Source organism: Pristis pectinata, chromosome 15 (genome assembly GCF_009764475.1).
Source record: "Pristis pectinata isolate sPriPec2 chromosome 15, sPriPec2.1.pri, whole genome shotgun sequence".
Lineage (NCBI taxonomy): Eukaryota > Metazoa > Chordata > Chondrichthyes > Rhinopristiformes > Pristidae > Pristis > Pristis pectinata.
This window is the reverse complement of record NC_067419.1, coordinates 25247931-26401363: the sequence shown is the minus strand read 5'-3', so window position 1 is coordinate 26401363 and position 1153433 is coordinate 25247931. Positions and strand designations below refer to the sequence as shown.

General features: G+C 39.1%; 9 protein-coding genes across 38 annotated transcripts; 6 read left to right on the top strand and 3 right to left on the bottom strand.

Annotated features, from left to right (window-relative positions):
- The first annotated feature begins 56062 nt into the window (after window positions 1-56062).
- Window positions 56063-59790, top strand: LOC127578332 (small integral membrane protein 30-like). Its single transcript, XM_052030237.1, has one exon. It carries the CDS (start codon window positions 56103-56105, stop codon window positions 56286-56288), a length of 186 nt encoding a protein of 61 aa, XP_051886197.1. The 5' UTR covers window positions 56063-56102; the 3' UTR covers window positions 56289-59790.
- A 4452-nt stretch (window positions 59791-64242) lies between these two features.
- Window positions 64243-66783, top strand: LOC127578411 (probable G protein-coupled receptor 85). The gene is given in 6 exon segments (XM_052030414.1): window positions 64243-64518; window positions 64520-64552; window positions 64554-64764; window positions 64767-64858; window positions 64860-64895; window positions 64897-66783. Coding segments are annotated over 6 exon segments (1125 nt in total). The 5' UTR covers window positions 64243-64296; the 3' UTR covers window positions 65428-66783.
- Window positions 66784-99148: 32365 nt separating this feature from the next.
- bmt2 (base methyltransferase of 25S rRNA 2 homolog) lies at window positions 99149-157278 on the top strand. The gene is made up of 5 exons (XM_052030798.1): window positions 99149-99478; window positions 119912-120053; window positions 133745-133924; window positions 145967-146081; window positions 152475-157278. Exons 1-5 carry the CDS (start codon window positions 99307-99309, stop codon window positions 153102-153104), a joined length of 1239 nt encoding a protein of 412 aa, XP_051886758.1. The 5' UTR covers window positions 99149-99306; the 3' UTR covers window positions 153105-157278.
- A 4438-nt stretch (window positions 157279-161716) lies between these two features.
- tmem168b (transmembrane protein 168b) lies at window positions 161717-181794 on the top strand. 4 transcript variants are annotated; one of them, XM_052030755.1, is made up of 7 exons: window positions 161717-162217; window positions 164773-164846; window positions 167427-167825; window positions 168234-168669; window positions 170757-170899; window positions 173169-173443; window positions 178822-181794. In XM_052030755.1, coding segments are annotated over exons 2-7 (1803 nt in total). In that variant the 5' UTR covers window positions 161717-162217; window positions 164773-164844; the 3' UTR covers window positions 179370-181794. The 4 variants fall into 4 exon arrangements, with proteins under 4 accessions (XP_051886715.1, XP_051886712.1, XP_051886711.1 ...); XM_052030752.1 differs by having other exon boundaries at window positions 164777-164846; window positions 167427-168669; XM_052030751.1 differs by having other exon boundaries at window positions 167427-168669.
- A 70544-nt stretch (window positions 181795-252338) lies between these two features.
- Window positions 252339-267484, bottom strand: LOC127578552 (interferon-related developmental regulator 1-like). Its single transcript, XM_052030702.1, is given in 14 exon segments — window positions 252339-252788; window positions 252790-252858; window positions 253082-253177; window positions 254685-254730; window positions 254732-254811; window positions 256727-256861; window positions 257790-257898; window positions 258325-258494; window positions 258585-258635; window positions 258714-258871; window positions 259182-259306; window positions 260093-260177; window positions 260878-261000; window positions 267202-267484. Coding segments are annotated over 14 exon segments (1311 nt in total). The 5' UTR covers window positions 267245-267484; the 3' UTR covers window positions 252339-252767.
- A 4209-nt stretch (window positions 267485-271693) lies between these two features.
- On the top strand, window positions 271694-310505 carry LOC127578424 (uncharacterized). Of its 2 annotated transcripts, none has more exons than XM_052030433.1 (14): window positions 271694-271904; window positions 272811-273136; window positions 277466-277600; window positions 278285-278347; window positions 281442-281567; window positions 281699-281812; window positions 285948-286111; window positions 291281-291938; window positions 293192-293334; window positions 293503-293563; window positions 296478-296686; window positions 301616-301802; window positions 303570-303665; window positions 308128-310505. In XM_052030433.1, the coding sequence occupies exons 2-14, from the start codon at window positions 272870-272872 to the stop codon at window positions 308263-308265; spliced, it is 2361 nt and encodes a 786-aa protein (XP_051886393.1). In that variant the 5' UTR covers window positions 271694-271904; window positions 272811-272869; the 3' UTR covers window positions 308266-310505. The 2 variants fall into 2 exon arrangements, with proteins under 2 accessions (XP_051886393.1, XP_051886394.1); XM_052030434.1 differs by lacking the exon at window positions 271694-271904 and adding an exon at window positions 272287-272376.
- Window positions 310506-316126: 5621 nt separating this feature from the next.
- znf277 (zinc finger protein 277) lies at window positions 316127-363248 on the bottom strand. Of its 3 annotated transcripts, none has more exons than XM_052030142.1 (12): window positions 363194-363248; window positions 358845-359046; window positions 355875-355963; window positions 355621-355703; window positions 341667-341758; window positions 340927-341037; window positions 338137-338269; window positions 334434-334501; window positions 327546-327642; window positions 324330-324372; window positions 321643-321817; window positions 316127-318729 (listed from the first exon to the last, which is right to left on the bottom strand). In XM_052030142.1, the coding sequence occupies exons 1-12, from the start codon at window positions 363225-363227 to the stop codon at window positions 318504-318506; spliced, it is 1353 nt and encodes a 450-aa protein (XP_051886102.1). In that variant the 5' UTR covers window positions 363228-363248; the 3' UTR covers window positions 316127-318503. The 3 variants fall into 3 exon arrangements, with proteins under 3 accessions (XP_051886102.1, XP_051886103.1, XP_051886104.1); XM_052030143.1 differs by having other exon boundaries at window positions 362810-363225; XM_052030144.1 differs by lacking the exon at window positions 363194-363248 and adding an exon at window positions 362995-363128.
- A 212-nt stretch (window positions 363249-363460) lies between these two features.
- On the top strand, window positions 363461-1083448 carry LOC127578488 (dedicator of cytokinesis protein 4-like). Of its 21 annotated transcripts, XM_052030580.1 has the most exons (57): window positions 363461-363677; window positions 434545-434628; window positions 438029-438069; window positions 438881-438936; window positions 440815-440911; window positions 444431-444579; window positions 461897-461981; window positions 470123-470274; window positions 488148-488229; window positions 490285-490345; window positions 490440-490587; window positions 494315-494403; window positions 506032-506157; window positions 513745-513869; window positions 517942-518104; window positions 520477-520583; window positions 521303-521444; window positions 527191-527288; window positions 527395-527478; window positions 527753-527853; window positions 529635-529716; window positions 532142-532312; window positions 534324-534516; window positions 540016-540143; window positions 544494-544628; window positions 549134-549232; window positions 551314-551408; window positions 554139-554214; window positions 562119-562219; window positions 562350-562408; window positions 562508-562656; window positions 568025-568110; window positions 576149-576175; window positions 576388-576483; window positions 576876-576936; window positions 580243-580336; window positions 583185-583333; window positions 590350-590436; window positions 590556-590660; window positions 606803-606944; window positions 612279-612445; window positions 612552-612638; window positions 612826-613002; window positions 621312-621395; window positions 628691-628810; window positions 646795-646916; window positions 649416-649536; window positions 652578-652659; window positions 652794-652903; window positions 654552-654624; window positions 659107-659186; window positions 679271-679408; window positions 693137-693240; window positions 942666-942731; window positions 988251-988353; window positions 1075147-1075293; window positions 1075791-1083448. In XM_052030580.1, the coding sequence occupies exons 1-56, from the start codon at window positions 363641-363643 to the stop codon at window positions 1075288-1075290; spliced, it is 5940 nt and encodes a 1979-aa protein (XP_051886540.1). In that variant the 5' UTR covers window positions 363461-363640; the 3' UTR covers window positions 1075291-1075293; window positions 1075791-1083448. The 21 variants fall into 21 exon arrangements, with proteins under 21 accessions (XP_051886540.1, XP_051886541.1, XP_051886538.1 ...); XM_052030581.1 differs by having other exon boundaries at window positions 654555-654624; window positions 1075147-1083448; XM_052030578.1 differs by having other exon boundaries at window positions 1075147-1083448.
- lrrn3a (leucine rich repeat neuronal 3a) lies at window positions 858952-900294 on the bottom strand. Of its 4 annotated transcripts, none has more exons than XM_052030603.1 (3): window positions 900009-900294; window positions 889405-889503; window positions 858952-862030 (listed from the first exon to the last, which is right to left on the bottom strand). In XM_052030603.1, the coding sequence occupies exon 3, from the start codon at window positions 861700-861702 to the stop codon at window positions 859573-859575; it is 2130 nt and encodes a 709-aa protein (XP_051886563.1). In that variant the 5' UTR covers window positions 861703-862030; window positions 889405-889503; window positions 900009-900294; the 3' UTR covers window positions 858952-859572. The 4 variants fall into 4 exon arrangements, with proteins under 4 accessions (XP_051886563.1, XP_051886562.1, XP_051886564.1 ...); XM_052030602.1 differs by having other exon boundaries at window positions 889405-889480; XM_052030604.1 differs by lacking the exon at window positions 900009-900294 and adding an exon at window positions 890761-890890 and having other exon boundaries at window positions 889405-889480.
- Window positions 1083449-1153433: the final 69985 nt, after the last annotated feature.

The following is a 1153433-nucleotide window of genomic DNA, read 5'->3' as shown; positions in this document are numbered from 1 at the left end:
TTTATATAGAACAGTACAGCACAATACAGGCCTTTCGGCCCACAATGTTGTGCTGACCTTTAAACCTTGCCTAAGACTATATAACCCCTTCCTCCCACATATCCCTCTATTTTAAATTCCTCCAAATGCTTATCTAGCAATCTCTTGATGAGGGTGTTCTCTTGAAGATGGGACTTTGTTTCCACAAGACTGTGCAGTTGCCCCTTCCACCAAAATGCCGTCATAGGCAGGTCCATCCACCATTGATGAAGGTTAAGTTGCTTACTACTACTTCAGACATAATCTGGTTGATACATCCTTCAGGACCTGCCCTTCTCGCTCAGTGGTGGTGTTACAAAGTCCCCATCTAAAGAACAGCTTGTGTCCTTTCTACTTTCAGTGCTGCTTCCAAGTGTTGTTCACCATCAGCTCAGGAAGGACAGCAGCTGGTCCTCAGGAGGAGGCTTTATTGCCCGTATTTGACTGCCTAGTCTATGAGACAGTTCTCTCAATTTAAACACCAGACGTCTGTGAGGACAACCTTGCTAAGTCACCTGGGCTGGGAGAAAATTTGCCCTGGAACCTGGGGTTTCTCAGCTTTTGTCCTTTTTTTGTTTTAATATTATGGTTTGACATTGAATTGTTTGTTAGGCCTGTTCAGAGGGTGGTTAAGAGTCAACCACATTGCTGCAGGCCCAGAGTCACATGTAGGCCAGAAAAGGTAAAGGTGGCAGACTTATTTCCCTGGAGGGCAATTGCGTACCTATGATGAAGCCAGTACGAATGAGTGGGCCCTTGGGATTGCCATCGTGGCTGACTTCCATAAGGAATGAGGTAACTTCAATGTAGACGTGCATCAGGCAAGGTACTCTCACATCAGGTGATTTTTTTTTCCACCTGTAGGGGCTTCCACTGGATCAACACACAGTGGGTGGGCAACCACCAAAAGATCTTTCTGAAGTGTGCGCATAATTCCCTGGTATCTCCTATGATGCATTAATTCTGTGACAGTCAAACTCCAAATGCCTTTGTGGTTGGAAGCAATTATAGAGGCACTGACATTATATTTCTCTGTTCAGTATCTCAGACCACTCCCACTGGTGAGCCTTTGGCCTGTAAAATCTTTGAATGTTTGCCTGTCTAATTCATTTCTAGTTTGTCCAGGGTTTTATTCTGAAATAGTTTATTATTGACTTCCCTTGGCCCATCTTTATCTCTGTGATACCATTGGCTACTCCCTCCTGCTTCTACACCACTGTACCTCCATCTCTGGTGAAAATGTGACGAGAACAGCAAAGGCTAAGATGCATCTTTTCAAAAATTGTCCAGAGTAAAGAAACTGAAAGATATGGGGCAATTTTAATGGACCACAAAAATGGTCAAAGATCACAATGTACAATGACAAAGTGTTGAGTACAAAGGCATCTTGGAGCCTTGGTGCATGAAACACAAAGGATTATCATGCAGGCACAACATGTAATTAGAAAAGCTAATGGAATATTGGCCTTTATTGCAAGGGATATGGAGTATAAAAGTAGGGAAGTTTTGAAGCAACTTCACAGGGCACTGATGAGACCACATCTGAAGTATTGTATACAGTTTTGGTCTTCATATTTAAGGAAGGATGTGTTTGTAAGGAAGGTTGACTAGGTTGATTCCTGGGAGGTAGGGGCTGATATATAAAGAGCAGGTTGAGCCTGTGCTCAATTGAGTTTAGAAGAATGAGAGGTGATCTTATCAAAACATGTAAGATTCTGAAGGGAATTAACAGGATGAATACTGAGAAGATGGTTCCCCAGTGGGAGTATCTCGATTTAGGGGTAGACAGTTTCAGAATAAGGGTGGCTCATTTCAGATGAAGATGAGGAGAACTTTTTTCTCTCAGATGGATTTTGGAATTCTGTACCCCAGAGAGCTGTGGAGGTGGAGTCATTGAATATATTCAAGATGGAGACTGAACAGACATTTAAACCACAAGGGAGTCAAGGAGTATGGGAAGAGAGGCAGAATATGATGGTGAAGCTGAGATTGAGTCAGTCATGATTTTAATGAATGGCAATGCAGATTCAAGGGGCCAATTGGCCTACTCCTGTTTCTTATATTGTATACAACCCACACCCAATGACCTCAATGGAGTCAGCATGCCAAATTTGTGTTTCTTATTTATTTCAGTGGTTCAGATTATCTGATCCACCATTGGTACTAGGATCCTGACCTCCACAGGAGCTCTATGTTGCAATGTGAGACTGCAAATCAATGTCAAGTGATTCAGCAGCATCAGTGTCAGAAGGTCAGTACTCGGTGAATTCGCCCACTGTTGATGTTGCTGATCTGTTACTGAAATCGGATGGAATCACCCAGTCCTTGAACCAGGAGCCAGTCTACTACAGATGACCCTGGCAGCACTGGTATGAGCTGGTGCCTCACTGCAATGCAAGAATTCAACAGAGCTCCAAGAAAAATGTGAAGACTAAATGTTTTATGACTGGAATCAAGGGCTAAAAACTTGATGGCCCACTGTGGATTGAGAAAAGTGTTTAAGTTGTGTAGTCTGTGGACGAGGAAACAGGACTGAAGCACTCACTCTTAGACAGTAAGTCTTTCTCTCAAGACCTCTTTTCTCCTTTCGCTCCTGAAGAAAGTTACTAATGCTCAAACTTTAATGAGGATTATAAGATTTCTTTATTAATCAAGTGTACATCGAAACACACAGTGAAATACATCTTTTGTGAAGAATGCTCTGGGGGCCACCATAGCATACCACGCTTCCGGCGCCAACATAGCATGCCTAAAACTTCCTAATCCATATGTCTTCGGAATGTAGGAGGAAACTGGAGCACCCAGAGGAAACCCACGCAGTCACTTGGAGAACGTACAAACTCCTTGCAGAGAGCAGCTGGAATTGAACCCAGGTCACTGGCGCTGTAATAGCGTTATGCCAACTGCTACACTATCGTGCCTGCCTTAGCTACCCTGTGCTGGCTATGGTCTTGTCTAAGGCACTATTTAGTCATGAGGAATAGCATATCTGGGTGGTATTTGTTCCCTTGTCACGTCTTCATAACTGAAAAGGAGAAGACTTTTGCTTTTAGAATAAGTAGAATAATCTGTTTGAGTTTGAATTTGCCTCTCCAGGTTCGTTATCTTCTATTTGATTGAAAAAGAAATATGGAAAAGTAACAATACACCTTCAGCGAGATAAGCCGTTATTTCTTGGTTTATCATGTCTCATGGAAAATAACTGTCTCACATTGCAATTAATTAAGGAGTAGTGGTGCTTTGGTGCAATAATCCCTGAAATAATGATTATTTTCTTATTCCATTGAAAAGTTTCAGCCAATCAGCAAAAAAACATACATTTTATATGGAACTGGAATCCAGTCAAACCTCATTCTTGGTGACTCAGACGAGACAATTCAAATAAAACTTAATTAGTAAAGATGCTGCCTGACCTGCTGGGTCTTTACAGCTTTTTTTATGTTTACTTCAAGAAGATCAATGTTTTGAAATCTGTCACAATTTTGGAAAACAAGAGAAGTTTTTCAAGAGGCTGCTGACAGTCATTCTACCATGCCTGTTTTGAAATATCTTTCCCTCAATTTTTTTATAAATTTAATATGAAACTTAAGTTTGTTTTATAAATATTTGCAATCTTCCTACTTTGCACCTTTCTCACAAGGCACAAGAATTCTCACTGTAAGATAATAATGGTTGATGGGATAAGGAAGATTAAAGGTAGTAACATCATAAGTAGGTTCAATGCTTACAATTGTTTTAACAGGGGACAGGGTTGTGGGAAGTGTGTGAGTTCATTAATGGACAATGCATCTTTGCAAGTCCCGCTAAATCATTAAGTGATACTTGTCAATCATTTACAAGGAAAGTTTAAATGTGTGAAAATCTATTCAGCTCCAAAGCATATTTAGCACATACATCATTCCCTTTTTGGACAAGCTTGACATCAGAATCTGTGATGACATCGTAGGCACTTCAATTGGCAACTGTAAACTCCATCCGATGTGAGACCACTTTTTTTGCGTGGGTCTATTGTATGTTACTGCGATAGGTCCATTGTAGACACTGAAGGAAAATGAAAAATGTTAGGGATCATCGGTGGATCAGGCAGCACCTGTGGAGAGAGAAAAAACATTATTATATTAATAAGCATACCATTGTTGCATTAGCATCATACAGAAAATGATTTGTGGTAGCATTGTGGTTTTGTCGATGGACTAGAAGGAGGATGTTAGGACACTTGATCCAGAGACGCGAGTTGGAACCCCACCACTGCAAGAGAGGATTTTGAATACATGTAATTAAATAAACTTGGATTGAAAAGTCATTATCAGTATTGATAACCTGAATCTACGGAATTGTCATTAAACACTGGTTCACGAATGCCCCTCGGGAGAAAATCTGTCATCTTCGCTCTGTCTGCCCTTTATTGTGTAAATCCAGACCCAGTAATGTGATTGAATCATAACTGCTCAGAGAAAGTGCTACTAAATTGAAAGGTCAGTTGGATAGGGGCAATAAATGCTGATCTTACCAGTGACATCCACATTGTGAACTAGACTAATCACATGGAGGTAGGAATTCATATCTGGCCGCAGCAGCTGTAAATGCAGATAATCAAGTAACTCTGGAATAGAAAAAGTATCAGTAGTGGTGACCACAAAACTTCTGGACTGTTGTAAAATTCTATCTGGTTTATAAAATATCCTTCAGGGAAAAAAAATCTCCCCTCTTTGACTCCAGACCCACAACAATATAGTTGACACTGTCTGAAATAGCATGGACTTACTTCGACTCCATTTAAGGGCAATTAGCAAATGGTAATAAATGTTGGCTTTGCCAGCATTAGTCACATCCTGTGAATGAATAAAAAATATTTACTATGTAACTCACCAGATCAATATAGTCATAGTAAAAGGATAACAGAACATTCAGCTTCATCTGAAGTGCAATAGTTTAATTTAAATGAACTCAAACTTCCATATAACTTCCTGCACTATCAAATAGAAACAGGGATGTGTTTCTCTATCTCAAACTGTTATGCCACTTAAAAAATAATACATTCCCCGATTCTACTTCAAATTACACCAAATTCTGCCTTGTAGTATTTGCAATCTAATTGCAGGAACTTTTCTAAACAGAAAACAGCTTAATCCCATTTTGGAATAACAATTTGTCTTTCAATAACTCACAACATTTTGTCAGTGAATAGCACAAGTTCATTGTAGCCTTGATTTGAAAGAAACATGTTTTCTCAATTGCTACAACACTTATTTAGTTCCAATACATCTTGCTTAATGAGACTTTGGATAACCTAAACCATCTCTGTTTATTTTGGTCCACTTTGATGTGTCGCTGTTGAGTGGAATTTCCGTGCTCAGTAATCCATCTGAAGAATGAGTGAGGTGTGTATGTCGAGTAGAGGAGAGTCTTCAGAGCCATGTGTAAAATCAATTTATTTATGGTGCTGAGTGACAAAAATGTCATTCAGTGACAACATGTTCTGATACTTCCATATGGAAGTATCCTTTAAAGTGCTGACTGTTTTAAGAACATTGTTTGGATCTTTTTCCTCAATATGGTCTGGATCTTTTTCTTCATTTTATTGGACCTTCTGTGCTTGACCCTCAAGATAATTTCCCTTCAGGCACAATCCTTTTCTGTCCTACACATATCCAATCTCAGCACTTTCCTTTGGCTCTATTCCTATTTAATTTTCTGGCAGAAAGCTATTTTTAACTATGCTGAAATCAGTCTGACTGTAATTTATAGCAGATTATTGATGTTAAGCTCCATGTTAAAACTGATTCATCAACAATCAATTGAATTGTTTATCCAAAATCATTTAAATTTACTCTAATTTTTCATCAAATCAATTTGAACTAATGTTGCAAGTCAATGTTTTTGTCTTAATACAGGAATACAAATACGATTTTCACCAGTGTGAGTCTGTTTTCCCGTAGGTTAATTGATACCATCTAATATTTAGTATTTTCCATGTGAATCCGATACATTCTCTGACTGCAGCTGTATTGGGTCAGAATGCTTACTGTTCTTTTTGCAAAGCCCCTTCAGCAGTGACATCAGTTAATGGTTTGTTTTAATGGAAAACACACCATATAGAGCTACATTAATGTGCTACCTTGAAGAAGCAAAGTGGGTCATAAAAATAGAGGTAAAAGACTGACTAAAAGTTAAATTTCCTTCAATGTGACTCATCATGTCCACACAGTAAAATTTCAGCCTGCTTTCAAAAAGTCACTTAATATCTAGAAACACTGTAACTGGGTGTTGAAGCTTTTCTGCTGTGGCAGAATGCCAACCCCATTTTTCATATTGGGATTTCTAGCAGTTCCAATTGCTTGCCAGTGACTGTGGTCACTTTGTAGGGTCCAGAAAAATCTATTACAGGCTCAATTGATTGATGTCCTGTGGCTTCAGGGTTGCTTGAACAAAACAAAAACAGATTGAGGAAGAAATAGGATCCCACTGGAACACACACTGGAATAACGATCCACAAGTAACCTGCCCCATTAGACTGATTGCAAATTGCAGGTGAAATTCACCTGTGCATCCTAATGTACCAATTGCAGCATGGAACTGTACTATTTAGCATATTCATTGGGTGTGTTTGGGAGATTAAGGTAACTGCTGCTGATTAAAGCCACCAGAATACAATTTAAACTTCCTCCAACCACAGTTGGACGTTATTCCATACCTTTGAGAAAGTTGCAGCATACTAATACAAACAAGGAATCACAATGCACACCCAATTTTTGAATGAATCTCTGGATGGGGCACTGTTGCTGGAAGGAAAGTTATTGTCCTCACATTCAAGGTCAAGGTTAGTGAAGGTGTAATTTAATATCATGCCTCACAGAGAAACAAAGGACCACAGATGCTGGAATCTAGATGAAAAACACTATGAAGCTGGAGGAACTCAGCAGGCCAGGCAGCATCCGTGGAGAAAACATGCCTCTTCCCTTTCCTAGCTTATCTCTCCTTTTTTTTCTCTCCTTACCTTTAACCCATCCCCCAGTGGATCTACTCTCCCCTCCTCCCCTGCACCTCCTATCACCATCTCTTACCTGTATCTACGTATCACCACTTTGTGCCCACCCCGCCTCCCCTCTTTTGTCCACCTATCACTGCTCTGCTTTTCCCTCCTATACATTGGGCTTCCCCTTTTCCTATCTTCAGTCCTGAAGAAGGGTCCTGACCTGAAACATTGACCGCCTGCTTTTCTCCACGGATGCTGCCTGGCCTGCTGAGTTCCTCCAGCATCATCGTGTTTTTCATGCCTCACAGATCCAGAAACCAAGGATTGATCCTGACCTTCCACAATGCTTGCGTTAAGTTTCAAGGTTTTCTCTGTAACCATGCGAGTTTTCTCCTGGTGCTCCAGTTTCCTTCCACATCCCAAAGATTTGCTGGCTGTAAATTAATTGGCTACTGTAAATTGCCCCTAGTGTAAGTGAGTGAAAGGAGAATCAAGGGGAGTTACTGAGCACATGAGAGAGAATAGATTACAGGGAAATACATGGGGGAATGGGATTGGAGGGACTGCTCTGACAACTGGCATCGCCTCAATGGACTGAATGGCCTCCTTCTGTGTCATAAGGAAATATGTGAGAAACCGCACCACCTGGCCTGCATGTCACTCCCTGCATTACATCTACACCATTCCATCAACACATCTCAATCAATAACCTCCATGAGTACTGAGCCTCTGTGCCATTCAGGAACACACTGACCTTCTCTGGCAGAGGAAGAGTGACCCAGAAGAATCTCAGCAGCAGATCTCAGTGGCCACCTCCTTGTAGAACCTTAGTTTCATAACATTTTTGCTCCTGGGCCAGGTGGATGTCGGGCAGATATTTTGGAAAGACTCTTCGAGAATAAGTCCTCCTACCCAGAGCTCTTTTCACTCTCCTCCCTATGCCTCTTCTGGCAATCCAACAATTTCTTTAGGCCACTTTTCCTCTTTGTGGTATGCTGGGAGCCCAGTGAACAGCCCTTCACTTCAAATTTCCCACCTGAGGAAATGTTACACAACATGGAACTGTCATAGAAACTCAGCTTCTATTCAACACCCAATAGTTAATAATGATGAGTTCCTTGCTGTTTAATGTATGTTTCCCATGTGGGGATCACGCTTGGCAATAGAGGGATGGATGTAGCCCTACTTAGCAGGCAAGTCCCAAATCAGTGCCTGAACCAGCTAATCAGATGAGATCAGTAACAATTTTTAAACCAATACCAATACAGAGAAAATAATCCCAAAGCATTCAGAGGAACATTACCAAATAAGATAAAATTTACAGTAGTTTTCATATCGTTATGGATCAGGATAAGACTGGGCCTTGTATAAGAAGGGCAGTAGAGACAAACCAGGAAATTACAGGCAGGGATGTCTCACCTTGCAGAGTCGAGAGTTGGCGTGAGATTTGGAGCGGGAGCTTTGAAAAGAGGTGAGTCTCTGTGCTTGTGCTTATGAGTTTCACCTTGCAAGAGTCTGAAAGAGGCACATTTGCAGATTGCTGCTAATTGATTGGCTAATAAACAGCAGCGAATAAAAGGAAGGTAGGTATAAGCGGAGAAGCCATTGTTGGGGTGGACCAGGGTTAGAGTGGAGCACTTGAGGCTTTGGCTCAAAAGGCTTCGGTGAGAGGAGGCTAAGGTAAGTCTCTGGTAAGTTTCCTTCTTTCTTTCTTTGACTTTTCCTTTAGTGCCAGGTTAGTTAGAATGGCTCCATGGTCAGCGGTGTGTTCATCTTGTAAGATGTGGGAGTTCTGGGAGACCTCCAGTCTCCCTGATAGCTACATCTGCACAAGGTGCATCCAACTGCAACCCCTTACAGACCGTGTTAGGGAACTGGAGCTGCAGCTGGATGACCTTTGGCTCCTATGGGAGAATGAGAAGTTCATGGATAAGAGCAACAGGGAGGCAGACATTCCTAAGCTGCAGCAGGCAGGTAGCTGGGTGACTGTCAGGAGAAGGAAGGAGAATAGGCAGGTAGTGCAGTGTACCCCTGTGGCCATTCCTCTCAATAACAGGTATACCGCTTTGGATACTGTTGGGGGGCGGGAGGGGAGGGAACGACCTACCAGGGGAAAGCCACAGTAACCAGGTCTCTGGCACTGAGCCTGGTCGTGTGGTGCAGAAGGGAAGGGGGGAGAAGAGGAGAGCGGTAGTGATAGGGGATTCCATAGTAAGGGGGGCAGACAGGAGATTCTGTGGATGTGAATGAGATTCCTGCATGGTATGTTGCTTCCCGGGTGCCAGGGTCAGGGACATCTCGGACCGGGTCCATAGCATTCTGAAGGGGGAGGGCAAATACCAGAGGTCGTGGTACATATTGGTACCAATGACATAGGTAGGAAAAGAGATAAGGTCCTGAAGAGGGAATATAGGGAGTTAGGTAGGAAGCTGAAAAGCAGGACCATAAAAGTTCTAATCTCTGGATTGCCGCCTGTGCCATGTGCCAGTGAGGCTAAGAATAGGTTGATTTGGCAGATGAATGCGTGGCTGAGGAGTTGGTGCAGGGGGCAGGGTTTCAGATTTGTTGATCATTGGGATCTCTTTTGGGAAAGGTATGCCCTGTACAAAAGGGACAGGTTACACCTGAACTGGAGGAGGACCAATATTCTTGTGGGCTGGTTTGCTAGAGCTGTTGGGGAGGGTTTAACTAGATTGGCAGGGGGATTGGAACCCCAGTGATAGGTCAGAGGTTGGTGCATTTAGTGTACAAGTAGTTGAAGCATGTGGAAAGACTGTGAGGAAGGAGAGGCATTTGAAAGGGCAAAATTGCAGTCAGTTGGATGGGCTGAAGTGTGTCTACTTTAATGCGAGAAGTATCAAGAACAAGGGTGATGAACTTAGAGCGTGGGTAAGTACATGGAACTATGACATGGTGGCCACTACAGAGACTTGGCTGTCACAAGGGCAGGAATGGCTGCTGGATATTCCGGGCTTTAGATATTTCAAAAGGGACAGGTACAAAAGTAAAAGAGGTGGGGGAGTGGCTTTGCTGATCAGGGACAGTATCACAGCTGTAGAAAGGGAGGACATCCTGGATGAATTGTCTACTGAGTCAGTGTGGGTGGAAGTCAGAAACAGAAAGGGAGCAACAACTCTACTGGTAGTATTCTACAGACCCCCCATTAGCAGCGGAGACTATTAGGCAGGAACTTGGGAGCATAAATTGGGAACGGATATTCTTGGGGAAATGCACAATGGAAATGTGGAGGTTATTTGGGGAGTACTTGCATGGGGTTCTGGATAGGTTTGTCCCAGTGAGGCAGGGTAAGGATGGTAGAGTGAAGGAACCATAGTTGACAAGGGACACAGAATATCTTGTCAAGAGGAAGAAAGAAGCTTACCTAAGGTTTAGAAAGCAAGGATCAGACAGGGCTCGAGAGTTACAAGGTAGCCAGGAGGGAGCTTAAGGAGAGCTAGAAGGGGGCATGAGAAGACCTTGGTGAGTAGGATTAAGGAAAACCTCAAGGCATTCTACACATATGTGAAGAATAGGAGGATGATTAGAATGAGAGTAGGACTGATCAGGGATAAAAGAGGAAATGTGCCTGGAGTTGTGGAGGTAGGAGAGGTCTTAATAAATACTTTGTTTCAGTATTCTCCAGTGATAGAGACCTTGATGTTTGTGAGGATGGTGCACAACATGCTAGGGCATGTCCACGTGAGGAAAGAGGATGTGCTGGAACTTTCGAAAAACATTAGGATAGATAAGTCATCAGGGCCGGACGGGATATATCCAAGGTTATTACGGGAAATAAGGGAAGAGATTGCTGCGTCTTTGGCGATGATCTTTGCATCCTCACTGGCCACAGGAGTAGTGCCAGATGATTGGAGGGTGGCAAATGTTGTTCCTTTGTTTAAGAAAGGGAGTAGGGATAACCCTGGGAATTACAGACCAGTGAGTCTTACTTCAGTGGTGAGCAAATTACTGGAGAAGATTCTCAGATACAAGATTTATGGGCATTTGGAGAAGCATAGGTTGATTAGGAACAGTCAGTATGGCTTTGTGAGGGGCAGGTTGTGCCTCACGAGACTGATTGAATTCTTTGAGGATGTGACTAAGCACATTGATGAAGGTAGAGCAGTGGATGTGGTGTACATGGATTTTAGTAAGGCGTTTGATAAGGTTCCTCATGGAAGACTCAGTCAGAAAGTCAGGAGGCATGGGATCCAGGGAAACTTGGCTGCGTGTATTCAGAATTGGCTTGCCAATAGAAGATAGAGGATGGTTGTAGATGAAGTGTATTCTGCCTGGAGGTCGGTGACCAGTGGTGTTCTGCAGGGATCTGTTTTGGGACACCTGCTCTTTGTGACTTTTATAAGTGACTTGGATGAGGATGAGGATGTGGAAGGGTGGGTTAGTAAGTTTGCAGATGACAGGAATATTGGTGATGTTGTGGATAGTGTAGAAGGTTGCTGTAGGTTACAACAGGATATCGATAGAATGCAGAGCTGGGCCGAGAAGTGGCAGATAGCACTCAACCCAGAAAAGTGTGAAGTGATACACTTCAGGAGATTGAATTTGAAGGCAGAATACAAGGTTAATGGCAGGATTCTGAGCAGTGTGGAGGAACAGAGGGATCTTGGGGTCCACGTCCATAGATCCCTCAAGGTTGCCACGTAGGTTGATAGGGTTGTTAAGAAGGCATATGGTGTGTTGGCCTTCATTAGTCGGGGTATTGAGTTCAAGAGCCGCGAGGTAATGTTGCAGCTCTATAAAACTCTGGTTAGCCCACACTTGGAGTATTGTGTTCGGTTCTGGTCACCTCATTACCGGAAGGATGTGGAAGCTTTGGAGCCAATCTGCTTATTTTATAGCCACCATTACTGACACTAGCTCTTTATTTCAGACATTTGCGTACAATTGACTTTAACATTCCCCAGCTGCTGTGCTGGGTTTTGAACACAGGTCTGATCTGCACATGTTTCTGAATTACTAGTCCAGTACATAGCCACCAAGTAACTGAACCCAAAATAATGAAGAGGGCATTGATACCTCACACTCCAAATCTTAAGATACAATTTTTCAATTTTCCACGTTAGTTCATCACATCCCCAGTAAATTCAAATATATACCTGTACACTGCATGTAAAACTAACATTTAAGAACTGCAAAAATGAAAATTAAAAGATGCTTGAGGCAGGTACAATAATAACACTTAAAAGATATTTGGACAGGTACATGGATAGGAAAGGTTTAGAGCAATATTGTCAAACATGGGTGAATGGGACTAGTTTAGATGGGCATCATGGATGAGTTGGGCTGAAGGGCCTGCTTCTGTGCTGTATGACTCTATTACTCTTATGACTCTATGTGGTTTCAAGCAATTGTTTGGCAATATTTGCAATGTAAATATTCCAATGATTAATAGTCATATCTTACAGAAATTATATAAATATTTCATAATATGCCATCATTTCAATAATTTAGTTAAACTAACGGAAAGAATGATGTGCACTCATTTAAGCACCAGGATGTCCCAAAGTGCTTTGAAGCCAATTGAGTACTTTTGGATGAAGTCACTGTAATGTAGGGTGCTGTCAAATTCCATCAATATAACTTAAAGGTTATGCTAGGTCAAGGTAAGTGATAAAGTGTCCAAACTTAAGGCTAAGTCACATTACATGAGAAAAAGAAACAGCAGTGTGCCAGACAGCCCCTTGAACCTACTCCAAGATAAGCTGGTATCATTATTAGGACTCATGGCTCTGAAATACCTTGAGTTAGAAATTGCACTTTTTCTAAAGTGCCACACAACGTAAACCATCAAGCAAATGTGATTAAATAGCACATGTTGCACATCATGCTAAAGTCTTCCTGTTCCTCTGCACATGTGGTGAACAGATAAGCAGTGTCCTGAATACAGAGACTGATGTAAATCACTGTGTAGTGCTCTTTTGGAGACACACTGATAACATTCCACCTCATATTTGTGAAGAAACTGTATGAACTGCACACAGGAAATTAGTTTTCCAGTGGCACCTTGCACAGTACCTGTGCTGTTTAAAGAGATAATCAACCAACCAGAGATTTGTTCTGGAGCCAACTACAGTTCCAGAGTAGGCAAGAGTGTTGCAACAACTATTATCAGGGGTCTTGGTGAGCACTGAGTAAGATTTAAACTGTGGTGGAGGTCCCAATAACTCTGCAGCAACACCCGGAGCAGCAAAGGAGGGCTTGAGTTCTGCCTCTCTAACAGACTTTTACAGATGTATTGTTGAAAATATCCTGACTGGCTGCATCATGGTCTAGTACAGCAATCCAAATACACAGGAACATAAGAAGCTGTAGAGAGTAGTGGACTCTGCCCAATACATCACAGGAACCTCCCTCCCCACCATTGCCACTTTGATCACTTTGCACTAAAATGAACTTTGTTTTTTTTTGTTCTAGTTGTGTCCTTTCTTGTAAAAATTGTGTATAATTTATGTTTAATTTATATTTTTGTTATTGCTGCTTATATGATGCTACATTCTTGTGATGCTGCTTCAAGTACAGTAAGTTTTTCATTGCACCTGTGCATTCATGTACTTGTACAAATGGCAATAAACTTGAATTTTTTCTTTAAACTTTTGCCAGAGGGCCTTAAAGCAGAAGGCAAAGAAAACCTTTTGACTTAGGAGGCTACTCTTCAATGTATGAAGCTATGGATTTTTTTAGCAGTAGTGAGAGAGAGCTCTCACGTCCTGCAGGCAGAGACAGCCATTAACCCATGTTTGGAGTGCCCTGCCTTTAAGTTCGAGGCCATCTGAATACCTTAACCTTCAGATCATTCCAAGTGATAGCAGCTACTCTGGCCCAATTTCCTAGTTTCCAGGATACCACTGTTTTAAGCATATTACTGGTGCTTTCTCCTTGAGGAGAGCTGACATCATCTCCACCAGCAAGCAGTGCAAGCTCTCCAAAGATTCAAAGAATGCTCTGAGCCCCCATGTGGGCTACAAAAATCATGAGGGCTATCACCAGCACCCTCAAAGCCCAGCACATGCAGTTCACTAACAAACAAATGGAAATGCTTATGGTCAATAACAGGTATCTAGGGAGCATGTGTGACTCCTTCATCCTCAAGTGATCAGTGGTGAATTCTTAGCCCAGTTTTTGTTGACTTGATCCCTCAGCCTGCACTCAATGTTCAGGTACACAATTGTCCCACACTTACCAGAGGTGCATCAAGAAAGAACAACTTTCTGGATGAAAGCCTTCTGGTCCTGATCAGCAACACCTTGCACGACCTCAGGGCCTCGCATGATGTAATCAAGTCATGAAGATGGTTCAAGCCATTATTAAAGTTGTAGGGTCATAGAAAGATACAGCACAGAAAGAAGCCTTTTGGTACACTGAGTCTGCACCGACCATTAACCATCCAATTACAGTTACACCCATTTCTCTAACTTCTGGTAACCCCACCCCTTCTTTTTCTTCCCCCCCCCCCCCCTTATTCCTGTGGCTGCCTTCCCCTGCTTTGATGACCTGCCCATCTCCTCTCCTCCCTTCCTCCATCCTTTATTCCATGGTCCACTGCCCTCTCCTACTGGATTCCTCCTTCTTCAGCCCTTTGCCTCTATTACCTATCACCTCTCAGCTTCTTACATCTCCCCCCGTCCCCACCACCCACCTACCTTCCCCCTCTCCCCTGGACTCGCCTATCACCTGAACTCACCTATCACCTGCCTGCGTGTGCTCCTCCCCCTCCCCGACCTTCTTATTTTGGCTTCTACCCTCTTCCTTTCCAGTCCTGATGAAGGGTCTCGGCCCAAAAAGTTGACTGTTTATTTCCCTCCATAGATGCTGCCTGACCTGCTGAGTTCCTCCAGTACTCTTTGTGTATTACACTGATCTTACATTAGTCCCTTTTTTTAAATTATGCTCTCCACTTTCCCATCAACATCCCCCCAGATTCTACCACTCACTTGCATACAAAGGGCAATATACAGTGGCTAATTAACCTACTAATTCTCAAGTTTCTGGGAGGTGGGAAGTAACTGGAGTACCAGAGGAAACTCGTGCAGTCAGAGGGAGAACAGGCAAACTCCACACAGGCAGTAGCTGAGGATTGAACATGGGTCTCCGGTGCTATGAGGTAGTGACTCTACTAGCTGAGCCGTTGTGTAAAATCATATCTTTTAGGGTAGGAAGCCTGATGGCCACATGTGGTGAGGCTTCTATTTGACACCATTCCCAAAGCATTGTGTTGTCTTTTGTTTTGATCACCCTCTTAAATGGCCTGGTAAGCCAATCATTGTCCGAATCATGCTATGTGCGGTTCAGGAAGACAACTCAACACTGCCTTCTTTGCAAATGCCATCTATATCTAAATTAGAATTAAATTAGATCTTAAGTTATAGTATCATCACTTCTTTAAAAGAACAAATACAAGGTTAAAAAGTTACAGCTTTAGTTTACAAATGGAAGTTAAATATAATCCATTCAGAGTTCTCTGAATTTGCTACGATACTAAGACCTTAGTAAAACATTTGCAGCCTTTCACTAATGTTGTGCAGTGGAAAGTGTCAACAGTACTAATGACAGAAAGGAAATTCATTGACAACCCTTAAAAAAACAAGTGCAATCTAGTTTACTTTAGGTTCGATAAGGCAGAAAGAAAAATAATAAGCAAGGGAATGACTTTACTAGAATGCAAGTATTAAGTACGTGAAGGCATCATTGTTTAAGTGCTTCTGCACTGTCAACAGCACAGTTTACGGCCTGAAGGTAAACTGTGTAGAACTCGAGTCAAATCAAGTGATGATAATATCAAATGGTGCTGGGAGTGCCAACATGGAGCAGCTTTTTCCAAAATAAATTGTTCAATTTTGATAAAATCTAAATTAAACACAATTTGGATATAAGGACTCAATTCAAATGGTGGCATTTTAGTCAAATAGGAGCAAATGCCAATTCAATCTGCTTTTCAAAAAATCCTTAATAAATTATGAAGCTCGATGTTAATTGCAAATGTAAATTCAGATTTGGAGAAGATTGTGTTTTCCATGTTCTATGCCATTTGTATGTTGCTTTCAGCAGATAACAGTAAGAAAATGCTGCCATACTTAAAACTTGACCTAATTAACATTGTTTTTCCAAACTTTTCTGGGTAGAAGTCAACCTGCAATTATTGATACATTCTTTGGAACTCACTGTACTGTAGTATTTCTAAAAACTAGTTCCAGCTACTCAAAGGAAAACAAGTATATCATTGCAGAAAACAGTTTACTTAGTTTATATTTGCACCCAAAATAAATTATCAAAAGTCATAAAATGCATAGCGTGGAAAATTTATAAGCTTCTTTCCCTGATCCCAGACTCAATTAAATTTGAGAATCTTGTGACACCCTATCCCCAAAGTTTGAAAACCAGGCCAAATCTGCAGACCATCCTGTATTTTATGGTTAATTTACCAGTAAACAGCAAAGCAGAAAATAGCATATGTTATTTGCACGGAGAAAACAGATTTTCAATACAGAAGGCCAATTGACAAAAAGGAGTTTTGTGACTGAGTGATAGAAACTATTTTTCATTACGAGTTTACCAAATAAATGATGCAATCATTCACTATTTCTTGACTTTCCTTGGAGCATTTTCATCAATGCAAACATGCAAGAAAATAATTAGCAGAAGTGGATAGGCAACAGGACAAGTCCAATCATGATCTGGGAGCAATGTCACACAACCTAGTCAATGCTCAGAGAAGTTTCTATTTGTACTGTTTCAAAGTTGCAACATTTCTCATTGGTTAACTCATTGAACTTCAATCATTACAGAATGTACTACCATCAGCACATCCTGTAACCTTTGGATTAATTAAAGCAATATGGATAATTTTTATGGTTTCAAAGAATTTGCAGTCTGAACACCTGAATTTTAAAATATCATTTGACCACAAGACAGCAATATTTTCAGAGGAAACATGGCTTTTTCCAGTGGAGGCTTTTCTTCCAAAGCCTTCAATTTCTTAGCAGTTATTTTATAGGCTTTTATGAACTGGCCAATGTTGGCCAATAAAGTTTCCCTTTTCCTAATTTGGAGACTGTGATATAAATGTATTGATTTGAAAGGAAAAAGATTGGAATATTTCAAAACATTTTACAATGAATGAATTATAGTGGCTTCAAAATTCTTGCAAATTCTAATCCAAATCAATTACCCTGATATTAACTGCATGATTAAACATTAAATTTGACATAATACCCTCGACAAATTTCATGAAACAGTGTGAATTCTATCCAGTAAAAATATACATGAAATCCAACCACATTTGTAATCTAAATTGAAACAGAAGGAATAAGAGTAGTAATTTTAATAAGACATAAACTAAGGTATTTAAAATTGTAAAACTATCAAAAAATTCACTCCAGAATACTAGTTTAAATTGGACGTAGGGCACACAGAGTGAAAAAGGCAAAAAGCAGAGAAAGTTAACTCGGATTCACAAACCTCAAACTTTTTACCAGCTCAGGTCACTCGCTTTACTCTTTGGGTCAGACTTGCCTCCAGACCAAATCAAAATTATTCAGACCTGCTGACAGTGATCACAGCAAAGCAGTAAGATTGAGTGCCAACGGTTAGAGTATAGCCTGCAGTGGCCAATGGAAACTACTTAGTTGTGCAGATGAAGGCCGGATAAAGCTAGTTTTATAAGGAATAATGTGGAGGCAGGCCTAATTCTGCTGCTGATCTTTGAATCCTTGCCCTGGGGGAATATGAGCTATATTCAGGTATAAAATGCAGCTACTTCTTGCTAAGGCTTGCGGGTGGTTAACCATTCTGAGCTCTATTTCACAGCTGCTCTCTGAAGTCAAATTACTAACAGACAGACCCTCAGTGGTACGTCTAATTCCTGATGACTGATGTGTTCTATCCCCAGCAGCACGTTTCCAGCTGATATCAAACCAAGGTTACAAGGAAGTGGGAAATAAACATCATGGAGCTCTTGGCAGAAATGAAACAGATAGAAGAAAGAATTTGCATTCATTTTATATCTTTGCCATTCTCAGAACCTCTCCAAGTTATGCTCAACCAATAACTTATTTCATCTTTCATATTTCCCTGCAACATGGAAGGAAGCCATGAAGCCCATCGAATCTGTGCCTGCTCCCAGAGCAACCTCATCAATCCCATTATCCCATTTATTATCCTGTAACCTATTCGCTCACACATGTCCATCAGAGGGAGGGAAGGGTTAGATAGATCTCAGGATAAAATGTCGGCACAACATTGTGGGCTGAAGGGCCTGTACTGTGCTGTAATGTTCTATGTTCAAACACCCAACCCCACCCCCGTTTCTCCCACCAGTCCATTACATTCACATTAATTTACAGTAGCCAATGAACCTAACAACCCAGGATGTCTTTGTGGTGTGGGAGGAAAGCGGAGCACTCAGAGGAAACCACAGGCTTACAGGGAGAATGTACACACAGGCAGCAAATTGTTAGGATTGCACCTGCATCCTGGGAGCTGTAGGTTATTGCAGCACCAGTCTCTCCATCAATGCTGCCTGACTTGCTGGGTACTTCCAGCTTTTTCGATTGAGATTTCATATTTTCAGCATTTAGCCATACTTTGCTTTAGTAAGCTTGTCATACAGATTTCCCCTGCCTGTACCAAACCTTCAAAGTTACTTACACCTTTATCTTTTGTTCAAACATGGAACTGTCACTGGTTAACCTGGAGATTTGTTTTTAAAATGGGGCTAAACTTCAGGAGATGTAATTCCCCATGAGACCAAGTGTTTCCATGGCCCCATTCATTACGATGATCAAACTCATGAGGCAATCTTTAGCACAGGAGACATCAGCCGCACTGTGTTGTTATTTCATGGCATTCGCTCAAAGTTTAACAGGGGAATTATCATAAACATCCTGGCCAATAAACACAAAAACTAATGTTCTGGTCATTATCACAATGCTGATCATAATAGCTTGCTGTGTGCAAATTGGCTACTGCACATTTTATGAGATAAGATTTCTTTATTAGTCACATGTACAGCGAAACACAGAGTGAAATGCATCTTTGCATAGAGTGTTCTGGGGGTAGCCCGAAAGTGTCGCCACGCTTCCAGCGCCAACATAGCATGCCCACAACTTCCTAACCCGTACGTCTTTGGAATGTGGGGGGAAACCGGAGCACCCGGAGGAAACCCACACAGGCACAGGGAGAATGTACAAATTTCTACAGTTCAAAAATAGGTAAAGGATGCTGTATGAATAAAAGACTGTGTTTCAGCTAACTATTGTGGTGTATCAAAAAGCAAGACCTGCAGATGCTAACAATCTGAAGAAAGCACTCAGCAGGTCAGGTAGTACCTGTAGAGAGAGAAACAGAATTAACGTTTCAGGTATATATAAGGTCGTCAACCTGAAACGTTAACTTTGTTTCTTTCTCCATAGATGCTGCCTAACCTGTTGAATGTTTCCAGTCTTTCTGTTATGGTGCATTATTCACCAGAACAGATTGGTTGCCTAGCTTCACTGTTTGAAAAAATCACAAAAGCCAACTTTTACAAATTAGCCTTGAATGAGGACAAATTACCACACAGGCCACAGCCTATTCTGTCCTTGCTATGATATCATGCTTGACATATGTTTCTCAAATTTAATTTTATTGGGGTAAGGGAATTTAATACATGTTCCACAGACCATTGATCTTTTATAGTATTCATAATCAGGAAAATAATTGGACCAGGAACTTTCCTTTCTTTGATGCAACTCCCCATTGAATCTTTTGGAAGTCCTGTAAGTAAATATATCTCAGTATAAAACTGCCCAGCTGCTACACAGTCACCATCTGAAAATTTTGGTAAAATAATATAACAAAAAAAAATCAGTATACCTATTCATTTCTGTGGTTAACCACCTGCAGTTGAATTTCAGGAAATATGAATCTCTGAATTGCACAATCTTAAAATACCGGATTAGTGAAGTTTTTTTTATGACTTTTGAGTAAAACAGGCATGCTACAATTTTTATCCTGCAAAGGTTCACCACTAATGTTGCTAATACCCTGGAATGACAGGTACAAATTAATGTTAACACCAATGTAGCTCTGAAATTCCTTTGCAGCATTATTTTTCATTCAATTGTTTACTTTGATATGTCACCACTATTCCCACTGCTCCTGTCACCCAGGTCAACATACTGAAAAATGTTCGACTAGAAATTCTTCACCATCCAGAACGCAAGGCCTGCTTCTGCAGTTGACATCTCCACCATTCATGAACTGTGTACTTGTGGTAAAAAATTGCAACAGTGATGTGAATTGCACATCACTGATTCATGCCTCTGTGCATACCTATGCTACGCGTTAGAAGTTTCTTGGCTGCAATTTGCATTCAATTACAAATTTCAGCACATATTTTCTGAAAGCAAGGAGTTCTTTTTCTAAATATAGAAACATGCTGCGATGACAGCAAATAGAAATTCTGATTTGATAAATGGGTACATATTTAACATGAATACAAAATAACATTGCTACTTCCATCCCAATCATTTTTGAAAGCAAATATAATCATCAAGCACAACCCTGCAAAAAAAAACTCATTCACACATTAATGATCTTTCTTTGAACTTGCAACTAGAAATATAAGGACCTGCCCCAGCATTAAAGATTGTTGCTGGCTATTCAAAAGGACAAGTGCCAGTTGACAAAAGCCTGACCATTCAGCTTGCTTACCTTGAACTATTGTTAAAGTCTATTCATTGTCCTGAAACATTAACACTTTCGTCTCTCTATAAATATTGTCTAAGCTGCTGAGTATTTCCAATATTTGCAGTTTTTTTTTCAGTATTTGTAGCTTTTTGATTTTGTATTATACTTGGAAAAAAATGAATATAAAAACTGAGAGGACATTGATTTAGAAATTATCATTGTTGGGAGATCTAGAAGGGAGATATGAAGAAATATTTTCACCCATAGAGTTGTCAGGTCTGAAATGCTCTACCTTAGAAGGTGGTGGAAGCAGAATCCATGGGAAATTTTAAAATGGCTTTGGACAGGTACTTGAAGATGAGGAAATTGCACAGACAAAAATTAGGAATTTGATACTAAGCATAATTGCTTTTTCAACAAGGGAGCAAACAAAGAATGAAAAGGCTACTTTTATAAGTTTCCATGAATTTGTGAAGATAGGGAAGTACTGAGTTTGATTTAACTATTAATTAACAATTTTGTCAAATTACCTATGCTAATATACCTGATATATTTTACAACAAATGAATTTTGATGGAAGATAACCAAAGTGAGGAAATACAGCATTTTTCTGGCCTTTACATAAATTGAGTATTAAGTAGTTTAAAGTGAGGCTTGACATATTTAAAGCAATCCAACAACTCCTATATGGCCTTACTTTGGGAAAGTGATCCAGGCCATACAATATAATGCTGTGAAATGCCACTTATTGAAAGATAATTTACCATGAGTTTAATTGTGCATATGGCTTACTTTCCATGAGGTACGTTTTTAATTAAGACTAATTAAATTCCTTTCACCTGCATCACTGGAATTGAATCCCTTTGCAGTATTGCAGTTGATTTATACTGAGGATCTAGATTTCTATAATGTACTCTGGGAGAATGTAAATCTGTAATTTCTAACTACTATTCTATTAATTTAACAATAAAATAATTGACCTGTAAGACCAGATATATAATACAAGTGTATTCAAGCAAACTGATAAAATCATTACTATGCTGGTATTATAAGAAAATAAAATTGGAAAATAAAGCTTGGAAAAGAATGACAGATCAGTGTTATTTACACATTTAATCTCAATATTTCAAATCAATGTTTGTCTTCACATGGTTCAATTTTACTTCAATAAATTTTCATGATATTGCTCTTGAAAATAGAATCTTTACACATCAGCTCATTTTTCATACAACACATTGAAAACAAAATAGCAATAACATATGCATAGTTTTTTCAATTATCTGATTACATTTTAATTCTGTCAGACCATAATATATTATCTTTAAAGCACACGTGCATTTATTTTTCTGGTGAGTAATGTGGGTGCATGTTGCTGTAGAATGTGGGTGACTAACGTTATCTGTCTTTGTTTGAGTCATGACTTATTTCCACGTTATGAAGAAATATGACCTGCTTTAATCTGAAGCTGCATCACTTGGTCCAAACAATTCTATTTATTCTCAAGATGATAAAAATATATATGGCAGAAAAAGGCTTTGGTGCATTCCAACAAACCATTTGTCCATGCAGCCGCTCCCACTACCCATCCAGTCAACTGCAGAGTAAAAAGATCAAGTCATATCCAATGTAGATTCACACAATAACTCACTATTGATTAGCTTGCAATGGCAGAAAACAGAAGTTTGGAAGTCCCTTGAAATTAAGCAAAACTGAGGTTAAGTGTCAGACTCTGCCTTACTCCTGGATTACTGAACAGAGATAGCAGTCTTCAAACAAAGCAAACCCATAGAGACTAAAACTGAATTGTTGATGTTTACTTTTGAACTATACCATAAATTCTAATTTAGCCATGTTAGTCGTGTGAAGAAATAAAAAAAAACAAAACTTTCTTTTTGTAAAATAATTGTGTAAAAGAGGATTTTGATTGCCGACTCTTCAGTCTATCTTCTTCTGATAAATCTTAATAAAACAACTGCCAGCACGTTCATGTGTTGAGAACAACTAGAAATGTTGATGATGTGGTTTAAGTAAATATCCTGGTTCAACTTTTATAAAGAAGTATTTATATAAAAAGGAAATGCAGTCGCATTAATTTGGTTCAGTGCTGCTCTTTTAATCACCCAATATAAAGATACAGGATTTCCTTAAAGGCATCAACCCAATTAAAAAGAAAGATCTAACATAGTTGCACCCTTAGAGGTACAAACAACCCCCAGATCATTAGAAGGAAATAAGACATCAAATAAACTAAGTAATAATATTAGAGATTTTGTTCAATATGCCCTACAGTCCCTGTTCTCCCCAAGATTATGAAGGACCTCAGGTACCTCAGGTATCTCAAGACTAAAGAGATTGTGGTGGATTTCAGGAAGTCAAGGAAGGTAGATCTTGGTCCAGTGTTCACTGGTGGCGAGGCTGTGGAGAGAGTCTCCAGTTTTAAATTCCTGGGGGCATACATCACCGAGGACTTTTCCTGGGCAATACACACCTCAGCTGTCATTAAGAAGGCACAGCAACACCTCTATTTTTTGAGGAAATTGAGGAGAGCCAGACTGTCTCAGAACGTTCTGGTGAACTGTCTACTGGTGTGCGGGGAGAGCATCTGACATACAGCATTACTGCTTGGTATGCCAGCTGCACTAGGAAGGAGCAGAAGGCTCTGCAGAGGGTCATCAAGACGGTCCAGAACATCATTGGGACTCAGTTACCAGTGATGGAGGACATCTATCAGGCTCGATGTCGGAGCAGGGCTTTAAACATCATTCGAGAACCAGCTCCCCCTGCTCACTACCTTTTTAAATTACTCCCCTCTGGTAGGCGATACAGGACAATATATGCACAGGACAATATAGGCACACACTACAAGACTGAAACACAGCTTTTTTCCCCACAGCTGTTAAATTGTTGAACATGGACTGACACCTCCTATACATACATACATACACATACTATGTCTTCCCCCCCTTTACCGGCTGGACTCATCATGGTGTTACTTAGTATATTGATATTGATATGCTGCTGATTATCATTATTATTATTATCACGGTTCATTTGCACACTGCCTTTTTATATTTTTTTATACCTTATATTTGTGTAAGTATGTTTGTTTTATTTTATAGTTATAATTGCTCTTATTAATTTACTGTTTTGGTTTTTGTTAGGCAAGGGAGTGCCATCGTCATCTCGTTGTGTTGTTGTTGCAACAGTACAATGACAAATAAAGAATTCTTGAATCTTGAATCCCATGAGACACCATATAAACTTCTCAAGTATAGTCAAGAGCACGGTAGGGACAGGCAGTCAAAGTGAACACCCTCAACTGCTGTGAAAGTTTCAGTTTTAATTTTGTATTATGCTAGCTTTACACAACCAAAAAGGAAATTCTGAAGAAAACTGTTGTATTTGAAGATTGCTTAGAAGTTTGAACTGCTGGATTTCCCATTTGGGAGCACTCCTACTTCTCCATGACATGTAGAGCACACTAGTTTCTGATTTGCATTATTACCTTCCACCAAAACTTTTTTAGAAGAAAAATAAGTTTAGAAGGCACATTAAAAAAGATTAAGTCATGGACGAAAGACAGATTCAAAGAGATGTTTGTCGAGGTAGAAGCTACAGGTTTAAGAGCATTGAGAGTTTAGATAGAAGAAACATTTGATAGTTATCATGACGAGCAAATTCACTAAATAGAAAAATATAAGCAGATGCTTGTGATTGTAAATTCAAATTTATTGTGAAGTACTCACTAATAAAAGGAAGACACAATTCACATGAGAAAATCAGAGAAATTAATGAAGGTAACTACCAGTAGGTTTTTACATTTAAATAGACTGTGCTATTCTATTCTTAAAATTAGAGGTCATAAATCACTTTACTAGTAGTATATAGATGAATAGAAAAAAAAATGATTTCTATCAGTTATAGTGCTAACAATCTGCAAAGAATTACATGATACCAGGCATGTACACACACCAGTAAGGAGCTTCATCTGCTGGAATCCATGCACTGGAGGAAATTGTTTGGAGCACATAACAAGCACAACAAAATTTACATGGAGGCCCATATTCTGTGTTAAGGGAAATTACAGTATCAACAAAAATCATTTTCATAATACAATGAATCTGACAACTACTTCTGAAATTTGCATATGTGCTGTTATACACAGGAATCTAAAATTGATGGCCAAAGTTACTTTGCTCCTCCATGAGCCTTGCCATAACAGTACCTCCCCAATAAAGACGCTACTGAAATTAATGTAATGGCATACTGTTACATATTTACCCATGGTTTACCCATTAAGGAAGGCAGAAAAGGTAGGCTACAACATTGATGGTAGGCTGTCATAATAAATGCTCAATTGCCACTCTGAGAGTGAAAATTTTATTTTACAGGTGTGAAACTCATGCTTTTAAATTGTTTTTTTTTGCATCTTCTGGATATCTCTGTATTTCTCTCTGAATTCTGCCTTTATTTCCAATTCTTTATTTCTCTTTCTGTCCGTCATTAGAAACTTATGTCTAATTTCTGCTTTATACTTCCTGACTTAAACCCTGCCTCTCACTGGAGATTCTCACTGGAGAATCAGTTTTATGGAAGAAACTTGCTTCTGCGTGGCCTGTTCACATGCTATAAATCTGACACAGGCAACTGTCAGGGTAGTGAATGGTAGGTGGCAGCAAAATACTGCAGATGCTGGAAATTTGAAATGAAAACAGAAAATGCTGGAATACATCATCAAGAAAGACAGTACTTGTGAAGAGTAAAATAAGCAATGTTAATGTTTCAGGTTGATTACATTTCATATGAATGGTAATGCTCTTCCTTTGGTGTTGATCACAAAATCTAAAATAGCTCCCTTAACATAGAAGAATGCAGCTGATGGGTTAAGTAGCATAATGATCAAGTTACTGAACTAGTAATCCAGAGATCTGTTCTACTGATCCAGATACAAATTAAAATATCTAGATACAAGTTAACGAGAATAACATCTACAAGGCTGTGGAGAAAGGTGGGTGGAATTGGTGAGTTGCACTGGTAGAGAGCTGACTAAGACTTAATGGGCCAAATGGCCTCCTTCTGTGCTGTAACCACTCTATGAATCTATGAAAAAACTGGAATAATCAGTGATGGTGACTATGAAACTAGCAGATTGTCATAAAAGCATCTCTGGACCATTACGTCTTTTATCTCTCTTTGGTCAGAGTTACTTAGGGGTCTCTTAACTCGCCTCTGACAAGATGCAAGTTACTCAGTTCAAGAAAAATTAGGAATGGGCAATTAATATTGACCTTGCCATCAGCACCCACATCCCATGAACGAACCAAATATGAAGAATGTCTGAAGGCACATAATTAGACAGAAGTTGTCTCCAACCCAAAATAGTCTTGAATGCCTTCTAGTACAGAGGACTAAAATGATATATTTTAAATAGCCTTTTAAAGGGGAGATATTTGTGGTCCTTAGAGTCTGAGTGGGTGAAGGCATGGCATACATTTTCTGTGCAAATAATTTTGGGGAATGTATAGGACTTTTCACAGAATGGTAGAGCTGAAGAAGCTTAAAAAAGGGAGGGATAGGGCAATGGACTTTATACACAATGGATGGAAATGTTGGTGAATGATTGCCAATGTAAATCAGCGAGCACGAGGATAATGGATAAGCAACTTGATGCAGGTTAAGACATTATGCTCGATTAATTTTAATGGATGGGAAATTATAACAGAACACTCATTTCTCAAATAGATACAGTTAAGGTTACCCACCAGTAGTAACAATTAAAAAAGCTTGTGAAATCAAGAACATTGGGGCTATTAATCCTCAAAACCAAATTCTGAACAAAGCTATATAATGTTATAATTCCACCCTCCGCACAAGCAAGGATAACATGATTATCAGAGCGAGCATTGCAAAGAGCCCTCCATTAGTTTTGCAGAATGACATTACCTCGACATTATCTGCTTCAACATAATATGATGCCCGAGGCTCCCATACTGCAGCATCACAGATACAATTTTGTTTTACTGTTCATTTATTTCTGAAATCTGTAAGCAAAGAATTGAACAGTTCTTTACTCAGATTGTTAGCAGAATATGGCCTGGTAATTGCATCACGGGGTGCCAGTCTCTTCTGTCCTTTGTAATTCAATTTCATTTTAAAATAAAGCATAATTGTAAATCGAGGACTTTTAGTGAGTTGCACAAGGCCATGAATTTTATTTTATATTCTCTGTATGACTTACACACTCATACACATAGGACCCCAGATGTGTGCAGTGGTATCCAATACCATGTGTCATGTGCCTGGACAACACTTCCATAATACTCAATGGAGCAAGTGGGTCACATGTAGAAGACGGCTTTCAGTGCTTCTGTGAGGCCCCCTTTTGTGTTCCTTGAAGGATACCTGCCTGAGTTGGATCCAAGATAATGAAGACAAAAGACCCTGCAGATAGTGGAATCTGGAGCAAAAAACAGAACGTTTGAAGAACTCAGCAATTCAAGCAGCACTTGTGGATCAGAATCAGGTTTATTATCACTGACTTATATGACGTGAAATTTGTTGTTTTGCAGCAGCAGTACAGTGCAAAGGCATAAAAATTACTATAAATTATAAAATAAATAAATAGTGCATAAAAAAAGGAATAACAAGGTAGTGCTCATGGGTTCATGGACCATTCAGAAATCTGATGGCGGAGGGGAAGAAGCTGTTCTTAAATCATTGTGTGGGGTATCAGGCTCTTGTTACCTCTTCCCTGATGGTAGTAACAAGAAGAGGGATGCAACAAGGTGTAGGTTGATGTTTTTGGGTCGGCACCCTGCTTCCTCTCTAGGGTAAGTACTATCCATCATGCTATAAAATTTGCAATACTTGAAGGACCACTTTCCTCATAGAATTGTAGAATAGTACAGCAAGGAAATGGACCATTTGGGTCAACTTGTCTATGTCAATTCATGGGCACCCTTCCGTATTAACCCTATAGCCCAATACCTAAATGTCTAAGTGATTCAAGTGCTCATCTAAACACTTCTTAAATGCTGTCAATGGCCCAATTTCAACCACTCTCTCAGACAGTGCATTCTGCATAGTCTGGGTGAAGAAGATCCCCCTCATATCCCTTCTAAATCTCTTCCCCCTTACCCTAAACCTATGTCTTCTAGTTTTATCTACCTCTGATACGTAACAGATTCCTGCAGTCTACCCTATCTAGACACCTCATCATTTTATATCTCTTAATCATGCCCCCTTTTAACCTTCTCCACTTAAGCAAGAAAAGACCCAGCTCCTCCAATCTCTCTTTGTAACTGAACTGCTCCATCCCCTGCAACACTCTCCCCTAAGTGATTTGATTTTACCACCTCCAACATTTCCCACAAACATTTGTGGCCCCCCAACTATATTTCCAACTATGTTTCCTTATTTTCTTATGACATAGAAGGAGGCCATTTCAGTCCTTCGAGTTTATGCCAGTTTTCAGAGCAATCATACTCACCCACTAATTTTCTCTGTCATTTATTTTCCTCACATTCCTGTCAACTCCGATAAGAATCTATCACTCACCTACACACTAAGGGCAGCTTACAGTGGCCAATTAATACATTCTGGCTTTTTTCATTGCTTTTTAAATATGTCAGAGTGTCAGCAACATGCAGACTTAGTATAATATTTAAATGACTAAATCAGGTCCCAGAAATGTGCCAGTTCCCACCACTTCACTCCAGTGAAGGCATAACAGAGTTGCTTCTCAATTGAGCTGTTCAAAATTTTCACACCTTTGAGTCAAACACATAAAAAGGAGGGAAGTATCAATTGGATTAAGAGGGCATAAAAGAGACAGAATAAAAAAATTGTACCTTTGACATGTGTAAAATCTCCAGCATCAACTGAAGGCAGTAAAATGAAACTCCATGTTTGTACTTATTCCCTTCCAGTCTCCGCAAGGTTGGCTGGTAATGTCGAATACTTATCAAGAAAAGAAATACACGTATTGAAATGAACAAGACCTTTTGTGGCTAGTTCTGTTCATATCAATTAAATGCAGCAACTTCACCCACTCAATGTACTTTAATGGTGACCCAAGCTGCCAGATGAAATTTTCCTGAAGCTGACAGTGGAGCTTTATCTGAGAGAACAACTTATGGATTTCAAGCTCAGATTTGTCCTTGCTTTGGTTTCCTCCGTGTGCTCCAGTTTCCTCCCACATTCCAAAGATGTATGCGTTAGGATGTTGTGGGCATGCTATGTTGGTGCTGGAAGCGTGGCGACACTTGTGGGCTGCCCCCAGAACATTCTACTCAAAAGATATATTTCACTGCGTGTTTCGATGTACATGTGACTAATAAAGATATCTTATCTTATCTTAAGTTGCAGTTACATTTATGCATAAATAACAGTGAATGGTATTAGCCTTACTATTAATTTGACAGCGTATATTATAACCATTATAAAATTAGAGCTATGATTAACATCTCCCGTGTATTCAAGGGAGGAAATTGTTATCCATATGAAAATCAGCAGGATTAAAATTAGAAATCATAAACCATCATCAATATATTGCTTGGTTAAATAAATGTTACACTATAATTTATTTGCAGTTCATGGGCATTGGGGAAGTGTATTTGGTGGAGACACAAAAATCACTCATATGGAAAGCCTTATCATCAATTACAAAAGAGACGGTAAGACTAAGAAGAGCAGAATGGAGTCTTCGAGGCAAGCATGGTAGGAGGAAATGTAGTTGAGGTATTTGTGGAAGTTGGTGGGTTTATCATGTCTATTGGTAGCTGGCCTGCAATGAAAATGGAGATGACAAGAAAGAGACGGGACGTATGAAACTGAAAGTGAAAGTGGTTTGGAAATCAGCCACGAAGAAACTGGAACCTGTCAAAGAGGTGGAAGGTATAAGAGGTGTCATGAATAAAAGTGGAAAAGGACTGAACAAAGGTGGAAGAAGTAAAATCAAGATAGAAAGAAATAAGTTCTGCGAGGCAAGAACAGGCTGAATCAATGTGTCTACCTTGACAGTCCCACTTGTGGATCTTTTATTCCTATCAGTTGGTCGTCCACGGACAGCAAACAATGTCATGGAATATACCCATGTGATACATGCCCTGAAGGCTGTAACATCGCACCAACCTTATGGTAACACCTCCCTTAGCAGTTAACTGACATGTACCACTTTACAAAGAAAGTAATAAACAATACTATACAAACAGATAAACATATTTACACTTGTGGCTTACATGCACTGGCAAGTCAACACTGATTAATTGTAAACTTGTATGTTTTAAGATATCAACTTATGAATATGGTTGCATTCCAAGAACTCATGTACATAAGATCTACACAATAACACGTTGACATTACACTTTTTACATTCATGAACTTACTATGTATGATAAAACTTTGTGCATTCACAATTCCATTTAAATCTTGTAACAAATTTTATTCAATTTCTATACTTTGAATTCAACATATTTGACAAAAGTTAACTTTAAAAGTGTTAACCTTCAAATGTATACACACGATAGATTAAACAAAATTGACACAATGCTAGGATCTGGACAAACACATGGATTATCCTGAAAAAAACAGGTACATCCTTTGCTTGTGGGACCATCCTCTGCAGAGAAACCTTTATTCTTTACTCACATAAAATTCCAGACTTTCTATATCTGTGTTGCATTGTGCTCTGAATCCCACTGGTCTCTCCAGATGCTTTCTCTCTTCCCTACCTTCTCTCACTGAACTTTTACTGTGCTTTCTTCTCTTTCCTCTTTTTAGATTGCGGCTGTGGCCTTCACCTCAGTTAGAACATTCTGTAGATTATGCTGTCTTGCTCTAAACACATTGTACTGAAAACTGAGCAGATAGAGCAAATGCTATTAATACTACTCCCACTTCTATGTCATTAAGGGGATCAGACTCTGGCCCGGGACTTCAACATTGTCTCTGTCCTATTACAGACATTCCCTTTGTTTCCTCCACCCTCCCCCCTTTTTGCAATTTAAGACACACCTGTTTTCTCAATTAAATAAAAACAGAAAGTGCTGGAAACACTCAACAAGTAAGGCAGCATCTGTAAAAAGAGAATATTTTATGCTGCAGACCCTTCAGGAAAGAATACAAGTTTTAAGCTGCAGAGAAGCTGTGGGAGGCATGGATGAGACAAATGGAATACCTGTGATAGGTTGGTATGGGGATTGGTTTTGGGGGGGGGGGGGGTCCCCTGGTCAATGGATTAATGAGGGCAATTAGAGAGTGAGAATAGAAACAAAAAAGTGTAAGAAGTTAGAACATAGAACACTATAGCACTGTACAGGCCCTTCGGCCCACAATGTTGTGCCGACATTTTATCCTGCTCTAGGATCTATCTAACCCCTCACTCCCACATAGCCCCCTATTTTTCTATCATTCATGTGGCTATCTAAGAGTCTCTTAAATGTCTCTAATGTATCTGCCCCCATCACCTCTGCCAGCAGTGCGTTCCACGCACCCACCACTCTCTGTGTAAAAAACTTACCCCGACGTCCCCCTTATACCTTCAAAATTATGTCCCCTCGTGTAAGCCATTGTCGCCCTGGGAAAATGTCTCTGATTGTCCACTCGATCTATGCCTCTTATCATCTTGTACACCTCTTTCAAGTCACCTCTCATCCTCCTTCTCTCCAAAGAGAAAAGCCCGAGCTCACTCAACCTATCCTTTCCTATCCATGTACCTGTCTAAATGTCTTTTAAACACTATAATTGTACCCACCTCTACTACTTCCTCTGGCAGTTCGTTCTACACACCCACACCCTGTGCATGAAAAACCTGCCCCTCAGGTCCCCTTTAAATCTTTCCCCTCTCACCTTAAACCTGTGCCCTCTAGTTTTAGACTCCCCTACCCTGGGAAAAAGACTGTGCCCTCCACCTTATCTATGCCCCTCATGCTTTTATAAACCTCTATAAAAGAAGGAGGGAGGGAGAGAGGTTGGTAGGAAGTTGTGAAATGCAGGACTGCAGGTCATGCCCTGTGGGTCAAGTTGCATTCAATGAGAAAGGAAAACTGAGTCAATATCAGAAATGGATGACTTACCACAAAAATAGCCAGCTCTGATATAGCCAGAGAAGGTAAGTTATCTTAAGTTATGGAATTTGAAATTTGGTCCAGAAATCTGCAACTTGTCCAGAATGAAGATGAGAAGTTGTTCACTAACCTTACATTGGGTCTTGTTATATAACAGTGAAGGAGAACATGGATAGATAGGTCAAAGTGGGAGTGAGGTGAAGTATAAAAGCAGCAGACAACAGGGAGCTCTGAGTTGCACCTGGAGACTGAGTGGTCACCCAATCTCTATTTGACTTCTCCGATGCAGAGGAGACCTCCGATGGATTAATTAAAGAGTTGGAGCTTCAATGGATCTGCAGGCTGGATTATTATAGGGGTTGGAGGATCAAGGTGATTGGAGATTGGTGGGTTGGAATCATGAGAGAGTAAAGCTTAAGGAACATTTGGGGACTGGAGACTTGGAGACTGGAAAGGCAAGGTCATTGAGGACCAGAGGATCAGGTTCATTGGGGAATTGGTGGGGCAGAATCATCAGACACTGGGGTTAAGGAATATCCAGGATTGGAGGGTCACAGTCATAGGGATTGGAAAGACAGGGTCATTGAGAACCAGCAGGTCAGACTCATTGATGATTAGACTCATCAAAAGAATGATGTTGGGGCCATCAGGATCAGAGAATTGTTGCTTTCACAGCATAGGAGGGTTGTGCCATCAGGATAGCCATGAGTCCTTATCTCCTGATGACTCCAACACTCCACTTTCCAAGGGACAATGTGAGGAGGTGTAATCCTTTTGTGGATGGACGGGTCAGTTCTTTGGGGAAGTTACAAAATACATAGGTTTGCAAAAGATTTACCTTTGTGGAGTCCCCAGTTTGATCCGGTTTTAGTAAGAACCATTTGTTCTGAGACTGAAAATATTGGGTCTCTCCTAAAACAACATGAGCCTTAATCTTATCAGGTGTACAAGCTCAACTCAGGCAGGGAAATGCCCAGTCAAATTTGCAGAGTGCTTCAATTGATCTGGAAATTATTGTTAGCACATTTTACATGTGGAGTACTGGCATAAGCATCACTAGGCAACTGATTTTCTGGGCCAACGTTCCTAGAAGAAGCATCTTTCCACCATGCTTAAGACATTGACATTATAGATTTGAGCCAGGGTGGAATTGAGTTTGATCGTTTGGATTGCGTTCAATTCTTAATTCAAAAAATATGAGCATCAAATATTTTCAGATTTATGAAAATTATATCTATTAAGTGTATTAGATGTGCAGGTTAACATGGGTTTAAAATGGATGGCGGGGACTCATTGGGCCAGAAGGGCCTGTTACTGTGCTGTATAAATAAAGGTTAAGGTTAAAGTACTTAATACTTGAGCACAGTTGTTGCTGATAAATATTAATACCTAATCATCTTGATGAATTATGAGGAGCATTGCTGTTTCAAAATTACATTTTACTAAGATTTAGTAGTGTCATTGATTTTCACACCTTTATAAGCCACTACAGGTTAGAAGTTAATATGTGTTGCACCCATATTTTAAGGCATAAAATGAGCACGAGGCATGCCAGTTTAACAGTGGGACAGCCTGTGCTCAGATTCCAGGCTGGTGTTAAGACTCTTGAATAACTAAATTACGAGCACGGTGTCCATCAAATGACTCTGTTGATAATTGGTCACCTCATGCCCAGAATAGGCCTCAGACCTCTGCTGCTCAAGAATTTTCAATGGACATCCAATCAAAGACAGGAATTTGAATCTTTGTTTTCTGAAACCACCTTCTCATGAACGCGGTGGAACAAAGGTCTACCCTACAATTCTTGAAATGCTCCCACCATAGCTTGTTCTAAATTCTTTCTCTTCCCTGAGAGTTCTGAAAACAAGGCCAGGTTTGCCTTCTTGCTTGTAGCAAATTGCCAGTGCAGGTGTGAACCTTGTGGGCAGCTCTCTCCCAGCTATGCAGGCAAAGGCCGTGGACCAATTTCTATCGATGCTCAGGCTTCCTGATTTGGATGTGCAATCTGTAATATATTCAGTCTTTGTTATGCAAAACTTAGTGGGAGCTTTGTTCCATACTACAAAGGGTTTATTACATTCATAAAAGAAACTCCAAATCATAGGATATGATTACACCACACTTTGTAAGAAATTGAGGTCCAAATTCTAATGACAACAAGGTTTTGAAGTCATCAGGTTTGTTTAGCCTTGCAACCACTTGCGTGGGTTTTCTTTGTTCATTTTTCAGGATCCAGGCATCACTGACAATGCCTTATTTGTGACACATCTTTAATTTCTTGTGAACTAAACATGATTCCAGCCGATTTCAGGGAACATTGAAGAGTCAACCGCATGGGGTGGATTTGGAGTCCTATATGGACCACCCTGGGTTTGGGTGGCAGATTTCCTCTCTTGAAGGACCTCAGTGAATCAGATGGGTTTTTATAACAATCTGGAAGTCTTTGCAGTCATCATTACTAGGCAGAGTTGATGCATTTGTCCAAATTCCAGATTATTAACTTAATGTTAAATTCCACAGTTGCCATGACAAGATTTGACCTTGGGTCTCCGGATTCTTGGTCAAGGCCTCTGGTGACAAGTTCCAAACTTAGAATGTTTGTGCTGCCAGTTACATTCTATTAAGTTTATCAGTCATTTTATGTCATTGCCTTTAGTTCATTGTAGAATGCCATGAATATCAAAATGTCAGAGAAAGGGGTATGACAGCAATCTCTAAATATTCCAGATTTTGTAACATGGGTAATGTAATCCTAATTAATGCCACCTTGGTGTGATGCCGGGAGATTGCCTGAGGCTAAAAAAGTAATGTCTGTAGTTCTACTATCCTAATTTACAAAATGAAAAAAATGAGCAAAGACTCAAGCATGTAGCTTTTATTTGCAGTCATCTTCCATGCATTCTCTTGAGAGCATTCATTAATCAAACACACCCTTCACCTTCCACCAGATGGTAAATATCTGACAACATAAGCCTGAGATCATTTTGACTCCAGCCAAAAATGTATCGACTTTTTCCTGTAATGGATGGGGCTACCAGATGAGGTTAGTGGAATTCAGAACCTGCAGCTATCATTCATCACATGTAAAACTCTTCAGATGGAAAAGAGCTAAGTAATTGGATCGAGCTGTCGTTTGTCAATGTGCCATCGCAGATTTGAGAAATTCACAAATAGGTTAAACTGAGAGGATGTCCCATTCCACTAGAAAGAAATTACTTGGCCTTTGGTGTATTGATGCAATGGTGCATGAGCACAGACTGAGTTAGTGGCACTGAAAAACTGGGTATCTTTTGAATTGCTCTGGCTTCTTCATAAAGCATGGCTTTAGTACGTTAGAATGTGTCACAAATTACTTTTGAAGTATCCAGTAAAGAGAAGATTGAATTATGAAGTATCACTACCTTGACAAAAATTATTAACAGACCAAAACTGGGGTAATGTGATTGCCTGAACATTTCATTTCTAGTGATTCTAAATATGTGACAATAGGAACTATTTCTTTCTTTCATGTGAACAAACTTGCTTCTTGTTGGAGTAAACCAACTCAAGTCAGCATGTCTGGATTTTAGATTGGACCATTAATTTCTTTGTGTGGGTCATGAATTCTGCATCTGTTTGTGATTCTGCATATTAAGGACATATGGGGTCTCTCCAATACAGTGCACAATTTGTGGAAAATTATGAAGCAGTTTCACCAGCAGAACTGAAAATTCCATGCCTTAAGACACTTACATAGCCTGCAGCTAATATCGTTCACTGAAGGAGACAGTGTTGAGCTAGGGTACAGCTGAGGTCTCAATGGAAAAATTTCCAGTGTTTTAATAGTATACCATGCTATGGCTGAAAATAGAACGTTTATGCAGGAACATGTCAAAAGTTCGGTCCCATTTGCTTGAAAATAACTAAATGATGTATGACCCATTTTTTTTTAAGCTCAGACTCTTATTTTTTCCACATAACAAAATGTTTTTTTTGTATTAAAAAACAGATTAATTAAAAAGTAAGAAAAACCTCATGACAAGCTCCTATCCAGCTTAAATAAATGTTCTTCCCAGGGTGAAATTATATTATTTTGAACAGCATCCCTCAAATATTTCAAATATGATGATGATTGAATTAATATGTTACCAATTGGATTATGGAGGGTAATTTGATCCTCCAGTAAATTTACTAGGTTGATTTTCAACTGACTTTTGATTGTAGGATCTTTCTGCATACTTCTGTGCTGGACATCCAACCCCACTGATTCCTTCAGCATGGCACACTGTTATTTACCATACTGAGCTCCAGGCTCTATTTGGCCTGATACTGATGATTCACCAAAAGAGATGAGGAAGGAAATTGTTGGTGAAGACCTTCAAATGGTTGCTGGTAAAATTTAAATAGATTCATCCTCATAAATGTGAGTGAAGAAAGCTCAAGGTCCTATTCGTATGTTGTTCTTGTTATAACTTTTCTGATGAACTTACGTAAATGCTTTAATTACAAAGGTTTACACTGAATTTAATTAAGAGCATCTGATACTATGCTTATTACCATGTTTTAACTAACAAAAATAGTTGGCAAGAAGTAGGGGAAAAGAATTGCAAGTGCTTCCATCACTTTAAGAGCTCCTTTTACTTCTATTGCACTTTAGTAATTGGTGGGCTGAGCACTGTGGAGAATTGCATGCACTCTGGTTTGTACACACCAAGGTTAATTAAATTGAACAGAAAATTACATATGGAACACTATCAGTGTGGACTGGACAGTATTATAAGGCACGGGTTTCCTCCAGTTTCATGTGATGAGCCACGTCCACAGTAACAATCTTGACAGACTGAAAATGCCCCAATCTGAAATAATTATTATATACTAGTTATAAAATATATAATACTTCCTATTGTACATTAGGAAGGAGTTACATTGTTAGTTTGTTTTGACTTACATCACACCCTACGTTCTACATACTGAGTACAGATTTTTATCACTCAGCAAAACACATGGTATGAAGGCTGGAGAATGGATATATTGTTGAGCTCTAGATCTGAGTCTGGAAATCTCATCAACAAACCCTGCTCCAATAAACAAGATGTAACAGTTATCATTACAATTCCACTGCTTTCCTGGAATATCTTTTTGCGTTTTGCTGAAACTAGTGAATGGTTTTGAAGTTAATTGGATGGAACAGCATGTCAGAATTTAGCCATTTAATCCCTGGATCTAGTAAAAATATATTAGAGCCAGTGAAATGAGTTTATGCAGTCTTAATTTATCTCTTGGTAGGCTGTTGTTTAAATGACAAAAGAGGCTAGAAATTGCTATTTGCAATAAATTAACAATGCCAGAAATATTGGTTAGCTCATAAAAACATTGAAAATGTAGACAAACTCTCTTGGTAGTGCGGCTTTGCGAATCTGGATCTCAGAGTCCATTTGCTCTGAACAACAAGGAAAATCCCCTCTGTCAGGCCATCTCAATCTATTGCAACAAACAATCTACTGGAGGAACTGAGTGGCTCAAGCGGCATCAGTGGGGGGCACCTGAAGTCCTAATGCAGGGAAACAATGACAATGCCTTCCCCCCACAGATGCTGCATGACCCACTGAGTTCCTCCAGCACATTGTTTGTTGCTCCAGATTCCAGCATCTGCAGTCTCCTGTGTCTGATAACTTGATAATCTTATTCAGTAAAGTAGCTGGTGCAAGAAGTAGGGGAGAAAGGTCACAGTCACAAAGTAAGATATGGGGTACAGCTAAAGTTGGGACATGTTTTTGGGCTTCAGTCTCTGAACTTGGCTGACCCAGGACAGTATGTTTCTGTTGCCATATGATTGTATTATTAAGCATTCCATTCCCACCAACATGTTTCATCTTTATTGCTCATTTTATAAATACAATTTTTGTTTAAAAAAACATTCATCATACACTCAACTTACGTAGTTGAGTAGTGCATTGCAGGCAGAAATAGTTTGAGTAATTATTATTGCATAATAATTACAAAGCCAGGTAGAAAAATGAACTGTGGAGAGAAGATAAATTGCCTACAAAGGGCTGTGGAGAGATTAAACGAGTGGGCAAGAAGGGGACAGTTAATGTGGAAAAAGATGGGGCTATTCACCTTGAAGGAAGAATGGAAAACAGAACATTGTGAAATGGTGAGAAACTAGTAAATGTTAGTTTATAGAAGTATTTTGGTGCACAGTAAGTAAACACAAAGGTACGGCAAATAAATAGGAAAACAAATGGTATATTAGACTTTATTGTAAAGTGATTGGAGTACAAAAGGGAGAAAATCTTGCTGCAAAAGGCAATTATGGGACCACTCCTGGAGGAATGTGTGTGGTTCTAATGTCCATACAAAAAAAGTGTAACATGCCATTGAGTTAATTCACCAGCTTAGATTCAGTAGGTTGACTCCGGGATGTGGAGGATGTCCTATGGACAGGGATTAGATAATGTAGACATTTTAAAAGAATGCAAGCAGATCTCAGTGAAAAATAGAAGTTTCTCAGAAAGATCGATAGTGCCATGAGGCTGTTTCTTCCTGCCAAGCATCTAAAACTAAGGAACATAGTCTTGATGACAACAAAACCTCATCCCCAGTTGCTTATTGGAAAATCAGATAATGTAATTAGTTGATTGACATGGCTGGTTCAAATTCTGGAAAATCTGGGCATTGAGGATCTTGAATTTTGTGAATGTTGAAGCATTTGTAAGAACCACTGCTGGCCCACAGAGCTCGACAACAATGTGTTATATTTCAATTTACTATGGAGATGAAAATTTCCAGTTTACGCTTAACAACTTGGACCTCAGGCATAAAAGAAATTTGCTAATGGAGGGAGGAGTCTCATACAGAACTGGCACAGGTCCCTTGTGCAGCACTGGATAATTTTTCCAACAACCTCTTTTAGTAAACAATTGAGCATAGTTATTTCAAACTTCTGGACCACGTATTGATATCAGATGATGGCTAACAGCTTGGGAGTTAGTGTGATAATAGCCTGGCTGTTTGACAGCTTTGCTTATGATCCTATGTGCTATTCATTTACTTAGACAGTTACATCAAATTCAGCAAGGTTCTACATTTGATATTTGTTGATGATATAATTGTTCCTGGTGCTGGCACTTTGGGAAATGAAACAAAATCAATTGTGCTACTTTTCAATTCACTGACAAAATTACTGATATATAAGTGATAGAAGAGTTGCAACATGTGGAGCTGATGTCGACTTGTTATACCCTTGTGATACTGATACAGTTGTGTATGCCCTCTTAAAGCAAAGTACATAACATTTCCCAGCATAGATTCCAGTTAATGAGATAATTGTCCAATGACTACAAGTTGACCATGGGTAGCTGTTATTGTGCATTCAGTTTTTGGTTTATGTGCACCGCATTTCATCACTGCAACAAAGTCTTCAACTTGGTAAAGTCCTTGAAGAATAATAGAGAATTCGTGTATGTAGGTCTTCAAGGTTCGTGAGCATGTAGTATATTGTCATCAGAAAACTTTTAACTTTGAACAAACTTGAAGCTTTTGAAAAGATCTCAGCACATTCCATGTGATTTTACAGATGCTCAGGGACTGTTTTGGAGGGGAAATAAATGCCCACATTGTGCCAATGAATAAATAAAGTACTTCTGAAATGTAGACACTGATGTGATTTGCATTGACTAATTATGTTGTTCCTTGAAATGTTCTAAAAAGTTATTTAAAGCTGATAATTTATTTTATTCATTATCAAAATAATATTTTTATGACAAGAATGCACAGCTGCCTTTTCACAATGGAAACATTATTATAAACAGAATGGCCTAGATATTGCTCCATGCTTTTTTGGCATTAAAATAACATTATGGACACCCTAGTGTCATAGAGAACGTAAATAGGCCATTTTTCCCACCACATCCACACTGACCAGTGGGCACTCATCTCTATTCATACCATCTACCAGCACTTGGCCCATAGCCTTCTATGGTGAGGGAATTCAGATGCTTGTCCAGAAACTCTAGTGACTTTGCTTCCACCATTCTCTTAGGCTGCGCATTCCAGGTACTCACCACTCTATGGGTGAAAAAGGTCCCTGTCAGATTCCCTCAAAAGCTCTTACCCCTTGTGGTAAGAGCATACCCCATGCTGCCTGACCTTCTGAGTTCCTCCAGCGTTTTGTGTGTTGCTCCAGATCCCAGCAGTCTCTTGTGTCTGCGTGAAAACTTCAGTTGTTGGTTCACAGAACAACATTGTAAGGTGTCACTGTGTAACACCATGCATAAACTGACATTGTCATTTCAGTATGGTATTCTCTATTGATGTGTAGTGAGTCCCCGCTATTCTCAGCATATAACACATCAGATGCTATCTTAAAGGGACATACCACAATGCAAACAGCACGCTTCTTGCTGCTGAATTACAATGAGCACACCACAATGATGAAAGGATGTTGGCGAGTTCTCCCAGGGGATAAGAGGGACATGGACCAGCAGGTGAAGAGCAATGCTTCCGGGAGGGATGAAAGTAGGCCACAGAAACCTTTCATGGATACAGCCAACCATTCCTGGAAGGACAAAGCCAGACGTTTTCTGCAAAAACTTGAAATAAGTTTCTGAAAGCCTGCTTTAGAGTCTTGGAGTTGTACAGCACAGAAACGGGACATTGGCCCACCACTTCCTTGCTGACCTTTTTGCCCACCTACACGAACGCCATCTGCCCACATTAAGTCTGTATCCTTCTATGCCTTGCCGATTCAAGTATCTCCTAAATGTAGTGATTCCACCACCTCCTCTGGCAGCGAGTTCCAGATATCAACCACTCGAGCTGTAAAAAAAGCAGTCCCCTCAAACCTCCTTTAAATCTCCCTCCTCTCACCTTAAACCTATGCCCCCTTGTTTTGGATGCCCCTCCCAAGGGAAAAGGATTCTGATTATCTTCCCTGTTTATGCCTCTTATAATATTTATACCTCTAAACGTAATCCAGTGCCTGCTCCGTCTGCTCCTCTAGATTGAGGGAAAAGTAGATAGATTCTCTTCTGCTTGAGAATAAAGTTTGAAGAACCACCCCAATGTAGCAGTGAACAGCAAACTGTGAGATGTAGCAAAGATCAGCTGGAGCGGCAATGTGGAATGGTCCCAAGGTTTATAAACTGGGAGTGACCATGACCTTGACCTCCATTGGCAAAATGATCCAGGAACACATGTATGGCTGCACTTGGGGCTGTAGGAGGTCTCAGGTCTCAGTGAGGACAAAACACAGTTTGAGTTTTAGTCATTTAAAGAGCATGGTGCTCTGTGAATAAATACGAACTGTCAGAAACAAAAAGTGCTGGGGGACTAAAATCCCACTGGTGAATGTGGAGACAAACTTCACTGTTATCACTAAAGCACCCAAAATTTCCATTACTCACATCCTGTACTTAAAAAAGCTGAATGTGTTGTTTGCACTAGACCTGAAGATTAATAATACCACCATCTAGTTCAAACTGGGCCCTGGAGCTCAGAGTAACGTTTTATCATGATCAACATTACACTAAACATAAAATCCAGTGGGAAGGTGATATATTTTAACCATAACATTGAGCCAAGAGAAATTGTAACCTGACATGTTGCAATAGATAGATAACAAACACTGGAATTCCAACATGTGGAATGCTGACAGAATTGATTATAAGAATTGATGCAGCTCATTAACAATAAATGCCGAAACGTGTCCACAGGGAAATGTCCAGATGTAGTTAAAGGCTTGGAATACATAATGGAAAATCAGAGCATGTAACTGAAAACAGACATCTCAGTAAAGCCAGGTATCAGTGAGGATATGTGATACAATTTGTGTTGATCTAAACAGAATGGAGGAATTTGGTACTTTAACAAAAGCCAAGAAATCAAGCCAGGAAGTTAGCAGTACAATGGCGGTAGCCAATCTTAACAATCAGCAAGAATATTGGTTCAAAATATTTCTAAAAATTTAAAGACTGCAAAAAGAGAACATCCTCCAGAGTAAGAGGAAGTAGGCTCATCATAATCAAATGCAAGTTGTACCTATTGACAAGTTAAACTGGATAGAAAATGTCTTAAAATTGCGTCTAATTAAATAGTTCTTCTGGCAGGTGTATGGAGACCCTGCTTATGATCATCTGGAGCTGAAGATTCTGATGCATATAATGCACATATAATAGATAATGGTGAATAGACCTTGGAATGGCACAGTTACTTTAACAAGAAGAAGCTGAAGTCTCCATACCCTTCCCAAGCAGAACTCCCCTGACACTGAACTGAGCATGCACACATAAGTAAATTTCAAGGCCTTTTACTGAAAGCCCATTTCAAAACATCTTACCAGGACTTCTGAGTGGATTGTACAGTGTGCAAGCTTAGCCAATCTGTAGCAGGGCTTAGATGTACTGTTTTTAACAAGTTGGACCAGAACTATATTTATACTTTCCCAACTGGCAGGAACATGCGCATGTAGAGTTGGCAGGCACACAGGCCTCAGTAATCATTTTTAAAAAGCATGAGATTATGAACTGGTGTGCGCGCGCGCACGCACGCACACACACACACACACACACACACACACACACACACACACACACACACACACACACACACACACACACACACACACACACACACACACACACACACACACACACACTCTGTCTCTCGCAGGAGCTTTGCCAAAAGCCGCTAATTTAAATCCTGCATCCCACCCACCCCCATCATTTGGTGCCACAATGACAGAACTGCCTGCTGCAATAGTTTCTGATATGGCAAACAATGAGAGCCACATATAAAAATCAAGCAGGGATAAAACAGCCAGATCCCAAACACCACCAAGCACTCCCTTTCTTCCAGTGCTTTCCCATACAGCTGCAGGAAATGTAACACTTGTCCTTTTACTTCTCCTCTTTCCACCATCAGTCCTTCCAAGTGAAGGAGCGATTCACTTGTATTTCTTCCAATCTAGTGTGCTGCATTTGTTGTTCATGGTGTGGTCTCCCCTGCAGTGGAGAAACTGTCACGAACCAGCAACAAAAGAAACACTCTAAGCATGATTCAGTGTTAAAAACTATTTTATTAATCACTACTTATGATAATACGTAAAATAAAAGTAAAAATGTTAGTATGTTAGAATTCAAAAATGTTAAACCTTGAACGTTAACCCCAAAACTAAACTCGTCGTGTGTGTGTGTGACAAAGTCCAAAACTCCCAGTTCCGGAATGGTTCTTAAAGTTCAGTTCCGCAAGCCATAAGGTGAAACATGAGCAAGGGCTTCTTCAACAACCACCGTTGTCTGAAGATAAGATGTAGATGTAGAAAAACATAGAGAGAGTACATACGAAATCCAAATGTTCCACGATGGAACCCAAACGACACTTCAGTGTTTACTCGGTAGTGACTTCCTCACCCCGAAAAGCATCCGAACCGTGGTCGTCCACACACAAATACCTGTTTCCTTCTACAGGTCAGCAACAAAGTGAACTCCACCGGATTACTTCCAACTTCCATACATGGATTTCAGTGGCAAACACAGTTATTGTTTCTCATCCATCGATAGAGAAAACAAGCAGGCTGGTGTCTCTCTCCCTTCTCTCTCTCTCCTTCTTCTTCTGCCTTCTTCAACAACGTCATTACGTCCTTTATCTTCTATTGACGTAAGCACGCCCCACACACACATACACACACACTCTCTATCTTAAAGGGACTTTCACTGAGTCCGTAACAAAACCAAACATACATTGGGTGACTGCTTCATGGAGAACTTACATTCATGGGGTGACCCAGAGCTCCCTGTTGCCTGCCACTTTAATTCCCAATCCACTCCCACTCTATGTAGCCTCCTGCAATGTTATGATGAGGCCAGACATGAGCGTGAGGAACAGCACCTTGCTGTGGAGAAGGATTCTGACCATCTTTCCTGTTTATGTCTCCTGATATTTATACCTCTAAACGTAATCCAGTGCCTGCTCCGTCTGCTCCTCTAGATTGAGGGAAAAGTAGATGAATTCTCTTCTCCTTGAGAATAAAGTTTGAATAACCATCCCAATGTAGCAGTGAGCAGCAAATTGTGAGATGTAGCAAAGATCAGCATCTGGGCACATTGCAGCCTTCGGGACCCAAAGTCAAATTCTCCAACTTCAGGTAACTCACTTTCTATGTCAGTACCAGAACTGGTCATTCCCAATATAAGTCATCCATTTGTGATATTGGCTGAACTTTACTCTCTCCATTGGCAATAGACAAACCTGCTGGGCATGTCCTACATCCCCAACTTTTGTATCTTTTATGTTCCTTTGTTTGCGTTCTCACTCTTTAACCAGCATCATTTCATAGCTTTTGCACATCTTTTCTCTCTCTACTGGTCCCCATCTACCAGGTGACCTTAACAAGTCATCTCCATGCCAACCTTGACTTCACCCTATCATGGATTTCTCTAATCCCATCCATTTCTCCGCCACTCTCTCTGCAAATTGAAACTAACTTTTTTTTGTCTTTTCCCCAGTTCTAACAAAAAGAATTCAACCTGAAACATTAATTCTATTTCTTTTTCCATGGATGATTCCTGAACTGCTGAGTTTTTCCAGTATTTTCCGATTTTATTTCAGATTTCCAGAAGCTGCAGCTTTTCATTGCCATAAATGTACAAGTTTTGCTCATGAGCTTTATGACTGCCAATGAAATCTATTTAGTTGCTACGAGCATGAATAAGGAATGTTAGAGAAAGCCTGTGTCATAATTATTCAAGAGTAGGAACTCACTTAACAAAATTCTATTTAACACCCTGTTCAGGGAAATATTTCTTCGATAGTTATTCTATCACAAGGCTGTTTCTGCAGTTTGACTTATATACACAATAGTGTGATTAACTTTAAAGATTTTAAAGAACTCAGATAAGTAGTTCTTACTTTTGCATTGCCAAAGATCAAAATGGGGTTGGGGAAAAAGTAGTGAGTTATGTGACTGCCTTAAAAGTATTGCTACGAATAATTTATTGTTCAGAAAGCTGCTCATAAGGATCGAGCTGACTGTGACATGGACTTCCAATTTCTTGGCATTGCTTGTTGTCAGGTGTCAGCTGTTGGGGATTGCTGGCATCCAGAAACATCAATGTTTGCAAGCAATCTGAGTAGCTAATCAAAGAATGCTCATGGGAAGTATAAAACATGTATTTTAACATACATTTGAAACACTTCTTGGTGTGAAAAGTTTGTACAGTGTATGAGAATGAGGAAGAAGCTTAAATATCTGATGCAATGGCTACCACTGATTCTGTATGGCCAAGCTGATGTCTGAGCCATGTGAGTGTTTGAAGAAAGTGTGTTCAAATCACTGCTCTAAGCGTTAGGGCATTCACCCTGAAATATCTCGTCAGGTCATGTAATTTCTTGCATTGTCACTCCCAAAAGTATGGTGATTCACTCCAGGAGGACAACTCAGCTGCTATCTCCTCTTCATCTTTGCTCTGAGTGTCATCCTGGCAACCCTGTCATTAGTGACTTTGTCCCTGCTCTCCACCTCATCAGTAAGAATTTGATTAGACCATAGTTGCACATACATTTCCTGTCGTATTCTGAAGGTAGAGTCCCTTCCCGTGGCTGGAGACCCGACGTCAATTAGCCCTGGAATGAGTCAACAGGTGTGTTTACTGAGGTGGTTATTGTCAGAACCCACACCAATGGCTATAAAGGACAGTCTTAGAAGTCTTCAAAAACACTGACTCATTTGCATGAGGTTTGAGAGTAAATCCAGGCTGTGCTGGCATGGTGGGCTAACATTTATGACACTTACACTGCAGAAGAGGCTGTGGCTATGTAAAACTTCTCTGTGCTGATGAAGCGCATTCTCCCTGTAAGTTCCTGCTGCAGAAACTGTGGACGATCAATGACTCATTGCCAACTGCAAATTCTGGGCCAATGACCCATATATTATAACAACACAATATAACAATACTTTATTATAATGAGCCCTGCTTTATAATCACATTTACAGAATCACAGGAAATTTAGTGATGATGGAAGCCATTCAACCCATTGAATCAATGCTGGCTCTCTGTAGGACCAGTTTCGCCAGTCCCTCTCCCCATAGCCCTGCTATTCTTTTCCGTTTTGTTCAATATTTCAGCAGGCCTAATTTTACAAATGTCTTTACAATGACATGTTTTTCTACAAATTATTTGCAAATTGTTTCAGTACTTACATGAAATATTTAAAGGACATGTTGCATCAGAGCAATTAAGTAAAATATTTTGCATGTCATGGGATATTTAAGAAGATTCCACTGAGGCTGTCTGTCAGTAGCCTCCCACATGTTCCATCTCCAGTGTGTAAAGTTAGCTGGCTCAGTTTGAACAGTGGTTGGTGTAAGTAAGACAGAATCAACAGGATTAAGTATATTGTGTGTTTATTTAATTCCTTCAACGTTATCAGAGGCTCTTCACAAAGGAATATCCAATGAAACAAAAACTGAAACAAAAAGAGATCAGGAGGACATTCAAAGGTTTCAACACAGAAATGAGATTTAAGGAAGGTCTTAAAAAAGTGGGGCAGATAGGCTGAGAGTTTGAGCAAGATTGTTGCTTGTCTTTGTTTTGAACAATGAAATGGGCATTTAAGAGAAAACACACGGTGACAGTGAGTCCATTAAATGGGTTCAGAGTCCCAAGGCCCACATTTCATCAATCAAATCACACTCCAACTTGTAAAGATGGTAATGGTATTAATAGCATTATAGAGCCCTTTAATTCTTAGCTATGCAAAACATCATTAACTGGAAGTTAATTTTATAATATTTTTCCACATGTAATGGGTGGCACGGTAGTGTAGCGGTTAGCGTGACACTATTACAGCACCAACGATCGGGGTTCGATTCCCGTCGCTGCCTGTAAGGAGTTTGTACGTTCTCCCGTGTCTGCGTGGGTTTCCTCCGGGTGCTCCGGTTTCCTCCCACATTGCAAAGACGTACGGGTAGGTTAATTTGGGTTTAAAATGGGCGGCACGGACTCGTTGGGCCGAAAGGGCCTGTTACCACGCTGTAAATAAAAATAAAATTTAATTTAAATTTAAAAATATATTGCTATCTTTAATTATTCAACTATTAATACAATATATTTACATGTAGATCAAACAATATCTTAAACTTAAAATTAAGTTCTAATTTACTCCCTCTGGTGCCACTGTCTTGCTGGTAGGACTGCTTTACAGATGGTGATAACGTAGGTCTGGTGTGCTGGCGCATAGTATCAATTCCATGAGTATAACTATCTTATCCTGCAACTTGATTAGTCTGTGAGTCAACTAGTACTAGCTTTGGCATAGATTTCCAAATGTTAATGGGGAATATTTTTTCATATCAACTGAGCTGATTCAGTGCCTGGGAAACAACTCAATTTTACACCCAGTTTTATTTTTGCTGCTCTTTCCAGTGATTTGATGCAACTGAGTGGCTTCATGGGCCACCAGAGGGCAATCAGGAGTCAATTACCTTGGAGTCACACATTAACCAGAGTAGATAAGGTTGATGGGTCTCCTTCCTTAAAGGACAATAGTAAACTATTTGGTAGTTTGGGTTTTAGCTTCATGATCAGTTTAAGTGATCTTATTTTCATACTTCTAGGTTTGATTCCTGATATTATGCATGGGGACTTTGGCTATAAAACCATTCTTTAAGCCTCGAATGTAATATTCAATGTATTTCTTGGCATTCATTGATAGAAGGATTACTAGATCCATGGAAAGATGCCGTGAAGAATCACTAGAACTTTGTCATGAATGAGAGTTGATAGTTTTGAAGAAAAGCTGGAAGTATTTTTTTACTTGGATGGATAAGGTTAAGGGGCACCTCACAGTATTGCAAGAGATGCTGGAAAGGTCAATAACATATATAAACTTGGTTATGTCAACTGGATTGTCACTAAAAGAGTACGGATGAAGTTGAGATACTATTTTCTCCAGAGTAATTTAGAAAACATAATACTTTTTCAGAAGCTATTTTTCAGGCAAAGACTAGGAGGAGGGATATTACACTAGTTACCTCAGCGTAAAGTTAATATCATGAAATGCCATCCACCATAGTGTAGCGGTTGGCATAACGCTATTACAGTGCCAGCGACCTGGGTTCAATTCCGGCCACTGCCTGTAAGGAGTTTGTATGTTCTTCCTGTGTCTGCGTGGGTTTCCTCCGGGTGCTCCAGTTTCCTCCCACATTCCAAAGACGTACGGGTTAGGAAGTTGTGAGCATGCTATGTTGGTGCCTGAAGCGTGGCGACACTTGTGGGCTGCTTCCAGAATACTCTACGCAAAGATTCATTTCACTGTGTGTTTCGATGTACATATGACTAATAAAGATATCTTATCTTATTGAAATCACCTTAATGATACTTAAATTTCTGGAAATCAAGCTAAAAATCTACCCTCACATCATATAAAATGATTGCTAATTGATAGGCAAAACATACAAATCAATACAATGGGGTGGGAGGTGTATAGGAAAGAGGATTAAGTTGCTCTGACTAACATATATCTACACTATCACATGTAAGATAAACTATTTTTTTTCAGCCTGTGTTTCACTTGTCATGCCAATGTGTCTTTGACTAAATGCTGATGCAGGCAGACCAGCAGCTCACAATTCCGCAACGTATTCCTCAAGTGACAGAAAAATAATGGGAGTTCCATCAGGATGTTCACATTGTAAATTATAATTGTAGGTACAAATAATATTTCAACCTAAACTCTTGGTCCCAAATCTACAAAAATAACTTGGTAGGAAAAAGCCAATGAAAATAACCTGCAACATAGATCCACTTTAGAGTAACAGGTCTTATTTATAGTATCTCAAAATCAGCAGTCATATCCCACTGTTGACTTTTTAAAAAATCTTTGCAATTGGCCCCCGTGGACCCTTAATTTACGATGGCTCTACGAAAGGCTTTCAGGGTCACCAAAGTCTGTATTTTGCTCCTTGGTCATTACAAGTACAGCCAGGGTCAATCACTATTTCAGACCATTTCTAGTTACGCTACCAGTTATGAAACTAAGGTAAGGTAACTGCAATACATAATGAATAAGCTTCATCTTCAAAACTGTTGCAAGGCCAGGCCAGTGTACTTTCAGCAAACACCTGCTCATTGCTCAGATGTCCCAAGGTGACAGCATGGGGATTAGAAATATCTGCTACTGAAATAAATTGAGAAATAAATTCCAATATGAATTTTTACCCCAACTGCAGTTTAAAAAAATCCTTTACGCACTTTCACATGACTATTCAAATTTAAACTGTATTTAGGGGCTGAGAGTCAAGAATTATCTGACATCATTCTGATCAGTCCATTGCTACATATTCACAAGGCATTTTCACATTTTCAAATATCTAATCCAAAAAAGACAAATCTAACGTCATTAACAGATTTGTTCTTTTCCCCCAGAGCATTTGTTTTCATATAGATGTGTATGAAAAATGATTCTCAATAAGATCTCTACACCACTGGCTAAATGATGGATAGGTTAGTGTTACAAGGTAGTGATGTAAATAGAGGAAAGGATTCAAGTAATAGAAATGATTTATTTTGGTGCAGAAAATGAATTAAAATTGCTGATGGACAGATATTAGAGTCATAGAGAGATACAGCACAGAAACAGGTCCTTCAGCCTATCAAGTCCGCACCAACCATCAAGCACCCATTTATAGTAAACCTACACTGGTCCCATTTTATCCTCCCTACATTCCTATCTGCTCCCCCCAGGTTCTACCACTCACCTACACATCAGGAACGATTTACAGTGGCCAACTAACATTGAAAGTTTCAAGGATTTTTACAGTGACCAATTAACCTACTGATCCACACATTTTTGGGATGTGAGAGGAAACCAGAGCATTGGGAGGAAGTTCACACAGTCACAGGATGAATGTGCAAACTCCAAACAGACAGCGCTGAAGATCAGCATTGAACAGAGGTCGCTGGAGCTATGAGGCAGTGGTTCTACCATCTGTGCTGCCCCTATTAATACATTACATGTGGGAAACTCGGAAAGGCAACTCATGTCTCTCTGAACCTGGATGTTTTTGTTTGAGAAGGAATTCAACATGTTTTCACATAAGAGACAACCTGCTGGAGGAACTCAGCAGGTCAAGCAGCACTTGTAGGCGGAAAGGAATTGCCAATGTTTCAAGTTGAAACCCTGCATCAGGACCCAAACCATCGACAATTCCTTTATCCCTACAGATGCTGCTTGACCTGCTGAGTTCTTCAGCCGGTTGTTTGTTGTCTGGATTCCAATGTCTGCAGTCTCCTGTGTCTCCACATAAGAGTTGGTTAATAAAAAATAAGATTACTTAAAATTAGAGGCAATCTATTGGTTGGAAAAAAGAACTGGTTTGAAGTTAGGAAACAAAAAGTAGCTATGAAGAATACTTAAGTTGGCAGGTGTGACAAACACCATGCCTGAGGGGTCTGTACTGGGGTCTGAAGTTTTTCATCATATTGAAAAAATATTTGGATGATGGAACATGTCTATCTCAGTTTGTTAACAAATTTATAAATAGGATCATAAGATTGCAGAGACACTTGATAGCATTAGTGAGTGGGCAAAACTGTGACAGATGGAATTCAATGTAGGAAATTCTGGAGTTACCTCGGACAATACATGAGGGTATTTTCCAAGGAGGAAGAAACTCAAAACTGTGGATAACAAATAATATTTTAAGTCTGAAGTAAAGATATTTCTCTAAATGTTGGAAAGTGGGTAGTAACAAGAATTGAAAGCCAAATAGTATGATGGGTTTTCTCTTAAATGGGCTAGAACACAAAGAAGTAGAGGTTATACTAAAGCTGTGCACAACACTGGTTGGCACCATCTGACATAACACGTTCACATCTGGGCTCTGCACCTCAAGAAAAACATACTGGTCTTGAAGGGCAACACCAATAATATGTGAGCTATAAAGATTCAGTTAGAAGGACAAGTAATATAGACTTACCTTGTATTTCTATGAACATGGAAGGGTAAAGAGTGATCTAATTAAGCTATTTTATCAGACTAATAAATTAAGGGGATTGATAGGATGGATTGAGAGAGTATCTCCTCGAATAGGGAAGTCAGTAAAGGTGTCATAACCATCATTATTTCAGGTGTGAGATTAGGATACATCTCTTCACAGAAAATGTATGTAAAATATCCCACTGCAACTGCCCCCACCCCCAATAAAGTTGTGATGCTAATTCAAAAGAAAATGTCAACACTGGAATTTAATGAAGTTTTGTTGGCAAGGATATCACAAATTTGAAACAATGGTGAATGGACGGAATTAGAATCTGAGTAACCTATGTTCAATTGAGTAACATACCAGGTGCAAGATGGGTGAATAGCCTACTCAAGTCCTTCTGTTACGTTTTCTCAAGATTAATTATCCAGTATACTACCTAGTTATTTAATGCTTTTATGTAACCTAGCCAAACAGCGAGTAAAATGTATAGGTTACTTTTCTCTGTGCTTTCCATTCTGCCGTCCGAAAGGACAGCAGACCCAGTGAGGTGGCATCAAATAAATGCAGCAAGGGATTCATTGTGAGGATCTTCTTGGCTAGACGTCCAGCTGTAGAGGATGGGAGTTTAATTTACCAGAGTAACTGGAGGCACTGAGCCCAATAGGATATCTGTCTATGCTGGTTAAATTGTCACATTTCCCCTTCCATGATTACTAACCTTTAATGAGCTATTGCATTTTCAACTTCTCACCCTCAAAAACAGCTGAGACTTTCTCCACATGGGAAAATCATGCAAGCAGATTACATAAATGGTGTTAATTAGCATACCCATAGAAACCAAAAAGGTCAGGTTTCTATTTAACCAGCATGAGGACTATGATCTGAATTTGGAATTGGCCTTCATGTGTTACCTGCCATCAAAATAATATGCAGAAATTTTCTATAGTATTTGTACATACTTCACAATATTGAACCTGCAATTCAACTGCAGGAAAAATCGTGGTATTTAGTGAACAAAGTATAAAATAATTAAGTATGTCCAGTTTATGGTACGGTGTAATAGGGATACCACCATAGATTTAGTTGCGAAAATGTCTTGGATAAGTAACATCTAGTATTCTATTGGCTTATTTAACAAACTGTTACAAAAATGCTCTACCAATGCAAACGTGTGATTGAAATTGAAATGAATGCATATAGTTTCTCAGACTGCAATTCAATTGGCTTATGTCGACAACTGTGGAAATAAAACATTCAGAGACAGAAAGGCACTTCCTAGCTTTTCAGAAAATATTTCTTACATATCTCTGACACAATCTTGGCAATGCTTTGAAACACTGATTTCTTCACCTTGAGTATTCTATACTATCTGTTATGCAGTTACATATATTTTTTGTGGTTTTGAGCAATCTATTAAAATATTATAATTATATTCCTAATGGGATCAGTGATAATGGGATCAAACAATGATATACAGCTACATTGAAGTTACATCACTATTATTTTCATCAATAAAAATTGGTTGCAAGTATTTTTCATTGTGGGGTGTTAATTACATTCCAGGTTATTTGTTATTACATTAAGTATTCTCTTTACTTCTGTGAAGCACAGTAATTTCAGTAGAAAACCGGGACAGTCACCTCAAAAATAGTGCTGCTTCCACAGAAGTTCAGAGATTTCTTTTCCAAATTTTACTGGATCTTCCAAGATGCTTTCAGTTACAATCTGAATTCCTCCCATGAAATCTTATTTAAATTCTTCCAAAATTTTCAGCTTTCATAGGCGGACCTTTCTCTCTACGGTCCTGTACAGTGATCAGAGTAGAACACACCTGGAGCAGCACGCACTGTTTTGTTGTTAAAACAGAAGACAGATATTCTAACACTTGATGGTGGAAAAGTCAAACAGTTGATTCCAAAGGGCTGATTTTCCTCGGCAATGAACATGAAGGAGTTCAGTCCCCAGATGTGAAGGAGAGGAAAAATTGCAGGAGAACATGCTGCCTCGTATTCCCTTGTATTACATGTTGGTGTTTCTCCCATGACTGTGGTAGGAGTGGAGGAAGGTGGTGAAACAATAGTGTGGTAAATAACAGAATTACTGAACCACTAACAGGTGGTCCCTGTAAGGCAGAGGCTCACACTGTGGAAGAGATGAACCAAGAAAATGAGTTTAAATAAAATTGCCAAGGTAATCCAAGTTAAAGAAATGCTTTATTGATACAAAAGTGGTTAAAATTTGGAATGGACTTTGGGTAAAGCAACAGAAGTGAAAACCCTGAAATCATTTCAGGAGTAATGGTGCAGTAGTGACCTTCCAAATGGGTGCTCTGTCACCAGATTGTGGCTAAAGTTCCATTATGGCCCAGGGAATAGCTTGGCAATAGAATATCAGGCCCATACACATCCGAAAGAAATTTTTTCAGTTATATAATGTATTTTGCAGCCTCTTAACGTGCTTTACAAGTACTTTAATGTGTAGTTAATGATATATTTTAGGTAACCTGAAAGCCAAATTACGAAAAGCAAGCTCTCACAAACAGTAAGATAATAATAGTTGTATTACTTCCTTTCATTTTGCAGATTGAATGTTCAGTATTACCCAAGACAAAAAATAATTTCACAGCTCTTCTCCAAATGATTCCTTATATCCACCTGAGAACACAGACAAGAGCTCAGGTTACTGTCTCTTCCTCTGGCTCTCTCGATGCTGCACTGGAACAAACAGCTGTATTTTTGTGCTCAAATCACTGGAGTGGAAATTGACAATCTTCTGATTCGGAGACAAGAGTGCTACCAACTGAACCACAGTTCTATATCTATACATTTAGACTGGAGTGCACTGGGTGCTTCGAGGTTACTATCACTGCATTATTACCCTTGCAACATGTCCAGGTCCAGTTGCATACATAACTATAACTGAAAATCTGTAACTGTTCTCTTATAGTCTGCTCTCGCTTCAGCAAGAACCTGCCAAGATTGCTGAAACTGATGCCAAGCTCCAGATATGCAATTCGCAGTTTTCATCTGCAATTTCACTTTTGGCCTGATGTGATGGGATCTCCATCTGGTCCAACATTACTATAGTAGTGCAGAGGTCTGGGTGCAGGGACTCCACACACTGGATTTGTAATGTTATGACTGCTCTGAAAAATGTTGTCTCTGTGAATCAGTTGGTTGATCCAAGTATCTCTACAATGGCAGGTGTAGCTCTCTAGATTTGTCTCTGGGAGCATCTCTTTGCTTTTGACTGGTCTATCTTATCAAACTCCCAGATGAAGAGCCTGGATGTTAGTTTATCAATGTCCCCAGATGATTCCAGTCAGTTCTAACTGAACTTCATTCCACCATGGGGGACCGCTGACTCATACTCTTGCAGTTAAACACTGACAGCACATTAAACAACTGAGCAACAGAAACTGGTACTGATAATTATTAACCAGTCTAAATTGTGCATGTACCTGTCAAAAATAGCTGACAATAACTCACTTAATCTTGTGTGGTAAGAATTAAAAGATGTACAATAGATATAACCATGACCAGGTGACAAATCCAAGATAACTACCCCCCGTCACTGTACATGTCCTTCCTCTCAACATCACTAAAACCTTTGACTCTGTCAACTGAGAGGGATTATGAAGAATTCTTCTCAAACTTGGTAGTCTTTAGAACATTAGAACATTCTACATTTGCCGCATGGTAGAGTGCAAGTCATGTTCCTAACCAATGGAATATAAACCCAATCCCAATGTAGGCTGGGGTCAAGCAAGGCTGTGTCATTGCACCAACAGTGACCTTAATCTTCTTTGCTGTAATATTTCATGTCACCTTCAGCTAGTTTCCAGCTAGAACATTTATCTATATGATGAATGGGAAACTGTTCAATCTTTTCCATGTCCAGGATACCCTAATCTCAGTCATTGATTTACAGCATACGTGCATACGTACATATTCAGAGGTCAAGTTCTATGTCAACATTAATTCCTTCACTGAAGCATTTGGGAGGAAGAGCCTTACACTAAACGATCAGAAGACAACTTATCAAACTGCCCAGATCCACAAGACCCAAACCATGACAATCACGACGAGACCCTAGTAAACTTAGATGACTCACCATGTCTCCAGTGCCAAGCCTCAGCAAAGGCAATTCACCAGCACAACTTCAGGTCGATCAAGCAAAAGAGTGCTTGAAGATTAACACCAGGCTCACAGTCTACCAAATCACAATGATTCCATCTTAAATGACAATCTACAGTAAGCACCTCAGAGCACTGGGGAATAACCACCACAGTCTCTGCATTATCCTCCAAATCCCTGGCAGTATAGGCAAAGTAATGATCGTGTTCAACATCCTCAACAACTAGGCTCTGATCACGCACAATCAGGTCCAGGGGGCAGGCCCTGTCACATCAAGAGATTTCCAAAAGGACAAAGAAAATGCTTCAGGATGTCTTCAAAGTCTCCTTGAAAAATTGCAACTGCTCAAAATGGAGAATGAGCCTCCAAGAAGCCACTGCGTGCCCCGAGTCCCCAATGACAGGAACACCTACAGGCTATGCACAAACTGCAGAAGGAGTGCACAATATCCCAAACAACCCACCTACCCAACCATTCAAACTCCATCTAACCCACCTGAAGCAATGTCTATAGATCCTACACAGGACTCATCAGCCATCTCAGAGATGGAGTGGAAGTAAGTCATCCTCAAGCTGCTGCCTTGGCCAAACTGAATCTGAAGAAAAGAAATAATACATCTCCAACATTGACAAAAAGTGCTTATTTTTGTTTTGCTGAAGATCAGCTGCATCGAAGGATATTTTATCCTTCAGATGAAACGTTAGGCTCCTCGGGGCATCCACCTGTTCTGCTGGTGAGATGGGGAATGTAGATAAACCCCGGATTCCACCCCATCGCCAGGGCATCATCAGAATCACCGGGCGCCCCGGCTGGAGAATTGAAAGGATTAGCAACAAATACTCCTCCCAGCCTGTGGTAGGAGCTATTGTCCATTACTGATGACAGAAATTAACAACAGAAACAATGTCCTTAACATAGATAACTACACGGATTAACCGTTTCGTTAAAAAAAACTGAGACTTGTTCCTAGTTCCAAGGTTTATATAGGGAGGCAACAGGTTGGTCAAATTTGTAGTCTGCAGGAATGCAAACATTCCTGCATAAGAGGACAAAATATAAGACATAAGAGGACAAAATGAAAGTGTGCGTTTTACAAAGCAGCCTGAACATGTTGATAATGTAGCAAAGACGAGTTTACTGCTGCTGTTCCAACAACACTGCCGCCTTTAAATGAAAGCAACGCCCCGAAGTTGAAGGCGGAAGTTGGGCAGTGATCATCTGATAGAAGGAGATCAAGTGATCTGACTGTCACATGCAACATGGCTTCCTGGTGGGGATTGCAGTCGGTGTGCATGGTGCTGGTCCTGCTGTTGGCGTCGGTGCCGGGAGCCGAGGGTCTGGACGGAGGGGACGCGGTGGCGTTGCTGCTGGGACTGGCGATCAGCACGGTGGGGCTGTGCGCCTGCTTGGGCTGGTACGCCCGCAGGAGGAACGGGCAGCTGTGAGCCGAGCAGAGAGAGAGAGCGCCGAGCCTCAAAAAACATGCAAGTGCAACAGCGGCAGGGCCCCCAAAGCAACCGATTTATAGGAAACTCCGTGAGAGATGGAGGTCGCCAGCAATGCAGCGTTTCCTTTCCGGGACTCCTTGCACAGTCAGCCGCGGGCACGTCGCCCCATTCATTTCCCCGGCTTGTGCATTGCTGACCCGGCCACATGGGCGTCTGTGCAAGGCAACAACTTTTGCATCTTGCTGCAAGGCAACAACTTTTACATCTCTCTGCCTCTTCGACCTCCCCAGAGTCATGAGACCGTGCTTCAGATCAGGAGTGCTGGCTCGCAGCCCCTCAAATTGACGTTTAAAAGTTTCTCAAAGGCCGAATTGGAGCAGAAAACAAAATTACAACGCGGAAGTGCAAGTCCTTGCTTTGGTACCCCGACAGGCAAACGCACTGCTTTTGACGAGAAATTGGGACGTTTACCCCCAAGGGTGTTTGCGCTAAACGTTAAATAATTTATTTCGCCAGGGTAAAAGTTGGAGATATGTTTGAGTTGAAATGTTACGTTTCGGTTAGTGAAACCCCCACCCAGTTTGAATATTGCCACCTAGTGTCGCAAAAACCAACTAAATGTTTGCGATAACGTTTCATTTCTGTTCACTTGCAACCTTTTTGTTTCACGCTTGGTTTTTACATTACTACTCGTTGGTAAAAATAAACTGCGAGGTCTGTTTTGAACCAGTAGACTTGTTTAGTGACGAGAACATTTAATATTGTGCGATTTGTGTCAATTTGCGTTTTTCGTGAAGGTAGCACAATAAACCCCCAACTTCGGTGTGTTTCTTTTGTGAAGAATTGATTTAAAACGTGGTCATTAATCACTTAACCGGTTTGGCGGGCATCACATTATTACTACAGCTATCCTTCTATAACTACACTGCTATAATTTTGATTGTATTAATAAACATAGCTGTCATCTTTTATAGATGTGGTGATGGTGAACATTTTAAGCAGCAAAAGAGGAATCAAAACCAGATCCCCTGTGAATTTAAAACAAGCTGCTAGAGGAACTCAACCAGTCAGGCAGCATCTGTGGGGGCAAGGGGATATGCAACATTTTTGGGTCAAGACCCTGCATCAGGACCTGAAAAATTAAGTATCCCTTTGCCTCCATAGATACTGTCTGATCTGCTGAGTTCTTCCAGCAGTTAATTTTTGCTCCAGATTCCAGCATCTGCAATCTGTTGTCTCCCCTGTGAAGTTGATGGGGTCACCCTCTAAGTTTTGTGTAAAATCCCCTTAGTTGTAGTTACAGGCATCTGGCTGCAACACAAGTTCACTCATTTTCCCACACACCAACAGTGGTGAGTACAATGTACTCTACATCCAATAATCACTATTATATTGAAACATGACACCAAGCTGTGAGTACAGTCAGTGTTAACCTGCAACCAAAATTTGAAACCTACATCTTCCAAACCAACCTGAGCATCTCCTGCTTTGTTTACCAACCTACATTTTTTTTAAAGAAAACATGTCCTGTGAACCAGATTTTGAAGGGAGTCTGCTATGATTGCTCATTAAGGATGAGGCAGGTTGCAACAACACTACCATTTGGAGTTTGGTTATATGAAGAATGGTTACATAAATATTGGAATTTTATATTCCAATTTCCAAAATTAACATTTGCTGTACATTTGGAAATAGTATTTGTTTCAAGCTTTGCTCTCAGAATCTATTAAATGTGATATTTACAATAAAAATTGAAATTGTAGATGGGTAATTTGTAAAGATACAGATGTTTGAAAACTTTTTCATTAGCAGTATGAAGTTTTTTCTTATTGACCCCACTTTCTGTTAAACCTATTTACAGCTCGTAAATGTCATGTTCCTTAAAAGAAGAGTCAAGACACCTGTAATTATCAAGTTCATATTCTGAGTCATTTTCATGATATAGTCCATTAATTTTATGCATGATATGCACAACTAGATTTTTATGGACTATATACACAATCAAGTAATTTATGAAGTTATCAATGCATGTCTATACTAAAGCTGTAAACAAAATGGCATTGATAAAGTCATATATTTTGCATTTGCCAATCATTCATCCTTCAATAAGTACTCCATTTGATAGCAGCCACAATGAATATTTTGGTTCATTGCTGTGATACATTATTCTTCTATCAATGGAATAGAAATGTCCAACTAGGACAGTAAATACTGTAATAAAATGTAATTGGATGTACATTCAATGTAGTAATTTCTTTTGGTGTGCTTTGGCCTTTTGCACCTTCCTTTCTGGATTTATTTCATTCTCCTCTCATTAATTCCAAATAATCTCCTGGAGTCTGATGTTATTTACTAGAGATGAAATGCATTAGCTGAAGACCACAAAGAATACAATAAAATAAAAGCAGAAGTAGGTCTGTTATGCCTGCTCACCATTTAATAAAATCATGACTGAACTTTTGTAACATTTGTCTAGTCTAATGAGAAACTTCTGTAGCTCGTGTCTTCATAGCCCAACAATCTTTCTGTTGGAAAATTCAGACATTGTGTTTTAATGCAAATTTTCATGTAAATTTCAAATCAGTCCAAGAGTAAGAGGTAGTTGTGATATAAAAGATACCTTCTGAATGGATTAAGGATAGGGAAACTTGAGGTATAGATTGACCATTATTCAGTTTAATGAATTGTGGGGTGAAGGCCAACACTTCCAGTGTTTTCTCATTCCTGCAAGGATTGTGCAACTTGTTTCTATAAATAACCATCAGCTCACAATTATCAGCTCACTTGTTGTTGAGAATTTTGTAGTCCCTGGTGTTTGCCAGAAGGTATGTGACTTTTTGCACTTTCAATCTATCTGAAAACAGATTGAGTAAATATTTGGTTAAATGGGACTAGATACAAATCATTAAGTTGCTGTGTTTCACAAATAAACATTCAGAGCAACATTAAACATTGGGTATGTTTATGGCAATTGTAATTCTTGTGGTAATTGCACATTTTTCCCACCTTATTGCTAGGCTTAAACAAAATAAGTTAGAAATAATCTTCTCTGCACTCCTGTCCTTTTGTTGTTTGAAAGTCCTTCCCTCCCCTGCTGTGATTTGTAAGAGAAAGAAAGAAAAGCACAGTCAAGCAGGAGGTTCAGAAAGTGAATGCTGCAAAGCTGTTGGGTAGCAATCACAAATATCTGATGATGATCAAGAAGCTACAGAACCAGCACTCCTGGCTGATGAAGGGAAGAACTGACACCTATAAAAGTAACCCTCACAGAATCAACGTACCCCTAACCTTCAAAAACAATGGCAGTTTCAAATTTGTGACCTATAATAAGTGGAAAAAATGCCAAAATTGATTGAATGCTCAAAACTAAACAATGTTAGAAAAAAATTAGATTTAGTTGCCAGTTTTATCATGCATAATAATGGTAATACAATTGATCTTATGCAAATGTGACCAACATGCTTGGTTTCAATGTAAATAAAATTACATTTTGTGTGAAGGAGAGATGAACATTTTTGTAATTGTGTGTTGATGCATTTTTTATAAATAACTTTCCCAGCTTGTTTGCACAGTCTAATAGTGGTGCTTGTTCAAATATCAGGAAAATTCTATAACATCTTTCCTAATCACTTGCCCAATATGTATTTGCAATCTGGCTGCTTGTTTACTCATCCACCGTTTCATGAGATATGTTTCAATTTAGTGTCACTGGCTGTGTTCTCTGTATCCTTTCTATTTCCCTCTGCATTAACATTCTGTTCCCAGCTTTGCAAGTTTCTTCTTCCACAATTAATTTGACTCACCATTTCTCATATTGTTCTCAGTGTGGGCAAGGGATTGTCTGTTCCCTATTCACCACTCACTCTCAGTACTGACCATATTTTTGAGAGCCAAAGACTCCTTGTATCTAATTATACCCATCTTGTGCAACTATTCAATTATTTTAGTTGTAAGTGTGGTCTCTGTGGTCATTTTGAGGTGTAAGAGGTACAATACCGAGAATCGCTTGGCCAACTCTGTTAATAATACTAGCAAATCCTAAAGGGTATGACAGCAGTGATGATTGGAGTGCCAACACTAGAGAATAATTTACCACTTCATTTCCCCTATCACTAATGCCATGCCAGTACAGGACAGATTAGCTGAGATGACCAAAATCTGTCTACATGCTAATAAATGCTTCATAAAGTGTCAGTATTACTGTGCTAAATAAGAGTAATTTCAAAGCTACAAATGCAATACTGGACATCCACTAAGCACCATGGTCCATCAGCAACATCTGAATTGCATTTGATCAAAACCTGTAACATTGTAGCCTGGATGCTGTCACGTGGAGTACAGAACAGTACAGCAGAGGAACAGGGCCTTTGGCCCATGATATCTGTGCTGACCATGATGCAAATTTAAACTAATCCCATCTGCATGCTTGTGGTCTATACCCCTCCAGCCTCTGCCTGTTAATGTGCCTGTCTAAATGCCTCTTAAATGTTGCTATCATATCTGCTTCCAGCATCTCCCCTGGCAACATGTTCCAGACACCTACCATTATGTGTAAAAAAAACTTGCTTCCCAAACCTCCTTTAAACCTTCCCCCTCTTGCCTTAAATCTATGTCCTCTAGTTTTTGACATTTCCAACCTGGGAAAAAGACTCTGTTTGCCCTATCTTTGCCTATTATAATTTTATGTACTATCACGTTACCCCTCAGCCTCTGATGCTCCAGAGAAAACAATCTAAGTTTGATTAAATTGGCTCTTGTAGATTTCGTCCACAAGAGCTGAAGCCATCCTGTCTGTACTGATGAAGATTTGCTCCAGAACTAGCTATGACTTTTATTAGTTAGCTGCAATGTTGATATCCACCCGAAAATATGAAAATCATCAAAACATGCTCTATCTAGAAAAGAGGCAAATTCAATTTGGGCTGAACCACTTGTCTCTCAATCTCATCACAGCCTTGGTCAAAACATGGGAAACAAGACCTGAATTCCAGAGGTAAGGTAATACTAACTGCCCATGACATCAAGGCATACACTTGGGCAAGTGTGAAATCAAGCAGCATTACTAAAACTAAAGTCAGTGAGGATCAGGGGTATATCTTGAATTGTTGAAGCCATATTTGGCACAGAAAAATAAATGTGTTTATTAGTCTAATCATCTCAACCCCAGTACATTGATGGAGGAATTCACCATTGGCCAGCCCAATAAGTACTCAGCAATGTAAGGATAGGTATAATATGTGTATCATGTTCCTCTAAAAGTGGCCAAATTTAAATTCCCTTGCTTAGGCTGAAACATTTTCAACTGTTTCATTAACACCCTTCCCATCCATTTTGATATTAGAAGTGGGTTGTTTGCTGATGCTTAGACAGTTTTCAGCTACAGTCTCAATCCCACAGAAAATGAAGCATTCTGCATGCAGGAATTCCTGGACAACATCCAAGGTCTGGCCTATAAGTGACAAGTAACATTCAAACCACACAAGTACTGGGTGATGATCATCACCAAGAGAGAACAGAACCATCTCACATTGTCTTTCATTGGCATTAGCATTACCGAGTCCCTGACCATCAACATTCTCAAGGTCACTAGTGATGGAACTCAACAGGAGCAGGTACATAAATCATAGAATGGTGCAGCAGAGGGGGGGGGGGGGTGTTTGGGAATTTGAAAGAGTTATCAGCTTTTCAATAGCCTTGCAAAATATTTCTCCTCAGGTATTACCCTAATTGCCTTTTCAGTTATCACTCGCTCTGCTTCCACCAGCCCTTTATGCACTGGATTCCAGATCCAAACAAAGCACTGCACAAAAACCTCCATGTCATGCTTCTGATTTTGTCAGTTGTTGAAATTGTGTATCCTCTGGTTACTTAACCTTTAACTTCTCATTAATTTTCATAACACCTCATGATTTTGAACACTGCCACTTGTTACATAGTATCAGGATGAGACCAGGGACTAGTCCTCCAAGAAGTCCATTGTCAGTGGTGGCTTCTGGCTATGTTATTTACACATTATGTATTTATAACCTGAAAGCTATCTTGGAACCTCTTGAAGTGTTTTTTTAACCTGTTCATTATTGTAATACTGGTGAATGTGGCAGCCAATTTGGGCACAGAAAGTAATGAGATAGATGAATGAATAAAGGGTGTATTTTGGATGGGATATCACCCTCCGATATCCTTCCAAAACTTCAATGGGGCTTTTAGTTAGACCTCAGCTGAAAAAGTGTGTTTGACAGTGCCACACACCTTCAGTCCTTCTCTGGTGTCATCTAAGATCTAATGTAAAGTCTCTGGAATAAGTTTCAGGGCAAAATGTTCTTACTCAGAGACATGGTTAACATCACTGTGTCAAGGTATTAGATGAGAGGTGCCCCTAGTAGGGAGCAGTGGAGTTCTCCAGTTTCCTGTTCACAATTTTGATTTCACATAAATTTAATTACCATTGAAGTACACTGCATTGTGCTTCCAGTCCTGCTCACTCTAGGAGGCATCTGATAGAAAGGCAAGGTAAGCCATTAAAATGGATCTCCTTGCAACATTGTCATTCTTACCTGATCTATTTGCAATGCTTTAAAAAATACAATTGCAACGACACACTCAAATGACTTAATCTGTTTTAAAAATCTCTCTTGATTCATCTGTATTTCAATGGAAGTTGAGATCCCCAAGATGAGTGATCTCTAGGACACTGATTGTCCTCATGGAAGCAAATAACCCCAAAAAGTTAAACATAAGTACATAGACGACTTCTCTTCTGTTGCTCTGCCCTGAACTGGACCATACAGCATTATATTCACCAGACACTTGTGAAAATCAATAATGCTCACGAATCATACATTCCAAGTTTATAGGTCTAATTAAACAAAACAAACGGTATATCAGGTCATCGTCAAAGCTGCTTGCCATGCAGTTTTATAGTTAATCTAAACTCTCCTAACTAACTTCAGAAAACAGCATTCTCAATTACATGAAGAAAAAAAATAACTGCTGTCCAAAAATGTGGAATAAAGTAACATAGAGTCAATAATCACCACTTGACTTCACAGAGGCGGTTCATATGTGCTATGTAGTGATGAACGAGTATGTGCAGACACGCACTCATTTTGCATACCAATATAGCTAATGAAAATGCGTATTAAAAGCTAATTGTTACACGGATGTGTGTAAGTTTTTCAATAGAATGTGTAGCAACTAAGAACTGGCGAAATAAATCTATTTGACAATGCAGCGTGTACCAAAGGTTATCTTTACCAGGCTCAGCCGTCTGTAAAGCTTTGCAACGCCTGGCTGGGCTGAAGTAACATAAATTAGCGTTAATCGCGTTCCCGATGGAGCGGACGTGTTACATTTAAGCGCCTTTGCCTTTGCTGTGTGTATGTGTGTGGAAGGAGAGATGCGACAGCAGAAGACGCGGCAGGGATTACAAATAGGCTCGGTGCGCAGTCTCCGACTCAGCCACTTGCAATCCATTCACTCCCAGCAAGCTACTGACAGCAGGAGACAGCAACTCCTTGTGACACCACAGCCAGCCCTACAGAGAGAGAGAAAAAACACAGGTACGTGCTTTTCCATCTTCCTTCCTCCCCGAATAAATGTATTTCTGCTCAAGACAAAAAAAATGTCGATCAAACGATGCTTGAAAATGTTAATTGTCAGTTTGCTGTGCATCTTTCTGCAGAAATAAGAGGCTGCTTTTGAAATATATGATGATTCATTTTTTAGGCTCCTCGCCGTAGATGATTCAGGCGGTAACCCGGGATCGGGTGGATGTTATAGATGCCTTTAATGAGAGTGACGCCCGGGTAGGGCCGGACACGCCAGCTCTGGATTTTTTTCCACCTCTATCTATTTACATAGAAGAGCTTAGACTGGGGTGGGGGGGGGGGGGGGGGGGGGGGGGGGGGAGGTGGTGGGATTGGATTTCTTAAACGGCGCTCTCCCTCCATCATGACACTTCCCCGCCGTGGCTGAGGCTGTTGCCAGATTCCCACTGTCTGGATCTATGGCGAACTACAGCCATGCGGGTACTGGGAGCAGCGAGAACCTAATGCAGATTGTGTCTCCTCTGGCGACGTTCTTCAAGCTGACATCGCTGGGTTTCATCATTGGAGTCGGCGTGCTGGGCAACCTCCTCATCTCCTTCCTGCTGGTCAAAGACAAGACCCTCCACCGGGCTCCTTACTACTTCTTGCTGGATCTCTGCTCCTCTGATATCATCCGTTCGGGCGGTGTGCTTCCCCTTTGTGTTCCTCTCGGTGAAAAAACGGCTCCTCCTGGTCCTACGGGACCCTGAGCTGCAAAGTGATCGCTTTCGTCGGGGTCCTGTCCTGCTTCCACGCCGTCTTCATGCTCTTCTGCGTGAGTGTCACCCGCTACATCGCCATCGCCCACCACCGCTTCTACTCCAAGCGGCTGACTTTCTGGACCTGTTTGGCCATCATCTGTATGGTGTGGACCCTGTCGGTGGCTATGGCTTTCCTCCTGTCTTCGACGTGGGCACCTACACCTTCATCCGGGAGGAAGAGCAGTGCATCTTTGAGCACAGGTACTTCAAAGTCAACGACTTCGCTGGGCTTCATGCTCATGTTCGTAGTCATCGTCCCTGGCCACTCACATCGTGTATCTGAAGTTGATCTTCTTTGTGTACGACCGGCGCAAGATGAAGCCCGTCCAACTGGTGCCGGCAGTCAGCCAGAACTGGACTTTCCACGGACCCGGGGCCACCGGGCAAGCGGCTGCCAACTGGATCGCTGGCTTTGGCCGGGGTCCAACCCCACCCACCCTGTTGGGAATCAGACAAAATCCTCAGGGCCAGGGCATGAGGAGGAGGCTGTTGGTCATGGACGAGTTCAAAACAGAGAAAAGAATTGGCAGGATGTTCTACCTGATCACCTTCTTCTTCGTGGCTCTCTGGTGCCCGTATCTGGTGGCTTGCTACTGGCGTGTCTTTGTGAAAGGCCCCGCTGTTCCACGTGGTTACATGACGGCTGCTGTCTGGATGACTTTTGCCCAAGCTGGGGTCAATCCATTTATCTGCATCTTCTCCAACCGGGAGCTAAGACGTTGTTTCAGCACCAACATCCTTTACTGTCGAAAATCCAGGTTACCAAGGGAACCTTACTGCGTTATATGAGCACTTATGCTGTATGTATCTGAGATTTAATCGACGGAAATTACCCTAATTTTATCAAGCAACAGACGAAACAGTAATTGTCATGGTCTGCGGCACTGGGGCCCCTTTTGGTGTTCTGGCGAGGGCGATTTACAAAGAAGCGACCATCAACCTTTCGCAGAATGGTCTTTAATTTATTTCTGCTATCTCTGTGTTTATGTTCAAGGTATTTCAATACAGTTTACGTAAAAATTAATACTATTATCATGTCATCTGCACATCAATTTACGCTTTTGTTTTGAAATAACCAATGCAGAAATCATAAACTACAGTCTTAGAATATATATTGACTTTTATATTTTTTTAAAAAAAGGTCTTTTGCATCCATTAATCAACACCAGACGAAACATGTTTACATTATTTGACTTAATTAAAAGTGACAATACCTTCATCAGTTGACTGCGGGCATGCATGACCGGGTTAATGTTTGAATATGTACAAATTAGTTCCTTCAACTTTCCCTTAAATCTACACTGGATCCAAACTTGTACCAGGTACAGGCACCTTGTTCAAGTGGTTAAGCCTGTCGCGTAATTACATTTATGCAGAACAGTACATGGTTGATGTCTGTTTCTATATTTTTAGACGGTGGTCAGGTCTACAGCAGAACAAGTTGGTTTCAAACCTTGCACAATCTGTGAAATATTTATTCTATGGATGCATATTGTTTACAATATTTTTTCTTTCCACATTGTTCAGTTCTGTCTTTCGTGTTTCAACTGTGATATTGTTCTATTATCATTTTCTCTCAAAAAGGTGATATGGCTTATACCATTTCCTTACTGTTGGGGGGGGGGGGTGGAATGTATGTGAATTGAAGTAAAACTGCATTCAGCAAAATAGTTGTGTGGGATCTCATCAACATTTTGGAAATAAAATGTATATCATATTATACAGTTATCAATTCGCATAAGTCCAGCTGCTCTTTCTTGAAGTAGACAATAATTATTTTTGCAAATATGCACAGAATTTCAACATTACGATTCTTTGTAATAAGTTTGAAAGAGTTAACATCTGACCGAAAAAATGAATGATTGATGGGAACCACAAGATTGATCGAAGGCGTAATACCAAAGAATTCCTGTGCACTTTATTGTCATTAACTTTCCAATGTTGTAATATTCTTTGTAAGTGTCCTGTACGTTAATATAAAATAATTTATCATGGAAAAATCAGAGAGAAAAATGTAAAATTGCTTATAGATGTTGTGTATGTAATAACTATTGTGAAACTAATTGAACTGGTATCACTTACAGAGCCATATAACTAATGATCTTTGACAAGAAATTTTTTAGCTTTTCGTTCTTTATTCTTCCATTTCTCAGTTTTGTTTTCTTTCAATGTTGGTTTAGCTTTGGCTTGTCTAATGATCTTATGCTTTACACGTTTTCATTTTTGGTTTTCAATCTTTCATGATTTAGATTTTGTTTGACATTTTTTTGGATTTGCTTATTACATCAGCATTTCCCTTTTTTCTATTTGCTTCTTAATATCATTGGCATTTTCTTATTTTAATTTTCCTTGTTATATTTTCTTCTTTTTGAATTACCTTTCCTTTCTTCAAAATATTTTCCATTCTTTTTCTCATTTCTACTTTTGTTGTATGTATCTGTCAAACATTTATTTTCTTTCATAATATCTTTAATTCCTACTTCCATTTTATATTGTCTACTTTCTGTGCTATTTTTAACTCCTTCCATAAAATTAATCTGAAAAGCCAGATACCTTCATTCTTAATGTCATTTATGTGATTAGTTTTCAGGAAATATCAATCTTTCATAATTACTGAAATCTCCAGCCGATAACAAGTTCACCTAAAATAAACAACAGAATAGTAAATGTAATTTAAATAAGTTGCCTTTATATCAATCTTTTATCTTCATTTCCTGGTCTAACTGGATGGTCTAGGTATAGTCATGCAGTATGTATTATTTACGTCACTAAGGTGGCCGACTGGAAGAGCGGAAGACTCAGATTCAAGCCCTGGTCTTGGCCACATCCTAACTTGCTTCTTGCTGGGTTCTGAGTTGATTATCTCAGGTAGGTTGCCACAGCACCAAAGAATGAAAGCACTGACCTAACAGGAGTGATAGGACTCCAAGTACTGCCAAAGTTGCTGTCAGTAGCCAACCTTAATTATTAAAGAATAGAGAATATGTCTGCATTGGAATAAAGCATATACAGCAAAGCAGTTCTGATTTTTTTCTCTTTTTTTAATAAAATGCACTATGGTCCAAATGTCTGAATTAGGCTAGTTGTTAGTTTACTGTCATTTTCAAAATTTAAGTTTCATGCCCTCTCAGTGATCTCTTAGTAGTTTGATCCAATTAGGTAAATAGATACAAAGGTATCTGTAGATAACATTTTTTACAAAAAGTTTGATGGGAGTAGGACAATAATTGAATAAAGTTTTCTGTGTCAGTTGGTAAATATTTTATTGATTTCATCATATAGGGAGTTAAAAAGTCTTAATTTAACCCACATTTGACCCACATTTAGAATCTAAAGTTAGAACACAATGCAATATGGTTTGTTTCTTTTTTTCTCAACATTTGTTCCAATTCAAACCACATAAATATATGATGCCCAAGCATTTGGATTGTTAATTCTGCTATAGTTAACTGAGAAATACTAACTCTTCTCAGAGCAATAGCAAATTGATAGTTAAATATTGTAGTATTTGATTACCATACAATTACTTCTCTTGTCTTGAACCCAGCCCATGAAGCAGGCTTTGAAGTTTCACTGATAATGTATAAACAATAATGGCAAATTATATGGATGCCTCCTGTGTATGCTTTTTAATATATTTATTGTGTCTGACATACATTATTATTTTTTAATGGTATGTTGTGGTCTGTTAATTAAAACAGATTTACGAATATTCCTTCAAGAAAACACTTCATCACTGTAATTCATAGCTGACACCTTTCAATCATCATTATATGACAAACTGCATTGTTTCACTTTTGCTGTTTAAGCAGGTTCTCTCAACATAAGGCATCGGAGTGGAAATTGCTGCTGTTAGATCCTCTGACGAATACCAGTGCCATCAGGCCATTATAGCTGCAAGTTAATAATTAAGCAATGCAGCCTTGTTATACTGTAAAACCTGCTCAACAAAGAGCTTATAAATATTTTTAAATCCTTTGATCATGATATCTATTTATGTTCTAAAATGCTGTAAAATGGGAAGGATATTTTAATGTTTTTTTACATCTGTATTGTATATTTTCTTTGAGGAAAATAAAAAATAGAAAATGCTGGAAATAATCACCACCTGTTGATGGCATAACAGGGATAATGTTTTAAGTCAATTATACTTTAGCAAAACTGGATATAGTTAGAGATGCACAGATTTTAAGATGTAGAAAGGGGGAGGAGGACAAGGGATTGCCCACCTGGAAGAAATTCTTCTTTTCCTCTGATTTCTGTTTGTCTTTCACTTGCTTACCTTCATGGCTTTCCCCTTCTCCTTATGTCTTTGATCGGTTACCTACCAACCCTCACTTTCACAGCTACATCTCCAGCTCAGATTCAGCCCACATGAATTTGAATTGAAATTCCACAACAGATACCAACAAGATGTTCATTGTTTCTTAAACATTGTTCTCATAACATCCCGTGATCCATGCTTCATGCATGTGCCAGCACATACATGGCCTTGACCTCTCTCTGCAGCAGCATCTACTCTCCCTTTCTCGCAGCTGTCCTGATCTACCATTTCACTTCATCTTCACCTCATCTGGTGCTTTACAACTTCCCTTCCCTGCTCTCTATATCTAAGAACCTGGTATTTGCAACTATACTTGGTTGTTATGAAAGCCATTGAATTAAAACATTAACTACTATTTCTTTGAGAAAAAGTTTTCATCATAGGTTTCGAGGCTGTTATCAGCTTTTTGTCAAAATTGACTATGCAACTTTGTGAACTTCTGCCTTATGATAATAATTTAGGAAATAGTAAGCAAAAGCACAAAATAAGCTGCAGTTTTAATTTTATCATCATTATAAACAGCAATACCCTTCCATGGTTGTGTCACTCCATATCTTTACAGCCTTCTCTGTTACTAAAGCCAGTGACAACTTAAGGTCTTTTAACTTTGGTCCGTGGTGCATCATTCTCTCATCCTCCACCAGAGCTCTTAACCACTGAGGCTCAATCTTCTTGATTTCAGCCACTTTGGACATTTTTAAAAGTCTCCTCAGATCTAATCTATTTCATTTTAGTTATTAATCATAATTCTCCGACTACTACTCTAGTAGTATGCACTCTCAAGTCAGAAAAAGCTTCTGACCTTTATTATGTCAAAGACTTTATATAAATACAAGTTGTTTCTTCCTTAAACCCCTTCATTGATTTCTCAGCCAAAGAGATTCATGTCATGTGTGCACTATATTATTGCAAATATTTATGCAAAGATTATTTTATAGATTAACTTTTGTTTTTTCTCGCTCCAATACTACGATTATTATTCCCAATACCCCAGGAAATTATAGGTTAGTCCCCATTTACCCAGCCAACTTCTAAACCCTTCAATCCATTTGATTCAAAGGCTAAAAAGGTTAAATTACAAGAACAGTTTGAATAGTCTAAGGGTGTATTTCAATGCATATAAAAGATTAAGGGAGCTCTAATGAAGGTATTTAAGATAATTAGACAATTTAATGTTTTTTTTCTCTTTCAATGCTAATTCTCTGGTATTGGAGTTTTGAACAGTGGGCTATATCCTCAAAGTTAGAATTGTACCGTTCAGGTGGTAGGTCAGGAATCACTTCTTCATACAAAGGTAGTGGAAATCTGGAGCTCCAAAATGCTGTTGGGGCTGGCAGTGAATTTAACATTTAAAAGCAGATATTGATCCATTTTTGTTAGGCAAATGTACTAAGAGTTATGGAACCAAGGCTGATAATTAAGATATAGATCAAGCATAATTTAATTTTGTGGTAGAACAAGCTAGAGGGGCTCAATTGTCCACTCCTGATATTATGCTTTTCTGCATCTTTATCTTAAAATAAATAATCCAAGTTTATCTGGTCTTTCAGTATAGTTCAGTTCCTTTGTTGTAGATATTTCCTAACTGTTTCAAAGCTACACTTTCTCTAAGGTCCTAAAGTGAAGCACTCAAACTGAACACGATATTCCAAATGAAGTCTGACCAAAGTTCTGTGTAATAGCAGGAGCACTTGCTCATTCTCATAGTTTATACCTCAAGCAATTAATTCCACTATCCTAGTACATTTGGTACTAGATTTTAATGGCTTTTCAATACGTAAACTCTTTGTTAAGCTGTCATAATGTTCCTCAATTTAGATTTTCTCTCATCCTGCCATTTTTTACATTCATTATGTGCTACATCATACTTTATGTTAACTGCAGTTGCTGTGGTCCTGCCTTTAGCTAATTGTATCCTTAAGGAATTTTTCTGCCTTCTGTAATTTTTCTGCTTTTTTTAACCATTTAATATACCTCCTAACCTGGTAGTTTCTGCTATAGCTTCTTATTATATACAGAGATGATGACATGATAATAGAAATAACATGTCCATTTAGTTAAGAACTTAGATAACATAGACAATACAATTATTTTGCTTCTGTAGTCATGGTATGAAAGAGAAAATTTAAATACTATGCAACTAAGCCACTTAATGGTTGTGATAGGTCCTGTCTGTTTTGTTAATATTCATGTGCCATAGCTTGTGTTTTGGTTGAATCTAACCAATATTAATAAACTGAAATACATTTTGATGGAATCAAAAAGTCATTCCATATTGTTTAATTCCATTCCATATTTGTATAATTGGTGTTGTTATTGATCTTAGAACAGAGCAGTATCCACCTCCCCTGTTCTACCAAATTAATTAAACTGAAATATTGATAACTGAGCAGTTAAGTGACTAAAAATCTGAGGCCTAAATCACCTTGTAAGTCAATTGTGGTGCTTGAATCATGCAAAATTTGAGCCTGGATAAAGAAATCTGTCATTTACTACTTAATAAATAGATGATGATTTATTCTAATGCATCTAATTAATTTTAGGCCTAATTAGTACAAAAATAAATAATGGTACATGCATAATTCATTATTGTGAAAGCATCAGGTATAGACAACATTCACTCATCAGAGAAGCAATTGGACTTTAGTCACTGGTGCTTAAATCATGCAAGAATTGACCATTCTCTCCTGCACTTTAAATTCTGTAGAGGTCAATGGAAGCAAATGCGCAAAGGTGTGTACTACTGCTATGTTTCTGCATGTTTAACGATAAAAGGCACATTCCTCATCTGAAACATCGATTAGATCTTTCTGAATCTGATCCATACAAATATTGTATTTTCACCTACAATACACTGACATTTGATTTCTGTTTTTAGGTTTTAAGTTCCAAATAATCATCTTTCCAAATATGCACTTTTATGTAACTTCTGTAAAAGTATATTTCTGCAAATGTTTACTTTTAAATGTTACAATGTAGATTGAGAGAAATTTTCAAAATTAAAGAGTTATATTCAGTTTCCACTTCTCTGAAAATAAAGTAAAATGCTCATTTTTTTTCTCTTGGAGTTTTATTCCATAAACGTATTTTTATGAGTCACCACAGTGTGACAACATGACTCAGAAGAAATCAGATTCTACCCCCCATTACTTCTCTATTAGCTTCCAACGCCACTCACAACCTTCTTTGTGGTAGAACAATGAGTACTCCAAAGTAGGTGATTCTGCCTTTCAAATCTATTTCAATACTTTATTCCATGGAGCTCCTGTCATTGCAAGTACACTCATCCCTTTCTCATGCACATTCACAGCTCCCCATCTATACATAGATAATCAGACATAACTTATAAAATCCCATCCTCTTCCTCACAATTACCAACTAAAATCAATATCTGTCCATACATCTTTAGACAATATTATCACTCATTGGTGTCTTCTTCCCCCCCCCCCCCCCCTTGTGGGAAAAGGGAGCATGAAGCAGTGTAAAGGGGCATAGGATCTGAAATTGCCTTCCAGCCATCACCTACTAATATCTGCAGAAAAAACAGGAACATTAGAATAGATGGCCCTTTGGAGATGGGGAGAAGGAGGTCTCATCATGACCAGTGATAGAATTGCACCTCATCCAAGCACTTTGCATAAAACATTCACTTGCCTGGATTGGATGTCAGCAAAAAATGAAAAGTAATCAGGTGTATAATCGAAATCTTAAAAAATATTACCTTGATAATGGTAATTCATATATTTCACCTACAACACGAGGATGATGATGGTGAAGACTCTTCCAAGGTGGCCACCACCTTGAGGCTGCTGTATCACAGGCCTCAGCCTCATTCTCCAGGCACAGGTTCTCACACTTTATGATGGGCTCAAAATCACAAATGTGCAGAATGGAGGAAGCAGTGACAGCAGTGGAAATTCCAGAAACACAGGATTCTTCAAACTCATCTCGGCTAGATACAGATGCTGCATCTCAGGAAACACAATACTTCCTACTATCGGCAAAGAAGCATGGATAGACTCCCCAGCATCACAGTACAGACTCTTCCTTGAGCAGGAGGGCCATGATGTTGTGGACCATTGTGAAGATATCAATATTTGACGACCATCATGGAGCAACAAGTGTAGCATGTGAGTGGATGCAAACCCTTGCTGAGGCTTGCATACTGAATGACAGACATCCTAGTCTGGGCCATTCAGTGTTCTACTGACCTACAGACATACAGCAAAGAGGTTAGCAGTCTAGTTTTAACCATATTTATTGGAAAGCCTTGGGAGAGTTAATGAGAACAGACATTATGCAGACGGAGCTTCGATCAAACCCCACCCATTGCTCTTGTCTTAGAGTAGGATTCACCTACCATCTAGTGTCCTGATAGCTGAGTATTATTACAAGGGAAGCAAGTTCCGGAGGGCACAAAACCCAGAGGAAGTGACCACAAGCATTTCAGCCATTGGAGCAATGGAAAATACATCTAATTGCAACATCAGGAAGGGGCAAGTAAGGACAAAGGTATTTAAATAATATTAGAGTTTTAAGTTTGCGTTGCTTACAATCACATAAAATAATTGACACCGTTTTTTTGACCTGTAGCGATTATAGTTTTTTGGCAAGTGACTTCTTATTGTATAAGTAGGGGATTTCATGATCTAACTCTGTACTATCAGAGTTGACAAGGGAGCTATGGTGTGTGTGAGGTTGTTTTGAATTTGTGGCAGGAAGTGAGGCAAAAAAGTTGTTTCCTCCTGGACATTAAATGTTGGATATTACAGGATGTTAGTTCGTATTTTGTAACAGGAAATGGTCTTCATTGACAAGGCCAAACACTTAATGCCCATCTCTAATTGTCCTCGGAAAAAACTGGTGGTGAGCCAGCTTTTCGCATCCCAGCAGTACCTGTTGTGAATGTTTCTCCTGGCACTTTGATACAAAATAATAGCATGTCTACTCATCGAAGACCACAGTTAAGGGTTAATAACATTGTTTTGGATCTAAAAGTGAGATATTAGCCCAGTCAGGTTAGTACATCAGATTCCCTCCCTAAAGCACATAATGAAACCAGTGAGTTTTTATGACTAGCCAGTAGTTCCATAATCACTGTTGGATGATACCAGTTTTTTAGGTCCGCATTATGTAATAAACCATTTAAATTACTTGGCTGTTTGGAAGGGATTTTATCTCATGTCTCTGGATCTTTGGTCACGCTCCTGGGTTATGGTCCAGCAGCTTCACCTTGTGGACTTCAGCCAGAGCAGGAAGTCCATATTCCCTCCCAGTCTTATGGGCATCATTATGTATACACCAGCCCTCGCAAATAAATATCTGGACCTGCCTAGTATATGAAATGTATAGGAAACTAAGAAATCCTGGCAATGTCTTTAGCAGAGGTTGGAATAATCCAAATGCACAGAAGTCTAGGACTATGGCCAAATTAACTGCAAAGGCAAAGTGTGTTCACCAGGTTGTGGAATCAGCAGATTTTGTTCAAGCTGCCAAGATTTGTCATCATCTGTTGTGATAGCTTGAACCACTTTCTATAGTTCCTATGTAAAGGATGCACTATGTACCTCCATCATGAGCCAGTACATTTTTGTAGAGTCAGAAAGTCAGTCAGTATACATCCAGAAAGTCAGTACATTCTACCACTCAATGGTGAGTTCAGAGGCAGAGCAAGGAATAAGATGTGCCCACATCTGACCTGCAGTGCATTCTGTACATGCATGCTGCAGCATGCAGGTGCAGAAATCCAAAACATGCCGATGCTCACACTGCAGCTGTCAAGTGGTCCCTCTACAGGTCTACGATTAATAGTCAACACGGCCCATCCAGTCACTTTCTCATTACCCATCAATGGCCACTCTGCTCTTGCCAGACTATAACTGGTGATTTTCAGAGAGTATAGGAAACCCTAGCAATTGTATTTCCAGCCTGCAGGTGAAATGGCTGTAAAATAGCAATTAACTTTAAGTTACCAAACCAATCAGAACTGCAAAATGCACTTTGATTACATCTGGAAGCCAGCTGCTGTGTCATGTGTTTGGTGGATATAAACCCCTGTCAACCATGAAACCCAATCACTCTCTGGGGTTAAATTTCTCCCCTTGTCCCTTTATTTCAAATATGGGTATAATGCATCAGAATTCTGGCGGAAGTGGCACTATTGAATTTAACTATGATATAAATGAGTCCTTTGTCTTAACAGGGTGCCCTTATGCCAGCATCAAAGGCTACCTTTCTAATATCTTCTTACCAATTCCTATTTTTTAAATGGCATATATATAGTTAGAATGTTCTTTTTTCAAACTAAGAATGAAAGCTTCGGTTAATGTCAATATTAACATTTGCTTCATTGCATTCAAAATCAAAGGCAAACTTTAGATATTAAATCTCCACCATACCATGTCAAAACCTAGCATCAGTAAAATTACATTAGAAGATTAAAGAAGAGTTCTTTGCTCAGGAGTATGGCTAATAACTGCACTATTTGATTTGCATACTATAAATCAAATTGATAGTTTGTAATAAACCCTAGTTCCCCTTCTCTGCTTAAAATGTACATCAAATAGCTCCTTTTAATAATGACCTTGTCACTTTGTTGTATAATATATTTTGGAAACTTACCAAAGGAACCTGATTGAAACAGAATAAACATTATTTATGAATACAACTTCTGTTCTGATACACAATTGTATTGTTACATGGTAACTTTAATTACTTGTTAGTTGATTGCTTACGTATGTAAACTTACAAAATCTAAACCTGGGATTGGACATATGGGTATTGATGTATTCCAAATTGTAAGAAAATACACTGCAGATGACAGAATGCTATTTTCCTTTCTTGGATTCACCAGAAATTCCATTCTTAACCACACCTGGGGCCATCTGATAAGGTGGTGCTTGGAAGAAGCTGAATCCACGGAGGGTAAGTAAACTGACCCTGTAGAATTGATGACCAGTCTCGAGCAGCATTGAAATAAGTGATTAATGTACACTCATTTCTAAAGGCTAGTACAAAACAAATAATTAAATAGGCACAACATCTTGCAAGTGGAAGATAAACAGATGAACAAATAACTTTTATTATTCCATTTTTATTTGTTTTTTAATAAAGAAACTAAAGGTATATGAATATTTCCAGCCAAAATATAAAATTGCTGCAACAGAAAGTTACTAAACATGAACAAGTTGCACATCAAGATTGAAGTGGCATGACGCTCTTCAGTTGATGTCATAAAATGCGTGGTGCTTACCGATATACATAGTGTAAGGAAATTGCATGATGGTAATTGGATCAGTTTCCAGCATGCTGCAATTATTTCATGTGCCACTATGAATCATCTTTTATTTCAACCTCAACTACAACAACATTGCAATAATGTTTAAATTTACGCATAAGTGACTAACTGCGTAAGTGTTTTCTGTGTGAGGTGATAAAGTTGCATTCAATTCTGAGATCACCTGAACTTGAAAATAATCTCACTTTTCTAGGATAATGTTCAGGGAAGATTGAGTGTTAAATTTATCAGGAATGTGCACTTTTGCTGACATTTACATCTTCATTCCTTCATCTATACTTCAATGAAATTTGCATTAACATTACTTTTGTCCTCAGAAGCGAGTCAATGTACATCAAACAGATTCACTGAAAGCCTTGCCTTTGAAAACAAAGCTCATATTCTACATTATTAAGTTAAACGTGTATATATTTCTATTTCTTCCATGTGGAGATTTATTGCGCTTTACCATGAAATTAATAAGGGGATTTATTGTGGTTTTACTAAAGAGTAAATTTGTGGATCAATTGAAGACATTTAGCTATTGCTATCATGTCATTTTTGTATCAATTAAAGGGTTGTTCATTCATTAGAGGTACTACAGTTTCAGGTTTAATTTGCAGAGGTTGGTGTAAAATATATCTTCAAAGGGCATCTGTGAACACTTCAGCCAAAGGTTAAGATTGTTTCTGGATTCTGGAGAGGAGGGGACTATTTCTCAATGATTGTCTGTACCTGATACTTTTACTTGCATGTGGGAGATGAGACCGAGCAGTGGAAACAAAAATGAATAGTATTACTTATACTCAAAGGTGACTGGGTGGTTTTGCTCAGTAAAGATTATACACTGTCTGATAATATAATTCTTGATTGACAATCAAGGGGGTATATTGTATCTGCTAAAGATCTATTTTAGAATACATTTAAAATTCACATAAAATATAATTAAAAGAACACACATAGCTTAGTTACATTACTAGTGCAAAATCTCACATGTAATATTTTCTGAATTTAAAGCTCTGAAATTTATTTGTCATATTTTTGCCATATGTACCTATACAACTACTCATTATCTTTTATTTCTTCCTTTCAGTCACTAAATTACAAAATTAATATAAATAAAATAAAGTTCGGACTATGCTCTACAATTTTTCTTTTAGGTCATGCACCCATCAGAATACATATGTGTTTACAAGTGGCCTGGTCAATGAGCTGGGAAAAGAAAAAATGGCCATAACATAATTCCTTCTGGGGAACACAAGAGACCGCAGATATTGGAATCTGGAGCTCTGCTCGAGGAACTCAGAAGGTCGAGCAACATATGTGGGCGGAAAGAAATGTCGCGTCAAAACCCTGCATCAGGACAATTTCTTATGGGGTATCTTCACTGTTACTCTTGGAAGCCATTTTATTACTTTCAAGATAAACATGTTTTAGATGTGTATCACCTAAGAAGCACAAACCTATTATTACTGCATTCAGAAAACAATTTCTAGCTTTCCAGAAGATGTGGCAGTGAAACAATTTTACTTTACTGTAGACAACAACTATCAGTAAACATTAATGTTAGTATTTCAAACTAATTAAATAAAACCTATCCCACAAAAATTCTGTTCTGACTTTATGACCATTCTATGGCAATTCAGTAATGAAATTCAAGATAAAGGGACAATAAAGTTACACTCAATAAAGTTATGTTCTTTAGATGAAGTTTATCAGGTATCTCACAATTTTTTTTTGCTTAACTACATCTGATTGAAAAAGTGGTGCAGAATTGAAAATGTTATCATGAGCCCATTCCAACTTCAGTGAGACCAGGATTCCATTCTATCACAATATGCCAGCAAGGCACAAAGACAATTAATAGGACTACCCACAAAATAGACGCAAGGGCAGAAAACGACTTCATTAAAAATTTATGCATTAATTTAGTTATGCAATGAAGTCAGCTCCTGATAAATGTTTATTTTATTCAAGCATAATTCTGAGTCAAGTTTAGATTGTGTGAAATCACATCCCATTCATTCTCACTGTGAACAATTGATCCAGGTATAACAATGCTATGTCCCTGCATACACAGGATTCTACCTAACATCAAGATATTGGGCCAAATTGACCACTATATGTGGACCCCACCTGCCCATATTCACCCCAGCTTATCTTGCTGACCCTCCACATATGGCAAACACCTGTCCAGATGTACCAAAGCATCAGCAGAAAATAAACTATTGAAGAACCACCCACAAAACAGCCTTAGACAGGAGCTCAAGCTGTGGGTGAGACTTGTCTCAACCTGTAAAGCCATTGCAACAGTCTTAAATGCCTCTAATATAGAGAGAAAAATATTTAATTTCAAAGTCATAAATATAGATATTCAGAGATATTTAAAGCAACCAAAGTTGCTGTGAAAGAATAAAAGAATTAGAAATTAAAAAGAAACCTAAAAACATTAAAAGAATATGCTTATAAAATTAAAATAAAATGAGTAAACAAGTAAGTAACTAAAGCTATATTTTACGTTGTATCCTCCCAACCAAGAACCCCCATTAAAGTTGATGGGACCCTGACCTAAGGCCAGGTCTTGACCTGGCATGGAATTGGACAGGAGGATTTCCCAATGTAATGGAGTAACAGATGTGGTGGCATCTGCCACACAGCATGTCCTGAGGTAAGTATGTGGGAGCAATGGAACATAAGAGGTTCTGGAGGGAACCGTCAGTCACTGCAAGCTCAATTCAGGCTAAAATTCAACTTTGAGGATAACTTTGTTGCTAATCTTCTGGGGTTTTTTTCCAATATTTTTTACATCAAAAACAATACCTTTAAGAATTCCAGTCAATTTTACACAAATATATTTTTGCTCAGTGTCTTTTAGAAGTTTTATTACAATTAAATTGAAAAGTTAAGCCTTAAATAAACTCTGCAATTTTTAGAAACTCCAATACAAGCAAAGTTTTGATCCAGGTATAAATTTCTTTACACATTAGCTACAACATTAGATTTTAATTTAAGCAGATCTGTATTATTACCTTTTAGTTTTATTGCTGGATTTCCATGCTTTGGTCTCCATAATCTTAAGGTCAACTAAAGCTCTGTTGGCCATGTCCTAACTTAAGCTAACTTTCATTTGTGCATCACCCCCTCTACTCATTGACTATTCAGGTCTGCTGATCAAATAATGCCTTGTTTTAAAATTCTCACCCTTGCTTTCAAATACATCTCCGGACTTACTTCTCCCAAACATTGTGATTTCTTACACCTTTGTAATCCGCCAGAGTATCCAGGCTGCCCTCCTCAGCATCCCCAATTTTAAGTAGCTCCACCACAGGTGGCTATGCCCTCACATGCCAAGGGTCTATGCTCTATGTTATCACTCCTTAACCACACCATTTCTCTATTTCTGTATCCTCATTTTAGGAGCATCTTAAAAACTATTTCTTTCATCTGCACTTTTACCTCTTTCATGAATGACAATGTTACTGTGAAATGCTGTAGGATGTCTGACCAAATTAAAGGAACTACATAAATATACTTTCTTGATGGAAGGGAAGAAGTAAACTACAGAATCAATCTCTGGATTTCTACATTTATGGTTCAGATCAAGGCCTTTAAAAAGTTATTTTGAGCACAAAATTCATTATTATGATTCTTCCATTTACATCTAAAAATTTTAGTGAATTTATATAGCCATCTAAGTCTTTATTCATATGGATTTTACATAACAAACATAATTTATCTTCTAGCTAGCTTGAGCACATTATTTTGTGAGAATGCTTTGGGGACAGTCACCCAGCCTAAATCTACTATACAGGTTTGGGATTGACAATGTAAAATGTTGCCTCACTGATTTACTTGAATATTACTCTATTGCTGATCAGTAAAGAGGTTGTGATTTAAATCCCACTTCAGAATCTGAGAACACAGGGCTGAATTGAGCAGACTGATAGCAGTGCTGAAGGGAACTGCTGTCAACGATTAAGGCTTCAGTTCCTTTCAGGCTACTGTGTGTGTACAGTGAAAGGCCAAAGTCTGAGATGAGCTAGAGGTCAAGATGCTGGTGCATTTGACCATCTACTCCATCACTGAGTCCAGCAGTGAAGCAGTGATTCATGGAGGAGAAAGGGCCAGATGCACTTTGCATCTGTCTCTTAACTTTATGGCAGGGATGACAAGTGTGTGAATAGCAACTCCATTTATTTGAATGGGTCACTAACCTTACAGAAAAAATGTATTTAAGCATCCAAGTTCCTTTATTTTAATTTTATTAATTATCTGTTGGAATTTAATATGTTGTCAACTTTTAAAAAGTTCTTCTTTAAAATTTAATGGTATTATTTTTTAAATTATTTGAGTAACTTTTAAATATCTCTCACCAGCTAAAAACTCTTCAAAGTCCTTTGAGGGCTGATGAGCAATTGGGTGCTATCAGTGGTTAAGGTGTTAGTTAGTCCTCAGGGTAAAATGCTTGAGGTCTACTTGATGTTCAGAGCATGGATCCCCTATTGCAGAGGGTCAACTCATCTGCCCTCTGTTTCCAAGAAAAGTGTAAGACAATCGACGATTTTTAAATCTGATACATTTTGCAGTATAGATGCATCATCTTTAAAGAAAATATTAAACTAAGGCCTTCTAAGAAGGACATTAAAGGTCCCATACCACTGTTTGAAGAAGAGCTGAGGAGAGTCTTGGAAAATATTTATTCCTCAAAAAACAATGCTAAGACAGATGTCCTGCAGACCCTACAAAAGAGCAGTGATTTTATTTTGAAAGGTTTATTATTTCATTTGCCAAGAGCTTAGGAATATCCCAAGAATGTGAAAATGCTATAAAAATGCTTCATTTATTTTGTCATTTGCCAAATTTGATGCAAACACAAGACATTACTTGGTGCCATCTGAAATCAAAGAGAACTAAGGAATTAACGGGGTCAAATATAAAATAACTCATTAACATATAACCCAAACCTAATTGGCTGACAGGATTTTTCCAACAAACAAACTTATTTATTAATAAGCATTTTACTCAATGCTGTGAGTCAGACAAGACATTGGAGCACACTGGGAAAGTGGAAAATTATGTGATTATTGCATAATTGTACCATTCATGTGACTGGTCATGTTTAAATATTAATGTGGTAGATCTCTGTTTAGAAGGCAATACAAAGAGTGGAAAATAACTTGCACAAAGACAGCTCATCATAAATGTCAATCCTGATTGCACAATGAATTTTTAAAAATTGAAGGTTAAAAATTAGAAGGAAACACCTTCACGGTTTGTTTGTTGCATGTAAATCTCACTCACCTTGTATTGAATGGGGCAGTGTTGCAAAAAATGAGATTTATTTCTTGTTTTTTTCCTTGAATTGAGAACACTTCTGCAATGGGCCTAGAAAACGTAGAACATAGAACAGTACAACATAGGAACAGGCCCTTTGTCCCATGATGTCTGTGCCAACCATGATGCCAATCTAATCTAATCTCACGATCTACGATCTACCTTGAGTCACAAGTCATGATCTTAAATCACAATCCACCTTGTTGTGACCTTGCACCTTATTGCACTGCACTTTCTCTGTAGCTGTGACACTTTACTCTGTACTGTTATTGTTTTTACCTGTACTACATCAAAGCACTCTGTACTAACTCGACGTAACTGCACTGTGTAATGAATTGACCTGTACGATTGGTTTGTAAGGCAAGCTTTTCACTGTACCTTGGTACAAGTGACAATAATAAACCAATACCAATACCTAATCTCATCTGCCTGCACATGGTATATATCCTTCCATTCTCTGCCTATTACTCTGCCTGTCTAAATGCCTCTTAAACATTACTATTGTATCTGCTTCCACTACTTCCCCGGACAGCACATTCCAGGCACCTACCGGACTCTGTGCAAAAAATAACTTGCCTTGAAAATCTCCTTTAAATGTCCCACCAATCCCACCCCCAACCTTAAAGCAGGGCTCTTTATAATTTGACATTTCGACCCTGGGAAAAAGACTCAATCTATCCTACTTATGTCTCTCAATATTTAATATACTTCTATCAGGTTGCTTCTCAGCCTCCGACATTCCAGGGAAGACAATCCAAGTTTGTCCCACCTCTCCTTATAGCTAATATTCTCCAATCAAGGCAACATCCTGATGAACCTCTTCTGCATCCTCTCCAAAGCCTCCACGTCCTTCTGTAATGCAGTGACCAGAACTGAGCATAATACTCTGAATGTAGCCTAACCAAACTTTCATACAACTGCAAAATGACTCCCCAACTTTAATCCCCTTATCTTTTTATCCTCTGGTCACAGACCTTTTCTCAGAATAATACCCTCTGTCTTCCACAGCCAAGACAATTTTGAATCCAAGCTACCAAGTCTCCATGGATCCCATGTGCCTCAGTCTTCAGGGTCAGCCTACCACGAGAGACCTTGTCAAAACCTTTACCTAAAGTCCATGCATACAATGTCTACTGCCCTGCCCTCATCAATCATCTTCATCACCTCCTCAAAAATCTCAATCAAGCTTGTGGGATATGACCTCCCCTGTACAAATCCATGCTGACTATCCCTAATAAGTTTATGCTTTTCTAGATGCCAGTAGATTCTATCCATAAGAATCTTCTCCAGTAATTTCCCCACCTCTGATGTAAAGCTCACTGGCCTAAAATTTGCTGGTTTGTCTCTAATGCCCTTCTTAAACAGAGGAACAACAATGGCTATTCTCAGGGCCTCTGGGACCTCACCTGTGCCTAAAGAGGGTACAAAGATCCCTATCAATGCCCCAACAATCTCGTCTCTTGCCTCTCTAGCCCTTCAGCATCCTTCATCAATCCAAGATTCCTGAACCTTGGCATCCTGGTCTTTCTTCCTCAGAGGAACATGTTGGTCCAGAATTTTGACCAGCTGGCGTTTAAGTGAATTCCTCATGACAGATGCAGACTTACCCAATAACAGCCACTCCCAATCTACTTTCCCCAGCTCCTGCCTAATAATTTTGTAATTAGCCTTTTCTGGCTTATCCAGGCTTATCCTTATTCATAGCTATCTGAAAACTTAAGGAGATATAGTCATCTGTTCCCAAAGTGTTCTCCCACTGAAACACTGATCACCTGGCCAGGCTGATTTCCCAATTTAATGTCACGTATGGCCCCTTCCCTGATTGGATTACCTACATACTGTTTAAGAAACATTCCCTGATCTTACTGTCCTCTATGTTTTTGCTATCCTCTGTGCCTATGTCCCACCTAACTAATTCTTGCCCCATCTGTGACTTTTGGACTAAGGGAATCCAGTCAACATTTTGGAAATTAAATCCACCCACTATAACTACCCTGTTGCTTTTACATCCTTCCATAATCTGCTTACATATCTGTTCCTCTAACTCCTGCTGGCTCGTGGGAGACCTATAGTATAACCCTATCATAGTGATTGCACTTTTCTTATTCCTGAGCTCTACTCATCTTGCCTCGCTAGATGAGCCCTCCAGGATTGTTCTTTCTAAGTGTCTCTGTGACATTCTCCCTGATCAGTGGTGCAACTCCCCCACCTCTTTTACATCCCTCTCTATCGCGTCTGAAACATCTGAACCCTGGAATGTTGATCTGCCAGTCCTGCCTTTGTCCCAACCAAGTCTCTGTAATGAATACATCATCGTAGTTCCTGATCAAGAAACTACCCTTTTAACATTAATAGTTCAAGGATGGGAATTCTTAGTTATAATCCAGTTCTTAAAATAATGGTTCTTAAAATCATTTAATGTCAGCTATTAATACGTGTTTTAAAATTAAAATAATATCAATTATTGGCAATTATCAAGCACAGACTGAGAAGAAACTTAGCAGTTTAAGCCAGGAAATTCAAATATTAGTGTTTTATGTACTTGGTGGCCAAATCTTCAAACACCAAAGTACTTGACCCGCTTTCACAATTAGTACATGATAACAACAATACCAAAATATATCTATTAAACCACACAGCACATATTCTTTATCTTTATTAGTCACATGTACATCAAAACACACAGTGAAATACATTATTTTGCATAGTGTTCTGCGGGGCAGCCCGCAAGTGTCGCCACGCTTCCAGCGCCAACATAGCATGCCCACAACTCCCTAACCTGTATATCTTCGGAATGTGGGAGGAAACCAGAGCACCCGGAGGAAACCCACGCAGACACGGGGAGAACGTACAAACTCCTTACAGACAGTGGCCGGATTTGAACCGGCGTCGCTAGCGCTGTAAAGCGTTATGCTAACTGCTACACTACTGTAAAGATCTTATCTATTCTTGCAGCTATAAAAGCACATATGCTTCTTTAAGGCATTTCTCAATAAAGGTTACTTTTCTGCATGTACTGTGTCACTGATTTAATGAAGTTTAATTATGCAAACTTAGATTATTAATAAGATAAAGAAAGTCTTCATCAGGATGGCTTCATCCTTAAAACAGTTTTTCCTGCTTAACTGGCTGAATATCAAATGTTAATTTTATGATATCATAAAGATTAGTCCTTTCCCTGCAGTTATAAAGCAAAATAAAATAGATATTAATTAACCATGTTATCCATATGTGCAGACCTAAAAATCTTGCACCTGAAAATTCACATTCCTTCTGATTTAATCCCGTTATAATTTCAGTAGGAAAATCAAAACTTTTTTTCACTTTGTGTCACTTTGGGGTCAGTTCACGTCTTCATAATTAAATTACTCTATGGATTGCATCAACAGTTATCCTGTAGTATGAATTCATCACTAGATTAAAAGCATTTTAAAATTAGAACTAATTCCTTTGGGATTTGTTACACTAATCTCATTCTGCTTTATTTTAATATTTGGAGATATGAAAAACTTTAGTTAGAAAAGTCTTTTCATTCAACAGGCTTAATGATTTTGATTTAGCAATTGCAGTGCTGGGAAACGCTTGCTTGGTAAAACCAGTGTTTGTTTTGGTAGCGACTCTGATATATCCGTGCAGTTAAATGTGTAAATCTACAAGTTGTTGTTAGTGATGCCATCTTCTGTCATAGGGCCTTTTTTTCCAGTCTTCACTGGAGAAAATGGCAAATAATTGGTGATTTTATGTTAACATCATTCTTTCATGTATTATTCTCTCTGACCAAAAATTATTGAAAATAATAAACCTAGTTCGATTAATTGTTTTTTACAATGTATCAAGTCATGATTCTTGTCAAACATCCTCCCTAGTTCCAAACCATTAATTTTGTTTATTTGAATTGTCATTTCTTCTGTTTTATAATGGAAAATTATCTTTTTAAAATAATTTTCAACATCCTTATATTTTATTTTTCAAAGCTTTCTTACAATTCAGTAATGATGTGCTGATTTTTATTTGACTCAGCCTTCTTGATGACTTCAGTGTTCCTGGATGTCCAGATCCCCTATTGATGGTACAAGACTAAAAGTTATATTGGAATAAAGGAATCCAAAATCGCAGAAACCATTAAATTTTTGTGGGCAGGCTTCTTTCAATTCGGCTGATCAATAACCACAAAATCCTAGCCAATGAATTTGTGGATTTTTAAAAAAAGCAGTAAATGTCTGCTCTGATAATCCTTGACTCGATAGAATATTTTATGATTTCAATATATCTTTTTAACTGTAAAAGATGCTAATACTGCAAAGTTTTTATCTCATTTACACATGGTAAAATCTATAAACAATTCAGTAAAGAATAAATCTTAAAGAACCTCTGAGCATTCAGACCTTTATTTTGTGCTGATAACATTATGAATGTAATAGTTATAGAAATGACAGGTTGCAAATTCTCCTCTGTGATCTGGAATAAAACTTTCTCTGTGTTGTATGTGTCCTTTACGGTTTGAAACAGACAATGTTATGACTTCTCACAGTCTCTGGTGACCAATGTGTTGACATCAAGAGCGGCTGAATACATTATACCGGAGCAGTTACAAAGGTCACTTTTGACTTAATAAATCATTCAGGATGGCAGTTTAATAAGACATTCTTACAGTTAATTAAAATTAGCACAATGTCCCCAGATTTCCAAGATTGCTCTTGGATAGAAGTTATGCTAAACACAGGGAAAGAAATGTTTAGTGTAAATCCCTGTTTCAAAGATTGGAGCAGAATCTGACATAAAATATAATGTAATTTCTGTGCAGATGCTGGGAATTCACATGAACAATAAGCACAGACATGTAAATTTGAAACATAATTTCAGGGTGTGGAGTATTAAAAGAAAGGACCATAAATTTAAATTGATAAAGAAGAGTTTTGGATGCTGTCAAAAGGAACATGGTTAAGTTGAATCTTCCAGATCAGGTACTGGAATCTCCTTAACACTTTTAGTTGATGCTGCCTAACCTGATGAAAATTTTCAATGTGTTCTGTTCTTATTTCAGACTTCCAGCTGCTCTGTTTCTCATTATCTTTTGTTATGGTTTATGCAGCTCATTTGTCAATGCAATAATGCAAAAATATGCAGGAACATAATTGTGTTTTTTTAAGAAATGATAAAGAAGGTAATAGAATGCAGGAAAGCCACAAGTAGTCCCTGGAGAATGCTCTGTAATTCAAGATGCCTGTGTGGCAGATTGCATTTGGCCATTCCCACCATCTGGAATCGGCACCCATGGTCCTTGCCTGCCTGTATTCAACTGAGCTGGATATTGAGGACCCACCTCGCTGGTCCTGGGAAGCAGAAAGTGAGGTTTCGACAGTAAGGAAGAATCAGGCAACAGACTGCAACTGCCCAAACCCCAGAAAAAGCCTGACCTGCCAGAGTGAAGTTTTCACTTTTATTAAAGAAATGATGTTGTTTCACATTTTTGAATGCTTGGCATTCAGAGACATTTAAAATATATTTAAAAAAAGATAAATAATTGAAAAATAGATTTTTAAACAACTAATAAATAATACATTGAAAAACATTAAAAACATAAAAAATAATGTAAAATATTTTAAAATAATAACATCTTCTTTTTCTATTCCACAGACTGGTAAATTGGTAAATCGGTTTATTATCGTACCATGTACTGAGGTACAGTGAAAAGCCTGTCTTGCATACCGTTCACACAGATGAATTCATTACAACAGTGTATTGAGGTAGTACAAGGTAAAACAATAACATAGTGCAGAATAAAGTGTAACAGTTACAGAGAAAGTGCAGTGCAGGTAGATGGTAAGGTGCACAGTCACAATGACATAGATTGTGAGGTCAAGAGTCCATCTTATGATTCTAGTGAACCATTCAATACTTATAACAGCGGGATAGAAGCTGTCCTTGAGCCTGGTGCTACATGCTATCAGGCTATTGTATCTTCTGTCCGATGGGAGGGGGGAGAAGACAGAATGTCAAGGGAGGGTGGGGCTTTGATTATGCTGGTTGCTTTACCGAGGCAGTGAGAAGTGCAGACAGAGTCCATGGAGGGGAGGCTGTTTTCTGTGATGTGCTGAGCTGTGTCCACAATTTTTCTGCAGTTTCTTATGGTCACGGGCAGAGCAGTTGCCATACCAAGCCATGATGCATCCGGATAGGATGCTTTCTATGGTGCATCGATAAAAATTGCTGACGGTCAAAGGGGACATGCTAAATTTCTTTAACCTCCTGAGGAAGTAGACATGCTGGTGAGCTTTCTTGGCTGTGGTGTCAAACATGGTTGGACCAGGACAGGTGATGTTCATTCCTTGAAGCTCTCGACCTTCTCGTCCTCAGCACCGTTGATGTAAACAGGAGCATGTACACCACCCCCCTTCCTGAAGTCAATGACCAGCTCTTTTGTTTTGCTGACATTGAGGGAAAGGTTGTTGTCATGATACCATGTCACTAGGCTCTCTATCTCCTTCCTGTACTCTGACTCATCTTTATGTGAACTCCACATGACTATGAATCTCCACTCAAAAGAACAGCATTTTTCTGGGGAACTTAGGGTCTGGCTCTGATGCTGGGATCCATGCAGATTCCAGCATTGGACCACAGGATCTATATATGTCCAGGACCAGATCACTTCAGAACCTCTGGTCACTGCCAGGAAGATTTGGCCCACAGTTAATCTTATCTCCACTTTCCCATCTGTTGCTGATGGACGCACTGAAACTTGATGCTGCTGCTGAAAGGTTCCATGGGGAAACACCATACTTTAGGGCCCTGCTAATGAGGGTCTGAGGCCTCTGTAATAACCTCTCAAACTTGTTGCAGATGGAATGTTTGGGAAAGAAAAATGGATGCAATGTTGACATAAAATAAATATTGTGGGAACGTAATGATATGTCTGGTACAGCAAATGATGACGATATAATGTTCCATGTTGTGTAACTAAATTTTATGAATAAAAACTTCTTTGAAAAAAATTAGACACCTTGATGGCTCTTGTCCTCCCTAGCTCTTCCTAATTCACACAGCAGTAACTTGTCAAGAGATGCTGACTCCATTCAGGTGAGAAGCCCCTATTTATTAACTATTGCACTATAAGTGTCAGGGTGGGTAGGGGGAGCAGGAGGGGAGTGCAGGTTACAAAAAGTCTGCAAAAAGCATTGACAGATAATTAAGCCATTTCCCCTGACTTGGCTGTCAGTGTTGTCAAAAACCATAACGCTTATGACGGTTACTCAAGTGGATCCTACATCAGAGTGCAGTTGGTAAAACGACTGCAAACAGCTGATCACAACTTTAGGACCAGCACATTTATGTGGATATCCCAGAGTTGTGAACGGTTATGTGGAGAAATGTCAGTAGTTAAGGTGGGACTTGCTTATATTTCTCCACAAATCCAGACTGCCAAGTTTTAAAATCTCAGCCATTTCCTTACTTCTCATTGTACCTTCACTCGCCTCAGAAATTAAAAGTGCCATGTTGCTATCTCTTCTCAGTTACTTTTCACGAACTTTAAGAAGGTCTTACTATTGTTTTTCTAAATATTTCTGGTTAATTTACTCATACTCTATTTCTCCCTCTTTATCATTCTCTGAGGGTTTCTAAAACTGTTCTAATTCTCAGACTAACAATATATTTGGTAACAGGCCTCTGAATTTCTTTTAATCTAATGTTATCCATTGTTTGAATGTAGCAACATTAAGACCTTTCTGTGGTGACATTCTGATTTATCTAAACATAGTAGCATGATGTGCATTAGAGTAACATGTCATAATTAATACTTAACACGTATAAATAGAAAATGAATATGTATTAATTTTATGAGAGCAATATTTCCTATGTTTACACATACAGCCAATAAGTTAGAGTCAACATATTCTCATTGTACTGCAGAACTGCTTTTAAGTCAAGATGAGGTGGTTGACAGAAAGAGGCTAGGCACATAATTAAGTACACATATATCCACCAAAGATACTGTAACTGTACTGCATTGCATTTAATGTTATTGCGCACAATGCACTGTTATAAATGCATTGAACCATCATTTTGTATCGTTTTTATTTACTTATCCAAATATATCTTTTTGTAACCTCTATCAAAGTTTGTACATTAAGGTTCCTATGAAAACCTAACTTTGTTTTATTTTATTGAGAAAAACAATATAAATGTGTCTTTGTTATCAACCACATTAATGATACGCCAAGAAAAAGATGTATTTTGCTTTTAATCACTTTTAATGTAAAAGGTTACATTGCTATGGGAATATACTAATGTAAGTTATGGATACTGTGCATCTTTAACCAGCTAAGTCTATGTTCAAGTGCACAGATGCTCTATTTATTAGGAGAATAAAATGTTAATACCATTTCTGTCTTATACAGTATTAACATTTTTCCAGTGTTTAAGTAATCAAAGTTACTTTTGAAGCCTCTAACTGTGAAGACATGTTTATCTGTATATAAAGTGGGGCTAAATATATATGGTACAGCAGGATATCATTTATTTTAAGTGGTCATCCATTTAGGTCTTCTGTTTATTTCTATGTGCCAATTTGTCTAATCCTAAAACTCAACTCAAAGATTTGTTAGAACAAAAATAGTTCAACTGAAGATGTTTTTTATTTGTTCTCACACCTATTCAAGGTAGTAGTTGTTCCCAGAGCCCATAAAACACTCAAATAACTGGTGTGGAGACTTGAAATTATGGATGTCATGGGTACCCCCAGTGAGAGTGTTGAGCTGCAGCAGCAATTGAGATGACCACACAAACCATGGCTGATTGCGGTCTTGATGAAATACATCAGAATCCCACAAAGTCATTGCCTCCATCCCTCACCCTGTCAACTGCCTGAAAACAAATCAGACATTATAACTGGACTCCAAGTGGAGTTTCATACCTTATATCTGTGCCATCAACATCATCTGATTCTAGTCTGGCTGCAGCCTATTTGCTGATAAAAGCTACATCTGTGCCTTTGTCACCTCCACAATTGACTATTCCATTGCACATCCTCCCAACCTCCCATTTGATCTTTAGTCCAGGTCCCAGGACTCCCAGACCAGTATTTCAACCCCGTGTCAGCACTCTGAGCCGGATGCCAATATCATGCAGAATTGTTTGGTATAAGCAGATGTAGGAGGAGAGATATCCTTCCGGATAATTTTCCTGGGAAACATCCCAGGACACCTTTGATCTTAAAAGGGCTCTTCAAAGGCTAAGTGCTACCCTGCCAACATTTCAGATCAACACTAACTACCCAGTATTGGTTTAGAAAAAATCTTTTGGACAGCTGTGTAACAAATCCTGTGCTCTATAGTCTGTAACAATGGACATACACAGAGACAACCACTGCTGCAAGATTATTACTCAGTAAAAGGTATCTTCTGGTCTTCCCAAAACTTAATGCTCTTTAAATGCAATAAGTTGTCCATGACTGAAAATTGTGGATTGGGGTTTCCATAGTCCAGCACTACACACTGAAGGGTGCACTGAAACTGGGGCAGCTATGGCAAAGGCTCTATGGAGAAAGGGTTGCTGTTTAAGTCTCTCCCACCACTGTATACTGAGGAGCCAGGATCTATTTTAAAATTGATCCTCAGACTAATTGCTGAAAGAGTGTATGTTAAGGAAAGCAGATTTCATGCTGATGTAAGGTAAATGGAATTGATATACTTGGATTGAGAATGGCAACAAACTAAAGTACTGTATTATTAATTTGAAAATTTTATGGATAAAGTACTTTTAATCTTAAAAATCAATTCTATGTCTAGTGGTGATTCTTGTGATGTGTTCATAGAATGGAACTGCAGATTCTCCTATCTGTGATTGTGCTAGATGAGCTAGATAAAGGGAAAGAGACAAAAATTAGTACTTAATAACAAAAGTAAGATTTAGGAGATAATGTTGCACAATACTCTAAAAGGTTGTTGTACTGATAGTCAAGTCACACTTTTCTGCAATGCAGCCATATCCTGGGACCTTGTTGGTGAATTTGACAGTTGCTGCCACCTATTGACTAATTTAGTTGGCACTTTGGAGTAAATAAAATGCTCTTCCACCTGCTTGCTTATTAATCAGCACCTGCATTAAAGATCCTGGGAGCCTGGTAGAAGTCATATCATCTGCACAATTTTATTGCTTGCTGTTGTAAAATCTACCTCTCCTTTAAGATGCTTTAAGTAGTAGCCAATACACTGCTCGTAATACCAGCCACGCACTCAGCAAACTACCAGAAATGCTCACTTACAAAAGTGCCGAAAGGCACCATGATCATTAGTCCTGGCAGGTACAACAAATGCATGCCTGTCCATTATTCCTCTGATATAGGTTTCTACTGAAAATCTCTTCCTTAGTATCTCCTGAGGATTCCATGCAATCTAATCCATTGTTAGTAAGGACAACAAAAGCAGCCTTGCCAGTGTCACCTCCAAGCCAAGACAAAATTACCTTTTTTTTCTTATTTTTCCATCTCCTCTACAGGAAAATTCAAGAAGCTGCACTACAGAACAGGAAAACATGGAGGAACTCTCAACTCTTCTGAGGTAACATTTCAAGCTCAAGACAATAATTCTGACTGATGCTAGTGTGGATTTCTGTAAGTTTCGTTTTCTGAAGTAAACACTAAACATTTGGATAATTTCCACTTAGTAACTCATTTGGCATTTAACATATGGAATATTGATTAAAAATATATATTTTCCACAAAAGTGACAAGATTACTAAAAACTATGCTGTTATTTGAGCATATAAAGCAATCATTGCAGAACACTTCATGCTTAATTCTGATCAGATGTTTAATAAAATCTATGAACATTAATCAATTAAGGAGAATGGAATGCTTCTTGGCAAACTGGAAATCTTTGATTTGAATAAAAATCTGATGGTTTTCTTTCTCCATTTCATGACATAGCTTAATTGACCAAAGCTTGCCCCTCCTGGTCTTGAGAATGTGGTATCCTTCTTCAGGAACCTATGCTGTCAGTTTTCTGTTAGGCAATGTGGTTAGAATTTTGACCAAATATCAATGAAAGAACTGGTAAATGTTCACGTTGCAAAGTTGACCTCACAAAGTCCTCCTCACAACATCTGAGGACTGGTGTCTAAATTGGGAGAGCTAGGCCAAACTAGGCAAGCATCAGCTGATGAAGTCATACCAGAAATCCTTAACACTGTGGTATCAGATCAAACATAACAAAGAAACTTCCTTTTGATAACCACCTGCCGTCCTCCCTCATTTGATAAATCAGTGTTCATGCCATGTTGAACAACAGTCAGAAGAAGTATTAAAAGTAGCAAGGACACAGAATGTCCTCGGATGGGGAACTTCAATGTCTATCACCAAGGAAGGCTTGGTAGTACCAACACTGGGAGAACTGGTGGAATCCTGAAGGACATAACTGCTAGGTTGGGTCTGTGGCAGGTAGTGAATGATTCAAGAGAAGGGATAAATCTATTTGACCTCATCGTCACCAGTCTAACTCTGGTAGGTGCATCAGTGTATGATAACATTGGTAAAAAATGACCACAGCACAGTCCTTATAGAGAAAAAGTCCTGTCTTCATATGAAGGACACCCTCCATCATGAGGAATGGCACTACAATTGTGCTAAATGCAGAGATTCAGAATTGTAGCTCGATTGTAGCTTAAAACTGGACAGGAGGTGCCATGGACTATCAGCAGCAAAATGTAGCCTAGCATATCCCTTATTACTATCAAGACAAGGGATCAACCCTGTCTCAATGCAGAGTGCAAAAGGGCATGTCAGGAGCTGTGCAAGGCAAACCTAAAAATGTGCCAACCTTGTGAAGCTAAAAGACAGGACTACAAACATGTTAAGCAGCAAAAAAAAACATGCAATAGACAGAGCTAAGCCATCCCACAACCAATGAATCTGATTTAAGCTCTGCAGTTTTGTCACAAAAAATTGTAAATGGTGGTGCACAATTTAATGGATTACTGATGGAAGGCTTCAAGAACACCCCCATCCTCAACAACGGTGGGGATCAGCATGTGAGTGCTAAAGACAAGGCTGAAACATTTGCAACATGTTCATCCAATAGTGCTCAGTGAATGATCCGTCTCAGCTAGTTCCTGAGATCTTTCCCATTTCAGCGGCTAATCTTCATACTATTCCATTCAAGCCCAGTAATCTCAAAAATAGCTGAGATCCTTGAATACAGCAATGGCTATGAGACCAAACAACATTTTGGCTGTAGTACTGAAGACCTATGTTCTAGAACTAGTTTTGCCTCTAGCTAAGCTATTCCAGTACAGTTACAATGTTAGATATCTACAATGTAGAAAATTGCCCAAATATGATCTGTTCACCAAAAGCAGGACAATTTCAATCCAGTTTTCACCCAATCAGTCCATTCACAATCTTCAGCAAAGTGATAGAACATACCATTCACAGTGCTATCTTGGAAATATATTGTTGTTCCTTCATCACTGATGGATCCAAATCCTGGGAGTCCCTCCCCAACAGCACCATGTTGGTACCTTCTAGAGAATGTCCGTGGGATTCAAGAACTCACCACTACCTTCTCCAGATTAGTTAGGAGTGGGCAATAAGTGTTGGCCTAGCAGTGATGCACAAGTACTGCATGACTCGTAAGGGACACTGGAATGTCATTTTCCACTTGGGAAAAAAGATAATATAGCAGCCATAGTGTGCTGGTAATGGAGGGGATGGAAATTCAGGCTGCTGATCAGTATGATTGCTTTGAATTGGTTGATGTAAATTTTCTTGTGTTGATGCAGCTGCACACATCCAGGCAAGCAGAAAATATTCCATAACATTCCTGATTCGAGCCTTATAGCTGGTGGAATACATTTGGAGAATTAGGCAGTGACCTACTCACTGCTGAATACTCAGACTTTGAATGGTTTAATTGCAAAAAATTACAAGGCTGATTCAATGTGGGTCAAGTATTTTGAGCTGAAGCCAAACTGGAGATTGCTGTGCAGGGACAACCACTGGATGCAATGAATATTTGGTTCTTTTCAACTTTTGTTTTGAAATTATTTATACTTCCACACCAATTTACTGAATTTGACTAGTTACGTCACGTAGCCAGCCAAATAGAGAAACTAGAGACAGAAGAGACTACAGATACTGGAATTGGGAACAACAAACAATCTTCTGGAGGAACTCAGTGGGTCGATCAGTATCAGTCAGGGTGGGCATGGGGAGTGGTAGGGGAAGGAATTTTCAACATTTCAGGTTGAAAACCCTGCATCAGGACTGAGTGTGGAGAGGGAAGATAGCCAGTATAAGTGACGAGAGGGGAGCGATGAAGCAGGGTGATTCGTGGACTAAGGATGGGTGAAGGATGACAGGCAGATGAAGCAGGTTGGGGAGGAGTAGAGTTAGGAGGCAGAGGCATGATAGATGGACGCAGGCAAAAAAAGTAGATGGAGACATGTGGGGGTGGGGGCGGAGGGGGAGGAGGAGAATCCATTATCACCTTCCTTACTTATCAGATTACAGACTGATAGCCTTTATATTCCTATTTATCACCCTCCAGCAGCTGTCTCTGTCTTCACCTTCATCTTCAACTGGCTTCATCTGCCTGTTTATTTGACTGCCTCCACCTATCATCCACCTTCTTCTGTCTCCCAACTATTCTATCTTGTAATAAATTCTGTGGAAGCCCACTGGCAGTGACATTCCAGTCACAGAAAAATCCCTCAACTATTAATCGTAGCTTCCTATCACTGAGCCAGTTTTGGATCCAATTTGCCATTCTCCTTTGGATCCCAAGTGCTATTACTTTTTTGATGGGGCTATCATGGTGGGACATTGTTAAAAGCCTTGCCAAAATCCATGCAGACTATATCAAATGTGTTCCTTGTCAGCAGTTCAAAATAAATTCAGTCAAGTTTCTTAGAGACAGCTTCCTCTTAATAAAACCAAGCTGAACAATCCTGATTAATTCATTGTCTTTCTAAATAAAAATTTGTGCTGTCCCTTACAAAGAGTGGCAATAATTTGTCCACCACAAAGTTTGAACTATTTGATCTGCAGTTGCTTGCTTTATCTCTTTCTCCCTATTGAAAACGTTAGCTGTCCTAATCTCCTGGCCATAGCTAGAGAACATTTCTGTTCCTCCTGTAGCTAGGACATTCAAGAGTCTTCAGCTTCATCATACTGTTACATTCCTGCCATCATAAAGTCAAAGTGAGAATGATTGCTGATCATTGCACAGTGTTCAATTGATTCACTCCTCAGAAAATGAGTCTGAACCTGCATGTAGTAATCATAGACATTTAGGCACGGCTTGATAAGTGGCAAGTAACATTCGTATCATAAAAGTACCATGCAAAGATCATCTTCAACAAGAATAAATCTAACAACCTACCCTTGCACCCATTAACATTACTATGGGCAAACACTAATATCAACATGCTTGGGGTCACCATTGCTCAGATACTCAACTGGACCAGCCACACACATGCTATGGTTACAAGACACTGCGTATCCTATACGCAGGAAGGTATAAGGGGGATGTAAGAGGCAAGTTTTTTTTTACAGAGTGGTGGGTGCATGGAATGCACTGCCTGCAGAGGTGGTGCAGGCAGATACATTAGGGACATTTAAGAGGCTCTTAGATAGCCACATGAATGATAGAAAAATGGAGAGCTATGTGAAAGGGAAGGGTTAGGTAGATCTTAGAGCAGGATAAAATGTCGGCACAATATCATGGGCCGAAGGGCCTGTACTGTGCTATAATGTTCTATGTTCACCTCTCCCCTCCCCAGTGAGGGTCCATCTGCCCATCATCCTTCACCCATCCTCAGTCCACCAATCACCTACTGGCTCCTGTCTCACTTCTCCCCTCTCCTCTTTATACTGGGCTATCTTCCCTCTCCACCCTCAGTCCCGATGCAGGCTTTCAACCTGAAACATCAACATAGGAGTAGACATTATGGGAAAATATTTAATTGGGGGAGGGCAAATTACAATGGTATTAGGCAAGAATTTGGGAGCATAAAATGGGAACACATGTTCTCTGATAAATGCACTGCAGAAAAGTTCAGGGACTACTTACATGGGGTTCTAGCTAGATGTGTCCTGCTGAGACAAGGAAAGGATGGTGGGGTGAAGGAACCATGGTTAACAAGAAAGGTGGAAGATTTAGTCAAGAGGAAGAAGGAAACATATTTAAGGTTTAGGAAGCAAGAATCAGATAGGGCTCTTCAGAGTTATAAGGTGGCCAGGAAGGAGCTTAAGAAGTGACTTAGGGGAGCTAGAAGGGGACATGAGAAGGCCTTGGCAAGTAGGGTTAAGGAAAACCCTAAGGCATTCTACACATATGTGAGGAACAAAAGGACAACTAGAGTGAGAGTAGGACTGCTCAGGGATAAGGGGGGAAAGATGTGTCTAGAGACAAACGAGGTAGGGGGAGGTCCTAAGTGAATATTTTGCGGCTGTGTTCACCAGGGAAAGGAACTTAGACAAATGTGAGGTTAGCGTAGAATAGGCAAATGTGCTGGAGCATGTCGAGGTTAAGAAGGAAGCAGTGTTGGAGCTACTAAAAAGCATTAGATAGATAAGTCCCTGGGGTCAGACAGGATATATCCCAGGTTACTATGGGTATGGGAAGTGAGGAAGAGATTGCTGGAGTGTTAACAATGATCTTAGAGTCCTCCCTGGCTACAGGAGTGGTACCGGAGGATTGGAGGATGGCAAACGTTGTTCCATTGTTCAAGAAAGGTAAAAGGGATAATCCTAGAATTATAGACCAGAGAGTCTTACGTCAGTGGTGGGTAAACTATTGGAGAGGATTCTTAGGGACAGGATTTATGATCATTTGGAAAAGCATAATCTTATTAGGAATAGTCAACATGGCTTTGTGAGGGAAGGTCGTGCCTCGCGAACCTAATAAGAGTTTTTTGAGGAAGTGACAAGACAAATTGATGAAGGTAGTACTGTGGATGTGATATATATGGATTTTAGCAAGGGCGCTCGACAAGGTTCCCCATGGCATGCTCATTCAGAAAGTCGTATGGGATCCATGGGAATTGGCTGTGTGGATTCAAAATTGGCTTGCCCATAGAAGGCAGAGGGTGGTTGCTGAAGGAGAGTATTCAGCCTGGAAGTCGGTGACTAGTAGTGTTCTGCAGGGATCTGTTCTGCGACCCTTGTTCTTTGGGATTTTTATAAATGATTTGGATGAGGAAGTGGAAGGATGGGTTGGTAAGTTTGCAGATGACATGAAGGTTGGTGGTGTAGTAGATAGCGAAGAAGGTTGTCAGAGGTTGCAATGGGATTTAGACACAATGCAGAGCTGGCGGAGAAGTGGCAGATGAAGTTCAATCTGGAGAAGTGAGAAGTGATACACTGGAAGAATGAACTTGAAGGCAGAGTACATGGTTAATGGCAGGATTCTTAGCAGTGTGGAGGAACAGAGGGATCTTGGGTCCAAGTACATAGATCCCTCAAAGTTGCCACACAAGTTGATAGGGTGGTTAAGAAAGCATATGGCGTGTTGGCCTTCATTAGCCAGGGAATTGAGTTCAAGAGCCGAGAGGTAATGTTGCAGCTCTATAAGACTCTGGATAGACCACACTTGGAATATTGTATTCAGTTCTGGTCACCACATAATAGGAAGGACGTCGAAACTTTGGAGGGGGTGCAGAGGAGATTTACAAGGGATGATACCTGGGTTGGAGAGCATGTCTTATGAGGATAGGTTGAGCGAGTTAGGGCCTTTCTCTTTGGAGCGATGGAAAATGAGAGGAGACTTGATAGAGGTATATAAGATTATAAGAGGCATAGACAGAGTGGACAGCCAGCACCTATTCCCCAAGGTGACAACGGCCAATACTAGAGGTCACCCGTTTAAGGTGCATGGAGGAAAGTTCAGGGGAAATGTCAGAGGTAGGTTTTTTTATACAGAGAGGGGTGCATGCCTGGAATGCACTGCCAGGGGTGGTGGTAGGGGCCAATATGATAAGGTCATTAGAGTCTATTAGATAGGCACATGGATGAAAGAAAAATAAAGGGTATGGGAGGTGAAGTAGAGAGGGAGATAGATTGAATGGGGATAAGGTTTGTATAGGTCGGCACGACATTGTGGGCCGAAGGGCCTGTAATGTGCTGTACTGTTGTATGTTCTAATTCCTTTGCCCCCCCCCCCCCCCCCCCCCCCAACAAATGCTGCCCCCAACACTGAGTTCCTCTAGCAGATTGTTTGTTGCTCAAGAAACTAGGGACTAGTTCAATATTTCCTGTCTGTATTCTGGCTCCCAGGGTGCCAGCTGATGCCAGAAGATCTTATGTACAGCAGTGGGTACAGCTTGTCTCCTCTCCAGACTGTTGTCAACACCATGAGAGACACACACAGACAGGGCAACAGTATTCAGCCTGGACCTACAATCAAGCAAGGTGGCCAAACTCAGAACAGAATCCATGAGGAGGTCCTCAGCTTACTTGTTTGCCCTCCTCTGCAAGGTACTGAAGTGAACCCAAGAATTGGGGAGCAGTGCTTTGGAGTGGCTCATCTCTGTCACGGTTGCTTCTCTCCTCCTTAAATGCTGAGCAGTATGAATCCATTGATGCTGGCCTCTTGAACTCTGGTGATGTCATCAGTTGTTTGTGTGGGGCTGCCGTCAGTCTGTGCGCATCAACCAATGGGATGTGAGGACACAGCGGGAGAGGCGGGGCTAGAGTCGAGCGGAACCGAGTGTTGCCGAACGGAGCCGATCGGCCAGCGGCATGGAGGAGGCTGTTGGTGGGTGCAATGTCCAGGCGGCTGAACCAGCGGCGGTTCCGACGCTTATTGGCGGTCAGGCAGCGGCCTCTGAGGGCGACAGGAAGCGGGAGCAGGAGAAACTCTCTGGGGTGGTAAAGAACGTCCATAGAAAGCTGCGCAAGAAATATCGAGAAGGTAAAAAGAGAAGCGAGAAAAGGGGGCGGGTGAGCGAGCGGGGCCCCGCTCGGTGAGCCCGAGGAGCCGGCACCGCCTGGGGCTCACAGCAGGCAAAGGGGAGAGGAGCCTGCTGCCGCCGGGCCCCTGCCCTCTGCAGCCTGGCACCGTGCAGCACACCCGGCCGTGTGGTTTGTCTTTACTTTCTTTCTCCAGTCCCATTTACTTCGCTGCTCTCCAGTCCTCTTTATTTAAAAAGCACTGCTGGTGATTTTTGTTTTGAAGAAATCCTAACTTTTTGCAGGCGAATTGTTTTGATGTACTTGGCGATCTTTAAACTTTTCAGTTTACTTTCCCTGTAAGCATTTTCACGGGGTGCAACACCTAATACACTATAAATATGGAGATGTCATGTCTGCAATATATTTGTACTGCAAGTTAATGAAATGCTTTGAGTATATTCAAGTAGTCTGTAAATTATAACTTATCTTTGCAATGACTGATCTTTTGACTTGTAGGTTGTTCAAGCCCTCATGATCACTGCCTAAACCAAGGCTGGAATAATAAAACATAAATTGCCAAAAAAAGATCAAATTTTAATCTAGTTTTGGAGAATGGCAGGCAATTCATCTAACAGTGATGGGGAATTGTTGTGGTGAAGTCTGGGAATGAAAGCTCCCTCTTACTAATCTTCCAGCAAATTTAAGGGGGGGGGGGGGGGTGGAATGGAGGGAAAAAAGCTTTTTATAAGGCAGGAATTAGCAGTTTGTGTAAAAGGAATACACATTATAATGCCAGTCTGGAAAAAAAATATCCTTGTCCAAGACCAGTTAGTCATGCCTGTGTTGGAGAAGGTGAGGGGCATCAGCAACTTCAGATGCGTTTTGTCCCATTTGACTTCTGAATATCCACAAAGAAAGTATGTGATCTGTCCTTCAATTTGCAGTGTCTTGAACTGGACACAGTTGTGTTGTTTGCCTTGGATCTGCTGTTTTACAAGACCTTTGAGGTTAGTGAATTAAGTGGCTATGTGTTTCTTAAAAAAAACACAAATTTGCATGTAAATGTAAAACAGTGTTTTCATTTCAAAGGTTGAAATACAGAACTATTTATTTGTATTTATATGCAATAAATACTACTTGGTATGTTGAATTCACTTTTTTATTTTGAATAATGATGTAAATCCAGCTGAAATCATTTTCTCAAAGTGCTTTGTCTTTAGATTGTGGCCAATCGCTTTAAAGAATTCTCACAGACAGGCACGTCAAGAGTGCTGAATAGTTTTGGAAGCTGCAGGTGTGGCTCAAATAGCTGGAGTGTCATAAGCTTATTAAAAATAATGTTTATATTTAGTTTGAAATATTTACATAAAGAAATTGCACGAAATTAGATAAATTTAGTTGGTTTAAGACCAAATAGTTTTCTAAGCCTATGGTTTTATATGTCATGGGGTTGCCTCCCAGGCCAAATCCAGTTGCAATGCTCTTCTGAATGGGTTGTTTTGTTTGCCTAATGCCAGATTCCTGAAACAAACACTTTACTCCAAGCTTGTCTTGACAAGAGATATTGGGAGGACAGAAAACATACTTCAAGATTCAAGTATTGTCTCGAACCATCCTTGAAAAGATGTCACATCTTTTTCAACTTGTGGAAATCCTAAACCGTGACTGCTCAGAATTAGAGAAGGAGGAGACAGCTTCTCGAATATCTGAACTTATGGATAGTGCAAACAGAGGGACGCACAATATCACAAACAACCTACATGTGCCTCCTGTCATGCACTGCTCCATCCTTAGAAGATTCTGCATGTCCTGTGTAGGACTTGTAAGCTACCTCAAAAACAAGTGCAAATAAGCCATTCTTGACCCTGAGGGATTGAATAAGAAGCAGATGCAATGGAAAGCTCACTTAGACTGCTTAACTAGGTACAAGACTTTCAGGTTTTTTGATGGGACTAGTTCATAAATAGCCTAAATTCACACCTGTTCTAGTGATTTCTCTTGATTGCAGTGGAGAAGATTCACATATTGAATCCTGTTGAGATGTGGTTAATCCCGGATAGCAACCTCAGGATCTCTGTGATGTTGTTACTGTGAAAATCCCAAAAATTGCAGTCAGTTTCAGGGAGCAATGATAGTGAATGTTGGTAATTGCACCATTAATACAACTGCAAAACCAAGGCCAGTATCACAGTAGCAAGTTGTGTAGCACAGAATAATAAAATATTTACCAGAATCAGAAGAATCTAGTAATAAAAATGCATTTTAATTATTGACTATTGACCTACAGCTAGAGAGGAAAAAAAATCACTCGCTGCTTTTAGGAATTATTTAATTTTCTGTAAAATCAGAGCCTTCAAAATTTGTATAATATTACAGCGATAACTTTTCTTTTGCTAGTGATACGTATTGGACAGCTGATGTCTCTTTAGCCAAATGTTTTGAGGAATAATTTGTTGCCCTGGCTGTTAGATCAGCAACATGTTTGTCTCGTGTTTATGGAAGTAGAATGAGGTTGCTGTTGAGTAAACAACAGTGGATATTGGCATTTCGCATTTGTAGTGTCAAAAGAGAAGTTTTTCTTTGGTGTCAGTTGTGGCTTTTGCCTGTCGTAAATATATAGGGTTAAGATCCAATGTAAGGACATGAGCCGAAAGCTGGCTGACACTTCACTGTAGTGTTAAGGAAACAGTTCTTTCAGATTAGATGTTAAACCAATTCCCCTTCTCCCCTTTCTGGTAGATGTGAAAGATACAATGTCAAATTTGAAAGTTACCCTCGGGTAATGTTGTTATTTATCTTCCAACCACACATCATTGAAATAGATTACATGATCATTATCATTTTGCTATTTGTGAAAGCTTGTTCTATACAAATTAACTAATGTGTTTCCTTTATTAAAGCAATGAATATGCTTTAGGAATACTCGGCTGAAAAGTGTTTTGGAACATCCTGGAATAGGGAATGGTGCAAGTGTTTCTTTAAATAGAATTGAAGAAAATTCAATTTGTAGAATTATGTAGTACCAAAGGAAGTCCTTTGGTTCATTAAGTATGGTAGTTACTTGAAAGAGCTAACCAGTTAGTCCTGCTCCTTCCCATTGTTCTGCAGTCTACTCCATGTTTTTATCCAATTTTTTTTAAAATTTACTATTGAATCTGCTTTCACTCCTTTCAAGGACTGCAATCATAACAAGTCACTTAATAAATTTAACCACTCAATTATAAAAGATAATGAGTTCCTCTATTCATTGGCATTAAGATTCTTGTGCAGATAAGGAATTAAAAATTAAGTGCTGTAAATCTGAACAGAAAATGCTGGAAATGCATCACTCACTGTCCACAGTATTAAAAAAAAATTATTATTTCTGATCTTGCAGAGATGTAAATTGTTGTATCTTTTTTTGTTTGGGATTAACTTTGATATAGTTCATCCAGGGGTGGTTTATGATCAGCATTACCAGAAAAACACATTATTTGTCTAAGGTAATTGGAATGACTTGGATTTTTTTCCAATATACTTTCTTATGTGAAATGCTATGTAAGCAGAAAATGTTTCTCATAAAGTAACAATGTGTCCCTTTCACTTCCTTCCAAACTGAATTAGCATATCATGGGCTGAATAATTTACTTGATAAATTACTGAAAACAGCCATGTAGGATGCCCACTGCATCTCTTGCAACCTTTAAAGACTCAATGTACACACTGCTTGTCTGCTTGATAAACCCTAAACCAATGGGCCATTTTGGTAATTGGTTTATTAAGGTCACATGTACCAAGATGCAGTATAAGAACATAAGAAATAGGAGCAGGAGTAGCCCATCTGGATCGTCGAGCCTGCTCTGCCATTCAATAAGATCATAGCTGATCTGGCCGTGGACTCAGCTCCACCTACCTGCCTTTTCCCCATAACTCTTAATTCCCCTACTATGCAAAAATCTAACTGTCTTAAATATATTTAATGAGGTAGCCTCTACTGCTTCCCTGGGTAGAGAATTCCACAGATGCACTACTGTCAGGGAAAAGCAATTTCTCCTCGTCTCCATCCTAAATCTATTCCCCTGAATCTTGAGGCTATGTCTTCTAGCTCTAGTCTCGCCTACCAGTGGAAACAATCTTCCTGCCTCTATCTTATTTATCCCTTTCATAATATTATGCGTTTCTATAAGATTCCCCCTCATTCCTCTGAATTCCAGCAAGTATGGTCCTAGGCGACTCAATCTCTCTTCATAGGCTAACCCCCTCAGTCTCTGGAATCAACCTGGTGAACCTCCTTTGCACTGCCTCCAAAGCCAGTATATTCTTCCTTAAGTAAGCAGACCAGAACTGCAAGCAGTACTCCAGGTGCAGGCTCACCAGTACCTTCTACAGTTGCAGCATAACCTCCCAGCTCTTAAGTTCAATCCCTCTGGCAATGAAGGCCAACATGCCATTTACCTTCTTGATCACCTCTTGCATCTGCAAACCAACCTTTTGCATTCATGCACAAGCACTCCTAAGTCCCTCTGCACAACAGCATGCTGCAATTTTTCAACATTTAAATAATACTCTGATCTTCTATTTTTCCTTCCAAAGTGGATGACCGCGCATTTACTAGTGTTGTACTCCATCTGCCAGACCCTTGTCCACTCACTTAACCTATCTATATCTCCCTGCAGACTCTTCACATCCTCTGTACAATTTGCTTTTCCACTTAATTTAGTGTTATCAGCAAACTTAGATACACTACACCTGGTCCCCTTTTCCAAATCGTAAATGTATATCGTGAACAGTTGCGGGCCCAGCACAGACCCCTGAGGCACCCCACTCACCACTGATTGCCGACCAGAGAAACGCCCATTTATCCCAACTCTCTGCCTTCTATTGGTTGAACAGTTCTCTATCCATGCTAATACGTTACCCTCAACTCCATGCATCCTTATCCTTAAGTCTTTTATGCGGCACTTTATTGAATACTTTCTAGAAATCCAAGTATACAACATCCACCTGTTCCCCTCTATCCACTGCGCTCATTATATCCTCAAAGGACTCCAGTAAGTTTGTCAAACAGGACCTACCCTTCTTGAATCCATGCTGTGTCTGCCTGATGGAACCACTTCTATCCAGATGTGTTGCTATTTCTTCCTTAATGATAGCTTTAAGCATTTTCCTGACTACAGATGTTAAACTAACTGGCCTATTGTTACCTGCCTTTTGCCTACATCCATTTTTAAACGGTGGCGTGACATTCGTTGTCTTCCATTCTGCCGGGACCTACCCAGAGTCTAGGGAATTCTGGCAAATTATCACAAACGCCTCTACTATAACTTCTGCCATTTCTTTCAGTACCCTGGGATGCATCCCATCAGGATCAGGGCACTTGTCTATCTTTAGGCCCACTAGTTTGCTCATCACTACCTCTTTAGTGACGGCGATTGTATCAAAGTCCTCACCTCCCATTACATCCATAACATCTCTCTTTGGCGTGTTAGATGTGTCCTCCAACGTAAAGGCTGACATAAAATGGTCATTCAAGGCCTCAGCCATTTCTGCATTACTCAATATTAATTTCCCCCTTCTCATCTTCCAAGGGACCTACGTTCACTTTAGCCATCTTTTCCACTTTATATAATCATAAAAACTTTTACTATCTGCTTTTATATTTTGTGTTAGTTTACTTTCATAATCTAGCTTCCCTTTCCTTATTACTTGCTTAGTGGTTCTTTGTTGCTTTTTAAAGTTTTCCCAATCTTCCGGTTTCCCACTACTCCTGGTGACTTTGTAATCATGAGCTTTTGGCTTAATGACTTCTTTTATTTCCTTAGTTATCCAAAGCTGGCTCTCCCTACCCTTGCTGTCCTTGCATTTAACTGGAATATACTCTTGTTGAGCACCATAAGAAAAACTACAACTGTTCCACCATATAGCCTGTGTTTTCAGTCTACACTAGTCTACTCCTCTCTCATCTCATTGTAGTCTCCCTTGTTTAGGCATAATACACTGGTTTTAGATCGAACTATTGCACCCTCCAAGCTTTTGTTTGCGTGTCTTCCAGACAGATTATACCAAATGCAAGTACATTGAGGTGGTACAAAAGGGAAAAAAAACAATGCAGAATATATTGTTAGTTACAAAGAAGGTACAGGTAGACAAACAAAGTGCAAGGGCCATTACGAGGTAGATTGAGAGATCAAGAGTTCATCTTTATCCTACAAGATGTGCATTCAAGAGTCTTATAACAGTGAGATAGAAGCTGACCTTGAACCTGGTGATACATGTTCTCAACTTTTATATCTTCTGCCTCATGGATGGTGTTGGAGAAGAGAGAGTGACTGGGGTATTTACACCTTGGAACTTAAAGCTCTCAACTGTCTCCACCTTGGCATCATTGATACAAATGGTCATGTACTCTGCCCCACTTCCTGAAGTCAATGACCAGTTCAGGTTTTGCTGACGTTGAGGGAGAGGTTGTTGTCTCGACACCATGCCACTAGGCTCTCTATCTGTTTCCTGTACTCTGCATTGTTGTTTGAGATCTGGCCCACTACAGTGGTGTCATCTGAACACTTGTAAATGGAGTTAGAGCTGAATCTGGCCACACAGTTGGAACCTTCATCGATAAACAAACTGCTTGATGAACTCAGAAGATCAGGCAGCGTTTGTAGAGGGAAATGGACAGTCAGAGTTTTGGATCAAGAGTTTTCAACTGTCCGTTTCCCTCTGCAGATGCTGTCTGACCTGCCGAGTTCCTCCAGTAGTTTGTTTTAATTTTGCTCCAGATTCCAGCATCTGCAGCATCTTGTCTCCGAACCTTGTTCATTTTTGTGGCCACAGAGGCATATCCCATAAGCTATGGAGCCGTTATAATTATAATCAAGGTTACATTTATTTGTGTGTATTCTGGTATTGTTTTTGAGTTGATCATTAGTCCTCTTCCTAGAAACAAACCTTTCCAGAAATTTGAACATTATAAATAGCAAATAATAGGTAGAAGCACATTTAGCATTGGGTAACTTGAGCATTGATATTTCCAAGGCATTAAATATTGTGATTCCTGCGAGTTAGCATATTTTGAATTATTGTGTTTGCTGTGTAAAAGTTAGTCAATTGTTCAACCATCCCTGTTCGAGCAACCTTATATAGGGATGCAGTTTTTTTTGGGGGGAGGTCTATGTAATCTAAACCGTAGTCCAAAAACTTCCACTTTCTATATGTATGATGATGGTGAAGAACAAAACTATATTCACATGAAGTTATTTTTTGTCTTGGAAAGTGTATGCATTTTTTTTAAAGATATTGTATTATCCTTTTAAGATTAGTTTATTAAGCAAATACAACATGTGCCCAATATACAAAAAGATAACAGTAACTCCAGAGAATCAGAAACTAAGGTAATTTGTAATCCTATAGCTCAGTGGAAAGATTGAATTCCTAACTAATGAGAAAACGTGCACTGATTTTAATGAGCTCTTCATGAGCAAGTGGTATTTCTTACTGCAGTCGAACTAACCAGATCTTTGCAGTTCCTTATTTCTGTTTTGTTATCAGACAGCACTTTCTTCCTGTTGTTGGTTGTTGTTCAACCATGTGACTGTACTGACCATGAGTTTGTCTTGTGTTACTTTCATTCTAATCTACAGTAGGCAATTAGTTTATTCAACTGTTATCTAATTATGAAGTCTTATTGCAACATCACAAGACACATCTTCAATTAGATGTTTAAATCATAAGTAACCCATTTAGTGCTATGGGGCCTAGCTTAAGTTCAAAAGTTTAAAGGCCAAGACCCAACTTGAGTTGCAATTTTCTTTTCGTTGCAGAAGTTGTGGATCCTGGAATATTAGGATTCTGCTCCTTGTTTGGCTTGAGTCATCGCTGCTGCGTGCCACCCATCTTACTCCCTTGCACTGGTTTTTGGTGTTGTCTGCTCGTGATACATACCTTGCAAGCACACACATGCATGAACTGTAGGGATGGGGAAGTGGAGGATCATGCTGAGGGATTGGCATTTAGGAGAGATCAGTCCCATCCTCCAGGCTGGTAGTGATTAGTGCTCGCATCATGTTCCTCACCGAAGAACAATGGTTGAGGAAGCAGAGCAGTTGGTTTTCAACAGGAATCGCAGGGAAATATCCTTATCACCAAGGTGTGTTAAGATGTTTTTGAAAAGTTTATAGTTCAAGCTTTTTCCTCCCTCTAGAAACTATTATGCCTATTGTCTTGCAAATTATTATAATTAATAAAATGTTATTATTACTCTGAAGCAATTTAGTTCTGTCTTATCTGCAACCCAGTAACATTTTTGTTTGTTTTGAGCTTAATTCTGCAGTTTGCATAGGGCCTTTATTAATGGCTGATTCAAAATTTAATGTTTTACAATCTAGAGCATACTTGTATAGCTGAACAACATGCTTGTTATTGAAATGTTTCTATCCGGATGCAGCTGACAGAACTAACTTTTGAATTTCCCTTTTGGGAAAATAATTAACTTGGCTTCACTGATCACATTTCATTGAAGCAGATATGAAATGTGTGTACCAATTTCAAGTTTTGGAATATTGGAGATCTTTATAGAACTGTGCTAAGAGGTCAAAGGGACTGTTGTCATGCATGTCTCTATTTGTTGCAAATAGAGGAAATTGTGGTCAATTTACAGAACACGTTGAATGTTTACGACACAGATTTCATGGGATATTTTCTTTAGCTGACTGAAAAGTAATGATTTAATGTGAAAGTGATTGTACTTCAATTTGAAAGCATACTTTAAAATAGCATCCAGGTTTATTGTTTTTGTTGAAGTTGTAAGGGCCAAATTTGAAGTTTTGATTGTAAAGCTAAATAGGCTGAACGTTTCAGTCACTTTTTTTTTTCAAGCTTTGGTTTTCTCTGGCTTTGAGACAAAAGTCAAAGCTAATCGGTAACTGTTATTCTCAAACGTGAAGGTCTAAATATTAATGCTTCAGAATTAGATAGATACTTGAGGTGCAATGATGAATATCTGTCCAGGGGTATAAAAAGAATGGCGTGTACCCTTAGAATATTTATGTTTCAGTAATTGTATGCTGCAGAAATAGGCCTGAAAGCTTCAAAGTAAAGTTTGTTCACTGGGACAATCTTCAGCAGACTGAATGTTTGAAGACCAAGACTTGAAACCTGATATCATGGTCATGGAGTCATAAAGATCCCCACCCTTCTGTATACTTCAGAGACGTGGATATACCACAGTGAGCATCTCTCCAAGGTCAGCTTAACTAGCATCGAGTTCAACAGCCGAAGGAGCATGCTGACTAGCAACCTGGGCAATGTGTCGATTGACACCTATCCCATTTGTGGCAGAGTCTGAAGATACAACTTAGGACTTTTTGTCAAATTTAGACCCCGCAGAACTCGAGTGGAAGCCATTCATACTTGACCTGGGGGGGTGGGGGAAGTCACTGACTTGCTAAGTGTTTCTAATATGCTGAATTTTGCAACATTTATTTGCATAGCTTATCTTGATCTATGGTTGCTTAGGACCAGATGCTACAGCTTCCTCCTGTATCTCTTCACATATACTTGCTTCTAATCCATTTTAATAACAAAAAATGAGAATCTGTGCTGAGCCATACTGATAACATTGTGTGAAGAGAACGTTGAGTAACAACAGGGGAAACAATTGTTCAGTGTTGCTGTGCATTTGACGTTCATTAGAACTGACTGAAGATGAATTGTAGGAGTCTTTTTCTGACGGTAGAATTTTTTTGTATTACTTGGCTTTGATCAGCTTTCATCTTTTCAATTCTGAGATTTTCATTAGTTCAGCAAAAGCTTTCCTATGTTCTCTTTCACAAAAACAAAGCTCATTCATTGCATACTTGAGGAACCAAGACATTTGTGTGTTCTTTCCATAATGTAAACTAGTGTAATTCCTATATTTTGTCTTCACCTGTGCCTCTTTTATCATTGCTCCATCTTTAAGTTTTTTTTATTGTATGAATTTGAAGTGCCTACCAACAGCATTGTAAGAGGACCTTCTCCCCTCAGTTCTCCCCTATTATATCACCCTAGGGATTGGTGACAAATAGCAGCATTGTCTGTGAATGAATAACTTTAAAATCAAATGTCCTGTTTTTTTTTCAAAAGTTTTAGGATTTCCATTCCTAGCACATTGCCTGTTGGTACTTTTGGTTATTTTTGGACAAACAAAGATAGATGTTTGCACATCTCCAAGTCTTGCTGAAGGCCAATCCTGTGTTAAAGCTGCTTGAACTTCTTTTTATAGATATGTGAAATTGACTTGAGGTAAAAATAATTACTGTATGTCTACTCCAAATGTTGCATAAGTGAGGATGCCTTAATCTTGGCATACATTCCAATTCATTTGAGTTATTTTCTACAAAATTTCATATGTTTTGCGACATTATTTGCTCCGTTACCTTTTTGGAACAGGTATTTAGATTTGAGAGTCAACTTGTGGTGTGTGATGGTGACTTTTAGAAATGACTTTGCATATGGTCCTTTTGAATGTGAGGTTTATTCTTTGATATTACAGTAAAACCAATTTTTTTTTAATGACCTATATAACCAACTTAGAATCCCATTTTAAAAAAATATGGGTTTCAAACCAGGCTGATTAATTCAAGTCACAATTCTATCAGCTTATAAGATTTTGTCCTTGTAGAGAAGTCAGTGATTCATTGTGATACCGATGTGGTGGCAATGACTTTACAGGGTCAGACCTTAACAACAATAATTTCTAGGAACCTTATTAATAGTTTAAAACATAAAGGTATATCCACATTACTATCTCATTTTGTTCGAAATGCGTCTCCATTGATAGGAGATCCTAAGAGGAGAAATGTACCTCCCTCCTCTCTCAAAAAGTACTTCTTGCAATTTATTATGGAGCTATCGAACACGTGAATAATACAATTCATTGCACAGACCAGAGCCACAATCATTTCAAAATTATCACACATATAAAGAGTGGTCTTATTGGACTGATGAATTTTTAGTTTTCTTCTCTGGCACTTCTGCCTTGGTGTTTTTGAGTATTATGTGCTGTTTTGATATTCTCTCCTCAGAAAGGACATACTTGAGAGAAGTCTAGAGATTTTTGTGATGGCAGGACAGTATTCACCAGAGTTCAGAGAAATGAGAGAATCTCATTGAAATGTCCAAAATTCTGACAGGGCTGGACTGACTGATAGCAGGGAGGATGATTTCCCCTAGCTGGTGGGGAGTTGCAGTAGAATCTAGAAGAAGAGATCACAGTCTCGGGATATTGGCTAAGATGTTTCGAACTGAGATGACAATTTTTTTCACTTAGAGGATGGTGAACCTGTGGAATTCTCTGTCACAGAAAATGCTGGATATACTGAGGAAGGAAGTAGTTTTCTAGACACAAGATCTTCAAAGGGCATGGGAAGGGATCAGGAGTATGGTATGGAAGCAAGTGATCAGATGTGATAGCTTTGAATGGCACAGCAGGCTTGAATGGGCCATGTTTGCTCCTGTTTTCTATGTTTGGAAGATAACTAACAACATGAATGAGATGATGCCAAGCCTTTGAAGGTAAAAACCTTGACACAATTATCTCTGGTCTGCAGCTATTTAAATAATGCAGTTAAGTTCTTAAATTCTCTTGAATCTCCACACGATCAATTTTCATGGAGTCTGGGGAAAAACATAGTGCACTGTCTGTAAAGGAATAGTAGAGAATCCATTATGGCTTCTCTTAATTTTTCAACGCTTAATTTTCTATTGGCAGTGTGGAGACTTAGGAATCTGAAAAATGCCCTATGTAATTTAATTCAGCTATACCAAATTCTGCAATAAACTAAAACTAAGTAGCAAATTCAAAGTGTTATTTCCATTTTGGGTTTAGATATCATCACAATGGTGTCAATTCACTTGAATAAAAAAAACTGAGTAGGAAAAAGGCTCAAACACCATTATAAACTATTTCCCCATGTCTTGGTATCTTTTAAAATTCTTTTATTTTAAAATCTCTGGGAGGCCACAATTCCCTCAGAACTACTTAGTTTACAGCACCAAGGTTATACACACCACCATTTCAATGCTGGGGTTAACACTTGGCAGGTGTCCCCAATGGCAGAAGGTGGTAAATGGAAGAATATTTCATCTTCCATGGCAGATAGATGGTAGTTCTGCTTTTGTGTTTTTTTTCCAACAAAAACCCACACTTAGTAGATACATCATTATCAACTTTCAATAACAAAATTCTCTTCGAGGAATAGAACATCTGACATAAAGTTTCAATTGTTTTTAAACTGTTCAATTTTTTTAGTCTTTGAAATCTTAACAGGTACAATCAAGTAGGAGAAAATACTCTAAATATTACAAAATTCCAATTTATCATTGTGGTTTAAATTCAAAATTGCCAATGTTATGTATGATGGTCTTACATTTTGAATGATATCCAGCGTAGTGGTTAGCGTAACGCTATTACAGCACCAGCGATTGGGGTTCGATTCCTGCTGCTGACTGTAAGGAGTTTGTATGTTCTCCCCATGACTGCATGGGTTTCCTCCGGGTGCTCCAGTTTCCTTCCACATTCCAAAGATGTACGGGATAGTAGGTTAAAATGGGTGTAATTGGGTGGTGTGGGCTTGTTGGGCTGGAAGGGCCTGTCACCGTGCTGTATAAATTTTTTTTGGAGTTTTTTTAAATAAAGTAAGTTTTTTCTCTTCAAGCACCTTTCCAAATGGATGTTAACATACTAAAGAAAAATGTAAGCACAATGAAACAAATCTTTCATGCTCTTACACAAATAGTCTTTCCCTTTTATTTCATCAGCAACTTAATGCCTTTTCTCTCGATGTGCAATTTGTTTACTGCTTAGAAACTTAGTGGGTAAGGGAGCAATCAAAAATAGAAATTCTCAGACTGAGAGAATGGCTTCAGTAAATGTTTAAATTCTAAATGAGACTGTACGTTTTAACAAATAACATGCAGTTTAAATTAATTTCAAAGCTTTAATTTAATTAAGTCAAAAAGCTTTGGAAAAACTCAACTGATTTTAAACCAGGTGTCATTCATGCAACTCCTGTCATTCTTCAAGGTTGACTCTAGTCTAGTGAAATGTGCTCCTTAGTGCTTTCTTCAGCTGCATGGGTAAATCAACACTTGGGTCTCTGACTTGTTATTCAAAGTTTCTCCCAGTTCTGAGTGCACAAACCTAAATTGAAGTGAATGTATTCATTTATATTTTCATAATTGCATGCAATGTAACAATATTGATTTCTGTAATGGGTAATGAACTTGGCATGACAAACGTTGTGTTAGTCTGGGATTGCATACCCTCTGGCTAAATTCGAAGCCAAAAACATGACTAGTATCCTGAAACTATGCATGTATGTCTATCATTGACAAGCTCTTTATAAACTCTGCATGCTCTGTTTTTGACACCTAGTTTTAAGGATGAAGAATAATTAAAATGCTTAATATTAAGAACATCAAATATAAGCCTACAGTGGATTAAATAGTTTGCTATTTAGCATAGAGCAATTATGTGGATATCTTTATTAAATTTCATGCTGTAACGACTAAATAGTTGTTTCTCAACACTATTAACAACATATTTTCAGAAAGTGAAATACCAGGAGTCACTAAATTTTCTTTCATTCTAATTTCTTATGTTTCACCTTTCTCTACACAGGACCTGGCAACATCAGTTTCCATACACTTTCAACATTCTTTTCTGTAGCCTTTTGATTCAAGTCTCTAAATTAATCTGAGATGATGCTTAATTTCAAATGCACAATTTTTTTTATATATACAACTCACAACAAAAGCCTGATTTGTCTGCAGGATCATGCTTCATGCACCTACTTTTGGATTTATTTGTGGTCTGTATTGAAGATGCACCATTTTCTTCAGTCATTCACGCACATCCACCTGGCTCTTTCTCTCTTTCATATTTCACCTAAACACACAAGGTTTTACTGCTGTAACTGTCGACTTGAATCTAGGTGGGTACAGACTCCCAGAGGCTCTTTCAATTTTTCCAAATATGATTAAATGTTATGCTGTTCAGATACTGTGGCCTAGCATCAGTCAAGTCATCACAGGTCACTGATTACTAAAGACTTTGCTCTCAAAGCAAATCAATCATTCTATGTCTCGTTAGTTCAATTACAAGAGCTTTGTGGCCTCTGGTTTAGTGCAATGATTCCCTCAGAACTATTTAGATGGTAGGTTACCAAGGTTGTATACGTCACCGTTTCTATGCTGTGCAGAAGACTTGGTAATGTCCCCAATGGGAGTAAGTGGTAAATAAATGAACATTCTACCTCATCTCACATGGAAGATGGATGGTGGTTCTGCTTCGTACTTTTTACCAGGGCTAGTGAACCTTCATGTAAGTTATAAGTTAATGGCATTCACCCTCACAGGTCGTAGGAGGGGTTCACAAGACAGACCATTCTATCTGACCCTGCAAATACTTTCCTAATCTGTTTTTCCCCAATTATTACCCTATTAGTAGATACGGGTGTCTCCATCTGATGAGATGAAAACCTCACGTAACAAAGGTATTGGGTCCTTGCCTGTATAAGGAAATAGATGAACTTGATTCCTTCAACCATCATAAGCTTGGCCATATTGTATGACAGTCCAGCTTATGTCTGTCCTTTTGTTTACATGTTTGCCTTAAGCAGCCAGAGAGGGCCCATTTCTTCATAGATCCTGTTTTTCATCTTTAATTTTGGATAATTCTTTACCATGTGCACCAATAATCACCTTATGGGAGCATTTGTTTTTAGTGCAAGTAAGCAGGCAAACAGTAAAACTGAATAATTCTCCTAATACAATGTGTTTTGAGCATTTTGATTAACAAGTGATTCCACACAAAGCATAGAAAAGAGATGTATGAGGAAAATACTCATGTTCAATTTACAGGGAACTAGCTTGAGCAGTTGACATTTAAGTCTATTGTTCTCCTTTTGAACCATTTCATCTTCTCCCTTGGAAGAAATTCTCCTTTAGACAAGTGTTAACAAACTCAGTGTGTGAAGATGAAGAAAAACCAGGATTGTGAAGTTTTAATGTGTCAAGTTTTTCTTCCTAGTCAAATGATTTTTGCATGGAAAATTAAATTTCTCCTTTTAAACTTATTTGTTTTTGAATGGTGATTATTACATCTGAGATAAATATGTCTTGAGGCTTTCTTGAGTACCTTGAGTCAAAATTCAAGAGATTTGGACTGCTTCATCATGATCTATCCAATTTCATTTCTAATTGGAGACCCCAAAATCTGAAAGTGAAATGGCATTATTGCTATTGGAAAAATGGCATGCCATTCTTCAAGCCTTTGCTCACATTTGGTTTGGGAATACAGAACAGCATGTCATCTGAATATCAGATGTAACAATGTAGTGGAAATGAATTTCAGGTAGTGAACCCATCCCTCTTCAGGCTTATGGATACAGAGCAGAACTATTCAGTATTGTCTTTCCAGCCAGAGTTTACATGTGCAAAGTCAAATATATGACACTCAAAGCCCAAAAGAAAAGGGAGAACCTCAGTTGTTGAAGTATGCAGGCTCTAGGTTTTGAGACTTATGAATTTGACTGAATTTGTGATTTCCTCTTAGTAGGTGTTAAAATTTGCACATCCAGCAAATATATTAAAAGAAACTGTTTGTGCAAGCTTTCTACTTGCACAGAAAGGTGAAAATGTAAAACAGTATTTAAACAGATTATACAATGGGTAGCTCTTCTGCACCAGCACATGTATCAGGACTCGTATTCTCAGTGAACTATCAATGTCCAGTGCTGGTGTGGGCTTAAGCTGGTGGTAACGTCTTCTGTCAGTATTGTCAGTAACACTTGCACTGTATTCGTCTTGTGAAGTTTACCTGTGAGCCTGGTGCATGTACAGCAGTCCCATTCAAATAAACTGGGGTAGTGAAAGTGCAGTCTTTTCAAAGTTTTTTTTGACAAGCAGATAATTTTCCTATTGCTAGGCTTGTTTGCACAGAATGGGTTTGTCCTTGCAACACTCTTGGGAGAAGATGTCACCCTTATGCAGGTGTCAGCTGTTTTAGGCTCAGTGGAGGTTTTTTAATGTTACTTGAGAAATAGCCACTGAAGACACCCTTCTGCAAAATTTATGATAGAAACTGGAGGCTTACAGTTGAAACAAGCAAGGGTTACTATTATACAACTTTAACACTAAACAGACATTTAACTGTTTTCATTTCACCTTCCCTGAATTTATTTAATTATATCCAATGTTTGGTTCATTTTCATAACATTAAATTAAATCAAAATGGTCATGATTTAAATTTTAAAAAAAACTTTTACTAATATTTTGCATGCAATCTAGCAATTAGTTTTAACTCTGCTTTCTTCTGTACAAAATGAAATTGCTATTTTATTTCATTTGATGTTACATCTTTCCTTTTATTAGAAGTGAATCCTATTCCATGTGAATAAACCTGTGATTAAAAACACAACTCTTTACCTATTAGCATTTACAGTTATGAAACTGGCTCAAATAGGTCATGTGAATGTCTCCTCTCAGGGAACAGTCAAGAGCTTTTAATCAAATTGCTTTGGGAAATTGGCCAAGAAAAATACCGCCATTAAGAGTACACGCAGCTGGCTGCTATTTGAAAGTGTTATTCAATTTTAAGAGCCACGCAGTTTAGAAAATGGAAAAATTATGTACTGAGAAGAGTTACTTGGATACGTATAGGGAGTAGTCTACATTTTGTATGGGCTGCATTGTGGCTCTCGCAGGTATATATAATGTTGTGAAAGTGAAGAGGTGTTATGTTCATTCCTTACTCTTTCAACTATATAAGGTGTACAACCTATCAAATGCTTTTAAACAATGTGTTCATTCCTTACTCTTTCAACTATATAAGGTGTACAACCTATCAAATGCTTTTAAACAATGTTGCCTTAGCCTTATAAAGGTTGCAAGTGATTTTGAATGTTGTTAATGCCTTTTGACACTCAAATAATTCAACAGAAGTGACAGTTTTGACATCAATTGAGCCAGGAATGGGTGTGATGGTGGCAGTGCTTCACTAATTAAAGCCATTGTGTAGGAGTGCATCCAGCTGCTTGTATTGGGATCACTGCCAGTGCTACACTTTGCCAAACTGACATGTTGGGAGCTGGGCTCCTGACAGAAGACAGCACTGGGACACACTGGAAGAAAGAGCATGGCCAGTGGCTTCAGGACAGTGGAAGATCTAACCATTATTTAAAAGCAAGAAATAACATGAATGAATTCTTCACCATTCTCACTCATTCTCTCTGTGTGCATCCTTATTTTACAGAGTGAATTTATCTGACAATAAGTTGATAAAATGGGAAGCTGAGTTGATGACAGCACCTGCATTTTTTTTGATTTTACTGAGGATTTTAAACAGTGTTACTACCAGCAACAATAGAAACACACCGAGTCATGTATGAGTGTTAGAAACTATTATTAATAACTACTTATGATAATAAGAAAAGTAAAAACATTAGTTTTGGGGATTATGTTTAATATCTAATAAACTCAGTGTATGTGCGGCAAATTCCCAAACCCCAAGTCTAGGAATAGTTTTCAAAGTTCAGTTCAGCAAGTCATCAGGTGAAACGTGAGCAAAGGCTTGCAAAACCACCATTGACTGAAGACAAAATGTAGAGAGAAATTACGAAATCCCTATGTTCCACGATGGCCGATATGTGGCTGCCCACAGAAATACATGTTTTCCAGTACAGGTTAACAACAAAGTGGACTCCACTTGATTACTCCAAAAATCCATACGTGGATTGTAGTGACAGACACAGCTATTGCTCTTCATCCATTGATACAGAGACCAGCAGTCAGGTGCTCTCTCCCGCGCTCCGACTCTGTGCAAGACAGCCAGCACGTTGTTGTAGTCTTGCTGTCTTGGAGAGAACACCACTCACACTCACACACACACACACACACTCTCTCCCTCTCCCTCTCCCTCTCCCTCTCCCTCTCCCTCTCCCTCTCCCTCTCCCTCTCCCTCTCCCTCTCCCTCTCCCTCTCCCTCTCCCTCTCCCTCTCCTCTCCCTCTCCCTCTCCCTCTCCCTCCCCCTCTCCCTCTCCCTCTCCCTCTCCCTCTCTCTCTCTCCCCCCTCTCTCTCTCTCTCTCTCCCCCCCTCTCTCTCTCTCTCCCCTCTCTCTCTCATCTCTCTCTCTTTTCTCTCTCTCCTTTCCCTCTCCCCCTCCTCTCTCCCTCTCCCCCCCTCTCTCTCTCTCTCTCTCTCTCTCTCTCCCTCTCCCCCCCTCTCTCTCTCTCTCTCTCTCTCTCTCTCTCTCTCTCTCTCCCTCGCTTCCCTTCTCTCTCTCTCTCTCTCTCTCTCTCTCTCTCTCTCTCTCTCCCTCTCCCCCCCTCTCTCTCTCTCTCTCTCTCTCCCTCTCTCTCTCTCCCTCTCCCCCCCCTCTCTCTCTCCCTCTCTCTCTCTCTCTCTCTCTCTCTCCCTCTCTCCCTCTCCCCCCCCCCCTCCTGTCCAGGTGCCTTAAAGGGATATTCACCAAATAGCAACCTGGTTTGTAACAACAGCCATTACTACAAAAAATATTTGAACAGGGATTGAGATGTCTGAAGAGCAGCTGTTTTGAAATAAAGAACCTGTTTTATTTCCTCTTGGGTTTATTGTGTACCTTGCCCTTCAAGACAATGACTTCCCCAATTTCAGATCTTTAGAACTGCCCCCCTCCTATCTCTTCTCGATCCTCACTGACATCTCCTTGCTCTTTACTGTGGAAATGACCACCCAGAATTCTTTGGACTATAGACTATTTAGTCTTCACTTGCAATGTTACATTGAATGGTTAAACAACCATTTGAGTATAATCCATGTCATTCTTTTTTTGTTTCCTTGTGGTAATACCAATTTATTATTCCCTTTTTGGGGGGTGGAGGGGAATAATGATAAAGTGGTCTGCTAAAGTGTATGAATTTGGCTGACTATTTCCCCTGGTTTTCAACCAGTTGGGCTCAACTTGGGATTTGAATATTCCATCTGTAACGCTCCTGAATTAAGGATTGGTGAATTTAAGTAATGTTTGCACAATATCACTGCCACTACAGTGATGTAGGCGAAACAACATAATATTCATTTCATGATTCTCAAGCCACGCCATTATGAGCATAAAATTGGTTAAATTATAAATCTGACATTTCTTTGAAGAGAAAATAAACATAAGATCTCTCCCCTGGGTTGATTTTCTTTTATTCATGATAAGGAATGTAGACATCATTGACAAAGCTGACACTTATTGCCCACCCACACCAACACCACATGAGATACTGTCAAAGTAAGCTAACCTAGGACAGAAGTGAAAAGGTAGCAAGAAGTAAAATTGAAATTGACCTATGCAATGTAATATGAAAACATTTTAAACTGTTAAATAATTCAAGCAATAGACTGAAGTATAAACTTTTGATTCCTCAGCTCCTCTGAGCACTGAATTATGTAGTACATCATGCAGAACAAAATTCTTGATGCTTGCCAATTCTTCAGGATATATAATTGTGTAGCTTGCAATTAGTTTTTGATTAAGACCCCAGCAGGACACTAGTGGAGTTTTAGACTATTACAGATTGAAAAATGCATCTTCTGTGATTTTGAGTAAAGTTACTGTTGCCCATTCATTTTCTGGTTCCTTGCTGAGATGTGAAGGATTGGTGATCAGGAACACCTGCTTTGAAGGAATAAATGTGAAGGCCATGATCTTGTAAAGGAATTTAATTTTATTTGAAGACTGTTACTTTGTACTACATTTGTTTAGATTTGAAATGTTTGAGTTTTTAATTTACCTAGATATACTTGATTTTGCCTTTGTAATGTTAGCCTGGTTTATTTAATTGTAAAAGTAAAATTCTGCAGATGTTGGAAATTTGAAATAAAAACAGAAAATGCCAGAAATACTCGGGTTCAGCTGCATCTGTACCCTCTTTATAGAACCAGGAAACACTTGGGTTAAATATGTTGCAGAGAAAGGGTTGGGGAAATTTGTGATAGTGGAGAGGATAAGAGATTGAATGACAAGTAATACAGTAGCCAGCTTGAAAGTGTGCTGGCTGCATGGAAACAATGCATTGAAGTACACTTGACCTAGATCTGAGTGGATAATGGCCCACGACACACAACTGATGCCATAGCTGGCAGTCCAGAATTGGGAATAGTAAAAGAAAAGTGACAGGATAATTTGTGTGATAAATGTAAGTGTTAGATTGAATGCAAGTCTGAGATGGACTTATTGCTGAGGCAGAGGAAAGGGAATTTTACTCCATCTAATCATTTAATACTTGTTAAAGTTCATTTAGTATTATTATTAGATTTTCAATTTAAGGTTCCTGTAATGGCTGAATTAAAAAGACAAATTAGTCACCACTGTAAATAAGAAACATTCTGACCCATTAGAAAATTCATTCATTGAATATGAAGACAAAACTTATCTCCAGATGATCAGAATTTTTCCCCTCCCCCCACAGTTGGAGACTTTGACAAGATTTGGCGTGAACACTGTGAAGATGAAGAGACTCTAAGTGAATATGCCGTTGCAATGAAGAATCTGGCAGACAATCATTGGGCTAAAAGCTGTGAGGGCGAAGGAAGGATTGAATGGTGTCGAAGGTATGGCTCAAAAACAGAAGATTGCATTGTTCAGATTTTCTTTCATACCAAATAAATTTGGATAAATTTCATGTGCATATTTTATGTTAAATGTACCCAAAATTTCTTTTCCTAGTTTGTTCATTCACCTTGACAAATAAGTAGAAAATGGCTATCAAATGGGGGGAAAAATATTTTGCCCATTTGGCTTTTTGCTGCCTTTGGCATAACTGCACCAGATCTTCTCGCTGCTCAAGACTTATGGATTATTGAACTTCACGTGGTATTTTCCAATTACTCATGTTCCTCCATCTCTTTTCTGCACTTCCCTCAGTTTTTTGTAAAAAAAACTGACATCCCCCTTATACCTTACTCCAATCACCTTAAAATTATGTCCCCTCTTGTTAGCCATTGTCGCACTGGGAAAATGTCTCTGACTGTCCACTCGATCTATGCCTCTTATCATCGTGTACACCTCTATCAAGTCACCTCTCATCCTCCTCCTCTCCAAAGAGAAAAGCCCTAGCTTGCTCAACCTATCCTCATAAGACATGCTCTCCAATCCAGGCAACATCCTGGTAAATCTCCTCTGCACCCTCTCTAAAGCTTCCACATCCTTCCTATAATGTGGTGACCAGAACCAAACACAATGCTCCATGTGTGGTCTGACCAGAGTTCTATAGAGCTTCAACATCACCTCGCAGCACTTGAACTCAATACCCCGACTAATGAAGACCAACACTCCATATGCCTTCTTAACAACCTGCATGGCAACCTTGAGAGATCTATGGATGTGGACCCCAAGATCCCTCTGTTCCTCCACACTGCTAAGAGTCCTGCCATTAACCTTGTATTCTGCCTTTGAATTTGATCTCCTGAAGTGTATCACTTCACACTTTTCTGGGTTGAACTCCATCTGCCACTTCTCAGCCCAGGTCTGCATCCTATCAATATCCTGTTGTAATCTACAGCAATCTTCTACACTGTCCACAATACCACCAACCTTTGTATCATCAGCAAACTTACTAACCCACCCTTCCACATCCTCATCCAAGTCATTGATAAATCACAAAGAGCAGGGGTCCCAGAACAGATCCCTGCGGAACACCACTGGTCACCGACCTCCGGGCAGAATACACTCCATCTACCACCACCACCCTCTGTCTTCTGTGGGCGAGCCAATTCTGAATCCACACAGCCAAGTTTCCCTGGATCCCATGCCTCCTGACTTTCTGAATGAGCCTTCCATGAGGAACCTTATCAAACACCTTACTAAAATCCGTGTACACCACATCCACTGCTCTACCTTCAATGTGCTTTGTCACATCCTCAGAATTCAATCAGGCTCGTGAGGCACGACCTGCCCCCCCTCAAAGCTATGCTGACTGTCCCTCATCAGCCTATGCTTCTCTAAATGCCCATAAATCCTGTCTCTAAGAATCTTCTCCAGTAATTTGCCCACCACTGAAGTAAGACTCACTGGTCTGTAATTCCCAGGGTTATCCCTACTCCCTTTTTTAAACAAAGGAACAACATTTGCCACCCTCCAATCATCTGGCACTACTCCTGTGACCAGTGAGGACACAAATATTGTCGCCAAAGGCGCAGCAGTCTCTTCCCTCACTTCCCATATATATCCAAGGTTATTATGGGAAGCATGTTGGAACCAAATTGTTAGTGTGTAATAAATGGAGTCTTGGAGTCAGAGTTATAAAGCACAGAAGCAGGCCCTTTAGCGCAACTCGTCCATGCTGACCAGGGTGCCTGTGTGAGCTAGATCCATTTACCTACATTTGGCCCTTATCCCTCTAAACCTTTCCTATCTATGTACCTGTCTAAATGTCTTTATAACATTGTAATTGTACCCACTTCTGACAGCTCATTCTGTATACTTGCGTGGAAAAACTTGCCCCTCAGGTTCCCTTTAAGTCTTTTTCCTTTCACCTTAAACCTATGCCTCTGATTTTAGACTCCCCTACCCTGCGAAAAAGACACCTGACTATCCATCTTATCTATGCCCTTCATGATTTTATAACCTTCTATAAGGTCACCCTTCATTCTCCTTCACTTCAAGTAAAACAGTCCCAGCCTATCCAGTTTCTCCTTGTAACTTAAGCCCTGCAGTCCCAGTAACGTCGTTGTGAATCTTTTCTACACTCTCTAGCCTAATCACATCCTTCCCACAGCATGGCAACTAGAACTGCACACAGTATTCTTCGTGCAGTCTCACCAATGTCTTGTATAGCTGTAACATGGCTACCCAACTCTTGTACTCGGTGTCCTGATCAATGAAGGCAAGTAGGCCATATGCCGCCTTCACCACCCTAACTGTGTCACAACTTTCAGGGAGCTATGTACTTGTACCCCTAGGTGTGTCTGTTCAACACTCACCAGGGCCCTATTATTCATTGTGTATGTCCTGGCCTGGTTTAACTTCTCAAAATGCATCACTTTGCACTTGTCTGAGTTAAATTTCATCTGCCATTCCTTTGCCTACTTTCTCAGTTGATGTAGATCCTGCTGTAACTTCAGACAAGCTTCTTCACTGTCCACTTCACCAGTTTTGGTGTCTTCTGCAAACTTGCTAATCATGCCACCTACATTCACGTTCAAGTTGTTAATATACATGACAAACAACGGCATGACACACCACTAGTCACAGATTTACAATACAACCCACCACTATCACCCCCTGACTCTTTCCAACAAGCCAGTTTTGTATTCGATTGGCTAGCTCGCCACAGATCCCATAGTTTACTTGTAGTAATAATTAATGACTCCAATAGTGTTCATGGAACTTCATGTATATGTATGGGCAATCTGTGGGATGAAGATTCTTCCATTACATGAAAGCAGTAAATACAGACTTAATGAAGACCTGTGAAAGGAGTGTGCTAAAATGGTTGCACATCCAATGCTATTACCATATTTGGTACTGTTGGGATTTTGGATGATGTGATAAATGCGTAGTCTAATTCTTTGGAAATTATTTCTGTGAGAAATTGATATTGTATGTTCAAGGAATGAAACTTTTCCACATGAAGTGTATACCAAACTTTACAAATTGCACGTCTTGCTTTTTCAAATTGAATTAAACATTTAGCACATTATAATTTAAAGCATCATTGAAATTGCAAAAAGATTACCAAGGTGTAATGCATTTTGCCTTTAATTATCACAATGAGTGCAACAGCTGTGCAGCAGACTCTTCTGAAGCCCTGTACCCACTGCAATATTGAAGTTGCTTTCCTATGGTTTGTCTGACTCTTTTTATTATGCAGTCTACTTAAGTTAATTTAAAGTCACTTAGTTCAATTTGCTGACCAATTTGAATTGCTCACAAAATACTCCAGTGCCATTTTGTACCAATAGCTTAATTCAAACAAATAATTTAAATGCAAATGTGACATTGAATTAGCAGGGTGAGCCACTGCCTTCAAAAAAAAGTACTGACTGGTAAACCTCTAACATTGACCAGTGAGTCACAATCATTTTTGTCATTTTTCTCAAATGCCCCATGATGGTAAAGAGTAAACTGATCAAACTCATCGCATGGAGATTGTATGTTTTTGTCACAGATTGTTGTTACAAATGCATCATATATATTTACTCTGCATCTCTGTTAGATTCTGGTTAGTGATTTGCATGACATCACCTGTTAGAGCTACTTGTTATTGGTTTTGGTTGCTTTATTCTGGCTTAGAGCTGTTATTCCAATTTCACTTAGGTAAAGCATCAACAGTGAGAGTACATAATCAGTACTGGGGGGGGTGGGGGGCAAAGGAGGGCTGATAGCTGAAGCTGGTGAACATCTGCTCATTTGGGGATTTTCAGGTTAGAAAGATTTGGGTGTAAAGAATATTTGCATTTTAAATTTTGCTGTTTAAATGATTTTTTTTGCTTGAGAATAGAAATTCAAATGAACTATCATTAAACATGTCTTGGGCAAGTTTAAAAGAATAGGGTTCAATAAGATTCAATCTGGGTTTCAAATAAATATGCCTAAAAAGGGAAAGGGGGCGGGAAACAAGTCTCCACTGGGACTCATTGCCTGCAATTCTTGTGCCATGCAATGTCAGAATCCTCAAAGATGAGGGGGACAGAACTAATAATTATTGCCAGCGTATTAATGTGATATGCATGTTTATTGAAATCTCCACTTTTAAACTATATTTCCTGTAGTTTGGCTGCAAAATTGCAATTTGAGAATTTTAGGCAGTACACACTTGCAAAGTTGTGCATTGTCAAAGTTTGCATTGGGTAGAGTGGGGGTGGGGGGGAAGTGGGAATGATGCTATAGTAGGTGCAAGCCCAATGGACTTAGATTTGTGTTGGTGTATGATATTTGCATACTGGCTATGCATTTGCTGTGCATGCAGTCAGTTGGTAAACAATTCTATTTTGTCCTGTATTTTGATAGGAGGTACACCACCTTGCCTTCATTGCTGTTCAACTATAACTGACATGCTCCTCTTCTGGAAAATGCATTGTGACTGATAACTGATTCTGGATATATAATGTATAATATGTATATAACGCCATCTATAATGTATCATTTAATAGTTGTTTGAGGATATATTTTAGCTGAACATTTTCAAAAGTTTCACAATCTCGTCTAATAGCCACTGGTATTATTCAAATTAATTAATATCCATAATGACAACAGATTGTACCTAGTAAGCCAGAAGAGCAACCTCAGTAGGCTCGCCTTTTTCAATTTGCTGATATCCACATTCAGGTTATTAATCAGAAGCACAGACTTTTTTTTCCAACTCAACTGATGCCACCTGACTGTCGAAGTATTTCCAGTGGTTTCTTTTTTTATGTTTTACAACCATCCTAAGCTTTGTTCCTGTATGTTTTTCCTTTTTGATGGGGAAGATGTACGCATCTGCAATTTACAAAAAAAATGTTAAGTGTTCTATCTTAATGTGTCTTCTGGCAGTGAAATGCTTTTAAAACCTATGCATATAGCTTTGATTTTGAAAATTGTCCTCGTTTTTCCTCCCAAAATATATTGTGGGCAGTAGCAATTTCATGGCTATTGTTGGCTTTACTGAGGTAACAGGTACATGTCTCATACCACAATGTGTATTTGGGACCTGATTTTTTTTTAAATTATTTATACTGATAATTAGCAACCCTACTTAAATTTTCATTCTATATTTTCATTAACACTGATATAACTCTATAATATTTTGTAATGTCAACCATGCATTTTACTTTAAGAATATGGCTTTTAAAATGTGGATATTGTGTTTAGACCAATTGCATAGCTTTGTGAATATGCAATAGAATATGACAGCAAGTGACATGTTTGGGAGCTTGGATTGGAGGAAGGAAGCAACAGTGGATTTATTTTAAAAAGGCAAGCAGTTATGAATAACTTCAAAGGTACAAGTATTGTTTCTTGCCTTATTTAGTTGGAATTTACTGAGGAAAACGCAGTTTGAGGCATTTTGCCTGAATGATTTTTTTTAACCAAAAATAACTGATTTTTGCCAAACATTAATAAATACGAAAACAAAACTGAAAAAAGAAAACAGGGTTTGAATTTGTATCCTTTATCCTCTTATTCTTTTCTTTCCAATTATAATTCTCACATTGGAACAGTTTCTAAGATTGATCAGCCCAAACCTAAATGAACATAGAACACATTACAGCATAGGAACAGGCTCTTTGGCCCACAATGCCATGCAGCTAATTAAATCAGCAATTAAATGCCTAACTAAACTAATGCAAAGCCTCCACATCCTTCCTGTAATGGGGTGACCATAATTGAATGCAATATTCACAGATTCGGCTTTACCAGAGTTTTACAAAGCTGGAACATAACTTCCTGACTCTTGAATTTAGAGCCTCAACTTATGAGGGCAAGCATGCCATACACCTTCTTTACCACCCTATTAACCTGTGCAGCCACTTTCAGGAAGGTATGGACTTGGACCCCAAGATCCCCCTCTACATCAACACTGTTAAAGGTCTTGCTGTTAACAGTGCACTGTCCCTTTGCATTTTGGGAGATCAAATGTAACACCTCACATTTGGCCAGATTAAACTCCATCCCCCATTTCTCTCCCCATATCTGCAACAGATCTATATCCTGCTGTATCCTTTGGCAATCTTCTACACCATCCACAACACCACCATTCTTTGTATCATCTGTGAATTTACTAATCCACGTATCCACATTTTCGTCCAGGTCATTATAAATAAACTCTTTTACTTGCATTTTCATGGCTAGCTTCAAAAATTCTTCACAATTTTGAAAACTTTTCTGTTTTTGTAAATTCCCTACCACTTGGGAACTTTTACAGTTCTTCTTTGTCTCCATTGATTCTTCTGATTTCCTTGAGCCTTATTTTCTTTCTGTGAATGGTAGTGAACAGCATGGTTTGGCTTCTTAAGTCTGTCTTGAATTAAATCTTTGCAGACATTTAATTATTAATTTCTGTCAGATGGATATTTATCAAGTTGTCAGTCAACTTTACCTGAGAGTATTATGGTCAATTTTCAAAAATCTGATGAAATCTAGCAATGTGCAGCTTTCCTTGAAACTTCGTGCATTAATCACATCTTCTGAAAAGTAACTTCATTCATACTCAAACTGTTTACATTATCAAATTGCATCATTTCTTCTCCAAGGCTTTGTGGGTTTATCAGCAAGATGAAATAAATGTCTACTGGCTGATGAGAGAACTAAAGGGCAAGATTCAGATTTTTCATCACAAAACATGGTCAGGTACTCCTTGATGCTGTGTTTGAAATGTTTTGCAAGCATTTTAAGAATATTACATTTTGGAAAAGTCTTATTGTAATCTGATTAAACTGATTTAATATTGATGCTCATTTGGACTAAGCATTGTACTCTTGATCTGGGTGTTCAGGTATGGGTAACACAAAATGCAGAATAAACAATTTTATATTTTTTACTTTTTGCAGTCTCAGAACACTAATGAATTAGCCTTTGAGAAGTAGTCACTGTATCTTTTTTGTAAGGAGCACAGTACTTGGCATACTGTGCTCAGTTCTGGTCGCCTCACTGCAGGAAGGATGTGGAAGCTATAGAAAGGGTGCAGAGGAGATTTACAAGGATGCTGCCTGGAATGCAGAGCATGCCTTATGAAAGCAGGTTAAGGGAACTCCTTTTCTCCTTGGAGCGACAGAGGATGATGGGGGGACCTGATAGAGGTATATAAGATGATGAGAGGCATTGATTGGGTGGATAGTCAGAGGCTTTTCCCCAGGGCTGAAATGGTGGCCACAAGAGGACATAAGTTTAAGGTGCTGGGGAGTAGGTATAGAGGAGATGTCGGGTAAGTTTTTTTTTACTCAGAGGTGAGTGTGTGGAATGAGCTGCCGGCAACGGTGGTGGAGGTGGATACAATAGGGTCTTCTAAGAGACTGTCAGATAGGTACATGGAGATGAGAAAAAATAGAGGGCTGTGGGTAAGCCTAGTAATTTCTAGGGTAGAGACATGTTCGGCACAGCTTTGTGGGTCGAAGGGCCTGAATTGTGCTGTAGGTTTTTTCTATTTCTATGTTTCTATGAAACACAAAAATCAATCGGTCAGTAATGTTCTCCATAAATGAAAGAGTTACATGATCAGTGGATCTTATTTATTTTAGAGGAATAAATGCTGATCAGAGCACATCTCTTGCTAGGGAATTGATGGCATTTGCACATAAGATCACATGGGGAAAAAAAAATGGTATTCCCCAAAGAGACACGTCAGGATAAGTGGAGCACCAAACAACATTCAGAAGGCTGAACAAAAACCAGGACAAAGCATGCTTGACTAGTGTCTAATCCATCACTCTAAACATTCATTCTGCCACTGCCAGTGCATCGTGGCTACAGTGAGAATTACTTGGAAGATTCAGTGCAGCAACTTGCAAGCTTCTTTGACACCTCCTGAAACCCACAACCTCTACAACCTGGAAGCATAAGCATGGAAATGACAGAACTCAAGACTTCACCCCCATATCACTCAAGTAATGTTGACTTGGAAATAAATTGCTGGATCCAAATTACCCATCTTAGAAGTATCTTCACAACTGGGACTGCAATGATTCAAGATGTTAACTTATCACCAGCACCTGAAGGATAACAGGAAACAGCATTGCACATGTCCTGTGGACTAATTTAAAATTGCAAGTAATTTGGTTCACTGTCCCTGCACTACTCTTTTGTATAATATTCCTTTTTCCTTGAATATTTTCCTATTTGAATAATTTTCCTCCATTCTGTTTCTAATAACCCTCATTTTACACCCCTTGTCACAAATTTGATAACCAGCAGCAAAAGAGTTTTACCATTTACTCTCTCAAGCCCTCTTCATAATTTAGTCTTTTTGGGTCCCCTCTTAACCTTATCTCATTGATTTAAAACATTTCCAAGCTGTTCAGCGAAATTACCATCTCTGGTATTCCAACTTGGAGTTCAAGAAAATCTGGGGATAAGTGAATAAAGCCCAGGACTCCTAAAATGGATATAATACTGTCACAAATATTACATAAAATTTTGCTTTAGAGATTTATATCTAAATTACTAATGTCACAAGTTCTGCTTCCTGGACTATTCCTGTTCACCTGTTTATTGACTCTGAATGAATCTTATTAGATCAAAAAGATTGAATGATGTTTGAAGTTCACTTGTTGTAATGTACAGATATCTGTAGCCAAGTGCACTAGCATTATTAAATACACTAATATTTTAACCCTCAATATCCCAAACTTAATTTTTGGGCAACAGTGTTAGTTTTTTTTGTGGTAAGTGATGTCTACCAGATACTGGCCATCATAACGTGTATATATTTTAAAATTATTTTAAAGAAATGAGTATTGTTGGCATGTCTTATACATTGATCTAACAGTTTTATGTATATGCTTTATTTGTGTGCATCTTTCCTCTCGTTACTCATTTCTCCTTCGCATTTTTGTTGGTCTTGTTCTGTCTTTCCTACCAACCCTCTTCCCATACCACCCCCCCCCCCCCCCCCCCCCCACCGGCCAATCTCCTATTCCAACATATTTTTTATTCCCTGTTCCTTTCACCCTTTGATAACTGTTACTCACTCATTTCCACTGCTGCCTTGCCCTACCTCTTTTCCTTTCTCACAGTTAATAGCGGAAGCTCTTCATTGCTTGACTTCCAGTGCCAGCTTCACTCAGTGTGACTAATTAGTTAAATGGTAGGACATGGTAACATATTTAGACCAGAAATATAAAATTATACATACCCCTATATCTTAGTGGGTCAGATTTGTTATCATAAGTTAAAGACTACTCTCTGCATTTTTATTTACAAACTATCCTTCACAGTAAAGAACACGTGCAGCTGTCAAGAACATTTGCAATTTTCCTTTGAATAATGCTTGATGAAGAGTTCCATTTTCTGTCAGATGTCATGAAAATGCAGGGAATGTTAGCTAAACCTTGATTTCAATTTATTGAAAAGTTTGATACTACTAAAAGATCACTTGCCTGTTATTTTGTTTCTAATGGATAAGAAGTTTCATGTTCCATAAGAATATCTCATTTTCTCACAAGAAGCAAAAAAAGGTAACTTTTTGGCTTGACTCAAAATTGTATAGAACTTAAAATTTTAGTGCTTCCCCCACCCCACCCCATTGATCAGTGGTATTGAAAGAAATGATTAACATCTGTGAAGAATGTAAAATATCAGTAAAACTATTCATTTTTGTGGCAGAACTTTTTAAAAATGGTACATATTTAGTAAATGTTCAAAGGGCTTTGAGCATTTAACATGGAATGTTAACTTGACAAGTTAGGGTGGGCAAGCAAGTGATATCTTGGCCTTTAATTGGATTTGCTTCAGGATATAAGAGCAAAGAAATCTGGACATAACTGTGCTGGACAAACAAGCCATTTGAAGTATCCAGCCTTTGCAAACATTTTGTTGCACACAGATCTGTTTGTCTTGAATAATCTTAAATCTATCAGTGTAACCTTTTTTTTCCCCCTTTTCCATATGCTTACCCAGCCTCCCCTTTAGAAATTAACAGCAGTGGTCACAGCACAGATCCTTGTGGGACATCACTTTCCAGCTTGCACTGTGAATCATTTCCCTTTACTTCCACTTTCTGCCCTGAAGGAATCTGTTGTACTGCTTTATCCCTGACTCCACCTTTTCTGACATTAATTGGTCTATTATAGGGTACCTTAACTAGACTGTCAAAAGACCTTGAATAAGTTATACGTACTGCATTACCATTGTCTGCTACCTCTTCAGTTATTAAATAAAGTTGGTCTAGCCCCAGTGACTTCATTGTACTTTCTGTTCTATGTAAGATTTAATATCAGCCACTTTGTAATTCCCATTTTGTCCTTGTGGATAATTGAAAAGACTTGATCTCTTAAGTGGCTTCTGTTTAAGATTCAGCATTAGAAACTTTAAATGTTAATTTTGACAAAAATGTATATGTTCAGGTCTACTGAAACACTGAGCCATCAATGCAATATATTTCTGGTGTTGTGGTTTGCAATGTAACAGACAAAATCTGGTACCCTTGCCTCTGAATCACTTCTGAGCATGTTTTTGTCCAGGCTGCCTCCACCTTACTGAGCAGATGCTAGGGAACAGCAGATAAAAGCAGCCTGCAAATAAACTTGGTGAAGGTGGAGTGCATTTACCAGTTTTGTTTGCAACGAGCGACCAAACAAATTCTTCCAACCAATACCCAGTCACACCTCCTTTTGCACCAGGGCTGACCAGGAACTGTGCATCCTTCTATGTAGTTTCAAACCCCATTTGCACCTCTAGTTCTATCCCTCCTTCTTCCATCTGCCACCATTTCCTCTTCTCTGCTCCCTTCCTTGTATTTCAGCCCCCTTACTTAGTCTGTTCTTCCTCCCATCTTCAGTTCCTTGGCCCCCAACTTGTTCTTCCCACTTCTGTGGTGTTCTACCTCTTCTTTTCTCCCTCCCACCCCCCATCATCCCATCTTCTGTGGTCATTGGAGAGTTACAATAGCCATCACAGAGTAGAACAATGCATAGTGTTCAGCCTTAACAAACAGGAGGATGATTAATGGTCTGTGAAGATGTCTGCATTCCTTAAGAAAACAAGGAGATTGATAACAACTTAATCGAAAGAGTGAATCTCCAGGATTCTGAATCGGGAACTGTTTTGAGAAGCCATCAGTGGCAAAAAGACTTTGTGAAACAAACATAACTACAGGCTGGAGCCAGACTGGCGCAAATTCCAATTGCAATGTTTTCTCAGAGAAGTTGGCTCATTTTGCAAAGACCCAAGGTCTCAAAGACCTAATAAATTGGAAGCAAGACAATGGCCAGCTGCTTGCAGTGAGATAAGGAACAAGTGCTCCACTATCTAATGACATTAATGGAAGACAGAAGAGTTAACCATTACTTATGTACTATGGGATAATGGGGACCTTGTGTAAACTGTCAGGAGCAATCAATTCCATGCTCCACTGTACCTGATTTGATTCACTGCCAGTAATTAGAATACTACACAATTAGTAAAGTCGAAAATGGAGGTGATACTGTGGCAACTAATTGTCCATCTGTGATGAGATGAAGTTGGCCATAAGGGGTCTGACCTGGACTGACAATTAATGTGGTACTGTCTCATTGGAGGAGAACAAAAGGAATAGAAAAGAGATGGATTTAACTCCTCACCAAACCCTGGAACAACATGAGAGCTTGGGACCAGGACAGACACTCGCGAGGAGAAACCCTGAGCCTGGGACTTTAAGAGCAAAGGGAAGCAAAGTCAAACTGAGACTGATCACTTCATTACTTGATGGGGATTATACGGCAAAAGGTATGAATGTGTGTACACTGGCAATTAAGAATTTGAATAAAGCTAAGTATACCTTCCTTCAATTGTCAATGTATCTCTAATATTAGTGCAAATTTGGCACAATACTTTGTACTCATTGGTTCATTTATTCACATTTTTCAGCTCTGTATGACGTGGGGGGGGGGGGGGTGGAATTCAGATTACACTCCATTATATCCTTATGGAATTGCCTGCATTTGAGGACAACCTGGCCCCATATGTATCAATGTGTACTTTGGGCTTTTCCGAAGGTTTCTCTCTTCATTCTGTCATTGTACTTCTACCTTTTTTGTTTGCGGAAAGTACGTTGGAAACATCAGATTTTTTTAAAAAACACAAAATTCTCTTGGTCTTTCCCATTTAATGTTTGAATGTATGTGTGTGAGAGAGGATAAGAATGTAATAGACATCCATTGAGAAAAAAGCATTGATAAGGTAGTTGAAAGGCAGAGAGGGACCAATTGTAATATTTTTGTATGCATGAAGCACTAATTTAACACTTGATTTTGCAGAAGTAATGGTGAACCTTTCTGTGCTAGCTGTATTAAGTGAATTGGACAGCAAACTCCTGCATTTACATGCACGCAGTTAAATACAGAAGTCACAAATTTTCTGGCTGAGCTTCCATGTTTTGTTACACAGATACCTCAACAAAAGACTTGGCATTAAAATGAGGGATTAAAGTTGTAGTTTTACCCATTGAAGATACTGGTAAAAGTAGTATTGTCTATTAATGTATCAGTGAATCTTTTACAACATGATCTGTGATTTGATAGCAAACACACGAGAACACGAATAGACTACCTGGCCCTTCGAGCCTGTTCTGCCATTAAATGAGATCATGGCTCATCTACCCCAGGCCTTAACAACCCCTCTGAACCAGATTCCCATAGCCCTCAATCCCCTGATCTTTCAAAAATTTATTTTCCTCCATTTTAAGTACTTCAAATGAGCTAGCCTCCTCGGCTGTCTGGAATAGAGAACTCCAGAGATTTGCTGCCTTCTCAGGAATGAAAATTTGATATGTGTGTTCATTTCTTCAGACATTGATTTCTGTTGGAGATTTTAGATTTTGAAGATTTTATAACTTGTCTCCCCAATCCCATCTTTTTCCTTTTCTGTATTTTACAATATTTACTTCAATGTAACATTGTGTGCTTTTATTCCCTTCTCCTCACTTATATTCTGCAGGTCACAATAAGCTTGCTTCAGTCTGAATAGTTGGAGAAGATGTTGCTTGTTATGTCCACCTACTGTAGGTATCCCTTGAAAGTGTTCTGCAGAAATGTCAGTCTTATAACAGCAAAGTACCACTGCAACAATGAGCTTAATGACCGAAGAGCATCATTTATTATGTAGTGAGCACATAATCCAGGATACTGAAGAGAGATACTGTTTTTATGAACTAGAATTGAAGCTGCAGATTTAGGACAATGGAATATTGAAAATTACTTGCAAGTTTGTGTGACATATCTCCTATTTTGTGTTTTTGCTCCTTTTTTTATTGTTTTCATTGTCATGTTTACAAGTTTACTTTCTCTCAGTAAATCAAATAAAAGCTATGTTTAAAACCAGTACTAAGTAAGTATTTAAAACCAGTACTAAATAACAGTGAAATTTCACAGCCATTACGGATCCCAGGACAACATTTTTATTAATCTCACCCTTCAGTGAAAGAAGAAAGTACCAATGCTTGGAGTTGCATGAACATGAAAAATCAAAATAAACATGAGAATACAATCCTTTGACAGGAGGGTCTGAAGTAATCTGCAAATGCAAAAATATTAGTGAGCCTCGATTTAAAAAGTTTGAACATTTTTTTATATTGTATGTGAAGGTACACAAAATACTGAAGACTGATCAGTTACTTTTCCTTTTGTAGTGTTTGTCAAGAATATTTTCTGAATGGTGGAATGAAGAGAGTACTTGAAAAAGATGAGAAAAGAGCTCGTCTTGCTATTGCCATGGCTACTCCAATGTTCAATGTGCAACCATCTGAAAAGAAAGATGATCATTCTGCCACGAATGGTGTAGTGATGGGTCTGGATGCTGCTATTGCAAAGTAGGTGACGTAAATAGACTTCATTTATTCAAAAAACCTGTGGTATACTACTAAGATTTTGATGATACGCAAATGTTGCTGGAATAAAATGGCTTAACTATCCCTTGGAATTGTGCTCATTTATGCAATTTGTTTTATTGATGAAAAATGTGATGTATTCTGAGTTAATATTAGTAAAATAGCTTCAGAAGGGAGTTGAGCATTGGAAAGGTTATGGATTTTGACTGTATTAAAGTAGTATATTTCTGTATAGCAGAATTATGTGGAAGCAAGTATTCTCTGTATTTCACATTTTTGCTAAAGCTAACTAATAGAAGAAAATGATGTGACATAAGATCCAACTCTTGGCACTTGAAGATATCTTCACATTTATATAAAGTAGTAATGTGGGTGTCACCTGTATGGTGAAGTTTGTTGCAAAGTAGCAAAAAAATGAATCTCCCAGATAGTTATACTGTACTATTATCAAATACTGAGTTAAAGGATTTGGAAATACTGTAGGCTTACAATGTTGCTAACAAGAATTGTAACCTGAATTTTTTAAGCACCAGTGACTTATAACTAAACAGGAAATAGAAAACAGAATATCAAAGTAAACACCTACTTAAGTACCTGTCAAAGTGCATCTTAAACATAGTGACCTTCGGCAGTGTGTTCCAGATATCAATTACAGCTTTTAAAAAAAAATTCCCCTATGTTCCCCTATTTTAAAAACTCCTTTCTCACCTTGAACCTAAGCCTCTTATTTTTGAAAGATTCTGACTGTCTACCGTATCTATGCATCTTATTACTGGCAAACGTACATAAAATTATTTGAGAAAGTATGACATTAACACTTTGGTTGTGATTGGGGGTGGGGTTAAACCTGTTCTGCTTAAGTGTTATGAGGGGTAAGTAGTATTTGAGTAGGATTCCCTTATACTCAGAGTTTAAAAGAAGGAAATGACCGCAAAGGCTACCGTGGCATTCTGAGAGGAATGGCAGGGTAAAATACTAAGCCTATTTTTCTCTGGATGGTCCAAAACATTAGGGGCCTGGCCTCTGGGCAAAATTTTGTGCCTTTAGAAGATTAGGGATGCCCAATTATTAAGTATATTCAATGCTAGGATTGATAAATTTATGGATATAAATGGTATCATTATTGAAAATGGGTGAAAATGATCAGCAATGATATTGAATGGTGGAGCAGGCTCCACATGCTGTATATCCTATTTTGTTATTTCTGTATTCTTATGCAACTATTAATTAAAACCATTACTTTGTTTCTAAAACCTTTCTTAGGACTTTCATACTGCGTTAAGCTTCCACGTGGCCAAACTAAACAAATATTTGTACACTGTACTTAAGTTTACAAATTCTAATATTTGAAAATTTTTGATTATTTTCTCTAGCCCCCTTTACATAGGTTCAAAGATTTTCTGGCATTTTCTGGCAAATTCAAATGCATTTTCTGGCATTGTTTGAATTTTGAACAGTGAAGTTCTGTCAGCCTGTCTTTAAATGCCTTGCCCCAAGTGCAGTCAGTCTTTCTTTTGAATTTTCCTTAACACTTTCACATAAATTTTCTTTAACATCTTATTGAGTGTGTCCGTGCTCTGGGCAGATGTCTTATTTAGAACTGAGATGAACAACCATGGATAATTTGAGGATATAGATGACACACAGGCAGATCATAAGAGGATATAGATGACACACAGGCAGATCATAAGTCAATCCTAACTAATCTAACATTCTAATATTTCTTTGTACTGACCGTTATGCAACCTAACCTACTCTATGATGGTCCGCTTTCTTGCAGAATTATAGACCCAGGATTTTCAGGTTAACACATTTCCAAAGAACTAATTTTTGAAGTAATGAACACAGCACTGGACATTTGGCCCATGATGTTGTGCCGGATCTTGATGCCAATTTATACTAAATGTCCTCCTCCTGTGTATCATCCGTATCCCTCCATTCCCTTCATATTCATATGTTTATCTTCCTTTCTTTGCCTCAGAACTGGGCACAGTGCCACTGACCTGGCTACTGCTGCTGGCCTCTGAAAGGTCATCCCAACAGTATCCAAAGGGGTATACCTGTTACTGAGGGGAATGGCCACAGGGCAAACCTGCACTGTCTGCCTACTCCCCTTCTTCTGGTGGTCACCCATCTATCTGGAGCCTGCACCTGAGGTGTGACCACTTCACTAAAACTCTCATCTATGCTATCCTCAGCTTCCCAGATGATCCTGAATACATCCAGTTCCTTGACCTGGTCTGTCAGGAGCTGCAGCTGGGTGCACTTCCCATAGATGTAGTTGTCACAGAGACCATGAGGTTCCCTGATTTCCCACATCATGCAGGAGGAGCATTCCACTGCCCTAACTGCCATTTTTTCTACACTAAGTCAAAGGTCACAGATTAATAAGAAAATAAAATTCTTGCCTTTTCTTACCTGCTACTCACTTGTGCCTTCTTACCAAAGCCTCAGATCCCCACTCTTACACTGGCCCAATGGTCACTCAGCTCTATCCTACCTACCTTTTCATTGGTTAAGTGTGTGACAACTCAGCCAGTCAGAAACAACTTTTAAAAAGCTGCTGGCTCCTCTGTTCTGCTGCTCTGGCTGCTGCAGCTGGAAAAACAAGCTCTCAACAGAAAAACAGCTCTCAACTGAAAGCTCATAGAATCAGGTTTACTATCACTGACATATGTCATGAAATTTGTTGTTTTGCAGCAGCAGTACAGTGCATGAACACAGACATAAAAATTACTGTAAGTTACAAAAACAAATAGTGCAAAAGAGGAATAATGAGGTAGTGTTCATGGACTGTTATGAAATCTGATGGCGGAGGGGAAGAAGCTGTTCTGAAACGTTGAGTGTGGGTCTTCAGGCTCCTGTAACACCTCCCCGATGGTAGTAATGTGAAGAAGGCATGTCCTGGGTGGTGAGGGTCCTTCACAATGGGTGCTGCCTTGAGTCACCAACCGTTGAAGATGTCCTCAATGGCGGGGAGGGTTGTACCCGTGATGGAGCTGGCTGAGTCTACAACCCTCTGCAGCCTCTATCAATCCTGTGCATTGGAGCCTCCATACCAGGCGGTGATGTAACCAGTCAGAATGCTCTCCACCGTGTACATCTGTAGAAATTTGCAAGAGTCTTTGGTGATATACCAAAGCATTTTAAAATGACTACGATAGGTTCTTCAATGAAACAAAATGTATTAATTTTCTGCTTTTTTAGGGTCTCTCCTTCAATATGCAGTGGTTCAGAGCAGTTAGGCATTTATTGCCCATTCCTAACTCCCCTTGAACCGCTGTGGTCCATCCAATGAAGAGCTTATTCTGTTTCTACATATTGATTATCGTGCAGTTGAGTGGTTGACCAGGGCACCTCAGAGGGCAGCTGAGATGCAATACATTGGTATGTTTCTGAAAATATTGTCCAGATTGGGCAATTTCCTTCCCTGATTGTGAGCCAGGTAGGTTTTCAACAGATTCTTGGGAACACCACCGCCCATCATCCTCTTCAAACTAAAACTTTTTAAAACATTTTTCCCTTTTGCCTTGTATTCATTAAAATCACTGGGGTCACAGATCTCCCCAGAATTCAGGATCTGAGCATAAATTCTGAGGAATCTCAGCAACATCCAATTTTACCACATAACTCCACATGATGCCTAGAAATGGAATGAATGTATGGACTTGGCACTCCAAAAATTCAGGAGTTCTCTGTATGACGTTGCTTGTGAAGAGGTCCCATTTAAATGAGTTGGTGCGGCAGTTCTGTTCAGGACTGCTAGCAGTAATTGGCAAAGTACAGGCAGCTGTTGTAACATTTTTGTTTGGGTATCTTCTCTGAACATGAGGGTTGTCTTGTCCTACTAGGTTTGCTGTCTGTCTCAGCAAGATAAGTTTGCCTTGATGCAGATAAATGATCAAAGCAGATTTTTAAAAATAGAAAACTGGTAGTGATTACGTAAGCACCCAGAATAGTCATTCCAAAGCACTACTAATTTGACTCTCTGCCATCTTTCTGATTAAACAAATGTGATTTAACAGAAACAAGTCCCACTACAATGCAGCTTGCTATGTTAGCATTTCTTTAGTGGTGATTCAATCAGATGGGCAAAGAGCAATAGTATGTTCATAAAGCCTGGCCTGCCCTGAAATACAGCATATTAAGCAACTGTGAAGGGATTTTCAGTTGCTCCACCAGAAACCGCTAACTCTGACTTGATGAGAACAACCAGGAGATTCAAGAGTTAATAAATCAGAACCTTGGACTAGAAGCACCATTACCACTCAAGGGGGTTGGGGGAGGGGGGAAAGCAGATCTACAGGTATTTGAAAGTTAATTTAAAAGAAAACTCCTGACCTAAAGAACAAATCATGGTTGGAGAGAATTCAAGAGTTCCAGTAATTCACTGACAAGTAAAGCATGCATGGACTCTAAGTACCTGAAGACTGTCTACAATGCAAGGATTTCGCTCCCATTGCCCCCTCACTAAGGACAGAAGTGAGCTTGAGGGTACTGAGGCAGTCAGTGCTCACTGCAAGGAGCACTTTGAAGATCTCTTCAACTAGGATTTGTTTTTTGATGCAAATGCCCTTAACTACTTCTATCTACTAGAACCTTGGCACTACCCCAACCATGTAAAAGTTAAAGCCATCTATCACTACTGCCTCCTCTGCACCAGTGCAACCTTTCAGTCAAGTATTCAAAGACCAGGACTTTAAACTCCCAGAAGTTCATGTTTACTTAGCAAGGCCTTCGACAAGGTCCCGCGTGGTAGGCTGGTCTGGAAGGTTGGGTCCCATGGAATCCAGGTAGAGCTAGTAAGGTGGATTCAAAATTGGCTCGGAGGTAGGAAGCACAGGGTGGTGTTTGAAGAATGTTTCTCAGAATGGAGGCCGGTGACTAATGGTGTGCCGCAGGGACTGGTGTTGGGACCCATGTTATTTATATAAATGATTTGGATGCGAATGCACAAGGCTTGATTGGTAAGTTTGCGGATGACACAAAATTAGGTGGTGGTATTGATAGTGAAGAAGGTTATCATAGATTACAGGGGGATCTTGATCGGTTAAGGAAGTCAGCTGAGGAGTGGCAAATGGATTTCAATACAGATAAGTGTGAGGTGATGCATTTTGGAAAGTCAAACCAGCGTAGGACAACGTATGAATGGTAGGGCACCAGGGAGTGTAATGGAACAGGGACCTAAGAGTATAAGTGTATAATTCGTTGAAAGCGGCGTCACAGGTAGGCAGGGTGGTGAAAAAGGCATTGTGCATGCTGGTCTTCATCAATCAGGGCATTGAGTATAGGAGTTGGGACATTATGTTGCAGTTGTACAAGTCATCGGTGAGATTGCACTTGGAGTACTGTGCAGTTTTGTTATAGGAAAGATGTAGTTAAACTGGAAAGATGCAGAAAAGATTTACAAGGATGTTGCCAGGACTAGAGGGCCTGAGTTACAAGGAGAGATTGGCCAGGCTAGGTCTTTACTTCTTGGAGCGTAGGAGAATGAGGGGTGATCTTAGAGGTTTATGAAATCACGAGGGGCATAGATAAGGTGGATGGTAGCAGTCTTTTCCCCTATGTAGGGGAGTCCAAAACTAAGGGGCATAGACTTTGGGTGAAAGGGTAAAGATTTAAAAGGGACTTGAGGATCAACTTTTTCATGCAGAGGATGGTGAGTATATGGAACGAGCTGCCAGAGGAAGTGGTTGAGGCAGGTACAATAGTATCATTTAGGAAGCACTTGGAAAGATACATGCAGGGGCAGGGCTGAGAAGGATATGGCTGAATGCAGCAAATTGGGACCAGATGGTTGGGTACCATGGTTGGCATGGACTCGTTGGGCCAAAGGGCCTGTACCCTTGCTGTAAGCAGCAGTGATCCCCATCTTCCTGTATGCACCAGAAATGTGGGCAACTTATTGTAGATACCTTAAAGGAATGGAAAAGTACAACATGCACTGCCTGCACAAAATCTACTGGCAATATATGCGAGCCAATGTCAGTATCTTTTCCCAGACCAATGTTCCCGGCATCCAGGCACTGATCACTCTCAAATGTCTTTGGGTTGACCATGTATTCTGCACGCTTGACACCAAACTGCTGAAATGCTAACTCTAATCTGAGCTCCATTGTGGCAAATGATCTACAAGAAGTCAGCAAAAACACTTAAAGAACATCTTCAAAACTTCTTAAATAAGATACTATATCTTCACTGGCTCATGAGAATCCCTTGTTTAAGGCTGCTCAGAATGGGGGAGAAGCATCTTTTGAGTCTCTGCAGGAGCATGTGGAAGCCAAGCTCAAGAGGTGTGCAAAAACCCAATCAACCCACCCAATGCCCTGTCAGATTGAACCTGTCTTTCCTGCAGCAGTGTCTGCTGATCCTGCCTAGGACTCATCATTTACCTCAGCCCACAGAACTGTAGTGGAACCAGTTGTACTTGAACCAAGAAAAAGTTCTTATAGATTTGTGATATTGTTGAAAAAATGCTTGTCTGGTAACTTTGCCAAATAAAAGGAATAACTTCAGAATAGATTGTCATGATTTATTGTGGTCAGACTGTGATTATAAAAGATCCCTGATACAGGATTGGGTGAAATGTGTATTAGAGCTGAACTATTCCATTTTGGGGAGGGAAAGAGAGGGGAAAAGTACATCATCTGTATCACTCCCACAAGTGCATTTCCTATTGATGGATGGAGAGCACTGTCAATGGGTCCCTGAAAACCCCTACATTTGTTTGAAAGAATTGTTTAGCAGAGTAATCATCTCTTTGCCTTTTTGGTAGGGGCTAGGGGAAAAATAATGTTAACTGTGTCAATACTTCTTTCAATGTTGTGTGACCTCTGCTCTTTTAATGCATCTTTTTGTAATATAATTGAAAGATTTAGCAAAGAATGTTGCTCCTTAGTTTTAAGCAGAGAACCATTTTTGCTGACATGATGAGAAAATATTGAATGTGCTTGCTGCATTTTCACCTACATTATCATTATAGTCTGACTTGGAGAATCACTCTTAAAGATTCGCATTTTGGATAGTGAACAAATAGGAATAGAATTGGGGGAAAGAAATATAAATTATAATTAATAGTGGCATAATTAGTGCCAGAACACATACCAGGATAATTAGTTTCATTTCATTTGTTTTTGCTAGTTCATAAAGAAGGGTGCAGTTTAGTGTCTTTTAATGTGGTTTGGAATATGGAAGATTTTAGTAACTTATCTAATTAGAGCAATACAGGATGCAGAGTGGGTTTGGAAGTGAGTTAAATACTAAATTCATCAACTGAATGAGAAATATGGTTTTTAATCTTCATTGAGAAGGAAGGGAAGGTTAGAGTATTCTGAATAATGGAAACTGTTAATGCTGTCATTGATATAGTTACATCCTTCTTTCAGTGGTGGCTGTATATTTCTCCACTGGTAGAACCTCAAGAAATAGCAATTTGCATTTATATGAGTGACTTTAATTACAAATGGGAACATCAGAATTTAAGAATTGGGACGATTTAACTGATAGTTTGCAGATATAAGATGCATGTTACTTTGCAATCAACTTGTGCCAAACGAAGTACCACATTCTTTCAGAATGATGTCACTTTGGCAAAGTAAGGATGGCAACAAAAAGTTTTTCATTTCATCATAGAACGTATACACAAACTTTATCCTGCATAAATAAAGTAATTGAACAAACCACAGGAATTGTTTATTAACAGTTGATTTAGTTGGGAACATATTAGAGTATTGAAACCTGGCTCCATACCATAACACCTTTCATCAGTTCTCTAACAAATTGACATGACTTTATCCTTTATGTAATTTGGAGTGTTTTTTTTGTATTTACAGAAGAGGTGTTGATGGCATTCATTAATTCATAAAACAGTTGTTTACTTTTATCTAATTTAGAAAATCATCTAATTAGTTTTGTAAATGAAAATCAAACTCTCTCTCACCCTTTTTCTGGGGCAGAACAAGGATAGAGTTCCCATGGTCCTTAGAAGCCTCAACATTCAACAGATTATTTTCTGCAGTTTCCTCCATCTTCAAAGGGATTCCACCAGCAGACATGTCTTCCTCTCTTCTTCCCTTTCAGCATTTTGCAGGGACTGTCCCCTCAGCGACTCCCTGGTCCACTCTTCTGTTCCCCAAAACCACCCCACTTCTTACAGCACTTTCCCTTGCAATCTCAGATGGTGTGATAGTTGTCCTTGCACCTCTTCCCTTCCCACCATCCAGGGACCCAAACAATCTTTCCGGGTGAAGCAACAATTCGCTTGCACTTCCAGTCACCACATTTGGTGTTCACGTGGTCTCCTCCATGCTGGAGAATCCAAATGCAAGTTGGGTAACCACTTGGTTGAACACCTGCGTTCAATCCACAGTGACGACCCTGAGTTTCCCATTGCCTACTACTGTAATTCTCCATCCCATTCCCACCTTGATCTATTGATTTGTGGCCTCCAAGACTGTTGCAATGAGACCAACGCAAGCTTGAGGAACAGCACCCCATCTTCTGTCTGGGCACAGTGCAATCTCCTGGATTCAGTGTTGAATTCTACAACTTCAAATAACTTGATTTCTCTCAGTCCTTCATCTGTGATATTGGCTCAGGTTGTTTCTGTATTTATTCCTTTTTCTTTTTCCCTCCTGGAAGTAGAGGATATGCTGGGCATATCTTCCTGCTCTGCATTTCACAACTTCTACATCCTTTTCTCTGTTCTCGCTCTCAAACTGCTGTCATTCGCTCATTGACCACATTAACTTTAACAGATTATCCTCATAATCACCCAGTTTTACCATATCAGAGACATACTGTTCCACCACCCTTTCCAGCTAATCAGGCTTCTTTCCTTCCCAGTTATGACAAAGCATCTTTGATCTGAAACGTTAACTCTTTTCTCACAGATGAGGCCCGACCTGTTGAGTATTTCCAGCATTTTCTGTTTTTAATTAGTATTGTATATTTGATACAAATTATAACTGTATTGGTATTTATTTATATATTGCTGTCCGTGTATTATAATAATTCCTTGGGGTAAATCTTTGAGAGCATTAACAGTGATCAGGTGTTTTATGTTGATGACTGATTACCATTTCCAAGAATATGTCGGGATCGTCTTCGATTTGCAGCTTCTTTCTCAGTGTTTAAATCATAAACTCATTACAGTGTAGATGGCGCCCTTTTAGCCAATCAAGTCTCCTACTGGATCTTTGAAGACAAAACTGGTCAATCCCATTACTCCAGTACCATAGTTCTGTGCATTTTTTAAAAAAATCTTTAAATATTAATCCAATTCTCTTTTGAAAGCTAAATTTCTAATCACACAATTTCAGGAAATTTGAGCAAAAAAAACTGGCACCTGTAGACAGTCACATTAAATCTGACCTTGACCTCTCTAGTAATGTCCCTAACTAAACCCAACAAAACTTTGTAGATTTCTATCAAATCTCCTCTCAATCTTCTCTGCTCCAAGGAGAACAGTATCAGATTTTCTATTTTCTATTCTATCCTTGCAGTTGGTTCCTGGAATGAAGGATTTCAATCTAGTGATTCTCTGCTGCATGCTGATCTTGGTATTCACAACTTTTGAGAATTGAATCAATGCTCTAATTGTGGCCTAACAAAGTAAAGTTTCAACACAATGTAGATACAGACATATAAATCAGTTGCTTGAGCTTTTTCTGCTATTCAATAAGTTTATGGCTGATCTGATTGTAACCTCACTCCACATTCCCATCTACTCACTGTAGCCTTTCACCCCCTTGCTTATCAAGAATCAATCTATCTTTGTCTTAAAAATATTCAAAGACTCTGCTTTCCACTGCCCTTTGAGAAAGAAACTTCCAAAAACTCACGATCCTCCCAGATGATAATTTCTTTACTCCATTTTAAATGGACTTCCTACATTATACTACGTTTGCTAGATCACTCAATCTATCTACATTTCCTTAGTAGTGTTTTTTTTTACATCCTCTTCCTAACTTGCTTTCCTGTCTTTCTTTGTCCTCGGGAAAAGTTAGTTAGTTCTGTAATTTTGTACTTCTGCTTGTGAAGCCGAGGATTCCATATCCTTTTGTAATCACATTCTCAACTTACCCTAACATCATCCAAGATTTATGCACTCGAACATTCATGTTTTTCTGTTCCTCTCAGTTTTTTTAGAATTGTACCATTTAGAGATGTTATCTAAAAGGAGATCTAGAAAAAAAAGCTAAATTGTATTTCTAATGACTTGCTGTCTGCATAGTAGTTGGGTCATAGTCAATTCAACTGACTCTCAGAACTGGTATGTAACCACACTAATCTTGTGCAACTGTGTGGCTGCCAACAACCTCAAGGATATGGCCTTGTTTCAATGGTGGTCCCGCAAGTCGAGGGACTATGAGTGGCATCTATTGCCTCCAGGCAGTGCATCCTGAGGCATTACCACCAGCATCATTCTGATGGCCTCTGACCCCTCGATACATTAAAGGCCTGTTTTCATTTTTTTTAAATGTCAGTAATGATCAGAGACATTTAAATGATTTAAAAAATTATTTGGAAAAGTTGCAAGTGTATTTAAAATTATATTTATGTTTTTAATTAACAGTATAATAAAAATAAAAAATCTTGGTTAAAATTACCTTTTTATTAAGACCAGTGACCACAATCAAAGGAACAGGGCTGGGCTGCATATGCCAGGTTTGTTTGGTGTAAAACTAAGGAGCCAGCTCAGTAACCTACAGAATGCTCCTGGCCACTGGCATTCTTTGTCTCCACAGACGTTTGGTTTGCTTGGCCCATGTCATTCTCCAGAAACAGATGCAGAAAAGGCTCCTTCCCCTGAACCAGTTCTTAACACACTTCAGAAATTCCTATCTTTTTTGCCCTTTAATATTAATCCCAGTCCCAATTTTTATTGCGATTTGGGCTAGTTGCCCATTTTCACTACTGCAGTTTTTGCTTATCTCTAATTTTTCTGTAGATTTTGTCTCCCTCTTTCCCACTCTTCGGTGGCCCAAAGGAAGCACCAGAAGGGTAATGGTCTCTTTTTGTTCTTAACTTCAGCCAGATCGATTCAATCCCTATTGAGGACAATGCCTGTCCAGAATAATATCTTGCTGAATCAATACTACCCAACAAACCACACTACATTTTTTATTTCCTTTCCTGAACACTTATGACTGGGAATATTTGGTAATCCTCCTACCTTTTAACCCAAGTCTCCATGATCACCGTAATGTTATATTCTTTACCCTTGCAGCTCGACAAATGCTCGTGCCCCCCATCGCACTCTCTCTAAATCCATCTCTCACCTTTTGATTTCTCTTATTCTGCTCCCTCCTAATGTGAAGCTAATTTTAGTTTTGTGGTTGATCACTGGGTGGCACAGTGCCCAGCAGAACTGTAGCCTCTGCTCCATCAACCCAGGTTCAGTCTTGACCACCTGGAGTTTGCACATTTTCCCTGTGACCATGTGAGTTTCCCCAGGATCCTCTGATTTCCTTCCACATCCCAAAGATATGCTGGTTGCTAAATTAATTGGCTACTGTAAATTGTCCCTGGTGTGTAGGTGAGTATAGGATTGGTGCAAACAGATGTTTGACAGCAGGGTTTAGTGGGCCAAAGGACCTCTATGCCATGTGACTGTGAGACTAAGTATTACTGGATATTTCATTTTAATGGACCAGATCATATTTGGCTTTAGTCAAGGTTTTCCATAAAGTCACCAGATATTTGCTACTTGGTGTTCAACTCGTCATTGACTTCTAAGCCTGAGTGTTGAAAATGAAGTCTGAGACCAGCTGGAGGTAAGATGTCAATAAAGGTGCACTGAGCAGATGGCACTTTGCATCCAGTCTCTTGGCTTTACATCATGGATGACTGGTGTTTGTTGCATGACCCCATTCCTTTCAATGAAGTCACTGACTATGAATAAAAAGTTACATGCTGGGAAAATAAATTCTTTTCTAAAAGTTTTATTCTATGAAACTACAAAATTGTGAAGTTGAATCCTGATGCCACTAATCATTTGACGTTATCTGCTTTATTTTCCAGTTTAGTATGCTTTTCAGGAAAGATCAGATTGCTGGATGTTGGAAGCTGTTTTAATCCGTTTTTGAAGTTTGATGAATTTCTAGCAGTTGGCATTGATATTGTGCCTGCTGTGGAGGTAAGTTGTACATTATATAGTGCTTCTGTAAATTTAAGTTCTGTTCTTTGAAATGGGTGTTTGCTTAACTAGAAAGTGCTGGCAAGGCAGGGATAGTATTTAGACTTCAATTTTGGAGGTTATAGGTTTATTTCAGAGGGATTTGAGGAGGGATATATTACAACTGGTTTTCAAAAACAAAATATTTAACACTGCCCATATTCACACATTCTTAACAAATGTGTCCATGCGTTGGATGGTTGGGTATCGAACTATATGCCTGGAAGATGAATGGAGTGTGATAATAGAGTAAAACTCTATTTATCCATTATCTGAATAATCAGAAGTCCTGATGGTTCAGCAAATGGCTCACCAGATGGTGTTTCCCACACTCCCTTGAAGCTTACTGGGGCCACTGGAATATTTATTATTATATTGTATAACATCTTAAAACAAAATCAATTAAAAGAGGTTATGGTATTAGTGGAATAACATCCAATAGTCTGGAAAATTTGCCCATTCAGCACCATCAAATTCCCAAGCGTGCTGAATTACTGTTTTATTCTATGTGGATAACTTTTACCTTGAAAACTTGATGGACTTCCACAGAGGGTAGCACTGGTCATGTGGGTTTATAAATCTTAGTTTTCAGGTTCGTGGTTTATATGAAATTGGGTGAAACTAATTAGTGATGGACAATAATCCAAAGGAATGTAAACAAGTTAGTGAGCGAGGGAGTGGAAGATGAATTTAAGGTATGCAAGTGTAAGTTCTCTACCTCAAAGAATTAATGCAGTAGAGTTTCTGCTTTGGGTATATTAAGCAATCCAGGTGCAAAATATGCTTTAAAATATTCTAGTCTTATCAACTGATTTTCTGTGCAACTTTTTACTTAACTCGGTTATAAATAGCTTAACACAAACTCTTCCATGAACCTGCACAATCATGGGCAATTTTAGAATGGAGTGATTTGTTACCTTTTGAGTGCTAAGTTGTTACAGTTTTACCTTTGCAGTTGAAAGTGTCTGCAATATGCAAAAAAAAATTTTTGATTTACTTGGTTTACTTATGGGGTTGACAATTTTTAATAACTGAGCATGTTTTTAAGAGGACCATTTACTGATTTAATTGATGTGAATAACTTCTTAGTTTTTTTTATATTTAAAAATGCCTATTAGTATCCTTGTACTCAAAAACTGTTTAGTTTTAAGAACCACTTTGAAAGATTATAAATAAGTGTAAGAAGCAGAAATTCGTCAGAGATTAGTTTGATTTTGGAATGTTGTCAGTTTTTGGGTGGAGTTGGTTTGCTGTGCAATGTTTCTTAAACAATGGTGGGGGGGGGGGTGCAAGTGGAGAGACATGCTGGGACTGGAGGAAATGTAAATGAGAACAGCCAAATCATCATCTAATCGAAGGTAGTGGAAAGAGGAGTCAGGGTGAGGGGGGGACCAAGAATTAAAGTAACACGGTACTAGAATCTCAGGATCGTGCTTGTGGACTGAATGGAGGTGTTCCTCAAAGCAGTCACTTAATCTGCATTTTAACTTTCCACGTAGCAAAGTCCCACTTAATCTGTGTTTTATCTCCATCGAGGAGTTGCATCTTGTGCAGTGACTGGAGTTTGTTGAATTGAACAAAGTACTAGTTAATCACAGGGGTGTTAGGAGCACTGGATGATGGGAAGGGAGGACACAAAAGGGTAGGTGTTACGTTTGTACTTATACGGAGAAGTCCCATGGGACTGAATAGCAGTCTTGGGTGGTGTGGGGGTGCAAGAATTGACCTTTTGAATTTGGAAGCTGATGTGATGACAGGCGAGGATAAAGTGGGCCTTATCATTGTGGGAGAAAGGGAAAGAACTGAGCACAAAAATGCAGGACATCAACATGATAGAGGATCCTGTCTGGTTGAAGAAAAATGAAGGAAGGTGAAGATGTGCCTTTAGTCCAAAGTGGAGCATTAGTTTACAAACAAGGAATAATGATTAGGTTCTGAGAGAGATGGCTATCTAAAATAACTCTGTGCCTTATTTCAGAAGGCTGGTGAATAATTTCAGAACTAGATTGATGAAAAAATGTTTGCCTTAGATCCAACTTGCAACATTTACTTTGAGCCCTGGGGCATGTAAATTAAAAACCTAATCAGTTATTGTACAATGACTTTTTATTGAATACATTATTCTTAGCAAATTTCAAAGTTCGATGACAAATAATGTTTTCTTAGGTTTGCAATTAACCAAGTAATTGCTGACCATGTTGCCCTCTATTATAGATTGAAAATGCTGTAACACCCGCTAACATTGCTGATCCAGAATGAACATAATTCAGTGGTGGAAGATTTTTGATCCTTTAGGATGGTTCTGATGAATGGTCATTGACCTGAAATCCTCATTTCTTTCTCTATAAATGCTGTCTGTTCAGTGGATTTATCACATTTTCTGCTTTTACTTTAGTGGAATAATTAAAGGATAATAATGAGACTCAAATTAGCAATGTGCATGTAACGCAGGGTTGTTGGAAGGAGGTGATTGCAAAAATCAGAGGTAGAAACTCATGGAAGGGTTTGGAAAGCAAGACTAATATTTTAAAATTTAAGTATTGCAATACTGAGAGTCAGTATTGGTCAGTAAAAAGAGGGGGATGATGATTTCAATTTAAGTAATTCTATTTTCACTGGAAATTAGATTAACAAACATTGACTTCCAATGGAAATTTGAGTAACCTTAAATTATAACAGAAAAATTAATTTAAAAATCTGTGTTTGTTAGACATGGATAACATTTAAAGCACAGGAGTAAAGTTTAACCAGTTTATCATTATAATTTAAATACCGAGAACCAAACCAGAAAGGTATCACACTGCCATCTCCTCTCTTTACAGGTGGAATAATGTTAACAAATGAGACAAGGTTTCAGGGAATAGAGGATGGTGATGGTGGTTCTTTGAATCGTGGCCCTTCAACCAAAAGCTTTAGTAATTTGGAACTAAAGTTAAATATTAATAAGCATTTGAATTGATTTCATTTTTATTGTCTATACTTTCAAATTTTTTATATTTGCTCTACACAAATGACCAACTTGTATGTCTGTCAGGCAAAACATACATGAGTAACTTGAAAGAAAACCTTAATATAACACATCGAGATCATATTGAAACATTTTCAAATATTGTACAATAATGGTTAAACTGAATTGGAGTTTAACTTAAAATGACTTGTGTCGTTTAGGGGGTAATTTATTTTGCTTCAAAGGATTATCATGGTTCATTCTGAATGTAACTTTAATGTAACCACTTGTATTAAAATTGAACACAATCAGAAGAATTTCAAAACATGGATTTGAAACAAATTTTTAACTTGACCATTTTATGAAAAGTTAGGAACAGTGTGTTCTGGGCATTCATGTATATGAATAAATTAAATTTAGTGGTTGTATGAAACAATGAGAAGGCTACTGAAGTATTTTCCTGAGTATCCAAAGGACTGGATGTTAATTGTTGCAGCCAGGCAAAACCCTTTTTGGAGTTCTGAGCATTGCCTAGCAAGATGGTGCCGGAGCGTGGCGACTCGTTGCAAGCTGCTGTCTACAGATCTACTCATTGCACCCAAGAAAGGTCCTGATGCCCTATCATGATGGTTATAGAAAAACATTAATCTTTGGTCCCATTGTATCAGAGAGCCATAGGGTGGATCAGCATGGAAACAGACCCTTAAGTCCATTGAGTCCACATTAACCACCATGCACTCGTTTATATTAATCCCATTTTATTTTCCCATATTCCAATCAATTTCCCTTAGATTCTGACAGTCATCTACACACTAGAGCAATTTAGTGGCCAGTTAACTTATCAACTTGCACTTCTTTGGGATGTGGAAGGAAACTGGCCACAGGGAGAACATGCAAACTCCACGCAGCACCAAAGGTTAGGATTGAACCTGGATCAATAGACTGTGGGGCTACAGTTCTTCTAGTTCCACTGCTGTGAACATAATTCTGTGTAGTATTCTGAAACTTCTCCAAAGAAAATTGAGTACTCTGGCAGATTTGCATCAGATTTTCTAAGCAATGTGCATGTAAGCACATTTCTAGTGTGTCTTGGGAAGACAATAGATGCATGTGTCACAAGAATGCCAAGGAGGCTTTTGTTGAAACACAAAATCTCACAGCGCTTGACAGGATAGATGTAGGATGGTGTTTCCCTTGTTTGTGAGTTCACAGCGAGGGGTCAGAGTCTCAGAATAAGAGATTAGCTATTCAAAACTCGGATGAAGATTGTGGATCTTTGCAATTCTATACCCAAGAGGGCTGTGGATAATTAGTTACTGAGTATATTCAGAACAAAGCACAATAGATTTTTTGATATTCAGGAAATTAATTGCAAGAAAGCTGTGCTGAGATAAAAGATTAGTTGTAAACTTACTAAATGTGGGAACAAGCAGGGGGCTGAAGGGCATACAGCTATTTATGTTATTATGACATCCACTCATAGTGCACTTATGATTTAATGCCACGTGTTCAACACCAATGAATTCAGCATTTAACAGTAGAAAGAAACCATTTTCCCTACCAATCACCCCCTTCCCAAAATGCACTGTTCAAAAGGAACATCTATTGCTTTAGATTTTGTGGTAATCAATTTGTAAAACTTCATTAGTTTTGAAGTCTCTGTGAATTAATGTAGCAAAAGTTATAATTGAGTTCTGACCAAAAGCTTAGCAAAATTCTGTTGCTCCTTTACAAGAGGACTTCGGTGACATTTCCTCACTATGTATTATCATAACAGGAAGAATGAGGAAGGGCAACACAAAACAACCTGTTAAGTTGAAGAAGAGCCCCTAGTATACAACCCTGTTTATCAAAGGTGCAAAGGGAGCAGTTTTCTTACATCAATGAGGAGAGTAATTCCTGCTTCTCTAAGAAGGTGCTAATAGTGATATTTCACATACTGTAGCCACAACATCAGCAATACAGCAGGGAACAGTATCTGTAAATGCAATGTTAGCATTCATTTTGAGACAACTAGAATATAAAAGCAAGGATGTAATACTGAGACTTTATAAGGTGTTGGTCAGACCACATTTGGAGTATTGTGAACAGCTTTGGGCTCCATATCTAAGGAAATGATGTGCTGGCATTGGAGAGGGTCCAGAGCATGTTTATGAGAATGGTCCTGGGGATGAAAGGGTTAACGCATAAGAGTTTGATGGCTCTGGGCCTGTACTCACTGGAGCTTAGAAGAATGAGGGGAGATCTCATTGAAACCTACTGGATAGAGTGGATGTGGAGAGGATGTTTCCGGCAGTGGGAGAGTCTAGGACCAGAGGGCACAGCCTCAGAATAGGAGGACGTCCCTTTAGAACAGAAATGAGGAATTTCTTTAGTCAGAGGGTGGTGAATCTGTGGAATTCATTGCCACAGACGGCTGTGGAGGCCAAGTCATTGGGTGTATTGAAAGCGGAGGTCGATAGGTTCTTGATTAGTAAGGGCGTCAAAGTTATAAAAAGAAGGCAGGACAATGGGGTTGAGAGGGAAGAATAAATCAGCCATGATCGAATGGTGGAGCAGACTCGATGGGTCAAATGGTCTAATTCTGCTCCTATGTCTTGTGGTCTCATAATCAGTTGATAAAATTTTATTCTAATTGTACATCCAGCTTTAATGTTCAAAAATTGATCAATGCAACTGTTGAAATGATTCCTGGATGTTGAAAGATGTAAGTGTACTTATAGTAAATATCCATTCAATTCACACCTCAAAGTACACTGAAACATCCTTATGTAATGACTGCTATGGAAATTCATGTTTTATTTATGGATGATATTTGAAGTCATGACTTGAGGCAGACAACCAGCATTTGGTTTATTTTCTGATTAAAGTGATGTAGGTTGTTTTAGTTCCCCTCTCAAAAATTATTTTTTTTTAAACTGATGGATAATTTTAAAGATTTATTTTTATGTATATGTGTACCAGTACATTCATTACAAACACAGGCATAGCTTTACTAACATGTTCAAATCTATTATATTTATAATTCTGCTTAGAGTTGTATAAGCAAGCAGGATGTTCCAAAATGTAAGTCAAGGCTAGAGTAGTACAAATATTAAATGCTCTAATTGAACTTGAGGCAGCAAAGGCATTTTAATTTGATAGACTCTTCATTCATCCATATTTGTTAAAATCTATCCATCAGAATCTTGCCTTTAGAAAAAGTATACTTCATTATGTTGTTAGCCATTATGTTTCCTTATCCAACACAGTTGATTTAAAATGTTAATGCAAAGCATAAATTGCATGAGTAATGGCACTATTTTGTTGTACAGTTGTTAGACGAGCATTTTGCACCATCTTACAAAGATTTAATAGTTTCTAAACTACAGTGAAATAACCTTGCAAATATCTTTTCTTTTATGCAGAGTGTGTATAAATGCGATTTCCTCAATCTTCAGTTACAGCAGCCTCTCCAGCTTGCTCAAGATACAATAGATGCCTTTCTCAAACAGCTAAAAAATCCCATTGACGCCCTCCCAGGAGAACTGTTCCATATTGTTGTGTTTTCTCTTCTGCTGTCTTATTTTCCTGCCCCTTATCAACGCTGGATCTGCTGTAAGAAAGCCCATGAACTACTTGCACTCCATGGTTTACTCTTAATAATCACACCTGATTCCTCTCACCAAAACCGTCATGCCTATATGATTAAGAGCTGGAAAATTGCCATAGAATCACTGGGATTCAAAAGATATAAATATGTGAAGTTCTCCCACATGCACCTCTTGGCTTTTCGGAAAATTTCCCTGCAGACAACAAGCGACCTGGTCAGCAGAAATTACCCAGAAATGCTGTTTATACCACAGGATTTCAACAATGTGGATGAAGAAGAATGCTCAGAAACCAGTTGCCAAGATCGCTCAGAAAGCGAAGACGACCAGCTAGCTTGTAGTTTTATGGAGCTACCTGATGCTCCATATGACTCTGACTCAGGAGAGAGCCAAGCAAGCTCCATTCCATTCCATGAAATGGAAGATCCAGTTTTGCTTTTAAGCTAACCTAGAACTTGTGATTAATTTGCTACCAGAGCTGCTGTGTTGCCAAAATAATTCTGCATTGCATAACTCTCGTATTATATACAGAACATGCAGTACAGTTTGCACATAGAACATGTGAAGCGTTTACAAAGTGGGCTACTCTTTCACATCTTTTAGAAAAATGAAAGCATGTGAGGGGTGTATAAACAGAACAAACACTTTGACATGTCATTAAGAAGGCAACAAGTGTAAATCACAAAGAAGCTTACTTCTTAAATGATATGGTAATGTAAATGTCAGATACTGCAATAGAGTTTTGTCAGCTTTGTTAACTGGAAGTCAACCTAGCAATCGTGATGTATTTTGATGTTTCACAAGTGGCAATGTCATTTACATTCACAACTGCAGCATAAACAGCAAAATGATAAATATAGCAATTGGGCTGATGGTACCTAAATCAAAGAGGGGAAATCTACCAGAGTGAATGGTTAGTGTTGTATCATTCTAGGATTCTAACTTTTACTTGAGAGATCACATTGTTGTGCTCCAATTCAGCTCACATTACCAAGTTGCTTGCTGCCTGGGACGTTATTTAAACTGTGTACCAATTCTGGTGCATTTGTTGTTTTTCCCCTTGTGTGTTGCTTTGGTAAATTGGAAAGAAAATGCAAACAAAAATTTAAGAAGTTAAGCTTCTGCTGACTGCCTGTAGTTAGGCTATAATTCACACTACCTTTGTGTGTAATTGTGCAGTTAGTCCCACAAAATTCAATGTTAAATTATCTTGACAAATAATTTTTTTTCTGTTCAGTTTTTGAACAAACTGGCATTGGGTCTTGTTGAAAGGCATATGCTGTCTTGTCCTTGCGACCTTTGGCTGATGACCTTACAAGAAGGAACATCTGTGGCATGGTCTGTAGTCGATTATATGTTAGAAATTTATCAGAAGTAAATTGAGAAAACAAGAAGAGTTTCTTTGCATAATTATATGCCACGAGGTGGTTACCTGTACATATTGCTAATTAACAGCTTTTTCATGTGTTATTTTCTAGCACCTCAAACAGAGAAATGTGTACAGATTACCCACGTGTAGATGGTGTTTGCCTGAAAATAAATAATTTGCGTAAATGTCATCAAGAAATATTGCAAAATATGTGATTTACTTCCTGATTGTAATTATGCATTTCTTTATTTTGTGCCATGTAAATTAGCAGATACATAAACACCTTTTCCCTTCTACTGTGAGTTAAACCCTCTGTGCCTTTCTTGGTCCAGTGAATATCATCATCTGCTTCAGGGTTGTTTGTTTGTTTCTTTTTAAATGCAAATGATAGACTAGGTTTATGTTGGTGCTGTCAATTCAGTTTGAGAAACTTACACTAATTTGATATTGGAATAATTTCCCAGTTATCCTTCTATACTGTTCAATTTTGTATATTTAATAGTTTGCTTAAAATTGATATAATCTATGATGGTGGTCACTTGTAAAACATTCCATTCACTAATGATTCTTTGCATGTGGAAAAAAAAGTTTGAAGTTTCCTCCTTAATTCTTTGGATGGTACTCTGAATCTGTGTCCTCTTAGCAATAGTTTTTCCACACTCTCAAAACTAATATTCTACCATTTCTCCAATTTCTGCTATTAACCAGATCTCTAATCTGCTCAGTACTTATGCTCAAAGGTCATCACAAGGCATCCTTCAGTAGATATTCCCAAAGTCAGCTGTGTTGCTTAGTTCCTTTTAAATAGATAACATAAGGAGATTGCATGGTTAAGTAAAATGCTCTGAAAGGGAAATGGATCCCTGACGCCATTTAGTTTGCTAACCTACTTGCAGCACTCTAAATTGAAGAACTTTCCAAAGACAGTTGCACTTTGTGGGAGTGATTTAAGGAAAATGCTTTCCCACAGTTGTTCCACGGCTTAATTAAACTTTTTTATTTGGATTCCTCGGCACTTATAACTAGCTAACCTTACCCCTTGACTCTTGAAAGACGCTTGCACTCTTTGAATGCTTTTGAACTACAAATGTTACAGTAGAATCATACTGCTGTGATTATAATGTAAATTTGGGCTGAGCCTGGTGTTTTGGTATGTTCTTACACCAAAATGAAGCAGAGTAAATGCTCCTGAAAGGATGAGATCTCTGCATTGCTAAACATCTAATTAATATCACAAATTTAACACTGGAGCAGTCAATTTATTTACCAAAAACAGCAATTTTCAGAAAATGTTTCATTCTAAATGTTCTAAGTATGTAATTATTAACTGCAGTAGCTTCATATTTTCTCTGCAAATTAATTACAATTTTATAGTGAGTTTTTCATTTTGATATATTCATTGAAGAATCTTTAAAATTCTGAGCCATTTTAATAACACTAATCATCACAAATTTTCATTTGCCGTTAATTTTTATTTGTATATTGGAGTACTATTTTATTATCTGTCTGCTTACCTTGCAAACCAAGTACCCAAAGCACTTCTTCCATCTTTTTAACAAGTGCATTGACATATGGGGGAAAAAATATACTGTAGTATATAGTGAATGCTCAGACAAAACATATTTCAGTATCAGTTATTGAATTACCAGATCATGATTACTTTCAATTACAATATTTAATCATTTATGATTTTCATAACTCTCCAATTTGGATCAATTGAACATGATTATGTATCTGTTATCTTTTCTGACATTTGATTGTGACAAAAGGTTTGGAAACAGTTTCAATATAGTACCGATTCAAATGGATTTGGTTATTCATATGGAGTGTTGGTAATTGTAGGTAACAAGTATGTAAGTCACTGATCAAACTTCTGGATCCTACAGGAATACAAATATTAATCTTAAAAATATAAATTCAAAATATTCTCAAAAACAAATTTAAATTTAAAAAGAACAGTTAATAAAGACTGTGGTTTAAAAATTGATGTCTTTTTGATTGTAAACTAAAACAGGTTCTTAATTCACATTTTTCACAAAAATTGCACAATTCTGTTACATATCAGTACCACAATAAATTTATGCAATGAAAGATGAAAATGTTATTGGAATGTGAAAATAGAAACGATTTGCTTAATATCCCAAAAAATATTAACAAGGTATTCTGTTCAGCAGCCAAAGGTTAGCAGGTAAAATGGCATTTTGGAAATGCCACTGTGTGGAATTGTCTCAGTGATGCATTTTGTGAAGAGTTTACCTCATAATGAGGCTTTGCACTTAAACCTTGTGACCTGGGTTAAAACTGTTTTGCTTTTAAGTAAACTTCAGCTGATACTTCATTTTCTCTTTAATTGTTTAAATTTGTTATTTCTATTACACTAGCATTAAAAAATTTGCATGTGTGATGTGTTCAACAATCTTTTTGTATTGTTTTTCTACTTTTTATTATTAAACTCTGTGCTGTGAATATAGACCCACTGTAGGTGCCAAAGACTGGAGTGGCATTGTGTTTGCTTGGGTTTCCATTTTTGAAAGATTAGGACCTCGCCAAACTGAAGTGTCAATGGCCATTAATGCATTTTCAGCTTTAGACCAAAATTATCTGTTTTAAAAACTACTCTCTAAAATTTGTTTCGAAAAAACATACATTTTCAGAAAATAATACTTTGTAACCATAAGCCCTGTAAATTTTCATTGTTCTTGAACCTTATTTTACAGAATCAGTTAACTTGTAATTGGAATTTGTTATAGCCTGTTGTAGTTAATCCTCAGAATAGTGTTGGAACATGATGCTAAATCTATGCTTTCCAAAAAGTTAACAATTTAAAACGACAGCATTGATCAAGGTGTCAGCTGGATACAAAACGTTCAAGCTCAACTCCAGTTACCCAACATTGGTTGTTATACAATACTTAAAGAATATAGCAATTTAACTTCAGCCATGGAAACCCTACTGAAAGCATTAATGCCTTGAGTGTAGATTAGCTGAATGGTATATTTGGTACTAAAATATTTCAAATCATTTTCTTATCATATTTTGGCTTACATGATCTGATGCTACCTTTCTTGATTATTTGTATCAGCTCCACTAAAATGAATGTGACTTTTTCTACTCTGTAAATTTCATTTTTCAGACTGGAATTGCGTAATTATTCTCATTAACAGTCACTTAATGTTAAAATGCATTGTGACATAACTACAGTTTGAGTGTCAGCTGTGTAGTTGCTAGGGCAATAAACTGAAATTTACACCTAACAATATTTTGATTGTATTTTTCTGACTGAAATGTAAAGTGCACATTTACATTATATTTATCTTATCCTGTGTGAAGAGGTGAGGTCTGAAGAATGGATATTTTGCCTTTAGAAGTGAGTTTAAAATGTGTTTCTTTTTCCTCTGACAGCTGTTACAGGAAAACAAAAAATGAAATTGCAGCAATTTCTTGAATGAAATATTGCAGTTCAGCTTCAGAAAGCATTTCTAATCTGAAAATCCTGGTTTGAGAGACTGTTCAAATTTACAGAAAATTCTTCTTGCAGTTCAAAGTTTTGATTGTAGTCCCAAAATAAGCAACTTTGGATTGACCAATATTGACCTACAACAGTAACATGTAGAACACCCGATTCTAACACTCTTAGGGTGGCAAAACCTTAGTGTTTCAGACAAGTAAAATTTGACACCAAGGAGATATGAGGGGAGGGAGGAGATAAAAAGAAAAGGTTTTAAGAAGAGTGGGGGAAAAAAAGATGAGATTCAGAGAGAAAATTCCACAGGAGCAAGGCCAGAAACATTTAAAAACAAAAGATTTTTTTGTTTCAAAACATTGGTTTCTGTTCAAGTATTGTAGATTTTGTACAAGAGTGATAAATGTACAAGATTTGGTGTAAGTTAGGACACAATGACAGTTCATGGAGGATAGAATGAGGGAGGCTGAATGGCAAGTCTAGAGATAACCATGGATTATTCAAAGATCATGAGGTCACAGATTCAGTGTTTGGGCAAAAGACTGTAGGGGATGTCAGGGAAAACTCAATGCAAATATTAGTTATGGTATGCAACGTATTATCTAGAAGAGCAATGAAAATAAAATAAGATTTCAAAAGGGAATTTGAAGGGCATTTGAGGGAAGATCATTTGTAGAACTGACAAGATTGCTCTGCTAAGAGCTGGCATGGAATGGATGGGCCAAATGACTTTGTGAGCTCTAATGATTGAGGTTTTCAGGAGCAGAGGAATTGGGAGTGGGCATTTGTAACAATGTTGAGCATTCTTGGTGATATGAATATAAGGTCCAAATATGACATCAATGCAAACAGTCTGGCTCAGTTTCAAAAGGTAACAAGGGGGTGGAGTTTGTGACCAGAACAAAAGAAAAAATACTTTGAGTCTTCCATTTAGGAAGTTTTTCATCATTCAGTACTGAACAACTAAAGGGATCTGACAATTTGAATACAGTAAAAGGTTCAAGATGGTGAGGTAAAGTTGGATGTTGTCAACCTATTTTTTAAAATTTTATTTACAGCGTGGTAATGGGCCCTTCCGGCCCAACGAGTCCGTGCCACCCATTTTTTAAACCCAAATTAACCTACCCATACGCCTTTTAGAATGTGGGAGGAAACCAGAGCACCCAGAGGAAACCCACGCAGACACGGGAGAACGTACAAACTCCTTACAGACAGCGACGGGAATCGAACCCCAATCGCTGGCGCTGTAATAGCGTCGTGCTAACCGCTACGCTACTGTGCAAAATGTTTTGGGGAAATTACACTAGCTTCAAGGACATATGAGGAAAGGGTGTTGGAGATGTAATAGTTTACAAGGATGAAAGGGTCAGGGATTAGTTGGGAGGGATGAATAGCAAAGGAACTGTTAACACTAGAAAAGGAGTTGAGTAGTAGCAGCTTATCAGAAATAGGGTTGGGAAAAGTTAGAGGAGTTCTTCATTGATGAAATAACCTCAGGGACACGAGATAGGAGAGAAACAGGGTTGTAATCCAGGACTAGAGTAGATGGGAGTGATATTTACAAAAAATGTACTCTGCACTTGGAGGATAGTGAGGGTTTAAGTAAACTGTTTGCATTAGAGAAAAGGAACTGCATGTTATCTTTGCATTCAGAATGATCCTGGAATGGTGACATTTTTACCAGATTAGAACAAGACCCGAGTGCTTTATATAGTTCAGCCAGATCTGGTGATGAATGATGAAATCAGTTGTACACTAAATTTACTCAAGTCTGCCTCCCTTGTCCACCCCCTTATTGATGATGGAGTGATGAGACTGAAGTGTAATGATTTTAACAGGAACTACAAAGGCATGCATATGGTTAAGCAACTAGTTAGCTTATCTATATGATAAATTGGGAGTAAAAGCTAGATGGTTGGAATCTTGAAAGTACCGATGTGGGTAGATTGTAATACAAGGAAGTAATTGGTTATGGTCACCTGTTCAATTAAGATCAAGGGTTGGAATGTATATATAGAGTCAGATTGGGAAAGAATAGGAGGGCTCTTAGTGTAGGAGGAAGAACATCAATAGATATGAGAATTTTACATTAGATAGTGGAGGGTGGAGTGGGACTAGGTATCCAAGGAAAGAGAGTGCCACAGTTGTAGTAGATCAGATCAAGATGTGACTTGGTGATAAGAGCCATATTCTAGCTAGGACTTCATGGAGCAGGTGCTGGAATGGATAGCAGTGTTGGAAGAAAGGGGAGTTTCACCCAGGTAGTCTGTTAAGGCCATGATGTGAATACAATCGTCTACAGTAAGCCCATAAATGGGCATGGCCTTTGCAGATGACTGGACATCCAGGGGAGAATGAGGTGGTGGTAATAGAAAATTCACTGTAGAGTCAACAGGTTCAGATGGGAATGAGTTGAATGCTGTAGTTTATTTGATGGTCAAATAGATCCAGTGATGAATGACTTGACAGATGCTGAGGAAGAGAGAGAAAAGCAAGCTGTGTGGCCTTATCTAAGAGGGAGTCATGCCTGGATGGATACAGAAAACGAGGAAGGTTGTGGAGTTTAAAAGTTTGAGTAGGGATTTTGGTAGGTAGAGAAGAGAAAGTGAAAGGAGTCAATGACAACTAAAGAACTGAGTGATCTTTGAGACAAAGGGAATAGTGAAATTAGGAGAGGAATTGTGAAAATGGAAGTGAATGGCTTGGGTCCAGACTAGCTGCTAAGAAGTCTTGGAAGACCATCACTGTAAAAATTTAAATAGAAAGAAATGGGAAATTCATCACTTTCAGTGTAAAATTATCCAGTGAGATTGTGTGATTAGAACGTTTTTACCTGTCTAGGTTGGTCCACGATAGCAAAGTGACATCCATAGAATGCATGTAAACAAATGGAGACGTTCTAAATCACCGCATAGAAATAGTCCATTTGGTCCTTAAGTTTGTTCTACGATTCAACATGATCCAATCTGTCCATCTGTCTTTATCATTATTTATTTATAAGCTTGATTCACAAACACCTACCAAACTCTGATTTAAAACTAATTGGTCTAAAGTCGATTGTTGCTTTTGTAAATGGTTAACTTTGTAATACTGTGGACTCAACCATCAATTTACTTATCCAAAATAGGTCTGTCTTTGAAGCATTAGCAGGAGAAACTGATACTCAGTATGGAGATAAAGCCCCATTTTGCGTTGTGTTGGGTAGTACTACCACTATGCTAATTATGATAGATTAAGAACTGATGCAGTGCCTCACCTCAAAACTGAGGTGTCATGGGCCATCGACAGCAGAAGTTTATTTCACTATAACCTGCCTATTACTTCTTACTCCAATATTACTATTAAGCCAAGGAGCGACCAAAGTTTAATCAAGAATGTAGAAGAGCATGCCAGAAAAAGCATTATCAAAAAAATGATATCACCGTAGACCAGAAACTGAACAAAACAAGCTACGTACCACGGCGACAAAAGTTGGCCAAGGCTGGTATGTTGCAGTGAGCGACTCATCAACCTGAAACCTTATGCTTTTCTCATCATATGCTGCCTGACTTGTTGGGCAGTTACAGCATCTTATTTTATTTCAGATTTCCAGTATTTTGCTTTTGGATAACTTTCCAAGATGACTCCCTTCACCCGAGGTATTTTTATGGAATCTTTACGTATATCGGAAAGAGCACCCGGGGTCTATATTCGAAGTCTTGTCTGAAAGATTGCACCTTCAACTGAAGTCTGGGTATGCATTTTTGAGTTTAAATTTCAACTGTTTTTCGAAGCCACAGTCTTCTGGCTCACAGGCGAAAGGTAAAATAACCTTGCATTTAGAAACACATATCTGATGGGTTTATAAGTACTTGACATCTCGTCTGAAAAAGGGCAATTTTTCTTGTAAGGTGTCATCGTTCTGTTGACGGTGCTTTAGAAATTGTTCCAAAATTACGGTAGATTAATGTTATCCATGCAATATGGTATCCTCTACATAGTTTATAAGTACAACTTTAACTGCCGTAACACAAACTTTTATCAAACTATTAAATAAAATGTAGTGCACCTGAGACGTTAAACCACAGCAGTGGTCTGATCTGGTAAGTACTTTTTAAATAGGAGACGTTTGCTTTAAATTCAGAATTACATCAGCTATATTTTGCTTGCTGGTATTGAGTGTTTGCATGTTAATATTCTGCTAAAGCTTCCCCCAATAGTGCATTGGTACTTTATAGAACTGTCGAAGTAGATTCTGTTCAATTTTGTTATTCATTTAAAAAAACTGAATTAACATAGCAGAACTGTGACAGAAACCAGTTGCACGACAGGTTCAGAGATAATTAACTGCGGTCTAACTGGCAAGACCACATTGCGTACACCAGAAATGCAAGCATTTTCTTGTGACAATGCACGGCGTGTTGTGCACGATTTCTAGCCGCTCTGCTCGCTGTGGGAGTATCCGGAGCTGAGCGCTGCGGCTCACCTCCTCCGTGTTCGCGTTTCCCTCGCTCTCTGGTGCGTCGTGTCCTCTGGCGGGAGCCGTCCTCTGCTGGAAGTCCGGACTCAGGCGGCGGCCGCTGAGTGAAGCGCTTCTCTCCTCCTCCTCCTTCTCCTCCTCCTCCTCCTTCTCCTCCTTCCCCCCCACCCGCCCGGGCTCTCCGCCCGCACCCTCCTCAGACGCCCGGGACTACTCGCAACCACTGCCCGACCGGCTGAGAAGCGGTTGAAGAGCGAGGCCGGCGGCAGGTAACCGGGTGTTAGTGGGCCGGACCTGGGCCTGGGACCTGTTGCAGGAGAGCGGGCGGGCGGGGGGCTTCGTCCCCACTGGACCCGGGGGTGGGGAAGAAACTTGGGGCATCCTTGGCCTCGGCCTCTTAGGTGGTCCCTCATCCCATGATAATTAACCCCCTCCTTCCCCCCCCCCCCCCCCCCATTTAAAAAGTTGCTTGTGCACTGAGCTACACACTGGCTGTTTGCCAACCCGTCCCCAACTCTCAATCGGCTTCCGATCCCCTCTCCTGTTTTTCTATCTGACAGTGAATTTTAAAGCAAGAAATTAGATTTGAATTTCTCGCCTGGGACGAAAGAGAGACGAAACTCGCATGGCATTAGTCTCCAAGCAGGTTTTATAACCAAGATTGGGCCAAAGGACTGTTAATCCTATTGTAGAAAATACTGGAAATAATTCAGCAGGCCGGGTAAAAACAGACCAGCTGGAAAGGGAACAGGGAGAAAAAATGTTTCAAGTTGACGGGTTTTCATCGGAATGGGAAAAGTTGGAGACAGTCGAGTTTTAAGTGTGCAGATAAAGTGAGGAGGGAGGAGAGAACTCGAGGGAAGGTCTGTGGTAGGATGGAATGCAGAAATCACACAACTGTTATGGCATATTTCAGCCCATTGAATCCAGTGGAGCAATTCCATCAGTCCGATTCCCCTGCTTTTTCCCCGTACCTGCAAACTACTTATCCTCTAGCTTATCCACTTCCCTTTTGAAAGTTCTGAATGAATCTTTCCACATTCTTTCCAGGCACTGTGTTCCAAACCATAACCACCTTATACAATTTTTAAGAATTGCAAGTTCTTTTTAGAGAATTTCCTCACTATCTTTAGAACAGTACTCCGAATCTTTGGCCCTGAGTCTTTGAACCGTTGGCTAATGGAAAAGTCATGGAGTCTTACAGCATGGAAACAGGCCCTTCAGCCCAACTTGTCCATGCTGATTGTGTTGCCCATAGCCCTCTAAACCTCTCCTACTCCAACTTCCCTCTGTTTACCCTAACTAATCACGATCTGAGTCAATCTATCAAATCTCTCCTCAACATTTTGTTTAAAAAAAATGAACTTTTTTTTGTCCATAATTGAGTTGGCTCATTTGACAATCATTTGTTAGCATCCAGTATTATTGTCTGAATTGGACAACAGGTTTTTGTAACTACACAGTTGAAGAATGAAATGATGAAACTGTTGTCCAATCATCCCTGCTTTTGCACAATGTGGTTGGGGCTGACCATTCCAGTGTAAATAATAATTTTAAAGGCATGCAGGATTTACATTTTTAACTTTCTCTTTTTTTTCTCTTTTTAATCCATTTCCCCTCCCTGGTTTGACATTGAATTAATACTTCCTACTGGTTTAGGCTCTGTTATTCGTGAATGATTCTTCACTCTTGTTAGGAAATACATAGTTGCTTACTGAATTCGCATGTCTTTTTACTTTCTTGTAGAGTGCAAATTTTCATGTAAAATATTGGGCCAAGTGCTAATATAATGACTGGTGCCATTTGCTTACTGTAACAGGGCCCTTTGTCTTCAACCCAATTCACAAACTTTGTTCCTTGGCCATTAATTCCATCACTCTACCTGGCTTGAGTCTCAGACGGTTAGCAGTCTCAATATCCTTTAGTTTTGGCATAGTTGAGTTTCCAGTCACAATGATTTCAAGCAATTGGTAGAAGAATTAGGTGGATGATAAGGATTCATTCTTTTCATCCAGAGAATGATCGGGGTCTGGAACTTGATGACTGAAAGAATGGTAGAGGTAAAAACCTGCACCACTTCTGAAAATTGCCTGGATGTATACATGTAGATCCATGATCTGCAGGGCTACAAATTAAAAGCTGAAGGGTAGGACTAGGTTGGATAGCTCTTTTACAACCAGCATGGACACAATGGGCCAAATGCCCACTTCTGTGTCATAGGTTTTTTTAAGGCTATGCCCGTGGGAATATAACTTCCAAATCTTCCTGTCTCTAACACTGCTGAAGCATCTGTCCATGCTTTTATGCCTTCCAGACTCATCCATTATAATGTCATGCTGTGTTTCATCTTTACCCTCTATAAAATGATGTGCATTCAAACTTTTGCTCATGTACTTATACACTGAGTTCCATTTGCACACCACTCCTGTACTTGCTAATTCATTGGTCCACCAAGGTCTCAATTTTAAATTCTTGTATCCTTGCTCAAATTCATGGCCCTTCCCTTTTCTGATTCTGTCACAGCCCTACAGTATCTCCAAGAATTCTTTCTTACAACTCTGGCCTGTGATGCATCCCCCACTTTACTGATGTCTCCAGCCATCTAGGATGTAATCTCTCACATTTCCTCTCCTAATCTCTCACATTTCCTCTCCAAATCTCTTTTACTGATTTAAGTTTTGGGTCAAGTGAACTATGTCAATTTTTGTCTCATTACACATCTGTCATGTGTTTTGATATGTTTTGCTATATATTAATGCAAGCTATGTTATAATTGTGAAGTTTTGTACATCTGCTTCTGTACCTAACTACATATTCTTCTCAGGCAGTGATAATGTATTTATTGATATCCTGATTTCTGAATGGGAAAGATGCGTGGAGATCCTGCAGATATCAGATGTAGGTGTTTCGAAGCAGAAGACATTTCTTAAGAAATATATCTTGAAAATGTGAAATAAAATTTAAATACCACAGATTTAATTGTTGCACAGATGTGACAGACAATGCTATGGAGGTTTTGATTTCTTGTGATGGAACACAGTAAGCAATGACTGAGGTCACGAAGGCATCATTTTTATGGAAGCTTGAGTACATTATAAAAGAGTTCAAGGAAATCCTCCAATCAGTTACTGTTAAAACCATGCAGTGTTATCACATAGCTGCATAACGGTAGAAATGATTGAATATGCTCTACCTTTCTAGTGGGTAAGTTAACTTTTGCTGTAGAGCAGGTACTTAAAATGCTTCAGGGTTTCAAACAGCATTCGAAACAAAGGTGTTGACAATTTTTCACAAGTTTCTTTCTCCTTTGCCCTTATTCTACTATTATACAATTGATTTGGGGATAATTGAAGTCTATCACCAGCAAAAAACAAACTGCTGCTGGAACTCAGCAGGTCAAGCAGTTGACTGTCCCTTTGCCTCTACAGATGCTGCTTAACTCAGAGTTCCTCCAGCAGTTTTTTTTTCGCTCCATATTCCGGCATCTGCAGTTTCTCTTGTGTCTGTCTATCACAAAGCTACTGTCATGCATGGCTATATAATTTTTTTGCTGATTTGCTCTTCTGTCTTACACTTACAATTTGGTGGCCAGTGGAATTTCCCCTACTAGTGTCATTGATTTCCCCTTGGATCTCAGTCCTAGCCAAATGGATTCTGACTTTGAATCCTTAAGAACATCCTCTCTCTCCAGCATTATGATAATCATCCTCAATCTGTACAGCCTCTGTCCCTTTTTTATAGGTAATTTTATTTTAATTGAGTTTATTTACATGTTTACAATAGTTTACAAGTTTATTGAAAGTTAAGCATTTTAATTTTTAGAATATAGTAGTAATTTCAAAATATTTTTGAATGTTTGTGACTTATTCAAGTCCTGCTACGTGATGCATGGTACAGCTGCACAAAGCCTTACAAACTTGGTTGTAGGCGGTATCATAGCTGGTTTTGTAAATTAAGTTGCCGCTTCGATCCACCCAAGTCAGGAGCAGCCATGCAGTAGTAGAAAAGGAAATGACATTCATGGGCAGCCTGTCAAAACCAGACATTTGTGAGCCATTAGCACTTTAAGGCCATAAGGTGCAATTGTTATTAACGTCTTTGACTAATTAATGGCCAGTTATTTTTGAGCTGACCTTAAGTCAACGAGTTTGAAAAGACTTTCTTTTTTACATTTTGATGTACTTCTTGATGTTAATTAAAAGACATTTTTTGTTGCTGAGAGTTGTTTTCCATACATGACTTTTTTTTATCATTACAAAATAATCATGGCACATGTTTGTGTATGTGACATTTTGATGGCTGAAGATAGATTTCAGGGTAAGACTTAATCTGTAGATCCCTGCAACTTTCAATTGGACAGGGGGTGTAAAAGTTTTATCTCCCCTTCAGTTTACCAAATGATCATTAACTTATAGAATCTGCTTATTGAAGCACTTGACAGAGGGTGCTCTCTGAATTTATCTGAGGGGAGATATTTTTAAGATGCAACATGTGAAGGCAGGTTCTGTTATGAATAAAACTCACTATAAATAGAATATGACTTCTATTCTTTATGACATATTTTAAGTGTTATACATAAATATGAATGACAGTGTAACAGATGTATTTCAGATATTTTACATTGGTTTCTATTATGTAATACAATATATAGCGTGTTAAGTTACTGAAAAAATACTTTTATTCAGATTAGTAAATATTTTGTTGGCCAAAATACAATTTGTTAATATCAAATATTGTACTGCTGTTAAACGTTAGCCAAGATTGATTTAGAACTGACTCTAAATTTACACACACTTTTTAATAATTGTAGGTATTTTCATTGGATGACGTGATCAATTTGCTGTCAATAATAATCCAGCATCACTGTTTTATAGTCTCCAAATCCTCTATGTTATTTTGTAAATCAATTTCTAGATTAGTATACCAATCAAAATCTCATCCCCAAAGATTCCCAATTTGAGGAATTGTTAATTTGTTTGTCTGATCCCCTTTAAATGAATTCAGATATTTAGCAGTCTCTTGGGTTTTTTAAAAAGAAGTACAACATTCCATCCAATTTAGTAATTTTGTAATATTACTCTTACCTCCAAAGTATTTCATTGCTACAATATGACTTTCAAACTAGCCTGCAGAAAAAAAGTATTGGAATCAAATTGGCAGGTCACTGGTACTCTTAAGTGCTCTGTCACATGGTGTGATAATCTTTCCTTCAAGAAGAGGCAATCTTGAGATCCCACAAAATGTACTGCAGAATCCCGAACAACCATATCATCTTATCTAAAGCTGAGATATTCATGCTTGGATGTCAGCTACTAACCACTATTTTAGTCATTTCTGATAATGAGCTTACAACTTAAAACAATTGAAGTTTAGTTTGCCTTTAGCTTTATGCTTATGCTGCCAGTTTGTTATAGCATTTCAATCTGTTTGATTATTCTGTTTGCATTTTCATTCAATGAAATTACTCTTTTTGCATAGGATTTCCCACTTGTGCAAGTCTGGTTCTTTGAAGGCAAATGGTACCCTAGGAGATCATCATCAACTGCTTTCTGGAGTTCAGACGGAGCCTTTCGAATCATATTACATGTGTAAATCACTGCGTTATTGTGTGAGCCACTGTCTTTATGCAGTAATGACTAAGGTGGAGGAACTTAACAAAGAAGCAAATATGCATTCCTCAATTCGATATCTTGGCTACCTGGCAGATATGAGCTTGCTGGTAGCCATTTGTCTGGGCCTATATGTCCGATGGGAGAAAACAGAAAATATATTATTGCTGGTCATATTCATCCTTGGACTTTTTGTGCTTGGTATTGCTAGCATACTATACTATTACTTCTCCATGGAAACAGCAAGTTTGAGCCTGTCGCATCTCTGGTTTGGATTTTTGCTTGGCCTTCTCTGTTTTATAGATGATTCTAAATTTAAGACGGATGTGAAAGAAGAAGCTACGAAATACTTATTACTGGCTAGCATTTTGATAAGAACTTTGTGGTCTGTAGTTGAGCGAATTTGTGGATGTGTCCGACACCAACCTGCCCTGTTAACATCAGCAGAATTTCTGGAACTAATTGGATTTGCCATAGCCAGTACAGCCATGTTGATGCCCAACTGTTTGAGTGTTGTTTTGCTTGTTTTTGCATTGTCTATGTTAATTGTTGATCTGCGAATGAAGTCTATTTTGGCTGTTCCAAACTTGATAGCATTTGCACTGATTACATCCCTGCTGTTTTTTCCATCTTTGAAAATTAGCACTAATCCCTTTGCCTTGGCTTGTTATTTCAGCCGTCTGATTTGTGTCCCACTCCTTGATCTTTACTTCAGTGGTCTATCTGTTACTGAACGGTGGAAGCCTTATCTGTATGGCCGGACACTCTGCAGAAGAATTTCTATACTTCCTGTAGCATCCATTGAGCTAATATTCTTTGTTCTTGCTGCATTTAAACTGAATAATTTAGACCATTGGTATTTTCTAATACCAGGATTTTCTATTTTTGGAATCTTTTGGCTGATCTGCCATGTAATTTTTCTCATAACTTTCTGGGGTTTTCACACCAAACTCAGTGATTGTCAAAAAATCTACTACACTCATAGAATAGATAATAAGAGCCTGGACTGTGTTATGGCATCCAAAGGAATGCGTCATTTTTGCTTGATTTCTGAGCGGTTAGTGTTTTTCAGCTTGTTATCTACAGCGGTTCTTGGTGGAGTCTCATGGCAGGTATGTGGTATAATAGTTTTCTTCCAAAATTGTCATTAGTCTGTCTGTACATACTGATGTACTACCTAAATTAACACAATTCTTAGAGGATCACATGTTTCAGTTGCATCTTTATGGATATTCATGCTTGTATGATAAAGGCACATACCAGCTTATCAGTTTATAACTGCTTTTAAAAATATTACTGTTAAAATAGGAGCCTGCTTTGCTTACCCAATAAATGGACCGAGCAGAGCAGCCTTTAATTATGGAGTTTTGGTCCCTATTTTAGCAGTAAGCACACTTCAGCATACATCATTTCATTTGGTAGAACTCTTACCTCCGATGTATTCTGAAATTGCAGTTTTTATATAGCTTTTTAGGAACTAAAAGTTTAATGTGTTAATAGTCAAAGCTAATTAAATAGTTTTGTTTTGTGATTTGTATCTTCAACAACTATCAAAAGTGATAGAAAGTATTCATTGAGATGGTTTGTTGACTTCCGTAATTTGTATTCAAATTGTTAAAGTCAGTTAAACTAAGACATGGGAGGGTTCAACTCTGGTCCGTAAACAAACCCAACTTGGAGAATCAAGGATATAATGATTGGAAAAATTACTAAGATAATCGATATGCTGATGAACTAAGCAACCACAGAAATAAAAATGCAGTTGCCAGTAAAGTTACAGATCCCAGGTTAATACCTGTATCCCTAGTGTAAGCAGCCATACCATCTTCGGCAGCTTTCCATATTGACAATATGATAGCTAATGGCCTTTACTAGTCTTTATTGATCTCTGGCATGGGGAGGACATTGGACTAGCTTACACTTTGCCTTTCAACCACAAAGAGATTCAGTCTGAAAGCCTCTCTAACTCAGAACCCCAAGTAGAACCAGTCTGGTAAAATATAGTAGTAATAATATAAACAATGTTATACCAACATGGCTTAAGCAGGAAAGGTTTGCTGCTTCCAAGCCACTGTCATATGGTGCAATTGTGCCATTCTGAATTCGTTTGATGCAAAAATCTTATTAAATTTATGGACAATATTATTTCTATGCTCACTAGTTAAAACAAACATTTCAAAACCACATATCTTTCCATTATTAGTTATTTAGGACAGTTTAAATCTATATTTTAACCATTTTAGAAGTGAATTAATTGTAAGGTTCCTTCTCAAGATTTTAATGCTGTTGGTTTGGAAAAACACAACCTAATTTTATTTTGATTACTTAAACTGCTACAATTTGAGAACAAGCACCATACCTGATGTCTTTTAATCAAATTATTTCCTTTGTAAATAAGGTTTGCATCTTTTTATAAATATTCATTAGCCATATCTTAAAAATATCAAAGTACTCTTAATGCACTTACTAATTGCAATCACTTAGACTTTCAGATATCACATTGAAGCAAACTGTTCATGTAAATTGTTTCAGTAGTGCAGCAATACTCCTTTCATAAATTAATAATAAAAAAGATTTAGCATATAAGAAACGTAAATTATGCCATGGTTAAATGAATTTCATATGCTGCAAAATTAATGTCAGAAATGATAACAGCATCACTGCTGAATACATATATATTTCTTCTGCTTTTGATCTGGAGGAAACCCCTTTTAAAATTTAATTAACTAAAATATTGTAGCTTTTAAGTAATAATTGTCCATTAGTTCCACTATGGCAGCCTCATTGTTGCAGGCAGCTTGACTGCTTTTACAATGTGAATACAGATACAAAGGACCAGGTGCCACTTTGTAATTAAGGTGGAAGACTCACCAAGAGCACCATAGTCAGATGTTCTTTATTAGTTGAGCTATGGTAAGACGATGAAGAGTTTTCCTCCAATCAGGTGAATTTTTAAGGGGAAGTACAACATGTTTACACAACTATTAGGTATCTTAGTATTACTGACCAACAATTAATTTCTCTGCACAAATAAAATTTCAATTGCGTCTAATATAAACACAACCTAATTTTATTTTGATTACTTAAGTTAGGCGTGTAAAGATTTATGAAACTGTTAATTATCTTAATGTTGTATTTTATAGGTATACTGTTGTATAAATATTCCTATTTTAAAGTTTTGTCTTTCTGTTTATTGCAGCCAACAAATGGAACCTTCATGAGTGTATTCCTCATTGTTTTACCATTGGAATCCTTAGCTCATGGCCTTTTCCATGAATTGGGTAATTGTTTAGGAGGAACATGTGTAGGATATGCCATTGTAATTCCTACAAATTACTGCAGGTATAGTCTCATATTATAAATGTTACAGAATGTAGTCACAAGACCAGTACAATGATTGTATGTGAAATTGATAAATTCATTTGCTGCTTGTAATTTTCTAATCATCATGGCCCTTGCTTTCTGAACTACTTCCTGTCCATTGGCAGTTAGTAGTTTATATTGTATTGTATTTAAACAGCATTATATTTTTATTAACATTAATCATAAATTGAATTTTTAGTTGTGTCTAGCCAATACTTAGGCAGTGCACTAAACAAGCAAACATACCTACTGCTTTAGAAAACAACTAACGTCTACGTAGAAGTGTGTTAGTGGTCATCTGTAACAGAGTTCATACAAATTGACTGCAAAGCTCAAGGAACTCTCGACAATCTTAATCCATATATGCAGAGTTTAGATTCCTCTTTTGAAGTGCACTTTCAAAAAAAAATAGTTTCAATACTGACAGATGTGACCTACACAATGAATTAACAATCTCAATTACATGTTGGGAAACAAAACAAAACTAAACAAAACTATATCTGTAGATCAATCAGCCCTAAAGAGCAAAACAAATTTGCATTTTGGCTGTATACCTATCTGTTTAAGGAAGTAGTCTGTAGGTGTGAAAACAATAAGAAAGGAAAGAAAGAGCCTGTACACCAATTATTTCTTATCTACTTAACCTGCTATGTTGCTTGAGCCCTGAGACCAGGTGGAAGTGTGTATTTATTGCTGTGACATTCTACAGGATAAACTGGGTCTGAGAGGCCAATTAGGGCAACTTGCCAAAAGAAACATTCTCATTTATGTATGCTATGTCTAAAGATGTGAAAGGCAGAAATTATGAAAAAATTGTTTTTAAAAATCAATAATGAAGGATTTCACACTCAAATGTTCTTAAAGAACATCATTTATAACAATTTTATTGTATAAATTTACTTTGGATAATGTACTCCAGGTCTGCATACGTATTAAAAATGTTCACTTTTGAAATTCATTACAGAGGAATTATCACCAGTCTTGCAGTATGATTGGTACTCTTTGGATGAAGTATCCAAAACAATGAGCAGAGTCCTCCTTTAATGTAACGTAATTAACTGCTAGTGAATTGAAGTATGGATGTTGTGTTTTTTTTTCCAATTGAGATCTTCATTTTTGTCTTATTATCTGTGCTGATTTCTACTCAACACCTAACAGAAGAGCTAAATCATCCCAACTATTCAAAAATCTTTTCTCAATCTATCAGGAGGTGGGTGATCAATGAACGTAGCAACATTGTGTTTTAGTTTCTTCCTCTAACCCACCCCCCAAAAAAAAATCTGAGAATTACATGCTTTTGGATGATGAGCTTTTATTGGAAACCTTATGTTAAGGTTTGAAATTGAATCTTAGCAGCATGAAGATGTTGAACTATAGTTTAGATATCTTTTCTTTTTAGTATCTGTTCTTTGCCAAATGGATGTGACTCTTGCTCAGACATGAATGACATCATCAGACAGAATTGAGTGGGCTTAAACATTCTGAGAGGATTACAATATTTGTGATAAGTCATCACCTTGATTCTTCACCATTTGAACATGTGGTTGGTAGGGCCAATAAAAGACAAGTCTTATGGTCTTTGGACTCCAACTACTGAACAAGAAATTAAGATAGCAAGGCAGGCATGGACTTTTCACTCAGTATAACTTCTGCCAAACGTTCATCTATTGTAATAGCAGAAAAAGTCACCCCTGACTCCTCTCCCCTCAAACTGCAAAAAAACCCACCTTATTACAAGTATTTTGTGTGTGTGGTGGGGAGGGGGGAGGGGGGTGGGTGGAGGTGGGATGCAACCGGAAAATCACTGTCTTCTGGTTCAGAATCACTGTCTTTAGAAATTTGTCATTAAAATATGCTGTATGCTTTTGTTGTAATGAGGTCAGACCTTATGCATACAGCTCATGTATTGGATAGTGTTGGTGACGTTGTCATATTTAATTTGAGAGCGTAAGTTTTAGATAACAATGAAAGAATATGTGCTTAATAACTGAATATGAGAACAGGAATCATAGGCTTGGGTATTGGTTCAACTAATTTGAATAAAGATGTTATGTGCTTGATATCATAATTGCAAATACCAGAACTTTCAAATTGTTATTTGTGTGGTATTGACTTTGGAATTAATTTTTTTTAAAAAGTATGATTTTTAATGAATTTTTTTGGCGGGGGGGGAGCACTAAGAACAGCTATTCAATTATTCTATAGTTTTGTTAATGTTTAGATTTTTTTATGTCTTGTTTTCTTGTAGTCCCGATGGTCAGCCTACACTCCTCCCTCCTGAGCATGTGCAGGAGTTGAATTTGCGTTCCACAGCCACGTTAAGTTCTGTCCAACGATTTTTTGCCTATCACATGATAGAGACTTATGGCTGCGACTACTCCACCAGTGGCTTTTCTTTCGACACTCTGCAGTCTAAAGTAAAAGCATTTCTTGATCTGCGTACAGCTGATGGACCCAGACATGACACCTACATACTTTATTATAGTGGACATTCTCACAGCTCTGGAGAATGGGCATTATCAGGTACTGTACGTGGCTTATTATTATTGAATAGTTAATAAGTTTTTCTCAAGGACACAATAGTATGTTTAATTTGTGAATGATGGAACTGTGTCTCACTTTTTCATGTGTGTCAGTGTTTGGGCATATAGATTATCATAATAACCAACTCAAAAACTGCTATACTCAAAAACTGCTATGCTCAAAAAAAATCATTAAACCTTGATTTATTTTGTTTATAGTCTTGGGTTGCTTTATATGATGCTATTTTCAAAATGTTGGGATAAATGACAGCATCGCTATAAAACAGCTTGGACACTGTTCAGTACAGCAGGTGTGGTATTTCAATAAACATGATTGTTTCACTCTTGGGTGTGGATGTTCATAAATTCAAAGCAGTCCTATGATGTGAAGTCTTGTTCATTGGAGATTATTTTGACAAGGCAGTGGTCAGAAGTGTGTGTCATCTAATTTCCATGGTATGGAGTTGAATCTTGTGATGAATTCCTCTGACAAGCTGTGTCCTTGTGTTAAGGAATTATGACCTTCAAATGCTCTATTCTTCGCTAGCATTATCAGTAACATGCTTTTAGACCCAATTCACAATATGTAAATTATATGCAATCATTCTTTGGGGATGCCAGCCTGATTTTAGTTGATTTATGAAGATTATTTTTACAATGTGATAAAATCTTGTGAAAACCCAAAATAGACGTGCTATCTTTTTATTATTACTAAATAAAGTAGCAGTTTTTTTTATACCCAGCCTTTAATTTGAATTCAAATATATTCAGGCATGTAAATGCAGAATCTAATGTTCATCTGCAGTGAATATGCAAAGCTGTGTTCTGGCAATGATATTAAATCTAATGACTTTTTCAATTCCTGGTTGCTTGTTTACAAAAAAAAAGAGGCTATTAACAAAAACTGTTGTACGAAAGGCAATTCTGTGGTGCTGTAAATGTATTTCTCATTTTAATGTATGGTGATGTAATTTGCAGTGTACTAAATTAAATAGTTCAATCTATGAATCAAGACTTTTCACACATTTGAGAAAAGTTAGAAATTCCTTTTTTTAGAACTTCACATATTAGCATCTTTCTGCTGGTCTCTGTACTCCTGGAAGTGTTAGCTTTGTCTTGTAAACTATGCAGTGAAGATGATTCAAATTTTACATTTTATCAGCAATTACTGAAGAATTTCAATATAAGATTAACATTCATTGGCTGTTGCTGTTTATCTCCTTGAATAGATTTTAGCTTGGTGACTGAGATTGAAGAGATTTTGTTCCTAGAGTGGATATGATGAAGGTTGAACAGTTTCCCAATCCTCCTGTAGATTATCTCCAATCTAGCAGGAACCTCGTTGAAAGTGATGTGCAATATCATTTTCAATGCCTGTGTTTTTCTTGTGCAACTTTGAATGTCCAATCAATACAAATTGGCAGATAACAATAGTTAGATTTGAAAGGGGTCTTGTTTTAAAAATTCCAATGAGAAACACAGTGTTTGTGTGTAACTGGTGAATCAATGTCTATGAAAAATTGTTTGGAAAAGAAAATCAGGGACTTAAGGCATGCTCTGCAAATTAAGGAATTTTCCTTCCTTGTGCTTTAGTGCATCAGGCACAATAAGGAAATGCATAGAGAGCACTTCAATAATTTTCACTTGTAGAAGCAGTCACGGCATGCGAGGCTTGCATTGGCCCTACCTTAGCAGATTTCAGACTGTTGAGTCTGACACTAGATCCCTGTTTCACATGCCTTAGTTAAATTCTCCATGCAGCAACTCACCCATGTTCATAGTACATAGATATTATTGCAAAGCATTTGTGGCTCTTCTTTTTTTATTTTCCTGAATATCTGCTTTGTTCATCATTCCCTCCAAGGCAGTTGATCAAGACTTTCACAGGTTTTCTTTTGCTGAAGTCTCTTGTTACATTTAATTGTGTTTTTCTTGGCCTCTGGTTTTTCTCTTTGCTGTATGAAGAAATGGTTCCTTTCACTTAAACATTTTCTCTCAATGACCAAGCTAGAATCAGAATCTTGGATGAGACCTTAACGTAAAAATCCATGATTAAAGTTATTTTGAGATATCGATAGACCAGATAAATTTGTTTTTTTTTAAAATGTAGAATTCCTTATGCTGAAGCAAATTGGTGAATCAGTGTGTGATAGAACTTTATAGTAATTTAAACATTTGTAGTCTTTGAAGATGTTGCATGGCAGATGGTCAAACATGTAGTTTTTCCAAACTACTTCCCAACAAAGGCTCTTTGAAAGGTTACAAAAACAGAACTAAAAGAACAGGTATAACTTGAATTATGCCATATTGTAACAACTGTTGAGTTCCTGACTTTTTTTTAAAATTATATCTTTTGGGATAACTTTTGGGAAACATTAAAGGTGATCTTTACTCATTATTGGCAGCTCAAACATACCTAGAATACAAAAATGCCAGAGCATATGAAAGATGTAACCAAATTCATACATGTGAATTTAACATGGTTGATTTGAAATGCCAACTTTAAAAAATCTAACTATTTTTAGCCAATTGAATTGAAACAACCATTTACTGTGTTTTTATTGTCAGACACTGAAAGCAGATTATTTGTTGGAACAAATTTAATTTTTAAACCAAAAAGTCAAGGAAATAATTTATAATTTCTTATAACTTCATAGTAACTTTTAATATATATGCGTCACAGTTATCACTAGAATTACAAGTATGTTTCCCCCTAATCAATTTCAGAAAGTTTGGAGATGCGTGTTGAAAAATTCCAATAATTGATGAAAGGTTATTAGCCCAAAACATTAACTCTGTTCCTCTCCATATGCTGGAATATTTCCAGTGTTTCCTGTTTTTTTTAAAAAAAACACTTAATTTTACATCTATTCAGGTTGGCCTAGTTGCACGAAATGACAGATGAAAGTGTAGAGTATATAATTGGACAGTATAAATTAGTCTACCAGTCAGGCAGTACATTCTAGATTACATGGCTAGCTTCTGGCTCGTTGTTGCAAAATGGAAGTGATCTGGCAGCACAGAATTGGCATGTTAGCTGAATTTCACCAAGTAGACAGGGATTTATTATGCATTTTGGGGGATTATGTTACTTAGATCACTAGGTATTTATATTGTCATATCAAAATGAGTCATCTATGACAATGTTATTGTAAGAAAGATCCCCAGAGCTGAGGGACTTCCTTCAAAACTCCAGTTGCCAGCTTGTTTATCCTGTTGGTCTTAACCTATCACAAGGCTCAGCTTGCTATTTTGTTTCACAATTCAGTGATGAAATTAATAAATATCAATCATGTATTTCCAATTGAAACTAAATTAGGAACAATTAAATTGATACAATAGATCATGGAATTAAATAACATTTTAACCCTTACTATATTTCAGGCTATAGTACAAAGCTGTTATCAACTTAAGGTTTTCAATTTCTTTTTACTTAATGTTAGGAAACAAATACTAATCCAGTGTGCACAAGTTTTCTTGCAATGATTCGAAATCCCGTTATATCACACATGCTCTCCCACGATATGATACTCTTCGATCTAGCCATTTCCTTCATGGTGCTTGCGCCATCTGTTGTGCTGAAATGTGGAAACTGCGGCATTTGTGTGCAGCTCTGGTGCTTGTACTGCTAGTGTAGGCTCTTCGGCCAGATAAGCAGTTAAAGTCTGCAACTTAAGTAAAGAAATTGTTTGATTCATGTAGCAGTGAATCTTTTTGTCTCGGGTGTTTTGAAATAAAATATTGAGTGAGCCATGTAAAGCTCTGAGATTTGGGGCTGTGATTTGGCTGAATGAGTATGCTGCTAACGACACTGGCAAAGGATGAAAAGTTTTCATCCATCATGTCTAGACTTATTATACATGATCACTTTTTTTTTGAAAATAGGTCTCAACTGCAGGTTTCAGTCTGTATAAGAATACTTATTATTGCATGCTTATCTTCACACTGCATTTTCAGTAGTATGAATACAAGGCTCTGTATAATTGTGTCTCAAAGCTTAATTATCTGCAGCAGTTGGTATGCTGCTGTGCAAGCAGCAATACAAGGAGGTAATATTTTGCACAGGAGAAGCTTACCGGTCAGTTTCCATGATTTGTTTTGGAACTCTTGAACTTGTTTCCCTTTCCTCATGACAAATTTTTAGAAAGGACTGAATTCTCTTGAACTAGAAAAGGAATTCAAGTTCAAGAGTTCCAGAACAAAGGATGGAAACCAGAGTAAGGCAGTAAGTTTCATTGTCTCATGTCTGCCCTAAACTAAGACATTTCTTTCACCTGCTACAGCTTGGTAAGTTCTGTATTAATACTCAGAGCTGCCCTTGGGAGACTACCTCTGCTAATTGTGTAACTATGGCGGTAAACCTAATGCAACTCTCACTAGACAGTTACAACTTTAACAGCTTTCAAGTGATGGAATAAATAAACATTAAACAAGCAGAAGCAATTAATTGTTTTACAGGGGTGGGGGTAGGACTTTAAATTTCTTATAGTAGATCAATAAATGTTTTTTTTAAAAAAAGGGAGGTAGCAAGTTTCAGAAAGTAGGATTGTTTTTTGCAATGATATATATTCTAGAACCAAAGAAAAGAGGCCATATTTGATTTTGTAATGTGTAGACTTAAATAGTGCATGAACATTTTAGTAATAATCATTATATGATTGATTTCAATGCAACATTTGAAAGAAACAAATCAGCTAATAATTTTATAGATTTACAGTTCCATGTGATGAGATGACTAGTGCGAAGTTAAGTTTGATTACTTATGTTAAATGCCTGTGAGGAAATCAGCCATTTTTCACACTTGTATACCTAAACTCTGTCCCTTTAAAGACCAGTAATATAGAATGCTAGAAGAGGACTGCAACTTACAGATAGTATTTGTAACTAAAGAGATTTCCTCTCAAGACTGTTAACTCCAAAAGACAAACGGTGAATGAAAATGTTAAAAAATTTCATATTTTAAGAGCAAGTTTGTACTTGAGAGGCAGGAAAGCTATTTTCTTCTGTCATCTACCACACCCCAAAATCACCAAGGAAAGCCATGAATGTCTATGGAGTTAAGGAACAACAGAAAAAAAGCAAGGCAAACAAAAAGCAAAAAAGTACAGTTCTCAGTGAGAAGGGAGAAATGAAAAGAACAGCAACAAGACATAGGAAAGTTCTACATAAAGGACCTGAAACAATTTTTAAAAATCAAAATCTAGAAGTTTAAAGCAATTGTAAAACATTTTATCTGCTGAAGTGAGACATGGGCATGGAATAATTAATGAAATAACTTCAACCGTTTACCAGGGAATTGCAGCTTGCATTATAAGTAACAGTACTATGATCCCAGGTTCATTGAACACCAACTTTTTCCCTTTATTTGTTTTATATTAGGAGGAGAAACCTTGAGGCTGGAGACAATCTTGGAATGGTGGAAAGAGAAGAACTCTGACTTCTGCTCCCGTCTGATAATTGTTCTGGACTGTGAGAATGCTCTTCCATGGGTTAAAGATGTAAGAAGAGTCAGTGATATTTTTGTTGCTGTGCAAGGTGCCAAACTGGCCAAACAAGTGAATATAGAGGAGGCAGACCTTCCACAGCTAGGTGACTTTACTAAAGACTGGGTAGAATATAATTGCAACCTTGACAACAACATTAGTTGGTCAGATAAAGGAAGAACAGTAACAGCTGTGTATGGTATATCTAAATCATGGAGTGACTACACTCTTCATTTACCAACCGGAAGTGATGTTGCCAAGCACTGGATGATTTACTTTCCTCGCATCACTTATCCTCTCGTACATCTGGCAGACTGGTGTGGTGGATTGAACCTTTTTTGGATGTGTAATGTATGCTTTAGATGTTTCAAAAGGTTGAAGATGAGATGGTTTCCACCCACAGTTCTGGACACAGGACAGGGATTTAAACTTGTGAAATCATGAAATGTTATCTTCATGTGTCAAGTACTTAGGACTTCGTATTGCACTCACAGGCATCTTTCCAAAGATTTTGGTGTAAAGGTTTGTAAACGTTAATGGACTATAAATGCAAAAAAGCTACTGGTTTATCCAAGGTTGCATTTCTTAAATCCAGATATCAGGGTTCATCAAGATGTAACATTTTTTATATTAAAATGCACTGAGTTCAAATCCACTAACAAGTAATGTTTTGACAGCAATTCGACATTGGTTTAAAATGTTCATTATGTAAAGAAGTTTGGCTGCCAGGTACTGAACATGCCAACCATAAATTCTTATAAAGTATTTCAAAATATTACTTGCATCCCCAACTTCAATCTGGTGTTCAAGTGCTTATTCTGCATAATAGGCCTTAAATCTGATTGTCCAGTTTTATATTATGTCTTGCTCTCACTAACTTACTTCTGGATACCAAATAATAACGAGGAAAGCAATTACAATCAACAGTAATGTTAATACACAACCCTTGAGAAACCAATGTGTTATCAAAATTTGAAGATTGCGTCTGCTTCTTGTCCTATGGAAGATCTGGTTTGTAAATATTTCTATTTTAATGCTAATTGTACAGCATTCTTCATTGTCCACTGATATAATTAATTCAATAGTTGAGAGCTTTTTAAAAAAAAAGTGACTGTTCAGTTTAAGGTCCGTTATGCTATGCTAAGTTTTTTAAAACTAAATTTTATAATAAATTCCACTAGCCACCAGGATTCAAATATAACCACAAATAGTTGGGACTTCCTTAATTCCATATGCAATACCACATTGATATTGCTGAGTTCATTATCAAAACATTATCTTGTACGTGACTATGCATTGTATATGAAAGTAACAGGGCATTCTTTTAAAAGCCACCTGGTATCTCAACTTTTGTTTATAGTAACGCCATTTCGAAATAAATGTTATTTCTACTTTTGTAAAAAAATCTTTTCAATTGATCTTATTTGCATGTAATTACTTTTGTTCATTCATAAATCAAAAGGAGATCTGAATGGCTTAATTGTATCCTATGATAAATTACATTTTATCTTGCACTCTATTGATATGTCACATATTTATTTTATGCCTGGCACATACATTACTGTTTGAGAATTTATTTAAATAGTTATGTTATAGTGCTTTTATTACATGTTTAATTTCATTGTTCTAAGTTCCCTATTAAATGAACTAATAAACCATAATCGTTTCAACTATACACATCAAATCACTTCATTTTAATATTTTATGGATTTGGCTATAGTTCACTTAAGAAACAAATTGTTTCAGGTCTTTAAGGGCTGGTTATACAGTGCAGCTGAGTTTGCAGCATCTGCAGATCTGGAGGGGAGGTGTGACACAGAAGATTTTGATAATAAAATGTTATATTGCACCTAACTTTTAGGAATATGCTTGATAATCTCTTATTTTGCCCGTATCTTTCCTCTCCCAAAGGCAGTACTTCATGATTGTCACTGTACTATTTTTAACTTCTGGACTGTGGCTGCACACATGGTCCACATTCCCAGTTCTTGGCTCTGCTGCACACCTGGCCCACTTAATTCCAACCACTGCTTCCAGACAGTGAGACCTGTTATGAGGTCAGGATTGGGAATTGAGCTAGAGATGGGAGGCATTGTGACAGGTGGGTGAGAGAGGCTGTGGACAAGGACTCCAGTATGTCTGTCGTGTCTGCCCATCAATGTGTGAGCATTAATGTCTATGCAGCAGGGCCTGGTCTCCAGTTGTCTTGGTGCCCTTGCCACCTAATCAAGACCCAGTCCATCAATATGGGAAAATAACCCACACACAAGCAAGTTCCACACTCCAGTCCCACCAGAGACAGACCTGAATGCTGCTCTGCTACCATCAATCAGTAAGTGAGACACTGACATGACATTACTGCCCTACGTGAGACACAGCAGGTAGGACAAACTAATTCATCTGGGTGACTTCAATGCCAGGGTGGGAAAAGATGCAATTCTGGCAAGGCAGGATCAGCAAGGCAGCTTCAGGAAAGACAAACTCTCCCAGAGTCATTTTATACAAGGCTGACTGGTCAAGTTGCAGCCATCTGTATTCAGTATCAAATTTAACAACTTAAGATAGTTTTCTCTGCATCAGAATTGGTCAGTTCTTCTGTAGGCCATTCATGTGTAACATTGACTTAGTTTTTCCACTCTTCACCAGTGTGACCTGACCCACTGGGCATTTCCCACATCTCTCCCTTTCCCTCAAATAACTTCAACAGCTTATTACCATGGCAAGCCTGGTCTCACCCTGGAGGTATTCCCAGATTTTCTCCATCCCTCCCCCCACCTTCTCTGCAATTTGAAGCTAACTTGCCCCATTTCTGACAAAATGTTTTCAACTTGAAGCATTTACTTTGTTTCTCTTTCCAGCATCTACAATCTTTTTAAGTGTTCATTTACTCGTTAATAATTGCATCTCTTTTATAATAAGTCCAGTAAAAAAAAAGTTCCAACTCTGCTTTAGAAAAATGACATCCCTGCAGAAGGGTGCACAGGACTCCTACCACTACAAAAGCCAGCAAGTTTAAAGTGTGTATCATCAATGCTCCTTGCTGACTTTGTGCATTCATAGCTCATCCGGGTTATTTGAAGATGTTGGCTTATACCCTACACACACCCCCGGGTTCCTGGAGAACTTGATCTGTATTTCTTTGAAAAATTCCTATTAAAGATTTTCCAATGCCACTCTCTAATGGTTGTTTTCAAACTCGAGACCATTGGATAAGTTCAGAGAAAGACAAACTGCCAGGTGGATAAAAGGTTTGAAACAAAACATGCTATTTCCTTTGCAAGTCTCAACTTTGCCCTTTTATTTTTGTTTGTTTTAAACAACTTATTAATAATTTTTGCATTAAATTGAGGTAACATATCATTTAGGTCATAGATAAGGATAAGTAAACCATTTGAATTTCTCTCCAAAACTGTAATAAGTGCATTATCACTTTAGTTTTTGTGATGTAGAAATTGGTTATATTGAATTTTGTATTTCAATGCATATCCTTTTAGTATTGAAACACAAAATAAAGAATACTGTAGTGAGACAGAAAACAACATCAAGTTTATCGTTCCAGGTTTCCGAGTTAAGCGTTCTTGAAACAACAAGGTGGTTTATGGGTCAGATACTGCATAGCACTAGCATCACCCCCCCCCCCCCCCCAAACACACAAATCAAATCAGACAATACATGAAATTAACACTCTCCACAGCTCTGAGAATGAATGGCAGCATTTTTCTCCACAGTTCTGCCATTGTATCAGTACCTCCAGAACTCAGACAATGCACATTGCAGGCATGTTTACAGCTCAAACAATACAGCATACTAACACATGAACTACAGCAAAAAGCTTGTTAATGGGCCTTTCCAAATTAATACAAGTTGTGCATCTTTGTTTTTAGAACTGTTGAGCTCTGTAAATATATCTATTAACTACAGAACTTTGAAAAATCACACACATAATGCACTTGTGTGGCCACTGTAATTAGTCCTGTTTAAACAATGTGCATATTTGTGTTTATTGAGTTAAAAACCACAATAAAAGTCTGAGTAGTACAGTTAAATGCATCTACACAAGAGATGATAAGACTCTATGTTGTGTATTTCAATAAAAAAATACTATGGATGAGCAGGACAGTTGGTATTGGTTTCATTATTCTTATGTATTGAGATACAGTGAAAAGCTTTCTTTTGCATGCCCTCTAGTCAGATTATGTTAGTCACAGTTACATCGAGGTAGAAAAAAGAAAAACAGAATACATTTGTAGCTACAGTGAAAAGGCAGTGGAGGTAAGTAAAGGGCAGGGCCACAACAAGGCATTTTGGGAGATTAAGAGTTCATCTTTAGCGGACAGGAGGTCAAAAGGGGACAAACAAGATATCTTTTAGTCACATGTATTTCACTGTGTGTTTCGATGTACATCTTTTGCGTCGTGTGTTAGGGGCAGCCCAAAAGTGTTGCCATGCTTCCAGCACCAGCATAGCATGTCCACAACTTCCTAACCCGTACATCTTTGGAATGTGGGAGGAAACCAGAGCACCTGGAGGAAACCCACGCAGACACAGGGAGAATGTAAAAACTTCTTACAGACAGCAGTTTGTCTTTCAAGTTTAAAGGTGACCATAATATAACTACTTGGCTTGGCTTCCATAATTACATATCTGACCAACCCAACTTCTGAATGGTCTGTGGTGCATTACACAAATACCTCTGAATTTAATGATAAGCATTAGACATGATGCTGTTGCAAGCCTTCTGCTGTGCTTCAGCAGTTCTCCTCCATTCAGGAACTGTAGTGTTGTATAAATAAAGCTTCACTAACAGGAATTATCCACCATTCTGGGTCAATGATGAATTACCTTTGGCCTTTGCTCCTTTTGTTCATTATGGAAGATATTCTTCAACAGTGACTAGTATGATATTTTGGTGACATAGTCTGCCCATCTCATCCGTGATCTCATAGGCAGAATGTAGATGCGTAAAGTGTCAGAACTTTAGTGTCTGTGACCTTATTTTGTTTCGTTGGATGGGTTATTGCATGTGAAAGTAACATAATCTTGGCCATCCTCATGGCTCTGAGTTATAGTCCATAGTCCAGACAAGAAAATAATGTAAACCAATGAGAAATATAGGAGAAACTGTACTTTCCTCTGATTTTATCAAGTTTATATGATACAAAAGTGTGTTCCTCTCAACACTTATAATCTCATTCTCTTCCATTTGGCTGCCTTCTGTGCTATATCATTCCAAGCTTCTACTTTATTAGAGCTATTTTCAACATTGTCTCATCAGTTTATTGCTGCATTAAAAATAATTAGAGCTTACTAAGTCTTCTGCATAAATATTTATAGATAGAAACATTCCATCAACTCTATCATCTTAGGAGCTGAATTAGAAAAATTTTGTAAAATTGCTTCATTATGCAAGATCAAGTGATTACATGTCACCTTGTTACATCACTTTGCAGTGCATAATAGGTGCTCCAGCAATGAAGATGGTCTAATCGTTTCCTCTGAAGATGCAAACACCCCATGTAACCTATTTCATTATTTTAATGTATTGTTGGTAATCAGCTCATCTGCACAATGACTCAATATTTTGGAGCAACGTAACTGATGTGGAGAAGAAAAATCTCATTTGTAAAATACAATAGTGATTTGCTCAGAATCAAAAATACGCACGAGTAGATTTAGCTCCACTTGAGGACTAAAGTTGATGAGTAGTTAAACCATCCACAGCAGAAGGTCCTATGTTTAATTCATGATTTGTGTGGGGTTAACTTTTATTAACTAGATAGATCAAGGCTTCTCCTTTTGTACAGAATTAAGTAAAATATTTTGTAGAGAACTTGTATATAATTCACACACATGAACAATTCCTGGCAGCATGTTCACAAACAATGCATTTCTATTCATACATTGTTCAACCTCTTTGTATAAAAACACATAATGCAAGCCATGTCTTTTACATTTTGTGCAAAAGAATTTTGGAGTGGGTCGCTTTATTCAGTAACCTACTGTCAAAGGTTCTTTGCATAGATTGCTCCTCCTTCAAGTATATCCTGCATTATATCCTCCTTGGCATGTGCCAGCTGGAAACACTCAGTTATGGACAGTTTCTTCTGCTAGAAAACCAAACAGGTTTCAGGCAGACCACAGGGTCTCTTTCACAGAGCTAATAATGACAATCTTACTTTGCATCCCAGGGTTCAAGCCCAGAGAGTTTATAATACCTAGCTACTGGAAATGAGCAAGGACCAATACATTCCTCCCCACACTTTTGCACAAAGCTGCATTCCATCAGCAAGTGGGGGACAGTTCCATGTGCAACTTACAATGGTGAGCAGGTTGGAAGGACTGCACAAAAGGGTTTTCTGCAACACCATCCATGCTACATTCTGGTGCCATTTTCTTGCACAATCCCCATTTCTTAATCTCAATTTGAGTCAACTCAATTCAAGTCTTCACAGCCCTTAAGGTAGAGAACTCCAGAAGATTCACCACTGAGTGAAGAACATCTTCCTTTTCTCAGTCCTACATTGCCCATCCCTTATTCTAAAACACTCACTCATGGTTCTAGGCTCAGTCAGGGCAACTTTCTCCTGGCATCCACCCTGTTGGGCCTTGTAAGAATTTTGCGAGTTCCTATTAAACTCAAAAAAATTATTACAGGCTTGATCTACACAGTCATTCCCCAAACAGCAAGCCCACTACTCCAGGAACCAGCCTGGTGAATCTTCATTCCACTCCCTATATGAGGGTATTGTAACGATGGGCTACGCACTGAGCTAGGAATAACGACATGTAGTCGTTGGGTTGAACTCGAGACAGGTTTATTCGAACCTTGCTGTGCCGGCTTTTAAGCAGTTAAGTTCCCGCGCTCGACGCACGGCGATGACGTGAGAGGTGCGCCAACCGAACCTCTTCCCGCGCACGGGCTTTCTCCCCTCACTGTTGAAGAAGGCGGCCCAGCGCCATTTTGTGGCTGGCCTGTCTGCCGACGCGCGCGCCGACTTCGGAGCCGTAGGTGCGTATCGTGCTGCCATTTGCTGCCCTCAGGGTGGGTCCCGGCTCCCTGTTGCAGGTGTTGTAGCCCGTCAGGGGTAAGATGCTGATTTCTGCTCCGGTGTTGACCAAGAAGCGGCGGCCCGACTGTTTGTCCCAGACGTACAAGAGGCTGTCCTGGTGGCCAGCTGCTGTAGCCATTAGCGGCGGCTGGCCTTGGCGTTTCCCGAGAACTCGCAGGGCGGGCGACACTGGCGGGCTTCTGCGCCCCACCGCTGGTGGTAGAAACACCACTGTACAGTGGCCTCCTCACTCCTGCCTCTGGGTTGTGTGTGCTCTGTTGCCAGGCCTGGTCTGTCCTGCTGTTGGGCACGTGGCTTGGTAATCCGGCTGACGGATGCCCTGCTTTCCTTCTTGGCCTTCCACAGCATGTCTGCCCGGGCCGCTACCTTCCGGGTGTCACTGAAATCTGCATCGGCCAGTAGCAGGTGTATGCCCTCGGGCAGTTGCTCTAGGAACACCTGCTCGAACATGAGGCAGGGCTTGTGTCCGTCAGCCAGGTCCAGCATCTCGTTCATTAATGCTGATGGTGGCCAGTCCCCCAAACCGTCCAGGTGCAGCAAGCAGGCACCACACTCCCGTCATGAGAGGCCAAAGGTCCGTATGAGCAGCGCTTTGAATGCTGTATGCTTGCCTTCCTCCGGGGGCGACTGTATGAAATCCTCAACCTGGGTGGCTGTCTCCTGGTCAAGGGAGCTCACCACGTAATAGTAATGTGTGGAATCAGAAAGTATCTGCCGAATCTGGAACTGGGCCTCTGCTTGGTCAAACCACAGGCGTGGTCGCAGCGTCCAGAAGGGGGGCAGTTTCAGCGAAACTGCATGAACAGATGAAGAGTCAATCATCTTTGGTCCAAATCCCGTTTGGACCGTCGGGTCCAAATGTAGCGATGGGCTATGCACTGAGCTAGGAATAACGACAGGTAGTCGGTGGGTTGAAATCAAGACTGGCTTTTAAGCAGTTTCGTTCCCCCACTCAACGTGCGGTGATGACGTCAGAGGTGCGCCAACCGAATCTCTTCCCGTGCGCGGGCTTTCTCCCCTCGCTGTTGAAGAAGGCGGCCCAGCGCCACTTTGAGGCTGGCCTGTCTGCCGATGCGCGCCGACTTCAGAGCCGGTTCGCTTGCGTTGAAGGTGGGTCGCCACAGTATATTCTTTTCTTCAGTAAAGAGACCAAAACTGTACACAGTACTCCAGGTGCATTCTCACTAAGGCTCCATATGATTGGTGTACAACATCCCTACTTCTGTACTTGTATCGTCTCTTCATAAAATCCAATCTACCATTTGCTTCTCTAATTACTTGCCACACTTGTGGTCAGCTTTCAGTGACTAGTGCACAAGGACACCCAAGTCTCTTTGAACATCGATGTTTTCCCGATCCATCACCATCTTTAAAAATATTCCTTCCTGACAAAACTGGAGCCCTCACATTTTTCAGATTATATTCCAACTGCCCATGTCATCATCCACTCACTAAGCGTGTCTACATCCCTTTAAAGCCTCTTTAAATCCTCCTCCCTACTACCTTCTCACAATCACGTTTAGTTCTATATTATCAGCAAACTTGAAAATGTAACATTTGATCACTTGCCAAATCATTGACATACATCCTGACCAGCTGGGGCTCAAACACTGATCTCTCTGATATTGCACAAGTCAAAGCCTGCCAGCTGAGCTTCTTCCTACCTGATGCATTGCATTCAGTGTTCACAATGTGGTCCCTTTTACATTGGAGAAAACACATACAGATTAGCCGATTGCTTTGTATTCAGTCTGCAGGAGTGACCTCAAGTTTCCACTTTAATTCTCCATCCCACTCCCTCTGATCTATGATCTCCTGCACTGTTACTGTATCTGTAGCATATGCAGGATTTGATTTTCAACCCAAAATGGATCCGTTTATTCCTACATTTTCTGTCTGATAACCAGTTCTCAGTCCATGCCAATACATTAACCTTAATTTCTTGTGCTCTAACCTTGATCAACCTTTTCTGTGGGACCTTGTTAAAAGGCTTCTGAAAATCTAAATACAGTAGATCCACAGATTCCCCAGTAGAAGAATCAAATGATTTCCCATTCATAAATTCACAATGACTTTGCTCAGTCTTTTTATTCTTCTGTAGGTGTTCTTTATTAGATCCTTCATTATGGATTCCAACAATTTCCCCACTATCAGTTTTAGGCAAACAGGTCAATAGCTCCATTTTCTTTCTCTCCCTTCATCAATGGAGTCATATTTACTATCCTCCAATCTGCAGAAACCATTCTAGAATCTGTAGAGTTTGGGATGATGATAACTAATTCAATCATTATCTCTATAGTCACCTTTTTAAAAGTCTGAGATGCAGGTCATTGTAGAATTTAACAGCTTTGAAGTCTCACCAACTTCCCTCTTACTTCTGCCCACCCTTCCACGCTCCCCCCCCCCACCCCACATTTGCCTTGACTGTTTCTTTTGAACATACCTATCACAGCACCAGCAGTCCATTTGTTTCTTACCTGTTTACTCTCATTCTCTCTCCCCTTTCTTATACAGCTTTCACGTAAAAACTATTCTTCAAAAACAGTAGTAACATAAGATCATGCTAACTTGTGCTTGGTTTGGTATGTATGCTGTTATTACTGCAATCTGTTGCAGTGGCAGTTTACCCAGTTTGAGATAAAACTATGAAAGCATCACCTCCCCTCCCCTTGGCATACAATAATCTGCACTTTACTTTATATTTCAATACTTCTTTTCACTTTTAAAAATTCTAGCAATGGATCTTTCTTGACAAGTGGTAATTTGACAAACTCTGTTTTTGAGCCCTAGCTCCTTAGGCATCCAGGCAAGTAATATCAGGAAGAACATTCATGATGTCTATGTCTGTTGCAACTGACTCACATATTAGTTTAATGTCAAAGCTCGGCTGGAGTCCATAGTTTTTGGAGTTCATTTTCCTTGTGACTTCACTGCACCAGAGGGAGTTATGCTTTGAAAGGAAAATTAACCCAAAGCATGATATTGCCCTTTTTCAAAACAAAAAAGAGGCAGTAGCTAACTTGTGGAAATATTTTAATAAATTCATTTGATTGACATTGCTTGGATATACTGAATGACTAATCACATTCTTTATAAACCCACCTGCGGGCTCAGTTATTTACTAATAAATACTCTCTCAGATGCACCAATCTTCATATTAGCTTTTTGTCACGAACCAGCAACAAAAGAAACACACTGAGCATGATTCAGTGTTAAAAACTATTTTATTAATCACTATTTATGATAATACGTAAAATAAAAGTAAAAATGTTAGTATGTTAGAATTCAAAAATGTTAAACCTCGAACGTTAACCCCAAAACTAAACTCGTCGTGTGTGTGTGTGACAAAGTCCCAAACTCCAAGTTCCGGAATGGTTCTTAAAGTTCAGTTCCGCAAGCCATAAGGTGAAACATGAGCAAGGGCTTCTTCAACAACCACTGTTGTCTGAAGATAAGACATAGACGTAGAGAAACATAGAGAGAGTAAATACGAAATCCAAATGTTCCACGATGGAACCCAAACGACACTTCAGTGTTTACTCGGTAGTGACTTCCTCACCCCGAAAAGCATCCGAATCGTGGTCGTCCACACACAAATACCTGTTTCCTTCTACAGGTCAGCAACAAAGTGAGCTCCACCGGATTACTTCCAACTTCCATACATGGGTTTCAGTGGCAAACACAGTTATTGTTTCTCATCCATCGATAGAGAAAACAAGCAGGCTGGTGTCTCTCTCCCTTCTCTCTCTCTCTCTCCTTCTTCTTCTTACTTCTTCAACAACGTCATTACGTCCTTTATCTTCTATTGACGTAAGCACGCCCCACACACACATACACACACACTCTCTATCTTAAAGGGACTTTCACTGAGTCCGTAACATTATAACTTTTGTAGTCAGCAGCTGGAAGAGCAAAATCACTTTCTATAAAGTTCATCATTGCAAATCTTCAATGGGTAATCTCTATGTTGAAGTATAAAGAACCTGACACCAACCATTTGAATATTTCAAATAAATAAGGCATTTTAATCAAAACTGCTGACCTATGATTGGCGAGGAAAATATGGCAAATAAATAATGTGTACATTTTCAATATCACATGGATCACAGAAAGATTTTCTATTGTTTGGATTCTCCATAAGACTTCACAAAAAAAAACAACCGAATCCCAACTTCTAAAGAACACTTTCTATTGCACTGGACAGACCTCCTCACGTTCTTAGTTCCCAAAATACGATGCAGCAAAATGGGTGAATTTGTATGATTCAGCAAGCATTGTAACTAGATTAATACTTGAATGGCAATGTAGGAGAGAATCAAAGAGCACTTAACTTGTGCTTTTTGATAGAACTTATCTAAACAAATCACTGGGAAATCTACACAGAGAGAACTGGCTTGGACTGAACAAAATCTCACCTGTACGAGTCTCTTGGTGCACATTTAGTGAACTTGGTTGCATCTGAAAATATCACCTTTAAAGAATATTCCTAAAGAGCAACTCTGCAGAGGACTTTAACTTGTGCCAGTCAAATTGTGCTGGTGTGCCACAGTGAAAGAGCTCCCTCTGCTGATTTTGCACACCTACCCTCATTTTGGTTTTGGAAAGAAGCACAAAGGAAAGCACATTTTGCACACCAAGCTGAAGTCTCCCATTGAACTGCATTGTACCCTGTAGAGTTCAAACGGAGTCACTGACAAAATTAATGTCTGCCCAAATCGTTCATTAGCTTGAAGCATGAACAAAAATAAAATCACATGCAACTCGAGAAACTTCAGTTTAAAGGAGGTTGTGTTAACAGTTCTCGTTTGTTTTCTGTTTCACTTAAAACATGCCGCAGATTTAAAATAAACTGCATTTGGTTCCCAATTGTATCATTTTTAGGGCTAAGAAAGCAGTAAAGTAAAAGTAAATTAGCTTGAGCCTTCATAAAACTTGTTTCAATTATTTGTTTCAAGGGGTTAATTTTATCATAATTCGTTGGACATTAACAAGTTTTTAAGTGAATGAACTTTTAGATTTATTCAGTCTGCTGACTTCTAGTGTAATTAATGCTTTAAACACATTACAAAATACTTTATCATATTAGAAACTGTACAACATATTTCTTGCCTTTCTTTTTTTCCTTAACTATTATTTATATCTATAATTAATAGAACTAAGGCTGAATCTATTGTTTCCATTTGGAGTGGAGATATTTGTATCTATTAGTTCAGGCTTCAGCATCTATTCACATGACAAAACAGACAGGAGGACTGCCACCTGCAATTGTCTTAGCTGTGTCATCTTAACATACATCGTTGCACAGTGAAGCACAAGTCATGGTAAGTTTAAAAATCTATATTAGTTTTTCTTCTATATTTTCTCCAGATACTGGAAGATTAATCCTTCTTGAACACAGTGAACTTCATTGGCATTGATTCAGATGGGATTACAAACACAGGAGATGAGCAAAGAGGTCTTTAGAAAACAAAAAAAAGGACAAAAATATCAGTTGTCACCCCATCAGTCTATTCTGAATCATCAGTGTGATGGGTAGTGTTGTTGGCGGTGCTGTCAAGGAGGATTCATCCTGCTCACTGACAGTCAATTTGAGTTCCACCAGGGCCACTTGTCTCCTCAATTCAGGTTTGGTTCAAGGTGAACAAAGAGCTGAACTGTGCAGTGACGGGTGACAGAAGTGTGTGCGGGGGAACACTTTGGATCTAGTGATCATTAGTTTCAAGATAATTATGAAGGAGGATAGGACTGGTCCTTGGGTTGAGATTCTAGACTGGAGGAAGGCCAATTTTGATGACATCAGAAGGGATCTGGAAGGTGTGGATTGGAATTTGCTGTTTTCCGGCGAAGAGACGCTTGGTAAGTGGGAGGCCTTCAAAAGTGAAATATTGAGGGTACAGAATCTGTATGTTCCTGTTGGAATAAAAGGCAAGGCTAACTTGTTCAGGGAACCTTGGTTGGAGGGATATTGAGGCCCTGGTAAAGAAAAAGGAGGCACGTATCAAGTAGAGGCGGTTAGGATCAAATGAGGCACTTCAGTATAAGAAATGCAAGAGACCACTTAAGAGAAAAATCAGGAGAGCAAAGAGAGGACATGAGGTTGCTCTGGCAGACGAGGTGAAAGAGAATCCCTAGAGCTCCTATAGCTATATTAAGAGCAAAAAGGTAGCAAGGGGCAAAATTGGTCCTCTTGAAGATCAGCATGGTCTTTATGCATGGAGGCAAAAGCGATTGGGGAGATCTTGAATGAATTTGTTGCATCCGTATTTACTCTGGAGACAGACACAGAGACTATAGAAGTGAGGTCATGGACTGTATCCGGATTACAGAAGAGGTGCTGCTTGCTGTCTTGACGCAAATGAAGGTGGATGAGTTCCCAGGACCCGACATGATGTCCCCTCTGACCTTGTGGGAAGATAGTGCAGACATTGCAGGGGCCCTGCAGAGACATTTAAAACATCCTTAGCCATGGGTGCGGTGCCAGAGGACTGGAGGATAGCTAATGCCCCGTCGTTCGGGAATGTAGTGGACAAGGAAGACCACCAAAGCATGCAGCATGATCTTGGCCAGCTAGGTAGTGGGCTTAAAAAAAAAATTGGCAGATGGAATTTAATGCAGACAAGTGTGAGGTGATGCACTCTGGGAGGACAAACCAGGGTAGGACTTGCACAGTGAATGGTAGGGCTCTGAGGTGTGCAGTAGAACAAAGGGACCTGGGAATACTGATCCATAGTTCCTTGAAAGTGGCATCACAGGTAGATAGGGGCACAATGAGAGCGTTTGGCACATTGGCCTTCATAAATCAGGGCACTTTGAGTACAGGAGTTGGGATGTTATGTTGAAGTTGCAGAAGAGGTTGGTGAGAGTATTGTGTGTAGTTCTAGTCACCTGCCTGCAGGAAAGGTATCAATAAGCTTGAAAGAGTGCAGATGAAATTTACAAAGAATGTTGCTGGGACTTGAGGACCCAAGTTATAGGGAAAGGTTGAACAGGTTAGGATTTTATTCCCTGGAGTGCAGGAGAATGAGGGGAGATCTTATAGAGGTGTGCAAAATTATGAGGGGTATAGATAGGGTGAATGCATGCAGGCTTTTTCCCCTAAGTTTGGGTGAGGACATAAATAGTTCAACTTTCACCCTAAATCTAAGGGGAGCCAGAGGGGAAACTTCTTCACTCAGAGGGTGGTGCGAGTGTGGAACGAGCTGCCAGCAGAAGTGGTAGATGTGAGTTCAATTGTAACGCTTTAGGAGAAGTTTGGATAGGTACATGGATGGGGGAGGTTTGAAGGGATATGGTCCAGATGCAGGTAACTGGGACTAAACAAAAGATCAAGTTGGCAGGGACTAGATGGGCCAAAGGGCCAATTTCTGTGCTGTAGTACTCTGTGACTCTACCTCCAGCTACGAGGTGTGAGTGACCACCCTCATTAAGGCCATATTTGACAAATTGTAGCATCAAGAGATTCCAGTAAAATTATATTCGTGGGAATCACAGGGAAGTCTCCCCTAGCTGGAGACATACCCAGCAAAAAGAAAGAAAATTGTGGTCATTGAAGGCCAAGTGTGTGAACGTGAGCTCCTCGGGGAGCATCCTGGGACCAAACATCAACAGCTGCTTCAACATTGAACTTCCTTTCATCACAAGGTCAGAAGTGAGGATGTTCACCAACAATTCACACAGTTTCAATTCCAATTGCAACTTATGACATAATCGAACATTCCATACCCATTCAGGTGTGGGGTTAAGTTGTAAGCAACAAATTTGCCATGTCAACTGCCAGGAAATGATCATCGTCAACATGAGAGCACCAGTCCACCTCCCCTGGATACTATTTGCAATATGTCAGTGAATTCCACATCTTCAAAATTCTGGGATCATCACTGACCCATAACAAGTGGACCAAAGAAACACTTTGGCCAGAAAAGTAGGTTGGAGACAAAGGTCTGCAATGAGTAACCCACTTCAAGTCCCCAGAGCATTTCCGCTAGCTAGAAGTTACACTGTGTGAAGGAATACTCTCAGCTTACCTGGATGAAGGCTGCAATGCTTAAGAAAGTCAATATCATCCAGAACAAAAGCAACCCACTTGAATGGGACATCGTGCACCATTGATATTCTACCCACCAGTGCATTATCTACAAAATTTACTAGAGTAGCTCAACAAGACTCCTTCACCTACAGCTCTCAAACATCCAATCTCTACCACCCAAAAGGATAAGGCCAGTCACTATATTGGAATATCAGCCACTGTAATTCACACATTTTCCCGTCTTGGAACTATACTGCTCTTCCTTCACTATCACTAGGTTAAAATTGTGCAACTCCTTTTCTAACAACACTACAGGAGAACCTTCATCAGGTCAAGGTGGTGGCCAACCACTAACTTCAGGGACAGCAGGGGATGTGCATTAATTACTGACCTTCCCTGCAATACTATGTATGAATAAACAAATGAGCAAGTGCAGTTAGACTCATCTTTATGGAAACCATTCCACTCCCTCTAAATCGTTGGACTATTGGTAAACATTCAACAATGGAAGGGCTATAATTTCCTCCAGCTAGGTGTTGTGAAGACCCAAGCCTTAACAGGACAAGGTAAAGAAGTTTGCAGAGAATTAATGAATTGTCTGTCAGCTGACAGGAAAAAGAAAAATTTTTTAAACTTCTGGTCATATGGGCAGCAAAGTTGCAAATGGAATTTAATCCAGAAAAGTACAAATTAATGTATTTGGAGAGGTGCAACACCGTACCATAAGAAATAGAAGTACGAGGAGGGCATTTGGCCCCTCAAGTCTGCTCTGGTATTCAATAATACCTTGGCTGATCTTTTAATTCTGGGAAAATGTAAGTGAAGGCAAAAAAAAGGAGTACACTGGAAGCACAGCAGTTAAATTACTGATCTACTGTACTTGGAGTAACAATCCAAAGACCCCAAAGGCAATTGTGGAATTTAAGTTCAATTAATAATATAGAACTAGTCATTAGAACTGGTTTGCCGCAAAAACCCATTCAGTTCCTAATGCACTTGAAGGGAGGAAATTGGCCATCCTTGCTCAGTTTGGTCTTTCGTGACTCCAAACCCACCGATGAGGTTAGCTCTGAAAGGCTGTTTGAAATAACTTAGGAAGCCACTAAGTTGTACGAGAACCCTAAGATATCTTTATTAGTCACATGTGTTTCACTGTGCGTTTCGATGTACATCTTTTGCATAGAGTGTTCTGGGGGCAGCCTGCAAGTGTCGCCATGCTTCCGGTGCCAACATAGCATGCCCACAACTTCCTAACCCGTACGTCTTTGGAATGTGGGAGGAAACCGTTGCATGATGATCACAAGAAAAGAATGAAACTGGATGGGCACCTGGCATCAAACCAGGCACTAAATTCAGACAGCAAAAATCACTCCCAGTTCAGACAACCTTGCAAAGTTCTCCTAAAAACATCTGGGACTGGTGTGTCTAAATTAGGAAAGCTAGTCAAGCAACCATCTGACATAGCCATCTTCACAGAATCATATCTTACAGACAACATTCCAGACTCTTCTCACATTGCCCCATGGCAAACAAACTCACCAGAGGGGTGGCACACGTGGGAAGGAGCAGCCCTAGAAATCCTCAACATTCCAGACCCCACAAGGTTTAATGACATCCATGGATTGCTGAAAAGGGCAGTGGGGGTGGATAAGTATTTTTAGGCATATAGGTCTGTAGTTTTAATTTGTGCATTCCAGCATCAAACCAAACCACAAATAATAATGTGTGTACATTACTTCACTTGGTGTGGGCCAAAAACAATTAAGAAATAAATCATAGAGTGAATGATGTGCATTTTATTATAAAGCAAATTTCTCCTCAGTGCAAGGAAAAAAATGCAGCAAAAAAAAAACTACCCATGAGAGTGTTATTGCCAACTTTAGTGCATTTCTCACCAGCAGTAATATTATTGAAAATGGAACAACAATGTTGGCATTATTGTTTCAGATTAATTTATAAAGATTGAGAATACTTATAGTCAAGGACCTCCAGTTTTAGAGATTCTGCAAACATCCTGAAATTAATCAGAACTAGTAGTGTTTGCTGAATGACAAGTTACTTTTAAGTGGGGGAAGTTAATGTGAAAAATGATCCTATTTTATTTAATGTTGCACTTTTATAAGCAAGCATAAGATTGCTGTGATTATACCAGACATATCCAGCCCACTGATCACAGTAGTCTGCTACTAAGCCACAGTTCCACATAATAGCTTGGATTTATATAGCAATTTTAATGCAGCAAAGCATGTAAATGTGCTTCACTAGTGCATATTAAAACACATTTGACACTGAGCAAAAGGAAGTGTTAATACAAGTCACTTGTGTTAGAAATCCTGAGACTTTTGAGTTATGAGATAGAGATGGTGGTAGAGATGGGATGTTTTTAGTGCAGTGCAGCATCTATATGGCCGAATCCACTTAGCTTAGCCCAAAATAATCATGTACTAGCATCAAGGTGCTGTGTACGACCTGGCACCTAGGCTTGGGAAACAAATGCAAAAAAATTAAAATTCTTCTTAAGTAACACAGCACAACCACTATAACCCCTTCCATTAAGATGAGTTTGCTTTATGCTGGGATCAACTTTAAAACCGAAGAGCTTTATAACAACTGTAGGAGCTGAAAGTTCACCGGTCAAGTGTGCATTTGACCCTTTGACTGGCAGTGCAAAGAACAAGTAGTTGAGGAAACATTAAATGCACCCAGTTTCATGAAATGTCAGCCGTGGTTTAGTTGGTAACTCTCTCATCTTTGGACCAGAGGAGTGTGGGTTCAGATTCCATTCCAGACTGAGAGTCCATCTTCTGAGTATTGAGAGTTTCCTGCTCTATCAGAGCTGCTGCCTCTTGGTTGAGACTTCAAACTGGGGGTGCCATCTACTCTTTTAGATGGATGCGAAAGATCGTGTGGGACTTCTCTGAAGTACAGGAAAATTAATTCCGGTATCCCAGCTGATAGTTATCCCTGAATCAACGTTGCCAAATTAGACTATCTGGTCCTCACTTTCCTGCTTCTGGGAGTCTGTGTGGATAAATAGTCTGTTGTTTTAATTTATTGGCCATAAAGTACTTTTGGACATCCTCAGGTTGTGAAGGACATTATGTAAAAGGCAAGTCTTGTCTTTTTATTTGGCCAGGTGATATAACAAATAGCTGCATAAATTAGACTGATGTGACATATTTCCACTTGTATCAATTCGTCTTAAGTCAGCAATGGTCTAATTTATTCTGAATATGCATGTTGGACTAGGTTCTGCTAAAGTAGGTCATCTGCTTTTACTTAGACTTTCAATTGGATGGTTGGGTTTAAAGATTCTTTTCCCATGAAAGTTGAAGGAAGTGCAAAGTGTTAATAATGCAGCAATGATAGCAAGACTTGGGCACAACAGTTCATTGCCTTTAACAATAAGTCACACACTTCCTAAATAAATGGGGGAAAAATAAAGGAGCTTTAGAATATGCAAGTTCAATGCCAATTCAGAAAGAGAAATAAATAAATAGAAGTGAGTAAAGAGTGGATTAAGAGTTGAGAGAGGGAAAAAAAAGAGACCAAGTGGATAACTTCTTGCAAAGGGATGCAATTTGGCAAACTAGTGGAGGAGATTTACAATTCACAGGGTGTTGCTTCCTCACTGGAACTTGATAGTTGATTCATGAATGAACAACACGGTGCTTCACTCAAATCCTGCAAAACCTGGTCCAAATTTACCCATATTGATTGATATTTGATTGTATGATTTTACAGTCACAGAAACAAAAAACAGTTCTTGTGGTGGGAATCACAGAAATTCAGTACAATTATTTGGCCATTTAGCAACAATATTCAATTAAACAATCAACTTTCACGATACATTCTCTATCCAGCATTCAAACTGCACACAGTTATCCAGTTCTTATAGGCACTTCCAAAACACAAACCTGCTTTCAGGGTCTGAAACTCTGTGAAGGCAATTGGTGACACTGTATCATCTTTGTGATGATACACAAAATACCACTTAGAACACTTAATTGCTACTATTAGACTTAAGAGCCAACCAAGTTGAGAAACTTATCAATTTATGTTTTTCCTTCCTGACCATTTGAACAAGGTTAGAGGATTGTGAAGTTCTGTCTTCTGGAGTTTATAATCAAGGTCTTGCACCACCTGGTAAGGGTTTCCATTTCTGTCAAAATCAGAATGTCACTCTGTTTACAGAGTGCAAAAGTTGATGAAATCCTGCCAAAATCTGATGATAGGTGATAACAACCTGAAGATGGGAGTTGGTAAACTTACTGCCTTGTTAATATCAACACCCTGACATGTTCATGGCCACAATTGGTCTCAAACCACTTCACAGCTAATGAAGTACTTCTACAATGTAGTTGTTATAATAGTAGTTATAATAGTGTGTGAAATGCTGTGGGAAATTACCATACAGGAAGCTTGCTTTGTCATAACAATTCATCCAAACATATGTGAAAACAACAAAGTCCCAATTGAGTGCGAGGTAATCCAACATGTGGAAGGTTTGTGGGTAGACTCCATTTTATTAAGTGACCCTCTGCACACTAGGTGGTGCAGTTCCAAATACAGTGGCATATTAAGTGTCTGTGCAGCAGTGTGCACAGCACCCTGGTGACCTGAGATTATCACATTTCTTCACATTCAAATTAAAAGTCAAAACTGTATTAAGAACAAAACTAGGAAAGCAACAACGTGGACTTAGGAGAGGGTCTTCTGGTCTACTAATCGTTATCACTCAACAGTGATATTTTCTCTCATCATAATAAATTCACAAATAACCTGTTTGACAGCTTCCTTGCTTGCTGAGAATGAAGCAGTTCAGGTTATACCAGTAGAGAGTGGCATTGGGTTTCAAGATGTGACCTTCTTTTGCTGCCATGACTGCAGTAGAGGACAAGGAAACTCCTGTTCCAGCTCCTACTAATCTGGTTGACCAGATGCTTCACAACAGACTATCATCCAGATAAACCACAAATGAGACCATTTCGGATAACCTCATTGCTCATGTGACCTCTCATACAAACCAAGGAGCATCTATTTTGAAGTGCAATTAAGAGCTCTGTTTGCTCCTTCTGCTTTGCATCTTTTACAACCAGAATAGCACCAAGCTCTGTCTTTACCAAATCCAAATGTACTGTCTGGAAGGTGTATACAAGTAGTGACATAAGAAAACAAATGATGCACATCTCAATTTCATGTCTTGTCATATTTTTCTGTGCTCCTTCTGCAGTCTGAATGGCCCTTTCCACCAAGCCATTTGAGGTGAGGCAACAGGGAACTGTGTGAATACCCTTAAATTTCATTCCTGCTGAGGAACTAGGAAAATTCAGTACGAGTGATGTTGTTTCCATTGTCTTTCACAAGGAACTCTTGAACACTGTGCATCAATGATCATTCACAACTTTGAAGTTATCACTTAGGCTGCAAAAAGCCTCCATTGGAGCGATTTCTATCTACTGAGTGTGTGTAATTACAATGAACATAATCAATTTTCCAAAAAATGGACTTGCAAAATCCATATTTGACCAAGGTTTGTCATAGAGTCAGAATCAATAGAGAAATGCAGCACAGAAACAGGCCCTTAGGCCCACCGAGTCTGCACTGACTGTCAATCACCCATTCACACTGATCCTTCATTAATCCTATTTTTGTTATTCTCCCCACATTCTCATTATCAATCCCTAAATTCTACCAGTCACCTACACACTAGGGACAATTTACAGTGGCTAATTAACCTACCAACCTGCACATCTTTGGAGTGTGGGAGGGCAGTGGAGCACCCAGAGGAAACCACATGGTCACAAGGAGAATGTGCAAACTCCCAGACCAAGCCTCACAGCACCCAAGGTCAGGATTGAACTTGGGTCACTGAATCAGAGTCAGAGCAATGCAACACGGATACAGGACCTTCAGCCCAACAAGTCCATGCTAACCACCGCACCCACCCAGCGAGTCCCAATTTCCTGTATTCAGCCCGTATCCCTGTAAGCCCTGCCCTTGCATGTAGCTATCCAAGTGTCTCTTAAATGTATCTGCCTCAACCATTTCCTCTGGCAGTTTGTTCCATATACTCACCACCCTTTGCGTGTAAAAATTGCCCCTCAGGTCTCTTTTAAATCTTTCCCCTCTCCCTAACTCTGTGCCCCCTAGTTCTGGATTCCCCTAACCTGGGGAAAAGACTTGCTGTCCACCTTCTCTATGCCTCGCATAATTTTAAACATTTCGATAAGGCCGCCCCTCAATCTCCTATATTCCAAGAAATAAAGACCTGGCCAAGCCAACCTCTTCCCTATAACTCAGGCCCTCTAGTCCTGGCAACATCCTTGTAAATCTTTTTTACATTCTAGTCTGAGTACCTCCAGCACTTTGTGTATTGCTCCAGATTCCAGCATCTGCAGAATTTGTCTCCTTTTTTCTGCACTCTTTCCAGTTTAACCATGTCTTTCTTATAATAGGGTGACCAAAATTGTACACTCTATTCCATGTGTGGCCTCGCCAGTGACTTATAAAACTGCAACATAATGTCCCAACTCCTATACTCAGTGCCCTGACTGAAGGCCAGCCTGCTAAACTCCTTTTTCACCAGCCTGTCTACTTGTGATGCTACCTTCAACAAATTGTACACTTGTACTCCTAGGTCCATCTGTTCCATTACACTCCCTAGTGCCCTACCATTCATAGTACAAGTCCTACGCTGGTTTAACTTTCCAAAATGCATCATCTCACACTTATCTGTATTGAAATCCATTTGCCACTCCTCGGCCCACTTCCCTAACTGATCAAGACACCCCTGTAACCTACGATAACCTTCTTCACTATCAACACCTAATTTCCTGTCATCCGCAAACTTACTGATCAAGCCTTGTGTATTCACATCCAAATCATTTATATAAATAACAGGGGTCCCAACACCGACCCCTGTGACACACCATTAGTCACCGGCCTCCATTCCGAGAAACAACCTTCAACCACCACCCTCTGCTTCCTACCTCCGAGCCAATTTTGAATCCACCTAACCAGCTCTCCCTGGATTCCATGGGACCTAACCTTCCAGACCAGTCTACCATATGGGACCTTGAAGTCCTTGCTAAAGTCCAAATAGACAATATCCATTACCCTACCCTCATCTAGCTTTTTGATTACCTCTTCAAAATACTCAAAAAAAAGGTTTGTCAAGCATGACTTTCCACACACAAAGCCATGCCGACTCCTCCTTATCAGACTCTGTCTATCCAAATGTTGGTAGATCCTGTCCCTCAGAATTCCTTCCAGTAACTTCCCCACTACTGATGTCAGGCTGACTGGCCTGTAGTTCCTTGGCTTGTCCTTGCTACCCTTTTTAAACAACATTAGCCACCTTGCAGTCTTCAGGAACTTCACCAGTGGCTAACGATGAAGCAAGTATTTCCGCCAGGGCCTCCACAATTTCTCCTCTAGCCTCTGTTACATACCAGCAACAATAGAAACACAACGAGCCATGTATAAGTGTTAGAAACTATTTTATTAATAACTACTTGTAATTATAAGAAAAGTAAAAATGTTAGATATTAAACATTGACCCCAAAACTAATAAACTCAAAGTGTGTGTGTGGCTAATTCCCAAACCCCAAGTCTAGGAATAGTTCTCAAAGTTCAGTTCAGCAAGTCATAAGGTAGAACGTGAGCAAAGGCTTTTGCAAAACCACCATTGACTGAAGAGAAAATGTAGAGAGAATGTAGAGAGAATTTACAGAATCCACATGTTCCACGATGGAACCCATACGACACCTCAATCTCCGAAGATCTCCATTGCTTTGTTTCGAAGTATCTGCCACCCCGAAGGCATTCAATACATGGCCACCCACAGAAATACTTGCTTTCCAGTACAGGTTAATGACAAAGTGGACTCCACTTGATTGCTCCAAAAATCCATACATGGATCTTGTATCGATGTTCTTCATCCATCGATACAGAGACCAGCAGTCAGTCTCTCTCTCTCTCCCTCTGTGCAAAACACCAGTCTGCTCCAATTAGTCTTGCCGTCTTGTGAATAACACCACACACACACACTACTACCCTACTGTCCAGGTGCCTTAAAGGAACATTCACCAAGTAGCAACCTGGCTCGTAACACCTCCCACAAAGTCTGAGGATGCACTTGGTCAGGCCCTGGGGATTTATCCATCTTAATGCACTGCAAGGCTGCAAATACCTCCTCCCTGTAATATGAATGTCCACTAGCTTGCCTTATCTCTTGATGCTCTTGAATCCTTCATGAATGCCTTGTAATATTACCAGGAAAGATTTGGAAACACATTTGCATAATAACAAAAAATTCTAGATTTGTAGATCAAATGCACACAACACAATTTTATGCCATACGTTTCAGTAGAATTCTAAAGATTTGTTCCATAGAATAATCACTTTAATTTGTTTAGTTTTGCACAGTTAAAAGTGCTGTTTTTTTATTGCTTTTGTCACAAGACCTTCAGAAAAGTCCTTTGAATTACTCATTTTTTCATTATTTTGTTTTAAATGAACATTTGAAAAAGAGAGAGTGAATCTTGCACTTCACAAGAGTGAACATGCATAATGCTGTTCCATTTTATGATATTCTGCTCAGGGACTGAAAAACTATTCTCTTGATCTGATGGAAAATTCAGTCCTCAGAGGTCTGAACTAATTTTAGTTTTGCAGCAAGATTGCTCAAAAATAGAAGTAGGCTGTTGGAATACTATTTTTTATTGGATCACAGATTAAACTTAAAGAATTAGTCATCAAACAGAGCCACCTCCAGTTTTTGAACCAAAGACTAGAGGAGGAGTTAATCCTAATGATTGCCAACAGGGTAGGGGTGATCCCAGAGTAATCAGATCTCTAGGCATTTGCAACTAGAGTTCTGTACTTCGTTGATTTGTCAGGACTTGTTTTCCTGTGCTATACACATTTCCTTAAGATTGATGCCATTTGCTTTTGATGTACATCATACTTGATTTGCTATGATTTCGTGAGGGGCATATAATGGGCAGCTGATAGTCTAGCACCTGTTTGGATCCCTTTGTCTTCAAAGCCCTCCCCCACCCCCCATTGCCTTTCCCCTACCACATTTACAAAATTGCCAAAACCTTACATTTCTTCCAAAATTCTTGATTCCTCAGATTCCAGTTCCCTCAACCGCTACTTTGCCTGAGCAGTGATTACAAACCACTTCTAATGTCTGTGTCCGAAGCTCTGAAATCCACACCGTACACTTCATCACCTCACCTTTAAACACATGTATAACCTTCAGTCTTTTATCAAACTCTTTAGGATGTCATTGAAGTCTCCACTTCACAGGCTTCGGGTCAGTTTGCTTGCATTTATTTGTGAAGGTTTTTCTTTTAAAAAAAATGAGCTTACCAATTTGTTAACCCTGGAAAATTGGGACAGAAGATTTTTTTTAAAAAATCATCTATAATGATGTGGATGAGGATATTGAGGTCTCAACAAAATTTCAGATGCCCCATCACTGGGCGCCTAGCCGTATCAGTAGATTGCACCACGCAAATCCTCACTCTTTCTCCCACCCCTTTAGCATAGCGGTTAACGTAACACTATTACAGCGCCAGCGACCTGGGTTCAATTCCTGCTGCTGCCTATAAGGAGTTTGTATGTTCTCCCCGTGTCTGTGTGGGTTTCCTCCGGGTGCTCCGGTTTCCTCCCATATTCCAAAGACATACAGGTTAGGAGCTGTGGGCATGCTCTGTTGGCACTGGAAGAGTGGCGACACTTGCGGGCTGCCCCCAGAACATTCTTAGCAATGCAAAAAGGCATATTTCTCTGTGTGTTTCGATGTACATGTGACTAATAAATAAATATCTTATATCTTTCCAGTTTATCCCTGAAGTTTTCTCCCTCCTCTTCACACCTGCTTTCTTCATTCTATCCAATCCTCAAATCCCCTGCCATTGTTCTTTCCCTTACCAATTAACACTGGCAGTATTTTGTTCCCCTCCCCCTTTCATCATCTGTCATCCTTTGTCTGCTTTCTTCTCAAGTCTATGCCCCCATTCTTTTCCTTTGCCCATCTCCTCAGATCCTCTCTGCTTTACTTCCCTTGTTCACCCAAGCATGCACGGTCTCGTTTACCAGGTTCACTGAGGCACTCTTCAAATCATCTGTCAGTCTCTGCTGGAACTCTTCCCTTCTTCGACCCTGAAGTCAGCTTGGCTATGTGGCTGTCTCCAAATCAAAGTTACGAGTTCAAGTCCTGTGGCAGGATTTGAGCAAATGATCTCAGCAGTCACACTCAAGGAGTGTCAGACTGTCAGAGGTGAAAGAAATGCTAACCAAGGTCTGACCCACCTTTTCAGATGGAACCAAAGGTTCCTGGTTACTACTTGAGACCAGGAGCTCCCTTGAGTGCTGGCCGTCTGTCACTTTATCAGCACCATTAAATATTAACTGGTAGCTTTTCTGCTTGCAGTTTGTAGGACATAGTTTTGTCCAAATCGCTTGCCTTATGTGTGACTACATTACAACGACTGTGCTTTTGAAGCAAATTATTCAACCTGCAGTGGCCTTTCCTAAGACATTCCATCCTGCGGAGGGAAAGCTTCCAAGGAAGCCTTTTGATTTTTGTTTTCTTCCCCCCCTCCCCCTTCACATTGCTTTCCTACACAGATTTTGCTCTCACCCCAACACTTCTCTTAACCAGAAGCGAGCCTGAAAACAATACAGCACCAGGGACCAGGTTCAACCCACGTGCCGTCTGTGTGGAGTTTGCATGTCCTCTCTGTGAATGCCTGGGTTTCCCCTAGGTTCTTTGCTTACTTCCCACATCCCATTGACATACTGGTAAGGTTAATAGGCCATTGTAGGGAGTGCTGGGAGAGTCAGCAGAAGTGGACTTGCAAGTGAAAGTGCTTTAGCAGGGGAAGAAAAGTACTGACAGAAGCCAGAAACTGGCACAGATCTGATGGGCTGAATGGTCTCCACAAGTAAAAGGAGCCCCAAGGATTTCCACGAAAGCCTGCTGATCTATAAGGAAACTTCAATTAATATTTTAAAAGTCATGTTGCTGGCCTGCTCCCATTCCCTGGTAGGCAAGGCCTGATGGTGAAGCAGTCACTACTCTCTCGTGCTACGACCCAGATTAAAATTGCACATTAGGTTCCACTAACATCATCAGATCCATTTTTAAACAGAAGCTCTGCTACCTGCCTGTGGCAACCCACTCACCAGTCCAAAACCCAAGACTTAACTCAGGACACAAGAGGAAGGAGCAGGTCCTGCCAGAGGGAGAATTGATGCCTACATTCTAACTGCCCACTCTGCTGTCCCCACCCAACTAATGCCAAGCATGGGACGAGTGTGGTGGTGGTGGTGGTGGGGGGAGTTCAAACAAAAAATTCAGTAACAGTTTGTTCTTAAAAATGCACATCTAAATCAGGTGACCATTGAGGCAACAAACAATCACTGGAGGAACTCAGTGGGTCAAGCTGAGGGGGAGCTAACTTGTGGGGGGGGGGGGGGTGGAAAGCAATTGTCAGTGTTTCAGGTCAAAAACCTCCTGCATTTGGTGCAGCCACTGAGGATCTGGTTTCTGTCTATGGATGGATCTATGTATAGGTCGACATCTTTCCCCAAGATAAGGTGATTGTGAGAATGGCAAGGGTAGACTGGTAAGTTCCATCACATTTCCTTTCATTCAGCATTTAAATTTAAAGATTTTTTTCTTCTTCAGTTTTAAAACGATTAGCATTTTCATTGAAATATTATTCAGCCAGGCCTTAGATCTATTTATAAGTAGTTTTTATTTGCATTGCATTAAATTGATGGGCAAAAACTTACCAACGTAAAATACACAAGTGCGTTTTACAACAAAATATACTTTGTTCAGGAAGGCAAAGTGGGCTTTAAAGCTTTAATCAGAATCATCTCCCTTGGCCTCTTGAGCACCAAGAAATCTGAGACTCACTCCGTTCTGTTGGCTGTGCTTCCCTTCAGGAGCCCTACACTTGCTACTATTTGAATGCCTCCTCCGCCTTCAGGACTATTCTCTTTTTCAAACGTTCACCTCCATTCCCTCTCCCCAAAACTCACACTGGACCACCCTCTCCTTGAGAAACCCCCTTGCAGCTGATGATCCTGCTCACAATACATCACAAAAATTTGATTCAGATGTTCAACATTGTGTACAAGCCACGTCATGCAAGCTGTACTGTAAGGATTAAGTCACATACTCAAGATCTACTGGCTCTCTTTCAGAAATGGAGCTTTTTTTTGAAGGAAGGGAAAGATCCATAAGGAAAGGGAGAATTTAACTTCTCTCCCCCCATTGGAACAAAGATTCCTTTATAACAGCATCACGTCTGGTAGTCTAGAACCACTGATGAAAATAAAATTACCACTGTGTGCAAATATAGAAGTAGCACTACATACTAAGAAAGTGGAGGAAGAACCCTTCCGAGGGAGCAAAGCGGGAGAGAAAAAAAAGAGGGAGAGAATAGCAGGAGAGATTATGAGATTAAGGATGACAATACAGTGATCAATTTGAGAGAAACAAGGAAAGTGCATTAGCCACTCTTGCTGAGAGACAGAAGAAAAAAAATCACAAAAAGGCAGACAAGCACGTGGCAAATTATAGATGATTGCAAGATGCAACAAAAGGTAATGCACAAAATTGCAAGAGGAAGAAACTATGGAGGAGCTCCAAATTGGAGCTAGTGATTTGGAAAACAAACATGAAAATGAGTGTGTGTAAGTTTAGGATGCATGTGTCAAGCATGTTTAGAATCTGAATTAAAGAATCAAATTTTATCTTAAGTAAATACTCAAATAATAGTGTACAGGTAGGATTAGAAAATACATAGAACAAGCAACTCCAATCTGCAATGAAACTTGAGTTTTAAAAGCGGTAGTTTATGACAGACATTTAATTAATAATAAAAAAATAACTTGAGGCAAACCTAATTTCTTGGCAACAACATGAAACAAGTTGGAACCATGGTTTTCATACAATTCAGACGCATTTGAATTGCTGGCTTAAGTCATAGCATCTTTGCAGCCCAATTATTCAAGAAATAGGCGAGTTCTATATTTTGGTTGAATAATGGCTCTCTATTCTAGCCATTAGATATACAAGACATTAGCACACTAGATGCCCTTTAAAAGTGTCCTGAAAATGAAACTATGGCATTGTCTATAATGTTGTTGATAGAAATTCAACATTTTTCCAGTTTCCATGCAACCTTTGCGTAAGCACAGTTATGTCAAGAAATCCTTATAAAATAGGTAGAGTTCTGCTGCAAGCACCATCTTGTCAAAATATATTGCAATGTCATGAAATATGTTTCATAAATGTAAACACAAAAAATTGCTGGAACATTGAAATATCAGTTGCTTTGTCCAAACTACTGTGTTCTCTAGACTTCAGAGCTGAGGTGTCAGGAGGAAAATAAACACCATGTCTTTCAGGATCCAAGAGATGGAAAAGCATATGGTGCTGTACCACAGCTATGTAATCAGGGTAATTATAATTTGAATGAGGTCTTTACCTGTGGGAGAGTTGCATAACAATTAACATGCTGACTAGTAGTCTGTATTACTGAAACACAGCATGAAGCCAATCCAGGAGTAGAAGGGATATTTTTACCTTTGACAAGTGATTCAAATGGCTTGTGAGTACTGAATGGAAGTTTCTTTGTTTATTCACTGACACTGCCTCCATACAAGACAACACAAAACTAGAGTTGCACTGAAAAGCAGCTGCTGTCACGCAGTTGAATGCTCAGCAATGACACCAATGAATCTCAGTTTGAAAGATGTAAATGTGTAAGGTTTAGGCTGATATTTGGGATTATTGAACTCTACAACACTCATTATAAACTATTTGATTTGCCTAGACAAAAACAGAACCACAAACTGCACAGCATCAAACAAAAAAGACCCTAAATAAAAAGTTGCAAACGTAAAATTACCCGGCAAAAAGTTTTTTTCTGCGATAAACTACAAGCTGAATGACAATAAATTGCAAACTACAGACCAATAAACCACAACCTTCACAGCAATAAACTGCAAACCATACAGAAATAAAACACATGCTGAATGGCAATAAAGTACAGCCTGCTGGGCAAAAGAAAAATACTGAAACTGAATGGCCATAAACTACAAATTTCACAATAAACAACAGACTGCACAGCAATAAAACAAAGCCTGCGCTGCACAATGTAACAGGGTCCTCTGCAATGAACTTCAAGCTGCACAGAGATGAATTATCTACCGGACAAGACTGTACCACAGCAATAAACTAAAAACTGTTAAGACACAAACTAAACAGCAATAAATTATAATGAAAATAGCAATACCCCAGAACCTCAACAGCAATAAACTGCAAGCTGTGGAACAATAAATAACTGGACATCAAAACATTTTAAAACTGCACAGCAATTAACCACCAGCTGTACAGTAATATCACCAATGGCAGAGTAATAAACCAACTGTACAGTAATAAAGCACTGTGCACAGTAATAAATTACACACCACACTGTAATTAAACACAAAGTAATATATCACCATCTGCATAATAATAATCCAGTTAGATAATTAATAACCAGACAATAATAAACCAGCTCTACAATAATAAACCACCCACTGCAGTAATAAATCATCAGCCATACGGTAATAAACCTCCACCTGTAGGGTAACGAATCACCATCTGCAGAGCAATAAACCACCAGTTGCACAATAATAAATTACCAACCACACAGTAATAAATCTTTACAGTAATAAATTACCAACTGCACAATAAGCTACCAGCTGTAGAGTAATAAATCTATTTGTACTGCAATAAACCACCAGCCACCAAGTAGTAAACAGTACAGCAATAAATCACCAGCCACCCAGTAATAACCCATCATCTCTACAGTAATAAATCACCATCTGCACGGTAATAACTCACCAGCGTGACACTAAGGAATAAACCAGCAGCTACAGTAGTATAGTCGTCTTCATCTGGAGCCGATCAAGTTTGTAACCCTGCCCTCTGGACCTGGGCCCTGGTTTATCTCTGCCACCTGCTCTGCTGCAGGCCACTCATGCAAGTGATTTGCCCTCCACAGCCCACACAATGAAGACACAAGAAAAAACCCTCCCCACCCACCCTTTTTATACTGGCTCTCTCTCCAATTTCTTTCCAGTCCTGATGAAGGGTCTCAACCCAAAACGTCAACTGCCCATTTCTCTCCATAGATGGTGCCTGACCCGCTGAGTTCCTCCAACATTTGTGTTGCTGCAGCCCACACAATGCCTGTACTTGAGCTGATGGCCATGACTGTTAGGTGAAGGACCTGTCCGTTGTCACTCTTGTGGTGTTAAACACCTGGGCCTAGCTAGTTGGGGTTCTTAATTTAATGGTGGGGGGGGGGGGGGGGGGGGGGGGGGGGGGGGGGGGGGGGGGGGAAGGAAGGGAAGCAGGCAGGAACTGCATGCTTAAACTATCTCCAGAATGGTAATTTAGAAAACATTATGGGATTGACAGAATGTGAGAAATGAAAAGATAGGATAAGAACAAGCACTGGCAACCAACCTTAGCCAGAAACACCAAAGGAATAATCCTTCAGCTTCCTCCAGAGATCCCCAACATTACAAAAGTCAATCTTCAGCGAATTCTATTTACTCCATGTTGTATCAGTATTAAGGGTCCATTCAGAACTCTTGTACTAGCTGCACCTCCAGCCAAGCTTCTCCGGTACCTTCTCAACAGTGACAACTAACCAACAATGTGGAAAAGTGCCAAGGTGTCATGTTTACAAAAACCAGGACAAATCCAATCTGGCTAATTACTGCCCAGTCAAAGTGATGGAAGTCCTGCACTTACTTTCCAAACCTGCTCACTCATGCCCAATATGGGATTCACTAGGATCACTCGGTTCTTGACCTCATCACAGTTTTGGTCAAATCATCAACCAAAGAGCTGACTTCCAGAGATGAAGAGAGAAGAACTGGCCTTATTATCAAGGCAGCACTTAACCAAGTGTGGCATCAAGAAAAACTGGTAAAACTGAATTGATGGGCATTATGGGAAAGCACACCAGTAGCTGCAATACTGTGGCCTAGGAACATGAATACTGGCTACAAGGGTAGGTCAATATGATAGGTATACTGTAAATGGTGCTTCACCTCCTGACACCTCAAATCTTTTGCACTATCCACATGGCACAAGTGTGATGGAATAAACTCTGCTTGCCTAGATGCTCATGTAAGAGCTTACTAGCACCACAAGACAAGCTCACAAACCACCTCCAAATACCTGATAGCAATGCTGCTCCATGTCCAGTAGAAGTGGGTACATTGTCTCATGATGGCCATTGCTCAGGATACCTTGGGATATTAACATTGAAAAATGTCAGAAATTTTGCCTACCATTTTATGAGCCCAAGTCTAAATGTTATCTAGGTCTTGCTGCTCACAGGCATGTCAATGGTAGAGTTGTGGGATATCCTGGACCATGAAGGAATGGATGTGTTTAGAATTCTGCAGATGCTCTATACCAGGATTATGCAGCTTTAAACTGCTAGATTAATTCTGAATCTATCCTGTCTAGAACAGCACAGTGGAAGGTATTGTCATTGTAAAGGTAGCACTTTGTCTCTACAAGGACAGAGCCATGGCCATTCCTAGAACTATAGCAATTTGCAGTAGAGGAGGCCATTTGGCCCATTGTGTCTATTCCTTCCAATGTCTCACCGACATTTAAGACAGTGATAGGTAAATTGGTGAAGGCGAGGTCAGGCAGGTTTATGGCGATAACGACTTCCCACGATTCTTTACAACTGTGTAAGGTGATTTTTTTACTTCCATTTTAGAGACCAGATAGGGCCCCTGTTGAACAGCTCATCTAAAATTAAACAGCTCTTGCAGTCTGCACTCCCTCAGTACCGCACTGGACCAACACCCTAGATCTTGGGCTTGAAACATCAAAGTGTGACTTGAATCTACAACCTTCTGTCTTGGAGGCAAGAACGCCATCAACTGTGCTGGAACCAGCACTAGTTAGAGTGAGTGACTGGGCTAATTAAAAATATTTGCACAAAGTAAACGTGGTTACAGTGTGACAAGTAGATATAATAAATTTTTAGCAAGTGATGGATAATTATGTATTTTTTTATTCCCAAATATTGCGCACAGCATACTTGCTTGAAATAATTGTGCTGGCTGGAATCAAATACTTGAGTTCTACATTTGATCATTTGTAATGAGATGATGTTGAGTTTATGAGCAGTATCTCAATGCGACAGTCAAGAATTCACAAAATTCATGCCTCTAAGGAGATATAAACTGTTTAGAAACAATCTTGGAGAAAAACCAATTAACATTGACAGATCAGTAACAAGAGGTGGAGAGGTATGGGTGCAGGACGAGAAGATGGATCACTTGCAGATTTCTGCTTCCATTATTAAACCTGTGATAATGAGATCATAAATATCTACCCTAAAGACTTAAACTGCTAATAAGCAGAAAGACCTTGAGGTTGATGATAAAAAGAAACTGGCACTAAGAAGATGAGTTATAAAAAGTCTGTGGTGCAAGTAAGTGTCTTCTGATTCCAGGGATAGTAACACACGAGAAACGCTGAAAATATGCAATCCCAATAAAAGGACACAGGACCATTCTATCAACCAGTTCATAGAGGGTTGAAGGCCAAATACAGTATGAAAAAAGAAAATGCTGGAGATATTAGCAAGTCAGGCATCAACTATAGAGAAAGAGTTAATGTATTAAAGTCAATGATGTTTTGTCAAGATGGGAAAAGTGAGAAAACAAGCATGTTTCTAGTTGCAAAGAGAAAGGGTGGTGAAAACAGAGGGAATGTCATGGTAGGCTGGAGACCAGGGTTGTTCAGGGAGACTATGGCTGTTCTTTGAAGAAAGAACATGTACTGAGGATAAAGGGGAAGGAGCGGATGTATATTTTCCAGAAGGCATTTGGCAAGATACTGCATTAAAGATTATGTGTGTAGAGGTAATATATTGGTGTGGATAGAAGATTGGCAGGAAGCAGACACAAATGAATCTTCTTGTTGGCAAGATGTCACGAGTGCTATGCCTTGGGGATCGGTACTGGGGGCTCACATTTTACAATTTAGATAAATGACTTAGATGAAAGTACAAAAGACATGCTTGCTAAATTTGCCAATGACACAAATATAGGCAGGAAAGTAACTTATGAAAAAGACATACAAGAGCTACAAAGAGATATGGATAGGTTGAGTGTGTGGCTAGAGACCTGGCAAATGGAGTATAATGCAGAAAAATGTGAAATTGTTCATTTTGGCAGGAAAATTAAAAGCACATTATCTAAATAGAACATAGAACACTACAACACAAGAATAGGCCCTTTGGCCTGCAAAGTTATGTCAAACCAATTAAACTAGCAATTAAATGCCTAACTAAACTAACCCTATCTGCCTACACAATGCCCCTATCCCTCCATTCTTTTACATTCACATGCCCATTCAAGAGCCTTTTAAATGCCTCTATCATATTCACATCCACTACCCCACCTGGCAGCACATTCCAGGCACCCACCACTTTCTGTGTAAAAAAAACTTGCCCTATACATCTCCTTTGAACTTTCCCTCCCTCACACTAAATGCATGCCCTCTAGTATTAGACATTTCAACCCTGGGAAAAAGATATTGACTGTCTACTCTACGTCTCTCATAATCTTCTATCGGGTCTCCTCTCGGCCTCTGCATCTCCAGAGTAAACAACCCAAGTTTGTCCAACCTCTCATTATAACAATACCCTCTAATCCAGGCAGCATCCTGGTAAACCTCTTCTGCACCCTCTCCAAAACCACCACATCCTTCCTATAAGGCGATGAGAACGGAGTGCAATACTCCAGATGCAACCTTTTATAAAGCTGCAGCAAAACTTCGACTCTTGAACTCAATGCCTTGAATAATGAAGTTCTGAGATGCGAAGAGACTTGGGTATCCTAGTGCACGATTCGCAAAAGGCTAGTACACAGGTACAGCAAATAATCAGGACAGCAAACAGGATGTCATTTATTCTGAAGGGTAATGTATACAAAAGGAGAGTTATGTTTCAATTAAAAAGGACATTGGTGATACCATATGGAGTACTGTGAACAGAATTGGTTCTCTTATTTAAAAAGGATAATGTTAATGCACTAGAAGGAGATCAGATATGGTTTGCTAGACTAATACATGATGTGGACAGTTTGTCTTATGAGGAAAGGTTGGAAAGGCAATATTTGTATCTGCTGAGGTTTAGAAGAATAAGAGGACTTGATTGAAATATACAAGATCCTGAGGGGTAGTGACAGGGTGGACGCTGAAAGGATGTTTTCCCTTGTGGGAGAATCTAGAACCAGGGGCCACTCTTTAAACACACCAAACAAAAAGGAGCAAGAGTAGTCTGTAACCTTTGAAGCCCTTTGTATCTAGGAAACTAACCACCTTCTTAAATATACCCAGTCACTTGGTCTCTACACAGGTTCACCGCACACTGAGCGCAGACATCTCTCCTCATCTCAGTCCTGTGCCCTGAATTTGGGATCTTGTTGTTCTTGATTCCCCCACCCCAACACTCCTCACCCAGGGGAAACATCCTCCCTGCATCCAGCCTATCATGTCCTGTCAGAATTTTGTACATTTCAATAAGTTCTATTCTCATTCTTTGAAACTCTGGTGAATACAGACCTAGTGAACTCGGTCTCTTCTGAGATGATGGTCCCATCATCTAAGGAATCAATATAACAAATCTTTGTTGCACTCCCTTGATGACAAGCATATCCTTTCTTTGGTAAGGAGACACCAGGTGTGGTCTATCCAAGGCCCTGTACAAATAGTTGGATATCCTTATTCCAGTAGGAACCTCTTGTAACAAAGGCCAATGTACCCTTTGTCTTCCTAACTGCTTCCTGCACTTATTTGCTTTCAGTGACCTGTGTACAAAGACACACAAATCTCTTCTTACATCAACATACATTTCCCAATGCATCACCATTAGAATAATATTTTACCTTTTGTTTTTTCCTTCCAAAGTGGATAACTTCACAGTTCTCCATATTACACTGCATCTGCCATGTACTTGCTCACTTAATCAACCTCTCTAACTTACCTTGAAGCCTCTTTGCACCTTCCTCACCACTTGGCAAACTCAAAAATACTGCATTTGGTTCCTTCACCAAATCATATTGCGAATTGCTCGGGCCCAAGCCCTGATCCCCGAGATACTGCATTAGCCATTGCCTGCAACGCTGAGAAACATCCACTTATTCCTACTCTTTGTTTTGTGTCTGCCAACCAATCTATGCCAAACCCATACCAAGATCTAAAAGTTAAGGGTCACCTTAAGACAGATGAGATACTCAGAGGGCTGTGAATCTCACAGACTCTCCCTTAAAGGAAGGGAGAGGCAGAGTCTTTGAATATTTTCAAGACAGAAGTAAATAGATATCATAAGCAAGGGAGTGAGGAGTTACCACAGGCAGGCAGAGATGCAGAGTTTATGATTCAGATCAGCTATGGTCATATTAATGGAAGAACAGGCTTGAAGGGCCAAGTGGTACACTCCTGCTCCTAATTTGTATGTTTGTGGAAGCAACAATGTCTTGATAAATAATCTATTAAAAAGTTTCATGATCCTGATTCAACACCAACAATATTCTGAATAGTTTGGTCTCCTAGCCTTCTTCAAGCAGGTAATCAAAGCAAATTTGGCTTACAGACGAGTTTAACATTAGATACATTGTATTAGGAGATACCATCTACATAAGATCACACTTGGGTCTATAGGAAATGGGTGATCATTTTCCAGAATAGTCCATGGCATTGGAAACAATTAGAAAAATGGTGAGCATCCAGACAGCACAACAATGGTATCTAATAACTACTGCTCAGAACAGCAGGTTTTTAAGTTGTGGATCAGAGGCAAAACAATCCTTTGGTTTCAACAAATTATCAGCCACAGTTATACAAATCAGGAAAGTCCTTTGTTTGCTCCTAGTCTGTATTTAATTAACAGGACCACTGGCAGGGCACTGGGCAGAAACATCATTAAGTAGAAAAAAATAATCAAGGTTCCCTCATCATACAATTTTGAAATAAGAGGTTTGGACAAAGCAGCTGGGGAGAAATCATTTGTATTAGTAGAAGGACCAACAAGCAGAGGATGCAGGTGTGAGATAACTGGCAAGGGAACTGAGGGGAGATGTAGATATTTTATTTTTATGCACCAAGCCATTATTATCTAGAAGGTGCTGCTTAATGAAAGTAGATTCAATAATAACTTCCAAAGAGGAACTTTATATACACTAGAAAAGGAATGTTATGCGTGTTATGTTGAACTAGCAGGGGGGCGGAACCATTTGAGTGCCTGATGCCCCCAAGAATGTACTACAGTAAGAAGCCAAGATGGGAATCCGGGGGAAGGAGATACATTTGTGGATCTACATTTCCCTGTGTGCTCAGAAAGATGGGAGGTCATTCCAGTACAGCATCATTGCTAATCTTTCTTATTGCACTTGTTAGGTGAACATATATGAAAAAATTATTTGCCAAAAATACACTGGAAATGGTTAAGTATGAAATTAAAAACTCATTAAAAGGGTGTTTTTATTTGATTGTGATCTCATACTGAACAAGTAAAAGCTATTGTGGTTGCTATGACCAACCACGAGTATAATTAGTCTTGCTAAATGACAGAGAACATTAGATGCATACAGTTATGTGCTGCACAAGTATATTTTGTTCCATCTTACAAGCTCTGATGGGGGATTCTCTAGTTTGATTGATTGGCATAATTTAGAAAATATTGCCACTTAGGCAAAGCCTGTGAAGAAGAAACATCAGCTCATGACAAATCATGAGGCTGCATGATATCATTGTTGATCTGAATCTAATCAAGAAGCGACTAGGGTGTTGGAATGCAGAGATGACTTATTCTATTGACAGACGCTATTAAAAACATTGATAACTGGTTTAAGGGGATGTGCCTCATTGTGCAAATATCTAAGCTGTGGTTTGAGAGCGCTTAGCGGTTCAAGCTGGAGGTGATTATTTTGAGTCTCTCCTTGGAAAATAAATCAAAATATAACTAAAGCATAAACTGATAAAGCCAACTGGTGCACAATTAAATTAATTGGCTGAATAATCTTTCTCCTAATCAGCAAAAGGAGTTGGAATACATCTTCTGTGCAGTCTCTATTGTGGTTTGAAGAAGGTCTCCTACAATTAAATAAGAATGGATCTTGAACTCTATATTCATTACCAATTTATAATTTTGGCCCAGATTTTTCTCTTGAAATAACAGCAAGGCAAATGTGATCATTGTTATTTATGTGTAAATGATACAATAACTTTAGATGAGAGGCAGTGCCATGGGTGAATATAAAACTTGCTGTTTGGAGCTGTTCTGCCCTGATTTTAGCCTTGTAATAGCAACAACTTGCTGTCTGACTCTTCACTGAAGTATAGTGAACACACAAAGTCATTTTCTTTTTTACAAAATTACTTACTGCATATCACCATTTCCAGCAAGGCCAACATTATCGCTAACCCCCCACCCCCCCCCCCCCCCCCCCCCCCCCCCCCCCCCCCCCCCCCCCCATTCCCCTAAGTTAGGTAACACAGTCAGCCCCGAGTTGGAAAAAATATTGCTCTCTCTCTCCCCATGGTCACTTGGTTGATCCCTGTAATTCCCTACCCTTGAGCGCAAGGATTGGAAGGCTACTCACTACCACATTCACAAAGGTAAAGGGGGTAGATTTTAAAAGGAGGTAAGGAAGGTAACTGAAGTTCAAGAATAGAATTTCAGACCTGGGATCTGGCAGCTGAAAGCATACCTGCCAATGGTGTAGCAATAAAAATCCAGGGTAGGCCAAAGGCTAGAATTAGAGGGGTACAGTTATCTTAGAGTTGCAAGGCTGAAGGAGGTTTCAGACCAAGCACACCAAGGGGTAGGAAACAAAACCAAGCACTTTAAAGTGCAGCATCTATCCTGGAGGGTTGTGGCGGCTCATTGAGTTCACTCAGAGCAGAGATCCATGAATTTCTGGGAATTACTAAGGGAATCAAGGGGCATGGGTATAGTATAGAAACATGGAGCAGAGGTAGAAGATCGTCCATGATTTTGATGAATGGTGGAGCAGACTCAGAAGGACAAATAGCCTACTCCTGCTCCTAATTCTTCTCCAATTTTGTAACTCCAGTCATTATTTTTAACCAGTTACAAGAGATTAAAAAAGTGAGAGTGATCCCTCAAAGACATCTAAGTGCATTACTTGTGACATAGAGAGTAATACAAATTCTGCCATCTACTGAAGGCAATACTGATGGTATGAAGTCTAAACAGTTTCCTATTTCTGTAGGAATTCAAATATTGGGAATAATATTTTTACCAGGAAAACTGCTTTGATTTAAATAGTACAGCAATTCAATATCGTGTCATTTACCTTTAGGTAATAAGATAAAGGTATTTCATGATCAAATGTAATACTGACATAATATTCATGTCTAGTTGTACCTATTCTGCTGACTGCTGGCAATTCCACTGTGATGAGTGACCAGCAATAGATTTTCAAATCTGGTTTTAACTACATGCTGTGAATAGGAGATGAGTTACCTGTTTATTTCAAATTATAGTTTAAGCATAACACATAAACAGTGATTAAAATTGTTGTTATAATAATGACCAGGAATCTTTATTGTACAAGTGTCTATAGAAAGAGGTGCTTTAGTGATAGGCATGTATTCATAACTCTTACCTTAGCATTTGAAATTACCCTATGTTCCTTCACAAAAGTTAATATGATTTAAAGTCATCTGTACTTGATCTATTTTTGAACAACTTTTATTTTATGAATATTATTCATTCATCGGATGCACCCTTAGCAAGGCTAGCAGTTAGTACTGATACTTTTGCAAAAGCAGTTAGGGAATGTTAAACATAGTGTTATTATTATGCTATATTAGCAGATTTTTTTTAAGAACACAACATGCATTTCCTCTTTTAGATTGTGTGTAGTTCTGATGAGCTAGTATCTTGGATATGGTAATAAAGGAATATGTTCATTTGTTCTTCATCATGCAGCAGTGGGTTTGGTCCAACTAATCATGATTTAAGGGCTACATGTCAATTTACAATGGCAAAGAGGATGAATAAACTGGAAGTACAGTTGATGTAAATTCTGACAACATATGTATTCAACTCAGAATTTTACTGTTGATTTTTAATCCAATGCACGCGATCCCTACGTGCTAAACCTTTGTCCAAGTCAGGCACCCAAATTAATCCTGCAGATACTTAGGAGATAGTAAATTCTAGCATTTAATCCAATTAATTAGAATCTGTGCAAGCTAACCAATGTTGAAAACATATGTTGAAATAGACAGTAATGCTCAATATATTCTGTTCATCAACACTTCCTTCCCATACCATTATGATGTCAGCAGCCATGTATAACCTCATGCTATCTAACATACATTCCAGGACTTTCCTAGTCCTGTCCCATTGTGAAAAGTGGCTTTGCAGGTTTAAAGGGCAACAGCAGGTTTTAGAATCATAGATGATATAAAGGGGGGGGGGGGGGGGTAGAAGAATAAAAGGACTCCTGTTATACTACAGAATGTTATCATCTGAACTGCTAACTGCACAGAAGCAAAAAGCTTCACTGACTGCTAACTCCATATCAGTCCATGGCAGATTGTGGTATATGAAGGATCTGTATTCCATCCCTTGCAAAAGGATATTAAACTGTCTGATCTGTTTGAGTTAACAAGACCATCATCACTTTCATAGAATAGAACAGTTGAGTTAAAAAGATTGGAAGCTAGTATTGTAAATGGGATCAGAGGAGAAAGATCTTTTGCTTGAAAGTGCCAACAGTAGACAAGTTCCAATGCAAGCTGAACTCAGAACAATGCTTGTATTGTTAAGGCATCGGCCCCACATACCAGAATACAAGGGGAAGTAGTGCAAGCTGTGTGGAAAACACAACTATTTTACTATCATAATCTGTCTGGATTGCACGCAAACAAAAGCTTTTCACTGTATCTCAGTACATATGACAATAAATAACCAATACCAAATTTACCAGACCACATACCAGGAATCAACAACAATTCTGAGTATGCAAGTTTTTACTCATTGCACTTGCCAGACCATTCATCCATGGGTAGAAGTGAACACCTATAACCTGGAATTCACATACAGTAAAATTGTTAATCTAGTATGCTCAGGGCTTTCATGATACCAGTCAGACAGATTTTCCAGACTATTGGATGTTATTTCTATTAATAACCCAATACATTGAATTCACTTTTTTTTAGAAATTACGCAATAGGACAATAAAAGTTTTCCAGTGAACCCAGCAGGTTTAAAGGCAGCAATGGGAAGGACCCTCACTGAGGGTCAAGGGAGCACAGGAAGTGGGGCCCCTGGTAGGTTTTAAAGGTTTTAACAAGATCTCCTTTCATTCTTCTAAACTCTAGAAAATACATTTCTGCTTACTTTGTCTCTCTCATATAGAGAATCTATTTTCTCAAGAACCAGTCACATGAATCTTTGTTGCCCTCCCACTATGACAAGTACATCCTTTGTTAGATCAGGACACCCAAATAGTATACAATGTTCCAGGTGCAGATAGTATGCAATTGGAATAAGAATTTCTAATTCCTGTGCAAGTTCCCTCATAATAAAGGCTAGGATGCATTTGCTCCTTGAATCACTTACTACACCTACACATTGGCCTTCAGCAATTTTGCACAAGTACATTATCCTGAGGAAACTCCTGCAGTGATATCCTAGGCCAAGCTTTTGAATACAAAGTTACCAAAAGTACAAGTTAATAATATGATGAAGTTAAGTCTTTAAAAAAGTATCAATCTGGCAATAAATGCATAGATATACAGAAGTTAAATATATTAAGATAATGGCTATATTTTAGCTGTGGCAGATCAGCTCATGGAACCTACCTTTACACTTAACTTTGCATGCTTTTCTTCCCAAATTTTTGCAGGCAACTTGCCAAAAGTACAAGCTAATAATATTGCAAAAAGGAAAACTGGACGCCATTACATGGGTGAATACTGAAAGCAGCTGAGTTCCTACTTAAGTTAATCAAATTGAAAGACTGTGAAGTTCATTGAGTATAATTAGAAAGAAAAACACTAATCTTGATTCCCTTTCTTAAGCGAAAGGGAAAAAAATAAAAAACACACTTTTTACACCTATAGAGTTTCCAGCAATCAAAATCCAAAAAAAATGAAATTCCACACTTGCAATACTTAATTTCTGGTGACATAGATGGTGATTAGCATGACAATTAGCATGTTATTAAAAAGGTACTTGGATTGAAAGGGACAGAACTTAACTTTCTGTGCCTAGTTAAGTTCATTTCCATTTATACAATGACTGCTTTGTGCAAATGATGACTGAGCCAATATGATGCCTTTTTTTATTTTAAAACAGACTAGCATATCACAAAAAGTGGTGTTTGGATTTCCACATTTAATCATTTAACTTGCTGCACTGGAAGTTGCTCTAGCAGTTGAGCATAATAAATACATCACAGGTTTCTGACAAATAATGGACCTTTATAAATTGTATCAAATATACTTTCAATATGATTTTATATTTGCACAAGTGTCATTTTGTGCACATATTGTAAAACAATTTTATGTTGGCGACTGGCAAATAATAGACACGTCAAGAGGAAATGTAACATATGACTAATAGTGGGGTAGGCAACATGGTGGAGAAAGGAGGGACAGAAAGGCACTAGGATGATAGGGGGCAGAGTTAGGGAGGTGGGAGTGTAGAAATATTGGAGGCCAGAGCGAGAGGTGTATAGTGGAGGAATGAATGGGGGGGGGGTGGCAGAATTGGGTGTGGGTAACGGTGAACAGGAAGAGTTGGGAGTGGGAATGATGGAGAGACAGAGGACATAGGTGGAGTTGGGTTGAGAATGATGGGAAATGTGGCGTTTGAATAGTGTGCAGGCAGAATGGGGGAATATTAAAATAAATTAATTCTTCATGGAATTGAGTAAAATAATGACATTTGCATCTGTCCTTGCACAATACTGTGCACAAACTGAGAGAGCACATGTGCTCCATTAAGACAGGTTTCTGTTTACACAACTTTCTTTGAAGTAATTAACCTAAAAGCACTTTGAAGTAGTGAAATGCTGGTATTTTGGTTTCCCTCATTGGCTACTATCCACTTTTTTTTAAATTAACCTGCATTTTCAGCAGAATTGTCTACAGCAGCAATTGCATACTGCACAGACTATCAACAACTGTCTCTTTGACAAGTCAGGCTCCCTGTCGTGCTGCTCCCTTTACACACAGCCATGCTGTGGTGAGGGAGTATCAGTGGAAGGTTGCCAGGTTCCTGCTCCCAACATCTGCAGGCAGTTGGGTTCCCAAAGGGATAGCAACAAAAGATATGGGCAAATGCCTTATCCAGATGAAGGCATCAGCAAACATACACACCCCTCAATACTGCACTGCACTGCTGCCTGGATTACACACTCAGATCTGTTTAGCAAATCAATAGACCCTCAGTTGTGAGGAGGAGCAGGACCAGAGCAGAGCAGGGAAATAAGGAGCATAGAATAAAGTTGAAGATGCTGAAAATATTCAGCAGGTCATGGAACCTCATTTGAGAGAGAGACAGAATTAACATTTCAGTTCAATGATCTGAAATAAAGAGATCCAAGATCTGGTAGCTGGGAAATAGTGAAGGCAGGAATGGATCCAATATATGTCCGGAGTTAGTGAGTTAAAAGAGCTCAGGCATCACTTGGGGCAGAGGAGGCAGGAACAGATCTGATCAGGGACTGGAGGAAAGCAGCTGAACAAAGATTTAGTCGGATGCCTGAAGTAGGAATACTGTATTGGTATATTATTGTCACTTGTACCGAGGTACAGTGAAAAACTTGTCTTGCATACCAATCGTACAGGTCAATTCATTACACAGTGCAATTACATTGATTTAGTACAGGGTGCATTGAGGTAGTACAGGTAAAAACAATAACAGTACAGAGTAAAGTGACACAGCTACAGAGAAAGTGCAGTGCAATAAGGTGCAAGGTCACAACAAGGTAGATTGTGAGGTCAGAGTCCATCTCATCGTATAGGGGAACCGTTCAATAGTCTTATCACAGTGGGATAGGAGCTGTCCTTGAGCCTGGTGGTACGTGCCCTCAGGCTCCTGTATCTTCTACCTGATGGAAGAGGAGAGAAGAGAGAATGACCCGGATGGGTGGGGTCTTTGATTAGGCTGGCTACTTCACCAAGGCAGCGAGAGGTAAAGACAGAGTCCAAGGAGGGGAGGCTGGTTTCTGTGACACACTGCGCTGTGTCTGCAACTCTCTGCAGTTTCTTGCGGTCCTCGCAGAGCAGTTGCCGTACCAAGCCGTGATGCATCCAGATGGAGCAAACCTGACTGGTGTCTGGAACAAAGCAGTCAAGTAAGGAAGAGGTCTTGGACCCAGGTAACTGGCAGCAGAAACACATCTGATCATGAACTAGAGAAGAGCAGATAACAAGAATTTGGTTTGTAACTTGGTGTTGATGGGAAGGGCAGGGAGAGAAGCAGATCTGAGTGTTGCCAGGAATAAAGTGGGCATGAGTATGGATACCTGGCAGATCGTTGCTGGCAGTAGAAAACCTGATGATGGAATGGAGCAGGGCAGGTAAATATTAAGTATTGTCTGAGGCTCCGTATTTCTGGGGGAAAGGCAGGAGTGGGCATGATCCAAGACTAGAACAGAGCAGGCAGGTCCTGGCTTTAATGGGAGAAGCAGAGGCTGGAATGAACTAGATTCAAGACTGCAGCAGGATAATAATCTGTGTGGTTCTAGGTGCCGTTCAGACTAGGAGACCATTTTGAAGAACACCTGGGCTCTGTCCGTAACCAGGATCTGCATCTCCCCATTGCCAGTCACTTCAACTCCCCCTCCCACACTATCACTATATGTTAATCCTCGGCCTCCTCCACTGCCAGGAGAATTCCAAGTGCAAACTGGAGGAACAGCACCTCATTTTCCATCTTGGAACCTCGCAGCCTAATGGCATGAACATTGAATTGTCCCACTTTAAGTAATCTCCATTCCCCTTCCCACAACACCACCCCCCCCCCCCATCATGCTTCTTCTCTTCTTCCCTTTCCTAGCCTATCTCTCTTTTTCTGCCTTTTTATTCCTTTCTCTCTTTACCTTTGACCCATTCCCCGGTGGATCCACTCTCCCCTCCTCCCCCGCACCTGCCTATCACCATCTCTTACCTGCATCTACCAATCCCCACCCTGCGCCCACCCCACCTCTTCTCTTTTGTCCACCTATCACTGCTCTGCTTTTCCCTCCTATATATTGACCTTCCCCTTTTCCTATCTTCAGTCCTGAAGAGGGGTCCTGACCCAAAACATTGACCACCTGCTTTCTCCACGGATACTGCCTGACCTGCTGAGTTCCTCCATCATCATAGTGTTTTTCATGCATGCAGGTGGACTTTCTCTGCACTGAAACAGGAACAGGGGGTCTGGTTAAAGGCCTGGTGTTAATCGGAGGAGTGGAGCCCACTGGAGACCAGCACAGCGCAGGTGAATAAAGAGTGTGGTCAGAGGATAGAGGTTGTTAGGGGGAGTGTAGTGTCCAGAGGTCCTTCTTTCTATTGCTATCTGGGGATATTGCTGCTGAGGAAGGCAGTAATCTTGTGGAAGGGAGAAAAGGAACAGGCTGCTCTAGGTAGAATGGTAATGATGGCAGCAGTGGAAATGGCAATTATATAAGTGAGCTGGAAAAATATGAGCTGCAGCTGCTTGCTCTGTACTTGGACTGAGTGACAGCAAATGATATCATTGAGGTCCCAGGAGAGGACGTAAGCAGAACAAGTAGGCCATAGGTGGAACTAATAGTAGGAACCAAGACTTGGGAAAGACTGGTATTTTTACCAGCACCACAAACCATGGATGAGGTCTCTTACAAGGGTAATGTGAAAACTTTGAAGGTACATATTAATCCAACACCTTCAAAGGTTTTTGCCGATTACATAAGTGCAATCAGAAACTAAAGAAATGGCTGGCAACTATGTGGTCAGGTTGAAGACATAAGAAATAGAAGCAGGAGAAGGCATTTTGACTCTATTTGCCTGTTCTGTCATCCAATAGGATCATGGCAGATCTTTAACCTCTCACTCACTGGATGAAGTCGGGGGGGGGGGGGCAAGGGAGGAGAAAGATCAGGAGTGGAGAGCAGGCAAGCATTAGAGTGGCTGCAGATCAGTGGCCTTCCCAGTGCTAGGGTCAAGTGCAACACTGAGTGGTTTGCTAGTCCTTAATGGAATAAACATCATTGTGAAATCTGATGAATAAAGCACATAGCTGAGAACACATGGTGTATATATGTAGAATGGTTTTATACCTATTTCTGAAATATGCTTAAAGAAGAGCAGGAATGGCAGCTCAACATTACTGGTACTAGTTGAAGGAAGTATTGTATCACCTTCGACTTGATGTCATTCAGAAAACCTAACCGAGATGATTATGGGGCCAGGAAGAGATGGTGAAGTTGGCATACCTATTGAACTATTTCCATGCTTCAAATGATGTCGCTAAAGAGCAATATGTACTTAAGAAGGATAAGCAATGAATAGATCGTTGACAGATTCAAATATGTCATAAAGGTGATGCACTCCCCAGAAATGTTATCAAAATAAAGCTTGCAGTATGATAAATAGTTTTCAATCCATTCAATAAAATATGAAAGGTTAATACCATGGAGTTGGACAATGCAGTGGAGACAGTGAAAGAATATTTTATGATACATAATGTTGAGTATAATTTGTGAGGAATAAAGAAGGTTATTCACTAGAGTTAAGCATAACCACTTAGAATATCATTTGCATTTTGGTCACCACAAGCTTGCTGCTGAAGAGATTCATGCAGACAGTTATGGGGTAACATTACTTTCAAGGTGTATAATGAGGATGCCTATGCTAAGCAAGGATGATGGATACTGCATCAAAATGTCAGATGAAGATTACTTTCAAATGAATTTACCCATAGAATGCTTCATTGTACATTTTTGATGGCATATCATTTCATGTCGATTAATAAAAAAGGGAGAAAGTCTAGAACATACTATGAATGCAGTTCTTAAAATTTAATTATAAGATTCAGTCTTTTTCACTGATAGGAACATCTACATTTTAAACAATTCATGCCACATGGTCATATCTAACATGTTTTAAATAGAATACTTTCTTTTTCAATCTTTTTATTAGTTTTCAGATTAATACAGATTAATATATAACATCAATGTTTGTACATGTAATACAAAGAGATCAGGAGAACAATCATGGCATAGATAATCATAAAGAACAATAAAATATAAAAAATCTGTAGATCCAATGATCTCTTAGTAAATGAATATAATATAAAAGAAAGGAAAGAAAAAGATTTATTATATAAATAAAAAAAAGAAAGAAAAAAATCCCCAAATCAATAAGAAAAATTATAAACAATATATCAAAACAAACTAAACCAAAAAATTTCAAAAGAAAAACAAAAAAAAAGAAAAAAAACTGGACTGAAATTTCTCAATAGAAACAGAGCAATATTATGTCATCAACTCCGTTCCTCTAAATTGGAAAGTTATTGAAAAGGGATCTACATCATGTGAAAATATTGAATAAATGGACTCCAAATATCTTCAAATTTAAGTGAAGGATCTACAGTACCACTCCTAATTTTTTCCAAGTTTAAACATGATATAGTTTGAGAGAACCATTGAAAAGTAGTAGGGGGTATTGGATCCTTCCATTTAAGCAAAACGGATCGTTTGGCCATTAATGTAACAAAGGCAATCATACAGTTAGCGGAAGCAGATAAATGGCCAGACTCTATCCTTGGTAATCCAAAAATTGCAGTGATAGGGTGAGGTTGTATTAAATAGAATACTTTCAAGCCAAGATTCATTAATGTTATTAGTCACAGAAAAAAATCAATTTACAACTAAATTGAATGTCACTGTAGAACAATGCACATCATGTAGTAATTCAGACATTTTCCTCAATACTACGGAGTTTTTCACAATTGTATTGTTCAAAGTCAAGAGTTATATCCTGTATCAATAAACTGTGTCATCATTGGCTCAGCAAGTGGAAGAAGATTGCTTCAGATTTGATAGTTGATGGATTCTTTTCAAACAAGGGATTGCCATTTTCTGTGCAATACACTAACTCCTGCATGCAGATTTGCTTTGGGGAGATTCTTGCTCTGTAACTCATTCAGTCTCTTCCTCTAGGTGACAAGTGATAGTCATTTCATTGCTTCCAATTTTGTTTGACTTTTGCAAATGAACATAAAAGGCTGACTTGCATAGTTGCATTTACCATGAGGAGTCTGTAATTCACAAACATATTCTGCATAAAATTCAAGAATACTGTAATGATTGTTGCTGATCTCACACATTCTTCTAGCATCCCAGCTGATAATGCAAACATTGTTTGAATCTCATTGGGTACACTCTGAGGCACCTTTCATGTGATGCTTCATTTTTTTTTCACCAGTACCCTTAAAAGATTAGCTGTAAACTTGTACAGTGGTGGTGATTTTTTTTGTCATCATGGGCTTTGGCTGTGAAATATTCCAGTTAAATCACTGCTGTTTGACTCTTTTGAGAAATTGAAGTGATCCATCATGAGAATTTTGATTTCTTTAATTTGTTTCCCTTCTGCAGTTACCTTTGCCAGAATGTAATCAAGCTGGTCATCCATCCTCACTGGAAAAACAAGGGTGATTTTGCTGTTATATTTTTTATTAATCAGATTTAAATTGCTTCCATAAAGTCTAGCCAGTTATATGAAATGATGCATAATCCAAACATGATTACCACCTAAAGTGAAATTATATTTAGATAAAAATGTACTTCGGGAACTTCACATTGCAAGGCAATTGAAATAGGAGACCAGATCTGAAATTAGCACAGGAACCTTATCTTAACTTTGAAATTAGGCCTGTGCTCATTTCATGGCAACCAGCAAAACCCTCTTAAAAGCAAGCACTGACCAATTTAGCAGCAGCACCCAACTCCTGTGCAGATCAGGATCAGACCTCTGGATTCATGACATGTTTTTTTACACTATTTTAGACCTATAAACCGGGCAATGAAGATTAAGTTCCATTATCTTTCAGTTCAAAAAAAAAGGAATTCTGATAAAAGATAGACCATTCAGATGAACAATTCCACTTCTTCCACAGACAACGTATGCCCTTTTTTAGGATCCTATTCACCTATGCTTATTAGTGCTTAGTCACAAGTTATTGATTATCTTCTGCATTGAAGTCTTCAAAGCTTTCTAAATACTGCTTCAACCCTATCATCACAGAATCACCCTTTCGATCCTCCTCAAAATCTGATCAACTCTTATCCTTCAAATTGCTCAGTCCAATCTGGTTAATTGTTCCTCATAGAACTACTTCCTCTTTCCAGGAATCGTTGTTAATGAAGCTACACTACACCATCTTCAAGGTAAATATTTTCTTTTAATATAAGGAGACCAAAACGTATGTATTCTATGGTCCCTCCAAAGTCCTGTCCAGTTGGGGTAAGACTTCCTTATTCTTGAACTCCAGTAATCACCATCATGAGGGCAACTAGGGAAAGACAATAAGTCCCAAAAACTGAATTAAAAAAAACGCAAAGCGAATGTGAAATTCATCAAGTTATGATCTCTCTTCCTCAGGGGATTATACATTATTAAATTATTATTTAATCTGATCTCATTATACATGACCAGATCTAAAATAACGTGCTCCTTTGTTGTACCCACAATGTATTGTTCTAATAAATTTGTCTCAAAAGCATTTTGTGAACTTGTCCTCAACCAAGCTGATTTGCCCATTCTATTAAAAGATTAAAGTTATCCATGATATTGCACCCACCCCACACCCACCCTGTTACACACACCGTTATTTCTTGGCTGATACCAGGGTAACTGTTAGGGGGCTTATAGACTTGTGGATTGGTGATTATTGCCCCTTGTTATTCCTTACATCCATGCAAACTGACTCTTTCTCAAATTCTCAGCCTTTTTCATAACAGTCCTAATGTCATTTTTCATATGTCTTCCTTTGTTACCTCTGCTACCTATTCTCTTTTTTCTTTCTGCTTGAGTTAAGTATCCTGAAAAATGTAGTTCTCAATATTGGTCAAATTGCAATCCCATCTGTATAACAGCCATTATCTCTGTACCACTAATTCATCTATCTTGTTATGCATTGTGCATTAAGATAAATAGCCTTTCAATCTGACACTTCACCTTTTTCCATGGACTAACAGGAGTAGTTCATTTGGGGAGCCTGCTCTGCCTTTTAATATGATTTTGGCTGATCTGATTGTAACATTAGCTCTGCACTCCTACCATGGTAACCTTTTACCCCCTTGCTTATCAAGTACCTGTCTACCCCAGCTTAAAAATATACAAGGACTCTGTTCCTACTGACAATGAGATAAGGAGCTCTAAAGACTCACAGCTCTCTGAGAGAAAAATCCACCCAATCTTTGTCCTAAATGGACAATCATTATTGTTAAACAGTAATCTCTAGTTCTAGATTCTCCTGCAAGAGGACGCATCTTCTCCACATCCACCCTGTCAAGATGCCTCAGGATCTTAAATGTTTCAATCAAGTCAACTTCTAAATTTGTGCAGATACAAGCTGAGCATATCCAACCTTTCTCCAAAAGACAACCTGCACGTTCCAGATATTAGCAGGGCAAACCTTCTCTGAATTGCTTCGATGCATTACCATCCTTCCTTAAATAGGAAAACCATATAAGCGATTGCACTGCTCCTCTTAATCACAATGTCCCTTATCATCATATTCATAACAATATCCTTATCCTGATTACCATATTATTGTCTTTTCTTTAACTTTCTAAATTCCAATGCTGCCAGTCCCCTACAGCACTACCTCCTCTCACACACACACACACACGCACGCACGCACGCACACACACACACACGCCACATACACAGTCCCACCAGTCCAATATTTATTTTAGTCTCCTGGAACTAAACTACTTCAGCATAAAAAAATGAAAGATCTGTTTGCAGAGGCAGCGTCCATTAGAACATCATTCATTAAATCAAACCTATTCCGAATCGTAAAGAAGGAGATGATATATTGTTTTGCAGGCCAGGCACTTAGCTTGCCTTGAGCAAGAGTGCATAAAGGGAGCCAAGTATAAGACTGATGTCAGATGTCAGTGAATCACTGCAGATGGGGTAGGGGTGGATTTGAGTCTTCTATCCCTTAGATATAGAGCAAAGCAGTTTTCCCTGGTCTTCAGAGTAACTGTTCCAAATACCTGCTTTTAGCTGTATTCATATCAGGCATGAATGATGTCAGTAGTAGCTTGATTTTAAATCAGAGCTCACCTGGGCAGAACATGACATGTGTACATTGTCTTGGTGTCTGCAAATGGTCCAGCAAATACTTTATTTTTACTTTATTTATACTTGAAGGTCAAAGAGAACCTTAATGAAATAACCAATAACGCTGAGCCTGTGCAGGTATCCCAAAATGTGGACTACTCACCAATAAAAATGATAGCAAGAGCAGCAAGTACAAAGCTCACCAGCAGCAGCAATATTACTACCGCAAGTAGTAACTTTTTCTTTAACTGTGAGGAAGAACATGGATGAACATTCTCTGTGGATTTAATTGTTGCCGGAACTGAGGAAAAAAAATACTCATTTAAGTTAAAATGTTATAGAATTAACAATAATCTTAATGCAACATTTGTTTTATTGGGCCTTCCTCAATTTAATCATATTTTTCTTCTGATTTTGAATATCTCCAGTTTTCCAAGATGTTGGTGAACAAAAAGTCTGTAACAGAACTTTATACTCTTTGTAACCAATTCAATAAGACAGGAGCTTGCCCAAAACTTTAACCTTCATGACTGTCTTCACCTGGTTCCCCCTCCTTTTATAAATGTTCAATGTACGGGAATAATATTCTGGGACTCTCAGATGTGAAACTGTGTGCTTTGCCAATCTATGCATGATGAGGCATGAAATTATATCCACAGGTGACACCACCAGACTAGTCACTTATCATTAAAGTTTTAATCATGCAACGTTGGTCATATGCCAAAAATGTCACTGGATTCATTAGTTTTGGCATATTTTTGACATGGATATTAGTTTTAGTATTTAAGCAAAATATCACAAAATCTTCTGTCATCAGAATGGAAATTATGGGTATGTAAAATGATTGAAGTGGACCTGATGCACTAAATATTCACTGGTTTTCATCATGGCATTTTTAGAATTATACTTGAAACTATCACTCAAGCACTTGGTAGTCCTCAAGAAAGCACAGAGAATGAAGAGCATTTAACACACAGACAAATACAATTTACATTATCATGGATTTTTCCCAACATGACCATTAAAACCTCCAAGAAGATAAAACTGTAACATCTCTCACTGACCCTGAAGATAAGTGGATGAATATGATGTAATATTGCAGCCTTTATCATTCAACATTGGAACAGATGGCTTTTGCACAGTTTCCATAAAACTAGAATGTTTATGTTTAAACAAGGAGTTGATTGTCTGTACATCTACATATCAGTTCAAATGTCTGTCTTGTTCTTGTCCTAATACACCTGGCTATCTTTGAAACAAATAAATGGTTTCAATAGTAATCTGTGAGGGAAAGGGTTTTTTTCCGGCCTGGTTTTATTTCCGAGCCTGATAATTTAGTAATAACTTCAAATAAGATAACCATTTTACATTGATATCCTACATTCTTTCAACAAGTTGAAACTCAGTATATTGCTCTCTGTTAACTTTTTTCTCTAATGAAATCGAGTTCAAAATAAAGGCAGTGGGAGTGTTTCAGGAGGACAGGTTTAGCATGAAATGGGTTGTTTCAGAAGGGGAAGGAAAGTAGGGAGATAGATGAAGGATTTTACAAGAAAATATGTATGGGATAGTAACCGGAATCACAATTAAAACCAAAACACAGAGATTAACTTTACACTACAGGTGGGGAATCTTGGCCTGTCTGAAGCCAATATCAGAAATCTTGCGTGAATTTCTGTGATTGTTTTTCTCTCCAGTCATTCAACTGACAGAATGTAACTGCCTCAACCAGTATGACTCCCCTGTGGCATCAAAGAGCCAACCAATTATTAAATACACTGTGCAATATAAAATTAATTTGGTTATATTTCTTTTACAGCAGAGTATTTTCAAATCTACTGGAAAGAGAAGTTGCACTCTGACTGGGGTTCTTCTTTTATGCTTAATATTAGTATTTGGTTATTTGATAGATGCAGCTGATTTTAAGTGTTATCATACATGTTCCAAAGCTACAGCAGTTGATAGAGGTAACAATGAGACAGCCAGGGAATGTCTTACTGAAACAATGAATAAACATGCAATCAGGGGCTGTATAACACTCCTGAATTACTCCCTGCCTGTCCAATATTTTCCTGAGCAGTGCTTGATGCTGTCTTTGGGTACATTACGGAACATCTCTATCTCACATCTCCTTAACCTTTTGACTTGTCCAGCAATAATTATAAATAAAGAGGATAAATTTTATGTATAAATAATATTTGGAAAATATACAAAAATCACACCAATCCTCATTACTAGTGAATATTACAGGCTCTATATATCACTGATAAGCTTAATTTCTTAAACAGTCAGATTTTGAAGTACCTTGCATAATAAAATGGATGCTCAAACTTCAATTCAGCAACATTTCTGGGAATGCCATTGAGGTGATTTTATTTGAAGAGGTAAACTGTTAAGGCATTTGAAACTGATAGTTCATCTTTGCATTTATGGTGAGACAACGCATTTGATTTTCTGCATGGTAATTATTTCATCTCTTTTGAAACAATGACCAAAACACAGAAGATAGAACTGATTTTTATTTGAACTGAATATTTGTGCCACGTACCAGTCTCGGGTTCCTTCTCCTCATTATCATTCAATAATTCCTTGGTGGATGCTTCAATGTTTTCGGCAATGCTGTCACATTCTACTGAATCTAGGAGAGTGTTACACAGCAATAATTTGACAGCAGCCAACAGATTTATATGACATTAACTTCAATGATTTATGGAGAACTATTGTATGAAGGCTTACTAAAGGGATAAGCAAGTTAATTCACTGACTTTGTCGTCTTCTAATAGACTGAACAGCATCTCTCATCCAATATCTTGGCGGGGTTTCAACGAAGAGAGGAGTGACTTTTTTACGTGTTTTCAGGGGAATAAAGACATTTTTGATCAATATGGTTGCTGGATACATTGAAGTTTCAGGCATTATCAACAGATTTGCAGTAGCATTTTTTATAATGTAATATTAATGTATTACATAACATATAGACTGGGACAATTGTAGGTCCAACATAGATAGGATAGATAGTCAGAATCCTTTTCTCCAGGGCAGAGGAGTCTAGAATGAGAAGGCACAGGTTTAGGGTGAAGGAGGAGAAATTTAAAGGAGATCTGAGGGGTAAGCTTTTCACACAGAAGGTGGCGACTATCTGGAATGGGCCGCCAGGGGAAGTGGTGGAGGCAGATACTATTACAAGGTTTAAAAGGCATTTGGACAGGGACCTGGATAGGAAAGGCATAGAGAGATACAGGTCTAATGTGGGCAAATTGGATTAGTATAGATAGGCATCACAGTTGGCATGGACAAGTGGGCCAAAAGGACCCATTTCTGTGCTGTATGTTTCTATGATTCTATGAATGTAAATGTATTAGCAGTTCTCCAGTTTCTTGTCTCTGGGACCATCTTTATATGAAAGCTTAGGGTGCTTGATGAGGGTCAGGCAGTGGACATCATCAGCATGGACTTTAGTAAAGCATTTGATAAGGTCCCTCATGGTGGGTTGATTCAGAAGATAAAGATGCATGGGATCCAGGGTGACTTGCTAGTTTGGATTCAGAACTGGCTTGCCCATAGAAGACAGAGAGTAGGGGTGGAAGGCTGTTATTCTGGCTGGAGGTACGTGACCAGTGGTGTTCCGCAAGGAGCAGTGCTGGGACCTCTGTTGTTTGTGATATATATCAATGAACTGGATGAAAATGTAGATGGGTGGATTTTGCAAGTTTGCAGATGACACCAAGTTGGTGGAGTTGTGGACACTGTAAAGGACTATCAAACAATACAGTGGGATACAGATCAGTTACAGATATGGGCAGAGAAGTGGCAGATGGCATTTAATTCAGGCATGTGTGCGGTGTTCTACTTTGGGAAATCAAATGAAAGGAGAAAGTATACAGTTAATGGTAGGCCCCTTAATAGCATTGAGGTACAGAGGGATCTTACGGCCCAGGTTCATAGTTCACTGAAGGTGGCTACGTAAGTGGATAAGATGGTAAAGAAGGCGTATGGAATGCTTGCCTTCATTGGTAGGGGTGTTGAGCATAAGAGTGAGGAAGTCATACTGCAGCTATATAAAATTTTAGTCAGGCCACACAGAGTATTGTGTGCAGTTCTGGTTACCCCATTATATGAAGGACGTGGAGACTGTGGAGAGGGTGCAGAAGAGGTTTACCAGGATGCTGCCTGGATTAGAGGGTATGAGCTATAAGGAAAGGTTGGACAAACTTGGGTTGTTCTCCCTCGAGTGTCAGCAGCTGAGGGGAGACCTGATAGAGGATTTTTAAATTATAAGAGGCATAGATAGGGTAGATAGTCAGAATCTTTTCCCCAGGGTAGCAATGTCAAACACCAGAGGACATGCTTTTAAGGTTAGAGGGGGGAAGTACAAAGATGAAGTGAGAGGCAAGCTTTTTACACAGAGAACGGTAGGTGCCTGGAATGGATTACCAGGAGTAGTAGTGGAAGCAGGCAGTTTGGTGGAGCTTAAGAGACTTTTAGATAGACACCTGAATATGAAGGGAATGGAAGGATATATATGATACACAGGAGGAGGACATTTAGTATAAATTGGCATCATGATCGGCACAATATCATGGGCTGAATGGCCTTAGCAGTGATGTGCTGTTCCATGTTCTATGTTCAAACAATGCATATAGAAAGCTAGTTGAATGTTTTAGGGAGGGGAACTGAGTCTGGTCCTATTCTGATCTAACTTCCCTTACAAGCATGCTTTCCAGCTAGATAACTGTGCTGTGAGTGAGAATAGAAACTTAGCTTCATAAAATCCTAAAAATTTCCACCCCAGAAGGGCAATTCATCTCTCATGTCTATTTTGTTGCCTTTGAAGTATATTTAAAATATTTCCTCTTCAGCTCCCAGCATAATGATTTTTTAAGGAATTACCTGTATTTGTATAAACTGTAGGGGTTTCTAACATGATCACTGAATGGCAGATTTGCATTTGTATAGCATCATAACAACATCCGGCTGTCCCAAAGAACAATACAATGAAGTATTCCTGAAGTAATGTTAATGTAGGAAATGCGATTGCCAATTTGTTCATCACAGAGTTTGACAGAAAGCATTGCTGTAGAGATGTTAGTTGATGGATCATGAGTGGCTCTTCTCCCCTTTGAAGAGTGCAACACAATTGTTTACAACTACCTGAGAGATCAAACTAAATATCTCATCTGAAGGAGGCCCATCTGAGTGCAGCTCTTCTCCTTCACTCCCTTGAAGTATCAGTCCTGATTTTGTTCTCCGGGGCAGAAATTCAACCTTGGTTTCATGGAGTAAACGTCCAATAAAGTGGCTATGCATTGCAATCTATCTTGAATTTTGGAACCAAAGTACAAGCAGCAGCTGCTGCTATATTGTCCATTTAATACAAGCAATCAAGCATAAATTTCTACCCCATATGTCTCTGAAATGGGACTTGAACTCATGACCTAGCAACTGAGCTGAGTGTGTTACCAACTGAGCTTACACCAGGCAGTTGGAAAACACTGATAAGATGATATTTTTCAGTAATACTTACTTAAAATTGGGCCACATGGGTCATCACAAGTATTTGTCCTGTGCAAGTTATTTATCGAATCAACCACATAGAGTTTGCTGTCTCCGTCTAAGTCAAAAAGGGTTAAGTCCTTGAAACCGTTCTGCATTTTCATCTGACAGAAAGAAGAAAGTTGTATAGTACACTAATCTGTAAATCTGAAGTAGTTTATTACACTTGATACTCTGGATTTTATTAAGTAACAGATTTATTTTTAGTTCATTCCTCATATGCACACTATGTATGACTTGAAAGATTCTTCTGCACAAAATAAGATTGAGATGGGCAACCAAGTTTCAACCCTAATACAAGAAGAACCAGGTTTATTTTCAAATTTGGTCAAACATGCCATATCTAATAGCCACAAAGTATGTAACCCCAATTTTAATAATTAAATAATAGGACAAAAATCTAGTACTTTCTTGATCGGTGGTAAACCCCTCTTGTGGGGAGAGCCAGATTTACAAGTCAAACCACTTTTGAGGGCCACATGTTTTTAACTGTAAATAGCCGGATGCTGATATTTTTAGACATGTTTAAAGACAGGGATTTCACATTTCCCGCTGTTCCACTCCCTGCCCCTTCCCTGGTTCACACACCATACTGGGTAGTACTCTTTTCCACCTTGCTAAGCCCTCAACATCTATCAAAAAGCTGAAAAATCTGGAAATGTTCAATTATTCAGTCAGCGTCTACAGAGAGAGAATGAGGTAGAAAGTTAACATTTCACTTTGGTGACCTTAGGCACTGATGGAAGGTCATTGATATGAAACGTTGATTTTGTTTATCTCTTCACAGATAATGCCTGACATTAAGTCCTTTCATTTTTCTGTCTTGCTGCAGATGCTGAAAATCTGAAACATGTTGTTTCTCAGTACCTCTTGTGCCCATTTTAGAAGCACGAGAGATTCCCTCTGATTGGTGAGGAGGAAAGGCTTTTATCTGTGAGATCCAATCAAAGATCAGAAGTTGCCAGAACCCTGTGAAGCCTCTGAGGCAGGAGTAAACTCTACATTTCACAATAAACACTAAAAGCAAAAAAAACTACCAAGAAAATTATATAAAAGCTAAGTGCTTTTTTAAAAGTTAGCTGTTCACACCTTCTTCTCAGGTGGCCAAATTTTACCACCCCCTTAAGCCAGGAAGCTGGGCACATTTCCTCCTTATCCACCATCACAGCATCAGATTTAAATCAGAATATCAATGTACATTTGTCTCCATCAAGAATAAAATCTTGGATAATGACTGTACAAGCTCTTTAAAAGAGTTCTTTGAAACTGTAGTTAATGCCACCCCCAAAGCCATACACTGGCAAGACGTGGCCACCAGCACTATGCTCCAGTGTTCTACAGGAACTGGCCTATGCCCACCTGTACTGCGTATCCTGTATTATATAGTGATCTATTTGTGCCCACCAGTTTAGTGTCCCAGTGTTAAACAGTACCTCCTTTGTTCCCTGGTATAATATCCTGGTGTACTTTAAGGACGTGACTACAAGAATACATAAGTGGATATAGTGTATTTGGATTTTCAGAAGGCTTTCAAAAGAGTTTCACACTAAGTTAGAACATATGAAGATGGAATTAAGATACTAAAATAGATCAAAAATTGGTTATTGGACGGAAAGCAAGGAACGTGAATAAACAGAATTTTTCCCAGTTTGGCAGGATGTGACTTGTGGTGCTTTGGCCCCAGCTATTCGCGATCTATATCAATGACGGTAATCAGGTAATGTTGATGTTGGAAGGGACTTGATGTCCTTTTACACACATCACTGAAAGATAGCATGCAGGTGCAGCAAGTGATAAGGAAGGGAAATAGAAACTTGGCCTTTATTATGAGAGGTTTTGAGTACAGAAGTAATGATGTTCTTACTGCAATTATACAGAGCTTTGGTGCAGTATTATGTGGAGCATTGTGAACAGTTTTGGTCTCCCTAACTAAAGCAAAGGATATTGCCATTGAAGGATAGCAGCAAAGATTCACTAGGCCAGTTCCAGGGATGGTAGGTTCGATGTATATGGAAAGTGACTGGCCTCTATGAACTAGAGTTTAGATGAAAGAGAGGAGACATTGAAGTTTACAAAATTCTTACAGGACTCTACAGGTTCAATGCAAGGAGGAAGTTATTCCTTCTGACTGGAGCCAGGGGGAAGATTAGGAATAGGGAGTAGGCCATTTAGGACTGAGATATGGAAAAAGTTCTTCACAAAAAGCCCGGTGAATCATTGGAAATTTCTATCCTGAAGGGTTGTGGAGGCTCAGTCATTGAGTTCATTCAATACACAGATCAATAGATTACTGAATATTATTGTAATCGAGGATATGGGGATAGTGCAGAAGAATGGAGCTGGGATAGAAGATCAGATCATGCTCTTGAAGAATTGTAAGTAGACTCAGAGAGGCAAATGGACTAGCCCTGCTTCTACTTCTTAAGTTTGTATATTTTACATAGTGGCTGACCTGAACCCACCAGTAATGTACCCCAGTGTCATACCATGACAGACCTGTGCCCACCAGTACAGTATCCCAGTGTTATGCAGTGACAGACCTGTGCTCACCAGTAATGTACCCAGTGTCGTACTATGACAGACCTGTGCCCTCCAGTACAGTGCCCCAGTGTCATACCATGACAGAAATATATATGTAGGAAAGCTAGCACTTCAAATTATATACAAACTGTGTTTAAAGCTTGTATATGCTTACAGTGTTTATATCTTATATTCATGTCTCCTCTTGTTTCACACAATTCCCACCACTCTTTTAAAAGTTCCTCCTCCAGTTGGGTATTTCTGCAGCAGATGAGGTATTTGTAGGGAGTAGCAGTGCTGAAACCAAAACCTGCAGCCTTGATATTCTATACATTTAAATTAATGGACGTAAATCTGGTAAGACATTCCTGCAAGGTCGCTACTGAGGCCAAACTGTTGGAGTGTGGGCCCTACAATTATTAAAATCAAATTAATTGAAATTCTGGGATACAGATGAAATGGGTCCATCATCAATACTAACTTTGTTACTTAAGTTTCTTCAGATTGCATGCTTTACTGACATCTAAAAATAAATTTGAGCCAAAAATACTTGATAAGGAAATTTTAAAAATATACATTTAACATCTTTGCCATTTTAATCATTTATATTTCTGTGTTGCTTATTCCAAAAAGACCCTTTGCCTTCTCCCATCTACTAGCCACAGAATACGTCTTACTGATATCACAAATGCATCTTTGTATAACAATGACATATTCTGATATTGAATTAAAACATTTTCTGCGCAAAATACCTGATATTGACAAGGTTCATTATTCATTATAAAATAGACATATGAAGCCAATACTGAAGTTAATTATAAGGGCTTTAACTTTCAAAAGTAATTCCTGGACCTGGTCCTCTTCTTAAGGATGTGACAATTTTATGAAAACATGCTCATTGTTCTCCTTCTAAAAGCAATAAAAAATTTTTTCACAAAGATCTTCATGGCAGTCTGTTAATAACTGGAAGTAAATTACTTTGGCATTTTTAAAAAGACCTGAAAAAGACTACCAGCAGCTGAAAACCATTTGATTCAGCAGTGTCTAGCATCTACGCATACTACTCACCTTGATCCAACTGTCTCTCTATCCTTTAATCCTGTTTGGCTTGAAGATTATGCTTGGCATTAACTCTTCACATGCATTGTGGCATCAGATTAATCATATATAGCAAAAGACAGTTTGTTTTATTATCCGCACTTTGTATAGTTTGAGGAAATGACGGGTGTTTTAGCTCTTCCAATTAGGCTATTATAGGTCTACCAAATGTATTCTGCTGATGCCAGCAGTAAAAGTTAGAGCTTAATTTAACCATCTCTCGTGCTGTGTTGGTGCCGGAAGCGTGGCAACACTTGTGGGCTGCCCCCAGAATACTCTACACAAAAGATGCATTTCACTGTGTGTTTTGATGTACATGTGACTAATAAAGATATCTATCGAATGGTTAGGACAATTAACACATTCAGAGGCAAAGCCCAATCAGTGACAGTCTCTTTATAACCAAAAGTTAGTAAATGGCATATGCAAAAATGTTAACTGATTAGATACTTAAACCAACTGCAGAGGCTATGAAGAATTGTTACTTGACTTTGAAAAAAATACAAACCTTATTATTTTAACATAAATAAATTATCCTGCTCCAATTTAATTACAATTGCCATAATCCCTATCCTAAATTATGTGCTTCAAGACTTTTTCTGATTTAAAGCTTTCCTTTGCAAATTAACTTTGCAGAGAAAATTGATATTGTATTGAATATTATTAAACCAAATTCTTGAGTTACCGTTTAGTCTCCATTAGTTACGTAGTTGTTGTAAATCAAATGTCTTAATTATAGCAGTTGTTGCTGTAGCCCACTGCCACCAAAAATAAAATCTACTTACCAGGCTTTATTATAAATCGAATAGAATTCTGCAAAGCATAAATCAAATCACCAGGCTATTAAACGGTTCCACAGAAAAATTAGCAAGTTGAGGCAATATTCTAGTTTGAACAGCGTAGTACTTGAGTTTTGTTAAGGATTAAGTTATCCCTTTCCTGAGGCAGGATTATTCTGGACCAGCTGTGAGCTTCAGGCAGTCTACCCCCAACAATCTAAATATAGTTCTGACCACACTGAGTGCTCAGGTTTCCAAATTTAAAATATCAAATCTGATGTGGGAATATTCGCTAAGAACCATTTTCATAATATGGATCTGTGTACAACTGCTCTCTGGATGTTTTCTCATTTGAAAGGATTTAAGGCTAATTTCTTATTTATTGATACCACATTGCCTTCTTTTAACTAAAATGAAAATTCATGAGCAGTAACAGCCCCATGGTATTTATGTGCAGGAGCACAGGTCCGTGGATTTTTACTGGAAGGAAACATTAACCATTTAATCTTGTTGGTTGGCTCCAAAAATGACTAGATATGGTTCTTTAACCTGCATGAACAAAAATATCCCCAAGGCTGATTTTGTTGCAATGATTGGCAAGGAAATCATTGAAAATATGTAAAGGAGAGTCAAACAACTCATAGAGATTATCAAACCAGACCTCATTGATGAAATTCTGTCTTTTCACTTCACAAGTCCCACATAAGATTGTAACAAGTTGAGGTTAGATAAATCTCAATCTTTCCCATGCACAAAGTGTCAGACTTGGGCTGCAATGTATTTGCAAAATCAAAACAATCTTCAGAAAAACCAAGTGCTAAAGCTAGTTTTCTTATGTTGAAAAGAATGTGTGTTACCCTCCAGAGAATAAGTGCTTTTTTTGAAAAAAGTCCCTTTCGAAAAGTCAAATTGGTGGTAGTGGGGAGTGTTGGTGGGGGGGGGGGGGGGGGTGGTGGCATCCCAGTGAATTAGCAATAAAGTATTAGTAATAAGTTTTTTCATGTAACATTTTTCAAATTTTCTTGAGGATTAATTTAATCAATGAGCTTACAAATCCTTAGGAGTGATCACAGGTACTTTGAGTGAATCAATAAGTAAAAACACTCACACAGAAGGGGAATATTTAGGTGCCTGAGGTTATCGCCCACTCCTTGCTCTTGTTACGAGCCAGGTTGCTATTTGGTGAATGTCCCTTTAAGACCTGGGCAGTAGAGTAGTGTGTGTGTGTGTGTGTGTGGTGTCATGACGACAGCAAGAAGATTACAACATGCTGACGGTTTTTGCTCAGTGAGTCAGAGGAGACAGAGAGAGAGAGAGAGAGAGCAAGCGAGCGAGACTGACTGACTGCTGGTCTCTGTATCGATGGACGAAGAACAATAACTGTGTCTGTCACTACAATCTGTGTATGGATTTTTGGAGCAAACAAGTGGAGTCCACTTTGTCGTTAACCTGTAGAGGGAAACAGGTATTTGTGTGGATAGCCACGTCTCGAATGCCTTTCGGGGTGGCAGATACTTTGGAACAAAGCAATGGAGATCATCAGTGATTGAGGTGTCGTATGGGTTCCATCGTGGAACATTTGGATTTCATAATTTCTCTCTATATTCTCTCTCTACATTTTGTCTTCGGTCAATGGTGGTTTTGCAAAAGCCTTTGCTCACATTTCACCTTATGACTTGCTGAACTGAACTTTGAGAACTATTTCTGGACTTGGAGTTTGGGAATTTGCCACACACACACTTTGAGTTTAGTTTTGGGGATTATATTTGATATCCAATATTTTTACTTTTCTTATCATTACAAATAGTTATTAATAAAATAGTTTTTAACACTTGTACATGACTTGGTGTGTTTCTATTGTTGCTGGTTCGTAACACTCTGGTCATCACTGATTCATTTAAGGCCTTCACAAGATGGGAGGGCAGAAACATCAGAGACATCTGAGGAAGGAGTGCTCAGAAGAGTTGATGATCATGAAAATGTTAGGATGTGCCGGGGATTGCTTTTGGGACTGGTGTGAAGAGACCAAAGGGCTGATTGTATATGGAATGGGAAAGAGTGATATGGCAGGTTTCCCTTGTATTTGAATCTGAAGCATGTTATGGACGGAATTGTTGGGATGTGGGTTAGAGGATGGAAACAAGTGTTGCTAGATGCAGCTGGGAGATAAGTTGCTGTACCTACCCTTGTTACTCCCAGAAATCATGGAACCCCTTCCTACACTGAATCCAAGTCCTGGGGAGGTGAACCTGGCACTGTTTTCCTCAAGCATTCCAGTTCAGTCCTGCTGGGTAGTTGCAGTGGAGATGATCCTGCAGGTGCTGGGCAATTGAACCTCTCCCTCCTTGACCTGACTTTCTCCAACAAGACCTAAGGGGAGGCATTGAAAAACCTGAGAACAGCCACCATCTCATTATCACCAATAGCTGTGTGAAATTTGAAAGCTCAGAATCAGAATCAGGTTGATTATCATTGACATATGTCGTGAAATTTGTTCTGCGGCAGCACAATGCAAGACAGTGCAAGACATGAAGACATAAAAAATGACTATAAGTTACAAAAATAAATAAATAGTGCAAAAGAGGAATAACGAGGTAGGGTTCATGGGTTTATGGACCATTCAGAAATCTGATGGCAGAGGGGAAGAAGCTGTTCCTGAAACGTTGAGTGTGGATCTTCAGGCTCCTGTACCTCCTCCCCGATGGTAGTAACATGAAGAGGACATGTCCCGAATGGTGAGGGTCCTTAACGGTGGATGCTGTCTTCTTGACGCACTGCCTCTTGAAGATATCCTTGATGGCGGGTGGGTGGGGGGGGGGGGGGGGGGGGGGGCGTGTTGTGCCTGTGATGGAGCTGGCTGAGTCTACAACCCTCTGCAGCCTCTTTCGATCCTGCACATTGGAGCCTGAAGTGCGCCTGTGTTGATTGTCAGCGAGGAAGATTCAATCTTGCCTTAAGAAGCAGTTTGACTTTAAATTGGTCTCAGGAGACACACTTGGGTGCATGAGTGGTGCAGTGTAGAGGTCAAGTCCCTGAAATGCTCGACAGAAGGCAAACCTGGGGTTGGGGCTTTGCTTTCTGTCAAAGCTGTCATTGAACTAAGATTTTTAAATTTCTCTTACATATGAAACCTGTTAAAATTGATGTAAACAATATAAAAAAATTAAAAACACATAAAAAGCAAAGTAACACCCTCCTCCTTGCCTCCTAATCTACAGGACTAGTCCTCACTGAATCAATGGGATCTCAGATCTTGTACCAGGTCTGACTGATGCAGGATCTGACAGGAAATTCTTCAGTGTGATGATGGGAAATCCCAGCTAGACTGGGCCCTGCCATTGGACTCCAGTGGCAGACATGGCAACAGGGCTATCACCAAAACTGTCAAAGTCCCAGACTCACATCTTGAGTGGAAGAACGCCAGTGGTTCTGTCTACAGCCTCTGACTACAGCAAGTACGGTTCAGTACATTGTTGCTTGAATGACATGTTGGCAATAACATGGGATCTTGCCACTTCCTCTTGCCTGTCTGATTTCTCAATGTTAAAATCAAGGTTTAGAACAGAATGTCGGTGAGACAATTTTCACTTGCTATTACGTTAGAAGGATTGGGACAGGGCATTCACTGTGTCCACCCAAAGCAGCAGGAGGCCGAATACTTGGTCAGCCTTCATTTAAAATTCAGAGCAGATATCGGCACTAATCACACCCCACTATTGCCAGTTTGTACTGTTTAAGGATAGTCTGCCTCTCTTAAAAGGGTTGTGCATTTTTCACATGGAAAACATCGGAGCTTGTTTTGATTATAACCTGTGTCCACAGACTTTCAGGTGGTGATGTGGCCGTAAAGGAGGTGAACAATGAAGAGGAGATCCTGTTCCTTGGGAGGAGTGCTGGATTCTCTTAAAGATGTACTGAGTGGAAAATGTTTTATTTGTTCTATGGGTCTAAGATACCCCTATACTTCAGCTCCTTGAGGGGATAAAAAGGTCTCTTAATGGTGTGAAATAACACATGGGGATGGCAGCCTGTTAAAATACCAATTTGTATGTGCCATCGTTAATCTAATCCCTCTATTTTTTGGCTTCACAGTTCATAGAGAAGACAGAAAACAATACGACATGAGTAGAAGCAAAGGTGCAGCATCTTGGTCAAACAGTACTAGTGGGGAGAAAGTACAAAGGAAGAGCAGCACGAGAGATGGAATCCCTGAAAAAATGAAGAAACATTTTGCATTATGATCGGCATTTAGTACTTTTGGATCAGCTGTGAATGAAAATAGCTGCAGTTTGTTCAGTATACATGCACACAGCCTTTTGGGCAGCAAATGGTTGTGCATATCATTTATAAACTTCAATGAAATTACAAAGAGGGTATTTAGTGTAGTTAAACTGGGTTTTCTCACATTGTAGCTGGCCCAGTGCTGTGTCAGCAAAGGGTATTTAAGGCAAACATTCTCCATGCAGCATGACTTCTGTTGTGTACACCAATGAGGTTTTTCATAAATCAGAACTGGAAAACACCAAAGCCCACAGCTGTTTTTCTGAGTTGATCCAAGTGCAGATTGTTTAATGGGACCACAGTGGTCTGGAGTTTCTGCTTCAAGTGCATTTGGCAATCTAACTGCAATTTGTGCCATAACTTAGAAAAGCTTGAGATTTTTTTTCAAGCAACATGAGGCAAAATGACTTTCTTCAGAAGTTCTCTTATTTCTCACCTCCAGTTAAATATACAGCTCTATTGCAGTAAAAGTGCATATTGTTTGAATATGATGAAGAGGTATTCATGGCATTTGCATCCCAGGTTAGCTAATTAAACACAACTTAGATTTAATTAGTACCATTAATGCAGCAAAATGTCCAAAAGTGCTTCATAATAACATTATCAATCAACATATGACACCACTGCATTAGGGCAGGTAATTAAAATCTTACACAAAGACGTCAATTTTAAGGACCACCTTAAAGGAAGAGAAAAAGGGCAGCACAACATTCAGGGAAAGAATTCCAGAGCTTAAGGCCAAGAAAACCGAATGGCAATGCAGAGCAATTAAAACAGGGAGTAGGAAAGATGAGGGCAAGTTTCTAGAAGAATTGTAGGACTGGAGGAGGTTACGGACATAAGCAGGGGGTGAAACCTGGAGAGATCTGAAAACAATAGTCTTTCAAAATTGAGACATAAGCTGACTGGAAGCCAAAGTAGATCACTGAGCACAAGGTTTGTGTGGAACAGGACTTGACACAAGTGATGGATTGGGCAGCTGGCCTTTAAGCACATTTAGATAGGGTGGAGGAGTCTAGTCAGATGATCAGTGGAATAGTCACACCTGTGGAAACAAACATGTGCTTCGGCACTGATGGGTTGAGGTAGGATTGAAATAGACCAAAGTTAGATGTGAAAGTAGGCAGACTTGGCGATGGAGTGAATACGTTAAGTCTAAAATGCAACACCTAGATTACAAGCAGTCTGGCTCAGTTTCAGACAAATGCCATCAATTGGAACATGGAACATTACAGCACAGTACAGGCCCTTCGGCCCACGATGTTGTGCCGACATTTTAACTAAGATCAAATTAACCCTTCCCTCCCACATACCCCTCCATTTTTCTATCATCCATGTGCTTATCTAAGAGTCTCTTAAATGTCCCTAATGTATCTGCCTCTACCAGCACCCCTGGCAGCACTTTCCATGCACTCACCACTCTGTGTAAAAAATGTACCTCTGATATCCCCCCTGTACTTCCTCCAATCACCTTAAAATTATGCCCCCTCGTGTTAGCCATTTTCACCCTGGGAAAAAGTCTCTGGCTGTCCACTCGATCTATGCCTCTTATCATCTTGTACACCTCTGTCAGGTCACATCTCATCCTCCTTTGCTCCAAAGAGAAAAGCCCTAGCTCACTCAACCTATCCTCATAAGACATGCTCTCCAATCTAGGCAGCATCCTGGTAAATCTCCTCTGCACCCATTCTAAAGCTTCCACATCCTTCCTATAGTGAGGTGACCAGAACTGAACACAATACTCCAAGTGTGGTCTAACCAGGGCTTTATAGAGCTGCAACATTACCTTGCGGCTCTTGAACTCAGTCCCCCAACCAATGAAGGCCAACATGCCATATGCCTTCTTAACAACCCTATCAATTTGCGCTGCAACTTTGAGGGATCTGTGGACTTGGAGTAGAACCATTTCATAGGGACAAAGAGTTTTTGACAGGGACATAGATGTGACTTTGGTGTTTCTGATACAATTGGAGAAAATTTCTGCTCCATCCAGTACTGATGTTGGATAAAGAATGTGACAAACCAGACACATTATCATCAAGATGATGAGAGTAGAGCTGAATATCATCAGTGTAAATATGGAACTTAATGCATTGTTTTTGGATGATGTTACTGAGGATTAGGACATTGATGATAAATAGAAGAGAATTAGGAATAGATCCTAGGGGGTGGGTACAGGCAAGTGCAGAGCCCAACTCAGCTGGCTAAAGCCATGGATATGTTAGAGAAATTGTGGGATTGTCTAACCAACACATATATGAATGTCCTTCATGACTTTGATACAGGCTGTTTCAAATCTGCGTAAAGAAAAAATTGGTTAGAATCAAACATTTCAGGAAAAATGAATGCATCTTTATGAGGTGAAAAGGCATATCAGGACTTTGGAGACAAAAAGACGTTGGAGTTTTTTAATTTCCCCCCTTGCTGTGAACTGTAATTATTCATCAAGTTCTGTAAAAGCTCTCCAGATATCATCCAAAATAATTAGAAGATACAAGAACCCTGTTGTAATTTAAAGAATAATCTTGTTTTTAAATGGTATAACAGAAATCCTGGAAGAATACAGTGCTGGGGTGAAGTTTCACCTTGCACGAGTCAAAAAGAGGCACATTTGCAAGTTGTTTATAGTTTATTGGCTCATTGAAGGCAGAATGCAAGGTTAATGGCAGTACTGTGCTGTAATGTTCTATGTTCATTGGCTAGTTAATAGCAGCCAATAAAAAGAAGTAAGGGTCAAGCAGAGTGGCCATTTTGGAGTAGCCGTATTGAGAGGGGCTGCTGGTTATCTAAGTGTGGGCTTTAGTGAGGAGAGTGAGCAACACTAAGGTAAGGTGAGGGTAGGTTCTTATTCTTTTTTTCTGTCTCTTTATTTTCCCTCAAAGCTTTTTAGTCATGACAGGTGAGCTCAGACCCGTGTCATGCTCCTCCTGTGCAATGTGGGAACTCAGGGATGCTGCCAGTGTCCCTTATGACTACGTGTGCAGGAGGTGTGTCCAGCCTGATGACTACGTGTGCAGGAGGCGTGTCCAGCTGCCATTCCTGTCAGACCGCATGACAACACTGGAGCTGTGCATGGATTCAATGGAGCATCTGCAATGCTGGGAATATTGTGGATATCACGTTTAGTGAGTTGGTCACACTGCAGTTTAAAGGCCAAGGGGAGGATAGGGAATGGGTGACCAACAGGCAGAGCAGTAGCAGGAAGGTAGTGCAGGAGTCCCCTGTGGTCACCTCCCTCCAAAATAGATATACTGCTTTGGATACTGTTGGGGGAAGATGGCTCATCAGGGGAAGGCAGTAGAGCCAGGATCATGGCACCGTGAGTGACTCTGCTGCACAGGAAGGCAGGAAAAAGAGTGGCAGAGCTGTAGTGGTAGGAGATTCCATGGTAAGGGGAATAGACAGGAGCTTCTGCGGCCACAAACGGGACTCCCGTTTGGTATGTTGCCTCCCAGGTGCAAGGTTCAGGGATGTCTCAGAGCGGCTACAGGGCATTCTGGAAGGGGAGGATGAACAGCCAGTTGTCGTGGTGCGTGCAGGTACCAACGATATAGGAAAAAAGCAGGATGAAGTCCTACAAGCCGGACTTAGGGAGCTAGGAGATAGATTAACAAGTAGGACCTCAAAGGTAGTAATCTCAGGATTGCCACGTGCCAGTCAGAGTAGGAATAGCAGCATAGTTGGGATAAATATGTGGCTTGAGCAGTGCTGCAGGAGGGAGGGTTTCAGATTCCTGGGGTATTGGAACCGGTTCTGGGGTAAGTGGGACCAGTACAAACCGGATGGGATCAATGTCTGAGGGGAATTGTTTGCTAGTGCTGTTGGGGAGGGTTTAAACTAATATGGTAGGGGGATGGGAATCCATGCAGAAAGATGGGGGAAGCAGAGACCAGAGCAAAAGTTAGAAAAGAGTAGGAGTGGAGTACAGGAAAGTCAAACACAAAGGATTCTAAAAGGACAATGTGTGTAAGGGCACTTTATCTGAATGCTCACAGTATTCAAAACAAGGTCAGTGAACTTGTGGCACTAATCAGTACAAAGGGGTACGATTTAGTGGCCATTACAGAAACGTGGTTGCAGGGTGGAGATGAGTGGGAATTAAATATCCAAGGGTGTCAGGTAATACGGAAGGATAGGCAAGAAGGTAAGGGAGGTGGGGTAGCACTCTTAATTAAAGATGAGATCAGGGCAATAGTGATAGATACAAGATCTAGGGAGCAGAATGTCAAATCTGTGTAGAGATAACAGTGGCACAGGTAATTAACCAAGAAATAATTGATGCTTGTAAGAATGGAACAGCAGTAGTCATGAGGGACTTTAACTGCCACATAGATTGGGTGAATCAAGTTGGTCGAGGCAGTCTTGAGGAGGACTTCATAGAATGCATCTGTGATGGGTTTCTTGAACAGCATGTTAATGAACCTACAAGGAAACATGCTATCTTCAATCTGGTCCTGTGCAATGAGACAGGTAAAATTAATGATCTTGTAGTTAGGGATCCTCTTGGAAAATGTGATCATGGTATAAGTGAATTTCTCATACAAATGGAAGGTGCAATAGTTCAATCTAAAACTATTGTATTATGCCTAAACAAGGGAGGCTACAAGAAGATGAGGGAGGAGTTGGCTGGAAACACAGGCTAAATGGTGAGACAGTTGAGGAACAGTGGAAGACATCCAAAGATTTTTCACAGTGCTCAACAAAAGTATATCCCAGTTAAAAGGACAGTAAGGGTGGGGGGAGCCAGCCTTGGATAACTATAGAAATAAAAGAAGGCATCAAGCTAAAAGATCATGCATACAAAGTTGTCAAAAGTAGTGGGAAACTGGAAGATTGGGAAAACTTTATAAAACAACAAAGAACTACTAAGCAAGCAATAAGGAAAAGGATGATAAGATTATGAAAGTAAGCTAGCACAAAATATAAAAACAGATAGTAAAAGTTCTTATAATTATATAAAGCCAAAAAGGGTGGCTAAAGTGAACGTAGTTCCCTTGCATGAATAGAAGGGGGAATTGATATTGGGTAATGCAGAAATGGCCGAGGCCTTGAATGACTATTTTGTGTCAGTCTTCACAGTGGAGGACATGTCTAACATGCTGAAGAGAGATGTTATTGACGCGATGGGAGGCGAGGAGCTCTGTACAATCGCTGTCATTAAAGAGGTAGTGAGGAGTGAACTAGTGGGTCTAAAGGTAGACAAGTCTCCTGGTCCTGATGGGATACATCCCAAGGTACTGAAAGAAATGGCAGATGTTATAGTAGAGGCGTTTGTGATAATTTACCAAAACTCTCTGGACAGGTCCTGGTGGATTGGAAGACAGCAAATGTCACACCACTATTTAAAAAAGGATGTCGGCAAAAGGCAGGTAACTAGGCCAGTTAGCTTAACATCTGTAGTTGGGAAAATGCTTGAAGCTATCATTAAGGAAGAAAGAGAGACACCTGGATAGAAGTGGTTCCATCAGGCAGACCAATGGATTCAGGAAGGGCGGGTCCTGTTTGACAAACTTACTGGAGTTCTTTGAGGTTATAATGAACGCAGTGGACAGAAGAGAATAGGTGAATGTTGTATACTGATTTCCAGAAGGCATTAGAGGCCTACCACTGCTAAAGCCTAAAATGAATAGATTTAGGACGGAGATGAGGAGAAAACTGCTTTTCCCCCCCCAGAGAGTAGTAAAGCAGTAGAGGCTACCTCATTAAATATATTTAAGACACAAATTTTTGCATAGTAAGGGGAATTAAGGGTTATGGGGATAAACAAATAATTAAGAGTTTACTCTTGATGGGCAAATTATAGGAATAAATTCTGAGATATAGCATCCATCTTCATGTTGAAAGCACAGATGAATCAATAGTCAGCAAGGTCATGTTTAACTACTGATCAAATTTGAAGTCAAGCTAAATCAATGAGGACAGTATGTTTGATCTGGTCTACATAGATCTAGTAAGGCTTTGGATAAGATCCCACATGAACAAGGTGATCATTTCAGTAAAAAGGCCCATGGGTTCCAATGGAGTCACAAATTGGCTCAGTGGCAACAATCGAAGGCTTATAGTTGACAGGTATACTTGCAACTGTCAAGCTGTCGCCACAGGGTTTCCACAGGACTCAGTACTAATGCCCATGCTTTTTGTTCAAATACATCAATGATACTTGACTGTTATAGATTGATGTAGGTAATACAAAAGTATGTTGTGCTGTTGACAGTGAGAAGGAAAGCTTTAAACTGTAAAAAGCAATAGATGCTCTGGCCAGTTGGGCAGAAGTGAGAAATGGAACTCACACCAGACAATGCAACAAGGAAGGGAATACATATTAAACGGGAGGAAACTGACATGCAGAGGAACAGTACCATCTGCAAATTCTACTGGTAGTGGTACAGGTCAATAAAGTAGTTAAAAAGGCTACAGAATGCTTTCCTTTATTAGCAGAGGCACAGAATGCAGCAGGGAGAATACTGTATCTAACACCAGTTAAATTGCAGTAGAGAGTGGATTTTATTTGACAGGGGGAAATGTGCAAGGATTTTGCCAAGATAAAAATTTAGCACCAAGATGAGAGAGGCTGCATTTTTCATTGGAACAAGAGGCAGTAAAATGAGTCTTAAATTATGGAATATAAAATTATGAAGGACCTATTCTTCAAGAAGGATTAAAAACCATGGGGGAAAAGAAAGGAAGTCTCCACAAAATCCTCCAAATCCACTGACATGGTAGGTAAACCAACATAGGAAGCCCTGAAGTTCTGTATGAATCAACTGTAGCTATGCTATAGTCTCAAATCTGTAATTATGGAAGCTAAGTACTTACATAGGAATCACAGGAATAGAAGTGTTTGATGTGGTACTACTCCAGAACCAGATGGGAGGCAGACTTCAAAAGGGGAAGTGCAAACAGCTTTGTAGGATCAGCACAGACAACTCAAATGGAAGCCCTGGCTGAAGGTTGTACAGGCTGTCCTCAAGTAATGAATGGGTCTAGTTTAGTTTTCACATTTGTCCTTAAGTCAATTTTGTCAAAAATACACTCAAAACACTTGATATGGTACCATACCATCATAGTCTTGTCATGAATGGCATCAAAAACAAGACTGATAAGAACAATTACTAAAAAGTGGAAAAGAACTACTGTTCATTGGAATGGACACATTTATGTCAGTTCATTCATATGCATGACTGTCTGCAAGTCAGGCTTTTGTCACCCAGGGCCAGTCTGCATAATCTCTTCATGCTGATTTGGACTGGTTGTCAACAAAATGGCAAGACAAATACCACCTTGCGAGACCAGTGGGTTCATATTGCAGTCTAGGGCAAGTGCATCCACAACCACCCAAATAAAGCTGTGGAATCCAGCATTAACATGCAGTGTGATGGTTGGGTCTATGAATGTATGGAAAAAGTACAACTCTGAAATCTACCACCTTTAGGTTTCAAAACAGCTCACATTTGAACCAGGACTGAAGAGACATGAATAGGAATCAAGTCACACAGGTCAGTCTATTTTAGGGGGTGTGTTAGAACTTCTGATCTGATACTTGCTCTGGCACAAAGATTAACCTCCCAAATTAGAGGTGGTTGAGGCAGACTATGCTGTAAATGGCAAGCAAACAACAGCCAGAAGCTTTTTCTATCTGCCAGTGCTGCAAATAAATACCATGAGCCTTGCTCCAAGTTGTTTTATGCAATCATTTTCCCATTTGTAGAATACTTGGCACTATCTATAGGTTGAGCAAGCTGGGGACTCTTCTCTTTAGAGAAAAAGGAGAATGAGAGGCAACTTAATAAAGGTGTACAAGAGGCATAGATTGAGTGGACAGTCAAAGACATCCCCCAGGGCAAAAATAGCTAACTACAAGGAGCATAACTTTAAAGGTGATTTGAGGAAGATATGGGAGGGATATCAAAGGTAAGTTTTTAAGGAACAGTGGTGGGTGTGTGGAACATACTGCTGGCAGAGGTGGTGGGGGCAGATACATTAGGGGCATTTAAGACTTGGATAGGCACATGAAATGATAGAAAAATGGAGGTTATGAGAGGGGTTAGCTAGATCTTAGAGCCAGATAAAATGTTGGCATAATATTGTGGGCTGAAGGGCTTGTACTGTGCTCTAATGTTCTATCTCCTCAAGTACAATGCATCTCCCCTCAAAGATGCCAATTCTCCAGTGGAACCCACTGAATCAACTAGCCAGTTAACATTACAGTTAGTGTGACTAGACACCAGCCCAGTACCTGAAGGAAATACAAAATTGAATTGGTCTAGGTAGACAGATCCTTGTAGCGAGGCTTTGGAAATCTTGCCCCTTTGTTTTCCATTTGCCAAGAACTTGCCCATCTTTTGACAGATAGGCACTCTTCCTCCATATTACGAATAGTGTTTGTACTTAGTAATTGGCTCCAAGATACTGCTGTCATTTATTGCCACTAGAGCAATATGAAAGGTGATATGGAGGCCATAGCTTTACTATTGCTGCTATCATTCTTCTCCATACACTTCACATTGAAGACAAGTACCAATTTGCTTTCCAAGACCATGTAATGCAATTTTGCTTATACTGAAATAGAATGGAGAGAATACTCTTGTTCCAAAGATATATCCTGTATGCCATGTCACCCTCTACATTAACAGATGGATTCCAATAACTGCACACACTTAGAGCTGCAATTCCCCAATTTATTGCAAAAACTGATTAGAACAAACACGAGCCCATTATTTTGTTTAAATAGATACCAATGGTCATATTGTAAATTTAAAAATCTGGTCACATTAAACAAATTAGGACTTAATACCATTATATAGTACCAACAATAAATGAGTTACAGAAATTTACCTACAATTAAAATCACATACAAATATGTAGCATCATTATGCTGTGCAAATTTACAAAATAAATATACCTAGATGTGGGTGGATATTTAGAAGTGATTGCAAAGGCAAGCATGACCAGATAAACACTTACATAACAAGGGGGCAGAGGGCAAGATAAAGATTCCCTCCATTTGCTACACAACAAACAAATCAAGTATAATAGTCACACATTGTTCACAGAAAACCACCTTTTGAAATTGGCAGGAATTTAAATGTATTCTCCAATGTCCTGCTCTCTTGTCACGGAATTTGTTCCTGGCCTTCGTTCTAGCTTTGCAAATAGCAGAGTTGTAAAAATGCTGAAAAACAGCAAATGAAAAAGCTGAAAATCTCCATGTCAAGCCCATATAAACTTAGTTTTATAACAGCCAACACTGAGTAATATTGTTCAAAATTATCAAAGTGTTACATTGATGCCAGTAATCTGATCAGAAAATTTGCACAATGTCTTCCATTCAATGCTGACTTTTTTCCAGCTCCCCAAATAATGTTAATTGTTTTTCTATTAAGATTTAGCCTTACCCGTTCAACTCTAGAAGTCTTGGTTGCTTTAAGAGTAGCAGCATCAAGCAACAGTGGAGGTCCCAATTCAAAGACACTGCGCACAAATTCATTAGCCTGTTCAAGACAAGTAGCTTTGTTATTCCAAAATGGTTTGGCCATGAAGAACAATTCCTAACATCCGCACTGCTACAATTCAAAGGAATTTACATTTGACTCATTCCCTCAAGATAGCTTTGTAAAACACACTGTATGCCTGGTGAATATAGCAGCAAAAAAAAAGCTGGTGTGCTTGAAAAAGCCAGCACATCCTTTCCCAGTTAAAGTTCAATGACTTCAAAATAAAAGGATAAGGATATAGGCACAAATAACCACAAACTATCTGAAGGCTCAATGAGTTTAAAATAGCTACAAGGGGCAGAGTCATGATGCTTTGGGAAGAAGGTCACATCTGCACTTGTACCCAACAGGTTTACTATTGGAAGCAGCTCAGCTTAGGAACACAAATGTCAAAAGTACATAACTAACTTAAATCCAGCTTTAAAATTACACTGTGTAAGCAAGCTAGATCTTCACAATTTCTTCCTCTAAATGGCTCAAAAGGCATGATTTTCATTAATTTCATCTTCCCTTGCTTAGCTTCCTATAATAAATAGCTTACCAGAAAGGCCATTGGGCATTATTATGGATTTCTTCCATGCTCAAATAACACTAGTCAAATTCCTTGATGTTAGACATGCATCAGAGAGCAGGCAAATCAATTTCTGTTAAAGGATGAATACATGGAATATACTGCTAGAAGCATCAATGGCAGAATGCATTTCAGTATTAAAATGTATTTAAAAGGTTTGCAGTAATGAGCTTAACTTCTGCCAAATGCTTTTAAAAGGCAATCGAATGTTTAGATAACCAAGGGTGGATGTAAGATATGTAGCAAGTAACATCAACATGCTGACTCCCAATACACCCAACCTATAACACAATTTTTACACTCCATGAGTAGATTTTTAAGTGCCTTTTGATCAAAAATTCAGAAAGTGACCCATTGTTTGCAATTATGGATTTGAATTCTTTCCTCAATTTATCCTGCAATAGGTAATAAAAATGTAGAAATACTGCTTTATGATACAGACTAACCACTCAGTTGTCAGTTTTATTCAAAAGTTGCATTCAAAATGCTGGTCAAAAATTGCAGTAAATGCAGCTTATTGAAATCAACATCAATGCCAGGACTAAACATTTCAGTGGTGTATGGAGGGGTGCTGGAAAGTCATCAATAGTTTCAATTATCAAACCACCTGATACTTTAATGACAATTTCTGCAATAAAAAGCTAGCAGTTGTGTGGCACTACAGCTTTTGTCTTCACAACTCTGGAAGTCCACTGCACTTCAGCCTTTTCCTGCATGAATTCCCTGTGAACTGTGCACTCTTAAGTTTTGGAGCATTCAAGCTTGCAACATGCCAATTTCAACTGGAAAAAGCTCCATTTACTTGTGTGGTTACTTGTGGATGCAAACTGGCTATTGGGTATTCTTGCACACAAATACACTTCAAAAACAATAGGCTGTCCTAAAAACAATGCAATTGCAAGTTAGATTTTTTGCTCATATTTGAAATCTAACCTGTAGATGGAATCTTGTACCAGATGCAAGAAGTTCTTGAAGGTTTCATAGGTACGCTTTTCACCCATGTATCAATATACATGCATTCAGGACCAAATGTAATAGTTTCAGGATCAAAATCCCCATCCTAAGGAATATAAAAGGATCCATTCAAAAGGTTAGAGCAATTTGCAACATCTTGGACTGTTGTAGTGCAGATCTGCACAGAGATTCCCAGCTTCAAGTTTAGAACTCCAGCAATTTTCAGAACATACAGGGGACAGGAACTTAATCAACTGCTGCCATTACCCAACCCATTCCGCTTGTATCATGCATTTAATTTACATTATCTCTATGGGGCAGGAATGAATTGGGGAAGCAATCAGTCACACACAGGTTCTCATGCTAGCTGGTAACTAGGATGTGTTAGAAACTGTACATCATGGAGAGAGTGATTATACATTTTCATGCACAGCAATTTACTCAACGTTTTCCACCTGTAAAAATAGCTTTGAATGACATTACCTCTGACAAAATAACAGCTTGAAGTATATACATACTATTTACTATAAGTAGATATATGGACAACAAAAGCTAATTTAGAGCTAATATTGCTTTAATAATCCATTCATACAAAATATTGTTCAACTGATATTTGCATTCAAGTTGTAAAGCTTTCACCACTTAAAAATTCTTCTTGGGAAGATCATGAAATTAGACCAACCAGTACATCTTTTGAATGTTTCAAGGATGCACTCCAGTACTGTTTGGACTAATTTCCAGTACAGCACTTTGATAATAGTATTTGATAATTAGAAAAGCATCCTACTCAACTCCTACAAGCATTATGTAAACACATTTCAGGAACCCTTGCATGCATTCAAAAGTGAAACAAATTCTCTGCTGCCAAGTAGAAACAGCCCATAGTTAACAAATCCAAACCCACTAGATTTTTGCATGTCAAATTACTGAGAATTCTACTTAATGTTGCAAAATGAGAACCACCAACCAAGTGCTTCCTCATCAGACTAAAGCATTGTGAAATTAACATGAAGTTGAACAAGATAAATTAATGAAGGCAAATTCAATAATCAGGTGGAATGTGGAGAAAGGACATTGGACTAAAAATGAAGTTAAAATCTCCAATAATTGAAATTTAAACTAAATGAGACACCATGTTTGCATTAATTCATTTTCAGGTCCAAGACCTTGGCAGTAATTTGACATTTACATAGAATGTATTTTTATCTTCAATTAATGCAACAAAATGTAAAAAATTCATTCCATCTAAATTTGAGGCAACCAGTAAAACCCCATTTTTATAAAGTGGCAGAACAGCACTGCCACTTTTGAATAACTGGATATTTGCCCCTTGTTATGCAATTTGCACACAGATAACAAGAGGTCAACAGCAAATTCTAGGCCAATGCATCCATTACTCAAAATTCAATTTATGACAGATGTGATCTATACAGAATTCCAGGAAAAAAAGCTTTCAGCATGACGAGATGAAATACATTTTGGCTATTCAGTGAGAATATTAGCTTCTAGATACGGTGCACTATTATATACTGGATAAAAGACTTGCAAGTTGAGACACAATATTGATGCTGATTACAGAACAAACGTAACTCAAAGTATCAAATTGACAAGCAGTGATTTGTCAATTAGAGCACAGGACAAAAGTCTCAAAACAGATTTACAATATTGAAAGCTACGCTAGTGCACAGGATTATGAAATGTGTTTACAACAAAAATCAAAAACTTTGCAGCATCAAAATACAATTTCCCCTCAAGCTTCTGTTTACAGCAGTGTAATAAACTTAATTTCAGAAGCTCAGTCATCTCCTGGTTTCCTCTGCTTTGTTTTAGAAGTTCTCTTATAATCACAGAATATAAAAATAAAGGGAAGGTTGAACTAAGGAGAAAATCGAAGTGTTCATTTTAAATAAAATCTGAAGGCCCAAAGCAGAAATGAAGTTTTAAAGACAGAAAATGTGAATATTTGTAAAGTACTCATTTCCATCTGAAACATAAAGGCCTTAGTAATTACAGAATTATACCTCTACAGTCTTCAAGACATCTCTAAATACAGACCGCTGTTTCTTCCGGTCTGTCTTGGCTCGATACTTGTTACTATCTGTAGCCAGACCTTTCAACTTGCAACACAGAAGCTCCATATCTTCAAACTCAAAGTCCTGTTTGGAGATATCCAATCATTAGAAAGACTCTCAGCAGGATCCAACCATTTGTGTTATAAATAATTGATGCCTTAGTCATTATGCAACTACACTGAACTAGAGAAAAACATATTATTCAAGTCTAAGAGCTTTTGTATCACATCCTCAATGAAGATTACTTTTTTTAAAAAAAAATGCTATTATGATTTAACAGAGGATATCAGATGAGAGCTAGAGTTGTGAATGCTTACTTCCTGGAATCTTGCTATTCTGAATTGTGACAGTGAAGAGCAACATGTCATAGTCCAGCTCAGTCCAGTCAGGCAGGGATAATTCAAGTAGTCTTAAAGCCAATTGTCCCTGTTCCAGCTCTTTGAAACTGCAATCCACATCAGCAAAACCCACACCCATCATTCTATAATGATGCAAGTCCACCAGTAGAGTACCTTTTTGTATAGTGCTGGATAGGGACCAAAATTTGGACTAGGCCCACAACATGGTCTCTGGGTAGCTCACTCCATGTTAATAAGCATAGATCTGAATCTTACTTTAAATGCAAGAACTCCATTTCTCCCTTCCCCCACACAGTAAATGATCTAATGTGCCACATGTGATCTCCAGCAACTCTGGATCTCATTGCCTGAAAGGATATTGGGGCAGGAGCCCTCACACTTGAGAATTGGATGTATACCTGAGCAGCTGTCCTGCTAGACCTAGTGCTGGAAGAGGGGATGGCATTGGGGAGCTCTGACCAGCACAGGCACCACAGGTGAAAGACCTTCTTCAATACCACAAGGCTTCTATGATTTTAAAAAAAATTGTCACCTAAACAATCATTTTGCCTTACTTGAGTGAAATAAAGTTATCACTTCATTCAATTTTACCAAAATCTACACATTTCATAACTACTGGTGACTAATAGATGCAAGAGAAAATACTTGCTTACATCATAGATATCCCTGGCCAACTCGAATAAAAGAGCCATCGTCTCTCCAGCAGCAATTCTCATGTCCACATCACCGCAGGAAAGAAGACAAGGAAGTTTGGTCAAATGGCTGAAAATGGCAATTCAATTGAGGCATTATTATCCATGCAAATAATTTCAAACTAGAAAAAAAACATTAGATGGACAATAATAAAATTACAAAGCAACTAGAAGCAGCCTTACTGGAAGATAAACTTTCAATTTAAAAATACAACTAATTTAGAGTAATGACTTGCAAGATTTACAATAGTAATAATAATGACTGACTAACAATTCCAGCTACATGAAGAATGAAATTGTGTCTTAATCCCAAATCTCATTAGCACCACTGAAAATAAAGCATCCAAACAAATGGTATTATTTAAACAGAAGATTTTAAACCATTAACCAGAAGCCAGTATTCCCAATCCAGTGTGTTATGTCATCCAAGGCACAAAAACCTCCAAAATCATATTCAGGTAGCAAGTCGTTAAGCCATTTTAACTAAATGACATACGTTTCAAATATTTTCTTCATCAATGAGGCTGGACAAATTGTTAGCAGCAAGGTCCATGCTACTAATGTAGTGATGTGCAGTGGTGTTGTTTGGACACCAGTCATCTTATCTTGCTTCTGGTAAGATGCTGTAAAGATGCTCTCAAGGTATGTCATTGTTAAGTGTAGATCCTGTATCAGAAGGACAAAAAAACCATTAGCTTTTGAATTCAATTCTGAAGAACTTTACATTCATTTTGTTAAAATAATCACTATGCTCACCTCAGTATCATCAGCTGCAACGTAGCAACAAATAGCCAAACTGGTAGCACACTTAAAGCAAAGCAGAAGTGCGTTAATATCAAAACAGTCAATTGTTTCAATAAATATTTAAAAACAAAGTCTACCTACAGCTCTTCGTGTCTGTACACAGACTGATTTATCAGTAAGGATGGTCTTGAAAATGGGCCTCAAACTTTTGAAGACCTCTTCACTTTCAATGCTAGATCCCAGCTGAATACAAAGAAGAGAAGCAACTTGGGCGGCAACACACTGTTCTTCACTTTTTCCTTGTTTGAAAAAACAAAACTGACTGGTTATTGATTTACCGAATAGTTTAAAATATATAGTTCATCAAGTCAGATATGGACAGTTTTTTTTGTAAATATATCAATGGGCATCAATGCATACAAATGCAAATAAACACAAGCACTAATACCAGAACAGCAAATTAAGATTTATGTCACATTCTAAACTCAGTCACATAATTTGTTCCCATTTTAAATGGTCCATCATTGTACTGATACTACCAATAATCATCAAGATGAGATTTCTTAATAATCTTAGTTTAAGCTAGGGGAAAAAAGTTCTTTCAGCTACCTTTCTTCAGACAGCGCTCGATACTGTCTGTTATGGTCACCCTTCTTTCAAGGATAAAGTCATAAAGGAGTTTGGAAGAGAAAGCAGATTTCAATCCTTCAAGAGCAGATAATCTGATTTTTGCACTGTGAATGCAAATGTGTATATTAGTTAAACATGGATTTTTGCAGAGATCCATTTAACATGATCAGAAATTTCCATTAATGGATACAACTTGTACCACTGAACACAGCTGTACCAACCAAACTCTTACTTCACAAGTGCTATGACAATTTTTGGTGGGCAAGTCAGAGAATAGCAGGTAATCTTCTTGGCATAGGGTGAAAAACATGGGTCATAATGGACATGGAAGTTAAAGACCATGAATAACCCCAAATTTCAAGCTATTGCAAATTTGAATGCCATACCGTCAAGCTAATGAAGTCTTTCAGAATATCATGCATAATGAGAAAAAAAGAGAAGTCTTTTGAAGATATGTAAAAAGATAGTTTTGCTTTCCACAATTTGATGTTGAAACCCAAGAACTGGTAGACTTCACTAATTGTTCCTCTTCCGTTTGTGGTCTTGTGTCACAAATTTTCACAAACAGTACTAATTAAATACAGTAATGCATTCACTGAATGCTCATCAATTTCATTCAAGGGCTGGGGTGGGGGGAAAGAAGGGGAGTGGTGAACAGAAGCCCATTTGTTTTCAGCTTCTTCCTAGGCAAATTCAATTGACATCTAACACAGTAATGAATGCATGTCTCAAGTTTAAGTGCCTCTGCACCATACTGGGAAAAACTACTGTATCATTTATCCATTTCATCTCCAAAATCAATGACTAAATTGGTTACAAAATAATGTCCATCTAAAAAACAATTTAAGTGTAGATATTTACTGCTTAGTACAGCACAGATTTGAATTTACCTTTTATCAAGAGTGCTGTCAATAAATCCTCTTAGTCTATAGTCATAATCCTCTTGGCTTGCTTCTTCATCAAGATCTTCAACAGCTGAAAGAGATCACTTCTGCTGAGGACATTTGGGACATTTAAAAATTGTTCATGTACATTAGTCAAATATGTCAACAATATGGTTGAATGCATGTGAAAGATGGCTAAAACATTTTTATAGTTAATCTCTCCCTTATGTTCACTTCAAAGTTTGTTATAAATGACTGAGGTAGCCTCCACATTCTCAATGGATAAGCTCCCAGTGGAGTAAAGTTATTACTTTAAATTAGAAAACTGGTCTCAATTTTTAAAGTTTCTCTCAAAAGTTTGGTTCAAATTACTAACTGCAAGTCAGCATCTCCATTATAATTTCAACAGCAATTTACAAAGATCAGGAAATGGGTAAACCCCCAGTGGTGGAGAGCTTTGGCAACTACAAGTCTCAAGTAACCAGTTTTTAAATTTGAAAGGTGAAGTTGCTCAAGGGAGGGCAGGTTGTGTCAAATGCTTACTTTCCTTTGGGTGAATCAATACTGCTTCCAGAGCTTTCCTATCAACCTGTTGCACAGATTAAGCAGGTAGTCAAAAATCAATTTTGCCAATCTTGGCATTGGATTTAGTCCCCTTAACTGCACCCAATTTGAGAAAAAAATTAAACAGCTTTGCGCAGGGTCCAGAAAATCCAGATACCAGATTTCAAGATCCAAAGTGACAGAAATTTAACAGAGGTGGTACTGGTAAGAATTCAATGGCACCTTACTTTGATCAGTTTCTGTACCATCATCAGCCAAGCTGGTAGGATCACTAAAACTGCTGCAGTGGCTCATTGTTTCGATGGATGCATCTTCATCACTGAAAGGCTGCACTGCTCGGTGCTGTCTGCCTGTCAGGAGGAAACAAAAGTATTACTTATCTAGCAATCAAGAATTGTTACATCCACTTCAACTGATGCTAGGTACAAAAAGCAAACCCACTAATGGTTAAAGCTAACTTTTTCCAAGTTAACAGTCACAAATTTGTTTGATGATCAGAAGTACACTGGGAAACTTCATATTTTCCTGCCATTAATTACAGCAAAGAAATTTCAGTGCATCCTTTCTTTCTTACATACTGTATCAGTCTTGTCTCCCAGTCAAACTACACAATTTTGCAGATCTCAGGAAATTACAAAACCCACATGCAATTAAAGCTGCAATTCTTGCAAATTAACATTTCTTAAACAGAAAATGTCCCAATCCACTTTAACCAGTCATCAGTTCCTGGTACTCAGGTCTTTTAAAAAGCACAGCTACAAGTACAATTTATTTCATGGTCATGACACTTTGGGGGGGGGGGGGGGGGGGGGGGGGGGGGGGGGGGGGGGGGGGGGGGGGGGGGGGGGGGGGGCGGGGGGGGGGAGGGCGGGTGGAAGCATCATATAGAATGGTGCAGCACAGAAACAGACCCTTCAGCCCACCACATCTGTGCAATGATGCCAATCTAAACTAATCCTGTTTGCCTGCACATGGTCCATAATTTTTGCTCATTCACATATCTGAATGACTGCTTCTTAAACATTGCTATTTTATCTGCTTATATCTCCCACACCCACCACCCCCCCAAAAAGCAGGGCATTCCAGGCAACTACCATTCTCTTAGAAATGTGCCTTGCACATCTCCTTTAAGCATTCCCCTCCAAACCTATGCCCTCTAGTATTTCCACCCTGGGAAAAATATTGACCATCTGCCCAATCCATATTTCTGTGTCTATCAAGGGCACAACCCTGCCACCATTGAGGGCATCTCAACAGGCAGTGCCTCAAGGCAGTATCCATCCTTAAGGACCCTCACAACCCAGAACATGCCCTCCATGTTGCTACCATCAGGAAAGAGGTACAGGAGCCTGAAGACCCACACTCAATGTTCCAGGAACAGCTTCTTCACTTCTGCCAGATTTCTGAATGGCCCATGAACACTACCTCATTCCTCTTTTGCACTATTTACTTTTGTAACATAACAATTTGTGTCTTTGTCTTGCACTGTACTGCTGCCACAAAACAAATTTCACGACATACGTCAGTGATAATAAATATGATTCAGTTTGCCCCTCAGCCTCCAATGTTCCAACAAAAAAAAAATCCAAATTTGTCCAACTTCTCCTTATAGCTAACACACTCCAATCCAGGTGAATACTGATGTGAAGTACTTAAAGACCTTGCCAACTTCCCATGGCTCCATGTGCAAATTCTCTCCATTGCCCGAGTGGACATACCCTTCCCCTAGCTACCCTCGTGTGTAAAGTGCTTTTGGATTCTCCTTAATTCTACTTTCCAAGGACATTCCATGGTCCCTTTTCATCCTCTAGTTTCTAAGTTCTTCCTGCTTCCTTTATATTCCTCAAAGGCCTTAACTGAATTTCAACTTTTTTCCTTTTGACTAATTTTACAATTTTTCCTGTCATTGAAGGTTCCTGAACCTTGCCATCCTCACCTTTTATCCATATGGGAACATGCTGATCTTGAACTCTAATCAGCTGGCCTTTAAAAGACTTCCACATGTCAAATGTGGATTTGCCCTCAAACAGCCTCTCCCAATCTACTACCCCCAGTTCCTGCCCAATCTTGTTGTAATTAGCCTTCCCCCAAATTTCCTCCAGGTGCTCTGGTTTCCTCCCACATTCCAAACACGCACAGGTTAGGAAGTTGTGGGCATGCTATGTTGGCACTGGAAGCATGGCAACACTTGTGGGCTGTCCCAGAACACTATGCAAAAAGATGTATTTCACTGTGTTTCGATGTACGTGTGACTAATAAAGATATCTTATCTCATTAGCACTCCACCTCCACCCGAAGGTCCAGTCTTACCCATAATTACCTTAAAACTTGAGGAATTACTGTTCCCAAAATGATTCCACACTGAAATTTTGACTGCCTAGCTAGGGTCATACCCCATTACAAGTCACAATGCAATCTCTACCTTCAAGGCATTTCTTCAAAGTTGGCTTTATCAACAACTTTCAGAAATAACAATAGTTTGACTATGGAATTTCTATCTTACAGCAAAACCCAAATGATTCTTGAATTCTGCTTGAACTCCAGCTAAAGTTAGAACATGAAGAAGCTTCCATCCCAAATTTGAGGCACATAAACCATGGGAACATTACACTGCTACAGCAAGGTAACCACTACATTGTCATAGGAATTGTCTTGTTAAAAAGCTCCTACTCCTATGGTCATGTTGAACAACATTTATGTTGTTTCAAGAAGAGTTCCCTTATTTACTGGCAACCTGCATTGCTTTGCAAAGAATAACTGGTGATTTAACTTTACTCTACGTGGAATCCTACAGGGCACAATGGCTGCCACGAGCCCTTAGGACACAAAAGGGCCAGTATAAAATAAAAGTTCCTTTCTCTTATGGAAGGCAGAATTTTTAAGTTCAAGGGGTAGTTGTTTCTAAAAGTTTGTCAGCATTGATCAGAGGTAAAGTCAATATAGTTTTCTCAATTACATTTTTAATGGCATAATTTGCATGTTGTGTCATTTGCTGTACCAATTATCCAGTACACAAATTGTTCTAATTTGCTATATTTTAACTAACACTAACTTTGAAAGCTTTTCTGCTATTTAGGATTTAAAATCAAATTAGTATTTCAAGGGATTCCATTTCCATCTGAGCCAATCAGAATTCTTCACTCCTACCTTGATACACATGCTCCAAACTTTGTAACTTGCCATTCAACTTCCAGTAGTATGAAGTTACATTATTGTGAAAATCTAAGGATCGCCACATGGCTGTAGATGCAAGATGCATCTCAAAGCACAAACAGAAACCCAGTGTTAACTTTATGCAACTGCTGCTGCACTATGAAAAAAAACTTTGATCACTGCTAGGTTCTGATGACCAAATGTGAATAGATCTATGGTGGTGAAGTAACTGTTAACTTCAGATCACTACTCAACTTCAAAGTTGGTGTTAAGTAATTGGACCCCACCACTCTCCAATGACCACTTTACTTGGATTTCTAACTGCACCATACTTAGATGTTGTACAAGTCAGTCAAAAGTACGTGCAAATAATGAGTGCTTATTTACATTTCCAAACCCTTCACCAGGATTCATTTGTAGACATCATATTTGTATTTAAGCTCTTGTAACTGAAGGACAGGGAAGTTTCCAATAGTTGCATGAAGTCCTAGCTGTTTGGAGCAGTGTATACAATTCTAGACACTTCAGAGAAAGGATACTGTGCTTGGAAGAGGTACAGATTTACCATAATGTTACTTCAAGGGTTAATTACAAGTTTATAAACTAGATTTGTATTCCCCAAAAATGCAGAATTACATTGATTACATGATTTTACAATTAATATGAAAGAAACTTTACAACAGCAAGCCGCAAATACAATTACTAAAATTAATTTGAGGCTGGGTTTTTCAAGATGGATGGATCTCACCAAATGGTCTATTCCTGCTCCCACAAGATAAGTCTGGTGTCAAAATAGTTATGTTAAATAGTTGAGCCACACATCTCCCAGCAAATCAACAACTACCAAGGGTCTCATGTTTTAGAATGCTTTTGTTAGTGTTAACACTCAGTTCTGATCTCTCCATCTCCAAGTACTAGGTCCAAAGTGATCCAGAAAACACAGCAAATCTGTTATGTTTATATCAACACAGAATAGCCAACCCCATATTTTGATATTGGGAACTCTGTCCCCAGAAAACCCAGCCAAGGGAAATATCCCTGCATTTACCATAAGAATAGTGTTTCAATCAGATCTCCTCATTCATCTAAATGTTAGGGAGTATAGGCCTATATAACCTCTACTCACATGAATATTCCCCTCATCCCAGGAATCCCTTTGGCAGCTATTGCATTCCCTTGATTACTAGTACAGGGGCTCCCCAGATTACAAAAACCTGACACAAATCTGTCTTTATGCAAGTTCTCCCACAGAACTCTACATACAAACAATACCTCTGAAAATAAACCTGTCGATTGTACTTGATCATGGACATTTGTTGTAGAGTCTACAAAGTTTAAAATTGTCTGTACAGGCAAACATCCAAGTGTTTAAACTGCAGCTTGATTAAAAAAGGTCTTGATGGAATTTTGTTGCTTCTGTTAACACTCCAGCTCTGTGACAGTATCTGCGGTGACTGGCTGCAAATGAGTGAATTTCTGTTGTTATTTCTGTCTCCCATTTGTTTTCCCTTACTGAGAAATTGTTAGTTTCCGACTTGCAGAAAAAGGAAATTGGTTTATGGACAGCTCTCAGAAACTGAATGCTGTCACAACTTAGGGAGTGCCTGTATAGCACATTTTCCTCCAATAGGGAGGAAAACTGCACAGTATTCAGCAGCAGTTTTGCCAGGGGCCTACATACTTACAATAAGACATTTTTTTTGTAATAAAGGTCAACCTACTGTTTCCCTTCCCAATTGGTTACTCTACCCGCATGCTAACTTTATTGTCTATTGTTGAGTTTGTCAAATGCACCAGTACATGTAGGCATAAATGCAATGAAAAACCTAGTTGCAACAGCATCACAGGCACATAGCATCAATGATTTGTGTACACCATCACCACCACTAAGATAGTTCTGAACACCAACTCCGATATCTTACCAGAATTTGTTTTTTTTCCAATTCTTTGTAAGAAAGCAGATAACTTTACATTTCTCCACATTTTCCATTTGCAGCATCCTCACCCAGTTAGCTGTCCACTTGAAGCCTCTCTGCATTTCTTCCAACTCTTTGTACCATTAGTCTTGGCTTCTGTACATTTGGTCCCATCATCCAAATTAATGATTGATATTTTAAACAGTTAGCATCCAGCAATTTTTTTTGGTAACACCTCATTAAAGTCTCCCAACCCAAAACAGCCTTGCATTTTCAGTCCTTTAATCAATCCTTGATCCATTTTATTTTCAACTGCCCATTCTATAACTTTAGAAACCTTGTGTAGCTGCTTACCAAAGATCTTTTGAAGGACCAGATACATCACACCCACTTGCTTTTCTGCATCTAGCAGTCTCAAAAAAAAACCCAAGACTTTTCAAACAATTTCCATTTTCGCTGAAATTATTGAATTGCATCCACTTTGCTGTGAAGTGCTTTTTACTCAGTGTTGGCTTGGGTCCATCTTAAGTTGATAACAGCCATTGTAAATACCCCCTTGATACATGCAAAATGGGGTTCAGACATTTCCACAAGGGCAAGCAGTTAGATACTAAACCTGCATTTTTCCAAAGGTTTGGAAGGATAGGGTAAAGAAAACTAGCAAATACATGACAAGTTGAGTACAGGGTAAACAATTTGGTTCATTGGATTTCAATAGAGAAAAATCACAAACTCTAATTTGAATATTCATTTGCAAGAGCAACTTTTCACTACTTCAAAACTCCATGCATTTATAAAAAACTAAAAATTTGTTGACATTTGCCATGAACCACATGCTATCTGTACAAATCTAAGTACCCTGATCTATCCATTATTTAGCTTAAGGTCATAATTTTAAAAAATTTGTTGACATTTGCCATGAACCACATGCTATCTGTACAAATCTATGTACCCTGATCTATCCATTATTTAGCTTAAGGTCATAATTTTAACCCTGCCTCGGACTAGTCAGGCGCATGTGGGATTCCCATGGTGAATTATGGTCATGTTAAAATAATTCTCTTCTGCGTTTGAAACCAGTTGTTACTGATTAACCTCCAGCAGAAGTGTCTGAGCAAAACAGACTCGTTACTAGGTGGAGCAGTCATTGCCCGCCTGGGAAGTGTGTAGTCCACCGGCACAGCCTTGCCGACAACAGCAACGCCCTGTCCGCGGGGCCCTAACCCCACAGCCGCCCAGCCACCGCCGGCCGCTGCCGGTCACCGGGCGGAGCCACATGCGACCTGCCGGGCGGTGAGCAGTCGCCGGTCGCACTATTGTCTGCCCGCCACTCGACCGGCGAGTTCTGCCCCCGCGCGGCACGCCGGGAGCTGTAGTCCGACCACACCCACCCTCCCACGCTGTCAGCAGCGAGCCGTTCACTGCTGAACTACAACGCCCAGAACCCATCGCCCCGCCATGCGCCTCTTCCGCCGATCTTACCTCCACCGCCTCCCTTGTTGTTCCGCTTCTTGGACTTCGGCATTTTCCCGATTCTTTCCCCGGGAATGGCAACGCTGCAGACTGCTAATATCACCTTAGTATTACCGATCAGCCGATTGAAGAACACTTTTTACTGTAACGTCTTTCAGGAACCAGATGTAAATCACCAAACGGCAATAAAAAATAATAAATAATCCCGGTAGATAGCGACGAACCAAAACGACTCATTTTACCTCTGCATTAACCAGAGTCGGCGTAAGACTGCCCACGTCGCCCTTTATATGGCCGCGGTGACGCACGGCTACGTAACGACAGCACGTAACACGGAGCGCGAGGGGCGGTGTCGGCGTTCAGCCAATCAGCGCAAGGCTGCGATCCGCCGCCGCCCAGCCGGCCTCAGTGACACGTTGACGGAAAAGTAGCGAAAGGAATAAAGCGGCAGCGAGCGTGGGAGAGACGTGTCATTGTGCTGACCTCCCCACTGCAACGGGTGACTCAACAAATTCAGGGGCTGCTTGCTGAATTTTCCCCAATTAGATTTCCCCTTAGATTTCTCTAAGGCTCGATAACTATAACGTCAAGTAATAACACAACATAGTATCTGAGTGGAGCAAAAATACAGTAATCTATTAACAGAGTTCACGTTACGTTTACTAAAGATTAAATGCTCCCGACTGAGTCATCAGTAACGTAGGTTACAAGCTACTAAATAAACGGTAATAATGAATTAAGATATTTTTTAATTACCAGTAAAACATATAGACATAATTGTTAAGAGCCAGCCGTCTTAACAAACAGCTCTTTCTGTGATTGAATGTCATGATGATTTACAAAAGAATCTCAGTTATTCAGTGAGTGAGACTCTTACTTACTTACTCATTCCAGCCAATGCAACAAGTCTAATTTTAAAAATACGTTCCAGTTTTCGTATTGCACAAATGGAAATTTAAAAAAACCTATTAATATTAAACTAAATATGACATTTATGTAAATCTCTGATGAAAAGCTGATGATACATTAAGCAAGAGATCATGACTTTAAAAAGTTAAGCTGTAAGTATTAGAGAAAAATAAGTACCTTTGTAAAAGTTTTTTTGTATATGTTATAAATAACGAAGTAGAAAGTAAAATGGAAAGCATATTTAGGGAGATGGACACAACACAACTTAAGTGTGAGCTGGCAGAAAAGGAATGAGTCCTCTGAGTCAATCTCACTCTCCATCAGCTTTTCCATTCTGGATATCATTGGGTGTAGTGGTCAGAGACAGCAGTGTGGTACCACAAGTGGCTCAATTGCCTGCAAGTGGAATGAGAAAAGTGAGAGAGCAATAGTGAAAGGAGTTTCAATAGCTAGGGGACAGACAGGCATTTCTGTAGTCATAGACGTGACTCCAGGATGCTATGTTGTTTCCATGGTGCCAGGGCAAGAATGTCACTGACCAGCTGCAGAGATTTCTGAAAAGTGAGGGAGAACACCCAGAAGTCAGGTCCATATTGACACCAACATCACAAGCAGAAAAGGGATGAAGTCCTCAAGGCAGAATATAGGGAGTGATTGAAAAGCAGGTTCTCAAAGGTAGTGAACTCAAGATTATTCCTAGTACCATGTGCTAATAAGTACAGAGAAAGGAGGATAGAGCAAATGAATGCATGGCTGGAGAGATGGTACAGCAGGGAGGGCTTTAGATTTCTGAAGCATTGGATCTGCTTCAGGGGCAGGTGAGAGTATACTAATCCAACAGGTTGCTCTGCAGCAGGGCTGGAACCAATATCCTTGTGGAGGGAGGGGCAGGGTTGCTAGTGTTATTGAGGAGAGTTTAAACTGACCTAATAGGGGAATGGGAACCTCAAAGGGAATTCAGGAAGGGGCATGGAATAGGGAAGTTGGAAAAGTAGTAAGAAAGATAAATGGACAGCAAAATCAAAGTCAAACTGCAAAAGGGGACTCGTACAGAAAAATGTTAAAACAACAAAAGTAAAGGTGCTGCATTGGAATCCTCACAATATTCACAACAAGATTAGTTAATTAATAGCACAAATAGAAGTAAATAGGCACGATCTAATTACCATTTAAAAAGCCTAGCCACAGAGTGACCAAATCTGGGAGCTGAATGTTCAAGGCTGTTTGACATTTAGTAAGGATGGGCAAATAGGGAAAGGGAACGGTGTATTATTATTAATAAGGGAGATCAGTGCAGTTGTGGAAAATGATCATGGCAGGACAGATCATGATGTAAAATAGAATCAATTTTGGTTGAGCTAAAAACAACAAAGACATTGATAGGAGGCCACCAGTTGTAATATCTGACATGGCATGGATCACAAAGTTAGGTTTGTGGGTAACAGGAAAATACAGTAATCATGGGAGACTTTAACCCTCAGATAGACTGGATTGATCAAATTTGCTACAATAAGATGGAAGGTGAATTTATGAAATGTAGAGGAGATGTGTTTATAGATCAAGATATTGAGGAACCAGCTAGGGAAAAGGTTATCTTCATCTCATTTTGTGCAATGAGAAAAGTTTAATTGATAATCGTTTTGCTAAGGTGCCTTTGGAGAAGGGTGACCATAACATGGTAGAATTTTACATTGAGTTTGAAAGTGATGTAGTTCAAAGCAAAACTGGGGTTTTAAAGCTAAACAAACAATGTAGGTATCAGAGGAGAGTTGACTGTGGTTGATTGGGAGGGTATATTGAAAGGTCTGTGGTGGATAGGCAATGGTTAACACTTAAAAAATGCATAAAATGCAAATTACAATATTCCTTTAAGACACAAATTCCCAAAAGGAAAAGTGGTTCATCCATGAATGACAAGAGAAATTAAGGATGATGTTGAAACAAAGGAAGAGGCTTACAAAGTTACCAGAAGCAGCTGTCGGCTTGAGAACTGGGGCTATTATAGAACACAGCAATGGAAGATGAAGAAATTGATAAAGAAAGACAAGCTAGTGGACTGACAAGAAACATAAAAAACATAAAAGCCTTTATAGGTATGCAAAAAGGTAAAAACTACTGAGGCCAAATGTGGGCCTCTTACTGACAGGGGGCAGGAGAATTGTAATGAGGAATTAGGAAGGGCCATGAGGAAATAAAGTGCCAGAGTTGTTGGAGATTAAAAGCTGGTAATTCTCAAAGATCCAATGATCTGCATCCCAGACTTTTGAAAGAGGTGGTGGATCCACTCATTATGATCTTGCAAAGTTCTGTAGATTCTGGATTTATTCCCCCGGTTTGGACGGTACCAAATGTGACCTCACTATTTAAAAGAGGAAGAAGGAAAACAGGGAAGTGTTGACCTGTTAGCCTAACTTCAGTGGTCGGGTGAATTCTGGGATCTGTAATGAAGGATGTAATTTGAAAGTCAAAATGGATTTATGAAAGAAAGTCATGTTTGACTGAGTTGCTGGAGTTTGTTGAGGACATGATTAGTAGAATAGATAAGGTGAACAAGGGAATGTGGTACATTTGATTTTTTTGCAAGACTTTTGAGGAGGTCACACGCAGGAGGTTGGTGAACGAGGTTAGAGTACATGGAAGGGGGAACCTGACTGAGGTATACCAAATTATGAGGGCCAAAGATGTGGTAAAGAGTGAGAATGTTTCCCCCTTAGCATGGGTGTCGATGACCAGAGAGCATAGATTTAAGGTAAGAGGTTGGAGATTTAGAGGGGATTTGAGGAAGATTTATTTTCACTCAAGTGAGTAGCTGAGATCTGGAATGCACTGCTGGTGGGGCTGGTGGATGCAGGCGCCCTCACAATATTGAAGAAGTGTTTAGATGAGCAAGATACACTGTGGGAAAGTCGGCTGCAGGCCAAGTGCTCGGAAATGTGATAATTATAAATAGGTCCTTGTTGGCTAGCATGGATACTGTGGGCCAAAAGGCCTGTTTCTGTGCTGTATGACTATGGCTCTATTATTCTTTGAATGGAAAAACAGTGTCGGGGTTCATTCCTGCTCCCTGTGTTCCTGAAATGAAGGGTCTGCCATTACCAACTGCAGAGTGCTGCAGCTGGACTGGTGTGCCTATAACCTAAGAGGCCTCAGTACAGATCTTTTACAAAGATGTTGTTGCAGTAGAAGTATACAGAGATTACTCCCCTTATAGCTAATGTAGTGAACAGGTGTATACATTTTCTTTTCATTATCAGCAATGTTTTACTTAGAGTCTTATGTTGCAGCTGGTGTGCAGGTGTGAGATGAGATATGCTGTACTGTGTGGCACAGAGGCAGCACATTACAATGCATTGACCAAGTCACAGATCAGCTCTTCCTTGACTCACAAGAGTACCTGGTTTGCAGTCACACACAAATAACATAACTGTATCTTTACTGGCAGTGTTTGCTATCGATTGTCAATGTCTATTCAGCAATTGCACAGTTCCTGCTCTGTTTCCCAGCACTGAGTTGGCCACGGTTCCATTCCAATTAACTAGCTATTCTCCTGTGCTCTGTTCGCACTATTTCCTCCCAGCTACTTGTTCCCTGGAGTACCGATGGCTCGTTTACCCCAAACTCCAAGGCAACTGACCGCACCAATAACGATGGACTGAGGAAGGTGAAAAACAGTCGGTAGCAAGGAAGTAAACCACGTTGACATCTCTCTGTGCACAATCTAATAGACAGTGAACAAGAAACAAATGTAAGATAGTTTCGCATGAAGTCTCCAAGGAAACTCTGAAACCGTTCATTCAGGAAAGGTAAGATGAATATTGTGAAGAAGGAACATGGCATTACAATCCGAAGTTTGAATGATGTTAGTTAAAGATTCCACTTCACGGGTACTGAATTTAGGCGCTGTGTGAAAAGGATTTTAGTATTTGAATGTGTTTTTCGGCGTCTGTAAAGTGATGGGACACCGTTCACGTGATACATGTGTATAAATAGTTGCGTCAGGCTGGTGCACCATATACTAATTACATCCCAAAGAAGCAGAAAGTGTTCGCTTGCAGTCACGAAGTATAATATTTGCGATTTTAATTTCAAATTACCAAATGTGCCGCCCAGTTTCCAGCTCAGGATTCCGAATACCATTCACTTCCACGGCCAACTCCAATATCATTCATGTTGATGTGATGTGGATTTTCGGGGTATTGAAGTTGCACTTCTAGCATTGAAAACATTGATCTGTGGGCATTAAAAGGACACCTTGCAAATACAGAAAGACAACTTGTAAATAAACAAATAATATTTTTTGGGATGTACAGCTGGAGAAAACAGTAAACACCAATGGGATGGACAGAATTTGAGAAATAAAAAGCTTTGAAAATAATATTCATGGTGATTAGATAGGTAGGCAAGAGAATGAACCTTATTTAAAGTAGATTATTTGTACGCCAAAGTAATAACAGAAAGTAGGAAATTGGAAAGAATGAATTAATCCTTTAATGATTGTCTTTCCGTAATATCAGGAGAGTAATACTGTGACCATGCTGTGCTACTTTTGATCTACGTCATGGAAATATCGTTCCGATTGTTTCCCTAGGTCAACCTAAAAAGGTGTTTGGTTTGGAAGAGAAAAACGTGCTTAAGTTTCTAAAAGGGCTGTATTTTCCTAAATTCATGAACATGAAACTGTAAGAGTTTTGGCACAATATCTTTTACAGGGTGACTGAAGCATTTACGCAAGTAAATTATATGGAAACTAAAACTGTCGGAAAAGTGAATGACGATGGGGAGTGGAGCAACAAAATCGCAGGGAAATAACCCACAGGATAGCCTTGTAGCTATTGAAGGTAACCCGGAGTCACCTTACTGCTCTAGTGAGAATTGGCAAAGTGAGATGAATAACAGTGCGGGGACTGATTTTAATAGCATCGTGCAAACATATGAACAACCTGAGGAAGATCAAGACCAGTACAATGCAGAAGATGATGAAGAACAAGAAGAAATCGAACGTCTGTGCCGAAGTACTGCAGAAACATCTCAAAATGTAAGTAAAATTTAAAAAAATACACATAATTACGAAGATTCGACAGCACAGAATGGTCCAACTTTTCCATTCTGGTGTTGATGCACCGCACCCCTTCATCAAATCTCAGCAATACATCCTTCTGTTCTTTTCCTCTAGCTTTCTCGAGTTCAATGAATCTACATTGCTTTCCACAGCTTTTCTCCGCAGTTCTCTGTAGCAGCAAAACAATAAAGAATGGTTACACACCAAAGACATTAAAGAAACCTGACCAGTCGCTCATGATTCTCAAAGGAGCAGCCATGTGACATGGAGTCATAGGGTAAATACAGCATGGAAACAGGCCCTTCCACCCAGCACGTCCATGCCGACCCTTTTGCCCATCCACACCAATCCCATTTGCCTGCATTAGGTCCGTATTCTTCTAAGCCTTTACTATTTAAGTGTCTGCCTAAATGTCTCTTAAATATACTGATTGTATCTCACTCTGTCACCTTTCCAGGTATGAACCACTCTCTATGTAATAAAAAAACCTGCCCCTCAAATCCCCTGTAAAGCTCCTTCTTCTCACCTCAAACCTCTGCCTTCTTTATTCCGATACCGATACCATGGGAAAAAGATTCTGACCATCTACTCTATCTAGGCCTCTTATAATTTCATATACCTCTGTTAGGTCACCCCCTCAGCCTCCTTTGCTCCAGGGAAAACAAGCCTAGCCTATCTAATCTCTCCCCATAGTTAAAGTCTTCCAACCCCAGGCAACATCCTGGTGAATCTCCTCTGCACTTTCTCCAGTGCAATCACAACTTTCCTATAGTGTGGTGACCAGAGTTGCACACAGTCCTCCAGTGTTTTGTAAAGTCTTAACGTAATCTCCCAATGTTTACATTCTGCGCCCTGACCTATGAAGACAAGCATGCTATATGCCTTCTTCACTACCCTATCTTCTGTGTTCCCACTTTAAGGGAACTATGGACTTAGGGCACTAAGGAATGTTGATGAATAAAGGGACTATGGGGTTCAAGTCCAAAGTTCATCTGTTTTTCTGTTCATCAACATTCCTTAGTGCCCAACCATTTACTGTATATGGCTTACCTCTATTTGACTTCCCAATATACATCACCTCATATAAGTGATTAAGTTCCATCTGCCAATGCTCTGTCCAACTTTTCATCTGACTTACATCCTGCCGTAGCCTAAACAACCTTCCACACTATCCACAATATCGCCAATTTTTGTGCATAGTTTTGGAATTAACATTTATTGATGAAATAATTTTCTCATTTAATAGATCCATATAGAAATAAATATCCACCTAAGAATGGAAAAAGACAGCAATCAGTAGGAAAAGCACAAATACTAACCTTTTACTGAGTATTTGCTTTGCATATGCAGGCCACTATCAGACACTGTCAGATAATGCAATGCCAGATTGGTCCACCTATCGGTCACCTTGTTTCAGGGAGTTTATAATCCAGTAATCTTCGACAGAGCTTGTTTACTGGGTTCTCTGGGTATTTCCATGACATGAACAATTGTAAAATAACAGAATATTCAAATGTAAGTGCTTTGACCAAACTCAAAGAATGGAAAATGAGTGGAATCTAAAATTATAACTAAAATTATTTTAAGAAGTTGCACAATATTGTATGAATATTAATAAAATCAAATAAACATGTTTTGAATGTAAAGTATAAAAATTCAATTGCCCAACATTTCTGTAGTAAAGCTGGTCATTCTGCACAGAACATTTACTTCCATAACTCTGAGGAAGTTTTGAAGTAGTACTTCATGGAATCGAACAGTGGAACATGAACTAAGCCTGTTCTGCCTAGGGGTGTGGCTTAACCAGCTGCCCAAACAGTTCTCTGTGATATGCAGGTTGGAACCAGTTTCATTGAAGAAGTTTTCACTAGAGAATCTGCTCAAGATAAGAGCAGGTTTAGGAGGTAAACTAGTGAATGTGGGGAGCTCAGCACCCCAAAGTAATTCTGGGTCATATCCTATTTGATCATGTATGTTTAAGATTTTTATGTTGTTTCTCACATGTTTTCCCCATCATATTTGCAATGTTTCATGTCATCTCAAAAAAACCCTTCCACCTGCCAGACCCCAAATTAGGCCCTAGATCTGGTTGATTGAGTTAATTAATGTGTTAGATTGAAGCCATGATGAACTTAGGCGAAGCAAAGAAAAAGGAACTACTTAGCAACAAATCTCAGCAGACTTAAACAAAAGCACAGTTTCAATTTTTTTGGATGCCAATGTGCGACATTTGGACATAGAACATTGTAGCACAGTACAGGCCCTTCAGCACACAATGTTGTGCTGACATTTTATCCTGCTCTAAGAACTATCTAACTCTTCCCTCCTACATAGCACCCATCTCTTTATCATTCATGTGTCTATCTAAGAGTCTCTTAAATGTCCCTAATGTATCTGCCCCCACCACTCTCTGTGTAAAAAAAAAAACTTACCCCTGACATCCCCCTTATATTTTCCTCCAATCACCTTAAAATTATGTCCCCTTGTGTTAGCCATTGCCACCCTGGGAAAAAGTTTCTGACTGTCCACTCGATCTATGCCTCTTATCACCTTGTACACCTCTATCAAGTCACCTCTCGTCCTCCTTCTCTCCAAAGAGAAAAGCTCTAGCTCACTCAACCTATCCTCATAAGGCATGCTCTCCAATCCAGGCAGCATCCTGGTAAATCTCCTCTACACCCTACCTAAAGCTTCCACATCCTTCCTAAAATGAGGCGACCAGAACTGAACACAATATTCTAAGTGTGGTCTGACCAGAGTTCCATAGCGCTGCAACATTACCTCATGGCTCTTGAACTCAATACCCCGACTAATGAAGCCCAACACACCATACGCCTTCTTGACAACCCTATCGACCTGTGCGGCAACCTTGAAGGATCTATGGACATGGACCCCAAGATCCCTCTGTTCCTCCACACTGCTAAGAGTCCTGTCATTAACCTTGTATTCTGCCTTCAAATTCGATCTCCCAAAGTGTATCACTTTTCCGGGTTGAATGCCATCTGCCACTTCTCAGCCCAAGTCTGCATTCTATCACTATCCTGTTGTAATCTACAGCAACCTTCGACACTATCCACGACACTACCAACCTTCGTGTCATCAGCAAACTTAGTAACCCACCCATCCACATCCTCATCCAAGTCATTGATAAAAATCACAAAGAGCAGGGGTCCCAGAACAGATCCCTGCGGAACACCACTGGTCACCGACCTCCAGGCAGAATACGCTCCATCTACCACCACCCTCTGTCTTCTATGAGTGAGCCAATTCTGAATCCACACTGCCAAGTTTCCCTGGATCCCAATCCTCCTGACTTTCTGAATGAGCCTTCCATGAGGAACCTTATCAAATGCCTTACTAAAATCCATGCACACCAGATCCACTGTTCTACCTTCATCAATGTGCTTGCTCACATCCTTAAAGAATTCAATCAGGCTTGTGAGGCACGACCTGCCCCTCACAAAGCCATGTTGACTGTCCCTAATCAGCTTATGCTTCTCCAAATGCCCATAAATCCTGTATCTAAGAATCTTCCCCTGTAATTTGCCCACCACTGAAGTAAGAGTCACTGGTCTGTAATTCCCAGGGTTTTCCCTACTTCTTTTCTTAATCAAAGGAACAACATTTGTCACCCTCCAATCATCTGGCACTACTCCTGTGGCCAGTGAGGACGCAGAGATCATCGCCAAAGGCGCAGCAATCTCTTCCCTCACTTCCCGTAATAACCTTGGATGTATCCCGTCCAGCCCCGGTGACTTATCTATCCTAATGTTTTTTGAAAGTTTCAGCACATCCTCTTTTCTCACATCGACATGCCCTAGCGTATCAGCCTGTTGTTCTCACAAACGTCAAGGTCTCTCTCTCTGGTGAATACTGAAGCAAAGTATTTATTAATGACCTCCCCTACCTCTTCCAACTCCAGGCACATGTTTCCTCTTTTATCCTTGATCGTCCTACCCTCACTCTAGTCATCCTCCTATTCTTCACGTATGTGTAGAACGCCTTGAGGTATTCCTTGATCCTACTCGCCAAGGACTTCTCATGCCCCCTTCTAGCTCTCCTAAGACCATTCTTAAGCTCCCTCCTGGCTACCTTGTAGCTCTCCACTATCTTAAATCATAAAAATCATTCTATAATTTATTTTTGTGTAAAATGTTGCCTTGGCTTCTTTCAAGGAATAAATAAAGCATTTATTTTTAACAGACCTTAATTATGATTCTAAAATAAAACTTGGTATTTATTTATAACATGAAAATGACTTTTGTTTAATTCACATTCAAGAATTTGTTTCTAATTTTGTTGAAGTTTCATTCTTCTGAAAGCAACAACACTGAACCAAGTGGATTGACCATGACATTTGAGAATTTTCTTCACGAAGATGGTACTCTTTACACATGCATCATGCAGGATAACACCAGGCTTTACTTGGATGAAATAAAGGTGGGAAACTTACTTTAAAGTTCAGATCTGGATTTTTATTGGTATATACAGGTACTTAATCATGAGTAAATGAGTATATTCACTCCCTCATTCTGTAGATGTTTTATAAAAATCATGGTATTGTTCAGAATATACTGTATTTGAGAATCTAAATGTTTAGCAACTCGTTATAAGAACATGCCATTATTCCATCAGATGAACTCCATGCTTACTGAAGGAAGGATTGCAAATGATAGTATATAATAAAAAAAACAGCAGCTACTTAATCCTTCCTTTTTTCAAGTATCTGTTTTTCTAAATAATGTAATCATTCCTGATTAGCTGGCCAAAAAAAGAAAGAATTCTATTAATTCTTTGCTGTCAATATTCTTGGACTGGAATTTCTGCATGTTTGCAAGTGAGTGAAAATGAATCTTATATTAACATAGAATTTGCCCATACTTGGATAAAATACAAGATCATATGAATATTGGCAGTGGGAGCAGAACTTTCTGCCCAGAGAGCCATTCGTAATCTGCATCAAGCCTTGCACAGACTGGTAACATACTATCCACATGGATAAAAAGACGGGACCCATACAGCTATTTACTTATTGTTACAGACTTAACTAGTCGTATGTTTTTGTATTTAAGACAAAAACACTCATGTGTATTTCTGCACCTGAAATATTGCTTTTTTTAATAGGGATTTGTGCCATTTCCAGAAAAGTGGTATCAACAGGGGAAATTTATTGACATATTGCAGGAGGTAGGCAACAGGAGTGAATATAATTTCTGGTGTTATATTTATGATGACAGGAGGTTGTACGTCAAGCAAGGGTTAATTGTGAACAAACCAAATGCTACATGCTAATGGTAGTGTTTTATTCCCTATAATTAGTAATCATCCAGAATTTCATTTTCCTTATAATTGTCTTTTAAATGTCTCCTGTAGTGAAAAGAAATGTAAATATTAATGTATAAATAATTGTAATTAAATTTGCATTGCTAAAGTTGCAAAAAATAACCTGATTATTCAGTGTACTGAAATTGAAACAATAATTCAGTATAATGCTTTTTTAAAATTTAATAAGCGCCCCCAGCACATTTTGAGACATATTTTTAAAAAAGCTTACAAAAGTGAATACAAGTATTCAGGATTGTGAAAGCATTAAAGCTGATGTTCCTACTGTACACTACCAGTGTAATGGTTTCAATTTTTAAATTCTTACCTTTAGCTCCCTCCAAGGCCCTATCCCACCGTACATTTGTAATTCCTTTCGATTTCAATATCTATCCATGTTCCTTCTCTCCTCATTTTGCTCACTCTGATCCACTTTAGATGGCACTTATTCAGCTGCAACACTATAATATCCCAAAACTGGTTTAACCAAATCCTTTTTCAGGTTATTATAAAATGACCTTAGAGGCCAATTTGGAGAGGGCTGGAAAATCTGTCAGGAGTCATACCTCTGGTTTCCTAGCATCCAATACCACATGAAAACATTCAGATGACAGGCATTTTGGAAATATAGCACACCTATCTGAAGCTAGATGGGTGAGGTGTAACAAAATACAAAAGATTGGATTTGTCATCTGACAGATATCTTGTCATTTATTCCTTAACAATGAACACCAGTGATTTCTTGGTGTCCATTGCTCTGATGGACCACAGTAGATTTTAAGCCCAACTTCACCAAGGCGAGTGATTGCAGCGTGTTTAAATGTGTATTCAAAGCAGCAATTAAAAAAAAATTCTGTTAATTGTTCTTCCTGCATTCTCAGCCACAATGGACCGGGAATTTCTAATCCTTCTTCCTCAAACAGGCATTCTTGTGGTATGGCAATCAGCTTCTGGACACACCCTAAATATTTCAATTACTTTGATCTTGGGAAATGCTTCAGTTTAAAAAGATTGCATTTATAGAGTACTTTTCATCACCTCAAGGCATTTTAAAACACTTTCCATTTGACAGGTACTTGTCATTACTGTAAAGCAATAAATGGGATTGCCAATTTGCATTCAGCAATATCCCACAAGCATCAATATGGCCATTTGTTTTGGGGATGCAGATGAGGTGGCAGGTGATTTATCACTACTCAGACCACTGAGGCTGATTTGCTTTCATACCACTCATGTGTCTAAGGTCATTTTATAATAACCTGAAAAAGGATTTGGTTAAAGCAATTTTGGGAGATTATAGTGTTGCAGCTGAATAAGTGCCATCTAAAGTGGATCAGAGTGAACAAAATTAGGGGAGAAGGAACATGGATAGATATTGAAGTCAAAAGGAATTACAAATGTAAGGTGGGATAGGCCTTGGAGGGAGCTAAAGGTAAGAATTTAAAAATTGAAACCATTACACTTGCTCTCTTTAGGTTTGAGAAGAGCCATTAAAATTTGGAAAAGAAAGTAATGGGAGAGTGAGATTTTGAGTGGGTAATGATATGAATTGTGGAAGGTTGAATGAACTATAACTTATTGAATTATAGTTCATTTACTCTTACACAATTCATTGAGTGAGGCCAACAAAGGAAGTGTTAGAGAAATCAATTTCTGTGATGATGAATTTAGTAACCAGAAAGGGAAAGATGCTGCAGAGTTTGACAATGGCATTGAGGTAGGAAAAAATGAGTTTGGTATCAAAAATAATGAGCAAATGAAGCTTAGCCAGGGTTGGGCAGGAAATCAACATTTTACGGCTTCTGTCTCAGCTGAAATGGCAGCTGGGGTGATTTGATGGAATGAAAACAAGAAATACTGATGTGCTTATGGGTGCCAAAGAACACTGCTTGAATTTTGTTAACCTTTAGCTTGAGGATGTTTTAACTCATTCACAATTTACCAAAAGATGGACAATTTAAGAATGCAGCACAACTTTTAGAACATTGGAGAATGCAGCAATAGAGTCCCGAATTGTCAGAATACATCTGGAAGCTATCTCTGTAATTCTTGATAATGCTGCTAAAGGGTAGTGTGTAGATAGCACAGATACAATGTCCCAGGATGAAACTTTGAGGCTCTTGGAAAAAATACCTTGTCAGAAGAGGATGAGGCATTGTTAGTAGGGGTGTAATTTGAATCAGGATGAGTAGAATCAATAGATGGCAAAGCCTCAGAAGAGAATTGGACAGAAGAAAGTGGAAAGTGAAATAATAAGAGGCAGGGAGATCAAGTAGAGAATGGAACCGCCATCCTTCTGTTCAGATCAAAGGTCATTGACTTGAAACGCTATTACCATTAGTCTTTCCTTGGATGCTGCTTGACTTGCTAATCATTCCCAGCATTTTCTATTTCTGCTTGTCCAGTGTGGTTTTACTGGTATGTATGACTCAGCAATGAAATTACAAAGGCTTGAATAAAGAGAGAGAGGGGATGGATAAAACAAAGTTCCAAATTTTTATGCACTTTTCTTGTGAACAAACTGAGAAAGCATAAAAATAAATGGGACTGAGCTACTGAGCCATGTTTGTCACGTTGGAAAGATCGATGAGCCATATGTAGTCATGGAGCACAGTATGGATATCTCAGATATATGGGACAAGGGTTCATGATGAAGAGTGTTGTGCACCATATACACTCAGAAAGAATTCAGCAGTTTACAACTCTCCCCTACAATTTTTGGACCATAAAATTAAAGGTTGGAAATTCTTTGGAAATACCTGACTTGAGTATATTCCTAACTTGTACTCTCATCGACCTTGCTGTGAGCCAAATACATTAATAGATATGTTTTATTCATAGTATAAGTATGATTTTATTTTTATTTATTTCTGACCTTCAAGCATTTAAATATAGTTACACATGAAATTTCTAAATTGCCAATAATTTGGGTAATTTATGCCAAAATATTTTATTGCAGATTCCAACATATTCAACTAGTAATGAGAACAGTCCAAACCAGGATGTATCACCTTTCACAGATGATGAACGTGTTGGAGGTCTATGGGTTCCAGGAAAAGGAATGGTCACAACATACATATTTGAAGTAAAATGATGCTTATTTCATGAATCAATATTATTGAAATGTTGAAGACTAGAAATTGAGTAAATATGTAAATCTCAACTGCCTACCCAAATGAAAGCATCTGGTATATTAACCTTTAATACTTCCCACAGGAGAGAACAAATGTTTGTAAATACTTTGACACAGATTGTGGAGCCTGGCTTATCTTGCCATTGCAGTGGGAAATGAATTTGGATTTCATCAAAAAACGTGTAGAGCAAGTTCAGGTGAGCAACACTTCCGATTTATTGATTGCACAATAGTTTAAAAGTTAACTGTAATCTGTAGTGCCTGCTATTGCTATTATACTGCTATTTTAAGGAATGAGCATACTTAACTAAATGTTACTTTTAAAATAGATCATACACAGTCTGAGGGACAAAATATCCATATTCGATATGCCCCTAATTGTTTTCTACAAAGTAAATTTTCAGGGAGATATTGCTGTCTTGAATCTGAAACCGCACTGCAAAGGCATGATATTTTATTTATTTTGAACTTGATTCTTGTCGATGGTAAGTACCTATCTGATAGTATATGCACAGCAAACAAAAGAAAGGAAAGCATGTGTCAGCTTGAATGTATGTCAGTAAGGTTTTGTTCTTCAAAAACCAGATGAAGGTAAATTTCATTAAGTATTGTCCTTTTATATTTCAGGAAGACTTTTGAAATTGTACTTCGTGTGCAGTTAGTTCACAAGGCAAACTTCTTGTGTATATTCAAATCTATCTATGCAATAAATACTAAAGGACATTACCGAATGAAGTTACATGAAATGTATGTCAGAGACCATGAAATATGTTCAGGGCCATTGCTGTTTATGGTGACTATATGTTGCTTGGAAATTGTAGTAATAACTTAAAAGAAAATGTGTGTGTAAAAGGGAGCTTAGAGGGGAGGTAATCAAACAAATGGGACAAGGCATACTGATACAAAAAAATTACAAAGATTGAAATTGAAAGTGACTATGGCACTTAATGTGGAAAAATAAATTGTATGCAGGCAAAGGAGGGGAAAATGGAAATGTCAGCCACAGAAAGTTCCAATGAAACGGCATTGTCCTGAAACTTTAGCTATATTTCTGTCCTTACAGATGCTTCCTGACCTGATGATAATATCCTGCATTTTCTATTTTTATTTTAGATGTCCAGCATCTGTAGATTTTTGCATTTAGAGGATATAAGGGAATTGATAGATAACTCACAGGAACTAACAGTGCAGCGATTGTCAGAAATGAAAAAAAACTAACAGGTTTTTCATGGATAAATAGTTGAAAAGAATTGATGTTTCTCTCTGGCTAGTTTAAGTTATGTAGGCTTTATCAGATACATACTTTATTATTATCCTAAACTTGAAGTGGTTAGGCATGGACTTGGTCAGGATATACATATATGGATGGACATGTGGCAGAGAAGGTTTAATATATAAAAATGCAGTGCAAAATTTTGAGGAAAGGCAATATAACCCAAAGGGTACAATTTAAAGGGAATGGAAGAATAGAGAAACCCGAGTGTATATTCATAAGCATTAGTAAGTACAAGGACTGTTAGAAAAATCTATTTAAAATAGGGACCCTGGGTTTTATAAATAGAGGAACAGAGTATGAAAGCAAATGTTTGATGGTGAATATCTGAAAAACACTGGATTGACTAGAATTAGAGTAATGTGTTCAGTTCAAGTCAGAGATGGCTCTAGAGAGGGTGCAGAACAAATGTAGCAGACTGGGTAAACCTCAATAAGTCACATGGAAAGGAAAACAGAACTAATGTTTCAAATCCATGACCTTTCATCAGAAAAAAGTTACAAAGAAGTGGGGAGTGGGGGAGGGCTGGAGTGCTCTGGCTGAGAGAAGGTTTGTTAATTAGAACTGATCCATTTGGAGGAGATGTAAACAGAAGAAGAATGAAAACAGAAGGAGAGAGAAAGAAGAATATTGGAACTGTGGGTACAAAATGCTGTAGGAGTAGACATTCAGAAATTTTAATAAGTTACTCAGGAAGCCAGACATATGGGGAGAAAAAAGCCGAGTTAACTTTATAAGTTGATGATCTTTCATCAGAACTGGCCAATTCTCATATGAACCGAAAAGGCTAGATATCTGAAACTGCTGAATTCATTGTTCAGTCTTGAAGTGCTTAATGTTCCAAGTCAAAAGAAGAGATGCTGCTCCTCAAGCTTACATTGGCTTCAGTGGAACAGAGTCACAGGTCAAAGACAGAATGATCAGAATAGGAATAGGATGTGATTTAAATTGACAGGTCAGTGGAAATTGAGGGTCACACTTGTGGAGTGAATGAAGATGTTCTGCAGTATGGTCACCCAGTCTGTGTTTGGTTTGGACAGTGTTCCATCAAGCCTTAACAGTTCATTGGTTGCATCAGTCTTCAGTTATCAAAACATGATGGATTTAAAAAAATCCATACTGGCAAAAACAATGGGTATAATGAATTCTACTTTATATTATTTGATTTGGGAGGATGCTTCCTCTTGTGGAAGAATCTAGAAATAGGTGTCATTGTTTAAAAGTAGGGGTTCATCCATTCAAAACAGGGAGAAGACAAACGTTTCCTCTCAGAGGGTCATGAGTAGTGGGAGCTCTCTTCCTCACAGGGCAGTTGAAGAAGAACCTTAGAATATTTCTAAGGCAGGCATAGATAGATAAACAAGGGGGTGAATGATTAACAAACTTTGAAAGAATTGTGGAGTTGAATTTGCAGTCAGATTAGCCATGACCTTATTGAATGGCAAAGCAAGTTCAAAGAGCCGTGTGACCCATTCCTGCTCCCAATTCTTATGTTTATTTGTTTGTTTTTTTTAGATTTCAAGCATCTGCAGTTTTTTTCACTTTTTGATGATAGTAAATTGGTGCCTAGGATGAGAGAGAGTTCATCTATGTGGAAAGACTGGAAAAAATGGAATTGCTCTCAGAAGAGGGAAAGTTGAGAGTTGATTAGATTGAGATATTTAAAATCATTATGTGTTTGGACAAAGGAAATGAAGGGAAATGATTTTATTGGGGGAAAGGTTAAGAATCAAAGGACATTGATTTAAATTGTTTGGTAACCAGGGATAACATAGGAGAAACTTACTCAGTCAGCAAGTGTTCATGACCTTAAATTCATTGCCTCAGTAATGTTAGTCTTTTTCATAATGGCTCTTTCTATGAAACACTCTGGGAAATGTTCCCATTAACATATAAATGCAGCATTTTCTGTTCATTAACTATACTCAAAGTAGAATCCTTCTGAGGATTTGATTTTCATTCTAGAAGATGGGCTTCCACTACTATTTCCCCAGAAGGCAAATTTATAAAAACTCTCATAATTATTGTAACATTTTTAAACCAGACCTTCCTTGTCATAGTTACATGTATCATTGCAATATCAGCTTGTAGCATTATAGAAATGTGCATGGAATTCAGCAGATATCGTATAAAATATTGTACAATACAGAATAAAATGACAGACACATTATGGCCTCTTAAATTATTAAAACATAAGGGGAACCTGCAGATGGTGGTGTTGCCATGCACATGCTACTATTGACCTTCTAGGTGGTTAGAGGTCTCAGGTTTGGGAGATGCCTTTGGAGTAGTCTGGGCAAGCAACTGCAATGCATTTTGCAGAAGTTACACACTAATGCCACACCATGTCCATGGAGGAGCTGCTTTCATTGAGGAAGTTGATAGTTTTCTGTCACAGTGTTGTTTGGTGTCTTGCAGTGGAAGGGCTTTGTGTTGTCGGGAGTTGGGTCGTTAGCCACAAGATAGACAGACTATGACTACCTCAGACTGTTGCTTGACCACTCTGTAGGATAGGTCTCCCAGTTTACACGCCAGTCCCCAGATGTTGTTGAGGAAGACTTTAAGGTGATCTGGGCTGGGAGTGAGTTTGCTGCATCTGAATTTGGTTGGACCAGGTTTTTTCTTCCTTAATGATTATGGTACACTTGAGTGCCTTGCTAGGCCACTTTGGAGGGCTTTAGAGAGTCAACCACATTGCTGTGGTCTGGAGTTCTATGTAGGAAATTAGTGAACCAAATGAATTTTTATGACAATCCATCAGTTTTCAGCTCATTTTTACAAAGATTAATTGTTTTTTTGTAATAGCAAATTATTAATTTCTACAGCCACCATGCTGGGTTTTGGACTTGTGTCTCTGGCGTTTTAGTCCAGGCCTCTGGACGGCACATTATGCTTTGGGTACTTTGGAATTCAGTTTAAAATAATAGAGCCTTAGCACCTTACCCTAGTTTAGTTGGGTCCCCTAAATAGTTCCTCTTCAACAATGAAATGTTCTAATATAAAGAAAATGGGCTGTCATCAAATTAATACTAACAATGTTGTCATATTTCTTATTTTAGCAAAGCCTTCCAAGCCTATCTGATCACCGAGAAGTCACTGCAGCCCTTAGACAATGCAACTATGATGCAGATGAAGTAATTTCCATTTTTTTAACTATCTTTGGGCATAGCCTGTTAATACCATTCAAAAGCCAAAGGGACTACAAAGAAGCAAATGGCTACCGGTAAACAAAAGCTGTTATATACTTACCTGTAATCAAAGTAGATATCTATGGGAAATATTTAATATGCAGGCATTAGTCTTTTGAATTCAACAATTATTGTTCTGTTCTCATGTAAAATTTCAGTATAAGATTCTGAGAATCCATTTAATTTAATGAAGGTACTTAACATTTGGTAGTTAAATTACCATATTAGAAATAAAAAAATTCTGTCACAAATATTGAAATATTTTGTATCTTATAGGATTCAAAATGTATGTATCACTTTGAATTAATCATTTGATTCCAATTCAGTTGAGCTACCTAAATTAACAATCATTGTTATCTTTTTTTGTGGGTTTAAGAATCTTTATAATTGAATGATCACTGAATAAGCATTCCTTTCTTGCCCATTTTGGTATAGATTAAAAGCGTTAGGTATAGTTCGCTAGATTGTAATTATGGAATTTCAATTGCTTTCTCATATACATTATATCTAAATACTTGTCATCAATCACATTCTAAATCAAGCTAAGTGCTGAGAATTTGCCTTTTGTTTGTACTGCAAAAGCATAAGGTTGACCTGAAATTGCCATGACTAGAAAAGATTCCAATAGATCATTTAATTAGTTTATCTTTACGCTCATTTCTTCTGCTTTAATCTCAGATAATATGATTGATATTATACTCAGTTCAGACCACTTGGGATGAACCTGGCATACAGTCCTGTCCATGCATTCAGATTTGTTGTTGTGTTCTGCGGAGCTTTGTAAAGCCTAGAGTTCAGACCTTGTTACCACCTGGACGTTAGGGAGTTGAAAAGATACAGAAAGGGATGATGTGGAGGAAGAGCAGCACAAAGAGGAAGCAGAGCAAGAGCAGATTCAACTATAGATACTCCTAGCTGTCAGAATTTATCCAGGAGTGTTTCACAAGACCCCTCCCTTTGATCCTTGTACACCACCATTCTCAATTCTGCTGTCAGAATGCCTTCCTTTAGTCCAACCATAAAACCCTTGCACTCAACTGGCTGCATACTTAGCACCAACACCAAATCCAGAGAGAAAATTTGCTCCTATAACCCCTGAGCAACCAGTTTGTCTTGCACGCTCACTGTCACAGATATCCCAGTGGCTACACCGTGGAAGATAGAAGCCTTTAAAGCTCATTAGATGGAGGTGGCAGATAACTTCAAGCAGCTTTCAACCTTAAGACCATATTTGCAGGTTGCAGGACTACCCTGTTGGTGGGGGGCAGTTTGGTCCATTCAGCTTTGTGGCACCATAATGGGCAAAGTTAGAATGGATGTCAAGAATCTGACAAATTATGATTCCTGAAAGAGGACCTGGGTATTCTGGACTCCACCCCATCCTTCATACAGTGCTGCACAGAAGTAAAGTGGAGGAGTGATGTGAAGCTCTGGAAGCCCCCAATAACACTTGCTCCCACAGCCAAGATGGCAGTGATGCTGCATCTTCAGAAGATTGGTCCTCTGTTATGGAGGAGATTCAATATATTTCAGTTCCTAAGTGGCAGAAGTGATTTCATGTTAGCTGTGTGTGCAGGGAAACGGAGAGGGACAAGGAGCTGCTGAAAATATCTGTAGTTTGCATGAAATCCCTTGGTGAAATGCAAGTAAGAAGCTAAGGTGTGAAGAAACATCATGACATCTTGTTTTACTTGGCCACTTGTCTCATTATGACTCTTCCCTTTCCCATGAAGACGAGCATATCTTCATTCACAGTGGAGAGGGTGTACAGGTAGATTCAACCTTCTACAGGAGCTGCTTTTTTCCTTGTGCTTGGACAATCCCCTTTTGCAAGGTAGAAGTAAATGAGTTGGTGAAAGCCAGTGGCTCATTTTGAATGACCATGAATCTGCTGAAAGTGGGTTACAAGTGTGGGGAGGGAAAGGATTTAAAACACCTTGATTTTTGTGATATGTATAAGTGACTTTAACTAAAATGTAATAGCCAAAATTAAGAAGTGGATTCATGATACCAAAGCAAACAATGTGCTTAACAGTGAGAAAGAAGGTTTTAGGTGACAGGAAGATATCAGTGGATTGGTTGGGTGAGCACACAGTGGTTAATCGTGTTCAGTGCAGAGAATTGTGACATATTGCATTTGGGGAGGTCAAACAGGGCAAGGGATTAACAGCAAATGGTAGGATGCTGAGAGGACTGAGGGATCTAGTAATGCTCTTCCACAAATCACTGAAGACAGTGAAACAGATAGATAGGGAGGTTACCAAGCATGCAGTACACCTGACTTCATTAGTCAAGGTGTAGAACATAAGAAATAATGTTTCACCTCCTGAAAAAACTTAAATTAGGGTGTATGGTTGCAGAATAAAGGGTTGCCCATTAAAGGAGATTAGGTGAATTTCCTCTCACAGTGGGCCTTAGGTCTTTGGAATTCTTGATCCCACAGAGCTGTGGAGACTGAATCATTGGACATATTCAAGGCTGAGGAATTCAGCCTTTAGACGGGATTCAAAAGTTATGGAATACAGGTAATAAAGTGGAGCTGAGGCCAACATCAGATCACCCATGATCTCATTGAATGGTAGAACAAGCTCAAGGGGTCATATGGCAACGATTCCTTATATTCTTATAAGAGCTGGACGACCCTGCTTAAACTGTATAACACATCAGTTGGGCCGCAGCTAGAATACCACGTACAGTTCTCGTGTTCAAACTATAGGAAGGGTGCAATCAGACTAGAGAGGCTGCAGAGGAGATCTGCATGGAAATTGCCAGGATGGAGAATTATAGTTAGGAGAGCAAGATAACAGGCAGAGCTAAAAACAGAAAATGCTGGAAATATTGAACCTGGCAGCATATGTGGAGAAACAAACAGGGTTAACATTTCAAGTTAATGACCTTTCATCAGAACTGGTAACATTTAGAACAGACAAGTTTTAAGTTGCAGGGTGGTGGGAGGAATGGAGAAAACAAAGTGAATGACTATGATAGGGTGGAGACCAAGAGAGAAAGGATGACATAGATTAATGTAGACTGAGGGTGAATGAGGGCTGTTAATGGCAGCTAATCTTTCTGGAGGAACTAGAGGGAGAACAGAGCAGAAAAATACAAAAAACAGCATTTGCTGGAAATATGAAACAGAGGAGAAGCCTGAGAAAGCCCAATAAGTCAGGCAGCATCTGTGGACAGAGAAAAACTGAGTTACATTAAAACTGACCAGGATTTAAACACTAAAATGCTGTAAATCTGAATACTCAGCAGACCAGGAGCACCGTTGAGAGGAAAACAGAGCTAATCCCCCCCAGGAAAGGTCATTGATTGGAACTGCCAATCTTGCCCCCCCACCCCCTGGCCTTACCACAGGTGTCATCCAACCTGCCGAGCACCCTCAGCATTCCCTGCTCTTATACCAGAAATGGCTAGTTCTCTCTCAAACTGGAGTGGCTCATTACCTGAAATTGTTAAATTCAGTGTTAAGCGCTGAAGACTGAAGGATGCCTGGAGAAGTTCAACATTGTTCTATGAATTTACATTGGGCTTCACTGGAATACGAGGCCAGAGGTCAGAGTGGGGGCAGAATGCAGACAACCACCTGGAAGTTTGAATCACTCTGGCCAACTGAATGAAGATGTTCTGCAAATTAATCATCCAAACTGTGTTTGGTTTCTCCAGTATCGAGGAGACCACATTGAGAGCAGTAAATTCAGTTCATTGAACAGGAAGAAGTGCAAGTGAATCACTGTTTTGCCTGGATGGACTGCTTGTATTCCTGGATGGTAGGAAAGAAGCATTGGTGTGGAAATTGTAATAAAAACAGGAAGTGCTGGAAACACTAAACACGTCAGGCAGGATCTGTGGAAAAAGAAATTGATTTAACATTTCAGGTGTGAGACCCTTTGTCAGAACTGGGAAAGGGACAAACCAAGTTAGTTTCACTTGCAGAGAAGGTGGGGGAGGGATGGTTAGAACAAAAAGAGTATCAGGTGTGAAGAAAGTGAGTTGGGTTCTTACCTGTCAACCCCAATGAGGTCTGTGGATATTTTCCAGCATGGTAGCCATGTCCTGTGAGCTGGGCACTTAGCCTCGATATCATTGGTGGCTGAAATTTTGCTGAGGGACTTCCTGTTGACAAACTCCCCACAGTCCATCAACCGCAACCCCTTCCCCCTTTCCGAATGCCCATGCCACAAAAGCAGAGCTGGTTGTCCTATTTAATGTCTTTTACAAACAAAATATTTGTTCAGGAGAGGTAGACATCACTGAATGCTGAATCAGGGAACCAGTGCATTATTCCTTTGCACAATGCAAGTTGCTTTTAATTGGTGGCAGTGACATCCAGTTTTCTGCCAAGCCCAAACAGTTACACAGCCAATAAGTTAAGCATGTGGAAGTGGCCGTGCATCTTACTCATCATTGTAATCAACTGTATGCAGGGACAACACATCATCCTAGTGTGGGTGTAAACATGTGCATGGAACTGCCCAACCATCTGTGCAAGCATTTGCAGGTACAAGCAAATTTCCAGACTGCACTGGATACTAAATGGATGAAGGGATATGAAGATCAGGCAAGAAAGTAAACCTGGGATTGAAGGCCAGATATGTGTATCTGACAGAGGAGTTTTGAAGGACCATAATTTTTTGCTCTTATTTCAAGTCCTTGATAACATACTGATATTTTACTTATTAAAATATCTATTTCATAGAATTGCTGAAAAACAAACTAAAACATTGATAATAAATGCTAAGAAAGGATATATAGATGCAAACTTTTCTGCCAGAAGGCTAATAGTGCTCACCGTTAATGAGGCACAGCTCCAAAGCAGTTTCAGGTATGGATGCATGTGGGTTTGAATACAGATGTGGAAGCATTGCCTTGGAAGAGGTGCCATTCTGCTGTTGGTTTCCTAAGAACTACATTCCATCTCAAACACTATGAGCAACATGATGTCCCTTTACATGCATCATAGTTACAATTTAAAGTTTCCGCCAAAGGGGGCCCTGTAATGGACAGTGCTCTATTTCCATCTCATAGTTTCAGCATCTTGTAGCAATATCAGCAATATTAAATGGGCAAGGGCATGTCCAACAATGACTGCTGTTCAATGACACAATTAATTTTGGGTCTAATCATAGTCTCAGTACATGTGATTATGTTTCAAAGTAAAGCTTGTATGATTATTAATAGTTTATTTTATTTATTCCAAGCCATTTGATAGAAAGGGACATGATCATTGACAGTCTGCAGCAGAAACTGAAACAAAGCAACACAACTGTGGAAAACCTCCATGAGAAAACCAGAGAGTTGTTGGAGGAGAATTGTCAACAATCTGAAATGATTCAGCAGCTTAACAGAAAAATATCAGAGCTGGAAGTTAATCACAAGGAAGCTCTTGACAGAATAACAGCCTTGCAAAAAATATGCGGGACTTACAATTCTGCCTCAATAACACCTGGTTCATATTCGGAGCCAAAGAGATTACTGGAACTTCATAAAATCACTCGTGAATTAAGTATTTCCCACAGACAGCTTAGATCTATGCTTCATCTTAAAATTTCAGAAATCAGTCAAGTCATAAACCAAATCGTGGATCTTGTGCTAAAGCTGAAAAATACTGAAGCAGCATCAGCTCAAGAAATTGAAGAGCTACGGTCTTTGTATAAGAAGGAAGCTTTGGAAAAAAAATTGCTTTATAACAAACTCCAGGAGATTTGTGGAAACATTAAAGTATTTTGTCGCTGCAGGCAAGATTCAGAGGCTCAGACCATACTAGAGTTTCCTTCAGATGACGAGGTCACAGTTAATCAAAATGGGAACAGGAAAAGATTTTCCTTTGATAAAGTTTATCCTCCTAATGCCACTCAGGTAATTATTCAAGTTATAAAATGCTATTCATTCCCATTGGATTTACTATTCCCATCTAATGCCTTTGTTTTCATTATTTTTAATAATACGGTATTTCCAGTCCACAGTTGGGTACTCTACCATTGTAGTTATGGTTCTGAACACAGCAATTTGAGAAATAAAGGTATCAACCACAAGGACATTAGCTATGAGGCTTTTGGACCTATGACTGCTCAATAATGGAAAATACCGATAATTTATGAAACTTGAAAAGTTCAAGTTTTAAAAACCATGAATATCTTCCATATTTGAGAGTGGAAGAAATTTAATAATCTGTCATTTTCTGTTTTGTTACTCTATAAATATGAAAAATAAAAGGTTTACTTCTAGATTTATACCAAACGTAGGTATAAAAAAAATCAATGTAAAGATATGAACAGTTATTTTATTTCTATTAGCTTGTTCTCTGGGCTGTTGACATTACGTGAAAGCTTGTTTTGGAAATAAATTGAGTGGCATTTACTTAGATTTATGTTTCAGTATTCCCAGTTTATAATTAACATTTCTTTCATACCACGAATCTCCTTCTTATATTTTTCTGTGACTGTTGAATAGCTAAATTGAAAGAAATAGCTGTTGTCGTCAATAAAACACATACTAACAGATTTTGTCAGGTTCTTTGGAGTAGATATCACACATCTTTTAACACCACTAAACATTGTGTCCGAAGAATCCAAACCAATTCCAACTATTTTTGTTACTTAGAGAAATATTTTTGAGTTCAATGTCCATTATCAATATTTATTTCATAATTTGAAAAATCAGAAATCATTAAATACAATATTATTTATGTGAGGTGTTGTCATTGCTTTAACATTATTCAGTTTAGTTCACTCATTAGTTCAATCACATCTGTTGGACTCCTAAAATATAGAAAACTGGAGTCAAAAGATAACTAAAGGATGTCCATGATAGTGTAATACACAAAAAGTGCTGGAGGAACTCAGCAGTCAGGCAGCATCCATGGACCCTCCATGGATGCTGCCTGACCTGTTGAGTTCCTCCAGCACTTTTTGTGTATTGCTCCAGATACATCCAGCATCTGCAGAATTTCTTGTGTCTCCATGATAGTGCCATGTCCCTTTGCTGTCATGGCTATGGACTTATGCAATGAGAAAGGTCTTGTACCTGAAGATCTAAGAGGTAACATAACTAGAAAGATTACTACATTGATTATTTGCCTAATATATTCATTTGTTGTTGAAATACGTTAGGAGCAGGTGTTTGAAGGAACACAGCCCATTATTATATCTTGTGCAGATGGCTACAATATCTGCATTGTGGCCTATGGCCAGACAGGCTCAGGAAAGACGTACACAATGATGGGTAATGAAGATAATCCTGGAGTGAACATAAGGTCAGCACCAAGTATTTTATTGTGCTAAAACTGGGTGAATTAATTTAATGTTACTTTACATGGAGATTCTAGCAATTGTAAAGATGAAATGACTCGTTCATACTTCAGTTTAAATAGAATCATATGCTTAAACTGGTTAACATTAAATGTTTTTGTTCATTTACTTAGATCAATCAGGGAACTTCTTCGAATATGTCAGGAAAGAAAAAATATCAGGTATACTATAAAGGTAAATATTGTTTGAATGTTTGCAAATTTACAAAAGTACACTATTTCTTTTAAAATATGATGTAGGTATTTTTGGAGATAATGATTTCTTTGAAGCTGTTTTCTTTGAAATGCTGTAATGAATTTAATTGAAGAAATATGTATTTGCCCCATACAACATACAGGAATGGAATTTCGAAAGAGGTAACCCCAGAAACATGTAGACTACAGGATAATCGGGTTTTGAGCAGACACATTTAACAGTCTGATAATCAAAAACTATAATCGATTGAAGGTGCAATAAAAGGGAAAATACAACTTACATATTTTCATATTTAGTATTTTTATGATTTTATAACGTTTGTAATTATTATTTCAACTGTTCTTGGAATTTGTTCAGCTAATCTTTTTCTAGATTAGACCAAACGGGGAATGTTTGTATAATGAGAAAAGTGACAGAATCATTACCAATATCACTGGAAAAACTGAAGTTGCATAAGCTATTTTAAAAAGTTCTTTAGAGTTTGAAGGTCTATAGTTTAGCTCACAAGACTAATGTTCATTCAGTCCAGAGGGAAATCATAACAGTCAACTGTGTAGGGGTCCAGTGGTGTACGTTGGATAATCATATCCCCTCTTCTGGTCCCTATGTTAGTCATCTCATACTGGGATCAGCAAGACCCTATACATTGCATGCCATGAGTCATACAACTGTGTGTTAATGGATGAAACTAGGTTAGGCCCTTTCAGCAGCCATACACTCAAGTTACTAGGTTGTTTGTTAGAGCATATAGTTGGACATTGTTAATCCAGCCAGGACTTCACCTCTCTGGTTCTGGTTGAGGTCATGTCTCATTTGGCCAATCATCCAACTCCTATAAATATGACAAGTGCTGGTCATATCCACAAATTTCAGGTCAATTAAATGATTAATTGGTACTCAAGTGCCCCTTTATCACCTAAATCAACCGGTTGGTTGCTTGGACCCACAATGCCTCCAGCTCTGCACCTTCCCACATTAAATCTGATCCTCTTCCATTAATTATTTTAACTTCTCTTTCAGGGAATCCATCCATATCTAGATCCTTGGAGATCTATCACATTCACTATGGATGTTCCAGTATTTGATCCAATCTCAAGTCATTCATCAAATTGAGCTAATGTCAGTGGTAGTACTGATAACGACTCTTCCCAGTAGTATCCACTGTCCCTGGAGGACTATATGTACCAGCCTTTGGTTTATTGTGACTACCCTATTATTATACCATATGGGCAGACCCTAATTATGACAGATTATATTGAAAATTATGGATACAATTTTGTATCTTACATTCTCATAAAGTTGTAACCCTCTTCCCATAACACTATTTAGTTTTCAAGTTATTGTGTACCGGGGGCATTCTAGAGATTCCTTACAATCACCTACTCATAAACTTGTGATATGCTCTTGGGATAAGTGGAGCCAGAACACAGATAATCTTCTACATCTTCCTTAACCAATTCCCCAATAATCAAGGGGGCATCCCACTTCCCTGTTACATCTGATTTTAAGTACTGTGTCTGCCTATTGCTACTGGGGTAAGATGGGCCCCTTGTCACACTATGTATAGCTATATCTCATCTGTCATTTTGCCTGGTCACACTCAAGGATTAGAGAAAATTCAACAGAATATTCACACATGATCCTGTCATCCCCCATGTCTGATTATTCATATCAAACCAAAGCAGTACCATGTAGCAGTACTACAATCCCATTGCCCAGTCCTGGTCGTAGACCTGTCTCGTTCAGTTACCTCTTTGCATTGGGTCAACCAGTTCTGTTTCTTGAGCAGTGAAGGCAATGTCGGCAGTCCTCTGAGGTTTCGTCAATAGGAGCATGGTACTCATTTCCAATAGATTAGTGGACTTAATTGTCACCAATGCTCCTGTGCCCATTGTGCTTATCTCTTCAGTCAGTTTCATTGCTTGTCTCATCATTGGATGTCCATTTAGGTTATCGTTTCAAAATCAGCCTCTCCATGAATTATACATCAAAGCCCTGATTATTTGAACAATTATCTCTCTATTCACATTAATCATTTAATGATATGCTGTAGTTAAGTGACTACACATATCTGAAACCTGTTCCTCAGTACAAGCCGACCATGCATTTCCATAGTTTGTTGCCATCCTTGCAGCCAAGCACACTGCAGGAGTGTGGTGGAATACTCTCCACTTGCCTGGATGAGTGCAGCTTCAACAACACGCAAGAAAAAAATTGCAAAAATTGTGTATAATTTATGTTTAATTTATGTCTTTCTTGTGAATGCTGCTTATATGATGCTGTGTGCCTGTGATGCTGCTGCAAGTAAGTTTTTCATCATTCCTGTGCATACGTGTACTTGTGCGTATGACAGTAAACTCTATTTTGACTTCAAAGCTCAACACCATACATGACATAACAGCCTGATTGATGGACACGTCATCCTCAACCATTCACTCACTCCACCACTGATGCAGCAGTTTGTACTGTCTATAGGATGCACTGCACCAACTCATCAAGACTTCTTAGATAGCGCCTTCCAAACCTCTACCATCTAGGAGGACAAGGGCAGCAAAAGCATGGGAATACCACCACTTGGGAAATTGCCCTTCAAGCCATACGTCATCCTGATGAGAAAACAACAAGATGCTGGAGGAACTCAGCAGGCTGACTTGGAAATATATCACTGGGTCAAAATCCTAGAACTTCCTTCCTAAGAGCACTGTTTTATACCCACACCTCAAGGACTACAGCGGTTCAAGAAGGCAGCTCAGCACCACCTGGTTTTGTGTGCTGAAACCTAAGCTCTCCATGTGATCAAAATTTTAACAGAGGAGGCCCTCATAACATGATAGAATGTAGGTATGATGCCTTTTATATTCACCTTTTAATTTGCAGTCTTTCTGATTTGCAGGTATCCATGTTGGAAATATATAATGAAGCAATACAAGATCTTTTGTCAAAACAGCCACATGCTCAGTTGGAAATAAGGACCCAGGGAAGAACTGATGTCATCCCGGGATTAACAGAGATTGAAGTGAAAACTGAAAATGACATCAAGAATGTAATGCAGCTTGGAAGCAAAAACAGAACAGTTGCAACCACAAAAATGAACTCAGAGAGGTATTATCCATCTAAAATAAACAATGACTATAATCTGCTATATCATAATAACAGAATGTGTTATTTTAAGGCCTAGGAGTGAGTAAGGTGGTTGGTGGTGTTGATGGGAGTGGGGTAAGATTACCGTCCAAACTCGTTTGTGCTTAATATACTCTTAGTTAACTTTTACTGTTGAGATTGAGGAAGGCAAATTCACGTCCCTTTCCAGAGATGAACACAAAGATCCGGACAGACATTCCAGGATGACATTGAGGGAGAGCTGCAATGTCAGGCATGCTGTCTTTTGAGTGAGATGTTGAACTGTGTCCTTGTTAAAGATCCCGAGATATTGAAGAAGACAAGGGAACGTATCCCTGTGGCCTGACCAATATTTATTCCTCATTTAACATTACTAAAAGATGGTCATTGACACATTTCTGCTTGTGTGAGCTTGCAGTGTGCAAATGACTGCTGTGTATCCTATATTATAAGACTACATTGGCAAAAAGGTACTTTGAAGTATCTTGAAAGGGATGTGAATGATGCAAAAGAGCTGTAGGTTTTCTTATTTTTTTCCTCTAACACCATAGTTTTCTTTATTCTCTCTTTCTTATACTTAACTAATTTAAATTTTCATTATAGTACAGCTCCTGTCTCAGTAGCCAACTGTGTAAAACTGCTTAAAGCAAACTTATAGGCCTATGCGAGTAATTATTCTACCTTCATTTTTGTTTCTCTTTTGACACGCTATTCAATCATCAGCTTGATGGTACTGTTGTTCCATTTGCTCGCCACTGAAGAGATTTGAATTATATTTTCAATTTAAGAATTTTGTGGTATAGATTATCTTACTTTCTTGAGCCTTTTTTTATCTCTGGGAAGAGACTTTACTTCTGTATTTTACATAAGAACATGAGAAACAGGAGTAGGAGTTGGCCAATTGGCCCCTTGAGCCTGCTGCACCATTCAGTAAGACCATAGTTGATCTAAACTTGGCCTCAATACCACTTTTCTGCTTTCTCCCATGACTTTTGACTCCTCTGAATTTCAAATATCTGTCATATCTGTTCTTGAACATAGTGACTCCACCTCCATAGCTCTCTAGTGTAGAGAATTCAAAAGAGTCATGACCCTCTGAGTGAAGAAATTCCTCAGCATCTCCATAATACATTCTGTGCTCCTTCAGATGAGAGTTGTCAGCACAGACATCAAGTGCCTTCTTATTATGGCACCTCTTGAAGTACAAACCATTGATAGCAGGCATGGCAATGCTGCATACTAACCCTCTATTCTATCACATTAAGATGTCAGACGAGAGACAGAAGTGTCTACAGATGTTGGAATCTGGAGCAAAAAATAAACTGCTAGAAGATGCAGGGTTTCAACCCAAAATATTGACCGTCCCTTTGCCTCCACAGATGCTGCTGGAGCCAGTGAGTTCTTCCAGCAGTTTATTTCTTTGCTCCAGATGCCAGACCAGGTTCTATTTGTGCTCCTGCTCATTTAGGGAAGGTCATTTCAACTGCATGAGCAGTCTAATGGCAAAAGTAAACAGTGTCAGAATCAGAATCAGGTTTATCATCACTGACATATGTTGTGAAATTTGTGGTTTTGCAGCAGCAGTACAGCGCAAGACATAAAAATTACTATAAGTTACAAACTAAATAAATAGTGCAAAAGAGGAATCACGAGGTAGTGTTTATGGGTTCATGGATCGTTCAGAAATCTGATGGTAGAGGGGAAGAAGCTGTTCCTAAAACATTGAGTGTGGGTCTTCAGGCTCCTGTACCTCCTCTCTGATGGTAGTAATGTGAAGAGGCCATGTCCCAGGTGGTGAGGGTCCTTAATGATGGATGCCACTTTCTTGAGGCACCGCCTCTTGAAGATGTCCTCGATGGTGGGGAGGGTTTATAACCCTCTGCAGCTCCTTTCATTCTTGCGCATTGGAGCCTCCATACCAGGTGGTGATGCAACCAGTCAGAATGCTCTCCACTGTACTTCTGCAGAAATTTGCAAAAGTCTTTGGTGACATACCAAATCTCCTCAAACTCCTAATGAAGTAGAGCCACTGGCATGCACCTTTCGTGATTGCATCAATGTGTTGGGCCCGAGATAGATCCTCTGAGATGTTGACGCCCAGGGACTTGAGGTTGCTCACCCTTTCCACCGCTGACCCCTCAATGAGGACTGGTGTGTGTTCTCCTGACTTCCCCTTCCTGAAGTTCACAATCAATTCCTTAGTCTTGCTGACATTGATTGTGAGGTTGTTGTTGCGACACCACTCAACCAGCCGATCTTTCTCACTCCTGTTCGCCTCTTCGTCGCCATCTGAGATTCTGTCAACAACAGTGAATTTATAGATGGCATTTGAACTGTGCCTAGCCACATAGTCATGAATGTAAGGAGAGTAGAGCAGTGGGCTAAGCACACATCCTTGAGGTGCAGCTGTGTTGATTGTCAGCGAGGAGGAGATGTTATTACCGATCCACACTGACTGTGGTTTCCCAATAAGAAGGTTGAGGATCCAGTTGCAGAGGGAGGTACAGAGGCCCAGGTTTTGAAGCTTGTTGATTAGTACTGAGGGGATGATGTTGCTGAATGCTGAGCTGTAATCGATAAACAGCAGCCAGACATACGTTTTGCTGTTGTCTAGATGCTCCAAAACTGAGCAGAGAGCCAGTGAGATTGCATCCGCTGTAGACCTGGTGTGGCAGTAGGCAAATTACAGTGGGTCCAGGTCCTCGCTCAAGCCATGACCAACCTCTCAAAGCTCTTCATCACAGTAGATGTGAGTGCTACCAGGCAATAGTCATTGAGGCAGCTCACCCTGCTCTTCTTGGGCACCGGTATGATTGATGCCCTTTTGAAGCAAGTGGGAACCTCAGACCGCAGCAGTGAGAGGTTGAGGATGTCCTTGAACACTCTAACCAGTTGATCAGCACAGATTTTCAGTACCCTGCCAGGTATACAGTCAGGGCCTGACACCTGCAAGGGTTCACCCTCTTGAAGAATATTCTGACGTCGGCATCTGAGACAGAGATCACAGGGTCACCAGATACTGTGGGGATTCACACAGGTGTAGTGTTATTTTCCCTTTCAAAGTGTGCATAAAAGGCATTGAGCTCATCAGGGAGTGAAGCATCCCTGCCATTTATGCTGTTATGTTTTGCCTTATAGGAAGTAATGGCATGCAAACCCTGCCACAGCTGTCGAGCATCTGATGGTGTCTCTAACTTCACACGGAATTGCCTTTTCGCTCTCATGATGGCCTTCCATAGGTCGTATCTGGACTTGGAACATAGAACTTAGAACAGTACAGCACAGTAAGGGCCCACGGCCCACGATGTTGTGCCAACCTATATAAATCTACTCCACTATCAATCTAACCCTTCCCTCATACACAGCCCATAACCCTACATTTTTCTTATATCCCTGTGCCTATCGAAGAGTCTTTTAAATGTTCCTATTGTATCAGCCTCTACCACCAACCCCGGCAGTGCGTTCCAGGCACCCACTACTCTGTGTAAAAAAACCTAACTGTGACATTTCCCCTACACTTTCCTCCACTGACCTTGAATGGATGTCCTCTGGTATTGGCCATTGCCGCCCTGGGGAAAAGGTACTGGCTGTCCACTCTATTTATGCCTCTCATAATCTTATACATCTCTATCAAGTCGCCTGTCATCCTCTGTCGCTCCAAAGAGAAAAGCCCTAGCTCACTCAACCTTTCCTCATAAGACACGTTCTCTAATCCAGGCAGCATCCTGGTAAATCTCCTCTGCACTCTCTTTAAAGCTTCCACATCCTTCCTATAATGAGGCGACCAGAACTGAACACAGTGTGGTCTAACCGGAGTTTTACAGAGCTGCAACATTACCCGCAACTCTTGAACTCAATCCCCAGATTAATGAAGGCCAGCACACCATATGCATTCTTAACCACCCTATCAATTTGTGTGGCAACTTTGAGAGATCTATGCACTTGGACGCCAAGATCCCTCTGTTCCTCCACACTGCTAAGAATCCTGCCATTAACCTTGTACTCTGCCTTCGTTTGATATTCCAAAATGTATCACTTCACACTTTCCAGATTGAACTCCATCTGCCACTTCTATGCCCAACTCTGCATCTTGCCTATATCTCGTTGTAACCTACGACAACCTTCTACACTATCCACTACACCTCCAAACCTCTGTGTCATCTGCAAACTTACTAACCCATCCCCCCACTTCCTCATCCAAGTCATTTATAAAAATCACAAAGGGCAGGGATCCCAGAACTGATCCCTGCAGAACACTACTGGTCACCGACCTCCAGGCAGAATACTCTCCATCTACTACCACCCTCTGCCTTCTGTGGGCAAGCCAATTCCGAATCCATGCAGCCAAATCTCCATGGATCCCATGCCTCATGACTTTCTGGATCGCCGGTCTTGAATCTAGCCCAGTCTAGCCAAAAGACACAGATCTAGTGCCAATATACATAGAAATTAATTCAGCTGATCACTGAGGGTTGTGAAAGTACACAGTGAGAGGAGGGTTTTTAGTCTGTCAAATGTAATCTGTACTTCTTACAAACTGTTTACAACCTACAAAGTTATTTAATTTCTTCCTGAAATTCAAATGTGATTTGGTGAAGCTCCAATATATCCTGCATCCTTACATTTAGCATCTCCATTATTAAACTATAACTAGTTATTTTAAGATGACCTTTGTTTAATCCAAGATTAACCTGAATGGTGAACTCATTTACAGATGTTATTCAAATTTGGCCATCTCTTATCTCTCATTTTTTTTGTTTTATTTCTTTTGTTTACCCAGATACATCAGAGTTGGTCACGCCAGAATTAGTTGCAAGATCACTGCAGAAAGCCTTAAACAACCATAAATTATTTACACAAACCTACATTTTAGAAAACTCTAAGACATTTGTATTTTTCTTTTCTCTCTAGTTCACGTTCTCATCTGATTCTAACGCTCTGGGTGACTGGAGTAGATAGCTATTCTGGGGCTACATACCATGGTACACTTACACTATGTGATCTGGCAGGGTCAGAACGAATCTCCCAAACAGAAGCCACTGGGCAGAGGCTTGTAGAAGCAGCTGCCATTAACAAATCCCTGACTGCACTCGGACAGGTAAATACTTTAGTATTTGTTAGAATGTTATAACATTACTTGACAACAGCTTTATAAAATGCTGCTCACCTGATTGGATGCCTTGAATTTATTCTTAAATTTTTTTAAATTTAAATTTTATTCTGTTGATCAAATGTTCATAAAATGAAACTGAGTGGAATTTTTTAGATTTTAATTTAGAATTCTTTGCCACCAGGTTAAGCAAAGGCAATGTAAGGTACAATATTTTTCAGTAATTATAGACAGAGTGGATGTGAGGAGGATATTTCCATCAGTAGGAGTGTCTAAGATCCGAGGGAACAGCCTCAGAATAAAGGGATGTCCCTTTAGAACTGAGATCAGGAGGAATATCTTGATCCAGAAGGTGGTGAACTCGTGGAGTTCTTTGCAATAGAAGCTGTGGAAGCCAAGTCATTGGGTGGATTTAAGGCAGAGATCAATAGGTTCTTGATTGGTAAAGGAGTTAAGGATTATGGGGAAAAAGCAGGAAAATGGGGTTGAAAAAAATCAGCCATGATTGAATTGTGGAGCAGACTCGGTGGGCTGAATCGCCCAATTCTGCTCCTATATCTTATGGTCTTATGGTATAACATGTTGATCTTTGGGTTTAATTTGTTTCTTCTTTGTGGAGATGTTTTGTGAATCTCTTTTCTGATAGTCTAGAAAAATCTATGAAACAATGGCCTTCTGTAGTAAATAATTTTTGGTTGCTATATTCTTAGTTCAATAATGGCTGCTTGATTATATTCACTTAATTCTTGCTTCCTGATGGGGTTAAAATGAGCTAAATAACATAATGCATTTTCTCAGTCTCAAATTAATCATGTTATTGCACATTCAAAGCACTGTGCACATATATTAAATGTTTGCATTAATTTTGAGCAGAAATAGGATCTGGCATTTCCTGTCATGATTCAACACAACAAATGTGTGATTTTCCTGTCATACTTCACACAAATCATGATGTCATCAATGGGAGTTTCTGACTTACCAACTGAAATTAGATTAAAAAGTCATCACCTACAACCTTCATTTTTCACTCACAGTAAGTCTAAGAGCAAATCATACAGCAAGTCAGAAACCACTTGTCATTTAAGGGTTTTTGCTGAAACATCAACTTTACCATCATTGAGTCCCCATATGGATTTACATGTATTGCCTATTGCAGGCAGGAGCACTGATAAAGACTGCAGCATCTCTAGCCCTCTCCCTCAAATCTACCCCCTCCCCCACCTCTTAATTTTCCCTTATTTTCAGGGCAGTGATCTCTGCAGGTGTGGCAGCCATGTAAGGTTCATTTGAAGTAAGTTGCCCTGCTTTTCTGTGGGCAAAGTGCGAATGTGACAGTAACTGTGAACATAGCACATGATTACCTTCGAGCAATGCAGGTGTGAATTACACCGCTCGTAATTGGGAGTGAACCACGAATGATTTCCTAATTTTGAAATTTTTCTTTGGTGACACTCAACTTAGCACTAAAGTAGCAGACATTTAGTGCACAAAAATAGGTGAAATCCAATTTGTAGTCTATGTTCTCCAGAATGCAAAATGAGATGTAGTGTTCAAGAGTACCACCTGGACATCTATATCGGTTTTATGCATCAAACATGCAGCTTTCCATCATCTGCGTGGAAAATCCTGGATTTGGTCAAATGCTCAACAAAGATTTTTGGCAATGAAATTTGATGCTGCAAAAGAACAATATAGTGTCAAAATATTGATCCTATTTGAATGTTTTAGTTTCAATTGTTCCTCTCATCTTTGTAGGTTCTTACAGCCTTGAAGAATAATGCACTTCATATCCCGTTCAGAAACTCCAAACTTACACATTTACTTCAGCCAGCTTTCAGTCGGGATGCAAAGGTAATGGGTTTATTATCTATAATTTTATTGAATAATGTACATTAACATTCTTCTGTTCCTATTAATTATGTTAAAAACACTGAACAAATTAAGGAATAGGTAATTTAATCTGGCTGCTCTCATGTCCTTTTACTATGTTTCTATGAAAACTTTGGTGATAAATAGTGAATTTAAGACTTCTGGCTAAAGATTGAAGTGACAGGGCAGTTGAGCAAGATGCAATCTGATTGATCTGACCATAAATTAACTGCTGGCCTTGATCAGTTAGTTTGAAAATAACTGGTAATGAAATGTTAACATTAATAATTTCAACAACAATTAACACTGTTTCTGGAAGGACAATCAGGGAACACTTTCATTGTGCAAATTCACTTTTAACTCAGAATCTATTGGAAATTATAAGTAGTTGATATAAAACAAGTCTGTAGAAAAGCACCTGTAATAACTGAGCATGAGCAAAAATATTGAGCTAGAACATGCTGACAACTAGCTGATGTGTTGACAGAATTGTTAATGAGCTGCATTGCATATAGTTCTACTTGTGGACTGCTCTGTCTGTTCTCTGCAGCATGGAAGTCGAGAACATGGTGCAGGTCACAGAGGCGTAGAATCATATAGCATAGAAGCAGGTTCTTCAACTCACCATACCTGTGTGGACCATCAAGTACCCATCTATATTGATGCCCTTTCCCAGCACTTGACTTGTATTCTTTTATGTTATGTGTATCAGTGGTCATCTCAGTACTTCTTAAATGTTGTGAGAGTGCCTGCTTCACCACCCCCTCAGCCAGTATATTCCAGATTTCAAACACCCTCTGGATGAAAAAATTCATCCTTAAATCCTCCCCCCAAATCTCCTACCGCTTACCTTAACCTATGCCCTCTCCACACTTCTGCTAAGGAGGAACGTTTCTCTTTATCTATACCCTTCATAATTTTATATACCTCAGTCAAGTTTGTCCTCGGTCTTTTCTGCTCCAAAGGAAGTAAACCCAGCCTATCTCGTCTCTCCTCACAGCTGAATTGCTCCAACCCAGGAAATATCTGGGTGAATCTCCTCTGCATCCTCTCCAATGCAATCAAATCCTTCTTATGGAACAGAACTTCACAAGGAGGTTATTATGCAAGCATATTTTGAGGAGGTTATTATGCAAGGTTATATTTTATATGCTTGCATAATAACCTCCTTGCTCTTATATTTTATGCCCTGGAATAATGTATCTTGAATGCCTTCTTAATCACCTATCTGCTGCCTTCAGGGATCCTTGGAGTTGTATAAAATGGTCCCTCGGTTTCTCAGTAGTTCTTAACATCCTATCATCATTATGTATATCAACCTTATCAGACCTCCCAAAATGCAAGATTTCACATTTTGCAGGATTAAATTCCATATGTCATTGCTCTGTCCATCTTACCAATGCATCAATAACATTCTGTAGCCAAAGATTACCCTCCTCACTATCAATACCATCACCAACCTTGTCATCTGTGAACTTACCAATCACATCTCCTACATTTACAAAAAGCACATTAATGATTATAGCTAATAGCCAGAGTATCAGCACCAGTTCCTGTGGTACACCACAGAGCATCAGGCTTCCAATCACAAAACAAAGCCCTCCACCATCAGCCTCTCCCTCCTACGGCCAAGCCTATTTCAGATCCAATTTGCCAAATTGCCCTGGATCCAACGAGATCCAACTTTTTGTATCAGTCTCCCATGTGGGATCTTGTTTACGGTTTACTGAAATCCTGTAGACTACATCAAATGTCCTACCCTATCAACATGCTGAATTACTTCACTGAAAAATTCAAATTGTCAGATAGGATCTCTCTTTAACAAAACCAGACTGATGACACTTGATTAATCCCTGCCTATCCCAATGTAGATTAATCCTGTACCTCAGAATCCATCTGACCTTTCGCTCATCCTCTGGACTCACCACTTAGTTCAGCGCTATTCCATAAGTTAGCAAGCCAGGGGCTGGATACACTTCAAATCCACCTCTCTGCTGTACCTCACCAAGGCAGCTGGATCCAGCATGGCCCCATTTATTTGAATGGAATTGATGACCTCCATTTAAGAGGCAATAAAGGTTTTAAAAAAAATGTCTTTATTCCATTGTATATTTATGTTTGTAACAACAATTTTATATATCCTTGAATACATATATAATTTTTCAATTTTTTGTTTATTAATAATATTTAAAAACATTCATTTTCAAATGTATGATCATCAGAGGCACATGGAAATAGTGAAAGTACCTTCTGATGGCACTTATGAACACAAGTATAGGGAACAAAAGACTCGAAAACAGATGGGAGGGCATGCTATAATGATGCCTCTGCAACAGGATATAGATTGAGTGAATGGGCAATCCCTTGGCAAATGGCATTTTGATGTAGGAAAGTATGAGGTCATAAACTTCAGAAGGAGGAATCAAAAGACATTATTATCTGAATGGAGAGTATACAAATGAGTAAAGTTGCATACTCTAATCGTGCATGAAACACAAAAAGTTAGCATGAATTATGTTTCCACAAGCAGTAGAGTCTTGAATGAAGGGACATAGTTACAAGATAAGGGGGCACCCATTTGAAAATGAGGAGGGAATTTCCTTTTGCAGAGGGTGGTGAATCCCTGGAATTACCTACCCCAGAGGTTTGTGGAGTTCAAATTACTGGAGATCCTTAAAGAGGAGGTAAATACATTTTTGAAAGACCATGTGATTCAGAGCTATGTGTATCTGGCAAAGGAGTTGAGGCCTGGGGCAGATCAGCAATGATCATATTGAATGGTGAGGCAGGCTTAAGGAGCAGTGACCTAATCCTCCTGCTCTTACTTTCTTGCATGTATTCTTGTGTTTATAATAACTCTGTTGTACCTTCTTACACTCTGCAACATTTGATGTACTCAGTCAGAACAGTTCCTTTATATATCAATCAAAGCAGCAATGATTTTTCTTCCACCTGTGGGGACACTATAACTACAATCCTTGCCTCTCTTTTTCCTTCTTTACATCTTTTTTAGTGACATGTAAAGTGTTTCCACACATCTGTTGACAATATCATTACTGTTCCTCTACTTCTCTCATTTTCAGCTTTAGAAAGAGAAGTGGTGTAACTACATTTCTGACATTAAGCAAGAACGTCTTGCAGCTGAACATTGGGAAGGTCAAAACCATTTTATTTTGCTTGGCCAAAAGTTCTAGAACCTTCTCACAAGCTCCATTTCAAGTAACTTTAACTAAATAAGCCCAAACTTCAGAGCCAGAGTCCCAGGGTGGAAATGTCAAATACTAGAGGGCATAGTGCTTAGGTGAGAGGGGGAACATTTAAAGGAGATGTGCGAGGCAAGTTTTTAAACAGAGAGTGGTAGGTGCCTGGAAGGCACTGCTGGGGATGGAGGTGTGGAAGAACCAGATATGATAACGATGTATAAGAGGCATTTAGACAGGTACACGAACAAACAGGGAATGGAAGGATACGGATCATGTGTAGGCACATGGAATTTGTTTAATTTAGCAGTAAGGTTGGCATAGACATTGTGGGCTGAAGGGCCTGTTTCTGTGCTGTACTGTAATGTGCCTTAAGCTAAACATTGCAAACTACAGTGAAATCATACAATGCTAACCAAAAATTGACCTAGAACCTAAATGGATTGTTTTTTGAATTCCATACCCTATCTAGCATCATTACTTAATTCCATATCCTCAATATTGCACGTCTGTACTTCTACCACACTGCCTGTACTGTTGAACCCATGGTTCTTTGGTTGTTCCTAGACTCAACTTCTCCAATGCTTTACCTGCTGGTTTTCCAAAGTGTATTCTTAACAAACTCCAGCTTGTCTAAAACTGCACAACTGCCACTAGGTCTTGATCATCTGTCACCCAGAAACTCATTGATTGTATGTCTCACTGGATCAAATTCAAATTCAAGGTCATTCAAACTCTGCAACTTCTAGTTTGTATTCAGTCCTGTAACCTTAAATTTCAGGTTTATCCAGTCCTCCCTCCATTTCTTCAGCTGTGGCACAATCTTTAGCAGTCTCATGCTTCCTAAAACCTCTTGTTCAATTGCACCCTCCCTACCTTTGCTAAGGTAATTCCCAATTTTATAAGCCTGCTTATAGCCTCTTGGTCATCTACCCCACTCCCACTGAGTGTCATATGTGAAAATCCTTCTGATGTTTGTCATACTACAGACAATCAAGGCTCAAACTACCAAAGACCTGTCCCATGCCAGATTTCACTTCTTGGACTTAGTGGGTTTATAAAGATCATATTTACTTTACAGTATCAAGTTATCTTATGCCAGAAATGTTGCAGCAAAAGGTCAAGTTGTGATAAATAGATCCTGGATATTTGGATTCAAACACAATATTTCTCAAGCATGATCATTCTCTTGACTACTCTTTGGTTTAACATTGTGATTGGTTTTTTTTATTTTTACACTTCAGGCCTGTATTTTTATTAATGTTAATACAAACATCAAGAATTTGGGAGAAACCTTGAGAACACTTCAGTTTGGGTCCTCAGTTCGGCAAGTGAGTCTTGGAAAAGTCACACAGCACCACCAAGCCCAGGAGCTGAAATAAGTTGCAGAACTTTGCATGGAAAATCTGGATGGATGAAGTGCATCAAAATGACGTATAAATTGCTTTTTATTCATATATAGCTTTCGGGTAGAACAATAAAACAAATTACGGTGCTCCCCATTTATGTCAACACTTGGGCCCTTGTAGACTGTCTTGACGTAACAGTTTTTCAACGTGATGTGTCTTATCATATGGTTGTAAATGGAATTTTCTTCAAGGATTGTAATGCTTGATTTCAAATCAAAACAAAATGGAGAATAGCAAAATACATAATCTTATTTTATTTGTAAGACTATCCAGAAATAACTACCCTAATATCAGCAGTCCCAATGAATTCCACTGTACACCAAGTCCATTCTATGTGTTCTATTGTTATGCCTACTGCAACAGCATTACCAAAACATGTGCCCCTCAACCTTAGTAACATGGGATGAAACATTAATTGCCCAAAATGTTGAACTATGTGGGACAATCCAATTGGAAGTTATCAGGCGGAAGCAAAGAATGCCTGTCACATTATCTATCTATTGTTGATGTTGAGATAGCGAGGTACAAATTGCAAAAACAAATACAGAGATGGATCAGGACTGTGTTGTCGACAGAGATGGGATGCTATCTCATGTAGGATTGAAACAAATGAGTAGCACTGTATTTGACAAAATATAACCATTTTTAGTATTGCTGCCCCAGTGGTTAGCTTTGCAGTTTCAGCATTGTTCTGACTAAAAGAATATTTTTAATAAACAAGTAACGTATACACCTTCATTAAACTTATCATAATCTAATCCATAGATGCACAGCTATGAGTTCAAATCCTGAGTGAGTGATTCAATTAAACTAGAACCGAGCAAGTCTCACTAATAGTAATCATGGCTTAATAACCATCTAGTTCACAGACATTCTTCAGGGAAAGAAATCTTCCATCCTTACCTATTCTAAACCTATATACGATTCCAGGACCACCAATGTGGTTCATAAGATCACAAGACAAGGGAGCAGAAGTAGGCCATTCAGCCCATCGAGTCTGCTCCAAGGAAAAGGGGAAAAAGAAAAAAGAAATGAGCAATTGGTGGAGGGGGGGGGGGCGGTCAGGTGCAAAAAAAAATTTTAACTCCAATTTCCGGCCTTATCCCCATATCCCTTGATACCCCTATTTAGATATCTGTCTATCTCTTCCTTAAACGCCTCCAATGATCTGGCCTCCACTGCTGTACCTGGCAAGGAATTCCACAAATTCACTACCCTCTGGCTAAAGAAATTTCTCCTCATCTCTGTTTTAAACCTGTACCCTCTAATTCTAAGATTGTGCCCTCTGGTCCTGGACTCACCCACCAAGGGGAACAGCCTAGCCACATCTACTCTGTCCAGTCCTTTCAACATTTTAAATGTCTCTATGAGGTCCCCTCTCATTCTTCTGTACTCCAGTGAGTACAGTCCAAGAGCCGACAAACGCTCACCATACGTAAGCCCTTTCATTCTGGGAATCATCCTCGTAAATCTCCTCTGAACCCTCTCCAACATCAGCACATCTTTCCTAAGGTATGGGGCCCAAAACTGTGTACAGTATTCCAAATCAGGCCTCATTAGTGCCCAGTAGAGCCTCATCAACACTTCCTTACTTTTATACACCATACCTCTCGAAATGAATGCCAACATAGCATTCGCTTTCTATACCACCGATCCGACCTGGTGGTTAACCTTTAAGGTATCCTGCACGAGTACCCCCAAGTCCCTTTGTACTTCTGTACTTTGAATTTTCTCTCCTTCTAGATAATAATCTGCCTGTTTATTACTGTTTCCAAAGTGTACAACTGCACATTTCTCAACATTGAATCTCATCTGCCATTTTCTTGCCCGTTCTCCTAAACTATCTAGGTCTCTCTTCAGGTCAGGGACAATGAGCAATGCCCAATAAACTTTGGTATTTCCACTGATGTTCATATACTATGATTGAAAAAATTGAATATGTCAATTACCGAAATACTGAAAAATATTACGTCGCTTTGTGCTGTTTAATGCATTGTACTTAGATTATAATAAAGTTAGATTCAGTTATCTGTAAATCCAGTTTACTTTGTGAATATTACTGGAAGTAATATAGCACTGGAAGTCAGTTTGTTTCCCATGTGTGATGTCTTGTTCTGGTGCCATAGGTACTGGAATCAATCTGCAATATTTTCCAAAAGACCTCCAGTTAAAAGGTTCTTATTTCAATTTATAAAGTAATCAAAATTACAGAAGGTGGGCTGAAAAACATCATCCTAATTAACTCTCTCAAGGCACTTGCTTCAACTTTATGTTTTATTCCTCATTATTTGTGGTAGAATTAGTAATTACACAACTTTTCAATACAATTAGTATTTACTGCACTAGGTGGCAGTCTATTCTGTGAATTGATGATCAGTTGCATCAATCATTCCTTAAATTTAGTTCACATCTCAATTGTGCTGGAGCTAGTGCAGTTATACACAGAATTCATGACCTTTTTAAATTTAAAACTTTCTTAATTTTTAATGCTGAATAGTTCCAGCTGTATTATAGTTCTAACATTGTTTGCAGTGTGGTTTTTCTGTCCAATGTGTGTATCAAGTAATCATTTTCTTAAATTTTGTTGTCAGTCATTCTATGTAAACAATAAATTGGTCCAGAAATTTTATGAATCGATTGGCTATTTCTCTACGTGCTCAAATAGAATGTTTTCAGCAAACAACTTGAAAAAGTGCAACACAAGACTAAACATATAACTAACTAGCAAACGCATCATGCAATGGCCGGAGCTAAAAGATTTCACAATGGATCAGACAAAGTGGGAATGGGGCTAGGAGAGGAGTGCAAATCATGTACAGCTATTTCTAGCACTGGACTTAAAGGTGACAGTGTTGGGCAAAAAAAAAGAGATGGGTTGCAATTCAAATGGTGGACTGATGAGACCTGAGTGAACTTTGTAATAAGAGCAACCCAGTCACCAAGATGCAGCACTCCTTTCATTACCCGAGTTAGTCTTCCTTCTCCAAATTGGTTTTGTCCTCTTCCTCTCCTGAATTTTGTAGGTTCAGGACTCACTGTTGCACAATGTGCAACACATCATCTTTCTGGAAACATTGTACATTAGAAGGGAGCTTTAGATCAGCCAATAACTAAGAACATCAGCAGTGAGCTGATGACTTGCCTAGTAGCACAACTGGCTGTCAGTTGGCTTGGATCATGCAGTTTTTGGTCTTCTTTGGTTGAGCACCTTGCAGGTATCATCAGCTACTGCACAGTTGCTTTGAGTGTAAAAGGACCAGGAGAGTAGACTACTGCATGATGAAGACATAACGGCAGCTGCCCAAAAATCTTGCACACACCTATGAGATCTGTGTACTTGCATATCGGGTGCCTGTTAATGGAATAAAGCTTTTGCAGAAAATACTCAGATGACCTGGGAGTGCTTTGACTGTCAGGGGTAAACCTGTGAGAAGTCTGAAAAATTTTCTATTCTGGCAAACAACTCATCAGCCACATACATTTATTTATTTGAGGCCCAATGCAAATATCTCTGGCAGAACACTGGGATGAACCAGTAACAATAGGCAGCATTGTCCTTTACTATTTCTGGTTAAGCTAGGCCATCAGGTTTAGGAGACAGCAAACCTTGTTCCTGTAGGCTGGGTATCTGCTTTTGCTCGATGTGATCTCCTGAACCAATTGAGACCATGACCTAGGCAGCATTCTGTTATTTGTGAAATTACAGTTCACAAGGAGCTGTCACAAAAGTTTGAAAAATGTGCAGTTACATATAAGAGTAAATAATATACATCATGCAAGGTTAAATGTTATTTATTCTTAACCACGAAATTTACAATGTTTTCTGGCTATGTGTCCTCAGCTTTCACTTTTATTAAAACACAAAACTGACTGTAAGGAGTTTGTACGTTCTCCCATGTCTGTGTGGGTTTCCTCCAGGTGCTCCGATTTCCTCCCACATTCCAAAGACGTACGGGTAGGTTAATTTGGGTTTAAAATGGGCGGCGTGGACTCGTTGGGCCTGTTACCACGCTGTAAATAAAATTTAGATTTTAAAAAACAAAGTAGGAGCAACCGTATGCCATTTGGCTCATCAAACCTAGCCCACCGTTCAATATGATTTGCCTCAGCCCTCATCTGTTCTGTGCTAGTTCTCCATACCCCTCAATTATTTGATTTTTAAAAAAAATTCCTCTTTAGAAATCCAATTATCTAGCCTCCACAACCCCTCATGATAGAGAATTCCAGAGATTACTACCTTAAATTTAGATGACCACCTCCCTAATCTTGTAAATATGTCCCGTTTGAGATTCTCCCATTAGTGGAAGCATCTCAACATTTACCTTATCATGCCTCACTTCCCCCCCAAGGATTTTAAATGTTTCAATAAAATCAGCTCTCATTCTTTTAAATGCCAAATATAGATCTAATTTCTCCAGTTGATTGTGAAAGGACAACTCTCTCATCACAGGAATTTCCTGGTGAAACTTTTTCAGCCTCCCGCCAATGCTGGTATACCCTTTCCTAAATAAGGAGACCAAAATCATGCACAACAATGCAAAATATAGAAGACATGATGGACACATGGTTACTTGCTTGATTCTTCCTCCAAGTTTGTTTTTATTAAAACAAAGTTGGAAGTCACTGCCTTCTCATGTATTATGATGTAACCTTTCATGCATACACACTAGCAGGTCCAATTTGCTAAATGTGAAAGCAGTTTTATAAACATCAAATGCTTTTTTAAATAAAAATGTGGGATTGATAATCTGTAAAGTAGAAAATTCATTGTCATTTTAATACTACATTTTTTGAGCTGTAGCAAGAACATTTCAAGAATGACAAAAGTGTAGCGGTTGCTACCGCGGAATAAAACAAGACTCTACTCGGAGGATTGCCAAACAGAACTGGTTTATTTTCCCGCCTTGTGCGGGCCCCATAAGGGAGAAAAACTCCCGCCCAAAAAAACCGGCAATGACGTAAGTCCTACGTCATCAGGACTTTCCCGCGCGCGGGTTCTCCCCGTCGCTCGGAAAGACGAGGCCCGCCGCCATCTTGGGCCTCGTCGCTCTGACGCCGCGCGACCCGACTGCCGAGGCGGTTCGCCCGACTAGACGGTGAGTCGCCACACAACCCCCCCCAGAACCGGCGAGACAGTCCCCAAGGTCCGTGGGCTGTGCCAGCTGCCACTTAGGGGGGCGGCCTCTGCGTCGTGGCGTGGCAACCTCGACAGGCTGTTGCAGATCCAAATGGGCCGGTTTGAGGCGGTCCGCCGTGAAAACCTGTTCCCTGCCTCCAATGTCCAAAATAAAAGTGGATCCGTTATTCCGTATGACTCGGAACGGTCCCTCATATGGTCGTTGCAATGGCGCCCGGGTGTGCCCCTGCGAACGAAAACAAACTTACAGTCCCGTAGTTCCTTGGGCTGGCAGGATGGGGCTTGATCGTGCCATGAGGTGGGAATCGGGGCCAAGGCGCCGAGCTTCTCGCGCAGTCTTTGTAGAACTGCTGGGGGTTGTTCCCCTTGGTCCTGAAGGGCAGGTATGAAATCCCCGGGGACAACTAGTGGCGCCCCGTATACAAGCTCAGCTGACGAAGTGCGGAGGTCGTCTTTGGGGGCAGTGCGTATGCCGAGCAGGACCCAAGGCAGCTCGTCAACCCAGTTAGGACCCTTCAGGCGGGCCATCAAGGCCGATTTTAGATGGCGGTGAAAACGTTCCACCAACCCGTTTGATTGAGGATGGTAGGCCGTGGTGGTGTGCAGCTGCGTCCCTAGCAGGTTCGCTAATGCAGCCCAGAGACTGGAAGTGAATTGGGTGCCTCTGTCTGAAGTGATGTGGGCCGGAACGCCAAAAAGTGAGACCCAAGTTGTGAGCAGCGCTCGGGCGCAGGAATCAGTTGTGATGTCAGTCATGGGGGTTGCCTCAGGCCACCTCGTGAACCGGTCCACGATGGTAAGGAGGTACCGGGCTCCTCTTGAAACCGGCAGAGGGCCCACGAGGTCGACGTGTATGTGGTCGAACCTCCTACGGGTAGGCTCGAACTGCTGTGGTGGGACCTTGGTGTGTCGCTGGATTTTTGACGTCTGGCAGTGCAGACAAGTCCTGGCCCACTCACTGACCTGTTTGCGCAGGCCATGCCAGACAAACTTGCTGGCGACCAGTCGGACAGTAGATCTGATGGACGGGTGCGCCAACCCATGTACCGAGTCAAAAACGCGTCTCCGCCAGGCTGCAGGGACAATAGGGCGGGGCTGACCAGTCGCAACGTCGCAAAGTAGGGTCCGCTGACCTGGACCAACCAAGAAATCTCGGAGCTGCAGACCCGAGACTGCGGTTTCTGTAGCTGGGCAGTTCGTCGTCGGCTTGCTGTGCGTCAGCCAGGGCCGTGTAGTCGACACCCAAGGATAGGTTGTGGATGGTTGGTCTGGAAAGTGCATCAGCAACGACATTATCCTTTCCGGAGACATGTTGGATGTCAGTTGTGAACTCGGAAATGTAGGATAAATGTCTCTGCTGACGAGCTGACCAGGGATCGGAGACTTTGGAGAAGGCAAAGGACAGAGGCTTATGATCGGTGAAAGCGGTGAAAGGCCTGCCTTCTAGAAAGTATCGGAAATGCCGGACCGCCAGATACAGCGCTAGAAGTTCCCGATCAAAAGCGCTGTACTTCAGTTCGGGCAGTCTAAGGTGTTTGCTGAAAAATGCCAAGGGTTGCCAGCGGCCTTCGAGTAGCTGTTCCAGTACCCCACCCACCGCGGTGTTGGACGCGTCTACCGTGAGGGCAGTCGGGACGTCAGTCCTAGGGTGTACCAGCATCGTGGCGTCTGCCAGGGCGTCTTTGGCCTTAACGAAAGCAGCCGCAGCCTCGTCAGTCCAGGTGATGTCCTTGCCCTTACCAGCCAGCAGCGAGAACAGAGGGCGCATGATACAGGCTGCTGCAGGGATGAAACGATGGTAAAAGTTGACCATCCCAAGGAATTCCTGTAGGCCTTTGACTGTGTCGGGGCGGGCAAAATGGCGGATAGCATCCACCTTGGCGGGTAGGGGTGTTGCCCCGTCGCTGGTGATTTTGTGGCCGAGGAAATCAATAGTCAAGTCCGAATTGGCACTTGGACGGGTTAATCGTGAGGCCGAAATCGCGGAGGCGGGAATACAGCTGGCGGAGGTGGGAAAGGTGTTCCTGGCGGTTATGGCTGCTCGGTTGCTGGGGCCGGGCGAGGCAGGCGTTGGGCTCGCGGCCTGGTGATTTGACTGACGGACGAACCGCTCTCGCGCTTGGCCCTCCACAGGACATCTGCCCGGGCGGCCACCTCATGGGGGTTGCTGAAGTCGGCATCAGCTAACAACAAGTGGATGTCATCGGGGAGCTGTTCGAGGAAGGCCTGTTCGAACATCAGGCATGGCTTGTGTCCCTCGGCCAATGCCAGCATCTCATTCATTAGGGCGGATGGGGATCTGTCCCCCAGGCCATCCAGATGAAGCAGGCGGGCGGCGCGCTCACGACGGGAGAGGCCGAAGGTCCGGATCAAAAGATCTTTGAAAGCCGGGTACTTCTCTTCCTCCGGAGGCGACTGGATGAAGTCTCCAACCTGGGCGGCTGTCTCCTGGTCCAGAGAGCTAACCACATGGTAGTACTTCGTGGAGTCGGAGGTGATCTGCCGAAGGTGGAATTACGCTTCAGCCTGGTCAAACCAGACGCTGGGCCGAAGTGTCCAAAAGGTGGGCAGCTTGAGGGCCACTGCGTTGGCTGCTGCGCTGTCGTCCATTTCGCGGGTCCAAAAGCCGTTTGGACCGTCGGGGTCACCAATGTAGCGGTTGCTACCGCGGAATAAAACAAGACTCTACTCGGAGGATTGCCAAACAGAACTGGTTTATTTTCCCGCCTTGTGCGGGCCCCATAAGGGAGAAAAACTCCCGCCCAAAAAACCGGCAATGACGTAAGTCCTACGTCATCAGGACTTTCCCGCGCGTGGGTTCTCCCCGTCGCTCGGAAAGACGAGGCCCGCCGCCATCTTGGGCCTCGTCGCTCCGACGCCGCGCGACCCGACTGCCGAGCCGGTTCGCCCGACTAGACGGTGAGTCGCCACAAAAGCAACATTTCAAACTTTTCAATTACCCTAGACAAGGAGACAAATAAATAAAATTTAACTTTACAGGACATACATTAATTACTTTTGCCAAATCTTTCAGTGGTCAATTTACACTCTGGGATAATGTTCCCATTAATTATTTCTGGTTTTCATTTCAGAATGCCACAGTGCAACTCTGGATGTCAAATAACAAAATCTTGATACTTTCCTAACTACAATACAAAATGGCAATAACGTTTTTATTACAATACAATAGAAGATCATCTTAAAAGGCAGTACTAATTAACTGTTCAGGAATGAAACCTCCAATGACTTTAATTTCCTCTGTCATTTCAAATCACTTATACAAAATCCTACACTGCATTTTTATTCCTATTTTCTTTTAAAAGGTTTTCTTTTGGATGAGTCAACAGGTGTTAAAGCAGTAGTTAAGAATTTATGTAGACATGCTAAGTAGTAATCATAAAAAGAGATTACAGATGAAATTAACCTCATTAAAAAACTATACAAGTTTAAGATAGCATTCTGTTGTTCAATGCAACTCCATCCTTAATTCAAGCAACTGTTTATAATCTATAGTCAAAAGTTTATATATTATAGTTGAGGTTTATAAGTCAAAGTTATAGTTTGAACTGTTTATAGTCAAAGTCCCGAGGCAGGATTTCGACCCAAAACGTCAACAATTCCTTTCCTCCAACAGATGCTGATCAAGCTGCTGAGTTCCTCCAGCAAATTTTTATTACTTTATGTTCTAGTATAAAGTAAGCTGAATGAAGGAGCTGTAATTTAAATTTGAAATTTGAGTTTTAGATTCTAGACTTAATTGGTCCCTTTTAGGTTCTCACATTTTAGATTCAAGTTTTGGACCACCTATTTTAAGACCGGTTCTTCTGTTAGTTATGATCTTGTTAGTGACGTAGTTTTAAAAGAGATTAGAATTGTATGTTCCATCAGGAACCTTAGCTGCACTGTGTAGAATTGTTTGTGGTTAATGCTTTTCACAAACCTTACGAGAGAAAACACGCAGGTGCACCGATACTAAACAACAGATTACTATCTTAAACATGCAGTAGATGTGGTAAGGATGACAAGTATCATGTAATAACTTGTAATCATGTAAAATGTAAGGGTAATACTGTTACAGGGGCTGGCAAGGGTAGGATTGACTTGGGACTGGAGGGAACAGAGTCCTTCCACTGTTCCAAGCATAGTACAGAATAATTTTAAGCAAGGCAAAATATTTTAGTTAAATTACATGGGGTCAATAGGGATTACGCCAAGAAGCTTTTACACCTCCCCACATGCATTAACATATCATATTCAAGGGTGAGGGACAATAGACTGGGACTTCCCAAGCTTTTAAGTCCAGATCCCCATTGAAATAATGAGGAAGTTCAATAGGTTTTGGTCCCCCTCTTGTATAGATATGCAGGTGTTAGTTTGGAAGATGTAGTCGTGAGATATGAGAATCTTACTTGATGATGTGAATTTAGATGTAGATTTAACTCGAGGTGGTTTTGATAGAAATTTCAAATACTGGAGAAGCAGGGAGTCTGATGCCTGGGCCTGGCTGCCACATCAAGGAATATGGGCACGTTTGCTCAATTATTGGGTACAGGTCTTATTCCTTTTATGCAATGAGGGAAGTGGATCCCAGATAATGGCTCATGAGATTTGTGGGAATCACAGCATTTAAGAGATTTTCCTCCAAAGTTTTAAGAACCGCACTTTTAGGAACCATTGATATTTTAAGTTTTTTTGATGAACTCTTAATCTGGTGGGGATTTTAATTTGGTTCCTTTTATAAAAATAAAGTTGTGGTTTTCAGTTTATAATCTTTTGTAATGTTTAAATCTATGTAATAAATACTAGTTTTTAAAAATTTTAACTCTCCAACACATCAAATGACATGAACAATTACTTATGAACATGACTTATTATTAACCAAATGGCCTGAACGCTGTTGCTGTTCCCAATGTTGTTCACATTAATGATTTCTTTTTCTTTTTTTCATTCTTTATGCATATTGTTTTGACATGTTTACTGTTTCTTGCACTCCATCTCTTGGTAGTACACGTAGATGAACTAGTGTAAAATTTGAAAGGGATAGCTGCGTGTCTGCTGTTAGTATCATTAGTTCTCATTCATAAAATGGTGACTTTTTATTTGCTCGATGAGAAAGGGCATGTGCTGGCTCTTGATCCTGCAGTAGATTTAGAATACTGCTTTGTTTTAGAGTTTGCAAATTTGAAATATCTTCTGCAACAACAGGAATGTCTGTTGCTTGGTTGTCAGCCATAGCTTCACTCTCGCAGTCGGATAAGGAGCAAAGCAAAGCATCATTTTCATATGTAGGAAAATAATACCTAAAAGTAGAAATAACAAATGCATTAACCAGCTTGGCAATGTCATAATGCTAGCCATAAACATATGTAAATTAAATCTATGCACATGTTTGAAGGCCGACATGCATTGTGCTGAGGGAAGTAATGTAGATAAAGGCCAATGAGGGTCAAGTGTATTACCACTTCAATTATACATTGTGGACTTTATGTTCATGTACTCTACATAATAGAAAATGGTAGAAATGTTTCAGATGTTCTGTTCAGTTTAATCTAATATGGAACCTTGAAGTCAGTGCAATTGTTTTTTTTTAAACAAGACTTGCAGAGAGGTTGATAACAGAAATGAAACAGAATTATTGTGCACATATTTTTCTGAAATCACCAAGTTGCTGGAGTATTCTGTCAATTTCAGTGCTGCACAAGAATGGTGCTCCCTGGCATCCACTGCTACTGGTTTATCGTTTGGTCAACTGTAACTTATGTCAAAAAAATCAGCATTCTGGTTGAAAGTCTCCAAATGAAATTACTGAAAAATGCTCAGACTGTTATGCAAAAAAAAGAGCTAAATGTTTTTACCATTACTTTTGTAATATTTGCTATTTTACTGTTATTCACAGATACGTAATGTCCTGGAAGAACTCCAGCATATTAATCAGACACAATCTGCCCCTCTGGATCACATCGATTCTATTCCAAAGCTAAATCTTCCAAATAACTCTTGATGCTTATTATCTCTCACTTCAGCCTCAAATACTTTCCCCAAGGATCAAAGATCTTTAATTTTAACTTTCACTGTTGGTACATTTTAGGATTTTACACATCCTTTATCCTGAACACATTCCAACACTTCTTCTTTCAACTAGGTTTTCAGTCTATTGTTTCATGCTCCTCTTACCCCTGGGATATACTACCACAGTCATTTTACAAGTATTTTTGCTTTCAAATTGCTATCTTATTTTATTTCAGTGACACTACTGGAAAACTGTAAATGCTTTGGCCGATTTATTGCTAAGGTGGTTAGGGGAGACGTAATGCAAGTTTCAAAATTAGTAAGCGTTTTCACAGAGTAGACAAGGACAAAAGATTTCCATTAAGAGGAAGGCCAATAAATAAAGGTAGGTTTAACATAACTGGGAAAAGTTCCAGAGGAGAAGCTTTTCCTCACATAGAGCAATTTCTCATGATCTAGAAACACTTGGCCTAAAGGGATGGAAGCACAATCAATAGCAACTTTCAAAGGGAAATTAAAACAGCAGGATTATTGCACTCACTTTTTCCACAAAAATCACTGAGTTGCTGTAATATTCTTTCAACTTTAGGGCTAGGAGAACAGAGCAAGTATGTGGAACTGAACATACAGATCATACAAAGAGCTGTTAAAGATGAAATGGGTCAAATGGCCTCATTAAGTAGAATTTTAAGTCAGTTTCACTGAAATCAAAACTAAGTTTTATCACCTCTTGTAATCTTACTTCAAAATGAAAGCATGGCCACCCAATGTAGCCAACTGAGTGTAATTAGGATGTCAATATTGGTGGCGTTGGCCTGGGCGTGAACACTAATATTTTTCCATTTTGGCAGATTTTGCAGAGGCAGCTTTGGTAGTATCATGTCTGATGTCTCAGGAGCATATAGGAAGACAGGAATCACTGCTACCCATTGGACCATGAGTTTTGCACCAGTTGAGATCTTAAGATAATTTTTTCCCCCAATCAACCACAGGCCATGCTGCTGCATTGAAGGTGATGGTAAATTTCATCATCGTCTGCTTTCACTGAAGGATAGCTTTTAAGACAAAACACTTGGTCTAACTTTGGGGAATTAACTAATTACTGTGGGATGAACTTTCCAAATATTCCTGTTTAATACATTGGAGTTACACGTTCAATATTTACTAGTCAAATTACCCAATGTTTGTAGATAGAATTTAGGAATCACAAAATGAATTGGACAAGCTATACAAAATAATGACAGGTAAGATTTATTTTGAATATATAAAGTATTGCAAATAGGAAGAAATGCTGAATTGGGTGAACACTTAAAGAATGGTGACAAATAATTAAAGTGACCTTAAAAGATCCCTAGAGATTCTACTGAACTCATTCTCATTAAGTCCAAAACACTGTGGAGCAGCAATTGATAACAACACAATTAGATTTCTGTGTCATTTGAAGAGCAGTAGAAATCCAGTTGAAGAGTTTTGTTTAGTACTGTGCTCAGTCCAGTTAATGTCTGAAGTACAACATTCAGTTTTGTAACCAATGCAAAGAAGATACTTAGGTACTGAAATGTGTTCAGATTCAAGCTTCTTCCCTTGAGCAAACTGTGTTAAAGACACAGGAGAAATGTGTGTTCAGAAGCAGCCTAGAAATGACATGCATAAATATGAAACATTTCTTCAAACATGGGCTGTGGAATTGATAAAAGGGCACAAGATCAAACTAATTAAAAGACACATTTAGGACTGATATCAGGAACTTGTTTCTGGGGATGGGGACTGGAGGTGGAGGAACTGAAAAACCCACAGTAAAATAGCACTATGTTTCGAGGAAGGACCAAATCCTTTCAAGATGGAAAGATAAAGTGGATTGCACAGTCATTAGTGAACAATGTGTGAGAATATTAATGTATTTTTCCAAATTTTTGGCATATTAGCATGTTTGAAGAGAGTGCATTCTTCATTTTTTTTTTAAACATTAATTAGGATATGGGACATAGAAAGGATCACATTTAATGCAAGTTCACAGTTGCCCCATATAAGTGCTATTAGGCCGTCTTGAATAGTTAAAGTCCTTACGAGGATGTTTCATGCCAAATGGGAATTTGGGAAACAAATGCAGTAAAAATGAATAAAACAAACGTGTGCTGAAAAGCCAAAGGAGAGATCTGCAGTAATATGCTCTGGAAATAATTCAACTCTTAACTAATACTTACTGAGGCTGATCCCAGGCAGACCTGTCAAGCAGTGACATAATGTGGTCTGTTTCAGTCATATGATTTACAACTTCTGTTTTTGAGTTGAATGTTTCTCCACATCTGCTGCATCGACGTTGGTGTATTTCCCTTCTTATGAAATTTACTAATTTGACCTGCTGGTAGAAGTTTAATCCTGCAAAAAGAGAAAAAACATTGTTCTAGTATACTCAGGATAAAATGTCATGGTTTGAACACCAATTGTTAAAGAGTAACAAGAGCTGTCCTCATAATTTTTGAAGATTACATTTTATCTGCAGAGTGTGGCATTTTCCCTCAGCTCAACACATTTTGCTAAGGTCCCCAAGGATAAAAGTTTATTTCATTATAAATACAAAATCCAGTGTATGCTTGGGCATCATCAACTGTGGGGAAATGACTACCGAGTCATTCTCAATCAAGATCCACCTTCAACAAGCACCACAATGTTCTGGAGAAGGAATGCCACTCTGTTTTCTCCCCTTTTCCTCATCCAGTAACGCACTAGCCAAGGAATGCAAATTATGACAAGAGCAACCAAACAAAGTAGTTAATTTTAGAATTCTTCGTCACATTCAAGGGATGGCTTACAAGTTACTGGACAAGCAGTCAGTTAACATTTCCCTTGTAATTCACCCATTATTAGCACACACAAGTTTCACAAGCAATTTTACCCAATCTCTTATCCTGCAAGAAGGATATCTGAGGGGACCCTACAAGGAATATTTAGATATAGCTCCAATTACACCATTGTAGCCTGAATGCAACTTTAACCATAGGCCTGTGTAGAGCACTTAGTAGATGATATCATATCAGATCAACCTATAGGAAAGAAATCAGTGCTTGAAGTAGTATCTTTTACATTCTTGATATACATTCCTTGTGGAATATCAGAACCAGCAAGGTTCACAAAGGATGATTAGACCTCCTCTGCACTGGACACTGCCAAAATCCCTTTGTGGGAATAACTGATATCTTAATTACACCTCCTTCCATTCAACCTCCAGTGAGGATTCTATTACATTCTCCCAGGTTTTGTGTCTCCATCATATCCATTCTTACAATTCCAGCCAAGCTTCTCCTTCTGATACGCTTTCCTTCTCCTCAATCATGGATTCTACTCCACAGTGAAACTTGGCAGTTTCCATCTCATTACACCTACCCTGCTTTACTTCCTCTTCCTCTCAAACCTACAATAAATTTCCTTGTCTTCGCCTCTCACCTCACCAGACTCCAGATTCAATAGACAAACCAGTGGCTTTACCACCATCTCTCATATGATGCCTTTAACACCCACATCTTCCCTTCCCTCACATTATTCTGTATGATCAGTTCCCTCTGCAATACCCTGATCTAACCCAACATCAGTACTAACACTTGCTCCCCTTCCTACAGTATCTTCTGATGGAAGTGTAGGTCATGTACCATCTGTCCTTGGTTCCTCCATTCCAGGGCCCCAAGCATCCCTTCCAGGTGGAACAATTTATTTGATTCCTCTGCAATGGGCGAAACCAAGTATAGACTGAGCGATTATTTTGTTAAATACTTCTGTTCAGTGGTATGCTTGACTTTTTTTCAGGTCACTTACCTCCTTAGTTCTCTGCCCTATGGGCACTCTCAGCCTGACCTTTAGCTTCAACAATATCCCAGTCAAGCTCAAAAGAAACTCAAGAAATACTCCACCTTTCAAATAGGCACACTTCAACCTTCTAGACTCAACATTGTTTAAGATTTTTGTTTTGAACAGCTGATGTAGATAATGATTTTGCTGTTATATTTAATCATCCCCAATTTGCACTGTCAAACACCTTTCCATCCTTGTTTCACCATAAACCGCCTCTCTCCTATCCACTCACCTTTCAAGGCAGATACCAAAACTGGATAAAAATAGACAGTGACAATTTTGATCAGGGGCATTTTAGTATGAAAAATGCACTTCACACAGAGGGACCTTGGAGTACAAATCCATAGATCCTTGAACGTGACAAGGCAGTTAGATATGGTTAGGAAGGCATATGGGAAATTGGCCTTTGCCATCATTCATCAGGGCATGGAATACAAAAGTAGGGAGGCTGTGCTCCAACTTTATATAACTTTGGTCAGACCCCAGCTGGAGTACTGCAAGCAGTTCAGGTCACCAGGGGTATAGGAAAGATGTGGTAGTGCAGGAGAGGGTGCAAAGGAGGCTCACCAGGTTGTTGCCTGGAACACAGCAGTGCAAGAAAAATAAACTTGCCTCGCCAATCTCCTCTAACCTTCCCACTCTCATCATAAACCAATACCCTCTAGTATTTGACATTTCCACTCTGGGAACAACACTGATCATCTACCCCATCTAGGCCTCTCATAATTTTATGTCCTTCTGTCAGTTAGCCCCTCAGCTTCCAACACTCTGGAGAAAACAAACCAAGTTGTTCAACCTCTCCCTATAGCTAAGATACACCAATCCAGGGAACATCCTGGTAAACATCCTCTGCATCCTCCCCAAAGCCTCCATATCCTTCCTGTACGGTGTGGTGACGGAACTGTACACAATACTCCAAATGTGGCCCAACTAAAGTTTTATACATCTGCAACACGACTTCCCAACAACTCATATACTCAATGCCCTGACTGATCATTGAAAATACTGTGAATAAATATATAATGAGGAGATAAACACCACCTACCCATTTCAGATTTCAATTTCAGAAGGTCAAAATGATGTTCTGTCTACAAAACAGGTTAGGGAAAGTCAAACATTATAAACTACAACAGCAGTGGGATAGCATGTAAACCTTTAGATTTAAAATGCATGAATACAGTACTAGTAAAATTCCAATTATATATACCAAGTTAAATGTGGAACTATAAGATTGACAAATTAAATCTTTATTTATTATGCAGTTTATTAGTAGTGTTGTGCACTGTGTAGTTACCCACAAATCTTATAAATAGTTTTTCCAACCAGTACTTCATGAATCCAAGTAATCATCAAACAGTGCAGGTCAGAAGCACATATTTTACAACAACCCAACAAAGCATATTTATTTAGGTTCTAGGAGTCAAGCTTACAGCTGACTCAATGGAATCTATTAAGAATTAATAGGACAGGCATGGTAGTGTAGCAGTCAGCATAACGCTTTACAGCGCCAGCGACTTGGGTTCAATTCCGGCCACTGTCTGTAAGAAGCTTGTACGTTCTCTCTGTGTCTGCATGGGTTTCCTCTGGGTGCTCTGGTTTCCTCCCACATTCCAAAAGACGTACAGGTTAGGAAGTTGTGGGCATGCTACGTTGGCGCCAGAAGTGTGGCGACACTTGAGGCTGCCCCCAGAACACTACGCAAAAAGATGCATTTCACTGTGTGTTTCAATGTACATGTGACTAATAAAGATATCTTATCTTATTAATATAGCACTGGAAGTATCAAAATATGACTAAGCAGAGTCTATGTAGCTTTATGAAATAAAAATAGAACATGACAAATCAAATAGAATATTTGTAAGTAATTGGTGGCATGGATAAGAGGGAACCAGTAGATGTAGCATATTTAGATCCTCAAAAGGCAATTAATGTGCTACACAAAAGGCTTATATACTAAGTACAGGCTCGTGGGATAGAAAGCTGTATGAGCCTAGACAGACAGCTGGCTAAAAGGACAGAAGAAAAAGAATAAATGCTATGTTTAGATTTTGGCAGGTTGTTTTAATGGTGAAGTCCAGAAAAATGGATGCCTCAATTCCTAATCTATGTGGAGACAAAAGAGAGACTCCAGATGCTGTGATCTGGAGCAACAAACTGCTAAGGAACTCAGTGGTCAGGCAGGACGTGTGAAGGCAAAGGGATGGTTGATGTTTCGGGTGGAGACCCTGCATTAGGATTGAGTGTAGAGCAGAGATAGGCTGTATAAAGAGGTGAGAGGGAGGGGTGAAGCAGGGACTGGCAGGTGATAGGTGGAATGAGGTGAAAAGGGTGATGATGGGCAGATGGAACCAGATGAGGGGATGGAAAGGTAGAGGTAGAGACAGAGGCTGGAAGGTGACGTGGAGACATACGAAGCTGCAGATGCTGGAATATGATAAGCACTGAAGATGATAAGTGGAACTAGATAAGGGAGGGATGATGAGCAGATGGAACCAGTTAGTGGAGGGTGCAGGAGACAGAGTCGCTAAGTGTGCCGATGATAGATAGTTGGAACCAGGTGGGGGAGGGAACCAAATTGTGACAGGGGTAGGTGGGGGAGCTGGTTGGGAGCACAGGGGGTGTAGTTTACCTGAAATTGGAAAATTCGATGCTCATACTATTGGGTTGTAGACTACCCAGGTGTAATACAAGGTGTTGTTCTTCTAGTTTTTGTTTAGCCATGCCCTAGCAGTGGAGAGGGCCAAGGACAGACAGGTTGGTGTGGGAATGGGAATGGGAATGAGATGGCATGCAACCTGGAGCTCAAGACGGCCATTGTGGACAGAGCACAGGTATTCCACAAAATGGTCGCTGAGTCTCTGCTTGGTCTCACCGGAGTAGAGGCCACATTGAGAGCACCTAATGCAGTAGATGAGGTTGGAGGCAGTGCACGTGCACCTTTTCCTCACCTGGAGGAGCTGTTTAGGCGTAGGGACAACTGTTGCACCTCTTACGGTTGCAGGGGAAAATGCCCGTAGATGGAGGAGGGCTTAGATGGAGGAGGGAGTCATGAAGGGAGTGGTCTTTACAGAAAGCAGGAAGGCATATCATTGCAGCTGGTGGAAACCAAGGATGATGTACTAGAAGTGGAGGCTGGTAGGGTGAGAGGCGAGGACCAACAGTTCTCTCATTGTGGTGGGGTGGGGAGGGGGGGAGTGGGGGGTGGTGAGTGGGTGACAGCATATCTCAAGATGAGTCTTCCATTCCAGGACGTCTGCAATGTACACCTTTTTCAGCAAACATGGCTTGCCCTCTACTGTGGTTGATGGAGCTCTCACTCGCATTTCTTCCATTTCCTGGACTTCTGCTAACAACATAAGGCTAGGTGGGAAAATGGTAAAGCAAGGTAAGGAGGATGTAAAGGTGGTAAAATCAGGTGATTAGTAGGGAAAAAGATTGTAGAGAGGGCATGTGAAGTTGTTCCTTTTGGTAAGGAAAATTTGACCCAGAGAAAGAGAAACTTCTTTATTCTGAGCATTATATCTTTGGAATTTTCTACCCCAGAGAGCTTGGGATACTCAGTCAGAGCACATTCAAGACTCAGATCAATCAATTTTTGAACTCCAAGGAAAGCAAGGATCAGGCAGGAAAATAGAGCAAGTAGGTACCAAGTGGCAGAACAGACTTGAGGGACTGATTCACCCTCTCCTGCAGGCACACTCTTGAAAATATTTACAATGTTCAAGAGCAAAGTTCAATATGAATGAATATGCATTAGCAATTCTTAAGAACCTTGATGAATGCAATTCCAAATTAGTGCTAGTTTTTGACAGATGATGTGGTTTCAAGTACAACAGTAATATGATTGAAACTGCAGAATCTCACTAAGTTAAGACAAACTTAAACCTTGAACTATTATAAAATACAATCCAAACTACCAGTAATTCCTCTCACTTCTTCCCAATCAACAAGCAACTTCTAATATCATCACTACATCAATTTTGTAACATTTTTAAGGATATTATACGACAACAAAAAAAATTAAATTATTCACCGTGGGCTAAAATATAATTAGTTATTGAAAAATAAACATGTTAAAAATCAACTAATAGCTTTCTTCAACTTGATCTCTTTTAAAAGTTACTTTGTTCCATTTCTTTTTTTGCAATTGTTGCTTCTTAAGTTGTTAGGCCACAGATTTATCAATTAGATAAGGGCAGTTTGCAGACAGCTAGGCAGGTTGTTTTATTTATTTAAACATTTCCAGTTAACTTAGCTTTACCTTCATGTGAAGGTGTAGTTTTTCAGTTGAATCTTTTGCTTTTTCACAGAAAAGACAAACAGCACACATTGGACTGCCTTGCCAATCAGACCAATCACTGCAAATAGAACATAAAAACAAGACAGACGTAAATAAAATGCACATCTACAGACTAAGGGAGCTCAAGGACCATTACAGAAGTTTAGTATGGGGAAATGTGATGCCACCTGCTTTTGATCTCAGAAGGACAAATCAATCTGTTTTCTCAATGGGGATAAACCAGGAAACCACTGATAACTAAAAGCTGATGCAAAGGTTCAAAAGATGATAAAAAATGTAAATGAAATGTTATCTTTCATATCAAATCCCTCAGAATTCAAAGAAAGTAATGCTTCAGCATTGCATAGCCTTACAGTACTAGTTAATTTTGTTATGGATGTTACACTGTAAAGATTATTTCTGAGAGTCAATTCATGCCTTCTAGTGTGGCTCTGTGGACTTGTGGTACACCACCTACAGGGATAGCTCCTCCATTTCTCTGTAAGGATAAGGGTCAGCAAGAAGGGGTTGGCCCTTGGCAGCTGCATAACCTCAGCATTCAAGAATAAGGACAAATTTGACAGAAACATGATTTTCCCCAAGAATCAGTTTCTTATCATACTTGTGGTGGAATGATATTGATACACACCAGTAGCCAAGGCTGAACTGCTAATTTAATTCGACTTCAGATCATCCAGCTACCTGCTGGTCATATCTGTGTGCAAATTCCTGGTGCACAATATTTGTGTTCTGAATATACACATGATAACATTTATGAGTTGCAGCACTTCATCCCCAGTTGGTGCTGGGCAGTTTTTTTATTACGTTGCTTTCTGCTGTATAATGACATCACTTAGATTTTGCTAGAGGTGAAACTATACTTTAGGTAGATCCAAGATATGTAGTCAGATATTGGTTGCAGAAAGCATCCTGCAGTTCTCCTGCTACTTCTGTACCAGTTGGGTGGAAAGGCAAGTGGACAATCTTTGCTGGGTTAGGCTTCAGACTGCAGTACTAAAAGGACTCCTCTGTTATTTTGAGATCTGCCACTTCACTGACAGAAATACTCTGATATCAGAGCAAAACTGTCAGCCTAAATTTTTTGGCTGGATGTTGGTGGCATGCAAGTTATATAAAGAATGGATAAAACAGGATCAAGCACAGATTTGAGTGGGAGCCCATTTTGTATATACCATGTCATGTTGCATTGATCTCCAGTTTATACTCTGGAGCTTCTGTGTTGATTTTTTAAAAACACTGAACAGCTTGAAGAACATACTGGCTTTGAAAGTGATATTGCATACTTTCCCCATTTTTATAATAGACTTTAAATGGTAAAATATTAGTTTATGATGAATAAGTTGAAACAAATTGAGGTCAATGGAAAGATCTTGCAGTGGATCGAGTCATATCTGAGACAAAGCTATCAGATGCCAGTCATCACACCTCTATGGTATGACTGTATGATTTCCACACGGCAGTGTCCTTGACCCAAGTGCCTTTAGCTTGTTTGATATTGACCAGTTGTCTTTCAGAAGGACCATGGATTGGTTATTCCCTGAAAATTCTACTCTGGTCAGCTCCCTCAAGTAACATTCATTCCTGCATCAGGATCTTGATAACATTCAGGCTTGGAACAACAACTGAAGTAATATCCCTGCTACAGAAAAATTGAAATAAGAGATCGCTCTTTGGCTTGCAATGGGAACAACACTGCTGAGTCTTCCACTGTTAACAACAGCGATCAGAAGCTTGCCTAGATAAAATGAATGAACACTGAGCATTATGTAAATAGAAGTTAAGCATTCTGTCTTACTCACTGCCTGTATTTGTCTAGTGATTGTTTACCATAATTCTGTGCAGCTGGCTACAGAGTAAGCATTGCAGTTTGGCCCTCTCCAGGCCAGTCCACACATTACCACTCTGGCTGGAATGCTACTAGGCCATCTCCTTTGGAAAATAGAGCACAAGCTGAAGATAAACCCAAGCCACGTCTTCATAAATTTACCAGGAATGAGAGAATGTTAGGAATTTTATTCAAATCCATTCAATCAAAACTTCACATCAGCAACAGTGCTTAGCACATTATTTACCCCTCTTAAACCCTCCCGAACCACCCTAGCAAATCTCGCCGCAAGGATATTGGCCCCCTTCTAGTTCGGGTGTAACCCGTCCTCTCTGTACAGGTCTCACCTTCCCGAGAAGAGATCCCAATGATCCAGAAATCTAAAACCCTCCCTCCTGCACCAGCTTCTCAGCCACACATTTATCTGCCACCTCCTCCTATTCCTGCCTTCACTATCACGTGGCACTGGCTGTTGAGGGGGATGACCTGCAGGGGCCTAGCTGCAGTTACCAGGTCTCTGGCACTGGGACTGGTACTGCTGCTCAGAAGGGAAGGGTGGGAAAGAGACATGCGGTAGTGATAGGGGACTCGATAGCCAGGGAAACAGATAGGAGGTTCTGTGGCAGTGAGCATGAATCCCGGATGGTATGTTGCCTCCCAGGTGCCAGGGTCCGGGATGTCACTGATCGGGTCCACAGGATTCTTGAGCGGGAGGGAGAACAGCCAGAAGTTGTGGTCCATATTGGCACCAACGACATAGCTAGGAAGGGGGATGAGGTCCTGAAGAGTGAGTTCAGGGAGCTAGGCAGAAAATTGAGGAACAGGACCTCAAGGGTAGCGATCTCGGGATTGCTGCCAGTGCCACGCGATAGTGAAGGCAGGAATAGGAGGAGGTGGCAGATAAATGCGTGGCTGAGAAGTTGGTGCAGGAGGGAGGGTTTTAGATTTCTGGATCATTGGGATCTCTTCTCGGGAAGGTGGGACCTGTACAGAGAGGACGGGTTACACCTGAACCAGAAGGGAGCCAATATCCTTGCGGCGAGATTTGCTAGGGTGGTTCGGGAGGTTTAAACTAGTTTGTGAGGGGGAAGGGAACCAGAGGAGTAGGTCAGAGGAAGAATGGAATGAGGAAAAGTTAGATCAAACAGGTAGAGAGGCTTTGGGGAAGGAGAAGCAGAATACAGGCTATGAAAGTAGTAAGGTAGATGGACTGAAGTGTGTTTACTTAAATGCAAGAAGTGTCAGGAATAAGGGGAATGAACTGAGGGCTTGGATAAGTATGGGGGACTATGATATCGTGGCTATTACTGAGACGTGGCTGACGTCAGGAGAGGAGTGGATATTGAATATTCCTGGTTTTCGGTGTTTTAAGAGGGATAGGGAAGGGGGGAGAAGAGGAAGGGCGGCGATACTGGTCAGCGACACTGTTACGGTTGTGGAAAAAATGGATGTTGTAGAAGGGTCATCTCTTGAGTCCATATGGGTGGAATTAAGGAACAAGAAAGGAGCAGTTACTCTACTAGGAGTATTCTATAGGCCCCCCAGTAGCAGTAGGGATATAGAGGAGCAGATTGGCAGGCAGTGTTTGGAAAGAAGCAAAAATAACAGGGTTGTTATAATGGGAGACTTCAACTTCCCAAATATAGACTGGAACCTGCTTAGTGCCAAAGGTTTAGATGGGACGGAATTTGTTAAGTGTGTCCAGGAGGGATTCCTGACGCAGTATGTCGACAGGCCGACTAGAGGGAATGCCATGTTAGATCTAGTTTTAGGAAATGAACCAGGACAGGTGAAGGATCTATTGGTGGGTGAGCATTTGGGGGACAGTGACCATTGCTCCATAACCTTTAAAATTGTCATGGACAGGGACAGGTGCGGAGAGGACAAGAGGATTTTCAACTGGGGAAGGGCGAACTATGAGGCTATAAGGAGAGAACTTGGGAGTTTAAATTGGGATGTCCTTTTTGAAGGAAAATGTACCATGGAGATGTGGTCGATGTTCAGGGATCTTATGCAGGATGTTAGGGATAAATATGTCCTGGTGAGGCAGAGAAGGAATGGCAGGATGAAGGAACCGTGGGTGACGAGAGAGGTGGAACGACTTGTTAGGGAGAAGAAGGTAGCGTACGTGAGGCATAAGCAGCAAGGTTCAGACAGGGCCCGTGAGGAATATAGAGTAGTGAGGAAGGAACTTAAGAAAGGGCTGAGGAGAGCTAGAAGGGGACATGAAAAGGCTTTGGCTAGTAGGGTTAAGGAAAATCCCAAGGCCTTTTTCAAGTACGCGAAGGGTAGGAGGATGGCTAGGGTGAAGGTAGGTCCGATTAAGGATGAAGGTGGGAGAATTTGCCTGGAGGTGGCGGAAGTGGGAGAAGTTCTCAATGAGTACTTCTCTTCGGTATTCACCAGGAAGAGGGGTCTTGATGACGCGGAAGGGAGTGCTGGTAGGGGTAATGTTCTTGAGGTTGTAGATATCAAGAGAGAGGATGTATTGAAGTCGTTAAATAATATTAAGACAGATAAATCTCCGGGGCCTGATGGGATTTTCCCCAGGCTGCTTCGAGAGGAGAGGGAGGAGATTGTTGAACCGCTGGTAAGGATCTTTGAGTCCTCGTTGTCCACGGGGATGGTGCCAGAGGATTGGAGGGTTGCGAATGTTGTCCCCTTGTTCAAAAAAGGTAATAGGGATAGGCCAGGGAATTATAGACCGGTGAGTCTCACGTCTGTGGTGGGTAAGCTGTTAGAAAGGATTCTACGGGATAGGATTTATGAACACCTAGAGAACCATGGACTGATTAGGGACAGCCAGCATGGCTTTGTGAAGGGAAGATCTTGCCTCACAACCCTGATAGAGTTCTTTGAGGAGGTGACCAGGAAGATTGATGAGGGCAGTGCAGTGGATGTGGTTTACATGGATTTTAGTAAGGTGTTTGATAAGGTTCTTCATGGTAGGCTTCTTCAGAAGGTCAGAGGCCAAGGGATCCAAGGAAGCTTGGCTGTGTGGATTAGGAATTGGCTTGCATGTAGAAAGCAGAGGGTTGTGGTGGAAGGAGTGCTCTCGGATTGGAAGGCAGTGACTAGCGGTGTCCCGCAGGGATCGGTTCTGGGACCTCTACTTTTTGTGATATTTATAGATGACTTAGATGAGGGGGTGGAGGGCTGGGTTAGTAAGTTTGCGGACGGACCACTAAGATAGGCGGTGTTGTGGATAGTGTGGAGGGCTGTCGGAGCTTACAGAGGGATATTGATAGGATGCAGAGCTGGGCTGACAAGTGGCAGATGGAGTTCAATCCGGAGAAGTGTGAGGTGGTACACTTTGGAAGGACAAACTCCAGGGCAGAGTACAGGGTGAATGGCAAGGTACTTGGCAGTGTGGAGGAGCAGAGGGATCTGGGGGTTCATATTCACAGTTCATTGAAAGTTGCCTCACAGGTGGAAAGAGCAGTTAAGGCGGCCAGTGGGATGTTGGCTTTCATAAGTCGCGGGATTGAGTTTAAGAGCCGCGAGGTGATGATGCAGCTTTACAAAACTCTAGTTAGGCCACACTTAGAGTACTGTGTTCAGTTCTGGTCGCCTCATTATAGGAAGGATGTGGAGGCGTCGGAGAGGGTGCAGAGGAGATTTACCAGGATGCTGCCTGGATTAGAGAGTATTGAATATGAGGAGAGGCTTAATGTGCTAGGGCTTTATTCACTGGAAAGGAGGAGGATGAGAAGAGACATGATAGAGGTATATAAGATACTGAGAGGAATAGATAGAGTAGACAGTCAGCGCCTCCTTCCCAGGGCACCAATGCTCAAGACGAGAGGGCATAGCTTTAAGGTTATGGGTGGGAGGTTCAGGGGAGATGTCAGGGGGAGGTTTTTCACCCAAAGAGTGGTTGGTGCATGGAATGCACTGCCTGGGGTGGTGGTGGAGGCAGATGCATTGAACAGGTTCAAGAGCCTGTTGGATAGGCATATGGAGGAGTGTGGGATGGGGGGATATGCGGGAGGAAGGGGTTAGGTAGTGTGAGGGTGGTTTGATGGACGGCACAACATGGTGGGCCGAAGGGCCTGTTTTGTGCTGTATGGTTCTATGATTTCTATGGTTTCTTATTTTTGTATCTCATTGGTGATGTCACGTGGAACCCACGTACAAAGATATCCAAGTGTAACTTAAATTTGCTGAGCCAGGATTTGTGGAGAAGACATTCGGCAATGAAAATGTCTGGCATGATATACAATTCCATAAATACTTCTGTTATGCCGAACACAGAATAAAATTCTAACAGCATCATCTCTTGATATTGTTAAATAAAGTACATATTAATTAATAATGCTGGCAAAACCATAAAAGATGTTTGCCAATAAAAATGTTCACCAGCCACGTGCAGTGCTGACAGTTTCTGCAACACAGTTTATGAAACTGATTACTCTGTAGTAAACATGCCAGATGTGGAAAACACTATTTATACTGTTATGAATCACCATAATATTGTCATGGCTCATTATGGATATGTTACTTCTTGAGGCAGAAGTGGAGGTTCAAATTTTTTAATATCAGGAAAATTAAAGATATGAACTTACTACGAATTTAACTATCAGAACTAGTCAATGTTCTAGCAGCTCCATATGTTAAAGTTTAGCTGCATCCTCTGCCAATTCAGGGTAGGTTGTGAGGCATCCCCTCCACCTCATTGTGAGGGAAAACAAGCATACATCATCAATTAGCCAATGGCCATTGAAAGAAATATGAATTAGAAGTCCCAAAAGAATCTGTAACCAGTTCACTTCCTTCCTTTCTCCTTAACAATGGATATGAGCACGGGTTACTAACTTTAGATCAAATTAAAAGGTACTCTTAATAAGGAAAATAGAATGAAGTTTAAGACAGCAAAAACAAGCTGGTAATTTTTCAGTCTGTGGGTGATGAATTACAAGACTGTATTACTGCCTGCTAAAACAACTGCAAAAAACTGTCAAACTACCACAGTAACTTTGCTCAGAATGATGACAAAAGCAGTTTGAAACCGTAACACTACTTACTCATCTGGCTCTTCTATGATTTCGTTGTCATCTTCAGACTGAACTTCCTCCCAGTTCTTCCCAAACTCCTGAAACAAATCAACAATAGTTTGCTCAGTACTGAGGGGAAATCAAACACATTCAAGTTGTGGTTAAACTTATTCCTTCAGAATTTTGATAATACCCTTCAGGTGTTTGCAAGGATTCAGTCATTGTGTTGAGCTGCATTGCAACACAGGTTGCCTAGCCTAATCAAAATCTTTTATAATGCCTTACTTTATTTCTGTTAGATCACTTCATATAAATAAATAGGAATGCACATCAGTGTCCTTAAATTACTTTCTGATGTGCAGTTTATTATACAAGTTAACAAAAGAAAAATTAACTGATTATTTTGGTTACAATGGAATTCACGTAATTGCACTTACTGGATCTATCATAAAAAAACAAATAAGGACAAAACAAATTTGGTGTACTGTTAGTTGTAGCAGCACCTCAGGTTGCAAATGATTGAATACATTAAATCTATGAGAGTACTGACAGTAAGTCCACTCTCAAAATGCCAAAGGGTCCTTCATCTGTTAGAAAGGAATAATCAGACCTACTTGAAGTGTGATATTATTGATTTGCCTTTATATAGCTGTAATATTAACTTAGACTTTGTTGGGAGGTATGTATGTGTCATTGTTAAACTGCAATACTTTAAACCAGTTACAATGCATAAAATGTAAGATGTTTTTGACTCTACTTTTAAATGTATTCAGACTGTTAGAGTAATGCCGAGTTCCAACACAAAGTTAATACCTTTTCAAATGATTAATTACTTGGAGGCATTCTACTACATTCACAATGCTGTCTCTGAGCAGTTTGAAAAAATATTAGGCATAAGAACCTTTCAAAATTATTGCTGATGAAATGCTTGTGTTTGAAAAATTGATGCCACATTGATAGAATGTAAATGGAGCAAGAACATAACATAAATGGAGCATATTTGATACATTTAGTGATTGATGACAGATCAATGTCACGTATTGCAAAATTACAAGTTTTACGAACAGAGCACATTTTTGGAAAGAGAACGAACAATTAGTTCTGCAAAACAAACTCAGTGGACTTCCAGTGCAAGTAGTTATCGACAACCAGAAGCTAACACAAGGTCCAGGGCTACTTGCTGAGGGACACGCCAAAGCTTGGTGCAGCTGCCCCAAAGGGCCCCTTTGGGTAAAGTCCATAGCTTAAGGTTCATCATCCATTGTACACAGTGGGGCTGGAACCTGTATAGAAATTTCTGGATGGTTTGCTCGAAATGTATGCAAAGGAAATCACATCATATTAAAAGTGGTGACATATAAATGATGTGCAAGTTTTAAAAATATTTTTGAAATAAAATTTAGTTCTGAAAAGGAAAATATTTGGATAAAATATCAATTTTAGTTAAGAGTTTTGAAGGAAAACGGAACTGAATGATACAGATTAAATGTGCTTCACGGTCAATTAATTACTATCAAAAGTGTAGTCACTTTTGTAATGCAAGAAATATGTCAGCAGAAAGGTCTTTAAAACGGTAAACTGAAAACAACCATATTATCCATTTTTAATGATTTTGGCCAGGTCTCTAGGGATAATTTCCCTACTACATCTAAATACGCCATGTGACCAAACCAAGGGAGCGATAGATTGATATCTCATCTGAGCTGCACAGAGTGTCAACCTAGATTTGTGTGCTCTAGTCCCTGATGTGCAACTTGAACCTGCAATCTACCTACTTGAAGGCAAAGGTGCTACAAACTAGCTCAATTCAAATGTTCCATGATTGCAGTTATACAAACAACATATTTGGAATAATTCTGAATGAAATTGCTTGCTTAGTTTTGAACACTCTAAAACATGTTAAAATTATCAAATGTTATTTGTTAGAATTCTTCTGTTATTAACCCATTTAAGAGGTTAATGCAAGGGCTAATCAGAAGACAGGCAACAAACGGTTGATAAATTTGTAGTAGATGTGTGTGCTAATTTCACTGACATAATTGGAGCAACAGGTAGTCACGATGCAAGGTCTTGACCCCATGACATTGACAATTCCTCTCCTCCACTTCCCCCCCCAACAGATGCTGCTCAATTCACTTTTCCTCTAGCAGATTGTTTGTTGCTCCCAATTCCAGCGTCTGCAGTCTCTTGTGTCTGCAAAAAAAAAAAACTGCAGGTGCTGGAAATCAGTAACAAACAGAAGATACTGTTTACAACTCAACAGATCATGGAAAGAAAAAACGAGTCAATGTTTCAGGACAATGACCCTTCATCAGAATTTGGAGTGTGAAAACAAGCATGTTTAAGTTGCAGGAATAGGGAGGGGTAGAGAGAACAAATGAAGTGTCTGTGAACAGGTGCAGATTAAAGTTGTAAAAGTAATACTTATTTTACATTCCAACAGTTAGACAGAGAAGAGGAATAAAATAGAAGAGCAAATTGAAACTGAAATACCTTGTAACATCTGGGGGGGGAGAGAGAAAAGTTGATTACCTGAAATTATTGAATTCAATAGTGAATCCTAAAGACTGTAATGAACTCCAGTAGTAGATAAGGTGCTGTTCCTCATGTTTATTTTGGGCATTGTTGGAACTGTGTAGGAGGTCAAAGTGAGGATGGAACAGATAATTAAAGTAAGAAGCAACTGGAATCTCAAGGTCACCCTTATGTACTAAATGGAGATGTTCTGTAAAATGGTTTGATGCCTCCGATGTAGAGCGGAAAACATTGGGAGCAGTGAATGACATATACAGTACCGAAATGGACGAAGCACAATTTCACCTGGAAGGACTGTGTGGTGGGAGGAGCTAAAGAGGCAGGTGTTATATGGAATGCGCTGTGAGAAGGGGAGTTGTTCGAAGATATGTAAGATTGAATCAGTCATAAAGGAAACAGGATAATCTGTTGGATATGGAGGCTGGTGGGTTAGGAGACAAGTAACAGGGAACCTTATCCTTGTTCTGGATTAGGAGTGAGAGCGGCCACATGAGAGGTAAGAACGATGCAGCTGAGAACCCCATCAACTGTGGTGGAGTAGATGTCACAGTTGAGGAAAAAGGAAGACATCTCCAAGGCACCCATGTGGAAAGTTTTATCATTAGAACAGATGCAATAGAGGCAAAGAAACTAAGAAAATGGAGGTGCAGTCCTTACAGAAAGCAGGGTGGCAGGAATCTTACTTGAGATAGCTGTGGGGTTCACAAGGGAGACCCTGAACTTCCTGTCACTATAATCCTCCATCCCATTCCCAATCTGATTTTGGTCTTTGGTTTCTCACTTTGTTCCAATGATGACCAACATAAGCTCAAGGAACAGCATATCAACATTTTCTGTCTGGTTACATTGTAGCTTTTGAGACCTAATATTGAATTCAACATTTTCAGTATTTAGCTTATTTTTCAATCCATGGATGTTGGTTATTTCAGTTTCAATTTTGCTCTTTTTCTGTTCTGCCTCTAACTGCTTGAAGTTAAAGTACATTGATCTGTACCCCTTCTCACAGACATTCCCTCTATTTTCTCCACCTCTCCTTTTTGCAATTTAAAACACAATTGTTTACTCACTTTTCCAGTTCTGATGAATGGTTCCTGACCAGAAATGTTGACTGCTACTCTCCATGGATGCTGCCTGAGCTGCTTAATAATTTCCTTTCTTCATTCTAAGACTACACTCCAAAGCCATACATAAATCTTACCAGATAGTTGATAGTGTAAAATCTGTCATACTCCTGATTTTTGGCATTGATTCTACGATGTTGTTTTTTCCTCATGTGATCTCTGAGTGTATTTTTGTCACGAAATGTTTTCTCACAATATAGACACTGTAAACTGCAAAAAAAAACACATTCGTCAAGAATGTACTCTTTCTTAAATGTTTAATGCACAAATAGCTGTAATCAATCATGAAGTTATCTGAAGAATCTTAAAATTTAAAGTCTTATTGCACACTAGCAGTTATTATTTTTGTGACTATAAGTATATTGGGGTCAAGATTAAAGGAATCAAAGAAAATTAATATTAGTTTTAATTTTTTTTAATGTTGATTCAATATTACAACCAACTATGAATGGAACTTTCACACAGGAACAATAACTAAGTAATTCAACTGAATACAAATGCACAAGTGTATAGGAAGAGAACTGAAGACAATAAGAGGGAAAAAAACATTAAGTTATGATGATCTGGTGGGCACTGTCTGACAAAGGGTATGCAAAAAGATTCAAGAATAAATTTGAAAAAGTATTTGAACACATCCTTCTAAGGGGAAATTTTGCAGGATTATGGTAAAGAGCAGGGGATAATTAGAAACTTACTTGAAATATCTGGCAGAAGTGGGAGGCCATTTGGCCCATCCTTGTGTGCTACATCATCTGTGCATTTTTGTTTACATATTTGAGAAGCCATGTGCTTCAACATATGGAGAATAACAATGATGACTGCAGGCTTTCCTGAACCCTTGATGGTTTGCCTTTGTATTCATTTACTACTGCAAACATGGCAATAAGAAACATGAAGCATTTTCAAAAGCTCCAGTGGAGTTAACATGTAGCCTGACATTTTACCAATTATTTTTCTCAAGATGTCTGTGACAAGATGTTATGCAGGAAGAACAAAGTTGTGAACTGTTTTCGAACACGAACTACCCTCCTCTGCCTGAAACCTTCATTCAAGGTTGCACTTTCACTCAGCAAACCAAAAGTAGTCCACCAAGAAAATACAGGTGGTTGAAGATTTTTCAATGGGGAGACACTAGGGTGTACAAGGAATCAGTAAGTGGGAAAACAAGTGTGTTTTATGTTACTGAGAGAAGGAGGAATGGAGGGAACAAAAGGGAATACCTTTGATTGGTCAGAGACTAAATTTGTCCAAGTGACACAATGCTACGAGGGCTACCTCGTTAACAAATGAATGAGGAAGTTAGAGAGAAAGTGAAATAGCAAAAGAACATGCTGGCCTGATCTGCTGGCTACTTCCAGCATTAACCTTTTTTCCCTGATTTCCAACAACTGTTATATTCTCTGTCCCAAGATACCAAACTTAAAAATACCAACAGGAGAACCATCTCACAATATCATGCTCCTCTCAAACAGCAGGCATACACAGCACCAGGAGAGGTTTAAGAGCAAAATTGAGAGGCACAAAGCAAATAAAAGAAATCCTGGTTGTAAACTGGTGTGCACTGTAAATCCACCTTAAAATATATGAAATCCAGTGTTCTATTAAGTTTGTTCTTTGCGTTCACCAAGAGGATATTTAGAGGTCTGTTTGCAATGGGAGTGCATGAATATCGACAAGTCCATTTGCACAAGTCTTCTGGGTAAGACCATCAAGGGATTTGTGTTCTCCAAATAGACACAACTGGAAAGGTAACTCTGACTTTAATTTTCTTCTGTTATACAGGTTTATATTGTAACTGTCATTTACTGTTTCAGCTGTTCATGTTCTGTGTCTATTAATATCCACTGTAAACCTTGTGGGAAGAGTGGAATGAAGAATTCCTCTCCTAAACCTGCTGGAAGTCTAATTGTAGAAATTGTTTCTGGATGTAGCCAAGCAGAAAATATTCTAACTCAAAGTTGATGTTTTGAAGTTTGTGAATACTTTAATGTACGAGTGCAATCATTTTCCTGATTTGGCAACCGGTGCTGTTAACTTACTTCTTTTAGCTATGGATTTAACTTAAGTTTGTTTCAATTCTGGTGTAAACTCTAAAGCAAGTAAAGTGAATGACTTTTAATTAGTTATTGGAATATAAGGAACATTTCCTTGTCTACCACAGGCAAATAAATAAATTAATTTTAACTGCAAGTCACATCAGTAATGAATTTGTGCAGGCAATATGGAAAATGCAGCTATTTGGGCATAATGGTAGTTTAGGAGTATCTAATTACACTGTGTTCATCCAGCAAAATTCAATTTGCTGACTAGGTGTGGAATAAATTCAGCAAAGCCCAGGATTCCTAAACAGAGTTTGCACATTGGGAGTAAACAGTAAAACAAACTCAAATTTTGTACACAGCACAAGGTGTGTGGTTTTACTTATCCTAACAATCTGTTCTGAGATGATAAATAAATATAATTGCTTTAAGAAATAGCAAGGTCAATAAATGGAAAAAAAGTGCTTTTTGCACATATCCATATTTAAATTGTTGGTGAAAAGCTCCTGCTTGATTCTATTTCTCAATCGCTATTACAGGGATGAGGATTATGAAGACGAGCAACAACTGGTTAATAGTCTCTTTCACTCAAAAATTGTTCACAGCAGGGCATGTTGCAAGCTGTGCACTGCTATCAAGAATCATTTGTCTGGGAAATTATGCAAGCAGGTAGGCAACATCAGTTGATAGTAGCAATGGGATTCTTTGCCCCCATACAATGTAACTGTGGAAACAAACCTGCAGTTCTGTTCCCTAACACACTATTCAATAGAGATTTATCTTTGATTTACATGTCTATTCAACCAAATTAAAAGAAAAAAATCATACTTATCCACTTTTTTCTGCACCAAATCCAGAAACTCATTGCAGTACACGATGTTGTCGGGAAGACCCACGTTGAAAGCATGATCTTTGGCCATATGATTAAAGAGAACTGCTCTGAATGTATATTTAAAATAAAAGGATAGAAATTTTTAAATTCATTTTTACATTCATGATGCAAACCCATGCTAATGTAGAAAAGTTATTTCTTAGTACTCAGAGTATAAAATAATTTCTGAAATTAAAGTCAAAAAGAAAAGTGAGAATTTGTTAATCTTAGATTACCAAGGAGTGAAATGCTTTATGAACATAAACTCATTGATCAATTCTTTTTCTCAGAAATTTCTAATATCTAAAAGTTTTTAAATACATCAACACCAAAATTGGACATGTGTGGAAGCATGATTAAATTTGCTCATTGTAGTATTACAGAAAGAGGAGGGGGTGGGAGGTAAGAGTTAGGAAATCACAGAACCTGACTGGCTATTTGAGGTTGAGAATTTCTAATGCAAGAGAAAAACAAATTGGAACCATGTGGTAATTTATACGCAAATGCGCGAATAGTTTAGGACTGAGAATTCTCTCAATAAGATTGTACCAAGTTAATTATATCATGTGGCAAGCAGCTTAATAACTTTTAATTCAAAGCTTGGCTGAAAAACGTTATCGATGATAAAAATTCATAAAGTTCATCTGAATCTTCCTCTGGGCCAAATAAAACCATACATGCTTTAGAAAATACAGACCTGTTTCCTGCAAATTCTCCATTACAAAACATACAGATACGATAAAAATTGTTGTCATTTCTTTCCAGCTGTTGCTGTTCCAATACCTCTTCCTGTGAAAAAGGAAATGAGTTAGGAAAACCAATCCTGCCTGTGCTATTTTTATTATTAAGAACAGTGAGCAAAGACGATCAGATCAATTAGCTTATGGAATGCTTATTTAATAAAACACACGTCCTCCCAGATGACATTATAGAGCATACAACATTATAGCACAGCACAGGCCCTTTAGTCCACAATGTTGTACTGACATTTTATCCTGCTCTAAGATCGATCTAACCCTTCCCTCCCACATAGCCCCCCCCATTTCTCTATCTATTCATGTGTCTATCTAAGAGTCTCTTAAATGTCCCTAATATATCTGCCAAATTTATGGCACGTATATGCCATGTATTTATACAAAGAATACTCAAAAACAAAACAATAGGTAAACTGTACTCAGACAAGAAACCTCTAATGCATACAAAATAACACAACATAGCTTTAAAATATGAAATGACCCTTTATGATTCATAAATAAGAAACATGCATCAAACAACAATAAAATGAAGATGGAAGACACAATTTTGATAAAGTTAAGTTTTGTAGAAGCTCTTAAAAATGGAAGGAGAAATAGTGAGGTGATAGGGTAGTGCTAGTTTCCAATGAGATCTGCAAATGTTGGGCATGATATTGGTGAAAGTTGTAGCATCACTATAAAGTGGAGGACAGAAATTGTGTAGTGGATGACAAGGGTGGTCAGAATCAGAGGACAAAACAGAACAGAAACAAAAGTTGGACTGGTGGAAATTGAAGGGATACAGTGGGGAAAGGCAGGAGAGACCGGTGAAAGTGTTCCAGTGATGAGTAACAAATAGAAAGTGAGAATAAAAGTGATAGGTAACTGCATGGAGGAGTTTTAGATAAGTTGCAAATCTTGGAAGCCTTGAAAATCATCAATCAAGAAGATGAAGCTGAAGAAAATTTAAATTGAAGACAAGGATTCTAATGGTGGTAAACTGAGGCAATGGTAGGAATATACAATGCTACAGACATGGACAAAAAAAGGTTTCAGGCACAACAGGTTATTACAACAGTTCATTTAGTATTGAATTAATTTGACAAAGCAAGTGAAATAGATTCGGTTTTCAGATGTTCTATTTGAAATAGGTCTGATAACTTGATACATGGATATGGTCCAATAACATTGATATTTGACATTAAAGATGGCGATGGGTGGGAAGAATTGTGCACTATCAATCTAGGAGTAAAACAAAAACTTGTATTATTTTCAGACGATGTTGCCAAAGGGCAGAAAAATTGGAAGGTGCCAAGAATAGATCTTTGGAAGGCACCTAATGGCAACAGTGCAGAAGCAGAAAGAGGAGTCAACGCAAGTCGTTTTATGTCTAAACAGGAAAGAATGGAACCAAGCAAAAATGCACAGTAAAGGACAAGGAGGGCAAACAAGCTGTGATCAAAATGGACTGAGGAGATTAAAATAGAATTATTGGAGAGACAAAATTTGAGGTCGATGAAATGTTCGAAAATATAGAAAAAAAGGGGATTAAATGTTGGATTAGAGTAAATGGGTAGCCAATGGTTGGTGTGGACTTGGTGGGCCAAAGGGCTTGTTTCCGTGCTGTATCCCTCTCCGTGACTCTAAAGTATAGGGGTGCTTTTAAACCATGAAGTTGGCAGTCCTGAACAACATTTTGGTGACTGTATTTCCCTTGCTCTCTGAAAGCAATTTCAGTTAGCCCCTTTCACTAACCTCCTTCATAACTTTTTATACATTTTATTTTTCAGATGTTTATCTTTTAGGAACAATTATGGACCCCGCTTCTATCACTGTTCTTAGCAAGGTCTTACATGGCTACACTTTTCTGCATTACGTTAAAATGTCACAATCTCACGTTCCTTCAGATGGACTTTAAATATATGCCTTGAAGAGACAGACTGAAGAAGTGCCTGTTATTCACGCACCTCATCAAAATACTGTATAATTTTTTGCAGCTCTATTAGAGCTTCTTTTAATTTCTGGTGAAAAGCAGTCCACTTAATCTAATCCCTGACACAGGGAAATAATTTTGGCTTGACATTCCTCCCGAAGTTCAAGAAAATGAAAGGTTGAAGGCTATGCTTTCAGAGGAGGATGGTTACTAAACCAATGAAAGGAAGAAGAATAGTGTTCCCACAGAGAGCCATTTTAAAGTTCACATGTTAAGGAGTTAGGGGATAGAGGCTTCGTGGGTTTCGCTTCGGAGGACTTCGGAGCAGATAAGTTTTTCTTTTTTATCATTTTTATTAGGGTTTTAATTATACGGGTTAGTTTTTAATAGGGTTGTAATTATTAGGGTTAGATTTTTTATAAGGTACTTTTATAAGTGTTTTAAAAGTTTTAAGCAGTAGAGTGGGGGCTGGACTGCACAGGTGCGGCGTGGGCAGTTTAAAAAGCAAACAGCCTCTCCAGCGGGCAGCGTCGGAGTGGGCAGCGGAGTGAGAGGGAGCAGAGTGTTCTGGGCTTTGGCTCAACGGTCTTCGGCGTAAAGGGGCGAGGAAAGGTAAGTGACTTGAGTTAAGGAAGGAGTATGAGTGCGGTTTCCTGTACTCAGTGTCAGATGTGGGAGTTCCCGAAGTCTCCCTGCCTCTGGGAAGGCTACGTCTGCGCCGGTGTTGAGCTGCAGCTTCTGATGGACCGTGTTAGGGAACTGGAGATGCAGCTCGATGATCTTCGTCTGGTCATATAGAGAGGAGTTATAGGCAGGTGGTCACACCGGGACCATCGGAATCAGGCAATTGGGTCACAGTCAGGAGGGGGAAGGGGAAGAGTCAGGTACTAGAGAGTACCCCTGTGGGTGTACCCCTTGACAATAAGTACTCCTGTTTGAGTACTGTTGGGGGAGACAGCTTACCTGGGGGAAGCAACAGTGGCAGTGTCTCTGGCACAGAGCCCAGCCCTGTGGCTCAGATGGGTAGGAAAGGAGTGAGGAGGGCACTAGTGATAGGGAACTCTATAGTTAGGTGGGCAGACAAGTGATTCTGTGGACGCAGGAAAGAAACTCAGAAGGTAGTTTGACTCCCAGGTGCCAGGGTCCGGGATGTTTCAGATCGCATCCAAGATATCCTGAAGGGGGAGGGAGAACAGCCAGAGGTCATGGTACATATTGGTACCAACGACATAAGTAGGGAAAGGAATGAGGTCCTGAAAAGAGACTATAGAGAATTAGGAAGGAAGTTGAGAAGCAGGACCTCAAAGGTAGTAATTTCCGGATTATTGCCTGTGCTAAGCGACAGTGGGTATAGGAACAGAATGAGGAGGAGATTAAATGCGTGGTTGAGGGATTGGAGTAAGGAGCAGGGATTCAATTTTCTGGATCATTGGGGCCTCTTTTGGGGCAGGTATGACCTGTTCAAAGAGGACGGGTTGCACTTGAATCCCAGGGGGACCAACATACTGGCGGGGAGGTTTGCTAAGGCTACTGGGGAGAGTTTAAACTAGAATTGTTGGGGGGTGGGATCCGTACTGGAGAGACTGGGGAAGAGGTGTTTGGCTCTCAAATAGAGGAAGCTAGGAGTAAGTACCATAGGCAGGTGATAGAGAAGGGAAGTGTTCAGACAGGCTTGAGATGTGTCTATTTTAACGCAAGGAGTATTGTGAACAAGGTGGATGAGCTTAGAGCTTGGATCGATACTTGGAGCTATGATGTGGTGGCCATTACGGAGACTTGGATGGCTCCGGGGCTGGAATGGTTGATTCAAGTGCCGGGTTTTAGATGTTTCAGGAAGGATAGGGAGGGAGGCAAAAGAGGTGGGGGAGCGGCATTGTTAATCAGAGATAGTGTCACGGCTGCAGAAAAGGTGGACGTCGTGGAGGGATTGTCTACAGAGTCTCTGTGGGCGGAGGTTAGGAACAGGAAGGGGTCGATAACTTTACTGGGTGTTTTTTATAGGCCGCCCAATAGTGACAGGGTTATTGAGGAGCAGATAGGGAAGCAGATCCTAGAAAGGTGCGAGAATAACAGAGTTGTTGTGATGGGGGATTTTAATTTCCCAAACATCGACGGGCATCTCCAGACAGTGAGGGGTTTAGATGGGGTGGAGTTTGTTAGGTGTGTTCAGGAAGGTTTCTTGACACAGTATGTAGATAGACCTACGAGAGGAGAAGCTGTGCTTGATTTGATATTGGAAAATGAAGCTGGTCAGGTGTCAGATCTCTCAGTGGGTGAACATTTTGGTGATAGTGATCATAATTCTATCCCCTTTATGTTAGCACTGGAGAGAGATAGGAACAGACAGACTAGAAAGGTGTTTACTTGGAGTAAAGGGAATTATGAGGCTCTCAGGCAGGAAATTGGAAGATTAAATTGGGAACAGATGTTCTCTGGGAAAAGTACGGAAGATATGTGGCAAATATTCAGGAGGTATTTGTGTGGAGTTCTGCATAGGCATGTTCCAATGAGACAGGAGAGTCATGAGAGGATACAGGAACCGTGGTGTACGAAGGCTATAATAAATCTAGTCAAAAGGAAAAGGAAAGCATACAAAAGGTACAGAGAGCTAGGCAATGTTAGAGATCTGGTAGAGTACAAGGCTAAAAGGAAGGAACTTAAGAAAGAGATTAGGAGAGCCATAAGGGGAAATGAGAAGGCTTTGGCGGGCAGGATTAAGGAAAACCCCAAGGCGTTCTACAAGTATGTGAAGAGTAAGAAGATGAGACGCGAAAGTATAGGGCCTATCAAGTGCAGCAGTGGGAAAGTGTGTATAGATCCGGAAGAAATAGCGGAGGTACTTAATGAATACTTTATGTCAGTATTCACTATGGAAAAAGATCTGGGGGATTGTAGTGGGGACTTGCAGCGGCCTGAAAAGCTTGAGCATGTAGATATTAGAAAAGAGGTGGTGCTGAAACTTCTGGAAAGCATCAAGTTAGATAAGCCGCCGGGACCAGATGAGATGTATCCCAGGTTGCTGTGGGAGGCGAGGGAGGAGATTGCGGAACCTCTGACGATGATCTTTGCGTCATCGATGGAGACAGGAGAGGTTCCGGAAGATTGGACGGTTGTGGATGTTGTTCCTTTATTCAAGAAGGGGAGTAGGAATAGCCCAGGGAATTATAGACCGGTGAGTCTTACCTCAGTGGTTGGTAAGCTGATGGAGAAGATCCTGAGAGGCAGGATTTATGAACATTTGGAGAGGTATAATATGATTAGGAATAGCCAGCATGGCTTTGTCAAGGGCAGGTCCTGCCTTACAAGCCTGATTGAATTTTTTGAGGATATGACTAAGCACATCGATGAAGGGAGAGCAGTAGATGTAGATTTCAGCAAGGCGTTTGATAAGGTACCCCATGCAAGGCTTATGGAGAAGGTGAGGAGACATGGGATCCAAGGGGACATTGCATTGTGGATCCAGAACTGGCTGGCCCACAGAAGGCAAAGAGTGGTTGTTGAAGGGTCGTATTCTGAGTGGAGGTTGGTGACCAGTGGTGTACTTCAGGGATCTGTACTGGGACCCTTACTCTTTGTGATTTTTATAAACGATCTGGATGAGGAAGTGGAGGGGTGGGTTAGTAAGTTTGCAGATGACACGAAGGTTGGGGGTGTTGTGGACAGTTTGGAGGGCTGTCAGAGGTTACAGAGGGACATAGATAGGATGCAGAGTTGGGCTGAGAAGTGGCAGATGCAGTTCAACCCAGATAAGTGTGAAGTGGTTCATTTTGGTAGGTCAAATATGTTGGCAGAATGTAGTATTAATGGTAGGACTCTTAGCAGTGTGGAAGATCAGAAGGATCTTGGGGTCAGAGTCCATAGGACGCTCAAAGAGGCTGCGCAGGTTGACTCTGTGGTTAAGAAGGCATATGGTGTATTGTCCTTCATCAATCGGGGAATTGAATTTAGGAGCCGAGAGGTATTGTTGCAGCTATATAGGTCCCTGGTCAGACCCCACTTGGAGTATTGTGCTCAGTTCTGGTCGCCTCACTACAGGAAAGATGTGGAAGCCATGGAGAGGGTGCAGAGGAGATTTACAAGGATGCTGCCTGGAATTCGGAGCATGCCTTATGAAAGCAGACTGAGGGAACTCGGCCTTTTCTCCTTGGAGAGACGGAGGATGAGGGGGGACCTGACAGAGGTGTATAAGATGATGAGAGGTATTGATCGGGTAGATAGTCAGAGGCTTTTCCCCAGGGCTGAAATGGTGGCCACACGAGGACATAGGTTTAAGGTGCTGGGGAGTAGATATAGAGGAGATGGCAGGGGTAAGTTTTTTTTACTCAGAGAGTGGCGAGTGCGTGGAATGGGCTGCCGGAAACGGTGGTGGAGGCGGATATGATAGGGTCTTTCAAGAGACTGTTAGATAGGTACATGGAGCTGAGTAAAATAGAGGGCTATGGGTAAGCCTAGTAATATCTAGGGTAGGGACATGTTTGGCACAGCTTTGTGGGCCGAAGGGCCTGAATTGTGCTGTAGTTTTTCTTTGTTTCTGTGAGGATATAAATATAGACGGTGGGTCTCAGAGTAGATAACCCTATTAAATGTTGAGCAGAGGTGAAATAGAAAATAAGTAAAGGGTTATAGGAAATTAGGGAGAAGCAGGTAATAACTGAAGCATCTGTGTGAATACTCACTATGAGATGATTAAGTACAATTAGTCCAGCTGCAAGATTTAAGGTGAGGAGTGGGTGTGAAAATGAGTCAAGAAGGCCTTTGTTCTGGAGGGATATTTGAAATATTCTTCAACCTCCAAAATGATTCTGACAGGGAATTTAGTGAACATAAGAGTAGAATAAGATAGTATTGCCAGGTTTGGATTTTCCATCTCAATTTGTGGAAAAAGCTAGCCAATCTTAAACCAAATATTAAACATTGACAATTCTTTCCACTGCTTCCCCCCCCCCCCAGCTGGATGCTGCTCGACCTGCTGAGTTCTTCTGGCAGATTGTTTGCCTGTTGCTCCAGATTCCAGCATCTGCAGTCTCTTACATCTCCATTATACTAGATATTACAAATCTTTATAACTACAGTTCATCTTTGTTTAAAATTCAAACCAAGTTGAAAGATTTAGTTCTGAAGATAATGTCAATGACTAAATAGTCCAACAGAATCTCCTTATCATCATAAATGGCAAAGTTGCAATCATTATGCTCACATCAGTTACCAGTAGATCCAAGGAGAAATAAGTGGAGTTAATTAAAAATAAGTTAGCTGACCCCACCTGACATTTTCATGCTAAGAGAGCACAGAGTCATGAAAGAGAATTGGGGGATATTGAACTCTCTCAACAAAAAATGGGCACTGCTTAGAAACAAGGTTACATTGTTGGTAATCCAACCCCCAATTCCTTTATCCCAAGCTTCAAAATGGTCATGATCCACTGTTAAAAGCACACTACTCTAGCACTAATTCAATTCAATTCTGAGAAGGTGCAGCATTGTTTCAAGTACTTTTGTTGATGAGATGTAAAATATACATTGTTGGTTGTTCTTGTTGCTCTGGCCAGTAATGACTCCCTCAGACCACATTACATACCCTGTAAACATTCAATTATTTCCAATGAAAGTGTTTTTAAATAGGAAAGGAGTTGGGGGGGGGGGGGGGGTGGTGGGGGGATTGAAGGGACTGCACCAAACATTGGCCTAGACTAGATGGGCCAAAGGGCCTCCTACTATTTCATATAAATATCAGAATTAGTAGACAAGCTGCTATGTTCACTTGATAACAATAGCAGCATTAAGTACATTGCAACAAGCACCTCTTGGGTGTATCATAAGGTACTACATAAATGCCTGCTTTTTGGACATGCAGCTATGTCATCTGTAGGTCAGTAGGTGCCACTCTCACCTTTGAGTGAAAAGGTTGCCAGAACATTCAACATCCTCCAAAACAAATTGAGCATAACAATCTAGGCTAAAAATCAAGTATAATACTGAGGCTTTACTGGCTTTCTCAGGTGGATACCAAAGTCCCATGCACTATTTCTAAGAAAAGCAAGGAAGTTATGCCCATCGTCGGCCAATATTTATCCTGAAATTAACTGCACGAGAACAAATGGTCTGGTCCTAGTCCTTGCATGTGCAAATTAGCTGTTGTGTTTCCTACATAATAACAGTACTATATTCCAGAAGTACTCCATTTGCTGTAAAATGCTTTAAGACATCCTGAAAAGGGCACTGACAATGCCTTATTTTATTTATAGTATTTGGAAAGTTCAAGATACTAATGAAAAACTCATGTTTTGTGAGCTATGTTTTTACATTTCCATTGCCTATCCACATTGGTGCATGTGATTATAAATCAGACCACAAACATCAGGTCCAAAAACTAACGGATAACAGGAAATTCCTGTTATTCTGTGTTAGACATAAACAATTTTATTGAGAAATTGTTATTTTGCAATGTTTCATTGGAATGTCTCATTGTTAAAAACCTAAGTTACTGATTCTTACATTTACATTTTAAATTTAAGTTGCATTTTGTATCATTTTAAAATGTAAGTGTAAGAATCAGTAACTTAATGTGTTCCAGTACATTTTAACATGACTCTTACAACCATCTCCAAATGCTGTAGCTTTGAGATGAGTTGCAGTGCAACCAACACTTATAAGATAAATATCATGTGGTCAGAAAGTCAGTCAAATCTCTAGAAATGCTTCCAGCTGGAGGATTATGATTGTTTTTTTTTAAAATACTCATCAATTCTAATAAGAGCACCAAGGATTTAAGGCAACAAACAACAGGACTGATGGAGATTTCAGTAGGAAAAAAAAATCACCATGGGGATCTGAAAAACACTGCCTAAAGGGTGGTGAATATCGAAAACCTTATCACATGTAAAAGAAAATATCCCAATGAGTGCAGTATCTACCATAGCCTACAAAAAGATGCACTTGATCTAAATAACTCTCCTTTAGCCTGCATGGGCCTCATGGCCTATTGTGCTTGAAATTTTCTTGATTAAACAGAAGTTACAATCTGCTGTTTATATTTTATGGAACATAAAACTGAATAGCAAAATGTTTTGCAGACACATCAATAAATAATGGGGTGGGAATAGGGCTATAAATGGATTGATAGAACAAACCCACAGTTATCGATAGGGAGATGGCAGAAATAGCAAATCATTGTTTTAATGTGTACCTGGGAAAGAATAGGCATTGGATGAACAGTTACAGGCAAGAGAGAGTGCAGAGATTGACAAGAATAATACCAGAAATGCAAAGATAAACACATCAGGAAAGCATGGAAAACAGGGTCTCTTTTATCCTGAGAAAAGTGGTTGAAGGGTGACCGAACAGAGGTATTTAAGATGATGAAAAGTTCTGAGAGAGTGAATAGAGAGAATGCTTCCACTTGTGGGAAAAAGCATAACCAAAGGCCATCAATACAAGATAGTTACCAAGAAATCTAATAGGGAATTCAGAAAAAAAAACTCCATCCAAACACTGATGGGAAGGTGGAACTCACTACTATAATACATCGTATAGATGTATTAAAGGGGACAAGTGGGAGGGAGAAGGGAATAGAGGGTCGGTGCTGATAGATTTAGATGAAAAAAGAGATTGACGTGGATTATACAAGCTGGCATTGACTGGATGGGCCAATGACCTGTTCTGTGCTGCTTTTCATTAGCACTTCTATGTTGATTCTTACTTATTACTACAGGTCATCCCTAGCTTATGAACAACCAACTTATGTACAGCCAGGACATATGAACGAACTTTTCATCCAGGAGTCTGGCGGGATGGATTTGCCGGCTGCTACAGGGCTTCAGGCATCTTCTGCTCGGTGGGGACTCTATGGCTGTATTTCCAACTTGCAAACTGTTCGGGTTATGGACAGTTCACAGGAATGAAACTCTCTATTTAAAAAAAATTCAAGTGCACTAGAATCCAACTTTCCTGAATAGTCCAACAAAATGATTTCCATTTCGTTTTTTTGAAAACATGCAGATATAGGAAGGCATTACAAATGAAAAATAATTACCATTAAGCTTACACATTCATTAAGACCAAGCTTCTAAATAGGTAGAAATACCATAAAAACAGGATTTGGGTAAATACTTCCACTCTCAGAATGGCTTCTACTCTCCTAGCATCTGACTGATCTCCTAAATTTGAAGACCCCAAATGGAGATGGGGCAGGGGTTAATCTTGTACACAAGTGAGATTTATTGGCAATGACGTATTTTAGTGAAACTCTTCAGATTTTCCATTGAAGGAAAGTTTCATTTCCATAAACTAAATTTGAACTGCTACAGTGATGCCTACAGTAAATCAAGATTTTTTTCAGAAGCTGAAGTACTGCTGAAACTAAAGGAGAATTATGCCATATTTTGTTTAAAAGGGTTTTATGTATACTCTAGACCAAACATCAGTTCAATTACAAGTAATGAAACAGTGACTTAGTTTCAAGTACTTACAAACCTATAATGTAAATAACCATAAGGAAAAACAATTGGATGCATCCTGCACGTCATTTGGTAAAGACTTTTGGTGACAAGAAATGCATCTCCAGTATAGGCACAATCCTACATCATCCCAATCTGGGATGTAGCACTTAAGTATTTTTGCTCCAATCCAACATTGTCCAAATCGAAGCGCATTATCCTATTTCACTATTGACTGCCTTGAACTTTTCATCTTTTACTTAAATTCCTTAAAAACACATTCATTTAACAAAAAACTTGGGCAGAACAAAAATAGACAAGATAGATACAAGTCAAATAGAATTCTTATTCAGCTCCTGATATCAGAAGAACAAACAGCATATGTTTGACAACAATATTAACTACTGATTACTCCCTAATAAATTTCTTACTTTCAAGTGTTTCTTAGTAAAAATGCAGATTAAAGTACAGATTAAAGTACATTAAAAATCATCTAGGGATAACACCGCAGATTCACAACACAGCTCAATCTCAATCATGTGGCCATGCACCTAACCTCCCTCCCCAATATTCCTCCCTCACACATCTGCTTTCACTTATGACACAACAGTTAATGCTGCTGCCCCACATCTCCAGGGACCAGAGTTGGATCCTGACCCCAAGTGGTTTCGTTGTGATGACTGGTTGAGAGTCTGCTGCATGCTCTGTTTTCTCTCACATCCCAAATGATTTTCTTTAACTTAATGATATTTTAATTGGCTACTGTACATTACCCCTTAGTGTAGGTAAGTGGGGAAAGAATAAAAGGGAACATAATGGAGACAAGGAAGAAAGTAAGTTTCAAAATTACAGGGAAATCAGAAGGGGGAATAGGACTCATGAGAACTGGCATAGATCTGACTGGCAGAATAGCTCCCTTCTGTGTCGTAATAACACTTGCAAGCTGTAACCAACCTATCTTTGTACAACAACATGTACAATCCATCTGCCCATCATGGTGCCCTTTGTGCTGCAGACCACTTGATCAGGATACGTCTGCAGATCTCCTATAGAAAGTGGAATGGGAATCAATTGAAGTGAAAAACAAATTCCTCTCAAATAGCTTGGATAAATGATGAGGCACATCATGCACTGCCCAAGATCATCTGTCACCTGTGTCCTGGACCATGATGTTTCTTTTCACTGTGGTTCTAGATTCAATCATCTGGGAGGTTGGTGCTCAGATCAGTGCAGGATTCACTCAGCACATGTAGCTGGTTGCAATGAGAAAGCAGCTTTGACTGTCCACAGGCCCACTTGTTGTCAAAGGCACCATTAAAATGGAATGTTTGTGAAAGTCTTTAACTCAATAAATATTTATATCTTAAATTAAGTTAATGAATACCTACAAAACCAAGGAATGGATTCCACATTTGCTGAGTTCAGAGTTGTTGAACCAAGCCAGAGTTTAGAGAGAAGGCAATTCTAGACATTATGCAATGATGTCTCCACCTTTCCACAAGCTACATAGAATAAGTGTTATTTTAAAGAACCCTGTAGTGAAGGTTAGCTGCAAGCCCAATCTCAGCATGGTAACTCATACACTATCCATAGGGTGAATCAGAGGAATTTGTTCTTCATCAGTTGTTTCACATTCCTTGTTCTAAAGGTTATCTGCAGACACATCCTGGTCAAGTCAGCTTTGCCACCGAGGGCACCATGATGCTCAGGTGGATTCAATAAGCTTTTGTGCAGAGGGAATGATTGTAGTTTACAGGTCACTAACTGAAGACAAATGTGTGGGGAAGTGACATTAGTTACAAGAAAGAACCAGGAGAAGGAAGTCAAGCGGAGAGTTTCAGATACGATTTGCACATAGATGGTTACATTCAGTTGTCCATGAACTGCATGTATGACAAACAGTATTAAACTGGTCCACAGTCCTCAATTGCTGATTTGGGCACAATTTTGGTTTTAACTCCCTGGTAGTGTCCATGGAGGCTGAAGCATTTTTTCCATCTATTCAAAAACTATATTTTAAATTTTTACCATTGGATTTTATCTTTTATGATTCTGACCACATTTTCCCCTATAGCATTTTTACTGAGCCAAGGAATTTCTTTACATCATGATCCGTTGCTTCTTTATCTAGAATACACTAAAGGATAATAGTGAAGTCCATTGAAAGAAAGACAGTCACATTTAGTCTCTCCAATTGCTGGCACATTTCTCTATTTTTTGGCCGAGGACAATGACGAATGCTGGATTTGGAGAGTAAACAATCAAGCCATCCTTTGCTACCTCATAAAGGTGGCTACAGAATTGAATTGAAACAACCGGAGGTGACATGCTGGTCAAACAGGCATCCCAGCTGACGTAGAAATAGAAAATGCTGGAAGCTCTCTGTGGGTAAGCTAGCATCTGTAGTAAGAGAAAGAGTTAACATTTCAGGCTGAGGAACCTTCGTCTAACTCTGTTTCTCTTTCCACAAATGCTGCCTGACTTGTTGAATGCTATCTGCATTTTCTATTTTCATTGATGATTTCCAGCATCAGTAGCTTTTTGATCTTTATTTACTCACAGTTGACCCCCATCCAAATGATATGTATATTTCCGTCTCAACTGTCCTCTCCCCAAATCAGACTGCCAGCCAATGTCAACACAGATTTGAGCTGAAACTGAGATCTCTTTTCTCTCCCAGATAATCTTCATAAAAATAGGCCACTCTGTTTGCATAAGCTTGTTTAAATTTCAATCTGGCAGATTAATTAAAAATCATTGAATAAACTGAATAACAGGAACTACATCCAGGCATATATGGAAGAATTCTCCATAATAGTTCATGGAGTTAGCCTTTTTTGATAACTGTACTGATGGAAAGTAAAATGTACTCCAGGAATACAAGTTTTGCTGTAATGACTTTCAGTGCTAGTCTGAATCACATAACTATATTGTACATTACAAACAACGATTTCCTGTTAAACAAGTTAAAACAAAAAGCAGTCATAGTCATCATCTATTTGTTGCAAAATCCTGTTGAATCTCATAAATGTAAGTATGTTTCAATGGTTACTTTTAATAGAACAATTCTAGCAATGCATTTTCATTCTGACGTGAAATTTTGCTGTTTTCTGAATGTTTTTGATTTCAATAATAGCTGTAACACAGCCCAACTTACCATATTTTGTGAATGTCTAGATTTTAAGAATCTAAGGCAGTCATATAATGCTGAAAGTTACACTGAATTTAGATACTTGAGGTTTTAACTTTCAAAAGGCATTAAAAGATTTCTGAACGCCACATTGCACCTTGTGTTTTAAGTACAAAATGTTCTCATAAACTGAACAAACACAGAATATAGCTTTTAAATTAGAATAAGAAATACAATGATGTACTCAGCTGGATTAGACTCATTACCCAGAAGAAATGAACACCTTAAATCTTACAACCATCATCAATAGCTGTTTAAAACAGATCCTTGAATGTCCTTGTCAATTCATACATGTCAGTCAATTAAACCACATTTTTGACAATTCTGAATGGATAATCATTTTTCATCATGATCACTTACAAGTCTTTTTTGCTGAAGCTGCTCTCTAAGTACTCGATCTTCAGGTAAAACATCGCATAGAAGGTAGTAGTCTGCTTGTTCCTCTATTAAAACATTATCAGATGTTAATGTTCTTTGCAAACTTATTTTAAAATTCTTATTTGACATTTTTAATCACCCTGTTTCACCCTTAGTTCACCACATTTGTAACCTACTATAACCATCCATAATTCAATTTAAATTGGGAATTAATTACTCCTTAGTAAACATCTTACCCTCAGGAGCTTGGGAGTTGGTTCTTATTACACTACAGAAGTCTGTTATTGGTTGCTCAGTAAATCTTTTCTTCCAATACAAGATGTATCTTAAAACAGACAAAACAAAATACAAGTCACACTTACATGAACTGCTATTTTCTTGCCACTTAAATTAACACACTACTTTTTCTTCCTAGATTGCTGTGTGAGTTTTTTTAAAAAAATATGTGATGGGCTGCTCAGCCAGTTAGACTTCATGGCTCTGGATATGATGCCTGACACCAACTAACTGTGGAAAGGTTAAACCCATACCACAGACGTGGACAGCTTTCCTTAAGGTCAATTACAAATGTTAACACTTTGTCAATCATGAAAATTTACTTTAAAATAGTTTGCCCATTTTATTCCTCTCTTAAGTGTCGTTTTTAAATTACTTCTTTATGGTGTCATTTATCTCACTCTCATTACTTATCTGAAGCTACCTGTACCCGATCATTCCCTCTGCCTTAGATAAAATGCAGTCACTTCATTGAGGTCATAAAAAAGGCTATATTTTATTATAGAAACTCACTATAGCATAGCTCCCAAAATCCAGCATGCTCAGGACTTTGGTGGTGGCAGATATTCCAGATTATTGGATGTTACTCCTCTTAATATCCCTATACAATTTCAATTAATTTTATTAATTAACCCAGTAAATTTAAAGGGAGCATGGGAAACAGAGCCCCGGTGAGTTTACGGGGAGCTAGATTCAGAACTAATCAGGATTTCTGAATTATCAAATAGTGGATTATCAGGTTTTAATATACACTGCTTCCACTAGTCAAATATGGGAGACTGGGTCGTTCTTTGTTTTCCTTGAATAAATTACTTAACAGTATTTCTTTCAATTGTGGAAACTAACCACTTTGTTTACCATCCCACTGGAGCTCTTTTCTTTTAAAAAAAACTATTGTCCAATACAGCAATCATTTTATTTAATGACACATTTGGCCAAATTCAATTTTTCTTCGCTATTATAATCCCTGTTCAAGGACAAATTTATTTGCTACAATTTCCACATTTTTCCTTATTATTTCTCCCTCATTTACATCAAAAATAAATAAAATCTAATTAGGTACAGCAAGTCATGCACATACAGCTCAGAATGGTTTAAATATGACAAATATCATGCTTAACTTCAATCAGGATATATTAAGATATATTTAATAGAGCCTCTGACATTTTGTAATGGTATCTGTGCACATCTCAAACATGATGTGCTAGTTCAGTAATACACAATGCAGCAATAGGATAAGCAATAGACAGTGTAAGCAAATTATGTCAACCGTTTTCTTTATAAATTTACAGTGCCAAATCCAATGATATCAGATACCAAGGACTTGTGACAATAGCAAAAGCAGATAAAACTAGAAAAACTCAAGGTCAAGGCCTAGATTTTGCATTGAGGATATTGGAAAGAATAACAGCGCTTATCATCAATAAAGATTAAATTGGACAACAACTTCCAGAAAACTGGAAACCTGAAGTCTTGGTGCATCATACACTATCCTTCCACTTGACTAGACTAGAACAGTGCCTTGTTAATAGTTGCAGCAATGGAATCTATGCAGCAGCTTGAAGTTATTGTAGTTACTCACTAATCCATTATAATACTGTGAGCTATCATAATTACTGCCAAACATTTGTGAAAATAATTTAATAAATATGGTGTTTCACAATTTGTGTTCCAGATTTAAAACAAAAAAACTATCTTCCTTTCCCAATTTTTATTTCGCCCTCTGTGCAACATTTAAATCTGATTTAACATTTTAATCTGATAAGATGAATGAATTAAGGAAGTAGAAAATCCATAATAGAAGAGAGCTGTCAAGATGTAATATTTTGCTGTTGTACAGCAAAAGGACAACTATTAAGTGAGTTGATAAGCAATCCCTGTTGCATTCACAATACCAGATCATATAGTGACAATTTCAATCACTGTTCCTTTTACCAGGTAACTTGTATCATCTTGAACCTGTTCCATCAGAATTGTTTCACTGAAGTGCTTGTATGTTATGCTGTTGTTTAAATCAATTTCTAGAAGCCTAAATAATGGCACTAGCTATCTCATGCACATTGCACCTATAAATTGGCACAAGAAGTAAAACTGCAACTTATGTAATAATAATGCATTGATCAGAATTGCAAATAACTTTGGGAAAGGAAATACCATTTTGACATACAAGAGATTAACTGCAATTTTTTTTTGAGGCTGTAAAACATATTCACACCAGGCCAATGCAAATTACCAATCTTATCCACAGAGCAATGTGCTCTACTTTTCAATTCTTTTTGCAAATGTGCAATCAGCATTTTACCTTTACTCCCACTTAAAAAATCCAGATTGTCAAGTGAGAGAAAAAAAATAATGAAATACCTCACTACTGTGGAGCACATTGCTGTGCTCTTGTAATATGACCAACTTGCCCACGATTTCTTTTCTGTCAATACGGTCAGGAGAAATTTTAAAATGCTGCACGTTAGTAAATGTTTATCCCATCATTTGGGATGATTTATAAAGGAAATCTACTTGCATCAGTAGAAAAGTATTGTGCTGTGATAGAAGCACTGTGTGGGGATATTCATAAGAATTTTGATCACCATTACTTTTTCAGGCTCAATTTCTTACCAAAACTGAACACACAATTTTATTATTCTTCCTCATTTAGAAAGATTTTTTGGTACAGATAGAATACCCTGATAATTACACAAAAGCCATGACAGCATACAAAAGGGGAACATCATACATTTTCAGCCTCACTTTCTTGTATAATTCAGAAGTGAACTCCACAAGATTTACTTTAATATACTTGCACGCTTTAATTCTTTTTTATATATACTTGCAAAAAAGCCTTTTCATCCCCACTGTCAATCAATATACAATAATTCACTTAATGCAAAAGCTGAGATAGCTTAACAATTAAAATAAAAGCAAAACCATCAGACCTTCTAAAATCTACAATGAGTTTCACATCAGATATCACCAGTTTGTGTTCAAGAATCATGTGCCTGAGTAAGTTTTCCTTCTCTTCTGCAGGATAACATTCTTCACAGAATATGCATGGCAGCAGTAAGGAGGTTGAGTCTTGAACAGCATTACACGTTGGCTCTGGCAAGGAGAGGGGCTCCAATATCCAGTCTTTGTTTTCTGAAACCAACACAAAATTCATTCCATTAGTTAACTTATTGCTACGGAGTCAGAGTTGTACAGCATGGAAACAGGCTCTTCAGCCCAACTACCTGAGCTCGTCTTACTTCCCTGTGTTTGGCCCATATCCCTCTCAACCTTTCCTATCCAGGTACCACTTCCAATGCTATCCCCCAAACCCTTTGGTCTGTAGGAAAAGTTTGCAATGCTTTTGATAAGGTGGGTACTATCCCATCCTGGTTGGGAAATCCATTTCAATACTTCAAGGATGACAGTGGATGCCAACTCCTGGTCAGTTCATCAAAAACAGCCTGAAGATGGGGAGGAGCATATATACATTAGGGCTAGTCATTTCTTAGTATCAAACATGTCAGAGGTAGCTTCTGACCACAGCAAGTTGGATTTTCTCAAGATGTCAATGAGAATAATAATATTTTTAAAAAAGTGAATAAATTTGTTTCATGGATATAAAGCATTTATGATTTACTGGCTCAGATTTTGCAGTTATTTTAACTACAAAACTATCAAAGTCTATCACTGCAAATAACAACTTTGAGATTTCTGTTAATCTATAGTTTAATGTTGTTAATTCAGTGCTACTCCATAGAATGTATTGCTTTGCATGTAATCGGGCAAATTATACCATCTTTCTGCTCTACATGTGCCAACATTCAGTAACTCTTCTCTTTTATTCCCCTCGAGATGTTAGTGCCTTACCATACAAAAATCATGGATTGTCTTAACTAAAAATAATCAGCTAATGGCCGTATTTTGCTTGTATGTGGCTTCTGATGATGCAGCACCTAGACCCCACTAGATAGTTCCTTTGCCCCTTCTTTGGAGAGGTTGTTCAATCCAAGAGCTCTACTTGAAATGGTGTTGAATAACAATCAACAGATTTATGCAATCATAGTGGGAGAAAGCAAATGATCTATAAACCCTTAAAATATACATTATGCTGTGTATTTTGTGCCTTATTCTGTTCAAAGTGCGTCACCTCCTTCACCTTTTGGCTGCAGAATGAAATTATAAAATCAACAGAACTAAATGGAAAGCAATGTTTGTAATGTATAAGAATATGAGAAATAAGGCAGAATAAAAAGTGTTTTTTGCCTTTATCAAGGAAATATAGGAAACGGGAATGAGAAGAAAGATCCAGTTGAAAAGTTAACACTGGAAGGTAGAATAGCTCTTTTTAGGTTCTGATTTCTAACAACCTGGGTATTACTATCTGATAGGTTATTGCTGCATAAACAGCCCATCAATGCTTTGCACTAGCATGTTGTTAACAGGTGAGCTTTCAACAGACAAATTGATCACTGGCAATCAGAATTCAATAAGGAGCAATTATTGCATGTATTTCCGTAAAAAAAAACTTGAGAAATCAAAACATCAACCTTGGCCATTCTCTCTTCTCCAAGACACTATACAAACATTGTCTGGGATCAGCTAACTCAACAGAGACTATTGTTTGCCCTCTTCTTCCTGAACTGTGTAATAGAATTCCCCATCAGCAAGAACGATAATATTTGTAAATTATATGAATACATTTATACAGATCATAGCATACACAACATAAAGATACGATTCAAAGATAAGGCTTACTTGATATCAAATACTTATATTACTTGGACATACATAAAAATAGACAACCTTGTTTTTTATATACATATATACACACACACATATATATATACATATACACACACACATACACACACACACACATATATACATACATACACATACACACACAAGCTGATAACCCTCAGCTCTCATCTCTATTTCACCACCACCTGTCAACCCCTTTACTGTCACTAAACTGTTTCTCTGACAACCAGCATTGGATGAGAAGAAATATTTCATAAAACTAAATATTTGAGATATCAAAATCTTTAGCTTTGGGACTATTAAACCTCCTCCTCCTCCTCTCCCAAGCTATTTTCTCCATTATCTTGCCCAGCAAGTTTCTGAAACTGAACCAGTTTTTCCACAACCTTGATGTCATATTTGATCCTGATCCTTGGACAACATTCTGTACCATAATAAGACTACCATATATACACACCTCCAAAGAACTTTCCCTCCTGTGGCTGAAACCTGGCAAAGCCATCTTCAGCTGTTTCAATGACTTTTATTTTATGAGGTCCCATCTGGGACATTTGCAGATGACTGCACACTGTTCAGTTCCATTTTCACCTCCCCAGAAAAATGAAACAATACACCCAAGTATACCAAGACCTGTACAACATTCAGATATGTACTGATAACTGGAAAGTAATGTTCACACGATACAAGCACCGGACAATGACCATCTCTGACAATAGACTGCCCACTACCCACTCTTGTCTTCAGCAGCATTACCATTGCTGAGTGACCCATCATCAGCTTCCTGGAGATTCAACTAGAGCTGTGACTCAAATTGTGTAAATTGTGTGGTTGAAAAAGCAGATGAGAGTCTGGGTATCCTTCAGGGAATAACTCACCACGTAACTCCATGAGAATATTCTCACCTTCTACAAGGTTCAAGTCACAAGTGCAATGGAACACTCTCCACTTTTCAGGAGTGCAAAACTAACATTAAAGAAGCTTGACAGCATTCAGGGCAAATTAGTTTGCTTGATTGACATTCAAATCACCAGTCTAAACATTCACTCCCTCCACTGCTGGAGCACAATGGCTGCAATGTGCATCATCAATAAAATACTGTTACTCTTCAAGATTACAATGATAATACTTTTCAAATCTCAGACACCTACCACCAGGGATGACAGCAGGAACTTGGGAACCAAATGCAGGTTCTCTCCAAGTCACATACCGTCCTGACTGGAAATATATTGGCATTCCTTCATCGCTGCATCTGAACACCAGAACTGCTCACCAAAAGACATGTTATGCCAATCTTTACCAGAGGACTAACAGCAGTTTACCGCCACCTTTTCAAGCCAAGTAGGTCTTCCCAGCACTGCCCACATCCGAAGATTAAATAATGAAAAAACGTCCATAGGCTAGATTTGACAAGTACTTCATGTATTATTGTGTCACATTTCAAATGCTATAATATTATTTATTGACTAGGACTAGTATGGAAAAAAATAAGTAAGGTAATGCACATTTGTAATTTGTATTGTTGACTGCAGTGCTATAAAAACAAAGTTCTTTTGTAGGAATTACCATTGAGAAGTTGGTGGCAAGAAACCTCAATGAATTGCTGCAATTTAAAGAACAAAATCAAATGCACACTTTAAAAATCCAGGTAATCCAGGTAACACTCAAATGTGCTACTGTTCAGACGTTGCTTAGAAGTGTACCACGGAATCTTCTGTTATCTTTGTATCAAATATCCCATTGATACGAATAAAGAATTGAAAATAGAAATAAAGCCTGCAGATGCTGGAAATCCAAAATGTAAACAAAAAATGCTGGAAATCCAAAATGTAAACAAAAAATGCTGGAAATCTAAAATGTAAATAAAAAATGCTGGAAATCTAAAATGTAAACAGAAAATGCTGGAAATCTAAAATGTAAACAGAAAATGCTGGACACACTCAGGACATCAGCGGAAAAAGAACAGATTTAATGTTTCAGGACGAAGACCCTTCATCAGAAACGTTAACATTCAGCTAGGTTCAGCAGCTGGTTACTGCCTAAAGCCGGCTGAACATTTCCAGTATTTTCTGATTTTAAAAAATATCTAGGGAATCCTTGTTTCTGAGAAATGAACTGCAACACATTTATCCCTCGCTCATCCCAATTTATCCACCTGGGCTTCGACTCTTCATCACGTCGACCTTCGACACCAAAATGATCCCAGTCACCGACCTGAGGCATCAACCCTTTCTCTGCACACGCAGCCTGAACTGCTAGGATTCCGGGATTTTCTACAATAACCCCGATGCCCCCAGAATGCTCTACAGAAAGCCGATGACTGCGTGTAGTGAGACTCACTTCAGTTTCAAAGTACAACGGCTAATGCTTCAGTAAAACATGGCTAAAGGACCTGACGTCGTCCACGACTGACGTCCACCCATTGACTACGGCTACAGTTCCATCCCATTCACTACAAACCCATCACTGACAACGCGCTCGCCTCCCCCCTGCCCCAACACAAGTAACAAGGAACGGTTCACGCTGCAGGTTTTACCACCTTCTCCAGCGCCAGCGGTACCAAGAGCCGCCATCACGCCACTCCACTTATCAGTCTTACGTCACCCGCCACCCCCCCCGGAAACCATAACAACCGATCCGCAGCCAATCGCGAACCGAAATCGATGGCAATGATTTCGCGCGGTGATCTGGGAAAGTTGTAGTCCGATCTTTCATTGGCGCGGAGTCGAGGCGACACGTTCAGGGACTACATCTCCCAGAAAACAACGCGCCGCCCTCAAGCGGGGAAACTGCTGTTCTCAGAGTACGTCGTGGTCGCCACGGAGTGGGACTACAGCTCCCAGCAGCCTTTGCGCCCGCAGGGTTCTTGCCCGTCCAGAGTCTGAACAATGGTCCCGCGGATAAACTGCTCAATAACTGGGGCACGTTAGGGGACAAGTTTTATTGTTGTGCAAACATATGCATTTATCGTTTATCTGTCTCGACAATGTGGATACCTACAGACAATGAAAAATACGGCGTCGGTGAGTGAATTGCGGCTTTACTCTGCGTGATTTGTGCCCCTGCTATTGAATTGCAATGAGTTTGTGAGAGTGCGGTTGGTGCCTGCGGTCGGTGCAGAGGCAAAGCGATGTGTCCAAAAAAGCTGCGAAGAACTGACCCGGCGTAACATGATAACGTTGCCGCTTCTTTGAGGGCGCGAGCTGCTCCTCTCGTCTGTTATAACTGGGCTGCCTATTTTTAATTATCTCTTTCCTTGCTCGTGTTAAATATGTCCTTGGCTCAGAGGAAGAGGGAGAAGCACTGGCTTCCCCGACTGCTTTGTGCTCCCGTTACCTTTCCTTTTTAACCTTCCGCAAACGTTTTTAAACATTGTCTCTGAGCTTTCCATCCCAGCCTTTGTTTTGCTTCATCTTATTGCATTTTCCATTTATTTTAGATCTGCTGATCAGAATATTTGAATTGTCTTTACAAAATAAACCTGTTATCCATGCAAACAAATATTATGAATACGCATAGACACATCTCTATAGAATACTGCCCACTTATATCTGGCTGAGGTTTGTAGCCTTCCGATGTCACTCCTTGTAATCTGGATGTTGGTCCGAGTTGCGTAAAGTTTAGAGACGGATAAATTTGTAAACAGGATAAGTAGGTCTGAGCATTCCTTTCCATTAATCATTAAAAACAGATTGTGCACGCTTCAAAAGAGGAATGATTTTGATTTTTTAACATTTTTCTGAGCGTAATAACAAAGCGGCACAATGTGGATGGTACTGCCGCATCTCAGCGGGACAGCAGATCGATGGAAAATTGATATTAAAATCGCTTTTAATAGCGAACGATGGAATAAAAAAACTGGAATAAACCACTACGGCGGCATTTAACAAATCTGAGCTTCTCAGCAGAAGTTGTCCCACCGCCGCCCGTTATGAATATTTAAAAACTAGCCTGAGGGCAAATCGTGGAGCGCTGTCGGAACTTGGGGAGGGAAAGATTTATGTATTAGTATCATTCTTCTCGGGATTCTTGTGAATGGATGTCCGTTGATTGCCAGGTCAGACAGAAGTTGCCAATCTATGGTTATTAGTTTAGTTAAATCCCGATTTTGGCGCCTTCTGGACAAATAAATTGCCGGGGCACATCTCGAGTTTCGCTCACCGATCAGTGGATCGCGGTTTTCCGTTTCCCTCGGCAATTTGGCCAAGGCTTTACTGCAAATCTCTCTGGAATTTAAACAGAGCCGAATGTCGATTTTTATCTCACGATTACACTCCCAGTGGACCGGATGGATTGGGAGCGTGAGACTTACTTATCGTTTGAGGTAAAAATCGACCAGGAGTGAGGTCAGAACGTTGACTGATGATCCGAGAGGAAATGCAAGTGATGGTTCCTTTCACATAGGTGCTCGGTCAAATTGGCACAAGCAATGCATTGCTTTAAAACCTTCATGACGACAAACCATTCACAGGAGTCGCTGTGGAGAACTAAACTATTTTGGTATCAATGCATGTTGTTATTATTGGTTACAAGTTACCTGAGAAAGCATTGCTTACAGTAAGTCTTTCTCGGAGAAAGCGCCCTCCATGACTGTGATTCGTGAAGGTGCATTGAAAATGTGACCATTGTTGCAAGCTGTCATAAGGGTTTTTTATTAATGCGTGAGAGCTCAGACCCACGTGGACAGAGAGCAATGGTAACCAAATCAAGTATCATTTTTAATAATTCGTACACATTTTAACCCCTTCATTTGACATAATCTCTTTCCATCACGTTTGGAGATTGGCGACTTTGTGTTGATCTGCATTACCAATTAGAAATGTTATCTTCTAACAGAGTTTCTTACTTAGTAAATATTACATGCTGCAGGCCAATTTGAAAATAACTGACCAATTTTTTTTCCATTCTTTTCCCATTGACTTCAAAACTATCCATTTTAATTGGCGCTTCAATTGTGGGAAGTAAAATGTTATTTGTAATGTTTATGCAATTTCAGAAAAATAGGTTGTGGCAGAGGATTTCTGTTGTTCAAGTGTAACTAATTGGGGGTTGTGGAATCAAATTCAGATCTGCAACATGTGAAATTTCATTTTCGTGGGGAGTACAGGAAGGAAATAGAGAGCCTGGTAACATGGTATCATGACAGCAACCTTTCCCTCAATGTCAGCAAATGAGCTGGCCATTGACTTCGGGGGGGGGGGGGGGGAGCAGTGCGCATGTTCCTGTTTACATCAATGGTGCTGAGATCCAGAGGGTTGAGAGCTTCAAGTTCCTAGGAGTGAAATTTGGCATGTCCCCTTTGACCGTCACCAATTTTTATTGATGCACCATAGAAAGCATCCTATCCAGATGCATCACGGCTTGTATGGCAACTGCTCTGCCCATGACTGCAAGAAACTGCAGAGAGTTGTGGACACAGCTCAGCACATCACAGAAACAAGCCTACCCTCCATGGACTCTGTCTACATTTCTTGTTGCCCTGGTAAAGCAGCCAGCATAATCAAAGATCCCACCCACCAGGGACATTCTCTCTTCTCCTCCCTGCCATCGGGCAGAAGATACAAAAGCCTGAAAGCACATACCACCAGGCTCAAGGACAGCTTCTATCCCACTGTTATTGAATGGTTCCCTAGTTTGATAAGATGGACTCTTGACCTCACAATCTACCTCATTGTGACCCTGAACCTTACTGCCTACCTACACTGCACTTTCTCTGTACTGTAACACTTTATTCTGCACTTTGTTATTGTTTTTACCTTGTACTACCTCAATGCGCTGTTGTAATGAATTAATCTGTATGGATGGTATGCAAGACAAGTTTTTTCACTGGACCTTGGTACATGTGACAATAATAAACCATTTACAATTTGATTTTTTGTTTGCAAGGTGTGGAAACAGTGTGGTCTACAGCCAGATTTAAATAATGATGAAGAAATCAATTCATTTATTGTACTGGAATCAATCAGCCATTAAAACGTGTCTTTTGTCTGCAGAAGCTTTATCTGTGTACTGAAAACACGAGTGATTTGCAGAAGGTCTTTTTTTTTTCAAAAAAGGCACATGCTGGTTGGCTGAAAGTAAAACACAAAAACGGTGGAGAAATATGACAGACCGGTCAGCATTGGAGGAGAGAACAGTCAGTTGAAATTGATAGAACTGTTACATTGAGAAATCTGCACTTAACTGTACCCTTGGTGGAGGTTGGGGAGGGGGGTGGTGGAGGTTGCTGTTGATGATTAAAAATTTACTAATCAGATGCAAAGCTCTTTTCATTTGTGTTGCAGCACAGTGTGATGGCAACCTGCTGGAAAATATGGATGTTGTTAGCTGTGAACACCATCTTGCAGCTACCTAGATGTATGACCGCAGATCCAGAAGCTATTTGTAAAGACAGGGATGAAGACAATTTAGTCAGTAGAAGTGGAAATTTTCGTGCTAGCTTCACTTTCATGGATTTTCAACAGCTGCTCTTCTGGCTGTGCATGAAATTAAAGCCATGCAAATGCTTTATTAAGGTATCTCATTTGTGAAAAATCCTTGAGCTATGTTTACTAATAACAATGTTTGAAATCTGTAGTTGGTTTGGGAATATCATTTGTAATTGGATAGGAGTAAAAATTGAGGAAATTATATATATATAAAAAAGATCTACTCCCCAATAAGCATTTGATTCCAGGAATTATATAATCAGATATATAGGGTTGTGCGGAGTTTTTCTGCAGATTGCTTCTCAACACATTGCAGTGAGAGAATATACTTTTATAAAGACACAATAAACTGTAGGTGTTAGAATCTGGAGCAACACACAAAAAAGCTGGAGGAACTCAGCAGGTCAGGCAGCATTTATGGAGGGAAATGACAGTAGATGTTTCAGGTTGAGACTGTTCATCTGGACTGAAAGAAAGAGGTGAGATAGCCAGTATAAAAAGGTGGGGGGGGGGGAGCAGTGGAGCAAGAGCTAGCAGCGATAAGTGGATCCAGATGAGGAGGGGTGATAGGCAGATGGGGAGGGGAGGGTGGGAATAGTGCTAGAAACTGGGAGGTGATAGGTGGAAGTGACAAAGGGCTGAAGATGATGAAATCTTATTGGAGAGTGTGGTGGAGCATGGAATAAAGGAAAAGAATTGGTGAGGACAGATTGGCATTTGGGCAATGAAACATAACTGAAATAATGGGGCATCCCACATAGTTCTAATTAGGTAAGAACCACACATCTCAAATACATTATTATTTCTACAGTTATGAAAATTACTTGATCAAATGTAACATGTATCAACCAACATTTCCAAATAGTCACTGCTAAGTACATGCAAATTGTAAATACATGCAAACTGAACCCAGAAACCTTTCACTGGTTTATATTATGATCCTCTAAAACTCCCATGTCTGTAACTGATACTATTATTAGCCCACCATTTCACTAGTTTAAAAATCTACTCTTCCTATCACATGCCAAGGCACCAGTTGGGAAATTGTCAATGCCAATGACAATGGTTGGCAATGATAACATCAGATTAACTGAAACAAAGGTTTCATTGCATTTGTAATGCATGTAAAGGGACTGCTGTATTCTTGTAAGCTTTAGATGAAACAAAATATATTCCTTTGATTGGTAATACTATCAAAAGCATTAATGCTTTGTATCTGTTTATATATTCTGTACAAAATAAATAAGCAGCATTTGAGTTTAATGTGTAGCTTTTAAATAGTCTTATCATCAGTGCTAACCATCTTTGAAGCATTGACTGCCTGTTACTTAGAAATGATTAGCATATGGGACTGATGGATATTTCTTAAGTGCTTTCTGTTTGCAGTCATTTCTATTCAATAAAACCTTTAAATTGAACTCTTAGCGCTTCAGGATATTGAAATTGTATGACCTTTGATGTGTCACAGATCTGAATTTAGTGGTTCTGTTACGACTAAGCTTTTTTAGAAAGGAATAAGGTAAATAGAGGGAATTTTGTTTTACGGATGTTTTACTGCAGGCAAATGGGACTAGCTAGGATAGATGTCTTGGTTGGCATGGATGAGTTGGGTTAAAGAGCCTGTTTCCATGCTATATAGCTCTATGATATTTCTATAATAGTAAGCTTCATATTTCCTGTAAAATACTTGATTCCATTTAAAATTTTAAGACAATTCTCATTTGTAGCTTAAATATAATATTGCATGTATACTACATGATGGAGTGTTCATTTATTATTAGCTTTTAAGAATTGGAAAAAATTCCTGAAATATTGCAAAGAACACACTTGTCAAGGTCAATTGGTCAAGGTCAACTTGCATTTGGAAAACTTTAAGTATTTGAATTATAGATACAGTTCTTTTTAACTAAATGAGCATTGTTTTGGTGCAGAAATATTCTTTGGTTACTTCCTTTCTGGCACCTGGTTAAATGCTACTTGTGGAAATTAAGCATTATTTTAAGTTTTTAAAAATCCAGTTATTGCATGAATATAATTGAAATTTAAATCAGCAAATTAAGCCCTCATTATTAGTCAATCTCTAAGTGTAACTGGAGAAAGTCACAATTGTTTTCATTGAAATCCATTGAACTGCTGACATCTTTTAAAAAATATCCAGCCACCATTTTACATATTGGTGTTCTAGGTATTTTATAACAAGTCAACAGAGTAACGTTCACGCCTATGGCTGGAAAGTGCACATGCATTGTTATTGACCAGTGATTGTATTTCTGTCAGGCAAACCACATAGCCAGTAACTAGGGTCTGTTTCCAAGTTCATTGCCCTTTGTCTAATAAACCAGCAATACTAATAAATCTTGCTTTCACTAAGCGATCAATAATTTTTGATTTACTAATTAACATTGCATTAATAGATCTGTGTAGCATGAAATATGCTTTGGTAATGAAATAACATTGTACCTGTACCTCACCATACTTGTGCATACGACAAGAAACTCAACTTGACTTGAAATAGCATTAAGAATACAGTTTGACAAAGAATTACCATTTCAACCTAGTCACCACAACTATTAACTGTGATTAACTTTAATATTCCTTCATTTGCTCTTTGTTCGTTTTAATTTTGTTTGAACAATAATTGAGGAACTGGGAGGGAGTAGCCATTGAAGCAGACATTGTAAGGAATGCAAATGAGCATGGGAGACAAATCAACATTCTGGGTTAATTTTCATGGCTGTTTTTTTAATATGAAGCTCAATAAATCTTACAAGGTGAATTGGCACATTGGTTTACTGGTTTGTATAATTTTGTGGCACATTGCTTTTCTCATTTGTACAGTTTTGCATTTCAAATTTTATCCAACACAACATAGAAGTGAAGAAGAGTTTTTCCATAATTACAGGATATAGGTAGTGTAAAATCATACTTCTGATATGGAAAGTTATGGGTTCAAGTCTCAATGCCTAATGTATGTTGTCAGAGACGTATTCATTCACTTGAGGGATTTAGCCAAGATCCATTCTCTCTGTTTAAGTGAGCATCGAAGGTATCATGAAAATAGTTTCATTTCATCTTGGCCACTATTTGTTCCTGCAGTGATGCTAATAAAACAGTTGTTGTTCCAAATAGTATTGAAATATATTTTGCTGTGGAGAAATTTGGGCCATGTATGCAATTTGTGCCATAAATGTGGATGAAGCATTAAAAATAATGGAAAGGAAGTGACAGTCACTGTTTATTTCACTTTTCATTCACTTTTCACCTTTTCACTGAAATAAGATTTGACCTTGCAGGATTGATTACATTGAATTAACTTAACAGTTTAATTGGAGGGATTTGGTTTGCCAGACTGGATGTTAAGTAGGCTACGCATACTGAAGCAGCAACATTTTGTGAGAGTTGAACCCTTTGCCCAATATGTCAACATTTTTGGAGACTGAGGGATGAATGGATCAATTTTACATCATCACAGAACAATGAAATATTAGGAAGGATGTAAAGGTTTGGATAACAAAAGAAAGTTACAGGATGTTGATGCAAATTACAACTGTTAGAATTATTAATAACAATGTAGATTTATCATAGTTAAATTAACTAAAGTTAGCATTTTTCTCCTTTAAATGTTAAGTGAATTATGATGTTAATTATACATTAAAAATCTTGAGTTTGTATTTTTCAAAACTGTAAGCTTTCATGATAGAACAGGCAAAATGGAGAATGAACCATTTTATGGTTTAAGTTTAGAATTTTGACTATTATCAATCAAACATTTTTTTTCTTAAACCATGATCAGCTAAATACATTTGCATTTTTTTTTGTGAATTGAAATAGGCTGTACCATTTTATTTACCTTAAGCATTATGTTGTAATGAATTTTAGTCTTGAACCATGCTATTAGTAATTACATTGAAGAAGGTAAGTATCCTCTGAGAACATAAGGGAAAATTGTGAAAGGTATGATCTATTTTGAAATGACTGATGTAAAACAAACGTGCTGACCTTGTATTAAGAACATTGTCAAATTCAGGCTTACAAAACTATACTTATAAAGTGGTGCATTTTAAAAATTGTAGTTAAACATTTGCATTTGTTAAATTACTGAAGTAACTGAAACTATAGTATCTGGGAAAATATCTAGTAGATGAGTGCACGATTCTGATTCTCATTTGCATGTGTTCAGTTATCTTCCTGTGGGAAGTCATATATGTGAGGTTCTGATTTGCAAAGCTTCATGGACCTATCTGGTTCATTTCACAAATTGTGATCAATTTTTGCCTTGAGCAACAAAGGATATTTATAAAATAACATACAACAATTGCCAACAGGTCAGTCAGGTTTTATGTTGAAGAATGTTTTCAATTAAGTTGCATTCTGTTTTACTTATATTTTGTATGGCTAATATGTTTCAACATCAAAGTAATACTTGGGAGTTATTTAAAAAGTATGATTCTAAAATAGTGTCACTGATAATATTTCCTATGTTTGAAGACGTAGCAGTAAAAGAATAAATAGTAAGACAACAGCTGCAGCAGTTCATTAATAAGATGACCTATAAATTGTATTCAATTTCATGATAAGTTAAGAGGAAATTGGTATCATGGTTGTTATCTTAATAAAATCATACTGTATCTAGTGACAATGCAGACTGATGTTAAAATGATAAAACAAAATGGCAAAATGTATATGTTTAATAATACATAGCTTAAATGTAAATTATGGTTACTTCTCATGAAGAATTCAAGCTTTGGTTGAAGGAAGGTCATGCACTGCAAAATGAGGCAGGCGTGTATAATATTAGCCATCTTAAACTAGAATTGGTTGCCTATTTTACTTGCCTTTTCATTCTGATTGTGAAATGGGTTAGTGAATCACTATTGCACATTTTGTACAACTGCATATATTTATCATGTATCCTTTTCTTCTAAATAGTATGGTACAGTGGCTATAAGGCTCAATAATGGGATTTCCCTTCACTTAGTTAGAACTTGCAGCTCCACTCTGAAGTAACAAGGAAATGCATGTCTTGAAGAAAATATTTGCCAGTTTCAGAAGGGTAGTTCCAAGGTTAGGGACTTTGCTATTTTCACTCCCCATCTCTCCTCCCCTCCCCCAAGATAATTGCCATTTTACACTCTCTCCCTAGGCACCATTCTTACCTAGACTGGGTTCAAGGAATTTGCTGTTTAAAGTGATCCATGTGTTGAATTACATATATAATGTAGTTTGGTACTTGTGCCCTCAAATCAAAGGCTTTTCATTTGTGTGGTATGCTCCAAAAAACATTTAAAGTCAAATTGTAAACAGAGGAGGAAGTCTCAATTAAGAGGCTTTCTTCCAAATTTCCAAATATATAATTTTATATTACCAACAAATAATGCTGTGTAATTACTGGTCTGTCAAGCATGATTAGTAATATTGCACTGAAACAGCTGCTTCTGAATGTTGATTATTTTAATTTCATGATTATGCCATCATCATCTATGCACTTGTGGTATTTGGAACTCCATGCCATGTGCAGCCTTGCACCAAGTGTAGCATACTTTCATCTATCCTTATCAAGCTCTATGAAGTTCATGGATCTAATCATGTAGCATCAAGATCCTAATCTTTAGTTTATTGCAAATTCCTCATGCTTTGGTGGTGACAGATTTGCTTCAGTTGTAGCATTTTTGCCTCCTGTATTAAGCTCCACACCAGGGATTTTAAACACATAATCTTGGTTTATGTTTCAAAGCAGTACTATCACTTAGATCTGAGATTCAGTCAAAGCAGTACCTGTTGTCCTGAAGATGCTGAAGATCCTCTGGTGCTATTGAAAGAAAAGCAGAGGAAATGTGGTGTTCTAGTCAATATTTATCTCTGGTCCAATATTATTTATTGCTTTTGATAACTTGATATTTGCTGGTTGGCTGCATATTTTCTAACATCATGACAGTGACTACATTGTTAGGTTCTTCATAGGTGATTAAGCAATGCTGACGTTAAATGCCATTTAAGTAAAAGCCTCTTTGGACTTTCTTTCCTTTCATCCATGTTGTCTTCTGCATATTTATATCCTCAAATGCCCTTTCGTGTTTCTGACAACAGATTATTATCCATCAGCCTTGCTTTTCTGTCAGAACTACATCAAATCTTTCAAACTTTGGTAAGATTCAATAAATCCTTCTAAATTCATTAACTTAGCTTCAAAACCTTTTTAAAAAATGTTCTTCAACTGTTCCTTTGCTCCACAACATTTCCCCTCCCACCTCCTGCTCCAACATTCTCCTTTGTTCTCCTCAAATTTCACTCTCATTCACTTTGCTGATACTTGAAGAGAGCCACAGAAACTGACTGTTGCAAGCATCTAGTGGCATGAAATTGACCATAAATATGCAAAGTAATACAGTTAAAAGCTTCAGATGGAAAGAAAAAAAATGCATTTAGTAAAGAAAACCGAGGTTTAACAAAATAGGATTTCAATTTATTCCATAGGTTTGGTGGTCCTTCTTACAGACCGAGCCATTTGATCTTGGATCTTCTTCAAAACTGTTGAATCTGTAGGTTTGTGTAGATTTGTCTTCACCCTTATCAGTGTACCAAGGTCACAGAGAATCTTCAGGTGGTTTAAGACTCTCAAAATGTAGATTACGATTGTTTTAGAATACTGTGCAAATACTTTGATAAATTGATGCATTTTAAATTTATTGAAAAGTGCTGTGCTTGGCTTCAAAATCCTTCTGTTTATTGTACTTGTTGCCATCTGTGACTTTCATAGGTAAGGTACCCAGTGTTTAAAGAGCAGGTAATGAATACCTGGTATTCTAAATTAGGCTGATGCTATTTAACACCAATTTTCTAAGGTGTATCAGTTGTAACTTCCTAAAAATCTTGTACACTTGTCTATTAAAAGACACTGCTTTTAAAGATCTTCCACATCTTTCAACAAAACTAATAAAATCCAGAGGGTTTCATCTCTTGTACACTCCAGCAATAAAGGTGAAATGCTTGGGAATTCAGAAGGTACATAGGAATAGGATTTGAAGATGGGTATTAACTGATTCTGTTTGGAATTGGTCCACCACGCATTAGTTCCAAAACTGTTATAATGGGGAAAACTAGAAGATAAATATAGAGGGAGAAAAAGGGAGGGCAGAATTTCTGCAGCACACACTAAATTCCATAGGTACAGAATGTCAAAATATTGGGGTTATTGCTATTATTCTGTGGAAAATATATCAGATATAGTTAAAAGTTGTAGCTGAGCTAATTGATGTTGCTTCTTAGGCAGCTCCTTGGGAATGAGGATGACTTGCTTCCACTTTGGTTTTATGGGTTCCGAGATGGCTAATGAGGCCAATGTGGGAATTGGGTGGGGGCAGGATATGCCTGATGGGGTGGGTTGATTATTAGGTGGCCCGCTCCTTGTGTTGCTTATACCAGGCTTCTCAGTGGTCCTGATGTATTGCCTCTGTTCTCAATGTTATCCCAAATGCTGTCTTTCTCCTCTTCGAGCAGTCAAGGGCTGGCAGTTCCCAGAAATCAGTGGGTATGTTGCAGTTCAAGAAAGCTTTGAGCACATACTTGAATCTTTTTCACTGTCTGCTTGGTAATTTCTCTCATGTCAGAGCTTAGGATAGTGACTGTTTTGGGAGTCTGATGTCAAGCACATGAACAATGTGGTGTGCCCAAAGTACCTGATTGAGAAAAGAGGGCCTCCCAGTTGGGATGTTGGCCTGGAACTAGGGCCACATTGCTGGGGATGTTTATCCTCCCTGTTATACTGAGACTTGATTGAAACACTATTGTGATGGAGCAAAAATATTATAAAGTCTCCCCATGTTGCCCTATGTCAGCAATTCTTTGTTATGTCTCTATAGAATGTGAACATTTTCTCTCTAGTCCTTCCTGGCAGTGAAAATGAAAGTGATGAGATTTTGCACAATCCTGGAACAAACTCTTGAAAATAATACACATGCAGCATGCTTTTTCTTGCATCTTTTGTCCGATAGTTTTCAAGCTATAATGAACTTTGGTAACTTGAACTGCTTCACTATGACATCCTAAATCAACGTTGTCTGAAACTACACTAATATTTGTAATAAAATGTCTTGTGACTAAAATGGTTTGAAGATGAAACTGAGCAATTTAAAAAGCTAGATATTAACATGGAGTCCAGCATTTTTTTTTCAAAGAAATTGTATAGAATTGGTTGATTTAATCCCCATTTGTTAGCATTCTTAAAACTGCGTGAGACACTTCCTGTACCGATTGGTGTTAAGTCACTGTTTGCTGGGGCAGGTGGGGTGGGGGGTGGGGTGGAATAACTGAATGAATGGAAGTCTTCTTTCCTTTCAAGTCCAAATCAATTGCAAAGAAAAACTGTGAAAGTGCACATCACTCATTCTGGTGTATGCAAGAACTACCGTAGGAAGTTCTGTCTACGATTTTTGCTGTTTGCAGTGATCTAATCCAATAATTATTACTGAACTAGAATGCACTTTTGATTATTGAAGTATTCTATCATCCACGTGATAGCATACTCTATTCGGGATGGATCTGGGGTGAAATGTATAAATACGATATACATTTATATTTTGGTTACTGTCTTTCATAAACAGAATCTGAAAGGTTAGATAAAATGCACAAACACTCCTGTACTTTTATCATGTGATGATATTAGGGAATGTTTTAATATTTCTGACCCATAAGAAATCAGTTGAACATTTTGAGTTCATCTGATATTCCACTATATTTTTTACGCCAATATTTGATGGCATGTGACAAGCTGAAGGAATTGTTATTTTTAAGCTTCAGCCTAGCTGCCTCTGTTTGCTTCAGCCTGCATCTCTAATATTCTGTACTAAAATTCCCCAGTCAAACTTTTAATAATTACATAAGCTTTGAGATTTTAATATCCTTTGGCCTGTAAGGGATTTTTAATTAGGTAATGAGATGGGTGGTATCAGGTTTAGTTTACATGGGGCTTAGTTTTCTTATCAGTGAAAAAAGAAACTAGTGCCACCGAAGCAAAGGATAAACAGCTCTTGAAGATAAGTGGGTCAGCTGTTAAAACAGTTAATCCTGAAAATTTTGAACTAATGGATATCTGGTGGTAGTAAGGTGGGTGTGGGTTTGTTGGATCATTTTAAAGGCATTACAGTTGCTTCTGTAATAACAAATTAATGTTAATGGAGGATCTCCAGTAGGCATCTTGTTAACTTGGAAATATGGTGAAAGGTCATTGATCTGAAACACCAATGCTAGTTGTCTCCGCAGGTGCTGCCTTACCAGGGTATTTCTATCACTTTCTGTTTTTATTTCAGAAGGTGTAGCTGCCTATTTTAATTCCAAAGGTTTACTTGAGATGTTTAATGGTTATTTTATCCATTTTGAGTGCTTCAAATATTCAGTCCATAACCAGTACTGTTCCTTTCATTTCTTAAATATCACCCATTTCTGCCCTTCCTTCTGTACTGGTGAAATACAAACGTGTGCGTTTTCTTACCTAACGTAATCCTGTAGCCTACAGAATCAACTTTTAAGCCTTGGCCTTGCCCCTTCCTAACTCCATGGCATCCTTCAGCCCTGTGAGAACATGAAGGAAACAGATGCAGGAGTTGGTCATACAACCCTTCATGCCTTAAGCTTATGACAGATTTGATCTTCTTTTCCCTGCTCAATTCTCACAAGCCTCAATTTCTCCTGTAATCGGTGTATCGTAGCCTTGAAGACATATCTTCTGTTACTTGGTAAGTATTGACCAACATGTCTTTCCCTGCTCCCTTGACCTCTTTGTTTCTGCCTTTTGGAGATTTTCTTTATGAGCACATCTGCCTTATTACATACTTCCCTTACTTCGGAGACTTACTTACAAAACATGACCTGAGATTCATTCCCCTTCCCAAACCTTGTTCCTTTGTCACTTATGTTCAGTATCCGTTCACAACCTTTGGTTTGATAATCTGAACCAATCTATCTAAAGCTGATTATAAACTAGTTGCAAGTAGTATTATTTGTCGAATGAAGCTTGTTCTACAGTCAAAATAAACAGGTCTACTTTGTAAATTATCGGTTTACTGTGGAGGATGCAACAGTCAGTACTTCAGAAAGGCAAAGCATAGACCACCCTATCATAGTGCTGTGATATTGAAACACCACCACTAATTTAAATTATACAGGATTAGTGCATACATACGTGCACTTCCAAATAATCAGGAGCTCTGTTTCTTTCTACTCATTAATTGGATTTGATAATCAAAATCTACCAGTTTGTTTATCTTATGGCTGAAGAAGGCCATGCAGCCCACCTTAATTTAACTATTTCAACAATTGTGATCTCAGTGGAAGTTAAAATTAACGCCTGTTCAGTATTGACTCCAGTAAGGCTCTTCTGAATTGTATCTTGAGCTCTTTGAATGTCATTCATGTGGTGTGATTATCAAGCTCAATTTTCCATACTAATTGCATTAAATTTAATCTATCTCTAACATGCCAACTGTAAGGGAATTTATTTCCTTTTTTGAAACATCTGACAATGAATTACAGAATTAACAATTTATGGTAATGTATTTTCAGAGAATAATGTTCACAAGTATGAAAAAAGTTGTATATTGCACTTGTGTAGATTCAGTATTCTCTATGTATTTCATTATTGTAGCTAATACCCATTACTGTTTTTTGTGAAGAAGGAAAGAATGCATACATTTTTAAGGTCACTTTGTATTTCTATCAGGCGAGATTAATGCATTTTCCTTGGAAGTGTAATATATTATAGTTCTGGATTATTGTAGTCCCCACTCATGACCTCTGTTTTTATTTATCTGATTGCAAAGTTATTTTGGCCTACATCTATCAATTGAATATGCATCTTTGTCAGAAATACTGATCTTAACTCTTACTCCAGAAATATAAATATATTGCACTTTGCAAATTTGTAGAGTTAATTTAACATTTCCATTGACCATTATAAGTTGAATTATGTGAAATGGAACAGATCTACCTTCATGAATTAATGTGATCAGCTGCACATAGCAAAGTTATAGCTTAGTTCTTGTATCGTAGTGATCCAGACACTTTTGTAGCTTTAATTGGTACATCAAGTTGTGGCAAAAGATTTGAGGTCATCTTATTTTATAGGTTCTTAACGTTAGTGACGGACCATCAGCATTCTTCCAAAACTATAAATGTAACAGTTTTTTAACCTGCATTACTGCGACTGCATTAGAGTGTAATATGGAGGAATATAACGATATGCAATTAATTTTGAGTAGTTGTAATGCATGTATTGACTTCAACGGTCACTTGCAATATTGTAACAATACTAATCCATTATAATTTAAAATCGTAGTCATATAGCACAGAAATGAGCCCTTCGACCCACAGTGTCTGTGCCGACCTTTTTCCCCATCTACACTAATCCCATTTGCCTGGTCGAGTACCTGTCTAAATACTTCCTAAATATAGGGACTGCATCTGATTCCACCACCACCTCTGACAGCAAATTCCGGGTACCATCCACTCTGTGTTTTTAAAAAAAGTAACTTTCTGTTCAGATTCCCTTTTAAAGCCTACCTCTTGCCCTGAAACATATGACCCTTGTTTTTGACACCCCTACCCTGGGGAAAAGATTTTATCAACCTACCCCCTCCATGCCTCTTAGAATTTTGTATACCTCTTTCAGGTAACCCTTCAACCTTTGTTGCTCAGGGAAAACAAGCCCAGCCTATCCAGTCCCTCCCCATAAGTAAAGTCCTCCAATCCAGACAACTAATATTCCAGATACATTTGTAGAGCATTGAAAGTAAACATGATGCAAGGATTACAGCGATGTACAGTTATTAATCTCTGTTAATTACCTTAAATGAACACTTCTGTGATGCATTAGGTAGTGAACATCCAAAGCATCCTTTTACAAGTAGTGCTCTGTTAATCCAGATGCTTTTCATGAATACTGTTCAGTTACAAAGAACGCCAAGGCTATAGTAATTTTCAAATCAAAATTTTGTTTCACGCTGCATGAATCATCCAAGTAAAGATGCCTTTTCTTGCCAGATTTGTTGCCATATTGGATTCTCTTGAATTCTCTTGAATTATTCTTAGATGAAGTTGTATTGAGCCAATTTGAGATGTTTGTAGGATTCTTTGAAAAATATAATTGAGTGGAAGATTTGACCAATGCAATAACATGATTGGTAGGCACAGGAAACGTGCATTGAGAGTTTATTTGGTTCAATGTGGTCTGTGCACTCTTGTCTCTCCTGCCGTGTTCTTTGTTCTCACTGAATTTCCATTTTTACTGAAAATAATGATCTTCCTTTATCACATTTCAAGGTATCAGGAATGTAAACAACCTGTGTACAGTTGAGTCCCACAGATTATCAGGTCCTCTTGGTGTAATGCCATTCTGCAGTTCATCAACAAACATTAATCCAACATCTCAATGTCCCATGGCAAGCAATGTTAGAAATTAAGGTTATTTTCCATCGAGTCCTCTGGTTATGTTTCACGTTGCTGGTGTCATCCTTGCGTCATCTCATGGACTGTGATATTCTCCTCAATGTATTACCCAGATATTCTGAGACCTAATCATTAAGTGTAAAGGTCTAACATGACTTTGTCATTTTCTTATTCAGTGTACTGTCCATAAAGCTAAATACTCTATATGTTTTCTTAATTGCTTTTTGTTATTTTGTCCATCCATTTTCAAAGATAATGACCAAACACCCAGGCTATTCTGATATTATCCTCCATTTAATATAATATCACTTTAGGTTATGCTGGACAGAGATTAATAGATTTTTGGGTATTAAGGTAATGGAGGAATTGGGATTAGTGCAGGAGAGTAGCTTTGAGATAAAGTTCATCTGTTGGCTTGTTAAATGATGATAGAACAGACATGAGAAGCTGAATGGCCTTTACTTCTGTTTCTTGCATTCTTAAGATTTGTGTGTGGATCAATAACAGCACATTATGCATGCAGGATTCTTGTGTAGACTGATCTTTTGTATGGATGTCAGAGCAGCGTAACTGAGTGGAAGAAGATAGCCCTGAAACCGTGTAGAAGTTTAAGGGCATTCATTTAGAGTATTTCAGCACTAAACCACATTAAATTATTTAAACACTCTCTTCCTCAGAAAAGAATTGATAATCTTACTTTGCTCTCATCCTACAATGATGCCAAAATGTTCAAGGATCTCACAAATCATTAAATTACAACCCCTTCTACCCATTCTGGTGGATGTAAATGCAGAACAGGAACTTGTGGAAGATGCCTAATTGTGGTCTTACCAAAGTTATTGCAGTGTTACGAGATTTTTGCTGATGATTTTTTGCTTTCATTCATTTTGTATCTCTATGAAGGCCAATTCAGTTCACAAGTGGATGAATCCCAGTAATACACAAACTGATTTTAATGAATAGAATTATCGTTTGGTTTGTGAATTCAAATGGCTGTCAAAGATTGTACTTCCATATACAAATTTAGATTTGAGTCAGCAGACAATCATTTAATTCCTTGAGTATTAGCACGTCTCAATATTGAATTGTTCTTCACTATTGAATGGTTCCTCACAGGATAGAGGAGTCTCTATAGGATAGAGGAGTCAATTTCGTGACGAACAGAGATTCTTAGACAGTTAATATAGTTGCCACAGCTGCGAGCCGAAGTGCGAGATCTCTCTTCGAAATTTGGCAGGTCGGCATGCCAAATCATACTTAGTATGAAGCCTAGGGAGGGTTCAGAGATTAACCTTTGTCTTCCCTAACTCTTGCAAGAAAAGGAATCCTTGAGCAGATTGAATCAGGATGAGTCAAACTGAGAGATTGCTTGTAAACTTTCATGTTAGTTTACTGCTTGGATGAATTAATTTACTGTGCCACTGGAGCTGAGAGCAGAGATGTTGATTCATAAGAGTTGGAGAAAACCTTGAAAACTATTTTACTTATTAATATACAGGGAATGAACTGAGCCATTCTGCTGATTTATTGTTGGCTCTGTCTTGAGTGCTTTCCATGTCTATTTTTCAGAAAGATGAGACTGCAAAAAGTACTGTGGGAGATTATAGTATCTGTTACCTTCAACAAGGAATCTATTGTTGCAAATCCTAGGTCATGCTTTTGTTTAACTGGATTCCTGACGGTAAGTGTTCTCTAAGTTATAGAGAATTTTTATCTGTATAAGGCAGCAACTGCTGATGCTGATCTTGAGAGACTATTCATTTTCAAGACAAACTTTGTAAAAGTCAAATCCATTTCAAATCATTTGTAGATGTTGCTATTTGTGGAGTTTGTTGTATGTAGCCTGATGGTTAGACTTACCTATATAGCAAACACCAGTTATATTTTAAAAAGTAATTAATTGAGGTGAGGTATTAAATCTAAATTTATGCTAGTTGCTGATTAAATAAAAGCTGTACTGGACATAAAACTGAAATGTATCTTTTTCTCAATCTTTTTTTATTAGTAGTTTCCAAATTAATACAGATTAATATATAACATCGATGTTTGTAGATGTAATACAAAGAGATCAAGAGAACAATCATAGCATAGATAATCATAGGGAGCAATAAAATATAGAAAAAAAATCTGTAGATCCCACAATCTCTTAGTAAATGAATATAATATAAAAGAAAGGAAAGAAAAAGATTTATTATGTATATAAAAGAAAAAAGAAAAAACCCAAGTCAATAAGAAAAATTATAAACAATATATCAAACCAAACTAAACCAAAAAATTTCAAAAGAAAAATGTTACGGACTCAGTGAAAGTCCTTTTAAGATAGAGAGTGTGTGTGTATGTGTGTGTGGGGCGTGCTTACGTCAATAGAAGATAAAGGACGTAATGACGTTGTTGAAGAAGTAAGAAGGAGAGAGAGAGAGAGAGAGAAGGGAGAGAGACACCAGCCTGCTAGTTTTCTCTATCGACGGATGAGAAACAATAACTGTGTCTGCCACTGAAATCCATGTATGGAAGTTGGAAGTAATCTGGTGGAGTTCACTTTGTTGCTGACCTGTAGAAGGAAACAGGTATTTGTGTGGACGACCACGATTCGGATGCTTTTCGGGGTGAGGAAGTCACTACCGAGTAAACACTGAAGTGTCGTTTGGGGTTCCATCGTGGAACATTTGGATTTTGTATTTACTCTCCCTATGTTCTCTACATCTACGTCTTATCTTCAGACAACGGTGGTTGTTGAAGAAGCCCTTGCTCATGTTTCACCTTATGGCTTGCGGAACTGAACTTTAAGAACCATTCCGGAACTTGGAGTTTGGGACTTTGTCACACACACACACGACGAGTTTAGTTTTGGGGTTAACGTTCAAGGTTTAACATTTTTGAATTCTAACCTACTAACATTTTTACTTTTATTTTACGTATTATCATAAATAGTGATTAATAAAATAGTTTTTAACACTAAATCATGCTCAGTGTGTTTCTTTTGTTGCTGGTTCGTGACAAAATCAAAAAAAAGAAAAAAAAACTGGACTGAAATTTCTCAATAGAAACAGAGCAATATTATGTCATCAACTCCGTTCTTCTAAATTGGAAAGTTATTGAAAAGGGATCTACATCATGTGAAAATATTGAATAAATGGACTCCAAATATCTTCAAATTTAAGTGAAGGATCAACAGTACCACTCCTAATTTTTTCCAAGTTTAAATATGATATAGTTTGAGAAAACCATTGAAAAGTAGTAGGGGGTATTGGATCCTTCCATTTAAGCAAAACGGATCGTTTGGCCATTAATGTAACAAAGGCAATCATACGCTTAGCGGAAGCAGATAAATGGCCAGACTCTATCCTTGGTAATCCAAAAATTGCAGTGATAGGGTGAGGCTGTAAATCAATATTCAATACAGTTGAGATAATGTTAAAAATGTCTTTCCAATATTTTTCCAAAAGAGGACAGGACCAAAGAAATGTATCTTTTTGAGCAGGCTATACAAGTGTTGCTGTCATTGGAATTGTCGTGGCTTTGATGAATATTTTTGATAACAGACTGTAAACAGATCTAGGAGTTTCGCAACCATAGGAGTTTCCTAGATACAGTAACTATATTCCTGTTTTATGCCAGATTCTTTCATGTTTTAAGTTTGGTAGTAAAGGTAATTTGTTTTTTTTCCCTACTTAGCCTTTGAATAATGTTCACAAATAGTTTTCACTAATTTCCTTTGATAAATCCCCAGATTTTTGTAAGTTGGCGAGACAATACAAAAATTGTCTGTGCTGTCTAAGTATTTCCTAAATGGTTTTTGCTTTTGCAAATTTACAATCACTGCACAAGGAAGTGTAAATTATTTTCTTATATTGAGCAATCCTGCTCAGAACTGGCACTGCAGTGGAGATTATTCATAAGGTGTGGGTGCAGTTTGGAATGATCTGGACCATTGGTGGAGCAGACCTCCTGCAAAGGGGAATGCAGTGTTTGAGAGGAAATAAGCTGGTAGCTTTATTTGGGAAAGGGAGGGGCCAGAAACCAAGAAGAGAATGATTTATGAGGCAGTGCTCTGGTTTTGGCAGATGTCCAGCTGTACATGATGTGTGTCGTGATGTGAATTTTATAGTTGATGCTGACAATAGCTAGTTTTGGGTGCTTATTGTGGAGTAAAACAGATGCTGAAAGGAAAGCGGGAACCAATTCTAACATAATATGGTTTATATTGTTCAGAAGTGGGAGGGATCAAATGAGGGGAAATGCAAAGCAGACCAGGATGAGTTGGGCTGCATGTGCATGGAGCATGGTCAATAAAATTTGTGAGCTGCAGGCACTGATTGTTGCATGGATATACAGCAGTAAGAGAGATGTGGCTCAAAAAAATTACAGAATTTTAAATATTCCTGGCTACAGTGTATTTAGAGAAAAATGACTAAGGGAGGATATCAAATACTATCAAAAAGGGATGATAAACTTGAGGGTTCAAAGGTTGTTTGGTTAGAATTGGGGGAAAAGGAGGAACTATTCTGTTGTTGACTGTGTGTTATAGACCATCAACATGGTGGGAAAGAAATGGAGAACATTTGAGCCACATTTCAGAAAGATGCAAGCATTATAACATCACAATGGGACTTGATTATTGCCGTACAGATTGGGAAATATTTTATAACGTTGAAAGGAGGCCATTTGACCCATTGATTTGATGCATACTCTTGAACACTCCCATCAATCTTATCCCCCCACTTATTTTCCTGTAACCTATTCTTTCTCACACACCCATTAACTATCAGTTTAATCCTGATTCTCCAATAATCCACCTATACTAGGAATAATTGTACAGTAAACAATTAACCTACCAACCAGTGCATGTCTGGGAGGTGGGAGCAGTACCTTGGAGGAATCAACACATTCCCAAGCAGCATGGAGGTCAGGATAAGAGAGACTTGCTGGAGCTGTGAAGTAGCAGTACTACCTGCGGTTGAATTTTATTACATTTAAATTCCACAGCTGCCATGGTGAGATTTGAACTTGGGTCTCTGGGTTGTTTGTCCAGTAACTTGGGCCAGTAACTTGATCACTGTGCCACTGCACTTCTGGAATATAAGCATTAGTGACAGAATGGGAGGAATTTTCCAACATGTGCTTGAGAGAATTTTCTTTATGTATGTTTTACCCAAAACAAGGAAAGAAGCAGAAATAGAACTGATTGTAAAGAATGATGTGGAGCAAGTGATTTGCGCTTTGGCCGATGATCATGATTTCAACATTATTTATGAATCAGACATGAAAATGAAGGCAGGCTAATTTCAGTGAGTTAAAGTGGGATTTAGCCCATTCAGAATGGGGGAAAAAAAAAGTGATCAGTCATAAGAAGCCTTCAAAACTAGTTTGGGTACTGGCAAGAATGAAAGTTGGGCAGAAGGGGTGGGGATGAAGAATGAACATGGAAAGAGGGGATTCAAGCTTCAATTTTATGGAAGACTTGGGAGATGCCTGGGAATTCAAATGCTAACCAATTTCTTTTTGTGCTATTCTATTGTGCTGTTAAATATATTTATTGTCCCTTTTCCCTTATGAGAATAAATTAGCAAACAGAATGAGGAAGTTCTGAAGTCTTTTTAGATCTGTATAAAATGGTAAAAGAACAGTTAAAAGGAAGGGTGATTCAGCGTAAAAGGAAATCTGCAGGCAGAGGATGTGACAGATGTAGTGAATGAACAATTTGTATCTGTCTTCACGAGATACCACTGCCAATGTCACAATAAAGGGAGAGAAATTAAATCCAATAACATCTGAGGATGAGGTGCTTAAAAGTTTTTCAGAAGAAAATGTTACTGTGTCCACATGGAATGCATGCTTGGTTGTTGGGGGAAGTGAGGTGAAGATACAGATACTCTGACTACAACTTCGATCCTCCTGGGAGTAATGATAAGGACCAAAAGATTAGAAATACTACACCCCTGCTCTCTTATTTGAAATAAAGTGAGCAGGATAAACATAGTAACTATAGTCCAATTGGGCCAATATTAATTGGGTGGGGAGGGGAACACTTAAGAGACAGCAATCAAGGAAACATTAGTTGTCACTTGGAGAAGTATGGGTCAACCAATACGAATAACATACCTAAAAATTGCATTAGATACATTATTCATGTTGGTTGACCAGTGCTTGTCCAAGTGATCTGATTGAATTCTTTGAAGTAAGAGAATATTAATAAAAGTGGTGCTGTTGATGTTGTATACAAGGACTTTCCAAAAAGCAATAGTTTAAATGTGTATCAATGGATTTGTTTGGTGTTAAGGGACAGGTATAACTTGGGCAAGTAATTGAAGCCATAGGTGGCAGAGAGTAATGATAAACAGATATTTTTCTGGTACCTGAAATGAGGAATTTGGAGAGATGAAGAAACTAGGATTGTTCTCAAATGATAGACAGTTAAGGAGAAACAAAACTGAAGGGTATTGATGGAACAAGAGGGATCAGTGACCAGAGGTCGAAGATTTCATGGGGCAGATCCTTCAGTGCTCTGTGTTTGCTGGTCACCTGTGCCTTGGACAAGATATTTCCTCGAATGTGGTCCAAAATGCAGTTTTCTGGGTTTCCAACACACTGGGAAGGTGCAGGGCTCCTTCTGACTCATGGTTGGTTGGCTGTAGGGATAAGAATGGCATTGACAGTGAAGAGACCCAGTCCCCTAGCTCTTAGCTGACAAACCTACTGTCACAAAGGTTCATGGTCATTTGTTGAAAATTAGAAAGTGTTATAAAATCTAAAATATTAATATTTAAGCTTACAAGAGGAAAAGCACGCTCAGACTCTTGTTTTCCTGCACGATCAATTAAAATATTTAAACTAATTTAATTAATTTGGATAAAAACCTTTTACATTTTTTTCAGCAGTTGTTGTTTTTACCATTGATTTCAGCAGGCTTATTATTCTGGTGTTACAGCCTCACACTTGAAAATTGACCTTGCTCTTAGCGTTTCTGCGAGCAAATCTATTGGTGATTTTGGCAAAAGATTTGTCCCATCGTGATGGGGGAAGGCAAGAAATTCATTTCATATGGATGATTGTTATGTTCTGGATTGCACTACCTAATGGTGAAATCAAATTGTATTCATTTCAAAAGGTTATTGACTAAGTGTTTGCAGAAAACTAATTTGCAGAGTTCTATAAACAATTTGCTTTTTTAAATATCTCCAATAAGAGAAGTTTCAAGGTGCATAACAGGATTGGTATCAAGCAAAAATTTGACACTAAGCCATTGAAAGACAGCTCAGGGCATGGCATAAGTTCTAAGGAGCATTAGAAAAGCGAGAGAGTCAAAGTTCTCTGAGGGGAATTCCAGAGCTTGCAGCCAAGGCAGCTGAAAGCACAGTTGCCAGTGATGGAACATTTAAATATCTTGAATTTGCAAGAGAGCAGCATTGAAAGCATGCAGAGATTTGGAGGAATTTGCAGAGGTGGGGCTTTTGGTAGAGTAGTAGTGTTTGTTGGTGAGGGAAGACAAGGTCATGGAAGGACTTGAAAACAAGGAAGAAGATTGTAATATTTGAGGTTGCTGGAATAGGGACCAGGTAGGTAAGCAAACACAGGCATAATAGGTGAACGGTACTTCTAATGAGCCAAAAGACTGAGTTCTGGAAGAATTTTCTGATGTGGAAATTAACCAGGAGAGCCACGGCAGAGAGAGGTTTTCAGCAGCAGGTGAATTGATCCAGGGGAAGGGGTAAGGCAAAATTATGGAGGTGGAGTGAGAATTTTGTGTTTTAGTTGGTGTAGATGAAAACTATGCTTTGTGACAAATGCACCAATGTTGTAAACTTTCTGAAGGGTTTAGACTGTGAACAAGGAAGAGAATGATGCCTATGGAAGAAGCTGGCTGTGGGACATGTTTATAGCCAGAACAGACACAGCAGTTCAAATCACCTTTTGTGCAGCATGTTGCTTTATTTCACCCCTTTCCATTCAGTGTGGTAGCAGAGCAGTGAACACCATCTTGAATACCTTTTGTAAAGGAATTTATATTGAAACCATTGTCAGGAATCCAATATGATTTGAATTACATTGCTTTGTACAATGATCCAACAACCATGTGTCCCAACATCATCCAATACAGCTTCAGGGACCTGAATTTGATCCTAACTCTGGGTGCTATCTTCGTCAAACTTGCATCTTTTCCCTGTAACCATGTGCTCTGGTTTTCTCCCCACACCCCAAAGAGGTACTGGTAGGTTATTTGACCTCTGAGATAACTCCTTGGTGTAGATTAATAGCAAAAGTGTCGTTGATCTGCATGCGAGAGAGAATAAGTTCAGGAGTATAGGAAAATCGGGAGGGGTTAATGGGACTGGAAAGATTGAAGGGCCGAATGGCCTTTTCTTTGTAGAAATAAGTGAGGATAGATTTCATTCTACAGGGATGAGAAAATGTAATGCTGAAAGAAGTAGGTCAGTTTTCTTGGAGATTTTATTCTTCGCTCTCTGCTTTTGCTGAGGGAATGCAACAACTATTTGCACTGGCTCCGTGTTGCTGTGCAGGACAGTCTTTCATGTTTGAATTACATTTCTTATGAAATGTTCTGTTTCCCTACTGCTTACAGCCCATGCTACCTTTCATGAAAGGGAAGCATTGTTCATCCCAAGATATCTTCATGAAAATATTATTTTCCGTTTTAGAAAACTGAAAGTGCTGTTGTTATTAAAATGTTTATTGTTGAACACCATCATGTTGATCATTTGTAAAGGAATTTATATTGAAATCATGGTCAGAAGTCCAATGTGATTGAAGTACATTGTTTTGTAAAATGATCAATAACCTTGTGTCCAATGCAAGACCAGAAGATGTTAAGTGATGTTTGACAGTATATTTTTTTTACACAAGATAAACTGAAGATGATTGGATAAAAATCAACCTGCACACACGGGCTTGTCTCCCAGGCATTCTTTGAATTTTCAAATAGTTGCCAGAATTAGAAGGGATTGATACACATTGCAGTTTTTTTTGGTTAAGTCCATAGCTCAGCTGGGGGAGTTTAATGAGGTTCCATGGGTAAACAATGTAACTGTATCAAGGTTGCAATATGACATGAAGCAAGTATTCTGTGCGCATTAGCATGTCCCCCCAAGAAAGAGATTATGAATGCATTAGTTTCACTTATTATGTGGATGTAAAAGTTGTCCCCAACACCTGTTATGTCAGTTCCAATGTACTTTATAAAAGTAGTTATCGTTTGTCATAATATTTCTGCTTCATAAATTATAATTTATCTGAAATACTGTACTAATTTGAGATAACAAAGTTGAGAAACAAACATTTTATTATCCACATAGTTGATAGCTTGGAACATTTGGATTTGTTGTCCAACTTAAATAATTTAGTTTTGACACCAGATCAATTTCTTTATCTGAAATACAATATATCAATAAAGTATTATTTGTGTCAAATATTAAACATATCTATTGTAAGTTTTTTTTCAATTGCAGACAAACAGAAGCATTATTTGACAAAAAAATGAATCTTTGACAACTTCATGAAACTTTTAAATAGCCTTATAATGCTAAATTAAATATAATATTTAGTTAACTAATTAATTCCAAGATTCCATATTCTGGAAGCTTCTGGTACTGATTCAATGTTAGAAAGCCCCAAAGAACAGAGGACTGAAAGTAACAAGGATAGATTATATCTAGAAGACAAAATGTAAACCAAATTAGTTTAAAGTTACGAGGTAAATGTGGTAGGGGATAGAGGTAACTTTGAGCTATTTATCACACCGGAAGAAAATAGTAGAGCACTTAATGAGCAGTGTTACAGATTTAGAAAAATAACCTGCAAATGCATGTTCAAACAAAGCTCTGCTCTACATTTGTGTGATGAGGAACTTTTGTGGGATGATTATACAGGAGGCAAGGTATTTTTAGTACTGTGAAGCTCCAGTGAGAATTGAGTTGTCTTATATTGCTTCTGCATGTGTGAGTAGCCAAGGGACTGGAGTTGGCTTTCCTTGCGAAAGTGTGAATGAATTATCTGTGAGTTCTTGTATACTATGTGTAAATTGGCAATGTAGTCAAGAGAAGTGATACTGAACCAATCTGTATTTATGCCATAATAAAACAACTGAGTAAAGTATTGGAGCTTGTATTCCAGTGAGGACTAGTTAATTTAAAATTACAGTGTAGTGCATAATATTTGCTGAAGCATCAGAAAGAGATGTTGTCAAGTTGCACATTTTCTGCTGTTAATACTACCACTTATATTCTGAGGTACATGGATGAGTAAAAGGCTTTCAAATATTGCCTATTTCAGAATGGTAAATCCTAGATTGTATTAATATTTCATGGAACAACTCAAAAGGTGGATTAAGCAGGGAATAACAGTATCACCAATTTATAGAACCATAGAACAATACAGCACAATACAGGCCCTTCGGCCCACCATGCTGTGCTGACCTTCAAACCACACCTAAGACTATCTAACCCCTTCCTCCCACATATCCCTCTATCTTAAATTCCTCCATATGCTTATCTAACAATCTCTTGAACTCGACCAACATATCAGCCTCCACCACCACCCCAGGCAGCGCATTCCATGTACCAACCACTCTCTGGGTGAAAAACCTCCCTCTGACTTTGAACTTCCCACCCATTACCTTAAAGCCCTGCCCTCTTGTATTGAGCATTGGTGCCCTGGGAAAGAGGTGCTGGCTGTCCACTCTATCTATTCCTCTTAATATTTTGTATACCTTTACCATATGTCTCCCCTCATCCTCCTCCTCTCCAATGAGTAAAGCCCTAGCTCCTTTAGTCTCTCCTCATAATCCATACTCTCTAATCCAGGCAGCATCCTGGTAAATCTCCTCTGCACCCTTTCCAACGCCTCCACATCCTTCCTATAATGAGGTGACCAGAACTGGACACAGTACTCCAAATGTGGTCTAACCAGGCTTTTGTAGAGCTGCATCATTCGTGGCTCTTAAACTCGGTCCCACGACTTATGAAAACTAACATCCCATAAGCTTTCTTAACTACCCTATCCACCTGTGTGGCAACTTTCAGTGATCTGTGGATATGAACCCCCAGATCCCTCTGCTCCTCTACACTACCCAGGATCCTGCCATTTACTTTGTATTCTGCCTTGGAGTTTGTCCTTCCAAAGTGTACCACCTCACACTTCTCCGGATTGAACTCCATCTGCCACTTGTCAGCCCAGCTCTGCATCCTATCAATATCCCTCTGTAAGCTTCGACAGCCCTCCACACTATACACTGCACTACCGATCTTTGTGTCATCTGCAAACTTGCTAACCCAACCTTCCACCCCCTCATCTAAGTCATTAATAAATATCACAAAAAGTAGAGGTCCCAGAACCGATCCTTGTCGGAAACCGCTAGTCACAGCCCTCCAATCCGAATGCACTCCCTCCACCACAACCCTCTGCTTTCTACAGGTAAGCCAATTCTGAATCCACACAGCCAGGCCTCCCTGGATCCCTTGCCCTCTGACCTTCTGAAGAAGCCTACCATGCGGAACCTTGTCAAACGCCTTACTAAAATCCATGTAGACCACATCTACTGCACTAGCCTCATCAATCTTCCTGGTCACCACCTCAAAGAACCCTATCAGGCTAGTGAGGCAAGATGTTCCCTTCACAAATCCATGCTGGCTGTCCCTAATCAGTCCATGATTCTCTAAATGCTTATAGATCCTATCTCTAAGAATCCTTTCCAACAGCTTGCCCACCACAGATGTAATGTTCACTGGTATGTAATTCCCTGGACTATCCCTACTACCTTTTTTGAACAAGGGGACAACATTCGCCACCCTTCAATCCTCCAGTACCATCCCCATGGACAACGAGGAGTCAAGGATCCTTGCCAACGGTTCAACAATCTCCTCCCTCGCCTCACGAAGCAACCTGGGGATCATTCCGTCAGGCCCCAGGGACTTATCCATCCTAATATTTTCTAACAGCTCCAACACATTCTCTCTCTCTTGATATCTACATACTCTAGAACATTACCCTTACCAACACCGTCCTTAGCGTCATCAAGACCCCTCTCCTTGGTGAATACTGAAGAGAAGTATTCATTGAGAACCTCACCCACTTCCACAGCTTCCAGGCACAGCTTCCCACCTTTGTCTTTAATCGGACCTACTTTTACTCTAGCCATCCTTCTGCTCTTCACGTACGAGTAAAAAGCCTTGGGATTCTCCTTAACCCTACTCGCCAAAGCCTTTTCATGTCCTCTTCTCGCTCTCCTCAGCCCCTTCTTAAGTTCCCTCCTTGCTACTCTATATTCCTTACGAGCCCTGTCTGATCCTTGCTGCTTACACCTTGCGTGTGCTGCCGCCTTCTTCCTAACTAGTTGTTCCACCTTGCTTGTCACCCATGGTTCCTTCACCCTGCCATTCCTTCTCTGCCTCACCGGGACAAATTTATCCCTAAATCCTGCAAGAGATCCCTGAACATCGTCCACATCTCTATAGTACATTTCCCCTCAAAGATGGCACCCCAATTTACACTCCCAAGTTCTTGCCTTATAGCCCCATAATTTGCCTTTCCCAATTAAATATCTTCCCATCCTCTTTGCTCCTATCCCTGTCCTTGACAATTCTAAAGGTTATGGAGCAGTGGTCACTGTCCCCCAAATGCTCACCCACCCAGAGATCTGTCACCTGACCTGGTTCATTACCTAAAACTAGATCTAATATGGCATTCCCTCTTGTCAGCCTGTCAACATACTGTGACAGGAATCCGTCCTGTACACACTTAACAAACTCCGCCCTGTCTAAACCTTTGGCACTAAGCAGGTGCCAATCAATATTTGGGAAGTTGAAGTCTCCCACTATAATAACCCTGTTATTTTCACATCTTTCCAAAATCTGCCTCACAATCTGCTCGCAGGATTCCTACTGTTACCGGGGGGCCTATAAAATACTCCTAGCAGAGTAACTGCTCCTTTCTTGTTCCTAACTTCCACTCATATTGACTCTCTAGAGGATCCTTCTACATTATCTACCCTTTCTGCAGCTGTAATAGTGTCCCTGACCAGTATCGCCACCCGTCCTCCTCTTCTTCCCCCCCCTTCCTATCCCTTTTAAAACACTGAAAACCAGGAATATTCAATATCCATTCCTGTCCTGATGTCAGCCATGTCTCTGTGATAGCTGCAATATCGTAGTCCCGTGTACTTATCTAAGCTCTCAGTTCATCTCCCTTATTCCTGATGCTGCTTGCATTTAAGTAAATGCACCTTAACCCATCCGCCTTACTACTTTTATCGCCTGTACTCTGCTTCTCCTTCCTCAAAGCCTCTCTACCTGTTAGATCTGACTTTTCCCCATCCCCTTCTTCCTCTAACCTACTCCTCCGGTTCCCATCCCCTTCGCAAACTAGTTTAAATCCTCCCAAACCACCCTAGCAAACCTGGCTGCAAGGATATTGGCCTCCCTCAGGTTCGGGTGTAACCCGTCCTCTCTGTCTTGCCTGTGTTTTGAAGTACAATCTTTTGGTTTCTGCTGACATTTCTGCAGAATTAAACATCCAGACTTCTATCTGTCTGATATGATAATTCATGCATTGTCATTTAGGATGAAATGAGGTAGAACAATAGAAATTGGATAGAATCTATACAGTCCATCTGTTTGGAATAATAAAAATTTAAATCCAGAATATGCCAGTTATCCAATAGACATTAACCCCAGTTGACCCACATGTCTTACAAAATCAGGTTTGCCACTTGCATAAATAATACTTTTAAATAATTTTTGAACAATAACAGATGAAGGGCGATTTTGTGATGTGGAGGCTGGGAGGGGAGAACAATGTGGTAAATGCCGAGGTGGACTTGCTATGAATGAAAGTGATGCAGGATCTGGTGATGTCATAACCTTAGAAGATGTGAAGCAGTAAGAAATATAATAGTTTTTAAAAGAATAAAATGGATTAAATTTGAACATTAGATTAAACTCAAATGACAACCGAAAGTTTTAAAACATGAGTTTTCTGTTACAGTGGGAGAAAAACATTGTTTGAAAATCTAATGAAAGTTCTTGAGAGTTAGGCAAACCTGCACCAGTTAATGATCTTGCAGATAGCAATTTCCATAATCCTACTGAAATTTCATAAGCCTATTGAAATTGTGATGTCAGCGTTGCTTAGTGCTCTCACTTCTGTAGTCAAGGAAAAGACATTTGTTAATGTGACCTCTAGACTAATCCGATCGTTGACAACAGAACATTCTGTCCTCAAATGGATGAAATGCCATGCTATTTCAGACTATTTCCAGTTTTTTTTTAATTATGGAACTTCCTTTGTTTAAAGTAATGTCCCTAACTGCCATTGCTTTAGTTAAGGAAGAATATACATCCAATACACTTTAAACTCTGTTTTCAGTGCAGGAAGTTAGTGGTGTCAGTGTTGATCACAATTGAAGACTTGATTAGTGTACTAGGAGGATAAATGAGATTTAAAGTATTTCTCTAAATGTAATTTAAAAAAAAATCCATTTCAATAATTTTGGAAATTTTTGCTTAATTGATTACTACAGTTAAAAACTGAGGTAGGTTTGAAGTATTAACTTTAAGGGGTTTTAAGGTATTAAAAATTTTAATTCAGTGTTAGATTTAAATTAAAAAAAACGCAATTTTAAAGGTAACTTCATTTTGTTTTGTAAATCTTTGCTCTGGAATCCCCACTGAAATCAATGGGGCTTCTATCCTGTGCCAGGTCTGACTTGGCACAGGATCAGGATGATGTTTTCTTCAGTGTGATTCCCAAGACCAGACTCTGCTATTTAACTCTGTGGATTCCAGCAGCAAAGTGAGCTGATTAGATTCAACTTTCTGAATCTATTGGAGAGTCCTGGACTTCGGTCCTTATGCTTCTGTCTGATAGATGAGTTTCGACAGTGGAATACTGCTGGTTCTGACTGGAACAGTCAGCAAAGTCAGTACGATTCAGCCCAGTGTATCAATACTGTTGTAGATTCTCCATTCCTTTGAACAAATACCAAGTGCTCGCGAGATTGGAAGCTGCTCTCATTTCACTAATGTCTGTTCAAATCCAGCCCAGATCAATGATCTTGAGAGCTTGAGACAGAGATAAGTCTTTTGCACGTTGAGTTTGTGGATGCCTAAAACTTACGTTGGTGATTTACAAGCATATCCTTAACAAAAAAAATCATTAATAAATGAAAATATGCTGAAAGCCTGGTTTGATTTGGCTTCATATAAAATGTCCTACATTTTAACAGTTAATGCACCACAAAATTGCTTCATTAGCTGTAAGGGTCAGGAACAGCACTTCTTTGTGCATTCATTGAAATTACTTGCAAGTACGGGGTATCTCCTGGTCTGGTCTTGGGAGCCTGTTTGTTGGGATCACATTGAAGAAATTGCCACCCTGATACTGTGCCAAGTCAGACCTGGCACAGGATATGAAGAAGTCCCATTGATTTCACAGCAAAGATTTAGGAAGCAAAATGAAGTTACCTTTTTTTAAAAACAGTAGTCTTTGCATTTTTGTTTAGTTTTATTTTAAAGTGCTATTAAAATTGAAGTAAAATTTTAGAATATATTGGAAGTAAGTGGGTAGCTAGTGAAATAGTAGGTCCCCTTGGGGACCAAGAAGGAAGTCTTTGTGTGGAGCTAGGTGATACGCCCTGAATGAATTCTTCATGTCCATATTCACCAGGGAGAAGGATGGGAGGATGGAGAGTTAGGTGAGGTCTACACTGATGGTTTGGAACGTATGTATCAGGAAAGAGGAAGAGTTAGAGATTGATTAGTTGACACACATTAATGTGGATGAATCCCCAGGGCCTGATGAAATCAATCCCAGGATGTTGCGTGAAACAAGGGAGGACAGTGTTGGAGCTCTGACGGAGATTTTTGCATCATCTTTAGCTATGGATGAGGTACCAGAAGATGGAGGGTGGCTAATGTTGTTCCCATATTCAAAAATGGTAGGGATAAACCAGGAATCTATGGGCAGGTGAGCCTTGTGTCAATATTGTTTTGGTAAACTGGATCCAAAATTAGCTTGGTGATAGGAGGTAGGGGGTCGTGGCAGAGGGTTGTTTCTTTGGCTGGAAGTCTGTAACCGGTGGTGTACCACAAGAATTGGTGCTGGGACCTTTTGTTTGTCATATCTGATAAGTACGTTTGCTGATGATATGAAGATTGTTGGAGTTGTAGATAGCATGGATGGTTATCCATGGATACAGAGGGACATAGACCAGCTGGAAAATTGGGCAGAGCACTGAGAGAGAGAATTTAATCCAGCTAATTGAGAGGTAATACATTTTGGGTCATGTAATACTGGCAGGACATATACAGTAAATGGCAGGGATCTTTGAAAAATTGATGTACAGAGGGATCTTTGGGTACAAATTCATAGCTCCCTGAAAATGGGGATACAGGTAGATAGCATCGTGAAGATGTTTAGCTTGCTTGCCTTCGCAGGTAGGGGTACTGAGTATAAGAGCTGGGACAGTGTTGTAGCTGTACAAGACATTGGTTAGATCATACTTGGAATACTGTGTGCAGTTCTGGTCACTGCACCATAAAAGAGATGTGGCATTGCTAGGAAGATTGCAGAAGAAATTGAGCAGGATGTTGCCTGGAATGGAAGGCTTTAGTTACATGGAGATACTGGATGGGCTGTTATTGTTTTCATTGGAGTACAGGAGGCTGAGGGGTGATCTTACAAAATTATGATGGGCATAGATAGGGTATAGTTATAGCCTTTTTCCAAGAGTAGGTGAGTCCAAAACTAGAGGATGTAGATTTAAAGTGAGAGGGGGATTATTTAAAGGAGATATGAGGGGCAAGTTTTTCCACACAGAAGGTGGTGAGTATATGGAACAAGGTGGTAGAGGCAAGTACAATTGGTGTTTAAAAAGAATTTGGACAGGTACATGGATAGGAACGGAATAGAGGGATATGGGCAGGAAAATGGGATTAATGCAAATGGACATCTTGGTCAGTATGGACCAATCAGGCAGAAGGGTCTGTTTCCATACTGTACAATTCTATAACTCAAGGGCTCTTAATGACTTATTTGGTTTAACATGAAGCTATAATTACAGGATTATTTCCAGATGGGCTCCTGTAATGTTCAAAAAGTTTTTATGGACTGATTTAAAAGTTAAGACAAACCTTGCCAAGTTGTCCAATTTTATGATGTCCCTGAAGTTCAATTCTATCTCCTTAATAGCTTCAGGCTTGGACCTCCACTTCCAAGCAACATTATCCCAGCAGTTGCAATAAAACTAATGGACTATACCTTGGCTGTTTAAGAGGTGTCTGGAGAGACCTGGCATAAACAGTTGCTTTCATTAATGTAAAGAGAGGCAACAGATGAACACACACTGCGGGTACATAATTTGGCTCTGAAGGTTGAGTATTTGGATGTGGCGGGTGGGGCAGTTCTGCAATAATGTCCAGTTGTACTTGGCACTTTGCTAGTTGCACAGTATGTAGTGTGAGCATATGTGCTGCTAATGCCTGTTAAAGTATGCCGAGTTGATGGTCCATAACATTGTCAGTGTGCTTATTTAATATTGTGATTCAGCTGAAACTACTTTCAATAGTACACAGGCTGCATGACTGTAAATGAGTTGCTACCACCCCCACCCCCCTAGCACTGTTAAAAGGATCATTATCTACTTGTTCGTTAGATACTGTTTGTTTTTACTGAGTGGCTGCAGTTTCAATTGTGCAGGTGTTTCGCTTTTCTTCATTTCTTAAAGTAGCTGAAATTTACAGCGAATGGATTGCCAGGTTGGGTTGGGCAGGATTTTGAGTTCTGAACAAATTCATGTGCTTTAAATCATGGGTGCATTGATAGCTATTCCTCCTAGAATATATGGAAAATGAGTGCAGTATAAGCTTAAGCGAGACAGATATGGAGAAGGATTCTCAACAGGAGACCACTCCTGCTTCGGATGATGAATAAAAAATACTGGAAATATTCAATAGGTCAGGCACCAGTTGTGTAGGGTAAAGCAGAGTAAGAGCTTCAGGTTGACGTTCTTTCTTCAAACTTGGGAAATGTAGCAGATAAACGGGTTTCATTCCACAGAGGAAAGTGGATGGGGAGAAGTGAATGAAAGGGGTCTATGATGGAAAGCAGGAGACATAAAATGATAGTGATGACAAGGTTTGGTGAAATTGTGTGGTAATGGGACAAGTAAAGAAGATCAGATTAGAGTTGGCACAATGGGAAAAATAGAATCATATTATAAAATTATCATAGGAGAATATAGTGCTTAAACACTCAAATGGAAATAGAAATTACTGGAATGCTCATTAGTTGATTTTTATTTTAAATTCAATTTAGAGTCTGGTAGGCCATGATATGCATAATGACAAAATGAGGTGTTGTTCCTTATTTCCAGATGAGGCAATGATTTTATTTACACATCGTTCAATTTAGAACATTGTATTAGTCAAGATATGGTTTCTTCCCCATTAGAGGGACCAAACACGCATTGGTAGACTGCTTTGCAGAACACCTTCGAGTCATCAAGTATGACCCCCAGCTTCCAGTAGTCTGTTCTGTGCTGTAAGATTTTTTCATTTCTGCCAATTGGACTTTTGCTTTACTCACCATATTAAATTTAATTTAACTGAAGAGATGTTTTCATGACCATGACAAAACACTCTGGGTAAACCTCTGTGGGTTACAAGATATCTTAAGTAATTTGCATCTGTTTTAAAGAAGCAATTTGTAACCAAGATGTTGGTCACCATCTGTTCCCTGGAACCTCAATCTCTTTTCCTCCTGTTTTGCCCTGTTGCTTTCGGTTTCTCTCATTGGACATATTTACTCCCTCTTGGAATCCTTCCTTTGACTTATAGATTTTTTTCGTGATCTTACTTGTCAACTACCATTTTCCTGAGCTGTCCTTTTCCTTCACTTGACAGTGTATCTTCATATTTCATGATCAGCCCAGTTCTATCTTTGTCAGGCTTAGCTACCATGACTTTTAATGGTTGTCTTTTAAACAACCAGTATTACACTTTACTAGCACTGTTCTTGCTTTAGTGATATGATTATTAATTCCCAGTTGTTTACAGTCTCCTTATTCACATATTTAAATTATGTAAAGCAATTTTAATAATGAAACTGTTATAAATATTGTTCAAATAAGTAGAAAATGCATTTAAAAATTAGGAAATATTTTAAAATCTTAAAGCAATTAGTTAAAATAGCAGATTTTCCCTCCTAATTTCCAGGTTAGGAATTCCTATTGAAATAAGTGGAGACTGATCCTCTGCCCAATCTGGTTGGTGTAGAATTGGAGAGGCAGATTGCTCAGCATAATCCCAGCACAATCTAGGTCTGCCATTGTTCTTCTTGGGCAGACCCCTGGGATGAAAGATGTCTTGCTTCTGCTCTGGTTTTGTGTTCTGAGGCTGCAAGTAAGACTAATGTGGGAACCACCAACTCCTCCATAGATGGGGTGGGTGGGTGCTAGTTTGTGAGGTGGTATGCCCCTTCTGCTGCCTATACAGTGCTGCTCTGTTCTCTTCATGGTTCTCGGTACCATCCTAATTGCTCTTTCTACACTTTGGGTGGTTACAAGAAAATAGGGTTGGCAGTGGGCTGACTGGCCACCCAAGCCTGCCCACCCAAGCCTGCCCTGTCATGCAATGGCTGAGCCACCCATGGATGATGCTGATGTTGGTTAGCTTATCCTTCCTTGAATTTCAAGGGGTTTGCAGAGGCAACTTTGGTAGTTCATGTCCTTTGCCTTTAGAAAGCCTTCAATAGGTGCTCTATAGCACCTGGGATGGCAGAGTCCCTGCTGCCTGCTAGATGATGAGTTTTGGGCCAGGTCTGAAGTCTTAATCTTTAGTTACCCTTTTTCTGAATCAAACAAAGGTTGTACAGGTCTGCTGTAGGTGGCGGTGAATTTTATTGTCAATGTCTGCCTTCGAGTGTGGATTCCATCCATTCAGTTGGAATGACCACACCACAACTCCAAGAAAAATGCAAGAAACAGCACTGGCCACCTTCAACCTTACTGAATCCTTTGACTCCATCAACCAGGAGGTGCCATGGAATGCCCTCTTCAATTTGGCTGTCATAGTAATTCATCTCCATCTTACACTTGCTCTACAGCAGCATGCTAACCAATGGGTCCACAACTGTGAAGACTGGTGTCAAAACAAGACTATGCCATTGCTCCAATGCTTTTTCAATCTTTCTTTCCACAATTTTACACTTTGACTCCAACAAACATCCCATGGAGTGGAACTGGTTTTCGGAACTGAAGGAAATTTGCTCTACCTATGGCAACTACGTTCCAGTACCAAGTTCACCTGAACCTCAGTGTTCAAGCTGCAGAATGCAGATGATACTTGTGTTTGTGCATGCTGAATGGTTGAGCTCCAAGACATCATCAACTTGTTCATCAAAGCAAAAGGGAGCAATTATAGCCTTGCACTCAACATCTGCAGAGACCAGATCATCGACTCACCTGCCCCCGCTGCCCTCTTGCAATAAAGGCTCATGACAAGACCTTGGAAAATGTGGACCAATTCTATATCTCAGGAGCCACCACCCGGCAAAAGTAGATATGGATAATAAAATTCACCTTCGTCTGACTCCACGTGGAGTTCAGCAACAGACCAGTCATTCAACATATTCCCGCCTTGCAACTAGTCTGCTCAATGTTGGGATTGATTTTTCCGGGAAGTGCTGAATACCAGCAGTTCCCAGTGGTCACATTGGCCACAATTTGATGCAAATATTGCAATAAAAGAGAAATTTGAATAAAATATTTTACTCTTAAAATGGGAAGATATTATTTGATAAAAGAAGACATCCCTCTTATTTCATACATATGTAATTTTTATTTTGGATTTTGTTAATTTTACTACTCAACCCCTGATGTTCTGAGGTTCTACCCAATGATGCAATTGTTCAAGTTGTGAGTGAATGATTTCCTTGCTCTAGTTAAATTTATTTTTTTTGAGGATGGAATTTTGGAATAAATCTTCTGGTCATCTAACCTGAATATCTCCAGTTATATTGACACTTCTTAAAATACAAATATCCTCATTTCTACCATTGTAAGGAACAAGGAGAGGCAGACAGACTGGAAAAGAAGGACCACCAATTTTAAATATGGCTTGGCATATTGCTGGACTTATAAAATGTGAATTCATCTTGATATCAGATGGCCTTTTGCACTATTTGGCTTTGTATTGCTGGCTTGGTCACCACAGCCAAAATCATTTCAGATTGATGCAAAAATGGCAGTAACTACTGAAATAGATGTGCATTAATAAAGACAGTCTTCTTAATCCATGCATTTTGGTTCCAATAACATGAAATTAACAAGGCCTATAATGTTAATAAAAGGACGAATTTAAATTGGGAAAACTCTTAATTCTGATGTGTTGAATAGCTTATGTTGGGACCAGTATCTAAATCTTGTATAGACAATGTTTTAATTCTATTTTGCACAATGAGGAAAAAAGAAGAATATTTTGGTTAATCCAAAGCTTGTATTTGAGTTTTGAAGTGTGGTTTCAGCTTTGTTATTGTGGCTTGAAGATGTGTGTGGTTCAATTCTCTTGTGCTTAGCACTAACCAATTACAATTATGTATTCTATTAACAACTTATAAAACTGTCAAATAAGTAAATTCTTGGATTTGTGCAGGGATCTAGTTACAACATTTTGTACCACTGTTTACAATAGCTATTTGGTCATCACTCCAAAGGGTCAGTTGAATCAGAAGGCAACTCTATTTCTGAGTTCCTACGATAGTAACACAGCAGTACAGCCACCACACCAGAACATCTAATACACTTCAGTATTTGAAAACACAAGTCTGAGATCTGTACTGTTATTGTTTTTACCTGTACTACATCAATACACTCTGTACTAACTCAGTGTAACTGCACTGTGTAATGAACTGACCTGTACGATCAGTTTGCAAGACAAGTTTTTCACTGTACCTCGGTACAAGTGACAATAATAAACCAATACCAATCTTTTTTTACGTAGTCTTGTTGGCAGTTGCTTGCAACTTGGACGTAGATGCAAACTATTTCAATTGTAACCATTTATCAGAAAGATCATTCTGACACTACTGAATGATTTGGTCTAACAACTTTGCATTGTTATTTGGAGCATCAAAGTGCTGCACTTGCATCTCGTGGGAAATATTTTTGCCCAGATACTTGTTTGTACAACACCCAGAAAACTAGCATGTGAAAATCACATTAATGTAGTGTTAATCAATTTTATGCATTTTTCAGACTGAGTAAACAAAGTCTGGACTTTGACACCAGACTTTTCTGTATGTTTGCTTCTTTTTAGTTCACCTCATCAAAGAGATACTGATGGTAATGCAATGCACAAAATTGGTTGCTGGTGAGGTTTTCAACCAGGTTCGTCTGAACTGCATCTGATGCTGTTCACTCATGGAAGAATTAGCTTTTAATGATGCTGATGCTAAATCATAGTCATTCAGCACAGAGACAGGCCCATTGGTCTAACTGGTCCATGCCATCTAAGATGCCCATCCAAACTAGTCCCATTTGCCTGTGTTTCGCCCAAATGTTTCTAAGCCTTTCTTATTCATGTACCTGTCCAACTGTCTTTCAAAAGTTGTTGAGAAGACATTGTATGTTCATCAGCTTATAAATGAGTGAAAACAGGCAAAAAGTGTATGATAAAAGAGAGAGCAGCAACAATCTTCTCTACTTTTCCTCTGACATCAGAAGAAATCTGTTAATTTAGCTTGCTCTGAAGGAACACCTGCCAGTTGGGTGTTTCCTTGATTAGCACCTCTCCATTCGATCTAAGTCTGACTCATGGCTTTGGAGTGGCACCTCATTTTTAATTCTCCACCCCACTCTTGATGTGACCTTTCTATTCTTGGCTGTCGACTCCATTCTGATGAATTTCAACAGAAGTTTGAAGAATAGCACCTCGTCCAACAATTTGGCATATTGCAACCTTCAACGCTGAGTTCAGCAATTTCAGATGGTGACCAATGGTAACCTTTTTTAATGGAGCAAATGCTGGCAGTGATTTTGCTGTTGACAATTGCTTCTTCAGATGCATCTATTTGCTACCTGTCCCATTGCTGCCCCCTTTTGTCTTGTACTATCATTCCTCTTGTCATCCTATCCTTGTCCTATCCTATCACAAACCTTTCCTCCTTTCCACCCCTCCCTACTTTTCCATCCTCCCTAATAGCTGAAAACCCATTATGTCCCTCATTTTATGTTGACCTGAAAACAGGTCTTAGCCTTGAAATAAATTTTTGCCTCCACAAATGCTGGCTGATCTTCTGTGTTTATAGAGAATTTTATGCTGTCAGTCATAAATATTGCTTGCTCACCATTGCTTATTTATCAGGAAGTAGTTTTCAGTGAATTTATACTTTGGCTTTTTGGCTACAGTTCTGATGTGTCCTTAAGGGCACCACTTGTGAAAATTCTAATATAAACAGAGCAATGACCTGTAACCATGTAGCATAGTTCCATGAAAACACTACTCAGGGCATGCTGTACTACTGTGGTGTGAAATGTAGATACTGTGACTTGTACACAAAAAAAAAAGCTAGACTGGATCCAAACACTTCAACTTTCTTTTCCAAGTAAATGTTTGTAACATTCTTGTCCTATGTTTCATAAATTAATGTTAATTTTGTTATATGTTGTGGTTTAATGACAGTTGGAAAATATACTTTTTAAAGCAACAAGAATTTATCAAAGTCTGAAGCTCAAAAACAAGTGCAGATGTTGGAAGTCTGAAATAAAAACAAAATTACCATGTTAAGTAATTTGATCTAGTCCCGTCAGATATTCCCTTTGTTCTATCCAGCCCCTCTCTCACCTCTGCTACTAAAAAAATTTCTTGTTCCCAGTTCTGATGAAAAGTCTGTTTAGTTGTAAAGACCCAATGTAAAATAAGTTTAATTGAATGCAGCCTGAACGTTTGGTGGCACATGCCTGCACTGCAAAACAGGCCCAAATTTGACATAAACTGTAAATCTTATTCAGAATTCACAGGTTAGCTGGTGTAGGAAATGAAAAAAAAAATGCAGTAAATTAATACTTTGGGGCTTGTTGGATGTTGCATGTTGGTTCTTAAAACGTAAGAGAATCACTATTTTAGGTTGTGCTGTTATTATCATGAGAGTGGTTAATCTTGAAACTGGACCTGTGTGGGAATAGATTCATTCACCAAATGAACCCTTCTTAAGTAATGAGTTTAAAAAATGAGAGAGAAGTTTTTAAAATTTCATGCTAATAGCCTCAAGAGTATGAACATCATTATTTAGGTCGAATCTCACTATTTATAATCAACATTGCCAACTGTAGGTGAAGATATAGCAGAAAGATGTCATTTTAAGAACTTAATGGTCTGTGTGCAGTAAATGCAAAATTGCCCACGGCTATTGTGGTTTTTGGTGATGAACCACGCGTTTCAAATATTAAAAGTTTCACCCACTGAGGATGGGGACTGTACCTGATTTTTGTGGTGGAGGGTAATTTTCCTCTCAAAAGAAAAGTCTAATCTTGATTAGAATTTTTCACAAGATGTTACTGAAGTATGCAGATTGGAAACCAGCAGAAAGTTAGTACTATCTAGCCTCATATCCACTGATGGCAGGACTACAGGACAAAGTGAAAATTATTTTCCATTCGCACTCCTTACTCAGTCTCCCTCCCTACCTTCCAGTGCAAGAACCTTTGTAGTCAAAATGAAAGAAAAACAGAAAACGCTGGAGATGCTCAGTAAGTTAGGCCGCATTTGTGAGAAGAGAAACAGAGTTAACGTTTCGGATTGAAGACCCTTCATCAGAAAACTTGATCTGGTGAAGGGTTGTCAGCTTGAAACATTAACTCTGTTTCTCTTCTCACAGATGCAGCCTGACCTGTTGAGTATTTCCAGCATTTTCTGCTTTCATTTTAGATTTCTAGTATTTGCAGGTTTTTTTGATTTTCACATAATGAATATTGAAAGTGGAAATTTCCAGAAGGGAAGGTCAATTGACTGTAACCTACTGTAGAAGGAATTGTTAGGTTTTCCTGCTGAGAAGGCTTTGATAAATGAAATGTGATGGCCCAATCTTTAACTCCCTCTGTGTTGAATGGAGATCAGCATCTTTTTGCTTTATTTAATCCTAGGATATGAGTATCATCAGCAAGGCCAGGATCATTGTCAAGATCCCTTTCCCTTGACGTTCAGTGACTGAATCGTTGTTGATTTTTCCACCATCGATTTCAAAAAGTCACAGTGGAATAAAAAATTAGTTCTCATAAATACTGTGGCTACAAGAGCAGATGGTAAATCCTGTGGTGATTTGATTTTACCAAATGAAAATTAAAAAAAAAACTGCAGATCCTGGAAAACTGAAATAAAAGCAGAAAATACTGGAAACAGTTAGCAGGGCAGGCAGCAGCTGTGAAAGGAGAAGCAGAGTTAATGTTTAAGGTTGAAGTGTTGATTCTGAGTTGAGGGCTAAGTGCTTCCAGTGTTCTCTGTGTTTTTATGACAGACCAATTTCCCGATTTCTACTGAACCTTTTCAGCATCGATCAGGTACATGTCATGAGTGTGATGGACTTCTCGATGTGAGTGTAGTTCAAAAAGCTTTCAAATTCTGCATCATTCAGGACAGAGCAACTTCTACCCTGAATGTTTACTCTCTCCACAAGAGATCCATGATGACTATAATATGTATCATCTGCAAAATGTACTGCAGCCAAGGTTTCTTTCACTGTGCCTTCAAAGGTCACAATTTCCACCACTTTAATGGGCAAAGACAAAAAAGGCACCGAAGTGCCACTCCTTGCAATTTTGCTTCATTGTTGCACAACCTCCTGTCTTGGAAGTGTAGAGCTATTCATTCATTGGCAGTGGTTCCAAAGGTCAAACTTCTTGCCTGTCACTGCTGTATGTCAGTACTTTCACAACAACAACTGAGGGCTCCACAAAGAGATTCACTGCCACATTCTCCAAAGACAGTTAACCTGAGAAAATATTGGCCTTGTTAGTGATGCCCACATCCTTTAGTTCTTTGCATTTATTGCCATCTCTATTTGTTGATTGTATTGATTTGGAGATAGTTTGGATGAATTGAGCTTTATGATGTTTCCAATCCTGGTGGACAGGTACAGTTGGAATGGGGGATTTCAATAATTCTAGTGTTAACTGTGAAACGATCAGTGTAAAAGTTATAAAGGGCATAGGATTCCTAAATTGTGTTCAGGAGTACTTTTTCTCGATTGAGTTTAAGGGAATGAAGCTGGTCAGTGAAAGAGTATCTGATCATAATCATCATTCAATTTGATTTAGCATTGTTGTAAAGGGCATTGATAAAAGGTAAAGGTTCTAAATGTGGGTTAAAACTAATTTTACTTGACTGAAATTATTTGGCAAAAATTGACTGGAAACTGTTGTTTGAAGGCAAATTAGCTCTCTGGAGAATGAGAGTTATCCAAGAAAGAGCTTCAAAAGGTTCAGGGTTAAGGAGTTCCCAGAGGAAAGGGTGGGACAATCAAATCAAGGACTCTCCAGATTATGATGTGCGGAGAGGTTAAGATAAAGGAAGCTTGCATGAAACAATAAAGATTTAACACAGCAGAAAGTTGATTGTACGGGAAGTGAGATGAAAATTGAAAGGGAAATTAGAAAAGTAACGAGAATGCATGAAAAAATATTGGCAAGTAAATCAAAGAAGATCCTAAGAAAATGCTTAGTACATAAACTGCAAGACAATAAATTTAAGAAAAAAAAGTAGAGTTCTTGGGGGCCAAAAAAGTAACCAATGTGTGGAAGGGGAGGGTGTGTGTATGGTTCTTTACAAATATGATATGGCTGACTTCATCAAAGGTGATGTTGATGTTGAAGGAGGAAGAATGTGAAACATTAGGTAGGATAAGGATAATGAAAAAGGAATTAATAAATGGGCTAGTGTTTTTGAAAGTGGATAAATTTCTCAATGTATCCCAGGTTGTTAAAATAAGCAAGGGAGGAGACAGCAGAGACTCTATCACTTTTCAACCCACACAGGCTGGAGGAGTGGTGTTAGAGGAGTGGTGTTAGAGGAGTGGAATACTACCACTGTTGTACCATTGTTTAAAAGGGGAGGAAAGGGAAAACTAAGTAATTATAGGCCAGCTAATTTAACTTCAGTGAGTAATTTATTGGAATCAGTGATGATAGGATAAAAATTATTTACAAAGGCACAGTAATCAGGGACAGCCAGCAAGGATTTGTTAATGGAAGGTCTTTCTGACAGATGTGATTTTCTTTGAGGAAATGGTCAGAAGGGTCAATGAACATGGTGCATTTGATGTGATCAATGTGGGTTTCAGAAAGGCTCTTGACAAGTTCTCAAGGCAGACTGGCCAAAAATATAAGAGCCCTTAGGATCCAAAGGGAAGTGGCAGATTAAATCTAAAGTTGGCACAGTAGTAAGGAAGTTAGTGGTAATGATTGATGAATATTCCTGTGACTGGAAGGCTGTTACACGTTGGGTTTCACAGGGCTCAGTACTCAGTACCTTGTATATAAATTTGTGGATGATATAAAAATCAGCTATGTGGCTGTTAGTGAGGAGGAAAACTATAGGCTGCAGGAAGATGTAGATGGTTTAATCAGTTGGGCATGAAAGTGACAAATGGAATTTAATGTAGAAAAATGTGCCATTGTGTATTTTGGGTGGTTTGGTAAGGCAAGGGGATATACAGTCAATGGGAGGACATGAAGCAGTGTAGAGTAACTAAGGGATCTTGCAGTGTACATTCACAAATCCTTAAAGGTGTTTAAAGCTGTTCTAGAACACTTTCACAGCCACTCCTCCACTCCTGCATACAGATCTGGTCACTAAATTAGAAGAATGATGTGATCGCACTGGATAGGGTGTGGAAGGAATTGGCAAGGGTGTCGCCAAGACTGGAAAATGTCAGCTCCGAGAAAAGATTAGATAAGCTCAAATAAGGATGGATTTCTTTGGAACATTAGAGGCTGAGGGGAGGCCTAACTGTGTTTATAAAATTATGAGGCACCTAGATGGGATACTACACAGGGCCCGTTTCCCTTGGCGATGGGCTCAAAAACCAGGGGACGTAGATTTCACGTGAAGAGGATATAAAGGAAAAAAGATTGTTACCCAAAGGGTGGAAGGGGTTTGGAACCTACTTCCTGAAAGGGTGGTGGATATAGATGGATCCATGCTTGAAATCTGCAAACTGTCGAGCTGCGTACCAAGTGCTGGAAGGCATGATTAGATGAGATGGCCCTTATTGGACCAGTGTGGATATGGTGGGCATAATGACCAACTATTAAAAGGTTAACACCTTTTGAATTATTAAAAGGTGTTAACCTTTTAATAATTCAATATGCAGCTGATGACAGACCTCGCTCAACTTTGATGACCTAGTCTAATAACGTTTGTTAAGTAGTTATAGAGCAGAGTATCAAAGGATTTGGGGAAAGCACTAAACAGTAATTGTAAAATATCTTTGCAAGACAACCTTGAAATATGAATTTGCGAATACAGGAAAACATTTAATTAGGAATAAAAACAAAAAAAATTAACAGAAATCTTTGTCAGGTTCATGAAGAGAGAAAAGAATAATATTTCAGGCACTGACTTTAGATAAGTACTTGAAGTTAGTGATGGGGCAGAGTTGGAGTAATAAACAAAAGGAAAGATTTGTGATAAGGGGAAGTTAGATATTAAATGACAAACATAATAGAATGAGGAAATATGACTGATCAGAAAATTAAATGCAGAAAAGGTGTGTCTGGAGGAGCTGTAAATGACAACAGCAGAATAATTCCCATTTATTTTTCTATTTTCAAGTTGTAGAGAATGGGAGTAGTGATAACAATCTGAAGTTGAGTTGAGTTGAATTGAATTTGAGTTTGCAATAGGTGTGTGCTAGGAGGAATAACTTGATTGTCTGGGAAGCCAGAGGCAGAAATAATCTGCATGAATATCATTCCCTTCCTTTTTACTTCAAGTAATTCATTGAAATTGAAATAATCAGAAATTAGAAGGCTGCTGAACCAAACATTAACTATTGCCCAAGTTGCAATTTTCACTTGAGGAAATTGCGCTAGTTAGCTAAAAGTTAGAGATTCTGATTTATGAAGGGAATTGTAAAAGGTGATATGGAGAAATTATTCGTAGTACCAAAGAGTACAGATACTTTGGGATGTAAGAAGTTAGAAATTTGAGGGGAAAGTCACAAAGAGGATGATGTCACTATGGAAAATTAAGTGTTCTAGAAATAATTAATGGTGAAAGCTCCTAAATTGACAAATATAAATGCAAAGACCAGGTAGATGTCGAGAAGGGATTCAGGAATCTGACAGTTAGGTTTTTATGACTAAGATCTGTCAAAAAGTGATGGGCTTTTGCTTTGGTAAGTTTTTCATTTGAATGTGTGCAAATGATCTTTTTTTTACTTGGTTTGTAAAGTGCCTGGGCTTTTGTAAATTAAAAATCTATTAATTCAAGTGTAAATTTAGCAGTCTGTGTTCTAGTGGATGCATTACACTTAGTCCATATGTGCATGTAACACTTGTTCATGCCAAAATCTACTCACCAAAACATTGTTCGGCTTTGGGTGTGTGATCAGGAGGGAGGTGCAAAGACCTGGCATGCAGAAGTTAATAAAATCTCTCAAAGGAAAGCTCCAGGGATATCCTGCCTGGGGAGCATAAAATCTGTACAGAGCAATTAGTTCAGAATGGCCTTGTCATATTTAGAGTAAACATGATATTTTTGGATTTTGGTCTGTTAGTTTTCTGGTATGTTGGAATGAATTAAGGTTATCGCACCTGGAGAAGCACCAGGTCATCATTAATTTAATTGGTTTGTTAAATTAATATTACACAGAATTATTTCCAGCAAAGGTCCTCAATAGAAAGAGTAATCTTCAAAAGTACACATGTATTACATGCTCTTCTTCTGCTGGAGGGCATTCTTTCTTTGTTAGGTGCCTGAAGCACTTTATTCATCAAATCTTGCATCAGAACATTGGTTGAATCTCTCTTGTTTGTCAGGTGATGGTGTTTCTTATCTAATCTCTTCCTGTCATCCAAGATATATACAATGTCTTAGAAAGTTATGGTATAATCTACACATTCCAGAATTCCTGATCCACTTCAACTGTTCATTCTAGCCTTTTAGCCTCCCTAGATCTACTTATCACAAGCTATCAATGCAGCATTGACTGTTTCAAATTTTCTACTCTTATTCACACAAACCTATACCCCTCTTGAGCCCTCTGTTTACCAAGGACTAGCCCACTGATGAGAATGCTATCATTGTTGTTTGTCAAACTTGCCCCGAATTCATGGAGGTCAAACATCATCTTTTGGGCACCTTCATGCACTTCCCTCTCTACCATGACCACCACCCCCCACACCCCAACCCCTTATGAACCTCAAACGTTCAGCAAGTGCCAAGTAAATGACTCTCAACACAACAGTTTAACCATCTAGCCTCGACAGTCAAAGGCATTAATGTCAATATTCTGGGCTCACCATTGAGCAGAAACTTAATTGAATTAACTATATAAATACAATGGCAGAAAGAGAAGGTCAGAGGCTCAATATCCCATGACGGGTGAGTCACCTTCTGACACCACAGGGCCTTTCCACCATCACCAAGGCACAAATGGAATCATCTCCACTTGCCTGGATGAGTGCAGCATCAACAACTCTCAAAAAAAAATTGACACCATCCTAGAACAAAGCCTGATTGATTGGCTTTCCATCCACTGCCCTAAATTTTCATTTACTGTAGCACCAGAGTTGGAGGCTACAGTGTGAACAGTCTGTAGAGTGCGCTCAGTTACTACTTGAGGCTACAGTGATTGCACCTCCCAAAACTGATCTCCACCACTGAAAAGGGAGAGGGTAGCAAGTGCATGGGAATACCACCATCAATGTGACCCCTACCAAACTGCACACCATCCTGACTTGCAGATGTATTGCTCCTCTTTCATTTTTGCTGGGTCAAAATTCTGGAACTTCCTGCCCAACAGCACAATGGAAGCACCTTTACCAGAAGGATTGCAGTGGTTCAAGAAGCAGCTTACCATAGAACCATAGAACAGTACAGCACAATACAGGCCCTTCAGCCCACAATGTTGTGCTGACCACCACCACCACCACCACCTTGTGGGCAATGAGGGTTGGGTAATAAATGCGGGCCTTTCCAGCGATGCCAAAATCCTGGTAAGCGAATACGTAAATGAACACAAAACACTATGTCACCTAATATCACTTCCAAGGAAGATCTTCCCTCCACATCTGTAGTGTCTCAGTCATCCAAATCTGCCTGCTTTTATCTCTTCCCCAAGAACCAGAAGCAGAACTGTTTTGATAGACTTGTTGTTACAGTCTGCTTTTGCCCTATAGAACTTAACTCTTATCTTGACCCTATTCTTTCTCCCCTTGTGCAGTCCCCACTTTCATCTGTGGCCTTCTGCCACTTTGATAGTTTCCAATTTCCTCAAACCAAATGACTCATCTTCACCATGGATGTCCAATCCATTGACACCTCCATCTCACACCATGGTAGTCTGACAGCTCTTCACTTCCTTGAACAGAGGCCCAACCATTGATCTTCCACCACCACTCTCCTTTGCCCGTTTGAACTCTTTGCATTGAACAATTTTCCTTTCAACTCAACTTGCTTTCTCCATCAAGGGTGTAGCCATGGAAGCTGGCGTGGGCCCAAGATATGTGGAACAGTTCTACTTGGGCCCCTTCCTCAAATTTTCTCCTGCTGCTTCCTAGCTGTATTGGTGCTGCTTCCTGCACTCGTGCAGAATTCAAATATTTCATTACCTTTGCTGTAGATTTCCAATCTTCTTTCAATACATGTAGTCCTCATCTGACTCTTTACTTTCTTGACATCTCTATTTCTGTCTAAGATAAGACATCTTAGTCACATGTACATTGAAACATGCAGTGAAATAAATCTTTTGCAGTGTTCTGGGGGCAGCCTGCAAGTGTCGTCATACTTCTGGCGCCAACGTAGAATGCCCACAACTTCCTAACCTGTACGTCTTTGGAACATGGGAAGAAACCAGAGCACCTGGAGGAAACCCACGTAGACACTGGGAGAATGTACAAACTCCTTACAGACAGTGGCCACTATTGAACCCGGGTTGCTGGTGCTGTATTAGCATTATGCTAACCGCTACATTACCATGCCTGTCAGGTTAGCTACCAATGTCCATTATAAACCCACCAATCCCTACAGCCATGTTGACTTTACCTCCTCCCACAGGATCGCATTGCATCCTGTCAGGACTTTATTCCATTCTCCCCATTCTTCCATGTCCATTGAATCTGCTCTGTTGATGAGACTTCCCATTTCATTGTCTTTAAGATCCCTTCCTTTGTAACCAAGGTTTTCTGTCTCCCATGATGCATGCTGCTCTCAAATTTGTCTTTTCTCTATCCTGCACTTCTGTGCACATGGCTTCTCCTCCCAGCCAGAACAAGGAGACTTGTCCTCATCTTCCACCTCACCAGCCTTCACATTAAAAAGATCATCCTCCAGAATTTCTGACCTCCTCAGTGGGATTACACAATACATGCATCTTCTTTCCTTTCAACATTCCTAAGGCACCATTTCTTGCATGACTCTTCCTTCTCCTCCAAGCATTACCCTTCTAACAGAGGGAGATGCCTTTGTTACACCTGCCATTATTAACTCTTCCCTTCCCATCATCCAGGAACCCAAACGGTCCTTCCAGCTGACGTCAGAATTCACTGGCACTTTTTCCAATTCTGTGTATTGCATTCAGTGCTCACAATATGATATCCTCTGCATCACAGAAACCAAATACAGATTGGGTGACCATTTTGCAGAACACCTCTGTCCTGTCTAGAAGGGTGCCCTTGAGCTTCTAATACCCTGTTATTTTAATTTTCCATCCCATTCACATTCTCTTTGACCTCAAAGTACCCAATGAGTTGGAGCAGCATCTCCAGTTTTGCTGAGTGCATTAAACGCATTGGGAGTGAATATTGAATTTATCTATTTCAGGTTACCTCCCTCTTCCTCTCCTCTTCCCTCATGTGACTAAACCTTTCAATTTCAATCTGTAACATTCTTCCGTTCTGTCTAAAGTAATTCTTTCCTTAAACAACTCTGGTGTTCACCCTGGGATAAATATTCCTTCAGTTGTCTCCACCAACCACCCTCCCCCACCACCCCCCCCCCCCCCTTTCTACAGTTGATTTCTAGTTCTGATGAGGGGTCCTTGACCTGAAATATTGAGCCTCTTAGTCTTCCCGCTGGTACTGCCTGATCTACTGAGCATTTCCACCATTCTCTGATTTTGTTTTGGATTTCCAGCATCTCTGCTTCTTTACCACAATTTTTCCAGCTATGTTGTGTACAGTAATCATTCCTGTTGATATTTTCCTGGGATACTGTCTCAATTTTTGTCACTACTTTGTTAGCATTCTGTGGACCTGTACATATTTAAATTTAAAAAAATGTGGTTTGGAATGGTTGACTCTACAGGGAATAAAGTGATTTCAGTGTCCACTATAGACAAGAAGAGTCCATTCTACATGAGAAGAAAGGCTCTTAATACTTAATCCTTGTGTTCTTATTTGTACATGTGCTTTAAAAGAAGTAATTATAAATCTTTTCTCATCAAAATGAAAAATACATGTAGAGTTGTTATCAAGCTTTTCCAGGTCGGGTACAGTGCAAAGAGCCGGAGAGAGTAGTTCCCAATAATCTGCTCTGATAATGGGACTTAATCCCAACCTCAAAGCAGACTTTGGCAGAACTATAGTTCCAATTAAATTTCCCACATTATCTCTTCAAATGAGATTTTTCTTTGTTCAGTGCAAATTTAAGAGCCAATTCTTTGTGTGAGCCCCCATGTAATGAGGTACAGTAATCAGGAAAATGAAACCTGTACCCTATTATTACAGCGTGGATACAAAATGACAACTGGAATTCAAAAGTATGTGAGATTCCTTGGAGTCATTTGAAAAACAATATTAGCTTCAGTTGCAAGGCATTGGATAAGAAATTGTGAAAGGCAATTGGAAATTAAGAGTGAAGTGGGGAAGGGGAAAAGTAATTGTCAATCTACTCTTGGAGTTAGAATCAGTCAGCAAAAGTTGTTGTACATCATTCAAAGCTGTTATTAATGAATTGCTGTTTGAGTAAAGTAGAAGTTTGGGGATCAAAGCTAAGCCACTTTACAACTTTAATATTACTCCCAAACTAAAGGTATGTAGTATCAGCCAGGTTTCTTATGATATTTACATAAACACAACAATATATATGATATATTGACGTTTTATACTTTTTCTGAAATGAAGGTACCAGATTCTTTAAAAAACAGATTTACTGCTGAGTATAGCTTGCTTTTACTCTTGGCTGTTGAATTTGGTTTCATCTGCGGAATGCAAGAATTTTGTGAAAGCAGAATAATCCGGTTTCATCTCAAGTGAATGAATGCATACTTATAAGCAGTTCTCAAGCTCTTGTTTTGAACTTCTTGCACGTTCAGCCAAATGGATCTAAAATGGATAACCTCAGGATGTTTTGCTTTATTTTTATAACTTTTCTAATACTCATGCATCTAGATAATAGGACACTTGCGCATCTAAATGTTCTTGCTGTCGATTTTCTCAAGCATTGATTTATTATATCTAAAAAGAACACTATTATCTTGAACTTTATTGTTTTGTGGATTGTTCAGGAATGCGTGGTAAGTTGTGTTTGGCATTGTACAGGGTTACTGTCTGTGTGCCAGAGCGTCTGAATAGGGTCAAGCCATGAGTGGTTTGCTGATTTCCTTCAGTTTAAAGCTCTAACAGATTTACAGTGCACTGGCAAGGAAAATAATTCTTTCAAGTTTCAGAAGGCAAGATTTAAATAGATCTCTAGAAGCCAGTAGACTTGGAAATAGTTTATTGGTGATTTATTTGTAATGAATCGTATTATTTTGTTATTCTGATATTAAATCCTTCCCCTTATTATCTGAATGGAGTGGGAATTTAATTGATGTTTTTAACAGGCAAGATCATTGCTGATTTAAAAAGCTGTGGAGCACAGAGAACCAAATCTTGCTCAGATTGGCCACTTGACCTTGGCAACATTAAAAGGCAATTGACATTCAACTAATGTCTCACTGGAAGATTGAGGTGGTGGGAATGATAGTGGTTGGGAGAGTGGAGATGTCTCTTAATTTGTAGAGAGAGTGATTTATGTGAAATCAGTTCAAAATCCTCTCGTGGTGACCTGAAAAATGCCCATCTCAACAATATATCCTGCTGAGTCTGATTCATGTTGATGTAAACCAATGCAGCTTTAACAACTGAATTTCTCTCATTGAAGCCCAAGCTACGTCCTGCATATCAAGTTCATGTTCCTTTTAAGATATTTGAAGTCCTTCCTTCAGTGATGGGGGTCAAGGGAGAGAAAACCTTCACTCTGTGTGCTGATTTATACCAGAGATGTGCAAATCTTGGTTACTTGGTCACTGCTAAAAGTGAACAAATCCATATATATTGTGGTACCCAAATGGGCAAGAGAGAAAGACACAAAGGTTTGTACACATTCAATTAATAAGCACTTTTGAATTCAAATGCATTATTACTCATAGCCATTTGACCACAGACAGTTCAAACACTACAGTGTGTGGTCAAATGGCTAAGAGTAATAATGCATTTGGCAAGCTTGACTTGCAAAGAAATCCATTTTTTTTAATGTGAACCCAGGGCCCAGAATACTGAAGCTCACAGGGTTCCAGATAACCTGACTTGTGGAAATCTGACATTATGAAAATTCCCCTGTGCTTTTTAAGGCATTTTCCAAGATTGTATAATAATAAGAATAAATGGATACAATATATATTTTATTAGTGTGATTATGGGTAGGGTTAGTGTGAGTATTTGATGAAACGAAAGAATCATAGCAAGTGTATGCAGATTGATATGATAGTATTTTGACCTGTGGAGAAATCGGCCTACGTACAGTTCTCGAGAATGGAACCCTTGCATAACCAAGGGACTGCCTTTAGTTCAGCTTCCCACAATAAAGTAAACTTATTTTTCCAGAGTTTTTGTAAAATTGTAACCATCAAAACATAGATCCAGCATTCAGTTACCATTTGCCATGGCACATCCAGAATGCTGACAATTGGAATGGGATATTCAAGACTAATCTTTTAAAACGTTGATTTGATTTCTTTATTAGTCACATGTACATCGAAACACACCGTGAAATGCATCTTTTGCGTAGAGTGTTCTGGGGGCAGCCAGCAAATGTTGCCTGAAATAAAAACAAAAGATGCTGAAAACACTCAGCAGTTCAAACAGTACTTGTCAAAAAAGAAACAGTTAATGTTGCAGATCTGAGACCCTTCTGTCAATTATCATTCATTTTTGTTTAAATAATGTGAGATTTTTAACCTTAATTTGAATCTTTTGAGGGAGGATAACTTGATAGCTAATGCAGAATATCTGATTACATCTATATAGAGTAGATGTAATCAATAATACATGTATATCATGAGCTTGAGTTCAGAATGGGCTAGAACCCACAATTTGGGGTTGCCTGTTATAATATTTCAAACTGAAAAGTTGCTAGTGTTAGATGCTCTCTCTCATGTAACTTACCCCAATTGACAAACCTATTTATAACTCCTGTCACTTCAGTGTTTTGCAGTTTTTCTGTCTAAGCATGACTAGTCATGCAATACATTCTTTAAAAAAAAATGATATAATAAATTGTTTTGCATTGCGCCTGACCTGTGAAGATTGACTGTTGCTGCTGCACCTGCTGATAGAAAATGATAGTCTTGCAGACATCGGAGCAAATCAAGTTGTATACTTTCTGAATTACAGTTCAACAAAAGATTCAAGGTTCAAAATTCTTGATACTACATTTTACCATTCTGATTGTGCACTTTGCTGAAGATGTTCTGAAGTCTGGTACTTGGATTTTCAGAAAGTTCTGCTATGATCCATACCTCTTTTGAATTATGTGACTTGTTTGAATTCCAGATTAATTAAATCAGTCAACCTATACATTTTTTAGTTTCTTCCCTTTAATTCATAAAACAACAAGATGTTGACTCCTTGGTTTTGAAATTAATTTATAGCTGTTGGTTGCAGGAACGTAAATTCTGGTTGAGATTTGATCATGTGACATCCTGACTGATATCTGATCAAATAGCATCTCATCCTAGAAAATAGGATAGATAAGTCACCGGGGCCGGACAGGATATATCCAAGGTTATTATGGGAAGTGAAGGAAGAGATTGCTGCGCCTTTGGCAATGATCTTTGCATCCTCACTGGTCACAGGAGTAGTTCCAGATGATTGGAAGGTGGCAAATGTTGTTCCTTTGTTCAAGAAAGGGAGTAGGGATAACCCTGGGAATTACAGACCAGGGAGTCTTACTTCAGTGGTGGGCAAATTACTGGAGAAGATTCTTGGAGACAGGATTTATGGGCATTTAGAGAAGCATAGGCTGATTAGGGACACTCAGCGTGGCTTTGTGAGGGGCAGGGTGTGCCTCATGAGCCTGATTGAATTCGTTGAGGATGTGACAAAGCACATTGCTGAAGGTAGAGCAGTGGATGTGGTGTACATGGCATTTAGTAAGGCGTTTGATAAGGTTCCTCATGGAAGGCTCATTCAGAAAGTCAGGAGGCATGGGATCCAGGGAAGCTTGGCTGAATGGATTCAGAATCAGCTCACCTATAGAAGACAGGGTGGTGGTAGATGGAGCATATTCTGCCTAGAGGTCGGTGACCAATGGTGTTCCGCAGGGATCTGTTCTGGGACCCCTGCTCTTTGTGATTTTTATAAATGACTTGGATGAGGATGTGGAAGAGTGGGTTAGTAAGTTTGCAGATGACATAAAGGTTGGTGGTGTTGTGGATAGTGTAGAAGGTTGCTGCAGCTTCCAACAGGACATTGATAGGATGCAGACCTGGGCTGAGAAGTGGCAGATGTTCAACCCAGAAAAGTGTGAAGTGATACACTTTTTGGGAGATGGAATTTGAAGGCAGAATACAAGGTTAATGGCAGGACTTGTAGTAGTGTGGAGGAACAGAGGGATCTTGGGGCCCACGTCCATAGATCCCTCAAGGTTGCTGCGCAGGTCAATAGGGTTGTTAAGAAGGCGTATGGTGTGTTGGCCTTCATTAGTCGGGGTATTGAGTTCAAGAGCCGCGAGGTAACATTGCAGCTCTATGAAACTCTGGTTAGACCACACTTGGAGTATTGTGTTCAGTTCTGGTCACTTCATTATAGGAAGGATGTAGAAGCTTTAGAGAAGGTGCAAAAGAGATTTACCAGGATGCTGCCTGGATTGGAGAGCATGTCTTATGAGGATAGGTTGAGTGAGTTAGGGCTTTCCTCTTTGCAGAGAAGGAGGATGAGAGGTGACTTGATAAAGGCCTACAAGATGATAAAAAGCATAGATCGAGTGGACAGTTGAAACATTTTCCTAGGGCGAAGTTGGCTGACACGAGGGGGCATAATTTTAAGGTGATTGGTGGAAGGTATAAGGGGGATGTCAGAGGTAAGTTTTACAGAGAGTGATGGGTGCGTGGAACGCACTGCCAGCAGAGGTGGTGGGGGCAGATACATTAGGTATATTTAAGAGACTCTTAGATAACCACATGAATGATCGAGAAATGGAGGGCTATGTAGGAGGGAAGGGTTAGATAGATCTTAGGGCAGGATAAAATGTCGGCACAACGTCGGGGGCTGAAGGGCCTGTACTGTGCTATAGTGTTCTGTGGTCAAATAGCATCTCCTCATGTGACCACTGCAAATGTTACTTGGAGCATGACAGCACCCGGCATTAACCATTGACATACCATTCATCACACACAGTAGTTGTGAGGTGTACCATCAGTTAAAATGCACTACAGTTATCCTTCATTATGTTAATACTTTCATTAGATCTCCTCTCAGCCTTCAGGAAAAGAAATAAGACCAACCTCTCTAATCTGTCCTTGTAGCTATAGTTTCTCATACCTGGAATTTTTTGTGTAAACCACCTCTGGATCCTCTCTAATGCCTCCACATCTTTTGTATAAAACAGTGACCAGAACTGAACACAACACTGCTGCTGAAGCCTGAACAGCATTCTCTGATGGTTCAGCATATCATCCCTGCTTTTATGCTGTGTACCTCTTCATAAAGCCCAGAATTGTGTATGGCTTATTAATCACTTTCAGTTTGCCCTGCCACTATGTATGGTCTTGGGCTTCCATACCCAAGGTTCTGCTCCTGCACCCTTTTTAGAATAGTATCCCTTATTCTATATTGTCTTTCCTCGTTCTTCCTACCAAAATGTATTGCTTCACGTTTCTCAGTACCAACTCTTTCATTCATTTCTGGTCTTTGCTGTTGAAGAATTTAGAAACGTTTTCAAAAGTGTGATCCATGAATGTTGCTACACTATTAGGCTTCAAATATATTTTACTAATCCCTATTTGATTTTGCTCAGTTTTCACATTTCTTACCAAACCAAATGTGCTAAGGATGACTACTCGTGCTGAGATTAGCTGTTAATAAAGGTTTACCTGGAGACTTTATATTCAATATATCTGAAGTAATCATTGGAGAAAGGCGGACATGATTTTGAATGTTAGGTATTAATGTAATATTGATGTATGACAACATTAATGTAATGACTTGAAATTTTGCATTTATCAATCATTAATTTTCATTGGGAATGGGTATTGACCCACCTCATAGTGTTATATATTTCTTTCAGTTTAAGTGACATTTACATGTTTAAATGTGAAACTGAGATGGGAAGATGTGGCATTCTTGCAGATTTTTATTTAACCACTATCATCGGTTTCTCTTTTCAGTCAACAGGATGAGCCCTTTTATGAATAGGTGGGCAGTTCTTGTTCATTTTCCCTTTACCCACCTGTATGAACATTTCTTCAGGTTGATCCATGCAGTAGGATTTAAAAGTTTCACAAAGAACTGATAAATATTAACTCTTGAAGACAGATCAAATTTTAACATCAGTTTACGATAGCAAGTAGATTTGCATCTCTCTGGCCAGGTCTGTGGCTTTTCAACAGGGTCATTGCAAACCAATATGTTTCTAGGAAATGTCTTGTATAAGTAGTAACAAGTAACAGGAAATGAACAAATTAGAAGTGGTATGTCACTTTAAGCTTAATCATAGATTGATTTTTATAGTACTACACTTAAAAAGAAATATTTTGCAGGATTAATGTAAATATCTTCATCAATGTAGAGAAATGTTTTCTGGTATTTCCACAGCTTAAGCCTCATATTTCCTTCCAGGGATACAATATATAATGCTGAAGAGTTTCAACATAAAATTGTTTTGCCGTTTAGCTTGAAATGGAAGGTCGTGAATTAAGTTAAATGAGCTTTATTTCTGTAGGATGTTTTTTTTTATCTTTTTGCTGACCAGAACAACAAATGAACTAGTGAATGCACCCATCTGATTTTACTCAAATTATTGACATTTGAGACTTTATAAGGTGAGAAATTACGGTCTATGCTACTTTATCATTCTGTTAGAAATGTGATGAGAAAATTGGGATTGTTCTCACTTTTTTGTGTGATGAGTGTCCTTCTTCATTCTAATATAGAACACCAATTTGACAAGAATACTGCCATTTTAGTGCTTAATATTCCAGTCGATAGTGTGTCAGCCTCACAAAGATAACCTTAGTTTAAGAACCAGAGAAGTTTGACATTCCCCATCTCCCCTTGCCTCTCCTACCAACCACCCCCCCCCCCCCCAGTTGTTTACGGGCGTAATTAACTTGTAAGTTGTAAGTCAGTTACTGGTTTCTTCTGAGTAATGCTAGAATTCTACAATATTTGGTGTTTTCTGCAGTTGTTCCAAGCTGCCAAAGTCCAAAGGGATTGGAGGACTTCGTCCTGACACAAGCAGATATCAATAGTCCCTAGATATGGGCACATTAGATACCATTTGCCTTTCATTATATTCTGATGGGGAGAATGAACGTGAGGCATGCTGTGTGCGAGAAGGTGCATAGGTGGGGAGGGGCTCTGCGCAGGAATCTGTATTTATCAAGATGTTCAAAGAACTATTTCTCTACCCGAACTTAAGTAAGCAGCAGTATGAGACAGCTGTACTTCATTTAGAAACTCCACACTATCACTTGCTGCAGACAACAATTAAACTTGACTGTGGACTGGGATAGCCTTGCCAGTGGTTGCCAAAGTGTCCATAGCAATTAGTATTTGTGTATCAGGACTCTCCCAGGCTGGAAGTGGAGATATTTGTAAGATCTTGCAGTATACCATTCATTGTTGTGTAAAGGAAGTATTAGAAGTTCACTTTTTAAAGACAACAAACTGCACTTCATTCTATCTTGTCGAGGACCAGAAGGTCGACTTGCTGGGATTACAGGTGATCCCATGGTGTCTGATATCACTGTGCAGAACTTAATGTAGCTGCTTAGAACTACAGCTGCTTGCTTGAAGCAGCACCTCAGCAGTTTCTGAGAGATTCTAACAGGGGGCTTCTCCTTCCTGGCTTCCAACAGGTACTGGTCTATCACAATCTGCATTACTTTCAGCAAATATATACATCAGCGTTCTCTTCTGTGCTGCTTGCATGCTTGTATTAATGGAGATCACCTCTGGAGTGACAGTAAATCTTTGTTGCTTAGCTAACTCAGTTTCTCCTATCCATGTTTAATATCCTGTTCTCTTCGATCACTCCCTCACCCACAACACGGTGTAACATTCTCCTTTCTGTCTGCCAAACAGCCTTTGCCAGTGACTATTCTTGCATTGGCCCTATGCATGAATCATCTATTACTTTCCAGTCCTCCTCTCCAGGCATCCTCTGCTGAAGGCAATGCTGGATGTCCCAGAGTAATAACATTTGAATTACCACCCTCTTCTGATATACACTCTTTGCACTTAGCATTGCTGGTTAAAATTGCTTGTAAACATCTCAAACCACCACCTCCTCTTTCATCTGGCTTTATTGTGGGTGGCTGTACAGATTGTTTACTCCTGAAAAGTATTCCCTATGCATGGCTCCAACTTGATTCAATTCATGCAAATTTACTAGTGGTGTGTGCTGCTTGCAGCAACCCCAGCCACAACATTTGAACCTTCTTGTCTGGTATCTTCCCTTTCCAAGCTTCAGTGGTAGCACCATAGTTTTCATATTATCTGATAACAATGATGAATAATTCACCTATTTAGTCATTCAGTTGTCCTGTTCAAATATGCTGCCCTTTACCACCCACTTTCTTTCACTCTTTCTTTAGTATCTGCCATCCTTATGAGACCCTGTAACTTTTTTTTACCAGAACCTGCTAACTTGCTTGATATGGTTTGCTGAAGGAATCCACTACCCTGGTACTTCAAAACCACAGCTACATTTTTGCTTGCATCTCTTTCTCTCTGTATTTCAGCCCTCTTGCCCAGACACTCAACTTTGTGACAGATTGCAAATCAATAGGAGTGTCTATTAAATTACTTCAAACTAATGAGAGATGAAATTCAGCTTTGGCTAGGGCACATAAAGGTCAGTGGTGAATTGGCTGTCATACACCCCAATTGACTTTCCTTTCCATTGAACTCAGTCAAAAATTAAATTGGGCTTGGGCTATAAATTGTGACAAATTCATTCCTGCCCATTTCATGAACTCACTATGCTTGAATTTTATAACTTTTGCTTTTACAGTTTTGTATTTTAAGATTTATAAATTGTATATGAGAAGGAAGAGTAGATTGCTAAATTTGTTTTAAAATATCATTAAATGACAATGGACAAAATCGCAAATTTAATAATGACACAGCTGTGCTTTATTAGGGGAAATAGTTACACATATGTGTTGTATTAAAGTTGATTTTGCCAATTCTGACTATTTTGAAATTCCGTCAAATCTGATGAGCAGTAAGATTTCTTATTTGACAAGTGAAAGATGTCCATAAATTTAGAATTCTCTCCACTCTCAAATAAAACCAGATCAGGGGAAACCAGCATGGATTTAAGAAGAGAAACTGAAAAATAAAATACTACAGATGCTGAAAATCTGAAATAAAAACTCAAAATGCTAGAAACACTCAACAGGTCAGACAAATCTGGAGAAAGAAATGGGGTTAATGTTTCAGGTTAATGACCTTTCTGATGAATATTTCTAGCATTTTATTATAATTTTATTATAGAGTTGAGGTAGATTGGCCACACCTGATGTACTGGATTGAAGTTTTCTCTTTTTGATAACATGACTTAAGCAGTAGACAAGAGAGTGTCTATTGATTTTACTTATATAGTCTTCCAGAAATCTCAACTACTTGATACTAACAAATAAGGAGTCACATACCCAAATTTGTTTTGGACACTGCATTTTAGGAAGGATATATTGCTCTTGGGAGAAGTGCACCTCAAATTTATTAGAATGATACCTGCACTCCAGTGGTTAAATTTTTGAGGCTTGGTTGTACTCACTGGAATTTAGGAACCTGAATGCTTTAATTTTTCGAGATAGTGGGAACTAATAGGGTAGATTGAGGCGAGTTATTTCTGCTGGATGTGAGGTCTGTGGCCAGGGACACTCTCTGAAAATTAGAGTTGTGCCTTTCCTCAATGAAGATGGGATAACAAATGTTTGGAGCATTCCTCCACTGATGGCTGATGAAGCTAGTTCAATTGTTGATAATAATTCTGTTGTAGCAGCTGCTACCACGATGCGAAAGTAAGACACTAGTCGATGAGTTGCAGAACAAAACTGATTTATTTTCCCACCTTGCGTGGGCCTTTTAAGAGGAACGGTTCCCGCCCACCGAAAACGGAAATGATGTATGCGCTATGTTATCAAACTTTTCCCGCGCGTGGGTTCTCTCCGTCGCTCGGGGAAGATGAAGGCCCAGCGCCACCTTGGGCCTCGCCGCTCTGACGACGCGCGACCCAACCGCCGAGCCGGTTCGCTTGCTCAGACGGTGAGTCACTACACAACCACCCCCACCCCCCAGAACCGGCGATACGGTCCCCAAGGTTCACAGGCTGTGCTAGCCGTTGCTTAGGAGGTCGGCCTCTGCGTCACGGTGTCGGGACCTCAATCCGTTGTTGTAAATCTAAATGGGCCGGTTTGAGGCGGTCTGTCGTGAAGACTTCTTCCTTGCCCCCAGTGTCCAAAATAAAGGTGGACCCATTATTCCTGATGAATCAGAACAGCCCCTTGTATGGTCGTTGCAACGGTGCCTGGGGTGTGCCCCTGCGAACGAAAACGAACTTAGTCTTGTAGTTCCTTGGGCTCACAGCATGGGGCTTGACCATGCCGCGAAGTGGGAATTGGTGCCAAGCTGCCGAGCCTCTCGTGCAGTCTTTCCAGGACTGCCGCGGGTTGTTCCTCTTGCCCCTGAAGGGCGGGTATGAACTCCCCTAGGACGACCGAGGGCACACCGTACACGAGTTCAGCTGACAAAGCATGGAGATCTTCCTTGGGGGCAGTGCATATGCCGAGCAGGACCAAAGGCAGTTCTTCAACCCAGTTAGGACCTTTCAGGCGGGCCATCAGGGCTGATTTCAGATGGCGGTGGAAACGTTCTACCAACCCGTTTGAGAGTGGTAGGCCATGGTGGTGTGCAGCTGCATCCCTAGCATGTTTGCTAATGCAGACCATAGGCTGGAGGTAAACTGGGCACCCCTGTCTGAAGTGATGTGGGCCGGAACACCAAAACGTGAGATCCAAGTTGTGAGCAGCGCCCGGGCGCAGGAATCAGTCATGATGTCGGATAGAGGGGTTGCCTCTGGTCACCTCGTGAACCGGTCCACGATGGTAAGGAGGTACCAGGCTCCTCTTGAAACTGCCAGGGGATCAATGAGATCGATGTGGATGTGGTTGAACCTTTGATGGGTAGGCTCAAACTGCTGTGGCGGGACCTTGGTGTGTTGTTGGATTTTTGATGTCTGGCAGTGTGGACAAGTCCTGGCCCACTCACTGACTTGTTTGTGCAGGCCATGCCAGACGAACTTGCTGGCAACTAGTCGGATAGTTGATCTGATGGACGGGTGCACCAACCCGTGTACAGAGTCGAAACCGCGTTTCCGCCAGGCTGCAGGAACTATAGGGCGGGGCTGACCTGTTGCGACGTTGCAAAGGAGGGTCTGCTGACCTGGACCGACTAAGAAATCTTGAAGCTGCAGGCCCGAGACTGTGGTTCTGTAGCTAGGCAGCTCGTCGTCAGCTTGCTGTGCGTCAGCCAGGGCTGTGTAGTCTACACCCAGGGACAGGCTGTGGATGGTCGGTCTGGAAAGCGTGTCAGCAACGACATTGTCCTTTCCAGAGACATGTTGGATATCCGTTGTGAATTTGGAAATGTAGGACAAATGTCACTGCTGATGAGCTGACCAGGTATCGGAGACCTTGGAGAAGGCGAAGGACAAAGGCTTATGGTCAGTGAAAGCGGTGAAAGGCCTGCCTTCTAAAAAGTACCAGAAATGCCGGACCGCCAGGTACAGCACTAGAAGTTCCCGATCAAAAGCGCTGTATTTAAGTTCGGGTGGTCTAAGGTGCCTGCTGAAAAACGCCAAGGGTTGCCAACGGCCTTCGATTAGTTGTTCCAGTACCCCACCGACTGCGGTGTTGGATGCGTCCACCGTGAGGGTGGTTGGGACGTCTGTCCTAGGGTGTACCAGCATCGTGGTGTCTGCCAGGGCGTCCTTGCCCTTAACGAAGGCAGCCGCGGCCTCGTCGTTCCAGGCAATGTCCTTGCCCTTGCCAGACATCAGTGAGAACAAAGGGCGCATGATATGGGCAGCTGCAGGGATGAACCGATGGTAAAAGTTGACCATCCCCAGGAATTCTTGCAGGCCTTTGACTGTGTTGGGATGGGCAAAGTGGCAGATAGCGTCTACCTTGGCGGGTAGGGTGTTGCTCCTTCGCTGGTGATTCTGTGGCTGAGGAAATCGATAGAGTCAAGTCCGAATTGGCACTTGGCCGGGTTTATAGTGAGGCTGAAATCACTGAGACGGGAGTACAGTTGGCAGAGGTGGGAAAGGTGTTCTTGGCGGTCATGGCTGGTGATTAGTATGTCATCTAAATAAATGTACACTAAGTCCAGGTCACGGCCTACTGCGTCCATCAGCCGCTGGAAGGTCTGTGCGGCGTTCTTAAGGCTGAATGGCATTCGAAGGAATTCGAAGAGGCCGAATGGAGTGATGAGCGCAGTTTTGGGGACGTCGTCAGGGTGGACTGAGATTTCGTGGTATCCCTGGACGAGGTCCACCTTGGAGAAGATGTGGGCCCCGTGTAGGTTCACCGCAAAGTCCTGGATGTGAGGGACGGGGTAGTGGTCTGGGGTGGTGGCGTCATTCAGCCTGCAGTAGCCGCTGCAGGGCCTCCACCTGCCGATGGCTTTGGGGACCATGTGCAAGGGAGACCCAGGGGCTGTCTGACCTGCGAACGATCCCCAGCTCCTCCATGCGGCGGAACTCTTCCTTTGCCAGGTGGAGCTTGTCTGGAGGTAGTTGTTGTGCTCGGGCATGAAGAGGTGGCCTTGTGGTAATGATGTGATGCCGCACCCCGTGTTTGGGCATCAAATTTGTAAACTGAGGTGCCAAAACCGATGGGAACTCAGCTAGGAGCTTGGTAAACTCGTTGCCAGACAGGGAAACGGAGTCCAGGCGCGGGGCTGGTAGTCTGGCTTCTCCCAGGGAGTAGGTTTGGAAAGTTCTGGAATGCACTAGCTGCTTCCCTCGCAGGTCGACTAACAGGCTGTGGGCCCAAAGGAAATTGGCTCCCAGGAGTGGCTGGGGGACGGCGGCAAGGGTAAAGTTCCAGGTAAAACGGCTGTCGCCGAATTGTAATTGAACTGTACGGGTACCGTTGTGCATTTGCGGCTTTGAGTGCAGGACCCTGTTGCCTGCTACGAGTGTCACGGCCAGTCGGGGGCAAAACACTGACTTCTGCTCCAGTATCGACGAGGAAACGACACCTGGACTGCTTGTCCCAAATGAATAGGAGGCTGTGTTGGTGGCCAGCCGCTGTAGCCATCAGCAGTGGCTGGCCCTGGCGTTTCCCTGAAACTTGCAGGGTGGGCGGCATTGACGGGCCTCCGCGCCCCACCTCTGATGGTAGAAACACAGCTGATCATCTGTGTTTCTGGGGTGTGGTCGCTCGGTTGCTGGGACTGGTTTAGGTTGGTGTTGGGCCCGCGGTCTGGCGATTTGGCTGACAGACGACCCACTCTCACGTTTGGCCTTCCACAGGACACCTGTCCGGGCGGCTACCTCACGTGGGTTGCTGAAATCGGCGTTGGCCAACAGCAGGTGAATGTCGTCGGGTAGTTGTTTGAGGAAGGCCTGTTCGAACATCAGGCAGGGCTTGTGTCCCTCAGCCAAGGTCAGCATCTTGTTCATCAGGGCCGATGGGGATCTGTCCCCCAGGCCATTGAAATGAAGCAGGCGGGCAGCGCGCCTGCAACGGGAGAGGCCGAAGTTCCGAATAAGGAGGTCTTTGAAAGCCGGGTACTTGCCTTCCTCTGGAGGAGACTGGGTGAAATCTCAGACCTGGGCGGCTGTCTCCTGGTCCAGGGAGCTGACCACGTGGTAGTACTGTGTGGAGTCGGAGGTGATCTGTTGAAGTTGGAATTGTGCTTCGGCCTGGTCGAACCAGACGCGGGGCCGAGGCGTCTAAAAGGTGGGCAGCTTGAGTGCCATTACGTTGGCTGCTGCGTTATCGTCCATTGTGTGGGTCTAAGATCCATTTGGACCGTCGGGGTCACCAATGTAGCGGCTGCTACCGCGATGCGAAGTTAAGACACTAGTCGATGAGTTGCAGAACAAAACTGATTTATTTTCCCGCCTTGCGTGGGTCTTTTAAGAGGAATGGTTCCCACCCACTGAAAATGGAAATGACTTTTGCGCTACGTCATCAAACTTTTCCCGCGTGCGGGTTCCCCCTGTCGGGGAAGACTAAGGCCCAGCGCCATCTTGGGCCTCGCTGCTCTGACGACGTGCGACCCGACCACCGAGCTAGTCACTACACTAATTAATAGATATAGGCAAGGAAAGGTAAGTGACATGAGGTCTCAGGTTACCATTATTGCCTTGAAAGATCGGCAGAAAAAGACTTGAGGGGTGATGTGGCCTACTCTGGTTTCAAAGGTAAAGGGGTTAACAGGGGGAGACCTTCTTCAACCAAAGGAATGGGGAAAATGTGCGAAGGGTGAAGTTAACCCTCCAGAAATTCACACAAGGAAGCCATCTGGTTTGTGCTAAACTCCATGCAATGTGATTGTGATTAACTCATCATTTTGGGAACTGAGGAAACGAAAGTACTTGCTACAAATTTGAAGTGCAGTGATGTGTATGCAAATTCTGCATTGTCAGCTGTTTTTATATACTTAATCAGTATGTTACAGCAATGTTGCCACTTTGGGTATGTGGGCTATTGCAATTTAGCATCTTCACCATCAGTTTCAATGTAAGAGGCATTAAATGAATGGATGAAATCTGTAGGTATCGATGGAAAAACATAAACTCTAAACAATACAAGATAAAATAAGTTTAATGATGATGGACTATTCATAGAAATACTTCATGAAATGGAAGCTATTATTTAAATAATCTTTTAAAAATTGCATGAGTATGTGGGCTGAATTCAAATCTAAGGGACTACTGTTGCTTCAAAATAATAGACTGCATATTGAATATACCATCTGTTACCCAGTGTGCCCAGGAACACAGTTATGTTAGAAGCAGTAGAAGAAATAACAAGGCTAATTCCAGAATTAGCAACACTGAGGACAATGACAAGGGCAATTTGTGGAATCCTGAAATTGAAACGCATATTAAAAAAAAAATAGGATTGGATAACATGATTTTTGGAAGTTTATAAAATCCGGGACATATGATATGTATGTATTGGTGGACTAGGTCAAATCATTTGGTGTTTGAGACTATGTAAAAAAAAATCTAAATATTGTACCAAGCTTGAGGCATGTATATTTCCCTATTGGCTTAAAATTGTGCCGATATACTTTGGAAATGTCTTGCCACAATCCAAATGGAGAGCTGTAAAAGAGCAATATCATCTTGAAGGAATTAGGTATTCTTTAGTGTCAAAGCAAATATTTATAGAGGATGAGCAGTAATTTGCACACTCCATTTGTTCAAGATGCCAGTTGGTTGGTGACAGAAGGTTCACCCATGCTGTCAGCTACCAGACAGATGTGCAAGAGACATTGACCTTGCATGTTGAAGTGGGAAGGGGAAAAAGGGAATGTTTACTTTTATTATTTTAAGTGGTGAAAGCTTCATGGATATTTGATTTTTGAAGGTTATGCGCATTGATAATAAAAATTAAATTGTATAAGTGTCAGTATATTGACAGAATTGTTTAATCTTCTAAATGTTTCTTTGACAAGATATGGTAATTTTACCATAAAATAATTGAGGAATTATTTTACTGAAAGCTTTTGAATCATCAAAAAGCGAGAGATAGGGATAAACCAGGTGATAGATAACATGTTGGATCTAATTAGTAGGAAGTACTATGATGTAGATTCTGAATGAAATAACTTTTGTATTATTATTTAACATTTATAAAATATCTTTTTCCTCATTTCACTTTCCCATTTGTCAAAGAGTGCATGTACTGTATACAGTATGTCTTTTTCTTTGTCATTTACCTCTCCATGTTCTTCCATCAGTTCACGTACAATCTTTTAAGTTAGTGGAGACACAAGAAATTCTGCAGATGCTGGAATCTGGAGCAATATACAAGAAGTGCTGGAGGAACTCAGCGGGTCAGGCAGCATCTGTGGAGGGAAATAGTTGACGTTTCGGGCCGAGACCCTTCATCTTTTGTCTCGCCCCGAAACATCAATTATTTCCCTCCATAGATGCTGCCTGACCTGCTGAGTTCCTCCAGCACTTCTTGTGTACTTCTTTTAAGTTAGTATTGATCAATGTATCACGATTCTTGAGCTTAAAGAGCTAGTTGGTTATTTTTCTTGACATTGAATTATTTTTCACATTCACTGGTTAATGGTGTAATCAAATATTGAGTTATATAGCAATAATATTATTTCAGAAAGGTCAAGTTATTGAGAATTTCTTGTGACTTCCAGAAAATAAAACATTTGGTAGTTGAGCAGATTTTTTTTCCAAAATAGTTTTACCTAAATTAGCAGGTATGCGTGATGATTATACTTGGAACTGAATTTTGAATAGAGTTAGAGACCTGTTCATTTGGTCAAATACCACAATTTTATTTTAAGGTTCTGGTGTTGGATATTGTTTGGTTATTCAGATTAATCATTATTCATCTACAAAGTTAAATAGCTTTATATAGAGCTGTATCTTCCAGGAAATTGAACAAATTACCTTCTGATGCCAGTACAGTCACTGGAGTTCTGTCATTGTTGTGTGATTGACTTCCCATGTTGACGGTTCATTAAAAAAAAATGCACTTTAGGGGCGTAGGCCATGAAGACTGGACCAATCCTTGTTGCTTTGAGAAAGTTGTAATGGACTTGCTTGAACTGCTGCATCTGTCTGATGAAGGTGCTATGAGGCAAAATTTTACAGGAATTTGATTTGGCAATGATAACAATTTATGTCCAAGTCATGGTATTTATTACTTGTGGAAGAACTAAGGGGAGTCTTGTGAACTTGCTGCTCCTTTTCTTCTGGTTGCTGATTTGGGAAATACTGTGAAAGAAGACCTTTAATGGGTTGCTGCAGTACATGCTGCACATCATGGTGTGTATACAAATGGTGGAGTTGAATGAATGAAATAACAATAATGTTCTGGATGTTAATCTTTCAATTCTGGTGTAGCTGCAGCCTGCTTGTGAAGTTTAAAATGCTTCATCATGCTCCTAAATTGTGTCTTACAGGTGTGGGGAGTCTTTGGGTGGCACAATGGCACAGCTAGGAGCTGCTGCATTATAGGGCCAGTGAGCTATGATCCTGAGTTTGCAAGATCACTCTGTGGGTTTCCTCCAGGTGCTCTGGTTTCCTCCCATGTGACAATAACATGTGGGTTAGAAAGTTAATTAGCTACTGTACATTGCCCCGGTGGAGAAAATGGAATTAGGGTAGGAATAGTGTAAGTAGGTGCCTGTTGGGCAGTATGGACTTGGTGAGCCTCTTTCCATGCTGTATGACTCAATGACTCTAAAGTGGAGGCTCTACCTTGCTACAGGTGTAGCCACCATTCTGTGTAAACTTGGTTTGTTTAGAACTTCAGCAAAGAATCATTTTCTTAAAGAACATTTGAGAAAATCCAGAAATATGGGAAAGGTGGGTGGAAATAATGTCTGGATAGAGAAAGAGGAGGTCTTTAATTCTGAATTCTGGCAATTGTGGGTGGTGTCAGCATTCCATTTGTCCAAAAGATGTCCCATTACATATGAAATAAATGCAAAATATACTCATTTTATGCTTTTTATTGACACATTTTAGTCTAGTAATTGAAGACTGGTTTTATTAATGGAAAAGTTGAACTTGTTTTGTGCAGCCCTGGTGTAGGTGGTAAATTTTATAAAGACCAGAGTTTTCATTTTCATTTAGAACTGTTTTCTCTTAAAGCACATTAGCTCAGTGAATTAAAACATCCTTAATGGTGTAGGTGGCTTGTGTTTTTAGCAATTATTGCAACCAAAGTAATTTTCCACTTGATCTCTTAAAGTTGTCTGGTGTTTTGCATTTAATTTTTAAAATTAAAATTTGGTTAATTTAGAAACAGTTTTCCTCTTTTGTGCACTATCTTTTAATAAATTTATTTATGGTTTGTAGATATAGATAAAGACGTCTTAAAGAATTTTCCTGTCGGCATTAGTTTAAGTGATTCTGTAGAAACCATACTATCTTGTTCAATCAGTCGGATCTTTGCTGAGTTTTGTTGGTGGTTCCCATGGAAGGGCCAGGTTTGTTACTTGCACTGCTGCTGGACTGTATGTGACATCCAGTACTGGGGCCCACCCTTGCAAGGTGCCCAACAATATGCTGAGTAATTGCCATTCTGATTTTACACTGGATTGGACATGGAGAATGTCCTTGCCTGCATTGACATCAATGGGGATTGTAAGCCTGTGTACTGGGAGGAAAAATAAGAATCACATTTAGTTTAATGTTTTTAATTATTTCTAATTGCTTTGTGTTTCTAATTAACTTTTTCCTTTTGAACATTTAATGCTTTGAATCAATTTCAATAGTTCTTAAATGTCTCAGAATGTTAGAAATGTTTACAAGCTATTTTAATGACTAACTCAGCTGGGAAAACTATCTCCAGCTCCAACTTCTGTGAGAGCTATTTTGGAGTCTGGGTCTCTGCACTTCACTGTCAGAAGCCCAATCACTATTGCAGACAAGAGTTGGGAGACCCAGTGATTGGCTCTCGGCATCCAGCCTATTTATGTGTGAGCATGAGTAGACTGCAGCTATCACATTTGAGCAGAAGGTCTGGTCCAGCATGATCCCACACAATAAAATGGAGTTTCTTCCCTGGAATGCAAAGTAGTCTCCATTGGAGCTCTTCCCAAATTAGTCCTCTGATTCCTTGAGATTTTCCCCTCCTCCCTCATGCAGTCTTAAACTGTTATTCCCATTGCATTTGCCCTCCTTTATTCATTATCTTTAGTAAGGGTATTTGTTTTCTCTTTAACTCCTAGCTCCTAGCCTCCCCCACCTTTGCTCTTTAATGAAAAAAAATCTCTCAACTGTCCTTTAATTATAATTATCCTTACATTATAATTAAGTATTCGGCTTCTCTAACGTGTTGTGGCAGTTTTGTACATAATTTTGTGTGCTATAGAAATAGAACATAGAATAGAATATAGTTTTGTGACTTCAAGAATACTAATTTCAAATAATCTTCTTTATTCACTTAACACACTTACTTCTGGATTTGTAGCACTGAGCTAAGTTTAAGTGTCAGCTTCTTTTTGTTAAAAAGTGACTCAAGATCAGAAGTCTTCCAAAATAACTCTGATCTTATTTTTAATGTCAAAATGAGGAAGTGCATTTGTGAAGAAATGTTTTTGTACTTTTGGAAATGGACCAGCTGTATGTTTATTATTACGTATCCTAATTTGTGTGGAATGTTGGAAAGTTCCAAAATATCGCCCTTGTATGCAAGGAAACTTAGACATAATTGTCCTTTTCCTAAATAATTAAAGATATTCGAGACTAAATCACAGAAGAGTTTTCATGCAGGAAATATGTACCCTTCGGAGAAGCAGAAGATTGTTAATTGTGATGCAGTTACATCAAGCTGCCTACAGTCCTGGAAGTCGTTGCCCAACAGCACCGTACCTGCACCTTTATCAGATAGATGCAGTAGTTCAGGACATTTAGCTGCAGTGTTCTTGGGGCAATTAATGATATAATGCCTTTGTCCCAGAAATTCATTTTAAATTGCATTCAGTGTGTGTGAAGTGAACCTGACAACAAGTTTCATAAATACAAATAGCTACCGTAGCCATGTAAATTGAGCAGTACTTTTGTAATTGTTCATCTGCAATACCTTTGGGACCCATTAGCTGTTGCAGGTGGTTTCTATGGTAGACAGTTTTCCCTGAAACAAAATGACTTGAGAGAGATGACCTTGTAACCTGAATATTCTTTATTCCCTCTGTAGTGACCTTTCAGGGTGATGGTAATTACTTTGTAACTGGTGTGATTCCTTGCTCTTAATAGTGATGACAATATTAACCACATACTTCACACGGTGCCAAATTAGATGGTTGTTTAACTCTTTGCTCAGTTTATTGCACAGCTGATCATTATCTTGACTATCTCCAAGAGATAAAGGAAGACTTCAATTTATATTGCAAACCTTACAATGTTCACGTGTCCCAAAGAGCAAGTTAAGTATTTTCCATGTTTAATTACTGCAGGTGAGACAACACATTTTTCAGACAACAGGATTCCTACAAAAGCAAAGATATGGGAGTGGCATTTGGCACAGCTTATAGAGCTGCTGCCTTGCAGCTCCAATGGCCTGGCTTCAATCCTGACCTCTGTTGCTCTTTGTGTGGAGTTGCAGATTTACCTGTGGCCACTTGGGGTTCTTCCCAATCCTAAAGATGGGTTGGTAGGTTAATTGGGAGCTGTAAATTCAACCTGGTGCGTAGGTGATTGGTAGAATCCAGGAAAAATTGAAGGGAATATGAATAGACTTTTTTTTCTTAAATGGGATTAATGTGCTTGTTGGTTGGCATGGAATAAGTGGCCAATGGGCCTTTCATTGTGCAGCATGAATCTAAATGCTCATTTGTCTGGCAGTATCCTGGTCAGAACTACTGTCTTTTGTCAAACCCAAACTTGGAGAAGAATTGGTAGGGGTGAAAGTTCATTTTAATTTGAATATTTAGTTGGTCCATATCATCACGTCAAGCAATGGAGCAGAATATGGGAAAAATGATGTGTGGTTTACATCACAAGAATGTCTTGATAATTTTTTCCAAAAAAAAAGACTATCAATTTAAGAACCAGACAGTTAGTACCTCTGTCCTACCCACTATAACAAAAAAGAGGTTCACAATTGGCTGAGTAAACCTCGCAGGAAAAACAGCATTTTCTGAAATTTAGATTGCCAACTTTGCATGATCGTTTTGTGGATCTTTTTGTGATAAATTAGCTAGATAGCATGTTTAAGCTTGATTTTGTGCAGAAATTTTCTTTGTGATATTAATCTACACGGTTTTAAATGCTTTTTGCGGATCATTGCTTTTAATGGTCATCTGATTAGAGCACTCATAAAAGGCGTGCCAAAATCCACATGCATAAAAGTTTGTCAAGTTTCTTATTGGTGATACAAAGCAGTTGTACTGACTTAAGCACATCAAAATATAGACATTTATTTCTAGATTGTTAAGATGATAAATGTGTAAAACTCGTAAGTGTACCTGTCAACTCAAGATGTATATGCCCTTTGTAAGGAAAATAATTGTCCTTTTCATTATATGTTACATTTTAATTATGAGCAACATCTTAAATGTAATAATTATAATGTTCTTATTTCTCTCTTTCAGTAATATCTGGCTTTCGGGGAACAGTCCCTCATGGTTTACCGTTAGAAGTGGGGGACACAGTTCAAATATTGGAAAAATGTGATGGTGAGTTTGCCAATGGTGCAAATTTATAAAAGAATTAAAGCATCCTTAATTAAAAATGGTGAATTATAATTTTATATTCGGTTTTATCTCGTTATTTTCTTATATTTGGTAGAGCAAGCACAAGGGACCAAATGGCTGACTCCTGCTTCTATTTCTTATGTTATGCTCTTAATTATTATAGGGTAGCAACTGAGAGTTGCTGTTTCAGGCTGTTAACTCTGCAACTGCAAAACAAGTTTTGTTTTAATGCTGTCTCAAAGGCCTGTGAATGGAAGCGATTGGTGAAAACTTATGAAGGTGATTAATTTGATTGAGAGTGCAGATAGATTTGTAGCTGTGGCAGTTTTCAGCTTAATGCATTCTAAACTAGTACGTAAAACAAAAATCACCAAGCTGTAATGCTGCTGAATTAATTTGTACTGGTTTGGCTGATTTTTGGGCAAAACTAACAAGAAATGCAGGCTGTTAATGTTTTCATTCATTATTGAAAGTAGTATGTTTGTGGGATGGGGTGAGATTACACTAAACTTTAATTCAATTGATTTTGCAAGTTCTTTAGTGCTTGTTTTTGACCATGCTATTATTATAGTAAATGCAAACTTATTTTTCTGTGCATGTTTTTTTTCCCCCAACTTCTGCAGCCTCTGTTTCTGCCCTCTTGTAGGAGGGAGGAGGCGCAGTGTGGAGACAAGGTGCCTCTTCACAGTGAGCAAAGAAAGTAGAAACCATGTTTCCAGTGACTTTTTTTACAGGTCATTTCCTGATTGCCAATTCTTTTATAAGAGGGTGAACAGCAGTTTGTTTGCCTATCTTTTTGGGGGGGAGGGGTGGGGTGGAAGGACAGCTTAAAAATGCATCAACACCCAGAAAATTGATTTGTGCACTCTGAACCAACAGATGTTTATTTTCAATGGCCTCCTGCTGTAAAATTTTAAAATTTAAAGGCCTTCCCTTTGTGTGCTCCATCAGGGCAGCCATGTCAAGGGCATGTGAGAATGTATGTAGATGGGTGGTGATATCATCATTCAGAGCATTGGGTTGGGCCACAAATGTGTGATTGAAAAGCACAGGACAGGCATCCTGTTGGGTGCCACTGTACATGTCTGGATATTATTGTGCATTAGTTGACAGGTCATGAGAGGAGATAGAAAGAAAACTGCATAGCAAGTGTCTGATTTTCTTTAATTTTCCCATAGATATTCAATCACAAAGTGTATTTAAGCACTCCATTGATGTTATCAAATTTCTAGTCTGGTATATTTTTGGGAAAGGAAAGACGTAAAGATTTTAGAGGATGGCATAATAAGGGTTGAAATACATATTGCATCAAGGCATACTAGAGAACATATACTAGAGGACAAAAAAGTATCTTCCCCACAGCACTGCTCTGTGTGTTGTAGAAGCAATATTGTCATTCAATCAAATTAATGAAGTAATACCATGAGCTTTAATTTCCGCATCATGTGCTATCAACAAACCAGGTGCACATTGCACTGATTTTGAGAAGTATTTTTCCCATGCATGTAACGATTTGACTTCTTAAAAAAAATCCTTGAATTAAGCATAATTTTGTTCAATTTGATTAATGTAGGTAAACAAAAAAAAACTCAAAAATTAGCATTAATGTATGTCCAATGTCTGTGAATAACTTGAAGTAATTTTTGTTAAAAATGTAAACTTTTTGCTAAATTAATTACTGTATATTAATTTTTTTGGTAAAGCAATACATATGTGTTCCAAAGCTTTTAAAAGATCCCATGTCTAGACCTTCGATTAAATATGCAGAATAATTTTTTATTTTCAACAAAAGGAAAAAAATTGCAGAAACTCACATGGGTTTCCCTCAGGTGTTCTGATTTCCTCCCATATCCCAAAGACATGCTGGTTGGTAGGTTATTTGGCTAATGTAAATTGCCCCTTGTATAGGTGTGTCACAGGAGAAAGGGAAGGCAGGGGAGGGAGTTGATGGTATTTGAGAGAGAATAGATTACTGGGAAATAAATGTGGGGGATGGAATTGATGGAATCACTCTGAGAACTGCATAGACTCATTGTGCTGGTGTTTAGAAATATCAAAAATAGATTAAATTGTATAAAATATGAAAAATACATTAAATAGAAAGATCCATTTGTACTTGAAATTCCATGATAATCTTTAGTTTGGCTACCTGTAATCATACTGCACTGAAGAAATATTGCAACCTTGTAAAAATTCCTGGTTAAGGTATTTTGTTTGGCTTGTGGACTTGACTTCTGAGTGCTGCTTCAAAATATGATTCTGCAAGTAACATCTGCCACTTTCAATGACTTGCCATGCAAAACATTATCCAGATGATTCAGGAATTTTGATCCATAGTTAGTTGTACATGGGAACAAAGGCTGTTTCTTCTTGCCTGTTCAGTCTCCATGCTCCACATTTGGAATATGGAGATTGAAAAGGCAAGGGGAGATGGCTTACATTATCCTTTTACAGCTAATAATGGATCAAAATTCCAGAATCATCTTGATGTTATGTATAGCATGTTGTGAAAGTATCAGATGTTAATATCTCAGCTAAGGAAACAGTGCATTTGCTTTCCAAGTGAATAGTGCAAATACCTGTTTACCTCTACAGCCTGTCAGAAGGATTGTGAAATTAGCACTAGGTATTGAGATAGAAATATAAATGAAGTGGGTGAACTTAATGTTTAGGAATGGAAATAAAGAGAGAGAGGGGGTAGGACTGAGTGAGGGAAAGAAAAGGGAGAAATTAATATTTAGGATATTTTGTGGTTTTAAGATGACCAACAATTAAAATGAAGAACTGAGACTGTACACTAGAACGAGCTAATTTTCAGTGCCAGAGTGGTTCATTGGCAGTAATTAACATTTAGCACATAATAAAAGAATCTCTGCTAGCTAATCCAGGATTAATTAATTATGGCTGTGAAGTGCCTCCTTGCATCAATTCAGCTCAACTCGAACACTGTGTTCGGTTGATATCTGCTGTGCAAGGAAAGCAACTTCATGCCCCATTCAATGAATTTCAATGAGCCAGACAATGAGATGCTGTTTTCACAAAGCTAACAATGAATCCACATCGGTCATACAACAACTTTTCATTTGCAGTGTTTATTTGCAAATGTCCCATGCCTGAAGTTGCTCGAAATTGGTGCACAAATACTGGTGCATGGTATTAACCTCATTGTTATCGTGGGCAAATTAGTGGCTAGTAATTGCAAGGAATGTAATCGGGCAGTTTTTAAACACTTGAAATTCTGCACAGCCAAGGATTCCAGAGGGAACAATGATGCAAGTCCTGGACACATTTTCTGCTGATTTTCCACCTGTGTTCCAGCACTCCGACTAAGAATTTTTAATTTAAAAAAAACTGATGTTTGCTTTTTCTATTTCATCCTTAGGTTGGTACAGAGGATTTGTTTTAAAAAATCCAAGCACTAAGGTACACACATTTATGCCTTAAAATTTTGCACATGGATTATGGAACTTTGTGAATTCTGCTTTAGAGTCACTGTGCTTAAAATCGTTAGTTTGCTGTTAAGTGTTTAGGTACCCTAAAGCATGTTCCAAAAAGATATAATAAATTGTCATGGTTTATTTCTGCTGTCCTTTCATATTAATCCTAGACTTACAGAATACTTTAAGAGTTGCATACATATTCAGAGGGTTGCAAATATTTTATTTGAGCAATAAGGACAATTTTTATTTGGAATTTCTTAAAGATTTTATCATAGACATTTGATTGCTTATTGCTACTTGCTTTAAGTGCAACGTGATTGGAAAATCTCCAATTCCATGTGAACTCTTAACATCCATTTCTACCTCACCACTATCTCTCCTGATCCCTTCAGACTGCTCATCTGACATTCAAAGCAGTAAATTCCTCCATCAAACCTTAAGGAAGACCAGAGCCATTGCTTTTGACCCCCAGTGCAGTGTTCTCTAATTACCAACTCTTCTCCTTAAACACATTCATTAAAACCTATCTTGTTGACCAAGCTTTTGACCAAATTTTAAATTTCTCATTACCTGGCAATATTTCCATGTGATAATCTGTGTCAAAGTTTGTTTGATGTAAAACTTCTTGGTTTGTTTTACTTGTAGTACCTTGAAAATGCTACACAAATGCAAATTTTTATTTATGTTGCTTTATTTCAAGGCATGTTTAGAGCACGTGTTTTGCACTGTACTATGTGTAATTTGTAAGTAATAAATGTAGTTTGAAAAATTAACGATTTTTTTGATTCTTAAAGGGAATTTTCCCCGCTGCCTATATTCACTTGAAAAATGCAAATGTCAAAAACAAAGGGTAAGTTCAGTGATTCTTTATTGTGAAAGAAAGAACGGTTCACAGGCTTAATTTTCTAAATGGATTTGGGAATATTCATTTTATGATTTGTACAGTTATTAAACAGAATTGCTACTGCAATTACCCTATCATGGTATCAAGCTGCTTGCAGGAAGATATAATTAAGCCTAACAGAAGAAAATATCCTTCATATCTGTAATTGTTCTTCAATCATGATCAAATTGACTGCTTACTGAAGAGTTTCATGAATTGCATTTTGAGATTAATTGCTATTGAGTGCTGAAAGTATTTCCTAGTATATTGAGATATTAAAGTTAGGAAATATAATGAGAAAAATAGCTACATACATTTCCCTGTAAATATGAAGCAGTGCATATAGTTGGCAATTAGATTTTTGTGTGTCATTGGCTAAGGATGTGTTGCACTTAGTCTGAAATTTTACTCATTTTGTGTGTGTGTGAGAAAGAGAGAGATAGATAAAGAACTTAGTGTATACCCTGCGCACTTGTACTCTGAATACTTTTGATTATCTCTGTTCACCTTTTCACTCTATTATCTTAGACACATACTGTTCACTTAATTGATAAAGGAAGCAGCTTCAGTTGTAGAGAGTTTGTGGTTAGAGTTGGGTTAAAACCAAGAATAGGTTGATGAAAGACACTTAGACTTGTCTTCCACCTTTTGGATCAGAAAGGACCTAATGACACATGAAGGTTTCAGTGCAAGATATAGAGGTTACATTTCTCTGCTTTATTCAGTATTTTGTTTGAAATGTATATGTAAATAAATGGCAGAAAACCTATGGGCCTGCCTGACATCCTGAAATCAACACTGGATTGCATCTGCCTGCAACCTCCAGTGCTGACCTTGCCAGCATGTGATTTGGGGTAATTGTACTTTCCAAAGAACTTCAGAGGATTTATGTATCAGGTTGTCAGATTGGTGAAGCAATAACGTGACTTGGTGGCTGGCTTCTCTGCAGGGTTGAAAGAGTTATATGAGGAACTCTCCAACCAGGAAACATCCCATCTGTTTCACAATGCCTCCTGCCCTCTCCTTCATTCACTTCGCATGCCAAGGTGTGTAAGTTGGCCTCAGAAGTTGCCTGGTTGGCACAGCTTTCATTGATTTCTCAGCTTTCCACCTCATATTTGATCAGACATGGAACGATGGCCCCAAAGCCCTGTTCCTCCTAAACCCATCTCCTGCCATGACCTCAGAGTTGTGTTGAAGCTTGGGGTAGGTAATAGCTCTTGCCAAAACAAGACATTAATTCCAGTTCCTGCTCCACCTGATAGCTGCCTTTGCATCTCGTATGTGTAAGAAGTTGCTTATTTTCAAACTAAAGGTATTGTGTCAATTATCTACCTGTACCTTGTATGTATGAGTCTAATTGAAAATAGATGTTTGATTTTAAAGTGCCTTGGATTTGTGCTCAAGGAACAGTATACAGTTGGATATGGTGTATATATTAACTGGAAAATACTCAGTATGCCCACAAATTTAACTCCAGTCTTAGGACAGAATAAAATCATGAAATTTTTTTTTAATGACTGCAATTTTTAAAATTATCCATTACTAAATATGTAGATTACAGTTAGTGCATAGAAATTCCATTTTAAAAGAAAAATGCATTTGAAGCGCAACTAAACTATTTAATTGCTGACATTTTTCAAGTAATTGTGCATCCATGCTTGAGAATTGTACAAATCTACAAACTCGTGCAGTAGAGAGATTTTTTTGCTCAAGACTTTCGCAAGGTAGATAGATATTTAAGTTATTCTGTACTAAAAGAGTGAAATAGCCCTGTATTTCTATAACTTTTTGCATATATGTGACCTTCAATTTATGATGGATCTATTCTCTTTATAATCACAGGCAATTTGAAACAGTCATTCCAACAGAAGACACTGTCATCACAGAAATGACAGGAACTTTACGAGAATGGGGGATTATGTGGAAACAGCTTTATGTGGTAACAGTTATCTTTTTATATTTTAAAAAGCAGATATCCTGGAATATACTTGGTTAACTCCCTCCATTTCTGCAATATTCTGACCTCTTCATCCATCTTGGAGTTCTGCTGCTCTGATCAGCAATGTCAGGAACTCCAACAGTTGAAAGCTGGTGCAAGTTCTGAGGAAATTAACTGTATTTCTACCACACAGAAATATGGTTGGATTCTCAGTATATCCACAAGCCTTGCTGGTGTTTAACATTAGATCAGATGTTATAATGTTAGATGGTGCATTAATATTCCTCTCAATTGCTAGTGGGCTCAACAATTAAATATACTGTATAGTTAGCTCTGATTTGCATCCATTATTTAAAAATGTCTACTTTAAAAAAAATATTTTCTCAGACTCTCATTTAACTGGCTGTCCTACCTTTTGCATTTACTTTCATGACATGAAACCTGGAGAATATTGTTTAATTAATAATATTGCCAGGGTACAAAAATCCTTCTGAAGGTAACCTTGTAAGAAACTTTACCCATCAGTATTTTAATAATTAAGTCACTGAGTTATTACCATGATGGTTTATTATTTAAGACACAAAAGGTGTTTGAAATAAAATCCTCAAGTTTCCTGTCCAACTTTGTGATTTCAATTACCGTAATGCAGTATTTGAGGGAACTGATCTGTATAAAATGATGTCAAAGGTACCGAGCATAATCGTAAAACAGACTGTAGCTTTTATAAGACAATACCACAATCTAGCTGCACACTGTACTCTCATCTGGCCATGCCTCGAAAGGTGGCTAAGGCTATGGAAGTGATGGGGGCAGGAGCATTACTTAGCTGATTGTTGAGGTGCGTGTTTAGCTTCCATTTAAGACAAACCACAATTATGGCTTGTTTCTTCATGACCCATTCAATATAGTGAAATCTAAATAGACCACAGTTCAGTATGTTCCTGAGCAGAGTTTATAAAATAATCAGCTGAAATGAGCACAAATTCCAGGAATAAAGCTGTTAAATAATCTATTGTTCTATTTTTCATTCTGAGACAGCCCAGTGTGAACCTAGTACAGTTCAGCACCAAAAATATTATAAATATTCTTTCATTAAGCTTGCATCTGCAAAGCAAGTATTCCATTATCTGAAACGGGAAGACATTGAAATGGAGGACATGTAACTGCAATCCAGCAAAGAACGTTAAGAAGATTGGGTATCATTAACTGTCTCATTTAAATTTGCCAGTGTCCTTGCACATTCACTAATGCTGAAGTTCAGATAGTGAGAAGGGAAGATTTGTTCAGGTCAATTGGGTCAACTTTTGACCAGCAACCAGTTGTCAAGCAAAGCCTGTAAACAGATCATTAGGCTTCTTGCCAGAAGGTAGCATGTGAGTGGAAAATTAAATTGCAAGACAGCATAGAAAATGTGTTTAAACAAAAAGGATGAAAGGTAAACAAAGGGTAATTCATTGCTTTCACTTCCTGTGCTGTGTCAATTGTGAATTTTTTTCTGCTGCCTGCTCTTTCAAATGATGCTGCAGAATCATTTGCCTCCAATGAAGGGATTAAAATGCATTAGTCTCAGCTATTAAAGTGAATAAACATAAGACCACAAAGCCAATATTGTCTAGCACCTGAAATGGAAATTGTACCGTTTGTCACAGACTAATCCAAGGAAATAATTTTCAAATTAGATGCACACATTGAACTCAAAAGCATCCAAAATGCCCATTTCCCCAAACTTGCATTGATTCATACCCAGTATTTATACAGCTGCTGTGAATCAGGACTCGCTGTCAATCTGGCAGATTGATTAAAAGGAATTGCTTTTGAAGGGGAGTTTTCAAAACAAGATATATTCCCTGGCTCCATTCTAAAATAAAATGCCATGTAAAATTTTCTGACACTGCCCCTACCTGGCAAAGAAATTTCTTATTTAAATTCATGCCCCACATCCCCATGGAAACGTGGCATTTCAGGTCAGGAGGACTCTGGAGAAATGCCTCGGCTACCATCTGCCACAGGCTCAGTTACTGAGTATTTCAGTTGATCAAAAAGGATTGACATCATTTTTATTAAAGGATGCTGATCCAAAGCTACCAGTCATTTTCTTGCTCAGTAGCAGCCAAATGTGCAGCTTAAAGTATTGCTATCAGGTCATTTGAGAAATGGCCGAAGACTATGGCACCTGAAACCTGGAGCTTTTAATTTGCGGGGCAGGGGCTGGTGCTGCTAAATTTGATTGATTTGTTAAATTATCTTACTGAATTTGAAGTGGTTCCTTATCCTTCCTACTTCAGTTCATTCCACTGTCCTTTTCTCCTCTCAACCCATCTCCCACTTCATGAAATCCATTTTCCCCAATTTCCTTCTCCTCACAGTTTCCCAACTCATACCTCCTACTGGACTTGACTGTGCTGCTTGTGGCAGGCATTGGTTTTGTAAGATCAGATATTTCCACCCTAACGCAGCGCACTTTGATGCCTTGAGGCAGCATCGGATCGGAGCCAGGGACAGTAACGTGGGTTGAATTCAAAAACCGAGCAGGATGTGACCTTATGCAGAGTGGGAGCATATCGAAAATGATTTTCCAGTGACCTTGATTAAAATCAAATAAAATTGAATGAAATCCTATTCAGCGCATTATCCTGTTCCTGCAGCATGAAGACCTGAACTCTCAACACCTTTGAGTTTTCAGAAAGGTCCTTGGCCATGCATCATATTTGTTGTGAATTGAAAGTGTTTCTATTTTGTAAGTGACTTCAGTGAAGAAAACTTGAAATGGAAAATCTGATCATCAATAGCAATGATTAGTGGAGAGACAGTTTAAAAAAAATACAACTGCATTCCAGAAAAGAGCAAGGAAAGAAAATAATAGTGTTAAAGGTTTGCAATATAATTCTAGTGGTTGTGTGTGAATTACAGGTTAAGCAGTATTCAGAAAAGGAAATGATGAGACTTGCCTGAATCCTGATCCACCTCATGACCGTCATTATAGTACCTGCATTTGAAATGAATTAATTGTTTCTCTAATGTCTTGGCTATCGTGAGGATATTATAGGCATTTTATTAAATTCTAATTCTTTTTTTCCTCAAGGCATTTACTTGTGAAAAAGGAACACTTTCAATTCAGAACAAATATGATGCGTGGCTCAGAATCTATCTGAAAACTCCGAGGCCTTTTACTTAAATGTCTCTGCATTATTGAATCGGGAGCTTTTTTTTTTGTATCCACCTACCTATTATTAACTTTCTTCAAAAAAACTGGCCCTGATTTCCACCAGTTCTTTCCCTCACCAGTGTGTCTTTCAATCCCATGAAGGAGCTTAGTTACTATTTTCAATTCTATGTATTCAGCTTTATTTTGATCGTAAATGTTGTTTGTGACTGTAGCTCATTGATCCTTTTTTTTATGCATTTGGGGGATCTTTGTGTTGACCATGATGAGGGATTGTAGTGTATTTCTTCTGGTTTGCAGTTAAAAGAATATAATTTCCCCAAAATGTACTTTATCTTATTTCTCCTTTTTGACAGAAGAACGAAGGGGATTTGTTCCACCGGCTGTGGCATGTGATGAATGAACTGCTTGATCTCCGTAGGCAGGTACTCGTGGGGCATCTAACACATGACCGGATCAAAGATGTAAAGCGGCACATTACAGCTCGCCTGGATTGGGGAAATGAGTAAGCACTGCCTAATGATTATGGAGCTATATAATACTTAAAGTCTAATTTTATTTCACAATGATGTTCCACAGCAGTTAATAATGTGGCATAAAAGTACAGACAGGAAAGTAATATTCTTTTATCAATGTCACACAGAAAATAATCAAGAAAAGCAACATAATAGGTATGAAGTAATGCTTAACATAGTCAATACAATTGAACCACAACATAAATATTAAAGGAATAAGATTGGGATGTTGGGGGGGGGGGCGGAGGTGGGGTGTGGTTGGTGGTGGTGATATTAGGCCAGCATAAATACAGTTTTGGAAATGGTGTCATACAGTAAGTAAAATTGTTTATTTTAAAATTGATATTTAAGATCAAATGCATTTTACTTATTTGTATGTTTGTTGTGTGAAGTGAAAGATTTAAAATGACCAAGGATAAAGAAATTTGGCTAAACCATGTTTGGGAGTAGCTGTGTAGGAATGTGGGAAGGTGAATAAGTCATTCAGCCCAACAGGTCTGCTGAGTCATGTCTCTGTGCCTAAACTCCATTCTTTGCCTTCACTCCATACTCTCAACAATCCTAATCGACAAAACTCTATTTACCTATCTTGAAGTTTTCAACTGAGGAATCGCCCACAGCTTTTGAGATGTTCACTGCTCTCCACAGATAAAATGGTGCATTCCGGTTTCAGTTGTAACTGGCCAAGCAAGTTCATCTTCAATAATTGTGCAGCTTTTTAATCAAAAGTCATCTCTGGATGAGGAGGGAGATGGACATAGAAAACAAGGAATATGTATGTTAAAAATCAAAGAGCAAGAATTTTTTGTGGCTGATTGGGGCACTGACTTTCTTCAGTGTATCTTCTGTTGTTTAACTTTGGGGAATCTGTTCTCTGCCTAAGTAAACTTGCTGTTGAGCTTCTGTTTAAGATGTGTCGTGAAGTCTTAGCGGTCCTGAGGAAATTTCTGTAGTCAGTTCTTTGCCACTTTTGCAATGTATTCCCAAATTGTTAATTTTTATTTATGCTTCCAGCATTCTACACCTTCAGAGGTGTCCACGCATCTAGCCTGCTGTACACCCAATTAATTTACATGCAATTAAAATGCCACTTCCAGTGTAAATGGCATCTGGCCAATGGAAGGAATGGGCTGTGATTGCAAACTATTAACATATCATCAGCCATTTTAAATGCAAAATGTCAACTAACCAAGGTAAAAAAAGCAGTAAGTAGCAATGAATGCAGAAGTCATGTTTACATGATGCTTTAAGTATTTTAATTGCCAAATCAGGAAATAAGTAAACACTTTTGGAACCTCTTTGTCAATCAGTGTATTTTAGTTTCAACACATAATGTAGACTTTTTCTTCAATCTCTGATTACAGCTTCCCTATTCAGCTGTAAGTAATGTAATATTTGGCACAAATTTCTTTGGGTTATTTCTTCTCTAGCCTCCCACAGTGTTTTTGGATAAACCTGGTCAGGCCCCAGAGATTTGTCTACCTTCATTCCTTGTAAGACATCCAGCACCTCCTCTACTGCAATGTGGACTATCCCCAAGACCTCCCCATTTACTTTTCCTGGTTCCAAAGTCGTCTTGTTTTTCTCCATGATAAAAACTGAGGAGAAGGAAAAAGTAAGAAGTTAGCTTTAAGATCCAAGGAAGTGAGAGATTGATTGGACAAGAGTGTATCTCTGTTAGACTGAGGCCAGGGTTATCTGAATAATTCCAATACATCTCTGCAGAGAAATCAGAGAAATTTGAGCTTAATGGTCCGCAGATGTGGTTAAAGGTTGAAGTTGTATACTACGTTAAATAGCATTGTTAAAGTGGATTACTAATTCTGATGCTCAGCTGAAACCGTAGTAAAAAGTGCCACATAAACCCAATGTAAAGAGAAAATCTCCTGAAGCAGGTAAACATTTGCCTTGTAGCCAGCATGATGTATTAGTGGAAATTAAGGAGTGCTTGAATTTGTACAATTGGAATATTTCATCACACTAGGGGACTGAGACCGATTGTAGTGTATTTTATCACCCTAACTGAATGTAGTTTACTGACTAAGGATTGGACATGACCACTAACATGGGTGTACAAAATTCAAAGGTTGGCAGCATATTGAACCATGTGTTTGTATGTGTAATTGACTGCACTGTAATGTAGTTAGCTCCTTTTGGCCTTGAAGTATCGTAAACTAATTTTAAAAATTAGCTGTAATGTCCTGACTAAATATTTAAAATAAACAAAGAGCTGTCATTGAGAACTGTGGGGTCTTTGTGCCACCTCTCCTGAAGCAGCTGCACTCTGTGTTCTTTCAGTCATTTAAACAGTAATAGATGGTTTATGGATAAATGAATGAAGCATCACTTTTGTTCTGAAGTGAAGATGCAGATAGGGTTGCACAATCTGTTTGTGACACAGCTGTGTGTTTTGACTATGTTGTTGTTGCTTGGCCACTCAGTATCAACAATTGTAATTCTTGCTCTGTGATTCATGTCTATTGAGGTCTCCAGCATAAGATATAAAACCAATTTCCTTTCAGACAGGCAGAGGCAGAATCAGATCATTCAAATGTCTTGGCAGCCAATTATCTTAAATGACATCAGTTTTATTACCAGCCAAGTTTATACAAAAGAGCCCTCATTTAAGGTATCAACCACCATTCTTGGAATAGTTGCTTCCACCATGATGCATTGATAGTTTAATTCTGAAATGCTTTTCTGGAATTCTTTCCATGCAGTTTCAGTCCTCTTGTCAGCAAATGCCAATCTGGGTTAAATCCACATTGCTCATCAGGAATTTACTGTTTGTACCCAGGGACAAGTACTTGATTGCATCTGATGAGACTCTGTTATTGTCTGGGCTTCATCAGAGAGGATACCAATTCTGTGACATCTACCAGAGCCTGACCTGCAGATTCCATTCAGTGGAGGGACTGATTTGCCTGTTGTGTAAAAGACCAGTCAGGTTTTCTTTTCGTGCTGCCCTTGGGATTGAACACGACTACGGGGTGTTGAGCCACTGATGTTAAAGCTAATTGCTCATTCTTTATAGGTTGGGCAGTACCTGGCCTTCCTTCTATGGCTGGAATCACAGCAGTTGGAGAGAATGTGCCACAATTATTGAGAAGAGGGTTTCTCTGCCAATAATGAATGAAAGCTATGAAAAAATATACAGAACCTATTCAGATGATTCAAATTGTGCAACTTTCAGAACCTGATCAATCGTAGAGCAGAGAATATTTGGAGAAGTGCCGAGAATGTCGACCATTCACACCATAACGACTCCCTCTCTAATCTCACCAACACTTTGCCCCAGTGAGGAAGGAAGTGGCCTTATTCCTCATCTGGATAGTTTAGAGAAAGCTTTACTTCTGTTCTGGAGTATTTGATCTTGCAACAAGACAAAACAAATAGCATGGTGCTCTTTTAACTTCTCTTGATTTGTTTAAAAAAAATAAAATTGGAATTGACTGACCAACCAACCACTGTAACCTTAAGTAATTTTGGGCCATGGGACATTCTCAAGTGTAAGTACAGAGACCATTTCTCACCACTTGTTAAATCAATTGTCATTGATTGCTGTTGATCCTTTAAGTTTGTGGGAACTCCTGAGATTGCTTTTAAAACAACTATCATTGAGCATAATTATTAGTATATAAATGGTCAGATTTAAGTTTTAAAGCATTTGCAAGTTAGTACCAAAAAATAAAATTTTTGTTTTGGTGGAGTTTTTTCAATTAGAATTTTAATGAGGGAAGCAAATGATCTTCAACACCTATAATGCATCATCAACTGTAGCTTGAAGACATTTTCCAATGTGGCATATTATTTAGAAGCATCATTTAACAGGCTTATTTTTCATCTAAGTGCATTCAATTAGTGGGCCTTACAAGTGGGATAAATATAATGAAACAATACTTAATAATTTAGCCTATAATTGTAAGTATTTTTGATTTATTGTCATTTGGAAGTGAGCTCCTTGTATTTTAGAAATCACTCTGCTTGCATTCCTGCTACTGTAGCAGATGGTGCCAGTGTGCCCTACAGATGTATTGTGTGCATCAACAACCAACATTATTCATGGTGTATCATGAATTTATTTTAAATTTGTTTGTTTTGGGATGCAGTGTTTGGTTACCTCGTGTTAGTTATGCTTTTATCATTTTAAAATTTGAAAAGGAATCCTAAATTCTCTGGCAATTGCACTTGATTATCTCTCAAAGCCAACTTGGGGATGTCAGAGAATGGTTAACTCCAGACCATTGCTTCTGACGCAGGCAGCATGCCAACTTTATGCTGCCAACTCATTTACATGACCACTGCATACAGCCAGCATTCTGCACTTTTTATTGAATGCATACCTCAGCAAGGAGCCTAGTCCTGAAGTAGCTAGCCCCATGAAAGATAGCCTGTGCCTGGCACGGTAGAGTAGCGTTTAGCGTAATGCTTTACAGAGCCAGCGACCCGGGTTCAAATCCAGCCACTGTCTGTAAGGAGTTTGTACGTTCTCCCTGTGTCTGTGTGGGTTTCCTCCAGGTGCTCCAGTTTCCTCTCACATTCCAAAGACGTACAGGTTAGGGAGTTATGTTGGCGCTGGAAGCCTGGTGACACTTGCGGGCTGCCCCTAGAACACTACGCAAAAAGATGTATTTCACTGTGTGTTTCAATGTACATGTGACTAATAAAGATCTTACCTTAATGGGGAGGTGAGTTACAACTGCAGCAGACACTGTTGAACTGACCTGGAACCATGAAAGCTGGTCCTAATGGTGGGCTCCCCGTGGTTTTCAGATGCCGAGCCTGGTGCAAGAGATGTTGAGGAAAAGAGATCAGATCTATTCGGAGAGTACCCTGCAGACAAACTGCAGGCAGTGGAATGATTTCAATGGTGGTCAATGTTGGATGAAACCTTTAAGCACCTAGTTGTAGTGCTGCAGAAAACTCAGAGACCTCACACGTGAAGTTAAGCTCAGTGAAATTGATATCAAATTCAAATCCCACATTCCCATTGTGTGCATCAATAGCCTGAAAACTGCTCAGTGCATTTCACCCCCATTAACAATGATGGGGAAACGTTATTGTAACGGTAACCAGCAGCTAACTAGCAGAGGGCATTGTGATGTTTCAGAGGAGATGGTTCTCTCTGTGATTAGAACAGCTGTTATTGAGATGCATGGGTACTGCAGACATGTAGAGTGGGATATGTTGATGGATGACAGTGGGTAAAGAAAGTGTTACCTGAAGCTGAAGAATTCATTAGTGAGTCGAAGGCTGGGGTGTTGTTCCTCATGCTTGATGCCGCCTGACCTGCTGAGCTCCAAACCCTGCTTGTCCCCTCTGAGCTCTCCCATTACCACAATCCCACCCTTTCCCTTTTCACATTGCCAAAAACCAGATCCTGGTCAAGCAGTTGGAGAAGATTGAGGAATGAATGAAGAAACTCAGGCACTCACTTGAACACTCTTAGCTCCAGTTCAGATGTAGGTGTGTCACATAATTTGGAAGTGGGATATGTAGGTGAAGTACTGGACATGAAAGCACTCAAAAGACAAGTAGGATTGTATGCCTGGTCCCTGGAGGGAAGATTTGCATGCAAAGGATTTGGATGAGAAAACTGTTGAAGTAGTCTACAATTGAAAGCACTGTGAAATCCTTGAATCAATGGTTAGTGGGCATCAAGAAGCATGGAGCATGTCGGCATTGGCCTTGGCACTTTTGTGTCGGGTCTGAATCAATTCTTGCTTGCATAGAACAGGTGTCACAAGTTGACATGCTTATGCCACAGAAATTGCCTCCAGTTACATTGCACAAAGGGGTTGTAGATTGTCACAACAATCTATCCTCCCAACAGATTAATTGAATTGCTGAGGAACCTGTAGAGGAGCAACATTGGTTCCAGAGAGCAGAACTCTGTTGTCCTCTCCAAACACCCTGCCAATTCCTTGCAGTTGCCTGCTGGATATCTACTCTAACTCCTTTGCCTTGTGCTGAGATGGTGCAGTCTTAAGCCTGACCTCCTTTGCCCAGAACAGCTTGATGTTGTTCATTTGCACCTTCATCCATTGAAAGCCAATTGTATTCTGCTGCAGACATTGAATATGCTTGGAGTATTGAGGCTTGCAAAGACTTGGAGAAGATGGACACTCAGGAAATGCACATGGGGTGATCATTTGCTGTTTCTGTGCAACATTAAACTTATGATTTTTAAAGTTAATTTGTTATATTGGTTTTGTTTTAGATCTTGAATATTAAAAGAACCTCCAAAATATCCAGGAAGGTGCCTTGGGCAGTGCAGAGAAAAAGGAAGTGTGTGGGTAGAGAATTGAGATTGCAGCTTTGGTTGCATTGCTCATGGACAGTCCACTCTGGTTGCCTTCTCCATATCTTCCTTTGCTGCTCTTTTCTCTGTTCTCCTTTTCAACTCTTACTTTTTCTGTTGATTTCTACTGTGTACTTTTGTGCTTTCATGTTGGTTGGGATCTTACAGCATGTAGCAAATGACTGAGTGGGTATCATGACTTCTAGTCAAGTACCAAGGGTTCCCCTGGTGCAGTTAAACAACAAAAACATCATTTTGGTGCTCCAGTGGTCTGTTCGATGACAGTGTGGGGCTTATTGCATATTTGCTTCTATCTATTGCCAGAATGTTGAGTATTGGCCTTTGTGGTCACGTGTTAGTCATACACCAGCTGGATTTTGACTCATTGCAATTCAATTTAGTTGTGATGCATTTGGTGCCTGCAAGCAGATGTGATTGAAATCTTTTATCTTTTGCCTTGTAGAAGCCTGTATTCCTTTTGGATCCCTATTATCAATCTACTTCCAATGCACACTCATTGAATAGCAGGTATTAGTGTCTTTCCTTATGCCACAGTGGATTTGAAACTGTGAGAAATGAATACAATCGCCCCTAATCCGAACAGAATCTAGAAAGCAGACAGTCATGGATATTGTCACCTTGACAACTAGAGGCTCTGCTCAGCGGTTGCATTTGTGGCTGTAGGAGATGGCAGTTTATGGTGGGAATGTTCATCCTGCAGAGGTTGGAGTGTTTAGGGGAAGGAGGTGGTGGCTCCTTTCTGCAAAAGAGTATTTGGCTATGCGAGTGTGAAGCTCCAATTTGGCAGCAACAGCATCAAATCCCAATCATGCACTGATTGACAGTATGATCTGCCTAGTCAGTAATCTCTTGTAGGCATGTAAATATGGTGTATGGTACAACACGTTCCACAAAAATGCACAAGTGTGCCTTGGCTGCCACACCATAACCTTTCCAACATCCCTTGTGCTTAAAAATAACTTCTGCTTCATATTCAAATTTTGAGACTACTGTGTTGGAGGAGGAACAGTTGTTATCTGTGTATTGATTTTTAAACAAAATCATTTAACACCTATTGCGCTTATTTTTTTCTGGCCTTGTATTGTAAACATCTGCTACCGGGCAAGTTGATGAAGGGGTTACAGAATATATTGGAGTACAGGCGTTTAATATACCCAGGTGAGGTAGCACAATCGTAGGATTATTTTTTGCTGCTGCTATTAATTTGACTCCTTTCTACTTTCATGCTCAATAATTTCTCCAAATGCAATTCTCTGATGGTGTGTCCTGATTGACGTCATTTAAAAAGAAAATTACATTAAATTATATTTTCATTTGCTGAGTGAGCCTCATCATTCATTTATTTCTGGAATCGGGTGATGCAAGTTGTAGGTTGATGATTGAAGTTTTTATATAATTATCACTATAGAATCAGAAGAAACATAACGGTCAACAAAACATTAGCTGCAGTGGAGGTGTTACATGTTTAGGTCACTATCACTTGATATCTGGAATGGTAGCTGACAGAAGGCCTGACTGGTGGTCTAGAAGCTGCCGTGTGCCATCTGCTGCATTTCTGTATTGTAGCAGAGGGCACATTGACGCAGCTCAGAGCATTACCTACAGCCTGAGAATGTTGGTTCTACAAATAGAACATAAAACAGTACGGCACAGGAACAGGCCCTTCAGCCCACGTTGTTGTGCTAAGCTAATTAAATTAGTAATCAAATGCCCAACTAAACTTAATCCCTTCTGCCTACACAATGTCCATATCCCTCCATTTCCTGCACATTTCACGTGCCTATCTAAGAGCCTTTGAAACCCTCTTGTACTTGCCTCCACCACTACTCCAGGCAGCGCGTTCCAGGCACCCACCACTTTCTGTGTTAATAAAAAAAAACTTGCCCTGCACATCTCCTTTTGAACTCTTCCCCTCCCCCCCCCCCCCCACACCTTAAATGCATGCCTTCTGGTATTAGATATTTCAACCCTGGGAAAAAGATGCCAGCAGTCTTCTCTATCTATGCCTCTCACAATCTTACAAATCCCTATCAGATTTCCCCTCAGCCTCTGCCACTCCAGAGAAAAAAAACCCAAGTTTGTCCAACCTCTCCTGAAAGTACATGCCCTCTAATCCATGCAGCATCCTGGTAAACCTCCTCTCCACCTTCTCCAAAGCCTTCATTCTTCCTGCAATGGGGTGAGTAGAATTGAATGCAGTACTCCAGATGCAGTTTAACTAGAGTTTTATAATCCTGTAGCATAAAGGCAAGCATGCCATACGCTGCCTTTACCACCCGATCAGCCGGTATAGCCACTTTCAGGGAGCTATGGACTTGGACCCCAAGATCCCTCTGCACATCAACACTGTTAAGGGTCTTTCCATTAACAGTGTACTTCCCTTTTACATTTGATCTCCCAAAGTGCAACACTTCACATATGGCCAAAGTAAACTCCATCTGCTATTTCTCCACCCATATCTGCAACTGATCTATATCCTGCTGCATCATTTTGCTTTGTACGCTCTCTTCTACACTATCCACAATGCCACCAATCTCTGTGTCATCTGCAAATTTACTAACCCACCCATCTACGTTTTCATCCAGGTCATTTCATATATACCACAAACAGCAGAGGTCCCAGTACAGATCCCTGCGGATCACCACTAGTCACAGACCTCCAGTCAGAATAAGTCCCATTGACCACTACCCTCTATTTTCTATGGGCAAGCCAATTCTGAATCCAGACAGCCAACTCACCGTGGATCCCATGTGTCTTAATCTCCCAGATGAGCCTCTCATGAGGGACCGTGTCAAGTGCCTTACCAAAATCCATGTAGACAACATCCACAGCTCTACCTTCTTCAATCACCTTTGTCATCTCCTCAAAACTCAATCAAGTTAGTAAAACACAACTTGTCCCACACAAAGCCATTAATTAGGCGGTGGTTTTCCAAATACTCATAGATCCTATCCCTAAGAATCCTCTCCAATAACTTCCCTACCACTGATGTGAGACCAACCTGTCTATAATTTCCAGGATTATCCCTATTTCCCTTGAATAATGGAACAATATTAGCTATGTGCCAGTCCTCCGGGACCTCACCTGTGGCTCGAGAGGACACAAAGATATTGGTCAAGGCCCCAGCAATCTCTTGCCCCTCTCAATAACCTGGGGTATATCCCATCAGGCCCTGGGGACTTATCCACCTTAATGTTCTTTAAGAGATCCAATACTACCTTCTTGTTTTATCTTGAAGTGCCCCAGCATATTAGTATATTTTGGGAATCCAAAGCTGTCAAATCTTATACTCACAGTTCTAACCTGACAACCAATTCCTGATTCCTGGCATTTTTCTCTTGGATATGGATGAATAAATTTGGGGGGGATGAGCCTAAAGCCAGTACAAACCTGATTTATGTCAAAAACGAGACTTAATCTTTGCGTCACAAATTTGACGTTCTCACTTCAGTGGTCCTACGTTTACACTTGATGATAGGCAATTTCCATGAGGGCACAGTCTCCTGTGAACAGACACAGCCAGCCTAATGCCAGCAGTGAGCAGAGTAATCAAATACGTGAGTAGCAGTTACTCACATAACACTGGAAATTACATGGAATAGCTGTTCTTATTTGGCCTTTGATCTGAAAGCTGATTCAGACTCTCTGAACATTCACAGGCCAGAACTAAAAGATGTATTTACAAATAGAATAATAAATAGAGTCAGTAAGTTGGGCCAAAATATTAAATTATAGAACTAGCTTTAAATAATACATAAATGTTCCAAAATTAAATTGTCCAAAAATCTTTTCAGTGGCTTCTGGCTGATCGTTTGGCACGTTGATAGCTTTCATGTTGCTGTTCTGTCTTACAGATCAAAATAATAAATAGCAGGTAGGTTGGATTGCAAAGCTTTTGAATAGATATTTTGAGACCTTCACTTCGTTGTGAAAACAGGACATTTGGCAAGCAATCGATCTCTTCTCAATGGTCAGAAAACTGAAATATCAGAGTAGATGAAGGTTGTGGGATTCCGTAGTCCTGTCACCATCAGCTGTAGTTCTCAGCAGGGTTCATGCCGCCTGTAAGGAATACAGTCCCTGTTTCAACACTTGAGGATGGGGGTTATTAACAATATCTTGGTGGCTAAATATTCCTATTGACTGATTTTGGAGAGCTGCAATCCCTTCTGGTATTATGTACTTTTGACATCCCTTCCTTCAAAGCTCATTCTAGGCCTTAACTGGTGAGATAATTGTTGATGGTCTAAGCAGAAGAATTTGTTTGCTACCTCTGGGATCTCCCTTGAATGCACTCTAGTACATGGGGGATGAAAGGAAATTCACCAAACACTGCCTCTGATAAATGGAAATTAAATCTGTAAATATTTGCCATATCTGTATGTGCCAAGTTTTTGAAATCTCTGGCCTAAGGTGTAATTACAGCTTGATACCCTTCTTGAGCTGCTGTTATTCTTGTTTGAGCCTTAAATCTTCTGCCTCCATTTAATTTTTTATCCACAACTGTGCACTTCCAATAGGAGACAAGCTGAATAACTGTAGGAAATGGGAACCTCTACTTGCCTAGTTTTACCTTCCCAGTGGTATTGCAATTAGATGGATACCTAATACCATTACATCTCAGGTCAATGTGTTTGGCTCAGAATTATCTTGGGTAAACTTGCTGAAACATCTGAGGATTCCTATTTATTTTTCTTACCCTATTTAGTTGTTGAAGAACAAAGAAAAGCCAATAGGATTTTGCCATTGAACCTCTGGATAAAATCCCCATTGGCTTCAATACAATTGTGCAAGTTCAGTAGCTAAAATTTTAATCAGTCCTCAGCAAAGCAGAATTTCTATTTCACAGGTGTTGAACTGTAACCTCCAGCTCTTGGCATGTTCGTGGAGGTGAATGAATATGGATTATTAGCAATGACACTTAGCATGGAAAATAAAGCAAACCCAATCTATAATGAAAACTGTGACTAAGCTGATTAAGATAATAGCTTATTCATAAATTACAATACATTGATGCCACAGAAGTTCTCCTTTTGAATGTTCTTAGCTGTCACTCATTGATGCAGGAAATTTGTCTGAATTGATGAAAAATGTTTAGGCCTCAATTTTTGAGATGTATTTGTGTCAAAATTGGTCACAAATCCCTTCTATTAACCATAGACAAACCATTTGTTTTCTATTACATGTGGTGCCATTCATTACATTTAGAATGTGAATTGCAGTTTTAACATGTATATAACCATAGAACCATAGAAAACTACAGCACAGAAAACAGGCCATTCGGCCCTTCTAGTCTGTGCCAAAACATTATTCTGCTAGTCCCATTTACCTGCCCCCAGCCCATACCCCTCCAGACCTCTCTTGTCCATGTATCTATCCAATTTACTCTTAAAGGCTAAGAGGGAACCCGCATTTACCACATCAGATGGCAGCCCATTCCACACTCCCACCACTCTTTGAGTGAAGAAGTTCCCTCTAATGTTCCCCCATTTAAAAAAAAACTTTTTTTTAGTATTTCCCTTGGGAGAAGGGGGGGAAAGTGATGGAAGGAGTGTATGTTTATTTTGACATCTTTCTATTTTAGAAATGATTAATATGAAAGAAAGTGGCAAAAAAGTAGCTAAAAATGTTGGAAACAAAGGAATATGGGAATCTTGGCCCATTTGGCCTTATGAGCTTGTTCAGATACTCAATTGGAACTTGCCTTTTTCTAAATCCCTCTACTCTAAGCTATCACTCCTTGTTTTGAAACATTAATTTGTCCAGTGTTTTGGCAAAGGATATTTAAGATTTATAATGTCTCGATTGATTACATGTGTAAGTGGCCCTGTTTGCAGACTGTGCCTCCTTTTCAACATTCCTACAGCAGAGAAAATGGGGGGCCCTAGAAATTTGATCATGTACCTTATTTCAGCATACCCAATTAACAATGTACTTGGAAGGAAGTAAAACATGATAGTGATCATTCATGGGTCATTTTGTGTCACTCGGGAAATTTGATCCAGCATACTCAAGTGCAAGTCACACTTGTGTGTCTTGTGTGCCTTCAGCATCAGACTCATTCCTTGTGCCTTTAAGACTATCATGGGGAAATTAGCCTGTGTTGTCCTGGAAGCGACTGGCATGGTGCTGAATAGGGATCTCTCTCTGTCCCATATTTAACCTTCTAAATCTACTCTCCCACCAACTGATTTCATCCCCACAGGCCTCAGTGTCTCAGATACTCCAAGACCCTGAAGTCCTGAGTTCCTTCTGATGCCCCCAGCAGAAGCTCTGACCCTCTGATTTCCCACCACCTTCATTGGGGGGTAGCAATATTATCTCTAACTGCTGCCTTCTCTTCATCCTCTACTTATGTCCTACCATCTATAAGCTCAGTTCCAGGGAGTAAATTTCCCCCCATCCTATTGTAACGCCAATTCAGTATTATACTGGCAAGCTGAAATACCCCATTGTATCTCCTCAGGCTCTGCTGTCTGCATGTCAAATTAAAAGTGGGGTTTGTCTAAAAAGCTGGGATATTTTTGACTAGCATGGATACATGGGTGCAAGGCTTCCTGTGGTATAACTTTCTATCATTCCATGAAATCCTTTTTGCCTTTTGAGATCCTTAATTAGATTAATGCTGAACTTTTTGAAATCAAGGGAATGCTGCAGATTTGTGCAATATTATAGCTTAACCTTTGGTGTTACTCTCTCAAGTTTGTGCTGTCTCCCTTCCAGAGCCTTTCCTGAGGATTGACACTCAAAACGTGATTGCAATCCTTCAGAAGGGATCTTTGATATAGAGGTTCCCCATTTCTGTGTGTTGCAGTATAAAATCTGTTGAAATTGCTTTTGATGCATTTTCCTTTGAGATTAAATCTACAAAAATTCTATTTTGAAAATAACCCTGATCTTGATTAGAAATTAAATATGAATAACTGATGGACCCATTTCCTGCCACCCTGTCTCTTGTGCCCTTGCCTCAAATCAATGTGTTACTCTGTGATTTGCACTTTTGAATGCGAGGAAAGCAATAATTGCATAACGTTGTTATTAAAATGTATGTTCTGCTAAAGTTCAAGCCAACAAACAGTAGATCACATTAAGGGTCAATGTTGGCTGACAAAAATCACCAGAGCAATTCAGCTTTATGTGCTTCCCCAAGACAATGTCAGAACAGTGTGCTGCATATGTGGGGCCCATTGTTAGATTGTTCTCTTGCCTCCAACAAAAATGCACAATTCAGTTTTTGAGTAGGTGAGCTACCCTTTCAATCTCGGTTCAGTTTTGAGTTGCACTTCAGTTTCTCCTGCTTGTGTTTCGATGAAGGAAACTTCTCCGATTTTCTAGATATCCTTGATTCAACAGTTTTTTTTTTCAAGTTCGGATTAGTTACCAGCTATCCTTCTGTTGTTTTTGTTGATGACTTAACCTCTGAGTCAGAAATCTGCGGTTTCAAATTCTGTTGGGTCACATAAACCAATGTAATTCTTCAGTTCTGCCTTTCAACTAAGATGTGAAACTGCTGTCCTCAGCATATCCTGGTCTATATTTATTCCTCAGGCAAAACTCTGAAAGCAAATTAACTAATAGTCTGCCTCTTTGATGTTTGTGGCGTGCTGTGCACGGTTGCTGGGGTTTGGCTATGTAAGAGTGATTACACTACAAAAGTAATTTGTCGGCTGTGTAGCATTTTAGGTGTCCTTGGGATGTGAAAGATCCTGGAAAGGAGAACGATCCTTCTCTCCTATTTTCCTCTTGTGCATTCTTTGTCGTTATGTGTGGTAAAATACATACATTGTCAGTATGAGATGATTTTCCAGTCATTCTAAAATTAAGACAAACATAATTACTATGTTTTACAGGGAATTCATGGTCATCATTACCAGCTGCTACAGTGGGGATTTTTTAGCAAATCTGTGTGTGGGTGGGGGGTGGCGGGGAGGAATGCAGAGAGACAGGATGGCAGAGGAAAGGCAAGAGGGCACAGGAGACAAAAATCTAGAATGAAGGAAAGATTCAGAAAAGCCAATTTTTATTGGCAACACCTCAGTTAGTATAAATCATCCTTAGCCTGGGGAATCAGTGATTAAATATGATATTCCAATGATGATCCTTGATGGTGTCAACAAATATCACTAACTGGAGATGGAACATTGGATATTTTCATTATGTTCCCTCGTGACAAGGGAGCAAACAACAGACTGCTTTGGAGACTGAGCTATCCAGCATCTATGTTACAAGTGAAAGCTTCCTTTAGATTATTATTTAGAAGGTTTTTCATGATTGGTGAATGCTGAGCATGGAAATTTCTTTTGTCTGTTTTCCTCAAAAATTGGCCTGTATCTTGCTGCAATATCAATGTAATACTTTCTTAAAGTAATAGTTTTTTTGTTTTTAGGACTTTGTAGGATTATTTTTGCTGCTGTTGGTCTCTTGTGTTACTTTCCTAGGGTGACACAAATTTTGTCCTCGGAGAATCATAGGTATTTGTAGTACAGATGGAGGTTATAGGGCTCTTAATATCTGAGCTAATGCTTTACTGGAGCAATCTGAAAGGATTGGAGAGCATGTCTTATGAGGATAGGTTGAGCGAGCTAGGGCTTTTCTCTTTGGAGCGAAGGAGGATGAGAGGTGACCTGATAGAGGTGTACACGATGATAAGAGGCATAGCCAGAGACTTTTTCCCAGGGCAGAAATGGCTAACACGAGGGGGCATAATTTTAAGGTGACTGGAGGAAGGTACAGGGGGGATATCAGAGGTAAGTTTTTTTTTACACAGAGTGGAGGGTGTGTGGAACGTGCTGCCAGGGGTGCTGGTAGAGGCAGATACATTAAGGACATCGAAGAGACTCTTAGATAGGCACATGGATGATAGAAGAATGGAGGGGTACGTGGGAGAGAATGGTTAGATTGATTTTCAAGTAGGTTAAAATGTCCGCACAACATTGTGGGCCGAAGGGCCTGTACTGTGCTGTAATGTTCTATGTTCTAATCCCACCATCTCAGACCCTCTCCAAGGTCTCGTAACTGAAATCATTTATCTGCTTTTGAGTTGAATGATAGTGGTCTCTATTTCATCTATTTTCTGTGGCAGATTATTTCATGCACCGTCTCTTTCATTTTCTTAGGCATAAATCTAAGTCAATAACTTTTTAATAACTCCCCAACTAGAAGAAATACCTGTCATCACTAGCAAAACCCTTAATGATCTTGAAAACCTCAATCAAATTTCCTTTTCCATTGTGGTGAAAACATTAGTCTCTCTTCACAATAGTGGATTTCCATCCCTGGTTTCATCTTCATATCCAGATATGTTTCTGAAATATTTGCTTCGTTACTACAGGAGGACTTTCAGAAATTTAAATAGAATAGCTTGCTTTTGTTTTGAAACTTTGATCCCCATAGGTTAATGGCCTGAATCTCCCAATTTATTTGTATTCCTAATTTGGCCATGTTTCAAGGAAATGGCAGAGTGAATGTAGATTTCAACCCTGCAGTTAATGGGGAAAGGAAGATTGCAGGCCAAGTGACCTTTATGCCAGTTTACCAAATGGCTTTCACTTGTCTCAGCAGAATACTTAATCAATTGGGTGCTTGGTAAAACATGAATGGTGCATTCAAACACTGAGACTGAACAAGCTGCATAAGTATGTCATTAAAGCCTGTTCATCTGCCTTAAGATAACAAACCAATGACTGAACTTCAACACTGAGTGCTGTCAGAGAACACTGAAGGATCCAGAGATACTATTGCCAGAGTTTAAAATTGCAAAATCAATGTTTTTCTTTTGGAAATCTGCGTTTATGTTTTAGTTCTGATGTAGCCATTGATCTGACATTTGGTATGTGCCTCGTTTGATGGTCCTTGCTGTAGCTTGTAGTGTCCCAAGGCTAATCAGTTAAATTGAGCTTTGTGCTTCATCACTGTACTTTTAAACATTAAGATTGTAGCCAGAGCATCTGTTCTCTCCTAATTTTAAAGAGTTGTAGAAGTGCCAAGACAGTGTATCAGGCCATCTGGGCATAATTGAAAAGCAACTACACATCAAACTGGCATTATAATGCAGCTAGTACAAACTGTAAATGGTATGAAATGCTCTTTTTATCCAGCTTTAGCGTAAGAGTTTCACATTGAAATCTAACACTGGAGAAATACAACTGCAGTTCACACACTAACCCTACAGCTACATAGCAATGAGGCTTCTTGTCATATCAGGATTTCCAATAATGTTACATCCCCCTTCAAAACTGAAGGGGGATGTAACACTTTTTTTAATTTGCCTGATAAAAATCCAGTCTTGGAGGAGCTGTAATCTTTTCCATTAATACATTGAGAAGGCTTTCACAAATGCTGTTTCCTCACTCTGTTTAATTCCCTTGGGTTGAACCTGACTATTCACAGTTTCAACATCTTATTTATTGCTGAGTTTAGATTCCAACTTAACATTTTCGCGCTTGGAATAACATCATCTTCAACCACTACGGTATCACCTATAGTCATTGTCAAAGTACCTCCTGCCTGTAAAATGATTTGGATTGTCCTGGGATCATGAAAGGTTACACAAGTGAAAGTCTGCCTTTCTTCTGCCTGCTTTAACCCTTCAACTAATAAAACTTCCATTGAATGCTTTAATAGTTCGAGAATCAACTAGTTCAATGCTCTGCTTCTGGCACTTACTACTTCTACCTTCTGCAACCTTGTGCTTGTTCAAAGCTCCATCTGGATCCTAACTGGTTTCATCCCGCTCACTTATGACTTTTTTGATGTATGTTAGCTACCAACAAGCTTCAATTTTAAAATGCACATCCACCTATCTAAATTTTCTTTAGGTATAGTCCCAATCCATCGACTCTGGTCCTACAACTTTACACATGACACTTGAGTCTGCTATGGTGCTGTAATATCTGTAATTATAGAGTTGGGCATTAATCTGTTTGCTTTTAAAGTACTTGATAAGTGAAATTAATCTATTAAATGTTGTTTTATCATCCCAATAGGCAGCTGGGTTTGGATCTGGTTCCAAGGAAAGAATTCAGTATGGTTGATCCTGAAGAAATCAGTGTTACAGAATTGTACAAATTGGTGAGCATCTATTTGAAAATTTACATTTATTGTCCTCTTATGGAAGAACCTCTATAGTTGAAGCAAGGGGTACCTTCCCTTATTTTTCTAAGGTTTTTTAGTATGTCGCTAAGGTTTAAAGTTGTGGACCAGGTCTCAAATCAGTGAAAATCTATGCATTCCTTTGCTTTGAAGTAGAAGAGGGGGTGGAATGGGAGTCATATTGCTGGGAAGCCCAACTGAACAGATGGCCACTAGCCTTTTAGCATTATACCCATATCTTCCTTTCTCCAGGGACAATTGGACTAAAACCCTTGGTAAAACCTCAGATGGTTGCAGCCCAAACCATGTTGCTTGTCAGGTAGTTGCTAGAAAATGCCCACACAATGGTAATTTAAGCTCTCTTTCCTTGATCGGAAACTTGAATATATCATGTCAGAACAGAAAGATACAATTACGAATGGGAAGTGTGATGATTTTCTTCAGCCAGGATATAAAGCTTATTTTAATTCTTTAAAAGCATATTTAATCCATTTTAACTGTTATGTAGATATCATATCCATTGTCTCTTCAGCTTTCAATTTTGAAACTTGTGGTTCTTTGGATAATATTTCACTGTTGCAACATTTTGAAAGATTCCACCAATTTGTCACATTGGGTATTCGTATTGTCATCCTAATCTGTATGAAATCATCCATTTAAATACTCTCACTGGGCTGGTTTCTAAAAGCACACTGAACCTATCAATAAGTGAATTGATTAGTTTAAACATGTGATCCTGACCTGCTTAAATTCTTAATTTAGAAGAAGCCCGCTGGAGTTTGTTTTTGTATTTCATGTAATTTGACTTATTGTTTTGCAGGAATGATGGTTTAATTTTATTATTGAGTCCCATTTACAGGATCATTAAATAAACTGAATAGTAAAAGTGTTATTTAACACACTGTGGCACTCCCGGGACTGCTTCTGAATGTTATGTTCTATGCTCCTGACCAACACAATAAATAGAGTATTTTGGTGGAGTCTCTCAAAACTATATTTGAAAATGAACATAATAGGTATAACTTTCCAGCACTTAATTTAGAATGCTTTTTTCCTGCAGTGATTTATCCCGCAAATCCATTCTGATGCCACCAATGCAGGCTGCCTACTTTACTTATGTGAAGACAACCTGATTTGTAATACATGGTGTCCTGCCCCTCACCTCAACATAGCACTTAGTGCTTAATTCATAGAAAGTTCATATGAGAGAAAGGCACTCTTTTAATTGGTGTGCTGGTATGCGTAGCTTCACTTATTCTTTTCATTGCATGCATTGCTTATTTCTATCTCTGCAACATTCTGTTTCTGTCCACACCTCACTCCCACTACTGATAAATCTTGTCCATTGTCTTTTAGCCTCCCAATTTCTTGGATATTCTCCGTTAACATTCTAAGGAGTCCTTTATGTAATTTCCAGCTCCTCTTTATAAAAAAAACTCCTTTTAATCTTTTTGTTATCACCTGTTTTGTTTTTCATCTTCCATTTTTTAACTGGAAGGCATCAAGATCCTCGCCAATGGAAATTCCCAATGGTGTTGTCCCTTTGCTGTTCTACAGCCTTCTTCACCTCCTGGTGCCACTGTTCATAGAGCTCCACTGTTTGTATTTTAAAACCTCTTCAATCTCACTGTCTTTAGTCTGCCTTGGAGGTGCAGATTTCAGCTACGTTGCTCTGCGATAAGTTGCAAGTTATTGTCAACATAAAATAATTAGTTTTGTGCATAAGTATGTCCATAGATAAACAACCAAGTCTAGGTTAAGTCTAAAATGGCTGGGTGGCTGCAGTACCAGAGGTAGCTTTTGTTAGACTTTTGTGCATTGGTAGCCTTGAGCTAGGAGGAGCGCTTAGACTGGAAAGGGCCATAAGATGGTAAAATTTCAGTTGAAAAAGAGTAAATGAGATGTACATATTGAAATTTTTATATTGCTGAATCTTTTATCTGTAAATGTAAATTTTTCTTTGTTCAGTGTTAGGAGGCTACGAGAAATGTTCATTTGATACCTTCAAGCAGGTTTGAAGTGGGAAAAAAGGTCAGAAAATTGGTCATCAAGGAGGTGTAATTAGCTCCCCTCTGGCACTTTTTTTCATGAAATGTGATGTCTGGTGTTTGACTCTGTGGGGTAGGATGTGCAGGGGGTGAGGATGGTTCAACATTGAAATGCCATTAGACAAGAGGCTTCTTTACCTCTATAATTAATACCTTTGAGAAATAAGTAAACAGGCCTTCTCTCTGGAGTGTTTGGTAATCATGGACATTCATGCTATTGTGTATGTATTTCTAAATTTGGAAACAAAAAGGTAGCAGTGCATGGAAATTAGTGACGAGTATAGTTGGATGTGTTGGCCATGACTATATTCTTAGGGCAGCACATTGCAGTATTAATTGGAAAATTAAAGCCCTCAATTTAATCTACCCTTTTTTTAAAAATCAATGGGTGGGAAGATGTCCTATTTACATCCTCCTGTATTTTATTGCAGTGCAACATATAACTTCTCTGGGTACAAATTGTGTATCCCATTCAAACCCACCCAATTCTTTTTGGGTGGATTAGGTTATAGCTGGTGCAGAGGATCTCTAAATTTCTGCAAGTTTTGGCCAGGTTAGCAGCATTATGGAAGATAAATAAAATGTGGATTGTATTTTCCAGAATAGGATAGTTCAGGAAAATACATGATTGACAGGAAAACAAAATGGTACAGGAGTCACTGCTTCAATGAACCACTGCAGCAGTTGCCTGGGGTAGAGTTTCCACAAAGCTTAACACCATTTTCTCTATCTCTGTGGCATCTCAGTATCTTGTTTGATGACTGTACCTGCTGGTCTGTCAGTGCTGCAAAATGATTAATGTAACGTACGGTGACATGAGCTGGCAGCTGAGTGAGCAAGCATTGCTCCCACAAGCTATTGCCACATTTGGGGATCACAATATGGTTTTCTCTACGTTGGGGACATCAAATACAGATTACCAAATATGAGGTATTGGCAGTCGTAAAGCACATTAAGATGGATATATCCCCAGGGCCTGACCAATGAATTCTCAGAAATTGTGTGAAGCAAGGGAAGAAGTTGGGGAGGCCCTTGCATAGATATTTGTATCATCTTTAGCCACGCATGAAGTTCTGGAAGACTGCAGAGTGGCTGAAACTGTGTGTCTGTTTTGGACCTACATGTTTATGATGCTGCTGCAAGCAAATTTTTCATTGTACCTGTACCTCAGTGTAGTTGTGCACATGACATTAAATTCGACTTGATTACTAATGCTGTACCATTATTTAAGAAGGGCAACAAGGACAAGCCAGGAAGCTGGTGAGGCTGACATCAGTGATGGATAAGTTACTGGATGAGATTCTGAGGGACTGGATGAGATTCTGAGGGACTGGATCTTTTAGCATTTGGGTAGACTAGGACTGATTAGGGATAGTCAACACAACTTTGTGCGTGGGAAATCACGTCTCACAATTCTGTTGAAGTTTTTTTGAAGAATAACCAAGGGGATTGATGAGGGCAAGGCAGTGGACATTGTCTATGTGGATTTTAGCAAGGCCTTTGACAATGCCCTGCATGGAAGGCCAGTCTGGAGGGTTAGATTGTATGAGATCCAGGGAGAGCTAGCAAAGTGAATACATAATTGACTTGATGGTAGGAAGCAGAGGGTGATGGTGGAAGGTTTTTTGGACAGGAGGCCTTTGACTATTGGTGTGCCACAGTGATTGGTACTGGGCCCATTGTTTGTCGTATAAACAATTTGGATGCGAATGTACTAGGCAAGTTTAGTAGGTTTGCAGATGACACTAAAATTGGTGGTATCGTAGACAGTGTAGAAGGTGATCAAAAGTTACAGGGAGATTGTGATCAGCTAGGTAAGTGGGCAGAAGAATGGCAAATGGCGTTCAATTCAGATAAGTGTGAGGTGTTGAATTTTGGGAAGTCAAACCAGGGTAGGACTTCCACAGTGCGGGGTAGGTCCCTGGGGAATGTTGTAGAACAGAGAGACCCGTGACTACAGGTACATAGTTCTCTGAAAATGACATCACAGGTAGCCAGGGTGGTGAAGAAGGCATTTGACATGCTGGCCTTCATCAGTCAGGGCAGTGAGTATAAGAGTCGGGAAGTTATGTAAAAGTCATTGGTGAAGCCGCACCTGGAGTCTTGTACATAGTTTTGGTTACCCTGTTATAGGAAAGATTTCATTAAGCTGGAAAGAGTGCAAAGATGATTTAAGAGAACGTTGCCAGGACTCGAGGGCATGAGTTATAGGGAGAGGTTGGACAGGCTAGGACTTTCCTCCTTGGAGTAGAGGAGACTGACTGGAACCCTTAGAGGTGTATAAAATCACAAGGGGCACAGATGGGGTGAATGTGCACAGCCTTTTTCCCCAGGGAAAGGGAATCAAAAACTAAAAGGCAGAGGCTTAATGAGAGAGGGGAAAGATTTAAAAGGGACCTGAGGGGCAACTTCTTCAAACAGAGAGTGGTATGTGTATGGAATGAGCTGGCAGAGGAAGTGGCTGAGGTTGGTACAATACCATCTAAAAGAAACTTGGACAGGTACATGGATACGAAAGGTTTAGAGGCATATGGCCCAAATGCAGGCAAAGGGGACTAGCTTAAATGGGCATCTTGGACAGTATGGATGAGTTGGGCCAAAGGGCCTGTTTCAATGCTGTATTGCTCTATTGGGTGAATGCTTGTGCAGAACACCTTGGTTAACTCTGCCAAGGTGACCCTGGGCTACCAGTTGGCTGCTATTATAATTCTGCATCCCACTTCCTCTCTCACCTCCGACTTTGGCCTTCTTCACTGTTTAAATGAAGCTCAATGCAAGCTCAAGAAATAGCACCTCACCTTCTGACCAGGCACATGACTGCCTTCATCTCAATATTGAATTCAACCATTTCAGACTGCCAGCTGTTCCACCCTTGCATCACACCTTTCAGTTTTTGATCTCTCCCCACCTGTGGTAATTGCAGATACACCTCAGATATACCTCTTGTTGTTTGTTAATCTTTACCATCTCTCTTGGCTGCCACCAGCATCACCGTCTTATTCAGCCTCTTCTGGTCTCCATGTTCACACATACTGTCCATTTTGTTTTGTCACTCCTTCCGCTCCCACTGAGGCAATGAGCCACCACCATTCTGTGCAACATGTAACATCTATTATCTGTCAATTTTCTCCGTTCTGGTGAAAGGTTATTGAATTATCAGCAATACTTCTTTCTCCACACTATTTCCAGCATTTGCTATTTTTATTAACAAATATATTTCTGTTGGTGGGCACATAAGTTATCTTTCACTGATATAAAAACTGTACGACTTGCATGATGGTTCTCCCCCTTGGATTGGGCTAGAGCTTTCAATCTTAATGAGACTGACTGGAAGGAGGGCTGTTCTGAGCAGTACGGGAAAGTGAAGCAGATGGGAAGGGTAAAAGCGTACTGATAATCAGTAACTTTAGAATCAAACCTACAGAAGGGCTTTTTTGTAATTGTGAGTGGGAATCTGAATGGGTACTGTGCGATGCCAGTGAGGACAAAGTTGGTATGGATGGAAAAAGTTCTGGAAAGGAAAAGATTGGTATAGGGAATAGTTGGAAGGGAGGGCAAGTATTGCAACTTTCGGGGTTAAAAATAGCATAAACATTTGAAGTAGAGAAATTAAAAATGGTGGGAGAGGGCAAGAGGATTAGTTCTGCTATTGTGCTAGTAAACGTGGACCTGTTTCATATTTGGCCTATAAAAAGGACTTCATTATTGTTATGTGAATATATGTGACTGCTTCAGATCATTCATTAAAGAGGGAATGGTACCTTTTAAAAATACTGAACCAGGAAGTCACAAACCATGTGATTTTGGGTAGACCTGAGGTGTTTTTTTTGCTGCTGTGCTTGGTACAATGTAAGTAGAGAAATCAGAGTTCTGATTTCATTTTATGGAAGCCTGTTCTAAGTATGTTTGAAATGTTTAAATTATAACAAATAATTGAAAACCTAAGTAGTCCGACGTGAGTGGATATCCGAAAAGTGGCATAGAAAGAAATGAAGTGCAGCCAGTTGGGGTTCCCAGTTGTGTATTTTCTGGAGAGCACAGTGTTATGGCAAGGCCAGGGTGGCTGGTTTGTACTTTCTGGTTGGTGAGAAATGCAGAATGTGCTCCAGTAAATTATAGTGAGACAGTTGTAGGAGAATTATCTGACACTGGTGACAAGTTGTGGGTGGAGCATTTCACATAACATCTCACCCTGTCATGCTCTAATTCTTCCACAAGCTTACTATCCCTTCTGCCTCATATTTAAAAGCTTCCTCCACAGTTATCATTTAAATCATCTTCTCGATACCAGCACCTCCTTTCCTTCACTATCCAGTTTTCCCCACGCAAACTGCCTAGGGATACTTTGAAGATGTTTTCTGAAACCAATAAAATTTATTTTGGCAATATGTTTCCACAGCAGAGATAATGACAACATAGACTCTAAAGTTAGACTATTATCCTCCTCTTGTGGTTAATTTACACCAACGTTGTCTGGAGAATTGATTAACAAATGCCAAGACATACACAAGATCAAATCAGAAGGGGAGTAACCAGTGATTAATCCAGTGGTACTGTCAATATGTGACTCGTTGTTGAATTTTATATAAACCCTTGTGTATTAATTTATTAATGGGTCATGGTAATAAAGATGCAGATTGTGATATTAGCTTTAGTTGCTCAAATTAGTTAAGATTTTTAAGGTTCTTTTGGGGTAAAAGCCATGCAAAGATTGCTTGTAACAAAATATATGAAAGTGGTTAAATTAGATAATAATCATGTATTTATTTTAGAAAAACATCAGTCTCATAAACAAATTTCACTGCACGCAATAAATGGAATGAAGAAAAGAATTGAAGGAGAAATTAAACACATTGTTATACAGCTGCCATTTACTATTTTTTGTTATTGAGGCTGCAATTGGTATCTTTTGGGAGATGCTCCATAATTTTCTGCAGGGCATTATAGTTGTCCATTTACTTGATTTTACATAGTGTCAGGGATATTACTATATCCTATTGATAAGTTCAAGTCATTGCTTAATGTAAACCTCTTCAGAGTATTAATTTGGGAATTATTTGAATTCTGTGTATTTCTAGTGATAGAATTTATTTATTACGGTCGTTATAGGAAACTTTGTAATATGCTAATATTCCATGCCACATGACTAGTTATGTCATCTTACAAATATGTAACCATGATTCCACTTTTCTACTTAAATGCAGCAAATGTACATTCATTGTTAATTATGTTGTATTGGAGCTATTATTACATTCTTGTTCTCTGCAGGGAAGGGGTGGCAGGTAACAGGATAATGATAACTCCGAAGTGGCAGAAGTTCCAGGAAGTTTCGGAACAGCTAATTATTGGTGTAAATCATGTCATAATTTAATGAATTGTGGCATTTATCAAGGTGCAAGTTTTGAGCAGATTTTAAGTTACAATATTAACCCAGATGCTGCCTTAAAATTAACTTTGTGATAATATTGTCCACCAAACTAGAGAACATAGATTTAGGGTAAAGGATGAGAGATTTAGAGAGGACCTGTGGGGGACCTTTATCACCCAGGGAGTGGTGAGCACCTGGATTGCAATGCCTGAGAGAATGGTGGAAGCAGAATTGCTGACAGCATTTGGATCTAGACGAGCACTTGAATCACTTAGGCATTGAAGGCTACGGGCCACATGCTGGAAGATCGGATTCATACCGATGGGTGCCCACTGGCCAGCATGGACATTGTGGGCCCAATGGCCTGTTTCCATGCTATATGACTCTGACCCTAATGTGCAAATTGACCAGCCAAGTAGAGGGATCAACAGAGATGGTTTGAGTTGTGAATCTCCAGAACCTGCTGGTTACTTTACGTCATCACTGTTTTGTACCTCAGTGGTAATATCTCACTCTTATCATCCCAGTTATTTGTAATTAAATTTGAATTCCTCATAAAATTCATTTTAAAATGTAAGATGAGAATTTAATAGTGTAAGAAATTTTTTAATGATGTGATTATTGTTAATGAAACATCAAACAACCTCTCTTACCCAGAATGGGAACAACTTTAACTGGGGTTACATTTTTATAATTGCTTACAGATGGAGCACAGACATCGAAAGAAGGATACCCCCATACCAACGAGCACCCACCATCTCTTTCTCCAAATGAAAAGTTTGATGTGTACTAACTTAGGGGAAGAACTTGAGGTCTTCTTTTCAATTTATGACAGCAGGGAGAATCAGCCGATCAGGTGATCTTACATGGTTTTGTGTTTTGTTTTAGAAACAACAATTAACTCATTTTGTATATGTGACTGCAATGAATCTTGTACATTGTAAATCTGCAGTTTCACCTGCTTTTGATTTAAGGCAGATTTCAGAGATTTCAGCAATGGTTCTTTGTTAGGTATGCCTCTCATTCATACACTGCCCTTGAATGCCTGAAATAGATTGGTTGATGCAAAATGTCAGCTTTTCTTGTCTATTTGCTCTAATTTTAGGGTAGAAAGTAGCCCGCATGTAAAAGTACTAGATTCAAGGCATTGTTATTAACTTATTTTATTAAGGATTGGACAATTTTGTTTAAAAACTATCATGAACAGTGGCATTTGATTAATACATCTGAAAATTGGTTTGTCACAAATTATTCTAATCAATGAATATTCCATCATCTGAGAGTATTTTTTTTCCAATTACCAGAAATGACTTTTTAAAAAGGCTACAAAAACCTGTTTTTGATTATAATGTGGTGCAATGATAATTTTAAATTGTAAATTTTAAACAAAATCAGAAGTTTTTAACAGGTGATTATGAGTGTTCTTACACCCGAATCGGCTTGATTTTGGGATCCTCCTTAGCGTTTTGCAAACAAATGTAGTTAGCATTAACTCAACAGTGATTACGCTGTATTGGAGAATGTGACCAGGTTTTGGACAAGGTGGCATCTGATGCAGTGTTTTGTAAGTATGTACGAAAGTTTGTGGAAAACTGCCATGCTGAGTGTGACTTATACTTACCTTCTATGATGATATGCAGCTTTGCAAGGCCTCTGTTTCTGGAGCAATAAAACTAATATAGTTAAAATGTAGGCTTTTTTCAGAAGGTAGTTTATTTATTTTGTGTTAATTATGTCAAGGTATGGCATGTTATTTCACATGAAATTTCATTTTCTCCAAGTTTAAAAAGACAAAATCAAATATACATCTCCCTCTTTTAAAGCTTTGCTTTGCAACAAGCCCAGAAATGACTTGGCTCTTTTGCTCTTCTGAGTTGTCTAAACCCCAAGGATGTGCAATAATGGTTGTTCATGTTCATATGGGAATAGAGGATGTGTGATGATTTGTCACAAAAATATCAACTGGAAATCCACTGAACTCTAACTATGAAGTAATTTAACTTGGTTTAATATGTGGTTTAATAATAAATTTGTCTCATCATGTGTGAAATTAGAAAACCCTTTCGTGCAGCATTCCTTGGAGCAAATTCTTTGTTAAAGTGGACTTTTAATTTATTTTTTGGTTGTGATTTTCTTAATCCTCCTTTAAATAGGAGAAAGGCATTCTTGCCTTTAGAAAGCTGATTATACAGCAGTGTAATGGCATAGAATTAGACTAATTATTGGGCTATAGTGGTCTAATGTAGATAGAAAAGGTTGGGGCTTAGGAACTGGTTTAAAGTTAGGTTGCATATTATAAGGAATCTGTGGCTCCAATCTACAGAGCAGCTTCTGTTTGGAAGAGTAATGCTTCATTACCAAGAAATAAGGACAATGAGTCTCACGCTGCCCATGAGTAATTGTGTTCGTGCATGTTGATGACTGCTGTTTTTAGGTATCATAAGTTGCTGGTTTACAATCCCATACTGATTATCAGATCTTGGCAATTAGCTCTGTCTTACATTTATATGGAGCAACAACTGTTTGACGATCACAAGACAAGGGAGCAGAAGCAGGCCATTCGGCCCATCGAGTCTGCTCCAAGGAAAAGGGAAAAAAGAAATGACAAATGCGGGGGGGGGGGGGGGGGGAAACAAAAAAAAATATTCTAATCCCAATTTCCGGCCTTATCCCCATATCCCTTGATACCCTGACTATTTAGATATCTATCTATCTCCTCCTTGAACGCCCCCACTGATCTGGCCTCCACTGCTGTACGTGGCAAGGAATTCCACAAATTCACCACCCTCTGGCTAAAGAAATTTCTCCTCATCTCTGTTTTGAAACTGTACCCTCTAATTCTAAGATCATGCCCTCTGGTCCTGGACTCATCCACCAAGGGAAACAGCCTAGCCACATCTCCTCTGTCCTTTCCTATCAACATTCGAAATGTTTCTATGAGGTCCCCTCTCATTCTTCTGTACTCCAGTGAGTACAGTCCAAGAGCCAACAAACGCTCATCGTACGTAAGCCCTTTCATTCCTGGAATCATCCTCGTAAATCTCCTCTGAACCCTCTCCAATGTCAGTACATCCTTCTAAAGATGTGGGGCCCAAAACTGCGCACAATATTCCAAATGAGGCCTCACTGGTGCCCCGTAGAGCCTCATCAACACTTCCTTACTTTTATACGCTATACCTCTCGAAATGAATGCCAACATAGCATTCGCTTTCTTTACCACCGATCCGACCTGGTTTCCTCAGCTAAATAGGTTTTGTTTAATGAATTTTCCAAGGCTGTGGAATCGACTCCTGGTTAATTTCAGAACATGAACCATAAAGTGCAATTAAGCAGACCTGAAATTAAGGAATGTCTTTGTACCATATCATGTGGAGCAAATGTTGCCTTGGGATTAGTGGTAGTAAATAGATAGGTTGTTTCTCCCAACTCCATGTAAAATGCTGCATCCTAGTGGTTTTTGTTTTAAGCATATTACATGTTTTAAATTAAGCTCCTGAATAACAGCATTGACCACCCAGACTGCAGAATGTTGTGATGATGTTTCCATTAAATGGGAAGTTTTTGACAGGCAATCACCAGATTTTAGCATTTCAGCTCAATTTTAATACTACTTCAAATCGTGTTTTCTAATAGCCTTGATTATAGTTTGCGAGGGTTATGGGCAGCATCGGATAACATTGTTGTAACTGAAAGGCTTTTGACTTTGCCAATTTACCTGAACTATATTACATACCCCGAGATTGCTGAATTCTGTCGATACAGCTTTATCACCAATAGGGGAACACTTCACTGGAGTTTCCCATGTGATCTTTTCAACATGCTCCTTAAGTGACATCTTGAAGATGGTGTTATTCCTGAAAGGCTTGTTTGCCAGAATTATATCCTTGCTAAACTTCAGACAGAACTCTCAGTAGGGCCTGGAAACTGAATTGAGACTCTCTTCTATAACCTAACAAATCATGGTGAATGGCTACTTTGCCAGATGTCAAGTAATAATCTGAGTGTCTTGCTTTATACTGCAGATCGAGTTGCAGGTGGTTATTAGTCCATTTATTAGCCGTGACTGATACAGGGGCTGTGATACTGTCCCTGCATCCTTCAAATCTGCTGTCATCACCAATCTCCTCAAATGAAGTCATTGACATTTCCATTCTTGCAACCTACTGCTGGTTTCAACTATGCTTTTCCTCCAGTCTGAACTTCACCGGAAAACTTTTACGTTTCTAATTTCCTTTCCATGCTTTCTCTATGCCATTCACTGTGACTCTAAGTCTGCTGAGAAACGTGTCCTCTTCAAGTTTGGGGTTTGTGCACATCCTCAGATTTAACCATTTAAGCATTGATGCCAAAGTCCTAACTTGATCCCAAAATTTGTGCATGTCTAATTTCCTCCCTTTAAGATGTTCTGTAGAAGTTTTGTTTTGATAATGTTCCTGTAATGTTTTTCCAGATTAAATTTCTGTTGTTCTCTGTTTGTGTTGTTGTTGACCAATGCAAAAGCAGGCACAAGGAGATGGGTATTATAAAACAATTTATGAATGGAAATCTTACAGTTTAGATCGCTCATCCTGATGTTTTACTTCCTCCTCTTTTATCTTCTCTTTCGTAGGCAAATGTCAGCAGGTTAGTTGGCATCTATGGAAAGAGAAGCAGAATTAATGTTTCAGGTCTTGACCTTACCTTAGAACTAGGAGAAGTTAGCAACTAATTGCAGAGAAGGTGGAGTGGTCATTTCCCTTCCCCAAAACTTAACATGCTAGTTTTATAACTTTTCCCAGTTCTCATGAAAGGTCATTGACTTGAAACATTATCAGTTTCTTTCTTCTGATGCCTTCTGACCTGTTGAATATTTGCACTATTTTCTGTTTTTATTTTAGATTTCCAACACCAGTTTTTTTTTTGCTTTTCCATTACTGTTTCTTTGGGAGGTTTGGCCAGGTTGACCATGACACAAGGTCATAATTTGATTATCCAGTGGAACATGTTTGGGAATATGAATTTAATCTATTGGGAGATCCTTCAGCCTAAAAGCCACAGGCAGATGTAAAAATACAACATCTGGGGTAGTTTGGCGTAGAGGGGTGGTGTTCCAGGGAAGTAATGGGAACATGGTTATGTTTGTTGGTGATGTATTTAGCCTTTTGATATATGCATGCATCCAGGAGGACTTGTATGCATTTCATCCTGGATCCCACCCATCAGCTGTTCAAGCACACCTGATGTCATGTCATTGGAGATGAAAGAATGAACTAGAAATTCCACAAGCTCTTACAATCAGATGGCATGTGCCTTGGCACATACTAATTGCATTTTGCGAAGTAGTTTTTTTTGCTTGAACCTGAATCATAGTCAGTTCCCTAATAACATTTGTAAATTATCAGAGATCCTAGGTAGCTGTGAAGTGTTTTCAGCTGCTCCACAGCAAAATGTAACACCCCAGCATGCAATGTCCCATCTTAGCAATGTGCTCCATCTAGTGGGCCAGCCAGGAAATGTTTTCCAGTTTCAAGTGATAAAAGAATATTAGCAATTGTTGAATAATGACATAAACCAATTTTTAAAATGCATTCCATTCATTTTATCACAGAGGTTTTTGTATCAATTCTTAATCCAAGTAAGGATAGGAACAATTTGTGTTAGGTTTAATGTGTAAGCAGTAGAATTATTTTGTCCTTAAATAAACAATATGAAATTTTAAATACCAGGAAGTAATCTGAGCACCTACTCAAGTATCTCAAAGGGAAGTAATTATGTGCAGGAAACCTTCCTCCCATTAGTATTTTTTCCAGTCACCGGAAATTGAAAGTTTCAAAAAAACATAAAGAAGGTGCTTAACTGCCGCCTCAGAAATGAGTTTTATTAGCTTGCAGGACAGAATTAGGCACAGTGACCAAATATTTATGGAATGGTTAGGTCCAAGACACACCTAAATGTAGTGACTCTAGTCCATTAGACCGACAACTACAGGCACATGTGGGAAGCTTGCTGATGAAAGCCAATTGAATTATCAGCCACCCACAGGTAATTCACTCAACTGGACCCCAAATTATTTACATTAAAGATAAGTCCACCAAATCGACTCATTCTATTCCTCTACCTATTTGGTTTTAATTGTAGTAGAAAATATATTTTCAGCAGTGATTTTGGAGGGCTAATGCTCAAAAATTAAATTATCCCAAGAAAAATGCATTTGGAAATTTGCCATTTCTCAAATCAAAAATTAAAAATATTACTTTCAGTGCTCTACTGACTGATTTCTTAAATTTCTTAAACTTCTATGGTGCCTTGAGTCTATTTACCTGGAAAATGCTGAATAAAGTTTTTTTGTCAACTTTGTGGTGCAGAGGGTCTGAGAGTTAATCTGTTGGTAGTGTAGCACTGACTTATTCATAGAACACTACAGCACAGTACAGGCCCTTTGGCCCACAATGTTGTGTCAACATTTTATCCTGCTCTAATGTCTATCTAACCCTTCCCTCCCACATAGTCCTCCATTTCTCTATCATTCCAAAAGAGAATCTGTTTAAAGAGAACTTCTAGCAATTTGCATCAAATTCCTGAAACATAGGTCATGGTCATTAGCTGGAAGTTTGAAATAGGGTGATCAGACATTGTATTCCCTGAAAAAAAAATTTGGTTGAAGAAATTTATTTTACTATTCTGATATGCTACTCTTTTCTGCTTTGGAATATCCACCAAAACTGATTAAAAACCTCGCTAATTTATAGAATTTGAATTCTTTTAATATGCAGTACTTGCATGTAATCAGCCATCTGCTCTGTTTTAGCCCAGTTTTGCCATATGTCTCTGAACACACAGTAATGCCATGTGATCATCCACATGTGGCAGTCTTTTCTGATCACAGTGCTTTAGAGGAAAGTCAGTTTTGTAGATCTAACCAAAATCATTGTTATAAAATTATTGCATTGAACAGGAACTCTGTTTTAGTTTAGTAAATATACGATTAAGATTTATGAAAGCAAGAACTGAGATTAGTGACTTGTGGGAAAGAACCTACTGCATAATTAACCTAATTTGCATAGAAAATTAGATAATATTAGCATAATGCATTCATTTTCTAAATATTTGCACATCAAGCTTCCAGGGGATTTAATTAGGATTTTTTTAATAGTCAAGCTCATTTTTATAATAAGATCATGAGCTAAATATAAATAACAAGGCCCATTTCAGATTTTTCTTTGTCAAAGATGATAATGATGAGGATAGTTCAAAGTTTCATGAAGCTTAGACAAGAAAATGAAATTGGGATAAATATGGTAGATGCAGAGATTCAGGTTGTTGCAGAGTGGACTAAAATTTAAAGTGTTCATGGCACAATTTTGAAAAGTATATTATAGCAAAGTATGTTAGTTTTTGTATGCTCAGTGAGTCTGCAGTTAATGGTGTTTTGGGTTTCTCAGTAGAAGAAAGAAGTCTAAAAGCAACAAGGTCATTGTCAAACTTTATACATCACTGTGCAGGCCTCAGCTGGAGTAATGTGTACCATTCTGGGCCTCGCACTTCAAAAACAATGTAAAGGCAATGGTATACCAGGGTGTTGTGATCCATAGAACCATAGAACAAGACAGGCCCTTCGGCCCACCATGTGGTGCCAACCCTTAAACCACGCCTAAGACTAACTAACCCTTTCCTCCCACATATCCCCCTATTTTAAATTCCTCCATATGCTTATCTAACAATCTCTTGAACTTGACCAACGTATCAGCCTCCACCACCACCCCAGTCAGGGAATTCCATGTACCAACCACTCTCTGGGTGAAAAACCTCCCTCTGATATCTCCTTTGAACTTCCCACCCATTACCTTAAAGCCATGCCCTCTTGTATTGAGCATTGGTGCCCTGGGAAAGAGGTGCTGGCTGTCCATCCTATCTATTCCTCTTAATATTTTGCATACCTCATCCTCCTCCTCTCCAATGAGTAAAGCCATAAGCTCCCTTAGTCTCTCCTCATAATCCATACTCTCCAATCCAGGCAGTATCCTGGTAAATCTCCTCTGCACCCTCTCCAATGCTTCCACATCCTTCCTATAATGAGGTGACCAGAATTGGACACAGTACTCTAAGTGTGGTCTAACCAGAGTTTTGTAGAGCTGGATCATTACCTCGCGGCTCTTAAACTCGATCCCATGACTTATGAAAGCTAACAGCCCATAAGCTTTCTTGGATACCCTATCCACCTGTGAGGTAACTTTCAGTGATCTGTGGATATGAACCCCCAGATCCCTCTGCTCCTCCACACTCCCCAGAATCCTGCCATTAACCTTGTACTCTGCCTTGGAGTTTATCCTTCCAAAGATGTTTCTTTCATAGAGATGTCCTTTAATTGGCATCAGGGGTCAATAAATCCGTTTAGCCATAATTTACTTCCCAGCCCATTGGAGTCAAGGCATATTGTTTACAAACATGGGGAGAAAATAACTCAGGCATTGTGTACTTCTGTATATAATGCAGTAAAGTTCTTAAGTCATTCTATCCTCAAAATGCTCTCCAATCGATGTTGGCATCAATTTACCAAAACAGTTTTAAGAGTAGGAGAACTGATTCATCAGGCGAGGTGGTAATCAGAGGAGGTTTCCTTTCCCATGTTTGATTTGATGTCATGAGACTTTGTAGGGTCTGAGTCAAAGTCAGGGACCCAAAGGGCTCCCTTCCAACTATGTACCACTGCATTATCCCCTTTGGTGGGTCTGTCCTGCTAGTGGATCAGATGTAGCAAGGAATGGTGGCATGTTGTCTGTAAGATGTAATTCTGTGAATGTAACTATATCAGGCTGTTGTTTAACCAGTCCATGGAACAACTCTCCCAATTTTGATCCAAGTCCCCAGAGGTTCATTAGGAGGACTTTGCAAGGTTGATTGGACTGGGAGTGACTCTTTCATGTCCAGATTTGATGCCAAAGTGATCTCTGGTTTACCTTTATTCTCTTTTACATAGCAGTTATGCTTCAACTAAATGTCTTGCTAATTCATTTTCACAGGGTAATTACATGCCAGACAGGGTACAGATGGCTGATTTCTTTCCCTGAAGGATGTTGGTGAATCCCCTCAGCTGCCAGAGTGGGATTTGAAATCAAGTCTCTAGGTTACAAATCCCATGATGGATTTGTTAGTCCAGGGTTACTACTCCATTCTCAGAACCACTATGCCATCAGTGCAACTTGACATATGACTTGAACCCTGAATACTACTTCCAAATGTTGTCGGCCTTGTGATACACAAATGGTTTTGATATTGATTAAAGCTAAATATGAAAGAACAACATCTTTCTCTATTGAGAACTTGCAAACATGAAGCTGGTGTCCTGCCCAGTTTACGACAGAGCAGATGGGCAAGATGAGAGATTGTACAAGAGAAGAGTGGATGTTCTTTTTAAAATATTTTTCTTTGATTTTGCATGTTGCAAGGTGCTTTCAGTTACAACACCTATAATTAGTTCAATGCAGGCCTGAACTGCCAGGAACCACATCGGCTTTTTGTGTTTGCCTTGATCTAAAGCACAGTCTGGAGTCGTGGTGCACAGTGTCTGGACTTTGGGGTGACTCTGTCTGGCCTCATTACCATTGTCACACTTGTTCTGTGGCCGAGCAGTGTTTGGCTTCAGTCTTATTAAGTTCCTGCTGCACTAGGCCATCCTGTGAGAATGCTTCTGTACGATGTGGTTTGCTGCTGGCTCACGCGGTGTGAGGTTCTGGTTCTTGTGGTATTAACTTTGCTATTTTGCAGAGGAATTGGGTTTGATTTGAATTGTTCTGCTGGGAGGAAGCTCCAGTACTGTGAAACCATGGTGCATGCCACTTGGCCTGTCTCTAGAGCTTGACAGGTTCCTAGCAACTGTTGATCTTTTTGGACCATCCAAATAAAAATCCCTTCTCATCAATCAGAGGGAGGCTCAAATGCTTTTCAAAAGAACATGAGAAGCATTGAGCAAAAAAACAGACTGCTGGAGGGACTCAGCAGGTTGAGCAACACCTATGGGGGGGGGGGGGGTGAAAGGAATTGTTGGCGTTTCAAGTCAAGATCCTGCATCCAATCCTGATGCATCAACAATTCCTTTCCTCCTCGACCTGCTGTGTTTCTCCAAGAGTTTGTTTGTTGCTCCAGATTCCAGCATCTGCAGTTTCTTGGGTCTCCATGGGAAGTATTGAGGTCATTGTCAAGGAGCACTTGTGATGAGGCGAGGCGAGGGGATGGAGAATGGAGCAGCAAGACTATTGGATTTGTGTCTTTAAAAGTATCATATCTGGTTCTATAGGATGATAATAAAAAAGTGGCCCAAGAAACTGGATTGGTTATTAAATCTGGCCTTCCCACAAAAATAGTTGTGCAGTGTTGGTTTGGAGTAAGGGGAGGAAAAGTAATTTGTTTAACTGAGGTTGGCTAAGCACTGAACTTTGAAGAGTAACCTTGTGAACCTGAGATAAAAGGAGTATAATAGATACAGAATATATGGGCTTTCATTGTGCTCAACAAAGCCACTCAAGACTTCTGGTAAAAGTTTAGATATGAAGTAAAACAAGAAATGCAGCAGCACCTCTAGAACATTGGCTGAAGGATATGAATTGAGTAGTAATAAGTAGGTTTATCTTGAATAACTGAAGGATTTAAGATAGCTTATTCTAGGTATTACAAACATGGGCATAGGAAATACAACCTCGAAATTTCTTCATAGCATAATATTGGGGCAGGGTTGACAACCAATAAGAAGGATTTCAAAAACTTTGGAAGAGAGATGGACAAAGTTTCAGATGCAATTCAATGCTGACATCCTGAAACATTCTCAAAGTAACAGTAAACAGAATATTCCAGAATGATTTTATTATAAAATAAATCAAGGCCATTTTCATTAGCTACTGACCTTTAAAAGTAAAAAAAAATGTTTCCATGATTAATTTCTTTACACAAAGGGTAAGAGAAACCTGGGCTAGTAAGGAAGGAATTAAAACAAAAAATGCTAGAAAACACTCAATAGGCCAGACAGCATCTGTAGAAAGCATCTGTCTTTACTTTCTTGGGAGGTTAAGGAGGTTCAGCTTGTTACCAAACACTTTAACAAGCTTCTACAGATGTACTGTTCTAGGTACCCTGACTGGTTGCATCATGGTCTGGTATGGTAATTCGAATGCACTGGAATGTAAGAAGTTGCAGAGAGTAGTGGACTCAGCCCAATACATCATGGGCACATCCCTCCCCATCATTGGTAGTATCTACAGGAGATGTTGCTTCAAGAAGGCAACATCCACCATCAAAGATCCCCACCATCTGGGCCTGCCATCTTCTTGCAGCTACCATTGGGCAAGAGGTACAGAAGCCCAAAGTCTCTCACCGCCAGGTTCAAGAGCAGCTACTTCCCTTCATTCGATTCTTGAACCAACTGGTACAACCATAATCACTACAGTTTAGCAACACTATGATCACTTTGCCCTAGAATGGACTTTTTTTTTGTTCTAATTGTGTTTTCTTATAAAAATTGTGTTTAATTTATGTTTTTTCTCTTGTGAATACTGCTTATATGATGTTATGTGCCTGTGATGCTGCTGCAAGTAAGTTTTTCATTGCACCTGTGCATATGTGTACTTGTGCATATGACCATAAACTCAACTTTGACTTTGACCTGATGTGAGTAAATAAAATTAAGAGATACATAGATAGGGTAGATAGTCAGTCTTTTTGTCAGGGTGGAAATGTTATATAGTGGAGGGCGTTGGTTTAAGGTGAGAAGAAGGAAAGTTTAAAGAAGATTTGTGAGGCAAGATTTTAACACAAGTGTGGTAGGTGCCTGGAACGCGCTGCGAAGGGAGGTGGTAGAAGTACATTTTTTGTCTGGCATGTTGCAGCCCGCAGGACTCAGCATCGAATTCTCCAACTTCAGATAACTTGCTCTTTCTTTCTGTTTGTATCAGGACTGGCCATCTGAGCTTGCCATTCATCTCCCCTTTTTTCCATTAATTTGTATATTCTGGTCTATTCAGCACATCCTTGTAGGTTAGACTATACAATATCACCCTGATATTACAACATTAGCAACATATTATCAAAGATCCCCCACTACAAAAGCCTGAAGTGCCACACTGCCAGGTTCAAGAACAGCTATGTCCCTTTGTCCATTTGGTTCCTGAACCAACTGGCACAACCCTAAACCCTAATCATCACTTTGCACTGAAATGGACTTTGTTTTTGTTCAAACTGTGTTCTTTCTTGTAAAAAATCATGTATACTTCGTTTAATATATGATTTTCTTGTGAATGTTCCTGATATGATGCTATGTGCCTGGGGTGCTGCTGCAAGTAAGTTTTTACTTGTACTTGTACTTTTACATGTACTTGTGCTTATGACAATAAGCTCGACTTTGAGAAACAGTTAATGCTTTGGGTCTGGGACTCTTCATCAGAACTTCCTCAGTCCCTTTCCTCAGATGCTATCTGACCTGCTGAGCTTTCCAGCATTTTCTGTTTTTTTTTCAAACATCTAGCATCCACAGTTTTTTTTAAATTTTGATTAAAGAAGGAAGTTTGTTTTATTTTGAAAGGAAATTTGGGTAAAGTACAGAGCTGTGGGGAGAACATTGGTTCAGGGATTAGTTGGATTTCTCCAACAAATATGATTCAAATGTAAAATTCAGTGGTTCTAATTAAATGAGAGTGCATGTCACGCTTGAAGTGCTTTCTGCCTATGCATGGTGTCATGCTGAGTAGACAACTTTAACCGTAATGTCGCCTTACAGAGAATCTCAAGTTTCCTTTCAAGCCAGCACTGTGAATGACACCAGTGGCCTTTTCCAGGTTCCTGCTGTCTTTTCTGGGAATCCGTGAAAAGCACTTGCCTCATCCGAGCCCATCAAGAAGTTTAGTGCAGGGTCCCTGTTCCTCTGGAGTAGCAGTAGTTAGGAATGTTTGAACTTGGCGATGCTTCAGTTGGGTATCAATGCATATCTATGTCCATCAACCAGCCTGAGAACATGCTTATTGAACACCACTGTGGTATTCATCTAGAAGCAATAGAAATGATAAGGAATGCAAGGTAACATGCATCTGTTTAGAGGTTGATTTTTGTAGCTTTGAGATGAGTAAGCAGTTTCTCCAAGGGAAGGTGAAGAGAGAAAGAAAGAAGGCATTTAGTGATGAGCTATAAATTCAACATTAGTTGACTGTGGACCTTTCTTTGCCCATGCATCAAGAATCCCTCAGAAAACATAGTGCATTCCATTTCAGAGGCGCTTCACTATATAACGGAGCAAGCAAGCTTGCTCTGCAAATGCTAGGAAGGGAAAACATTTGTGGTACAGCAAAATGTAAACCTGATGGAAGATAATGACAGTCTTTGTAGAACAAGTGCTGTGCTCAGAGTGCCCTGGGAGAGATTGAACATGAATATTCTTATTTGGGTTTTATTTTCGATTCAACAATTCTTGGCAGAAATTATCAGAGAAATAACATCAAAGTCAAAAATCCCCAGGGAAGCAAATAAAACTGCTAATGGTATCTCAGCTTAGGTGAAGTGTGGACCTCGTACATCAGCTTGAGCTCTGAGCCTTGAGGAATTTTACTATGCAAATGTGATTTAACAGAAGTGGATAGAAAACAACCACAGTGGGAAGCATTCAAAAAGGAGATAATTGGGGACAGACATGCTTGCACGTTTTTTAAAAAAGTGTTATGTACAAATCTGAACTTTCCCCATTGTCCAGAAATATCAAGAATAATACAAAAAGAAAGGGAAGCTTGTATTAGACGCTGAGAACTTGTTACTGGCTGCAGTTTGTGACATTTACAAAATATATTACAGTTACTCTGACAGCACCTCTCAAACCTGCCATCCCGAGCACTGGGAAAGATGAGGGAATTCGCAATGAGCTGTGAAAAAATGAATATATTTAAAAAAAACTGAACGCAATGGAAAATATTTGAAGGGAAGTCTGTAATCTTGAATAAAGTAATTTTCTGTGGATTTTATTTATCAAAAATACATAGATTGTTCAATGAAGGTTGTCAGAAGATAATCTTTTAATAACCTTTGTTGAAAAATCTACATTCAAAGACCCCAATTATCATAACCAGCCATACACAACAGAGCACTTCAGTTTAATTTTAGAATGTTTAGGATGCAGCAATTGGGTCCAAACCCCAAGGAAGTAACATTGCAGAGAAAAGCCATTAAGGGAATAGATCTGGCAGGCTATCAAATGGAACTATTGCATTGAGTCTGCATGTATATTTGTAGGCAATGGTAAACCTTGTTTGTAAAATATTACTGTAAGCAGTTATTTATCATCAAAAATGTTAAATTAAAATTAGTTGTTGGAAGAAAATTGTTCTCATCCAAGTGACCTACGAAAAGTTAAGTAAACGTGAAAATGGAATGCTGGCAGTACCAGCAGTTTGTATCATCTTGAGGATGTACTGGAACAACTCACTTCTTAGCACCTTCCAAACCCACAACCTCTACCAGCTAGAAGATCAACGGCAGCAAAAGTATGGGTACACCACCACCTGGAAGTTGCCCTCGAAGCCACACACTATCCTGACTTCAGAATCAGGTTTATTATCACTGACTTATATGACATGAAAGTTGTTGGTTTGTGGCAGCAGTGCAAAGGCACAAAAATTAATATAAATTACAAAATAAATAGGGCAAAAAAAGGAATAACAAGGTAGTGTTCATGGCACTTGAAAATATATCACCGCTCCTTCACCGTTGCTGAAGCAAAATCCTGGATCTCTCTCCCTTAGAGCACTGTGGTATACTCACACCTCAAGGACTACAGGGGTTCAAGAAGGTAGCTCCCTACCACCTTCTCGAGGGCGATCAGGGATGGGCAATTAAGTGCTTGCTCAGCCTGTGAAGCCCACATCCCTTGAATGAATAAACAAATGAGTTAGCAATAATTAATTTCAACATTATTTTAAAATACATGTCAGGTCAGTTAAATGAGCAAAGTCAACCCTTTTGTCAATAAATTGGTGCAGTGCTGTATTAATTATGATCTGTTACTATGTTTGCTATTTGGTAAAATTTGTGTTAATGATAATTGTAAAAGTTGTTTTTCTTTGACTTTCAACCATCAAATAATTCCACTACTGGGAATTTCTTTTGTAAAAAAAAGATAGCTTCCCAGGTTTCTATTACTATTGGCTGTTCTGAACTTAAAAGAATACTTATGTCATTGAAAAATGTGCCTCCAGTGACTGTATATTTAATGTCACAAGAACAAAACTCTTATCAAACCAAGTAAATGGTCTCAACACAAGACCTGTTGCCCAGATGTGGTTGTAACTGTTCCTTGTAGATTAATTGGAGCGTCAATGTAATAATCCCTTCTGCAGTTGTGGCTTTCAAAGAGATCATGACTGGGCTGTGAAAAGCTTTGGGGGAGGGTGTTTGTGCTAAAAGGGGAAAAAGGATGGTGAAAGGAGGAGGCCTGGATACCAGATGTTACAAAACACATCAATTACTGAACTTGCGTACTTCAGCAATTGTGTACTTCTCTCTGCATTGCCACCCTTTAATCCAATGGTATAATTGTGTCATGAAAACTCAAACTTTAGAATGAAGTATTGGGAAAGGGGAGCATTGCTGAATATTTAATACATTTAAGGAAGTCATTCAGAGTTTAAAAAGGGTAAATTTAGTTGTGTGTATATAAAAAGAAACTGAGTATAAGATGTTTGGTGTTAGTCATTTTTGAAATGCAGTTCCCTTGATGAGAACCTTTACTTAAAAATTTGACATTTTTGAACCAAATAGCTAGTATTTATTTAATTTCTGCAGTTTAAGTGGCAAAAAATAACAACAGAGGTAATGTGCTTCATGTGAAATTTCTGAAGTTGTAGCTATTAACTAAAAATAATAGTCCAAATTCTGCACTGCATTTTTTTTGGTATTGTCATCTGTTTTATAGATCATTAAAGTCAAGTACATCAAAAAGTGATTTTTTTTTGCAGTGTGACAGTTGGGAGAGAATAAGATGCAATTTATTTTGCTTTCAAGCACTTCAGGATTGTAGTGTGCATTTGCTGCAAAATAAAAGGTGTTAATGTTCCTGTAACTGAATATCATTCATCTTATAATTACATGAACCGCTTATTCCTTTACTCCTGAGATTTCATTCTGTACCGTTATCCTCATTAAGTCAATGACTTCTTTTAATGTCAGTTTTAAATATGATGGTAGGCTTTATATTAACAAGAGCATCAATATAAGTGATAAAGCGCTTTATTTCATGTTTAATTTACAGTTATTTGCTTGGTGCAGAATAAATTCCGTGTACTATGCACTTAGTTTTTCTTCAGTGATTTATTGGCTATTGGTTTTGTGGTAAGGTGCTTTTGTTCCAACCTCGTGAGCAATATGTTACCTTGGAACTTCCTCTGCGGACCATTCTGATTAGAATATGCTTAAGTGTGATAGGGACATTAGTCAGTATAAACAATCGGCATTGAGGAATGCAACAATATATATTTCTCCAAATATGAAAATTAAAGTCTCAGCTCCTTCAACTATCATTCGTTTACATTAATCACACAAGGGTAAAAATTAATCTGCAATGTGAGATGATTGTCAACTTTTGTTGAGTCTGATACTGATGCATTAAAAATGAACTCAAAGAAACAAGAAATGCAGAGAAAACCACAGCAAGTGTTTCTTTTAAAAATAAAAACAATCAAAAATTGCAACAGAACTCCTGAAAATTTACCCTGGTTCCCACAACATTTGAAAATCCAATATTGGAAGATACCTCTGTGGAAGGTCGATTGCAGGAAATGTATATGAGACTATGTAACTTGTGAACAAGGTCATTATTATGTGCAAAGGTATGGTAGGACAGTGAGACTGCTAGAAGGTCATAACAGTTCAAATAACTTTCCTACCAAAAACGTCATTGTGTAGGCTGCAAAGTTGATTTGCAGTCAAGTTGCATTGTATGCAGAAAATTCTACGCCATTGTGTGTTGTGCATTTGTTTGCACTGTCTTTGTATGTTATTTTTTAAAGTTAAGCTAGATGTTACAGTTATAACATTTGTTTCTTTCATGTATTTTCTTGCATTTATTCCTCTCTTATGAGTTCAGCAAAGTAATTCTCCAACTGAAATGATGAGCATGGGACCTACTTATAATACTGTTTTTAACCTGTCTGCTAGGAGGTACTTCAGAGTTTTTCGGTTTTCTCTCCACTTTTCTGTGGCTTGATCCTTTCCATAAGCATTTTAATTTAACTTCAAAACAATTTAAATTAAATTAGCAAAGAAAGGAATATTTTGTAGATTCATATATCAGTGTTTCAACTGCAGAACAAAGATGTAACAAAGATTTTGTAGGGGAATTGGCATCCTAAAAGTTTTACCTTTATCAAGAGAGCCTTCATTAACCCATCTTTTCTCTTTTCAACTGTCAGTTGAGGATTTGTCTCTCTGTTATTTGCTGCTTTCATATCACATCTCCGGCAATTTAAATTTAAATCCTCATTGTTTCTGTCGTTTTCTTGGTACATCTTTTTTTAGAAAACAGTTAATTTAGCTCCAAACAGGTTTTTAAAAAGAATCCAAATTTGCAAATGTCTATTGGAAGAAGTCAAAGCAAAGCAACATAATACTTCCTCAGGAACCAACCCATACTGTAAACTGGACACACTTAGTCTTCTCATGTTAATTAATGTCTAGGAACAGACTTTATGCAATTGAACGCGTCCATGGTTGAGAACATTTTGACAAAACAACAGCATAAGAAATAAGGTACCATTAGCACAACTCTGTGCTCCTTGTTCTGTTATACTTGAGAAGAATTGTAAAACACTGTGCAAAACACCCATTTTTATTATTTTTATTCAGGGCAGTAAAATGCAAGTTTTTTAATATAAAGCAAACAGTTGTTCAGAGGTTTACTATTAGGGTCTGAAAGATCAGAGAAATGAATTGTGTGAAGAGGAGGGAGAAGCTGGGTTTATTGTCCTTTAAAAGAGCGAGAGAAAGTTAAGAGGATTTGACAGAGGCACTTAAGGTTGCTCTAGGACACACACAGAGGCACGTACTTAAATTTGGATCTATGCACACACACACCTATTCACGCTGAAATATACAATTGTGTGCACACACAGACACGTACACGTTAGGAGTAAAGGAGTGAAAGCAGTTGCCAATGGCAAAGGACAAAGATTTAAGGTGATTGACAAAAGATGCAGAGTGAAATGTGTAAACATTTTATTTGCCCATTTCATTATGTTCTGGAATGCATTGCTTGAAGGATGGTGGAATGACAACTTTCAAAAAGGAGTTGGCTAAATACTTGAATGGAAAATCTTTACAATGGTTTGGGAATGGAGTGGGACTAATTGAATAATCTAATAAAAACCCATGACCCCAGTGAGCTGAATGATCTTGTTCTGTTTTTCTATGATTCTATATCTTCTGAAAGGCTGTATGTTCACTAACATTCTTGGACCAATCTGTCACTACATGTCATTGGTCCTGTGCCAAATTTTTTAAACATCTGAGTGGATTATTTTAAGGGTTAAACTTGTCAACATCTTTAAAAGAACAATTATAATAAGACACTTGTTTTTACTCTCCTGATTTAAGTATAGTTTATCAGTTATAAGTTGGTGGGAAGGACTTTTTATTCCAATGAGCTAGATAGTGGGATAATGCCAAACATGTTGAAGATGACAAAGCATCAAAAGATGAAAAATCCTCAAAGCTATCTTTATTTCTTTGCAGTGAGAGATTCTTTGTAAAGTTGAATAAAAATGGTTTGCCAAAATTTCCAGAGAGAATGGAAAGGCAGTGCACACTCTTCATTGTAAGTAAAACCATTATTGTGTACCTAATTGGAAGCAAACTAGAAGAATGTTTTTTCCTTCAGCATTCTCGGTTTGTTACTATAACATGATTCCTGCTAATACAGTATTAGACATATTGCAGACACCCTCCCATTTTCTTCACCCTCAAAATTCTATTTACTTATTATTAAGCTTGTATTTGAGTGCAGAATTTGTACTATGACCCAGGCTGCTCACAATTTTGTGTTTTTAGAATGAATAAATTCAGACCATTCATTGGTCATTTCAGCAATAGCAAAGTGAATTATAACCCTTTGTAAAATTATTTTATAATGGGGTAATTTGTCATTATATGAGAATGGCAATTATTTGTTATGAAACAGGAACCATTTTACCTTTTTACATATTATTTATTTGGGGAATATATATATAAATCAGTTTGTTAATATCCTGGAATCATTTGTTCATATCATTGTCATAATTTCAATATAAGTACCTACATACTTTGTATTCAAGAAGAGGAAATAGATAAAAACATGCCATTTTATTTGTGGGCTGCACAGTAATAATATAGTATAACTGAAATATTTATGGAGTTTTAATATCATTTTGCATTGAATATCTAATGCATATTGTTTTAACTATTCAGTGGCAAAGAATTTGTTATCGTTTTGACCACCTTAATGCATATAATGACAAATAATAAGATAGCAGACCACCAGATCCATCTGTGTTTCTTGTGGTTTTGAAACTCTGCATCCATGCAGCTTTTCTCCTGTTCCCTTGTGATGCCATTTCTTTGGAGCAGAGAAACATGCCCAATTTAATGAAACACTCTGAAGAAAATTTCTCTTGAAGTGTGACAATTCCTCCTCCTCTGTGATAATTGGCCAAGCTTCAAGAATGCTGCTGATAACATATCATGAGGCATAGTTAACTAAAATCTTTTCTCATCCCTATGCCACTCACTATCTCACATCTAACTTGATGTCAGAAGGATATGGGTCTTAACGTGACCAAACCTTTTGGGCACAGCCAAAGGATCAAGGGCCACTCATCCTACCATACCTACATGTTTATCCATCACCCTTTATCATTTTGGGGATCTTCCTGTCCCATCCACTTGGATAGGATAATCCCAGATGCTTACTGTCATCTGCATGAAAATAACTGAGGCATCATTTGGGCAGTGCCAGCTGCAAGCACAAACAGGTGGCATGACCCAAAGAGGTAAACCTAAGGATCTACCAAATTTAGGCTTTCTGCCATCTCCTTGCGTTAGTCTTTAGTCTTTCCTCTCACCCCTCGACTCTTCCACCAATTTCCTGTCCTTGTTGGTCATGTCCTGTATCCAGTCTCTGCCCCTTTCTCTGTCCTTATTTTCTTACCCCACAACTACCCCCACCTCTCCACTCAGCTAATTCCTACTCCTCCAGCCATGGGAGGATGGAAATTAGGAAATAAACATCATTGACCCGGTGGTAGAAGTTCTAATTTGATCTTTGAGTTGTAATAATTCACTGATAGAATGTACTTTGAACCATAAGAAGCTGTACGGATGTAAAACCTCACTGAATGCCATCTTCTAGTAGTTGAGAGGAGTCATGAGAACCTTAAAAACAGAAAATGCAGGAAACACTCAGCAGGTCAGGAAGTACAGTATATGTGGAAAGAGAAATGGTTGACCATTCAGTTCCACAACAGAGAAGAGTCTCCGACCTGAAGCACCAACTCTGTTTCTCTTTCTACAGATGCTGTCTGACCTGCTGAGTGTCTCCAGGATTTTCTGTTTTATTTCAGTTTTCTAGCATCTGCAGTTGCTTTGTTTGTCATAGGAACCTTAATGGAGATCCAGGACAAGAACAACCATGTGAAAGATTTGAGTTTATTTACTGAAAATAATTATTTTACAAATTTACAGTTTTATACTTTGTGAGAGTATATGCTATAAAGGTGTAGGGTAGGTGAACTAGAATTTAATGTTTTATCTTCTGTCTGTATAAAGCTGCAAAGATGAACGTCTAACCATTTAAAATTGTTGTTCAGGTCTGTTCTTATTTCATGTCTCTTTTCAGGATTTGGGGAGCAGTGATCTCAGAAAGGATATATACATTACTGTTCACATTATAAGACTAGGTAATATTTATTTTCTTAATCAAGGGATTTTGACTATCCAAGTGTAGTTCTTTCGGTATTGTTTTAAAAGTGACAATATATTTGACACCTTCAGGTCGAATGGCAGCAGGAGAAAAGAAAAATGCTTCCAGCACACAATATCGCCGCCCATTTGGTTGTGCAGTCCTGAGCATTGCAGACTTGCTACAAAGTGAGAGGGACAACAGAGATTCTAAAGAGGACCACATGCTTAAAGTCTACATGTACAGTAAAATTTTCAGTATTTCTTTTGCTTGAAAATGATGTTCAGGTGATGAGATCCTTTACTCGAAGGGTTGTTTAAATAATAGTTGTGGTATTGGGTTGATCATAAAGTGACGTGGGCAAACTCATTCTGCTGTGCTGCTAATGGCATCGGAAGGAGATTTAAGCTGAGTAGTTCTAAGAGTAACCTATCAGGTTTTGATGAGTGAGTTCGTGCATCATTTTCTACCCAAGTGCAAGGCTTGATAATTGTGGTCTGAAATTTATCTTCATGCTGTAAAATAAGCAAATAAACTGCAGAGAAATAGCACATATTGGCTAAACCTTGCAATCAGACTACACTTTTGGCTGTCCTGTGAGACATTGTACAGCAGATATCATAGTGCATGGGCAGATTGTGCTGCTGCTCACCCAACTTTGTGGGCCGAAAGGCCTGAATTGTGCTGTAATTGTTCTATGTTCCATGTTCTTCTATTAATTTTAATGCATAAGGCTGCCTGTGTACTAATCTCGGGTTTACCAGTTGTGGTTTGTTGCTTGTTAAGTAGATTTAGGTGTATACTTAGAATTGTATCCAGTGTTTTTAGTGAGATCTCCTTCAAGTATTTATTAAATGAAACAAACAATGGATGCTGGAAATATACAAACCAATTATTAAGTTATAACGTACTGCAAAGTTAGAGGCATACACTATTAATTTACATTTTGCACGATGAATTCACTGGAAAGTCTATCTTGCTGTGTAGTGGTGAGTTCAGCAAGGGATTGGGGATTTTGGTTCAGCCAGTTTTCACTGTAGATCAAGCACTCAACACAAAGCCAAGCTGAAAACAACTATCATACTAAAAGTGAGGCAAATGAGGTGAAACTTCTGAAATCACCACCTTAAATCATTTAAAAATAATTTTCACTTTAAAATAAAACCATAGAATCACCAGGTTGACTCTGGAAGCTCGGGCTTGTGGGGACAATGTGGCTGTCCATTGAAGACCCAGGTAACTTGATGGAAGGTGGCTGAAGGCTAGCTGCATGATTGATTGTCCTACGTTTAGGCGCAGCACAGGTGCACGACTTGAGCAGGGCAAGCAAGGTAAACGTTTTCAGGATTCGATTCAAGATCATAAGTCTTTTGGAAGTGACTATTAAAAAGTTGAATGTTGATGGAATTTTTTAAAGAGCATTTCAAGTTGGGAAGAAATTGCGTTTCAAATTTTGTACTCATAGGAGTGAGGGTGGGAAGTGGGAGGAAGGTCAGAGACATTCAGAATGAGATCTCTTTTGTCAAGGGAGAACACAAGGGCAAAACTTAGTCAGGCAATACTGTTGCCACGGGAACCAGGTTTTTCAGTTCTGGTATTTGTTAAAATTGAGACCTTCATATTTCTGTATTGAAAAGATTCCCGTGTATGAAAAATCCTGTCAATTTGACAGTTGCAGCTTATGTATAGCAAACTGCTTAATATTGTCCCTGTTTGCCCCCTGCAGGGTAAATTGATGTAGTGCATATGGGAGTCTGCACAGTGGAAGAGGAATCTCTTTTAAACTATAGGGATTCTATGAACTCTGAAGTGTGAAGACAACGGTTGACCACTATTCCTAACCCCCCAAATAGTGCTCCCCTCCCCAAGGACCACCCATTCTAGACTCTTGCATACTACTTGCATTCCCATTAGCTCTTCCCACCATCACGACTACCTGACTCTCCTGCCTCCCATCTATACTAGGTGTAATGTGTGGTAGCCAATTAACCTACCAACCAATACACCCTAGAAATGTACGAGGAGACCCATGGAGTCACAGAGAAAACGTGCAAACTCAAAACAGACAGCACCAAAGGTCAGGATCGAACCTGGGTCTCTGGAGTTGTGAGGCAGCACTGTGAAACACAAACTGATGTGCCACATAGACAGCATTTCCTCAAGAAAGAAATTGGTTACTTCATGATCACCCAGTATGAACCAATGTCTAGGGAATACCCAATGGATAGGTAATAAGAATACATTCAGCTGCCCAATGTTAAGAAAGAGTTGGACATCTTAGAAGAAATTGTCATCTGGATGGTAAACAGGAAAAAAAAGTGTGTCTACATCCATGAGAATGAAAAAGGGACACTCTGAACATTTTCCAGTTTGCTGCAGTGAGGACCGGAGTTTATTGATCCTTTATTGACTGCCACCCACCACACCTGAAGGTCGTACAAGAGTAATATGTTCCATCACTGCCTGGCTAACCATATCTTTTTTTGATCTTCCATAGCTTTGGCAGAATAATGTCATAAATCCAGTGAATTGGCTGTCAGTATTGATGAGAATAAACTTTTTTTTTGGCTAAACTGAGCCTCCTACAGGACTGACACAGACATCCCAGGAAATGAAGGTGTGATAGCACAGTGACTTCAGTTATTGTATTTCTTTCTGGAGCTTTTAGATCTTAAGTGAAGATGCACACTGTTAGTACACCCATATGGTGGTTATTTCCAGCAAATTTGGGCCAAAGTATTTATTAAAAGATTGAAAGTAGAACCAGATCATTCACCAGTGCCATGTATTTCTAGCATCTACTGTTTGTTAGTTTGTTTCTCATTCCCAGAATTTGCATGAAAAAGTCCAAAGAAGCATTAATTCTCTCTTCTGCACATTTGATCAGTGGCATTCTGTGATTTGTAGCTGTCTCTGTTTAAATACTCTGGAACCTACTTCTGATGCTTTGTTCCCTTGAGATTGGCAATGTCGTAATAGCTTAAGCACTTCCACAATTCATTGTGCAGATGCATACGATCTGTTTTCCATTTAAAATGGGAATGATGTAAGATCATTTTGATAAGCCAAACACTTATAATCTTTGCACATGGTGCAGTGCAAACATGGCCCTGATTTTCTTCTCTGAAAATAATGCGATTGCAAGCAGGTATGAAAGGTGGTTCTGAAGTTCTTTTCAGGATGAATGGGTAAAGTTGCAGTTCTGTGTTTCAAGGTGTATTGGTTAATCCCATTCCTTCTTGCTTAGTAGACAGACTTTATTGGATAGCAAGGGGGAGAAACTTCTTGGTGGTGTTAATGTAAACACACCATTCGTTTCAAGTGAAGCAAAATTTTTGAATAAATTACAAATGATATGGTTTATTTAATTTGTGGGGAAGATGGGAAGGGATTTGCTTCAATAAAAATTATCGACTGGATCTTCAGAATTGAGTCTGGTTCTTTCAACAGTGTTGTCTTTTGTGATCCCTCTATCACTGGGCAGTTTAATTTTCTATTTGAGAAACCTTAGAACGATATTTGATTTTTGTAATAATGTGAGGGGTGTAGTTGATTTTCTCACAAAAGCAAATTGCGCCAATAGAAGGTGATTTTCCTTTTAATATCTTGGAGAATCCCGCCAAAGTGTGTCATTGGGATGTACAATTCTCATTTCGTGCTATATTGAATTTATCACCAAAATTGAAATGTAATACCTTTTGAACATGGATCAATAATTAATAAGTAAAAGTTAACACACAGAATGTTCTGGTGTTCAGTCATATTTGCACTTGAAGTTTGTTGAAGTACATTTATTCTCTCCCACTTTAGTGAGGTGGCCCCATGTAAGACTCTACAAACTTATGATGAAAGATCTGACCCTAGTATGACGACCTGAGCAAATTATTGTCAAATAATTTTAAATAATTTGTGTATGGCTGCAGTTTCCACATTCTGCTTTGAAACCATGCACTTCTGTTTCTTTCAGGTGCAATACTGAAAGTGAATGGTACCAAATACATGAAAATATTATCAAGAAGCTAAATGCACGGTACAATCTAACAAGTTCAAATGCTGGTAAGTGGAAAATGTTTAACATTATGTGTCACACAAGGGAGGTTTTTCAATTCTGCTGGTCAGAATTATTTCGTGTGACCTGCTGAATATTACCAGTGGAGGTGTTGCTACTGGGATTACGTAAGCAGTGCTGATTTAGAGAATTGTTTCCTTTTGCAGTGATGGCTGTGTTGCTTCCTTGTGAGATGCAACTGTCAATTTTCATTGTTTATTTTCAGAACAGATGAATAAACTCTGATATATTGTCCAATCAAAACTAAATCAAACAACTGCACATGGAGTAGTTATGCCAATAAGGTCACAGCTATGAATAGTAAAATGCACACCTTCACTTCTCTGTCATGAAATGTTATGACGCTGTGGGTGAATAGCTCTGAGTGGAGATATGCTGAGATATAAGATTAAAGCCGTCCAAACCAGATCCCGAGGATTTGGAATATTTTTGATGCCCAACTCAACCATCATATTCTGAATCCTGGCCTGGGTGCCCCCAAACTCAGCACTGCAGGCCTTAGAGTGCTGAACATCAGTGAATTAATTTAAAAGTCAGCTCAATTTGAGCCAAGCCTGAGGATGTAATTATCTTCAGAACTAACCTAAAGTGAAGCAGAACCCGACACAGGCTTTTAGGTCCCCACAGAATTGGGTTGGGCAGCCAGGCTCCAGTTTGGGTTTGAAATGTTTACCAGTCTTACAGGAAGAAAATTCCTTGCCATATAAAAGGCATTTAGGCAAAATGGCTTGAGGCAGTCTCAAGCTAATTATCACAAGGCATTGGTGAACCCCACAAATCTGCACTTAATTCAGATTAGAAGCTATAAAAATCCTAAGATTTTTTTCCACCAATTATGATTGACATTCACGTTGCACAGAGCAGAGAGAGCTTACTCTCCTTGCTTTGCTTAAGAGTACTTGGTGCTGACCCCTAGCAGAAAATTGTGAAGAGTGCAAAATAGTTCCAAGCATTAAATTGACCAATCAACCAATGCAAAGATATTTTGATTCTTTTATTTATGAGCAGAATAGAGATATTTGCTACTTTAAAGGAGGCATTTGTGTTGAAGCACAAGGTTAGCACAGGGGCCGGGGAGGAATGAAAGCAAAACACTGTATATTACATCATTTGAAAATGGCTGGTAGTTTGTTCTACAGAACCATTAACATTTAAATGCTGCCTTAAAATATTGGCCTGTTTCCCTGTTGCAATAAACTTAGTATCCAACAATTAATATATTGGCTGTCTGTTGTACTTTAGTAATTATAAACAAGGGATTTATTTCCTGTATAGATTTTAATAAACTGTGATTGGTCACATCTTGTATTTGCAGTTTAAAGCTGCAGGAATAGAATGCACAATGGAGTTCATGGTAACAATTTAGAGAGCTATCATTTGTTCTCAGAAAAAAAGGAATATACTCCTAGGTTTTGTGCTGTGCATTAAGCAATGATATTTCTAATATGTAGTTTTGGAAATGACATTGTTTTGAAGATCCTGAAACAAAAGAAAACCTTGCACTGATGTTTATAATGATGAAAATTCAGATGGTGTTAGATTTTTATTTGATCATGTTGTAGAAGTAGAATTGTTTAGAATCATGAATAAATGTCTGACTACTGTTGCTATGCTGCAAGCAACCTTCATAACCTGCCCTGCCATCTTCAAGCATCCAGGCCTCCAGCTCTGTCTGTTCCTGCTCTCCCTTTACGATTGTACCAGTTCAGTTATATTCCTTTTATCATGTTTCTGCCTACTCCTTAAGTGTATATATTCTTCCCTATAGCTGTTTTGGAGTAATTAACTGAAAAGAGGAGTATTTTAATAGGTAACTATATTAGATTCATTTGTACCAGTGCAAAAGTACTTTGAATGTGATTGTTAAAAATCCCTGATCTAAAATGTATAATGCAAAGGAAGAACATTTTATTTAACCTCAAATAGATGTTACTGGGAAGCTGCCTGTTCTCATTTATTTAATATGCTTAACAATCATTCAATGTATGTAGATATCATCGTTTGCCAGAATACAATTAATTGAATGTCAGAATTGCAGTGAGTTGAATTAAGATAATCTGTTCCTTTCAATAAACTTAGTCAAATCAATACCTTCCAAACCGGCAGTTTAACATTGTGATTGTATCATGCATCACCTGTCAGAGTCAATTTAGACTTTTTAGTATATTCGATCCCTTTGTACCAGTGCAAAAGAATTTTGAAAGTGATTGTTAAAAATTAGTGATCCAAAAATGTATAAATTAAGAATAGAGATATTCAACCTCTGGTTGATGTGACTGACAGTTGAATCTAATACAGTAAGAAGTAGAAATCAGTCTGACAGTTAATGCACTATATAACCATGATGCTAAACTACTGGTTTAGCAGTTATTGATTTGACTAAGTGCTTTGAAAGGAACAGATTATCTTGGTCAGCTGTGCTTCGTGACCAAAATTGATTCAGAAAGAGTAAATTCTTCAGTTTATTGAATGAAATGTAAGGAAATGAATGTACAGTCACAGAGGGATACAGCAAAGAAATGGGCTCTTTGACCCACTATGTCCATGCCGACCTTTTTGCTCATCTGCATTAATCCCATTTGCCCATGAGGACTGTATCTGTCTATGCATTGCCTATTGAAGTGCCAGTCTAAATGTTTCTTAAATGTAGTGATGTTATTTGACCCCACCACATGCTCTAGCAGCTCCTTCTAGATCTGAACCACTTTGTGTAAAAACAGAAAAAAAACAATTACCCCTCATATCCCCTTTAAATCTCGTACATCTCACCTTAAACCTATGCCCTCTTATTTTTGATACCTCTACCAAGTGAAAAAGATTCTGACTGTCTACCTTATCTATGCTTCTCACAATCTTCTATTGGGTCACCCCTCAGCCTCCTTTACTCCATAACTGAAGTCTTGCAAATTAGGCAATGTCCTTGTGAATCTTTTCTGCATACTCTCTAGCGCAATGACATCCTTCCTATGGTGTGGTGACCAGAACTGCACACATTACTCCAAGCATTGTATAGTTGCAACATAACATCCCAACTTTTATATTCTGTGCCCTGACTGATGAAGGTAAGCATGCCACATGCCTTCTCCAGCTCCCTATTGACCTTTGTTGCCACTTCCAGGGAACAATGAACTCGGACCCCAAGGTCTCTCTGTTCATCAACTTTCTCTATCCCTATTGGACTTCCCAAAATACATCTACTCACACTTGTCAGGATTAAGTGTCACCTGCCAACAATCTGCCCAACTTTCCAGCAGATCTCTTTCCTGCTGTAAGCTTAGACAACCTTCCCTGCTATCCACAGCACCACCAATTTTTGTGTCATCTGCATGCTTATTAATCATACCTTCCTAAATTCACATCCAAGTCGTTAATATGTATCACAAACAGCAAAGGTATACCATTTGTCACAGACTTCTGATCAGGAACATCGTCCTTCTGCCACTACCCTCTGCTCCAATCACAAAGCCAACTTTGGATCCAATTAGACAGCTCACCTTGGATCCCATGTCCCTTAGCCTTCTGGACCAGTCTACCATGTGGAATTTTGTCAGATGCATTCCTAAAGTTCACATATGTACCACCCTGTCTTCATTAATCTCCTTTGTTACCTGATAAAAAATCTCACATTAGTGAGACAGGATTTCCTCCTCCTCAAAGCCATGTTGACTATCTCTGCCTTTCCAAATGTACATAAATCCCGCCCCTTTGAATTTTCTCCAATGATTTCTCTACCACTGATGTAAGGCTCACCGTCCTGTAGTTACCTGGCTTGTCCTTGCTGCCCTTCTTAAATAAAGGAACAACATTAGCTATCCTCCAGTCTTGTACTTCTCCTGTGTCTAACAAAGATGAAATAATTTGAGTCAGAGCCCCAGCAATCTCCTCTATTGTTTCTCATGGATTTCTGGGATAAATCTCATCTGATCCTGGAGATGTCCACAATTACACCTACTGGAGTATAATATCTGCAGTTGAAGAACAACTTGTATTAAGAAATGCATTTGTATTGGAAGTATTATAGGTCTGAATTTTGTTTTTGCATGTTGTGATACAATATATTGTTGTCAATAGTTGTAAAATAGATAAAGGATGGTTCATCTAAGAATGAACATCAGTCCATTATGTCAGCATAATGTGCTTTGCAAATATCAGGTTGTTTTTTAAAAAGTAGTTTGGAATGGGATCAAATGCCTGGGAATTTGATTTCACCTTTTTTCATAACTAAAACATTATCGCATAAAATGCCAGCACCAAATCAGATACTGTAAATAGATTGTGAAATTGGGTGCAAATGAATGTTCAGTAGCATGAATTTAGTTCCATCAAAAAGGTGCATTTAATTGTGACCTCTTGGGAGTGCTTCCATCAGGGCTCCCATTTTTCCCAGCTACTACCACTTTGTTGTACAGCAACCTGAGTAGCGTATTAGACCTTAAAGCTGGATTCCTCATAGTTGGATGGAATCATTGCACATTATGTCTGTAAGGAAGAAAAGAGGCTGGGAAGGCACAGAGGGTACATCAAAGTTCTCTGATAGAGGCATTGAATTGTTGGTGAATGAGGTACACGCCAAGAGAGAGAATCCATAAATGCCAAAGTTATTTGTTTTGTATCTTCCAATGAGGTAAAAACTGCTGGCAACAGGAGGGAGAATGCCCAGATGGGAGAGGAGCTCTCTTGGGAGCAACATCACGTCAGACTTCAAAAAATGGTGCAATAAGCTGCTGTTTCTGGCCGGTTGTATGTGTTTTACACATAAGGTCCATGTTATACGGTGATTATCTTCAATCAGCTGGATTCCATCATCACCCAAAAGTCAACCTTTTGCTCCAAAGCAGTGATGTGTACACTTTTGTTTGAGCAGCGACATCTGCCGACAACTTCACCAGTTCACCAGTGATTTCAAAAGCCTGAAGTGTGCCCTTAACATTTGAGGCCTAAGTTATGAAACACCATCTTTCCCTGCACCCTTGATGACAAATTTGTCATTATTGTTTCACTCACAAAGTCCTAGACTACCATCACACCTGTCCTGGCTTTCCTCAATTGACTTGTGTGCTTCAATATGTTGACTATAGAGTCAAACAAGCCCTTCAGCTCACTAGCTCCATGTTGGTCATCAAATACCCATCCACACTAATTTCTCCATGTTCCCATCACCACCTCCTACATTCTACCACTTATGTGTACACAGATCAATTCACAGTGGCAAATTAACCTACCAACTTGCACACCTTTGGATGTGGGAGGAAACTGGAGCATTGGGACAAGGGAAACCCATCCAGTCACAGGGAGAACATGTAAACTCCACACAAAGAGACACCAGAGATCAGGCTTGAACTCATTATTAGAGTTGTGAGGCAGTGCTACTGTGATGACCCCAAGTTTCTTATGACCTTGCTCTCCTTCATATCCACGCTGTCCTCCATGCACCTATCTTCACCAAGAACATCTCATCTCCTGTAGTCTCATTGTCCATTGTTCTGACATTTCCATGTTTGTATGGAATCATTGAGATGTTCTATAAATTGAACTTGGTTTGCCAAAAGAGGCTTTCGTATCCCAAAAAGTGTGTTAAGCACTGAATGAAACTAAGCTGTGTAGGAATCCAAACAATCATTCACAGACTTTATTCTAAAGGTGGTAGAAGCTTCTTGTCCATAGTAATACAAGGCACTTCCAGTGCTGTCATGTAGGATGCATTATATGCAGGATGATAATGTGGCTAGTAGGCTTGGCAATAAATTTCTAGTTCCCCCACTACAGTTTCCTGTGTAAATAATGTCACCTTTACACTCTAGATATTCCACATAAACAAGCACCATGCTGAAATTTTGAAACCAGGTCATATTTTTCCAAATAGTTTGAATCTGTTGATCTTGTTTCCTGGATGTACTCCAAATCTAGTGGTATTTCTTCACTGCCTTCTGGCAAAAGAATAAAAAATCCTTCTGGCATTCCTTTGTCATCAACAGCTTTATTGCATTCACAGAAAGTTTAATAATCTCCATTGAGCTTTGCATTGTAATACAACATTTTTTCTATATTTAATTTATGTGGAATGATAGATTGTTAGAGTTATGACTTGCCATATGGTGAGGGAGCAATAGCTGCTGTCCTCGGCTATTCTCCCTTGTTGGTAACCAGCATGGAAGCCTCCTTCAAGCTGAGGCCATTGTGTTGATTCCTGGAAAAGGAAACTTTGAGCATTTGGCTTGTTTGGCATCATTGACTTTTGGCATGAGGCATGATCAAGATGCACAACACTTGTGATTTTGGAGTAGGTTTTCTTTCTTTAGCAGTGACATGTTATAACTATATAAGTACTTAATGTGTATGTAGGTGCTTCTATAATTTCATGTATTAGCATTGATGGGTATATGTACAGGCATATGAATTAGAGTCAGCCTCTCAAGTCTGTTCTGCCATTTACTAAAATCATGGTTGATCTGAATTTTATTCCAACTCTGCATTCCTATTTACCTACAGTAAATTTGTTGACTTATTAATGAGTTGGTCACTGCATTGATTGGTCAATCATTGCAAGAATACACATTGTGTGGCAATCTTAAGCCCTGAATAGGGTGTAGTCTGTCTCTGAAGCCTGACTCAGTGTATACCTTATTTACCCTTGTATACAGGAAATAGACACAAATTTAATCAATCAACAAAGGTACTTTATTCACGAAACTGTTTTCTAAACCAGCTGCTTCCAGTTGTTTCCATTTAAACTCTCTCCAAAATCTATTCCCCAAATTGAGGACAGCACAGTAATACAACAGTTAGTGCTGCTACTGCACAGCTCCAACAACCCAGGATCGATTCAGACCCTGTGTCCCGTTTGTGTGGAGTTTGCATGTTCTCCCTAAGACCAAGTGGGATTTTGTTGAGTGTATGGTTTCTTGCCACATCCCAAAAATGTACTAGTAGTTTAATTGGCTGTAAATTGCCCCTAATGTAGGATAATCAGGGGGAAGATGATGGACGTGAGATACAGTAGGATACAGAGAAAATAAGTGGGGGAATGGAAATGTAGAGAATGCTTGAGAGCTGATACAGATTTGATGGACCAAATGGCTTCCTTTTATGTTATAAGTAAATATGATACTTGAGAAGGCCCAGCCTGCAGATAATACAATTCATAAAGTGGGTGACAGCAATAAAAGAACAATTTTTGTCCATAAAATGATGCACAATCCTTTCCTGTTATCACTGATTATGAATGAAATTTCATGCAAGATTGAACAGTGAAGATATTTACCAGAATCTTAGTGCTTATATTGACATATTAGCATTCAGCAAACATTGGTTGCAGGGGTTGCTGTCAACCATTAATGATGGTAAATCGTCCATTGCCCTGATGAGCCCTGATGCAGGGTTTGGACCTGAAACATCAACAATTTCTTTCCTCCCGTAGATGCTGCATGACCCACTGAGTTCCTCCAGCACATTGTTTGTTGCTCCTGATTCCAACATCTGCAGTCTCTTGTGTATATGGTTCCCACCCAATTTTAGTGGGGCCAGGCATCATTGCCATTCTTATGAATGAATTGTGCTTGTATGGTGTGGAAATTAAAATCTAATATTGGCACAGAGAATGATTTGATTTCTTATTATGTGAATGAGTTAGGAATGTAGGAAAGTGATGGAGTGGAAATATGTGTGGGTTGTGAGTTATTCATTCTATAGCACACATCAGTCTCTATCCCCATTAATTTCAGAATCATAAAAATTACTATAAGTTACAAAAGTAACTAAATAATACAAAAGAGAAATAATGAGGTGGTGTTCATGGGTTCACTCAATATTGCACAAATTAAATCTTGTCATCAAATTAAATCTTGTCATCAATGTAGGAAGAGCAGGCATACAGTATATATCAACTGCATTTCACCTGTGACAGAGTTTTTGCCTGGGGTATTATTGGGTAAATAGATTAGGGTTAGCAGATGATGATGTGTTTGGCAACTACTTGCCAGAGGCACAAAGAGAACTGCCACATGACCTTGAGTGGATGCTATCCAGCTTTTAGCTACCTTCAAAGGTAATTCAATAAGCAGGCCCTTATAGCCCTGGTTGGTCAAATGATCTATGGAATTATAGAATGTGAGAAACTGTATTTCTGAGACGTGGGTGATTCTGGCAAGACCATATTTAGTGTACAACCTCCGTTACTCTGGTGAAATTGAAATTTCTGTTGGAACTGTTCAAATTCAAGTGAGAATGAAACTTGTTCCACTGCATTAGATGGGGAATACTGAGATATTGCTGAGGGAGGAAAATCCTGGGTATTCCCATGAATGAGCATTGATATACGACCAAGTCAAAATGGAACTTAGATCTCTGTGCTCTTTAGATATAGGATGCTAGGTAATGGTACATATCAGAAATTGTTATATCTCTTTCATAAAAATAGAAAATGCTGGAAATATCAAAGTGATATTTCATTAATTTTACCTGCCATCTCCTCTAATACTAAAGTAATTCAATTTCAACTGGAATGTACAAATTGCAAATTAGAACTGAAAATGAACAAATATATCTCAGCTAAACTTCATGAGCCAAAACCAAAATGAATGATCATTTCCTAACAAAAAAAGTGGCAGTGAAAATAACCTATACCACATATCTTCAGCTGTTGTTTCAATTACCTTTTAAGACTAGACCTCCCTGCATAACTTGGTTTACACTGATGAAATTAATGCACAACAGATTCCTACCAAGAATTAGGAGTTTGCACCTAAGCTCATCAGCAAAACATTGCTTCTATCTTGCCAGTCTTTTTGTGAAGTGCGCATGTGGTACATTGTGGATGAAGACCAAACGTTGCTCCCTCTAGTTGAAATTTTGGCTATCATATTGTCCAATATATGATTTGACCAACAATGGAGGTCAGTCAGTGACTACATAGTGGACCTTTTGATGTGCCAGTCAGGTCTAAAGCTTTTAGGGAAAGAGGGAAGGCAGAAATTAGCCAAAAATAATATTTTGTACAGTGCCACAGAGATGCCCACAGTGTAGAATTTTACTGCTTTCTTCAGTAATAGTATACTCCATATTAATCATAAAACAACTGTTGATCAGAACTTTGCGGGTACTGCAGCTGTCTCGCAGCTCCTGTAAGCCAAGTTCAATCTTGCCTTTGGTGTTGTCTGTGTGGAGTTTGCACATTCCCTCTCTGTGACCAGGTGGGTTTTCACCCACATCCCAAAAACATGCGAGTTAGTAGGCTAATTGGCTGCCGTATATTGCCCCTTTTGTAGATGGATTGTAAGAGAATCAGGGGATTACTGTTGATGGGCCTATGACAGGAAAATAAGTGGAAGAATAAGATTGACAGGATTGTTCTGAGACCTGGCACACCCTCAGTCAGCTAAATGACGTCCTATATCATAACGAAATATGAGAAATGAGTACAGTGCTCCTCGGCAGAAACTGAGCAATTTCTGTACCATTTGTGCATTTGATTAAATATGAAATAGACAATAAGGTCAGTTGCAGAAAATTAGGAAATGGAAAGAGCCTTAAAAAAAGATTTGCCAAAGTTTCATGCTAGGCTTTAGGTTCAAAACATAAATCTGTTTCTTAATGGAGGAACAAGAGACTGCAGATGCTGGAATGTGGATCAATACACAAAGTGCTGGAGGAACTCAGCGGGTCAGGCAGCATCTATGGAGGGAAATGGACAGTTGACGTTACAGGTCAAGATCCTTCATTAGGACTGCAGTTTGAGTACGTTGACGTTGTTGAGATGTCAAAACTATTATAATATATACAGGGCATAACAATTCTGACTAGGAATATGTTTATTGATTGACTATGAAATATGTTTAACACCTGAAACATAAAAACTTGCTTCTTGTTATTAAAATTGTTCCACCCTTCCAAGTTGGAAGTTGTTTGTTTGATGATTGTTGCAGAATAATTTACAGATCTACCCCTTAGCACACAGCAGATTTCAACCATGATATATCGCAAGTACTTGTCTCCTGGTATTTTATCAATAATATGCAGATTTATTTGCTGGTAATTAGTTTATAACCTTAGGCCGACCATTTATTTTGTGAATGTTTGGGGGAAATTCTACAAAATAGTTTGACTTGGTTCATATTTGCTGCAGAACTTTTGACAGGATTTATAATTGTAGGAGTAGGCTTGGCCACTTCAAACCTCCATTGTATTTTTATCCAGAATTTCCAAATGTCCTCATGATCAAAGTCAGAATCAGGAAAAATGCTAATTCTCTGTTTTTATTTGACACAAATAAAATTAGATATTTTAGGAGGTTGATCTGTGTTCATCAATGTTATGGTGAAGGTGGAATGTTCTGCTTCTTAGATCGGGTGTCAGTATAACATTTTTTGGGGGAATTTACAGCATGGAACAAATTGGGGAAGGAAAATAATTCCTTTCTCCCCTACATTATGTCTTAACCCTGGGTTATCCATTCAAAACAAAAGGCCAATATGTGGCTTGCAGGTCCAGAGCTTTGACAGTGGCTATTTTGTCACTTGTGGGTTAATCCTAAATTGATGTGCCTGAGATATCTTATGGATCTTCAGTTAAATAAAAATATAATGTTACTTTGGTCAATCAGCAAATTTCTATAGTGTATATTTCAGACCAAATTCTTGGATATTTTCTCAACCACAGAGTATCATTTAGTTTTGCACTGCCACGAGCTTTTTATTTTTCAGTGCCACCGTTCTTTATTAGATGTCTAAATGCCAGTTTCATGCAGTGGACTTGCACCATGTAGAAGATGGTAAAACGCAATCTCACTTCACGTAGCACTTTCAGAATTAGGAAAACTTGTTAAGTAGTAATGTGGTTTAGATCCAGCACCATGTCTTTGAGAGGAGTAACGACAACTTTCTCTGGCCCTATCCTGTATATTTTGGTATATTTCCAAAAAATAACAAAATGTTAATGGTTCCATTGCTTGATAGACATGGCCTTAGGCTTGCACATTCCTAATTGGTGTTACTATGACACTGAATTATAGAACAGGTGTAGACCACAGATATTGTTGATTTTCCTTGGTATACTCTATAAAATTGAATGTGCATCATATCTGGAAGTTTATTAAATGAGTCCATTTAAGTTCTAACCAAGCTTGTTTTTAATGGATCTGGTTGCTAGCAGCATGCTTTAGTTGCACTGTGCAGGTTGACCAGATCAAATGAGAAAACTGTTATCCTCTCATCAGGGTACATTTTGATGCAGTTGGGACTGTGAAGGGAGGGAGCATCGTATTTTGCTCAGATAATTGCAAAGCTAAATTTAAGAGATATCACCTTTCAAAAACTTGAATTGCATTGATTAAGTACTAACTTCACAAGAAGGAGCAATAGAACAAATATGTAACTCAGTGTGATAAGCTACTGATCCGAGCGTACAATTTAAATGTATAATTCCTGCTGCTTCCCATTACAAAATAATAATTGAATCAACAGAAGCAAGTTAATAGGAACTGTTATTTTCCTTACCAATCTTGGACATTCATAAGGTTTTGGGTTTTTTCCCAGCTGATTTTAACTCCTGTTTCATTGCAGAAGATTTTCCTTCACTCTCCATGAAATCTCAAACTGTTGTGTGTCTGTTCTTGGTTCAAGGCTTATCTGTGGCACTGCAGCTGCTGCATGGAGATATTGATCAGATCCGAAGAGAGTACCCAGTTTTGTTTACGAGAGGTGTGGCTATCACCAGAAAATTGGGCTTCTCAGATATTATAATGCCAGGTACGTTTGAAAAGTAATCTATCGACAAGATGAAACTATTTTATTTTCTCCAGGATGCTCTCGTAGTATAGAGATTTCAAAAAAAAAATCTGAATTTATAAATTATTTACATGAGTTTTACGACTTATGATTTAGCTTTAAAGACTTTGAATTATCTAAGTAACTCATACTCAAAGTAATCAAAAAGGCTAATGTTATAATGGATTCGGTACTAGTCACACTCTGGGGTAAAGTCTCATTCCAGATTTTTGTACATACTCACAGGTGACCCTTCAGACCAGTACTGAGGGACTGCTGTACCGAGAGGGCACTGACTTCTCAGATTCACACTCTTGGGGCCTATTCAAAGAGAAGAGGGGATTTATCAATGATGTCTTGGCCAATATCTTTCCTCAACCAACACCGCTAAACTGAGCAATTTTCTGGTATAAAATAAAACCAGAAAATGCTGGAAATGCTCAGTGGGTCAGACAGCATCTATGGAAAGAGAAACAGAGTTAACATTGCAGGTTAAATCGGAAAGGGAGATTTTGGTGGGGGTGGGGTGGGGAAGAAATGTTTAAAGTCACGGAGAAGGTGGTGAAAGAGAAAGATAGAACAAAGAGAATATCTGTGATAGGGTGAGACCAGGATTGCAGTGGGGATGAGTTGTAAGGGTCATCCAGTCAAGTGTGTTAATGGGAGCAGTCAGGGGTGATAATATAGACAAAAGAAACACTATGTTATTACCAGGCTGTGGGACCTATCCAACAGTTCAGACTGTACTGATGGAGAGAAAAAAACTGAGCCTGTAACACCTATAAATGACAGAGTAGAAAATGGCCAGCCCTGATTATCGACACAAAAAATCCAATATCAGAACCTGGACTGTGGAACATTTGAACAGCACAGTAACAGACCCTTCAGCCCACCATGTCTGCACCTACCATGATGCCAATGTAACTTAATCCCATCTGCCCGCATGTGGTCCTTATCCCTCTATACCCTGCCTGTTCATGTGTCTGTCTAAATGTCTCTGAAGCTGTCATATCTGCTTCTACCACCTCAATGTTCCAGGCACCTACCACTCACTCTCTGTGTAAACAAAAAACTTGCCCTGCAAATCTTATTTAAACTTTCCTCCTCTTGCCTTAAACTTATGCCGCCTTGTATTTGACATTTCCACCCTGGGGGGAGAAAAGACACTGGCTCTCTACTCTATCTGTGCCTCTCATAACTTTATATACTTCTGTCAGGTTGCCCCTCAGCCTCCAACACTCCATAGCAAGTGATCCAAGTTTGACCAACCTCTCCTTATAGCTACTTCACTCCAATCTAGGCAACATCCTGGTGAATCTTTTCTGCACCCTCTCCAAAACCTCCACATCCTTCCTGCGGTGTGGTGACCAGAACTGTACACAGTACTTCAAATATAGCCTAACCACTGTTTTAAACAACCACAACATGAATTCCTAACTTCTAAACTGAATGCCCCGACCGATGAAATAACTTTCCCACCCTATCCAATTGTGTCGCCACTTTCAGAGAGTTATGGACTTGTAAGCCAAGATCCCTCTGTACGTTAATGCTCCTAAGGGTCCTGCCATTTACTGTTTTTTTTCTCGCATTTGACCTCCCAACCTGCAATACCTCAAACTTGTCTAAATTAAAATGCATCTGCCATTTCTCCACCCAACTTTCCAACTGAACTGTATTCTTTATCCTTTGACAACCTTACTTGCAATCCACAATTCCACCAATTCTCATGTCATCTGCGTACTTATTAATGAGACCACTTATATTTTCAACCGAATTCATGCATATTACAAACAACAGAGGTCCCGTCACTAATTCTTGCAGAACACCACTGGTCACAGACCTCCACTCTACTTGGAAGAACACCCCTGCACCACTACCATCTGTCTCCTATGACCAAACCAATTTTGTATCCAGTTTACAAATTCACCATGGATCCCATGTGATTTAATCTTCAGGACCAGGCTACCATGAGGCATGTCAAATGAAGTTGGCATTTGCTGTTTATCGATCCAAATAATTTTGACTTTTGTTTGAATATATCCATTGTTGTTCTATATCTTCCTCCAATCCAGAAAATCCTCTTCCCTTGCCAAATCTTGTTTTCTACCCAAAAAAGCAAGGTATTATTTTTAAATACTACCATGATTACTCATCCATCTGTTGGGATCTATCATGACCATGATGTATAGTGTAATGACACAACATTAGGTTTTTCCTTTTGGGCCTAACAACATAAGCATCTTTTGCGTAGTTGGGATCACGTTAAATAATGCTGCCATTTGGGCCTTGGACTTAGAGGATCCCTGACATTAGTGCATGTTGGTGGAAGTCCAAGATTTACTAAGATGCCCATTGTGCTCAGTGGCAGCACCCAGTTAAACTAGGATCCCCTACCATTACGTTGGGTATTGCCTTCCAGATCCAAGACCCGACTGAATGTAGGACAAAGATTTTGGAGGGAAAGTGGAATGTTAGTTACTGTTCTGTAAAATTATTTTGGTTTACTTCATTGTTTACTTTTGTTCTTCTGGTTAATGCCAGATCATGTGGTGACCATTTTTTGCTCATAAATTGACATAATTCAGAGTAAAATTGCCCTGGAGATCTTTTCCGGTGAAATAGGGCCAATCAAAAAAAAGATCAGAACATTGCTGTGCACTATTCACATAAATGCATGCTATGTTTTTCCCTCGATGTCAGGTGCACACTTGATGAAATCACTTTTTATGCAACATCCATTATAATTCAGAGCTTTTGGGAGCAACCTATGCCTGCTGTTGAACAGACACAGTACATCTAAGTGCACAATGTTACTTTGTTGCTTTTGTCACTATTTAAAATAAAATATCTTTATTAGTCACATATACATCGAAACACACAGTGAAATGCATGTTTTGCATAGTGTTCCGGGGGCAGCCCACAAGTGTTGCCGCACTTCCAGTGCCAACATAGCATGCTCACAACTTCCTAACCTGTATGTCTTTGGAATGTGGGAGGAAACTGGAGCATCCAGAGGAAATGCACGCAGTCACAGGGAGAACGTACAAACTCCTTACAGACAGTGGCTGGAATTGAACTCTGGTCGCTGGTGCTGTTGGATACCTGACTGGGCAGCTGCAGAAATGGCCGTGTACTTTCCAAATGTCACAGAATACACACAGATGGACAGGCGGACACACATGGATGGACAGACGCACACACGGACAGATGCGCGCGCGCGCACTCTCCCCCACTCTCTTTGTGTGAATGAATTGCTAGCCAACTGTTTAACTCCATAGCTCCTTCATGTAGTTGAACATCTAAATTATAACAGGATACAATCTTTTCTGACAGCCAAGTGGGTTTAATGCACACAGTCAACGAAGTCATATTGGATACAGTATCTAACATATATATAATACAAATGAAAATAACCCTTAAACCCTACATTTCCAAGCTATTGGCACATTTACCACATCAGGGGAGGCTTTTGCCTGGCAAATGATCAAAAAGACTTATAAAGTATGCTTTGAATGAAAATCCAGATGAAAAACTGAAACTCTTTTGCAGATGTTTATAGCTGTAAATTAACCTTTCTCCATTCAGACATGATACGAGTGGACTGAGGTTTTCAATATAGTTTTTCAAGACTCTGCCCTAAATACAGATCTGAACGTTAAATGCTGCAACAATTAAATATATTATTGCTTCTCTTTCCAAATCTGCTTAATTTGCTGAGTTTTTCCAATGGGCAATTTTCAATTTTCTTTCAGACTTCTAGCACCAGCTGCATTTGATTCGGTATTAAATGTATTGAGAATCTGTTCTACTACAATTTAATAAAATTATTTCAAAGCTCTGGAATTCCCTCCCTAAAGGTATCCACTTCTCTATTCCCCTTTAAGTTGCTCCCTAAAATCTATCATTTAGCAATTGTTTCTTTTCTGTCACTTATCCTGATATTCCTTTGTGGCTTGTTGTAACATTTTTTAGTTAACCTTCCCATTTATCATCACGGTACATTACTATGGGTCAGATCACATTGGCCGGAATTGCCCCACCCAGAATCACTGCCTGCAGTTCTCCCACACCTGTTCTTACCTGGGTCGGATGAGAAGGGTCTTACTCAATAGCCCCATGTGGCCACAAATCCAGCATTTCCGACAACCTTCAACAGCCAGAAAGCTGGAGGGGAAAACATAGCATGCAATTATGTGGACAGTGCACAACAATGTTCTGATCTTTTTCTTGATTGGCCCTGTTTCACTGGAAAAAATCTCTCGGGCAATTTTCCTCTGAATTATGTCAATTTATGAGCCAAAAATGGGCGCCACGTGATCCAGTTTCTAGGTTTGCATTCTTTGTCTTCTCTGACTGTTGTGACCTTGTACAATCTTAAATCCAGCCTGACAAGTGCCTTAATAACTTCGCTCATTGAGGACAGGCTCACCATCATTCTTAGATTCCTAGCATTGGGGTTATTCTAGGCTGCATCTGCTGCATTTTGCAGCTTGCTACTCACTGGACATTGGAGAGATAACCCAAACTCTCTAACAAGGAGAGGAAACTTCATTGACCTCAGGCTGTAGGAGAAGGCAGAGAGGGCACAGACATTTGCCTGCATTACAGGCTCCTCAGACTACTATCCTCCAAAGACTGTGCTCATGTCTTTACAGAGTCCTCCCTGACAACTACCTTCCAGTAGTGCAAAAGCGTAACCTTAGATGGTCTCCATGCACAAAGAGTATGCCTCCTGCAGATATTGTTCATCACCAACCTCTTGACCCCTGAGCCCTTGACACATACTCCTATCATTGCAACCTCCATTCATTCAGTAGTAGCACTCACCCGTAACTGGAGTCATGTTGCTTGTATTGTGGTATGTACTTTTAAGAGGTGGCTCCAAAGGTAGCACCTGCTGGACTACATGCTGACAGATGTGAGAACTTGTAACATAAAAATAGGGAGACTTCCTCTGAGACTGACAAAGTGAATTTTAGCATGGTGTTGTCCAGGGAAACAAAGAACATTGTCCTGTGAACCTCGCAATTGAAGTTGGTGCTTTTTGCGTAAATTTCAAAATTGAATTGGGGTGATTCACAATGCTGTTTTCACACCAGAAAATGGTATGGAGCAGTTTCTCACTCAGGATATTTCTTCATTCAGTCACAATGAGATGACAACTTCCACCAATAGAGGGCAGTGGATTCTTGTCAGTAAAAATGTGTAGGTGATTTTAAATGATTACAGATTTGGGGCATATTTTACGCTTGGGAGTGCATTGAAACTATGCTTCTTGACTAATGTTATCCATAGGTTATTACATAATCTCAGAGTGTTTAAAAACTCACAAAGACATGTGCATTTAAAACTCTTTGGGCAAATTAACCGCATTGTGTGGCACAGAGCAGAAGAACGTAGATTCTGCACTGTTAATGTTGTTGGGAGAGGTAAAATAATGTTGCAATGCACTTCAAGATTTCAATCTTGTGGGAGCATTAATATCAGTGGGGATATGAACCCCTACAGGATAATATCAGGTGAGGACTGTATGGCCAATGCTTCATGGGCTGCATTCATGCTGCATCAGAGGTAAGTTTGTTTCATATCCAACAAGGAAAGAGGAATTACACTTTTTAGTTCCAGGTATTAAAGACTGGAAAAATATTTTGCATAGTGTAGTAAATTAAAAGAAATTAATGGTCTAGATGAGGACAGAGAGAGCTAGGGATTCAGATGCATGAGCTTAAAATGCAAATAGTTGAAAACATTAGTCCAAATCTTAGAAGTAGTTGGGCTCCCTACTTCTGGTCCCCAGTGCCTGTACTTATCTAGGCTGGAGGTAGTTGGCCAATTTTGAGTCTAACAATTTGATCTGAGCAGCAACATTGTCTCCAGTGGTGCAGTAAGTGTTGCTGTGACAGCTGGTCAAACCAGGTGTAAAAACAAATTTATTTTTAGTTTTTAAATGCCTCAAGGACATTGTAAATAATTCTAACAAATAAAAATTGAACTGAAACACCCAAGACATTTATGGTTTGTAAAATGAAATAATTAAAATAAACAGTTACTTTCCCCTTGGCTTCCTAATCTACAATATTACAAAGATCGTTGAAACCTGTGGAGTTTCAGACCCTGCGCTAGCTCAATGCAGCTGATGCAGAATCAGAGAGACAGTTTTCCCCAGTTTGGTGCAGAGAAGTCCAAGCATGATTAAATACTGCCACAGGGAGTCCCGCAGGAAGCAAACTGACAGAATTAGGATTCCCAAACTATCTGTGAAGTCCCGACAACCACATGCAATAGGACATGTGAGGAAGTCTGAGACTTGCTGCAGTTTCAACTGGCAGAACCTGGCTAGTTTTGTTTGGAGTAGTGGCAAGATCTGGCCCATTTATAGAAATGAGAGTTTGAAATGTTATTGAGATTGAAGTAATGGTCATGATGATATACAATATATTCATAATTATAATACTATGTGGAACTTTTAGCACTTCATGAGAATGAGGGACTTAAAATGTTTGAGAGAATTCAGCATGGATTAATTGAGCTGATGGAAGGATGGGAGTTCATGGATATTGAGAGATTAGGCATTGAGACTACTACTACTGGAGCAGAGAGGAATAAAGGAAATCTAGTATTGTTTTATAAAATTACAGCAAATTATGTTAAAAGGAATAGTGAAATACTATTTTCTTTGAGTTCATGTCAAGGTGCCAGCACTTTAAAATTGAAAGGCAGAAGGGTGTTTTGGAGAAAATTTTATATCTAGACAGTGCTGAAGGTTACAATGTTATGTCACGTGGATGGCACATAGCAGCTTTTTAGGAAAGGTGGGTAAACATTTGGAACAGAAAAAGCTACAAGGCTCTAGGAGAATGCAGTGAGTTCATTTTTGCATAACCCATAGACAGCATGGGGCGATTAAACTCCCACCTTGCTGTAAATGCGTTGTTCTACACAAAGCAATATTTAATGATTCACACACATAATTTCATCTTTTTATGGATGCAAAGGCCTCCTGCAACAGAACTGTTACCCAGGTTATTACATAGGATCTCAGAATTGTACATTACATAAAGAAGTCATTCGGCTCCCTGAAAGGGCTACCAACAGGACGATGCTTTTTGTTTGCATAGATTGCTGTATTTAGGTGACACTGGACAAGAGATGGAATGGGTGCATTAATTAAATAACCTGTGATTCATTAATAACTGATTATCATAATTAAATTTTCATCTCATAAATGCCATTTTTGGTTCCATCAATATAACAAAACTGAATGGCGTGCTAATGTGTCGTTCTGTGAAATTCTAGATTTTCTCTCCCCTGCTCCTGAGTTTCAAATACCAGTTCCTTAAAGTGGCAAATGTAAACCAGGTATTTCTTTACTGAGAGTCAGAGGAAACATTTTCAGAGCTTTGGAGCTGGCCTGCCTTGGATGATGCAGGATTCAGTTTGACCCAGGTGCAAGTTCAAAGACAAGGAGCTCATATCACATTTGAAGAAAATTACAGAAATCCTTTTGTTTTTTAAATATTTTAATAAAATATATTTCCTAATACTAAATATTTTCTGTTATTCACTCAGGTGACATCAGAAATGACTTGTACATAACACTGGAGCGAGGGGAATACGAGAAAGGAGGCAAGAGTGTGGCCAGGAATGTGGATGTAACCATGTATGTTTTAGATAGTGAAGGGCAGGTGTTAAAGGTAAATAAAGATTACATCCTTACTCTTTTTTGCTCTCTTTAAACAATTTAAGTATGATATTTTGCCTCAAAAGACCTGCCACAATAGTTGTACTTTGGAAGGGTAGGGTGGAAAGTGTTTTGCATCAAGATTGACGAAGGCACCATTGGGTATTCTGCCTTAGAATGGTTGGATTTTCTCGCTCCCATTATCACCTCCACAGTGGCTCGCTGTACTCCATCAATTTCGAGAGGGGAAGCCAGACATGTGAAGAGAGGGAGGGTAGAGAAAGAAAATAAGCGCATTGGAGCAGGCATAGGCATTTCACCCTATCAAACCCGTTACTCTCTTCGTTTAGATCATGTCTACTTAACTCCGCGTACTCACCTTGATCCTATGACTAATAGCCTTGCCTGTCAAAAATCCATAAAGACCAGTTTTGAAATTCCCAATAGAACCCAGCTACACCTTCCCAATCTATTAGTTTCAACAGTATTTTTTTAAAGGGCGAGAATTCCCAATGTCCTTTACCTCTTAACTTTTGTGTCAAAGTGTGCTCACTGTTATCCTGTCCAATCGGCCAAGCTCCCTTGTGCTGGGCCACCCCATCCAAGGAAATAGCCCGTTAAATCCTTCTATCAATCATCTTAGATCTTTCTGTTAGACCACCTCGTAAGCTTCCATGTTCAAGCAACAAAAGCCTTGTGTTGCAATTGAACTCATAATTTAACCATTTGAACCCAGTGTCATTCTCGCGAAACTCTGCTCTATTCCCTCCAAGCCTATTATGTCCATCCTGAGATGTGGTGAATTGAATATTGAGACCAATCCTGAACTCTATAGAGCTGTGTTATGACTTCCACCCCTATGAATCCCAATATGTTTGAGATAAAAGCAACTATTGCATTGATTTTTTAAATTCATTTTCTGTACTTGCACAAGATTTCAGTTCTTTTTGTACTTGCACTCTCCATATCTTAGCTAATTCACAGTTCCTATATTTTCTCCAATCTCTGCACCCATCCAGCTTTATCTTGCAACATAACAGTAAAATCAGCAAACTTTAATGTACAGCTCTATTTTTCCTCCCTCCTAAATGGTTTAAGTGTAATGAAAAGCTGCGTCTGCAGTTCAGTTCCCCTAGGAACAGTGCCGATCATATCCTGTCAATTTGCGTGCAGACACATCTTTTTATTATTTCGAAAATAATGATGGGTCATTGCCACTCATGTTTCCTCCTTCAACAATGCACCCATGAGCATTTGAGAGGTTATTTCACAAGCCCAGCCCCTCACTGTCCAGTGGTGGCAGGATGCTAGACTGTGGTCCAACCCCTCAGAGCCATTGTGGTGGCTGCACTGAGCTTCAGTGCATCCCCAAGCACATACTCCACCTTGGGATTTGCCAATCGGTAGCAATCGCTTGCGGACTTCTCCCTACACTGGAAGACCAACAAGTTTAGGGCAGACTGAGTTGATGGTCTTCCAGCAGCAGTTGATATTTGTATCTGTATGTATCCCTGAGAACAGCCAAAAAGATCACAGGATCCTCTTATACAACTGCTTAATCCACAAGGAGGGCTGTGTTGAAGAGTCCACAGTGTTATCTGTTCCACAGCGTTATCTGTTCCACAGCCATCACAAGGGCAGAATGTGGTGGGATTAGCCACTTCAAGCCATTTAAGGTGCCTCCACTTTCAAGAGTGGTGGACACATTCAAATCCTGGTGATTTCTGTACTTTTACATACAGTTTTTCTGAAACTGTCTTTATTTGTATTGAATTCCATTAGCTCCTTAAAAAGGGAAAGTAGTGGAAATACTCAAGCGGGCAGGCAGTATCTTGGAAAGCGAAACGTTTCAGGTCGGAGACCCTGTCTGATCTGGAAAGGAAACAAAAGAAGCTTGTTGAACTTCAGGGAGATTGGGGAAAGGGGGGATGTCTCTGATTGGGTAAAACTGGGGTGATCATATGGATAACCTGTGAACAAGGTTATCTGGTCATTGACTAAATGGGAGCAGATGGAAAGAATTCACAGACAAAAGATCCTAGACAAAAGAATGTATCAATTGTGAAGTGCAATATTGAATCCTACAACTTCAGGTAACTTGATTTCTCTGTCTGTATCAGTCATCTATCTGTGATGTTAGCTCAGCTTGTTTGCTTTTTTTCCTTCACCCCCCCCCCCCCCACCCTTTTTATTGGTCCTTTGGGAGTGGAGGATATGTCCACCTTGATCTACATTTTGTAACTTGTATTCTTTGCCTATGTTCTCATTCTCCAACTGCTCTCATTCACTGAATGACCAGACAAATTTATTTACAGATTGTCTCCATGGTCACCCCAGCTTCACCCCATTAGAGACGTCTCCCCACCCCCCTCCCCCCACCCCTGTCCTGCAGTTTAACTTGTCTCCTTCCCAGATCTGATGAAGGGTCTTCAACCTGAAACATTAATTCTGTTTGTCTTTCCAGCAATGCAGCCTAACATGTTGAGTATTTCCAGTTTTTTTTTATTTTAGACTTTCAGCATCTGTGTTTTTTTAAAAAAAATTAGTCCCTTGATTTATCTTTTATTTTTGCTATTATCCTTGTCCCCAACTGCAAAAACAATGTAAATTAATTATTTAATAGAATTTCTTTATTTCCATTTATGGAGTTGCTTGAATTGGTCATTATGACAGGCACATTAGCTAACCTTTTCCTCTCAATATACTTGTATAAGCCCTTTGTATTACCTTCTGATATCTCTCACAATATTTTTCTCATGTCCACCTTGTATGCCTTTGTTGCTCTTTCTGTCACTCTGTCCATAGGAACACAACTGTTCTTTGCTTTATTTCAAGGCTGTTTCTTTTAGTTTTATTGTATCAGTAAAACTCAAGGACAGCTTCTATCCTGCTGTTATAAGACTATTGAACAGTTCCCTAGTATGTTAAGATGGAGTCTTGACCTCACAATCTACCTTGATATGACTTTGCACCTTATTTTCTACCTGCACTGCACTTTCTCTGTAGTGGTCACACTTTATTCTGCACTCTGTTATTATTTACCTTGTACTACCTCAATGCACTGTTGTAATGAATTGATCTCTATGAACAGTATGCAAGACAAGTCTTTCACTGTACCTTGGTACATGTGACAATAATAAACTAATTCCAATTCACTTTGCTTGATCACCTAGATTGCCTAATTACACAAGTAGATCTCTTGCCCTTTAGGGGTTTGTGGATGTCTTCTGTTCTACCAATTATTTATTTAACTATCTCTTACTGTTCATCAGTTAATAGTTCTGCCTAGTCTATTGTGGCCAGTTTCTGCCTCATCTCACCAATGTCAGCAGTACCTAAACCCGAAGCTATAGTTTATGACTTCCCTTCTCTCTCTCTAGTATAATACTATATATTACCATTGTGTGATCTCTATTAGCTGGGTGTTCTCTTAACGTTGGATTATTAACTAATTAAAGTTTATTACTGATCATTAAACCCAAAATGGAGTTTAAGTTCTCTCAGGCAACTGTAGCATGTTAATTCTGTGTTCGATAAGAATGTCCTCAACTAGTCATCTTATATAGAATGTTCGGATTTGATTTTTTTTTGATTTTTTTATTTACAGCATGGTAACAGGCCCTTCTGGCCCAACGAGTCCACGCCACCCATTTTTTTTTTAAACCCAAATTAACCTACCCGTATGTCTTTGGAATGTGGGAGGAAACCGGAGCACCCGGAGGAAACCCACGCAGACACGGGGAGAATGTACAAACTCCTTACAGACAGCGACAGGAATCGAACCCCGATCACTGGCGCTGTAATAGCATCGTGCTAACTGCTACATATTTATTTGTAAGCTGCTCTATAACTTGGTAAAGAGATTAAACAAATAAAGATATTCAATTTCATTTCATTAAAATGTCAGGAGAGACTGTTTCATTGCTTGCTGTCTGATCAAGTTTTCTGCAATTGGTTTCCTCTAGGTTATATTTTATACGCTGAATTCTGCTGCAGTTTATTCAGTTTTGTTCCCTTATTGTGTGCAGAAATGTACAAGCATCATAATTCCTTGACCTTGAAAACATTTTTCCTTCCTCCTACAGGATTGTATTTCACTGGGATCTGGAGAAATGCCAGTGAGTGAACATCACTCATTTGTGCTTTATCACAACAATAGCCCCAGATGGGGTGAGCTGCTGAAGCTTCCAATTCCTGTGGATAAATTTAGGGGTGCACACATCCGCCTGGAATTCAGGCACTGTTCCAGTAAGCATTGTTACATCATTGACTCGCACTCTGAATAGACCAAGTACTGTGATCATGCTGACCTGCATGTGTGAATTAAAAAGAAGATTGTCAGATTTAGCATAGCTAGTCTGCAGAAGAATCAATTCAAATGCAGCAATTTTATTTTAAGTCTCTCCACATATTCTTTCCTATTCCATATCTCAGATGTACGGCAGATATACATTATCAAACAATCTTTTGTCAAAATAGTTTGGTACAGTTTTTAAAACTTGTAGACCGTTATCATTTGATTCAAGAATAACTTGTATATCTGTTAAAGATTAATGTTAAAGGCTTATTAAATTTGTTCCAACAAAAATCAGGGGTGAACTGATTAAGTAACAACTTGCCTAAGATCGTAAAGAATAGTGTACAATAACAGGATGAAATGAGCATGAGCACTGATTTCCAAATTCAGTGAGCTAATTAGGTTATTTTCAGTTAATTCTGTGCCATTAAAATCACTTTCAAATGAGCCTGTACCTTTAAAATGAAAAGCTGCAGACAAAATGCACTTTGCTCACATGGCTCTGTCTTTTTATAAATCTTCTCATTATTGGGGCTGATGAAGGCTAAATGACTAGAGTCCATATTCTTGTAGGTAAAAACAGAGGTATTCATAGTTCAAAAAAAATAACATGTGTGCAACTATTTCCCCTGCCCATGTTGACAACAGATTTTGTTTTGAACCAAGGAAACCAGGTAAAGGATGAATTCTGTGCTCACCAATGTAGCAGTGATTCTGCATCTTATTTGCATGATGTTATATGGAGGGGGAGGGTGAGTAATCAGTTTGGCACATAGAAGAAATTCGATTTCTATTTTGGGGATATCTCATTTTAGTCTCTCCAAATCTAAATAGAACTACATCCCATGATCTGTGAATGTGCTGATTTTCTAAAGGTAACTGCATGGTGAAGCAATTGATAAGATTTCTGTTTCACAACTGAACCTGGTTGTGCAATTGGCAACAGCATAATTCACAAAAGGTAATGCTGCAGTCCTGCCAAATAATAGCAAAATAGTTGACTTTTTTTATACAAATCATAAATGCATTTATTATACATTTTATATTTGTCACTAAACTGGGAATGGTCTTGTTCAGATGCATTGGCCTTAAGGTCGCAGTGTCAATAATGAGCGACTTTTAACAGGAGAGGTGCTTTGCCAAAAAAGTGGTTCTTCCATTTATGTGGAAACAGTGATTTTAGTACCATCCTGATTTGGCAGGATCTAAGTTATCAAAATGATGATATGTGTTTGTGGTACCTGTGGTTTTCTGCCCCACATCTGCTCTCCACCTGCACCCCCATCCAAAAAACCACAATTAAGCAATCTACCTTGGATCTGTTTTCAAGTACAAGTGAAACTATAGAGATGAGATCTGAATAGCCTCGCATTGATTGCAGATCAACTAATTATAAAGCCTAGGGAATAGCAAAGCGTATCGAAAACTGGTTGGCTCTTTTAATAACAGTACCACCCTCGAGAAAGAACTTTTAAGATTTCCTAAATGATATTTGGGAACCCAATAAGCTCTAGAATAGTTCCTTTATTTTAGTATTCTTGGAAATAGACCCAATTCTCCCTGTACTACTTGACAGTCATTTGGTCTGCACAATCCTTGGCTGGCTGATCTTTCATATTCTGTCCTGGTCAAATCACATAGATGCCATGGCCAAGAAAGCTCACCAGTGCCTCTACTTCCTCAGGAGGCTAAAGAAATTTGGTTTGTCCCCTTTGACTCTCACCAACTTTTACCGATGCACCATAGAAAGCATCCTATCTGGATGTATCATGGCTTGGTACAGCAACTGCTCTGCCCAGGACCACAGGAAACTGCAAAGAGTTGTGGACACAGCCCAGCGCATCAAGAATACCAGCCTCCCCTTCTTGGACTCTGTCTTTACCTCTCGTTGTCTTGGTGAAGCCGCCAGTATAATCGAAGACCCCACCCACCCAGGACATTCTCCCTTCTCTCCTCTTCCATCAGGTAGAAGATACAGCAGCCTGAAGGCATGTACCACCAGACTTAAGGACAGCTTCTACCCCACTGTGATAAGACTATTGAACAGTTCCCTTATACAATGAGATGGACTCTGACCTCACGATCTACCTTGTTGTGATCTTGCACCTTATTGCACTACACTTTCTCTGTAGCTGTGACACTTTACTCTGTACTGTTATTGTTTACCTGTACTACATCAATGCACTCTGTACTAACTCAGTGTAACTGCACTGTGAAATGAATTGACCTGTACAATCGGTATGCAAGACAAGTTTTTCACTGTACCTCGGTACAAGTGACAATAATAAACCAATACCAATAAATGTTCTTATTTTGTTCTCAGCAAAAGAAAAAGGAGAAAAAAAGCTTTTTGGGTTCTCCTTTGTTCCACTGATGCAAGAAGATGGCAGAACATTACCAGATGGTATTCATGAACTCCTGGTCCACAAGGTAATGGCTCTTTAAATTCAGCTGAATAACTGGATATTATAATGTACCCAGAGTAAACTGTCTCAAGTCCTTTATGGATCATGAAGTAATGTAGGAGACAGGGTCCTATAAGGAGTAGTTTTACCGGTTTTTATTTTGATGTTGATAAAGGCTCTATAAGCAAGTGAACTGCAGTTGACAAGGCATTAGTCAGTCCAGGATAGAGGATCAGATTTGGATTGACAATTTTGCCTGGTGACATCTTGCTGTTTTTTTTCCCCAAAGGCAAAGGATATTTGGTTACTGTAGATCCATTGGTAGTGGTTTGGGGAATCACCATTTCCACATACATTAGATGCCCCATCATTACCCGTTTAATGTCTGGCAGAGTCATTACTGGAAGGCATTGTTGGTGCAATACCTGCAAGCCTGTCAGGATTTAACATTTTGGTATCTTGATTTTCTAGAACTGGTGACATTTTGCTGTGACCAAAGTAATATCCAAAGGCTTAATACTATATTATTAATATATCCTATCATACGGTTATGCATTCCGAACCTAGGTCTGGATTCATTAATAAAATGCTTACACCACTGCCAACTAGGTACAAACATGCAGCAAATCAACTCTCTACATGGCCTCAAATGCCATGTTCTGGTGGAATTTGACAATGTAATACCAGAAGTTCTTTTAACATGAATGACAAGTCGGATAAAACTTGTACGATTTTATTTTGCAGTGTGAAGAAAACACAAATTTTCAGGATCCTACTCGCTACCTCAAACTTCCCTATTGCAAAGGGAACAATCAGCCAATTAAAGCTTCCAAGGAGACATTTTGGATCTCATCATTTCTTTGTTCTACTAAGCTCACTCAGAATGGTAAGGGGATGTTTTCCATGTGTAGTAAATGGACTTTCTGCTTTAAATTATTTTTTCATTTAGTTTTGTGATGTTTGGGAATCAGTTTCTATCCATTGGTCAGTGAGAAAGAGTTCAAACAGTGCTGGAGAGGGTGATTCTGGAGCTTGCAACTCCCAAGTTACATAGACTGGTTTTCCCCAAAGGGAACTAGTTTTTATTGGAGAGAACCTGTGCATCATGAATGACTAAACTTGGACATTTGTGCTGTGACACACAGAACTGTGGCTATAGGTTAATGCTAACACAAAAACCACAAGTAGAATTTCTGTTCACCTGGTCCTTCAGTTTCCAAAGCAGTGGTCGTGTAACGCTTATGCTCATCAATTTGAATAGTATTATTGACAATGGAACAGTTTTCATTTTGGGCAAACAATGCCAACGGTAAACCCTTTCTGGGTTTATATACACATTTTATAAATCGCTGAATATGCCTAAGCTATTATTATGGTCCATTGCTGGTACCATCCTTTAGGAAGGATGCTAAAGCCTTGGAGAGGGTATAGAGCAAATTTACCAGAAAGATGCCACAGATGAGGGGAGTGGTTACATGTAGAAATGTTGATTGTTTCTCTTTACAACAAGGGAGGGAATTTAATAGAAATATTCAAAATTCTATCAGTCTGAGAAGAAAGAGAAATGCTTTCCACTGGGAGATGGTTTGACAACGAGAGCTGAGATTTAAACCAATGTGCAAGGGAGGTGAAAAAAAGAGTTTGTAGGGCTTTGGAGAAGAGTAGAGGATTGGCATTGAGAGGATTGCTAAAAAGCACATAGTCTTTTTCCCAGGGAGGGTGCGCTTAAAAACAAGAGGGCATAGGCTTAAGATTAGAGGCGAGAGATTTAAAAGGGACATCTGGGGCAGCTTCTACACGCAAAGGGTGGTGCATATTTGGAGTAAGCTGCCAGAAATAGTGGTTGAAGTGGGCACACTAGCAACATTTAAAAGCCAGCCAGTTAAGCACATGGATAGGAGAGGTTTAGAGGTCTATGGGCCAAATGCAGTCAGATGGGACTAGCTCACTGGGCAACACAGTCGGCATGGATGAGCTGGGCTGAAGGGCCCATTTCTGTACTCTAAGACTCTATAACTAGAAGCTGATGTAGATTTGATGAGCAAATTGCCTACTCTGTTGTGTCAGTTCTGTGATTCCACTACAACATTAAGAAGAAAATAAACCTTGCTTTGAGCTCCAGTATCAGTCCTGATGCAGAGTTTCAACCTGAAACGTTGACAATTCCTTTCCTCCCATGGATGCTGCTTGACCCGCTGAGTTCCTCCAGCAGATTGTTTATTTCCATCCCAATTGCTGAAGGGTACCTGCTACCTGTCAGTATGCTTTATTCCCTCTTAGTGCTCACTCCAGTTATCCTTTAATTACTTATACTCAAATTGCCAATTTAAATATCGATTCTTTTAAATTAGGAACCATTTGGTGCTGTACATCAAGTCAAGGAAGAACTGAATGGGGACATCCCAAATGCACAATACTGCTTATGTGGGTCAAGAATATTGGGTTACGGTCATAATTACTTGGAGCATATTTATGTGCATATAGATTCTGTGCGCCTTAAGTGCCATTGATTCTTTCTTAAAGTAGAGATTTTTTTCTCCCTCAAGGACAGATAAGCTGAAATGGAGAAGAAGAGGGATTTATTTTAACAGTTCACAAACTCTTGTACAGATGGAAATGATTGAAAAATAATTGTTTAGGATAGGAATTTTTTTTAGACTTTATTAGATTTGTGTTGTAATAAATTATAGTGAGTAGGGAAAAATGCATATCAATTCATTACAAAGATATGTTGCCAATGTAATCCCAAATTTGGAAAAAACCCTGACCTTTGTACAGTTTTGCAGTGAAAAATTGCATAGTTGCAGTTTGCCCAACTCAAAATTATTTTGTCCATATGGTAAACACCATGGTTCTCAAAGTCCAAGGGCTCACCTGATCTGGTACCAAGAGCACAGTTGTTGAACAAAAATACAGAAAACCCTGGGAGGCTTCAGCAAGTCAGGCAGCATCTGTGGAAAGAGAAGTCAATGTTTTGGGTCTGTGACCCTTTGTCAGAACCCTTCATTCTCCAGTGCTGAGCTTGTCACCTTCAACCTTTCTCCAGGGTCAACTTGTCTAATACGAGAGGGCATACATTTAAAGTGAGAAAGGGAAAATTCAAAGGAGATGTGCACAGCAAGTTTTTTGACACAGAGTGGTGGGTGCTTGAAATGTGCTGCCAGTGGTGGTGGTGGATGCAGATATGATAGAGGCATTTAAGAGGCTCTAAGATGAGTGCATGACTATGCAGAGAATGGAGGGATATGGATCATGTGTAGGCAGTAGGAATTAGTGTAGATAGGCATCATTTGCTTAATTAATTTGGCACAACATTGTGGACTGAAGGACCTCTTCCTGTTCTGTACTGTTCTATGTTCTAACCTTATCTGTGGATCCTTGCAAATGAATCGACTGGCATCCTAACACTCCAATAACTGCTTACAATATCCCAAGTATTGACTCTTCTAAGCTGCTTGCTCCGAAAACACACAATCGTTGTCTGAATGGTACTTTGAACTTAAGCTGATCATAAAGGACTGTTTTCTACTTCAGTATGTCTCTGTTGTCTGCTTTTCTGGCTTACTCTTGATTTGCTCCGTAACTTTGTCTTTTCACCTGTGGTGGCCTCCACAGATGCTTTCACAATGGGCTCCTTCTGACCAAGGATCTCATTGACATTGTAATGCACTAAATATTTGCTTTACATGCTGTTCTATTGTGAAGTCAACAAGTGGGCAACCCTTGCTGACAAACTCTCAAATTGTCAACACTGGTGTCACAAACCAGCAACAAAAGAAACACACTGAGCATGATTCAGTGTTAAAAACTATTTTATTAATCACTACTTATGATAATACGTAAAATAAAAGTAAAAATGTTAGTATGTTAGAATTCAAAAATGTTAAACCTCGAACGTTAACCCCAAAACTAAACTCTTTGTGTGTGTGTGTGACAAAGTCCAAAACTCCCAGTTCCTGAATGGTTCTTAAAGTTCAGTTCCGCAAGCCATAAGGTGAAACATGAGCAAGGGCTTCTTCAACAACCACCGTTGTCTGAAGATAAGATGTAGATGTAGAAAAACATAGAGAGAGTACATACGAAATCCAAATGTTCCACGATGGAACCCAAACGACACTTCAGTGTTTACTCGGTAGTGACTTGCTCACCCCGAAAAGCATCCGAACCGTGGTCGTCCACACACAAATACCTGTTTCCTTCTACAGGTCAGCAACAAAGTGAACTCCACCGGATTACTTCCAACTTCCATACATGGATTTCAGTGGCAAACACAGTTATTGTTTCTCATCCATCGATAGAGAAAACAAGCAGGCTGGTGTCTCTCTCCCTTCTCTCTCTCTCTTCCTTCTTCTTCTAACTTCTTCAACAACGTCATTACGTCCTTTATCTTCTATTGACGTAAGCACGCCCCACACACACATACACACACACTCTCTATCTTAAAGGGACTTTCACTGAGTCCGTAACAACTGGAAACCCCTTTATTTTGGAAAAAGACTCAATCTTCCCATAAAATCAATAAAGACCATGCTGTTGGGATATTATCAACTCACTCTGATAATGTACAAAAACAGCAGCTTTCCATCCACTTTACAACTATTACCATTACTTTGGGCTATATATCACTTGATCACTTTGCAATTTCTGTGGCACACAATCTTTTCCATGCATTGCCCCAATTTCTAGATTACCTCCACGGGTTAGCTGCTTAGCTCCCTATTTAGACCAGACTTTATATTCCTCTTCAGATTGTCTATCCTCCAAATCCATCTGTGATGGCAAGTGCATCACTCCTCATACCTTGATCATCAGAGAGGCCCTTGTGGAGAGAGCTGCCTACCTTCTTCAGTATTGGTGTTTGCTAAGACAAGTAACACCAGTTTAAAAGGAAATGAAATATTGGTTAAGAAGAACCTGCTTCAGTGTCCTCGCAGTTTTCCAAGTTCTGAAATCTAATGAGCTGTATTGACTAGGCTCATTTGTGTTGTTCTCTATTGGGACAAATGACAGGGATTGAGCTGCCGATAAAATGTCGTATCTTTAAGGCTGTTAGCACTCAATGAACAGAATGCTGATGCAAGAATGTTACAAATGTCAAATCACATGGTACATTCAGGTCTAAAAGGGACAATCCCATTCAAACTCTCCACGAACAGAAAGCCAAAACGATAACAGCAATGTAATCCATCACCACGTAGTCAATTTCCCTCAGTTATAAAACTTTAAAAGAATGTAAATGTTAAAAATGCTTTAGCGTTCAATTCCGCGTTTGGAAATTATTTCAAGAAAACCTGCTGAACATAAATTGCTGAAGCTAAAACCGGAAGAAAAATTATCCATCAATACTCCAGTTTAAATGGGCCCGATACATCCTGGGAAATTCACTGTACTGCACATGCTCGGACTGCAGAATAGAAGTATGAATGGGAAGCAGAGATCTGGATAAACACATCATGCTAAAGCTTTCAGAAGATGTTCAGGTCTTTTACTAAAACTTTATAAAAGCCAGAATTGAAACATTGGGGTAAAATATATAACTTTGGTTAAACTGTATTCAAGACATTTGGCAAATATTGGATTAAGAAAGAATGAGAAAAGCTTCTTCAATGATTTGAAGGAAAACAGTTGTCAGGCTATGCATTAGCACATTTCCATTGGTAAAACCATTGTAAATATGAAGAGGGAAAAGCCTGACAGAACAACAAGTTGTACAGACCATGCTAAGTTTGAAAAAGAAAGAAATGCGTATAGCACTTTGCGAGGTAGCTGGTTAGGATATAGGATAGCAGAAAGGGCTACAACTAAAACTATAAAATAGAATCATTAACTAACTCTTACTCCTAAACCTCTGAAGATGATTAATTATGAAATGGACAACATCGTAGATGGGCTGGCAAATGCGAAGTAACATTTGCATCAAATAAGTACCAGCTAAAGATTATTTCAAAAAAGGCATAGCAATTAGCTAACAGTGAAGGAAGGGGATGGCACAGTGGCGCTGCTAGTAGAGCTGCTGCCTCTTAACTCATGACTCGAATTCTATCCTGACTTCTGCTGCCGTTTATGCGGAGTTTGCAAAATCTCCCTATGACTGCCTGGGCTTCCCCTGCAGGCTCGGGTTCCCTCCCATATCTCAAAGACATGCAGTTTGTTATGTTAGTTGGCCGTGTGTGGTGTATGCGGTGCTAGTGGTAGAACCGGGGGAGTTGAAGATAAAACTGGATTAATGTGGATGGGTGTTTATTGGTTGGCGCTGACTCTGTGAGCTGAAGGGCCTGTTTCTGTGCTGTATAACTATGAACTGTAAAATATTTCTACATCAGGATGATTCGCGACTTGGGGTCTGGGTGGGGGAACTTGTAAATATCAGAAATTTGTTTCCAAATTCTGATAAAATGCAAACCTTGACTTTCTCCCTCCACAGGTGCTGCTGAGTATTTCCAGCATCCTCTCTTTATAGAAAAAAAAACTTAAGTTCAACAAACGTGTTTATGGAAAACCAACATGAAGACTGACTGACTAACTTGCACTTGCTTTTGACTGGAACAGCCATAATTGGAAATAATTATATTATTTCATTGTTCAAGTTTGTAAAATATTTATTCACATTTTATAAATCTTTTACTTTTAAGGAGATTTGCTAGATTTTTTGAAATGGAGAGCCCACCCAGAAAGAATATGCGACATTCTTTCAAAATTCAAAGATATCGATGGTGCAGAAATAGTCAAGGTAGATTGCACTGTTTACATTTTATATTTTACAGCACATTATTCTAAATGGCTTTGGTTTTTTGGGTAAACCAGTGACTACAATTTCATTTGGATGTCTCTTGTAGTTTTTGCAAGATACACTGGATGCATTATTTGGAATTTTGGATGAGAATTCACAAAAATATGGATTAAAAGTTTTTGATTCATTGGTGAGTGTTTTTCCAATTTAACTTTCAATTAATTGATAAATTTCAATTATTTTAGTTCCTTTTCAGGTTTAATGTTTGCATTTATAAAATAAAGTTTACCTAAGTTCATCTAAACCACTGCGTGGAAAAAAAATTACATTGTTCTCTTAACAATTACTCTTTCATTTTAATTTGAAGACTGTAGACCATGGCATTTAAACAAATTTGATTTAAAGTTTATCCCACTGTATTGTATTGAGAACACTTTGATCACTAATGTCTTTGTCTTTCACAGGTTCATATAATCAATTTGTTACAGGATATCAAGTTTCAGCATTTTAAGCCAGTCATGGATACGTATATAGAGAGTCATTTTGCAGGAGCATTAGCCTACAGGTACTGTCTGATGCATCTGTAAATTAATTCTTAATGTCTTGCATTCCCATTGGGTTGTTTGTATCTGAGAATACCATATGATATTCCTTTTGGATGGCCATATCCTGCATTAAAATGAAATTGGAATAACCTGAAAATTTTGATTTACCATAAGCTCAATACAAAGTACTGCTGATTTCCACCTGAACTAAATATTTTTTTAAACAGTGATTATCCAATGTGCTAATCACTGTACCTCGGTACAAGTGACAATAATAAACCAATACCAATAATGGATTTCTCCCCTTTAGCTTTCTAATAGTTCTGAAGTAGTGGCACCACTATGATGAAATTAAAGGCTGCAGTGAACTTTCCAAGTCAGGAGATGATTCTGTAAACTGCAGTGCTCCTATGCATAGATAGATCAGCTGGCCAGACTTATCTGTGGGTGTAATTAGATCATAGAGTCATAGTCATATAGTGCAGAAGCAGACCCAATGATCCACCATGTCCATATCTATGTATACTAGTTAACCAGATCAGATATTTTTATTAGTCACATGTACATCGAAACACACAGTGAAATGCATCTTTTGCGTAGAGTGTTCTGGGGGCAGCCCGCAAGTGTCGCCACGCTTCCGGCGCCAACATAGCATGCCCAAACTTCCTAACCCGTATGTCTTTGGAATGTGGGAGGAAACTGGAGCACCCGGAGGAAACCCGCGCAGGCACAGGGCCTTCTACGCATCGGTGATTCAAGTGATTCAAGTGATTTCCAGATGTGAGGGGAAATGAGAACATCTGTGTGAAATTCATGAGTTTACAGGGAGAACTTTACAAACTCTGCACTATGCAGACAGCAGACCGTGGCATTCCAACCAAACATAAGTGTCAAGGTAATTTGTTTACCTTGTGTGTAATTTAGCCTCAGTGCTGGCTTAGTTGGTTGCAATTGTGCTTTTGAGCAAGTAGATTGTGGATCCCACTCCTCAGGCCTAAGCACAAAATCTTGGCTGAAAATCTAATTCATTAGCGACAAAATGTTGAACTGCTGAGGGGGCTGTTGTTTTGGATAAGGGATTAAACCAAAGCCCTGGCTGCTTGCCCAGGTAGAAGAAGGATTCAATGTCAAGGAAACTTTGTCTTGACTAAGACTTCTCTCTCAATCAACATCCTTAAAAAGAAATCAGAAAGCCACCAATGCTGTAAGACTGAAATACAAACAAAAAATTCTGTAAACATTTAGCAGGTCATGTAGCATCCATGGACAGAGAAACAGCTAATGCTGAAGGTCAAAGACCCTTCTTCAGAAGTGTTTCCAGTATTTTCTGGTTTTATCTCCCTCTAAAAATTATCTGGTTGTTATTGCATTGTTCTTTGTGTAAATTTACAGAAATAGATTGCTGCACTTCCTACATTGCAACAGTGACTATACTTCCAAACTATTTTATTTTGCTATAAAGGGCTTTGGGAAGTCCTGTTGTCATGAAAGATGCGATATAAATGCCAAATGTTTGTTTTTCCTTTTGGGGTTCCAGAATGCACACATTGAGTTGAATGTAACTGTCGAAGGCAGCAAACTGAGGTCAGAACTTTACTGAATGAGGGTAATGAAAACAGGAGCGAAGACCACCACTGTAGTTGCCAACATCAGTGAAATTGGTTTGAGTACCCTTTTGATGCGAACTTGGTTGTAGAAACTGATCCACCTTATCACACGACCATGCAGTTTGACAGAGAAGTATGCTTTTAAAATAATAATGGATTGGTTTTGTTACATTGCCATATTCTGAATGTTGCAGGGACCTTATAAAAGTACTGAAACGGTACATTGATCGTTCAATAGAAGCAGAGCGACAAGAGCATATTCAAGATGTGCTGAGGGTAAGAATTTTTACCCAACAATTTAATGTTAATTACTCTTATTATAATGTGTGCTAAAGACTTAAAAGTTTTCATTTGATAAAAGAAGCTGAAAGAAGGTTTTGGCCTATTCTACAGCTGTGAATCAAGGGGATATATTTGATGTCATATGTAAAGCACTTCTGAATAGGTTAGCTGCTTACCAGTAAGCTAGCAGCAACAGTAAACTCAAGCACGCTAATAGTTTTGCTTTTTCACAAGAATTGTGGTGAGGCCATTAGTGCTCACTATTTAAGGAGTACGTCGATGAGATCTCCTCTAATTCTCCTGAACATGAAGAGTACAGCCAAGTCTGCTTAATCTTTCCTCATATAGCAACTTGCTATTTTAGGAATTAATCTGGTGAACCTTGCTGCATTCTCCCTTTTACGAATGTATCTGTTGTTGGGTCGGGAGACTGGACCAGTATGTAATATTCCAATTGTGATCTTACCAGACCCCTATATAATTGGAACAATGTCTCTATTCATGTATTCAGATCCTATTGCTATAAAGATCAATATACTATTTGCTTTCCTAATTGCTCGCTGAATCTGTCTATTAACATATCATGTTTCATGTACAAGTATACCCAGGACCTTGAAAGCTTAATGCCTTTCAATCTATCATCATCTAAAAATATTCTACCATCCTTTTTCTTTATTTTTTGAAGTGGATAACTTAACATTTTTCCACATTTCCTCATCCTCCTCACAACCCAGACTGCCACCTAGCATTGTATTATCAGCAAAATTGGATATATCTCGCTTGATTACACTGATCCAAATCATTCATATAGATTGTGAACAGCTGGAGCCTTGCACAGATCCCTGCAGTACCTCGCTGGTCACAGCCTGAATACAACCTGTTTACTCCTGCTCTCTATTGACCAATCTTCAATCCACATCAATATATCATTTCAAAGTAGAAACAGCCTAAGTGTAAAGAACAAGAAGTTTTGTTCATTAGCTGCTGTCTATAAAATCTGAGCTATTGATATAAAAATTATAAAGTTGTGTTTCTTTTTCATTTTGTCAATATACATTCTTCAATCATCTTGAAAACTTGAATTGCAGTCTGCAAGCTACTTCTTCGTACCATGGGAAGGGAAGTTAGAAATCAGTGTATTGCTACAGCCAGGGAAGCCTGAGCTGTTATTATCAGCAGAATTGTCTAATTTAAAAGTCCAGTATTGCCAGAGCTTCTCTTTCATGCCTAAACAGTGCCAATTGTCAAACTTGTTTTTCTCAATGTTATATATTAATATGTGTATGATCCTGTAATTAGTTGTAGATTTTAATCCAAAATACTGAATTTGATCTGAATTTCACATATATCCTGTGTTATTCTGTATGGAGAGTTGAGGCATAATTAACTTATTTTACCGGTGCATTAGTGGGCTGTTGGCAGAGGCATGGGAATCTGAAACATTTGGAGGTCCAGTTGAGAACATAGAAAACTGCAGATTTGCTTGTGAGGCAGGTTGCGATAAGAACATCTTGTTGAAATATCACTTGGAGACACAACGATTTTGTCACTCAAGTAAGAAGTGCCTGACATCTGTCGCAAATTGAATATATTTTTGCTTAGTTGTCATTGGTGGCTTATAACAGTGAACAACCAGAAATTGGTGACTTTTAACCAGTACAAACAAGCAGAAACATCTTCAACTACTTGGCTTCATGTAGCACCTCTACCATAATGAAATGTTCCAATTGTCTTCAAAAATTTATATTGATATTCTATAATTTTGGGGATCTCCAATAAGGATCTGAACTTGGATTCATTCAGTTTATCTTGGTAGGGCTTTAGATAAATAGAGAAGGGATTTTCTTTTGGTACTATTGTAATATTATCTTTGAAATTTGATAATTAGTCTCTCTGAGTGCTGGGTGTTTCTGAAGTTTTAGTCACATTGTGTGCTGACTTAGAATGGACATATTTAAGTACGAACTGATTTTTGTATTTAAGGCTACACAACAATGTATTGGCTTGCACTTGCAATTACCTTGATTAAACCCATGATGAATTCAGATAATATAGTCCTACTGAACAATTTAAAGAACACTGAGTCACTCTGAGAATGACATTTTGACTTTTTGTTGGAAGAGTTTGTGCATTGTATCTGGCTGCCTGCCAATTTATTTCACATAGCTGCCAAAGGAGTGATTAGTGAAGGCCCCATTATGGCAAATACCTTCAATAAAGTGTCAGTTCAGACAATAAGGCAGTTCCGCAAAGCAGCAACTCATAATTTATATAATCTTAGAATGCCAAAAAGGCTGATCCACTACTGCTGTGGCATGTATCTTTTTTCTTTTTTTTTGACAGTTGACTGTTTTAAAATGATTAAAAATACCAGCTATTTCACGGCAATCTATGAGCAGTTTTCTAATTCTAATTCTAGGCACAGGAGTATATATTTAAGTACATCGTTCATTCTCGGAGCCTATACGCTCTTGCGACTGGTGGACAGAATGAGGAAGAATTTCGAAATAGCATTTATGAACTATTCCAGTCAGTGAGATATTTCCTTTCCATTGAGAGCCAGGGATCATCCATCATTACACAAACTCAGGTGAGTTGCTTAAACCTTAACCCTGCAATAACTCAGTGCATCATATTCTAATTTTCTTAGGTGATGATCAGGTATTGCCAATTTTCAGCCAGGCCTAATTTTTTTCCCTCCATTTCACTGTGTCTAACAACACAATAAAACTCTGATAATCCAGCATGCTCAGGACTTTATTGGTACCAGATTAGCAAATTTTAGCCACTATTGGATGTTATTCAGTAGTGCTGTGCCTAATTTTCATGTCTTTGTGAAGCGAAGAAAGAACGCATCAGAAATTCCATACCTTCCTCAAACCACAACTGATTTTCATTTGATTTATGGTTGATTTTACCACTCTGATGTATGCTGACAAAGATTTTCATAAATTTTGATAAGATTCTCCAACAGAATGATCTCTATAAATTTCTAGGTTGCTAGTTGTGCCGTGTGATATTTAGAGGCCATTCTGACAATCCTTTTAAGGCTGCTTCTCCAATATGGGTGCTAGTACAGAAGTGATAATGATGAAACAGCAGCCCTGTTTATACCTCATTCGATTTTCTGCTCCTTTGAAGTCAGCCTCAGAGGCAAAAGAACAGAGTGTAGATGGGTTGCTTCTGGGTTGTTATCAAATACATATCACCCACAATCCTTTATACAGTTGCTGAAGTCCAGAATGTCACCTTGTAACATATATTAACTCTCATTTTTGAAAATGATGTTTGATTTATTTACAGACTAAGCTGTAATTTGGATAATACTTTTGCTTGTGGAAAGATTAAACAACAAAATGCTGACATTTTTACTTTATTTAAATTGGTAATGTCAGGAACATTGATACTTTTTTCTGTTGCATGCAATTTAAAAAGTAAAATTTGAAACAATTTTATTATGAAGTTGAGAGGTGTATTGGGATTTGTTTAGATTGTCTTGTCTCGTATATCTCAGTACATGGAACATTCCCTTTGAAGTCATGGATTAAAGTAGTTATTGCTTAATTGCTACAATTTATCAGACAGGGATTATCAAATCAAAAGAAATACTCTGATTCTGGAAATCTGAAGAAAGAATGCAAAATGCTGGATATACTCAGCAAGTTGGGCATCTCCTTTTGAGAGAAGAGCAGGGTTAGCATTTCAGATGGACCTTCCTTCAGAACTGGATGGGATTAGAGATGGTATAGTTCTTAGGGAGGTACATTAGAACAGCAAGAAAAGAAAAAGAATAAAGTAGGATTTGCTTTGGTGTGACTGATTTTGGAGGAGCACATATATAGTTACCTATATGTCTTTTGCGAGCTTAATCTTTAATTTCTGGGTATGAGAACATAACACCCCACCTCCTCTGCACAGGTCCCTGCACAAAAGAGATTGTTTCAGAAAGGACAGAAAACTGAGGAGACCAAATTACAAACTGTCATGATGATTCAAAATAATAGAGGGTAGTAATTGGCCAAGTACAAAAAGAGACACATCTGGAGGGACTGAGAATAACACTTGATAAATCAACACCCACTGGCCAAAAAGCATGGAGCAGTGGTTATGATCTGCATTACTGAGCTCAATGTTGAGTTCATAAAGTAGGAATCTGATTAAACTAAAGATGAGTTGCTTCCCATTCAACCTCATTGGAACAGCCTGGGAGATCAGTGGTTATCACGGGAGTGGGATGGAGAATGATATTCACAAATGACCAGAAACTCAGTCATGATTGTGGATTAAATGGGGTAATCAGGGAAGCAATCATTAACTTTGTACTCCGTATTATGAGAACAAATCAGGATTTGTGGTGAAAGGTCATTGACCTGAAACTTTAACTTTGTTTCTCTCTTCACAGATGCTGACTGACTTGCTGAGTATTTTTGGAGTTTTCTATATTTTTTTTCAGGTTTCCAATATCTGCTTTGTTTTGCTTTTTGAAAACTAAATTGAAAGAATTACAAGTAAACTACTGCCTCCTGTTGAAGTAGTGTTTGTGACCCTAGTGGAGTTTTGATATTTGAGTTAAATTTTTATCTTTCCTTTTTCTTTACCAGGCTGTGTTTCTGAGCTCCTTTCCAGCTGTATACTCAGAAATGCTGAAACTGATAGATGTGCGAGAAGTTGCAAATCTGGTTAGAGACACGTTGCGCAGCATGCCAGATATCCTACATGTGGAATATTCACTGGAAGCTGTCAAGCTTCAGTGCATTGCTAAAACAGTAGAGAGCCAACTTTTTGCTAATCCCGGTAAGAGAGATAATTGTTTCACTATTATGTTAACTGTACAAGTTCTCCAATCTGTTGATAAATGGTTATTGCAGTTGGCCAATATTATTCTTGTTGAATCAAAAGATCTATATTTGACACACAAGCCAGTGACCCCAGCAGGGTTTATTAAAAAATCTTTCACTGGATTTAAACAGATGGAACAATATTGTTTATTATTCAAAAGGAAATGTTTGCAGTAAAGGGGATGAGGCTTAATTACTTTGAGAACATAAATTGCAACTTATAGCAGTATAACTTTGTTTTATGTTGATGAATATCCTGTTCTACATATTCCCTGTTACTCGATACTTACAGCTTGTTACATAATCAATATTGCAAAACTACTGCATATTTAGTAAAAAAAAATTCAATAAATATTAAATGCACCAATGTACAAACTGACTTTTCCTGGCTGTGTTTTATAATTGTGAAAATGTTGATTCAAGATTTGCTTGAAATGAAGGTATCAACTACATTTTACAGTCATTTATTCGGAGGAAACTAAAAGAGCAGTTAAAATTCAAGGATCGAGAAAAATATAGTTCATATGTATAGAACTGCTCTGTCTTTCACCTTTACTAACACATGCTTTCATTCTTTTGGGGTGACATTCTGCTTACCATGGTGGAATTTGAACTTCTCTGCATGTTTAGCCATTTAAGGTTGTCTCCTGACAGCTTTGAAACTAACTGCACTTCTCCAGGTTTAAGCTTTTAAAGAAAAGACGATTTAAAAAAAAACTTCAGTGCAGTTTCAAGGTTGGTGAATAAAATGCATTTGTTGCCATGAACCACCTTGATTTACTCTAACGTTAAATGGTCTAGAATTGGCAAACTAGTTGACATTGAAAGCTGGTTGTTGGACTGCACATTTGTAAGGCCTGCCAACTTGAATTACTGAAGAAACATGATTTTGGAGTTTTATTATATTTTGTTAGTTCAAAGTCAGATATTACATTAAAAAAAATAAGAGAAACATTTCAATATACTTTAAATCAGTGTATTGTGCAAATATTTTTTGGATATCTTTTGAATATTAAGTCACTGTTGAAGTGAATAATTTGTCTCAGAGGAAAGGTAATTCTGGAACATAGCAATTACATCATGGAACTTTGCATCATCTCTGCAGTTTGAAATAAACATGAGTAGATCGTTCAGTTCACCATGTCTGCATCTGTGCCACCAATTTTCTTATCTGCTACACAGCAGAGGGTTTTATAGCTTTTTTTTATGGTATCAGGTAACACGATGTTTATGACAACATCAAAATACAGCAGCATTTTTGTCTGTTTCATATGATTGGTTACATGCCATCCTCTGTCAGAAAGTTGCACTTGCCCACATAATAACTGCACTTCAAAAGTAATTGTTTTGAAGCACTTTCAGGACCCAGGCATGAGATAAGTAGAAAATTGTTTATTCCTGTTCAGCAGTTACTATAGTAAGAAGGTTGTGGCAATCTGGATGAAGTACAAGTTTTTTCATTACTGATGAGTAGGCTGAACCTCTCAATGAAGACCCAGCCAGTATTGGGATGATATGTTGACTTCTTGATTCATTTTTGCATTTGTTAGGAAAACTGGAATTGGAGTTGGTTTGGTAAGATGACACATCATCTGTATTAAAACAAAATTATCATAATCTGGACCTGAAGGCTTATTGTATGAATCTGAGAATGGATGGTTTGATTCAGGAAAGGAATAAAATCTCTGTCTTGTTCCTCACTGTATATTCTGATCGATTATATAGAAGTACTTCAAAATAAACCAACTTGCATATCTATCAGCACACCACAGTTTGAAACACAAGAAACTTCAAAAAGCAATGAGCAAGATGTTATCTGTTAAAATCTCTTCATTGTTATTCTAAGTGAGACCTCCCCCTATTCCTGTCTGTCTGAAATAGAGCTTCATCTTAATTAGAGCTTCATCTAAAATAGCTGATAGCTCTTAAGAATATGAAGTGCTCTGGATTGCTCGAAATGTAGGTCTGACTGTTTCCCTTCTAAATAACACTTGGAGGATGCACCTTGCTATGTTCAGGATGGTTAAGCAAGTGATTGACTCAATTAATCAAACCCTGATGTGGATCATTGGAGTCATTGGAATTAAGAACTGCATCAAAATATGGGAGAGGTGGGATTTTTCAGACACCTTTTTTAACAAAAATCAGCAGAAAGGCAGGTTGGTGAATCTGACGTATGTTTTGGGTAAAATATTTGTGAATATGCTGAAAAAGATGTTGCAGAACAAATGGAGAGAAATGTCAAATTATCATGACATAGATGTGTTTGAAAGCAATGCTTTGCAAACTTGTTAGAATTCTTCAAAGAGGCATTGGAGCTTCTGTGTAAAGTGAAATTGGTGGGGGTATTGTTAATTTGGCCTTAAGACTTTTCTCAAATGCTCCATGTAGGAGGTTGGTCCATAATGCAGAAGGGAGAAGGCAGAAATACATGGAAAAGTTGGTAATTTCATAGGGAAAGCTTATTAGCCATTTGCCTTCAGAAGCTTGCAATATATATTGAATGAAATTCAGTGATGCTTTGTTGAAAAACTGGCCATTTGCTTTTTGCTGTGTTCTAACTTAGAATCAATGTAATGAACAATTTTATCCCATATTCCCAAAAATGCTATCAGAGTTTACCATTCCTATTTGTTTGGTAACAGGATCATTGGTCCACCCTTCTTTGAATAAGTGTAATATCCTGCTTCCACATGATCTAATTGTTTGATTTCTCAGCCCTGTTTACATTCCTTGCTCTCTAAACTGAGAACAATTTGTGAACAATATTGCAGATGTACCCGAAGTCTAAAAGTATTTTGTTCAGGAGCTATATGTGGCTTAGCATGAAGGTTTTGATGTTATATTGACGTGATCTTCGGCTTTGACTTTGTAGTGACGCTCAGTGTAATTTGAAATGAAACAGAATTATTTTTGTAGACTTATTTCATTATCACGGGCATTGAATAACTGATGAAAAGTATATGCTGTAGGATTTTAAAATAGTATACAATTGTCAATATGGCCAGGACATTGACTCTATATCCTAATTGGAATAAATAGTCTTTTTATTTCTTTTGCGAAATGTCGGTGTCAACACCAGCATTTGGTCATGGACGATGGTGGACAACCGCTTTCTCGAACTGCTGCAGTCTGTGAAGTGAATGTACTCCCATGTGCTGCTGGGTAGAATGATAAATGGTATTTAGGAAATGATAATGAATAGGTATGCCATTAATAAAACGTGGAAACATTAGAGGCTAATTTAAAGTTCATAGATTGTGACGACACCCGTTCCTTTTGACATACCTCCATGTATAAAAGGTTACATCCTGTTTTGTGCTTCAGCTATTTTAACATAGTCCTGGAAGGAAGAGTTGGAATTTCCTTCTCGAGAGTATTGGTGAAGCAAGGACACTGGCCATGAAGCTACCTTTGATGTAGGATAAGAACATGATGTAAAAAAACAGGAAATAGAGGCCAGTGAGTCCCTCAAACCAGCTCTGCCATTCATTTAGATTATGAGTGATCTGATCTTGGCCTTGTATCTTTTTCCACTCTCTCCCCATCCCCCTTAACTCTAACAAAAAAAACTCTACCTCCACATAGTTCAGCCTTGTAACTCTTTTCTTAGAACCATGTGTTTCTTTTCCCCACAGCAATATCGGCTTTGCTGTGTGACTATTCAAAATGGGATTGATGATACGCATTGGTGACAGATCGCAAAGTGAAAATGTTCTGCTTTCCAGTGCCCAGTGAAAAGTGGGAGTCATTTCAGCTGCAGCAGCTGCTGCTATGATAATTGTTGAACCAGTCTTGGGGTGTTTTAGTCAGCTGAATTTGCAGCCTAAAGATGTGTTGAGATGAAACAAATTAAAAACCCTCAAGTGGGAAACTTAGCCTAATAACCTTCCAAGGTTGGATTTACCAAGGATAAAGTTCACCTCCACATTTGTTTCTTAACTGGTCAAATTGCAAGCTTAGTTTTCTGATAGCACATCAGTAATATCTACAGTTGATGGTACTTGATATAAAGCACAAAAGGCAAGGGTAGCCTTATAAAGAACGATTTACTGAGTAACATTATTTGTGGTTGGGAGAAGGAATTGTCTCTGAGAGTGCTACATTTTCTCAGTGCAAACCGGAATATAAGATTTATTTGATAAATTTCTGATAATGTGGTCAAAATTGGAGAGAAGTACACTAAGTTGTTGGAGTCTAGCACCAGATATAATACTCCCCCCAAAGCCTACTGTGGTGTGATCATTCTTCAAGCCATGTAACTAATGGCATTTAATGCTGCACTTTTTAAAGACACCAACTTAGGCTTTTAAAAGATACAAGCTCTAAAAAAATCTGCTTTCAGGAAGAAATTATTTGCTTTGCGGGCTAGATATAACAAGGATGTGACAGAAACTATGGTTACATATGTGCCATCAAATTGGAATTCCTGCATGAATTCCATTGTCCCAAACTACTGGCTTCTCTTTCCCAGCAATATCCAGACTGTGCTTCAGCATGAGATTCCGAATGGAGCCCAGAAATGGAATACAAACTTGTGGCAATCTGCCCACTGAACCTATGTTAGGTTTTTAATCAGTCCATTGTTTCAAAAGAGAGAGCAGTGGCTGCAAGGGAAAAAGCTTAAGTATTAAGACCCACACTTGATGATTTAGGATCAGATTCTTCCCCTCTGCTATTAGATTTCTGAATGGTCCATGAACACTAACTTGTTATTTGTGTTTTTTTTGCACTATTTACTTGTAATTTAGAATAAACGTAATGTCTTTGCACTGTACTGCTGCCGCAAAACAAGAAACTTCACATCATATAAGTCAGTGATGATAAACCTGATTCTGATTCATTATGTCAGATACTTGTTTTTATGTATTTACATGTATATTTCTAAAGTTCAATATTTTTTAAGCCTTTGTAATAGTTTCTTTGATTTGCTATTCTTGTTGGATGTTTCAGAGGCAGAAAAACTTCCTAAGATTTTGACAGCTAACAAAGCTGGGTTGGTGACATGACATGGCTAGGCTAGCTATCAATATTTTCTTTTCATTGGTTTCCTGGAAGGCCCTTGTGATGGGATAATATAATGCGAGACTACTAAATGGGTCCTTGCCATTTAGGATATGGATGGCAGCAGAGAGGAGGTTCACATACATAAAACATACATCAATGTGCTTGGTTGGTGGCCACTGGCAGCAACTGTTGGCCTAATCTTTCAGCATTGCTATGTAAGAAATAAGTGATAACCTTACATGAGAAATTTAGCAATTATACATGCATCTTTACATGACACTTTTTAATATGATGCAAAATATTTCCCATAAAAAACAAAACTTGCATTTTCAATGGACGAAGGCATATAGTGCCACACTAGCAGCAATTGTAAATATTCAGATGCCAAGCATTGCCATGACCATCAATATGACAATACTGTTACTTATTGTCTGTCAATGTATTCTAGATTCTCGCTGCATTCTCCTACCTGTGGTTCTTCACCATCTTCACATGCATTTGCAAGAACAGAAGGATCTCATTATGTGTGCACGCATCCTTAGCGCCATGTTTTGTCTCATCAAGAAGGATGGCACTGTGAGTATCTAAGTGATACATGGTCAACAAGCAGATTTACTTTTTTTTAAAAAATGTGGTATTTGGGCATTGAAAGGCCTTGCTTAGTTTCTGCTTCATAAAGTAATGACCAAGTTTAATATTTTCAGTTGTTTTCTGTTAGTATTTGGGATACACTTCCTTGTAAAAATAAAACCCTTTGGCTTCATTAAGATGCTACTTTTAAAAAAAAGCTGAATCCATTACTTTCTTCCAGCTAATTGTTAAAAAGACAGAAACTATCATATTTAGCCCCTGTTACAGAATCTGTATGTTTATCATTGATCTTCTGACACCTCACCACCTCTGACTAAACCAGGCTCTTTACCACTTCAATGTTCTATTTGACCCTGAGATGAATTTCAATTCCTTACTTTGTCCATCACAAAGATAAATTGCTTACACATCCTCAGTGACATGTATCTGCTGCTGGAATTCTCACTTTTGTGTTTGTCACCTGTTGTTTCAACCTTTTCCATGTTCACCTGACAGTCTTGAATCTCCATCCTAGACTTCAGTTTACCCAAAACATGGTTGCCTGTAACATATCACATCCAAGCTCCCACCTGTCTAATGGTCTGTGCTCCAGTGATTCCCAAACCTTCGCTTTGGGGAAAAAAAAGACTTTCTTGGTATGTAAATCCTCCGTGTCATCTAGGACCTTATGTGGAGTTTTCATCCTGAACATTAACACCTTCAATAAAGTGAAATCTTAGACCTCGTTTAAGATGCCACCTAAACACACTGCAATCTGAATTCAATAATAAAAATGTTTGAGCACACAATTCATTCGTTGCACAGTCTCAAGCAAACCATTCAATGTAAACTTTTGTTTCCACTTTGCCTCTGATTGCATTTTGTAAACTATTGTACCTATGCAAATAAACTAGGATTTACATTTCACACTTTTCTTGGTTATCCTTCAGATGAAAAACTTAAGTATATCTCCCCCCATTTTTAAGAAATACTTGACAAGTTCTCTAGATAATGGCTGGTTCTTTTTGCTGGTCTTGACCCCAGTAGGGCTGCACTGAAATGTTGTTCTATTGCCAGATACTTCATTTTTTTTTTGAGAGGTACTTGCTTAGTCCTGCTTCAGAATTCTCCTGGATGCATACCTGTTATAGAGACTTGACTAGTTGAATTGGATCTTGTTGGCACAACAGATCCAGTAATATTCTTTCTTGGTTCTTCTCCCAACTTCTGTCACATCTCAGTACACATTGGGTTATAGCCATATTTCCTGTACAATTTGCTACTATATCTCAGCACACAAGGTATTTCCATGAAGCTATATTTGTTCTTTAGGCAATCTTTTTTATTTTTAGATGAATGAACAGGAAATTTTGCCAAGAGTTTACCTTGGCAATTCAACTCAATTGGTTGAATTTTGAAACTATTTTTTTAGTTTGAGTCTAAACTTTATTCAATGGATATCGATCAATGTCCCTCTGGAATAATCTGTAAAACTGTATTCAATAACTTCTTCATCCTCTTCAAGTTTATTTAATCAGTTAGCAAATCTGTACCAAATTTTCCAGGCAATCAATCATAATTAATTAACTAACTAAACTGCCAATGTGAGCTATTTTGCATTTTCCCTTTCTCACATTTACCTTCAGTTTTATGATTGTTTGTTCACTGCCCAACCCAAACAGATTTGTTACTGTGATGTAGAATTCCCAGAAAAAATCTTAAAATCCTCCCATTTAATCTCTTAAAATTCCTTTGTTACACCTGAATTGCAGTTGCTAAATACTTCAATGGTTTGTTGCTGTTTGATAAGCTGAACTCTTATTATCATATCCATAATAAATTACTCATGGATTTACCTGATACTTTATGTGAACCTTCTCCTTGTGGCTCAGTTACCTTTATTTTCCTCTCAATTGTCGTAAATTTTGTCATTTTCTTCATTCAGCAAATCCATCAACACTGTGACAACTTCCATTCACATCATTTGGATGCCCACAACTATCTGTCTTCATAACCACTTCTCTTCATAATCAATGCAACTACAATTTAATAAATAATTACTAAATCAAATAGTGAATCTAAGTAGAATGGGGTTACAGTACAGCATTTATGGGGAGCAGAGTGTCCAAAAGACTGGGTCATAATCTAGGGAGCGCTGAGTACTTAATGAAAATGGAGGGAGATGTATCCAAGTTTTTCATCCAAAGCATGGCCAAGAAATGAATGGAATTTAAATTGCAATGTATTTACACAATTGTGATAGTTTACAAAATGCAATCAGAGCCAAAGTGGGAGCAAATTTACAGTGTATGACCCCAAGCAATGTGATTGAGACAATGTTGAAATTTAATTTTGGGGTTTATTGTCTTCAGATTGTTGTTACAGTTTCATCTTGCTGTATACTGTGTAATTATAAGATGAGTAACTCAAATTTACAGTACTGCATAATTATCTTGCACAGGCTGTTGAATTTAACAGGAAAAAAGAAATCACTTTTGTGCAGAGCTTGCAAGCAAGGTTCAGGTAAATAGAGTTGTGGGCCCCAAAATCTCAGCTGCTCTGATCTGCTTCTCCTTTAATTATTTGGATGGCTTGAAGCCAGGAGGATCTGGACAGATCAGATCCAATAATTATATTTCTGAGAAGGCCTTTTTAGAAATGAAACCTCCTATGCATCTTCCAGACCATTGTTATTTCAAGTTCAAGGCTAGCTACCTTGGGAATATTTGGGATGCATTTAACAGCCCCATAGAACCCTTCAAGCAATAAGATGCAGTTAGGCAAATGTGAATTGGAACATTGGCTGTACATGCATGACTCTGGAGTGGTGGGCTGAAATGTGAGAAAAGATGGCATTTGGGCTTCAACTACTCTTCACCACCACAAACGCCGCCCCCCCCGCCCCCCCCAATGTATCTCCATTTCTTGGTTGGATAGGGGCTGTAAAGTCACCAATTTACCTTCAGTGCAGACCCCAGGGGAAAGACGTGTACCCAAGTTGCACTTCCTCTTGTAGTAGAGGCACTTAAATCACTGATCACCTCTTTTCTCCACAAACTTTGGCAGGGTCAACAGTCAAACCTGTGGCAAGTACATAGCTGTATTTGCCTGAAGGTATGCCATTCTTTAAATTGTTGGACCTATGACATTTAAGTAAAAGGAATGGGGAGAAAGCCTGATATTAGTTTGTCAAAGCAATTAAATTAAAGAGAAATGCTCCAGAAAATCTGATGTACCTGTAAGTAATTGACCCAACTGGTTATTTGAAAAAAACAAATTTTTTTGGGAAGATTTCTTAAATAAAGTTTGAGCTTCTCCACTTGTAAGAATGGGACTTTAAGTGGGACAGAATAAATTTTTCTTATAACTGGTTGTTTGTAGGATTTGTACTAGCTTACTTCCATTATAAATTAACAAACTATTTTAACTTTCACAATAAAAAGTTCTTCCATTGGAGATACAGCCTGAGCTACTATCGTTGTTTTTGTGTGGCCTTATTGATTGATTCTAGTTTGTGTGATTGTCTGCGAAATGCAAGCACTTAGAATGTACAATGTCTCTGTGATAGCGTGGGAGTTTTATTTTATCTGCAGTGAATGTTATGCTGGGGAGGACAGTAGTGCAAGGCAGAAGTATCTGTTGATTCCTCACAAAGTTACTTTTGCCCATGTGATCTCCTCTTTGTAGCTTCAGACAAATGTAGATAATCATTGGACGATAATAAAAAAAAAAGTAGGCATTATACTCAGACTTTTGACAGAACATATTATTTTCCAATTTGCACTGATTTGTATCTGACAGTAATTAGTGAAAATGGGTAAATCACATATTAAGAGGGAACACAAAAACTGAAAGGCATCTCATGCAACAGACTATTGTAAATAATGCCTTCAAAGAGCACACAATGCAATTTAGCCCTCTGGGCTTTTTAATATTTCAGTGTGTGTTCATCTTCATTGCCTTTTCCAGACACAGTACCAGTTTATACTTACTGACTTCTTGGAAATGTGAACTCATCAAAGCCTTATCTACTTTAAAAAGACTCACTTCCTAGTGACGTAAAATATTGCAGATGCAGTAGTCTGGAGCAGAAAACAAACTGTTAGAGGGACTCAGCAGGTCAAGCAGCATCTGTTAAGGCAAAGAAATGGTCAACATTTTGAGTTGAGATCCTGCAGCAAGACTGGTCTCAATCTGAATCGTTGGCTATGGCTTTACCTTCACAGATGCTGCTCAACCCACTGAGTTCCTCCAGAAGTTTGCTTTTTACTCACTTCTTTGATTGAACTGGCTTGATTCTGTGCTGTAAATACAATGTGAATGTATTTGACATCAGCTGTAATTGATATCATATAGGAGGCAACTGTTTCAGAGGAGGTGGATATGCTTGTGGACAGTTTGTTGGGTATGCTGCTGAGGACCATATTAGAAATCAGCAATAGGCCACAGCCCTCTGGACCCACAATTCGTTTGCAATTTCAGGATGTAACTGTAAGTATACAGTCAAAAGTAAATGTCTCTGCAGTAACACTTCTCTAGTTTTCTTTCCACACTTTACTAGGTGTTTAAGCCTTTCATGAAAGTAGCTTAAAGCCATTCATTGGTACAATTGATGTGATTGCACATTTATCACAAATGAAATTTTATACACACCACAACTTTGCACTTGGACTTCCTGGTTATAGATTTTTACAATTTAGGCCTGTGTTGTATTACTGTAAAATATTTATTTCTGGTATTTGTATTTTTGCAAAAATACATAACTGTGTATAACTTAACCATTTTTGTTTCAGATCTATTAAGTTTTTATTTTCAAAACTTTCTTCTATCATAAGTTTGAGGAAAAAGCTACCTACAAAATTATATTTATTTTGTCTGTGTTTATCTATCTGCACTTCTCTCATTACTCTCTTCCTTTTGTTATATATCCCTCCTGCTTTTCCTACTCTTTTCTTTCCACTCCCCAGCCAGGTTCACATCAAATAAGAAATACCAGCTATGGTGACAGAAGAAATCCGCAATACAAGAAATCTTTGAAAACTCAGCAACCGATCAGCTGAGAAGTAACTTTCTTTTAGATTGTGTGGGAACACATGAACAGGAGTGGACCGCTCAGCTCCTCAAGCTTTTTCAGACAGATTCTTAGATTGCAGCTGTCTTGTTCTTCCTGATTGCCCTTGATTCACTTGTCCAACAAAAATCTGATAAATTCATGGTTTTTTTTGGGTGGAGAGGGGAGAGGAACATATTTTGGATTTCTTCTTCTTTTTCTCTGAAACGTTGCTTACTGTTTTAATTACAAAATAGCCAAGTTTAAATTTGAACATTATGTTCTCTTATTCTGAGTTTCCCCACCAGAACAAATGTTATGCTATCACCAATTTAAATATGTTCTCTTAATTTTCACTTTTCTTAATTCCTTAGTTACTTAAACAAAAGGCAAGCATTCATTATGTATGTTTAAAAAAAATCCAATAAGTGAAAACTACAAAAAAAAAAGCACCATATATGCTTAACAAGTCAAGCAGTATTGATGGAAACAGAGGTAACATCAATGAGCTTTTAACAGAAGATAAGTTACCAACTTGAAACTGTTTTTTGTACGTATACTGCTGACTTACCTCAGAATTTCCAGCATTCTTGTTTTGATTGTGTATAAGAAATGATGTAGTTGGAAAAAAATTTGGAATTTAGGAAGAGTACTTGTGTACCAGTGGAAGTTCAACACCCATTAAACCACAGCAGAAAATGACTTCGCTAAATGACTATACTTCATTAATCACAAGTAGTTCAAACAATTCAAAGATTCACCACGTAGTTCAAATAATTACTTCGTTCCTTAGTTTCACACTTCTTTTAGTTACACAATAGTTTACTTTCACAGCTTCCAGACTCATTATTTGTATTCAGATATTACCCGCTCTAGATGGACTTGGCCAGGGTTTGATGTGGCAAGTTCTTCTCCAAGTTCCTGACTCTCTCCTTCTGTTAGCATTATTCTCCAGAGTTGTAGCTACCAATTATCCTATGAGGCACCTTATTATACATTTTTTGCATACTTTGTAGGCATTGCTTTGATTTTACAGCCAATTATATGGCTATAAGTCCAATACTTTCCTTATATATACTTTAATTTCTTCAGGTTCCTTCTGGCTTTCATAATCATTTTAACCTCCTGGTCTTGTGATTTTCAGGGTGGCTGTCTCCGCTGTCTATATCCTGGCATCTTTATCTGTTTGTTCTGTACTCTGGGACATTGGGGTAATTCACAAAGGTTGTAAAGCTGTCTCAGCTATGTTCTCACATCAAACTAGACAGGTCTCCAGATTTCAAAGTGAAAGCTGTCTTAGCTATGTCTTCATGTTGAAACTGACCAAATATCTAAATGTCAATGTGACCACTTCACATTTCATCATGCTTCTTTGTTGCTTTGCTTCCCCCTTCCCCTACCCCTACACCCACCAACCCCCCCCCCACCCCCCCCCAACACTGGTATAGAGAATTGGCCTACGTAATCCTATAATATCATTCGAAGTTGCATTTCAAATGGAGCCTATAATGATTTTACATTATTAACAATTATGTAATTCAAGCACATCTTGATAGGGTTATAATTAAATGCAAGTATGTGCTGTATCTGTGCATTTCCAGTGGACCACCAGGTTATTTGTGAAAATTTATCTCCTTCCAAGTTTCTGCATTGATCAACCTTTGGCAGAGAATAACCTACTAAAGAAGAAAAGCAATTCGACTATCTTGGGTTCATGTGATGAAATAGTTTGATGCTTTCTGAATTGAAAGTTATGAGCTAAAACCTTAATGAACAACATGAGCAAATAATCCAGACTGGCATGTCAGTGCAATAGTGAGGGATTGCTGTATTTCAGATAAGGCTGTCCTTTGAATGAGATATCATGTCACAGTTCAGATGGATGAAGATCTCTAAGCATTATTTTCTTAAAAAATACAGTTCAAGCATGTTAAAACAGCCTTTCTTCAAGCAACTACCAAAAAAATAACTACTTTGTGTTGCTGTTTGTGAGATTATACTTTCCCCAGATATCTCCCCTTCCTCTGGGGCGGGGATGTGGAATAATTTGTTGCATGTGGATACTCCTGCCTGGTGCTGAATTAGGTCTTTTTCATATTTTATTTTCTCATGTTGTTTGGTTACATTTCTATTTAGGGCTGTAAAACACTGGAAAAACTGGTATTTATCACATGAGAAATGGACTTAAATTTCAGTACAATTAAGCAAAAACTAGGTAATCCTGTTAGAAATATTATGTGACAATAACGATTTGTTTGTATTGAGTGAAATATAAAATAAAAACAGAAGATGCTGGAAATGTTCAGTAGGTCAGACATTGTGGAAAAAGAAATGCTGTTTCAGGTTAGTGACTTTTCATCAGAGGTGAACCCATAACTTGGTGGCTGGGTGAAAAATGATCACCTTCATTCTGATACTTTGACATTCAAATAGTTAAGCTGTTTGTTCAAATGAAAATCATATTTTTTTCCATCCTTTTAGGAACCTAGTTAAAGCAGAACAATGTGAAAATAAGGGCACTTTGTTCTGTGAATCAAATCTGATAAGCATTTAAGTCATTAAAATACATATGCTTATTTCATGGTTTTCTAATTAAACCTTTTGCAGGTTTCGGTAGCAATTTATGTAACAGCACATGTCAGACTCTGCACCCTTGTTCTGTAAGGCAAGGAGTGAGGAGGTTGTTATGGCAATGTTAGATGGTCTCACTGACACTGTCTTTCATTGTTTTTTTTGATGAACTGGAAGAGACCAAGTTTCATCCAAACATGAGAGCAGCCAGTGATTCGCACATTACACCAGTGATGGGTGTTTTCATTTCTACATTACTATTAACCCACAGGCACTCAACATGAAAGCTCTCTTGTAGATCTTTGAATCACTCTAAGATTTTAGAGTGAGCAGGACCCATGTAAAATCATACCTTAACAAGATTCAGACTACTTTAAAAATGACTGAAAGAGAGGCTTTTAGAGTGATGTCAGTGCCGCTCTAAACTAAGATCTTGAAAATGTGATGTTTTCGTTAGTTCAGTTATTTGGAAGTCCTTCGTAAAATCTATCAAAAATAGAGCACACTACTCCAATCATGATGCTTAGGTCCTCTTGCCTTCCTTCAATCTCACCTGGAATTGCAGCTACTAAACCATTTCTGTGCTCTAATCTGGGTTGGGCCTACAGGTTACTTGAAAGGAAGGAAATATTTGCAGCCTCTGAGGAAGGTGGAAACAAATGGGAAACCTTTTCAGAAAGCTTCAACAAATATAAAGGGGTGAATGACCTTCTGTGCTGTTGGATTGTACAAAGTCCATATTCTGGCAGACGGTCGAATTGTGAATGAGATAAAAATTTATTTTAGTCCTCCATTAATACCTCACTGTCCATTGTAGCCATATATTTCACATTGCTGGACTCTAAATCTGAAAGCCCATCCATGAATCATACAGCATGGATACAGGCCCTTTGACCAACTGAGTTTGTGCAGGCCATCAGGTGCCTATCTATACCAACTGCATTTTCCAGCGCTCAGCGTGTGCCATGGGGTTTCATGTGTTCATCTCAGTAGTACTTAAACGTTGACAGAGTACCTGCCTCACATCAGATATGTGTTCCAGATATCATTCACCCAGGGTTAAAAAAATGTCTTCCTCAAATTTCATCTAAATCTTCCTATCAGTGGCTTCAACTCATACCCTCTAGTTATCAACACCTCTGCTGAGGAGAAAAGTTTCTCACTGTCTGCCCCATCTATGCCGCTCATAATTTCATATACTTCTATTAAGAAACCCCTCATCCTCCTCCACTCCAAAGAAAACAAAACCGGCCTATCCAGTCTCTCAAGTATAAGGTGGTATGTTTTTGAGCATACTGCACACACCTCAATGCTGACACTGTTAATGCCTAAATGCCTGTAGGACTGGTAACTTGTTTTTGTTTGTTTCTGACAGGGGGAGTTTGTGGCTTGTCTGCTTGCTCTGCTCAGGCAAATGACAGATAAACATTATCAACAACTTCTGGAGCACTTCACCAGCAAAGATGATCTCAGGGTGAGTCAGCTGCATTTTTGTGAACAAATGCATTGATCTGCCAATTAGCAGAGCAGTGAATAAATGTTTGAGTGACACTGTTTTTGCCTTACTGGTCTATAATAATTGCATTCAGAAGCTACTTAGAATCTGAACTATATTCCTTTTCAATGTACCTAATTTTGACTCAATTTGAGATATTCTTCAAATAAAGATAACTAAATCAACAATCAAATATTAAAGAACAATACAAATGAGGCGCAATGAACAAAGAAATATTCCATTGTATAGGAGGGAAAGTGACATTGGGGAGAGGAGAGACTGGAAATGCACAAAGGATACCAAGGGAGTGAAGAGGACAATGAATACAGTTATTTAAATAAAAGGCACAATAAAATCCCACTGAGCCCTGTCACTTCCTGCAAAATGCTCCTTACTGACATCTGAGGATATGCACTATTATGCAAATATGTGAAACAATCTGACATAGTTTAGGCACACAGAGCTTTCAGCCTATGGCCTAGTTAATTCCATGGCCTTCACTGGATATGTCCAGACTCATTGGCATAATAGACCCACCAAACATGTCAGGCCTGTGACATTCAGTTAGGAGGGAATGCCCAAAGTGTCCTCATGAAAACATGAGGTATCAGGTTAAACTTGAGGAAAGAAATACCGTGCTAATTATCATCTATTGTTTTCCTTCAGTTGATGAATTAATATTCCTCTGAGTTGCACAGAGCACTAAGTGCAGCACTATTATGAGCTGGAGATACCAACATCCATCATGAGTAACTCAGCAATGCTAATGATTGAAGACACAAGACACTACAGATGCTGGAATCTAGAGCAACACATAAAACACTGGAGGAACTCAGCAGGACAGGCAACATCCATGGAGGGAGATCGACAGTCAACATTTCAGGTGGAGCTCCTTCATCTGGACTGATGCTGCCTGTCCTGCTGAGTTCCTCCAGCATTTTGTGTGTTGCTTTTGCAGATGGAGCTGGTTAAATTCCTGAATGACAGCTGCCAGTCTGGTCCCTCAGCAGGTGGTGAGACAATTCCAAAGAGAAAAACTTTTCCTCATCCACTTTGGTGTCATTGTGACATTTGGCCATGATGGTGCTGGTGAGTGATTAGTCCTTGTGGCAACAAAGTCTTATCTTCACATTGGACATCCTCAGTTGTGTTGTGTGGCGCTACCAGTGACTGAATCGACTATTTCCAAGAATGGATCTAGCAGCTGTGTGACATTGTGGGCAGCAGCAGAATTGTGTTCCATCATAATCAGCAACCACAAGTTCTAGTATTTCTCACTCCCCAGCAGTAATGTAAAGCTGGGGTTCAATGAGCAGTACACAAACTCTCTCCAAATGGGACCAGCATCAGGTGTACCAAAAAAAAATGAGGTCACCCATTGGTGAAGCTGCAATAGAAGACAACACACATTCAATACAATGGAAACTGTGTGCTGTAGGCAGAGCGAAGTGATCCCACAAATAATGTCATAAACTCTGCATTTCTGCCACATCAAGTCCTGAACAGAGCTGGGTAATTAAATAAATTTAAACAAACTAATGGGATGAAGAAGGATCATGATCACTTCCCCCTCCCCCTTCAAAAGATATCTCTGTGGCATTTGCAATCATCTTCAGCCAAAAGCGCCACGTATATATAGGTATAGATATAGATAGATATAGATATACATAAAATTTATTTCAGCTTCGCCCTGAGATTTCCCCAATAGCACAGAAGACTTACTCAGCCAATTCTGTTCACTCCATGTAACAACAAAAGTTGAGAGCAATGTGTCCAACATTTGCCTTCAGCAGTGGTGCCATAAACAGTGCTATCACGCAGCTTTTACTAATAATCTGCTCACTTCGCTCGTACTCAGTTAAGGTTTTGCCCGGGCTGCTCTACTCTAGTCCTCATCACAGCCTTAGTCCAACAGGGAAAAAATATTGAATTCCATTAGTTCCTTGACATCATGCAACATTTGATGAGTATGTCACCAAGGATCCCTGATAAAACAAGAGGTCATTTTGGGGTTAGTAGGATATAATACTTTGAAATTAATATGCTTGCTTTTTTTTTAGGATTTTCTGCTGCAGATTTTTACAGTGTTTAAAATTCTAATAAGGCCAGAGATGTTTCCTAAAGATTGGACGATAATGCGCTTGGTTACAAACAAGTAAGATCTATACTTTAAGGTGCATCATGTATTGTGGCAGTGTTTGTATGACTGAAGGATCTAAACTCTTGAGCACTGATGCTACATTAAACATTTTGCTCATTACAGTTAAATGATTGAGAGCAACTTTGATCCATCCAGAATAGTTATTACCTTCTGGATTTTAGAGGTTGAATTTCAGATATGAGTTTCCTATTAGCACAATAGAGTTTCATATTCCTGGAGTTCTCTGGGGAAAATGGACAGGAGATGTTAGAATTAAGGAGAAAGGTAGGTGACGTTTCTAAATTAGAGCTACTTTATAATCTCATCCCTGATAAATATACAGTATTTGATTTACTCTCCTTAATATATCCTGGAACAAGCTTCACAAACCAGAATGAAGTGAAAGTTCCCACTAATGAAAACTATTTGTAATAATACATTGTAAATTCATTATGTGAAGTATTTCAGAGGAAGCTCGCTATTATATACCCCAGTATCTTTTGCTCCTGTGAATAGTGTTAAAGGGCTTTACAGTCATGAAGGCATCACATTTTGGCTCATTTTCATCTTGTCCATCTGGCCAGTTAACTGAAAAATTAAGCAGATTCCAGAATGGGTGGATAATTTGCTCTGCCTGTTTACTGCACAGGCAGTAAGTAAAAGCAGAATTCACTCCCAATAATAAAATGGCTCTTTTCAAAGTCACTGGCTGTATCTCAAGTTTTTTTTTGAAAATTTTAAACCATCTACCTTGTCCTATCTATCTGCCTGCAACCTTTGTCACAGATGACCACACATTCCTCTTCCGGAGGCTCTCCATGGTGGACCTTCTGCTTGGCACTATGGTCATCCAATTCCATTGTTATTAATCCACTGAGTGGCTCTTTCTTCTGCTCCTGCACTGTTATCTATGGTGCCCCTCAGGCATCGATTTCTGATGATTTAAAAACATGTGTCCAGTTCAAAGTAGTGCTGGTGCCATGCAACTTTACATCATTATGAACTCTCCCAACCCCTGCACTATATGGAAGCATCAGACAGCTTGGCTGATGTTTACAACTGGAAAAGCAGAAATTTCCTCCAAGTATGCATTGGGAAAAATAGAACCATTTCTACTTATGGGAGACTAAGTTAGTCACCACAAGTCTATGATAGTTGCTCATAAATCAAATAGGAAATTCAGGGACTGCTTTTTTACCTAGAGAAAAATAAGAGTTTGGAACCCTACTATAAGGAGTAGTTGAAGTGACGAATGTGCAAGCATTAAAGGGAAGCTGGTTAATCACACAAGGTGAAAGTAATTGAAGCATTTGCAGATGGGGTGCAACTGGGCTGAACAACTAGTCTGTTGTACACCGTATGTAATTTTGTGTCCTACTCGACCTCTGTAGTCTTGGACTGTAGCATCAAATTCCTTTTAATCCAACGGACCCTAAAAGCATTGAGTTATGAGTGATATCTCTCGTAGCTGCCTTGGAAGGAGTCTGAATGGTAATTTCTTCCTTACCCACCAGTGAAGCATATCCATCAGCATGGAATCATGCATGCATGTGCTGCCCCTTTGGACTTTTTCAATTCTTCCTGTTCTTTCATTGTGACTGTTAAGCTTTTCTCTTTTTTTTATCCAATTTCCTTGCTGTTGAATCTGATTCCAATACCCTTTTAAATCTGCTTTTAGCATCCAAGGAGAACAACCACAGGCTCTCCAGATTCTTTGCAAAACTGAAGTACTTCATAGAGGATACTATTCAAGTAAATCTCTTCTAGTAAACCACCTTCAAGATCCTAAGTTCTTCCTAAAGACCGCTATCCAGAAATAACTCAAACCTCCAGCCAAGACCTAAAAAGCTATGACATTTATTAAAATTAATACCTAGTCTTAAGAGGCCACTTTGATTGAGGTGGTGATAGAATTTGAAATTCGGTTATTTGGAATTATAACTTCAGGATAAGTTTTGACATTTTTCATAAATGGAAAAGAAAACTCTTGTTTATCTCAGCTCTTAAAGCCTATATTTCCATTACTTACACTAACATAGCAACTTGACAAAAAGTTCCTTTGCCTGAACTCGGCTCAACAAAGAAGCTGCATAATCTTTAAGCAAAACATTGCAGATCCTGGTACCTGAAATAAAAATATAGAGTGCTAGAAATATTGCGCAGGTCCAACAGCGTCCTTGCAGAGGAAAAGAGAGTCAACCTTTCAGGTCAATAATCTTTCATTAGAGTATATCTCTCCACAGAAGTTTCCTGACCGACCTGTCGAGTATTTCCAGCATTCTCTGTGTTTATTTCTGCTTAATCTTTCCTTGGTAAATATTGGAGCAGAAAAACAGGCAATGCAATTGGAGATTCATTTAAAAGACAGGTGAAGCAGTAGAGTTGGAGCTGGAGGGATTGTGCAGAACTGTTGCTTGGGGGGTTGCCAAATGGCGGCCCAACAAATCTGAGAAATCAAGAGCTTTTCCTGCCGACTGACCTATTCATTAGCGATGTTTTGCGTGGATCATTTTTTTTAAAGAATGAACATTCTGCTCAAAACTGCAAGTGAAAGATGTATAATACAAATTTCACTAGTTGTTAGTAAACAAGGGATATACCTACCTATTTCAACAAATATAAGCACAGATTACAATGCGAAAGATGACACGGCTGCAGGTTAATGCAATATTTTTCTTTAAAATTCAATGTTGCAAATTGAGTATGCAAATTCAGGAGCTGACTCCTGCTTTTCTCCTCTTTCAGTGTGATCATCACTACGATTCTGTATCTCTCAGATGCACTTAGAAAGAACTTTCTAAATGAAAGCTTTGACTTCAAGGTATGGTGATTTTAATTGGATGACACTCTGTGGCTTGCTGCTTTTTGGCTAATGTGCGTTTTGACATTGTTGACCTAATTTTGGCTTCTGCTCTTCTCGATCTGGCTCATTTAGCTGCTGAGCAGATATCGTAATAAATAACTATGTTCTTGTTGTTTAGGGATGATTCTTTCATTGATATTGCTCCAGTGATGAGACGCTTCAAGGGGATGACTTAAATTCCATTGGAAGTAATATTGCTGGGACAGCTAACAATTTATAAGAGCAATTTTAGCTTGTTCAGGATGGGTGAAGGGCTGATGGAGAAGGACTGTTGTTCCAGTGGTTAATAAAGGAATCCATTCCAAACTCGCCTACTTAAATTTACTTGGGGAAAGTTTGGAATTGTACAAGTAATCTGCCCCTGAGAGGCAGGTAATTAATTATCAGTAAATGATTAAAGAGACTTGATCATTTACACAGGACTTGATGGGGTAGATGGAGGGATGATGTTTACCTTGTTTCTGGAATGACTGAAAGCAGGGGGAAGGCCTCAAGATAAGTGGATGGCCATTCAGGACAGAACACAAGGCAATAAAAGTAGGAGTGGGCCACTTGGCCCCTCAAGATTGCCGCCGCATTCAATATGAACGTGGTTTATCTGCCCTAGGCCTCAAGTCCTCTTCTGTGCTGATATCACATTGCCCTCAATTCGCTGATCTTTCAAAAATGTACCTACTTCCTCTTTAAATACCTTCAATGAACAGGCCATCACAATCTTCCAGGAGCAGCGAATTCCAGGGATCCTCATGCAATAAGAAGAACATTGCACACCCAGAGGATAGTGAATCTTTGGAATTCCCTGCCCACAAGGACTGTGGAGGCTCAGTTGCAGAGTATGTTCAATGCAGAAATAAATAGATTTTTAGATAATAAGGGGATTGTGAGATATGAGATTAGTGCAGGAAAGTCTCAATCTCAGTGAGGTAAGAGATTACCTGTCATCATTAAATGGCAGGGCAGACCTGAGGGGCCTATTGGCCAATTTTTAATCCTCCATGCCTTGGACTCTATTAGTGATTTGAGCTTGACAACTGCAGACTGGTTTTTCCTGGACTCTGGGAAACCTGGGAGCTGAAAGGAGGAGAAAATGGCTAAATCCAGCAGGTAAGTATTATTCCAGGACTGTTCACCAAGCTCGAAACAGGGATGTTTAACCTCCAGCCCCTCAAACAAAACTGCCTTCTCCTGCCCCACTCCCGTTCAACTCCCTCAGCAACCCTCAGGACACACCACTCTGGCAATTCCTTGGTCTCACCTCCCCACTCATGAAGCATCCTCCAGCTCTGATGCTTCAAATCATTGATAGCATCTGAGGCATCAGATCATAGAAATAGAAATAGACCAATTGGCCCCTCATGCTTGGTCTGCCCTTCTGTGACCATGGCAGATTGTTTACCTCACTGAGTTCCTCCTGTGACCACCCAATCTTGATAATGATCAGGGCTGTCCCCTTTGTTCCCCAGCTGCTGCCTTGCTGGATCTCTGCTTGACAGTAAATAGTTTACGATTATTAATTCATCATTTCCAGTTTTAGGTGATTATTTGGAGATAAGGAACAAACTACAAGCATTAAATTGCCACTGAATTTTTGAAATATGCAAACCCCAAGTGTTGGTGCTTCCTGAACTGACAATGTGGCAGTTGCAAGCTGGCTGTTGGCAGGTTTAATTATAAATAAAAAAAACTGCAGGAAATCTGAAGTGAAAACAGAAAATACTGGAAATAATCAGCAGGTCAGGCTGCTTCAGTGGGGAGATAAACAGAATTAACATTTCAGGTTGAAGACCTTTCGTTAGAACATTGATTAATTACCAAATATGCTGTGGATCTGTGTTGTAGCAGGCATGCAAAATTCCATAAAACAGTTATGTTTTAGGTAGTTAGCTTGGAGTGTTAAAAGTTTAGCATGGAAAAAAAAATTGAGCCAATAAGTTGGGTCTCCCATTTACCTGGTACACACTGCTGTGTAAGAAGATCTGGTGCAGGAAAGTCAAGGGGGGAAAAAAAGGTTCTTGCAGGCTATATCTTGTGCACCAGTGTCTTGGTTGTATGTGGAGATGAGTACAAGTGGGGTAAATTAAAAATTTGCTGACGTGTTCCCATGGTTATTGAACTAGTTCACTGAGCACTTCTCAGAGCACTGCTTTGCATGTGAAGATTGGAAATGGAATTGGTTTATTATTGTCACGTGTACTGAGGTACAGTGAAAAGCTTGTCTTGCATACTACTCATAAAGATCAATTCATTACACAGTGCATTGAGGTTGTACAAGGTAAAACAATAACAGAATGCAGAATAAAGTGTAACAGCTATAGAGAGTGTAGTGCAGGTAGACAATAAGGTGCAAGGTCATAACGAGGTCGATTGTGAGGTCAAGACTCCATCTTATCATGCTAGGGAACTGTCAATAGTCATATAACATTGTGATAGAAGTTGTCCTTGAGCCTGGTGGTACGTGCTTTCAGGCTTTTGTATCTTCTGCCTGATGGGAAAGGGGAGAAGAGAGAATGTCCAGGGTGGGTGGGATCTTCGATAATGCTGGTTGCTTTACTGAGGAAGTGAGAAGTATAGACAGAGTCCATAGACAGTTTCTGTGATGTGCTGATCTGTGTCTACAACTCTCTGCAGTTTCTTGCGGTCACGGGCAGAGCGGTTTCCATACCAACTCATGATGTATCTGGATAGGATGCTTTATATGGTGCATCAATAAAAATTGGTGAGGGTTGATGGGGACATGCCAAATTTCTTTAGCCTTCTGAGGAAGTAGAGGTGCTGGTGAGCTTTCGGCTGTGGCATCTACGTGGTTTGACCAGGACAGGCTGTTGGTGATGTTCACTCCCAGGAACTTGAAGCTCTCAACCCTCTCGACCTCAGCACCGTTGATGTTTATAAGAGCATGTGTACTGCACCCCCACCCCCCGAAGTCAATGACCAGTTCTTTTGTTTTGCTGACATTGAGGGAAAGGTTGTTGTCATGGCATGATGTCACTAAGTTCTCTATCTCTTTCCTATACTCCGACATTGTTATTTGAGATACGGCCCACTACGGTGGTATAATCTACGAACTTGGAGACGGAGTTAGAGCAGAATCTGGTCAACTCAGTCTTGAGTGTACAGGGAGTAGAGTAGAGGGCTGAGGATGCAGCATCGTGGGGCACCAGCATCGAGAATAATTGTGCTGGAGGTGTTGCTGCCTATCCTTACTGATTGCGGTCTGTTGGTCAGGAAGTCAAGGATCCAGTTGCAAAGGGAGGTGTTGACTCCAGGTATCGGAGTTTGGTGATGAGTTTGCTTGGAATTATAGTATTGAAGGTAGAGCTGTAGTCAATAAACAATAGTCTAATGTAGGTGTCTTTACTGTCTGGATATTCCAGAGATGAGTATAGGGCCAGGGAGATGGCATCCGCCGTAGACCTGTTTTGGTGTAAGGCAAATTGCAGTAGGTCGAGGTTGTCTGGGAGGCTGGAGTTAATGCGTGCCATGACCAGGCTCTTGATGCATTTCATGATGGAGGATGTCAGAGCCACCAGGTGGTAGTCATTAAGGCATGTTACCTTGTTTTTCCTAGGTACTGGGATGATGGTGGTCTTAAAGCAGGTGGGAACCTCAGATTGTAGAGGGTAAAAATGTCTGCAAATACCCCCAGCAGCTGATCTATGCAGGATCTAAGGACACGGCCAGGGATACCATCCAGGCCAGATGTTCTTTGCGGGTTCACTCTCCGGAAGACTGACCTTGCGTCCGCAACGTTGACTGTGGGTTCAGGTGCATTGGAGGCTGTCGGGGTAGGTGGTGACATTCCAATCCCCTTCTGTTCAAAACGTGCATAGAATGTGTTAAATTCATGGGGAAAGGATGCACTGTTGTTGGCGAAGCTGCCCGACTTTGTTTTGTAGCCCGCTATACCACGTAAGCCCTGTCACACTGACGGCTAGTCTGGGACTCGATTTTGGACCAGTATTATCTCTTGGCATCTCTGATAGCTTTATGGAGGTCATGTCTCGATTTCTTCCATAGGTCAAGATCACCTGATTTGAATACTGCAGTCCTAGACTTCAGTAAGGAGTGGATCTCCCGGTTCATCCATGGTTTCCGGTTTGGGAATACCCGGATTGTCCTCTTTGGTACCTAGTCCTCAACGCAGTTGCTGATAAAGTCCATGATGGTGGACATCTAGGCTGACAGCTGAGTCTTTGAACAGGGACTAGTCCACTGACTCAAAGCAGTCATGTAGAAGCTCATTTGTTTCCTCAGACCAGCACTCTATGACTTTCTGCACTCGATCCTCCCATTTCAGCTTTTGTTTGTATGCAGGGAGGAGGAGCACAGCCTGGTGGTCTGATTTACCAAAGTGTGGGTGGGGGGTGGCTCAGTAGGCATCTTTGATGGTTGTATAGCAATGGTCAAGGGCGTTTGGGCCCCTGGTGGGACAGGAGACGTGCTGGTAGTATTTTGCCAGCACACTCTTGAAGTTGGCCTGGTTGAAGTCACCAGCAATGACGAAGAGGGCCTCTGTATCCTGTTTCAAGGCTGTTGACTACAGAGCATAGGCCATTGAGTGCAGTCTTCACATCCGACTGGGGTGGGATGTAGACTGCGATCAGGATATTAACAATCCATGCAAATCTGGTTGTAAGCAATTCGTCCAGGCAGATGGAGGAGTATGTAAACTCAGACATTGGCTGTGGGTTGAGTTTATGTAAGCTGGTTTCACTGTGCTTTGTGATGCATACTCTTCCCTAGAATTAATACAGCGCTACTCCTGCATTGAATCACCCACTCACCTGAAGTGGAAGCTACTGAACTGCAGTATAATTCAAGTGCTGTCTCCAGTTTCTGAATTTGCACAGATACAACCATCAAAGTAGAATTTGAGCCTTTGCATGGGATATGAATTTAAATTCTTTGATTCTCAAAAGGAGTCACTGTCACCATTACAGGTTTGTCTTTACTATTTTTAAGCACGGTGGTGCCCAAATATCGTGCTGAACACATAGGATCACTGGTCACTGAATGTAGCATGCATCTCATTTATATTTCTGTGCTGAAATGAGTGTGCATAAATTTTAATGTAAGGATATATCAGTAATCTCTTCATTATATACTTAATGATATGTGAAAATTTGAAAATAAATTGGGCATGGCATGGTGACGTAAACATTGCTGCTTCAGTGGATGGGAAGACATGGATAGAAATCCAAAATATGCTACTGATCCCAACTGTGTCATTAAATGAGTCATTTCCCCACAGGTAGTGATTGGAGATGATTCATTCCAGCCTGCTCTCACATTCCTAGCAGTGAAGTGGCAGAGACCTGTAAACATGCCTCACAACTCTTTTACAAGCCAAAAGTGATGCAAGCTGCAGGGGGTCCATAGAGAGGGGCAGCACAAAACATATTTGATCTTCTCAACAGCAGCTCCCCCTTCTTTCATACTACCTCCACCACCCCCCCCCCCCCGCCCCCCCCCCCCCCCCCCCCCCCCCCCAGTCTCCCTGATTGAAGCCATACACTTTTTTTTCCTTTCAAACTTGGGTTCAGTTGACTCATTAGTGTATTTGAAAAATCTTCAATGTGCAGCACACCACAAATTACTCTGCAAGTATTTATGTTCAGATGAAATTTTGTTGGCAGAGGCTAATGGGTCTTTGGGCAGTACAGCAGCAATCATGTTGTTCGTTGGACAAAATGCAGTGGTGCTCAAGGCATCAAGGTTACTGAATAGGCCGTGTACACTGTGTGCATTGCATCATTGAGGGATAGACTAAGGTGATGACCATGTCAGGTGATAAGATATCTTTATTAGTCACATGTACATCAAAACACACAGTGAAATGCATCTTTTGCTTAATGTTCTGGGGGCAGCCCACAAATGTCGCCATGCTTCTGGTGCCAACATAGAATGCCCACAACTTCCTAACCTGTATGCCTTTGGAATGTGGGAGGAAACCGGAGCACCTGGAGGAAACCCGTGCAGACACATGAGAATGCACAAACTCCTTACAGACAGCAGCCGGAATTGAACCCGGGTTGCTGGCGCTGTAATAGCGTTACGCTAACCACTACACTACCATGCTTGCTAACCGCTACACTACCACTACCATGCTGTGGATCATGGGTGAGATGGGATTGGAGGTTAGATTTTGGACAAAAATGGGTCCTTAGTCAGGCAGGGGCATAATTGAGGGCAGTTGATGTTCATATCAGAAGCCTTGATGTGGGAGTGATTGTGGAGACAGGATGAAACTGGTGGAATGAACAGAGTCAAAGTCATAATATCTGAAGGAAAGGAGATGGGTGACAAAACCTGCATGAAAATCAAAACAGCTGTAGTTGATGGAACTCTGAAATAGAAACAGAAGATGCTGGAAGCACTCAGCAAGTCGGGCAGCATCTGGAGAAAAAGAACATTACAGATCAAAGACTCTTCATCAGAACTGGGAGAGAGAAGAAATTAGTTTCTTTTAAATTGCACTGAAGATGGGGGAAAGAATGGATAAGAGAAAGGAAATATCTCTGATAGCACGAGACTTGCAACAGAAATGGCTATTTTGGATATAAATAGAAAAAATTAGTTACCTCAAGTTCCAGAATTCAATAGAGTCTGAAAGGATCCAACTTGCCCAAATGGAAGATGAAGTATTATTCAATCTTATTTTGGGCCTCATTGTAACAGTGCTGGAGGCTACAGACAGACAGGTCAGAGTGGGAGTGGAATGGAAAATTAAAGTGGCAGGCAAACGAAAGCTTGGGGTTGTCCATACGGACTGATCACAAGTGCTCCATAAAGCAGTCATTAATCTGTGTTTAGTTCCTCCAGCATAGAGGAGAGCAAAATGTATGCATTACACTGGATTGGATGAAGTGCAAGTGCAAAAGTCATAAATATTCAAAATCATTCATGCTCTGTTTCCAAAAATCAAAATTAAAAGTTATTATTAGTTTCAAGTTAAAAGACTAAAATTGCATATAAACACTTAAAACATTAAATAAAAAGTTCTACGAACCTTTCCTCTAGCAGCCATTTTCAGCCATTCATTTGACTGTGCCCACTATAGATGTCCCATGTTAAACTGTCATTAGTTTAGTTGGCAGATTTCCCAGGTTATTTTATGCTCTCTGCTTGGAAATAGTCCTGTCATAGGCTTATCTCAACAGGAACAGTCCCTACAAATTATACCTATGTACAGGCTGTCCTCGGGTAATGAACAGGTTCCATTTTCACTGATGTCCATAAGACGATTTTGTCAATAAGTCAGAAAATACACAATAATCACTCAATATGGTAACAATATCTCCACAGTATTGTAATGAATGGCATCAAAAGCACATAAGATTGCCAAGAAAGAACAATTACTAAAAGTGGAGAGAGAGAGGGGAAACTAGTTCTGCTGTTCATGCTGTTCATTGGAATGAATGTACATATATATGTCAGAATTTAGGATTTAGTAATATTATGGGAGCTCAATTATATGTAGGGGTGTCCAGGTCAGGCCGTGTCCCTAACCCAGGGACAGACGTATGGCATTTTATTATAATGGAACATATCATCAAACTCTCACAAGAAGATTCCCATGGGGGAGTGGGACTAATAGGTTTGCTCTTTCAAAGGGTCAGAACAAGCGTGATAGCCCAAATATCAGCTTCCTGTGTGATAAGCTTCAATGATTCTGTGAAGATTCACCTGTAATTCCCTCTGTACACTTGTTTTTGTTTGGAATCGTAACTTTTTGTTCAAGCTATTAGTTTGTCAAGATCTTACAAGTGAATTTTTACAAATTTTCTGGATTTTTTTTTGCAAATCACACCACTGTGTAATGATTTAAATCTGGGCCTAATTGATGAACTTATTATCCACAGGTATGGGATTCTTATTTCTATTTGGCAGTAATATTTATCAATCAGCCTTGTCTTCAGCTGGAGATATTTTCGCCATCAAAAAGGAAGAAAGTTCTGGAAAAGTAAGTTGTGATTATGTACTGTTATATGCGTGTTTAAAATATCATAATTATGCTTACAATAATGGTGATAAATACTTTCTGGTATTCTTGTTTTATGTGCTTTATCACTGATTTTCAACTCAAATTATAGATATGGAGACATGAGGGTGATGATGGGGTGCGAGATCTTCAGTATGTGGCAAAACCTAGGTAAAGGACAAAAGATTCGTTCTGTTTTTGAATTCACATAAATGTCTGGCATAATGCCAATTGCTTACATCAAATAAATTCTTCCTGATTATATTACAGGAGAGCACAAGCTGCACTTTATTCCTGGACTAATTGGACCATTTCTAGAAGTAACTCTTGTACCTCAGGCAGACCTTCGGAATGTGATGATCCCAATTTTCCATGACATGATGGACTGGGAGCAGAGACGTACAGGAAATTTCAAACAGGTAGAATTCTATCAGGATGATAAAAACTTGGAGATAAAACAGGTTTTCAGAAAGTGCAGAAGAAAGGGGAAGTGAGGAAAGGACAGGTAGCAATGTCTATGATAGGGATGAAAAGTGGGAATGATGAAATTGCAAAGTGGAAAGGCAGGTAAGAGGGAATGGGGCAAGTAAGGAAGCCAAAGGCATGTCTGGAGGAGATGTGAGTGCAAATAGCAGATTCATTATCAACAGCTACTATCAGATTCTAAACGTTGTTATGCTCAGAAAATGTTGAACTCAACTGTTGAGGCTGTATATTTGTAAAGGTCCAGTTTGATTAATATGTTCCTCAATCTTGAGGTGAACATGGATGAACCAGTGCAGCAAGTCACGCACAGAGGAACTGGAATGTGAGTGGGGCAGAGAATTAAACTGACAGGCTAAAGCTCAGGGTTATGCCTAGAATCAAAATGGAAGTATTCTTCAAAGCTGTTACTTAGTTTGCATTTGGTTAATCTAAAGAAAATAATGTTTACCTAATGCACAAGTGTCATATTGGAGAGCTCATTGAAATAATATATTCTGCATGGGCTAAATCCATTCATCACAACAAGCTTCTTTTAGAAACAGTGATATTTTAAATTTCAATAATATAAATATTACTTAAAGGACCTATGAAATGTTGTCATTAATATTCTTGAATAAATGATATAATATTGATTTTAATATTTTAGACAAGAAAATTAGCAAACCTCAAAATTTCCCAGAGGATTTGCTGTTATGTGGTTAGGGTTTGAAGTGAGATTTACGGGTGTAGTTTCTGCTTTCATACTGTGAGAGAGGGAGGATAGTGGAGGAGGTGTTTGCTTCTCTCTCTGGCACTAAGGCTGCTCCTGCTTTATGTATTTTACTTTAGAAACCTGTTTATTTCAGTTCATTTTTCACATGTCAAAATTCACTCAAGATGCATCTGACCATTTCAGCAATCATTCACTGAAAGCTCTGATCATATTGGAAGCTGGCTTTTAAAGTTAATTATAGAGTTCCAATTCTCTTGGGTATTCCTGCAACAAATATGAAGCATTTTGTTTTAATATTTATTTGTTTAGGTGTAATCCTTCATTCTTTCACATTGAGCCACGTTGTTGTCATCACTTGACGCTCAGCAATTTTTTTATGAGAACCGTGAACTTGTGGAAAAAAGATGTGCTGCAGTTGTTGTAGTACCTTGGTGAACATAAAAAAGAAGTTGCAGACAGCTCTCTGCATTTTCATTCCTGGAGTTGAGCAGATTTTGGAAATTCTGGCTAAAAGGGGAAAAAGTAGCAGATTTCAAGTCCATGTCAACTAGTGTTAAAGGACAGATTTCAGGAAGCAGCTCCAGGAGATCTAACTGTAAATGTAAAACTACCTGTCCAGCAATATAACACCCTTAAACACTTAGGCAAGTTAATAGTTTGCTTTATTACTTCAAATGTATTAGAACGTGGAATCAGCAATCATAGATTAAGTTGGGAAAGGACCCATTGTGATAGGGTGGTAAAGAAGGCATATGGCATGCTTGCCTTTATTAGTCAAGGTATCGAGTTCAAGAGTCAGGAAGTTATGTTGCAGCTTTATAAAACTCTAGTTTGGCCACATCTGGAATATTGCATTAGTTCTGGTTGCCCCATTATAGGAAGGATGTCGAGGCTTTGGAGAGGGTGCAGAAGTAGTTTACCAGGATGTTGCATGTGCTATAAGAAGAGGTTGGACAAACTTGGATTGTTTTCTCTTGAGTGATAGAGGCTGAGGGGAGATCTGATGGAGGTTTATAAGATTATGAGAGGCATGGTTAGAGTAGACAGCCAGTATTTTTTTCCCAGGGTTGAAACGTCTAATACCAGAGGGCATGCATTTAAGGTGAGAGGGAGTAAGTAGATGTACGGGGCAAGTATATTTACACAGAGAGTGGTGGGTGCCTGGAATGTGCTGCCTGGGGCAGTGGTAGAAGCAGATACAATAGAGGCATTCAAGAGGCTCTTAGATAGGCACATGAATGTGTGAGAAATGGAAGGATATGGACATTGTGGAGGCAGAAGGGACTAGTTTAGCTGGGCATTTGATTACTAATTTAATTAGTTCGGCACAACACTGTGGGCCAAAGGGCCTGTTCCTGTGCTGTACTGTTCTATGTTCTCGGACCTCCCAGCTTGGCCATTGAATAAGATTCTTTCATTTTCTGTTGTGCTGGGGTCAGTTACTAGACTGTCATTTGAGGATGCTGCTTGATTTCTCTGTTTTGTTTGACCCAATCAGTGACCGTGAAAGCCTAATTAAGTTTGAACTCATGCTTTGTTGGTTTTGATTGCCTTCTGATCAGATTTAATACAGGTGTGGGTAGCTTAGGGCTGCTGTTGGAGGTGGGGGCTGGCTAGGGGAGAGCAGGAGCTGTTCAGGAGAGAGGGTTCTGTGCAGAAAACCATAACTCCATAGATGTCTTAAGGAGCTTTTCTCCTGCATGAGCAGCAATGTCTCAAATGCCTCCCCTTAAAAATATAGTCCCACAGTTTTGTCATGTCACTCGGCACAGCCACATTTGAGGTATGAATTGAAGCTTGTGCAGCAAAGCCTGAAGCTAACAAGGTCACCTTGACTTTAACTCTTATGCAATGCACTCCTGTCAGATTCCAGTGAATGATACAAGAAGCCTCTCACTATTTATAGCCCAGCATTGTGCCTCAGAGATTACCAAGGCCTCTGGTATCAAGAAGAAATCCAATCTCTTTCTCGAATGGATACAGATGCAAGAAACTACTGTGCTGTTTTCCCCCAGTGCAGCATTTCTTGTGTATCCCTGATTTCCTTTAATTTAGTTGCTAACAATATCTTCAGCTTTCTCAGCCCTGGCCAACAATCCCACCTGGAAGTTATGAAATCCTCACCCTAAACCTCAAAATGGCAGTCTGGTCTCCTCTGTTCCCAACCCCTCACCCTGCTTCCCTACACTCCGCTGGAGCATGCATCTTTAATCAAATTTGGTGACCTACCCTTTTATTGAATGAAACATCATTGAAGGAGGTCAGTCAGCCTGTGCTGGTTCTTCGAAAGAGCCATGCAATAAATCCCATTCCCTTGCTCGATCCACAGTGTGTGCTGTCAAACTTTGATTATACTCTGGTAAAGTACCTTGAGTGTTATTCTAAAGATGCAAGACAAGTTTAAGGTCCCACACCTGTCACCAGCTTTGCATGTCTCAGAATAGAGAAGGATCCCACTCTCCTTCCTGTTTGCTCGTGGTCATGGGCTGTGCAGTAATGATTAGATTTTTGCACCACTTTTATCATGAAAAAATGTGCCAAAATTCTTCATCAGAGTAAAAGGACATTCTAAACCCAACACTGTCTCTGATACACCAATAGTCCCACACCATCATTACCACCACCACTTTGAATCTTGTTCTCACTTCAGTTTAATACCTATATCAAATCCAGAAGAGAAACCATATTTTTCAAACTGAAATCCTCTTGAATCCAACAATCGCTCTTGTGTAAACCTTTTGCCCCATGCTTGATTATTTAGTTCCATGCTTTTGCAGATCATTTCCTCAATGTTTACAGTTAGGGAGGCTGTGGAGCTGCCATAAGTAGCCTCTGAATAATCTTGGGCAGCTTCAGGTGTCACAGTATCGTGTGGGGTGGTTTGGCCCATCTGCTGTGCGGAATTGATGAAGGGAATGGTGGGCTGGGTAGTGGAGGACTAGATATGTTGTCACCTTCAGAGAGGACAGCAGTTATGTCTCCTGTAGGGCCATGCACCTCTTCTGGGAGACGTGCTTCAGCATTGTTACTGTTCTCTGCAAGCATGGTGCACGTGGCCATCGAGAAGCATTGTCAACACTGGTCCAGAAGCCAAAGATGGATCACCATCAGATTTCTTTGGAAATTTGGTCCCTTGAAGTTCTCCCCAGCAAAATAGGCTCGCAATTCTAGGGTGCCTGAGGAACTCTAACCATAGGATATTCCCTGCACAATGAGCATGACAATTCATCAATGGTGAGAATCCAACCTCAAAAGTACACATGGTACCTGAGCTTTCTGGAGTCTGTTCAAATGAAACTGCATCTTCAGAATGAGGAATCGAGTCTTCCCCTCTGCCATCAGATTTCTGAATGGTTCCATGAACCCATGAACGCTACTCGTTATTCCTCTTTTGCACTATTTATTTATTTTTGTAACCTACAGTAATTTTTATGTCTTCATGTCTTGCACTGTACTGCTGCCGCAGAACAACAAATTTCACAACATAACAGCTTTGTGGGCCGAAGGGCCTGAATTGTGCTGTAATTGTTCTAGGTTCTATATGTCAGTGATAATAAACCCGATTCTGATTCTGTTTGAACTCCCTCTTATTTTCAGCATTAGTGAGTGAAGTGGTGAGGCAACAGTTAGTATTGATGTGCAGGTGAAGCTGATGGAGAAGTGGTTAGTGAAAATCACTGCAATTTGGCAAGGAATCTGATGAAATTGCAGCAAGAAAAAAAGAGGATAGGCTGTGAAGTATTCTGAGAGCCATCTCCTTCAAAGCTTCTTCTCACCAACAATGAATCTCCTCCTTCCCATGTGGCATCAGTGCTTTGCAACCTCTGCATAAAATCCGGTGCCAGTTATGTGTGACGTTCTGGTTCAAAGAAGAAGGGAAAGTGTGATGGAAAGTCTAGTGAATTGTTTAGAAAAGGCGCCTGTCATTGTTGAGTCACAGCCACACTATTCATAGGATGCAAGCTGTGTGGAAAGATTATGGTCACAGTGATTGGGAGAGGAGATGGTAAGTCATCAGTAGTTGTAGAATGATGATGGGGGATGGGTATGTTTGCATTGTGTATGGTACGGAGAGGTGAATAGAGAGTAAGGGAGTAATATTCCAACATTACACTGATATCTTGGAGACTAATCTTCAGGTATTGACTCTTCTTGGTATTGGTGGAAATGTTGCTTTGAAGCATTCTGTCTCGAAGGGAGTGAGAGCCTCCAAAGCCATTTCAGAGAACTTGGTTGTCTGATCTGAACAATTTTTAGCCTTGCTTTCCTTGTGTGTGTTCCCTGCTGTCAGCAACCAGAGTGCCCTCCCTTTTAAAAGGCTGTGTAGTGCAAGCTGCAAGCCTGAGTCATTATTATTGGGTAGACGGCATCTGTTTCATGTGAAACCTTTCTATGACATGAACAAGCAGCTGCAGCCCACATCCCCATCCTGTGGCCCATTTCTGGACACAATTGGATTTCTAGGTCACGCCTGCCAGTTCTCTCTAAAGTGCTGCAGAGAATACAATGTTTTTTTTTGAAGAAAAACTTAATTTATTTGTCAGAAGACTTAAATAAAAAATGATCTTACTGAATACATATGTTCACAGGTGGAAGCAAAATTGATAGACAAGCTGGACAGCTTGATGTCAGAAGGCAAAGGTGATGAAACTTACCGGGAGCTTTTCAACAGCATGTGAGTCATGACCTTATTTTGCAGTTTTTAGTTATGGACTGAGGTTAGTGGTTTGTAGACATGTCTGTGCTTGGAATTATTTACTGTTATTTTGTGCGGTTTGCACCTCATAAACAAATTTCACTGGGGTTTAGGTTCCTCAGTGGATTAGTGCCTATGATGGTGTAGCATTGAAATATACGGAACAGAAGCATCAAGGTTTGATAACTGCTTCATGCTATAAACCTAAGCAGTGAATTCTATCAGTCAATAGTTATCAGTATTGATATCAATGGGGATAGAAAATTCAGAAAGAAAATGAGTAGACTCCAGCAGACTTTTTTAACGATATGGAAATATTTTTATGCTTATGTTTTAAAGCACTTTAGATGCAGCTCATCTTGGGTAGGAATGCAACACTGGTGACAGCCCATTTTGAGCACAGTTGCCTAATGTCCAAAACAAAACACCCACCCCCTCCGCCCCCACATTCCCCAGGAGGTAGAACAGAAGGGGCTTGCATTTATGATCGACATTTCTGCGCTGGCAGGTATCAAGGACAATTCATTTTCCCAAGCTCAGTTATCTGATCTTCAATTTTTATTTTGAGCCTCCTCAATGCAATTAATATATTCATACCAGTTCCTTTTTCAATGGTCTTGCATACTTTCCTGTAAGTGGACCATATCCCATAAGATTAGGCAGCTGTTGATTTTATGCAATTTGTTATCATGACTATTATATAATCTGGATTGGCACTTACCTTCATTGTACTTTTCTAGTCACCTTGGTAAGTAAAACAAAAAATAATTACTAAGTTTTATTTTACCATCTGCAATAACTCAAACACACTTAGATTTTTTTAAGGCAAAGAAGCAGAATATTTAAAGTTGTGAAGGGGAAATAAAAAAATTGTAAATAACTGCTGTTTAGTTCATAAAGGGTTAATATGTGTTTGAACATTCTGGCACCTCCGCAGGCATCTTGCACATTTGAACAGAGAAATGCCTTTCTAGCAGAGGCCTGAAGGTTAGGCTCAGGAGGAGGCAGCAGAAAAAGGGGGAGAAAAGAGAATGTGGAAACACCCGCCCACTCACTGTTCTCCGGTTTCTTAGCCCAAATGGTAAATGCTAAGGATGCAAAACAAAAAGATGGTCCAACCTCAATGGGAGTTGGATGATCTGGAGGCATCCTTCAGGTGCAGACATTAGAACTGAATTAGGGCCTTTTCAGGTAATATTGAAAACAACAAGATCCAATCTCTCTACATATCTCTTACAGAGCTCTCTGCATTCTAAACTGTACTGTCAGCTCTTATTCTCAGAGCTCAGCTATATATAACTCTGGTTACATCTGTAGGTGCTGAGGAAGCACTACTGCAGATTCACTAGTTGGTAGCACCTGGCTTCATTAATGGGCATTTTCTGATATGGAAATTCTATTGAGTTAAAGTATGTTGCTGTGGATTTATAGAAATGGCAGGGAGATTGAGCTTCGTTATGTTAGACTTTAAAATATAAAACTGCTCAACAAAATAGGTTGCTATTCCCGTATGCTGCCAATGGCCAAGATTAGCCAACTTGTTTCCAGTGCTCTCAATGCAGCTCTAACTTGACATTCAGCATTGAAGCAGCTGAGAAATGGATAAGTCTTCTCCACACTACCACAGAGCAGAAAATCACACAGTGGTGATGGTGCTTATACATGGTTCTCCCCATGGTGTTATCACCTGTGGAGGAAGACTTCTTGGAGAAAGGTGGAGAAAACAGAAGGTTGCAATATCAATTTAGTATGAAATTAGCTGAATCAGTTTTTCAGTGATCAATGATTAACATCTGTAGTAGTTCATTCCTGTTTTATTCTGTTACCCGTATATGTGATTTCAAAAACAATATTTATCTGTTATGGTCGCTTTCTTCCCTGAAACAGAAAAACAGTCTTTAAAAGAGGCCCTATAGAGCACAGAAACAGGCCCATCAGCCCATCACATCCGTGTTAACCATTTTGCACATCTGCACTAATCCCATTTGTCCACATTAAGACCATATCCTTCTATGCCTTGCATATTTAATTGCCTGTATAAATGCCCTTCAAACATAGTGATTGTATCTGATTTCATTTCCTTCTTTGGCAGCATGATACCAATATCAACCACTCTCTGTGAGGGGGATAAACAATTTACCCCTCAGATCCTGTTTAAAACCCCTTCTTCTCACAAACTTGTGCCTTTTTGTTTTTTTTATACCTCAACCACTGAAGAAAGATTTTGACTATCTATCCTATCTATGCCTCTTATATATGTTTCTCAGATCACCCCTCAGCTTCCTTCGCTGCAGGGAAAATGAGCCCAGCCTTTCCAATCTTTCTCCTATAACTAAGACATTTAGGCAATGTCTTTGTGAATCTCCTCTGTACTCTCTCCAGTACAATCACATCCTTAAATTCTAAATCAGACACTTCTTTGACAGCTATGTAGCGTCATTTGCTGCTGGAGATTTTGGTAACAATCAACTATGCTTTGAATTCCTACCAATATCTAAACTTAGCAGTCTGATTTTTTTTTTGTTTATTATTATTTTGCTGAACTTCATGCACTTAATATCTAACAGTTGATTTCTCACAGGCACTTATTTCTAATCTGCAATACTTCAAACTATCTGAATTTATCCTCCTTCATGTTCCATTCCTTATCCCTTTCCTTGCTTTTGCATTGTAGTTACATCCAAACTTCTGAAATGTCCTCCTTTCAATGTTCTGTCATTGTCATTGGTAGGATCCTTGACCATGGAGGCCTATTTCTCTTGCCTCTCCTCTCACCCCTGGTTTCCATTCATAGCAGCAAGTCTTTCTTTTCTTCTCCACAGCACACCCTCTCTCATCGTTAGCCTCCAAATCATATAATTTCCTGCCACCTACAATGATCCCACTCGCAGGTACATATTCACTTCTCCACCTCTCACTATCTTCTTGAAGGGTGTTTCCTTCTATCATACTCTGCTGCTGCTGCACTTTACACTTTATACATTCACAGCAGATGTTTACTCATCTCTCCCACACTAATGTGCAGAGCCCCAAACAGCTATCATTAATGAACAGCAAATGCTGTGAATCTTCTCTTTTAGCACACTGATTTCACAAGATTATTTGTTAATATGGATGAGAAAAGCCATTTATCTCTTCTTAATTCATTTGTCTAAAAATTGCTGAAGATTGCTCCCCATTAAGACGTTTAATTGATAATTTAAATTATTCCAGATTTCCCCCCATGTCTTTACATTACCTATTTAATGACTTGGCTATTGTGTGCAGCATTGGCTTTATAAATTTGTAGGTGATACAAAACCTGGAGGTGTGGTAAACAGTTTGGAGCATGGTAATGGACTACATGAGGGCATTGGCTGATGGAAAGGGACAGGCAAATGGCACATGAAGTTTAATGGAGAGAATATGAAGTAATGCACCTTGACAAAAAGAATGAGAAAAAGGAAACAGATTAAGTTGCATAGTTCCACAGGAATTTCAAGAACTTCGAAACCTGGGTGTATAAATGCATAAATATTTGAGGCAGTAGTTAGTGAAGCATAGGGGATCTTCAGATTCGTGAGTAGAGGAAGAAAGTACAGAAATGGGTAGGTGAACTTGTATATAATACATATGGCAACAACCAGAGTATTGTATCCAATTCTAGTCACCTCATCTCAGAAAAGATGTGAACATCTTAGTGAGGGAGTAGAAAAGGTTTACTGGAGGGCATCAGGGAAGAGGGATTCCATCTAATAGTCAGACTGGAGAAGTTGGCATTTTTCTACGAAGTAAATAAAGCTGTGAGGATTTTTGATAGAGGCATAGGAAGTGATTTCAGGTTTTATTCAGGGTAAATAGAGGAGATATTCATGTTACCAGGACCAGGAGGCACAGATTTAAAAGGAAGGTACAGGGGGATAAGAGGAAAAGCTTCTTGGTGCCAATATTTGTAATGATCTGAAGCTCTCTGCCTGTCTCTGGCTCTGTTTCTGGAAACCTTCCTCCACTCATCTAAGGGTTTTCAAAAGGGAATGAGATAAGAATATGAAGAGAAGTAATTTGCAAGGCAATGGAGAGAGAGCAGGGGAATGAGACTAATGGGATTGTTCTACAAAAGCTGGTATGAAGCTTGAGTGGCCAAATGGCCTCTTCTGTGCTGTAATTATTCAATGACCTCATTCTCTGATTTGACGAGCTAATCACTCTGTATGAAAGAAATTCTCTAACATCAGTGTTAAGCTGGCCTTTTACTAAAATGTGACCCTTTGCTACTTGACAGTTTTGTTTGAAGTCATTTCCAGACTTGGTATTTCATTCCATTTACAAACTTCAGTTTGGCAAACTGTAAATAGTGGGTTGCCACAGGAATCAGTACTGGGCCCTTAGCGATTCGCAATTTATATTAATGACCTAGATAAAAAGAGAGTGTAACTTATCCAAGTTTGCTGCTGGTACAAATCTGGAGGGGAAATCTTCTACAAAGAAGAATACATGCAGAGGTACATAAGTAAGTTTAATGAGTGGACATGAAGGTATCAGGTGGGAAAATATGAGGTTGTTTACCAAAGAAAGCAAAGTAGAATGCTACTTGAATGGTGAAAAACTGGTAAATGTTAATATTCGGGGGATTTTAGTGTGTTGGTTCAGGAGATGCAGTAAGTAAATATGCAGATGTAGCAAACAATTAGCAAAGTTGATGTTTATTGGAAGAGGGTTGCAGTGCAAAGCTAAGGAAATACTGCTGCAGTAGTACTGGCCTTTGATGAGCCCCAGCTGGATTAGTTTGCAGTTCTGGTCTCAGTGCCTAAGGAAGATTGCTTGCATTGGAGTCAGTGAAATGTGGATCCATTAGATTGATTCATGAGATGAGGGGCTTGTTTTACAAGAAGAAGAGGAGGAAGATTGGAATTAAGAAGGATGAGAGGTGTCTTCATTGAGAAGTACAACATTTTAACGTGAACCAATGGGATGGAGTGCAAAAATGGGGCATATTATTTCAGAATAAGAGGTCAGCTATTTGGGACAAATGAAAAATTACTTTACTGGGTAGAGTGCCAGTCTTTGGACTTCCCTACATCATTGGGCCGAGGACACTTATTTGCGATGGAGATTAATAGGTTTTCTGATACAAGTAAATTGGGATACCAGGAAAGTGATTGGGGTGCAGGATCAGTTATGATCTTATGGAATGACCGAGCAGCCTCAAGGGATCATTTGACCTACTGCTGTTCTATTTTGGTAGTGGAATCCCTCAGGAATAACAGAATTGCCTGCTACCTCTCCATCCTTTGACCTAGTATTCAGCGTGATTCTGAACAAGCCAGCTGGGGCAGGACATTGCAGACAGGTTCTCTTGGGCTTCACAGTCTGGAAATTGGGACCCTTGGGGTGTTTCTGGCCACCAATATGTCCAACAGAAGCTATCCTCCAGGTTTTACTAAAATTGCTTTGGAGCTGGTTTGTTTGAGCAGTAGGACTTAAGACACCTTCATGTAGGAAAATAACAGGCCTGAATCTTTGGCTGAAATGTCCGCAATTTCAGATTTCCTCAGAGCTAGACACCTGCTATTTCCCAATTTTGCTCATCCTGGAGTTCAGCAACACAATTCCCAGAGGTTTCCCAGTGCTTATGCTGGGAAATCTTAAGTTAGTGCAGAAATAGCAAGCCCACTTATTGTAATGGGGAAGGGGAGGAGCAAATGCAAGGGAGAAAATCAAGTATAATCTTTTATAATTTTGTTTTAATTTTTGAACTATTTAAATCTTTCCTGGTATGTTTAATTTTTAAAAAATTGTTTTTGAATGTCAGACATTTGCAGACATTCAATCTCTGACTGCTTGAATACTTGGTAAGCCTGAGAGAGTGGCTTAACCAGTTGTCAAAGGGGTGGCACAGCAGCTCCGGTTCAATACTGACCTTGGGTGTTGTCTGTGTGGCGTTGATGTAATGATCTGAGTTTCCTTCAGCTGCTCCAGTTTCCTCCCACATCCCAAAGACATGCTGGCAGGTTAAATTGGATGCTGTAATTTACCCCTTAGTGGAGGTTAATGGTGAAAATAAACAAAAAGGAGTTGATGAGCATGTGATGTAAATCAAAGAGGAGAAATGGGACTGCACTGCTGGGAACCACTTGGATTTGATGGATGGAAGGAAGGGCTGCCTCCTGTATTATAAAGAAGCAAGTTACATAAAAATGGTGGTGGGTTCCGCCATTTAATGTTGTAAAGTCACTGTTGGGCAGCTTGCCTGAGGAAGTTCTTTTTCAGGGTACAACTCCACATAAAATTTGACATTAGGGGGTAGGTGGCAAGCTTGTGCTTAGATACTATCAGGCTGTAGTCACAATCTCACTACGATAAATTTCATTTGTTGCACTGCTGTTGACGTAATTTGGGGCAGTTTTATGGCAGAAAATAGGTGCTGGGGCACACTCAAATCCTAGTTAAAATTTGGGGTCTAATGTCTTAAGACACTTGGAAATGCATGCAAACTGCTTTATTCCAAGTAAGCCAATTAACAACCACACAGCAACTCTCTTTAAAAAATGGAAAGTTGTCTGTAACGATTTCAAGGTCTTTGTTATTATTTATATTCATTCCCAGGATGTGGGTCTTGCTGTCAAGGATGCAATTTATTATCCTTCCCTAACTGCCCTTGAGAGATTGGTGGTGAGCTCCCTCCTTTAGCCACTGCAGTCATGTGTCGGAGGTATGCTGCACTGCTGGGTATAGCCTCCCTCGAGCAGCTGACCTCAACTTCAGACTCCATTAGGATTGGATGTGGATGTTGATGTTCATCTTCCCACATTAGCTGTTTGTCTATCCAAATTCAGTGATAGGATTTGTTATAAAAAGCTGGAGCATGTGGAAACTAATAAGACAAAAAAAATGAGGAAGACGCTGTACGGAAGCTTGGGACTCCCTGTCAAGCCAAAATGCACAATGGCACACAAATCCTGTGATCCAATTACACGCAGTTGAGTGCCCCCATTTAATAGTGCTTCAGTGAAGTTCTTCCGCAGGTTGCTGCTGGGTGACTGTCTGTCCCAGTTGATGTGCTGGCAATGCAGTGGATATTGTTTAAAGGGGAGGGAAAAGAGCAGGCGTTCTGAACTCTGAAAGAGGACCACATGCCTGGTTTCCATATCGCAAGCGGCTCAGCCAAATGTGGGAGTAGCAATGGGGGAATCATGTTGGAAAGGAAAGGAAATCACTTCACTGTTACTTTAACACTTACCTTGCCTCATTCCTCTTGAGTGCGCAGATTTAAAATCGGGTCTTTAAATATTGCTTGCAGTGGTTGGAGAATCAAGTCATGAACAAACAATTTTTGTGCTTAACATGAACATTTCTTTTCTAAAAGAAAACCTCAAGAACAATATGTAAAAGTTTCCTTATTAATTTGTATGTAACTTCCTTTAATATTTATCCAAGCAGATTAACTTTGGCAATAGCTCTTACTGAAAATATACCAGAAAGGAGAAATAAATACCACATTTTCATTAATTTGCAGACTCACTATATTTGCACGTTTACAGTTAGAAAGACTGTCATCTCTTACATAATGCCCAATATTATTTTCTGATGATGAGGAAAATATGGGATATTTAAATCATCAACTATAAGCTAAATAATAAAACAATTATTTCAATCACTGTGCAGTTTGTGTCGCAAACATTTTAAAAGTAAATTTGCCTTTAGTTAAAAGAATTTCTAAGATTAACATTGATTCCTTAACAGTTGCTTGATTGCGATTTGGTAGAATTGTATTTAATGAATAGTTAAAGTAAATGTTCATGTCAACCATATAAGAGTGGTATATTCCTACTGCATATTTACTTTTCCCATAGCAATTATGCTAATTTTACTTTTTTAAAAAAAGCGAGCCAGTTATAATGGCAAAATAAGCAAAGAAGGTTGTAGCCATGACAACATACTTTTGACGCAGACTGCTGCTGAGGAGAATCTGTCGCTATTGCTTCTTTCATGGATAATGTACAAATTCATTTGTTTTGCCAATGCTTCCTGGATCTAGAATACCACTTTTTGGGCCTTACCCTAGGTAAGATATTGCTACGATTATATTTTTTGCTGGTTTTATTGTGATGCAATATAACTAGTGAAATACAAATTAACTGGTGTAACCTATTACAGAAATAATTATTACTGTGTAATGTGAGGCATCAACGAAATGTGAATCCCGGCTCGTGGTAGCATTGCACTTGTTTCGGATAAACCAGGTCAGAACACTGACAAATTCCTTTCCATCTGCAGCCTGCTGAAAAAAATTGAGAGAGAAACCTGGCGAGAAAGTGGTATTTCTCTAGTAGCTACTGTAACTCGCCTAATGGAAAGGTTGCTGGATTACAGGTAAGATCTGATAGCTTTTGTTTCCTCTGCAGGCTGAAAAATTGCAATGGATAATTAAATTGTGTTTTAGAAATAATGTTTAAGCAGCAATTTAGTCTCAACTGATTTGTGTTTTCATAATAATGTGCAGGAGCTGAGATTCATGCAGTTCTTCTGAGTACATCATCCCTACCTATCTGCCTCGTGGATTCTTGCAGTCTTTTATAAATACCTAGTGTGCAGTTAGGAAAACATATTTGACACTTTTTTTAAAAAGTGTAAAGTGTTATATATGCATATTTTTACCCAACGTAAAACAATTTTCCCTATCAGTGCGAATGTCCTCTTAGTATGCTAAGAGCTGCGGGGGACATTGGTAATGTGAATAAATTGTAATTGTTTTCCATTTGCAGGGACTGCATGAAAGTGGCGGAGGTGGATGGCAAAAAGATCGGCTGTACAGTTAGTCTGTTGGTCAGTATCTTTTTAATTTTGACTGTTCAATTCAGAATGAACATATTTTCTGTATAATGGTGATCTATCAATGTTCTTGAATGTTGCAGGACATTTGTACTTTTGATTCTATTTTCAATTTAGTGGACCAGTTTTCTTTTCCCCCAAAGAGTATCAACATGGTTACCCGTGAAGAGATGTAATGTGGGTTGAACGTCACAGTCCTCTGCACTACTGAATTTCTGTTCTCAGCAACATCATAATGGATAACTACCAAGCTGTGGTGTGGTGGCTTGCCACAGTGAAGAAAATGATGTTTTACATCCAGCTAGTAAAGGGAGAAAACTCCCTGTCATATCTGATGTTGATCTAGAGGGGATTAGAAGAATAGCACAAAAATGAAAAGTGTTTTTCATAACTCTTGAATGCCAATGATGCCCAGCTGTGATAATGATGCAGCTTCTGCTTGCTCAGGAGACATAATCCATCCTATAGTACACTTCTTGGTTTGTTGCTTTCAAGTGGAAACCTGTGAACACTTTAAACTTCTGGGTTCTGTTGGTTGAAAAGCTAGCATTTGATGTCAATTTTCAAGCAGCTGGATGACCCACCTCCAGAATGGATGGTGTGGCCCAAATGACTATTGGAAATTCTTTCTGAAGGGAAATGTGTGGTTTGGCAATGGGCTAGCTGGAAAGGTAAAGCCAAAAAAAAGAAACAGTGAAAAAAATAGTCGGTCAATTGAATTGTTGTTGTTAAACTTAAAACTGGCTCTTCAATTTTTTGAATACAATAATAATATTAAAAATAATGCTTGAATATTAAGGTTTATTTCAGCAACTCAGTACGCAAATTGAATACTTTAAAGAAAAAAATCACAAGTGTACAAGTTTGTAAACTCTAGTGATGAAATAAAAGTTGTATTATTCCTTGTATTTTCTGATCCTCAAACTATTTGCATCCTTCACTTTTGATAAAGTAGTAGTTTGGGCCAACAACAATAAATCCACTAGATTAGGTTAAAAGAAAAGCCTTAACTGCAGGAAAAGTATAGGATACATTTACATGGCTTCCTTTGTTGTACCAATCTGCGAACCCATCTTTGATGAGTTACCCTTGGTTTATATTTGCTTAGTCCCCGTGGCTCTCCATTGGACTTGTATACATCAACTACATTTCCAATATTGGTGCCATCATATCTCATCTTAATGACAAAATCTAAAATAACGTTTGAAACCTATATTTATGAAAGGCTTCATCCACCTCAAATATCAAAGGAGTAAATAATGGCATACTATTGGCCCACTGATGTATTAGAACGTGAAATTTTTACTGCAGGCTCGGAGTTTGGATTGACTGTACATTGATGGGATGAAAATGTTATCTCTCTGCAGGTCACAATGATCCTGTCTGAAACAGATCTCCATTCTGCACACACATTTTTATATTTGTGCACCAGTCTGATAATTTTGTCAGGGAAGTAAGCAATATTGGAAAGAAATGCTGGGAAAGTAGAGCAGCATCCCTGGAGAGAGAAACAGAATTAACATTGAAGATCAATGACATTTTATCAGAACTGAGAAAAGTTAGAAGTGAAACAGGTTTTAAGTTGCATACAATGGAGTGGGGTGGGGAGTGGGAAGGGGGACAGGAAATAAAAGGGCAAGTCTGTGATCAGCTGAGTCCAGGAGAGAAACACCTTCATATTTTTCTCTATCCACTTCTGGTATTTCTTGTTTACCTTTCCTCCAGATAGATTTCATCATACTCTTTGAGACACCACCACCACCACTTGTCTCATCCACTCTTTCCTGGTCTGCTCCCTATCTCAGACCGCTTTGTTCTTGCCCAACTCCCCTTCACTGTAATTTGCAATTTTTTTTCTCACTTTGCCCTGCTCTGATGCAGTGTCATTAACCTGACACAATAATTCTGTTTCTTTCTCCACAGATTCTCCCTGACTTGAGCAGTGTATCCAGCACTTTTTGATTTTACTTCAACTTCCTACATTTGTAGCACTTTGCTTTGGGAAATGTAAATGCCATGTTGTTGCAGTGGAGATGCTGTGCATTTATTGGAGTGTAGAGAGAGCTTTATTCTGTTTCTTTTTGGTGCTGCAATGGGGAATCCTTGTTTTTGCCCCATATGTAAACTATATCCACAAGTATATTACAACCAGAAAAGCATACTTGCCTTTTTTTCTCCCATCCCCATATCCACAAGCTACCAACCACCAATCCACAACAAAAAATGCATTTATTTTTGATAAGTTTCTTTTTTTGTAAAGTTCAGGATTAAAATCTACAGTTGTACTTGGTCTGTGCCTTTTTTATTTTTTTTTCCTAATCAGTATTTTTAGCCAAATTATACCAGTGTCTCACAGCAAACCTATTTGTGCTCATTTCAACAACCACTCGAGGATTTTGAGGTTATATCTATTGACCTGGATTTGGTCGGTTGAGAACGACAGAAGTTATAAATAATGTTCTGGATCTCTTGATTGTTGAAGCAAGGAAAAATTCAAAATGGGAAGGGCTGCTGCGCTTCTAGACTAAGTACAGGGGCTCCCTGGGTTACAAATGACTTGACATATGTAAATCCAACTTTATGCAAATTCTCCCAAATATTTTTAAAGCATTTTTCAAGCTAGTAATATTAATAATAAAATGTTTAGTGGTATTCATTAATGATTGGATGCAGTATATATTCCATTGGTGTAATTATAGGTAGTGTTAGGGTGATTTTTCAATGAAATGAAAGAATTATAGCAAGTGTATGCAGAAAGATACATGGGTTACTATAGAAAAGGGATGTTTCTGACTTGCAGAGAAATCAGCTTTGAGACAATTCTCAGGAATGGAACCCTTACATAACCCAGGGTTTGCCTGTACTAGTCAAAGGCCTGGTAGTTTGTAGTGGCAAATACACTTCTGAATATTCTTTACACTAGTTTTATTTTGGTATTTATTTAATATATCAGAACAGGTGTACATGTTGTAGATTGTTGGATGTCCAGGGGTGAAATGTTGCCATTCTCCTGTTCGAATGACTCTTGAAGTCTCTAAGAATGCTACATTGACTATTGATTCCTGTAAATATCCAGTCAGATACAAGCAGAAGGATCACCATGAGTTTTAATGACATATTAATATTTTGACTAATTTGTGTTCAATGTTTTCAACATTAAGTTTGAAGAAACTGAAAACAGTAGTGAAAGGAAGAGAGTTTAATGGACTTTGTAGAATCTTGGGTGTATGTTTATATTGGATTTTAAAAAAAAATTACAAAATAAGATGTGCTAGTAACTCATTTCATATATATTTTCAGAATTTTTATAAGACAGAAATAAATAAAGAAGAAATGTACATCCGTTACATACATAAGCTGTACGATCTGCATTTAAAGGCACAAAATTTCACAGGTATGTTGTTTAACTTTGAAGGTATAACTACTTTTCTATTTGTACATAAGTTTTAGTTGCAGTCTCTAGATTAAGGGGAAAATGTAATTTTTTTTTTTCAGACAATAGGCTCCAGCAGAGAACATTTTATTGACACTGCTTTTTACATGGCATATATGTTACTTGGAGTTCTGGCCTGAAGTGGTTAGTTTTGTTCTTGTGTTAAGGGTGGTATATAAATGAAAGTCATTGTTATTTTCCCTTTATTATGTTGAAGCTGGTTTTGGTTAAAAGTTTCATTTGATGAACTTGGATTATTTCTGAGATGATTTACTTTGGTTTCATTTGAGGCAGTGGCAGATTCTTCCCTGAAATTCAGTTGAAATTCCACCCACAACTTGTATGGAACCTTGTCCGAAACAAAATTACCAAGAGATTTAAATTATTCAGGGTAGCCGATAGAGGGTGAGGGAACTGGACACTAATCAGTAATTTGCATTGTCAGAAATGTGGGATGGGATAAAGGGGGAAAAGTTCTGGGAAAGGTAAAATTCTATGGAGACATTGAACATGGAGGTAAGGAATATGTGGATGAAGACTTTCAATTGGGTGAAATGAAGGCAGAAATTTTTGATATTGTGGAGGTGGAAATAGGCATTCTTGTTACAGACTTTGAAGCAGAATTTCTCAAGTGTCCATTTGAAGATGAAAGCATTGATATTAACTCTCCACAGTGGTTAAAAAGTTTAATGTGCTACATGTGTTGTCAACCCACTGGATTAGCAAGTGTCACTATTTTTCCTGACCAGAATTTTTGATGTGCCTGTCCCGCTGTTGAGAAGTGCAGCACTTAACTCACATAAACATAAACTCCAATAATACAACAGGGAAACAGACTTAAATGTTACAGTTGTCTTGGCCTTGGTAGACAAATCCTTGGGATGCTCGTCAATAAAATAGAAACAGGAACAGTCCACTTCTGTATGTGAGCTTTTAAAGCTCCCTCTGGGCCTTTGTGCGCTCCTTGAGTTGCCATTTTCCTCTCGATCCAGCCATGATCTGCTACTCATATCCCTCAAACACTCCCAGTACCCTCCCTCCAGTGTCCCACCATGGCATTCTCAATTCCCACCCTGATCTCTCTCTCCCTCCCTCCCATGATGACATCACCTTGCCAAGCTCTCATCTTTCACACATGCTCCCTCCTGGATTTCTGGGAGTATCCTGTTTGTTAATTTCACCAGCTGACAAGTAGAAAACTGACGAGACTGAATTTCTGCCATTAAATTCTGCTGGACCTCTGCATCCCAGCCCTTGCAGAGTTTCTCTGCTTGCCTGGCAACAGTCCTGCCACCCCATCCTGCCTCCAATAAAGTTCTTGCATTCTCCGCCTCAGCCTGCTGAAGCAGTCAGAAAAAGGGATGGTACTTCCAAAAATGATCAACCGTGGTTGCAGGGAAGAGGTAAAATGGAGTGATATCAGGATATAAAAAGTTAACCCAAGCCTGCAATTAATGTCACTGAAAAGGCAGTGCATTGGTACAGAAGAAGGCAAGGCAAAGAATGGGATTTGAAGAGCATGTGACGAGAAGAGCATAGGAAAAGTAGAGGAGGCATTTCTGGAAACCTACTGCCTACTGCAGGGCAATTAATGATGAACCCACTAAAGGGCTTTGTGAAAATGGCATAGAGGATGGAATAAACTACCAACTGCTGGTTGCAAGGAATCAAGAGGAGTAAAAGCCATTACACTGTAATTGCAGTTGTATATGTTTAATGTATGACTTAGATCCAGGCGGTCATTATTCTGGGCAGGAAATTTGAACAGAATATGTTGATGTCAGTGGATGAGAGTTTGTGCAGTATTGGTGCTTTTAAAGACAATATGGAGGGGAAAAGAAGGGTAAAAATTACATAATATGTGAAGAGTACAGAGCTCGACTCTAAGAGGATGCTAAAAACAGCAGTTGATGAAGTGACGCATTTTTTAGTTTTAACCCGGTGAGACAACACTATTTCCATTACATAATTTGATTGCAGTTGACTTAAGTTATTGATACAAAGATATTAAATTCTCTTGTGAATAATGCAGATAGTAGAGTCTAGACCAAATAATGACCAGTCCATTGACTTGGTCCCATTAAAGCATGTTAATTAAAAAATGACTGAATTTTATTCTAATATTTTTAGACCTCATTGATTTTTTGCAGCATTTTCTATGGTGCATTTAGAAATGTATTTGAAACGTAATCACAAGGTTTGCTGCATTTTTTTGTTGTGAAGGCTGCTATTTGCTCTAAAACAATTCTTACATGCTGGCAAACCGAAAGTGGTGATCAAGTTATCAACCTTGTCTTCAAAGAGTGAAATAGGATAATTCTTGGCTATCTCTTCCTTAAGAGTATTAATGTAAGCAACAACCAATCTATGATTATCTCTAGTTCTACACATTTTTGCATTTGTGAAATAATGTATTGGTCTTTCTCGGGGACAAAGTCCCAACAGCTCATCAGCTGAATAAATGTTCTGTACATTTTTTAAATGACATAACATGAATAATTTAGATACATAATGTATTTTTTAAAAATGTTTCCATTTTATAAAAGATGAATAATACTCCGTTACTAACTTTAATTACAGGCCAGTTTTATAAGTCTGTTTGTCTGTACCCAGACTTGCACCCAAACCTATACCCTCTTGTACCCAGTGAATTAAAAATGCAAGAGCAACAAATTTCCCCACCTAACAGACCCCACCTAATAAATATTACAACCTTCATTAACTCAATATTATGAAATGTATTTTTTTTTGTAATTTCACTCATGGTTTCCCATTGTTGATATTTGTTCAACTCTATTCTGTAATGCAGAAGCTGCATACACTCTGCTGTTGTATGATGAGCTCCTGGAGTGGTCAGAAAGGCCACTGCGAGAATTCCTTCATTACCCAATGCAGACTGAGTGGCAGCGCAAGGAGATCCTCCATCTTACCATCATCCAGAACTTTGACAAGGGCAAAGTAAGTTCAGCAATTGCAGCTAGTGTCCGTCTGCTAAGCTTAGCTATCTGCTATTGTGCTTAACCTCCACATCCTGCTGTGCAAAGGAAATCATAACATTCATCTGCCCTCTTTCTTTACTCCTTCCATCGCCCTGATGCCCATTTGATTCTAAGTTCCTTCATTTGCACTTGTCTTCAGTCTCTCGTGGTTTGTTGGTAGGGTCTAGTTAGTGGGGACTTGTAACAAAATATCACTTTTGTATTTATTAACTTATTGCTTAATTGTGTGGTTTTGATTCAGTTGCAGCTTTTGCATATTTATTTTTTGTGGGGGTGAAAGCTGGGCTTTGCAAAAGCTAAAGAGACAGTTGTGCAAACTATTAATAAATTTATGCCTTTAGCATGGAATTTTCATCAAATTAAATTTGCGTGTATACTTGTGTAGGTGTTAAAGCAGTAGAGCATTATTGGTATCCAGAATGGCTCATTGTCTCTACCTTATAGCTTGATATTCTCAACAAGGATGCTCAGCCTGTCATTGTAATGTACTCTTTGCTGTTATGGGGTCGGAAGTCATGGGGATTTAATGCTGTAGAATTTTACTTGTTCACTTTCAAAGGCTAGTGGCATTTAAAGAAAAAAATGTATTTTAAATATTGCAGTAACGAGAAAATCTTGCAATACATTAGGTTTGGGACAGGATATTTTGTTAGTTCAAAGACTCAGTTATATTTTTACCTATCAAAACTTCGTTGTTTGTGAAAAATATTGAGTGCATATTTTCACAAAGTGCTTTATCTTTAATTGCTAAATTTACAACTGCTCAGCCTGTTTGCTGCTGCTTCTAAATTAGATTTTTTTTCTGATGCTAGCATCTAAAGAAAATATGTGTTACTTGTTTATTTTAAGGTAATATATCTAATTTGAAATTATTTCAACAGATGTAATTGTTGGATTTGCAGTATCTGTTTTGAAGTTGTTTCTTTGACATTGTACGGCAAGCATTCAATTATGTATATTAATCTTCAAGGTGTCTTAATTGTTGGTGTTGACAAACTGGCCAATATAAAGCCAAGCTGAGTTGTTTTTTCCGTCATTGCCTTTGTATGTTTAAATTTGTGAGCTTGAGCTTTTGAAAGAGAACCTTTTTTTTCTTCTTGTTGCATTGGTGAATCACTTGTAAGCCAGATTACCAACATCTGTTAACATTTGCAGAAAAAAAATGTGAATTTTCTTCGCATTTATCCAGCCAGTTTTTGACTGGTGACATAACTTCGTCCTGATTGGTTAAAACGTTGGGTGATTCTAGCCAGAATGGTAATTTGTTAATAGCAAGTAGGGTCAGTTCACTTGCAAAGTTAGCATGGCTCTAGCCACAGTTTTGGATATGTTTAGGGAAGCCGCCTATAATGGCCTGAATTGGATGATTGTATGTTGGTGAATGTTAAGGAATGCCAAAAGCAGCTAAATCAGAGGCAATCTTTGCAATTGTTGGAAATGTTGACATACCATTTCAACTGCTTTTTCTAATGCCAAAAAGGATGAAAGAACTTAGAATTGGTAAGCACAGTATGGGCCCTTCGTCCTACGATGTTGTGCCGACCTACATAAACCTACTCCATGATCAATCTAACCCTTCCCTCCTACACAGCCCATAACCTTGCATTTTTCTAACATCCATGTGCCTATCTAAGAGTTTTAAATCTCCCTATTGTATCAGCCTCTACCTCTACCACTACCCCTGGCAGTGAGTTCCAGGCACCCACCACTCTGTGTAACAAAAAAAAACAAAACACCTACCTCTGACATCTCCCCTAAACTTTCCTCCTCTGACCTTAAACAGATGTCCTCTGGCATTGGCCATTGCCGCCCTCAGGAAAAGGTGCTGGGTGTCCACTCTATCTTTGCCCCTCGTCATCTTATACACCTCTATAAGGTCACCTCTCATCCTGCATCACTCCAAAGAGAAAAGCCCTAGCTCGCTCAACCTTTCCTCATGAGACATACTCTCTAATCTAGACAGCATCCTGGTAAATCTCTTCGACACCCTCTAAAGCTTCCACATCCTTCCTATAATGAGGAGACTAGAACTGAACCCAGCACACCATATGTCTTCTTAACCACCCTATCAACTTGTGCAGCAATATTGAGGGATCTATGGACTTGGACCCAAGATCTGTCTGTTCCTCCATACTGCTAAGAATCCTGCCATTAACCTTGTACTCTGCCTTCAAGTTCATTCTTCCAAAGTGTATCACTTCACACTTTTCCAGATTAAACTCCATTTGCCACTTCTCCACCCAGCTCTGCATCCCGTCTATATCCTGTTGTTACCTACGACAACCTTCTACACTATCCACAACACCTCTAACCTTTGTGTCATCTGCAAGCTTACTAACCCATCCCGCCACTTCCTCATCCAAGCCATTTATAAAAGTCACAAAGAGTAAGGGTGCCAGAACAGATCCCTGCAGAATATCCCTAGTCACCGACCTCCAGGCAGCATCATCTCCATCTACTACCGCCCTCTGCCTTCTGTGCGCAAGCCAATTCCGAATCCACTCAGCTAAAAATAAACTGGAAAAATGAATGTGAAGGAAATGTTTGGGGATCAAGTTGCAAGCATGTAATAGGGCCTCCCAGTTCTCCTTGTTGATAAGTTGCTTGTGGACAGTGTTGCCTGAAATATTTACGAATAGATAACTTGTTTATTTCTCTGTGACAGCACTCCCAAATCGATATTTGCTCATGCCTGTGAAGAAGTGGCCATACTCTTGGTAGTTGTGCTGGTCTTATAGTGCAGGCTGGGTAATGATATGATGAAAACATAGCTCTTTTTTGACCAAGAGCTTATGATGGGAGTATAGCCCCTGTTGCTTCCAGTTAATCTTGGCAGAACCAGCAAAAATGGGTGACTGCATCTGCCATGATGCTTTCAATTGAGCTGTGCTGCTTGTTGATCATCCAGCGTGGTAACATTTCACGCAGTACTTGATGAGCATGACATACTGTGATTAGGGAGACTCTGACGATGCTACAGCACTACAATTAGTGAAGCCTTCACATATCGTGCATACAACAGTCTGATGCCACAACTTCCTTTTGAGGAGTGGCATCTGTGCAGTCTCAAATCATCTGCAAACTCAAAGCATGTGTGACTCTGCAGAGGAGTTTGTGGAACCGCTAATATTAGGGCACGTATAACCTTGAGTGCAGTGTGACTTATCTTCTGTGCTTCATTGGACCTTTAGTTAAAAAGTTCATTGGTTTGTGAGGATTGCATTGATGAATTCTACTGGAAATATGGGAAAAAATTCACAATATAGTTTCCATCCGATGCTCCTGAAAACATAGGCAACAGTCAGTGACAATTCAAAACCAGTTTCTAAAAAAACTCAGGTTCTTCAGAGGATATTCTCACATTGCCATTTAAATTTACTGGTTTATATTTATTATCCTGAACATTCCTTGTAAATGTGCAGTGTGTAGTACACACCAAAGTACTGCATAATTGGATGCACGCTGTAAAAGGTGTCACTCAGCCTTAATTTTAATTTTTCAGTGATTCAACCTTCCCTGCCTGTGATTCAAGTCCAACAGTAAAATGCGAGCAGATGATAAACTTGGAATTTTATTGGCAGAAGCGGGGAGGTGAATAGAAGTTTACCTTCAGGGTATAGCAGACGGCCTAAGCAAAATGGTCTGTGTTGTGTGGCAGCCTAAAATGACTTTCCTTCCAGGATCTTCAACCTTCTGCTTCATTGTGCCACGTACATTGGGTATGTAGGACATGACCAAACCAACATCCCCCCCTCCCATTTGAAATTAATGAGGAATCCTTGATATTAACCTAAAAGCCACTCTGAATATGACCTTGACGCAGAACTGATCATCTTTTATGAAGGGAAGCAACAATGACCTATGTTATTTGGGGAATAATCTTTGGGAAGAAAAAATACATCAACTGTACTGCAAGGCTGTGACGGACACATTTAATTAGAATGATTTGACTTATTATCCATTGAAATCTAACGCTGTGCTAAGCTTTGAACTTGGTTATGGCTGCTTTATAATAGGATTTCTTCTTGAAATGTCTTACTCAGCCTTTCTTCTTAACCTGCAATTTCTCTTATCTTGTATCAGCAGGTTAAACGTGAAACTGGTTTACAATAAATCATTTAGAATGCATCATCCCTTAGTTTATATGCTGACAGCAAGTCAAGGCAAGGTAGTTGTCAGTGTGACAATGGTAATTTCTCAACATTATGATGTTGGTCCAATTGAGGGTTCCAATACAGCACCCTTTTGCAGAGTAGTCAGATCTCACCTGTTTAATAATCAAGTTCTCGAGCACAAAATCTTGCAAGATGGTAGACAAACTTTAAACTTCCAAATATGAGCAGAGAATTTTGTATACCTTGTATCATTATCTTGGCTGCTGGTAAGGCCAGGCCATGTTCTTGAGCCGATATTTAAAAAAGAATGCAGATGCTGGAAACCTGAAATAAAAACAGAAGATGCTGGAAGTACTCAGCAGGTCAGGCCACATCTGCGGGAAGAGAAAGAGAGTTAACATTTCAAGGCAAAGACCCCTCGTTAACTCTTTTTGTCTTCCCACACATGTGGCTTGACCTGCTGAGTACTTGCAGCACCTTTTGTTTTTTTATTTCATGTTCTTTAGCCCTTTGGTATAAATTATAGCTTTTTTTTTATCAAGTGGTGTGGTTCAGTTGTTCCACTGTGAAAGTCTTTGTTGAACTTTTGATCCTTCTGCGTAATTGCTCCTTATTAGGAGCAATCTTTTTCATTCACAGGATGTGGGTGTCACTAGCGAGCCCAAATTTAATATATCTTAAACTGAGAGTCAGTCTCCTGACCATGGGTCTGGAATTGCATAAAGTACATGGTGAACTGGTTAAATGTTAACGCTGATTGATAGTTCTATGATCAACGTTACTGATGCTGGATTTGTAATTCCAGAACTATATTCCCCAGCTACTAAATCCAAGTCTCTCAATTACTAGTTAATTTAACAACTATGCTATTGTATCCCTATAGTGGTAAATGACTTGGTGTAACTTCTCATGTCACTGAAGTGAGGAAACCACTTTAGCAAGGAAGAAATTTTTTGTGTTCTTCGTTATATAATTACTAAGTTACTGTTTGCAAACAAGATAGTCATCATGGGAGACTTGAGTGTAGGCATTGGGAGAGGTGAGATCCCAAAGGTATCAAGAAAGTCGATGTCCTCATGATAAAACAAGTAAAAAAAAAGAACTCTCATCAACTTGGTTTTTGGCAAGATACATAAATGTAGATCAGCCTTGACCGAAGAAAACTCGTATCTGATCGAATATGTTTTTCTCTGGCAATCTGATTTATAGGATGTAGGAACTGCCAGGGCTAAGCCTGGAAAAGAAGTACTAAACTTACCACTGAATAATGCATTTCAAACACTTGCTGGCTGTACACCCCAAGTGCCACTGAAATGTTTCCAAACCTCTTTGGCATTAGAATGCAGGACATCTGGAGGACTCAAATATCAAATGGGGAACCATACACAGCATAGTTCCAGTTTATTACATAGAGATATTTTTCTTCAAAAGCAAAGTACTATTGTTGCTGTAAATTTGGAAATTCTCGGCAGATCAGGCAGCTTCTGTGAAGACAGAAATGAGGTTCCTGTTTAAGTTTTTGACTTTGGCATGAGCTAATCTAGCTGGTCAATGACCTAGAGCATTAAAGACCTCTCTCTCTCTCAAGTATCAGGTGACTGAAATTAACACACAATGGTCCGGCAGCGTTTCCGAAAAACAAGGATGATTATCATTTTAGATTGGACATAAAATTCATCAGATGTAATCTGTTTCTCACTAAAGATTTCTGGCATTTAAAGTATTTTACAAACATATGACTGAGTCTGCAACCATTGATGACTGGGTTCTGAGCTTCTATTACCAGCTGTGTTCCATTCGGATCAGCTGTGACTTCCCAAAAATATATTGCACACGTCACTCTATTGGAAGATGGTCATCCGATGATTATTAGAAACTGAGAAACCTGGAGCCGGGGTCTTGACAGGCAGCAAGTACCAGGTATTTTTTTACTGAACAGCATGGAAAGCAGCACAACACATCACGGCATGTCACACTCATCTTGTGACCGCAGCATGAACACACATGGTGGTGTGGTCACAAGATTACAGCTCTGCCAGTTGATGATGTGGAGGTTTAATAACATTGCTTGCCATGGTGAGTGCAGTCCACAGGATAACTTCACATTTTCATACCCGGCATCTAGTGAGTATTTTTTGAAGTACATCTCCAAATATCTGCTTTATGATGGATTAAGAATATATTTTGGCAGCTTGTACTTTGATTCTTCATTAAATACAGGTTTCATATGAAAGATGTAGGGAAAAAGAGAAATCCTGCATTAAGCTATTTCCTTATTAAAGATAGTTGATAATTTTTTTTGTAGACTAGAGCCTGCTGTACTCGAAACTGATTCTTTTTCTTGCATTTGGACTTCATTACCTGAGTCTGAGTCTTGCACATGGAGCAAACAGATTCTTCCTGCTCCAAGGAGCTCTGAACCACGAGAGAGCACTGTGCACTGCTATACATTAGTTTGCTTTTGGATTTCTCTATTTTTGAAATACCATGGTGCCTCTTTGCAACACAGTTCTAAGGGGCTGCCCAAATGCCAGTGGTCATCAGCTTAGACTTGCAGGTTCTAATAGCTAATGCAGATTCTCCTTGTGTCCTTCAACTGGTACCTCTCAGGAAGCCACCTTGAGTACAGCAAATGACTGAGAGTGACTGGAGATTTGGCACTGAAACTCTCTCAGCTTTGATGTTGGTGTAATTGGTTGACAGATTGGCTTCCTACTATACATCCTAACTGATTTTCCTTTCCATTGACTTGAGTTATGGCGGAATCTGTAGATTTTTAGTGATTTTTTTAAAAAATAATTTTTTATTTATGAATCTCAGTATCAATAGAGTACAAAATGGACTTATTTTTGTCTTATAGTGCTGGGAAAATGGGATTATCCTTTGCCGTGAATTAGCAGATCAGTACGAGAGCTTCTACGACTACCGCAACCTAAGCAAGATGAGGGTAAAGTACAATTTAACAGTTAAATTTCAAAAATACATGATGTGTAACAAGCCTGCTTTAGACAGACATGATTAAAAAAAGTGATTGTAAGCAGCTTTATTTGCACATTCATTCGACAGATGATGGAAGCTGCTTTCTATGATAAAATCATGGACCAACAGCGTTTGGAACCTGAATTTTTCAGGGTCGGATTTTATGGGAAGAAATTTCCATTCTTCCTAAGAGTAAGTACATGATATAAATTGCATGTGATTTAAAAATAGGATATTCATTTGCCAAATTTACAATGTAAATGTGTAAAGGTAGTAATTAGAGTTTAGCGAATGGTTCATTTGTTAAAGTTCTTGTAAGCAAATGATGAGTTTTGACAGTATAATAATTGCAGAGAGAAGAGTATTTGTCTGCGTATATGAAGTATTGCATTAATTTGATGTGTGGGCTGATCAATGCTGAGTTTGATATGTAGCAGAATTGGGGGGAGGGGATGCAGGAAAAGGAGATTCAAAGGTATTTTCCAACACCAAGACTTAACTTTATAGTTACTGAGTGCAAGCTGGAAATCTTTTGACCAATTTGACATGAGACATGATTTTCTCCACATGATCTTAAAATGCAATTTCGTGTTCAAAATAATCCTAACCTGCACCGATTTCGAAGCTGATGTTCTTTACTCCTATCCACAGAAAATAAGTACAATAAAGATTTAAATAAGTATAAATCACAATTATCTGTGTTTTCTTTTTTCTACTAATATTGTGCCCTCTCATCTTGGTAATGGGTTTGGAATTGCTTCAAAATGGGATTAGTAGCATTTCCCCACCATTCACCATCCTCCAAACCCTGTTAACACCAGTGAGGGTTGCTGCCATTCTTAAAGCACATATTGTTGACTGTTCAAAATGATTCCTAGCTCAGGTAATCCATGCAACAGTGGAAGCAGCTCTAGAAAAGTTTCAATAAGGCCAGATCCACATTGACACCTCTGGAAGAACATTTGTCTGAATGTATGCAAAACTGCTTCATTCCTCTGGCTTTTGATTGCCAGAGAGACATTGTATGCATAAAAGCATCAAGCACATCAGCCTCAGGATTGGAATCGGTGGTGAAAACGAATTGATCTCTCTGTCTTCTACCTGAAGATTTCATGTGACATGATGATATGCAACAGATGTTGAGGAAAGTATTTAGTCCCCAGAAATAAAATCCAGAATAAGTGAAATCTTTATCCCTTTCTAAAATAATTAAACACCATGTAATTGGCGTATTTTCTCTCAGTTACAAAGAGAGCAGCTTAGAACATAGATCAGGCAGCTTGCCATCTCATGACAGAGGAAATATTGCATGGCACAGGAGGATTGAATCAAAAAGGAATAAAGATCATTCTTTTAGGCTGAAGGTGTTAAGTTTATTTGTAATTATAGAGCAGAGATAAAATGATACAAAAATACTTTAAATAATCCCTTGTACTTCCAGAAAATGGATCTTTTAACCATGTTGATTATTTTGTAATCAATTGAACAAGGAAATGTTTAAAATTGCAAACAGATAACAAGACAATAGTGAACAGTTATTTTTTAGAAATGTTTTACCATAACTTTTGTAATTATTGTAACTTTTGTTACAGTAACTAGAGCACATATTTGTTGACTCTATGTTAATACCATTGATGTTCAGTTATTAAATATGTTTTGAATATATATTGAATTCAAAATGTATTTATTCTGTGCCCCTTTGTCTAAGCACCTTATGCGTATTAATTTGCATCAGTCAAAAGGAAAACACAAGAGCCTAGAAATTTAATGGCACCCAGATTTGGTCTGCTAAGTTTTGCCCAAATGCTAATCAGATATCACCAAACAAAAATACAACATTGAGACATCCTTCTCTAAGATAGTGTTGTCGTGATTTACTGTCTGAGATTGTAAAACTCTGCTTATGTATTTCAGAGTCACAGTTGGACACTGACCCATGAGCAAAGGAGCAGCTCAGGCTGCAGTGGAGATTCGGGAAAGGGTTGGTGGTGGGGAACAGGGAATTAAGTGTGAGGGTGGAGATGTTAGGGGTGAGGTAGGATTTTAATGACCCAAAGGCTTCCTCAGCTGTTCAGGGCTAGGAATTTAATCAGATTAGAAATAAGTCAGGGACTACAATTGGTCATAAAACAGGCAGGGCATGTGCTGGGGGCCGCAGTATGCTGGGGGTCATGATCTGACCTGGAAGACATAGGCTGCAATAGCTGTCTGCCTTGATGTCTCAAAAACTTTTAATGTAACAAAATTCACTGAATAAACAGTGGGTGATGTATAAAATCAATGTCCCAGTGATGTTCTATAAAATCATGCGGGATTCACTCCTTTCAATCCTTGTTAAAACTGACATTTATGAAAGTTATGAAATATGACATTTTAATCCAATTTCTACTATTAAGCAAGTAATGGGAGCCAAGCAGTTTGATGGCATCACATGCAGGAACTAGAACAGGGATTTGATATTTATGTGAAGGTGAATCATGACAGGAAGTAGCTGATCCAAGCAGACAAAGGACATAATTTCAGTACAAAATAGGTATAAATAATTCCGAATTTGCAAAATCACTTCTAATGCTATACTAATGCATGAAAAATCACTGTCAATGGATTCTATTGAATTAAATTTCTAGGCAAATGTGTACTTGCTCTATTTTCTTTCATTGCATTTTGCAAGAGGAGGATGAGTGGATGTGGCATCCAGAGACTGTTTTGTGTTGATGTTCAGTAAGGCAAATCATAAAGGTGGAGTAGCACCTAACACGTTTTACTGAAGATGGTCTGAAGTCAACCAACAGCAGCTGGTGCAACTCTACATCGAAAGTGATGTCACGTGGAGCACAGTTTCTAAAAAGTACATAAACCCCCTTATGCAGTCTTACTTTCCCAAAATGAACAAACCCATACCAACAACAGCTATCAACATATCATCATCAGTTAACTATTTGCATGAAACTATGTTTTTATGGTAAAAGTACGAAATCAACAACTATAAATTTCATCTACCTATGGATTTACTTAACCCATGTGACCACCTCAAATGCAACGGTCACATTATCATTCCTGGTGTCCACTCTGGATGCCCTTAAATCTGATGGATTTTCTCCTCCTAGAGGCTGTGCATTTTCTACTCAGTTTTGGGTAAATTGTGTCTCCTATTCATTGTCTTGCTCAGCAATAGCTGGATCATGGGACCAATCCTGTAACTCAAACCCAGGTACATTTTGCATCCCATATTATCGATTACCATCTTCTTGGGTGGCACATGCAATCTCTCCATGGCTCTATCTTGATAATCCTCCATGGGCTGCTGGTTTGCCGATTTCACCTGAAACCATTTCTCTTTTCTGCTTCCTCTTCTTCCACCCATCCCTTCCAAGTCGGCTACACCAAACTCTATCGGCCACCAGCAGTGTATAGCACCTCAGCTGGGAAATATCTTCTGGTGGAGTCTGAGTACTGCACATAACCAGAACCACAGGTGGAAGAAGTCTCATGGACATTTCATCCAATAATTGCTGCTTATTTTTTCCTTCAGTGTGTGTGCAGAATTTTCAGTCTCCTCTTTGGACTCTGGGTGGTTGGGGATTTGAAATGAGACTGGATTCCATCTGAGCGGAGGAAGGTTATAAATTGTCAACCTGAAACATGGAGTATTATCATAAAACAGTTTCTTGGGGGGGGGCTAGGTGCTATATAAACTGATGTTGAGGCTTAAATGATGTATTCTGTGGAGATGCATGACCTGAAAGGTAAAACTTCTGGACTGAGTGGCTGTCAGCCAGTGAAAGAAGGTAGTCCATTTCTCTGCTGAAAGTCATCCACATGTACCATTTGGAAGGTGCATTCCAGTCACCTCCACTTTGGCTGCAGAGGAGTGGGCAGCTGTGGCTTGCAGTTTGGATGTATGGAGCAGGACATTAATATTCTTATCTATTCCAGGCTAATACACCTAACCTCTGGCTATCTGCTTCTTATGAACAATTCCCTTTTGTTATGCATGGATGTCCATGCATGTAGTATCTTCAGGGCCAATGCTCTGTGGGCCCAGTTCAGACTCCCATGATACACTGATAGCTCAGGCTGCCTTCAGCCAAAAGGTCTGATCTCATCACACCTCTCTCCATCGTTCATCATAACAAAGTATATTCATACTGACTGCAAAGGAACATTTGTACAAGTAGCCCTTGCAATCTCAACCATTTTGTCAAAACATTCATCATCAGCTTGCAGTTGAAAATTTCCCTGCACCACAGGGGTACAGTGACCCGGATTCGATCCTGACCTCCAGAACTGTATGAGTGGAGTTTGCATGTTCTGTCCGTGAGAACGTGGGTTTATCCTGTGTACTCCAGTTTCTCCCACATCCCAAAGTTGTTAATTGGCTACTGTAAATTACCCCACAATGTAGTGTAGTGTGTGGTAGGAAAATCAGGGTGGCGTTGATGGGCATTTGAAAGAAAATAGGTTACAAGGTAATAAGTGGGGAAATATGATTACTCTCAGAGCCATCATGGATTCATATGGGCCAAATGGCTGCCTACTACAGCATTATGAAAAGGCAACTGTAACAGTCCATTATGCTTGCTTGTGTCATATTCAATGTGTAAATACAAGATGGCACATCTTCGTAGTCATTGCAGCTGCTGTTGTTGGAATGTGCCAACTGTGCCAAAAGATCACCACCCCATGGTCACCAGACTGAAATGCCTGCCAGCAAGAAACTTCTGAAATCAAATAACGTCAATTGATTGCCTCAGCTTTGTTACTGATTTGTGCACAGCTTGTTCCACTACAGGTGGCAGTGTGAGAACCATATGCAAGGGGTAGCTTGTAGTCTGATTCCATTACTGAGATGAACACACCCACTCCATTGCTGGAGGCATCACATGACAGGTGTACTGGTTTCCTCAAGTTGTATTAAGCTGGAAAGGATACACTGCTAAGCTTTGGCCCACATTGTAAATACGCCGACTATTGCTCTTCACCCCTGAACCACGTCTCCACTTTCTATACATTCTTCTGCAACTGGATCCTCAACTTCCTTATGGGGAGACCACAGTCAGTGCGGATCGGTAATAACATCTCCTCCTCGTTGGCTATCAACAAGGATGTGTGGTAAGTACAGTCAAACACCATCTATAAATTCGCTGATGGCACCACTGTTTTTGGTAGAATCTTGAATGGTGATGAGAGGCTTACAGGAGAGACATAGAATTGGTTTATTATTGTCAATTGTACTGAGGTACAATGAAGAACTTTTCTTGCATATGGTTCATACAGATGAATTCATTACACAATGCATTGAGGTAGTAGAAGGTAAAACAATACAGAATGCAGAATAAAGTGTAGCGGCTATGGAGAGAGTGCAGTGCAGGTAGACAATAAGGTGCAAGGTCATAACGAGGTTGATTGTGAGCTCAAGGGTCCATCTTATCATACTAGGGAACAGAAGCTGTCATTGAGCCTGGTGGTATGTTCATTCAGGCTTTTGTATCTTCTGCCCGAAGGGAGGGGGAAGAAGAGTGAATGCCCAGGGTGGGTTGGGTCCTTGATTATGCTGGCAGCTTTACCAAGGCAGTGAGAAGTATAGATGGAGTCCATGGAGGGGAGGCTGGTTTCCTTGATGTGCTGAGCTGTGTCCACGACTCTTTGCAGTTTCTTGCAGTCACGGGCAGAGCAGTTACCATACCAAGCTGTGATGCATCCAGATAGGATGCTTTCTATGGTGCATCGATATAAGTTGGTGAGTGTCAAAAGGGACATGCCAAATTTCTTTAGCTTCCTGATCGATTCTTTAGCTTCAGAGATAAATTGGCTGGTTGAGTGGTGTCACAACAACAACCTCGCACTCAATGTCAGTAAGACCAGGAACTGATTGTGGACTTCAGGAAGGGCAAGTCAGGAGAACGCACACCAGTCCTCGTTAATGGGTCAGTGGTGGAAAGGGTGAAAAGCTTCAAGTTCCTGGACGTCAACACATTGATGAAATCACAAAGAAGGCATGCTAGCAGCTGTACTTCATTAGGAGTTTGAGGAGATTTGGTATGTCACCAAAGATTTTTACAAATTTCTATAGATGTACGGTGGAGACCATTCTGACGGGTTGCATCACAGCCTGGTATGGAGCCTCCAATGCACAGGATCACAAGAGGCTGCAGAAGATGGCCAGCTCCATCATAGGCACAACCCTCTCCACCAACGAGGACATCTTCAAGAGGCGATGCCTCAAGAAGGTGGCATCCATCATTAAGGACCCTCACCATATGGGACATGCCCTCTTCTCGTTACTGCCATCAGGGAGAAGGTATAGGAGCCTGAAGGTCCAAACTCAATGATTCAGAAACGGCTTCTTCCCGTCCGCCATCAGATTTCTGAACAATCCATGAACACTACCTCGTTATTCCTTTTTTTTGCACTATTGTTGTAATTTATAGGTTTTTATGTCTTTGCATTGTACTGCTGCCACAACACAACAAATTTCCCATCATATGTCAGTAATAAATCTCGATAACTTGTGAATGGAACTCTGTATGGTGGACAAAATTCAGCAAACATTTTTGAGTAATCTTGAAGCATTCCCAAGAAAGAGTGAAGTTTCATGAGCTCTCTAGCAGCCAACAGCTCTCTGCTGCTTTCTCCTGGACAGATTGTTGCCTAAAGCCCAACCTGCATAAACGTACATTTGTTTTGCTTCAACCACATTGTCTGTACTGTAACCTATCAAGTACCTCCCTCATGTGTTCCAGTTCAGTCTCTGTGGCATTGAGGATATCATGGGATCCTCAGCAGTACTTTGTTCACAACCGATGGAAAGATCTTCGAGGCTGATTTAACTCTGTACATGAACATACAAATTGGGAGCAGGAGAAGACCATTCTGCTCCTCAAGCCTTCTCTACCATTCAGTATCATTGCTAATCTAACTCTAACTACAACCCCAGATTCCTGCCTACCCACAGCAACCTTTCACTGATTTCTTCATCAAGAATCTATCCACCTCAGCCTGAAAAATGTTCAAAGACTCTACGTCCATTTCCCTTTGAGGAGGAGTTCCAAAGACTCTCAACCCTTAGAGAAAACTAATATTGCCTCAGCTGTTTTAAATGGGCAACTCTCTAGTTCCAGATTCTTCCACAAAAGGAAACGTGCCCTCCCTGTCTAGACCTCTCGGGGTTTTGTAGGTTTCAACCAAGTCATTTCTTCCTCTCCTAAACTCCACTGGATACAAGCCCAGTTTATTCGATCAATACGACCTGCCCATTCTGTCTCTGAATTGTTTCCAACATATTTACATCCATTCTTCAGTTAGAACACCCATACTTGACACAGTACTCCAGATGGGGTCTCACCAATGCCCTGCCACTGAAGCTTCCATTGAAAGTTCAACATAGTGTTTGGGAAGCTCCATTAGTGGGCACAAAAATGAGTGCTTTATGTGGAGACAAGATCACCTTGAAAATACCAATAATTTAAAAATGAGATTAATGTAGGATGAGTGTAAATGGATGGTTGATGGTCCAAAGGCCTGTTTCCATGTCATATCTCTATGACTTTATAACGATAAGCACTATTTACTGCCCATCTTGCAAGACTTCCTCAATAGTTGGTTGGTTCCCAATCTTTTAGTGAGTTGGGATTGTCTTGTGTGTGGATTTGGGTGTAAGCATGCAATTCCTTGTGCATATTGACTTCGGGGAGCTCTGATTTACAGAGTTCCTCCTCCACCTTAGCTTAAGATCATGCCAGTCATAGCAGGCAACAGCTGGGCTTGGCTGCCAAATAAATGCAAATGTAGGCCTTGAATACAAAGATGCTACATTACAAGTGTGCTTGTATTATGCCAAAATGCTCTGCAGCCCACAACTGCAGTACCAGTGTACTATGGATATCTGCCCAGCCAACATATAGTGTGTGTATTCGGTCCTTTCCCTTCAATATAAGCCATCTCATATAATGGGCTGCAATCATTTACATTCCTTATCATGACCTTGTACCAGGCAGTGTATGACAATTCATCTGTAGTCTGTAGGACCTTCCTTGTGTCTCGCCTCAGAATCATACAGTGGTTTCTCAGTAGAGTGCTACTGATCAATCGTATGGGTGGTGATCTTAGAACAATTGATACACATCCATGTCAATAACCATTTTTGCAAGATGATCATTTAGCTTGACAGTGACTTGCTGTAGGAGTAGATACGATTAACTTTTGGGGCTGCACACTGTACTTGCAACACCCCATTTTGTGGAGCACCTCTGTCACAGCTGCCCACTATAATTGTAATAGTCTTTCCAACCTTTGACCTAAGAATTTCCTGGTGAAGTAACTTTCTGTGACCATGTGGCACAATGCAGTGGAAAAAGAGCAAAGCATTGATATTGACATTGTCTATCATGTGAAACTGCTTTGCATTTTTGGATGTTGATTCCATGGTGAGGCCATCCTAGATATCTCCTCAAATGTTGAGACCTTGGTGTCATATGGTCTTGTATGAGTTATCTCATCACCAGGCGACTCCTCCCAGCACCCAATCTTTAAAAGGTCTTGAAATTCCACCTCTTTGCCAATATCTTTAGCCTGAGCATATATTTACAGCCCATCTTTTTTTCTGGCCCGTGGTTGCATACGCTGAGCTTGTAACTCTCAATTCTCAAGGTACTAGGTTAAAGTATTGCTTCAAAGCTTACATAATAACTCCATTGGAAACCTCGGCTGTGGTTACTGGAGCTAGTAAACTTTGGCCTAATGCCAAAACAATATCATCCTCTTTTTGCTGATAGCTGTGCTCATTTGTTCTGTGTCCTCTCCCCAGACCTCAGGGACATACTGCACTTGTTTCACATACAGAATAAATGACTGAGATACCTCATATTTCTCCAGCTCACAACACATCTACAATGTCTATCAGCTGCCATCATCACTTCGGGCTGATACGCTAGGGCATGTCGACGTGAGGAAAGAGGATGTACTGGAACTTTTGAAAAACATTAGGATAGATAAGTCAGTGGGGCTGGACGGGATATATCCAAGGTTATTATGGGTAGTGAGGAAAGAGATTGCTGCACCTTTGGTGATGATCTTTGCATCCTCACTGGCCACAGGAGTAGTGCCAGGTGATTGGAGGGTGGCAAATATTGTTCCTTTATTTAAGACAGGGAGTAGGGATAACCTTGGGAATTACAGACCAGTGAGTCTCACTTCAGTGGTGGGCAAATTACTGGAGAAGATTCTTAGAGACAGGATTTATGGACATTTGGAGAAGCATAGGCTGATTAGGGACAGCCAGCATGGTTTTGTGAGGGGCAGGTCGTGCCTCACGAGCCTGATTGAATTCTTTGAGGATGTGACAAAGCACATTGATGAAGGTAGAGTGGTGGATGTGGTGTACGTGGATTTTAGTAAGGCATTTGATAAGGTTCCTCATGGAAGGCTCATTCAGAGAGTCAGGAGGCATGAGATCCAGGGAAACTTGGCTGAGTGGATTCAGAATTGGCTCACCCATGGAAGACGGAGGGTGGTGGTTGGTAGAGCGTATTCTGCCTGGAGGTCGGTGACCAGTGATGTTCCGCAGGGATCTGTTCTGGGACCCCTGCTCTTTGTGATTTTTATAAATGACTTGGATGAGGATGTGGAAGGGTGGGTTAGTAGGTTTGCTGATGACACGAAGGTTGGTGGTGTTGTGGATAGTGTAGAGGTTGTGAGGACATTAATAGGATGCAGGGCTGGGTTGAGAAGTGGCAGATGGAGTTCATCCTGGAAAAGTGAAGTGATACACTTTGGAAGATCGAATTCGAAGGCAGAATACAAGGTTAATGGTGTGGAGGAACAGAGGGATTTGGGGCCCACATCCATAGATCCTTCAAGGTTGCCGTGCAGGTTGATAGGGTGAATAACAAGACATATGGTGTGTTAGCTTTCGTTCAGGGTATTGAGTTCAAGAGCTGTGAGGTAATGTTACAGCTCTATAGAACTCTGGTTAGACCACACTTGGGAGTATTGTGTTCAGTTCTGGTCACCTCATTTTAGGAAGGATGTGGAAGCCTCAGAGAGGGTGCAGAGGAGATTTACCAGGATGCTGCCTGGATTGGAGAGCATGTCTTATGAGGATAGGTTGAGTGAGCTCAGGCTTTTCTCTGGAGAGAAGGAGGATGAGAAGTGACTTGATAGAGGTGTGTAAGATGATCAGGCATAGATTGAGTGGACAGTCAGAGACTTTTTCCCAGGGCGAAAATGGTTAACACAAGGGGGCATAATTTTAAGGTGATTGGAGGAAGGTATAGGGGGGATATCAGAGGCAAGTTATTTTACACAGAGAATGGTGGGTGCATGGAACGCACTGCCAGCAGAGGTGGTGGAGGCAGATACATTAGGAACATTTAAGATACTCTTAGATAGCCACATGAATGATAGAGAAATGGAGGGCTATGTGAGAGGGAAGGGTCGGATAGATCTTAGAGCTGGATAAGATGTCGACACAACATTGTGGGCCAAAGGGCCTGTACTGTGCTGTAACGTTCTGTGTTCTATCACTCCATTGGGGAAGAAGGGAGCTGTTCCGATGGGACGGGCTCCACTTGAACCATGCTGGGGCCAGGGTCCTGGAGAATCACATGACCACATGTTATGGTGGTCATGAGGGACTTCAATATGCAGGTAGATTGTGAAAGTTAGGTTGGCAGTGAACCTTGAGAAGGAATTTGGAGAATGCCTACGAAGTGACTTTTTAGAGCAGCTTGTGGTTGAGCTCACGAGGGAAAAGGCAATTCTGGATTTGGTGTTGTGAAATGAACCAGATTTGATTAGGGAGTTTAAGGTAAAGGAACCCTCAGGAGGAAGTGATCATAATATGATAGAATTCACCCTGCAGTTTGAAAGGGAGAAGCTGAAATCAGATGTATTGGTCTTACAGTTGAGTGAAGGTATTTACAGAAGCATGAAAGAGGAGTTGGCCAAAGCTGACTAGAAGAGCGCCCTAGCAGGGATGATGGTGGACCAGCAATGGCAGGAGTTCTTTGAGTAATTCGGAAGACACAGAATCGTTTCATCCCAAGAGGAAGCATTCTAAAGGGAGGATGAGGCAACTGTGGCTGTCAAGGGAAATCAAAGGTAGCAGAAAGGCAACAGAGAGGGCATACAATATTGTAAAAATTAGTGGGAAGCTAGAAGATTGGGAAGCTTTTAAAAACCAACAGAAAGCAATAAGGGGAGAAAAGATGAAATATGAAGGTAAGCTAGCCAATAATATAAAAGAGGATACCAAAAGTTTTTTCTGATTATAAAATGTAAAAGAGAGACAAGAGTGGACATTGGACTGCTGGAAAATGATGCTGCAGAAGTAGTAATGGGGAACAAAGAAATGGCAGACGAACTGAATAAGTATTTTGCATCAGTCTTCACTGTGAAATAAACTGACAACATACCAGAAATTTGAGAGCATTGGGGGGGCAGAAGTGAGTGTAGTTGCTAGTACTAAGGAGAAGGTCTGAAGGCAGATAAGTCACTTGGACTGGCTGAACTATACCCCAGAGTTCTGAAAGAGGTAGCTGAAGAGATTGTGGAGGCATTAGTAGTAATCTTTCAAGAGTCACTAGATTCAGAAATGGTTCCAGAGAACTGGAAAATTGCAAATGTCACTCCACTCTTTAAGGAGGGAGAGGGGCAAAAAACGGGAAATTATAGGCTGGTTAGACTGACTTCAGTGATTTGGTAAGATGTTAGAGTCCATTATTAATGATGAGGTTTCAGGGTACTTGGAAGCACATGATAAAATAGGGCAAAGTCAGCATGGTTTCCTTAAGGGGAGATCTTGCCTGACAGATCTGTTGGAATTCTTTGAGGAAGTAACAGGCAGGGTAGACAAAGGAGAGTCAGTGGATGTTGTTTACTTGGATTTTAAGAAGGCCTTTGACAATGTGCCACTCAAGAGGCTGCTAAACAAGATAAGTGCCCAGGGTATTACAGGAAAGGTACAAGCATGGATAAAAGATTGGTTGACTCGCAGAAGGCAAAGAGTGGGAATAAAGGGGGGGGGGGGTGCCTTCGGTTGGCTGCCGGTGACTAGTGGTGTTCCACAGGGGTCGGTGTTGGGTTAACTACATTTCACGTTATATGTTAATGATCTGGATGATGGAATTGGTGGTTTTGTGGTCAAGTTTGCGGATGATCCAAAGTTAGGTGGAGGGGCAGGTTGTGTTGAGGAAGCAGGGAGTCTGCAGAGTGACTTAAACAGGTTGAGAGAATGGGCAAAGTGGCAGATGGAATACAGCGTAGGGAAGTGTATGGTCGTGCACTTTGGTAGAAGAAATAAAGGCTTAAAGAAGGAATAAAGGAATAATAGATGGCTCTGGGCCTGTACTCACTGGAATTTAGAAGGATGAGGGGGGATCTCATTGAAACCTACCAAATATTGAAAGGCCTTGATATAGTGGACATGGAGAGAATGTTTCCAGTAGTGGGAGAGTTTAGGACTAGAGGGCACAGCCTCAGAATAGAAGGATGTCCCTTTAGAACAGAGATGAGGAGGAATTTCTTTAGCCAGAGGGTGGTGAATCTGTGGAATTCATTGCCACAGACGGCTGTGGAGGTCAAGTGGGTGTATTTAAAGCAGAGGTTGGTATATTCTTGATTAGTAAGGTCATCAAAGGTTACGGGGGGAAGGCAGGAGAATGGGGTTGAGAGGGAAAAATAAAATCATCCATGATCAAATGGTGGAGCAGACTCTGGGTCGAATGGCCTAATTCTGCTCCTATGTCTTATGGTCTTATGCTCCATCTAAATAACCCAGCTCTGTTACTTCACACTTAATTACTTTCCTTCTACTTCCTCAAGCAGCAACATCCCAAACACATTTCTTGTGTAGCATCTGTTAAGCGCTTTTGTGTGGTATTTGGAAAAACAAAAATAAAGCAAGGATAGAGCTACACATAATGCATCCCTTTATTAAGGTTAGTCAACATTTATAAAAGTCATATGACATGGGACACGTAGTTCCTTTAAGGTATGTAAACACTCGTGTAGACTGCAGTGGTTTAACGACTTTTTGGCTTTTCCAATGCTACAGGTCGCAACAAAGATCAGCCCATTATGGTTTTGTACTTTTTTTTTGTTCAGAACAGCTGCTTCCTTATCTGTCACCTCCTTGTGATTTGCTGAATACCAGAGAAGAAAAATATCGCGTTTGCCTTTGTCACGGGTAGCTTGTATTTTAGATTTTAATGCATGATATAATAAGTACTGCCATTTTGCACATTTTTTTCTTTAGATGTTAAATGTTCCAATTATCTTAATCTTTCTCTTGATTATGTTTAATTCGTTCAATATGGACATGAATAAAACCACAGGAGTAGAAGTCAGTCATGTCGCACCCCCACACCTTGCCTCCCCCTGCCCAAGACTGCTCAACCATTCAGTCAGATCATTCCTGATCCTCTGCTTTATTTTCCACCACAAAATTTTCACATCTTTAGATTTCCAAAGAGTCTGAAGTCTATCAATTTCAACCATGGATATACTCAGTGACTGAGTATTCCAGAACATTCTGGCAAAGAGGATTCCTAAGGTTCATAACACTCTGAAAACATTTCTTCTTGTCTCATTATCCTGAGATTATATTCAGCCAGCAGAAGCAACCCCTTGGCTCAATCCTGTCAAAATGTCTCAATCTTTTTATGCTCTAATGAGATTATCTTTTAATCTAATAAACTCCAATGAATACAAAACCATTTTATTTGATATTAGCATGCACCTGGGTACTTCAGTGAGTATTTTGGACAAAGCAGAATGCTCTTCCATAAGTAAAGTCCATGTTTAATAATTTTGCATACAGTAGTCATTTAACTCAATCATTAGTCACATAGAGGTTAAACCAAATTTCAGCAGATAAATTTGACAGTCAGTTCTAAATTAATCTGCTGCCCAAAGGAGGTATGAGCTTATTTGTTTTAACTTACCTCATAACCAACCAGATGTGTTTCCCACTTGATTTGCTGACTGAATGAGAAAAGCATCCACATTAGCAGCCATGACTCTTGAAGGCCTATTCAGAATGGGATCTTCCACCTGAAGTGAGGTCGCTTTGTAAGATTGTTCATTTAGAATGATGGATGATGAAACTGCTGAATGGTAAATCCCCAGGATATCTCAGGCCTCCATTAGAGGTCTTGTTGGATGAGATGTAGGTGAAGAGGAGAGCTCTCTTTTGAGCCAGCATCAGGAGGATCCCATTAACCAAAACTCTCAGCCCAGGAACATCACCACCTTGACCTGGATAAAGTGCAGAAAGCACTTCAGTTACACCGGAAGTAGGAAGGGTGAGTAACAATCTTCCATTGTCCAGCTCTCTGCTTGTTAGTAGTCATTCCTCTGCCTTTCTCTTGCTCCAATGCACTCAGTAGTTCACCAACTCCTCCCTCCTGTCACGCACTCAACAGACATTCAATCATATTGGCACCTGGCTACACTACTAATGGTCAGTGTTGTTAGACCAAGTGTGTCAGGTGTGTTGGGTTCAGGTCTGGCTGCAGTACATTCTGATAAAACATTCAAATTTGGGTCAGATTGGACTGTATTTACTGCACATGTAGGCTGCCCTTTATGAACAGCAAGGTATGTGCACCATTGCAAGTCTTTTTATTTCACCTTTTCTGCAGATGACTCCAGGTTGGATTGTTGTGGAAAATATTTTGAGTGCTCAGACTGGATTTGGATTGGCTGTGGTTCAGATAAAGTTTTATACCTAATTGGATCTCTTGACTGCATTGCATCCTCCTCCGTTCTCATTACAAATGCTCAGGCACCTGGACCTTCCCTCCTTAACAGAATCCACTAGTACTGTTTGCATCATCACTAAACTTTCATGCCTTCTTTCCCACTACAATTACATAGCCACTCTAAATTAACTTCTTTCCAATCCTTATACCTTGCTTATTTTCCCTCCGGCAGTAAAGGTTGAGTATTTGGATTCTACTTAGGATGAGCACACATTAATTAAGTTCCCTCTCTCTGCAGGTCCAGTCAGTGCATGTCCAGAGGGAGAAGACGAAGATAGTGGCAGTTCCACCTCGCCATACCATGCTGCTGGAGGTGGAGCAGCCAGTACGAGAGATCAAGTCCTGTAAAAACAGTCAGGATTCTGTGAATAGGAACTCTGGACTTTACTGAAGTCCCTTGATGAACTTCTGAGAGATACACAATTGAACTGGAATTCTGAACTAGTCTCTTGGCACCCTCCAAACCGGTCTTTCCTTTAGGACCACCTCAACAGCCATAGCACCCAAAGAACCCATCTCAAACGAGCAGCCTCTTTGTGATGATGCATTGTTACACCTACCATCACACCACACACTGACTGGGCTTGGTTATGAGGTAGAGGCATTTTCATGTGGTGAAGTTACCAGTTCTGGAGGGTAGAAGCAGAGACTGCTCAGAAGAGAGCTCACTAAATAACAAGGCCCTTTAATGCTTTGCTGAGGACAGAGATAAAGACCTAGAACATACTGAAATGAGAAGAAATATGCTTGTTTTGTACAGCAGTTACATTGCACGTAGGAAGGGTTACCATGGAGTTTGTTCCTGAATTTGGCCTTGGAACCAGAGATGATTACTGGATTAAGTAGGGGTTTCTAAGCAATCTTCCGCTATAAGCACTTCTGCAGATGAATGAAGTGCTGAGTCTCAACTTCATGATAATGGCAGTAATACAATGGCAGTGCCATGTGCCGTACTCTCTGCTTGTTTGCACTACTGTCTTCCCAGCCCATTGCAGGTGCTGTCCAGTTCAACTTCTTTGTTTCATGATGGATTAATTCGGCTTAGCTTTCCAAACTAACAAATGAGCTGCGTAGTATTTGAAAGGGAAAACATATGATTTTCATGTTTTGTTAGTCTTAACTACCAGCCAGGAACGCAAGCAAAAGCTAACAGTGCTTCAGGAAAGGACTGCTCAAATATACATTTGAAGGCCAGTGACACTGAAGGTCAATGAAGCAAAAGCTTGTTAATACATGAGTGGAAGGTATAACCATCAGCCAGTCACTTTGTACGGCAATAGAATAGCAAACATTTTGGGGATTTTCAGTCTTTGCTTACAGGTTATTTGTGGATGTGTATTGATTGACTTACTCCCTGTTGGTAAATGTGATGGTGAAATTGCTTTACATTTTGTATTGTTACGACAATCACACCCGGGCGATTGTTCTCTCCTCTTGCCTGCTTTCCTTTTTAACATAGGCTGTTCTGTCTGCTGCCACACATCAGTGACAAAATTTGTACATTCCTAGATTGTGCTGTCCTGTGTTAAAAGCCTGTCAGATAACCACTGCTTTGTCTTTCACCCCTAACAGAACAAGGAGTTTGTTTGTCGAGGACATGATTATGAGAGATTGGAGGCTTTCCAACAGCGAATGTTGAATGAGTTCCCACATGCAATTGCTATGCAGCACGCCAACCAGCCTGAAGAGACTATTTTTCAGGCTGATGCACAATGTATCCTTAGAACTACTGCTGGGCTGGAATGGGTCACAAGTAAGCTTGCAAGGGTTCTGTGCTATTCCGTTGTTTTCTTAGGTTTTATTAACTACTGTGTGTAAAGGAGGCAGATTTTTTTATTCCAGTCATTTTAGTGGTCTATGAAGACGCATATCAGGAAATGTCTACGATATTTAGGCTATTTTGGGAATTACCTTACTAATTGTTTTTAATTTATAGAATGTTTTGCTGCATTCAGAAATAAAGTCCAATACTAAAGCTGTTCACATTGCAAGACGTGATTGCAAAAGCCTGTCAGCTCAAATGCTTTTATCAACAAAACAAAAATCTTGAAAGGTACTGTCTATAAAATACTTCCTGTTCACCTCTGTGTATTGTTTTGTATTCCTGTATTGAAGGTACGTATTTACTGAATCAATGTGTTTTTGATCCATCAGGGCTCCCACTTAGCACAGTTATCTGGACAGGATGTGGAGGGCTGATCAAACTGACCCTTGACCTTCAGGATATGTCTGACAGGGCAGGAAGGTCAGGAAGGTGCACTGTTGTGGTGGTGGCTTCTGAATGCCCCAATACCACTTGACAGGAGGCAAATTTGAAGGCCAATCCTCACACTTGTCAAAGCTTTTTTTATGCATGGACTTGACATTCTCAATACCGTCCTGAATGCTCCTTCTCAACTTGGAGCAGTAATGGGCCAGATGTTCCCAGAAAACAACGTGGATGTTGCATTTCAAGGAGCCTTGAATGTTTCTTGTCGTGGACCTGGTAATCTCTTAATATGTCAGAGCTCGGAACAGAGAGCCCGTTTCAGGAGCATGTCAAGCGTGCAAGCGACATGGCCTATCCAGAGTAGCTGACTTTGTGTAACAAGGGCCGTAATGCTGGGGATGTTGGCCTAGGAGAGGACACAGCCCCTCATTCACTTATTGTTTTGGTGAAGTTGGAGGGATTTACAAAGATCACATTAGTGGCATCTTTCCAGTGCCTTAAGGTACCTGCTTTAGGTAGTCCAAGTCCTAGAAACCTATAGGAGGGCAGCAATCACTATTGTCCAATGGAACCACGTGTTTTGGACCAGATCTGAGGTCTTGATCTTTAAATATCTTTTTGGTCAATTTTTCAAAGACTGGTGGTGCACTGGCAGCGGTGATGAGTTTCTTTTTTGCTGCCTGCCTTCATCAAGGTGCAGCACTCTCATACCATTTAGGATGGATTAGCTAAAATAGGGCATGTTGAGCTTCTGGAAGCACCACTTGTGTCTTGTGTTTGAATAAACTCAGAGCTCCTCTTCATGCGGTAAAGATCAGAATGTATTCCATATTTGAATAGAAAATCAAAGAAATAGAATGAGGCAGAATACAACAGAAATTATCATAATCAATGGACATTCTTGTAAATCCATTTAGAGGGAACTCTGAACTACAGTTTACAAGAGTACTTTTTTCCAAATTGTGCAGGATCATGTTTTAAATTACAATGATATTTGACAATCTGTGCAGAGTTTTAGTAGGAAACATACTGGTTATGCATGATATATTTCACTAGTTTGCTGTCCAAGACTAAAAAAATTGTTCTTTCTAATTTGATCAGAATTGCTAAGTCCTGTGCTATTTCCTGAAAAGTGTGCATTAGATCTGTTCTTAAAATGTGTATCGTTACAAACCTTGCAATATAAATAATACAAAACAGATGGCTTCGAAACACTTCCTGTTTGAATGACACATCATGAGATGTCATCTCTGGCAAACGAGATTGTTAGTGATTTGTGTTCTTTTGTGGCCCCTTCTCTTCTCCCCCCACCTCCCCCTGCCCCCATTCTCCCATCTCTCTTTTCCTCTCCCCAACATAACCAAACACCTTGCCCTTCTGTGAAAAATGGCTTTTAAAAAAAAGTGAAACACATTTGATTACTATATATATAAAATGGCTTTGTTTCTTCTGAGTCAGAGAAATGTAAATTAGAGCACCAGCCTGTAATTATATAGTTCTTCTGACATTGTCAAATGTCTCAAGGTGCATCACAGGAGCATATGGAGTCGGACGCAGACAATTAAAACCTTAGTCAAAGAGGTTTTCAATGAGCATCTTAAAAGAAAAAAAGAGAGGTAGAAATGGAGAGACATTTAAGAAAGGCATATCAGAGGTGGAACCTTGACAGCTAAAGAGGGAACAAAGGACAAATTCTTGAGGGAAGCCAGAGATAACTTGGTGACCATGGTAAGTGAAGCCATTTCTGATCGGAAGGATAAGAATGGAACTGAGCAAGTTTGGTCTCGTCCAGCTTGAAACTGTTGGGAAGTATTGGAGAAGGATGATGTGGCCGATTAAAATCAAAGGCTGCAGACAGGTCAAGAGGCCGAGAAGTGAAATATAATTATGAACAGTGTAATTTGCAGCTTTCTTGAGCAGTTTTTTGGCACATGTGACAGATGGAGAAACCTGAGAGGAACTTGGACAATATCTGGATCAATGGCCATGAATTTGGTAATTATTCAAGGACTTTGGAGATGGGGTATAGGTTACAAGGAAAGAGGGATCAAGGTTCAGTTTAACTTCATGGTAATGGTGATGGCCCATTCACAGGAGAGGAGTCACTACCTGAGGGAACTGTAGGGAATACAGCTAATGTAAGTGCAGGAAGGAAATTTAGGTTGTCAGTAATTTTATGGGAATAGAGTTGAGGGAACAGGAAGAGGAATCCCTTGGACAAGGTGACCTTGGAAAAGTTATGCTGGAAGATGAGAGAGAAACTAGAGAATGAATCAAATTCCATGTCTCGGGCTTAAAGGACCTTAATAGATTGGATATAGGCTAGGTGAAGTGCTGGAGGCAATTGATTGGATCTTGCTTTTAAAGAGGACAAGGATATCCAACGTGGAATTGAGTAGACTGGGGAATTGTAAACTCATGCATAGAAAGAAGGGCCAAAAGCCAGACAGCTGGAATTTTCAAAGTATGTTTCGAACTAAGTTAATCCCCTGTCTGCCACCCACCCAAGGACAGATGCAGAAGTAGGCTGGAGATGGGTGATATGAATTACTACCACATTATTTGTACTAAAGAGAGTGAGGATACTGGTAATGTGAACATTACCATCTTTTTGTGACTTCCATATGTTCAGTTTTGCAAAACATTTCAGAGTTTTATTAGACATAACCCATGAATGAAATTTTCACTGCACTCTTGAATACTGTTCAATGTGGCACAAATGCTGTTTACGATGAGAATTTTTTTTCATAAATCCTGGTTCACACTGAAATGAGCTTTCTTTTATCAGCTTGTTATGTCAGGCAAATGAGCTTACTTGTATTAAAATGAAGAAATATAACAGGGAAGATGTATGCATTACCTTTTGCAATGCTGTAATAGGTTATTTTTGCACTGTTACAGTTCACTCCTGGTAAGCCCAGTTTCATTTAGATTGTCTGTAAGCAAAGCAATTTGACAGTGAGAAATTATATTCTTATTGTTCAGGCTACAGCAACTGAAGATGTACATCATCTTTCCAAATTAACATTGCTATTGTCTTCAAAGATTAATGGCTAAATGAATTTTGTATCTAACTGCTTGTGTAATTTTAACTTTGCTTTATGGTATTTGAATAAGTTATTCACTATGATTATTGATATTCAGTCTACCAGTTAAATATTCAATCTATTCATTGAGGCATGTCATTCTGTGAACATAAAGCCCGAGTTGCAACACTGAATTAACCAGGAATCATGAATTTTAAATTTACCTTAAAAATCTGATTTTTCCCTACTGAAATGTAAGTATTGGGAATCAGAGGAGAGTGGTTACTTGAGCTTGTGGTTCATTCTGTCCATTAATTTAGTCCAACCATGTGTTATTAAATTTCGATTTGGTTTCAATGACCAGCAGTGGAAAACATGTAAGGTAGCAAACAGTAATGGAACTTGATCCAGCTGGCGAGATGTGGAAAGTTTACGGCTTTCCTCAAATAAAATAAAGACAACTTTACCTTTGATAGCTGAGTATATGTGTCGAGACTTCTCAGAAACAACAGAATATTTGTAATTTACTGCCACACCATTTGTTGAATTGTACAAATTCTGGCATCATTCTGCATCATATCATTTCTGAAACTGGCTCCTGGTTCCCAAAACATCATATTTAAGGTTTTTGAATTATCTGTAAATCCTATACGGCTTTGTTCCAGCTGAAGAATATAATCTTCTGGTTTCTCTGAGTCCCTTCCCTTCATTTCACATTTGGGGGCAGAATTTTCCTCTGTGTTATTTGGAAATATTTACCAAAATCTCTCCATTTTTCTTTCTATCTATTTGATGAAGCTTTAAAAGACTGTCTCAATCTTCCAAATGTTAGTAGTAAAATGTTATGGTGGCAAAATGAGAAATAGAAAACCAATTTAATAAATTATGATTAAACTGTTAATGTTGTGGAAAAAAAAAGGCATACCATTAACACTACATTTTGAAGCCCAAATCAGTAAAACAATGTTTCCATGCAAAGTATGTGGAAGACACTTGGCTCAATTGGGTATAGGCCACCAAAATGCAGAGAAAACATACTATTTTGTTTTGAATTTGATGGCGTAGCAGTAGAAAGTTTTGTCACAGCTAGCTTGATTCTATTCAAACCCAAACTAAAGCAGAAACATTAATGTTATGATCCATAAAAAGTCCAGAAAAATAAGTTTATCTAAATTCTATAGCTTGAGGATGTTTGATATCCAAACTAAACCTCATGGGTATGAAGTCTGTTGTGGAGACTTAAAAAAAAAGTTATAGCTTATATGAATATTTTTCCACCCGAGATCTAGCTGCAGGTTTATAATGTTTTAAATCAACCTGGTTGTACTATAGTGACCAAATGTTCCTGTTCTACTACTTGACATTATTTGTCTGTTTCTGACATTTCTTTCAGTCCCTTTGGAAATAAATAACTGTGGTCAGCTTTTTGGCACTTTCTTGTTTTGAAATATTTACCAATCAATACATGGTGATTTTTATATGATAAATTCTCCTTCTAAGATAATACTTGCTCAGCAAATATCTCATTGACATACTTTTCAAAGCACACTTTCCAGCATCTCTTGTCCTATCAATCCTTATTTTCAAGGTGCATGATTAAACTAACGCTGTAACTTGATTTTAACTGTCTAGAGTTTCATCAAAAGCACAACAACTGGACAAGCTACAGATTTCCAGTATGTCATGTTTTCATTTTGAAAGTAGTGTTTAGTTTAAGCATTTAATTTCTGAACATTTTGTTTGCAGTTTCAGTATCCGGAACTGGCTTTCAATTATTCAGCTTCAGATTATTTTCTTAACTACTAACATACAGATCTGCAGATTTATGCGGTAATTCCCATTCCTGAGAATCATGATATACTGCAGAAAGAAACTATTCCTGATCATATTAAGAGTTTTTATAGGGTTAACAATATCTGGAGGTTCAGATATGACAGACCATTCCACAAAGGAATCAAAGACAAAGAAAATGAGTTTAAGGTATGTATCTATGTTGCTTCATTTAATATTGAAAGTTAAAATAATGCACAAAAAGAAATGGGTTTCACCATTGATTTCAAAACTATTCTCTGTCATTTCTTGTCAGAGCTTATGGGTTGAGCGGACGACCTTGACATTAGTTCAAAGTTTACCGGGTATCTCCCGCTGGTTTGAAGTGGATCGGCGAGAAGTGGTGAGTTCAAAGTGCCTTTTGAAAATTTAATGTCTGCAAAAGTTCTGTACCTTTATTGTGCAAAATTGAGAATTTTTTCCATTAAAGTGAACAAAAACAGAGTTACTTAAAAGTTCTTCCCAGATCCTCTTCTTTGTATTTTTTTTGCAAGAAGCTTATCTAATTTTTATGGAAAATCTGTTTCTAGGTTGAAATGAGTCCACTTGAAAATGCAATTGAGGTGCTGGAGAACAAGAACCAACAACTGCGAACCCTAATCACCCAGTGTCAGTCAAGGCAGATGCAGAATATAAATCCCCTGACCATGTGCCTCAATGGGGTCATCGATGCAGCAGTTAATGGAGGACTTGCCAGATATCAAGAGGTAAATTTAGAGGGGCTTGAAAACTGAAGAGGACCCAAGAAGTTTGAGGAAATAATTAACAAGATAATAGATTTCCTATAATCCAAGGTTACTATGAGGAATGGATCTTGCATCACAAGCCTGATAGGGTTTTTTGAGGAGGTGACCAGGAAGATTGATGAGGGTAGTGTAGTAGATGTGGTCTACATGGATTTTAGTAAGGTGTTTGACAAGGTTCCACATGGTAGGCTTCTTCAGAAGGTTAGAGGGCAAGGGATCCTGGGAGGCTTGGCTGTGTGGATTCAGAATTGGCTTGCCTGTAGAAAGCAGAGGGTTGTGGTGGAGAGAGTGCATTCAGATTGGAGGGCTATGACTAGTGGTGTCTCACAAGGATCGGTTCTGGGACCTCTACTTTTCGTGATATTTATTAATGACTTGGATGAGGGGGTGGAAGGGTGGGTTAGCAAGTTTGCAGATGACACAAAGGTCGGTGGTGTTGTGGATAGTGTGGAGGTCTGTCGAAGCTGACAGAGGGATATTGATCAGATGCAGACCTGGGCTGACAAGTGGCAGGTGGAGTTCAATCCAGAGAAGTGTGAGGTGGTACACTTTGGAAGGACAAACCTTGTACTCTAAGGTTAATGGCAGGATTCTGGGGAGTGTGGAGGAGCAGAGGGATCTGGGGGTTCATATCCACAGATCACTGAAAGTTGCCTCACAGGTGGATAGGGTATCTAAGAAAGCATATGGGCTGTTAGCTTTCATAAGTCGTGGGATGGAGTTTAAGAGCCGTGAGGTAATGATGCAGCTCTACAAAATTCTGGTTAGACTACACTTAGAGTACTGTGTCCAATTCTGGTCGCCTCATTATAGGAAGGATGTGGAAGCATTGGAGAGGGTGCAGAGGAGATTTACCAGGATGCTGCCTGGATTGGAGAGTATGGATTATGAGTTGGGGCTTTACTCATTGGAGAGGAGGAGGATGAGGGGAGACATGATAGAGGTATACAAAATATTAAGAGGAATAGATCGAATGGACAGCCAGCACCTCTTTCCCAGGGCACCAATGCTCAATGCAAGAGGGCATGGCTTTAAGGTAATGGGTGGGAAGTTCAAGGGAGATATCAGAGGGAGGTTTTTCACCCAGAGAATGGTTGGTGCATGGAATGCACTGCCTGGGGTGGTGGTGGAGGCTGATATGTTGGTCAAGTTCAAGAAATTGTTAGATAAGCATATGGAGGAATTTAAAATAGGGGGACATGTGGGAGGAAGGGGTTAGATAGTCTTAGGCATGGTTTAAAGGTCGGCACAGCATGGTGGGCCGAAGGGCCTGTATTGTGCTGTATTGTTCTATGGTTCTATACGTCAATGGTTATCATAATTCTATGAACCACTCCTTTGTTCCAGACACTTTGAAATTTCAGAATATCTCTATGTTTAAAAGTAGCCAGGAGGAGTTTGTGATTTAATTGTTAAAGTTCTGAGCCTGAATCCATATTGGAAACATCAACTTAATGCCAAAGTCCATCTTTTATCAAAATGATAAACTAGAACAAAATTGATAAAGATGGGAGCACTGAGCAGGTGAAGCAGATTCAATGAAGAGAGAAAAACACTGTTTAATCAGAACTGGAGAAGTGAGATGATGAGCATGTTTTCAGGCAGAGAGGACAAAAGGAAAATTTGTGATAGGGTATAGACCAAAGATAAAGGTGCAATGAAAATATTTTAAAATTTGTTCCTCGTTCTTTCCTGATTCAGCAGCAAAAGGATTTGCAAACAAAGGAGGCACTATACACGTGTTAAAGATTATAGAAAACTACTTTATTGGATTTATATAAAGAATAAAGTACAGGAATACAGAAGGAAAGAAGAATACTTAATGAAATACAGAAGGAAGCAAAATAATACTTATCAATGAGTCAATGAACCTATCTATATAATGCTGGAGGGAACCTCAGATGTCTAACAGCCTTTCACGCAGCCTTCTCTCTGTCTCTTTGCAACCCACCCTAAGGGAAGATTCTGATTTACACCAAGAAGTTGCCCCTTTTTATACCCTTCAAAAACCTAATGTAACTTTTACCACAGTACTTTTCCATCCCCTAGTGGTACCAGCCTGTACCTTCTTATCTCTTGTGACCTTCGGCCTAGGCACATAACTTAGAAACAGAGGCAGCAGGTCTGAAGGAAGACATGTTTGTCATCCTTATCTGCTCTCAAGGCTGTGCATCAGTAGTCCCGTAAGTTCTCAAAACATTCCCACGTTCTGAGCTGACACCATTTTGTGTTACACACTACTACACATATTAAGGAGGAATCAGAAATGACTTCTGGCTATTTTAACTCTTTCCTTACAAAAGGTAACAGTTAATTTACAAAATGGCACTTGGAATGAACTGATATAGAAACAATTTGAAGCATAATGAATTTAAACAGGTCCATCTATGTGAGGGAGAAAGGTTAGGTGGGGGTGTACCTAAAATTGTTAATATTAATTCCTGAAGGTTGTGACGTGCCTGTTCATGAGACCAAATGCAATACACTAAATTGAAAGGAATGTATGTGAAGTGTTCGGTCTTTGGATGGTGGGAAAATAAGTAAGTGGATAGATATCGCTTAGTATTAGTGTTACATTAAATTAATATTAAAAGATAATTTTGCATTTTAATAATCACAGCTAAACCATACCTTTCACAAATATAACTGTGCCTTTATTTTAATTTAGTAAGTTCCAAATTATTTCTGTATCATTTTGTTCCAACTAGTGATTTTAAAGTAATTGCTGCCTTAACAGTGTTTGTTTCCACTCTATCACAAGCATTCCCTCTATTCCTTCTACCTTCTCCTCTATGTAACTTCAAATATATTTGTCTTCTCACTTTTCCCATTCTGACAAAAGATTCTTAACCTGAAATGTCAACTCTGTTTCTCTCCCCATGGTGCTGCTTGACCTGCTTGGTCTTGCAATCTCTGTTTTGGTTCTGGATTTCCAGCATCTGCAGTTTTATTGGTTCCAAAAATGCAGTGCCTAATACGGTAGAAGATGCAGATGAAAAGTCACCTTCAAAGGGAAATTTACTAAGTACTTGGAAAAGATACTAGAACTCGGGAAGGAATGGGAAAGTGGAGTTAAATTTTCTTCAAAACAGCCAACACAGATTCAATGAGCTAGGTGGCTTCCACTGCACCACTATTCAATTATTCTATTGCAATATCAGTCATTGGCTTGTTCACTGTCAGAAGTTAATTACAAACCAATCATCTCATTGTCCTCGAGGTGCCAGGTTTACGGATTCTGTGAATCCAACCCCTTTGAGAGCAACATTTAACATGTATTAACATTTAAAATATAAATCATTACATGATGCTTTCTGTGGCAAAAATCCCAGTGTGACAGGGAAGTGATGAGCAGCCCAGAGGGTTAAATTAAAATGTAAGCATTAGAAGTTTATAGCAAAGTCAAACAATGGAAATATCATTTACCTGACTTCAATATTTGTGAAGCAGACTACCTTTATGTATTTTTAAGGTTTTTTTTTAATGATTCTGCTGTGGAGGCCTGATCATTGGGGGTGTTTAAGGAGGAGATTGATAGGTATCTAATTAGTCAGGGTATCAAGGGATTTGGGGAAAAGGCTGGGAATTGGGGCTGGATGGGAGAATAGTTTAGCTCATGGTGAAGTGACGGAGCAGACTCGATGGGCCAAATGGCCTACTTCTGCTCTTTGTCTTGTGATCTTGTGGTTCTCGTGAAACCATTTGTGATGAGTAAATAACATTTTTCCTGTTTAAAATAGCTGAGATGTATTCTGCATTCTAGGCATTAAACAACTTAAGCATGAAAGAATTACCAGTTCATCAGGTTCTGTGCTCCTCCCTATTGCAACAATATACATGATCCCATTTATTACCAAATATGAAAGGTACTAAAACTATTAGAGCAGATGGAAGAAATTATTCATCATTTAAGTATCTTGGGTTTTGTTTATTGCACTTGGGGATCATTTGTCATTCTTCATGCATTGCCTAAGTGTCCTTAGTGTTGATTATGGGTTGTATACAGCAAATTGGCTGCATGTATCCACAATTTACACAAGGGCGTTGTGAGTATCTCTTGGCATTTTGATTTTGCTTCCAATTCCAAATGGCAAACTTATAAATGTCATTGTGCTGGCTGAATTACAACAACTTGTATTTATATTGTAAAACCTCTCAGAAATTCACAGATCAAACATAATTTCATATTAAGCCACATAAAAAGATATTTGAACATGTATTCAAAAACTTGGTTGATGGTTGGTTTTAAGGAACATCTCAAAGAAAGAAAGTCAGGTGAAGAGGTTTAGACAAGAGATTGTAGAACTTGGTCTTGTACGTGGTTGTCACTGGTGGAATGAAGAACATCTACTGTGAACAAGGGTCAGAAATAAGGAGCACAAGATCTTGGCAAGTTATTCCATTGGAAGAGAGAGATTTTGAAAATCAAGGCTATGGTAGGATTTGCAAAAAGAAATGATAAGGATGTTAAAACCAAGATAATGACAGACTGAGACAGGGTGCAGGTAATCAAGCACAGAGGTGATTCAGTATTACGTAGTATTTTTATTGGTATTGGTTTATTATTGTCACTTGTACTGAGGTACAGTGAAAAGCTTGTCTTACAAAGCTTATAGTGCAGAAGCAGCAGACCTCTGTCCAATAGGTACCTGCTGTGTTTTGTGCCACACAAGCTTCCTCTCACTATTCTTCATCTAAGCACTTCAAAAAATCCTCTCTATGTGTTTTTCCTTGTTACTTTATCTAACAACCCCTGAAGTGCATCCACAGCATTAACCATGACAATTCAGTTCCGTATTCTGACCATTTTCAGCAAAGTTTCTTCTGAATTCCCTAAACTTTTTATTGTGACTACCTAATACCTACACCCCATCTTGTGGAAATATTGACCTAAAACTTGGTTGGCATCTGGAAAGGCACATTGAACACTTGCTGTGCAGTGAGCTCATGTGGGCCCTCTGCTAGCAAATTTAGTAACACACATAGCATGGACCTTGTTCACCACTAACCTGGCCTTGTACATGGGAAGACTTTTCTTCCACAAGGTCCACACCAGAGGAACATGGAAGGGAAATTGGTTAAGATATAGGTCTGGGTGGAGGGTGGGCGGGTCTTGAGGAAAGGCCAGGGGGTGGGGATGAAGTGCCTGGAATTGGACTGGTGAATTGAAGGGTTGGGTTGAGGGTCAGCAGGTGAAATGTCACTCAGGGTATGGGGGTATTAAGGTTGTGACATGCAACAGTCAGTGGATGGGGGCAGAGATAGTCCAAGAAGCAAACATCAGTCAGAGAGTTGTTGCAATCATCAGCTGAGTTGAGAGTGTGCAATTCTTGATCAGTGAGTGGAGCTTGAAAGTTGAGGGGCAGGTGGTGAGGAAGGGTGTCACTGGGTTGTGGAGGGATGAAGAATTGGACTGGTGTGCGTAGGAGTGAGAGAAAGAGGAGGGATGGTGGTTGTTGTATGGTTAGATGGATTCCCAACTCTGGCCTGCTACCAACTCAGTGTGATCCTATTTAATTGCAGTGCAAGCTTCACAGCACGAGCCACAAGTACATGACAATGATGCAGTGGCATCCTCACTTTTATTGCAGATTTTGCATCCTCCCTGTGTTAGGGGCCTCTGTGGTACATAAAAATCATTGACCCGATATATGCCAAGCTTATCAGGTGCATAAAAATCACAGACCCGATGTGCACATGGCTTCCGATAATACTTTGTTTTTCTTGGAATGGGATTGTATAGTGCACAAAAGCCAATCCCGTTTGAGAATCTTTCAAATCCTTCCATAATCTTAAAGAATTCTTTCAAGCCAACCTTTCTTTAAGGGAATAGCACTTTTCAATCTCTCCTCTCAGTTCTGGTAGTTTTTTTTTGCCTTGTCCAATGTCTGTATATCCTTTGCATGATTTGGAGAGCTAAGCTATTCACAATATTCCCATGTGTGGTCTATTCTACGGAAGTTTAGTTCAACTTCCCTGCCTTTCAGTTTTATTCCTTTGTTACATTTAAAGCCCTTATTGATCAATAACCCTAGATCCCACAGCTTATCTGTATTATTTAAGCATATGTTCCAAAGAGTACGTGTCTGCATTTTTCTTTCTACTAATATATATCTTTAGACCAGTCTATATTGAAATTTATATGCTAATTTCATTTTGATTCTCCAAGTTTCTCAGTTTCTTTCTGCATTTTGTCAAAGTCCTCCCCTTTTTACCAAATCCCTTAATTTGATGATGTCCCCAACATTTGTGCTTATGATTACCAAATCTGTATGCTTGATGTTTGCAGGAATGCAAGAACTCAACACTGATTCTTGTGGAGCAGTATTTCCCACCTTTTGCCAGTCTTAGTAACCAGCCTTAACCACTAGTCTCTCTTTTCTCTTTCAATCTGCCTGCTCTTCTATGCCTTGAGCTAATTCCACATGTTCTGATATGAGTCATAAGTACACTGTGCCATTTTATAAGAAACCTTTTGAAATCTGTTGCATCACCTTTGTCTATTCTCTCTTCAAAGAATTCAAATTGACCTTCTGAAATCTTTTTAAATTCATGCAGACTATTCGTTACTAAATTTTCAGTTTCTAAATGTTTTTTTTTCGGACATCTTTGAGCAAGGATTCTTTTATCTGTTATACCACTGACATTAAATTAACTGATCTGTAGTTCTCTGGACTTGTTCCATTTTCCTTTTAAATATCAAATTCCTATTGACTGTCAATCCTCTGAAACTATTTGCTTTTCTAATGAGCCTTTCTACATTTGTAATTATGCCTCCTTCAATTTCTCCACAAACCCTCATTTTTAATATTCAAGGGTGCTGTACATCCAGGCCACAGATTTAATCCTCTTTCTAATTTTGATAACTATATGAATTACCAACTACCCCGTCACCTATTATATGAATGACCAACTATCACATCACCCTGGGAAACATTACTTGGTGCAGGTTACAACAGAGATGGCAGAGTTTTGGATGAGCTCAGTTGTACAAAAAATACAATGAAATAGCCAAATCTAAGGTATCAAGGCACAGAAGAAGGCTTCAACACCTGAAGAGTTGTGGAATAGCCAAGATACTTATAGTTTGAATATAATCAGAATAGTTTCTGTTTAGATGCCCAATGACATCCAACCACTGGGCCTCCACTGCAGTTTGTGACTTTGGGGCACAGTTCAGTTTACAGTTCTGTATGTGTCAGTATCTTTATGAGGAGAGGCAAGGACGGGAATAGGCTGATTATCTGGAAAAAGTGGAGAGCATGCCATCCTTTCTACTATTGTGTATCCATACTGCGTGCAATATTATAGGTGACATTGACTGTAACTGAAGGGCAGCAACCCAGATTTAGTGGTTGCAAAGTGAATTGCTGAGTTATGCATTGCCAGAAAGCAAAAGTATTGAATTAGCTGAGGCAGAAACTGGAAATGCTGGAAGTATTCAGCAGGTCAGGCTGTATCTGTGGGAAGAGAAACTGAAGTTAAACAGAGTCGGTTCCCTGACCTGAAACATTGACTCTTGTTTCTCTTCCCATGGATGCAGCCTGACCTGCTAATCATTTGCAGCATTTTTGTTTTTGTTTAGATTTCTGGGATCTGCAGCTTTTTGATTTTGAATTAGCTGAGCATAGCCAGTGTGGTGGTAGTTGAGACAGCAAAGTATGTCCACTCCATGTTAGATCATTATCCAGTGATACATGCTGAGAAGTAGAAGGTGAAGACAGAATCAGGCTCAGGTAGGAATTTGCTGCAGTTAGATCCCATGCTTATCTTGAAATATGTAGTCTTTTACAGGAGTAATGGCTATTTGGGAGAATGAAGGTCACGCCAACCAGTTGCTGAAATAAAAATTGCAATCCATGATTTGAGAAAATTGAAGGTAGAAAGAAGGAAAATTGTTTTTTTATTTGATTAAATATGCTCAATACAGCTTTATTAAAATATTCAGTTAGTTACAGAAGATTTGACCTTCTAACCTCACAGCCTGTCCATAATTATACGTTGTTATATTCATGAAGATCCTTCACCACCTAATTGTATCTAATTTGCATAATTTGTTTTCTTGCATTTCCTCCCAAGTGCTTTAACTGGAATCCTTGTATTTCAAGCTATTTCATAAATAATTCTCCCAATTTCTTGGTAAACTGACAATTATATTTACTACTGGCAGAGTGCAAATGTTTTTTCAGCTAGTTTGCAAATTGAGAGAGGGGAATAAGGAGCTTGGAAAACTACAATAAAACTGAAGAAGTCTTGCTCTTCTATTGCAGGCATTCTTTGTAAAGGACTACATTCTCAACCACCCTGAAGATGGGGAGAAAATCTCTCGTCTGAGGGAGCTTATGTTTGAACAGGTAATGTAGATGCATGTTCTCAAAATACAAAGTATTCAATACCAACGGGTAACGGATATAATTAAAACCAAAGAAGAATACAAAAATGGCATACATATTAACAAGAAACAGATCACAAGCTAGATGAGGGAAATTCATTTAGCCAGCATGGCTCAATCTTCAAAAAGAAAACCTATATTTGTTTTCTCCATTGGATTATTTAACTCTTCAATTAATATAAAGGTTTTGCCATCATTTCCTGCCAGGAAAATTATTCCAAATCTTGTGATCACTCTGTGGATGAGGATGATTTCATTGACAACATCCTAAATTGTCTTTTTGCCAGATGTAAGCTATATTCCTTACTATAGTATCTTTGTCGGTATTAAAGTGGTGTTTCAGATTTGTCATGTGGCAATTAATACGTTAAACACAAGCCAGTGAGATGAACTGTGAGAAAATAACATTGGATTCAATAATGCTTATCTTGTCTGTCATACAGAGCAATGCCGTGAACCACCAGCAACAAACTCTTCCCACCCACCATCTCTACCATGCACATCAACCAAATAATTAGTTATGCTAATTCCTGGGGGAGACTAAAATAATCCCATAGTCAATTTTAGATCAGAAACTAAACCCCTGCTCCCTGTGACAATAAGCTGCGAGAGATCGACAACACATCACTAGGCATAATTGCATGTCCGGTAACTTAACCGAGTGGTTAAGTAATCTGCAGGTCTCTGCTAATGATCCATAGGCATCAATTCAAATTCCTACACTGCTGGTGGCAAATGTAAATTAATGATTAAATAAACTGACATTACATTTACCAGTAAACTTGGATTGTCATAGAAATGGACCCAGTTCTCTAATGCCCTTTAGGAATGGAAATCTGACATCATTATTGAGTCTGGCCTTTGTGTCTCCTAATCCACTCTTAACTACTCTTATGAAAAGATCTAATAAACTCTTGTACCAAATTACTGCAAAGAAATAATTATAAAACTGGATAGACTATAATTTCTTGCACTAGGCACTGGAATAAGATGAGGCAAAGGCTCATGCAATCCAGTTGAACTTGTGAAGTCCTACTTATGAAAATCAGAGGATAGCTAGTCAAGCCACAGACTGACCCAGAGTTTTACTTAACAGAATCTAACCTTTCAGCTAACATCTGAAATTTCTGCATTCTGATTCCCATATATAACTCAATCAGCTGTAAATTTAGACATCAGAAATGGTAGTGCAAAGGTATTTAGTGGTCAGTGTGAGCATACACTCATATGGTCCTAACCCTCTTATGTCCCAATATTCTGTGTATAAGGCAGGAGAAGTAAAGAAAATTTCTGTTCATGTTAGAGAAAATAGACCTACTGTTGGCAAAAGTGTACTCAGTCAGCCCAGGTGCATCCGTCTGCCAAATATTGGAAGCAAGGGTCTATCTAGGAGTCTAGACTGGACATGATTAGAACTCTTGAAGATGTCACTCATTTCATTTCATCTCCATCTCCATCCCATTGCATCCCCTGGAATTAATGGTGCAGATGTGTACATTAAAGAAGTTGATAGTCTCTTCTACTCAGTGAAATTTGAAGTCAGTGATGGCTACCTCCTTTGCTCTTACCACGTTTTCCAGAAATGGACAAGATGCTACAACCAGCAGTAAACTCATTCATTTATTTTCTGAAATGAAACCAGATGGGGAAAAAAAATGGCAAAAGCTTGCATGCAGCAGCTTGCAAATTGTTATGCTTTTATGTGGAAAACATTCATAGGAGCTTTAACAGGACTCAAGTAAATAGTGTGACACTATAACACTGCACCCTACTCCAGGATCTGTAAATATAATTATTCTTTCCAATATTATGTTGCATGTCACAGCATTCAGGCAAGCTTCAAGAGACATGAGGAGCCCAACGACTGTTGGGGGAGTCGGGTTGGGGCTGTTTTTAGGTTTTTTTTTCTCTGGGCTAAACTACAAATTTTTCTAAATTGTCATCATATCCGCTTCCTCCTTGAACTTTTTTACTACTTCCTGTTGGTAAGATCCGTATATACCAAGATTAACCCTTTACATACCATATGTTTTTTAATCTGTTAAAATGGATAAGACTATTAATTTTATTTCATGGAATGTTAACAGCTTAAACAATTTGCTTAAGTGTAAGAAGGTCTTTAAAGTTTTTCATAGATTAAATGCTCAGATCATTTTTGTTCAGGAGACTCACATCAGGAAGAAAGATAATCAACGTTTTTTTAGATTTTGGAGGGGTCGACAGTTCCATTCAAATTCACAAGCAAAGGTGAAGGGAGTTTCTATTTTTATAGACTCCTCAATTTCGTTTGTCCATCATGAGACAATATCAGACCCAAATGGTAGATTTTTATTAATTACTGGTCTACTTCATAAACATTAACCATAACAATTTTTTTAATTATGCACCCAATGTCGATAACCCTGAATTTTTTAAACATTTGTTTGCATTATTGAATGCACTGTGATTATGGGTGGAGATTTTAACTGCTGTTTAAACCCTTCGATGGATAGATCTGTGTCGAATCCTACACTTCCAAACAAATCTGCTGTCTTTATTAATTCCTTTTTAGTTGAATCCGGAATTTTAGATGTTTGGAGATTTCTACACCCATTTGATAAAGAATTTTCATTCTTTTCTCATGTCTACCATAATTACTCGAGGATTGATTATTTTTTTATTGATGCTCCACTTACTACGGACTGCAAATATGATGCAATTGCCATTTCTGATCATGCACCATTGAGATTATCAACTAAATTACCAGATGTATCCTTTGATGTCAGACAATGGCGATTTAACCCTTCGCTATTACAAGACTTAGATTTCGTTATTAAAGAACAGATTTCATTCTTCTTTTTAACTAATTTTACTGAAGAAATCTCCAGTGGGATAATATGGGATACGTTTAAAGCATACATCCGTGGTCAAATTATTTCATATTCTGCTGGATTGAAAAAACGAACTAATAACGAAATACGTATATTAGCTGACAAGATTAAAGAAATCGATAAAACATATTCTGTTACTCCTAATCTGGAGCTTTTTAAAAAGAGAACAGAACTCCAACTACAACATAGTTTATTATTAACATCTTCAATTGAAAATCTACTACTTAAGAACAAAAGTCAATTTTATATACATGGTGACAAATCTGCTAAATTATTGGCCAACCGATTGAAAGCTACTATATCTAAATGTCAGATTAATAAAATTCGTAAACCAGATGGTACCTACACGATAGATCAAGTTTAAATTAACAAATCCTTTCAAGAATTTTATTCTTCTTTATACCAATCAGAATCCCCTGAGGATCCTACATTAATACATGAATTTTTAAGAGATTTGAAGACTCCCCAGTTATCTTTAAATGAACACTCTACATTAGATGCTCCCATTTTGGAGGAAGAAATAAAGAAAGTAATATTTTCAATGAAGTCGGGTAAAGCACCCAGCCCTGACGGATATACAGCTGAATTTTTAAAATCCTTTTCTGATATCCTTGTTCCCTGGTTAGCCAAAATTTTTAAAGATGTCTTATCAGTAGGTAAACTATCACATTCTTTCTATGAAGCAACTATTTCTTTAATTCTTAAAAAGGAATAAAGATCCCACTGATTGTGCATCTTATAGACCTATTTCTTTATTAAATGTAGATTCCAAAATATTGGCCTTTAGATTGGAAAAGGTTCTTCCACAAATTATCTCTGAAGACCAGACAGGATTTATTCAGAATCGTTATCTACATTTTAATATTAGGAGATTAATGAATATTATATATACCCCTTCATCCCAAATTCCAGAATGTGTTGTTTCACTAGACGCTGAAAAGGCATTTGACAGAGTCGAATGGGAATATCTATTCAGTACACTACAAAAATTTAATTTTAGCCCTAAATTTATATCTGCAATTAAAATGATTTATTATGCACCTATGGCTTCAATACTTACTAATAGTCAAAGATTTCCTTTGTTTAGGCTTTTTCAAGGTACTAGACAAGGCTGCCCGTTAAGCCCTTTATTATTTGATATTGCTTTAGAACCCTTGGCTATTGCACTTCGGGATTCTTCAAATATATGTGGCAATACTCGTGGACAGAAGATTCATAAGATATCTCTTTACGCAGATGACCTGTTACTTTATATTTCTAATCCGGAGGAATCTATCCCCGCAGTACTATCACTATTAGATCAGTTTAATGTTTTTTCTGGCTATAGATTAAATCTTAATAAGAGCGAACCTTTCCCATTAAATATGCAAACCCCAATTTATAGCCAATTACCTTTTAGATTGGTAACTGACTATTTTATGTATTTAGGTGTTAAAATTACCAAGAGACATAAGGACTTATTTAAAGCTAATCTACTACCTTTAATTGACCATGTTAAACAATTATTTACTAAATGGTCCCCACTGTCTTTATCATTGGTAGGCCGAATTAATGCGGTTAAGATGAATATTTTACCAACATTTTTATATTTATTTCAAGTGATTCCAACTTTTGTTCCAAAATCTTTTTTTGACACTATTGATTCTAAAATTCTTTCATATATTTGGCAGAATAAAAACCCAAGGTTAAGTAAGAAATATTTACAAAAACTAAAAAAGGATGGTGGTATGGCTTCGCCTAACTTTAGATTATAGTATTGGACAATCAATATTAGATATTTAATTTTTTGGATACAAGATTCAGATGTAATTCAGTGCCCCAAATGGGTACACCTTGAGTCCCAATCAGTACTTGAATTTTCATTAGTTTCTATTTTAGGAGCTCCACTCCCTTTTGCACTTACCAAATTGAGTAAACATATGATTAACCCAATTGTTAAACATACAATACGAATATGGTTTCAATTTTGTAATTTTTTTGAATTGAATAAATTTAATCTATCAAGTCCCATTCAATTTAATTTTTTCTTTCATTCATCCAGAGTTGACTCAGCTTTTTCCACATGGAAAAGGAAGGGAATCGTATGTTTTCGTGATTTATTCATTGATAACTGTTTTTCATCCTTTGAACAATTGTCTAACAAATACAATTTGCCTAGATCACACTTTTTTCGATATTTGCAGATTAGAAATTTTTTTAAAAGCTACTATACCCTCTTTTCCGACACCTTGCAAAACAGAAATTATGGAAAAAATGTTCAGTTTTAATCCTTGTCAGAAGGGCTTGATAGCAATAATCTATGATCTAATTATGAAAATTCATCCAGAACCACTGGACAAAATTAAGAATGAATGGGAAAGTGAACTCCAGACATCTATACCTACAGAGACTTGGAAGAAAATTCTTCATTTAGTTAATGCATCTTCAATGTGTGCCAGGCACTCGTTGATACAGTTTAAGGTAGTTCACAGGACCCATACGTCAAAAGAGAAGTTAGCTCACTTTTATCAACATATAAATCCTATATGTGACAGATATAAATCGAATGTGGCTTATTTGACACGTATGTTTCGGTCCTGTCCTCTTTTGGAAAAATATTGGGAAGATATTTTTAACATTATTTCAAATGTAATGAAGATTGATTTACAACCTCATCCTATCACTGCAAATTTTGGATTACCAAGGATAGAGTCTGGCCATCTATCTGCCTCCGCTAACCAGATGATTGCCTTTGTTACATTAATGGCCAAACGATCCATTTTGCTTAAATGGAAGGATCCAATACCCCCTACTACTTTTCAATGGTTCTCTCAAACTATATCATGTTTAAACTTGGAAAAAATTAGGAGTGGTACTGTTGATCCTTCGCTTAAATTTGAGGAAGTTTGGAGTCCATTTATTCAATATTTTCACATGATATAGATCCCCTTGTAATAACCTTTCAACTTAGAGGAACGGAGTTGACGACATAATATTGCTCTGTTTCTACTGAGAAATTTTAGTCCAGTTTTTTTTCTGTTTGTTTTTTAAATTTTTTTTTTGTTTAGCTTAGTTTGGTTTGATATATTGCTTATAATTTTTCTTATTGTTTGGGGGATTTTTTTCTTCCTTTTATATTTATATAATAAATCTTTTTCTTTCCTTTCTTTTATATTATATTCATTCACTAAGAGATCGTTGGATTTACAGATTTTTTTTATACTTTATTGTTCTTTATGATTATCCATGCCATGATTGTTCTCCTGATCTCTTTGTATTACATGTACAAATATTGATGTTATATACTAATCTGTATTAATCTGAAAACTAGTAAAAAGATTGAAAAAGAAAGAGACATGAGGAAAAAAAAATTAGCTTAAAAACAGAAAATTCTGGAAACACTCAGCAGGTCAAGTCGCATTTCTGGAAAGAGAAACTGAGTTAATGTTTCAAATTGAAGACCCTTCAACTTTTATTTTATATTTCTAGTAGCTGTAGTGGTTTTTTTGATTTTTCACTTAAGATTAGCTTTTTGTGTTTTCTCTGACAGATTCTCTGCCACTTGAATAAATAGCCTGAGCAAGGCCTTCTCATTTAATTTTGCATATAAATTCTTAATGCGGAATTGTAACGCGTTGATACTGCAGTGCACAAAATTCATGTGGACATTGCGCATAAAGCTACTCCTTCCTCTATCTATCTAAATCTATCATTTGTTACAGTCATTATCACTCAGATCTGCCTCATTGTATCATCTATACACTATGCAATGAAAACAAAAGTTAGCAAATGAATTTAAGCTGGGGGAGATGTTTGGTAATTTTGACATGCTACCAAAGTTTTCTTCTTTACACTTATTCGATGGTACAAATCTGTTGATAGTCTTTCAGTCATCCTAATCTTTACAGATTTCTTTTCAAGTTCTCATGTTCATCCCTGAAAATAACAAATTTTGAACACTTTAGGGGAATTTGCACTTCTACGAAGATACAAAATAAATGCTAACAGGGGAGCTGTCTTTGGATTTAGTCAAAGCTGTATGTTTCCCCCCATCCCTACACTTTCTTTTGGCCCAGTTGATTTTAATGCCCTGGCTGCAACTAAGCTACCCACAGTTGTGTTGCAACTGGCTCCCAAAGCATGCTGGTATTAAACCAAGGAGGTCAGTAATCAATTAACTCAAGCCAGTTTCATTGGACACATGCAGTGAGCCCTGCACCTGGATTTTCTAATAATTCTCGGCCAATATATTGAAGCTCGTAGAAGTGAAAGAAGCAAAGGTTTTGCGGTGGGGGCGGAGAGCTGGAGAAAGTAAATAAGCTAGCTAAAGAAATGTGGAAAATTACAGTTCTTTTAAAAAAATATATATATGTAAACCTATCATCTCATGTGTTTCTCTGTATTAAAGGCACATATTCTGGAGTATGGCTTGGCTGTACATGAAAAAGTTGTGCCCCAAGACATGAGGCCATTGCACAAGAAGCTGGTGGATCAGTTCTATGTGATGAAGTCCAGATTGGGTCTGCAGGTATGAACCCTCACAAAGGAAATGATCAAGTGAATTCTATCATCAGTATTCAGATATCTAACAATCCATGTGCCTTTCAAATGTTATAAGAGTTAAGTTGTTATTAAATGTTGAAAATGCTGATTAATATTGTTATATTGATGTTTAAACAAATTAAGAGTTGCTTTGATGAAATACCAGCAAGTTGCAAAGGTTAGGATGTTGATCTTCTCCAAGGATAAGCAACAGTAACTACAATATTGTTAGTGTTGCTTATTGAAGTTGTATTTGATTGTAATCCATGCTCTGGGGTGAAGAACATATTTCTCCCTCATTACAATATTTTCCCTACTTTTCTTGTATAGTTCCTCACATACAGAATTGTATAACTGATGGAAGTTACATGACCTTTGTGCTTTTGCATTTATTTTCTTTTGGGTATTCCTAAATTGTCCACTTCAATTGACCTCTATTCCTACTTTTTCTTTTTGGTCCTTTGGTCTTCAGTGATACCATAAATTGGTACACAATGGAGGGTTAAATAAGTCAGTTTCATATAAATTGAAATATATTCAATTGGATTGCTACGTGCTTTAATTTTATAGATTGCAGTCCGTGATGTTTCTCATTCTCTCTCCTTCCTTCTGTTTATTTCTTAAAGCTTCTGCTTTCTGCTTTGATTCTATTCCAAACTGCTGGGGAGCACATATTTAGCAAAGAATCCCATTTGCAGTAATGGTAGATGGCAACACCCATGTTTTAACTGTTGGGAAGACTATTATTTAGATTATCTACACCAACCACAAATGGATAGTGTGATTTGGGTTGGGGGTGGGGATAGAGAACACAAAAATTAATAATTGTAGACTTTTTTTTGAGGACAAACAATTATGATGTATTGGCTGTAAGACTGTACAAAGGAAAATGGGGTAGAACCAACATAATGCTGAACCTTTAGAAATGTAAATTGAAGGGAGCTCCTCCTTTAGAATTTGCCATTATTACACATAAAACATGTCATTTCTATCATGTGCATAGCAGTAAATGGATGTAGTTTGTCTGCTTCATCAATCCTGCTCTCCTATCAATTCTCTTACATAAAAACAAAAATAGTGGGGAATCCCAAATCATAAACAATTGCAAACAATCTGGAATCAATGGGGTGTTAATGGTAATTGCTGGCCTCAAAGTAATAGGTGGCAAATGGAAAAAAAAGTTACCAAATTCAAAACAAAAAATAAATTAATAACTAAAACAACTGAATTATCCTGCCCCCACAACTGTAGTTTGATCTTTCAGAAATTGGGTGCCTGTTTTATCTTGATGTGATAAACATTAATTGTGGCTAGTCTGGAAACCATGAATATGCTAAAATCACATTATTACAACCTCGTATGCACACACCTGCTCATTTTATTTGAAAACAGAAGCACCAGTGGCAAATAAGACAGCCACTAATGTGGGATAAGAGCCAACAAAACATTACAGCCCAAAAACTAGATATAATGCAACCAACATCCTGACTGCGGTGTTTGCAGTGATCATTGGCTCAGCTACCAGTTCGAGAGAAGTCTGGAATTGCATTTTAATTATCTTCAGAAAGATTGGCTGCCAAGATTCTCTGACAAGCCTTGTGATCCAATTATGTATTATATCGGAATTTTGATGCTTCATTTTTAAAATGATGTCAAAGGAAAAGCTGTGTAAGGAAAAACATGTCCATTTACATATCACTCTCCATTTCTCTATTAGATAAGTTTATTTCCCATGACTCTCTCTGGGAATACTTATTATTGACCAAAATGGTTTGGATTCATGCTTCTTCTTGAACTTGATACTGTTTAAACAGTTTATTTGCATTGCTAACATTTTAATTTAAATCTACAGATTTCAATTTGACAACTAATCTAGTGGCACCATAGTTAATGGCTTTAGTTTCATGGAAACTACCTGTTCAGGGACATCAAGTGTTGTTTGGCAATTGATGAAAGACACTCTAAAATTCAGTCCTCACTGTCTGATTTAAAACATCTACCCTGCTGATTTTGCCTTTCAAAGTCTATTTGATGCATTTGTTTTATTACTTCATGTCTTAAAGTCAGATCTGGTCCGAATGTCAAATTAAAAGAAAAGCAAATGTTAGAAATATAAGCCATTGGTTGATGAGGAATCAATTAAACTTCAAAGTTTAGTTTCCCAGAGACAGATCATTTATTTTTATGTCAGAAACTTGCTTAAGGGAAGTGAACATATTGTTAACTTGTAAAGCTGAACAAAATTAATTTAATTATACAATCACTGAATGTGTGTTACTCTGTGAAAATGATTACATTTTTTAACATTTCACTACTGTACTTTAGGATCTGAGGTTTTTTTGTATTGGGGCAAAAGTCATAAGACCATCAGACATAGGAGCAGAATTAGGCCATTTGCCCCTTAGAGTCTGCTCCGCCAATTGATCATGGCTGATTTATTGTTCCCTCTCACTGCCATTCTCCTGCCTTCTCCCCGTAACCTTGGACATCCTTACTAATCAATAACCTATCAAACTCTACCCAATGACTTGGCCTCCACAGTCGTCTGTGGCAATGAATTTCATAGATTCACCACCCACTGGTGAAAGAAATTCCTCCTCATCTCTGTTCTAAAAGGATGTCCTATTCTGAGGCTGTGCCTTCTGGTCCTAGACTCTCCCATGACTGGAAACATCCTCTCCATGTCCACTCTATCCTGGCCTCTCAATATTTGGTAGGTTTCAATGAGATCCCCCCCCCCCCCCCCATCCTTCTAAACTCCAGGGAGTACAGGCCCAGAACCATCAAACTCTCCTCATGTGTTAACCCTTTCATTCCCAGGATCATTCTTGTACACCTCCTCTGGACCCTCTCCAATACCAGCACATCCTTCCTTAGATATGGGGCCAAAGCTGCTCACAATACTCCAAAAGTGGTCTGGCCAATGCCTTATAAAGCCTCAGCATTACATCCTTGCTTTTGTATTCTAGTCCTCTCAAAATGAATGCTAACATTGCACTTGCCTTCCTTGCTGCCAGCTGAACCTGCAAGTTAACCTTTAGGGAATCCTGCACTAGGACTCCCAAGTCCCTTTGCACCTCCGATTTCTGAATTAGCTCCTCGTTTACAAAATAGTCTATGCCTTTATTCCTTCTACCAAAGTGCATGGTTGTACAATTCCCTCTGCTGTATTCCATCTGCCACTTCTTTGCCCATTCTCCCACTTGTCCATGTCCTTCTGAAGACTCCCTGCTTTCTCAACACTACCTGCCCCTCCACCTATCTTTGTATCATATGCAAACTTGGCCACAAAACCGCCAATTCCCTCATCCAGATCATTAACATATAACAGGAAAAGTAGCGGACGCAACACCGACCCCTGCTGAACTCCACTAGTCACCGGCAGCCAACCAGCAAAGGCCCCCTTTATTCCTACTCCTTGCCTTCTGCCAGTCAGCTAATCATCTATCCATGCTAGTACCTTTCCTGTAATACCATAGGAGAATGTAATACTATCCTGAACTACTATCTTGTTCAGCAGCCTCATGTGCGGCACCTTCTCGAATGCCTTCTGAAAATCCAAGTAAACAACATCCACTGGCTCTCCTTTGTCTACCCTGCCTGTTACTTCCTTAAAGAATTCCAACAGATTTGTCAGACAAGATCACCCCTTAAGGAAACCATGCTGACTTCGGCTTATTTTATCATGTGTTTCCAAGTACCCCGAAACCTCATCGTTAATAATGGACTCTAACATCTTACCAACCACTGAAGTCAGGCGAACTGGCCTATCATTTCCTGTCTTTTGCCTCCCTCCCTTCTTAAAGAGTGGAATGACATTTGCGATTTTTCCAGTCCTCCGAACCATTCCTGACTCTAATGATTCTTGAAAGATCACTACTAATGCCTCCACAATCTCTTCAGCTACCTCTTTCAGAACTCTGGGGTGTAGTCCATCCAGTCCAGGTGACTTATCTGCCTTCTGACCTTTCAGTTTCCCAAGCACCTTCTCCCTGGTAAGAGCGACTACACTCAGTTCTGCCCCCTGACTCTTGAATTTCTGGCATGTCGCTGGTGTCTTCCATAGTGAAGACTGACACACAATATTTATTCAGTTCATCCGCCATTTCTTTGTTCCCCATTACTATCTCTCCAGCGTCATTTCCCAGCAGTCTGATGTCCACTCTTGCCTCTCTTTTACTCTTTATATATCCAATAAAACATTTGGTATCCTCTTTTATATTATTGGCTAGCTTACTTACATATTTCATCTCTTCTCCCCTTATTGCTTTTTTAGTTGTCTTCTGTTGATTTTTAAAAGCTTCCCAATCCCCTAGCTTCTCACTAATTTTGCAATATTGTATGCCCCCTCTTTTGCTTTTATGCTGTCTTTGACTTCGCTTGTCAGCCATGGCTGCCTCATCCTCCCTTTAGAATGCTGCTGCTTCTTTGGGATGAACTGATCCTGCATCTTCCGAATTACTCCCAGAAACTCCTGCCATTGCTGCTCTACTGTCCTCCCTGCCAGGGTCCCCCTCCAATCAACTTTGGCCAGCTCCTCTTTTATGCCTCTCTAGTTACCTTTACTCAACTGTAATATCGATACATCCAATTTTAGCTTCTCCCTCTCAAACTGCATGGTGAATTCTATTATATTATGATCACTGCCTCCTAAGAGTTAATTTTACCTTAAGCTCTGTAATCAAATCTGGTTCATTGAACAATACCAAATCCAGAATTGCCTTTTCCCTAGTGAGCTCGACCACAAGCTGCTCTAAAAAAAAGCCATCTCATAGGCATTCTACAAATTCCTTCTCTTGGAATCCAGTACCAACCTGATTTTCCCAATCTACCTGCATGTTATGACCACCACGACATTAACCTTTTTACATGCCTTTTCTATCTCCTGCTGTAATTTGTACCTCACATCCTGGCTACTATTTGGAGGCCTGTATATAATTCCCAGTGATGTACAGTAGTTGTGGTGTGGAAAAATGGAGCACATATAAATATCGGATATTTTGGAATGTCCTATACACAAATATTATGCCTGATAAGTTAAGTTTGTTTTAAAAAAAAAGGACCCACCTGATTTGAGTGAGTTATCAAGCAAGGAACTGGTTGAGTGCAGAACTTTGAATAACCAAAAGCTTTGTCAGAAATATGAGCTCTGATTGAAATGATATTTTTTAAAAATCTTTTTAGATATACTCCCAAGGTTGAACACCAGACCCTGCCCCTGAGCAATGCAAGGATGGGAATTTTTATTTTCCCATCCATCTGTCAAGGAGCCCTTGCCACAGGGCTCATTTAGGTTTGCGCTGTACGCCTTTGTAATGCAAATGGAGTAGGCACAAGATGAACTGATCCAGATGTGCAGCATTGGGCCTCCTTAATGATGAAAGACCAAATAACAAAGGAACACTCAAGTATTTCTCAAAAGATGTTTCTTTTGAGGAGACCAGAAGGAATCCCTCTTGAAAATTAACTGACAGATACTTTCTCAAACAAATGAGTATAGATTTGCTTCAGAATACTGGGCTTTAAGTCCCAACTGAATGTTATGTCATTGCTGAGAATTGCTGAAGATACAAGATGTTTATAGATCTAAAGAGGTATTCTGTAAATTGGATGGAGATTGTAAACCAGGCAATCTGCTTTGTTCTTTTTTCTTGTTTTGGTTATTAATGAACCTCACTCATAGCCTGACATATTGACTGTGGTGGCAGGCAGCTCTGCTTGCTGACATGGGGAAAGGTGACATTTGCCTTTGGAGTCATGTATCTATTAATTAAAAGGCAAGGCAGCACCTCAAAAGGTGAGAATGCTTCTGAAAACACATGTAGCTGTGAGATCTTTGACTGCCCAGGTTCTTTGATGTAGTAATGAAAGCCCTGGTCCACACTGTGAACAGGAGGAAAGATATTATTCCTCCAAGGAAAACAAAGTTAGTAAGAAAAACTCTTACCAAAAAACCTCAAAGCACACCTTATCACCTTGCAACCAGTGAAGCATTTCTATATTATAATCATGGATGTGATGTATGACTTATGTCATTCAGTCTGCACACAGCTTCCACAAACAGCAGTGTTTTTTGCAGTTTTGATTGAGGAATGAAGATTGGCCTTGTCACTGGGGTAATTTTCTTGCCCTTCAAAATAGTGCTGCTGGATCCGTGTGTTCACCTTAGAGAGGGTCGGTTTAATATCTCACTGGAAAGATGGCACTTGTTTCAGTGCGGCATGCTTAGAGTACTAAAGCACAAAAATCACCTGAGATTTTTGTGCTTTAGTCTTTTGAATAGCATTAGAACCCACTGATTTCTGATTCAGAGGCAAGAAAGTTGACAACTGAGCAGTGGCTGCCATGGAGGGATCACAGAGGAAGTCAGTAGCAGGGGTTTTGTGCCCAGTGTGTGACTAAAATACTGGAAAATATTCAATGACCTTAACAGAGTTATCAAGTTAAGAGTCTTACCTCTCATTCACTCTCCACCAATCACTTTGACACTCATTACTACTCAGCCCACTCTTCTTCCTCCTACTACTTGACCTCATCCTTGGGAAAACATCTCGTACCACTACTGCAGCATTCATTCCCCCATATCACATCTACTGCAGAACTTGCAAATAATTTTATTCTCAAGAAAAGCATACCTGAACACTGTTCCCCTGGAGGAGAAAGTCATGGCCAAAGTGAGTGGGAATCTTGGAGGATAAATTGAAAGGCTGCTTCAAATTTCTTTAACCTTTCATAACTTCCATCACATGCGACTTGTTCTTTATGTCAAATGCAGTGACCCTCAGCAGCTGCTCCTCTCCCGGCTCTTCCTTTGGGCTAAAAGATAACGTGTCAAGACAACTTTGCTGCTGTTTGTTGAGGCAAGCTCTTTAGATATAGGAGGTATCCAGGGGAGGGATCTTCATGTTGATCACTGCATGCTAGCATTCAGGAGCCCGAAGAATGTAATAGGATGCCAGAGGTGCCAGTTATCATCACCTACTGGCTTTGTTGCATGAGAAGCAGATGCTTTGTATAAGTGCCCAGTCATCTGAAGAATCCTCATGGGGATATGCTTTGTGAATGTGGCTTCCTGCCAGTGAGCTTGACACTGTGGTTCAAAGGAAAGAAGAGTGTTATGGCTTCATGCAAACCAATGAAAACCACTTCATCCAACAGGAATTTAGAAGTCAGCTTCAGGGGGGTTGACTGTAATGCACAACATTGTGAAGCCTTTTTTGAAACTTCACACAGAAACCATTGGCAGATGGTTTGCCTTCCATATTAGCTCCTGGGGTCAGTGTGACTCAAGCTTCCAAACCATAACATCGCCTTTGAACTCTCTTCCCACAAAGCATCTCTGGAAGTGCTGAGGTGTCAATGCAGGAGAACAATCCTTGGTGTATCGTTCCCAGATCTCTGTTTCTAAATTTCAGTTTGAGACTCGTATCTGTGCTTTACATCATGTTTATCTTCAGACTACAGGCCATGTGCTGTTGAGGGAGAATAATGATTTCTACACACAATACAGTGCAGTCGTGAATGATGCAATACATTGTGCCTCCAGCAATATAGATCCATAGTCATTCTTGCAATAATATAACATCCCTTATTTATTTTCATTAAACTTTTAACTTGGATAATCTGCTAAAAGTTAACTGGAACTCTCTCATTACTTTGTCATGCTTCTTAAAGCATCATTTTCAGTATTGCATATATGGCAGGATGTCATCATTCCTCCCTGTCATGAGATTGTGATACTGTTACTCATCCTTTTGCAAAAGTTACTCTTGTGCTGCTAGTGTTGCTGCTCATGATTTGTTTTATCAGTTTTGGTGTAGTTTGGAGATGGATTCAATTCTCTCTTGACTTATGGCCTGTTTGAGTCTTGATGATGCATAATTTTGTGGTATCAATTTGATCAATAACTTTAGCTAAGTTTCAAGTTTTCTAGATCAATCTGCTGAGAAACCAGGAAGAGAGAAGATCTGGCAGAATACCACAAGCAAGTGTTAATTAATTATATGGTAGTTAAGGGCTACTTGGGGAGGATTGACTGTAGTATACCATAGAGCAATACAGCACAATACAGGCCCTTTGGCCCACCATGTTGTGCCAACCTTTAAACCACGCCTAAGACTAACTAACCCCTTACTCGTACATATCCCCCTATTTTAAATTCCTCCATATGCTTATCTAACAATCTCTTGAACTTGACCAACATATCAGCCTCCACCACCATCCCAGGCAGCGCATTCCATGCACCAACCACTCTCTGGGTGAAAAACCTCCCTCTGATATCTCCCTTGAACTTCCCACCAATTACCTTAAAGCCATGCCCTCTTGTATTGTATGATAAAATATAACGTAAAGATTGAAAGTGATTCAGATTGAGGTAGAGTCTTAAATCTAAACAAAACAAACTATGGATATATGAGGCATGAGTTGTTCTCTGATCTTACTCCACTTTGTTAGTGTCACATTTACTACTAGTGTCTCCTCATGTTCAGATCGCTTATCTCAAGCTTCTTCTGTGGCAGTAGATGCAAAAGTATATCGTAATGTGGTTCAAGACCTTGGCAAATTTAGTTACTTGGATTTGACTTTCTGCTCCATCTCCTGACGTTCCTTTTCAACTCATTTGGTACCTTATATGGCAGATGAATAACTGGTTTCACTTGGAGATCAATAATGATGTAATATTCAAAATCCTCAAAGCATCCAATTGTTTTGTCAAAACATGTTGGGCCCATTTTGATTAGTTTTTGCTTATTAAAGGGTACTTCTTGATTGGCATGTTCCACTCAACTCTGTGTTGCTTCCTCCATCTAGTGGTTTACTGTAGTTCTCACCATATCTCCCTGTGGAACAGCACGTCCTTCTGCTTATGTGACATGGAATATGTAATTGACTTCTTTCTTTTAATATATTCTTCTAATTTGAATCATTCTTAATTGTGGAATTTTATTTCCTCCATACTGATGTCACGGAAAATCTTTTGGAATCACCCAAGTGGAATGATGTTACTTTGTGCTCGGTTCAGTTTTAACTTGATGTTGACAGTGAGGATTTGTTTCTCAGTCTTTTCCTCACATGTGAGTTGTACTTCATGGAGAACTTGTACTTCTACTCATTCCATGAAGATTACGATTCCAGCAACTTGTGTATCCTCAAACTCTTCATGGTTTGGATGATCTGATTTTGTTTCTTTCCAATTTGGTCATTTTACTTTTCCTTTGGCATTCCTCTGTATTTTTTTTAATTATTCATCTTCTGCTAAAGGTTGAGGTTTCTACAGAAGTTTTTTCTTGTCTGTGAACTTGCTTGGTTGTCCATAGCTCCTGCTTTCCATTTTAGAAATGCATCAACCCTTCCTTCCTAACCCAGGATTGATCTTCAGGTTGTCTGTGCCTTCATCTGTCTACTTACAGCTTCCTGTGCTCTGGTTGTATCAATTGTTTGTACTCTGGTGAGGTCCTGCTTCTTGATGAAGAATTTTTGTATGGTCTGGATATACTGGGCCCCAAGTGAGTTGGTCTACTTGCCTTTCACCCATTTCCAGCTGTTTTCAGTATGTGTGATCTAATGTGTGTTGGTCATTTAAAGAGATGACTTGTGTACGTTGATGTCTCAGTTTTTCCATTATACATGGGCCCAGAACTGAATTATACAATGCTGTTTTTTTTAAACATATGAGGGCCAATTATAGTACAGAGGGGTCTCAGTTCCAGTGGGACTTCCCTGTTGTTGGGCATGTGATTTATGCAGGTTGGTTGGGTAACATTCTTTCAGATCGCTTTGGCAATTAAATACCTCATTTTCAAAATGGTTGTTTCAAATTTTATACTTGCCTGAATATGGTGGCTGGACAAATGTTTCAGAGCAGCATTACAACTTGCCTTCAGCCTTTGTGCATCTCTAGGTTATCCTGCAGTCTTCATCCTGTGCCCAGGGCAACAATTTCATTTCCCATCCACAATCACTGTGGCAAAATTGGTAAGCCGCCTCAAAGCCAATCTGCCACTCAGCATGCAGATGTCCAGTTTCTCATGATTCTAAAGCCATCTTCAGCAGTGGCATAGCATGTGGCTTATACCTGAACTTGGAGTACACTCCAATTTCTAGGTGATAGTTTACACAAAGCACACTAGGTCCTAAATTATGGAGAAACAGAAAAAGTCTGTTCATCTCATTGAATCCAGTCTTCAGTCCCATTTGATCACAGTTGATGTGCTCCTCAGCTTCACCTTTATCCCTTGATACCTGTTCCTTATTTAAAAAGTCCCATCCTCAGTTTTGAATATGTCAATTGGATCTATTACCCACAGGCATTTTGCAGCTAAGTTTTTCAAACAAACACTTCCCCATTATGGGAGGGTGGGGCTGGGGTGGCATGTGTGCTTATCACATGCCAAACTGAAAGTGAATTGGTACCTTTGGCATTTACTGGCTGGGTTTGGAAGCTGTTATGGAACAACATTTTCAGCCTCTGTAACTTCCTTATTGAAACTACTATCAATGTTATTAATTTAATTACATCAACTAACAATTTTCTAAGTTCAATCAAAATTAGTGCAACTTGTCCTTGTGAATTGAACTTATTCAGCAGAATTGCTTCAGGCAAAAATTTTCTGCATTTCGAATTCTTCCTGAGGCGCCATGGCCAAAACTGAAAATACTCCTTATTTTAATCTCTGCACTGACGATGACTACTTTGCTCATTCTCCTGAAGGCGAATGAACCTGTTAAAGTTTTTGGCAGCAAAATTCAGCTTTTTGGATGCTATGGTTGCCAGATCAGTTCCAAAATGTTACATGATTCAAATGTTCAACATTATGGCTTAACATTACATTGCCCATCTCCAGTGGAATTACACAGAGTAGTCAAAGTGTGATGTTGATAATTTTTTGATTGTTTGAAGTGTCCTTGGAGCTCCAAAATAGAATGCTGATTTGATGATATTTTGAAGCTCAGTGATTCAGTAGGCCCATTTCTTAACCTCATAATCAGCAGCAGGAAGGGCATATTTCAAGGGGTGCAAACTACTGAGAGGTTATTTGCTGACTGATTTCAATGATTGTTCTAGTGTTCCCTGGAGTCATTTAAATCTGCTGATGTTTGCATGGAGCTTTGGTTAGTTCAATACCAACTATATGTTCACAGAGTGAGCAGGCATTACCTTCAGAGTACAACAGAATATTAAAGTTGTATTGTTTGATGTGTTGATGTCAAAGGGTTGAGATAGATGCAGAAAAACTTTCATGGACATAAATTGAAACCATGTAATGGATATAATACAAAAAGACAGTAGATATAGGGAAAAAAACAAAAAAACCCAAAAATACTCGGAGAATGAGCGGGAAAGTATGCACAGATGGACATCGTGTTAGAAGAGGGAGGAGAAGGTTTTGGCCGGAGGACAATCTGTCCAAAGTGGCAGAGGAGCAATTCTCCATCTTGAACCTGAACAAGAAATGCCATGTTGGACCTTTCTACTTTGAAAAGGAAGTCCCTGGGGGAATCTGCCACTTGTTCTGATTGTAGCTACAATATCGGACTAGTGCTAGGATCAGATACCAGTGTGAATCAAGATAGCTATACCCAAAGTGTTTGTGCATCAGCCTCCTTCAGACAGGAGCTGAAGATATTTTCATCATCTCTTAGATTACCTTCTGTAATTTAATTTGGAAAGTCAGTGACACTCTATTGAAAGAGCTGAAAATGATTCTCCTTTGATGATAAATATTGGCAGTCCTGCAAAAAAAAAAGCAAGCATTTATGTTTCTACATGTCAGCAAGGTTGGGGCTATGTGGAGTTCAGTAGTGGGAACACAGTCTTGTTGAGATTCATCATTTTTGTTCTGCCCACAAATCCTACCCCAGGTCAGACCTGGTGACTTTATGGCTGTAAGAAAGAAATGTATGTATAAAATAAGCTGTATTTTTATACTGGGGGGGGGGGGAAGGCTGCAATAATGCCTTTAGTTATTTCAGTGATTTTCCTTTTTAAAAACTTGCAGTTCCTTAATTGCTTAATTCATTTTTAATAGTCTTGGTAGGTAGGCTACCGAATATCAAGAACAACAAAGCTGGGGGGGGAGGTATGGTTTTGCCATTTGCCTAATACTTTGCTAACTATTCTCATGGATAAGGTTTATTCTGGACCATATACATTGTGCAAGCCCCGAGTAGTGTGTGGCTAGCAAAGAAGTTTGGCCTTGTGGACCCAATGGGTGATTTGAGTGGTGAGCGCTGCACAGCAAAATTTCATTGGCCCATGCTAGAGATCAGGTTGAAGAGTTCATTGCAAGGAAATGGCGAGGTGACCATGAACTTTATAAACAGAGATTGGAAGAGCAAAACTTGCATGTGCTCAAACAATGCATCCACTGCCTTGAGCACTCCGGAGAAATTTCATAGTACTAAAGGGAGTAGCTGTTTATGTTTGTGGTGCTCTGTTGTGTAGTGCGCAGCCTGACCATGAGGGCATATTTCCAAGCCCTAGTTATCCAGTGAGAAGGAGAGGGCAACCTGTTCTGTTCATGAACAACACATCCAACTACAATATTGGAAAGCATGCCTCTAATTCTGCATTCACCAAATATTTCACAACATCACAGGCTCCACTTGATAATAATGCTCCGCTAAAAGCCATTACAAAATAAAATATTGCAAACCTAATTTATAAATCAAAGTATGCAATTTTGCATACAAATGTCATTTGATCATTGTCTTTCAAGTACTGTCCTATCCTGGTGACATTTGCCACTTGCTGAGTATAGCTGTTGATTTGTACTGAAGCATGCAGATGGCCCTGGAGGATGACTTGATCAGTGATGGGCTGCATTTGGACTGCAGTCTGAGCTGATTGGCTGACATTGAAAGCAAGGGCACTGTTAGAATGGCTGAAGTAAATGAGAAATGCTGTTACTCTGAGAAGCAGCAGCAGATTTGTGCTAATCAAGCCACTGCTGAAACTTCTGAGATGTATCTCATTGCTCCTAGTCACCTGCTCCTGGTAACCTAGGATAGATTACTCAACTGTTTTGATATCCTGTGAGACCCCTTGAATACTGATATTCACAGCAATGATAACAGTCTGAGATAATGTGATGGAATTCTAATGTACCACTGCAGCAGGCAGATGTTGGGTGGCTTCAGGAGCTATGTTACAGTTTGGCACAGAAGTACATAAGTAGAGCTGTCCTCAGCCTTCCATTCTGGGATCAATGGACTCCAGTTTTGCACAAAGCCACATTCCAGGTTGGAGTCGCACTCCTCCATGATCCTTAACATTGCATGCCGGCTTTCTGACAGTTCTATCAATGCACCAAGTATTTTATTGTACATATCCATCAACCTTCTCCATTTAACTACCCCAACGGAATCCTCATCTAAGTCATCTGTAATAGAACTTGTGTGCAAGTTCGTCCTGTGTTAAGTAGGTACCTGTGCTGCCCTTCCCCCTTGCCTGAGGTTCAGCTCATTGGTTCTTGGTGCCTGTCCATGTACGAGCTGGGAAGTTATGTGGCGTTAGTATCTGAGCTGGAACAAGTGGTTCTCCTCTAGTGTTGCTCTCTTTGTGCTCTCTTACCGTGGCCTGGCTGTCTGGGAGGAGAAAGGCATGAAGGTGGGATTGTGGGCAGGTTCCTACAGGGTCAGTGGCAATCATTATCCTTTTGCCTCTGACGAGAAAATCAAGTCAATAATCACTTTCACATTACAAACAGTTCCTTAACTGAAAAGCTCAAAGTCAGCATTATCCTTAATAAAAGTGTCAAAATTTGTTCATTGCCTTTTAAAAATGATTTGAAAAAATGCCAAGGTATCAGAAAGACTGATTGCTTCAGTTGAACGAACTAAATGTGGGAGGTACATCCAGGAAAATTATGCATAGTGAACTTACTTAAAGTGGGATGTTTCTCCAGCTGATTGAAAAATAAGGGGGCCAGAATTTACTGACCATGCCATGCTATTTATGTGTAAAGTATACAGAAACTTGAGGCAAGGTCAGATGCAGTTACTCTGTCATGAAAGTTGCACAAATGCATCTCACTTGATATGCCATTATTGGAATGCATTGAATGGTATTAAATTCTTGTACATGCATAGCAGATAAACTAATATTGGAGTAGAAAATTAGGACTTAACTGTTTCAGTCTAATTATTCTTTTTAAACAAAATGATGTATCTTGATGAAAGCCAAGCTACCCCCGAGTACTGAAAATTAACTCGTACAAATATGAAGTTCTAATTCTTTCATATTGGAAACTCTTAAAAAGAAATAAACTGCATTATTTTAACTTCCTGCCTCATTTTTCTCTCTTGATTCAATTTTTTTTCTTGCTACCTACTTCACTTTCTATACTTGATTTGACATTGAATTCACCATTAAAATGGTAGTGTAGCAGTTAGCATAACTATTACAGCGCCAGCGACCCAGGTTCAATTCCATTCTCCCCGTGTCTGCATGAGTTTCCTCCGGGTGCTCTGGTTTCCTCCCACATTCCAGAGACGTACGGGTTAGGAAGTTGTGGGCATGCTATGTTGGCGCCGGAAGCATGGAGACACTTGTGGGCTGCCCCCAGAACACTCTACGCAAAAAGATGCACTTCACTGTGTGTTTCGATGTACATGCGACTAATAAAGAAATCTTAAAATCTTAAAACTTCTTGATTCAGAAACCAGGTTCTTTTTTTAAAAATTTTATTTACAGCCTGGTAACAGCCCAATGAGTCCGCGATGCCCATTTTAAACCCAATTAACCTACCCGTACACCTTTGCAATGTGGGAGGAAACCGGAGCACCCGGAGGAAACCCACGCAGACACGGGAGAACGTACAAACTCCTTACAGGCAGCGACGGGAATCAAACCCCGATCGCTGGCGCTGTAATAGTGTCGCACTAACCGCTACTAAGTTAAGGACGTGCTTGTCCTGTTGACGATGCTGTGCTACTTCCATTCCCACTTTGCAATAACTTCCAACACAAAATCTCACAGCAATTAAATGAATAAGTGCAGGTCTAATATATGGTGGGCAATGATTGCCAGCCACAGTGGTTAATGGCCCACATTGCAACAGTTTTTTACACCTCTAAAGTGCTTCAGTAGCTGGAAAGAGGTTTATGAGATCTTGAAGTAATGAAAGCATCACATGAATTACATGAATTGCCCTTTTTCCTGAAGGTGAGGTGCAACGTTTTAGTCAAAATGTGTATTGGGGGGGGGGGGCGGGGGTGGTGGCGCTGAGCGTAATATTTAATCAAGTTTGCTGACACTATAAAGTTGGGTGGGAAAGTAAACTGTAACAAAGCAGCATGAGCCAGCCTATGAATTGTGGACTATTTCGGTGACTGGGCAAGAATGTGGCTGATGTCCCATAATGCAGGGACTGTGGAGTTCAGCATTTTGGAACAAAGAATAGAAAAGGAGAATATTTTAAACAAGATGATAAATAACCAGACTCAATATTCAAAGCAATTCATATGCTCTTGTACACAAATACTGAAGTTAACATATTGGACAGCAAGGTAATACAAAGGTAAATAGTGTATGAACCTAACTCAATCAGAGTTGAAGTGTAAAAGTAGGTCTGGGTGCAATTTGATTATTCAGGGAGTACTGTGTATAGTTTTAGTCATCTTCCTTGGGAATATACTTGCCTTAATGGATGTGCAACAATGATTCATGAGCTTGATTCCTGTCTGTAGAGGAGAAATTAGGAGAACTTGTCCAATGAGGAAGAATCGGTCAACATTCATCGATTTTACAAGACTTCATGATCTTATTGAAATGCATAACATTAAGAACTTTACAAGTTGCATGCTAAGGTGCTATTTCTCTCGAGTAAAATGTCTAGACCTTGGAGTCATAGTCTCCAATTGAGGGATCAGCCATTAAACACTGGGTCAAGAAATTTCTTCTCCAAGTGGGCTGTAATTCTTGGAATTTCCAGCCCCAGGGGCATGGGTGGTGAATGCTCAGCAGGGTATATTTAAGACTGATATCGCTAGAATTTTGGTCCTTAAGGGAATAGCGGGATATGGGGATCAGAACTCCGAAGTGATTAAGAGTCTTTGACCTGAAGCCTTAACTCTGTTTCTCTTTCCGCAATTGCTGCCTCGCCTGCTAGGTGTTTCCAGCATTTTCTAGTTTGGTTTCAGATTCACACCATCTGCAGTTCTTTGATTTTCAAATATTGTACGTAGAGGTGGTTTTGTTTGGTGTGATTTCAAGGAATGTATTAGACATCAGGAATTTTAACAGTTGAGAAAAAAGCTGACAATTATTTTGATCAATTGCTTCACTTTTTCTTCAATCTTTTGGTTCAATTTGCCTGGTATGCTCTGCCTATTGCTAATAGGTGCCGCATAAAAGACTTATCCATAAGAGTAAGGATACATGGAGTTGGGGGTAATGTATTAGCACGGATAGAGGATTGGTTAACCAATAGAAAGCAGAGAGTTGGGATAAATGGGTATTTCTCTGGTTGGCAATCAGAGGAGAGTGGAGTGCTGCAGGGGTCGGTGCTGGGCCTGCAACTGTTCACGATATACATTAACGATTTGAAAGAGGGGACTGAATGTAGCATATCTAAGTTTGCTGATGACACTAAATTGAGTGGAAAAGCAAATTGCACAGAGGATGCGGAGAATCTGCAGAGAGATATAGACGGGTTAAGTGAGTGGGCAAGGGTCTGGCAGATGGAGTACAATGTTGGTAAATGCAAGGTCATCAACTTTGGAAGGAAAAATAAAAGATCAGATTATTATTTAAATAGTGAAAGATTGCAGCATTCTGTTGTGCAGAGGGACTTGTCCATGAATTGCAAAAGGTTGGTTTGCAGGTGCAACAGGTTATCAAGAAGGCAACTGGAATGTTGGCCTTCATTGCTAGAGGGATTGAATTTAAGAGCAGGGAGGTTATGTTGCAACTGTACAGGGTACTGGTGAGGCTGCACCTGGAGTACTACATGCAGTTCTGGTCTCTTTACTTGAGGAAAGATGTACTGGCTCTGGAGGAGGTGCAGAGGTGATTCACCAGGTTAATTCCAGAGGTGAGGCGGTTAACCTATGAAGAGAAATTGAGTCGCCTGGGACTATACTCACTGGAATTCAGAAGAATGAGAGAGGAACTTACAGAAACATATAAATTATGATAGGGATAGATAAGATAGAGGCAGGAAAGTTGTTTCCACTGGTAGGTGAGACTAGAACTAGGGGACGTAGCATCAAGATTCAAGGAAATAGATTTAGGATGGAGATGAGGGGAAACTGCTTTTCCCAGAGAGTAGTGAATCTATGGAATTCTCTGCTCAGGGATGCAGTAGAGGTTACCTCATTAAATATATTTAAGACACAGTTAGATAGATTTTTGCATAGGAGAGGAATTAAGGGTTGTGGGGAAAAGGCAAGTAGGTAGAGCTGAGTCCACAGCCAGATCAACCATGATCTTATTGAATGGCGGAAATGGCTCGATGGGCCAGATGGCCTACTCCTGCTCCTATTTCTTATGTACTCGTTCATCACAAAAAGTTTCCCAAATGCTTCTTCCTGCCAGTACTACTTCTTTACAATGTTTTACTTTGAACCATTACCAATGTGACTGTGACAGTGAATTGTATGAACAGAAGTGTGGCAACTGATACTAAGGTTAGCAGGCAGAATATGTGCTCCAAGCAGTAGGCTCTTAATATATTATCGATTAGGGTTTGTGCATATAACCATGTATATTTCTTTTAAATGCAAAGTAAAATCTGAGATGTTTACAAAACAACAAGGAAACGTACATGATTTTTCAGATGTGTGAAAGTACACAGGTAACATGCAGAAAATGCTGTTGTGCCTAGCATGTTAAATCTGGAGAGGTTAGGGCTTAGTTCTGAAGATCATTTATATTTTCTGCATGCAAATACAAAGTGTACTCAGTGTTTCAGTGTTACATTGCAATTATACCTGAATATTTTGCTGACTATATTATATTTTTTGCAGGACTTCCCTGCATATTCCCGCGTGAGTCCCATACACCTAACAAACGGAAGTCCCCGCACTTGCCGGAATCCCGCACTGGGTGCCATAAGCCCAGATGGAGCCAGAATTGTCAACCGACGCAGGTAAGATGGCACCCAAGATAATATTTTGTTTTGAAATGAATGCTTTCTCCTTAAGATTAGTTTTTCATTTTTATTCACAGTGCACAAAAGTAAGAAATGTTATGTTCTGCACATCTCCTTAATTACCTAGGAGAACAGGCAGTTGAAAGAGCAGTACATATAATTTTGATGTAATTAGTCTTCCTGATTATAAAGTAACAATTTAATTCTAATGCTCTGTTAGTAACCCTACAGCTCTTCATCTTTTTAACCAATTTCATTTGTTTATGTATACTGAAAAACACATATTCCTTTATAATGAGCAAAGCATGGTCAAAATGCACCCCGATTGCTGATGAAGGTGATGATACCAGGTAAACAACTGTTTGAATACTTGCACCACAGCTCAGAAGGTACTGAGTCTTGGCATGATGTAAGCCTCCCACCTTAATTCCTACAGCAAAACAAACTGTATGACAGCAGTTTAATTCCCTCCATCAGCAGAATTAGGGCAGTAGCAAGGTTAAAATTTGAAATGATCAATTTACTGCCCTGATCTCATCATGCTCACACTTCAACTCCGCCACTGTGAAGAAGCTCTGAGGTGCCCACCTGAGAGAACCTCATTAATCATAGCAAATTGCAGTTTTACAACACACATTGGGATTCAGAGCAATTTAGAAAGTTCACTGCAAGGAATGTATGCCACACTTGATCTGCTCACAATTTAGCAGTCAAGAGAATGAGACTCAAAAGATAAATCTAAATTATTTTTTTTTGGCCAGAAGCGGCCACCTCTGAATAAGGTGTTGGAGAATAACATGGGAGGTTGCCGTTCAGGCATCCCTTCCTCCCTGATAGTGTCCGAACACCCAGCCCTACATTGGATCCCCGAATCTACCTTCTTGCAGCCATTTTTGTAAGACTTTAACCCTTTTTAGCCCTCTGGGGAATCTGTGAATCAAGTGCTTAATTAGTTTACAGGTAAATAAATAGTAACTTTAATCATCACTATACATATTCAAGTGAGATATACAAAATGAACATATGAACTATGACTGGTGGACAAGACAGCAGCAGGGTTACCTTTTTGGTTGTTGTCATGAAGTGATCAATGTATTAAACCAGATTAGGCTGAAGCTAGCATCAATTCCACCAGGAAGTTTGATGAGCGCACTCTTTTTCCTTGCAGAATGTCTTAATTGCCTTAATCTGATGAGTTGCCAATTGCTCCCTCCCTGCCCATCACAGTTCTAATTTGCTCCAAATGTGAACTAATCACCAATGGGCAGTTTCCATGATGGGCTCCTCCTTGATAAGCTAACCGTTATATTGTTTTCCCATGTTTCTTGTCTCATTGATGTTTGTTTTTACAACCATTCCAGATAACAACCTTCTGAGACAATGTCTTAATCCCTTATCTGTCTGGATTTGTTCTCTACTAAGCCTCTCGTCTCCTTATCTCTATTTCAGCCAACATATACTTACCATCTTGTCTTCCCAGGAGAAAGAGACCTGACCTTGGTGCCACCAAAGCACAGCTTCCTTTAATTTCCACCTGGAAACCATCTTTTAAAGCATATTAATTATTTTATAATCTAATATCCAGTGTGTTACTAATATGGTAACTACAATCCTATAACTATTTGATATAGCACTGAGCCAGTTGCACTGGCATGTCCATGTAGGGTATGAAGCTTGCTATGTTAATTAGGACCTGCTGAAATTGGACTAGGAATGCCAGGAACCTTCCTGATATTTAAAGACCCGACTGGAAACATAGAAGTTTTGTTAGTGATGCAGATGTTTCTTCCATTATTTAATTAAAATGGAAGGTACAGTATATAACTATAAACATCTGTCCATACAGAAGGAGTTCCATATTGATCTGCCCAATATCATCAATGTTTCAATAAGTTCAAGTCTACATTTTTCTATCCTGCCCTCCTCTCTTCTGCCCGCTCCATCTAATCCACGTCCACACAAGGAACATTCCAGTTTTGGGCATCTGGAAAATGCCTCTGGCTGACATGTGAAGAAATCCATATAAGTAGATGCAAGGAGATTCGCCTCTGCCAATCCATCCATAACATCCCTCGCACTATATGCCCTTCTCCTAGATAACATGGTAACACAGAATAACCAACCTTTGGAAAATTCTTGAGTGCTTACATCAGCTGTTGCCAAGATGTGAAAGCAGATGAGGAAACCCACTGTAAACCTGAAATAACTTGTTATCTTCATATATCAACAAAATTCTCAATAAATAACTGCTGTGCAAATTGAAACACTGAGAGCCTAGCTTATTTCCATACTGCTGAGCACGGAATATGTTCACTGCATCATAGTCTAGTCTTGTGCCATCAATCAAAAAGAAAAATAGTAGAATAACTGAGTTTTTATAGAATAAAAATTAGCCATTCAATTATTATTTCAATATTATCATTCCATTATGTCAGTTGTAGGGACTAACTACACTTTCGCTGCTAATGGTGGGATGTGCTCTGCTATTTATTGCAGCCCATTAAGTTATCCGGCATTCAACAGATATTCTTCTTCATCCTTGTCATCTCAAGCATCAGCTGAAGTTAGCAACATCACTGGCCAGTCTGAAAGCTCTGATGAAGTCTTTCATATGCAGGTATATCATGTTTTCTATAAATGAAAATCACTGTATTATTGTATACCTATTCATTGAAGCAAATAGTTTGTTGAGCTAGTAGAAGTACCTTTTATGCAGATCTGTTGTTTCTATAAGCCCCAGAACATTCAAGGCAGTACAATTGATGAGCAGGAACACCTGGCAGGCTAGGCAGTGATAATTTGAATGGAGTTGGCAGCAGCTCAGGTTCCATTCCCATGGAACCCTCTCTCTGAAAAGACTATTTGACTATGCTCCCCCATAATAATACTACACTCCATCAAATCAATATTGCAAAAGTTGTTCTGGACCTCAGGACTTGATAGTCTTTCTTCAACCCTGATCTTGTGACCATTCCAGTGTTCGGAAGCCTACCATTTATGTATGATGCATTAACACTGGAGGAATATTTAAATAATAAGCACTCATTTTATGCATTTCTTCCTATGAATAATAAACACTTTGTCTATCTTAATTGCTGCCTATTTGCTTGGGTATCTTTTCCCCAGAAATATTAACACAGCATGACGCTATTTGTAGTCTCCAATCCCTTCAACTATACTGAATTTGGATTCCTCAAGGCCATTTTCCTGTTTTCTCTCTAATTTCACATATTTATCTTCAAGCATTCTGTATTCCTTGAATAATTAATGGTGTATTTTTGAAAACAGTCATCAATTTAATCTCATTCCAGTAAATTTCACATTTGTATGCTGTAGGCAATGCCCAATGCTCTGAGAAGCCCTTTTTTTCTGTATTGTTTATAACCATGATATAGGATTTGTCTTGTGATCTGGTACTCATTGATTTTATGTGAACTGTTTCTAAGTTTATCATTCAACCAGCTCATGAGTTATGCCATTTCCTATTATTAAATATAATAGTCTTTATGTTGTAAATTAAGAATAATATTTGTATGTATTTTTAAAACTGGCTTTTATCTTTACCATCTGGATGATTTTTTATCTACTTTTTGTTAAGATTGGATTGGCTGCTCTATACTCAGAAACCGGTAAATATGCCTGTGCAGGAATGGCACCATGTTTTCTTAGCAGTCAATTGTTTAATAAGATAATTATTTGCTGCTCTCGGAAGCAATCCAATAATTTCAACTACAATTAATTGAATGTTGCTTCATTGGCTAGATTTTCCTTGGCCAATGAAGGTAACAGTTGTTGATTCCAGTGAGTTTCCTGCAATTTCTGGAACCTGCTGGTAATATTGTTTGAGATTTTATCTCTTGGGAAAGGGAGGGATGAGAAATGATTGCTTCTGAAAGTGTTTGTTGCCTTCAGTAATTTAAAAGATTAGGCAGTCTTTAGGGATCTTCTATGTGCTGATGGCATTGATAAAATGGCAAAAAAACTATTCGGACTGGCAATCTAGCAAGCCCTCAATTAAGTGTTAATTCTGCTTTTCATTTTCAAATAACCTACTTAGCAGCACTGGACACCTAATATCTCTAGTACTTGGCAATGTCAGAAGATGGACTGTATGATTTCATGATACTATTATGCTACTTAAGTACTCCCCCATTTCAGTGACTCATTCAGTTAGAAGTGATGCTATAACGGAGGATGGCTATAAAAGTATGGGAACAAGTCTATAAACAAATCCTGTTTGCTAAATTTCCATCATACATAGAGTCAAAATTATACCTTTCTATTTGGAAATAAATTAATGATTGGGATTTTGCAAGAAAGTGCTTTGGAGGCTAATGAACTGGCTTTACTCTTATCCAATTGCATCCTACAGAGTGTTCAGAGGAAAATGTGCCGTCCAGGGCCCAACATGGGTGTGGGCAGTTGTAAACTCTATCCGGCTTTTAAGGTGAGGGAGAACGGGAGGATGTGCAAATTGATAACCTGGATGGGATGGAGGGGGTGGTTGGGGACTGGAATGAATTATTAGGATTGGGAGAGGGAAGGTGTGTATAAGGTCTGTGAACAGTGTGGGTGGAAGGGTCAGGCTAGCGATTCTGAAGGGGGCTAGGATGAAGAGATCATTTAGGCCAGCCATTTAGATGAGGGCTTTTTGGGGAATTTAGGGCTGTGGAGTGGTATCTGCAGTGAGGATTTTGACTGCAGGAGGATTTTGGATGGGGTTGGTAATCAGTATTGGAGGGTGTTGGTACATGGTGGGGGATTTGGGGAGGATTCTGGTTGGCAGTTAGAAATGAAGTCGGGTTGTGGGTGGTGGTGAACAGAGGATCAGGTGTAGAATAGAGAGGGGAAGAGATGAGGATCTTGGCCAGGAGTGGGTGGAAATCAGTGCCTCCACTGGGGGTCTTGGAAGATCAAGGTCTGATTTGCCCAGGCAGATTAGGGTGAGAAATCAGTGAGTGTATAGGGCTGGTACTGAAAGAGGTGTGGAGGAGAGGAGGGTGTTGATTGTGGGCAGAGGTGCGGGAGTGTTGTTAAGGAAAGAGGTATGTATGGAATTTAACCTTGGTGAGGTCCACATCTGGTGCTGCATAACAACAGCGCGGTTGTGCCTTGTCACCTGCGATAGACACCGTGGACTAATTTTCCCGACAGTGCCTTAAATAGGAGCTTTACACAGGAAATAACATCACTTACTGCATGTCCAACAATGAAATTATCTTGGATGACTCACATCAAGTGCCTGGTCTAATTTCCAGAGAAATACAAAGCAACCCAGAAATAATCATTATCACATTTCACTTCATCCAGAATGTGTTGATAATCACTTAGTGCTGAAAGAATAAGTGCAATGCAAATACATTTTTACCTCCAGAAGACTAATAGCTTTGATAGCCAGCTAAACCAGTGTGTGAGATGTTGCTGACTGTCAAGTTATTCCCAATTACTTCCTACTCCTGATTGAAAAAAAGAATTACCTGCACAGTGCCCTGCTCTACAGTGGTTGGTGCCATCTTTGTCCACAAGTTATCCTTGAGTGACCTACACAAGTGTAATCTTTTTCTCTCTTAGGTATGTGGCTAATACAGATTCTGGGCTGTTATCCCTTTGAAGCAAAATATTGCCTTTAATAATAAACGCATTGTATATCCTTTGTAGGCAAGTCCATCTACCTCAAGCTTAAGCTCCACACATTCAGCTTCCCCGAATGTTACAAGCTCAGCTCCATCCAGTGCCAGAGGTAGGTCTGTTCAGTCACATTAACCACTGTTTTTAAAGTTGGTTCAAATTCTTTGTTAAACATTATAAAATGTGCAAAACTATGATAATAGTCAAGTGGTTTAAAAGAAAATGCTTGCTTTCTGTATATTTTAGGTTCCCCACTGCTATCTGATAAGCACAAACATTCAAGAGAAAATACATGTCTTTCTCCCAGAGAGCGGCCTTGTAGTGCCATTTATCCAATATCCATGGAACCAACACAGGTAAGCAGACCATGAGGAAAGGTCAGTGTCAGCACTTCTTGCAAATAAGCATGACTGCAAACTCAAGTACTCAAACTTATTAAAATTGAGTATTTCATAATTAAAGTTAAACTGCAAACATGGATGAGTAAAGCATTCAAAATAAAGTAGACCAGTTCCACTCAGTAAGAAGTGTTTAGGCCATGGTAAATGAAAGTTGTATCAATGTTTAATCCAGACCAACTTGAAGAGACGGAACCATACATCTTCCTTTCATTGTTCCTCAGCCAGACTCCACTCTTCTTCTAACTGTGTCTGTCCCTGAGAAAAGCTCTAATTTCACTTCCATCCACAACTCCATTCTGCACAGTGTTCTTGCTGCAATCAGGCTTCCCAACTATGCCTCCTGCTCCATCCTTGGTCCTTTGAATTTATCAAAATGATTCCCCTCAGTCGCTCTGGCTGCTTCTTGGTCCAGCCCAAATCTTAGCTCCCTTAACTTTAAGGATTGCAGACATGAATGGACATGGAGGACAACCAGTTTAGGAACTCTCCTCCACATTTAGCTGAATCTTATAAATGTTGTTGACCCTGTGGTCATCTACCAAAACAGGATTATTGTGGAAACCAAATTTAACCCCTGGCTTTTCTGTAAGCTGTCTTAAATGACTCTGCCATTTCTCCTGCCTGTAAAGCTCTCCCCCTTCATCTGGCCCACCTCTCAAATACGGTTGGTTTGGGTTAAACTATTTAGATGAAGGCCCAATTTATTATGTTTTTAACAGGGAACAGAAAGTGTGGACTTAGCAACAGGATGGGATGGAGGTGAAAATTATTTGTCAATTCTGAACTAAGAACTGAAACAACTAGATGGTGTGTGTGAGCCAATGTAAACACTGAATTGTAAGGCCTTTAAGACTGGCACAAGTACAGAAGGAAGGCTATTTCAGGTTATTTTTGTTTTGCACTTAATTAAAATGTAGTGAGGCTAACTATTGTAAAATTGACCAACTCAGTTATCTTACATATTTATAAACTTGGGAGATTGTAATGCTGATTTTGTTTTATTCACTGTACACCAGTGACAATGGCATTGCTAAAAGTTGCAACGTCAGCTGTGACAACTGTACTGCTTTAAACTTTGTAGGTGCAATTTAGTGAAAAGCTTTTTGCGAAGCTATTTTTCCATTTTAAAGGCAAAAAACAAATTGCTGAAGGAACTCAGCGGCCTAAGCAACATCGATGGAAGCAAATGGATAGTCAACATTTCAGATGTCCTGATGCAGGGTCTCGACCCGATATGTTGACTATCCCTTTGCTTCCACAGATGCTGCTTGACCTGCTGAGTTCTTCCGGCAGTTTGCTTTTTGCACCAGATTCCAGCACCTATATTCTTTTGTGTTTCCATTTTAAATGTTGCTATGTGCAAAATTTAATATTCTGCAAAAGAAATCTTGATAAATAAAATTCAAAATGTGTCTTTTTGAGTCTGTTTTTCAAAACTATCCCTTGTTATGAACAAATTGTTGAGAAGTTTAATATCATAATTTTGCCAAACTTTACCTTACAATACTGTCATGTTTCCAGTAGGTACATTATGCTATACACCTTTAATGAACCTTTAATCTTTGAGTTCTCACATTACTTATAATAAACTCTTGTGTCTCAGCAGACACTTACCCAGCAAATTGGTGACTCATGCATGCCCCGAAGTGATCCCAATTTATCTGCACCTGAAAAAGGTGGGTCAATGCTATAGTTTCTTATTTTGCATTATTTTACAACGGTTAATGGGAATTAACCATTGCTGTAGTACTGCATTGGTTAATGGAGTACAGGTTGGTCAATCTGAAATTCAAGAGCAGAGATCAGAATTAGAGTTTGGGACAATTCAGTTGACTGGAATCTGTTCATCCAGAATGATCCAATGTTCATTTTGTGTCTGTATCCAAATGTGTCTTAAACTATTCGAGGGTTTCCACTCCACTACTCAATTAGGGAATCACAGGATGTGGGGTTAGTGCAGGCAAGTGGTGCTGAGGTAGAAGATCATTCACAACCTTATTGAATGGTGGAGCAATTACAAAAAGCTGAATGGCTTACTTCTATTCCTTTTTCTTCTCCTTTTATTGAAGTGCATTCAATACATTGATCACTTTTGAGTAGAGAGTGGGTTGCTAAAACTAGTTTTAAATGTCTTAAATTTGTTTCCCTTGCTTCCCCTTGTCAAATTCCTTCAATTCAGTTTGAAGGAATATTCTGAGATCACTTTTCACATTCTCATAATTGTTAGTGTATACTAATATAATTACTCCGGTGCAGGCTAAAATAAGTTTTATCAGTCTTTTGTTGGGGGAATTTAGATCATACCATATACATTTCTGAATGTGCAATTCTGTCCATGCTAATGTTACATGAGAGAATTATGAGTGCTATGTTGTATTAGGAACTGACGACTAAGGAATAGGACAATAGCAGGTTCCAGCTAAATTGTTCCTCAGTCAGATTGCTCTCAATCAGCACCCACCAAACCCCCCAAGCCACAGCTTTCCCACCCTTCACTATTTGGATCTTTTCATCTCCTTGCTACAATCCTCACCTCCATTCCAAACTAGTTTCCAGAATTAGTGTTTGGAACAATTCAGTCGACTGGAATGTGTTCATCCAGAATGATCATAGTACTGTATGTCCAACGGCCTGACTGTTTTTAATGTGGCTCACTGTGGCAGGAAATCACAGATTAATCAGACTCAGTTAAATTCAACAGGGAGTGAAGGAAACTATTCTTCCAGTTTCCCTGATTCCAAAGTGGCACAGCTTCCACCCCATCCTACCTTAAACATTCTCTGATCATTTACAACTGTCATGGACTGTATTAAAATACTTGCTGATTTGCTAATAGCAATTTATATGCTGTCGTCAACTTAAAACTCTTCATAAGAAGACGCTGAACTAAAGAAAGACCTTTTAGGAGAGAGAGCCAAAAATATAATCACAAAGATGGGCCCTAAAGGAGGAGAGATTTTTGAGGAAGAAATTCGAGAGCTATGGGATGTGGGCATATGAAGGGACGAGGGGTGAAAGGTGCAAAAGTGGGCAGATTTGAACAGTTACAAAGTTGACAGAATGACATGGGGCTGGAGTAGGTTACAGAGATTAGGATGGGCTAGGTCCTAAAGAAATTTAAACATAAAAATGAAAACTTTAAGTTGAAGATATTGGAATGCAGGGAATGAATATAGATCAGTGAGCACCACAACAATCTACTAAAACAAATAGTAGTAACTGTACAGTAATGAAATATATTTAATTAGGGACATGTTTCAGCACACTAAACAATGCACATATTCTTTCATAGTAATGAACCCAACTCCAAGTAGTTGGAGCCTAGACAGTGGTAAGGAAGCTCGAACCTGTGTACCAGACAATGCAAGACTGGTGTCTCCTCCTGTCCCACCCAGACCAACACAGACAGGTAAAACATCACATAGTTTAACTCCAGGTTTTGAAATCTTCAAACCACAAGTATTTTGATATAACCACTATCAGTTAATTTTATAGCAAACTCACTGACAAAATTCAATTAATAACTGCTTTTCATTTAGTTTATCAAAACCAATTTCCCTTAACATTCAATAATGATTTGCATTCATTTACTTTGCCATGGTTTCAAGATGTCCATGAAGTGTTTTGGTGAATTTGTTGTGTGTCCTTGAGTGTGTAGAGTGGTGGTAGAATATCATTCTCACCAACATACTAATAACATCAATCAGTGATTTTAAAAGTACCAGATGAAGTTAATTTAATTTGGATAATTTAATTAATTTTGTAATAAATATTAAACAAACTATTGTTTTTATTCCCGCATCCTCATCGTGCTGCTGAACCTCATATCCTCCTCATAAAGACTATCTGATTCCATTTTCATTGCATTGTCAACCATTATTCCTATATGATTCATAAATTCTCATCCACACTTTTGGCATCTTGATAATCAACTGTTCTAAGATATTTGGGTATGATCCTTCACCTTTCATCCTTTTAAAAAAAAAAGCAGCTGGCCCAAAAATGTATTGACCAAATTATTTTGTACATGTAATGTATTTATCCATTGTCTGTGACATCTTTGACGTTTGTCTCCCAATACCTAAAATTTAGAATTACTACCATTGTATTTAAATCCCTTTCTCGTCATGTCTATCCCTCTACAATTATGTTGGGCTCTGCCGTCCTCCTCCCCAAATGCCATCCCACCAACGTCCTTTCCCTCCAACTTCACCCACAAACATTCCATTCTTCTGCCTTTGACTTCTTAAGCATCCCTTTCTTCATCCCAGCATTAATGCCTTCACACGTTTTAGCTCTATGCTCTGAAATTTTCTCCTAACATCTCCTCTTCTCTTCTGTATCAATAAGATTTTAAATCATTCCAACTTCCTTTGGTTTGAGTCATATAGTGGTACAGCACAGAAACAGGCTCTTCAGCTCACCACATCCATGCCAACCATCATACAAATCCCACGCCTGCATTAATTCTATGTCACTCTATGCCTTATTCATTCAAGTACTTGTCCAGATGCCTCTTAAATGTTGTTATTGTTCCAGCTCATTCCAGATACTAACTATTCTTTGTGTGGAAAAAACTTACATCTCAGGTCCCTTTTAAACCTCCTCCCTCTCATTTTAAACTGGTGCCCTCTAGTTATAGATATTCCTATCATGGGAAACGGACTCTGACTATTCACCCTATCCGTGCCTCTCATTATTTTATTTACCTCTATGACTGTCACTTTTCACCCTCCTTTGCTCTAGGGAAAACAGACCCAGACTATCTCATTGTTCCTTATAACCCGAGCCCTCCAGTCCAGGCAACATATTCATGATTATTTTCTGCACCCTCTCTAACTTGATCACATCTTGCCTGTAGCGTGGCGACCAGAAGTGCACACAGTACTCGAAGTGCAGCCGAACCAATGTTTTGTACAACTATAACATGACATCTCAACTCTTGTACTCAGTGCCTCAGCCGATTAAAAACAAGCATGCCATATGTCTTCACCTCCCTATCTACCTGTGTTGCTGCTTTCAGGGGGACTATATACTTGTACCCCAAGGACTTTCTGTTCAACAATTGTCTTGTGACTCTATGAAGCTCTTTGGAAAGTTTTTCTTTGCTGAATACACAATATAAATGAAAGTTCTTTGTCATATGGATTAATAGAGATACAGCATGGAAACACTAATCTTATGTTATTCTCACTGTTTTTTATTCTCCCTATATTCTGATTACTTCCACCCCCCCGCCAGATTCTACAACATCTATGGGTTTGAATACTGCTGTTATAGTAAGAATCTAATGCACTTTTTTTTTCTCTCAGCTGCAAGTTTTATTTCAGGAATCAGTTTATTTCTGAGAGATAGTATTTAATATGATGAACAATCAATGAAGTCATGCTGCAGTTTGAGTCAGACCTTCAAATATTCAATACATCATCAGTACCATTGAGGTTATTATTCTTAAAAGCAAAATTAAAAATCCAAGTGTATGTTTAAAAATAATTATCCAGATCCTGATTGAAATTTTGGACCTCCAGATGTTAGATATCTGGACTGTCTTTACCTCATTGTGATTATGATTTAAGCCATTCAGCTAACAAACTTATATGAGTGAGACTGTTGCAGGCTTTTTGGTGAAAAATGTTCAGCAGAAACTGCTGCTTAGCTCCAGGCATTTTAACTGTGCATACAAAATACATTTCACACAGTGCAGCTAAATGCTTTTCATATGGCTTTTTATTTAAGAAGTATTAACTAATACCTAATCTGTAATCAAGAAATGACGATGCCTTGTAGTTATTGCACATTTTTCATGTTTTCTGGGAGATCGGCTGACCATGTGGGGGGGCTGGCAGGGGTAAGGGAGATGCAGTGGAAGGGGAGTGAAATATATAAGCACCCAAATATCCAGAGGATGAAAAAGGGTATAACAAAGCAAACACCACTCGCCACTGTTTCCATGTACATGCTTTGGTACTTGGATATCTTGTATGCATGCAAACTGACTAAAACATGTCACTCTGAGAACTTGTCCATTGTTGACTGCGCCAGATTTATTATGAGCCATGAATTACACTAATTCTATTATGTTGTAGTAAATAATAGTTTATAGAAATCATTTTGCCATCGGAATACCAGTAGATTTTCTTTTTTATTTGCTGGTACAGGTTCACCTGCAAAGACATACAGATCCTTTTCTCCACAGGCATTTGATACTCCACCTGCACTTCCCAGATCTCCTCATAAGGTATGAGTGTTGATAACAAAAGAAATGTTTCTATTTCAGCAGGGTACAAGTCGTTTAACTTTGTGAATTACACAGATCAATATGAGTTATTAACCGGTAGAAAAATCCATTCCTAATTTAAAAAAATGGGAATGCATACAGAAAAAAACAGTAAATTAGAAATAGAAACACAAATACACAATTTTTTCTAGAAAAAAAGCAGTGAGTGGAGGATGGCTATATATATAAATCATAAGCAAAAAAAATCAATCGAATATATTTACAGGAGTATGTTTACCAAGCTTGATTGATTTATGCAATCATCTGCTCTCTGGCTGGCTTGGCCATAGTATCAATAAATGAGGCCTTAAATATTGTATAACGCACAATATTCTCTTGTACATATTTAGTACACGTCATCAAGGTGACTCAGGAAATGGTTAAAAATAAATCAAAGTAATGTATCCAAGCAGGATAGGGCTGTGAGAATGAGAGGTTTGTCAACTCAAATGACTGTCTAAAACTTGCTACAGGATTAAACTTGATCAGACCTGGAAATCTTATCCCACCAACATCAATTAAATTTACCATCAAAATTAATCCTGGAAATCATCAACTGAGCCAACATTATTTCTAGAAGATGCTCAAAAACATCAACCATGCTTGATTCTCTTCGACAAGATTTGGTTTAAAATAAATGTGGTTGTTCTGAGATGTAGAAAAAAACTGATGGTAGAGGCAGAGTTCCACACCATTAAGATATTCTTCCATTTAAGACAGTTACAGAATTCTAATTACTCTTGTGCAAATGAACATTTTTGTAGGATTGAAATATCCCCTCTATCAGGACTATTACAACTTTTATATTTCTTGGTCGATCTTTGCGTAATGTTCAATATTTTTATCTCCTTGTAAAATCTATTTTGAGCAATGTAAACCAACTCTTTGTAAACATACTCAAAAGCAAACAAACTCTGGATACTTTAAAACTGAAGTAAAAGCAAAAAATAATTGACATTCAATATGTCAGGCAACTTTTGTGGAGAGTAACAGGAATTAACATTTAGGGTGAAGGTTCTGTTGTCCCCAAGGTCTTAATTCCTTTGTTCTCCCCATGGATGCTACCTGCGCTATGGTGTATTCCCAGCAACACAGTAGATCACAATATTTGTGGCAGAGAAAATGATATTTTCTGATGTTCATCAACAGGAAAAATAGGAGACCGAAAAACATATCGATGTGGTCGCATTTATATAAATTCCAGACAGACAAACAAGAAAGGAATTATCATTAGAATGATACAACAGATCTTTACAATTAAGTATTAGACAGATGTATTCAAGAGAAATGGATGTGTGAATACCCTTTTTATTAAAAAAAAAGGCAAATTAAAATTCTGGAGTCAATAAAAGGATGAGATTGATATCCTGGGTTTCAGATATCAGGTTTGAAAATAAGAATGTTAAAGTTAATAATAATCTGAAATTTCATATTTCTGACTTCCTATTGCATTAAAATACCTTTCTATCATTTTATGTTTTGATAAAAAGTGAATCATTGAATTATGGACGTATTTGGATTTGCATTCTGCATCATTGTGCACTGTAGCAATAGTAGTGTGTAACAGTACAATAGTAAAATGTTCCTACTTTAGTCCCATCTACAATGGTCATACTGTCTTAATTTGGGACAGAAAAGAAAACTTTTTCAATCATTGACACCGTCACCTGCTTAAGGAAAAGCTCCAGTCACATCCAGCCACCTGCATTGCCAAGGTTGGCACAGCCAGACAATTAAAATTTCTTTTGTTACAATAAGACATTTGGACAGGTACATGGATAGAAAAGGTTCAGAGGGATATGAGCAAAATGCAGGTAAATGGGACTAGCTCAGATAGATGTCCTGGTCAGCATGGACATGTTGGGCCCAGTGGACTTCATGAATAATAATTAAGTTAGATGCATTTTCAGGACAGGAGTTTTAAACAGGTGGGTTTATTAATTTTTGTATTATTTCAGATGGAAATTTAGTTTTGAAAAATAATTCAGCTTGTATTTCACTACAGCTGTAATTATGCTTACAACAGCATGTGTGGACATTGAGGCTAAGGTGTTGGGATGTTTGATGTTCCTGTTATCAGCTTTTTTAAAAATTTAAAAGTGTATATCAGACATCTTCTAGTTTCTCCTGATGGGACCAGTGCATAATCATCAAACACAGGTCTTGTTTTTTTAGTGGTGTGGAAACACTATTGATAAAATGTGCTGGGATAAGATTTTTCCAGATTTCTACCAGTAAACTTTTAGCTTAAAAATGTTAAGATCAATAATTGTAAAAAAAACTATAATTATAGGAAATCAAGTACTGGAAATAGAAGTGGGCCATTAACATCAACAAATAGATGTGTAAACACTTTTGATTATTCTGACACCAAAAATTACCTGTATGAACCTGTATTAATTGTCTCTAGAATGCCTTGGTGCACTTTGACATAGTTACATGCTGCATGAAATCCACCTCATGGTTTTGCATATTCTCCTCTTGCCCTGCAGGGTTCTGTTCAATCATTGACACCTTCACCTACTGATTATCAGTCTTTGGGGCCAGTTTACAATTCTCCCGTGCTGTCTGGAAGTAGTAGCAGTGGTATCTCCTCTCTGAGCAGGGGAAGTGTAACTGAAACTACCCTGACTGATGGAACAATTACATGTACCTTAATTGGCTCTGAGGAATTAATTAAAAAGGAGAATGGAACCTTTGCTTGTATGCCACCACGCTACAATTTATCTGAACAAAGCACTGGAACGTCAAGACGTCGAGCTCCTCTACCTCATAGCCTGTCTGTTCCTGCCAGTGCAGAACCACCAGCTCTTCCTCCTAAACCCCATGTATTACGTGTACATAGGTCAGAAGGCGAAAACAGAATGGATGAAATTCTTGTCAGACCTAGATCTCAACCTCGCAAAGTTTCACAACTATAGAGAAACGGAAGAAAATCATTTGTGGCACTTGCGGAGATGTGTATTCTATTCAACCTAAATGGTAGTTTGACCAAAAGGATCCAGGTTGGCACCTTAAACTTAAACAATTTTGACCACTTGCATATATCCATTAGTTATAGAGATTCTGTAAATATATATTGAAATTATTTTACACTAAAGGTTAGTATGGAGAAAATAGTTAATTTGCAGGTTACCTGTGACAAGCAACATTACTGCTATTAATATGCATGCCTTTTATTTTGGAATCATCATTAGCCAAAATAACTGATGTGGAAGCAACTATGCTGTTCAGCATCAATTAATATTTTCAAGAATGCACACAAGATTATATGCGTATATTTCATACTCTCATTATGTTTTTGTCTAAAAGGAGAGAGTTCTTTTATTTATGTTTCACTGACTCCTACCCCCAAATCTTCTCTCTCTCTCCCTCTCTCTTTCTCTCTCTCTCATTTCATTTGTAAGCATTTTGCCAAGAAATTGAAGAGTGCCCAAATGTTTGCCACACCCTAGCTACAATCTTCAGTTGCACATTTTCAACAATGAAAATATGTCACCCATGAGTCAGGATGGAGATTGGGTTTGGGATGATAATTGGAACCTTTGCTGTGACCAGTGAGGGAAGAACAGAAAAAAAATAAGGATTGTATTTTGATACAAAGTATGTGTACAGTTTTTAAAAAGGCACAAAAGAAATCTTCCCCGAGACTGTAAACAATAAGCAATTCATTAGTTTTATTTACTGATTTAACACATCACATCCATTATACTTGTTCAGAACAAAAGTTACCTGGCTGGTCTTCCCTTTGACTATGTAATAAAGAGAGATGCAGGCAAGGCCAGTCAGTTAAGGCTTTAAAACACAAAGCAACAAGAGAAAGACTTAGTGAGGCATAGAATGAGAACCTGGGGGAACAGTGAGGGGCCGCAATGTTTAAGTGACATAATCCATTGTTTAACTGATAATACTTGAACAATGAGTTCACAGCTGTTGCTCTACACATTCATTTGTCATTGAATAAAATTGCCCTTGGATTTGTACCAGGCCTTGACTAATCTTGGACTGCCTTGAGCAGATTAGAGAGGTACTGGGCACGTGAAAATCGTGATTGCCAAGTAAGCTAACAGTGACAACATTGTTACATTCCAGGGCCGTGCTACTATTAAAATTGGATATGGGTCAGTATAGACTTCTCTGAACATCCTGGAGAGGTTTGTTCATATGATAGTACATTGTTTTTGAAATTCAGTTCCATTCACTTACACAGTTAAATTTTAAGTAATGCATAACACCACTATACCACCCATTTGGCACATGGCCCGAAGGACAGATTTCTATTCCAAGATGTTTCGGCTCTTCACCAATGCATCAGAGAGAATTTTAATTAAAAAAAAGCCCTAAACTTGCAAACAACCCCAGTAGGCCACCACCCTCAATTAGCAGAGCCAAATTCAGAAGCAGAATACCTTGGTTGCTGGAAATCTAAAATAATTGCTGGAAATACTCTGCAAGTTGATGACCATCGACCAGAAACGTTAACTCCGTTTTCCTCCAAAGATTTGTTCTTGACTTGCAGATTATTTCCAACAGTTTGGTTTTTTTCACAGTATCGTAAGTGGCTTGCATTTCAGGAAAGCAAATACAGTAAATCTTTGCTTCTACAACTCTCTTGTAGCACACAGTGTTCATGAAGAATCTCACACAATTTATAGCACAGACTATTCATATGAACAAGTCTACACCAGTTTGTTTCACATATGCCTTCTTTCACTATACTTCCTTTCACTCCATAGAAACGTCCTTCCAATCCTTTCCCCAGAAGTATTTAGATTTTGATATTGCATGGTGATCATTTTGCACATGGGTAAAGAATCATGCCCTAAATTGGGTACAGATTGAGGTTAGGTGATTGTTTAGGCTAATTTGCACGTAATGTAAAATATTTAAAAATATTACATCATGCAGGATTTTTCTGTTCTATCAATATAAAAGTTCTGTCTGCATTTTAATACGTAATTTTACAAAATGGGATTTAGCTTGGAAGGATTGTGAAGCAATGGTTTCTACTGAGGCAACAGCAAATTTTGCAACCTGAGTAGTCACTTGAAATGTAATAATATAATTGACGCTATACAGACTTAGGGTTTAAACTGAAACTCGGCGATTTATGCAATTTGTTAAAAAGTTTATTACATGTTCTATCTTTATCCCTTTACACATTAGATTAGTCATTTTTCTAACCTCTAAAACAAGAGCCTATCTTCTTCAGTTTTAAAAATGCTTGGATGTAATTTATTTTCTGTCAATCAGGTGCCTGCCTGAATACTTTTCGGTTGCACAAGGTATATTGAAGTTCTGGTCTGGTTGTTGGCTAGTTTTATAAAGGGATTAGTTATTCTGGTGCCAGAGGCCTTTATCAACCCCAACAGCTAATGGAGTATTCATTCATTTAATTAATATAAACTATATTTTGAAATTTGGCTCTGAAGAAAAATTCCAAGAGGATTCGCCAAGATGATTACATGGAATTTCTTTTCAGGATTTCAAAATGGAAAGGATAAGTGTTTTTAAGAATTGCATTACATTAAACTTCAAACAGATTGATAAAAGGGCTAATTTAAACATTCATTAGAAAAGCACAAAATGTATGTAAGATTCAGAGTGGCACTGAGGTCACTATTTACCACTGCATCTTGACATGTGTAAAAGGGAAGTGAATGTTTATATCCAAAAGGGATATTTCTTGGAAAACTTACTGACTGATGTCAATATTGAAGTAATGTATTAAAATAGGATACAGTAGAATTACAATTTAATTCTCTGTCGAGTGGTTTCTGAAATGCAAGTATGTATTGAAGTTATGAAGAGGATTTTTACAATATTTTTCACTAACATAGATAATTGTAACAGTTATATTACTATGGTATAAGAAGGATATTACTGGACCACAAACACACTTTATTAAAAATGTGCACCAGAATAATGGCTATTTTGTTTTCAGCTGAAGCATGGCTACTTTTTTGGTTTTAAAATTATATATTGCCATAATTTCTTTCCTAACCAGATACTCAGTGTGATCATCAGAGACTAAGATCTCTAAACAATTGTTTTGTTTCTTTTCAGTCTCCTGAAGGTTAAACCACCCTCTGTCATATGCTGCTATAATTGTACATACTTGTGCTATATGCAGCCTGCTCACTGTTTCAGGAAATTGTAGACAATTAGAAACCCCATAGAATAATGCAAACACCCTATTTTGTATTATTGGCACCAGGTTTATATTGAGTCAATCTACTTTTGGAAGATACTAAGTTCACCATAATTCCTTTCGATATCCCAAAGTAAGTGCGAATCTACTGCTCACTGCTATCCAGCAAACCTTGCTGAAAACTTCATTTGTGTGAATGTTAGATGAACATAGCACTGGTTTGTATGTTACTACCCTGAGGTTAAATACTTCATCAACAGTGCTGAGGTTCACCAATTGAAGATAGCAGGAGTGCCCATACAGTATCTGTGATGCCAGCAGCAGCCAATGTTGCATATCTTTTGCCATTTTCTGTGTACCATTTCACAGAGTAATTTCAATTACTAACCACAGAGTTTCTGATCAGATACTTAATCAGAGTTTTCATGGTGGCCTGGAAAATCCATTTCAGACACATTTGAAATAAAACCAGATCTGCTTTAGATCAGCATACGTTATACATTGAGCCATTTGTGAGCATGTTCTTTGCTTTACATTTTGTCTTCTATCCTTTAAAGGTCCTGTTGTAAGTCACTAGTTCAGTTGTCATTGCCAAATTTGTATCAGCAATCATGAATGGCCTCTGTATTGCAACCTTGAAACTTTGGGATTGTTGTAAAGATCCAAAGATTTGGTAATATTCTTTTTTTTAAAAAAAGAAAATAAAATCTCCTGTTCTTCACCTTAGATTTGTATATGATTCCAGCAGGGTTAATTCTTGGCTGCCCTCTGAAGGAACCAACCATGCCACTGGATTGTTTCACACCACGAATGTGGTTCAGGATGGTATCCCAGTGCATCTAATTGCTTCTTGTCATTATAAAATTTACAGCTCCAAAAAAAAATTGAAAATTTCTTTAATATATTGATCACCCAGTTCTATGTAGTTTATTTTCCTGAAATAGGTCATTAATTTGCCTTTCAGTCAACGTAGATGCTCTTTTGTTATTCTTGCAATTGTTTTCTATAGTATTTTATATTTACCTCTTCTTTCCTGTGTCTGTTCTCTGCAACTATTCTATGCTAAAAAGCAGAACATTTGTGTTTTTTTTTCCATAATGCAAACTTTTAGACATGTCACGAATCTCATGGCTCTCCTCAGAACAGTCCCCGGTGTATTTTTATAACACCAATTATAATTAATTTTTGAAGTGCAGTCAGTTTCTTAAAAGAGAGAAACATGCAGCCAAATTGCATGTGGCAAGGTCACACAGCAAATGATAAGTGGCATTAAATACTTTAAATTATTTTGAGTGATGAATAAATATTGGCAGGGCTGCTTTTTCCTTAATCATATAAATGCCATAGGATAAAGTGAGAAGGCAGATGTGACCCTAGTTTTAACACTTCATCTAAAAGTCAGCAACTTTAGAAAAGTACTATCCTTCAGAGCAGTACAATGGTGTCAACCTAAATTATGAATTCAGATCTTGGAGTGGTGCTTGAATCATTCGATTCTGTTGCAAAAGTACCACCTCTGACTATAGCTGACATCCTAAGTTAAAAATTCATCCTCTTTCATGTGCGATAAGTACAGAATGTAGTTAATGCATCTGCGTTGTATTCTATCTAGAAAATGTGATTGCATTGACTTTATTTCAGAACCAAATTTTAGAAGTATGGCTCACACATCTGAGCAAGTACTTAGTATTTCCACCTCACCTGATGAATATACAGCAGTTTTTACCATTCAGCTAATTTCTATTCCATTCCCAGACTTTGTCCTGTTGCCAAAGCTTGGAATTTGCCTTTCATGTGGAACTTATTCAAAATATGCAAGTGCACCGTGAGGTAGGACTTCCCATGATTCATACGGGCTGTCTTTTGCTCAAAGCACTTGAAGTCTGTCAGGCACAATTTACGTTGCTAATTGTTTTGTGCAGGTAATCTCAAATGTACTAATTAAGATCATTAGGATTTTAGTTTCTCATATCTTTTTTTTGTTCTGCTTCTTGAATATGAATTCTTTTTGCAAGCCATCTCCAAACTACTGGTTTTAATAACCTGCTCACAATGATTACCAATGGCTCACAAATCCCTAATGCCATTTCCAAACTCTCGATTAAATACCATTTTCCCACATTATTTTGAGCCCTTTGGGGTCTTTCTAGAACAACCATTGCATTTATATTGAAGTCATTGTTGGTGAAACGAAACACAATGATGGATAAACCAGCAAATCCTTTTACATTTTTTCCCACAGTAATCAAAAGCAGACAATTTAAAACTGACTGCTGACTTGCTATTTGTTGCTTTGTACCATTACCCATGGTGAACATTATCCCTTGATTTTGAATAGATTATCTACTTGGGCAGAACATAATATTCACATTTTCCCATGAATGTTTGAGCAAATATTCATACAAAGTAATTCCTATTCCTGTGCTTTCATCCAGGTACCTTACAAAACAATGAACTAAGAGCTTCTAGTGACAATTTGAAGCTCAAAAGAGTAGACTCAAATATTCAGGGGAATCTGGTTGATCACTTTCAAATAACGAGTTTAGATATCTTTGTCTCTGAAGAAGCTAAGATTGCCAGAGATCTAAGAGTGACTTTGGTTGAAAGCAACACAAATATTGTAATTGTACAGAAATTCAGGATTTCTAATGTTTTAATTAGGATTGATTAAATTTGTTATTATTTGTAAATGTAAAATACACTAATTGTAATGTTACTGCTCTATTAATTGCCCTTCCGTGGCTGCTGTAAAAACGCATTATGGATACAAGTACTGTTATATATTAGATGTTCAGATAATTTTGTGTAGCAGCACTGGTAAAACTCTGTGGAGAAAATCAATACAGGATCAGTTAAACAAAAACTGTATTAAAACTGTTTAGTTTAATAAAGATGAAAACAAATGCACTTACCTTTTTAGAGGTTCAGGATACTTTAACATCTGTTTACTCTGCTCCCATGACCTGTTTACTGCACCTACTATCGCTGACCAGACCCAAGATCCAGGGAGCTAAGTTAATTATTTCTTTTCATTGAAAAATAACCCTGGTATACCTCTGTCATACAAGTTTTCAACATAATCTGGCCTCAGAAGGTAGTGCATTTACAGATGTCTAATTCTTCAACAGTTTATTTTGAGAAATTCCAGTTGCTCTAGGTTGCCTTTGTGCATGCTGTATCCAGCTAGTAGTTAGTACAAAGGGCTGCCCTAATCAGTTAAAATCATCTCCAGTTTATAACATGAATGCAGATGCAACACATCTTTAATCCTATGCCTAGTTTCTGTGCAATGACTTTGTACTACAAGACATCAAAAATAATAGTATGGAGATTTTATTAAAAAAGGTAAACACTCGGGTGAATTAAAGAGAATACAGTGTAGTGAATATTAAGTTTTTAATATAAATTAAAATTCTGTAGGAGTTTTCACAAATTGAGCTTTTTAATATTCAAAGAGCAAATTATACAGTGTGAATGTTGTTGCGTTGCCAAATGTTTATCTATTAAGATTGTACATAAGTTTTTATAAGAATTCAGCCATATTAACTTACAACATTGAATGTTGGAAGAACAAATTCCTAATATATGTTTAGTATTTATATGCTGTTTAGTGATTACATGTAAGCTCATAGGAATACATTAATCTTATTCAGCATTTATTAAAATGCTAGTACTGGATTTCTCTTCAACTCTGATTCCTTTTGCAACAAGCTGAGTTATCACTTTTCAGTAATGTAATTTGTTGTCAAAGCACATGAAAGCCTAAATGACTGTATTTTATTAAAAAATGTTTGTACAATTAATTTTGCTTCCTAAATCTTGATAAGATGTCAAAATATCCAAACTGTATCAAACTTGCTTACAGTATTATGTCTTGTATGATATTTTTGTATATATTAAGTACACTTGCTGAGGGTCAGTGTTTTCTTACAACTTAAAGCACCATATGCAGTGTTTTGTTGGCAAACATCGACTGATTCCAAACGTTCTGAATGTTGTATACAAAGCTGCCAGATCATCTTTTTATAGATGAAGTTTTTGTGACGTTTTCAATAACTGATGGCACACGGTGACTATGCTAGAATGTTCATGAATGAAAATAAAGAAAACATTTTATCCCCAATTTGACTGGTGAATTATGCAGTTGCTTTTTGAAGTTCATGTGACGTGGCTGGAAATTCTTTAATTGTTTAAGTATAATTTACTCTAAAACTGAGCAGTGTTAAGGTTTGTTTTACTTTTTAAAAAATGAGCTTGGAACATGTGTATTTGTAATATGAATAGCAATAATGCAAAAAATATATACATAGAAGTAAGCTTGCATTTTCATTCTTTAAATAGAAGCCAAGGAGGGTAGAGCAATATAAATATTGTGCAAATAAAATAGTATTGGTCAAAGTTTCTTCTAAAATCACTGGGAACAGATCAGGAACAAAGTACTACTTTAAACAAAAATCTGACACCTCTCTCTTATAGCCAGTCCAATGTGGGTATCCTGACTTATTTCCATAGTGACTTGTGTGAACTTTATCCTACGTAATTTTACAATTAGCTTCTCGTTCCATTCCATTGTATACTACTTATGTAGCCTCAGGCACTGACATTTTCTTCATCCATGTGCTCTTTCTTGGCAATATTAACTATAATTATGGGGTCAATTTCCAGTGTATGCCTATGATACTCAATTCCAGCTCTCTATCACTTGTGCTAATTTCCAATGCTGTTATACTTTCCAACTGTTTGTGAACATCATCCTATTTCTAGTAAGTCATAATTTCCTCAAACTAAATTGTAAAGATTAAAGTTATCATCTTTGGTTCCAGCTCCAAATTTTGCTGCTTCAGTGTAAAAGCTGTTCTTGCCCTCTGTCTCTGCTCTCCACCCACAAACCACTTGTTTCAGGTTGAACAGGATGATTGTACCAAATCGTACAATTATTACAGCATGGAAAGAGGTTATTAGACTCATTGAGTCCATGCTGGCACTGTGTAAGATCAATCCACCAGTCCCACCTTCGGTTAGTGTAACACTTTACAGTGCCAGCGACTCGGGTTCAATTCCGGCTGCTGTCTGTAAGGAGTTTGTACGTTCTCCCCGTGTCTGCGTGGGTTTCCTTTGGGTGCTCCGGTTTCCTCCCACATTTCCAAAGATGTATGGGTTAGGAAGTTGTGGGCATGCTATGTTGGCGCCGGAAGCGTGGCGACACTTGCGGGCTGCCTGCAGAACACTCTGCGCAAAAGATGCATTTCACTGTGTGTTTTGATGTACATGTGACTAATAAAGATATCTTCATACCCTACAAATTCCTTCCCTCAGATATTATTCCTTCCCTCAGATTCAATGCTACAGTTGAATCTGCTTCCACTATTACCCTTGGCAGGGCATTCCAGACACTAACCACTCAACACTCCGTTCAAAGTTTTTCCTCTTGTCACTTTTGGTTCTTTTGCCAACCGTCTTCATTCATTGTCCCTTGATTCTTTACCTTCTGCCAAAGGTTTCTCTGTCCATGTCCTTCATGACTTTAAATATTTCTTGTCAGATCCGTCCCAAGAACAAACAAGGCATCTCTCCTCTCGACCAACTTAACTAAAGTCTCTCAACACTGCAATCATTTTTGTACATCTCTTGCAGCCTTTTTAGGTATTGTACCTTTCCTAAAATGTGGCACTCAGAGCTGGACATAATACTCCATTTGTGGCAGGACCATGCTTTATAAAGTTCATCCTTGCTCTTGTACTCTATGACTGTTTATAAAACCCAGGATACAGAAGTTGATAATTATAAAAATGTATAATTAACACATTTTTAAATTGCCTTGCAGATTGTGTTCAGGGTCAGGTTAACAAGCAGAAGAGCCCGGATTGTTGCTCAAGTTCACTGGGTGCCTATCATTGGACTGCGCTGTTGCTTCCAGCATGGTCCAGGTGCAGTCCTCCTCTGGGACGCCATCTTCCAGCTGATCAGTACCACTGTGCTGAACCTCTCAGAGTGAAGTGGTCTGTGCATCCACAAAGGTTTTGGCAACTTGTGAAGCCACCTCTTCTACCTATTATTGGCTGTTAAAACTATCATTTAAATTAACTATCTGTGACAACCACATTCTAAAGCACTTGGAAGTATTTTAAAAATAAAACATACTTCAAGTTATGTTTTTGATTAAAACACAAAATAAAATCAAAAATAGTTAAAACATATAAACGTAAAAAATTAATTTAAATGAAATTAATCTATTGAAAATGTCTACTCGGTCTTATCTGTTCTCCCTGTGAACTGCAAATTCAGCCGAAATCTGTATTGTTGCGTTGGACTCCGTGAATGCAGGATGTTGTGAGACGAACACTTTAGTTTCTCTGGTCTAGTTTGATGCGTATATGGAAGTGTAGTTTTCACTAAGTGTTAATTTACAGTAGAATGTGGAACTATCACCATCAGCAGGTTTTGAATATTGGGGAAAAAACTCAAATGTAATGTTCTGTGACATTTTTGGATTATACTAAACCTCAAAATAGTGGACTGATTTAACTCAAGAAAGTGAAATATGGCTACTTGCACATGATGTTATTGTCTTCAAAGCCAATCTAACTTTAATGGTAGTTAAACTATTTGAGCAAGGAAGATTTTAAGTTTGATGGGCCAGAGCTGTTCAAAACACTTGAAAAATATGCCTGCATATACTAATAGGGTACTTTGGTCATTTATTGTTCCATAGTCTTTGCTAAAATATTTTACCAGGAATCTAAAGAACATTGGAAATGCAAAACAATGGATAAAATACATTTTGCCTCCAGCCATGAAGATGTTTGGCATTCTTCTGAATTTCTAAAAATAATTGAAAGATTGACATCAATTCTACTCCAATCCCACAAAATAATATCCAAATTATTGATAGCTGACAATTTAAAAATGTGTTAATGATCCACATTCATACTTTATTACTTATAGGTGGCAATAAAATGTTAGTTGTACTTTTGGACATAATTTGCCAAATTAGTATCGGAACAAAATATAATCCCCAATGGGAAACCTATCAATAAGAACATAATAAATAGAATATGAACAAGATCAAGCCATCCAACCCTTAGAGCCTTCTCTGCCATTCATGAAGATCACTGCTGATCAACCACCTCAGCACCATTTTCTGGCATTATTCCCGTATTTCTTGATTTCCTTAGGTTCAGAAATTGGTCAAGCTGTGTTTTTAATGAATACGGGAGTGAACCTCTGCAGTCTTCAGGATAGAGAATTCCAAAGGTTCACCTCCCTTTGAGTGAAAGGCATTTCAAGATTTATACCTCAGACCTGGCATAAGGCTACCAATCAGCAGTGCCTCCCGACCTCTTGTGTACTTCTACCATTCGGACTAAGTAGCCTTCGTACAGCAAGCACTCAGCAAGCGTTAAATTCCAGAACTGTCCACGAACTGCCTTATGGTGACCACAACTGCTCCAGAAATCAAGAGCAACCGATCATTACCTGCACAACTCAAGGATATGCTGTTTGACTATCTCTTGACGTTACAGTTTGGAGTACTTGGCTTCTGATAACCAAAAAACACTAAATGTTGCCGGTACCTATTGCAGCACCCCAGGAGGATTGGCTGTCCGGAAACTATATTTTTAAAGTGCATCTTCCCTCGACTTTCCAACGTTTGCAGCCTGTGCACCGCCCCGCTCTGCGGCAGTGCACAACACCGCGGGTCACTGGGTGCTGGGTTTTCCTTTCAACCTGAAGAGCCCGGTCAGTGCGCCGGGAGATCGGAGGTGCCGACCAATGACGTCAGGTTGGCGTGAACGCGCGTCCCGGCGGCGCGGGCGCGGCCCCGCCGGGTGAGTGGACGGGAGGAAGTGACGACACGGGGTGCTGTGCGGGCGGGGTTGTTGGGCTGGTTGAAGGCGCGGGGGCAGTCAGAGCGTGGGGCCGCAGCGGTTCAACGGTAACGGTCGGGGCCGGGGCGGTGGTGCCGCAAACGCGTCGCTTTCACTTTTTGTTTTGTTGTGTGGGTGCTCGGCGGCGAGACTTGCTGGCGGAAGGTGGGGCCCGGGCCCCGTGGCCGCTGCCGCCCGCGGTTCTGCGGGAGCGGAGAAACCGGCCCGGCCGCTTCAGCGCCCCCCGCACCCCCACATCTCCTCCCCCCCCCCACATCACTCCCGCACCACACATCTCCTCTCCCCCCACATCACTCCCTCACACCCCCCGCACCCCCACATCACTCCCACACCCCCCGCACCCCATCACCTCTCCCCCACATCACTCCCTCACCCCCCGCACCCCATCACCTCTCCCCCCACATCACTCCCTCACCCCCCGCACCCCATCACCTCTCCCCCCACATCACTCCCTCACCCCCCCGCACCCCCACATCACTCCCTCACCCCCCGCACCCCATCACCTCTCCCCCCACATCACTCCCTCACCCCCCGCACCCCACATCTCCTCTCCCCCCACATCACTCCCTCACCCCCCGAAACCCCACATCACTCCCTCACCCCCCGCACCCCACATCTCCTCTCCCCCCACATCACTCCCTCAGCCCCCCGCACCCCCACATCTCCTCTCCCCCCACATCACTCCCTCACCCCCGAAACCCCACATCACCTCTCCCCCCACATCATTCCTTCACCCCCCCCGCACCCCCATATCTCCTCTTCCCCACATCACTCCTGCACCCCCACATCTCCCCCACATCACTCCTTCACGCCCCACATCTCCCCCCACATCACTCCCTCACCCCCCACACCCCCACGTCTCTCCACCCCCACGTCTCTCCACCCCCACATCACTCCCTCACCCCTGCACCCTCACATCTCCTTCTCTCCCCCACATCACTCCTTCAGTCCCCCGCACCCCTACATCTCCCCCCACATCACTCCCTCACCCCTGCACCCTCACATCTTCTCTCCCCCACACATTCCCCTCTCCCCCCACATCTGCCTCTCCCACCAACCCCCACATCCCCCCTCTTCTTCCCCCGCCGCATCCCCCCTCTTCTTCCCCCCGCCGCATCCCCCCTTCTTCCCCCCCACCACATCCCCCCTCTTCCCCCCCCACCGCATCCCCCCTCTTCCCCCCCCACCGCATCCCCCCTCTTCTTCCCCCCCATGGCATCCCCCCTCTTCTTCCCCCCCCATGGCATCCCCCCTCTTCTTCCCCCACCGCATCCCCCCCTTCCTCTCCTCTCCTCCCCCCCCCCCCCCCCCCCCGGCATCCCCCCTCTTCCTCCCCCCCCCTTCCTCCCCCCCCCCCCCCGGCATCCCCCCTCTTCCTCCCCCCCCCCGGCATCCCCCCTCTTCCTGCCCTCCCAACATCCCCTTCTACCCCCAGACCCCCACATCTTCCCCCCCCACCCCCCGGACCTCCCTCCCCGCTCTCCCGCGTTTCAGACTCAGTGCCGCACCATTTTGGCTATTAAAATAATCACATAAATTGGGTTAAACAACATTCGTTCAGTGAATGTAACAATGTTGCAGTGTTGAATTAAAGACGAGTAAATATACCAAAAAATAATTTTTTCCAGCACAATACCTGTCACAGTTGTTTTAAAATTTAGATAGTTCATTTAAGGTGCAGGACAAGAATCAGTTTCTGCTATCAATGCAATGGGGAACAGCTCAATAATAAAACCCATTTTACTGACAAGTAATTATAGTGCATTGGATACTATCACCTATTTGATGTTAGGATATGAACTGGTTTGAGTCATTTTAGGCTGTTCCTGAGGATTGAGGATGATTTCCCCTCTGGTTTTGCAGGTTTTCAGATGGTTACTGAGGCCAGTGTTGGAAGTGCAGACCATTGCACTGATGGAGCCGGTGGTGGCTGATGGGCTTGTGGGTAAATTGTGAGGTGTTCTGCTCACACAGGGCTGCCAATGCATGGCCTTGAGGTTCATGCCTGCATGTTGCTTCTCTTTGAGCAATCATTCGCCAGAGATTCCTGGGAGTCAATGAGAATGGTGCAATTCTTCAAGGAGGTTTTGAGCACACCCTTTAATGTTTTCTCTGTCTGCCTGGTAATTTCTTCCCATCTCAGAACTTGGAATAGTGTACTTTCTGGAAGTCTGGTGTTGGATGTGCCAATGTGGTTTGACATTTAGCTTGATTTTCCAATGAGGGAATGGAGGTGCAGAAAGCTCTGACTTCATTGTTCTCATCAGCTAAGAAAGCTTGAAAGTTGAAAATTCAAAGAAAAACTGCAGAATGTGGAAATGTAAAATAAAAACAGAAAATGATGGAAATGCTCAGTAGTTCAGGCTGTATCTGTGGGAAGAGAAACTGTCAATGTTTCAGGTTAAAGACCCTTTGTCAGTTTCTCTTATCACAGATGTGGCCTGACTTGCTGAATATTTACAGCATTTTGTTTTATTTAAGAAAGCTGAGGTTGTCTCCTATTGTGAAGTTCAGAAGCTAAATATATTGTTAAAGAGGTCACAGAATGACAAAGGCAAGTGCCTTTTTTCTGGAAACAATTTTGGAAGATTTAAAAAGCTTGTTTTAATAAAGTAGTGTTTTAGAGATTTTTTTCTTTCTAATGTTAACCATCCAATTTACTTCTGGAATACTGCTGTTAAAATTAATATATTGTTGGTAGACCATTGACCAATTACATTTATTTGTTTATATATAATAGATACACGATCAGTCATATGATTGAAGTAACTTGGGGGGGGGGGTGGAACCAAAGCATGAGCAGGAATAGAGAAGTTTGTGAATGTATTTGTATTATTATTCTCATTAGCAATGTACTTGCAGGTTATTATTGAAAGCCAAGTTGATGCATTTGCTCAGTGACTTTTTTTTCAATAATTGAAAATACCAAATTGTGCCAAATGATAATTGGGCAAACATCCCCTTCACTGAACTAAAACACAAATGACTAATTCAACTCTAATCGCAGATGAGAAGTACCAAATGCTGTTCTGTATATTTTTTTAAAAAAAGGCTGCAATTCATTTGTGGGTCAAGTTTCCTCTGCTGTACACCCTGAATTACAAATAGTGCCATTAAGTGGATAATTGATTGTAAGAACTATCTTGAAAGATTTACTTCAATATTAATTTTGCCTATTTACATGTGAAACCCCATTGTACAATAAAAAGAACTTTAAACTCTTAACAGTAGTGTCACTGTGGACATCAAATCTTTGGTTGATCTCATGATTTTAGCACTTCATTTGTACATAGCACCACCTTTTCATATCATAAGTGCTTTCAACTGAACCATCAGCTCTTGATTCATATAAATGTGTTCCAAAGCCTGCTATTCCATCATACCTTGAAGTTCAAATATAATATTAATGCCAAAATTTTACAGTTATCTCACAGTTAGTGGCAGTACTGCAAATGTTTTCTAATGCTCACTGTTACTATTTAACATTCCCAACCCACGTATACTGATCTGCATGCAGACTAGAATCTGCTTTAATGGATCATACTTAATTGTATTGAAGTCCAGTTATTTGTAAAGTCTTGTTCTTACTATTAGCTTAGTTTATCATCCTTCAGTGATGACGGTCATAGGATTCTCAAGGCTGTGGGCACATGTTCCCTTGCAGGATTTGAACGTGAAATCCAGGCTGACACTCAGTGCAGATTGCCATGCTGGTGCCAACTTTCGGATGGGGCATTAAACCAACATTCCTAGGGTTAGAATTAAAAAGATCACATGACACTTTGAAAAAGGGAAGAGAAAGAGAAGAACACATCCTTGCCAGTATGTAGTCCTTAACCAAAATGAAAAGCAGATTAGCTCATCATTACCACATTGCTATTTGAAGGGCTATTCTTTGTGCAAAGTTCCTTCTGTTTTCTTACTTTACAGCAGTTGCTGCATTTCAGAAGTATTTTATTGCTTTTAAAGTACTTTGAGATATTCTGAGGTTTTGAAAGGTGTGACATAAATACAAGTCTTTCTTTAATTCAAGCACCTCATTTGTATTTTGATTCTGCTTCCATTCAAAGCAGTTGAGAAATATTATCATCTCACTTTTTAACAAAATGCTCTTATGTTGTGAGTACATAACAGCAGTACCTGAGCAGCTGTGGGCTTATTCACAACTCCAAAAAAAATAATTAAAGTTCAGGCCATGGGCCAAAACCATGTTGGATGAGTTTGCAGCCCAGCAACAATAAAACCTTCTTTAAATATCTTTCATTTGTTCTAACTAAAACAAACTATTTGAGATGTGGGGGGAAAAGCATATTGCTTGGGGCTGTTGAAGATCAGGTAATAAAATCTTAAGGAATACATGCAACCATATTATGAACTGCATGAAGCATTTAAATACACAATTATGCTCAAATTTATACTCAGTGTACATTCATGGAGAACTGGGTAAATAAAAGTTCATCAAGAAATTTTATAGTTGGCATGTTTTTAAAGTTAGATTCAGTCATAAACACTAAAGTGAATACAAATATTGAGATACAAAACAAAGCTGTTTGGTATGGTTGAAGGTGTGAGGTCATGTGATCAAACCTCTTGGGATACTTCCAACCTAGGTTGTAAACCATTGTTGAGTATTTTCCTTTTCAAGGTAAGTTGTGTTTATGTAACATGGTAGGTTAATATAAATTGTTGATTCTTATGCAAAAGTAGACAAAATTGACCCAACATACCTATTTTCTCTTAATGCACGTCAGGAATTTAGATGTGTAATGTCCTGTCATCTGAAGTCTGACAAACTTCTGGATAGAATGATATATCCTAAATTGTGAGTTATGTACTTCAGAAATTTCCTATAGCTGAGGATTAAAAACATAAAGGTGGATAAAACTATTCTGGTTGAAGATAGATGCCTGCTGTTCAATCTGCTGTTCATTATCCTGGCTGGAGATGGGGTCAGTTTTGTGGTGTGACGCATAAGGTTTATCAATAAGGGTAAGCCTGCATAGGAGAATGGATTCCTGGAATCTGTCAGTAATTGAGTGATTTCTGTTTTACATTAGCCTGGAAGCTCTGGCACCAAGAGGGATTGAGAAACAAATCATTCCTCACAAACAGTTGTGAAATAGAATTGGAAAAAGTATTTAAAGGGAAAACAGATGAATATTTGAAAGGAAAACATTCAAGAAGTTTGAAGAAAAGCAACAAAATAGGATAAATAAGGATAGTGTTTTTTTTAAAACAAGCTAGAGTAGACCAAGTTATTGGCTGTGCTCTGAAATGTCTGATTTTTGGATAAATGAAATGCTTTGCCTGTAGACTTTATGATTTTGTTTTGGAAAAACATATAGCAGAGAATTGCCAATAATAAAGGCACACAGAAGAAATGGGACTGTGACAATGAAAAGAGAGAGCTAATTGGAGGACAGGGAAAAGGACAATTTTGAGCATTGCATTGAGTGACTCTTTAAGGAGTAAAGAATAGTTCTCAAACCTGATTGTTGTTCTATAGATGCCTCTGAAAGTTGTGTTTATTTACTGTAAATAATGTTATTTAATCTCAGCAGAAGCAAGGAACATGCTCCAGGATTCATTTGGAAATGAGGCAGCAAGGAATGTGGGGAATTTGAAGAGTTTTAATGTTACAAGGACCATACATTGATATCAGAGTATTGTTGGGAAGGAGGGGCATTTGGGTTTTTAGGAAGAGGCAACATGAATGGTAGGTGGGTGTGAGGATGGTCCAGTGAAGTAGAGGTTCAGTTCTGGTCAAAATTGCACTTATTGTTTACTGATGTGACATAGTAATTGACAGTAAATTATTTCATTTGGTGATTTTTTTTGTTTTGCTTTAGTATGCGATACCTTCACTTACCATCATACTTCTCTGGATTGTGATGATATTTAGCTGCTTATATTCTAATGCAGATTGTTGCATTTGTCTCTTGAGCAGGAAACAGAGATGGCTTGCAAATATATTGAGAACTTGCACTGTGATTTTGTCTTTTCAGATAATGGGACGTGGAACTAGTTTTGGCAAGCGGTACCTTAAGGCCTTTGTTAGTGGTTTCTTTGTTGCTGTTCCAGTTACTGTGACATTTCTGGATCGTGTCGCCTACATTGCAAGGGTGGAGGGTGCATCAATGCAGGTACAGTACACAAGATTTTTCATGCAACAAGAATAGGAAAACAATTACTAGCCAATGACGTTGAGACATTTGCTTTGTATAATTACTGATTATTAATTCATTCTTTGCCTAGTACACATAGAAAAGCTCTTTGATTCAGCTTATTCTGCCATATAGGAATTTTGCGACTGCTTCCCAGATTTCGGTTCATTGTACCAATGCCAGACAAGTAGCAATGAAACACATAGGAACATATGTGTTTTAGTAGCTTTAATAGAGGAACGAAAAGGAATAAAATCTCTGTTGCTGCTGTCAATTAGTTATCATTTAAATTGTGGAAAGGTGACAAAAAATTTGAAAAATGTAAGTGCATAAATGAGTAAATATTTGATTAATGTTCCATTAATATTCTGTACGTACTCCATTTGTTTTTTCTCCTATGGTTTTGATAATATGAATTTTGTAGCATATCTTATCACTCCTATGGCTGTTGTGATACATTTTCCTAGAACTTACAGATAGCAGTGAACTGCCCACAGTTCTTGCTGTCCTACATGCTGTCCATTTAACTAGTGTGGATCTCCCAGAACAAATTGCTGACAACTCCATCCTTGCAACTAAGGTCATTCCATGCAAAAATCCCATCATGTTGGATGGGTGTTGGGTATGTAGTGGAAGGAGAGGGATGAGAGTTGATCAGAACATAACTGCCCACAAAAATGCCGAGGAAAACATTAAGTGTCATTGATATTCAGAAACATTTAAATAGATGTGAATTGATTAACGTTTAATCCCTTGCAACCATTCCTGTCCATTCATATCAATATAGATGCTGTTCTTGTGTTTGAGAAGGAAGAATGTGAAACATTAGATGGAACATAAAACAGTACATCACAGGAACAGGCCCTTAGGCCCTCAGTGTCTGTGCTGAACATGATGCCAAATTAAACCAAACTCATCTGCCTGCACATGATCCATATCCTTCCATTCCCTGTATGTTCATATGCCTGTCTAAATGCCTCTTAAACTGCATTATCGTGTATACTTAGCAAGTACTTGGATGACTATCTGAAGTGCTGAAATGTGGACTGAGAGCTACGATTAGGCTTAGCATTTCTTTTATGGCTGACGTAGATACAATAAGCCAAACAGCCTCCTATCACAATTTTGTGATTCTATAGTTCAGTTATTTATAAGCAGAGTAACAAGGCAAAGCTGGGATTAAATGCCTGTTCATCTAGACTTAATTTTTCTGGACCTGGATAGCCAACTCTATGCACATGACAAGCATCCCATGAGGCAGAGTGGACACCACATGATGTACAGGCCTCAGTGTATCCTGAGGCAACACCCCGGAACACCCTGAAAGCCTTTAACAGCAGTGAAAGCATTTTGACACCTTTTAAATGTCTCTGATAGTCATCAGCTGTCAGCACGATTTGGCCCAGATGATTCCAACAATAACCCTTTGATCAGGTGGACAAAAGAAAGACAGGCAGTCTTAGAACATAACTGGAGAAGTCCATTTGGCCACATGCCTGCTCTGTAATTCAATAAGATAATGGCTGGTCTTTTATAATTTTTGCACTAACCTCAAAAATATTTTAAAAAGAAAAATCAATGTCTTGAATATACTTGACAACTGAGCCTCTGTGGTCCTCTTAAGTAGAGAATTCCAAAGATTTGGGTGAAGAAATTTCTTCTCGAGCAGGTTTGAAAGACAAACTGAAGAAGGGTCGTGGCCCGAAACATGAGTCCAGAAGAAGGGTCCTGACTCAAAACGCTGACTGCCTGCTTTTCTCCACGGATGCTGCCTGGCCTGCTGAGTTCCTCCAGCATCATCGTGTTTTTCATTTAGATTCCAACATCTGCAGTCCTTTGTTTCTCTGAAAGACAAACTCCGTATTTTGAGACTGTAACCACTGATTCTAGACACCACAGTCAGAAGAAACTATCCCTGCATCAGATGGATAAAAATTAGTATTGGAGAAATTAATGGGACTGAAAGCGGCTAAGTCACCAAGACTTAATGACCTGCATTCCAAGGTTTTGAATGAGCTGGTGGTGGGATGGTGGATGACTGATTGCCATCTTCCAAAATTCCACAGATTCTAGAATACCTCCCACAGAATGCAAAGAAGCAAATGTAACCCTGCCATTTAAGAAAAGAGGGAGAGGGTAAACAAGAAACTACAGACCTGTTAGATGCTAGAATCTGCTGAGGAAATGATAACAGGCACTTAGAAAATAATGATAAAACTGGACTGTGTCGATGTGTATTTATTAAAGGAAATTATATTTAACAAGTTTTTCAGAGTTTTTGAGGTTGTACATTGCAGAGTAAATAAAGGGAGACCAATCAATAAGGTGGCATACAAGTCATTATTAAACTAATTCAGAGCTCAAGAGATTAAGAGAAATGTACTGGAGTGGACTGAGGTCAGGCTAAATGACTGATTCCTGTTTCATATTTTATTGATTGTTTTCAATGTTGATCATGTTCTGCATTCTGAACTTTGGATCTAGGCCATATTATCTTGTGTCTTAATAAAAAAAAATCAACAGGATGTCTACTATGACATGGAATAGAAGAGTGCCTCTTTAAGTAGATTAAATCTCAACCATATTGGCTTTTCCTTGATTTAATAGTGAAACACATTACATTCTACTTAAACCAGTAAGGGATAATTAACAGTAAATAATTAAAGACCAGAGAAAGTCACCAATATGGTTGACTCTTAAAATACTCTCTTTATATGGCCTAGCATCCACTCAGTTCTACCATAACCACTATATCGAAACAAAGAAAGAATAAAATCCCATGAAAACCCCAGTACTGATCTAGACGTGGAATTTATGGATGGTGAAGTCGGTCCCAACATCCTGGTTATAGTACCAAAGAGCTTGTTCCAGAACGAATTGCACCTTTAGTCAATCTGTCATCTGACCACACTGCACCTACTTGAGAACATAAAAAATTGCCCAGTATATCCTGTTCACAAGAAACAGGACACTTCTAATCTCCCAATCAGTCTATGTTCAATTGTCAGGAAAATGATGGAATGTGTCATTAACAGTACTATCAAGCAACACTTAATAGGACAGTCAGTGACACCCTTTATCACTTTGCTGATAACCTGCTAACTGATGCCTGATTTGGTTTTCACAAGGACCAAACGTGAACCAAAAGTTTCGGAGGTGAGGTGAATATGACTGCCCCTGACATTAAGACGGCAAGGAGCTTCAGGTGGAACTGAAGTCGGTAGAAAGCGAGGGGTAAATGCTCCTGTAGCTGAAGTTGTACATAAGGCAAAGGGAGATGAGTGGTTGTTGGAGGTCAATCATCTCAGTCCCATGGCATTGCTGCAGAAGTTTCTCAGAACAGTATCCTAGCCCCAGTCATCTTCAGCTGTTTCATTGATGACCGACCTTCCATCATAAGTCCAGAAGTGGAGATGATTGTTGATGATTGCATAATGTTCAATTCCATTCACAGGTTCCATGGAGTCCTTGCCCGCAATAGCAAGACCTTAAAACTTGCTTGTTTCTCTCTCTGTACTAGCTGTTATGGTTGTTCTTCATCAAGAGACAAACTTGGCGTGGGTTTTACATCGGAACATTTATTAAAACAACAACAACAGACTGCAACAAACAGGCTGGCTTGCTTTCCTGCTCTTTCACAGCCACTTCCTGTTCCCCCATGTGACCCCTTGCATTGCCTACTGAGAACTGTAGTTCTTTATTACAACTACATAATAACACATTGTGGCGACTCACTGTCGAGTCGGGCGAACCGGCTCGGCAGTCGAGTCGCGCGGCGTCGGAGCGACGAGGCCCAAGATGGCGGCGGGCCTTGTCTTTCCGAGCGACGGGGAGAACCCGCGCGCGGGAAAGTCCTGATGACGTAGGACTTACGTCATTGCCGGTTGTTTTGGGCGGGAACTTTCTCCCTTAAAGGGCCCGCGCAAGGCGGGAAAATAAACCAGTTCTGTTTGGCAATCCTCCGAGTAGAGTCTTGTTTTATTCCGCGGTAGCAACCGCTACATTGGTGACCCCGACGGTCCAAACGGCTTTTGGACCCGCGAAATGAACGACAGCGCAGCAGCCAACGCAGTGGCCCTCAAGCTGCCCACCTTTTGGACACTTCGGCCCAGCGTCTGGTTTGACCAGGCCGAAGCGTAATTCCACATTCGGCAGATCACCTCCGACTCCATGAAGTACTACCATGTGGTTAGCTCCCTGGACCAGGAGACAGCCGCCCAGGTTGGAGACTTCATCCAGTCGCCTCCGGAGGAAGATAAGTACCCAGCTTTCAAAGACCTTTTGATCCGGACCTTCGGCCTCTCCCGTCGTGTGCGCGCCGCCCGCCTGCTTCATCTGGATGGCCTGGGGGACAGATCCCCATCCGCCCTAATGAATGAGATGCTGGCATTGGCCGAGGGACACAAGCCATGCCTGATGTTCGAACAGGCCTTCCTTGAACAGCTCCCCGATGACATCCACTTGTTGTTAGCTGACGCCGACTTCAGCAACCCTCGTGAGGTGGCTGCCCAGGCAGATGTCCTGTGGAGGGCCAAGCGCGAGAGCGGTTTGTCCATCAGTCAAATCACCAGGCCGCGAGCCCAACGCCCGCCTCGCCCGGCCCCAGCAACCGAGCAACCACGCCCCAGGAACGCAGACGATGACACGGGTGACCAGCTGTGCTTCTACCATCAGAGGTGGGGTGTGGAGGCCCGTCGATGCCGCCCACCCCACAAGTTTCAGGGAAACGCCAGGGCCAGCCGCCGCTGATGGCTACGGCGGCTGGCCGCCGGCAGAGCCTCCTCTTCGTTCAGGACAAGAAATCTGGACGGCGTTTCCTCGTTGATACTGGAGCAGAGGTCAGTATTTTGCCCCCGACAGGCTGCGACACTCGTGACAGGCCACCAGGTCCTCTACTCAATGCCGCCCATGGTACAACGATACGGTCTTTCGGTACCCGTACGCTTCAATTACACTTTGGCGGCAGCCATTTTACCTGGACCTTTACCCTTGCCACTGTCGCCCGACCACTCCTAGGAGCCGATTTCCTTCGGGCCCACAACCTGTTAGTCGACCTGCGAAGGAAGCGGTTAGTCCACTCTAGCACTCTCCGGACCTATCCCCTGGGAGAAATCAGCCCACCAGCCCTGCGCCTGGACTCCATTTCCCTTTCTGGCGACGATTTCGCCAAGCTCCTAGCCGAATTCCCATCGATTTTGGCACCTTCGTTTACAAATTCTAGGCCTACACACGGGGTACGACACCACATCATTACCACAGGGCCACCCCTTCATGCCCGAGCACGCCAATTACCTCCAGACAAGCTCCGCCTGGCAAAGGAAGAGTTCCGTCACATGGAGGAGCTGGGGATTGTTCGCAGGTCAGACTGCCCCTGGGCCTCCCCCCTGCACATGGTCCCCAAAGCCACCGGAGGGTGGAGGCCCTGCGGCGACTACCGCAGGCTGAATGATGCCACCACCCCGGACCGCTATCCCATCCCTCACATCCAGGACTTCGCAGCGAACTTACACGGGGCCCGCATCTTTTCCAAAGTGGACCTCGTTAGGGGATACCACCAAATCCCGGTCCATCCGGATGACTTCCCCAAAACTGCGATTATCACCCCATTCGGCCTGTTCGAATTCCTTCGGATGCCGTTTGGCCTTAAGAACGCCGCGCAGACCTTCCAGCGGCTGATGGACGCGGTAGGCCGAGACCTGGACTTTGTGTTCATTTACTTGGACGACATACTGATCGCCAGCCGTAACCGCCAGGAACACCTTTCCCACCTCCGCCAGCTGTATTCCCGCCTCCGCGATTTCGGCCTCACGATCAACCCGTCCAAGTGCCAATTCGGACTTGACTCTATCGATTTCCTCGGCCACAAAATCACCAGCGACGGGGCAACACCCCTACCCGCCAAGGTGGATGCTATCCTCCATTTTGCCCACCCCGACACAGTCAAAGGCCTACAGGAATTCCTTGGGATGGTCAACTTTTACCATCGTTTCATCCCTGCAGCAGCCCGTATCATGCGCCCTCTGTTCTCGCTGCTGGCTGGTAAGGGCAAGGACATCACCTGGACTGACGAGGCTGTGGCTGCTTTCGTTAAGGCCAAAGACGCCCTGGCAGACGCCACGATGCTGGTACACCCCAGGACTGATGTCCCGACTGCCCTCACGGTAGACGCGTCCAACACCGCGGTGGGTGGGGTACTGGAACAGCTACTCGAAGGCCGCTGGCAACCCTTGGCATTTTTCAGCAAGCACCTTAGACCGCCCGAACTGAAGTACAGCGCTTTTGATCGGGAACTTCTAGCGCTGTATCTGGCGGTCCGGCATTTCCGATACTTTCTAGAAGGCAGGCCTTTCACCGCTTTCACCGAGTCATACGGAATAACGGATCCACTTTTATTTTGGACATTGGAGGCAGGGAACAGGTTTTCACGGCGGACCGCCTCAAACCGGCCCATTTGGATCTGCAACAGCCTGTCGAGGTTGCCACGCCGCGATGCAGAGGCCGCCCCCCTAAGCGGCAGCTGGCACAGCCCACGGACCTTGGGGACTGTCTCGCCGGTTCTGGGGGGGGTTGTGTGGCGACTCACCGTCTAGTCGGGCGAACCGGCTCGGCAGTCGGGTCACACGGCGTCGGAGCAACGAGGCCCAAGATGGCGGCGGGCCTCGTCTTTCCGAGCGACGGGGAGAACCCGCGCGCGGGAAACTCCTGATGACGTAGGACTTACGTCATTGCCGGTTGTTTTGGGCGGGAACTTTCTCCCTTAAAGGGCCTGCGCAAGGCGGGAAAATAAACCAGTTCTGTTTGGGAATCCCCCGAGTAGAGTCTTGTTTTATTCCGCGGTAGCAACCGCTACAACATAATAACACACTAGCAAAGGGACTTTGAGTTGAAGCATTAACTCAGTTTCTATTTTCACAGATGTTGCCTGACCTGCTGTTTCTTGCAATTTCTGTTATTGTTTCAGATTTTCAGCATTTGCATTTTGTTTTTGATTTTCATTTATTGTTGGAATATTCAAGACTAGAAGTAAAATAAAAGACAAGGTCCTTAGCAGATCAGCTGAGGTGGAGGATGGAATGGGGTGAGTTACAGTGGAAATGGGAAATATTAGAGGTGGAAGGGGGCATTGTTGTGCTGGAAGGGATGTGTTATTAGCTCAAGATCAGGTAGGACACAATGCTGTCTTTTTTTTGCTCTGTCTTCCCCTGATTCCTTTGAAGAGTTTTAAAAGATGCACCTTGAAGTAGGTTTTCATTATCTTCAAACTCACGACTAAACTGCTCTGGTTATTTTTGTTTTATGTGCCTTCCCAGCACAAAAGCAGTGGATGTGACTTTCTTCATATATTACAAGAAGATTTTACTGCACTTTAATTTGATATCTTATTCCTTATAGGTTTGAACATCCATTGTATCTTATTTTAGTAATTTTTGTAATCCATTCGATACCTTGTTGAGAAGGACTTCATGATTTTTTACTTAAATAATTGAAAAGCATTGCAGAGTGTACTGAACTATATACATCAACTTGTGAAGGCAGTTGTTGTCTGGGCAATTTTATTTTTAGAAATACTTCAGCAATATTTGCTGATGTACAATAACTGACCTGGAATAGTTCATTTTATCCCTGATGGCAAGGTGTTTCATTATCCTGCATCAAGTGACAAGTCACAAATCACTTGTATTTCTTCTGCCTGAGGGACAAGTGCCAGCAGATTGCAAAACCGTCTGAATGCAGTTCAGTTATTATCCTTTTGTGTATTGCATAATCTTGATTATTTTGAATATAATCTACAATGGCTCTCACAAAGAGCTGCAAGGATACTAAACGTTCCCATGAAAACTATTTATTTAAGAAAGGATGGCAATGAAATATCAGAAATTATGATATTTGTTAGTGAGAACAAAATATGATATATTTAAGAATAAGCTTGTCAAAAGTCATATATAACATTGTTGGTATACAATTAAGGGACCTGTTAATCAGTCAAATCTGTCAATTGAATTATACAAAGGATAGGATAGTTTTTCATCATCAAATTATTAAACTAGACAGTTCTAAGTATCCATAATCTTTTCTAAATAGAATGTGCTCAATTGCTCTGTGAATTCAAGCAGAATTATATTTACAAAACTAAATGTAATGGAAAGTAGTTGCTCAAGCAAGGAAGGCTTCAGGCACAATCAGTAAATGACAAATGAATTCTGGGTCACAAAGAGAAGAAATTGCCAATGTTTTATTTGTTTTAGCTTTAAATTCATTGCCTAACATAATACAAATATTTGTGAATCAGTTGCATTAATTTTAAAGATAACTTTCTGGAGTGTAATTTCATAAAGAGTTAAATAACAAGTAGGTTAATAGCTTCAGTAGGTTAATAACTTGATTTTCTTAACCGGCACTTTGATTAGAAATTAAACTTTTAAATTCACATTTTCTCTCTCCTGATCACCTTCTTTTGTAGTATGGATTTTGAATAGTAAATACTTCTGTGCAATTTAAATAGCAAATGAATGCTGAAGTTATTTGCTTGTAAATACTTTATGCCAGCAGACTTTGATGCATTCCACACCTGAAAAGGAATGAGGTGTTGATGGAGAAATCATTCAAACAACAAGAATTCCTTCCTGTTAGCTGGCACACAAATCACGTGGGCAGATAAACTGTTGATGCTTTCTCTGCCAGTCCTGATGTGGCCTTGTAGTCTGATGTGTAATTTAATCTTTGCAAATGTATCTTTAATTTCTTACACACATATTAGTATCCAATTTCATGCTCAGGTGGCTCTTAAGATACAAGTTTCATCTTTCTGGTCTTGCTGCTTCTGAGCTGAACAGGAATTGTTTGTCATTTATTATTTTTTTACCTTCCCAGCAGCCTTAATGTCCTAGCAGCTATCTTCCTGGAGGTAGTGGAACCAGGTTTGTGGTTATTTCACTACAGATGCACCTATGATTACACCACTCTGGCTTATTATCAGCACTTCATGTTGATTTCCTGTTTTTTTTTTGTGCTGTTCAGAGCCCTTCATTGGTTAATAATTTCAGACATGCATTTGTCTGACAGGGCTCATCTACAGAGGCCATATGGGTGGAGCTGAGGAACAGGAAAGGTGTGGCCACACTAATAGGGTTGTATTATAGACCATCCAATAGTCAGAGAGGATTGGAGGAACAAATCTGTAGTGAGATAGCAGACAAATGTAAGAAACAGAAAGTTGTGATAGTAGGGGATTTTAACTTTCCGCATATTGACTGGGACTCCCACGCTGTGAAAGGGCTGGATGGCTTGGAATTTGTCAAATGTGTTCAGGAAAATTTTCTAAATCAATATATAGAGGTACTAACGAGAGAGAATGCAATACTTGATCTCCTATTAGGGAACCAGACAGTTCAAGTGACAGAAGTATGTGTAGGGGAGCATTTTGGGTCCAGTGACCATAATGTCATTAGTTTCAAATTACTTATGGATAAGGACAGGTCAGGTCCTCGAGTTGAGGTTCTAAATTGGAGAAAGGCCAATTTTGTGGAAATGAGAAAGGATCTAAGAAGAGTGGATTGGGATGAGTTGTTTTCTGGCAAGGATGTGCTCAGTAAGTGGAAGGCCTTCAAAGGCGAAATTTTGAGAGTACAGAGTTTGCATGTTCCTGCCAGGATTAAAGGCAAAGTTAAAAAGCATAGGGAACCTTGGTTTTCAAGGGATATTGGCGATCTGCTTAAGAAAAAGAGAGAGGTGTATAGCAGGTATAGGCAACTAGGAACAAATGAGGTACTTGAAGAGTATAGAAAACGTAAGAAAATACTAAGAAAAGGAAATCAGGAAGGCAAAAAGAAGACATGAGGTTGCTTTGGCAGATAATATGAAGGTAAATCCGAAGGGTTTCTACAAGTATATGAAGAATAAAAGGATAGTAAGGGACAAAATCGGTCCCCTAGAAGATCAGAGTGGTTGTCTATGTGTGGAGCCTCAGGAGACCTTAAACAATTTTTTTGCATCAGTATTTATGCAGGAAACGGGCATAGTGGATATGGAAGGAAGGGAAACAAGCAATAGAGTCATGGAACATATAGAGATTGAAGAGGAGGAGGTGCTTGCTGCCTTACAGCGAATAAAGGTAGATAAATCCCCTGGGCCAGATAAGATATTTCCTCGGACATTGAGGGAGACTAGTGTAGAAATTGCAGGGGCCCCGGCAGATATATTTAAAATGTCCTTAGCTACGGGTGTGGTGCCGGAGGACTGAAGGGAAGCCCATGTTGTTCCGTTGTTTAGAAAAGGATCTAAAAGTAAGCCAGGTAATTATAGGCCGGTGAGCCTGACATCAGTAGTGGGTAAATTATTGGAAGGTGTTCTGAGAGATCGGATATACAAGTATTTGGACAACCAAGGGCTGATTAAGAATAGTCAGCATGGCTTTGTGCGTGGTAGATCGTGTTTAATAAATCTTGTAGAGTTTTTCGAGAAGGTTACCAAGAAGGTAGATGAAGGAAAGGCTGTGGATGTTGTCTACATGGACTTTAGTAAGGCCTTTGACAAGGTCCCAAATGGGAGGTTAGTTCAGAAGATCCAGACACTAGGTATCCATGGAGAGGTTGTAAACTGGATTCGAAATTGGCTGTGTGGGAGAAGACAGAGAGTGGTAGTGGACGATTGTTTCTCAGAATGCAGGCCTGTGACTAGTGGTGTGCCTCAGGGATCTGTGCTGGGGCCATTGTTGTTTGTTGTCTATATCAATGATCTAGATGATAATGTAGTAAATTGGATCAGCAAATTTGCTGATGACACTAAGTTGGAGGCGTTGTGGACAGCGAGGAAGGCTTTCAAAGCTTGCAGAGGGATCTGAACCAAATGGAAGAATGGGCCAGAAAATGGCAGATGGAATTTAATGCAGACAAGTGTGAGGTGTTGCATTTTGGAAGGACAAATCAAGGGAGGACATACACAGTAAACGGCAGGGCACTGAGGAGTGCGGAGGAACAAAGGGATCTGGGAGTTCAGATACATAATTCCCTGAAAGTGGCGTCGCAGCTAGACAAGGTTGTAAAGAAGGCTTTTGGCATCCTGGCATTCATCTATCAAAGTATTGAGTACAGGAGTTGGGATGTTATGGTGAGGTTGTATAAGACATTGGTGAGGCCAAACTTGGAGTATTGCGTGCAGTTCTGGTCACCTAACTATAGGAAGGATATCAGTAAGATTGAAAGAGTGCAGAGGAGATTTACTAGAATGTTGCCGGGTCTTCAGGAGTTGAGTTACAGGGAAAGACTGAACAGGTTAGGACTTTATTCTTTGGAGCGCAGAAGAATGAGGGGAGATTTGATAGAGGTTTACAAAATTATGAGGGGTATCGACAGAGTTAATGTGAATAGGCTCTTTCCACCTAGATTAGGAGAGATAAGTACGAGAGGACATGGCTTTAGGGTGAAAGGGGAAAGGTTTAGGGGGAACATTAGGGGGAACTTCTTCACTCAGAGTGGTGGGAGTATGGAGGGAGTTATGTAGTAAATGAAGGCTCACTCTTGAGTTTTAAGAATAAATTGGATAGATACATGGATGGGAGAGGTCTGGAGGGTTATGGACTGGGTGCAGGTAAATAGGACTAGCGGAATAACGTTTCAGCACAGACTAGAAGGGCCGAATGGCCTGTTTTCTGTACTGTAGTGTTCTATGGTTCTACATTCATTTTAATAATTTTGTATATGTGGAACTGTCACTAAAATCACATCATTGTTCATTTTTTGGATTATGGTTATGCAAAGGTTCAATATTTACCTTCAAGAAAGTTTTGAAAATCTAAGCTGTACTGCTTTCTTATCTATCCTACCCATATCTACTTGTTCTTCTACGCCATACACCTGTATATCTACTCTTCTGTGAAATCATATTGTGATTTTACTGTTTATTCTCCTGGGGAACCCACCTCCCATTGGACTTTAATTACATTTATTAAATATTTTACTCTTTCAGTCTTCAGATTACTTCCTTGTTGCTTTCTCATAGAGTTATAGAGTTGTAAAGGACAGAAACGGGCCATTAAGCCTACCATGTCCATGCTGATGTTTTTACCTCTCTTTTTCCTCTTTTGTGTTTTCAAAATTACATTGTCAATTGACTTTTAACTCATTTCACTTTTTTCCAAGGATCACAAGCCAGTGCTGCACCTCTTTTGTGGGAATAATGATGGTTTGTATTTAAAACCCATAATTTAAATGTTTCTGATTATTTGTCTGATATATTATATATTAATTATTTTTCAATAGGTCTGAATTACTTATTTTTTAATCTCACTTGAAAATATCTTTCTACATAAGTAATTTTAATTTTCACTGCTTCCTTTTCAATTCTTATATTCAACCTAATTATTGTTCCTAAATTTGGCACTACTTTGCATATTAGCTACTCTTTCCGCTTCACTTCCTAGACCTTGATCCAGAATTGCCTTTGTACTTGTTCGGTTAAAAGCATTAATTGAAAAATCAGTTCTGAAACCTACCCACTTCTTTTCCTCTTCCATTACCTTCTAAGCATATTATTCTGAACAAGTAAATTTATATGTTTATATCATTAATTTTTATAAAATCTTATTTTAGTTTTACTTAGATTATATTTTTAACCTAACACACTAATTGATTATACTGCCATTTTACACAGATTGATAGCAGTAAAAATTTGGTATAGATCCACTATACGTTCCTTATAGTGCAGCATCTGAAAGGCACATCTAATTATGATTGTTTAAGATTGCCATCTTTTACAATGTGAATCACATAAATTATTTTAAAAATGCTACAGGTTTTATCAATTAAAGGTGAATTTGGTATGGTTATTGCTCGAGATTTGAAAATCAAAGAAAGAACTGAAATTTATATGGTACCCTTTAGATATTCAAGATATTGCAAATGCTTCACAGTACTAAGTGTAGTTACTTTTCTTATATAACCAAATTCAGCAGCTGATTTGTATGCAAAAAGTTGTTTTGTAGCAATGAGATGAATGGCAGAGAATGTGTCTCTGATGGTATTGACTAAATAATATTGACAGCACAGCACCCTGGGAGGAATGCCCTGAACTGTAAGCATAAATTAGGTGCTCGGGGATCTGTAGTCGGGTTTGAAACCCTGATTTGACATAGCAGCAATTTAAGCTAAGCCTGTCTGATAGAATCACAATAGACTCATTTTTGAACTATTCCAATTATTGCAGGAGGAAACCTTTCTGATAGGCGCTCAGGAATATTTTCAAAGATATTCCTCAGTGATGTAGTAAAACATTTCCAGGATTATGATGACCAATGCAAAAATGGTTGGTAATGGTATTTGGTAACTTGCTCTGATTCTACAAAATAAGATTTAGCCAATAATTTTTTGTTAGATAAAACAGAATTATGTTTAATAGATTTATACAAAATTATACATAAACTATTCAAGGAAACTGGAAAACAAATTTATAGTTATTTCAGATTAGTACAATTATGGTTTTGTTTGAATTGCAAATCCATCTTGTTAGAAAGGACTAATTTTAAAAACAATGTTCAAACTATGTTGAAAATTGATGCTTGGCAAATTATTCCATCTTCAAGGATGATTCATTTTCCTCCTCCAGGATTAAAATTAGTATATTTCCTATGTTATTTCATATTTATTAATTATTCTGTTATATTTACATGAGCTATACTTCAAACTTTGATACTTTTATCTTCTAATTTTTCAGCCATCATTAAACCCTCCTGGAGGAACTACATGTGACATAGTGCTTTTAAACCGATGGAGTGTGAGGAACTATGAAGTACAGCGGGGTGACATCGTGTCTCTCGTGTGAGTAGCACATGTAGTTTTGTTAAGTGAGATGCATGGTTTCTCAACTACTTGTCAGTTTTGAAAATGACAGAACCATTTTGTCTTTTTCATTTTGTGATTAATTTTTGTTTAGTGTACTGGGTCTGCTTTTTGTGCTTCACAAGAAAACATCTTACAGTTATGAAAATGACAGATTACGCAAACTAACACAAGTCCGGGTTTATCTGTGCACCAGTAGTTTTTAGCTTTTTTTTTGGAGATTTTCCTTTCAATGTGGTATTTTGAGAACAAAACTATCATGAAACAGAAAGCATACAAATTAATTTTATTCTACTTTCTTTTGTGGTGTAGCACTTCTGAAGGGCAGAATGTAATGTAAACATTTTTGCTTTATTTTTATTTTATTATTTAATTTTAAATGCTTTAAACATCTGTGTGTGTCAGAGACATTCAGAAACATTTTTATCGATAAGCAAAGGTAGGGTTTTGTTGGCGATCAAGAATTCCTTGCTGGTCTGTGGGATTCTTTAGACCAGCAATATTCGGCCCTCCACATTCAAATTTGGTTAAGAGAGTGGTGGTTACAGGTGGTGGGCTGCTGCCTGGGAGATCTGTGATTTTATAGAATTCTGTTAGAGAAGTTCTTTGTTAATTTTTCCTTAGTTTACACCAACCTTTCATTTGCTGAACCATGGAGTTCTTGCAAGGTTATGTTTCTGCCTTTGGTGTCTGTCTGAAACAGAACCAAACTGTTTTCAGTGCTGATGACATTTTGACTCTGAGATGAGCTTCCAATCACAAATCTGCATCATCTGTTTTCTTCCCTGTTATAAATCACCTGCTCATGAAATCTTCTTCTGTGCTTTCATTATCTGCAGATTTGCGTGTTCTAGTGTGCTTCTGGCTAGTTTTCCTTGTTCTGGCCTCAGTAAGCTTTATCATCTAAAGATATGCAGTCCATGTCTCATTCACCCAGATCTCTTGTGCTTGCTAAGCAATTAATTTAAGTTCTTAATTTAGTAACGCCTTAGTTTTAAAAAATCTCATCTTTGTTTACAATTCTCTCCATAGCTTTTACCCTCCCTCGCCTTTAGTTTTTCCTTTTGAGATATCTGTGCTCATCCAGTTCTGGTCTTTTTTTAATCTCTGAATTTTGTTGCTTCACCATTGCAAATGTACCGTACTCTTTTTGTAGCTTGGAAGAAACTTTGTTTGATAATGCTCCCGTGAAACACGTTGGGGCATTAGAGGTGCTATGTAGCTACAGGTTGTTGTTATTTTATGAAGTACACCTGGCTGTTTTTTGATGTTAATGGAACTATATACATGTAGATTGTTGGATCTTAAAACTGATCGATACTTGTGAACAGTATGCAGAAATTGCACATTATGCACATATCCTGTGCATTACTGACCCTAGAATATTTGCTGCTCTGAGTTGATGATGCCAAGTTAGCATCTTAAAATACGGATGTTGTGTTCCTGATGGAGCAACTACTTAAGTGATCAGATCAGTCAGTGAATAAATTGGATGAACCGGTATGCATTAATGTTCAAAGAAATGTTTACGTGTGGAGAAGGTGCTGGAGGTATTGAGGAGTGAAGTTGATACATGTTTTGGTTGATACAAAAATTAAACATGCAGTATGTTAATTCAAATAAGAGTTCTCCCTTCTATTTAATTAAGTAATACCATTTACTGAGTTTAGTTTTCTTGTCACATAGGATAGTCTTGATCTGTGGCTTTCCTTCATGTACATTTAATTTTGATATGGAATTGAAACTTGGGAGACATTTATTTGCTGAGCAGCCAGAGTGTTTGTGACGTGCATTTATAATTGCTAAAAAGTCAATCTGAAAGGAAAATTAGAATTGAAAGCACAAACTTTGTCTTTAGCACTTGTCTTGCTTGAATTCTCCCCTCTGTGCTTTCTACCTCAGTTTTGCTGCCCATGAATAAGATTTTTCCATGGTGCATCCTGTTTACTGAATTCATATTTGTAATTATAAAATAGATTACAAATTGCTCTCTTCTTGATGGCTGACCAAGCTTCTGTTACAAACTACTAAAAGCAAGCTGTCCTGACACTTGTATGTCTAAAGCAGCCACCTTGTGCCTTTTTGTCTTGGTTGAAACTTTTTTGCCTACATTCAAAATATGTGTTGGATGTTTAAAAGCCATGGCTGGAATGAGAGAAAACAAATTGTTTTGAGTGACCTAGCCATCAATTTTATCTTAACCAACAACACTAAATGAGATAAGTTTCAGTTCTGATGAAGAGTCATTGGCCTGAAATGATAATTCTGTTTATCTTAGCGCGAATGTGTCTGACCTGATGAGTGCTTCTGGCATTTCCTGTTTTTCTTTGGGATTTCCACTGTGTGCAGTTTTTTTTTGCCTCAGGCACCAAAAGAGATGATTGATTCACCTGATTGTTTATAGAACATCATTAATTTACCTAAAACAAAATTGTAGAGAGGTACGAGATGATATGATGCAAGAACTCAGTTTATCTTATGGAAAACTAAATGTTATCTTAAAATGTAAAGGGCTACCAACAACGATATTTGTATCAATTTCACCAGTTTAATTTGACGTTAGCTACACAGGTCAATAATGCAGAATCAGGTTTATTATCACTGACATACGTCATGAAATTTGTTGTTTTGCAGCAACAGTACAGTGTAAGACGTAAAAATTACTATAAATTACAAAAATAAATCAATAGTGCAAAATAGGAATAACAAGGTAGTGTTCATGGACCGTTCAGAAATCTGATGGTGGAGGGGAAGAAGCTGTTCCTGAAATGTTGAGTGTGGGTCTTCAGGCTCCTGTACCTCTTTCCCGATGGTAGTAACATGAAAAGGGCATGTTTCTCTGATGGTGGAGGGGAAGAAGCTGTTTCTAAGTCGCTGAGTTTGGGTCTTCAGGCTCCTGTACCTCCTCCCCGATGGTAGTAACGAGAAGGGAGCATGTCCCGGATGGTGAGGGGCCTTTAGTGATGAATGCCGCCTTCTTGAGGCACCACCTCTGAAAATGTTCTTAATGGCGGGGAGGGTTGTGCCCATGATGGAGTTGGCTGAGTCTACAACCCTCTGCAGCCTCTTGTGATCCTGCGCATTGGAGCCTCCATACTAGGTGGTGATGCAACCAGTCAGAATGCACTTCACTGTTACATCTGTAGAAAATTTGCAATAAGTCTTTGGTGACATTACCAAATCTCCTCAAACTCCTAATGAAGTAGAGCTGCTAGCATGCCTTCTTCATGATTGCATCATTGTGTTGGGCCCAAGATAGATCCTTCAAGATGTGGATGGCCAGGAACTTGAAGCCGCTCACCCTTTCCACCACTGACCCTCAATGAAGTCTTGGTGTGTGTTCTCCCGACTTCCCCTTCCTGAAGTCCACAATCAATTCCTTGGTCTTACTGACGTTGAATGCAATGCTGTTGTTGTGACACCACTCAACCAGCCGATCTATCTCACTCCTGTATGTCTCCTCATCATGTTTATTCGTCTTTGATTTAGGTGAAAATTGCAACCAGGAGCATGTTTGGTTTTGGTAAAAGTACCTCGAAGTCTGTGCAAGTAGAAAAAGTACAATATTTATAGCTCAGTTTCTATCAGAAACCCTTTGGATCTAAGAGTATTTGAAAACACTTTAGCAGTTTACCTCCATAATACTGCTTCATCTTTTATTGCTCCTAATCAGGAAAAGAAAACCATAACTGTAATGGGATTTTATTTCACTGTGTGTAATGCCTTTATGTTATCCGCTGTATTGGAGACACTGTGTATCAAGGTTATACCTAACAGTAAAATATTGATTTAGGTTTTCCTAGTAAAGATATGCGGCCTGTTACGAACCAGCAACAAAAGAAACACACTGAGTCATGATTCAGTGTTAAGAACTACTTTATTAATAACTACTTATGATAATAAGAAAAATAAAAGTTTTTACGAACCAGCAACAAAAGAAACACACTGAGTCATGATTCAGTGTTAAGAACTACTTTATTAATAACTACTTATGATAATAAGAAAAATAAAAGTAAAAATGTTAGAATGTTAGAAGTAAAAATGTTAAACCTTGAACATTAACCCCAAAACTAAACTCGTCGTGTGTGTGTGGAAAAGTCCCAAGCTCCAAGTCCAGGAATGGTTCTTAAAGTTCAGTTCAGCAAGCCATAAGGTGAAACATGAGCGAAGGCTTCTTCAACAACCATCGTTGTCTGAAGATAAAACGTAGATGTAGAGAACATAGAGAGAATGATTACGAAATCCAAATTTTCCATGATGGAACCCAAACGACACCTCAGTGTTTACTCGGTAGTGACTTCCTCACCCCGAAAAGCATCCGAATCGTGGTCGTCCACACAAATACCTGTTTCTCTCTACAGGTCAGCAACAAAGTGAACTCCACCGGATTACTCCCAATTTCCATACGTGGATTGTAGTAACAGATACAGTTATTGTTTCTCATCCATTGATAGAGAAAACTAGCAGGCTGGTGTCTCTCTCTCTCTCTTTTCTCTCTCTCTTTTCTCTCTCTCTCCTCTGACTGACCGACTGACCTCTTCAACAACATCATTACGTCCTTTATCTTCTGTTGACATAAGCACGCCACACACACACACACACACACACACACACACACACACACACACACACACACACATCACTATGCTCTGTCTTAAAGGGACATTCACCTAGTCCGTAACAGGCCCATAAATTAAAGCCCAAAACTTACTCGATGCAGTTCAGCATTAAGATATGCAGTTGTGCTGTATTTGTCTTATTTGTGTCCGTGAGGATGAACTCTCTGGCTAAGAGTTTCCACATTTCATTTAGTAAGGCCCTGCTTGGTTCCGGGGGGGCCTGAGTTGACTTAATCACGCCATGTGTTTGGACTGCAATAAGTCATATCCACAACCAGCTGAGAACACATTTGACAGTTGATCTGGCTTTTCTGTTTGTGAAAGCCCTACTGCTTACTATGCTCTGAATATCCCTAACATTCGGATGTCTTCAATAAGTAGTTAATAAAAATCAAATATGCCTAAAAATAAATAGTCACAAGTACTAAAAAAGCACTTTAATTAAAACGTTAAATCAACACACAATTAAGCTAGCAGCTTTCTTGCTTCCAAGTCTCCTTTCAAATAAATGGGCTCATGGATCTTGCAGGTTGGCATGAACAGATTGTTCAGCATAATTGCTGGACAATTCTCCAGTGCTGGACTCCAGGGCAGAGAACAACCACAAATTGCCGGTGGAGCGCATCCAGCAAGTTTGAGACATCTGATTTAGTGCCTTTCACTGCAAGTTTTGGTCCATTGTGTCTTGGAAGTGAAAATATTGCTAAGTGAAGCAAAACAAAATGTATCTACTTTCATAATGCAACTAAGTCAATTCAATGGCAAGAGGATCTAATAACTACTTGAGAGAAATCTAGTAGGGATCTTTGCATGATAATTACATAAAACATTTTGATTTTAAAGTGTCCAATCTGTGGGGTATTTTGAAATGAAACCAGAAAATCTTGGAAGTCCTCAGCAGGTCAAGCAGCAGATATAACATTTCAGGTCGATGACCCTCTGTCAGAACTGCGAAAGTTAGAAATAAAACCAGATTTCATTTGCAGAAAAAATGAGGAGAGTTGGATGGAACAGGGGGAAGGCTAGTTAGATTGAGTGACACAAGTAATGATGGTGCTGGTTGAGTGAAGATGAAAGAAGATAGTGAGGGGAGAGATAGAGGGAGATCTGAAAATGTGACAAAAAAAAACACTGAAGACTGTAATGTGCCAGGTCAAAAGATGTGCAATTGCTCCAGCCTATGTTGAACTTTGTTGGTCAGTGTAGGAGACCAGAGATCGAAATGTAGGAGGGGAATGGAGAATGACCAACGGTCACCCCTGCAGACTGAACAGAAGTGTTCTGTAAATCATGCACTGAATCTGCATTCTGTTTCCCCAGTGCAGGGATCACATTGTGAGCCAATGAATACAGAATGCAAGATCACAAATGAATTGTTGCTTCACCTGGAAGGAGTATTTGGGTCCCTGGACAACAGAAAGGGAGGAAGTAGGGGGCAGGTGTTCTACCTCCTGTGAGTGAATGGAAAGGTGCTATGAGAAGGTGTGTGGGTTTTGGTGGAGATGGAATAGTGAGCCGAACTGTTGTGGAGAGAACTTTCCTTCAGGAATGCTGGAAGGGGAGAAGAAAGTGTGTCTGAAATTGTGAAAGGTGACCCATAAATGTGGAGGTTCATGACAAGGATGGTGTTCTAGGTGGATGAGAGTGATGGGGTCATAGACAGAATTGTGGGAAAGTGCTCTAAGTAAGTTGAATTTTATCGCATTTTTCTTCATTGTGTTTGTCTTTCTGAAATACATTAAGTCAATTCATCTGTAATATGGTGGGAGAAATATTAATCTGAATGAACCCGTCATCCTTGAGTTATTGACAATTATTAATTTCTGAAGCTAATTTTTCATGACATATAGTGATGCTTTTTCATATAAATATGGAGATGTGAAAAGAATTAAATCTCTTTTTTAAAAAAAAATTCAATTTAGAGAAGGGGTATGTTTCCTTTAACATCTTTAAACTAAATTTAATTTTCTTTTCAGATGATCATATAGATTTATATATCTATGTAGTGAATCTGTAATTTGGGGCAAATATCCTCTTAATTTCCTCCTTTTTGGGGCAAAGGAGAACATCTGTATTGTTTGCAATAATGTGAATTCTTTTTTGAGAATGAACGTCTTTAATCATCCACAGGATGGCACTGTATAACTGATTAAATAATGTTTTAAGCATGCAAAATAAAACTTTTTTGTGGTTAAAAAATCACTGTTTGATTTGGTATTTTCTGATGCAGATTCTTTGAACGAAAATTAAATTTACTGTGCACCTTAGATTATTACTAGGTGCCTGCATCTCCAGTAAGTGGAATATTACATTTTGGGAAGCGTTTTTACAACTATTATTTTTGCTGTTCCTGAAGAGTGATGTAAAATGACTAAGCGTCACTTATATGGTTCAAAAATTATTTTGATTACCATTATCTATGATAATTGTACAATTATCTGCATGTAGTTTGGTCACTAGAACAGTTTACTGCATAATTAGTGTGTTTATTAGAAATGTTGTTTCGTTGTATTTTCAGATAAATCCTTTGAACTCTCTCCCATCTTTTACCAACAGTGTGTTGACACTTAGAATGAAATATTAATTTTGATGAGATTTTGGGATATTTATTGTCACTGTATTTCATTCACTACCACAATATTGTTTGCAGTAGATATTACTGGCAGTTTATATGATCTCATATGATCCACCACTGCTTTCATCCAAACATAGAATGGGCAAGGCTGATAAATATAAACATGATATGGGTGGATTACACTTGCCAGTTTTTATAAGCATTGGTGGAAATTAACATGTAGCTTTTCCAGAAGAAAATGTGAATCAATGGTTGGAGTAACTGTAGAAAAAACAATTAGCACTCAAAAATTAGTTACTTGGTCTTGATAAAATTAATTTTGAAAAGTTAAAAGGTAAAATATGAAATGGTGGAGTCTTTGGTCACAGTTGTTCACTCCATTTTGCGTTAGTCACAAGTACAATGTTAGAAATTCAACATATAAGTGGAAAGATAGCTTGAAAGGAAATCTAGCAACCTGAATAAAATATTGGTTGACAGCCAAGAAACTGGGTTCATAAAAAAAATGTTGTTCAGATGAAAATTTGTTGTGATGTATCCTAGGATCAATGCTAGGTCAACTTTCTGTGTATAGGTCCTACTAGGTTAAGGTAGGGTTCCATTCCTGTGAACTGTTTGTAACCCGGATAGTTGGGAATTTGTAACTTGGGGGAGACCTGTATGTAGATTATTTGATTTTAGGCACACAGACAATCATTTCAGTATTTTCTAACAACACCAAAGTATAGGATTTAGCAAATGGTGAGAAGGATTGTAAGAATGAAAGTTAGCAAAAGATCAGTGAGAGAAACAGTTTGGATAATCATGAAGCCATACATTTTAGGACAAGAAAACAGTAATGGTATGATAAACACTGAATAAATTGAAGGCTGTGAATGAACTGAACATGAGAAAGTCTTTGAAAAAAGTGGCTTTAATGAATGGGAGCATAGAGTGAAAGCATAATGAGCAATCAATAAATTTGCACAAAATATTGCTAAGGCACAGATAGTATTTACTTGTTCAGTGATTCAAAGTGATCTGAGTTCAGACAAGGAATTCAGGTCAGGTTCAAATCTTAAATTAAGTTTTTTTTTGGAAAGCAAAATCAAAAAATTGAGTTAAAGTCACAATGTACTCTATTTCCACCTACTAAAATAGATAAGGAAAAACTACCAAAGATGGATGAAGACAGCTCTATGAAGATCACATGAACTGCCAGAAATATCTATTATAGATCTATTATTATTGTGGTAGTGAACGAAATATGGCGACTATGATAATAGCCATGAATAGAGAAAAACTATTTCTTCTGGTTGTGAATTTGAGTGAGAAAATTGAACACACTCCCTTAAACAGTGCTGGAGCATGGAATATTTCACCACATAAAAGGGCTGAGGCAAAGACCGATCAAATTTTTGAGGAAAGTTGTATGAACATTTGAAGTAAATAAGGTGGGATGGAAATTAGATCTTGCAGTTGGTTTACATTGACAGTTGCAGAGTCAATGGGGACTTGGTGGCTCAAAGTGCCATCCTTCTTCCTGTAAAGCTACAATGATTATACAGTTCCAATGGTGTGAGAAGAGCCAGAGGTAGTTTTATCCCCATTTTTCATGGCCATCTCATAGGTCTACTTGACCTCGCAATACAATAATAGTTGGATGCTGATTCCTCAGCATCTCATGAACCTCTTCCTCACTCTTCCCATTCTCAGATTCAGGGATCCTGTTGGTATAAATGAAGCTCTAATTCATTTGCCCAGTGCTAACATACCTTTGTGATGGATTATATCATGAAACTGGATGCATATTTGTTCCAATAGTTATTTTCTTCATTATTCTTCTTCTCAGCATTGATGTCAAAGAAATAACAACACAGGGTGAAGTTGCTTTTCCATTGGAAAAGATGCAAAGTTAGTGGGAATGTCAACTCATACCGTAAACAAGTTCTTGATGTGTCAGTAAACAAGAAATGGAAGGAAAATTTGCACACTGTAACTGGGCTAGAGTGTGAACATAAGAAACTGAGAACTAATTTTCACCCAGATATCAAATCTTCATTCAGAGTTTGTTCAAGCACTTTAATACTCCTCTCCCTACATTTGCAGATGAGTGACAGTTTTAATCCTCTCCTATGTTATCTATGTAGAGGGTAGAGAAAGAGGGAATTGTTGTTAACATCCATTCATTTTGCTTATCATATCTGCCTGTGGTGATTCAAATTTATTAATCTCTCTGTATCTCGCAGCATTAACCATCACTCCATATTTAGAAAACATTGTTTGAAAAGTACATAACCCTTTTTAGACTTCACAGTTTTCAAAGGAATAGCAGGCCCTCACCTTCCTCCTAGGTAAATTTAGGAAGTTGGGTCTGTGGGGACAGGAGTTTTTATAACATTGTTATAAAAATTAAGAGTGCATAATTAGGGTATACATTAGCACTGGAAGATGGGAGAAAATACAAATGTTTTTGAAGTAGGCGCAGTAACATATAGTTGGGAATGTTCCATGTAAAGTGTAGCTTTGCTTGCAATGAAAGCTACTTGTAACTTTTTTATTCTTCCTTTGAAAATTGTAATTAGAATTGATGATCTTTATGCCAGTGTTGCTGAAAAATTGACAGTGTTGACATAATTTTCTCTGTACTCAGGAGACATTGTAGTGAAACTTTTATGGGAAAAGCATCAGCCATTCTATAAAGGAGGAAAGGGATGTCTGACCCAGAATAATTCAAAGGAAAAGTTACTATATTCCTTGGATATTTTTGTAAGAGAAAATAACAGGATTAGAAAACTATTTGCTATTTTTGAATAGCAGCATTATATCTTCAGATTGATATAGAAACTGTCCTGCATCCATCCAGTTCTACAGCACTGTACTTGAGGCTGGAGAATTTGCAGTCCAATTCTTCAGCATAGTTTTTAGTGACTCTGAAATTCTCTTAGTTCATTTGACTCCATATCTGCTAATGTTTGCAATGGAGCTGCTCCAGGACACCCCATAACTAGTATCACTAGTGTGCTCTGCAAGGGGTAAACTTGTTTCTGGGGTTCATGCCAATAGAATATTCTTAATTTCTAAAATAATATTATGAATAGTGTAATAAATACTCATTAGCTTTCCCTTTCAACGTATTTTGAAACCCGTTTTATTTTTTTTTGTGGCAGATCTATAAGGTCTGTATTACACTGACTGAAGAATAGAATTGGACAAGAAGTTTTGATGCACCACTAAATTTGGAGAGTTTGTTTCAGCCCGATCTATTAAAATTTATTTGTCATCAGAACTATTGGTTTATAGCAATTCAGTTAACATTTCATTCTAATTACATAAAATCCTATAATTATTATTGATGTTTTGGAATAAACTTTTAAAGTTCTACCAATCTTCCATATAAACTGTAAGCAAGTGGCTTTAGTTATTAGTATTTAGTAGAAGCTAAAAACTCAGTCCTGATTGTGAATTCAGTCGTAACATAGCCTATTCAGACGTTCTCCTACTATGATTTCTAAATATTTCTGACTTGGTACTTGTAACAACATTAAGTACCAACAACTCTGCATATTGAATATATTCATTTAAATACTTCTTTGCAATCACAGTCATTGTGTATTGAGCCCATTGCTGCCCAATATTACTATTCTTAAAATTTCTTATCTTCCCTCACTTCCCTGCACTCTTTGTAACCCTGGGGAGAGTTGTAGAACAGAGGGACCTAGGAGAAGAAGTACATAATTCCCTGAAAGTGGTGTTACAGGTTGGGTGGTGAAGAAGGCATTTGACATGCTGGCCTTCATCAGTCAGGCCATTGAGTTTAGAAGTTGGGACGTTATGTTGCAGTTATATAAAACGTTGGTGAGGCCACACATGGAGTATTGTGTACAGATTTGGTTACCGTTATAGGAATGATGTCATTAAGCTACAAAGAAGATTTATGAGAATGTTACCAGGACTTGATGGCTTGAGTCAAAGGGAAAGGTTGGGCAGGCTAGGATTTTATTCCTTGGAGTGTAGGAGATGAAGGGGTGACCTTATAGAGATGTATAAAATCATGAAGGGCATAGATAGGGTGAATGCATACTGTCTTTTTCCCAGGAAAAGGCAATCAAAAACTGCAGGACATAGGTTTAAGGTGACAGGGGCAAGATTTAAAAGGAACCTGAGGAGCAACTTCTTCACACGCAGGTTGGTGTGTATATGGAACGAGCTGCCAGAGGAAGTGGTTGAGGCAGGTACAATAACAACAGTTAGGAGTCACTTGGACGGGTACATGGATAGGAAAGGTTTAGAATGAGTTGGGCCAAACACACACATATGGAACTAGCTTAGATGGGCCTTGATCGGCAAGGACAAGTTGTGCTGAAGGGCCTGTTTCCATGCTGTGTTACTCCTTGACTCTATGAGATGTGGAAGGGAGATCCTGGATGTGAAGTCCTCTGATATTTATCTCCATTCACCTGCAGGAGAACATCTGTCCAATTTTCAGAGCTTTCCTAATGATTTCTGGAGCTCAAAATGTACAGTACAGGACACACAGACATAGGATTCATGCACACATAGCCAGTATTGTCTAAATGCTCATTTAAATCAATCTGTTTTCAGTATATTTCATTAACCAACTATAATATTATAATTCAAGTCATCACAGAACTTATTTAAACACTGTTCAAAATATGTAAAAATTGTAGAAGAGCAGAGGTTTCATAGTTCTGCAGAGCTATTTAGTTAAATAAAAGTTTTAGAAAGTGAAAAATACATTACAATACATCACCCTTTTATTTCGTAATTCAACTTCACCTACCCAGTACCTCATCAAGCCTTTCAATTTTTCTCTCTTGAAGAACATCGCTCTTTATTTCTTGAACTCAACAATGCGACATCCTTTAAAAGGTTTCTTCAGTAACTTGTTCTGCAGCCTCTTTGTGACAAAAAGTTTTGTGTGCTTTATGTTCTGCCTTCTGGCTTTTGACCTTTTCATCTTGCAAACAATTTGCCTTTATCAACTTGACAAGCTACTCATAACCAAAGAAACTTCAATTATGGGACCATGCAATCCCATGTTCTCAAAACAAACCAAACCCAAGTTACTTGGGTTTTTCTCATAATGTGAAGTCTTGGTATTTTCTATGCCACAATTGAAAGGCCTGTGTGGTTAGTTACAAAGAATTGACACTTACCATTCTCTTTGCTGCTCACAAAATGTTTATGGGCTTCTGAACTCTGACATGCTCATACTGGGTATGTGATCCAAGGAATCTGTGATGTTCATAAGGAAGCTAGCAATATAAGGCTCTTCAACCATACAGATTGAAATCATGAGTCAAAATCAGATATTATACATTAGATATATATCAAACATAGAAAGCAAAATAAAGATTTAGGATTGAAGATGGGATGAAAAGAAAGCAGAGACTGGAAAGAAAAACATAAAGAACCATTTTTAAATGTTCAAATCTCCAATGCTATTAGATTCTGAAGGTGAGGCTTAACACACATTATATTTTCAGTACCAGAAAGTTGTTTTGTCTTCACTTGACCTGCATGCACTCACCTGATATTTTCTGTCATATTTAGCGGTAACTGGTGGAAGTAGAATAGCTTGCATCAATTTCAGTAGTACGTCTATCGCTGTGTTGGCAATTTAGATCACAAGTACAGGATTTCTTCAATTAACTTCCACCTGTGTGCAGTCTGGAAGTTGCTCCAGGATAATAGTGAAACAATCTAATCCTCATTGTTGTTCTCAATGAAAATGTTTTTTCTATGATCAACATGAATTGTGCACAGGTAAACAGTTATTCAACTTTGATATAGAAGGGAATATATTTAACAACTGTTAACAGCAGTCAGATTCAGCTGTTGTATTGTATGCTTTTCATCTGGGCAAGAACAAAGTATTCTCCTTGAGCCCAAGAATTACATTTCCCTTTTTACTGACTTAATTGCTAACAATTTTCTGAGTGGTCTAGTCTTGAAATTGGAGCTTGGAATGGGATTTAGTTTTTGAAAAGGATGAATTACTGGCATAATTTTATCTGGTAAAATTTCTACTTTCTTTACATTTCTCACAGGATTCCTGCGAAAAGTAACTCATATCATATTTCCAGCTCAGTGAATTGCAAAGAAATTGAGCTTGGCAGTTACGGAGGTCACAACCTTAGAATGCAGATGTGCTAAATATAGCCACAGATATCGTAAATGACGTTAAAAACAATTAGTTTAATTGGCTCAAAACATTAGAAATCAGGTTTATTATCACTAACTTATATGACATGAAATTTGTTGTTTTGCAACAGCAGTACGGTGCAAAGACATAAAAGTTACTATAAATTACAAAATAGTGCAAAAAAAAAAGGAATAACAAGGTAGTGTTCATGGAGTGTTCAGAAATCTGATGGTGGAGGGGAAGAAACTGTTCCTAAATCGCTGAGTTTGGGTCTTCAGGCTCCTGTACCTCCTCCCTGATGGTAGTAACGAGAAGGAAGCATGTGCCGGATGGTGAGGGTCCTTTAGTGATGAATGCTGCCTTTTGAGGCATTGCCTCTTGAAGATGTTTTTAATGGTGGGGAGGGTTGTGCCTGTGATGGAGCTGGCTGAGTCTATAACCCTCTGCAGCCTCTGGACCTTTGGAAAGCTATCAGGGATACCAAGAGGCAATACTGACTCAAAATAGAGTCCCTGACCAGCCGTCAGTTATGGCAGGGTTTACATGCCATAATAGGCTACAAGACAAAGTCGGACTGCATAGTTAACAACAGCGCATCCCTTCCTGATGAACTTAACGCATTCTATGTGTGTTTTGAACAGAAGGGAAGTGGATTGTCACCATCCACCCTGACAGCCTCCAATGCAGCTGAACGTGTGATCACAGTGGAGGATGCAAGATCAGTCTTCCGGAGAGTGAACACGAGGAAAGCACCTGGCCTAGATGGTGTCCCTGACCGTGTGCTCAGATCTTGTGCTGATCAGCTGGCAGAAGTATTTGCGGACATATTTAACCTCTCCCTGCTTCAATGTCACCTGTTTGAAGAAGATCACTATCATCCTGGTTCCGAAGAAAAGCAAGGTAACATGCCTCAATGACTACTGACCATTGGCTCTGACGTCCACCATCATGAAATGCTTTGAGAGGTTGGTCATAGCACACATCAACTCCAGCCTCCCAGACAACCTGGACCCACGGCAATTTGCCTATCGTCAAAACAGGTCAACAGTGGATGCCATCTCCCTGGCCCTACACTCAGCTCTGGAGCATCTGGACAGTAAAGACACCTACGTTAGACTATTGCTTATTGACTACATCTCTGCCTTCAATACAATAATTCCAAGCAAGCTTGTCACCAAATTCCGAGACCTAGGACTCAACACCTCCTTCTGTAACTGGATCCTTGACTTTCTAACAAATGGACCGCAATCAGTGAGGATAGGCAGCGTACCTCTGTCATGATTATTCTCAACACTGGTGCCCCACAAGGCTGCGTCCTCAGCCCTCTACTCTACTCCCTATACACTCAAGACTGTGTGGCCGGATCCTGCTCTAACTCCATCTACAAGTTTGCAGATAATACCACCGTTGTCGGCTGTATCTCAAACAGCGATGAGTCGGAGTACAGGAAGGAGATAGAGAGCTTAGTGGAATCGTGTCATGACAACCTGTCCCTCAATGTCAACAAAAGAGCTGGCCATTGACTTCAGGAAAGGGGGCGGTGTACATGCACCTGTCTTCATCAATGGTGCTGAGGTCGAGAGGGTTGAGAGCTTCAAGTTCCTGGGAGTGAACATCACAGACAGCCTGTCCTGGTCAAATCACGTAGATGCTACAGCCAAGAAAGCTCACCAGTGCCTCTAGTTCCTCAGGAGGCTAAAGAAATTTGGTTTGTCCTCTTTGACTCTCACCAACTTTTACCAATGCACCATAGAAAGCATCCTGTCTGGATGTATCACGGCTTGATACGGCAACTGCTCTGCCCAGGACCGCAAGAAACTGTAGAGAGTTGTGGACACAGCCCAGCGCATCACGGACACCAGCCTCCCCTCCTTGGAATCTGTCTTTACCTCTTGTTGTCTTGGTGAAGCAGTCAGCATAATCAAAGACCCCACCCATGGGACATTCTCTCTTCTCTCCTCTTCCATCGGGTAGAAGATACAGGAGCCTGAGGGCACGTACCACCGGATTTAAGGACAGCTTCTACTCCACTGTGATAAGACTATTGAATGGTTCCCTTATATGATGAGATGGACTATGACCTCATGATCTACCTTGTTGTGACCTTGCACCTTATTGCACTGCACTTTCTCTGTAGCTGTGACACTTTACTCTGTACTGTTATTGTTTTTACCCGTACTACATCAATGTACTCTGTACTAACTCAATGTAACTGCACTTTGTAATGAACTGACCTGTACGATCGGTTTGCAAGACAAGTTTTTCACTGTACCTCGGTACAAGTGACAATAATAAACCAATACCATACCAGGCTATGATGCAACCAGTCAGAATGCTCTCTACTGTACACCTATAGAAATTTGCAAGAGCCTTTAGTGACACACCAAATATCCTCAGACTCCTAATGAAGTAGAGCCATTGACGTGCCTTCTCCGTGATTGCGTCAATGTGTTGGGCCCAGGATAGATCCTCTGAGATGTTGACACCCAGGAACTTGAAGCTGCTCGCCCTTTCCACCACTGACTCCTCAATGAGGACTGGTGTGTATTCTCCCGACTTCCCCTCCATGAAGTCCACAATCAATTCCTTGGTCTTGCTGACGTTGAGTGCGAGGTTGTTGTTGCGACACCACTCAACCAGCCAAACTATCTCACTCCTGTACGCCTCCTCATCGCCATCTGAGATTGTACCAACAACAGTGGTGTCATCTGTGAATTGACAGATGGCGTTTGAGCTGTGCTTAGCCACACAGTCATGAGTGTAGAGAGAGTAGAGCAGTGGGCTAAGCACACATCCTTCAGGTGTGCCTGGTTGATTGTCAGTGAGGATGTCACAACTTGTCAAATGATGGATGTTATATAGAATGTTTTATAAGTGGCAGTAATTGGGTAATTCCATTGGTAACTATGTTGTTATAAGTGATCTAAATTGAAGCATGTTATTGAAACAATCTATTTAAAGCACAGAAAAAATAAAATTTATGAAAAAAACTACAACATACTTTCCCAGTCAAAGCAAGATATTTCCCCAAGATGCAGGAAGTGGAGGGTATTTGCACAAGATTTATGTACCTCTATTTAATTTCAGTTATTTATACTCACTGGCTGATACAGAGTTGTCTATAGAGACCTGGTATATAGAAACCATAATTAAATAGTGACAAATGGGGAAAATGGTTCTGAAACAGGTGTGAATGGATGCTCTCCCATTTTAGACATTGAGATTCAAGGGAAAATATTTCCATTTAGGCAATTCCTTAAATTCCATATAACAGCAATCACATCTGGCTGCAGAATATTTTCCATGAATCTTAAAAATCTGGCTGTTAAACCCCAGCATCATTTCATTTTCTCATATGTTATTGAACCAGAATTGGTCCTAGATCCAAATCTGAAACTATAATGTTGTCATCTGGTAAGAGTATAGGTGCTAAATGTGGATTTCTCTAATGATAACAAAGGCTTTTTGGCATTCTATAAACCATACCAATTGAACTATCCAATTAGTGGATCTGCATTAATGGCATAGTCTCCAATGATTGCATTTTGTGAATTCAGAAATACTATTAAATACTAACTTGTTAATAAAAATGTACTTGCAGCAGATAGTTTCCTAAGATTTGGCCTATTTTCTTCAATGCTGTTTCTTTTATCAAAAACTTGATTTTTAGTTTGGGGCGATCTGTTCTAGGATTGGAAGAACACTTGCTGCAGATCTTTGAGGTGGTTTACTATGAGAATGATTCCTCAGCAATATTGCATAGATAGACTATGCAACTGTTGGAAATCAAACACATTATTCATTGGTGTTGAAATGTAGCACAAATGTTGTATGGCTGAAATGTTAGTATCTTCAGTTGGAACAACCTTTGGCTGGAGTGAAATGTCTACAAACAGCTACAAATATTTTCCAAATCCAGAAGTTAGAGCCAGTATGTGTTGACATTTTTGCCTTTTAACAGGTCCTGAAGAAGGGTCCTGACCCAAAATGTTGACTGCCTGCTTTTCTCCACGGATGCTGCCTGGCCTGCTGAGTTCCTCCAGCATCATCGTGTTTTTCTTCTAGGTTCCAGCATCTGCAGTCCTTTGTTTCTCAAGTATTACAAGTCATTCATCTGACCCATCAGGTCTTTAATGTCATCTCATTTCCCAAGTTTAATCAATAATAGCATTGGGTATCACATTAAGCCTTTTTGGGAGTTGCCTGCCACACATTATGAAGGTGGTGGTCCACATCTCATTTGTAGTGCTGCTAATCCAGTTTTGTTTGTCAGAAATTAAAATGGACGATTCACTCAGGAAATTGCAGCCTTTTTATTCTGACACATTGCTGGATGCCAATTCCGGAATTTAATCAAACTCTTTTTCAAAATCCTTTGGTAAAGTCATCTACCTAAATACTTTTTGGTTGCCTTATGTTATATTTCCTTAGTCATAGAACATAGAATATAGAACAATACAGCACAGGAACAGTATGCCTCATTTATCTATCCAACCTCAATTGTATCAGTCACTCTCTTAAGCAGCCTGTTCACTTGTTTCATGCAGGAGTTGACATAGCACATAGAAAAGTAGACACATGAACATGCCTTTCATCCCAAGTCTTTGCTGATCATGAAGCCAATCTAAGTAATCCCAACTGCCTGTACTTTGTCCATATCCCTCCATTCCTTGCCTGTTCATGTGTCTGTCTAAATGTCTCTTAAGTGTTGCTATTGTAACTGCTTCTATCACTTCCACTAGCGGTGCATTCCAGGCACCTACCACTCTCCGTGTAAAATAAAAACTTGCTTTGCACATCTCCTTTAAACTTTCTCCCTGTCTCCTTGAACTTGTGCCCTCTAGTATTTGACATTTCTACTCTGAGGAAAAAAGACTGACTACCCTATTTATGCCTCTCATAATTTAATATACTTCTATCAGCCTGTCCCTTATCCTCCTTTGATTGAGAGAAAACAATCCAAGTTTATCCAACCTCCCTTTGTAGCTAATACACTCGAATCTAGGCAACATCTTGGTGAACTCCTCCTGTATCCTCTCCAAAGCCTCCACATTCTTCCTGGAGTGTGGCAACCAGAACTGCGCACAGTATTCCAAATGTGGCCTAACCAAAGTTTTATGAAGCTGCAATGTGACTTCCCAGCTTTTGTACTCACTGCTCCAATTGAAGAAAGCAAGCATGCTGTTCACTTTCTTTACCATCCTATGCTCTTGTGTTGCCAATTTCAGGGAGTTAAGGACTTGCAGCCCAAGATCCCTCTGTACATCAATGCTCTTAAGGGTCCTGCCATTTACTCTATACTTTCCTCTTGTGTTTGACCTCCCAAAATGCATCACCTCACACCAGATTAAACTCCATTTGTTGAATAATTTTTTACAATGGGAGATGATTTTTGCACACAAATTATCTTGATGACTTAAAAGTTATAAATCTGTAGTTCTTTTGTAATATGTAACTGTATTTAGCAAAAAAATGGATTTTAATGTACAATTTTTTGTTTTCAAGAGGATACAATGAAAAATTAATGTGAACAACTGGAAGGAATTGCAAAGAAGAGATCATGTTTATAATAGTACAACAAAGCTGAAATTTCCCTTATTACAATTATATTTTTGTTACAAAAGCAACTCGAATAGGAGATGAAGGGGTGACCTTTTTGAGGTGTATAAAATCATGAGGGGAATAGAGAGGGCTAATGCATACAGTCTTTTTCCCAGGGAAAGGGAATCAAAAACTAGAGGGCATAGGTTTAGTTTGAGAGGAGAAAGAATTAAAAGGAACCTGAGGAGCAACAACTTCACACACAGATTGGTGTGTATATGGAACAAGTTGTCAGAGGAAGTGGTTGAGGCAGGTATGGTAACAACAGTTAACAGTGACTAGGATGGGTATATGTATAGGAAAGGTTTAGAGCGAAATGGGCCAAACACACAGTTTGATGGGCATCTTGGTTGGCATGGATGAGTTGGGCCGAAGGGCCTGTTTCCATGCTGCATTACTCTTTGACTCTATGAGTACTGAAAGTGCCAACAGCTATTTGAAATTCTTGTCCTTTTTTTTCTACCAGTGCTTAATATTGATTTTCTCTTTCTCAGGAAAAGCAAGCAAATGAAAAGATAAAGCATTGTACCTTGAACTATTTCCTGACCTTGAGTGTTGCAAGGCAATGATCTTCTATTTCAATGTTGCTCTGCAACTCATCACTCAAAGATAATTGAGACAATAGTTCTTTTGTCTTAAAGTATGTGATAGAAAAATAGAAAATGCTGGAAAATTTGGCAAGGCAAGCAGCAACTGTGGAGAGAAGAACAGTTAACCTTTCTCGTTAATGGCCTTTCATTATCATCAGTTCTGATGAAAGGTCATTGATCTGAGACATTGACCTGAAGTTTGCAGAAATTGTGAATCAATGACACATGACACTCACTGCTAACCTTGAAGAAAACCTCTCCACAAATATCTAGTGATCTGTTGCTGTCAGGCATCAGTTCAATTGAATCTTCAGTGTTGTCATTAAGCCGGATGAGCATCCAATCACATGGAAGAACTCTTGTAGACTGCAAATTAAGAAGGCATAATTTATTAACTTTTAAGAAGGTTTTAGAATGCAAAATAAAGATCGGAGCAAACACACGTGATTAAGATAGAAGCTAAAATGACTTAAAAATATTAAAATTCATCACATTTTTTGATGGTATACATTGCAACCAATGTTAATTGGTGTTGGAGGGAGGGAATGAGGTGTTTTCTTTGTCCTGGATGGGGTTGTTGAAGCTGCACTCATTTACGTAGGGGAAGGATTTGTCTTGCTACAGATTTCTATTATGCAGATGGGGAATGGTCTGGTTAGCCAAATAGAATGTATCACGTTGAAGCTAAAGGAAGCACAAGTTGCAGAAATTGTAATTAATCAATGGAATGCACATGGATGTTTGATAAAATATGTTGTTTTGGGATTCTGGTGTTAGGCATACGAATAATGTGACCTGTCCAACATAGCCAACTGTTTATGACTAGGGCCTCAATACTGCAGAAGTTGATCTGGGAAGAGGGAGAGGTAGTGAATTTTGGGGGGGACATACTGATATTAGTTTGCTTGTCCTTCCATTGAATTTGGAGTGGTTCTCAGAAACAGTAGTCAAGGTCCCATTGTAACGAGTCATGAGTTGCACTCAGTCGACAATGATGGACAGGCCGCATTGTTCATGTCCCAACACCAGACTCCTGAAACAGACACTTTGTTCCAAACTCTGTCATGAGGAGAGATTAGTAAATGAATAGAGGAAAAGATTCAAGTGTATGCCCAAAGGTGCTTTGAAGAAGTGCAGCATCCCACTGACTCCTGGGAATCTCTGGCCCTTCACAGCTCAAAGGTGAGAAGTAATATTTGGCATGCTCTTGAGAACCTTGGAACACACAAATGCCCTGTTTAGGTAATGGAAGAGCAGATCCACCTTGCAAAGTACCCAACTTGCAAACTGCTGGCCTTGGCCACTGCCTGCCAAAAATGTGGAAAAATCTGAGGTTCCCATATTGACTTAAATAACCATAAAATCAGAGTGTAAGTGAGTCATCTCAATCATGAGAGGCTTTCTAAGAAGAAGGTGTTTTGGTGAGAGTTTGGCAAGCAACATGTCAGTGAGGTCCAGCTGTCAAAGTCAGCCAACATTCCTAGAAAGTCAGAGCAGAAGTAAGTCATCCTCATGACAGATTACTTAAAAAGGTCCAACAAGTGCATATCTCTCCTTCAATCATCTTTTAATAAACACCTGTGGCATTGCCTAACAAGGGGAAGGTGGTGTTGTTTGTTTCCCTTTTTTAAATTGTGTCAAGTTAAGTTTAATGGTTAACGTCACTTTCACATCTTGTTCATTATTAAGACCTGAGGGTTGATTCAACCGATCATTTGTTTCAAAATGATGGGACATTATGGGTAAATGTGCAGTGGGTTGAAGAGTGGTTGAAAGCCTAGTTAATGCAAAGAGATGAAGGAGAGAACTGCAGGATTTCATTTGCATTTCCTCATACTTGGTGAATGTTCCCAGTATCAGGCATCCCTGGAGCCTTGGGCAACAGTGTAAGTGTCCCATCTGGTTATGTTTTCCACAAGTTCATCTTTTTCCTTCCCTTACTCTATGTTCTTCTCATCCACAATGACCAAGGTGCACCCTTATCCCCTTCTGTCTACACACCACCTTCTTGTTTTTCTCTTCCTAGGTCATAAGCTGTTCTCATTGCGTCACATCATTGTTGCTGTGGAGCATGATGCTGTGCTGCCAAATGCATCATGATCTTGTCAACTTGAAATCCTTAACAGCTGAAACAAAGACTGCATCCACACAGGCACTCTTTGCCAGACATTGGCCAGAAGAAACTGAGACAATAGCTGCAAGGATTTCGAAGTGCTCCCTTTACTGCTGTTCAAACCTGTTTCATTTCCTTGTGACCTATTCTGTCCCACATGCCTACCATCTACCCCTGATTCTACCATATGGATATTTACAATAACCAATTTACCTAACAACCTGCATATCTTTGGGATGTGGGAGGAAACTGGAGCACCCAGGGAATGGGGAGAGGGGAATGTGGGAGGTGGGGAACCCACAGTCACAGGAAGAATATGCAACCTCCACACAGACAACACCAGAGTACAGGTTGGAGGTAGCAGCATAATCTGCTGTCCATTTGTTAAAAGAGTGTTATACAACTGTAAAGGTAATTGAACAAACTAATTTTCAAATTCTCTCTCATCAAGTTAGTTTGCAATAAGAATCACTTCAAAAATCCTGAAGTTGCTGTCGGTAATTCACATTTCCTCTGCCATCTGTACTTTTGATGCTTTCTGAAAGGGTATCAAGAGAAATTGCTTGAATTTATGAGAACCTAAGGTATTTACAAACCAACCCTTTTGCAAATTATCCTGAAAATCTTAGGTCCAACCTCTACAAGGTGTGAAAAAAGTGGTGAATGGAAGACAGGTGAACTTGAGATATGGACCTAATGTCTTAATATGGGTCAAGTATGCCACATTGCATAAGCACTGGGTGATTACCAATGGATGGATAAATGGGGAGGGAAGGGGAATGAAGAAGTCTATTGACAATTAAGATTAGATGCTGCCTAAAGTTGTGAGGAGTGATATAAAGTTGTACACTTGACAAGGCTTAAACCAAAAGCTGAACCAAAAGAAGACTAGCAAATTGTTCACTTTTCCTAATGTACTTTGATCATTAAATCACTTTCTACCTTTCATCCAAAGAGTTGCATCTTTGAAGGGGTTCAGGATATGGTTTATGACTGTCCATTTCCCACAGTTTTTTTCTGTGAAATTTACATGGAAGATACACAGCGGCTCAGACCTTAAGCTATTACTATTCAGCAGCAGATCTTATCCATGGTAATCATGTTTACAGTGAGAAGTATCTAATTTGTGACCCTTCCTTGAGAATTGGGTGGCAAACTGATGCAGCTAGGAGAACTGCTGCCTTGCAGTGTCTGAGACCTCCGTTCAATCCTGATCTCCAGTACTGTTTGTGTGAAGTTTGCACATTCTCCCTGTGACCACGTGGACTTACTCCAGCTTCTTCAGTTTCCTCCTACATCCCAAAAACGTGGGTTGTTAAGTTAATTGATGATTGTAAATTATCCCTGGTGGGGAGGTGAATGGTAGACTATTGCGGGGTGGGGGGTTAAGTTGATGAGAATGTCGGGAGAAAAAATAAATGCTGATTAGTATACGATTAGTGTAAAAGAGTGGTTGCTGGTCAGTGCAGACTTGGCATACTGAAGGCCTGTTTCCATGCTTTATGTCTCCATGACTCACATCAGAAGAAGATTACATTTAACATTACGTAGCATTCAGATCTGACTAGGAGATTTTGGGAATTGTTGTCCTGAACCATGTAACAGGTTAGATTATTTAGACTAGTGTTAAGATGCATAAATGGTCAGTAATCAGTATTCTCACATGGCCTTGGTGTGATTTTTGACAAGTATAGTTACATTCTCAGCAAAGCTGTAGTCAAAAAATGACAAAATCTGCTCTGATGTATGATAAAGTATTTTCAAGTATCTGTTCTGCATGACCTTGTCATTGATAGCAACATGTTCACAACAGAACATTTTGTGTGTGGTATGCATAAATGCTCTTTTTATGTAGTTTGTGATATAAACTACAAGATATTCATAAAATAAATTAATCTGTTCCTTCAGTCATCAAACTTATCTTTTTCTCAAGATCAAAGGTCATTGACCTGAAATGTTAACTCTGCTTCTCTTTCACTGAGGCTATTTAACCTGCTGAGTAGTTCTAATATTTCCTGCTTTTGTTTCAGATTTTCAGCATTTGCATTATTTTGACTTTGTTGCTTCTGTGCTTCTAAGTTTCACAACTGGGGAATGAATTTTTTATTCAGTCGCTTATAACTGAACCTTCTTTATCTTCTCTATATTGATTCTCTTTCTCTGTCTCATCACTCCTTCCTGTCGTGGAAGCTATTCCTGTGAATTTAGTTTTTATTCTAAACCATCTCTTGGGAATAGTGATCTGGGTCAACTTCTTTGGCTTAAAAGCATTTTTCATTCACAAAAGTGAATAGAATGTCAAGATTGTTGATGAATGTGGTGAAACAGAAAGTTGCTTGGTAAATAAAGTAATAAAATGTGAAAAATTATAGTCGGAAGCAGAAAATTTATTTTACCAGTTTCTGGAGTGGTTTTAAATACAACCATCAAATCAGGGAAGTAATTTAGGCTTCCTTTATATTTTCTCAGCGGTTTTAGTTAAAATAGACTGTTAAATTGATTAACTGCCTGAGGGGGAAAAGGTTCACAGATTAATGAATGAATTGTTGTATTAAGATGCTGACATCATAATGATTGAATGCATTTAAATTTACACACACTAGTTTATTGTTGTTCAATATTCATCATAGTCAGCAAAAAATATGCATCCTACTATTATCAGTAATTTGATTTCGACACAATACTGTTTTAGCAATGATAAAACTGTATAGTGTGCATTAAAGTAACGTGAAACTGCTGTCTGTTCATAGCACATTATTGACTTAATGTAATTAGTTGTGTGCAGATTTGTTAAATTTTTGTTGAAACCTTCCAAAAAACCATAAAGATCAATAGCGTGGAAGTGTCCACATTTGGTGAGAATGCCATTGTCACTGTTCAGTTAAGAGAAAAGATGCCAATAGAAAAGGCCAAGAGGGATATGGGCCAAACACAAAATGGGACTAGCTCAGACAGACATTTGGTCGGCATGGACAGGTTGGGCCGAAGGATCTGTTTCCATGCTGTATAACTCTATATGTGATGTGAAGTGTTTCCTGTACACATTATTTCAAACAGTTGAATTCTGGACAATATGAAGTTTTGCTAATAGTTTTGTTTTAAATCATAAATTGTGACTATAGTAGTATTTACAATGTAGATATTTTTGTTTATATATTACTTAGGATACAAATTAGTCACCTAGTCTTAATACAGTCAAAGTGTGACCCTTTCAATAGCATGTGTAGTTTAATAGGGTAGATAATGATTTCCTGTTCACTTGCTATTGATTTTCTTTTGCATACTTATTTGTTAACAGAATGCAGCTTTGCTAATTTTGTGTCTTGAAACACACACTGCACAAATCAGTTGAACTCCTGTAGAATGGACATTCTCATATTTACAATTTTGCAAAACCAAAATTAATTGGATAAGACTGCTAATCTACAGTTAATTTTGTTTTTTTCTTGGTTTTACAGCTTTCTTCGTTGATTATGCTTTTGAATTGCAAATACATAATATCTGAATCTGTGAATTATTTATAATTAACACAGTTACAAATTATTGAGTTAATCATATGCCTTAAGAAAAATGAATAAATTGTTTTGTAGAGTACTAACTGCAGGGACAGTTCAGTTTGTCATATTTCCCTGGTGTGCCCAGCTTCATTTTGGCCCACCTGCCACATTGTTATGGAACGCTTGCTTGCTGGTATATTTGTTGCAAAACCCCACCACCTTCCCCCATAGCTACTTTGACATGGACCCTTCCACCCGTGACCTGCAAACCGTAACAACGGAGAATAAGAAAATGGTGGTTTTCAAAAAGAAATTTTACGGTACTCTGAAGGCCAAACCCGGCCTGCCATGTTTCCCTGGAGCCGTTTCAGGCCACTTAGCCTATCGCAAGTCCCTGGAAACCTTTTATCTGATACCTTGCAATCTCTTTGTTGGACCATTGAAGAAAGCAAAGTGATTTTCATTGGTCTATTAAATTCAAAGACAAAGTGCTTTCTGTTGTTTAACAATATGATTAAAACTGCAATTAACACTCGATTTTTAAAAAATTACTTGACATCTCATAATATCACGTGAATATGGCTAAATTATTGATAACTCTAACTTTATTCTGCTTTGTGAAAAGGGAGACTATTTAATGTGAAATGAGAGAATGTATTAAACTTAACACAATTGCTATACTAGAATTTAATAAAATGCCATTCAGAGAAAGGTGATACAAGCCCTTTATATTGAATAAGCTCCACTGGATGACTGGTCTATTAATATTTTGAGTTCTTGCTGCAAATCTGCAAGTGTATTTATAAGCTGAATATCACTTCTGCCTGCAGAGCTTCCTTGATGGGTTTGTAAGTGGAAATCTGCATTGGTAGCTTTTGTGGGCAGTCTGACTGCTCAGATAATTTGTGATTCAAGAGAGTTGTGACTGGCTGTTCCAGTACTTGTATTCCTATAGATCAGACTAATGTTGTTAATGTTGGACTAGCTATTAGCAGTAGAACTTTTTAGAAAGTGCATTTCTATATTGTCTGTGATGCCAAAGGACTTCCTCGGGATTTTGCAATCAGTGGAATACATTTTGAAGTATTGTTACTGTTGCAGTGTGGGAAAAATATCACAGGATTTGCACACAAGCTCCCACAAATAGCCCTGTGATAATGATCAAATAATTCTTTATTATGTGTTTTTGAGGATAATTATTAACCTGGGCACAGGAATTAACTCCCTTGCTGAGAGGTCTGTAGTGTCTATCTGAAAGGGCAGAGGGTCTTGGTTTAGCATTTCATCAAAGTGGTGGTACTTCTAACAATGCAACACTCCAGAGTGTTCAAGCCTCTGGTGAAATCTTGAACTCACATCCTTCAACTCAAAGGAGAGAGTGTGACCAACTGATCCACAGTTGACAATTTTAGTAGGAAGGTCAAAGTGATTGTCATCAATCTCCATTACAAAGTTTGTTGCCTTACCATTAACTCCACTTCCCCTCTTTGGCAGCTGCTTGAAGCTGAATCAGACTGATGACAATTTTGGTGTTTAATCTGAGCCCATAAAGAGCAATAGGCGACAAATCCACACCAAAATTCTGAGGATCAGAATTAATCTACACTTGGATAGGCAGGGATTAATCAAACAGTCAGCATGGTTTTGTTAGGGGATGATCCACATTGGAAGTCTGTGACCAGTGGTGAACAGCCAGGATTGAAGGGAAGATCTTTACTGTTTGTCATACACAGTAATGATTTGGATGTGAATTTAGGAGCTATAATTAGTAAATTCACAGATGACACTAAAATTGGTAGTGTTGTTGATAGTGAGGGGGGTACTCTTGGGCAATAGGATGATATTGATAAGTTGGTAAAATGGCCAGAGCAATGGCAGATAGCATTTAGACCTGAAAAATGTGAAATGATGGATTTTGGGAGGACTAATAAGGCCAGGGATTTCTGAAGAACTGAGGGAGCTCTGGAGGTAGTAGCACAGGTAGATAAGCTGGTTAGGAAGGTATTTGGGATACATGCCTTCAATAGCCATGGCACACAATACACGAGCAAGGAGGTTAGAATACAACTATATAAAACATTGGTTAAGCCACAGCTGGAATACTGTGTCCAAATTAAAGGAGGGATATGATTGTACTGGAGAGGATGCAGAGGAGATCCACTAGGATGTTGCCTGGGATAGAAAGGTTGGATAGGCAGAGTCTGAAGGGGAACCTGAATGACGTATACAAAATTATGAGGGGCAGAATATGGCTGGATAGTGGGAAACTTTTCCTATAGCAGATCTGTCTAAAAGTGGAGGACATTTGTTTAGAATAAGGGCTAAGAGGTTTAGAGGGAATCTAAGGAAGTTTTTTTTTCACCCAGAGAGTGGTTGGAAGCTGGAAGGCACTGAGGAGTGACGTAGACAGAAACTCTCACAACATTTAAGAAGATTTTGGACAAGCACTTGAATAGGCATAAAGGATTACAGACCCAAGTTGTAGAAAATGGAATTAATATAAATGAGTATAATGTAGGTGAGCATGGATGTTGTGGGTCAACGTGCCTATTTCATTGACCCATGATTCATGGCCATTAATAAGCCTACCTATTTCCATCTTTGTAACATTGCCTGATTCTGGCGCTCCATGCGTTTGCTTGCTGCTGAAATATTTGTTCTTGTCTTTGCTATCTTTACATTTGCTTATTCCAACACACCCTAGGCTTTTGTTCTATCCTCTCTAAACATGAAGTCATCCAAAACTGTGCTGCACACATCTTAGCCTGCCTTGTCCCATTCACTCATGTTTGATGAATTATACATCTCCCAGTTAAGCAATGTCCCTACATTAAAAATTTTATCTTGCTTTCAGTTACCTCAGTAGTATTGAACTGTAAGATAGCTGAGCTCCTCTCTAATTCTGACTTTTAAATATTTTTAATTAATGAACACTTCTGGAATGAGTGGTCCATTAATATATTGAGCAACTCCTGCAAACTGCACCATCATTGGTGGCATTATCTTTAGCTGCCAATCCCCTAAGCTCAAGAATTCCTTCCTTAAACTTCTCTCTATCTCAACCTCTTCTTTGGTTTTCCTTCTCTAAGATGTTTGTTAAAACCTACTTGCCTGACTAAGTCCACCCTAATTTTTTTTTACTCTATCAAACAAAGTTTGACACAATGTTCCTTGGAGGAGCAGCTTCTTCCCCTCTGCCATCAGATTTCTGAACGGTTCCATGAACACTACCTCATTCTTCCTCTTTTGCACAGTTTGTTTATTTTTGTTACTTATAGTAACTTTTTTATGTCTTGCACTGTACTGCTGCTGCAAAACAACAAATTTCACGACATGTGTCAGTGATAATAAACCTGACTCTGATTCATGATGGTTTGCTTCATTAAAGGCACATTTTAAGAAGTTGTTGTTGAGATAGCACAACAGCATGATGCCATCATGGTATAAGGTAAAAGCTGAATAACTCCTGCAGGAGATTTTAAATTTATGGGAATGCTGCAGAACCATTCATTATTTTGACATTGTGCCTATTTGATTTGAAACCAGTTTGGTGAAAGATTGCAAGTGAGCCATATCTAATGACTTTCAGTTTTGCATGCAAAATTTGGTTATGTATTGCCCTAGAGTACTTGGGAAAGAATCTAGTTATACAGATCTTTGAATTTCTAGTTATTAGCTAGTATCTACGTGGGATTATAAATTTGGCTTTGATGTATTGCTTCGTAAGTAGAAGGTTTGTGCTGGGACTACAGTTGGAACCTTGATAAATTTAAGTACTTCTTAGTTAACACAGGAGATGTAAGAAAGTAGGAGCCGGGGTCAGCCTTGCCACCCAATGAGCTTGCTCTGCTACTCAGAAAGTTCAGGGCTCATCGATCTTTGATGTCAACCTCATTTTTCTGCTTGATTTCCCTATAACCTTTGCTTCATCTGTGGTGCAGAAGATCAATGTCAGTCTTGAATGTACTTAATGACTTAGGATCCTCTTCTCAGTCTTAAGTGGTTAATCCTTATCCTCAGAATGTTGTCTCTGGTTCCGGTCTCTCCCACCAGGGCAAACACTCCATACAATCTTCTATGTTTTAATGTCATCACCTCTCATTGTTCTAAACTGCAGAGTTAAAGCCCTTCCTGCTTAATTTTTGCTCATAAGACAAACCCCTTCATCTCAGAAATTAATCTCGTAAACCTTCACTATTCTGTCACTAAGGCAAGTGTATCCTTCTTTAAATACAGCGATTAAAAGTGAATGCAGTACTCCAGATATGGTCTCGCCAAAGCCTTCAACAGTGTCCTTACTTCTGTACTCCACCTCCCATGCAATAAAGGTGAACATTCCCTTTGCTGTCTTAATTACTTGATGATGCACCTGCATGCCAAGAGGAACAAGAACACCAAGATTTCTTAAAACACCAACAATACAATTATTACATCATTTAATTAATACTCTGCCTTTTTAATCCACATACCCAAGGAGATAACCTCACGTTATGCTGCATTTACCATCTTTTTCCCCACTGAATGAACCTGAATAGATCCTTCTGCCGGTCCTTTAAATCCACCTTGCAGCTTCCTTTCTCGCATGTGTGTGCATCATTAGAAAACTTGAATAAATTATACTTTGTCCCTTCACCTCAGTCATTAGTGTAGATTGTAAGGAGCTGAGTCCTCAGGACTGACCCCAGAGACACTCCACTATTTGACTCGTCTATTTCTATAACATTAATCGTTAATCAATTCTTTATTCATACTGATATGTCACCCTCAAAATCACAAGTCTTTATGTGGCAGATTACAGAATGCTTTCTGGAAATCCAGATACACAATCTATTGGTTTCCCCTTTATCAATCCTGTGACTTATATCCTCAAACAACTCCAATAAATATGACTTTTCCTTTCATACAAATCATGTTGACTCTGTCCATGTTATCCTCTTCCTTACCATTTCCTTAATAATGGAATTCATTACTTTCTTGAGAATTGATGTTGAGTTAATTTAACTGCAGACCCCTGATTTCTTTCTTCCTTCTTTCTTGAATGGAGATGTAGCATTAAGGTTTATAGCAGCATTTTTTGATTGGGGCAATGGAAATTAAACTAGTGAAAACTATCTTTATGGATACATTGTAAGAGTGTGACCATTCTTGCTTTTTATCTTGATGAATTTGTTTTTTTCTCATACTAACTGTGCTGAACTGCTGGCAAAGGTTTCTTTATGCTGGAATCATTGCATCAATGAGCACAGTTTCATACCTTTAAAACAGCAAACATTCAGTTAGAGATTGCTGTTGTTCTTGATCGCATGAACAACCAATCTAAAAAGTTGAAAATGCTGGAAATACTAAACAGGTTAAGCAGCACCTCTGCAATGAAAACAGATAACATTTCACCTTGAAGACCCTTCATCAGAACTGGGAAAGTGAGAAATTATAGTTTCAAATTGTAGAGAAGGTAGGGATGGATAGGACAAAGGGAATATCTCTGATGAAGTGAAGCCGTGGTTGTCATGGTGATGCACAGGGAGCGTCTGTGGAGGGAAATAAACGGTTGACATTTAGCGTCGAGACGCTTCATCAGGACAGTCTGCTGACAGTCTCCTGGCCTGCTGAGTTCCTGCAGCATTTTGTATGTGTTGCTGATTGATAGATTAATGAGGCCTGTTACAGAGAGGGGAAACAAACAAAAGGACATTCAAAAGCTGTTGCTTAGAACTAAAACCAAAAGGAAAATGTTGGAAATGCCCTGCAGATTAGGCAGTATCTGTGGAGTGAGAAAAATTGAGTTAATATTACAGATGGATAGCCTTATAGCAGTACTGTCTAGTTCTGATACAAACAGAGAATTTCTTGAATTCATTATTAAGTCCTGAAGGCTGCAACATGCCCATACAACAGATCACATGCTATTCTCCAGCTTACATTGGGCCTCACTGGGACACTGCAGGAGGCCACTGACTCAGCATGCAAGAGAATTGAAGTGCTAGCAGGCTCAGGGTCTCCCCTGCAGGCTGAATTAAGTTGCTTCACAAAGTGGTCACCCAATCTTCATTTAATTTCACCAGTGTAGAAGAGGTGCATTGTGAGCAATGAATGCAATACACTCAAGTGCTCGAAGTGCAAGTGAATCGTCTCTTTACCTGAAGCGCGACAGTGCGTTTCCAGTTTGCCGTTTATATTTTAGATTTCCAGCATCAGCACTTTGTTTTGATTTAGTACATGGAGAGTTTAAATTTAAATTGTGCTTTAATGTAAAATGCTTGTTTTTATGTTCTTTATTCACGTACTGCCATTTGATCTATGCATTTGTAGTAGCATCTATGACACTAAATATAACTCCATGAACAATTTATGGTTGAGAAGTTGCTTTACTACATTTTAATGGCATTAGAACAGTTGTGTATCACCCTAACACATCTTAAAAGCCCATAACCAGCATGATCTTCTATTGCGTGGTTCCCAGAGCAACTTTTTGGATGCGGCGCAGTGCTGTGTCTGTTTCCTCACGTGCTGTTGTTTTGATCCTTTGCGTGTTGTTGCAGCTCCTTTCATTTAGACTAACAGCTGTGACCTTGGCAATCAGCCCTTAAAAGGCCACACCACAATCAAAGCTGCACTATTCCACTCACTGGGTGAATGGGTGCTGCTGGAATGGGAATTGCAGCATTGCTTTTGGAAGAGAGATTGGGTGAGTGTATTCTGAGCTCAGAGTGACATGGTCAGGCTCATAAAAAAATGTCACCCAGAGGAAACATGCTCTTTGTGCAGGGACCATGGAAACACTCCAGAGGTACGGCCAGGTTCTATTGGCAGCAGGATGCCAAGAAGGCCACTAGATGAAGAATACCATAGATTTTGAATGATTGCAATTTAGGGAAGCCTGCAATGCAGGCAAATATCTGTGCTGACTCTTTCTGCTCCTGTGGGCTGAAGGCAAAGTAGATAAAATCTTCTCTTAAGTATGGATGACCTTCTTAATACAGCAGTAGGCAGCAAACTGTGATGTGGCGGAGATCGTTAGCAGCAACTGTTGAAATGGTCTTGAGTCTAGGAAACTAAGAATGACTGTGAGTCTGCCCTCAATCAGCAAAGTGGTTTAGGAACATGTGAGGTGCTGAATTTGAGATTGTATGAGATTATAGGCAAAGATTTAAGTATGTGCGTTGACATATTAAATAATATCAAAGTCAAGTTACTCAGAGCCAGATGTTCTGTAAGTAACTAAGAACTGCCATGTTTTTAAGACCGATGAGGTTAAAATCAGGCTGCAGATAAATCTTGCATGTCACACTATTGTTGATGTCATTTGGAGAAATTTTATACTGGAAGATAGGTGCCAGCACACCAAAATCATGCCAAAAAATTGGCAGTTGAACAAAGGGCATTAAAACACCCAGAAAGATGTACAATATCCCAAATTAAATGAATTTTCAACTTTTTTTATATAAATTGTGCAAGGGAATTATCTTAATGGCTTTTCAGGGCAATTTATTTCATTTGGTGTCCGTTTGCTAATTTGACATTAGCCACTTCTATGGGCAATGTCTTTTTAATTTCATCTTTACTTCATGCATGCCTCGTTTGACATCGTTGTGCTTGGGATGAGAGCTGTATTTTCCCTTCATGAATCGGAATTGGATATGATCAATATCATGTTTTACAATGAATTAAGAAAAGTTAGGAATTCTTCATTTTGGAGTAGCTGGAACAGAGGGGGTACATTTAAGAGCCAGCATACACACATGATTGGGAATAATAAGCAATACAGCCGGCTGAGATGAAAGTCGAGTTTAGTGTCATTGGCACGAGTACATGTATGCACAAGTGCAATGAAAGATTTACTTGCAGCAGCATCATAGGGACACAGCATCAGAGTCACAACATTCACAAGAAAAACATAAACATAAATTATGCAAAATTATACAAGAAATACAAAATTATACAATTAGAACAAAAAACAACAAAGTCCACTGAGTGCAAAATGGTCATAGTGTTGCTATACTGAGGTAGTGTTTAGGGTTGTGCAGGTTGGTTCAAGAACCAAATAGTTGAAGGGAAGTAGCTGTTCTTGAACCTAGTGGTGTGGGACTTCAGGCATCTGTTCCTCCTGCCCAATGGTAGCTGTGAAAAGATGGCATGGCCTGGATGGTGGCGATCTTTGATGATAGATGTTGCAAGATCTTGATGGCCTGGATTCCCTCCATTGGGAATTGTTTGGCTGGCACCTCATTGTCACCCATGCCTTGTGCTGCTCTTGGCATGTTCTCCTGAACTACTCATTGAGCTAGTGTTGAGTAAGGGATATACCAGGTCATGAGGTAGATTGTGTAGTGTACATTTTCTGTAGCTGCTGATGGTCCATAGCACCTGTTGGATGTCTATAATTCCATACAACTCAATGTCCTTGGTGTGAAGATGGAACTTTTTTTCCACAAGGACTGTGTGGTGCCTATTTCTACGTATGCTACTGTGACTGATGCATCTGCCACAGGTAGATTGATGGTCAAAGTCAATTAAGTTACTTTGTTCACTCTCTATTCAGTTCCATTTGCAACTTTTCAAGAAATGAAGCAGTGTATTGCAAGACATGAGCAATGTAAGGCACAGGCAAATGGCAGGAAACATTTGAACACAAACATACCAGGAAATGATACATCTAATACATTGTGTTTAAACCTTGACTTTCAATGGCATTATCATTGTCAAGTCACCTACCATGAATATCCTAGGAGTAAACATCGACCAGCCAGGTAAAGCACTGCCACATAGCCAAATACTGAGTCAGCCAGATAAATAAAGTGGACCAAGTTGGAGGGTGTAATCCTGCAGTGAGTAACTTCCTGACACACCAAAGCCTTTCCACTCAAGGTAGAAAGCAGGAGAATGACAGAATATTCTCCACTTAAATGGATGAGTGCAACACCAACAACACTGAGGAAAGACAAAGCTGCCCATTTGACTGGCACTCCATCCCCCACTCTAAATTCCCTGCACTACTGTCACAACGTGGCTGCATGTGTAACCTTGAGAAAATGCACTGCATTTCCTCATGTTGGCTATTACAACAAAACCTCTCCCACCAAAAGCAGCAGGTACATAGGAAAACCACCATCTGTATTTTCCCCTCCAAGTCATACATCATATTGATTTGCAGACATATTACCATGTCATCATTATCATTGGATCACGATCTTGGAAGTCGCTACTCAACGGACTTGTGAGAATACGTTCACTGGAACAACTGCAACCTTTCAAGGAGGTGGCTGAGCATAACCTACTCATGGCATTTAGGAATGGGCAAAAAAATGCTGGCTTCTCCCATCCTGAAAAATGAACAAGTAAAAATTAGTGATAGGAAATTTGGGACTCCGAGGAAGTAGTAAACTTTTTGTCTGAGCTCCAATGACAGCATCCTGGCAAAGTTCCAATTTTGGAGTCCATGGGTGGAGCAGGAACTTGCTGCGTTCCCCAACAGTTGTGCGATGACATCTGTCCGCTGGGCCTGTGCCAGGTCAGTTCATTCGTACCAATGAAGGTGAATGGGTGTAAGGAAGCAGGTTAAATTTCAGGTGATTAATTTTTTTGAATATCATTGCTTTAATGTTTTTAATTGTTTATGAATGTTTTAGTGATTTAATTTCTTATTTTAAAATTTAACTTTGTAATTTTTTATTGTTTAATTGATTTTTAATAGTTTTTAGAATGTTTATGAATGTCCTTGGCAGTTTTGACAGCCGGCAAAGGTTAAAACATTCATAATGTTTTTTTTCCACTTGGCCCAGGAGTCCCAAATTTCATAACACATAGGAGACCATTCAATCCATGGGTCTATGCCAGCTATCACAACAATCCCATGACCTTTCACCCCTGCAACCTACTCTCTCTCACGTGCTCATCTACACTCCACTCTGATTCTTCTACCACCCACCCATACTAGGAGTAATTTACTGTAACCAATTAAGCCACCAGCCAGCATGCCTTGAAGGTGTGAGAGGAAACCAGAGCACATTAGGGAAGTGCATGCAAACTCCAATAGACAACTCAGGTTGCTGGAGCTGTGAGCCATCACTAGTTGCAATCAAAATACCCATTCCAGAGCCTTAATCACCTGTTAGTTGGTTCATCAGATGTCTGGTTCTCAGCACTTCATCAACTGAAGGGGGGTTGAGAAGAGAGACCATTTGTGGAGAGAAGTTGTTTCAGGTCATTGATCTTTCACCATTAAATTCTTAAGATAGGTCATTGACCTGAAGTGTTAATTTTGTTTCTCTTCGCACAGATGTTGTCTCATCTGCTGAGTATCTTAGATATTTTCTGTTATTTAGGTTTTCCAGCCTCTACAATTGCTTTTGGTTTTGTCTCACATTCCAAAGACATGCCAGTTGGTAACTTAATTGGTTACTGTAAATTACTCCTCATATCGATGGGTGGTAGATAAATTAGAGTGAAATGGAGATGGGCATATGAGAGAGAATGGATCACAGGGAATGGAATTGATGAGATTGCTGTCAGACCTAGCATAGACTTTGTGGATTGAATGGTCTCCCATGCCATGAGAAATATGAAATACTCAGCCTATTAATCCTTCCATTACACATCATAATTTAAGAATAGAGTACACCACTACCTTATTTTTAAAATTATTTTATGTGTATGCTCAAGGGAAAATTTGTAACTGGTAAGATTTCATGAACTGATTTGATCAATTTCTGGTTGGGAAGGATTTGCAGTCAAGACATTGAATAAGTTCTCTACTTTAAAAAGCTATCATAATATGATTTACATCTACTTGAACTTGTGCTAGGAGCCTTGATGGTATGGTAGTGTAGTGGTTAGTGTAACGCTATATAGCGCCAGTGACCCGGGTTCAATTCTGGCCGCTGTCTGGAAGGAGTTTGTACGTTCTCCCCTTAACTCCATGGGTTTCCTCTGGGTGCTCCGCTTTCCTCTCACATTCCAAAGACGTACAGGTTAGGAAGTTGTGGGCATGCTATGTTGGTGCCGGAAGCGTGGCGACACTTGCGGGCTGCCCCCAGAACACTTGATGCAAAAGATGCATTTCACTGTATGTTTCGATGTACATGTGACTAATAAAGATATCTTATTTAAAAAAAATCACTCACACCTTGGCACTACAGCAATATTACATGAAATTATATAGAATTTACAACATAGAAACAAACAGTGCAGTTGTTGATGCTCATTTTCGTCTTCCCTCCATCCCACTTCAAGTAACTCATCTTTTTCTTTCGCTTTCATATTTATCTTCTGTCCCTTTAAATGCATTTAAGCTATTTGATCCAGCTACTTCCTGTGGTAGTTAATTAATTTAATCAACCTCTGTATCAGTGCCAATTTTGTGCTTAACTCTTTCTGTAGGGGCTAGAACCTACGACCTTCTAAATCAGCACTGAGAGCCAAGCTGATAGTAGAATGAACAAAAGATGAAATATTGTTATGTTTTGTGTTTCAAAGCATTTGTATTAGTGAAAGAGAGCTTTTGTTGCATTGAACCACTTTCTGAAAATTCCAACTAATCTGCAGTTTTATAATTATCAAACCTGCAGAATATGGGCTGTGTGCTCTGTTGCCTTTATACAGATTGTCAAATTCTCTTTTAGTAAGGGATAACCTTAATTTTAAATAATATATTTGTGTGCATTTGTATTCAAAGAAATGTGAAAGAAAATGGGTGGGGATGGTGTGCAGAATAAGGCTGAAAGGCAGTGGGAAAGCGTGGATTGGATGGAATGGAGTTTGCACAGTTATGTGTGGGCTTTGGATTTTGGGCTTCAGCAGCTGAACAGAAGTTGGGCAATTTGGCCATTGAAAATATTCTGCAGGAAATGAGACCAAGGCCCAAGCAGATTGATTAAAAGATTTTTAACGAACAAAGGTGGTTTGGGAGCAATTATAACAATGTAAAAGCAGAAAATCTTGGAACAAGTTATCAGTGGACAAATTGGCACACGGGAATATAATTTACAATGTATATTACTAGTCTTGCAATTGCAGAAAAATTTGGATTAATATATCTAACTGCTTTTATTGAAAATATCAAGATTAGCTGTTCATGTACACGTGTAGATCCTGATGTCAGCAAAAAGTTTCACAGAGTAAAGACATCAGAAACCTAATCCTTATATATTCATTTTCCAGTAAGGAGGTCACTAGAGGAGACATAAGAGACTGCACATGTTAGAATCTGGAGCAACAAACAATCTTTTGGAGGAACTCAGCAGGTCAGGCAGCATCTGTGGGGAGGAAAGGAATTGTCGATGTTTCCGGTTGTAACCCTGCATCAGAACTAAGAGTGGAGAGGGGAGATGGCCAGTAGAAAGAGGAGAGGGAGAATGGTGAGGCAGTGGCCAGAGGTGATTGGAGGACCAATTGGGGGGGGGGGGGGGATGTGGGAAGGATGATGGGCACATTGAATCAGGTAGGGGAGCGGGAAGGGTGGAGTTAGGCAACAGAGGCAGGTGGATGATAGGTGGAGGCCGATGGAGCAAGGTGGGGGGAGGGGAGGGTGAAAGTGGAGATAGCTGCTGGAGGGAGATGAGGAAGAACACATAGGGTGCCAGTGCCGGAATCTGAGTCTGGAATCTGTCGCCATCTTCACCCTCTCTTCATTTTTGCGCTCTCAAAAATGTACGTTAACGGACAAAGCACAGGTCATTTGTGAGAACATTTGAAATAGAATAAAAATCCAATCTTACCAGAATCAGTGGTGTCATGAAAATCAGATGTAGGATATGAATTCAAGTCTGTTTCTGTCTTTTCTAAAGTAGAACACAGCAGTCCATTATCTCTAGATGTTATCAGTGTAATCTAATTTATCGCAAGAGAATGTATGGCTGTTTTAGTTTATGTCAAAGAGTTTTTTTAAGGTGTGAAGCTGTTGATCCTTCCACTATGGCTGAGTGGAGAGCTAGTTAGATTGTAAGATGTTTTAGGTTATTAATTAAAAACTAGAAAGAGTTTCCATTATTTTGAAATATCTCATAATAGTCAATTCTGACTGAAATTGAGCAAGATGTCATGCCTTCCTTCAGGCTAAGGCAGGTTCTTGCAGTAAGTCATGCAGACGTTGACATTAATTAAATTATTTTTTTATGAAGAGGGTACAAGTAGGTTTGTAATGCTGCATTGGCATGTAAGAATTGCATTTTCTATGCAGAAGAATTTTTGGTTATATATAAGGTGACCTTGGAAGGATTTCATCTGAAAGTTTTCCGAATTCAATTGCATTTCAATTTGGTGGGTAATCATAGTGTTGTAAAGGTTGAATTGCGTGTCTTTTTTAATAAAAAATCAGACAATATTTATTTGTAAGAAGATTTTTTATCAGTTAGTAGACACATAAATTGTTATATATTCCCACAGACAAGTTTATGTCTTGTGCATATGCTTAATGTATTATCTTGTACAGGTAAGTGTACAATTACTCTGCTGAGATTCATTAAATTGACGTTGGACATATTGGTCTCTGTTGATCTATAAGTAAATAGATGGATCTGCCAAAAGCAATTTTGGAGCTTTTTGATAGGATATGATCATCACTGGCAAGGCCATTATGCATTTCACATCCCTAACTGTCCTTGCAAAAGTGATGGTGAATTGTTGCCTTGAACTGGAACAGTTTGTGCTGCATTGGGTGGTGCATGGGTGGATGTTTCAAGTGGTGAATCGGGCGCATTTGAAATGGGCTATTTTGTCCTGGATGGCATCAAGCTTCTCGAGTGTTGTTGGAGCTGTACTTGTCCATGCAAGTATCACATTCTTAATTTGTGTCTCAAACGGTGAGTCACCAGAGTATTCCCAGCTTTTGATCTGGTCTTGAAGCTACAATGTTAATATGGTTGGGTCAGATAAACTTCTGGTCTTTGTAACCCACAGAATATTGTTGGTAATGTATTTGACAACAGTAATGCGGTTGAATGCTAAAAATGTTAGACTTCATATATTTTCAGATTTTTTCATGGCATTGAGTCCATGCCAGCTCTCAGAGCAAATCCCATCAATCCCACTGTCCTCTTATTTCTCTGCAAGCCTTTCTCTTTCACGGATGCCCAACAGCTTCCTCCAGTTCTTCTACCATGCACCTGATGATGGGGAAAATTTACAGTAACAAATTAACCAACCAACCCACATGTCTTTGATATCTGGGAGGAAACTGGAGCACTTGGCAGATAGTCATAGAATGTGTAAATTCCATACAGACAACGCTGGATATCAGGTTAATTGAGCTGTGAGGCTGCCTCACTACCTGCTGCACCTCACGGTTACCTATTGTTGGAGGCATAATTGTTACTCACTTCTTCAACTCAAACTTAAATGTTGTCCAAGTCTTTCAGTTATACTACTTCATTATCAGAGGAGATGTAAATAGAATTGAGCACATTGCAATAATCAACAACATCCCTAACACTGTTCTGAGGAACTCCTGCTGCTATTGCAATCAGTTGATTAAAAGAAGTTTTTATTAGATTCTGCTGTGTGTTTGGAGAGAAGATTTTAGAACATTGAACAGTACAGCACAGGAACAAACCTTTTGGCCCACGTTAAGCCAAACTAATTAGTAATCAAATGCTCAACTAAACTAATCCCTTCTGCCTACACAATGTCCATATCCCTCCACTTCCTGCACATTCATGTACCTATTTAAGAGCCTCTTGAACGCCTCTACCGTATTTGCCTCCATCACCACCCTGGCAGCACATTCCAGGCACCCACCACTCCCTGTGTTTAAAAAAAAACTTGCCCCACATATCTCCTTTGAACTTCACCTCCCCCCCCCCCCCCCCACCCCACCTTAAGTGCGTGCCCTCTGGCATTAGACATTTCAACCCTGGGAAAAAAAATTGGCTGTCTATTCTATCTATGCCTCCCATAATCTTATAAACCTCTATCAGATCTCCCCTCAGCCTTTGCTGCTCCAGAGAAAACAACCCAAGTTTTTCCAACCTCTCCTTATAGCACATGCCCTCTAATCCAGGCAGCATCCTGGTAAACCTCTTCTGCAGCCTCTCCAAAGCCTCCACATCGTTCCTGTAATGGGGCGACCATAATGAAACACAATACTTCAGATGTGGCCTAACTAGAGTTTTATAAAGCTACAATGTAACTTCCTGACTCTTGAACTAAGTTCCTTGACTTGTAAAGGCAAGCATGTCGTATGCCTTCTTTACCACCCAATCAATCTGTGCAGCTACTTTCAGGGAGCTATAGACTTGGACCCCAAGATCCCTCTGCACATCAACACTATTAAGGGTCTTGCCAATAACAGTGTACTGTCCCTTTACATTTGATCTCCCAAAGTACAACACTACATATTTGGCCAGGTTAAACTCTATCTGCCATTTCTTCACCCATATCTGCAACTGATCTATATCCTGCTGTATCCTTTGGCAGTTTTCTACGCTATCCACAACACCACCAATCTTCATATCATCTGCAAACTTACTAATCCACCCATCTACGCTTTCATCCAGGTCACTTATATATATCACAAACAGCTGAGGTCCCAGAATGGATCCCTGTGGAACACCACTAGTCACTGTACGTCAGCCAGAATAAGTCCCATTGACCACTTCACTCTGACTTCTATGGGAAAGCCAATTCTGAATCCAAATAGCCAATTCACCTTGGATCCCATGCATCTTAATCTTCCAGATGAGTCTCCCTTGAGGGACCTTGTCAACTGCTTTACTAAAGTCCATGTGGACAACATCCACAGCTCCACCTTCATCAATCAAACAATTTTGTTTCACTAAGTACTGAAAAATGCACTGTTTATAATGGGTGACAATACCTATCTAAGAGAATATGAAACTTATTCAACTTAACTTTTTATTTTGCCCTGATAATCTTTCTAAACAAAATAAACTCAAGTAATTTTTACAAAGTGTACTTCACCCATTACAGCCTGTCATTGAACGTTTACAGCATTATGTTTTGTTCAGACTTCTGTATTTCTTAATTTTGTTTAATTGTAAATTAACTTAAGTCACAGTTTGATCTCTCTGCATTTCAAATAAATTCAGTGATAGGGTGTGACACTGCTTAATTTTAATCAACAGATTACCAAAAATCATCAAAGTTGTTCATGTTTTGTTAAATTTGGGTTATGAAAAATTACAGGTTCAGTTTGTATAGGAAGGTACTTTTATAATGAAAACTTGCTAAAGAATCAGCTAGGTAGTAGTTCCACAAAAAATCATGAATTGTAACCTAGGGGAATACACTTTTCTCAATGTGTAATTATACATAGGTTGAATCAGCATGAATTAGCACTTTTAAGAACATCAATGGTCATTTTCTGTGATGTGGATGACTTAGTTTCACAAGCATTTATGAATTCTAATTTGATGAATTGTCACTATGCAGGAGGTCATGTGATACATCCTGTGACTTCACTCAGAAGCAAGCTTCCTAAGAGTATAAATCTGATGTGTAAATGCCAAAGACTGCTGCCTTTTTCTAATCCCACAAATACATTTGCATGAATTAGTGACGCTGATCTGTAATTTAATGCTGATAATATGTTAATTATGCTTTTTAATCGGTCGCTGGACAAGTACTAGCAATTTTATTAGAATTTTAGTACCAAATATAACTGGCACCTGTTAAGGGGATAGCCAGGCAGAAACAAAATTATTCTACTCATCAGTTTGCTTCTATTAAGCAAAACCCATTGGTACTGATTTAAAGGCATTGGGAATCAATTGGTGCTGAAGAAAGTGCCCTCTGTAATTGATCGTCTCCATCACACACATTCCAATTAACTGACATTCAGTGTAATTATAACATACCAATATGTGCAGAAAATGTGTCTGCTTTCAAAGTGCCCTTCATGCATTATGCATTTCTGAGGTAATTAATCTGACTACACTATGAACATGTATCTTGAACTATATGTATGTAGTCAGTGATTTTCATTCCACCCACTTTTTCAACAGAATGTGCACTGAGCACAGGCATTTGAAACTAAATTGGTAAATTGTATAACTAGTATTTACACATCTGTTCATTCTGATGTGATTGTGCACAGTGCTTATTCTCTTTATCACAGAAATTATAACATAAGATTTTGTTGAAATCTGGGTAACGGTTTGATCATTATCCCATTAGAGGATTCCTCTATCCGGATAAACCTGCTAAAGTGCTCCCTTTGTAGTCAGCAAAAATTCTAAATTCTGGAAAACTAAAATAAGACAGATACCATTGAGTGTTCCCAGCATTTTTTTTTATTTTAAGTTTTCATCCTCTGTAAAATTTCTTCTTGAATTTAGATATACAACATAAATTAAAAACATAAAAATTTACTTAAATTTCTCCAGGCATCCTACTTGGTTAAAAATACTCAGTTCATAAAGTTGTATATTTAGTCACATTCATGGCAATTTCAGGATATTATTTAGCGATAACACTTCTATTGTTGTGTCTAGATAACGTTCCTAATCTGCACATAATTTATTTTTATGATTGGTGGCATTGAATACCCAGAGAATTTTTGCCTTCGAACTTCTGAATTTTTATTTATTATTCTGGGTGTTGTATACATTTATTACTGTCTTTATTTGAAATGATTTGTTCAACTTATGTTGGCATTCATGAACCATCACAGTATTGTTGCATCAGACTGAAAAATTACAACATATTGCAGTTGTGCCAGCAAGAGATCTACTCTTAACAACATGGAGTGTGAATCTACCACAGCCTTACAAATATTCCATGTACTCAAAAGCACAGAAGTGGTCAACTGATTCTCAGAGCCTTTTTTATTCCTGCATGGGGCACTTGTGTGTACCTTAAATGGATCTAACGTTAATTCCTGTGAGATTCCACCACTGTTGACTGGCTTCCATGCAGTGAATTACTTTTCAAGAATAACAACTGCTTCTTAGGTAAATGAGGACACAATTTATTATGTAACAGGACTGAAATAAATGATCAAAGAGTCTTTCATTATTAGTTGCTTCAGTGAAGAATGTTGGCCAACAGAATTTAATTCTTTATTAAATAAAACCATTGGATTTTGTAGGGTCTCTACTGGCAGACAGGTTAATGTTGGCTTAATGTTATTTTCAAAGCACAGCGTCTCTGCCCATACAGCATTCTCTTGTTGCTGCACTTTAAGACTATGAATCTTGGAATAAAGATTGAACCCAAATTCATTGACTTCAGCAGTGGTTTTGTTACCAAACCATTCGCTGCACTTCAAGAGGGAACATTAAATTGAGGTATATTATTTCTAAATGCATAAATCTGTTGTTATTCTTTTGTTGATCATGCCCTAAGAGGTTGGTATTAACTGATGCATAATTTTTCTTGGCTGGTGCTGAATCTTATTGATTGATCTGTAGCGGCCTGTACTCACGGGGCTCGAACCGCCATTGGCGGCCGCGCGTCATAGACTAACCGCAGGGCGGGCCTTCCGGCAGGAACCTTATGTCACGTCCGCCGGAGTGGCTCTCGGGTACTTTTGTGCACGCGCGCGTTTTGCTTGTTACAGTAAAGTGTGCTCCGGTTCAGCCTCCACGTCTTTGAGTTTTCCTTTCAGCAACGTGTCGCGTTCGGCTACACTTGGTGACCCCGACACTTCCAGACAGCATCTGGAACCAGCGACATGAACTCCAATGACTCTCACAATGCAGTCTCGCTCAAGCTCCCGACTTTCTGGGCCGCTCAGCCCCACGTTTGGTTCAAGCAGGCTGAAACCCAGTTCAGTATCAGAGGGATTACAGCCAGTGCCACGCAGTACTACTATGTTGTCAGCGCGCTCAACCAGGACATGGCAGGCCGGATCATCAACTTCCTGCACCAGCCACCAATGGAGGACAGGTACGATAAGATCAAGGCGCCCCTCATCCGCACTTTTGGACTCTCCCGCCGCGAACGAGTCGCACGGCTTCTGCACATGGACGGCCTGGGCGACCGCAAGCCATTTGAGCTGATGGGTGACATGCTGGCGCTCATGGATGGCCATAAACCATGCCTTTTATTCGAGCAGTTGTTCCTTGAGCAACTGCCAGAGGACATTCGCCTCCTCCTCACGGGTGAAGATTTCAGCGACCCACGCAGCCTCGCGGCCAGGGCTGACATTTTGTGATTTTGCGGGGAGCGGCTTCCATCTGCCTAACCATGACCACACAGCCCAAGGCCAAGACCCCACACCCAAAGCCACTGAGACCCATAGGGGACAAGGATGAGGGTTCGGATCAATGGTGCTTTTATCATCAGAGATGGGGGTCAAATGTGCGCCGCTGCCGTCCACCATGTTCCTTTCCGGGAAACGCTGGGGCCGGCCGTCGCTAGTAGCTTTGACGGCTGGCCATCGCGACAGCCTCCTGTTCCTTTGGGACTGACACTCCGGGCGATGTTTCCTGGTGGACACTGGGGCCGAAATCAGCGTCGTTCCCCCCTTGAACATGGACACCCGTAATGTGGCCCCAGGCCCCGACCTCACTGCTGTGAACGGCACCACCATCCGGACATACAGCTCGCGTACCATCTTGCTGCATTTCGGGCCCAGCTGTTTTACCTGGACCTTCATGGTAGCAGCGGTGTCACGGCCGTTACTAGGGGCGGATTTCTTACGGGCTAACCGTCTTCTGGTCAACCTGAAGGGCCGGTGCCGGCATTTGGTCCACACCGAGACGTTCCAGACCTTCCAGCTCAGAGAAACCCAGTTCCCGGACCTCCACCTAGATTCCATCACACTCTCGGGTGACGAGTTCGCCAGGGTGCTGGCGGAGTTCCCCTCCATCATCACCCCACAGTTCTCCACTACCGGTCCCAAGCACGGCTTGCAGCACCACATCCCCACACAAGGACCAATGCTGCACGCCCGAGCCCGTAGGCTCCCACCCGACAAGCTCCACCTCACCAAGGAGGAGTTCCGGAAGATGGAAGAGATGGGGACAGCCCTTGGGCATCTCCGCTGCACATGGTGCCCAAGTCCGCAGGAGGTTGGAGGCCCTACGGGGACTACAGGAGACACAATGACGCCACAACCGCTGACCGATACCCGGTGCCCCACATCCAGGATTTCATGGTGAACCTCCATGGGGCAACCATCTTTTCAAAAATCGATCTGGTCCGGGGGTACCATCAGATCTCCGTGCACCCCGACGATGTGCCCAAGACAGCCCTCATCACCCCCTTCGGGTTGTTTGAATTCCTAAGGATGCCTTTCGGCCTCAAGAACGCCACCCAGACTTTCCAGAGGCTTATGGACTCGGTGGGCCAAGGCCTGGATTTCGTCTTCATCTACCTAGACGATATCCTGGTGGCCAGCAAGTCACGCCAGGAACACGTGGCACATTTGCGCCAACTCTGCCAGCGCCTAAGCGACCACGGACTGGCAATCAACCTGGCGAAGTGCCATTTCGGGCTGATGGAGATCGACTTCTTGGGCCACAGAGTCAACCAGCAGGGAGCCTCCTCTCTACTGGACAAGGTCCAGGCCATCCGCCAGTTTCCCAAACCCAGCATGGTCAAGGGCCTGCAAGAGCTTGTGGGGATGGTAAATTTCTACCATCGGTTCGTGTCGGCGGTGGCACACATCATGAGACCCTTGTTCGGTCTGATGGTCGGCAAGGCCAAAGAGGTGGCATGGGACGCGGAGTCCACGGAGGCTTTTGAGCAGGCCAAAGAGGCGTTGGCGAAGGCGGCCCTCCTAGTACACCCGAGAGTCGATGTACCCACGGCGCTCACAGTCGACGCTTCAGACACAGAGGTCGGCAGAGTCCTGGAGCAGCTTGTCAAGGGCCAGTGGCGGCCGCTTGCCTTTTTCAGCCGACATCTGCGACCACCAGAGGTGAAGTACAGCGCTTTCAACAGGGAGTTGCTAGCGCTCTACCTGGCTATCCGGCACTTCCGGTATTTCCTCGAAGGAAGGGATTTCACCATGTATACAGACCACAAGTCCCTCATCTTTGCCCTTGCAAAGGTATTGGACCCATGGTCGGCTCGGCAGCAGAGGCACCTCTCCTTTATTTCGGAGTTCACCATGGATGTCTGCCACATCGCAGGGAAGAACAACGTGGTCGCCGAAACGTTGTCCCGCCCCCACATCCACTCAGTGACCACTTCAGCCCCAGGGATTGACTACGCGGCGCTGGCGCAGGCGCAACAGGTGGACACCGAGATCCCAGCCTACCACACCGCCGTTTCGGGACTCCAGTTGGAGGATGTCCTTGTTGGCCCTACAGCGGTTCGGCTCCTGTGCAACATGTCTACCAGCAGACCTCGGCCTGTGGTACCAGCAGCATGGAGGCGACAGGTGTTCGACACGCTACACGGCCTGGCCCACCCGTCCATCCGGGTGTCTATCAAATTGGTAGTGGACAAATTCGTTTGGCATGGTTTGCGCAAGCAGGTTGGACACTGGGCCAGGACCTGCGTACACTGCCAGACTGCCAAAGTCCAGCGGCTTGTGAAGGCCCCCCTTCAGCAGTTCCAGTCAATGCTCGGGAGGTTTCAGCACATCCACGTGGACATCCTCAGCCCCCTGTCCATCTCCCGGGGCGCCAGGTATATCTTTACCATGGTCAACAGGTTCACCAGATGGCAGGAGGCCATGCCGCTAGCAGACACATCCACCGAATCCTGCACCAGGACGCTCATTGCAAACTGGATCGCCAGGTTCGGACTCCCAGCGGACATCACCTCCGACAGAGGGCCACGGTTCACGTCAGGTTTGTGGACATCGCTGGCGCAGCTCCTGGGCACCTGGTTACATCACACCATGGTGTACCACCCACAGTCCAACAGCTTGGTCGAGTGGTTCCACAGGCAGCTCAAGTCAGCCCTGATGGCGCACCTCAGAGGGCCCAACTGGACAGATGAGCTCCCCTGGGCGTTACTGGGCATCTGCACGGCCCCCAAGGAGGACCTGAGCACCTTCTCAGCAGAGTTGGTCTACGGCACTCCCCTGACAGTCCCGGGCAAGTTCGTGCCAGAGGCCCAAGGTCCAGCAGGGACGCCGGCAGAAGTGCTGACGAGGCTGCGGGACAAGGTAGGGACCCTGGCACTGGTTCCGACCTCCAGACATGGCACTACACTGTCCTTTATCCTTAGGGACCTCTGGGACTGTGAGTACGTTTTCATTCGCAGGGGCATGCACGTCACCTCTGCAGAGGCCGTACGAAGGACCCTTCAAAGTGATCTGGCACAACGGATCTACGTGTGTCGTGGCCGCGAGGAGACTTTCACAGTGGACTGCCTCAAACCGGCGCATTTGAACATTGAGCAGCCGGTGAAGGTACCCTCACCGCGCTGGCAGGGCAGGTCACCCAAGTGGGACACACAGACTGGGGGTCCCACGCCCCCGATGGACGTTTCGGGGGGGAGGTGGGGGGGGGGGGGGGGATGTGGTGTGGTTGGTGTAGCGGCCCGTACTCACGGAGCTCGAACCGCCATCGCCGGCCGCGGGCGGCCGTGCAGGAGCATGTCGCAGACTAACTGCAGGGCGGGCCTTCTGGCAGGAACCTTACATCACGTCCGCCAGAGAGGCTCTTGGGTACTTCTGCGCGCGTGCGCGTTTTGCTTGTTACAGTAAAATATGCTCCGGTTCAGCCTCCACGTCTCTGAGTTTTCCTATCAGCAACACGTTGTGTTCGGCTACAGATCATTGAATAATACTGATACTGCAGCAAGAAGACACTGAAAGTATCCACTACTTACCTCAACATTAGATGATTAACAGAATCTTTTCTTCACAAAGAAAAGTTAAGCAGTAGCTTATGGCACATTTATTTATATCACTGTGCTTTGCTCCCTAACCTCATCCACAATTATTAGTTCTTAGCAAAACATTAGGTCTATGGACCTACTTGCAACCTTTGGCTGTGTTTCACAGTGAGCTGCACATTGCAAACAGTTGCACCATTGTGGTTTGTTGATTCTAGGCTAGGAAAGTCTCAGGCTGACAACAGCCAAGTCAGTGAAACAGTCTAGCAGTTGGGGGTAGCAGCAAGCCATGTTGTTTTTGAAGAAGAGGAACACATGGGCTTTGGCTAGCCCCCCAAAAAAATTTAAAACCTAATATTTCTGGTCTTCATTGGCTGTATCACTAATCTGGGTGGAATGTGAATTGGGCATGTTCTGCTCTATTGTTTGCAAAATTAGCAGTGGAAGTCTTTCATATATCATCACAAACCTTGATTTACACACCACATGTCACCTGAAACATGTAGGCAATCCAGCCCCACAGTGGTTTGTTGATTCTAGGATCAAACAAGGTGGTAAATGTCATGTCATTTTTTGGATGTTTTTTTATCTGATTTCCCTCCAGCTAAATCCGTAAACTTCACAACATTAACTTTTGAAACTGTCAATTTTCGTCCTTGTACACATTGAGATTAGCTTGGATGCATTTCACCATGTGGCATGAAGACTTATCTGAGAAGAAAACACCCATTTTCCATAAGCTTTAAATGCTTATGCAAATGGTGATTATTTTTTTAGAAAAAAATGTTTATTATACTTAATGTAAATATGCCTACATTTGTACAATTAGTCAAAAAATCTAGCTTTATATGCGATAATTATAAGGATAAATGATGCTGGATCAAAAGGAAGTGAGCTAGCAACCATTTTGTTTTATTTTGTTGGAAGATCTAAACACTCCTTTGTAAAGAATGCGCATCACCTTCTCAGTTAAAGGTATTAGCCTCTGACAGACATAACTGGGAACCCTCTGGGATTCCTGGACTAGACTCCCTGGAGTTGACCCAGATTCTTCAATAATGTATGAAGGTTACTGGAGTTCTGACGACATTTCACTGAACTCCAGGTCACCGTGGTTTTGGGAGCTGTGCACTTGTGCCCATTGTTGATTGGCTAAGCATTTATCAATTAGTTGCTGTGGTTTGAGAGTTAGCTCACCTGAAATGTTACCAGGTTTGCCAAAGGTGGCAGTGGCAAGGAGTGCTATAAGTCAGACCATTTCCTTGGCGTTGTGAAATGCAACTCTCTGACAATAGTTTTTGGTTTTATGTTATTGGATGAAATTAAGGGGGATGAGAGTAACCATTAATAACTATAACCCAGGGGTCTCAGCAAAATGTGAAGTTGCTTAAACATGGCAATTATAGCAAAAGCTTTTTCAGTTGGGATAGAAGATAATAAAAACTATGTAATGCCACAAAAGAATACTGTAGGACAGATTCAGTCTAATCCTGGTGTTATGGCAGAACTGCATGAATCTATACCCCAGATGATGATGCATATCGTAAATAAATGGTGTTCATTGAATGCATGATTAACTTTAAAATAGATGGTAATGTCATCTTTCAAAGACAAAGAAAAGTCAAACTTGATAGGGCTCCAAATCTGTATATTATGCACCCAAGAACAAAAAAGAGACAATTAGTACCCCTTGTTCTTAATATTTAATAAACTTGGGGATGGTTGTATTGGATTGGAATCCAACTCATGTTCTTCCTACTTTGAAAATAAGATGGCATATCAAACACAATGATCTGCAGGCTATTGACCTGTCATGCATTATTGAGAAGATACCAGAAAAAATTTGAAGAATGGGTTTCATGATCATCAGGGAAAGGAAGAGATCACAAGTAATTCACAACACAGCTTCTCATAATATTGCATCTCATAATAATGATATTTTCTGAAGAAATCACCAAGTTGGTGAAAAAGGGAAAACTGATGATTTATTGTTCAGTTAGGCTTTTAGAAAGCAATTTATGAAGTAACTCATACGAGGTTAGTTTACAAGATAGTATTAAAAAAAAATTGATGTCATTTTGGAATTGCCTCCAGTTTCATAGTCAGAAAGTTGTAATTATCAGATGTGGTTTAACTCAGAGATATATTCCTGGTTGTGTCCAACAGAGATCAATCCTAGACTCATCACAGTTTTTATATTAATAAGAAACATAATCTTTTTGAAGGCTCTTCATAATCTTTACTAATGACATTGAAAGTAATTCGATATATTTTCAGGTGCCACCAAAATCTGTGCTCAGATTAAAGTTGAGGAGTACAGTAAAATGCAAGGATGTACCAGACAAATAGCCCACAAAGTTGATATATGATGTTGAATTTAGATATGCATGTTGATGGAGCTAATACAAAGCAAGTAAATAATTTGAAGGGAAAAATTTTAAAATAGGTTGATAGAGAATATGATATTGATACTACCATGATATATCACTAAAGATTCATGACCAATATATATAAATCAAAGGACAGTATTTTGACTTTGTGCATATTGCTGAATAGATTGCAAGTACAGCATTCTGTCCAGTTTTGGTCCCTCTGCATGAGGATGACTTGGTGGCTTTTGAAAAGATCCACAGGACAGCTATTGGGTTAGATTTCAATCTGTGATCCAGGTGTATTGGTGCATTGTACAGCTAAAGGTGAACTGATAGAGATATAAAGAAGTAATTGAAGTTTTACATGTTTTTTTTTGAGTGAATGTGACCCTGATTGCAAACTGAAATATGCTGCATCTTTGTAAAAGATGCTTCATCTGTTGAAAGCAATTCAGCGATGGCTTACTTGACTAATACATGAAATGGGCAGGTTATCTTATGAGGAAAGGTCGGACTAGCTAGGCTTGTATCTGCTGGAGTTTAGAAGAGGGAGAGGGGAATTGATTGTTACATATAAGGTCCCAAGAAATCTTGACAGGGTGCATTAGGAGTCACCTGTTTAAGACAGATGAGGTTTTTTATCCTCTTAGAGGTCATGGATTTTTGAACTCTTTGTCAAAGGATGTGGGAAGCAGAGTCTTTGAATGTCTTTAAGGCAGAGACAGATAGACACTCGATATTTAAGGACTTGAAAGGTAACTGGGGAGAGATGGGAATGCAAAGTCGACGTTATAATTAGATTAGCCATGATCTTATTAAATGGCAGAGTAGGTGTGAGGAGCTAGCAGCCTATTCTGCACTGTATTTGTTTGTTTTTATGTTCATAGCTCTGACACTGTAGCATAAATCAATGATTGGGAATTGCAGACTTTAAAAAAATGTTATTTTGGAAGCAGTACAGAAAGCAATCACTTCAGGGGTAATTTCACGTGTTTAAATATTATTTAGTTTTTCTCATTTTAAGTATTTATCAGTGAAGGAAATGTAAATAAATAATATTCACATTAACTTACACCTTCAGTATCCTGTAAATTCTGTCCTATAAATACCTGCATATTCATTCCACCCAGTGCCACCTTGCAATGATTTAAATGGTAGTATCTTTAAGTCGCTTGATTTTTAATGTGAATGGAGGTGTAATAAGTAGCTAATCATCCATTATACTGAAGGATACGGAGCAGCAAGTATCTCCAGAAATTACAAAATTATGGTTATAATTCTTTTCTCCTTAATTCCCTGGGACTTTTACACTGTGATTTTGATGCACTACTATCATAATGCAAATCTCCAAGAAAATCCAGGCTATTGTGTTGCCCCTTTGGTAGTGTTCGAATAGTTACTCAAAAATTTTAGATAGCTGCTCATTGTGATGACATGCAAGGATGACATTAGCAACAAAAGAACATTATTGACTGTTTGTAACTGGATTTGGTGATATTCCATGATTTGTTTTCTTTATTGGTTCACCATGGAAAGCATTTCCAGCATCCATTAAATCCAGAAATGTGTTTATAATTGGAAGTAGAATGTGAAGTGGGAATGGATATTAGTGTAATGGTATTACTGACAGCAAATAACAGCCATGTTAATATTTGCAATCAAGAGAAATTAATGATAAACTTCTTCACTGCAATTAGTGATTAGGTTCTTGATTTGTTTGCTCATGCATGCGTAGTATTTGGGAGGTGAATTGATTGAATTGTTAGAAGTGTATTTGAGCATATTGGATGAAAATGTCGTACTAAGTATTAATAAAATTGGTGTATGTACCTGATACAGCATTACAATGTGAGAAGACCATTCGAGATCCTGAATAATTTGTGGGAAGGAGATGAGAAACTCTGCTGCATTGTTTAGTTGGCACTAAATCAGTCAACCTATCAGATTTAGAATATACCAACCTCACCTTGATTTGATAATGTAATGTTCATAGCAGCAAATTCTGGATGATGTCATTAATGAAACAGTGGGTTCATTCATTTCTGTAGCACGGCTTGACATCTCTAATAGTAATCACAGAATTTCTGTTAAATTCTTGTGAGTATCTTCCTTTATAGTCTCATTATTTTCATCCCAGGAAAACTTTGTGCCAAACCATTAAAGCGTGTGTACCTATTTAGATCCATTTGAAAATTTCTGTTTAAAGAACTGCATTGATGAAATCTACTTTGGTCAATCTGGTAAAACTATCAATTGTTTTCAAAAGCTACTACATTATCGTAGCAATAGGGAATTCAGGAATTTTTGTTACATTGCAAATAGAAAGATTTGGCGTAGCAACAAGAATGTGCTTGTCAGCCTTGATTAAAATGGACCTGCTAGTCTTGTCCTATGTTTGGCTGCTCTGTACAACAGGGCTTCTCAGTAAATCACCCCTATCAAACAGTTTAAATTGAAATCTGACAAAGTGGAGGATTTATGAATGAGTCAGCATTTTGAGACTGCATTAAATGAGTCACATGGGCTGCCCAAGGCATGCAGTGATTGTGGCTATTACATTTTACATAACTCAATTGATTCAGTAACCTGATTTCAAGACACTGGAAGAATTCCTACATTTTCAATAGGATGATCCCTGGAGCAAAATAAAGTACACTATAAATGGATATTATCCTTCCAATTATAGTTTAGTTGTAAAATCTATCTTTCCCTTTTTCTCGCAATAGATTAGTCACTCCATTGGATTAGGCTACTTGGGTGGGGCACTTCTATTAAACTCAAAATGCTAAATGAATATTTACACTAGTACCTGGCATTCTCAGGCATGAGAGTGCTAACAGAATCAGAGTTACAACAGGATCATCGAGTGAGATGCATTACTGACAATGGTGCTGTGCTAGGAACCTGGCAGAAAATCTTACCCTTGCTACTATAGCAGGAACCTGATGGGAACCCCTGCCCTCCCTGCCATTGCACACTGCTTTGGCAGGAACCTGGCACTCCTCCCAATAATAAATTACCTCAGCTCAATGTGGAGATGCTTCCTGTGGGGGCTGGTCTTGAGCAGGCCAGAGTGAGTGGTACAGCTCAGCGCAGAGATTTGGGGTTTCACTACTGCACCCTGGCTGACATAGTCAGTATAGGTCATTGGTGGGGACTGGCAGTACCTGTTCCATGTGTTGAAAGATTGCCCAGAACCTACAGTTTTCCTCATCACCACCTATAAGATGTGCTGGAAACTGCAGTGTCACCCTCACCGCCCCGTCTACCTCTCTGGGTTGGAGAGAGCAATACACACTGAATCATGAACGATCCATTGCTCGGCAAACAGCAATAGATGGTAGGGGGCTCACAAAAGGTTCCTGATACAACAGTGGGGAAGGTGGGGATTTGTGCCAGGTTCCTGATACAGCAGTGGGGATGATAGGAGTTCACTGCAGGTTCCTGGCATAGTGGGATCTTACATCTTTTTTAAAGCACAGGTGGATACTTACCTTTGGATTGGAGGACCAAGAGAGCTATAATGAGTAAGTGCTCTATAAGGCACCTGTATATTGGAAAATTTAGGTTTGAAGAATTGCTTTATATTGGGATTACACCTTTTTTTAATATCATCTTCACCTACTATATGATGGCAGTAGGATCAGGGCAGATCTCACCAGCTGCAATTATGGCAATGCTTGCAGAGCAGGTACAGGGAATGAGTTAATTTGGTAAAAAGGTGCTGTCCATGTTCATGCCTGCAGTTCTGAACATCATTTTATCCATCCCTAACTCTGTCAGGTGATTCTCCATGTTACACCACCACTTTGAATATGAAGTACGTAGAATAGACATATCATTGTATCTGTTGTTTAATGTGGAAATTTTGTTTCTTGCATGTATTTGTGGTGAAGGTGAAGGATCCCAGTGACTTGTATCAATATAGAAGGATTGCATTTGACAAATTTGTTAAAATCATAAAATCACTCCTTTAAAGGGATAGCTACTATTAGAGACAACCATCAGATGTATTAATGTTGTCCATTGGGAATCGCTATCCCATAAAGATCTAATGTTGTTTTATTTTTGGGTATAATAAAGCAGCTGTTTAATGTGCTAGAGGAATCCAAGAATACACTTCAGTATTTGACAACAACATAAACTTTGGCAAGCAGGAGATACTTTGTAAATTAAGTGCTTGATGTTGGTGGAGGAGACAGTAGCTGAACGGAAGGGCAGCACGGTAGCGTAGCGGTTAGCACGACGCTATTACAGTGCCAGCGATCGGGGTTCGATTCCTGTCACTGTCTGTAAGGAGTTGGTATGTTCTCCCATGTCTGCGTGGGTTTCCTCTGGGTGCTCCAGTTTCCTCCCACATTGCAAAGACGTACGGGTAGGTTAATTTGGATTTAAAATGGGCAGCGCAGACTTGTTGGGCCGGAAGGGCCTGTTACCATGCTGTAAATAAAATTTTTTAAAAAAATTTAAAAATTGAACTGCAAGGAGGTGGATAAACTGCTGCAAAAACTTCAATGGCTTCACACATCAGATCCTATCTCTATCTAACTGCTCCATTAGGTTCCCACATTGCTCAGTGCAATGCATCCCAACACAAATCCTCCAGCATTCTCTATCAGTAAAGTTGGGATCTAACATTCAAATATTCCATCAGACTTTTGTACAATTACCATTGGTCTCACAAGTACATTGTAGAGCCAATGCACACAACTGGCTATTTATCCAGTGCAGATACATCATGCAACTGCAATGCATGACAGTAACTATCTTCCCTCTCTTTTGCGGGAGAATGTGGCACACAATCAGATGGCAGCAGTATCCTACCAGTGGGGGGAAGCAAGCATGGCTCCTATGACTCATTCTTCTTAGAGGAGAATTGCTGGCTGTTACGGCTTATATGAAGGGCCTTGGGCAACAGTAAAATAGAAATTGTTTGGTCAGTTACCCCCAGGTGGCCAGCTAGCAACAATTGAGCAACTAAAAAGCAATGTAGAAGGCAACTTCTCACTCAACTGACAATTGCAGCCACCAGTTCAGTCCTAATGGTAAAGGTTGGTTAGAGGTTGAATTTAGAGGTGGAATGCCATATGTCGTGCATGGCCTGTTAACTACACAGGGTGATATTGCTCAGTTAGAGATAGTACGGTCTGAAGTAGGCCTTCCTGAACTAGGTCTTCAAGGTCCAAATTGCTGAAGTTCTTTCTCAAAGGCCATCTGTCATCTGCATCATTGTAAGGAGGTGCCTTCCCCCAAGCATGTTGCAGACTGCAATGCATCATACTGGAAGATCACTTTGTATAAGCAACGGTATGGACAAGGTGTTGTGAGAAAGGTTCTTTTGGTATCTTAAAGGTAAAGGTCTGGACACACAGTCTTTGTAATTTAAAAATGGTTTATTAGCAAAGACAAACGCGGGGACAGAATGAATGGGAACAGATGCACACTCTCACACTCTCAAGCAGGAGATTGCGAATGTGGAGGGAAATCGCGACAGAGGGTGAGGTGCACACACACACATACACACACAATAACTGGGTACAAATGATCAAGGAATAAACAATGCAATGTTTGGACACCCTGATTCTGGACAAACATTGGCTCTTTGGTCTCGGGAGTCCTTAAGTAACTGCCCTGAAGTAGTGCACAGCTTACCTCAACATTCTCGGAGACAGAAAGAGATAGAAAACCAAACTTGCAGCACTTTTATACTGCTGGGTGGTCCAGCAAGGACAAAGGTGTTTAAACGGACCAATGGTAGGTGTGCCCAGGACAAAGGTGCTTGCACAGACCGATCCGAGTGGTCCGGCAAGGACAAAGGTGTTTACCTAGTGGAGTGGAGCCAAACCTTGATTGACAGTGATGTCGCTTTCGGTCATGTGCTTAATGGTGTCATCCCAGCCAGAGGAGTCAGTGTTGTCATGGTCACATGACAGCCATGACCTTTTACACTACACAAGGACATGCAGAAGTCAGACAGGGAATGCAAAAGTGAGATTATTTAATGTACAGTTTGGAATATATCTTTGGTGTGATCTAATATTTTGTTTTTGTAGTCCATCAGTTGGTGAGATTAGCAGCAAATTATTGAAGATGAAATGAGAACTATGTTAGAATAGGGAGCTAGGATTCTGTTCTTTGAAATCATAATTTGATGTTATTTTCTGACAATTTGCTAGACAGGAGCTTCATTCACATCCTCCCCCTCCTCATCCCCATCTCCCTTATCCTAATATTCGTCATGCACTGACACTCCTGTTCTTCATTTCCTGCTCCAGAGTTACTCACAAGGGCAGATCCTGCATTAATGCTGAAATAACAGGCTACCATAATTATAAATATAAAACACCTACAGGGTAGCCCAGGGAGTAAAAATATTGTTTCAAAGCATGGATGGTTGCTTCATCAAGTTCATAGATCCTTGTAACTTTAGCTGGTCTACAAATGCTATTGAACAGATCTGAAGGCATGGTCACATAGATATAGCAAGAATCAACCAATGCAGAAGTTCACCCCCCAGTGCAAATACGAAAAAAGGTCAGAAGCATCGTTGAGAAAAAAAATATGAACAATAACTTTATTAACACATTAAAACAATATAATTGATATAAAATTTAATCTGCCTTCTCCCAAATATAAATACAGATATTAAGACATCAACAATTCATCAAGAAGTGTTGAGATGATTTGAAGCAGATGAGTACCAGGCCAAAGTTTCAGTTTAGCTGCATTGATCATTTGAGAGATTTTGAGGAATCCAGACAAGGTGAAAGCTTCTAGCAAGTTTAGTCCCACCTAAGTGTCAAAAGTCATTTGGAGAAGCATATGGAGAGGAGGGGTTTAAAGAGGCATGGGCCAAATGCAAGCAAATGGGAGTAGCTTGGTGGCACCATGGTTAGCATGAACGAGTTGGGCCAAAAGGGCTGTTTCTCTATGACTTTCTGAGTCTAAGTGCCAGGCAATAGTGATTTCCAACAAGAGAGAGTGTGATCACTTCTGGTATTCCATCACTGTAACACCCACCATTGGTATCTTGGGGATCACTACTGACCAAAAAGTCAACTGGACCAGCTAAATTTGTACCATGGCTACAGGAGCGGGTCAGAGTATGTGTGTCCTGCAGTGACTGACTCAACTCCTGTAATTTTATAACATCTAATATTTAGTATATATCATAAATATTAAACAGCTATCACAAGTTTACAGTTAATTTAATATTTTATACAAAACATTGACATTGTAATCTTTATTGTTTTGATAACTAATGTGGGCTGAAAATAATGTTCCAATGAAGAACCAACATGATGTCATTTTATGGATTTGTATAATGTGTTATAAAAAATTAAGTATTTTTTGAGCAGAGAAACAAAAGTTGCAAAGCAATAAGAAAACTGAGCACAGATCAAGATGTTGGGAGGTTTTATTTGGAGCTGGCAACAAAATACTTGAGTCAATAATCACAATTATATATGAATCCAATAATAGTTTATTAAGCAGAATCTTGGTTCAGCTATGATGTTCATAAACTACTCTTCAACATATATTTCACACACAGTAAGTGCATGATATGGTTAAAAAATATTACTTGCAAGTGTATTTACAGTTCTCTAAACTGGATATATTATGTGACATTAATAGCAGTTTTTCTGACACAAAATTTTAAGGCAGGAAATTGGAAGGGAAGCTGTGCAGCAGAGAATACCATTGTGAAGTTTATGGTTTTGTTGAGAGATTGTGGCTGCAATTAGTTCTGGGTTGAATTTAATAGTTATGTAAACATTTCTAATGTATCTGATATCCATGTGAGTCTGCATGGAAGCTGGAAGAATACAAAACCTTGGAATGCAAAATTGGTAGTCTGGATATTGCTCCTGATGATATTACTTTATTCAGATAGGGATTGAGAAATTGGAATGTAGTATCTTTTCTTTTGGCCCTATAAGAATTCTGATCTGATCAGAAATTCTGATAATGTATTGTGGACAGAGCATTATAGTGTGCATTGCACCACTTGATTTGCTGTGTACACAGTAGGTAGTTGGTGATGCTAGCCCATATGATTTGGTAGTCGTCCTGTCAAATTGGGCCAGATAAAGACACCTGATATATTATGTGAATAATGGACAAGAAACCAGGACTGAAGTTCAGGAAGAGTACTGCCCCCCCCCCCCCCCCCCCCCCCCCACCCCAACCCCTGCCCTAACATGTGTTCTTGGTTACACATTGGTTTTTGAATTGATAAGATAAGATTTCTTTATTAGTCACATGCGCATTGAAACACGCAGTGAAATGCATCTTTTGCAGAGTGTTCTGGGGGCAGCCCGCAAGTGTCACTATGCTTCCGGCGCCAACGTAGCATGCCCACAACTTCCTAACCTGTATGTCTTTGGAATGTGGGAGGAAACCAGAGCACCTGGAGGAAGCCCACGCAGACACGGGAAGAACGTACAAACTCCTTACAGACAGTGCCAGCGACCTGGGTTCAATTCAATTGGAGGAATCTGTGTTTTGTTCACTGGCCCGAAGAATTGTGCTGCACACATGGAAAATTCTGGTGGAATGCATGTTGCCTGTTTTTTCCAAAAGTTTTCCCATGTTTTAGTTGCGTTGACAAACTTTGAAAGGTTTACTTAATCTCATAAATGAATAGATTTATCTCTTACCTTGGATAACTTTGTTTTCCTTGCAGCTAATATGATTCTTTCAATTAAGCTTAAAAATGATTTTGTTATCACATCCCTAAGTGAGAAAATAGTTCAAGATAACTTAATTCCGTTGATACCACCATACTGTTACAATTAAAGATAACATGCATAATTAATTACTGTTTTGATATATTGTGTGCACCTGAATTGTTTACTGCTTGACATATGTAACTTTTTAATTCTATGTCTAATATTCTCATTGCTCAGAAACATGCTGAGATAGTAATTACCTTCAGTAAGATATTATTTAATTATAGGTACGATGTGACACTTTGTGCAATATATTCAGAGACAAATTTGTAAGAAAACATTTATCTCTCCTAAGGTGTGTAAAGCACTACCTTGTACAATAATATGCAGTGATGATGGATGATCTTGAGGGTTAGAAAAAAATTTACAACATCCATTATGAGTTGGAGCTTCACACCTGCACAAATTATTCCCAAAATTTATATTCGTAAGTATTTTGAAATATTTACCAAATTTTGGGGGCTAATATTTTAACTCTGGTAACAGCTAATTCCGTGGCCAACATCTGTTCTAAATGATACATAAAGCATTTCAAATTTTTGTTCTTAAACTTTAGGAGGAATTTTTGCCTTCTCTTTTAGTTCTTCATTAATCTTCCTTATGTAAGAGACCCCCGCAATGTGGCAGTTCTGTTCAGGACCACTGGCATTTACAAGTGAAATCTGCACCATTGTGTTATTGTGCCCATTGGTTTCCCCTTTCCGATACTATCTGACATCACCAGAACAGTAGTGTTTGTTGCTTCCACCTTCTCAACTGCCTTTCATATGTTGCCTGTATTGTTATGTGGTACGTTTTAACGTAATAAATAATACTGCACTCAAAGATGAGAAATCAACATTTTTAAAAATTACATTTGTATCTGAACCAGAAGAATAACACTTCAGATTGACCAATAAGGTGCCACTTAATTAAAAGCAAAACATGAGTATTTTGTGGATATCTTGCAAAGCATAAGATTAAATTGCAGCCCTAATTCTTGTTTGTATTTACTTTTTAAATTTATTTAATGGATCCAATAAAATGAAAGCTATACAAATAAAATGCAAATATAGTGTCAAGGTTGCACTCTTCAAAGTGTGTCAAAGCCTACTGTGTAGGCAGAATGCTGTCATAGATGAGACAAAATTAGAAAGCATGATATCAGTACCATAATATATCATGGTTGTCTGCTCCTTATCACAAAAGTTACCATAAATACAATGTACTCTACTCTGTATATTTTCTATAGTGGTAGCTGGGATATGTGCTAGATTGGGGTTGTAATCTTTAAGGTCCCTCAAATCTTTTTTGGTATTCCTGTGACTGTTTATTCAGTTGAAGCTGTAGAGTTGTGAAATGTTGGAGGTTCCAGTAATTTATTGTTCTTCCCATTTGAAAAATGAAGAGCCCAAGCCACTTACAGACAATTATAGCAAATGTATTTGTGTTGCTGGAGGAAATTTGCACCTATTACTCAGTATACAGATGTTTATTGAATCAATTTAACAGCTAACATTTGCTACTTAGAGGTTCTCAGAGTTGCATATGTAATTCTACGACTAAAGAGAGCAAATTAATTTATAATGGAGCTTTTAGTTTTACATAGAAACATAATATCTTGATTTTTTTTTATCACTCCCTCTACCTGTTGTTTAGCATTGCACAGGAATTGTACTTGGACAAAGGTATGTGGAAAATAACCTGCAGCCATCTGAGGATGTAGTCTTCAACATTGTCACAATGTTGTCACTTCACTGGGATACTAAGATAATGTATAAACAGGGTGAATGGCGACTACTTTCACCTCTGTTACTTTATATATTGCTGCCCATACCTCAACCTGTCCTCTTTAAAATCCTCGCCTTGCCTTTGTTATCTGCAGTCCTGCTCTAACTGGCCGGTTACATCCCACTTTTGACATATTACATAATATCTGAGAGATTGGATCTTATGGCTGTACTATCACTGAGGAAGTAGAGGCACTGGTGAGCTTTCTTGGCCATGGCATCTACGTGGTTGGACAAGTACAGGCTATTGGTGCTCTCTATCTCCTTCTTCTACTCCAACTCATCATTATTTGAGATATGGCCCATTATGGTGGTATCATTTGCAAACTTGTAGATGGAGTTAAAGCTGAATCTGTCCACACTGTCATGAGTGCACAGGGAGTACGGGGCTGTGGACGCAGCCTTGTGGGGCACCAGTGTTGAGAATAATTGTGCAGGAGGTGCTGCTGCCTATCCTTACTGATTGCGGTCTGTTGGTCAGAAAGTCAAGGATCCAGTTGCAAAGGGAGGTGTTGGGTCCTAGTTCTCAGAGTTTGGTGATGAGCTTGCTTGGAATTATAGTATTGAAGGCAGAGCTGTAGTCAATAAACAACAGTCTAACATAGGTGTCCTTACTGTCCAGATGCTCCAGAGCTGAGTGTAGGGCAAGGGAGATGGCATCTGTCATCTTTAGCCTCCTGAGGAAGGTGAATTGCAGTGGGTTGAGGTTGTCTGGGAGGCTGGAGTTAATGCGTGCCATGACCAGCCTCTTGAAGCACTTCATGATGGTGGATGTCAGAGTCACTGGGCGGTAGTCATTAAGGCATGTTACCTTGTTTTTGTTTGGTACCGGGATGATAGTGGTCTTAAATGCAATTTCTCAATTGTGTTTGCCCAATTATATTCTACAAGATGTGGCAGAATTGTACAGAGTTGTTTGCAGATCTTGTCAGAAATATTTTAAATCAGAGTATCACGAGTATGATATTGTGTCTGTTTCAAACAATGTATTCTGTTAAAAATAAACACAGAAAACATTAATATATGGTCTTGTGATTTTGAATGAAATGCACAGATAATGCAGCTGTAGATGTAACGGATTCAACAAAAGCAGACATGCAGAGGAGACCTCTTGGTAGACCTTTGTGGAAGAATATCCTGAACTCAAAGTACATTGAGTTTTTATTCCCTTTAAGTATAAAGATAATAGTAGGTGATTAAATACACTTTCAGTAGTTACAATTATATTATTTGACTTCGATATATTGGGTGTAGGAAAATGGTTCCATAGAATTACATATTTAAAGATGGGAGCATGCCTCAATGGATAAGACCATTAAACACCTTTTTCGAGACAAAGTAGTTCGCATCAATTTAAAAGCTGCTGAGGACAAGATCCAAACGTCCAAAATATACTCACTGGGAACACTAACACCCCAAGTATTGATTGACAAAACAAGTGTGACAGTGACCGTGTTTGATGTGTTAAATGGTGAAATAGCCAGTCTGAACCTTCCTTGAGCTCTTCACAATGGTGCAAAATACCTCAGTTTATGATGCCTGATGCCTCATTTGATGTAGTCCAATTAAGATAGCCTTTTTGCCTGTACATTTGGTCGATGCATATGAGAAGGCCTCATAGTCATGTTGGTTTCTAAAGCACTATCTCTGTACTGTGAGCTGGTAGTCTGTTGTCTCCACAGACAGTGCTGTTTGTTTACACAGCTGTTCTTATAATTTTAAAACCCTTTACTGAGTGGGTTACACTTGAAAGAGGTTTGAAGGCTGGTTCTTGTTTGTATTAATTGCAACTATATCTTACACTTTATACTTTATTGCTATGGCTGCTGTTCCCCAACAGTGACCACTCTGAATTTCAGTGGGCAATTGTGGATTAAATATCCCAGTAGATCTTTTGTAAACCAATGTGTGATCCCTTATACAGAGGGAGATTTTAGGTGCATCAGCTCATTCTAGTTCATCAGGATAGCTGTTTCACTTATTGTCAAGATTAGGCCCTTCAGTCCAACTCATTCATGCAGACCCAGATGCCTGAGTTTGTCCCATTTGCCTGTGTTTGGCCAATGTCTCTCTGAACCTTTCCTATCCATACATCCAGTATTTTTTAAATGTGTTGAAGGTTTCTGCCTCTACTATTCTTTCTGGGCCATTTTTTTTACCTCACCTCCCCTCTAATCCATCTATCCATTACCTTAAATCTACAGCCCTAGTTTTTGGACCGTCTGCTAAAGGAAACAGGTCCTTTGTAATTGCTCTATTTAGGCCCCTCATAACTTACACTCTTCAATCAAATCTTTCCTTAGGGTTCTCTGTTCCAAAGAAAATACGTCCAACATATCCAAACTTTCCTCATTTCAGCCGTGACGACATTATTGTAAATCTCTTCTGCACCCACTCTCATACAATCGCATCTTATCTGTAGTGTGGTGCCTAGAACTATAGACAATACTCAAGCTGTGATCTAACCTATGTTGTTTGCATCTCTGGAATAATCTACCTGTTCTCAAATTCTACACTTTGGCTAGTAAAGGAAAGCATCCCATATCTCAAAATTTATACAATGCATGAGCCAATTATCTATTTTAATGAGTAAATATTAACCTTGTGGGATTTAGAATTTACTCAAGCTAAGAATGATAATCTAATTTGAACTAAATTTCTACAACCCTCAGCCAGTTTTTACAAAAATGCTGCTTGGTGGTACAAAAATGCTGCTTGGTGGTTATTATTGGTTCTGGCCAACACCAGCTGTGACTCTTTATTTCCCAGTATTTTCTAACATTCATTTGTGCCTGAAACAAGACATTGTGTGCAATTGGTAGCAGACAAAATTAACAATCGATTGTCCTTACTGTGCTTGCAGTGGCCATGACTGTCTGTCTTATCTATCCAAATGGTAATCAAATTGTCTGTGCCTACAATTATTATTATGACTTGGCACACATTACTGCTTATTAAGAAGATGTTTACTCAATCAAGTTGATATTTATGAATTAATAAGAATGTAACCTATTAGTCTATTATATGGCAGGTTCACCTTTAGTTTGTTATTTAGTTCAACAAAAACTGGAAAACAATCTGCGACATATTAATCAGGTTGCAATTACAAATGTTTTATTATCAACCTCTTCCATGACTACTCATTAACCTGTGAGCTGTTTATTCCAGCATATTACTTCACAGTATTCTGGTCAAACACAACAGAAAGATCAAAACTCCATTACTAAAATGACTATTCTCAAATTAACATAAAATGATAAACATGTCTGTGCTGCAGATAGAATAGTTTTGGAATTTAGTGACTACGATATTTTTCTGCATTCATAAATTGAACCAGTGTTGTCCATGAACTACATGTTCTTCATTTGGAACCATCATAAACAATGACAGATGCAGCCTGTTTCATACATTAAATAAGATTTTATATCTAATACACAGCTGACAGTGCTAGAGCTTTGTTTCCTTTGTATATATTCCATTTTTAAATTAGGAGGCATCTCCTGTTTTTCATTTTGTTATTTTTTGTTTCTCAAAAGGAAAGCCAGATTCAGATTAAGTTTCTTTTCTCTGTGGACAGGCATCTGTGAAATTGTTGCAAAAATAATTCACACAATTAAATCAGTAAATGTAAAATCTAATATAGGTACCGTGGTACTTTACATATTAATTACACGTAACATTTCACATCATCTGAAATCCGACTACAATTCAATAAGCAGAACATCCAACAGTTGCACTTGTAACTTATTATCATTTGTACCTGATGCTCATTTTATTTTAGAAACTATTTCAAGACTAGATAATTAATGTAAGACACTTTTCCAGGAGGAAGGGGCAATGCCTCAAAACTCAATTTAATTTTAACCCTGCTTTATTCTTGTTCAAATAGCATAGAATAGCTGGTCTTTTTGAACCATACTCAATTGTCTGAATAGAAAATAAATTTCTGTAGAACTAGAAAAAAGTTGAGTCTCATTTGTTCTTCAAACTTAGAATAACCAAAATTTAAGTGCACATTGTCCTATTAATGCTGACCTGACAGCAGTGTGCTTTTGTGAGGATTAAAATGTGACCCTCACATATCTAATTTGCAGCTGAATATTTTAGTAAATAAGTTTCTCCCAGAAAGCAGCTTACCTCAGCTCAATTGCTTGATCTTACACTAATATTAGATCCATCTTAAATACATGTCATTATTTTCGTAATATATTATTGTGAAAGGAAAGTCTGTGAGGATGTACATTGGTATTTGAATTGGAAAATGCTTATAAAAATGCCTAGTAATTAACAGAGATATTTGTGAAGCAGAAGGGTGTTATATATATGTCCTGGGATTCATATATGGAGGTATAGTGTACAATAGCTGCAAGGTTATGTTGAACCTGTATGAGATGTTTGTTAGGCACCAGTGGAGTATTGTATCCCATTCAGGCCACCAAACTTTAGAAAGGATGTTAAGGACATGTATGGCATTCAGGAGATTTACTAGAATGGTTAGGAGTGAGGGAGTTCAGCTATTTGGTTAAAATTGAAAAGGTGGGGTTGTTTCATTGGAGCAAAGGAGTTTAAGAGGAGATTTAATGGAAGTCTGCAAGAGCATGAGTGGTTTAGATAAGATACATGGAAGGAAGTTTTTCTCATTAGTGGATGGTTCAAGGAACATGGACATAGATTAAGAAATTTGGACAAAAGACACAATGGGTATGTGTGGAAAAAACCTTCATTATATGGAGAGTGACAATGATCCGGAACTCATTGCCTGGAAATGGACTTGGATAGTCACTTCAGTGAGAACCATTTGCAAGGCCATGAGCAAAGAATGGATTAATGGGATTGTTCCACTAGGAACCAGCATAGTCTCAATGGGCTCAATGGCCTCCTTCTGCACCATGATTCTAGGAGATTGCAGAATTGGGTGCCAGTGTAGTTTAGCAAACGTGAGAAAGAAGGGGGTGGGGTAGGCTGTGGGGATCAGAGTTTAAAATGCGGAAAATGGGCAGGAGACAATTGGAACAAGCAAGTCTAGATGTAACAGAGGCAAAGGTAAGTGTTTCAACAACCAATTCAGTAATGTTGCCCAAATCTGCTCCTGCCTCAGTCCCTCTGCATTAAGCAGTTGAGATTTACATACCAACTGCCTTTAATGGCTGATACTGGGAGAATATGAAAGAGAGCATTTCTTCCATTTATCGGTTTAAGATCTGCAACCAGGCCTCTAAAGAGCATATATTGTTTTGGGAAGCAAAGGAATATTTACAATCCTTGGAAGTATCCATTATTCATTTTTGCATTTGCAATAAACTAGGGATTGCAACAGATCTCATTTTCAATATTTTATGAGTAATTTTTGCATTAAAATTGGTGTCACAGCTTTAAAACAATGCTTTCTGAAGAAACCTAAAAAAAAGACAATTTGTATCTTTGCTAAAACAATACTATTTTTGTGGTTTAAAGTTATGACCAATTTTCCATAGTTTTATTTCCTGTAGAGGCTAAAACTGTCATCATTCCCTGAGCAGCTCTAAAAATCATTAGCGATATATTCTCACTTACTTAAAATCATTTCCAAAACAAGTTAACCAAAACTATTTAGATGCAATTGAATTGGTTTAAGTAATAATTAGAGGTGATCATGACAAATGTATCAGCATTTCAGAAGTTATTAGAAAGGTTAGTATATATTGAAATTCTGCATTGTCATCAGTCTCGGGACATTGTCTCATAGAAGAGATTCAGTGATTTTTACAGTATGATCTAAGCAAAACTGCCTTTTATCCAATGGTTATTCAGAAGAGCCTGGGCTGACTTACAATTGCCTCAGCACATGAAATGCAATTAGTAATGAAGGGGTCAAATGATTTCTACCAGAGACCAAATATCAACCAATTTATTAGCAGTGTTAAGTCAATTGAAGGCCATCTAGTGCATTTGCATTGACTAATTCTCTTAGTATTTATGAGTCACAGAGAGAAGCTTTTAAAAATAAGAGCATGTGTTGAAAGGGGGAGGCAGATTAGACAGATAGAGCCTTGGTAGTCTATGATTAATAAAGTAGACTCGTAGTTGTATATTATTGCAATAGATGCTGCTCAGTGTATTTGTGCATGTTTTGCCTACTGTGGATAAAGCAACATAAGCGTTTTCTTGGTCTACGTGCAGAGTGATTGAGGAATGAAAATATGTAGATAAGATAAGATATCTTTATTAGTCACATGTACATCGAAACACACAGTGAAATGTATCTTTAAGTAGAATGTTCTGGGGGCAGCCCGCAAGTGTCGCCATGCTTCCGGTGCCAACATAGCACGCCCACAACTTCCTAACTCGTACATCTTTGGAATGTGGGAGGAAACCGGAGCACCTGGAGGAAACCCACACGGTTACGGGGAGAACATACAAACTTCTTACAGACAGTGGCCAGAATTGAACCCGGGTCTCTGGCGCAGTAATAGCGTCGCTAACCATTACACTACCGTGCCTGCCCTCTACATTACCGTGCCTGGTATACAGTGATCAAGTCCAGAATTTATAAGAGCATTAGAAATAGAAGCAGTCTTTTGTATTGCTTATTTACTCTTTTTTTGACAATGTTAAATTTTTGCTTATTTATTGCTGTTCCCTAAAACCCTCACAATCCTCAGGCTTCCTATGCTTGGCCTCGTCTTTTGATCTAATACTATCCATAACCTGTCTTGATTGTAGCTCTACTTCATCCTTTGTTGGATCTGATGCTTCAACAAAGGACTTTTTTTCCTTCCTTTTGGGAATCAAAGATCACAAACTTCAACAACTGTTGAATTCTAATATTGCAGAATTTAGAGCTCTTCTTCCACCTTTTCTTCCATGCCCATTTCTTTCACTAAGAGATTTCACCCCAGAGAATGGAACTTTTGTCCCATCTTTAAAATTCCTGATCCACCTGCACCTCTCCCTCTGGCCTCTTACCCTCTCTAAATCTGTTGATTGCAACTGCTGTCATGACCATTCTCAGTTTTTTTACTTCCACCCTAGTTTATCCCTGTCTGAACTTGCACAGCTCTTCCCACCAAGGACCAACTCTGACATTGTCATCAAACCTGCTGACAAAGGCAGTGCTGATGTTTGGTGAACTGACCTGCACACACAGAGACTGAAATCTCCTCACACATCCCTCTGACCGTGGCGCACCACTGAACACTGATCTCTCCCTCCTCCCCAAATCTACAAACAGGGCTCTCCTGGTTCACTCACCTTTTTATGCTTTGTTGTTCAACAGAAGTTCTTTCTTCCGACCATGAAACTATCCTATTTCCCCTTTGTCAGTCTTTTCCCACTTGTATCAGTGACACCTCAACACATTGACAGCTTCCAATTTTCTGGTCCCAACCAGCTCATTTTCATCATGTAGACCATCCAATGCCTCTTCACATCCATCCCAAACCATAAAGGCCTGATGGCTTTCACTTCTTCCTTGAAAAGAGGTTTAACCCTCCTTCAATACCCTCTTCGCTTGACTGAATTCGTTCCCACATTGAACAACTTTTCCTTTAAGTCCACTCATTTCCTCCAAATCAAAAGCAATGCTTTGGTAATCCACATAGGTCCAAGCTGTGTCCATCTTTTTGTGGGATTTATGGAACAATCCTTCTTTCAGTCCTACTCAGGCCCCCTCTCTCACTTCTTTTTCCAGTACATTGATGACTCCATTAGTGCTGTTTCCTGCTGTCATAGGGAACTGGAAAGCTTTATTACCTTTGCCGATTTCCACCCTTTTCTCACTTTCACAGTATCCATTTCTGACTCTTCCCTTTTCTTTCTCAACATCTCCACCTCAGGAGATAAGTTAGTGACCAATATCTACTGCAACCCCCAGACTCTTACAACTGTCTGCACTGCATCTCCTCCACCCTGCTTTCTGTAAAGACTGTATTCCATTCTGCAAGTTTCTCCTTCATATCTGTTCTGATGATGAAAGTTTCCCAAGCACTATTTCTGACATTTTTCCTTAATTGTGTCTTCTCCTCTAACATAGTTGACAAGGTTCTCTGGTCCCCATCTTTCGCTCCAATAGCCTTCATGTTCGATGGATCATCCTCATTAATTTTTGGCACCTTCAACATGATGTAGGTACATAACTTCGCCTCCCTCGTCTTTCAGCATTTTGAAGCAACTGTTTCCATTGCAACTTCCTGCTCATTATTTCATTTCTCCGACGCTCACCCCCTTTTCACAGCACCTTTTCATACAGCCTCAGGAGATGCAGTATCTACCCTTTTTACCTCCTCCTGTCCCACCACTAAGGGATCCAAAAGCTTCACTTGCACTTCTTCTGATTTGGTGCACTACATTTGATGCTCATGGTTGCTTCACATTGGGGAAAATAAGTGGAGATTAGGTAATCATTTTGCAGAACAATTAATCTGAAAGGTGACCTAGACATTCCATTTGCCTGTTACTTTAATCCTTCATCCCACCCCCATTCTGACCCTTCTATCTTTGGTCTCTTACACTGCTGTAACAAAGCCCAACATAAGCTTAAGGAACAACAATCTCTTCTGATTCAACAGTTTCAGATAACCAGCCTTTCCAGTTTACGTCTGAAGTGGACAATTCTGAGGAGGAGTCATGAATCTGTCATTTCTGATCAGATTTTGTCACTCCATAAGTACTTCTTGACCTACTGGATATTTCCAACGTTCTTCTCTATTTCAAGTTTCCAGCATCTACAGTGCTTTGTCTATCACAGTTCCAGCATTGCTTTATTTTACCTCTCACCTATTTTCATGCATCTCCTATTGTTTTAAGTCTCCTCTGGACAGATCAGCTGCGACTAACAAGTCTTCCCCAACCCCTCTCAGCCAGCTTCAACACCATCTGCATAATTCACTCTCTCTTGTTCTCCATTGTATCACTGACATTCCTTTTGTTCTTCTGACTCCCCCAGCTTCCCTGCAACTTAAGAAATCTTTGATTTATAATATTTCCTAGTTCTGACGCAAGGTCATTAACCGGAAACATTAAGTGTGTTTCTCCACAGATCCTATCCATCGTGTTGAGCATTTACAGCATTTTCTGTTTTTTTTTCAGAATTTTAGCCACTGCAGTTCTTTTTTGCTTTTCAACAATATTTAACATCCTTAGTTAGCCACAGATGGATTGCTTCACTCCTGGATTTTTTTCTCCAAATGGAATATGCATTCTTTGAGAATTTTAAAATATTTCTTTGGATGTTTGCCACCTTCTATCTACTGATAAATCTTTTAACGATTTTTCCAAATATACCTTTGCCAATGCATCCCTTATACCTCCATAACTGGCATTATTTTTTAGGGCTCAAGGTCCAACTGATCATCACCTTTTCTGAATCAATTCCAAAAATCTTATTCTGATTATTTTCTTTCTGATATCTTACTATGTGACTACTAATTAAACTTGTTTTACTATATATTGCCTTTTCTCTGGTTAGTTCTATGAAGTTTTGTTTCAGAAATCAAATGCATTCTATGAACATCCTCCAGATTATTTACTATTATATTACCTGGGTCCTGTTTGTGCTTTAGTATATACAGTGCGAGATGAGTCAAAGGATTCAGCAGGATATAGACTGTTTGGAAATGTGGGCAGGGAAATGGCAGATGGAGTTTAATCTGGACAAGTATGAAGTGTTGCACTTTGAGAAGTCAAATGCAAAAGGAACGTATACAGTAAATGGCAAGACCCTTAGGAGCATTGATGTACAGAGGGATCTTGGGGTATGAATCCATTAGCTCCCTGAAAGTGGCAACACAAATAAGTGGGGTGGTAAAAACGGTGTATGGCATGCTTGCCTTCATTGGTGGGGTTGTTGAGTATAAGGTCAGGAAGTCATGTTGCAGCTGTATAAAACTTTGGTTAGGCCACGTTTGGAGTATTATGTGCAGCTCTGGTCATCACAGTATAGGAAGGATGTGGAGGCTTTGGAGAGGATGCAGATGAGGTTCACCAGGATGTTGCCTAGATCAGAGAGTATTAGCTAAAAGGAGAGGCTGGACAAAGGTGGATTATTTTTTCCAGAGCATTGGAGGCTGAGGGACAACCTGATAGAAGTATATAGAGTTATGAGAGACATAGATAGGGTAGATACTCAGAGTTTTTTTCCCAGGGTGAAAATGTCAAATACTGGAGGGCATAGCTTTAAGCTGAGAGGAGGAAAGTTTAGAGATTTATGAGGCAAGTTTTTTTTTTACACAGAGAGGGGTAGGTGCCTGGAACATGCTGCCAAGGGAAGTGATGGAAGCAGATACAATGTCAATGTTTAACAGGCATTTTCACAGGCACATTAAAAGTCTGGAGTGGGGGATATAGACCATGTGCAGTCAGATGAGATTAGTTTAAATTGGCATCATGGTCGACTCAGATATTGTGGGCTGAAGGACCTGTTCATGTGCTGTACTGTTCTATGTTTTATGTTCTATGAGTGAACTCCTGCATGAAACAAGTGAACAGGCTGCTCAAGAGAGCAACTGACACGAGTGAGGCTGGATCGATAAATGAGGCATACTCCATAGCATGCAGAACAGCACATCACTCAGATCTCTCAGGTTTGAATATCTTTTTCCAGCTTTCCCTCTTATTTTTATTATTTGCAGATTGGGTTCTCTGATTATAGTTCCAACCTTAGCTACCTAATGTTAAATTTTCTGCCCAGAGCTAGTAGGCAAATTGTAGCTGTGATAATTCTGGATGGTTGCATCATTGAAGTATTTTGAGTCGACATGAAGTTAACCTGACTGTCCCTCAAAGTGCACTCATTGATTAGGTCTTGTCTTCAAAATGAGTAAATGCATTTTTTATGTAATTTCATTTCTAATAAAATAGAAAGATAATATGACAATGATTAATGAGCAATAAAACACTTCTGAATTTTATTTAGTTTGAAATCCAGTTTTGTAAGCTGCATCATTCTGTAAACCGTTGACCACTGTTTAATGTCTGTAAAAGCCATGGAATGATACCAAGCTACATAATTCATGAGATAAAGGAAAAATGGGTAACACAGCCCCAATATTAAGAAGTATTTTATGTGTAACCTACAGGCACACAAGTCATTTATCAAATTTGTATTGCACATTTTATTGAAACAAGATGAGAACTCTTGTGGCAGTTGATGGAAGAAATAATCTTTACTGCCCAGACCGTCATATGTTATGTCATAAAATTTTCTTGTTGGAGATGGGTTTTTTTCCATCTGGTATGAAATCTTTAACTAAGTTGTAAAACTCTTATTGTGTTTGAAGGTAAAAGCTCATGGACCATAATCAATAATTAGTAGTTTACTGTCCAAGCTCTGTTTGATTCACTCTGTGCCCTGGAAAAATAAATCAATTTTATTTACTTAGTCCCTTGCTAGTACTCCTAGGATGTCATTTTGAAAGAGGTTGAACTTCAAACCACAGGGTTATACCATCATCCCTGCCAAAATAGTTTGTTTTTTAAACATGTCTGGTAGAAAAATGATGTAGAGAAAAGAGTTCAACATCCTTTCATTTAATTAAGTCTTCATTTAGAGTCATAGAGTCCACATTTGGCCCACCACATGCATACCAAATGTTTTGCGCATCCACACTAATCCCATTTGGCTGCATTAGATCCATATCCTTCTCTGCGTTGCCTATTCAAGTGCCTGTCTAAATGCCTCTCAAACATAATAATTGTAAATTAATTCTACCACCTCCTCTGGCAGCATAATCCAGATACCAATCACTGTCTGTCTAATAAAAATTTACCCCTCCATTCCCCTTTAAAAATCCTTCCTCTCACCGTAATCCTATGCCCTCTTGTTTTTGATATTCCCTACCATGGGGAGAAAGATTTTGACTCTTTACCCTATTTATGCCTCTTATCATCTCATATGCCATTATCAGGTCACCCCTCAGCCTCCACTCCAGGGAAAACAAGCACGGCCTATCCAGTCTCTCCCTCTATGTCCTCCAGTCTGGGCAACATCCTGGTGAATCTCCTCCGCACTTTATCCACGTCGTCGCATCATTCCTGTAGTGTGGTGACGAGAATGCCCACAATAACCTAAGTGCGATCTTACCAGTGTTTTGTAAAGTTACAAAATTACCTCCCAAATGTTAGGTCTGTGCCCCAACCTATGAAGACATGTATGCCATATGCCTTCTTCACCACCTTATCTACTTGTGTTGCCACTTCTAGGGAATTATGGACTTGAACCCCGAGATCTCTCCAGTTACTAGTTAAACTATAATATTGCGCTGCTTAATTCTGAGCTCTAATCTACATTCTGATTGATCAATAAATTATGCAGAATCGCAAAATGTAAAATAAAATCCCAGAGAAATTGGAAATTTGAAGATAAAAACCAACAGCTGGAGATAATCAGCACATTAGCCAGTGCCCTTGGCAAACAGACAATTACATTTCAGATCTTTTGACCCTTCATCAGAGAATGAAGATGGAATTATACAGCACAGAACCAGGCCCTCAGCCCACCATGTCGATGCCAACCATGAAGTACCTGTTGATACTAATCCCATTTAGCAGCATTGAGCTGGAGCCTTTAATGCCATGGCAAGTTAAGTGCTCATCTAGATACTACTTAAATGCCGTGAGAGAATCTGCCTTAATCACCCATTCAGGCAGTGCATTCCAGATTGCAACCACCCTCAGATCCCTTCTAAACCCTATTACCCTTTTCCCTAAACCTATGCCCTCTACTTTTAGATATCACTGCTATGCAGTGCTGTCATGGCTTGTACTTAAAAAGGCAAAAAATGAAGTAATGTATTACTACTTATATCGCCTCTTTCCAAAACTGTGAATTTCCCACTGTCAATGAAATACTCTTCAGGTGTTGTCACTGAACTGTATATGAAACACTAGTGTCAATTTACAAAGAGTTATGATTGGATAATCTGTTTCAGATATTAGTTCAGTGCAGCATCTGCTTAATCTCATTTTCTTTTTCAATCTTTTTATTAATTTTCAAATTAGTATAAAATAATATATATAACGTTAGTAATTATACATATAGTGCAAAGAGATCAGGATAGCAATCATAACAGTTAATATATATAATCGCAAGGAGTTAAAAAAAAAGTAATCTAGACCTCTCGTTCTCTTATTAAGTGAACAAATACAAAAGGAAAGATTGAAAAGAAATGAAGTTTAATTATATTAAAGAAGAACCCCCAAATCAAAAAAATATTGATAATAAACCAAAAAAACCCAAAAAGTTCAAAAAAAAACTGGACTGATAATCCTTCAATTAAAAAGAAAAAAAACACATTACTATGTCGTCAACTCTGCTCCTCTGCATTCAAGGGTTATTGAAAGGGATCTAAAAAAGGTCAGCTTATATCATATGGAAATATTGAATAAATGGACTCCAAACTTCCTCAAATTTAAGTGAAGGATCAACAGTACCACTCCTAATTTTTTCTAAGTTTAAACATGCTATAGTTTGAGAAAACCACTGAAAAGTGGTGGGAGGTATTGGATCCTTCCATTTGAACAAAATGGATCACTTGGCCATTAATGTGACAAAGGCGATTCTACGACAAGCAGAAGCAGATAAATGGTGAGATTCCATCATTGGTAACCCAAAAATTGCAGTAATAGGATGAGGTTGTAAATCAATATTCAATACAGATGAAATAATGTTAAAAATATCTTTCCAATATTTTTCCAAAAGGGGACAGGACCAAAACATGTCAGGGAAGCCATCTTTGAATTATATCTGTCACATATAGGATTTATATGATGATAAAAACAGGCTAACTTGTCCTTGGATGTATGGGTCCTGTGAACCACCTTAAACTGTATCAAAGAGTGTCTAGCACATATAGAAGATGTATTAACTAATTGAAGAATTTTCTTCCATGTCTCTGTAGGTAAAAGTATCTGGAGTTCTCTTTCCCATTCATTCTTAATTTTATCAAGTTCCTCTGAACGTATTTTCATAATCCAATCATAAATTATTGCTATCAGGCCCTTCTGATAAGGATTAAAACCTAAAATTTTTTCCGTAATTTCAATTTTATATGGTGTCGGAAAAGAAGGTAAAGTAACTTCTAAAAAAAATTTCTAATCTGTAAATATTGAAAAAAATGTGATCTAGGCAGATTGTGTTTATTAGACAACTGTTCAAAAGATAAAAAACAGTTATCAATGAATAAATCTCAAAAACATGTTATACCCTTCATTTTCCATAAGGAAAAGGCTGAGTCAATTCTAGATGGTTGAAAGAAAAAAATTAGGTTGAATAGGACTTGATAAATTAAATTTACTCAATCCAAAAAATTTATGAAATTGAAACCATATCCGTATTGTATGTTTAACTATTGGATTAGTCACTTGTTCACTCAATTTAGTAGTGCAAAAGGGAATGAAGCTCCTAAAATAGAAACTAATGAAAATCCTTGCACTGATTCACACTCAAGGTGTACCCAGCAGGGACAATGAGTTGCATCTAAATCTTGTGCCCAGAAAATTAAGTATCTAATATTAATTGCCCAATAGTAAAATCTAAAATTAGGCAAAGCCATACCACCATCCTTTTTTAATCTTTGTAAATATTTTGTACTTAACCTTGGGTTTTTATTCTGCCATATATATGAAAGAATTTTGAAATCAATAGTGATGAAAAAGGATTTTGAAATAAAAATTGGAATCGCCTGAAATAGATACAGAAATTTTGGTAAAATATTCATCTTAACTGCATTAATTCGGCCAATCAATGATAAAGAGAATGGGGACCATTTAGTAAATAATTGTTTAACGTAATTAATTAAAGGTAAAAAGTTCACTTTAAATAAGTCCTTGTGTTTCTTGGTAATTTTAACACCCAGGTACGAAAAATAATCAGTCACTAATCTAAATGGTAATTGCCTATAAATTGAGACTTGCATGTTTAATGGGAAAAGTTCACTCTTATTAAGATTTAATCTATAACCAGAGAAAATACTAAACTGAGCAAGTAGTGATAATACTGCAGGGATAGATTTCTCTGGGTTAGAGATATAAAGTAACAGGTCGTCTGCATGAAGAGATATCTTATGAGTCCCCTTTCCACGAGTAATACCAAATATGTTAGAAGAATCTCGAATGGCAATTGCCAAAGGTTCCAAAGCAATATTAAATAATAGAGGTCTCAGTGGGCAACCTTGTCTAGTGCCTCGAAAAAGCCTGAACAAGGGTGATCTCTGATTATTAGTAAGTGTTGAAACCATAGGTGTGTGGTAAATCAATTTGATCGTGGATATGAAATTTGAACTAAAATTAAATTTCTCAAGTGTGTTAAATAAATATTCCCATTTGACTCTATCAAACGCCTTCTCGGCATCTAACGAAATAACACATTCTGAAATTACAGATGAAGGGGTATATATAATATTCATTAACCTCCTAATATTAAAATGCAAATAACGATTCTTAATAAATTCTGTTTGGTCATCAGAAATAATTTGCGGAAGTACCTTTTCCAGTCTAGAAGCCAATATTTTGGAAAAAATTTTAGAATCCACATTCAATAAAGAAATAGGTCTATAAGATGTGCATTCAGTGGGATCTTTATCCTTTTTAAGGATTAAAGAAATAGTTGCTTCATAAAAAGATTGTGGTAATTTACCCACTGATCGGGCATCTTTAAAAATTTTTTACCTAACCAGGGAGAGAGAAGGTCAGAAAAGGATTTAAAAAATTCAACTGTATACCCATCAGGACCGGGTGTTTTACCCGAATTCATTGAAGAAATTACTTTCTTTATTTCTTCCTCCGAAATGGGTGCATCTAATAATAAACGTTCATTAAGTGATAATTTCGGAGTCTTCAAATTCCTTAAAAATTCATGCATTAATGTAGAATCCTCAGGAGATTCTGATTGATATAAAGATGTATAAAATTCTTGAAAAGATTTGTTAATTTGATCATGGTCTACTGTGTAGTTACCATCTTGTTTACGAACTTTAATAATCTGATGTTTAGTTGAAACAGCTTTCAGTTGGTTGGCCAACAATTTACCAGATTTATCACCATGTATATAAAACTGACTTTTGGTTTTGAGTAATTGATTTTCAATTGGAGATGTTAATAATAAACTGTGTTGTAATTGAAGTTCTGTTCTCATTTTATAGACCCCCAAACTAGGAACATCAGAGTATTTTTTATCGATTTCTTTAATCTTATCAACCAATATACGGAATTCATTATTAGTTCGTTTTTTCAGTCCAGCAGAGTATGAAATAATTTGACTGCGGATATAAGCTTTAAAAGTATCCAATAATATCCCACTGGAAATTTCTTCAGTAAAATTAGTTGAGAAGTAAAAGGAAATCTGTTCTTTAATAAAATGGACAAAGTCTAAACCTTGCAATAAAGAAGGATTGAGTCGCCATTGTCTAGCACCAGAGGGTACATCCACTAATTTAATTGATAATTTCAATGGCACGTGATGTGAAATGACAATTGCATTGTACTTACAGTCAGTAATAAGTGGAACTAATTGTACCTCAAGAAAAAAGTAATCAATCCTAGAGTAATTATGATAAACATGAGAAAAGAATGAAAACTCTTTGTCATTTGGGTGTAGAAATCTCAAAACTTCTAAAATTCTGGAATCAACTAAAAAGGAGTTGATAAAAACAGCAGATTTGTTAGGAAGTGCAAGATTCGACACGGATCTATCTATCAAAGGGTTTAAACAACAATTAAAATCTCCACCTATAATCAACATATATTCATTTAAATTAGGAAAAGATGCAAATAAATGTTTAAAAAACTCAGGATGATCCACATTAGGTGCATAAACATTAACCATAACAACTTTTTTGTTATGAAGTAAGCCAGTAATTATTAAAAATCTACCATTTGGGTCTGAAATTGTCTCATGATGAACAAATGAAATTGAGGAGTCTGTAAAAATAGAGACTCCTTTCACCTTTGCTTGTGCGTTAGAATGAAACTGTTGACCTCGCCAAAATCTAAAAAAGCGCTGATTATCCTCTTCCCTGGTATGAGTCTCCTGCGCAAAAATAATCTGAGTATTCAGTCTATGAAAAACTGTAAAGATCTTCTTACACTTAATTGGATTATTCAAGCCGTTTGTATTCCATGTAACAAAATTAATCATCTTATCCATTTTAATAGACTAAAAAAAATATGGTATGTAAAGGGTTAACCTTGTTGCTAAGGGGATTCACTAACAGGAAGAGGAAAAAAAGTTCAAAGAGGAGCCAGATATGACGACAGTTCAGACATATTTGTAGTTTATCAGTCCAGAGGAAAAACACAGCCCCACCCCCCACCCAACAAAGCCCAAAAACTGGCCAATAGACAGCCAGAATGCTACCCACTATTGTTTAACCCCGACCTTTTGGTGGCATGTCTCCAAATTTAAAAGAATGCAAGACACCATCCATAGACTAAACAGAAGAAAGATTAGCCAAAACAATTTTTCAAATTGTAAACAGACTTGCAAAAAATAGTCTTATTTTAATTCCAAAGAGAAAAAGGCAATCAGTCACTCAGTTAAATTCTTAATTATTACCCAAACAGAACATTAAAAATGTTAAAGTAAAATAATAAAGAGAGAAAAAAAATTAAATTAAAACATGGTAAGTATCCATGTTCCAGAATCAAGCACGAAAATAATTAACAAAGGGCACAGGAAAATATCTCCGGGCATAAAAAGCGTTTAAACCTGTAAGTTAATCATTGCTTAGTAGACCAATTAAGTATAAAGTCAAACAAAAGCACATTTCTTGACCATCTGGAGACAAAAAATTAACCTTGAAGGAAATCTTTGGCGTCTTTAACAGAATTAAAGTACTGGCGTGATTTGTTGGGAAGTGAAATTCTCAAACGGGCTGGAAACAATAATGCAGGTTGGTAATTCTCTTGATAAAGGGGCGACATAATCGGTTTTTAAGCAGTCTCTCTTTCATAACTTCTGGGGTGTAATCTTCAACCAGACGAAACTTCCATTCTTTATATTGAATCATTCCTCGACAACGAGCAATTCGAATCAAATGCTCTTTGGTACTGATATAATGAAATCTCAATATTACTGCCCGTGGTTTTTGCTCTGCCAGAGGTTTTGGTCTTAACGCTCAGTGGGCATGATCAAGTATAAGGCTTGTAGAAAAAACTTCAGGGCCAAACACATCCTTCAGAAGTTTAGAGAAGAATTCAATGGGATTACTGGATTCGGCATTCTCAGAGACACCGATAATTCTCACATTATTCCTCCGACTGCGGCTTTCTAAATCAATAATCCTCTGTCTTTGCTGTTCCAGTCTTTGTTTAGTCGCCATAAAATCTTTTTCCAGCAAATCCAGCCTGCAATCTCTCTTTTTGCCAGCTTGATCCAGCTCAGCAATTAATTGCTGTTATTTAACACTCTCCTGTATAAGTGTGGTCTTCCTGTCTTCCATATCTTTTAACAGTGTTTCCAAAGTGGCAAATCTCTGGTCAAGCTTTTTATCCAGTTTAGAGATAGCTTCCAAAGTGAGTTGAGAGTCTCCATTACCCTTGCTACCAGCTCCAGCCTTAGCTCTGGTATTCATTCTGACACTTAGAAGTCAAAATCAATCTTGTAAAAGTATTATAGAAGTCTTAGTAAAGGGTGGTGCACAAGGAGTTAAAAGGTAAGTGGAGCAAAGCCAAGATATGACTTACTCCATACAGCGCCACCAAAAGACTCCTCTGCTTAATCTCATTTTATTTTTTTAAATCATTGGCAGCATCCATTTCCTCAAGCTGATTGTAAAGTCCGAGCCATATGTTATTAGGGAAGGGCAATACATTTTCCAAGGAAATCTGTTTGACCTGAATACTTATTAATTAAGAGTTGTACAGGTTTCCAAAGCTGCTTTTGTCTTACGCATAGAGATTCTGTTAATTATTTATAATGATGAATGATAAACCATAGAGGTATTGCATTATTTCAGAATTAATGGATTATTGTGCCATTCCTACTTGAGACAAATATAGTCTCAATGATTAAAAGCAAAATACCAAGGGAGTATTATCAGAAAATGTGCCGTGTGTTTTTATTTTTTTTCCCTTTTCCCAAAACAAAAGCAGATGACAGATTACCTATATTGAATTTTTCACATGTTTCATCTGATGCTTAATTCCATAAATCACTGTGTACATTAATGATGCAGCAGTTTTGAAAGTCAGCAATATTGAGTGTATCAATGCCTGCTGTGGTGTTTTGGTTTGAAGAGGAAACTATTGGACTTTTTCTTTTGTAATTGCATTTAAGTTCCAATTAGTGTATATTTCTTTATTGTAAATATGGTGTGGTGAACAAGATTTACTTTCAGTTTAACAGTAGGGATATTTTGGAGTTTAGAAGAAGATTTTTTTTCAAAAGTGCTGAGGAGCTACGCAGAGTTTCTCCTGTAAATTCAAAGGCATTTGAACATGTTTGTATTGCTCCCTCAGGCAACATTCAGAACAAGCTTGAGCTTACAGAAAAATAGTCAAAAGTGGAGAAAAAGTTGTCAAAAGTGTTCCTGTGATGAGGAGCCTAGGGAAGTATTGGCATTTGACAAATGATAGAACAGGTATTTTTCTGATATTTATTGTAAATTGTCAGTATTGTAAATAAGAGAAGACAAAGAAATATTACATGTTCAGTACTGATAAATAATTATTAATTTAGGTAATTTAAGTATAAATCATTATTTGTGTAGTAATTAATTACCAACTTTTTCTTGAAAATTATTTTTCCTTTATATAAAGTTAACAAGTAAATGATGAAAATTGGAAAGCAGTAGAAAGTCTCAAATGAGAGGTCATTGACTTGAAATGTTAACTATTTCTATAATCATAGATGCCAGCTGACCTGTTGATTATTTCCTACATTCTGTGTTTCTATTAATGCAAATGGGATCTGGTGAATGAAAATGCATGCAAATATTCTGAATTTCTAAAACGTAGAGGACTGTAATTTGTTAAAATAAAATTCATACAACCATATCCTCTAAGACTTACAGTTGCTTGATTGCATAAAAAACAAACTGCCAGAGGAACTTAGCGTGTCTGGCAGTATCCTTGGAGGGAATGGACCGTCAATGTTTTCCGTCAAGCCCCATCATTTGGAGGGGTTGCTTCATATTTTCCTTGCACACCCTAGTGTTTACTCTGAATTTTACAGTAATCTTGATATTGAGCTCAACAGACTGATCAGAGAACATAAACCAAGTCCAAAATCTCCTTAGCTCACATAGTTTAGCTTTAAGATTTTGCTTTTATCAGTTGAACATCTAGGAATTACATAAATAACAACATTGACTGATAAAAGAATCAGTCAAAATTGTTATATTATAGGGTATCTTATTGTATTTTTGGATACCCCTTTTAAATGTTGGAAATTTGGACCCTGCCTCTGCAAGATTTATTTCCCACTTTTCTGATTGTTGATTTGGGGATCAAGGGAGCTGCTATTATACTACCTTTATATATTTGAAAAAGAATATATTACATTTTTGAACATGGCTGTATCAACCTGTCTGTGTTTCATGACCTAGGTTGCTGGTGTGTTCAAATTATAGCTTACAGCACTAAGTGAAGTCTTTCAGTTGCTGACCGCATCAATACAAAGTTAATCTCAAAGCCATATTCTCTACCAAGGTTTTCCGCTGCTTCAAATATTAATTCAGTTTTTTTTTCCTTTGACAGTTGCAATTCTCTGCTTTAACCACACTCAGTGGCAAGGGATTTAATGATATCACAATCCTTTGTGTAATTAAGTATTTCCTATTTCCTTTCTTACTTTCTTAGTTGTAATTGAAAATTTATATCCTATCACTGACTCCCCAATTTTATGACTTTTTTTCATTCATCCTATTTAAATCCCTTCAATTCATCTCAATTTCATAATCCCTGGCATCATCGAGTACTATATGTTCCAAATTTGTTTCATATCTTTAATGTGGCATCTTATTGAAGATCTTCTGAGAATCCAAATACACTGCCACCCCTGGTTTCCCCCTTATCTATTCTGCAAGCTACAACCTCAACACGTTCCAGTAGATTCCCCAAATATGCTTTCTCTTCCATAAATCCATGTTGACTTTACTCAATCCTGTGATTAATTTCCAAGTGTTGTACTATCACATCCTTCATAATGGATTCCAGCATTTTTCCTTCAACTGTTTGGTTAACTGTTGTACAGTTCCCCATTTTCATTCACCAGCCTTTCTTAAGTATTAGGGTAATGTTTCCTCCTTTCGAATCACTGTTAGCTGTTCTTGAATTGATTGAATTTTGAAAAATGACATCCAGTGCATTCACATAGTTGTCTCTTCCTGAACCTTGGGTTGAAAGTCATGAAGTCTTGAAGAGTTAATAGCTAACAGTAACTTCATTTAAACAGTTCTAGCTAGTTACCTAATTAACCAGGAGACCAGTAGGCAAATTGTTCAAATATTTTGTTGTTTGCTTACCACTGCAAATGAAAGTAACAAAAGTTAAGAAAATCTGACAGTAAAACTAAATTAAACAACTAAATATATGAAATGAAATCAGCCCTGACTCTCCAAAGTTGGACACAATAGCTACTGCTCTGTGTGTTAAAACAATAAAGACAACACTATTTAGCTAAGGTTGTAAACTCCTGAGCTTTGCCAAAATGCTGCAATATATCCTTGTCTTGGTGTCACTTTTTTTCTAAACTGGAAGTCTGTTTACAACCAGTATTGTATATTTGCACATTGATGATTATGTGCAGATACCAATGCACGGTGTGTCCTTGATTTATAAAGATTCTTAGTCAATAACAAAATGTATACAAATCTCACCTATTCAACATTGCTGTGTCTGCTTGGTATTGGATTCTTCAAAATTTATTCTATGCATCCTTCAAACTGGCTTCAAAATATCCCAGCAGCTTTGAAGATTGCAACACATCTTAGAAATCATGGCAATATATAACTATTAATACTAGGCTGGATGTGATTAATAGAAATTAAAAAAGTGAACTTTGATTGACATCAGCCCTTCATCAGCATTGATGGCGCAAAAGGTCTTTAACTGTGCAGACAAAATAAAAGTGCCTGAATGATTATCCCTGGAAATGCATCATGTATTATGGAGGGCAGAGATGTTATAATGGAGAGAATTTGAAAAGGGCAAGTGCCAGTACATTTCAAGAAATGTGCAAACTAGCATCATCTTGTGGGGAGAGGCAGCATTAGGAATGTGAAAAGACCACTCAACCCCATTATTCAATAAGATCATTTTTTTTTATTACCATCTCAGCATTCCCACCTATTTGCTGCAACTTTTCACTCCCTTGCATGTCAAGAATCTGCCTCAAACTTGATCCGTCTTCCACCGAGCTTTGAGAAAGAGAGCTCCAAAGTTTCATGACCTTATGGAATAACTCCTCTTTCACAAGAGCACGTGCTTATCCTGTCAAGATCCCTCTGGTTTTATATATTTCACTTGGTGAGTAGCCTGAACAGGTACATTGAGCACTGAAATGCAATCAGTGTTCTTACACTGAAACTGAAGGGAAATGCTGTTTCAGTTTACAGATCTTCACTTAATGAAACATTTTTCTAGAATGCAAGCCTTTCAAGACTGGAGTCAGTGTTCTGTTTCTCAAAAATTGTAACTCACTGCTTTTTGTTTCTGTGGTTAGCCATTTGCCAAGTACTCTGAAACATGTAGTGTTTTGTGCTGTCCACAGGCATTATCTGTAAAATTATTTGGTTTTCCATCACTGAGGAGATGCACTTATGGCTCCTCATGCTGTCTTTTATGAGAAATGTGGCCATTGAATTCTGCCCTGTGATATTTTGCAGTCTCTGTTGCTCTTGGATCAAATACTCCATGGAATTTTGACTGTTAAAGCAATTTACTTTTCATTTTTCATTTATGTATCCTCTTAATCTTTCCAGAGTGACCTTTTTTAAGATGGTCAGAGGAGCAAACCAGGAATTAGAAATTAATTCAACTGTGGATGCAAAATATGACAGCTGTGTAATACCAAGAGGAGTACTGAAGGGAAAAAAATGAGTTCTTTGGGGTAGAAAATGTATAATCCTATAGGTATTTATAGAAGAAGGCATTTAAATCATACAACTTATCATCAGGGATTGTGCAGGTGATTATTTCAGTATCACTAAAGTAAAGGCTAAAAGATCATAAAGCAAATCAATTTCTGGGTGGATGTAAGGGAGGTACAAAGTAACATTAAAGCTTGTCACAAACCAGCAACAAAAGAAACACACTGAGCATGATTCAGTGTTAAAAACTATTTTATTAATCACTACTTATGATAATACGTAAAATAAAAGTAAAAATGTTAGTATGTTAGAATTCAAAAATGTTAAACCTCGAACGTTAACCCCAAAACTAAACTCGTCGTGTGTGTGTGTGACAAAGTCCAAAACTCCCAGTTCCTGAATGGTTCTTAAAGTTCAGTTCCGCAAGCCATAAGGTGAAACATGAGCAAGGGCTTCTTCAACAACCACCGTTGTCTGAAGATAAGATGTAGATGTAGAAAAACATAGAGAGAGAGTACATACGAAATCCAAATGTTCCACGATGGAACCCTAAACAACACTTCAGTGTTTACTCGGTAGTTACTTCCTCACCCCGAAAAGCATCCGAACCGTGGTCGTCCACACACATATACCTGTTTCCTTCTACAGGTCAGCAACAAAGTGAACTCCACCGGATTACTTCCAACTTCCATACATGGATTTCAGTGGCAAACACAGTTATTGTTTCTCATCCATCGATAGAGAAAAACAAGCAGGCTGGTGTCTCTCTCCCTTCTCTCTCTCTCCTTCTTCTTCTGCCTTCTTCAACAACGTCATTACGTCCTTTATCTTCTATTGACGTAAGCACGCCCCACACACACATACACACACACTCTCTATCTTAAAGGGACTTTCACTGAGTCCGTAACACCTCCCACCTAAAAAAAAATTTTCCCCAAGAAAAATTTAACCGCGTGTACAGTTAGTAATGTTAATAATTATCATGCTACACAACTATAGACTATCAGATTAGTATAGATACATGTTTCCCATTTAACATCGGGAAAGACAATCAGCAATCACATTATCTTTGCCTTTAATGTGAGTTATCATGAGATCAAACTCTTGCAAAATTAAACTCCAGTTTAACAGCCTTCTGTTCTTGTTTTTGACTCGGCTCAGAAACACCAATGGGTTATGATCTGTATACACAGTCAATGGTTTCTGAGCGGTGCAAACATATACACTGAAATGTTGCAAGACTAAAACAAGCGACAGTAATTCTTTCTCTATGGTGGAATAATTCTTTTGATGCTCATTAAATTTCTTTGAAAAGTAAGCTACAGGATGGTCAATATCATCAAGGTCACCCTTCTGCAACAACACAGCTCCTGCAGCTTCATCACTGGCATCTACTGCTAATGAAAATGGCTTTTCAAAGTCAGGTGTTTTGAGCACAGGATGGTAGCATAAAATGGCTTTCAGCTTCTTAAATGCTTCTTGACAAGAATCTGTCCAAACAAACTTTACTCCCTTCTTCAGAAGATTAGTTAGGGGAAGAGCAATATCAGCAAAATTTTTACAAAATTTTCGATAATATCCAACCATTCCCAAAAATCTTCTAACAGTCCTCGTACCTGTGGGAATAGGGAACTCAGATATTGCTTGAACTTTTGCCTGAACAGGAGCTTGCTTGCCTTGACCTACAACATAACCAAGATACGTCACAGTGGCATGGCCAAATTCACTTTTAGCCAAGTTAACTGTAAGGTTAGCCTTGGAAAGTCTTTCAAACAACCTTTCTAACGCAGAGATGTGATCCTCCCATGTATCATTCCCAGTCACTAAGTCGTCAATGTAGGCATCTGTATGTTTTAACCCATGAATCACTGAATTAATCATTCTTTGAAATGTTGCCAGAGCATTTTTCATTCCAAATGGCAAAACATTGTATTCATACAATCCAGAAGGGGTTACAAAGGCTGAAATTTCCCTTCCTCTATCTGTTAATGGAACACACCAGTACCCTTTTAATAGGTCAATCTTTGTAAGAAATTTTGCCTTTCCCACTCTGTCTATGCAATCATCCACCCTAGGAATAGGGTAAGCATCTGACTTTGTTACAGCATTCACTTTCCTGTAATCTGTGCAAAATCTAACAGTTCCATCAGGCTTAGGTACAATAACACAGGGCGAACTCCAATTTGAAGTAGAATGTCTAATAATATCATTTTCCAACATGTATTTTATTTCCTGATCAACAAGTTTACTTTTTTCCACATTCATTCGATATGGGTGTTGTTTGATTGGTTTTGCATCCCCAACATCAACATCATGGGTAATTATCGATGTTTTGTTTGGAACATCTGGGAACAGATTTTTAAATTTTAAAATTAATTCTCTCATCTGTTGTTTTTGTGAAACTTGTAAATGGTCCAACTTCGTTTCAAGGTTCTCTATGATATTTTGGTTTTTTAGTTTCGATGGAACAATATTTGGTCTAAATTGGCCTTCCTCAACATCAACATCAGGCATTCTAGAAACAACCTTTACATCATCCACCAAGGCCACAACTGAATCCCTCTCATAATAAGGTTTTAGCATGTTTACATGACAGAGTTGTGTTTTCTTGCGTCTATCTGGTGTTTTGATTATATATGTTAGATCAGTCACTCGAGATTCAATAACATAGGGTCCAGAAAAACGAGCTTGCAAGGGATTATTTTGGCTAGGGAAAAATACCAACACCTTTTGCCCCACTGCGAATGTCCTAGGCCAAGCACGTCTATCAAAATATGTCTTCATTCTTATCTGGCTTGTTTTCAGATTCTCTCTCGCTAGCTGGCAGACTCTCTCCAACCGAGTTTTAAATTTTTGGACATAGTCCAACAGACTCAAGTGAACTTCCTCATTAACCCATTGCTCTCTTAACAACTCCAAAGGTCCTCTCACCCTATGTCCAAATACAAGCTCAAACGGACTAAATCCTATTGACTCCTGGATCGATTCTCTAACGGCAAACAAAAGTAAATGGATACCTTCGTCCCAATCCTTGGTGTTTTCAAAGCAATAAGTCTTCAGCATATTTTTGAGAGTAGAATGAAATCTCTCCAGAGCTCCTTGAGATTCTGGGTGATATGCAGATGATACAATCTGCTTTGCTCCCAGCTCATAGACTATTTGTTGAAAAATTTTTGACATAAAATTACTACCTTGATCAGATTGGATTTCTTTTGGCAAACCAAACAAGGTAAAAAATTTTACAAGAGCCTTTGACACCGTCTTGGCCTTAATATTTCTAAGGGGTATTGCCTCTGGAAATCTAGAAGTGGCACACATGATGGTTAACAAATACTGATTTCCAGTCTTAGACTTTGGTAAGGGGCCAACACAGTCCACAATCACCTTCGAAAAGGGTTCACCAAAAGCAGGAATTGGTTTCAAAGGAGCCACAGGGGGTTTTTGATTTGGTTTACCTACCATCTGACATGTGTGGCAGGTTCGACAAAACATCACCACATCTTTTCTCAAACCAGGCCAATAGAATTGTTTCAAGATCTTCCCTACAGTTTTATTCACACCAAAATGACCACCCAAAGGCATACTATGGGCCAGGTTTAAAATCTCATCCCTATAAACTTTTGGAACAACAACCTGATGAATAACTTCCCATTCCTCAGTAACAGGAACATGAGGAGGTCTCCATTTCCTCATTAACACTCCATTTTTGACATAGTATCCAGTTGGTACCTTTTCAATCTCCTCACATGAGAGAGCTTTTTCTTTCAATTCTGTCAACTCAGGGTCCTTTGTCTGTTCCACCATAAAATCCTTCCTTGACAAAGACAAATCTTTAAATTCAGGCTCACTATAAGGATGTTGATCCTCCAGTGAAGACATAAAAGTCTCAGATAAGGCATCATAATTTTCTTCCTGTTTAGGACTGTCACAAGGAACTACATCAGACTGCACCGGACTGTCTGTCTTGGCTAATTCTCTAGCTCTAGCTCGAGTCACCGCACATGATGGGTAAACATCTGGATCATCCTCAGACTCATCAATCCTTGGTTTGGTTGTTAACCGTACCACAGGATCACTTTCTCCATTTGCAAGGTCATTTCCCAATAACAAAGAAACTCCTTCCACTGGCAAACTAGGTCTTATCCCTATCTCGACTGGTCCTTCTACGAACTTTGACTTTAAAATCACCCTGTGAAAAGGGACAGACATGGTCTCACCTGTAACGCCTCGTACTAGATTTACTTCACCAGTGTCACTTTCTTCACCAAAATTTAAAACACTGTCCAGCAAGAGAGATTGACTAGCCCCAGTATCTCTAAGAATTTTCACTGGCACCTGGGGTGACTCATCATTCAGTGAAACAAAACCCTCTGATACATACGAACGGAATTCTTTTCTCACCTCCTCCAACTTTTCCGCTTTTCCCTCTTGCAAGGACTGATCTTTAACAGCATCTCCTAAACCTTTTTGATTTTTAATTGCCTGAAAGCAAGCATTGGGCCCAGCTTCCTTCTTTTTCTTCAAAAGGGCACAATTAGATATCACATGGCCAGGTTTCCTACAGTAATAACAAGTACGCTCAACAGGTTTCTCCAGCCCTGGCTTCTTTTCATCTTTTCCTTTTTGATTACCTCCCAATTTAATCTCTGGTTTACCTGGATTGTCTTTGTAACTCTCTTGAAAGGTTTTAGGTTGTCCCCATTTGGATTTATGGGTTAAAGCATAATCATCTGCCAACCTAGCAGTTTCTTGTAAAGTTTCCACTGCCTTTTCATTTAAATATGTTGTTAATTCAGCTGGAACACATCTTTTAAAGTCTTCCACTAGTATCAATTCTGTCAATTTATCATAATCCCCATCTACATTTTTAGCCAGGCACCATCGTTCAAAACATATTCTCTTTCCATTGGCAAATTCCATATAAGTTTGATCTGCAGATTTCCTCAAGTCTCTGAATTTTTGTCTATAAGCCTCAGGGACCAATTCATAGGCCTTCAAAATAGCTTGTTTTACCTTGGTATAATCAGCTGCATCCTCAACAGACAAAGCAGAATAAGCTTTTTGAGCTTTACCTTTAATCACACTCTGTACCATAAGAGCCCATCCTTTCCTTGGCCAGTTTGAACTCACAGCAACCTTTTCAAAATGTTGGAAATACTGATCAACCTGATCTTCTTCAAAAGGAGGGACTAATCGAACCTCCCTGCTGGCTGAAAAACCATCATCAGAATCAGATTCCAAACTCCTACGCTTCATTTGTAACTCATGCTGCCTCTGTTTTTCCTTCTCCTCACTATCCAGCTCCATCCTCTTCAATTCCATCTGCTTCATTGCTAGATCAGCCTCTATCTTCATCTGAGTTATCTTTTGTTCGGCCTCTAATTTCTTTTGTTCGGCCTCTAATTTCTCTCGCTCGGCCTCTATCTTTAACTGGGTTTGCTCTCGTTCGGCCTCTAATCTCTTTTGTTCTCGTTCAGCTTCTAATTTATTTTGTTCTCGTTCAGCCTCTATCTTTGCCAGCTGCACCTGTGCCTCAGAAATTGCTATTTCACTGCCAGGAAACTGTTTTAACACTTCCTTCTCAAACACCTTCTTTTCCACATAATGGCCAGCTATCAGTCTCTAAATATCTGCCTTTCTCATAGACTGCTTTACTTCTGTAAGGTTTAGCCTTGTAGCAATCTTTATCAAATCATCCTTTTTCGCCACCTCCAATCCCTTTTGGGTTGGTGACTCCAAAAATGCCTTAATATCCATTGCTGCTGGTTTCCATACACACAAGCCAATTAAAAAGAATTTATCAGACCTCCCTCAAAAATCTTTGGATTGAATCCCGAACAAATCTCATCAATCTGGGGTACAATCCCAGACGACACTCATTAACCTTGGGAACTATCCCGGACGACCCCCCAATTTTGTCACAAACCAGCAACAAAAGAAACACACTGAGCATGATTCAGTGTTAAAAACTATTTTATTAATCACTACTTATGATAATACGTAAAATAAAAGTAAAAATGTTAGTATGTTAGAATTCAAAAATGTTAAACCTCGAACGTTAACCCCAAAACTAAACTCGTCGTGTGTGTGTGTGTGTGACAAAGTCCAAAACTCCCAGTTCCTGAATGGTTCTTAAAGTTCAGTTCCGCAAGCCATAAGGTGAAACATGAGCAAGGGCTTCTTCAACAACCACCGTTGTCTGAAGATAAGATGTAGATGTAGAAAAACATAGAGAGAGAGTACATACGAAATCCAAATGTTCCACGATGGAACCCTAAACAACACTTCAGTGTTTACTCGGTAGTGACTTCCTCACCCCGAAAAGCATCCGAACCGTGGTCGTCCACACACAAATACCTGTTTCCTTCTACAGGTCAGCAACAAAGTGAGCTCCACCGGATTACTTCCAACTTCCATACATGGATTTCAGTGGCAAACACAGTTATTGTTTCTCATCCATCGATAGAGAAAAACAAGCAGGCTGGTGTCTCTCTCCCTTCTCTCTCTCTCCTTCTTCTTCTGCCTTCTTCAACAACGTCATTACGTCCTTTATCTTCTATTGACGTAAGCACGCCCCACACGCACATACACACACACTCTCTATCTTAAAGGGACTTTCACTGAGTCCGTAACAGCTGAAATCTGAGAAGAGCCGACAGGCATGACAAGATGGTCCATTATGAGCATGGAAGATATGACTGGTAGAAAGCAAGTGAATATGGTGCCACTCTTCCAAAAAAAGGTGACCAAGTAAATCTGAATAATTATTGGTCTTTGATCAATAATTAACAGAAGTGATACATAAAAGAGAACTGGTAGATGGCAGTCAGGAGATAAAGAAAATGTCTGATATTTCCGCCTTTGACTGCTTGGCTCATTAGGATTGTTCATGCCTCAGAGACAGAAGGTAATTATGTTTACTCTCTCACTGGGATTTGAGTAATAATATAGCTGGATACTTAAGTGGAATATTTAGTGCTTTTTTTAATATTAATTCTTTGGATTAATTCTTGGTGTTGCCGCAAGGGCAGAATTTTGCTTGTTTTTATTTGCCCATGAGGATAATGATGATGTCCTGCTTTGTAGGAGCTGCACTTACCTAAGCAGAGTAGAAAATTCCATTGGATTCCTTACTTCTGTCTTGTGGATGGTTGAAATGTTGTGTGGAGTAGAGAACCACTCAGTTGCTGCAAAATACCCAGCCTTTGACTTGTGGCCATGATGGTTTGTGTGGTTAGCCATTAAGCTTCTTCTCAGTAGTACCCCCCCATGACCATTCCTAAGATGCAATCTTGGCCACTGAAGTTAGTTGTGCCTGGGATGCCATCCTTAGTAACTCTGCAGTGATATTCCAAGGCTGAGATGATTGTCCTTTGACGACAAAATCCCTATTCCTTGGTGCTTTGCATGACTACGATCAGTAATGAGATTTTCCATTGATAATTTTACTAGGACTCTTTAATTATTCTATTGGTCATGTGCAACCTTGATGTCAAGGGTAGCTACTCTCACTTTACCTTTGAATTCTTTTACCTGGGCAAGACCCAAGTGGTGACAATAAGTGCACTCGATATCTTTATTGATGACCCTTTCCATCACATCACTGAATTGGACTTGTCTAGGTTTTTACGGACAGGCATACTTGGAAAGTTTTGCACATTGCAGGTTGACGCTTGTATTTCAAGTGTATTGGAGCATATTGCCTGGAGGTGCAGATATTTCAGGAGCATGTCTTCAGCACTAAAGTAGGGATGTTGTGGAGTCTTGTCGTACCAGTGTAGGATTTCCTTCCCTGCAGGACATGAGTGAAGCAGATGTGATAATGCAGCAATCTAGTAGTTTCATTGTCACGGTGACTGATTGTTGCTTTATTATTTCAGATTTATTTAGTTAAATGAATTTAAATACCCAAGCTTTCTTGATAAGATTTGAACATAGCCTCTTGATCATTTACTCAGGATTACTGAATCAGTAGTATAAGCATATTGCAACTATGTCCCTGCAAAATAAATTGAAACAAAGTGCCCTGTGAAATGCTTTTGGATGTACTGAGTACATGGAAGAGGTTACAAAAATATTTTTTTTGGAAAAGTAATGTGAATTTCTTTAAGCATTGCAGTATATAAATTATAATGCAGGCAAGTCATTCTTGATCCTGAGGGATTACCTAGGAAATAAAAAGATAAGGCAAGCACTATTTTATAGGGAAACATGGCAGCTAATTTGCACACAGTAAGGTCCTTGTCACAACAAAGAAAATGAATGACTGGTTATCCAAAATCAAAACACTGCAGATGCTGGAAATATGAAACAAAACAGAAACTGCTGGAAATACTCAGCAAGTCAGGCAGCATTAATGAAGAGAGAAACTTCTTGGGTCTTGGGTTGTTGATCTTTTATTTGAACGCTGAATTTTCTCAGGAGACTAGTGGAGGCCCCTGCTTTTCTTTGAAATACTACTCTTAATGCCCATGTAAGTAAATGGTCCTATTTTAATCTTTTACCTAATATACTGCACCTCTGAGAATAAAGCAGTACTGCAATAAAATGTCAAACCTAGATTATGTGCTCTAAACTTGGAATGAATCCTCAAATGAAAATACTGACTAATACTGTTCAGGGCAGGTTTATGTGGATGAGCAGTCTAAGACTCGTTAATAATGCATATACTTCATGATGAAGTAAGTCTATTTGAGGAATAGTACCTGTACTTTTTTGTTAACCCAATGTTCTATGAAAAGCCAATTAATAAATCTCACAAATACTGTATCTGATGAAACATAACACATTTTCTCACTCTTTCCATGGTGATTATGAGTTTTACTCAGGTGAGATTTATAAATAGACCTGCCAGTGAAACTATGGAACAGATGCTACCTAATTAACAGTATGAATACTGCACCATTGCACCCCTTTCATTACCTTTATACCCTAAGCAGCAAGCATCTGCTTCCTACCGTAATGACAAAAATGAGCTTTATCAACAATTGCATCTCTAAACTTGAATGGCCATTTTATTTGCAGAATATTAGTTAACACAAAGTTGGGCAGGTGATTCATGCATATACTATTATAATGAATTACTGTATGTTTTTTGCAGTCAATTGTACTTGTATGGAATCTCCATTCTCAATGTTGCTGACATTTCATTGTTCAGAAACTGCCGAATTGAGAATCCTTGGCAGTAGAATCCATTTATGTTGCTGGCGGCTATTGGTACTTATGTTTGTGTGGCAAATGGTGTATACTCTTGCAATCACATCTTCTTCCTCTACATCATTATCTTTTACATTCGCTTATGTCTTTCACAAGGATGAAAGGCTGAACGAGCATGCTGGAATTTTAAGTTTATGTCATCTTGGTTCCATCAGAGCTGCCCAGCGCTATCATATGAAAAGTAATAGCTTTGTGTATTATCTCAAATGTTTTTTTTGATCCACAGGGTTTGATTCATGTGCCCATTGTGAGTACAGATAGAATAATTAAATAAAACTTACTTGTATATCCATTTTATTCATGGTGGCTGGAAGACCCACAGACGTATTGCTTCACAGCAATACACAATATACTAAAGCCAGTATGAATAGAATTTCATTGCATTAGTGTGACGTTATGTCAAAAAAAACTCTCAATCAAAGTTAATTTCCTGTTTAATGTCACCACTGTTTCATATTGCTTTCCATGTTTTGCATAATAACCACCAAAATATTTACCTTCTTGATATTAGAAATTTATGGCTTGGAAGGAGAATTTTCAGTTCATTGTCCTCATATTGTCCAAAGTAGAACTATTTAGGTTACTCCCACTTCACAGCTCTCAGACCACAGTCTTTAGATTGCAATACTTCAAATGCCCATTTAGGAATATTTTAAATGTGATGATGTTTTTTCTCCACCACCCTCTGCTCCCACCATCTCTTGCACTGTATCTTCACCACTATGTGTGGAAAAAAAATATTTTCTCCCCTCCCCTGTAATCCTTCTGCTGTGTACCTTTGTATTTGATTGGCAACTATCCGAGGGGAAATAGCACCTTTCCCTTCACCTTGTTTTGGCCACCTTGATTAAATCTCCCTTCAGCCTTTTCTTTTCCTAAAGAAAATAGCTCCAGCTTAGCATAACTATAATTCTGCAGCCTTGGCAGCATCCTCATTAATCTCCCCTGCACCCTGTCTCATGTTATCGCATCGTGGATTGTATCTACCAGAACTTTACACAGCACCTTAGTCAAGGGCCATGGGCTGTTATATTCTATGCCTCAGCCAATAAAGACATGTTTTCTTAACTACCTGTTGACCTGTCCTGCTAACTTCAGGGATCTACAACGACCTTACTGTTCCTCACTGAGCCAAATAAACTCCTGGAGTGTCAGAATTTTTTTTGATCTCAGTATCCTATAATTCCATTGCCTTTTTTTATTATCCCTAACATCAATTCCTCACATTTATCTCGATGGAATTCCATTTGCTGCTGTCATGACCGTAAGAGCATTGATATTTTGTATTTCCTCATGTGACTCCTGTAAATATTTATTTGAAAGCACTACTGTGAAACATTTTGAGGTTATTTATTATGTTGAAGATGCTATATTAATTTTATTTGTTGATGTTCTGCATTTTTAAAGCAACTCAGAAGTCTCCAGAGTCAACAATTGCTGAACATTGTTGATTAGCAGTTCCCCAGGCTTTTTGAAAAATTATCAACAATAATTTAAGAATGATTTGTAAATTTTTAATTGTACAGTTATTTTGTGGGACCACTATTCTTTAACTGTAAACAAAATTAGATATAGGGTTTAAAACTTAAAATCTTAATTAATGTTTTCACAAATGTTCTTTGTATTTGCTGTTGAATTATGAATCATCATATAGTATTGGCACTATAAAACTAACAATTCTTATGTTTTGAGGTGCACATGGCTTCTTTCAAACATTGTAACATGTTTTGAATATTTTGCCTTAAAGCTTTGTATGTTTCATTTGATGGAGATTTTAAACTTTAGATAGTTTGGACCAATATGCAGATTTTAAGTTTCTGTTGTGTATCCCTCAGGGGATATTGTTCACGCTCATCTGAGCCACTTGTACAAAGGGATAAATGCCATGCATACACTCTCTTTGTGATGCCAACAGTTTCAGAACTGTTGTAAATTATGATTGCACACCCATTTGTTCCCTTGTAATTAAAATTTTGCCTGCTTTTTTGTTTGATTAAGTTTGCTTGTTTGATCTGTCAAAGCTTTTAAGATGCACTTATTGCAAAGTAATTTGTAACCACCCTCTTCATCACTTGCTTCTCTGCTAAAGTAGCTGACTATTACAGGGTACTGCAATACATGATCTTACATGGTCACTAAGACCTTGTCAAATACCCTAAATTAATAACTAGGGTATTCATAGGGTCACAACCTTGCTTGATTCTGCACTCACCCACTGTAGGTCTAGCAGTTAACAGGAATCCTGGCTGATATTCTGTTTTTCCTTAATTCTCTCACTTACTAATTCAAAGATCAGTGCAGATCCCCCAATTTCACTTAAGCTGAGATCTATTAAAAGAAAAGGAGGTCTTTGTCCATGTATCTTATCCCCTCATAGAAATCCAAGCACTTGTTATTATTGCATCAAACCTCTTCTTGAATGATGTAAATACTAATCCACAGTCATTAACCAATGCGTAAAGGCTTCCTGATAACACTTCTAAACCTTCTTTCATATAATTTTTACCCATGTCATCATATTTGTAAGTTGCGTTATTAAGTTTTTCTGAGCCCCTTCTGGCTAGCTACAGTTAGAGCAATTGCTTCCAGCTATCTATCTCTTTTAATGGCTTGGCCTCATGTCACTTGTAACCAGGTATGCTGATGATGGGCACACATTTCCTGAGATGCACCTTTCTGTTATCCTTCAATGTGGAGTTGGTAAATTAGTTGGGAAAACTCTATGTAAACGAGCCCTTTCCTGGAATAATAAACCATAAATTGCATTTGCTGGTGGCTCATACATACTAATCTAATCTATGTTAATAGTTACCTTAAAATAGCTCAGAATTTACTACTACACTATACATTGAAATTTACAGTAACAATTGCAATATCTGTCCTATTATGAGCAACAGGTTTACTGCTGGGAACCACACTCTTAAATTCCTCCCCCACCCTTTCTTAAGCAAAACAAACTGCAAAGGGCCAAATAGCCCAGTTAAAGGCATGATTCAACCAATTTAATGCAACCCTATTCTGAACTACCCGTAATAAAAATATCAAATAAAAAACAGGTAAAGACAACGTGACACAGAATGGACAAGGAAACCTTGGAGCGGGCAAGTGGGGTCGTTCTGAGGGGCTGAGGCTTAACAGAGGGCTCAATAGCTAATCTAATACACACACTGTCATCCATTGCCTCGACACAAATATGTCAAATCTTGATTGATTTGAATAAAGAACAATCAATTGTATTAGTACTGGCTAATGTTGAATTATTTCAGATTTGGAAGTGAAAGGGTTAATGAACTGGAACCCAGAATTTAAAAGGTGGAGAAGAAATCAAGAGCAATACAGGGAGTTAAGCAAATGAAGTGCCATGTGAAATCCAAATCCCCTTCAGTGGCTTTATAATCAAGTGTGGCTGTGACTAAAGGTGTGCCTTCTAATCTAAAAATTATATCTTTAGGTAGTCATTTCATTAAATTACCTTTATATATCAAGATAATTGTATATTGCCCTATGTGGAGCACAGAAGCAATGATTATTGTGTTATGGATCACAGAAAATTAAAGCTTCTATCTGGATTATGAACAGTAGGCAGATGGCCTACAGAAAATATTACACCGCTAAAAACAGTACAGCCAGAATTACAAAATACTGCTTCAGAGTGACATCAGATCTGTAGTCATTTAACAGATACATTGGATAATACTTGTTGTCCCTCATGCAGTGAACCCTGAGCATGTATGAGACATGGCAAATGAGGTTACAAAAAAAATTCCAGCTGCAAATGTTGGTTTGTCTTAAAAGTAACAGCAGTACTGTATATTGCAGACAATTCCATTTCCTCTTACCAACTCGTTGCAGCAGCTAGGCTTTATATAACTGTCACTTCACCAGAACCCACAGCCGGCTGAACAATTTACGTTATAGTGATTGCGCATTCAATTATAACGTAAGAAAAGCCTCCTCAGAGCCAATGAATCTAACACTGTCAACTCAATTTTAATGGACAAGGAGGTCTGAGAAATTCAATTCTACCTGATCATCTACCTCAGTCAACATTCATCTGATAATTATATTTTATGTGTGTATGTATGTGTGTGTGTGTGTGTATATATATATATATATATATATATATATATATATATATATATATATATATATACACACACATACACACACCACAAAATCTCTAAAACTCCAGGATATTTGCAAAGATGTGTGCACACTGTTTACTAAGGGATAAAATGAAAACCACAACAGACACCATGTCTTTCTTTGCTTGTTTTGTTTAATCTTTCTGTTTCCTAGCTCTAACCTTCCTTTCTGTAACCCTTTTGCTCATTAGATATTTAGCCATATCACTCAATTCACAATATACAGTATCTCCTTATCTGGTTTAAAATGTTTTTGTTTCAGTGATTCAGGGAGACACCAAATATCCTACATTGCTTCAGCTCCTTGGTAACAATCCACGATAACCAATACTACAAACAACAAACTGTCAACATTCATTGCAACACTTCTGGAAAAAGTTTGTCATATTCACTTAAGTAAGTCATTCTACAGTGCACATGTAATTTAAGATATTTTTGAATAATGTGATAAATGACATATTCTCCACATTTTGCTGTTCGTGAACTAGGTTTCTATGATCTGCAGATTATGAATTAAAAATTCTTCCCTGGTCGCATGAATTGGAAGTACAATGTAGTTGTGGCTGTACATTTGTACACTGCTACTTTAAGTTTGGATTTATTACAAGCCTGCATCTGGTCAGAGAGAGATAGGAAGCATATAAAAAAGTTTCTGAAAAAAAAGCAAAAAATAATAGGCCAGTATTGGGAGGGAAGTCAGCTGCTCTAACATTAACTGCAACAGAATGAATACAAAAGTTATAGAGGATTCAGTTACAGAAGACAGCAAAGATATACCAAGAGGAAAAGTTCTAAATTGAGGACTAGATTATCAGCATTCAAAATAGGGAAGCTATTTTAATTATTATGTTATAGTTTAATGTTTTTCAATCAACTTCATTTGAAGGAGAAAAAAGCAGGTGGTCAATGTTTTGGGTCAGGACCCTTCTTCAGGACTGAAGATAGGAAAAGGGGGAGGCCCAATATATGGGAGGGAAAAGCAGAGCAGTGATTGGTGGACAAAAGAGGTGAGGCGGGCTGGGCACAAGCTGGTGACAGGTAGATGCAGGTAAGAGATAGTGATAGGCAGGTGCGGGGGAGGAGGGGAGAGAAGATCCACCGGGGGATGGGTCAAAGGTAAGGAAAGAGAGGAAAAAAAGAGGTAGAAAAAAAGGCTAGGAATGGGAAGAAGAGAAGAGGTATGGTGGAGGGCGGGTGTTGTGGGGAAGGGGAGTGGGGATTACCTCGAGTTGGAGAATTTATATAAGTAACTAGGAATGTAAGGCCATAGCTGGCACTTCTGATGTATGAATGTTATTTGATACTTATCAGCCCGCACCTGAATGTTGTCATGGTTTTGCTGCCTCACTTGCTAAGCAGTTGTGGATGGGATTGAGCATTGTGCAATCATCAGCTAATATCCCCATTTATAACCTCGAGATGGAAGGAAGGTCATTGATGAACCAGCAGAAGATGTTTGGGCCTGCACTGCCATGAGGAACTCCAGACCTTGAATGTTAACTTTTCAGCTGTCATGGTAGGATTCAGGTCCAAATATCTGGGCAATTATTCAAGCTACTGGAAACAAATCTGTCATTTAATTTAACAAAATGCTATTGTACCCTATAGATGCATGGAAAGTGATAATGCTGAATGCCATTAAGAAACAGTTAGATATAATAAAGGCACAGTGACCGTAAAATGGGATGAACTTCTATCACAGGATATCAGAAGATTTTCAGCACAAATGAGGGCATTCAGCTCTTGCATCTATTCTGGCTAAACAAAGAACTGCTTATCTGAGCCACGCACACAAAATGCTGGAGGAACTCAGCAGGTCAGGCAGCATCTATGAAGGGAAATAAACTGTCGACGTTTCGGGTCGAGATCCTTCATCAGGACTGGAAAGGAAGAGGGCAGTGGCTAGAATAAGAAGGTCGGGGGAAGGAGCACAAGTTGGCAGGTGAACATTGAATTTGTAAAAGTCAACCCACGCTCTGTAATAAATCAGGCAACAGCAGAACCAAGAACTTACGATTAATGCTTTATTATTTTTAACGCTAGCGGGAGTGAAGGATACAGAGAAAGAGTAAACAGTGTAACCCGAGCTCTGTATTAGACTCACTCAAAGATTCACATCCCAGGTCTCTCTTTTATACTTAAAGCAAAGAAGCCTACGTACTAAGTTCCACATACCAAGCTATCCTAACTTATTTTTTTGTTGCTTAATTATAATGATTTACTCTTTGCTCGTTATCCGTTACTTTCTTATCTTTAAGCACTCTGTAACTCAGCAGCAGTTCATCATGTGACAATCTGAAGTCACAGACAGCTCCAGGCTCCAAGGATAACCGCTTATCGCAAAGACAGGATATTCCTTATGCCTGCATGCAGCAAAACCTAGACAGGATTCATCCATGGGTTGATTAGTGGTAAGTAACATTGGTGCCACAAAGTGCCAGGCAATGACCTTCTACAACAAGAGGAATCTAACCAACTACCTTTGATATTTAATGGTATCACCATTGCTGAGGCCCCCATGGACAACATCCCGGAGGTCACCATTGACCAGAAATTGAACTAAACCAGTCTCATAAATACTGGGCAGATCACAGGCTGGGTATTCCATGGCAAGTGATTCACTTCCTGTCTTCTTAATATCCCAAAGCCATTCCACCATCTACAAGGCACAAGTCTGCACTTACCAGGGTGAGTGCAGCTTCAACAACACTCAGAATCCTGACACCATTCTGGATAAAGCAACTTGACTGGCAGCTTACTCGCTACTATAAACATTCAATCCCCTCTCCACCAGTGCACCAATGCTGCAGTGTGCCCCATCTACAAAATGCACTGCAGTTACTCACTTAGGCTACTCTGACATCACCTCCAAAATCTATGATCTCTGCTATCAAAACGGACGAGGGCATCGGGTGCATGGGAACATCACCACTTACAGGTCTCTCTCAAATCTCAGACCATCCAGTCATGGAAATATATTCTTAATCCTTCATCATCACTGGGTCAAAATCCGAGAACTCTCGACCCAACAGCATTGTGGGAGTGCCTTGAAGGACCACAGCAATTCAAAATTACGGCTCATCAGAATAATCTCAAGGGCAATTAGGGATAGACATTTGATGCTGGTCTTGCCGGAAGGCCCACATCATTGAGTACAAGAAGGCATTCAATATTTAAATTGATGGAACTTCTTGATGTGTCAGCATAATTCTTGTTTGTACTCATTCTCTCTTTAGCAATACTAACATGATGACTCTGTAGGATCTTTTGAAAAATGGTTTGTATGTATCTCTACTCCATGCTTTTGAGTGGTAAATGGTAGACTTCGTTTAGTGGTACGTAGACTGAGTAACATATGCATGAGAAGATTTATTTTCCAGTAACATTTGCATTTATCAGAGCTCTACTTTTCATTTCAGGGTTTATAGCATATTGATACAATAATAGGTATAGTTTATGTAATGGAAGAGCCAGAATAACCAGTTTATATGATATGATATATGAATAGTACTTACAGTTTCTGGGAATACCTCTGGCACAAGTGATTTTGCAATTGTGTAAATATGACTTCCTGACTAAATTACTAATGAAGTTTTATTCAGAGAAATATTGATTTATTCTGAAACCAGCTTTTTGTAGTATAGTGCAACATCAAATTAAGTGAGTTGATTGTAATGAACTTGGTTTTGTGGAAGACTGTGACTAATGATTTAATAATACAGCAGAAATATTTAATATGTTCTGATCAACAGATTATTGAAAAAATTAGGTTGTATTGTGCAATCATCATTTAAAGATTGCTTTGAGTACAACTGTATTCATATTTAGCTTTGTTGATACTTCATTATTTCTTCTGAATTATAAGCTTGACAAGTTCTTTGCTACATGGGAACTATTTACCAGTAAAGAACCATAGAATCACAGAATAGTTACAGGTTGGAAACCGACTATTTGGCCTGTCAATGTCTGTACTAGCTCTATGTAAGAGTAATCACCTTGTTCCACTGCTCTGCCGTCTTCCTGCCCTCCAAATACTTTCCTTTCAGATATTTATTCAGCTCCCTTTGGAATGCTGTAATGAATCTGTCTCTACTACTATCACTAGCAAGCAGTGCATTCCAGACTGCTATAAAAATATTTTTTTGTATCACTTTTGGTTCTTTTGCCAGTTGCCTTCATTCTATACCCCTTGTTCTTGACTCCTTGACAATCAGAGCAGTCTCTCCCTATCTAAGCTATTTCCATTCATTTTAAATACTTTTGTCAGATCTTCTTTCACCATCCCTCTGTTTCAAGGACAACAACACTAGTTATTCTATCCTCGTAACTAAGCTCTCTGATCACTGGAATAATTTCATTAAATCCCTTCTGTACACTCTCCCAAAGCCTTCAAATCTTTCCTAAAGTGTGTTTCCCACAATTCTCCAGTTGTGGCCGATGTTTTATAAAGTTTCCACATGACTTCCTTGTTCTTGGGCTCTATGCCTCTTTTTATAAAGCCCAGACCCCCATAGTTTTTTTAACCACTTTCTCAATCTGTTCTGTCACCTTTATCAAACTCTGTTTTTTTACTGTCAGTTTGCTCTGTCCCCATTTTAGAGTTGTGCCCTCTGTTTTGTTTTGCATCTTCTCATTCTACCAATCAAAATGTAGTGCTTCACCTCCCACCTATCAACCCATTTCACTAGGCTATCTGCATCTACTTGAAGTCCCTGTTACACTCCCTTTTACTCCATGGGCTTCAGTCTTGATGATGTTGATTATGAGTCACTGTATTAAGTGCCTTCTGGAAGTCCATATATACCTCATTTCCCTTATCAATCCTCTATTACTTTGTAGAAAAACTATCAATGTAGATGGCATGATATATCTTCAACAAATTCAGGCTAGCTTTCTTTAATTAGTTAGCCAAGTGAATGCTGATTCTGTCCTTGATTATTGTTTTCAAAATTTTCCCCACCACCAAGTGGGACCGGTCTATATTTAATGATTTTATCCCTAAGCCTTTTCTTGAACAAGAAAGTAATATTTGCAATTCAACAATCCTGAGTTACAGCCCTAGAAGCTGTGGATATTGGGAAGGTTAAGGCCAGACCTCTGCAATTTTCTTTCTTACTCCTTTCAGCAATCCATCCCATCAGGACTGAACCACTTTAATGCACAGCTAGCCCATCTAGAACCTCCTCTATCAATTTGTAGCCTATCCAGAATCTCAATTACATTTCCCTTTACTTAGACTCCAGCAGCACTGGTGATGCAACAGTTAGCACTACTGCCTCACAGCTCTGGAGTGGTGGATTCTGTTGGCTGCCATCAGTGTGAAGTTTGCACTCCTTTCCGCTGGTGAGTGGGTGGATTTCTGCTGAGTCCTCCATTTCCCTCCCACGTTGAAATGTGTTAAATACTAAATTATTTCCTGTAAATTGCCCCTTGGTGTAGGTAAGTGGCAAAAGAATCAAAGGGAGTTGACAGGTATGTGAGTGGGAATAAGGAGTAGGGCTACAGATAAATAAGACGGTGAGAATGGAGCACCAAGGATCAGTCGTTGGCCCTCAATTATTTATACTAATGACCTGCAGGAGGGGCAGTGTGTAAGGTATTCAAGTTGGCAGATGACATGAAACTAGGCAGGAGGGCATGTTGCGATGTGGATATTTGAACTCTGCAACATGAAATACGTAGGTTGAGTGAGTGGGTGAAAACATTGGAAATGTGAGTTTAACATTGGAAAATCGTGCACTTTGGTAAGAGGAATCTAAAGGCAGACCATTATTTAAATGGAGAAATACTGCAGATGAGCAAAGTACAGTGTCCTTGTGCACGAATTGCAAAAAGTTAGCATGTAGGCACAGCAAGTGGTTAGGAAGTCAAATGGCAAATTAGCCTTTATTGTGTTGGTATTTAGAAATAGGGAAGTATTGTTACAATTGTACAGGATACTGGTGGTGCCACATGTAGAGTACTGTAAACAATTTTGGTCCCCTTATTTAAGAAAGGATATACTGGCATTGGAAGGTCATCCAAACAACGAGATTCACTGAGCTAGTTCCTGGGATAATCAGGTTGACCAATCCTGAAAGAAATTAGATCCATATTCTTGCAAGTTTATGAAGGGATGATCCTATTGAAACGTATATGATCTTGAGGGTACATGGCCTGATGGATGTTGAGATGCTTCCAGAGTGAGAGAATCTTGAACCAGGCGACATGGTTACAAGATTGGGAGGGGGTCGGCGGGGGAGTGGTTCGGGTCATTTAAAACCAAGGTGCATAGGAACTTCTCACAGCAAATGGTAAATCTCTGGAATTCTCCGCTTCGGAGAGTTGTGGAGGCTAGATTATAGGAGGTTTTTAAACAAGGAAATAGAAATATTTTTGAAAAATTGGAGAATTTAGAGCTAAGGGATCACTGGCACAAAAGAGTAGCTGAGGCCTGGGGCAGATTCGCCAAGATCGTATTGAACAGTGTGGCAAGCTTTGAGGGGCAAGACACATGCTTAGAATAATGTTGTAGCTTTACAGCATGCTGATGCCTCTCACTGCAGCTTTGCAAAGGCAGCAAAGAAATCCACCTACAACATTCATGTCCTCCTCATATTGCTTTATGGTTGAGATATATTGTCAGTGCAGGAAAATGGTTATTTTCAACCATGAGAAAGATAGTTCACATTTATATTAATGAGCTCCATCATTAAGGACCCTCATCATCCGGGACATGCCCTCTTCACATTACTACCATCAAGGAGGAGGTACAGGAGCCTGAAGACCCACACTCAACATATCAAGAACACCTAATTCTTCCCCCCGCCCACCAACCCATGAACACTACCTCATTATTCCTGTTTTGCACTATTTATTTATTTCTGTAACATAGTAATTTTCATGTATTTATGTCTTGCACTGTACTGCTGTCGCAAAACAACAAATTTCACGACCTATGTTAATGATAATAAACCTGAGTCTGATTCTCATCACCAACTCTCATGTCTGTCATCAAGCAACATACATGTAATTAGCAGTGTTGGGAGGAGTCATGCCAGGAGCCTCTGGTTCTTTAATCACATTTTTGGCAGCTGTTGGGTAATCACATCCTTGCATACCGTCATCGGCATACTGCCACGAGGATGGAGCTCACCTTAGGAAACATCAGGGTTGAGGTGAAGTGCACAACTGATGGTTACTTTAAAATTCCCCATCTTGACCTGTAATCATCATAGTGACTAGAGCAGGATAGTCCTGTGGGGACTGCTACACCTTGATTCACAGGTAGCAACTGATAGATAATACTTACTTTGCAAACTTCGTTTGGAATAACATTTTAAAATAGTTATATTTGAATAGATACTTCCCTTCAACTATTTGGTTCTTGACCAACCGGCAAAACCCTAATCACTACAGTTTAGCAACACTATGATCACTTTGCACTAAAATGGACTTTGTTTTTTTTTGTTCTAATTCTATTCTTTCTTGTAAAAATTGTGTATAGTTTATTTAATTTATGTTTTTCTTGTGAATGCTGCTTTTATGATGCTATATGTTGATGCTATGGCAAGCAGGTTTTTCATTGCACTTGTGCATATGACAATGAACTTGACTTTGTCTGCTCCCATATATCTGTTTTGAATTTGAATCATAAGCCAAACCTTTAGATTACAGTCTTTGTCAAAGTATATAGGAAAGACAAAAAAATTGAGATATTTATGCTGATGCATTACCTCACAGAATAGTCTTCAAATTAGGATCTTGTCACCCTCATCCCTCCAGAAACCTGCAGCTTGGTCCCTGGCTTCCAATGGTGAATGAGTCTTGGTTGGAGCTGAGAAACCATACCCTGTATTACTTTGGTATGCTGTTTTATCTTAAAGGTGGAAGCTTACTTTATTACTGTAGATTAGCATTTGGTATGTGTAAACAAACAGATATTTGGCTGGTCTTGAAGTCAGGAATGAGAACAATCCCCAAATCGACTTTTATTTGTTAATGTTGTGAACTTAACATTGAAATCTCTTCTTAATTGCAAATCATGAAATGTAAATTTTAATTATATTGCATATTTATGATCACATCGGCAGTAACTAATCTGAATTTTAAAATCTTTGCAGCAGCAGTACTTGACTTTTCTAAGTATGTTAGCAGAAGGCATGAATGACTCACAGCTGCCAGCCAGTTCTGGCCCATTGGCTGTAAGAAGTTCCTGCTCATACTGCAGAATAAAGAATTGGGGAAAAGAAAGATACAGAAAAAGGAATCAGGAGTGACCCCAAGGCTTGTGATTAAAACAGATAAACCTACTACAAAATTGACATTTCAGTTGAAAGATTTGTTAAATGCATTGTATTAAACTGTAGCACCTTTCATTCCCCCTTCAGGAGTCAATTTAACATGTAATTCCTACAACCAGTACATCTGCTGTAAAACAAAAGGAGATAACATTTGCTTTGAATCACACCACACACACACTTGCACATGTTTAACTGGCTGGGTTTATTTTCCTTGGAGCAAAGGAAACTGAGGGGAGGACCTGATAGAAGTACACAAAATTATGAGGGCATGGATTGCCTAGATAGTAGGGGACTTTTCTCCCCTAGCAGAGGAGTCTAAAACTAGAGGATGTAGATTTAGGGAAAGGGATATTAGGTTTAGAGAAGTTCTGAGGAAAAAACTTTTTCACCCAGAAGGTTATTGGAATTTGGAATGTACTACCTGAAGGAGAGACTTTCACAACATTTAAGAAGTATCTAGACAAGCGCTTGAATTGCCAAGGTACAGAAGGCGCACCAAGTCCTGGTAACTGGGATCAGTATAATTAGGTGGTTGATAGTTAGCATGGATATGATGGGCTGAAAGGCCTGTTTCTGTGCTATATGACTTAGTTATAACTAAATGCTTGAATGTGAAAACAATCATTCATTTTTATCTGGTAGTATAGTTAATATAGTTAAAATATTGATTAAAGAAATGCAGCATAAAGTGTTGTTCTTTGTGCCACTTTTTGAGTTTCTGCATCGATTTTCAATTCTTTCTGGCAAGCCGAAGAACAGTACATGCCTACCTCCTATCAGCAGCACTGGATCTCTCTAGCCTCAGGCTTGGGTCAATCAGGGTTGTAATTTACTGGGCAATATTGGCACTACCTTCCCTAAAGTGAAATCTAAAGCATTTTTCTGGTCTATTAACTAAGAACACTCATCCATCTTCACAGCTGTGGCTACATGTGATTTGTTCTGATAGCACACTGTTTAAATTCCTGTGAAAAGCTTTTAACCTCAATTATTTGGAATACTTAATAAGATAAAACTTTAACTAAGAAAACAGTGAAGACCACTTTAAAAAGCATTAGTTTGTCATTTTCTCTTTGTTTTAATCCTTCATGTAATGCTTATGCTTTGGTTGTATATTAGATGTGTTAGTTGTTATTGGGGGAACAAATGGTGCTTTACCTGAATGTATCACATTTGACATTACTGCTGCTAATCCTACAGCTGAAATGTCAAGTTTGTAGTAGATTTATCAGATTTAATTGCGAGCCTGAGGGTCACTTTTGTTTCCTTTACTTTATTTCTCTTTCCATCCACACCCACCTCGCCCCACTCACACTTATCCCTCCACTGCCACTTTCCATTCTTTATGTATTTGTTGCATTTTACTCTGAACAATGAGCAGGACTTTATACAGCTAATTGGGCCAGAACTTGAATCACCATATATGCTTTCCACTGACATAAGTACCTTTTAATGATCCATAAATGTTGACTTGCCAGTTGGTACTGCCTGATCCAAAATGTCCATACCTTGTGCAGTGACAAGGCCTTGTGAGACATAATTCCATCACATGAGCCAGCCAGGACAAGTCCCACCTACAGCGTGGCAGAAGATAAATTTTGACAGCCAACATAGCCACAGCCTAAGGTTTTGTTCACTGTTGAAAGTCTTGGAATGCTTCTGTATATTCCTGACATTCAGAAGTAACCAATAACTATTAAAAATCAATTGAATAATTAAAAAGGTTAAGAAAGTGAAAATTTAAATAATTGAAAATTAATTCTCATTTTTACACAAATAAATACTTTAAAGCAAACAAATAATTGAAAAAATGCTAGTTATTTTATACTTGCCCTCATAGCTGTTTCTCTCCATTCACGGTGGTGTAGCGGTTAGCGTAACGCTATTACAGCGCAAGTGACCTGGGTTCAATTCCAGCCACTATCTGTGAGGAGTTTGTACGTTCTCCCCATGTCTGCGTGGGTTTCCTCTGGATGCTCCGGTTTCCTTCTACATTCCAAAGACGTACAGGTTAGAAAGTTGTGGACATGCTATTTTAGCGCTGGAAGTGTGGTGACACTTGCGTGGTGACACTTGCGGGCTGCCCCCAGAACACTCTGTGCAAAAGATGTATTTCACTGTGTGTTTTGATGTACATGTGACTAGTAAAGATACCTTGTACCTTGATGTGTCATGTGCTCAGTGGGCAGATTCCCTAGAGTAACAGGAACTATAACAAGTTTTTACTCTATTGCTAGACTATGTCATGGAGTTGAAGATCTATGCATTGCCAGGAGCTCAGTTGCAAGACTAGAATATTCACATTTTAAATAATTTTACAGTTTAAGTTTTTGACTCATTTGGTAGCGTTCTTACCTCTATTTGCGGTTCAGGCCTCTCCAGAAACAAGCACAAAACTCCAGACTGTTACTTGGTTGCAGTGCTTTGCGAAGGCGGCTCTGTTGGAAGAGCACTGTCAGATGAGGTGTTGTCTTTTGGATAAGATAGTAAATTGAATTCTACCACCCCACCCTCTCAGGTTGAGAAAAAGATTCACTTGCACAATTGTGATGGAAAACAGGGATGATCTCTCTGGTGTCCTGACCAAGATTTAACTATCAACTGCAACCATTAATACAGATGATCTGGTCAGTATCACACTGTAATTTGTGGGACATTTTGTGCAAATTTGATTGCCCTGTTTCTTGCATTTCAAATTCTTCAAATATTTACTGGAAATATTTTTGGTCAAGTTTTCCAGCAACTCCAGTATTTTCCAGTATTTTGAACATTTTAAAGGTGCCACGTTAGCTTAAATTTTGTTTCATAATAAAAGAAAAGACACTGGAATTACTTGCAGTTCTTGTGAGTAAAGCAGTAAAAGCATGTGACAGTAGGTTACATTGTTAATTTTTAATCATAGTTAAGATGCTGTTTCAATAAGTATGTTTATTTTAAAATAGAAGTTCAATGAAAAAACCTGCAGGGGGATGGGTAGTTGAGTTGTCAAGACAGAAAAAGGGTAGATTGATAGCAAATGAAACAATGCTGGCAGGTGCAAGCCATCACACACAGGAAGAACAATTCAACAGACACACTCTAGCTTTGAAATATCTAATGATGAAGTTCAAAGGTAGCTAGAAGTCTAAGCAAATTCAATGCCAGTGAGGACAGCAATCAATAAAGCCATTCGAAGATTGAGTTACATTGTCAAAACCTTCAAATACAAGCCAGAGGAAGATGCAGTAAGTCAGTAGAGCTAGGAACTTTAAAGGTAAGATTGCACCCTGGAGTGATAAGCTGAAGGAAGGTTAGAACCAAATCAGAGCTAAAATAATTTTGGACAATGATTGGACAGGTATCTATGACTGTTGTAAAAGATGTCTGTGGGCAGGTCACTTATATGCTCATTCCTTCACTAGCTGATGTTTAAAATGAAATGATTGGGAAACGTATTTATATTAGCAGCCACTAATACAGATTTACTGAGGCTTACATATTTATTGGTTTTCACATCTAGATCAAATAACTTCAAAAGTTTTTTTCTTGCTATAGAATTCTGCCTTGTGCTAGGGCATCTCTAAGGATGGTATTCAGTTGCTTCCAGGTTCTTTGTGATATCTGTCTCTTGAATTAATCTGTTGCCTTTCCTCCCCTCTCTTCTGACTTGATTCTTGCGTAATCTTTCATTTCTCCCCTTCTTCAAACATGAAATATACAGCACATTGTTCTAAGGACCAGGAACACTGTATGCATAAGGTGAACTTGAGAACATTTTTTTACTAAGTTCCATACATTCATCTTAGCAGAGAAGTCATCCCCTGAGACATTTTTCCCCTCTGTAGATTCTGCCTGACCTGCTTGAATATTTCCTGCAGTTTTTATGATTTAATTTAATTATTCCTGGATCCATGGTGTTTTACTATAATCTTGTTACCTTGTACATTAGTTCCTGCTGCATGTAAATAAACATGCTTTGACTTGATTTGCAGAAACCTGGGATTAAGCGAAATTCATCCCCAACATTTGCCTGTTTGAGGGCGTCATTTGTGATTGTTCATTAGAATAGTAAGGTTTATTTCACATATTTCAAACAGGTGCTGTGAATTATACTCTGGTGTGACAAGTACACTGAGTTTCTAAGTATGAATCTAATGGTGTCTTGAGTAATGGGTACAGTGACAGAATCATTTGTTCATTTCTAATGTAACATCTCCAAAGTCCCCGGGGTAATATATTTTTGGCATTCAATTACAAACCTTTGTAGTCTCACTAGCTCTAGGCATCATATATCTGTCAAGTTCAAAAGCATTACCTGTTTTGGAAAAAAAGAACTCTGCTTGAGGAATTTAGAGGTGAGTCACTCAGTACTGAATACCAAGCCTCCAATGTGCTCGCTAGGTGCCGTTTTTTTATGTAACTGGTCCAGTTATGTTTCTAGTTGTTGATGAAGCCAAGAGATGGTTGCAGTTGATTAAGGTGAAGGTAACGCTGTAGAATGTCAAGGGATGGTGGTCAGACAACCTCTTATTGAAGATGGTAATTACCTGCCAATTATATGAATTGAAAGCTCATTACATTGTATCAGGCTGAGCCTGAATGTTGTCCAGGTCTTGCTATGTGCAAGCTCAGTCTGCTTCATTATCTAAGGAGTAGTAAATGTAACTGAATATTGTATAATTATTAATAAGCACCCCTCTTTCTGATCTTATGAGGAAAGAAAGATCATACGATGCAGCTGAAGATGTTTGGGAAGAGAAAATTGCCTTGATAATATCCTGCTAACAATCATCACCATCTCTTTATGCTGGATAAGACTACAGCCACTGGAGAGTTTTTCTGTTATTTCCTGTTATCTAAATTTCACTACCGTTCTTTGATGCCTCATTAGGTCACTTTCTGCCTTGCTCATATCTGGAATTCAGCTCTTTTGTCTGTGTTTGGGCCAAGACAGTAATAAACTCTGGAACTGTATGGTCTTGGCAGAACCCAAAATGTGCTTGAGTGAGCAGATTATTGGTGAGTGAGTGCCATTTGATAACACTGCCAATGACATATTCTATCACTTCAAAATGATGGTAATTCGTCAGGTTGAATTTGTTCTTTTTGTGGACAGAATATAACTGCACAATTTTATATTGTCATGTAGATCCCAGTAGATCTAGGTAACTGTACTGGAACTACTTGGCAAGAGGTCTGGCTCGTGCTGAAGCTCAAGTTTTCAGCACTGAAGGCAGGATATTGTCTGGACAAATGGTCTTTGATGTATTCAGCTGTTTCTTGATGATACCTGGATAAACTGAATTACCTTAAGCCTGGTTTTTGTGGTAGTTTGCAGCAGATTGTGGTGGAATAAAGCTCTCCTGATGGTTTGCAGTACCTTGTGGATGCCCAGGTTTGAAGCATTCAGTTATAAATCTATTCAGTTAGCACACAGATGGATATGACTTTGCCTAGACAAGAAGAGTACAATGGTCTGACCAACACTATCATGGAGTGATGTACTTGTGACTGTGAGTATGTGGTCCATTAGTCTTTTCCTTCACATTGGATCTCTCACCACCTGTTGCAGGTCCAACTCAGCTAGTAGTGGTGCTGCCAAGTCACTCTTGCTGATACACGTAAAAGTCTCTTATATACAGCACAAACCCCCGCACAGCCTTACAGCTTGTGTTCCTCATGGTGAAATACCAATTAATCTGCTGAGGACACGGCACTAATTAGCAGGGGATTTTCTTCCTCTTATTTAACCTATTATTACTTTTGTTCACTACAACTGTGCTCCCACTTTTGTGGGTGGGTTCAGCCTGTGGGAGAGAATGTATCCAGGGAATGTGATGCAAGAGTCTGGCTGTAAAGTTTAATAATGTGAGGTTGTTGCTTAACTAATGTGTGGGTCTGCTCAAACTATCCAGCATTGACCTGGGCATGGTTGGCTGGACTGGGAGCATCTTTACTTTGTCAGAATTCCATTCCCAGGACAATGCTGGATAGTTTGCCTAGTTTTATTCTTGTTCAAATTTAACAGAGTTGTTTTGGTCTATCTGAGTGACGTATTAGACCATTTCAGAGGCGTTAAGAGTCAACCACATTGTTGTAGATCTGGAATCGCACAAAGGGTAGGGAGGACAATGGATTTCTTTCCCTGATGGTCATTAGTGAATGATAAGGGCTTTTATGACCGTTTGTTAATCACCATTAATGAGAAATTATTTTAATTCTAGAGTATTAACTGAATTCAAATTCCCCATCTTCCTTGGTGGAACTTGAACTCATCTCTAGATTATGACCCCATTCAATGCTCCAGTAGTTCTATCTATTCCAAGTTTTCTTGCCTTCGGGATTCTCAGGATTCCAAACCATTTAATTTACATCTGCCCTCTCAATGTAGGTAGTCTGTAATTTGGTTTATACCTAGTTTTTTTCTGGGCAGAATGGGAGAGCTTGATTTTGTATTGGTGTAAAATTTCATGCATCCACTTCAAGGCCTGGTTAAAAACTGTTGACCCAGGAACAGGTCAACATTGAAATTAAAAGAGGAATTATAGAAGCAAAGAAGAAACATGACACAATACTGGCAAATAAAATCAACAAAAAATGAAGGCTGTTTTTTTCATTACATAAAGAGAAAGAAGAGAAAGAATAGAAATACAGTAGAAACCAAAAACACAAATGATGTCCAGATGCAGAATTTATGAGTAAGGTTGTTGATGAATATTTGTAGATATCTTCTCAAAAGAAGTTGACATTACTAATTTTGCTGTTAAGTAGGAGGAGTATGAAATTTTGGTTGGGATAAATATAGTAAGAGAGGAGGTATTAAGGAAGCTAGCATCTTTAAAAGTGGGTAAGTCACCAGGCTTAGATGAAATGTATTCCAGGCTGTTAAAAGAAACAAGGGAGGAGATAGCACAGTGGTGCAGCTGGTTGAGTTGCTGCCTCACAATTCCAGCAACTTGGATTCAATTCTAACCTCTGTGCTGCTCATGTAGTGTTTGCACATTCCACTTGTGGTCGCATGGTTTCTCCAGGTGGTCCAGCCTCCCACATCCCAGAGACATGCAGGCTGTTTGGGTTAATTAGCCACTGTGAATTGCTTCTGGTGTGTAGGTGAGTGATAGACTTTGGGGGGGAGTTGATGGGAATGCAAGGAGAATAAAGTTGGATTACTTTAGGATTAAGTTTAAATGGGTACTTGATGGTTGGCATGGATTCATTGGGAGAAGAACCTACATCCATGGCCCTATGACACAGGTTCCAACTATCATCTTTCAGTTCTCCCGGCAACAGAAATTGTGACAGGGAATTGGAGGACAGTTAACATTGTTTAAAGAGGGAGGAATAAACAGAGTAATTTCAAACAAGTTAGTTTAACCTGGTGGTAGGCAAATTATTGTAATCAATCCTGAGGGGCAATGCAAACCTCATTTAGAAACGCATTGAAGATTCAAGATGGGCAGTATTTCTTCTGACTAGCAGCTGAATATTTTGAGGAGGTAACAGTGAGGGCCAATGAAGGGAGTGCATTTGATGTAGTCCACACAGATTTCAGCAATATGTTTGACAAGGCTGGTCAAAGAAGTTAAAATCCCATGGAGAGCCAAAGGACAGTGACAAATTGGATCCAGAATGGCTCATTGGTTAATAGGTACTTCTGCAAGTGTAAGGCCATTCCATTAATGTTCCACATTTGGTGATTATTTGCTCCCTCGTTACTAGCTACCTTGCTTTTTGCAGCACATAATAACCGCTTAAGGTTGTAGGTTGGGGGCATGATAAAAAATTACAAAATTGGCTGTGGTTGATAATCAGAAGAAAGCTTTAAGCTAAAGGAACATGTATGTGGTTGGTTGGGTGGAAAAACAGCAAACGAAATTTAATCTAGAGAAGGGTCTGGCAATGTATTTGGGGAGGTGCAACATGGCAAGGAAGTATGCTGAAAGATGTGATGGAACGGGAGGATTTTGTAATGTATGTCTGTAGAACTTTAGTGGTATAGAACAATTAGATGGTTGAAAGGGCACACAAAATGCCTTCCTAATAAACTGAGTCATAGAATACAAATACAGGGAGGTCATGCTAGACAATATTTAGATCACACCTGTGTACTGGGTACAGTTTTAGTAATCACATTGCATATGATTACATTGGTAGAGTGCGAAGCAGATAAATGAGAATGTTGCCAGAAAAGGAAATTTTAGCTGTGAGGAAAGGTTGATAGGTTGGGCTTGTGTTTGGAGCAGAGGAGGCTCAAGGGAGACTTAATTGAGGTGTATAAAATTATAGGATGTTCAGACAGACTAAATAGGAAGGGCCTATTTCCCCGATCAGAAGCATTAAAAACAGAGAACATAGATTTAAATTAATTAGTAGAAGGATTAGAGGGGAGATGAAGAAACATTCCCCCCCCCCCCCCCCCAGAAGGTGGCCAGCATTTAGAACTCATTACCTGAAAGAGTGGGAGAAGCAGACATTTCCATTGTGTTTAAGAAGTACTTGAATCTAAACTTGAAGAATCATTACCTGCAGGACCATGGGCCTTGTGCAGGAAGACAGGATTCAGCTAGGTAACTTTCTTCAACTGTCATGTGCCAAATGATTTCCTTCTTATAGATTTTCCATGATTCTATGACTGATTTATTCTTATTTGATATTCCATTCTCAATTACAAAGAGGTGACATCCATAAGGCTTTGCCAGCTTGGTTCTTTTAGCCTCTCCGCAAATAATTTGTTTACATTTGATCTACTTTTGAGGCTAGATGCAGCAGCAGCATCAACCCAAAGGAATACATATCTACATTCATGAAATGGCTTGTCCTTGGAAGTTACATTTGAAAAACCCCAATATTGTGTTATGGGCAAATGCATCATTTTCTCCTTTCTTATCATATTTCATTAAATTGTAGCTAACTATTCAGACCTGATTACCATAGTTACATAATAGTCCTGCTTTTTGCTGTTGATTAGCTTGGTTTTTCACAGTATTATGCATTATTTTTACGCATTATTTTTTCCAATTAATGATTTTGGTTCTTCTCTTACTCTGTTGAGATTGTACCAACTTCTATTTGTCATTAATTTAGCTATAGCAAAAGATTATGTTAATCTTATCACAGGAACATATTCACTTTCCAGCTTGATCACTCAATAGACAATGCAACATAAGTCTAATAGTACTAGATTCTGATTTGCGTTAATGCTTGGTTGAGTTATGTGTGAATGTTATTTGAATTGAGATGTAACCTTGAATTAGATCATTGCATTTTTATTGCTGTGTGTGTGCAAAGCCGGAAGTATTCTGAAAGGTAAGAGGAAATAAGCAATGAGATTCATGGTTTTCCTTCAGGCCGTGTATGAAGAACACAATGCTGTTAAAGATCAGAAGCTTATTTTATTACTGAATTGACTGAAGTTTTACATGGAATTAGCACATGACATCTTTGCAAATACATCCTAGTTTCAGTCAGTTTAGGAATCATTGCTTAAAACAAAATAAAGTTCTGAAAGACTCCTTGGATTAAACTGAGAAATCATGGATATACTTAAACAATAAAGAAGGAATTAACATACCCCCCCCCCCCCCCCCAGTCAGTATTCTTAAAAACATAAGTACAAACACTGTAGGAAAAGTAAAACATTGGATCCAACTCAACCAGTGGATGGGGTTCAAGAAACTACAGTTTCTCACAACTCAGCTTGCATTTCATCTCTGGCAACTGCCTCATTCTAAATCACAAGCAGACATAAACCTGACCAATTTTCATGCCCTTTACAGATCTGGCTGAACAAAAAGTAGTGAAGTTATTCCAACAGGTCGCAAGTATCTTGAGAAATTGAAATGGTCGCAAAATGCATTGTTCTAATTATAAATATATATATTACCAGATGTACTGATAATGTCAGTACTTATGTGATGGTTTACTAAGAGTTAATTAAAAGTTTGTTAGATTTTAAATATTCATAACATTACAAATTAAACCAAATGTTCACCAGTACCATAGAAACCAGATTCTTGCTGGTTCCCCCACTATCTCTTCCAGTGATCCACTTACTGCATCCTCCCAGTGACCCACCCTGCCAATGATTTCCATCTCACATCCCCTTTTTACAAGCATTCACTCCCTCCCTTTTTGTTTCATCTCCCTTGGAACCTCTTTCTGATCAGAGGTTTGTATTTGAATTCTCCAATCAAGACTTAATGAATGAAGAATGTAGCTAGGACTCTGTGAAGTTACTGAGGCTGGACTTGTGCTGTGTCCCAGAATTTCACATTGTTGGAGCTACCCTCTGATAGGACCATTCAATTCTTCCACACCAGTCAATGTGGCAATGCTAATCCAATGAGCATTCAGACTTTGTGAAGCGACATGCATGTACAAGTTGGAAATGGGCTACAAGTCATTCACCACTGAATTACTGCAACAACACTATAGCTCTTTACCACTGTTAGCATTAGTTTAGGTCCTGTGCACTCTTGTCATATCTTGTTACCACATCTAATTCTTTGATGTTAATTGAGAGGTTTTTTTTACTTAGTGGGTTATTTGCTCTCAAAGTAAATGTGCTTTGATTTTGTTGTCTAGAATCTACATGGATCAATACTATTCTGTAAATATATTAAATCGCTTGTTCATTGTGTTATCCGTTAACAGTTTTCTAAGTTTATAGAATTTAAAATTTGTAATTCATATTGGCAGCACTTAAACACAATGACTGTCATTTCCCAACAAAGATTTTGCATTTGGAGTCAGAAGTGATCAAAACTCACAAGGGATTAATATATCAATGAATTTAATGCCTGAAAAATAATAGAGGTTCAAAAATGAATAAAAACTCCTCAACATTTGAACAGAAAATATTAAATAGAGAGAGATTGTGTAGTGTAGTTACATAAAGGGATATGTGTTTACTTGTACAGAAGTCCATGAAAGCTAATATGCAGAAGCAGCAAGAAATTATGGAGGCAAGTAATATGTTGGTCTTTATTCTTAGAGGATTTCAGCAAAGGAATAAAGATGTATTACCGCAATTATATAGGGTCTTGGTAAGACCCCACCTGGAATATTGTGCACTGTTTTGGTCTCCTTACCTAAAATAGAATATACTTGTCATTGACCAAACACAGCAAAGATTTAATTGACTGGTTACTGAAATGGCAGGTATGCTGCATGAGGAGAGATTGTTCTCTCGAACTTATAAGAGATGATCCTTTTGAAACTTACCAAATTCTTACCGGAGTCGCCAGGGCAAATGCATGGAGGAAGAAGTCCTGGCTAAGGAATCTAGAACCAGAGGTCACAGTCTCAGAATAAGGTGTAGGCCATTTGGAACAAGATAAGGAGAAAATTCTTCACTCAGATGGTGGTGAAACTGTGGAATTCTCTACCCAACAGAGCTGTGGAGGTTCAGTCACTGAGTTTGTTCAAAACAAAAGTCGATGGTTTGCTGGATATGAAGTCAATCAGGGGATATGGGGATATTGCAGGAAAATGAAGCCGAGGCAGAACAGCCAAGATCTTGATGAATGGCAGAGCAGGCTTGGAGAGCCAAATAACCTTCTCCTACAGCTAATTCTTATGTTCTCATGCCCACTTGGTAGAAGTTCTCCCACTCCACACTCCCATAAAGGCCCAATGACATTTAAGGACTTGGAGCTGTCCCAAGAATACTAATAGTAGCTAACGCACCACATACTTCATTAACTTTTACTTTTTATGTGAACTTCCTAACTAAATTACCTCAGTATTATTGAAGTCATTCAAATCCCCCATTATTTTTGATACGTCCACTCCCCCTCTATTGAAAGGGTCGCACACCACATATTGGGAACCAGTGCTGTAGAGCATTACAATCACGATAGAGATTTTATATATTTTTTCTGAACAGCCAGATTTACCATTTATTCTACTGAATGATTGAATGTTTAAAGAATTGTAATTCCAAGTTTAAAATTGATACTGAATTCCTACATTACACTAAAAACCCTTATAAAAAGCAACATGTCATGCGGTCACAAAAAGGTGGTGTGTGAATGCAAGTTCTTTCTGCTTTTAGGAGATTTAGAAATATAATGTGAGTAGTAAGCTACAAAGGCATATAGAGTAAGGTTGGCCTTTTCCTACTCTGTGTGTTAAATTTAATCTGTTAATGCACTCTGGTCAGGGTATTCACGTTGTTTTTTCACCTGCCCTCCCGTTAGGGTATTCACATTGTTTTGTTCACCATGGTAACAGTCAGCAAATAGGCCACAATAGACATGTAAACTGTGTATCTGATGTGTCTTTCGTGTTGGTCTATTATGCCATTTTCTGCTAACAGTTTTGGCTTTGACCCTTTTTATGCGGTGGGTCATAGTTATCTTCGTTCTGAATTATATTGTTATGCAGTGGAGAGAGATTTGGGTGTTCTCATATTATGAAAATGAGATTTCCAGAGCAGGAACGATTGTTATATATTATAGGAGATAAGATGTGAAGTTTATGGGCAAGGTTCCATTTTACAGTGTTAAGTGTTATTTGTGGACCAAGAAAGAAACAAATGCATTGCAAAAGAGTAATTTGTAGAAATATAAGGAAAGAAGAGAGAGAGCTTCAGGATGGAAGCTGCATAAATTGTGTGAGAGAAAATGATTATTAGAGATTTGTATTGAAGCTTTGGCATGATTTGCACAATTCTATAAACACTGTGGAGCGTCAATTTCTTGTGTTTTACTATAGACTCAGTCCATTCATTTCCTAAATGCTGATTTGAATGTTCATATTTTGGCACAACAGAAGTAATGCAACACGAGTATTTGTAATCTCAGAGTGAAACTATTAGGTAAATGTTTCCCAGGATAGCATTATTAAGTTTAACAGAGAAGAAAATAGCTGTTTGCTATCTCTACAGGTGCCCGTCAGATCCCATTCCAGCTGTTGTCTTCCAGCTTGCTGACCAATATTACTGGCGGTAGTTTAAAACATGTTATCTCGGTCTTCTGCTTTCCTGGCAGGACGATTTAAAAAAATGTGACCTTTACTGTAATAAATTCATTTTCAAAATCTTTATTACAAACTAATAAAGCTTTAATTTAATATCTAACTTGAAAAGCTGTATCTCTGGCAATTCTTCAGTGCTGAAATGCAAACTTAGAGCATGTACTGAATTGTGGACCGTGTCTAAATACAAAAATTAAACAAAAGTGCTGGAAACACTCAGTAGGTTTCTGCACTCAATTTTAATGCAGAGTCTTCGACCTGAAACATTAACTATGTTTCTCTTTCCATGGATGCTGCCTGATCTGTTGAATGTTTCCAGCATCTGCAGTTCTTTAGACTTTCTTTTACATCTAAGTACCGTGGCACTGGTTAATTTTTGTTCTATAATTCTTGTCCTGAGTGTTTTGCTGTTTTATTTTGTGTATATGTAATTCTACGTCCTACCAATAGTTTCACTTTTAGTTGCAGTCTGAACTACTCAATCTGACAGTGTGGTGTTTTGCTGGCTAAAGGAGAGATAATGAAATGCATGGGTAGAAGCCCTTTCCATTTCTGATTCAAACTCATTCAGTAAAATGAGCTTTGCCAATCTTCTGCAATTCTATTGGTATTAGTTTACTATTGTCAATTGTACTGAGGTACAGTGAAGAACTTGTCCTGCATACCATTCGTACAGATCAATTCATTACACAGTGCATTGAGGTAGTACAGGATAAAAACAATAACAGAATACAGAGTAAATTGTCACAGCTACAGGGAAGTGGATTACAGGTAGACAGTAAGGTGCAAGGTCAGACAAGGTAGATTGTGAGGTCAAGAGTCCATGTCATCGCATAAGGGAACCATTCAATAGTCTTATCACAGTGGGATAGAAGCTGTCCTTGAGCCTGGTGATATGTGCCCTCAGGCTCCTGTATCTTCTGCCTGCTGGGAGAGGAGAGAAGAGAGAATTACCCAGTGGGTGGGGTCTTTGATTCTGCTGGCTGCTTCACCAAGGCAGCAAGAGGTACAGACAGAGTCCATGGAGTTTGGTGATGTTTGCTTGGGATTATAGTATTGAAGGCAGAGCTGTAGTCAGTAAACAATAGTCTAATGTAGGTGTCTTAACTGTCCAGATGCTCCAGAGATGAGTATAGGGACAGGGAGATGGCATCCACTGTAGACCTGTTTCAGCAGTAGGGGAACTGCATTGGGTTGAGGTTGTCTGGGAGGCTGGAGTTAATGCGTGCCATGACCAGCCTCTCAAAGCACTTCATGATGGTGGATGTCAGAGCCACTGGTCAGTAGTCATTCAGACATGTTACCTTGTTTTTAATTCTACTGTTTTCACATTCAATCTTTTTCATTTTCATTGGTTTGCTTTTGTAAGCATGAATTGAAAGAATTGAGAGAGAACTTGCTCTTTCAAAGGAAAGATCTTTGATCTGAGATATTTGCCCACGGCTTCTTGTTCCATGGTTGGATGTTTCCATCATTTTCCATTTTTGATTTGAGTTTCCAGCACCTATAATAATTTAGTGAAAATCTTTTTAAACTAGAATGCACCAGAAGGAATTTATTGGTGTGCATCAAATATATGTAATTAATCATTTGTTTAGGCTATAAAATGAGCATGATAATGAATTTCAACAATTGTCATGATCCTTGTAACTAGTACTTAAATGAACTTCTGATTCAATGATTGAAGTTTCCATGATGAGAACCATGTGACTTATGACCTAAACGTCACTAATTGGAAATAGTCAAAACATAGGATTAAATATTAAAATGCCTTCTTGTACTATTTTCAACTAGTTGATGGCTCATTAATTCAACATAAATAGATTAATTAAAAGTCTCTCTATTTTGTTACAGCTTGTTGAAAGATTAAGATTTTAATTATTTTATCTTTAAATGTATTGATTTTCAGAACAATTATTTTTGTAAAGCATTGTCCTTCTGACTGGTATTGTGATAATACTTCCAGTGAAAGGCAGATTTTAATTGACACCATGCAAATTAGATTAGATTGTCACATATTGGTATGTCTTCAGTCAGTATTGTCACTGTGATGTCCTAAATCTGCTCTTACCTCCTTTGAAACGGCCTGTTTAAGCTATGTAAAGGTGCATTCAGCCACTACACTTAGCAGACATGTTCTATTTCTCTGACAACATGACAAGTATGTAAGTATAGTTACTTACAGGATTCTAAATTGAAATCTGAATACATAAATTAGACATAGAATGATTGTTCCTTTCAGCAAAAGTTGCATAATTCTCAGTTATAACACTGGCTGATATTCACCTACTGATGTCACATTTTGCAATATGAAATGGCAGAGAGTGGGATAGGAAAACAAAATAAATTGCAGAGTTTCCACTGGAAGCCCACCTGTTGTGTTTCCTGATCTGCTTAAGCAGACGGCACAGCTGCCAGAAACAGATGAGAGCCCAGTGAACACTGAACCAATGAAGTGATTAGGCACCAGAGAGCGTGAGAGTCTATACTGCCACTATGATATCCTATATCTGCTCACAAATCATATGCAAGAGCCTGCTTTACAGCTATATAAAAGTGAATTCAGCCACTATTTATATTTCTATAAACATTTGGCAGATGTCCTCTATTTCTCAGTTTTTGCATACAGAATTGCTGCTGTTTTTGTTGCATAAAATGGCTGGGCTTCTTAAGTGGCCAATGTTCTATTTCTGGACAGTGGAAAATAAGCAACAGATCAAAGGATAACATGGAGCTGCAGTTAGAGAAAAATCATGGAGAAAGAGAGGTTGCAGATATCTGTGCCTTCACAGTTTGATATATGGGCTGAGCATTACAAGTCTGCATTTTTCAGCCATCGCTCATTGCGATCAACTTTACCTCTGTTTTCTTCCACTCTGAAACTGGGGACATGCATGTTATCAGTCAACTTGCAGTTCACTCTTGCATTAACCAGATGATTGGTGCCATGTTTTTGATAGCAAATTGTTTATCACTAACGCTGTGTCCAACCAGAAGTAGCAGACTATATGGTGTGCCGATTATGAATTCTTAAAGGAATCACACGGATCGTCAGGCAAGCTCCTGCCAATGAGTTCATTGCATTTGAGTTACGAAGCCTTCAGCTTCATCAATGTATAATTGTCAATGATCATCAATAGTGCAATATGGAGGTCTTTGCCTACTTTTCTGGTAGTTGTGATGATTCTGCCTTACTGATAGAGTTTGTAATGACTCTTCTCAGAAGCCCATACTTTACAGCTACAAGTGGATCCATGTGTCAATTGGAGCTCTCAACTGACAGACTATTGGAGTGTCTAAGCATTGTTTCTGCTGCCTGGCCAAGTCAGATGGTTTCCTTCGCTACTGCTCAGAGACATTATCCTCTATCACAGTGGACTTAAGATCAGCAGGAGAGATAAAACACTCTAGTGGTTCAGATGAAGGCACCTGAGATATTTGTGATCAAAAACCTATTAAGGGCCAGGCTCAAGAAGGGCCAAAAGTGGATTGCAGCATTTCTTGCGGCAGAGTGTTTCTATCAATGGTATAACTTCTTGCAAGGAAGGACTACCCTGTTAAATGAATCACATTCCCCATGATTGACTCAAGCTGACTTTAAGCATTAAGCTTGCTGGCTTTCCTATAATTCATGATGTTGATTCATGATATAAATACAGATTCCCATTGCAGTTCACCACACATACTTTTAGTGATGAGCTTAATTTGTATGTGACATTCTGCCAAATGTATTGGATGGATGGAACAGGCACCCCGTACTCAATGGTTAGCCCAAATGAATTCCAAGAGAGGAGCTTTATTTCAGTTAGTGGAATTGCATGTTCTGCTATTCCAAGGAGTTGCTGAATTTGCTGGTGTAAGTCTGGCTGTGTTTCTTCTCAGGCCTTTGTCTACAGCTTGCATTAGATTGATGTTGCTCACGGCCTGGCTATCTATATGTCCTTTTGTTTCCAATAGTGTTGTTCCGAAGAGAACAGGATAAAGAGAGATGGTTATCATTATATTAAAATGCATGTGCATCCTCATCCGGTAGGAAACTAAACCTTAGTAGAATACTTTCAGTCAAACTGTTAAAACACATTTCTATATATTAAAAAAATGCAGTTTCCAACATAGTAACTATAATCCATTAAATATTGGATGAAATAAACCTCAGATAAGACAGCTTGTCACCACTGCCAGATTGCTCCCAAGCATCTAATGTTAGTGATCACAATTCCACTTAGAAAGCCATTAAAACCATGAGTCCAGCAATTTGAGAAGTCCTAATGGCATCTTCTGAGCTGTATTTTGCTTTCATCTGGCAGAAAGATCAAGTCTGAATGTTGAACAGATCACAATAAATCAGTGTTTAAATGTTCAATTTCCTTCCCTGTTGTATGTGGGTGAATACACATTCATTGAAATTGGAAGCCTTCAGATTTGTCTCCATTTCACCAAATTCCTCTACTGTGCATGAAATTTGACAATGTGATTCCTAGGTGGAACAATATGATAATTTGGAGCAGAGGAAGATTGTTATTTTTTTTCCATTTCTCTAAGTCCAGAAATAATACCAGGCAAGACTATATTTTATTCTATAAATTAAATGCACAACAAATATTCTTTAATAAGTTAATTGTGCAGTACTTGGTTTAGGGAATGATAACGTAAATCAGGTTTTGGTTGTTTTGCAGGTGTGTGTTGAGAAACAGCTTAATGTACTCTTTGCTAGAGGGACAGAGTTTCTAAAAATTAATGAACCAAGATTAACAGAACTGTGTGTTATGAGTAATTACCTTAATGAATTAGCCAGATTTTTGAAGATTTACCCTCACAGCAGGAAGACTTCCTGTAGCTAGGAAGCACCATAATACAGGGATGGAGATAACAGCTTTCTGTATCCAGTTGGCATGTTTTTTCTTCTCTTGTGCTTTGCCTTTGTTGTATGACGAACAGCATGCCAGCTATTTCCACACATTTGGGACTCCAGATGGTTAAGAATGTTGAAGTGGATGGTACTAAGCAGAGTGATTTATTTTAGGGAAAATTAAAGGTTCTAGGAAGGCTAACTACACTGAGTATTGAGTTCATCTGACATTAGGAATGTCATATTACTGCAGTGTTGTACAATAGAAATCACCAATTTAACTAAAGATGAGCACTTGCCAACATCACTTCAACCTAATTCATTTGTATAAATATTGTGAGCAGCATTTTGAGTTTATCAGAACTGTTGATGCAGCTGCTGTTCCTGTATGTGCTGCTTCCTTCTGTTGATGCAGGGTTTCAACCCAAAATGTCGACAATTCCTTTTCCCTGGCTGCTCGGTCCACTCAACTCCTCCAGCAGATGGTTTGTTGCTCCAGATTCCAGCATCTGCAGTCTCTTGTGTCTTTCTTCTGCCTGCGTGAAATGAATATTCTGATTGGATGGGCAGACCGTGGTGACAATACACATTACATGGTGTCTCATGGTGTCCAGCATTTTCACCTATTAGTAAATGGTTAAAAGCACTTACATCATCTTTTTTTTCAACAAGCTGATAAAAGGATGGACATCTTCTTTCTTCTTAGGTAGTGCCTCAGGATCAAGGATGACTTGCTTCTACTCTGGTCTTGTGGGTTCTGAGGTGGCGAATCAGGCCACAGATGGGGCAGGTGGTGGCTGACAGGGCAGGTGGGAGAGTAGTTTGTGAAGTGCTGTATTCATTTCCATGTTTAGTCAGGGTTTCTGTGTGCTCTCTGTATGTGGCCTCGAGATTCTCAATACCATTCTGAATGTTCGTTCTCCAGTTTGAGCTAGCAGGAATGTAGCCTTACTTCAAGGAAGCATTGAGCACATCCTTGAATCTTTTCCTCTACACCTGGTAATCTCCACCCATGAAAGAGCTCAGAAAAGAGTGACTGTTTTGGGAGTCGAATGATGTGGGTTGCTCAGCGTAGCTGACTGAGAGTAACTATTGACTCAGTGCTGGGGGTGTTAACCTGGGAGCGGATGCTGACATTGGCTCATATATCTTTCCTGTGAATTTAGAGGATTTTGTGGAAACAGAGTTGGTAGTATTTTTATAGTGCCTTGAGATGTCTGCTGTTGGTAGTCCAAGTTCTGGAAGAATATCAGTGGAATTACTGCTGCCCAGTAGACCATGAGTTTTGTGCCAGGTCTGAGGTTTTGATCTTCAATACTCTTTCTCATAATCAACCAAGGACTATTGTCAAAAAATAAATACAGCACAAGAAAAACCACACCAGACAATGCCTTCGCCTAACAACTGTACTTTATTAATCATGATTGATTCAAACAACTCAGAAATTCACTACGTAGTTTCAAACATTAACTCTTTCATTTCACAACTCTTTTATTTACTTGCACAACTCTTGAATTTACTTTGACAACCTCCAAAACCCACTACCTGTGTTCAGATATTACCCACTCTTGATGAACCTGGCTGGGGTTCAATCTTCGCAAGTTCTTCTCTGAGTCACTGACTCAGGGTCGTCTTCTTCAGTGGTTGGTCCCCAGAGTCATTGCTGCAGATCATCTCATATGGCACCTTTTTTTATATATATTTCTTCCCATACATCCCAAACATTGCTTAGTTCTTTATTGCCTTTTTACATCCTTAATTCTAATCCTTGCCCATACGAGCATGGGTTTCCTTAACTTCTTCAAACTGTTGATGGTGCCATCCTACCATTATTTGAGATCTGTAATCTGTCAAATGTCCCTGTCCCTTTCCACAGGATTTCAGGTCCCAAACTCCCCCATCTGCTTGTCCTGTCTTCCAGACAGCTCACCATGGGATGCTCGCAATGGGATAGTCCACAAGGTTGTAAAGCTATCTCAGCTATGTTCTTAATTGAGACTGACCAGGTATCGATTACAAGAACTTCCTTCTCTGTGCCCCTTTTTGTTGTGTGGTTTCCAACATCTCTTCTGAGGCAGCAGAGTATCCTCCTAAAGCCTGATGGGATACTTGACGTCACCCTGGCTGCAACACCATGCTGGTGCATTGAAGGAAATGGTGAATTTCATCATTGACAACAACCTTCTCCAAGAGGTGGCTCCCAAGATATGGAAAGTGATCCATGTTTTCCAGAGACTCTTTGTGAACTTTTATTGTCAGAGGGCTGTATGGTGCATTGGGAGCAGGTCGGTCGAGGACCTCAATATTGTGAATGTTGCGTATAAGGCCATCCTCTTGCATGCTTTCGTGAAGAAGTTGATGATGGTCTTGCAGCTCGGCCTCCAAGGGTCATTTGCATGCTGCAGCTCATCTGTTGGGGTTCAGATGACCTTGGTGCTGGAGTTCAATTGCTGTTGATTGAATGGTTACCCATCAGTTCTGAAGATTAGCTCCACTCCCTTAAGATGTTTGTTTGAGGTGGGGTGCAACATTGTGAGAAAAAAGATTGAGGAAAAAGTTGGTGTAATGATGCAGATATGTTTGACGCCAGTATTCACAAATATTTGTTCTGTTGTAGACTTTTTGTTTGGTGTCAAAGCTTGCATGCATGATATCATGGAAATGGGGTTGAATTTCTGTGGAGAGCCAAATTTGAGGAGGGTGTACCACAGTCCCTCCTGATTGATGGAGTTAAAGGCTTTAGTTGGTTGGAAAAGGCCATGCATAGTGACTGGTGCTGCTCCCTGCATTTTTCTTGGAGTTGTCACACAATATCATGTCCACTGTGTCTCTAGATGGACAGAATCCACACTGTAAATCAGGGAGCAGCTCTTTGGCCACAGAGAGGAGATGTTTGAAGAGGAACTTGGTGATGAATTTCCCCGTGAGAGATCCCTATGTAGTTACCAGTCAGATTTGTATCCTTTTTTGAAGAGCATTTCTGATATGTCATTGCCTTTCCACATGTAGGTAATAATGCTGTGGATTTGTACCAGGAGCTCTTCATTGCCGAGCTTCCCCACTGCTATTAGACTTCTGAACCAACCACCTCTACCATATTTCCACATTCTCATATTCTTAATTCTGTCTCTCTCGGTTATTTCCTTATTGTCACTTTAGCACTTCTTTTTGCACTACTTCAGAATGCACAACAATCTTTGCACCATTCTGCTGTTTTGTGTGTTAATTGTTAGTATTTATGATCACCATGTATACTGTTCACCCTGTGAGCTCCATGTGAACAAAGAATTTTATTGCATCCTGGTGCCTATGAAAATAAACCAATCAAATCTAATCTAAATGCATTTGGAAATCTAATTCCCATATATCTAATAGGTCACCTTTATCCATCATGCTTGGTTCTGGAACTTTCCAGGGAATAAATTTGTTGAGCATTATTTCCCTTTCAGGAAACTGTGTTGAAAAAAAATAGCCTTTCAGGTTGATGACCTTTCATCAGAAATGACTCTGACTCAGATTAATTGTACTACCATTTTCTAAATGCCGGGCTACTATTTCCTTCATAATAGATTCCTGCATTTACCATAGATGCATGTTAGGCTTAGTGAGTTACAAGATGCCTGCTTTTTGTCTTATATTTGCAGTTTTCCAAAACTTGGTGATTTCTAGAGTAAGAAAAAATTCTGGAAGATCCCAGCCAATGCATTCATCTCTTCTGCTATTTCTAAATTCTAGGATGATGTTCATCAGGTTTGGGTTAGGTTTTTGGCAGCTTTTAGTCCCATTAGTTTGCCCAGTACTTTTACTCCAATGAGTATGATTATTTGGGCTTCCTTCCTCATTTTTGCCCCATGATTTTCTGCTGTTATTGAGATGCTTTAAGTGTCTTCTGCTGTGAAGATGGATACAAAATAATTGTTCAAAATCTCTATTTTCTTGTTCCCTATTATTAATAACACCAGTCTCATTTTGTCTGTGACCAATGTTTACTTGAACTACTCTCTTCTTATTGTAGACTTTGATATGACAGATGCAGAACAATCCAACAATACTGATAGTTCATTCTTTTGAAGCTATGGACATAAGAATTCTATCTCCCCAACTTGTATGCAGCCCAATTCCCAAATTTTTATTTCCCTGCTCAATTTGAACCTGCAGTTAAGAATTAATAGTCAAGACAGATAAGGGTTTAGAATAGATATGGTCCTGCTAATGTTACCCATATCACAATAACTAATAAAAAGCAGATTATTCAGACAACCAAAACATAAGCATCATTGGAAGATATTGGGTGACTTCCTGCTGCCTTAACCCTGTAAGGTGAGAGAACATGTTTGAGATGATTGCTTCATTCAACATTGTAACTAACTTGTCCTAAACAATGAAATTAGTTATTTAATGACTTTAACATAGTAAAATATACCAAGATGCTTTATCAGAGACTTGTCAAATAACAGCTTGTGCCTTTCTGTGGGTTGGTGCTTAGTAAACTAAATCTAAATTCACAGTATTCTTTCAGATTAATTCAGAATCCTTTCTAAACTAAATAGGGAAAAGAACTCATATTATAATGCATCTGGAAACTCAGTTTGTTGTGATGTTTGGACATGTAACTGATTTTGGTACAGAATCAGTGTGAAAAATTAATAGTAACTTTGGAAAAATAAATAATGACATAAACAGGTGACGAGAAAATGTTAATGGTATTTAACATCTAATTAAAGAGCCAGGGATGCAAGGCAAATAGCTCCTGTCAAAGTGACTATTTGCATTTTAACAAGTGTTCTGAATGTGCTGGACATTAACCAAGACTTTAGAGTAAAATGCAGTCCTTCATGAGAACAGCGTGCATGGAATGCATATTAATTAGAAAATGACAGAGCCAAATACAGTATATAAAAAAAATCATCAATTGAGCAGAAAAGATAAGAGCTTGGTAGCTCTCATCACCAGGATCAACAGACCCACATTCCCCAAGCAAATATTAAAATGCAGCCTCAAATGGAAATTTATGAACATATGTTTATATTTTGGCAAAGCTTGAAATATTACAGAGGAGAGCTTGAAGTATAATGGAGAAATGCATGAAAAGCAAAAAAGCTGTTCTGATGAAAGGTCAGTGACCTGACATTTTAATGTGTTTTCTCTCTCCAGAGATGTTGACTGACTTGATGAGTATTTTCATCATTTTATTGTATACGTTAGAGAAATGCATCAGATGACCTTACTGAGACAAAATCAGATCATAAATAATGGGTTAAACTGGATTATATCAGCACATAGTTTCAGTGTGTCTTGGGAAAATTAAAAGTGTATAATGATGATGCGAAAGGACCAAGGGTATTGATTATGGTCTGTTTAGTGTTGAATTATCTTAAATGTTATCTTGTCCACAATCTTATTTGTCAGGTTTCTACATCATATGTATTTAGTAGTTTGAACTGAAATATTTTTGATGTAGTAAATATACTTCTGGACATTGTATTAAAAATATGTACAACAATTTTACACACAAAGGTCAAGGTATCAACCTTTAATCTGGTAGATTAGTCAATCCGGTAAATATTCTGAATTTAATTCTGTATATTAATTTAGGTAATATCCAGTTTTAGTATTCTGTCTAAACATGATTTCACTATCTTAATTCCCCTTCATGCTATTTCTGCTTTAGTAATGACTAGCATGTTTTTTTGATGGTTTTCTTTTGTATGTTCTAAAATTATCAGTTCCATAAACTGGTCAAATATTTTGCAGACCTGCTGAATTTTGCTGGATAGTTGAACATAAAATTAGAGTCATGAAGTCATAGGTCTATACAGCACAGAAACAAGCTGTTTTGGTCTAATTCACCTGTTGTACCTACCTACATGAAACCCAGTTACCTGCTTTGATTCCATAGTCTACGATGCCTTGGCAATTCAAGTACTTGTCTAGATGCTTTTTATGTGTTGTGAGAGTATCTATCTCCATCACCTCTTCAGGTAGCACATTGCAGACTCAAACTGTACTCTGGGTGGAACCCCTTTAAAGCACCTACCTCGCACTTTAAACCTACACTGTCTTGTCTCTGATGTGACCACCATGGGGAAAAATATTTTTACTATCTATCTTATATATCCCCCTCATAATTTTATAATCCTCAATCAGATCACCCTTCAGCCTTTTCTGCTCCAAGGAAAACAAACTCAGCCTCTTCAGTAACACACATAGGAGCTAGAGGATCTCAGTGGTCAGCTGAGTTCCTCCAGCTCCTTTGTGTGTTGCTCCGGATTTCCAGCATCTGCAGTCTCTTGTGTCTCCAGCCTCTTCTTCTAACCATAATGCTCCAATCCAGGCAGTGTCCTGCAGAATCTACTCTAAACCCTCTCCAGTGTAATCACATCCTTCCTATAGCATTGCTATCAGAAACTGCACACAGTACTCCAGGTGTGGCCTAACCAATGTTTTACAAAGTTGTAACATGATGTCCCAGCTCTTATATTCTATGCCTTGACCAATGAAGGCATGCATCCCATATGCTTTCTTCCCACCTTATCCATGTGTTGCCACTTTCAGAGACCTATTGGACATGTACCCTAATGTCCTTCTGTTCATTAACACTTGCTGGGGCCCTATCATTTACTATGTACACCCCTACCCTGGTTTGCCTTTCCAAAATGCATCACCTCACATTTGTCAGGACTAAGTTCCATTTACTATCGCTCTGCTCAGCTGATCTGTATCACATTGTATCCTTAAACAACCATCCTCACTGTCTACAACATCACAAATTTTCGTATCATAGCTTATACAGTCATATCCAAGTCATTAATGTATATCAGAAACATCAAGAGTCCCAGCACTAATCCTTTGTTACAGGCTTCCAATCAGAAAAGCATTCTTCTACCACCACTCTCTGCCTGCTATTACCAAGCGAATATTGGACCTAATTTGCCAACTTGTCCTTTAGCCCTTGGGTTCTAATCTTCTGGACCAACCTACCATGTGGGACCTTATCAAAAGCCTTACTGAAGTCCATTTCCCTCATCAATATGCTTAGTTACCTCCTAAAAAAATTCAAACAAATTTGTGACGGTGCATTTAAAAAAAAAGGAAGAAGAAAAAATATGATTTGTCTCTTTGGTATCTTAATATTGTTCCAAGGTTCAATAAGCCCTAAACTGACTTGGGAATCCTTGCAAATCCTTGTACTCTGTTCCTTGCATTGCTCTCCAGCAAGGGAAAATGAAATGTAGTCATCTATAAACATGCCATAATGGGCACTATATTGTGAGATATTACAAATATCTTAAGTTTCCCTTCTTTAAGGTTGCCCTTGTGTTGGGAGTAGGTGAGGAAATCCTTTTGTTTTCTCGGGTGAGGTTCAGGTGGGAGATTTGCTCCCTGAAGGTCATTCTCCCCCAGCTACTGCCTCTTTAAGTAGCTTGTCTAGTCCTGGGTGCCTCCTAACCATCTCCATAGTTATGTTGTATTCCAAGGAAGCAGCTCCTAATGCAACCATGTCTTACCTGTGTAAAAGCTGTGAAATCAGTGAGGGGTATTTCATCATTTGGTTGTAGCAACAACCAGAAAAAATTCAGTTGCAATTAATCTGTAAATACTTGATGATTCCTTTTAATGGTAATAGCTTTTGAGGCACTGTGTGGGAGGTGGTATGTGGAAGAGTCCTACCAGCTGCACCGAACATGTAAAAGAGGAGTCTCCCCTATCCCCAGTGTTCTGTATTAGAGCTCAATACTCCCCAGCAGAGGTATTGAGCTCTAATATAGCAACACTGGCATCAGGTCAATCACCTCTTTTAATCCTGTTATGCAGCTGGAAGGACTCCCCAATGCCCCAAAAGCCATTGCCATTAAAAGGATACTTGCAGTTGAATTTTTCAAGCCATTGTCATGACTAAGTGCAGATTTCATGGCTTCTACACAGATGAGATATGCATTCATTGTTAGAGTAGTGCTAACAGAGGGCAGGATTTACTGTCAGGTTCTTGGCCCAGCAATGGGCAGTCTGAGTGGATATTTTTTCTTCAAGTGCTGGGGTATGTACCCGTGAGTGTTTGGACTGGAGACCAAGAACAGTGTTCTGCGAGTTAACTTATGTTTTAGTCTTAACCGTAGCTGATCAAATGATGCAAGCATAAGGGCAGTATATTTATAATCTGACCAGGGGTCACAATGTAGAGGAGAAACAGGTGTTCAGTATTGGTTACTGATGAATGTTCTGCTCACACTTAAAACAACCAACCAAAATAACCAAAAAGTAATGAAATATTGAATGTGCAAAACTTATTTCTTGAGAAACTTATCCCTTCCCAACCCTGCACACCTTGATTGCATCCATTTTACTTGCTGCATTGTTCAGCATTTTAGCACATAGGTTGATGTAGTTTCACGGTGGCTTTTCTCAGCTGCTGCTGACTCCACAGTACTTCAAACTGTAAGTTTGCAATAGCCATATTTAAGAAAATGTAATTACTATTTGCTTTACATGGTAGATTTTTGCAGTGAAATACACGTTATTGTATGCAAGGAAAATAACAGGCTTAAAAATACATTGAATAAGAATATCGGAATGGAATCAAGGCAGATAGATTCCAACCTAAGTAAATATCTATTTTGGAATTTAAAAGGATTAAGTCAATTGATTTGTTCATGGTGTGAAGAAGTAGAAGCAGTGGAAATCCAAAAGAGAGTTGGTTGCCCAAGTTCATTAAGTGTCATGAACATGTATAGAAACAATCAGAAAGATCCGATAGGGTATGAGTTAAGCTACAATGACCAAGAGTCATGGTTAGTTCTGGAGTTGAAAGCATAGTTCTGGTCACCACAGAAAGGATGTACTGGTCATAGAGAGAGTGCAGCTTAAGTTTGTAAGAATGGCACCTGAACTCAAAGGGTTAAATTACAAGGGCAGGTTCTACAAACTTGGGTTGTAATCCTGAGAAGAAAAAGTTGAATTTGATTTTAAAGATATTATGGGGAATTGATAGAGACAAATCATTTCCACTACTTGGGGAACCTAGGATTGGAGGTCATTATTTAAAAATTCACTCCTGAAAAGCCATACCTATCAGGAGTGAAAGTTTGGAAACACCTTACACACAGACAGTGATAGAAATTTAGGACTTTCTTCTGCAAATAGCAATTGAAACTTAGTTAATTGTTAATTTTAAAGCTGACCTTAATAGATTTTTGTTAACTATCTGTATTAAAGGGATATGGGTATAAGGTATTAGGTCACTATTGAGCCATGAACTTGTTAGATCGCAGATCTAGGGACTAAATTCATATTCTAATGTTTTGATCAGCAGGGTGTCTTGAAAGATTTGGGCAAAGCAAGCTGTTGAGAAATGCAGAAAGGCATTATGTATCTGTTCTTCTCAAATATATGTGAATGCATTGTCAATCACATTCTTTTGGTTTACATGGACATACTAAACAAAGGGTTTTCATTCTTGCACTTACTTCTCTATCGATATTATCTATCTGCTGAATGTTTCCAGCATCTAATGTTTTATTTTTAGTCAGCTTTTAGCTTACTACAGAGATCTCAACTTGAACACTGACAGAGTTATATCTTTAATTCTGTAACCTACAGGAAAAGGTAAAATGACAAAATGTATGATGATCATAGGTTCTAATTACTTGTTAAAACACAGTTGTATATTCAATCAAGATAAACTTATTTCAATGCATTAATAGTACAGGCATACCCCGATTCAATTTAATGTTTATTATTTTGAGTACTACATAGCAGGTATCTTTCCAATCTATGCTATTTCTAAAGAGTGCCATGTTGTATATTTTCTCTTTAAGTCCATAATGCTCACAGATGGCTTACAGATTCTGCTCTGGAAATAATCATACATTAAATACTCTTCTCCAGAGATCAATTTCCACCTCTCTCCACAATGTGCCATTTGATTTTTTTTAGGTGCTTTGTTGCATCAATAGAGGCAAGATTGAATAAAATTGTCAGCAACTTCTGGTGTCCACATAGAGTTAAATGCAGAAACATAGAAGCTGCTGTCAATGCTGCACTCCTTTTCCACAGGGTGTTCTATTGCAATCTTCACAGATGGAATTTGTACAGGAATCAGTGTTGTGGTGTGAGCTTGGACTAATTCCCCACTGTCCTTGCTCTAAAAACAGATGGAAAAATTAGAACTTGTAGAGTCAGGTGTAACTGATTTTTTTAATACTGTAGCAACTGATACATGCTGCTGAGCAGCTCATGAACATGTAATTTTGTAAGTTTGAAGTCCTAATCAGAAGAAAAGTATTTTTTCAGCTCTTTACAAAATGTTATTTTAAGTTTTTCTGGGGTTTTTTGGTTCACTTAATCCAATGCATATGTCCCAATCATTATTTTGCATTTGTAAGATGATTACATATAACTTGTATTTCCTGTTTGTTTCTTTTATCTATTGAAAACTGAGTATCTCAGTGCAAATTCTATTCTTTAACTGTCTGAAGTCCCTCCTTGCTGTTTCAACTGCAGACATCTACAGACTCTGTAGAAGAATAAAAATGTAGAGCAGAAGAGTGGAAATATTTATTGAAACCTAAATATGAGGTCAATTGCACGTGTCTGTGGTATTCATGATCAAAGACTATAGCTGTTCAGCTGCTGCTCATAGCAAAATTATGGCTGTTGATTTATTTCATTTTGAAGCTCATCTCTCCATGTCCATCTTTGCCATAAAATCGGGAAGGCTTTTTCAGTAATTATTGTTTTATAGAATTGGAATTTATCCTAATTCTCAGCATGCCATTACAGTCTGCAGGAGAACATAAGCGCATATGAGATTGAAGCGGAAGTAGGCCATTTAGTCCCTCATACAGCTCTGCCATTCAATAAGATCATGGCTGATTTTTCACTCAGTTCTACTTTCCTGCATTAAGTTCGTATCTCTTGGTTCCCTTGATACCTAGAAATCTCATTGATCTCTGAGAGCAGTAGAACATCAAAACATCAGCACAGACATGGTTATAAGTTTAAAGTATTAAACAACATTATTAAATAATGAATCTACAATTGCAGTAGGAAATCTATGATCTAACTTTTCAAATAGACAAAATAATAAATGATGGCAGTAGTAAGAACTAAACTAACTTCGTAAATAATTTAAATATGTATATTGCTTTCTTCATGCACCTGAATTTTTTAACATTGGTGGTCTGTATATGAACTTAAATTACAGCTTTGAAATTTCAAACTGATCTTGTTCTTTCTTTCCCAAAATGATTGATGCCTTCTCAGGAATTTTCAAATTGACTACATGATTCAAATGGATTTTTTATTTACCCCAGTGAAAGATTTCTAGGACTTGAATTATGAAGTCCAAGCACTCAAATATTTTTTAAAATTGTATGTTTTTCTTATACAAACTGACCTGATCATACAGCATTGTTTAAGTTTAAGTTCACCTGTAACTGATAAAATGTGCAACATTATGTTATGTGTGGTGTTGGAGTCTGAACTGCACTCATTTTTCTTCTACCGTACTTTAACTAGATAAAAAGGGAGCAAGAATGTAGGTAAAACTAAACAAAAATACCTCATGTTTGCATAGTGTGCATCAAAATTAGAGATGCAATGTTCTTCACATTCTTGGTTCATGATGATGTGTGAATTATTTATTTTTTACTTCAGCCAAGTTTGACTTCACATGCAAAATTCTCTGATGTGAGCTAAGTTTTTCCACCTTTATGAAAGAAACACTGCACTGTTTCAAAAATAATTTCCTTAAATTTAAGTTAAATAACAGTTTTTAATCTCAGGATTTATTTAACAAAAGCCACAGGCCATTTTACTTGTAGGTCACCGCTTACTTAATCTCAGGGAGAGTTACAGGCCCTTTGGCCCATTGAGTCAACAGCAACCATCAACCACCCATTTATACTAATCTTTAATTAATCCCATTTTTTTTTATTCTCCCCATATTTTCTGCAACTCCCCCCAGATCCTACCACTCTCCAATAGGCTTGGGGCAATTCACAGTGGCCAATTAACCTACCAACCCACATGTCTTTGGGATGTGGGAGGAAACTAGAGTACCCAGAAAAATCCCACATAGTCACAGGGAGGACATGCAGACTGCACACAGACAGCACTCAAGTCAGTGGATATGTCTTCTTTTATTGGTAGTCTTACAAAATATCTGATATAGCTAAAAATATTGCAATAAAAAGGGAATAAATACTCCTGAGATAGTGACTTTAATTAGATATTTAAATGTTTCTCGTTTATGCATTCAAGTTCAATATCTGTGTTCAAATTGGATGTTTCCTGCAATGAGAAATGAGACCCAGTGCTGGGAAATTGTAGCCTTTGAATCTGATGAATGTAGCTTGATACTGTTAATCACTACCAGAATTTGTACTGTTTGTTTATGGCTTAATTATACAATATTCCTTGCATTCACCTTTCATAATAGCTTCAAATCAAGTTGTAGAATGTATTTAGGGTCTTCATGTACAGAACTGACACATCCTATACTTCATTGAACAATTAGGTTCAAGACTTGGTTCAAATTACTTTGATTCATGGTCTTGATTCATTGTAAAATTCAAATCTTGTTGAGTATAGCATGGTGGCTATTGCTTTTAATGCAGTAACCCAGGTTGGCTAGGAGATTAAAATTTAAAATGCATTTCTGAATGTGTCTACAGGTGTTTTGTGTTTATGAAGCAATAGTTATAAATGCCATGTGAATTTATTCCTAGCTAGGATTGAATATATGAGATCCCATGATGTTTAATTAACTAATCAGATGAACTATATGTGAGTGAATATAGTGAAAGCTGTTCCTTGTCATTTCAGGAGTTTAGGAACATCGTGAGCCTCACAGTTATGTCATGATTATCTGAATTTTGCCTTACTTTGTTTTATATCTTAACTAAATGAAATCTAGAGGTCTTGAATGCAAAAAGAATATCCACACATTTTGAAGAAAAAAATATTAATTTCTATCACTCTTTAGTAAAACTTTGCTCTTTAATTTCCCTCCTGAATGGCTTAAATCATATCTTCCCCAACCAAAGGAAGTAATTTCTCTGTATCTCCCCTATCAAATCCTTTCAACGATTTATATGTCCCAGTCAGATCATGGATTAGCCACCTATGCTTGAGGGAGTACAAGACAAGATTATGCAACTTGTTCTCATAATTTATCCTTCTATAACATCATTCTGAAAAAGGAATTATGTCAGTGATACAGATGAAAATCCATTACAATGCAACTCGAAACTTACCTCTATTTAAAAATTACCATGCATCAGGAAGTCCATTTATTTTGTCTGTAATTAGAAATCCTTCCATTTCTGTACTCTATTATAAAGTGTGCATATTTGATGATGTATACATTTCTATCTCCTTCAATTTTCCCACCCCTCCCTGCATTGTGTAAGCTTTCCGTTTATGATAATGTCAATCCAAGACTTTACAAATAAATTGAACGTGGAAAATGATGAACATTTATTCAGGTCCATAGGGATTCACAGAATTCAATGTGTATCATCAGGAGACAAATAGAGTCTGAAATTAACACTGCAAAGGACACTGCTGTGATTGTAGAAGAATGAACATGCATAATAAAATCAACACTTTTTTTATTGCTGTGCTTTTCTATGTGCAAAAAAATATGTGCTTATCTTGCATGGAACAAGCATTCAGGATATTGTATGCTTGAATGCTCATTCTGCATAAAATAAGCTTACACAAAGGAATAAATCATTAAACCACAATCACCTACTTTAACTTCTTACAACTCATGCTATCCATATTCCTCTGGCCAATGAATGCAAAATGTACAGATAATATTCACAGTCCTTTGTGGCAGTAATCAGTATATTGGCAGATCAAATGAAGTGTTTACCATAGCATTCTATTAGAAACAAAGAAACTGTTTTGTGCTAATATAATGCATTTGTCAGAATTGTTATTAATCATTCAGATCAGAATTATTGTATTTGCACATCTGATAATTAAATGGAAGAAATCAGATATTTTCCAAAATTGCAACTTTTGTGTTTAAGATAGTCAACTGGATATAGGAAATTTGCAACCGCCATTTGAAAAAAAAAATTGTCATAACTGTGACGCAGGAGGTGTAATGATGTTATATCCCAGATAAACCTTTTTAATAACAGTTGATCTGTGACTTCTCCACAAAGGTGAAATTCTCTATAACAATTTCCATGGAGATTCTTCTGATTATCTACTGTAGCATCAGCAGAAGAGTTGTGAAAACACGAAAACATCACATAAAGCCCATTTCCTCTTCTTTCCCAGTTTTCCATAGCTTGCGAGGACCTCTGCACAACTTCTTCTGTATTGGGAAGGAATAGATCTTTAACAGAATTCACATTTGTTGTGTAACAGGTTACTTAAGAAATGTTATGCTCATTGGGTGTAGGAAAGAGGGCAGAGGGTTTGGGGTAATGAAAATTTAGGGAGCATTTCCAGATATTGTGGGAATGAATTTGTGGCAGAACATGGTGTGTTGAAGATTGAGAAGCCCTGTGCTGCCTTTACTGCCTTATCATCCTGTTTTGAAACTTTCAGGGAACTATGGAATTGGACCCCTAGGTCTCACTGTTCATCAACATTTCTTAGTGCCCTATCATATGCTGTATACGTCCGACCATATTTGACTTCCAAAAAATGCATCATCTTGCACTTATCGGAATCAAATTATATCTGACAATGCTCCACTTAACTTTCCAACTGATCTATATCGTACTGTAGCTTTACACAAACTTCCTTGCTATCCACAACACCAGCAATTTTTGTTTCATCCACAAACCTACTAATCATACCTTCTACATTGACATCAATATATAACACAAAGGTCCCAGCACTGATCTCCAAGGAAATTTAAAAGATTGCAGTCAGAGCATATGTTATTTCCAGATATACCAGTGGCTTGAAAGATGGCGGTAATTTTGGCATTAGCAAGAAATCAGCAACAATACCTCTGCATCTCATGATCTTTTACATCCTGCCACCAAAACCTCTATACTGACTCCCAAAATATGAGTATCTTCCAAAAATGCTTGTTCAGGTGTTGGCAGAAGGTCTTCTCAATGCTGATCAAATTTTTTAGATCAACAAAATTAAATTTTTTGTATGCCTTTCAAAAAATTGATCCTCACTCGCGGTTTGCTGTGTACCTTCAGTTTCTTTAAATGCATTTTAATCCATAAACATATTACATTAAAAATTGAAAGCCTTCTTAAACATCCTGTACTTGATGTGCTTGAATAATAATAAACCTCAATTAGAAATGTATTTGTTATGGTTTTGGGGTTTTCAAGGCCCACATTCATCCACTGATCTATGCCCATTTGTGCTAATACTTTCAGCCATGTTCCAGTGAATTGGCAGGGAGATGGGAATAATGTAGTGCACATTTTCAGTTTGCACCCAAGGCCTGTGCACGCAGCTCAACTAGCAGTTGTCAATGTGATTTTTGTAGCTATCAACTGAGGTAGGCTCAGCCAAAAATATTTCAAAACTTAGATCAATTTGTTTTATTCAATCATTCAGTTGTGTAGTACAGGAAAGAGTCCAGTTGTCTATTTATTATTGTATCTCAGGATACAAAAAAGGTGTTGACTGGGTTTCAACCTTTAACCAGTTTACTTATTTTCTTCGAGCAGGCAGGATACATGTCTGTAACACAGCCTTGACAGAAATCAACCAAAATCGTGTCTGCCAAAGCTCAAAGCAGTGACACAAGATAAGCCCGAAAAAGCATCTGCTGGTTTGGAAGAGAACAATTATCAATTTAATCCAGTTACTTTATATTATTGCAAAATTATTATATGTTAGTTATTTTTTCAGCAAAAGAAACATAGCAAAAATTAGAAGATGAAACCCTGTTTATAAATTGTGTGAGGATTTAACACTCCTGATTGGATAGTGCCAGAATTGGATTGGCTGTGTGTTTTGGAGGCTCCTTTATTTTTCTTACCAGTGAAATCAGATGAAAGTAAAAAATGGGCGGAATGTAAAATTTGGGCAGAGAAATGGCAGATGGAGTTTAATCTGGACAAGTGTGAGTGTTGTATTTTGGGAGGTCAATTGCCTACAATAAATGGCAGGTGCATTGATATAGAGAGAGATCTTGGGTGCAGGTCCATAGCTCTCTGAAAGCGGCAACACAAGTGGATTGGATGGTAAAGAAGGCGTATGGCGTTCTTGCCTTCATTGGTCAGAGCTCTGAGTATAAAATTTATCAAGTCATGTTGCAGCTGTATAAAACTTTAGTTTGGCCACATTTGGAATATTGTGTACAGTTCTGGTTGCCACACTACAGGAAGGATGTGGAGACCTTTGTGAGGGTGTGGAAGAGGTTCAGCAGGATGTTGCCTGGATGAGAGAGTATTAGCTATGAGGAGGCATTGGACAAACTTGGATTGTTTTCTCTGGAGCTTCAGTGGCTGAGAGGTGACCTGATAGAAGTATATAAAATTATGAGAGGCATACATAAAGAAGATAGTCAGAGTCTGTTTCCCAGGGTGAAAATGTCAAATACTGAAGGGCAGAACTTTGAGGTGAGAGGGGAAAAGTTTAAAGGAGATTTATGAGGCAGGTTTTTTTGTTTACACAGAGAGTGGTAGGTGCCTGGAATGCACTGCCAGGGGAAGTGGTGGAAGCAGATATGACAGCAATGTCTAAGAGGCATTTAGACAGACACGTGAACAGGCAGGGAATGATGGGATACAGACCCTGTGTAGGCAGATGGGATTTGTTAGATTGGCAACCTGTTAAGTGTTGACATGGTGGGCTGAAGGGCCTGTTCCTGTGCTGTACTGCTCAATGTTCAATATTGTAACTGCCTGATGCAAGCATAGCCATTTCTTACCGGTTGAATTAAATTTAGATGACCCACATGTTCTGCACAACACAATAGTTGACTATGATTTGTTTTGTGTCATTGACATGTACAGGATTTATTTTCCAGCTTTTTGAAATAATCAGCAAACTTTAAGCAATGTTTTACACATTTCATTGGAAATGCATTCTACCAGCTGTAGTTCAGTTCAATACTTATACTGACTGGAATCATGCTGACACACAATGGGTAAGTAACAGAGGCTCAGACCCCACCTGAAGTTAACAGAGTTCTGACTTGGACTTCTGGTTGAGGTTAATAACTTTGTATAAAAACACAGGAATTATTTGATTCAAATACACGACAGATCAATTTATGTTATCATTATTTCCAACAGTGGCACTATTTGCTATCTAGATTTTAAACGTAGATTTAAAACTTAGTATCAATAAGTTCATGCATGTTTCAATTGCGGGCCATAGAGAGTCAAAAATGAAGCAGAAGTTCTCCTCTATGATTTTATAAAAGCGACCTCATGGCAGTCATTTCATGTTTCAAAACTGAGAATGAAAGTTCTGCCCTACCAGGCCAATCCCTACACTTTGGAATGGATCAACCTGCTTTGTTTCAGAGATTATCATGTACTGAACCTACTTTCTAATTTTAAACTGCTGCATGTTATATTGTTAGAATTTTTTAAATTGCCAAATCAGCTATGGAATACATTGTTGCTGGCCACCATCAATAATGTTTTACTGTAGTTAAATCTAGAGCAGTGGTTTTCAACCTTTTTCATGCTGCGGCCCCCCAGAACATGTCCTTGTTAGATGGCAGACCCCCAAAGCCCACAAAATCAAACAATCGATAATTGATGCATACAACACTTAAATTACTGCACATAGGCCCTATTGAAATAGTGACTATTTCAATCACCGATAATTACCAATTGTGTGAGGCTTTCTGGAACATGCTATTCGTAATGCTACCAAATATGATGCGCGAAGAGCCTTCTCATTTACAGTGGCGCAGGCTGTCATTTTGCCTTCCTGCTTGAGGTACAGCTCCTTTTGCTGCTGAAAATATTCCTTCGGCTTACTGGCAATATCTGGATGCACTGTTGTTAAATGGCACTTTAATTTCACTGGTTTCATTGCATCGTTGGACAGTGTTTGCAAACACACAATACAGAGAGGTTGGTCCGCATTTGTCCCCACTGCGATGAAGCCATATGAAATGTATTCTGGATCGTACTTGTGTTATTTTCTCTTTCGGTCACCCTTATCCCCTTCGTCATCAGAATCTTCCAGCTTCTGGTCAGCTTTTCTCTTCAGAAATTTCTCCATACTCAGCAATACACGTTGGACAGTTAAATTACTATTACTGATAAACAAAATTATCAAAACTAATCTAAAATTTACACACTTGCGCACTTTTCGTTTAACAGTGACGTCACTGTGGCGTAAATGCACGGTAAGCAAGCAATATTATTAAGGCACACCAACAACGTCACTCAGTCTCGCTAACACTACAGTGCACAATAGAATAGTAGTGAGTAGTGAACACTACTGACTACTCTGACTACACAAATCGAATATTAAGCGGCAGCTTACCAGAAGGGAACACCGTCTAAGTCTCTAAGATTGTCGCCTCTAACAGATAGAATAGATATGGCTGATTTTCTGAATAGTGGAAAACTGGAGCAAGCAAGTAAGCTACGTCTTTGTAACAGGTCGCTTTTCCATTCTTTTCTTGGCTTGCTCACGGACCCCCTGGCAACCCGCCGCGGACCACAGGTTGAAAAAACCTCTGATCTAGAGGATAATACTACCGCGATTACCATCAGTGTGGAAGATTGATGCCACAGCAGTCTCTTAATACCTTGATAAATGACTGGTAGGTATGAGTCATGATTGACAGCTGCACATCAAAACAGAGTCCATTCCAGTCCCCATTCTTTCCTTCTGGGATATAACCAAAGTTGAAATTGGCAGGGCAGGCAGCTCTGCACATTTTCCTCTTGCACCTCTATTGTGAAGCCACTGCCATTGCCAACATGCTCATGCTTGATTTTCATTTATCAGTTGTATGATCTGGGTATCCCTAGCAATGTCAGCATTTATTGCCTATCCACAATTGCTCCAGAAAAGTTGATGGTAACCCACCTTCTTGAACCACCACAGCTGGCCTGCAGAAGGTAATCCCACAGTTCTGTTGGGAAGAGAGTCCCAGGATTCAGATGGTTACAATGAATGAAAAGTGATGTTTTCACTGGACTATCGTCAACCAGCAGATTGGATGACAGTCCTGTGATTTAACCTCTTTCTGAAAGGTAAATTTTAGAAATCCTGATGTATTATCTTACAAGTATAAAGATCAGGGTTCAGAACTTGCATAAACTGGTGGATTAACCTTTTAAAAATAGCATTTACTTCATGTGAGAAAGATATGTATTACTTGAATATAAACTAACCAAGACCTAACAAAGTCATGGATGAATTACATGAACATTTTTAAGTGTTATGAACTTACTTCTCTGCAGTTAATTCTATTTTTTTTTACTGACCAGTATTTTCTGGATAAAGGACTTTGGAAATTTTGCCCTTTTTCAAGCTTTTTTTTAAAATTCTGGTTGCAGACTGGTTTATTTGTAGAAATCAGGGACCGTGTTCTTTATGTATGTGATTACTGATGTCTGTGCCAGACAATTTTTTGCGGTATTGGAGAATGAGTGGCTTCACTGCAGGGAATTCCTATGCCTGGTACCATAAAATGGTTACTCTTCTTTTGCCATGGTGAAATTGAAGATCACCAGTTTACACATTATTCCAGTATGCTATGGTATGAATTCATTATGAATTTTCCCCATAAGTCTGTTTAAATGCAGTTATGAATTATTCATATGAATCTTCAATATTTGAGCATGAAAAATATATTAAAAAAAACTGTCAGTACATAAATCAATTCAGTCATGGAATACTATATCTCATGTGAAATTGAACATCGGTGAATACAGATATATAAATATGATCTGCAAACAAGGCAGGAAGCTCCAGAAGAGGGGTTGTATGGTTCTGAATTCCTCATGTTAACGTGGTCTATTCTAATTGTTAAGACTGTTGTCCCTGTTAGTGTGTGTCCTCACAATTTTTGAAAGTATTCCTTCATATCTATTTTAAAAATTGTGATAACTATAGAAAGCTCCAGAGGCCAGCAAGTCAAGGCACACATTCAACAATTTAGGAATAGCTTCTTCGCCTCCGCCATCAGATTTCTGAATAGTCCATGAACACTACTTCTTACTACTTTTGTTTCCCCACTATTTATTTGGTAATTTATAGAAATTTCATGTCTTTGCACTGTACTGCTGCCACATATAAATCAGTGATAATCTGATTCTGATGTGGACCAGTAAACTCCAATATATTTTATATATTTCATACAAAATGCCTGAATAATCATTAGTCTCATGATATTGGACACCTTGAATATTACACTGTGATAGGCATGGAATGTTCTGTCCTTAGTAGGGGCCTTACCTTTGTCCCACTACGCCCGCACCTCAACAAGTTCCGCACCCACCATGACACTGAGCTCTTCTTCTGCTGTCTCCGTCTCTGGGCCAACTTCTTTGGCAAGGATTCCCCACCCCCCACTGATGACCCCACCTCCCACTGATGACCCCTTCTCTCACCTTAAGTCCTCTTCCTCTTGGACACCTTATCCTGGCCTTTGCCTGCTCTGGATCTCTTCATCTCTAACTGCCAATGAGATGTTAACTATCTCAACTTCACCACTCCCATTACCTCTTCCAACCTCAACCCCTCTGAACGGACTGCCCTCCACTCTCTCCATACTAATCCTAATCTTATTATCAAACTCGCACACAAGGGGAGGCTGTTGTAGTCTGGCAGACCGACCTTTACCTTGCCGAGGTCAACTCTCGGACACCTCCCTGAGCTTGGACCCCAGCAAGGACCATCAGGCCATTGTCTTCCACACTATCACTGATGTCATCACCTCTGGGGATCTCCCCTCTACAGCCTCCAACCTCATAGTTCCCCTACCCCGCACTGCCCATTTTTACCTTCTACCCAAGATCCACAAATCTAACATTGCCCTGATAGACCCATTGTTTCTGCCTGTTCCTGCCCCACTGAACTTATGTCCTCGTATCTTGACTCCATTTTGTCCCCCTTGGTCCAGTCCCTTGCCACCTACGTCCGTGACACTTGGCATGCCCTCCATCACTTCAACAACTTTCAGTTCCCTGGCCCTGACTGCCTCATTTTCACTATGGACGTCGAGTCCCTGTATACTTCCATACCCCATCAGGAAGGCCTTAAGGCTCTCCACTTCTTTCTTGACAACAGACCCAACCAGTTCCCCTCCACTGCCACCCTCCTCCGTCTCGTAGAACTGATGCTCACCCTCAATAACTTCTCTTTCGGCTCCTCCCACTTTCTCCAAACCAAAGGTGTAGCCATGGGCACTCACATGGGCCCCAACTATGCCTGCCTTTTCGTCAGCTACTTGGAACAGTCCATGTTCCAAGCCTACACTGGTACTGCTCCCCAACTCTTTCTCTGCTACATTGATGACTGCATTGGAGCCACTTCCTGCACCCGTGCTGAGCTCATCAATTTCATCAACTTTGCCTTCAACTTCCACCCCGCCCTCAAATTTGCTTGATCCACCTCCGACACCTCTCTCCCCTTTCTGGATCTCTCTGTTTCCATCTTCAGACACAGATCAACCGCAGACATCTTTTACAGACCCACTGACTCCCACAGTTACTTGACTACACCTCTTCCCACCCTGTCACTTACAAGGATGCTCTCCCTTTCTCCCAGTTCCTCTGCCTCCACTGCAATCTGTTCCCATGATGAGCCTTTTCATTCCAGGACATCTGAGATGTCCTCCTTTACTCAGTAAATGGGGTTTCCCTTCCACCACCATGAATGCAGCCCTCACCCACATTTCCTCCAGTTTCCACACGTCTGCACTCACCCCATCACCCCATTCCTCCCTCCCAACAGAACAGGGACAGGGTATCCCTTGTCCTCATCTATCACCCCACGAGCCTCCTCATCCAACACATCATTCTCCGCAATTTCTGCCACCAGGCACATCTTCCCCTCCCCCCCTCCCTTTCCACAACTCCCTTGTCCACTAGTCCCTTCCCACTGATGACACCCCCCACCTCCACTGCCACTTATCCTTGCAACCGCACCAAGTGCTACACCTGTCCCTACACCTCCTCCCTCACCACCATTCAGGGCCCCAGACAGTCCTTCCAGGTGAGGCAGCGCTTCACCTATGAATCCGAGGGTGTCATTTATTGCATCCGGTGCTCCCAGTGTGGCCTCCTGTGCATTAGATATACCCGACGCAGATTGGGTGACCACTTCGTTGAGCACCTTTGCTCTGCCTGCTGCAAAAGCAAGGATCTCCCAGTGGCCACCCACTTCAATTTCACATCCCACTCCCATACTGACATGTCTATCCATGGCCTCCTCTACTGCCACATTGAGGCCAGGCACAGGGTGGAGGAACAACACCTCATATTCTGCCTTGGTAGTATCCAACTTGACAGCCTCAACTTCGATTTGGAACACGTTAAAGCTGTGAAATGCAGGTCAGAGCAGTTCGTGAAGCCTGAAACCAAAAGAAGAATGCTGAAAATACCCAGCAGATGGGCAGTGTCTGTGGAGAGAGAAAAAGTGACTTAATATTACAGGTGGATAATCTGGATAAGCAAAACTGGGCTCCTCCCACACTCTCTGCAATTTAAAATTAACATCTTTTCTCAGTTCTGTTGAAGGGTATTCAGCCTGAAACTAACTCGGTTTCTCTTTCTGCTGGTGCTGCCTAACCTGCTGAACTTTTTCCAGCATTTTCTACTTTTATTTCAGATTTCCAGCATCTGCAGTTTATTGATCTTCAATTGCATACATTATTAGTTATGCCAAACCAGACTGGAGTTTACAGCCTGGTCACTGCATGATAGCTTAGATGTAGTGGCACAGGAATGGGGAAAGGAGATTTATGGGGACGTTACTAGGACTGGAGAATTTTAGTTATGAGTAGCATTGGCAAATTTGGATTGTTTTCTTCAGAGCAGAGGATACTGAGGGAAGAACTAATTGAGACATACAAAATTATATCCAGAACATTGGAGGATGTAGATAGCAAGGACCTATTTCCAACAGCATTCAAGGAGTATGGATTTCAAGTAATTGGTGAGAATTGTTTTTCACCCAGAGAGTGGTAGGGTTTGTAAATCATTGTCTGAAAGGAAGGTGGAAGCAGAAGATGTCATTATATTTAAAAGTACTTGAACATACTCCTCAACTATCATAAGCTACAAGGTTATAGATCAAAACTGGTAAGTGGGATTAGGTGGTGAAAATGTCCTTCAGCTGGCATGGACATGATGAACTGAATCATTTCTTCCTCTGTCATTGATTTCTATGACTCTATATGCAGTAACTTGCATTTAGACGTAAATGGAATGAAATAACCTTAAAGGCTTTAATTGTGAAAATGTTCTAACAGTATGGTTAATTTTAATGGATTTTGAATGTCTCTCAATGTCAGAGACATATGCAAATACTCAATTTGTTTGATAGCTTTCACATCTGGTGAAACCTGTAGATGTGGCTCAGCAGGCTGTGCAAGCATTTCTATGAATGGCACTTTCAAGCCCTACCACATGATGGCATTTATGTTTGGATGATCCTGAGCTGTGCAGGACCTCACCAGGTTCATTCAGGAAGTTGCTACCTCAAAGTAAGCATAATTCTAGTTAGCAAAAGAGCAAGTGCAGGTGTTTCATCACTGTCACTGAGCTTGTGTGTTCTTTGAACAGATAAAATATTAATATTTGAGAAAAAGTTTCATAAATATCCATATTCTTATAAAATTATCTTCTTGAGAATAATTGAAATGTTAATGCATTTATGAGGATATACTTTTCGTTTCTCTTTTCGAGGAACATACAACCAGTATAGGGATCAGAAAATGCAGCAAAGGATCTTGTTATCTTGTGACCTTCCATAGAAAATTTTAATGTGCTTATTGATGTACATGAGGTCTGCTGAAGACCCTCTTCATATTTTTAAAATAAATCCATAAATTTTGGAATTAAGTGCCTTTGTAACAATACTATAAATTTTATTGTGAATGCTATGTTATAAAGTTACACAGGCATAAAACAATATGAGCACTTTCGAAGGTTTATTTTCTATTTGCTTCCAGAAAAAAAAACTTTGGAGAAGACTACTGGACTTCTATATAACAGGCGAATTTTTAACTTAGTCCAGATAAAATTTACTGAAATTTATTTTTTTCCACTGTTGCAACTTTTCTTAGACACCCACCATTTTATTTTCTGTTTGGTTATTGATATGTTGGCCTGAAACTAAAATATTGGCAATCCATCACACAACCTAAAGATAATGGCCTAGAACTTTTTTTTCCCCAAACAACTTCCAATAAAAAGAGCTGCGCAGTTGAAAATCAGCTTAGTTTTGTATGCCTGAGTAATTTTTTTCACTGGCATAGAATTTAGACAAATGACGTCAACAGTTGTGCAACATCCAAAGTTTGTTTCCAGTGAGATTTTCGCATTCTGAAAATTGTCAGCTCTTACTTATTCACAGAACCACCAAATTTTACAAACTCTGGTTCCCTGCAATTCAAACTGCATTCTTTATCTACACAAATATCTGTAACTTCCTGTGCCCCATGTGACTTCTTTGTCCTGGGTAGTCAGAGTCATATTCATTTTCAGATTCCTAGCCTCAACGTTATGCCAGGCTGCTGCTGTTGATCTTTGCCATATTCTCACAGTTTGCTACTCACTGCTGTATTAGGGAGATCACTAGAACTCCATCCTTAAAGAGAGCAGAGCAGACCAGTTACGTTTCCTATTGCTTAGAGAAGCAGGCAGACATTTGTGTACCTTAAAATCTTCCCTAGAGTGCAGGCATTCATAAACTGCATATATTAGTATTGCTATTTACAGGAGAACACTTGATTGTACCTCAGGAAGGTCTCTGCGCCATTGATGTACAAGGGACATTCTTCCTGCAAGTGCTGTTTTTCTTCTTCTTGGACCTGAAGCATAAATTCTGCTTTTCTTTCCTTGGATGCTGCCCGATCTGCTGATCATTTCTAGCATATTTTGTTCTTATTTCAGATATCTAACATCTGCATTTCTTTAAAGAAATTTATTTAGTGTTTGTCCAGATCCCTCTAACTCCTTCTGGTGAGTGCAGAATCCATTCATTCAGTGGCAACAACATTCCCTCCCCATAGTTGAAGGACCAATGTGGCATGTACCTTTAAGAGTTAGCTGTAAGGATCACATTTGATTGCTAAATGCTGGCAGCTGTGAGAACTTGTGAAAGGTCAGTAGAGAGTTCCATGCAAATGAGACACAACAAAGCTGCTCTGTGGACTTCACAATTGAAGATTTTAAATTTTAAGTGATTTTCACAAACAAATTGGGATGATCCATGAGAGGGAGTAAAAGCCAATATCTCTCAAAGATTCTTCTTCCACTGCTTCTGCTTGTGATTATAGGTTGGTAATTGGCTTTAATTAAACAACTTAAGTATAATTTATGGCTCTGTTATTTCAATAGAAAATATAGTGCAGGCTATATGAAGAATGTGAATGAGTTCAAATCTCAGTTGAATTTATATAAAATCTGAGTCTAAGCCAAGATAAGCAGTTACAAAAGACTTTGTGTACTGCAATATCTCCAGGTAGATTTCTGATTACCAACATGCTGGATTTGTTTGGTGGCTCAATACAGCTGTTTGTAGTCAGCACGTAAGGGCTAGTTTTAATTGGTGTTTGAGACTGTGGCAATCTGCCAGGAATGGTGCTGGAAAAATAAGAAAAAAACAACGCAAGAGGGAATGGGCTGGATTATATGGTGGTGATGTTATAAGTCCGGCTGTAGTGTGTTTATCTTGAAACGAGAACAAATGTTTCAGTTATGCTCATGAAATTATTGTAGTAAATGAAGCTCATTTGTTCAAATAAAGAAAATTGCTCTTCACTTAATACTTGATTGAAATTTGTTCCAAGGTATTTGCAAATATTTAGAAACCAGCAGTACCTTTAAAGCAAATATAGAAAGATTTTTAATGGAAACTGCAGCATTAGCAGAGACTGATTTCGTATGAATGTTATTTTATAGAGAAATATGCTTTGTTAAAAATAAGAACTGCTACAGGAGCTGTGTGTGAGCACTCTCAAGTCTCACTACTGTCCTAAAGAATCTTTTGAAAATGTTTCATTCAATGGATTAATATCAAAGTTTCCAATTTTTCCCTGAACCATCAAGTATAAGGAAATTACACTACCTGTCCCATCCAAGTATATTTTAGCAAAATGCTTAGAATTTTACTAAAGGGATTGGGAGTCCAATGCAATCACGAACTCGAGTTGAGATTAGGTTATGGGGGCAATTATGATTGGCATCGGGCAGCAGTTCATTGTGGGGTGATTGATGATTGAAGGGTTTGGCTGCAGTTTGTTGGAGTGGAGCATTGTAAATCAATGGTTGTGAGAAGTGTTCAAGAGAATGGATCAGTAGATGATTGTGTGTTGCTTACAATCATGGAGTTTGGGTATAATGGCAAAAATCACAATCTGGAATGATTTGTTGTGGGTAGGGTCACTCGGGGAGAGCTTCCATAATATATGAATGTTTCACATAAAAGGAACCTACCTGAGGTGGGTTACTATAGGCAGACACTTCAAGCAATTTCCCTTTAACTAAAGATGCCATTCTTATGAGAAATTATTGACCTGAAACACTGACCCTCTTGCTTTTTTCTCGGTGTTGCCCAATCTGTAGGTGGAGCATTTTCTGTTTTTGCTTCGTGTTTGCTTCCGTATAGGCGACCTGCACTGTCCATGGGCCTTGGATACCGTTGCCCATGTCTGGGCTTCTCTGGAAAATCCAGAAGGAAATTTGGTCTTTGTACAACTCTCAGTAAGTTTGCGCTTTTCCTTTACAATTCAATTTCACATGGCAAATAAAAATGTGGAATAGTGTGACCCAATTTTTGATTAGTTCCTTTCCACAAATCTTTCTTTGTGTCTCAGATTTTTTTTATTTTTACAGGTTTTTTTTGTATTAATTTAATTCTATCTGGAACAGGTGGTTAATGATTCATTCTCTATTTTTTTTTTGGTGTTGAAAACACACCAGAAATGTAAATAAAGGAGAAGCTTCAAGACTGGTAAACTTCCATTAAATGAAGATATTAAGGGAAATGGGTAGAGTAGGGTGTCAACCATGATCTAACTGAATGGCAAAAACAGGCTGGAGGCTAACTGGCTTATGACAGTTGCTTCATTTCTAGTGAACTCCTGTTGTGTGTTGCTGTGATGAGTGTGTAATCAGACAAAAGGTGTTATTTAATAACATTGTTTCTGTGCCAACTGGCAATTTGCAAAGAATCCAACCACATGGGCATAATGATATGAAACTTCACCAAAGCAGGTTCACTGCAATGAATAACTAACCATTACTAATCTATTAGAGTGTCGGTGGATTTTAAGGTACTGATAAAATTTTTACCCTTTCTAGTGCTAATGGAACTTCTGGGCAGGATGAAACCAAATGTAGATCAGATTAGTACCTTGCTTAAATTTTAACATTTTCATCAGTTTATATCCCTAACGTTATTCTTTTGGTTCATTCTTCCCCTCTCTGTTCCCCTCCCCCCCCCCCCCCCCCACTATCATTTTCTTTCCCTGGGCAATTATTATCTAGGTTGGGAGGGTAAGCGCAAAAGTTGCATTTATCATGAAACTCTGTTAGGCTACTGGAAGTTTATAAGAATAATCCCAGTTGGTGTACCACAGCACAATGTTGTGCTGGCAGAAATCAACAGGAAATCTGGGGGGGGAAAGTCAAATTTATAAACACAATGTTTCATTTATTCATTTCCTAAGTTTTGTTTAAATATTCATCAGGTGCTGGTCTGAGGGGGAGGAGGTTGTGTGCTGAGGAAAATTTATAATAATGTAAATAGGCTTTGAGTGGGCAAAGGTTACTAAACACTGATCTGATCTACCATATACTGACTTTTGGAGGGAACCACCAAGTATCTACATTGTGCTGGCCTAGGTAAGATTGGGAATATGAATCATTGATGGCTACTTGTAAGGCAGCATTGAGCTGCACCATCATTGTGTGTCTTGAGTTCTCCTCCAGTTCACCTTTTTAAAGTTCGACTGTAATAGAGGATTTCTATTTTTGGCTGCAGTATATTTTTGCATTTTAACTTTGGTTAGATCCGTGTCTGAAGTGCACAGAAATGAATCACTATGTTTCAGTGTTTAAGTCAACTCTGCCCATCTGTTGGCTGGATACGACGTATGCATGCACTCTCAGTGTATCAGTTACATTGAAATTACCCACGCCAGAGAGCAAATCAGCAACAAATTCTGCTTCAAAATTTTTCTACAGTTTAATGCAGATTATCTGCAGAGAGCATTGTTGAGATCCCCAATACCAGATTCTGCTCTAACTCCATCTACAAGTTTGCAGATGATACTACCGTTGTAGGCCGTATCTCAAACAGTGATGAATTGTAGTTCAGGAAGGAGATAGAGAGCTTAGTGGAATGGTGTCATGACAACAACCTTTCCCTCAATGTCAGCAAAGCTAAAGAGCTGGTCATTGACTTCAGGAAAGGGGGTGGTGTACATACACCTGTCTACATCAATGGTCCTGAGGTCGAGAGGGTTGACAGCTTCAAGTTCCTGGGAGTGAACATCACCAACAACCTCTCCTGGAAAAACCACGTGGATGCCACGGCCAAGAAAGCTCACCAGCGCCTCTACTTCCTCAGGAGGCTAAAGAAATTTGGTTTGTCCCCTTTGACTCTCACCAACTTTTACCGATGTACCATAGAAAGCATCCTATCAGGATATATCACGGCTTGGTATGGCAGCTGCTCTGCCCAAGACCACAAGAAGCTGCAGAGAGTTGTGGACACAGCCCAGAGCATCACGGACACCAGTCTCCCCTCCTTGGACTCTTGTTTTTACCTCTCGTTGTCTTGGTGAAGCAGCTAGCATAATCAAAGACCCCACCCACCCGGGACATTCTCTCTTCTCTCCTCTTTCATCGGGTAGAAGATACAGGTGCCTGAGGGCACGTACCACCAGACTTAAGGACAGCTTCTACCCCACTGTGATAAGACTATTGAACAGTTCCCTTATACAATGAGATGGACTATGACCTCATGACCTCACAATCTACCTTGTTGTGACCTTGCACCTTATTGCACTGCACTTTCTCTGTAGCTGTGACACTTTACTCTGTACTGTTATTTTTTTTTACCTGTACTACATCAATGCACTCTGTACTAACTTGATGTAACTGCACTGTGTAATGAATTGACCTGTAAGGTCGGTTTGTAAGACAAGTTTTTCACTGTACCTCGGTACAAGTGACAATAATAAACCAATACCAATACCTGCCCATGTTTTTTAATTTTTATTGTTCAAGGGGTCTGGACATCAATGCCAATCTTTTTATTGCATTTATTGGCCATCTTAAGTTGCCCTTAAGCTGAGGAGGCAGTTAACAATCAACTGCATTGGTAGGCTCATCAATACCATCATGACTGATCCTTTACAATGTTTCAGTTATTCGGTTTTCTCTGATTTGTTTAAATATTCATTGGGCACTAGGGTGCGGGGGAAGAGGAGGTGTGTTGCAGAAAATTTATTTTAATGTGAATGGGCTTTAGGTGGGCAAAGGTTAATAAACACTACCAGGACATTTTTCTTCTGACTTCCTGAGGGAGCCACCAAGTATTTATATTGTGTTGGCCTAGTTAAGAATGGGAATTTGAATCATAGATGTCATATCCCTGCTCTCTACCTGCACCCTTGATGCCTTATGGGAATAGTAATCTATCTTGAATATATTCAGCGATTTGCCCTCTGCAGCCTTGATGATTAAGAATTCCACAGGTGCACCGCCCTCTGAATGAAGAAATTTCTCCGTGTCTCAATCCTAAATGTCTTGGCCTATGTCCAGAGTCAGTGACCGCTGATTCTTGACCACTCCATCTCCAGCCAGGGGAAACACCTTCTCTGCATGCAGACTAAAGAGGCGATCTAGTTTTTTTAAGTTTCATTGAGATGTTTCATACATCCAAACTCTAGGAAATATAAGTTGATTCAATTTCTCTTTGGACAACAGTCTCACTAACCCAGGAATCAGTCTGGAGAAACAGATAGCAACAACGAGCTGCTGGAGGAACTCAGTGGGCCAAGCAGCATCAAAAGAAGGAAACGGACAGTTGACAGTTCAGGTCAAGACCCTTCATCTGGACAAAGAGTAGAGGATAGATTGGTGGGGACAGGCACGAGATAGTAAGTAATAGGTCGATCCAGGTGAAGAAAGGTTGACTGGCAGATGGGGAAGGGAAGGATGGAGGTAGCGACAGAGGTTGGGAGGTGATAGGTGGAGGGAACAAAGGGCAGCAGACTTTAGAATCTGATCAGAAAGGAAGGTGAAGAGGAACTAAATAAAGGAGGTGGTGTAGGCAGGTGAGAATAATCGAGGAGGGAACCCAGTGAGAGGAGTGTGTGGGTGATGGGCAGATGGAATAGGCGGGGCAGTGAGAAGAACCTGGGAGATCTGGTCTAGGTATATCAAAAGAAGAGGGAAGGGGAGCAGGTTACCTGAAATTGGAGAATTCAAAGTTCATGCCATTGGGTTGTAGACTACCTAGGTGAAATATCAGGTGCCTTTTCTCTAGTTTGTGTTTGGCAGTGAAGAAGGCCGAGGACAGACAGTTTGGTATGGGAAGGAGAATTAAAATGACTTGTAACTGGGAGCTCCAGATGGTCACAGTGGACAGAGCACAGGTGCTCAGCAAAGCAGTCGCCTAGTCTGTGCTTGGTCTCACTGAGAAACAGTTTATATTGTGTCAATTAAGTAGTTTTATACTTGCTGAGAATATTTCTTTTTAACAATGCTAGAGTTACTTAATTGCTTGGATTTAAATTCCCCTCCTGTCACCAGGGGTTTGGTCTTATGCCTATGGAACAATGGTTTAGAATTCTGGCTGTTAGGACAGTAACTAAACCAATGCACCGTCAGGGCATTAACTTTCAAGGTTGTCAGAATTACTTGTCACAGTGATATAGGCATGCCAATCAATTATTAAAACTATCCCTGAGTGCTGCAAACTTGCTTGGTTCAAGTTTCAGTTGACCATATCCATCAGTTAGTGTTTGAGTTCATGCTGAGCTTCCATCTTCAGTATGATCTTTTTGAAGCTATATTGAACATAAAGGCACTCTGGCAAGGAAATCCTTTGGCATTGGAAAGTAGCGTTAAGTGTCCTGTGCAGGGCTGACCAAACCATGTTTAGTCCCTGCAGCTGTGTATCAGGCCTAAGGCATCACTTGCAGTACACAGATCTTTCATTTGCTTGCTGCACATATGGCAGAGATGAAAATGAGTATTGTACATAGGAGAGAAGCCAGGGGTGGGTGGATGAAGGTTGAGTGGGTCAGGATAATTTAGAAGGAAGATGTTTCCCATTGGGAGCTCAAGGCAGCTTGGTTTGTTGGTGGTGGGGGTGTGTTGCAATATACTGCTAGGGGTTGGATGGGTTTGGATGAGCAAGTTGGAGGTTTAAGGAAGAACCAGCACAGCAGAGTGGCTTAATTTGAATATTACAATAAATGACACCTCCCTGCATCTGACTGGCTGCTGCAGATTCCATGGGGTGGGACCTACTCTAAGATTCAACAAATCAGGCCCTAAAATTTTTGTGAAGGCTAGCTTTCATCTTAGTAGCCCTTTGGGGAAGTAACATATGTCTATTGTACACTTCTGCACCTCTCTGAGACCCTTCTGTGCATTCACTTGTCTTATGCAAGGAAGACCCAGAAGGAAATTGCATAAGACAAGCGAATGCACAACATAATAAGTCCAGGTTGCATTTAGTAATCAGTTTTCTAATTAAATTGTATTGCATAGAGTAAATAAATGTTGTGCTATGTGGTAGAATTTGTAGGTCATTGTTCTGTTGTTTCTCCCTCAATCAAAGTAAGATTCATATATGCTAGTCAGTAACATACAAGAGGAATTACAAATGCTGATTTATGAATGAAAAGCTATATAACACTGTGGTGTAGTTACCAAACACATTAAAGTCAATTGGAGCATTCCAAACAATTTCCTTTGCTCAGCATTCTGCTCAATTACAGAGATGATTACCACCCATAAAATGACCTTGTATTGTAGTTCAGATTCTGCTGTGGGTAGTGGATAAATGTTGTTGGCCATTTCTTCACTTGCCTTTTGTGCCAGAATGTGGAATGGTCAGGAATCCATTTAGGTGCATCCCCTCAACTAGAAATCTGGGACCAGAGTGAACTGGGGGGCGGGGTGGGGGGGAGGTGGAAGAAACATTTTTTCTCTTAAATCAGATGAAGAATCCTTACTGAAACAGAATCTGAATTAAGTTAAGAATTAATTAAGTTAGAATTTATTAACTGTGGCTAAAATCATGCAGAAAGCTGAATAGAGGAAGTGTGATTTAGAAGGAGAAAAATAACAAGCCAAAAAAAAACACAAATGAGTGTTTTGGTTTTTAATATTTCAACTCTCCAAGAAAAATCTGAAGAAATAAAGATGTATACTTTATAATGTTTGGTGGCCAAGAGTTTGTTTGTAATTAAGAATAATCGTATTATTTAAAAATAATTAACACTTGAAAACATAAGTAGTAGCTTTCTCTAACTTTGAGTTGACGTATGCTTCAACTATGAGTATCTCAAAGAAATACATTTATAGCAAAACCTCTGATGGAGGTCAACTCAGATTGCAGGTTTCCAAAATTGACTTGTGCTTGTGTGACCATTGTAAATTGCAATCCAATCTAATGGTAAATATTACTAATCTGGTTGTTATTCATACTGCAGAATCCAGACCTATATCTCGTATGTTATAGGCCACCAGATAATACAATAGAATGCTAACTATTCCTTTATTTTCATTCATCAGGAATGGTTAGCATATAATTTTATGTTTTGAGATCTATCCCAGACCAATACATCCCTGCTTGCTGTCAGAATCTTGTATTTGATGAGTATGGACAATTACAACTTGCATCCTTGGAGATTCAGACCTCCAGTATTGTTAGCAGTTCACTCAGAACGGCCATGAGGATAGCTTGTATTTGAAGTCAAGATACCTAAAGTGATACTATTTAGATATCTCTTAAGAGCTTATGGTTATGCTTGTTAGGGTAGACTAAAAGGGAGTTCACTCTTCAGCAGGCCTCTGCTGTGATGAGCTGCAAATCCTTAATGCAGATACTCGATTCCAATGGTGGTGAATGAATCAGTATCTAAGCAATACACCCCTCAATGTAATGAACACATAAAATGATCTAAATGGGTCTTTCTTAAAAAAAATTAATTTAAAATTCAATGAAATGCACTTTTAAATGACTGAGCGTGAAGGTCACTTTAATGTTGTTCATAGTTGTGTCTGAGCTACCTTTCGAAAAAAATTTAAATAGAGGGCAGCTTTCAATCTAGCATGAATGTTGAAATTGATGACTTGCAATCACCAGCTGAATGAAGAGTGTTACTCTGTTTAATCTGTACATCAGACTTTTCATGTTACTACAGAGATTAGATTTTGAAACATTATTTGTAATAATAATTAAAGAAAAATACAATGGCTATATTTCTATCTCAGTACTTGGTCCAGAAAGGACTTGCATGAATAATATCCCAGACTGTGCAGATTATACCTTCCTGGAAACTGTACAATTGAATATAGTACTTAGTTCAGGAACTGAGGGACAAAAAAGTGATTGCTAACAGAACTTGTAACAGCAAGAAGAGGAGAGATGGAAATTTAAGAGGGATGGTAAAAGTTTATATTACAAGTACAGAAACCACAAATCAGAGTTAATTAAGAAATCATGATCTTAAAAATGAGGCTGAAGGAAAATGATAAAAGCTTAGATAAAATAAGTATGTATACGCTACAATGAAAAAAGTCTGCATATTCTCTTACTGTTTTTAGGCATTTGGATAAACAGAAATAAAAACAATGGAAAATGTTGTGTCTTATTAAGATTCTGTAACATTAAGTGAAATTAGATGACTGTTGAAACCTAACAGGATTTGTAATATTTGTTTCTTAAAAGTACGCAGATTATGTTTAACTGTTTTTAAATATGTTACATAAAAGTTTATAAGGAAAGAAATGCAATGGCTTGAAAATTGCAGAATATAATGCAACTGTACCATGCAGAATAAATACAGGATAGCACAATATCTATGAATTGACTGGAGACCTCAATAATACATGTCTGTCAACCGGCCAGAAATTAGGATCTTTATTAAAATTATTCAATATTGGAATGCTACTATGGATTAGAGTCTGACTGTTTTAAAAATATTGCAAGCTATATATTTGTGCACTATCTAAGCAATACAGCCCTCGATGTAATGAACACACAAAATGATCTAAACTTTTTTTTGATTTCTGTGACATTTCCATTAGTTGGGTGCTGAATGGTAGACTGAACAAGTTCCTGTCAGCTAATAGAAGCAGTCTGAGATCCAACCCATTTTCACAGTTAGCCCTCATGTTCATTCTGTTGGTGAGCTTGTCACTTGTTTGGACCAAGTAGCTTATGAGAGGGATCTAAAAATATGGCAGCCCTGAGAAAACTTAAGAAGCTATGGGGAATTTGTCTTTAATACATGTCATGATCATTCAAAAATGATTTACAAACCTTTGTTAATAATTCAGTAGCTTATAGAGGTTGCTAGTTCAACTACTCAATACCAAGCATAGCACATGATCTCCCTTCCTTTGCTTCATTTCCCCACTTGTCCACCAGAATTCCCTTAGTGCTTTATTGGCATCAATGTACTCTCCCCAATATGAATATGAAGAATGCAGTTTCTGCCTACTACATGAAGGCACATTAACCATATGTTTCAAAGCCCTACCAAAGTCATACGTACCTCTTTATTAGTGGAAATAGGGCAGCAAGTACTATTATCCTGATTTTTATTGTGGTACTGCTCATTCTTACTCTCCTTAGGAGATGAGGCGATTTGCAAAGCTTTTGGTTTTCATAGATTAAGTATGTATGTTTTTAGAGAGTTGTTTGGAAGTGCAGATTTGTATATCAGAGCCACAAAACTGAACTTTAGGAAAGCTCTTAATAGAATATATAATAGATATAACTTGGGTGGTGTTTTTTTTTCCTCCTTTAAAAAGAGGAAAGGACAGTGACCTGGACTCCATGCTGTCACTAATGCTGGAACTCACAGTGTTCGCTTGAGGAATCCTGGTTTTCAGTGCTGGTATGGGCTGTCTCTGTGCCTCTTCAGTGGACCCTAAATGAGCCAATTAAATTTAGTCAATCAAATTTGCCTGCTCAACCTGTGTCATGTCAAACCTTGCACAGCACTGGCGGTTGCCATTCATGAATAATAGACATCAGTTGCCAGAAAAACATTAGTGCAGTTTATATTAGTTAATTTCAATTTTACTTTTTAAATTGTGTGAATGGTTTTAATATGTTACGTGAAAAGGAATTAATATTTTTAATTCTTCAACAATAATTTTTTAACAACTCTCAAAGCCCTGTTATAGGAAAGGCATCATTAAACTGGAAAGACTGCAGAGAAGATTTATGAGGATGCTGCCAGGACTTGAGGTCCTGAGTAATAGGGAGAGGATGGGCAGGTTGGACTTTATTCCTTGGAACGTATGAGATTGAGGGGTGACCTTTTAGAGGTGTATAAAATCATGAGGAGTATAGATAGGGTGAATGCACATAATCTTTTTCCTAGGGAAGGGGAACTAAAAACTAGAGGGCATAGGTTTAACATGAGAAGTGAAAGATTTAAAGGGGACCTGAGGAGAAACTCTCTCAACCAGAGGGTGGTGCGTATATGGAATGTGCTGCCGGAGGAAGTGGTTGAGGCAAGTACAATAACAACATTTAAAAGACATTTGGATAATTACATGGATAGGAGGGGTTTAGAGGGACATGGGCCAAATGTGAGCAAGTAGGACTAGCTCAGTGGGCACTGTGGTCATATTGGATGAATTGGGCCAAAGGGCCTGTTTCCATGCTGTCTGACTCTAAAGAAGCTGACAACATTCAAAGGCTCTGATAACAGTGACAGCTTTTTTCATCCTGGGAGATCGGCCCAAAGCAGCTATCAGTTGGTCTGAGAATGTAAGTGGTTTCTTGCTTCAGGACAGTCTTTGTGCTGGGCTGTGAATGAAAGGCTGTGCCCAGCTCTGCACTGCAATAAGAGAGTGACCCAGAGACAGTGACCAGATATTTTGGGGCAATGGGAGATCTGTCGCAATTGTAAGCCAGACTTGGCTGTTGAGATCCATTTTGCAGGATTCTTGGTGAAACTTCATCATCAAAATTGTTAACCTATCTTCTTAGTTAGGCACTGTATTTATGAACTTGAAGAGCAAAAGGGAATGTAAAATATGAATATGCTGTTTAACATAACAAATATATTGGTGTTGTTATAATGCAAATTAGAATAGATAAGATTGGATGTAAATGCAGTGACTTTTTCTAAGTTTACACTAACATTGAAGTCATTGGAAATGGTCTTCAGTGTGGTTGAGGAAACGTGAACACTGCACGTTAAACCAGAAAGATCATATTCTTATTAAGAAGGAGGTTTCTTTTTTCAAGATGCAGTTTTACAGTAGGTTATGAGACATAGACATAAAGACATAGAAAGATACAGTATGGAAACAGGCCCTTTGGCCCACCAAGTCTGCGCTGCCCATCAACTGCCCATTTGCACTGATCCTACATTAATCCCATTTTATTCTTCCCACATTCTCATCGACTCCTCCCAGATTCTACCACTCACCTACTCGAGGGGAAATTTATGGTGCCATTTAACCTATCAGCTCAAATGTCTTTGGGATGTGGGATGAAACTCACAAGGTTATAGGGAGAACGTGCAAACTCCATCCAGACAGAGGTCAGGACTGAAACCAGCTCTCTGGCACTGTGAGGCAGTGGCTTCACTAGCTTCACCATTGACTTTTGGTTGAGTGTCAGCCAAGATGTCCTGTCAGTTTGTTTTGCTGTTTGTTGGAAGGCATCCCAATATTGCGTGATAAAAATAATGGATCTGGTGGAAGTTAGCTGTTATAATTCCTCAACCTTTTAATTCACAACCTGCACTTTTGCTAATAATTACTTATTTCATAAATCAAATATCTAATATTAAGTGCATTTTTTACTGCAGATAATTGTTAAAACAAAAACAATATGACTTGGGTGATGTGCAGTAAGGACTTGTGACTATAGTTCTTTAAGACTAAATTTTTTGTTAACTGGCAAATTTGAAACAATTATTGAATTAATCACATTGGTTATCAAAGGGTTTTTGACATTTCCTCCAGTTCCTCAATTTAGCACTATGACATCAGTCGCGGTTTGCAGTGATTGCACAATTTCTCACATAGTCTTAAGGATGTAAATGCAAAAAAACTTGGAAATGCATGTTCAAATGAGCCATATGTTTTAAAAACTTAACTTTTGTGTACATTGTTTGATTTGTTTCATTAAATAAAACTCATTTATGGCCAAGTACTAATGAATTAAAGTAAACAGCAATATTTATCAGCAGTGGGGGAGAAATGTCTGGCATTGGTATAGCATCTTTCATTGCTTCAATGTGTCTCAAACCATTTTACAAACAATTTAATAACTTGAAGTGCAGTCCTTGGCACAATGTAGGGAATGCAGAAACGTTTTTCTACTCCCACAAACAATGTGTTAAGCACCAGGCAAATTATTTCTTTATATGTTGATCGACAGCTAAAGAACTACAGTGCAACTTTGATATAATGTGTTTCATTATATCACAGCTTCAGACATATCAGGGAGATTATCATGTTCTCCAAGATGGATATCGTTATTTCTTTGCAATATAGAAGGCAAAGTCTGCAGTCCACTATGCGTGGGTACATTATGTTGTTGGGTTCTCTAATTTTATTAACTTTATTAGATTGTATTAGATTTACACTGAAAAATTAATGGGCTAAATTACTGTATAAGGTCTTGGCAAATGGATTCTAATAAAGGCAAATATTGAGTCATGAGAATCGTGTCTTCTGGGTCTATACTAAAGTCAGTCAATATCTGTAGATCTGTCACCCAGTGAGAGTTACTGTCTGTGGAACTGTACCCAGTGAGAGCTAGTGCATGAGCCTTGTACAGTAGGTAGAATTAATGTGTCTGTGGGCCCTGTTCCTTAGGGATTGTCAGTGTGTGTGGAATCCATTCCCCACAGAGAGTTGGTATGTTTGCTTTTATTTCCTGCCATGTATAATTAAGTGGGATTTTATGGCTTCAATTTTCTCAGTTTGTTCACAGTTATTCCAGGGTAATATTCCCAGTAGAATGGAATGGACCTTTGTTCACATAAGTCTCTCTGACAATGATATTACTAAGGAGGGAGCAATAGATTGCAGAAAAAGATCAGCGATTCTGCACTGGGGATCTGTTCTACAAACTGTAGCTGTGGATGCAGCAATGGAGATTATGTAGAGAGAACTGGTGGGGTGGGGGCGATGTTGGGGAAATCTGTTCAAACTTATTGTATGTGCATGCTAATGTGTGTAAAGCACTTGAGCATTGATGAAGTGTTGGGTGAGGGTATTGAGATGTGGAGCCATGTGATGGAAATGGAACTGAGGTGCAGACCTTCGAAGAAAAATTGATTCCAAAATGTTTGTTTCATTTGTAACATGGGTCGCTCATGATGGAGATATTAAATTGTCTTCCAAAATTCACATTATTATCAAACTGGCATTGTATTGTGTAATCTTGGTTTATATCTTCCAAGTGACCCTAAATCTGCAAAACACCAGTCATTATGTACATTAGCAACTTTGATTTCTGGAATGCATAAAGTATCATATCAAAGGTTTGTATGGAAAATAAAAGTTAACATATTGGCACAGATATAAAATTGTCCTATGAGGAAAGGGTTGTATCCACTGGAGATTAGAAGAGAGAGAGGGGACTTGTAAGATCTTGAGGGGGCCTTGACAGGGTAGATGTGGAGAGGATGCTTCCAATTGTGGGAGAATCAAGAGCCAAGGGTCATTGTTTAAAAGTTTGGGTTGGAGATGAGATAAAAGTTTTTGCTTAGAATGTCATGAGTCTTTGGAACTCTTACTTTATCACGGTACAGAAAGATGCCATTTAGTTGATCAACCTCACGCCAGCTCTAACGGAGCAATCCTGTCAGTCCCCCTCTCCTCCTCCTTACTTCCCTGTAGGCCTACAACTTATTCTCTCTTGCATGCCAATTATCTCCCATTTTTGATTCTTTTGTCACTCATTTACACTAGAGATAACTTGCAGTAATTATTTAACCCACCAAAATATATTCAGAATGTGGGAGGAAACCAGAACACCTGACAGAAACCCACATGGAGAGAATATGCAAACTTCACGGAACATCTAACCTTGGGCTATATCACCCTGCCACCCTCTTCCTCAAAGGACAGTGAAAGCAGAGATTTGAAATATTTTTAGCTAAATTATTGAAGATACTGAAGTGAAAGGTTACCACAGGTAGACGAGAATGCAGAGTTGAGATTGCAGTTAAATCAGCAATGATCTTATTAAACGGTGGCGCAGGCTTGAGGGACTGAGTGGCCTGCTACTAATTTATATGCAGAATTCTGTTTTAACGTAACTAAACTGGGATAGCCAAATTAATTTCCATTTAATTTGAGAGTTTTTTTTGTCCATACCTTCCTGCTTTTTATCCCTTTTTTTTTCTTATGTTGGCTCTTGCAGAATATAGTTCCATATTTGACAACCTATTAAGAGGGCTAATATGCTGACTGGTATGAGTTTGAGGCAGTTGAAGTGATATCAGTTTATTAACATGAGATATGCTGCTGCTTTGAATATACTCCTTTCTTATAATAAACTAGTTGGCTTCTTGAGGCTTTGTGCTGTGTCAGAAATAAAGCACAAGATACTTTCTGCTTGTGCCCTACTTACTATTTATGTCTGACCCTCTGCATTTTTGTTTTTGTCCTTGGTTTTTGCTGTCTCTTTCTATCTTTATTTATGTTACATATTTCCATTTACTTTTTGTTCTATCTGTTATCTCTATTGGTCTTCAATTCTTTATACCACTTTCTGTGTCTATTTGAGAGGTACTCTAATATGTGCTGTTGCATACTACAGTTGTCAAAGGGATTTGCATTAAGACTTGTATTATGCGACTTATAGTGTCTGTGAACTGCTACAAATATTTCCACAGACAACTCAGATGCTGAGATCTGTGTGGTGGTAGGCACGTAATAGCAATGCCACGTATCTTTAGCTTATTAATAATTGGTAAATGCTGCAGATAAAGGGACCGATGAATGTACTAAGATTTCCAAAAGGTACTTGATCATGTTATTGCAGAAAATAAAAGCTTGTGATGTCGGAGATAACATATTGGAATGGATAAAAGTTTGGTTGGCCTAGAAGAATTGAAGAACAGCTGTAAATGCATCTTTTTTTTGGTTGTAACAAGACGTATGCCTCGAGGATCAGTGCTGGACCCTCAATTTATATAAATGACCTAGATGAAAGCACCAAATGAATTGTTGCTAAATCTCCTGTTGACTCAAAGGTAGGTGGGAAAGTAAGTTGTGAAGAGGGCATATGGAAGCTGCAAAATGATATAGTAAGGTTAAATGAGTGGGCAAGATTCTGGCAAATGGAGTATATTGTTGGAAAGTGTAAAATTGTCCATTTTGGCAGCGTATTATCAAAATGAGAGTTGTAGAGCTCTGAGGTACCGAGGCATCTGTGCATGATTCACAAAGCACTAATATGTAGATACAGCAAGTGATTAGGAAAGCTAACAAAATGTTTTCACTTATTGGAAGGGGAATTGAATACACAAGTAGAGAGATTATGATTCAGTTAATAGGGGATTAGTGAGGCCACTGCTGGAACACTGTCCTTGATTAAGGAGAAATGTTCAGAGCAGGTTTTCTAGACTGGCACCTGAACTAGGTGGGTTGTCTTGTGATAAGTTAGTAGATCCAAGGAACTGGAGGAGGTTGTGCTAAAGTAAACAAAGATTTTGTGCTAAAGAAAACATAGATGCTGTAGTTACTTTGAATGTTTACCTTTTGCTCCTCGTTATTAATAGAGAGATATAGCTTATTAATAATCAGTATATACACTTTTGAAAATTGTAGCATATGGCCAACTACATTCTGTATGTTTTAACAAATTTTTCAGTGTGGAAATGGGCAGAACTGGCTTGCCTGTGTGGGAGAAGGCACACAGTTGAAATGTTGCCTGCCTCTCTGCAAGTTCTTTTGTTTAATAAGGCAATTTGTTATCTTCCTCTTGAATATGAGAAAGTTACTGAAATACACACAGGTTTCTATAGAACTGCACCCCGAAAGGAGTTAAGACTAGGGAAGGAGAAACTGAAGGAAAACATGGATGTCCTCAAAACAGTTTCAAATGCACCATATATTTACATAGAGAAAGCCTATCAGCTGGATAAGAAGCCGACATTTTTATGTTGCTGTAAATGACATTTGATTATTGTGAGTTTTAGCTACTTTCATTTGCTGTTTGTTTGTGAACTGAGGAGTTGCAAAGCATTGCAGCAAAAGGTAGTAAATTGTATCTCTAGGCAATTAAAATACAAATAAGTTGAATGAGCATTGTTTCATTTTTATTGAATTAATACAATTTTTGTGATATTTATCAATGCTCTGATTGGAATAGAATAGTTTTGGTGCCTTTTATTTTATTCATAGAAATGACACATCTAGCAGCCTATCTTTTGTACCTTTTGAACTCTTGCCATTAAAAACAAGTAAAAAAGAGAAGGGAAAATATAAGATATGCGAACAAGTTCCTGCTGACCTGTTCAGTGCCTGCATTGTGATAGGTTGTATTTTAAATCTCATACCTTTGACAAATCGCCTGACTCTGAAAGCTTTGACCAAGGTGCTGAAATCTGTAGTGATGTATGAGCAAGTCTGCCTGATAAATTCTCATGTCGCGTTGTGAACAATGGTGATTTGTCAATTTTGTGATTTATCAGTTTTGTGAATTTTATATTTGGAGGGGTGTGCGGAAAACACATTAACATTTTTAAAATATAGATTCTTTGAGAGCTTAAAACTTGTGCCTCCAAAAATGCACTAGTTCTCTGAAAAGATGACCTGACTGGAAAAATTATCATAAAAATTGAATATCAGATCCTAAAAGTGAAATGTGGGAAATACTTGTGCTTTTATAAAGAGTTGATTAACAGAAGCTTAATTGTTCTGCTGTTTGAGCTTATGTATAGTGAGGTGAATGAAATTGAAATGGGTTTGAGATGTGGTTGAACTTCAGTTAATGAAAAAAATTACATGCTTCGTCTCACCTGAATAATAATAGAAAAAGCCACAAGTCGACTATTATTTCAGGGCGATGTGCCAATTAGATGAAACTAAAATCAATTTTTAGCTCTTTTACGTTTGTTTTAAATGTTTTTGTAGCTTAGTGACAGCATACCTTCAGATTAGAAAAATAATATTTATAACACTTTAAAAGTCAACCAGACATAATTGTGAGTTTATTCAAAAATGTTCATCTTGTTTCCAAAAAAATCCATTTCACATTTATTTTACTGGTTGTGAGATCTAGTCTAACGGATTGCATCCATTCAGCAACACCACATGTGACATTCTATTTTTAACTGCCCAGCTTCTAAACAGCTGCCAACTAAAGTATTGAGTAAAATGGAACAGGAGGTATTGCTCAGAAACCACTAGTACAGTCCACTACTGTTACACATTACATAGTTAAATACAGGAAAAATGCTTTTAGCCTTGACCAAACATCAGTGTGCCATTGTACCATATCTTTTTGACTGAAGTGAGCAGTTTCACATTAACAGAGTAAATGTTAAGTTGTTACAACTCGTACTGGCTGGTGAGTGTTTCTTTTTTCTTGTCATTCTTTAAGGAGCTAGACCCTCACCAATCCACCTTGTTAGTGTTGGTGCATCTGTCCATCATATGAAAAATGCACTGTGTTGGAGATCGTGTATCTCCTACTCCCTATGCGTTAGTACTGTGAGCAGGATCTGTGCTTTTTGTGTTCTTTTGTACCCAACATTTAAAAGCAGTCCAGTTACAACTGGCCTTTTTGTTTTTACATTTTGTTGTACAAAAAGTTTATGAACAGTTTGCTGATACATCTATTACAGTGGCTTTAAGTTCCAGTGGCCCATCCTTTGTTTTTTCTTTGTCCCAAAGATTTACAAGTGGAGGATAAAATTTGTTCAAGGGAAATGTTGCTTTATTCTGTACATACTTTTCTAAACGACTGTGCCCAAAGTTGTACTTCATCTTCCAAGTCACACAGAAGTAGAGACATGTCATGCTAATGGTACCAAAGATGGCAGCAAGGGCAGCCATAAATGCTGAGGTCGGACTTTTCCTGTTTGATTTTACTGCCAACACTAATCCTTTTGTAGTGACATTGAGGCATTTCTTTTCCGTTTGTTGATTAATGTTAATTATATAAATACATACCTCGTACTCAGTTGATGGATTCAGACGTGTTAGGTTATATGTACGTATATCTGTTGGAACTCTGGCTGTGTAAGTAATTTTGGGATTATTGAAATCTATTTTGGCAGACCATTTAATTTTAGATGACAGACTATTCGAAACTGCCTTCCAGGTGACCACGATAGAATGTGCCGCTACTTCTTTTATTCCAATATTCATTATTTCACTTACAGATGGTGGAAATGATCCATTCACTGTTATGATAACCGTTCTCAAATCTGCTCCAACCAAATTATGTGCAACACAAGTATACAAGCCTGCTTCCTTATTGCTTATGTTAAAAATTGCCAGTGTTCCTTCAAGGTGTACATTGTATTTAGCAGTTGCAGTGTTAGGAAGAAGTTTATCACCAGATGGTGTGATCCAGTAGATTTCGGGCTCTGGCTGCCCTGTAGCTCGACAGTGTAGAGATGCTGAGCTTCCGCTGTTCAAATTTATTTCAGAAGGAAAACATTCCGCAGCTATTAATGGAAGGCACATATCTGTCATTTCTCTGAAAGGAATTTCTCGAACGTGCTGACCTTTGAATTCTGGTGGGTCAAAACAAAATAAAGACTGTGGCTCCATAAATCGAATACGTGTTTTATTCATGTTAATCCAGCGAATTACACAATCACATCTGATTGGATTACTATGTATGCTGATTTCCTGCAATTTGGGCAGAGATTCCACTGTGCGCCTGTAGAGGGCACTTAGTGCATTGCTGTTGAGCATTAATGTTTCCAGTTGGGGTGCTCTGTAAAATGCATTTGGATGAATATATGAAAGCTTTGGGTTGTTCGTAGCTTCAATTTTTGTTAGTTCAGGCAAATTATCAAGGGCAAGACAGTCAATAGAAACCAATTCTGCCATGTTGTTAATGCCCAACTCTTTCAAGTGCAACATATTTCTGAAATCCCCTCGTTGTATTCTCTGAATAGGATTTTTATTCAAATCCAAAAATTTGAGATTAGGAACTTTCTGAAGAGCTGCATTGGGAACACTGATAAGTCTGTTGTCATAAAAAGAAATGCTTTCCAAGTTATTTAGGCCAATCAAGGTATTCTCCCCCAATTCTGAGAGTTCCATTCCAGCTAAGACAAGACTTCGCAGATTGTTGAGAGGTTTGAAGCTCATGTCTTGAATTCGAGAAATAGGGTTTTCTCCTATTGTTAGAATCTCCAAGCTCGGGATAGCCTCAAACCACTTGCTTTTAATCATTGTCAATTGGTTAGAATTAAGATGGAGTCTGAGAAGATTATCAAGACCTGTAAATGCTCCTGATGCAATGCTGGAAATCTGGTTATGATTAACATAAAGTTCTTGCAGACTGTTGAGTCCAAGCAAGCAGTTGTCAGGCAATTCATTGAGCTTATTTTCTTCTAAGTGCAGAGACAGTAGCTGAAGCATCTTTCCTAGATTAATGTCATGGATAGCTAAAAAATTGTTTTGGGATAAATCTATCTCTGTAAGGTTGGTCAAGTAGTCTATTTTGTTCTCGATTTTTGAAATATTATTACTCTGCAGCAACAAAACCTGTGTCTCAGTTGGAAATATTTGTGGCAGTACTGCTAGATTTAAATCATTGCAGTCTGTTGTTGGAGCTTCCATATAAGTGGATCTTGGTGTGAACCATGGTCTGATTTCACAAATGCATAACTTTGGGCAGTCCATATTTCTCCCTACAGTTTGCACTATTGCAGTAACTACAAGCCATATAAAAAAATAAGCATTGAATGATACATCCTTCATCTTGAATTGCTTCCCTCTGCACAGTAGTAGATCTTTTAAAGATTCTGTAATTACTGCCGTTAAGCTTAATCACCAGATCATTTGTTACCAAGCACTGCACATTTGCAATCACATATATTCCATGTGAGCGGCAGGTTCCCTGTCCTTTCAATTACCTTGTCCAAAAATGCCATGCACACTGAGCACGTGAAGACTGTTCGACCTTTTGTGAAGTGTAATTGATGAACTAGGACAAAACCCTGCAGACTTTTGGGAGATATTGCATGTCATTTATTTTCCTGTTATCTGTCCAGTTTTCTTGAATGTCCTCTATAATGAGCAGAATTACCTACAAAAAAAAAGATTTTTTTCATCAGACAAAGTATAGTTATGTGATTATTTGTGTACAAAAACACAAAGTTCATTTATGTTAATGCCTGCATATATATTTACACTGTAAGTTTTCCAAAAATGACTGGAACATAAAGTTGCAAAATGGTAATCTAAAGTAAATCTAGATGAGCAAATCATTGTACCTAATTAACTGCATCTCAATTAGTATTCCAAAACATTCACAGATTTCATTATTAAGTATACTTCCAATCGTTTGAAATTATGTGCTAACTTGTTATAGAAAAATGTAGCTTGTACTAACTTTCACAATATTTTGTACCTGGACTTGTTATAGTGAGGGGGTCCTTTACTGTTTTTGGAATGCATATTGGTTGCAGTTTAAGCAGAATTCTGGATCATGAATCAATGGTTCTATAACACGGGACAATCCATCTAAAATGATACTCTTCCTAAATAAGTGTAGGATGTATCATGTTACAGGCAGGCTGTCCATACTGTACATAATTATATATCAAACATTTGGCAAGGGATTTTTGTTTCTTTGAACTATTGACATTTGACCAGACAGAGTTTATGCTGTCAAGAATTGTTAACGAAATATAGAGACTTGGCTCTGAAGTGTACAACACCTTATAGAACACAGATTGGAAATTCACATTTGTGTTTCAATCTATAAAAAGAAAAGGCATTAACAATTAAGTGGTAAACTCTTTATCAGAACTTCAAATCAGACAACTGTTTTACAGAGGTTGTAGACATGAACACCCTGTACTGTTATAAAGGAAGTTAGTGGAATTAGCAACAAACATATGTGAAACTCAGGTCATTTTTGGTGCTTTTTCTTAACTAGCAGACAATCTCACCCTCTTAACCTATCTGAAAATCAGATGCATCAGATGATCCACTCCATTTACAACTGGAGTGGTGAGGAGAAGTGATCCCCTTTTATGTCTGGTTCTGGCCCTTTATAATATAGTACACAATTTGCCTTGACCAGTGCCACAGAACATTTGGTATTAATATATTAAAGATGATACATCAGCTCATCAGATATTGTTTTAAAATGGTTCTGAGATCTGAGGTGAGCATTACAATTTGCATATTTGTTCCCTAAAAGTCTGTACATGAGGCTCTGTAAACCCATTTAAGTTTTTCATAACAACCTGAGCCTTTGCTTAAAAATGAGCCTTTATTGTTTTAATTGAATTCATTCAAAAGTTGTGCTGCTCAGAACCCAATTCACGTTATCCCTCACAGCCTAATGTTCACTGTCCCATAATTGCTCCTGTATTAAAATTTCCATGCTTGCACTCAAGAAGCTTGCCACCATACAGGACATAGCAGCCTGCGTGATAGGCACCCCTTCCATTCACTCCACCACTGATGCACAGTAGCAGCAGTTTGTACCATCCACAGGATGCACTGCGGTAACTTGCCATGACTCCTTCGACAGCACCTTCCAAACCCACACTTTTACCACCTAGAATGACAAGGGCAGCAAAAGCATGGGAACCACCAACACCTGGAGGTTGCCCTCCAAGCCACACACCATCCTGACTTGGAAATATATTGCCATTCCTTCACCGTTGGGTCAAACTCCGGAACACTCTCCCTAACAGCATTGTGAGCAGACCCACACACTAAGGACTGCAGCAGTTCAAGAAGGCAGCTCACACCACCTTCCCAATGGCAACTAGGGGTGGGCAATTAAATGCTGGCTCAGCCCGCAAAGCCCACTTCCCTTGAATGAGTGAATGAGTATTTTTAAAAAATGCTTGGGCCATAGTCTATCCCTACACGAGCTTTTCAACATTCAGGGAATTCTGCATGCTTCCAAATCTGGCCTGACCTATTGTCCACTTTCTTCATCCCACAATTGTGCTGTGGCCCTAAGGTGTGGAATGTCATCCCCAACTGTCTGCCTGTTCACCTCTCCCATCTTTTAAGGTATCCCTTATTCCCACTTGTTCTACCATTGCGTTATTTGGCCAAATATCAGATTTGGTCTAATATCATTTCTATTGGAACCTTGAAACAATTTACTACAGTGAAGGCATTACAAAAATGCAAGTTGTTTTTAAAAGGACAGAACTCCACATAGTGTTTGACTATCACTGATATTGTACAATGAGTGCTCTCTTTGTAAAGAAACCAGTTATTTAACACTATAACATGAGAAATAGAGTTAGGAAGGGTTGACCATCAAAAGAAACCTGCGGCAGTTGTTTTACCTATGAATCCATTTACAAATGCATTGCTATGTGGAGAAAATAATATTTGATATTCTCCTGAACATTGTTATTTTTAAGTCTATTGTTGTCTGGCTGCATGTTGTAACTCAACAACTGAAGGAAAAGTTTTAAAGCTTCTCAAGGTGCTTTACAGAGAAATTGAGATTGAGCCATGAATTTCAGAGTGAGGCCAAGTCAAAATGATCTTGAAGAATATTTTGAAGCAAAGTTATTTTCAAAGATAGTTTCAGAGAAGTAGAGCAGAGTCACTGAACAGTTCACTATTAAAGATGAAGAGAAGGCTAAAATTGGGGGACCAAAGTTTTGGAAGCAATTGCAAAGGTAGAGAAATGTGAGCTAGTGCTAGGATTTGAGATTAGTAATAAAGATTTTAAGGTAATTTGTTTGTAGAACTAGACATTTGTGTAAATTGATGACAGGAGTAATGAGTAAAAATAAAATTGATATGGAGCACAATGAGATAAATTTGCTTGTTGCACCACTCTTGTGATTTAGGAAAGTTTAAGGCCAGGAGAAAAAGTGCCAGGAAGAGCAGAAATCCCATGGAAAATGAGAAGATAAATTTTCCATTGGCTTAAAGACATCCATAAATTACGTGAAATTGCTTTACACCAGGTTACGCTGCTGGAGCAAGAATGTATGCTACCACAATCTGTAACCTGATGGCTTTCACTCTACCATTAGTATCCAGCCAGGGGATAAACCCTAGTTGAATGAGGAATGCAAAAGGGTTGGCTATGTGTAGCATCAGGCATACATAAAAATTGAGATGCCAGCTTTGTGAAGCTGCAATATGGTACAATATTTAAGTAGCATGCAATAGACAAAATTAAGTGATGTCACAACCAATAGATCAGGTTGAAGCTTTGCATCCTACCACATGTCTGTGTGGGTTTCCTCTGGGTGCTCCAGTTTCCTCCCACATTCCAAAGACGTACAGGTTAGGAAGTTATGGGCATGCTATGTTGGCGCCGGAAGCGTGGTGACACTTGCGGGCTGCCCCCCAAAAATCACTACGCAAAAGATGTATTTCACTGTGTGTTTCGATGTACATGTGACTAATAAAGATCTTATCTTATTTGTTGTGCCTGGTGTTGGACAATTAAAGAACTAACTTGAGGAGGTGCTGAGAACAATTCCATCCTTATTTATGACAAAGCCCATATGTGGGTGCTAGAGAAAAAGGTGAAGTATTTCCAACCAGTCCAGGCTAGGAGCCAGTCTCCAGCCAATGTGATTCACTCCACATGATATCAAGAAGAAGCTGAGAACACTCAATACAGGAAAGGATATTGGACTATACAACGCCCTAGATCAGGTGCAGCTTGTTCTGAAGACTTGTGCTTCAGAACAAGCTGCACCTCCAGCCAAACTGTTTCTGTGGAGTACTTTGCTGGCATACACCCAGCAATGTGGAAACCTGTCCTGTTCAGAAAAAGCAGGACATTCCTGTCTGGTTAATTATCGCCTAATCAATGTGCTCTCCATCATCATCAGATTGACGGAAGCTGTTATCTGTGTTATCAAGTGGCACTTACTCACCAATAGCTTATTCACTGATGCTAAGTTTGTGTTTTGCTGGACCACTTAGCTCCAGACTGCATTACAGTATTGGTTCAAACACGGACTGAAGAGCTGAAATCTAAAGGTGAGGTGAGAGTGACTGCACTTCACTGAGTGTGGTATCATGATGCCCTGGTAAAACTGAAGTCAGTGGGCAGCAAAGGGAAAATGCTGTGGTGTTTGGAATCGTACCTTGCACAAGGTTGTAGTCATTGGCAATCAACCATCCCAGCCTCGAGACATCACTGCTGGAGTTCCTCAGGGCAGTGGTCTAAGTACAAACATCTTCACCTTCCTCATCAGTGATCCTTCCACGACAAGGTCAGAGGTGGGGATATTCACTAACGATTGTATAATGTTCAATTCTATTCATAGCTCCTCAGCAGATAAAGCTGCCCATGTATGCAGCAAGACCTAGATAACATTCAGGCATGGGCCAGTAAGTAGCAGGTGCTGATCATCTCCAACAGGAAAGATTCTAACTGCCTACCCTTGGCATTCAGTGGCATTACCACCACGGAGTCTCCCACCATCCATATCCTGAAGAGCCACTATTGGCCAGAAGCTAAACTGGACCAGCCACTTAAATACCATGTTTACAGCTGCAGGTCAAAGGTTTGGTGAATGACTTGCTTCCCTGTACCACACGGTCTTTCTACTATTTACGTGGCACAAATCAGCAGTGTGATGGAATACCATCTCTTTGTGTGAGCAGCAACAAATTTCAGCACCGTCCAGAACAAAGCAACCCAGTTCATTGGGACCCCATCAAACAGCCTAAACATTCATTTCCCTTACCATCAAAAACGCACTGCAGTTACTTGCCCAAGATTCTCCCACAGTACCTCTGAAAGCCACAACCTCTGCCATCAAGATAGATGAGGGCAACAGGTACATGAAAACCTGCAGGTCCTCCTCCAGTTTGCACACCATTCTCACTTGGAACTATGTTGTTGGCCCTTCGTCGTCCCTGGGTCTATATCATGGAACTCTCTCCCCAACAGCCTTGTGGGTATATCTTCACCGTAAGGATTACAGTGGTTCAAGAAGGTGGCTCAGCATCACCTTCTCAAGAACAAAAAAAAATGCTGATTTTCCCAGCTAAGCCTAGAAGCCATAAATGAATTTTAAAAACTTCAGTAATGAATATTTTGACCACATATAAAACTACATTCTCGCCCTGTGAGGGTATGTTCTTTCACATGTTGGGCAGCCACCTAGAATATAACTAGCTGTCAATTCACATTGTTAGCACCTTGTTGTGGTTGCTATGCAACAAATAAGCAACCTGCAGTAATGATTCGCAGTGCTAATAATTGTATAAATAAATAGCTATTTTTCAATTCCTGCCACTGGAGTCAGATATGCAATATTCCAGCTTAAAATTTGCAAATATCTGGACAAATGACAATAAGGTCAAAATTTGTGTTTGGACTAATCCTGTCTATCAAAGAAGTTTGAAACTCCACAAAAAACAATATTGGGACAGCAAAAAAATAAATAACTTTCTCTAAGAATGTGCATACAATGTTAACAATATTCAGATGATTTTATTATGTATTGAATAGCAGAAACAAGTTTACAAAATCAGAAAATGACAAATGTTTCACTCTGTCACCTGGAATAGTACCGATTTCTTAGTCAATGAAGATTCTAATTGTAACTGTATAGGTTGAGAAGGAAAGAAAATTGAGAACATTTGAAATAATCAAAGCAAAATAAAATAGCAATGAGTTTTTGATGCATTATTGAAATTGAATGAAAAAGAATGGATAAACATGCCACAAAGAAGTTGAAAATCTTCAGTAGCAGTAAAGTGATAAGTTGGATTGTACCCAAGCAAAGGATCTTTTGTACATGTTCCATCACACCTGATCTTCAGACAATCACCTCTTTCTCTCCCCACAGATTCCCATTTTGTTCTACCATTGCATATTTGCCAGGCAGGTACAATTGGTGTCTTTACAGGAAAAACAAATTAAGTGATGTTTTCCCTGTGTTGTCTTGGGTGTACTTAAATAGAAAATCTACCACACAATCTCTGCATGTCCCAATAACTCTAAGCACAAGTAGATATGTGCTGGTAGTGCCGTTTATATATGGAAAATCCCAGTTTTTGCATCTGGTCAGTGCAGAGATTGTGGTCTAACTGTAGTAAGGCGAGAGGGAGAAAGTGGCTTCTTGGTTGTCTTAAGTATCCGAAGATGTTAAGAAGAGAATTTAAAGATGGTCACTTTTAGTGAGCAAGGCTGTGGGAAAGAAGCCTTGGTTACCTCCAAGCATTTACTTACAACAATATACTCCAAATCTGATTTGCACTGCTGTTAAGGCAGTAAAAGTTTAGAGTAATAGACATTACCATCAGTGAGCCTTTCATCAAATTTAACAGAAAATAACCCTGTACAAGAATTTAAAATATACAACTGGACTTTGGATAGCATGAACAGTGAAAACTTTACACTCCATAACTTAACACTTGTAAAATAGAACTTTTGTGTGGGAAAATAACATACAGCAAAATGAAATTGCACTGTCCAGTAACATGCTGACATAGTAATTACAGTTATTACTTTTAGTTATGACATCTAGAGTGTCTGCTTTCTCCTTCATAATGTGGAATTGACTAGCATTCTGTTATTACAAAAACACAATGTGGTCAAAGAACTAGTGATAAAAACTTTGGAACAATATATATTTTTTAAAACAAGTGTCTTTCTTGGGCACAATTTTCAGTGTCTAATTTGAACTTCAGCTTGAAATGTACCAGAATGAAGACCATTGTACTTAGTCTGCTCTTGAAAATATCTTGAATATGTCTTGTGATATACTGTACATTTCTCTCATTTATTTATCCAGCTACTGAAATTTATCTGATTTCATACGTATCCCACTCTCCCCGAGATATTGTTGATACAGTAATGCCGCACTGCTTCCATTATTGTCAGTTGCATACTGTGTTTATCCCGTGTAGTCATTTATTCACAACCATCCTTCCTGTTCTGTTTGTTTTCCTGTTGCAGAATCTGCTATTGCATTAAACCTGTTTGGCCTAATTGTATTGGCCAGGATTAATGCCTGTGATCTGTCTATGCTTGCACATACCTTGGCCTGATGTGGAGGGCCTGTTTGTTGACAGAGCCACAGTTGGAGCCCTCACTCCCAAAATAACCCTGACAAAGTTGGGGACTACTTCACCAGCTGTAAAAGCTGCAATTGATATTGATAGTTCTTAAATGTCTCTGATATTAGAAGCATTTAAAAATCTGTTCTTGTTAAAGCCAATCATGTTTTAAAATGATTTAAAGAAATTCAAAAATCAAAATTAACTGAAAATGCATAAATAATTAAAACTAAAGCAAAGTATTTATTCCAAGTAACTTCTCCTTTACCACCCAATTTTTTCTTAGTCCAGCGTTCCCTATTGAAATGAAAAGGATTCTTGGACTCTTTTATAAAAGGATGACTGGAACCCACTGCTGGTATTCAACACATGGCCCAGCAGATTTGGGCCTCTGAATCTGTTAGCAAGTCCCAGACTTCTGAACTTAACAGGGCATGCTTGGAGTTCCAGGTCTTGTTGCAGTTTAAACAGCTGACTGCTGGTTAAAGTCAACTTGATATGGCCCACAGATCTTTATTTTTAAATAAACAGGAACCACATTCCATGACTTTTACTTTGAAAAATGCAAATTCGGTTACTTGTAACTTTATTTTATCTAAAGAAAATTATTTCATTTTCAGAGTCTGTGCAATTAATTTAAGATGTAATGTAAAAGATATCAAGTAATACAAGAATATAGTTCTGGGGCTGTTTTTTTTTAAAAGCTTGCCTATCAGGTATACTAACTGCTTTTTTTAATATAAAGGATGTGAATAAATAAATGTTGTGTTGATGTCTGTTTTCAAACCAATCACATTATTTGTGATTAATAGCACAGAGATAAAGTTTGACATGGAGAATGTAAATAAAAACCAAAAATTATATTGTGGTTGCACATCATGCAGCTTAGTTACATTAGTATGGATTATTTTAATGGATTCGTCAAGATACCGGGATGAAATTTACAAGAGACTGACACTTCCTCCAAACACCCCCCCCCCCCCCCCCCAACCCCAATACACAAAAAGAGTCACAATCTTTGGCAGAGCATTCTTCATACCTGACCTTGTGAACCTTTCCTCACCAAATGTCATACTTCATTTCTCAACATGTGTGTTAGGAGAGTGACTGGTTGCTTGCTCTCTACTAAAGGTCTAAAATTGTATTGCCTAAGATGGAGGGAATGTTCCAGGATATGCATAACTATTCCTGCTTCTGATCCCTGTTCCCTTGGGGGAAAAAAAAGCTAGCCCAGAAAGCTTGTCAATTAATTGGAATTATCAAACTCTACCACAACAGGAATATTTAATCATCATTTTATTGAATGGAGGAGTATGTTCAGGGAGCTTATGGCCTTCCTAAATTCCTATTTCATAAGTCACTATTCAGTTTCAGACAATTTGCCTATGGATGACAAAACTAAAAGTCTTCAGATTTGTATTTCTTCATTCTCTGCTAAACACATTATTAGTAATAAAGGTTCTGGTAATATTAAAATATTAATAGTTAATTTATGCCCTACTGGAGCATGGGTCAGGTTGCTGTAACTAATGGATATGCAATCCCAGTAAAATGACGAAAGCTGAGCAAAAACATCAAAAAAAGACAGGTGAAAAACAAGCCTGAATATAGATCATGATGCATAAAGAGGGAATTAGACTGTAGGCTCCGTAGGATGTGAATGCATTATAGCTTAAACATAGCTGTTCAACTTTAAAATCTACTGTACATAAAGGTGTAATTTGCAGCAATGGAATATTTACCAAAGAGAAAAGTGGATGCTGAAAGCCTTAGCATTACTGTCAAAGGAGATACAGGAGAATTTTTTCCTGAGCATCTATGCTCCCCCCACCTCACCTCCAGCCCCAGAGAATTTTGATTCTGGCATATTTAGCACAACATTTTAGCAGATGTTGAGTGTTCCATAATTGTAGTTTTAAAGTAAACAACAATAATTCTAAAAAGGCACAAATACTTCATTGAAATAAGTAGTTTATAGATTTCCAATTAAAGAAACCAGATTCTAAACTCTTATTTAATGGAACTGTAGTAAGTAAGCTGCCACTGAATTCCATTAGCTAAAATTACCTCACTATCACACAGGTCTAACACAAACTGAAGGCAGGTCGGAGCTAGTAGAGTAGGAAGGATGGGTGGCATTGGTTAGTAGATTGAGGATATTCTGATTTTGTTATATAAACAAGCTATTTTCACATCTCTTCAGGAAGGATAACACTGAAAATAATTGTTGACATAAATTAAGCTGAACTTTGCAACTGAATTCTGATTAGGAGTCAGAGAGTGAATCATTAATCTTCCTTTCCTCGTAAATGCTGATCAGTGTGTTTCAAAGCTTTTTTTGGTTCTTCAGACCTTAAAATATGATGGTAGAAATTACTGTTGTTTTAAATAACTATTAGAATCAGCAGCCTATTTAAAGTAAACAGCCAACCTTATCAATTCTGACAGTCTCCTGGTCTATGTGCAACTAATCTGATTCTTTGATGCCATCAATCCCAGATTAAAAAAGAATTTCCTTGTGAAATGCTGACAAGCTCGCACATGAGTTGAAATGCTGACTGCAATGGCTGGCATGTAAGAAGGTATCAGCTCTAAGCAGCCAACAGTGTAACCATGGCAACATTCTGGACATAGAGAAAGCACTTCCTATTTCAGGAAAGGTAAATTATACAGAAGCTATGAAAATTGGTAAACTGAAAGATTGCATTCTTTTTGTGATGACCTATAGATCATCAGTTTTGGCTAACATCCAGAGAGGAAAAAATGGTAGGGAAAAAATACCAGCCTTCACTGATATCCTAGATATAATGTTTGTACATTATATCTGTTCCTTGCAGGAATATTCAGTTTAATAGTCTGTGCAACAGCAGAAATTTCCCTCTTGAGACAAAAGGTGAATAGAATGCATTCAGCAGTTAATATTTGGTATCCCACAGAAGTACACTGCTGCTCTTAAGCAATCTCAGTGCCTCACTGATGCCATATGTGTGATGTGTGCAATTAATTATTATTGACTTCCTGGTTGAAAGTGGAAATGTAGCAAATGAGTCGTCCATATGCAGACATAATAGCAAATTAAAATAAAAATACATTACTGAAAAGTCCAAGTGGAAAATGAAAGTTTTATCCCTATGATGAGGTGTGATGCAGTGGCTTCTAACTTTAAAATAGGATGTTAAGTGGTTGCTTGCATTTAACTTGGATTGATTATATCTTGGCCAGACCTAATTATGAAGGTATGTTGAAAATTTCCCCTCTTAGTAGCAATGGGGTGATTGCTGCCATTTTCTCTCTTCCCTTCCTTTACGTAAGTTGCCCTTACACTTGCCACCAAGTGTTCAGGTAGAGCCGTATTGCCAGGAGCTAATAAAGAAGTCAAAGTAGGAACAAACACTATTTTCTTTTGCAGTCAGTTATTGTTATTTTCAAAATACAGTACCGTGAAAAGGTATCATTTTAAGTCAGCTGTAATGATAGTCAGGAAAGCAGCCACCATAATCAAGGACCTTTCTCACCCCAGTCATTCTCTCTTCTCCCCTCTCCCATCGGGCAGAAGATACAGAAGGCTGAGTGCATGTACCACCACGTTCAAGGGCAGCTTCTATTCCACTATTATTGGACTCTTGAATGGACCTCTCGTATGCTAAAAGATGAACTCTTGATCTCCCAATCTATCTCATCATGGCCCTTGCATTTTATTTGTCTACCTGCACTGTACTTTCTCTGTAACTGTAACACTATACTCTGCATTCTGTTTTTCTTTTTACTACCTCGATGTACTGGTGTATGGAATGATCTGTCTGGATGGCATGCAAACAAAAGCTTTTCATTGTCACATTGTTGATACATGTGACAATAATAATAAACCAACCAATACCTTTTATATCAAATTTAGAGCTAAATAAGAACCAGCAAAAGATTATATATTATCAAATATGATACATTTTTTCTAATCTCAAGAGGATATAATAAAGAAACATACAGGATGATTGTGATTCCAGGAGGATCTTGGGTACACAGTCTAAATGGTCTTATTGTTGGAATTAAGCAGATATGACTTCTAAAATTGCTCATCATGGAACTAGTCATCAGTGTTCAACAAGAATGTACAGTGGCTCAAATTCTGATCTGGTATTCTACTCAACTTGTGTCAAGCAGGAAGATCATGAGTAGCGAAGAATCAGGGTCACAACGATGCTTTCGAGCGGCTGGTTGAACGGGTGATTACATAACGGCTTAACGCTGGGCTGTGTCAATATCTGTCCTTTCAGCCTCAGTGTCTTGTTTAACTCAGCTGACTCTGTTACAGAATTAGTTACTTGGGGTGATTTTATATAAATTTAAAAAGTCAAATTGGTTGATTAAATCTGCATTCTTCAGCATTTGTACTGATTGTAAACTCATTGAAATCAAGAGAAGACACCTTTGGGAAGGTTGGACTAAAATTGTAGAATGGTGGCACAGGATGAAGACATTCAGCCTATTAAGTCGATGTTGACTCAGAGTAGAGCAGTTCATTCAGTTCCATTCCCTTTTTCCTCTTGGTCCTATCCAATACCTTATGATTGATTCTGTTTCCATCACCCTTATAAGCATTATGTTTAAGATTGTAACTAACTCATGAATGAAAACATTTATCTTCTTATCTCCCTTGTATTCCTTAATCCAGATTTTTTTTTTAAATCTGTGCTTCCTGTCTGTGAATCCCCACTAATGGAAAAAAATTTCCCTCAATTTCCCCAATCTAAATCAGTCATTACCTCATACACCTTCATCAAATCTCTCATCCTTCTTTGCTCAAAGGACTTCTCCAGGCTAACCTTACAACTGAACATCTCATCCCTGGAACAGTTCTGGTAAGTTTTTTCTGCATCCTCTCAAGGGCCTTCATATCTTTCCTTAAGTAAGGTGATCAAATTTGGACAAAATACTCCCCTCATGGTGTAACCAGTGTTCAATACAGGTTCCGCATAGCTTACCTGTTTTTCTACTTTTTTTGCCTCTATTTATGAATGCTAGGATCCTGCATGGTTTGCTAATTACTCTTTCTGCATGCCTTGTCACTTTCAACAATTTATGTGCATGTACATTCATGTTCTTCTGTTTCCTTTAAATCTGTGTCATTTAGTTTATACTGTCTCTACTTATTCTTTCTGTCACAGCACATCACATTTCTCTATATAAAGTATTATCTGCCACTTTTCTGCCCATCCTGCCATCTGATGCCGTATTGTAGTCTATAACTGTTTACCACAGAAAAATCTTCATAAAACCTAATGTGACAGGATTATTGCTAACTACCAGTTGTAAATATTCTTCAATGATCCATCTTGCTGTTAGTTTATATAATGAATAATGTATTGTTTGTTCCTCCCTTCAATCCTAGGTCAAAACTGATTAGCATAGTGATTGAGGTAAATTTGTAGATCACATGATTTTCTTTATATTCAAAACATCTGTAATGCAACAACAGCTTTAGAATTCCACACCACCAGTCTCAGAATATTTCCTATTACTTAATATCTACGTTTAATTTTGAAAGGATCCCTTTGTAATAAATAATGCAACTCTGGACAGATAACTATGGTGTCACAGCAGTAGAATATGATTGGTATCTCGTAATTAGGTTTGTTTCACATCCAATCAGTCTGTATATTTCATGCATCAATTCATGTGGAGAGAGGACATTGTTCCTGATGGAAAATCCTTCTCAGTCAGGATAAGCTGAGCATTGTTGTTTGTCACCAGAGCAACAGAGAAGTAAAGCAAGACAAGCAGGAAGGGAGAGAAGAAAAGTGTGTTGTGCCTTGGCACTTGTTCTGTTTCCACATCAACAGTTAGAGAGATGGTGATGAAAAAGTAAAAATGTAGCAGTTACATCAAACCATGCCCTGTTGCTGGTAAGGCGAGCAATTCACTTCACTGCACCATTTTATAGGCTGTAAATATTTTCAAAGCACAGCTGTTGTCCACAATAGCCTTTCTTCAAGTACAATAAAAAACTATTTTGCAATCTTTGCCTATGCAGCCGTTTTAACAGTATCACTTCTAGATCCTTGTAAACCCATCTACAGAAAGGAAGAAAAAGAATGATGTAACACCATGTTGGCTTTCTGAAATACAGTTAACTGAGAAATTTGACTGTTTTGCACTGAAGAAATCTTGTCTATTATTACTTTCAGAAATGAATTTGTACAGTGGAACTTGATGGGGAAATTATTTTTAATACAATAGCCAATCTATTGATTTGGATGTAATTATATCAGATAAAAATAGTCAATTTCATTGTCCTTTTGCTGGTATATAACGGTCCTCAGTATTCCATCTAACCTGTAATTATTACTTTTACCTAATTATTTTTCCATTTTAAATTAAGCCAGAAGTTACTGAAAGGATTGCCAGAGATGAATATAATGGCTAAATATTCCTTCACGGGTAATTTTAAGATGCCATCTGATTTGTTGTTTGCAGTGATTCATTTGTTAAGAGGTGCTATTGCCAGAGGGAAGCAAATCTGAAGCTGCGGGAATGCCTTTTAGTTGTAACATTCACATGAACAATTTTAGTGTATTGAACCAAAAATGGAATGGGTAATTGTGAAGGATAGGTTAGCAATGTTGATTGTCCACACTCCCAGCGCCTTTGCTCCAGATTATCAGTAAGAAATTTTCCAGTCACTGTAGCTCTGAGGGCCTGCATGAGAGAGGAATCATAGCATGGCTAATAAGAATCAACTGCTTCTTTATGGCTCTCCTACTGTTTCTTTTAATACTTCATTATATTATTTAAGCTGGAAAAAAAGGTTTGAAAAGAAACCCGCTGGAAGAGCTACTGTTCATTGTGTTTTACTGCTCTCAACAGTGGATCAGTCTACTTTCTATTCCAATAAAAGCCAGAAGAATCATTTTTTTTAATCCACTGAGGAGAACGCATATGTGACTCAATTAGTAATTTATTCTCTAGTAAGATCTGCCCTGATTCATTATGATATTTTAAGCAATTATCACTCAAAATAATTGTGAAGGAAAACTACTTCACAGACTGCTTAAAAATGTATTTTTCTGAGATGTAAAAGACAAGCAGGTTTTTTAAAGTAGTAATTACATATTACAAAATGAATTAATTTACTACCTGGTATGGGAACAATGGCTGGTACTATGGAATGGTTGTCCTTTATCATCAGTAATAGCTAGTTTCAGGACTTTCTGTCTAAAGATCTTCATGCATTATCAAAATGGACATGTTGTGTGCAGTGATGCTTTTATTGTCAAATTAGCCTGTTAGGGTGATTGATATGTGAATTGAACTGCTGATCTGCTATTGGGGAACATAATGTGCAAAACTGCAGACTGTGAAAAAGGAATGGTTCTTGAAATTAATGCTGAAGAAAAACAATTTAATTTTTACTTTCATAATTCTACTTTTTATTGTACAGTATAAAGATGCCCTGGGGACCTGGGCAGTTGGTTTGCATAACGCATTTTTGACATGATTAAAATGTGATCAAATTGGTTTAGGCTTTAGTTGCATGATGAATATGACTTCCTGCAGCTGATGATAGTTAAACTGCACTGCTTCACAATTGCTCCATGATGATTTTCTGGAACTCAGTTGAAAGAGGCTACCTTGCTTTATGTTTAAAAATCAGCTTTTGTGTAGGATTGAGCATGGAGGTTTTTGGGCTTTCTGCATATTTTGGAAACTTACAGATTGTGTATTTTTCACACTGCTCTGTACCACATACAAACCACAAGTAGGTTTGTTCCAGCATAATAAAGAGCAGATCAAATAGAAGTAGCAAATGGCTGGTTGGGACTTTTGCAATAATTTAAGAGGGCAAAGGAGATATTTCATTTTATTGTTTTGCCTCAGATCTGTTATTTGCAATAGTTATTAAAAGAAAATGCACAACAGTTTCAGTCTTCTGGCTACTTGATGTTAATGTTTACAATAATCTGTACCTTGGTCTACTCCAGCCCTCGGCCATATTAAGGGTAAACCAGTTGCATTTAATAGTGCCGTTGCTAATTAGACTGAGGGATTAAATTAGAATATGAAATAGACGAGAACATGAAAATCAATTGCTTTGTCTGTTCATATTTTATGTGACAGAGAAGTTACAGTACAAATCCACACAGAGAAAGGAATATATATTACACTTTATTAGGCAGTTTTAAAAGAAGAATATGTGTGAAACCTATCTAATTAAAAAATAAAATAAAATTTTAGGGCCTACATATATTTTTGGGAGTCATCAACATAACTGGTCAATGGCAAAATATTTTACCTCAAATAAAGTTCAAAAATTCTTGGATTTTAATTTATTGCATCATTACATTTAGAATTTTCCTTCTAAGATCTGAATGTTTGTTCTTTATAGAAGGGGACTTGGAAGCAACAGTGCAGTGAAAAAGATAGGTTAACCTATCTGATAAGGATATGTAAAGTATTGCAATGGTTCTAACATATGGGAGCCCTACTGCATCTTTAGATGTCTCGGATCACTTAACATCCAAAGAAAAACTGAAATGTCACTGCTGTAAATTTATTTTTTTTTAAAAGTGCCTTCTACTAAGTGAGATATTAGGATGACAAATTGCATGCAATAATTAAAACTAGTTTAAATATGAAACAATGTCAAATCTAGGCAACTGTATTCCCATCTCATCCCTCATGGAAGCAGCAACGCATAGAAACAATGTATGAAGAAGGCATGCAGATTTAACTTAATGCAACTAAGACTGCATCAAGACTACATATATTTAGATGTTGCAATACTTACCATATCCTTATCACATTTGTTAACATATCTGTGTGCACTAAGTCAGTGGATTCTCTTCAAGTATAGGCAAATAATTTAGGTTGTTACTTCAGTCCATTACAAAGGAATTATCACACTATCTTTGAATAAGATATTAAACAAAGGGCCTGTCCATCTATTTGGATGTCACATTGAAGGATGTTCTCTGTGCACTTGACAGTATTGCCCTGTGCCCACATGTAACTAAAACATTAGCCAGCTCTTTATTTAATTGTGAGACCTTGTTATGTGTAAATTGGCTGCTGCATTTCCTCCCCGACAACGATGTCCTTTCCAAAAGTAATTCATTGTTTGGTAAGTTCTTTAAGAAATGTGATGATGTGAAAAAGACCAATATAATTTTTTTTGTTATAAATAAATATAAGTTAACCAGTGAAGGATGTAACTTGTCCAGTTAATAGGAAGTTGGAACATTAAATAATTGTGCTTCTATTAAGTAAGTGCTAGTAGTAATTGTGCCACAATTGGTTTCTTGGTTTCAGTGGTATCAGTTGCTCCTGTAAACAGTCTAAATATCCAACTTTAAGGAAAACTAACACGCATCCCTATATCTATTTGTGCCAATGTGAGGCTTGGGAATGTAAATTTAAAACCACTTAATGAACTAAAGTGAAAATCTATATCCTTAAAATTACACCAGCATTTACTTTTTAAATGTATGACATGACACAAGGAGAACTGTGATATCTTTATCTAAATAGGGTAGTGTTAGGTTATTTAAATAGTACACTTGGCATTCAGCTCATGAGTTATGTAGTCTGATATCATGTGGTGTGTTTATTTCTATATAAGTCCCATTTCTGATCTTCCAGTCATATGGTTTAAAACAATTTATACAGCAGCTGCTAATTTACTTGGTAGATCACAGGCTGTATCTCTTATTTGAGATGGTGCAAACAAATCAATTATCTGATTTGGTCACAAAACCAATATCTTTTAATCTTGCAGTGGTAGTGAGAGTTACAAAGATCTTACAAAGAGTTACAATGATTACAAAAGATTTTGGCCATTAACAAGTGTTACGGATCAGGTTGCTATTTGGTAAATGTCCCTTTAAAATATAGTACAGTAGAGTGGTGGTGTTTGCAACATCAAAAGCAGCCATTTGGATATTATGTCTGTGCTGGTCAGAAAGAGCCATCTAACTTAAACAGGTAGATCCATAACCCAGCACATCACAGTTCATCAGTACATACATACCCAAGGACTGTTTAAAATACTATAAGAGTTCCTGCTGCTCCCACCCTTTCAGGCAGTGAATTCCAGACTGTTTTCATCCTTTGTGTGAAACCCATGTACCTCATCTTTCTTCTAATCCTTCGAAAAATTACTCTTAATCTATGCCCTCTGTGTTTTCTCTCTTCTACTTAGGAAAACAGGACCTTCCAATTTACTCTTCCTAAAACTCTCACATGTACTTCAATTAAGTCTCCTCTTAGCTTCCCCTGTTTCAAAGAAAGGAACCCTAACTTATTGAATCTTGCCTCAAAGCAAAAGTTTCCAGTCTTGGCAACATCCTTGTAAATCTCCAAACATGCACCATTTACATTTCTAGCATAATCCCGTTGCTTTTGTTATCCTTGGCTAACAGTGGAATGGACCCCATTCAGCTGATAAAAGCTGAAATGCAGTGTTTTTGTTACAATTTTTAATGGGTTGGCTTCAAAATTCAGGCATTATTCATATTTTCCTTTCACATGTTACGGACTAGGTGAATGTTCCTTTAAGAAAGAGCATAGTGGTGTGTGTGGCGTGCTTACGTCAACAGAAGATAAAGGACGTAATGACGTTGTTGAAGAAGGCAGTCGAAGTCAGTCAGAGAAGAGAGAGACACCAGCCTGCTTGTTTTCTCTATTGATGGATGAGAAACAATAACTGTCTGTTACTACAATCCACGTATGGAAATTGGGAGTAATCTGGTGGAGTTCACTTTGTTGCTGACCTGTAGAAGGAAACAGGTATTTGTGTGGACGACCATGATACGGATGCTTTTCGGGGTGAGGAAGTCACTACCGAGTAAACACTGAGGTGTCGTTTGGGTTCCATCGTGGAACATTTGGATTTCGTAATTACTCTCTCTATGTTGTCACGAACCAGCAACAAAAGAAACACACTGAGCATGATTCAGTGTTAAAAACTATTTTATTAATTACTACTTATGATAATACGTAAAATAAAAGTAAAAATGTTAGTATGTTAGAATTCAAAAATGTTAAACCTCGAACATTAACCCCAAAACTAAACTCTTCGTGTGTGTGTGTGACAAAGTCCCAAACTCCAAGTTCCGGAATGGTTCTTAAAGTTCAGTTCCGCAAGCCATAAAGTGAAACATGAGCAAGGGCTTCTTCAACAACCGCCGTTGTCAGAAGATAAGACGTAGATGTAGAGAACATAGAGAGAGTAAATACGAAATCCAAATGTTCCACGATGGAACCCAAACGACACTTCAGGGTTTACTCGGTAGTGACTTCCTCACCCCGAAAAGCATCCAAATTGTGGTCGTCCACACACAAATACCTGTTTCCCTCTACAGGTCAGCAACAAAGTGAACTCCACCGGATTGCTTCCAACTTCCATACATGGATTTCTGTGGCAAACACAGTTATTGTTTCTCATCCATCGATAGAGAAAACTAGCAGGCTGGTGTCTCTCTCCCTTCTCTCTCTCTCTCTCCTTCTGATTTCTTCAACAACGTCATTACGTCCTTTATCTTCTATTGACGTAAGCATGCCCCACACATACATACACACACACTCTCTATCTTAAAGGGACTTTCACTGAGTCCATAACAATGTTCTCTCATCTATGTCTTATCTTCAGACAACGGTGATTGTTGAAGAAGCCTTTGCTCACGTTTCACCTTATGTCTTGCTGAACTGAACTTTAAGAACCATTCCTGGACTTGGAGTTTGGGACTTTGCCACACACAGACACGACAAGTTTAGTTTTTGGGGTTAATGTTCAAGGTTTAACATTTTTACTTCTAACATTCTAACATTTTTACTTTTATTTTTCTTATTATCATAAGTAGTTATTAATAAAGTAGTTTTTAACACTGAATCATGACTCAGTGTGTTTCTTTTGTTGCTGGTTCGTAACACACACAATAAACCAGAGTGAGTCTTTTGGCTTGATTGTGAGCAGAAGTGAGGCAAATCACTTTAAAATGTAGTAGGACAGATCAATAAAGATTTCTGAGCACGCATTTCGAAGTCCCTCTGTTCCTTTACATTCTCAATATCCTCACCCTCTTCAACCTACTTTTGTGCAACCATAACTCTCACACCTAACTCTCAAATATATGAAAGATATAGTCAGACCACACAAAGCAGGACAACTACAGCCCTATCTGCATAGTCCCAAAGAGCAGCATATCAATAGAAGGACTCTTTGGCAATGTTTTCAACTAGCATTTACTCACCAATGCATGACACTATTCCTTAGTTGTGTTGCACCAGGACCACTGAGCTGCTTTATCGCTGGTTCAAAATGTTGGAACTTGCTCACGTCATTGTGGAAGATCTGCACCATACTCAGTGCCCAACATTACATTCTAATGGCAGTTAGACTTGGGGGAAAAAAAAATGACAGCCTTGCTCGTGTCTCTAACATCCCAAGAATGAATTGAAACCAGTCTTGAGTCATGACAATGCATTTCACATAGCCCCACTTGTTTTTCTAATGTGTTACAGAAAGAATAATGCCTAGGAGTCCATCCTTGATTGGCAGTTGTAAAATGTGCAATATCGTCCTGCTAACACATTCATTCCATTCAGTGATTTCCAGATGCTAAGAATTTAATGACTTATAGTTTTCCCTTCAAAACATCACCTAGAAACAAATTTTTAGCTTGTAATATGATTATTGGAGTAAAAGATAATTTAATCTTTTCTATGTTGCAAGGAGACATTGATATGGTAAATGACTACCAACCAAAACTTAATCATCTTTACTTGATGCCTTATTTCTAGACTGATTGATGAAAGATGTATATTGCTTAACCATGCTAGTTTTAAGACATGACTTAGTCTACTGTGTACCAGAAGCTTTTATGTTAAGTAAATAAAAGTTTCAACAAATAAACTCGTATGAGTTTTTATGTTACAAAATAGAAACTCTCAAATACAATCCACACTATAATATTCTAGTCTAATAATTATTTTATAACTGGCATTTTTTTTTACAGTTGCTTTGTGTCAAATAATTAAGATGAAATGTAAATTTGTTGTTGCTGTAGGAATTTCATGACTCCAAGCTGAATTTTGTGGGTTTTCCATTTCATACAAATAGTCACATAACACTATTAAATGTGATTTGAAAGTATAATTTTGGCATGTACTGATATTATCAGCTGATAAAAGCTGAAATGCAGTGTTTTTGTTACAATTTTTAATGGGTTGGCTTCAAAATTCAGGCGTTATTCATGTGTTCACTAAAGCATGAAAGGAAAAAAATCATATTTTTGTAATCCCGCATTCAGCTAACCATCTGTAAAATTAGCTGGGGCAAATGAGGTTTCTTTTGTGAGATTGGAAGGTAGCTGCTAGCAGATTAGAAGCCAGGTACAAAGAATGCTTTCCCCAGGTCTTCAGAATTTTTAACCATTTAGTTACTTTTTCACGACTTTGTTTTAATTTTAAACTGACCCACACCTGAAGGTGTTTAACATGGACTTAACCACCTACGGGACACGGGTCTGCCATGTAAACAGAACCATTGGTACTCAAAGTTTCAATTTATCTGCTCTACTTTTAGAAATTACATTATGATAGTGGTCAATGTAATACAAAAATGTTCTATGCTAGTGCATAGAACAGTTGGTAATAACTACTTTCATTAATATTAATTTAATTAATAATTAGGGAAGAACTTGTACCTTCTATAGGCCAGTAGCTTTCTCAGATAAGACCTGCAGTACTTGAAATAACACCTGCACTTAATGTTATATCTAGCAAAAAACCATTGATTAATGATTCTCACTCTGAGACATGAAAAAGCATTATTTAACAGGCACTTGGCTTCTCATGTCTGACATTTTAGAATGAAATAATTATCATTTTTTCCACTGATTAAAATGAACTCTATCTCGATTCAAAATTTTTCTTTTGCTTCAATATTACCAAATTCTCTAAAACAGTTTCATACACTGTTTTAACTTTGACAATGTCATGTAGTCTGCTTTATAACAGCAATCTCTTGTTTGCATGGTTTAATTTTTCTAATTTTTGACTGCCACAATCTGTAATACAACTAAAATCAACGTTCTATTCTTATACTACTGCATTCTTTAAATTTGTTTGCAACAGCATGGTGCATCACTTTAAACTTGAAAAGCTGGATTAAAAAACATATCATAACATTAGAGGATCGGCACCTTGTATTCCTCCTGGGTAGTCTGGAGCCTGGTGGCATGAACATTGAATTCTCCAACTTCTAGTAAACTGCTCTTCTACTCTCCTCCTGATCTATCTAGCCCCCATCACCCTGTCTCTTTCCCCTTTGATCTGCCCATCACCCACACACACCTTACATTGGTCCCTCTCCCCCACTACTCCCATCTACTCTCCCCAGCTCCCTCCCTTTATTCCATACTCCACCTTCCTCTCCTGTCAGATTCCATCAACTTCAGCCTTTTGTCACTTCCACCTATCACCTCTCAGCATCATTCCTTCAACTGCCTATCACCCACCCCCCCTCACCTGCATCCACTTATCACCTGCCAGCTCCTGCTTCACCTCTTCCCTCCATCCGTTTATTAACTGGCTATCTCCCCTGTATCTTTCAGTCCAGATGAAGGGTCTCAACCTGAATCATCGACTGTCCATTTCCCTCCATTGATGCTGCCTGACCTGCTGAGTTCCTCCAGCTTTTTGAGTTGCTGCAGATTCCAGCATCTGCAGTCTCTTGTATGTCCTCGTAACATTGTTACATTAATTTTAATATTTTAACTTATAACACTGTAACTGTCTTAAGCAATAAACTGAATTAAAGCATCATTTAAAAGGCACACTACAGTAAGTTTAGGCAAACATGAAATATAAAGTGCATGTATGCTCCAAGGACCATTAATGTGCTGCAAAACTAGAGGTAACAGTCTTACCAAATTCCAGTGAGCTTCTTTTCAAACTTACAAACCTGTTAATATCCACAAACCAAATCTTCCTTTTCTGTAGGGCACTGGACTTTGACTTCCCTTATCTCCTTCTCCCAAGGTGTTGCCAAACTCAAGAACGATCCTCCAACTTTTAGTCTTTTCCTGGTTGAACCCCAAGACATCCCCTCCCTTCGCTATGCTATTTAATACTCATTCTAGCTCATAGCTTTAGATACCACAGTACTTAACAATTAAGTGCATAAGTAAAGAAAGTATAACTAAGCTTTAACCTGTAATTTGTTATCCAATAGAAAACAGAACTGATAAACTCAATACCTAAAAGCAAAATATGTACCCAGAAAAATGAGACCACTTTCCTCAAATCTCTCACCATAACAGTTTCTGTCAACCTTAGTAAAATTACATTTGTACACCTCTACGCTTAGTCACAAGGTTCATGCAGGGTGCTATTGCTATCAAGTTCTTGGGTTCTATTCATTTTTCATAAATATATAAAAACCTATAGTTAATACACTGATTGTTATGCATTGATGGTCAGAAAGAGTTACTCAGTTTAATCCCATGTTCCACCAGTAGGTCCATATAGCTATAAAATAACAAAGAAATATAACCACAACAAAATTTTAAATCAGTGGACTTAGGTTACAACGAATTATACAATTCTGGATTATATTATTTCTAATACAGTCCATTCCAATCTCTCATTTCCACCTTCCTTGAAGTCATATCTGTTTAAAACTCAGCACATGTCCTTCCCTCAACTGTTCACACACTGTCTGTATCCTTATAAATCTGTGCCAGCACCTCATCACTCAACAAAATTGTATTCACAATCCTTGCCTTGTATCTCACTGGGTTTCTTGCACAAAAGCAGAAATCCTGAACCTACTGCAGAAACACAGCCAGTGGTGTCCTGGCTGCACGTGTTCTCTGGATCCCACATGGAATCCAGCTGTGGTTCAGGAATCTGTATCAATTTTGCAGCACACATGAGCAGAACTGGAGAAGATAATTGCAGGGTGATGGGGCCCTACTCAGCAAAATTGGACAAAGTTTTGATGACTTTATCAAACTTCAGTTTTGAAAGTAACACGTGTGTGTGTGTTGCTCCAGATTCCAGCATCTGCAAAATCTCTTGTGTCTTAATTTTGAAAGTGCTTTGTTCCTCTGGCTTTCATGTATCTGGTACAGAAATCATGGGCACCTTGACCAAACTGAGCATTATGCTTTGAGAAAAATGGCTGTGAGCCTTTGCAAACAAATGTAGCAAAAGAGCCAAAATGAATTACTGAACCATCTATATTTGTCAGTTTTCATTCTTGAATCTAAAGACTGCACTGGATCAACAGAATCACAAATATAACTGGGATAAGAAAGTTTGCTCCAACATATTAGCTCCTTTTGAATCATTAGTTTTCCAGACAGGTTTGTAGTCAATCCTGACAGGAATTAACAGATCTTGTAAGTAACCATCTCTGTCAGATGATTATAGCTGGTATGAAATGATATGGGAATAAGGCATTTTTGACCTTGTTTTCAAGCTTTCAAGTTCCCCTGTGCTAAGCAAAGAGGCATAACTGAATGACTACAAGAACCATGGGTCCTACAGTAATGATTTCTATGTCTTCTACTTTATTGTTTAAAATGCAAATAACAGTTGCCAAATCTATGAAAGTTGTGTCTGAAAATGTAGCTTTTCTGTGCGGGGAGTTGAAATGCCTTTAGATGCTGAAGCTAATACTGAACGTAGATACTCAGAAGGCCTGTATTGACTTGCACTGGACTACTTTTTGCCTTTGTTAGTTGGAGCAAGAAATGTGGTGAGAACCTTTCATGTCGCAACATGAAGCACCATTAATTTTTATTCAGAATGTTACACAATCAACCAGGCTACAATTAGATGGAGCCTCTTGTATTCAATGTGGATTTGCGATCTGCAAAAAAGGACCAAGTAGAAGACAAATTTAATCCAGCTCAATCAATCTCAGATTTCTATTTCTACTCAACAAGATAAAATATAGATACTACTGTGTGAGTATTGGATATTCTTCTGTTATGACACAGACCTGTTGGAATTAATGCTCTGGCTGGGTGGTACATAATTAGTCAATGTTCTGTGAAATTAACAGAAGATATTCCCTGTGCAGATTAGGGGATGTTTTACAAATAAAGTTATTTGCACACAGGCAAGTTTGTAACTTGAACAGTTATCTTAAATCTCCAAAGTAATGACCTGGGATATTAACCATGCCTTACCAAGTGTTCTTATTGAGATTTCATTCCAAAGAGCTGCAGTTTGGCAGATCTGTGCTACTACCTGCCTTTGGACTCAAAGCAGACAGATTCTCCTTTTTGAACAGGTACCTCTAAGAGAATTATGAATGGCAAATGAAGGATCAAAAAAGCCACATATCTACTTTTAAGTACTATATCCTTTGTTCTTCAAATTAATTTCTTTTCCACATATTACAGATACAAGACTCTTTTGCATCAGTCTATGATCTATTTTTAGTGATTTCCTATTTAGATTTTCTGCATCATGTTGAAAGCAATTCTATATTTCATTTCATTTGAACGCAGTTGGCTACCCTACTTCATTTCCCAAAACCTCTGAGATGCTGGTTAGCAATTTTGAAGGCAATTAATATAATTTCGTTTAAATTGTCTCTTGTGTTTTGTAAAGGTGCTTACATCTGCTTTATTGTATGGTCAGAGGAGAAATTACATATAGAATACAGCAGTTTAGTAATTTCTCATGTCAGTTTTCAGATAATACTTAGTATTGATAGAGAATTGTAAACCATAGAGCTTTTGTCATCAAGAGAGGACAAAGTTTCTGTGGAAAAACAGCTGCTCTGATAGTGAAAGGACGAATAAGAATGAGAAAAATTGTGCAGTGGACATCAATTCTGACACGTCTCTTTTACAATTGATTGAAGAACAAATACTGAAATACTAAATTGATACCTCTGATTATATTCAGTTCTACAAAAGTGCTGAGGAATATTATTATTAAACATAATTTTATCTTCGTTGCAAGCTCTGCATTTTGGCTTCATTTTAAATTGAAACAATAACTATTATGCTCAAAGTAATAACTAAAGTTAAATGACAGTTATACCCATTTGTGATTCCAGGTTTACTATCAACTATTTCAATATCAGTGTACAAATATCCTTTAATCAGATTAATATATCTTTTAGCATAGCTTTCCTTATTTTGTGAGTCATACAGCACTGTGATCAACAATGTTCACCTTTTATGAGATCAATAAATCTTTTAGATATCAAAAATTGCAAATCGAGATCTGAAATAAAAACAGAAAATGCTGGAAACACATAGCAGGTCAGGCAGCAACTGTGGAAAGAAAAAAAGAGTTAACTTTTTTTTATCTGCCTCTCCCAGTTTGAATGAAGAGTCTTTGATATGAAACATTAGCTCTGTTTCTATTTTCACAGATGCTTTCTGACCTGCTGAGTGTTTCCTGCATTATTTTTTTGTTTTTATTTCAACCTTTCAGATGAAAATTAATATGCATGCCATTCTTTTTAGATTGTTGCTTTTGCTCAGTATTAACTACGTAGGAGCCATGCTAATCCTGGAAATAATTAATTCATTGTTGAAACAATAGCTCTGACTTTCCTCTCACATGATTGTTAAAGGTTTTCTCATTTCTGTCTGAACTAAGAAAACCTTTTTGCACAGTGGAATGAGACTCTCAATGATTGTTCAAAGACTAACTCATGGACATCATACTGAAAATATGTAGAGTGAATGGTTCAGGCAAAAAATAATTGCCAGAAATTCATTCCCAGTTATTAGCGCTAAATGCAATATATAAATCTTCAAAATTCATTCCATTCACTTCACATGACATGAGAAACATAACAACATAGGAATTGCGTGGGAATAGGCTAATCCGCTCACCTATTCAAAAAAGATTGAGGCAAATCCAATCTTGACCTGAATACCACTTTCCTGTCCTCTCCCAATATTCCTCAACTCCCTTGTAGTTTAAATGTCTGTCATTCTCAATTTTGAATATATTCAATGACCCCGCCTACTCAGTTTTCTCAAGTAGACAATGTCAAAGAATCTTGATAGTCTGAGAGAAGAATTCCTCCTTATCCCTCTTATTTTGAGACTGTGCCCCCTAGTTCTACTGACACTCCCCCCCCCCCACCCCAATGGGAAAACATTTTCTCAGCATTCAACTATCAGTCCTCCTTACAGTCTTTGGTTTCATAGAAAAGAGAACAGTACAGCATAGTACGGGCCCTTCGGCCCATGATGTTCTGCCGACCTACATAAATCTTATCCCCATTCAATCTATCCCCTCTCTACTTCACCTCCCATAACCCTCTATTTTTCTTTCATCCATGTGCCTATCTAATAGTCTCTTAAATGACCCTATCATATCGGCTGCTACCACCACCTCCGGCAGTGCATTCCAGTCACCCACCACTCCATATAAAAAAAAACCTACCTCTGACATCTCCCCTGAATTTTCCTCCATGCACCTTAAACGGGTGACCTCTAGTGTTGGCCATTGCCACCATGGGGAAAAGATGCTGGCTGTACACTCTGTCTGTCACTCTATCAAAAGGATTAATTCTTATTCTTCCAAATTCCAATGAGCATAGGCCTGGCATACACAGTCTTTCTTAATATATCATCCCATGAATCAATGAATCTTCTCTGCACTGGCTCCAATGCAGGTATAGTCTTCCTTAAAAATGGAGCCCAAGACTGCATTTACATTCCACACACACCCTTTGCAATAAAAGCCAACTTTCTGTTAGTGTTCCCAATTATTTGCTATACCTGCATGTTAACTCTTTGTATTTCTTGCACTAGAACTTCCAGATCCCTTTGTATGATTTTGTTTTGTAGGCTCACTCCATTTGTATAATTTGTTCATTCAGTCTTCTTTCCAAAGTGAATGACCTTTTTTCACATTTTATATTCCATCTGACAAAATCTTAAAAGATGAACAAACTTTTATTTCTGCTGTCGGAAGAGTTCAACAAAATACCTTATTTTGTAGCCTGTTTCTCCTGATCACAAAGAGGTAGTATTTCAGATTTTTATTAGAAAGGAACAGTATTTCAGTCCCTCCCCCCAACCCCCTCTGTCGTTATAAGCCTATCATCTCTGGAAGTGATATTGTCATTCTTCCCTTGTATGGAACATTTAGAATATTTTGCTCATTTAATAATTCAAACAATTGCATGAAAATTTAGTTAATCTAACTGTAGAAGCTAAAAATTAGTTTAACCGCAAAATGCTAAAGCTAAATGGGAAAATTTCAACTTTGAGTGCATTAGTGTGGACCTTCGGATTGTATGTGATCTGAAGTAAGTTGTCATTGATTTTTATTTTGTCTTTTGTTATTTTCTACCTCCCAAGTGTTCTACATTCCAACCCACTTGGAGTCTTCCAATGCAGCTCATGCAAATCACTAGGAGGTGTGCGACATTGAACCATGTTGACTTACCCAATTTTTTTTCTCCCTCTGGGGAAGTGTCTTCTCCAGTCCACCAAGCTGACATCAAGAATTCACAAAATGTGACCTTTTTGGGAATCAGGAGTAAATCTGCATTTTATTATTTGACATGAGAGTTTGTTAGTCCAGTGACAAAAAGTACCACCTTGTACTAATTAATGAGTCTTTTCGTTCTGCTTTTTATAATTACAACTTTATTCTAGAAAATGTTTTCAAACTAATCTCATTGATGAATGCAACTTCTTGAATGTATATAATTTCATAAAAATTAAATAGTTAAAACATTGACAGTATGTGGTTGAAAGCACAACATCAAGTATGAAGGATGGCTTATCAACCGATGTTGCTAACCGTTCCATTTTAGCTTGTGCCACATTTTCCTTCCATTATCTACTTGACTAAGGCTATTACTTCCCTGCTCCTTCATACTTGATGGGTCTTCTTTTTCCAGTCACGTTTTACAAGGCATTTTGAAGAAAAAAAATCATGACTCCTATGTGACCTTAAATTATTGTTCTGAACTTTGGTCCTACTAAAACCATAGAGTTCCACAAAATAGAGAATAATCCTTGACTTTCAGAGTCTTCAAAATTGGTGTTATACCACTATTCCCTGTGTTTCATGGTTGAACCATTTTTGTTTTAATTGAAGGTGCAGTATAGATGACATGCTGACATTGATTCATCAATTAGATTCCAAATGTAATTAGAACATAAAGGGGAGCTGGAGTAACCCATCTGGCCCTTTGATCCTGCTCTGCCATAGCTTATTGGCACCATTTTCCAGCATTATCACCACTTCCTTGATTCCCTTCATATCTAGAAATCTATTGAACTGTGTTTTCAATTAACCAGCTCTCCTGAGTAGGGAATCTCAAAGGTTCACCATCCTCTGAGTGAAGAAATTTTTCCTCATCTCGGTCCTTAACAACCAACCTCTTGTTCTCAAACTTTCCCTTCTTGTCCTAAAGCCCTCAGTTGGGGAAAAAATTCCCCCTATGTCTTGCCTGATGGTTACCAGAGAAATAATGTATCTATTTATGGTATGATGAAAACAAGCCTTTTAGATTTAAAGCTTTGCTTCTATTGGTGAAATGAAGTTGTGCAACTTTAGTAATTGTTAGAAAGATTTAGAAGAATGGGCAGCATAGCAAATAGGATCAAACGCAAGACGAATAAAAGAGAATGGACTAAATTTGCTCTTTCAAACTGCGGGACCAAACAAACTCTTAAGGATTAAAGATTGAATTATATCCTGCCTAATCAAACAATGTACAAATGTTATCTTGTTAATTTCCCCCATAACAGCCCTTGTTTCAATTACTTGAAAGTGTCTGAGATGACTCACCAAAATATCTTTCCTTTGTTGCAAAGAAGCAAATACTTTCCCCTTCATTCTTCAACTGAATATTATGTTGAAAGTTAGGAGCTTTCTCTGTTGAGGGTCATAGATCCAATTTGATGACCCGATGTAAAATACAGTCATTGAATGGTCTGGCTTTCTAGAAAATAGTAAATTTGTTTGAAGGGACCTTTTATGAGTATGGTAATTTGCAGAGTTATAGTCTGTTACATGCACGCCATTAATTGCAATGATCCTTTCCTACTGTTTCTTTAAGTGGAGAGAACTATTTATTTAGCCTCCTGGGTTGCTATTGCCTGTTCTGACTTTGCTTGAAACTATGAATGCATCAGACCACTATCGCATCGAGAGGATGTTTTCTGTCCAGGAAGATTCTTTGACCACCAGAAGTATTGAGTTAAAATGTAAATGCCCTCCTGACGATAGCATGAATAAAAGAAAACCTCCAAAACTGATATCATGAGTGCAAAGAAAATGAGTACAGTGTAAAGCAAAAACTTGAATGCTGTTCTCTTAATGCAAAATGGATCAGGGACAAACAGGTTCCTTTTCGTAATAAGTGATAACTGTAATCACATTAACATACATTAAACTTTGATGATTATGGCAAGTTGTAATTTTCCTTTTGTCAAATTAATGCACTAAAACTAATAAGTTGTTCAATTATTGCACCAATGCAGCTTTATCAGTTCCAATAGTAACTGAAAATTGTAAAAAAAAAACCTGCAGATGCTGGAAACCTGAAATAAAAATAGAAAATGCTGGGAGCATTCAGCAGGTCAAGCAGCATCTGTGGAAAGAGAAATAGAATGGATGATTCAGACTGAAATGGGGTCTTGATACTGAGGAGTTATATGCTTGTTTTTAAGGTAGTTTAGAGAAGGGGTAAAGAGGGGTTGAGCAGGTTGAGGGGTTACAAGGAGGGGTTGAGCAGGTTAGGTCTATACACACTGGTGTTTAGAAGAACGAGAGATGATCTTATCGAAACATAATTTTTTGGGGCAGCACACAAAATGCTGAAGGAACTCAGTAGGTCAGGCAGCGTCTATGGAGGGAAATGGACAGTCGATGTTTCGGGTCAAGACCCTTCATCTGGACTCGTCTCAGTCCAATTGAAGGGTCTCAACCCAAAACGTCGACTGTCCATTTCCCTCCATGTGCCTGCCTGAACCACTGAGTTCCTCTAGTTTTTGTGGGCCTCTCCAGATTCTAGCATCTGCAGTCTCTTGTGTCTCCATAATTCTTTGAGGGATTGACAGAGTAGACATTGAAAGATGGGCATAGTTTCAGAATAAGGCAGGACCATTTAAGATGGAGGTGAGAAAGAATTTCTTCTGTAAGGACTAGGAATCTTTAGAATTCTCTAACCCTAGAGAGCCATGGAAGCTGACTATAATCAAGGAGATGGCCAAGTTTTCTGGACCCCAATGGAGTTGGAGGTTGATGTCAACAGGCAAGAAAATGGTGCTGAGGCCTACAAGAGATCGATTTATGATTTCATCGAAAGGCAGAGCAGGCTCAAGAGATGATGTGACCTACTCCTGCTCCTGTTTTTTATGGCCTTGTGAGAAATCATGGCAAGGTTTGATTAATAAGCATTCATTTTGCTGCTTTAATTATCTGAAGAAAATTTGTAATAAATTCCATGATCCAAGAAACTTCAAGGCAACCAGTCTCAAAGGCTATAAATTTCATATTTCAAGTTAGGTGTCAACCTTGCTTGTTAAGTGGTACAATGGATTGTAACAGTTATTGATATGATGATGCAATACATTATTTCTCACTGTTAAACTGATGTTGTGATCATGGTGCTAACCCTCAATTAACAGCATTTGGTGCAGTGAGGTCATAAAATCTAGGTTTGTATTATGAAAATCGATCAAATTATGTCTTGATGAATAGGCTGTTTGACTAACAACTCAATATTTTTTATATGTAATATATCCTTCAGCTTTTATAATTATAGATGCTTTATTAGACGTGCATTGTATTTCTAATGAAGCATAAAAATCTGTACAAATAGGTTATAGAATCTATCACTATAGATAGTTCAGATAAAGTTTTCCAATGAAAGTTCAACTACTTAAAAATAGAATAGGTTATTTGACTGCAGGTTTTCATATTATAGCAATATCATACCAGGTAAGGACTTCTATATGTATGAACCGTTGGGTTAGATGAAGTTGGTTATGGCCTATAATTAGAAAGGAAAGCACCAGCATTCAGCCACCCACTGATAAGTATATCCAAGGGTCATGCAGCCTTGCTATATGTCTGGAATGAGTAAGTGACAGACACCAGCACACCTCTCACTTCACTCAATGCTCTACTCCATGTAGCGCCCAACAGCAGAGCCCAATTGCTTGGAATTCCAAATTGAATGGGGATGCCCAACTTTGAGATTGAGGTGAAAAGAAGTGTAAATTCAGTTTGTACTCACTTTCCTTTATTTTAATGTTCTTAAGTTATTTATTAGACTTGTAATTTTTTTTCAAAGACTTTATTTAGTGATTTTTAAAAAATAATTGTTTTAAAATACTTCTTTTGTGTCTTGATCAAGAACATTTAAAAACTTTTACAAAATCGTATTAAATTTGACAGTAGACAAGGCTGTGCCCCGAGCACTGCTTAATGTCGAGGGCAGTCAGGGAGCTGTAGGGATGGGCCCTCAGCAGTGTGCTGACTGAAGTCTAATTGCAAAACTTTGCCTCCAGGATCGGGAGATCTGGTGCCATTGAGTCCATGCATTAATACCAAGAGAGAACAGGCATGGAGGAGGCAAAGTGTTGTGGGTCAAATCAAACATGATTAAGCTCATTATGTGTATTGTAAGCCTAACAGAAATCATTATCCCAGCATTTACTAGTTAAGGGTGATTGAGCAATTTACTACATTAATCTAGATTTGAAATTCAGGCATGATTATGAAAAAAAATAGAAGCATCACTCAAGGAAGTTACAGAGCATCTGTGCTATAAATTTACAAACCACTGATTTTGTGGAGATAAACAAGGATTTCTGACTGTCACTGCTCATTTCCCTTAGGAATTTCAGTGCTGCTCTTTCAGAGAAGTGGAATCACTGTTTATGGAAATAAATTGCTCAGACTTACTTCACTGAACCGTTCAACTCAGCAAGAGACTTCTAAAAGGTCAATATGCGCTGTTAATTTTGTAAATCATAAAAACCGCTTTAGAAGAGTTTTATAAAATCAAGATTACACTGGTAACAGAAAATGTTACAAAGAATTTATATTGTATGTATGTTTGTTCTAGAAGGAGAGCATTGACTGAATCATGGTATTTTTGCAAATAGTATGGAAAATACTAAAATTCAATAAATCTTTTGGCTTTACCTATTTCCATGAAAAACAAGCAAATTCAAGGCAAAAGTTATCCTCCACAATGGAAAACTTCAAGGCCCATTTGTCAAAAATAGCTTGGTTGAAAAGTTGTCTCTTACTGTTCTTGTGAAGCATCTTGGGAAGCTTTTATTCTGTTAAAGGTATTTCATACATGCAAATTGTTGTTCTTCCCAAGTAACTAATTAACAGGTTTTGACTTGGATGCCCTTTCCATTTTGCAGCTGTGACTAGTAAGAGCTGTTAGTTCTTAACAAGTTTTCTATATTTTTTTTCCTATCTGACATGTTTTTTTTCCTTTAGTACATTTTGCAGTTTCTCAAATGTTTGATACTCAATTCATCTGTCCTCTTCTAAGAAGAATTTAGCATAGTTTCACAAAGGAAGAGTATTATTTTGTCTGCTTTCTCATTGTCATTGGGAGGTGCATTTATCTTAAGCAAGTGATAGTTTCAGGTTGTGACAGAGAAGAATATACATCTGTAAGGCTTCAGCAACTTGCATTTGGAATTGAAGAGAACTTTTGTTTCTCTACCTTCAAAACTGCCACCATCACCCCTTTGGTGAAAAACTCACCAAGATGTGGTTTCCCCATACACTTCAAGCTCAAAAAAACCATGCTCAGTGCATTATTAAATGCATACTTCCACAATTACAACACTGAGTACTTCTTTACTGGCCTCACCCTGTCAAGTGCTCAAACTCAATATCTCCAAAAATCTCCTTTCTGGCTTTGAGTTCTAGCACACATAAAACTTTCCACAAAAACTTTGTACAAAGATTGTTGAGATGTTCTATTTTCTCTCCAATGGCATTTTCAAAGCTCAAAATTCCTTTTCATTCCCAGTACATTCCCACTCTCTTGTCTTATTGCTGCAAACCCCTGAAGCCCTGCTTTCCTACTTGTACATCAATACTTAGTCTCTGATCTCAAAAGCATGCCACCCTTTATTTGCTGTGCCACTGGTGCTCGTCCCGCTGTTTGGAATTCTCTCCCTAAAGCCTTCCACTCTGCTGCTGCTTTCAAAGCCTTTGAAAACCTTATCAAAACTATCATTTCTATTCTGCATTTATTTGCCTTTCTGAAACATTATTACATGGCATTCATTTCTCCTCTGCGAAATCTCTTCAGTATTATACTGCTACATGAATTTAAATTGTTTTTGTATAGGATGTGCTTGGATGTTTCAATTCATGAAAATGCCAAATAGCATGTTTCATGGCAATTATGGGAGATACTGGATTGATGTCTGGCAGTGACGCAATATCCTTCTACCAACACCAGGTACCATTTCATTTACATTGCTGCTTTGATACCAACATTGGAGCAGCAGCATATAAGGTGTACAGGTGTGCAACGAATATAAAGTTGCTAGTGCTGTACATCCAGAACTTCATAGCAATGAAATGACAGAATACAAATTTCTTTTTCTGCTATTGTTTCTTGGATAGAAAGTTTTAAGAGAAGCAATGGAACAGTGAGCCAATTACTAAAGCAGAAATATATTATCATTAGGTAAAATACAGGTAATTGGTGAGAAAACCACATTAATTATAGTAACTATCGCTTGACTATTCAGCCAGCATAAAGGTTAATGAGTCAGATATGAAGACTGTAATTTTTTTTAAGTGAAGATCTATGTGCCTCATTGTATAAAAAAGACAGTAATTGAATCTTTGGGCAAACTGGTGAAAACAGTGCATTGATATCAAGCTTGGATGTTACACTTGCTGTGTAGTCCAATGATTTCTCTGCAAAATCCTCCAATTTCACTGGAAAGATGAACAAAGCCAACATCCTGTCACAGGCTAATATTCCCAACACTGAGGTCTTGGTTATGTAAGTCTGCTCCATTAGGCAGACCAAGTCATCTGCATGTCTGACACGAGGTTCCCAAAACAGATGGTCTATTCTGAGCTAGGTCGTAAGAAGAAATTGCCATAAGAACAGAAGAAAAGACTCAATGCCTCCTTGAAGAAATCCAACATCCCTGGGAATCTTGGGAATCCTTGACCCTTGAACTCTCAAAGTTAAGAAGGAGCATTTGGGATGGTATTGAGGACCAATTCCATGCATACAGAGCACACAGAAGCCTTGGTAAATTGCAGAAGGTTGCACCAATTCACAGCTACCTAGCTAAATGCTTGCCCCATTAAGCACCTTCACACCATCTGCAAGAACATCTGCATTTCCCACACTGACATTATTTCCCCAGAACCGGAGAAGAATCAAATTATCTTCGATCCCAAGGTACCATGTGACAATTATTCCAGTGTTGCCAGTTTTAATTCAAATCCATGGTGTTTGCAGTTTTCTTTAACTTGTTGGCTTTTGTTCCATTGCTATCATTTCCACCAGCTCCTTTTCCCCTAACATGTGTTTTCATTTGGTTTGTCAGTTTGTTTTCCTTTGGATTTAAAGATTAAAACACACCAAGAAAACATATAAAAACAGTTTCCACAATCAATATGCTATGAATAATATTTTGATATACTAAAATTATGTTGCGATTTTTAACCCCTTCATGCTCTAACTTGATTTTTCCTTTTTCTGTATTATATCTCTCCAAGTTTTATTCACTCTCTGCCTCATTGTTTAAATTTCTCTTCATTTATCATCCTTGTGTTTTTTTTTGCTCTCTCTCTCTTTCTTTGTTTCTTTCTTTTTTTGCTTCTCTGGCTCTTGTTTAACTCTCATGATTGACAGCCATGCTTACACCCCATATGATGTGCTAGCCTGATGACATTTGTGCTCATTGTTATAAACCGTGATGTTTACACAGGTAGAAAAGTGAAGTTGTTGTTGTCCCTGTCCTTGTAGATAGATTTATTTCTGGCAATTTTACTAAATACTGCGCCTGTACAAGAATGTTGTCTATGGAACAAATATCAGTGATTGTTAATTGCTGGCATTCATTTCTAAACACTGTCAAAGTTAATAATTTCCTATATCAATATTTGATAGCAAAATGTTATAAACTATAAAATACTGAAATGCTCATTGTCCTAGGAATACTTACAGTAGTCTTTACTCAGGAAACAGTGTAAATTTGAACAAACTTAATAATTTGTAGTTCTGTGTGGTTAATAAGGATGTGCTCAAGTTGACCCAAAGTGACTCCTCTTAATTTCTCATTCAACCTCTTGGGAAGCTTCTTTCATACCACTTTATCACATAAAATATGAATGCTGGTGCCTGGAATAAGAGTGTTTATTTTTCAATGAAACTTTATTCCCTAAAACTTGGAATTTGTAAAATTCTTTTTGGCACCTGTGGCACCATTTTGAAATGTTATATATTTTGTACTGCACGTAAATTGTATGAAAATGCCCTTGCTTGGACATTCATCGTCAATTTATATTTATTTTTATATATCAAATTCAAATTGCCGCCTTTGTCAGATCTCATGTTTCCACGTTTTACTAAGCGTCCACTGTTTTCCCTTCAAATGAAGTACAATGTTGCTGTCTGTGAAATATAAACAGGAATCCATCCTGCTCACAATGTTTGTCTTGTGCTTGTTATTGTGAACTTGCCGAGTTTAGTCATACAGAAAGAGCTTAGCCCTGTACCAATAGCCTGGTTGGGGGGGGTCATAACATTTTACAATTATTCTTATCAACAGTCAGGAAAAAACTGTTGGGATAGTTCTTTCATTCCCAGCAGTTTCTACCAGTGTTTCAAAAAGAACAGAAGCACATGGAGGAGGAGGTGGTTTTACAGTAAACATTTATCCATTGCTGATAATTTTCTAAGAGTTATTCTGAATGAGCAGATGTAGATTAAAGTGGGCACCCAATGAGTTTCCTTTAAATTCCATAAAAGGATTTGACTGAATTTAGTGATACATTCCAAAACTAATTCTCTTACATTATGAGTATGTTATAGATGATTAAATCGGAAGCCCATGTAATGACAGTGAAGGCAATGTTAACACTCTGTTCAATGATTAAATCTGGACAACTTTTTTTTCAAATTGCTGTAAACACCACAAGTTATTTTTGAGTTGAGCTAAATGGAGTTTACTGATTGTGGGCATGAAAAGGCAAACATGTACAATTTAAATATTATGCCTCTTAAAAAATTCTCTGGTATTCTCTTTTATTGATGAATTGTGATAGCTTACAAGGATATTTTAAGCTGCAGTTATTTTCACTTCTTTACTGAATGTTACTAATGCCTTCTCTATACATTCTTAAGTACAACTACAATTGTTTTCAAATATTACTACCAATTTAGCTTCATATTCTGCAGTCTTCTTGTATGGGCAGTTGAATTTGGTTAAAGAAAATCATATTTTGCTTCAATTGTGACATTTTGGAAGACCATAGCTAGCGTCTAGTTGGAAAGCAGTTTCCCATTGAAGAATTTATACATAATCATTTTTCAGCTGTCAGCATAAGAGCTGTTGTCTTACGGTTGTCACATTATAATGGGGGAAGGCAATAACTTATTGCCATGTGTATACCACCCACTACTGTTCACATATGTACACTCAATGATAACAATTACAGAAGCATCAGTGTTGTCTTGCTTGATTGCACTCGATAAGCATTTAATACCTTAAACAAAAATGGTTTGAATGAAAGTGAAGCCTTGTTGACAACCTGATGGAAAATGGAAGTGGCTGTGGTTCACTAAAGTTAGAGACAACTAACATTGCTTCACCTCCTCGCCAGCCACTGCAATGATGTATGAAATGTTGCTTTGGACTTTATATTAATTTCCCTGCCAATAAGATTGCCCTACAGCATTAAGGGGCTACAAATTTAGGAGAAAGGCTGATCCAGTGCAATGTTTATTAGAACAAACTGCAGAAGGGCAATGTCCTTATTGTCATTATAGACCCACTCAAACAATGCTCTGTCTTTAATTATTCAGTTGTGGAAAAGAAGCCAATTGCAGCATATTACGGACACTTTTGGATGTTAAGGGAATGAAGAGACATAAGGCTAGTGCAGGAAAGTGAGACTGAGGTAGAGCGGGGATGAAGGGCTGAATGGCCTATTCCAGTTTCTTACTACTAACATCCTTGCGTTGCTTTATTACCAATATTTATTTATTGGAAAGCAAAAACGCTTTTGTTGGTACATCACAATGCATCACAATATGATTTCTGGATACCCTGACAAAATACACACAAGAAGAATGACACCTGCTATGAAAATCTATTTAAAATCTTCCCTATTTTGATCTTTTTCATTATCAGTGGAAGTCGTAAGTATTTGGTGTATGCGGTGTTATTCACACTTATCATACCCCTCTGCAAAATGTGTTTGTAATCAGATTTTAAAACTGCCCTATTTTTGGTTTTAAAGATGATCATTAACTATCAACCTGCTAATGTAGTCAAACAAAATGTCAAGAAGCTTTTGTAATAGGCTAATTTGCTTCAGTGCTATGATGGGTTCTGTTGATTCCAAGGACAAGATCAGAGGCTTTAACCCCAGTCCATCATTTAAAAAAAAATGCTGCCTGCCCCATGTTGATTTCTGGTAAAAATAAGACAATTAGCTGGGTATACATGCTACAGCTTTCTTTGCACTGCATTGTTTTAGCTATATGAAAGCCCCAGTTATCTTTAGTACCGTACTTGTATTGACTATCTTTTTTTAATTTTAACTTCAGTGTTACATTTTCTTATTTGAGAGAGAGGAATTTTCCTTTTATATCATTGCAAATAAAGTATCAGAACTTTACACATCTCAAATTGTCATTATACTTCTGGTTGGGAGGGGGATCCAGAAGACCAGAGTTTAATTAATGTAGCACGCATTCACTGTACACGTTTTAGCCATAAGAATATGAGAAATAAGGTGCAAAGCAGAATTCAGCATGAAGCATCAAAGTTTTTTTTAAAAAATCAGCTTACCTTAATATCCTAATACATCTATCTCAGTTTGCTTGGTTTCCTCTGAGCTTGTGATCGAGGGTTTGTTTTAAATACTATTGGTTTCCATAAGCGTATATTCTGCTCTCTGATGTGCAGCAATATTTGAGCTGTGTTCTAACAATAAGCATCTGTTTGCGTTGTTTGCAATCTGCTGTCTAACCGAGACTGACAATCCAGTGTATGAAAATACAGCTAAGCTCCTTTATATTTCCCCTCGATTCCAGAGTCCTTAGTGGTGCATGCTTCACACTATCAGTTGTCACATTGACATCGCGCTGCCTGCTCAGCGGTCATTAATAACTGAACACCCTCCACTCCCCAGAGAGGAGCCAATGATTTCCTAGAGCCAAGGTGTATCCTTTGCAACTGCTTGAGTCTGGTTGGATGAAATAACTTGTCTATCATGTGGCAGAGCTGCTGAAGAATGGATAAAAGGAGCAAGTGTTTAGGTTTTCCTTTGTATGCTTGCTAGCTGCTCTGTTCACATTCAGGAATACAACAGCGACACGTCCTGATAACATCACTGCTGTCTGCATTTAGCACAGCACTTGGGTGCTTTTGATTTTAATCAATGAAAGTAACTTGGTTTTAACTCTTGGAATGCTACAAGGTTTTCCTTAAAACAGCATTTATTTTGATGTAATTCACCTCAGAAGACAGCACACCGCACATATGTGATGAGACAGTGACTGAAGCGATTCTTCGCCACCTTCAATAAATCCACCATAGACAGGTGCTTAACCCCTGGCAGACTGCACTTCCAGTTTGTTATATGGCTCAAAGACAAAATTATATCCGAGTTTCTCAGGACATTACTTTCATTTTGTTCATAGACAGCTTAAAGGCATCTAGCGTCTTTATATTTTTAGAGCTTGAGCCTCGTAACATCTTTGTTGCACTATGATTGCAATTTCGATAGACAATTCCAGCTCCAAGGCTATATACAACAGCATTTGATTATTATATATTTTATTTTCTTTATTGACCAAATTCATGGAATTCTAGTTTGGAATTATACAGCTCTACCACTTCTCCCAGTGATGAAAAATGAATTCTCAGCGAGAAACTTTGGAATCACAATGCTGTAGAAGTGTGTGATATGAATTGAAATAAAGATCACACTGGAGACATAAAGACAGACTACTGTAAATGTTAGTGAGAGTGAAGTAGTCAGATGGTGGTGTAAACCAGGTAGAATCAGCTGGAGTTTGAGCAATTGGAGCCCCTGATGTCTTTGTTACTCTTTCATCACACACTTGTCAATTTGAGAATTCCAATTGTATTTGTAAAGAGTTGTGGGGAAAGAGGGGTGGGAGACTGAGTTGTTCGTACAATTACTCAAAGCAAAAGGGAATGTTATTTAAATCTGCATTTTAATGGAATAGAGTTTAATCTGATTGTCATGTTTGATTCTTATTGAGATAACATTGGTTTAATGAGGAAAATGTGCACGGAAGGAGATCCTTATGACCAACCCCCACCCCCACACCTAACCTAACCTAACCACACCCCCACACTCTCAGCCAGTGTGTTCAGGGAGAAATGATAGTTGATTTGGTTGAAGTCTGCATCTCATCATTCTTCAGATAAATGTCACCTCAGCTGCCAATTAATATTAGCAACAAATTGTTATGGCTGGTCTCAGTTAGGAGATGAATTGTATCTGCCTCAATAGCCACTGTCAATTTTAAACCTTTAAAATATATGTTAGAGTCTCTTCTTTCCCTAAAGTGAGAGAAACAATGTTAGGATAAATGACTTCTTCAAAAAGATTAGTTATCCTACAACACCCAGAACGACTGTAACAGAATATGATCAGAATTATTTGGAGATTATGAAGCAACTAAAATTCCCATATTAAACCGAGATGTTCAGCAAAAATTAGGTTTTGTAGTATCCACTTTTGGTCAGTATGATTGGCTCCAAAAGATATCTCTCGCACACATGCACCTTTGTGAAGTGATTTGTGGTAGACACCATCTTGATGTGGGCCTTAGCATGAGCTGGAAGTATGCAGAGCAGGCAGGTTATAAAGTAAAAACAAATACGAAGCTGAGCTGATGACAAAGCTGGCATTTTGGAGCTCAACACTCCAGTCATTGCCGTGTCTTAACATCACATGGCTTAACATGTGTTCAGCAGCAGGAAGGTACACCCCCACCAGCACTGCTTAAAGGGATGATCCATTATTATAGGTTAGTTGCTGATTGATTTCTTCTAGCTATTGTTACAATTTTACCAGTGTTTGATGCTTTATATAGTTGTTTCAAGTTGCAAAAATCTACAGGGAGTGGAGTGGTAGCTGCATAAGGACATTAAACTGACATCTAAGCTGCTGCACAATCAGTTGCTCCCTCACAAAGGTAAAATAGTAGGCATTCCGCATGGATTGCATTGTATCTGTGGGAATAAGTACAGTCACAGATACACAGCACAGAAACAGGCCCTTCAGTCCACTGAGTCCATGCTGACCACCAAGCACCCATTTGCACTAATCTTGCATACAACCTATTTTATTATATTGGTTTATTATTGTCACTTGTACCGAGGTACAGTAAAAAGCTTGTCTTACAAACCGATTGTACAGGTCAATTCATTACACAGTGCAGTTACATTGAGTCAGTACAGAGTTCATTGATGTAGTACAGGTAAAAACAATAACAGTACAGAGTAAAGTGTCACAGCTACAGGGAAAGTGCAGTAAGGTGCAAGGTCACAACAAGGTAGATAGTCCATCTCATTGTATAAGAGAACTGTTCGATAGTCTTATCACAGTGGGGTAGAAGCTGTCGAGTCTGATGGTACGTGCCTTCAGGAGATAAGGGAGAACATCCCGGGTGGGTGGCTTGCATTCCCATAATCTGTCACCCGCCCCCCAGATTCTACCACTCACCTACACACTAGGGGGAATTTTGCAGTGACCATTTAACCTACCAATCCAGTTGTTTTAATGGAAACTCAGAGTTTGAAGAACAGTGAAGAGGAGTAGTCGAGAATGCAACTAGCAAGAGGCCACATCTACCCTGCATGTTCCTGAGCAACGACCTGTGAGATACCTGTGCTACAATAAGGACATGTTCAATAACTCAGCTGTGAGCACAACTCTTTAAAGGCAACAAGAATGAAGTGCATTTATACAGCACCTATTAACATAGGGATCAAACATAGAAATAATGAATCAAAAAAAACTTGGTCAGCGAGTGATGTTTTAAAGGATGAAGGAGAGAGAAGCTGTGAGAATTGGGGAGGCAGTTGCAGAGCCTTTGCAGCTGAATAGTGGAGCAATTAAATTTGGGGATGATCAAGAGGGCAAAATTGATTTATTGTTATCTCAAGGGATTGTAGGCTGCTGAAAAGTACAGAGGTGAGATTTGGAAACACAGATGAGAATACTTAATCAGGAACTAATTTTGATCATTGAGCAAATGGTAATGGCTGAGTGAAATTTGGTGTGAGTTGGGAAATAGACGGTAATGTTTAGGATGATCTGAAGGGAAAACAAGGGAAGCCAGTGAGGCATGGAATGACAGTCTTAGCAGAGCCAGTGATTTCTGGTTTGAATTTCATCTTGGGATTATGACCCAATGTTGCCGACAGACTGGCACAGTTACTTGGGATAACTATATTGTCGGCAGTGAGGGAATGGAGACTAATGACAATGTCTTCCATCTTTCTAGTATTTCATTGGAGGAAGTTCCTGCTCATCCAGTACCTTTATCAAATTATTAGTGATAGCGGTGGGATCAAGGGAGATAGTGCTAAACTAGGGGTGATTGTTATTAATCTTCTTCTGGGAACAATGTGTTTGGGTGATCTTGTTGAGTGGCTGCATTTAGACAGGGAACTATCAGAAGTTGTTGGTCATAACAGGAAGAGATGAGAAGAATGTAGCCAGATAAGTGCAGTCCTAGGCAGCTAGAGGCAATGGAGGAGGATGGTGTGACAAGCTATGCTGAAGATTAGAGAGAGGTTGAGAATGATGAAGAGGCATGGATTACCTTTCTCACAGAAACAAATATTCTCTGTGACTTTTATCATATTTATTTTGGTACATGGATAGAGACTTTAATGAAAGTATTCATAGTAAGATTCCAGGAAATCCGAGCATGTATTTGAGTAGCTATGGTGCATTGAAAGACTTGGAAGAGGAAAAGGAGATTGGCAATGGAGCAGTAGATTGTACACTCCCTGTCTTCCTTCACAATTTTTCTACAATTAGTGCCCCTTCCTGTCCTCGTGCTGAAATGGAAAATTGCTGCAATCTACGTGGCCAATTCTGCCTTTTCCTTCCTTTTTTTCTCCATTTCCATGCCAGAGTCTGCTAGCAAAACACATTCACTATAATGCCACCAATCCCATAGGTACCTTGAAAATATCTCCTCTAATGTTGCTTCCTGCGAGTAATCCATTCCACTGTCCCAATTTTTCCGTATCTGCCGCATCTGTTCTGACGGCACCATCTTCTATTACAGTACTTACAATTTCTCTTCCTTTCTTCTCCACTGAGGATTCCCCTCCACAATACACAATAAGCCTTCAGCCAGGTCCGTTCCATTTCCCAGATTTGTGCTTTTGCCCCTTGTCCTTCTATCCAGTACCAGAGTGGGGTTCTTCTTGTCCTCACCTCCTGCATCAGTAGCCTTCACATTCAGTGCTTTATTCTCCACCCTCTGACACCTCCAGTGCTGTGCCACTGCTGTACATACCTTCTTCTCCCCTCCTTTTTCAGCATTTCAAAGGAACCACAACCTCTGGAACACTTTGGTTCACTCATTCATTTCTTCCAATATCTACTCTCCTTAAGTTCTAGATATCTTTGGAATACATAAAAGGAAGATTTGCTTTTCCAGACAGATTTGAGGGCTCCCACAGGATTCTCATGCAACCACAGGTAATGAGACTCTCATTCTCCTGTCTCCTCCCTTTCTACTAGTGAGTACCCTTGACTTTCTTTCCAGGTAAATAAACAATATAGTATATTTGTTGCTAATGATGTGGTCTCCTCTAAAGCAGGGAGATCAAATGCATTTTGGGTGATGGAGGCAGAATTATGAAGATCCAGGATTCTGGATGTGGCAAGTTGAGCAAATTTCATGCAATGGTGTGTCACTTTGCTTAGTGCAAGGTTGTTTCAGATTCCATCAAGGTTTCTGAAGTGAGTGGTGGGTGACTGCTTTGTGGAACGTCTGTGATCCGTATGGGAATTTGCCCCTGAGCTTCTGTTTAAGTCTCTGGCCCGCACTCATGCTCAGTATCCTACATTTTGTAATAAAGCTCAATATATGTTCAAAGAATAGTACATCATCTGACAAGATCCATCACAGCCTTCCATCATCAACAACTGCAGATAATGAGAATTTCCACTATTTTCTGTTTCAGTTTCATGTTTCTTGTATCCACAATGTTTTCATTTGGTAATGTCAGGCAATAATTCTGCTCCTCCCATTTATACATTTTTTTGTACTTCTCCTGTTACAATCTTTTTTTGGATTGTACTGTCATCTTATTTTGTCATTTAATCTCTCTTTCCTTCCACCCTGTCACAGACATTCCCTTTTATTCTCTCCTGCCCTTTACTCTATTTTCTGCTCCTTAAAACCCGTTTATCTCTTCTTTTTCTAGTTCTGATGTAAGCTTACTTACCTGATGCATTAATTCTATTTTTCCTTGCACAGATGCTACCTGACCCAAGTATTTCTAGCACTTTCTCTTATTATTCCTTTTTGAATGTAGGTTCAAGTCCTGATTATTGGCGATTTTTGACAGATGAGTGAATCAAGTGGTGTCTGAAACGAGTGATGTACCTGCTGAAATATAATATTTCAAGGCACATTCACATGTCATTGACCTTTTCGCATTCTGGTCCTCAAGGCTCGACTCCATTGTTGAGGGTAAAAGTCCATCTGCTTTCAGTGGCTTGTGAGCAAATATCCGGATGGCCTCTGGTTGCCCTGAAATCACCGGATATCTCTGCTTTGCACTTCCTTCACCATGGTTGCCATTGCGGTTTCAACAGCATTGCTCTCTGGTGTCTCATTTTTCACTGCTTCCCCAGTGAGATTCACTTCCAGCACGGCAGCAGTCACTGTTCTAAACACAAGGCACCACTGCTGCGTGCCAGCTTTAGGTAGGGTAAACTGGCCTTAACGTGAGCTAGTACTCACACTATTGACTACATGCTAATATGTGATATTGGCTTACTGCCTGCTCTGCAATCTATAGCCATTGTTTAATCATACATCATGATCCCTTGTGTATTTTAGTGACACTGGAATTTTAACCTACATAGTCTCACCTAAGTTGTCTTGATGTTATGAGTTCTCTTTCAGAATTTTGATACTGAGTGAGCCAACAAGTTTCCAGGAAAAATACAAATGCGACCACTAATGAATGAGCCATTATACTGTTATAAAGAAACAAAGTTTCATTAGCAATGAAGAAGGATTTAAAAATAACAGCTAAAACTTCCTTTAGCTACTAATAGGGTAATTATTATACATGAGAGCTTTTTGGATTACTCAATTGGCTCCTTTGTTAAAAGCATCATCCCATCCTCAAGGACATTAAAAAGGGAATCCTACTTACGTGGTCTGTGTTTTTATGCCAGCTACTTGACATTAGTTCCTACTGTCTTTGATGTAAATCTGGCAACAGTCTGGCTGTCTAACAGCAATATGAGCTGATTCCTCTCCAATCATTAGCTCTGTTTTACTTCCTCCTGCCATCTATGAAATCAAAATTTTTGAGTATACCTTTGCATTAGGTTGGCCAATGCCTCTCGACGTGAGTGAAATCTGCTAATCCTTATTAGGGATATGAACTCAATCCTTCCCAAGGATGGTTGATTGGTGTTGGTATAAAGAACAAGTGGCTAGAAGAAGCAAAATGTTCTCCTATTTCTTAAGTTGAGACAGAACTCAGAATGCGTTCAGCATAATGTATCAGGTGTGTATGAACCAGCAGTTTGTGTTAATGACACACATTTTTCTGTAATAATAACAGCGCTATTATCAACACTCATGGTCCTTTCAGGGTAAATCTGATAGTAACATTCAGCTTCTGCAATATTGCAAAAATCCAAATGATGCTGAGAGAAGCACCCTGCTTGTCCACAGGGTGTGCTGTTGCAGTCCTTGGCAAAAGATTGCATTGAGATCACTAATCTTGCTGCACTTGCTTGTATAATTCTGCAGTTGAAAATTTTGGATTGGTACATTTAGGATTGGGTTAATTTTAATGGAATAATGTGATGATAATTACAATTCAACTCAACTGGGATTGAAAATTTGATTTTATATGCAGAGTTTCATTCCTCAGAAGGAATTGAAAGTTACAGGTGTATTAAAAATAATCTTTTAACCTGTGCGTGCTTCCTTTTTTTGTCTTAATCTGTTAGTATTTCCCAATCTTGATTTTGTGTGCAAGATTTAAATTTATTTTAAATTTCCTTCTCTTTCATTCCTAGTTTGGACTAGGTGGGTCAGCATAGGTCTGCTTGGTTGAAAAGCCTAGCTGTTTCTTTCCTGCTGATATTAAGCTTACCATATAGAAAAAAATATTTGGATTATTTCAAACTATCCAAACATTGTTGATCTTTGATCATATTTCAATCTATTCATCTTGTTTATAGGGCACTATTGATAATTGACCAGATAATGTGATCTTATCCACCACTCATCTAAAGTGATCAGTATTTGGTTCATTGCAGGTACAGATACCCAAATGGCTCCTTAATACTTTTCCCTTCCTTCCTTGTCTCGCCTGTATGTGGCTCCAAACCCACCAATGAGATTAACTCTTATAATACTTAGGGCTGGATAATAAATGCTGGACAATAAGTGCTGGCCTTGTCTGTGAGGTCTGTGGAACTATTATTTCATTGATTTATCCTTTATTTAATACATATCAACTTACATATTATTAATAATCCAGATTCTGTAATAAAATTGTGCAGTTTTCACTAATTCTTGATAAAATATGTTAAATCTAAATGTACTTGTGATTTTTTTTAATAATTATTGTTGTGTCTGACAAAACTGAGTCACACGGAAGCTGCAACTGGGAAGTATAGAAGTCTTCACACATCAGATCTACTGGGGGGAGAGAAAATCTATCTCTCCTCACGTAATGTTTTATACTTTATGAACACAAAGATAACAATAAACGATGAAATACAGTTTCAATGGCCATAATCACCTACTTTAACATTCTGAATGTAGACAGGTAACTGTACAGAATTGCATATTTACAATGGTAGCACATCCTAACTAACAAAACCCCTTTCAATATTCAAATACTAGCAGGCACGGTAGCATAGTGGTTAGCATAATGCTTTACAGCGCCAGCGACCCGGGTTCAAATCCAGCCACTGTCTGTAAGGAGTTTGTACGTTCTCTCCACGTCTGTGTGAGTTTCCTCCGGGTGCTCCGGTTTCCTCCCACATTCCAAAGACGTACAGGTTAGGAAATTATGGGCATGCTATGTTGGCGCCGGAAGCATGGCGACACTTGTGGGCTGCCCCCAAAATCACTACGCAAAAGATGTATTTCACTGTGTGTTTCAATGTACATGTGACTAATAAAGATCTTATCTATCTGGTCCAAGAGCTTCTAAGCACAAACTCCGGATACCCAAAATATACCTCTTTTGTTACAGTGTTGGGGGATGGCTCCATGAATATACAACTAGCCAGAATGTTAGGTGACAAAACAGACCTGTCTGAACTGTGCATTAAATGGTAGGGATACACCTTTAACAATGCATTAATACAGGAGATGACCACTTAATGCCTTCCCCCAATCTCATCCTGAAGTTGTCAATGAGCACCAACTAACATGAACATTCATCTATTGTCTTCCCCTGCGTAGTTTCAATGGTTTAGAATCAGAATGTCCCAACCCAATGATTGGATTTAGTAGCCTTAAAGTATCAGTTGAAGTTAAATTGTGAACAGGTTTTATTTCCCGAAGACTGGTTCTGCACTGTCTTGTGTCCTCATTTTAATGAACATCTGCTATCTATAATTTCATATCTCCAGAATAATCCCTAACAATTATCATTTTATTCACAGGAATGCAGGATCTTAAAACCTTTTCTGTGTCGAGGCAAACCTTCGCCTTGGACTACTGAGTCAAATTAGACCTGTCATTATTTTTTCAATTCGTTTAGTGTTTATATAAATTTGTAGAATTGTTTTGCTTTCAACAGTATACAAAAATGTACAGAATAAAACTGCTTTGTGTTGATAAAATGATGAAGTTGTGGTTGATAGGGGCCGTAGAGTGTGAGTGACTAAGCATAAAATGTGACTGGAATGAAATGACTTGTTATGATATAAAGTGCAAAGAGTACTTTAAGTTTATTTTAAATATACAACCCATCAATCAGTACTATATAATGAGTACATTTTTGCCCTGTTGAGATCATTTGTGCAACATTCACTGTCATTGATTATAGAGCACCTTCCCTGTTTAACCTCTTAAGGGAACTTCAATATTTTTCAAATAAAAGCAAACTATCAAGATCACAAACTGTTTAAAAATAGATTTCAAGATCTATCATTTACAGTTTTCATTTCACACATTTTATACATTTGTAATATTTCAGGATGTAGGCAATGCTGGCAAGACCAACATTTATTGCCCTTGAGAAGGTGCTGAAAGGGCATCTTCATGAATGTGAGTCTTTCTGGTGAAGCTACTTGTGCAGTGCTGCTGGGAGGGGAGCTCCAGGAAGTAGAATCAATGATGCCAAAGGACAGGTTGATATATTTCCATGTCAATATGGTGTGAAACTTGAAGGGGAATGACAGTGGTGATATCCCTGTGCACCTGCTGCCCTTGTCTTGGTGGAAGAAGATGTGGGTCTGGGAGATGCTGCCATATGCAGGTTATTATGGAATTTCTGCCAGCAATGTAGTATCTTTGCAGGGACTTTATCTCGTGTACTTGTACTTCTTTAAGCTGTTCACTTTAATGAGGGAAATATTCCTGCTTCCCACCACCCCACCTTTTCCGCCTCTACTCTCTCTTCCAATTCAGTTTAATCTTGCAATGACTTGGTGTAATTTAGTCTGACTCAGCTGAGACATTGCAGATCTCTTGCAGCATAATGTGCGTTGACAGCTGTGGGCTGGAATCCGTGTGTGACTGACATGGCATAGGTATCAGCTTGATATATTTGTGAATTTTTTAATCAAGGCTTTTCATTAATAAATATATCCCTTTTTCTTGGTGGTTAATATATATGCATCTTGTGGATCCTGATCTATGAAGGACAATATAAGGAAATGTATCCAGTCAGTGATGGTTTTGATGGGATAGGTGTTTAAATAGTTCCCAGTAGTCGAGTAATAAATGCATGCCTACTAGGATCTTCTACATACTTCAGTGCCTTTCCTTCAAGTGTACATACCCTTATGTATGTTTCTTCCCAAAATATAATACCTCACATTCTTGCTCATTAACCGTTTACTCATAGCTGATGTTAGCATAATGGTAATTGTCTGGTTTACCCTTTACTTTCTGTAACGAAGCTGCCATATTGGCATGTATTTTCTGACTGCAATGATGATGAAACTCAGAGCTGGCAAAATTACAATGTGCAATTCTATAGTTTAATGTGGAAATTCAGAAGTTACAGTCAGTGATACTCTGCTCTTTCATGTGTTGTTCTTTTGCACCCTCCAGTATAACTTTCAGAACTCAGTTAATAGATGAAAGCTTCGACTTACCATTCTTGCAGTGTTATTAAACTTTGTTGCAAGAAGTGTAAGTAAACCTCCAATCACAGGGAGGAGGTTAATAGATTGAATAAACTAAAACTTGTTTAAAAGAAAAGTAATAAACGGTTAGATAATTTAAAATCAATGAGTGAGTAAAAAGATATTGAAGAGACTTTTTACTGTCTAATTGTCTCAAAGACAAGTTCTTTCACATATTATCTGACAATCTATTAGTGGTGTCAGATAATTTGATCCATTAACTCCCACCTTTCACTGCCATATTTGTGTTTGTTTTCTCTCCCTCCTTTGATTCTAACTTCAGTTGTTCATCTTTAAATTTTTGTTTCTGAAGTGCTTTTGCCCCCCCTGCTGTGTATTTCCCAAATGCTCGGTCTCAGAATCTGAGATGATCTTTCTAATCTTTCCTATTTAGTGAATAAAAGTGCTTAGCCATTGGGAAAAGCTGGGAATTATCTTTTAATTAGTGTCACATTTTGTTGAGTAATGTGGCTATTTTTTTCAATAAGTTAGCCAAGATTCAATTGCATGAACCACTTGCATTGATTGCAGCAGTTTTGATTCTGCTTATGATTGCAAGCAGTGGGCCAAATAAAAATAAATGTTATTTGTTTGGTTGATTACTCTAATCTCTTAGGCCTCTTGTATAACTTTTAGAATACAGTGTACAAGTGTAAGTGAAATCTAGTGAATTGTCAGTAACTCTTACTGATCAAGTTACCATTAATTTTAGTGCATATTTATGTTTATGCAGCAGTTCTGATTCAGTCATAACATTCTTTGGCAGATTTTTAATTCTTGGAAGAATTCATCATATCAGTTGATAAATCATTATGTCCTAGGAAAGAAAAGGTCCTTGTAAATAATTAAAAATGTTACTGCAGACACAAATAATTAAACTGGCTTTTTTTTCTTATCATTCTTTGTGGATGTAAAATCCATTGAAGATTTTACATCCACAAGTGAGTGGGCTCATGGATCCTGTAGCGAGTTAGACTTGGAGCAGGATCCATAAGCATGGGCCGAGAAATAGCAGCAAGTTCATGCCCCATCATTGGACTCTGTGTGGAGTCTGGCGGCGGTGCATACTGAAGGATTTTCTGCCAGAATCTGTCAGCAAGGTCGAGATGTCTACTTTTAGATGCACATGTGCTGAATTCAGCTGCATTTACCATGCACCATTTGCCAGCAAGACTCAGTTCAGTCTATATTCATACAACTCTGAAGATGAAAACTCATGAGGGAGAGAGAATTTGTTAGACTCACTTTCCAAACTATACTGCCTCCAGTTATTCGTTTTGATTCCACTGAGATGCACAGTTGTATTTGGCTGGAGCTAAGTCTTTTTTCTAAATTACCTGTTTCATGCTTTTGTACTCACTTTTCTCATCGCTGTGATTTAAAGAGAAAGCTATAGGAACAGATTGTTTATTTTCCTAATTTAGAGAAAGATGCTTGTGTGGCCAGCACCAACTAACTTTTATACAAATGGTGAATTGCTGTAATTACAAATAAGTTGTAATTGGATTGCTATCAAAAGAATGGGCTAGAACAAACTTACTTTATACTGGTGGTTCAGAACACATCATTATGACATCTGTGCCCATGTATCAGAAATTAGATCCCCACTGCTGGTCAGATGTTTTTGTATCTAACCTCCTGCTCCAACGCTGAACTCAGTACAGAGTCCAATGGAGAACGAAGACCTTGCTGGACAGCTACAGCAGTGAAGCCTCCACCTCGATTCAATCCATGGGGCTGCAAAATGTTGGTCTGGGTGCTGGATCACACAGGATGGGGGCAATCCAACCCCAAAATTCCACATCTTGATTAAACATGTAATGTAACCAAATTAGCTCAATTTGTGAGTAATCCTTCATGTTGAAAGCAATTTTCATTTTGCTGGAAAGAAATTGTTTCAGCGTCACAATAAAACAGTTCCACAGAGTAATTGGTTTACACCGGTATGGTAATCTAATATTTAGAAAAGCTGTGGCAAAATATTTTGGCATAATGTTCAGTGGCTTGGTTGTCTTGCTGCACAACTTGTGTTTGCTTCTCTGAGCTGTCATTTAAAAAATTAAGTAAATTTAGATCTGGTTGAATGCATACAAATTAATACTGATGGAATAGGATATGTGCATTTGATTTGGAGGTTTCTTATGACAGTAAAGAAAATAATCTTGGGTCTTTTCAACATGGTTAGAACTTCTGGATTTTGCTGCTATTTTTGCATTCTCTCAACAAAATTTGTATCTTTTGTAGCAATGAGTGTTCACACATATTATCAGTGTTGCCTTGAATTCCTCATTTATTTTGGTGTATCTGTGTGTTTGTACATTTTTATTCATTTGCTATTAACCCCATGGAATAATGGAAGACCCAAGAATTGAACTTCCCTGGACCTACTATTTTTTTTCAAATTGTCAGCTCAGACTGTGACCTTTGAACAAGTATAAATGTAACTATGATTCAAAGTCTCCTGGAATAATATGTTTGCTGAATAGAAAGATGGAAAGTAACACTACAGTAGTGACCTGCCAGAAAAGCTGTAAAGAGCATCAGTGTGCAACAACTTAATGAATGTGGCCTCACAGAGGGAGAACTGGATGAGCATTTACTCACAAAAACTATTCTATTTTTGACTTGCTTTTAACAATGAACCATTTTGGAATCACATATATTTTACCGTAATATTGAATTGCTACAGAAAAGAATGCATTGACAAATAGAATATGTCTATATGTGTAACAATGTACTTCCTGAAGACCCTGTTGTTAAATTTCTTTTCAATCTTGCTGGCTGCTACTGGGGTGCTTGGTAAGTTGAAAGAAGCTTTGGAAATGCATTCTTCTCTTCAGCCCATTATGATTTTGTAAATGTCTTCAAAAGTACTCTTAAGACTATTCCTGGTAGAATAATTGCAGTTGGTACAAAAACTTACTGATCAGAGGCTGGCACGTTGGTGCAACTATTCCTGTTGCTGCCTTACAGCTCCGGATACCCAGGTCTGATCCTGAGCTTGGGTGCTGTCTGTCTGAAGATTGCACGTGTTTCCTGTAACTGTTTGGGTTTCCTCCAGGTGCTTTGGTTTCCTTCCATATCCTAAAAGGTTGGTTAATTGGCTGTTGTAAGTTCCCCTTAGTGACTGTTAATGGCATTCAGGATTAATGGGGTGAGAGAAGATAAATTGTAGGGGCACAGGGAAATAAGGAGACAGGGAATGGGAGTAATAGGATTGTTCCCCTGGGAGCTGGCATGCACCCAATGGTATGAATGACCTGTTTCTGTGTCATTATGTTAAAGAGAAAAACAAGTAGTGGAAACAGTCAGTTGATTAAAAGAGGAGAGTGACAAAGAACAAGATGGTTGCAAACTATGTGAAACACTGGTTAGGCCACAACTAGTGTACTATGCCCAGTTTTGATCCCTGCATTTTCAGAAGGATTTGAAGGTCTGGCAGAAGGTGCAGGAAAGAATTACTGGCATGGTTTCAGGAATCAGGGATTTCAGCAACAAGAAAAGGCTGAAGAAACGAGGGTTGATATCCTTACAGCAGAGTATGTTGAGAGGAGATTTGATGCAAATGCACAAAATTATGATGGCTTTATCAGAGAAAAAATCTAGATAAGTTAATTGGCTACTGTGATTGTCCCAAGTGTAGGAGGTGGTTGAATCTGGGGGAAGTTGATGGAGTAGGTTACAGGGAAAATTAATAAGGGAATAGGATTGCATTGTGAATCAGCACAGACTTGATGGGTCAAATGTTCTATGTCCTAAGCAGATATGGCTATAAGACCACGGGACTCAGATTTAAAGTGATTGATGGAAATCCAGGGTAACACAAAGAGAAACTGTTTTACTCCATGAGCAGTAATAATTTGGAATGCAATGCTTGAAAGTGTGGCAGATGCTGGTTCAATTGTTTCTTTCAAATAGAATTGGATAAACACCTGAAGGTAAAGTAAATTGCAGTGCGTAGAGGAAAGAACTGGAGAAAAGGACTGAGTGGGTTGCTTTATCAAAAGCCAGCATGGATTCTCAATGGCTGAATGGCCTCTTATCGTGTGATGAAACTAGGAAGTTAAAGTTGGAAACAATAGCCTTCTGTGCAGATTGTCAGATTAAGTTACGTGTTCATATTTTACATATATCTGGGTCAGCTTCAAGTGCACAGGGCATACAAAGTATAATGAAAAGAAACTTACATCAATCCTGTACTTCAACTGTATTGCCAACTTCATTCAGTTACACTGTCAAATATGGTCTATCCCTAAATGCCAGTGGAAGTCCTATAACTGCATTAACAATTGTTAGAGAATTTTTTGAAAATTTAAATTTTTCTCTCTTGTAATCTGCTGCATGACATCTAGTACTGGATGACTAGAAACCTCTCCAATTAAGTATGGGAATGACTGAAGACCTTTTCTTCAGTCACTAACATAAGTTACATCCCTAGCCGCCACATCCCTTCTTTCCCTCGAAGCTATCTGAAGCTGAATGAGACTATGCAGAAACTTGACCCCAAGGTTTTCATTTCATATCCATGAACACTAAGATAATTAATCTTCACCAGTGTTATGGCGAACTCCACTCTTGCCTCAGCACACCTGTTGCTGAAACTCCTTGTCACCCTGCATCTGACTATTCCAATGCCCTCCTGGCTTGCTTGCTTCCTTCTTTCCTTTATTTACTCGCAGTAAATCGAAGACCAGCCAAAGTTTTATTGGTGCCCTAAGTCCCCATCATCCATTGCCCACCTGCTTGCTGACCTTCACTGATGCCTGGTTGAGCAATGTTTCACTTTTAACATTTTCAGCCTTGTTTTCCAACCTCTCCAGCTCTGTCCTTCTCGATAATTCTTTCCAAGTTTGTAACCCTCTGAGACACCTGTGCCTCTGCAATTCTAGCCTCTTACTCATCATCGATTGAAACATTCCACCTTTGGGAGATGTACCTTCAGCTACCAAGGCCCTTCATCTGGAAATCCCTCCCCAAAACCCACCACCTCTCTCATTCCCTCTTCAACTACGCGTGTTGGCCTGCTCTGATGTTTCCTTCTGTGGTCCAGTGTCATTTTATTTTGTTTGACAGTACTCCTGCTTCAGACATTGTTGCTGTATTAAAGGTGCTATAGAAATGAAAGTTGTTATTTAGAAAAAGTATTTTCAAAATCAAATCGAAATAGGATATTAAAAAAAATCTTGAAGCAGATTGTGCTGAGTTTTTTTGGCAGTTCCAATTGAGTTTCCAGCAGATCTGGAGAAGCAATATGTTGGGGATCACCACTTGGATCTAGTGCTGGGTGAGATCTGTTGCAGGAACTGAGACCTCATTGATAGCAATGCAGATTGTAATTGAAAGGGGAAGGTAGTTTAGAACTTTATGTATTTTAGTTTATTTTTACTATATGTTAGATTTTTAAATGTCTTTAATTCAATTTTAATTGTTTTTGAATGTCTGATCTATTGATATCAATGACAGCTTTTACAAAGCCCATCTCCCAATTTTGTCTGCAATCAATGGCTGTTAGTGGCATTCCACACAGCCCCATCCAAGGTCCACTGCTATCCTGAGCACATTGCTAGACTTCAAGGTAGATCCTTCACCCAGATAAGTGCAGGACTGAGTGGACTATAAGCAGTGATTCTCGGTAGAGATCCAGCCTCGCATGATCGAGCCCCTCGGTAAGTGCAACTCACAGGAGAAGTTACACTACCTATCAAAGGTGCTTTTATAACATATCGTTCCAGTAACCTTTGAATTTACCCACTCTATTATCACATTTATTTAGCTTTCTATTGTAAGTTTAATTATTCAGGATTTGCTTTTGATATTGATGGGATGAAAATAAATGGAAGATCGAATAAAACTACACATTGATTTCCACCTGCACAGAGAAATAGAATAATAAAGAATAAGGAAGTTCTAAGTAGAAAGTATGCCTCAGGGTTCAATTGACATTGATAAACTATTTGACCTTTTCTCTTACAGTTAATGACATTTGAACTATTTGATGTTCTGGCTTGATTAAAAATAGAAATCTTCACTAACATATCATGGCTTCCTTTTACTGAGCTACTGTACTGTTCTGTTATAAAAATTCTTAAGAATTTTAGAATTACCATTCAAATTCTTGTTAGATCCTCTGGGATAAGAAAATTTAAGATTAAAACATTTTCTCACCATGTTTTTCCAAATTTATTGCTACCATTTCACACAAACAAGTTAATAATACTCTGCAAAGAATGAATAGACTTCCAGCAGTAGAAGTGGGCTGGAGAAGTGTGCACCTCATGCATTTGCATTATAAATTGACAAGTTATTGTTTTAATTTTGTGCACATATGGATAGATTTTTAAATATTAAGGGAATAAAAGGACATGGGGTTAGTACAGGTAAGTGGAGTTGAGGGAGTAGATCAGCCATAAATTTACTGAATGGTTAAGTGCGTGTGGAGAGCCAAATGGTGTTCTCCTACATCTATTTCTTATGTTCTATTTCACTACAACTCAATTAGTGTTTAACATGCCTGGACAACCACAGCCTGGAAATTGGGTTGGTTAATGCTTTTATTGCTGTGACACCACTGCCTAATAAACTAATGGAGCCTGGTGTTGGAAGTACTGGATTTGTCACTTTTGCGGATATTTTGGAAACATGCCAGAAATATTAAAAACACATTAAATGATTTAAGTAAAGTTGGTAGAAAGTACTGGCAAATTGGCCTGCCTCTGTGCTTGATTTCCATATGATAAGCTCACTCACCAACTGTTTGCATTAAGAAAGAGCATGAGTCCTCCAATAATGCTATTTAAAGGATTTGTCCTTTGCATGCAGGTTAATTGCTACATTTAGTTTTCAGCTTCTGTCTTTGAACTTGTTTGTTTTCTGCTTTCTACAACTGATTTCTAATCTTCAGTAACAATTTTTTGTCGGCAATGGGCTGCTTTTGTCAGGCGTCAGCACAGTTTTGCTGCAGCGGCAGGGGTTTGGTAGGGCTGCCTTTGGAGCTGGCAGACAAAGGAGAGTAGCAAAGTTTGTGAGGCAGCAGGAGAAACTGGGAGGAGGGAGGACGTTATGATGTGGATCAAATCTATGGGAGGAGGTCATCAGAGAGCATTCTCACTGCATTAAGTTCACAGAGGAGCATCAGCGTGTTTGGTACATTTAGTTTCCAAGTAGGTTGTCACCAAGCTATGTCAGTTGCCTTGATCTAGGGCATGCACCGTACTGTCCATAACTGTCGAGGTCACCATGAACCTTAAACTTTACAGAACGAGTGCTTTCAGTCTGCAGCAGGTGACATCAGTAACAACTTTCAGTTTACTGATCACTGTTGTATTAAGGAGGTCATGAGGCTGTCTATGCCAATAGGAACACCCGCATCTCCTCTCTACTTGGCAGAGCAAAGCAGAGGGAGAGAGCAGTATAACTGTGCTAAAGCTCTAGGAATTGCACTATTTACCCAGACTGCTTATTCCAGTTTGTGCGTGCAAAATAATTGTTCCCCATGGCCTCACAAGAAACTAGCATGGATCTGATGTGCAGCACCATTTTAATGTAGGTTTTCCCACTACATGATATCTAGCCTCTAAAATGCTGAGATCTAGTTATCACCTGGGGCAAGCATCTGTTCTTTGTGGGACCAAATGGCTTAATGCATCTTCCTTGCTGTTCTTGAAACTATTGTCTGGAAAGCAATGAGCCACCTTTCACAATACATTATGATGTTTGGGATTTCAAATAATAGACCCCTTAGGTGATTGGCTTGCAATGGGCTGAATCATCTAATAACCAGCAAGCTGCCTGCATTCACCAGCTGCAAGCTGGTAGTAACATTGTGATTCTCCCAGCACCCTCCCAGGCACAATTTCCTAGCTGTGGTCTGGGGGACGCTGGAAATCTGAGGGGCTGGGGGAGCTACGGCACTTTGGTAGTCCCTCTGAAAGCAGGATTGAGGCTTCCCACAACTTTCAGTGCAAGGGCAGTGCCAAGGTGCATCCACCACCCATGCTTTATAAGACAAATTCAAACATTTGTACTTTGGCCTGCAAGGTTTCACAAGGCATGGATATGTTTTTGCCATTTGCTGGGCCTCGTGCAGTGAAAGTGCTGCTTGGATCAGTAGTAGCAGGAACCATACACTGACGCAAGGGACAGTAAGAGAGTGCTGGCCTGTTGAAATCTATGGGGAACTCAGCAGGAAAGTGAGATCCTCATGCGCACAGCACATGTTGATTGGGGAGCTAATCAGATCATCAGCTTTAATGATCTGATTAGAAAAGGCAGAGACTGTTAGCACATCCTTGGAAGATCTAGCCCATTCTAAACTATTAATGGGTTGGCCAAAGCACATCTTTACAAGAGAAATGGTCTACTTGACTTTCTATTAAAAGAAATGTTGTGCACAACCTTGGAACTAACCCCTTCTATGCTGATTCTACCAACTCAAGAATACAAGTTGGAAGTATTAAGAGTTTGATTTGTGTAATTCGATGAAGCTACAGTTGTATAATAAAAGCACTACTTACGTTACTGAATTTACTTTGACAACTGTGTATGATATGTTTGGAAGCCTGTGGAGTAAACATGTAAATCCTCGAAATGGAAATCAGTGCTTTAGAGGCTGACTCTCCTTCTGTGTGTTTTCTGCGTTCCTGTCACAATACAGGAAAATTGCATTTCTTTTAGCTTTACGTACCACAAAAATGTTCTGTTCAATACTCATTGGTATCGTATATAAGTCTCTCATACATGTACACATAATTCTGAGTTCAATTAAGACGTGGTAGAATTGGTTGAAAGGAGTGGGCGTTGTGGGTGAGTGCTGTTGTGAATACAGAAAAATACTGGAGATTCATTTGACATTTGCAAACTAGTTTTTGAGACAGAGAAATGGAAAGAGTAATTATCTGAAATATCTCTGAGTGGGTGAGATGAAATTCACTAGGGAAGTGATAGTCTGTTTAGATCAAAAGTACTGTCTCAGTATCTGCTCTTTCATTCATTCGCAAAGATACTGGAGGATACTAATAATTTGAATAACCAAATGCTTTATTAATCAAAAGAACTTATAGAAGTAAGCAGCATTTCCATACACAGGTAAGTTGGCTCTATTCAGTTCAACACCAAACATTTATAGCAATATACAGAGGTATGCTGGTTGCATGCTGTCATTCTTAAAGTGGTACATGCCCAATATTACATAAGCCACATATATTGCATGCTCTTTAATAATGAAAAACAAAAAGGAGAAAAGAAACACCCAAAATAATTATCCAGTCTCCATGTGCTTCACTTTAATGCAAAGTCCCCCAGGGTTGACAGGTCCTCTGTCTGTTCCTCCAGTGTGGGGTCCCTCCACTATTGTGTCCTCATATGATATGGGGTGTAGTGCATGTTGGTTCACCTGCTATCTGTGACATTTGGTGTGCGTTATGTGCAGGATGTGGACATTGCAGGTAATTCTGGTATTTTTTGTCTATCCCTAATTACTCCTGAACTGAAGGGGGCAGTTAAGAGTCAACCACAGTGCTCTGGGCCTAGCAACACATTTAGGTAAGGATGGCAGATATGCTTCCCTGAAGAACATTGGTGGACTGGATGAGTTTTTATGACATTACTGATACTTGGTTTTTAATCCCAGATCTATTTAATCACTTGTCCGAACCTGTCCTTGGGTCAGTGGTCCAGTTTCTGCATGTTGGTCTACCAACAACTACAATGTGACCTATCCTTCCAAGCTCACTTTTGGAGGTTAGAGGTTGTTGCCACTGTTGTTGTAGTAGTGTCCCTATCTACTTGCAGATGGCCACCCTCGTCTGACCACTGGCACATTTTTGAACTTCTGGTTTCCTTTTTGCATGAACAACATCCACCTTGTTCAGGGCTGAAGTAATTGTTTGCATTGATGGCAATCTTCAGTTATCCCATCTTTGTGCACACTTACCCTGGCGACGAACGGTATGCAAGACAAGTTTTTTTACTGTACCTCGGTACAAGTGACAATAATAAACCAATACCAATACATTTCTTCCATGAATTCTGAACATGGCCAACACAGGACAGGGACTGTGAAGTGTGTGGGACATCCTGAAATCACAAAAACTGTTATGTAAATTCAAGCTCTTGCCCTTTTTTCTTGAAAAACAAAGGGGTATTTTTACATTTTTCTCACTAACCAAGTCATTGACAGTGCTGTCAGTGAACAAGCATTGCTCGTAGACAGAAGTAGATAAATATTGTAGTTAAGTTCTAAGTAAGACTGTGTTCACTTCCAAAGGTAGCATTGCAATTCCTGGAATGGTAAAGAACATCAACAAAATTAACTGAAAACAAAATGTTGGAAATGTCAGCAGATAAGGCATCATTTACAAAGAGAGAAACGGTTAACATTTCCGATTAACGATTTATATGTGTTATTTAAACAGATTTATCATTTAAACTATTTGAAAAAAACAAGATTGTGTCTGTTAAGGAAGTCATAGAAAAGGTCAAAATGTTAATAAACAATGCCATCATTACTGTAGTGTTATGCAATATTTTAGTAAGAAACAAATTCATGTAACAATCACCATTTAACAAAAATTATGATTGAACTCGTATGGATGATGACTTCATAGTTTTGAATAATTGTGGAATTGATCTTGCAATGATATACGATGCTATAAACTGGAGAAAGTGAGAACTCAGCAAAAACAAGCAAAATGCCTCATTTGTAATGTCATGAAATAATCTTTTTCCCAGGGAAGGGGAACTAAAAACTAGAGGGCATAGGTTTAAGATGAGAGGTGAAAGATTTAAAAGGGACCTGAAGGGCAACAACTTCAACCAGAGGGTGGTGCGTATATTGGAATGTGCTGCCGGAGGAAGTGGTTGAGGCAAGTACCAATAACAACATTTAAAAGACATTTGGATAATTACATGGATAGGAGGGGTCTAGAGGGACATGGGCCAAATGTGAGCAAGTAGGACTAGCTCGGCGGGCACTGTAGTCGTCATGGATGAATTGGGCTGAAGGGCCTGTTTCCATGCTGTATGACTCTAAAGAAATCAACACTAGTTCTTACCATCTGTTTGTACTGCAGGTGTGATGGAATTCAATGGAAATGCTTGAGCATTTTAGGTGTCAAGCAACAACAAAGTAGGATTGAGCTTAAAAAAATCAGTCCAGTTAATCAGGACAGTGATTTTCAATTACAATATAGACATGTAATCACAGAAGTACAATGATTGTATAATTAAGTTAGTTCCCTGTTACGCCAAAGTGGGTTCACAAAGGGGAGAATACTGAGTTTTGGGATCTGACTGTGGTTCTCTAGCAGTAAACTTTGTTTGACAGTATTTATGCTTTAGCCTATTGTATTGGCAAATTTGCAAGGTATTTTTGTGGAAACCCTCATTATTGTAACACTAATTAACAACACCAACACAATCATAGAGTGCTGGCACTGGCTTGTGTTACCCAGGTACTTAACTCAAAATGTTTGCATAGCTCAGAATAAATTGATTAGACTTACTTAAAGTGACAGTATAATCCTACAATGTTTAACATGTGAGTGTGGGTATCTATCTTTGTAGTGTCTATCTCCACATGAAAGCATGAGCACTCACCTAAGTCAGTATGGTGCAATTATTTCATTGTATCATGTGTGGAAAAAGTGGCCAAATAATCTTCTCCCGAAAAACAAATGTGGTTATTTCATAGTTATCCATGAATTGTGTAAAGATTGAAACATATGTTCTCCTTAGTAATGGAGGTATAAGTATACTTAATATGTTCTCTCAAGTAATTACATTGCTTAGTGAACAGAAATCTCACATGCCACACTGTCATATACAGTGTCTAACTGTTCATCTAATATATATGGTTTTCAAACTATTTAATGTTTCATTGAATGTTTGAAACATCACTAATCATACTTGAAATATTCAACCATGAAATAGAATTCTCATTCACTGATGGAAGAGTCCCTACATAAATTACTCAAGGTTTTTAGGGACTTTTTTGATCATTAAATGGGAATTATATTTCATGACTAAACAAATGAGATTTTCTATGTATACATACATAAATCAATCAGAAGAAGTTGGATTATACCTTGAAAGGAAAGAACAAAGATGTGCCCATTCAACTGATGTAAGTTGCACATCATCTTGTTCACCTTCAAGAATTCTTCATCGTCCATTCTGGCCATTTCTATCAGCTTACCTTTTGTCATTGTTACAAACTTTGCAAGGTATTGCTTCTGTCCTGAATGCGATTCCAGAGTAACTGATTGTCTGTCTGTTGCTGCCTCACCTGTGTTACCGTCATTCTTGCTGATGCTTCAAGAAAGAGCTTGGTTGATGGAGCATGAAAATCCAAAATTCACTTATGTATTGGTAGCAAAGGTTGGGATTGTGATTCGAGGCAGGACCGTTCTATGGTTTCTTTCCATTCCAGGGAATTGAAGCCAATCAGTTTCAACTGCTCTATAGTCCAGCTGACCTTGATCAGATTTTGTTTAGTGTATGGGCTATTGGATAACTGCAGTTAGACCAGCAATTGATACAGTCATTTTTCTATATGATCACCTATCTATTTATTCGATCTCAGTTTTGAGTAAGAATATTTTCAGATTTCCAGCATCTGCAGTTGTTTTATTTTCATTCACTGTGAGTGAGATATGATTAGATTGGATGCAAGAAGTGACTACAAATTACAATTATAATTTTTATAGGGGTACCAAACTCAGAACCCATTCTGTGTAAAACCTAGAAATCTTTGGGTGTGCTTTGTTCTTCAATCAACATTGTATCACTGGTATTCAGCATTAAACCAATTTAGTCTTACCATTACAACCTAATAATTAACTTCACATTTGAGATTATGAGAACACCAACCTGTTGGTAGCAGCAATGCACTGTAATCTTTTGAATGAATTGTGGATATTTTAAACATTTCTGAATAGTGATGGGCTCTTGCATTTCTGATGATTTTCAATTCAGATCTCCACCACCGGCACCTACACATTGCACTGACACCTTACTATATAATCACTTTCTAAATGTTTATTATAATATGATATTTAGGAATCTCATTTCTCGATATTTCTTCACAAAGCTGAGAGATCTGTTAGCTGTGTTCAGTTAAATAGATTATCTCCCAATGGTGATTTACTGAATTTAATAATAAATCTGTTTCCCAAACTAGTTCACTGATTGAGCCTCTTGTTGAAGTAGTGAGTTGGCTAAGTGTTAAATAAAGAATTGATGACTGATAATTTGAATGGCCCTGAGGCTTTCTTTAAGATGTTGACCCATTCAGAAAGCAAGCAGAAATCCCAATAAATGATTAAAATTTCATAGGCCAGGAAATCCGGGTGTTTGCAAATAGCTGTGATTTATAGATGACAACAAAGTTGAGTCAGAGATTTGTTAACTATAAAACTGCTCAATACATCTGCCACTTCACATTTCCATATGTTGTGTTAAATATTCACAAGTGTAAAGAGAAGTTTTTGAATCATTTTAACTACAAAGTCAACTGAGTTAGCACAAGGGACTCGAAAGGGATAATGCCACGCTAATAAAGCAATGATTTAGTCATTCAAATCAATCTGTTTGATCTCCATAAATAAAAATACATTTTAAGGGTCATCTGCTGCAGCTCTCATCTGGATATTCAAGATACTGGGATGTTGACTGCAATTTACTTTAAAAGAAGCAGAAGTTGCTTGATTAGAAAATGAAGAATGTTATGGCATTTAGGTCACCTTTGGAGAACTGTGCTTTATTGGGGATAGGTTCATTTCTTCCAGTGCAAATGTATATATATACCCTTAGCATGAATGAGAACATTTACCATTTTTTCTGTCAATGGCGGTAGGAAATAGTCCATAGTCGTTTCCAGTAATCAAACTAATGTCTCCCCACTTTCACTCTGAAGATTCAATTCATCTGTTCAAGAGCTTCCCTCTACATTTTAATTTCTGCGGATCTATTTTTTCTATGCCATCTGCTTATCATAGTAATAGCAGCTTTTGCATTTGGCCAGTGAGACTGCACCACATTCACATAGTAGCCAAAATAGCTGTCACAGAAAGTTATACATTATTGTATTCACTGGGCTGCTTTTAACCAGAGTAAAAAGTGGTACTTGGTCTGTTGTAACAATGAATTAGGCTGAAATTACAATACAGAACAAGGTCTCATAATGGTGCTTGCTCTCTATGTGAAACAATCCCCTCATTCCATTTACCCCTCTGTTCCTATGCTTGTTTTCCCCTTTTCCCTGAACCCCACCTATTTAACCTATTCTTAAATACTGTATCAAAGCACAATACAGACAGGTGGAAAAAGACCAGCTGTTCATCCAGTCTATCATATTCAATCCCTGTGTAACTCAGCAACTTGATAGCAACAGTTTTCCCACCTCTTTAATAACCGAGGAAAAATACAAATAGGAAAAACAGGCCAATTCAGAGAGAAAGAAGTGCTGGTGAATTGCTTGGGGAATTTCGATACTTGAAGGCAATTAACCATTAAATTCTGAAAATAACTCCTGTTTAATGCTCAACAAACTATATTTAATCTTGTACTTGGTCAGGATGCATTCCTCCAAAACTATATGTCGTCAGCCACCCACATCTCATGCATTGAAACCGTCTTTATTACCTGGATTAATAAACTATTGTAAGTAGTTATTCAGAAACATTTTAAAATTACCACAGTCAAATTCTTTTTTTAAAAATAAATAAGCTTTAACTGTTAGAAATTCCCGATTTTTGGAAGTTACAACTTTAGAGAAGTATAACCGAATAGCATAGCCGAATGAAGTTATTTTGTGTGTGCAAGGATGCTACCTACTGTTCCATCACTCCTCGTTGCCTCACTTAAGCGCAATTCCAGGTTCTGCCAATTGCTGAGAAAACATATTTGCATGTAAGCAGAGGAGGGGTTTATTAATAATTTTGTTAAAGGGTATTTTGTCAAGTTCTGCTGATGACTTTTTCAGGTGTTTAAAAAGCTATTTATTTGCAGCAGAATCGTAAATAGAACCAACTTAAAAAAAAGTACCTTGAGAACATAATGTAGTTTGTTTTGGAAATTCTTTCACTATTTCTTCAATTTTAGAACTGTTAAAATTTGATTCACTGATTTTTCTAACACTATTCAAAGTATTAGTCAGTGGTTCATGGTTATTTTCCTGTGTCATTATTTAAGAACATCAAGTGCCTGCATTATTCACCAGAGGTGAAAAAGGACACAGGGAATGCATATAACTGTTAGTTTTTGGAAAGAGTATTATATTTTAAATAAAAAACTTAATCAGGATATAACAAGTATTCCCTACCTGAAATGTCAACACTTTTTCTCTAATTTCTTTTTCCGCTACTTTCAACATTTTTTAATTTGCTTTTTTGTCTTTTAACTCTGCTGTAGATCTGATGAATTCTCCTTTGCACCATTGTAATCTTCCCTCCTTGGAAAGGCCATCGACCTGAAACATAAGATGTTTCTCTCTCCACAGATGCTGCTTGATCTGTCTGAATATTCTAGTGTTCTATTTTTTATATCTTCCATTCTGCCTGATCTGATGTGACATGCAATTTTGCATGGAATTTTTTAAAAATGCAATGATATTAAAATGCAGAACATATGTAAGAAACCAGTGATTCTAGGTCTCATCCAAAACATAAAACCAAGGATTTTGTGTGACTCATTGGTGTGCTGCTGTTTACAAAATGCTATAATGAAAGCAATCATTTTGTGGAAGCAAAAAGTTGCAGATACTTAAAATCCAAAACAAAAACAGAAGATGCTGGAAACACTCAGCACGTCAGGCAGCATCTGTGTTCTGCAGTTACTGTTCGCCCTGTTTCCTTGATAACTCTAACTATCTTTCGTTGTGTTTTAAGGTGCATGCCATGCCAACTGTCGGACAGATTATCAACTTGCACTTTCATGGAAGATGGATGATCAAATGGAAATATATTTAATCCAGATTTTTTATATCAGTTCTAAATTGTCTGCCTGGGTAGTGTTGGACACTAATTTGATAGTTAATTGTTGCAAGTTATGATATCATCATCCCAGCTTAAACCTTAGCTTTAAGCACTGTAAGTGTTTAATGCAGGATCACAACGTAAGTTGTAGCATCATGTTCGAGGATTGAGGCAGTGTTTTAAACAATTAGGGCATACCATTCTATTTTAGCTAGCATAACTGTGAGATTTAAAATGTGGGGATTTTGGGTTGTCTAATTGATAATAATCTTGGAAACTTTGATTTAATTTCAGTAGAGACAATTTGTTCTTAATTTTCACTGGCAAAATACAATTGCCGCTTAGGTCTAAAACTAAATGCACAGTCTTTCAAAAAACAAATTTTATTGAATGTGATGCTGGTAAAAATGTCACTTTAAGATGGGTAAAGAAAATAAGAAAATTCACTTAGCAAGACAAGATAATATTTATAACCCTCCACAGCAGCTCTGAGAAGCAAGGGTGCAGAGAGCAGAGAAATGCAAGTCTAATATTTAATCTCTATTAAATTGGTGGCTTTCAGTCAAGTTATCTGCAAGCAGGCTATACTATACTAATTAACTATGGGTTAATTGACTATACTAATTAACTATGGGTTAAGGATGGTAAATTAGGCATGAATCCTGCTCCTGATCCCTATCCTGGGACTCTTACTAAAAACCTGCACATGTGGATATCAGATGAGGTCATGATTTGCTCAACTCTGATACCTTTGGCAATGTAATAAACTGACAGTGACTCAGAAGGTTCATAAAAATAAGGACACTTGGATGAGCTATCTCACATTATTCAGTGCCTATAAAACTACACTTTGTTTTTCTTTCTAAAAAAAAGAATGCTTTTTAAAAGAAGAAAAATGAATGGCAGGAAGCTGTGATTCCTACTTTGTTATTGATCTAGCTGTAAAGTTTGAGAGTTGTTTTCCAGGGATATGGAAATTGTGCATTCCTTAGAGAAGCATCCCACAATCCCTGTTGTGCTTCTCCCCTCTTCAGCGTCAGTCACTGAAACCCCTGCGTAAAAGGCTAATGTTCATGATGTTGTAAACTACTGGAAAAGTGTAGTTTAACCGATGCCCATGCCAGAGCTCACACTCTGCATTGGGAAAGATGTTAATATATCTCAGTGGTCACAGAGAGAAAGAGCTGCATCAAACCTAAAACCCTCAAATATACCCAAGAGAATGCATCAGGTGCATTGAAAGAACATTACAGCCCACCATACAATCAAGCAGTTAATCATTACCAATTGTTCATACTCAGTCAGAAATAGGGAGAATCCTTTGATTTTGTTTTTAATGGAGCTTCATATTTTCCATATGTTTTCATATTTCTCTTATGACATAGATGGAGGCCATTCTGCCTATTAAGTCTATGGCAGCTCTCAGAGCATACCTATCAGTCACATACCTCAATTTACTTTCCTGTAATCTATTCTCTCTTACTTGCCCATCTACTCCCCTGATTCTCCTGCCAAGCTCCTATACGGACAATTTACAGTGGCCAATTGACCTATCAGCATATCTTTAGGGGTTTGGGAGGCAACTGGAGGGAACCTGTATGATCTCAGGGAGAATGTTCAAACTCCACACAGGGAGCACTCAAGGTCAGGGTCAAACCCTGGTCGCCAGAGCTGTTGTGCCAAGTTGCCATCCATGTAATGTCCTCCTGAAGCAAGTATGTGCGTTTCATTGTAGTAGGCCAGTGAGCAGTAACATCCATGCATGGAAGTTGCATCATAGAGCTGATGGAACTGGAAAAGTTGCACCATGATAGGGTCGTGAAGGTTACTCCACATAAAATGGAGATACCTTTCATGGAACAAAGAAACAGAAGAAAATACTATCTATTCATAATTGAGAGGAAACAGCCAGGACCACTAAAATCAGTGATCAGCTGAGCAGATGTTCTAGACCTTGACTTTGCTGGGTTCCTGAACTTCCATCCTATTACGTAAGCAAGAGCTGACTATTGAGCACAGAATTGCCAGGCTTTAGTTGGAAGGGTAAGAGACAGAGAATGCTGGGAATACTCAGCAAGTCAAGTGGCGTTTGTAATGGGAATAACAAAGAAGTGGCTGGTTCTAAAGCAAATGGGAAATGTTTGTTATCTGATGTTGTTGAACTCAGTTTTAATTGCGAAGGTACATAATGTGCCATGTCATAAGATTAAGTGTTGTTCATCAAGCTTCATTTAGGTTTCATTGTAAGATGCCAAAGACATAAGATGTCGGAGTGGAAATGGGATGGAGACTAAAGTGACAGGCAACAGGACACTCAGTGTCCCCCTCGTGGGCTGAATGGAGATGTTCTCCAAAGCGGTCACCCAATCAGTTTTTGGTTTCTCCAATGTAAAGGAGACTGCATCAGGAGAATCAAATGTAATATATTGGAAGGGATATTCATGAACTGCTGTTTGGGTCCCTGGATTGTGGGAAGGGATGGTTTAAAATAGAAAGTATTTCATCTCCTGCAGTTGTATGGAAAAGTTTCTTGAGAGGGGGAGTGGGTGTTCGTGGAGAAGTAATAGTGAAGCAGAGCATCATTGAAGGAATGGTCCCTTCAGAATGCTGAAAGGCGAGGATAGGGGAAGATGTGTCTATCATGTTTTAATTGGAAGATCTAGGCCAATATTTATAAAACAACAAGAAAGTAAATAGTGCACTGATTAAATACAGATGAAGTTTACAGAATCCCAATGAACAATTTCTAATTGTGTATTAAAAACTGCTGACACTATTCAGAAAAAATCTACCAATAATAAAAGCAAATGAAATTATTCAAAATATTTTTGTGAAATCTTTTTGGCCATCATGTACAGCTTGTCTACATAATCCATAACATCAGATTATTTGCAGGAGATACCAAAAACCTGGAAAAAGCAGAGTTAGAAAATAGTTTAAGGAAGCTGAGAGAAGTGCCAAACTCCCCATTGATAGAGAGAACACATATTTGAGACTTGTTCATGAGCTACTGTCAGGTTCTTCCTCCCATGCCCAGATAACCAAGTAGAATCCCTAGTTTGAAAAATGATTATTCCTTTTAGGTCATTGTTACCAGGGGGACTACCTAATCAGTGGGAAGAAAATCATTAATCAGTGTTTCATTTTAGCCAGAAATCACAGATGTTTTACAGATAATCTGTGAGTAACTCCAGAAATAGTTTACCCAACAAGTTCAAATTTTATTTGATTTTGGGAAACTAAGTTTCTATAATTTTGGTTGCCATAGTTCAGCAGCCCACTTAATGGCTCTGAATGCTTTGATGCTGCTAAATTCTACATACGGAAACCAATTAGTGAAACATAAGTCACTGTATGAATGAAGAACAATAATATCAAGAAGTCATTAGAACAGTGAGCTGGATGCAACATAATGGAATAGTGATGTGCCTGTAATGATTTTTCAGAGAAGAAGAAAATCGCAGAAAATGATTTTGCAAGTTGTTAAAATTACATTTCTAAGTGAAAGGGGAAATGATTGATTAAGTAGGTTGCAACTTATATAGAAGAAAGGAAAATACTTGTTTGGATCAATAATGTTAAATAGCAAATGAGTACCTTTAATAGTGAAATAAGCCATTAATGAGGCCAAGTTTAATAATGATTTTTACAGCAGTTTATTTGCCTCTGCAAAGTCCATTTCCCAACATGCTGCTAAAATGGTGGAACAAGGATCAGAGTTTATGAAGACATTAATGAAAAGCAATTAATTGGACATTAAACTGGAATGCTTAGAGGTTAATAAAGCTTCAACCCCAAATAAAATCCATCAGAGAGCATTAAAATGAATGAAGATGGGAATGCACTCAGAGATTTTGCTAAGCTCATTGGATACAGGCATGACGTGAGAGAACTAGAAGGCAGCTGATGTAACTTCAAATTAAGTTGTATCTTAGGAATTACAATCCTATTAAACAGGCTTGTGAGAAAGTACAAGTCCATCATGATGGAAGCAATTCTTTAGCTTCCAGGCATGTTCCAACCAACATAGAATCACAGATAGGCCACACCTAATACTTGTATGAGAATTAAAAGCATTGGCACGTAAGTCAGGAAACCTGTAACACATAGCAGTAGACATCAGTGAGCATAGATGAGCTAATACCGTAATTAGTTCAGAGGATGTGATTATAGAATTTAACATTGGCACATGAAGTAATCAGATGCCTTGATAAATAGAAAGGATTGTTTTCCTTGGTAAAAGGTCAAAAAACCAAATAGGGTTAAATTTAAATAATTAGTAGAAGGATTAGAAGTGCTAAAAGGAGAAATGTTTGCATTCCGAAGGTGGTAAGGCTCTGGCACTCTTTGCCTGAATGGGTAGTGGAGGCAGAATCCATTGTCATTTTTTTTTAAAAAGTACTTGATTGTGCACTTGAAGAGACATTACCTGCAGGGCTGTGGACCTGGGATGAGCTTTTTTTTCACCCAGGTCACACATTTTCTATGATGCTGGTGTGAAAAGAATCAGTGCAGTAAAGGAATATTTTTCCTGCTTTGGGCAGGCAAGAGATGGAATTGTACATTATGCCAAACCGTACACTAAATTAAGGCAAATCTAGTTTAGTGTGGTGTCAACCATGGCTCTGTGGTGGATTTCTGTTCCTGGACTTTGCTGTTTATGAGTTGATTGCCACTATCCTTGTATTGCAACAGTGAATTTTATTTGAACAGTAGTTTATTGGCTCAAATGCATTTTAGTGTTTACTGAAGTTGTGAAAAGCACTGTATAGTGCCAACAGTTATTTTCTTTTTAAACGACAAAACTGTGGTTCATCATGATTGGATATCATGACATATTGTCTGACAAGATGGGTATTGTTGAGAGAGCTGGTGGAGAGGTAGAGCAGGGGTTCTTTTGTCTCTTGTGCAAGATGCAAGAGAGTCATGAGGCCAAAGATCCTTGGGCATTCAGGAGCTAAATTGCAGGTCTGAAATTCTGAGTCTGGAGTTGTATAAGCAGGAGTAGAACCAAGCAATTGGAACCCTCCTGATCTGTCAACAGAAGAGAGATAGAAGGGAAGGTTGAATTGGTCAGCTTCAACAGTGGATGTTGGGCTAAAGGAGAGAGAATGGATTGTGGTTGCAGTCATAGCAGATGTTATTTGGGCTTTCCTCTGCTGTGTCAACAGCTGAAACGCAATTAAAACAAATGAAACACTGAAATGGAGAACAAGTAGCCATAGATTACCAGGCAGAAAGAATCTATGTGGATTCCAAACTCAACGAAGAGAAAATTACTGGTGCAGATCCTATGCTCAAACTGCAGAAACTTATAAAATCAACTAAGTATACTTTTCACATTCTTCTGTTTCTTTTATATGGTCTTCCTTTTTTTTAATGAATGCTACAACACAGTGTGCTCTCACAAAATTCAGTGTAAGTGGAAGGGAAATCATTTATGAGTATTTGTTAACTATGCTTGGATCTCTTTAAAGTTGTTAGAGGGAAACAAACATTGTTTGATATTGTGATCCACCATGTACATTCATATTGTGAGATATATTGATTTGTAATTTAAACAAAAAACTATAAACATTGCATTGGTTTGCCATTGTGTTGTCAACATATGCTTTGGGATTATTCGGATAACCTTAAAACAGATGTCAAACCTTTTGATCAATGATGTAATTCTTTTGTAGCTCATTGATTTGGATTGTGGTGATCTCTAACCTTTCACCTTTTTAAAGCAGAAATTTGTTCTTCGGCATGGTAGTGTAGCAGTTATCATAACACTATTGCAGCGCCAGCGATCAGGGTTCAATTCATGCTGCTGTCTGTAAGGAGTTTGTACGTTCTCCCCATGACTGCGTGGGTTTCCTTTGGGTGCTACGGTTTCCTGCCACATTGCAAAGATGTACGGATTAGTAGGTTAATGTGGGTGTAATTGGGCAGTGCAGGCTCATTGGGCCAGAAAGGCCTGTTACTGTGCTGTATAAATAAAGTTTCTTAAAAAATAAAGTTTTAACATTTCCATTCTCTTATTTTAAGCAATTAATGTTTTAAATAATTTACTACTTCAACTAGAAAATTAAGTGAGCTTTTATTGCAATTATCTCATGGTCTCCTAGCATTGATCTACATTAACTGATGTATTTAGCTTTTAAATTAAAGAAAAATGAACAACAATTAAGCTCCATTTATGGTATACCTGAGTTAACATCATTCTAAGTATTCTGAAATCTGTTTTTCTCATAAAATATAGAGCTTTCAATTTAATGAACTTTGATAATGCATGGAATTATATAATTTATAAGTACTCTGCTTCATCGGGACAGTGGGGAAGTACTGAGTATTACACCATTGGTGCATTTTCATAGTGATCTTATTTATTTCCCTTGTATTCTTCATCTCTTGGTACTAAGTATTCTTGTTAATTATGTTTGAACCAATTGGAAAGAAATTCAAAATCATTTGGCTATATTCTGAAGATTTAATTTGCAAAAGCCATTTTTATGTTGTCAAAAGCAGCTTCATACTTGTAATTTTCCTTTCTTGTTCACCACCCTGACCATGCCAGTGGGAGGACAAATCTAATTAGAGGGCTGGCGATTCCCCATAGAGATAGAGAAAAGATGTGGGTGAGTTACACTTGGATACAAGTTATACACACCCTTGCAGTTTTTGAGTAGCAATGACAGCTGAGTAACAAGCTGGCATCTTGAATAGGCAGTGACTCAGGCTGTGAACCCCTGTGGGTTGGGAATGATCGCTTTCAAAGCAGACACCATTTTGTCTGCTTTACTGATTGACAGAAACCACTTTGGGTGCAAGTAAGACTAATTATCAATGTAGAATTTAAAATCACCATGAAGCTCAAACTCGGGATTCATTTATTTTGTCATATGGTATAAAACCATCCTGGCCTTGTGCAGAGGTAAAATCATGATATGTAACTGCCTCAAACTTTCATCTTGGCTTGTAGAAATTTATTTTCTAAACCTAGTACATTGCAGATGAGAATGTGAGCCCATGTGTGTATCACATGCTGACTGGTACCAGTTTCAAGAAACTAGGTGTTTTAGGGAAGATAAAACCTGTCAATAAATGCATCAGAGGTGACTTAGCTGCTCCATCATTTGGCTTATGGCAGATGTATGGTCTGATTTACCAAAATTAATAATCAGTGAAGGAAAGAAAATATATCATTGTAACAGTTTCAGTCTTCTGAATATGAAAATCTTTAAAGGTAAGAGAGGATTTTTTTCAGATTTCTTAAAAGATTTAAGCGTTTGACCTACACATTGCAGAATTTATTACTTCAGAATCTCTCATGTAATTTAGTGCTGTGTAAATACAACAGCAAAATACCACAGATACTGAAAACTTGAAATAAAGTGGAAAATGCTAAAATACTTAAAAGTCAGGCAATCTCTGCAGAGAGAGAAACAAGGATAATGTTTTTAGGTTAAGTGCAGAATATAAGTATGTTGGATTAGAATCTTGTCAACTGCAACCAGCTAATACTAATCATGATATATTATAGTACCCCTTCAAAATATTTTGGCAAGTGCTAATTTCTAATGAAAACTCAATACAGTAAAATCATCACTTAGTAAAATGTAGGGCAAGCTTTTACCTCAATAACCAGAGAAAATAAATGGGATTACAGATTGCAGCATTAAGTGTTTGTCTTATAGGAACTTTCTGACCATCCATAAAAAATCTGATGCAATTTTGTTATCATTCAATATACTTCTTGAGTGATACATGATATGAAATTTGTATTTTAAGAACTTAGTTCCTGCTTTGCAAAAAGCATAATTTTAAGATAGCTAAGATTTCTTTTTAGGATAGCTGTTGAAAACTGAAATAAATATCATGAAATCAAAAGATAACTTTTAGTTAATATATAAGATGAGCCCTGCAGTACCCTAGGATGCACTGTAAAGCTAATCATTCTTCTCCAAAAATGTGGTACATTTATATATAAGCAACACTTTTTTTCAGATGTTCAATCTTTTCCAATCTAAAATAAATATGGTACTGTCAAATCACTTTTTGTGGATGGTTGTTTCACTGAAATTATATCGAGTTATGTGCTGTTTTGTACAAGGACATTCGGAGGCCATAAGTGTAAGTAAAGCAGGAATCTATAGTGTCAACCAGAGCTAAACACAAAACTTATTTCCAGCCTAAGAAACTAATGCATTACCAATTAATTAATGAATGCATATGTTCGGACCTCTTCAGTTCATTTCTGTGGTTAGATTAGTTTTTGGTCCAAGTGATTTAACACGTAGAGCCAATAAAAGCATGGTAGCAAGTTTAAAACAAAATGAGAAATTCAGTGTCATGTTGGAAGTGGTTCATATTTAAGATTTGTGGTTCAGCCATGAGCCAGAACATCTGATCATGGAATCTTTCAGAAATAAATCTGAAAAAGTACATAGGATTTGGAGCTACTGGAGGACCATCTACTTCGTGGCCAGGTAAACCATTAGGCTTACTTAAAAGCAAGATGCCACCCTGACAAAGCTGAGCAACAGAAGTGACAGGCTGCATACAGAACCTATTATCCCACAACAGCAGACCAGATTTAAGCTCTGCGTCCTGCCACATCTAGTTGTGAATGGTGGTGAGCATTTACAAACATAATAGAAGCAAGAGACTTCATAGACATCCCCAATCAGAATGATAGAGTGAGAAAGATTAGACTAAAGCATTTGCAACAGTCTTCACCAGAAATGCTGTGTATATGACCCATTTAAGCCTCTTCTCCGGTTCCCAAACATCACTGAAGCTCATCTTCAGCCAGTTTGATTCACTCTCTATGATTTCAAAAGCCAACTACAGAATGGAGATAGTGAAGGCTATGGGCCTTGACAGCATCTTTACTGTGTTATTTGATGTGCTTCAGAATTGACTACCAAGCTGTTTCAGTACAGCAGAACTCCAGGATATTGCCTGGGTATGTCCTGTCTACTAAAAATCTAATCTGCCCCACTAGCCTACCCTCAGTCATTATAAGAATGATGAAAAATGTCATCAACAGTATTGTTAAGCTGAACTGGTTCAGCAATAACATGATAGCTCAGCCTGGATACCGCCCAGGATATCTTGGTGATGGACATGATTAAAACTTGGGTCCAAATGTAGACTAAAGAAGGGAGATTGATTGCGTGTGATATCAAGACAGCATTTTTACCATGTGTGACATCAGTGTCAAATGTGGGGATATTTAAGATGATTGAAATGTGTTCCATTCCATGCACAACTTCTCATAGTCCTGCCCCTATGCACCAAGACCTGGATGAGGTTCATGCTAGGTCAATAAGTGGCAAGTTAACTTTATGCCACACAAGTACTGTGCAAAGTCTATCCCCAGTAATGGAGAGTGTAACCGCCTTCACTTGGCATTCAATAGCATCAATATTTCAAAACCCCTCCACAACATTTCTTACAGTCACAATAGTCTGGAATCTTAGCTGGTCTAGTAACAAATACAATGGTAAGAAGAGTACGTCAGAGGTTAGGTATTCTGAAGCAAATAACTAACTTCCTGACTCCTCAGAAATGTTTCCTAACTATAAAGATGTCGGGAATGTGAGGGAATACTTACCTGTTTGAGTGTAGCATCAACAATCTTGGAAAAAGCTTGATCTCAGAACAAAGCAGCCCGGTCAATAGCCAACCCATAATAATTCACTCTTTCTATTACTAGTGCACTGTGGTTTGCCAAAGGTTTTTTCACTAAATCACACCCGAGACTCCCAATTGCTACCACCTAGGAGGATGAGCAATAGTACAATGTGCACTGCCAACTGCATGTTCCTCACCAAGTCATAACCCATCCTGATGTGAAAATATGTTGCTGTTCTTTCATTGGTACTGGACCAAAATCTTGGAAGACACTACCAAGAACAGCCTCACCACTGGGCTCCAGCATTTTTAGAAGGCAGCTCAGCTTTACATTCTCAAAACCAAATAAGAGTGGCCGACAAATGATGATCTGATTGGAGATATTGACATTACTTAATCAGATTAAAAATGTTCCTATTCAAAAAAAAAGTTAACATCAAACATGGTGATTTTTTTTTGATTGGTGCAATTTTATTAATCAAAAAGTCTGATAAAATGCAAGATAATGTGTTGGGCTATAGCATTCTTATAATCAGTCAAACCTATCTCAATGCCATTATAATTATTGTAACTTACAGTATTAAGCAATCCATGAGGTTAATTATTCCAGTACTTAGTGATCAAATCAGGTAATGCATCAAATTAGGTAATTATTCCTAGCCTTTTAAAAGATTAAACTATTAATCATGTGATATTGTAGAACATTACTTGAAATCACATAGAACTAATGTTAGGTATTAGATATAAAATCAGCTTTAAACAAAAATCTCAATAAAAATGAAACCAATTAAATGTATTTTACAGCAGTACCACGTTCATTATACTTTTTAAATATTCCAAACAAAGTTGAATTTTGCTATTTTCTATTGATCGTATTACTGAGGGTAGGATCGTATTAGGTCTGGCCTACCCATCTTGTCTCAATATTTCAAGATGCAGAGTGCTGAGTGAGTTGGTCCTCTGGACATAAGTGGCCCGACGAAGTGGAATGGGCTGCAAGTCACCAGTAGGCCTCGGGTTGAATACCACCAGGCCATCTTGATAACAGACCTCATTAAATACTTGGTCATGAACTGAAGAGGTGAGATTGATTGCTTATGACAAGGCAGCATGTAGCATCAGGGAGCCCTGTACAAGTTAAAGTAAATAAATAATAATAAAATTAATTAATTAAAACACACACTGAAATAATTTAACAACATTAAAATAAGTAACACAAATATTTACCTACATTTATTTATTTTCCACAGGATTGATGATCTCATTCAAATGAATGTGAGCCAGTCAGCCCTGACTTAACAGCTGAGGGGGTCAGATACAAAGCATATCGATTTCCTCACCTCAGCAGTTAAACACTCTGCCACTAGGTTCAATGAGTCTGGCCGTGGGGTGTGAGGTCAGGTGCAATGGCATCTGACCTCCAGCTAACCTTGGAATTCTGCGTTTCACCTGGCATGCATAGAAATCCAAGATGAACTGTGCTGTGAAAAGCTTTTACTTGGCTATTTCCCACTGTCATTTCCAGTCTGGATACTGTATGTCCAATCATGCTATTAGTCTAATAATAGTCCTGGACAATTTACATGATCCTGTTAATTATATTTAATGCACTGATACTTGTTGAAAATTGTAGTTCGTTGTATGAGACCTCACCATCCACTATCTTCCCCTGTTCAATTCTGGTAATAACTGTGCAAAGCAATTTGATAATTGGCAGAGGAGGAAAACAAAATAATTTAATATGCCAACTTTAATGTCAGAAGCTGTATAAGATGTGTAAAGTATTGAACCTGGCAAACCCTTGGCTGTATACTGCTTTTAAATCATTCTTGAAAATTGAGTGGAAGACTAGATTTTAATTAGAGAAGCATTAAAGTAAAACATCACATTTTGTGTATTTTTATTGCTTCCAGTGAAAGAATTCCATTCTCTCTTTCCAATTTAGTTTTAATTAACATGGAGCTAAACGGGAGCTATGAATCGTGAAGTCAAAGAACGCAAAAGGAGGCTATTCACCCCACTGTGCATGTGCCAGCTCTTTGTAAGAGCCATCCACTTTGTCTTAATCTCTTGCTCTTATCCTATGTTCATTCACGTTTCCCTCTTCAAGTATGTAATCAATATCCCCTTGAAAATTTCTTTTCCACCACCTTTTTGGGCTGTGCATACTAAATCATAACTACTTTGCCAAAAAGAGTTTGCTTTGTTATACTTGGGTTCTTTTGTGGTTACCGATCCAAAATAAATAATGAGAAGAAGAAGAATGAACCACGAGAAAGCAAGAATAAAAAAATAATAGAAAATGGTTTTGCTAACTCTGGGAACCACAAAAACAGTGAATCAAATTCTCAAAGACTTGCTTCAAAATGACAAGATTAAAAAGTCAGATATAAAGCTTGAACAACCTAAATCCTCCTGTCAAGGAAAAATAACTTCCTCAACAAAAGTGTGTTCTCTCTCAACCCTGAACAGGATGTCTGGGTACAAGTTGAATGCCCAGGTTAAGATTTGCTAATATCTTTGACCTTAAATTCTATAATTTATTATTCAAATAAGAAAGAAAAAAGTTGTAGAAATTGTTAGAATCTAACATCAGCTAATGTAATTAAATGTATACAGATGATAATAATGTAATCAAATGTGGACCGATGACAATAATATAATAATCTGTGGCATACACACTTATCCTTCATTCTGAAATCTGTAGTTAACCTGGCTACTCCCTGAATCCAGGTACATGGATCATGATGCATGAAGAGTTTGTGCCTCTGCAGCCTGCAAGGTTACATAATTGCCAGTGCTGCCATCGCAGTACCGCTGAAAATTTGCTCACCTCAGTAGAGGGCTAAGAATGTGAGTGAACTGCACTACTTAAAACCAGCTTCCATCTCTCCTAAAAGGAAAATGCACGGTGGCTAAGGCACATCGTAGAAGTGCAGCAGCAATCATTCTGACCTGGAAAATAATGGTGCTACATCAGAACTGAAGAGGAGGAGGCACTACCCCGGAGAAGATAGAACAAAGGAGAGATCTGATTCGACAATGGAGAACCAAGAAGTCCTCTAGACAAATTTTCCACCGAAGGTGGTGTAGAGGTCTATGCCAGCTGTCAAGCCCTGTGACTTGGATGCAGTACTGAAGAAGTTCAGTGATCACTAATAAATGCTCAAGATCAGTGAATGAATCTTCTCATGACATTTTACAACAACTGTAACACTAACCTCAGCCACTTTAACAACATGTACCCAACTGCAACCAAAACCACCAGGAAGGACAAGGCAGCAGATACATGGAAATTCCACTACCTACAGTGTTCTTTCCACGTCGAACTCCATCTTAATTTGCTTAAAAGTGAGGTGGTATTGTGGAAAAACTTGTGATGACTTTTCTAGCCCTGGTCCAGATAAATATATTTTCCTCATCTTTCCTCTGATTCTTTTTCTGTCTTCATGTTATGTATTGTCAATTTCCTGATGTGAAGTAATGCTTTTAATTACATTAGTTCCTAGAGAGAGACCTCTTTCCCTCTATCTTGGTCATTTTAGAGTATCATTCAACATTGGGTTTACTATTCTACTTGACTGAGTTCTGCACTATTTCTAATTTACTCAGTTCAGCATTGTGTATACTTGTATTATGTTGCGCAATGTGAAATGTTACATCTTAGAGACTTGAAGTTTCACTGATCAACAGTCAGTGTTTACATGCATATTAAAGGTAGTGTAAGTTTTACATTGTTGCCAACTTTATTCTTCTAAATGTAAACAAAGTGAAGAAAATCACTTTTCACATTTATACAGCTGCAACTCTAACAGCAATCTGTGATGAAAACAATTCAAACAGAAATTATTTAAGAAGTATTCAGCAGATGATACCTCTGGTGCCTTTTACTCTAATGTTTCATATTATACTCTTTTCCTCCTCCTCATATTTTCTTCCCATCATCTGAATGTGCTAGTTAATGCTGGGATATGATTTTAGATATCAGACTGTTCCAAGAACCATCCCTGTGTAGTCGTTATTCATGTCAAGTTCAACACAGTAAACACCAGTAGGCTTTCAACGACAGATCAGATCTGGTTTGTTCAAATCTGTTACAGCCCAATCACTTTCCATAATATAGGTGAACTTTAAACTGACTGCTGAAGTTGCAGTTTCCATGTATATTTAATGGTAACTAGGGGACTAGATTGTGTGGCATAATTTTTTCATCATTGTACTTGCGCAATAAATGGACTAATGAACATCTTTTGGCTGACATGCTATTCTCATCAAATCTTTATGATTCTTGTGGAGAAAATCTCCTGTTGTGCTTGGAGATATTGTACCTAATATTGTGGCTGCTATAAAAATGCAGCATATAGATCTTTTCCTTTTTAATACATATTATCATATTCCAAACAGTTAAAATACACAAGTCTTTTCAAGAAGTACAGAGCTTTTCCCAGGGTGTTCACACTGCTTTGAAAGAATTGAGCCATAATTTGTTGTCAAAGTAACAGTGAAACCAGTAATGCTCACCATTATTTGTGCACAGCTGGTACAGCAATTTCAGGCAAGGAGTAGTTGCATGTGAAGCTAATGGCATAGAAATGCAGTTATACCATTAGCTTCACAAGATCTTAATAAAGAAAATTCCAGCTCAGGTACAGGACTTCAGCCCACAATGTCTGTACCAGCCCTAATGCCAATCGATACTAATCCCATGTGCCAACATATGATCAGTATCCCACCATTCCCTGCCTGTTTGCCTGTCTAAATACCTCTTAAATGTTGCTATGTTGCTGTCTTCCTTATTGCTGAAATGTATTAAATGGGATAAAGTTGCTTTATTTGTGCTGCAATTATGATCTAAAATCCAAATAAAATGAAATCTTGCCTATTTCAGTCTAAATATCTTTTTTTTAATGCCCTGATAAATGTTACTTAATTCCATTATATCTTACTGGGCCTGAAAATTATCTATTATATATGTGGAGCCTCATTCCTTTGTTTTTTTAATTGCTTCAATATTTAAAAATATACATTTATATTTTTGTTAAAGTTACACATTCTGTCTGCTTCTCTTGAACAATTTTCCCCTCATTAATTTCAATTTCCATGCCTGATTTGAATTGAATTTAGCCTTTTCTAATCCGTGCTGCCTTCCAGTCTTTGGTCATTTTAACTTCACAATCCTCCAAATTTGATTAGTTAAGGCGATGGAAAGTTGCACTTGTTTGCCCAGGTCCCAGATGACCAGCTTCCATTCTCCATAATGTTGTCAGCTTGCACTTGCAGGAGCTTCTACATGAGAAATTTTAATCAAAACAATCAATGTCAGGCTAACCTAGATGCCCTGAGACGATAAATTAAAGACCAACTAAAATATCCTGAAGCAAACTATTATACAATAACTGCATTGAATTTAAGCAGCCTTTTCTTGGAGATTCTTATAGAAACAAATTTAGTGCTGCACATGTTGGACAATAAATGCAGACTTAATCAAATAACTGAACATTAGTTGAATAGCTAGTGCAATTTCAGTGAAGTTCTTCTTGTCTAACATTTGAATGCTGTTTCTAGGAGAAGCTGACAAAGAATTTTGAGCAAATGGATTAAAATCTTCATTTTCTTTGCAGTTGAACTTTGTTTTTACAGTTAAATATTATTCTGCTATACAACCTATAATAAGGATTTCATATTTGTATGCCACAATCATTGTCCAATATGAAACCATTTGGTTTTCATATATGTAGCCACAGAGTTATTATTGAGACATTGTGGATTCTGTTGGAAGGATTACTTCAAGAACAATTTCTCCATCATATACTCTTTTTGTTCTTCTGCAATGATTTCTTGTTGAAAAATAATGCTGAATTTTATGATGAACATTTTTAGTTAATTGAATATCAGTGTGTATTATTTCCTAGTTCACAGGATCTTAAATGCTTTAAAATATGGAGATATTTATCTTTGATAGGAATGCTTAGATTTTCCACATGTCCTATCTATACATGATTTCTTGATTTACTTTATCACAATGCTCAGAAGTTATTTCAAAATACTCATAGCTACTCAAAGTCTTTTATGTGTTACTTTTAGATGATGGAGATAGATTCTCATAAGCTAGAACTTCACAGTGGATCTTATCTGTGATTGATATGCCATGTCAAGGAGCACAGCAGCTCCCATATGGCTTTAATGGTCTCTATTTCTGTTTTAAAATTTCAATGAGTTCCTTTAAACCAGTGGAATTGTAGAGGACGTTACAGATTGTGTAACCTTGTCCTTTTATTTCAGGTCACCCAAAAACCCAGAGCAGAAAATAATCAAGCGAGTGATTGCCCTTGAAGGAGATATCATCAAGTAAGTATTTTGTTCTGTAATGACTAGGTTCTTTAGATTTCACTAACATATGATAGTTAATCACGTAGAAAAGCACAGCAGAATGTTCATTCTGAATTCTTGTGATTGTCATGGTGACACATTGGGAAGGTGCTATTACTGTGCTGCTTTTCTAACAAGAGAGAATTGTTTTCCATGTTCTGATTGCTGAATTCTGTTCTGATTTACTGCTACTAAAATTCTAAATAGCAGAATTTCCCCCTGGCAGTGATAATATATTGCCTGCCTATTTAATAGTTGGTTTTGCATGCTAGGTAAATATGCTCGCAAAGTGACATTTATCATAAATCTTACATTAAAATGGTGTGGCTCTGCAATTTTGCATTGCAAGGTGATCTTGAAATGAAAGTCCAAATGGCTGGCAGTAGCAGAACTAATAGAGTTTTGAAATTGATCACCCTAGTGGTTATGAGATTTAAATGAGAGATGGACTGAAAATGAGATACTTTTATCACTATTCGTTTATTCTTATGGTGGCTGTTTTGATGTTAGGTTGGAGTATATTAAATTCATCTATAAACTAACATTGTTTTTAAAATGAATTTGATAAACATTTCATATGTTATGTAGGTCTTGTACTAAGTTTCCTTGTTATGTTTTATATTATTAAAATGCAAAATGAACTATTGAAGTATGCATTTTTTAGCAAGTGAGCTATCTTGGTGACCAATCTTTAAGTTATTGATGTAAAGTCATGGAGCATTTCTGATAGGATGAGTACATTACACATGGATCTGCCGACCTGGAATAAACAGATCCAGAGATGATAGTTCTATTGGGAAAAAAAAGTGGCTGATGACTCAAGTTTTAGAAATAATAACAGAAAATCTGGAGAATTAGCAAGGGACCAGCCAGCATCAGTAAATTGTGTTAGATACACCATGCTTCATAAGAATTATAGTATGTAGGGGAAGCAAGCATTTTAGTAAGGTTACAAAAAGTTCAAAGGGAATGGAAAAAAAGGGAAATAATAAAAACAAATATGCCAAATATAGAAAATGTATAAATAGGTGAGTGATCTATAAACTCGTTAATTTTTTAAAATTTGCTAAATTATATAAAGGGGCAACACTGAAATGATGAGGCTTACAAAGACAAAGAGTGAACAGGTAATGAAAAGTGAAAAGATAATCTGCCTATTAAATCAATTAAAGGGCTTTTTCAAAACTAATTTGTATGTGGGATATGTAATGATGTAGATTAGTGTAGAATAGCATCAAAATATGTTGCTTTGATTCCCTTTAGCATGTAGGAAATGACTTGAAATTATGAAGTATCTCTTTATTAAGAAAACGTTGAATTTACTCCTGCACTAATTCTGTCTTTTACATATACACTTCAGTCTGGATTTTAACTGTATATAAAATTCTCCCCTAGAACTGCTTTGAGTTTTGACTGAACTTGTAAGGAGGAGTAAAGCTAATCAAGACTCAAGGAGCTGCACAATCCAGCAACTCTTCCTCTTTTAAAAGTTTAATAAAAATCAGTAAACATCATAACTAACATAATATAGCACAGGCACGGTTAGTGTAACACTATTACAGCGCCAGTGACCCAGGTTCAATTCCAGCCGCTGTCTGTAAGGAGTTTGTACGTTCTCCCCGTGTCTGCATGGGTTTCCTCTGGATGCACCAGTTTCCTCCCACATTCCAAAGACGTACGGGTTAGAAAGTTGTGGGCATGCTATGTTGGTGCTGGAAGCGTGGCGATGCTTGTGCGCTGCCCCCAGAAACTCTATGCAAAAGATGTATTTCACTGTGTGTTTCGATGTATGTGTGACTAATAAAGATATCATATCATATTATGGAGCACTCCGCATAATGTCACATGAAATATTACAAGAAACTACAAAAGAATAACATGATATAAAATGTTACAAAACGTTGTGCACTGACATAATATCCCTCTGTGCCCTGGCATAATATCCTCATAATCCTCAAGGAATTCTCTTGATCCCAGCTGCCTGTACTCGACATATGCCTCCTTTTGTTTTGACTAGAGCCTTGATATCCCTCATGAACCAGAATTCCCTAATCCTGCCAGCATGTTCCTGTCAGAGTGAAGGGCAAGTAAGTGGTGGGAATGTTACTGGAGGGGATCCTGAGAGATGGGATTTACCTGCATTTAGAAAGGCAAGGACTGATTACGGATAGTCAGCATGGCTTTGCACATTGGAAATCATGTCTCATGAATTTGATTGAGTTTTTTTTAAGAGGTGACCAAGAGGATTGACAAGGGCAGGGTGATAGACATAGTCTACGTGGACTTTAGCAAGGCCTTTGATGTGGTCCCGCATGGTAGGCTGATCCAGAAGATTAGATCTCATCGGATCTGCGATGAGCTAGCCAGTTGGATACAAAATTGGCTTGGTGGTAGTGAAGGGTAGTTTTTCAGATTGGAGGCCTGTGACCAGCAATGTGCCACAGGGATCAGTGCTGGGTTCACTGTTGTTCGTAATCTATTACAACGATTTGGAAGAGAATGTAGGTGGCATGGTTAGTAAATTTGTGGATGACATCAAGATCGGTGGTATAGTGGACAGTGAAGATGTTTATCTAAGATTACAACAGGATATAGGTCACCTGGGAAAATGGGCTAAGGAATGTCAGATGGAATTTAACTTGGACAAATGCGGTATTGCATTTTGGGAAGTTAAACCAAGGCAAGACTCGCACAGTAAATGGCAGAGCCCTGGCGAGTGTTGTAGAACAGAGAGACCTTGGGGTACAAGTACATAGTTCCCTAAAAGTAGTGAGACAGGATGGGTGAAGAAGTCATTTGGCATGCTTTCTTTCATCGGTCATGGGACTAAGTACAAGAGTTGGGGCATCATGTTACAATTGAACAAGACATTGATAAGATAACACTTGGAGTATTGTGTGCCGTTCTGGTTGCCTAGGTATAGGAACGATGTCATTAAGCTGGAAAGGATGCAGAAAATATTCACGAGGGTGTTGCCAGGACTGGAGAGCTTGAGTTATAAGGAGAGACTGGATAGGCTGGGGCTTTTTTCCCTGGAGCGTAGGAGGCTGAGGGGTGACCTTATAGAGGTATATTAAAATCATGAGGGGCAAAGAAAAGGTGAATGGTCACAATCTTTTCCCCCAGAGTTGGGGAGTCTGAAACCAGAAGGCTTAGATTTAAGGTGAGAGAGGAAAGATTTAAAGGGGACCTGAGGAGCAGGTTTTTCCACACGGGGTGGTGGGTATATGGAACGAGCTGCCAGAAGAAGTGGTAGATGCAGGTACAAATACAATGTTTAAAAAAACATTTGGATAGGTACAGATCATCCCAGGCTACAGCAAGGTTCTGTTCCTGTGAACTGTTTATAACCCAAACAGTTTGTAAGTTGGAAATATAGTAGTGAACCGAGTTCCCAGGTGGCAGAAGGTTCCTGCAACCCCACAGCAGCCGGCAAATCCATCCCACTTGTCTCCCAAGCGCCCATTCGTTTGTATGGCCTGTACATAAGCTGGGCGTTCATAAGCTGGGGAGGACCTCTACATGGATAGGAGAAGTTTAGAGGGATAAGGGCCAGATGCAAGAAAATGGGACTAGCTCAGGTAGGTAACCTCGCTGGTATGGACGAGCTGGGCCAAACAGATGTTTCCACGCTGTACCGCTCTGCGCTATGTATTATGTCGGTGCTCTTACTCAGTTTACTCGACAGTAATTGGTTACTTTTTTTTATTCATTCAAGGGATGCTGGATGCAGAGGCTGAGCCAGCATTTAATTTCCCATCCCTAATTGCTCTTGAGAAGGTGATGGAGTGCTGCCGCCTTGAATCACTGCAGTCCTTGAGGTGTGGGTGTACCCACAATGCTGTGAGAGAAGGAGTTCCAGGATTTTGACCCAGCGACAGTGAAGAAATGGCCATATATTTCCAAGTCAGGATGCTGCTTGGCACCTTCTAGGTGGTAGTGTTCCCATGCCTTTGCTGCCCTTGTCCTTCTGGCTGGTAGAGGTTGTGGGTTTGAAAGGTGCTGTCTAAGGAGTCTTGATGTGTTGCTGCAGTTCATCCTGTAAATAGTACAAACCGTTTCAACTGTGCATTGGTGGTGGAGTGAGTGAATGGTTGTGGATGGGGTGCCTACAAAGCGGGCTGCTATATCCTGTATGGTGTTGAGCTTCTTGAGTATTGCTGAAGCTGCACTCATGCAGGCAAGTAGAGAGTTTTCCATTACACTCCTGACTTGAACCTTGTTGGTGGTGGACAGTCTTTGGGGAGTTCGGAGGTGAGTTACTCACCACAGGATTCCCAGCCTCTAATCTGCTCTTGTAGGCATATTGTGTATATGACTACTCCAGTTCAGTTTCTAGTCAATGGTAAGCTCAAGTTATTGATAGTTGGGGATTCAGTGATGATAATGCCATTGAATGTGAGGGGCGATAGCTGAATTTTCTCTTGTTGATTATCATCATTCCCCGGCACTTGTGTGACGTGAATGTTACTTGACACCTATCAGCCCAGGCTTGGACACTGCCCAGGTCTTGTTGCATTTGGATGTGGACTGCTTCATTTTCTGAGGAGTCATGAATGGTACTGAACATTGCGCAATCATCAGACAACATCCCCACTTCGGACCCTATGATAGAAGGAAGTTCATTGGTGAAGCAGCTGAAGATGGTTGGGCCAAGGACACTACCTTGAGGAACTCCTCAGAGATGACCTGTGACTGAGATGATTGTCCTCCAACTACAACAGCCATCTTCCTTCATGCTAGGTATGATTCCAACCATTGGGAGAGTTTTCCCCCTGATTCCCTTCAACTCCAATTTAGCCTGGACTCCTTGATGCCATACTGGATCAAAGGTTGCCTTGATGTCAAGGTCAGTTACTCTCACTTCATGTCTTGCGTTTAACTTTTTTTGTCCAAGTTTGGACCAAGGCTGTAAAGACATAAGGATCTGATGTGACTTTGGCAGAATCCAAACTGAGCAGGTTGCTTCTGAACAAGTGCCACTTGATAGCTCGATTGATTATTCCCTTCCATCACTTTGCTGATGATCAAGAGGAGACTCGTGGGGTGGTGGTATTTGGCCGGGTTGGGTTTGTTTCTGCTTCCTGTGGATGGGATATACCAGGGCAATTTTCCATGTTGGTCAGGTAGATGCCAGTGTTGTAGCTGGAACTAAAACAGTTTTGGCCAAGGGAAGAAAGTTCTGAAGCACAAGACTTTATACTATTGCTGGAATGTTGTCAAATCTAATTGGCCTTTGCTGTATCCAGTGCCTTTAGCACATTCCTTGCTACCACATGAGTGAATCGAATTGGCTGAAGACAAGCATCTATCGTGCTGGGGACCACTGGAGGAGGCAGAGATGGATCAATCCACTTGGCAGTTCTGGCTGAAGATCCTTGCAAATGCTTCAGCTTTCTCTTTTGCACTGATGTGCTGGGCTCCCCCATCATTGGGAATGGGGATATTTGTGGCTCCTCCTCCTCGAGTGAGTTGTTTGATTATCTACCATGACTGCAGAGCTTAGATCTGATCTGTTAGTTGGGGGATTTGTTACGTACCAGCAACAAAAGAAACACACCGAGTCATGTATAAATGTTAGAAACTATTTTATTAATAACTACTTATGATAATAAGAAAATAAAAAATGTTAGATATTAAACATTAACCCCCAAACTAAACCCGAAGTATGTGGCAAATTCCCGAACTCCAAGTCCAGGAATAGTTTTCAAAGTTCAGTTCAGCAAGCCATAAGGTGAAACATGAGCAAAGGCATTTGCAAAACCACCGTTGACTGAAGAGAAAATGTAGAGAGAGAATAGAGACATTATGAAATCCAAATGTTCCACGATGGAACCCATACGGACACCTCAGTCACTGATGATCTTCGTTGCTTTTGTTCCAAAGTATCTGCCACCCCAAAAGGTATTTGAGACGTGGCCGTCCACAGAAATACCTGTTTTCTTCTACAGATTAACGACAAAGTGGACTCCACTGGAATATTCCGAAAATCCATATGTGGATTGTGGTGATAGACACAGTTATTGTTTTTCATCCATCGATACAGAGACCAGCAGGCAGTGTCTCTCTCTTCTTCGCTCTCTTTTCTGACTGAACCAAAACGTCAGTACGTCATTATCTTCTGCTGTTGTCGTAATGACCACACACACACACACACACACACACACACACACACACACACACACTACTGTACTATGCCTTAAAGGGACATTCACCAAATAGTAACCTAATCCGTAACAGATTGCTTAGCTCTGTCTATTTATGTCATTTGTCAGCAAGTGCAGGCCGAATTTAGGTAACAAAATGGTTCTGTTTTTACACATGTTCATAAGTAGATTTTGTCCATAAACCAGGAAATACACTAAAATCACTTGATGTGGTAACCATACCTCCACAGTACTGTAATGAATGGCATCAAAAGAACATTAGACTGATAAGAAGGAACAATTAAGAAGAGTGGAGAAAGAGGTGAACTAGTTCTGCCATTTTTTGGAATGAACTTATGTACATACATTGGGGACTTTTGAATTTAATAGTATTACTCAAGGAGTTGTTATTAGTCTTTGACAAGGAGTAGTATTGATTCATCGGCTGAGGGAGGTGCAGTAGGTGAAAATCAGTAGAAGGTTTTCTTGCCCAGGTTTAACCTAATGCCATGAGATTTCATGGGATCTGGAGTCAATGTTGAGGACTCCCAGGGCAGTTCCTTCCCAACTGTTTACCACTGTGCCACCACCTCTGCTGGGTCTGTACTGCAGTGGGACAGGACATGCCCAGAATGGAGATGGTGGTGTCTGAGATGTTAACTGTAAGATGTCATTCCATGAGTACGACAATGTCAGGCTGTTGCTTGGCTTTTGTATAAGAGAGCACTCCTAATTTTGGCACAGGCCCTCAGATGCTAGTACTTTACAGGGTCAACAACTCGCACATTTCTCCTTAACTCCAACTCTGTGAATTTCCCACCCTGACGATCACTCAAAGGAATTGGCAAGAATCTCAATGTGATAAACTATTCGCTTTTACTCCATTTTTTGTGTTCTGCTTAGGCAAATGAGCTCCAGAGAAAACTTGGGCTAAATTATGGTTGGCCACACTAGGGTAAAAGTATGGGTTAAGTGAGAATGAGGGAAATTCCTTGCCCACATTTCAACCCCTGTTCTATTAAACTTCATTTTTTTCCCCTTTTCAGTGCCACTTGGATCCCTCAAATACAGCTAGCTGTTTATTGTTCAGCAGATGCTTATTTCCAATCAACACCTTTTAATCAGTTTGACCTTTCATGAAGTAAAACAACCTTTTGGCTAGTTATGTTCTTCTCATCCATTCCAATGTAGACTGGGCTGTTAGCCAACCAGTATTTTCAATGAAAACCCATACCTTTCAGCTACATTTATGACATTATCATATTGAGAACAACTACATATTATCAGCAGGACTAACTTACAAGTGGGACACCCTATATTTTGAAGGTTAACACTCCAGCTCATGGCTGTATGTTTATTAAAATGGTGCCCTCATCAAGTTTCAAAAAATTGAATGACTAACCACAATTAATTTATACAAGGAGGTACTGAAAGGCAGACAGTACTGCTACTCTACTATTCCTAAAAAAAACAGCCAGCAAATTGAAATCTCATTCTGCAACCTAGGGTCCGTAGAAATTTCTAAAGAAATTACCGTGCAAGTACACATCATTATCTGTTTAGGTCTATCCAACTTTCTAAACTAAAATTAGGTTTAGCAGGAATCAATGAAGGAAAATGGAAAAAAAAATGCAATTACTGTTTTTCTGCACCTTCCAGGAACCACAGGAAACTTCTACAGACACCCTCACCTCCCTGCCTCCACACCACAGCTAGCTGACTTATCTCCATTCCCAAACATATAAATGAGGTAGTGGATGCAGATTGCTGGAACTGGGCTGCAACTAATGTCAGTCCAAGATTCTGCTAATAGAGGAAGGTTGATGGACCCTGCATCAACAGCAGACTGCCTGTTAACTTTCCTTTTGCAGATTTGAGGCCAGGGATTGGTTCTCTCTTCCCTTCTTCTATCCCCTGTTACTAATTTCCTACATGTCTTGTCTCAGATGGAGGCAAAACCAGACTGCCACAACCTTTTAATATCAACTCCTCTCCTCCCGGTACTGCATTATATGTTCCACTGTAAGACATTTTACTTTCATGGCCAACGGTGAATGCATTTTTCTGCATCATTTAAGGCTCACTAACTTGGAAAATTGGTCAGTGTCAATGAAAAAACTTGCCCTGTTCTCCTTCTGATCAAGTCAGTTGGAGGCAACCGTACTTTAATTCATTACCTGGGTAGCCATCTAAGGTTAAATGCATTTGAGTTCTGCTTTATTTTCATGCCATTTCAGTTGCGCTGTTTTTGCAACCAGGGCATGGAGCTATTTTCCACAGCTGTTGTCATTGATAGGTTGATTACTGAGAGGACAGCCTAAAGGATGTGACAGTAACCATGATTATTGAGAAATCGTGGCTCATCCAACTCAGGTTAATAAAGCACTTCCAGACTCTTGCAAGCTGTCGATCCTGTAATTGTGTATGTGAAAGTTTAAATTAGGAGAAAGTTATTTAACTTACTAAGTTCATGTCATCAGAGACTATGTATGAATGATATTCTGTAACTTCACAACAGCTGTTGACACCACACCTAAATAAAATTAGACTCCTTTTTCTACATCTTCTGTGTTTAAAATATGGCAGCCAATTTCTGTAAAGCATGAGTATTGCAAGTTTTACAACAGTGATGAATATTTCATTCCTCCTTCAGTTCCCATGAAGGTGATTGGAGGAGAAATCAATGCGGCTGACCACCAGAACTCTTCAGCCCCATCATTCCTGGTTCATCTTTCTAAATTTTCTTGTGGCAGACTCTATCATGACGGTGGAGAGATTTAGATGAATAATGATGCTGACCAGTAAATGAATTGTTTACTGGACAAGCTCTGACCCTGGCATGAGGAGAAAAATCCACCCATTGCCATGGAAGGTTTACTTTCTTACATCATACCAAAGCTCATTATCAATATGTGTACGTAATAGTGTCTGAAACAGTCAGGGACAGAAATTTAAGACACTTAGGATACATTGTCCTGATAAATGATCTGGGTGATCGCATCGGAACTCTGTGTGCCTGCTAAAAGATTGAAGACAACCCTGGATTAGGCCATGCTTAATGTGGGTGCACACATTTGAAGATGACTAAAATATAGTTTAGGTCATCACCTTGCAGCATCTTGTGGGAAAACACTGTACCCTGGTAAGGAGCAAGGTCCTGATGTCGACCCTCCTGCCTCTGCAAATTCTTGGTCTTTAATTGAAGAGATTAAAACTTCCATGCCCTAGCTGCAAAATCAGCCCATCTGAGATGGCATAAAAGTTCAAACTGAACTCAAATACATTTAATTCTTAGAAGGCTAATCAGCTAATGAACTTAAGATATAGTTGCCTCCAACTAACTTGATAGTTCAAATAGGAACAAAATACTCTTCATTGATTATAAAATGAATGACTTATTGATAATTATAAGAATGAACTGGAACTTTTTCACTCTGTGTGGAGAGACTAAGAAAGGTACATTGTATCAGGTTGAGCTCCCCAACTTTACATATATATATATATATATATATATTATATATATATATATATAATCCAATCACACATTTGGGTATATTTCTGGAGGGAAAGGATTGAAAAATAGGCAGGTTGTGCTGAAGCTGTATCAGACTCGTGGGTAGACTACACCTACAGTCCTGGAGAAGGTGCAAAGAAGGTTTACAAAGAAATGCTAGGAGACGCATATTAGGAAAGGCAGACTACATCATTTCTCTTGAGAAAAGAAGGTTGAAGGGTGATCTAACAGAGGTCTTTAAAATTATAACTGTTTTGACATAGTGAATGAAAAGTAGAATGTTTCCACTTGTGGGAAGAGCATGACTAGAGGCTATAATTACTAGAGGAAATGGCAGCTGGCGACCAGTGCTGTGCTGCAGGGGTCAGTGTTGGGGCCCGTGTTATTCATTATTTATATAAGTGATTTGGATGCAAGTGCACAAGGCTTGATCAGTAAGTTTGCAGTTGATACAAAATTACAAGGTGGTGTTGATAATAGAAAAGGTTGGGGGATCTTGATCAGTTAGGAAGTGGGCTGAGGAGTGGCAAATGTATTTCACTACAGATAAGTGTGAGGTGATGCATTTTGGAAAGTCAAACCAGCGTAGGACTTGTACTATGAATGTAGGGCACTAGGGAGTGTAATGGAACAGAGGGACCTAGGTGTACAAGTGCATAGTTCATTGAAAGTGGCGTCACAGGTAGACGGTGGTGAAAAAGGCATTTAGCACGCTAGCCTTCATCAGTCAGGGCATTGAGTATAGGAGTTGGGACATTATGTTGCAGTTGTATAAGTCATGGTGAGGTCGCACATGGAGTACTGTGTGCAGTTTTGGTCACACCTGTTGTAGAAAAGACATGGTTAAACTGTAAAGAGTGCAGAAAAAAATTACGAGGATGTTGCCAGGACTAAAGGGCCTGAGTTATAGGGAGATGTTGGCCAGGCTAGGTCTTTATCCTTGGAACATAGGTTGAATGAGGAGCGACTTTAGCGAAATGTTTAAAATATGAGAGGCATAGATAATGTGGATGGTAACAGTCTTTTCCCAGGGTAGGGGAATCTGAAAACTAGGGGGCATAGATTTAGGATGGGAGGGGAAACAATTTAAAAGGGACACGGGGCAACTTTTTCATGCAGAGGGTAGTGAATATATGGAACGAACTGCCAGAGGAAGTGGTTGAAGCAAGTACAATAGTATCATTTAAGAAGCACTTGGATAGGTACCTGGAGGGGCGGGGCTTAGAGGATTTTGGGCCAAATGCAGAAAAGTGGGACTAAACTGGGTGGGCACTGTGGTCAGCAAGGACTCGTTGGGCCAAAGGGCCTATAATTGTGCTCTATTGCTCTACGATGCTATGACTCTAATTATAAGCCAATCACCGAGAAATCCAATGGAAAATTCGGAAGAAACTTCTTCGCCCAAAGAGAGTTGAAAATGTGGAACTTGCCACCACAGGGATTGGTAAAAGCAAACAGTGTAAACACATTGAAGGGGAGGCTCAACAAGAAGGGAAGGCTGGATGAGCATGTAAGGAAGAAGAGTAAATTACACTGATGAATTTAGGTAAAGAAAGATGAAAAGAGGTTTGGGGGAGCATAAATATCAGCATGGACTGGTCAGACTGACTGGCCTATTTGTGTGCCATGTATTCAATGAAATCCTATGTAATCCTAAATCCAATTAAAAGTGACCTTGATTCAAGCCATGAGCTTGCACATTATGAAGTAAGCATTAGCTGTGAAACTTCGCTTCTTGCAGTATATTGTGTTCTTAGTTCAGTTTAGTCTTCTTATATATTTGCACATCTCCAGGACAAAATATCTCAGCATTTAAGTTTATTATATTTTTTTTCTTCACAATTACCACTGCTGACGTTCACTGCGGTAAATATAGGTCTGGAAATATTATTTTATTTTCTACAATGTGATCAAGTGGTAATATTAACTGAACTTTAACCAAAATGTTGAAATTTGTGTGCTTTTAATGAGACTTTGAAAACATTTTATTGTTTACTCTAGTTCAGATACTTCCGAAAAAGTCTTTTAACTATTGTAACTTGGAATAACAGTTTTCAGGGAATGATATTAAATACGTATTCACATGCTGGTTATTATTTTATTTATTGTAACATTTTGCTGACAGGTTTCTATCATATTTTTATGGTTTTTGGCCTGACGTTTTCAGTATGTTAAGGACTGATCAGCTTCACGTATCAATTTGAAAATTATGTCCTAAAATATTAATTAGAGGAGAAATAATACTGAAATAATTACTCTGGGATATATGCTCCAAAATTCAATATCTTTTTAAATTAGATTGCCTAACAACTTCATCATATCATTTATACATATCTATATCATTTCCATATAATTTCTTTTGGGAAAATTGACTTTAGATAAAATCCATGGAATGAATAATTTCATCATTTCAAAGAAGTCAAGAAGTCTCTCCATTTGCCACGTGCAGAATGCAGCACAAGGAAAGGTGGCAGTGAGCAAGAAAGGACAAAAAGCCCCTAAGCTGCCCAGATTTATGAGCTGGGACATCGAAGGGGTCTTTTGTTCCAACCTGGGTTATCACACTCCATGGAAATTTTGAGGTGATTAATGCAGTCTGCAAATCACCTTCCTTCATGTGAGCAATGCTAGGGGGGTCTACTTATCAGTACTTTGCCCCTTCCCCAGGGTACAGCAGTTCCTACAAGATGCTGTAAGGCGACACATCTTAAACTAGCTACTATGCTTAGTACAGGGTAATGATATTTTAGGTCATCGTAAAATGTATGAACCCATGTTCTGATCTAGGGTTGGCTTTTAGTCTTTTAACAGGCACACAGAACTCTGGTGGGGTCACCCAGGTCATTCTCTGGGACAATGTGTCCAAAGAACCTGAGACTCCTAACTCTGCCTGTTTCAGATACTGTTAGGTACATTTATTCATGATAAGCTTCGGTAATATGTAAGATGGTAGACAGTGAGTAAAGCCACATGGAGAGAGGTGGGGTTGTGACAGAAAATGGTCTGGATTGTGGAGGTGATGATTGGTCATCACCCTGTTTTTCAGGTTTCTGTTATTCAGGTGAAACCAGCCCCAGGGACTACTCTAAGACCTGTTAGACATCAGTTTTACTGCAGCTTCTTATTTTGAGAAACCCATCATCAAACTTCATCAGAAGATTGTTTTCTGTAGTGATGAGCTTTAGATTTTGCATTAGTCAAGAGAGATGCAATCGTTGATAGTGATGTCCAGTTTGAGCCAGCAGAACTCCAGTCAGCCCGAGCAGAATTAACTGTCAACCCAATTAAAGTTGCCCTTAGCTGAGAAGCCAAGCAGTTTGTCAATGTGTGCTTAATATTGTAACATTGATGAATTGATTGATTTTGCAACTGAGGTGAAACCTGTGAATGACACGGCATATATTAAACTTATTGCCTTCACTCAACTCCAGTGTGACCCACAAAGGACATAGTTGCTGGAATCAATTATTGAATGGTGAATGCTAACAATACTCCATCGTGCTCATCAAGGTAAGGACATAGATGGAGATGTGTCTTGTGCATTAAAGTTAAAGCCTATAGTCCTCATCACCTTTGCAATAACCTGTTTAAAAATATAAGATCAATAGAAGTAGCAGTACACCAGTTTAGCACCTTGCTCCTTTTTAGCCATTCAGTAAAATCATGGTTGAGCACTTGCTTCAGTGTCACTTTCCTCTACTAACCCCATTTCCTTTGGTCCCTTAAAATCCAAAAACCTATCAATTTCAATGACAGAACCTTCACAACCCTCTTGAGTGGAGAATTCCAAAAAATAACTACCTTCTGCCAAGAAATTTCTTCTCATCTCAGTCCTTAATAGCCAATCCCTTTTTTGAGACACTAGGTATGCCATCCAGAGTAAAACATCATCCCTGAATCTACGCTTTCACAGCTGTTAAGAATTCTATGTTTCAATGAGATTACCTTGCATTCTTTTAGAGACTTTAAGTTTAGTCTCCTCATTGGAAAATCTCCCCCATTGCAAAAGTCACCAGTGAACCCTTATTGCATAGCCTCTATCTTTCCCTTGGTAGGAAACATAGAATTGTGCAAATTATTCCTAGTGTGATCTCATTAGGATCCCACATTCTCTATCATTAATCATTTCCTTTTCCCATTTTTATAGAGGCTTTATATACAGTGTGTTTTTAATCTACTTTCATTATCAATGTCTTGGTCTTTCTTGCCTGAATTTTGACTACTTTCTCTGCTAATATTATAAACCTTTGATCTAGTAACTATCATTAAATTCTTGTTGGCCAAGGTTGGACCATTTTTTCCATTAGAGTTTTGTGACTTAAGCTTTAGGCCATACATTAGTTAGTTACTTTACATGCTATTTATTACTTGTCTATTATCATAGCTTTTAATGTAGCTTCCCTAATTTACCATAGCCAACTCATGTCTTATACCTTTGTAGTTTAATTTATTTAAAATTAAGGCCATCGTTTCAGTTTGAACTGAACTACTTTCAGTCTTACTATAAAACTCTATCATATGATATCTCTTCCCTAAGGTGCTTTAACTGAAAAAATAATGTCTTTGCCAAAATATTAGATTTAAAAATAGTTGATGATTTTTGTCACATGTACCTCCAATTTCTGGATTATACCTTGCCCTATATTACCTCTGTTTTTTGGGGGCCTATGGGCTACTACCACAAGTGTTTCTTCCCCCACAGTTTTTCTCAGCTCCACCTAAAACTAATTCTATTCATTGATTTTTTTTTTGAGCTAAGAACCTTTCTCTCCACTGTCTTAACCCTATCCCATTCTTTATTATCAGTGCTAAGCCTCTTACCTATTTAATCCATCTCTCTTGACATTTAGGTATCCTGGAATATTTATTTCCCATCTTTGGTCACTTTTTGCAACCACATCTGCATTTATCCATTTACTTTATCTATTATGAATGCTCTGTTTGGTCTTCTGACTTTATCCTCTGGGCATCCTTCCCTCTATGTACTCCCCAGTGATGACAGTTTTTTCAACTGCCAAGAGGCCAGAAATTTCTCTTCCCAACCTCTTTGTCTTTCTATATTTGTCTCTTCCCTTAAAAATAATTCTCAAAACTGACTTTTTTTCCTCAAGTTTCCTTGCTTGTTGCAATTTAAGGTGCAGACAGCAGATGAGCATTTTTATATAGTCAGAAGGAAGATGGGTAGCTGGCCAAAAGAACAATGGAAACATTGAGAATTGAGGTAATAACGTGGATGAGGATTTCAGCAGTAAATGTACTTATACACAGTCGGAGTCAGGCAATGTTGCATAAGTGGGAGTAGGAATCCTAGTGATGAAGCAATTCTGTGTTGTGCCTTCAGGGTGAGTAGAGGGAAAGAAACATATGAGTATTAATTTCATAAAACCTTAAAACATTGAAGCACAAGTGCTAATGCTGGGGTCTGAAATGGTATTTTCTACGCCTCACAGTTTTTGGCTGTAGCTTCACTTCCAGTTATTGTTGGAATCTATTCTCTGTGGCAAAGAAAACATTCTAATCTTTATTGAAATCATTTACCGTTCTCTAAATTACCATGATTACTTAATCAATTACATTCTGTCCCGTGTTCTAGAATGTTCCATTATACTAACAGTTCACTGTACATTCTGAGAGGGTGTTTCTTCTCATAGGAAAGGCTAGAACCAGATGGCATGGTCTCAGAATAAAGGGCCACCCAGTTAAAACTGAGATGAGGAAGAATTTCTAATCCCAATTTTAAACTCTTAACCATGGATAGCTAGAGAAACAAAGGACAGCAGATGCTGGAATCTAGATGAAACACAAAGATGCTGGAGGAACTCAGCAGGCCAGACAGAATCCGTAGAGAAAAGCAGGTAGTCAACGTTTTGGGTCAGGACCCTTCTTCAGGACTCAAGAAGAAGGGTCCTGACCCGAAACGTTTACTGCCTGATTCTCTCTATGGATGCTTCCTGGCCTGCTGAGTTCCTCCAGCGTCATTGTGTTTCATCTAACCACGGATAGCTGTAGGGCAAGTGTCTTGGGTATATTTAAAGCTGAGATAAATTTCTAATCAGTGAGAGATTGAAGGGTTATGGAGAGCAGTCAGGAAAATGAACTTGAAGGTCAAGCCAGGAGTGTGATGGAATACTGTCCACTATCCTGGATAAGTGCAGCTTCAACTGTACTCAAGAAGATTGACACCATTACAGGACATAGCAGCCCACTTGATAGGCACCCCATCCACAACCATTCACTCACTTCACCACCAACGCACAGTAACAGCAGTTTGTATCATCTGCAGGATGCACTGCAGCAACTCACCAAGACTCCTTAGACAGCACCTTCCAAATCCACAACCTCTAACCAGCTAGAAGGGCAAGGGCAGCTAAAGCATGGGAAACACCATTACCTGGAAGTTACTCTCCGAGCCTCATGACATCCTGACTTGGATATGTATCGCTGTTCCTTCACATCACTGTGTCAAATCCTGGAACTCCTTCCCTAATAGCATTGTGGGTATACCCACACCTCAAGGACTGCAGGGGTTCAAGAAGGCAACTCACCATCACCTTTTCAAGGACATTTAGGGATGGGCAATTGAGTGCTAACTCAGCCTGCAAAGCCCACTTCCCTTGAATGAATAATAATAAAAAGATTAATGGATCAGCCACAATCCTATTGAATGGAGGAGGGGGCTTGAGGAGCTGAATGGCATACTCCTGTTCTGACATCTTATTGTTTTAATCAATAACGTATATGGGAGCCATGTGCCAGAATTAGTTAATTGTAGGTGGTTCATGAATGTTGATTGCACTCTGCTGCTGCAATATTTTGCTAAACGCTTTGATTATTTTGTGAATTATACACTATGTTTTGATATTCAGCTAATATTTGTATTTGTAAAGTTAATATTTGCATCAAAATTGGAAGATTTATGTTATAACATCCAGAATTTTAAAAGTTTCTACATTCTTTTCAGCTTTCCTGTAAAACATCTGGTATAAAGTAGCTGTGCTCAGTGCTGAACATAATTTATAATTAATACCACATTTTAAAAAAAATGAATTCAGAGATTGCCACTGTATGTACCATAACGTGCCATGAACATTCTGTTTTGTTGTGACATTGCTGAATGGAGGTATTTAGTAGATGGTATGATACTTATTGCCAAGCAGTGTAGGACTTTAATGCACTGCCGGTGGGGCAGAGAGGGGCAAGGAAATCGCTATCCATGGTACCGAATGTTCCCAATATTCATTTTTCATAAGGCAGCCGACCTTATAGGAAAATGAGAGTAATGTGGCATTAAGGATAGTAAGAAGCTATTTCCTAAATGCTATGTAGTAATTTATTGAGCAGTATAACATAAAGATCTATTGTTGCTCTGGGAACTGTGGGCACTTTGTTACATTTATGATTTCCTTTAACAGTATTTGCCCATCGTGGAATGAGGAGTGTCTGATTGTTGGGTGTTTGATTATTTTTCCTTGTAAGTCCACGATAGATGAAGGAGTTCATGTATACTAATGAAATAAATAATAACATGAAATATTACAATGTTAGTACTCAGACAGATCACATTCTCTCTCAGATGGACACCAGTTTGTGCTTGGAGAGTTGTAGAATGGCAGCAGTAAGAAGGGATATTGCTTCAGGAAATCCTTGACATTTCACTGTCAAAAGTCCTACAGTACGTTCTGAAGTAATCTATGACCAACAACTGAATGTTAAATAAGCTTAAAAAATTCTTAAGCTTCTGTGAATAAAATGACTTTAGAATAAGGGCACAGAACAGGAGAGATACTTGTAGATCATACATTGAACCCAAAACTGAAGTTTATGAACAGCAAAGAAAGTTTGGAATGTGCTATCAGAAAGGCAGATCATGAATCACAGAAGGTGATAATGGGCCATAATTTGCTGTGAAAATATTTATACGCAAATATTACAGTAATTTTGGGTGAGTGCAGATGTGCAGTCAAATGTGGAAATTCAAAATTATTAATTCAAGATTCCCTAGCCTTCCATTAATTATGTGAAAATAGTATCTCATTCCTGACTCATCACCAAAATGCAATGAATAGCATGAAATTGCTGTACTTGTGTGGTACATGCAAGCAAAACTCATCACAGTAAGCCAAATTAAGGTAACACTAGAAATCATGTGCTAGAATATGTAATTTGCCCTGGATTAGCTCTCATAAATTCATTGAGAAATATGCCGATTATTAATTAGTTCTGGATAATCTTTCTGGCAATAAAAAAATTACATGTGTAAAATCTTAATTCCATGTTATTTTAATTATTGGATTTTTTTAAAAAATCATTTTACTATTAACTTTTCAATAATATTGTTCTTCCTCTTTTCTCCACCTCAATTCAATCTTTCATTCAGCTTTTATTTCTGTTCTGTAGCAAATCTGGCATTGAATTTGCCCACTCTAATTAACAAGTCCTTCTTGGCTCTAGTGCTCTTTACTTTCACAATCCTCCATCCTGCCAAAAAGTGCAGCTGAACTGAAACCCAGAATAAGATATTTGAGCTCTAATGGTAAAATTAATGTTGCTTTTGCTGAGAGTGGAATGCTAAAATAAAATCCAGGCTTCTCATGAAAATTGAAAAATTGAACTTTGCTGACATGTTTTTTAATTGGCAATATTGTAGGAACAAAGAGTTAAGCATGGGAAATGTTGCGTATAAATTGTTCATGTAGAGGATGAAGTTATGGAAGCAGGAGGAGAATTTGGCATTTGTGAGACATTAGGTTTGTGATTAATCAGATAGAAGCAGAATTTCCCAGTTCTCCTCTTTCCTAAAGTCTGAAATTTACTTTGTAAATTTGATAAAACTTTTGTTTTTTTCTCCTATCTGTGTTATTGACAGAGGAATTGCCTGAAATGTTTTTTTTGGAATAAAACATGAAATAACACGTTAGAAAGTCAGTAATTAAAAAAGAAAATGCATGCAATGATGTCTTAGGTGTTTATTACTTTACAGAGTTTCTAGACTTAACCACCATTTCACATCTTCAGTGCTTGTGGTTTTTCACCCCATGTTTGTATGAGGTACCTGTCACTGTCCCATAGATTTCTCAAGAGTTGAAATATCATGGGGTCCCTCAAGTTTAAATCTACAGGGAAATGATCAGAGGTGAACGCTGAAGTAGAAGAAAGTACACTCAGCTTGGAATTTAAAGATTGAGCAGAGATAAGATCTGAGACGGAAATGGGGCATATTGTGAAACAAAAGCAATGCAGCAACAAGGTGTTTTTGAGCATTTGTTTTGTTAAACAAACATTGGCTGTATTGTCATGGAACAGAGGTTTTGCATTATACATGACTGCATTGTCAAGGCTCACTTTGCTGATGTAACTTGTCTGCTTTACATTTGCTTTGGTTGCAAATCTTGTGGATTTGAAGTTGTCTATCTATTAAAACTAAGGTAACAAATCAGCAGAACATCATACTTGGCCATGATTTAAGCAGAGGAGCTTAGAGCTAGTGAAATTAATTACCAGGCTTGTGAATCCAAAGATACCAGTAGGGTCTTGACATGAATAAGACATACCACACACAAAGAATCATCACTCGAAACATCCAATGATTATCTTTTCAGAAAGTAGTAAGTACTCAGCTAGTTTAGAATTGAAACATTAAAAATCATAGACTCCTTATTGTTGTTACGTAGGCCAAGCCTGACAATTCCAATGTGAGGAATTTTGTCTTTGATAAATTCATGGGCCCAGCTTTATACTGTTTCCTTGTGAATTATAAATTGACTTCCAAGAAAATTCCATAGTCTTTTTGAGTTAAACATTTTATCTCAAATATTTTTTGTTTTCTTTAAATATTTGGAGTACAGGACATTATTTCCACAGCCTCACCTTCAGGTGATTACTCCAAACAGTGACATAATTGTCATGTAATCTTAACACCATGCCAAGTGGCAGATGTTTATCATAGAACATGAAAATTTATTTGCAGTAGGATTGAAGAGGTTATAAATGAAGTCATAAAATAAAATCAGTAGATATGATGGGCTGAATGGCCTTCTAGGCCACAATGTTTCTGTGATTCTAAACTCATAGGAGAGTACTTAATATTTTCTGCAAAACTAAGTCTTGGATATTTTGAGTGACTATTCTTTGTGGTATTATATTAAGTGAATTGAGCTGGTACTAATGTTTCAATGAGAAGAAAATCCATTATTGGAAGTTTTATTTGATTTTTTTTATGTTTTTGCTTTCATCCTCTGGAAGTTGTTACTTTATTTCAATTAAGTATCACCTGAAAACAATTCAAAAGTTATTGAAGTCCTGACCATTTCAACTTGCTTCAAATGCTACTCTTTTCAAAGCATGTGCTCTTACCTTTGTGCATTAGTAGGTACTTTACATTATGTTTTGATGATTGTGCTGTTTAAGATAAGATCTTTATTAGTCACATGTACATCGAAACACACAGTGAAATACATCTTTTGCGTAGTGATTTTGGGGGGCAGCCCGCAAGTGTCACCACGCTTCCGGCGCCAATATGGCATGCCCATAACTTCCTAACCTGTACGTCTTTGGAATGTGGGAGGAAACCGGAGCACCTGGAGGAAACCCACACAGACATGGGGAGAACGTACAAACTCCTTACAGACAATGGCCGGATTTGAACCCGGGTCGCTGGCGCTGTAAAGCATTGTGCTAACCACTATGCTACCGTGCTGTCCACTGTTCATGTGAATGGTACATAATTTACAGTAGTTTGCCAATTGTTGAACCTTTCCTTTCTTGCTTTGAGGACCTGGCACCAGGTGAAGTTAGGTGGTGCTGACTGAAGCAAGCCTGCACCTCTTAAAGGGGGAGTGCTCATTCCTTTTAACCAATGGTGGAGGTCATTCCACAGGGCATGGGGGAAGCCATGCACTGATGGGAGCAACCACCCCATTTCTCAGACCTGGCTCTAGATGTCTTGGTGGAAAAGAGAGAAGTCCTTGACTCATGGGGGTCAGATAGAGTCGAGCAGCCGTGAAAGGAGATTACAAATAAAGTAAATGCCAAGAGTGAAACCCACATACATGGGCATGATGCCATAGGAAGTTTAGGTGGTTGAGCTCAATGAAGGTACAAAAACCCATCTTCTAACAATTGTACCACTGACTTACACAGCTCCATGCAATACACTCCATCCCTCATCCCTATCAATCAGAACCCATGCCCCACCACCTCTCACATTCTTACCTTGACTCCAAACCTCTCGCCCACATCTCACATCTTCCACACATCACCAGCTGTCAACCCTGGAACCTGGAACTGGTAACACCGTTGAATGTCAAGCAAAAGCAGTTGAACATTCTCTTGCTGGAGCTGATGATGCTGTCACACTGGTGTGGTGTGACTGTTACTGGCCACTTACCAGCTCAATCCTGAATGTTGTCCAGATCTTGCTGCTTGCAAATACTCGTTGCTTCATTCTCTGGGTAATAGCAAGTTAACATAAGCTTCTTATTTAAAAAGCAATGCAGCCATTCTCTCCCTGACAGCACGGATAGTGGGAGCATTCACCTTGTTCTCCTCCTCCTCCACCTCCAACTTTTTCCCCTCAATCTTCTTTACATTTTCCTTTACCTGTTCTACTGTGGCTTGCAGGTGCTGAAACTGTATGATTTCCAGGATGGAAAAGATATAACAATCTGCCACAATTTTGGAGACCTTCTTTGGAATCATAACATTCACTATGATTGATACTCTTTTCTGGAAATGTTTTATTCATGAAACTGGACCACAAGAGATTTAATAACTCCTTGAATAGTGATGGTTTGTTTTCCATTTTTGTCTTGATTTCTCCTCTGATAGGTTGCTATGGTTCTGCTACTCTCACTCTCTTTCATAACTCATTCGTCCCTCTGGCAAGTTCTTACTCCTCATCTTTTTGCTTTTTTTTTCCGGTCCTCTCTTTTCTCTTCTTTCAATTCATCTCTTTTTTTCTCTCCTTTCTCTTGTATAAGTAAATGGAACAAGTAGGGACTTGCAAAGTTCCAAGAGCTTGGGCACTGTGGAAGGGATTAAGTTTTTACCATGTAGTTGGCCAAAATGTAATGTGCACATAGCCCTTCAAATTTGTTTTTGAGATGTTTGAAATTATTTGAAGAATTCACATTTTAAATCATATCATTAAGTAAGCTCTTCAACTGATTGGCCTATTTACTTTTGAATTGTAAATGTGCCTAAAAGCATCTTTACTTAGCTGCTTACTAAATTCCAAGATGCAATGCGGTTTGTTTCCTAGAAACTACATAAAAATAGGACTCTAAAAATGGAAAGCAAGTCTAAAATAAGGTCATGGTGTTTAGGAAGGGTTGCAGTGGTCCCATGCATGTTTTAGTGCTTTACAATAATTGTTGCTTTACAAATTGTATAATTCTCTTACTACGGCAGGACTTAAAAATAAAACTGACTGGCCTTTCATGCTGACAAGGTACTTGAATACTGATAGAAGGTTAGCTTTGATGTGCAAGACTTCAGAGAAAGGGCACATCTGATTTAATCTTTCATCTTTCACTGCATCGCTTTTGACAGCCTTTGCTCATTGTAACTATAGGTTACATTTGCATCATGAAAGAGGGTCTCCAAGCTGTTCTTAATGGCACATCATAAACTATGGTTAGGAGTAGCTTACCGTATAAAATATTTGAAAGTCAAAATGGAAATGACCATAACCTTTAATTGTGCTGCAGTTGGCAAACTAGACAAGAACTATACCTCAGTAATTCTTGTATGACATCCCTATATGTACTTACTAGACAATGAAAATCACTCTGTGTGTTCTTTTTATGTAATATGACCAAGAAATATGGACATGTTGCACTCTTTACTATACACTTCATGTCTGAAAGTCATTTATTTGCAGAGTAGAACACATTTGTGACCTTTTCTACGTCAGATTATGCCAGCAGAAATTTGACCCAACACATCAGGCTAAGAATTACCATTGTGCATCCAACTGAATTTTCACGTCATTTGTGTATAAGATAATTCAGTGCTGCTTTGGAATTGGGTAATATTTTTCCGAAGGACCTGCATCATCAGCTGCTCCTGGAACAACCACATTTTTGTAGCAACTTAGGCAGTTCACCTTTGATTTTTATTAAACCTAGCTGCTCTCTTTAGCTTGTGGATACTTTGCTCCCGAGACAGCTCTTCTTGAAGTGCTGCTTCAAAAAGACTTGCAACTCATCTCCTCCATTTTGGTTTTCTCTGGCCTTTAGCTCCTCTTCTGTTCCCAGTTATTCTGTAGGCCCAGTAGGATGCACAATTGATGAAAATATTTAGAGGATATTGTGTCTGACGGAGACCTCAAATCTCTACAATGTTTTGAAATTCCTCTTTAGCCACACAGATCATAACGAGTGTTCCTCCAAGTCAATATCAGCAATTAAGGATTCCTCTAAATTGTGTGGGATTCAGGAGGTAATAGGGTCTGGTTGGGGCAGGTGGGTAGATCCTTCTTGCTCTTTCCTTTACTTAGCTTACACAGTGTGTTGTGTGTGTATGTGTACTCAGCTCATTGTGATAGGTCAGCTACTAAATCATTGGTGTGCTAAGGTTGATGTCACCTAGCATGAATGCATGAACTTCACAGAACTGAGCTTTTCAATGTTGCAAATAGTTTGCAGCACACAGTAATATTGTATCATGATGTATAACCAAAATTGCATACAAGTCTCTGAAGATGCCACTATGTTTCACCAGGAGCTTCTCCTTCCAAACTCCTTGCAGCTTTAGTCCATACAAAGAAGCTAAATCGTCATTGTAAAATGAGACCTGCATATTTCTCCAGTTTGTCCTCAAACCTCATGCTTTTATAATCAGGATCCTCTTTGTGACTTTCTTGTATCCAGAGCTAAAATGTAGTTCTTATTTCTCATTGATCAGATTAGCTATGGTACTTTGGATGCTTCTTTCCAGATTACACTTAATGATTTGTAATCTACTTTGTTGGCTTGTATTCAACCTTTTGTTGGTTTGATTAGATGTATTGTTGTGCATGTTAGTACCAAGCCTTAGTAATATCCTTAGATCTCCCTCCATTATTTCACTTTCATTCATGGAATACATATGTGTCCAATTTTCCATTCTACATACAATATATCGCACTTACACATTACGTTCCATCTGTGTTTTGCTCCTATGAATATTTTTCCAATTTATTTTTAATTTCCAGTTTGATTATTGGCAAGTTTCTATTGAGTTTCTGAATCCAAATCACATACTGGGCTCAGCAATTTTTTTTCTTCAACAATAATTTAACAAATCAAAGGCAATTATTTTGCATAATTGAATAGTGAAAGCTATTTTATACTTGTATTAAACTTTGCTTTAACCATCATTAGAACACAGACTCATGAAAGAAAATGTTGAAAGGTAACCATATAGAGATCTTTAAAATTATAGAGAGATTTGATGGTGTAGATGTGGAGAAGATGTTTCCATTTGTGTGAGAGATCAGATCTAGGGGCCATAAATATAAGATGATCATCAATAGATCAAGCAGGGAATTCAGGGGAAACTTGCTTATCCCTAACATAGTAAGAACATAGAACCTATTGATATAGTTGCCTGGAACGTCACCCCGGTCAGTAGCAGTTAACATGTGTTGCAGCAATGGCTACATTTTCTATGAAAATCAAAAATCTGCAGATGCTAGTAATCTGAAATTTAAACAGAAAATGCTGGTAACACTCAGCTGATCAGGCAGCATCTCCATAAAGAGAGTCAGAGTTAATGTTTCAGGTTGAAGACCCTTCATCAGAACTGGGAAAGAGAGAAAATAAGAGTTTTAATTTGTTGGGGGGGGGGGGGGGAAGAGTTGGGGACTTTGGATAGAGCAAAGGCAATACCTCTGAGAGGATGAGGCCAACATTACAGACGGATGACCTACAGTAGAACTGGCCAGTTCTGATACAGCAGAAAACAAGTTAACTGAAGTTGATGAATTTCATTATTAAGTGTGGAATGGTACAATGTGACCAAATGGAAGCTACGGTGTTGTTTCTCAAGCTCGTTATAACAATGCAGATCAAAGTGAGAGCAAAATGGAGAATTAAAGTGGAACAGGAAGCTCAGAGTCAGCCCTGTGGATTGACTGCAGGTGTAGTGCAATGTGCTCACCCAACCTGCATTTGGTTTCTCTGACATTACGGACACCACATTGTGAGCAACAAACACAGTACACTAGGTTGGAAGAAGTGCTAGTGAATTACTATTTCACCTAGAAGCCCTGATTGGATGCCTAGCTGGTGGAAAGGGAAGAGGTGAAATGATGGGTGTTGCATCTCCTGTGGTTGAATGGGTGAGTGCTATGAGAATGGAAATGATTGGTGGAGATGGAAGAGTGGACCACGGAGTCACAAAGTGAACCTGTCCTTTGTAACGATGAAAGGGGATGGAAGAAAAAGAAATGTCTAGTGGTGTAATTTCTTTGAAGGTGGCAGAAATTGTGAAAGATGAATTGTTGAATGTGGAGGCTGGTGGAGTAGAAAGTAAAGTCCAGGGAACTCTGTCCTTGATCTGTCCATAGGAGAGGGGTTAAGAGCAGAAGTGTGGAAAATAGATGAGATGTGGTCAAGGGCTCTGTCGACGATGGTAGAGGCCAAGCCATGGTTTGGAAAGAAGCAAGGCATTTCAGAGACACCTTTGTGAGGAGTCAGATTAGAAACAACAGAGAGGGAGGAACAAAAAGAATGAAGTCCTTCCGTGAGGTAGGGTGGCAGAAAGCTATGTTTTGTATACTTGAAATTCAGTTTCATTGAGGTCAGCAGAATTTCAGAAGTAAGATGGGCATGCCCGGCATTTAGAACTACCAAGCAGTGATGAATTTTTAATCAAAGCAGTAGTTCAAGCAAGTGACACAAATGCTTTTAAGGCTTATCTAAGTGAACACAAGAGAGAAGGAAATAAAAGGTTATGCTAATAAATTTGGATGAAGTGGGAGGTTTGGAGCAGGCTCATACAGTCTGATTTGGTACTGTAGATTCTATGTTGCTCAAGGGATAAGGAAAACAAGTGGAGACGTTTTGTAGGATATTCATATTACCAGGGAGGAGGTACTTGCAGCCTTGCAGTGCATCAAGGTGGATAAATCCCCAGGGCCTGACCGAGTGCATCCTCGTACTTTGTGGGAGATTAGAGGAGAAATTGTGGAGGCCCTGGCAGAGATACTTGCTTCATTGTTAGTCACCGGTAAAGTTCCCAAAGACTGGAAGGTGGTTAATGTTGTTCCATTGTTTAAGAAGGGTAGCAAGGACAAGCAAGGGAACTACAGGCCAGACAGCCTGACATAAGTAGTGGGGTGGGAATTCTGAGGGACAGGATCTGCCAGCAATTGGCTAGACAGAGTCTGATTGGGAGGAGTCGGCATGGCTTTGTGTCTGGAAAGTCATGCTTGACAAACCTTTTTAGAGTATTTTGAAGAGGTAACCAAAAAGGTAGATGAGGGTAGGCCAGTGGATGTTGTCGATTTGGACTTTAGCAAGGCCTTCAACGAGGGCCCACATGGTAGACTGGTCTGGAAGGTTAGGTCCCATGGAATCCATGGAGAGCTAGTTAGGTGGATTCAAAATTGGCTCAGAGGTAGGAAGCAGAGGGTGGTGTTTGAAGGTTGTTTTCGGAATGGAGGCCGGTGACTAGTGGTAAGCCATGAGTCAGTGTTGGGACCCTTGTTATTTGTTATTTATATAAATGATTTGGGTGCAAATGCAGAAGGCTTGATCAGTAAGTTTACGGATGACACAAAATTAGGGAGTGTTGTTGATGGTGAAGAAGGTTATCGTAGATTACAGGGGGATCTTGATCAGTTAGGGAAGTGGGCCAAGGAGTGGCAAATGGATTTCAATACAGATAAGTGTGAGGTGATGCATTTAGGAAAGCTAAACCAGCGTAGAACTTGTACTATGAATGGTAGGGCACCAGAGAGTGTAATGGAACAGAGGGACCGAGGAGTACAAGTGCATTGTTCATTGAAAGTGGTGTCACAGGTAGATAGGGTGGCAAAAAAGGCATTTAGCATGCTGGGCTTCATCAGTCAGGGCATTGAGTATAGGAGTTGGGACATCATGTTGCAGTTGTATAAGTTGTTGGTGAGGTCGCAAGTCGAGTACTGTGTGCAGTTTTGGTCACCCTGTTGCAGAAAAGATGTGGTTAAACTGGAAAGAGTGCAGAGAAAAGATTTACAAGGATGTTGCCAGGACTAAAGGGCCTGAGTTATAGGGCGATGTTGGCCTGGCTTGGTCTTTATTCCTTGGAATGTAGGAGAATGAGGGGCAACCTTATAGAAATGTTTAATATTAGTAGAGACATGGATGTAACAGTCTTTTCCCCAGGGTAGGGGAGTCCAAAACTAGGGGACGTAGCTTTAGGCTGAGATGGAAAAGATTTAAAAGGGACCTGAGGGGCAATTGTTTCACACAGGGTGGGTGAGTATTTGGAATGAGCTGCCAGAGGAAGTGGTCGAGGCAGGTATAATAGTATCATTTAAGAAGCACTTGGATAGGTACATGCAGGCCTGGAGTTAAGAGGGATATGGGCTGAACGCAGGAAATTGGGACTAGCTGAGTGGGCACTGTAGTGAGCATGGACTGGTTGGGCCAAAGGGCCTGTATCCTTGCTGTACTGCTCTATGACTCTAATGTATATAATCTATATTATGAGAAGGTGACTCATTGTGGTATCTGAGCATGTAGACATCATTCAATTTTATTTACCTGTCAGGATGCTTGGCTAAGATGGTCATAGTGTACCTTTTATTTCCATGTCAAAAGGTCAGCATTGGTTGACACTTCAGTGAGCTGAGTTCCACATATTACAGATTTGAAGGAGCAGCAAACTCTCTTTCCCCATCATCCATCTCTCTCTCTTTCTCTGCCTCTCTCTCTCTCTCTGCCTCTCTCTCTCTTTCTGCCTTCCCCTCTCTCTCTCTCTGCTCCCCCCCCCCCCACCCTTTCGGCTCTCTCTCTCTCTGTATTATATGGAGTCACTCAGAATAATATCGCACACCGAGCTTATCATATACATATTACTAACTCGTAGAAAGATGCACTGAATATGCAGATTTTTTAAATAAAATCAGAAAGTGCTGGAAAAAACTCAGCAGGTCAGCAGCATCGGTGAAAAGAGAAGCAGTTAATGTTTGAGGTTAAAGATCCATCATCACAAAGTGCCAGGGAAGGTGGGGGGAGGGCAATGGGTGGAACAAAGGAATTGTCTGTTGTAGGATGAAGTGATGTGGCCAATCAATGGATAGTTAAGCTCCTTTGTCTATATAACGTGAAAGTCAAGTTTATTGTCACATGCACAGGTATATGTATGCACAGGTACAATGAAAAACTTACCTGCAGCAGCATCACAGGACGTGGCATTATGTAAGCAACATTCACAAGAAACACATAAGTTAAACATAAATTATACACATTTTTTACAGGAAAGAACACAATTAGAACAAAAAAAAAGTCCATTTTAATATAAAATGATCAAAGTGTTCATAGTGTTGCTAAACTGTAGTGATTAGGGTTGCGCTGGCTGGTTCAGGAACCAAATGGCTGAAGGGAGGTAGCTGTTCTTGAACCTGGTGGTGTGGGACTTAATGCTTCTGTAGTGGGGATCTTTGATAATGCGTTGCTAATGTTGTGATATCAGGGTGATGTGTATAGTCTAACCTACGAGGATGTGCTGAACAGACCAAAATATACAAATTAATGAAAAAAAAGGTGAGATGAGTGGCAAGCACAAATGCCCAGTCCTGATACAACCAGAAAGAAAGAGCAAGTTATCTAAAGTTGGTGAATTTGATGCTGATTCCTGCAGGCTGCAATGTGCCAGATGAAAAATGGGGTGCTGTTCCTCAAGCTTATGTCGGACCTCATTGTAACGATGCGAGAAGCCACAGAGAAATCAGAGTGGGAATGGCAGGCAACTGGAAGCTCAGAGTCACTCCTGCAGACTGAAAGCAGTTGTTCCACAAAGTGATCACCTGATTTGTGTTTGTTTTTTCCAGTGCAACGGAAGGCCACGTTGTCAGTATCCCAGACTATTCAGCATCACACAGATGCTGCCTTCTGCTTTGATTTCAGATTTTCAGCATCTGCACTTTTTTTATAATTTTCATTTGTGTAGTTTTGGATACTGCTGTCAATAATTTGGATTGTTATTTCTGATTTCCCAGCCAAATTAATATTGGAATTGCAAAAACAATGTAAGCTTGTCTATACAATCCATAATTTAAAAATACCACTAAGTTTTGTGTTGAAATATGAGAGTAGTGCATTATTTATGACTTTGATTTCCAAAACTACTCTTCAGTTAGTCTACTTTCTAAATAGTATGTTTTGCTACTTGAAATAATTACTGTAATACTTTTTCCTGACATCTTAACACAGTCCAAGTGCAAAGTTAGCAACACAAACCGACTTTGGAAAGCAGAGTACAGACCTGAATATCAAGTTAGTCATATGTGGGCAATTGTTTTGCAAACAAAAGGGACAAGTTGATTTGAATGGCTAACAGAATGACAGGAACAGATGTTTCTGCAGCTTTTTACTGCCGTGGTTTACTTTCCAGTTGATGTTAAAAGAAGAACTTACATGGAAGTGTTGCACTCAGAATGTTTCATTCAATTTATTTCTTCTATTTAGCCACAATTACACTTCCACTTACTGTATGATATTGGCTCTGGACTTCTACATCTGTGGTATATTCTGTACAATAACCGTATATTAAGTTCAGTGCAGAGCCTATTATTAATTCAATGTTCTGAAACATTTGCATCATGCAGAGCAATGCAACTTTGCTGGCGTACTATAGATGATGGAAAACAACAACAGAAATAGCTGTGAACAAAGATTCTTGTGTTAATTGTTTGGTGTACAAAGTTCTTGATGTTTATTACTGAAATTGATTCTGCACTTGGGAGACCCATGTTCAAATGGTATCTCAAATTTCTCATTATACAGTCTTTAAAATGTAATATTTACTTTCTTTCTTGGAGAGGGTTAATTCCTACAAATTCTTTCCACCTTATTTTTTTACTAGAACTCTTTTCATAACCTTCATTTATGCTCATTCAAGTACTTTTAGACCTATATTATTTTTGTCTTTGACCTTTCTTACAAAATCAAATCTTAATAAATAACAAACTGCAGAAGAAACCCAGTGGGAGGTTTTTATATTTATCACCTGGGAGCTGTACATTGCCAGAGCAGAGCAAAGAAAATAAAGTCTGTGGCAAGGATTGCACGTTGGGAATAGAACCTATCAGGTTTTCTTTCCATTAATTTGAGTGGAAGGGAAAGGAACAGATCACATGGGTGATTCTTTAGGCCAGATTTTCCTCTCTGCAATCTTCCAGGTGATGTTTAATGCTCAAGGGGTGAAGAACGCGCCCACTTCTAGATTCAGCCATTTCCAGTTTACCAATTATATTTGCTAAATGTGAAGTCCAACAGCTGCCCCGATACTCCACACCATATGCTGTGTTAACAAGCAATCATGTGAAATTTTGCTTTCACCTTCCAATATTTCTGCTTCTAGCTTCTGTGCATTAACTTCCCTACACTTATCCTAATTAACTTTTTCTCATCTTTCATGTTTCTTACATGTTCACAATTATTGAATTGCTCACAATTATTATTGCATTTGTCTTATCATTGCAGACTTCTGTTTGAACTCTTTCTGTCATTTCTCCTTGTATTATTATTTTATTCTTTGGATATGGCACTAAAAGTCCACAAATATTTTTCTGTCCTGGAAATTGTAACCAGTTTCTCTGCCAAAAAAAATGCTGGCTCGGAGAAAAACTCTCTAATGTGTATTTGTCTGTGGGAAAACCTATTACTGCACTGCCTTCCAGCATGAGTTAAGTTCCAGGGCATTTTAGCAAAGTATGTAATAAATGTACTCCCTGTAGCTTCACATTGTGTGTTCATTTCTGTCTTTAAAGGTTTAAATTGTGGAAGAAACATATCTGCTGAGATATGATTTTTAAAAAGGTGCTAAAATTCATGTGTAAACATAATAAATACTTACATCCTAACAGATACAATTGCACTTTATATTTCACTGTACTTTTTTGTTATTTCAGATAATCCATCATTTCCTCTCTACATCTTCTCCAAATCTAATTGTTGTTGTTATGTAATCTCTTACTACTTTCTTTCATCCTGTTCTGTCACAGCTCAACACATTATGGAAACCAGCCTCCCTTCCATGGACTCTGTCTATACTTCTCGCTGCCTCAGTCAAGCAGCCAGTATAATCAAAGACCCCACCCACCCCAGACATTCTCTCTTCTCCCCTCTCCCATTAGGCAGACGATACAAAAGCCTGAAAGCATGTACCACCAGGCTCAAGGACAGCTTCTTATCCCGCTGTTATTAAGCTATTGAACGGTTCCCTCATACGATAAGATTGTGACTCTTGATGTCATAATCTACCTCGTTATGACCTTGCACCTTATTGTCTACCTGCTCTGTACTTTCTCTGTAACTGTAACACTTTATTCTGCATTCTGTTACTGTTTTATTGTGTAATGCACTGTGTAATCAATTGATCTGTATGAACAGTATGCAAGACGAGTTTTTTTACTGTACCTTGGTACATGTGACAATAATAAACCAATTTACCAATTTAACCCATCTGCCTTTCACATTATGACATATCTTCCTTTCTCTCCTCCATTTCTCTGCATCTTCCAACTTGGAGGGTGAGCAGCCAGATGTCGTGCTCCACGTAGGGACCAATGACGTAGATAGGAAAAGGGAGGAGGTCCTGCAAAGAAAGTTTAGAGAATTAGGTGCAAAGTTAAGGACAGGACCTCCAAGGTTACAGTCTCAGGATTGCTACCTGTGCCACAAGCTAGTGAGGCTAGAAATAGGAGGATTATGCAGCTAAACACGTGGCTAAGGAAATGGTGCAGGAGGGAGGGCTTCATGTTTCTAGACAATTGGGCTTTGTTCCAGGGAAGGTGGGACCTGTTCTGACGGGATGGTTTGCACCTGAACTGGAGGGGGACAAACATTCTTGCGGGTAGGTTTGCTAATGCTGCTCCGGGGGAGGGAAACCAGAGTGTTAGAACAGATAGTGAGGTGGAGGAGGAAAAAGGTCATATGAGAACTGCAAGTATAAACAGAAATCAAAGGTTTGTATGTGATAGAAATGTTCTCAGGTGCATCTATTTCAATTCAAGGAGTATTGTAGGTAAGGCAGATGAGTTTAGGGCGTGGATTGACACGTGGGATTATGACATTATTGCTATTAGTGAGACTTGGATGCAGGAGGGGCAGGACTGGCAGCTTAATGTCCCAGGGTTCCGTTGTTTCAGACGTGATAGAGGGGGAGGGATGAAAGGGAGAGGAGTGGCATTACTAGTCAGGGAAAGTATCACAGCTGTGCCGAGACAGGACAGCCTGGAGGGCTCGTCTACAGAGGCCATATGGGTGGAGCTGAGGAACAGAAAAGGTGTGGCCACACTAATAGGGTTGTATTATAGACCACCCAATAGTCAGAGAGAATTAGAGGAACAAACCTGTAGTGAGATAGCAGACAGATGTAAGAAACAGAAAGTTGTGATAGTAGGGGATTTTAACTTTCCACATATTGACTGGGACTCCCACACTGTGAAAGGGCTGGATGGCTTGGAATTTGTCAAATCTGTTTAGGAAAATTTTCTAAATCAATATATAGAGGCACCAACGAGAGAGAATGCAATACTTGATCTCTTATTAGGGAACCAGACAGGTCAAGTGACAGAAGTATGTGTAGGGGAGCATTTTGGGTCCAGTGACCATAATGTCATTAGTTTCAAGTTACTTATGGATAAGGACAGGTCTGGTCCTCGAGTTGAGGTTCTAAATTGGAGAAAGGCCAATTTTGTGGAAATGAGAAAGGATCTAGGAAGAGTGGATTGGGATGAGTTGTTTTCTGGCAAGGCTGTGCTCAGTAAGTGGAAGGCCTTCAAAGGCGAAATTTTGAGAGTACAGAGTTTGCATGTTCCTGCCAGAATTAAAGGCAAAGTTAAAAAGCATAGGGAACCTTGGTTTTCAAGGGATATTGGCGATCTGCTTAAGAAAAAGAGAGAGGTGTATAGCAGGTATAGGCAACTAGGAACAAATGAGGTACTTGAAGAGTATAGAAAAAGTAAGAAAATACTAAAAAAGGAAATCAGGAAGGCAAAAAGAAGACATGAGGTTGCTTTGGCAGATAATGTGAAGGTAAATCCAAAGGGTTTCTACAAGTATATGAAGAATAAAAGGATAGTAAGGGACAAAATCGGTCCCCTAGAAGATCAGAGTGGTCGTCTATGTGTGGAGCCTCAGGAGATGGGGGAGATCTTAAACAATTTTTTTTCATCAGTATTTATGCAGGAAATGGGCATAGTGGATATGGAAGGAAGGGAAACAAGCAATAGAGTCATGGAACATATAGGGATTAAAGAGGAGGAGGTGCTTGCTGCTTTACAGCGAATAAAGGTAGATAAATCCCTTGGGCCAGATAAGATATTTCCTCGGACATTGAGGGAGACTAGTGTAGAAATTGCAGGGGCCCCGGCAGATATATTTAAAATGTCCTTAGCCACCCGTGTGGTGTCGGAGGACTGGAGGGAAGCTCATGTTGTTCCGTTGTTTAAAAAAGGATCTAAAAGTAAGCCAGGTAATTACAGGCCGGTGAGCCTGACATCAGTAGTGGGTAAATTATTGGAAGGTGTTCTGAGAGATCGGATATACAAGTATTTGGACAGCCAAGGGCTGATTAAGAATAGTCAGCATGGCTTTGTGAGTGGTAGATCGTGTTTAATAAATCTTGTAGAGTTTTTCAAGGAGGTTACCAAGAAGGTAGATGAAGGAAAGGCTGTGGATGTTGTCTACATGGACTTTAGTAAGGCCTTTGACAAGGTCCCACATGGGAGGTTAGTTCAGAAGGTTCAGACACTAGGTATCCATGGAGAGGTTGTAAACTGGATTCGAAATTGGCTGTGTGGGAGAAGACAGAGAGTGGTAGTGGACGATTGTTTCTCAGACTGGAGGCCTGTGACTAGTGGTGTGCCTCAGGGATCTGTGCTGGGACCATTGTTGTTTGTTGTCTATATCAATGATCTAGATGATAATGTAGTAAATTGGATCAGCAAATTTGCTGATGACACTAAGATTGGAGGCGTTGTGGACAGCGAGGAAGGCTTTTAAAGCTTGCAGAGGGATCTGAACCAAATGGAAGAATGGGCCAGAAAATGGCAGATGGAATTTAATGCAGACAAGTGTGAGGTGTTGCATTTTGGAAGGACAAATCAAGGTTGGACATACACAGTAAATGGCAGGGCACTGAGGAGTGCGGAGGAACAAAGGGATCTGGGAGTTCAGATACATAATTCCCTGAAAGTGGCGTCGCAGGTAGACAGGGTTGTAAAGAAGGCTTTTGGCATCCTGGCATTCATCTATCAAAGTATTGAGTACAGGAGTTGGGATGTTATGGTGAGGTTGTATAAGACATTGGTGAGGCCAAATTTGGAATATTGCGTGCAGTTCTGGTCACCTAACTATAGGAAGGATATCAGTAAGATTGAAAGAGTGCAGAGGAGATTTACTAGAATGTTCCCGGGTCTTCAGGAGTTGAGTTACAGGGAAAGACTGAACAGGTTAGGACTTTGTTCTTTGGAGTGCAGAAGAATGAGGGGAGATTTGATAGAGGTTTACAAAATGATGAGGGGTATAGACAGAGTTAATGCAAATAGGCTCTTTCCACCTAGATTAGGAGAGATAAGTACGAGAGGACATGGCTTTAGGATGAAAGGAGAAAAGGTTAGGGGGAACATTAGGGGGAACTTCTTCACTCAAAGAGTGGTAGGAGTATGGAATGGGCTGCCATCTGATGTAGTAAATGCAGGCTCACTCTTGCGTTTTAAGAATAAATTGGATAGATACATGGACGGGAGTGGACTGGAGGGTTATGGACTGGGTGCAGGTAAATGGGACTAGGGGGATAACGTTTCGGCACAGACTAGAAGGGCCGAATGGACTGTTTTTTTCTGTGCTGTAGTGTTCTATGGTTGTTTCATTTTGAACTAAGCACATTTTTAAATGAAATTTAATATAATTATTTTACATTTATTCTCTGTGGGTCCAAAATTATTATTACAAACGGCAAATAAACGTTAATTGCACTTGTATATTCTACTCGTATAATTTCTTGCTGCTTTATTAACAATCTACATAAAACAATGATAGCGTATGTAGATTCTTTTTAATTCATTAAGGATGTGGCTATCACAAATCCAAAGGCAATTGTCTTTGAGAAAGTTACGCTGATCTGCCTTCTTCTGTAATCTTGATATATAGCTTCATGATGCTTCTGAAATGTACTTTTAATGCAAATAGGAGAATGACAATTTTAACTTTTTGATTACTTGAGCTTTATTTCTGGATTAGGAAAATATTCCAGTTATGTAAAACTGATCCATTTGCAGATTTTAATTTGACGATACACAGTTAATGTTTAAATATCTTTTTAGTATCAAACATCATTACAAAAAGCAGCATGCAGGATAAGATTGCCAATGGAAATTTTCTGTAGAAAAGATCTGTTGATTTACTGTAAGTGTAACTGATATTTGAAGAATACCTTACAGGGAAAAGTTCAATTATCCAAGAGCGCTGGAAGATCAGAGGGGAATCCTGCTCCAACCATAAATGGGGCAATGTGCGGAGCTTGGAGCATACCCTCTCCAATGTAGAAATGGTGACCAATTCCATTGCAGCACTTGTGGAGCCAATCATCATGTAATGACTGACGGCTGATGTCTCGGCTTCCATTACTGTTGGAGGGATGGCATCTCAGGAGAAAATGACAGCAGCAGCCAGATCAGTGGAACCATGACTAGCTCTGTTGTACAGCAGGGTAGGTCCAAGACTAGCCGAGCAATAGTGGTAAGGGGCTCTTTATCAGGGGGCAGATAGGTGCTTCTATGGCCATGAGACTCCAGGATGGTGTGTTGCCTCCCTGATGCCAGGGTCAGGGATGTCTCTGAATGGGCACAGGATATTCTGAAAAGGAGGGTGGGAAGCCAGAGGTTGTGGTCCAAATTGGTATAAATGATGTAGGCAGGAAGAGATATGAGGTCCTGCAAAGAGAATTAAGGGAGTTAGGCAGAAAGTTAAAAAGCAGGACCTGCAGAGTTGTAATCCCTGTACTACATGCTAATGAGGCAAGAAATAAGAAGATAGTTGAAAGTGAGGTTAAGGAGCTGGTGCAGAGGGGAGGCCTTCAGGTACATGGATTATTGGGCTCTCTTCCAGGGCAGGGGATCTGTACAAGAGGAATGGGTTGCACCTAAACTGGACATGCACCAATGTTTTGCAGGGAAGTTTGTGAGTGCTACCTGGGAGGGTTTAAACTAGCGTAGGAGGGGGATGGGAACGAGAGCAGTAAGTCAGCAAGTGGACGGATTGAGAAGAGTAAGTAAGTCTGAAAGGAAGGACAGGCTGGGCCAGGTGAATGAGCACAGTTTAGCTGATGGGCTGAAGTGTATTTAATTCTATGCAAGGAGTGTTACAGGTAAGGGAGGTCAACTTAGATCCTGGATCAGTACATGGAACTATGATGTTGTAACAATGACAGGGACTTGGGCTGAGAGAGGGGCAGGACTGGCAGATCAACTTTCCAGGGTATTGATGTTTCAAATATAATAGAGAGGGATATAAAGGACCATAAGACATAGGAGCAGAATTAGGCCATTTGGCCCTTTGAGTCTGCTCCGCCATTTGACCATGGCTGATTTATTTTTCCCTCTCAACCCCATTTGCCTGCCTTCTCCCCGTAACCTTTGACACCCTTACTAATCAATAACCTATCAACCTTTGCTTTAAATGTACCCAATGACTTGGCCTCCACAGCCGTCTGTGGCAATGAATTCCACAGATTCACCACCCTCTGGCTAAAGAAATGCCTCCTTATCTCTGTTCTAAAGGGACATCCCTCTATTCTGAGGTTGTGTCCTCTGGTCCTAGTCTCTCCCATTATTGGAAACATCCTCTCCACATCCACTCTATCCAGGCCTTTCAATATTTGGTAGGTTTCAATGAGAGCCCCTCTCGTTCTTCTAAACTCCAGCGAGTATGGACCCAGAGCCATCAAACGCTGCTCATACATTAACCCTTTTATTCCCAGGATAATTCCCGTAAACCTTCTGTGGACCCTCTTCAACGCCAGCACATTCTCCCTGATCAGTAGTGCAACTCCCCCACCTCCATTGCGTAGGGTCCCAAACCTGCTCACAATACTCCAAATGTGGGCTGACCAACGGCTTATAAAGCCTCAGCATTACATTCTTGCTTTTATATTCTAGTTCTCTCAAAATAATGCTAACATTGCATTTGCCTTCCTTACTACCAACTCAACCTGCAAGTTAACCTTTAGGGAATCCTGCACTAGGACTCCCAAGTCCCTTTGCATTTCTGAATTCGCTCCCCATTTAGAAAATAGCCTGCATCTTTATTCCTTCTACCAAAGTGCATGACCATACACTTCCCTACGCAATGGAGGTGGGGGAGTTGCACTACTGATCAGGGAGAATGTCACAGTGGCACTTGGAGAGGACATTCTGAGGGCTCATCCAGTGAGGCAATATGGGGTAGAGCTCAGGAATAAGGAAGGTGTATTTACTATGATGGTGTTATACCATAGGTCTCCCGATAACCAGCAGGAGATTGAGGAAAGAAATGAAGGCAGATTATGGAAAGATATAAAAGCTACAGGGTAGTTGTAGTGGGTGACATTAATTTCCCTAATATTGACTGGGAGTGCCAGGGGCTCAGATGGGGCAGAATTTGTGAGGTGCATCTAAGAGGGTTTCTTGTCAGTATGTAGATAGTCCAACTAGGGAAGGGGCCATGCAAGACCTGGTACTGGGAAATGAGCCTGGAGCTTTAGTGGCAATTGGAGCTTTAGTGGGAGAGCATTTTGGAAACACTGAGCTTTCAGATTGTTATGGATAAGAGTGGACCTTGGGGGAAAGTGCTAAATCGAGAAAAGGCTAATTACAATAGTATTAGGCAGGAACCGAGGTGGGTAGATTGGGAGAAGTTATTATTGTTAAGTCCACAACTGACTTGTGGGTGTGGTTTAAAGGCCAGCTGGTCAGAATTCAGGACACACATGTTCCTGTGAGGAAGAAAGACAGGGATGGCAATGTTCTGGACCCTTGATGATGAGAGATGTTGCATATGTAAGGTTTAGGAAGCTGAAATTAGGGCATTTGAGGAATACAAAGGAAGCAGGAGAGAACAAACAGAACCAGGAGGGTGAAAAGGGGCCATAAAATTTCCTGAGCAAGTTGGACTAAAGAGGTTCCCAAGGCATTTTATGCATATATTAAAAACAAGAGGGTAACTAGGGAGAGGACAAAGGAGGGAATTTATGCCTGGAGCCAGAGGAAATGGGGGAAGTACTAAATGAGTACTTTACATCCGTATTCACCAAGGAGAAGGACATGGAGGGTATGTTGTTATTCTAAGCATGTTGATATCAAACAGGAGGTGGTCTCTTGAAGAGCATTAAGGTGCCTAAGTCCCCAGGGTTTAATGGGACCTATCCCAGGTTATTGAGAGAGGTGAGAGAGGTAAGAGAGGAGATTGCTGGGGTCTTAACAGAGATCTTTGTATCCACTTCAGCCATAGGTCAGGTCCCAGAGGACTGGAAAATAGCAGTGTTGTTCCTCTGTTTCAGAAGGTAGTAGTGACAGGACTGGTCTGCAAGTTCATCTTCTAAATCAGGGCACAGCAAATTTTGATGGTATTAGACAGGAGCTTGCAAAAATTGATTGGAGTAGGTTGTTTGCAGGCAAAGGGACCTCTGGCAAGTTGGAGGCTTTTAAAAGTGAGACAGCAAGAGCGCAAAGTCTACATGTTCCTGTTAGAGTGAGGGGCAAGGCTGACAGGAGTAGGGAACCCTGGGTGACAAGCAGTATTGACGCCCTGGCCAGGGAAAAGGAGGCATGGGTCAGATACAGGCAGCTGGGATCAAGTGAATCCCTGGAGGAGTACTGGAGATACAGGAGTATACTCAAAGGAAATCAGGAGGCAGAAAGGGGGCATGTGATAGCTTTGGCAGATAAATTTAAGGAGAATCCAGAGAGATTTTATAACATAGATAAACATAGATTAGATAAGTGTGGGAGACTGAGGGGTGATCTTATAGAGGTGTATATAATCATGAGGAGCATAGATAGGGTGAATGCACTCTGTATTTTTCCCAGGGCTGGGAAATCAAGAACTAAAGGGCATGGATTTAAGGTGAGAGAGGAAAGATTTGAGGGGCAACTTTTTTTTACACAGACGGTGGTACGCATATGGGATGAGCTGCCAGAGGAAGTGGCTGAGGCAGGTACAATAACAACTTCTAAAAGACAGTTGTACAGGTACATGAATAGGAAAGGTTTGGAAGGATATGTGGGCCAAATGTGGGCAAATGGGATTAGCTTGGATGAGCATTTGTTTGGCATGGACCAGTTGGGCCAAAGGGCCTGTTTCCAAGCTGTATGACTCTAGAGGCAAACCAGGAAATGTTAGGCTGGTGAGCCTTTCACCAGTGGTAGGAATATTATTGGATGTGATGCTCAGGAATAAGATTTACTGACATCTGAAAAAGCATGGATTTTTTAGGTTTAGTTACATGGCTTTTTGTAGGAGACCTCCTGTCTTGATTGAGTTTTTTTGAGGAGGTGACAAAGGTGATTGAAGGTGGCTGTTGTATACATGGACTTTAGTAAAGCTTTCTCAAGGTCTCTCATCCAGAAAATTAAGGCACATCAGATCCATGGAGACTTGGCAGATTGGATTCAAAATTGGTTTGGCCATAGAAGACAGAGGGTAGTGTTAGAGGGGTGTTATTCTGACTGGAGGTCTGTGACCTATGGTGTTCCGCAAGGATCAGTGCTGGGATCTCTGTTGTTTGTTTTAAATAGATATCTATATCTAAGATTGCAGACAACACTAAAATGGACTGAGTTATGGGCATGAGGAAGGTTGTCAAAGCATTCAGCCGATATTGACCAGTTGGAATTGTGGGCAGGGAAATGGCAGATAGAGTTTAATCTGGAAAAATGTAAGGTGTCAGACTTTGGGAGGTCAAATGTGAGACGAAAGTACATGGTATATGGCAGGACCCTTAGGAGCATTGATGTACAGAGGGATCTTGTGGTGCAAGTCCATAGCTCCCTGAAAGTGGCAACACAAGTAGATAGGGTGACAAAAGTTGGTATGTTGAGTATAAAAAAAATTAGGAAGTCATGTTGTGGCTGTATAAAACTTCGGTTAGGCCCCATTTGGAGTATTGTGTGCAGCTCTGGTCGCCACACTATAGGAAGGATGTGGAGGCTCTGGAAAGGGTGCAGAAGAAGTTCAACAGGATGTTGCCTGGATTAAAGAGAGTTAGCTGTAAGGAGAGGCTGGGCAAACTTAGATTGTTTTCTCTGGAGCATCGGAGGCTGAGGGGTGACCTGATAGAAATATATGAATATGTGATAGTCAGAATCCTTTTATCCCCCAGGGTGGAAATGTCAAATACTGGAGGGCATAGCTTTAGGTGGGGGGTGGGGAACGTTTAAAGGAGATTTACATGGCAAGTTTTTCACACAGAGAACAGTAGGTATCTGGAATGTGCTGCCAGATGAGGTGGCAGAAGCAGAGACAATAGCAATGTTTAAGAGGCATTTAGACAGACACAGGAACAGGCAGGGAATTGAGGGATACAGACCACATGCAGACAAATGTGCAGATTAAATTGGCATCATGGTCAGCACAGACATTGTGGGCCGAAGGGCCTGTTCCTGTGCTATACTGTTCTATGTTCATTACAGCTCAAGCAGAAAGCACCCAACATCTAAGTGCTGCAGTGCAAGTTCAGGCTGCTGGGTACCAGTGTTGAAGGGGCCATTGTGGCTGCCACTGTCATATGCCCTCATAGAATTGCAGTGGTGCCCCTATAGGGTAGGGGACTGGGGAGGCGATCGAGGGTAGGAGGCATGGGGTATTGGCTTTGTTGTGCATAAAACTGCTGTCTTCCCTCAAGATAACAGCATACATGCTCCACCCTGCAACTCTGCCAGTAGCCTTGTTCCTTCATTTCTTTCTTTATAGCTGTTGGCAATGGCTGACTGCACGTAATTGCCAGGTTGTGAACAATACAACTGTGGACCATGAATTTGGAGACCCTGTCTGCAATGTTCTGCGAGGTATCTCAGTGAGATCTAAGCAGCAGATGTGTTGCTTTCGCACACAGTTGGTCTGGTCAATCAGAGTGCAGGTGGCAGCAAGGCTGTCTTTGAATGAATGGCTTCCTCTTGTGCACAGAATTTGAAGTTAGGTGGTCCCCATTCGAGTGTGGAATGTCTTAAAGACTGAGGGCAGAGTGGATTGCCACCAAATGGTGGAGTTGTGATTGTCTCCCCAGTGTTGCACAGAGACCAAATTCAGCAAGTAAAATACCCTGTGGTTTCTAAATATTTCATGATTTTTACTGAGCACTTTCAGGGTAACATGGGGATATTTAGAGGCTCCACACACCACTGGAAATCCCATAATATTGAAACAACCACTTAGGCACTTGCACAATATCTATTGCTGTCTTTCAAGAGAGATGATGAATTTTGTCCAGGAATACAGAGATTCTGGAACATCTCTATGATGTCATATTCTTCAAATTGTGAGACATGATCAATGTCCTGTGTACAGCCTGAAAAGACTTGGAGGCGTAACAATCTATGGCCATTATTATCGCAACAGCCACCGTTAGGTGGTTCTGCCCTTGCTCCATGGTTGCAGCATGTGACATTTCTCCATCAGCACCTCTTTGGAGAAGTATTCTGACACATTATTCATTGCTGAGTTGCACGTAGGAGAATTATTTCTTTAATATCCTTTCAAGATCGGATAGCTTCTGGGGGCTTCTTCCCAGTTTCTTTCCAGCCTCCAATTCCAATCACTTGCCTTGCTTTGTGAGCCATCATCTCTAATGCTTAAGCCATTGAGAAATGGCCACAAGAGCCCCACGTTTACCAGCAGCAGAGTTTGGCTAAAGTTTAGAAAAGAGAATCCAACCTTAACTTCAATCATACCATTCCTTGAAATTTTTTAAAAAACTGTTATATGTTCTCAAAATACTTCACTTCTCTTCAGTCCAAGTCTCCTTGAAATCAATTGTAATTTCATGGCCTATTTTCACAGATCACCTGCCATTATAGGTCTGCACTGACAAAGTAATTAGTCCAATGATTCTAGTGCAGTGTAGAGGTCAGCAGGTAATTACTAACTCCATTTGTTGAGAAGAAGGATCCAGGGATAACCTTACTGGCAGGATGGATGTATCAGCTCCCAAACACAGGTTCTTGAGCAAAACATAACTTGATAGAACCATTACCTTCAGGCAAGTAAAAATTCATTTCTACCTAGGAACAATAATATCCTGCTTTACCCACCTTCTGAAGGACATTTACAGAAGGGCATTAAACGCTGGCCTTGCAAGCAATGGCCACATCACACATACGGATAAGAGAAATATGAGGACCATTTTTCGTTCATGAATTTATGTTTTAAATTGAAGACGAGCATTGGGATTGGTTTTTGCTTGATGCATGTTGCTTGCTATGGTACATTGCTAGCAAATGGCCCTTAGGCATATTATATGGTCACTTTGATATTGTGAATCATTTATCATTTTAACAATTATCTGCCTGAAATTTGTGCGCAGACTTTTCGTGCCTTCAGCAAAGATTCCTCAGAAAATGAAAGCTCTGCTTTTATCACTTTGTGGAAATCCTGTAGTCAGGCTTTTATTCCATCATTGTTCATGAAGTTAACAGGTTATTACTAATGTTCATATATTTAAAAGAAATAATTTGATGCTGTTGCTATTTCAGGGATCATCTTGAGCGGTACTTTTGTCATTTTTTCCAACAGTCTGTAGTAGAAAGGCAATCTTAATCCATATAATTTGGATTTAGAATGAGAATCAACAAATATATTGTTCAAGCAGAGTTAGGAAAATAAAGTTGAATAATCATTAGATGAATTGAGATTGCATGGATTCAATTCCAAACAGCCATGAGCTCATCCTCAACAGGATTTCTTTAAGAGACAAGAATTGTTATGAGCATCAATAAGTTTGATGAGGCTGGTTAATCATGAGCTATATTCTAGAAGTGTTCTGGTCAAATTCTCTTAATCAAATCACCAGGGATTACAGGAGGCATACTAAAGGCAGAAGTATTTTAATTTATGTCTCATTGCTTTTAGCCTGTTTAAAGTATACCATATATTCATGGGCTTTGGATTAAAGACTTGTCCTATCACACAAACCCTTAGAATCAGTCCCCTGAAAAACATGGGTGAAATTCTATGCTGCAACTTTTTACGACTGCTAACTCATCCAATAGATGTAGTCAGCTGCCTCAACAGTCTGGTGTTGAGTATACAGCATTTGAATGGCAAAAAGAATTACTTGATTCTAACTCCCATTCTGCATGGTTTTTGCAATGAAAACCTCTTCATAAGATCTTATAGTGAAGCTTTTTTTCCTGGAATCCACATGTTGCATTAACATACACCAACCATCTTTGGGGAGAATTTATGCATATACCAGCAGGAGAGTCGCTGGAAAGTTCAGTTTAATCTGCATAAGCACAACAATGAAGAGGATTAGAGTTTTGTTGAGAGTTTATCGTAATGTTTGTTATCATCAAGGAACTACTTTGTTTTATGTTGTTGGTTATCAACCGCGACAACTTCAAACTCACATTTTACATTTATAGTAAGATGACTACTTATGTTTCACTGACTCTACTAACCAAATTTCATCCTGGAATTTAATTCTACATATCTGGGAAACTAAACACCAAATATTTTCAGGTGAACTTTGTGACTTCAGAAAAACCCCGTTATTTAGGCCCTAATTACACATGGTTGGTTTTGTTGATTAGGCCAGATTGTTTGCATTCCTGACACCAGGAAATCTATTCTGAGTTCCATCACGAGAAGAGATTACCAGGTGGGCAAAGGAAAAGGACTCGGGGATGTGTTCAAAGCTTCCTTTAAAAAAAATGCAACATTCCCACTGACTCTTGGAAATGCCTGACCCATGACTGCTCAGAGTGGAAAAGAAGTATTTTGGGAAGTATTGAGACCCTCGTGCATCACATGCACACAGGAGCTCCGCGTAAACAGCAGCAGGAGCACTCCTCACAAATTACCCACCTGCCTGGCCCATTAGCCGCTACCTGCCCCATCTGTGGAAGAGTTGGTGTGCGCACATTCTCCTTGTACGTCACCTCAGAACCTACAAAACTGGGATGGAGCCAAGTCATCCTCAATCCAATGGGACTGCTAAGAGGAGGAAGATGGGTGAATCGGCTGGGGTCTTAAATTCCCATCTGAGGTGCTGGTAGCTTTGTTGGATTATCTATTCCCATCTAAAATGAAAACAATTAATTTATATATGTAAGCACTGATCATATTACAGGCTTCTGTCATGCAGAAACCACAGTGATTTTTCATGCGAATACGAGGTGACTTGATGAAAGTCAACAACAAAGAAAATTGGGCTGTATACAATGACCTCCATCTTCTGGTAGAGATGGGATGATTATAACAGTAATCCTTTGTGGAACTTTTGATAGGTTTTGTCTTTTGAGATTCATTAAAAAACATTAATTCCAGTTAATAAATGGTCATTTGTCTTGTTATCTGAACATCAACATGATTCTCAAGGGGTAGATGTATATCAGCATTCATTTACCCATCCTCTTCAGTTGGTAGTGATGTCATCAAAACAATAATAATGTAATGTTTAGTTTGTAAATTAAACTCATTTAAATTGATTAACTCCCATCTGGAAAAACAGGCAAGCATTGAATCATTATAAGTGCATATTCATTTAAGTGAATAATACTTTAGTGCTGAAAAATGCACAACTAAGAACAAAATTCAGGCTGATTATTTAGTTCATAAAATATAAAATCACTGTTCCATTCTGAGAGTGAAATGAACTCAGAATGAATTCCAAAGCAATTTTAGAAAAACATAAAATGAGGGAATCTCTTGTGCTATGTCAGGGAATGTGCAAGAATGTTATGCTTTATCAATTATTCTGATACTAAAATGGATCTGCTTTTCTCTAAAGCTGCAAAATTTATTTGCTGTCAAGTAAACACTGCGTGAGGTCAGTATTTTAAAGTCATAGAATCATACAGCACAGAAACAACTCCTACGTCCCCACCATGTCCAAACCAATCATCAAGTACCCATCTATATTAATCCCATTTACCAGCACTTGGTCCATAGCTTTCTCTGCCTTAGTGATTCAAGTGCTCGTCCAGATGGTGCTTAAATGCTGTGGGAGTATCTGTTTCCCTCACCCCCATAGGCATTATTTTTCAAGGGCCTAGTCTGAACCCTTTCATTCCTTTTATTATTGTAAATGAATACCTCTGTTGAAGAGAATCTAGTACTTGTGTTAAGATATGTTCAATCATTTTAGTCTTGATAAGTGCCCTGAGTTTGCCGTCATTTTTTTAAACTTTTAAGTGTGACACAAATTAGTAATGGAGATGGGAAGAATTGGATGCAAGATAAATGTGGTTTAATTCCATCAAACAGAAAAATATTGAATATTAAAATTTGATTTTATAACATTTTGATTTCTAAACCAATGTAGTTGATTAAAGCAGTGATTTTCCCACAAAAGTGTTTTCCTGATCTGAACTATGAACATCCTAGAATTATGCTTTTAAAATACATAGTCAGTGAAAAATAACTCTTTGTTCATTGTATGTTATAGAACTATGGGGTACAGGAACAGATACATAAAGATTCCCAATGGGCACTTGTGGATTGAAGGAGATCATCATGGCCATAGCTTTGACAGTAATGTTTTTGGACCTGTAAGTTTATCTTTTCTTTTTCCCTTCTCCTTTGTTCGGTATGTTAAACTGATGTACTTGCAACTATCAAGATTATTAAGTAACAGAAGAAGTAATTTAAGAAGATTCTGAAAATTATTCAATTAATTTTCTCAGATAATAGCATACGTACTTCATACTGGGTGTGTTTTAATAGGCATGGAATTATGATGAAATTATGTACTGTATTTTCATTTGACTCCTTAATGGGTTTCTATAAAGCGTGAAAAGATATTACAGGAATTATAACATAAGTAAGTGTATTTCACTACTGATGCTTATTTCCTAAAACACTTGCTAATAATTACATAAACAAATTGAGTATTAGGAGATGTACACTAGAGAAAAACACACTGAAGTGCAAATTTCTTGCAGATTATATTTATCAAGGAATTATTCTATGATTTCCTCAAAAAGTTAATTGAGAAAGCATAACTTGCCTTTTAAAAATGCATGCTATTACTAATAAGCCCATGTCTATCAAGTGTTCATTAATTTTATCTAACATAGATTCTTGAAGTCTACTCACAACATAAATGATCCAAGTTCACCTCTATTTTTCTGGCTTATCTATTTCACATTTCTTGATGTAAGATTTCCCACACTGCAGTCCTTGGATGGTACTCAACTTTCTAAGCAAATTTTGGAAAAGTACAATTAAAGTCTTGACTTTCTCTTACTTTCTCTTTCTCTATATGTCTTCCAGTGGATACATATAGTAGGGTTATTTTCTCTCATGAACATGTATAGCTTGGTGCCAGACTAAATATTAGGATAGTTAAAGGAAAATCTAACCTTATTTAATGCTTACAATTTACAGTGTCATTTGCAAAGGGAGATTGATTATATCAGTAAAAATAATCAAATTACCAGAAAGTCACCCGCAAAGGTTTCTCTTTACGCGTCAGATCTCTGATGAGTCAGGAGCTGTGTTGGACCATTCACAGTCTGGGTGTTGCCTCTAGTACAAAGTTGAATCTTTATCCGCACATCAACTCCCTCACTAAAATTGTTATTAGTTTGCACTTCCACGACATCAGATGGGTTCATTTGTTAGTTAGTTCAAATGCTGCCGTAACTCTTATCCCTGCCTTTATTACCTGTAGAGCTGACTATTCCAACGTTCTCCTGGCTTCCCCCTCATCTACCTTACGTAAACCTGTACTCATCCAAACCTTTGCCTGTATTTCACTTCACCCCAAGTTCACCCATTACCAATTACTATACTGGCTCTGGGTTACCACCTTGATTATAAAATCTCTCATCCTTGGTTTCCTGACCTTCCACAGCCAACCTGGTCTGACCCATCACCAAGCTTCATCCCCATACGCCCTGTGAGAGCCCCATCGGCTGTCTAAATCTTTTCACTCCTTTGACTCTGGCCTCTTGTATTCTCCTTATATTACTCACTCCACCAGAGATAGCTGTGATTTCTGTTATTTTGGCCTTAAGGTCTGGAATTCTCTTCCTAAGGCTCTTCACTTTAAATTACAAAGGATATACAAAGAAACCACTCCAGTGGCAGGAGTGAAGAACTAGACTATAAAGTTGATAGGTGCAAGATCCAATACTAAAAAACAATGAATGTTGAGGGTCAGGAATACACTACCAGAGGAGGCAGATTCAATTTTTGCATTCACTTGGGATCTGAAAGCAAGTTTCTGAAAGGAAAGAATTTGTAGAACTATGGGAAGAAGGCAGGGATGTGGTACCGAATGGATTGTTCTCGCAGACAGCTGTTGGGAACTCAGTGAGCAGAATGGCCTCTTTCCATGCTGTAACAATTCTGTGATTCTGAGGCTTTTTTACCTCTCCCTAGATTTGTGCTTAAGTTGTTAAAGGATACAGGGAAAATATGGAGTTTGGTTTAAATCAGCCATGATCTTATTGTATTTATAAGCAGGCTTGAGTCTCCTCATCTTCCAGTGTTTATATGTTACCATGTGGGGAACTTAAATCTCTTTCCCTTCCTCTCCATCCTTACCTCCAATGTAAATAGCTCCTAACTTTCTTCAGCTGTAACATTGAGACCTGTACAGCTACCTCTACGATAACTGTTTCCCGTGCTGGTGGCTCCTGACTATTGGCCTTTAGTCATGCTGTTCTTAGATGTCACTTTATGTTCTCTCTCATTATTGCTCATTTCAAGAATTTTTGTTTGAGAAGTAGCTGCTGCTCCCACACTCCCTTCCTCTCCAAATTCTGACCATTCAATTAGCTTCACCAGTCCACTTGGCTCTTTGCCAGCTCTAAACTACTGCTGTTACAAAAGCTAAGCTTTAACTTTGCTGCCTTCAAATAACTAGATTAAAAGAGCAATTACACTAAGTAAGCATATTTTCTTTAATGCTTGATTTTCTGCTGATTATATTCAATTTAGAGATCATTTTACAATATATAGAATATTACTGATCTTACCAGAGTTGCTTGTTCCACAAAAAGTAAAAAAAAATGTAGTGTTTTCTTGCCAACTTGTTGGATTCAAAAGATGTGGATCGCAGTACGTGAACCAGAGAGCAGTGGCTCAAGAAGTGACAGTGGGGGAGGTGGCCACATCCCTGATACCTGAATTATATTTGTGTACATTCAACTACAGTGTAATTTATCAAATGTATCACTTGGATTACATATAAATTTACTAGATATAAAATCAGGCTGTTGAGCAGTCAAAAATTAATTGCAAATAATTCCACTATTAAACAATAATATTTTTGAATGGTCCAGAAGAAAAGGAGAGAGGGATGGAGAGAGTGGGCAGGTGAGACGACAAGGGAGCAGAAGTAGGCCATTCGGCCCATCGAGTCTGCTCCAAGGAAAAGGGAAAAAAGAAAAAGAAATGAGAAATTGGGGGGGGGGGGGGGGGCAAAAAAAAACAACATACTATTCTAACCCCAATTTCCGGCCTTATCCCCATATCGCTTGATACCCCGACTATTTAACAATTTGGATAAATTATGTTTTGTCTTTTGCTGAACTTGCTTTCAATTGCAACAAAAGTTTTCCCTGAATAATTGAATGCGATGCTTAATGAGCATTATGTCACTTGTGTGTACAAAAAAAAAATAACCACATGGTTTTAACCAAATAACAATAGGGTTTTCAACTAAGATGACTAAGAACAACTAGTATTTAGGATTGCTTCTTATTATTACAATGGCATTTTATGTCATGATATGCTAGGAACTTTCCATTGTTCTAGCAGGAAAATTTACATGATGTGGCTTTAATCTTTTATAGTATTACTTTTTTAATCAGAAGTAATGGAATAATGATCTTGCACTGGAATGCTTTGAAGGTTTTCAAGCTTATTAATTTGCTGTTTTAAGTTAGAAGAAGGAGTGTTTTGTACTTTAGAATATGTTGCAACTTAAAAGTCTGGTGATAGCAATGTGGTAATTTATATCTCAATTAAATAAGTTTTCAGTGAGAAAAATCATTTACTTGTATGATTAACAATGGCCTGGAAATTGTAGTCAGTGCCAAATGGAATACCTGCCTTTCCTCACACTAACAACTGCTCACAGACTTTCCTTGAGATGTTAGAGAGAAACCTATTAAGGCAGATCTTCTAAGAGCAGCAAACTGCCTGGTCTTGCTGGTCAGAATCCCCTGGGAGCATGCTATTTCTACCATCTAATATTATTATGGACATCAGTAAAGTGATCAGAGAAGAGGAATTGAAGGAAAATAGTGTTAGAAGCAGTAGAAGATATTAGTAACACAGAAGAGAAAAAGGGGGTTTCATGAAGACAAATATGGCAGAAGATCAGAGTGCTTAGCAAGTTTTCACCTGGACAAAAATAGGATTAGAAGGGAAGACCACATCAGTAAAGAGTAAAGGTAGACAGGAAACAGGACATTGGGCATATTCCAGTGGTTAAGCTTTTTTTCCATGATCCCTGAGACATTATTATGGCAGCAAATAAGATAAAGATGAATTGGCGAACATGGCATCTACAATGGACTTGAGTCAGTGCTACTGAAAAGAGAGGTCAACAGGATACCTTTTTGTCAAAATTTTAATTTTTAGTACTTTTCAAGGTTCCTGCCATTGCTGGACACCAGCATGGGGCCAATGTGAGGTGATGCATTTGGAGAGAACTAATAAAGCTAAGTTATATAAGATGACTTTGGTGTACATGTCCAAGGATCCCTGCATCACAGGGAGATAAGTTTGTTACGAAGGCATGTGGAATTCTTGCCATCATGAGCTGGGACATAGAATACAAGAACAGGGAGATTATGATACAACTATAGAAACATTAATTATGCCATAGCTGGAGTACTGCATGCAGTTCTGGTTGCCACACTATAAGAAGGATTCTTACTCACACTGGAGTGGGTGCAGAGGAGATTCACCAGGATGTTACCCAGGATTGAGCAACAGAGCAACACGAATTTTGATATAGCCTCTGCCAAGTACTGCAGCTCCTCCAGAGCTGTTTAGGCACTGAATGTGATGAATCACCATGCTAGTGGGCTGCTCTATCAGATTTCATCTGGCAGCATGGCTTTAGTTGTATACATGAGATTGAATCAGTAGGAACAGTGTGAGCTCCAGCAAAGAATTCACCATGACATCCAGACTGGGTCCCTTGTAGGAGCTTGGTGATTGTCTCCTCCGTGTTGCTTGTCATTTCCTGCATTCAGTGGCAGCTCACCAACCATCTTACTCTGCACCCGTATCAGCTTTGACTTGAAAGCATCCCAACAGTGGTCTTCATCCAAATTTTCTGGGCCAGTACAGATGTGTGGACCCGTCTAGTTAGCCTTCACACAGGGTTCTTTACACCTGTTTCCAGACTGCAGCCCTTTAGTGTCTATTGTATCTCTCTGTGACATGAATTTGTCTGGTTAATCTGCTTATCCCTCATGGTGTCTGTCTCTGAGGCATTGCTGTGAGATGTCAGGTGCAATGGTGCACTGTTCTGTTGAGCACCATCATTATCCCCAACATCATAATCCCTCTTCTCCCTCCAGTATCCCCTCCCATTCTTCCTGATTCTCCTCTTTCCTGTGTGCCTTTTCTGGGTAGGGGAAAGCAGATGGTCCATCCTGGAATCTGGAAACCAGCAAAACAGAAGTTGAAGTTGTAAGTTGCAGCCAAAACACATTGCAGCACAAATGGTAACAAAGGAACGTCCTGTTGATCGAATGAAAGAGGATATAATAATCACAATAATACATTGTGATCTCCTTGTGTATCACACCTGCTTTTGAGGTGGCTCGGGGCTCGGCGGCCCCTCTCCCCAATAGGTACAGCTTAACTGCCTCATTCTGGGTCAAGCACGGCACTCATGAGGGTCCTCCTTCAATGCAAGTTGCCTCTCTCCTATTCCTTGCCATCTTTGTCTAATGAAATGATGAAGGATATTGATGGTTGTCCCTTTGAAGATTTGACTTCTATATAGGGGCAGGGATGGGCTGTAGGATTGGTGGTTAGGATAACAATGGTGGGTAAAAGGTGGCTGAGGGTTGGTTTAGATGAGAGTGGGGTTGTGTGTGTGCGTGCACAAGTGTAAACATGAAAGAGCATTATTAGTGTTGATCTTGAGCTCACTTTCACACATGTGGTAAGATCAGGAAATTTTGGGAAGAATTACTCCATAGTTTGAGAATTCTCACACCTCACTGACACTACTCCAGGCACCTCCCGTCAGGTTCTTCCACTCAGTGCCCTGGTGGGTCTATTGCCCCCACCTCCCCCTGGTACACAGGACATCCCTCCTTTCCATTACGTACAGTAGCAGGATTTCTATGTCTCTTTTGAGTGAACCAAGCTACTCTCTTCATCTCCCCATTATCCTCCCTGCCTACCATGGTAGTCATAGTGTGTATTGCTGGCATGAAGGTTGTGCCTTTATGGGCTGGTGCTCTTCTATTATTGGTGAACTGTGAAGTGACAATGGTTGTACCTTGGAGAACAGTGCGCTCCCCGTTTTAGCACAAGTTGCATACCAACCAAATGTTGATTCAAACATCTCTTTGGCCAACGTTACCCAATGGGTGGCGCGGAATTGTTGGACTGTAAGGGCCTGTTACCGTGCTGTATAAATAAAGTTCAAAAAAAAAAGTTTTAATTTCAGGATTTTTGCAAGGGACCCACAAGGTGATAAGATTTCTTTATCAGTCACATGTATGTCGAAACATACAGTGAAATGTATCTTTGCATAGAGTGTTCTGGGGGCAGCCCGCAAGTGTCGCCATGCTTCCAGCGCCAACATAGCATGCCCACAACTTCCTAACCCATACGTCTTTGGAATATGGGAGGAAATTTAAGAGACTCTTAGATAGACACATGAATGATAGGGGGCTATGTGGGAGGGAAGGGTTAGATAGATCTTCGAGCAGGATAAAATGTTGGCACAACATTGTGGGCTGAAGGGCCTGTACTGTGCTGTAGTGTTCTATGAAACCGGAGCACCCGGAGGAAACCCATGCAGTCATGGGGAGAACATACGAACTTCTTACAAACAGCGGCCGGAATTGAACCCAGGTCACTGGTGCTGTAATAGCGTTGTGCTAACCACTACACTACCATGCCTGCCTAAATGCAACAGTAGTGTAGTCCAACAAAAAAGGGGTGAAATACAATTTTTAACCTTTTAATGGTAATAGTGGCAGCATCAGAACTTGGATATTCTGGTAACATTGCATCAAAACAGCACAGATGATGTACGTATACTTGTCTAAGTTCATTCTGTTAAGGTTTATTTGACATTATGTTTAACACCAAGACATGCTCAAGTCTGACAGAGAATATAAACATCACTTGTACTGTATATCATTATTCGAGCGCCTCAAGTTTAATTTCACTATACCATTGCGGTTTCATTCCTTCTTGTTGTAATGTAGCTGTCGCACCTCATCTAATTGATTTGCCTCCCATGCTAACAGTGCTTCTGAGTGTCTACTGGGCTACTTCCCAGCCGCTTTCCCTGAATGTTACATAATCCATAAACACGGGATTTGTTCTGATATTCATGCTAATAATTTAATTTGCATAACTATCACTGTACTTCCTGTCAGGGATCGAAATGAGGCAAAATTTCCCAACTTAGCGATGTTTGCAAAGTCAATCTGTCTGTCAGAAAGTAAAAGGTTGCAACTTTTGCAATTCTGAAATATAAACAAAAACTACTGAAAGCAGATCATGTCAGGTCTATGGATGAAGGAATGTAGGGTTAACATTTCAGGTCTCACCAGACGGAGTCACAGATAAAAAAAACCAGCCTCCCATCTTTTCTCCGTATGTGCCTCCTGACCTGCTGCAGGTTTTCTATTTTTATTTCAGAAATCTCTTTGCAAGAAGCTTCATCCTCTGGAAATAATTAATTCCGCTTTGTTGCTGCTAGGTCAACCTGAAGCTGATGGTGTACAACCTCAGTGTTCAGCTCCACCCTAAATTGAGCTTTAAATTCTGCATCCATTCCACAACCAGAGCTGCTTGCTTCAGATTCTGCAGCATTAACCATATATGCCCTGCCTATTCCCACATGCATCCAAACCGTAAATCAATTTTTATTCACCTTTTGTTCTTGATTTCTCCCATACTCTCCCTGAAACCACATTTATATCCTGTCTTGCTCTTAGTTACTCCCATGTTAAATCCCACACTACTATCACCCTTGTCCTTCATTTCCTCCACTGATTCAGTATTTCCAGACAGACCAGATGAATCTGGCCACTGTCCCCTGGCTCTGTCACCTCTGATTCTTTGATGATCTTCAAAATAAGCAGGATGGCATTCCTCTGCCACGTAGCTGGGAGCTGCTTTCACAATTAAATTTTGCATTAAATAATTTTGTCTGACATGTAATTCTTGCATAACATTAACATTGGAATCAAAGTTTTCTTTCAGGGTCCAAGTTCAAGATCTTACTAAATTTTAGACAATTGTATTAATAGTTTGCTGTAAGTTCGGGGAGTGGTATCGGCTGAATCTAATCAACAAGTAAAGTTTGTTCTATCTGAGAATTGTTGTACTTCGAGTAATCTTTAATAAATAATTTACATCAGATTTTCACATTCTTTTGAACCAGAAAATTGAATTACCTCCCTTTTATTCATTTCTCCATTAGTCAAATAAAGATCATTGGGCTCTCTGTGCAGATATGAACAGAATGCTTGATTTTATTTAACCTAGAACCAAGACCTACAGGAAATCCCAGTAGCCACTCTGTCAAGTAAAGAGAGATATAGAGAACTCAGTGATGAAGTAGTGAAGTGAAGTGGACAGACGTTAAACCCTGATGGGGCTCTCATTGACATTTTATTACTGAGAGTTTTGAATAATGGATAGTACAGGCAACAGAGAAGAACTATTACACCTGTACTGATATTTTTCACAGGAGAGCAAGATGCATGTTGTCATATGCATGCAGTTCCAATGACATGAGGCCAAATAAAAACATTTCCTTGAGCCACTATATATTGAACATAGTCTTTGAGAAATGCCTCCCTTCAAAAAAAATGAAGAAGGTAGGCCATTATAGTTGAGAGGTAGATCTTAAGTTGAGATAATTGTTACATTGCATTCAAATTAGACTATATTCTATTTATTATTTACAACAGGATTTGTATCTTTCAATACAATTCCAATCAATAAGATAATCATATTTACTTTAAGACCATGAAAATAGTTGGATACCTATGGTGTTAATAATATTCCATCTGTATTTGTTTAATTACCAATGTTATAAATGCAAGCTTGACTGATGACAAGTGTAAGAGTTTCTGCACAATGTGTTCCTGGCAGCTTTTTAATTTTAATTGGTAGTGGTAGCAATTAGTGTCACTTAATCTCAAGCAGATCACATTGATGCCAGCATGACAAAATAGAACTACTCAATTTAAAAGATTTCTGAAATGAGACGGTATTTAAAATTGTTAAGCAGTGTGTGGAATTTTCTAGAAATGGGCATATCGGTCAGTTTGAAGAGCAAAGAGCAATTACATCTATCTCTTCCTTAAACACCTCCAATGATCTGGCCTCCACTGCTGTACGTGGCAAGGAATTCCACAAATTCACCACCCTCTGGCTAAAGAAATTTCTCCTCATCTCTGTTTTAAACCTGTACCCTCCAATTCTGAGATTGTGCCCTCTGGTCCTGGACTCACCCACCAAGGGAAACAGCCTAGCCACATCTACTCTGTCCAGTCCTTTCAACATTTTAAATGTCTCTTTGAGGTCCCCTCTCATTCTTCTGTACTCCAGTGAGTACAGTCCAAGAGCCGACAAATGCTCATCATACGTAAGCCCTTTCATTCCGGGAATCATCCTCGTAAATCTCCTCTGAACCCTCTCCAACATCAGCACATCTTTCCTAAGATATGGGGCCCAGAACTGTTCACAGTATTCCAAATGAGGCCTCACTGGTGCCCCGTAGAGCCTCATCAACACTTCCTTACTTTTATACACTATACCTCTCGAAATGAAGGCCAACTTAGCATTCGCTTTCTTTACTACCGATCCGACCTGGTGGTTAACCTTTAAGGTATCCTGCATGAGGGAGAGGGAGAGATTCAAAAAGGGCAGGGCAGAGGGAAGTGGGGGAGAGAGAGAGAGCAGGACAGGGAAAGAGAGATGGGGATTGGATTGTCAGGGTTGCGGGGGGTGGTGGAGCTGAATCTGGCAGTGAGAATCGGGAGGTGAGGAGAAGCCATGTGCGTTACCTGAGGCAACATATCAGGTCCTAATGCAGGGTTTCAACCCAAAACCTTGGCAATTCTTCCCCCCCCCCCCCCCCCCCATAGGTGCTACTCATCCAGCTGAGTTCCTCTAACAGTTTGTTTTTTGCTCCAGATTCCAGCATCTGCAGTCTCTTATGTCCCCATTAGTCACAGCCTTCCAATTGAGAAAGATGTTTATTCCCATTATTTGCTTTCTTTTTTATAAGCAATTTGCATTCTATGCCAAAATGAGCCATAACCTTATAAACCAATCTCCTATGTGGAACCTTATCAAAAGCCATATGAAAATCTAAATACACTGCATTCACTGGATCCCCCTTATCTATTCTACTAGTTAGTCCTCAAAGAACTTCAGTAGATTAAATCTTAGCTGACTCAGTTCAATTCTACTATTCTTTTCATGGTGTTCTGTTGTATTCCTCATTATAGATTCCAGAAATTTCTCTTTTCTTATGTCGGACGAAAGGGTCAGCAACTCCCTGTCTTCTCTGTAGAATTTTGGAAGATGATTCACTATCTCTATGGATCTCTATAGCCAGTTATGATGTACATCCAGTTTTTGGGCTTTATCAGCTTTTAATCTCATGAATTTTCAAGTACTTTTATTTTTACTAATTTCTTTCACTTCTCAATCTTGTTACACCCTTGATTGTTTGGCATTTCTGGCAGATTTTTCACTCCTTCTATGAAGACAGACACAAAATAGTTGTTTAATTTTACTGCCATAGCCTCATTTCCCATTGTAAATTCTACCTTCTCAATATTTAAGGAACCCACATTTGCTCTTGCTAAACTTTTCCTTTTTACAAACTGATAGAAATCTTACAGTCCATTTTTTTTGTTTCTTGCCAGTTTACTTTCATATTCTGACTTATTTTAACCAATTTCTTGATCCTTCCTTGCTGAATTCTAAAATGCGCCCTTTCCTCAGGCTGACTGGTAAGCCTCTTTCTTGGATTTAACACTATCTTTAAATGTTCCCACCAGACATGAGTGAACCACTTTTCCTGCTGGTTTTTGTGCCTTATGGAAATATATTACATAATTTGTAGAAAATATATTTCTTTAAGTGTCTGCCATATTGACTGTTCACTGTCTTTCCTATCAATGCATTTTCCCAATCATCCACAGTCAACTCTCTCCTTGTACCTTTATAATTTCCTCTGTTTTGATTTAAGACCCTGGTTTTGGATCAAACTATCTCTCTTTCAGATTAAAAAAAACTCTAAACAAAAATTAAGGAGTGAATTTTTGGTTGGTAATCATGCATGTAGATTGACAGTCCTAATATAAATACAACAGACAATGTTACATTTTCAATTTTATAAATGAAATTATAAATGTCTTATGTTACCTAACCATAAATGGGAATGATTGGTGTGGAACAGATCAACAACGTGACTGTAATGCCATGAGAGGGGGTTAGTGGGCAATTGGCCACACTTTTAGGAAAAATGGAAACTAGTTGGGTAAACAATTCCTAGGACCTGGGAATCAAATATGGAGTCAAATATGGCCCCTTTATTACTTTGGGGGTGTCAGATCATTTTTGCTTCAACTACACATGGAAAGATATAACTCGTCTAAATGCACATGCCCACACCTCAAGATTGAAAACAGTAAATAATCACTGGAAAAATTTTGATTCTCCCTGATTCCAGGCTCTCAAATGTGTCTCCTTTTACTCTCAGCAAGGGTTTTATACATCTGCAGCAAAAAGATTTTCAAAGCCAAAGAGAAATATTAGTTTCTCTCGGTAACTTTTATTCCTACCTTTTAAGCCTGTTGCCTTATTTACACATCCAGGTGAGCAATAATAATCCTGATGAATGGAACATTTGACATGTTTCATCTTTCATTATTAACAGCAAAAGTGACTTGCATTTATATATTGCCTTTAAAATTTCAAAACACTCCAAGGCACTTGATTTTTGTTAATCAAGTAGCAGAGTAAAATTATACCTTTGTTTGTCATTGACATTGGGACATGGTGGCCAAGCCTTGCACTTTGTTTTGTACAAAGCAAATGTCAATCATTACCTGCCAACTTTCAGCAACACTACTTAGTTTCCATCTTCAACATTGTTAAGGCTACAGTAGAAAGTGATGAAACACTGCAGGCAGGGAAAAATAAATAATAAGATTTGTGATCCTTAACTGACGTTTCTGTAGGAATGAAAGAGAATGTACTGTGCAAAGAATAGTGGGATTCCATAAATTATTTAAAAAAAAGGTCAATATTGTGAAAATTGTAAGGTATTCAGGTCACTATATAAATCATCGGTACAACTTAAAATGGTATGTACAATTCTAGACAGTTTATTCCAGAAAGGAAACTGCCACTATTTAAAGGTGTTACAAGAGAGCAACTAGAATGATTAAGGGAATGGAGGAATTATAACATTGAGATCGATTCAGTGTATTTGGTATTAGTTTACTAATGTAGAAAAAGTTACAGTTATGACATTTTTGTTCCTTTATGACATTAAAAGGAACAAAAATGTAAACCATATGGATTATATCATCTACCCCAGAGCAGTGCAACCAGAAGACTTGGTCTGTACTTAGATTCATAGAAACCTAGAAAATAAGAGCAGGAGTAGGCCATTCAATCCTTCAGTTTGCTCCACCATTCAACTCGAGTGTGGGTGATCATTCAGTTCAATACCCTATTCCCACCTTCCCATATCCCTAAATCACAGCACTGTGAAATATATCTATGTCCTTCAAGAATATATTTGATGACTTGGCTTCCACTGGCTTCTGTGGTTGAGAATTCCACAGGTTCATCACCCCCAGATGAAGAAATTTCTCCAGATCTCAGCTCTAAGTGGCATGCCTCATACCCTGAAGGCATTGGGAACATCCTCCCTCCATTCTGTCTGTCTGGTCCAATTAGAATTTAATAAACTCCTGTGAATGTGGGCGCAACTTATCGGCCTTGCAATCCCAGAACCTTTGTGCACTCCCTCTATGACTAGAACGTCCTTCCCTAGATAAGAAGACCAAAACTACACACGAAATTTCAGATGAGGTTTCACCAAGGACCCATACAGCTTTCAGTGACTGGTGTGCAGGACCACTAGGGCTGTTTACACCTTTTTCCCAATCTATCAGCCTTTAGATAATAAATTGTCTTTCCGTTTTTAGAACTAAAGTGGATAACCTCACATTTATCCACATTAAACTGCATCTGTCACACATTTTCCCACTCACTCAACATGCCTAAATCATAGTGGGGCCTCTGCTCACATTCCACTATACTTTTGTAACATTTGAACACTTGGAACTGTTACATCTAGTTCCCTCAATCAGATCATTGATATATATTGCAACTAGCTGGGCACCAGGATCTGATCCCTTCGACACTCCACCAGTCACTGCCTGGCACCTGGAGAACAACTTGTTTATTCCTGTTCTCCATTTCCTGTCTGTCAACCAGGCCATTATATTACTCCCAATTCCATGTGCTTTAATTTTGCACACTAATTTGCTTTGCAGACCTCATAGGAAGCCTTCTGCAAGTCCAAATACACCACAACCACTGGTTGTCCCTTGCCTTTTCTACAGGTTAGATCCTCAAAAGCCTCTTGTGTATCTGCTAAGCATGATTTTCCTTTCATAAACCCATGTTGCCTTTGTCCAATCTCATTAATGCTTTTCAGGTGCTCCAGTATTACATATTTTATAATATTCTAATTTTTTTGCCGTTAATGATTTTAGGCTAACAATCTGTAATTGCTTGGTAATATTTGCCGCCCTCCAATCTGTAGGAACTGCTCCAAAGTTTGAGAATTTTGGAAGATGACCACCCATCATCAATGATTCCAGTGGCATGTTCATTAGTACTCTAGGATGTCAACTATCTGACCTTGGGGATTTATCAATCTTTAGGCCCAATAATTTCCACAGCACTGTTTCTTTACCAATACTTATATCTTTCAGTTCATTCCTTTCTCTGGAACCTTAGTTTCCAACTTTTCTGGGAGGTTATTTCTGTCCTTTGTGAAAAGAGAAGCAAAGTATGTGTAAAGTGTTCTGTTGCTACTTCATTCCCAATTATAATTTCCCCTGCTTCTGATTGCAGGGCTCTACATTTATCTTCACTAACCTTTCTTTCTTCACATATTTACAACCAGTTTTTATATTCCCTGTACATTTACTCTCATACTCCACTTTCCCCCTCTAAATCAACCCTTCTGCCCTCATTTGCTGAATCCTATGCTGCTTCCAAGCCTCAGGATTGTCGCCTTTTCTGGCAATTTTGTATGACTCCTCTTTGGATGTAATACCATTCTTAATTTTCCTTGTAAAGCAAGTTGAGCCCTCTTTTCTGACTTATTTTTATGCTAGGTAAGAATGAATAATTGTTATAATTAACATATACATCTATAAATATTACGCATTGCTTATCCACCACCAACCCATTTAGTAAAGTTCCCCAACCTATCATAGCCAACATGCTCCACAAACCTTCACAGTTTCATTTATTCTGAACTGGGACCCTTGTTTTTGATGAATTCTCCATCGTAAAGGAGAATTATTTTATGTTATGGTCGTTCTTCCTTGAAAGACCATGTAGGTCAAGATTGTTAATTATTCCTTGCTGAATATATTATTTTAAGGATGATATAACACTTTATTCTGCACTCTGTTATTGTTTTACCTTGTACTACCTTCATGCACTGTTGTAATGAATTGATCCGAATGGAAGGCAAGTTTTTCACTGCATGGCGGTACATGTGACAATAATAATAAACCAAAACAAACCAAATATATAGAAATAATCTGTGACATAACATTTGGTTGTGAATGAGAGAAACAGCTGGCCTGGTATCTGATTTTCAAAGATCTCTGTCACATCGAGTTTTCCATACCTTATCCCTGAGTCTGTTGTAGACTAATTGAGAGAGATTTAATTAGTCAGCAATATGTTTATCATTGTTTTATATTATTGACAGGATGATTGAAGGTGAATTGATGTTGTAACATTGGAAACACAAGACAAAAGAAGACTATGTAAAATGAAATCAGAAAAGAGGCCTCAAATAGACTTCAAAATCAAAAGGGAAGAGTGAACAAACTAATTGATCCTCCAGAAAAAAAAATAGATTTTTAAAAGCTCATTCCCCGTCGATTAGAAATTACCATGTTATACTGCAGGTAAATTAACTTTTAGCCTTAGAGTAATAATGAATACATGATTAAAATTATTACTATGAAAAGAATTAGGAGTGGCTTACTGGTTAATCTGGTTAATTTATGTCAAGGTCATAACTATGCACTCAGGCTTTCTACTTGAATTATCAATGAAGGACTAAAGAAGAAAATGTGTTATTTTTACAGGCATCTGCCAAGACAGATTCACTTAGAAGAAACAAAATATGCATTTACTTAAATAACTAAGAGTAAATATACTTAATATATTTGATGAGTAAATATACTTGGTATCCAGTTTTGTTAGTATAATAATGCTGTACCTGTGCTGGCAAGAAGGCCAGATTAAACTACAATTTTGATGTAGAAAAATGATGTTGCAGACTGAAGGTGTGTGAAATTCTAACGTGCAAAAGTGAAACTCCCTTTGACTTTCTGTTAACTGCAAAACACTTATCAGCAATAGGAGACATTTTGGGCAGTTGTAATGTTTTGATGATGGCAGAGAGCTGAGAAAAATGAGCAGGACATAAATGGATCTCACTATGGAGAAAGTAGATTAATCTTGGGAACAGGAAGAAAGAAGATTTTGATCTTGCCTATATTTTGTTTTCTGGAAGTAGACATCAATATGAAGATAGACATTTATTGCCCATCCCTAATTGCCCTTCAGAAGATGACAATGAACCCTGCCTTCACTTCTGTAATCCATGCAGAGGAGATAATTCCCCCAACGTTGTTACTTAGGGAGCTCCAAGATTTTCACCCAGCAACAATAAAGGATTTGTGAGATATTTCCATTAGGAAGGAAGTGACTAATGACTTCCTACAGTGATCTGTGCTGGGGTCTCAACTACTCACAACGAACCAGGTTGTTTCAATGCAACCCACCACCCACACTCACTCCCTGTGCTTGTTTTGCAACCACATGGGGACAGAAAAGCTTGATGCCACACTCCTGCAGCCATGCCGTGAGCGGATCATCTGCAGGAGGTGACTAGATCTGTAGAGGATGTATCCTGAGGTCCCACACCCAGCTGAGCTCTGACAGCTCGTGCTGTCAGAGGTCTATGCCACTGTCAATAATTCACTAATAATTAGAGACATTTAAAAATAATAATATAAAAATAGAAAATAAACAGACTAATATTTTTATATTTTAATTTTAAAACACCTGAATATACTTACCTGTTTTATTAATGATATTCAGCAAAGTAAGGAAGAAATAAACAAAAAACTGAGCTGAACAGCCCATTGATTTAGTAAGTACTGAATACTGCCAGACACAATGTTAAGTCCAGGGGTGGAGTGAAACGTCAGATGTCCATCTACTATGGAACCACCGGCACAATTCAGCGCAATATTTATTATTGATTTATTTAATGCAGTTGGGACCCCCATATCTTAGTATACCGGTGTCAGAAAGATCAGTGACATAAAATTGTTACAGCCAAATCATCTCCTTCTGTGTTCCAATTCAACGATTCCATGAGCTGGAATAGGGAACCATATTGCAGTGACTTGTGAGCACCTGCCCCAAAATCCCTTTGGATGTAGCTTCGCACCATTTAAATATAAACATTGATGGATTAACTGAGTGGCGAAAGCCATGGCAGATGGGTCTCAGCCCAAATAACTATGGGATTATCTACTTGGACAAAAAAACATCATATCTGAGTATTATTTAAATGGCACAAATCTATGCCTAGTGGAGGTCCAAAGGCACTTAGAGAATGTTGTACACTGATCTCTAAAACATGGTAACCAGGTCCAAGAAACCACCAAGTCTCATGGAAAATAAAGCAATATAACTTAAGAATTCAAATATAAGGAGGAGGAAATGTTGCGCAACACTGCAAAAAGCATAATTAGACCACATCTGGAGTCCAGTATTAGGCACTGCACTTATAAGTTACTATCTTTAGGAGTGCAGCACAGATTTACTGCAACAATTCCTGTTGAGAGTGAAATTTTGAGGAGACACTACATTATAAGATATTATATTCTCTGGAATCCTGAAGATTAATGAGTAAATTGACTGAAGGATTGAGGAATTTGAAAGGAGTTTGCAAGTTTTTCTGTGATTGGGGTTTCTAAGTCAAGGGCACTTGACTTAGCAACCCCAATCACAGAAAATCCGAACCAAGGGGGCTGGAAATCAATTTGTGCATTAGGTGGTAGACGTGTAAAACTCTCCAATGAAGAGCAGTAGATACCAGCTGGACTCTAGGATTGATTGGCAACAATGTTTCGCCATTTTTAACTATGATACTTGAATGGAGTTTTAAAACAGACTAGCCATGATCTCTTTAAATGGTGAAACTGGCTTGAGAAGGTGAACAATCATTTCCTTTTCTGTGTTCCATGTTCTGATCACAATTGTTAGTGCACATCCTTGGCACGATCCAAGAGTCTTGACCCCAGGTACCCAATTTATCTTCCGTCTATTTACAAAAAATCTTTGAATTCCCAGACTCCAATTTATAAATTTTAATTGTTATCTTTACTCCCCTTCTACCACAGTGCAGTGCACTATATGACAGGTTCCAGCAGTTCCCCTCCAAGAACAGTAGACTCTAGAGATATCTGTGTACTTTCTAAAGTTCAGGGTTCAGCTGCTGTTATTGTTCCTTTGCTCTTTCGGTCTCTCATTGTTATAACCTGTCAGTCTCTCTAATAGGCCACATACCCAGAGTCGCTGTCCTATTTATCAACATCTGATAGCCTCTCTGTTCCTGGACACTATTAAATCACAGCTGCTAGCTGAACAAAGATGCTGTACGAAGTGTCAATTATGTGTGTCTGAACTTTGTGGCTGTTGCATCCCTGCAAAAATCATATGAATGAATATCTGTGTGTGAAGTAGCAAATACAATTTTTAACCTACAAAATTACTTTTAAACTTAAAAAAAACCCTTTATTTGTACAGCATGGTAACAGGTCCTTCCAGCCCAAGGAGCCTGTGCCATCCAATTGCACCCATGTTAACCTACTAACCCATATGTCTTTGGAATGTGGGAGGAAACTGGAGCATCCGGAGGAAACCCACACAGTCACGGGGAGAACATACGATCTCCTTACAGACAGTGGCGGGAATTGAACCCCAATCACTGGCGCTGTAATAGCGTCATGCTAACCGCTACACTACCATGCAATTAATCATATATAAAATAGATACTATATTGTTTTGTGGTGTGAATGCATTTAATTTGAAATCCAATTTACAAATCGATGTATAAAACGTGAGTTAATTAGTCATGTTAAATACAGTTTTCAAATTCAATGATATCTCTGCTGAATTGATAGAAATAGACTAGCATTCACACTTAATTATCAGATGAGAGCTATTTGATCTTGATCGTTTTTGGTTGGAGAAAATGGCTATGGTTACTTCAGTATCAATATTCAGCTTGTAACAGGGAAACCTTTCACTATTAAAAATGTCTGAAATTAACTTCTACATTAGCAGGTAGGAGATAAACACCTCCTGGAATACAAGGCACATGAAATAACAATACTGGGATTTTTCAATGGTGCATTAATTCAGTAATTAATTGTGCATCACAGGTAGTCAACATGTAGTTATATTATCATTAGCTTTTGTGTTCATGATAATACTCTGGAGAATTGGATCCAGACTCCGCAGTTGTGTACTTTGAAAGGAAATCAAGTTATTCATATTTCCTTTCCAAGGAGCTTGTGGAATGTTAAAAATGATATTTTTTATATATAATGTTGTAAAAAATTGCCTGTAAGCTCTCATAATGTAGACAATGCATTAGTGTTGCGCTTTCTTATGTTGCTCTTTGCCAGTCACATCTTGAAAACAATTATTTTGAAAATTCTTGCATGCAGATTTCTTGCTATTGATCTGCTGATGTGCTCATTTATTTTAGTAGAAGCTATTTTTATTCAGCTGATGTGTAAAAGTATTAATTTTGATTTGCTTATATGAAAATTTATCCCAAGAAGGGGAAAAGTTAAATTACACCAAATACTGTTGTTCTAATTCCCATGCACAACTACAAAACTGTAGCCTTGAGATAAGATTTGTAAAGAATAATGTATTAAGATATGTAATTTGTTACTACTTTTATCATTGCTGGGCAAAATATTTCAAATTTATGGAATTCAGTTTATTAAAATGGTAGATTAAAGTTAGTTTTTGATCAATTGATTTATTTTTTTATTTGTGGATATTCTTGACTTTTGAAGTGTTTCAAGAATCTTTGCTTTTGATTGGTAACACTTTTTTTTACAATAACCTATTGGTAGTTGACATTGCTTTTTGACTGTCAAATGTAAGCGATATCTTAATTGCACAGTAACTGATTCCTAGAGGGACTGAGGCAATTATAATGATCTGGTATTACAGGATCCAATGCATTGTCTAATAGATGTCTCCAAGTATTGATCACTGTAATAGAGTCAGGACCAAGTCTATGTGGTTAACACCAGTAAGATAAAACTGATATTTTGGATGATTCATTAGCAGAAGTCTATTAAACCAGTCCCAGATGAAGTTTAAGGCTATAAGGGAAATGTGTGTTACCATCACTGGTTTAAATAGGGTAAATAAAGGGAAGCTGCTCCTATTGGTGGATGGCTCAAAGACAAGGAAATATAGAATTAAAATTTTTGGCAAAATTTATGCAAGAAGGATGCAAGGAAAAAATGTTTTTACATAAAAGGCAATTCTGTTATAGAACTTGGTGTCTATGAAGATGGTGAAAGCAGAAGTAAACAGGCCTCTCAAGAAGGAACTGGCTAAATATTTCAGGAAAACTAATTTGCAGGGTTCTGGGGAAAGAGTAGGGGAATGAATGAAACTGATCAGTCCTCTCTACAGGAGTCGAATGGCCTTCTCCAGTGCTGTAACAATTCTGTGTTCTGGAATAGAGATTTGACTATCATTATGATTTTAGCATTTTAAAATAGTCAAAAATGACTATTTTATGATTTAGCAAGCTTAGCTGTAAGAGTGCAGATGTGCATAATTGTAGGATAAGAAATGTACTTCTGCACTTGAATATAAATGGAAAGAAGATGCACCCAAATCAAGAATAAAATAATCAAGAATAAATGAATCAAGAACAGGCTTATCTTGATTCCATTGTGTTTAGCTGAAGATAAACGAGGTGTGAAACCATTTGAAGCAGCTGAAGTTAACAAACCAATAATAAGAGCAAAGAATTGCAGGTGTTGGAGGAACAATAACAGAAATCTGCAGAATGCTGTCAAGCCTAATGGTATAGTCCAGGTATTCCCAAGGAATAGAGCAGATATTCTCTAAAGATAGTTCTCAGTAACAAATGACTTCTTAGTAAAGAAACTATAAAAGGAAATTTACTAGGATGCCTTTTGCAATATATTACAGCTGGCTTGTATAAGTTGTCTATACTGAAGTTACCTTGTCATTAGCTAATGTCCAAATTCATTGAACTCAAATACTTACCAGCTAATTCTGGAGCAGAGGTTTTCAGTACTGTGGCCAAATGTTACCATGTCCTCTGATGTATTCAGTGCATTCCACAGTTTCAATCACATGGAATGAAATGAATTGGCTGAAGAATGGTTTCTGTGATAATGGGAATCTCATGACGGGCCAGGATTGACTACCCACTTGGCTGAAGATGGTTACAAATGCATCAACTCTGTTTTTACACTTACATGCTGGACTTGCATCATTGAGGATGAGGATATTCATGGATCTTCCTCCTCCCTTTAGGTATTTAGTTCTCCATCAGCTATTGCTGCAGTAGGACTGCAGAGCATAGATTTGAGCTATTGACTGTGGACTTTCCAATCTCTGCCTATAGAATGCTGCTTCTGCTGCGAAGCATGTATTTCGCCCTGTGTTATAGCTTGAAAATGTTGGCCCCTATTTTGGGGTACACTTGGTGCTGTGACCTGGAATGAACTAAGGTTGACTTTTTGACTTGATGGTTATGACAGAATCAGGGCTATGAGGTTACAGATCTTGGTGGAGCACAGCTCTGCTGCTACTAGCAGTCAACCACTCACAGGCTGTTAGCAAATGAACTTGAGAACACTGTGATCGGCCTTGGTGAACAAAATTACAAAACTTAATAACTCCATTTGATTGAAATGATAAACAATTCCAAAACTTGTTTTCCATAGATCCTGCATGGGTCTCTCTTTTTCGCTTTCTTAAGACAGGAATTAATATCAGACTATGCCATTTCAATTAAAGGAAACCGGCAAAATCCTAAAAACCAAGAAAACTTATAAGGCAGCCACCTCCCCTTTCAAATACAGTAGGTTGGTGAGAGGTAATTTGGAGGGTGGAGTGCACACAGATAAAAGTCTTCTGATTCTTTGGTATTGTTTCATTTCAATTTTATTGTTGGGTGAATCATTGATGTTCTTCCTTATTGTAAAAGTTGCAATTGACTCTCATTGAACATCTAAATTAAGTGCCAGTAGATGAAGTGGTTTTGACTTAAAATGTCACCATATTGTTAGATTTTAATCACTAAAGGTTATCATGCCATGGTTAAGTATGGCATGAAAATATTTTACCAGGGTAAAATTGACTTCGGAAATTTGCCAGTGTTTTTTTCAATTGCTGCTCTACAGCGAATTTTTTTATCTCTGACAATCTTCCATCCAGGGCCAACCGTGAGCGCAAACTCTAACCTGAGAGCTCACTAGATGATGGGATGAGCTGTCCTACAAAGGAAAACCAGCAGCAGCCAAACAAATAGTCACTTCATAGCAACAGTGTTGTTCTGTGCTGAGAATGAAAGGTTAATGTTTTGATGCAGTGCTTTAAACATCACTTTAAAGTGATGGATAATATGCTTAGTATCATTTAAAGTGGCAATTGTATTATTAGTTTGAGGACTAGAAGCTGTTGGAAGTAATACAGTTAACTACATTAGGTAGATCTCTATAATTAAAGGTGTCTGGTGAAATCACTTTTAAGTATTTTTTGATAAAATCAAAACAGACTCTATAGAAATCATTAACTGATATTTTCATCATCATTGATACTTAATTTAGGGTTTAAAAGAATGCTAACTTCAATGGTATTGACTATAATTTCCAGCATAGACATTTCATTTCTTTTACTCACTGACTCTCCTCCCTTATCTTTTCTCTTGAATGCATTGGCTCAAAGCTGGGGACACAGTCTCCAGTGGTCTTATTCCCCTTCAATTCCTCACTGAAGTAGGATTATTCAAGTTTAACCCTTGGCAAAGAGTAGTGGCAGCCTGTTTATCTGCAGAGCATCAGAGTTGAGTTTAATCCAGTCTTCTTCTGAAAGCCAACCCCTGCTTGCATTTGCAAAGTCAAATTGTAATATCAATGTAACAAACCTACCCGAGATCAGCCAATGTAGCACAGGTCAGAAATTAATTGAAATTGAGAATGTTTTATTTTTTCAAAGTTTAGCTTATATTTTCATGAAAATTACATATGAAAAATATTAAGGTGGCACTTCAATGAATTAATCCACTATGTGAACAAATATGCACTGTATTTTGTTATGCACCACAAGCTTATTTCTACTATAGTGTAAGGCAAATTGAATTTGCTTCTGTGCAGTGTTGGTGTTGATTTCTTGAGGAAACCTATCTTTACTGAAAAAAAACCCTTTAAATGATATTTTTGGTGTGAAGCCACCTGACAAAAGTAGATGTTCTTAGGTACAAGCCTATATCCCAGTAGAATACTCTGAATTGAAATGTATTTAATTCCGCCTGCACCTGACATTAGTCACATCATATGGAGAAATTCTCATTGTTTTAAGTGAAACTTACAATATTTCTCTGCATTGGTGCATATGTCAGGATTTCCTTATGTGTGCATATGTCCTGACAATTTTCCCACTATGCTCTAACAGCAGCCTCCTCATGCAGTCCATCAAAGGTGGCAATTCCCCAGGACTTTTTCTGTAGAATCCCAGAGAGATTAGTCATGGTGCAAGAACAATAGCCTCAAAATGTGATTGATTTTGCATGCTTTTATTATGCATAGAGTGTGCAAAAGTTTAACTTGGTGTAGATTGGTTTTGGTTTATTGTTGTCACTTGTACCGAGGTACAGTGAAAAACTTGTCTTGCATACCGATCGTACAAGTCAATTCATTACACAGTGCAGTTACATTGGGTTAGTACAGAGTGCATTGATGTAGTACAGGTAAAAACAATAACAGTACAGAGTAAAGTGTCACAGCTACAGAGAAAGTGCAGTGCAATAAGGTGCAAAGTCATAACAAGGCAGATCGTGAGGTTGCAGTCCATCTCTTCATATAAAGGAACCGTTGTTGCAGTCCATCTCTTCATATAAAGGAACCGTTCAATGGTCTTATCACAGTGGGGTAGAAGCTGTCCTTGAGCCTGGTGGTACGTACCCTCAGGCTCCTGTATCTTCTACCTGATGGAAGAGGAGGGAAGAGAGAATGACCCGGATGGGTGGGGTCTTTGATTATGCTGGCTGCTTCACCAAGACAACGAGAGGTAAACACAGAGTCCAAGGAGGGGAGGCTGGTGTCCGTGATGTGTTGGGCTGTGTCCACAACTCTCTGCAGTTTCTTGTGGTCCTGGGCAGAGCAGTTGCTGTACCAAGCCGTGATGCATCCAGATAGGATGCTCTCTATGGTGCATATGCAATGACACTAGCAATCATTTTCAGGTGAAATCACATATATTACAAAATTGGACAAAGTACCTCTGTGCTTTATTCATGCATTAAATGCATTTTTCTGGCATCAGGTTCGCACTTAATGATGTCACTGTTCTTGCAGTGCCCATTTCTGCATTTACTAACGTAAGTTGGAGCTCAAAGATAAAACCTTTGACCTTAGTGGAACAGCCTAAGAACAACGAGGAGCACATCATGGTGCCTTGTTGCTCCTTTTGTTTTGTTTCAAGGCACAGATATCAGGAGCCCTGATAGGGGACCTTCAGAACTCACTGCAAGCTGTTCAAAGTTCACAGAATGTACTGCAACTAAGATTGTGTGCTTTAGTGCTGGCAGATCTCCATCTGCAACCTTTTAAACTGAAGCATGGCAGGGTAGCAGCAACACAAATAGCTGACACACCAGTGTCAATTATCCCTGTACAATAATTGTGCTAATGTTTCCAGATTCATTTAGAACATCAAAATAATTAAATAATAACAAAAAACCATGACGACTAGGTCTCGACTTCAACACACTGGTGCCATTCCTTACAAAGAGTCATAGTCATAGACTTATACAGCATGGAAACAGGCCCATCAGCCCAACTCGTCCATGCCGATCAAGGTGCCTTCCTGAGCTGGTCCCACTTACCTGCATTTGGCCCATATCCCTCTAAACCTTTTCTATCCATGAACATGTCAAAATGTCTTCTAAATGTTGTAATTGTACCCACCTCTACCACTTCCTCTGGCAGCTCGTTCTATATACCCACCACCCTGTCTGTGGAAAAACTTGCCTCTCAGGTATCCTTCAAATCTTTCCCCTCTTACCTTAAATCAATGCCCTCCTGTTTGAGACTCCCCTACCCTTGGAAAAGGACTGTGACCATCCACCTTATCTATGACCCTCATGATTTTATAAACCTCTATAGGGTCAACCCTTAGCCTCCTTTGCTCCAGGGAAAACAGTCCCAGCCTATCCAGTCTCTGCTCATAACACAAACCCCCCCCACCATCCAGGCAACATCTTTGTGAATCTTTTCTGCACCCTCTCCAGCTTAATCGCATCCTACCTACAGTGTAGCGACCAGAAGTGCACACAATATTTCAGGTGCTATCTCACCAACATCCTATGCAGCTGTAACATGATGTCTCAACGCTTGTCCCAATGCCCCAGAGTGAAGGCAAGCAAGCCCTACACCGCCTTCACCGCTTCATCCACCTGTGTCTCCACTTTCCAGGAATTACGTACTACCACACACCCCAGGGCCCTGTCATTTACTGTGCAAGTCATGCCTAGGTTTAACTTCCCAAAAAGCATCACTTCAGACTTGTTTGAGTCAAATTCCATCTGACATTCCTTTGCCCACATTCGCAGTTGATCTAGATCCTGTTGTAACTTTAGACAACCATCTTCACTGTTCACACCATTGATGTCATCCACAAACTTACCAATCATGCCACCTACATTCTCATCTAAATCGTTATTACATATGACAAACTGCAGGGGACCCAGTACACCATTAGTACATCCCAGTGGTACATCACTAGTCACAGGCCTCCAATCTGGAAAAACAACTCTCCACTACCACCTTCTGACTCCTACCACGTTGTCAATTTTGTATCCAATTGGTTACCTCACCCTGGATCCCATGTGATCTAACCATCCAGACCAGCCTACCATGCAGGATCTTGTCAGAGGCCTTGCCTAAGTCCATGTAGTCAACATCTACCCCCTACGCTTGTCAATCCTCCTGGTCACCTCTTCAAAAAAACTCAATCAAATGGTGAGGCACGATTTCCCATGCACAAAGCCATGCTGACTATTCCTAATCAGTCCTTGCCTTTTCAAATGCATATAGATCCTACTCTCAGATTCCCCTCCAATATCTTAGCCACCACTGATGCAAGGCTCACTGGCCTGTAATTCCCTGACTTGTCCTTGCAGCCCTTCTTAAGTAAAGGCACATTAGCCACCCTCCAGTCTTCCATTACCTCACCTGTGGCTAAGGAAGATACAAACATCTCTGCCAGGGCCCCAGCAATTTCTTCCCTTGGTTCCCACAACATCTGAGCATTCACTTAGTCAGGCCCCAGAGATTTATCCACCTTAATGCACCTCAAGACTGCCAACACCTCCTCTTTCATAATGTAGATATGTTTCAGGACATCACTGTTCTCTTCCCTGAATTCCCTAGCTTCCTTGACCTTCTCCATGGTAAATATAGATGAGAAATATTCAATTAAGACATGGCCCATCTCCCAACTCCACGCATAGATGACCACACTGATCCTTAAAGGGACCTATTCTTTCCCAAGTTACCCATTTGCTCCTAATATACTTATAGAATCTCTTTGGGTTCTCCTTTATTTTATCTGCAAAGGATATTAAATGTCCTCTTGTTGCCCTTCTGATTTTCTTCTCAGTGTACTCCTATGTCCCTTCTACTCCTCAAGGGACTTGTTTGATCTTAGATGCCAATATCTGACAAATGCCACCTTTTCCCTGACCAGAGCCTCAATATCCCTCGTCAACCAGGGTTCCCTAATCTTGCCAGCCTTTCCCTTTGTTCTAACTTTCCCTATCTCACTTGTCAGATGTCCCTTAACTCGCTAACAGCCTCTCCCAATCAACCTTTTCAAGTTCCTGTCTAATGTCATCAAAATTAGCCGTCCCCCAGTTAAAGTCCTAACTTGTGAATCAGTCCTATCTCTTTCCATAACTATTTTAAAAGTAATAGAATTATGGTCACTGGTCCCAAAGTGCTTCCCCACTGACACTTCAGTCTCTTGCCCAGCCTCATTTCCCAAGAGAAGGTCAAGTATTTCCTCCTGTCTAATAGGGCCATCTGCAAATTGCTTGAGAACATTTTCCGAGATAGAAATTCTGCCTGATCTGATCCCTTGGCACTGTGGCAGTCCCAGCCAATATTAGGGAATATCACCTATTCGTATAACCTATTATCTCCCTACATATTTGCTCCTCTAGTTCCCAATGACTGTTGGGGGACCTAAAGTACAATCCCATCAGAGTGATAACCCCCTTCTTATTCCTAAATTCTACCCAATTATTCACTGGACGTTCCCCAGGAATATCTTCTATAAGTGCTGCTGTGATGTTGTCCCTAATCAAGAATGCAACTCCCCTTCCTCTCTTAACTCCAGCTCTCTCAAATATAGCATCTCTACCCAGAAATATCAAGCTGCCAGTCTTGCCTATCCCTCAACCATGTTTCTGTAATAGCTATATCGTCCCAGTCCCATGTACCTATATATGCCTTGAGTTCATCTGTCTTACCTGTCAGGCTTCTTGCATTAAAATAAATGCAGTCTAACCTATCAGACCCCCCCTCATTCCCTGACCTGCCTGCCTGTTCAGCTTACTGGACTTGCTTTAACCTATATTTGCCTCAACTTTCTCATCTACCACACGACTACTTTGGGTCCCACCTCCACTGCCAAACGAGGTTAAACCCTCTTGACTAACTGTGGCAAATCTCCTCACCAGGATATTGGTCAATCTGTGGTTTGGGTGCAACCCATTCCTCTTGTACAGGTCACCTCTGCCCCCGAACAGATCCCAATGGTCCAAGGACCTGAATCCCTCCCTCCTGCACCAGCTCCTCAGCCACACGTTCACCTGCCCTATCCTTCTATTCCTACCCTCACTAGCGCATGGCACTGGGAGTAATCCAGAGATTACAGTCCTAGAGATCCTGCTTTTTAACCTTCTGCTTAATTCCCTATATTCACACTGCAGGACCTCATCCCTCTTTCTGCCCATGTTGTTGGTACCTATATGTAGGTGACCTCTGGCTGGTCACCCTCCCCCTTGAGAATGCTCTGCAACCACTCAGAGACCTCCTTGACCCTGGTACACAGGAGGCAACGTACTATCCTGGAGTCTCATTCGCTGCCACAGAATCTCCTATCTGTCCCTCTATCAAGTTTCCTCTCATTTACAGCTCTCTTTGACTCCACCCTCTTCTGCTGTGCATCAGAGTCAGTCATTGTACCACAGACCTGGCCAATACCCTCCCCCTGCGCCCGCGCCCCCCCCCCCCCAATAGTGTCCAATTAGAAATACTTGTTACTGAAGGGAATGACCACAGGGGAGTCCTGCACTCTCTGCCTACCCCCTCAAGCTTTCCTAGTGGTCACCTACCTGCTGCCTGTACCTTAAGCATTACCACCTCATCACAGACCTCCTGTCTGTGATGCCCTCAGCATCATGGATACCTCTGGGCGAGGCAAGGTTTTGATGTCTTAGAGCGACATTGCTGTGTTCCCTGGTGGTCTCAGTCTGGCTGTTGGAAGGTTGCTCCTTGCTGCGGAGCATGAGTGAGTTTTCTTCTGATGAAGAGGGTTGTGAGTGGGATTCATTTCACTGCTCCTGCTAAAGAGAGGTATCCTATCTCTGCTCCTGTCAGAATGATCTACTCGTGCTTGGCACCTCATAAGGGTCGAATCCCTTTGTTCATTGGGGGGGCAATCTACTCATGAAGCCACCTCAATGCTCGATGAGAACATTAAGTTGTTCCCTAGTGGTATATCACTGTTCATTTAGAGTGTTAAGCTGCTTCTGTGTGGCAAAAACTAGGCATCTAGATTGATCTGCACCTGACTGCCCAGAAACAGGAAAATCTCTGTGTGGCTTCCACAACAACCGTGTAATGGGACTATCCCGATCTACAGTAAAGTCAATATAACATCCAAAGTGGAGTTCACAGTCACTTAGTTCTGCAAAACCATCTGTCAGAAAACTTCCAAGTAGTTTGAGATATCCACATTCGTAGAAATCCTGAACTTTGACCTGGTGCAGAAATATTAGCAGTTCTGCTTGAACCTCGTGTCTGATTATTAATTCAAGCCCAATGGATCTTACCTGCATCAGTCTGCACAATAAAAATTATTCAACAAAAATACTAAGATTAATTCTTCACATGGACAATAAAAATAGATTTATGGAAACATACCATAGGTTTCACTGCGCAGAAATTTAAGCTGCTAATGATGCTTTGATATCTCAAATCTAGCTCGCTTGTTCTAGTGGAAAAGTCAGACATGCATGAATCCCGAGTCTCATGATTTGATCTTGGTTGTGACAAAGCTTAATTCATTGCCAATTCTTCAGCTTAATTGGTGCTAGCTCTCAATAAACTAGCCTCCTGCGTACATGGCAACACCAAAGTCTCTGAATTTACTAACGTCAGTAACCTGGCGTGATCTTCTTTTTCTAAGTAGTTCTCCAAGAGTCTGGAACATTGAAAACTGTCAGCAACGGCATTGGCTTGACCAAGTAACAAAAGATTTGGTTCACCTGACAACTGAAGAGAGTGGATTCACAGATGCCAAACTCTCAGGATCTAACTCTCACAAGTATTAGAATAAAAATATCCCTAATCAAAGACTAGCAGCACCTTCTGGTTTTAATAAGTGTTTCTCTGTCATTATTTAGTTTTAAAATGTAGCATAGTATCTGATGATAGTATCCAATCTTTGTTTTCAATAGCGATATTCCGATTAATTTAGAGAAATAATAGTTTTACATGGTCTTAAATTAACTGGATGGATGAAAACTGTAAACACCTTTAATGAATGTGACCTCAAATAACCACTTTTTTAAATTCATGTTTGATTGGAATAGAAAATAATATAGTTTATATACACTGAGCCAACAAAAAAAAAGCTGGGCAAAGACCACCTTATGTTCACTTTTTTTGGTTATATTAATGTTTGCTGTCCAAGATCTGTATGAAGTTGCCTTTGAAATGATCTGAGAATTCTTGAACTGTCAAGTTAACACTTATTCCTTGGGTGGCTGTATGCTGTATGATGAAAAACATTTCCCAGAAAACCACATCCCCTCCAGCTTCTTTCTATTATTGTTCCACATCTATTACCGAAAATGGTCTAGTATTCCATTGAGAATACAATAAAATTGAAAGCTGTAAGCGTGGTATTCTCTAAAAGGAACCGGCACTAACTGGATGACAAACCAAACATCAGAATATCATAAATTTGAAATACGTCTTCGGGTATTATTTTCAAATATGTTATGCGATGCTTAATGATTTAGTTTGGCTATATGAATCTCACAATGACTTCGAAGGGGATATTAATCCATCAGGACCCTGCTGTGTCAAGCAGAAAGACATTAGTTATTTTCTTCTTTCTTGTTATTTCCAGCAGATCAAAAGTTCACAAAGCGTGCCAACAGTTTAAAATGGATTTTGCGTAAATGATAGCAGTTCTCTTGCATGTTGTGCTGTCCAGGAACTATCATGTGAATAAAATAGTGACATTTTTATTGTATTTTACAATGCTATCAAAGGTGGTTCAATCCTTGCCTTAAATGTTTGAACTTAGACCCATTGAAGTGATGATTTGCATGCAAGCAGTAGAATAGGCTTTAAAGCCACGTACAATCTGCTGGGGGATCTCAGCAGCTTGAGCAGCATTAGGGGGTGGAGGGGGGGTGGATTGTCTATGTTTTGGGTTGAGACTCTGCATCAGGACTGAGTGCGGAGGGGAAGATGGCCAGTATAAAGAATAAAAGGGGAGGGATGAGACAGGGACCAGTAGGTGATTGGTGGATCGAGGAGGGGTGAGAGATGATAGGCAAATGGAACCAGGTGGAGGAGGGGTGGAGTTGGGAGACAGACCAGTTGGATGATGGGTGGAAGCAGGCAAAGAAGAAAAAGGGCAGATGAAGCCAAGTGGGGAGGGGGAGGGTGGAAGTGGAGATAGCTAGGAGGGTGATAAGTGGGAATGCAAAGACCACCAGTGCTGGAATCTAATAAGTAAGGAAGGTGATTATGGGAACCATAAATGGAGAGGGGTATCCAGTGGGTAAAATGTGTGGGTAGTAGGTGTTTGGAACCAGGAGGAGGGGGGCAAAAATGGGTAATGAGGGGGCTGGAGGGAGGCTATGGGAACAGTAACAAAAATGGGAGGACCAGAGATGGATCAGAAGGAGAGAGAGAGGGTAGGAGGGGGGAAAACAGGAGGTAAGGGTTATCAGAAATTGGAAATTCAATGTTGATACTGTTATGTTGTAGACTACCCAGGCAGAATGTGAGGTTTTGTTTCTCCAGTTTTGTGTTGAGCCTCACCCTGGCAGTGGAGAAGGGCAAGGACAGACAGGTCGGTGTGGGAGTGAAAAGGAGAGTTGAAATGGCATGCAACTGGGAGCTCGGGATGGCCATTGCAGACAGAGCGTAGGTGCTCTGCAAATCGCTCACCTAGTCTGCGCTTGGTCTTGCTGATATAGGGGAGACCATGTTGGGAGCACTGAATGTAGTCGACAAGGTTGGAGGAGATGCACGTGAATCTTTGTGTTACCTGGAAGGGTTGTTTAGGTCCCTGGATGATGGTGAGGGAGGAGGTGTAAGAACAAGCAATACACCTCCTGCAGTTGCACAAAAAAGTGCCAGGGGTCAGGGAGAGGAGGGATGAGTGGATGAGGGAGTTACGGAGGGAGTGGTCCCTGTGGAAGATGGGAAGGTGTGTTGAGGAGAAGATGTGGCTGGTGGTGGGATCTCATTGCAGCTGGCAGAGAGCACGGAGCATGACGTGCTAGATAGAGAGGCTCATAGGGTGAAAGGTGAGGACAAGGGGAACTCCATCTCTCTGTTCTATTTGGAGGGAGGTGGAGTTAGCAGAAGTTCGAGAAGTGGAGGAAATGTGAGAGAGGGCTCCAGCCACAGTGGAAGGGCAGCCATGTTTCCTGAAAAAAGGAGGATATTTCAGATGTCCTGGACTGGAAGGCCTCATCTTGAGAGCAGAATGTTAGTTATGCAATAGATGCTAGCTATTAACCGCAAAATGAAATGTAACTATTTCCAGGGAAGTCTGGACCAAGTAATTCATAATGCTTAAAAATTAATGCCTAATTCAAAATTCTCTAAGTGTTTGCAGAGACCTCGGCAGCTATTTCTGGAAAAATTTCAAATTTAGTTTTCAGAATCTATATAAACAGCATTGTAAACAAATTCGTAATTTGTGGGCTTGGTGTATTTTGTTTCTTGATCAATGTTGCATAGGCTGGAGTTGGGGAGATTGCCTAGGTCACATATACTTAAGACGCCACTGAAATTTTCCAGTTGGCCTTTATCCTGCATTTTACCCATCTGGTTCATTAATGTATTTAAGGGAAGAAGATCTACCACTGCTACCCAGTCTGGACCATATATGACTTCAGACCACCAATGTGCTTGACTGTTAATGGCCTCAGGAGGGCAATTGGGAAAGGGTAATAAGTGCTGTCGTTGATAGTAATATTCACATGCAGTGAGAAAATAATTTTTAAAAATTGCAACAGGATCAACTTCTCTCCAAAAAATTAACAGATGCAGGCAAATGCCAGGGGGACATTTTAATTGCCATTTGTTTGTGCATGATATTAGATTTTTTTGCTGCAATCAGTGCTTGTTAAGTAATACTGTTTCCTTGAATAAGCTTGAACATGATATAGCGACCCAAGAGAAGATACAAAGTAGATTTTCTGGAATGATGCCAGAACTGAGAATTTGTATTACCAGAAAGACTGAACAGGCTGAGTCTTTTCTCAAGAAAAGAGAAGACTGATAGAGGTCTAAGGATTTAATAAGATAGACATAGTGAAAATGTTTCCAATCATGAACAAGAACTGAACCAGCAACCAGAAAAATAAAATAGTTAATAAAATCCAATTGGGAATTCAAAAGAAATTTCCTTGCCCAAAGAATGGTTAGAATGTGAAAATCACTGCTGGAGGCAATAGTTGAGGCAGATAGCCTACATGCATTCAAGAGGTAGTTTGATAAACACGAGGGAGAAAGTAAATACAAGATATGCTTTTGAGTTTAGTTAAAGAGGAAATAGAGGAGCTCACATGGAGCATGGCCTCCAACATAGAACAGTTAAGTCAAATATATTTTTTCTGTGCTGTAAATACTTTGAAGCGAAAGCTGGACAAAATGCTACATATTAGATTATTTTTTCCATCTATAGTTTCTTTCAAAATGTTTTCTTCATAATCCAAAGTACTTTTCTTGAAACGAGAACACAGGTGCAGTTTGGCAAGTTACAAATTGAGTGGCGGTGGAAAGTTAGCAGTGTCAGATTAGAGATATAGGTGTAATCAGGGATTGTGTGTATTATACTCCTGGAAGTCAATACAAGGGAAATTGGGCAGAATGTATAACAGGCAACCAATCCAATGCTAACAGTTATACTCTTCTTCCTATTCACCCAGTGTTGGAGTAGAAGTCTCCTTGTCCAGTTTGTGCATTCTTAAGACTTCACAACTGTAGAAATCTTACAATTACATAAATTACAATGAAGCCCTTTTTGAGTGCAAATCACTGCTTCCCTGAATTAGCTCCTCTTTTCTCTTTGTTTTGATCTAAAGAATATCCTGCATTAAGAGTCTTGATTGTTTACCAATATTTCTCAATGGCTACCCTTGTCAATTTATGTTGCAAATTAATGATCCTGTTTATTCACTATTAGAGTCATTTTAATTTAACTGTGAAAGGCTCCTAGATTTCATAAAGTTTGAATAGCTTAATTTGCCACCTAGAAGTCTTCATACAGGGCCATCAAAAGATTATGCAAAAAGTCCAACAATTGTGATAAGATTAAATGCACCGAAGGCTCAACTTCTGGATGGCACACAAACAAAAAATTTTCATTGTATCTTGATACACGTGACAATACTAAACCAATACCAATAGTAAGTGGAGATTATTCTATCACACCTCTGATTGTTTCTTATAGAAAATAGTATAAGTTTGGGTTATCAGGAGGTGAGTCACTCATTGCAAGATTCCCAGTCTTTTATAGCCACAGTATTTATATGGTTGGTCCACTTTACTGCTCAGTGGTAACCCCAAGGATGTTTATGGCATGGGACTTGATATTGATAATGCCATTGAATGTCAAGGGTAGACGATTAGACTTTCAGTTTTTAGAGGTGGTCATTGTCTGCCGCTTTTATGGCACAAATGTTACTTGCTACTGATCACCCCATTGCCTGAATGTTGTCCAAGACTTGCTGACTGCTTCATTTTCTGAGGAACTGTGAATGGAATTAAGCATTTGTGCAGTCATCAGTAAATACCCCCACTTCTGATGGAGCAGCTGAAGATGGTTGGGCCTAGGACAGTGCCCTAAGGAATTTCTGCGGTAATAACCTGGAGCTGGGATAATTGACCTTTAAAAGCTACAAGTTGCTGAGGCAATGAGCTGGATAACTTTGAATCTGGCTCCTTAGCATCGTACTAACCATAGCTTCCAGCGCAACATCATTCAGTTAAATCGGGACACTGATCTTCATTTAAAAAATGTTTAGATAAGGTTTTTGTTTTTTTTTCAGAAGTTGCAGTTAACTAATTGAAAATTTAAATATACATTGAAATAAAGAAATAACTTCACTAAGCTTACCTGTTAAATGAAACTCATCATTGCTGGGTCCAGGATCGGGGTAAGAGATCAGATGGAGAAGTTCGTTCCAAGGCTATGGGCCCTGTGGTAAACCCATCAGTGTTTGAGAAGTGCAAGAAGCTTACAAATGGAGAAGGATCAGCAAATTTCTAACATAGATTTTATGCCATCTATAATAAAAGTGAGTTTTTGCAATATTTGTCAGAATCCCTGATTCCTATTGTTGGGTATAACTGACAGAATTTCCAATAGCAGCAGCCTTATGTTTGTATTCATGACAGCTTAACTTTTGATTTGCCTCTTTAGAGACTACTGAACCCTTTCTTTCCATTTGGATTCCTCAGGTAGTCTTGTCTTGTGCCATTAGGTAAACAAAATGGTTCCATAAAATATGTTTTTTGACATGATATATCTTAAAGGCCTATTTTTGAACAGTGGAAAGAAATTAGCTGTATAAAAACTGCATGCAGAACTAACCACAGTAAATTTGTTTCCACAGTAAATATATAACCTACAAGGAACAATAATATATTCAGCTGTATACTGTCTTGAATATAAGTTTGAGGAGGAGAGATTTTAATTGACTTTCACTGGAACTGCCATTCTGGAGTTTTCACTGTCCAATCAAAACATTTTTGTCTCTCTTGTGAGTTCTTTTACAATCAGAAAGAATTGAAAATCATTTGTTTGAAAATGATGCCAGTTTCTGCATAACCACTGTTATATTGGATATATGTGGAGTGGCTGTGAAATATGAATATTACATAAGGCGGTTAAGCACCAATAACTAGGTGTCACTTAACATCAAGATGAACAAACTCTGAGCAGTACACTGGAGAACCAACATTTATCTTGTATCATTATGAGCAAATCACCATGACTGGAAAGTTATAACTTTCAGTTGTATACATTGCATCTATAATGTTGCATTTCCCTATTCAGGATTTTGGCAAACACAGAAAATCCTCTTTTATTTTATTAGTTACTGTGTCGAGCCATTTTTTAAAAAAAATTTATCCATTTTTCAGAATCTAATGTGTCACTGGCAAAATTGCTATTTATTGCCTATTCCTCATCTTCCTTAACTGAATAGCTTGCTAGAGCATTTCAAAGTCAACTACTTTGTGAATGTGGAGTCACGTGTAGGCCAGGCTGGGTATGGATGGCAGATTGCATCCTTTGGAAGACATTAGTGATCCTGATGGGCTTTTATGAATATCTGATAATTTTGTAGATTTCATTACTAGTATTATTTTAAATTCCAGAACATCTACTGAATTTATCTTCCACAGGAGTCAAGGTGCTTTCTGGATTCAGGGAGGTTTCTGAATCGTTTGTTAAAGGCTCTGGCCTACTATTCCAGTAATTTAATGACTGCACCACCATCATACTTAGTATATAGTTGTTGTAATGTAATTTCAAATTCCAAATGAATAATTCACATAATGTTGGTTAAAATTTGAGATGATAAAAACAATGATTTCCAGTTTAAAAATTTTAAGTGGGCACAGTTACTTTTCTTAAATTTGAACAATAATCACTCAAAATGATAATGACCCCATTTCATACCAGGTGACCTTCTTCAATGGAATTTTGTTATTGCCAGAAATGTGGTTGATCAGATTGGCTAAAATAATATGCATTGTATCTCTCATGTGGCTAAACATGCATAATCACAGGTTGTCGATTTGATGACAAGGTTGTTATAGGAAATCAACTATAGCAGTGAATTTTCCAAGTGCATTCTTTACATCATGGACATTACATGAATGTAAATTATAGCACATTGCTTGGAAAGATGATGGAAGCAGATTCGGGGAGTAATTGAATAGCTCCTCCAAATAACTTGCATAGGCACAATGGGAAGAATGGCTTCGCTCTATGCTGCACCATACTTTGATACTATTCAAACACAAACAGCTGAAGTATTTTTAGGTAGCAATCTTTGATCTTACAATGTGCTACCATTTCCATTTCCTGCTATTACCAAACCTAAGCTCTATTGTTATTTCTGGAGAAAGTGTTGTCTTGCCATCTTTGGTGAAATTCATTATCAGAAAATCAATACATTTCCAAAACACAGTATTGCAACTAAAATCTGATATCACCAGGCATGCTCACCAAAACTGTCTCTTTTGCTGCTGATTTTTGAATTGCAGACACTGATTCCTGTCACAGTGTGTTGACAGGCCAACTAGAGGAAATGCCATATTAGATCTAGTTTTAGGTAATGAACCGGGTCAGGTGACAGATCTATCGGTGGGTGAACATTTAGGGGACAGTGACCACTGCTCCATAACCTTTAGAATTGTCATGGACAGGGATAGGAGCAAAGAGGACGGGAAGGTATTTAACTGGGGAAAGGCGAATTATGAGGCTATAAGGCGAGAACTTGAGAGTGTAAATTGGGATGACATTTTTGAAGGGAAATGTACAATAGAGATGTGGTCGATGTTCAGGGATCTCTTGCAGGATGTTAGGGGTAAATTTGTCCCGGTGAGGCAGAGAAGGAATGGCAGGGTGAAGGAACCATGGGTGACAAGAGAGGTGGAACAACTAATTAGGAAGAAGAAGGCAGCATACATAAGGTGTAAGCAGCAAGGATCAGACAGGGCTCATGAGGAATATAGAGTAGCAAGGAGGGAACTTAAGAAGGGGCTGAGGAGAGCGAGAAGGGGACATGAAAAGGCTTTGGCGGGTAGGGTTAAGGAGAATCCCAAGGCTTTTTACTTGTATGTGAAGAGCAGAAGGATGGCTAGAGTAAGGGTAGGTCTGATTAAAGACAAAGGTGGGAAGCTGTGCCTGGAAGCTGTGGAAGTGGGTGAGGTTCTCAATGAATACTTCTCTTCAGTATTCACCAAGGAGAGGGGTCTTGATGACACTGAGGACGGTGTTGGTAAGGGTAATGTTCCAGAATATGGAGATATCAAGGGAGAGGATGTGTTGGAGCTGTTAGAAAATATTAGGACAGATAAGTCCCTGGGTCCTGACGGAATATTCTCCAGGCTGCTTCGTGAGGCGAGGGAGGAGATTGCTGAACTGTTGGCTAGGATCTTTGAGTCCTCGTTGTCCACGGGGATGGTACCGGAGGATTGGAGGGTGGCGAATGTTGTCCCCTTATTCAAAAAAGGTAGTAGGGATAGTCCAGGGAATTACAGACCAGTGAGCCTTATGTCTGTGGTGGGTAAGCTGCTATGATCATTTAGAGAATCATGGACTGATTAGGGACAGCCAGCATGGATTTGTGAAGGGAAGATCTTGCATCACTAGCCTGATAGGGTTTTTTGAGGAGGTGACCAGGAAGATTGATGAGGGTAGTGCAGTAGATGTGGTCTACATGGATTTTAGTAAGGCGTTTGACAAGGTTCTACATGGTAGGCTTCTTCAGAAGGTCAGAGGCCAAGGGATCCAGAGAGGCTGATGGAGTTCAATCCAGAGAAGTGTGAGGTGGTACACTTTGGAAGGACAAACTCCAAGGCAGAATACAAGGTAAATGGCAGGATTCTGGGCAGTGTAGAGGAGCAGAGGGATCTGGGGGTTCATATCCACAGATCACTGAAAGTTGCCATACAGGTGGATAGGGTAGTTAAGAAAGCTTATGGGATGTTAGCTTTCATAAGTCGTGGGATCGAGTTTAAGAGCCGTGAAGTAATGATGCAGCTTTACAAAACTCTGGTTAGACCACACTTAGAGTACTGTGTCCAGTTCTGGTCGCCTCATTATAGGAAGGATGTGGAGGCTTTGGAAAGGGTGCAGAGGAGATTTACCAGGATGCTGCCTGGATTAGAGAGTATGGATTATGAGGATAGGGCCCTAAAGGAGCTAGGGCTTTACTCATTGGAGAGGAGGAGGATGAGGGGAGACATGATAGAGGTATACAAAATATTAAGAGGAATAGATAGAGTGGACAGCCAGCGTCTCTTTCCCAGGGCACCAATGCTCAATGCCAGAGGGCATGGCTTTAAGGTAATGGGGGGAAGTTCAAGGGAGACGTCAGAGGGAGGTTTTTCACCCAGAGAGTGTTTGGTGCATGGAATGCACTACCTGGGGTGGTGGTGGAGGCTGATACGTTGGTCAAGTTCAAGAGATTGTTAGATAAGCACATGGAGGAATTTAAGATAGAGGGATATGTGGGAGGAAGGGGTTAGATAGTCTTAGGAGTGGTTTGAAGGTCGGCACAACATGGTGGGCCGAAGGACCTGTATTGTGCTGTATTGTTCTATGGTTCTGTGGTTCAGACTGCCCCGTTGGTCGCATTAAACTGTTGCAATTTAAGATCCTATTATTCATTCTATGGTTGGTCTTTCTAATTGTTATGTTCATCTCAGTGTGAATTCAGATTTGTTTTCATGCCTTGAATTAGGCATTTAAAATTTTATAATTAATTAACTAAAATTGTTTAACTTGGTCAATGCACATATATGATGTATGGTGCTGAGTTGGTCTTGAGCATCAGTTAAAAATTAATTAGTGGATATTAACTTTAAATATTGATTTGCTAGATTTTAAGGCCCTAATCTAAAATGGCAAGGACTTGCACAATGTGAGCAGTCAAGAGCATGCACCAACCTAGAAACAGCTGAAAAGTTAATAGCCGGTAAAGTCATATTTTGCTGGCTGTTAAAGCTGCAATGCTTTAAAATGGTCCCGAACGTCTCCAACATTCAGAAACATTTAAAAAAAGCTAGGAATTAGATCAACAATTAAAAGTTAAATATTACTGAAAATTAATATAGAAAAACCAAAACAATGTAAATCTCTTAAGAGTATTTCTAATTGACTAAACTCAGTCAGCAAGTTAATGACTTCTGTGTTTGTGCATGAGACCCCAAATTCCTGACAGGTAAGGAGGTACTAAATGCTGGCAGTTCAACACAGGTCTGCCAGCAATTTTCAGAATGTTCCGATCCTTGGTATAAGACACATTTTTGAGATTATTCTAAATTGGGAATGCATAAATTTTGAAGGATTGACATTGCCAATACAATATGTAATTCGGTTATTCTATTGCATTTAAAAATGTGTGCTCATTAGTCAGTAGCACTGCAGCTAGAATGGAGACCAGTGGGTTGAGACAGGAGGCGTTAAAGACATTGGGATAGTCATTTGGAAAAATAAGACTCCGCACCCCAGCTCAGTAAGCTCATGAAACAATATTCAAAGCTGAAACACATCAAAATAAATCTTGACAGGGATTAGAAGGAAACATTATTCAGGATTATATGAAGCTTGCAACAAATGGGGACTTTATATTGTCAGTACTCACTGATTTGCAAAATAGCATTTCCTTTGTTCTGCTGGAGGATTTCTGAATTCAGTGTGGTTGTCTTTGTGTTTTTTTTCAAGAACAGGAATCTTCAGCAGAAATGGTTCACTTATTTCCTTTCCTTCTGCTTAACTCATTTTTCCTATAGTATATAAATTCAGCAGGAATAAATCCCAGAAGTATTGATTGAGTGACAGTCTATTTTCTAGGAGAATAGAGGTGTGGATTTCTTTCCATTTGCAGAGAGAAACACCAAAGGACTTGATTTCTTGGGAATAGCCAGATGGCTCATATAAAATAAGTTTGCCTGTAACCCTGTGAGCATATGATTCATGATGTTGCAGAAAACTAGCAAAACAGCATACTGTTCTTGGGTTCCGCAGAGGATACTGCTGTGTAATGGGTGGAGCGAAAGGTGATTACTACTGATCAGGACAGAAAAAGATACAATTCTGTTATGTCACTCAGCACAAATTATAATTTAAAACTAAAATTGAATGGGCCTCAAGTATTTAAAAATTGTGATATGACATGAATTTAGCCATCAGTTTATAATTGTAAATAATGTAAAATATTGAAAATTTAACTATTAAAGACCATTTTCATAATGAAAGGCATTTATTAATAATTATTGGGGATGAACTGTACTCATTTTGACATTAATAACACCTTTTGAGAGTGTGATGCTTAAGCATTATAAATTATATTTCATTGGGTCCTGTGTTCTTTTGTGTAATTTCCCAGTTGGGAGGTGAAGATTTGGGTGTTGAACTAGTGGGACTCTCAACTTGGTTTCAGTTCTATTCTGTCTGCTCGCAAAACAAAGGCCGGCACCCTATCTCATATTGAGAAAGTGTACCTCTCTGTTATCATCCTTCAGTGGAAATCTCAGAACAAATTTGTATGTTTTGATGATTTTCCTGGACTTTAAAGATCTCATAGTACTATTTAAAGAATATAAGGAATTTAACTGGCAACATTGTCAACATTCTTTCCTTAAAAAGCTCGAGCATTGCCGTTGTTGTTCACTCATCATATTTGTAGCAAGAAACAATTTTGTACAAATTTATGAGAAAGGAAAGAGAAATAGAAGGAAGTAAAGAAAGCTTTCTTTGAATTAAAATAAACAGGTGCAATGTGGCATCTTCTTATAATAATGTTGGTCTTTCAAATGGAAAGAAAATAAAGTAAGAAAGGCATTAGTTAACAGAATAAGAATCAAGGACGTGCATTCTACAAGTCTTTGGAATACTTTGGAAAAATATATTACCCTAGTATCAGGGACAAGGCAAAAATAATGAAAATAAAATTAATGAAATGGAGTCTGTGCAGCCCAGCGTGAACTCTGTCAGCAGTCAGCTGGAGCATCACTGTTGGTTATCAGATGAAGACAGCCAAGGCATTCAGAGAGGACAATTGAAAGAGGCTCGTGCACTGACATTAAGGAAAGGTTAAAAGTTAAGTAAGAGTAAATGAAAGTAAATTAAATAAAATGTTAATGATTTTTATTGATATTTCATATTTAATGGCCTAAAGATCTCACAGTACGTCCATTAGAAAGTCTAACATCAATATAGCAGAATGCTAATGTGCATCTCCTTCCTCATTTAGTTAAGTACCGATTAGTTTAAATGCATAATTCACTTATCCTTTAGTCCTGTCCAAATAGAATAAAATAAAATGCAGTTGAACTGTGAGTGAAAGCATTGTATGCTCAAATTTAAACTAAATTTTGTGTTTCTTATTTGAATGCTACTTGGTTGTTAGTATTTCAGATATAAGGATATAATTGACTTGTTTTGCATTGTAATATATTGCTGAAGTTTGTTTCCAGAAACAGTTTTACTGTATGTTCCATTTATTAATTTATTCACTTAAACAAAAGAGAATATTACTGAATGCAGAGCATACTAAAAATGCAAACATTAGACTAGCTAAAAGCATAAGAATTGTCCCTATAAGGACCCTTCTTCTGGAGTAAATGTTTGCCAAGGGATAATTTTTTGAAAATCTTGTCTGCACAGCAATGTGAACATGCTTATATTTGAGGGGAACATTACAGAGGACAGAAATTCAGAATTAGATCTTAAAACAATGCATCCATGTAGCATAGTGACCTATCAGCAGCAGTACAATTATATTGTACCAAAGTTTGATAACCAGAATCCCAATACCTTTATATTTTTCCCATTTGATAACCCAACATCATTACAATGAGATGCCATTAGCACCTCTTTGTTCATTTATCTTAATACAAAAAAGTTTAATTACATCTCTCTATTTCTCTTCCTTTTTAACCAATTTGTACAAAACTGACTTCTTCAAAACAAAATGTCATAAGGTGTGATCAAAAAAGGCTCATAGTCATAAGACCCGATTTTACCACTATCATCAAAAATATTATGGCTGTACCGTGTCAGAAGCAGCACAAGATTCAAGGCCTCTGGTGAAACTACATGTTAAACAAAATTATAGACAGAGCAAGACAACCAAGGTATCAGTTCAGATATGCAGTCTTATCACATCCAGTTGTAAATGTTAATTGTCCAGATGGAGAATTAAATGACAATGGGGAAGAGGAGGCTCTGTGATACCCCCATCTTTGGCAATGTGGAGCCCAGCACGTGAATGCAAACAACAAGGCTGAAATGTTTACAACTATCCTCACCTGGAAATGCCAGTAAATGGTCACCTTGACCTCTTCTTGATATCCCAACTATCAATCTTCACTTGTTCACTTCATTCAACTTGATAAAAAAGAATTTGCCTAGCACCTTGGATAAACCAAAACCTATGGGGAACAATTGCTGAAGACATAATGTAGAAGTAGCTATATTTCTAGCGAAGCTGTTCCAATGCAGTTCCAACACTGGCATCTACCTGATGAAGTGGAAATTTGCAAGTTGTATCTTGTCTCTAACCCATATTAAGACCATAACTTCTATTCTTTTACATGAATATTAGTAAGGTTATTCCTCCAAAGTGTTTCCAAGACACAATTGCATTGCAATAATGCAAATACCTACGTTTTCCACTCACCAAAAAAAAATCTCATTCATCCCAAAACATTCAATAGCAAATGGGTGACATGACTCTGTGATCTACTGAAAAGCAAACCATTGAGTGATGTTATGTGACTCATGAGCAGAAAGGCCAAGGGAGCTAGGAAGAATTGAGTCCTGGGTGGTCTACTTTTGGATAGATTCTGGGTACTGCTGTGCCCTCAATTTACTCATGTTCTGTTTATTTAAATGGAATACATCATGGAGAGAATGCTTACAGTATAAATTTATTTCGCCATATAAAATGAAACATTCTGTTGAAAAGATAGCATTACCTTATGGAAGGGTTTTTCCTTCCATTTAGGCCCTTGCTCTCAGCAGGAAGTTCCTAAGTAGATGGCACCTAAACAGCAGTACCCACTTTGTATTGAAGCTTCATGGCAAAATGCATACTGAGCCAAGGGTGGAAAGTTGTGGGAATTATTTCCACTGCAGCGTTTGATAACTCTGCTGTGGCTAATCTTCAACTGACGCGACACTTTTGCTGGTTCTCAAAAGGAGGTAAAAAGTAACAGATAATCCGACAATGTGACTTGGGAATTTGTGTATCATAACTATAGGGAGTCATCAGTTTTCATTTTTTCATTTTCACTTCAAAAGATTGAAAAATCAACAAGCCTCCGGTTTGCTGTGGGAATTGTGCTAAATTCTTTAGCACAATTTGTCACCTTTAGTTAAGTGTCACATGTTGATGTGTATAAAGGAAAAGATTAGCTAAGATTAATGTGGGACACTTACACCTGACACAGGAGAGATTATATTGGGAAAGACAGAAATGATAGAGAAATTCAACAAAAATTTAAATCTATCTTCATGGAGTTGATGTTTCCCTGGCTAAAGTTTCAGAGATTCATACTCTCAAAATAAGGAGTGGCAATTCAGGACAGAGATGAGAAGAAATTTCTTTATCCAAGGGGAGGAGAATCTTTGAAATTCTCCATCTCAGGGGGCTGTGGAGGCTCACATTCCAGGTATACCTAAAACAGATTATTAGATTCTTTGGTATTAAGTGAATCAACAGATACGTGATTAGCAGAGAGTGGCTCTAAGATATAAAATCAGCCATAATTTTATTGGATGGTGCACCAGAGGCCTAATCCTACTTCTATTTCTTTTGTTTTTCAGTTCTTATATACCTGCTAAAAGTATGCAAAGTAGGTAGCCAATAATGTCAGTCTCCATCCAACACTGATTTGATGTCTGATCTTCCAAATGAGGCTCTGTCCATCCAGTTAATGGAGAGGGAAAATGGGAAACTGCAGTTCACTTAGCCTAATATCTATTGCTGGGAATGCCAGAATCCATCATTTTGCTTGTGTGATGAGCCAATAAAATATGATAATATAATTTTGGAGAACCAACAACATGTAGTAAAAGTGAAATAATGCTTGATAAATCATATTTAAGTATGTAAAAGGCAGGATTGATGAAGGAAAACCAGTAGATATTGTATATTGATTTTGGGGGAGTACAAACAGGTGATTTGCAGCTAGGCAGGCTGTTAATTGTCTGTAGGTTTAACTTTTTACCATCTATATTAATGACCAATGGAAGAGCAGAGTATAATGTATCCAAGTCTGCTGATTATATGAAGTTTCAGAAAGTGAGCTGTGAAGAGTCTACAACTAAATATAACTACATTAAACAAGTTGGCAAAAAGGTGACAGATGGAAGATGTGTTTTTCTATTTTAGTGGGATGAACAGAAAAATTGAATATTCATCATAAGGTAAAAAAGTAGTAAATGTTGGTGTGCAGACCAATCTTGGTATACTGGTACAAAAGCAAATACAGTCAAGACAGCTACAGCAAGAGATTAGGAAGGCAAATAATGTGTTCGTCTTTATTCCAAAGGGATGGAGAAGTAGGATGTCTTCCTGCAATTGTTTTCTTTTGACAGATCACACCTGGAGTACTCTGTGCAATTTATTTCTCTCTATTGAAGGAAGATGCAGAAATGTGGAACTCTTTTGAAAAGTGCATTTGATGCTAGTTCAGTTGTTAATTTCCAACCTGAAGTTGACAAATTTTCATTCAGAGAGATGAAGAAAAGATGAGCATGTGGCATTGGGTCACAGGTCAATCACATTTTCATTGAATGGTGAACCAAGCTTTAAGGATGAACTACCTATTCCAGTTCCCATTGTAGGTTCAGTAGATTGATACCTAGGATGAGGATGTACCAAAAGCAGAGGTGGAGTAGAAAGGGCTTATATTCTTGGAATTTAGAAGATTGAAAGTTCTCACTTAGAGGGCCAGATTTAGATACTTAGAGACCATGTTCTCAGGCTGGTAAGTCTATAACCGGGTAGCATCATCTCAGCATAAAGGGTCAGCAGTTTGCAATGGTGATAAGCCCCCAAAAAATTGCAGAGAGTTGAAAATCCTTGGAATTCTCCACCTCAGAGTCTTATTTAAACTCAAGATCGATGAATGTTTGCAAACCAAATGACTCGAGTGATATGGGGATCAGATGGAATGAGTTACAGGGTCATGCATGATATTGAATGGTGGAGCAAGGGGTAACATAAATGCTGGGATGAAGTTAAAAGAAAGATTAGGATAGCAAAGGAAGGATATGAGAACAATAATGGCAAATAAAATCAAAGAAAGTCCAATGACGTTTTATAATTAAAGTGAGTATCTAAGGAGAGAGTAAGACTTGTAAGGAACAAAAAGTTATCCAGTGTATGGAGACAGAGGACCCAGGCAGATTTCTTCAAGAATATTTAACAGGTAGTTTCACAAAAGAGGTGAAGTCAATAACGTATTTATGAGGAAGAGGATAACATATAGGAAGGGACAAACTCAGTCATAGAGGAAATATTAAAAGAGTTAGCATCTTTGAAAGTAGATAAATCACCATGATTGGATGAAGTATGTCACAGTGTATTGAAATAAAAAAGTGAGGAAATTGCGGTTTCTGACTGTCATTTTTCAATCATCTTGGACTACAGGAGTGATGCTGAAGGATTAGATAACTGCTGCCATTGTGTCAGTTTAAAAAGGAAGCAATACACATAGTAATTGTAGGTCAGTTAGTTTAACTTTGCTGGGCAAAGAATTGGAATCAATTTCAAAGGAAGCCTTTATTTAATTGCAGGTTTATCAAGGACAGTCAACATTGATTTGTTGAGGGAAGGTTATGTCTGACTAACTTGACTGAACTTTTGTTAGGGTTAACGTTGATTTGGGCAGTGCTTTTGATATAGTCCATGTGGCTTTTGTTTTTAAAGTCCCATATGGCAAGTTGGTCAAACATGTAAAAGCTTATGGGATCCAAAGGAGAGTGGCAAATTGAATCCAAAATTGGTTGAGTGGCTTGAACCAAAGGGAGTTGTTGAAGGATGTTTCTGTGACTGTAAAGCTGTTTCCATTGGGGTTCCAGAGGGCTCAGTGCGCAATCCTTTGCAGTTGTATTTAGACTTAAAAGTGGGGCCATGACAAGTAGGAATGTGGATGATACAATATCTATTTAAGATGAAGAAAGCTTTAGACAATTGTAAGATGTTGCTCGAATGGTCAGTTCGGCAAAAGAATGACAAAAGGGTATTAAAGGTGCAGCAAGGCAAGGAGTGGTTAGACACAGGGAGTGGTAGGAGCCTGGAACAGGCTGCCAGAGGCAGAGGTGAAAGCAGAGATGACAGTGAAATTTAAGAGGCTTTTAGATAGGCACATGAATATGCAGGAATGCAGGCTGAAGAGATTTAGTTTAATTTGGTATCATATTCCGTACAGACATTGTGGGCCAAGGGCCTGTTCCTGTACTGTACTAATGTTCTAATGCAAGCAAACGAATGTACTATGTTTTAATGCAAGGGAATGCACAATAAATTCGAGCATACTGAGAAGCGTGGAGGAACAGGGGGACTTTGTCGTGTGTCTCCACAATTCCTAAAGATAGCAAGGTAGGTCAGTAGTTAAAAAGATGCTTTCGTTTATTAGCTGACATGTAGAATATAAGACCAGAGAGGTAAATGTTGGAGCTGTACACACTAGTTATTTTGCAGCTTGAATACTGTGTACAATTCTGGTCACACATTGCAGAAAAGATGCGATTCCATGACAAAAGAGATTTATAAGGAATTTAACAGAAGTGGGTAATTTTAGCTTTGAAGACAGATTAGATAGCCTGGTGTTATGTTTGGCTGCAGAGAGGTTTAATTGAGGTGTATAAAATTATAAGGGGCCTAGGGAGGTATCAAGGGATATGGAGAGGGAGACAGAAATTTGGATTGAGTTGAAGGGCGGGATCATATTGAATGGCAGAGCACTGAGATGCACAGGGATCTGTATTTTCTAATGCAGATTTTGCAAAAGACTAGTTGCAGGTACAGCAAGTAATTTGGAAAGCTAACAGAATGACATTGTTTATTGTGAGGCAAATTGATTACAAAAGTAGGGAGATTATGCTTCAGTTGCATAAAGCATTGGTGAAACCACATGAGTCCTGTGTACAGTATTGATTTCTTTATTTATGGAAGGTTGTAAATGCAACATAAATAAAATTTAGACAAGGTTTACTAGACATACCTGGAATGGTCAGATTGTCTTATGAGGAACTGATGGACAGGCAAAGTTTGTGTCTCCCTGAGTTTAGAAGAGTGAGAGATAACTTGTTTGAAAAATGAAAGATGTTGAGGACTCTTGGCCGGTTGAAAATGTAGAGAATTTGAACTTGTGGGAAATTCTAGAACTAGGAGGACGCTGTTAAAAATAAGCGTTTGCCCATTTAAGGCAGAGATGATGTGATTTTTTTTCGCTCTCCGAGGGTCATGATTCTTTGGAACTTTCTTGGAGGATAATGGGTGCAGAGTCTTTGAATATTTTTTATGGCGAAGGTCAATAGATTCGTCACAAGCAAGGAAACAAAAGGTTACTTGGGGATAGGTGGAAATGCAGAGTTAAGTTTATAATCAGATCAGCCACAATCTTATTGAATGACGCATCATGTTTGAATGGGTCTACTTGTATGTTCGTATGAAGAGATTTGTTTGCACAGCTCCAAAAAGCACTATATTATTGAAAATTGAGTTAACCAGAACAGAGCAAAATTGTGCATTAGCACCCTTAGGAAATCTGTCTCCTTGTTTTTCAATAGGATTTTCGTTCTTCCTGCATTCTTTTACCAATTTAAAACTTCCCCAAATTATGTCAGCAGTAGTGCAGCATGCAAAATATATCCCCAAATGCAATTTTCAACCTCATTGGTCTGAAAAATTACATTTCTTGTTTAGTCAGAGAACCAGTTTTTATGAACTTTGTTTCCCCAAAATTCAAAGGGCTAATGCCCAAACTGCTTTCTCTGAACTACTGAGATCTCTGCCCTCCTGCAACTTGAAATACAATTTCACATGTATGCCTTGGCTGCTTTTCCATGGATGCAAGATGCTTGTCACAACCACATGCTTATTTTCAGGATCATTCCAAGTTACTGCTGCTGCTGATTCTGCTGCATTCTCACAGTTTGCCACTCATGATTGCACCGGAGAGGTCACCAAACTCCATATGCAAGGAGAGGAGACTTCATCTAATTTTGAGCTGTCCTAACTTGGTAAAAAATTTAAAAGTTAGGGTCTTAACCTGATTAACAGACTGCATTTTATCAGTTTCTCAACAATCAATAGGATTTTCTAATTTGAAAACCCTCCTTGTGAAAATAACTGAAATTTGTTCAAGGAAGTTTATGTTAAATAAAAATTCACCTCAAGCTGTATACTATTAACAAGGCAGGGTTTTGGCATGAAGGCAGCTTTGAAACTTGAATTACACCAACTTCCAAAAGGTGTTTAAAGCCACACCCGCTGTGTTATTATTGGTAAAGTTTCACTGCTTCTTCCTCAGTGTACTATGTCATTGAATAAAAGAGATCACGTTTCTAGCTTTAAGTCCCAACAAACTACCATCTCAGTCTGAATCAGCTGAACCACAGAAATGAGTCATGAAAAAAACTTTCCCACATGTAGGGAGGTGTTACGGACTCAGTGAAAGTCCCTTTAAGATAAAGAGTGTGTGTGTTTGTGTGTGTGGGGCGTGCTTACGTCAATAGAAGATAAAGGACGTAATGACGGTGGTTGTTGAAGAAGGAGAGAGAGAGAGAGAGAAGGGAGAGAGACACCAGCCTGCTTGTTTTCTCTATCGATGGATGAGAAACAATAACTGTGTTTGCCACTGAAATCCATGTATGGAAGTTGGAAGTAATCCGGTGGAGTTCACTTTGTTGCTGACCTGTAGAAGGAAACAGGTATTTGTGTGTGGACGACCACGATTCGGATGCTTTTCGGGGTGAGGAAGTCACTACCGAGTAAACACTGGAGTGTCGTTTGGGTTCCATCGTGGAACATTTGGATTTCGTATGTACTCTCTCTCTGTTTTTCTACATCTACGTCTTATCTTCAGACAATGGTGGTTGTTGAATAAGCCCTTGCTCATGTTTCACCTTATGACTTGCGGAACTGAACTTTAAGAACCATTCCGGAACTTGGAGTTTGGGACTTTGTCACACACACACACAAAGAGTTTAGTTTTGAGGTTAACGTTCGAGGTTTAACATTTTTGAATTCTAACATACTAACATTTTTACTTTTATTTTACGTATTATCATAAGTAGTAATTAATAAAATAGTTTTTAACACTGAATCATGCTCAGTGTGTTTCTTTTGTTGCTGGTTCGTGACAGAGGGAAATGGAGGCCAAGTATTGTAGCTGATTCCAAAGCTGCAGTACAAAAGGCGAGGAGCAGGTCAGTCACTGGCTCACAGTTGAGAATGGGACAGGATAACCTTAAAGGGGTTAGAAGAATATTTTAAAATAAGTAATAACTTTCAGTGAGTTTAGTTCAGTATTTTCAAAAGATTTAGAGTTTCAGACTCACTGGCAGACTCAAGGGGATATTTATTCAAGGTAAAACTCAATGGTAAGTGGGAAAATTCTGAGCTTGCTTTATTTTTTCAAAAAATTACGGGGAATTTAAACAAGAGTAAAGAAAAGATTGTAGTTATGTAATGTTCAACACAATTGGAATGGAATCATAGAATTTTACAGTGCAATAGATGGCCATTTGGCCTGCTCTGCCTGTCTTGAATTTGAGAAAGAGTAGTCCACGTTGTCACTTTTTAAGCATAACCCTGTAAGTTTCTCAATGTGAAGTACCTATCAAACTCCTTTTTAAAATCATCACTTTATTCCATCTTTCAGACTGAGCATTACACACCCTTATAACTCCTTGACTGACAGAATATTCTCCTCACCTTGTCCTTTGCTTCTGGGCAAAATTTAATGTGAAGTCTGATCAGGATATTTCCAAGAAGCAACTGCTAGGAAATTTGAGATTTCAAACTTGCTGATATTAACATGGGAACTGCCTACTTTTCCTTGCAAATCCTGTCCATTGGAACCTCTGCACTTAATATAGTGGCAACTTATTGGCCTAATATATGTAAACAATGTATGTGTGTATTCAACAGTGAAAAATATTTTAGGTAGAAACATTTCAGATAATTTACAGTGTGATGTATGTAACAAAGTAGTGGCACTAACAAGAAATCAATCTACCTACATGATGCATATTATTGAAATAATGCTTTAAGCAGTGAAAAGCATAACAACTTTAAATATTTGTTCAATCAGCACAACTTGCTTAATTGACTTTAAACTCACAACATGCCTCATTGTGTTTTGGCTCTCTAATAGATTTTTCAGCAGTGACAGTTACACCCAATAACACACTTCCCAGTTATGAACATAACATTTAAATCCCGCTGGTGCTACGACAAGGGTGATGTCACAATCTGCATGAATTTCATATGCTGCAGAACATGGAACAGTGGGTTGTGGATAATATTCTGTTGAAGTGTTGCCAATAGATTTTGCACAACAGTCAGCGGAAGAATTTCTTGTAGCATGACAAAGTAAACAAAATCCTTTCTTGTTGCCTTGCCTATTACCTTGGCGGAGATGTGTGATTTCAGCATATGGATGTTGGGGAGAAGGTAACAACAAGAAAATACACATCAGTATTTACAATTCCTAATTTTGCCACTGCTGGAGCATTTTTGCCACATCAGCATCATCAAAAGGGATGACGGAATCTATGTGTACTCAAAATCTGAAAAGAAATAGAAACACTGGAAAGGTAGTGCAGGTTAGCATCTGTGAAACAGAAAAAAAACAGGTCAATGATTTGGACTGAATGGCTCATTCTTGTGAAGTACAACACCAAAAGATTTTTATTTCTCATTACAAGTGCTTTACTGGCTGTCTGTATTTTAAATATCTTTATTCTTCTGTATTATGATCATGTTACCACTGACACAGTAGTGATGCTAAAGCACTATTTGCCCAACATTATAAGATCTACAATCCCTTTTTCAGTTGTTAGAAGGCAGATGATTCTCTTATTTTGTGATGCTTTGCTTACTCCTTCCTGGATCTGTACTGCCAGTAGGTGACAACAGTGTTAACAGCAAAATGGCTGACAGAGGGAAGCCACATTAGATAATACTATATAGCAATATTGAATGAAACAACAATGAATTGCCTTAAACCTAGTGCTATTTACCTACTGAAAGTGGAACTAGAATTTCTCAGTACAGCAATTAAAAATGTTAATGTGTAAATTCCTACTTTCTCTGTGCACCAGAGCAAAGTATATTGGAGAAGGGAAAGAACCAGCTGCTTACATTATTCTTTTAAAATTAGTCATAACCATTATGACTATCAAGCCTAATACAAAAGGTTTGGGAATAATGTGTTAATCATTTATGTTAATATCATCAATTTGCATATCAAGATTAGGTTGAGACATGAACCATCAAGCCTAATACAAAAAAAGCAAATTTTAAAAAAAATTTTATTTACAGCTTGGTAACAGGCCCTTCCGGCCCAACGAGTCTGCGCCGCCCATTTTAAACCCAAATTAACGTACCTGTACGTCTTTGCAATGTGGGAGGAAACCGGAGCACCCGGAGGAAACCCACGCAGACGCAGGAGAATGTACAAGCTCCTTACAGACAGCGACGGGAATCGAACCCCGATCGCTGGCGCTGTAATAGCATCGCGCTAACCACTACGCTACCATGAGTATTGTACCATGTAATTGGTAATGTACAATACTGTACTGCAGTAGTTGATTCTATTCACTATAGTTAATGTATATTTGCAAATAAGATTAATTAAAATGTACTTTATACTTTAAGAAGGAAAAAGCCAATACCTTTTTATAAAACTTGGATAATTATTCTGTGGTGATTTATTAATGAATTAGATTAATTAAATATAAATTATATGTATAAATTGTTAATTCCTAAATTACGTTCTCAAATCTTAAAAGTTATAAATATTATAGTTATATAGCTTGGAGAATACAGCTATGGGTAATGTAAATGCCGTAATAACTGAAACATTTTTATAATTTTGATTCCTGCAATATGTGTTTATTCTAAATATATTCTTTGGACAGCTCTCGACAAATAGAGTAAGAATCTTCTTTAAATGTTTAAGAACCAGCAAAATGTGACTGCATTGTAGATTTGCAGGTCAGAAGTTTCATAGAATTGATGGAATGCAATGTAAATTTCTTACTGAACAGGCTTGGCTTTCTCTTCTCCAACCAGTTTGCAGAGGCAGGCAGAAGTGGAAGGCAACTTGGGGACAAGGATTGCTTTGTTTCTATTATCCTTAGCAAATTTGTTGGAAGCACCCTTACCTCTGAGTCAAGAGGTGCTGGATTCAAGTCTCACTCAAGAGAATTGAGCACATAATTGAGGCTGCCTCTCCAATGCAGCACAGGGGAGGCATGGATGAGATGTTAAACCAAGGCCCCACCTACCTTTTCAATTGGCTGTAAACATTTCCATGTCACTATTCTGAAACAATTCCATAGGATCCTTTACATGACCAGTGTCCTATCAAGTATTTATCTTACAATCAGAAACATTTAAATAGATTATCCGTTTCGTATTACATTGTTTACGCAAGCTTGCTGGATACCAGTTGACTGTTACATTTCCAAGGTTACAATATTGGCACCAATTTAAAAGTTTTCCATTCCCAAACCACGTTGGGATATCCTCATGCAGTGAAAAGTTCAATATCATTTTGTTCTTTCCTTGCTGTTTTTGTCTGATTGCTTCTAGAAATACTGAGTATGTCAGGCAACATCTGTGAACAGAGAAACAGTCAACATTTCAGCCCTTCACCCCATAGACACGTTGAAAAGTGAACACAGTACATCTGGTGCATTTAGAGGTCAACAGAAGATGGACTGACAATGAATTGACAGTGAAGCATGTGTACAAGGGCCCCACCAAAAAAATCTGAAATTTACATTTAAACATATTTTAAAATCATTTTTCACTGGTCTTTTAATGAGTGGTGTTATTCTGTCATCAAATGTTTACATTATGAACATATGATTTCTGTATCTAGTTTAGTATCTGGTTATTAGAACCACAACACTGTCAGTGTGTCATAATCCAATAACAGCAGATCTATCGAGCTTGATTTTTCACAGCCATACTGAAACATGGTTCCTGTGAACTGTAATGAAACTTGTAGCAAATCCGCCAACCATTCTGTTTTCAGTCAGATCTTGGGTAATGATCCTTGCCTGGTTTCAGTGATAATTTTGATGTTAAATCCGAGCATTGCCACAGCACTGGTGTTATTTTCTAATGCCATCATTTATTGTGCATTAGTGACAATAGTCATGGTGTTTGTTTTTGCAGTTACTGTGGCATACGGTTCAGTGAGTTTCTAGTCCTTGTTTATGATGCAATTTTTATTTAGACCATGAGAAAGAAAGAAGAAAGGTTAGCAATTATTTAATACTTTAATGCATCTCAAAGCATTTTCGGTAAAACACTGTTGAAGTGTGACTACTTTTGTATTATGATATCCGCCAGCCAAATTAGCACATATTGAGCTTCCATAATGACCAACATAGCAATTTGTTTTAATTATGTTGATTTAAGGGATGAATGTTGGTCAGGGTACTGGGGATAATTCCCTTGCGGTAGTAGTATGGAATCTTTTATGCCCATCTGTGATCAAGAGGAGTGGGGAGAGGGACAGATGGGTAGCAATTCTTGCATTTGCACACACTGAGTAGTAAAAAGAGAATTCTGAGTAAGTTAAGCAGGATCTGTGGACAGAGGAACAAAATCAGCACTTTAATATGACCTTTCATCAGAACGATGATAAGTAAGGTTGAAAGGAAGGACAGCAAGGGGCAGGCTAATAAATGTGGTGGGGCTGATGGGCTAAAATTTGTTTATTTCAATGCTAGGAGTATTATGGGTAAGGAGGATGAGGGTAAAGAGCCTGGATCAGTACATGGAATTATGATTTGTTGCTATTACAGAGACCTGGATGTGTGAGGGACAAGGCTGCCTGCTCAACATTCCTGAGTTTCGTTGTTTTAGACGTAATGGGGGGGGGGGGGGGGGTAAAAGAGGTGGAGGGGTTGCACTACTGACAAGGGAGAGTGTCACAGCATACTCAGAGAGGACATACTGTAGGGCTCATCCACAGAGGCAATTTGGGTAGAGCTCAGAAATAGGATGGGTGCAATTACGCTGATGGGATTATACTATAGGCCTCCCAATAGCTACTGAGAGGTGGAGGAACAGATATATAGACAGATTATGGAAAGGTGCAGAAACAACAGGTTTGTCATAGTGGGGAACTTCCCCAATATTAATTGGAACCTCCTTAATACAAGAAGCTTGGATGGGATTTCTTCAGTGCATCCAAGAGCGGTTCTTGAAACAGTATGTGGAGAGTCCAACTGAAGGAGAGAACACACTGGACCTAGTTTTGGGAAATGAGCCAGGCCAGGTGACAGACCTGATAGTGGGTGAACATTTTGGGAATAGTGACCACAACTCAGTATGTTTTAAGATAGTTATGAGTAAGGATAGTGAAAACAGAGTGGGGCATGCTAATGTACTGGGACATTTTGAGATTAAGGAGGAGGTAGTGCTGGGTCTTTTGAGAAGCATTGAGAGCTAGTGAGCCTCATGTCAGTGGTAGGGAAGCTATTGGAAAGAATACTGTGGGATAGGATTTATGCACATTTGGAAAGATATGGTCTGCTAAGGGACGGTCAGCATGGCTTTGCCGAGCAGGTCATGTCCGGCAAACTTGATTGAGTTTTTTTTGAGGTGACAAAGGTGCCTGATGAGGGTAATGCAGTGGATGTTATCTACATGGACTTTAGAAAGAGATTTGACAAGATCCCTCATGGTAGGTTGATTCAGAAGATAAAGATGCATGGGATTCAGGGTGAATTGCAATTTGGATTCGGAACTTGCTTGCCCATAGGAGACTGAGTAGGGGTGGAAGGCTGTTATTCTGACTGGAGGTCCAGGACCAGTGGTGTTCCACAGAATCGGTGCCAGGATTTCTGTTGTTTGTGATATATATCAATGATTTGGATGAAAATGTAGATGGGTGGTTTAGCAAGCTTGCAGATGACACCAGGATCGGTGGAGTTGTGGAGTTAATGGTAGGCCCCTTAATAGCATTGAGATACAGAGGGATCTTAGGGTCCAGGTCCATAGTTCACTAGAAGCAGCTACACAAGTGGATAAGGTGGTAAAGGTGGCGTATGGAATGCTTGCCTTTATTGGTAAAGGTGTTAAGTACAAGGGTAAGGAAGTCATGCTGCAGCTGTATAAAACTTTAGTCAGACCACACTTGGAGTATTGCATGCAGTTCTGGTCGCCCCATTATAGAAAGGATGTGGATATTGAAGAAAGGGTGCAGAAGAGGTTTACCGGGATGCTGCCTGGATTAGAGGGTATGAGCCACAAGGAAAAGTTAGACAAACTTGGGTTGTTCTCCCTAGAGCAATGGAGGCTGAGGGGAGACCTGATAGAGGTTTTTTAAATTATGAGAGGCATAGATAGGGTAGACAGTCAGAATCAGTTCCCTAGGATAGAAGTGTCAAACACCAGAGGACATGCTTTTAAGGTTAGAGGGAGGAAGTTTAAAGGCAATATGAGGAGGAAGTTTTTTATGCAGAGAGTGGCAGGTGCTTGGAATGGGTTACCAAGGGTAGTACTGGAAGCAGGCAGTTTGGTGGAGTTTGAGAGGCTTTTAGATAGAAACATGATATGAAAGGAATGGAGAGATATGGATGATAAACAGGAGGACATTTAGTATAAATTGGCATCAAGATCGGCACAACATCGTGGGCCGAATGGCCCATTCTATGTTAACTAGGAAAAGTCAAAAATCAAACCTGTTGTAGGAAAGGAGGAGGATTGGAGAGGACTATGGGATTGTCTCTCCAAAGCTCACATTCAAGATGCTCGCTAATTCCTGATTGACCTTGTTTTATTTTCTTGTAACATTCCTTCAAAATTATGGGTCACTGAAATATGCTTATTGAGTAACATCTTGTTGGCCTTAATACATCTCTTCAGCTGCTTTCAAAAATCACATGCAATCTAGTGATAAAGATCAGAACGCAGGAGTCACAGCAGCAGGAAGAATGATAGGGAGAAGTACTGACACAGCAAAAGAAAGTCTGCAATAGAACCTTGCACATTCTTTTCAAAGACAGTGCAGCAGACAAAAGAATGGAATTGATGATATAAATAGTACTGGTGTTTAAATTTGGATTCTTTTAATGTCAAAACCACAAAATAGGAACTGAGAAAACTGCATCCTCTGTGATTTATAGACTTGATTTTATGATCTTTACAAATACCAATCTCCTTTGAGAAATATAACTCTACCTATTGCTATCATACTACTTGCAAGGTAATATAAAAAATAATTAACCTGCAGATACCTTAATAAAATATAATGTTTTCAATTTGTAGATGGCAAAATGAAATACTTACAGCAGCTAAATTTTTAATGCTAGTCTTTTAAAAAGGTTGAAAAGCGATTCTGAGTTTCGTCAATAGTTGATACACATCCAAACCTCTCAGTAAGAATCATTTGCAAGCTGCCATCTCTTGTTTTACTAGACGTCTTGTGAGCTTGGACCTCTTCAACATATCCCAGGAGGATTGCTGGATTTTTGTCATTGTTCCAATCTTGCTGTGACCTTGACCCTTTTTTTGGGTTGAGAATCATTAGTTGACTGGACAAGATTGCAACAGGCTTTCCACCACAAAAAGCAAGGTCACCATTGCCAAGGGATACTGCAGTACCTAAAAGAGAAGTCAAAGAGCAGTATATGTTCTTTGGATAGGCCGTAAACTGGTCTGGAGCTCTCATCTGACAAACAGCTCCTTTCCCTCCAAACGTGACCCCACCAGCCTGCTACGGATGCCCCTATGTTCACTGCCACCCATTTCATGCAATCACTGGAATCCTGAGACTCAGGGGAAATAGCTATGTTCCCTTGCCTGATTACCAGCTTTCATCTACTTTCAGTAAGATGGTAAACGTGGGAGCAAAGAACTTCTCAGCAGAGGGGATAAAATATAGATCAGTAGAAAGAAAGACTTCACTTACCCTGATCTTTCTACTATTTCCACTACCATAGAGTGAAAGGATAGGAAAAATCCAAGCCATAGGTTGTAATAAATAAGTACCTTATAGCATCTTTGTAAAGAAATCTTGTTAACTGTATGGCATGGGAAATGACAAGTAAGGATATTTTGTCTGCAGCTGTCATTTTTGTTTCATGGATTGTGTTCAATTTTGACCATTCCCTCTCAACATTACAGCGAAAGGACCAGTGGCATGCAAATGTTTCAACTAATAGCATTCTCACCAATTACGTGCATCCATGTATGTCTGACATTCATAGAGGTTATTCACCAGCTGTATTCTGTTCCTTGTGTCTGTGCTTTGTCATGGTGTTCATACAACTGTCTGCTGAGTTCAAAGGCAAAGTCCTCGCTGATTTCAGAGAACACTGGAATACATGAACAAAGTTTGTCATGTAATAAACTCTGGTCTGGCTAATCAACATCACATTCCTGAAGACACTGATTTCAAAACGCTGGCTGGAGAGATCTGAGAACTGCCAATTCTCATTAAGCAATTTTCAAAGGGTTTTCAGACTTTCATGTTTTTAAGCTGTATCACTGACATTGAGCTTCTGGTGGTTCATCAGTAAACAGTCACTCATTCTGCTAGGTGGTGGAGTCTAAAATTCAACTCCTTAAACTATCCTCACCCTATTTCAGCTCTCCCTGCCTCCTGATCTCTCCATTCCATTCTCCTTAAGGTGAATTTATTTTTCATCAAGTTGCATTTTGCTCCATAATAACTCGGATTTGCTGATTAGAATATTGCAGATTGAATTCAAGGAGCGCTTCTAAGAGATGTATGTTGTTCAGTGAGTAAAACACAATGACATTTGCGAGTTTGTCCACATATGCAGCTGCAGTGCTTAACTATAATACACTGGTTAAATGGAAAGCAACCAATTGCAAGTTTTGTTGGCAATACTTCAATAATTATCTTGTCAGAGCCCTGGATATGCTCCTCCCAACCATCCTTTGGCAAAATAAGAGTCATTTGACAGAAACCGGCAGAAATTGAGGAACTGGGAATAGAAATTAGATGAGTCATTCAAGCCTAAAATTCTATCAACTGTTTTAATTATTTTGCTGAGGTAGGGGCCAACAACGTTGGAAGTGCTCACTTTATAAACAGTGGAATCCTCTATGTTATATATGTTTATGGACCTTCTGTACGCTTTGAACCACCAATGAGCCATTCTGGACATAATTTCTAAAGGAAACTGTTTTGGAACAGACATGTTGTGTTGCTATAGAATTTGGCCAATGGCAGAACATTTAAAATCACTGAGAATATGCAACTTTTCAGTAATTTCTTAATCTTTGTCAAATTTTCATGTATTTTAAAATAGTCGAACAGCCAGAAATTGCTGCTAGCAATAGGCCAATTGCATTCATAGTTGACCAATCAGGTAAGTACAAACATACCTTTTTCCAATTCCTACTGTGTCAACATACAGCCTGATCCTAAATGACAAGGTCCTATGGTGCAGCAGGGCCATGTGTATTGCAATGTTGGCACGTGGATGGTCAAAACAAAACTCCTTTCACTCAATAGCTGAAGAAACTGACAACTGGCTACCTTAGGCACTTATTAAATCTGTCAAGGACACAAAATACATATTAATATCCCTGACAGACCCATGCAAAAACTATTAAAAGTCAATGAACTAAATTAAGAAATAATGACTAAAATTAAAATGCAAGCAAAATTTAAAAAAACTATTGAATTCAATTATTTAAAAAATACTTTTGTCCTTTGCAGCCATTTCTCGCCATTGAAATGAATGTAATCACAGTTCCAGTGCCAGGATAACCTGGTGCAGGTTCAGTAGCCAGGTTCCCTCACAGCAGTGTTAGGGAACTAAAGCAAGTTCATGCTCCACCACTGTGTCAGGACAGTTTTGGGTAAACTCCTGTGTGACTTAGGATTCTGACCTTCCAGACACTTACAGGGCTAAATGTCAGCAATTTGATACAGAAACAATGACATTTCCCACAAAGCTCTGACCCTACATTTGAGAAGCTTCAAAGATTATTTGCCCTGTGAAGGGTTAAATGTGTTTTTCTTTTTAAAAATCATTTCAGAAAAAAAATTAAACCTTCACGGAAATAGAATACATGCCCATGCTGAGTTACTTATTGTCATGTATCGACTGCATTCTTTATCACGTGCTCCAGCTCCAGCTAAACTTGGATCCCTATCATGGAAATGTTATAGTCACTGAAATTGTACCTTATTTCATTTTAGAAGCCCATATATTACTTCCCAGTTTCCTTGAATAACAGTTGTAGGTTTTATGTCAAATAGAGCATATTCATGTTTTGATGTAGCTCTGCCAAGTCATTTTTAGTCAAAAATTTGAAAGAGCAGCTAAAACATGAAGTATCTCAACTGCTTGTTCTCCTGAGTCTGATGGGTTGTATTACAGGAGCTGAATTACCTATTTTTGCCGATTTTAACAAAAAGTAAAAGGCCAGTGCTGAGGTCCTATCTTTGCTTCACTTCCTCATTCTTCCAAAATAAACATAAGACAATACATTTCAGCACATAAAGTCTTGATTTATTATTCCCTGGTTTATGAGGAAATATAGCACATCTGTTCCAATTTTGACATATTTATGGTTTTAGAGCTTTAAAATGCACCAAAAGCCATGATGATAATTGACAATTTAATTGCATAATAGTGTAAACAAATTCTTTCATTTGGGCCTCCTGCTTCTGTTAGTAACTTAAACTAATTAAATGGGAACTGCAGTACTCTGAAGAGCCTTCTAACCATACTGACAGCTGCGCTCTTCAATTACTTCAAAGCCTGTCATCTGTTCCATGTAAATTGGTGAAATGTACAAAAGAATATCTCATTTTTTAAAACAGTTTTCATATAGCAGCAATATAGCATGAGGCACATTTTGCAAATGCACCTTCAGTGCTTAGATTCTAAAACGGATCACTGCCATTATCTCATTTGTTTTCAGGTCCTGAGATAATACATTCTTTACTACACTATATATAAAAAAAAGTCTATCATAGTCCATGCTGAACATTTTTTATGGCTATTTGTAAAACAAAACTGCTGGAAACATTCACCGAGTCAGGCATCAATCTGTGATGAGGGAAACAAACTTAAAGTAGGACTTCTGATAGATCATTGACCTGAAACACCAATTCTGCTTTTCTTCCGTTGCTGCCTGATCTGCTGGGTATTCCCAGAATTTTCTGTTTTTAATTCAGATTTCCAGTGCCTGTATTATTTTGCATTTGTGAGTTGTTGGGTAATACTGGCTTCATAGATACCTTAATTATAGAAATTCCGTTGTAAGGATGAAATAGAGGTTTGGTTCAATCCAATGACTCCCAGTAATGTCCAACTTTATGTAACTGATATTTTTGTTAAATAAGCATATCAAGGGATTTAGAGCTGAGAAGAGTATTGTTAGAGGACTTAAGGTACAGATCAATAATGATTCACTTCAGACAGAGGAGACTTGAAAGCCTATTCCTGCTCCTATGATCATCTTGTGGAAGCCAGCTTTGTAAATAGTATCATTTGTGGTGGAAAGCATTCCAGTTCTAATTGCCATCAGATTAATCAAAGAGGAGTACTACAACTTGATAAATGCCGGTTTATTCTGCTGTATTACCTACAGATGGTGTGTATGTTGGCTCATGCTGTATATGTAATTATTTCTGCAGAAATTACTTCATCCAGTTTGGTTTCAGTAACACCATATATGTGTGGATTAATTTGACAATTTGCCCAGTTTTGGAAATCAACAACTTTTGTCTGCATGGTACCGGAAAGGTATCCAAGAAGTGAAGTGTAGTGATTAAATCATGCAACTAGCAGAGTTCTGGTTCATCAATCCAGAGACTTGAATTCAAATTCCAGCATGGCAGTTAGGGAATTTAATGAAAATGGTTAAGTGAATCTGGGATTAAAGCTGGCCGTTGTAAACTATTGGGTTGCGTTAAAAAAAAATTTGATCAATAATGTACTTCAAAGAAGGACGTCTACTGTCCTCTACCTGGTTTGGCCTATATGTGACTCCAGACCCACCAATGTTGACTCATAACTCAGTTCAGTGGCAATTGAGGATGGACCATAAACGTCTGAATTGCAGGTCAAAAAAAAACCTCTGCTTTAGGTGCTTTATGCATGTAAATGAAGAGCTTAACCTTAGCATTGATTTTCTGAGTCAGCCAGAGACCCACACAACAGTGCCAGGGCTGCTGTGCTCACCTTCACCTGGTGTGGTAGGCACATGTATCTCACTGGAAGAATAAGTATTGACTTTAGCCACGTGAAGCACAATGTTCCTTCAGTTCAAAACCCCTTCTGATAGCTGCAAACAGCCTTCCCTCATCCTGCCCTGCCAACTGGACACTTACTCAAAGGTACATTATGGTGAAGCAAACAGCCATAAAACTTGAATCATCAGTTAAGCAAGCAACAGTGGAGGTGTGGCAATTGACATGAGGCCTAATTTAGGGTCCAGATTAAGGCCAAATTGCTGTCTTCATGCCTCAGAAAGAGCCCTAACAAATTTTCACCCCATTGTCTTTAAGGTGGAAAGGATTGCAGTAATGTCCTTGTGAGTAGGATTAAAGAGGATCCAATGGCATTTTATATATACATTAATTATATATACATTAAAAACAAGAATGTAATGAGGGAGAGGGCAGGACCACTCAAGGACATGGGAGGGAAAGTATGCTGAGGTATTAAACAAGTACTTCGCATCAGTATTCACCAAGAGGAAGGATATGGAGGATAACGAGTTCAGGGAGGGGTATGGAGATATTCCACAGCATATTGATATCAAGAGGGAGGTGGTTTTGGGGCTCTTGATTAAGATAGATAAGTCCCCAGGGCCTGATGGGATCTATCCCAGGTTATTGAAAGGCAAAAAATGAGATTGCTGGGGCCTTGACAGAGATCTTTGTATCCACTTTAGCCACAGGTGAGATCCCAGAAGACTGGAGAATAGCCATGGTTCCTCTGTTTAAGAAGAGCAATAGAAACAAACCAGGAAATTATAGGCCTAATCACCTAGATAAGATCCACTCACATCTGGAAAAGCATAGACTTGTTAGGAATAGTCAGCATGGCTTTGTGCAGGGGAGATCATGTCTTACAGACTTGATTGAGTTTGTTGAGGTGGTGACAAAGATGAATGACAAGGGTAGGGCAGTGGATGTTGCCTACATGGACTTCAGTAAAACTTTTGACAAGGTCCCTCATGGCAGGCTGATCCAGAAGGTTATGTCGCTTGGCATTCAGGATGAAGTAGTCAATTGGATTCAATGTTGGCTTAGCAGGGGAAACCAGTGAGGGATAGTAGATGGTTGCCTCTCTGACTGGAGGCCTGTGACCTAGTGGTGTGCTGCAGGGATCGGTGCTGAGCCCATTGTTGTTTATCAGCTATATTAATGATTTAAATGATAATGTAAACTGGATCAGCAAATTTGCAGATGACACCAAGATTGGGGGCATAGTGGACAGCAAGGAAGGTGCAGAGTGCAAGTGAGAAAGCTTGCAAAGTGATCTGGGCCAGCTGGGAAAATGACTGAAAAATGGCAGATGGAATTTAATGCAGACAAGTGTGAGGTGATGAACTCTGGGAGGACAAACCAGGGTAAGACTTACACAGTGAATGGTAGGGCACTGAGGTGTGCAGTAGAACAGAGGGACCTGGGAATACAGATCCATAATCCCTTGAGAGTGGCATCACAGGTAGACAGGGTTGTAAAGGGAGCTTTTGGCACTTTGGTATTTATAAATCAGGGCACTGAGTATAGGAGTTGGGATATTATATTGAAGTTCTATAAGACATTGTTGAGGCCATACTTAGAATATTGTGTGCAGTTCTGGTTACCTACCTACAGGAAAGCTATCAATAAGCTTGAAAGAGTGCAGAGAAAATTTACACAGATGTTGCTGGGACTTGAGTTACAGGGAAAGGTTGAATAGGTTAGGACTTTATTCCCTGGAGCGCAGGAGAATGAGGGGAGATCTTATAGAGGTATAAAAATTTTCAGTGGTATCAATAGGGTGAACGTATGCAGGCTTTCTCCCCCTTAGGTTGGGTGAGACTAGAACTAGAGGACATAGGTTTGGGGTGAAAGGTGAAATATTTCAAGGGAATCTGAGGGGGAACTACTTCACACAGAGGGTGATGCAAGTGCAGAACGAGCTGCCCGCGGAAGTGGTGGATGCAGGTTCAATTGTAACATTTAAGAGAAGTTTGGATAGGTGCATGGATGAGAGAAGTGTATGGAGGGCTATGGTCCAGGTGCAGGTAGATGGGACTAGGCAGAAAACCAGGCTGAAGTGCCTGTTTCTGTGCTGTAGTGCTCTATGACTCTATTAAGGCATGTGGGATCCATGTGAGACCTGATAGATTGGATTCAAAATTACCTTGGCCACAGAGGACAGACAATAGTGGTGGAGGGGTGTTATTCTGACTGAAGGTCTGTGACCAGCGGTGTTGCACACAGATCAGTGCTGGGACCTCTGTTGTTTGTGATATATATAAATGATTTGGACAAAAATTCAAGTGGGCTCATTAGCAAGTTTGCAGCCAACACAAAATTTGGCAGAATCGTGGATAGCGAGGAAGGTTGTCAGAATTCAGCAGGATATAGACCAGTTGGTAATGAAGGCAGAGAAATGGCTGCTGGAGTTTAATCTGGACAACTTTGAGCTGTTGCACTTTGGGATGTCAAATGTAAGAGGAAAGTACAGAGAGATCTTAGGGTTCAAGTCTGTAGATCCCTGAAAGTTGGCAACACAAGTACATGGGGTGATAAAGAAGATGTACAGCAAGCTTACCTTCACTGGTCAGGGTATTGAGTATAACAGTCAGAAAGCCGTGTTGCAGTTGTATAAAACTTTGGTTAGGCCACACTTGCAGTAATTGTGTGCAGTTCTGGTCACCTCATTACAGGAAGAATGAAAGTTTAAAAGAGATTTACATAGCAAAGTTTTTTTTTCCACACAGAGAGTAGTACATGCTGGAAACCACTGCCAGGAAAAGCGTTGAAGCAGATATGATAGCAATTTAAGAGGCATCTAGATAGACCTGAACAGGAAGGAATTAAGAGATACAGACCACATGCAGGCAAATCTGCAGTTTAAATCAGCATCATAAATCAGCACAGACATTGTGGGCCGAAGGGCCTATTCCTGTGCTGTACTGTTCTCTTTTCTAAAGTTTATTTCCAATTCTGAATTTCTAAGGTGGTTGGGTTTTAACTGTTAACTGGTATTTATTGTTAGAAAAGTAGTACAAGGTCAAAATATCAACAATTTATTTCTCTAGTTATGCAATATAAATTCACAGGTCTGAACTATTTGTTTATCTTTGTTTTTTCATTAATGCCATTTTGGAATAACAGCCGAATTAGAATGCACTCCGGGATGTATTAAAGTCAGAGGCTCTAGGATGATTGTCATGCAGATTAATACTGTCAGACCCAGGAGATGGATGATACATTCTACATTTCTCCATTCTTGTTTCAAGGACAATTTACCCCCTGCAGATATTACTGATGTTTTAAATTACCTTAATGTGTCAGATTGGGTAATTTGCTAATGCAGTGTGATAATTTTCACCCAAGGCTCTATTGTGTGCAATGGTTGACCAGACTCTGTCATTCACCACACAATTATGCATAAATGTAAAGCTAATTTTGAAATTGCTGTGAGGATTTACATTGACCATATTTGCAGTTCATTCCTCGAGCAGCAAATGTTACTGCTCTTATGTTAACCATCCCTATGCCAGCTTTTTCTGTCAATTTAAATGCAATTCCAGTTACAGAATGAATAAAGCAGTCCTAAGCATTAAAACAAACAAACTTCACAATAAATGTTAAATTGCATCAAAAGTATTCAAAGACTGGGGAAAAAGCAGAACTGTTTATTATCAGTATTGCATCAAATAATGTGTTTAGTCACCCCATGTAGAGAATCTGTTAAAAAGCATTTATTCAAAGGAAAGATGATGTATCCCTACTGGTGGCAAAAATAATGTAATTTTAATGTTTTGGGGTAATCACAATGCTAATTAAGATCAAAGATTTCAATCTAAGGACAAACATTATTTTCAATTTTTAATACACAGTGTTCACGTTAAGCACTCAAAATAGTCCAGTAACATGCTGTGACCATTATTTTGTCCAGGCTGAAGTTTCAGTTTCTGTATTAGTGTATATTGCCATCTTTCAGTACTGCTGGTGTTTAGTGCCAGTTTTTAATTAATTGTTAATAGTGGTTTTATTACTGTGAATAATATGCTCTGTGATTCCTGTTTTGAAATTGACCAAGGTTATTTCATTAAGGCATTGCTCTCCTCTGTGTATCAGTTGCCAGTTCTGGGTTTAAGTTCCACTCCAGAGTCTTAAGCATATGATCTTAACTGCATTCCAGTGCAACACTGAGGTAGTGCTGCAGTGTCACTGTCTTTCAGCTGCAACACAACATCAAGATTTGGTTTGATCTGTTGGATGAATGGACAGGATTCCATGGCATTAGATGAAGTAATGCTGGGCTTCTTCCAGTGGCTGTGGCCAATACTTAGGCATCAGATAACACCTAAAACAGACAATTTGTCCGTATCATTATTTATGAGAGCTCGAGCAGTTGTAGTTCAGTGAATTTTAGTGTTATCTTACGAAACAAAGAGAAGCTCTTCAGGATGTCCTGAGATCCTGAAAGGTATATAAATACGAGTCATCTTGTCCAGTGGAGTGTGACTATTTTCTTTCTAACAGTACGAATTGATTTCAAACTGTATCTCAAAGATAAAAGGAAAGTGCATTTCACCATCATTGCCTGTGGCAATATAACTGGTGGCAGGTATGGCACAGCTAGACGTATGTAAGCAACCACTATTACAATAGTGGTCCCTACCCACATGTCCAATCTATTAAATCTGTCATTGTAAGAAGTAAACAAGGTCAAATTATAAGAGGGGATGCATGGCAGGAGAGAAGAATCCAACAGTTAATTTGCAAAACTGGTTATTTTCAAAATGCACATCTTAAACTGCCATCCCTCCCTCTCACAACAAGGGTTTGTCACCCCCCTCTTCCACCCTAGCCTTCAGCATTCCTCTGGTAGCCAACCTTGTGGAATCTCAGAACCTGGTTGTGAAGCCTGGCTCAACCATCCCACGCTGCCCTGGTCAACTGGGGCTCAGGCTGCTGCCATCAGGAACACCAATTCCATACTCACCAGGTGTCCCAACTACCTCACCTGACAAGCCACCTCTGACCATTGGGTACCCTTTTGAAATGCCAGGATTATGGCAGCAATGGAAGTGACCAATTTAAATGCAATCTTATTGGGATTAATTTTGTGCTGTACAAATAGTTACCAAAATTGCTTCCTGCTTTCCTTAAGTTCTAATAGCCTTTAATGTTTCTCTTTACTGTTATAAAGCAGCATTGAAGATTGTAACACGGACTCACATTAAATCTTTTCTCGCACTTAGTTGCTGACAGTTTTCAGAGAAATATATCTGTCTGGTATAATCTTGAGTTAACAGTATAAGAATGCTTTCATTAGTTTAAGATGAAGTGGTATTGCTTCAAACCAGTGCAAAGGAGGTTTTGTTAATCTGGAATCAGAGTGCAAGCTGCAAAGTTGTTATTGCAACCATCATTTTGACCTTTTCCATTTATAAATTTGGATTGGAAAATGTGGGCAATAGTGACTTTTATTCTTATGCTTGACCAAGCGGGTCAGAAGGGAAATTAAAGCGTTGATAACTAGACAACTGAAGTTACAGTAGCTAAGGCATGAAGTGGCTGTTTAGGTCATATCATCCCTCATTCTTGCTTTTTTTCTCCTCCTCCCACTTATTCCTCCACCTCATCTGCTCCTGTATTGCTAGTGACAGAACATTCCTTGCATGATGGTAAGATTATGCAACATACAACAAACCACTATAACTCCTGATGGCCACTCTGCTGCATACTGTAGGAGTCCTCCAGAAAGTTTAGGAAACAAGCAGTGTTTCAGCATGCCAATGGCTGCTCTATCAGATTTTGTACAGTAGCACTGTTTTCAATGCATGCAACGCATGTGTATGCAGGTTGTGCATTGGAGTCATCTGCCATTTCATAAACTGGTAACTCCTCTCACCATGGAACTATCATTTGCTTTGCCACAGTGCCTCAACTTCAACTGGCATGATGGGCTACAACAGGTACAGCAAAGAGGTTGGGCACAATCCACTGTGACTTAACTGGATGTTAAGCTTTCAGTTTTGGTACAAGACAACATTGACATATGGCACCTGCAAAGTTACATTCAATTCCTCACTACCCCATGGAGAAGCCTGGATTCCACAAGCTCTCACCACCTACCGTTCTCTGGGAAAATGTGGTCAATTATTGCAATGATCACCTTGGCAGCTGCTAACAAAATGGACCTTGCCCAGTACTTAAAATACATATGTGCTGGAACAGTTGGCAGATTTCATGGACACTATCCTTACGGAAGTTCAGATGGGGGATCATGTATTGTTCCCCAAACTGAACAAATGGGGCATTTTGGCATCCTTCTCTTTTGCCCCTTCCACCCCTCCCTCTTCCAGCAGCTCACCCTGGTCTATTTATGCTCTTTTTCTTTTAATATTATTCTCCCAGTCATGTTACATTCCAAGTGGAATTCCTGTTAATGCACCCATGTCTGGGAACAACTAATCTGTGCAGGAATCTTGAATTCACCAAAAGAAGTTCCTTCAGCACCTTTCACACTATTTCTTGCGCTTGAAACAACCATAGAAAGCACCAAACTGACAGAATCATAGTAGCAGCAGCTAGTAGAAATCAACTAACCTGCAAGTAGGGGATGATTGCACCTGTGGGGTTCCCTCCAGCTGCTGAACATAAGCTGAGCTGTGCAAAGTTAGTTAGAGCACCAAGTGCTGAAGTGGCACCAAGTATCTGTTCATCACATACCCACCAACATCATCACCTGGATGACATCCAGTATAGTTCACCGCCAAACGTGCGTGAATACACCAAGACATGGATGCTACTTTCTCCCCTGATAAGTTAGAAGTGCATATTTATTTAGCAATTTTTTGGGGTGCTGGGTCCAAGGAATTACGGATCATCTTGCACCTCCTCGCCCACAGCCTGGACTCACCACCCATGAGGCCCTTTCTCCTGCTCTTATCTTTTCTGGACGTGGAGGGCCTCTGCATCTGGAAGGCACCCATGAGGCAGAGCAGACTTTTTAAAGAGGCCCCAGCCCCAGATTACCCAGGCAGGTTTCTGAACTATTTTTAAGTGTCTCTACTAATCAGACAACATTAATAACCTCTTGAAATAGATATCAATAATTAAAAAATGATGAAGTAAAATAATTTATCTCCTTTTATCCACAAAGCTGGTGACCTAATTCATTGAAGGGGATCCTTGCCAATATGACCCCAGCTCTAGCATGAAGCTGAGGGGTTTGATGCACTTTGCATCTGGCCCCCACTCCTGGAGGTCACGTGATGAGTTGAGCCGTGAAAGGCTCAATTCATCTGTCAGATCCTTATGAATTTGGCCTGATGTTACTGATAGAATAAAGGCACAGCAGGAAATTTATTGACCATCATATTGCTTTACATTTATTCAGTTCAGCTTGCTTAACTCTCATACTTTCAGTATTTTCCTTAATTTTAACATTGCTTTTAGGAAAATAACATAACTTAGGAAATTTCTGATTGTTTATTTTCAATGTTGCCCGATTTGACCTCAAGTTCTTTGTCGTCTTCCTGGCCATCACTGTGCCATTAAGCCATTAAAAAAAAATATAACATGCCTAATTAACCATCAATAAATACAAAATGCTTCATTCACTAGTTAAAGGATGTTCAAAATTGTTATTATTCAGGTGACATTTCTATTGTTTAGCTCTCCACACAGTACGGGCTAGACATTCGACATTGGTAAAGTTGAGGTCACAATGGTACACTGGGCTTTCCAGCAGACATTTAGACTGTATTGATCCTCCTTTTAGGTTTCTGATACAGATGAGATATTCAACTGTCTTGGTTACTAACTTCCCGTTATTGTGTTACCCGAGTATTTCAAACCTTCAAGTGTGACAGTATTTTCAGAAATTTCATTATTTTTTCAAATATCCATCAGTAAGTTTAAAATTCTTAATTTAGATTTTTTTTAACATAACAATGCTGGAAATGAGATAGCTTTTTCATTTTAAGGTATGTGTCAACAGTAAATACTCCCATGTCAGGTCTGGTATGGCCAGTGAGCTCAAAGACTGTCAATGTGTTCTTGGAGGAGGAGGGGTGGGGGAGTCTTCAGGACAGGCCACCTGAGGCCTACTCGCAATTAAAATCAGTTCCATCTCAACAAATGCCAGTCAGTCAGATGTGGGTACTCGATTTGTCGTGGCTGGTGACAAGGTAGTGGGCTTATTCCCAGAAAATCCCACCCAATATGAATTTTCCTGCCTATGAAATTTATTGTCCTTGAGAATGTGATTGTGGGCTTTCTTGTTGAACTGCCTACATCTGCACACTGAAGGCAACTGTTAAGTAGTGTTGCAAATATTTTGAGTTTGAATGAAGGAATGGCAATCCATGATAAAGCAGGGTGGAGTGAAACTTGGGGAAATGGAGGTGAACAATTTGGGAAATGATGCTGAGGAAGTCCTGGGATAACTGTAATATAGAGGAGGAGGAAGCAGATGTTTAATCTGGTTGATGGAACGTGAATCCAGTGGACTGCTTTATTCTGGAATGGGAGGGAATTTTCTGTTACGTTCCGATATGTTTTGTTGTGCAGGAACAGATCTGGGGAGGTCAGGACATGAGCCACACACTGCAGAATACCTAACTGATTACTTCTAGTGGCCACAGCATTTGTGTGCCTAACCTAACTGAATTTCGGTTGATGGGGATCTAGTGAGGATAATGCCATTGAATATCAGGTGGTACTGATTAGGCAGGAATAATGATACTGGCATCACTGCAGGCTAGGGAGAAACAGTGAGATATTTTCCTGTTGGTAGTGTTTCAAAAATGTTCCTTGCCACTTCTCAGTCTAAGCTTTGATGCTGGCAAAGCCTTGCTATGTGTGGACAGTATTTCATTTATCAGAGGGACTGCAATTAAGATAATTTAAATCATGACTGAACGACTCCACTACAAAACCATAAGACATAGGAACAGAATTAGGTCATTTGACCCATCGTGTCTGCTCCACTATTCGATCACGGTTGATTTATTTTGCCTTCTCCCCATTATCTTTGATGCCCTTACTAATCAGGAACCTATCAACCTCTGCTTTAAATATACCCAACAACTTGGCCTCCACAGCTGTCTGTGGCAATCAATTCCACAGATTCACCACCCTCTGGCTAAAGCAATTCCTCTTCATCTCTGTTCTAAAGGAACATACTTTTATTCTGAGGCTGCGCCCTCTGGTCCTAGACTCTCCCACTACTGGAAGCATCCTCTCCATGTCCACTCTATCCAGGCCTTACAATATTCAGTAGGTTTCAGTGAGATCCCCCTCATTCTTCTAAACTCTAGCGAGTACAGGCCCAGAGCCATCAAATGCTCCTCATATGTTAACCCTTTCACCCCCAGGATCATTCTCTTAAACCTCCACTGCCCTCTCCAACGCCAACACATCCTCCCTTAGATATGGTGCCCAAAACTGCTCATAATACTCCAAATGTGGTCTGACCAATGCCTTATAAATCCTCAGCATTACATCCTTGCTTTTACATTCTAGTCCTCTCAAAATGAATGCTAACATTGCATTTGCCTTCCTTACTACTGGCTCAACCTGCAAGTTAACCTTCAGGGAATCCTGCACTAGGACTCCCAAGTCCCTTTGCACCTCCGATTTCTGAATTCTCTCCCTGCTTAGAATATAGTCCATGCCTTTATTCCTTCTACCAAAGTTTCCCTATGCTGTATTCCATCCACCACTCCTTTGCCCATTCTCCCAACCTGTCCAAGTCCTTCTGCAGACTCCCTGCTTCTTCAACATTACCTGCCCCTCCACTTATCTTTATATCATCTGCAAACTTGGCCACATAGCCATCAATTCCATCATTCAGCTCATTAACATATAACGTGAAAAGTAGCAGACTCAACACCGACCTCTGAGGAACACCACTAGTCACTGGCAGCCAACCAGAAAAGGCCCCCTTTATTCCCACTCTTTGCCTTCTGCCAGTCAGCCAATCTTCTGTCCATACTAGTACATTTCATGTAATACCATGGGCTCCTATCTTGTTTAGCAGCCTCATGTGCAGCTCCTTGCCAAAGGCCTCTGAAAATTCAAGTAAACAACATCCACTGGCTCTCCTTTGTCTATCCTGCCTGTTACTTCCTCAAAGAATTCCAACAGATTTGTCAGACAAGATCACCCCTTAAGGAAACCATGCTGACTTCGGCCTATTTTATCATGTGCTTCCAAGAACCCCGACACCTCATCCTTAATAATGGACTCTAACATCTTACCAACCACTGAAGTCAGGCGAACTGGCCTATAACTTCCTGTCTTTTGCCTCCCTCCTTAAAGAGTGGAGTGACATTTGCGATTTTCCAGTCCTCCAGAATCATTCCTGAATCTCGTAATTCTTGAACGATCACTACTAATGCCTGCACAATCTCTTCAGCTACCTCTTTCAGAACCCTGGGGTGTAGTCCATCCGCTCCAGGTGACTTATCCACCTTAAGACCTTTCAGCTTCCCAAGCACCTTCTCCTTAGTAATAGTGACTACACTCACTTCTGCCCCTTGACTTTCTCGAATTTCTGGCATGTTGCTGGTGTCTTCCACAGTGAAGACTGACGCAAAATACTTATTCAGTTCATCTGCCATTTCTTTGTTCCCCATTACTACCGCTCCAGCCTCATTTTCCAGCTTCCTGATGTCCACTCTTGCCTCTTTTTTTACTCTTTATATATCTGAAATAACTTTTGGTATCCTCTTTTTTTATTGGCTAGCTTACCTTCATATTTCATCTTTTCTCCCCTTATTGCTTTTTTAGTTGCCTTCTGTTGGTTTTTAAAAGCTTCCTAATCCCCTAGCTTCCCACTAATTTCTGCAATATTATATGCCCTCTCTTTTGCTGTTATGCTGTCTTTGACTTCCCTCGTCAGCCACAGTTGCCTCATCCTCCCTTTAGAATGCTGTTTCTTCTTTGGGATGAACCAGTCCTGCGTTGTTCGAATTACTCCCAGAAACTCCTGCCTTTGCTGCTCTACTGTCATCCCTTCCAGGGTCCCCTTCTAATCAACTTTGGCCAGCTCCTCTCTCATGCTTCTGTAGTTACCTTTACTCAACTGTAATACCGATACATCCGATTTTTGCTTCTCCCTCTCAAACTGCAGGGTGAGAGGGAGAAGCTCAGAACCAAATGGAAGTGGTTATGTCATTGACAAAGCAGAGGAAATAATTAAGCCTAAGACACTGCACTCAGCTAGTCCTGGGGCTGGGATGATTGAGCTCTAAAAACCACAACCAGTTTTTGTGCTAGCTCTGGCACCAGCCAGTTTTACCCCTACTTCCCTTTGACCATGGCTACATTGAGGTTCCTTGGTGCCACTTTTGGCCGGATGCTGCCTTGAGTCGGCCACTCTGACACCAGCTCCAGAATTCAGACCTTGCACCAGTTTGGATAAAGGTTTTAATGATAGATGCAGCAAAACTTGGCAGAAACCAAGCTGAACATCAATGAGCAGGTTAATGGAAAGTACTGCCTTATAGCACTCTTGTCAATGTCTTTGATTAAATTGCTTCATCTGCCCGCTCTCAATCAGCAGCAATGATTGGTCAGGTTGGTTTTATCCCAGACTAAACAATAACCCTCTTTAGTTCCTCCTGGCCGTCCCCAAAAGTAACTGGGCAAAATATGCTTACCTTTTACCACCAATTTGGAAGAGAACTACCAAAGAGGCCCTGGCCAACTGATCTGGCCCACCATAGAGTCAAAAAAATTTTAAGAAACTATCAACTCATTATGTCCACGCTAGAAAGTCTCACCTTCCAACACTTAGTCTGCAGCCCTGGAATTCATGGCTCTTCAAGTGAACATCCAAGTGCTATTTAAAACGTGATGAGGGGTTATGTCTCTACCATCATTTCAGGCAGCAAATTCCAGTCTCTGTGGAAAAAGCTATCCTTCATCTCCCCACCAATTACTTTAGGGCTACAACCCTTGGTGTTGATGCCTCTGCTAGAGTAAAATAGGTCCTTCCTATTTTCACTATCAAAAGCCTCCATAATTTTATACTGGTCAATTAAGTATCCACTCAACCACCCTGTTCCAAAGAAAACAACCCCAGCTTATCTAATCATTTATTATAACTACAATTGTGAAGTCCTGATAACATCTGCACCCTCTCCAGTGGATTCACATCTCTCTTAAATGTGGTGACCAGAAATATATGCAAGCTTCCTTATTAGTTAATTCCATGGGATAAAAGTAACTGACTTCCACTCTGGTTTGTTGGGTTCTGAGGTAATTGATAAGGCTACTGTGGGAGTTGCAGACTCTTGCACAGGTAAGGCAGGAGGTGTCTGATGGTGTGGGTAATTTGTAAGGTGAGATGCTCCTTCTGCCATTTATGCAGAGCTTTGAACTGCTCCTCATGCATGGGCTTGACGTTCTCTATACCATCCTAAATGCTCCTTCTCAACTTTGAGCAGTTGTGACCAGGAAATCCCAAGAGTTAGTGATGATATTGCATATTTTCAAGGAGACTTTGAGCACATACTTGAATCTTTTCCTCCATCTGCCTTGTAATCTCTTCCCATGACAGAGTGCAGAATAAGGTAGCTGTTTCAAGAGTCTGGTGACAGGCATACAAACAGTGTGGCCTGCCCCAACAGAGTCAACTGAGTGAACAGAATATTCAAGCTGTGGACTAACATGTATTGTACACTGTACTAGCATAACCTCTATACTCTCACATTCTTTGCTTCTGTTAACGAAGGATAAAATGCTGTATGGCTTTTTGACATCTTATTCACCTGTCCTGTCATCTTTAGGGATGTGCAGACCCACACTCCAAGGGCACTCAGTTCCACCACACCATTCAATAGCCTCCTATTTATTGTTGGTGTATTGGACCTTCCCAAATGCATTACTTCTTATTTCTCTGTATTAAATCCCACTTGTCAAATTTCTGCCCAGTTGATTAGACCATCTATTACAGCAAGCATGAGTGTGATCATAACTCTTCTACGAACTTTATGATGCTATGAGAAAGTGTTTAGTTGTAGGCTTTGACCACTCATACTTTACTCCAAACACAAAATGCATTGTGCAAATTTTAAAGCATTAAAAATAATGGACTGAGTTGTGCTCAACCCAGACTCTGCCTCCCTCCCTCCCTCCCTCCCACATGATTCCTGCAGCTGCACCAACCCATTATGGCACCGTATTTCTAACTGGGCTCCAGACCTCAGCTGCACCTGTCCAACGGAGTGGAGGGGCCACAAATGGTGACCAGGCTTCAGGTGGTAGATTACTGGCCACACCCCAGCCTGTGCTGTCAAATACCTTTCCAACTGTTTATCTATGTCTCCGATAATCAAAGACATATAAATATAGTTGTATGTTTAAAAGTTATAGATTTATTGATAAGATGGCTCTATCTGATATAAATGAATTAAAACATTTCAAGCCAGGTCGATGACACTAATCAAGTAACTGAGGCTGCATCATATAAGCCAGCTATTGCTGGCACAAAGCTCAGGAGCCAGATAGAAAATGTAACCACCCCTCACCTCAGGCTGCCTCTGATTCACCTGATGACACAGTGCTGAGTCCAGCAGTGGAACAGGAATGTAGTCCTGACTTCTGTGCTACAATGCCCAGGAGCATGCTGACCTGGCAGAAGGACCTTGGTAACAGTTCTCTTCTGAACTACCTGCAAAGGCCCATTGATAAGAAAAACATTATGAAAGATAATAAAATTACTGCCTTTACAGAAATAAATTAAACATTGTCATTTTCCCTATTAGTTTCCCATGGCATATAAGCATTCAGAATTTCCAAATCATACAAAAAGCTAACAAGTTTAATGAAAGTGATTTATATGATATAATGTGCTTCTTCTATGGCCTGTTTAAAGACAAGGTGGACAAATATTTTTGAAAGTGCAAATCTATTGGCAGTGTTTACTCATGAATCACCTGATCTTCAAAAAATGAAGTCTTGTTAAATAATATCTGGGAACCCCACCCCACTACAGATAATGGAACCAAGCAAAGGAACAAAATTTAGAAAGGTACTTTACACAGTATGTATAGCTTGTAAACAGAGAGACTACAGGACATATTTTCTTTAGTTAGTGAGTGGTTAGAATGTGCAACTCATTAACATGTGTAATAGGCGAGGTGAACAGTATGGATGCATTGAGATGAATCTAGAGAAGTATAGGGGAGGAAGGGAAGGGAATTTATAGAGTGGGATGTGGAAGGGTGAAGGAAGCTTTTGTGGAACAGAAACATTGGCATGATAACCTTGTAGTTTAAAAGCTAATGATGCCCATACATTTCTCTTAGTTACCTTTTAATGAATCTAATGGCAATGATTACTGATTGATGCAGAGCCATATATGCCAGATTCAATCATCGGTCTTTGCTAACATAGTTTGTTTCAAAGCTTTATTGAAATTAGATTAAAGAAAATACAGACCATTATGGTCTTCTAGCCCTAATCACTGTGTATTGATCTTTACTGGGAAGAGCCTATCAGGTGTGGATAATTACTATGACGTTTTACACTTTTGTATAGATTGCTGATACTGAACAGTTTGGGGTCATGTAGGGTCAGAGTAGAGCCAGCATTATTTTGAGGACAACGTGAGAGATCAAAATGATATGACAATAAGGTAGAGAAAAAAATACCCAAAAGCAACTAATGACCTTTCAGAACAATATCAGTAGACTGATGTTTCAATTTCAAAGATTTCAGAGTGCAAGGAAATTAATAAATCAATTAATTAAAACTGTGATGTTGCACTTAATATATTTGGCCCATCTAGCCATGGCAACTTGAGAGGAAGATGATACTAGCTTCTTAAGTACTATTATCTTAATATTGATTTAAGAACACAAAAGGTATCTGAGTAAGATCAGTTATTGTTCATAGTCCAGCTAAGTTTACGATTTCCTTTGCAATTCTTTCTTCACTTTACTCTTCTGTTGTTGACCTTGATTTGTAACATACCAATGAAATATTTCAGATTTTAACCTTTTAAAGGAGAGTTGAGGAAGAAAATTCTCATTTGCTTTTTGTCCTATATATTCATAGAGGACAATAGCCATCCTGTAGTTAGTTTGCTTTTGCTAATGCTCAGAAGTAAGTGTAATAGTAAAGAAATGGTGCTGTCTGTTTGGTAGACTTGTCATTTTTTTTTGAACTTGTGTGTGGCAAATTGCTGTAAGTGGGAATTCAAAATAACGGTTGGGATTTGTGAGAACAGGACGAGTAACTGTGATCCTGTTAACCAATCACATTGAAGTGTGGTTTATGATCAATCTGAAACAGGAAAGTAGAACAACAAATTTGATGTTAATTCAGTTACACAAAGTGAAATGCAGAGTAGGAACGAGTAGATTAAAAGAGATATAGAAAAATGTTAATGAAAAAAATTGAAACAGGCAACTAAAAGCTAAGGAATGGAACATATGTACTGGTTGATTTTTGGCGCTGGAGGAGTTGTAATTAAGACTTGCCATGGTCTTAAAAAAACAAGACTGAGATAGAAGTGGAGAAGCCCTAACTTTCTGCAGTCTGTACCTGCAGTATTGGTGTAAAAAAACCTTTCACTCCTTACATTTGAAAGAAGAGCTAGATTCTGAGATGCTGTTTTTGCAAATTTGCAGAAGAGTGGCATATCTTGGACTGCAACTTCTGGATTTTTAAATTTAATTGTGTGGCTGTTGTCATCTAAAGTTGATCTCCTAGAAAGTTGATTCATCAGCCTCATCACCATTATTACAGTCATTTGTAGGTCCGTGCAAATGTGATATAAGCAATCGAGCTGAGCTATGCATTTTTACCTAGAAGGTGGTGGCAAATTTTGCACCAAGTTCCTTTCACAAGACCCATCAAGCCAGTAATGTCCATGTTGCCATAGCTTACATGCAGTCAATGGTAGGTTTGTTATAAATTTTGGGATCACATGAAATATTGTGTCAGGCTCACCATCCAGACACACCCCATATCTTTTAAGATCACACAAAGAAATTCTATTGCATTTTGCTGTGTTTTTGGTCACTATGCAATCAGATTTATGCTGAAAAGTTAATTTTGCTTATCTTCGTGTGTGGGTTACGTCTGTCACCCCTGGTGATTTAGTATGCTTACACACAGGGAGCTGGTGGCATCAATCAGTATTTGAATAGACTTTATTACTTTAAAATTCATTAGCAGGATTTGGGTGGCTCTTCCAGAGTAGGTTTAACAATTGTGAGCCTGCCTCTGCACAATAAAAGCCAACCAAAATGCCCATCAGAAACCTCCTGAACCCACATAGATTGACATTCTAAGATGCTGCTAGGACTCCAATGCTACTTTAATTCAAATGATGGAAATCGTACCCAGCACCCATCCTCCAGTAGAAACTAATGTAATTGAGCTTTCAAAGCCTATGAAGCAGAATTCAAAGAGTGCTTGCCTGGAAGTTAATTGCAGCATAAGATCTGTGTGCCATTATGCTGTTTGCATTGGTTGGAGAAGACAAAGATGCAAACCTGGACAATGCAGATTAAGAAGCAACCAAAGTGCCCAATGGGATAAAGGCGATTTATTTAATACCAAAAGCAATTATCTTGGTTGAATTATGCAGAGCAAGGAGGCATAATCTGGAACTGAAGGCTCTGGCTGTTGAGTAGATTGACACTTACTTTCTTAAATTGATTTTTGTTAGGTAGGGGCATCAAGGGATATGGAACACAACTGGGTAAATTTCCTACTGTCAATTAGCTAATCTCAGTTTCCACAGTGATTGAGTAGAAAATGATTGAACTCTGTGTCCTTGGGCTAAGGACCCGAAAACATTACAAGGTGTCACACCAGTTTACTATCCCTACTGAAAAACACATGCATGTGAATTCCCAGCAAAGGTCACATTTGCTTTGGTTTTTAAGTTCCTACCACTGCCCATTGCCCCATCTCCCCCCTCTCATCAATATTTGGTTGGTTGCTGGCACAGGTAAAAATATGTTTCTGAGTGTCAAGAATCTGTTGAACCAGACCATCACAAGCAGCTATCAGCTTTAGGCGAGGATGATTTGTTGGAATTAGTAGAATTTTTTTTTAATTATTGTAAATATAATAATACAAATGAAAAGGTGAAAAGTATAAATATGGAAGTGTCTGAATGTGTCATTTTGTAATTTTTGACTCAGTTGAATTACAATATCTATAATCGCATCTGTTCAGCAGCATAATGCAATTTTAGAAATGCAAATGTAAGATGTTAGGTCTCAACCAATTAACCATATAAAAGTTCATATTATAGGACATCCTAAAATTAAATTTGCAAGAGACTATTACTCCACTGTATTAATTTATGCTGTCTCACTGATCATGTGTATTGAAATCTATTTTGCGTTATGATCAAATTTCCAGAGTTAAAATTAAGCAGATGATATTGAAACTGTTAACGTAGCACCAGGCTAATTTTTCATTAATTATGTTTCAATTAAACATTAATATAATGAGCAATGAAAAAGTGCATGGCATTTCAGCAACAAAATGAAAGATAAATGCATGGAAATTTGCCTGCATTTGCAGATATCCTGGAATACAAAGATAACTTTGCCTTAAATCCAATTGTTCCAGGTCGCCCTGCTCTCACCTCCAATGGCATCTGAGGATCTCATGGATATGTGCTGTCTCTAGAATTGGGGGCTATTTATTCGATTGTGTCCACTACAAATCGCCCTCCACCACTTTTCCTTGCCCATAAGCTGCCTGTTCTTGCCCTGAAACTGTATCTTTATCCTGTATTGCTTAACCTATTCATGCTGTTCACATCCTGCTCAGTTAGCTTCACAAGCTGTTGGCAACCCCACTTCCTTTCCTTGCTAGCTGACATTGTGAGTGGTTTCCTCCCCAGATCATGTCTCCTGCTTTGCAAAACTGCCATCATCAATCACCAAGGAAAACCTTTGAACATCCTATCATTGCACATTACTATCCCTTTCTTTTCAATCCTTGAGCATTTTTTCACCTTCCAAACTGATGCTCATGTTACCACCTTTCCGATCAGGTATTGGCCCCTACCAGTGCTCATTTCCTGGGACTTAGACCATCGTTCCTTATCCCTTCACACACGTCTCAACTCTTCTGCAATTTCTGTCACATTATACTGCAACACTTATCTGAGTTGTAATGTTGTTGCTTGGTCCCACTTCTCTTACATATTCAGTAACAGTCATTGCTTGGCTGGTTTGTCTTCACCATTCCAAAGTAATGGTGTAGATAACCCTTTACTTTAAGTCTGTGCCTCCTGATTTTTCACCCCTCTACGAAGGAAATTTACTCTGTCTTGGCACCTTATAATTTTAGACACTTCAATTACATCTCTCCTCAATCGTGTGCAGTTTTGGGCCCCTTATCTTAGGAAGGATGTACTGATGTTGTAGAGGGTTCAGAGAAGATTTACAAGGATGATTCCCGGAATGAAAGGGCTTTCATACGATGAGCGTTTGTCAGCTCTTGGACTGTACTCACTGGAGTACAGAAGAATGAGAGGGGACCTCATAGAAACATTTCGAATGTTGAAAGGACTGGACAGAGTAGACGTGGTTAAACTGTTTCCCTTCGTGGGTGAGTCCAGGACTAGAGGGCACAGTCTTAGAATTAGAGGGTACCCATTTAGAACAGAAATGAGGAGAAACTTCTTTAGCCAGAGGGTCGTGGATTTATGGAATTCTTTGCCACATACAGCTGTGGAGGCCCGATCATTGGGGGTGTTTAAGGAGGAGATTGATAGGTATCTAATTAGTCAAGGTATCAAGGGATATAGGGAAAAGGCCAGAAATTGGGGCTAGATAAGAATAGTTTTAGTTTAGCTCATGGAGCAGACTCAGTGGGCTGAATGGCCTACTTCTGCTCCTTTGTCTTGTGATCTTCCTTGGTTCCAAATAAAACAGCCTACCCAAGCTTTCCACATATCTAGAGTCTTAGCAATTCTTTTGTAAATCTTTTTCACTCCTTTCCAGTGCAATCATATCTTCCTTGTAATGCAATAACAGAACTGTACAAGCAGTGGCCAAACAAGTAGTGCACGCAATTCCAGTATAACCGCCTTCAGCTGATAAAGGAAGTATTTTGTTTGACTTTCTAACCACTGTAAATACCTATCCTGCTGCCTTTCAGGATCAATGGATTTGCAGTCCAAGGTCCCTCTGATCCTTTATATTTCACAATATCCCTCCCGTTCAATGTACATTCCGTTACATTTCCTGGAAACATAATCTCACTCTTCTTGGTATTAAATTCCATTTACCACTTTTTCTGCCCAATCGGCCACATTATTTTTATCTGACTGAAGTCAACAGCCTACCTCTTCCCTTTAAACCGCACAACCAGTTTTTGTATTATCTGTAGACTCCTTTATGATACCTCCTACATTTGTCTAAATGATTAATACATACAACAAAAAAAGACCAAGTACTGAACTATGTGGAACCCTATAGAAACTGTCTCAAAAGCACCTACCAATCATCCTCCTCTGCAATTTTGGATCAAATTTGCCAATCTCCCTTGGACCATATGTGCCTCTACTTTTCTACAATATGATACATTGATCTCCCTTCCTCCTTGCAACTTTTATATCCCGGCCAGTCTTCTCATACTCTTTAGATCCCCCCCCCCCCCCCACCAGCCCCCCAGACTAATCTCATTGTCCCATCAGTCTCCATGTTTTAATATCCTAAATGTTTCAATTCTAGCCACCTTTTACCCAATCTAATACAAGTCTCACCTACGCCTTACAAATAGTATGATACTGCTGTTACCCATCTGGCCTAACACTGTCCCACACTACCACTTCTAGGACCCCCACCCCAACCACTGCCTGCAGGATTCAAACCTCTCACTGCCATTACGCAGACTCCACACCCCGCCACTGCTTCCAAGACCCTGCTTCCGCTCCTCTGGCTCTTCTAGATCCAACTCTCACTCTCCAGCCCTCTCTAAACCCCGTTCCTACTCTTCGGGAAACCTGCTCTCTGCCCATTGCCACCTCGAGGATCTTGTTCTTATTCTTTTGGTGCCTCCAAGACCCTGCTGCCACCCTCAGTAGCAGAGTGGGAACAGGGTCCCCTTCTGCTACCAACTCCTCACTGCCATATCTGGCACCTGCCCCATTGTTGCCTGATCCCATCCCCATTTCACTCCAACCTTTGAGTTTAAAGGATAAGTACAAGAACACAGGTTTCCACCTGGCCACCATTTTGCAACTTGTGAACATCAGTCCCGAGAGGCAGGCTGGATTAAAATTGGAACCAAGGTGTTATTTACACAATGTTAAAATGCAACAGCAAAGCATCTATATCAAAGAATACAGAGGCTGCACAAAACCGATTTGTAAAACCCAATTTCTGTCTAGGCTGTTGTTACATAGTATTTGGTAAAAGAACAGTAACTTTAGTATTTCCTTCATAATATTGGAAATTCCTTTGGCAAAGCATCTGGAGAAATGACATTCTTTGTATCTTTAATGTTGGATGAATATGTCCTAGAAGTATAAATACATAAGAGACCATAAAGAATATCTTAATTTTCAGTATTCTCTGGTTAAACTGTGAAATGCCATTTTTATTTTGATTACAGTATAATCTTATCCATGTTCCAGAAGTTTGCCCAAGATAGTAAAAGCTAATTCATGTTCTTCACAGTTCCCTGTATACATTTTGCTGAAAGGATATGTTTGAAAGTCACTTCAATGTCATGCTGCATGTTGGAGTAGTGCAAGACTAATCTACTTTGCATTAATATGTTTACACTACAAAAGGTAATCGGAATTGTCATTAATCTAAAATGACATCAGATTAAAAGTGTAATTGGGAACATGACTAATTACAAATATCCTTGAGGCAGAATTTAGAGGCAGTCATATTTGTGGACTTTGGTTTATTTTGCAAAATGATGTTCTGAGTGGAATAACTAAATTCCTCTATCTCTGGTCTTCGGAGGACTGCAGACACAGTTTTTTTTAAATATATAAACATCCGGTATGATGTGAACTATAAGAGATGCAGAAACTTCAGCACACACAACTATTATTCTGGTACAAATTGATTATCAAATGAAACCAAGATGATTGGCTGGATTTCTATTGCTTCCCGTATCCAGTATTTCAGTCTGAAGCCTGGCCTTAAAGTGCTGGTGCCAAATTGCTGACCCAAAACTCAGCAATAAAATTTAGTGAATCTCTAGCAATCAATTGTTCTTAGTGGGATAAACTTTCAAATTAGATTTCAACAATAAACTAGGTGGGAGGATGGAAGTAGGAAGCATAATTTGTTCTGTTTTAGTTGTTTCATATCAGTCAGTATTTCATTGGTTCCAGAGGGAATAAAGAATACCCAGGAGTTATTGCCAAGCAATAATCTCTTCAAAATTTCTTAGACAATATAATAAACTGCAAAAACAAAATGGGATTTTATAGCCAACATCTGAATCATAAGTTAAGGTTAAATCTGCAGTTATTTGTCAATTTTAAGCTTTTTAAATGTTTCACTATAGATTCAATGTAATATTCCTGGGGGTACTTCCAATGCTCTAAAGCTAATAAGGGTGAAAAATCTGGGAGGCAACTTTCTCACATCTCTTTGAGATTCACACTATAAAACAGCTTGGGAACTTTTAAAATACAGTGTATGAAGTTATTTTAATATCGTCAGCCTAATCAAGCACTCATGTCCAAACATGCATCAGCAAGTTTCTTTGAGGCTAAGCTAATTTTATTCCAGTATGGATGGATGCACATCTGCATTATAAGTACTGTGTGGTGGTTGTGCATTACATTTCCCAGAACAAAGACGGGTGCCTGCAGTATAATCGCAGTCTAATACATAGATCTTCTTTTCTATATGATATCTTCAGTAGAGGAAATGATTTTTTAGCATTTCTGCTTGGCTCTGATTAGTATCAGGCTCTGCCATGTCAGGACTTCACATTAGGAGGACCATGCTGAAAAATTATGATAAGTTAACTCCAGGCATATTGAATAACAATTTTTAATTGCCTCAATAATCATTTCAAGTAGAAATAAATTTTGGAACAATGAAAGCTGTAAAGTTGGAATTTTTACATTAATTCTGTTAGGTTAGAATTTGATTATTTAACTAGATTAACAGTAGTCAAATAATAAATGAAATATGAAAATATTATTTAAATATAATTGTGTTGAGTTATTAATAAATTCTTATAAAATATGGATTTTGAGGGATTATCAAAGTGCATTTATTCTGAAAATGTAGTTTTGTTATCTAACAACGACCAGAACAGCAAATTATGTGGAAAAATAAACTTTCAATAACATTTTAAGTTAAGTGCTCTAAAACAGAAGAATGACAGTCACACCTTTGCTCATTTCAGTTAAAACATACAAATAAAAAAAAATGAAATTTCACCACATCCCACTAAGTTTATGTCCTACCAGATTTGTGGTGACAGTTCTCTTAGCTAAGGCAAAGTAAAAATGGTATTGGGCAACCATAATCCGACTTCTAAAGGGCAAAATCCATACAACAAAAGTTTTCTTCACATGGCACAAAACTCCATGCTGTCTCAGAGGGTGAAAGCACACCCCAAAAATGCATTCAAACTCACAGTGGAATAAGTTTTGACTGGATGCTAAAAGCAGAATCATATTGCACTCTTTGGAACTGTCATCCTGTATTTAGGACAGATTCATCTTTAAAGTTAATTTTTAGTAGCGGGAAGGCATATGGGTTCCTTCAGTCCTAGTGCTCAAGTTTTCACTGCCTCTATTTCTTCTGCTAATACATAAAACAGTTAATGGGCAACCTTGTAATTCTTAATGAACAATGAAGGGATTGAAACATGTATAATGGCCTTCCTCAGTATGAGTTCCTATTTACTTCTTTCTTTGTGAATACTAGTCTGCGAGGATTGGAAAGGCGCGCTTGTAGTCCCCAGTTTAACAGAGAAACATCTTCATTTATGATGCTCAATAAACCTTTTTTATATGAGTCAAGAACAATACAATTTTTGTTTTTACAGAGGGGCTTCTGGTACAGTTGAAATTCTTATATTTGATTACATTGTTATTCAGGTTACCAATGTGATCCATCAGCTGTTAGAACATAGAACGTAACAGGCCCTTCAGCCCACGAGGTTATGTCGGCATTTTATCCTGCTCTAAGATCTATCTAACCCTTCCCTCCCACATAGCCCTCCATTTTTCTATCATTGATTTGTCTATCTAAGAGTCTCTTAAATGTCCCTAATGTATCTGTCCCCACAATCTCTGCTGGCAGTGCATTCCACGCACCCGCCACTCTCTGTGTAAAAAAATACATACCCCTGACGTCCCCTTATACCTTCCTCCAATCACCTTAAAATTATGTCCCCTCATGTTAGCCATTTTCACCCTGAGAAAAAGTCTCTGACTGTCTGCTCAATCTATGCCTCTTATCATCTTGTACACCTCTATCAAGTCACCTCTCATTTTCCTCCTCTCCAAAGAGAAAAGCCCAAGCTCACTCAACCTATCCTCATAAGACATGCTCTCCAATCCAGGCAGCATCCTGTAAATCTCCTCTGCACCCTCTCTAAAGCTTCCACATCCTTCCTAATAATGAGGTGACCAGAACTGAACACAATATTCCAAGTGTGGTCTAACCAGAATTCTATAGAGCTGCAACATTACCTCACGGCTCTTGAACTCAATACCCCGACTAATGAAGGCCAACACACCATACGCCTTCTTAACAAGCCTATCGACCTGCGTGGCAAACTTGAGGGATCTATGGATGTGGACCCCAAGATCCCTCTGTTCCTCCACACTGCTAAGAGCCCTGCCATTAACCTTATATTCTGCCTTCAAATTCGATCTTCCAAAGTGTATCACTTAGCACTTTTCCGGGTTGAACATCTGCCACTTCTCAGCCCAGCTCTGCATCCTATCAATGACCTGTTGGAACCTACAGCAACCTTCTACACTATCCACAACACCACCAACCTTTGTGTCATCTGCAAACTTACTAACCCACCCTTCCACATCCTCATCCAAGTCATTTATAAAAATCACAAAGAGCAGGGGTCCCAGAACAGATCCCTGCGGAACACCACTGGTCACCGACCTCCATCTACCACTGTCTGTCTTCTTTGGGTGAGCCAATTCTGAATCCACACAGCCAAGTTTCCCTGGATCCCATGCCTCCTGACTTTCTGAATGAGCCTTTCATGATGAACCTGATCAAATGCCTTACTAAAATCCATGTACACCACATACACTGCTTTGTCACATCCTCAAAGGATTCAATCAGGCTCGTGAGACACGACGTGCCTCTCACAAAGCCATGCTGACTGTCCCTAATCAGCCTGTGCTTCTCTAAATGTCCATAAATCCTGTCTCCAAGAATGTTCTCCAGTAATTTGCCCACCACTGAAGTAAGACTCACTGGTCTGCAATTCCCAGGGTTATCCCTACTCCCTTTCTTAAACAAAAGAACGACATTTGCCACCCTCCAATCATCTGGCACTACTCCTGTGGCCAATGAGGATGCAAAGATCGTCACCAAAGGCACAGCAATCTCTTCCCTCACTTCCTATAGTAACCTCAGATATATCCCATCTGGCCCTGGTGACTTATCTATCCTAATGTTTTTCAAAAGTTCCAGCACATCCTCTTTCCACACATCAACATGCCCTAGCATATCAGCCTGTTGTATGCCATCCTCACAACCAAGCTGTTGAGGAATTGATCTTCTTATCCAGATTTTTAAAAGACTCAGTCACTGAACCTTGACAAATTTAAACTGAGTGGTTAATGTGAAATTTAATTGGATATTTATGGACATTAATCACATTGTTTGCAAAGAAAATTAATGTACAGTTGAAAATGTTTTTAAGATGAGTTTAAATTATATTAGGAGTTCTTTAAATTGTTCAGCATTAGAATTCAATCTAAATTTAAGCTTAGTGGGTCAAATTTTGCTCTCAGTGAATAGCCGGAGCATTGGTTACATTTGCATAGAGGTACCAATTTTCTACAGCATTTTGTACTGGAATTTACTGTAACCACAGAGCTAAATTGGAAAATATTTCAATGTTTTCATACACAACATCCATTAGGTAAATTTTCCATTTGAAACATGCTGTAAAAGAGAAAAAGATGCCATAAAAGGAGATGGAAAATAAGGGTACATTCTCTGGTGCTATCTAGCAGCTACTTAACATCAGTGTATAGGCTTGGTTGCAGGCTATCTGCACAGCCTTTCATCCACTATGAGGAAAGCTGACTAATTGGGAGTTTGCACTGTGTGTGTTTGGAGACCATTATGAAATTCTAAAACTAAGCTAAATTTTTTGCATGCAACAATATTAATACATACATTCTAAAAGATCTGAATGTAATTTTTTTCCCATTAACTATCAAATGGACTGCTGTACTCAATTTAATTTGAAATTAAGTTGTATACATTTTAAAAGACTTGGTAATTCAACATCACGTTACTTATGAGGTGGATTAACAATTAAGCAAAATGCTTGTTTTATCCCCCAGTGGTCACCAATTTTCAGTTCCTTTAATCAAACTTCAACTCACAACCCTTAAATGTGGCAATGAATATTTTTAAAGCATTTAACTAATACTTATATAAAAAATTTAGAATCTGTGGAAAATTATTTTAATCAGTAAGATGCAATTTTAGGAGCCCTTTGCACCAACATCCACAATTGCACCCAAAACAGAACTTCTACAGCAATGGAATGTTAATATTGCTATTTTGAGTTTTACATTCTCTTTTACAGGTTTCACTTGGACTGGTTCATGCCCGTGCTTCACACATCATCTGGCCCCCCAATCGCTGGATGAAGTTACAAGCACAACTGCCTGAGAAACGGAGACCTCTGATGTCTCAGGATGATGAATCTGTTGATGCAGCATCAAGTTAGCAGGTGGCTGAATGAAGCAAGGTTCCAGCATGATTGACTAGCTGTTCTTCTAATTGCAGAAGTGCTTTGCAACATTTCATTACATTGCACATTTTACACACATGGAATACTTCTGTAGTGTACTCTATCACATAGAACATGTTTATTTGATTCTTACTACTGTTTTAGTTGTATTAGTTGCTGATTTTGAATAATATACCTGCTTTTTGAGCCAGAAATCTGAATTTAAAAGGAAATGTCAGTGAAATTCCAATGGAGTCCAATAACTCCAACTCCTTTTCTTCCAATTAAGCCTTTAGGAAACATTTGATGTCATCGATATGATGTTAAGATGAGGGCCCACTTTGTCAGCATGACTGTGGAAGAACAAAATCTTTAAATTGTGGGCCAAAACCTATTATTTACTGGGTCAGATTGCACCAATTCATGCTTGAAAGAACTCCTCATGATCCAAATAGATGGAAACATGTTTATAAACTTTATCTGTTTCTTTCCATCAGCTCTGACTGAACAAGATTTTGATCCTTTCATTTGCCACAAAGACATTTGTTGCTGAACTCAACCAGCACAGGTAACAGATCCCCATGATGCAGGGGAAGTGGACAGAAGATCCAGTCCACATGTGTAGGAGTCACCAGATATCAGTAAAATTGTGCCCAAGTTCCTTCTCTGACATAAAAGATAAGTTGTTTAGGGCCTGGACATTCTTAGCCTAAGTGGTTGAAGCTGGTATAAAAACAATGTTCTTTCACTTGTGAACCTTAGGCCTAAACCCAGCCTAAATTAAGAAAATGAATATCACCTCTTCTTTTGCCACCCCATAAAGATCTAACCTGAAATGTATGAATTCAAACCAGTCTCTCATAGCTGCCTGCAGATTACCACCACATTAAAAATAATGACATTATAAAGAGGACAACATGGGCAAGTGTAGGTTGTACAATATTGCACACTACAAGGATAGTCTTTGGAGAATGATATTCATGGGACAGAATTAAAGGAACTTTATCTTCTTTGACTTAGCAAGGGCATTTAATATTTTCACTGGATTAGTACTATCATCCTCTTTCTTCTTCTTAGACAGTCCCTGAGAGGTGAAGGGTGACTTGCTCCCACTCTTGTTCTGTGAAGTGGCTGATGAAACCTGTGTGTGATCTACAAATGGAGACAGTGCACTGTTGTATGTCAGGTGGTGTGCTTTCTTCCATTTTCGCTGGGATTCTCAGTGCCATCTCAGATGGTCCTTCTCCATGCTAATCAGACACAGGACAGATATTCCCAAGGGTTAGTAAAGATGCTACATTTTTTTTCCAAGCAGATTTTGACAAAAACCCTTGAAACATTTTCTCTGTTGTGGTAATCTTTTGTAGTTACAAAGCTTGCAGTAAGATGCTTGGTGTGCAGGTCATGTGAACAATGTGACTTGCCCATTGGAGATGGTCGAGTATAAGAAGAGCTTCAGTGCTCTAGATGTTAACCCAGAAGATCAGCTGATGTTGGTTCATACCCTGATTTTGAAATGAAATGTTGGTGTTGCCTCTTTGACATGTCTGTTGTAAGTAGTTATCTCTGAAGTTTAAAAGAGGCCGGGGATCAGGTAGACTATCAGCTCACTACCTGGCTTGAGATCTTCAAACATCTTTCCTCACATAGCCAAGGGTTGTGCTGGCACCACTGAAGACTATAGAATTGCATCAATGATGTTTTCCCTCATTGAGAGGCAATCCCTGAGATATAAAAACTGATCTACACTTTCAGGGGTCTTGATCTTTGTTGTCAGTGATCAATGTTGAGCAGTGGAGGTAGGTTAGTCGAGGATGGTTAGTATAAAGCCAAGTCATCACTGGGTAACAACAAACAAATCCTCTGCTCTGCACCCTAATAGTCTGATAATTAAGCAGACATTCCATTCAAAGTATAAATGTTAAATATTTTTAATGGAGGTTTTGTGAACTCAACATACCTCTGAACTAGATTTTGCAAGTCTTTGCTTTAATATTTTACTTCAAGGAAAATAAAAATTTCCTGTTTCTCAACAGCTTAGAAAATTATGACCATAAAAGACAGTATTTTATCTAAAAGAACTGAAAATGACTCCTTTTAATGTTTACTTCATGATAATTATAAAGGTTAATTTTACCACAGGGATTCACAAAAGTATAATTTTTCAACAAGAAAAACTTCCCTGACCTGGCAGCTTCTGAATGTGAATAGCCTGCAAGACTGTTTGGACTCTCCGAGGTCCTGACCATATTTAGTCTAATCTTTAAACAGAGTCATGAGGAGGCTTATTGATTTCACCTCATCTGTATTTTAGGTTATGTAAATACAGCTTATTTCTATTTTTATTCAAAACTCAAAACAATCTTTCCCCTTCCCACCTCCTAGATGCTTCAATAGATAAATTCATCACTTATTAAGATGGTCTTTAATGCAAACAGGAATGAACATAAGTTCGATCCCTGTGATTTAAACTGGCAATCATTTCAACAACAGGGAAGGAAATAACTTTCAGGATTCTTGGGACTCATTGATGAGCAATGTAAAAGTGTACATGTTAGATGATAACACAATGACACCTACCAATAGTGGTGTCCAAGGGGTCTGTGCACATGCCAAGCTAAGATATTATTTCAGCCACTTCAACCCTGCTAAATCAAGGTATTTAAAACACTTAAGAAGCATATGTGACAAATATTAACAGAGCCTTAACTCAAATTCCATAAATGGTGGATTTTCAGTGCGGAGCAGCTGAATCATAGGAGTTGTGAGGTATTCAAAGTATTTTTTAAAAAATTTGTTGCTATTTGTATTTCTGACTAAAAATAGTTAACTCTGGAAGGGGCACCAAAACTTAAAAGAAAGACAAGGCAAATAGTTGTATTGAAGATAATGGATCTGGGATAATTGTGTGAACTTTTTTCTCCATAGAGCATCCAGGCATACAATATAGACTATTAAAATAATAGATTATGTATTCCATATCTTTTCAAAAAGTACTGGAAGGAAGTGGTTTGGTGGCCAAACTGTTGGATTCTGTACTCTGCAGTGTTGTTTGAACAACGCCTTTACTACCTCTTGGTGTAGTTGCTCATTGAAGATAAGAAGAACATGCAAATAACTGCCATTCAACTTCACTGGAGAAGAGCACCTCGTGTAAACAAATCATAGGCAAACCTAAAGCCTGGTTATCATAGCTCAGGGACGACAAGCAAATAATGTGAGAGCAGAACTAGAGTTAAGACATAATTATGGTCCTTTCAAAAATTAGAGAAGGATGATTGGCAATTAAAATGCTACAAATAGTGATAAATAAGTCTACGTCATATGCAAATTACAATTTATTTTACATAGTATGATACAAGTGAGAAGAAATGTTGAAAGATGAGGACAAACAAGACCATTTCTCTATGAAGAGTTGATATTGAATAAATCTTGAAGTCTGCTTTTATTTTAGAATTTTAAAAGACATTCTACCCCGTACTAATCCTAAAGTGCTCTGTACCATGAAGTTCCTACAGAATATTATCTTCATTATCAGTCTGTGGTAGACAGTTCTGCAGTTGTGCAATTACTGTTATTTTAATATTCTTATCAAAAGTACTTTTAAAATAATTGGCACTCCTTTTATATATTCAATGGTCTAGTGTTAAGCACACATTGTAAAAAGCAACATACCAATAGGATTCACATGATATGCATAAGTTAGTTGGTTGGGTCTGGTTAAAAAGAAATATTGAAAAAAATAATAAAAATGTGTAAATATGGTATTTTGTTGTTGTACAAAATTCTGCTTTAGTTTCCTTCACCAAATAAATTGCAGTTTGTCACAAATATCTGTGACTGAGTACAGGTATGCACAATAAGTTAACTGGAGCAAAAAATTTGCAAATGCTAAACCACTCAGTAGGTCTTTTGGTGTGGGAGGGGGGGTGAAACATTTCAAGTCAAGGGTCTTTTGTAACAGCTGGAAAAGTGAGAAATCAAATGTGTTTAAGTTGCAGAGAGGGGGCAAGAACAGAGGGAATGTCCATGATCATGTGCAATCCAAAGTTGTCAAGGCAGCGATCACTTTACGAAAAAAAACAGCAGTTGGAGACAGAAAAGAATAATGAAAAAAACTGAACCAGAAAGTTATAGCAGATCCATGGAGAGAAAGAGGAAAAAAAAGTTACCTGAAATTGTTTTAACATAGAATATAGAACAGGCCATTCAGCCCATGATGTCTGCACGGAACACAATGCCAAATTAAACTAGGTCTCTTCTGCCTGTACATCCCTCCATTCCCTGCATATGTATGTGTCTATCTAAAACCTTCTTAAACACTACCATCGTATATGCACCTACTACTCTGTGTGTGTGTGTGTGTGTGTGTGTGTGTGTGTGTGTGTGTGTGTGTGTAGAAAAAACTTGTCACGCAAATCTCCTTTAAACTTTCACCCTCTCACATTAAATGCGTGTCCTTAAGTACTTAATGCATATCCTTAAGTACTTGACATTACTACCCTGGAAAAAAGATTCTGACTGCCTACCCTATCTATGCCTTTCCTAAACTTCTATCAGGTCTCCTCTCAGCCTCTAACGCTCCAGAGTAAACACGCTGGAGTGTGCCCTTTCCAAAGCCCCCATGTCTTTTCTGTAATGGGGCAACCAGAATTGCACACAATGCTCCAAGCGCGGCCTAACCAACACTTTATGTAACTACAACACATTTTCCTTACTCTTATACTCAATGCCCGAACAATGAAGGCAAGTATGCCATACACCACCTCTACCACCCTAGCTACTTCCATAGCCACTTTCAGGCAACTATGGACTACAGACCCAAAATCCCTCTGTACATCAATGCCATTAAGAGTCCTGCCATTAACTGTATACCTTCCCCTTACATTTAGCGTCACCGTATTAAACTCCATCTGCTGTTTCTCTGCCCATATCTGTAACTGATCTATGACCTTCTTTCTGTCCACAACTCCATCAATCCTTGTGGCGTCTTCAAACTTACTAAACCCACCCATCTACATCAAAGTTATTTACATACATCATAAACAACAGAGGTCCCAGCACCAATCCCTGTGGAACACCACTGGTCATAGACCCCTGACCAGAATAAGACCCTTCCACTACTACTCTGTCTCCTATGGGCAAGCCAATTCTGAATCCAAAGTAACCTAGTCACCATGGACCCCATGCATCTTCATCTTCTGGATCAGCCTACCGTGAGGGAGGGACCTTGCTAAAGTCTAAGGCAATTGATGTCAGTGTTATTAATCACCTTCGTCCCCTCCTCAAAAAAAACTCAATCAAATTTGTAAGACATGACCTGCCCCACACAAAGCTATGCTGTCCCCAGTCAAGCCATGCTTTTCCAAATGTGTGTAAATCCTATCCAATAGTTTCCCTTTCACTGATCTGAGGCTTACCGGCTTATAATTTTCTGTATTATCCTCAGTGTAAACTCAGTATTACATTACAATGACTGTAGTCTACCCAGATAAAAGATGAAGTGCTGTTCCTCCAGTTGATATTAGGCACTGTTAGAGCAATGTAGGAGACTGAAGACAAAAAGTGTAGGAGACTGGAAGCTTTGCGTTCATTCTGAGGCCAGGCTGTAAGAGACTGGAAGCTTTTACAGACTGGCCCTCACCCTAGACTGTGCGCCATTTCTCCTTTCTTCACAATTCCTGATCCAACTGGATCCCTCATTCTACCCTCCTACCCATTGTAGACACATTCATTACAACTAACAGTGAAACAGTGGCAGTCTGAATTTTTCCTACACTCCTCTGAACTTGCCACACATCGTGTGTTCCACACATTAAGGGCCAACCCTGACTTGGACCTCAAACCTGTAAACAAGGACGGTGCTGTGGTAGTTTGGTGAACTAACTGCTACCTAGTGGAAGCCTAATGTCAGCTCTCAGACACCACCCCAATGCCTCTCACTGGACCACAATCCCACCAGCAACCATCAGACCATCACTTCTCAGATATTCCTTGACCTCAGTTCCTTGGGAGATCCTCCTTCCATGGCATCAAGCTTCACGGTCACCCAGAGCTGCACCACATGCCTCTACCTCTTAGCCAAGATCACAGATCATTCTATTCTGCTGGTTCCTTTTTTCTCAGCTTGTTCTTATACCACAGAACTCATTTCTTCCTACTTTAATCCCACACTTTCTCCACTTGTTCATTCCCTTACCACTGACATCCTTGTTGCCTCTGATGCCCTCCAGCACTTTGTTTCCAGATTCCTGGTGCCAAATGACTCATCTTCACCATAGGCATTGAATCCCTCAGTACCTCGATCCCATACAGAATAGTCTGAGGGCCCTTTATTTTTTCCCTGAACAGAGGCTTAGCTAATCCCTTAATTCACCGCTCTCCTTCCCCTGGCTGAACTCTTACTGACCTGGAGAAACTGGGTGTTGTTCAAAGGCATAGTTATGGGAATTTGTATGGACCTAAGCCATTCATGCCTTTTGTTGATTACATGGAACAGTTCTATTCAGGCCCTACCCCTCAACTTTCTTTCTGTTACATTGATGACTGAAGCTTCCTGCAATGGTACAGAATTTAAAAATTTCATCAACTTTTCTGCCAGTTTACATCCCGCTCTTATGTCTGTGTCTGATTATACCCATCCCTTTCTTGACATCTCTAACCCCATCTCAGGAGGTGGTTGGCTAGCAATATCCCATTGAAATTCCACCAATTCCCACAGCTATCTCAAGTACCTCCCCATTCTGCATCCTGAAAGGGCTCCAATCCATTCTCCAAGTTCCTCCACTTCCGGCAGGATTCTGAACTGTTTCTCCTCTGCTCTCACTCCCTCTCTCCTCAACCAGATCAAGGAATTTCCCTCATTCTTACTCCATCCCATCAGCCTCCACATTCAATGGATTATCCTCCATAGTTTCCTCTATCTCCACCAGAATTCCACCACCAGACACACCTTTCCTTTCATCATCCTGAAGAATGTGTTCCATCCATGACTCCGCGGTCCCCTCTTGCAGTTACAACAACAATTCCCCCTCTCACAGCACTTTCCCATGCAATCAGAGATGTAACATCTGCTTTTCTCCCTCTTCCCACCATCCAGGGATCCAAACAGTCCTTACAGGTGAAGAAGTGATTCACAAGAACTTCTGATTTAGTATACATTACATTCATTATTCTCAATGTCGTCTTCTCTACATTGGAGAAACCAAACGCAGATCGGATGACTACTTTGCAGACCAAGTCCATTCAGTCCACAAGGGTGACTCTGAGACTCTAGCGTCACATCAGTTTAATTCTCCATCCCATTCTCTCACTGTCTCCATGCCCCTTATACTGGTCCAAGTATGACCAATGTAAGGTCAAGGAACAGCACCTCATCTTCCATTTGAAAATGTTACAACTATTGGGATTTCTTAATATTGAGTTTTAACAATTTCTGGTAATCTCTTTGTTTCTCTTTCAATGGTTTGTCTGGATCCTTCTGGTCCAATTTATTTTGCTTTTTTCTCTTCCGTCTCCAAATGCCGTTTTTATAGTCATTGTTACCTTGACAACATCGGTTTGTATCATATCACAGATGTTCCCTGTGTTCCCTACGCCTTTCTCATCTCGGCAACTTAAATAATGCTTCTCACTTTTCCAGTTCGGATCAAGGGTCTTGACCAAATGTCAATTATGTTCATCTGTCCACTGATAGTGCCTGACCTGCTGAAGCTTTCAGCATTTTGTCCATTTATAAATAAATTATTCATCAAGCCAATGTAAACAGTATGATGTATTCTTGTATAGTCTCATTTCATTATTCGACATTCTTCAAGAAATGATAAATACATATTTGGCCATAAATAATTACATCAATCAAAATTATACGCTCTTGTGATTGTTTAAAATAGAAGCCAACTAGTCTATTCTAAGTGAAGCAATATATCACACACTAAAGAGTTGGCCATTCTACCTGATCATCAAACTAAACTCTGTTTATCTACCATTACTTTTTGCTACCCTTATTTGACATACAATCAATCAATATCAGTCTTGAAATTTTCAATTAACATTGACCACAACCTTTTGGTTGGCGTTTTCCAGATGTCCACCACTGTACACATTATTTGAAAAAATGTTTCCAAGTTCCATCCTAGCTGATCTAGCGTGTGATGCTGTACTTTTTATGCATTTCTCCATGAGAATAAAAAACTTTTTTTATATGCACCCTATTATATCCATTTATCATTTTAAACACCTCAATTAGATTTCTCTAGAACCTTACTCTCTCAAGGGAATATAAACCACAAACATGCAATCAGCACTTGTAATAGCTTATGCCGTGGTTTCATGCTGGTCAGTTGTATTGTATCCTCTACACAGCTTAATATTTGAAACTGGCCCAGTTTTACTTTATGATATTTTATGATACACTATTTCATTCTGTTTAGCAAACCCAAGTCGTGTACATCTAATCACAGAGTGCCAAGTCACAATCCCAGTTGTGATTCTGTACACTGGGAGATTTGAAGTGATCAAAAACAAAATCAGCAAGGATCTTTATCTTGGCTGGATCCTCTATTAAATACTACATTCAAGTTAGGGCAATATGCAAGGTTGTGAAAACAAAATAACATTTTGAACTGAATTATAGTACTTCATGTAAGAAAGAAACAGAAAGAACTTGCACGTATATCGCACTTTCAATAACCTCAAAGCATTTCACAAACAATTAATTATTTCTGAAGTACAGTTCTTGCGGTGCTAAGGAGTATAGCAAGCAACGTGCATGTGGAAAGATTCTACTAACGACGATAAAACAAATTCCCAGATAATCTGCTTTAGTGATATAGATTAAGGGATAACTGTTGTGTGAGCACCCTGCTTTTTGAAGTTAGCCATGGCATTACCTATAATCATGTGACAGGTCTTTTATCTCATCTAAAAGAAACAAAAATGATCTAAGGATACATCATGGTTAGATGCCACATTATACATTTATGCTCCATTTCCCAAAATAAACATTCTTCAGTGGAATTCAATTTGAATTATGATGTTGGTTAGGGTCATTCATACAGCTCGGGTTAATAATAATCTCAAGGTATTGGCTTGAAATAGTCCAAATAATTGGACCCTATTCCCATAGCAATTACATTTTAATCTCATGAAATACAGTTTAAATCGTTTTGGATGTTTAAGATGAGACGGTTGCTTCAGAGCATGCTTATGGGCCAGTTTTGATTTCTTCAATTGCCTCTAAAGGCCCATCTGTAAAACAAAATGGAGATTCAGCACATCCTTAATTCAAGATCAAATGTTCATATAATTTCTCCAAGGATAGAGACTTATTGAATCATTGCAATATACACATCTCTAGTGTATCTTCTGATTATATTGTAGAAAAAACAACCAGGATCAGTCTCGGGAGATGGGTAGTATGCTTCACCTTAACCTGAGGGAGAATGAAATTGATAGTGTTCCCTACTCTCACAAGGTACTGTAGACAAATGGCTCAGACTCTAATCTCCTACTGCAAAGTGAACTGTCCACTGACAGTTAGCTTCAGTTTTATTGCTCATACTGCTCAAAATGCACTCCAACCTGAGAAGTTCAAAACATGTTCCCACATTCTAGAACTTCTGTTAATGATATGTAGTGAGATGGTAAATATGTTGTTTCTTTAGACAGGAACTTGTGTCTGATTTTCAGCAAGTTTACGATAACAATCAATATAATACAACACATCTATATAATGGTTTTAACACAGAAAGTTATCCCATGCTGCTTAAGGATGTAGAGGCATGGTGGGAGTTATTAAGAATGGCCAAAAGCAGGATTAAAGTAGGTTTTGTTGACATCCTGAAGGGATGGATCAAGTTGGAGAGGTGGAGGTAGAAATTTAAGGGAGGAATTCTGATATGTAGGGCAAAGCAATGAAAGTAAGTGCCAGGACATAAGAAAGAGGACGGGATGCACTAAAGACCAACATTTGCTGTAGCATGGCATGGTCTTGAAAGAGGTTAAAAAGATGGGAAGGAGTGATCCTTGGATGAATTTAAATACAAGAATAATAATTTTAAGCTTGACATTTTTAGGGAACTTAGAGTGAACTGGAGCAAGCACATGGACACACCGTCACCATAAGTGTATAGACTTGGACATATATCATCCATTACTCAAAACCCTGAAGCTTTCTACCCAACAGTACTATGGGAGTACTTACATCACACTGCATTTAGCAGCTTATGGTGGTCTACCACTCCCACCTCAATAACAACAATCTATCTTTCACCTTTAATGAGATGCAGCAAGAAATATTAGAGCAGATGGTCAAATACTTAATCAAGGTTTTGCAGAGTATCATAAAGGAGAAGGGGTGGGTGGGAAGAGAGGAAGGGCATTTAGGAACCTAGAGCTTGAAGGTACCGGAGGATAGTATGGCTGGAGGATATTGCAAGGGTGAACCAATGTACAAATTTAAAAAAAAGGACAAGAACTTGAAATTGAAGAGTCGTTAACTAGAAGTCAGTGTGAGTCACTGATCACATTCCAAGGAGAAACTTGGGTGGACAGTATATGCTGTCTTTGCTAATACTGCCCTTTTCCCTTGAATGTATTTTCAAACTACTGCTCTTTATTTCCCATTTGTTGCAATTATTTAATTTAACTCCACAAATTCAGTATCTTTGACACACTGCGTAAAGTACCAACAGGTCAGGTTCAGGCTATCTAGACGAGTCATTCAGTGCTGGTTAGCTCAGGTTTTGCTAGAGCTCATCTTCTGCTTGCAGTACAACTCTGTCCTTTCAAAACTCACATCAGGAATGGGTTTTAAATGTGTTTGGTTTGCAAAAAAAAGCAAAGATTGATGGAAAATAGAGGGTTCCAGAACTCTAAGACCAAGACAATGAGTTGTTGATGGAGATGCCTGGAGCAGTACATCATCCAGCCAAGAGCAGGCATACTATCAGGAAACAGAGAAAAAGCAGGATGTCACCAAGCCCTTGGGCTTTTCCACCCTTCCATATGATTAACAACTTAACTAGCTGTACCTGCCTTCTCCCCATACCTCTTGTGGGTTATCAAAAGATCTTTCTAGTTCCACTTTAAAATTAACAATGGACCCAGCACCAACTGCACTTTGTGGAATTGAGCTCCAAACTTATTCCTTCCTCTAGCGTCTGAAAGAACTGGCTCAACGTTTAGACTATGCCACCCCCTAATCTAGGTTTCCCAACCCAGTGGGAATAGTTTGTCCAACAACAAAATGTTTAACTGCACAAACAAAGCAACAGAATGCAAGTTAGAGGAAGAAAAAAAGTGCTGTGATCTGAGGTGCCTTGAGAAATATACCCACCTCTGGTTGCCAAATAAAAAGCAAGACATTCAAATACAAAGAGCCAGAAAGCCAGTGTAAAAGGTCAGAATCTTGAGGCATCATTTGAATTTGAGACCAGAAATTCATTCTCTGCATGCAGTTTGCACACTGACACACAATTACTAGGCAGATTCCATCAGGAATCAATGCTATTTGTGAAGTGGGAGATGTTCCACCCTACAGCAGTTCAGCTCTGCTCAAGACATCCCTTTAGTATACAAAATTATTTACTTGCTTTTTCTTCCTTCATGGTATATTGATTGCTCAGCACCAGATTGATGTAGAAGTTTCAGGCATGATAAGGATGGAAGTAAAAGAGGAGGAGATGTTGCATTAATGTTCACGGAGACTATCACTGCAGGAATGTCTTATAAAACTCTTTAAATTAGGCCAAAGAAGTTTAGGAATAAAAAGAGGGCGATCAATTTGCTGGGATTACAATGCTTGGGGAGGGGGTATTACAGGCTCCATTGTACTGTGATGAAATGTCTAGAAATACAGCCTCTTTGGCTTTGGGACTGGAACGGTTCCACTTGTATCTGGGTGAGACTGACTCCTACTCCTGGCAACCTTACGAGGCAAAGTGAAAAGTGACTCTCACTGTGTCATTAGGAGATGACAGTATCAGTGTGTGCCAATGAGCTGCAAGGATGTGATAAGTCATTATGAGGAGTGGATGGAGGGTGGAAGTAAAAGGTATTTGCCATGGTGGAAGAGCATGTGTGAGCAGTGAGTGTGCTGTAGCCATGGCCGAGGTGTGAGTGTTGCCTTGCCATGTTTGATTGATCTTCAGTGTCAAAATACTAATCTCAAACTCATGATTGAGGTTTTGGAATTAATGTATTCCAGGTATTTCTGCTCTGTTCTTGGGTCCAAATAGCCACCTCTCTCCCTGTTCAGGATCCATTCTTGAAGCTCAGTTGAAATATTCAAAACTAGTTCCAGCAGCACTGCGCTTTAATGGCCACACACCCTTTAAAAGCTGACATTAATTAGCACTGGGCAGTTTCAGAGGTGCCAGTACTGGTTTACTAACAAACACCTGACTGTGTACAAATGAGGGAAATAATGTATTATGCATTCAAAACACAGGCTGTTGCCTTAAAATTATGACTGAAAATCAGGCACCAGGATAAACAGATGTGGGCTACCCACACACTGCATCTAATTAAAGGCAGAGGGATTTCTAGCCCACAAGCTTTTCAGCCCGGAAAGATGACTAAAAAGTAAGTTTATAGGAAAGGATCAATCTGGAATACATTAAATCAACCTGTGTGGGTGGATCAAAGAGCATAAATTCAAACTAGGTTGAAGTAATTTATAATGTAATGGTAGCAAGTCCAGGCAGGGAGGGTTCATGGAAAAATTCTAGAATTATTTAACAAATAATGTAGGTCATTCCTTATGGATAAACCGAGATCTCATGAATGGCCTTCCTCACTTTTTACTATCCCATGAGGCGGTGTAATCACTTCTGATTTTAACAGAGACTTTGCAAGAAGCAGGAATAGCTTTATATAGAACTTGGATGAAACTAAGTAGTGAATTTCAACAGAGCACATTATATATATTAATAAGAGAAAAGCAAAAAATACTAACAACAAAGGAGGCTAGAGGAGGGAGGTGAGGGCTGGTTCACCAACAAGAGAGCAAACGTTTTCCTTTAGGTGTGTGAGAAAAGTGTGATTTTCACAACTGAAAGGAGGGATTACACCTCACCAGTCATTAGCAATGTAGGCACCAATTAAAGAATCTAAATCATACTGTCATGTTCAAGGTGCTGCTGAGTGGAGGAAACATCCAAGGGAAGGCAAAGAAAAGAATTGAAATTGATTACAGTACCCTAAGACACCAAAAGTCTCAAGTGACTCACTAATGAACTGCTCTAACCAGCTGGTTAGTGGTTGCTCAGAAATAATTCTAGAGTGTTTATTCAAAAAAAGAGTAATTATTATAAATTCTGATGTATGGAGGTTTGGTCGGTGGATTTATTTTGAATGATTCTGTCAAATGCTCAAGAAAAAAGGAAGGTGCCAGAGTGTATTTTAAAGGTTATCTTTGCTGCAGTGACTAACTCAGCGCACGGCCATTCCAATTCTGTAGATTCACTGGTTCGCATCTGTATACGTCAATTAGATGCACAAGGCACAAGTCAGTGGAGCTGGACAGTTACAACCTTACAAGTGATAACGACTCTAACGGCAGAGTAAGTATACCTGATTTCATTGCTGTTATAAATGCGGAGGACAAATTTTCTAATAGTAATCAGCTCTAGTCTTTAATTTACTGTTTGATTAAAATGATCAGTTTACTGAAATGTGAATTATTCATATATTGTTTAGATAGTTTCAATTTTTGTTTTACACATTTCATATCAAACCACCAGAAATATTTTGCACAGAAGGAGCCCATTCTGTACACGCCAGCTGAAAATGACATAGCCTTGTGGGTTGCAGCTCTTCAGGTGCCGATCCAGATACATCTGAAATGGTTTGCAACTCTACCAGCCTTTCAGGAATTGATTTGCAGACCTCGCCATCCTTTAGATAAACTCCCCACCCCCCCACCCCACACACACAGTTTCCCACTAATCCTCCGGCAAGTTGCCTTAACTCTATACTTCCTACCCCTCTGCCAAGGGGATTAAGTCCTTCCTGTTTACGCTATCTAGGCCTCTCATAAGGTTATTGCCTCAATTTAATCTCCCCTCTGCTTCCCTTGTTCCAAAGCAAATCACCCCCATCGAGCCAACATTTCCTGACTAAAATTCTCCAGCCCTGGCAGCATTCTTGTGATTCTCCTCTGCATCCTCTCTAATGCTATCACATCTATCTTGAAGTGTGATGACCTGAACATTACACAATGTTCTAACTGTAGATTAATTAGTGCTTTATGTAGTTCTAACATGACCACTCTGCTCTTTATTATAATGCTTTGGCTTATAAAGGCTGGTGTCCCATATCCCTTCTTAACAATCTTCTCTGAATGTCCTGCTACCTTGACAGATGTGTCGATATGTATTCCAATACCCCATCTTCTTTAACAGTGAACAGTTTCTTACCATTTATTGTGCATCCTTGTTGCACTCCTCAAATGCATTATCTCAAACTTCTTTGAACTGAATTACTTTTGGCACTTCTTTTCCCAGTTAGTCACTGTTATGTTCTTTCAGCCTACCTTTCTATTAACCCCTTAGTTAATTTTGGCATCATCAAGACGTGACCTTTTCTGGCCCATCCCTACAGTCTGTGGGATGAAGGTATTACCCCAGTGCTGTTCAGTAGAAAGGTCCAGTATTTAAATGCAGGGCAGCATGTGACCTGCAGACGATGACTATAATATCCTTGTCTTCTTGTGCAAGGTGGAGGTCCCAACTTTGGGAGGTGCTTTTGAAAAAAACATTAACTTGAAGGAGCAGTGCATTTTGTGGAAGGTATGATGCGGTCAGTGTCATTAGTGCCATCTGCAGAACAGTCACGGTGGAGGCAGTGAATTCCAACGTGGTAGATTCGATTCTAATCGAGTAGCTTGCCTGAGATGGCAGTAAGTCTTCAGAAAGCAAAAGAGCAGGTGCTGGAATTGTAAAACAGAAAATGCTGCAAATATTTTGGTCAGGCAGCATTTGTGGAGAGAGAAACAGGGCTGACGTTTCATCCAATCTAAAAACACAAGAGAACAAGTGTAATACATGTTGCAGGGAAGGGAGAGATGAACAGAACAAAGAGAGTGCCTGTGATAGGATGGAGACCAAGATCATCCAGGTGACATAAATGCTGTTGGTGCTGGCTGAGAGAGGCCTGTCAGTGCTTGTTAATCATGGCTAATCTGTAAATAGAGGGAGTTTAATGAAGGCAATAATGAAACAGAGAAGTGCTGGAATTGTGAGATGCAGAGCACAGCAGTTCCTGGAAGTCTGAAATAAAAGAGAATTCTGGAAATACTGTGCAAGACAGTAGTAGAGTGGAAAAACTGAGTTGAAGTTACAGGAGCAGTGACCTTGCATTAGAACTGACCAGTTCTTACACATTAGGAAAGAGTGCCTTTCCAAAATTGTTGAATTCAATAAAGGCTGCAATATGCCAAGATGAAAAAAATGTGGAGCTGCTCCTCAAGTTTCACTGGATTTCATTGGAAGGGTGTGTGAGGCCTCTTGCAGAAGTCTGAGTAGGATGGGGTATCTTGACCACAGTGGGACGGAAAATTAAAGAAACAAGCAACTGGAAACTCGTGTCACCCCGGTGGACTGAATATAGGTGTTCTGCCTAACCTGCTGAGTATCTCCGGTATTTATTTCAGTTCCAGCATGCAAACCAATTGATAAAATCAGGTATTTGAGAGATTTTGAAGCTGCAGACAAAGAGGCAAGTGCAGACTGTACCATCACATTCTTGACATGCATTGAAAATGGTGGAAGGCTATAGGGATTCAGTCAGCCTGAAGGTTACTAGGTTTTACTCCATTCAGGCATGCTCTGCATAATTATCTGAGGACATACGAATGAAACTGAACATTATGAACATCAGTGAATATCCCCATTACAGCTTCATGGATAAAAGATAATTATTGAAGATGGTTGGGTCTAGGCCACTGTCCTGAGGAACTTCTCTGAAAAAGTCTTGGGTCTGAGATGACTGACTTCCAACAACCACAACAATCTTCCTTGTGAGACACGACTCCATGTTAATTAAGCTCTTTGATGCCACACTTGGTCAAATGTCTGATGTCTCTCTGGAATTAAAGTTTTCTGTCCATGTTTCAAACAAGACTTTAATGGGGCTGCAATGAGGTAGACTTGGAAAAATCCAAACTGCACATCAGTGAGCAGGTTATTGGTAAATGCTGCTTGGTAGCACTGTTAGTGACATCTTCTATCACTTTGCTGGTGATTGCGAGTTATAACTGGAATTGTGTCTGTCTGTGCATCAACCTATTTTTGATTGATTTTATTTTCAAATATTCCAGCTATTTTAATTCACAAATGGAGAAATGTAAAGAAAGGAATTTGCAACTAGAGGTCCATATAATTAACTGAGTCCTGAAGAATAGAACGTAGTCCATACTCCTTCTCTGGCTCCAAAATTTAAAATATTCACCATCATTTATGCACACGAGGCACAGTTGTTAAAATTCTGGGTGTAACTTTGTTTTACACCCATGTACCTGCAGTAAATTAGCTGAAAGTGGAAGTGTTTAAATGAGCTGAGATTCATCAGTTGCAAGTATCATTACACTTCAAAGATTGGGGAAATAAAAAGGCAGCATTCATGCTGTTTTTATGGATTTTTTTCTTTCCATTCGGATTATGACTCAGTGCATAAATATATAGAAAGTATTAAAGCAACTAATTTGCATACATCCGTTTGTACATACTGAATATTCTGTCCTGAGGCTCTTTTGTAAATCACCTTTATTTCAATAACTCTAATTTTATTTTTGCTTGCAGTAATCATTTTGGCCATTTACCTGTATATTTCATTGCTATACCTGTTTTGATCTTGGCAAATCAATTTTGCTTCTGGCTGTCACTTCTTAATATTTATTTTTTAACATTTTTTGCACCTTTTCCAAGTCCCTTTTCCTAGGTTTCTCTGTATAATCCTTTGCAAGTTTCCTACCATAGTGACATACTAATCCTCTACAAGTAGATATCAGTAGCACTAGTTGTACTAAACATAAGAAATAGGAGGAGTAGGCCACCCAGTCCTTTGAACCTGCTCCACCATTTTCATGGCTGATCTTCTACTTCGGCTCCTTTTTTCAGCATTGTTCCCACATCCCTTGATTCCCTTAATGTCCAGAAATCTATTGGTGTGCGTTTTGAATGAACACAGTGACCGCGCCTTTACAGACCTCCAATACAGAGTATTCCAAAAGTTCACTGCCATTTAAGTGAATAAATTTCTCTTCATCTCAGCCTATCCCTAATTGTGAAACTGTGTCCCTGGATCCTCAGCCAGTGGAAACATCTTCCATGCATCCCTGAAGCCAGTCTTTGCTGAGTACCTTCTATGGCAAATACATCCTCTCTCAGGCGAGGATTTACCACATGCCAAAAGTGCCAAAGTAACAGGCTTACATTTGCCACCTTCTTGTGGAATAACAATATTGCAACAGTTTCACGAAATTATACACACAAGCCAGTACTCTTAAGACCCAGTCCCATGAAGAAACTAATCATCAATGCAAACATGTGTCTTGAAGACTTTCAATATCACAAAAAGTCAATATTCTACACCCCTTAAAAATAAATTCATTATTTTAAGTATAGTTAGAGCAAAAGGTAGAAAATGTCAAGAAAAATGGGTAGTACATCATCTTACACAAAAAGAAAATGCAAATCTGCTAAAAGATTTGTGAGAATAACGGCAACATTAAGTCTAATAAACTTCAAACTTTACTCTGAAGTAAGCTCTGACCGCCATTTCTTTGAGTGGAGGAAACATTTTATGAGTTTCTCATATTGAAATGAACAATGTTTCCCTTTCCTATTTTGCTGACCTAAGAAACTTTAAGAAGTTAATTTTCCAAAATTAGAGGTAAAGGATTTTGTCCAAATTACACAAGTTAATTGTATTACAGTTCTTTTCAGAATTATTAAGAATTCTGATTAAAGATAGTGATTGATTTTAATAGTTATGGTGCAGACACCAAATGACTTACAAATTTTTATGAGATGTGTGCTGAGAAATGAATACATCAGTCAGCAATGTAGTATGGTAATAGGCAAAGTCTAATGGTTCACTTACTCATGAGATACAGTCATGTTATGTCACATGGGCTTTCATCATAAACTAATCTCCATTTTCACTCTGGCCAATGGAATACTAGTACACTTAATTCATTTTCCAGTTTACACAGGGGATAACAGATTTCCAGCACTTGACTAACCAACAGAAGGACGCAGTCACTTTGGTTGATGAGAAAAACATTGGGCTGAAAAATTTATAACACTATTATTCCATAATGGAGTATAGTACTTAGATAAGTTGTGTATGATGAAACAATAGTTTGATCACCAACTAAACCATCTATTATAAAAGAAAGTGAAAGGTTAATCAAATTAATTAATTTTGCAGAGGTGAGTTATTCATGTGGAGTTTGAAGATTGAGGTTGAAAACACAATCAAGGTACAGTGTAATGTTTATCTACTGATATAGTCTTAAAATATTTCATACTTAAATGAACATTTTCATAGTCTGCAAATTGAAAAACTTATTGCTGTTTATAATTAAGATTTTTGCTACTCAACAAAATCAAAGCATTTTAGGCCATTAAGGGTTTATACCTTTAAAATGAACAGCAATTAATTATATTTATTACAAAAACCTGTCTTTATATAAATGTATAAACCAATAATCCCAAGATGCTTCACAGAAAAGTCATTAGACTAAAATTGCATGGTGAGCCAAAGGAAGAAGTACTAGGAGGGGGAGACCAAAAACTTGATCCAAGAGGTGGATTTTGAGGAGGCTCTTAGAGGAAGAACAGAAGGGTGTAAATTTAGCTAAAGGTACAGCTGCAATGTGATGGGAAGAGGAGAGGCTGATGCAAAAAATAAGATAAACAAAGGCAGATAGGCTTGTAAAGATATTACAGAGAGAAGGGCAAGGCCATAGGGATCAAACAGAGATGAAGATCACAAATTGGAGGTATTGGACGATTAGGAGCCAGGTTAGCAACCATAGGGACGATACGGCAGTAATTTGCTATGGATTAGAACTTTCCTAACAATATTTTAGTGAAATGAATATATCCAACATATTCCATGCATGTTGAAAAAGAGATACTGGAGGCAACATTATTACAAATATTAAAAAGCTCTAGGAAAATGAAGAATGCCAGAGTGATCAGTTAATGCGATTTTATACTTAAAAGCAGGAAGGCAGAAAAAGACCAAGGTCTTTTGGACCAATCAACTTCACAATATTGGTAGAAAGGATAATGGAAACCTTATTCAAAGATGTTACAGAGAAGTATCAAAAACTGAAAGAATCATAAAATACAAGTCATTGCAAATTTCAAAAGGAAAGCCCATGCCTGATCAACCTTGTTGAATTCATAAAGAACAGAAGGATTAAAGTAAGAGTGATGCGGATTTCCTAATGACTTTTGATGAGATACCAGCTAGTAGGTGCTTGGCCTAAAACAGGACATACACATACAAAACAAAAAAATGAAGGATGAGGTTAAGGGTCATTGCTCGATCTGGCAAAAGATGGGCATTGTGAATCTGCCAGACAATGTGCTGGGAACTGTGCTGTTCACTACTTACGTAAACTATTGGGACCCAGGAAATGGAAATGGAAATATACTAAAATATTTGAGTCAACTTAATACAGAGGAAGCCAGTCACAAAATACAGGAAGATGGTAATAAACTTGAAGAGCTCTGCAATTAATCACCTTCAATACATATAAATATGAGGTGACATAATTTGTAGGAAGAATAACAAAACCATATAGTTAAAAAGGGATCTGGTGACGAGGATACATAAAGCAAACAAGTAGTGGTGCAAGTTAATAATTTATGAAAGTGTAAACACAATGCCAGTGGTACAACAGGGATTATAACTATCCAAAAGGACTTGACAAAACATTTTTCTTTAAGAGAAGAGCAAAATGAAGGGTGGTGTGATCAATGTCTTTAATGATTTGATAAATATTGGAAAGACATTCCCAATCTTGGGGGCAACCAGAACCAGGGTCCATATGCATTAGATACTCACCAGTGAATCCAGTGAAGAATTTTGGAGAGAGAGATTTGAACATGGAATTCACCAGCACAAGTAATAATGAGATAACTGATACAACTGCATTTGAGGGGAAGTTACCTAAACAAATGAATAGACGGATACAGGAATAGAAGAATTAATGCAGAAAGGTGGGAAGAAGCGTTATAGACAGACAACCTCTGTAAACTTGTCAATCAGTAAACAATAGCATTTGGCTGAATAACATATTTCTATGCTGTGAATACTTACAATATCGGTACTTTAAATTTATAAATTTAAATTTATAAATTATTTATATTCTGCTTCAATTCTTTAAGCCAACTATAAGTCATCCCTATATATAATTTGCAGACAATGCCAATTTTCCAAAAAGAGATGCTAATATTTGGAATTCTCTACCCCAAAGTTATGTGGTAGTTAATTCACTGAAGATATTTCAAACTGAAGTAGACAGATTTTTGGTCTATCTGGGAGTGGAAGGTTATGCGGAACAGGAGAGCAGAGCCAAGACCAAGAACATGATCACATCAGCCACTGAAGAACAGGTTCAAGGAGCGTACTCCTGCTGCTGCTATTTTTCAAGTTCTTGTATTCTTATTCCAGTTTTTACATAGTGAAAACTTAATTGATATCTAGCTCATCACATTTTGTTTACTTTACAAATTACATATTGTTGATATTCTTGAACATAGAACTGTATAATTTTGCAAGGAAGAATATCAACTTGATTCTAGCAGAAAATAAATTTCACAATTTCACAGATGATAATCATGAACTAGACAACTGAATAAAAGAGATGACTGAGTTAAATTGAAAATTCTCAGACCCCTGAACCAGTTTGATAGATTTCCAATAATGCTTAATTTGAAGACGATTTTTTATCCTGTAATGCATGAAGTGTATGATAATTATTGTCACAATGTGTGCACACCAGCTGTTGCCATCTTGTGATTGCAGAGGCTTTCATCAGGTACCAGTTTTTTTGTCGCGAGCTTCTTTCTATTAGGTTGACGTTTAATTCAGGAGCCTGCTGTACTTTGCGTTTTGTATTCATAACTATCATTTACTGTATTATCCAGGGTGCTACCATTCTGATGTTTTTATTAGACAGGGCTAGAAGGACTCATTAATAATAATCTAAATCCATCTGCATATCCCAGCATTTGGAATAGTTATCATTCTCAGCTGGATTACTGTTTGGTTCTGTGGAACTGAAGCTTTTACGTATAGTTTTTTCTTAAAGATTAAAATATCTTAATCCATTTTAAAATGTGATATTTATTTAATTTTCATCTGGAAAGATGCAAATTCTTAAGAAAATCAGTATTACAATTTAATTTTTGGTTGAAACAAATATAGACAAAGCCCAACTACTGAATAATTTTCCCTCACACCAGCACAGAATGTGGAACATAAAATCCTGCATAATTTCTTAACAGTGTCCAAGACATCTGTCTACACAAGAACAAGCCAAACAGTCCATCATCCTTTGTCCATCTCTGATGGAACTATCCATTGCCTTTTCCTTATACTTCCACCAAACCCCTGGCTATGCAAGAATTGATCTAACAACTTGCATGAAAAGTTAGTCTCACCTCTGTTCCTTTTCTGTTAACCTTCAATTTGTATCTTCTACTCAGGAACCCACGGATCAGCGACAAGCTTTTGTGTGCCTTAGAACTATGTATATTCTTGATCACTATCAAAAAAGTATTCACCTTTTGCTGAGTTTGGAAGAATCCATTGGCAAGGTGATCCTCATGGCTCATCCTTTTCATTACTTCTATAGCTATGAATTGTAATGCAGAAGTACAGAACGTGCTGGGTGTCAGATGCCAGTGTGCTGAGCTGAGGCACAAGATAATTTCATATCTGACCCCCTCAACTTTACAGCAGTTTTGCCTGGCTTATATAGTGCCTTATTGATTTGAATGGGGCTACCAATCTGAATGAAAAGTGTATATGAAGATAAACGGTTTGGTTTATTCACTTTATTTTTTATTAATGTTAATGTTCCTCCTTAACATCAGATTAGATGGCTTTCAGAAGGTCATTGGGGTGGTCCACAAGCAAGGCCTTAGATTCCACCACCTAATGTTTAGCTGCCAATCAAGGACACCTTCAACTCATGGGACAGCTGGGCAGCAAGGTCCTGGGGTCCATGGGGATGAGTGTATGAGTGGACAAGCATGGGCATTTGCTGGATCAGGACCCATCCAGACCTTTAATTTTAAATAATAGCACACTTAGCTATATCTTTACAAATTACCCCTTTGAGATTGATGTTATTCTAAAATGCAAGACAACACTGGGAATTAATACCTGCGTTTGAACGTAACAGATTTTAATTGACTAAGTTGGCTTTATACAAGTATGTTTTAAAAGTGATATTTGATTTTCTTTTGTTTGGCTAAATACATGCTTATCTACTAGTAGGGCAAGACACTCATTCAATCAATTGATAGGGTATAAAGAATAAAAGTTATTAACTCATCCCCATCTGATACTTGTGAAATTTGTATGTTGATTTCCACTCAAGAATAGGTTTGCTTGAAGCTGCGTAACTGAGGATCAGACGTATGATAGCAGTGTTGGCTACAGAACAGCTGATACTCATTTGTTTCCTATCATGCATAGACATGGCATTTGAGTAAACGGGTTTATTAGCCAAATTATATAATACATGGTACCCATCCATTACATGTACCATTTCATCATTTTGATGTTACACTATGCATTTGTGTGAAAGTTAACATTATGTGCATGTTAATGATTTTACATCACCAATTCCCAACTACCTCTACATTCCCCATACTTTAGGGTGTTAATACCCACTTGGATTCAAATCAATTCCATTACAAGTACTGAAGCTTTATATTATTTGTGCAAAACTTCATGGCTTAGGTGCACTTTATACTCATGACTGTAAAGGAATAATAATGAACGAAACTAGATTGTTTACTGCACTAAGCACTTGTCCTTCTTATCACAATTTTATTTTGTTATTAGACTCCTAGGTTAAGTCACTACACTTTTCCCACAAAAAAATTAAGCCCGACTTGTTCTGCAAATTGACATTCCCAATGCTATTATGGTAGATTAAAGGATTAGTTTTACTTTCGACCTATGTAATAAAAGAGTTCTCAGGATAAGAGAAATCCTGATGCTGACTGGTAATAAATTCACTTATAAATGCATTGGGAAGTAAAAATATTCTTATCTGAAATAGGAAGAAGTGTTTACTTTTGATGTGGAAGGAGAAGAGAGCATAAAGAATTTACAGCACGTTTTTCCTATCGATTATGAGTTTAGCACTATTGATGGCTGAGCAACTGAAACAACTCCAGGGTATTGCACACTTATATTTTACAGATGAAGGGGAAGGGAACAATCCTTCTGAAATTCATGAATGTTTCTTTACATTCTTTCATAAATTGCTTCCATTACGTTGGTGCTTTAATTTAAAGATAATTTGAAAAAGTTATGTAATGCTACTTTTGCTTAAGTAAGAGTGAGTCATATACTGAAGTTTAGCAACTCTTTAGAATGCTGATACTGCTGGTAGCACATGGGGAGTTTTCACAGCTTCTGAGAAAAAACATTTCTTGATTACTATGTGTTTTTATGTCCTACATGGTTATTGAGCCTTGTCTGATCCATGAGTTTATATCAGTTAGAATGTTTACATGCACCAGACAACTTTCGTGTTGATAACTCTTCACGTGTACTGGATTCACTTAAATGTCATGCAAATGTCAGCTAAAAAGAGTAGTCCATTTCAAAGTCATAAAATTACCAGTTACTTCACAGATTCAAAGTTATTGTTGCATTTAATTGCCAATAAAATACATACTCTGAGTTAGTCAGCCTGTGTATCTCTAAGAAATGTCATTGTAAACTGTTCACACGACATGTTAAATATAGTATTTTGTGTGAAAACATTGAAGGCACCAATAGCAGCAGTGCAGAGTTGTAAAGAGAGAGGATTTGGATTTGGCTTCCTTGCTCTAGTTGGTCAGTTTCCAGTTAGCATTTTATTTGGGTTGGGGACAGTGCAACATTAGTACATAATAAGTTCCTGTTTTAAGAAAGGCAAAAGGAGTGGTAATACTAATATCAGGTCACTATCATTCCAAGGAATTGAGGTTAAGCGTGCAACTGCCCATACACTAAAGTCTTCAGCCAGACTTGATGCATTTTTGATTAGAAACTAAGTATCCTCATAAGGAGGAAAGTTTACTTATAATGGATGTGTTGCACTGGAGATTCTGTATGACTTTTGGCAATTCACTTATAAATGCAGTGGAAGTGTAATGGAATCAGGAGGGAATGGTAGAAAATAGCCCTGAGTACAAAAATTTGCATAATTTTAAATATAGGTGTGTTGCACTCACGAGTTACTATGAGATTTTCGCAAGCTTTTTATACTTTCATGTGTTCCTCTATCAGAAGTAGTCTCTGTGCACACAAGTGGCCATGCTCCAGGAAGGAAAGAAGTTCCATCAAATTTTGCTCCTTTTTGGGTGTTTCATGATGTACTCAAAATTTTGGCCATCTGTGGTGGTCACATTAATCCACTGTCACCAGCAGTCACTATTTGTGGGAGAGTTTGATTTTCATGCTGATGCTATACTACACTTGCTTTAAAATCAATTTAAATATATAGATAGATATTAAAAATAGATAGCCAGCGCCTCTTTCCCAGGGCACCAATGCTCAATACAAGAGGGCATGGCTTTAAAGTAATGGGTGGGAAGTTCAAGGGAGATTTTTCACTCAGAGAGTGGTTAGTGCATGGAACGCGCTGCCTGGGGTAGTGGTGGAGGCAGATACGTTGGTCGAGTTCAAGAGATTGTTAGATAAGCATATGGAGGAATTTAAAATAGGGGGATATGTGGGAGGAAGGGGTTAGATAGTCTTAGGCATGGTTTAAAGGTTGGCACAACATGGTGGGCCGAAGGGCCTGTATTGTGCTGTATTGTTCTATGGTTCTATGGTTAAATTCGGTTTTAATTAGTCCTAAAATCAGCCAATTGATTTGTTCTTGAGAATAAGATTAGCAGTCCACAGAAACCTCCAAGTGGTCTTCGAGTTCAGTAGCAAGAATTATCTCAACAAATTCTTAGTTTAAAGTTGTTTAAATTCAGTCACCAAGAGATCTCATTAACCATTTTCTAGTCAATAACTGTTTACAATCAATAATACTGCTTGATCACTCTGATACATGGGAGATTTTATTTTCAGTGTACGTTAATCAAATTTGAATGGAACTTTGGGAACCCCACCTGATTGAAACTTTCTCCAGTGAACTCAGTTTATCAATTTCACTATGAGATGTCCCAATACATGGAACACACTTTAACCCAAAAGTTCATTTGTCTGCTCTGATTATATTATAGAGAGTTATGTGTATCAACTGTGCTCAGTTGGTAGTATTCTCACGAGTAAGAATCATTTGCAAGAGCACTAAGAATTTAATCTACACTGACCATTCAGTGCCCTACTGAAGAATGAAGCATTGGCATGGGAGTTATCTTGCAGGTGACATTTTAATCAGAATCCATTTTCTCAGTTCCAATTAAAGATCTTATGTTCCATCCACTCTCTGACATATGAACGTATAATTTACAGATGTCCAAACTTCCTAACAGCTGCCCATAATTAACATTTAATCGTGTAAGATGTTCGTATTTACATTTATTGTTCATCCTCTTACATTAGTTGGAGGAATGGGGAAAAAAAGTTTAAGTACTAAATATTCTTATTTGCTGCGATATTGATAGATGAAATAATTTTAAATAAACATCTCTAAAGAACTAAACAATGGATTTGAAATTGAAGCTATTTCAAACAGCTCCCAGCCACCCATATGCTTTCCAAAAGTGGCCACAAATAGTGATCCCTCTGTCTTCTTCTCCTGCCCCCTTCTTCAAGCAGTGACAGTAATCCTTTTCCAACCTCAATCTGAAGAGAGAACAATCATCCTTCCTTGCTCCCAACTTTCAGACTGGTTCCAGAAACATAACTTATTCTGGGGAGTCGGGGAGAAAAGAGGAAATGGAGGGTTTTTCTTGGAATCAGCATTTCTCCCTCAATTAACAGAACCAAACGTAATATTAATTCTTTCATTTGCTGTTTGTGGGATCTTTCTTTGTTCAAGTCACCCATATTTGTTTATATAATAAAAGTAGCCGCACTTCAAAAAATAAACTAATTTGATATACAGTGCTTTAGAATGCTCTATGGACATACAAAGCGTTATGTAAATGCAAATTATTTTATTTCTTACTTCATGTCTTAGTGATGATGTTAGTGCACAATTAAGTCTCTGTCACTAGAGAATTTAAGGTTATTTTTTCCACGTGCCTTTGAATCAGCTCTGCCATGGGTTCTTTACTTTGACTAAATGACTGGCAGCCCAGACCACTCTGAGAATTATCATTTATCTTTGCATCACCAAGGCTTGCCGTTGCATTGTGATGATTTTCAACTGGAGTTATATTATTTTCAACATTCTCTGCTGTCCAGACTTGTCTGGTTGCCAGGCCTAAATACCAGAACTTCTAAAAGATAGGGTATTGATGCATGATAAGGCTTCCATTATCTTTTCATTGCTTCTCAGTGGCAGAAATGACTCATTGAGGACTCCATGTAGTTAAAATCTTTTCTGGGTTTAGTCAGTCAGTCCTCACCTGTTAGCAACTAGAGCATGGAAGAGAAGCTGTACAAGAAAAAGGCATTGGACTAGAAACTAATACACAGATTAAAATTTTTGAAGTGCCACGCGATAGAGTCTTACCTGAAAACCTGAACCTGTGTAGCATTCTTCAGGGAATTGTAGTGTGGTCCTTCAAGTATGTGGTGCATTCACACAATGAAGGCTTCTGGGTGTGCAGCACATCATCTTTTGACTGTTGTCATTGCTGTGACTTTGCTTTGTTGATGGTCTCAAGATCTGTAAGACAAATCAGTTGTTCCTTATTAGTGAGGGTCCTTACCACCATGTTCCCTATCCAGTGGTGCGAGGTCTCACAGACTGTCAGCACTGTACCCTTCGCTCACCTGCCACTCAAGGCAAAACTGCCTCAAGCTGCACCACTGGTTGAAGCTGCGATTGCCAGCTGAGAGGCCCCACTGCAGCAGCAGTTTGCGACTGTTGCTGAAGCAGATTTTACGGTTACTTGCAGAGGGCCAACCTTTGCAATTCTAACACAGATAATGGATTGTATATTATGCACATTAAAATATCACTTTTTTTTGGCCTTGCACAATAGAGTATGGGTGCCTTCCCAGTGCTCTTTTAAGCTGTACTGTTACATGCAACAGAACTTGTTATCCTTCCAGTCTTAATAGTTACAAATGGTCCATGTAGCAAGTTGCCAGTATGGCACATTTCATATTGAACATTTCTGCTACATTATAGAAAGTGGGGAGAAATAAGACTTGGGAGAACAACAGGATTTACTAAGATACCTCTCTCCATATTTATTCCAATCATTTTATTAATACCAATTAATAGTCATCAGTATTCCACTTTTCATAGCCCCTTCTCTTTCGGCAAATCAAAAATGTAAATACTTTTCTCCTACTTTACAACTCAGTTTCTCAAATCATACTTTCTATAAAAACCCTTTGTGTTTCACTTGAATCACCATAACAGGTGTCTGAGATAATTGAAAGCACTTCATCGCTGGAACAAAACAGTATTTTCTTTACACAAATGCAATAAAACACCAAGCACATGCACTGTCGGCAATATGCAAGTTATAAAGTTGACTTAAAGTTCACCAGCTTTCACACTTCACTCCCAACCCTAAATGTCATATCATCAAGGCCCAAGTCTCTATTCAAAAGTGTAAAGAAAAACAAAAGCAGAAATGGCCAATGAATATTTCTGAGGTGGGGCAAAAAACAGTATTGTGGTGTCAATTGTCTTTTATTCCATTCATGCATCTCCCCTCTTGATATACACATCATTAAAACAATTAACAATGACAATACACGGCCATCAGGCATCAATATTCTATTGATTTAAAAATTTTATTTTTAATTCTTGAACTCTACTAATATTCAGTAATTATCACAAACTGTTTTTTAGGACATACTGTGATGCAAGCAGAATTTATTTTTGTCTTCAGGATATGGGACTGCTGAAAGAGGTGTAGTTATTTTCCATCATCAGTTACCTTGAGGGGTTTGTGATGAGCCCTCTCCTTGAACTATTATAATTCTTGTGGTGTTGTTGCTCCCACGATGGTAGGGAACTGCAGAATATTAGTGTGGTGACAATGAAGGAGCATATATATGTGTCCAGCTCAAATGCTAAATGAATTGAAGGGGAGCTTGGAGGTGATCATATTCCCCTGACATGGCTTCTCTATTTCTCCATGGTAGAAGGCAGGAGAAGGACATGATGTTAAAGTAACATTTCTTCCTTTACTCACAAGTGGTCTGTATAAATAACATATTTCATCAATAGTTATTCAACCCACTTATCATCTTAACTGGTGATCATTTTTATCTCATTAACTACTAAACTGAATACTTTATTCTCTAATTTTATCTTTCATTGTGTTGATCAAATTGACAAAACCTCATACTATAGGAAGGAAGTGAAGCACCTAGAGAGGGTGCAGAAAGGATTTACTAGAAAAGTTCCTATGATGTGGGATTTCAGTTACGAGGGTAGACTACAGAATCTGGGCTTATTCACCTTACAGCAGAAGAGGTTGAAAGGAGATTTGCTAGAAGTATACAAGATCATGATCAATTAATAAGCCTTAAATAGAGAATTTCCATTAGCTGATAGGGTGAGAACTGCAGGTCACAAATCTGAGTTTACATGAGGAAAAAAATCTTTTTATGCAGTGAATAATTATGATCTGGAATGCCCGAGGTTTGGTGTTTATAGATTCAATTGTGGCCTTCAAAGGGTATTGGAAAAATACTTGAAGAGAAACAATGGAGGGAGAGAATTGGACTGATTTAATTGTACTACAAAGAACTGACACAGATACAAAGGGGAAGCAAATGACTTCTGTAAAGTGTCTATGATCCTACTCTGGATATTATGCATGTACAGCCAAGTAAGTCATAATGCATACTAAACAGATTTTCATTAAAATAATGAAAATAGTATTAACAAGGGAATAAGTGATGATATGAAGGTAAAATAATATGAATATGAATAACCTGGTTGTGTTATTAATAAAGTTATTCCTTTATGAGGTAAACAGCTGTGACTCACACCCAACTCACATTCTAAGAATATCTATGTGGGAATAGGGATATAATCTTAAAATTTGCATGATGAGGTTAATATATGAAGTAAAATATTAACTGTATCTGATTCTATTGGTAGAAAGTAGGCTACAAATAAATCTCTGGCATTCTTTAAAATATCATTATTCCATCAATGTAACTTTAGGGAAATTTATTTTAACTATAAAAAAATTAATTTTCTCTTATTATAGGTGTTAATATAGACACTTGGTTTTGGTTTTATAATTTCAAGCTATGGTTAATGGTTTACTTCTGAATTTTCATTTGACTAAATACTATTGAACGCCTGCCAGCAAAGCCTCCAGTTCTATGTTCATGCTGGAAAATCTGTACCCATGTCCTTGTCAAACTTAGTGTAATCAGCTCTGGAGGAGGGAGACAGACTGACAGTTAGTGTGCCTGGGAGTCTTGATATTGCTATCACTTTGCATTTGACCTGGAAGTTGCACAATAAAGTTACTCTATTTATTTTAACTGTGCCGGGCAGATCTGCTTTTTCTATTGCACACCTCTGGAACAGAATCCTTCAACATTTCAATAATAATTACACTGCCCGTGGTTTGTTCCATAACAGACTGCTCTTAATTTAGAATTCCTGTGGGATCTAAGTACAGTTCGCAGTTTTAGAATACAGATTGTTCTATGAACTGGAATAAGCATGTGTAATGAGAGCCATAAGTTCCTTACACCTGTTATACTAAATCCTTCAGCGGTGATAGAAACATACAAGCATACAGGTTAGAGATATTGGATAAACAGCTCACAATCTAATTATCAATTCAAGAGACCAGCTTGAAAATTAGAAGCAGACACTAATTTCAGAGACATAACTCTAAGTTTCTGGTGCAAACTTCATATACAAAGATGTTTTTTTTACATAATTACATATTTTTCTAAAGGAAATGCTGGAAATAAATTGCAGTGCAGCCAACACCTGACAACAGAAAAGACACGTTAGCATTTTAGCTATCAATTATCACACCTCTCCTTTAACATCCTGGCAGACACAAATTTTCTCAAATTATACTTCTACAGCAGTCAAAAAATAGAATCTGAGAGTCTTTTTTGTGAACAGACAACAAGCACAACAGTTTTATTTTACTGTGGCCTTTTGATCATTGTAAATGGGGTCACCTCTCCCACCAGGGCCGACACTTCCTAGCAGTGGTAAGCTTCCCACACTCACTGTTAACCCATAGAGTTCACACATGCTTTCCTCTTGCAGATCATCCTCCATTGTTGACTTGCACCAACTCTATCTTTGGTGAAGAAGTCCTGCGTGGCCGCAGAGACTTAGGCAATTCCATTCCATCATATGAAGGAGCTGGCAAACCTGACTCATGTAACACCATGAGAAAACTTTAACACTTGGCTCAGCTGTGTTTCCTGATGAAGCCAGCTGTCAAGCCATCAGAACCTTTGAATATTTATTAATTAAACAATTAGTTACATAAGAACACAGGAAGTGAATGCAGGAGTGGCCACATATTCCCGTGCCCACAATGCCAGTCGAAAAGTCATGGCCGAGTCTCTATTTAAAGCCTTAAATCCACTCTCCTTTAGATTACCCTATACTCTGACCAATTAATTTAAATCTATTCCCAAGTCACCCAAGGATTTTCCTGCTTCTAACACCAAAAGAAACAGCTGGACTAAGCCATACAGCCCCTCAAGCCTGCTTCACCTTTCAATAATGGTTGATCATATGTCTCAGGTCTACTTGGCCACCAGATCCCTGTACTCTCCAATTCTTTGTGTCCAAGCATGTGCTGATCTCACTTTGGATATACTCAACAACCAACACCTTCACGCCTCAGAGGTCAGATTTCCAATCAATTGCAATTCCTCTGCATAAAATAAATTCTCCTCATTCCAGTCCTAAATAGCCGCACAAAAACAAAAAAAAAGCTGCAATGTGCCTAGACAGATGAGGCGCTGTTCCTGTGTATCCCAACTCCACCCCTTCCCCTCCAGGCTCCATCTGCCCACTCATTCCGCCTAGGTCCACCTACCAGCCCCTGCCTCACTGCCCTCCCCACCTCCACCATCCCATTTGTACTGGCTATCCTCCCTTTATGGTCTCAGTCCTGATGTAGGGTTTCAACTCAAAATGTCAACCACTCCCTCCCCTCCACAGAGTTCCTCCAGCAGTTTGTTTTTTGCTCCAGATTCCAGCATCTGTAGTCAGTTTCGTGCCTCTGCTCTATAGTTTATTATTTGGCTTGCCCTCCTTTCTTAAAACTGCAGTGTTACATCTGCTCAGTCCACTGTGATAACTGGAGGAATTTTGAAAGATCACTAATGCTTCCATCATCTCTGCAGCCATCTTCTTTATAACTCTAGGATGCAGGTTAACAGGTCCGGGTATTTGTCTGATTTTAGTCCCCTTAGTTTCTTCAATAATTTCTCCATAGTAACGTTAACTACCCTAACTTTCTCACCACCTATTTCTGCTGTATTTATTTTGTCCTCTGTGGTGAAGATGATGGCAAAAAATTTCATCATTTCTTTATACCCCTTTATAATTTCACTTGCCTCCATTCTCAAAGAATCCAGTTACTAAAATTATCGAGTTATGTAGAACAGAAACAAGCACAGCAGCCCAACTCATCCATGCCCATCAAGGTATCTTTCTGAGCTAGTCACAGATGTCTGCATTTGGCCCATATCCCTCTAAAGCTCTCCTATCCATGTGTCTGTCCAAATATCTTTTAAACAATATAATAGTACCTGCATCTACCACTTCCTTCTGGCCACACTTATTTTATAGCTGTAGAAACTATTACAATGTTTTATTTACATTTCATACTGATTTACTTATAGAGTCATAGAGAGATACAGCATGGAAGCATGCCCTTCAACCCATGGGGAGGGGTAGAGGGATGCAGTTTACATCGGCCAGTGAAGCTATCAATCTGCATGTTTGGGACATGGGAGGAAATGGGAGACCTGAAGGAAATCCACACGGTTGCAGTGAGAATGTGCAAACTCCACGCAGACAGCTCCCAAGATCAGGTTTGAACCAAGGTCTCTGGTGCTGTGAGAAAGTGGCTCTACTAACTGCACCACTATGATCTATCTTTAGCATTTGCTTTTTGTTAATCATAGCCATTTCCTACAACTCTGCCAGACTTCTGGCTCCCACTATTTTGGGCAAAATTGTAAGCTTTCAATCTAATATCATCTTAACTTCCTTAACTAGCTATGGATGGACCCTTCATCCTGTGGCATTTTTGCATGTTTTTGGTCCCTCACAAACAATCCTATCTAATCAAATAAACTGATACAGTGGGTAAATTCCCTTGGGTAAAGTGCCGGGGAACTGTCACAGTTCTGCACTCCACCCCTCAACTCTCATGTGGAATTCAAAGTCAAAGTGCAGTTGTTGACATTCCGTGACCAGCAGGTTTGTGCAAGATCCAGGCCAATCAACTGGCCTTAGCAATACAGTATTAGGAGAAAGAGTGAGCTTATCATATAAATCTCTAGAGTTCTTTAAAACATAAAGAAAGACTCACAGCATAACAGCGCCATTCACAACCCACAAGTTGCAGCATAAACATGGTCATCGGGTGTTAAATATTGTTCAGAATAGCAGGAAGAATTTCTCTGCTCTTGGCTGAAGTGATGCCACTAGATCTGTACATCCTGGCAAAGTGATCAGGGCCCTGGGTTATCATGTCATTGGAAAAAAAATGACATCCCTGACGGTGCAGCACTTCCTGGAATTGCTGCTTTGACTTTTTTTCTTGAGCCTTGAGTGGGACCGTCTGACTTTGAGGCAAGAGTACAAATCAGCCATGGTTGACATGCCAAATGTAATTAGTTTTTTTAATGTAACAGTGCACTTCAAGTGTGTTGGAAACTGCCAAGGAAGGCAAATCTCGGAGAGCGGTGACTACAGCAATCAACCTCAGATCAAGTTCAGCTTTCATCAGGTAGAATCCAATCTGCATTGTTTGCTTCCTGACTGAAACACCTTTGGTTTTGAGAAGGGGGCTGGGCATCAGCCTGCGTATTGACTAAAGTGGAAGTCTTGTGAAAAATTTAAAATATAAATGTCTTGGAATTTGGGGGCATAAAATCTCTTCTCTAAACATTTGAACTGAAAGTGGCTAGCATGATCGAACTCTGTAATCCTCTGTGCATCTGGCACACCAGTGACAATGCCCTGGGTTTGTCTTACCTTTGGTGCCATACTGAATAATGTAGATGATCTTTAAACAGATTGCTTTAATTTTGTACTGGTTTAATTAAAATTAATGAGAGACCAACTAGTAAAACTCAAATCTTTTGTTACATCTTTTTTTGGAAAGGAGGGGCAACAAGTAGAATGCTGTGTCTGCGCTTAAATGCATAAATGAAGACCATTGGTTTAACTGAGCTGAACAACAGATGACATTGCCATCCTTTTGCCAATGCTGTGAAGTCAGATTTTTTTTTATTGACAGTGAACTACTGACCAGTAAATGGGGAAAAGCTGACCACGGTCTGACACGGATGTAACAAATGTAAACAGAAAATACTCAGCAAATCACATTATGTCTGTGGAAAGAGAAACAGAGTAACCATTTCAGATCTTCCAGTATCTGCAGTTTTTTGATTTTCAAAAATGCAATGAAGGGCACGTGTAATGTTAGAAAACACCATGCTATTTACTCAAGGAAATGATGACTTACACACTCTCAAAACAGGAACATTCATTCAATGAGTAACAGAACGATTGCTTCACTGCCCAAAACTGCCTATGTAAACAATTCTTAGACAGCAGAGAGTGATATTTCAGATGATGGAGATTAGGAGAAAAAACAGAAAATGCTGTAAGTACTCATCTGATCAGGTAGCGTCTGTGAAAAGAGAAACAGACTTATGGTTTCGGGTTAACGGCCTTTCACACGAATTTTAATAAGTTACAATTGTTGGAAGAGACTGAACAAGAAAAAAAACATAGTAAGTAGTAAGTTCCACAGACTATATATTGGCTGAAATAATGGCCTACCAGGGCATCCAGTTTGTGGATCTTATGAAGACGGGAAAGACAGGAGGTACATTTCCTACCTGAGACGTTATCTTTAGTTCTACTTCCACAGGTTCCTGAATGAGTATTTCCAGCATTTTGTGTTTTTAGTTCAGATTCTGGCAGGCACGGTAGTGTAGCGGTTAGCGTAACACTATTACAGCGCCAGCAACCCGGGTACAATTCTGGCCGCTATCTGTAAGGAGTTTGTACCCGTGATTGCATGGGTTTCCTCTGGGTGCCCCCCACATTCCAAAGACATACAGGTTAGGAAGTTGTGGGCAAGCTATGTTGGCGCCGGAAGCGTGGTGACATTTGTGAGCTGCCCCCAGAATATTCTACGCAAAAGTGCATTTCACTGTGTTTCGATGTACATGTGACTAATAAAGAAATCTTATATAGATTTCTAGCATCTGCAATATTTAGCTTTTGTTTTGATAAACAACTGGATATCAGTGATTAATACTCAGTTCCTTAAAAAGAGATGAGACCAAGAGAGAAATCTACCAACTTGATTGGAGAGGGGAGAAACAATTCTTCCAGAAATCAATGATCATCTTCACGGAGATGAAATTCACAAACAAGTAACAGTTTGAATGGATTATATTTCTTTCTATGTCACACTTTTTTTTGTAGCCCAATTAATTTACCCACAGGTCTCCTCTGTTCAACCCACTTTTTTTTTCCTGCATCCCTGTGGTTGGACTGAGCTTCATTTGAAGGCTTCAACAAGCTTCAAGTACAGTTGTAAAATGTTAAATTATTTTAGTGCAAAATAATTGCATAGTATGATCAACCAACTCAGTTCCTTTACATGTCAAATAAGTAGGTAAACTGAACACTATTATTAGATTTCTTATCTTCAAATATCTTTATTAATATCAGAATATCTTTAAATACATCACTGATTTACACATATCACTAGACCCTGTGGCAGTGCATTATGAGAATGATAAGCAACTGTGTCAGTTGAATTTTCATACAAATTTGTTGTACAAGTTTGATAAAAGCTTCAAGGGAGTTTGGTGTTTGAAATCACTGATAAAGTTATCAAGTCTTGGGCGCATGACTACTTGATGGTATCAGAAGCTCTTGATTATGCTGTAATTGAATAATTCCCACCCGCTATCCATTCTTCTCTATACATCATTGCCTTTGGCATCATTACGCGAATATTATGGGTTATAAAAATGGGCATAAGATGGATCTAACTCATTTACACAATAAAGAGTTGGTTACCAAGGTAAAGTATATGCTATGCAGATTTTAAAATGATTATTGCAAGTTGGCCATGAACAATAAATCAGTAATTCCATTTAAGAGAGAATGGGCAGCATCCTTAACTGGGCAAGTTAATTTAAAAGGACTGATCTGAAGTCAATTATTGCTTTGCAGGATTTTATTTTCTGCTATGATAATTCTATTGCTTCCTTGTGATATTCCTCAAGGAAGTTCATGAAACTAAGATTTGCAAACAGTGCAATAAACTTTACAAACAGAGTAGCAGTGTCAGTGTTCAGATGAATAGAGTTGGCCAAAGATGGGTAGAGTTAAAAAGCCATCGGACTTAAAGAGAATTATTCTCAATCAACTGTGCAGCAACAACCATGCCCCTCCTCACAACCCCAACACAACTCTTTCAGTAGTTTTGATATTTTATCAATTAGTTACAAGTTACCATTTATGCTGAATCACAGGTTGGAATGAGCTTCATAGTTACTTCTCAATTTCAAGTACATTTCATAAATTCATAAAGAATAGCAAAAGTATGTCATTGATTATTTCAATTTTAATGATCAGTAAATAAGCCACAGTATCACTTTTAGTAAATTTAAATAAACTAAGAACATGCATTTAGGTAAAGATTTCCCAGATCCTCAAATGCTTCCCTTCAGATGAGCTACAACCACATAGATCATTTCAAGTGTTCCAGGCTGCATTTAGATGCAGACTTTTTCCAGTGCCATCTCCTCCATTTAAAAAACAATCACTGCTACCTTGTTCATTCGTGGGACATGTACATCAATAGCAAGATCAGTTTTTTTTAAAAAAAGGCATCCTTAATTGAGTAGTTCCCTTGGTTACTTCAAAGCAGAGTTACGATTCAACCAAATCATTGTGGGTCTGGACAGACCAGATAAAGTCAACAGACTGCCTTCCCTGACAGACGTTAGTGAACCAGATTGGACCTTTTTACAGCAAACCAGCAGATTCACAGTCACCATTATGGATACTAGTCTTCCTTTTATATTCCAGATTTAATTACTTGAATCCAAATTCCAAGTTCAAAATTCTAAGTCAATAAACCTAGTTTCTCGATATTGGTCTATCATACCCTGCACTTGATTTTTTTGTTAAACAGGATTTCTGTTACATTCCAATGTGACTATTAACATCTATTCTAGGCAAGTACAGTTGTGTATCTATATTCTTCATTTTTGTGAATAAAATTAGATCATGCCGGTGTCTGATTTTTTTTAAAAACAGAAGCTATCAAATAATCAAAGACTTGCCAGCTAGGAGGATTCTTAAGTATGATGAAGCAAGGTCTGTGTCTCTGGCTGATAATATCAAAAGCAATGTGTTTCCTGGGTACGTGGCAAGAAAAGATATATGACAATGTCTAGCTTTGTGAATACAATGCAGAAGTAATACAGGCTCCAGAGCTATCTGCACTGTAATTGTATGGAGACTGTCAACATGTCACAAACTTAAAAATCAGCTGTTATAATTAATTGTCATTCACAGCCAAATGAACAGTGTGCTGGTGTCAGGAAATACAGCCACACGACCCTCAAACAGATTAGAATAATATCATCCCCCATTCTTATTCCTGGTGGCGATTTAAATGGCACAGAAGTGCAGCTTCTCAGATATACTTAAATGTTGTTTATTAAATCCAGTTGCAACACTTCAAGTACTCGTAACTATAGTTCCAAAATATCAGTAATCAACTTAATTTGTTGGATCATAATGAAAGGGTCTTAATTGTCATAGTACAGGTGAAGTCCTTTGTTTCGGATGTACATTGAATGGCACGGTAGCATAGCGGTTAGTGCGACGCTATTACAGTGCCAGCGATCGGGGTTCGATTCCCGTCGCTGTCTGTAAGGAGTTTGTACGTTCTCCCGTGTCTGCGTGGGTTTCCTCCGGGTGCTCTGGTTTCCTCCCACATTGCAAAGACGTACAGGTAGGTTAATTGGGTTTAAAATGGGCGATGCGGACTCGTTGGGCCGGAAGGGCCTGTTACCATGCTGTAAATAAAATTTAAAATTTAAAAGAAAAATTTAAATGGAATGGAAACACCAATTAATACAATTCTTAATTTAAACCATATTATCTGAAATTAATTGTTCTTTAAGAGAACTTGTACTATCTACAATATCAAAAGTGCTCCACTCTATACAAACTAAGACTGATTTCTTCACCTTATTTTGGAGCATGATTTTTCCCCATAGTCAGGCATGCCATTTACTTAATTTAAAGAATCTAATATTTAAAATTCAGTGCAGCTGAAAGTAGTGATATTTTAACATCCTAAGTACAATGGAATAACTTTAGAAACATTCATCGTCAAGCTACTCAGTTTTGTTGTCAAACCCACTGATGGGTGCCGTCAGTAAATTAGTGAATTCAAGTCTAGTCAATGGCTGACCAATTTCAATTTTTAAAAAATCCAATCTTGGCATTTAGTCATAGCAGCTGTTTAGTCTATTGATGCTTGCTAATTTACTCATGATCAATTAACATTTACAAATAATTACTTGTTTTTAATTTTTAAACAGAAAAGAATGCCAATTGATTTTGATCCATGTGTATAAGTAATCAATTAATTACAAGAATGCTGGTCAAAGACTGCTGGCCTTTCCTAACAAAATGACAGGAAACTTCTCAGTAATATATTCAAATAAACAGTTCTTTTCATGATATCCCATTACAGAGATAGTTGCATATCCTTCGGTTTGATTTACAAGACAAAAATACAATATGTCTTCTCATTTGTCAAACTCGAACTCATTATGGTTGTGTGTTATCCCAACATATGGTTTGCAATAATGCGTTGCTATAAACTAATATTTTCTGGTATCTGCAACAGAGTGACAAATAAGTGACAGAACAAACATGAACTTGTCACAGAGAGCCTGTATGGATTTGTAAAGGGCACATCACGTGTAACAAAGCTTTGGATATTTTGAGGGGGCAATTAATGCGGTGCATAAGAATGCATGTTATTTAAGTTGATTTCTAAAACACATCCAATAAATTTCACATAAATGACTGCAAACAAAAATATCAGCTCAAGCAACTGGAGACAACCTATTGACGTGGGCAAGGAATTAATTAAGACACTGAAGCCAGAGAGAAGGGATAATGAGTGTATACTTCAGTTGGTAGGATCTGAATAATGGCATCCCTTAGAGATTTATACTAAAGCGTGACATTACATTTTGGATGAAAGAAGAGCCAATATCCCCAATTTAGCTGATAATACCCAGTCCAATTAGCATTCTAGATTGGATAAGAAAAAAAGTAATTGGATATTCTTTGATTTAAGTGAATGGGCAAAACTGTGGCCACTATTGTTTAATGTGAGAAAATGTAGAAACTGAAGTTTGTTCTTACACTTCTGTTAAACTCGCAGTACAGCAGTAGATGTGTAATGTGCACTGTTCCCAACGTTTGGCTCTGTTCACTTAAATGAAACTAAACTTCCGAAGAGGAAGAAAAATTGCAAATCCTATTCAGTCACCACTATACATGTTTAATGCAATGCAGTAATACTGTTCTCATTAAATCTAAAGTAAGGTACACCAGAGTATTTTCTGAATGACAAGATGCTAAGGAATGTCAAGGAGTAGGGAGATTCAGGAAGTCAATAAAAGATAATGAACAGGTTAAAAAAATATATAAATGGCCAATGGAGGCAGTATTTATGCTATAGCAACAACAACAACTTGAATTTATATAAACCTTATCAGAATAAAACTTCAAGGCATCCCCAGAGTGATATCAAATAACACTGTCTCCAAGGTACAGAAGGAGCCCATAAGCTGGACAAAGATCAGTTTTAAGGAGCACCGTTAAAAAAAGCTAAAGATGTTGACAGGTTTCCAGAGGAAATTGCAGTTTGCCCGGGCAGATGGCAGTCACTAGTATTGGAGCAGTGAAAATTGGAAAAGCACAGGGAGCCAGAATTAGAGGAGTGAAGAGATTACTGAAGTTTGTAGAACTTGGCACAAGGTCGATGAGCGAAAGGGACTTGAGATCATCCAACACACTGATGTCCAAGTTTACGGAGGGTGCTAAATACAAGGCTGATCAGGTCTGGAGATAACAAAAGCATAGGTGAAGGTTCTAGAAGCAGATGAGCCAAAGGAGGGCTATGTTACAGTATGGAAGCAGGCAGACCTAATGATGAAGAGCAAGTTGGAATTTCATCTTCTGAAGGTGCTGAGGTTGCAAACGGGTATAGTTCAGCCTCAACTAATTACAAAGGACAGGGTTGGATTTGATGACTCAGAAAGAAGGCTGGATAGAGATGGAGAATAGTGGCTTTAATTGTTCAAGTACATAGTCGATGGAAATTTCTGCTCTTCCTGAAAGCAGCATGATTAATGTAACGCAGTGGAAAGGTTGAGAGAAGGTCCAGTCTAGTTGTGGGTGGGGGGTAAAAATGTGTGGAACCCGACACTGTATTTTTAGATGGTATCATTGAAGAGAAGCATGTCGTTGAGAAATGGGAAGGGTCCAAGGACAGAGCAGAGGTAGTAACATTAGTGAAAGAGAGACCACTAAGCATGCATAAATGTCTGGTTAGACCACATGTAGGATTTTACATTCTGTTCTAGCCAATGCAGCTCAAGGAGAATATTAGGCATTGGTATAAATGCAATAAGGTCAGGTTCTATAGGTTCTCCATGCAGTTCCGAGGACAAAAGATTAAGCAGAGATCTACTTGAATAAGATGTTTAAAAGATTTGATAGGACAGATAGAGGGAGGCTATTTCCTTAGTAGAACAGCACAGAACAAGAAGGCATAACATTAAAGTTAGAACTCAGATGTTCTTGAACGACGTTAGAAGCAGTTCATCTCATAAGGGTAGTGAGCAATCAAGAACTCTCTCCTTTGAAGTGCTGTTGAAGCATAGTTAATGGAGAAGTTCAGAGCTGCTTAATAAGGGAACGATCTGCCTTGATATAATTGGACGGCAGAGCATGTTAGAAAAGCAGAATGGCCTCCTATTGTGATATTATTTTAAATTTTGCAAGAATTAATTTTGTCCAAAGTTTTTCTGCTTATCACATGTTAAATCCCACGCATTTACCTTTTGGCTGTTCCTACAATAGAGTAGTTTATTAACCAGCACCTGATAAAAGATGTTAGTTTTCCCAATCTACCCTAAATACATACAAACAATAGGGCAGTGGCTTCACCTATCTCATCTACTTTCCATCTCAATAGCTGCCACGCAAATAACCCAGTGTTGTAGTTTGCTTTCTGCTTGAATGAAAGTGAGATGATGTTTTAAGATACAAGACACTGAGGGCTGGATGTTGGTTCCCTAGTCTTGTATCCTCACATTCCAATGTTAAATCTATCCGAGTGCATCAAGTCTATCCGACAAAATTGATGGAGCATCTCTCACTCCACTCTACATCCAATTAAAGTTGTCATTCATTTGAATGGGCATTCTTACCCTGCAGATTAGATGGGAAAGGCAAAGAGAGTTCAGAATCTTTTTTTAAAACTTGTTTTACTTTAACAGGCCAAACTCCGCTGGCTATGGCTGGCAGTTCAAAAGGAAATCACTGGCAGTCAGCTCCTTGCAGTGCGTTTCCACAGACTTGCAGACCAGTTAGAAATCCAGGCCAAACTGAGTTTCAGACGTTAGCACATCTGATCCTCCACCTGGACCCGAGCGTGCTGAGATTCCCCACTTTATGCTGGGGAATACACATTTCCCATCTGACTTAATGTGGATGGGGAATCTTAACTTGGAGATTCAGAAGAAAAAAGTAAGTTCAGCTATATTTCCCCCCCACATATTTTAGTTTACCTTCCTATTTATTGGTATTCTAATGTGTTATTACGTATTTTATTTATAAATAGATTTTTATTACTTTAAACAATTAAATGAATGTCTACATTTTTTAAACCTTTATTATTCAGAGACATTTAAAATCCCTTAGAGAGCTTTCACAATCTTTGGCAAGAAGAAAGTCTCTCCCTCCACTTTCCACTCTTACCAAAGGCTGTCAGATGATTTCTGTGAGGGGGGAGGATCACAGTGATACACCACCAGAGGCCAATTCACCAGCGAGACCTCACACCACCTCACTGGATGGTTCAATGTTCACGAGGTCCAGTGGGAATGGCCCCACATAGCTGTACAAGGTTGGGAAGAATGAATTTTAAATTTTTAAAAATTTTATTTACAGCGTGGTAACAGGCCCTTCCGGCCCAATGAGTCCGCGCCACCCACTTTAAACCCAAATTAACCTACCCATACTTCTTTGGAACGCGGGAGTACAAATTTTAACACAGTTTTAATTAATTTTTTATATAAATACCAGTTAATTTAACAGGAGACACGGTTGTGATTCCCCCTACCAGCTCTCCTCACCCTCGTTCTCCTGCTGCTCTTCAGCCTGTGCCCCATGTCCCTTGGTATCTGGGCCTGTGTCTGTTTATCCTCTGGCACTGGCTGCTGTCATCAGCTGGCTAGGTTCTGCAGTGTGTGACATTCAACAATGACATCTCTTCATCTGCTAGATGTACCCCAGACTGATGCAAGCAATGGGATCCTACTTTTAGAAGATCAGTGGCCTTTTCAGTGATGATTCTGATTCTCGTATGGCTCCTGTAGCAGCAGCTGTGGTAGAACAGTTGGTGTTAGGAGTCAGGGAACCAGAGGGTAACCCTTGTCCCCAGGTTCCATTCCTCTGTGCAGTGCTGATTGCTGAAAATACCCAGCACCATGGACTCCCCGAGGATGAAGATGGATGAATCATACGTCCTTCCTAGAAACATGGCATTGACCATCAGGAAATTCTTCCCATGATCCACATCCACCCACACTTTGGAACCCTTTCCTATCGATGAAATAATCACCCATGGGACCAACACTGGGCAAAATTGAGTTTTGCACATTTCGTTCCTGAGAAACAGGTCCTACACTGTGCCAGGCTTTGTTTTGCTGCCCAGACAACACAAAGTAGCATACAATGTAGTTCTGGGCATGTTAACCAACATGAAGTTGACACTTTAGGACTGCAGCTTTGTGAAAATTGTATTTATGTCTTACAAGCAGGAAAACAAAATCAGCAATATTACAGCGTGTGGAAAGTGATATCAACATTCATTGAAGTAAAAATCTCAGCTCGCACAAATACAGAGAATCTACAAAAAGCATTAACAATTTATTTGGCTCAAAGAGATTCCCTTACTTGTTTGTAATGTCTTTCAAAAAACACAAACCTCTTGCAAGATGTTCATTTCTTAGAAACGTTGGAAACATTTCACAAAGTTTCCTTCTCCCTTCACCTTTACTGACATTTCTCCTAACCACTGTAAACACCAGTCACTGGAAGAGAGAGGGGTATGGAATACCAATTCCATCTCAACTTCTAACAAGCTTAAATAGTCTGTAAGTTGGAAACTTAGTAGCACTGTCCTAAGCAATCAAATTCTTATTCCATCATATTTCTCAAATATCTTCTATCTTGCTGTTATCAGTCTCTTGAATGGACCTCTCATACGATAAAAATAAATTCTTGATCTCCCATTCTATCTTGTCTTAGCCCTTGCACTTTATTTGTTTACTTGCACTGCACTCTGTGTACCTGCAACGCTATATTCTGCATTCTGTTTTCTTTTTTGTACCTCGAAGTACTAATGTATGGCATGATCTGCCTCGATGGCACGCAAAGTTTGTCACATGTACCAAGATACAGTGAAAATAATAAACCAATTACTGTTAGTGTATAATAGTCTTTGACACATTTTCAAACTGCCACTTATCGTGTAACTTTGAAAGAAATGAAGCACAAAACAGAAATTTAGTTAGTTTTCACAATAAATCTGAATGGTGCAAGAACAAAGCAAAAGTTAACATGCAGCTTTGGGAAGGTTGAAGAAAGACCAATCATAGACATTGACTAATAGTAACAGCTCAGCAGGCTATTTGACCAGAAGGATACCTCCAATGTCCAAAGACCAACTAGTGATCAATGTAAATGGAATGAGGTAGAATTCATTTGGGATCATGGCAACTCCTGAATCGTGACTATGGGAATGAGTGATTAGAAGATCGTTGGTCCTCTGTCACGAACTTGATAATCTGATATTTAAGCCAAAGTTTTTCAAGTTTCGCAGGACACTGCTGGTTTGATTGCTTGTCAGCCAAACAGACAATTGTGAAAGGCTGAGCTGTGCTGACGGCTGGGAGTCTGACCAGTTGGCACTCAGTAACTAAACAGGTGTGGTTATTCTGGCTGGACAGGTTGCAGAAAGCCAACATGTGGTCAAGATTGATGTGGTAGGCAGACAGCTGCCAAAAGTGGCAGGCTTTATGTTTTCATTTGATTAACCTCCAGCTCTACCCTTGCAAACACCAAGCAAAGAAATAAAATCAGAGTCAAAATGTTTATTTTAAACTTCATAAAATACCTTCCTCATGCATAGATACTTAACCAATATCTTTGGGACAGACGCATGCTTTGTCTTAATACTTAGAACAATTTAAATCAACAGAACATTAATATGTGTACCACAGCATTTAATATATGTATTGAGACACTTCAGTTGTTATTTATGGGCTTCCATTCATTTCATAGTTTTCTAACTTTTTTGGAAAAGAAAAAGTATTGTTGCCCAAAAGTTCCAACGCACCCTGCGTGTGTGCCATAAGGCTGGCATAGCCCACTAATGATCATTTCAGTCATGGGCCCACCGCTGTAAACCTGTGCTCAAAACTCAGGCACTGCTGAAATGGGTACCACACATTGGACAAACTTGAACCATGCCCAGGTACAGGGGAGGGTGTCAGAGAGAAGACAGGGGTCCAGTCAGGTTGGTCATTGGGTACAGGAAATCAGCAGACCGATGAAGCAGATAATAAGGGTAATGGGCTTGAGGTGATGGTGGGCTTCCGCTGATCAATGTAGTCAGGAGTAATATTAGTGTGTGGAGGGTGGTTAGGGTGTGGGTCATTGGGGATGGAGGTTTGTTTGTGCAGGGGAGATCAGTGCTACAGTTCAGCAAGAGAGCAGAAGTTAGTGGGTGGGGTTGATGGCTCCAAGGACAAAAGATAAGTAAGGGTCCAAGTCTGGTGCTATTCTATGAAAACCTGGCTGTCCCAAAGATGGTTGCTCCTAGGATAATGCGGCCTAATTTTCCTCACTGCTCTGAAAGGAACATGGAATAGGGAGCAAAAATCAAAAAGCTGCAATGCTGCAAATCTGAAATAAAAATAAAAATCCTGGAAACACTCAGCAGCTCAGGTGGAAAGGCAAAACAGAGTTAATCCTTCAGGTCAAAGCCCCTACCTCAGAACTGACAAAGAGTCTTAGACATGAAATTTTCAGTCTGTTTCAAGTCACACAGGTAATGATATAATTTGATGGGCAGCTGATGCAGAAGTCATAACCTGCAAACAGGATGCACATTAGGGCTGGAATAATTGGCCTCAAACAATTGCAACCATCTTCCAATATAATCTTTGCTGCCCATGGACTTCACTTTTCCCAAGGCTCTTTAATGCCACACTTGATCAAATGCTGTGCTGATGTTGAGAACAGTCACTCTCACCTAACCTCTGAAATTCAGTTATTTGGTTCATGTTTGGCTTTTTGAAGTCTAACCTCTGCATATAATACTTTCCCTAGATCAGCTCCACTCTGCAAGCCTAAATATTGGATGAGATCTGGACCACGTCTGATGCCTAGTTAGCACTGTAGCCATAGCAGCTGAAAGTAGTGCATATAACATATTTATCAGACTGGCATTCACTGGGTATGGAGATACATCGAGGAGGCTGTCAGGCTTGTAAAAACCCAACAATTCAGCAATGAGAAATCGCTCATATGACTCCAAATTTCAAGACATTGCACAAATTGATCATTGCAAAGTACACAACAGGGCTCGACTGATGAACAAGATTCCACACAATCTTCACTGGGAGTGTGGAAATGGGCCTCATCATGCTCCTTGTCCCTTCCTGCAGTGGGTGAGCTGGGCCTGATGGAACACTAGCCATCTCACTATGCATTATGTCATCCTCATTGTGCTCCTCATTCAAGACAATACAGACGCAGAAACCCTGCCTTTAATAAGCCTCACACCAGATTTCCTGTGCGAGCCAACTAGTGCCATGCTTCTCTCCACGTCACATGTATCCCCCTAACGTAACCTGTTCATCTGTGGTGCTGTGGAATGTCTGGCATGACAACGGCATCATCATCAGCTCCTTCCTCTTCTCAATCCTTCTGCTTCTTCACAATGTCCCGTGTTCTGAAAAGGGGAGAGCATAGGGTATTTCCTGATACCCTGAACAGATACACAGGTGATAGTTGCACTTGTAAGCCATGCCATAAAACATTTTTTTTAGTTCAGCAATGGCACTGAGGGTGTCTTCAGTTGATCAAATCAAAGAGAGTGCATTGATCACAATGAAACATTGTTGGTAAGCTGAACCTGGCAGATTCCATACAGCCTTTGTTCATGATCAACTTTACAATTCTTTGAGGGAGACCAGATATGGCACTGGTGCTAAACACAAATATATTTGAGTACACCAAAAACAGGCAAAAATCAAGTTTTTAGATACAATTGTCCTAACTGAGTGATGCTATGTTCCAGTTCCAATTGATGTTATGTTCCAGAAGTTCTGATTTTGCCGATTTATTTGAAAGGAATTGCTCAGCACATTTCCAGGCTGAACTTTGCTGTGTGAAGAGCAGTTTGCTGGGCCACACACAAGAGCAAGTCTGTATAATTACAATGAAAATATGACGCCCATCAGCTCTGCCCTCTACCTTGGTTTTCAATTTACAGAATCCACCCCAATAATAGAGAAATTTAAAGAACAGATTTAAACACAATTCAGAGCATACTACTTAATATAATGCTGCCTGTAAAACTAAGTAATTTTTCCAGTATGTCCAAAGCTGTTATCCTCCTGCAGCTTTGTTTTTGTAAGTATCTTTAATTTTAATGTGCATGCAAGACATCAAAACATTAGAAGATGATCCCTTTATTTGTAAGAAAAATGGTTAACTGCTGTTTGGTAAAACGTGTAGTAACTGATTCAGTATGTCCTGGTGTGAGGTAAATTGCCCCATCTCTCTGTAGGAGACAGATAATTTTGTTCCTAATTCCTACTCCACGGCAATAAAAAAAGATTTGTTGGAAGTAATATTTTTAATCAAGTCAAGTTTTGAGCAGAAAATCTAACATATTAGCTGATAGCATTAGGAAGTAAGATCTTAATCATTTGAGGTATACCATATTTCTTTCCAATTTATCTGAGTTATTTAAAATTTACTGAGCGATCATTTCCCTGAGGTTTTTATTGTTAGAATGCAGTTTATTGGCAATGTTTTTCCCAGGCAGATGGTGAATATTCAATCAGATGTAAATCCTGTCTTGATAAACGGTCTATATATGTATTTATCCCAGATTCTCCACATTCTCAGCTGAATTTAAAAAAGTTAATCTTCCAAGAGATTAGACATCCCATAAAATTTCCTCTGCTCATTAGTCTGTGGTTGAGTGAAACACAAGAACCTAATTGGCTATCTAGTGGTCCCTAATTACCATTAAGGATCATCTCATCAAGATGAACCTTTTTAAACAACATTTAGATATTAAAGTGATTTAGCTTAAACTAACTACTAATAATATTGCTATAAGTAGCATTTATTATAATTTAATAATCTCAATTAAAATTATTACAATTGTAAAAAAAATTAATATTTAGATCAAATTCAACAATTACATACAGTTCACTAAGAAGCTTAAAAAAACTTACAAAACAAAATATTGTGGATAATGGAAAACTGAAATAGAACAGCTGGATATACACTGGCAGGTAACATCTGCAGGAGGAGAAACTGTTAACATCTCAAGTCAGTGACCTTTCATCAGAACAGACCAGAGAAGCAAAATCAAGAAAACTGCAGATGCTAGAAATCTGAAACACAAACAGAAAGTGCTTCTTTGTCCTGAAACATTAGAAGTTTCTCTTTCCACAGATGTTGCCTGACCTGCTGAATGTTTCCAACATTTTCTGTTCTTGTTTCAGGCCTGAGAAATATTAACACTGTTTTTGTTTCCACACATTGATGCCTGAGCTGCTAGCATTTCAGCATTCTCAGTTTTATTTCAGATCTAACCAAACTTTGCAGTCAAATCAATCCACTAGCAAACTAAAGCACATAACTGGTCCCAGTACAAATAACTTCACCAAATTGCTAATGATAGTGGCAATTTCTGCCACTACAACTGGGGACCCCTCCCTCTAGTGCAGCTAGAGATCTTCTGTAATTAACTCAGACCCATATACCAGAAAACAGCTTACAGAAGAACAACAACTATTAATGTGTTAAGACATACATCTAGTCCAACACTGGCTTCCTCATGGAGGTTGCCTGTGGAATAAAAAAAATTGTTCAAAATATGTTCAATTAGTGCAATTAAAATTCAAATTATGCATACTTAATAACTGATATGGTTCATATTTCACTTGTAAAGAATATTTCTTCATTTAACTTGTGGAATAAAATCCTGTTGTACAGGTTTCCAACCATGTTGGATTTCTGATAAGGTCAAATTTATTTTCTGATCTGGAAGGATCATGTTATCTGGTAGACTATTTCCAAAGAATATTAGAAAAATCTTGCCTGATGAAACTTGCTAAGTAGGGAAAAGAATTCTATCTCCTCAATACAAACATGCAAGGATGTAACAGACAATTGCATTAAGAAAAATTCCAGATATGCAAAGTTAAAATTAGCAAGGGAAATGGTTCAATTCTTGTTGTGGATTGTAGCTTTCAACCAGTGGAGAGGAGCTGGATGTTCCCCCTTAAATGCAACTGTGCGATTTGCTTCCAGAACTCCTTCTGATCGTGATTTCACATTCTCACTACACTCTGGATAAGGAGGATTCTCCCAAATTCCCTATTAAATTTATTAGTCACTACACTTTTAGGCCCTTTGTTCTGATCTTACGTACAGTATAAACATCTTTACTGTGTCTATCGTATCAAATCCTTCTACAATCTTAACAGTTTCTATGAGATTATCCCCGAATCTTTTTGAAAACCAGGACCCCAGCAGGTTCAATTTTTCCCTACATGTGTAATCTCTGTCTGAGTATTGGAAATCTCTTATGCATTGTTTTGTTTTAAAACATAGAGACTTGAACTCTGTAGTCGCCAAGTGAGAATGAAATAAAAGATCCTACTTCTGATTCCTCTTGCTACCTGGAACACAAGATACTTGAGTGCAAGGATGTCACAGGCAATTACATTAAGAAACACCCCGGGGTGGTTAAATTAAGAAACAGTACGGGAAACACTTCAATTCTTGTTATGTGTTACAAGCTATCAAACAGTGGAGATAAGGTAGAAGGGACAGTCTGCAGCAAGTTTTAGGGAAGGATGACATGTTTTTTTTAAAAGAAACTTTTTAAAAAAATATTTGATGATTTTAATATCCTTGGGTAAACCGGGATAAAGGTATTGCAAGTGGTCAGGATGGTATGTGACTTAGAAGATAACCAGCAGGTGGCGGTGTTCCCATGCATCTGTTGCCCTTGTCCTTCCTGGTCGTTGGTTTGGAGGTGCTGTCATAGTATCACGGGTAACTGCACTGCATTTGGTGGGTGGTACACACTGCAGCCACTGAGCATTGGAATGCTTAGAATGGTCAATTGGGTACAAATGATGTGGGCTGCTTTATTTGGATTACGTTGAGCTTTTGAGAATTGTTGGTGCTGTACTCATCCAAGCAGGTGGTGAGTACTCCATCACTGTCCTGACTTGTGCCTTGTAGATGGTGGAAAGGCTTTTGAGTCAGGAGGTGAATCATTCACCACAAGATATCCTACCTCTGACCTGGCTGGTCCAGTTGAGTTTCTGGTCAATAACGACTCCCAGGATATTCATGGCGAGGGATTTGGTGATGGTAATGCCATTGAATAGCAAGGGTAGGTAATTAGATTCTCTTAGCGGAGATGGACATTGCATGTGTTGGACACTTACTTGCCTCGCCATTCAATATGGTCATGGCTGATGTATGCTGGCCTTAACTCCTCTCCTGTGCCAGTTCCCCATAACCCTCAATTCCTTCATCATTAAATCGTTTGAATATTTATCCATCTCTACCTTAAATATACCTAATGATCTGTCCTCCACCACCCTTCAGGGACAGAGAATTCCAGAGATACACCACCTCGGAGAGAAGAAATTTCTACACACCCGTTTTAAATGACCTGCCCTTTATTTTGCAACCATCCCCTTGTTCGTGACTTTCCTACTAGTTTTGTATTGCCTCCAAAGGTACCATATCCTTTTACTTTTTAAGTATGCAGACCAAAACTGTGCATAATATTCCAGGTGTGCACTCACCAACACCGTGTACAACCATAGCAAAACCTCCCTATTCCAACCCTTTCACAATTAAGTCCAATGTGCCATTTGCCTTCTTAATTACTTGTTGGACCTCCCTGTTAACTTCTTGTAATTCATGTACTCGAAGACATAGATCCCTCGGAACTTCACTGATTTGCAGACTCTCTCCATTTAGATCGACTTCCAACAACCACAGATTGTCTCTAATACATGCAAGAGCAAATAATCACATGCAGCTGTGAAATCTATTTCCTTGTCTGATTAGGAATTTAATTTTTTTTTTAATTGAATAAAAGATGTAGTTGAGTGGTTTATGAATAATAGAAGTCGTGTGTGGTTGTGGTGCAGAGGAAGGACTGGGGATGGTATATTAATGCAGAAGGAGAAATTACCTCTACTTGTGAGAAACTTTAATCTGCATTTTTTCATAGAATGATAAAGTGGTGTGATTTTCTTTTAATATTTTACTATTAATAATATAAAGGTATAAATAATGTCTTAATTGTAGATAGTTGAAGTCCACACAATTTGTTTATGGAGTGTGGGAGTGAAAAATGAGATACAGGAGTAATTTTTTCATTTGGTGTTTGAAAGTTCCCCAGCCACTGGAGAATGTCACTACTACCACCCCCCTGCTCCTCCCCCCCGCCCCCCCCCCACACACACACCCACCCATAATTTATACTAGCAAATATGTGGAAATCACAAAATATAATACAAGTTTACTTTGAAAAGGAATGCATAATTTTTAAAATACTAAATATTTTAAAAGCAATGACGTGATGCTGCCTGGATCAAAATCCCAGAATGCCAAGTTGCCAGGACTGACAGGGACTTTAAAAATAACTTCAAGCAAGTTATGTTGTCAAACATATGAAGATCTCTGTTGTAATTCCCTGCATTTTTTTTTAAATAAAGGAACTGTTATTAGCTTATTGTTATTTGCAGCAATGTGAACAGAAATGAGGCTACTAAGTCTTCACATTAAAAACATTAATATCAGTTAAGAGAAAACATGTCAAATGGCCCTCCAAAGTGATTCAGATGCCTAATTTGGCCATCCCCACAAAAATGTTATGTACCACTGCTCCTGACATTTAAAAGTCATGAATAAAGGATTGCCACACAGGGTAAGAAAGGCTCAAGGGGAAATAGAATGGTGGCTGTCCTTCAGCAAGTTAATTCAAAGATAGTTCAACATTGCAAGGAGTTAATAGTTCAAGAGATAAGATAAGGTATCTTTATTAGTCACATGTACATCGAAACACACAGTGAAATGCATCTTAAGCGGAGAGTGTTCTGGGGGGAGCCCGCAAGTGTCGCCATGCTTCCGTCGCCAACATAGCATGCCCACAACTTCCTAACCCGTACATCTTTGGAATGTGGAAGAAAACCTGAGCACCCGGAGGAAACCAACACAGACACGGGGAGAACGTACAAACACCTTGCAGACAGTGGCGGGAATTGAATGTACAGTTCAATCATCATTTCAGACCAATGACAGCTGTTCTTGTGGCAAAAGTTAAAATCAACCAACATCTGGGCCTTTGCTTTAATTTAAAATCTGTTCTTTGCAATATGAGCAACATTAGTAATAGCTTTCACCTGTTCAGTCTTTGAATAATGATTATTCAAGAAAATGCAAGCACTGCTCTCCCATTTCAAAAGCACAGTGTAGACTGGACTCTAGTCCTGCTGCTCTTTCCTGAAGAATATTAGTTAATCAGTTGTTTTGTGTAATGCTGGACAAACAAGTTGCTGTGTTCATTGGCTTCAGTTTCACTACTTTGGTGGGATTTCGAATCAGAACCTTTAGTTTACCATTCCAAAAAGTAACTTAAAAAGACTATGCACCTATTGCCACAAGTACAATGAAAGGATCTTGTGCAGAATTACTGTGTTAAGAAACATACAATTTCCTATAGCCACAAAAATAGTGCGGCATTGAATTTTGTGATTTTGATATTCACCTCAACTGAACAGTTTTTGTGTTTACATGATTCAGTCTTGACTCTGGATTACAACGACAGCGGGGAAGAAATTTGACTTTGGTTGCCAGCAACAACCATATGCAGGAGGGTCAGCCACCAAGAGTTTAGCTCTAAATCTTGCTAGAAGGACTCAGTGCTGACTGGGTGAGGCAGCAGATTTAAAACAATTTAGCCACAGCTTTAAACACCAATTATACTTCTATCCTATTAATCTCTTCTTCTAAAGAAGGAGACATCTACCATATTACCATTACAGCTCACAACACAGCTTCAGAAGCATTTACATGCAAAGTAGAATTGCCTTGGAGATATCAGCCAAAGTGTGCAAAGGGAGTTTGTTCAAATCCTATAATTTTTGGCATGCTCTCGCAGAATTCTCTCAGGGAGCTCTTGATCCTGCATTTCCCAATAGAAAGATCACAACCTCTATTAGCTCGATTGATTCAGTCACTTAACATACCACTAAATAATGCTGTAGCAAACCAAACAAGCACACATCCTCCTGCCAGGTAGGGTCAAACTGCATTTTGTATGCAAAACACAGGGCTGTTGCTAGGTTCCTACAAATAAAACTGCAAGCACCACTCTACAATCCGATGAACAAGAGGACAGCAAGCAACAGTGGTATATTTTAATGAGGATTTTTCTTATTTGCTTCTGTTTGTTTCAATTTTACTAAAACATTGTGTTAATTATTTCACTGGGGGAACTACAAGGGAGGAGTTACTAAATCAAGCAGCAGCGGAGAACTACATTAATGTTGAAATTGATACAATTTTGCAATAGACATTACAACCCAGTATCTGTAGTGGTGGCAATTACAAATCTGAATGATAAAATAGAGTTTAAGCAGAGTGGTGATTTACAGAATTATTAGCTGCTCAAGGGCTACAGAATGATACCAATAGTATTAAGTGCAATATGGACAATAATTACATCAATTATCCCAAATATTTTGCTAGCTTAGAAATGTTTATTCCAAACTCCTGTGCTTGCAAACCCTACATTAGTTCTCAGTTAAACAACACATTGATTTTAAAACTGTTATCTTCATTTTCAGATCTCTCCATGGACTCACTCCTATCTGGCTTTGTAATTTCTAAACAGCCCCAAAACAGTTCCAAGATCTTTGCTCCTCCAATTCCATCCTCTTCTGAATACCCAAATTTAATGAGAAAATGCGGATGATGCTTAATACATATGGGGAGAATTAATGGATAGAATTTGCCACTCTATAGATCCATAGAGTACTGTTGGCTAACTGAAATATGCCCAACAATGCATTGATTTGCAAGCTTCTGTGCCTGCAGACTGCAGAGAAAAACTTGCAAGCATTATTTACATGCACCCGAATTCTTACTCTGCTTCTGGATTCACCAATGAACCCAGGGGAATTCCTCAACTTACTGAGTCAAGTCACATCTGACCCTAGCTACTACTGCATTGTTTGAATAGTCATTTTCATTTAAAAGCTGGATTTCAAAAAGTTTATTTTTCTTTATTTCAATAAACATCTATATTTTTCACTACTTAACAAGTTCATCCATTTTTAATTTTTTTCATTTCTAATTTTTTTTTTAAAAAGCACTTTAATTTTTAAATTTTTTCCCCTCAACAATTTCCAAATGTTTATGAGCAACAGAGATGGTTTGGAAGCAGTGAAAAAGTCTAACTACATGACCAGACATGACCTTAATGTCTAGCAGAGCAGGCATGGGGGTAGGAAAGAAGATGAATGGCTATACTTGCTATTTCTTAAGGCTAAATCAGGGCTAGTGCTCGGTCATGCTGAGCTGAGCAGCCAGATAAACACTGCAACTTCCACTCAACTTTGTGCCAGTCACAGACTTGGATGGAAACAGTAAGTGAAGGAATGTGGCTTGTTTTGTTGTATTTTACTGAATGTGAACATTTAATTAATTGGGGGAAGGCAAATTACAATGGTATTAGGCAAGAACTTGGGAGCATAAACTGGGAACAGATGTTCTATGGTAAATGCACCGCAGAAATGTGGAGATTGTTAGGGACCACTTGCATGGGGTTCTAGATAGGTGTGTCTCACTGAGACAGGGACAGTAGGGAAGGAACCATGGTTAACAAGAGAGGTGGAAGGTTTAATCAAGAGGAAGAAGGAAGCATATTTAAAGTTTAAGGAGCAAAAATCAGATAGGGCTCTTGAGAGTTATAAGGTGGCCAGGGAAGTGCTCAAGAAGGGACTTAGGGGAGCTAGAAGGGGACATGAGAAGGCCTTGGCAAGTAGGGTTAAGGAAAACCCTAAGGCGTTCTACACGTATGTGAGGAACAAGAGGACAACTAGGGTGAGGGTAGGACCGCTCAGGGATAAGGGGAGAAAAATATGTCTGGAGGTGAAGGAGGTAGGAGACGTCCTAAATGAATATTTTGCTTTGGTGTTCACCAGTGAGACGAATGTGAGGTTAGCATAGAACAGGCAAATGTGTTGGATCATGTCAAGGTTAAGAAAGAAGCAGCGTTGGAGCTACTAAAAAGCACTAGGATAGATAAATCCCCAGGGTCAGACAGGATATACTACTATGAGATATACAGTTTATTATGGGAAGCCAGGGAAGAGATTGCTGGAGCGTTAACGATAATCTTTGAGTCCTCCCTGTCCACAGAATGGTACCGGAGGATTGGAGAATGACATTGTCATTCTCCAATCCCTTTTACCTTTCTTGTTCCATTGTTCAAGAAAGGTAAAAGGGATAATCCTAGGAATTATAGACCAATGAGTCTTAAATCAGTAGTGGGAAACTAATGGAGAGGATTCTTAGGGACAGGATTTATAAGCATTTGGAGAAGCATAGTCTCATTAGGGATAGTCAACATGGCTCTGTGAAGGGCAGGTTGTGCCTCACGAGCTTAATAGTCTTTTGAGGAAGTGACAAGACAAATTGACAAAGGTAGTGTGGTGGATGTGGTATATATGGATTTTAGCAAGGCATTTGATAAGGTTCCCCATGGCAGGCTCATTCAGAAGGTCATGGGGTATGGGATCCATGAAAAATTGGCTGTATGGATTCAAAATTGGCTTGCCCACAGAAGGCAGAGGGTGGATGTAGAAGGGGAGTATTTGACCTGGAGGTCGGTGACCAGTGGAATTCTGCAGGGATCTGTTCTGGGACCATGCTCTTTGTGATTTTTTATGAAAGATTTGGATAAGGAAGTGGAAGGATAGGGTTGGTAAGTTTGCAGATGACATGAAGGTTGGTGGTGTAGTAGACAGTGAAGAAGGTTGTTGGAGGTTGCAACAGGATTTAGACACGATGTAGAGCTGGGTAGAGAAGTGGCAGATGGAGTTCAATCCGTAGAAGCGTGAAGTGATACACTTTGGAAGAACGAACTTGAAAGCAGTATACAGGGTTAATGGCAGGATTCTTAGTAGTGTGGAGGAACAGATCTTGGGGTCCAAGTACATAGATCCTTCAAAGTTGCCACAGAAGTGGATAGGGCGGTTAAGGTGGCATATGATATGCTGGCCTTCATTAGCCAGGGGATTGAGTTCAAGAGCCATGAGGTAATGTTGCAGCTCTATAAGACTCTGGTTAGACCACACTTGGAATATTCTGTTCAGTTCTGGTCACCACATTAGAGGAAGGATGTGGAAGCTTTGGAGAGGGTGCAGAGGAGATTTACCAGGATGCAGCCTGGGTTGGAGAGCATGTCTTATGAGAAGAGGTTGAGTGAGTTAGGGCTTTTCTCTTTAGAGCAATGGAGGACGAGAGGAGACTTGATAGAGGTGTATAAAATTAGGAGAGCCGTAGACAGAGTGGACAGCCAGCATCTTTTCCCCATGGTGGCAATGGCCAATACTAGAGGTCACCCGTTTAAAGTGCATGGAGGAAAGTTCAGGAGAGATGTCAGAGGTAGGTTTTTTTTAAACACAGAGTGGTGGGTGTCTGGCATGCACTACCGGGGGTGGTGGTAGGGGCCGATACTATAGGGTCATTTAAGAGGCTATTAGATAGGCACATGGATGAAAGAAAAATAGAGGGTTACGGGAGGTGAAGTAGAGGGAGGATAGACTGAATGGGGATAAGGTTTGTATAGGTCAGCACAACATCGTAGGCTGAAGGACCCGTACTGTGCTGTACTGTTCTATATTCCAATTTGTGTCAGTGTTAAAATAAATTTGGTTTTTTTTTCCAATCTATTTCACATGCTTTTACATGTCTCTGATCACGAGAGAAGGTTACAAACTGTGGAAAAGGCCATTTATAGCATGACCTGTTGAAAGACCATCAGTGTGGTCTAGAGCGAGGCCTCACGATCTGCACCCAAGGTCCAATCACTGCTAAAGGACCACTTTGCAGGATGGCCTCCTGATCAATTGGTCCTCCAGAGATATGAAAGGGATTATGTGGGTAAAATGCAAGGCACAGGCTTGGTCAAACAAGGTTGATATGACAGTATCATATTTTGTTTGAAATGTTCTTCAAAGTGCCTTAGCCTTTGTTAAAGGTGCAACATAAATGCTAGGTATTCAAAACATGGCAATCTTATCTTCAATATCTTGAATCTACAAATGAATACTTAATATGCTGTACATTAATTCCTCGTCTGCATTGGGTCCACCCATTTTCCATTGCACAATATGAGGATTGTCACACTTGGGAGTGCAATTTAAATACATCAATATCTTATCAAGACTCTTAAGAAACTGAAATGATCAACCAAATTGCACTGCATGCATCCTTGTATTCCTCATAGCGGCTTCTGATGATGAGTTATTATCATATGGTTCCTGTCTTGGTGGACTGAGAATTGAGTAGAACTATGCTAAATTTTATGCTGAAGTAGCCTTGTGATTATTTAGTATTTGATCCACCTGATGGAATTGCTTAGCAACATAAATATATAATTTTAACCTTTGAGGTCCTTTGATGAAAGGAACAAAATAAAATGAAGAAAATCTAGAAGAATTAGAGAATTATCATAGCTACTAAAGTAGACTGTAAAAACAAGCTGTAATTAACAGCAAATATTTTCTGTAATTTATGTCTTGAAACTGGGGCTCAGTAGGCAGCACTGGGGATATGATATCATTGTAATTGTCTATTGTCTCAGATTTCTGCAATATTTTGTATTTATTACCTTATCAACACATGTGGATTCCACTAACTTAGGGCCTGCTCTGGGAGAGACACTGTGAGTAGCCAGCAGCCCCATAGGAACAGAACATTGGCCAGGCTGATTTTAATTGCTAGAGTTCATTTTGATGCCTCCCACACAAAGATTGTGGGAATCATATCAAGGCCAGCAGATTGGGATTTGGAGGGGAGATGAGTGGTAAATTGAGGCAGGCACTAGATGCCACTGAACCCGAGAAATGAGTCCAGGATAAGCTAAGTATTGGGAAGTGGAACATAGAGCTGAAGGTGGCAAGGAAGCAACAGAAGGACCAATGCAAAGGAGGCCCAAGATTTCCTTGTGAGACCTCAAGTGCACTACTGTCTCCCCTGGTGTGCAAGAATCCCTTTCAGAAATCCTTCAGTGGCTCTTCTAGCCAATGTGTTTCCTCTCCCCAGTTTCCTGAGCAGGTTTGCTTCCAGCAGGCTTCACCCCAAGTTCCAAAATGTCTAGTGTGGTACTGAAGACATATTTTGCTCCAACTTCAGTGTTTCAGTTACATCATTTGTAGGAGCCTTGGTTGAATGGAATTAAACCCTCCTACATATCCTTCCCACATATTGGCAGGGCAGGTTAAAATTGGGTTAAAACATAAGAACATAAAGAAAAAGCACAGTAGCTGCATACCAAGTGCTGGTAAAGTGGACCAGTATGTACTGGTCAATATGGATAAGGTGTGCGAAGGAGCTGTTTCTGTGCTGTACGACTAGATGTTCACATCTACTATACCACTGGATGATGGAATTCTCAGTGTGGTTCTGGTAGCAGCTCCTCAGCCAATGGGAAGGACAATTGAAGAGAATCCTGGCTATAACTTCCCATGTGACAGACAGCAGGGAGATCCCTCTGTAGTTAAGGACTTGCCCTCTTCTTCTTTGAAGACATTCTAAAAGCTGGAGGTCATATATTTTGTCACTCTGCAGTTCATGAATATCACCAACAGCACTCTACTGGATAAGACATGGAGAAAAAACAAAATTCTTGTTTAAGTTGGACTTTTTTTTAAAATGAGGCCACACAGAAGTAGACAGTTGAATAAGTGATGAACAGCAAAATTGAACGATGTCATGAAGAATGACCATTACACAGAATGAAAGGACAGCTGGGTCTGTAGATTTTCTTGAATGGAAGAGGTATACTGTGCTAAATGACCCTCCTCAACATATTAATCTGATGATCATGATTAGACAAAGATATTTACTACCAGCCTGCATTTCTTGGCAGTAGATTTGTGAGGGTGGTCCAGAATAACCCTGGCATTGCCGATATCTCTCCCTGTTGGGGAACTGGTTTGCTTGCGGTGGTACACCAGAACTCAGGAGTGTGCATGTGAATGACTGGCCTATTATGTCATGTCAGAGTCTTCAGGTGCATCTATGTACTACAATGGCGTGCTGCCTAGTCACTCTTCAGTGCCTGTTTCTTGGTTATTCTTCATTACTATACATATCTTGAGAGCTGGAAAGATTTCTGTGTATGCAAAAGATGAATTATTTACATTGCCTTCACTATCTGTCTGCAGAACAGAACTGAATCGTTGTCTTGGGAGATAGAAGGTATTGTGTAGATCACTGTCTTAATCCTCAGCCTAACCCACTAATCTTCAGCAGCAGCTCTCCCACGACGCAGTAAACTCTGCTAGAAAAGAAATATTGTGCACTTGGGAATTACATTGCCTGGAGTCTTCCTAAACCATTCCGACAAGGAAGGTGCCAGGGCTGATACCCGGTCCATATTGCACTAAAGTAGAAGTATTGCAGTTGGCCTTAATCCATGCGAACTGCAGGATGGGAGCAGCCAAATGAACCAGACCACCATGTTCATTTTCTTCATTAATTTATGCCCATTTTTAAAACTTGCTTTTTAAAGTGTTAATTACGAGGAGAAAAAAATCTCTTGAAAGAGAATCATTGAAATCAATGTAAATTAAGAATATGAATAAAAATTGTGTTCTATTTGGAACATGGATAGATGCAAGAAAACAAGCAATGAACTGAAAAAATGCAAACCTTAGCTAAATTAATTATACAGTTCATGGAGGACTTCTATCGGTTTCAGAGCTCATGATTGTCACAAAACCTCCAAAAATACTTTTTTGCAAAGTAATCATACACTGAATTCCTTCACTCTCAGATATCAGAAACAACATCACAAATATAACTGATTGTTTTCCAAAGTAAGGAATCTCAGAGGATTGCCAATAAGTGTTCTAATTGAAATTCCCCAAAGAAAATAAACAACCTTACTGAAGTACAGCTTTAAGTGAAGTAGAAGGTTGACTCCCTAAAATTTTGGGTGGAACTGCTTAAATGGGATAGAATACAGAGATGGGTCTCATTTACACTTTTTATACATACTTTAGTCCTTATCTCAAACAATTCCAGCCATGACAAATAATACAGGTAAATCACCAGAGTTTATGTTTATTAAGTTTACAAACATGACAAATGTAAGTTTACGATGTACTGTGCTGCTGTTGCAAAAAGTTAACTTTCAAAGGCATACAAAAGTACACAGGGTGTAAATGCCATGACAACAATAAATCTGAACATTGTTCTTAAGCATAGAGACAGGTAAAGCAAACATAGCACTCGGAATAAGAGAGGTTTAGGACAAATTGATATATTTTGCAATTACTCAATTCAAATTTTAAATATAAATGAGTGACAATTGCTGGGGATTGGAAATGGAGTGGGCAATGGGATAAAAAAGATATACAACTCTGATCTCTGAACCTGTGTCAACATAGATTTCCAACCCGTCCCCAGTGAGAATCTGGAGCAGAAAAAATGAGATCCTGGGCTGTGTACACGTTGGGATGATGATGCCATCCCATGCATTAACAAAATGGACACGTAATTTGCAACATGAATTACAGTACAACAAACTCCAAGAATTCAAGGTGATAAAAAGTTAGGAGAAAGCATTTACCAGCCCAGCAACCCAAAAAATATAGGCATTTATGATGGAAATTGATAAAACTGGACTTCAGTGATCCTTGTCCATTGTTATGAATTGATTAATGTGTACATTTGTCATCTAAACAAATGCATATTTTGAATTCCCTGTAGGATTTCAAGCATAATTGTTCGTGGCCACATCAAAGCAAAAGAAAATTTACAGGCTATCTCAATTTCACGCCAAATCAGGAAGATTAAGCTAACAGTTCTGCAGAAAATAGTGGATTGATGCTGTTAAATATTCATGAACCTTTTTCTAGCCTTGACTTCAATGTATGATAAAATCAGGTGGGGGTGCAAAGCAAACAGTAGATATGATCCCATTAGTTTCCCACTTGGGTTACAATTACCCTCTTTGGGTCAAAGATCATTGAACACTTGATGTAGATTCAAGGTTGTGAAAACTATAAATGAGAGCCGATGAGATTGCCTGACTCAATTAGTCTATTGTTGCATTCTCTAGGCCTTCTCAGTGACTTTTAAAAAAATATTTTGACCTATTTAATTGTTTTAATGTAATGGGAATTATCTGCGCCCTCAATGTTTGAAGGAGCTTTTAACAATAATTATCTTGAGGTAAGATAATTTTTTTCTGATGTATTCCAGGGCCACAACAGCAGCACAGCTCGGAGACTTGATGGCTAAATGAAATGTAAACCGGTTTATGTTTTCCTGACAAAACACAGATTTCTGTTGAATGGATAATATGGAGATTTTTAAATAAGGATTAAATCAGGACCTAGCATTTGACAGCATTTGATGAAACCCTGTACATAAAATGCTCACCCTTTCTTTTTATTCTGCCTGATATATGCAATAAATCACCAGACAGTCAGGATGCTTCCCTTCTATTTGCATTTAGGTTGACAGCTCCGAATGGCAGAATCATCTCTTGAAAGAGCAGTGGCAAGTTCTGTTTGTCAGGGCACATTTGATGATGTTGACTGGCAGTGAACAGCAAAAGGCTGACAGGTTACTGAAGGCCAAATCTAACCCAATGGAGGAAAAGTAAACTTAATTTACTAATGTTGCAGTATGAACATTATTATTTCACATCCTTTGTGCAAATGCAGCAAAATGAAAGGAATCTAAACTTTGAAACAGCTTGTGTAATATAGACACATGAAGATCCACGCACTAAAGACACAAAAGCCTATTTGCTCCATTGACTCTACTTATATCAAAAAGTAATATACAATTTGCACCTTAATGGATTCTTGTAAGGGAAATAAGCCACGAGACAGTTTCCAAAAAAGGAAACCTCATAACAAACTTTTGTCTCCAAGCTCCATGAAAGTAATAAGTGAATATTTCAACCTATCAGACTTACATTACTACCTGCATTATCCAAATAATATGGTTTTATTACATTCCACATCTACACACAATGCACACTTATTTCACACTTCTCTCTCCAGAACTTTGCCTTTTTTCCATTCAGAGGATATAGTCTGGAATTCCACAAGAAGGTGTAAAAGGCAAGTTATGCCAGAAATTTCACTGATATTTATGGCAATTTTGCTGCCTCGGAATTAGCTGTATGTCTCAGTAGCACATGCTGAAATGCTTAAAAAATGGGGTCCAATGTACATCACCACCATGTTCATTTTTTTTAATGTCGCTTTTTGTGTATAAAAATTAAAGTTTGAAAACAAAGCTATTTAAACACATGTTCCACTTGATCAAGAAATGCAATTAAAATTTCTTTACCAATTTTAAATTGATGCATTCATATACTGGGTGTGCAAAAAGTATAGTTTTTTGGTTGCTAAGAGACAATGTATACAGCCCTGGTGCATGCACGCTTCCTGCACTCAACACCCAGCAGCCCTGAGAGTCACACTTCTTTCCCCTCTGGCTACCTTCCTCACCTCCTACCCAGGCTGAAAGTTCACCAACAGTTCCAGGGAAGTCCCAGCGCAATCCCATGACATTATCTGGTAAAACTGCATGGGAATGAGGAGGATCACTTGAAGGTTTGGCCATTTCACTCATGGTCCACAAAAATACATGGGGTCGAAACAGCAGCAGGAATATGATCCTAGTGCCTGTCCCTTGGGTATCAGGCCCTGGGTGCCCACCATATTTAACTCTAGACCACGATGTACTGTACAAGTGTATCTGACACTATAATATTGAGGCACAGCTCTGTCACTGATAAAACTAGTATAAACTAGTATACAGTGCTGGTGTACACAGACCTCTGTCACTTTATAGCATAGATACGTTACACGTAGCACAAGTTTGTTGCTGGGATACAGTACTGTAGCATTAAAGTCTGTCACCATCCAACATCAGGACTGACACAAGTCTGTTAAGGCAGAATACTGGAACAGAGCCTAGTCACTGTATAATATTAGCATACAAATTGGTGTCACAGTTTTTCATGGTATAATACTGAGATACAGTATTAATGGCACATGTCCACCATTATGATATGGTACTGGGGCAAAGATGTGTCATTATATAACCTTGAGATATAGCATTAGTAGCCATAGGGGTCTGTCACTGTATAACCCAGATATCAAACTATTGGGTACAACTATTGCAGTTTAAAGCTGTGATACCGTGCTGGAGGCAAAGGTCTGTCACAGACTGGTGGGCACATATCATTGTATAACACTAAGATACATCTTTCTCTTCGGCTGTCTCTTGTGAATCAAGGATGACTTAGTTCCACTCCAGTTTTATATATTCTGAAATGGCCAATGAGGCCAATGTCGGAAACACAAACTCTTCAACCGATGGGGCAGGAGGTGGAAGACAGGGTGGGTAGGTGGTTAGTTAGTTAGTTTGTTTGAGGTGGTACCATTCCCTCCACTGCTTAACATGGCCTCTGTGTGCTCCTGATGCATGCCCTTGAAGTCCTCAATATCTTTCCAAATGTTCTTTCCCCAATTTGAATAGTCATGGACCAGAAACTGCCAGGGCTCGGTGGGGATGTTGCATTTCTTTAAGGACGGTTTGAGAACATCCTTGAATATTTTCCTTTATCCACCTGGCAATCTCTTCCTGTGGCAGAGCTCAGAACAGAGCATCTGTTTTGGGAATTGATTTTGGGCAGGTAAATGAAGTGGCCTGCCTAATGCTGCCAGCTTAAGGTAACTAGGGCCTCAATACTGGGATGTGAACCTGGAAGAAAATACTGCTACTGATTTGTTTACCTTCAAATGAATTTATAGGATTTTGTGGAGACAGCATTGGATGTATTTTTGTAATCCCCTGAGATGCCTGCTGTCAGTCATCAAGGCCTCAGAAGCTATGAAAGGTCTAGTACTGATGGGTGCATCTGTCAACAGGTAACTGGGTAAAGTTTTGATGGGTATGGATCTCTCACTGCCACTAATTGCAATTTCATTCAGCTCTTTGGAGCTGACACAAGCACAAAGGACTGTTAGATTTTTTTTAAATTGCATTGCCTGACTCTCCCAGATTTTACTCTTGTTAGAGACCAGTTGTTAGAGACCAGTGTCCATGAACTTAAAATACATGGAGTGGTAGACAGTGAACAGGAAAGAAATCTGTCCAGCTCCCTGAATTAGATCATGCTACCTTCCTGTCTGTGCTCTCAGAGTTAGGTATGAACAGCCAGCTTTCTGTAAAAACCCCTGACCCTAATTTATTTTTACAAAAAAAAAACATATGTATTTCTCTTTTGTGGCCTCACTGGTTTGGATTGTTAATCTGGCTTCTCTGCAAAAAAGTCCACAGCACTGTCATGTAGGGAAATGAGTTGAGATAGAAGCAATGATCTTTCTGACCAGTGAAGCAGATTCACAGAGGTTCCTAGGTTTTAGTGAGGAGAAATAAAATAACTATCAACACAAAAAGCAACATTTTGTATCAAGGTGCACCTGAAAAAAAAGGTTTTAAATTTACAGCCTATTCATAACCACAAAACATGCAGGAATGTGTTGTCTGGTCTTTTGTATAAAACAGGTGGAGCCATGTTAATGAACACCAGATGTTTTCCGATTCAGTGTAAAAACTGAAGAAACTAGGGAATCACAAAGGATCACTTAAATCAAATTTTTTAAGTTCCTCTCATGAATTGGTGTTTTTTTTGAGTGAGTCAATTTCTTCCTTTTTGCCCACAGAAATCTGGCCCAATTCCATTGTGTCAGTCCAAACTGAAGAATTTTTTGTTCTTTTCACAGGATGCAAACATAAGCAACAGGATCAGGAATAGGCAATGAGAAACAAAGGACTGCAGATGCTGGAATCTAGCTGCAAACTGGAGGAACACCTTATTTTCTGTCTTGGGATCTTACAGCCTAATGGCATGAACATCAAATTCTCCCACTAAGTAAACCAAAACCCCTCCCATCCTCCACCATGCCTCTTTTCTTCTTTTCCCTTTCCTAGCCTCTCTCTCTTTTTCTCCTAACCTACTTTTTGCTCCTCCCCTCATGGGGCACCTGCCCATCCCCCGGTGGATCTGCCCTCCCCTCCTCCCCCATCACTATCTCTAACCTGCATCTACCTATCACCACTTTGTGCCCACCCCGCCTCCCCTCCTTTGTCCACCTATCACTGCTCTGCTTTCCCCCCCTATATTTTGGGCTTCCCTTTTTCCCATCTTCAGTCCTGAAGGATCCTGAACCGAAACATTGACCATCTGCTTTTCTCCACGGATGATACCTGGCCTGCTGAGTTCCTCCAGCACCTTGTTCTTTTTTTCATTCTATCAATCCTTGTTTTGAATTAACTCAATACCCGAGCTTCGACTGCCTTCCAAAGATTCAACATCCTCTTTGTTAAAAACTTTCTCCTCATCTTGGTCTTAAACTGTCTACCCTTAATCTGAGACTGTGATCTCTAGCTCTGGATGCCTCAACTTGGTGGGGGGGTTTGGGGAAAGCAGCCTGCCAAATTCTGTAAGATAGTAAAATATCATTGAAGAGTCAATGAGTCTCCTCCCATTATTCTAATACAGGCAAAATCTACCCAATCTGTTCTTGTGCGTCAAACCTGCCATTTCTCAAAACAGTCCAGTGAATCTTCATTCCACTCCTTCTATGCCAAGAATATTGTTTCTTTGGTAAGATGATCAACACTACGCGGTCCTCCATCTGCAGTCTCACCAAAGCCATATACAATTACAGAAATACTTCTTTACTCTGTATTTGAATTCTCTGTAAAACCTAACATACCAATCACTTGTTGCACCCCACATGTCGACTTTCAGTGACTTTTGTGCAAGCACACCTAGATCTACTGGAACATTAACACTTCCCTATCTCTTGTCATTAAAAACACTACACATGGCTTTTCCATTTTGTGCATCTGCATGTCATTGGCTAGTCCAGCGTTTTCTACCCATCTCTAGCCTTGAGCTGTGTCCTGCCAAGTCACTTCATGGGACAATTAAAAGTTCAAGCACAGATATCAGAATTCTCTCCCGAGGTTAGGTTAACAATCCAGATGGGTTTCATGGTCATTGTAACAGCTGGTAGTATTCCAGATTTATTTCAATTACATTTAATTTTTCAGCTCCTGGGGTGAGATTTACACTGCAGGCTGCAAATGATCACCCCTGGCCTGAATTCCTGTAACAAATCCACTCTGCTACCACACCATCATTGGTCAATAGGCCAAATCATGGCTTATTTGAATGCATTTGCATCAAAACTCACACACGCCGATGAAACATACATAAAAAGTTTACAGTTGACAAAAACTTTTTTGTTGTTTTCTTCCTAGAAAATAAACAAATGCAGTAACCTGCATGAAGATGGAGGAATAAATGTCACAACTGCGTAAATTTCAGCAGGTTACACAGACACATCACTTGGTACAAGGTGTCTTTTTTTAATGGGTATATGCCAAGTCTGCCCAACTTGTCCCTCAAGAAAGCTGGCCATTTAAAAGCTGGATGCAATAGTTACACTTTCAAACAGTACCCTTCATCAGAAATCATCTCTGGCATGGCCCTTCATACTCAGCCTTCTTTGCAAACAGTTTCTCGACTCCTGCTGCAACCATCAGCTACGCCTTTCTTTGTTCCCCCTTTATTTCATTTATCCACTGTGGTGAATTTGGGGAGAGAAAGTAATGGTCGCGACTGCTTTCTGAATTTTACTCCGATATCTCTGTGCAGTCAGAGGTAACAGTGCAAGAGAAAAAGTCCTCCATTTAAAGTCCCCTGCCTAAATAATGGATCACATGCTGCCACGTTTCTGTGAGCTACACCATTCGATTTCTATTGAATAAAATGCAATGGAAAATTGGGAACTTACTGTGTGGGTCGTGAAGTCTATAACTCTCCAGTTCCTCCATGTGTCTGACACGCCGAGGCAGAAAGAAAGGCGAACAAACTACACACACAATGTTGTACAGAACAGGCTGAGCCACCACTAGAACACTGGCTAAAACCCGTGTCTTCAGGGCTCCTCCGCACCAAGATTGCAACATGTGCGCCACTGCCGCTCTCCGCCAATCGGGTGCCCGAATCCCCCTCCCCTGACTGCAGCCCCGCCCTCTGAACCCTTCCCCAACCCCGACCAACAGCGTTAGGAAATGCTCCCGATGGACTCCCGGACCTTCCCCCACTCAACAAGTGACACCCTCCCCTACTTCCCCCCTCCACGCTCAATCCCACCTCGACTCAACTACTGACCTCCGGACCTCCATCACCGACTCCTTCCCTTCACACTGATCCCACCCCTTAAACAGTCACCACTGACCCAACTACTTGGTCGCTTCCCCCTTGATCTTCTGGCCTTCGTCCCAGCTGGATTTATTAGATTTCCTTTGCATATTCTGCGATGGCAGAAAGCACAGAGGGGGAGCCTTGTGTAGATAATCTTGGAGGGAATTTACCAGCGGAGGCTCCTCAAACAAAACATAAGCTGGCCCACTGCAAAACAGTCCAACTACGCCTAAACCAATTTCTTGAACCCCCTCCTCAAATCTTGTATTCATGTATGTGATAAATAATAAGTTCTGATATTAAGTGCTACATTTTTAATAAGCAGCATATTGACATGACATTTTTTTTTAATAAGGACTAGAAGTTGGTTGCTCACAGAATGGCATCACACTCAACGTGTTATTACTCCCGATCACGTGGATACAGCTAAAGGCTCAACTTGGTCTTCTTGACCAGTAGCTTGCTTGTTCATGCCATTTGGCAGCGTCCACTTCTTTAAGAAGGCCGCTGCAGGTAATTAAAACTGAGGATTGTAGTACATGAGAATCTGAATGGTCCCTGTTTGTTGATGCTGCATTGAACATTTTGGTTTTCAAGATTAGCTGGTGAAAAGAAATTTGCCATCAATCGGTCAAGCTACTTGCCACTAGTGAAGGTAGGTGTCCAAGCAGTCATGTCTGATGTGCTTGCCTAGTACATGCTGAAAAGTTCACCAACCTCTCAAGGCCAACTAATATTCTAAGCTAGAGAAACAAAGGACTGCAGATGCTGGAATCTAGATGAAAACCACTATGATGCTGGAGGAACTCAGCAGGCCAGGCAGCATCCATGGAGAAAAGCAGGTGGTCAACATTTTGGGTCAGGACCCTTCTTCAGGACTGAAGATAGGAAAAGGGGAAGCCCAATATATGGGAGGGAAAAGCAGAGCAGTGATAGGTGGACAAAAGAGGGGAGGTGAGGTGGGCACAAGTTGGTGATAGGTAGATGCAGGTAAGAGATGGTGATAGGCAGGTGCGGGGAGGAGGGGAGAGCAGATCCACCAGGGGATGGGTCAAAGGTAAGGAGGTAAAAAGGGGGGTAGAATAGTGAGTGATAGGCTAGGAAAGGGAAGAAGAGGCATGGTTGGGGGTCGGTGTGGGGATTACTTAAAGTGGGAGAATTCAATGTTAATACCATTAGGCTGCAAGGTTCCAAGTCGGAAAATAAGGTGCTGTTCCTCCAGTTTGCACTTGGAATTCTCCTGGCAGTGGAGTAGGCCGAGGACTGACATATCTGTGATGGAGTGAGAGGGGGAGTTGAAGTGACTGGCAACAGGGAGATGCAGATCACAGTTACAGACGGAGCGAAGGTGTTCTGAGAAATGGTCATGTAGTCTGCATTTGGTCTCACCAATGTAGAGAAGGACACACTTGGAGCACCGAATGCAGTAGGTAATATTAAGGGAGGCGCAGGTAAATCTCTGTCTCACCTCATTCCCACCCTGGGAACTTTCCACTGCCCCTGCCATAGGTACAACACCTGCCTCTGCACCACATCCATCACCTCCATCCAGGGATCCAAATGGTCCTTTCAGGTGATCCAATTTACAAGTGATCTTTGTCTCCCCATTGCCAAGCATTTCAACTCAGTGGATCAGATAACCTCACAGGTACGATAAAACACTGAGAAAATGTCCAGTACTGTAAACGATACTTTTGTAAGAACGTCTGAATCAGGGTGATACTTGTGAATTGAGATGCTTTAGAATTAAGTGTCATTCTTATTGTCTTATTCACCACCTAATATATTTCCATAAAGAAGGAGGCCATTTCAGCCCATCAAGTCAATGCCAGCTCTCAGAGCAATACCATTCCCCCACTAATTCTCCTGTAACTTATTCTCCCCAAGTTTCTCTTAATTTCCCCCCTCCTCAGATTCTACCACTCACCTACACACTATGGGCAATTTAAATTGGCCAATTAACCTACAAACTATGCACCTTTAAGATGTGGAAGGAAACTCGAGTACCCAGAGAAAACTCATGGAGTTACAGGGAGAACATGCAGACCCCACACAGACCGCATAAAAGGCTAGGATTGATCCTGGGTCACCACTGTGATGCCGTAGCTCTACTAGCTGTGCCACTATGCCAACCTTCATATATAAGTTAACTGATTAAAAAGCTTTTTAATAAGTAGAAATCTTAGAGTAATGAAGTATCAGTATCACTAACTCTTACTGCACTCCTACTTATGCTGTTGCTTCAGCATGGAAGCAGACACTGTGTGTTGTGTAGAAATCCATCATCCAGCAAAACCATCTTGTGAGACCAACAACTGCCATTTGCAATGCACATCAGAGGGTGTGCTTCTGGAGTGAAGCATAACATCATTTTCCCATTCCGGTCCCAAGTGTGATAATCAGCTGTTGCACCATTAGTTTACACTGCATCACTGGTTCATGCCCCAAGAGGGGGTTTATATTATATATATACAATTGCATGTAGTCTGCACAACCGTCTGGATTCCTATGTGAACCAAAACCTTGTTGAGTAGACCACCCTCAGGTGAATGACCAATCAAGCACCAACAGATCAGATGAGGGATTGCCTATAACATTGAGAAAAAGACAATAAGTGGCCTTCCAGCGGTTAACCCTGCAACGAAGTTCATAATCTGCAAATCAAGCAGCATCAATGGAGGGAGAAACTGTCAACATTTCAGTTGAGTTCTGATGAAAGGTCATCAACCTGAAATGTTCTCCGCTCACCTCTCCACAGATGCTGCCTGACCTGCTGAATATTTCCACCATTTTCTGATTTCATTTCAGATCTCCAGCCTTCACAGAAATTTGCTTATGATTTATTTTAATTTCCTGCCAGACCAGCCAGCTTTGCAGATAAATGGCTAACTATAGACTAGTTCTAATTTAAGAAGCAACTTCTTATCCCCAGATGGTTGAAAGAACCATTGGAAACCCACTCTTCAGGTCTTTCCAAGTGGGACCAGACTATGGTAGAATACTTAATTTTGTACAGATTTTCTGCCAGGTTGCAATTTTCAGACAGTTCATTTGGAGTAAATCTTAATGTAAAGGCTGATTTTGAAAATCTAGTGAAAGAAAAAAGCAAGGTTGCTTCCTGCAAAAGTGATATCTTCAGCAGTATTTCTGAAATGTGTGCTCAGATTTGGTTAAAAGGCTATCTTTAATTAATCTCCTAGAAAAATGTGACACAGGAGGTTACTACTACTTCTAATCTGAAAAACAGGAGCAGACTACCTCATCAGCTCTTTAATCAGCCGATTTACAAGTAGTAGAGGAAGACAATACACTGTCCATTAAACCAAATGCATTTGTAGTGCTTTACTACTGCTCCTATACAGTATTGTAAATAACCAGTACAAGGCAATAATTCCCACTCTCACCACTACATAATGTAGTTTTGACCTATGCTGCCACCTGCTTTCCCCAACCTTTCCCCTTTCTTTCATTACAATAGCATCTTGCATTTATATAAATATGTTTAACATCATAAAACATGCCAAGGTGTTTAACAAAGGTGTTATCAAACAAAATTTGACACTGAGCCACAGAGGGAGATATTCAGCCAAACCTTGCCGGCTGTAGCCACCTGTTCCAATTGCAACTGCTATGCCTTAGGTATTTGAATGGAAATGCCTGCACAATGAGACCAGGACATACTGAGTGACAGTGGAGTCCATTAACGGAGCCTGGAGTTGCTGGGATTGCTCTGCTTTATTCTGAGGAATTGCCTCTCACTTCCTCAGCCTGGTCAGACCCCATTGGAATTCTAGGGTTGATGGTTAGAAGGAAAGTTTTTTTTTGTTGAGTCTTTTTTAAATTACTTTGAATAAATTTCTAAGTATTTTCTATAGCATTATCTTGTTATTTTTTTTAAATCATTTACTTCAGTTTTAATACTTTTTAAAAGAGAGTTATATTCTCATGCAGCAGAGAAACAGGACTCTTGGCCCACCATGTCTACTTTGATCATCAAGTACATAACTATAATAATTCCACTAACCAGCACTTGGTCCATAGCCTTCTACAACCTGGTGATTTAAGTGCTCATTCAGATACTTTTTAAATGTAAGACTGCTTGCCTCCACCACCTTCTCTGGCAGTGCCTCCATATTGCAAACACCCTCCAGGGGAAAAGAAATTCTCAGATCTCCTCTAACTCTCTTGCTCTTCACCTTAAACCTATGCCATCTAATTTTAAAGATCTCTATGTATGGCAAAGTATCTCAATATCCGCCCTGTCTGTCATCATTTTATATACATCCCTCGCTGCCTTCACCGCTCCATGGGAAAAAAAGCCCAGCCTATCCAATCTCTCCTCATAACTGAAATGTTCCATTCAAGGCAGCATCCTGATAAATCTCTTCTGCATCCCCTCCAGTGCATTCACATCCCCCCTGTAGTGTGGCGAAGTAAAATCTCTTTAAATGTCAGGAATATTTGAAAATGTTTAAAATCACAAACAGAACACAAAACTCCATTCTCAGCTTTGGCTTTTCTCAAAGCCCATTATGGGACATTGTGGAGGTGGGGGGAGGCCTTTGCAATATCTTCCCCCCTGCACCCCCCACCCCACCCTCACCGAGGTATAGCTGCTACCTGATAGATATCAAAGAGATTGGCTCACCCGATCTGGAAATTGTGGGCATGCAGTCACCATGGATGGTGATTCTGGGTGACAGGACAGGTGCAGCAGGACCTGGCACATTAGCTCAAGTGACCAAAACCTTGTTCAAAGAGGTGGGTCCTAAGACACCGAAAAAAGCCAGAAAAATTTAAGAAGGGAATTCTAGACCTATGGAACTGAAAGTGTGGTTGCTAACGATGGAACTATTAAAAGTGGGGATCTGCATCTGAGCAGCACTGGAGGAGAGCAGGGAATTTGGAGTGAATGGTTATTCAGTGAAGGAGGGGGTGAGGTGATGAGAAGTCACGCGCGCGCGTGCGCGCGCACACACACACACACACACACACACACACACATATATTCTTCTTAGGCAGTCCCTCACGACTAAGGATGACTTACTTCTTCTGGTCTAATGAGTTCTTAGGTGACTGATGAGGCCAATGTAGGAACCACAGGCTTTTCCACAGATGGGAGAGGGGGTAGCTGACAGGTTGGGTGAGTGGTTTGTGAGGTCACACACGCATACATTCCAACACCATCCCTCCACCCTTCAAACATCCACCTACTAAATGCCCCTTTCTGATTTTCCAGTTGGGCTTTTGAACTGATGCTGATAAGGCCTGACAGTTTCCAATAATTATACTAAAATCCTGATGATGTCATTTAGGCAGCCACATAATATTCCTGTATTTACTCTGATAAAGCAAACAGTTATGTGCAGAACTGTAGAAGTAACATATATCTGCCAATGCTTGTGCAGAAATGAATTCACAGGCTATGACAGCAGACAGCAGGAATTGTGCCATCTGCAGCAAAGACACCTTCAATTAACATTCACTGTTAATATTGCTGCCAACGTCTCTGCCACTAACTCTTTCCAAGCATGCTGTTGTACTACCCTTTACAAGTACCATATACTTCAGCAGCTCACACATCTCCTTGTCATGTGGCTTCTAATGCCCAAATGGACAAGAGCAACAATGTCCTCAATACCCTTCCAAACAGATAAACATCAAGATCCTGGAATTCTTTACCTAACAAGGACAGGAGGAACTCCTTTGATGCAAGTGAGGTGGCCATGCAATTATTCCTTGAAATTAGGTTCCTAATTAGAAAACCTGTGAACTCCATGAAGCATGTGGTCAGTTTCATGGCAAGCTTAATGGAACAAATCTGTTACAAGCAAGTGTTATAATCTTTGCATTGCAGAATACTTCAAGTAGTCTTATCAGTATTAAAAATAAGTAAAATTGAGCAATCTCTACTGTGGTGAAAGAATCAAAGATTGAGTTCTCGATTTCACAGACTTCTGAGGAATGATTTCTGGTGAATATTTTGGTGCTAAAGAGAAGGCCATGACAGGCTCTTAGACTACTATGCTGTTTACCTTGTGTTTAGCACAAGATATCATTTTAGTAAAAGAGTTTAAGTCAGCTCCAGGAATAGCTAACCAGAGGTTCATTAAACATCTGATTGCTATTTGCTATGCCTACCAGTGCTCAAAGTGGCTGGATGCCGTGTTGCTGGCTGGTGGTTCAATTAAAGCCCTCTCCTAATGCGACCAACTTGTAGGGAGTAAGTATTGATTTGGAGTGCTATTTTAAAGAATGCTGACCTTTGTATATTTCTTGCTGCTGGAACTGTGAAGTGACCATCTATAACCAAGCAGGAGACTTTCTGGAACCCTTTGTCACGACTCAAGCAACAGTTGAGTGCTTCACCTTAAAAGAAAAAGTGATGTATTACTCCACCTTAATTGAGATATTAGAGGGCAGGAGAAAGAGAAATCTTACCAGGGTCTCTTGGATCTGAATAAAGAGCTGGAGGAGGCCCTGAGGCCAGACAGAACAACATCAGTTGCTGCAGAAAAGATTGGCCAGAGTGATGCAGAGGGTGAAGTACTTATCTCCCATAGATATATGATTCTTTTTCTGCACCTCCTCAATATACACCTCCATGCCATATCCAATAACTTGTCTCCCTCAACCCTTGAACCATGTTGTAGCATCCTCTCCACAGCATGCCATACCTCCAGTGAGATTCTGCTAAATCCAGACTCCCGAATATGTGTGTCATAGAAACACTGCGGCCACTCAACACAATTTCACCCACTGGCTAGAATAACATCCTCTATTATTGATACTCAGACAGTTAGTTCCTCTCACAGAAAAATGTCATGATAAGCAAAATGTCATTGCTTGGAACATGTAGCATATCTGTAGACAGTGGTGGCTGAGTTTATTCTTTTCAGACTGAAAACCTTCACATTTTCTAATCTTATGATTGAAAACTGCAAACTGACAAGTGTAGCTCAATGTCTTTGAGAGAAGTTTATCAACACTGTAAAGACCTTCCCAAAGGGCTGCAGAAGCTCATTGATTTTATCAGTGCTTAATGTACTGCATTAAACTGCATTATATCAACATGTGAAGATCGATAGCTTAAATGCTACACCTTCAGACAGATTGTTTTCCTGTCTAAACCCTGTCTTTTACACTGTTTAAAGTTTCAGGAGATGCCTCACTGATAGTAATGAAAGAATATTGGCTTGTGGAAAGCATGATTTGTAAGGAAATCACATGAACTGAGACAGTAGATTTCACAATAGCTTGTGACTAACCATATTTTAGACCATGAAACTAATGCATTAGGTGAATGTTCGATTTAAACATAATTTTTGAGAATTAGTAATTTTGTCAATGTTAGGCAGCATTTCACAGCTCTTTTGCGTTGTTCACAGATTACAGGGGAGAAATATTAATTTAGAGAAATGAGCAGACCTTTAAAATTCTTGTGAGTTGCCAATTTATGCAGCAGTCATGAGAGGAGTTACAGGTTGCACTACCGTAAGGTGACGAATATCTCTCTTTGCTTCCACATACAGCATCATTTTTTTCAGTCATTGGAACAGGCCCATCAATTTTAGCTCATGTGGTTCTGCTGGTGCCTGACCTAATTCTGAATCTTTATGATGAGCATTGACTTCATTACCCAAAACTTCCTTCAGTTAGGTTTGACATTTTCATTTCAAATCCATCCTCTGGTAAAGCTGGTAACAAATTAAAATAGGAGGAAATGGGCAGGACCTGCTGAGACCAGAGAAAACACTCATGGTAATCGTTTCACTGGACCACCATGACAACAATCTAGAGCATGTGAAATTAAATTTTAGAACTGTATTTTTTTTAGTAGTTGTTGAAAAACACCATTGTTGCTGGAGACAAGATGTCAAGTATCTTATAAGGCCCTGAGAGGAGTGACTCTGCTAGAGAGAGAAAGAGAGAGAGGCAAGAGAGAGAGAGAGAGAAAGTAGCACAGTGAAGGGAGGTTACGTGATCGACACCCAGTGAGAGCATAGCTGAGGCAGCTTTATAGCTCTGTGATTTGACCTTGAGGAACAATACAGACAAGGATATCTGGGAATGGCCATCCTATGAAGGGACTGCATAATAAACTGAAAGTACAAACAGGCACCCTAGCAAGAAAAGAAGATGTATTTTAGTCCTTGGATGAGTGACTAGGAAGGATTGACTTCAGAATCACGAGAGTCCTGGATTGGGGTAGGAACAAAGGAAGCCAAAGAAAGATTGGAGGAAAAATTGTATAGAGGAAGGGCAGTCTAAGACATCGGGAGGGACAACCCAGGAACAATCATTGCAAGAAGGAGAGCCCTGAGTTTAGAACTCAGAGAAGAGTATAAACCTGTTGCAGTGAATCTGGCAAAAACATTTTGCAGGGGTAATATTTAAATCCAAGTTGTGAGTCTTGTGATTTAATATAAGAAGTGATTAGTTGGAAGAGTAAATCAAATGTGAAGTTGTTAGAAGTCAGTGGTACACATACATGCTTAAGTAACTCAAGTGCTAATAAAGATTAAGTTGTACTAAACTTTGGTTTAGAATCTCTTTGTTCAACACATCAGTTAATACTCTATAGAGGTAATAGGGTCAACACCATTAAGTATCCACAGCTAATTATTAAGTTTTTGCACCATTAAGTATATCTTTCAGTATTTTATATTACATTACATTTTATAATTACCTGCAGCTAAAATGCTTATCCATTACTTTCCTTCAGCCATACTAAAATATTTCAGTGGTCTCTTGGCCATCGTCCCATCTTCTTTCCTTCATTAACTTCTGCTGATCCAAAGTTGCTTCCCATATTTCCACTTGCTCCAAGTTCAATTCAACCACACAATTGTACTTGTCAAAACACATCGGCTCCCATTTCAATAGTACCTCAATTTCAAAATACTCTTTCCAGTTTTCAGTTCCCCTCCACTTCCAACAACCTCCCACCACCGCCACATAACCAGACTTGGTCTTCAGCCTCTTCCAGCCCCTTCCAACCCTTTGGTCCTAGATCTCTTTGTTCTTCACATGTCTTTCTAGCCTTACAGAATGTCTGGCTCTCTACTTCTCCTTATTTTAGATGCTCCTTAAAACTTAGTCTTTGACCAAGCCTTTGGTTATTTATCTTGAAAAATCTCTGTTTGTCCAAGGCCTAATTTTGTAAGATTGTTTAATTATATTCCTGCTAAGTGCCATGGCATGTTTCATGACAGTAGAGATACTATATACTAAACTAGTAAGTTGTCGATGTTTGTCAGAATGATAAAGTAAATTGCAATCTTTGTTGATGTTTTGTTCAAAACTAATCAATTGGATTCCTTTCTTTGAACTAATATCTGCATTTTAATGGAATATTTGTCTTCTTGTAACCAACCTTGTAATAGATTTTATCAACAGATTTTACAGAAGCATAGCAATGAAGAACATACTCAGCCTTTAATTTAGTTGAGGGATGCATCCTGAGTCTGTTGAAGCAGAAAGGGTATATTTCCTATTATGTTAGTCTCTCCATGTCTTGCGGATCTCTAATAGCATTCTAGCTGTCTACATATGTGTTAATCTTTTGTAGGTTTTGTCTTGAATTTGCTTCATCAATGACAAATGTGAGTCACTGTCAGTTAACTTGGTAAAGGGAAGAACTAATAGACTTTTCTTGGCATTGGTGAAATATCTGATGTCATAAAATAATTTTACCTTTTCATGCTAATGTGTCTCTTCAACACTGTAAAAGTCAACATATTTTACAGCATTTATATTGTTGAATGGATTCTATCATGGATATTGTTCTTATGATTAGGAAGATGACAAAAATTGAATTTTAATTCTATTACCAATTTATATTTTTGGAAAAATAATCTCTGCAATGGTTCAGCAGTCAAATGTGTTGCTTTGTGACACTGAACTACACAAACCAGGAAGGTCCCCATGTGCTATGGTGAGTTGATCTCAGCCAGTTAGTGATCAACCATCAAGAACTGGCCAAGGATAGAGATGGCAAGAGGGAAATCTGCCAGAAACGTTCCATCCAGATATGGGCAGAGAAGTGGCAGATGGAGTTTAGTTCGGGCAAGTGTGAGGTGTTGCTCTTTGGAAGGTCAAATGAAAGGAAAAAGTATACAGTTAATGGTAGGCCCCTTAATAGCATTGAGGTACAGAGGGACGAGGTCCATAGTTCACTGAAAGTGTCTATGCAAGTGGATAAGGTGGTAAAGAAGGCATATGGCATGCTGGCTTTCAGTGGTGGGGGTGTTGAGTATAAGAGTAAGGAAGTCATGCTGCAGCTATATAAAACTTTAGTTCACACTTGGAGTATTGTGGGCAGTACTGGTCGCTCCATTATAGGAAGGACGTGGAGACTGTGGAGAGGATGCAGAAGAGGTTTACAGATGCTGCCTGGATTAGAGGGTATGAGCTATAAGGAAAGGTTGGACAAACTTGGGTTGTTCTCCCTCGAGAGTTGGAGGCTGAGGGGAGATCTGATAGAGATTTTTAAAATTATACCCAATAGAGGCATAGATAGGGTAGACAGTCAGAATCTTTTCCCTGGGGTAGAAATGTCAAACACCAGAGGACATGCTTTTAATGTTGGGGGGGGGGGGGGTGGAATTTAAAGGCAACGTGAGGGGCAAGTTTTTTTTTTACACAGAGAGTGATAGGTGCCTGGAATAGGTTAGCAGGGGTAGTAGTGGAAGCAGGCAGTTTAGTGGAGCTTCAGAGTGTTTTAGATAGACACCTGAATATGAAGGGAATGGAGGGATATGGATGATACACAGGAAGAGGACAATTAGTATAAATTGGCATCAGGATTGGCACAACATCGTGGGCTGAATGGCCTGTCTAGTGCTGTACTGTTCTATGTTCTATGTATTACTGCCTAGTCACCTCCGCTGGGAAAAGTACATATGCAGCTGCTGCATAAATTGACTCAGGGCACAATGGTTTCTGCATGGCCTGAACAAGCTTCAGTATCAGTCAGAGTTATTAGCAGTAAGCAAGTATAGCATTTATACTAACTCTAAGGGTAGGTTAATGTTATAAAGTAGATGTGTCAAGGATGCTATTCTTTGATTAAATGACCTTCTGACATAGACAGTCTTCTTCAGTGAAGGATGGCTAAACTGCCATGTCCCATTATTGTCCAGTCTAACATTACCCAGTGTTAGTCCTGCTAGGTCTTTTCTTTGGACCACTATGAACTTTGAGCTTTGAGCCTATGGATTTTCCTACAGTGGTGCTGGTTAGAGAATGTTATAATTTTGACAGTGATGATGAAACAAGAGTGAATTATCCAGGTCACAAGAGCGAGTAACTTATCAGGAAAATAGAGGTGATAAATTTCTCTGATTCTTCTGCATGATAGTG

Coding starts and splice junctions, on each gene's coding strand:
- LOC127578424 (XM_052030433.1), top strand. CDS start 272,870: ATGACGATGGGGAGTGGAGCAACAAAATCGCAGGGAAATAACCCACAG. Junction 281,568..281,698: donor TCACAACATACATATTTGAA/GTAAAATGATGC, acceptor TACTTCCCACAG/GAGAGAACAAATGTTTGTAA. Junction 293,564..296,477: donor ATATCAGGTATACTATAAAG/GTAAATATTGTT, acceptor TCTGATTTGCAG/GTATCCATGTTGGAAATATA.
- lrrn3a (XM_052030603.1), bottom strand. CDS start 861,702: ATGAAGGATGTATCATTCAATGCTTATTTTTTTATATGGCTTGTAGTT.
- tmem168b (XM_052030752.1), top strand. Junction 170,900..173,168: donor ATTCCTACAAATTACTGCAG/GTATAGTCTCAT, acceptor GTTTTCTTGTAG/TCCCGATGGTCAGCCTACAC. Junction 173,444..178,821: donor TGGAGAATGGGCATTATCAG/GTACTGTACGTG, acceptor GTTTTATATTAG/GAGGAGAAACCTTGAGGCTG.
- znf277 (XM_052030142.1), bottom strand. CDS start 363,227: ATGGCGGCTCTTGGTACCGCTGGCGCTGGAGAAG. Junction 327,643..334,433: donor ATCATAGAAGAGCCAGATGA/GTAAGTAGTGTT, acceptor TTCTATTTGCAG/TGATTGGTCTGATTGGCAAG. Junction 324,373..327,545: donor AACTACACCTTCACATGAAG/GTAAAGCTAAGT, acceptor CCTGTTTTGTAG/ACAGAACATCATTTTGACCT.
- LOC127578488 (XM_052030580.1), top strand. CDS start 363,641: ATGTGGATACCTACAGACAATGAAAAATACGGCGTCG. Junction 527,479..527,752: donor TAAAAGTTTTTGATTCATTG/GTGAGTGTTTTT, acceptor TGTCTTTCACAG/GTTCATATAATCAATTTGTT. Junction 652,904..654,551: donor TATCCATGGAACCAACACAG/GTAAGCAGACCA, acceptor CTTGTGTCTCAG/CAGACACTTACCCAGCAAAT.
- LOC127578332 (XM_052030237.1), top strand. CDS start 56,103: ATGGCTTCCTGGTGGGGATTGCAGTCGGTGTGCATGGTGCTGGTCCTG.
- bmt2 (XM_052030798.1), top strand. CDS start 99,307: ATGGAGGAGGCTGTTGGTGGGTGCAATGTCCAGGCGGCTGAACCAGCG. Junction 99,479..119,911: donor GCGCAAGAAATATCGAGAAG/GTAAAAAGAGAA, acceptor CTCCCCCCACAG/TTGGAGACTTTGACAAGATT. Junction 146,082..152,474: donor ATATTGTGCCTGCTGTGGAG/GTAAGTTGTACA, acceptor TCTTTTATGCAG/AGTGTGTATAAATGCGATTT.